This window comes from Apteryx mantelli, chromosome 3, assembly GCF_036417845.1.
Source record: "Apteryx mantelli isolate bAptMan1 chromosome 3, bAptMan1.hap1, whole genome shotgun sequence".
Taxonomy (NCBI): Eukaryota; Metazoa; Chordata; class Aves; order Apterygiformes; family Apterygidae; genus Apteryx; species Apteryx mantelli.
The window spans coordinates 110,140,357-111,269,116 of record NC_089980.1 but is presented as its reverse complement, the minus strand read 5'-3'; the positions used below and the strand labels follow the sequence as shown (position 1 = coordinate 111,269,116).

Sequence of the window (1,128,760 nt, the reverse complement as noted above, 5' to 3'; positions counted from 1 at the left end):
AATAAAATTGATGAAGAATCTAGTGAGTTAGCTCAAAGCTCATTGGCAGTCATACAGCTTGAAAGAAGAAACTGTGTGAACCCCAGAAAATAGTTGGAACATATCCAGTGCATTAAAAAAAAAAAAAAAAGCTCTGAAGCTAAGTGTTATAGAATAAACAGGAGCTCATGATACTGTTTTTCTGTTGTTTTTTCTATTGCTTTCCCAATATAAATCTTGGATTAGTAACACCCCTGTTCAAAACTGCTTGTGCAGTACCGTATTGCTGCTGAGGAAGCACCATTTTAGAAGAGTTTGAGTCACCTTTAGCTAATAATACTTGAGCTGAATCAGTTTCAGAATTTTTCACACTGACTAAATACGTTCTTCTAATAAAGCATGAGATATGACAGAGGACAACTTTCATCCCCAAAAACTTCTCAGTGCAAATTGTAGTGGCTTTTGGGACAAGTTTTTTCAGCCCAAACACTAAAGGTTCATATTCCTTTCATATGAAAGCTTGCTTCAGCTTGAGAAAGTTCTTTGCTTGGCTCAAGACATATTTAAGACCTGGATATGTAAGCCATTGAGTCTTCTCCAAAGTCTGCTATGGTAGATTTTAAACATGTGCTCTAGTCCTCATTTATTCCTCATTTTATTTTGTCATAAATTTAAAATCTGTTTAACCTGATGAGTGATGACTTAATTGGTTGCATGGGGGGGGGAAGCCACATATGGACATATTACATATGTTGTATTGTCCTCCTCACCTGCTTCCCAAAGCAAGTAGTAAATCCCGAACACTCCTTCTATGGCTTTTATAAAACAGCTAAAGAGAGTGCTAGTCCTTATATTGTTTTTCTGTTAAAAGTATTCTCCAGATTGTCAATGTCTTAAAATTTCTTCTGATTTTCTTGGTTTCTCTGATGTCCTCTCACTGTCTGAAATGTTTCTTTGCAAAGTTCCCCGTGGTACCTCTGTTTCCAGAAGAGCAGAGAAAATTCTTAACATTGTATGTACAGACATGTGAATTGTTTCACACCAACATCTTATGGCACTGCACCTTATTCTTCATCTGAAAAAGGTGCCTTGTAAATGGTGTGTTTCAGAATTTGGTGTTTCAGGCTGGTGGGTCTTGCTTAACTGGCTGACATTTTTGAGGTTTGCCATGTGCATTCTGGAAGATGTGTCTGCATTTATAAACACAACTTATTTGTTAAGAGGCTTGTCCAGCATCATTTATACAGTAAGCGTAAATGTCCTGCCCTTTTTAAAGATAATTTGCTTCTAAGGTAATGTTTGAATTCACACTTTGTTACTCCAAATTAATCACTTGGTGCTTTTTCACATTCATCTTTAAAGAAAAATGCTTTCTGTCTCTACCTGACTACCACCAACCTACTCTTTCTTTCATTTTAATGTTCTAATTTTCTGTACAGTGCATGCAGAAGTTCTGTAAAACTCAAATGATGAGTCAAGATTGGTACAAGGTTCCTATCTCTTTGTTGCTTAATTCTGTGTGCCATATTCTTTCAGATCGAATAGAATCCCTCTGTTGATCATGTTCAAAGAGAAGATGAGATGCCGAATAAATCAGTGTAACAGTTACAGAAGTCACTCAGCACTAAAACTTCATCCCTACTTGGTTGCTTTTGCAGAGTTTAAACATAGTTTTTAAAGATGCAATAATTTGAAGGGATGAGATTAGTTTACTGTAAACTACTTGCCTTGTATAATAGTGATATATATTTGGATGATGGATTAATTTTATAAGCTCTTCAAGATACACAGAAATGACTACTAGTGTACCTATGGTGGTCACGTCATCTGAGTCTTAAGACACCTTGATGGTAAGTCGGTCTGGTAAATATTATGTAACATGCAAAACTTTACTGAATCTTTACCAAATATGGTTAAGATTATAGAGGTATGAAGTCATGCCATGCTCTTTCTTAAAAGGAAAGTGTTCTATCATATGCTTATGCTGTCCTAACAATGTTTACAATGACTGCTTTAAGTTGGAAGGAGGTGAGAAGGATGGATGACAAATCATTTTAAAATTCATTTAGAAAAATTGGCTGACGTTAACACAGAGATCCTTTCTGGCAATTCTTTCCAGTTAAGTAGCAAGATTTAAATGCAGACTATTAAAGTCTACATTTGCATAGTTCTTTGACAGTTCTAAACTGCCCCAAATTTTCTGCAGAAATTTGAATTCAAGAGTTAGAGCTCAGTTTTAACATTCTGGGTCAAATAATATGGTCCAACATATTATAAATGTGGGTGTAAAGAAGTCAGAAAATTTATGGTAAGTGGCAGGTATGTTCAAAGTTTGTGCTCAAAGTTCTGTGTGTGTGGAAACTTAAATGTAAAGTTCCTCTTGTAAATCTGAAAAGTTCCTTTTCACTGCCAATATCCTACTTTCTGGGAGTCCTCCAGTGGTTTTTGCTGTGAACTCTATCTAAAAACTGCCTAGCATCTGCAGCTGTAAAGAATTCACTGGCTCATTTACTAAGCAATTTTCCTCTCTGTAAGAATGAACTGCTCCATGCCCTGAAATGGTCACACTGACTTTTTGATTTTGAGATAGAGGAATCAGGCTTCCAACAGCCTTGGGACTGCAGGGCTTGCCTTCACAGTAAGATGATGGTGATGTGTATAGGCAAACACAGTGCTAGCGTTAATTAGCATCAGTAACAACAGCAGAAAGGACACAGTAGCACAGGTTTGGCAGGTGCTAAGTAAGGGGCCAGCTGTACTTGTATTAGTAAGTACAGCTTTTGATTGGAAAACATACCCTAAAACTCACGTTGGCACATCTTTACTGCTGCTGTTACAGTGTGCTTGGCGGACTAAATGCTCACTGTGGTTGGCTGGCCCAAGCCACAGCTGCGTCCGCATGGTATGTACGGGAAGCGTTGTGCTTCCATAATGCTTATGTATAAAGAAAATTCTCCAGATGAAGGTGCTGTAGAAGGGAAGGAAAGAATCTGTCATGGCGTTTCTGGGGTGTGGACTTTCTCTTTGATCTTATTCCATGACAGCTCATATGCAAGTGTTTGTTAGAGTATGTGACAAGGCATATATCAGGATTTGGAATAAGGTGAAACTGGAACTAAGATGATATTTAGCAATGTGACAATTAGTACTGCTTTTGGTGTAGATCATTTCACTTGCTCTGGACTTTTACAAATGTGTTAGGTGTCTAAGGCCTGGGAAGGTTCCTCTTTCTGCTACCATAAAAGATCTCGTGCGTGTGAATGAGGATTCTCTGCCAGTCGCTCTGTTCTGCCAGGTGCATGCATGTTTTATGATACTGTCATTAAAATGAGGGACAGCCAACTACTTGGCTGCTGAGACAGGAGTACAGAAAGCCTGAGATGCACGTTTCCTCTGGGTCAGTCTCCCACGGGTGCCTGCAGCTGGAGCAGGCTGCACAGTCCAGCCGGGTGAACGCAGCTGTAGACAAGATTAGGAGAAAGGGATGTGGTCGGGCAGCAGCAGTCCTGACACAAACATCAAAAAAGACAGTCATGCGTGATACAATTGCACACAACCATCAACACTTCTGCGCCTGCATTTCATTGCACATTCTACCTGCATAGATTTAAACCCCTGTGCAAGGAAAAAAATCTTCATAACCTTTTGGCTACTAGCAATTCTGATTTTTTGCTTTTTAAACACAGCTTAATTAATACTTAATAAATTAGTATGGGAGGAATAGAAGGATCCTAGGAAAAATGCTTGCAAATTGCATCACATTATTCCCCAGGTTTCTGTTTGTATATGTTTGGGGGGGGGTAGAAGTGGTTTTTAATCATTTTCTACATAGACTGTAGTGATAGAACAATTGTTGCACAATGAGATTACTTCTGTGAGCTCACAGGCCACAATCCTTACTTACCCAGCCATGTGAAAAAACAAAACTCAGGCAATTAATTTAGCAAGAGGCTTGGGGGATGTGATATCATTCTGAATGAACAAGCCTGAGAAAATAGCTACATGCAGAGTAAGCATTCAAAACGTTATCCCTGTGCAACAAAAATCCTGTTAACTGGATGCCAAAAATTGGTCTGTCAGAGAATTGCAGTATTTGCCCAAACCTGAAATTAGGGATAAGCAAATTCCTTTTTAAATAGTCACAATAATGGCAAGTAAATTCTATATATGACTTGAATTGCTAGAACCAACAGGAATCTGAATTACAGAAGATTTCTTTCTGTGCTTAAGTTTCCTAAGTTAGTATGATGTGCTCTTGTGAGATAGAAGTTACCTGGTTTATACAGAGAAGTTAAATATGATCTGGAAAAAGTCATTACTAGATGTAGATCTTTGCTATCACAATTTTTTTCTTTTTGGCATACCAAGAAAATGTTAAACAATTTTCTTTCCAGTAAGCCTTTTTGTATTACCTTGGACAAAGATGTTCAGTAGAACTGTTTTCTCTTCTGTGTCTAACCAGGTGACTCTTACGCTTAGTTTCAGAAAGATGTACTGCATCAATGCAAGTATGTTAAGTATCTGTTTTTGAAGACTACTGTTCAGGTTCTGTTTCTGCTTATAGCAAGTGCTGTCTCCAGTTTACCTTCCTCCAATTTTTTTCTCTCCTCAAACAGGCTTCTGGATTTTTAAGGCACTTCTAGTTTTCCTCTTCTCATTTCTTCTTTTTGCCTTTGGGAGTTTCATCTTTGTATATCCCGCTATTTTGATATCTATTTAATTAGGGAAAGACCAAACCAATTAACTATACACAGTAGTTCTGGAAGGTAAACCCTCATACGAATGGCTACCATCTAGAATCGGGTTACTGTAGGTATTAACAAACTTAGGTTCTGGGAAGGCGGTTCGTGCTGCTTTAGCAGGTCCGGTTCCGCTGCTCCCCAAGGGTGGTGAGCGGGGCAAAAGCGGCGCAGCCCTGCAGCTCCGGGAGCCCCTGTCCCGGGGGGCTGCGGTGGCTCCCACCCCGCGGAAAGCAGCTATCGGGGGAAAGCAGGGCTTTTGCACCACTGTCCTGTGCTAGGGTGCGTGGTGACTGGGCAACGCTTTCAGGCGCCGGTGCAGGACGGCATGCAGGACAACGTTTAGGTGTCAGTAGGAAAAACTCTTTCTTGCCTGCGGATTTAATTATAACTTGTGACTCAGCTGTAGCTCCTTGATTCACCAATAAATTATAGCATGCGCTGGGCCCCGCATTTCTGCTGAATGCGCGATGTACAGAACAGGACCCAGCCCGGTTCCTGGGGCGAGGCGCTCCCTCTCCTCCGCTCCCCTCCCCTCGTCCTGGCTCCCGCGGGGGGCCGCGGCGCGGTGCCTCCGTGCCGGGGCGGGCCCGGAGGGGGGAGGAGGCGTTGCGGGGCTGCCGAGGCGAGGCGAGGCGCGCAGCGCGCTGCGTGAGGCGGCGCCTCTGGGGCCGCGGCTGGGCGCGGAGGCGGGGTGGCCGCGGGGGCAGGCGGCGGGCGGGCTCCTTCTTTGGCCATGAGCGAAGTGCCGGCATTCGGCCGCCGCCGCCTGCGGGACGCGGGGAGGGAGTGGCCGCGCCGCGAGCCGCAGCGAGGAGCCGCCGGCGAGTCCTATGGCCCAGGCCAAGATCAGCGCCAAGGCCAGCGAGGGGGCGCAGCAGCAGTCCGGCGGGCAGCTCCACGGCCGCTTCTACCGTTCCACCTCCATGGCGGACCGCTCCAGCCGCCTGCTCGAGAACCTGGACCAGCTGGAGCTCAGGTAGGGCGCGCCAGGCCGTCGGGGTCGCGGCGCCCCGGTGCGCGGCCGGCGCAGCGCCCTGGCCCTCCCCGCCGCGGCGGAGCCCGGCCGCGGGCTGTGAGGGCGGCGGCGTTGCAGTCGTTGGCACCCCCCGCCAGCCGTTAGCGCCTCGCGAGCCGTTGCCCGCCCTGCGCGCGAGCCTTTAGCGCCTCGCGAGCCGTTGCCCGCCCTGCGCGCGAGCCGTTAGCCCCCCGCGGCCCCGCCGTGTGGCGCGGGCTGCGAGGGAGGCGGCCGCGGGGAGACGCTGGGAGCGAGCGGCGAGGGGCCGCGGCGCGGGCGGGGGCATGGTCAGCCCCGGGCGGTGGGGGCGACGCTTCCTGCAGTCGGTGCCGGACAAAGGACCCCGCTTCGTTTGGGGGGGAGGCGGTCCCGAGGTCCGAAGTGGCAGTGGGCGCTCTGGTGTGAGCCGGCGCGGCGGGACGCTTGTCAGGGAAGGCGCAGAGCAGCCTGTCTGGCGCGTTACCCCGCCGAGCCCGCAACTCGTTGCGCGAAGCCGCGCCGCGGCCCTGCGGCGTCGGTAGCCGGCGGGAAGCCCAGGCGCGCCGCTGCGCTGCTGCGCTGCTGGTCCGGGCACCTGTTACCCGGGTCGGTGTCTGCCTTCCTGCTGGAATTCAGTGAATACCTGAGCTCCGATAGGAATAGCCATTCTGCAGCTTCGGTTTTTTTTTTCTTTTTTCTAATTAATTCCTAATATGTTCCGTGTTTCATTGTTGTGTCAGGACATGTCTCGCCTCCTCTTGTTATTCGGCATTCCTCAAATAACCCTTTAAAAATTTTTTCCAGTTTGGTCGTATAAGAGATGATTCCACGCCTTTAATCAAGCTCCTTGCCCTCTCAGCTCTCCCTAATTATAGTGTCCTTTTTGAGGTGGATAGGTGCACACAGTAATGTGGGTGTACCACTGATTCACCTAATGGCACTAAAATTTCAACACACCCTTTCTTCATTACAGCTGCATATTGATCAGAGGCTTTCGCAGAACCACCCATAATGTTTCTAGGTCTTTCCTAAGTTGCTGTAATTAAAAGAGCTCTGTGAGATATAGTGTTTTTCCCTTTCTGTGTGCATTATTTTGCATTAATCAAGAGTGAACTCTATATGCTAGTATATTATTCTTTCACTTAGGTTGATTAAATCTCCTTGAAGTTCTTCACAGACTTCTTTGAATTTGACTAACCAAAGTCACTGTCTGCAAACTTTCAGTCTCACTGCTGACATCCAGATCCGGTGTGTGAATATATAACTACAAAACATTGTACTAAATAAGCAGTAGAACTATGCAAAAATGTTTTTTTACATCTGCTGAGCAACTTAGTGAAAAAGCAGACACTTTGGTTAACCAAAAATTAAACCCAAAATTGAAGTTTTCAGTTTGTTTTGGGTCTTTCAAACAGGCACATTTCTAACTGCAAAACTCTTACAAAAAGTCAAACTATTTTGATTAAAGTCAGTTAAGTTAATTTTTGTGTTTTATTTATGTGTGAGTAATCAACATGCCTAATTTGAAAATTATTTGAATGAGAGGAGGAAGAGCCTCCATACTTCTTCCTTCTCCAGCCAGTTTATTTTAGCTATAGTCCTTTGAGATGTTATTTGTAAATATAATAAGTGAAAATTTGTCAAAGTGAACTGTAGTCTTTAATTAACACCCTTTACAATCCTCAGCTGTCAAGTTGCTTAAGCTTGGCTGAACCCCTCAGCAACCCTCATTCCCTCAGTTTTCTGCTCTTAAACAGCCTTATCATGTCTCTGTTCTCGTCTACCAAGAGAATTTTTTTCCTCAACAGTAACAAGGTATTTTTGTCCCATATCTGCTGACCTGCTGGTGTGTCACCATAGGGGTGCATAGTATACTCCCTCTAGGTGTTTGCAGAGTAGTTTTTATTGAAATTCCACTGGAAAGGGGGATTAATTTAATTGGGATGGGCATAGCCCTTATCTGAAGGGAAGGAGGCAGTGTTATAGCAGTATGGCCATATAACTCAGGAGCGCGTGTTTCACAGCTTGGAGACGGTGGCTGGAGAGGGGCTAAATCCCCTCAAACATTCCTTCTCTATACATCAGTGCTTGATTAATTTGCCTTCAACCACGAGGAGCAAAATACGACTTTTATTTGTAAGCAGAGAAACGTATTTGTACAAAGTATTAATCGCTGCTGTGATTTGAACAGTAGTGGAGAAACAGGAGCGCACAAGTGTTTGATCATGTCATTCTCCATCCCTGGACAGTTTCCCCCTTCACCGGCTGTGAGGACAAGCTCCCAAAGTGGGAGGTAGCAAACTGAAGTGAAGGGCAGAGGCAGAGGTGTGAAGAGGGCGTGCAGGAGGAAGCTGCATAGCTCTCAGGGAGTTAGTCCGTCCCCACGAGGGGGCAGGTGGCAATGCGCTCAGTGCTTGCGCTGTTTCTGAAGGCTTGGTTGGCCCTTTCCTTTGCCCTGGCTGCCCACAAATGCCAAGAAATCTCAGCAGCCGTTGGAAGCAGGACCAGAGCTTCTGTTTATGAGTCACAGTGTTCTGGTGGTTGTATTAAATGAACATGTTGTTCTAAGTATAATAATACGTAAGATGCAAAGTCAGACTTCTACTTTCGCTTTTTTCCCCCCTCCTTTATTTCTTGTACTTCTCCTGTCTTCATTTTGGAATAGCCTTACTTCCCCCCACCATTTATTTATATGCTTATTGGACAGTTTACCTGAGAACAGAAACTCAGTTTAAGCTGCTGAGGATACCAAAGTGAAAAACCCTGCTTTGTCTTAGTACAATGTGTTTAACTCTGTTTCAGAAAAAAAGCTGCACAATCTACAAATGTTTCTTTTTTCCTTTGAAAATTCATCTGCAACTTCATCATGCAGGCTTTAATAATGACTTATTTAAATAAGTCAATGGTTTGAAGTAAAGAGTTATTGCAGCTGTCAAAAAAAGCGGGTATCAAGTTTCCCATCTGGAAACAAAAGCAGAGACTGGTCCACCTGTTCCTCAGGGGAATGCTGTATTCATATAAATGGTATGCAGGAAAGAAAGGCACTGCACTTCTAATCTCTTTCAGACCAAGGAAAATCAGAAATAATTAGTGCTTTTTTAGTATTAGATAATCAATGGACTATTAGTTGATATTCAAAACAGGAAATACAATCAAAGTTAAAATCTGACCAGGTATTTTCATCTATCGGAAAACCACCATACCACTACATCAAGATAATCGATAATGCAACATAAATCTGAACATCTTGCATTTTTGTTTGCCTTCTATTTTTTGAGTTTTTTTTAAATTAAAACTTGGATTCTGTTTTCACTTTTTTCCCCTGAAGTCACTTCAACTAAAAGTTTACTTCTGATCTTTTTTTTGCACTGCAAAGAAAGTGAAGATTTACACAAATCTATGAACTAAAGGCACTTCTTAAGAAAGAAATTGAGAGCTGACAGCGAGGTATGGATTTGGTGGTCTTGCTGTGAACAAAGAGAGAAAGGTGTAAAAAGTAAGGAGAAAGGTAAAGAGAGGGGTTGCCTGGACCGGGTTTTTCCTCAGATGCTGTGTGGGAGCCCACAGGACCAGAGGAGATCTCCACAAATGCATGGGCAAGCACCTGGAGCTGTCGGGTCCCCTCGCGCTACCGTTTCCTGGTCTCTCAGTAGAAGCCAGGGGAGCAAAGGTGAATAAATAGCAAACACAGCAAAGCAAGAAATGAGGCAGTGAGGAATATTTGTGAATCTGTAGGTGAGGAATGAAAGGTTGAAGCATGCGCCGAGTCCTCAGCTCTCGGAGGGAATGGCATGCTATAGGCATCTACTAAAATGGCAGTGTAGCAGAAATGGTTCGTAATTCTCTCCTTTTGTTTGGTATCTTCATGTGAACTTTTCCAGGCTCCATTCAGTGTGGTTGAAGTACATATGTTATCAGTTTAGGTTATATTGAAATATATATATATATATTTTTGAAGAAAAGTGTTCACCAAAAAACCAAAAGTAGGAATTCAAAATCTTACCTTGATGCAGCCTGCCCAGCGTCTTCTCTGTACATAACACTAACCTATTTTCCTGACTGCCTTGGCTGGTGTGGGTCTTTCTGTGTTTTTTTCTGGAGTGCTGTTCTGAAATCATCCTGTTCTTTTGTTTTGTTTGGAAGTCAAGGTCCCTGATCATTTCCTCCATCTATTGTCTAACTTTTTCAGTCCATTTTCACTCTTCTATTTGAGAATGTACCTCAGACTCACTTGCTACATGCTGAGATGCTGCCTTTGCTGCCACATTGAAGAAATTAGCCCTCCCTGTTTTTGAATGAATTTTCACAGGTTTTGATGGCCTGCCCCTTCGGTAATGCTGGATGATAAATTCATCAGAAATAGTACTGGAAACCAAATGAGGATTGAAGTTGTACAGGGCCTTGAAGGTGAGGACAATATACGAGAGGTCATGAAAGGTCCCACATGAGCCACACCATGCTGTGTAATCACACTGTGCCTCTGTCTTGCCCTGCAGTGGTCACTGAAAGTCGAGAAGTTGATTTTTCAGTCATTGAATCCTGGCACACTACTAATAATCAGTGGTCAAAATGGAAGTTTTTAGAAGGGATAACATAGGGGTGGGGAAGTCCCAACATGCTGCTTTCTTGTCCCCTTCCACCTGCAGAAGGAGCTGGTGCACTTTGATGTGCCGTTACATTATACCAGGGTCGACACGTATTTTGACCACTGTTCATGGCAATAAATGCACTAAAAATATTAAAAGCCCATTGGATTTTAGACTTATGTTTTAGAGAATATACTCTATATTGCAGTATACAAAAATGGTTGATATAACTCCCAAGAATTCGCTATAGGGCTTTGTATAAAATAGTAATGTCAATCAAAGCAGTAGCTGGTAAATCATGTTTTTATGCAGTATATGATCATTAATTTTGCTGATTTGGCTTTTAGGTCCTACCTCATATTACAGTAGCTCACTATTGGAAGCAGTGATATTTTGGGCACTCTCTTTAGAATGACAACAATTCAAGATGCATCTCTGTTACAGTTTTTCACATTCTTTATAGGACCCAGCAAATCCCATTGGAAATCACCAATTGATCCACTCAGTGAAGACAGAGCCTTAATTTTTAAATCAGTACAGTGATATACCTAAGCTGATATAAAACTATTATTAAAATCAGAATTTGACACTTCCAAATTTTAATTTTAAACTTTTTAGGGACCAAAATAGATTTTTTTATTGTGAAAATGTTAGGTTTTAAAAAAGGCATGGTGAGGCATTTATGGAAATATTGTTAGACTTCTTAAATTATAAAGTGCAGACATCTGAAGTATGAAATGACTCTACCTGCCTTGTCACTTTTATGAACCAGTCCAAAATAATAATTAAGTGTATTTGCTCTTGGCAAGAATTTGCATTGCATTAACTTTTCCCACTCCTCCTCAGAATTAACATTAAAGGAAAGGCCTGAAGCATGTGCTTTCATTGACAAAGATTAGACTAAATCTTTTGTAAAATAGTGCTGTTTCAGCAGTACGGTGCATGTTCACTGTGACTATTCATATATTTCTTTTTATTCTGTTCTTCTGCCTTTTTCCACCCTCTTTTCTCTTGCTACTGTTTTTCCCCAGAAGTTGTCCTGCCACCAGTCTTTGAGGCAGGAACATTAGCTCCGTGCTTATTGCAACAGATGTTAAGCACATACCTATACAAGTAGTGATCAGCGATCACCATCTTGCGGCTGTGTCCATTAACGAGTATAAAACATCCTTGGGGACTGGGGTTGGAAAGAAAGAGGAAGGCATGATTTGACAGTGCTTAGTAATAAAATTAAGGAATGCCAGGATGAAAGAGGAGCATTTATCGGTAAAATGGCAAATGAAGAGCATGCTGTAAAAACAGTGCTAGGAATGAATATAAGAGAATGAATAATATTTTGGTTTGTTTTCCTTTTTTGGCCAGGTTTAATAAGCATTTCAGAATAGATGGATTCCCTTGCTGTTTACAGAGCCTAAGTCTCTTGGACTGTGCTGAAAGCATCTAGAACTGTCAGCCAGGTTCATGTGATATCCTCATATGACTGGTGTGGGATCTGGGAATGCGGAGTTGTCATTTTTGGCACTACTCTTGGAGTAGTTGAAGCTTGGCGAGTCCTCCGAGCTGCAGCCCTCCCCTTCCCCAGTCCTCCAGGTGCAGAGCCAAGGTAGGGGGACGTTTCCCTCTCGTCCCCAACCTCCAAACTTGACAGTTCCCTCGCGTGCTTTTCCAGGTTGCTTGGCTGAATGGCAAAGCCTTCTCCCTAAAACCATGGCAGGGAATAGGACATCAATTAAGGAGTCAGACTCAAATTTCTAGTGTGGCATTTTCACATCTGTGACGGCCAGATCAGCTTGTACAGTATGCAGCAAGGAAGAGGGGAGAACACTGGAACACAGACCATGCAGCTTAACGTGACCCTGTGGGTAACAGGGAGAGTGCAGTTTCTGATGTGCTCTCCCCTTACCATTGTCATGGCACACATTAGTTTCAGCCCAGTGAATGGGACTATGGAAAGTCAGGTTTCGGAAGGAATCTAGTTTCATGTTTCGCTTCAAGCCCAGGAATACGAGCTGAGCAGACAAAAGCTTCCCTGCTGTGTGAAGCATAAAGGACCTGCCACTGTGCTGCATCACTTTGTGAAATGAAATAGTGACTGCGAGGGCAGGCAGCCCGACTGGTCTCCAAGCAAAGAAGGCATGTTACTTGGCAGGGAAGTCCTTATAAAGTGGGAGGAAGTGTGTTCACTTTGTCTCTCTCCCCCATTTTACTCCCTCTCGAAAGGGGTCATTGCCTTGCACAGCTGCATTTGAGTTCGCCAGCAGTCACTGCTCAGTAGGTGGGTAAGGGTGAGGGGGGGGCTGATGTGGCAGGAGCTGTGCTGGCCCCAGGCCCCTTGCTCTCTGGAGCCTGTGCAGGTGCTGCTCTTCAATCCAGGTTCCCATGTGGGAACCTTGTTGGGTTTTCTTTTAGTTCTTTTGGCTGATAGTAATTGCCAGTTAGATACAGCAGTTCTGCTACGGGCCTGCAGGACAGTCAGGTTCTGGGTATCCAGACTAACTGTGGAGTAGCATTAAACAGAACCATCAGTAAAAGAATGTAGATACAAGTCAGGTCACATTACTGTTCCCCCCCCCTTTTTTTTTTTAATCAATCATGCTAATTCTTGAAAAAAGTTAAGACGTGGAAGGAGGTCATGAAGTCAGAAAGTCTGGCTCATGATTAATATGCCCATGGATAACTGACTTCTGTAGCTGAAGTTTTAAAAAAAGTCTTGGTAGCTATATAGGTGAACAATTGTCTTATTATTTAAAAAGATTTTGTTTGGTTCACCCATGTTCAGGGTAGAGGCTTTCCGTGACGCAGCATCCGCTATGGAACAAGAAAAAGAAATCCTGCTAGAAATGATCCACAATATACAGAACAGCCAGGATATGAGGCACATCAGTGAAGGTGAGAAGCTGCTTTGCCATACTCTCATAACTGACCTAAAGTCAAAATAGCACATCTTAGGGAGCAGCTTAGTTCAATTGCTTGCAGGTGGTAAAGGTACAGACACTTGAGCCAACTGAGGTTATTGAAGGGCCTTCTGTAACCCTGGGATCCCCTTATTCTTGATTTACATTTACATTCTTGTTCAGCAGAACAATCTACCATAAACATCATTACTGAATTTGTGAAGCCCATACTTAGTTCACTGCTTTATTTTCAAAGTCAGAGCTAATATATCTCTACTGAGAGAGAAAAGTTTATTATTATTATTCTTAGTTGAAAAACATCCTTTGAATGGCTTTGATTACTGGACAGGCATGATTGCTACAAAGCAATAGCCTGCAAGAATGTGATGATTCATATAGTTCCCATAGTTGTGTGACATAAGGGTTTAAATATATTCCCCAAACCTGTATCTTTTATAGGAGATGCCTTAAATTTCCAGTTTATTGGTTCTTTCAGTAAAATATGCTGAGTTGGTATTTTAGGGAAAAAACCCCAAGTGTTTTCACAAAATAGAAACCCATTTTTTTTAATGGCCTCTCATTGAGTCTGGTAGTCAGAAATCACTTCTTTCTTTATGGCCTTTTGGGGTACAATATAAATCTCTTCCCCACAATGATATAGAAGGTCCTTAACATGCTTGTTTTGTTAATGAATGATGTTTACTGGTAATACTGTATGCTTCACTTTTACCTGACATAGCAGGCATTGGATGAGCAGTAGAAAAGTAGAGCTTACATTTTTAGTGAAGCTAACACCTCATTACAAACTAAAAGACACTAGCCTCTGTGAAATAAGTGGGACTTAGATGCAAAGAACCCCACTTCTGGCCTCTGGAAATCTTGTTCATTGGCAGTTGCTTAAAAAAACCCACAAACCTCTTGTACCTCTTTTACTACTTGTCATAGTTTGATTATCTTGATGATGTTATTTGCACTGCAACATGTTAGCTGGTAACCTAGAATATTTTCTTTTTTCAATTTAGGTGAGAGAGAAGAGCTTAATTTGACTGCTAATCGTCTCATGGGCCGAACCCTCACTGTGGAGGTTTCTGTAGAAACTATCCGAAATGCCCAGCAGCAGGAATCCCTACTGCATGCCACAAAGATGATTGATGAAATTGTCAATAAACTTCTAGATGATCTGGAAGATGCAAAAATCCGCTTAATGTCACTTTATGGTGCATGTACCTCTGACGTGCCAGCAGGACCCATCGATCAGAAATTTCAGTCGGTTGTAATTGGATGTGCTATTGAGGATCAGAAGAAAATCAAGAGAAGGCTAGAGACTCTGCTCAGAAACTTAGAAAATTCTGAAAAGTCAATCACATTGTTAGAACATCAGAAATCATCTGTTCGACAGTCTTGCAACAGCAAACAGGATTAAAACATCCTCTTGGTTACTTTTGTCAAATCACGAAATGATCAAGTCTCCATTTAAAAAAGCGCACAGAAGGCTAAGAAAAGTTACTTTTTACAGGTACACGCATATGCACACACACATACACACATGCACACACCAAAGTATCTGATTGTGAGGTGCAAGCATTAAATGGGTTTTGCTAGTATTGGCATTTTGTTTTTGGCAATAAAGAAAGAATGCTATCAAGATTTCTCCTGTAGAGTTGGTACTGCTACTGCAAATTGTAATGTGCTTCTGCTGAACTGTCAAAAACTGTCAAAATCTAGCCTTTCTTTTCTTCTTCTTTTTTTTTTTAAACTGAAGTTGTTTTGTCACATACTAAGATTTCAACTTCCACAACTTTTCTCTGCTGTATACATAGTGTGGAAAACAAATGTTTGGGGCAAAAAGACAAATCATTGCAATAAACCAGAAAAATTAATAAACTGTATATTGTATTTTCCTAAACAATACATTGTCTTACTTCTTACTGATTATAACTGTAATAATGTGGTACTATTTGTAAAGTAGATCCCAATATTTTCTGGAAAAAAAGATAGCTCTAATTTATAGTGGGGAAGTTAAGAGCAATGAACAGTCCATCCAAAGGTCACAAGACTAGAACTAGGCTCCAGCTCTTGTGACACCCCATTCCATGCTTTGTCTATGGCATAATCCTGTCTCCCACTATTTCTGTGTAGTTTGAGGTTGCTGTGTGTTTTTTTTTTTTTTAATTAATATAACGGGAAATTGCATTTTATCAGTTACTACTCTGCAAGTTCAAGCTCATTGGTTTCTGATAATCTTCTGTGAAGCAACAAAGCAAAATAGTTGTATTCTTAACTGGCAAATACCACATTTGTTTCTTCTTAAGTTCAGCCTTATACTTTAGGAAAAGGTGTTTTTTTTTTATTTTGGCTTTTTCTCCCCCCCCCCCCCCCCATTGCCCCTCTAATTTCTGTTTATCTCTGCACTAACTCACCAGCTGTGAGTCCAAAGCTGAAAATTTTAGAGTGAGCCTGGGATTTCACAACCCTCAACAGCCTGGTCAGTTTTAAAGTGTTTCACTAAAGGGTAGTGGTCTCCACAAAAGCTTGCTGAAGTGCTGACACAGTCCCACTGCTTCTTAGCAAGGTGCTAGGGAGGACAGGCTGCGCAGCTGCAGGCAGCCCTGCCCCTACAGCTCCTAGGCTACTAACCAGAGAGGTGACATTGGCTTGAATTAAAGCTCAGCTGTGTGGGAGGGAGCTGGAAGGGCCAGCGCTACTCAGATGGCTGCTGCTTTCAGATCTACAGCTTACAAAACACATGACAACAGCTAAGGAAGCCACTCTGTAAACTTTGGCCACAGCATGTGGAATTTATGTGACCAGCTTGAAGGTCATGTTTACAATGCACAAGGCAGTTTCTGGTGGGAGACCTGCAAGGTAGCACTGGGAGGAATGGAGACTCTAGTACCGGATATACAGATGCTAGCTTGGGTACCAGAAACCATGTAGCTGCATTAGCTGAAAAACCTCAACTGCTTTTAGTGTCACGTAAGTGATGTCAGGGCCCTAAGTGCACCAACAGGCTCTGCAGACTCTTACTCCACCTCATAAAAGCCAACTCTGATAATATGCAGCTGTGTCATCTTGAAACAGACTGCCATGACAAGAGCAGTGAGGAGGAGCCTGGTCCCTTTTGCCCAGGAGTCGCATTTAATCTCAGGCCCTTGCTGTTGGTCCTTGCCTGAGATATATTGTAGGCATGCCTACACTCTGCCTTGTACCTTGCTGATCCTGACTTGCCTTGTTGACTTCACTTCTTTGTTTGACCTGCCTCATCACTATGGACTTGCCTTGCAGTCACTGGACTTTTGGCTGACCCTGATTACCATCACTGGATCTGCTTTGCTCGCCTTGCTCAGGTCCAAGGGGACTGCACCTTTGCTGGTGGGGTCATGGTCCCTCCTGCCTTGCTGTCACCCTCTGCTCTTGGATCACCTTGCCTTACAGAGCAGTTGCTCCTGTTGGTCTCTGACAGGCAAGTCCCGAACCCTGCTAGATTCCTTAGTGTCATTCCTTGGAGTTTTGGCAGTTGCTAAAGGAGAGGAACATAGGGTGCCTACCTGTCATAGTTTGATTTCTGATTGTAATTTTTTGTGGCAGGAATTCTCTCCTTGCTTTCTGTTTGTGGGTATCTATGTGCAACACCAAACATAATGGGCCAGTACCTCCCTGACCTCACCTTACTACAATGACTGTTTCTTCAATAATTAGTGTGAGGCTTCCAGATGACTAAGGACACACAAAGGTCTGAGGCAATGTGAACACTGATTTTAAAGACAGGAACTGTTCCATACAGACATGAAATGGATAAGCAGGGATGCAACAGTGGCAAGAATGTAAGAATGGAAGCAAATCATGATGTGACAAGGGGGATCTTGTCAATATGTGTAAATGTCTGATGGGAGGGAGTAAAGGAAACTGAGCCAGACTGTTCTCAGTGGTATAAAGTGATAGAATGAGAAGCAATGGGCATAAAAGTTGAAATACAGGATATTCAATTTAAATAAAAGACAAATCTTTTTTTATGGTGAGGATTGTCAAACATTTGAACAGGTTGCCAAGAGAGGCTGTGGAATCTCCATTATTTGAGATATTCAAAACACAACTGGATATGGCCCTGAGCAACCTGCTTTGAGCAGGGGAGTGGATGAGACAACCCCCAGAGGTGCCTTTCAACCTCAGTGGTTCTGTGATTCTGTGAAATATCTCATACTTCAAGCACTGAATTAAAAGGGAAACTTCTTTTAGAAAGATTACTCCTTCTTTTTATGTTAGTCTTTTCTGTATCTTCCTCTGAATCTTTTGGAATTGGTCTCAGGTTCAGGGACCTTTCTGTCTGTGAACCAAACAGCTATAGGGGACAACTAAAGAAAAATTAGTGGTGGCAGCAATGTGATGAGCTCCCAGGAGTGGGAGAGTGGCTAAAATGTGTGTCAGGTCTGAGCCCGAATAGCTTTTCCTGTGAGAATGGGGTTTTCTTGGAGTCCTCGGGACACCAGGGACAGTGTCTGTGTCAGCACTAACTGGTGCTGGCCTGAGGAACTGACAGCAGGTTGAGGGCCCAGACACTCCCAAACTGGGGGGAAATATCTCTCTTATGAGGAAAGACTGAGAGAGCTGGGCCTGTTTAGCCTGGAGAAGAGAAGGCTGAGAGGAGATCTTATTAACGTGTACAAGTATCTTAAGGGAGGGTGTCAAGAGGATGGGACCAGACTCTTTTCAGTAGTGCCCAGGAACAGGACACGCGAGGCAACGGGCACAAACTGAAACACAGACAATTCCATCTGAACATGAGGAAAAACTTTTTCACTGTGAGGGGACAGCGCACTGGAACAGGTTGCCCAGAGAGGTTGTGGACTCTCCTTCTCTGGAGATATTCAAAACCCACCTGGACACGATCCTGTGCAATGTGCTCTAGGTGACCCTGCTTGAGCAGGGGGGTTGGACTAGATGATCTCCAGAGGTCCCTTCCAACCTCAACCATTCTGTGATTCTGTGATTCCTTGGTACAAGTGAGTGTCCTAAATGTTACAGCCTTGGTGTCACCTCTGGCACCTGAGGAGCCCTCAGAGCTCCAGCCCAAGACATGGCTCTGCCTAACATGAGGCTCCTCCTGCCCAACCCCTGCTCCTTAGCTTTAAACTCCTTGCATCTGGGGCAAGTGTACTGTATGGGAGAACTCATACCTGGGACACTCCAGCAGCTATGAAGTTAAGATGCTACACTTTACTCCAGAAACAGCACCCGGTTTTCAGCTTCGAGTTCGTGAAGAGTTCCTAAGAATCTGGCAAGATTAATTTTAGAATTACATTTTTAAAAATACCTAAAAAGAAAATAAAATGTCTCATGAATACATTTTAGATACTTGTAGGCTTTGACAAGAAAAGCAAAGCTTATGGGTAAGGATTAAAGGGCAGGCTAGCATGGGTGACACTGTTGTGGGTGTTTACTACAGGCCACCTGATCAGGAAGAGGAAGTCGATGAAGCCTTCTACAGACAGCTGGAAGTAGCCTCACGATCCCAGGCCCTGGTTCTCATGGGGGACTTCAACCACCCCGATATCTGCTGGAAAGACAACACAGCTAGGCACAAACAGTCCTGGAGGTTCCTGCAGAGCATTGGTGACAACTTCTTGACACAGGTGGTGGAGGAGCCAACAAGGAGAGGTGTGCTGCTGGACCTCGTACTAACAAACAAAGGAGGACTGGTGGAAGATGTGAAGGTCGGGGGCTGCCTTGGCTGCAGTGACCATGAGATGGTGGAGTTCAGGATCCTGCAAGGAGGCAGCAGGGCACTAAGTAGGATCGCAACCCTGGACTTCAGGAGAGCAAACTTTGGCCTCTTCAGGGACCTACTTGGAGGAATCCCATGGGTTAGGGCCCTAGAAGGAAGGGGCGTTCAAGAGAGCTGGTTAATATTCAAACATCACCTCCTCCAGGCTCAAGAGCGGTGCATCCCTATGAGTAGGAAGTCAAGCAAAGGAGGTAGGAGACCTGCATGGATGAGCAAGGAGCTCCTGGCAAAACTCAACCAGAAGAAGGAAGTATACAGAAAGTGGAAAGGGGGACAGGCCACTTGGGAGGAATACAGGAATGTTGTTAGAGTGTGCAGGGATGTGACGAGGAAGACTAAGGCCCGTTTGGAATTAAATCTGGCTAGAGATGTCAAGGACAGCAAGAAGGGCTTCTCCAAATACATCAGTAGCAAGAGGAAGACTAGGGGAAATGTGGGCCCTTTGCTGAATGGGGTGGGTGCCCTGCTGACGAAGGATGCAGAGAAGGCAGAGTTACTGAATGCCTTCTTTGCTTCAGTGTTTACTGCTCAGGCCAGCCCTCAGGAACCCCAGATCCTGGAGGCAAGAGAGAAAGTCTGGAGGAAGACTTTCCCTTGGTCGAGGAGGATTGGGTTAGAGATCATTTAAGCAAACTCGACACCCACAAATCCATGGGCCCTGATGGGATGCACCCACGAGTGCTGAGGGAGCTGGTGGATGTCATTGCTAAGCCACTCTCCATCATCTTTGGAAGGTCATGGAGGACAGGAGAGGTGCCTGAGGACTGGAAGAAAGCCAATGTCACCCCAGTCTTCAAAAAGGGCAAGAAGGAGGACCCAGGGAACTACAGGCCAGTCAGCCTCACCTGCATCCCTGGAAAGGTGATGGAGCAGCTCATCCTGGAGGCCATCTCCAAGCATGTGGAGGACAAGAAGGTGATCAGGAGTAGTCAGCATGGCTTCACCAAGGGGAAATCATGCCTAACCAATCTGATTGATAACCTTCTATGATGGAATGACTGGCTGGGTAGATGAGGGGAGAGCAGTGGCTGTTGTCTACCTTGACTTCAGCAAGGCTTTTGACACTGTCTCCCATAACATCCTCATAGACAAGCTCAGGAAGTGTGGTTTAGATGAGTGGACAGTGAGGTGGATTGAGAACTGGCTGAATGGCAGAGCTCAGAGGGTTGTGATCAGCGGTGCAGTCTAGTTGGAGGCCTGTAAGCTAGCGGTGTCCCCCAGGGGTCAGTCCTGGGTCCAGTCTTGTTCAACTTCTTCATCAGTGACCTGGATGAAGGGACAGAGTGCACCCTCAGCAAGTTTGCTGACGATACAAAACTGGGAGGAGTGGCTGATACCCCAGAGGGCTGTGCTGCCATTCAGAGAGACCTGGACAGGCTGGAGAGGTGGGCGGAGAGGAACCTCATGAGGTTCAACAAAGGCAAGTGCAGGGTCCTGCACCTGGGGAGGAATAACCCCATGCACCAGTACAGGTTGGGGGTTGACCTGCTGGAAAGCAGCTCTGCCGAGAAGGACCTGGGAGTGCTGGTGGACACCAAGTTAAGTATGAGGCAGCAATGTGCCCTTGTGGCCAAGAAGGCCAATGGTATCCTGGGGTGCATCAGGAAGAGTGTTGCCAACAGGTGGAGGGAGGTGATCCTCCCCCTCTACTCAGCCCTGGTGAGGCCACATCTGGAGTACTGCGTCCAGGTCTGGGCTCCCCAGTACAAGAGGGATGTGGCACTACTGGAGCAAGTCCAGCGAAGGGCTACAAAGATGATTAGGGGACTGGAACGTTTCTCCTATGAGGAAAGTCTGAGAGAGCTGGGCCTGTTCAGCCTGGAGAAGAGAAGGCTGAGAGGGCATCTTATCAATGTATACAAATATCTAAAGGGAGAGTGTCAGGAGTTTGGAGCCAGACTCTTTTCAGTGGTGCCCAGCGACAGGACACAAGGCAGCGGGCACAAACTGAAACACAGGAAGCTCCATCTGAATATGAGGAAAAACTTCTTCACTGTGAGGGTGACAGAGCACTGGCACAGGTTGCCCAGAGAGGTGGTGGAGTCTCCTTCTCTGGAGATATTCAAAAGCTGCCTGGATGCAATTCTGTGCAACGTGCTCTAGGTGACCCTGCTTGAGCAGGGGGGTTGGACTAGATGATCTCCAGAGGTCCCTTCCAACCTCAGCGATTCTGTGATTCTGTGAAAGCTTCCAGCTGTTTAACAAAGCATTGAAGTCCATGATAATGTGGTACAGCACAGGTTTTCTCAAAAATCTCTCTCTGAAATACGGTTCAAGTGAACATAGTCTATCTATGCTCAAAATATTCCTTCAGGCAGCTAAAAGTCATTCTTCTTTTTACACCATTTACTAGTAAACACAACTGTGATTTTGCTCTCAAGGACAAAAATGAAGTGATCACAGTATCAACAGATGAGTTAATAGCATAGATTAGCCTTATTTTGGCCTAAGTTACTAGAGTTTATGCTTTCTTAAGTTCTGTTTGCCTTACGCTTTCTAAATTCTGTATCTGACCTACAAGTGCCTCTACCATTACCCTCTCCTAAGCTTTTTTAAGATAGCATACTGATTTTCCACATCCATTAAATATCTCATAGGTTTGAACAATCAGTATTTTTACAGTAGGTGAAACTACCTTTAACAAAGTTTCACTCATACAGGCATACCTGTAGACATCTACTGAGTATTCTTCTGTAGTTTCAAACTGGCTGTCTTAGACATCTATTACTGCTAATATAACTCAAAATAGCTAAAGACAGTTGATATGCGAGTGACAGGAATCAACAAAAAAACAGATGGAAGATTTTTAAATATCTCTCTATATAAAAGTACTATCTGTTGTGGGAAAAAAAAAATAAAAATACAGTCAATCAGGCTCAGCAGGCATAAGGCACAACTGAGACAAAGTCAGGTGTAGAAAAATAGCTACGTTTACACACTAAAAGATTGGTTCTGGTATCTCCTGAGCAAAGAAATAAGGTTATTCTCTACTTTTCAGCATAATCCAGTCCTGGAAAACAGTGATCTGCAAGCATGGAAAGTTTTCTCAGACATGACAAAGCACGCAGGTGTTTCAAATGGTTATGTTGGGGACCGGCAGCAGATGACTGGCCATCTTAAATGGCCACCTAGCTTCCTGCAGGTGAATGTGATATGGTGGCACTGTACATAAAGACCCACCTAGATAGTGTCAAAGCTTAATTCAAGCTACCTGATCTAATACTATGTAGTACCTACGAAGAGTTTTCTCACATTCCAAGGTGTTTTTTCTGCTAAAACACTGCTAATTAATCCTTACTGGGATGCTAAGCAAGCAAACCTCTTCATATACAAAACTGGATGCAAGAGAAGGTAATAGTACACTATTTTCCAAATTACCTGGGTAGGAGGCAGACCCAGATGCTGTGAGTTCTGTTTTACTAAAAACAATGTACTAGACATCTGTTTATTTTCAGAAAATCAATCAAGCATCTTTGATATATTAGCAATATTTTAATGTCATTTTCAATGTCTACAAACATTTATAGGCTTGCTAATTTAAACTGGGTCACTATATTAGTCAGACTAATCATGGAAAAAGCAGAAGCCAACCACAAAGAGCAGAAGCACATGTTTGTATTTGAACTCAGTGGAGAAGAAACTAAGAGGCAAGAGCTCAGAAACAGTGTTTCTATTAGAGTGGGATGCCCACACTTGTGCCTTTTAGGGTTTCTGTAATGTGTGTTGCCTTGGATCCCAACTGTTAGCGACATACGGATTAGAATCAGGCACACAAGTTTCTGAGCAGACTCATGTTGCACAGCCACAGGGGTATAACAATTTCTTGCAATTTAATACACTGAAAATTTAATATAACTACAGAAGTAGTGACCTGTAATCAGACCAGACAGTAATCAAATAAAAATGTACATACATCGCTGTGAAACAACTAATGTCACTTACAAGAGAATAGTAGAATTAACTCCTATGGATTTTACAGGAACAGCATACACAGAATATTTAATTTTAAACATTTATTTTTTCACTTGAGGATTAACTAAGTTATATTGGCATTTTTTCTAAAAATATATATTACATGAACTTGAGTGCATGAAGGTGATAAAAATACTTATATACATTATCTGTTTTAACCATTCAGATTCACATGAACTTGCAAATACAGCAAGCAATTTATAAGTAACAATGTATTTTTATCTTAGCAATGAGAGCAGTATTTCTCCTGGTCCAGATTATTATTATTATTATTTTTTGGACCATCTTGAGTTGGTTCTGCTGAACATTTATCTCAGTAAGAGACGACAGGAATACTCACTCCACTGCGTATCAGTATTACCTTAATGCTACTAGTACCCTGAGAATGAGGCTAATTTAGTACTGCATAAATAGGACTCAAGTGGCGTTGAGATGACTCTCAGCTCTCATACAGAACACAATTTATTATTTAAAACAGAACTGTTTGAAATTTCTCTTATTCTGCTCTAGCATCATTAGTCCAAAATTTATTATTCCTACTTTTTTTTTTAAACAGTTTTGATTATCCATAAGGTGCCATATTTAAGAAAGAAGTATTTTAATTGGTAAGCCTCAGATACTATTTGAGCACATAAAATGATACACACAACTGATAATTCCTATGTAAATATGGTAAGGTAGTTTTGATGAAATCAAGCTTATTGGACCATGCTTGCTCTCCGTTTGATGTACAATTAGGGTTTAGGAACTGCAATTTTAGCCAAAAATTTATGATCCCATTTAGAAAAGCAGTAGGGACTTAGGTACTGTCACTGGAATGCAAGAAGCATATTTGTTTGTTTGCTCTATGATTGAATTCCCACAAGTGAGTTCACCAGTGCAAATAATGGATTCTTTTACTGATTAACTGGTAGCTAGCTATCAGCTTGACTAGATGAATTAACAGGTTCAATGTGCATGTTCACTGAGTTTTCTGTATGTACTCAAGCAAAACCACTAAGTGCTACAATGTGTTCAGCTGCTCAATTCCCTTTAGTAATAACATACGTCTACAGAAGTGATGTAAAGGAAAACTGCATGTCAGATATGCTGTAGCCCAATAGCAAAAAATAAGACAATTTTACTTAAGTATAAACAAAAAATTAAACAGCAAATCACATTGACAGTATGGTAATTTGGACATTTTGACAAAAAAAGGTAAGCTTTGCCTTAAGAAACACTGAAAATAAGAAAGCTCCAAAATTGTCTTAAATGGAATATTTATGATTTTTAAATTAAGCACACACACACACACACACACACACACACAAATCTTAGTGTGACCAATGTTACAACTTTGAGATTTGTTATTTCCAGTTGGAAATGCATCCTAGCATTACTACTTCGCATCAAATGATGCCCCACTTACTGGGAAGACACCCATTCACTGAATGGATACGACACAGGAGTGACAGATGCTTTAGCGTACAGAGTCTTCAGTGAATGCTTATTTCATTAAGGCATTAACAATTACAGAAGTTTTCCATCAGTGGTAGCGTTATCAGCTGAAAGCGAAGAATACTGGCAAGATCCAGATAATATATCCAATGCAGCTATTCAAGAGATATTAACAGATATAACAGGTTTAGTCTCACAGAACAAAACTTCGTGTCTTGCAATAGGAACATCTGTTGTTCACGATACAGTATGCTGCTTTACCACAGGTATCACAGACAGCTACGTCCTCCTCCACCATGGAGTCACACAAGATGCACAGAGGGCATTTTTATTACCAGCTCTGCATGCATAGGTTTTGGTAAATAAACTGTATTAGGGTATTTTAATGAGAATACTTTGAGTGGGGAATGGGGCAATGTTTATAATAAAAATTATTCCCAAGGGACCGCCTGAGTGCTAAAAGTTTAGGCCTGTCTTTTCATCCAAAAGCCAAAAACTACTCCCAAGTAGCGATGTGAATACTTAAGGAATTCTGCAACATGCAAGTCATCTGGTTCACATCTGCATACTAAAACCAGCAGGAAAAAAAAATGTAAATTTTAAAGTAATGTACATGCAGAGTATTCTCCTGACAAATGCTCATTTGGACAGTTTCTATCTCTGTCATAGTGGAGAATAAGCACTGCAAAGTACAAAGAAAAAGTCACTTTAGAATTAAGATGGGATTAGAATTAAAACTGATTGTTACCCAATGCTGCAAATATATTCTTAGCTTAAAGCCAATAAGTACTAAATTTCAACATCTCCTAAATTTAGCAAGTCTGTCAAGTCTCCACCTATGAAAATTTCTACTGAGTTTTCAGTTCTTAAAATAGTGGTTTGTAATGACAGACCTTAAATACAAACGTTTATTATATGTAATAATGACTTATTTTTCAGTACTCTGTACAAAGTTAAATAAGACAAAAAAGATGTTTCAGACACTTTGTGGCTGTTTGCTTAAAAAAAGAAACTGGCAGACAGACAGTGAAATGTATAAGTTTCCATATTAAAAACATTTGTTAAAATTTTTCATGCGCACATTCTACCCTAAGTAGTAAGATGGCCCCATTACATACAGTTATAAGTCTCTCTGTTACCAAATCCTAAATACCTTACTTCTTAAATTGCTAAAACAGGTGGGACTCAATCCATTTACACATACATACAGTGATTAAATGCACTTGTTAAAAAATAAAGGCCCTTATCCAAGAGAGAATATAGGAAACACATGGTGAAGAACACACAGTTTTGCTGCAATAGCAAAGGGGATCAAATGCCTTGAAGATCACCTTCTTGCCAGCAACAGGAGATGCTGCAACAGCTTGTCAAAGAAACAAAGGTACTTGGCAGAAAGGCTAATATAGTAAACATAAAATACAGTGTTCAGAGATCTTTAGTGTTTGTGCATAACTGTTGCCACCCACTTTTCTCACTGCAGACAGTGGGACAAGAATACGTTTCAGCTTTCATACTCATTGACTTAGAAGTAAAGTAAATCAAGCTTCCTACATGAATTCACACAGTGAAAAGTCCTCCTTCTTAAAATATACAGGATCAGTCAAGTCATTTTCAATCTCATACACTATTTAAAAAAATATTAAAATTCTTATTTTTTTTTTTTTCAAGCAGAGTATTTTGCATTTGTCACTGGCAAGTTAGTTATAGAAATCCTAGAAAGTTCATACTACAAAAAACATGTAAACAAAATGGATATTTTAAAATGAATGCATGTTTTTGAAGAGGATTAAAAAGTATTTATTTTTGGTAAATAGGAGATATCTTGATCAACATATTTATAGCACCTTAGTGATTTAGGAGCCTAAGCCCAAATACATTTAATTTAGATTTGGGCTCCTAAATCACTTCTGTAAATTACTTAAGCACTTTGAAAAATTTTTGCCATGCCTCTGATCTGGCTGATTGATTAGATTTTCTTTAACCAGCAGCTAGCTCTGAATCTATGAAAACATTAAAGAGAGTCTCATTAATGTAATTCAGTCATCAGCTGCAATTTCTTGGATCCTCTGCAGTCTAGTTTATGATATCCAAGAGGAATTTCTCCAAAGAACTCAAACATTTCGTGACACCACTTTGCAAGTTCTTTTTTCATAGATGATACAGCATACAGGAATCAGGTTTTGGACAGGAGTATGATTATGTTTATAGGTTCCATCTGGATAATTGTTAGTGTCAGAGACCATGTTATTTGTTCAACCTGTTAAGACTGAGAAAAACAAACTTACAAGAACATCTGTAGCATAGCATTAGGTAAAAAGAAGTAACGTTTTTGGCACCATACATTTTTAAATCTAAGCTTTTAGGCCCAAGGTGTGGCAAGTTAAACACACACAGTACCAACTGGGAAAGTCTCGTCTGAAATGCAAAACTTTTAAAGGAAAAAAAATATTTTAAAAATCATTAGCTGGTCTGCACAATAAATCAGATAATGTATACGCTTCAATTTAGCCTAAATATTCATACCAAATGTTTACACATACACCTTAACACTCATATAATACAAGTATATTGCACTAACAGAATTGCCAGAATCCATACGAATATAGTCTGGCATAAAATGTGATGTCTTCATTGTGCTCTTCATTTAACTTTTTAAATGTCCTGGCTAAGCAATTCTATCATGTTTTCTTTTAAATTTAGTTGGAAGTGGCTACTTCACCTTGGGCCATAATATTATGGTCTGTACCTATACTTGTAAGCATTATCCTTACGTTATTTGTGCTTCACAATTCAGCAAAACCTAGTTCATAGCTCTGTAAGTAATTCCTTCAAACAGGAGAAGCTTGCTTAATTTTTAGGAAGTGCACAGGGCAGCCATGGTTCTATGTTTTGCCACCAGGTGTCTCACTCTACTCACCAAAAAACATTGCATCAGCAATTTTATTTAAATCCACCATCTGTCAAAGATCCCATAGGCACAAGAGACTTGCTAAAGCACTGGTAAAATACCTCTACAGCTGACTGTGTTCCGTATTGAATTGCACAACTTCATCCAATTCACTGTCATTCTTTTTCCTCCAAAAGCGGTCTAAAGTATGCTGCAGTTGCTAAAAGGACTTCTGTTTTTCTTGGTCCTCTGTTTGTTTGGTCTAAGGTTGATGACATCTCCGCCATTAAGACTGCTAGAATTCTGGTTGGAGTGACTTCCACCAGCCGTACTAAAAACACCTACAGAATTTAAAGACAAGAAAAGTACTTCTGTTTCTTTACATCCTGCAGCATAATACACTGACGCTTAAGATCCAACACTTACTAATAGGTAGTAATGCACCTCAAAAGCAAACTCTAGTTTTTGAAGGCTTTATTTTTGTTGTCACTTGTACAGCTAAGTCTGAAGTACAGCCAGTTGGAATTACTAGCCAGGCAGTATTTAAAGCTAGTATACATCTACATAATTGAAGGGTAGTGATGCACTCAGACACTAATCCCATGGCAACAAATTTACGGTTGAGTAATACAGTAAAAGAACATGACAACTTGAAAGTCAGAAAGTTTGCTGAGATAAAGTTAAGGAAAAAGACTGAATAAAAGGGAAATGCTTTAAGGAAAATAAATCAACTGACTCAGAAGTGCTTTAAAGAAGAGCTACAAAAGTTCAGTGTTCCCTCACAAAAGTCTAAGCTTACAGAGACCCTCTTATTACATGCCAGATATTTTCACAGTGAGCTTCTTGTAAATCTGCACCAAGATGAGTAACACTAATACTAATTACATTAAAAAACAAAACAAACCAAAACAACCATCCTTTCTCAAGTCCTTACACAATGTTTGTTTAAAAGAATTTAATAATTGGCACTTGCCAAACATTGGCTATAAAGTTCACTTGTGTCAGTTTGACAATCTTGTAATTTTAGAGTCACAAAGTTATTTTACAAAAGGAAAGGAGACAATATACTAAGATAGGAGAGTACTAATTAGAGCCTGACTTAACTTCTGTTAATTCCAAAAGGACACAAAAGAGACCATATGCTTTGATGGCAAATAACACTGTCTTCTTGTTTTTTATTGAAGTGTACTTACCAATCTTGTTACTGCTTGTATGTACTAGTTCTGGATCTTCAGCTGTTTGTTGCTTGAGCCTTTGAAGATATTTATCAGCCAAATATTTAAAAACTGAAATGTCAAAAAAAAGTATGTCATAGTATGCTTAAAAAAATAGTCTTCATATCAATAAAAATATTTTCATACCAAAAATTTGCTTGGTGACAGAAGTGCATTTGACAGAATAGGTTTGCTACAATCTGGTAAGTGTTTCTCTCTCGGCAGGCCATATTATATATATATATAATTTCACAACAAGCCTTAGAATAATAGCAATCTTGTAAAGTAAGGCTATTAATAAAACTCAGCAGCATCATTGTTCTAATATAACTAATGCTATCCCTATATGTATAAGGGTATAAAAAGGCTGTCTAAAATTCTGAAAAGTCTGCAACTATATGAGAATTTTCAGAACCTATATACGTAACAGTTATTTACAGTTGTAAATACTAACTCATTTAGTGCCAATACACAAAAAGTTTACATTTTTTTTATGTAGAAAGTCTGTAGAAAATTTGCTTTCCAATTTGAAAGATATTAATGGTGGAGAAACAAGAAGTTCATTTCTAAGATTCTCTGATTAAACAAAAAAATAAGTCATCAGAGACACAAAGTTTCATGCTTAGTCAAAACTACTCCACACAGGATAGGAACTGAAGTACAATACCGTTACAAAATTAAATACATGCATTAAAAAGTGATACTTAGGAACTGGCAAAGTATCACCAACAGAAAAAAGGCTGCAACAAATCCCATTTTTAAATATACTTTAACTATTAATGAAAATATTAAATAATCATTTATCCAAATTATTTATTAACTGAGCTATTAATTATTATGAACTAAGCTGTTCAACAATTGCATATTGTAATAACTGAGGTTTTACCTATACAATTTTTTTAAAGCTCAGTGCTATTGACTGTCAGTAAGCACTAACAAGCCTAAACACAGTGGCACTTTTAAATACTCCAGCTATACTACACACACAAGGAAACAGACATAACACACTGGTATCAAACAATTATAGCTATGTTTAAAGTGTGCTGCTAAGAAATATAAAAAGGTTGGTGAACAGCGCACACACACAAAAAAATCTGAGACAACAGATCAGCTCCAAACTACACAGATGTATGGCACTATACAGCAGATGCCATGATAGACACCTACTCCGCTGCATCTCTTACCTTCAGTTACATTTAGGTCTTCTTTCACAGATGCTCGGTAGAATCTTAATTTTAGCTTTTTTGCCAGTGCTTCTGCCTCTTCACTGCACAATAGAAGAAGACTTTGTAAATACTAATTTGTATCATTTGTCAACATTTATCAATATTTATGGACAAAATGCTTTGTGGTTAGTCAAAAATGGCAAGGTGGGTTAAGAAGCTCTGAACATACAGACATACCTGATCCTTAATTGCTTTACAGTATCTCCACTATGACAGGAAGTTATTTTACATGCAATTTCTTTATGGCCAAAAGTAATTGCATTTCAATATTTATTGACTTTATTAACAACTAAAATTTCCCAAGAGTTGCAAGACAGGTGTCAGTGAAACCAAAAGGAGGTTGTAATTATGATAATGATCAATAGACTCAGAATAATGATTACTACAGCAAAGGAAAAACAACCAAAACCCCCAATTCTTAGATATATTTTAGTAAAGCAGTAGAGTAGATGATGCAATCAAATGAGTGTAGAGGTGAAATCAAGAATTACTTTTTTTTGTGAAGTGGAAAAAAGCTCAACTTGTGCTGAATTTTAAGGAAAGGTTGAGGGAAGTTATGAGAATTTCACCAAGGGAAATTATGTCATCAGAAAGATGAAGTTGCTGAGGCAGATGAAGAATTTTGAGGACAAAACCTAAGTGACATACCATAAATAAAGGAGGAGTTCAAATGCAATTTTGCTTTTCCTTTGAAAAATCCTCAGTATTCTGTGCAGAGGGAGTAGAAGCTGATTTATGCCATCAGTGATGGCAAACAGAGAACAAGGAGAGCCAGTGTAGGAAACAGCAAAAGGGAGAAATAATTTAAATCTCTCAGGAAGATGGTAGAAATAAAGAGGTGGAGAATGGTCAGCCTTATCATGCAGTATTTTCCACAGTATACGCTGTTAAGCTGATTTTGTAGCAGAAATGAAATGAGGCATAGATACAAGAAGTAAGGCAGAATGGATTGACAGTAAAATCTATGAAGAAAAATACAATGAAGAAGGATCAGAACAATGCAGTTTGAGAATATTAACAGATACAGATTTCTATAAGTTATGTTTTGATAGAAATGGGCAAAAGAATAAATTCAAGAAAAGCAAAGAATATTATGATAGTTTTTCAAAAAGCTATTTAATACTTCTTTATCAATTTAGCAAGCGTTCACTAGCCAAACCAGATTTCATAACTTCACTGGCACACAGCAGAGTCTAGCAGTAACTATAAATTTTAATCAGGAAATTCAGTTTTTGAGCTTCCTATTTAAAAAAGGAGAGAATCATATCATGGCACAACCAAACTCTTCAGGCCATTCCTCTGTCTGATTCTTAAGATGATGACATGAAGCAAAGTTCCTAGCCCAGCAAGCCCATCTATGCAAAGAACTACACTCACGCAGTAACACCACTCATCAGCGTTTCTAGGACATGCTTTCATACAGGTTCTAGGTTTGATAACCTAGGCATCATAAGCCTTCACAAGAAAATCCCATAGATTTTTTTCTTTTTAAGTATGTATATACAGGATTATATGTTGTTCTTTAAAAACAGCATCATAAAACTCCTACTTCTTTATACAAGAGTCATCAAGGAGATCAATCTTATTCTGTACAAGAACTGTGGGAATGTCTCCAACTTCGGTCACCACTTTTTCCTTCCAGGTAGGGATTGCTTTGAAGGACTCTCTGTCAGTTGTAGAAAACACAAGAACACAAGCCTGGGCGCCTAAAAATATACAACCCAATTACAAATACGAATATATACAAATCAGCCAACAAACAAAAAAAAAGAACCATATCATATAAAATGTATTTGGAATATGAGGTTTTTTTTCCAGTTTATCCCATAAAAGTCAACTTTTATTACCAGCTTGTGTCAAACTAATGGTTAGAAAATTCCCAAAATGAAAAGTAATAAATTGCTATGTTATTTTGATCATTGTTCCCATTCTTCACAATGGTTATGGGTCTGTTACTTTTCAAGCTATTCCAGCAAGGTCTGTGTATGCAGGGGAAAGGAATAGGAGGGGGAGTAGAAAGGACTGGAAAAGGGGGTTGTTTTTTCCTTACTGTTTTTCAGATAGTTTAATGGAAGCCAAATACCAAATATTTTTCAGTATTTGTAAAACTCACTATACATTATTCCTTATGCTACAATAATTTGGATTTTAAAAAGTAGAAAAATTAAAATTCTCAAGGAAAGTTGTGGCTATTTGAAGAATGTCATTTAATAGCTCTTTGAAGAAAATAAGTATATTTCTAATTCATGCTCATTCTATCACAGCACTCTGATAAGTGATAAGGTCTTGACTGTTCTTTGCTATCCTCAAGAAACTGCTTTTCTTTGCATGTTAAACACATGGAGAAACACTTTATTACTTATATTCCTTTAATATATTTGATATTTAATAATATAATTCTGTATATTTGCAAAAGGAACTGATAGCTGATGTCTTTGAGATTCTGCAGTGTTGTCTTGTGGCAAATGTCCCAATGTAATATATATAGCATGAAAAATTATTTCCTTTTATCAATATGATTTTTATTTTACCTATGAGTTTCACTGAGTATCCCCCACTCCTGTATTCTGTTTGCCTTTGTACTTTTTTGACGCAAAGTGCTCGATTACTTTTATTAGGTTTCCTCTTATTTATGAGCTCAAAGCCAAGTTTGGTTTAGTTTTACAAGTTTTCCTATGCTCTTTAACATTCTTTCACCTACCTTTAAGACCTTCCCAGTCTTGCTATATACAGTTTTATACCGAATAATAAGAACTGCCCTCAGAATTTCACATTAAGTTCTACCAATAAAACAGTAGCAATGTAAAGCTTGCCATAATTTTTCCTTTCTTACTTTTTTTTGTGTGTGTGCGCGTGTGATCAGTGCTTTGAAAAATCCTATACCTTTATTTTAACAAGTTTCCATGCTAGCTGCACAATCATTGATACAGTACTCAAAAGTAGGCTAATTTGGAAAAAAATTACAGAGTAGCGCTAGCATCTCTACTTGATTCAAGTAGAGCATAAGCTTGTCAGCTGAGCAGATCTCAAAGATCCTCAGTAAACTGTCCCATCCTCATAAACTCTGTAATCGTATTTTCTCCTTTCACAATGGTACAAAGCCCATGTAGGAGAAAACGGGTAAAGAAATTTCTTACCACAGGTGGACTCACCCAAGGCTTTATACCTGCACCTATTCATTTCACTCTTTTGCTCTTGGCCTCAGCTTTTTCAGGCCATGACAAGGAATGCGTTCACTATAAAACTGATGGTGGCACGTTCAGCCTCAAAGTGGGATCAGAATCCAAGGTCAATGAAATCATGATCCAGAAGTTCTTGTTTACTGTCGATGGTATGACTGCTGTGGATTCAGGCTATCTTTCATAGGTTTATAGCAGGATGTAATGTCTCACTAGCAATATCCAGAGTAGGGCTGTCTTGGTTCTGCTGGGGCCAGGACAGTCTTGCAGCCCTCCCATTATCATAGTTAATATGACTGAAATTGGTCGACATGTGTAAGCTAAAGCAATGCTACAAAGGCTTGAGAAATATGAAGTCTAACCGTCATGCAACAAAATGAGGTGCCTCATCATTTGACTAATCAGCAACTTGATAACAGACTAATGAGCAAGATGTCTGTGTTCCATCAGAAAACTAATAAGGATCTATATCAGACAGAAGTGGTAGTGTATGTAGGAGGATGCACACACTAGGAAGTGTCCAATACTGCCTTGAAAGACAGTAATGTGAACAGAACACATGGCTAACAACAGCCACTTGTAAAAGTACTTCGCACATGAATAAAGTACCTAACCAATTAGAAAATGCATGATTTACATAGGATAGAAGAGGATAAACAGTAAGAGGGTGTGTGATACAATAAAGAAGTGTATACAAAGCTTTCTTCAAATCTTTGAATTTAGACCGCTGGATAGTTTGACTCCTGTGTTGTTTGATCGTGGGCATGCAGCTACACTGGCTACTTCGCATATCTACCTGCATATAGAAAACCACATGACAAATCCACTGTCAGCTCCATTTTTGTTTCTGAGTGAGGCTGAATAAATTTGGTCCCTGGACAAGACAAGGCTTAGGAATAGACTGTGAAGCATTAATGTGTGGTCACACACGTTAATGGTCAGGGATGAGCAACTGATCCCTGAAGAACAGACAATGCACAACATTCCAGGTGAATAAATAGGCCCTAGTGTAATGATAGTGGTCAGAGGGATGTGGGAGAGGCAGACAGTAACAGCTGAAGTAATAACCAGCATCTACCTTATCTACCTTGAAGGCATCTTCCCCATATCAGCAATAACTCACAATGAAATCCTTGTATTTCTGAAGTACGCTTGACTTGTTGCTTCTGTAACACCATGTTTGCAGACCTGCTGCTAAACTAAAATTGCATTCCAGGGTCTTATAATTTTGCTTGTCCTTCACGAGTCAAAGTCCAGTGCAGAACAGTCACCATTCCAAATAGCTTGAACTGTTAGATATCCATAATATTGTCTACAATGTGTATCCACAGGCATGTTTATGTTCTATTTCACTGCACTGCACTATTCTTCAGTGTAAAGATCTTAAAGGTAGAGTTCTAACTGCACTAGACTGGGTATGAGTCACAAGCAAGATTTCAAGATCGCCAAGCAGATTTTTTTCAGCCACCAGTTTTGCTTGTGGGAAGTGAGGCCAGTAAGTGTACTTCAAGGTTCCCCTCAATACTCCGTATTTTAGCATATCAGTCTCAGTAATCAGGAGAAAAAGGCTTTGGCTTGAAACAACTGAAGACAAACTTAATTCAATGTTTCAAAAATCCTTCAAATAAAGCTCACAACTGAGCTTGAGGCCAGGAGAGCAAAAAGGAAGCTCAAAGATATTCAAGTACTACTTTCTAATCACTTAAAATTCATAAGCTCAACTTGTAAACTGTACACTAACAGAATGGCCTGTTTCCACATAAGGATAAAAAGAAATAGGAAAAGCAGAAGTTTTTTTTTTTTTTGAAAAAAAAAATGGTAATCATCAATTACAAGTGACAATCAGAAATATTAGAAAAAAAATACTGGTTGCTAAAACTCTATCATAACATATTAAAAGGTCAGAAGACTATACGATCCTGAAACAGTAAGGCATAACTATTACTTTTGTCTCCAAAGAAGGTAATTTTTCTAAGATACCATAACAATACATTTTTTCCCTGCTATCAGGTAATTAGTGTATGACATGAAGTGACTAACACATAGTCTTTGCTATCTAAGTCATTCATGCGTCACATTAAATATAAAAAAAACCAAACCACAACCATTGTCAAATTATGTGTAAAGAAAGTCTAAGTAAGGAATTCATAACAGACTGAATAAACTGTCTTTATACAACTGAATAATGTAGTTTCTATTTATGAAGTAAATACACTTTCCAGCTATGTTAACGTGCTGAAGAGAGTCTGTCTGTACTAGCAACTGAACTGTTGTGCTTAGTAAAGCATCTTTCCAGGGTGGCTGCTGGATTTTTTTTTCCCCTTGGATTAATTTTTATGTGCTTGAACCATAGGTTTTGGAACACTTACAAGTATATTTCTTACAGAAGCAAGCAAATACCTTTAGAAGAAAAATATAATGACAGAAAAGTTAGAAACTGCAAATCAAAATTAGGACACACAAATTTCTGAGTTCTGATTTCATTTCTCTCTCCATCTCCTCACTCCTATTATTGACAAAAAATATTCAATATCACGACCAGAAGTTGCACCTGAAACTTCAAAACTATCTTAAAATATTTTAAAGAGTATACTGGATCAAAAATACAAGACGTTATCTTTTTTATATGTCAATGATTAAGTTAAATATTGCATTAAGTTGTCTGAATGACCACATACAGTTTCCATGCAGATATTAGTCTTATTTTGTTCAATGTTTTCTAAAGAGAAGTACTGAATATCCTGCATCAAGTGGCACTTAATTAAGTCAGGTATCTTACATGAAAGGGAAAACCATTCAGAACTGAATAAAGTGTGAATAAAACATGCTTTGCACATACATGAAATAACTAGAATTCTTATCAAAGAGATAGGAAAATGTCTTAAAAGATGTGCAGACTAAAAAACAAAGAACAAGTAACAAACACAGTATTTTCACCTCGGTAATAGGCCTTAGTTATTGCATCAAATTCTTCTTGACCAGCAGTGTCCCATAACATTAGCCTGACATCCTCATCATTAACTCTGAAATAAATGACATAATTTTGTCATCAGTACAAAAGCAATTCAGATCAACTGACATAAAAATATTTCCATCTCCACAATATGTTTGGTAATGGTAATTTAATTCAAGTTTAACTTGATTTAATGTAATCTAACTTAATACTGATAATGTTTCACGTCCATACCATGCTATGGCAACAGACCCTCAACTACATTATTTGCTGCTTCCCGACAATTCATATTACATTTTCCTCTTCTATCTCTTCCTCTATGTTTTCCTCCATGAGAAAAAAAATAATAAAGCAATCAAAACAAAAGCTTAGGTGCCTGAATAGTGATCCTTTTGTCTTTTTAATCAGCTTACACAATTTATAGAATGTGCTTCTCATTACAATATTTTCCTTTTTATCAAATATAATCGGCTGTTATCTGTTTACATTATGTAAAGTGCTTAGCTCTCTACTGTATTTATTTTTTCCCCACACTTATTTTATCTATTTTGGATAATAAATGTGTGTAATCATTTTATCATAAGCTCTTCCATTTTAGATAAGAAATGACCAAAAAAAAAAATCAACAGGTGGTAGAAAACACATGAAACCTGATAAAAAGCAGCTTAATATGACAGAGCTTCCACTTTTAATTTGTTTTTGAATTATAATTCTAAATCTTGGATGGAAAATAGAATGATGTGATTTTAGTCCACTGGGCAAAAGAGGAAACAGCTCCCTTTACTTAGCTTCAGAGACAGCAGACCTTGCGTTTCAAGTCTCCATAAACCTTAAAGTTAGAAAAGAATAAAGAAACAGAGGGAAGGCAGAAATACATAGTAAACCATCTGTTTAATACATACTGAATTTGTCTCTCCAGGAAATCTACGCCAATAGTTTTCTTGTAGTCTTTTGTAAAAATCCCCTTGCAATATCTCTGAATCATACTGGATTTTCCAACAGCGCCATTTCCTACTACCACCACTTTGATGGCCACCTCCATATCTTCTTCCATCATCTCTGCAGCTCAGGCAATCTTCTACCTAATTCAGGAATCTCTCAATTCTGTAAATAAAGTAAATAGCTATGTTCATAAAAATATTGTGAATAGAGAGCAAGAGGAAAGATGATTACACATTAGGATACATAAAAACCTTACAATTTATTTCCAGCTCTGCCACAGGCTACTTGAGTGACTCTGAGCAAGTTATTTAATGAGTCTGTACTTTTATTTACCATTTATTAATTAGAAATGAAAATAACTGTCCTTTCGAAAATTTAGATTATGAATTTGTTAAGAGAGGGATGGTGGTTCATTTTCTGTTGTTTTTTTTAAACTGCCTATGGGTCCATCCTGAAATCCTTTCTCTGTTTTGACTTCTAGACAATAACATACTACAAATAATATGTTGCAGTTGTGACAATAAGTGGTCCTGAGCCCATATTATTTTATTGAAAGGCAATACATTGGAACAGAAATAATTTACCATACCAATTGAAAAATAAAGTTATTATTTATCTAGGTAATAAATATCAATATTAATAAACAAAATACTAGTTGATAAAGTAAATAATAATGATAAAGCTGTCACAGTTATCATCACTAAAGTGATTTGTACCAAGGCTTGCTCCAAATTAGAGCTGTTTAAAATGTTTATGTGACAAACACAGTATTGGCTAAACATGCAGTCCATGTTATCTCTACAAAGTTAAACACACACCTGAAATAAGGATATAAAATACTTTAAAATACTATAAAAAATTTTTTTAATGAGTTTCTAGCTAAAATTCTATTACAAAATATCCACTTGGCACCTCCAGGCTAATGGCTGGCTAACGTGAATTCAGCACCTTTCAGTTCACAAAAATCAATCTTTCAATTTCAACAGATTGTGTGAACAGGAAAAATATTCTTCCACTATAGGAATGTGCTGTCACCTGTTGATTATATTGCTGATGCTCCTCTGCTAATATGTGCACAAAGTTCCACCAATCAATCCAGGGTGTCATTAGCCTAGAATATGGCAACTTGCAACTTCAGCCATTTGCTTCCTTATGCTCAGTCCAGGTACTAGCACCTAACACCAGTACTGATGCTTTGAATACAATTTATGCGTTCAAATCATAAACCTATTTAATTCTGTGATTATACCCCTTACTTCAGTTCTTATGAATTTGTTTAAATTTGTCTTTCTGAGGAATGGATAACCATCATAATCAAGTATATTTGTGTGCGCCATTAAGTGCCGATAAGTCTACTGTTATCATTCAATTAACTTTTGGCGTGTGAATCAAAACACTAAACTGACTAAATATTATTTGATAAGCCAGAGGATGTGGCATTTTTCAAAGGTCATCTTTTTTAAAAACCAAGATGCTGAATAATCCAACTTTTTCAAAACATTTTTAAAACGTTTAAGCTTTTAAACCGGTTATCTTGCGAACACTCAGTACATAAGTTAGTTACATTAAAAAAGTCTCCAGCATAAATATATTACCTGTGCCCACACGACGCTGCCACTGCAGGGGAGCTCCCCAGTCTCCCTCCCACTGAATTGTGTCCGTGTCCAGCCGTCCGTTAACGGGAGACAAGGCCGAGCTGCTGAGGCACACGGGCAAAGCGCACTGCGCAGGCGGTTATGAGGGATACAGCGCTTCTACGTAAATTAAAATTCCAGCGGGGAAGAATTGAAAGTAATATATTAGAGTTACTGGAAAGATGTTTCATTCAGGTGGGTTTTTTGGGGGGAGGCAGAGAGGGAAGCCCACACAAAAGCCAAGTTTCCTCCGCTCCGCGGCGCTGGGATGTCATCGCAGCGATACCTGGCACCGGCACGGCCGCGCAGCCCACCCCACCGCCCGAGGTAAGGAATCCTCCTCCCCAGGCAGGAGGCAGCACGTATTTTTCAAACCGCCTGCCCGGCCCCGCACAGCGCGCTCCGCAGGGCCGCGCCACCCGACACCCCAGCGCCGCCTCGCCCGCCGGCAGCGGCCCCCCGGTTACCGCCGGCAGCGGTGAGCGCCGGCCGCCGGCGGCGCGCACGCGTCTCCCGGGGGCTCCGGCCGCCCGGCCAAACCCCGCCGAGGCGGCCCCGGCTCCGCCGGCCGCCCCCTCGATCCGGCCCCGGCCCCGGCCCCCTCGGCGGCGCCCTAAGGCGGCCCCGGCCCGGCCCGGCCCGGGCGGGGGGGGCTCCACGCCGCGGCCGCGCTGATGGCGGAGGCGCCGCGCCCCGGCCCGGCCTCGCCGCCTCCCGGCCCCGCTCGGCAGCAGCCCGCCGCCCGCAGGGCAGCCCGCGCCGCCCTCCCGCGCCGTCTCGCCCCGGCCCGGCCCGGCCCGGCCCGGCAGCACCTCCCGCCGCCCTCCCCACTCACCTCCGCCTCGCAGCACCGGCGCGGGCGGCGCTCTGCCACGGGGCGCGGCGGCGGCAGCAGCGGCTCCGCCTCCGAGGCGGCGGGGGCGGGAGGCAGCCGCTCCCCGGGGCCGCCCAACCCGGACGCACACGCCCGCCCGGAAGCGCCGGCAGCGCCGGGGGCGCCGCGCGGGGCCGTGCCGCCCGCGGCCTCCGCCTGCTGCCTCGGGGGCGGCCGCGGCGGGAGGCGCCGGCGCGGGAGGGGCGGCCGGGGCCGGGGCCTCTCCCTGTCCCCTGTCGGGGCCCGGCGCCGGGGATGGCCTGGCCTGGCCTGGCCTGGCCTGGGAGGCGTTTCCGTGGGCTTTGAGGCGGGGCCGTTGTGAAGCGTCCCACCACCGCGCGGGGTCCGCCGGCTCTCACAGGTCCCGGCCGCCTCCGAGCAGTGCCCGCTGCGTGCTGAATTCCTGTTTTCGAAACTTTGCATAATGGTAGGCATGGTAGTCTTAAGATCTGAAGATGTTTCATTTTTTCCAGTTATATCAGCTAGTCTGATAAAAGATATATCCTGTCTTAAAACCTTCCTCTCTTTTCGTATGACAAAGCACACTTCTGACTTCACTTGCTGCTCTGAATGCCCAGCACTTCTGCTACTCAAGAGCCAGCTATTACCAAGTTAAGGTTGTTGAAAACTTCCTTGCACAGCTGAGGCCTCGGTATCCCTGTGGGATGGTTCCTGAGGCTACATTCTTACTGCAGAGTTACTAGGCGTTGCCTGCACTCTAGTAAATACCTTTTGGATTAGCACATTTTGCAGCTACACATCAAAAGAACAGTCAAGCTGTATGGATTGTTTTTGCTGTGAAACTTATGCTTCTGTTCTGTTCATGATGGTCCAGGCTGCTAACCTCGATCCTATCTCATGGCAGGGCTTTTGGGTGCCAAAAGACCTTGAATTCGAGAACGCCCATGTTAAGACAAAGTCGTTACCTGCATTATACTGAACTAGTTGTGTCGGCAGTGCTCAGTAGTTGCACTTCCCCACTGTCTTGATGAGAGATGGGATTCATCTCCCCTAAGATCCATACTGTAAACTTTTCATACAGTATGGTTCATCATCAAATAGGCCAGATGAACTGTTCCCTTAAGGTGCCTCTATCGACTGTAAAGGAAGCCGATGACTGGTTCAGATGTATATTTCTAGGCTGCAATTGTGTAAAATTAGAGGAGACAAATCCTGTCCTAAATGTCCTAATTTGGGCACTAAGTTAGTGACTGCTGTAAACAATTGTAGTTTTCCATTTTCTGTGCCTTAAGTTCCATATGCTGGGTAATGCTTTTAGGAAGTTTAAGGCTATAAGGCTATAACATTTACTGTGACCTGTCTGTAATGCTAAGGATGCTGAGGTACTTCTTTGTGAAGCCCCAACAATTTAGTGAGGCTAAAACATTCCAGCCTGTCTTATGGGTATACTAAGCGCAAGTCAGGAAACTTGTCATAGCCCACAGAGGAAATGAAAGAGTGGAGGAATTGATATATTCACAGATTTCAAGGCTTTAGCATATGAGTGATTTAGTGACTAGATCCCCTTACACAGTGATGAGATCAGACAGCTGTGTGATACGCTTGCAGCTAAGAAATCCTATCTCTTTTCAAGGATGAATTTGTCTAAATTAAAATTACAGTCACTGGATCTTATTATACCTTTTTCATTGAGTTTGATTAGCACCTACTCTTGGATGTCTTCTCCATTTTCAAGTATGAGGACACAGTAATGAAATCAGCTGTGAACCTTCTTTTCAATAAACTGAATATCCCAAGCCCCTTAAGCCACCTATCATTATTGTATCTTTCCAGCATCTTTATCGTTTTCTGTGGCACTCCTTTGATCTCTTTCCAGTATTTTTATGTTTTAATCATCTATACCAAATTAGGAACAATATTATAGTAGTAGATGTGCAGAGGCGAGACAACTTCCGACCTTCTACTTTATATTCCTCTTTATTAGACATCCTAAAGGTCATGCTAATCCCTTTTGCCATATCAACCCACCTGGACGTGATCCTGTGCAACTTGCTCTAGGTGACCCTGCTTGAGCAGGGGGGTTGGACTAGATGATCTCCAGAGGTCCCTTCCAACCTCAGCGATTCTGTGATTCTGTGATCATTTCACTGAGGTCTCCTATTCAGACAGTGTTCTTCAAGTTTTCTGATTCCTGCTTTACAAGGCAGTTTTTAACATGAACATATAACCTGTATTATTTTTTTTCAGATGTATTACCTTGCAGTTAGCTACAATGGAACTATTTTGTTTGACTGCAAGGCAATTCAGTCTTTAACATGAAAGTAATGTCATCATTGACTAAAGCCATCTTTTTGTTAACTGCAAGCTTTACATGAATATCATTTTCTGGATTATTGATAAAAATGTTAAATAATCTTTCACCAAGAATCCTTGGGAGCCTCATTAGAGTCACCTGGTTACTCATATCTCCATAATCATAACTATGTTTTGAAATCTCTCTGTGAACCAGTTTAATGCATCTGCTCTGTGCTCTGTTATTTCCACAGAATATATACATTTTAATCAATGGAATCCTGAAAATAAAACCCCAAAAGAGAGCAATCAGCATCTTTTTGATATAACTTGTTTTTTGTGAAAATATGCTGCATGCTGTACTTTTAGTCTCTATATTTTTGTTAATGAAATCTTGTTTTTAATTATATATATTTTTATTTTACCATCTCAAATTATTTTAAAGTTGGTTTTAATGCAGTTACTCATTTAAGAAAATGAACTAGCTGATCCATATGCTAATAAGGCCATTAAGATGAAGATCTGCACAGCTGGAGTAGGAAAGAAAAGGCTATAGGTCAGACACAGAAGTGAGTGGTGATGCACTCCTTTGAGTGCATGTGTAAGATCACCCTAAGCTTACAGGGTGATGGAGAACCTTGCCATAACACGGTGTGTAGCAATGGGCTGCGCTGATTCCTAGTCTCAGGCTTTCTCTTTGCTACTCCACTGCTTGGCAAAGACATCAGGCTAACACTTGCCGAGAGACACTCTTCTCCACAGTTTGGCAGCTCAAAATCATAGATACGCACCCTCTGGGCTTTACAGGAGGTTTGAGTTGAAACCCAAGTCTTGCCTTTCAAATCTCTCTTCACAGACATTCTTCATTACTCCTTTCTCTCTCTGTTTTCCATTATTAAGAACCTTACTAACAGCCTGTTCAGACCTACCATTTTGTTTTATCTTCTCAGATTGCCAGTTTGTTAGAAGGCAAATATTCTCAAACTGTACAATTTTGCTACTTCACATATATCAGGAAATGGAATATATTCAATATGTGTATCCAGTATATAATGTTTCATGTCTTTTGATATGACTTATTTATGCAGAGATTTTCTCAAATCAGTCCTTCAACATTTGTTAGATTTCAATGTGTGCTTTTATGTATTGTCCTCTTTATGATATCAGGAGAGATAATTAAAAAAAAATTATAAGAAATCATCTGAGTAACTAAAATAAAAATGAACCCAATGTTTTTGTTAGATTCTCAGTTTACATATCATGCCCGATAAGTGTCCTCTCAAAGCAATTTTGTTCCCTTTCTTTCCTTTAAATAGAAGCTCTGCTGAAAGCTAAAGAGAAAAGCTGTCTGCCAAACACAGGAACATCTAGGTAGGAAAAAAATATGCAGTTTGAATGCCGCAGTGTAAAAGTGTCAGTAGCTGTGTGTTTTCTTTTTTTAAGGAAAGCTTTGTATGCAATATAAAGCCCATTTCTGAAATCAAATTTACATCAATATTTACAAGGCAGGTAGAAGTTCTTAGAGGCCATAATGTTTTTCATTGTTATTTGTTTTTCATTATCATTTATTTCAGTGATATATTCCATTCATTTTTAATTTTCATATATTTCACAAATATATAAAAATGTTGAGTATATTTTTGTATTCTTTGATACTAATGATCATGTGATACAGTCTGACATTGTCATTGTCTAATCTTAGGATTGGGGCTATATCATCACGATAAGAGAATGCAAGGATTGTGTTGCATCAATGCATTTTTTATGGCTACTTTTGTAACTCAACATTTTTCTGACTGCAGTTATTAATGAATTATTTGTAAATATTAAATATGCCCAGCAAAAATAAGTATGTGATTTATGAGTAAAATCTATTGAGTTTTGAGTTGCCAACAGTTCTGAAAACATTTCTCATGCTGAAGGCAATTGTTTCTATGCTTAGATCCTTAGTTGTGAATAAGATAAATATAACAGGATTAGTTGCTGAAAGCAGTGTATTCAGAGGTGCTGTTGAATTATCAGGTACAGGCAGTGCGTCGTGTAATGACAAAGTAGAATTTCTAAATATAATTATTTTTATTAACTCTAGAAAGCTGATATATGTGCTCTATATTTTTTGAGGGATAAAAATTTAAATAAAAATAGGAATATATGAGGACAACATCAGGACTGAAACACTAAATATGAGCTAATTCAGTTATGTGTATTGAAGAATCATGTGTAGTTTTAGTATTTGCTATAGCTTCATCTAGAAATGCTTTTGCATGAAGAAAACACTGAAATTGTTTAAAACGGTGTGTATTCAGAGTTACGAATAAATTTTGTATTAGCAGAGATGTTTGTGGTAATGCAGTTGCTTCTCTTTTCCTGTTCTTGCTCACTTTAAGATGTATCCAGTGAATGAAATGGCATGATTGCTTGAGAAAGAGGGAACTGCACGAAAGAAGAAGAAAATGAAGGCATTAAACTTAATTGGGTAATAATCTGAAAATATTTCCTGGTAACATGTGGTTTCTTTAAGACTTGACAAACAACAAAGATAAAAGACATAGATAACAAAAGAGGGAGGAACAGAGTCAAAATTAGCAATAAAGACCTTGAAATTAATATTTGCCTTAGCACCCTATCCCATGGGAAAGCAATCTTTCATATGATGGATCTCCAAATCAAAATTTTAATGACCAGGTGGAAAAATGGGGAGCACTAGAAGCAGAAGCAGAAATTATTTGGGAATAAGAAAACAAACCAAATACACTTCTGATTAAAATTTGCTGCTGAAGATAACTGAAGAGAATTGTTTTAATGATGATCAGAAGGCTTGAGTGGTCAGTTTTTTTATTATTAACTGCTTTATCTGTGTATCTATGTATCTGGCAGGATACACAGAGCCTTCTAAAGTATTTCAGAAAACACAATGCTCACTATAGTCAAGCAAAATGTCAGCCTTATTTATAGTTTGTTTTCAGGCAATGTGGCTGATTGGAGCATTATGTTTCATTTTCCAAAATCTGGAGTGACAGAAATAACTTACAAGTTCACAGTGTTAAATTTAGGCACTAAAGTTTATCTAAAATCATGTAACAGAGGCTGTATGAGTTTTGGATCTACTGAGGACTTGCAGTTTGCCTGGAAATCAGCGGAGCTGAAGATTCTGAGTAACCTAGAAAACTGTGTTGCCTGTATACACACATACATACATACATACATACATATATACCTACCTTATGGTAATTACACCTCCATATGCAAATGTTGACTAAAATGCATTGTGAAAATACATTTTCTGCCTCTGTGTGTTCTGTGAGTAAACATTTTGACAGCATCTGGGAAGAATTAAACAGATAAAATAGAAAGGAGATACAAAGAAGATGAAAACGATCCTGTGAAATTAAAAAGATTCAAATTAACTAGTTTTTTAAAAGTGTGAAATGTCTAATAGGGAATCATTTGAAATATTGGCACTAGTCAGCATTATTGTGGGAAAATTATCTGATATTCAGCAGGAAAAAGTCAAAAGATCTAATCAGGACAGAGAAAAGTTAGACACTTCCATTTCCCATAGTCTTGAGAGACTATTGAAAATAAATACAATTAATCAAAATAAAACTACCCGGAGACCTAAGCTATAAAAAGTTATTCTTGCTGCCTACTGTCATTTATAAGTGCTTTTCAGACTTTCTGTAGAGCCATATTTTAATCCTCATGAGGAATTACAGGAAAATGTTCCTATCAAGTGCAAAAGCTCCCTAATGATAAACTAATGCCTTTCAGGAATTGCAGTCACCAGGATGTAATAAGTGACAGATGAGTGAGGTAGTTCTCATATGCAATTACGACTTTTACAAGGATAGTAGTTTGCTACTTTTCTTCATAAAAAACTTTGTCATTCATCAACATTTAATTTTCCACACATTTTTAATATTCTTTTGAGTCTCTAAAAGCTTTATAGAAAATACATGATTTGAGAAATATTTTGTGTGACCTTTTCTCCATTTTATAGGCTGATCTTGGCAGTCAGTACACGTGCTCACCAGTCCAATAATATTTGAAACTTGGAATGACAGGAATTAGAGAAAAAACATATATTTATGAAACCCTGTAGCTAGGCATATAACATACTTGCCTGGTCTTCAGAGTTTTATTATTGGAGATACTTTCCAGGGAGAGGAACTATTCATAATTGTCACATTAGTAGAAGCAGAAAAGTTTATCTTCATGTACAATGAATCATATGTACGTAAACTATTTTTGAAGTAAGTTAACATCTTATGTGCTGCTGATGTAACTATTTCAAATCTGCTCTATTAGATAGGAGCCATTAATTTACTGTGCTATGTACAATATCCTTATTTTTGGAAGCATTAGTTCTCCACATTACAAATTTTGCATGCTGATGGGAGTCTTTGGAGACAACTGCTGCTAGAAAGCAGTTTAGATGTGAACTGCCCCATTACTGCTGTTATTCCAACTCAAACTGGGAAATCTAGCCCATTTCAGACAAAAAATACTGTGAAACAAATCAAATGTGTGAGATCATCAGAAAACAATTTTGTTTGGGGATATTCCTTTTTGAATTCAAGGCACTGATTATTACCATCTGAATAACCCTTTGAAATATTGCTCTAGTACTGTCCAAAATAACACAAGTATTTGGGGAAAATGTTGCCATGATTTACCACAGTAAGAGTCTTGTATTTAGCATATGCTACAGATTTGTTTACATGATATCTCATCTGGTTTCTGATGTGAATGCCATCTGTCTTATACTCAGAATCTACGGAAAAGTAATTGTTTGCTGATCTGTGTAACTAAGAGATTTGCGGATAGATATTTTGAGGAAGTAAGTGTGGATTTGTAGGTAATTTATTTTACTAACATTATATATTTATATAGATTATACAGTTATCTTTTAGCAGAACATATAACACAATGGAAGTATAAATATTAAGATATTACCCTTTTGATATTTGTAGTTAAAGGAGAATTGTAACGTGTTCTTGATGCTGTGACCGGCCATTGTTTGATTCTGTGGCAGCCAGTGTCTGATAAAGTATTCCACCTGCAGTTATGACTTAAGCTTCATAATGCTGTGAAATTAAAATGTCCTATTATCCCACATTTTTTAGATGAGAATGTTTTCAGTATCAAATAGGATGCTTTTGGTAGAGATGAAAATGCTGTATTTATATCCTTACTGAAATGTGGATTTATCATTTCCCATGGTTAAATCAGAGAAATCGTTTGCAGTCACAGAATGGTTTTGGTAATGTGGAACTTCAGGAAGTTGCTTGCTGAAGTATTTCAGGACTGAGTTTAGATAGTTTTGTAAGTATATGTACAAAATGTAACCAAATTTGTTTCAAGGGACTAAATTCCTCTTATTATCCTTTTTACACAAAGGCAAAGGAACCTGTGAAATGTAAATGACATTGCCAAAAAGGGTACTCTACAGAGCGAAACAAGATACATTTTGCATTAGAGCAGTCAAGCTCTCAGGAAGAATTGTCAAGAGAACTGGTGTAAGGATACTAGGCCAATTTACTATGAAATATATATTATTAATTTGTATTTACTGACCTAAACTGAATAATTCTGATGCAAATGAAAGAAAATGTTGCATTTTATTAAGAGTGTGCAGGCAAATTGTTACCAAGGATTTTTACTTTGCTCAGTAAAGGCAGCTTTCAAACAAACTATATGTATTTTTGTATAGGGCTACACTGCCCTCTCTCCTTCCAGTCTTGCTTGTGGCTGACAGCCTCCAAAGAAGGCCTAATCTTCTGCGAAGTTCCCTTAAACTCTCACAGTGTCAAGAGCAGAGACAGAAGCTGAAGTGTGTAGTTACTGTGGGAACAATACCTTTAAGTCACAATTAAATACATCTCTTTATGGCCAGTCCAAGGCACAGCCTGTACAATGATACTTCTGAGCCTCTAAAATGGGCTGATGATGAAGCTGCCTTGCTGAATTATTTCTGAATTAAGTTCCCTTGTCGGAACTGCGGCTTGCAGGCGCTCCAAGGCCACAGCAGGAAGGCGTACGGTGGTGCTGGGTCTGGGTGGCTGAGGCGCCCAGATTTGCCCAGCGAGCAGAGCCGCAGGACGAGAGCCTGTAGATGCTCCTTGCCCCCATCTGCCCGCCCATCCCTATACCCATTTGCACTAGCTGCTCCAGCATGCTTGTTTCTATTCACATGATATGTAGCATCCAGATCATTGTAGAAAGCATATCTTGGCTGCATACGACTTTATCAAAAGCTTTATCAGACATTTGGGGGTTGTGTTTATTAAGCGTCCCATTAACCATGACTTGGTCTGTCTGCTATTGCAGTAATCACTGATGGAATCACAGCATAATGTAATCCTTCCATGAATCCATGCAAACAAGCCAGATTTTTTTCCACATTAATTCAACCAAGCAATTTCTGTTTGTTTATCAAGAAATGCAAGAATATAATATGTTTTTATTCATTTAAATGTCAGAAAAAAAGTATGTGAATAGTATGTGTGATACCTTGGTAGGTCCTTTGAACCTCAATATTTCTACTGATTTCTTGAGACATTCCATTGTGTGTGTGTCAGGTGAGACTTTTCATTCTCATCTCAACTGGAGTTTGTCTCTTTCTCTAATTTGAACATAATTAGGTAAAGGCCAACGATGACAGCATTTCAAATTAAGTAGAAAAGTTACATATTAAACTAAACTACTTTGTTTTTAGAAGAATATTACATTTGAATAGAAAGCTTGTCTGAAAAAAAAACCAAATACTAATTTTAGCCAAATTATTATCCAAGTGCTCCAAGCTTAGGAATTTTTCATTAAACTGATTTCTTAGGACTATAAGTGCAGATTGTAACAAATGATAAAATGCAAAAATATGTAGTCATTAATTGTACTATAAAAATAATGTATCGTAACAACTTGTTTTCTGAGGTTGGATTTAGTGTTTTAATCAAGAATGGCTAAAATTTGCCTATTCTCTGTAAAGGACAACATCACTCCAAAATTATGTTCAAAGATATTACTGCACAAATGGCATGAAATGTACATTCCTCAGAGTAGTTATGATTCTTTCTATGCCTACATAGTTATTTCTATTGTTGTACATATACTGTATGTTATACCTTGAAATACTATAGGCCTGTTTTAAATAACTGCCGGGAAGAGGGACAAATACTAGTTATTTGGTAAAAAGGTTGATTGCTATGTCCTGGTGGCCGACGTATCTTTATGCCTTCTGCACAGTGTTGGGTTGTTGTACATTTGCCATTAAGTAACTATAGATTTCCTGAGATTTTTTGTGTTCTGTTGGGAGTGATTGTTCTTGGGCAACCTCTACGATTACACAATGTGATGAGCATTGAGGAGAATTTATGTATATTAAAGTTGGTGTATATTTTTCATCAAAAATGAATTTTTATAAGGAAATCATTTAGGAACGCATTAGTTGAGATAAAATTTCATTTTCTAGAAATTTCCCTCTCCCTTCCCCCTCCTCCAAAATATTTTGACCAATATGCTGGAGGGACACACTGGAGAGATACAACATTTCAGTTCAAGTCAGGCAGAAGAGGGATGTGAATTATGCCTCATTTTTCCAAATTGTAACTCTAGGTAAGTAAGTGTGAAGGGCTACCAGAGGTTGAATCGGTGCTGCCTCGTGCTCTATGTGAGGTTGAGAACTCGCCACGTGGTGATTCCCGGGGCAAATGGTGCACACTGTTCCCATTTCACTGTCTGTTGGGACAGACAGTTCATATAACGCAATGGCAAGATTGCACAGGGATGCAAGAGCTTAACTTTTCACCCTTTTCACCTCTGTACCAGGTAGGTTTCTAGCGCACTTCCTTTCTCATGTGCTTGGCATACAGCTCATGACCATGGGGGCTGTGGGGCCCTGCCCATCGCTGCCTCATGGCCTCTGATTTGTACTTGCTGTGGCTGCTGCCAGTGAAGTTGGCAAAGCTTCAGCTCTGCTGGGCTAGTTCAGGACCGCCAACATCCTACAGGCTAGGGCAGATGGGTAGAATTTGGCATCACAGACTGCCTCTTCACTCAAAACGCCGAGTGTAGTCAGTGCTATTTCAGAGGGGACACGGCCCTGTATATCCTCCACCGGCCAGTTGCCAGGGCCAATATCGCCTGTGGGCAGGCCACGATTGCATCCCGGGCCAGTCTTCCTAATATCCAGCAGCAGTTTCATGGGAGGAAGCCAGCACCCATTCATGGGCCCATATTGTCTTTCGTTTGGGGGATGGCTAGTGCTGAGTTCAGGATCAGAAAGGGCATGTTGAGACTGCTGTGCCAGCTGCCCTGCAGTGCCAGCACGCTTCCCTCAGAGCCGCTGTCATGTTGCCATGAAAACATGACAAGAGCCACTTTCCACGGAGTCTCGCCAGTCCCAACTTCTTCACTTTAACTGGGGCCTGGCTTGGTGTGGGTGAATCCACTGCTGCTTTAGAGTCTTTGAGCTCATTTGACAGCCCTCCAGGTGTACATACCACCTCAGAAATGCAAGGAAATAAAGAGATACATAGATAAGTAGCAGAAAACACCTTCGCTACAAAATCAGCATATCACTATGGCATGCCCTTTTTTTTTTGAGTGTTCCCTTCCTGGCTCCTGTTCAAAAGGGAATATAGAAAACTTGATAAACTTGTAGTTAAGACATTTAGATGTTGTGAGTTCAAACCCTATCTGGCTGCAATATGACTGGAACCCCGTGCTTCCCAGCTCCTGGATGAGTGCTCAAAAATTAGACCTCTATGTGAAACCTTCTTTCCCAAAGAAAGATGTTTTTTGAATCCTTAGTAAATGAAGACACTTAAAACAGGAATTAGTTTCAGTGTTTAAATCCATTAAAATAGGCACATATAGGAGAAGATATTTCAGCTACATCCCTTTCTTTGGTATTTTTTTGCTGCCCGGTTTAGCGATCTCACCATGCCAGCTGCTGTGAGTCTGATCTGGGAGCGTTACTCTCTGCCTAACTCTTGACCATTTCATACATCAGAGTAGGTAAATACTAAAGTTAGTTTTGTGACTCGCTTTCCAGGAGGTAGGGTCATGTTTGCACCCATGTCCCTTTGCAATTCTAACACTGTTCTCCCCCTTGCCCCGAAACATAGATAAATGAGTTACGTTATGCTTGAGGACTAATTCAGATGCAGTGACATTCATTGCAGTGTCTCCAGTTTCACATGAGCTATTTGTCTTTTTTTTTTTTTTTTTTGCTGGGCTGTCATTATGCATCTAAAGTAGATTTTATATTGGACTAAGATTGAGAATCTATCTATCTATCTAGCTGATTTCAGGAAAATAATCAAAATAATGAGCTTCATAAAGTAGAAACAGATAGAAGATTTGTGGTCTATAAGTAAAGTAGATCTTCTAGTGCTTTTGGAAATATCTATCTAAGGAATCAGAAATCACAGTGGAAGGAAAAACAACTTGGAAAAAATAAATTTCAGGCCCATGAAACTGTAAGTTACTCCTGAACACTAGCTCAAAGACTTACTTTTCCTGTTTTCTATTTCACATTCATACATTGCTTATTTATATTGTATGGCCAGTTACAGCTGAGACTGGGTTACAGGTCTTACCTCAGTATTCGTTTCCATAAGAAAAGCTCATGAGTGTTCTTCCCCAGTGCCTGTTGGAGTTGGTTCTATAGCTTACCTTTCAATAGAAAATATACATCGATAAAATTCATGACAACTCAGATATCACTGAAAAGAGGAGGAAATTATTGCCTAAGTTTTTGTTGAGAGCGGTGGTAACCTAGTATGGTGCTGTAGCTTGTCTACAAAAGTAGGTTGCCTGTAGCACCTGTCAACACCGAGACTGACTTTCTCTGCAGCTGACTTTGTTGAAATGAATACAGCTCACACTTAAATTCACAATGGCACAGTGAGTCACTGAACTTCTGCGAATGAGCAGACCATATCTTCAGAGGAAGCTGTAATAAACTAATTTGTGAAAGTCCACAATTGACTGACATATTAAAATAATTGGGCCCCCCCAAAATTTCCTCTTCTGATATCAGTTGAGTTAGAACAAGATTGTATTTAGCCAAGCATAACTATATGATTATTTTGCTAGCATGTAGATGAGACTTCATTATCTTGAAAATGTGAGGTTTTGTACATTTTGGTATCACCAGATCCAAATTCTGAATCTAACTTGGTATTATTTTTCATTTGGGGATGTACTGCACTTTTTAACTTTTCCTAGGAACACAGGTGACAAGCACCCAGATTATATTGCTTATTTCCAGTACTGAGAAATTCACCTTTGTAAATTCTGTTGTCATAGAATTGAAAGAACATGTTCCTGGGGCCCATGCTGTATTTTTGAGGCCCCAGCATCATACTAAACCCCTTCTTTCTCACAGGGCATCCTTTATAAAGCATCTGTCCCACAGGGGTCCACTGATGAAATAAGAGCCTTGTATTTTCTTTTCCCCTCTGTTTCACATCCTCATGCTCCTGGAGTGTACTGATTTTTTGTTGTTTTTACGGGATTGTTTTTTAGACTGTCTTTCCTTGGAAAAGCTATTGAAGCTTTATAAGTGTCATTGTGGGTCTGGATAGTCTGAACAACTGGGGCAATTAATCTACTTTCTGGTTTTGCTTTTATAGCTTTGCTGCTGAACCACCTTCAGTAATAAAAGGGAAGATGTATTAAGCTCCATAAATAAAACCTTTGTAAAAATCAGCAGAATATTCTTGAGGAAAAGACTTTTAAATGGGCAACCCTAAAAATGCTATGCTCAATGTTTCTGGCCACCCTGAAGGAAGAATAAGAGAGAGATGTACTAGCTAAATGGCAAGGATAAAGAGCCCAATATATCTCTTTCTCATTATGAGAGTTTTTTAAAAGGTGACTGGAAGACTAAGGAGTGTATTTTTATTGTAGAGTGGCAGGAGAAGATGAAAAAATGGCTCTATTAAATGTTCTCATTAGCTTAATTGAGAAGTATAATGAAGCATTTCATCTGGCCGTCTTTTACAGCCAAAACCAATAGTAATTCCTAAAAAGAGAATGAAAGAGAATAAAGGAAATACTGCATCTACATGCTGTCCAGAGAGAAGCTGTGACATACAGAGTATTGGTAATCTAGAAATTTCATGTGTAGAACATTGAAAAGATTATTTTTGCTGGATACTTTAGACTTAGAACTGTGCTATTTTTATAAGAAGGTGACATATCCAGTTCTGTGGTTAAAGGTATAGGGAAGGCCTGTGTCATGCAGAACTATGTTTAAAAAGTTGAACTTTCATAAATTAAAAGGTCACATCTAACAAAACATGAGACTAGAAGTTTCTGCACAAAAACTACTTGAAAATGGAAAGTTTGGTAGACTGCTTCCATTCTTATTTTTTAAGATAAATGGCATGGTAATGTGATATTTTATGCTGCAATCAGCAGCATAAAGTACAAACTAGTGCTGCAAACTAATCTTTGTGCTGCTTGTTTTCATGCCTATGTTACTCATATTTGATAACTCCAGATAAATATCAAACTTCCTTGTGAACTTTCTTGTGTCCCCAGAGTGCCACCCACAATGGGGCCCTGTTCTTGTTTGTCACTTAGACATTACCCAGTAAACATACTTGGTAACAATACTGAGCGTCTCTTCACAATGATTATAAGTAAAGAAGAATCTTGGGCAATGAAACTAATATTTACATCTCTTTAAAGAATGTTAAATAGACTAGAAATAGTTTCAAGAAGTTAGGGCAGGCTGTGACATGTCTGTAAATAAAGAAATCAAGTTGCATTTATATGATAGATTAAAATGAAGGCATTATTGTGCAGGAGGTGGAATTAGGAAGACAGTGTAGATAAGCTTCCTTTGGATGGAATGGTTCAAATCACTTAGGAAAGGTTATTTTTCAGTGTAATGAGATGGAAGGGAAAATATGGGATGAAGAAATCCCTTTCTTACATTGACTCTTATTTTTGGGAATTTCTAAACAAAAGGTTGAAAACAGAGTTAATGTATTTAGGTAAAGTGAATTCAGATTGTCAAGTGTAATTGCCAACTGGAAAAAGACCAAATTAAAAAAAAATACAAAAAGATTACAGAAATACAAAATGATATTGCTAACATGATAAAAAAGTTATTTAATTGGACAATCCCTTTTTGTTATGTTTATTAGTATCACTGACACCAGGGACACTATAGGGTGTGTCTGGAAGTTGGTGGGATTATAGCTGTGTGATGGAGAGGACAAACTTTTTTTAAGGCTTTCATATAAAATTTGTGACAGTTATCAAACCACAACACTTCTGTTTGACTGGGGAAAACTGAATTATGTTAAGTAAGATACCAATTACGGCATATCCTGCTGTGTCTCATATGCTTCATATTTACCAAAGAGTTTTCAGTTTATGTATACCAATATTATGGAGAGTGTAACAAAATCTTCAGTCATTTATGTTAGGATTTGCTTTTGGTGCATACTCTTGAGAAATGAAGACCATCATTTTGACAGTCCAACAGGCTATGCTATGGAGAAGCCTAAATCCTATAAGGGGAAAAAGCAACCTTTATTCAGTGGGCTGATGAAATCATTAAGCCCTGCAGAAGCGAGTGGAAGCCGAGCAGAAACCCAGTGCCACTGAGGCGCTGAGCTGCCTGCTACGCCCGCGCCTTGGCCCTGGGGCCCATCCTGTCCCCTCCAGCCCGTAAACATGGACACCGGACCTGGGAAATCTCTGCAGTTATCAGAGAAACAGATGCATATAAAGAAAGACCTATTCCAAGAACATTCAAAATTGTTCTGTGGGGCTACTTACTTCCCCCTGTTGATTATAGAGGAAGGATGTATCTATTTGATTCCCCTTTTCCTAAGGCAGACCACCTATGCCTAAGTCATTCTTGACAGACATTTGTCTTACTTGTTTTTAAAGAGCTCCAGTCATGAAAACTTTGCAAGTCCCCCCAGGCACTTCCTAATTATAAGAAGGTTTTTCCTAATGTCTGCCCAGATATCTTCCTTGCTGTGATTTAAGATTATTACTTTTCCTCTGTGATGGTTTTTGAAAATTTTCAGGTTTCCCACTCTTCCATACCGGTCTTCTCTTTATTAAGCTGAACAACCCACTTTATTATATCTTTGTGATTTTAGGTTACTGATTATTCTTGTTGCTGGACTATCCAGTCCTTACATGTCCTCTTGAAATATGACCAGCTGCAAAACCATACTCCAGCTGAGACCCTATCAAAAATAGATCAAAAATGTTACTTCAGTGTATACAGAAGGTTACACTTGATTGTTGTTTGCTTAGATATTGGTCAGTTAAATGGATACATTAGCTGAAATTACTTCTTAAAAGTAACCAAGGATAGGATTCACCTTTCTTATCTTCAGCAATCTTAAAGTTACACATCTAAGTCTAAGCTTGGTGTCTATGGTCAGTGGAGAGAGGTAGGCTCTTCAAGAGGACAATTCATCCCATCCTGATAGAAGTGTCTAAGATATGTTGGATTAAATCAAAGGAAATGATTTCCCTTTTCCCAAGAATAGTCTTAAGGAAGCCTAAAAGACTAGCTTAGACTACATATCTAACTTTCAGACAGTTAAAGGAAAATTGCTTTACCTTAATAATACAATATAATTCAGCACTCTCGATACAATGAATAGATCCTAAGGAAATAGAAGCGTATATTTTAATTTCTTACTAATCTTTATGACTGTTTTCTTCCAGAGTTATAAACTGTAGTACTTTGGATCTACTGTCTTCCACTGTCAGTTAACAATTGGTTATTTTAGGGTCTGAATATTTATAGGGAAGTTTGTCTTTAGGTAAAGAGATTAGAATTTTCTGAAGATTATTCCTAAAATTAATCAGAAAAAAAGAACAAAATCTACTAGGATTATTTCATGTAGCCAATCCACTGGCTAGATTTTTTCTTATGGCTCCCTATTTTTTAGTGTTCCCCAAAATGTTAGCATATACTAAAGTGTAACTTTTCTATCTGAATGTCATCTGTTTTAACAGCAGTGTTAGGGCTTTTGGTGCTCTGGGCAAATGTCATACTTCTGTGAGGTTAGATGATAAAGCTTGGCAAAACTGTATTTATAGTACAGGTATTCAATTATTTCAATTTATCAAAATGTTAAAATAAAAATTTTATTTTGCATCTGATATCATATTGTCCCAGTTTAGATAAACTTACCAGTTTAACTTGTTCTTAAACTGATTTTGATTACTCCTAAAACAGAAAGTATATTATTGTTATTTATAAATGTGTTGAAAATTATTAAGAGGTGAAATAAACATATTACAGAAAAAAGTAACATATGATAGCATATGGGTAGAAGGACAGTAACAAAGTTATAAGCTGCCAGTTTAATACAGTAACAGTTGATAAAAATGACTCATTCATTAAAATGGCTTGAAATGATTCTTATTTGATGTTAAATCACTGGAATTTCTGGGTTGAGATAATTTGTTCTGCCTCTTACAAAGACTGAACACTCATGTGGCCAGTTTTTATGTGGGAAAAGTGAATGAGGAAATGTCATATATGCATTGCTTATCATGATTATCCTCTGTGTGGGGACAGAAGTCTGATCCAACTATTAAACAACTGCAGTACATGATTTGGCCTTGAAAACATTTCACACTGTCATTTACATGGACATCCTAGTTTGGTGAGCTGGTCCTTTCCCTTTTTCTTTAGACGTATTAGATGTTTTGGATCACTGTAAACACTGTGATCATATGTCAGCCTGTCAAGATTTTAAATTTAACTGATTTCTCTTTCACTCCATCTGTTGTTTAAACTTTGAATTTGAGTAATGGTGTTAATATGCTAAAAATTTGATAATGCTTCTTTCTATGCAGACACAAAAGAGAAATTTTGAAGATGCTAAATGCTACGCATAGAAAGGGATTATTGGGGTATACCCTTTGCTAGTGAGAGCTACAGCAGGGCTAAAAGGCGGCTAGAGGAGCCTGTTTAGGAAGCTCTACCGATACCAGAAGTCAGAGATTCTGGAGCTGCTTAAGATTATCTGACTATCATTAAAAAAAAAAAAAAGAAAGAAAAAGAAGAAAAAGAACTGGAAGCATGTAGTACACACAGCAAAGAAAGGAGGCACAGATATGGATATTGTATGTCTGTGGGAGTGATTTTGGGCTTGCTCCATGAAAGGCAGGAGCAAAACTGCATGGTTGTTTCTACAAAACTTCCGTTCCTTGAGGTGACCACATGAAATGAAAGAAATGCAAAAAATGGAATTCTTATTTCTTCATAGCTAATCAAACTGAGTGCTTCCCACATAGGAGACAGATCTGTGAAGGAGTTTTTTGGCCTTGGTGGCATCTGGTAGCAGAAGATTTAGAAATAAAATAATGACAAAAAGAGGAAAGTTTATCTTCTTTGCATTCCCTATTTGTTGTCAAATGGAGATGATCTAAGCTAGTGAAGGCTGTGCTGGAGCATCTGAAAGGGCTGAGGGAGTTTTTCAGTTGACGTGTTGAAGAAAGGTGGAATAGAACATATGAGTGACTGAAGGAGATGGGAAAATGGTAAGGTGATAGCTAATTGAGGGAGCTATGGGATTAGAAGAAAACTGTAATGGGTTCACATAAGGCTATATGTTACTTTTTATTATGATTTAGGGCTAAGTGCTGCATTTTTTATTTTGGATAAATGAGGAAGAGATAAAGGATTGCCCTTCTTCACAATTTTTTCACCAACTTTCTTTAGATCCCATTAAAATTGTTCCTCAAGACAGCCCTCTCCTGAGCACTCTTCTGGTCAACAACCCCTATTTTGAAAAATTTATTTATTCATTTTATGTAGGTTGTCTTCCAAAGTCTTTACTTCAGAGAGAAATTGATGAGGCAGCAAGATTAAATTCTGTTTATTTACAAAGAGCACATCCCATTTTCCTGAAGACAGTAAGAACAGAACAACAGGAAACTGTTTGTTTGCCTGAAGTCCCAGCCTTCGGCTAGAGGTCTGTCCTTGTCTTCTCCCGCAGCCGTGTTCTCATGATTTATTCTGTCTGCTTGACTTTTTGGCTGCCTGGTGTGTGACGTCTCTGCACACAGCCACCTTAGCTGTTCAGTTCCACGTGATACTTCTTTCTCTATAAAGCTCAGCTTCTGCCTGGCCCCACTTGTGGACTTGTGGTCTGGGTTTTTGGAAATGGCTCCTATAGAAATTTCCCCCCCACAAAAAGCAGAAATACCTTCTGAACTACCTTGATCTGTATACTAGCACAAAAAGACTTACTGTGCTCATCAAATTCAGTAAAGCTTCATCCAGCTTTCATCATAACAATGCAAAAGACAGAGATCTAGAGTTTTGTTTGGTTTTGAGTAGAAATCTTAAGCTTATGTCCTGTAACTCTAAAATAATATGTATCAGCTAACTGTGATTTCAAGCTGTGTCTTTACAGTACACTGGCCCAGAATTTCATACATACACTGTATAAAATGAAGAGGGGGCATACAGTTTAAGCTTATCATTTTGACTACCTACGTACTCAGCAGAAGGAAGGAGTACTCCTGGAGGGTGATTCCTCTTGTGGTAAAGTAAGTATCAAAAATACATAGGAGATCTTTTGCACTCTGAAACGCCTATCTCTTTCCAGTAACCAATGAGGCAGCCAAATCAATTAGCTTAAATTAGACACTTAACCTTTTGATGGCTAAAGTTAAGTGAGTGAAAGTACTTAGCAACAGTATTCTGCTTCAGAAATTCACATTTTTACTATTGCAAAAGACCTCCTGGAATATTATGCATCATCTGACTGCTTTGTCCAGTGTAACCAAACAAAAATGCTTGTAAAACCAAAATAGGCCCAGCTGTGGGCTATCTGGTCAGTAAACTGTACATATATTTTGCAACTAATAACCTGTGGTGAATCTCCTAAAAATGCCAAAAGCTGAATCACTGCAGTATGAGCAAATCTAGTGGCATGGATTTGCTGCTTTTGCAGAGATTAAAAAATAATATTATAAAACATGATGTTGAAAAAGATTTGCTTCAATCAGGGAACTACAGCACAGACTCAAAAATGTGCAGTTTCTCTCAGTTTACACAATCATCAGTGTTTTATACAACATAAAATCCATGGAATTGATTGTTCAGAAATTACTGAGGTTAGGAGTACAGTAGATTTCAGAAATAAGTACATATCAATTATTATGATCCCTATCTTAAGTTGGTTTGTTTGGGCATCTGTAGCCATGCATTATGAAATTCTACAAGCAGGATATGCACAACTTACAAAGTACTAAGATAATATTTATTGACTAACACACACCAAAGATAGCTTAGATTTAATGAGCTCTTAGGCTAAGGATTAATACATTCACCACTCCAGATACAGCATGCAGAGAGTCTTTACTGGCCAGACAGGCCTCAGTCAAGAGGCAAAGGCCATCCACACTCATGACACTGATGGCTTGACCCAGGAATTCTTGACTAGTCCCTGACTGAGCTGACTAGCTTCCCTCTCTTTTTTGACTTATGGTTGCACCATTTATCCCTTTCCATGTAGGTGTTTTCTCTCTTGAACCCTACACCTGTGCAACAATCCTGTCTGAACAATCCTACCACTGTCTGCAATGTTTATTTTTCTTATCTCTGTATAGACTCACAGCTCTTTCTCAGCAGTTTGAGTAAAGGATACGCAGCTGTGGTATCAGAGCTGGGCCTTGGATCCCTGCTACGGGGACTGCTAAAACCCTGGTGATGGGGGAAGCCTACAGCAAAGCTTTAGAGAGAGAGTGAACATTGTGCACATTGTTATACATCATTAAGAAGATAGAAGAGAGCAAATTTGCATAAGCTGCCATTCTTCAGGGCGGACACCACCTAAACAGCAAAGTTGGGAAGAAACTGGCCTTATGGATCAGGTCTTCCATGACTGCTCACCTTATGGAGTCTGTGGAAGTTTCTTTTGCATCATCTGGTACCATTGTCAGACACTAATTGCATTAAGCAGAGGCTTGGGCTGCTCCTTTGTTTGCAACTCCTGTGTTTTGTATAGGTGTTTATGTGTATATGTATAGGTGTATATATATGTATATATGTATACCTACAAACGATCTATGTTTTATATTGCTCTGAAATCAGTGAAAAAAATAAAATGGTTGCTTTACTTGCTGATAATTCAGCAGGCAAAGTATTAGCATTAATATACAGGATGGTAAATTTGGTGCAGAATATTTTTGGCAGTTGTAGGAAGTGACTGTAAAAGGTTTTTCAATGGTTACTGATGGTTTTCACCAAGTAGTTCAACATTTCATTTGTCAGTGTTACAGATGGAAAACAACCCAGTTTTACTTCATTTTTAGAAGGCTATGTATCTGTTCACATTTTTACATTACATTTTTATATAACTGCTGTCCTTGGTGATGGTTGCTATGAAAGAATATTGGCACTTTAGTCCAATGTCCCACTTACAGGGTTAGTGCATAGTGACCCTATTCCCTTAGATTTATGGTTTTTGCTTTAGAAGCTTTGGATATCTTTGAATTCCAAGGTTCTTTGCCTAATGACTGATTATCAGTCATCTCGGAACTGGTAGGAGTTAATTTTTATCTTGCCTGTTCATTATATTGACTTGTCCTTAAGAGCTTGTCTCTCTTAAATTTGAACAATATACAGAACAGATTTCTCTCTTGAAACATCATGTAGCTTGAACTTTTATAAAGAAAAATGTCAGGAGGACATGGTTTTGTCACTGAGAAGAAGGAGTGCTGAGGGAGCTGGCAGATGTCATTGCTAAGCCACTCTCCATCATCTTTGGAAGGTCATGGAGAACAGGAGAGGTGCCTGAGGACTGGAAGAAAGCCAATGTCACCCCAGTCTTCAAAAAGGGCAAGAAGGAGGACCCAGGGAACTACAGGCCAGTCAGCCTCACCTCCATCCCTGGAAAGGTGATGGAGCAGCTCATCCTGGAGGCCATCTCCAAGCATGTGGAGGACAAGAAGGTGATCAGGAGTAGTCAGCATGGCTTCACCAAGGGGAAATCATGCCTAACCAATCTGATAGCCTTCTATGATGGAATGACTGGCTGGGTAGATGAGGGGAGAGCAGTGGCTGTTGTCTACCTTGACTTCAGCAAGGCTTTTGACACTGTCTCCCATAACATCCTCATAGACAAGCTCAGGAAGTGTGGGCTAGATGAGTGGACAGCGAGGTGGATTGGGAACTGGCTGAATGGCAGAGCTCAGAGAGTTGTGATCAGTGGTGCAGAGTCTAGTTGGAGGCCTGTAGCTAGCGGTGTCCCCCCGGGGTCAGTCCTGGGTCCAGTCTTGTTCAACTTCTTCATCAGTGACCTGGATGAAGGGACAGAGTGCACCCTCAGCAAGTTTGCTGACGATACAAAACTGGGAGGAGTGGCTGATACCCCAGAGGGCTGTGCTGCCATTCAGAGAGACCTGGACAGGCTGGAGAGGTGGGCGGAGAGGAACCTCATGAAGTTCTACAAAGGCAAATGCAGGGTCCTGCACCTGGGGAGGAACAACCCCATGCACCAGTACAGGTTGGGGGTTGACCTGCTGGAAAGCAGCTCTGCCAAGAAGGACCTGGGAGTGCTGGTGAACACCAAGTTAAGTATGAGGCAGCAATGTGCCCTTGTGGCCAAGAAGGCCAATGGTATCCTGGGTTGCATTAGGAAGAATGTTGCCAGCAGGTGGAGGGAGGTGATCCTCCCCCTCTACTCAGCCCTGGTGAGGCCACATCTGGAGTACTGCGTCCAGTTCTGGGCTCCCCAGCACAAGAGGGATGTGGCACTACTGGAGCAAGTCCAGCGAAGGGCTACAAAGATGGTTAGGGGACTGGAGCATCTCTCTTATGAGGAAAGGCTGAGAGAGCTGGGCCTGTTTAGCTTGGAGAAGAGAAGACGGAGAGGAGATCTTATCAATGTGTACAAGTATCTGAAGGGAGGGTGTCGAGAGGATGGGGCCAGACTCTTTTCAGTGGTGCCCAGCGACAGGACATGAGGCAACGGGCACAAACTGAAACACAGACAATTCCATCTGAATATGAGGAAACAAACATTTAAAACAAGAGAAATAGTACAGAAAAGCTAAGACAATTTTGGATTATATACATTGAGGCTAGGATGACAACAGCAGTACAACATGAGCCAGAAAAATGTCAGGTTTGAAAATCATGAAAAAATAGATCAAGCACTTGGGATCTCATTAAATACAGGAAAAACCTTTGACAGTCAGCTGGGATTGGAAGAACGTTTTGAGGCAATGCACACAGATATTCAAGCTCAAGTTTTGCCAGTGATATGGCATCTAAAACATTTTCAGCTCATTAAGGTATGACACAGTAGCCCACTTTCCCCTTTCCGTTTTTGGCTTAGTCATTGCAATTATAACTGTAAATGTGTAGACCGAAAGTTGAGCAAATTTGACAAGGTAGTGTGTGTTGTCTTTGTTTCAAGCGTTAATTATTAACACTATTTCTAGAATTTTAGACCCACTTGACAATGTTAATAAACTAAACACAGAAGGTCGAAGGGAAAAGATAATGAAGCATATTATCCATTCTTCTCCAGCCCCAGTGCACCACACAGATGTTGCAAAATGATTAATTCTGGCTCTGTGTAGATATAAAGCAAGCAATGCCTGCTGTGGAGTAGAGAAACTGGATTTTTGAATAACTATTTCAGCTGGGAATGGAGAGTGATCTACATAGGCAGCTGGAATTGGTCATTGAAAAAAGATCTCTTTGAAGCATGTAGGACTTGGAGTAATTCCTAAACTCTGGGTGGTATTAGAATTAAATTACTGCTGCTGTGAATAGCAGAACACATACAACTCAGCAGAACACATACCACTTGGCTTCTTATGGATCATTGTCATTTCTTTCCCCTGGGATGCCAACAACCCTCTGCCCAGTGCTCCATTTCACACACAATAACCTCACCCTCATCCCCATTTGTGTTTCCTAGGTCGCCTTCCTTTCTTCTCCTCCCCAAAAAAGTACATGTGCTGTGTATAGCCTGGATGCTGATTAGTCAAGTAGTGCCTATCAAATTTGACAGATGATTTCTGCTGGCTTGCCTCTGGCTAGCTCACTCATTTATCTAAGTCTCTTGCTCTGCTTAGTTGCCAGTTATCAGACAACAGGTCAAATGTTAACCATCTTGGAGATGTTTATCTATATTATTTGGTTAAAATTTGCCAAAGGTTTCCAGAGTTACTGGGGAGAAGAAGAAGGGATAGAGAAAGACTAAGCAGTTTGAAGAGTAATAGGTGCCAAAGCAGCAGAATCAGGAATGTCATGGAAACACAGAGTCAAGAGTCTGCAAAGAAAGTAGTAAGAGCAGCACAGTGCAACTGTCATGAAAGTCCCTACATACTTCAAGGGAGCCAAGCTGGACTTACAGGACAGGCCTCTTGAGAAATGGAGAGAGGTCCCTGGATGAGAGCCAGGGTGAACTTGAGCCAGTCAGGAAGCTTCTCATAAACATAATTTTTGCATCACCAAAGGTATTGTACTTTGAAGGCAGCAGTAGCTTTAACTATTATACATTCACACAAGAAGGGAAACTTTTAAAGATCAAATCACAGAATCACAGAATGGCTGAGGTTGGAAGGGACCTCTGGAGATCATCTAGTCCAACCCCTCTGCTCAAGCAGGGTCACCTAGAGCACATTGCACAGGATTGCGTCCAGGCGTGTTTTGAATATCTCCAGAGAAGGAGACTCCACCACCTCTCTGGGCAACCTGTGCTAGTGCTCTGTCACCCTCACAGTGAAGAAGTTTTTCCTCATGTTCAGATGGAACTGCCTGTGTTTCAGTTTGTGCCCGCTGCCTCGTGTCCTGTCGCTGGGCACCACTGAAAAGAGTCTGGCTCCAAACTCTTGACACTCTCCCTTTAGATATTTGTATACATTGATAAGATGCCCTCTCAGCCTTCTCTTCTCCAGGCTGAACAGGCCCAGCTCTCCCAGCCTTTCCTCATAAGAGAGATGCTCCAGTCCCCTAATCATCTTTGTAGCCCTTCGCTGGACTTGCTCCAGTAGTGCCACATCCCTCTTGTACTGGGGAGCCCAGAACTGGACGCAGTTGTTGAACTTCATGAGGTTCCTCTCCGCTCACCTCTCCAGCCTGTCCAGGTCTCTCTGAATGGCAGCACAGCCCTCTGGGGTATCAGCCACTCCTCCCAGTTTTGTATCGTCAGCAAACTTACTGAGGGTGCACTCTGTCCCTTCATCCAGGTCACTGATGAAGAAGTTGAACAAGACTGGACCCAGGACTGACCCCGGGGGGACACCGCTAGCTACAGGCCTCCAACTAGACTGCGCCGCTGATCACAACTCTCTGAGCTCTGCCATTCAGCCAGTTCTCAATCCACCTCACTGTCCACTCATCTAAACCACACTTCCTGAGCTTGTCTATGAGGATGTTATGGGAGACAGTGTCAAAAGCCTTGCTGAAGTCAAGGTAGACAACAGCCACTGCTCTCCCCTCATCTACCCAGCCAGTCATTCCATCATAGAAGGTTATCAATCAGATTGGTTAGGCATGATTTCCCCTTGGTGAAGCCATGCTGACTACTCCTGATCACCTTCTTGTCCTCCACATGCTTGGAGATGGCCTCCAGGATGAGCTGCTCCATCACCTTTCCAGGGATGCAGGTGAGGCTGACTGGCCTGTAGTTCCCTGGGTCCTCCTTCTTGCCCTTTTTGAAGACTGGGGTGACATTGGCTTTCTTCCAGTCCTCAGGCACCTCTCCTGTTCTCCATGACCTTTCAAAGATGATGGAGAGTGGCCTAGCAATGACATCTGCTAGCTCCCTCAGCACTCGTGGGTGCATCCCATCATGGCCCATGGATTTGTGGGTGTCAGGTTTACTTAAATGATCTCTAACCCAATCCTCCTTGACCAAGGGAAAGTCTTCCTTTCTCCAGACTTCCTCTCTTGCCTCCAGGATCTGGGGTTCCTGAGGGCTGGCCTGAGCAGTAAACACTGAAGCAAAGAAGGCATTCAGTAACTCTGCCTTCTCTGCATCCTTCATCAGCAGGGCACCCACCCCATTCAGCAAAGGGCCCACATTTCCCCTAGTCTTCCTCTTGCTACTGATGTATTTGGAGAAGCCCTTCTTGCTGTCCTTGACATCTCTAGCCAGATTTAATTCCAAACGGGCCTTAGTCTTCCTCGTCACATCCCTGCACACTCTAACAACGTTCCTGTATTCCTCCCAAGTGGCCTGTCCCCCTTTCCACTTTCTGTATACTTCCTTCTTCTGGTTGAGTTTTGCCAGGAGCTCCTTGCTCATCCATGCAGGTCTCCTACCTCCTTTGCTTGACTTCCTACTCATAGGGATGCACCGCTCTTGAGCCTGGAGGAGGTGATGTTTGAATATTAACCAGCTCTCTTGAACGCCCCTTCCTTCTAGGGCCCTAACCCATGGGATTCCTCCAAGTAGGTCCCTGAAGAGGCCAAAGTTTGCTCTCCTGAAGTCCAGGGTTGCGATCCTACTTAGTGCCCTGCTGCCTCCTCACAGGATCCTGAACTCCACCATCTCATGGTCACTGCAGCCAAGGCAGCCCCTGACCTTCACACCTTCCACCAGTCCTCCTTTGTTTGTTAGTACGAGGTCCAGCAGCACACCTCTCCTTGTTGGCTCCTCCACCACCTGTGTCAAGAAGTTGTCACCAATGCTCTGCAGGAACCTCCAGGACTGTTTGTGCCTAGCTGTGTTGTCTTTCCAGCAGATATCGGGGTGGTTGAAGTCCCCCATGAGAACCAGGGCCTGGGATCGTGAGGCTACTTCCAGCTGTCTGTAGAAGGCCTCATCGACTTCCTCTTCCTGATCAGGTGGCCTGTAGTAAACACCCACAACAGTGTCACCCGTGCTAGCCTGCCCTTTAATCCTTACCCATAAGCTCTTGACTCGCTCTTCATCCACCCCTAGGCACAGCTCAATACATTCCAGTTGCTCTCTCACATAAAGAGCAACTCCACCACCTCGCTTTCCTGACCTGTCTTTCCTAAAAAGCATGTAGCCATCCATGACAGCACTCCAGTCATGCGAGCTATCCCACCATGTCTCTGTAATGGCAATGAGATCATGGCCCTTTGACTGCACACACATCTCTAGTTCTTCCTGTTTATTCCCCATGCTGCGTGCATTGGTGTACAGGCATTTCAGAGAGGTTATCGAGCATACAGGTTTCCCAGGAGGGGTAAAAGAGGATCCTCCATAGCCACATCCCAGGCACACTTCCCTGGCTGCATTCACCTGCTGGAGGCATCCCGACTTGAGCTGTCTTTTGCCAACTACCCTGTCACTATAACTCTCCCCTTCCCCCATCTTTCCTAGTTTAAAGCCCTCCTTAGCAGGTTGGCCAACCTGTTGGCAAAGACCCGCGTGCCCCACCTCGTGAGGTGGATCCCATCTCTCGCCATCAGTTATCGATCTTCAAACAGGGTCCCATGGTCGTAGAAACCAAAACCCTGTTGCCAACACCAGCAGCACAGCCAGTTGTTAACTTGGGAAGTCCGTCTCCTCCTCCTCTCATCCATCCCCCTCACTGGCAGGATTGAGGAGAAGATGACCTGGGCTCCCAGACCCTTGACCACCATCCCCAGAGCTCTGAAATCCTGCTTGATGGTCTCCAGTTTGCCCTTGGTGTCATTAGCGCCCACATGGAGGAGCAGCAGTGGGTAATAGTCCGAAGCACGGACAAGCCTTGGCAGTCTTTCCATGACATCTCTCACACGAGCCCCTGGCAGGCCACAAACCTCTCTAGACATGAGGTCAGGTCAGCAGATAGATGCCTCCGTCCCCTGCAGCAGGGAGCCCCCCACAACAATCACCCGCCGCTTCTTCTGAGCATTCCGGCAAGGCACAGGGTGTGCCTTTCCATTATAATGTCAAAAGAAAGAAAAAAGATGGATTTTTAGGAGTTTGGTTTTATAAAATTTGCTTTAAATTTGATACCTAATTTGACAATATTCTCTGAAGACATTTAAATGCATTTCTTCCTTAAAGTACTGTATTATTCATAGGTTAGAACTTCAGTTTTTGGGATTTTGATGAAGTAAGCTTCATAATTCCACTTGCTAATTAAAATAATACCACCTAGGGACTCATACTGTGCTTCTTAAGCTCCTACCACTGTAAATGAGTGTAATAAGAAATAACAATGCTTTGCCTCCCAGGGTCAGGATGTAGGTGTTTTTACACATTAGTCACAGAACTTACTACATAACAAACTATTACTGGTGCTTTGTATGGATGATGCTGATGCCTGCTCATCTTTTAGATATCCTGGTGTATGCGTGTGTGTATACAATGAATTGCTTCTCCATGTGCACAGATCCTACACTCCACTGCAATATGAATAACAATGAGAAGGAAGAAAGATAATTTGCTGCCTTTGATAAAAAACAATGTTCTTAGCCAAAAATGTGTTTAGCATATACATGGCCCATTCCTTTTTTAAAAAGTCAGTTTCAGAGAGTTGAACAATTTTGAGAAAGTTAGCTATAGTCAGCCTTGTGTAGAAAGCACAGCTGGACTCCAGACACTGACTCATTCTCCAATTACCACTATGCTGCTTTATTTCCAATGCACTCTCTTCTGCCAATAAATCTTCCAGCTTCCCATAATGTACTGTCAGGCTGAGGTAATGACAATGTAGACATAAAAACTAAATCTATGTCCACGCCCAAAAGAAGAAAATAAGGCAATATATTTGGAACTTACTAGCATTAATAAAACATTTGGAAAACATACAGACAATTTTAGAACTTCTTTGTACAGAGCACAGTGGAAACAAAGTATTCTGCATCTTTGTTTACCAGGCAGCCCTCTCAAACACTTCGGTATTTCCCTTGCAGGCAGGAGAGAGAAGCAATTTACAGTTAAGAAAAGCTACCCTTAGTTAAAAGCAACAGGACAACAAACTGACGTAAGATGCTTCAGTGAATCTATAGGAAAAAAACACAAATTTTGCTATGTGGTAAATCTAAGAAAATAGAATAGTGGTCTATACCAGCCCCAGTCTTATTGTCATGTCAATAAATAAAAGTTAATCTGAAGGACTGTTTACAAAGTCTTGCCATGAACTTCAGGTATGTTTTCCAAGTTCTTGTGACCAGAGTATGAGAGTTTTACTAAATTTTAGCACCCCCAGATCTCCCTTTTACTTCAGTTTTACTCAAGCAAATTTGCATTGGAGTTTAACTGAAAGGTTGTAGGATCCACTCTTTCCAAAAACAAACACCTTAGCCCAACATTAGTTGCATGGATCTATAGAGTGGATGAAATTCTATGGCCTGTTGTATGTAGGCAATTTAAATAAGTTTCCTTCTGGCTCTAAACTCTATTAAAAAAAAGAAGGCAGAAAAAAGTCTATTGTAGAGAATATTTTAATTTTTCTAATTGTGTGACCATCTCTTTCTGAATATTACCGGCAAGTGTCATACAGTCAACCCATCATCATCAGACCAGTTGAAACAGAGAATTTCCACTGATGGAAAATGATCTTTCAACCACAAACACAATATGTAAATTGTACTGTTGAATTTTTAGAGCTATCACATTTTCTAAGGAGTTGTTACAGAAATCCAAAGCTTCTAGCCTCTTAATTTATTAGTTGTACTGAGCACAGGAAAGATAATACCCTGAAGTAAAACTGGTTGACAAAAGGGTTAGCAGAGAATCCTAACAGCAAAAACAAACTGATATAAAAATAGGTCAGTTTTGGAAAATCTCAGCCAGGCTATTTTACAGTCTCTTTGAAGTTCAAAAATATCACTGAGAATGAGTTTCTGGCATTTTCTTTGCCTACTACTGAAAACTTGTCTGTATTCAGGCTATTACACTTGAATTTTGAAGAGTCTGTCTTAGCAGCCTTATAAAAAATGTTAATGAGTCCAACTTCAGCTTATTGAGGGAGACAGAAGCCTTATAACTCGATGCAGGTACTTTTATACCAGGCTGTGAGGACAATGTTCAATAAAAATCATAGAACTAAAACATTACAAAGAAAAGTAAATGAAATGGAAAGTTATATTAGTCTTTTGCCTCTGAAGCCAATACTCTGTAAGAGTGAATGTGTTTGTAATTATTTAAAATATCATCCTAGCTCCCCCTTTTTAAACATCACATCACCAAACTTTCAGAGGATCATTTGTCCAATGTATTCCTTTGGATTTCAGGAGATTGCCTGGGGAAGGTGCAGCTGTGGCACATTTGCCTGCTCTGCCTATGCCTGCGTTGTTAGCAATGGCAGGGGGCTGGGAGGTGGGAGCTGTGCTCCCCTTCATGGGACATTTTAAACCCCTTGGATAGCAAGGCTGAGATGGAGCCCAAATGAAGAATGGAGTCTAGATCCCTTCAGCTGGGACGGTGGCTTTGAATGGGGATGCCTGGAGATGCAGAATAAGCAGGTTCGTGAGTATGATGTTGGTGAAAAGAAACACGGGAAGAAATAGGACTTGGCTATCAGGGTGCAAGTGAGGGAAAGAAGGGACTTTTGGTGGCACTGTGCAGGGCACAGGGCTGGCTGTGACCTGATTTGCTATGCTACTACTGCTGAATTGCTACTACCTGCGTATGAGGGAAGTCCACCTATTTGGCGTTGGGGAGGCAAATAAGGAACCTGTGCAGGCAGCAGCACAGCTAATACCTATGCAGGAGGAACAGGGGAGGCAAATACCGGCGGAAAGGAGGAAATGAGCACTACTAGCACCCAGAAACTCTCTGAGTGGACTTGAGAGGCTGTAGGTGAAGTGGGAAGGCAGATGAGCAGCTCGAGGAGGTAGGGATGACAGTCAAAACCTGCTGCGTCTGGGGACTACCAGGACTGTTCCTCCCCCTCTGAGACTGTCTGCTGTGCGTCCCCCTGCTGCTGCTCCAGCTTTCTGAATTCCCCGGAGTAGAATTTGCAGGATGTTGTGGCATGCAAAACAGAAACAAGAAGCTCCCAGACCTGTAAATAAAACCACACTTTTGGCTCTGTTCCCTGAGAGTATCATGTGCTCCCTCCTGCAAGGGAATGAGATCGGCCAGGGTTGGATAAAGGGGTACAACATGGGGTCTGCTGCCTGCTCACCACTTGCTGCCAAATGGCCATTGACTGCTCTGTCTCTGCCATAAATCTGCACTTTCCTAATGTAGAAAAGTCTCTGATCACCTCTGCGCAAGGGTTCCCTGAAGGATGGTACAGTGCAATGTTAAACCCTAAGTGTGAGTTACCAAGTGAGTTACAGAAGAATGAATTCCAGTTATCTGATTTTCCCATTGTCCTTCTCATTCCATTAAATCTTCAGCTAATTAGATTTTTAAATCAACAACACAGTTTTTCATTTATTAATTTTCTGGTGTATTTAGTTTCTACACCTGCAAATTAAGAAAACAGTTAATAATCTAACAAATATATTATTGTTATGTAATAGCTGTTTGTACACCATGTAGCTACAGCTTTGTTCTATATAGTTTCTTGTACTAGCCTCATCTTGCTCCTGTGTGAACACCTTCCAGAGATACCTGCAGTACTATGAATTCGTTCCATGTGGTTGGTTCTTTCTCTCACCCTCTTCCCAGAAGGAGAACTGTATGTGCACTTTTGTGTGTTGTTGCTGCATGTTGTTGTTTTATTTTTAAATAAAGGCAAAGAAATATCTTGCACTTGAAGTGAAAGCATGGAAAACTGCCCCCCAAGAAACCCTATCTTCTTTGTAAAAGGATGCTTTATTCCCGAGGAACAGAATTATTTACCTTAATCTGGGAATTTAAGGTGATCCTTTAGCTATGGAAGATTTTTTTTTTGTCCTTAAGAGTAGGAAAAAGACTTTGCATGCAGTGAGAGCTAACAGAGGGAACAAAGAAAAGACTAGAAAAGACAGGTTTTTTTTTTTTTAATTAGTAAAATACCAAACAAATTTGCTGGAATACAACAAACAGCTCAAACTGAAGCACAAAGCAAACTACTCTGAGAGCCCTTTGTACTAAGTGACTCCTTCTCACTGGAATTTGCAGAAAAAAAATACCCTTGAGTCCTGCAGTCTTTGGAATTGTTGAAAAAATCCCTGAAATAGTAGGTGACAGTAAACTGCAGCAGCTGTAAAACATGTGAGGTTTTTGTAGCTTTCCTTGCATGGAGAAGGCAGACTGGTGTGCACACTCTGCCAGTGCTTCTATGCAGAGAGAGGGAGGAATCCAGAGAGTTCAGGCTGCCAGAGAAAAGCAAGAACAAAGTGCAAAGACAAATGATAATAGTGATTTTTAACCATGATGACTGCCATTATAAGGGTTGTACCTGCCTGACTGGTTTTTGCTTTGTTCCAATTTCAAAGCCTACCTTTCCCTAAAGTCTATATCAGAAGACCTTGGGAGAACTTTCTCCCACTAGCATGGAACATCAAGTTATCACAGAGATCATCGTATTCATCATAAACTGTGAGATACCCAACCCCTACTAGAATGCATGTAGTTATCTACCTGCCATCATATGTACCCATGTTTAACTGTATGCAGTTCATTGAGAAGGCAAAATGACACACACTGAAGCATGTAATACCCATGTAAGCAGTGGGTCCATGAAAACTAAGTCTGTATAAAGAGACCGTGTTCACTTTTGAAAGCATTTGGGGCAGTAAGTGCTTGAAAAATTGCTGCTGCCTTTTTTTATAATGTGTCAATACCACCTGAAATGTAACAATAGTGCATACCAACTGGATTCATTTAGATTCCTTGTGAGCCACCTTTGCAGTTTAACTGTTATCAGATTTGTTATAAAAATGTTTAGTCTTCAATATCTTCCAATAACTTTGTGGTTTCAGAAATACTATGTTGTTAATAGTTGCACAACTCTGAAATGCTTGGTTTCTTATTTGAAAAGGTAAACAGAGTAATCTCTTCCACTAGCTGTGGCTATATTGTAGTCAATTTTAATGGTTATTTAAATGTAATTAGGATGAGTCTCATCTTCTGCAATTTGATATGCAAAGTCACCATGTAGTTTTCCAAACAATAATGTGTGTACCAGATTTTTACATATTCATGTAGGTGGTCTGAAGAAGATTGCCAAGATATTGTTGCCAGCAATTGTTCTACAGTTTGAAAATAAATCACCACTTTTATTAGCAAGCCCTGAATTTTAAGGAGAGTTGCAACAGGAATTGATGTGAACTGTGCCAGGAGATAAGGTCGGAACTGTAAATTCTGAGGCTAGAGTCTGCTTCCAGTGAAATCAGTGCAGTTTTAGAATAGACTTGCTGGGGAGAGGGATCTCTGCTTGAAGCTTTCACTGTTACATTGTAATGTATTAGTCACAGTTGCTTCACTTGTGTAATTTCTATAAAGCCTCAGCCAAAGAAAATACTAGGAACATGGGGAAGATGAAGTAATATAAATATTTAGTTTCTAGTAGAAAGGTGCCTAAAGGAATTAATTAGTATATTAATATTCTAGGCTTCTGAAGGGGTAGTTCAAGAACTTGATCTTGTATGTCTTGCTCAGGCAACTTTCAATTAATTTGGAATTTTGCTTGCATAAAGAATGTAGGAGTTATCCCTAACTCCTTATGTTGGTATCCATAACAGGGAGCAGAACTAAAACTCTTCTAACTTTCAAAAACGCTCAAGTTTTCACTCCCATGCATCGTGTGAATGTTAAAAAAAGCCAACACCTAAAACAAACCTGAGGTAAACAAATGGAAAATAAATTATACTTACAGCCATCAAGTAGCATTAAATTCATCTACCTAGACACATGAATTTAAACAGGCTGAATATCCTTTAGGAGGCCAGCAGGACACCTACCCCTTTCCAATAATTGCACAGGAAACTATTCCTTTCAAAAGAAGAGCTTAAAAGGTAAGTGCAGGTCAGGTGACTAGTTTATGCAGACTGGATCCCTGCCTTGGTGTTTTGGGGGTTTTAACTGGTAACAGTGGAATTGCTTTGAGTAAGTCTAATACAGAGATTAATTAAGAGTTGGAAAGTGCTTGGCCACTTTGAGGTTGGAATTTTACGACCTGTTTTACACAGAGACTGGGTATTTGAAAACTCAGTGTGTGTCAGCACTGAATAGAACATTTTTTCACGATCAAGTCATGGGCTTAAAACGGGAAATCTGCCTGGCCAAATCTGTATTATTCAATATCCTTAGATAAACACTGAAATGCCTGAAGAAAATCCTTAAACTGCAGTGGGTTTCTTTTAATGGAGGCGTAACTGTTTTGGAATTTTCAGACAAAAAAAGATTCTCCCTATAAAAACAAATCCTTTTACCCTTCTGTGCATTTTTCTGTATCCTGACAATTGATTCTATATGATTCAAAAAATTAGATAAAAATCCTAGACACATGGATATGATTAGCCTGTACTAGATACATATTTTATTTTGGATAAAAATAGTTTTTGGGTTAAAGAAATCTTCTGATTACCTACAGATTACTTGATCAGAAAGGATCCTATTCTTTACTCATATGCGAGTAAAAATGTAATTAATCTCAAGAGAGTACAAGGAATGCAGAAAATATTGTTATATGCAACTATATTTTCTTCTTGTAAACTAGTTTAATGATAATCTTTTCCAAGAAAAGAAAATATCAGTATCTACACAGATACACAGACTGAAAAACTTCTTTACATATCTGTTAGTCCAAAGTTTTCTAGCACCATAATGACACACACATTCAATATTTTCTAGGCTTTCTGACCATCATTATCAAATATTCATGCCATGCATCATCAAGAGACTTGCAGTACAGACCTCCTACAAGGCACACCTCAAACTGTTTCAGAAGCTCACAGTTTAAATATGGTAAAGATAGCCTAGGAAAAGGAAGAAGGAAATCCATGTGCAGCCGACTAAATGAAGCCTATAAATTGATTCTTTCTTAGTCCTGATGCTCAATAGCCCAAATAGTCTCCTGTTTGTTTGTTTGTATACTATCAGGCAGAGGATGAGCTGAAGCTATATTTATGCTGATCAGATGGCCAGGATGTTTATGCTAACTGCTTGGCTGCTGCTGCTCCACACAGAAAAGAGGCTGAGTTTTGCTTTCCTTTCCCAAGATGGAAATTTGAATCTCTCTCTCTTTTTTTATCCAGGCTCTAATTTTTCCAATTTGTGAGAACTTATCTTTGAGGCTTCAACCCCACTATCTAACATTGATCAAGTGTTCAAAAGTTATCAGAGGAAGACGAACAAGCGAGAGAAACCGGGCCAGCCCCTTCCTCCAAACCGAAGACTGCAAGCAAAACTATTTAAAGCACATGGAACATCTTGTCACAAAACATAGGAGTGGCATCCTTTTCGAGAAGCCGAGCATAGGGACAGGGCAGGTCCTTCCTGACACGTGGCCTGAAAAACGATGCTAAGGTATTGAAAATATAATATATAACAGAACAAGGAATTAGTGAGGATGTTCACTACAGCAGCCTAAATATATTGAAGAGGATGCATGCAGTGAGAGGCAGAGGTAATCAGGCAGATGATGGATCTATCTGTCAGGATAAATTAAAGAAGATTTGGAAGAAGTATCTGGATTTCCCTCACCTGTTCTAGAGTTTTGGACAGAGAACTTTGTCAGTAAATCCAGGATTTGAAAGCCCTACATGAATGTAGCCAGTGATTTAGAAAGCTCTAAGTAAAGTAACCATCATTACTCCCTGCTGGAATAAATCAACTCCGCAAGACTGAGAAGGCATTCCGACGAAAATAGCCGCCTCAACCCCTCTGCAGTGCATGATTCATCCTTTACTCGCTTTGGAGCCTGAAGTGATTTAAAGGCCAGCTCAAAACATTTACCATGCTATTTAAGGTAAATACAGAGATACTTGCTCATCACAGTCAGAAAAACATCTCAGTATAAACTGGACGGAAAATATTTAATGAAGTAATATAAAGCACAGAGCAGAGAAAGTGTTACTGCAAACAGACATACAAAAAGAAGGTGAGCTAGCAATAAGAAAAATACACTGCAAAAAATGTGTAAACAAGTCAAGACTTCTGGGAAAACCAAATCAGTAAATATGTTAAGTGAGAAAAAATCTAAAGACTGAATAAACAAAAGCTTGAAAGAATATTCAAAAATAAATTACTTTCACTTTTAAGAAGTGAAAGCATCAAGAAAGCAAATTATGAAAACAGTATATGTAAAGCCTAAATCACATGAAAATTCAGTCAAGCTGATGATACAAGAAGTAAATAAGATTGTGGGTAAATTAACAATAAGAGCTGAAAAGGAGCCTGAATCAGGGAAGGGACATTTTGCCAAAGTGCTAATCCCTGCCATTCAGAGAGATCCAAATGTTCTAGATAGGCGAGATGAACAGGGCAGCTTCGAAGACAGAGAAGATATCCGCGTCACCATCTCTCCCTTGTTATTAGCAGTTGTAATTAGGTGAGTAGAAAAGAACTGGGCTCCAAAGGATTAGCGTTGAGCAATTTGCTAGTTAGTATAACAAAAGTGGGAGTAGAAAATATGTAATGATATACAGTTAACACAAAATAAGGAATTTATTTTTTGTTAATTAGGTAGCAGAATAATAGGAGTTTGGGCAGTGTTGGATTGGACTGGTTTTGAATGAGCTGATGAGGACAGTTTGACAGCTGGTCATATGGATGTTGCCATAAAACATTTGGGATGTGGGCTGTTCGAATATCAATGATTTTGTTTAAAAATACTTCTAAAATCATACCCTACTGGTAAGGTCAATGTGGAAGTCATTATAAGTCATTATAAATGAACTGATGTTTAATAAATGGAACAAAGAATATTGTGAGAAATATTACCATCTACAATTTTCAATAAATAGGTCATTAAGAAAGTTTGGGTTATAAAATAGTTTGAATTATGAATTGGGGAGTTTCCTCAAAGATGGTACCTTTTCACTTCTTTATCTTTTCTCTTTTCCTAATAAAAGGAGTTGTGTGTGAAAGGTTGACAAACCCCTACTAAGGTTTTGCATTGTAAAATTTGAGTCTGGTAATACAGATGATAATTTTGTTTCTTAATTTCTGCTGAAGTAATCATATGATGTTTTGCAATAAGGTTAGTGTCAATGAGTAACTGAAACAAATGAAAAAAGTAGGATTGGGCTTTACCTAATTTCAGTCAATTTGAGGATTGGTACTCAGCATTAGAGGAAAAAACAGAGTTTTTGAAACAAGTTATTGAAACAAGTGGAAGGGAAAATGTCAGGCAGAGACATAACTGCTGACCTGTTAAAGATCAGCAGGACATGGTTCAAAAGAAGAAATGGTGATGGACAGCAAACTGCATACCCTGTTTTCCAGAACTGTGGTACCACTTATGTGCCAGTAACGTAAAACATTAATTAAAATTAAATTAAAATTAAAAGGCTTGCTGACTTATACAGAGTGCTCCTCAGCCTTGTCAAACTTCTCCCCCTTCTGTCCAGGCTGGGTACAGGCTCAACATGCAGGTGCACAAACTCTTCACCTAACCTTCTGACCTTCCCGGACCTTCTGGACTGCGCACTGCCAGTGACCAACTGAGTCAGATCTCCGGGGTAATAAACAGCACACTGGTCAGTCAAAAGCAGAAGCTCGGCCTCCATGCAACTGCTAGATGAATTTCGACAGATTCACTTCTACTCCAGAGCAAATTATATAGCATCCAGCTGAAGGGAGGAGGAAACTGTGCAAATATGAACACTGGCTATTTGAAGAAAGTTGCTTTAGTTAAATAAAGATATTGTTAGCATGTTTTTTTTTCCCCCCTGGAAAACTATAAGGCATAGACCTGGAGAATGACATTTGACTGTCTACACTGTTAAATTATTAGAACGGTTCCTAACACAGTTTTGGCCCAGGCCCAATTGCACACTTCACAGTTTGAGAATTAGCATGAGCAAAGGCCTATTCTCAGCAGGCAATCTGGATGTGGCCGCCTTGTTTTGAAGAGCAATATGGAGTGGGCTATCCCATATCAGCTGAACTCAGCACCATGTTTTTTTTGCTAGTACAGAGGTAGCCTACAGTTTTAGCCCTGCACCCAATGTTACTGTTTTTTAAAGCTGTAATCAGGATACTCTACAATGTCTTAGCTGTTGTCCATGAACATGAGAATAATATGTGCCCTGGTCCAAACTAGCTTCGCTGTTCTTGAGACCAACTTGCCAGCCTAAGTGAATGGTTCTCCTTACTTCCTGGGTATAAACTGCACGTCAGTTCCAATTTTCCATCTCTTTCCATCTCTTTACACTGGGTTTACTGCCAAATGATTAATGAGCTTTTCTGGTTGGGAAAAAATGGCAAATAAGTGGCATTTTAAGGCAGGGATACAAAACAGAACACAACATCAGCTGCAGCAAAATGATCAATGCAAAAATAGCAGATCCTGTGGCATCTTGGAAAAATGACAAAATTATACAACTGTAGAACTGTACAGAGTTTATGGGATCATGGGATTACAGGGAAGTTCCTCAGTGCATGAATACTATGCTAAATATTTCACTTTCAAATCAGTTTAACAGTGTCACAAAACTTTGTGATATCATGATGCTCTTTTTGGGGTACTGGAGTTGCATAAGATTCAAATAATATTGCAGTCACTAATGTGAAGAACGGTCAATGGTAGATGACTGATGAAAAACAGCAGCTGTGACAATCTTAAAGAAAAAGGATTTTGGTGAACAACAAAAAAATCAATTACTGCTTAGTATTGGGACTGTAGAAAAGCATGATGAAAATAGTTAATACTTCAGGCCAGTTTTAGAGAAAACGGATAAAGCAGATAAAGAAGAATGTGGCTTCAGACATTCAAGCTCTTAAAACTAATGGGAATTTAGAGACACTTGTAATTTCAATGACTTTGTTAGGGTAACCAGATAACAAAGCATTGGGGAAAACAGGGAAATTATATATTCTAGAGAAATTAAATTCAATCGTAAAATTGGCATACAAGTACTACAGTTGTGCTTTAGGAATTGTTGAAAAATTAATCAAGTGTGTCAAGTCAAATTTTGTTGTAAAACAAGAGGACTGAGAATCACAGTCACTTTCTGACACGTTCTCAAGAAGGACCTTAAGAGTGTTGAATGAATCAGAGGGCATCTACGGTAGATTCTTTAGCTTTCGGAGATATCACAGATACCTCAGACACATTGAATCTATGCACCACCATTTTGTGGCCTGTCCCTGCTGATGGGCTGATGTCAGCTGTTGTCTGGTACTACTGATGAACTTTACCTGGCACATTTGTTCTTCCTAGTTGAATTAGTGTAACTAATCATGAGTCCAGCTTGACCCTTAGGCATCACTCTATTATACTGACATTCTGTATTGTGAACATTGAGAATGTCTCCAGGCAGATAAGTAATGGAAATTACTGCTACTGCAGGTATTCAAAAGTCATCCATTAGACTCCCCAAAATTCTGAGGCTGAAGAAAAAAACAGAAGGATATTTGCTGCATTTGGCAGTAAATATTTTTAAAGACCTTTAGTCATGAAACTACAAGTTGACAAAAAGTTACACAATATCAGGCAGGCATGTAATGTAAAAGAAAATCAGAAAAAAAAAGACCCGTCTGATCTATTTAGGTATCTGTATAAATTTTCTGGAGAAAACTTAGGTCCCTGAAGTTGTTACATGCTTTCAATTCCCAGAAAAGTGGCTTAATGCACACACAATGTTGTGGGTGATGGGGGTGATGGTGGTGACGGTGTGGAGGACACCACCACGGAGGATATGCATCCCACCTCATCACCATCCACCGCTAATGGCTGAATAAAGGGTACCCTGCTGCTTGGCCGCACAGGCTTCACACACGTGTCCCGAAACAAGGCCCAGCTCCGCAGTCTAGCAAGCAGGGCACGCGGCTACGGCTAAGGTTTTGAGCCCTTCTTCCTGAGCAATTTTGTCACTTCACTGATGTGTTTTACTTGCTGAAAGTTTACTTTGGGCTAAATACTGTAGCTATTGTTTTTCAGAAAAACAAAATACAATATTTCTGATCAGGTCATTTGCTTGTTTGCTACATTAGGTAACTTGTTAAGGCAGAGGCAGAGGGTGCAAGCCGGAAGGCCCGGGGAGCTGAAGGGCTGGCAGGTGCCACAGTAGCACCCCCACTCCTCTGCAGGCCCTGCCTGACCAGAAGCTTCTTTGGCTTGAACTGCTGCCTATTTTGAGAAAATAAGCTAGTTTACGCCAGTTAAATCCGCTGTCAATACTAGCATTCCGGAAGCCTCCCCGCCCCTAACCGGAGCCTCGGTAACTGTGGCAGCGGCCCGCCCCCACCGCCTTCCCGCCACAGGCGCCCGCGCGGGCACCATAGAGCTCCCTTCGGAGCTAGAGAGGCCACCAACACCCCTGCCGCATGTAGCGGAAGCCGCCATATTAGCTGTGGGCACAACGCGCGCCGTTTGTTTGGACTCTACCTTTATCCGCTTCGCCACTCCAGCCAATCATCGCGCAGGAGAGGCTCAAGGGGGCGTGGCCTAGGCGGGCCGGGATTAGCGTGACGCCCGCGGGTAGGGCAGAGGCGGTGCCGCTGAGCGGGCGGGGTTCCTGGGGCGGGGCTTAGCGGGGCCGGGGAGGGGCTCTGGGCGGAAGCGGGGCGGGGCTCGCCGTGCGCGGGAAGCTGGGGCGGTTGGCTGGGCCGCGGCGGCGGCGGCAACAGTAGCAGCAGCGTGTGGGGGTTGCTCGCGCGCGGCCGCTGCTGGGCGGGGGCTGGAGTGGGGAAGGGGCCGCCGCCGCTCTCGCCGCTGCCGCACCCCCCCCCGGGAGCCGGCGGCGCGCTCGGGCCCCGGTCCCGCCGCGGGGAGGATGGAGTTCAGCAGCGGCCGGGCGCGGCTGCGGCACGCGCGGCTGGCGGGGGACCGGCGGGAGCTGTACCCGCACAGCCTGCAGTTCTACCAGGAGCCCCCCGCGGAGAGCGTTTCCCTTGCCGAGTTCGAGAGCTTCGCCGTCGACCGGCTGAGGCGTGAGTGGCGGCCCGCAGCCGTGGGGCCCGGCACGGCCCGCTGCCGGCCTGCGGCGTGGCCGGCCGAAGCAGCGCTGCTCGGCAAGCTTGCCTGTGTCTGCCTGGCCCAAACCTGCCTAACTCCGTGTTATCTGACTGCTGCGCAGCCATCTAGCCGAGTTCCTAATTCTATCATAGCTATGTTTTTTGACAACCTTGGGGCCCCTAATGCCTGTTACTAATATAAACTGGCTGCCACTTCTGCTAACGTGAAACTTTCTTAAAGGAAAGCACGGGGCTTTAGATATTTCAAAGAATTATGCTTGATTTCGCAATGAATGTTGAGTATGCTGTGTAGTAGTCAGGAGTCTACAGCTTCGGTTTATAAGGTCAGCTTTCATGTGCGTGTTCTGCTTCGGGGGTGTTACTGCGGGGCATCCCGATGTCTCCCAGTAAACGGTTCAGCTGGCTGCAGCTGGGAGCAAGGGATCCCTAAAGCTCTTGCAAAGCCCTGAACCTGCGGTTCCCTTTCTTACAAGGAAAACGGATATGCTGGAGGCGATCCGTCAGGATTGGGTGCCTCCCTTTCTCTACTGACTGTACGGGTCTCAGAATCTGGTCTCAGGGAGCTGTGCTGCTGTATGTCATGCCTCCTCCTCTGTGTTTCTTAATCTTCTTCCCTCCCTTTACCACTAAAGGCATTTTCCTTGGCCTTATGCAATTTTGGCCATTTCCCAAGTCATGTTATGATATAGTTAGATTTCTTTTCAATATGTTGTGTTTTATATGGACTTCTTTTCCTCCCCCCCCAGTGCTTAAGATAGTTGAAAACCTTGGTGTGAGCTATGTAAGAAGTGGTGATATGTACAAAAATAAGCTGGAGCAGGAGCTTCGAAAACTTAAGTTTCCCTACAGAGTAAGTAAAAATAAAAAGAGGAACTTTTGCACTTTATTTTCTATAAGTTGTTCAAAAATTCTGAATAAGAGTGCGGTTAATGAAATACAACTAGAACTTAATTTCTGACCCTTAATCAGAGATTTGATTTGCCTTTGAGAGTGTAAGTTACTATATATATATATTTTTTAGCCCACTCCCTTTTTTTAGTAGTCTTGCATTTATAGTCTTAGATGTGGATATTAATATTTTGTTAAACAGCACTGATAAATGAATTGTGTGTTTTTAATCTGGGAGAGATTAAAATCTGGGAGAGATTGAAAATCTCTTTTTTCACTGAAATCAATAATATCTTCTGTAGGCTTTGGCTGAGGATGATTATGATGCAAGAAGAAAAGACCATATTTCTCATTTCATACTACGTCTTGCTTACTGTCAGTCGTAAGTACTTTTTGAATTATGCTATACTTTTGTTGGTAATTTAAAGCATATACAGGCGTTATTGTAGACATTACAGACATTATAGAGCCATGTGGCTACTAAATAGAGAGGCAGGTTCAAGTAGAGGCCTTTTTATTCATGAAACAGATTAATTTGTGATGAAAAGGAATACTCAGGATCAAAATTAAGTTTTTATCATATTAGGTCAGAAAAATAAAGTTGTCATAAATCATTAACGTAACTGATGAAAGCCATTAAGGTAGGAGTCTTTGAAAAGTGTGCTTAAATAGGCTTAACTGCAAACTAGCTTGAATTCAGTTCCCTGTGGCCTACCAGAAGGTTATGTTCAGGCTGTTTTCAGACTGTTCATACCTCTTACTTAAATTTCTAGTGGGCCAGCAGCGCCACCCAGGGGTACAAATTTGCATCAACTTTTTCTGTATGCTTCAGTCCTCATTTATACTTTGGATTGTTGTGTTTTGTATTTGTTGTACATGGCTGAACAGCATTAGCTGAAGAGCTCCACTGTTCTTGTCCCTTAAACTTGTAAATTTGGTATCATCTTTGACTTTCCTTCTGCCTTCTGAAATCCAAGATATTAAAGTTTATTTCCATATAATGTTGCTAAGATACAGTATGTACTGTCTTGAGCGTGAACAGTCTCATCCATACACTTATTTCACACCTCTGCTAATGTCATTTATATCTGTCAGGACCAGGAAATGGAATAATCTTGTTTCATTCACTTTGATGGCAAACATGGCTCTAAAGAGAATTTTATTAGCTTGCTGGCCACGACCATGCGTTTCTGCTTCTGTGTTGTTTCTCTCTTCACTTTATCGAGTTAGCTATTAAGGAACTTGAAAGTCACAACAACGTAACCCACATGTTACTTACTTAATGTAGAAGAACTAAATGTTGCCTCTGCCCTGATAGGGACACTAGCTTTTCTATTCAGTAGATTTTCAAACGCACTTTTGTGCTTGCTTTTTCTTGCCTGTGTCATATAACATAGAAGTAAGTTCTTTATGAACTTTTTTCTCTTCTTCTTGCTCTTTTTCTAGACAAGAAATTAGACTCCTGTGCTGAAACTGATGCCTCTTGCATGGATTTAGAAATGAATTTTGTGTGCTCTTTACCCATGTTTCCCTTGCTGTCTACCTTTTTGTATTTTGAATTCTAAACTCTAAGGAGTTTTCTGGTGTTGGTTGCCTGGTAGGATAGAATTCTGACCCATGCCCAGGCTTCTACAAGCTATTTTGACATTAAGGTGTTGGTAACTGAATTGTCGTGTTTAATTTTGGAATGTGAGCTACTAGTCTGAGATCCCAGATTTAGGGACATTTTCATGTTTTTCCAAAGTACTTCTATACTGGTGCTCAACAACAAATACTTCTAGTTTTCCTAGCACTTACTGGGGGGTGGATAGGTGTGTGTGTTTTGTTTTTTAGTGCCATTCCCTAATGTGAAAGAGTCTGTTTACATTAATTTTCTGATTGGGAAGCTACTGATCCAAGTTAAACTCTAGGGTTCTGCGCACAAAATTTAAGTGGAGAAAAAGCTAGAAAGCATTTCTCATCTACTTGTTCTGTTGCTCTTCCTAACTTCCATGTCTCAGCTACCTGCAACTGTCCTGTCTTCAGCAGCAGCTTGGTTAGTTGTGTAATGACAGTGACATCACTTTTCTGTTAAGCTTGTAGTTTTAATATAATATTGCTTATATATGTGGAATGAGAATGTACATTTTTTATGTTAATAATGAGTATAAGATGATTTGGACTTGGAAAAGATGTAAAATTTTCCTGTGACATGAACATTAATCATATCCTAATGATCTTGATATGAAAATTAATTTTGAAATATGTACTGGGCAGGTACAGCCATATTACTCATGTAAGCCAGCTCATCAGAACTGCGTAAAGAATCCAGATAGACATTTGTGGTTACGGAGCAGATATTGGAGATAAATTATCAGAACATGAAAGTGTTATAGGTAAACGCGACAAATTGACAACCACTCGGGCCGGGTTGCATAAATTCCAATTTAATAAAATAATTGAGCAAGTCACAAGTAAGCAAAACAGCGCTGGGCAGCCAGGGAGTCTCCTGCTCCACCAACGGCGCGCGCGATCTCCCCCTCACAGTCCCCTTATATGCGATTCCAGCCCCGGGTATACATGGCACTTCCTGTAACTTCTGCGGTTGCGCCGGCTGTTGCTAGGGGGTCTTCTTCAGCCTTCTGGTGGTCGTGGGGATGAAGGCTGGAGTCTTCCTCTGCGTTGTGTGTGGTGACCCTCAGGTCATGCATATATTTTACAACTGTGTGACCTCGCCGTTGCCATATTAGGCTATCTAAACTAACATCGCCGCCTCGCTGGCTCCACTTAATTATCTCAGGCGGGGTACATGCCCTCATTGCAGGATGTTGTGGTTTTAGCCCGTAATTAGCACCTAGTTTCATCGTAAAATCACTTCCCGATTTGATGTAACAAACTAGCACCTATCACAAAAGTATTACACTTGAGTGGGTAGGGGGTGATTGTAGCCCTTGATTTACTCTCCTGGAGGACAGGAAGAACTAAAGGTAATTCTCTGGAGGCTGGCCGTCAAAGTAGCTGTACGTTCTTGACTTTTGCTTAGGGAAAGAAACGCGGTATAAAGCTATTGTGTTAGGGCAAGAGTAAAATTGTCTGAAGTTATTGCTGTTATTTATGCTTTGATCCCAGGATTTTGTTACTGTGCAAAATGATCACAGAGGAACTAGAGAAGATAAGTCATCAATGCATTTACTTACATTTTAAGTTGCACGCATCATTTGTACATCCTGATCACTGAAACTGTCCACAGACTATACTTTAGGAAAGATCTAGAGAGAGCCTTTCCATCTAGAATTGTAATTTGAATATTAATTACTTTCTTTTCCAAACCCTATTTCAAGCAGAGCTTTTGCTCCCCCCCTCCCCCCCCCAACGCTTGAAGGTATATTGCAATTCATTATTCCCCTCTGGGGAAGAGAGCTCAAATATTGTAAAGAAAACAGTATAAGACTGCAGAATTTTTGTTCTGTGAATTGTCAAGGCAGTAACACTCAGCATGGTTTTCAGAGGACTGTTTAAAAGAATGCTCCGTTATAGCAAGTTATGGTATCTTCCAGATTCTGTGCGCATACATGTGGTGTTACTTTGGTGATTAGCATTTTGATACCTATTCATGGTAGCTTTGAGTAATGTGCTGATGCTTAGCATTCTAGCAGTCTGTTATGCAAAGAGTAATACAGTGAGTACTTGGAGACTGACTTCATTGTTTTTGTTTTATGCTACCTACTGACTCCTTTTCTGTCCCCCTGTGTTTATCCTTCCACTCACTTACCTGCAGCTGCTAAACCCAGTTTGCTGTCTTGTCAAGTGTTACCTGTTCTGTTTATATTACTCAGCTGTGTTCATCCCCATACATTTTCTCCTAGCCTCCTTCCAGGTTAATTGTTGCCTAGCATAGAGCACTTTTGTCATAGTATCTCAGTGTGTGTGCATGTTCCTTCACACCCATGGACACCCCCAAAAAGTGTGATGGTTAAAAGCAGTAGTATTCATAATGTATTTGCTTTGTCAGATTAACTGTGAAGTTAATTGTGCTAAGAAATACATTGAAGAAGAAAAGTTGTCTTCTAAACATTGATGGAGAATATCTGCAGTTGGTTATTCTTAACTAAAACAAGTAATAAAGGGTGAAAAACATTTGAGAGAGAATAACAGCTCTTAATACTGACAGAGCATTTCCAGTATTGAGATTGAGTATATCTGTTCTTCCAAAACATCCACAGTCATGCTTCTTTCTGTACTACCTCTTCAAAAATCTCTTCTGATTCAGTGATTTTTTTTTTTATTATTTTTTTCCCCTGAGGGGTTTGCTGCCTTCTCTTCCATGGTCCTCAGTCCCATGCCAAGGTCAGAAATATTTTTAATGCTGTGTTCACTAGGTTTGACATCTAGTTTATGATAGAAGGGAAAATGCATAACCTATATATATTTATTATTATTTCTTTGTAGTGAGGATCTCAGGCGCTGGTTTCTTCAACAAGAAATGGACCTCTTTCGATATCGGTTCAACGAACTGAATGACAGTTTAAGGCAGAAATTCCTGGAGCATGTTAACTTATCATTTGAAGCTGTAAGTATGTTACATCTTGTATTTTGTATTATGTAGTGTGTGTGTCTGATGTTTGCTAGAATTCTCATTAAGTCAATTTTAAGTCAGTTTTAGTACTCCTATTTTAAAAACACACTTGTGGCTTTTCAAAAAAAAAATTCAGAACACCTTCTGAACTTGGAAGATGGTTATGCCGCAGAAATGAGAACTAAGTGAAGTAATTTTGTGCTGCAGCAAGAGAATCTTAGTCTATCCGAGTCAACCAACACTTCTAACTAAAAACGTATAATTAAAAAAAAGGCTAACCAACAATATTTACAAAAGCTTACAGGAGGTATCATAGAATCACAACTTTAGATGGGTTACTGTGTCCTTCAGAGAGAACATTTGTATGTCTCAGCTGTTCACCAGTGCAAATAACACTCAGGTCAGACTTGCCTTACTGCCTTTTGCATATGTGATGAATCATGTAAAATATGAAAATTCCCCTTAACTGAAGGTATTAGTGATAAGAAAGTGATGTTTGTGTTTGATTCTAACCTAAAGTATGTATTGTGAGATCCATTCTCATCAAATTACTCACTTAGTTTTTAAATAGTCTTTGTGAACGTATGTTTTTGTTCATAAACTTGGCTCTAGAACCTTTGCAATCTACTAATCCTTTTTAAAGTGTTGGCTTCTTTCTATAGTGTACAAAGCGAACAATGCTGTTTGATCTGGAAATGTTGTACAATACATACATAGATACACACGGGCAAATCTCTTACAGAGAGTCTAGCTTGTTCTCTCTGTTTAATAAACCATTTGTTTTTGGCCCGCTAAGTATAAGCTATGGGCAATGCATCCAAAATTCTGTTAATACTCTTATTTCATAGTTCTGGAATTCTCATTCGAACTATATTCAAAGAATTTTTCCTTTTGACCTAAACTCATTCTAGTCCTTCACAAACTTATGAAAACCCCTGAAAGTACCAAGCCCCTGTAGACAAATAACTGCTGCTTCTGCGATGTTTTAGGGATATAGCAAAGTAGTTCCTATGGCTATGTAGTGCTTCATTTGTCTAAGTGGATTACAGGAAAATGTCTATTGTAGTTTTGCCTTGCAGCTATGAACTGTTTTGTTAGAAAGCTCCAGCTTTGCCTGTAATGCTCCTGTAACTCCAATGCTTAGGTGGGCCTATTAAATAATGAAGATGTCCTCTCAGAGTAAACGTAATTAGTAAAAAATTAATGTATGATCATCTTTATACTTAAAAAAAAAGATGCATTTTAAATTACTACCTGTTGTTCTTTACTGTTGTGAGAACAAGTCTTTTTTTTTTAATTCTTTTTTTCCCCTTCTGTGTGTGTGATCTGAAAAAATGGCTTCAGTTTACAGTTACGTATTTTTGCAGAGTGGGATTTGCTGCTGCTTACAGCAAATATTCAAAATCAGTTAGCTATTTAGTAAAGAACACAGAAAATTGATCCTACAATTGGAGCTACAGGAGCCTCTATGTAATTTGGTTATTGAACACCTTTGGTGCTGTTATATATAAAGATGCAAGAAGGACACTGTTGTTAAATCTCAGTTTGACTTCCCTTGCAAATTGGCCTGGGAGCAGCGTTTGTTATGTGATACCTTTACGATAACAACTTTTAGGAAGTAATATTTTGATAAAGTGTTATGGATATCTATTACGTGGTTTAAAATATGATTTACTTAGAGCAATGTCATCCAACTGATGACCAATCATGGGATATTTCTGATGAGGTATTCTCTATTCCCTGGGAAAATGGCAGCTTGGATAGTGTTTTTGTGTTAGTTAAAATTCTGCCATCTTGCAGAAAGGCTCTAGCAATTAAGCTTAGAGTACTGGATTTACAGGAACATTGACTAAACTTTCTGTTTGATAACTGTGCAGATCTCATGCACAATAACACTTTTTTTTATCCTTATTTGGCACTACTTTATTTCTGGGCCTCAGTCTGTAATCTTGTTTGTCTCAACTTTTTAGGAAGTACTTCATAGATAGCTTCTTGTTAAATGAAATGTAAATCTAAATTTGAAATTTGCCACTCAATTTTGGGAGACTGCGTAGTGGAGGAGAGACTGGTTAATGCATATTTTGTTGTTTGACAGACAAACAATTTTGCTTCAAAATTAAGCTTTAAAAAAAAAACAACATAAAAGACAAACGACATTTGGTCCATGACTACTTCCTTTTTGGCCCAGTCATGTATATTTGTTATTTTAATGTTATATGGTTAGTCAGCCTTTGAATATGTTTGCATATGATCTATTCAGATATGAGAATTTCCTGCTTTCGTTGTATTCTTGTCCTGAAAGGCAGAGAGCACTAAACTGCCTTTCCTGACACTTTAATATGGAACATTCAGTATCTAGGAAGAGATTCTGCAGTGTAATTTCCCCCTCCCTCTTCAGAGAACAAGAAATACTTACTAATCTGTTCACTGTTTCCAGAGCTTGCTTAGTTTTAATTTATACTTTTAAAGTGTATTTTTCACTGATATTGAATGCTTATCTATCACAATAATAGAAGAATCACGGAAGCAGGTATTTCGGTGTTTTTTTAGTCTATTGTATACTTACTGTACAAAACAAATTTTTTTTAAGGGATAATGCTGTCATAATCTAGAAAAATACTGAAGCATTTTACCCATGGCTTTTAATTTTCAGCTCTCAAGGCACATTTAAAAAAAAGAAAAATCTGTGTGTGGAGTCAGTCACATAGGGAGCACAGGAAGTCCTTAAGCAGCACTCAAGAGAAGTAAATGCTGACATTTAAGGTGACAGGGCCCATCAAAGAACATGCAAACACAGGTGTGCAGTTGAGATTTACATTAATTTAGGAGATTAAAGCATTAGAATCTTACTAGAAATGAGTAATTACAGTTATGATGCCTGACAGTTTCTGGCAGTAAAAGCTGCTGATATGGGTTTTTAAAGATATTTAAAGGGAAATACAGTGAATATTCATTTTAAACATTAGTCATTGATGGAAATATTTTACTCAAAAATAGTATATGAAAGAGCTATATAATGTAAGTGGCACTTGGGTTTTAACTAGGAAGTTTTCTCTTTCTTGCTGAGAGCTGGGCATCTGTTCTTCTCTGCTTAGTTAAGGAATGCCATTTTTTTTCCTGTCAGATTGTGCTGCGTAGCCTATTTGGAGTCAGTTGACATTTGCATGCCAAGGCCACTTTCTGTAATGTAGTTTGATCAGTGAGATTGGCTGTGTGCTTTGTCGCATGCCCTGCTGGATATGCACCTCTTGTTCTTCCCCCTGCTTCTACCCCCAACCTTTTTACTTTTTCCCTTGTCCTTTTCCCTCTTTTTCATGTGGCTCGTTATGCGTGCCCATATCAGGAGCCCTTGAGAAAGCTGGCCATATATGATTCGTTGTTGTAATAGTGCTTTTGGACCCTCATAGTGTGAGCTAACTCATCGTGTATTGATTTGAAGTTATGATAGCTTTTTTTGACATAATCAGAATTATTATTGCAACCAAGACAGCTAGCTATTGGAAAACTTTCAATGTATCTAAGTTTAAGGAAAACCACAAAATACTGGGCCATTGGTGTTCTTAGAAATGCCTGAATTAAGGTGTTAAACTTCTCATAATACACCCATTTGCTCTTACAGGACCCAACACTGGGGTAGTAATTAATCATGATAATAGTAACCTGAAGACACAAAAACGGAATAAATTTTATTCCTTCCTTCAGTCTGTATGCTGCTTATCTTTTCTTTGTTCTTCAAGGCTGTGTCTATGTATGTCACATAGCATGATAGCTCCTAGATCTTAGGCTGAGTTTTGCATGCTTCTGAAGTATAAATAGGTATCTCTAATATGTTCTTTTTGGAGTTGTTTTAAGATATTTCAGCAAAGCGGTGAGAGTATTCTTTTTAGAGTTTTACTCCCCCCCTTTCTTTTCCTTTGTGCTCTATACCATTACAGAAGTTGTGTCAAAAGTTATCTAGTCATAATGATATTTTACCTTTGCTCGAGGGTTAGAAGTAGAATCCCCTGGATTGGCAACTAACACATGCCAGTTATTGTAAATTAGTATTTGGAGTAGTATTTCTTTATAAGGGAAGTTCACTGGCAGAAGTCTAAATTATCTTTCTCTTCATCCTTTGCAAATGTCAAGTATATGTTAATTACTATACTCATTAGCAGTTCCTTCTTTCCATGGATTTGACTTTTTCCCCAGCTGTTGCTCAATCCTTTTATTTCCTAAAATGACACTGAATGGAACCTTCCTCTTCTAGTTCTGTTCACAGAACTTCCACAGAACTCTTCACATTTGTACAAATGAGTTGGATAGTTAAGTGACAACTGCCACATACACTCTAGGGTCTTTAAACTGTTAATTTTCAGAATTCCTCTGCCATACTTATTTTGCCATTATCTCCTGTTTCTTACCTCAGTGTAGTCATTATTCTTCTTTGTTATTCATGTCTGTCATAAAGTAACCCTCTGTAGCTTATCCAGCTTGATTTCCATAGTTTCTTACATTCCTACTTGCTGTGTACAAATAACTATAGAAGTAATCCCTAATTCTGCTCTTAAACTCTGGGAAACTTCTTCCACACTATAATGTACTTCTGTGCAGCTGATAATGCACTGAGGCTGTTCATACTAGGCATTCTCTTTGCAGGATTTAAACTTAAAGAAAATTTAACAATTCAAGGAGTGAGCTTTCCTGCCAATGTCTTACTTCTCCACTTCATCACTGAATTAGCTGCCTGTACCACTTATAGTGTGTTTTTTTTTCTTTTTTTTTCTTTTTTTTTTTCATCCCAACTTCAACTTCAGGTCGTTCTGGTGTTTTTCAGCTATAGCTTTCTCTACTGAAACTTTCTAGTCTACTTAGTCATGCTCTCCTTCTTTCACTGAGTATGGCTGTGGAACTTTTGATTGTACTCTTTTAACTTACCGTTTCTGTTAAAGATGTTCTTCTGTTTCAGTGGCGAGGGCAGTAGGATTCCATTCTTTACAACTTTTTTTACTTTGTTTGATGGATGTGTGGTATCACTGTTACTACAGTCTAAACTCTTACCTGGTAATTAAAAATGGCTTTTCACTGCTAGCTTTTTGTTTTCCGCTAGTTTCACTTTTCTGTCATCCTACTTCTTCTCTTAGATGTTTTCCTAGCTTATGTTTAGTGTAGCAAAGCTGGACTTTTTTTCTCTTGAGTACCATTTACTCCAACTTCTTTATCTTTTTTGGCACTGTCAGTAGTATCTCCTTTGAAGCCCTCAGCCTGAGAGTTTGACTCTTCTCTTCTTTGCCTTGCATAATTTAATCTGGATCCAAGAGCAACTGTTTGTCCTTAGAGATCACATGGAAGATCTGTCATTGTTTGTAGCTGAAGGTCCTTGATGTATCTTGATTGGAAAAGACTTTGAACTTCTGGTTCCTTCCTACTCAGCTCTTGTGAAAACTTGCCACTAAACTTGTTCATCTTAACCGATTGGACTTTGTCTGCCTCTGGAAACTATTTCAGTGACTCTCTTCTGTTTATGTGGAACAAAATGTTCTGTGGTTGCTTTCAAAATGCTGTATATTCCCTTTCCTCTACTAGTCTTTGACTCTTTCAACAGGCCTTTGAAGATGGCAGTTTCATTTGCTGTGTGCATGAAAACCCTTTCCAGAGTTTGCTTGCATTATCCCCACTATGCGTACATTCATGTCTTTATCAGTGGTGGTCATTTCTTATAATGCCTGGCTTTTTTATTTGACATGTAATTAGAATCAAATATAATAGTGCAGATCTTGAATAGACATCAGAGGCTCATCTAGTTCATCTTTTGTCAAAAGACAAACTGTGTCTTTACTGGCTGTTCTTTATGATCTATTTTTAAGCATCTCCCTATTGGGAGATTCTGCAGCCTTCTTAAGTAATCATTCCACTGCTTTGTTTTCTCAAACTCGCTTAAATCCTTTACACAGAACTAACAGTTAATCAGCTTTTTCTCTCTTTCTACAGAACTGGCTTAGATGTAGAACCTTGCAACTTCTGTATTAAAATACAGCCCTTATTTTTAGACCAGATTCTCTTGTCTGGTCCTATTCTCTAGAGCCCTTGCAGTCTTCCTAGCCTCCTGGTATCTAAACATGTAATCTAACTTTTATTTTAAATAGTGCTATTCCCAGGATGGATGTCTGCAGAACTTGATTCAATACATCCTTCTATTTTTGAGTTAACTTCTTTCATGCATGGTTCTTCCAACTGGTTTTGCACACAGGTTATAGCAGATAAACTTGGGCTGTTTTGTTGTTTGCATATAAGAGCGACTTTAAGGAATTTTGACACAATATGACTTCTGCTTCTTTTTCCTATCTCTGAGGCCTGTTGCGCTGTGACAAGGGCAATGAGATTGGCCCAATGCAGTTTGTTCTTGACGGGTCCATGTGGGCTGTTACTTGTTTTCTTCTGAGTGCTATTAAATACTTTCATTTGTTACTGTGTCTTTCCAAGAATTAAACTTGATCCACTAGAATGTGGCATAGAATGTAAAGCTTTATCCTAAACTTACATTTCAGTGACATTGGTCATCACCTCAGTGGTTCTGCTCTCCTGTGACCCTTCTTTCATCTTGTCTTCTGACTGCTAGTTCCTTCAGATAGACATAATTCCTCTTTGGTGTTGCTTCCACAAGTAAAGAAAAGCAATGACCACATCCTTGTCTGTGGTGTAAGGATGATGTATGATTGAATTTAGATCCCCCCTAATGTCTGTTCTGCATTAACTTTATACAGTAGCCAGAAGAAATAAATTTGGAAGTGTAGTATATTTCTTTCTGAATACATTTTTTCCTGTGTTGGTGCTACATCTCACCAGAGTACAAAAGATTCTGACGTTAGATGACCTTAGATGTTGACCTCTGAAAGGCCTCTTGAAATTATAAAAATAAAAGTCATATTTTTTGAGGTTGTAATTTATAGGTTAGATGCCTTATTTTTGAGTAGCAGACAGTTGTTGCAGAATTAACTGTTTTAATTTTTTAATGGCATTATACAGCATGTTGTTTTAATGTTTTGTATCATAATAATGGGGAAAGATAGGTTGGAATAGTCAGTTGGTGTAGCTAATGCTCCATAGTGCATCTGCCAGAGAAGAAAGAATAAGAACTGCAAAATAAGAGGAAAGAGTAAAATATATTAGTGGAGTTCATTTTTTCCACAATAGTTCTTCTTTGATGTTGCAGTTAAAGTACTTTTTGAGCTTTAAGCAGTAGAAATTAAACTTCTTTAATTTCCATTTTTATGATCAGAGCACTCCTATGAGAGACTTTCTGATATTACTATTATGCTTTCTTCAAAAGCATTTATCTCAGTGGGGCAGTTGTATAAATATTTGTAGTTTAGCTTCTTGAAAATTTTAATGTTTTATAACTGCCTGTTTAGAAGGTACAGAAGATCCTAAAACTAGATTTGGATTTATGAGAATGTGACTGGTTTGTGTCCTTAATAAGTACAGATATATGTGAAAGAAAAAATTCAATATTGTGTCTGTCTACTAAAAGGTTATGACTACAATTATCCATTTTGGTGGCAGGTGTATGAATCAAAATGTTTTTCTAATAGCACTTTAGAGGCATCAAGTAAGATTTCTTCCTTTCCCAAACAGAATGGGGAAGAATGCTTAAAACTAGAAAGTGTCTAGAGCTTGCATTTATCTTATGAAAACTTTATGTCAAGCTAAAACAGTTACTATGTCCAGTAGGCTGCAGTTTGTTTGTGAAGGAAATGATTCTGAATTTTTAGCTTAGTTTGCTGCTATGTGAAATTATTATTTGGTCCTTTGCTTGAAAATCAACCATACTTGTCTTACAGATGACAGCAAAGGTCAGAACTGATGCATGTCTCTGTGGAAAATAGTGCCTTATTGCCAGTGTAAGCTAAAAATACGTATTCTGCCACTTAACTCTAAAAGTCATAATAGAAACAAAACTATGTGAAAAGACTTAAGTAGGATAGTTATTTTAAATGCTAGAGTTTGTTAAATATGGCAATGAAACCTGTGTGTACTGTTGGCACTTTGAAAAGCCTGATAGGTTGCTCTCATCCTGAAGGACCTCATTTCAAAGAAAGTAACAATTTTTCAGTTTAATCATTCAAGTTTCAGAAGATAGATTTAAATTAAGTGAAACCAAGTAGCCTCTGTGTCGAAGACAAAATTGGTTGTTTCTTTTTTAATTGGTTCTTGTCCTGGATAAGGGAAAAAATACACAGATTTCTAAGTTTATAGCTACCTCTTGTAGATGACTCTACTGAGGTATTAGGAAAACAAAGATTCAAAGGAGACCTCTTTCATCATAACCATTAGCAGTGTGAGAATCCCATTCAGCTGGTGGGTGGTATTCTCTAGGTCACTGTACTGCAATACTAGGATTTGGTAGGCCAGCTGGCAGGTCTATTTACCCCACATGGGGGTGGTATAAAACTTGTAATGCTTGCTTACTTTGCAGCAAAACAAGGAAGATGGATAGCCTTTTTGCAAAGTAGTAGTGAAGCAATCTCTTTTGTAAAGTAATCTCTTTTGTAAAGCAATCTTACCAACTGGCTGTATGCCTTATTCTGAGATGGTCTTAAATAGAGAAAGGGGGGAAAAAAAAGGGAGGGGGAGGGTTGATTCGAAAGGAACTTTTTTCCACTGTGTGTGTTTTTTTTTTTTTTAAAGTAAGTTAACTTGTTAAGGGATGGGGAGATGGGGTGAGGTTAGAGGAAAACGTTTAGAATTAAAACTAATTGTAGTATTCTGTTATAGGCTTTCTTAATACAAGCTTGATTTGCAGGAGAATATAAGCACATCTCATAAATCCATGAGGGGGAAGTGTTGAAAGGGAGGAGGAGGAGGGGAGAACAGGTACTTGCCCTGGTTTTGCACACCAACAGGACAGGTGGTGACAGGTTGTTATTTCCCTTCTCTAATGGATCCTTGAAATATAAGCACAACTTCGTTATCAGTCTTGGAGAAAACTAGCATTTTGCTGCAGTAATTCCAGTTGCAGGTTTTTATTTGCACATATGGTGGTGGTGACATTTTATAGAAGTGGAGTTAAATAAGTAATAAATGTGATTGAAAATATGTAGCTACGGGGGCTGTCCCTTTTCACCTTCATAAACATAATGAACAACAGTTTGTAAATTATGCAAAATGCTAATTAAAAGTTTTAATTTGGTAATCATCTCAGTTTGATTAGAAACAGATGCTGATTATTTACAGAAATCTAAATGGACCCTTCTAAGATAGCTTTTACTGCTTAAAATCAACTTGTGAAACTAATTAAAGGAGAACTAAAACACAGCCTGTACAGTAAGTTACTTGTGTCCCTTTTAGTGCAGTAGAGTAGTGTGATTTTTATTAAATAGTTTTGTGAGGTTTCTCATTTGAGTTAGAGCAGGTTCTAAAGGTCTTATTTAAGGTTGAATTCTTCTGTGCTGGTGTACTGTACACACTCTTTCTGCTTTGAGGTACACGCTTCCTGCTTTGAAGAAGTTACCTGCTTTGAAAAGCTTGGAACCTGCTTGGAAAAAAGGCTGCAATAAAAATGAGGTGGCAAATAAAAGCATTCTTCTACCTAATCTAGCTAAAAACAACTAGACAACATTCAGAATACATTTTGAATCCTGAGGCAGATGTTCTGCTGCAAACATGGATTTCTAAAATCTGAAGCAGTAACTCTACCAGAAATGCAGTGACCCAGTGGAGAATAGATATCTTCTACATCACGTTTTCTTCAGCTTATTATAGAAGAGGTGGGAAGGGTACCCACACTAGTTGTGTGCTAATGTGCTGTAGCACTCAGTGGTTGTCCAGGTGACATTTGACTGCCATTTATCTTGTGACTTGGAAATGATGAAGGAATAGCAAGTCCTAACTTGATTCTCATAGATCCTCAGTCCTAACCGATCGTCAGTTTTGGATTTTGCAGAAAACATGGTTTGGACAGGGAGAATGGTGGCATCAAGTGCCTTCTCTTTTTCTATAGATAGTTCAGTCATTTTCTTTGGGCATAAGGAAGCAGCAAATGGGAAACTGATTCATATTTTAATCTAAATTTGTTTCGTTATGGCTCCAGGATGATTCTCTGATCAAAATCAATGAATCAATTGCATATAGAAAGCAAGCAATGTAGAAATTATGCAGCTTGTCCCAAATAAAACATTCTTAATCCTTCCTTCCTTCCTTTTTTTCTTACACCTTCCTTTTTGTTTGTTTGTCTTGAGTTGTTTTTCTCATGTTTCACAAAGGCTTAGGGTGAAGTGTTAAATTGTTTCAAGCCATATCATGTGGCCCGCTGCCACCGAAAGGGGAAGATCCTTTTCCTAGTGTTTATGATCCTACCTTTTCCCGTGGTCTCATTTGGTGGTGATAAGCAGATTCAGTTTATTAAACTGGCAACAAATAAACCAAGCAAAACTAGTAAATTATTTTCCTGGGGTGAATGATTTGAATTTGATTTCGGGACAAGTCGGATGAGCACCAATGCTGGAGCAAAGAGAGCCAGGACTGTGCAACTGCGAGGAGGCAGGAGCAGGGAAGGGGCGCCTCATGTCTTGCTGTTGGGTAGCTTTGGGCACCTGAGAATTCAGAATTGCTCACTAAGTGCTTGCTAACACCTTTCTTTCACGACACCCTCCGTAGAATTCTGCTGTTGTCTTTATCTTTTGGGCATGAGAGTATTTTATCTGACAAACATTTTCCAGTTCTCTCAAAAGTTAAGCAGCCTGCTTATGTTTTAGGATTCTAATCAAGATTTCAAAGCTGTACTTAATTTTGTCTAATTAATGATTACAGGAATGTATTCGTGTGGGTGCCACTTTAGATATGAAATTATTAAATGTACAAATTGTAGTGTTGTAAAAAGTAAGCTTTTCCTGGTTGGATGAGCCAGGAAAAAATGGGGCACATGTTTCAAGATGCCCCATCTACAGAGGTACGTGCCATTCTGTAACTGAAAACTTGAGTCTGAATTTAAATATTGATTATTTTGTCACATAAAATACCATATCAATTTTGCTACTCTTCAAATTTTTATGTGAGATAATTTTCATTGTTGTGCCTTCAGTCAGATTTACTTTTTACATCTTTTTATGTAAAAATGGAGAAATCCTTATTACCTATGCACTTTTCTTTTAATGTTCCAGTCTTTAGGGAAACAAGTTCTATTTTTAAATGCTTAGCAACCACTAGTATATCCTGGAACCTTCTGTCAGCTTTAATAAGGAGCTGAGGATATCCTTGTTTCCTTCCTTTCTCTCTCCATTAGCTGAAAATATGAAGACAGTGGGGATTCAGTGAAAAAGCAGTGAAGCAGTGAGCAAAGTGTTTGGAGGGCTGCAGAAGGGTATTGGAGCATATTGAGATGGTTTACCTAACCTGTAAGATACCTGAGGCTGTAGGAAATAATTTATTTAACTGCTTTATTACTTTTACTTATTTGACCTTATTGTATTTTCAGTAACCCTGTCCACAGACTTATCCATGTTCTTAGTCATGGCCCATTAACCTCTTTTTCTGGAGGTTTCACCAGGATAACTTTTACTCAACTATTAAAAACTTCTTGCTAGTGAGCTGCAAGAAGATCTAAAGTCACTGACTTTGCATCTGCAAAAATTTTGAGATGGTCACATTACTAATAAAGAAGCATCTGGACAGCTTGTGAAGTTTGGAGTTGGACTGTGATTATTTTATGTTAAATTTAAATGATAAGAAAACTTAAAATTAACTGTAATACTGATTAGGATGGTTTTATTGATTAAAATTAGCTAACTGACTTTTGAAAAGCAAATAAGCAAGCAACCCTTGCCTTTCCACTCTTCCTTCTCCTGCAACCTGCAAGCCTAACCCTAAGTCAGTCACTGGACTGTGTTTTAATGGCTTTTTGTAGAAATAATGTTCACTCAGTGTTTGACTTTTTTCTTTTGAGATACCATAGAAGAAATGGTACAATGGTAACCATGATGGCTGTACAATAATACACTGTGCTGTTGTTATTCAAAGTCGCTTTCACCAAGTGACTAGAAAGACCTGGTGGACTGGGCCCTCTTGAGCAATCTGTATACCAAGTGTACCATATGTTTAGAAATCATGAAACTGTGCTAAATTTGAAAAAAATGGATGTCACTATTCTGGAATTAAAATTTTGGTGTATACTAGGTGAAAAGCAAGCTTGCAGTTGGTGGTGATTAAAATTCATACCTATTTAGAGGAGAAATACATCATCCAGAAGTAGTAGAGTGGTTTTATTAGCATGTGTGACATTGTGTGGATTTCTAGGATGTATCTTTTGAAAAGTGGGAACCTTTCCTTGCAAAGGCTAACAAAAAGATGATTGTCATAAAATAATTTGATTAACAAGCATTTTCTTACATCATTTCCACAAAGGTATGCTGGAGGTTTTGATTTTGGAGGGCATGTCAAGTTTATGTAGAGCTGTGTCATGCTATTTGTTATATTTTGGTGACATCTGTCTCCGTCTAGGTTTTTGGGAAGGTATTCTGTGCTCCTTAGTGTTTAATTCCTTTCAGTCAGGGACCTTTTCCATAATACATTATCAAGAACTTATTGTGTGAATGTTTAAGACTGTTGCATATAGTTAAGTTATGAGGTCTAACCACTAGATTACCAACATGTGTGTTTTATTTTTTCAGAGTGGATGATTTATTTATGATTTTATCAATGATTTTATTATTATTTTTCATTTAAGACTTATTTTTTCAGGATATAAAACCTGAGGTTAATTAGGAGTTAGAGCAGAACACTTTGATTTCAAATTTTGATCTTCATTCTTCTCTCTTGAGCAAAACCCCCAAATGATTCATTGGTTGGTAAAAATCATTAAAATATGCTAATTTTAAATACAGCTTTCTGTTATATTTGGTGCTATCCAAAATCCACATTATTAAGCAGTTGCAAAGCATTTATGTACATATATTCAGACACACGCGTGCGCACACCCCCCTCCCCACACACCCCTATTTTTAAGAATTAGGAAATGTAACGTCATTCCTGACTTTTTCAAGTAAGAAATTTTGGCTAAAATACTTGAAATACTTGAAATTTAAAAAATTAAATTAGCTCATTGCTGTTTAACTTACCTGTTTCCAAAACTGTGAAAGCACTAACATTTGGAGAATAGTAAATATCCTACTGTTCTCCCCTCCCAAGTTCCATGAAAATCCATCGTGTTTTAAAGTTTGGCTTTAAAGATTAGCTGTAGCTAACCTTTTTGTTTAAAGTCTGATAAAAGTATGTTTAACCCTCCACTGTTTAATTGCCATTGAGTCACTATGCTTTGTTTTAATGAATGCAGTAAGTCTAGGAGCAGGGATTGTTATAAGTCATTTTTTAAAAGAACGTGTTTCGTAGTTCTTTTAGTCTGTAAAAATATGCTTTTATATCTTCACTACTACTTCAGAAGGAACATTATTTTACATTACTGCCCACTGATGTTTTGATTTTTTTTTTTCTGGTTTATGCTTAATTTTTAGTGATCACTTGCTGAATATGTAGTCATTTTGTTTGTCTTGTCAACTAAAATGATGATAAAAATCAAGTAATCTTTTCTCTCATGAACTGCCCCTTCCCCAAATTCTGAAGTATTCCTGCAGTTTTAAAGCACAACCTCTTAATTACAGATCAGTGAAGACCTGAAAAATGAATGGGCAAATGATCTGTGTGCATCTACCCCTGGCCTCAGTATGATTAAAGTAAAAGAACAAATGTTCTATAAGGTAAGTAGAAAACTTCAGATTTGTGTTCATTCCCTTACCTTAAAACTGGGAGTACTGATTTTAAGTTATTTAGTTCCATTATTAGCAGATGATTAAAATATCTGAATTAACTGAGACTAGTGAGTTCCTGTTTTTCATGGCAGTATGAAGGTGAAAGGAGGGGCTGATAAGGATGAAGGGGGCTTTAAACTATCATTAATGTTTTCTGCCCTCTTCTGCCACCCCATCGCTTGCCACAAAAAAAGGTCCTAATTGTTAACACTTCCCAGACAGATCACCTGGCTGACAGGCTGTTTAGGATGGAGTCAAACATCAGTTGCCGAAACTAAGTTTGGTCTGGTTGAACTACTCTTCAGTTCTTTCTTCAGGAAAGCAAGGAGAGAGGGAACAAGCATCTAATTTAATCCACCAGTTCTCCTCTAAGTGCAGATAGCTGGGTTCTAGATCCATTTCCAAGGACTGTTGTATGTATTTTACATGAATCAAATATTTCAAGATACCTGAAACAGGAGGCCAGCAGAAGTCCATTTTCAAATACCAAATCATTGATGCAAGACTATGTAATCGGGCTAATAGTCATAGATACAAATTGTGAAGTACCTTATTTTGCCAATTTGTGTGGTTTTCTGTAAGCAATAATATTTTTCCCACCAAAATAATGATTAGCTCTTTCAAAGTAATCGTTTGCTTTCAGAAGTTTTGCTTTTTGCCTAAAGCTTTCTTAAAAGATACAAAATGACTTTAAAGGTCTCGGCTTGAATTTTAGGATTGTAAACATTGTTAATGCACTTTGTTGCTAATCCATAGTGGTGCTTCCCCCCCGCCCCCCCCCTTTCTTTTTTCAGGTTGGACTTTCAGATGCTGTGGAGCTATTTAGAGCCAGAAGAGTGTTTATCAAGGATGGCTTTGCATATGTGCCACTTAAGGACATTGATGCAATTGTTTTGAATAACTATAGAACAAAGTTATCTAAAGCATTGGCGGTAAGTCTGGTAAAGTCTAATTTTACAACTTTTGTTGCATACTTTAATGACAATATTGTGCAGTAGCTTTTTTGAGATGTAAATCTATGGGCTTCTATTTGCAGGATACCAGAAATTCTATCAGGAAAAAATATTCATTTCTGTTCTCTGTACTTTCTAATAGGCAATTAATTCTCATTATGTTAGCATTCAAGAATTGCAGGTCTTAATGTTGTGATAATCCAAATTAGGCTTAAATGCTATATCTAAAGAAGAGGTTTGCATCTTCCATGTGGTAGTTTGACTCTGATCATCGGTTTTGGCTTTGACAGTCTATTATATGCTTCTAAAGGACAAAATGATGTTATTGAGTATTTGTAATGTGATGTATGTTTTGCCTCTCTGAGGTTCTGTGATACTACTCTAAGCAGTCACGTAGACACCTTTTTGGAAGGAGTTATCCCTGCGTAAAATTGATTTGGTGATGAAGGCCTGCCCTGGCTTCTGCAAGGGGCTCTGAAGCTGTTCAGCTTTATGGGGCGAGCTTGTGCTAATGCTACTTTTCATGGGGCTCCAAAGCACTGAGTGGTTTAGGCGTTGGCCCAGGCTCGTGCTGCTGCCTAACTATGTATTACAGAATGGTTCTGGCCGAGATTCTAAAAAAAAGAAGAATATGATGAGAATGAATTTGTGTTGATACAGTAGTTTGAGAGAATAGTAAATATTTCATAGTACTTTTTAGAATGCTTTATATTGACACTGGCACAAATTCATTTTGATCAGTCAAATAGCTTACCTGTCACTAAATGAAACAGTTGTGTGTTCTGTTTCATCCTTTAAAAATAAAACAAGTTTGACATCTCTAGTATGAGTTTAGTCCTTGCAACCCAATAATTGGGGAAGGTAGTACTATCAAGCCTTCTTGACAATTGCAAATGCAACTGAAGAAGTTAATTTTATGTGCAGAATCAATACTGCAAGGACCTTTTTTCCATATTCTCTGACCATTTGATAGTAAATAATTTTCTTTGTGCCATTAATAACTAAGCTGTAGAAAACAAACATTTTCTGCGGTTCATGTAAGTTGTAATATTAGCTTTAGAATTGTTTTATAACTTAGAGCAAACTTATTCAAATTGCATTATATTTTACTTGTGGGGTTTTGCTGAGTTTACATTGATCTGCAAACATCTCTACAGTATTGCTATGCAGTAATTTGGTTATTTCTGTAATAGTAACACAGAGAACTTAAGTTGCAAATATTATTATGAGTATTGGATCTCTCTTCCTGAGGAGAGTTGCTTTAATTTTTGTTTCTTGAAGTCAGAAGATTCTCCAGTGAACATTTGGATTAGTATTGCAGATCCAGAACTGCAGATCAGTATCAGAGTTGTGTTAAACTGCATATTGCACAAAGAAGGATTGCCTCAAGAAAAATCTGAAGCAGAACAAAAAGGGGAAGGGGGCAGAAGAAGCTGCGGGATCGTTGGTTGGGACTCACCTTTATGAGCAGTGTCCTTAAAATAATTGAGAGATTGACTTAATGTTTAGCAGTTCCCTAACTTGTATGGACCAGTATTTGTATGGAACAACAGTTTGCCTCCAGAATCACCACCTTATGTGATTAATTGAAATGGATGTGGAGACAGACCACATGTCCCACCTGCTGAAAGTGTTTTAGTTTTCGAACATGAGCTTCCATGTAATGTGTCATTCCCAGAATTAACGTTGTTGCTGAAGATGCATGGAGGTTTTTTGAACTACTTTTCTTGTAGTATCATTTAGTACTTAGTATCTGGTATAGATATTCTTCCTGTGTGATTTAATAGAATGCTTTATATAGAGATTAAGGTTTTAGATTGATCATGTAAAAGTGCTGTTTTTCATCGTTAAAAGAACATAGTAGTCTTTACTAAACCTGTTAGTTTTGTTTTCGATTTCTGCGATTTTAGGTATTCTAGGATTAAATGCTAGAGGAAAGGAGATTGAGCACAACGGTTTTGAGCAAACATAGTTATATTAGCTTCCTTGTATTATAGGCTCCTCCTTTGAAACAATTTTTTTGATAAATTCCAGAGATGGGTATGATAGACTATGTAAAACTCGATTATGATTGGGATGCCCTCATTCATGTCAGGTGTTTGTATAACCTAGATTGAATCATTAATTGTTGTTCTTATCCTAATGAGTGTTACAGTTTGGAGAAGTTTGGTCTTAAAATTATAGTGCTCATTAAACATTACATTTTTAGGCTATAAGCAAATGCTTGAGAATGTATGTATTCCTGTGTAACATTGGCGCTTTTATTGTGGGATTGAAGAGTTTGCTTTTCAAAGACTTAATTATCTTTGGTAGCATAACCTAGCTTTGAATTCATAGTCTGGTAGTTTTTCAGTAGAGCTCTTATACTTGTTTTTAAATCCCTGCCCCAAATCTTGGAGCTATCAGTTCAAGTAGTAACTTAGCTGGGTTTTGTATTATAACTTCACTGTAAAATTTTGTGTTGTGAAATTTTTTTTGTCAGAACTTGACATCATATGGTATCATACCTTCTGCAAATGAAACTAATTAAAATTAGCTGAAAATAACAGAGGAAGTGTCTGGTACTGTAAGAAATCAAAATTCTAATTTTAGTTTGTATAATCTTGATGGTACTTGTTTATTCTTCTTGATTTGGTAAGAATACACTTTTTTAACCTTGCAGTATAACCTTGATAATCTGATCAAATATACACTAACCATATGATTGGATTTTGAGGGCTTAGCACAAAAGGAAGATTTCACTCATCTTTTCTAATTTTCATATCTCTTTGGTTTATTTCTTCCCCTATTTGGTATGTAATCTTCAAAAATTTTAGAAATATTCATCAAATAAGTTTTATTTTAGTTTTACTAATGTTTGTAATGATTTGTCTATTAAAATTAAATATTAGTAAAATATGCGGGTTTGGTTGATTTTTATGCTATATGTTCCAAGAACCCATTAATTTCAGAAAGGTATCAGTGTATGTAGCACCATCCGCAAAATGTTTTCTTCCTAGAACACCTACGTTTTCAGTTGGTGAAGGCGAAGTCTTTATGTAGTGGCATTAATGGTGAGAAAGTATGATTAATGAGGGTCTTGTCACTTGAAATTCATTTCAGGTGTTGTGTTCCCAGTGTTAACTTAAAGTAATTCACCGTAACATAAATGAATGATTTTTATAATATGCACATACAAGGTTAGTAAGGTAATAACTTTGGCACTGCAGTGTAAAATATGATTACAATGACTTTGTCCTCTGAATCTCTCATGGCGAAGTCTGCTGTGAGTTTTGCAGCGCAACGGCTGGTTTCCGTTGCTAAGTATTATCTTGTTGTAAGGTCATTGTCTAAGGTACAGTTCTGTTGAATAAAATGGTGGTATTTTGAGTGGGAGAAACAAAATCAAGGGGATTGATTTTTGTGTGCGTGTCAGAAAACTCGAGTCTCGTTGGACTTACTCTTTGTAGATTAACTTTTTGCAGTGGCTTCTTAATTGTCCCATTATTGATTATTTCCTGAAATCCATCATACAGTATCTTATTTCTTCTACTAATCGAAGTACATGTGTTTTTTAGCAACTGCCTAGATTGCTAGCATAAAGTAATTTTGAATAATATTAGGAGGCTAGATGAAATTAGACTTCACACAGTAGTATTTTTGTCTTTCCATTTCTTCTATCTGCTACTTGAATCTCCTATTAATTATAGGATTTTGGTAAGTACTAAATGTGCCTTTGCAGTCTAAACCATTGCTTCACTCTTTGCATGGTCCTAATGTGATTCACTTGGAAATACTGTTGTCTTCAAATTAAGTTAGGTGTTTCATGATGTTAAAACTAACAAAGATAGATATACAGGAGTTAAATTGTGTGGGATTGCTTAGCTTTTGAGATGTTGCTAGTATTTCAGAAAAAGTATACTGAAATAAAATATATTAGCAGGAAGTATAACTTATTTATATTTTCCTGTTGTCATAGATCACCTGGAAGTGCCTCAATTAATATAGTACCTGTTTAATGTCACATGACAGCAATTTATTAGCCCGCTGGTAACAGTAATCCGGAGAGCGATGTACTGTGGACGGTAGAAATGAATATATGGCCTGTGAGGCTAATAAGAAAACAGAAGTGACAGAAGTGTGCGTTTCAGGGTGACTCTTTATTAGGGATTTGAGTTTTCTTCTGATTGTTCTTTTTATGGCCTTCTGTGACCCACAGAGAGCTGCTAAGTGGAAACTGTACTGTCTGTGTGGAGCTGGTTTACACCAGAGTTAATGACAGAATATCTTGTCAACTGTGTCTTGGCTTTTCTTGGAAAAAACTAATCAATCGACTTTCCAGAAGGGAGCTGGTGAGTGATCTAGCCTGCATGTCCTGTGTGCTGCCAACAGAGCAGGACACTGGAGTGGCACAGGGAGGCAGCTATACTGTCTGCGAAGACATACCTAGTACCTTTCTCCGCCTTCCAGTGGCTCACTGAGGAATGAGACCAAGCTGAGAGTGCATTTGTTTCCTGGCAAGACTTGATTTATCTGGAATGTAATGCCAGCTGAATCTCTTCTGCAGCAATGGGGTTTGAATTTCCACCACTCTCTGTATTATTACAGGCTCATTACTGAGATCTGAATTTCAAATGCTTTCTAGTTTTGCCTAGAGTGTTGTGTCTTCCCCCCCCAAGAGCCACAGTTTAGCTACCACTGTGATTTACAGTAAATCATAAACTTCCCTGGAAACAAGTATATTGAATCTTTACCTACAACTTTGCAGAATTAATTTTTGCAGCTAATTCTGACTAATAAGTCTTAGGCATGCTTTGTCTAGCCAATACTTCTGGCTGATGTAGTTGATAGGCTGCTTTTGGAGCAGAACAGTTTATTCACTGGGATTAATAAATGGGGTTATTGAAAAGCAACGTTGTTGCCTGACTACAACAACATTTGAGCAAACATAGTCAAATCCTGACTTTGATTTATTATAACACTCCTGAAACATGTGCCGCTTTTTTGTCTTAACTTTCAAATAGTTTGACTTAAACTTTTACTTTCCAAGTATTTATGCTAATTTTGCCACTCCTGTAGAACATACATAATACTCTTATTCTTGCTTCCCTTTTTGTGTAGTTGCTCATTTTACAAAATGAAACAAATTGAAATTTCTTGTATTTGAAGGCTCTGTGGAGTATTTGCCCTTGCCCAATTCTTAAAATTGGAGTTTTTCCTGCTCCAGCTCATCATCCTCTCTGGCTAATCTCAATACTAGTTTCATTTTCTGTTGATAGAAATGTTCTTTCTGTATCTTTTCATTGTGCTTTAGAGTACCTGCCTTGAATTTGCTTTTTAAAGTGATTTTTTTTTCTTGCTTTGCTCCATACTGAAAGCTATTTCAGAAGTAAGGGAAGGAGGAATTTTTTGGAAACTTTGCGCTGTAATCCTCAGAGCTCCTTTACAACAGAAGAAAACACAAATAGTAAAGGAATATACGCGCCTCCATTCATCATTGTGATTTTTCATTATCTCTGTTGTTTGTAATCCTTGTTTTTTGGATCCTTAGGTAGACGTTAAATTCTAGGTGGCATTTTGCACACCTTTTTGTAAATCTGTTCCTCAAAAATCCAAAATGTTGCACATTCTTCATAAAGAATAAATTTTTTAATAGCATACCAAATATAGATGCTTGGGTATGTAGGACTTGCTGTTGTGGGCAGTCGCAGTGAAATGAGTAAATCTTTTGCATGGTTGAAAGCAACATACACAGCAGTGAGTGTTACATTAACAAGATGGTGGTTTTACATTACAAGAAAGAACTGGAGTCATGCAAGCTACCAAAGTTACTTTGCAAATGATTTTGAGACCTAAATTAGCAGTATTATCTTAAGTTTTGGTTACAGTTTGGTTTTATTTATGTGAAGTAAAATGTGCTGGGCAGTTTGAGTTAAAAGCAAAGGTGGCAGCAAATGTGGAATGCAGAAGAATAAGGAGAGGACATGTTTTAAGATGTTTAATGTTAGCTTGTGGAGCGGGCAAAAAGAAATAGGTTGAATCTCTAAAAATAACATTGTCCAATTACATGAGTCTTTTGCATACGTTTCTCCTTGAAATATGGAGAGTGGCTGTTTTCCAGAGTAAAGTTTATGAAGTTCTAAGCCAATGAATGTAAGTTGCTTATGTGATGTTAACATGTTTTTGCCATTCCTACTAATGATAAAGGTCATCTCACCCTGAAAGGGAAAGGACTAAATACTAAATTCTTTTCCATTTGAAAGAAGAATGGGAAGGGACTGCCAGTCAGGTCAAAGTCAGACATAAAGTAAATTGAACAACTGATTGTCATATCAGATGACATTTGGTTAATTAAAGTGTAGAAGCTTTCCAACGTTTGTAGCACATCTTTAAGCAGCAAGTGTAAGAATAGAATTGAAGTGTGCACAGGTCTTCTCAGCAATGCCTATGCTAGGACTTGTTTAAAGGAAATTCTGCTATAAGACTACTTGAAAAGAAACATTAATTGTACTGATTCCACAATTCAAGTATTTTGAACTCTTAAAAACTGTAACAATATGCTTTTCTAACTAAATTTTTATGTTAAAACTGTTTTAAATGTAGATGAAGTGAATATTTTTAGAGATGCTTGTCACTGTCAGTATTGCTCTAACTGACTCTGGCCTGTCTCACTGTATGCCTTTCCACTTTACTGCCATTTCCCCCAGGGAAGTTCATCTGTTAATATATTATCTTCTGCAAATAATTGCTAATCTGCATATTTATCCTAGAGAGGAAGTGGACATCTTTATAGCTCTTGTAAATGAAGAGAGATTATTTGCCAAAATAATTTGTGCTGGTAATAGAAAAGTAGGGTGCATTTTATAGGGGCAGTATACTTGAGCAGAGTTTCCCAATAAAGAGGCAAAGCTTGCTTCTTTGTTTTAAAATATGCATAAAGCTATAGATATACAAAATTAAACCAGAGTCTCTGCTCTAAGAATGTTTGTTTCAAAAAATAGAGTTTGAGAGAGCTATATAAAAGGTCCCACCTGTGTCTTACTGGCAGTCTGTACATGCTGTCACTGAAATCACTGGAATGCTGTCTTTCTGAAATATTAGAAACATTATATTTGCAGTCTAATTAAATCAAGTTAGGATGGTGAAACTTGGCTGTAGCAGTATTGGGCCTGTTGGGCTATTCTCTCTGGCCTGTTGCCTTTCCAGCTTTGCGACTTGAGAATGGCTCATCAGGTGTGATTGAATGCTTCCTGCTGCAGCTTCCTCCAGGATCTGCCTTGTACATTGGGGCACAAGGAAGGAAAGTGTGAGTTAAACCAGTGTCTGACTGCAATAGTAATAACACCAGAAAGTATCTGGCAGTAACTCCATTTTTTTATGGTAATCTGTCCTGTGTAGCAGACAGCAGCTGCAAGCTTTTGCTCTGTCAATTGAGGATTCCCTAAAGTGCTAGAATCACTACTTACTGAAGAATTAACAGGACAAAAAGCTTTCTCCTTGGTGTACCAGGCATTAGGAAGCCTGACCTATGTTATGCTGCCTTCAGGGCACACTGGTTGTAATCCTTTTGCAATTCTGGCTTATGAAGAAGCAGATCCTTATTCAAATGACTACTTGTCTCCATGAAGGCACCAGCTGCCTCTGCCTTGGCCTACACTCTGCTACCAGGTTACTAGTTTGTCATCACTTTCTTGCCCACTAGTGGCCTGCAACATATCTGCCTGAGGAAGGTACTACTTTATTCCTGAATATCTGGAATGCAGAGATATATTTTAAAGTTGGGTAGTCAGTGTTTTCCACTCAGTTGATTTTAGCTGTTACCTTGTTAAGTTTCTCTTGGGTACCTGCCAAACAGATTCTGAAAGTGTGTTTTTTTTGTTGTTAGACCTCCTGGTGGATTATCTCAGGTTGTTTTGCAGTTCATTGTAGAACTAAATCCCAAGTTAAGGACCTACAGGGAAATACTGATCCACTGTTGTGAGTCTCCTCTATCTAGGGAGCATATTTTCTAGTTGCTTTTTCATTCCTTATTGCAAAGTCCAGCATTGCATTTTCATGAGAAATGTACTATATTATATCTGCATATCCAATTATTTCATGATCTTTTCACTTTAGCCTGAAGAAAGGGATGAATCAAAAGTTTGGTGTATAAACATTACTGAGTTGGCTTTACTCAAAATAGGCCTCCATGTTGCACTTCTGTAGGCCTGCCCTGCTCTGTCAGTGTTTTAAGCCTGGCTATGCTTGCAACCACTGCAGCTCTGAATAGGTGACTGTAGCTTCATGTAGATCTCTTTGATGTTGCCATGAACTGAAACTGCTTTGTCTGAAATGGCTTACTTTCCTCTTGTGGTATGTAACGGGGGAGAATGTAATCTCCGCACTAGTAGGCATGTCTGTATTGCCTTACCTGGGCTGTTTTTCATTATTTCTGGGATCTTCTGTTACTGTTTTTCAGTTGTTGAATTTTAATTTCTGACCGTTCCACTGAGGATGGGGCCTTAATTATATGAGAGTGGGAGAGGAGAGTTTTTTTCACAGACCCCTTATGGGTTATGTTCATTTGGTAGGGTGTGATGTGTGTGTGTGTATACATATATGTATGTGTCTATATATATCTAAATGTGAACAGAAAAGTTTCAGAATTTAGTGCTTCTTGTCATCTTGTTGCTCTCTGTGTACAAGTAAACCATCTGGTAAACTACATAAGCATTATTCAAATCCCAAAGTCTTGCCTGTGATGGTATGACCAACTTGCTGACCTCCCACTGAACTTGCTCCATTTGATCAACATCTTGTACTGGGGGCACCAAAACTGGATACAGTATTCTAGATGTTGTCTAACGACTGCCAAGTAAAGGGCCCTTCCCTTGATCTACTGACTGAGCTTCTGTTGAGCATACTGTCCACCAGGATCTCCAGGTCCTTTTCAGCAGAGCTGTTTCCCCGTCAGTCTGTACCAGTGCAGAAATTTATTCTATCACAGCTACAGGATTTTGCATTTGTCCTTGATGAATTTCATAATTTCTTGTCAGCCTACTCCTCTAACGCATTTGGGAGCTGTGTTCCTGAGTGTATCCTCAACCTGATGTTTGCAAACTCGAAGTTTTGTCTCCTCTAGGTTATTGGTAAAGATATTGAACAGGACAAATCTTAGGATAAATAGACCCTTAAAGATCTAAGCCCACTTGTAACTGGCCTCCATGTAGAGTACAAAACATTAATCACTAACTACCCTTGGAGACTGCTGATCCAACCAGCTTTTCACTCATCTAGTAGACTACAAAATTGCAACTTAGATACAAGGATGCTGTGGGACACTGCTAAAAACCTTGCTAAAGTAAAGATAGACGACATCCACTGCTTTCCACTCATACACAGATGTTCTCATTTTCTCACAGAAGGCAGTCTGGTTAGTCAAAAATGACTTATCTTTAGTAAATCCATGCTGGCTATTCTTGATTGCCTTCTCCATTGTATGCCCAGAAGTGTGTTCTGAGAGGAATCGCTCTGTGATTTTCCCAGGGACTGAAGTAAGGCTGACCAGCCTGTTCCTCAATCATCTGTGGTGTTCTTTCAGTAGATGGATGCAACATTTGCCTTCCTCTATCAGGGGCCTCTCCCAATCTCCATGAACTTCTAACAGTGATAGAGAGCAGCCTTGTTACTGACAGCTGACATTACTGTAGCTAATATTAGTCAACTATCTCGGCATCCTCAGGTACATCCCATCAAGTTTCATGGACTCTTGGAATAATTTCCACAGACATAAAAGCCTGGAAAACCTTGTCAGTAAAGACTGAGGCAGAAAATGTGAAGGGTGGAATTGATCTGTAACTTGCATTTGTATTAAATAATTGTGTCTAAATTGTAACAATGGTCTTTAAAATTAAAATGCTTGAGATCTAATTTATCTCTGTTTAATTTTGGAAATTTGAAAAGGAAATGTATAATCTTCCTTTTTGTTTACTGTGTCCTGTCACTTACCAAACAAATTATGCAGTTTTAGGATTTCTTGGAAATAGGGTAGCAATTATACTTTTTTCATTGCCTGCATGATTGGACTCATTATCAAAAGTTTTCTATGTTTGTCAAGATTCAAAACAGAAAATGAAGAACATGGAAATTGTAAAAAAACAATGGAAAATGTGGAAATTGTAAAACATTTTAAAGTAATTGTCAGTTTTAAAGTTAACTTTAAAAACTTGAGATGCACCATTTAGAATAAATAAATTTATTTGGCTTTGTAAAGTGAGTTCTGTGAAAGCTTAATTTTCTGTGTTGTGTCTGAATTCAAGGGACCTCTTACTTTTAGAACAAATATAAAAATACACACTAAAAACAACCTCATGTATTGACCTTCTCTCCAGGTCCCTGCAGTAGCTCCACAACCTATCTCCAGCAGTCTAATCGGGCATTTTGCCTGATAAGTGTGGAGTTCGGAGCAACTTCATTGGTTTCCTATTTTCCAAGCTGGCTGTGGCTGTAGGCTGTGCTGGCTGTGTGAGCTCTGCTTAGCACAGAGTTAATGGGGTGAGGTGCAGGAGAGGGTTCTGGCTTGTTACTGCATCTAGGCTTCCTTGCACTCAAATTGCTCATGGCTTGTATTTGTCTTATGCTTCCTGCCTAGCACGTGATGCTTACATGATGCTTACATGATGCTTGTCCCGATTTGGGCTGAGAGGTTATAGCTGCACCTTCTGGCTTTGGCCTTCAGAGGGCACTGCAGGAGTGCTTAAAGTAATGTGAACATTTGTGCATGAAGTGTAGCCTTTCTGTATGGCAATGGTATTCTGTTAGGGGGGAGATGAAGACATGGGATTGAATTCTTAATTCTAAAGAAAAATGTGTTGTATTTGGTCCAGTACAGAATGACTGAGGTAATTTTGAGTCAGTTTAAGTAAATGACTTTGAGTTTATTCTTTTGGTATATACCAAATGCATGTGAACATTTCAATTAAATGCCATTAATTTTTAGTCGTGTGATTAATTTTTCTGTGTCTGTCAATATATGTAAAAGTTAAGAAATGTTCAACATTCAGAAATTTGGAAGATGCTTTAGCAGCAGCCTCATGAATCCTCTTGCCTGTGCCATTCACAGTTCTTATCTGGCTTTTATCTATTTGTGATGTAACTCATTCTGTTTTCTAATCCTGCCTAGCAGATATTACCTTGTACATTTGAAGTTTTCAGTGTCTGAGGTGCAGGTAACACTGTTTTTATCCAGTTGATGGTATGACTACTTACATTAGTGTTCTAGTCATGAGACTCATTCCATAAGGTTTAGCGTCAACTAAATCAAATATATGTCCACAAATGAGCAATTCTGTTTTTCTCTCATTTTTTGTCTAGGATGCTTAACATTGTTTTTTTTTATTTTTATTTATTTATTTTATCAACAATATCTGTTCTTGTTTGTTCTCCTTAGCGGCTTGGTTAATTTTTTTCATAGTGTCATCGCTTTTTACTAAATGGGCATTTCTTGTTCCTTTTTTAATCCTCTACACTATAAGCCTTATCTTTGTAAGATCAGCAAGCCTTTCTCTCAGATCAGTTTTTTCAGCTGATACTAATCCTATCCAAAGGGCATTCTTTTTTTATGCATAAAATGGGAAATTGTTATTAACTAGCTACTCATCCATTTTGGAAACTTTAGCCTTTCTTTCTTGGCTTTTGGGATTTCTTAGGTTGTTACTTGGGCATTTTCCTTCAGCATCCTTACAAGGCTTTTATAAATCTTCTATAATCTGAGATATTCTGTGATACAAAATCATTACTGCTGATGTATCATCATCACAGGATGATGATAGTCATTCTGTGTTACAGCTTTCTTCTTGGCCTTGACACTGTTGTATTCTTCACACCTAACCTAAAACTAGCTAGGATTTTAACCAGTTTTCTTCAAATGGTTGATTTCTTTGTGTGTGTACTTTGTTTTCCTACAAACGTAGCTTATTGGTTCTCTGCAGGTACTGTTTAATCAGTTGGATATTGAGAGATGTACTGCTTTTGTTGTTGAATGAAGAGCTCAGACTTTTCATGCTCTGGAGTCACAATGATACTGTTTACAATCTCAGATTTTTACTCTGCCAGCACAGCTATGAAATTACATATCAGGTTTCCTGTAGAGATGTAAGGCTGCTTCAGGTTTTAGCTATTATCACAAGGTTGTGTCTGAAACTTTCAAGGAGAGTGTTTAACATTGTACTTCCAGTTCTGAGCTGTTCCCTTTTTTTTTTTTTCTTTCCCCTCTCCTCTCCTGCAGGGGCCCCCCACCCCCACTGACCTGAAGTCCATGGTCCCCTATCTTGACTTGTAATGAGGGGGGTGGGAGGGGGCCTTAAGAATATAGTTTGCAAAAGCTCTGCAGTTCTAACTATGTTGTACTGAACTGTTCTGTCAACTGGGGAGAGTTATTAAAGCTTGGGATAGTTTCTGTATTTTCATTGACAAGATTCTTATTGAAATGGACAAATAATGTTCCTTATCTGTATCTCTCAAGACTAGATGTTCTCTAGAGATGCTTTACTATCTCTCACATTAATTCTGGTTTTGGTATTTTGATGGAGCAGGTACCCTTTATGCCCAGTGCAAATCCATACGTGTTTTTTCAGAACCAGTGACTGGCAGGTTTCCATGGATCTTTCTGCTGCTTGCTGATCAGCTACATGTTTCATGGCTGAAGTCTGGAGAGAGACCTTTTACGATTTTATCTTTTAATGTAGAACAGAGCAAACTTGTCAAGAAGCTTAACCGTCACGGGTCAGTTCAAGTCAGAAATTCAGCCATGCCAGTGGCAGCATTAAGTCTCATCACTTGTACACTTTCTAGTTGATACCTTTTTCATTTCTACTAACCTCAAGTGTCCTTAATATCCTAAATGACTTCATTTCTGTGTTCAAAAATAGTTCACTATTAAAGCCAGTCTGTTAATATATTTCTATATTTAATATGGGTGCATATTGACACTCAACTATATGGTTCAGTATTCAATATGATTGCATACTGATATGATCATTGTTCATTGCTCTGATACCTGGACACACATACGAGAATTTTGCAGATCATTGCTGCAGTCACAATGTTTGATGTGCTGCATTTTTCAATAAGCCATCTGTTGTTCCATATGCTTTATCAACTTCTCTTGACCTGCTAGTGAAACCAGGATGTTTGGGGGGAGGGCGGTAGGGAGGAAGGGGAATAGTAGGGTTTGCAATCACCTTACTAAGGCAGCTTACAAATAAAGTGTTAATAACAGAATCTTATTTCCTGGAGACTTGTGTCCTATTTGAATTCTGTTTACTGTCAGGTCTGTCTTAGGATCTGTGTTTTGTGTCCCATACCTGGCAACAAATCTAATTCTGCAGCAAGCAAAAAAACTCAAAACAAAACAAGCCCAAAATTCTGTGTTACAGAAGTCTACGCTTCAAAACAAAACAAAAAACTTTTTTAATTTCCATCTTTTTTTAAAGAAGCTATGTTTCTTACTCTGTAGAACCACAGCCTTAAATAGGTATGCTTAGGCAATAACTGTGCAGCTTACTGCAGAGTTAACAGAATTAGCTAATATGGAGATAAGGTAATACAGCCACATCAGTGTTATGTCATGCTGTGCCTGATGACTCTGAGAAGTGGAAGAAAGTCATAAGAGATGCAGTTCCATGCTAATGTGGTGATTTTATCCTTAGGATTTCTGGTAGTATCTCTAGTGAATGCTGGACTTGTTTAGTTCTCAAGGAGGCAACTATATTTTAAACACGGTTCTAGATATTATGGTTTTACTGCATGGGACTTGAATATAGTGCAAGCATAATTCAGATTTGCTTTTAATCCAACTCAGATCCACTTGATTTAAATAGCAATATAAATTTGGTCTGTCTTGCCCATCAGGAGTGGGTTGAAAATGTGTTACTGCTGATGTTCTAGCTAGTAAACCCCTAAAGAAGTAGAGGCTCGGGTTACAGAATTCATCATTTTGGAATGTGCTTCTTACCTGCTGCTTCAGTTGTCTGCTCTTGTGACAAGATAAAATAATATAACAGCCCTGAAAGATACATGGCACTCTGCTTTTTTTTTTTTTTGGCATCATTTGCCTGTAAGCAGCACTTTTTGTGTAGTTCAATTTTGTTGTTTTCCTCCTGTAATGAACATTTCTCCTGCAGTTTGTGAGGGTCAGTCTTACAGTCATAAATGTAATAAGAGAAGTACTACTTCTTCAGTAGTAGATATCTAATGTTATCACTAAAATATTGCGAGATATTATGGTTAGTGTTTAAAGTAGACTTTGCTTTGTTTTTCAGTTAGCCATTCTTGTTTATAAGCCATGCTTGTGAAGTTTGAGTCAGAGAACAGCACTGATATGTACTGCATTAAATTGAAAATATAATCAACTTTGTTAAGATGAAATTACGCAGCATTAGATTAGAATGCCCCATACAGGTTCAAATAACATGATATCTGCAGATGCTTTGAGCACTTGAAAAGGATTTGATTTCTCATGCCCATTGCTGACCTGAAACTGAAGGTCTTTATCCAGAAAGGCAGTGTCAGGTATACATACTTAACTGTATATTACTAAAAAGATAAATTTTCTTTAGCTGCAAAACAAAAGGGAATGTCTCTGGCATATGAAGTCAATCTAAACCAATCCTAGAACTGCATCGTGCAAGTTAATGAAAAGGTGTTCTAAGTTTTACAAGCTAGTCCTATAAAAATAATTTCTGTTTAAAAAAAAAAAATTAATTGCAGTTTTTTGTATACCTTACAATAAACTTAAATGCTTGTAGTTACTAACCAAAGTAGTACTATAAATTAATATATTATAAATTTGTACATAGGGGCATTGTCTTTTATCCTTTAAAACTTGAATTGAGAGAAAATGTTAATTTAGGATAAAGAAACAGACCTCCCAGTATAATCACTGAATAGACTATTAAGATAAAGCTGAAGATAAGTATCACTGCAGTAGTCAAACTGTCATTGTGGAGGAGACTAATTTTGTGTTTGAATGGTGAAGTTCTGTATACGTCATTCCTAAACAGGACTTACCTCACTAAAGAACTAGGTGAATGCTGAGACAGTTTAAACTTCTGCTAGTTTACTCTGCCTTTTAAATTGAGCTGGATTTTTTTATTGAAAGCAGATACGAGAATTCCTTGATTCTTATTTCTGAGCATTTGCTAATATATGAAAACTAAACAGACTATTTTAAACAACTTTGATATTTTAATTAAAAATAACCCTGAGGTGTTTTGCCTGATCACTTGCTAGTTCTTTGAAATAAAACATCTGAGTTACCCAACTGTGTTGTATGAAGAATACCTTCTTTCTTATTTTGAATAAGCAATCTTAGTACCACTTCACACCCCTTAGTTCTTGTCTTGGAAGATAAAGTAAACAGTTCTGCCTTACTCACTTTGTCCGTGATACTCCTTGTTAATAATTGTTTCCAAATATACAACCCTGAATATGAAATAAGGATTTTTTTTAAACTATGCATGTGAGTAGAAGAATTCTGTAATATCTCCTCAATATACGGGCTAATAATTTTTATTGCTGCATGGGTGAAACTGTGTTGATTTTCTATAACTATAGGGGTGTTTTAAAGGAGGATTTGAAGGTGTATTTACCCAACATTTTTATTTGCTGAGGCAAAAAAGAAGAGCTCTTTGAGGAGGAGGAAGAAAAAAGGAAAGAGAAAAAAAGTGACAGATGACCTGGAAGTAGTTGCAGTGTTGTAGGTAAAGTGATAACTGTCTCTGCTTATGTTGTCCTCCTTTTTGTACTTTGTAGTATTGTGATATGCTGTGTATGCACCCTAGTTTCTGAATTACCTTTTTAAATATGAATGAACCTGCATTCTGTTGACCAGAAATTTAACTTCTAGTTCTTGTACTTTGTAGTCTTTAGACTTGACTGATTAGTTTGTATAACTTTATCTTGTCACTAGTCCAGGTGAATAGCAATTGCTGTTGGAGGGTTGCTATTTATGACCCACTCACACGTTCTGTGCAGAATACAGACTCGCACCAAACAAAGCTTCTGCCCCTCTGGTCCAGCTGTGACCGGCACCATGGACTTGGGGAACAGGACACTCCAGCTGATCGAAGGGTCCAAGGCCTGGCTGACGGCCTGGTTTCCATGAATAGGGTGGTTCCCCTTTGGGCTTAGCTTTTTGCAGTGTTGGATGTTGTGGATGTGTCCCCTCCTTCCATCCCAGGCTATTATTCTTCACTATTTATTGTTTCTAATTTAAATGCTTGGCATAAGCTGTCACTGGCCTGGTTGGTCATGCTAATCTCTTTGACTTTCTTTTTATCTAAATCCCACTCTCTCTTTTTACCTGGGTTGCTATCATCTTCTGGCTTTGATTCAAATGTGTTGTAAGGATATAAAGCTGTTAAGAGTTCATCCATGCTTCCTTGTCTTTGTCCTGTGCATACCTAAACTGTTAGAGCAGGGCAGATGTAGTCCAGAGCTTTTGGGCAAGCCTTCTGCTTAACAGTTTTCTATGCTTTCCTTGTTTCCCCAGTGCATATTTGAATCATCTAATGAGTTAGAGCTGGGCATATGTAGTCAAGGTCTCATTCTCTGAGCGATACTTCCAGGCAAGCTTCAATCCTTGACAATATACAGCTGTTTTCATCTGTCACTGGTGAAATGCATTAGGTGCATAAAGTTTGAAATAAAGAAATTGAGAAGTTATTGTTTTGTTGTATGTTCCCTTCCATTTTGACTTATTGAGCTGACCTTAAAGAGCAGAGATAATCTTTTAGACAAATAATTTCCCATTAATCCTTGCTTCCTAAAACAGTGTTGTATATGGCATGTGGGGTGACTGTGATTACTTTGGCATTTTATCAGACCTGTTTTCCATTTTCTCCTAATCTTTTCAATTGCCTCCTGCACAACTGTTTGAAAACAGTTTTATCTTCTCAACCTCAGTAACCTTATTGTCCTTGTCCCAGATAATTTTTCTCCTTCTTGAATATTTTGTATGGTTAAGTCTTGATGAGGTCACAAATTAGTGTGAAAGAACTAGTTTTCATATGCAAAATTGAGAGTGGAGGTTTTCCACATGACTCTTAACCATTGAAGAAAATGTTATAAAAGTGAAATTTAAAGTTTAAGAACAATGCAATTATGATTATTGTGAGTGCTTTAGGGGGTGTGCTTAGGACTTGTCATCAGTGTATTCCAAATTTTTTATACATATACATGTATATATATGTTTGTATTTGACAGGTCTTTGGAAAAAATCACTCAACACACCCAAACACAATTTAGTAAAGTTCACTTGAGAGCTTTTCTGATGTTGAAGTAGTATGCTAAACCTGCTTTTTAATACTTGTTCTAAAAAGAAAGGTGATGTCTAGTTCTGATGATGCTTCATTGTGGGAGCTGATGTGTTTAGAGCTTTTTCTGCTCTTTAAAAGAGACTACTGCCAGTTAAATCTTACGGATACATGATTTAAAAAAGGAAAGAGCTTTAGTAAGGTGACTTCTTAGAAGTGGTTATTTATTATTGCTAATGATAATCTACTTTGAAAAGGACTGATTTCATATTTGGATCTAGTCACTTCCAGCTTTTATTTGCATATAGGCATTATTTTGGATACCATATTCTGCAATTGGCTTTGCTAAACTATCTAGAAAGTAGCTCTTTATATCCTTCAAGTAAGTAGTCTTCCTCTTCAAAGATTTTTTTTTTTCTCATGAGAGCCTGCTGCAAGTAGTTGTATACATGTGGGAAGTGTTCTTTCTTTAATCTGACATAAACTGTTAACGTTTCTGAATTTTCTTAAAAGCCTCTCTCCCTCTTTCTCTCTTTTTAGATTTGTCTGCTTTGTGATCTTCTGTCTGCCCCAGCTCCTGAGTTGTGAGCAGCTTAGAACCTTTAGCAATTACTTCCCCTTTGCAATTACTCTGCTGCCCTGGTGAAACAGGTTTGATGCTAGCAGTTGGAGTTCCTTGGCTGATGTAAACACTTGAGATAGTACAGCCTTTATTCCTCTGCCCCAACGGTGGGGATCTGCTGTAACTCAGGAGGAACCAAGTTTCTGCTGTCTGTTGCCATCAAACACTTTGCCAACACCCCTTGTCTGTTTTTATGGTTCCCACTATTGCAGCTTGCAGTCTGAAGAACGCTAGACTAACACAAAGGATATAGAATCATAGGTTTTGGCTTACGATATGTTGACTTTGTTTTAGAAAGTGGATGCTGGTGCTGTTCAATAACTAATGTTTGTGGAGTAGGTTCTTTATAAAACTATGGTCTTTTTAGCATCCCCCCCATTTGAGGACATTACTGTAGTTTCTCTTCTGAAGTGCAATGGTAATTCCTCATTTGGCACTTTGGGTGTTCTTATTTTTCGCATTCAGATATCTTCAAGCAGTCTCTCCTTGTATCCTGTATGTTCTTGGTTTCTGGACTTGATAGTCTTTTTACAGCCCTCATAATGCAGTTGTTATGTGCATGTATTCCTTCAGGGGCTAACTTTCTCATTAGTTCTCTCTCAGTAAGTCAGATATGTTAGATAATAAGAGCTGTTTTCAGACTTTCTTCCAAACGGCCAATAGTCGCAAAATATACAGGCTGTTGAGAATCATGATCCTGCAGTTTATAGTGCGCTCTAGTTTGCTAGTGTCCTGTTTTTGAAATTTGTCCTTGAAAAGTAATAGGAACAACTCAGGTGATAGTTAATTATTCTGTATTTGTCTGCCTGTCTTTTCAATTACACTGTCATCTGAGCAGGAAGTTATTTTCCTGTGATTTTTTTCTGTTTGATACTCTGAAGTTTAATAAACTTAGAACTCTGAAGTTTTTCTTATGGTCAAGCTATCATAACACATTTACCTTGAGTCTCTGGTGTTCTGAATTCCCAAGAAACATGTCAGGACTTAGTGTGTTTCGGATCCTTATCTCTTTCAAATGTGAGATTGACTAAGAGGGTCGAAAGTTAATAATTATAACATTAAAAAATGAGCATAAATGGGCTCGCTCTAGCCTTATTTTTTGTAGGAAAAATAAGCAAAATAGTTTTCATGGTATTTACTTGCTTTTGACCTTCTTAACCCATGTTGGTTGAGAATTGACTTCCTCTGAGAGGCTGTATTAGTTATTGTCTTGAGGGAGAATGGAAACTGAAGATCTGATGTTGTGATGATATTAACTTTGTCATCTGCTTTTCATAGTACTCATATTAGGAAAGGGCTGAATCACTTTCATACTCTAGTTAAGGAATGAATTGACAGCTTGTATATAAAATTTTCTTGAGGGAGATCATTTTGGGGTAGTTCTCTGTACAGTTGCCCCTCTTTCCTGAAGGGTCTTTGGCTTTCAGGTTCAGGGTGCTTTCTGTTAAATGTATATTTGAATCTAGTAGGAGGTTTAGCAAGAAGAGTGTGTGTGATAGATGAGAATTTCATGTTGGACGCCTGAAATAGTTGATGTTCATCCTTGTCCTTCGCTAAATCCTTACCTAGACAAAACTGAGGATTAGATAGAAAAGTAACAGGAAGAGGTGTGCTTCTAATAGATTATATCTGTAAAGCATGAGTAATATTTCAATATTGTTATGGGACGTTAAAAAAAAAAAAAAAAAAAAGACCATGAAATCTGGTTCTCTCCCCTGCCCCGCAAAAGTCAAATCAGGTTTATATATAGATATGGAAACGTGACAGAAAATAAACATTACCAAATAAGTCTTGGATTTGCTTCAACACAGTGTTTTGGCTTTTATAAATTCATACTTGTACTTTTAAACTACTTTCCTCAGCTAAGCTGTAACATTATTTAGGATTTTGCTGGTTTAAATCTGGCAGCATGGATGGTCATGATAGACTGAAACAGTTAATTATTTGCAGGCCTATTACAAAATTAATTGGTAGTCTTATTTCATTTTAAGAAGACATAATTTTCTCCCTTTTTTGTGTTCTCAATATAAACTATGATGACATGGAAAGTAGACATAGATTTTTCCTTAGTAATAATGGGGGAGGGGAGAACAGAAAAAGTGGAGGAAAAAATTAACAAGATAAAAAGATGCTAAAAATATATTTCTGTAATTATATACACATACGTACTGACAAAACTAGTGAGAATTGTCAGTTTGTAGAGTTTATTATTCCATCTCTCTTCTATGCCAAATATCTTCAAGAAAGACAGCTTCTTGGTGGGATACAAAAATTTATTCATTAGTATGCGCCATGCTTTACATATCATTACAATACTGCTGCATGCAGCACTAATTTAAACAGGTCAGGCCCTTAATTCAAGAGAAATGCACTTTAGTTAAGGGATCAGGGAGAAGTTATTGTCCACAGCTGCTTTTCTAATGTTCAGGTCTTGCTGTACCCGTGCTCAAAGATCCATAAATCTTTGCCGAACTGGGTGGTGAAGCAGTCTCAATATGTGTCCTCATGCTCCAGGAGCTATAATTGAGGTTTTGCATCAGTCTGTACTCAGCTTGCCCAAGGGTTTCTTCTTATTATTTTTTCTCCTTTACCTCATGTATAAACATTCATCTTTCTCTTAATAATTTCTCTCTTAATAATAATGTGATCATTATTAATGCTCACATCATAAGTAATGTGACTTCTCTTTTTCTGTTGTTACTGGTTAACATCAAGGAGGAAAATGCATCTAAATTGCTGCATATGGAAAATGTACTTTTTTAAGGATATGTGGAATGTAAGGCTATGTGGTTAACAGCTATTCAGCATAAGAGACTAGGACAAAAGACAAAAGTAATAAATTGAACACAAATCCTGGAAAACAGGAGATAATGGAGAAGCTGGCTGACAGTTTTAGTCTTTGTTCATTGATCAATGGGCTACTGAAGGAATAGCTCAAAGCCTTGAGGAGAAACAAGATCATCATAGGTCTCATGGGCAAGAGCAAACTTATGGGATATAGAAGGGGGCTTTGTGGGAGTGTAAAAGTTGTTACGGAATGGTTAGAGAAAGAGGCAGAGACGGATCAAGGTTAGGGAGGAACAAGCATGGAAAAATAAAGAGGGAGGGGACTTGTCACAAAAAGCTGCTGGTCATTGCACTTGTTTGACCAAGCCCTGCACCTGATCACGGTAACAATAATTTAGTAAGAAATTCTATCTTATTAAACACTATCCCTAATTATTTTCCTGGTTGAAAGTCCTCTTTGCCAGGCTAGCAAACTTCAAGCCAGCGTAGCTGGTGATTAGGTTAAGAGGTCTGGGAGCCGGAGACCAGGGGTCTGAGGGCAGCATGCTGGAGAGACCAGAGGGGTCCAGGCCAGCTTCTGGAGAGAGCTGGGGCTCCGAGTCAGCTCCTGGGGGACATGGCTCTTGTCCAGCTACCACAGAGACCCTCTTGTGTGAAATCAGCCAGCAGGTAAGAACAGCTCTGGTGTGTGTGTGCACACGTGTGTATTAGGGATACATGGTCAGCATTGCTGGAACTAGTCTGGGGATGGCAGCAGCCTGCCTCTAGTGGACTGGGAAGGAGAACTCCCCAGGGGACCACCCAGATTCTGCTTCCCTTTAACAGCTTGCTGGGTATGCTTTTGCTTTGGCTTAAAAGCACCAAGGTATGGACCTTGAAAAGAAAGTCAAATGGAGGTCCCACTGCCATAGTTAAGTTCTAGGGCAACTGTGTTATGTTTTTATGAGATCCATTAGTGTTTTTTTGAAGGCTTGGTTTTCAGCTTCATGAGCTTGAGTCCTGGGGAAAAAGTTTCTTATGTTAGAGTGTTTTTATTCAGGAGTAATATATTTGTAATATTGGTAACCTCAAATAATCTAAATAAATTTAAAATTGCATGTTGGTGGTATTCCTGGTGATTTTTCTTAATGTGAGTGTCCTTTTCTTTCTTTTGGAAGAGTGTCCTATTTTGGGGAAAGAAAATATTTAAACATTAGCTCTTACTCATAGTTTGTGAAATGTCATTGCCATTGCTGACAGTCAAGAGTTGAGATTAAGTAAAATATTTGACAGTGCTGATAAGCAGACTCAGATTAATGCTGTTTTTTGAAGCATGAAATGTAAGGACCTGTCACACTTTTAGTTATTCACTACAGATAAGAATATAATCACTGATACTTGAACTTATGGGAATCTAGGGTTTAAAACTCTTGCAGGCTAGCAAGAGGGGCTCTGAAATATGTGATTTTGCTTCTGAAAAAGATCAATATTGTAAAATATGCATAATCAAGCAAAAGTATTCCAATACCTTTTTACTTCTAGAAGATAGATATTTTATAAATCTTAGCAACATAACACTAATTTCTAAGCCATACCCAGATATTGAGAGGATAAAACTCTCAAATTTAAATGCCTTCTTTTTGTTGTTTGAAAGTAAGAGGTTGGCATCGCACAGGCCATTGTAAAAAGCCTTTTCTTAGGTTTCTATTGTTGCCAAAGATCTATGAAATCAAGTGTAGAATTCTCAAGGACTGCTTAAGTTTATCTGAAGTTGTATAGTAACTTTCTCTAGGAGAAAAACAGTCAGCCTATAGAGATTTGGAGAGTTCACTAAATAGAAGAAATAATTTGCAGTATGATCCTTCTTCCTGATATGTTAATGTCATTACTATAGTGTTTAAAGACTGAATAAGAATGTGGGGAGTGTTGAGTGTGGTAAATAATCTTAATTTCATACAGCAAGTATTTTAAAGGGTTTTTTTTGTTAACTATTTTTTTTCTCTGAAACCAATCTAAGAGTAGAACATTATCTTTTTTTCTAAAAAGCACTTAATTTCATGGTTGTAATTTCTATTTAAGGATTTGGCAGTCCTATTTGTGTCTAATTGTTAATCGCTAGTAATTTTGGAAATCTCACCACGCTTCAGGTTAAAATGCAGACTCTGAGGATGCTTGGAGAATGTAAGTTCTTGTCAAGGAAACAAGAATTGTTCAGAAATATTGGTAATGGAGAGCTGTATTGCATATTGTGTATTCAGTTTTAAACAGATGCTGTTCTTCTTGGCCATCTTTGATACTTGGGCAGTTGAGATCGGAGGATTGGCTGAACTTGTCTAAACTCCTATAATTTTTGTATTAAAAGTATGACTGACAGTTTTCAGTTCTGAGACTGTTTTCAGTATGTTAATAAGTGAATCAGGTTGTTTTTTATTTCCAAACTGTAGCTATAATAAATTCTCATACTGGTGTAAACTAAAGTATCGAGAAATTCAGGACAGCTCTTGTATGGGATCCTCAACATAATCAGGTTTTGACAGTTATGGAAAACTTTGAGTGCAGTAGTAAGATGCTGTGAGATTGAGTAACTTTGATTCCCGGTAATAAAATCCTATTAAGTAAATGAAATATCTTCTCTAGTAAAAGAAATCATGGTTCTACTGTAAAACGTCGAAGCGGCAGACCTATTTATTTCCTGCAGCGCCTTCTGAATGGCATATGGCTTAGTTAATAAGGCTTATCAAGATTAATGATAACTGCGTAACACCTTTCTTTTTAACTTAAGATCTTTATGATGGTCTACTCTGAAGAACAACAGACGAAGCTACATAGTAGCAATGCTCACTAAGGAAAATGAGATTTTAATTTGAACTAACTGGTGGATGGACATGTAAATGCCAGTTTCTTCTTTTTTTTAACTGCATATAGCCTCTAGTACTGGAGAAGCTTTCCTAGAATGTTTGTAGTGTTGTTTTTAATGCAGTTTTGGTACAGTTGAACATAGCATTAGTGCTATGCTGTGCAAGAAGTTTGTGATGGAAAACATGCCATGATTTCTGAGAGTGACTTCATGAGGGTGCTTAATGGTGCAATAATTAATCTTTCATGCTTTCTAGTAATTGTTTTCTCTGTGGAATTGGCTAGTATCTTTTAATAAATTATGCAGGGATGTTAGTCTCTGTAATTTCCTTCTCATGAATGATGGGGGGGGGTGTTAAAACCTTGAGCAAGTCGCTGCCTTCCCAGTGCTCCCAGCTCTCTCCCTCTCTGTCTGAATAATGCTAAATTGTAGCAGGTTAATTAAAATGATAATTTTTACTTTTGAATTGAAGAACAGATTTCAGGTTATTGGAAGACCAGAATCAGTATTTAGTCTGTGAAAATGGGAGAAAGACAGAAAAACACAGAAGAATCTTCTCAAAAATACCCCTAGAAAAAGAAACAATTGGCATGCAACCCATGAACAATAAGCAGTATTGAAGAGATGAAGAAATATTTGCATGTCGTAGAAGCTGGTAGTAAACAAAAAGTGATTCTGCTTTCCACTTTTGTAAAGGCCAGTGTTCTAGTACTCTGATTTTGTTTTAAAAATACTAGATACCAAAATGACTGAGAACAAATCAAAATGTTAAAGTTGAGAAAAATATTGGTAAAGGGCAAGTCAGTAGTGAAATAGTTAAAGATTTTGATGAGGCTGTTGATAACTTCAGTGAAGAACCTTCAGTGAAAAAGCAGCATTGTTTAACAGAAGATTTAGATTTTGCTGACAAGGTAGCTTTCTAAGTGGCTACTTCAATCTACATATAATTAAACTCTGAAAGACATTATACAACATTGCAAAAAGGATGGAGTTAATAATCTGTTGTGGGGGAAAAACATCTAATGAGAATCCTGGTAGCTGTCAACTCTAGCTTTACATTAGAATGCAAAATGTACAAGAGATGAGTTAATTCACATACTTTCACCCTAACATGCAAGTGAAATTAGTATATCCACAAGTAATAATGATGCCAGAAAAACAGTTCATTTACCAATTTAAACATGGTTTAATTATTGAAAAATTTCACTTTAAAGACTAAATATTAATCTTCAACACAAATGCTATTCATATGTTAATGTGAATATGAAAGTTAAAAACTTTCAAATAAAAAAGTCAATTTTGGAAGCAAATGCCTCAGGAAAATATTAATTATTCTGAATGCATTTGACAAAAGCTGAACTGAACTTAGTAGAGTTCAGTTTCTTCAAAGTTCTTAAAGTATTAGGTAAATATCTAGGATGTAGTAGCAAAGAAATTCTTAACAGCTGTTTATCATTCTTCTGCTGTGGAAATTTTGTCCCTTGACAGTTTGAATTAACTGACCAAGTATATATCTATGATTTTAAATTGCTAAATATAGCACTTAAGCAACATAGGTGGTAACTGTACCTGCCTGCCCCAAATTTAGAGTCAAAAAAAAGGAAATTATAATACTGAGATTATAAAGTGCACTTTTTATTTTATGCATTAAATCATATTGGCATATTGCAGAAAACATTTTTGAATGTCAAAAACATTTTGTTTAAATGGTTTTAAAAAATTCTAGCTCCTTTCATGTGGATTGTGTGCTAACACTTCACATAGGATAAATGTAATATTAATTGTTTGCTTTGGTTTTTATCAAGCATATTTCCATGCAATTGCTGCTGAAATAACTTTTAATACCTGAAAAAGCCTTGGTGGAAATTACTTACTAAGATTGTATAGTGCTTGAGACTTGTTGCAAAAGGTTAAAACCAAACTTTTTTCAAAAGAAAATTGATCAGTGCTAAAATGTCAACTGTCTAGGTGCAGTAGTATACCAGCATGTAAATATTGTTCTCCTGTTTCAGGTTCCCTAGCTGCATAGCATTTGCATTGTGACATTTTGTTACAACATTAGCAAGATAGTTGATGTTTCAGAATCGATCAGTTTTTGTTGGTATGAGGCACTGTGCAATTTAGTTGGATGTTGCAGGCTTTTTAATGTCTTTTCTCTGAAATATAATAAACTATTGTTTTTTGACAAAGTGTACGTTTCACGACTTCTTAATGCTTAACTGCTAAATAGTATAATTTTAGAAATGTGTATAAGACCACCACATAAGGTTATCATTGTAAAATAACTAAAAAAAAAAAAGGCAAAAGAAAGCAATATGCAAACTTCCCCCAAAGTCTGAAACTTTTGTAGAAATTGTATTTTAATTTAAAGAGTATTTTGTCTTGTTGCATTAAAACACAGCATACAAAAATAGGCTGTTGTATTGGAGAGCTCATATGCTTTAAAACCACTTCAAAAAAACTTAAGGTTATATTGAAGATGTTTTAAAGGTTGTGAATTCTTATTAGCAATGCTTCCAGTCAAGGAAAAACTTGTTAATAAGCCTTTACATGACCAATGCTTGCCCCATTAGACTGTATTCTGGAACAAAAGGCACAATAAAACTAATGTTTATATCTGAAGATAAATAAAATCTTTATTTCCCACTGCAATCTAAATGATTGATATTTGGAGTAAGATGTCAAGATATGGTAGATTGTCCCTTTAAATGCTGTGGACTTTTCTTGAAGATGGCATTAACAAACATGCAGTTGGGTTCTGGATAAGGGGAAACTGAGATTTAAAGGCTTGTTATTTACTGTAATGATGTTGGATATGTACCTGGCTCACGTTGATCCTAAATATTATAAATATGGAAAGAATAACTTCATGTATGCACTGTATTCTATGGGTAATATTTCCTACACATTACTTTGAAGATACATGTTTGAAGAATGCTCGTCTAGTATTAAAAAGGTGATTGGGCCAAATGTTGCACCTTTGGTGTGCCTAATAATTTTAAATAAGTAGCCTTAAACATCATCTCTCTTTACATATTTACATTTCACTTGAATTTTTGAAAGTAGTATTGGAATACCAGACTACAACATAATTCTGTTTTTTTAATTTCAGAGAAGATAATTTCTAATTGCATACAGTTACTTTGCATGTGTTACTGTTGCAAGTACTACAATGTTATTTTTTAGTCATATGTTTGCTTCCATTTTTCTTCTGACTTATCTCCTTCTCATTCATTTCATACTTGTGTGCAAGCCTGAACTCAGCTGGATGATGCATTTAGCAGGAACAAATAGACCATAGTCAAAGGTGTAAAAAGGATGATTTTCTGTTTCAAATAAACACATACAGCGTAATGATTTCTTCGTTTGTGACATAACTTGTTCTTGTAGTTTGTAAGGAGGGATAACACGGAATTTATGCTGAGACATGTTTGGCAATGTCTTACAGCATGGTCAAGTATCCTGAGAGCAGCGTCTCAGCATCTTTGTGCAGAATAGAAAGCTGAGAATTAATTGGTTTTAAGGAGCCAGGGCAATTAGCATCTCCTCCATTTTTTGCCCCAATTTTTGTTACATAAATATATTTTAAAATCCTGAAAATAGGCTTGTTGTTTAGTCTTTGGAGATGAATCATTCTTATCAGAACCCTTAACAGCAGGTTTGACAAATTTTAGGAAAAATTATAGGGATCTGTACATGTACCACAAGTGAAAGGTGTTTTCCCTTACTCAATTTAACTGGTCATCTGTTTAGATCCTACTCAAATCCAGTCTAGGTTTTTCTTCTGACTGACCACATTAACATTACTACAAAAAGTCCCTATGTTATTAAAACTTAAAGCAGAATGTAGCATTAGCATCTTTTTTCTTTAAAATCAAGGTAATTTTAATGTGACCTTGCAGAAGTATGGTGGCATAATGTCAAGAAACATCACCTTGGGAAAGCTCTTGTGAAGTCTATATCCATAAAGCCATGCCTCTACATTTTGTTCAGTTCATGTATTCATTTTCTGTTCATCTGTTAACAATAAACTAAGGTATAATTATTATTGCCTACACAAACAATGGTGTCAAGTTTATGTTAGCAGCAAGGTTTTCACCTTTTTTTTTTTAAATTTTGTTTTGTAAGTCTCAGAAAAATCCAGTAGCGGTGTAAACATTAGTATATTTAAGCCTACAGGATAATAGTTTTTTTCAATGTGCTTTGCAAACTGTATAGACCTCAATTTCCATCCTCACTTGAAAACCACTCTGTTATATAGCTTTGGCAATAAGTGTTTTTTTCCTCTTAATCCTGGAGTTCATACTAATCGAAACCAGTTCTAGCAAACAATCTAAATTTTCATCCTTGTTTTCCTTTTGGACAACAGACTAGGCCACTGTAGCCCTTCTTATTAATAACTAACACTTTTCTGAACCATAACATTATATATCACATCCTTTTCAGAGCAGATATGAAAATTATCCAATTAAATTTTTTCAGGGCAACAGTGAATAGTAAAAACTTGTTTCAGGTGAGCTAACAAAAAGCAGAAGTCAGTATTAAGACACATTTTAACAAAATGGGCATATTCTGTGAAGTGGCATATTATTAGAAAACAAAATAGAAAACACACGTACTGTGGCTGATTCCTTAGTTAGGACAGGCTGACATAGATTATCTATTTAATCTTTGAAAGTAATAACCATAATTTAATGTCTGACCTGAGAATTTTTTTAAATCCATGCAGGTTTCTTAAGCAAAAATTTTAGCATTTTGTTCACCCTGAACATGATAAATCTTTGACATGACACAGACAATATTCTTTCTTCGGGAACATTCATTAACTTGTATTAAACCAATGAAGAACTATTTAAAGCTTTCACTTGGAAAGCTGAAGTTGAACTTCTGATGTCCAGTTTTGTTTTGGTTGTGTTTGTGCTATCTACTTTTTTTACGGTAACACTGGCGAACAGAAATGCAGGAGGGGATTGCGTATACTGCTAAAGACATGAATCATAGGAACAAATATTCACTGGTGGGAGAACAGGCAAACATAATGCAGTAATCTGTGGTTTGTCTGCTTTTAAATAGAAATTTCCTCTCCAGAATGTGCCTATTAACCACCTAATCCTGCATCTTTCTTTGCACCAATATGTATCATGGGAAGATGCAAGAGCCATCATAGTATGAACTGGATCCTCATAAAAATTTTGTCTGTTACCCTGTGGTATGAGATTCAAAATGTGTGGTTTTGTTTCCTTTCTAATACTCTTATTTCTAATTTCTATATTCTTAATATTGATTTTTAAAACTTGCTTGCTGCTTGTTTAATTGAAATCTAACATGAGCTTAATAAATTGTTATATGCTGCATCAAAATCACTGTTAAAGAAATTTGCTTTATCTGTTTCTCACTACTGCATTGCTTATATTTAGTTGAAGGGTTACAGCATAGAATATGGGAAATAAATGTTGGTTCTGAATTCTTAAAATCAGTGCACAATACAACTTGTCATGGGGGTTTTTGCATTTTTTGTTGCTGCTGCCACAGAGATGGAAACATTTGTAATCAAACAATGAAACTATAAAAGTAAGCACTAGTTTTGCTTCAAAAGCTTTTAGTGGAAGGAATTGTTCAGGTTCCATGGTACATCCCAAGTGAAAATTTATATCTTTAAAGATACAGAATGGAGGATTATTTTGCCAATTTAATGTTAACTTTTGCACTGTATGTATCAAACTTGCAGTTTGCATTAATAGTGTGTTTTTTTGCAGAAAGTTGTCCTTTTTGTGGCTATTGAATTTAATCAATTTCCTTGGCTATTTTCAGTGTAACTGATGACACTGGAAATCGCTTGGTCAAGTGGTCAACATGGTCTTTTTTAGGTGTTATCTGTGTTACTAACAATGAATATGTAGTTTATACACAAATATGAATTCTAAACACTTCAGGTGTAGATACTGCTTTTTATCTAGCATTTTTTTTCTAGCATGTCATATTTTCATTGCAAATTTCAATGTTAAGGGAAAATGGAGGAAAAATTTGCTCAGAGGTCTTTTTTTATTAGCTTGGTTGATAGATTTGGAAAAGATGAGAACGCTGAGGAAGGAGGTGCAGAGAGCTTGGACAAGATGATTGATTGTTTTAGCCATGTTCAACTTTGCCTTGTGGCCAAGGAGGCCAGTAGTATCCTGGGGTGCATTAGGAAGAACACTGTCAGCAGGTCAATGGAGGTGATCCTCCCCCTCTACTCAACCCAAGTGAGGCCACGCCTGGAGTGTTGTCCAGTGCAGGGCTGCTCAGTACAAGAAAGATATGGAGCCACTGGGGCAAGTCTAGCAAAGGGCTTCTAAGATGAGGAAGGGACTGGAGCAGCTCTCATGTGAGGAAAGGCTGAGAGAGCTGGGGCTCTTCAGCCTGGAGAAGAGAAGACTGAAGGGGAGGATCTTATCAATGTGTATAAATATCTGAAGAAAGGGTGTAAAGAGGATGGGGCCAGACTCTTCTCAGTGGTGCCCAGCAATAGGACAAGAGGCAATGGGCACAAACTGAAACACAGGAAGGTCCGTCTGAACATAAGGGAAAACTTCACTGTGAGGGTGACAGAGCCCTGGCACAGGTTGCCCAGAGAGATTGTGGAGTCTCCATCCTTAGAGATATTCAAAAGCCATCTGGACAGGGTCCTGGGCAATGTGCTGTAGGTGACTCTGAGCAGGGGTGTTGGACTAGATGATTTCTAAAGGTCCCTTCCAACCTCAACCATTCTGTGATTCTGTGAAGCTACAGTTAGTTATCTGGAAGATTTCACAGAGACAGGCTGAAATTTCATATTTGCCACAAAGAGACAGCTCTTTAATAGCGATAGACCTATGAGGTTTTAACATAGAGATTGAACACTTGAAAATAGTGATATTTTGAATACATTTGCTTTCATCTGGAAACTTATGGTGCTACTAGAACTACGCAACAAATCTGTTCTTCTCCTTTCTCATGCCCTTTCAAGGTTTTGTAGCCTGCTGATCTTAAATCTTGTAAAAAAAAAAAAAAAAAAAAATGTTGATTGGTCTTAACTACAAATTTGTTTCTGTGATTTCTTTTGCCCTTTGGTCATTCTTCCACTTTTTTTCATCTGTGAGTTTTGCTTTTGCAGTGTTCTGTTATATCTTGTTATTGCTTTATAGTCTAACTACTTTTAGTCTACTTCAGTTTTTCTGTGGGTGGAGAACAGGTCTCAAACCTTTGACTGTTTTTTAGTGAGACTAGAAAGCTGTTACACTAATGGCATAAAACACTTGTGGATAATATTAAAGACTACATAATTATCTTGTCTGTGTTGTCCTCAGCAGCATTTAAAAACTAGTTATGTTCTTTTGGTACTACTTTGTTTAATTAGAGCTATTAAAAATAAACTAGAGAATGAATTAACCTGGATATGATCTCTCCAAAATAAAAATTGAAGCCCAGTATTGGAGTAGTGAAGTGTAAGAATGGCTGCACAAGAAAATTATGGGGAGATGTGCAATTTTAGGAAAAAAATAGCTAATGTGTAATAGTATATATTGTATGCATAAAGTATTCCTGCATTTTATTTTGACACTTTTGGGATGGTGCCTAGAATGTGCTCTGGACTAGTGTATAAATTTAATAACTAAAAATAGTGTAACTTGTTAGTACCATTTCAAATGGATGTGATGACTATACATGTTACTTTTGGAGGCACTTCTCCAGGTCAGATCTCTAGATTACTGGAGAGTCTTTAGGAGTTGGGACTGAACTTCACATTTTTTTCTGTCTAGATGGGATTAAGCTTCCTTTTTTTAAAAGGTATTTAAAGTCTTCATTTATAGTGATTTTTGACCCTGTATATCTTAGCTTCTTGTCAAACACGTAGGTTTTTTTTGTTTTCTCTAGTTTTGGATTATAGTTTTGTTGTTTTCTTTAAACTTGGCTCCGCTAATAGCGAAGGCTTACAGCTCTGTGTGAGGGGGTGTTATAATGCAGAACAGAACCAATAACTTAGTAGATTTTATACAGACCAGTAGCAGCCATTTTTGGTTTCATGTTAGATAAAGACGAATTAACTTAGAAAAATACTATGAAATCTGTACTTAAGTTGAAATTTTACGAACATCTTATTGGTGTGAAATGAATTTAGATATGTACTTGGTGGGGAAGTAGGAAATTTTTTTACTGAAGCACATATGAGAACCAGTTAAAAAAAATCATTTTTGGTGCACTGTGTGCATCATTAAGGATTCAGTTCAGTGTCTCTCTTTCTAGTTATAAACTGTAAGTAATCATCTCTGAGAAGTGATTCTATGACACCCAGAACATTACTCTGGTATTGGATTCTGTGGCGCCTCTAAAAGTTGGAAGAGGAAACAATCAGTGTTGAGGCTTGTATTATTGATATGATAAAGCTGAAGTTGTGAAACTGGAAAAAAAAATGAGGGGATCACGATGTGGTGCAATTGAAAGTTAATATACTTCAAATCTTACTATTTTTTTAAGCTAGGTATGTGTGTATGAGCTTTGTTTTAAATTTCTTTGACCAGTGCAAAAGCAGTGAGGACTTTACTGTGTTCTTATACTTCTCCTTTTGAAAATTCTGCTTCTGCTGGTGTATTGGTGAATGTATCCTAGCTTGAGGAAATATATTAAGTCTAAATTTCAATTTGTAAAATATGAAATTCCTGCAAATAACATACTAGTGTTCTTTTATAGCTGTTGATGCTTAGTCAGAATTTTTCTTAATCTGCACCAAAGCAAAGCTATTAGCCCATGTTTTGAATAGGGTAAAAAGAGATAAGCAGCTGTGATAATCATTGACTGTCACCAGACCTTGGTTTTGCTAGAAAACTCTTTAAGATATACAGTTACATAGTAAGTAGATAAAGGAATGTATAATTTGAATGTTTGTCCCTGTTATCCTTCAGGATCTCCCACCTACCATATGGCAACTGACATAGAGCATATATGTGGCTTGTTTGAGTGGCATGATGAAATGATCAAATGCCAATACTGTTCTCAGGAAAAAACTGTATGTGGCTGCTTATTTATTTATTTTTCCAAAAGCCCTTTAAATATCCATCTGTTTGAGGAAGATAGCACATAATTAACTTTGTCACTCCAGAGATGCTTATGTCTAAATTGAATTTTGAGCCAGAATATCTGTGTACAAAAAAGAGGCCAGAAATGCATGGGTTTGGTACATCAGGGAGAACTAGTTAAGATTATGAAGAAATGGAATGGTGAATCTTATAACTCATTTTCAAAGGAAATCTAAAGCTTTTTGGAAAATGCTGGGCCCTGAAATTCACGATTATAAAATAAAAATTGACTGTGTAATAAAGTGGCTTTACATTATTAGTCTCATAAGAGATAAGCATGGATTTATAGAGATTAAGTTCCTAACATAATCAATCATTTCTGGTGTTTATTAAAATATGTGAGGATGTAACTGGTAATGGTAAATGTGGTAGAATTTGTGTCCATATTTGGTACCTTATGAAAACTGCCCCACAATAGGGTTTGACTTATGGTTTAGGCTGTAGGTAGTTTAAAAAAAAAAAAAGTGAGCGTTGGAGTTCATCAAAAAGATATCAAATGATTTTTGGAAATATTAGGTTGTTAAACTGGGACAGAATTTATACTTGTAAAATAGTGAGAATAATGAGAAAAAAATGTTGATTGGAAAGGAATTCATCTTTCTTTTCCTACCAATAGTTCAGAGAGCAATCTGTTAATTCTTTTGTATGCCTAGTGCACATAAAACATTTCTTTATATCCTGGGGTTCTTAACAGATCTTGATTTGGAGTTTTCTTGGTTGTCACTGTTTAGCTGCACTGATCGCATTTTTTTTGTAATTTGTAGGGGGTTTGAGTTGATTAACTTTTAATTTTTAAGTATTTTTGCTTTTTATTCCTTATCTTTGAGCTTTTTAAAACCTTTTAGTTTTTATGGCTTCCTTGAACAATCCCTCTTTCAAACTTATTTTCATCTGTACGTTTGGATTAGAGCAATTCCTTCTACACCTTGTTAAATGTGTTACTTTATCGCGGCAGAAATAAACACAGAAAAAGCTTTTTAGGAAAATCTTGTCTTTTCTACTGCATAAAATTCCCAAACTATGTCCAGTCTTAATTCACACTTTAGCACACTAAATAGTGGAGCATGTAAGGATCAGATGCCTGAGCTGGAACTGCCAGTGGAGACAAGGGTTAAATAATGTAGGTAGCACCTCTGAGGAGTGCCTGGGTTTCCAGGAGCCGTAGAGCGGCTGCTGGGAACTGCGGGCTCACCTTTGTGAGCACTAGGTCCTTCTAAGACCTGCTTAGCGCTTGGTAGAGCAGTCCTCTGTTCATTTTCATTTTTAAAGTCTTTGCAAGCCTCCTTCAAGTAAATTTGGTTGTACAGCTTGGAGTTATCTACAGTATGAATGAAGAATTTCTTGGAGGAAAAAAAAAGCAAGGCAGCTTCCCAGGGACCAGGTGCTCTTTGAGCAATACTGGCCCTAGGCATAGGCGTTCACCTTCCTTTTCAAATAGGGACCCTATAATAGGTAATCTTGAAAAGAACTGAGGAGGTAAAATCACACTAAGCCTGCTTACATTTGTTGAATTATGAAAGAAATAGCATGAACACTAGTACAGGTATTTCTGGGGTTAAAAAACAAAAAAAACCCAAAATAACCTTGGGCTTTAGTAGTTGTGTGCGGGCAAATCACAGGTGGTGGATGTGCATGTGGACAGCGTGTCTTGAGGAACTCCCGCTTGTTCTGGGAGTACTTACCAGCTGATAAGGAAATATTTTTCATAATAGTTTACATTTTAGGTTCTCTAATTCATCTTCCTAAAGGGAGGGATGGATATATATATATGTGTGTGTGTGTGTATGTATATATATTTTTTCCTGATTAACAGTGAAAAGAGCCTGGAATAACTCACTAGCCTGTCTCAGCTAAAAGTAACCTTTGTCAAAACCTTTCTTTCTGTGCCTGCTTCATAAGTTTTGCATGACACTTTTGCTAAATAACATTTGATTTGATGTATTAAAAAAAAAAAATCATCACATGGTCTGATGGCATATTAAAACCTTGGGTAATACAGCTAATTAGGACATCTTGTCTAGAAAGTAAGCTCTTTGTAAAAATAAAAATGATCTTTATCTTCCCCCTTGCCCCCCAAAAAACACTTGGAGGAAAAAATAGCTCTTATATCGTAACCTGAAAATCAAGAAATTCACACGCTCGTAAAGAATTGAGACAAGTTAATTGAGCCACGATAATCTTGTTTTTAATTGCTGTATGTAAAAATGTCATTGCTTTCCTGATAACATGTGGAGCCACTGCTTAACATCAGGCTTAGTGGCAGGCTATTTTTTTTTTTAGGTTCATAGTAAATCTTCAACAATATGCTGTTTCATGTGCTAGTTTCATTTTTGTTGGGGGGAGGGGGAAGAAAAACAGACTAATTCTTAAACATCCACCAATGACTTGTCATCCTTTTACCTTCCTTATTATCTGAAATACCCCTGCCAAATCTTAAATTATTCTGATATTCATATGGTTTCCCAGTCCCTGCCTCCTTCATGTATTCTCAGGTCGTTATCATAGTGCCACATGAAAACGTCATTTTGCTTATGCGCTGTGAGCCAGTATTGCAGCACAGTGCACACTAGAAACACGACTGTGGCGTAGAACTCGGGAAAAGAAAAACTCTGCTTCTTGCAAGATTACGTAGAAAAGATGACTGAATTCTGGCAAAATTTTCGAAAGCTTGCTTTTGGAAATTCTGCGCAGGTCAAATATATGAAGGTTCTGGTTTGATTTCTCCTCTCCCCTTTTTGTTTTTTTACTCTTGGCAATCTGAATTGTAACAGGCATCTGGTGGCTCCAGGACTAACCCTAGCATGAAGTTAGGCTTAAAATTGTGGTAGTTTTGTTTTTAAACAAAACCTAAAGCATTGTCTCTGCCTTCAATTTATTCATTACTTTTCTTCCTCTTATTGTTAAATATTCTCCCTGCTTTCCCCAGTTTAAATGTTGTATGGTACTGATAACATGGTGCTTAGTTTGGCTTAATAAGCTACTTCACACACCACAGCTTTTATTATCTCAGATCTGTTCGAAGATGTCTGCGTGGTTTTGTTTGAGGCTTACTCTGTCCAGCCTTCATGTCATCCAGGCCTCTGAACTGGAAATATCTTAACCCTGCAGTGTTTAATATTCCCTGGAAATTAAACTGCTTCAGCATGATTAGAGAGTTGGAGCTATGCTCCTTACCTGACAGTGTTTTGGTATCTTTTACATATCTAACCTATTGGACAGCATATTTTTGCTTTTCTCTAATAAGATAGTTTTTGTGTTCAGTACCTTGGATACAGTGGATTATACAATGGAGTTTGACATGGAATTATAGTTACAAATAAAAGCCCTATACCCAAATGCTGGGCACAGTTTTTTCTGGTATATAATTCTTTGCAGATTGTAAATAAAAGTTGAAGCCTGCTATTTAGTCCTACTTCAGTGCTTGTCTTTACTTGTATGTGTGCTCTAAGTTATCTGTAAAATACTTAAGAACTTCATAGTGATTTATATAATGTAAAATACTACATTTTTGTGGACATAACTTTCAAAATACAGCCAAACTGTGGAAGCTGTAGAATCATGAAATGCATGTGATATTTAATATTTTCAGTAGATGCATGTAGTAGCAGTAGAACTGTTATTCTTGTAACTTTTACAAGTAGAAGTAGGCATCTGTGTAGAGATACTAAAATAAATGAAGAATACCTATATATGAAGTTTGTTTATAACCATTTACCTAGTGTTCCACAGTCGTGACATGTACTTGTTGCTTTATAGAATATTACATTTATTTTTTTCAAAGAAAAGTGTAATATTTTAAGTAGTCATATGAAACAGTTACAAGAAAAAGGTAGCACTTTGCAATGTACAGGGAGACTTGTCAATATAAAAAAAATCATATACTGCCAAATATTATGTAAATTTATTGTATGTAAATGTAAATATAAGGCTTAATGGACTATATTTACATTATGCCTGTGCATTATTACATTATTTCTGGTAGGCTGTCTAGGCAGAACATGACATCTGGTTCAAGTATGCTGTGAATAAAGTAAACAATTTTCTAAGATGCCTTGCTATTCATATAACATATTTTAAATTTAATAAAGTTACCTTTTCGCTGTTGACCTTTTTAATTTATAAATATTTCTGTTAATTTTAGATTCTAAAAGGCTGTACTTCGTTTTAATAGAAGAAAGTATGTCTTATCCAATGCTGCATAAAGTAGTAACAACATTGAGTGATTTCTTATATCATTCCTGCTGTATGCTAATAATATTTTTGAAGATAATATTTTATTAATTGAATTTTTGTTTTCTTCTAGCTGACAGCACGATCACTGCCTTCCATACAGTCTGATGAGAGACTACAACCTCTGCTTAATCATCTCAGGTAGCATAAACAGAAAGCATGAATGTATTCTTTCATACAGATAAAACAATTTTATCAATTGAATGTTTTAGCTATACTTTTTTTCGGATACCTTATCTGAGGGATTGGCTTTGACTGAAAAAAGTGGAAAAAAATTCTTTCAGTTTAACACAAACTTTAACTTAAATTACATGAAAAAATTTATATAGCTGGTGTTGCTTCTTCTGAGAAGCAATAAGAAAATACCTGTAGCTTTTATGAAAAATTTTTTAATATTAAAGTGCAACATTGGTAAGTTGCTTTATGAACAAAACTCAACAAATCCCAAATTACACTTCTCAGAATATGTGCCTGCCTTATTTCATGTTTTTTAAGCTTTTTTTTTTTGCTTCTCTTTCTGGAAAAATTGTCTGTCACTCCATCCCTGCTGAATGGAGTTTATTTTACCTTTTTAATGGGGTTATGGAGAGAGCTGAAAGTGCGAATCAATAGAGTGCCCTACAACACAGTTGAAAAAGCCTGCCTCTCTCTTAGGAGTGTATAGTGTATAAGATCTTTCTTGCTGCTTTGAATATATTTGGGAATGAAGAGTAAGAAAAATGCTTTTCTAGTATTTTTCGGATTAAACATAGATTTGATCCCTTTCTTATGTAGGTGATTGTTTTCTGCTTTATATTGATTGTGAGAGTTTACTTCCTAAGGTAGTATGGAGGAAGACCAAACAGCTAAAAAGAGAGATACTGGTTAAGAATCACAGAATGATTTAGTTTGGAAGGAACCTCTGGAGATGATCGTGTCTAACCCTGACTCAGAGCGTGGCTGGGTAGACTGGGTTGCTCAGGTACTTATCCAGTTGAATTTTGAATATTTCATAGGGCAGAAATTTACTTAAACGTTGAATGTCAGTAAGGAAAGCACTGTTTTATAACACATACAACTATGCCCTGAAATCACTGAAATGGTGTTGAATGAGCTGGAATGAGCAGCAAAGCTACATCGGGACAACAATGCACCTGAATGCAAATCTAGTTAACGTGCTGTTTGTCTCCTGTGGTGCTCTACTGCATGATGCAACCATGCCTCAAATGCGGTGTTTTTACTTTGTTTCAAACCCCAAATCTCTTTACCAGCTTTTTTTTTTAGTACATAGGAGCAGTTTCATGTCTTATTGCTTTTAGTGTAAATTAGAATAGGAAAAATAGCTTTTAGTGCATCTCTGTTTGTCTGTTTATGGTTAAACTTTAAGAACAGTGAATGAAAAATCATTAAAGCATAACTGTTACATAACTAGTTAGCGAATACTTCTGAATGCAGATCCCCTTCCATGTTTTTATTACCATTCATCATACTGGCATTTTCAGAAATACTCCTCAGTAGCACACCTTTCACCATCTGAAGTTAAAGAGCAATTGGGTTAGCTAGTCATGCTCTCTGTGAGTAATTACTGAGAAGCTTGAATTTTCTTCCAATATATGCTACGCATCTGTATAAGCAGAACAGCCTCCACTATCACAGCAAGCAGTCTTCACTTGTTTATTGTATGGGGAAAGAAAAGTTGCAAAAAAGCTAGTTTTTTTTAACACTAGCTGTTAAAACTAACAGAGATACACATTTATGCAGAATATTTTTTGCATATTCTGATATTAAATTGGATATGTATGTAAGGCAGCTTGTGATTTGCATTCTTTCTGCTTTTGCAAAAACGGAGGGGCTATTTCCAGTGCATTATGTCAGCAATTGAAAAAACTCCGTAAACACTTCCACATTGTCTATTTTAAAGAAACTTGCAAAAAGGCAAAATACATCAAACCTTATAACTTGCAAAATGTCAAGGGACAGACAGATGACCAAGTAGGTCTTTTCTGTTATTTCTATGAATCTGTGATTTTAGTTCATCCTGCTCATAAAGGTATTGGTTTTAGGCCTTCCCCTTCTTTGTGTGATGTTTCTTACAGCAATATTTTATTTTTGGCATATGTCAACAGAGCTTTATCAGGAGAGTAAAAGCTTAGATAGAAAAGTGTGAAAGGAGCATACAACTGAAGGTTACAGAGAATTGTTTGGTTGTTAATGCGTTGCACATTTGTTGGCAGCTGTTCCTATCTACCTGTGACTTAAATTAGCTAGTCTTCAAAAAAGGTCACTTTGCTGAGGATTATGTCTGCATAGATATTTTAATCCATGCCTATTTTTTTAATGGGCATAGCATGTATTTTGTAATTGGACTATTCTAGGCTAAATAGTTATTTTATCTGTGACTTAGATGCTCTTTTTGTGCTATTGTTTCACTGCTGATTTTTATTTTTTCAGTCTAGTACAATTAATATTAAAGAACAGTTTTAGTTAAAATGTATTTTTTTTGATGTAAAAATGTGCTTAGGGATTTCACATGCTCACAGTAGGCTACAAGAAGACTTAAATTGCTAAAACTTTTGTAATTATATTTTTAGCAAATACTTATAGCTCATCAAGGAAGCTGTGGAAGCATCTGTACAGTGTTAATATTCTAACATAATTTTATAGAAATGGAAGCTTTGTCCAAATGCATGAGATGAACACTCTTGTTTCAATATTCAAAGGTATTTACCGGGTTTTATAGTGAAATTACAATATCATGACATTGACATTCTGTGTAAAATCTTAAGCAGGAATTATTTCAAAGATAGACAAAAGCTGTCATATGTAATCCTATCAAAGTACCAGAGGACTGTGCCTGTGCACTGAGCCTTTTTTATCTTGCACGTTTTTTACTCTTTGTTTCTATTTTTTTTATTTTCTTTTTTAGAATGCCTGCTTATGCCTTGGTGTTTTGAATACATGCAGTATGTGAAATTACACCTTAGTTCAACTTACACTCAAAAAGAATGCATATGAGAGGTGGAAACAAGGACAGGCAGCAAAGGAATAGTGCATAAGAATTGCTTGGATACTGAGGGCAGATGGGGCTAAGACTAGCAAGAGACATTAAGGATAACAAGAAGGGATCCTACAAGTAGGCTAGTTGCATAAGGAAGTTCCAGGAAAAGTGTGGGTCCACTGTTGGATGGAGGAGTTAGGCTAATGATGGATGATGTGGAAAAGACTGAATTACTCAAGAGGATTGTGGATAGAATGGCAGAGCACCAGCACAAGGCTACTGGAGATAGGCGCTTTAAGCACCTGAATTATGAGGAGAGGCTGAGGGAGTTGGCTTTGTATAGTCTGGTGAAGAGGAGGCTTAGGGATGATCAAGAAGAAGCTGCCTACAACTATTTGAAAGGCAAGCATCACAGTATTGGACTTTCTGATGGTGCCAAAGGGTATAACATGTGACAGTGGTCTCATATAGCAGCTTGGGAGGTTCAGGTCAGACATTAGGAAAAACTTCTCTGCTAGGAGGATAGTGCAGCAGGTTGCCCAGACATATAGAATCGTTGTTCTTGGAGGTTTTAGGACTCAGCTAGAAATAGCCGTGACTGACCTGACTAGTCTTGAGAGGAGGGGGAACAGGACTAAATCGTCTCCTGGTGTCCTTTCCAGCCAATGTTAGTATGGTTACGTCAACTGTGTTTTCAAGTGTTAGTCCACAAAGGTGATAAAGAAAACAACTATTTTGTAAGATCAGATTTTTTTTAACGGATATCACAGCACCCATGCAGACATGCTCATCCTCATTCTCATTAATTTTTCCTCTCAGCTTGTTTATCTTAAATGCATGTTTAACTATATAGATATAAAGCACGGCCGTCTTATCATTTTTATGATGTTTTGGCTTTGTGTCCCTTACTGTTTTAAACATGTGGGTATTAATCCTGAACTATGAATCATTTTGCAATTCATTGTTTTTTAACTTTAATTTTTTTAGTTTCTAAGGGAAGACACTGAAAGAATAATTCAGATCCCACAGTTGTGTTCCACTTTCTGTAAACTGTGTAAAATCAAAAGTTATTTACAAGGTTTTCTTCCTTTGTATTTTTTGGTTTCTTTTGATACTAATATTGCATTAGTGGCTTAAATGTCTCCTAGCATTTTTTTGCCCAAATCAGCCTCACTGGTGTTCTGATAGTCTATTGAATATGACCCAACTTCCAAAGTCAATTAAAAATGTAGTACTTTTTGGTAGCTAAAAATGCTTACAAAATGCTTATCTGTAATTGTTTTCACTTGTGAAATATCTTTAAAATGTTTAGAGCTGTGTCCTATGCAAGAACATAAGCTTAACGACAACCATTAACACTAATGGAATTAGTTTTGCACTCTAGAACCTACTGCTTGTTTCTACTTTTTGTCCCCTTTGTTTTTAAGTTATACTTTGCTCCTAACGGGTTTTTCTCCTCCCCCCCGCCTTCTTGTATTTTCAGTCTTCCTAAAGACAGACTTGCTCAACAGGTAGGATCTTTTTTTTTTTTTTTTTAAATGCTTGCACTTTGTATGCTCACTCTATGGAAAAGAATGCCTTTATTTATTCTACATTTCCTGGGCGTACTTTTGAAAGAAATTCTAAAAACAGATTAATTGTAAAAACTTTACCTCTGGTGATAACAGTGCTGTGATCTTTACTGAAGAATTGTAAAAATAACAATGTTTAAAATAGTCATTTTGAACTTGATACTCATCTTTAGTTTCAAGATAGATTTAGAAAACATTGATAACTAAGATTTTGGATTTTAGAAAGACAGATTTTTTGAGAAATTGAGTCAGGCTGAATTGAGACACAGGAATTTGTATATGAGGGGACCATAAAACTATTTTTAGGTGAAAAATGAAGATGTTATCTGGTGCTTGTACTCCAGCAAATTCCCAAAAGAAATTGCAAAAAGTTATGGATGCCTTTAGGTGAGTAAGAACCTTGATCAGGAAGTAACCACAGAAGCTCTGTGTAATAAAAGAAAGGGATGAGTCAAAAATAAGAGCTAAATACCGGAAGCCAAAAAGAAGAGGGGGAAGAAAAGAGAGAGGATGGTCACAAGCTTGTTTTGAGCTGTGTTGTACTAAAGCATTTTCAAACAAATAGTAGCAGACTATTTGGTAACATTTAATGACATGAAAAGGGAGGAAAATTATTCACAGAATAAAGGATATTCTTCTTATTTTTTTACAAGGTTCTCGAGATTGCCATTGTTTTCCTCTTTAATCTTACTCAATCTGTGGTGAAAGCTAACTGTTTTAATGAAATCAAGGGACCTGGAGGATCTGTACTGTAGAAAATCAAAAGACGTGGCACATAACACTGCAAATCCAAAAACTCTAGTCTGTTCTCCTCCTTGGAAAAGGAGATCTAATGTTTATCTAGCAAGGCCACCTGAGCAGTCCTGGCCTCTGTATGCTCAGCTCCAGTATTTACCACGTATACGGATGGATAGAGCGTACTCTTTTTCAGAGTGCTGCCTTTGAAGGCAGGTCGTAGAGTTCAGTTCCTTGGTGAAAAGTGTCAGGTAACAAGCAACTTTCATGTTGCAAAGGTCCTATGCTACTTTTTAATGTAAAAGTAAGGAAACATGCATGAGAACCTTTTTGCCATTTGCTTATGCTGAGAACATTTGAGCTGTTCAGAGCCTGAAAAGTATTGCTGCTTCTTCCTTTTTTTCCCTTGGCATTTAGTTTTCTGTCCTTGCAGTAGGTTTTTTTTAACCATGTCCAGGCCTGTCAGCAGGATTCAGAGAGCATGCCCTCTTTTTAGCAGCAACATATGAGGCTTTATTTTATTCCCCTATTGTATGGGAAAACTTTTGGGTTCCATCTGTATGTCTCCCCTTCCCTGGCCAATCCTTTCTACAGATGCTAGGAAGAAGTGGTTTGCTTTAGGTTAGCCATTTTTTCAGCACTGGTATGACTCCAATACATAGCAAGGGGCACAAAGCAAATGATCTAAAGTGATTATATTGGAGTAGTTTAAGAAGTTACCAGCACTTATCTTGGGATGTGATAACTGACTTGAATGGTCAAGGCTTAAGAGGCTTAAGCAACAGCTGTTTTCTGTTCTATTATGTTTAGACTGTAATATCTTTGGGACTGTGATTTGTTTTGTTTGTAGTGTGACTAAGTGAAGTGATGCTGATCCATTTCTACTAGGAAATTTGGATACTAATCTAGTAGAATCAGTAGTAATAGAAAAGTTCAACTCAGATACTTTAAAAGCTTTAACTGGCTGAACGGCAGAGCTCAGGGGGTTGTGATCAGCGGCGCAGTCTAGTTGGAGGCCTGTAGCTAGCGGTGTCCCCCGGGGTCAGTACTGGGTCCAGTCTTGTTCAACTTCTTCATCAATGACCTGGATGAAGGGACAGAGTGCACCCTCAGCAAGTTTGCTGACTATACAAAACTGGGAGGAGTGGCTGATACCCCAGAGGGCTGTGCTGCCATTCAGAGAGACCTGGACAGGCTGGAGAGGTGGGCGGAGAGGAACCTCATGAAGTTCAACAAAGGCAAGTGCAGGGTCCTGCACCTAGGGAGGAATAACCCCATGCACCAGTACAGGTTGGGAGCTGACCTGCTGGAAAGCAGCTCTGCCAAGAAGGACCTGGGAGTGCTGGTGGACACCAAGTTAAGCATGAGGCAGCAATGTGCCCTTGTGGCCAAGAAGGCCAATGGTATCCTGGGGTGCATCAGGAAGAGTGTTGCCAGCAGGTGGAGGGAGGTGATCCTCCCCCTCTACTCAGCCCTGGTGAGGCCCCATCTGGAGTACTGCGTCCAGTTCTGGGCTCCCCAGTACAAGAGGGATGTGGCACTACTGGAGCAAGTCCAGCGAAGGGCTACAAAGATGGTTAGGGGACTGGAGCATCTCTCTTATGAGGAAAGGCTGAGAGAGCTGGGCCTGTTTAGCTTGGAGAAGAGAAGGCTGAGAGGGGATCTTATCAATGTATACAAGTATCTAAAGGGAGGGTGTCAAGAGGATGGGGCCAGACTCTTTTCAGTGGTGCCCAGCGACAGGACACGAGGCAGCGGGCACAAACTGAAACACAGGCAGTTCCATCTGAATATGAGAAAAAACTTCTTCACTGTGAGGGTGACAGCGCACTGGCACAGGTTGCCCAGAGAGGTTGTGGAGTCTCCTTCTCTGGAGATATTCAAAACCCGCCTGGATGCGATCCTGTGCAATATGCTCTAGGTGACCCTGCTTGAGCAGGGGGCTTGGACTAGATGATCTCCAGAGGTCCCTTCCAACCTCAACCATTCTGTGATTCTGTGACATACTTTTATTTATCCATTGTTGTGGAATGAAAAAAAATTCTATTTACTGCAGTAAGCTTGTCTAATGCTCCAGTGTGTGCCAGAAATAAGACTAATGAACCAGTGAATGCATTTATAATTAAACATATGATTTGCACTGTGGTAAAATCAACTCTTAACTATGTTTTTCACAGTACAGTACTGAAGTATGACAAAATAAACAATAGCAACTAGCATCATTGTTAAGCGAAATTTTTTTTTTCTGGAGTTAATCACCATATGCCTTCAGAAGATTTAAGAAGTGATCTTTCCGTTTCTTGCAAAATCCTGTTGCCTCAAAGAAATTTGTTCTTACCCAAATTTGGCAGCTTCACTAAGTTAAAACTGATTTTTGGACCAGGGTGCTGTATCCAAAGCCTCTGGTTGCTTTACTGCCTGTTATACTGCCAACTCTTGAGTTGTCCTAGGTTCTGATTGGAAATTTGCCTCTTGAACAATGCTACCCTGCAGATCCTTACTCAGGAAGTCTATATGCCTAAAAGTGAAAGTGGAGCACTAGATAGCTGTATTTAGTTTGAAGTGACTTGAATGACAATGCATGGCTGTCTCTGCTTTATTGTAGGGTTACCTGAACTTAGCTCAAGTAGCATGTGCTATGTCCTGTGTTATGTTTGCTAAACAGCTTCTATCAGGAGTTAACCTGTGCCTGTATGTCAGTACTGCAGTAAAAGCCTCCCCAGCTTTTTTACTTGATCCTTCCATTAGAAATTCATAGTGATATCGTTTTTTTTAAATTGCTACCCAAGTAGCAAAGTACAGGAGTTTCCTGATTCAGAGAACTACAGGCTAGTCAGCCTCACCTTGATCCCTGGAAAGGTGATGGAGGAAATCCTCCTGGAAGCCGTTTCCAAACATATGAAGGAGAAGAAGGTGACTGGGGGAGTGGTCAGCATGGACTGATGAAGGGGAAATCATGCTTGACCAACCTGCTAGCCTTCTATGGATGAAATCCTCATCCTCAGTGGATGAGGAGAGAGTAGTGGATGTTACTTCTCTTGACTTTAGCAAGGCTTTTGACGCCATCTCCTGTAATGCCCTCAGTGTCAAGCTGATGAAGTTTGGGCTAGAGAAGTGGTCAGTGATGTGGACTGAAAACTGGCTGAACTGTCAGGCTCAAAGGGTTGTGACAAGTGGCAGGCAGTTGCCCCAGAGGCCATTCAGTAGTGGGGTACATTCAGGGTTTGGTACTGGGGCCAGTCCTGTTCAAGATCTTCATTAATGACCTGGATGATGGGGCAGAGTGTACCCTTGGGAAATTTGCAGCCCACCCGAATTGTGGGGAGTGGTTGCTATGCCAGGTGGTTGTGCTGTGATTCAGAGGGATGTTGCGAGGCTGAAGGAGTGGGCAGAAAGGAACCTGCTGAAGTTCAGCAAAGGGAAGTGCCAAGTCCTGCCCCTGGTGAGGGGAGTAACCCCATGCACCAGGACAGGCAGGCGGCTGAACTGGTGGAGAACAGCTTTGTGGAGAAGAGTGTGGGGGTCCTGGGTAGACCCCAAGCTGGCCATGAGGCAGCAATATGCCCTGGTGGGGCAAGGAAGGCCAAGGGCCTCCTGGATGGCCTTAGGCAGAGTGTGTTGCCAGTGGGTTGTGGGAGGTGCTCCTTTCCCTCACCTGAGCCCTGGGTGAGGCTGCACCTGGAGTGCTGTGTGCATTGTGGGGCTCCCTGGTGCAGGAGAGGCATGGCTGCACTGGAGCGAGTCCTGTGAAGGGTCGTGAAGATGATGCAGTGACTGGATGACCTGTCGTATGAGGAGAGGCTGCTAGAGCTGGTACTGTTCATCCTGGAGAAGAGAAGGCTCATGGGCATCTTAGTGGTGTGTATAAATGAGTGATGGGGAACGATTGCAAAGACTGAGCCAGGCTTTTCTCAGTGGAGCCTAGGGCAAGGTCAAGAGAGGCAACAGGCACAAATCGAAGCCCAGGAAATTCTGTCTAGCCATAAGAAGAAAACTCTTTTAGTGTGAGGGTGGTTGAACAGTGGAGCATGTTGCCCAGAGAGGTTGTGGAGTGTCCATTCTTGGAGGTACTCAAAAGCTGACTGTGCGAGGCCCTGCGCAACCTCGTGCAGGTGAGGCAGCTTTGAGCAGGGGCTTTGGACTGGATGATCAGCAGAGGTCCCTTCCAACCCCAGCTGTTCTGCAGGGTTCTGTGATCCTAATTCAGAATGTCTCCTCACCCCTCACTTCGGAGTAAAGGAAGGAGGGATCTGTTACCGTGTTGTCTTTAATGTTGGTTTTATAAATCTAAATTATTTGCATACCTGTCAAATACTGTTTTCTTGTTTTTACCAACATGTAAAATGTGTAGCCCTTAAAATTGGTAAAATAATTACCAATATATAAAAAATATAAAAAAAAATACATTTTTAAACTGTTGTAAATTTTTGAGTGAAGTGATATGTTTAAATGATATTGTACTATTTACTTTGTTTTTCAGCCATTCTTATGTTGGTCCAGATTACAGTGTACAAAAAAACACTGGAAAAATTTCTCTAGAACACATTGATGCTGTAAGTCCTATGTTTATTGCGCTGTATTATGTGGTGATGCCTGCCTTTTTGAAATCAAATGCTTTCCTTCTGTACACAGACAGCATATAAAGCCTTTATTTTCTTTTTTTAAGATTCAGTATTAGTTTTGTGACTGAAGAACTACTTGGATGAAATTGTGATAAACAAGGATTAAAATGGAACAAAATTAACAAAATGAATCTAATCAGGGTTTAGAATGGAGCTATAATGAATTGCTTAATTTGCTGCTTAATTTTATGTGTTTTCACAAATACCTAACATAATTATAAACAAAGAGTTTAACAAAATTTTTTATTTAATAATTTTGCAATTTTTGGTGTTTAGTTGATAGTTATTGCTTTGCAATATTTGTCTTTGGGACATTTTCTGGACTTTTCACTTATAGGAAGGCTTTTTTTGAGCAGGGAAAAGAATAAAATTGATGGTAAAACCGCATCAATTATGCAGAGACAATTAAAACCACATTTTGGTTTATCTGGACTTAGAAATGGTGTGGTTTTTTTCGTATGTCTTAACCATGGCAGTGTTCCTTTGGAAGTAAATTCCGTGGCTAAACTTAGCTGTCAGAAATGAAACCCAAATACAAGAAAATTTGAGTGATGCATGCTTTCTCTCTGAGATCTTACAGTATGGAAAATAGTACTCTTCATGGAAGAATTCTGCAAATCAATTGCAATGGACTCCTGCTCGTAGTTCCTCAAAGATGTTAAACACCCCTTCAAATCCACCTTGCTGCTCCAGAAGCTAAAATAGGGAAGCAGCAGCATTGTAATAGAACTGTGGTTATATCTTTCCTGATAGCAATTAAAGCTTTGCTACTTTGTAGCTAAAGAGATTATGATATTACCATCTGTGTTACTCTTTCACATTATTATTTGATTATTATTGAATTTGATGGCCTAAGGACACACTTATCTTCAGTCCAAAGGATCTCTGCATGTGCATTTCTTTCCGTCCAGCTGTTGGCATTTTCAGATGGAGCTAATTAGTCATTACAATAAGCATATATCCTACAAGCAAACTGGACAGTATGTCTTAAACATACATTTTCCTCTTGACAGCTTTCTGTGAAATCATTCCCTCTTTGCATGCGCCAGTTGCACAAAGCCCTGCGTGAGAACCATCATCTCCGTCACGGAGGCCGTATGCAATATGGGCTGTTCTTGAAAGGCATCGGTTTAACTCTGGAACAGGCACTGGAATTTTGGAAGAAAGAATTTATTAGAGGAAAAGTGGATGCAGACAAGGTAATTCGAGAAATGAATGATATCTAAATACATGAATGTGAGGATGTATTTAATGTGTTCTTTGTGCTACATATATGAATAGGTGCTTGTTAAAATAGATACTTGTGCAAAAGGCACACTAATGTCTTTAATTTTTTTTTTCTCATTTGGTTATGATTTTATTCATTTTGTTTGTCATTCTCCTGAAGTAGGGGAACTCAAGTCATAAAACCAGAGGCTTTTTAGAGATGAGAACTAGAAAAATGCAATCCTTTACAAAGGCTTCAAGAAAGGACTTAATTTCTAGCTGAATTCAGGAAAATGTAGATATTTTCAGTTGTAATTTCCTATATTTAAAGGATATTAAAAGAACAAGAACAAGCTATCAGAAACTAACAAAATGTAGATATATATATATATGTGTGTGTGTATGTGTGTGTGTGTATATATATATATAAATTTTTTTTCATTATTTCTGTTTAAAGAGATTGTGAACAGGCCCAACTCAGTCTGCTTGTGCCTTGATACAAGGACCTAGGTGTTTGCAAATGGATCAAGACGTGTGCATGCCTTGGATCCTATTTTCAGTTACAGGCTTAAGATTTTTCGTTTTTTCCCTTACAGCATCCATGTTTCATGTATTGCATAGGCATAGACAGGCCTCTAGAAATAAATTACAGTTTTATAGTTGATGAAGTTGTATGACCCTGTCCTGATTAGCTGTGAAATTTAGAAAGCATTTTGTGAGTGAAGAAAAGGATTGTAGTTTTGGCATTTTTCACACAGAGATCACTATTTCTATGTAATTTTCATATTTCTTCTAATTTTCTAGGTAGACAACTTCAGTCTCTTGGGGGGGGAGGGGAGAAGGCTGACTCCTCACAGCTGTAAGTGAAGTCAGTGGTCTGTGTTTTTCACAGTAGAAAGTTATATAATGTATGCTGTCCTGAAAAGTTAAGATGAACACAATTCTTACTGGTACTTTCTTTTGATATTTTTATTTTCTGAATCTCATGCTGTTGTTCCTTTTCTGTAGAATGGAGTTAGTTATACTGCCTTGTCTTGTTGGAGCACTGTAAACATATGTGCGTGATACTTGGTAAAGACTAAGGTTAACTATTCGGTACTGACTGGTGTGTGCAAAGAAGGAGGGTTTGATTTGCTACAAATGATTATGGCTTCAAGATTCCTATTCTGTCTTTAGTGGCAGTAACATTTATATCAGTTGTCAGTCCTAAGACTTCTTGACACAACTTCAATTTTGTGTCCGGCACCAGTGGTGCACTGGAGTGCATACCACAAGACTAAGCATAAACACAAGGAAAACTTGCACCAAAATGAATGCTCTGTGCTCTAAATCACTGATGTAGGCTACCCTGTGATTCCATGAGAAAAACACTTAGAAAAGTTTGCAAGAAACAGTTTTGCCTTCAGAGAGGAATTTGCAAGTATATTGTAAATAAAGTGTGAAGCTGTATATTCAATGACAAAAACAACAAGCAGGGCTCACAAAGAATGCGCTGAAACTGGTAGTGATCTCTGTGCAGAGTAAGTGATCATGTAGTGTGTGCTTACAACAGAGACACGCAGAGTGCAAAGTAAAATGTGTTTTTGCTTGAAGCACCATAATTAAAATTACTCTGCAAATTGATAGTCTAAGAATGCTTAAATGGTAAATTGTTGTTGTTCAGATGATAGGATCAGCTGTCAAGTAGTGGTAAATGCGTTACTTCTGAATGTTTATGCCAATTGGCTTCATAACCTCAGTGTAATTTTAAGGTATAGTTTGTTTTTGTTTCTGTAAAATGTAATCCTATTCTAAGCAAAAATATTAATTACCTTATTCTTTGACCTCCTGTTTGTTCATGTTGCTTAAAAAATAACTTTATTCCTAACTTAAAAAAAAGGGAAAGCCTGCCATATATTTTTTAAATATTTGAAACAAAAAATCTAAAGAATAAGATGAACCAATAGCAAGATAAAATTAAATATTTGCAGTATACTTCTAAAATGCTCTGAGAATTGAAAATGAAATCCACTTTTGTAGTAGAAATCATTGTTACTTGTCTGTAATTGTTTTCAGATCTATTTATATGATTAGTTTGTGAATATGAAATCAAAGACTTGAAGACAAGGTGTTTAGAACAAAGGAAAGAATGAAAACAAGATCACTTTCTTTAAGGCATCATTCAATTATTTCTTTAGCTAATAGCCTGGAATCAAAGTTTTGATACAGATGGATGATTTTTAAGTAATGCAACCCATTGCTTTTTGCTTTCCTTTGCTGCATATATCCTTGTTGTGAAATATATTCTTGCTTTTAGCAATATTTGATGCACTGTTGTATGGAAATGTTCTCTTCTAGTACTCTGATTATTTATCACTTTTTACAGAAGAGACAGTTGCTAGTTGTGCACTTTGTTGAAAAACCATTCCTATGATTCTGCTTATACAAAATGAATTTGTTATTTTGTCAAATATGATACTGAAATATGTCTAAATACTGTTCAAGAGATTAATAAATCTCCAAATATATTTTAAGGTATTAAATGCTACTGTATTAACAGTTAACACTTTTAATTATCCTGATGATAGCTGTAGCTTATCTCTTCTGCAAATGATCTCATGCTTGAACCCCATCTGTTTTGGGATATCTTTTGCAATTGACGAATGTGGGGCTTTACTGAAGTTCTTTGTAAATCTTTTTTGCTGACTTTCTGATTCACTGGCTTCCCACTGATTTGACTTCTGTGTTTTTGGTCTACCACAGTCACTGTATTTGAAGAAGTCCTTTTCAGTTGTAACTTCTGGTTCATGAAATGGTTTCCAAAAGGGATTTGAATCTGCTCATGCGTCGTTTCTTTAGGCTCTGGATTCACGCTTCTCTTTGTCTGTGAAGGTGGTATTTGCTGAGGGTAGAAGATAATCATGCCTTTAAGACTTGTCCCCACATACTCTCTTACTCAGATACATTTTCCTTCTTGAAACCCTCTATTTTTTGCCAAGTTTGGGGCCAGTGTCCTATCTCAACCATGATCTTGGTTTCTCAGTACTCTTTCCAAATCCTGTGCTAGTAGAGTTGCAAGTGGTTTTTGCAGATCTGGAGGTGAGGAGGGCTCTTTCCTTTTTCATTAAGAAAAAAATCTGTTTATCATGCTACCTCAGTTTTTCCTAAAGTAGTTATTTAGACATCTACAGTCCATTTTGGATCTACCACTCAATATTATTCAGTATTGTAATGGGTTAAATTAATAAAACTGAGTAGTCTTCCATATTGTACCAAACTGTGGAGTTAGATGGACATAAATGAAATATTCTGCTGTTTGTAAGAAGAGGCAATGTTTGAAACTTTGAGCCCCTTGCAAGATAAAGAATATTCTGCTTAAGGAATGTGAAGAATGTTATATTCCTTTTTTGTCAGTGTTGTAATAAAACATTGAGTTTTATTTATTTTTTTAGCAAAAAAATATGGATACACTCACTTTTGAGTAACAAGAATATTTTCCATATCAGAAACTTAATATGGCTCCAGAGTCAGAGTTTTTATACTTGGTGCAATTACAAATTGATACAGATTATGCCTTCAGTGAAACCTATTTGTAAAACTTTTCCACGTTAATCCCTCATAGCTATGAATAGATTATTCAAAACTGTACTCAGCTATTTCAAAGTTTGGCTACAGAACAGTACATGGGCAGAAGATGAAACCATGTAGGAGAATGTTCTTACAGCTGTGAGTTGAATAGCTCCATTCATATTAATCTTAGATCATTTTATATGCCATAATTGCCTGGTCGTGCTAACTTATAGACCATGTGTAAGTCTTGTTTGTGATTTGGATCAGTTTAAAAAAAGAAAGTGTAAAAAAAAAAAAAAACCCCAAACCCCCAAGTATCCTGAACAGCAGTAAAATGCAGGTTCAGGTATTTTAAATGGCTAAATCTATCCTTTAATTATTCCAGGTATGGTAAAATCAGTATGATCTGCACATAAACTGCTTTTCCAGGGGGACCGAGACGGGCTGGGGGAATGGGTTGATGGAACCCTATGAAATGCAACAAGGACAAACACCAAGTCCTGCCCATGGGGAAGAGCCCCTTGCACCAGTGCAGCCTGGGGCCCAACTGCCTGGGGAGCAGCTCTGCGGGGAAGGACCTGGGGGTCTTGGCAGGCAGCCAAGTTGTGACATGTTGTGGAGCTTGAGCTGCCAGTGTGCCCTGGCAGCAGAGAAGCCACCAGCACCCTGGCCTGTATTAACAGGAGCATGGCCAGTAGATGGAGGGAAGGGATTACTTCCAACTATTCGGTGCTTGTTAGACTACATCTAGAATGCTGCGTCTGGTTTTGAGGGTTTCCCCCATCCCAAATACAAGATATTGATAAGCTGGAGCAAGTTCAGCAGAGAGCTATTAAGATGGTCAGGGGGCTGGAGCATTTGCCCCGTGAGGAGAGGCTGAGGGAGGTGGGCTTGTGCAGCCTGGGGAAGGGACGGCTTTGCTAACAGCAGCCCTCTGGTGCCTCTAGGGAGGTTTCTAAGGGAGGTTATTAAGAAGACAGAGCCAGGGTCCTTACGGCAGTACATGACAGGAGGACAAGAGACAGGAGGCATAAATTGAGATGAGAAGTTCTGGACATAGTGAAACACTTTTCATCATGAGCACAGTACAGCAGTGGAGCGGGTTGCCCAGAGAAGTTGTGTGATCTCTATCCTCGGAGGCTTTCAAGACCCAACTGGAGAAAAGCTGGGCAACCTAGTCTGATTCCTTGGCTGGCCCTGCTTTGAGCAGGAGGTTGGACTGGATGACCTCTTGAGATCCCTTCCAACCTGAACTTTCCTATGATTCTATCTGCCCCTGCATACAAGTAAAATTGTTATTTATTTATTTATTTTTTGTGAGGGCCAGCCACTAGAGGGAGACAAGATCTTAAGGAATAAACCAATATGGTATATAGGCATAAATGAGAAATGCTTATGCTGTAACGTTTTGCAGATCTGTACATCTATAATATAAAAGCAAATCATATTTTTAAATGAAAATCAAAATAGATACTAGATAATCTGTTTAGTAGTGCTTTTAAGCATGCATGGCTCTCCCCAGTGTGATTTATAATGAACAGAATGAAGTGATGGTCTTAAAACAACAGCCACCTTCTTAAATCCCCAGGAATATTTTCCTTGTCAGTCAGTTGATTACATTTCATTTTAGTATTTTATTTCCTCATTTGTTTGAGATTTGAAGTTGAATTATTTTCTTCTATTTTTTATTTTTAACTTAACCCTTTTATTTTGGGTAATGGTGCCCACTATTTTGGGAATATGTTTTGATTTATAAATCAGAAAGGGTTCTTTATTTCATCACATTTAATTATAATTCTGTAACTGGGTGTCATTTGCTGCTTTTATCCTTGAATTATTTAAACTTTACAAATCTGCCAAAACCTAGAGTGACATGTTGAACAGCAAGCCACAATATTTGGCATCTAAAAAATAAAAATGTAAATATAGTTGAAAATCTTCTATATAGATTAAAATCTTTTTAATTTACAGTAATACTGTAATGCAAATAGATGGCAAAGTTTGAATTCTCCTGAGATGTATAAAGGACTTTAGGAAAATGTTTGCCCTCATTTAAGGTTTGAAAAACATAATAAAAATGCTGCATATGTTACCTGTGAAATGTTATCCCCATGAAATCTGTGGAAACTGGAACAGTACTTCATGGTAACAAAGTATTGATATTAGTTAAGGAAATTGTCCTTGCTTTCTTGGGTTATTGGGGGACTAGATAGTCAGCTTTTTGATTAAATTATGTTGCTGGGTTAAACTCGTCATAAAATGAAATAGATTTTTTTTTCCCCTTCCACCAGTGACTGCAAAAATTAGCTTCAGTAGAAGCATTTATTATCTGTATTCTTCTCTCATTAATTGGAAATAAGAATTTCCAAATAATATGAAATTATAATTTCATGCTCTAGTTGTAGTGAGATAGAGCATGTGAATTTTAGAATTTTGGGTGAATCATTTTTATTCTGTTTTGGCAAAAATAACATCTTAGTCATAACATTTATTATGTGTTGAATGGCTACACTTACCTAATACGTCTAAGCATAAAAAAAGTCTAAATACTTCTGCTATGTTTCCAAATGCTTTTTGTATTCTACAAAGAAGGTGGGCTTTTGAAGTTGTTTTAATAACAGGCTAAAGATAATTTAATTGTCAGAAGAAACATGAAAATGCATTTTCATATAAATGTCGTCTTTATTTTGATTTCCAAACTTAATATTGAATTTACATTAGCCCTCTTCTCTAAATTCAAGTTTAAAGAAAAAAACAAAGCAAAACTAATGCATAATAGTTACGGGGGTTTAAGACAGTAGGTGGTCCAAGTGTATCTTAAACATGTAGGCTTGAAGTAAAAATGAATATTTAATTTGAATTTCAATTCCAAAGGTTAAAGAAAAGGACTTTCAGACTTACGCTATTTCTGAATTCTTTTATGCTTCTGTCCCCCCCCCCCCCCTTTAACTACAGCCTTCTGTGACTTTCTTCTGAAAACCCAGGTCTAGGAAATCAGAATATTCTTGCAAAATTGTGAGTAGACCATGATGCATGTTGATATGGGCTGAACAACATTTGGGTGCCGTAGTGATATGCTGAACACCAAGATAAAAAAAAAAAAAAAGGCCATAGTCTGAAATTTGTAGTCATGTTGTTTTCTAGCAATCAGCTTCAAGGTAGTGAATCAGTCATCAAGTGACCTATTCTGTTCATATAAGTTACCTAGTATCTTTTCTGCATATAAACTGAAGCCTGGAGATGAACAGATGCATTTGTCAAATGGGATATTATTATCACTGAAGGTGTGATACTCATATGGAGAGATATGGTTGCTGAGATTGATTAGCTGGTTTGATTTCAGAGAGCTGAGAAGGATAAACTCTTGGGTTTGTTTCGTAATTTAATAAACAGAGGAGGTGGTGTGAGTGAATTTAGTCAAAATTTGTATAACTAGGTATGAGAATTGAAAGTGTGACTTGAAAACATAATGCATAGATTCTTCTTGTTGCATCTGAATCCAGCTGAGTTAGTACAGCTTTTTTATTGGCTGTCACTGGAAAATGATTTTTTGTCTTTTCTTTTGGTCCTGGTGGTTTGATAATAAGAAACAGTGAAGAGTTTGGCTCAAGCCTGAAAATGGCTCACCTGAGCCTGAAAATGAGAAATTTCTTGCAGACCTCTGTAGTCTGGCCTTGGAGCCTTGTCTAAGGAATCATAATATCCTCCTTTATCTGGATGGAAATAAGTTTCAGTTGCCATTAAGATTTGGTCATTTTTGGCAATAAGCATATCATGAGGAATGTGTGTTAAATCTATTTAAGCTTGTAGATTCTTGCTATCATATTGTCATTTTGATTTGAAGCTGTATTGTATAGATGGGACTTTCTCGTCGTCCTGTCCTGCAAGCGTTCGTTTCTGCGTTCCAGGCTTCTGCTCCATTCTCTTGTGGAGTGCTTCAGCCTTGTTGAACGCTCGGATGAGCACCGTTTGCAAATTTTGTGGAATATTAATCCACCTGGTTTGATTTCTTCCGTTTGTTTTGTGTATCTGTTGACCAAAACAGTAGGAAGAGGTCTGTGATGGATTCTAGAAGACGACTGAGAAAGCGTGCACACAGGGCTTGTGTTTGGTTGTATCCTAAGTAGTATGAGCGAAATACTGATTGTATCAAGTGCTGTAGAGAATATCAGCAATGGAAATAAACATGCAACCCTGGCTTGTGGCTGAAAGGAATTTGTTGTCACTTGTCAGTGTTATTTCTGTTTGGTGTTGTGGACATCATTCTGGAAAGGCTCCAGAATACGAGCCTCAGCTAGTTAGACCTAGGGATAGCTGTTTGCTTCCTATTTAATTAAGCATTATGAGATCAAATCAAAATAATTTGAAGTTGTGTGCATCAGGCAGTGATTTTTGGTAGGACTTGCATTTAACAAGTGGCATAGAATTGCCCTTGTTGAAACAACATGTCATGTTGTATTTATGGACATTGCTGCATTCTTAATGAACCTATAATAATACAAACGTTGCAGAAGAGTTGATGCTGTTTCTAGTTTCCTGACAAAGAGGAAATCCTGACTTTGTTGCAAAGGGTTTTAGTAGTAATAATCTACATTGGTCAAAATACTCATGAAAGTACATGCAAGTTTGTAGGTATTGCTGCTCAGATCTCTTTATTAGAGTACTAATATAGATATGTGTTCTGTGGTTGTTTCTCTCCTAGTCCTTCCTCCCATGCTGCTGCCGCGCCCCCCCCCCCCCCCAAATTAGGCAACTAAATGAAGCACATCTTGGCTCCAGTTGATACAGAAGATGATGAGAAATCAGAATTGAATACAAGATAGAGGTTTGTGCCCGTATAGCATCTTTGTGGGATGTGATAGGAATCTCCTACTGCTTATTTCAGTAAAGCCAGCTGAAATTAATCACTTTCACTGTTTCTGCCTGACTACAGTGTATATAATCATCATTGAAATGTTACTATTAACCTATAACCTACAACATGTATAACCTATACATGATCTAACTGTATTCAGAAGTATTTTAAACTAGAGTAAGAATAATAATATGGGATAAGTAGTATGTAGTGTCATGGTGTTGAATTCAACTAGTTAATTTGGCTGTTATCTAAATTGGCAGGTAGAATATTCAGTTGCAAAGGGAGGAAAAAAACCCGATGAATTAATAAATCCTTTTAGTACCTATTAACAGTTATTGGTATTTCCAAGATTAGGCACATTTATCTTTTTTTCTGATGGTAAATGTTGCATCAGTTCCCTCTATCTCTTCTTGGGGTGGGACAGGAGAGGAATATAATAACACTGGAAGTTGCAGATTCCTTTCTGTGTGTGTTAAAATTTTGTTCTGCCTGTCACATGTTTGGAGTTCTGAACTCCGAAAGGAATAAAACCAAACAGAAACCTTGCATTTTTGGTTTGGAACCCTTTTGCTTGTAAGAATATATTTACACTAAAGTAATATTGACTGACCTTGTAAACTTGAGGCCATTATTGTTTTTTGGTAAAGTTAAGGATGCTGGAGAGAGAGTGTCTTTAGGACATAATTATGTAGACTTAAGAGTGATGTAGCTTTAATTATGCCCTGTAGCTAATGTGGATGCATATTAAACTCAATCATGCCTCTGTGCATTTCCCTCTGAAACTTTCTTTCTCAAGCCATAAATTACTAATCAGCATATTGGTGCACCCTAAGGTTATCAAAACTTACTGAATATAGACAAGAATCTGTTTGACTATTTGTCATTTTATACTTAAAAAATTTTTTTTCATAAGGTGGTATTTTTTGTGATAGAAACTTTGTCTTAAAAAATCCTTATATTTAAAAAAGGTAATTTCTGCGTAACAGAGCATAAGTCTTAAGGCAGAATTTCTTAAATAAAATGGAGCTGAAATAAAATGTCCTATATATATATACATATATGTGTGTGCGCACACACACACACATATATATATAAATAAATGTATATATTTTTTTCATGGGTGTTAGTCAGGACCATCACTGAAAATAATATACCAGGAAAGCATAAAACCTTTTTTAGACTCTCGCATAGTTGGAGGTTATTGTGTTGGGCACATAAATCTTAGGAATCACAGTAATAAGCACTATGATAAGAATGTGTGCTCTTTCATTCTAAATGCATTCCCCTGTTCAGTTGCTACAAGACTTCCCAATTCCATTCTTTTAAAGCTGAAATTCCCTGAACCTTGTTGTCAGGCCAAAGCTATGGCGACATTTTTCTATGGTTATTCACCTTAAAGTACTTTAATTCTTTATTTTTTAAACTTGTTAAAAGTATATCTCTTTGTACTTTTTATATTCAGTTTTCGTCATTTGACTTGCATTATAAATGAAAACTTGAGACTGTCTTTCAGTCTATGGCATTTCTTAGGGGCAGAGAAGAGCTCTAACCTGCATAATCTCCTCTATCCCAGGGCATTAATTATAGTTTTGGTGTGACTCAAGTGTTTTTAACTGTACCGGCTACCATAAAAAGTTAAGGGGATCTGTTTTCACAATTGTTATATATTAGGCACCAAAATCTGTATTTAGTGGTAAGATTCTTGCAGTGACAAGAATGAAAGCAATAAATGTTTTCAGTACTAAAATTAATTTAGGTCAGAATCTGGTCTCTTACAGCATGTTTTATTTCAAGGAAATGCACATTTTTCCAACAGTTCTTTCAATACTGTAGTATTTTTTGTTTTTTAAACTGTATGTATAAAAGTGGCTGTTAAAACCAGACCTTTAGTTTTCTAAGATTCCTTTTTGTACTCTTGAACCGCTTGTCAGACTTGCACTTTATTATTACTGTAGAAAGACTGTGTACTTGTAAGAAGAGGTTTCTATTTTATTAGCCATCACAGTAGCGGCAAGCTATTAAGTCAGTGACATTTTAAGAAAAGTAATGGAAAAGCTTGTCTGTGAGGGTGCCCAATTTCCAAGTTCAATGATTGTGAAGCAGCTGAGTATCACTATCTATGGACTTCAGACTGCTCTCTTGAATACCTTCCTAACAATACAGCTCCGTCGTTATAGTCATTTGCTGAAAAATACCTTCTTTACTTTCTCCCCCAGCAATGTATTCCAGCTCTTTGGAAACTAACCCCAAGTTCTAAGACAGAGATTAACCGTTTTCAAGGTACAGCTCTATAAATCCATATATCTTGATTGCTTTGCAGAATGAACCGAATGACATAGGTGGTCTTTCAGTTGTGTTCCTACCCTTTTTGAATAGAAAAATACTGGCTTTGGTAGATTTGGTAGATCAATATTTACTAATCTTGATATAATTGTTTGAAAGAATATTAAAATAAAAGTAGTGAAATGTGCTTTTAGAATTGTTTTATTAAATGCTGTAAATTTGCTGTAATCATATAAACTGACTTCAAAAAAGAAAACTAAAATCTTGTGTACTTTGTCTTCTCCTTTGAAAAGTCTAGTTAATTGTTTAACATCACATAACTGTCGTATTCCATATGCCTATATTCAGCCAGCAAATCGTGGCTATGTTTCATATTCAGTCATCCAGAAAAGCAGCGTACTGTATCAAATGTGCAATCTGCTGATATACCACATAGGCTATGGTGTAAATAAGAAAGTATTTTTACTTTCAGAATTGCTTTAACATTCTGCTGCATGTCTTTGAAATGTATTGAATCTCATGAATAGACACAAGACAGCTCTTTTATAAGTTATTCATGCTATGCGCAATTTATGTTTCAGAAATATAATATATTGATCTGGGAAAGCTAAATTACTGTGATATATTTTAAGTATTTCAACATTTTTTGAAAAGTTAGATACTGATTTTTATACTGAAATCTACAATATTATTTAGCCAAGAAACTGAATTCTGTGCACAGTGTGGTATGTTCTGAGCTTTTCCCATTCCCCGTGTCTCTTCTTAAGTCCACTTATACAGGAAGAAAAGCAAAATCTTTTCCTCAAACGCATTTTCTTTCCCCTGCTGTACACAGGGGAGCAGAAGTTAGTGGTCTTTATGCCATGAAAAAGAACTCTACAATATGACTTCCTCCTAAAGGAACAGAAGGGACTGACACTTGTTCTGTTTGTCTTGTATAAAACCGAAAGTATGTAGATAACACAGTTGTGCAGAAGCAAGTCAGATTATTTGAACATCCTGCCCCTTCTTTCCAGGATTTTATCTGCTACAGATGTCAGAAAATCACCTCAGATGACTTACAAAGCAAGTTACATTATTTAAATTCTAAACTTTTTTTTGCTCTTCCTTCCAGGAGTGGGATATTACTGAGATCGTGCTACATCTTCTTAAAGGTGTTGGGATTTTGGGCGTAAGAACTGGGGTAATAACAGTGAAACTCAAAATAATTTTGTTTGAAAAGAAAAACTTTTTTAAATTAATTAAAGTAGTTGTGCTCAGTCTCTTCTGTATTTTGTTACCAGAGTTATTTCCCTGAAATTGTGTTTTTTCTGTTTTTACAACCATGGAGTTGAAACTAAAAAATCGGGTGTTTGTCATTTCTCCTGAGACAGTTTGGAGCAGTCTGGCAATAGAGCTTCTTTATTTTTCTGTTTGCATTTTCCAGGCAATTGAGTCATCTTTTAATAAATGATGAATTAGCTAGTCTTGTGTGTTTTAGATCAATCTTTTCTTCTGTCATTGAATGGAGAAATATGCTTGTCATACTTGCGGTCTATAGAGTTCAAGTATTATTTCTTGACTGCAGTACACTCTCCTTATTAGATATGATATAATAAAAAGGCCTTTATGTGTAAGCAGTCATGCTTATTATGACAGCAAGGGCTAATATCGGTGGTTTTCAGTGCTTCGGTTTCCTTTGATAGTCATCTTAAAATGTGATTTTATGTTGTCTTTCTACATCGTCATCTTTCCAGTTATAGCCTGTGTTCACTTATGTCTCTGATACTTTTATATTTCTTTTTTATTGGTCTCTTAAGCCTCTGGTTAGAACTGATTTCCAACTGGTTTTTGTCTGGGATACAAAATTATTTTCTAATATAGGTCTAGTAGATCTTGGTGTCAGTCAAGGGAGAGGGAATGTCACTGTGAATCATCAAGATCCTGAGTTCTTTGCCAGGGTATGGTATTGACATTGGGTGGTGGTGGTGTCCCCTTGTGGCCCCCCCCAAAATCTAGGATCTTCTTGGTGATTTTTATGCATTTGCTTAACCGGTTCTGCACCTTGCTTTTTCTCCATTGGTCTGCAATTCTACAATACATCCAGACTTGCTATAGTGAATTTAAAGTTGCTTATTTTTTGTTTCTTTTTATCCTTAAAACGATTTTTGCTCAACTTCCAAGGTTGCACTCCTGATGACCAATAATTGACCACTAGTGAGTGGTTTATAGCCTGGGGCCTCCCATATCATCCTGTATTTGTATTTTCAAGGCCTCTGCTATCATCCCCATGCTGCATTTTTATTCTAGCAGCATAGATAGATCATTCAACACAGAATAAATACTTGTTATCTACAAGTTAAAGCAGTGTATATGACAGTAGGCCTTTTACAGCCTTCACTTGTGCAAAGCTAAGCTAAAACAAATTATCTCATAGTTGCCTGATTGTTAGGTAATTACTGTTACAACTAAATAAGATAAAACTCCAGACAGGCCAAGACAAGTCTAGATCAAGCCTGACAAGTCCTGAGGCACAGGTCTCTAGTTTAATGCAAAGCCTGTCACAAGCATATGCAGGCTTATATCCCAGTAAATATGGAATTTCCTTCTCTTTCATCCACCTCTGCAGGTGTTCAGAGCCAGAATTAATGAACTTATCTGTGCTGAGAAAGACAATAAGCATCTCTCACTGTCAGAAACTAATACCACTTTCCTTAAAGAATGAGAGGTCCAGCTTACCACATGGGTATTTTTATGGCAAATGCAAATACCACTGACCAGCCTATTCTCATCTTATGCAAGGGATATATATGTCTGGCTTCCATGAATGGCTCCAAGATCTTCAGAGAAAGGCATATCAAATTCGTCTTGTACTGCTAATGAAAAAAAAAATTTCTTTTTACAGTGTAGTCAAGAGTTTTATGCTGCCTTCTGTCCTGTTGTTCATTGATACCATCATTCTTGAGCCAAACCATGCTGTTTGGAGGGCTCCAGTATCTAATTTACTCTATGTTCAAAAGGACTGACAATAAATATCAAATCTCCATGTAGATTTTTTGTTTTAATGCCTTGCTTTCTTTGTTTTATGACTGCATCAAAAAAATTGTCTACATATTTCAAGAACAGACACAAGAAAACATTTATTAGTCAGCATCCTTATAGTTTTATTTTAAGAATTATCATGTGCCTTTTTTTCCTCCAGATATTTTAATTTTCTGGATAAATTGATTTTTTTTTTTAAAATATCTGCACATACAGAGGACTTGCTGTATCTTGGGATGTTATGTGAGTGAGCATCTTTTCCTTCTGTTCTGTCATTACGACTTTGTCTAAGGAGTTTAACCATATCTCGGTAACTGCCAAATTTTTTGCCACAGTTTTGTTGTGTTTTGATAACTTCATATCTTGGATTGGTTGATGAAAGGATCTTCTACAGCACAAGGCACGTGGAGTTATGCTGTCACTTCTGCAAATCTGAGGCGTATGTTAAAATTGAATATTTTGGAGTTTACTGTATCTCATATTACAGAGTTGATTGGGTCAGTTACAGATTTCTAATGAATGAGGATTGCTTTGCTGGTGAACTGATACCACTTGATGGTAACACTGATTTACCACTTGATTTTATAATTAATGAAGAAGGCTTGTGTGTTTCTTTTGTTTTTATTTTTTTATTTTTTTATTTTTTAATAAACTTGCTTCTTGTGTCTTTTGTCACCTAATGCTAAACTTGTCTTCAGATATCTTTTTAATCAACCGATGGGTTGTTATTCTCCAATCTATAAAGTATTTCTTTCTATCATAGCTACACCACAAGAATGCTTGCAAAGGAATGCAATAAATTAATGAAATAATTCAATATCTAATAACTAGGTCAGGCTGAGGAACTAACTCAAATGAGCTCCCCATGCAAGGTATGTGGTTTAAAAGGGAACAAAGTTTCTGTTATTTAGATGGTCCTAAACATGTGCAAAACCTTCCAGTCCCTGCTTTGAAGGTTGCATGCTTGGCGAATGCCAGGTATTCTCCCAGAATGTAAAGTATAAACTCTTCAGTGAGCATATGATGGCTTCCACTGGGTCAGGAGTGGAATTGCCCTTTAGAAATAGTGCATAGACAGTGAACTTCAACCGTTGCAATGCACTTGCAATGAACTGTTGCAATGAACTCTGGCAGATGTGCTAAGTAGAAGTGTGATATTGGATAATGACTCAGAGACTTCTTGGATTCATTCTGATAACCTTGCAGAGATCTTTGAAATTGGGAACACCTTAGCATAGGTGATTTGTATTGCACATCACCAGCAGTTGGTGAGTCTTTTCTTCAAGAGCAGATGAACATGCATTGTTCTTTTGGATACATTTCTGGTACTGTGGCTGTCTGTTATTCAGTTATTCTGATGCCAAAAGTCTTGTTCAAAATGAGGCAAGCCTACCTGCTTTTGATTGACTGGAATGGCAGAGACAGTTTTTTTTCCCAGAACTTTTATGATTTGTGAGGTTTTCTTCTGCTATCCTAGAGCTTAGGTCACCTTGGGTCATTACAGCCTGTTCATGTTCCAGTCTGCAGTGTGGCTGCTTGGATAGCTTTTCTTACTAGAATGTTCTTTTTTCTTCTTTATGAGGAAATTATTAATAATTAGAAGGAAAGAGCCTGCCAGGCAAACTTGTTGAGGTAAATGATTGAAGCTTTCTGTTGAGTATTCTTGTTGGACTGTTTTCCATGTAGCAGAAAACATTCCAAATACCTTGCATGTATCAACTGGAGCTGAGAGTCATGGCTACTAAAGCTCTTTTGAAGTCTATTTGGTTGCCATTTTGGCCTGCAGCAATCTGATCTGCTGAATGCCTTTGTCTTCTCATTTAAGATATATTTAATCGCTTTAAGGTATTGTAACAGGCTAGTTGGAATATACTCTCTGCGAGAGTGCAATTTAAACTTCATGTCCAATGCAAGTTTTTATTGCTAGTTTGTCCCATAGCCTGCTCAAAAACAGAATCTATCTGGACATACTTCAAGATTCTTTGCAAAGTGACAAATGATTCCCTGCTGACATTAATCTGTTTTTTTTTTTTGTTTTTTTTTTTCCCTGTCCCCAGTCTTCCTGCATTGATGTTAGGAGGATTCTTTTTCTTTTTAAGGTTCAGGCCTTTCTCCAAATTACCTATACTGCTTGGTATCCATCCCTGAGAGATGCAGAAGAATCTGGCTTTTGCCATGCACTGATTGTATAAATGAATAGCCAGCTAAGCCAAAATATTCTGTGAAACAGTCAAAATGGAGTCTCCTGCTTTAGTCGGGACTCTTCTTGCCAGAACCAAAATGACATCAGTGATAGTTCTCAGATGTTTGTCTCTTCTGGCTATCTCTTGTTGAGTAACCTCAAGCTCACACCTTCATATAATGCTGCTTTCTCTCTGAGGATTTGAGAGCTGACAAAGCATTTTGTAGAGCTCTTCCTAAGCTGTTGTTTGTGAACGGATCAAGAGACTCAACTTGATAATTGCTGGTGCAGTATAACTCTTCTGAGTTGCTCCCTGTTAGAAATTTATATGTGAAATATAAACCAAAGGAAGAAAGAGCACTCACGAGTAACTAGTGGTTTTGGAGATGCACAGTCTGCATGTACACAAAGTTTTGCTTTGCAGTCATCTTGATTTCTTCTTAGCTGCAAAAAAGAGATCCTTAAGAACTCAGGTGGAGAGGAGAAAGACATGCAGGCTTTGTCTGTACAGAGAATGGTGAAAGCTTACATCTCTTTGGGTACTGCAAAGGAAAAACTTCCCAGCATCAAGTTTTAGGGGTATATAGTTGCATAGGACATAAGAATGGCAGTTATTGATAAGTAATCTTAACACTTTCTTGATCTTGACATCCCGCTGTCTGCTCTTGCATTATAACACATTTAATATGTTTTGCCCTATCAGAGGTATTAATTATGTGCACTATATCTTTAGTTTTTTTAGCATAAGTACTGATTTGGGTATATGTTACAGTTTAATAGATCATGAACTACATGAGACTGTTAATGTGAGACATGTTTGTTACCGTGCTTGAAATAGAACTATAGAATATCATATGATAGCCCATTGTTTAGAGACCAGGACAGCAGCTTGGATAAATAGTAGAAATTTAATTTTTAGATTTTGCAGGGAACCCTGGCCAATTTTCATCCATCTTCTCCTAACACTTGTTTTATGTGCTAGTGATATACACACAGTATGACTTCTCCCAAATCTAATACCCCCAAAATATAATGATACTACCATGTAGTGAGATCTGATTACACTCCTTGGACAAGGAGCCGGAAGGCTCTTGAGAGTTTGCAAATGGGTTTTTTTGCTTCTTTTCTGTCACTTGTGTTGTGTTAATGAAATTCTGGTAAGCAGGTAGAGAAAGTTTAGACCTTTGGGGAAGATTTTAGTACCTATTAATAGAGTTATTGGTATTTCCAAGTTTGGAGTAAACTTGCTTCTCAAGCTCTCTTGCTTTCTGTATCACTGCAGCAAAATCAGGACTGTTGTCCTGCCACCCTGAGCTTAAGCTTCTGTCTTTATGAACAAGTTCTCCCCCCATGCCCATTAAGTTATAAGCATGACCCAATCTTCCTTGCTTGAAATGTTCTGTATGATGTACCTTCTCATTCCATACCCAAAGATCTTGTGTGTTTGTGATCAGAATTTATTCAAAAATAACATTTTCTTAAACTGCTACCTGAAACATAGTAATCTGGTATTAGGCTACAGCAGTTGCTAATTTATACCTTATATATCTTATACCTTATTTATACCTTTGATGTCTTTTTATTTATATTTCATTTATGTCTTAATTTATATCTATATATCTTTTAATGAAGGTGATATAATACAGCATCACTAACAGTTATAAGACAAATTAATCTGCATTAGTCTGATAATGTGAATATGCCACATAAAAGCAAAATGCCAGTAGATTTCTTGCTACTGTTTACTCATCTATACCCAGCGAAATGTCCCCCAGCTTAGAGTCTGCCTTACAGACCACTGGCTTAGTCCCACTAATCAATCTTAACTGCTCAGCTTCCTGTAGGGAGAAGAAATCTAAAAAAGCTTCAGTGTCCCTTTTGGTGGGATGCCCAGAATCATCATTAGTACCTTCAGTACCAGACACTGGACATCTCAGTTGATTACAACAAATCCTGATACATAAAAACCTAAAAACTCCAAACTGCCCGCTTATCAGCAGGGCACCTCAGACCAGACAGCATGTGCATCCTGCAAGTATGCCTGGAGCAAAGAGAAATTCTCAAAAATCTATTCATCTTTGAGGAAGTTGAACCCCAGATGGTCGAATTTTGCACTCTTTTAAAATAAAAATTCACACTGCTACTAATCCCAATATCTGCACGTTTACTAGTCACAAGATTTGTGCATGCCAGCACCAAAGTGACAGGTCTTGATAGAGGTGTTCTAAATGGCTTGTCTTTGTCTCAGCTCTCAGCACTAGACCTTAAAAACAGGATTGACACATTCATTAGATAAGTCTGAATCAATTCGTTACTTAAATTTCTTGGTCTTTTTTCCCCTCATCAAAGCCATATTTTCCTCCTCCACTGCCCATCCCTCTCCCTACCTTTGCACTTGCACATAAATTACAAATGCCTTGCAGATTTAGGAAAGTTCAGAGAGAAAAACACAAGAAAAGAGCTATGTAAGATGTAGGCCACGGCGTTTAAAAAGTTGAAGAGAATCCCTGTTTTAAAGTATTACTAACAATAGCCAGTCCAACCTAAACTGAATACTCAATATCAATGCTGCTTTAACATTACTATTTTATGGTAACTTTGCCTGTAACTTTCCATTGATATTTAGTGTAGACTATTGCAGAGGACAAGTATATGCGTAGCCACTTTCTCTGTGATCACAGAATGGTTGAGGTTGGAAGGGACCTCTGGAGATCATCTAGTCCAACCCCGCTGCTCAAGCAGGGTCACCTAGAGCACATTGCACAGGGTCATGTCCAGGCAGGTTTTGAATATCTCCAGAGAAGGAGACTCCACAACCTCTCTGGGCAATCTGTAATAGAATAGATGTGATAATAGAATAAATTTTTGCCTGTGTATTCTTGAGTTTCTCTCAGCTCAACAGCATCTGTCACATCGAACACAAGGTAAATGCACCCAGTCATGCAGGATAATTATTGTTGAGCAAGTTCATATTAGGCTAAAAATAAAACTTCAAAAGTTCTTGTGGGACAGACAGTTATTTTAAAAAAAATTTTTTTTCCCAATCATTGAATTGTTGTATCTTGAGTTTCCACCTTTTAAAGCTTTCTATTGTAATGATGTTATAGGAGATTGTAGTTAGATTATACTGTAATTAGATTGTAGTTTTATACTTTTGAAGTTGTTTTCCTGAAATAGCTTACAAACAAGTAATTCATACGGAATTAGAATGACCCTGCAAACACTGATGTGCATGATAATTGTTCTGCACATAGTTTGTTTTTTGTTCAAGGAACCTGTGTAAGAAGCCCCCCGTATCAATTTGGGGGAGTAAAATAAGTTGGAGGCGGCCATTCCCCACCTCTTCCTTCTCATTTTTGTGAATTGCAAACATGTCTAGTTCTACCTTGATGCTTTCACTGGCAAAAGGGATTGCTCTAGAGGGGGATTTTTCTCTCTCTCGATTATGTGCACATGCTAGAGTAATACTATTAGGAAAAAACAGACTGATTGTTGAGTTCATCCCCCGATGGTACATAGAGTTATTCCTCAGAATGTGTTTTCTGAAATTAAATACTGCAATACATGAATCTTTGGTTTCTTCCCACTGAAGAGTATTGTTGGGTATTGGCACTGCTAAAAAACAGTTATGTTGATCAATAATAAGAAATGCCAAATCCTGAGGACAAGAGATCTCTGAGGAAAGCATGTAACTTGGAGTGTGCAAACTTGTACCACGTAGCTGTGTTACATTTTTATGACATCTGCCACTGCAAAAACTTGTTGAGAAGCAGGTGGCGGTTATAATATATAGTTGCATAAGGAAGCGTAGAGTGAGCAAGTGTTTGTCATTATGAATTGTCTCCTTTTACAGATGAAAAGTATTTTTGCCAACTATACATTTTAAACCGGTTCCTTTCCCTTCAAAGAAACCAACAGTTTGCTTGTGACTGCTCTACAGTTTGGAATATGGATTTTGAAAGAGGCTGTTAAGGAACATTAAAATGTTTATGGTTAATTCCAAGAAGTGTAATGTAGTAAATGTAGATTAGGAAGCACAATATTGGTGTTAGCATTAGACAGCTACCTAATAAACACAAAAATAGATTGTACATGTTTTCTGAAATTTAAAATGAATTTTGAAACAATATTTATTTTAATCAGGTTGTAGTGGCTTCAGCAGATGAGTGTCCCTTACCATTTAGTATTAATTTCAGAAGAGTAGTAGTTATTTAAAAAACAGACAAAAAAGCCTCTGCACTTTTCTTTTCACTGTTCTTTCTTAGGTCTATAGTTCCCATTAAATAAAAAGTGCTTACTTATACAATTGTATTGACAAAAGTTAAAGCTGAGATTTATAAAATTGTTAATTTTTTTAAGCATTTCATGAGAGGATTATCACTTGAGTATGTAAATGACACAGTCTTCTGATATCTTAGAATTTTAGCTTCACGTGCCTTAGCTGTTGGTATTTCTATAAATTTTAGTTTTTAAGAATACTGTTCTACTACTCATAATAAGAAAATAATTCCTGCCCTGCCCCAAAGAACATACAGATGAAATGAAACAGATAGGAAATTGCCTCAAAAGATCCAGGCAGGATTACAAGAAACCAATGAGAAAATGTCCAACCTGTCTTCAGGCCATGTTGTTATTGCATATGTTGTTATATAGCTTGTTTCTGCTTACTGCAAGAGCTGCTTCTCCGTTTAAAATAATGAGTTAGGTAGTAAAAGTAATTTCTATGGGCATTAAGGCAAGTGATGTGAAAAGTACAGCTCAAGATTTCAGTGTACAGAACTGTTAAGAGGGGTGTTAATTTTCTGGCAAACTAAGCAATACGTCCTGAAGCATTCAAGATTTGCTTTTCCCTTACAAAAAACTATTTAATTTTACTGCTTACTCAAATATCCTTTGTTAAGCAAATGAAATACACATTCATCCATCTTTTGCACAGGAGGAGGAAAGGATCCAGGGTTGTTGGGGAGAATAGGTGGCTAGATCATCGCAGGCTTTGTCTTTATCTTAACAGATTTACGCAGAGCTTGGAAATTAAAATATGCATGTCTTGGTATTTCACATTCTCTTTTCCAGGTCTTTTATATAAAACCTAAATTTTCTTTCAGTATTTTCATGCTTAATTTCTAAGTATTTTTAAGAGCAAATATACCATTTCTTATCTCTCAGCTGTTACATGCAGCTGTACTACATATACATTGGCATGTGTGTATATATGTATGTATATCTGTACATATGTAAATACCAAAATGAAATTTTCAGTATTGCAACATCACTTGAAATATAGTACTCACTGACTGTAAAGGAAAAATATACTCATATGTTACAGAGTATGAGATGCACATATAAATATATGTACATTTTCCAGAATATTATTGTGGATTAATACTGTGAATTATGAAAATGAAAGACTTTAAATTGATCCTGTCTTGTACATTTACTTAACATCATGTGGTTCAGAATTTTGACGTATTATGTTTAGAGCAATTCCTGCATCAGTTTAAAAGATTTTTAGATCTTAATGTTAGTTGCACACTTTTCTGATGTGTCTGTAAAATGTATATATGTGTATGTGCAAGTCTGCATAATGTAAAAGTTAAGGCTAACACCAAGCAACTTGATTTTCACTTCCATCTGTTTTAATGGGTTTGGAAGATTTATTTTCATTACCCAGTATTCTGTTTACAGAGTAGATAGAAACACTGGCAAAGCATGTAAGAATATATTCTTTTGTTTTTTAAGTTTGACAAAGGATATGCGTACAGCATCCGCCACAACTACGGGAAAGAAGGAAAGAGAACTGATTATACCCCATACAGCTGCATGAAGATTATCATGTCCAATCCACCAAGTCAAGGGGATTATCATGGTAAGTTCCTAAAACAAGAAGCTTGAAAAAAAGTGGGAGCTGCTGGGCTATAGAAGAGCACCAAGTAAATTGCCATTTTTCCTGCGGTAATTAGTTGAAGGATGAGGGCAGTCACTGCTGTACTGTATTATTTTTCTTGTGATTGGTCTTATTTGCTGAATAATATCAGGCAAGAGAAATTCAGTTTTACACTCCAACTCTAGGTTTTTTTCTTGCCTATCCTTATTCCCACTTTGTGTGTTAAACAACAGAAAGTTATTTTCCTTTTAAACTTCACTTTCAACCTGGCAAATTTATTCTATTAATCTATCCTTTTGTATTCAGAAGGTTAAATCACTTGATGCTTTTTTAGTTTTTTAACTTCTGGTTGAAGACCAGAACATTACATTTTGGCTTTGCAAATTTGTAAATTACCTAGTATTGACATATGAAACTCTTACGGTCTGTCTGCATTGAAGTTATCTCTTTGAAAATCATGACTTCTGTACACATACCCAAGACAACTCAGATACTGCAAAAGGAAGCTTAATGTGGACTAAATTTCCCGTGCCTTTCCATCGTTCTGAAGAAGTAAAACTTAAGCAATTTGCTTTGCTGTGACAGGTGTAATGATGAAAGTGTATTGTTTCCCTTTACAAAGCAGCAGTCATAATCATGCCTATATAATATACATAGTATTTGAGTTTTATCTTTTCTACTGAAATCATTTTAAAAATTAGTTTTGTAAAACTTCTGTCTGTATTCAAACAGAAGTTATATTTGGAGTTTACTTCTGAAATTTTCACCTCACAGCAAGCTCGTGTTTTCTATAAATGGTGCTCCATTCAGAAATTCTCTGGAGGATTTTGGGGTATGGACTCTGTCATGTTATTACTTCTGTAGTCTCTTAAATTAAACACTTAATTTCAAGGCTGCAGTGGTCTTGTACTGTTCTTTTAGATAACATTTGACAGCTTTTGACTTCATATATGTTGTGTCACCCAATATAAGGAGACTTTAAATGTTTAGATGCTTTAAAAGAATGACCAATTGGGGGGGGGGGGTTGAGGTATGGTATAAATTCAGTGGAACTGATACTCCAAAGCCTGTTACAATACTTTAAAATCTCCTTCTGTGTAACAAAACATGGAAAACCTGCACTGACTTCACCGTTATTATTCTAGCACTAAGTTCATTCAGTTGCATCTGAAAACTAATTCTGTGACCAAAAAACCCTTGTTTTAGGTGGTGGAACTTTTTTAGGTAACGGTTTACAAAGGACTATGCTTTAAAGACTAGTTGGATCTCATTACTTCATTTTTCCTGGCTGTTATGTGTTCTGATATTATTTAAGTGTAGCTTAATATGCCATAGCTATTAAAGTTACCAGTGTTGTAGTCGTCAGTAAGGAACTAACTAAAACTCTTTTCCAGTCAGTGAATGAGAATTGTGACCTGTTTATGCTGGGATATTTTATGTAACTCATAAGCCTGTTATGCCCTCATAACTATGCAGTGGAATAATTTTTTTTTTAAAAAAGTAAGCTATTGTACACATGAGCAATTAACTTTATTAATAAGCTGTTAGACAATTAGGAACAGCTTAGCTGGTGTCTTGAGTGCATTTCTGTACTAACTCCTGGGTAAATAGCCTTGTTTGTGAGCTTGCTTGTTTTTTACTGTCAGGGTGCCCATTCCGCCACAGTGATCCTGAGCTGTTGAAGCAGAAGCTGCAATCATACAAGGTCCCTCTAAACGGAACAACTCAGGTAAGGTATATTTTGTTTGGAGCTTTCTTTAATGAGGCACTGCTTTTCATTTTTACTTTATATTTGTATAGGAATGCTGTATGCAGTTTGTCAGTATGTATGTGAAATATCTCCTCTTATAAAAGGTTTAAACCAGAATCATAGCCTTCTTGCTCTAGTCCTCCCACGTGGGAGCACATTGATGCTTGTCATCAGGTTTATTGTTTAATATTATGAGCTGGTTTATTACTATAGTGTATACAATGCAGGATTTAGTTTTACTTCATTTTACTGCACTGTAATAATAAAGTTTAATTGAATATGGCAATATTTTGGAGAGTTTATTTTTTAATTTTGTACAGAATTGTGGAAGGCACTGCTGTGTCGTCAATACACATAAGCCATTGTTTTTTGTAATAAACTGCTTAAAAAAAAATTCTTAATTACCCTTTGTGCTAACTTTCCATAAACAGTAAAAGGACATGAAGCGTTTAGTGTAATTTAGAGATTTCAGCAGCTTTTTAAAAGGTAACATAAAATTGAAAACCTATCTTATATAGCAAAGACAATGCAGAAATTAGAACATCTTGACATGTATACTGAAGGACAGTGACTACTGTTAATTGTTCTAGCAAGAGGATAAGGATATGAAAAGACTATCTCCTTCACTGAAGGAACACATACAGGTTAGAACTCAGCTTGAGACAGTTCAGCAAAAAATAATCAAGTATATTACCTGCCTGAGACCTATTTTAAGTCTGTAGAAAAACATTTCTTCTTTTTTTGTTCATGTGGAATATCACTGTTGCCGGTCAGGTATCAACAGGCTGTTGAACTGGGTAGAAAAGAATGTGAAAGTTGCACTTAAATTAGACTCATTGAAAAAAATAATTAAGATGCATATTAAAAGACAGTCATTTCAAATTTTTTATTGTTCACTCATAGTCATTCTTCGCAAATTTTAGAAGTCCCTACGATTTTTTTCTAGGAATGATTTTTTGTTGTTTTCTTTTTCCTGGACTATGTAAATAAGCAGTTAACTCTTTCATATATCTAAGAGGTACTGAAGATGCTTTCCTCTGGCTTTTTTCCTTTTATTTAAGCATCAAAAATTGATGCTGCTCTGAGATTTTTATCTTGCTAATCATTGGAAAGATCAGTGAGGATTAACTGATTTAGCTTCCTTGCTCTGTGCAGGTAGGATTTAACTAGTTTTCTTCGGTGCCTTTGCCCCATGGAGCAGTGTCTTTATATTTAGTGTAGTTCCTTAGCTTACTTCATGCTGTGTTTTGGGGTTGTTTTTGTGTGTGTGCAAATTGGAGGTACAGGAGTGCACAGTGGCCATTCCTGGTATAAAAATGAAATAATTTTGCAGAATTGCAGAAACTGATCTTTTACAGCAGAATTAATAGTGGAACGCTAACTATAGCTGACAGTCTTTCAGTTGGTCAGGAGCAGGAGGAGGGCTGGTTCAGATCTCTTTCCAAGATCTCCTACAGATCTTGTGGCCAACACTCATCATTGCTACTTTTGCTTGATCATGTATGACCAATAACAGTTCAGAATCCTTTGGTTCAGACAGTGGCTTTTTAGAGTCTTCTCAGATGCTGGTGATAGTTGCTCCAAGGCAGTTTTGGTGCCAGACTTTTTCACTATCGAATCCTAGGAATCTGTCGCTATCCTGTGAGATCTTCTCATTCTAAACTGTGGTCAAGTGTGCTGTCCATATCTCAACCCTGTTTGAATTGCTTACTTAAGAGGATGTCTTGATTAACACCAGGAAACATTCTGCTACATGTAACTTGAAGTCTAGGATGCAGCTTTTTAACATGTTGTATGTCAAAACCCAAAGCTCCAAACCAACTGAAAAAACACCCACCCTGACAAAAAAAAAAAAAAACAAAACCAAACTGAACCCCTAAATCTGGATCATTGCTCTAAAAATATTTTCCTTTGCCTCTGAAGAATTTTGCCCTGATCTCAAGTAACTTCATAGTAGTGCTTTTGTAAGCTTTGATGGTACCATTTAAATAAATAAGAGATATTTTATTAATTAACTATTATTGATATTCTTGATTTAGGCAAATCTCATGTGATATCATTTTATTATCATAGTGAAATTTGGTGCATCAAAGTTTTTTAAAATTTCTTTCAGCTATTCCAATTTTAAATATTGTCTTCCTTTACTTGCGGCTAAAATAAATAATAAAAAAAAATTAATTGCTATTGATATCCTGTGGGACTCCGTTTTTATCAATTTACCTCTTTTCCAAAAATTTGCATTTTTAAGATACTTAGAATACAGTTAATTTGAGCTTTTGTGGCTGGATTCTTCCCCCGAGTAAATTAGTTCCTCAGTAAGTAAATAGTGACCTAAAACTCAAATCCTAAAATAGGGTACCATTACACATTTGCTACCAAGAAATTTTTAAGGTGTTAGACCTTTAATCCAGAAACTGTAAATCCTTTGAATATTTTCAAGTGGTAGGTTAAGAACCATTGTTCACTGTCCAAAATCTCTCAGGCACTTATTGTCTGTACTATATCGAAACCTGTAAATGCTTTAAAATGATTGAATCTTTCAAAGTGTATGGTGTGAAAGTTTAAAAGTAACATGATTTCAAGGAAACTTTTTAGGGGAAAAAAAAAGTCTCTGTAACACTCTGGTGTAGGTTTGTCTAAATACGAATGCTAAAAACTGCCAAGCTTTTTCCATAGGTGGGAAATATTTATAGATAGAAGACACCATTCAGTCTTTTCATTATTTTGAGAACAATAGTTGTGTTAGGAGTATTTGTTTCATTTTATCTGAGATTGCACTTTGTCTGATTTACTGTATAGACCCTATATTTTGACACTGTACTTCACTTATCATTTTTCAGCTAAAATGTGTGCATTGTTTAATTGTTATCTGTTTGGTATATTTTTCAAGCCTGACCATGCTTATTGATTTCACTAGGACTACCCTAAGCTAAGCAGATAATTGTGAGTTTAACTGGTCAATACTAAGTCTTCCTTTCTCTTATTAAAACCGCTGTATATTCTGGTCACTGTTCGATATAATGTCTCTTGATCAAACTCGGTGACCTTTCTAGTGTGTGTTTACTGGTGCTGTGGTGTTAGTATTACTGACACCATCAATGGGTAGAATACTGTAAAGTAGCTGTTAACATGAAATGGGTTAAAATTAATTATTTGAAAAAATTGAGTGATAGTATTTCAGAGTACTTAATTTTCCGAGTCTTCAATTTATTTCTTATAAGCTGAAACAAATAGATTAGAAATAAGAAGGTATATTGGGCTATTGTCAAATGGGATTGTAATGATAAGAAGGCTCTTTGTGATTTAATAAGAGTGGACTGTTTGAAAATCTGATTTAAGCACTCTGGTAAGAAAAAAAAAAAGAAAAGTCTAACTATTGAACTTCCAGACTGATGAACTGGCTTGTGGCAGTGAAACAAATGAACAACATGAAAGGAAAAAGAAGCCTTGAGAATTCAAGAAGTATGCAGAAACATTGAAAAGCATAGCTAATATGTTTGATTTAAAAAAAAAAAAAAAAAGGCTGTAAGAAAACACAGATCTTTCAGAATATTCACATGGATTTTATAATACTGTATATAGAGCAGTTGAAAATACATTAAGTAGACATGAAATTGGAAACTATTAAAGGTTGAACTGGAAAGTAACTTAAAGTTTGGATTTAATATTTGAACCACCATAAGGATGTAATAGAAATGTATAGCTGAGTGCTATTCTTTATTATTGAATAATATGCCTTTTAGAATAGGATAATATGAAAAGGAGAGTTAAAATGTATATATTTTTTCTGTTGTTAAAGAGATTAATTGTTTTAGTTTCCGTGTGTCCAATTTAGGGTATTTCCATGAGCAGTTGATTAGTGTAACTGGATGTTGCTGCTCTGGAAGGAAGTCCCACCTCTGTTCATCGCTGCCTGTTGAGTTTCCATTCCTTTCCTGCTGCTGGCCCCATGGCTATATGGTAAAATGGGTCAAAGAGCTGATGCAACTGTAGGACCCCAACCTGGGAAAGGGTGAGGAGGAAGGAGGTTTGTTTTTGGCCTGTCATTACAGCAGAGATGGCAGGAATGAGGGGCCAGAATTAGGGGGAAGGCAGGTAAGGGTCTTTATATTTCAGTAGCATCATTTATTGTGGATTAAACTGCTCATGAAATTTATATTTAGAAGGGAAAGGAGGAGAAAAGAAGCACACACAGGAAAAGTCACAGGCATAAACACACAATTCAGGATGAGAAAACAGGGAAAAGAAGATAGAGAACATATGAAGTGTGAGCGTCTCATCTCATTGTTCTTAAAACTGCTATGCTGTGAATTTAGGACATACATGAAATAAATACTTCAGTTTTATTTATTTTGTAATTTAGTTTTTGATTTTGAAATATTTCAGATGCTTGCTTGTATACTTGATAACAGTCCAGGCTTTGCCTCAGCATTTCCTTACAGAACAGGAGTGTGAGTTTATCTGTCATGTGTAAGAATGGGCATGGCTGTCTTTTAAAATAAGTGGCTGTAAACTCATTCAGGATTAGTCAGTTAAATGAAAATGTCACTGAAAAAAATAGAAGTAACTTTCCTAATCATAATACACATTTTTAATGCTCTTTTAAAAGTATATGAAATCTAAAAAGGGAACACTCAGATGCAGCCAGGGTTAATGGACATGATTTTCACACCAGTGACTTTTGGCAGTAGAGTGTGTAAAATTAAAAAACAAAACAAAAAACTCCCCACTCCTTGACCCCATCAAAAGCACCCCCTACCAAGTAACCAAAACCAATTAGTATTAACTTGTTTTCTTTTAAAATGATTAACAGTGTTTAAATTAACATGTCTGTCTTCATATAATAAGATTGCCCAGGGTTCGCTTTAGCAAATTTAGTCACAGACATATTCTTTTTATTCAAACATTCACTTATTCCTTTGTTAGGTATTTGAGTTCCTTACTGACATATTTAAAAGAAGGACTTAAGCCTAGAGGGCCTATATATTGAGTGAAAAATAAGTATGGATGTTTTAAGAGATAATAATAACATATTTCATTCAGGGATGATGAGTGCTTCTTATTTTTACCTTTATAAAGTTGACTTGAATACTGTCAGGTGTTGTTGCTGGACAGGGCTTTTCCCTGCTGTTCTGATGCAAATCACAGTATCTGTTACAGTGACCTAAATATTATCATGTGCAATGTTGAGATCAAGTACTCTTGAAAGTGAAAAGAATGAAAGAGTGTAAAAGGAACAGGAGCTTCGGCAAAGTTCTAACAATGATTCTCTAGACTACAAGCGAGTCTGAGGGAAGACAGGAATGAAATCTGACAAAATTGCACTATGCATGTATACATTATATAGAAATGAAACCTTCTGAAATTCATAGTGGTCAGTTTAAAATATAAATGAAATATCTAAAAGCAGCAAGAAGGACACATGCCTTGTATTAACCAGGAAGTGAAGGCCATTGTGGAACTCTGGGGGAGAAGTTATGCTGAGGTGGTTATAAACTGACCTGAAACCTCAAGAATGTGTTCAGATATGTTTCAGCAGTTGCACCTCAATCATATCTTCAGTCACCTTTGAAATAAAATGAAGGTTAGAGTCACAATTAACTAAATCTATAGTAGAAAAACTCTGTTTTTAAAAATGGAAGTTAATCCAACAATTTTCAATAAAACAAACTAACCTTGAATAAGTGAAAGTAACAATAGGTAATTACAGAGCCCAAACTATCCAGCTATGCAACATCTTAGCTATATAAGCTGAAGATCTAGAAAGCAGGTGGCTGTGCACAGCTGCCAAACACCATCTTAACCTCATTAGTAGTCAGTAAAGCAAAATCGGAAAAGCAAGTTGCAGATGGCAGTGAAAGAAAAGACACATAAGAATTAGCAAAAAGAGTACCTCTCAGAAGCAGATTTGTTCTCGAGTATCTAATGTTACATGCAGAATAAAGCAATTTAGTGCAAACGTCTGAATATGTGTAGAGGAAACTGATTGTTACTGTGAATTAAGGTAGTTTTGAGTGGAAGTCTGTTTCTGGATAACACTAGTGGAAAAACAGCTATAAGCATGCTTTCATTATGAGCACAAATGTAGTAGGAATGATGATGAGTAATGCTTATTATGAATGATAATTCCCTTTTTTTAAAATACAGGATAGTTTCTTATTCTCTTACGTAGAGAATCCCTTTCTAGCTGAACTCCATTCTGTGGCAGTTCTTATTTTTTTTGTGTTTCTTCTCATAACTTGTTCCCCAAACAGTGAATTTAATAAAGTCAATTAATCTACTAAACCTGCTGCTCTTTGAATATATTTAATATGCCCCTTATTCCTCAGCTCCATTATACCCCAGAGAGAGAGATTTGGGTCTCGTGATGTGGCTGATTTAGAATTGCATGTGTGCTAGTTACGGTACTTATTGTTCACCGGCATTTCTGCTGCCTGTTAGACTGGAGAGGAGCTGCACTGTAACTGCTTTCCCCTGCGACAGTCACAAATGTTGGCTTGTCTTTTTTACCCAGCCATAACTCTTAATGAATGTGCAGGAAGAGTATAGCTTTTTGACCTCTACCTATTGGTTAAATTTGGTTGAAATTGGCCAACCAGCCAAAGCTGACTTCTGGTCTCTTCTGGCCTGAAATCTGCTCTATGGAGCACTCTATCAATGTTGAAGAAAGAGACACTTTGAAGAACAGATACACTGGAAAATGCTGGTAGTTTCTCTCTTACAGTATTATCCTTCAAGATCGATGTTTTAATAGTGGTAAAGCTGAAAAATCTGTGTGGCAACATAACACCCGTCTCTGAGAGGTCTGAGAAGGAGTCTTGACAGAGTGAGATAGCAGTTCCTTGGTGAAACTGCAGTGTAGCTGACCAAAAAGATTGAGACACTGTAGATTCTTAAAGAACAAATGTATTATTTTGAAGTTCCTCAAGGCAAACTCTGATATATGATCATTCTAGCTTTTGTATGTGTCAGCAGTATCAGTTCAATGAAGTCCTCTTCTCCACCTTAAAGATGGGTCAAGATTTACCTAAAGATGGGTCAAGATTAATGTAAGGATGGACAAAGGCTTAAATGGGCATAGTTTTGGAATAGTTTATCCTGAATAATCACTCTTACAAAGCTAGAGTTTATTTATAAGGTCCCCTTTATTCTGTCTTCACCTGTGCTGTGTCAGTGGTGCCTTTTTTGAAATCTATCACTTAAAGTTACCATTTTCCCCCTGAACTGGAAGAGGAGACAGCAGTAGTTTGATCTGAAATCCTGTGAATCATTGTGGGCTAGTAAATCAAAAGGTAGCTTCCATCAATTCTTGTCTTTTCCCCTCTTCAGGGTAGTAGGATAATGGCACCACTGATACAACAGGCAACTATAATTCATGGTCTGGAATTGAAAAATTAAATCAAACTGTATTATGCCTAGCCTTTTAATTCATTTTTTTTTCCTCCCTCAAATTATAAGAGAACCCTAGCTTTGGGGTTCTATACTCAGTAGTTGTTGATGCTTATGAAACTTTTTGTTTGCTCGCTTAAGATTCTCAGTCTCGAAATACATTTACACCTGAAGTTAGAGATGTATGTTTATGCAATAATTTGTATTAGGTGTAATCTTCAATTAAATGAAGAATAACTTCAGGAAAGTCTAAGATATTTATGAATTGGATTGAATTAGTTGACTTCAGCTGGAAAAATTCAATTTAGAAAAATCTGAATGCTGTAAAACAAAATACTGCAAATGTTTCTTTCAGCTAACTGAGACATAGGTTTTCTGGTCATTACTCCAAAAAGTATGAAAAATATATTGGGCATAATGGCTGTTTGATATAGTGAAAATTGGTTGCAATGATCTGAAATTTTAGTTTTTCCTATTTAGATACTTATAAGAGTAAACTCAGGATGCTAGGTTTTTTTTTACAGTGCATACAAACATACAGTCTGGTTAGCATTGAGCTAAACATTGCTCTTTTGCATGGTATATAAATTTTATTGTAAGGAACAAACAGGAACATGTGAGATAAAATGTAATGGAAGTTCTAGATAGATGTAGTGGAAGTTCTAGAATAGAGGAATTTTCATCAGTCCTTGACTACTTAATGTGACACTAATTTTTTAAGTCACTTTCCAAGGGGGGGGGCTAAAAATATGTATATTTATAATGCCAGATTTCCAACTTTATTGCCTAGTTGGTCTTCGCCTTGATATTTAACAGAGGATTTAACAGGAAGTGGCAAGAGGCATAGAAATTTAATCAGCTGGGCTATAACAGAGAAACAGTGCAGTTAAGTACTTTCTTGGCAATGTGGTGCTGTTTTATCCATTCAGCAAATGTAATTTATTTGTACATCTGTCAATAAATACAAGGCGTCATCCAATAATGAGGACTGCAGGGATTTAAGCTGGAGTGTATTGCTATGTTTGACACAAAGGTCAACCTTGGGAAGGGGGCTTGAAATTAATGTTTCTTGAAATTCATTTTTCTGTCCATTGAAGTTATCTCTTAATTCCAGCAACTTTCTCTGTTTGATAAGCAGAGAAAGTATACATTTTGATTATATAAAGGAGGGAGGAGGTGATGAAACTTCAAAAATTTCAACTGGCATTGCATTCTGCTGATAAGAATGGGACTTTATGCAGCACAGAAGAGATTACATGAAGTAGAATTGGGAAGCAAATTGTATTTACAAAAGATGGGATGATTTTCCTAACAGGTGTTCAAAACAGGCTATTCACTCGCATATTCTGCTGAGCTTGACTAGAAATAACTTCATTTCATAAAGGACAAATCTGATTGAAGGTAAAAGCATTCCCCTCCTACAGATACTTGTCTAAAGGGTCTGCATTAAATTTTCTTGATGGAGTGCAGTAGTATTTATTTTGCATCTATATGAACTGGTAATGTGGAAAATAAAAATACAAATAGTGCACTTGATTGCTTCATGCTTCAGCCACTTGAATTACTAGATTTATATCTGCAATTATGGAAGAGATGTTGCAATATGATAGTTTGACAATAACTGTCAGAATTATATTATCAAAATATATATTCAACTTATTTTTGAAATTAAGGGTAGTGAAATTACAGGTAAAGGAGCAGGCATAACTTCCTGTGTTGTTTTCCTTGTTTTTAATGCAGATAAGGTGTATTTATTCTCTAAATGTCAGTTATTAGTAGGATACACAAATGTCAAAGATGTCATGCATCGTGAAGTTCTCTGAGGTATTATATGCATGTCTCTCTCTTGCGAAATATTTTGTCACAGTAAGCTGTAAAATATCAGTAAGATTTAGAATTCTGTGGTTGTAAGTGTGTGCTACTTCTGAATCCTTTACATTTTTTTCCTCTTTTCATAGATCCTGGAATTAGTGAAGGGCATGCATTACCAGCTGGCCTGTCAGAAGTACTTCGAGTTGACACATGATGTAAGTACCTACTAATTTTTTTGTACTATAATCAGTGTCTTTGTCTTTAGGAAAGCCTTGGAAATCATGAATGAAATGGAGAGACTATTTGCAGTTTTAACATCCATTATTAGCTGTCTGTCCTGTTAGTTTTCACTTCAATGTTTTCAAATATACTTCAAATATTTTTATAATGACCTACATTTATATATCAATTTTATTAATATCGTGTATGTTACAAGATGTAAAGAGTTATGCTTGCTTCCTGAAAACATCAATACTGTTAAATGGCTTGAAATAGATAAAATTTAAGTTTTCAATATCCTGTTCTTAAACTAATTGCAATTTTTAACACATAATACAAGTATGTTTTTGGAGATATGCTTTAAGCAAAGTAGGCTGAATGTATCTAATCTAACACAACCCAAACTATAGTCTTCCAACCCTTATAGAGTTGGCATTGTTAATTTTTGCATGATATTTTTTAAATTTGATCATATGTGATTAGTTTTTAATTCAAGACAAACCTTCTCAGAGCTTTCCTCATTTGCTTAATAAGTGCAGGCTTCCAATAAAATATTAAAGTAAGATCCTCCACAAAATTGGAAGATAGGGAATACAGCAGTCAATCTCCTACATGATTTCATGATTGAAAGAACCAGTTTTCACATTGGTCCAAGATTCTTTGTTGTCAAGAAGAAATAATGGAGTGCAGCCTCCTTTTTAGATCTCTGTGCTCTCAACAACTCAGAAAATGGACACATCCCTTTCGAATATCAGAATGTGGAAAAGTCCTGTTAAAGATATGGTTGAGGGTTAGATGACTGTCAGGAGACACTTGTTATTGACTTTTCGATTCTTACTGGTTTTCAGATTTGATTTAAATGGAACTCTGTCTCCTCAAACTCCTAACAAGGAAGCGTATGCATGCGGTACAGTACAGCAGAGGTATACTCTGAATCCATATCCAGTGTTGCCTGTCTTCACAGCTGTGATACGAGAGAGACAGTCTGTCATTTAGTCTAAAAAAAAAAAAAAAAGATAAAACAGCTCTAATAATCTGGAAGAAAATTTTAAAAATCACGTATAATTTGAAATACAGATAATATATGCCATACGTGAGGCTAAGTCAGTAGAAATAATATTTTCCTAAGATGACTGTGGAGCCCAAGGTCAAAACTAACCAAAAAATAAATCAGCACATAAAGGTCTGTTGCTTTTTAACAAAACTGTCTTTCTGTTGTTTTTTAGAAAATTCCAAAAGGATGTTAATTTTTTTAGTCTTGTGGTGGTAGGAATATTTGTCTGTGCTGCTTACCCAAATAATCATCTGTCTGCTTTGCAGCTGGTGAGTCTCTTACTTCAGTGAGAAAAGAATTTGGTTTTTGTCCTACCGCTGTCCTGGTTTTATTCATTTCATTCAGAAATAAAATTGTCATCAAACAAGACCTCCATCCTGAAGGTCACCAAAATATTCCAGAGATAATAGGAAGCATTATGATTGTGTCCTTTTTCGTTCAGCTATAACTTTCAAGTATTCTGATAAATTCTGCATAAATTAGATGTAAATTAGTGTCTAGGGTATGAGGATATTTATTTCATAGACAACTTTCCAAGCCACAAGCACAATTCCTTTTAATAGCAGGCATTCCTTAATAAGAACCATGAGTTTTTTTGGAAGAAGAAACATACACATCTCTAGATAAAGAGCTTTCTGAAAGTACTGCTGTCTCAAAGACTGCACGTCTTCAGTTTCACCCCAGGTGATAAAACCCCAGGTAGTAAAAATATGTCAAAGTTTCATTTTTAGAAAAATGTTTTGTACACCTATGATGACTTAATGTTTCCTAAATTCTCTTGTGAAGACCCTCTGACATGGAGAAGGTTACAAATGGAGGATTTAGGAACACTGTCCACACCAGTAAACCTCACCTTTCATGGAGGAATACAGTATGTTCAGGGTTGTCTCCTGCTATTGTTTACTTTTTAAGGTGGTTTGAATGGCTTGAGGCAATAGTGTTTTGAATTTTTCTCCTATTTATTAATTTTTTATATAGTCTATTAAGTAATTTTACTGAAGTCAGCTTATTTTACTGAAGCTTATTCAACAGAAAGCAGTACAATGACTTCAACACTGCTAGAGGCAGAACACTTGGTATTTCCTGGAATATCAGTCAAACAGGAATATGAGATGATATAGACAAGATCAACCTCATCTAACTTCAAGTATTTGCTTCTGAGCTGCTTATTCTAGTCTCCATTTTATTTGAAAGAGGACAGTAGTTGTATTCTTAGAACCTTTTCCTGTTAGGGGAGTGTACTCAGGAAGTGATGACAGAGATTGCTTGCTCACCAGTTAGATGTGGCTAACACATATTATTTACTGTAGCAGTATGATTGCTCCACATGGCTTTTTTGTAACATCAGCTGTACCCTTACTAGCTGTCATTTTAAAAGTTCTTGGTTAAAACTCAAAGATGCTACAGCTACAAAATAATTGCTTCAGTTTCTTTCAAAACAGCGTTTGCTATAACAGAAATATAAAAGTAGAGTTTGTGTGAAGGTCAATATGTGCAAAATGTGTTGAATCCAAAAAAAGTCTTGTGATAGTATCATTTATTACATGGAATAGACAGTTCTGTCTGAAGTGACAGGCTGTTCTATTTGGATCAATAAATGTTATAAACTTAAATTTCTGATTGCACAGCAAATGTATTCTTTGGACGTGGTGGATTTCAGATGGATTTACAAGTGTGAAGGGATAAAACTGTTAGAAATGTAGTCTCTCTGTTTCTGGTAGTCTAATTTTTAGATGCTTACACCAAAATTAGTGAAGAAGCTTTTAAAATAGGTGTACTTTAATCTACTTTACTTACACAGCATTGTAAAACTATTTTACAGTAGCATGAGCAGTCTAACTTAAAAAAAGCAAGGAAATTTGTATAGGCTCCACCTCCATTTTTTTGTGGTCAAACTTGTTTGCATTGTTACAGCCAGAGCAGATTCTTTCTGTTCAGAGAAATATTCACTGAACCTTGTTCAAAATCATGCAGAACAGAATTACTGATGCATTGCAATATCATAAATGAGGATGGTTGTGAACAAAACTTGGTCTTTCTTCAGGCTCTCAAAATAGATGATAGGATGAATGGGCAGAATTCTCTTAATTAAAACAGCTCTGTCCAAACTTCATCCAGCAGAGTTTTTAGTGGCATTCAAATTTGAAAAGGAGAAGTGGTGTGTAGAATCATATTACGCTTTTAACTAACAATCCATAGGTAGCTTTCAGCCAAATACCTTTAGTCATCTCTGAAAACACTGCTGTAGGCTCCATTTATGCAATGAGCGGCTTCTACAGCTTCCTTTAGTTTGTTGGGGAGGGAGGAGTTTAGAACAAATTTATAAGACTTACAAAATTAATCCTAAATTGGTGTGAAGAAAACTTAGATTTTTTTTTAAGGATAAAAAAAATAGAGCTAATTAAGAGTTTCTTCTAAGAAAGCTAACTTTTCATTGTACTGCTTATTTTTAAACCCTTTTGGTGGAAAGAAGTAATTTAGTTCCCATGTAATGGAAATTAGAGCAGGGATGAAAGCTATCTGGATGGAACTCATCCAGATAAGACTGAAATGAAATTCAGTGATTTGGGTTTTTTTTGTTTGTTTGTGTGCCTTTTTGTTTGGGGGGAGGCAGTCCCAAATTAGTGTGCTAGGCCTGTCGCTCATTTTAAAGAATTTTTTCCAGTGAAGGTCACTTCTTACAATTGTTATATTTTTTTAATCTCTGAATTAAATTTTGTTATATATGTAGCCATGTTTTTGATAGACTAAGATATACTGTGGTTATGCATTTAATCAGGATTCCATCTAGAAAGCACATTGATTCTCTGCTTCACGATATTCACAAATGCCTGAAATTTAAGCTGGTGGTTCTTGGTGTGTTAAATCAGACACGGTCCATGTCCTCAAGTGATGTTCTGTGTGTAAGCACTGTCATTTATTGTGCTTGAATCAGCTCCACCCTTCCAGGATAAAGGGAAGATACTGAGAGCAGAAAATTAGCAGTATATGGCACCTAGTCCTCCTTGGTTTATTGCGTCCCAGGTTTGGGGATTTTTCCGGTGTTGTATAAAAGCAGTATTTTTCTCAAATTTTTATAGTGTTCACATGGACTGGTGGGCACGTATAAAGTGTAGGTCACCTGAATATGAGGCTGGAAGCCCTTTTTATATGAAGCATTTCAAACTTTTGAGCCTCTGGAAAGAGATGCAAAGGTTGTAACTGAGATCGTGGTGAATATGTCAGAACAGCTTGCTTTTAAAACTGAAAACTTTGTTGATTTGATGTATTTGGTAAGCATTAATTGCATTTTCATTTGCTGAATAACTGTGGAGCTGAAAAAATGTGCCTGCCCAGTAGAAAGGAGCAATAAACATATGCACATTATGCTAGTTTTTGGTATTCTTCTCCACTGGAAAAAAAAAAAAAAGCTTAAATATACTTTGGTGTTGGTTGTGCATCCTGTACAGTTTCAGGGTGCTAATCTTGGTGCTGATGGAACAGAGATGAGCTTGATCTATTGGGCTTCTGTCATAGCCTGCTGCCTTGTTAAATATTAATTGCATTTGTGGCTTCTGGGGAACATTAGGAAAAGAGGTGAAATTTTCCATTCACAGCATCATATTTATATTTAGAATCTAGGTTTATATTGTGCAGATCTAAAAAAAAAATTACTGATAGTCTCTACTGCTGTTTGCTCTCAAGACTTGTCTCAGTCCCTCCCTTTGGTAGGGAAATGCTGCTTTAAGGTGTAGTTGTCCTGAATTTGTAAAGGGGTACTATTTTTGCCTATATTGTTTAATATGTTCTGGTTTTTTGACTTTACTACAAGAAACAGTGTAAAATACTGTTTGTGTGCTAAAGCAGTAGTTTTATTCCTAATGTGAGCAAAGAAATTTTGACATGAAAATAAACATTATCATGTCACAGATTTATCAGGCTACTAGTATTGACAAACTGATGCCTTTCAAGTTTTTGTGCTTACTAAATCACTAATTAATTTATTGTTGAATGTTAAAAATAACTTTTTGAAATAAATACAATAATTTACTGTTTCTTTCATTTTATGTGCAGGTTGATGACATTGGGCTTTCTTTGAATCATCCTAATCAGTATTTTGCAGAAAGTCAAAAGCTATTAAGTGGTGGTAGAGAAGTGAAGAAAGAGCCAAGTCATCTGGGAAACTCTCAGCAAAAAAGTAGTGGTCAGGAAAGCGTGAATTCAAATTCTACTCCCACCTCTTCAAATACAACAGCAGATGCAGAACTGGAAGGACTGGAGGCATACTTTGCTGAAGACTAAGCAGCTTTGCAGATTTTTCTTTCTTATTCCTTCCCCTCTCTAGCCAAATTCTTCCTTATAATAAGGAATATGTACTTGGATACCTAGAAAACAGAAGCATTTAGTGCTTTGAATAGGCTGATAAAAATGAAGAAAGATACTTATTTTTGCTGCTTTAGAATACTATTATATAGGGCATGTTTAAGGATAAGAATTAAAATTACTACCTAAATATCAGGTGTTTTTTGCTTTTTTGATGGCGTTCAAAGTGTTTAATTTCTTTATCCCATTTTATGGTCACTTTTATCTGTTCTTAAATAAAGTGCAAAATGAAAGTTTGTGGTATTCTCTTTGTTAGCTGTATTTGTATGGTAATTCTGATCATTAAGTAGGAGTTCTTATTTATGGTCAAAATTACCTTCTAGTGGAGCCTGACTCTCTCTGTTTGTTATGTGGGGAGCTGAGGGAAACAGCTTCCTAATTTAGTTACCTTGGCATTAAATTTAGGGAGCTTGTTTTAGAATCTGAAACAGAACACAGGTAGAATTTACACATCTGTGTGTAAGAAAGTAATCCAAAAAGCTGATGCTCCACCAATTGACTAATCATGGAGGAGCTAAAAACACATTAGGGGATATTCCTTTTCAATTTTAAAGTTTCCTCAATGTCTGGATGTGGCTGGAGCCTCCTGTATCTTGCTAAGCTAAACAGCAGCCTGAATGAAGCTTTGAGTCACTTAAATTCCGTCCATTGCCCAAAAGTTGAGGTCACCTGATGCACAAATGGCATTAAGTCTAGAAGCTGCCACTGTGGGTCAGGTGGAAGTTTAAGTAAAGCTAATATTTTATATTATACTTGGAGTACTGTCCCAGGGATCTGCAGGATCTGAGTTTTATTTTATCTAAAGTTTAAGGAGTTTCAAGTCAACATTTCACATTTGCTGGAGAGTGACCTAGCTACCAGTGTAGCCCTTTAACCAAATAAATACAATATTGGCATTGCTAGTACAAGGCCACAGGCTTTGTATTAACCCTGCAAGGCCTCAGTACTAAGACTTACTTGGTTTGCTTTGTCTGGTTTTCTCTTGCCTACCTGGAGCTTTATTTTAGTCTGTTAAGCTAACAGCAAATGTCAGATGACCAGGTAACTATTACCTAATTTGTTTTTAGCCTACCTTTGTATAATTGTGTGGTGTAACATTTTATAACAATTTAGATAACACTTTATAACAATTTATATATATTTCTGTAGCTAATGGATAGTAATAAGTAGGTATTCTGCATAGAATAAATTTATCTATGACCTTAGATTAAAATAAGAGTGTGGAGGAGTGTAGGCTTGGGATGATACCAGAGGTCCCAGGGTGTAAACAAATCACCAGTGGCCAAGGACTGATCCTTAAAGAAATACAGCCTAAGGAGCTGGGTAAAATTGATTTTAGGGATAACAGAACAATGAACAAGTTTCTAAAGTGAGTAAACCACACTATGTATATTTAGATGTAATGTGGAATTACCAGACCAATGAAGAAAGAACAGTGTGTAGAGCATTTGGGGACAAATATAAACTTGCCCCAAGTGGACACTGGAGATGAGAAGAAACAATCCAACCACCAGCATCCATGTCTTCCTGGTGAAGAACTAGGGGCTCTTGACAATTTGCTGCAACCAGGGAAGAGGGTGCTGTGACCATGGGACTCTGAGGAGCAGTGAGTATAACACCAGAGAAACGGGTCTATACAGGAAAGTGTTTGAGTACATAACCGTTTGCTAGCTGCATTATTTTAGGCATTTTATTTTCTCTACAGTAATCGGATGATTTGGACTTTTAATGTCATTGTGACTGGACTAATAACTATTTAATTACTGTTAAGATTTCAGACTAACAATAAATCCTTGGGTTCTCATCTAAATTGTGTTCCTCTAAGCGCACATAACTTGTGCAGGGCTCAGTGCAACACCACTATAAAAACAAAACATGCCTTTGGTTGTTAAAAGAGAATATGTTGGGATTCATTGTTTGTTTTTTGTTCCTTGAATCATTCCTTAATTTAGTTTTAGTGACTGCTTTGTGTAAACTGGAAAATCTTACTTCCTTTCACATACTCAGAGGAATTACAGAAATCCAACCTGAAGAGAAGTGTTCTACACCGTGGATCTTGAAGGGTGGTTGTTCCAGATCCAAGAAGCAAGGAGTTACCAATACCTCTGGGTCGGGTTTCTCCTGTTGGTTAAACTCTCGGCCAAACCCCTCTTGGGTGGACTCCAGGGATGATTCTATGGATCTGTTTGGCTCCGCTGATTGCATTAGATGCTTAAGGAACTTGACTTTAGGGTTTCAAAGTGTTCTTGCAAGTGGTAGCTGTCATCTAATTTTGAGTTACTGAATACCTAAACTGGAGGTGCCTGAGTGTTATCACCATGTATCTTCTTTGTAGAAGTCTAACTCTTTCAGACCTTCAATGAGGTTTATGTTCCTAACTAGAACAGCAGGGGAAGAATGAATTGGTTGGGGCACTGAATGCAGGTGCTGTGTTTCCCGGCCAAGAATTTGTAATTTATGATGGAGTAGAAACATTTCTGTTATGCCATAATCTTACTAATGTAGACTTTGTCAGCTTCTGTATGAATGAAATTATTAGCATTTCATCATTGGACTTTACATTTACTTTGAAATCTTTTATGTTAGGAATGATTGGCTTGTTCACCTATGCTACGTTGGATTGTTACATTAGCAGAATAAAGTTATTTTTAGGAAGTCAAGCATAGAATTTAAAAACAGGGCTCTACTCTATTACAGGGAAGGAGTATCAAATCTTTCTGTTGAATGAAAAGTGTTAAATGTAACAAACAGTATTTGACAAAACCTGTATCTTTCTCCTTCACTGGTTTAGATCATTTTTGTGAGTTTGCCTCTTGATTAATGGTACTACAAATTGCTTTGAACTACACTTTGTTCCCTTTTATTACCTGTCAGGTGGACAATAATAAAATATATAGTAGAAAAACATACAAACTAGTGCACACAGTTACGAGTAACTAGCAACGAATTAAAATTAATGCTCTTGTTGCTGTTTGAATACAGCAGATGGTGATTTATTTTCTTATTTCACGAACTTTGACCGTTTAAATTTTTCATTGAAAGCAGAATATTTTGTATTTGACAGTGTATAAAAAGGCAGAATCAGAATCTTCCTTTTGAGCAGTCAGACACTGAAGAATTATTTGTCTTCTAGAGTTTTAGCAGGAATATAGTTAGAGGCTTATTCTGTGGTGCCATTATAGCCACATGCTTTTCGTGCAGTTTCAAAAAGGTTTACGGAAGTTTAAAATGCTGTAGATTTTACTATTTTAAAGACTTTCTGATGACTTTGGTATTATGTGGAATACAGTAAAGGATTCCAGAGCCAGGGTTAGTTCCCTGGAAATTTTTATCCTCTAACCAAGGAAGAAGCACTTCAAACCTCACACTTACGTTTCTACTTAGACATGTAGGGCAGTCAAGGTCGTTTATGTATATTAAGCATAGACAAATGTTGCTGTAGCTTTCTCATTTCCTCAGGGTTTTAGAGGTCATCTATTTGAACTTTTGAGAATCAAGAGCATCCTTAGTGCTTAATAAAAAATGGCATTTATGGTGGCAGTGAAGCAAGACTGGAGAATTTTGAAAATACAAACACTGATGGCAAAGCTACTCAAAGCATTTTTCAAAAATAGTTGTCCTGAAATCTCATCCCAGTCATTGCAGACTTTCATTTAAACTAGATGATGCACCTATATAAAACTTTTCCCTTGTCTCGGGGAGGATAGACTTTATTCCTCAGATGTATCCTCAGGTGAGGATAGACTTTATTCCTTAGAGGGTCATGGGGTCCTATCCTTATGTGATGAGAGAAGGTGTTGCTTGAGAGCTCCTGCAAAGCTTTTTCTCTTTTGCAGAGAGACTGAAAGGCCAGTTGGTTTCATTTCAGTGACTCCAACTGGACTGTGTGATGCATAAACCTTTACTGCACTTCATTTAACAAAACTTTTTCTGTAAGGTTTACAACTCTTTTGATATCACCTTATTTCAGCTTTTCTGAACAGCATTCCGTTAACAGACATATAATGCTGCTTTGTGTTCCTTGTTGTATGCTTTCTCGGGATACGACTCCATTAGGCGAGCTTTGGCAGTGCAAAGTCTCTTGCGTGCTTCAAGTAGGCGGTGAGGCTCAGTCACCCAACAGCGACATTTACTTGAGTGCTGTGCGTAGTGTAATGGAGATGCGCATTGGGACTCAAAGGAGATGAGGCAGTTGCCATACAAATGCCATTTGCCTCCCTGCTTCCTCCAGAGTTCTGAATGTCAATTTATATTTTAAAAGGACTAAGACAGAGAGGAGGTGTCCAAGTCCTTTTCTCTAATTAATCGAGGCTTGCAGTTTTGTGTCTGTATGCTTCATCTCTAAGTACTATAGGCTTTGAGTGAAGTATGGTGGCCACACACCTTTAACAGTGTTATATGCATACCTCTTGAAGTTTTTTGTAAAGATTAGCAACCCTTTTGTATTATTTCATGTATCCTTTTTTAGATGTACAAATGTTCAAACCTATTCATCGTTGCCTGATTTTCTTCATCTGTCAGTAGTAATAGGTCTATGTAACATTTTCCATGCTTAGGAAATGCCCAGCTGTGTTGCAAGAAGGCAAAACTGTTAAGAGTTCACCTGTGCTGCTTTGCTCCTTTACTGCACACACCTGTGCCATTAGAGCAGGGCAAGGGTAGTCTGGAGCTGTTGGACAAGCCTCCCCCTTGATGATGATCTGGGCTTTCCCTATTTTGCCTCTGCATATTGGAATCATCTAACGAATTACAGCTGGACAGATGCAGTCAAGGTCTCTCATCTCAGTAACGCTTTTGGTAGTTTTTGTACCATGATACTTGTGAATTCAATTTTTAGCATATATAGCATATTCTAAAATCTATACTTTTCAAGTCTCTTTAAAAAAATCCATGGGAAAAAAGCATGGAGCCCTTTTAGGTCATTATATGTATTTCCTGCCCCCTGCCCATTTTACTACCCTGTAGCTCTGCTCAATAACTGACATCATTTAACTAAACTCTGCTGTGTGTGGTCTCTTTATTTTGCTCTCCTGTGTATTTTTTCTTATCTTTCACATAATAGATGTTAAGGTTGACAGTTTTTAGACCTATTGTGAGATATCACTACTCTAATTTATGTTAGCTCAATAACCTGTGCTTGCCACTGTGCTTGCCGGTCACTGCCTTTCAGGTTTTACTTCATCTGTGTTTGTTACTCCAGCACGCTGTTACCATCATTCCCTGTTCCTTCGCAATCTGAAGCTTCCTGTTTGTCAGTGGACCCCTGATTTTAATAGATCATTCTGAAAATATGAATCTATCCCTCCACTTCAATCTATACTCTTAATACCACTACCAAAAGTACTTCATCTCAATATAAAATATTCTGCCTTTGGTATCCAGTTCACACACAAAAAAAAGCTCTTTCACTCCTTAGTACACTAATTTGTTTAAAATTGCTGAAATTCCTTAAAAGCTGAAGGATATAGGCATTTGATTCAGACAAAGTTTATGAGCAATAGTTGCTTGATGTTCCATTCCCACCACACTGAACTGAAGTATATAGGTAAATAGCAATTGGAAAACAGCTATAAAAAGTTTGAAGTAACGTCAGAGTGAATTGTACTTGGGAAATATTTATATGGGAATAGGTACTTAAATGCTAACTCATTAACAGAGGTGGCAATAGGGAAGCACTGGAAGACTTTAGAATTCACTGTAGGACAGATGGAAAGTAAATCAATAGCTGAGGGATATGAAGGTGATCTTGACATAAATAAATGTTAAGGGAGAGCAGGACTTGGTTATTAGGTTGCAAAGAGCAGAAAAATGTATGGACTCCCAATATCTCTTAAGACAAAAATGATAATCACAATAAAAACAGAGCAAGATGTTATGTTTCTAGCTGGAATGAAAGAACTGAGAAAGGCTGAATAGATTTTGTCATATAATTACCAACCTTAATCAAGACAGTTCATGAAATAGGACAATAAAAAGGACATTAGTATGGCAGTGCTTCTTATGCCATAACCCTGATGTTTGTTTATTTTTTAGAAGAACATTGCAGTTTGTTCAGGATCAGAAATGTATCATGGGAGGTGTTATCCAAAAAGAAGGAAGGTCTCTGCCATGCATAGTCACAGAGCTTAAAAAGCTAACTTCAGTAAAAATCAAGTTAGATGAGTTCAGAACAAATGTTTTTACTCAACCTAAACTAATCAAATTGACGTGTGAAATGTAATGGTCTGTGGTGTCCTTTTCAGAACAAGTGATCCAATTGGACCTTTTGGCCTTAAAAGTCTGTTTTGCTAAGACTTATTTTTATGTTTAATAAGAATTGAATCCTCCAAACTGCAGAGTGTCCTTAGTTCAGAGACAACTGGTCTAGAGCTTTTGGGCAGAATGTAGAGGCAAACTAAACAGAAAGACCTAGGAGTTAGAAATGTGATTCAACCGCACAAAGTTAAGGTCTTTGGAGCTTCAGTGGTTCATCTAGCTACAGTGTTTGGAGAAATGGCTGGCTGGAGAAAAATACCGTAAAACCTGCTGAATGATTCAGCTCTCATCTCCAGGTATTAAAACATGTTCTGTGGGTAAAGAATAGCTATAATTGCTATTGCTATGTGATTTTTGAATGTAAAAGAGAGAATCCATGTCACTATGAGTTGGAAAGGAGGTTAGGGTTTTCTTAGACCATCTCTTTGTTAAATCAAGAGGCACTGTTGAATGTATTTTACCTACAACTGATTAAATTTTTCTCTTTATTTATAATGCTGTTAGTCCCAAGTGGTGACTGAAAATTCACTTTTCAAGATCTATTTTTAGTGAAAATATTTTTAACAGTTCAGGGAACTTCTCATTTGGATTTAAATAATCACCTATAATCCTTGCTTCTCAGAATTTCCTCACTATGATAGCATATGACAAATGACAAGTACAAATATGAATCAACATACGAATATGGAAAGTGAATTGTATTATTAAAGTGTGTATTTCAGATCTTGTTAGTTGTAAGATGTGTAATAATAATTGAATATGTTGGTAATGCAGATACGGTAATTTGATAAGTGCAAGCATCCATGAAACAGGATTGCAGTGCTCCACTTCCTGCCTATTTCAACTCCGTATGTTGAGAAATGATCCCTGAAAAAATATTCCTCACCTTTTTAACACTATTTTAAAAGCAATTATAATTTTTGTATTGTAAACATTTCAAATGTATTATGCAGTGGAAAAATGTGTTTAAATTAAACAAATCACTGATTTTTATGGACTCTCTATTTATTGCATTCATATTTTGGCTTAAACTGACTTTTATGAGATATTTAAGGCCCTAGCCCTTGAAATCTTAGAAGTTTGTGAGCTTGGAGTGAAGAATGCCATTTAATTCAACTTTCTCTTCAAGAACCAGTTAGAAAAAAAATCCTTGCACAATAAAAATTTTGAACAACCTCCAAGATTGTTTTTAGGGCATATGAAGTTAACCCCTCTTGTTGCCCTTCTAAAATTCTCCCCAAATGAAGTGATCAATTCATATCAATAAAAGATTTAAGTAAAATTTCTTCTGAACACAGTTGACTAACTTTCTGTAGAAGTTCTCCCGTTGGAGCCAGAAGTCCTTGTGACAATATTATACTTAGATCAGTTCTAGATGCAATGTTTTTCTTTTGATCTCCAAATTGTTTTAGAGCATATGTAATTGGAACATTACTTCTGGGGGGGGAAAAGAAACCAACCTGGCTATCCTCATCAGAAATATAATTAACTGGGATATTCAGCTACTTAACTACCTCCAAACTGAAAGCCAAATCTAATATGAAGCACAGCCATCTGGTTAGCATGTCCAATTTGACTATCACGCAGACTTGATGGGATATTGACTCTTGTTTCTTAACCACATGGTGGGAGAGTCCTTTTTAGGCTCTTAGCACATTTCAAGTTAGACTGTTGAGGAGAAAAGAGCTATTTGTTTCTTGCAGATTGCTGAAAACTATTTTAAAGCAATTCACCCCTGCAATACTTACTTAGGGGGCTTAAACAGAGGTCTGGGAGGGGAAAAATCGCATCTCTGTATATCAAATGTTTTAGCAGCTGTAATTAGTTCTGTTAAAAATCCTTAAGATAAATGGTTTTCATGACTGAAAAAATAGTAGCTGTAGTGATAACAGGTCTGTGATATTGTTGCAAGCAGTGTTCTTGCCGTACAATTGGCTTATTTGCCTGCTCCGTTCAGTATTTATTATATTGTCTGTTGCGCAGAATTTAAAACATACTAAATCCATTTCTCAAGGAATGCTGCTCAAGCCTCTGCAGCAAATCCAGCAGCCAAAACTCTCAGTTCAGATCCTGTTCTTCAAAAGGCCAATGGCTGATCTTATCCTTTAACATGCAGCAAACTCCAGAAATACTTTTCTTCTCCTTGTTATGATTTAGTGTTATTTCAGAAATTTTACTTCCACTCTTCAGCTGTAATGATCCAATATTTCTAGGTAATGCTAAAAATTAAAATAAAAAGCTTTTAATCATGTTTAAGCCCTGTTTGGATCAATGCTGTATTACTTAATGACAGTTTCTTAAAGTCAGTTTGAGCTAAGTGCCTCTAATGAAGTTTGTTCCCAAGAAGTCACCCCCTTATATTAGTAGACCTTAACCTTGCAGAGTCACTGTTCTTCCTTACTGATAATGGGTCCAAGAATCACTTGCTATAATAAAAATTACCTGGAGGGTGTTTGTATAGCCTGCAAGATCAATAGCTTAAAAAAACTCCATCTTCCAGCACAATGTTACTTATTTGGTTGTTACCTTCTTAATGATCAAAACTGTATAGAATATTAAATTACTGTGTCCTGATGCTGTCCATTAACTTGGAAGAAATGTCTAAATGAGTATATCTGAAGTTTTAGTAAAGACCAGTTTTATTTTAACAAACATTGTTAAACTGACATTATAAAGAAGTAAATAGACTTTCTACTTTACTGAGCAAGATTTATACTGCAATTGGTGTCAGAGGTATCTTAAAAGAAGCTATGATTCGTAGTAGTAGATTAAAATGTGTGTTCTTGATTTTTTTTTTTTTTTTTTTCAGTTCAGTACTATGAATTTGAGGTCTGTCAGGCAGGTAGACTGTACAGTGTACCCTGACTAATGTTTAGAAAATTCAGATCTTATATCCAGTTGTATGCTCAATGTATAGCTGCAGAAGGCCATAACTGAGATCCAGTTGATTGTGATTTAATTATGTTTTTGTGTGAACTATAACTAAGTGATATGAATATACTATAAGTATCCTATTTTCTCTCTCTACTAGGAAGTTAAAGGGTGTTGGCATTCCTTTCAGTTCCAGATGTCTAAATATTTTAGTTAAAAACAAACATCACCACCACATGCTATTCCTAGGTACTTGCGAAGGGTCTAGAATGCGTAGTTTTAATTTTCAGCTTTTCAAATGGTTGTCTGGGGAATGAAAAGTTGGCTTTTTATGCTGTAAATAAATAAATGCATTCAGTGCATCTTTTTCAGTGTATCATGGTGTTAATATCTTCATGGTTCACTGTGGTGGTAGTCTTGCATGCAAATGCTTGAATGATACTTAACCTGAATTTACTCTCTGGAAATGGCTCTGTGCTTGTGCATGTATAATTTGCAGTGCTTCACTGAGCAGAATCGACGGCCAAAATTAGCTATACGACAGAATTGTGCCTGTGGAGGAAAAATCATTTCAGCCATAGGTTACTTTGCATCTGTCTGTTCTGCCAGGTGGAAGATTATAAAACAATAAATGTGTACTTCTGACCTAGTCTCTGTGGGTCACTTGAAAGTGTCTGTCAAAATCTTAACTTCCTAAGGGTGAAGAAAGGAATAGGAAGTTTGTGTTTGGTAGTCGTTCTTGCTGTTGCTTATAATGCAGAGTTGTTAGTACTGAAAGGAGTCCTGGCTGGTCTTTGGAGTAATAGGATGACTTTGGAATAGGGAAGGGAGGGGTAAAAGCATAACTGTATTAATTTTCTCTGTGGATGAACTGGTTGTTGAGCAGTAACTCAAGAGAATCATTAAATGTCAGCTGCACGCAACAACGAGAACCATCAGGATCCTAGAAAAACAGGAATCCTGTGACTAACTTCTTAGGGACTTTGTTTATAACTCATAGATATTAGAAGACAGGTATCTCCAAAATTTTTCCCAAAGAGATTATCATTTCCATGGACCCACAGAATTGTGGCATCAAGTCTGGTTGTCTAGCTTAAAAAATTAAAAAAAACGCCTCTCCCTATAAGCAAAGTAGTATGAAGTGATCATTTCAGAGTCTGAGCACTTGGCATCTTATTCATGTTTGAATGAAAATCAGACAGCAGCTTCCTTTCCTCTGCTTAAAACAAATTTGAGGAAGAAATATACTTGGAAATGATAAGGAAATGGTTGGAAGGATGTAATATTATTATGTATGTTATTGTGACAAGGTCTCATTGCACAAGAATATAGTCAGGCAGAATTTCTGACTGCAAATGCTTACAGTTTAAATTGAGATGCAGTGATGAGCGAATATAACAAATAGGAGCAGAAGAGGAAAAATGAAAAGGACTGTGATCGGAAGATGTTGTTACATAGATGGCTTGTTGTATAAATTGAAGGTTTAAGGTGGGCTGTATAAAATAGACTCATTAATTATATCCATAGTCTCAGCTGTCCACTTGCCTATCCAATATGAGCTGGCAATTACCATAGCTATTGTGGCAGAAATGGATATTGAGGAGGGATTTGAAATCAATCAATACAAAGCAGGAAAACATAGGAAATCAAATTAAATGCTAAATAACCCTGAGCTGAACTCTGTACCTCCCTTGCAGTCTGAGTTCTGTTGCTCACAAACTTTTCAGGATCTTTGCCAATGCAGAAGCTCTTGATTGAATAGAGGCCTTCACTTTCTGGCTCTTTATTTTCTGTTATTGATGTGAAATTGCAGTGATAACCAAAGAAGCAAAGGCACAGGAGCTTAGTTGTTCCTTGAAGCTGGTTGGACATTTCCAAATCTTAGGCAGGTGTACAGGCTGTATGTGTTGCAGACTGTGTGTACCTTTCCAGCTGGTGATAACAACTTTAAGAACACTAATTTGAAGGTCTCACTGACACATGTATATAAAAATAAACCCAACATCTGGGGTCTGTCATGCACAGTATTGTTTCATAGACTCGATTTCAACTAGCAGTGTCTAAGCAATGGCTGGAGGAGAATAACTGTTGTCTCTGTTGCTGATCCAGTCATACACTATGTTGAGTGCAGAAAGCTACAAGTGGCAGCAATTCAGCAGTCACTGCTCTATGAAGCTGCATGAAAATTTTGGCATGTGAGAAAATAATGTAAATTCAGCAATACCTGTCTGAAGAAAGAAGTTTAAGATGATTAACAGAGAAGAAGGCTCAGCCAGCAGTACATACTGATTGTTGATGGAGCAACAAGGAGGAGGTGAAGAAAGATTTTTTTTTTTTCCCAAGTGTCATTTCCAAGCATACAAAGTGGAGTACTGCGCTTCTGTCTCATATGCACTTACATGGAAAGAGTGCTTTGGTATCTGACAGGACGTCCCTTCACGATGTTGCTGTGCTTGGAACCGAAAAACCCTTCCTAGCCACTTGCATGGACCTTATGGGGAAGGTTTGTTTTATTATTGTCTAAGCCTTCTCCTCTTGATTTAGTTCTGTAACTTTTTGTGAGCTTATAAAAGGCATTTTCATTAGCCTTTATATTTTGTTTTCTAAGAACACACTTCTGTCATGTGAGCATTTTGACACACAGCAGCCCTGCTCCTGTGTACAACATTAATCACACATGCAAACGGTCTCTGGATTGCACCATAATAAACACTTTAGTGTCAGGCTTCTTGCAGAGATTTCAGCTGTGCCTTGCTTGGGTCAAAATCTGCAGTAGCTGACACTTTTAACTTGATATGAGGAAAAATACATTGGCTTTGAGTGACCTTGGGCTAATGCACATAGTGAGATGACACTTCTAATTTGTCATTTCAAGCTCTCATGTGTCCGTTCATAATTATTTATAATGATTATTTTAATATATTGGTTATTGGTGCATTAGGATTATATTTATGAGTGATGGCAAGGGCATCTAGAGCCTGTATCCCTTTTGCTGTTTCAATCCCAATGAAAATAAGTAAATATTATGCTCAGAAACTAGTCATGATTCCTTCTATTTTGAAAGACTTTCTGTCAGAAAGAGGCTCTGTATTTCAGATGAGAAATATAGGAGGAGCATGCAGTCTCTCAATACTAGCTCTAATTCTTATAGTTCAGAATGGCAGTAACAAGGTTGATATATTCCTATAGGAAACAGTCCATATTCCGTATATTGTTTATTCTAATAGGCAGAATCTTTAATTTTCATTATTATTACTGCTTTTTTGAATATAAACAGCTCCGTGGTCATTTTGAAGAGATCACTGCTTTCTTCCCAATGAAGCTAAATTTTGCCCCATCCTAGAGCCGTATCTCATCCCCGGCAGTTGTAATGGACAGCATAGTCAGGGAAAGGAAACAGGCAAGGGGGACAACCATCCTTCTCTCGACATCCCTGCCTGTCTTCTGGTGCTCAGCAGGTTATGTGATTCCTGAGCTAGACCATGCTGTTTAATAGCCATCTCTGGACCAGTCTTCCATGAATTTTTAAAACTGAAGTCACTTACACTTCTAACCTTCAGTCGTCTGTAACAATAATTCCCATGCTATGATTGTGCATTATGTGAAAAAATAATTTCTTTATTTTTAAACTTTGTGCCTGATTATATCAATATGTTGTATGATGAGAAACAGCAACTAACTGTTCTTTTCACCTTCACAGTTTCACAGGACCCAACTGTATCCTTCATCAGTTATTACTTTTCTAAACTGAAGAATCCTATTTTATTTAGTATTTCTGCACATGGATGTTATTCCATATCTCTGATATTCCTTCTTTCTGTGTTTTTTTTCATACATAGTTCAACTCTGCCCCAAACTTGAAGTCCTGTTTTCAGTCCCAGTGCTCCGGGGACTTTCAGTCTCTGCTGCAGAGTGGCTGATGAGTCTTGCTACACATCCAGAGGCGCGAGTCCAAGCCTCTCATTGAACGTGCAGGAAGGCTGCTGCCAGTTAGGGCAGCTACAGCTGCCTACCTGGTGATTTAGGCTGAGGGTAAACAAAGGTGGCTGGACGCGATGCTGAGAAAATGACCCTGTTTTGTTGGCTCCAGAAACTGAGGTGTCTTAAACATGTTTGCATGATGAGGATCTGTATTTGAGACCGACCTGCTGGAATATTTATTAGGGTACACAGATCAGTGAATTATCTAGGCAATACAGCAGAAGCAAGTAATTCTGTAACTAAGAGTTTACAGCAGCACATTTTTTCTGATTTAATCTCATACTGTTCTAATTTTTAACAATAAAGAAAACAAACACATAACTAGAAAGTATATGTAGAAGGAGGCAGTAAATCAAACAGATAATAGGAAGAATTTTTCATAATATTGTTTTTCATAACACATCTAAGGCTTTTTAAACTTTGTCATACTTCATAATGAAAGCTGAGATTTATATAATAACTTATGTGAAGTATAATCTAGGCCACTTCATGGACCCAGAGTGCTGTTTCTAACACTTCAAACATTTTCTGCCTCAAGCAGAAGTTTCGGTTGTATCAAAAAAGTGGTATATAAATACGAATTCTGTCTTCACTTCTAGCCCTTAAGGAAAGGAAGAATACAGAGCATCTAATGTTTTGTAAATTGTTACATTTTTTGTTTCATAAAATTGGTTGTAGGTGTGACAAACACTATTTATCATTCCTTTGGACTGCATGCAAATATTTGAACGACTTCAGTTTTGCAAGAGCTAAAGCAAGGCTCATGTTTATTATTGTATTCTTTTATGAGAGATCTTGAAGGTGAGAAGAAATGCCTCAAATATAAATTATTTTTTATAATTACTGAATGACCAAGGAATTGTATAATGTATACTTTGTAAACACTCTCTTTAGTTCAGATCATAGGGTATCTCATGATCTCCAAACACATGTATTTAAGGCGCACTATTTCATAAATGTGTTTGTACTTAGAATGCTGCATTGTGCATTCTAGTCTCATGATTTGTTGCATATTAAAAATGTATACAGCCAAAACAACAAATATCTTCTACTTGGAAGACTTGGATGGCTGAGGGATATGAAAAATTCTGTTGCTGTCAGTTTATCAGTTCAAATGCAACCTGATCATTTATGACAAAGAGCTCTTGTTCAGAATGGATAACTGAACACTTGCATCTTTTTTGACATAATGACTGAACTATTCATTATCTTCCCTCCTCTAGATATGTTCTCCCTAATATGTTAAGGTTAAAGAGACATGTATAGAACTAAGCAAGAAGTTTGTGCTGTCTCCCTTCAGCTCTTCCTATCAATAGAAGTTTTTATTTTCCAGAGCTAACAGTTCAGTATGTTCAATATATTTCATTAACACTGAAAAGTATACTTTCAAAGCAACAGTCTGGTCACTTTGTGATTTTTTTTTTTCCCTGCCATTCCTGGATTGCCCTGAAGTAAAGCAACATTTTTTAAAAAAACAGTACTTTCAGGGACAGAAGCTTGTTAGAGAAATGGAGTCACACAAGGAAATTTATGATCTTTCAAGAAGGCTCCCAGTTGTTTGGCTTTTACCTTGTGTTTCTGATTTGTCATGGCTGGTTGAAGTATTGCTTTGTGTTACTCCACAGGTAATTCAGTAAGCAAATGTTTTTGTTCCTGCCAAAAGGTTGGAGAGGAAAAACCCCTCAGTTTCCTGTAGTTGTTTTTTGAGCATTCAGTTCCTATGACACAGTATCAAAGAGCCTAAAAAGATACCAAACAAAGTCGGAAAGACAAAATATTTTCTTAAGCTTAGAGCTACTGGAAAATGAAGTGCCAGTTTCCCTTATTCCCTTAATTATTCCCTTATTCCCTTAATGCCTGAATTCTGCAGGTGAGGGAAGGAGTTCCCATTACCTGCAAACCCCAGCCCACCCAGGAGAGGCAGCGCCCTCTCAGCTGCTGAATGGTACCGGGCCCAGGGATTTAACGTCCCCTCATTTTGGGCCACTCTGATATGCAAAGTCGATTGCTTGCTCTTCCTCTCCAGAGTAGGCATATGTTCTTAAAATCTCTCCTCATTTGGAAGAAATCAATTTTCTATTTTCTGGAAAATGTTTTATACGCTCTCCACAGCTGATTGACATACATACAAAATAAATAGTTCTCTGTCTGTACTCTATCTTTTGCCTCATGCCTTGAATTTTAGTTGTGTGGAGAGATGCACGTTTGGGAGTTATTCCACAGTCACTTCTATTTCTTAAATGATAGAGTAAACAAAAGCTGTACTAAGTGGGACTGTTGAGGAGGTCACACCACTGGTGGCAGTTTTCAGGTCGCGTGGTGAGCCATGGATGGTGGCTAATGCAGCGGGGAGTAACTGCTTTGTCACAGCTAACTCTGGCCAAAACTTACTTTTTTTCCGTGTTCTGAAATACATATTTATCATTAATGAGCCACAAAATGACATATCCTAGGCAAAAGGATATGCAAAACCAGTCATTAAACACGATCTTTTATTTCTTTTAGCCAATATTTAAAAAGTGAGAATGCTCTGGGTCTTAGAGGGGGAAAAGGGTTTAATCTATCTCAGTTACAAAAAGAACATGGAAGGCTTTGCAAAGAGAAAAATGAAAACCTGCAGACCCATATCTTTAGGTTGGGTAAGCACGTGTGCTATAAAGCTGCATGACGAAGCATGGTGAATGGAAGTTAATCTTGTAGTCCTACTAAGTAAAGAAGGTTCCTGTTCTGCCGGAGCTGGGTGGAATAGAAAAGGTGATTTAGAAAGACCAGTAAAGTATGATGAGGAAATGTTGTCTTGCCCAGGCACAGGAAGTTGGTTACTTTTACTTGAAGGCCAGATGTGAACCAAAAGCCACATGTTCTCAGAATCTGGGTCTGATTGCAAACCCCTCTATCCAGAAGCAGTCATGTTTTGGTGGGGCTGAGTCTATATCTAGAATTCTCTGGTCTTACCACTAAAACAGTGTGTTCTCCCCAGGGAATTTTGGGAAGGGCACAAATACATTGTTTGTTGTCTAAAACTCAGAAATAGTGCAGATGCAGTAACAGATTTTGCTGCTGCCCCTGGCTTTCCCTGCTCCATTAATCTCTTCATCGTTCCCTGATGTTCTGAGAAAATGCGCTGCGCTCGTCTTGATGAGCTTGACCCATGAGCAAGGCAGATGCATGGAGGCAGGGCTGCATCAGTTCCCAAGTTGTGTTAGGTGTGGGCAGGACACAATTCTCACAAAACTAAGATTGCTGCTTGCGTTTCCTCCAGAACTCGGATTACATGATATTTTCTGTGTAACAAAACCAAGTGAACAATGAAGGTCTTGCCTTGCTGGAGCCCAGGGCAAGGTTGAAAGGCTTCTGGCTTTGGTTGCGTTTGGAAAGCTGAAAATTTCATAATGCTTTCAAGCATGCCTGTTTTTCCATCTGAAATGCTGGATTTTTGGATGAACTTGAAATTATTATACATAAGGAGAGTTGTTTGCAGGGCTGTTGAAAGAGAGAGCAAAATGCATTCTCAGGAGATGAGGCAAAGGGGAGCGATGACAGGAGCCACAAGTGCCCTTGTGCCTGTGGTGGGCAGGGAAGCTGGGCCGGAAATGCTGGGGCAGGAGTGAGTGACAGTGAATTCATTTTCCCTTCTTGAAAAATGTACTAGATTCGCCTTGTCTTAGCAGGCACAACCTCAATACCATTGTTAGCACTGACTCCTTGAATGTCACCTTTTTTTGCAGCTCAAAGACCATGTTGCAGAGCTTGAGAGAGTTTGTGTTTCATTTTGGACGCAGTCAGGGCTTTCCATTGTGATCTATGGTAAACTGCCTAGTTCCTCCTGGAAAGTGGAGAGAACTATCCCTCCTTTACCACAGCTCTAGCACATCTGTATTAATCTATACCATATGCATTGTATCTCCTATTTTGTGTAGCACATTGATGGGATTCAACTCAGCTGGAGTCTCCAAGCTTTCCTACAATGTCAATGAGCAAAGACAAAGGTTTTCTTTCCAGGGCCTTGATGTGCAAAATTCTTATTTTACTTTAGCATTAACTTTGGATTATAAAAGAAACAAATATTCTAGGTGGTCTCTTCTAACATCTTGATGCTTAAAACTCTGGAAGTTTGGGGTAATGCTAGTTGCTAATTCTTTAATATTTTGAATTTTATATTGCTCCTGGCATTCTAGATTTCCATCTGCAATTTGATATTAACTTTAAATCCCCTGTGCTTCCAGCGGTTCACCTGGAACTATTTCCACTCCCTTCCCTCTCACTTATCACAAGAAGTCCTCTGCCTTGCTTTGAAGGGCCATGTACTGTCTGTGTAACTGTTGCAGCATGGTGTAAATAAAGCAGAAAATGAAAACTTTCTTCTCACCACACTGATGATGCAGGCTGCTCTTGCCTTGAATTCACTGCTGTGCTCTGTCATTTGCTTTAATAGGTAGTTCAGACGCAGCCAGGAAAAATCTGTCTTGAACAACTCTGTCCCAACCCTTCAGGATGTGAAACCCCTATTTAAGTTATTTGTAGTGTTGTGTGTATCTGATTATTTTGAATGTTCTGTTTATCTATGCTTGTTTTCCCTACCACAGCAGCTGGCGTGACTGTCTGAAGCTTAGGGGAAGAGCATCCCAGCTGGACGTTTTTGACCAGCTCAGCTGTTCTGTTTATTTCTGTTTCTAACAAAAAAGCTCTGGAAGTTGGTTAAATGCTTTATGAACCTGTTTCCTAACCCAGCAAGACACTACAGGGCCATGCAGGGACATTGCAAAAAAAGAGCTAGACTTTGTGTGTGGATACTATGCACTCATAAGACATTTCTTTCTCCACATGTCCAAGATTTAATGGGAAGAAAATATCCTGTATAAAAGAAGATCACAGGAAAGAGAAGAGTTATATGAAACAGGAGCTTAAAATAGTCCTGCTGTGGATAAATAGAAAAAAATTGAAGAATTCCCCCAGTTACCAGTATCTTCTATTTATGCTGTCTCAGACCAGTCAAACAAAAAGACAGGAAAGCAGCTGTACGGGATATACTGAAGAACACAGGGGACAGCATGAAGTTGTCTGGAGAAGGGCAGAGGAGGTCAGAGGAAAGCAGGAGCAGAAAGTGTGATAGGTTCATAACAGCTGATTTCTCTGCAGAGCCTGAAAAAGAGCTTTGGACACCTGAATTGGAGCATTACTGTGGCATCACCAAAAACTGCAATCTCTGTGCAATACAGGTGCAAAACAGACGCACTGTGCCCAGACTCAAGGCTTTGCTGCTGGTCTAATGATGACCAGACTGAAGGGCAGAGCATGGTGACACCATGCATTTCCTGTACTGTATCTGGATGCTTTTGCCCCTATGCAAAGGGAGGGGTGAGAAAGGGGACAGAAAGGATTATTTGCCAAAGCTGGTATTGGATGCAGGTTTTCAGGGTGGAGGAACAAGAGGACCTCAGAGAAGGGAAGACTTGCTGCAGATAGGCAGTGAGAGGGGCACTGGGCAAAGGGTCTCAAGGCCCCCGAGAAGAACACTGAGTTGTGTGAGCTCAGCCTCTGTAGGTGAGAAGGTAGGAGGTGAGGAGGAGATGGGCAAACAGCTCCGTCCCAGGGCTTGGGGCAGAGTGGATGGACACAGAAGGGAGGTTGCTGCAGATTCCTGGTTTTAACAGCAGGTTCGGGAACCACAACTAAAGAAGCCTGCAAACTAGGTCTGACTGGATTCACAAGGCAGAAAGGAATATTGGTTTTGTAAGGACTAGAGAGAAGTAAGAGTCAGGAAGGACCACAGAAAGAAAAAGCGCAGTAATCATAATGGGGCATGGCAGCCTTCAAGGAGGAAAAGAAGAATGATGGATCATAACAGATTTGACTGATAAAGGGACAGGAGAACTGAGGATGACCCTTCAGATATGGGGCCAAAGAAATACACCACTGTGGTTGTGACATTTGTGACAAGGAACTGGGGGAGAAGGGTGAGGGTGAATTAGGGGGTTGATTTTATTTGCACTAAGTTGGGGATGTCAGGGAACCTTTTGGAGGGAGCTGCTAGTGAGACAGCACAACCTGAAAATCAGTTTCTTAATGGCTGGTAAATTTCTGAGTCGTAATGAGATAACCGCAAGGCTGTTTTATAGGATCTCTCTGGTGTATAGTTCAAAAGAAACTGGAACACAGCTAAGAGTTCACCACACTTAGAGGAAAGGGAGAAAAAAAGGTCAAATAATGCGATAAACAGCTTCTTAAAATGATGACCTGGAGGCTTTTGGCAGACCTCGTGCCTCAGTGGTCCTGCATTTGGCTGACTTTTTTTTTTTTTTTTTTTTTTTTTTTAGGAATGTTGAGACTGGTTGTCATCTTGCAGACTGCATGATGCGCCCATGCCCAACTTTGGCCAGGATCTTGCTTTTCTCTGCCCAACAAGCACTTGGGACATTTTAGAGGTAAAATTTTCACTGGGTTTGAATATGTTTGGTGGCTCCTGAGCACTGCAGACATGGCATTGATTTGTCCTTTTTGTCCAGTCCTGCCTGGGGTCTGTTCCTCTCCGTGTGACAACAGGAGGGTTAAAATGGTTAAATTGCCATGGTGCTAGTAATATATACAGGAAAGATCAAAACTTTCAGAAATAACTCATGAAAAGGTAGGGAAGAGGGTGGAGGAAAGGAAAGGCGGCTGTATTTTTGGATGGAGATCCTGGCAGGTCTATCCGTCAAGATAAAATCTCACATTATGTAGTGTTTTTAGTCCAGAAATTCCCCTAATTGCTGAAATCCTTACAAATTGATTTGCAAATTACATTGACATTTTTCTCACTACTGAAATGTCATTTGTGCTAATAATGGACATTTTGAAACAGGAAATGAATAATGTACAATCCGTTTGAAATTTTAAAGATGATTTCATGGAAGCAGAATGTAATTTGCCAAGTAGAGCTGGGATCGTTACCTGCGCTCTTCCAATAAATGTCACAGGATGTTTAGCAACTGCGGGAGGGTAGGTCCTTGCGGGAAACACAGCCCTGTGGAATTGAATCGATTGTGAGGTATTTGCACCAGCATTTGTCATATCACGGGGTGAAATTCATTGCCCTGAAGTTAATGGACAGACTTCCCCACCCCTGTCAGGTTTTACTAACATGACACTAATTGCTTTGCTATTTGCTGAACTGGAGAAGAGTGACTTTATTTATTTATTTATTTATTTATTTATTTATTTATTTTTTACGATGCTTCCTGTGGCAGTCTTCCATATGAAGCCTGGAGAGATCTGATTCTGTCTAATCCCAACGGAGAATTCTTCAGAGAAGTCCTACAGTGAGTATACGTGGTCAGTCATGGTTCAAAAGGCCCAAACATCCAGATCATTTCATATAGCAAGCATACTAAAGTATCAGCTTCTGCTGAATTGTACTACTTTATAAAATGGATTTCTGGAGGTTAAACATTTTTTTCCTAATTTCCAGTAAATAATTATAATACTATCTAGGCCTCTTACCTGGGCCACAAAATGGTTCTACTTTAATAAAATGGAAGTGTACAATATCAGATATCGCCGCCTTTAAAGAGAAAGTCTGTTGGGCTTTTCAGAAACAGCAGCATCAAAAAGACTCAAAATATAAATAATTGGTTGAATTTGCAGACACTTGGCTGGATTGCAAGTCTAATGTAATTTCAGTGATTCTCCCCACAGCTAATACAAATTCATGTTTATGTGAGCAGAGCTAGGAAGCCCTTACCTTAAAGTAAATCAGATAAATTTTTAGTTAACTTTCTCAAGGAACGCTGAATAGTTTAACATGGATTGTACCCCAGTGATTATGATGAGAAAATAATTGAACTATTAAAAACAGTTGCTGCTTGGGATTTCTCTCTGAGAGTTTGCTTTACTTATGCATATAAAATGGTCTGAACAATAGAAACAAACATGTAATTATAGGTTTTTAAGTGCCGTTATAATGAAACAATTGCTTGAATGTGAAATCAGACTTTACAATGTTAAAAAGAAATATACATTTATTTTCACATGTCAATTCTGTTCAGTTGCAGTCTCTCACCACACTTTTTTTTTTTCAATTTTCCAGTTGGATTATCAATTCTAAGCTTAAGAAAATTAAGGATTGAAATGCACAATTAAGACGTGCTTTGTATAAAGTGTATGCATGTGCTTATTACAGATGATTGGAAAGTTTTTGATGTTGGGGAATTCTCATTTGTTGAAATGAAAAGCTTTGGGGAAGTATTTCAAGCAAATATCTGTTAAGAAGACTCCTGAGGTTCTGGGTTGTGTGCGCAGGAAAAATATTATTAAGAGAGCCCTTGCTGGCAATGGCATTTGGCATTGGTTTTATGAGACCCCAGTTCAAACCTCAGAACTTTGATGATTACCAATCTCATTCCTCATTAGCCTGTTTAAAACATCGTTTAGAGATTTTCAATTCCTAGCAATTTGTGGACACTGAAAAAAAAAAGAAAAAAGAAAAAAAAATGTGTAGAGCTTGCTTCTGTAATCCCTTTTCTTGGACAACTTAAAATCACTCCATGGACTTCTTAGGAGCCTACAGGCTACAAATTAAAAGCCAGCCATTCATTTACGCGTGCAGGGTGGAACATTGCCTACACAATGGTGGCTGGGGCATTGCTGGGGAATCAGGTATCACACGCAATGGTGATTTAACCCCTGATACCCAGGGTAATTATCTTACCTCTGCATTTTTCTCCTACCCTTTCCAAGCCCACACACGGTTGTTCCAGCTCGTCCTTGCAATAAGCAAAACTCAGTGGTGAAATATGAAACACTTTGTTAAGCAGATTTTTTTGTTGTTGTTGTATTTTTTTTTTCTGGCCAGTCTCATTGTAAATGTAAGATGGTATTATGTATGATGAACCCAGTAACAGGCATGCAAGAATAGGCAATTGCTCATAAACAGATGTGTTTGTTTTAGTGACATTGCACCTGGGCTGTTAACATGGTTTGTATTCTGGATCACAGCAAGGTCACACTTCTAGCCTAAGTGACATTATTATTTACTTGATGATTTTTTTTTAGTGAAAAGGATTGCAATATGAGTCCAAAATGACAGAGGAAATTGTTATTTTATATAAATTGGTCATATTAGTGTCTGGAAATTAGCATAGCAGATATGAAGCTCCAGCTTGAATTTCAAAAGGCAGCATCCTTTGCAAGCACCCTACAGATCACATTTGAGGTCATTAAGTCATTAGCAGGCAGCAGGGAAATTGTAATTTTGCTTGCTTTTCCTCGCTCTAACCGTTTCACTGCACAGCCCCGTTTCTACTCACATTGCCACTTTTACTGAAGTTGATTACTAGCTTGATCTCTGAATAAACCTGCTGGTTATACAAGAAAAGGTGAGAATCTGAGTAAAGCAGTTAAATCTACATTAATAAAATTATCTCTCTGGATTTAATTATCACTATCCTGCTGAATATTCTGATTCTTCTTATCCCTTAACTTCATGCTCTTGTTTAGCAATACAACTTCCCCTAATCCACCTAAGCCTTGCAATATAGTTCACTCACTTGCTGACATTTCACTTTGTTGTTGATATTCATCACTAGGTATCTCCAAAATGCCTGTCAATTAATCAGTCATAAGTCTGCAGAGTGTTATTAGAGCAGGGTCTAAGCACCTGGATTTCAAATGAGGCTGCGTTTATCGATTCATGTGAGTCTCACTAAAAAAAAAAGAAATGGTACTATGTCATTACCAGCAGTCTTTAGGATGGTTGGAGTACAAGGCAAACTTTGGATCAAATCCTACTGAAGTTTTTAGAGATATCTCTCAGCTTCAGGGGGTTTTGGCTCCTTCCTGCTTTATCTGCTGTGGTTCACAGATTGTTCTGTCTCACCATAAGAGCCTGGAACCTGCTGTGGCCTTTAAATGCTGGTTTGAATATTATAATTTCAATGAATTTTAAGATTACATTAGAAAGCCCTAACGATATTGGCTGAAAGCAACAGTAAATATCATGGGTTAACTTTTCTTCAGATTGAGACTGTGCCTCAGAACAGCTGGCTCTGCTTTTAATAGCAAATTATTTTAAAACTATGTTTTTTAACCTAAATGTGGGTTGGTGTTGTTTCCCCCGTATCTGCTAGCACAGAGCAGATTTCTTATGTCAGAGGTAAATTAAAGAGTCTGCAGACTTTTCTTTTCTTTTTTTTTTTTTTTTGATTTACTTATGAGGACGTGTTTCCCAGAGGAAGTGGGTTGCTGAAGGGAACTTGGTCTCAAAGAAGCAGAAGGGGGAATTAATTCTGATCTCTCTCCTATGGGATACATGTTGTAACTGTGATTGTAGTTGTTTTGCAAAAATATACTGTCGTTAGTGTGCCTTTTTTTTTAAAAAAAAACCCTTTTCCCCACGGTGCCAGAGGAAAAAAATCTTTGAAAATTTTTACAAGACAGGAAAATCATCCCATCCAGATTTATTTAGCTGTTCCACAATATCCCTTGAAGGTCTTTTGATGATACATCTTCCAGGGAGTGCTTGGTTTTGGTCACACAAAACAGTTACTCACTATGGAATTTGATGAGTAACGATATTTGAAGAGTAAATTAGCACTGGTTGCTGTAGGAATGGATTTCTCAGTGGAGAAATCTGGGGCAAAAAATTACCAGTCACAGAATTCAGAGTAAAGAAAACTAGATGTATATATAGCACAGATGTAATCCAGAGCCCTGCAAAATCTTCAGTGCTGAAGCATTCAAGTTTTAGGTGTCCAGTAACTTTTTATTGCTTTTCTACTTTATCGACCTGATTTTAGGCAAGCTTGAAAGAAAAGATGAAAGGGAGGTGGCAGTGGGAAATGAAGTGACCAATATGAGGAGCTGCTGTGGATGACTGTGTGTGTGCTGGAAGCAGTCCAAGGCTGTGGCCATAGTTAGAACTGGGACTTGAGAGTCAGCATATATACACACGTGTATATACATACATGCATACCTACATATATACACATATGCATACACAAATTTATATATATATAGATATCATATAGCTTGTGCCAGGACTGATTTATCCTGGCAGCGCTCTGCGGCAGGAACCATGCCGGCATTGAGTGTCTGCTGAGTCCTGCAGTAAAGGCGCAGATATAGATGCTGATTTTGTTACACTACTTTCTCAAATGACCTGACTAAGCTGATAAAAGCATATCTATATCTACTCTAGGGGCTCCACTGGCAGAGCTAAGCTGGCTTTGAGATAGGATTTTTGTGTGTGTGTGTGTGTGTGTGTGTGTGTTCATAACCAACATAGCTGTTCCAGCAAAGCTTTACAGGGGTAGGCTCGGCCTTCATAAAATGACCTAACATTTGCACTGCACCATGTTTTGGGCAAGACTCATCCCATTGTTAATGGGATGGCCAATGTAATGTAATAGTGCAATCTGTCGGTCAGTAAAAATGCTATTTCTTCACCAGCCTCTATACATGTACTCGCCTGTTGGGATGATATTGAAAAGATGCCAGTTGCATCGTGTTTGTAAACAGTGCCAGACTGGGACTGCATGCTTCATTCTGTAAGATCATGGCTGCTGAGAAATGTGGACATTGCTCAATTAATAAGCTCCGTGTGTTTCCGCTGGATTTCTCCTTGGCATTGACTCCTGGGGAGGCAACTCCCACAGGCAGCTTTATCTCTGACTCAGGGAAAAGACACAGTGTAATAGTCTCACACCATATTTATCATCATCTCAGCTGCCTTGCAAAGGGAACTGCAAACATTGTGATGAACGGAGAAGACTCGACCAAATTAGCTGTAGTTTCGGTAAGCAGTGTTCTCCAGCTTCGGACACTGCGTAATTTCTGGTGGCTGTGCTGCACAGCGGAGCTTTGATTTCTCACTCTTTACTCCATCTGCAAATGACCACTGCCTTTTAAAGGAGTTTTGCCTGATCGAGTAGTGAAATTGCTGTACTGCTGTCTTCGGCGACGGTACAGAGTAGAGACTTTCTCTACCCTTGCACCACCAGTTCACTGGTGGTCAAAGCACTGCAGCATCAGGTTGGGGTCATGCACAGTGTAACCCTCCCCACATCATTTAGGTGCAAATTAGATGCACATCCAGGGAAGAGGATACTAATGAATTCACTTTAATAGAGGGCTTTGTCATTTAAACTGAGCTCCAGTAACAGCTACCGCTCATTTATATTAATATGATTTGAATTGTTTCCAGTATATTATCACTAAAGGGACATATTGTTAGATAAGAATATTAGCTTGCTGCCTGAAGAACAGAGTTCAGTGTCGTCTTCTGATTTGTTATTCCAGCTCGCTTCTCGCTGCTGATTTATTCCTTCCCCAACTACTTTATGTTCCTTTTAAATGAAGGTCCAAATAAATGACTCCAGGTGCACAGGCATTTGCTCTGGTTTGCCTGTGGTGACGTTTTGCTGGTGTTCACAGACGACTTGGTCAGCGGCTCCCTCACCTTTCCCCTGGTGAACACCTGTGCAGAGACTGGCTCGGGACGTTTGTAGGCTCAGTGACTCACGCTGTGGCAATTCGGCTCATCCCCAGCTCAGCACATGGTACTAGAAAGTGGCTCCTTCTCCTTAATCAGATGAATGAACACAAAATGTGACTATTCCCTGCTGGCTACATTGCATTAAGTGCTGAAAAAAATCCGGAGATTGATTTCTGGAGTTGTTATTTAATCTCACTAGCTACTTATCTGTTTTTTTTTCTTCTAATATGCACTGAAGATATAAACCCTAATACTGCAGTAAAAAAGTTAGAAGATGAATATTCTGCTTTCAGACATTGACTTTCATTACTTTTTTTAGGAGGAAAAGATTTCTGTATGTAATTTAGAGAAACGTGTATTAAAAAATGACAACGAAGTAACTATAGGAGCAGAAAAGTAACTGGTGTGCTTTTTATTTGTTCTCTACTGTTCCAGGTTAGGGAATGAATCTTCCCTTTGCACCACGCAGCTGAGCTGTAAGTTTTGACAGGAATAATTTGGGATCTGTGCAGAAACTGTGATGTCTTCTCTCAGTAAAGAAATGTCTCCTAACCAAGAGAAAGAATCATGGAGGAAACACTGACCTTTTTCAGCCAGCAGCCTTAGAAAAATTGTCTTTCAAGATGTTTGATAAAATAGGTAAGTCTACAGAATAGCACAGCTCCATACTGACATGTATGCAGTATCCTCTGAGAGATCAATTACCTACACAGTGCTCTAATAGGATTAATATACCATAAATTTTCTCTCTCTCCTTCAGTCCTTTTTTTATGCCTTTTTGTTGTTGTTGCCATATAATGATCTTTCCAATCATTAAATATTCTTTTTTCTCTCCTGCTTCCCTAGCATTGCTCAGGCTACAGGTAGCAGCAGAAACAGTGCTTCCCATGTAGCTTCAGAAATGGAGCAGAGCCATCGTATTTCTGCCCTCTATTAGCTTGTTCTTAGCCCAATGTGATGTTCTAGCACAAATGTCATGTGGGTGAATGCCCTCTGGGGTGGTTGATCCTTTCTTGGATGATGAAGCAGACCCCACGGAGAAGACATGAAGGATCAGTAAGGGGTGTGCACCTTCCTCTGTGTCAGTCCCTCTCCTCCTCCTTCCCATATTCCCTACTTACTGAGGAAAAGTGAAGGGGGCTCTTAAATGATGGAGGCATCAGCTAAAAAAGGTGGTATTTCTGGATTAGAATAGCCTCCAAAACTGGTCTAACCAGCACCAGTATTGAGTGAAGCTGCTTTTTTCCCACAGGATGGGCTGCAATAGCTCAGCCTTTAGATATCTTCGTGCCCCAGTGTACCAGGCAGATGAGGTCTGAAGGAGAAAATCGAAACCAAGTTTCCTCTTACCAGTGGTTACCCTTTGGAAAATATATTCTGCTCCTTTCCCCTACTCCTAAACCTTAAATATGTTCCTACTGTGACTGGTGGATATTAATTATGAGTTATTATTTTTGCTTCTCCCCCCCCAACCCCCCCCCCCAAACCCTAACAACAAAACAACTCAGTCTTATCTGAAGAAAAGCAGGAAAAATGCCAGTCTTATTGTGCAGAGAGTAATGTTGGAGCGATTCACTATTTGGTGTATTTGCCGCGCTGTACAGTATGGCTTGTGGCGAAGCAGAGAAGCTGGGTTCATCCAGGTGGATATCCATTAGGTTCATCAGTTTCATGTTGACAGAAACTCAAGTGCACTCAACAGGGGCTTGTTGTGCTGAGACTGTCACCTTGAGTAATGGCTGCTCATGTCATATCTCAATGTAGTTGTTGGATAGTGCATGACTTACTGAGGCTTTTTGTTGAGCCACTGTATAGCACAAATTCAGGTGTTTATAAATGGTGACTGGTGTCTCTTAAAATAATCAAAGTATTTGTTCCTCCATGTACTTCTAGCAAACTTAAATTAAGCCCATAATCACACAAATCAGTACTGATTACAAACTTATTTTTGCTATTAAGGGTAGGGGTGCAAAATATACTTCTAGTGATCTTGCTTTCAAAATACTCCTGATTTTATCACAGATGTCATGGGAGAAACTGGTCAGCCAAGGGGTGGCAGGAATCTGCTGGGGACACTGCTGGCACTGGCGAGGCTCAGCATCAGGAGGTACCTTCCTGGGAAGTGCTATGCAAGAAGCATGAGCTCAGCAGCAACACCGCTACCCACGTGGAAGGTCTATCTCATTATTATTGCAATTATGGAATGAATCTCACACTGCACAGATATGTCCGCTGTGCTGTGTAAAGTAATACATTACTCTGCTGATTATGGAGCTTTCTCGCCTAGTGCTTCGCTTTGGAAACCAAAAAGCAACGAGAAGAGAGATTGGTAGTGAGCAGAGTTGGGAAAATGGGCAGGTTTGTGGTTGCGGAGAGATGTGGGCTCAAGGAATAAAAAGACAGAGTTTCTCAAGCAATTTTCTCTCTCTAGTCCCAATTTCTGAGGAAGAGTTATTGCTTTGGTAGTCAGCATTGCTTTAAAAAAAAAAACAAAAAACTTTTTTTTGCACAATATTTTCTTTGGACTGTAACAGGGGACCTTTTTTCTAGTTTTGCTAATGTAGGCTGGATATATTTCTTTAATAGCAGTCAGGATATATGGGTATGTGTTCTCCCTTTGGCAATGGCCTTTTTGATTCCCTAATCTGGTCTTGAGGGAATTTGCACAGGGTGTGAAAGCATTCATTTGATATAGCCTTCCTGCTGTTGTGGCTGGCAAATCTGGCTTGCTTTGAGGGTCATAAAATAGCTTTGGTTTCTCTGTTACATTAGTGATAGCGTAGTCCTCAAAAGCAGGTAAGAAACCAAGGGCCGCAGTGCTGATTACCTTGTTTTCCATAGCAAGTGGCCCGGCACATACGCTTATTTGTAGTATTTAAGTATTAATTTTAGCACAGGGTCTCACGTGTTTATAGTCTAGTGTGATACTGGAGCTGGGCGCTCTGGGTGCAGCTTGTCACCCATAACACTGTGGTTGGGGAGGAGGCGTAGAGAGGCAAGGGACCGAGCTGCTGAATGCCACCAGTAGCTGTTTGCTTGGTAGCAGTTTTGGGAATAGAGGCCTCAACTGGACACGCAGGGCTGTGCTCAACTGATGGGAACATGTTTTTTCCTCATGTGCTTGCTATGTCTCTATAAAAATAGTCCTGCCTACTGGCAACAGAGTGGGTTAGGCAAAGAAGGGGACTAATATTTGGTCTTTTAAACTATTCTATATTTAACACAAATGCACTCTAAAGAGCATTTGCTCCATCTGGGGGTCTTCCCTCACTTCAACCTACTGTGACATTTTGACACACTGTGGGGAAAAAGACTTTTCTTTTCTGATTTAAAATGGTAAATAAAGCAGTCATAGTTTAATGTTATTTTTCTCAACCCATATCATAGCCTTTTGCAGAGGAATGTCTACCTTGGCATCAGAGTTCCCACTACGCAGTTCACACACCCAGGATCTGGCAATTTCAGCAGCTTTAGGTGAAATAATTTTTCTTTACACCCAGGTAGTCTTTCCTGCAGAAAGCTTCACCCATTTCTCTCCAGTGCCTGGATACCATGATGGCTGGTGTTTCACAAGTATAAAGCACCAATTGTTTCAATTCCCCCTTGGATGATTCATCCTGACAAGTCATTTTGGTTTGCAGTTTGAAGGATGAAGTCTGCATATAAAGTTCATTGACATTTCTGAGACTTATTGATGACTGCCTGGATCTCAGTCATGTGTTTGACACAAGTAGCGTGGGGTGAATGACAGCACAAAAGACTGTAAACCAGCTTCCGTATTTTAATCTGGCTTTTATACAGGGGGAGGAAGATTGTTTTTTGGCATTCCTCCACACCTCTGCACAGTTCAAAATTAAATCGCTGCAATGCAGGCCTAAGAGATTTTAATTTACACTTCCAATTGCCCAAAGTAGCAGTTAGTAAATCTTCTTGTTGGAGGAAGCTTCAGTTTCTGGTTAGTTGCTCAGGCACCAAAATTTCTGATATTGGTGAGAAATAAAAGTTGAACCTGTCACTGAAATTGCCTTTGGTAACAAACCTCTTTAAGGACTGAAGTGTAATTACCTTTGCTGTGGAAGGGTTTGAGCACAGGAACTCAGTGGTTTAAAAAGTACCAGCCCACAGCTGGCCCTCCATCCCCTCTCTGGTCACCTCAGTCTTCCTCTGCTGTCCCTGGTCAGTCCACTGTCTATGGGACTAGTTTGCCTACATGGCTGAGATACAGCAAAACAGTTCTGGGTTTAGTATACTTTTGATAGCTTAAACTGGGACAATCTTGACTGGAGTATTTTATTCTGAGCTTAGTGCAAGAGAAGATGTTGTAGCAGTCAGCAGAAAGTGCCAACACCTATTTGTAGCCCACAACGTCCCGTTGTGCCAGTGCCATGGTGGGGCACTGCCAGGAGTGCTGTGGCACTGGGGCTGCAGCGGGAAATGGGAGTCTGTCCGGCAGAGAAAACCATAAAGTGCTGTAACAGGGAAGGAAATCTGTTTCTGGTTTACCTATATTTAAAAGAAAACAGACTGCTCACTTCTGCAGATCCTTTTCTCCTTTCATCTTCTTCCTTTTCACAAGTGGAGCCTTCTTGCAGCACCCAGACCTCCTTGTAGGTGCAGTGAGGGGCCTATGGGAAGTTAAGTGTGGACCCAGCAAAGGCTTTTTGAGCCCTTGTCTGTAGCCTCCACGTGAGGTGGGGAGGGGAGGTCTAGGTGGTCCTGGCACCAGCTGCTGGGAGCACCCGAGGCTGTGGGCCATGTGCTGAAAACGTGTGTGAACTGTTGCACCTTCATCTTTAAAAGTCTCCTGTTTGTACCGTGACACATCTGGTACTGGCTCCTGCAGAGAGGAGTAGGTGCGATGAATGCCCGTCCCATGGCAATATCAATATCTGGAGGTAGACTCAAAAATCCTTAAAAAGGAGGAGGACAACATCTTAGAACAAAATCCTTCTAATGTTATTCTTAAGAATCCCATTCTACAGCCCTTCTGTGGAATTACTCTCTTTCTGCCTTTGGTGCATTTTTGTCTTCCTTTGGCAGGAAATCTTTTCTGCAATTTCAAAAAATAATAAAAACAACAACAACAAAAGAACCCGTCCAATGAAACAACACTAAACAGCTCTGATCTGGCATCAAAATGACTTCTGATACAAGCAGTTTAAATGTTAAAAGTTGTATTTACATAAACTGGAAGCGCATGCTGGATGGGAGAATAATCATCTGAGCATCAGCACAGAATTTCCTCAAGCAGAAAAAAAAATGGTAAGCTCCAAGCATCTGTCTGATTAGAAGCTAAAAGGATCTAATTTTGCCAATGAGCATACTGTGGGGTGGATTTTCAGGGTATTTTTCTCTCCTCCTCTGCCCCTTACCTCCCTTTATAGTTTCTCTGCTGTCCTTCATTAAGGTGTCTTCTGTGTCTCTTCCTGAAAAATAGAAGCCGGGGTCTCATTTCCCAGCCCCCCATGTGCACCACCTGCTCTACGAATCCCACAAGATGTGGCTATGTGTGTTAGACAAAAAAATTGACTGGGCTGACAGATAGAAGTGCACTATGTTTACATTAAAAATAAAACCCAAAGCCCGCAAACTCAAGAAGCTGCTCCCTCAGCACAACAATTACTCCTTGAGGGTCTCCTTTCATGTCCCAGATTACTCTGACTGCAGCCACAGATTTTGACAGATGTCATAGATGTTATATGATGTTACTATAAATGGAGCCAGGTACCCTGGGCAGGTTACTGTAAAGAAATGCCTTGGATGCTTAAAAACATTCATTTTATAGCGAATGAATGCATGAGGCAGTCTGTGACCTCTGATAGTGTGGACTTGACTCACTTAACACTTGACAAGTGGTTCTAGCTCAATGGCTGCCCCTGAAGGAAAGGAACTTGCGCTCAGCCCAGCCGTAAGCATTTTTCCAGAATAACGCAGAAGTTAATGTGCTACAATAAAAGCAGCTGCTTTATTTAATGACCTATTTCATCATGTAATTCCTGTATTTAGCTATGAAATGGCAACAATTTTCAAGAACATTGGGAGTGTCCTGGCAATGATGTGTCTATTATTTATGAGCAAAGGGAAGAAACAAATGGGAGTTGTAAATGGTTTCCAGCAGTGCAGGTAGTGTCCTCGTCTGACTGGGCCTGGCACAGTGGCCCCCATGTCTGTTGTCTTCTTTGTCCCAATGCAAAGGTCCTCTTGGGTCACAAAAAAGGCCCAGATCCTAGTGGATCTGACCTTTGATCCTTGTGTCATGGAGCCCCAGTAGCGCCCTGTAGCACCTTGTGCCATTTCTTCTAGCTGCTTCCCACCCTTGCTACCTATTTGCCCAAGACACAGTAGTGTCCTCTTCTCTTTGCTTTCCATTGCTTCATTTTATGAAAACAAACCTGAGGAATCCAAACGGACAAAAAACATAGCAGTGGGCAGACACTGCTACTTGCTGCTTCTCCCTTTCGCTCTTTAGCCCAGCCCAGGACAGATGCCTCTGTCTTGGTGGTGACATAGGACAACTCTTTCTCTCCACCTGCCCTCCATGCATCCTGCACAGCCCAGTGCGGGATGAATTGCAATGTTGTTGACTGCTGATCTCTTAAATGTGACCGTGATGCTGTTGTTACAGCAGAAGACCCTTGCATGAACACAAGAAATGGGTATCTGAACCTTCATGACCAAACCTGTTCTATGCCAAAGGCTCCTTGAGGTTCACTATATAGCATTTGTGTTTCTCTTGTATTTTATTTCAACACTACTGATTTACTGAAAGTAAAGGAAAAGAGGAAAACAGATCAGTGGAGGCCTGTGAGTAGCACGGTAAAAGAAACTGTAGATGATGCATTCATTTTCTGTATCTCTGTCTATTCTCTGCACAATCCTTGCTTAAACTGAGTGATCAGATATTAGGCAAACCAACTCCGGACAGAGCAAATCTCTTTTCATGGGAATTAATCTGATTTTTCTGTTGTTGTGAAAAGCATATGTTGCTTTGTACCAAGAGTGGATCAGAACCTACAGGGCAGCCCAAGTATTGCCACTTGCTTTCTGTTGCTTGAGATCTTTTCAAAGATATTATGATCTCTTTTTCTTCTTTATCTCACTTACATTTGTTGTCAGTCTCTGGTCTGGTCTTAGAGAAAGTACTTGGTACTGTTTGGTGCATTAGTCCTCGATGGTCTGACCACACCTGTCCATTTGTGCCTGTTTGTTCAGTTTTTTAAGTGAAGTTGACTGAAAGGAGTCCACAACAAATGAAACAGGAAGCAAATACTCCTGCCAGGCAGTGCAGAGAGCTGGGCCTCATGGAGCTTTGTAAAGGTTTATCTGCAATGCTGCTGCCTCAGTGGTGGCATTTCCATTGGGTGCAAAACGAGCCTGTGAGGTTTGGCTCTAAAACTATACAACATCACTGGGATGTTTCAGTGGTGGTGCATTTGCCCTGCTCCTACCTCTGGCTGCGGCTCATCAGAAATCCTTTGCTCTTATTTTATTGTAATTGGCATCTAGAACACCCCAGGCAGAAACCTCTTTTCCTCCTTGCTCCTTTCCCTGCTCCCTGTTGCTCACAACCATTGCATGACAACCATGGGTATACAGGTAAAATGCAAAAATCCTTCAGAAGATGTCCACCAGTCCTGGTTTGCAAACACTTTGGGGCTGGGCTGGAGTTTCTCTCATGCAGCACAGGCAGAGTCACTCGGCTAATGCTGCTATAACACTTGCTACTCTCGTTTCTTTTGTTCGTCCTCTGCCACTGAGGAAGAAATTTGAGTAGCTCTGCTGTTACTGTCCAGTAACTAATCTGGCAAATAATAAATGATGATCGTAAATTATGCCTCTTTATGGAATACACCAGAGCAGATGTGGTTGCTTGCCTACAATCACTGTACCACACTTGCTCTTTATTTCTCCAGAAAAAGGGCATTAAAAGAATTCACTATAATTTCTTATTAAAGGAATTAACTATAATTATTCAGCAAGTGTTACTAACTGGAAGATAATGCGATGCAATTGTCTTTTTTTTATTTAAAAATGAAAACAGTGCTACTTGTTCTTGAAGTCATCAAGTGAATTATGTTGCAGAGTGAAATGTGTTTCCAGAAATGTTTCTAATTTGCACATAAAGCTATTTTTTTCAGTTTGGGGTTGCTCCAGCAGGAGCAATAGGTGCCAGTACTTCATATGCTTCTCCGGCTTGTCCTTCATAGCTGCTTCCCTGAGACACCGCTTTATGGTCCTGTGTGGTATGCGGTCAGTTCAAAGCGGCCATAGCAGGATTCCCAGGGGCTCCGGGAATAATGAACAAAGCTACATAAAGGCATAAAATCCACAAAATTAGCTTTTAAACTGTACTTTATTGAAACAGTCATTACATCTCTAGTGAAAAAAGGATGGTTTTACCAGATATTTGGAAGTAGAGCTTTCAGCCTGGCAGATAGTTTCTTCTGGGAGGGTTATTTTTAATCTGGATAATTTCCACAGTCCAGTTGGTAGCACGGTCCCTCAAGTTGCTGTATTGTGTGGACAAGGGGCAGGAGCGGTCCAGCAGGACCAGGGGCGGGATGGGGGTCCCAGAACTCCTGACCCTCGTGTCAGAGGCTGCCAGTGGGATGGGAACCCCTGTGGCTGTGGGAGATGGTCCGCAGCTGACCCTTGGAGTCATTTGAACGGTCAAACCCATATGTTTCTCAGGTAAGTGTGCTGATAAAGCTGCGTGTTAATCTGCAGGATAAGATGGAGGTTGGCTAAAAACGTTTAGTGACCTCTAACCTAGTGAACCATACAGCTCTTTATCTGATATGCTTTTTATAAGTTTACTCTGGTAGTTTTTATGATGTTCTGTCTTACCACTGTGAAGAACCAAACTTCTGTTTTTCTCCATAAAGTAATTTCTATACAACAAGGAAAAATATTTTTTCTTGTATGCTTTTCTCCAAATGTGCTTTGTTTTCCAGCACACTGCAGTCCCCATGAAAGTCTCTTGTGATTGTTGGATCAAAGTTCAGAGTTGGTTGCTTTCTACCAGAGATTCCCCTTGGTTGCTCAGTCATATGTTCACTCGTCTACATTAAATAGATAAGAGCTCTTTTTCTTGAGCTACTGTTTGTCTGTTTCCCACTTTACCAGAGTCTGGTAATAAAATTATATTAGTTTATTTTTCTTTTGTAAGTAGCAACATGCCATCTTCTGTGGTGACTGGAAGCGGAATAGCCTCAGGTTAAAGAAAAACAGAAATATAAAACATACCTATTATGCTGCCATGACCTTGAAGGGGTCCCCTTTATCAAAAGCTCTCTCTGCCTCTTGTGTATTGGTAGGTCTGCTAAGGACAGTACAATTGGTGTGTTATATTTTGAAAATTTCTCTTAGTGCCTAAGGTGAGTAATTGGAATTTTATTCTCTCATTGCTTACCCAGGGTTTCCAAAATTCTTGTCTTAAAGGACATTTTGTCTCTGGAGAGCTCATATAAAAAAGTGGTATTTCTTATGAAGCAATTTCATTTCCTGTGTGTATTCAGATTTGGATTTAGTTTTGTCCATTGCCAATGAATTTTCTAATTTTTTTCTGCTGCTTTTCCCTCTTGCTCTTAGCCCTGCAAAGCTAATGCATCTTGGGAGAGACTGAAATGGATTTTCTTCTGAGTTGCACAACACAAGAAAACATTAAATAAGTTCTCATTGTGGTGCCAGGTTGAGCCCTGAGTAACATCTGTGGGAGGACACCAAAGGCGTAGAGAAAGAACTGGCCTGTGAAAACTTTAGTAATGGAGGTCATATATGAGTCAGGAATGGCACAGAACTTAGGTTAGCTGGACACAAAAATAAGCATCTTAGTTGTGAAATGAGCAACTTTGACACAGAGTCATGAGGACTTGACAACCCTTTGGCTTTGTTTGTGCGGAATTGTTTTTCAAAGTTGAATTGTTATTGAAACAATGTTTTGCTAGAGACATACCACTGAGATGTACACTTGAAGAGGAATAAAACTTTCAGGGATGTGGAGGATGCTATTTTGTATATGTTTTTTATTTATGGAAAAACACAGCAACTTGTGTATGAACATTTCCTTCGCAGCATGCGAGAGTATTTCATTGTGGAGATTAGGGTCAATTTTAGATGTTTCATAACTGTGTTATGGACACACTCCATCAGTGAGAAGAAGCACATGCAGGCAGACCTGAGAGAGGGAGCCCGTGCAGACCGTATGAGGGGGCAGTGCTGTTTCGAGCTCTTGTGGTCACAGTGCCATAGCTTCAGGGTAAGAGGTGCGCAGCCGAAGGCAGCAAGTATTGCTGGTGCCATAACAGGAGTGTTGGTGGTAGCAGTTAGTGAGATTGTAAAAAGGCCTAAAACTCTGTTAGTACCTCCTGGTAAATCTTCACCTGATGTGTTATATGGCCTAGCAGGCCATTATGTCTCCTCCCACTAATCTATGTTCGTAGGAACAAACAATCTTTGTAGTTGAACATATTTTGATGAGCTTGTAGAGTTGTACCATGAGTTTAGTAGTTGTTCTTGTTACAAACGTTCAGTTTTCACAGTAAGAGTAGGTGGGGAAGTTCACCATGTTTGGACAATGGCTGTCATCACTATCGACATGATGCTGCAATGTGTCATGGCTTTCTTTCGTGGTGACAGGGTAAAGAAAGAGATAATGGAAATGAGGGAAGAGAAGTATCTGACAGGAACTTGTGGACTTTCATCTGAGCTGTGCCTGCATGCCTGTCTGCTGCTTCTTTACCCAGCTGGAAAACTGGAATCGTTTAAGTATCGTCATGAGAGCACGTGTCTGGTATGGAAGGACAAACTCCATCCAAGTCACAAGAAAGGTATGGCTTATTGAGGTTAGATATTCTGTGAATCCGTTATCTAGGATAATATCTCTAGATTTTCAATTAGGTTCTTTTTTTGTTTACTTAATTCTTTTCTCTTATTGGCAAGGTTTAATGTCCACATCAGGATAATGCTGTTATTACATGGGGCAAAGACCACCCTCCCTTGCTCTAGTTTCATTCCCACAGGGAACAAAGCAGCAAAGCAGAGCTATTGCAATGAACTAGTACTTTGGTCTTCATGCAAAGTTGGTAATGTGCAGGGACCACTTTAGAAACTAAGGCTCCTTCTTTGAAAATATGAGGTGTTAAAATTGCTAACTTAAGAAGTCCCCCATATTTTTGATAAGGTTAGTAGAAAAGAAGATTAAATCTGCATAAGCCTCTGGAGTTTTGGTTTATTTAAGCTTTTGAGCAACACGGACTTACCAGGAAGTGTGAGTATATACTTCCTCCAGCAAAGACTGGTTGGTCCACAGCAGCAGAAATCAGATGTACAAAATAACAACAAACATATGGATTTCATTAGCTAGGAGAGTGTATGTTTAAGCATGTTTAAGGCTCCCTTAAAAAAGTATAAAAAAGTTGTTTAAACTTTGCATATAAAAACCTTAGCCACTTGCAGGTACTGCAACTGAAAACTGGGAATTTTTGACCTTTCCAAGCTTACCTGTAAGCTCTCAAAGCATCCCCGAGACTGGGAAAACTCTGGTGTTTTCGATGGAGAAGCTTACTTTATATGAAAAAATTTTATACGAGAAAACCAAACCTCTGGTAGCAGACTGCTGTGGCCTGTGGGAAATACTGGCTTCTCAGGGCCCCGGATTATTCCTGCGCTGAGCATCTGCTGCCTGGGGAGGCCACCTGGCAAATTCGGGTGGGCACTGGGGGGGCTCGCGAGCTGCTGGCCACAGTCCGGTAAAGCCGTTGCGCCCTGGTCCCACTCTGCCTACCCCACCAGGCTGCTGAGCGGCGAGAGCAGGCTCACCGAGAAACTGGAGACTGAACTGGGAACAAAACTCGAACCTTTAATAGCAGAAACGGCAGTGGAAACAAGTGAGGAGGGAGCAGGCTCTGTGCATCCCAGGCAGGCTGTCGCCTGACTGCCAGCGCCTCCGGCTCCTCCTGCCACCAGGGTCATGGGGACCCTTTCCTGATTGTGCTGCATCGCTGTGTGTCCAGCAGCACATGGCGAAGGTCTCGCAGTCATCTCTCCAAAACAGAAAATCAGCTCGTGAACTTGTTTTCCTTCTCCTGGCCACCCCAAGTTAGACTTGAAAATCAGTGTGTCAAAAATTAAGCTCTTGAAGCCTTATGGCCATGTCCAGGCACGAGTTTTGTGAGGTAAATGTAAAGGCCTTTTTTGAAAATTAGAATCCCAAGTCCATTTTTCTTATGGAAAGCAAATGTTATGCTTTAATAGCGACTATCTTGTCATCAATTTTCATGTATGGGTAACCGAAGTAAACAGAGCTCTACTCATCTGTGTTAACTGCAAATTGTCTCCAAGGCGAGGTTATCCCTACAACTTCATTGCAGCTGCAATCCGATATAAAAAGTTTTTTTGCAAGTTTAAACATCCTGGGTGTTAGCTTGTTGAAAAGAACTGGTAGACACTGTTCTGTTTGCTGTTCTTGTCCATATGGATATTATATTATTGCACTACTCAGTAGCACTGCTATAGATAAGGTTTTCTTGCCATTTCCTTTCTCATATGTATTCAGAACTCTTTAAAATTCCAGATATAAATCTCAGTTAATGTTGTTTTGGCTTGTTGGAGTTTTATTAAAATTAAAAATGCAAAATCTATTATTTTTATCTGAGTATGTTGCATAGTTAATGTCTGACATTTTGTTGCTCTGAAAGCAAATTGAGAAGTCAAAATCTCAAATTTTCTATATCCATTTCCAGTAATTGCAAAGCCAACTACAATTGCCCTCACACTGTGGACATTGCTTGTTTCAAGTAATTAACAGAACTTTTACTGCATAGTTTATGGTATTTTCTGAAAATGTTTATTTTGGTTATAGTGACACTATAAAAATCATGATGGATATGACAAATGAAAATGAGCCAAATTAAGTATATATTTCTCAAACAAAACTGCAGTGCTAAAGAAAAATTCAGAGTTAGGATCTCTGTTCTATCTTTTATTATTAGAAGCCATGCATTCTACCAAGCACTAACTTGCACAGAGGCTTGGGACCATCGACTAAGGAATGAAGAGCTGATGTAATTTTTTAGTTAAATTGTAATGCAATCTTTTAGTTAAAAAGTTATATATACTCTCAGAGGCAGCTGATTGTGAAATAAGGTCATTCTACAAATGCTAAAATAAGGAGCCATGTGCTGAGTGTGTCCTATACTTGTGCTACACACAGGAGATAATCTGTGCTCCATGAAGGATACTGGTGGGTGCATATGTTCATATACTTGTGATGGACTAGCATAAAGGCGCTATTGTGTGTATTTATTTTTTAAGCAGGAAATCTACCCTTCATTACTTTTTCTAAAAGAATATCCCAGCAGAGATCCCTTGCCTGCACAGAGGGAAACCCACCCTCCAGAGCTGATCACAATTTCTCAAAGTGAAGGACACTCATCAAACAACAGAAGAGCTGCAATACATTATGGACACCTGCATCTTGGCTGGCTGCTTCACAAGTTACAGATTTATAGTATATTTAATATGGATGAAAACTGGAATCACGAGCTTTGAACTATTAATGGCAGAGCAGACATTTCTGCAATCAGGTAAGGTCACTTGCTGCACCCCATCGGGAAAGAATAGATTTGGTATCACTCAGATCAATGCGCTTCAGCGCATTCTCTTTAAAACAGCTCTGTTTCTAGGCAACCTGTAAACTCTAGTTATTTCCTGAAGCAATTAGCAAAGTACAACACGAAAGCAAAGGAAAAATGAAAACAGAAATGAAACAAACTGTAAAATGTGGAGCAAGCCTCATGTGACTTTTCTTAGTCATAGCTAAGTGTTGTTAATCAACCTACACTCTTTGTGAAATGATCAGGTTAATGTCTGAGATTTTAAGTGATTTATACGCCTGTTCACTTTGCAGTGCAAATCACTGGGGATGAATGTGCTCAGTTACTGAGCATCAGCTTGGAGTTTTTTAAGCTCTGGGAGGTTCGCAGGCTTCTCTTGAGTCATTTGCAGAAGGTGTATAACCTTTATCTAATTTGATCATAGACATCGGGTTGTGTCCTTAACACTGTACTAACAGAATATCCCATTTCTCCAAATGCCGTAACATACATCTTTGTAATGTAAATATTTATAACAACATATGACCAAGTTCCGGGGTCATGCCTTTGGTGCTATCGCTGCTGGCACTTACAGACTGAATGCCGAACATCAGTGTACAGCTAAATTCAAATGTGTTGTTTTAAAAATAATAGATCTGAAAGAAGAATAAAAGGTGGATCATGACTTTTTTGTGGATAGACAGGATAACAGAGAATGTTAAATAATAAAAGAGTTTGAGTACTTTCATTTTTCTTGTTCAAGTACTGATTAAACACAAATGATTCCCTCCGTGACTTTTTCAAGTGCAGCAATTACCCTAAAGATTGTCTCTTTCTGTTTCAAAAGCGTTTATACACAAGCTCAGAGCAATGCCCAGATGGAAATGTGGATGTTTTGTTTACAAGCCGTTGATCATTATACTTAAGTTCAGACTCTGAGTAGTCCTGCTAGTAAAGGGTGTTTGGCCTTCATTCTGCCACTGGCCTGGAAGACCCTGAAGATGCTGGGCCCAAACCTCACACGACAATCTTCTGGTGGCACAGAGATGACTTAAAAATGATTTTTCTTCAAGAAGCTAAAAACTTGTGTGACATAAAAAAGGTGAAAACTTTAAGCTGTAATTATTCTTAAATATGTTGGCTTGCAGTTATGCGTATGTCTTATGTAGAGAAGTTTCTCCTCATCCAGGACCATGCTGAACTTGTGTAAAACCCCGGTCTTCTCTCAGTATCTTTAATATTGACTCAGTTATTTCTGGATAGTATTTTGTGAAACACAAGAATGCCAATAAATACCTATTTGTAACTCCACCCATCTTTTTTAGCATCATATTTTTCTTAAGCTTAGAATAATCAAGCATTTACTTGGGTAAGAGGGAGTGATGTGTGAAACTGGTCCTTCAGAAAGGAAATCTGTCCATGGCTTCATTCTCTAGTTGAGTTTAACGCTTTTCAATATGTCATCTTTCAAGAGAGGAAGAATAAATTTTGACAGTTACTTCAATGGGGTGATGCTGAGCTGCTCTCAGATGGAGCTCTAGATTTTCTGCTCTTTCAGGGTTGTCTTGTTTCGCTGTTATTGATTAATTTTTTGGGTTGCAGTAAATTATTTGTTAAAGGCACTAAACCTTTTGTTCAGCTGGGATGGGTAGTTGACTAACTGGCTTTGTCTAAAAATACTATGAAATCCTAAATCCATTGCTGCCTGGAATTGTGATGGTCCCCAGAAGACAAGAAGTTCTTTAAATATCACCTTTTCACAGTCCAGTTAGAAAAGACATTATCATTTCATTTTGGAAACTACAAATTCACATTCCATAGTGCAGCCCACAAATCTCCACATTTTATGAAGATTCTTGACAAATTTCATCTTACCTTTCAGGATTTTCAATTTTTTTAAGCAACCAGTGTATAACTACTGTGAGTATCTTGCAGTGAGAGTTGCAATGATTTGAGAAATAAAACCTCCTGGATTCCTGCAGAGTTCTGTCTGTCTTTTCAGATCTGTTTTTTCCTTTTGTGAAGTTTTGTTGAAATACCTGAGCTTTTTTATTAGTCTGTAGTAGTTTCTTTCTCTTCTTTAATGTTTTATAAGCCTACTTAATCAGTCCACTATACAGCAGTATAAAAGTCACTTGAATGATACGTTCTCCAATAGTCATAACTTGGCTCAACACCAACAGGGTAAACAGCTGTATAAATCTTTCTATATCACTACCTATTTATTCTTTCCTCAGACTTACTTGACTTATGGGATAGAATTTATTTATTCCTCTACATCTGAGCAGCATTAGCTCTACTCAGTTAACAAGCCTGTTTGACAGTAGAGCTCTTTAGTCATGCTTTGATTAGATTTATCTTCAAGATTTTCACTTCACATTATCTTATCATGCACATTAAAGACTGGATCTAAAGTCCATGGAGGTAACTCTGAAGCTTTGCACTGACTTTACTGAGCCTCATTTCTGTCCCTGGGGGCACATCCAAACTTTCACATGAAGAGATACATTGAAAATAACTCTACCCTTTCTCTGCTAAGTATGTTCATAATCAACATTTATTATTTAAAGTAAAAGCATGTCATCCTGATATTTTGTGAACACTATGTCCTAGCAACAGAACTTTTTCTTAAGATCTCTCTTGCCGTTCATAAAGGTCTTAATCTTTTAAATTGGCTATAATTCTCCTTGCAGCTTATTGAATTGTAGCAATATATTTTATGGAAATATGTTTTCTTCACCACTGACTGCTGTGATTCAATGTGGTAACATTAACCCATCATTGCACATTTCAAAACCTGACAAATTCATGCACCGTATGCAAGGAGACTTTCCCCATTTCACAGATCCAGGACTTCATGTTTGTTCTGCAAGTCATTTCTCACTTCCAAAATTCATTCCCTGCAATGTGCAAAGGTTGTGTTAGGTCTCTGCGTGTAGTTTCAGATTTACGGTCACACTGGTATTGCTAATCATAGGAGGCAAGCCTGAGAAGAAAAAAGAAGTTGGAAATAGTTGGAAGACCCCTGGGAAGCTATATTAAATGTGCAAGACTGAATAATTTCAGTGAGGAGGAAGAATAGGAAGTACTATAAGAAAAAAGTTAGTTAAAATTTGATCAAGTTACTAAGGATGAATTGTAAAGAACAGAACAGGAATGAGAGAACAAACTCAGAAAAACCAAGACACAAAGATATGCAACAAGGAACAAACAGTATAAAAACACATCATTGTGTAAGTACAACAGCAGGAAGAAAAACCTGCCACTCAGTGAAGAGGGAAGGTTATAGGCAGATGTGATTTAAAATACAGAAATATTTAAAGCTTTTTTTGCTTCATTTTTCACTAAAAGATCATCACTTGGCTACCCACTATTTAGATAAGCAATAAATGGATGAAAGTTCAGGTTAGACCACTGGAAAGATAGGTGAGAGAACACTTAAAATGATTTAACAAATTGTCTGAACCATGAAATCTGTTCAAGGATATTTGAAGAACTGGCTGAATCAATCAAGAGTCATCTCTGAGAATCAGTGGAGAGTAAGTGAAATTCTAAAGGAATCAAAACTTGGTACCTATCTTTGTCTTCTTGAGCAGAGAGGGCTTTTATTCTTTATTCTGAATAAGAGAAAACCAATCCTTCCAAATAGTTATTTTTTTGTTCTCTCTGGATAGGACAAGAAGAAATGGAATTTCAGTACAGCAGGGCAAATTTGAATGAGAAAGTAAAACATCAACACCCCCCCCCCCAACCTTTCCAATGTTAAAGGGGTACTTACTCAAGGAAATAGATTACTTAGAGATGCTAATCTCAGCTGATTACTGAAAAATGATAGAGGACCAGTAGTTTTCATCTTTATCAATGTATTAATGCTTCAGCACTTTCCAGGAGAGGTATAGATTGATGCATAGCTTATTTATTAGTCTATTTATAACAGAATGCTTTTCTTAGTTTCTTTTCATGGACCTAGAAATATGAATTTCCTGCTAGTCTGCAGGTCACAACAGCAAAATCACTACACTAACTGTGCAATGTAAATGATAACTACTGAGTGCTGTACAATTTCTACAATTAATATATATAATGGTCCTTGTGTTGCGGAAGACCCAAATCAGAAATCGCTATTCCATTGTGCTAACTATGAAAATACCAAACCTTCTGTAAAAGATGGTCTCTTTTCTGAAGAGCGTATAATCTATATTTTAAGCCAGTGGAAGGACTGGACAAGCAGATAGGGGGCAGTATAACAGAGCTGATTATGTATAATTAATCGAACAGTGACGTTCACAGAATGTCATCTGCTCTGTCAGCTTCTGGTTAATCCTGTGCTCTGGCTGCTTTTAACAATGCATCTCAGATTTTCTCATCCCTCAGGCCCTCCCCCTTCTTCAATTGACTTTAATTTTGTGCCTTTCTGCACCTTCCTGTTGCTTGCTAAATCTTTTCAGCTCTCCACTGCCATTTTACTATTTTCCTATGATCATCATATCCTCCTCCTTTTTGGTTTGCTGAAGTAAAACACCTTACATTTCAAATAGTTGTTACAGGAAATAATCATTGTTACTCTTTTATTGTATCCCCTCTCTTCTTTGTTTCTAACATGCTTGCTTTTCTTGGCTGCCTGTTATCTCTTTCAGTTTATAATTCTCATGGCAGAGATAAGGATTTTTTGCAGAAACTGCTAAAATAGGGTTTCAATGTGCTGGCACCTAGATGCCATTATAGTCCTTTGTCAAATTAAAAATAGAATCACTAGAATGTTTTTAGTTTTGAATATGCAAAAATCAAACTGTCCACAAAATGCAAAAGAGTACAGAGTTTTCTTGAGTGGGGGTCAATAGGAGGAATGTTGTAGCATTGCTAGATGTTGGATGGAAGTTTAGGGAGTCATTTTTCTCAGTATTATGAACCACTAAGTTGGATCTGACTATGCAAAAAGTGTTGAGTAATAGTTTTAGCTTCATTTACAATAGGAGTATCCTAGGAATCTCCTGAGTGCATTCCAATATGAATTCCATTGGTAAAAATAGGACTGGTCTGAAACTCCTCTGAAGTGTTGAATTTGATTCATTTTGAGTCTTACACAAGCCACACTTAAAAGATTCATGCCACACAGTTCAGGCAATATATTTGGGGAAAGACAAAGGTGTCCATGTGTGAAATCACAGATGTGTCATGGTTTCTTTTTCTCTTTTGGTTTAACTTCTACCATCTCAGCAATAACTCAGTTGCTGTTCAAGTTTTGATAGTGTCATTCTGATTTTTATTCAGAGACTGAGTATATACACAGTGTTCTTTCTTTCATTCATTTTTACATTTTGTTGCTTTTTCTTCCTTTCATTCCTTTCTTCTTCCTTTCATTCCTTTTTTCTTCCTTCTGTTCCTCTTCTGTTCCCCTTCCTCTCCCCTCTTTCTTTAATATTTAAAAATGTATCATTAAATTAGTTTATTCCTCACATATTTCTTACTGAGAAGCATATTAAATATAACACAGGGCATGATAAAAGCAGCTAAAGTTTAGATACTGCCTTTCCTTGCCAACAATTTATAGCAAAGCAGATGTGCATGCAAATCACACCTATCCTAATTCCAGAGAACACTATCTCAGTCAATTACTTTAAAATAACTTACATCTTTGAAACACAAAACATGATAAAGAAGCTTTAATCTTGGATAAAGAAGGTGTCAGTAGCTACCCAACCAAGGGTAAGATTGAAATACGTGGTCACATTTTTCAGGCTTTCATTGACCTCATGGAAGCTCTCAGTAACAAATCGACGACAAGGTTTTCTATGTATAGGATCAGGAATTGCATGTGTGTGTTTACCAGAGGTAATAAGACATGTGTCTTGTACTGTGGATGATTTGCTCTTTGGGCAGATACATTCCAAGGAGAATTAAAAACAATGTTTCCTTTACCTGAAAAAAGCACTGACGTTTTAACTGAAAATGCATCAAGAGAGAAAAGTCATGCTTCTACACAGAAAAGCACAGAGACAGAAGCATCAAAGTCCATGATAGCTTGTACAACTGATTTCTCCCTTTTCCTATGCTGACTTATGCTGATTTTATTGCAGTACCGTCTGTGCAAAAGCCCCTTGTATTCCTGTACTCTCACTTCCGCCTCCTTCAAAAGTTCGTGCAACCTCCATTACTCTCAAGGGACAGTCTCTGCTAAAGAGACCTGCCAGAAAAGACAGTCAGCAGTTCTGACAAGTAACTATCAAGCCTTTGATTTCAGAGAGTGGAATAATTTGTAGTCTTAGCCTTTGATGCTGCAAGTGTTGTTGTCTGACCCCCTCTGTCCACAGGTCTCAAGCATATATATTTAACCCATGATTTCTCATGTGGCAGATGGTGTGATTAAAAACCATGCTGAGCATTAGCTATGTTCAGAGATCCCACAAATGCTTGTGGTCTTCTAATATCCTCTCTACAAGTCTCCTTGAGGGGCAGAGAAATTCTCCTGTGGCTAGCAACTTTGACTGAGAAAGGATGCTAGAGTATCCCGGGAAAATGAACTTTTTGAAGTACTGGGCAGGAAGAATTCACTAACTCTAGGATGATTTTGCCGTGGGAACAATTATATCTGTGTGAGAGCAAACCTTCTTGTATGGACCTATCTGCCATTTTCTCAGGCTACTGGTGCAATGTAGGCACATCATGAGCCTAACACAGTTTCATACTTTTTATTTTATAATTACTTTTTTTTTAAAGTCCCTGTCTGCTATGTCTTTTTAATTTTGTACCATCTTTTCCCAGTCCTCTCCCTTTTTGTTATCATAATTACAGATGGTTCAACAACAACAAAACTTAATAACTTTCCTTTCTGCTGGACATCTAACGTATTCATTTAACAAGTGTCTTATATATGTTTCTCTTCTTGCTCCATGGTTTATTGGAAGGCAGATTGGTATTTAAGGCTTTTTTTTTTGTTGTTTTCTGTATGTGAGACCCTGATATGACACATAAACAAGAGCTGCTGCTCCCATTTCTACTTAAAAAAAAAAAAAAAAAACCTTACTAGGTCATACTCCAGTTATATCTCCATCACTGAGTACAATAACCTTTCTAAAGCAGTTCTATTTGTTGGCAAGTTGCTTGGGTAGGAAATATTTTTCCCCATCATCTCTTTGTATCTCACATGTTCATTTCCTGGGTTGTATTTGTAAGCAGTTTGAAGATAGATTCTCTTAAGATCTGGAAAATTGTTTGTACGCTGCTGCTTTTAAAAAAAACCCACCAGGTTCCCGATGAAAACGAGATGCATTTAGGGGCCCAGTAAGAGGACCACAGTGGATCTTTCCACTGATATTTCATCATTCAGCAGCTCAACAGCAGGTGAAAAAAAGCTCCCAGGAAAAGATTTTTAACAGGAAAAAATCCAGGATAAATATCTAACAGAAGATACTTCTGCATATTAAAAATGCATTGCCTCTGATTTATATATGGTATACCTCCTCTGAAGAAGACTATAAATAGAATTATTCCACTATAGCTTTAAGTGAACCAGTAAAAAGAACAATTTCACTTTGCTACGGAATATATATTTCCTTCTTCTAGTGTATCTGTACCTCTGCGGTTTGTCTTTGAATTTTTTTTTCATCTTATTGTTCTCTGGTGAATTTATGCATGTACTTATGCATTGTCGTAATTGCTTTGCCTTGCCCACTCTGTTTTGTTCTCACATTTTGTAGGTCTGAAATGAGTTAAATATAAAAGAGAGAGAAAACTTCTTTAGTAGATTTTCCTTCACATTATCTCAAGAGACAGTCATTTGTTGCTATGCTAATGGTGAGCACGCGGCACAGGGTAATTGTTACAAAATATTCCTTGCAGACATCTATCATCTTTTGTTGTCGAACACTAAATATTCCTCTCACAGTAAGGATGTATTTCAGTCTGAGCAATAAGACATCAAACTTCACGTGAGTCAAGCTGCAACAAGCTTCCGACTGTAGTGGTTAGTCATGGTGGTGTATGAGTAGAGCTCACTCAATAAACCATCCTGCTGCAGTGCGAGTGCTGACAACAACATGTACTTAGCTGGGGAAGGTCAACTGTGGGATGAATTCATAAAAGAGATTGTCCCTCCATTAGTACATGTCACAAAAACTCTAATTTGATTCTAGCAGGACTGATTTACTAAGTCCATGTGTGTGGCATGTGTTTACAGTGTGTGTAATGTGTGTAGCAAAAGTATGGATATAATAGTGCTTTGCAGAAGTGGAAAATGTCCATTTCTAAACTAGAAAGTGTGATCTGTGTTATCTATGAGGTCTGACTGGTTTATCATAATCATTCCTCATAGCCTTAAAATTTATGACCAAGAGCAAAGAGGTCCATGAAACCTACTGACAACTTAGGCTGGGCAGATCTGGTTTTCCTTGCAAACATTTAGATGAAGCAGTAATGGGTGTGATTTAAAAAAAAAAACCCACCTTCTTGAAACTCCTTTGTAAAATGAAGGGATAATAATCATTCTGAACTACCTGAAGGTGTTTTGTGGTTTATTTATTGTTTGCAGTGCACTTTCAAGATCATATTATAAAATGTATACCTATATGCAAGTGCTGAGTATTACTGTTGTTAATGAAGGACCCATAATGGTTCTAAATTCAGAGTTATGGTTCAATATGGGGTTGAAGCTCTTTGCCTGGGTTGCAGCCACAAGGGTGTGTGTGTAAGCAGTCCCTGTCAATTACAGGCAATGACATATGTGAGATAGTGCCTGCTTGTGTCTCATTATTTTGATTTGAAGACATGCTAGCAGGAGCATTCTGAATGCTAAAACCCCAAGAGAAGATGAACACGTTGATAATAAGAGCATAAACCTGTCAAAGGCAGAAAACCTTGGGTATGTCTCCGAGCAGGGTTTTTGCCAAATCACAAGCTGAACGTGCCCTTTGAATGCTATAACATATATTGTATTACATATCTCAAGTATACATATGTTAGCAAAAATAGCCCTATAAATATTCTCAAAATAATGCTTTCTCCTGTATTTCTGTATGCTACAAGTTAAGAATAGTCATCCTTTAAAAACTTCAAAGGTTAGTCTATCTACCTTGTAAGCTAGTCTGTTTAGAAATGCAGGGGGTGCTAGGAATTGTTATTAGTTTGTAATGATTTATTAAATACTTATTAGACCACCCAGGATCATTGCTTTTTTGGTCTTAAATGCAATGTATGCAAACATTGGTTTTGAAGTGCGTGAATCACAGAATCGCAGAATGGTTGAGGCTGGGAGGGACCTCTGAAGATCACCAAGTCCAACCCCCCCCGCTCAAGCAGCGGCACCTAGAGCAAATTGCCTAGGACCCTGTCCAGATGGGTTTTGACTGTCTCCAAGGATGGAGACTCCACAATTTCTCTGGGCAACCTGTGCCAGTGCTCAGTCACCCTCACAGTAAGAAAGCTTATCCTTATGTTCAAATGGACCTTCCTGTGTTTCAGTTTGTACCTGTTGCCTCTCATCCTATCGCTGGGCACCACCGAAAAGAGTCTGGCCCCATTCTGTTTATACCCACTCTTCAGATATTTATATGCATTGATAATATCCCCTCACAGTCTTCTCTTCTCCAGGCTGAACAGGCCCAGTTCTCTCAGCCTTTCCTCATAGGAGAGATGCTCCAGTCCCTTCCTCATCTTGGAAGCCCTTTGCTAGACTCGCTCCAGTTGCTCCATGTCTCTCTTGTACTGGGGAGCCCAGAACTGGACGCAGTACTCCAGATGTGGCCTCACCAGGGCTGAGTAGAGGGGGAGAATCACCTCCCTCCACCTGTTGGCAACACTTTTCCTGATGCACCCCAGGATACCATTGGCCTTCTTGGCCACAAGGGCACATTGCTGCCTCATGCTTAACTTGGTGTCCACCAGCACTCCCAGGTCCTTCTCGGCAGAGCTGCTTTCCAGCAGGTCAACCCCCAGCCTGTACTGGTGCATGGAGTTATTCCTCCCCAGGTGCAGGACTCTGCACTTCCTTTTATTGAACTTCATGAGATTCCCCTCTGCCCACCTCTCCAGGCTATTGAGGTCCCTCTGAATGGCAGCACAACCTTCTGGTGTATCAGCCACTCCTCAGTTTGGCATCATCAGCAAACTTGCTGAGGGTGCACTCTGTCCCTTCATCCAGGTCATTGATGAAGAAGTTGAACAAGACTGCACCCCGTAAATGCTCTTGTGGTGCAGCGAGAACAGAAGGCTCTTGAGGAGAGGTGACTGTGCAGAGCAGGTGCCTGAAGGCAGTGGGCCAAGAGGCAACGTCATGTGCCAGTGCCTTCCTATGCATGAAGGATACTTTGGGGGCAAATTTGCCCTGTGTGTATAATTCCCTATAGTCCTGCCCTGTAGGGGCATGCACCAGAGGGCTTTCTGTTTCACTCAAGGTGAGGGATGTCTCAGGATGTCTTCCAGTTATATTTTCTGTAGACCTACTCTAGATTAACTCATCTGGATTTGAAAGGTTAATTGGAGAAATCTTGAAAATGTGCTTAGTGCTGACTGATGGTCACTGGCATTTCTCTGACTAGTACTTTCAAGACAACCTACTCGAGGGGGGATTAAAACAAGCCTTTCATATGTTTGTAAGGAATATTTTGTTTCACTGGAACTAACATAAACTACAGGTAAAACATACTGCAAGTATACCCCCTGTGGGGAAAGTAGTCTGTGAGTCTATGTTTAGTGGTTAAATTCTTTTTGTGTTATATTAAGTTCTTGCATAAGAAGTGATACCTGCCTTTCAGTCCCCTAATTCATTAGAGAAAAAGAAAAGAAAAAAAGTATGTGAATAGTATAGGTACCCTGCCTTACTAAAGGTTAGACAAGCTGTTAACTTGCTCATGTTCTCAAAAATAAGTGTGTATTTGACAAGTGCTATTTTTCCTCATAAAAGAAACATTTGTGCTTTTATTTTTGGAATTCACACTCTGACTTATTGAATAAAATATAAATAGGCACTAGTGTAGCGTACTCTCACAGCAAGAACAAAATGCTGTCACAAAAGTGACCTACCACACAGGAGCCTGCTGTTACCACTTCTTTACTCTGCAGACTCATGCAGCTGAAAAAACTGTGAGTCAAGCCTAAGTCTGTGCAATCAGAAAATAGGATGCTTGAATTATTTAGCATACGAGAGACTGAAGTGATGTGAATGCAAAAGGCCAGCAAGTAAGATCAATTACTGTGTTGAGGACTGTCAGGAATTTCTACTCTCCACAGGCATTTGTAAATCCTGTATTCACAAAAGTGATATACTGTTTATCTAGGCCAGGGTGCTAAGTGAAATATATATATATTTATATATCTTCTATTCTAGGCTAAGCTTCATGTCAAAAATGTCATCAGCAAATGTGAACAAATATATTGTGACTGTAACTGTTAGCTTTGTGGTTAGACTGAGTTTTCCATTTAATGCAGTTCAGTTTTCTTAACTAAGATGCTGAGGTTTGCATACCTCTTCAGACACATGTAACCAGCTCTGCTGAGGCATGTGGAAAAACTCATATTCAGTTTGAAGAGGCTGGAGTTTTCCTAAAAGGCTTTCTCAAGCCAGGCAACTCTCATTTCCTAAGTGCTTCATGTACTCCTTCATGATTTCTTTCCAGAAGTTTCAAGGACTGGAAATTGCTCCAATTTTTGAGAGAGATCAAGAGCTTCTATCCTCGTTTGCCCAGCTCTCCTGCCAACACTGAAGGCATTGCAAACAACTCTGCAAGGTCTTCTACCTGCAGAACAGCGAAGGGCAGGGTATTTCAGGAGGGAATTTCAGGATGCTAATGGGATGAAATATATATTACATTAAAATGAATGTCTATAAAGGGGATTTTTTTTCTTTTTTTGTGTGTGTAGGATTAGACCAGGGATGGAAAAAAAAAATTCTGCCAAGAGGTGGACTGGGAAAGGAGACCTATTCTATAAGGAAACCCAGCATATGGGTTTCTGCAGATCTCGTACCCTCTCTTGACAGTCTTGCCTGTCTTCATATTTTCTCAGGCTACAATCTGATCAGCTCTCCAGCCTGCTTTGACTCCATGAGGATGAAGACAACAAGCATCTTTGAAAATTGCTATAAAGCCTCTGCCATCTATGCAGAGAGAATAAGCTTTGATGAGCCTCCAAAAATCAGTTACAGCAGTCCTAAAGCAATCAGGATTGCCTTTGCGTGTAGTAATATTGAAGCAGCCACAGACTCCCACTCTCATGCCTTTGTTATATACATGCATAGCTTGCATCTTAAAGGTCATTAAATTGCAAAATCACCTAAAAATATAAAATGCCAAAATTGAAGCTGAGAGAACTGTAAATAAGAGAAAGAACAACTTCCTAGGTCAAGGAATGCTGCTGTGGAGGAAGCGGTCCTTTCGCTGCCTCTGCCACAGAAATCCTGGCTGTTGCTTGTCCACAAACTTTTTTCAGATTGCCATTGACTGTAAAGATCTCATTTTTTATTACATGACTGAATATACCAAAGTCCAATTTTCAGAATTGTTGAGCACTCAAAAGCTGCCACTGAAGGGAATAAAAGCTGTGCTTAGAACATTATTTAAAAAAATGCATGAGGACTCTGGAAAAAAATCAGGCTGTAAACGTGGGATTTACCTAAGTAGCTATTGGTGTCCACACCTTGGCTTCTTTTGATGATGAGAAGCAGGCAGTTGTAGGACATGATTTATCTCATCCTGAAGTAGATATTTCAACTGGGTCTCAGGAATGCCTTCCTAAAACTACTTATTTCCTCTTCATTGCTTTAAAGAGAACATAGATGGCCAGCTCAGCAGTAGATGCCTACACTGAAGGCATCCAAGTTTGGGTAAGCTGAATGCCCCCTTGGAGTTTCATGCTGAGCAGTCAAAGTTGCTGCACAGTCTTGACTGACCTTTCTGTGTCTCAGATCCTCATTTAGAAAATGTGGATAATGCCCACTTATTTCAAATGGGTATTGTGAAAAAGGCAGGCAATATTTAGAAGAGCCTCACAAGGAAATGAATTCTGCGTTCAGGAAATGGCCTAAATAGTATTGCAGTATATGAGGCCTGGGGCTTCACACTGAACGAAGAAAACAAAGTGAGTTCATTTAGTTGAAAACTGTTTATTTTATTCACTAAACAATGCGGGAGGAACTATTGAGAACATGATGTCATACAATCCTGTAGGTATTGACTGTAGATAATGAATTTGTACAAAGTGATGCTGTCTGTAAACCCTTAGTTCTACCATATTTCAGCTGCTGAGTCCTTGACTTTGGAATCTTACTGAATCTTCAGAAGAGATGTCTCTATGTATTCCTGGGTTTTTAGAAGTCAAACTGAAAAAAACTCCAGGAGTTTTCTCATGAGACATAGTCCATCAGCAGAATCGGAGCCTCCTATCTCACAGATCTTTGTCACTTCAGCAGTAAAATAACTGATAGCAGTATCAGATTGTCATTGCCTGTGTTTATCAGCGGTAAAGGAGAATGAAAAGTGTCCTTTCCAAGGCACTTTGCAGATCATGGCTAATATCAGGGGAACAGAGGGATATAGGAATTTGGAGTTATGCTCTGCAGTTTGAAAGCAAAGTTCCTCTGGTGGTTAGAGACCCTTCTTGACTATGTCTATTATGGTCTCTTCCTCAGTTGTCTGAAATCAGCCTCCTTTCTCATCTACTTTTGGTCTTATCAGCTTCTTCTGGATTCTTTGTCCAGTCTCAATTTCTTTATCTTCCTACCCTTGCCTTTCTTCTCTTTTTTCATATTCCTTGCACAAGTAGTCAAACATTCCCATCCTCTCTATTCCAGGCTCTTTATCCGGTTTCCTTTTCCACTGGCTTCTGATCCAAAGCAGAATCTCTCCTCTCTTTCTCCTTCCATCTTTATAGCCATTTCCTGTCCTACTCTGGTCTTTTCATTCTTTCCTCTTTCTCCCCTGTTTTTGACTAAGGTTAACAGTCTTCTCCCTCCTGCCTGGGTGCCAGAACTGGGAGCCTTTAAAAATACCAAAGGTGGCGTCCTTAATTTTTGTTCATGTGTTTTGTGACACACAACTGGCAGCTTAGAGGTGCAGTGGCAAGGGAAGCTGCAAGTTTGGAAAGTATCATACTCACTTGCTGTGTAAAAATGCAACATCTGCAGGCAGGCTATTTGCAGTCATTGTGAGAAAACCAGCGACTCTCCATGAAGAGGGAAACCTCAGAGGACTAGTTCCCAAACTTCAGTGAGTGGCTGCCCAGCATGCCTAAGTTGTGATTATTTGCAAGTTCTGCCCTGCTATGTCCCCCCAAAAAGGAACAAGCCCAACCTTTATGAATTTAAATGTCTGCTTCAAAACAGGTGCCATAGTTTATTAATAAAATGACTGGATTATGTATTACATAGGAGAACTCACTTGTTCTTAAGCACGTTACAGGCGGCACTGTTATCACTAATACTTCTTGTTACGTTTTCAAAGTGGTGCATAAGGGCTAATGATGGTGAGGGGGAAATGCATGGAAATTGCTGCCAGCTGGCTTGAGATCAGTCCTGTCAATAAGTCCTGTCAATAAAGTGAGGAAATACGAAAGCCTGAGCCGGTCTTTAGAAGTCTGAGCTGCTGCTTTGAGGAAGGTTTCTGTGCTGTGTCAGAGAGTGAACCTTAAAATCGTGAAAGCATCAGTGGCATATTGAAACGCAAGGCTGAGCTTATGAGATGATAGCTGGAAAATTTAAACTTATTCTCTTTAATATAGCAGTCTCAGGAAAAAAGTCTGTTTAGAAATATGGTAGTTCACATAGACTTATCCAGGAGGGTTCTGTGTTTCTCTAATCAGAGACGAGTGCACCCCTCTTCTAATGTCCTTTGACTTTAGGAGTCACCATGCACAGCACCGTGTAAATGAAGCCATTTGTGTTTCGGTGCCCACATACAGACTTAGGTACCTTGCTCAGAGTGGCTGGAGACTGTCTGCTTGAGCAGCTGGACTGGAATTATTACTAGGGCCATGGCACACTTTACAGCAAAAGAATATTCACTAAGTTTCTGTGAGAAAAGCAGGATACCCTGCCGGTTTTGTGTGAGCCTTGCAGCTCGCTAGCACTGACACGGAGGCAGCCTTCGCCCCCATCCATCGCTCTGTCTCTGTCCGGCGCAGTCACTGCGAGGATGGGCCATCGACCACAGCAGCCAAAATCTGTGAGAAAATATGCAGCCCATCCGGGGGTCTCCTGTCTTAAACTCGCTGAAGTCCCAAACTGTTCAAACTGGCTAGGAAATAGAGTGGGTCCACCAGCATTGGCTTTCCCAGCCCTCCTAATGCCCAATGCCAGGTTGTGGGAGGAAGGGCAGTGGCAGGGAGGGGAAGTGCTCGCAGCCCTGGAAATCAGGCACAGGAGATCCCATGCTGTGCTAGGCCACCCCAAAGTGATAATTCCTGAAAGCCTTGCTTTAAATGTCTCTAGCCCTGTGCTGCAAAAAGCAGCTGCCAAACCACTGGCAGGCTTGTTGTCGAACGGTGAACTTCAGTCGGGAAGGGGCAGATCATTTAATAGTGACACCACATAATCTGTTGTTACTGAAGTCCATATTTACCCTATTAATAAAGAGTTTGGCATTAACATTTTGGGTAAATGAGGATAATTTATTAAGTGGAAGAAAAAGAAACCAAGGAAAACAGATTGCTCCAGAGAGCAAAGAAATACATCACTGCAAACATACATAATGAATGCAATTTGTAAGGCACTTTTAATTAAAAGTTTCTAACTTGAATTATTCCATTCGGTTGCAAAATGTGAACATGTTTTAGTATGCCAAACTTCTTCTCAACTGATCTTTAGACTCTTTTTTAAGAGAAAATGACTGTTATGCTTATATCTGTCCTTTGTCACTAAGAAGTTGTTTATTTATATTTTAATGAAGTGGTGTAAGGGCAGGGTTTGTTCATGTGGCTGCTGGGGACTGAGCTTTTGCTCCTCATTGTCTCCCCTGAATTCACTTCCAGCTACCAAAGCTTTTTAATAATGATAATTATTCTTCTTTATAGGGTAGATAAATAACACCATCTTGCTTCCTGCTTTTTCTAACAGGCTTGAAAAACTGCTCTCTAGCTTAGGAACATGAATATTTACTGCCCCACTATTCAAATGTATGATAATGCAGTATTATAAATATACACATGAAAGGAATGCATCTGGTATGATGTGGTATGTGGTGGTTTAAGATGGTTGCTTTCTTTGGGCATTTTAGTGAAGCAGGTTGTCTCAACTATGTCCTGTAAGCCTTTGCTCTTGCACAAGAACTTGCTGCACAGACTGACGCAAAACTAGATTCACAGCATCTGAACGCAATGGAGAATAGGATAAGAAATCGAGTATGAATGGTAAAGAAAATAGTTACCCTACGATCTTAATTGCTACCAACGCAACATATCCCTCTCGGAGTTACAAACAACTCTGATTAATTTTAAGGTTCAGTATCAACATCTTGGGAAAGTCTGGGGCTAGAAATAGGCACTGGAAGTCCAGACAGAAAATCTCTGTGATATTACTTTGAGATATTAAGCTTTTACGGAAGGAGAAAATATTGTGCTTAAGCAGGGGTTAACATACTTATCTGGCTTTTTTCATGTGTGTGCTGTATAGCCTCACCCTGTGGTTCTTTCTGACCAGTAAAACAGATTCTTTCAGTTTATTTTTTGGGATAGATAATATACCTCATATTTAATATGCTTGGAAAGTGGTAGGTAAGAAATTAACTTACAGCACATCTCGCTATTAATATTCCCTCTGAATTCCAAGCAGATTTAGACATTTCAGGCTCAGGTTGCAGAGACTCTCTTTTCTCCCCTGATCAGGTTAGTTTTTGGAACAGAATCTGGTGAGATTCAGTTTTGAAACAAGGAGGAACTTTTCTCTCTCCAGGTTTAATGGACTTAAAGTCCTTTCTAATCAGATAAAGCACTGAAGAGAAATTTGCCTGCGTAACTCTTCAAATGATTGAAGAGGGAATTGTCCTTGGAGTATCACTCTGTATTCCCCACAAAAGCCAAATTCACTCAGGACACTTTTTTTTAGCGAATGAGCAATTTAGAAGAGTTATCCTTAAATAACTTTTTAAAATGGCTAATGAATTAAATCATTATAAAAAAAATGCCTTGTGTCTTTGTCAGGGAAAGAAAGGTGCTAATCCTTGCTCATACTTGCAAATAGCTCTCCTATTGATGTATAATAGAAGTTGTATTTGGCCACAAGAAAGCAAAGAGAACTTTATATGCTAGAATCTTTTCACTGAACTTTGGGGGTGAGAAAATGAGTTTTCTGACCTTCAAAATAGAAGCTGTCTTTGCAGATCCTGAGAATTCGTTAGTCAGCTTTCATGAAATGCTGAAGTTTTCAGCCTCCTTCTGAGACATTGAAATCAGGATTTCTCCAAAATTATTTTTTCTTAATTTTATTTAAAAAGGAAAAGTTGAATTTTACCTGTCCAGTCTTTCTCATAAACATAAACAGATTTCAGTTTGCCAGTGGGCTGTGCTCCTGGTTACCAGCAGTTCTGTTTGAGTAACCTCACAGCTTGAAAAAATGACGTAAGTATAAAATATTTCCATTGCAAGAATTTCTTCACTTTTGTGCCACACAAGTTCCAAGTGTCAGGGAGCATTTTATGCTCTGCTATTCGCCTTCTACTTCATCATTTTGCATTACCAACTATGCAAAGACATAGCTGGGAAGCTGTCCTGTTCTTTTAGCAGTGCTGATAACAGGCTTGCTGCCTGTTGCAAGGCTGGCATGCTCGGGTGCAGGTACTTGCACTTCTGAAACTTCTGAAGGAAACTGCCAGCACTCATCTTTGATTTACATTTTCTCTTTGCTCCAGACAAACGTTGACATTGCTTTTCTGGCTTTTTTAAGTAGTAGCATAAAGGTATTTGGGTGTTCTTAATGCAGAGACTGTTTAGACACATTTCAAAACCTCTCTCAGCCATTACCTTAAAGGTAGAGGGTCTTGATTTTTCAGATGACAACATGTGACTTGGGGAGAGCTTTTGGGCTTACTTCAGCCTATTCCTCGTGTGTCAAGAGTGTGTCTTGGTGTGTTCATGTCTCATCCTTCTCCCTACCATAGTGCCCTGCATTCATTTAAGGCACCACCCATCCTTCAGACCATCACTCCCAAATAGAAGGGACATATCCCGGTACCCTAGGCCTGATAGGGTACTACAGGAATTGGAAATGTTACCACTTAGTGTACAGACAGCATGATTTTGCTGTTTTTCCCACATGGTGACCAGAGTTTCTATTTCTTGCTGTACTTCATTCCATAAATCTGTGGGATTAGACAGCTGCCAGGAGGTGGTGCTAATGTACTCTTCTTGCTTAGAAGCTGTGTGAAGCCTCTGATCATACGTGAAGAGAGCTACAGTTTGTTTTTGGTTGGCATGCACAAGCTAGCAGCATTTGGTTTCATTTTTATGTCAGTTACATTTTATATTGCTGAAGCTACCTGCAAATATTGTGCTGTAAAAAATCCAGCGTGAGAGAAAGCAGGGCTTTAGTCTGTATTCTGCTTCTAAATTACATTGCATTACCGTTCAAGGTCTCATTTTCCTCATCTGCAGGATGGCAGTACTGATATCCAGAAATTCTCCAAGAAAAGCATTAACAATCATACAATAAAGGTCATGCAATAAAGATAGGAACTACAAATGCTAAGTACTCATACCATAAATGCAAATGGTTTGGGAGAGGGGTTCAGTGATGTATGTCAGTCTGAATGGCACTGACTGGGAAAGGTTGCATGGTATTTGCTTTGTATCTCACCATGCTGGCTTGCTCCCACGAGACCTAGAAGTTCTGCAGAACCCATTTCGCTTGGTGAAGCAGACAGACAGCGTTTAACACAGTGTTTCAAGTGGATGTAACAGGACCAGCATGATATTTTCCTCTTTAATAGTCAAATCATGTTGCTATTACAGATTCGCCCTGGAAAAGTTGATTTCAGCAGCAAGAGTAAAGCCTGCTTTCTCCATGACCATCTCACAGCTCCTTGGCTCTCCTCAGGCTTTTTGTAATGAAGCAGCATGGTGCTGCTGCTCCAGGCCCAGGTATTCTTTCTCAGCCCCTTATGTTGTTGCTACGGCTTCAAGTAATATTTGCCTCATCTCAGGCTTCTGGCTGATGATCAGGTTTTTGAAGGATGGCTATCTTGTTCTGGAGGGCTCCCTATGAAATGGCAAGCCCCTTGGTGGTGCTGAGACCTTTACTACTGTAAGGCCTACCATAGTGTGGATTCACATTGTGGCTGAAGGTGCTCTGCTTTCATTTAGTGCAGGAAATGAACAATGTATGCTTTAAAAATGACAAAGGGAAACTTGATGAAAACTGGGAAATTGCTGGTTCTTCTGTCACTGCTGTAAGCCAGTGTGTTTATACAGAGCCATCAATGCTGCACGCTGCGGCAGTTTTCCTGTAATGTCACAGCAGTGCTGCAGCCTCCCCTCATGTTCCTCCTCTCCGGATATTTCCCTGCAACAAGAGGCTCCCTTGTGATTTCCCAGGTTGTAGCTCTTTTTGTTAATGTTCTGCACATTCAGCACGGCCCAGGACACCAGGTGGCTACCCTTGCAGCTTCCAGGAACTTCTCCATTGGCCTTCTGGCCTTAACACTTTTCCTGCTGCTTGGCTGCTGCTTTCCTCTTTTCTGACCTTTTTTTCCTTTAGTAACTGATTAAAAAAAAAAAAAATCCCTACTTATAGAATTTATTCTTCAGAAACCTGGCCAGCAAGCTGTAGTCTCACTGATAGGTGCTAGCTGAGGACAACTGATATTGAACAGTCAGGGACTGCCTGGTATATTAGCATTTGGGTTCTCCTTAGAAGATCCTCAGGTATATCTGGCTTACATTTGTTGGTGTACAGTTAAATCATTGCTGTTTCTTCTTCTGGCTTTCCTTCTATCTGTTGTTTAATGCATGACAAACAATGATTCTTCATCTAAGTACATCTTCCTGTGCATCTTTTCCTATAGCCTGAACTCATCTTATGGCTGAAGGCCTGCTTCACACAATGATGCTCTGAGGCTTGTTCTCTGTCTTTGGAACAGCATAATCTGTAACAAATGTACCATGTAAGCAAGTTAAAAATACATTGATCTTTATTCCTACTCTGCCTGTCAATGCTTGATAGGCAAAGAAATATTCAGGAAGCCAGCATTATAAGACTGTTGTGAGAACAAATATTAAAACCTTTCTACTATGCCACTAGTATAAAAGATTTGACCCCATAAGGACATCTAGATCTAGGTATCATGTAAGTTCTCTGTCTGGACTCTGATGCTCAGATTCACTGCTTCCAAGTACTTTTACATTTCATGTATACATATTTTTCTTTTCATGTTTTTCTCAGCATGGTGTCAGCTGATATTTAACATCTTCCTTTTGTTGGCTGTATGTACTAAAGTTGATTGTAAATTCAGTCTTGCTAACTAAGTTTAAGTTGCTGAAGAATACATATTCTTCGCAGAGGTTTATGGTGTTGTTTGAGGTTTAGTTCTCTTTCAAATGGCCTCATATAAAATACTGGGCTACAAAGCGATCTTGAGCAATAAAACTCATAACCTTTCATGCTTCTGTATGAATGGAAAGAAGTTGATGCTCTGATTGGTTTCCTGCACGAGTCTCTGGACAGACAAATACTGCAAGGGAGATAGCAGAGACCTTGCTGTACAATAATCTGTTTCAGTAAAGTCTGCTCTATAGCAAGGTCTAAAGAACTGTGACCAGGATCAAGTAAAATATGAGCATGCAATTCCTAGATATGAGAGGGGCAAAATCACTAAGACTGGTAGTTTGCTGAAATCCTGAATGGATTAACAATATCAGATCACAATATTCTTAGTCCAAATGAATGGACTTCTGTTGCAATGACCACTTTTTTTTGTTTCTGTTCCACTATTAATTATCTTTATCTGATGGTTAACACCTTCCCCCCACCCTTTATCCAGTAACATTAAAGCTTTTTTCCTAGAGGACTTTTTCATTGAGATTTGGTTGAATAAGTACAAATAGCTTCATCTCTTTTGGGTCTGACTCACTTATGAACTCCAGATAATTATGTCAGGAAATTTTTCTGTTCAAAGAGACTTACTTTCTCTTGTTGCAGATGGTCACCAGAACAAGTTTTCCAGGTCATCTTCTCAAGCTGTCTCAGACACTCTCATGTGGTATTGCAACTTTACAAGTTACTCTGAGTCTCTCAGCACCATCCTAAAAAGAAGTGTTTCCAAGCCTCATTCTTGTTAAGAAATGACTTTCTCATTACAAAAAAGTTTTCTATTCTTGCCTTCTTGCTGGATTGCATTCATGACGGTCCCACTGGAAAACTGCAGTCTCAAAATGCTTAGTGTCAGGCTTTAGCTGGGAGTATGACAGGAGCAAAAAACAGGATTTCTCTGTAAGTGGTAGTTTATGCTGTGGTTTACTTTCTGGAGAGAGACCAGAATAAATTAGTACAATTTGCATCGAAAGATAGTAGAATAAACTTTCTCCCCAGGGTTAAAGCAACATACAAAGTTGTAGAATGGCTTGATTTAGGTTTCTACAAGCAAGTTGGATATGTGGTGGGCTGGAGATAGGAGATTGTTTACAAGGAGGGGTAGAGTAGATGAGAGGTACTCAGCCTGGTGTCTGTGTTTGTCTTGCCCAAAAGCCAATTCAGGAGGGTGCTAGGATGACTTGTTCTGGTGTGGCAGGGGTCTGCTCTGGGCCAAGGTCTTCCTTAGCTCACCCTTACATGCAGCTCCAGCACTGTTGTGCCAGCAGGAGGCATGTACTGAACAGCTGAGGTACATCCAGTGCTCCTGAACAAACTGGGCTTTCCGCACATTTGGCCGTTAGACAACAGGGGAGGTGTTGTGGCATGTCCAGTTCCCTCATGTTGTCCTCAGAGAAGGAAGTGAAATGTCTCACCGGAGAGCTGGCCTGGGTGACCCCCTGAGCACCTTCTCATTCTGCATTTCAATTATTCCATTACACAGTGAACACGCAAAAAATAAAACTCCATAAATACATCACCTATGACCCTGGAAATGGTAGTTTTGTAAAACTACTTTCCTGTGTTTTTCATACATGGTGTATTGTGCTGTTCATTACAGTATGTCAGTAGCATTATTCTTATTTACAGTTCTTCCCTTCTCTTGAGCAGTGAAAATGAAAAAGAAATCAATGCCATTAAAGAGAATAATGACAACTCACCTCCTGCAAGGTCTGTGCTCATATATTTATTTTTTTCTGAATCCTCATCTCTGAATGTACTTGTACAGAGCTATGGAGGAAAACTCTAGGAAAGCACCACCACAAAAAAGAGAAATACCGTGGTAGACCACTGCATTTGCAAAAAGTTGGGGACAATCTGGTCCTGACAACCATTCCTCCCACCTTTACAGAAATCTCCTGTATGATTAGAAATGTCAGGGAAGAAGCTCAAGAAAGACTGAATTAAATAATACAGGAGACAAAGGGAGCTAATGCAATTTTGTAGCAATGAAACAACATTCAAACATTGGTGGCATCATTGTGTCTTTCAGTCAACCTGTACATCACACTGTGAAGCCTCAGATCAAACAGTTGTTAAAACTCCACAGAGGTAGTTCTCCACCAAGCAAAAGCCCATGTCCTCTTGCAATTTATTAAGTTAGAAGCACATAAAACTGAACTGTGACAGCAGGACAATATTTCATTGTCCTCTAAGTGTAATTCTAAACTAAAATCCTTTTATGAATTTCCAGATTATGAGCAGAGTATACAAAGAAGGGCACAACATTTGGAAATCACATGGGCTTTTTAAAGTGAGGATGCTGCAGTGTGACACTGTATATATTCTCTGCAAGAGCCTTGTTCCTCTGTGTTATGTAACTCAGTGAACTACATTTACCTTGCACTTTTTCTCAGGTGTGAATTATATTGAGGAATGAAACAACAGGGTAGAGGGGGGGCAGCGTGTATTCAGCGTGACGCCTTTGCTCTAATGAGTGGGGCACATGCAACATTATGAGTTGCCAACTATAAAGCACTAAACAAATACCATTTGCATACTGCTCACAGGGAGGGCTTTTTTATTAGTGAAGTTCACACTCTTGGTGTTGTACAAGTCACTACCTATGAATCAACCCTGCTGGGCTGATGTGAAGCAATTTAGACAGGCTCAAAAATGATTCAATATGATGAAAATTTTCAGTGGATAACTACCAGGCCAATACTTCATATGTTGGACTGCCTGTTAATTAACATATATTGACTATATCTGCCTGCAGTCAGAGTAGAGCTCATTAAGGACTGAGCTACTAAATTATGTGATAAATACTTTGAGGTAACTTTGTCCTAAGAAAAGCGGAGTAGGTGTGTTATGGCTTGGAGGTGCTCTTTTGGCTGCCTGAAAGAAAATATAAGCTAAGGTGATAACCTAAAATGGAGAAAAGTGCAGGAGGAGGCTGTGACATGATCAGGAGAATGGCAAACCGATGGGGAGAGGAGAACTTTGTTCAGAGTAGCAACATTGGGGAGGACAGAGAGATCAGTGTGGGCTGTAATCTGGGGTTAGGGGAGAAGAGCACCTAAAGAAAGTGACAATATTGGTACAGGACGGAAAGGAACAGGCTTTTAACATGGTTCATAACTATTATGGCAAGGGAGCTGCACAACAGCCTTCTGGCCAGTTGCACTTGCTTGGTGAGTCGAGAAATCTAAGCTTCCAAGGAGAGATAGCAGCAGGTAGGGGGCTACTGTATGCAAAGTGTGTGTCTGTGAGAGAGGGAGGAAGGGCTTTGTTACTGCGTCTTGCTGAGGAGGAAAATTGCTGTTTGGCTTTCCCACTCGAAGAACAGAGTGCACAGCACTCAATGCAATTAATTTCACTGCAGCTGGTACAAGTAACCGGTGGTGATGCTCCTGATGTACAGAGGTTTCACACTTTGTAGGGAGATTGGTAAAGACTTTACGAGTAAGCACTGCTTCCTATATCCTCAGTACATTTCATATATCATGGCTGGTTTCCCCTGGGACAAAATATTTCCGTTTCAGCTGCATTACACAAGAAATACACCTGCTCCTTTATGTAATCAGTACCGTCTCTACAGAAGAATAAATAGCTGCACATTTACCTGACACAGCAGATGTTGAACATGCTTGCAAAATGGCAAGTAACAATTGAGAATTAGCTTTGCAAAACTCTCTGTAAATGTTATAAATAAATAAAATAGATAAAAGAAACAGCTTTGCTCAAGCAGTTTTCTCCATTACCTTGCATTGGTTTTGCTTGTGAATAGCAGTCAGAGTCCTAGATAATCTGTGCACATATAGAAATGTATATGTTTTTACATGCTTTTAACCAGTGGCCCTAAACTCCCATAGATCCACTCTGTGTTGGGCATCCATATACACATGCATTAGAGAAATAGCTTCATAAATGCAAAGGAATATAATCTGCCTGTGTGTATGTCTGTCTGTGTGTATATGGTGGTCAAAGGGGGAGAACAGAAGATAGATCTGATGCCATTCCTTTACCGCTGCTTTTAAAGCATGTTACCTCCAAAATGCTGCCAGTTCTTCAATTTGGTGGAAGATTTTGCTGGGAAGCGAGATGCAAGTCATCAGCTGATGGGAAGTACTGTGTTTTTACAAGGGGGAATGTCTCCTGGCTCACCATATCCGAGCTCAACAGTCGCTGAGAGCCTGAGGTAAAACTATAGCCCTGCCTTTTCTTATCTCTGCATACTGCTGTCTCCCCCAAGTGTGAGATCATACCATCCTCTGATTATTTCCCACTATCTTAAACGTTCTCCACGTGGCCAGAGGAGAGATGTGCTTACATCTTAGCTGTAATTTCCCTGGAAAAAAGCACTATTTATTCTCTTCTCACATTCTTATGCATCTGTATTATAGATATATATATTATACATATATATATATGTATACTGTGTGTGAGCTTATCTGTACAATATATCTCTACATGCGATATCATAGATATATGCATACAGACTCACATTTATGCACATACCCATATAATTTTATAAAGCATGGACATTTAATTATAAAATGGCATGCTACAGATGTTGCATATATAAATACTACAATAACAATTTCTGTCCTATAATATATAATGTTGATATGGAATGGTTATGTAGGGTTTTAGAGGTATATGTATTATGATATTTAATGTTTAATGTATGTCCACATATTTACTGTCTATATGTATGTTATATAAGGCACAATCACATTTTTGTACATATGCATAATATAATTGTATAATGCCTGAGTATATATATCCTTGCATTTAGTCTAAACCCACCAGAGTTTAGGAGTGCAGGCATTACAATAAGTTGTTTTGAGCATTTTCTTGCTAGTTTGAAAGCTAAGTTGTTGCATGTGCTCTTTGTGCAACATTACTGCTGTAGGAGGGAGAGCTGATGTTTAAAATCAGTAAAAGGATGCTTCAGCAACTGTGCTATCAGCCAATGAGTCTGGCATTCCCTTGCTGCTTCCTTCAGCCACAGTAGACTGCAATTCAACAGAATTCAAATCTTTTCTGCCTGAAGCAGCCAGGCAGCAGGCCCAGAGGTCCTTTCAAATCAGGGTTTCTACAGTTCTCTCTAATCCACGGGAGATGCCAGTGGTGTTCTGAGCTACAAAGGCAAGCGAAGCTGCAGCAGCACTCAGTTCTGGGAGGAACAGCGAGCTCGGGAAGAATCTGCAGCAGAGGGATGGGGACAAAGAACCTGCCTGTTACATCACTGACCCTGGAGACTCCAGGTCTCTCACCCTTTCTTTGCCATAAGCAGTTACTGGCCAGCCCTTCCAGGAAGAAAGAGGGTACATACCCCTGCCTGGCATCTTTGCCTCAGATGCGCCTTTATTTGTGTCTTGTCCAAGGACAGCTGGCAATGGAGGGTAGTCCTGGCAGCTCAGCTCCCCTGCTGCCGAGGAGAAGGGGGAAACCACAACAGAAGAAGGCTCAGAGGCAGCATCACATCTTCGTGAGAGGGATGTGGGAAGAAGTCACGTCAAGGCAACACTGCAGAAACTTCCTTCTACCTCCAGTATGCTTCTTTAAAAGTAGCATTACACTGCTTGCATGTGGAAAGTTATGTGTGTTCTTAAGTGATCTGTCCCTCACTCGCATCAAAGGAAAACAGAGGAGAAATGCTGCTTTAATTTGGCAGTGTTTTGCACTTATTTTGTATGGATGTAAAAGATTACTGGATGCAGAGCAGTGTGGAGTCAGAACCATTCTGATTTGTTTTGCAAAATCTTTTCTTTGTTTGAACAGCAAGCAGTTGCTTAAGGTCTGCAAACTGTATGGTCTTGTGAGTCACATCTGCATTTAAACATGATTTAAAATCTCTCCTCTACCAAAGGGTTGAATAACTGGTACCATCCATTAGCTAAACTTAAGTATGGGATCAACAAAATACCGTATGAAATTCTGTAAGTACTGTGTGCTCAGAGCATGTAAGGACATAGCAGAAGAAGTGTCTCTGATAAAATACCATGTTTTCCAGCAAATATAGGTCTTATAAGGAACAAGTCTTGAGTCCTTCATTCTCCTCCTAAGAGCTGGTGACTGTTGGATACAGGACTCCTTTATGGTTGTTTTTTGTTTTTTGATCATAACTTCTTGCAATGCACTGCAATAGTCATGCTCTAAGAGCTGGTCTTCCCACTAACAGCACCATTATGAAAGAGAAGGAGCGCTGATCTGGACCAAAGGCAGAGCAATCCATCCATCTGTACAACACAGAGCAGCCTTGAGGGGCTTTTTATATGTTCCTGTAGTGCTCAGAGGCCCCAGCTGCACTGCCATTACACAAATAATAATAAATCAGGCTCAAAGGCAAATATCTTTTCTAGGCTCTGCAATGTTCCCTCCCATAGTCATCCTAACACTGGCAGAAAAATCCACTCTTCCTGTTTTTTTAGGAAGGTTTTGCTGGATTATATTGTAACTGCTCCTCGTTGTAGAAAATAGGTTTAGATGTACAATAAGCTTAATATTGCTGCAATGTGCTCTGGTAGTATATTTTACAGGGAGATTTTAAAGATGCTCTTCAACTCATTTACTTCATTGGATAATAGCAGGCTTAGGAATATGACACTGATTTAGGAATGTATATGCTGTGCTCTGTAGCATGTTGGCTGAGTAGATATTGCCTGTTTTTTCTTCTCTGTCATAGGATTTATTTTATTACTTTCAAATTTGGATTGGGTACTGTTTTGAGTTTGGCCTTATGAAACTCTTCAATAACAAAATCAAAATACTTAGCTTTTCTGCCTAATTAAAGAGCCACCATGAAAATAATTCTCATGTTAAAAATGTGAAATGAAACTATTTATGAGTCTGCACTTTCACTAGTATGCAGGTCTATTCTATAAACTGCTTCAAAAATATTTCAAAAACATCTTCTGTGGAAGTCTGGTTAGATACTGGCTCTGTAAACCCTTCCTCAGACTCACGAAGGTATACGCCTACACCCTTCTCTGAGAGTTTGTTGCTGCTTGACCAGACTGTAGCTTTTGTTATGTTGGAACTAGGCTTTGCGGTGGCACCGCAGGCAGGGATCCTGACCTCAGCTCTTCTCCTGGCCTCACACCTGCGGGGCGAAATCTCTGCGGCAGGAGGAAGTGCGGGATCCGAGAGGGCTCCCCACCAGCTGGCGGCACCGCCGCTGTGCTGACAGCTATGCCATGGTAAAATTATCGGTTACTGTGGACTGCAGAGCTCAAAATAAGGCAGATGATAGATACAATTCCCTTCAGTTCTTGCCAGAGCATGCAAGCGCCACTGCTGCACGTTGGCTGCTTGGCATTTCCAGCTTCTCCGAGTTAGTTTGAGAACTGATTTTCAAAAGCTTGTCCAAGTGTTGGTAGCAGGATACTAGGTGCTCATGATACCTCCACTCCAGACGATGCCTTCATTTTTTTAGGCAAGGCCTCGGTTTAATTTGAAAGGCCTAACACGCTCTTGCAGCGTTGTTTCTTCAAAAGTTAAACTCAGCCATGCATACTGTTTCTGCTGGAATGCAAACGCTTCCTCTGTTTTCCAGCAGAAAGGAAAGCAAATTCATCTTTCCTCGTGCTCAAACTGACTGTGAAGTAAATCTAAAAAATGGAGTGGCTTTGAAAAGTGTTAATTCAGTTATTTCACCTTGTGTTTGGGATATTGCACAGGCCCATCAGTAAACAACTGCTCTGTGATTACGACTTCTATTTTATGCAGCTGTACGTATTTTCCAGAAGCTGCACACAGCTATGTGTAGTGCAGTGTACAACAGGATGCCTCCGCAACAGAAAATATGAAGAATCAGAAGGATTAATGTAATGGTGAAATTTAATATAGTGCCAAAAATAACAATTCTTTGAATATACATTTAACAGGTGAGTTTCTCATTCTACTGTAGTTCACTGTATAAGGTTATTTATGCATAAATCACTTAGTTCAGCCTGGTTTCTGCATTGATGGGACATAATTGATCTTTAAAAGTTTTATGAAAGAATCACAGACTGTGAAATTAAAGGAGGTTCTGTTGTTTAACTCTGCGTTTCTATCAACTGCCAAGAATATCACAACAGTGGAAAAATACATGTTTTCTCCTCAGGAAGAACATTTTATAGGTAGTATTAAATCAGTAATTACATTAATTTATTGCTGCAAAATATGTAGTACTATGCTATTTTTCGCTTCATATCTGGAATTTCTGGAATAACAGCCAACAGCATTCTGATAAATTGATTCACTTTCAGGAAGAATGATGATAATACTTCATCCACATCATACCTGAGGTGCAAGGTTCCTCTTTCAGAACAGCATTAGACAGCTAAGACATTGAAGAGATCTGGGTTTTGTGCCTATGGGCTAGCTGTCTCGCTGGCTTCACAGAGTGTTATTTAGAAAACTGGATCTGCATGGGCTGGGATAAATGGGAAAACATTTTGCTTAGTCCTGTCTTTTGGGAGCAAATGGGCAAGGGAAGAGGAATGGGTAGAATCACACTGCTTTTGCACCACTTTCTGGCCACTGTGCATGTGATAATTTAGCACAAATACACTCCAGCAGTAAATCACTGTCCTCTAGGAGCTAGGAAGCAAAAATGTCTCCTGAACCAGAGCACCTATTCTACAGTATTTTACAGTGTGCTGGTAAGACAGCACCTTGCTATGGACTGTGCCCTTGTGACAAAATGAAGTCATTTGTAGCTGGTGTACTAGAGGCTATGATTAAGGTGCTAACAGTGTCTGCTGCTACCTGCAGAGGTTTAAGGAAAGCCCCAACTTTCTCACGTCCTTTTGCACCTTAGTTTTGAAGTAATTGCTCAACAACTAATGTTCTTTGTTGTCTAGGTTTTTTTGTAGGAGGGACTGTAATGAATAGTCCTTGCACACCCATCCCCTTCATTCCTCCAGCTGCTTATTTTTGAATTATTTTGAATATTTTTCTGCACATTTTGGGAGGTGGGTAATGTGAAACTGGAAAAGCAGGCGAAGAGGTGTGAGCTGGCTTGGCAATAGCATTAGCCATGTATTATGTACTTTAATGTGTGTCAGGGCTGAACAGAAGTGGAGAGGAAGATGGAAATTATTCCCGAGGCCCATGTACTTTCACAGACATGAAAAATAAATTGCTTAGCCTTTTAGAAAAGCCTCATGTGCTGCAGTGGTTGGCCTCAAACCCCACCTGCAGATGAAGAAGCTTTTCCTGCTGTTTGAGCCTGCTGGGTTTGCAATGGCTGGAAATGAAAGCCTCGGACAATTCATTCTTATCCTCTGCTTTGGTTCGCCTAAATCCCTCTGGGGTCTCCGTGTGGCCAATGTCCTGACGACCCTCTGGTTCTTCCTTAGCCCACAGTGTAGGGACTGGAAAGTCAGGGCTGAGCAGTCTGAGGAGGATTCGCTGTGCAGCTGAAAGGAAGTGTTCTGGGGCTATCCAAACTGCAAATGGATCTTGAAGTCACTGCATACAATTACTATAAATTATTGACACAGAATAGGAAAAAACTACACTTGATACATCAGAATGGAATGAAAACAGCTGTTTCTTCCCTCACACTCTCTCTCTTACTCCAGTCACAACCTAACTGGAGTTCTCACTGCACGCAAATACATAGCAGAAGGACTATTTAACTGAGACAGGGTTTTGTGTATACAAGCATTGCAGTGTATGATGCTGTGTGATCTGCTGTAATGGAAATAGTTCCATATATGGTTAAACTTTTATGGTGTCTGATCCTATTTCCCTCCCTTGCATGGTAATTGTCTTCTAATGTTGTAGGTGGGTGCATTGCCCAGTCTGATGGCTGTGTGATTCAGAGTACTTGCTAAGCCATTCTCTGATGTAAGAAAGTAATTTTATTTTGGCTTACCCTATGCAATGCTCTAGCTAGGCATATGAGGAGCATGCTGTCCACTTTGCTCTCCCAGTGGATCAATGTTGGTTAAAATGAGAATCGGAGGGTTTTGCTTAGATTTCCAGAGAAAGTCAGAACTGAATTCATGTCAAAGGTCATACATCAAATACAGAATAGGCCTCAGTATGAGAGAAATGATACAAAGAAACCCAAAGTACCACTGTATTGGGACTGGTGGCTTGGCTATGGGGGAAAAAAAAGATGATGATTCTGTAGATAGATGAGATGCTTTACACTGAAGGCAGGAACATGAGCTGTATAGGCATTGGCAGACTCATGGGTATAATTATCATAATTCTGTGGATATCAACTGAATAATGACAGTTTGTGTCAGGTAAGTACAGAAGATCATTCCTAAGCTGTTGAATGGGATCCAAGTAGCCTGTAGTGTCCAATAAGGAGAAAATGGATCAAAGAGAACCTTGAATACACCCATTTAAGTGGACAGTTCTGTGTAACACAGTTATCTGAAAACCTTCTTTCCTCCCCTGATTAAATCCTGTGACTGTATAAACTGTGGACTAGCTGTTTGGAATAATTCACCAGAATAATATTTTACAATAATGCATTCCATCATTCCCTCCAATAACCAGCAGAAAAATACATGGCCTATTAGTTTTATATGATCAGGCCATTAAAGGCAGGGGCATGGTCAAGATATGTGGCAAAGCTCCGGCTGCACACCTTGCTCTTAGATTTTTCATGCTCCAAGATGCTTGCTGCTACCCTCCTAATAAGAGCACAGTGTAATACTTTTTGTTGTTGTTTCAGGGTAATTCCTCAGTGTAGACAGGTGGTGTTTAAGGAAGCCAATGAGAGGATTGACTTGGCAGAGAATGGCAGAGTCAGAAGACATATCACAGCTGGCCTGTCGCATAGGGACTGCGAATGAGACAGACATTTTCAATTCCTGCCCAATATTGCGGCTGTAGTAACACCTTCTCACCAGCCACATGCTCCAAGCAATAATCATGTACACCCTTCGTCTGTTCAAGTGGGTGCTTTAGCATGGAGAAGGCTGAACTTTATCTTGTAAATGCATCTTTCTTCAGTTGCTGGCGTTGGCACATTTTGTTGCTTGCTGCGGTTGAGACTCAGTTAAAATATGACAGGCTTTGATAGAGTGCCTCAATTGTTGTTTTTTTTCTTCTTGATAATACCTATTGCATTTTGCACTACTCTATAAAAATGAAGCCTGCTTGGTGATAGTAAGAACCAGGCAGAAGGGAAAGATGACATACACAGAAAATTGATATTTTTTACAGATTTGATAAAGTTGGCTCAAATGTCTGCATAAAAAGTTCCCTTTTGATTTTTTTTTCTGTGTGCACCTGGTCAGAATCACAGTCACACCAAATGGCTTTGAAATGCAGCCTCAGGTAAGTTACTCACCTCATGGACTTTGCCAAAACTTTTAGACAAGGGCAGACAAAGAAGAAATTATGATTCTCCAGAGGAGGTTCAGTGAATCCCAAAGGAGGTGGCGCCTGTTTGAAAGCAATGTCTTTCCAGGCTCTTTTTTACAGGCACTGCTTTCTGCTTAATTTGGTAATTTCCTCTACACAGTTTTAGTTTTTGCTTCACTGAGCTGGCGCCACGGGAATGAACTGGCTTTGCCTTCCAAACTGACAGGCTAAAGTTTCCTCGGCAAAAGTGACTGTGAGCCACTGGCGTCACTGCAGCCCACAAGTACCTCTCACAGCATCCCTGTCAAGGGCATGTTACTGTTCTCACTTTATAGATGGAGAACAGTAACAGCTAGAGTGAAAGCGGGCCTGCCTATTGCATGTGCTGGAGCACACATCTAAATAGAGCAGTCGCACATATTGGGATTAAGGAGGTAGCAGGGAGAAGCCATATGGGCAACAAAGACTGTAACTGAAAGGCAGAGATGCATGGAAAGAAAAGGAAGGAAAGGGTTCTCTCCTGCAAGGTCCTGAGCACCCTTTCTGCCCACTGAGTTCAGGAGGAGAAGCGAAATGCTGCAATCATTTCCAGGTCCAGTTCAAAGTGTGTGAAGTGCTGCTCCTGGAATTTCCTCCTTATGGTTACTGCCATTTCACTGTAAGTGACCTAATGCATACTTTTTTTCCATCTGATCTTTCCAGTGTTAAATTGTTTCGTCTTTCTGAGCATGTGATCTGACAAAGGCCATCCAGAAGTGTACAGTGAAAAGGGTGACTTTTGCTGATGTCATTTCTATTGCCTCAGTGAATGATATGGAGGGAATTTTCTATCCCCGAAACCCTGTCTCAGGCCAGCCCACGTTCTAATGTCAGCTATATAATGTTTTGCTCCTTAAGTACAATGTTATTAAAATATTCAGCGGCTTAAATAGGATCCTCTGCACAGTCTGGATGCACTGTTAAAAAAAAGCTTTCTTAAAAAGTGCTGGTCTTCAGGTCCATACAAATATTCATTATTGTTTGTGCCTATAAAAAATACAACTACTCAGACTGCGCAATACCTTTAATACAAATTACCTAGAATATAAAGATGAAATTTTCGCCTATTCCCTAAAAGAGTGTAATCAGCTTCCCTTCAGACTTTTCACCTCCATTTCGGCTGGTGAGCTGTGAGCATGAAGGGAGGGATTAAGCCTGACAGTAGCTGCAGGAGTGGCACAGCAACCCTCAAAAATTTCATTTATGTTGTTCTGAGCTGTAATGATATGGGTTCCTCCGCATCTGCAGATGAGTGGTCACCTGGAAATCGTCTTGCTACACGTGGCTTTTTAATAGCTGTCAGATAAATCAGAGCCCTGTGTGAGAAGCAGTACTCTATCACGTCTGAATGGACTTGTGACACTATCAGGACGGCTTTTGTTTTGTGAAGCAGCCAGTGGATTGCACGGAGGCAAACATACGTCATTTCTGGCAGATGTAATCTTGCTCTGCAGTCATATTTTATGCAGAAATAAAAAGTCTTCATTTCCACTACCACACCATTATGAAACTTCTGAAGAAAAGAAGCACAAACAAAGCAAATAGATGAAAACTTCATGTGGCACGGTGCTTAAAATGTGAAACCTTGTGAATGGTTTCCTTTTGCAGGGCTGCACATGATTAACTGAGCTATAATGTAAATTATTTATTCAAAAGGGAATTGCAAGGATGTTTCTTCTCCTAGTCTCCCTCAATATGCCCAGGCTTCTGATTTTGCATAGCTGGATTGCAGCATGCTATCGTCTGCTACTGTTCTGGCACAGTTTAAATAATTTATCACAGCCACTTTCATGGGAGAGGTTCTCAGCCTGTAATCTGGAAAGCATGACTTCTCCAGTATAAGATCTGCCCCCATTAAGTATATGAGATCAGCTGACACAAAACTTTTTGAGGAAAATGCCTTTAATTGAATAAAGCTGCAGCACATATACATCTGCAAGTATGTGTACAAATATATATATATATATATATATACACACAGACACACATACATACACATATATGCGGTTATAAAATGCAGTGTTTGGAAGTAGTCTAATTATTATGCTGCTGCTGTGTTAAAAATCATGCAATCCTTAGCGCTTTACAGTAAAAAAAGTCATGATGACTTCAGTATTATGTTTTTTAGATATCTTTTTCATTATATATTATTGTCTCTACATTGCACATGAGACATTTTTACCAAATGGTGCTAATTTGTCATGGGCCATTTCAGTTTATACATGAAACATTATTTTAGTACAAAGCCTCCTTTGGATAGTGGTATTCTTTGGTAGAAAGCTGAGCAGGCTGCAGGTTGCTAGGGATCCTACTGTGTGCTTTTTAGGCTTTTCTTTTTCATAAAGTTTCTTTAAAATTCCTTTTTTAAAGGCCTGAAATCAGGATCTGTGCACAGGTCACCTCTCAGCCCCACACTGACCATGGTTTTCTAAAATATGATGTTATGAACCATTCCTGTTACCAAGTCTCAACATGAATTTCACATTTATGGAAGGGGATAATTTGGCTGAATGTGGACATCCCTCTAGCCATGCACAGGGCTACTGACATTTTTAGACTGAGTCCATTTGTTTACTTGAGGGTCCTTCACTTACGTCCAGAAAATTGCCAGCATAGCTAATTGCTGGGGTACTGTTTTGGGATGATAAGGAAGGAAGGGCTGAAAAGCAGTTGAATCACGTGATTGTCCGAGAGCCTTGAGAAGCCATTTCTCCCATGGGGACCTCACACGCCTCCCTGTTATTATTATTATTATTGTTATTATCAGCAGCAGCACCACAGAAATCTGAGCTGTATCAATGCATTCAGCGCTGTACTTTTAGAGACATTAATATTTCTTTGTCAGAAGCACTTCTACCATAATAATTGCCCTCATGGTGGCAAAACAAGCTGCAATAAATCAATCATCTTGAATACTGGACACATTGAAATAACAAAGTAAAGGAAAAAAAGGAATAATTTACATAGATGGAACGTAGATCTTAAAATTGCAGAGAGAACCTAAAACAAAAGGGTGAGTGAACATCACCCACATAATGTTTTAACACCATATCCACCTGAAAAGACATGCAGACAAGTATGTATATTGTCAGTCAGATATTTGTTTAATTATTTTTATACTGTTGCTGTGTTGATACTGTACCCAGAGGTGGTAGTTTGGTCCCTCCCCAGGACTGGCAATAAGCTTGAGCTCTAGCTACCCTGTAGTAGAGGGTTTTTTTGTTTTTTTTTTTTTGTTTTTTTTTGAGTGCTGGAGGCATAACATGAGTTTGGTGGCTTGCTGAAGGGCAATGTCTGTGGCCTTTTCTTTTAGAAAGTCAAGGTCTTGAGATGGGTATTATGTGAGGAGTAATACTCAGTAACAGAAGCTTCAATTTTATGGCAGGACTATTGCTAAGACTGGCAGAGAAAGTTAGGGATAAGGAAATAGGTAGTACAGAGTGGAAGGCATCCCTGGTAAGTGTAAGGGAGTCAGGTGGCTGGGTACTCAGAGAAATGAGTTTTGAGAGCAGGAATTGAAGGGTGTCTTCTGGAGTGGAGAAATGTAAGGGATCTGGAGCAAGGAAGAAATATATAAAGTGAGTCATGCATTGTCCTTTAACATTTATGTCTAGATTTTGTATGGTTAAGGCAGAAGACCATTTCCTATTCTGCTCACAATTTCTACCTGTTAGTTAGATTGTTGTAAGCACACATTGAGACCTGCAAGTATAACTATTTCCAATCAATAGCTTTTTACTTACCAATGTGTATGATCTTCTTGTGCAAATAGTTGCTTAAAAGTGTTTCTGTAGGAACATTTTTGTCTTATTCAGTACACAAGTAATTATGGATTATTGCTGAAAGTTTCCTAACAGTTGATTTATTGAAAAGTAATACATTGTGGCTGATGAGATTTTACAAAGGCTATGAGAAATATAAATTAACCTTGAGAGTAGTAAGTGAAAAGCTCAATTTGCATTTCTGCTAATTCCAGCTGCTCATAGTGGAACTGTTCTCAGTGGTGCAATAGGTATATTTAATTCTTAGAAAAGAGTGCCTAGTAATGCAGTCTTTAGACTGACATTTAACCCACCTTTCACGTCCAACAGACATTTTAGGCATCCCAACTGACAAGCGATAACTTTCTTGAACTCCCTTATTCTAGATATGTAGTATAACCTGGAACCCTGGTAGCTTTCTCTTGTTGATGGTGTCACAGAAAATTGTTACAGAAATGTTAAGACTGGTTGAAACTGCGAATGACGGGGTGTGGAAACACCAGAGAGAATGGCAGGAGGAGGTCTATAAGAACGGCATGTGTTAATGGTCAACAAGCACACATCTCCATGCAGCTTCCCACCAAGACTGGCAGACAAAGGGCAGTGAGTAAATCCTGATGACTCACAGAGGTAGAGATTGGGATGGAGAAACTATCAGCCCCTGAAAGGTGCAAAAAGTTATATCTAAAATGAGCACATGGTCACCATCATGAGAGAAACCCAGAAGATGTGAGGAGGACTGGACTGTCCTCCTCATTATTGCAAGGAGTCCTAGAAATGCCACCTGCATATACACAGCCTGGTGCCTGAATGTTGGACAGACCACTTGGGCACACACACTTCAGTGTTGTGAGTATGTAGATATGGGAATGATTGAAATTGGTTTTGTTTAAAAATAAAATCATTTCCTCCTCCTATAAGGTCCTGCACTGAGCTTGCCTACATAGATGCTACAATGTTGGGACATTATTTCCTACAGTGCTGTCTGCTGTTCTACAGGATTAATGTATCCCACAGACAAGAAGAAAATCAGGCTCTATATTTAAAACAATGTGCTTATCATGTCTCTTCTTGCAAGTTATACATTGCAGTAAATGTAAAGTGTACCATTAATTTTTTTTTTACTTAGTGTTACTTTGTATTTATAGAGAACTCTGGAGGAAGTCATAACGAATGTGGGTGGATCCTGTAGGAGGTGAATGGAATACATCTGGGTGTGGAAGATGACGGTAATATTCTTCAGTCCGAAGATAAAGATACAATAGGCAGAAAGCAACCTGAAAAACAAGAGTTGTAGGAAGAACATGTGGGGTCTGTTATGGCTGTCTGCAGAGGGAGTGATACAGTGTGGCTGGGTAGATGATAGGGAAGACTATGCAGACAAGCTGCTTGTCTGAGGGATGGGAACAATATACCACACGTGTGCGGGCGGCAATATTTCACTGCATAGAGAACTGACAGGAGAATAAATGTCAGGAATGATTTAGGTATGACTTGGAGAAAGGGGGAGACCAGAGAGCTCTTCAGAATCTCTTTTCTGTGGTTGTATGAAATACCACCTCCCTCAGTTTGGATAGGAGTGGAAAGGACACAGCTCTGTGAACAGAAAGAGGTATAGTACTTTTTCTGGTCCCAATAAAAACATCATGGGGAACTAAAGATCACTGAAAGAATGATCATTCCTTTGGAGAAGAGATGACTGAGAGGGAAGTCACCTTTTAATGTAGAACCTGGTTATAAGATTGTGTGTAATATGAAACAATGATGCCCTACACAGATTGCATTATGGAAATGTCAGCCAGTTTCTGATTCATAAAGTTGAAACAGTACAAAGCTTAAGAGCAATGTTAATGTTTCTACCCCAGCTGTGCTGAGTAAACCCTGTGGTTCTAGCATACTTGGTCCTGAATAGGAATAGCCTGCATGTTGGCTTCTGCACGTGGCAGGTAAAGTTTTGCATGAAGGGTCTAAGCACTGGAGAATGACAGGATTTCAGACATGACACTAGTTTTCTTGTCTAGCTTCAGCACCTCCTTTATCAGTGGCACAACATGAGGAAATGTTTTGAGAATTAACATATGCTATTCTTAGCCAGACTGACGTGTTGCTCAGCATCTGCAAATGTGTGGTCACTGTGGAGTTGTCTTGCTATATGTGGTTTTTGCACATCTGTCAGTTAAATTAGAGCCTTGTATAAAAAATAGAATTCAGCCAATATTAGGAATAGGTATACTGCTGGTCTGTGCTGGCCATTGAACAGATCCATCTTAAAGTATGATCAGGTGTCATTTTATGTAGTTAGAAGAGTTAGAAGCTTCTGCCTCCATGCTGCCTTTTTAACCTGTCCTCTGGAGCTTATTTTCTCTCACAATGAAGGCGTTGTCTGCATTCAGGACTGTTGTCTGGTACTGGTGCCAGCTGTTGTGAAATGACCTTCATATTTATTATTAAAATATTTTCTCCATTACCCAACACACCTTGTGAGCATAGTTTTTGGCCTATGATAGCTCTTGATTATGCCCAGAAATTGTCTGGGAGACTGCTAGCCGGCAGCAGCCAAAGCTGTGCCAATACCAACAACTCCCTGGAGAGACAATTGAGTGGTGGGAACATTCTCTAGAACCATTCAGTTTACTAGCATAAATGTGGTGTAAAGGGTTTCACAACTCTCCTTTGAGGTGTCTGTTTTACAGAGGAGCAGTCATGAGATGGAACCATCATCCTTAATCACAAAAAAGGGCCAGATCTGAGTATGAGTCAAGTGTCCTGACCATAATGCTGAGTTTAGCAAAGTTTAGCTAAAGCTCTGTGCTCTTTTTGATCCTAGACTGCTTGTTTGTATCTATCTATCTATCTCACTCGTGATTTACAAAGAATGTCAGCTCAAGCTGGAATTTAGCTGGGAATATATGTGGAGATATTTTTCTGTCATCCACACAGACTTCCTTGACATACACAAATTATTTCCTTCTATGTGATGTTGCAAGTCTGAGATCTAATAAAAATTATATTCTTTTCACATAAAATATCCTTTTAGAACTATAGCTACTTTCCTGAGTCTCTGGTGATATTGTGGATCAGATACAGTGATTATCAAAGTTCTACTCATTTTCATTCTTTTTCCAATATTTTTGTCAAGATTCAATAACAATTTTACTGTGTCACTTTTGACATATAGAAATGAGGGAATTAATGTTTCTTTAAAGCTAAAAGGAACTACAATCCCTTTTGCTAGTAAAATGCCTATTCTTCTAGGCTGAGAGCTGTCCTTGGACGCTCCTGCGGTCACTGCACAGACAGCTCAAGGAGGCTTGTGTGAAAGACTCCCTTGGACCCGGTGAGCTGCCTTAAGCCATGCTGCAGGGCTCTCCACCCCAACTCCCTAATCCTTGCTCCTCTTCCTCCTTCAAAACTCACTTTATTCAGGTTGTGAATCCTAACCTGCCTATAAACTCCTGCTCCAGGTCTGCCTGCTGGTTGCACAGTACGTCCAGAAAGGCTATAATTTCTCTGCTTTTATGAGAAAGTCTTGAAGTTTGGTGAGGAAATGGTAAAATGTGATTCCATGATACCCTAGAATTGGTGAAAATTTGCCTGTATGTAGGGATTTCTTCATACAGTCTGGAATTTGTTAGAGTTTGATATCAATTGGCAGCTCTGAACAGGATACAATAGAGTCTGAAGTTGCTGGGATTTTCCCTTGAGGGTCTCTGTCTTCTGGAGAATACTGTGATGTCAAGCTTCAGAACTGAGCCCAGCAGGACTTCTTCCTCTTGAAGTTCCATCTGAACATGAGGAAAAACTTCTTCACTGTGAGGGTGACAGAGCACTGGAACAGGTTGCCCAGAGAGGCTGTAGAATCTCCTTCTCTGGAGATATTCAAAAGCTGCCTGGACGCGATCCTGTGCAACGTGCTCTAGGTGACCCTGCTTGAGCTGGGGGGTTGGACTAGATGATCTCCAGAGGTCCCTTCCAACCTCAGCGATTCTGTGATTCTGTGATTCTCTGTGCTCCCAAAATCTCTCCTGAGATTCTCCTAACTACCCTTTAGGAGAACACTATAAAAGTTACAAAAGCAGGCCCTTAGCAGTTAGAAATACCAGGATTTTGGTTATTCATACAACCTTTGGTCTCCCTCTATACACAGTGTCACAGTCTTTAATTACATAAAAAGAGATTAATGCTTCAAGGAGTTGGATGCTGTTGAGGGGAACATGTTTTTATTCCTGCCTCTGCTAGAGAGTTGTTACATGGCACTTGGCAAGTCACTTACTTAAATCAGAAAGTTTGGAGTAGGCCATGAATGTGTTCCCAGTGTGTTACATCTAGGGACAAATTTTCCAGGTGGGTTTACCCTCTTGCTGCTCTTCCATGTGGGCACTAATGATACCAAGGGCAAATTGGAAACCATCAAACAGGATTTCAGAGCTCTGGGGATGGTGGTCAAGGGTCTGGGAACCCAGGTCATTTTCTGCTCAATCCTGCCATTGACGGGGAAGGATGGGAGGAGGAGGAGGAGACAGATTTTCCAAGTCAACAACTGGCTGTGCCACTGTTGTGGGCAACAGGGTTTCGGTTTCTACGACCATGTGACTCTGAAAACTGACAACTGATGGGGAGAGATGGGGTCCACCTCACTAAGCAGGGCACGCGGGTCTTTGCCAACAGGTTGGCCAACCTGCTAAGGAGGGCTTTAAACTAGGAAAGATGGGGGAAGGGGAGAGTTTTAGAGACAGGGTAGTTGGCGAAACGTGGCTCAAATCAGGATGCCTCCAGCAGGTGCATGCAGCTGGGTAAGTGCACACAGGACATGACTATGGAGGATCCTCTTTTACCCCTCCTGGGAAACCTGCATGATCAGTCACCTCTCTGAAATGCCTGTACACCAATGCACGCAACATGGGGAATAAACAGGAAGAACTAGAGATGTGTGTGCAGTCATAGGGCCATGATCTCATTGCAATTACAGAGATGGTGGGATAGTTCACATGACTGGAGTGCTGTCATGGATGGCTACATGCTTTTTAGGAAAGACAGGCCAGGAAAGCGAGGTGGTGGAGTTGCTCTTTATGTGAGAGAGCAACTGGAATGTATTGAGCTGTGCCTAGGGGTGGATGAAGAGTCAGTCGAGAGCTTATGGGTAAGGATCAAAGGGCAGGCTAGCACGGGTGACACTGTTGTGGGTGTTTACTACAGGCCACCTGATCAGGAAGAGGAAGTCGATGAGGCCTTCTACAGACAGCTGGAAGTAGCCTCACAATCCCAGGCCCTGGTTCTCATGGGGGACTTCAACCACCCCGATATCTGCTGGAAAGACAACACAGCTAGGCACAAACAGTCCTGGAGGTTCCTGCAGAGCATTGGTGACAACTTCTTGACACAAGTGGTGGAGGAGCCAACAAGGAGAGGTGTGCTGCTGGACCTCATACTAACAAACAAAGAAGGACTGGTGGAAGGTGTGAAGGTCACGGGCTGCCTTGGCTGCAGCGACCATGAGATGGTGGAGTTCAGGATCCTGCGAGGAGGCAGCAGGGCACCAAGTAGGATCGCAACCCTGGACTTCAGGAGAGCAAACTTTGGCCTCTTCAGGGACCTACTTGGAGGAATCCCATGGGTGAGGGCCCTAGAAGGAAGGAGTCTCCTTCTCTGGAGATATTCAAAACCTGCCTGGATGCGATCCTGTGCAACGTGCTCTAGGTGACCCTGCTTGATCAGGGGGGTTGGACTTAGATGATCTCCAGAGGTCCCTTCCAACCTCAACCATGCTGTGATTCTGTGATTCTGTGGGTAATGTTTAACATCTCCAGCTATGCCAGCTGGAACTGTGCTTTGACCACATGTAAAATATGAATGACCTATGTCTCATGAACACCTTTCCAGCTTGATTAGCCTCTATTTGGCTAAGCTTGGGATTAATGAATGCTTTCAACAATTTTGACTTGAATATCAGTGTGTCAGGTTCCCAACTATTCAGTGAAAAAAGAATAGTGCCTATCTCACAATTGTACTGTGAAGAGAAATTAATTAATGTTTCTAAAACACTCCCATGTACTATATCACAAAAGAAGCCCCTAGGAGGAAATAAATAATTTTGTGATCCATGAAAAGCTTTTGTATATATGTTTAATAAAAAAAAGGAAAAAATGAAAAAACTGGGATCATAAGCAGAATGAGAAGGTTAAAACAAAATATTGCATAACAGCTCTTGTCCTGAATGAAGTTGTGATCCCATGGAGAGAATGCAAAGTGATAAGGTAATTAAGGATTAGAAGAGAAAGCCAAGCGGGAGCATGCTAAAAGTTTCCATGTGCTTAAAGGGCTGATGTAGAAACCTGCTCTTCATGTTTGAGTTAGCAGGGCAAGAAAAAAATAGTATAAAATTGCAGCAAGGGAGATCTAGATCAGACAGTAGAAAAAACTTCCAAAGCATAAACATAGCTAAACTCTGGAATATACAGAGCCACTATTCTTGATTTTCTTTGCCAGTTTTGTCTCTTTTTGTACCTTGGTTTTTCTCCCTACTTGTCATGCTATAATTTTGTGTTTGTCCTTATTAAGATGATTTTATTACCTTACTCATATACTTCCTTCTTGTGTTTGAAGTCCACGAAGAATTCATAATTTAGCCAAATTAGTCTCTTGGCTATACTTCCTATCTTTCTTCTGCAGTGGGATTGTTTGACTATTTGCCCTTAACATAATTTTTTCAAGGAACAAGGTTTTGTGAATCAGCTTGATTAGCTTTTCAGGAGATCTTATCCTGAAATTGCCTCAATATGGTGAAGTTCGTCTTCCTAAATATCATTGTTTTTATTCAGCTGTTCTCTTATTTCTTAACCTTAACCTGAGGATGGCAAACAGTATCATTTCATCATCACTTTTTTCCAGATGTCCTAACAGCTTGGTATTCTCAACCATTTCCCCCTTGTTGGTTACAACCTTCTAATTACTTTCTGTTCTTTTAATTTCGAAATAATTTTCAAAAGAATAATCAAAATGAAACTTTTCAAAAGAAATCATCTACAGGTTCTTCCTGGCTTGGATCTCTGGAGAAAGTGTTGCCATTAGAACATCTGTGGTCTTTTCCCCTTTAAACAACACTTTCCAACAGGTCAGTTTGCTTGGTGCACTAAAGAGCTAACATATGCTCCTTGATATGTTCCTTGATGAGCAAGATAACATCTTCTGCATTATAACAAATAGTCCTGTGATACAAATTAACCCATCAAGTCTCTTTTCTGTCAGTTAAATGATATATAATAAGTGGAATAGGTTTGAGTCCCAATTTGTATACGCTTCTATTTTTGGTGAAAATTCTTTTTTTTTCCTTAGTCCAAATACATTTTGTACTACCTTTATGTTGTCAAGGGTGACCTTTATTCTACCAAGGAAAGCAAAATTATTAATGGCTCTCTGATTTCTTCCTAGTAAAAGAGAGCGAGAATTCAAAAAAATTCTGAGAGAATGAAAATATGGATGGCTGGGTGAAAAGTGTGAATGGATTAAGAAAATACAGTGATGACTAGATCTTGATTATATGAAAAATATACAGGAAATTACAGAAATGTATATAATCTCCACCCAAATTATTATAAGGAAAACAGATCAAAACAGCATCTGCAAAATCCTTCATTTGAGCTCATAGTTTGAAGAAATGCTCCGAAATCAACAATATACATTAAAGGCAAACACCAAGTGCTGTTCTTCAGAGGGAAGAAACAAATACAAATGCTAAAAAGTGAATAAGTAGATAATAGTACTTCTGAAAATGATGGGAGACTATAATGGAAGATATTTGTACCTAAGGCTGAGAAACAATGCGGTTGCAAAAAACCCTACTCTCTTTCTGGAATTATTATCAGAAAGAGAGTATATCAGACGGGAGAGGTAATTATTTCACTCTGCTTGGCACTAGCCAGGTTATCTGGAGAACTGTGTCCAGTGTTGTGTACCAAACCTCAGGAAATTTGTAAAACAAACTGGAGAGAGGATCCAGGAAACAACATCAGAAATAATGAGAGATTTATAAAACCCAGGTGATAAAAAAATTTGAAAGAACTACAGTTGCTTTTATCTAAAGTAGAGAAGACTAAGGAAGGGATAGAACAGTTTTCTGATATGTAAAAGGTTCCTATAACGATACCTGTGATCAACTGTTTCCCATAGCCACTGGGAAAAAGAAAAGAAGAAAGCAATTTAATCTGGAGGAAAGACTGTTTAAGGTGGATATTAAGAAAATCTTTCTAACTGTTAAACCAGTGAAAGCAGGCTGCAACGGGAGCTTGTGGCATCAGAGATTCATTGAAAGACCAATGAAAAAAACATCTGCTAAGGATGGTCTGAGAATACTGGGTCTTGCTTCAAAATATGCTGTTGGGTTTAAGTCCTTTTCAGCCCTATATTCTTGTGATTTTTACTGTGTCTGCTATCTGTAGTAATGATCCATAACTTTAAAGAAGGATATGGTATCAAATAACTTGCAAAAAACCCACACTACATCCAACTGAATGAAAATCTGACCATCTCAGCACTGGATGAGATCTTTACCCCCCTAATTTGCTTTTGAGAAAACTGAATTTCAATCCTTTCTAGCTGGATTATTGCTGTTTTTCATCCATGGACCCTGAAATATAAAATTCATAAATAGTCCTGGGAACAGGGACTTGAAATCAGGATCACTTACCCTGTTTTCCTTCAAGAATCAGATTTCCTCTTTCCTGCTCTCCACGTTGTTCCAAAGCTCTTGCATTTTGCTGCAAGTAAGGAATGAAAAATGCCTTTAGCTTTATATAATTTTGTATAGAGAAGTGTGTAGTTTTGTGTAGAGAAGTGCATAAGGGAGGGGAGCTATGATCATCAGCCCCTGCAGAATGGTGACTGTTTGAGGGGTACCTCTTCTTTTCTCTGCTTTTGGGAGGTGTCCCAATCACGAAACTACAGAAAATGAATGAATGGCAGCACTCCTTTTCTTTCATTCTTTGCCCATGTTTAATAGATGTTGTGCAGCACAAGGTGGGATAAACTTACTGGATACTTAGTGGATCAGGTCCCTTTGGGGCTTGGGGTCAAGTATACCTACTTTGTAAGAAATTCCTCCCAAAAGGAGATAGATAGACTTCAGTTCAGTAAAATAACCGGTTCAGCCATGATAACAGCATTTCTAAGCAGTAGAAGTGTAGGTGTGTGTGTAAGATTTTAGTCAGGCGACTTCTGTGTTTCATGGCATTTCAGGCATCCAAGAGCTACTTTGAAAGACACCGTTAGTGATTTTTTTCTTTCTTTTTGTGTATTTTGCAACAGCTAAGACAGTATCTCCTTATGCTATTTTATGTGGAATGCCTGCTCAGGTCTGCTTGCTAGGGGTTGTTTGGATTTTCCCTTTTCTCACATTTATGTAACAGCTTGCATCTATCTACAATTCTAGAATACAGTACTCATGTCACCCTGCATCAAGCTGCACAAATATAATCTGCAGAGAAGGGAAGGTGATAGCTACAAGCAACCTTTTTCTACTGAAGTGTAGATCACTCAGACTATAGCCTTAAATGACCTGTCTTAAAGGTCTAGAAAGCATTCCCAGCTTTCCTTAACTTTTCAGGATTAGTGGGTGTTTCACAAGCATCACTTGTATGTGGCATAAAATCATTATTTTAATCATGGAATAATTTGAGCTATTATTTTGTGTCATATTGTTGTAAAATTATTGGTATTGATTGTACTGATTGATTGTTCACTATTATTTTAGTTGAGGTTATAACAGTTACTATATTGTTGTAATTGACAAGAGAATCCATTAATAGCATAAGAAGCTATTTTCTGTTTCAAAACTGAACATGAGAATTCAATGCTGGAAGATGAAGGGTGGCTGAAATGAGATATCTTTGAACCAGTTGCCTTAATATCTGAAAACGTATTTTAGATCTTTCAGAAAATGTATACCTACAACATCTCCTAAATCGAATGAATGTGACATCTAAGTATGTATTGCTAAGAAGCAGAAAAAGAGTTTTCTGTTTTGAAAGAATGGCTTTCAGTTTTGAAAAGCAAATTAACAACTACAGCAGAAGAGAGAGAAACTGAAACTGCCTTGGAAAAATAAGTAAAACTAGTAAAATAAATTAGGTTTGTTTGACTGTTTGGGGAATGTATCAATACTATACTATACTTGGGGGTCCAAGAGAGCTGGTTAATATTCAAGGATCACTTCCTCCAAGCTCAAGATCGGAGCATCCCTATGAGTAGGAAGTCAAGCAAAGGAGGCAGGAAACCTGCATGGATGAGCAAGGAGCTCCTGGCAAAACTCAGCCAGAAGAAGGAAGTATACAGAATATGGAAAGGGGAACAGGCCACTTGGGAGGAATATAGGAACGTTGTTAGAGTATGCAGGGATGCGACGAGGAAGGCTAAGGCCCGTTTGGAATTAAATCTGGCTAGAGATGTCAAGGACAGCAAGAAGGGCTTCTCCAAATACATCAGTAGCAAAAGGAAGACTAGGGGAAATGTGGGCCTGCTGCTGAATGGGGTGGGTGCCCTGGTGACGAAGGATGCAGAGAAGGCAGAGTTACTGAATGCCTTCTTTGCTTCAGTCTTTACTGCTCAGGCCAGCCCTCAGGAACCCCAGATCCTGGAGGCAAGAGAGAAAGTCTGGAGGAAGGAAGACTTTCCCTTGGTCGAGGAGGATTGGGTTAGAGATCATTTAAACAAACCTGACACCCACAAATCCATGGGCCCTGATGGGATGCACCCATGAGTGCTGAGGGAGCTGGCGGATGTCATTGCTAAGCCACTCTCCATCATCTTTGAAAGGTCATGGAGGACAGGAGAGGTGCCTGAGGACTGGAAGAAAGCCAGTGTCACTCCAGTCTTCCAAAAGGGCAAGAAGGAGAACCCAGGGAACTACAGGCCAGTCAGCCTCACCTGCATCCCTGGAAAGGTGATGGAGCAGCTCATCCTGGAGGCCATCTCCAAGCATGTGGAGGACAAGAAGGTGATGAGGAGTAGTCAGCATGGCTTCACCAAGGGGAAATCATGCTTAACCAATCTGATAGCCTTCTATGATGGAATGACTGGCTGGGTGGAGGAGGGGAGAGCAGTGGATGGTGTCTACCTTGACTTCAGCAAGGCTTTTGTCACTGTCCCCCATAACATCCCCGTAGGTAAGCTCAGGAAGTGCAGGATAGATGAGTGGACAGTGAGGTGGATTGAGAACTGGCTGAATGGCAGAGCTCAGAGAGTTGTGATCAGCGGCGCAGTCTAGTTGGAGGCCTGTAGCTAGTGGTGTCCCCCAGGGGTCAATACTGGGTCCAGTCTTGTTCAACTTCTTCATCAATGACCTGGATGAAGGGACAGAGTGCACCCTCAGCAAGTTTGCTGACGATACAAAACTGGGAGGAGTGGCTGATACGCCAGAGGGCTGTGCTGCCATTCAGAGAGACCTGGACAGGCTGGAGAGGTGGGCGGAGAGGAACCTCATGAGGTTCAACAAAGGCAAGTGCAGGGTCCTGCACCTGGGGAGGAACAACCCCATGCACCAGTACAGGTTGGGGGTTGACCTGCTGGAAAGCAGCTCTGCCGAGAAGGACCTGGGAGTGCTGGTGGACACCAAGTTAAGCATGAGGCAGCAATGTGCCCTTGTGGCCCAGAAGGCTAATGGTATGCTGGGGTGCATCAGGAAGAGTGTTGCCAGCAGGTCGAGGGAGGTGATCCTCCCCCTCTACTCAGCCCTGGTGAGGCCACATCTGGAGTACTGCGTCCAGTTCTGGGCTCCCCAGCACAAGAGGGATGTGGCACTACTGGAGCAAGTCCAGCGAAGGGCTACAAAGATGATTAGGGGACTGGAGCATCTCTCCTATGAGGAAAGGCTGAGAGAGCTGGGACTGTTCAGCCTGGAGAAGAGAAGGCTGAGAGGGGATCTTATCAACGTGTACAAATATCTGAAGGGAGGGTGTCGAGAGGATGGGACCAGACTCTTTTCAGTGGTGCCCAGCGACAGGACATGAGGCAACGGGCACAAACAGAAACACAGACGCTTCCATCTGAACATGAGAAAAAACTTCTTCACTGTGAGGGTGACAGAGCACTAGCACAGGTTGCCCAGAGAGGTTGTGGAGTCTCCTTCTCTGGAGATATTCAAAAGCTGCCTGGACGCGATTCTGTGCAACGTGCTCTAGGTGACCCTGCTTGAGCAGGGGGGTTGGACTAGATGATCTCCAGAGGTCCCTTCCAACCTCAGTGATTCTCTGTGTGTAAAGTTGTAAGGAAACAAATCCTGAGAGCCAGAAGTAAAAACTGTGAGACCCTGTGCTACCTGATGTAGATTATGGTCTTGCATTCAGAATACCTGCTCCTGGAAATATTGTTAGATTCAGAAAGAATCTCTATTATCGCTAATCTCTTGAAAATCAAAGTTGGCAGTGCAGTATCATAATGGCAAAATGTGTTATCTCTTTACAGAGCTTGGTCAGTTTTTTCACAAGGCTTAAGGTCTCTTCTTGTTAGGCGCTAAATCCAGTGGTTTCTAACTGTGAGATAGTTCTGTGATAAATCCTTACAAGATTAGAGGGGCTGCTCTGATACGGCACTTTATCAAATTAATACACTGACTCTTGTTTCAGTTAACATATTACATTATTTGCTTCACTTCACTCCCTAACACTTCTTTCCTTCTAAAGGAAGGCTGAACAGTGTATTACATCAATTACAACATGGCATGCACTGTAGTCTGGTGTGTGGGGTTTGTTTATTTCCTTGTTTTTGATACTTAACCTTATGGCTGAAGAACCATTATGTGCCCAATTAACTTTGGTTTGTATGCTCTGTGTAAGTCTGCAGTGCTGTTTCACTAGAAAAATTACTTTACTACAAAACTGTGATCATTTCAGCCAGTGCAGGACACACCGAAATCTGGGAGTTTATTACCTTGTCACAGGTCAAAAGAGAACAGATGTAGCTACTGAATATAGGGTTGAAAGGGGACAGATGTAGTTACAGAAGACAGCCATACCTTAGCCTCTTCAAGACTATACCATCTACTTGAATGATATTCAGGGACCTTTAAAAGGTGGAGATAATCTATATTATTTTGGCCTGGCACCTTTAATAATTGGAACTACATGTTAAAGGCTCTCAAGAAATTCATGAAGTTTACTGCCACTAATTTCTTTTGACCAAGGAACTGTTGCAATTTCAGACTACAGAAAAGTGCACTGTATATTAGGCTATTTATTTTTCCCTTTTCTTGGTTATTGTGGATGACATTTCTTGCTAAGATGATACTTTTTTTAAAGCATACCTTGTAGGAACCTGAAAATATAACTTTTGGATTTTTCATTTTCTTGTGTTTGAATGCAGTATTGTATTACAATGATCATTTCAGTGAAAGGGGCATTACTTGAAAAACAAATGTAACTTCAAAACAGATGTATATTTTGAAAGCTGCAGTTGGTTATGCTACCCAAATTTATGTATGTATTTAGATTCGTAGAATGCTAAAAAGGCATTCTCTGCGTATGCACCCAGAACTTCTGACATAATATAAAACTTATCCTAGAGTGCAGCAATGAAAGACACCACACTTGAAAAATTATTTCCTTATGCATTTTTTTAGTTTCCTCTGTCCTATTATGTTCAAAGTTCTGGGAAAAAATAGGGCCATGCAATGTAATCCAGCGATCATCAGAGTTGGGCTGTTTCAAGCTAGGGGGAAAATATGAATTTCAAAGCCATGGAGCTCCCGCTCCTGTGCTGCTCCCCTGGAGCTGCAGCACCCTCCTTTTGTTTCAGGCAGTAAAGCTCCAGTCTGACCTCCCCCACTAATCCTATGTGAGCAAAGATGGCCTCAGAGAATAAAGAGTCTCCGAGAATAAGCCTATAGTTAGCAGTTAATTTGAGTATCTAATTTAACCTAGAGCACTGCAAAGCCCTACATGTAGGCTATTCCGTCACCACTGTTTTTGCTTTCGGGTAGGTGTAATTAGAGGAATGGCTCCATGTTTAGCAATGATCTAGAATTCTTTCCCTATAACTGCAAGAAAATCTCCCTCTACTTTTTGGAGGAATGGTGAAAAAACACTTGAGGACTGTCAGTACTCAAGTGAATAGCTTTCCATCTGAAAATAGGTCCATTACAGTCAGATTTAAAACATAATTTGAGTTATAATCCATAATCAGACATCTATTCAGAAAAAAATAACCAAGTTACAAGGCACCTCCAAACTTTTTTCCCCTGCGTGAAACATAGGGTATTTAGATCAAAAGAGTCAAGATTATATGTAATGAAACCCTCAGCTAAGAAGATGATAATCCTTTTAATGCACCAAAGAGTAAGCACATTAACTGACATAATAATTTGTCATCTCAAGAGAAAGTGTGTAGAAAATCAGGGAAATGTGATAATGAATTCTGATGGGATATATGAACCTCTTCCAAAATGTATAACCTCCTCTCTTCCCCACAAAGAAACTAATGATTATTACATGTTCATAAAGCAGATGCAAGCATATGCAATAACATGATTTTTGAATTTGGTTAACTGCTTTGTCTTTGTTTATATACATCATGATAGATTTGTCATGAATATATTTGAAAAATCTGTTTGAAGATACCATACACAGAAATAACAAAAAATGGTTGTTTAGCAGAAACCACTTTCAAACAAGGACTAAGCAGTATGGTGCAAAGTACAGTGGGACATCCTCCAGTGGTTGTCTTATAAGGATGGTATTTCATGTCATGTTAAGCTGGAGGGTGCTGATGGCCTATATCAGAGGTCTTTGGTCCTAAGCTATGACAGATCTTAATAAATGTAATGAATGCACTAAGGACTCTGTTGGGTTTAATGAAGGAAGCAATTGGGCTCCTTTTTTGCAATGAATCACCTGTCCACAATGCAGGCGACTGTCTAGTTCATTGAATTGCATGGTGAGTCCCAAGGGGAGCTGCTGCGTGGGCAAAAGAGCTCCTGTGCAAACTGTGTACAGCTGGTGTAGTAGAAGGCCAGAAAAAAGGAGTTGAAAATGTGACCTTAAAAGGCAACAGGGAGATAGATGTTTGTAGGCAGGAAACTCACTATTGAGACAAGCCTCAGGAATTCTCAAAGGAAACAGCCTTTTCATAGCTTTTTCTTCTTCTTCTTCTTCTTCTTCTTCTTCTTCTTCTTCTTCTTCTTCTTCTTCTTCTTCTTCTTTCTTCTTCTTCTTCTTCTTCTTCTTCTTCTTCTTCTTCTTCTTTTCTTTTTCTTTTTTTTCCCCCTGTGGAATGAATGGGATTGCATCCAAGAAATTCCTGAGTCAAATAATCAAGTCCTCTTCTTGCATGCAAATGGCTTATCAAGGCCATGAGTACTGATAAATAGCATGGACCAAAGAGACAGTTTACTAAACCAACTTCTAAATCTTTTTTTTGTGATCATGGGAGAGTATCAGAGTTTGGAACCCTGAAAGAATGAAATTCTTGATGTGCTTCTTTCTGCCATCCCATAGTAAAATGGAGTGTGTGGGGCAATTAAAATCTAGTATATGCCGCCTACAGAGGAAGCCATAGAAAAGGAGACTATTTTCTCCCCCTTCAGATCTCTCTGGGGTCCATTACAATGGCCCAGAAGTGATCTGTGTATACAGTTTTGAAAGAAGCAATATGTGGAGCTTAGACACTCACTACATCTTTTCTCAATGAGGCAATAGTGAACCTTCATGTTCTCTGCTTTCTAGAGAAAAGTCACTGGAAAAGTGGAGTTTGTCTCAGCTTTATGGCAACCAAGTTTCAATAGGGCAACAAGAACACATGGCCACTGCAGAAACACATCCGTGAATGTCCCAAATCCTTGTGGAACTCAGCTGCTCTGTTCTGAGATGACTAGAAACCCATACAATTTCCCCATAAGCATGGGGAAAAATCCAACAAAAACCCCACAGGTCTAAACCAACTCATGAGACAAAATTATAGGTAGACTACAAGTCTAGAGCTTATCATATTGGGCCTCCAGTAAGAATTCTTGTTGCAGTGTGTAGGACCATTCCTACTACCTTATTCCACTTTAAGTCTTGCAGACTTACTGAGTAATCGGAAGCTATTAGGCTGTCTATGTGGATCATTCCATTTAGGTTTGGAAATATACAGCAGCAAGTCATATCCTTGAAAAGGAAGGAAAGTGTGGCCTTAAACAAGTAACATTTTTGTGCTATATGCTGAATTTTGAAGATTGTTTGCAGAATGTTTTATACTTTAATGAACATTCATATGCACAAGAAGACATTTTCTTATTCTAAACAAATAAGTACTTAGGATGTTAAGTATTAACAAGTATTAAAAACCAATTAGCAGTAAACTGAATTAAAACAAACAAGTGTGAAGAAAGGGTAAGGAGGAGTTTTGTACTGTGAAAAGCCTACAAAGCAAAGTTGGCTTATGGTTCCTCAAGGACTGATTAGTCCTGTAAAGATTTTCACAGTAGCAGAACACACATATTATTAGCTGCAGATTTATTTGAGACTCAATTCAGCTGGTGGAACTTATTTTCCCAAAATGTTTTTTTTTTTTTTTCTATCAAAAACATCTTCAGGGTCTCCTTGTCCAAAACGACAACAGTGACAACAGTCTCTGAGCATAAAAGCATATCTGGTGTAACCCAAAGGAACAGAAAGTTACATGTTCAGCATTGAATTTCTATCAAGGTCATGGGAATGGATTTCCATACTCACACAAACAGATAGGCTGCTGTAGTGATGGCAAACAAGCTGAGCCATGCCCGTCCAATGGGGTCCTGAGTCCTCAGCATTACATCAGAAAGAAGAGGTCTTATTAGCAATGTTTGCTAAGATCTGCTGGAATGCAGAAGTGTTCCAAAATCTGTTAATAACTCTACCCTCAAAGATAAAGAGACCTAGGTTGTTTTATTTCCTCATGTTGGAGAGGTGGGCAAAGTGAAAACTATATTCTTAGAGTCACAGATTTTGAAGTCATAATTGTCTCTATCAGATATCACATCTACCCTTATGTAACCTAGGGCATACCTTTTCTCCTGCTAATTGCTGCCATGGGGCAAGATATTTTACATCACTTTCACAGAGAACGTTACTGAGCCTGTTATCTTCGGTCAGCTGGGCCCATCTTGCACTTTCAGCTTCCCATTCTTGCTCTGTGCTCTCAGACTCCTTTTTCTTTCTGTCTGGGCTAGCCTGAGCATCACTTCTTAGTACCACTAATTTTCATTGCCCTAAATACAGTGCTTCTGTTAAGACTCAGCTGGCAATGGCAGAATGCGGATAATTATGTCCTACTCCCAAGAGCAGCTTAAAAACAGAGAAGATGTGGAAGTTTCTTTCTCTCTTCCCCTTTTCCTCTTTCTGCTGGAAACTTTCTAAACTAAGTACATCCATCCCTAGAGGGAATGTTTCTCAAAAAATGTAATATAGATAATTCATCAAGTTGAAATAAAATAGCATAGTAAAAGTGGAGGAAGAATATACGGTAATAAAATGCAGGAAAGGCAGTGACATGGTGACATTATTCATATAGACAGACACTAGTGGGATAGAAGTTTAAAAAGCTGTCTCTTGCCGTAGGCATGTTTTAGTTTGCTGTTCAGCACAATTTTTCTCCAGTGTTTTTTTGTTGTTGTTGCTATAGACCAATAACAAAAATAACCATTAAAAACACGGGATAAAAAGAAATCTTTTTTTTTTTTTTCTCAGAGCCCTATGACATCTAAACTGGAATAGGATCAGTCAGTCTGTGTACCTGACTGTTCACCTTTCTGTTGCAATCATGGTTTATTTGAGTACCAGCAGGGTCCTGCAAGGGTCACTGCACTTGTGCATAGGCCTGTAGTGGGTTAATATTTTTTTATTCCTTCAGGTTCCTAGGTTCTGACTTGACTTCTACTTGGGCACCCACCGAGCTGTCCTCTTAGCCCCTTGTTTTCTAGCAATATGTTTTCTAGTTCCTGTGTTGGGTTTCTGCCAATACTCAGTTTAGTATTTTCCCCAGAAGGGAGATTTTCCATTTGTTTTTGTAGTTTTCATTCACACTGTGTGACAAATGTGATAAGATCAAATGGGCTAAGCCTTATCATCCTGTTCCCCCATCCCTCGCTCAGCCTCCTACATTAATGTAGCTGTAGGTGCTCATGGCTGCCAGGCAACCTTCTCTTGCTCCATTCATTTTTCATCCTTGCTTCTCTCTTGGGTAAATGACGATAGAAGACCTCTGAACTCTCTTACCGTGTTACTTCTCCCTCCCGTGGTCTCACAATCTCCTCTTAGGGCAGAAAATTAAAACTGGGCCTGCTTGCAAGTTTTTATTTAAACCCTTTTAGAAAGCTCAATGCATAAATCTTCCTGCTGCCATGACCACTAGTATTCTCTAACCTTTTTTTTAACTTTTCCATTTTGCTAAGAAACTTGGAGTTTTGCCCTTCCTGGGTTTAAGTGCTTCACCCCCATTTCTACTCTTTATTTTTTGTGATATTGAGAAGGAGGGAAGAGAGAACCAGAAAACAACACTTTTAAGTTCTGAGTGCCCTCTCCACCCCTCCAAAGGATCTGAGAGCCTGGCAAGACAGCTCTGTTATTTCTGTGGAGATTTGTTTTCTATTTGATCATGCTAAGATCAGTCAGGGTGAGCAAAAGGTTTTTGAGAAGTAAAACAAAAGTTAAACCATGCTTTTATGTGAGTTTTTTTTCCTTGAGGATTTATTTTCTTTCATATTATGAAGCACCAATAGTACTGTCAACTATAAAAGATCGGATTGTGTGGTGCAATGTGCCAGGGTTTATAGGATCAAGTAGGGCATTGTGGGGGTGTTTGTGGCTGCATTTTATCTTCATAAATTCACAGTGCTAGCTTTCTGTGCCTCGCTTGAGCAATAGGGGCTCACAGCTTCCACTGAATTCTCTCTAGGAGTGGAATATCCTATTCTTCAGTATCCTTCTCCTGTTCCCTCGATGACATTTTTAGGTGAAAGAGAAGTTCCTGAAAGACTCTATGACCTCTCTTGGTTGTCTTTTTTTTAACCAGGATTTGTTCCCAATAGTAGGACTTGTCACCTTTGATTTTGCTCCATTATTGAAAAGCAAAATGAATTCCAGATTCAATGAGATATAGCATTTCTCTGCTTGGAAGTAATACCTTTGATCAATAAAATGTTACAGAGACTAGCCTAGATGCAGTGCGCTGGCTTCTGCTGATTTTAGTGAAGTTTTGAAAACTGGAATGACTCAAACATGCTATACATGGAATTTGGGGTTTTGGGCACAGCAGCTTCAATGAAGTGTCTGTAGATTGGCGGCAGGATATTACGTGACATGGCAAGACAATGTTCCTCATCTCAGCTCTGTCCATCTCTCTTATAAAGGTAACATACTGAATGTCCTCTCTTTCGGACAAAAAGTAATAGTTATGGAGGAGGAAAGAAAGAAAGGATGAGAAGGCACGCTAAGCCCTTTGTGCGGGAAGGAGAGACTGGAATGACTTGATATTTCCAGCAAGAATCTGGGGTCATGTAGACACCTGATTTATTGGAGGGGAGAAGGACATTCACCCTTTTTTATGGGGAGGGTGTTGGAGATTACCAGATCTGGTCGACTCCATGATCCAGGGGATTTCTCCTTCCTGGTCTGTTGGAACCATATCTGGTGGCCTTGGGGTCTGGGGATATTCCTCCGGGACCAGCCCGGTAGAGCCAGGCTGCTGCTATTCATGTTTACAGTGAATAGCAAGGGTGAGCATGTGCACACACACCCATTATTGACATGGCCAGCCACAAAAATCAACAGTCACAGAGAGCAGTGGCTTTAGTGGCACGCAGACAAGCACAAACAGCACTCATGTGGACATGAACAGCCCAGATGGCCCAAACCAATTCCTCCTCTTTGGTTGATTGGGATTGGCTTGCACTGGATACACACACGGACGCACACAAACTGTGGGTCTCTCCAAAAGCTGATGTTAGCAGCTTGGCTGTGCAGAGGCTGGCCCCGGATTCTGTCTCTTCCCACTGTTGAGCCCTAGACCCTTGAGCCCCTCAGGCTCATGGCCCTACTTCAGTGGCTGGCCTTCAGCCCTCTTCCCCTGCTCAATGGCTAGTCTGGCTTGAAGTTTGCTAGTGTTCACCCACACAGGCTCAGGACAGAGAGGGCACCCACACAGAAGATAGAAAGAGGATTTGATAAGAATATAAGACTGACCACAGTGATCAGGAACAGGGCTCAGTCAGACAAGTGTACTGACTAGGAGCTAGTTTTCATATGACCGACTTCTTTTATTCCCTCTGTTCTCCTTTCTGCCTTGCTTGCTTCTCCACGGTTCACTTCGGTCCCTTCCTTTCCCTGTCTTTGGACCTTCCCCTGGGCATCCCATAGAAAGTTTCAAATATTCTCACAATTCCTTTAGAAACATCTCATATCAAGTCTCCCTTGGGGCCAGTAGCTTCATTCTCCACCTTGGGCAGCCCCTGTGCAGCTGACCCCATGCGTTCCTGGTGGCACTGCCCAGGTCACTGGGGTTCCTCTGCCTGTCACCGCTGCTCCACTACTTGCTGTGCCTTTGGGTTTATTTAGCATAAACTTTAGTCAGATACCCTAACAGAGGGGAGACTGGGGGTGCAGTGGAGTGGGAAACACACTGAAAGCCATACAGTTTGGCTTTCCACAGTAGTATGGCTCTTGGTAAGGAAAAGGAGCAGGGATATACCAGTAGGGGAGCAGGTATATTTTGGCACATGGAGGTTGTCCCTGAAAGAGAGGAGCGTGGGAAATGTGCACAAGGAATTTCAGTGTGGAAGAAAGGAAGGACCACCTGACGCTTCAGCAGTGGCTGCAGACTAGACATGCTACAAAGCTCCTCAATTTTTATTTAGGAAACTTTTATTCCCTTCCCAAACTCATTTTTTCTGCCTGGTCAAGCAGACTAGGAACTGAAAGGATTATTCTTAGTGGTGTCATGGTGAGTGCTGCCATTCCTGTGCTGTTGGGATTATGCTTGGTCCAGTGTCCATTATACCACACAGCTGACCAGCTGTAGTCATGCCGATACGACCTCCAGGCAGACTAAGCTCCCTGTTGCTGCCAGTGTTCCCCTGGGGACAAAGCAATTGTTGTATTTTTCTGAGTGAATCACACTTCATCCTCTCTGCCTCCTCACCCTGCTGTCCTCTATATCCTTCTTTTGCAGAGATGAACTTATGGGGCTTCTAGATGTTTTCCCACACGAGGAGTGTCTTCTACAGAAAGGCTTGAGTAGAGGTAGCAAAATGGGGCTAAAATTATCTTTCCTTAATCTGTAATGGTAATCACAAATGGACCATGTGATATCAATGAACAGTGATAAAATTCTATGGGGAGATGTGACAGAAAAACAAAGGCCTTTGTTTTTCATGCAGCCTCCTTTCCTTGAAATGTAAGTAACCACTTCATATGGACCTACAAGGTTAGGAATGACACTGTGAAATGTAAATGGTTAGGAAATGACACTGTAAATTAGAAGGCATACATGCCTATAAAATAATTATCCTTTTCACAGATATTTGCAAGCATTTACTAGTAACACTTCACGGTGACCCTTTAAGACTCTTTCATCTCTGTTTGACAGAATGGGAAACAGAGAAGAGAATCTGAAAGAATGGAGAAAAGAACAGAGAATGGAACTCATGAATTCCTTTACACCCTTGTTTTGTCTTTCTAAGAATATGACCTTTTCTGTGTCCTTCAAAGCAATCCATAACAGTTTTACTTGTAACTTTAATGTCTCGTTCAACATAGTGTAAGACTATGAATAATAAAGTTTACACTATATAGGGAGAGTAGCTATTGATTTATACATGATGTATGTCTCATTTATTAATCTGTAAATGCTATGCAAATATATGCATGACAAGAAATTAAATCAATACCTGTCACTTATTCTTTCAGTCTGCATGCTTATATGAGTATAAAGTTGACATTAATACCAGTTTATAGGAATGTACTTGCTGAGCAAGCAAGTGATTTATGCTGTTTTGCAAATTGTTCATATGGCCTGAAAGAGAGATTTTGAAAACAGTATGTATAACCTGGACATGCTGTCCCTGGAGTGTCATTTTATAGATTAGCCTAGATTCATTTGTTATACAGATTATTTAAGGATTAAATTGTCATTGTTTGCTTTTAAGATTTGAAATCTTTTGATTCTGAGACATGAGACTGGAGCACAAAACTGAGGGTAGGAAATGTCATAAAACTGAGGCAAGCACCAGTGCTTAGCAACTTACCACTTCTCAGATAACTATCATAAGGGTCCGGCTGAGCTCTCAGCCCATCTAAACGAGAGCTAAAAAGTGCCTTCTTGAGGTGATATCTGAATCATGGATTAAAAGGTCTAACAGTGTTGTTATCATGTAAAGTTCCTAAATGAAAGAACTCTGTTTTTTTCTCCCCTTCACATTAATCATGAAGACTCTTCCCATATTCTTGCTTCACCTCAGCAGCTGCCCTCCTGTTAACTGCAGTGCCAAATGAGGCATATCCAAACCACTCTCCTATCTGATACCGGAGTAAGTTCTACCTTAACTTTATGGGGCTTGGGGTTCTCAGTATTTCTCTGAAGTTTCTCTGTACTTGGAGCTAACATTTTTGGCTTGATATTGGGAAAGAAGTGCTCACAAATTTACTTTTCTCAAGTGGGAAGAGGGTAGTTTCCTAAACTCAGTAGGCAGATTTACTTAGGTAACTTATTGGTATGTGCAGCAAGGGAGAGGAAAAATGTCCTTAAATCAACAGTCAGAGGCAAATGGCCTTAAGAGAGATGCAGTGAGAGATGAGTGAACCCTGAGCAGAACTTTATTGACAAATGGCAGAAATTCCAGGAGTCCAGAAAAACAAGGAAGGCTCAGAATAATAGGAGAATTTGGAGCCAGGCTTTTCAGAGTGGTGCTTGGTAGGAGAATACGAGACAGTGGCATAAGTTAAAATGAGAGGTTCAGACTAAATAAAAGGAAAACGTTTTTCACCATGAGGGTGCAGGTTGCCCAGAGAGGTTGTACAGCCTCTGTCCTTGGAGGGTTTCAAAACCCCACTGGATGAAACTAGCTCCAGTATGACCCTGTTGCTGACCCTGCTTTGAGCAGGGGGATTGGTGTGAATGACCTCCAGAGGTCCCTTTCAACCTGAGTTATTCCATAATCTGCTCTATACTATGATGTCCCAACAGCAACCCAAACCACTCGGAGCACCCACTTGTATGAAATGCCTGCAAGGGTGCATGTGCTGAGAAGAGATGCTCTTGCCATCTGGACTGTCTGATTGTCATCACAAGAAAAGAATAAATGTTATAATGAGGGAAAGGGAAAACCCAGCTCCCTTTTTAGATCTTTTGGATGGTCTCCAGCTGGAAAGGGGGAGGAGTTAGACCTTATGGTTGGGCAGGAGACATACGTCCATTAACTCATGCCAGATATAAAATCCTGCAGATATAGCTGTGGACTCTACCAGTTTTCCCACACAGGCTGGGAAATACTGCCTGTTACTGGTGGGAGATAGATAGGTATAAGAAATTCCAGGAGGAGATATTTGTGGAGTTCTTCCTTGCTCTTTGTGCACTACAGTGGTACAAGAATGCCTGATGATTTCTTGATATAGGGTGGAACACTGGGAATCCATGGTCTATATCTGAGTAATAACTTCATTATTTTGGGGGTAGTAATTATAGCATATATATATGTGTGCGTGTGTGTATGTGTGTGTGTGCATGTGTGTATATATATATATATTGTTTAATAATACATTGTGTATAAAAACAGGCATTTTCCATAGTTGAATGTGCCTGAGTTCAAGCAGGGTCTGATACATGGTTTTGCAGGAGAGAACTAAGGGTTCTTCTAGACAGTCATATGTAACGGAACATCTACTAAAGAAAGGCTCTAAGTCACCTTGTGATAAAAACAGCATGAGCAACTTAACAATTTTGTTATTTAGAAATGTATGGCCTTATTTCCCTCAGCTTCATTGTTCTTTGACTTTTAAATCATGTTTCCACTTTTACCATTTTTTATATGTCCTGAAACAAGTAAGATGAAGAAGTGCTGATCTGGAGATTGTGCTCTGGGAATTTTTTGCATTACTGTGAGGTGGCAGTGTCACAAGAAAAGAAAAAAATCCCTGTTCTCATAAAATACATTTTTAAAGCCCAGCTTTGAAGACTCCAGAGGTTCAGATAAGCATCCAGCGTGAACATCTTCAGGTCTGAATCTCAGCCATCCCTAATGTGATGACCTCATTTCAATAAAAGATGGTCTCTGTACTGAGCTGGTTGTGAGTTATTTAAAATCAGCCTCTGTCTGCTAAGAGTCCCATTTCAAAAATTCCTTCAGAAAAGTATTCACACTGAATGCATTTGTATCTGTCAGTTCACAGGAACAAAAAAACCATCAGAACTAATTGTTGATGGGGTTTTGTGAGTCACTGAAGCCCAGAGCTAACAGGCTTTAATTTCTGAAAAATCAATAATACTTCCAAGTACCATGTGATTCTATGATAGTCTTCTTACTCTGCTGGAGAAGCGAATGCCACCATACAAAAGGTGAGAATAGATTTTCTTTCAGTTGTAGGCTGAAGTAGTGTTTTTGAACACAGCTTTCATAACAAAGCTCGGTTGTTTGGTTTGAGGGAAAGAGCTCTGTAATGTGTTATAGGCATCTGAATCTACTGCAATGGAAAAAAAAGATAAACCTGACCAGGGTTTGGCAAAGGGGGAATTATGATTTGAAAATAAAAATGAAAACTTTCTGGAGCTGAATCATTTTCTGATGAACTGATAATGCCACAAAATGTGTTTGTTTTAAACATTGCCACTCTCTCTTTCCCTGAGATGTGTGGAACCCTTTGTATTTTACAAACAGTCATTTGATGGTATATGAGTCACAGCACAATTTTCTTCCCACTGGAAGTCTTTTGTGTCAGTCAGAGAAAAGAAATAATAATCTCTGGGTTTGTATTGTCCTGTTTAAATAATTTCAGAAAGCTACAAAATGTGCTGGAAAAAACAGCTTGAATGAAAAGTTTTCCTGGCTTTTTTAGACACTACAAGCTTTTCATACTAATTCATCCCTCCCCCCAAAAAATCTATGGTTCTATGGAATAGATTTTCTAGTCTCCCTGTAACAAAAAATACAGCAAGAAACAATTTTTTTTATTATTTCACATTTCAGAAGTCTACATATGCACTGTTCATTTCTCAGCTAAAGAAATGCAGCACATATTTGGTATGCTTCCCTTTTTGCATTCTCACATGGTCGATTAACATCCCTGTGGGCTGCTCTCGCACGGTGGCTTTGTCCTTGGCTATCTTCACTGTAGCATTCAGCCCTCTGTTTCACCTCCATTAAACCATCCTTCTTGCTTTGATACCAAAACAAGGCTCTCCATTTGCTACACTGTCAGTATTTACTTGTTAGCCTGCCAATAGCTTTAACATTTTTAATTGATTTACTACTCATTTTTCATTACCAGAGGAGAGATAAAAGTTCATGTGTGTACACTGTACAAGTGAATTGTGCCTCTCTTGTAGTATCACCTTCAGGCACTGCAGAGTATCTCAGCAGGTCTGCAGCATGCAGTGTTTGTACATTTGGTAATTAGAACAAGAGTGATGCTAATAATAAAACTTGGTGATCTGACATGAAAGCATCACTTTTGCAAGGTACTTGTGAATTGTTTAGAATATGTTTAGAATCTTCAAACCAGCTGACATGAAGTAATTAAAGAAACAATGAAAAAAGAATGAGGTTAAACAATGTAAGGGTTTTTTTTAATGATGTTTGACTTTGTCTAATCTCCAGATATCACAAAAAGAAGAATGCTGCTCTAGCAAAAGAGAGCCTGTGTTCTCTACAGGAAAGGTGACAGACAGTTCTTACCGGAGTCCTGCGAGCACATGATTGCAAAGGAGTCAAAGAAATTCAGAACCTGCTGAAAGAGTCAGAAGATAGAGCTGGTTTGGTTCAGAGTTAATTACGTTATTCCATTAATATTATTTCTGAGCTTGTTTAGCAGAAGCAGATTTGCAAATGACTGTGAAATTGACAGAGAGATCATTTTAGTTTTATGGGGCACTTGGACCTGCCAGTAGGCGCTTTGCAGACTAAAGCATATGCTACCAGAATTCGCTGCGTCTGTCATAAGGAAAAGATGATGCCACCTATTCCAGCCTTTAGATTATGGCGCATTGTAGAGTTTCTGCATGTAAATAATAGTTTCCTTCAGATGAATTCACCAAGAGAAGCCAGGCACTGTGAAAAACTCATTACTGGATCACAAGGAGACTAATAACTGCTACGTGCAATACTCACCAGCCTCTAATAGCCACTAAGGCTTGATAGCTTTTACTAAGATATAAGGGCCTTTAAAATCACCCAGTTAGGAGCTATGTGCAGTTTTGTCAATGTGGATGAAATACCAAAGATAATCCCTTTGAGACATGAGGGTCTGACTTTGCAGAGGTGAAATACTTCATGGAGCCTCCAGATCTGATCACTGAGCACCATATAACACCCACTGGTTAGTTCATATTTTTAACAGCAGTTGAGAATAAAAAAATTCCTCACAATCATTTCCTTGCTGTAATAGCAGACATTCACTATTCTACTGAAGTAAGAAAAAGCAGGTCGTTAACATTGGAGGTACTGTGACTTCCTCAGATACGTGATTGTGAAGCAAAATTTTTTCTTATTCAGATTCTGTGTTAAAGTTGCAAAAAAAAGATGTGTTGTGCAGTTTGTTCTCCAGTTCTGTATACTCTGTTTTAATCTATTCAGTATTGTGAAACATGCACATGATATAGCTGCAAGTTTCTGCTATTAATGTTCCTTCAAATAGAAGCAGAGTGTTCAGATGCATTAACATGGTCTGAATTCACCAGAGGAGCATGTTTTATTGATATACTTAGTGCTTCATTTATCAGTGAAGAATTCTGGATGCTGTGAGATCTGCAGTGTATCCAATTTAAAGTTGTTATTAAAGAGGAGAATTTGTTTACTTCTCGTACCAATATTTAATCAAGTTAAGCTGATTACAGGATTTTTTCTTTCTTTTCGAGTTAGCTAAATCTTACCATGATCATTACCTCTCAAGACTGTGACTAAGCTGCACATTTCACTGAGATATTTTGCCATTCTCAAGGAAGATTGATTTCACCTGTATCTACTAACTTTTAAAGTCAGTAGGTATTCTTTATTATCTGTCTTTTATATGCCTGTAAAGATGATTCTATAATTTTCATTAATACTATTTTTGGTAATACTATAAAAACAGGAAGCACTGAGACACATTTTCACAATTCAAGACACAGTTCATTTTAGCTTTATGGTAGCAAAATTTTCCCCTTTCAACACTAGTTACAACTAGTTATTAGTTTTCTGGCTTTCTTCCTCTCTCCCTCCCACACCAATTTTACAAGATCAACACTTTTCACTTGATTAAGAAATGATATAGTATCTTAGATACCATTTTGTGGCTACTGTTGTTAAGTGCTGTGTGTTCAGTAAACATCACTACAAAGTAGTTGGCTGCTTTGCTGGTCATTCACTGAAGTTTATGATGAAGTTTTTGGTTACCAAGGAAACACACCGTGATATGCAAGGGAAAAATTAAATTATAATGCAAGTAGAGTCTTAATGGGAAAGAGGTAAATCTATTTTCTGTTTTGTGACAAAACTAATTGGAGAATAGGAACAGTTTTATTATTACTATCTCGTACTTATTTTTATACTGGAGAAAGTAGCCATCCTGTCTTTCCTTCTCTTACTTAGATGGCTTAAGTAAGATGAATTATGCACCTCCTGCACTGATTTCAGTGGCACTGCTTACAAAAGATGTTGCTTATCAGCATGAGAAAGGGTGACAGAATCAAGCAAAACCCCACAATGTTTATGAAATTATGACATTATCTTGCATTAAGAAAGGGTCTCTATTGAAGTGAGATTGGATTTCACATTCTCTATCACTTATACCGATTCACTGTGTAGAATTTTTTTTTTAAAAAAACAGCTTGTTTAAAAAAATATCATGGGGAGTCAGGGCACAATCTGGCATAAGTAACTCCCAGTATCAAATAAACAGAACTCTGTGGGAAGGAGGCGAAGAAATTAAAAGAAGAACAACTCCTAAAATGACATAAAATGCCATTTTTAAGCAGTCAGCTACTAGTGCAATTTAAATTACTCACCTGAAATTAATATTCTGCTAAGGGAAATAGAGTAATTTAAGAGACCAGATCATTTTTGGTCATATTAATAGTGTCATATGGTCATGGACCATTCCCTTATCTAATATAGTAACATTCTTTCAACATGAAACACATTTGCCTTTTTAATTAGTTAGCTGTTAAAAAAAATTACACTTTTACTCCCAGTGGATGGTTAACAATTTGTGATTTATGCTTTGCTTCATTAGAACTGGGTAAAAGTGACCTTGACATGCTTCTTAGGTTCCTCAAATGCACTCAGGACAGAGGAAGGAGTTAAATGACTATGACTTGCTTTGTGAATTCTCCAGCACCCTTCTGAACCTCACAACAGGCAGATGATTTTCTTCCCTCTCTGTGTCTGTTACTGATGTTTTTTGACTTTCATACTTCTGCTTCATATGGGGCAATTCCAGCTTGGGCACATTAAAGGAAAAGGCATGAATAAAATGAGGTATGTTTTCAAAGCACAGATCATATCTACCTTGTGACAGAATAAACCGAACATACAAGGTTCTTCGCCAGTTCCTGCCCGGAGACGATTCTGAAGTGTACATATTGGCAAAATAAAAAAGAAACAGCTTAGGGTTACCTGCTTTATGACTTTCACAGTTTGCCTAGCCATGTCCCATACAATCTGGATATAACCGGAAGGTAAAAAATACTATGCCCACCTATCAAAGTACTCAGGAAAAACAAATGCAGTATATGTAAATATCCACTTTAAAACGCTCCTTCGGAATGATGCTTTTAACTCTGCACAGAGCAAGACAGTGAGCTCTATGAGATCCTCCCAACAAAATGTGGCTGTCACTGTGACCATCGCATTACTGTGTGCATGTGAACATGCACACTGGGCACTTGATGGTTTAATAGAAGAACACATTTAAGGCAGCACAGGTTGTTGTCCAGGGCTGGAGAACATACTCCTTGTCCTACAGCAATGAGCCATGCCCCAGCTGCTTCTCATGGGCTCTGCTGGTGGCACCAGCAATGACAGTGTGGGGGCAGTGGAGGGAGATTTGAGCGCTGCTCACCTCACATTGACTGTAGCAGCATGTGCAGATTTGGGGATGTGTCATAGGTTTGTCAGGGTTGTCATTACCAAGGTGTTTCTCCCAAGAGCCTTCCCGGGTATTATCTGGTGCTGGGAACTCTTCACCATGCCTTTGTTTTTTCTGGTTTCATTATAAGCAATTACATTTTTAAATAGAGATTTTTGTATTTCTGTCTTCAGATATTTTGTGTGGAGGCATACATGCTGCCTACGTGTTCCACGTTATACTGAAAAAAGATTTAACAAAGGCACAGCTTATGTTGGGACACATAAAGAGCCTTTGTGAGGTGGTTGCTCTTTAAAGATAAAGACTGTGTTCCTGAAATAATTGTTGAAATATTTTTAAATATCTCAGCTTGAAAGGGTTTCTTGAACCCTGAAAAAAAACCCCTGTTGCTGAAGCACGCACGATTCCTGCTGTAATAGATGTAGATTTATTTGTCAGGTAAAAACTGTGTAGCAGATATTGTCTTTCACTTTTTAGTAATATCCTGAAAATAGGATAAGAATAAATAACATAAAATATGCTTACTCTCCCTTGCACATTACATTTTCTGGGATATATAGAAATTGAAACTACAGAAACACTGAGAACTCCTGGCTTGTGTGCTCAAGGCGTATTTTAAAATTCAAAAAGATCTGCATATCTTTTTGATAATGATTTTTTTTTTCATTTACTTACAATTTAAGACAGGTAAGTGGGCATTTTTAGTGGTCCAACTCAGCAATATTCTATCTGCCAGGCAAGTTCCCCACATCTGTGATAGGTTTACCTAGACAGGTCTTTCCAAGAAAGTCCTGAAACACTTCAGTCAATTAGGAACACTTTCCTTCTGTGTGTTCATATACAGTTTACTGTGAGCCTATTTGCATTCATGTCATGAACGTCCCTCTTTAGATATGCCTTGAATTTTTCATTGCTGGACATTTTCTCCAGTTTCTTGACTCATTTGTGTGGGTTGCTCTGGATTTTGAACATCTTTAAAAATACCAGTACTGTGAACAAGTATTCTCGGTGCCTTGAGGTCATGTGGGGAGTTAAAATTAATCACCTTGTTCTATTTACCACTCTTTCAAATATAGCGCCAAAGACTGGCCATGACAGCAGCTTTTTGCTGGGTGTTCATGGTGAGTAGTGAGCATACTCTAATCTAGGTCCTTTGTAGAGTTATTGCTTTCCAGCATCTACTTTACCCATCTCTAGGAAGAGGCTTCATTTCTAATTTTCATAGTTCTTATGCATATTTCACTTCATTAAGAGATTTTTTTTTAATGGACCTAGGTTATTTAGGTAGCCAGCTGCCCTCTGTTCATCCACTGAGATCAGTGTTGGTCCCGTGCAGGTTTTCTTAGCATGGACTCTACATTTACCTGTACGAGAATTGATGAAAACAGTGAGTAGTGCTGTATGTAATACTGATCTCTATACAACCCAGCTAGATATTTCTGTTGTTATAACACTACAACATTATGATTATCTTTCATTAAGATAATTAAAGCTAGTAATGAAGAACAAAGGTAATTTATAAGAATTATATAACAAAAGCAATATTATAATGTGCATGAAAGTAAGTTTGCCAGAAGTTGTTTGTATAGCCAGTGAGGATTGCATCATAAAATGCAAGCTCATGTGCTTGAAGAATGCTTAGAAAATGGATATGTGACACAGATAAAATAAAGCCTAAGTGATATTTTAAAGAGGGGAGATCAGATCATTTCAAAGAGTCACACTGCAGATGCCATACCACCCATTTTCTGCCAGGTTCTGTTAAGATAAAAAGCAAAACCAAAAAAACTTTGATTTTACAGAAAACAAATGTCCTACCTCTTGCTTACTGTTAAAATAAACTAGTGATTTTCTGTAATAATGTCAGTGCTCTGTTAGAGTAGAATTTAGCAAAAGAGATACCTGGGCCCTAAGAAATCTTAATCCGGTTTGACAACTAGCAGTAGGCAACTGCCCATATCCCAGACCTGTGATTTATTCATCTTTTTACCTCATAACTTCACCCAAACCAAAGTCAACTTGTCTAACGTATGTAATAGGATTCGTGTTGGGCAATTATCATCTGTATTTGTTTGACGTTCTAATATTGTTTTTCACTGGCTCTTTGAGGCCTCCTGCCCATTTCTCCTAACCAAAGTTCCTATATAATCAGTTTTTATTTTATCTCATTACAGGGGATTAACTTATCCTCTTCTCTATGTTGATTTAGTGGCCTGTAGCAGACCCCTGTTATTAGACTCTTTTGGCCTTTAATAGTACGCTGATCCATGTACCAATATGTGCAGAACCTGCTGCTCAGAGTTCTCATTTATCTCACAAGAAATGTTTTCTCTTTAATGTAGCTCACCACACCAGCTGCTCACCTCTTTTTTACACCTCTACCCTTGTGATTTTAACATTCCAATCATATGAATTATTCTTGGATGCAGCGATGCCAATTAAATCATATTTCCTCTTATCCACAGGAATTTCTACTTTGTCTTTCTTGTTACCCTTGCATTTAGTATCTAAGACACTAAAATACTTCTTGTCTTTGAGTTTTTTGTCTTTATAGTTCTGTTGATTAAGTAGCAAATTGACTCTGACTTTCTGTCCCTTTGCAGCCCTCTCCCTGTGTGTTAGCTCTCTTCTTGACTCTTCCAGCCAGCCTCCAGCTAGGAGTAGCCTGCTCACGTATATGATGCAAACTGTGCTGTTCATACAGGCCTACCACGAATGCTTTCTTTTCTTCTCTGAGAGGAAGGGAAATAAAGCATAGTGAAGGCAGGTCACAGCAGTTGTTTCCCCAGTGGCAATTTATATTGACCATAATATCTTCTGTAAATATCTTCTATATCTCTCTCGGTGTTCCTGTTCACCTGCATGAGGGACCCTCTATGTAAAACTTTATTTCCCATCACTACCAATCTCATGCATTAGCAAACAGTGATTCAGACTGCCCAAATGAATTTTTCACAACTTAAAAAAAATCAAAATACAGAAAATAAATAAAAATAAACTTAAAGTTCTTTTTATTTATTTTGAGGTTTCTAAAGCATTAGGGTGTTCTGAAGTCATATTTTCCAACTTTCCCTTGAAATAAAAAGATCTAGAAATGTGTTTTTTATATAACGAAAACTCAGATTCTCATCTGAGGAGCTGGAGCTTGAAGGAAAATATCATTATCTTGAGAAAAACAGTAACACTGGGGAGGGTTGGCAATGTTTTAATCTTGTGTGCATCTCAGAAGTTCTGGAAATCACATCACAACTTATTTAGAAAACTTTACTAGCTTACCAGATCTTCAACCTCAGTGTAGCACCTGGAGGCTTGGAGAAATGCATTCGGATAGGTAAGTTCCTAGCCGGAATGGTCTGTAACCATGCATATGCTCTGAAAGACTCTGAATCAAAATATTAAATCCAGATATTTTCAAACTCTGAGCTGCAGTTCTTAGTCCTGGATCTGAATTTCAGGGATGATTCATATCTCTAAACCAGTTTAAATCATAATTCTAGATATAAACAATCCTCAATCTATGGGGAAGAGAAAGACATACTTGAAATGTAAATCCAAATATCATCATTCTAACTCCCCCTAATGCAAATTCAGACCCAATAGGGAAAAATATAATTCCAGTGCTGATGAAGACAGATTCTTCTTGAAGCACTGGCAAGTTTTTCCTTGGAAGGTTTTAACTCAATAAAATGTTGGTTTGGTGGCAAGTCAAGAAGATGGTCCAATTTCTCCTGGACTGTCTTGTTCATTATGGCATGGATGCATTGCATAATCCTACCTCTTTCTTTGTCTACCTTAGTTTTTGGAAATTCTTTGTTGTGACCAAAGAAAATGTGTTGCTATTGCTGAATGACTGATTCTGATCTTAACAAACTAATAGGCAGATTACTTGTGAAAATGTGACAGCTGACTTACCGTGAAAAATACAAAAGCAGTTTTTCTCTGCTCAGGGACAGTGCAAGAGAAAGAAATCGACTGACAAGATATCGGTCTTATTTTTCTATTGTCCTGAATACCTCTAGCTATGACTTTGCTGGCTGAGGGTGTTCAGCTGTTCTGAAATGAGCCCCAAAGCTTTTGCCCTTGGCAAGCTTTTATTGCTTTAGCTCTGATTGATGGGTTCAGAGAAATGGAGCCTAAAGATAAGTCTTTAATGGTTCACTAGATTGTGACTGCCAAGCAAATTATTGTGTATGGGCTTTACAAATTGCGCTACCTAGAAGACAGCACATTTCAGGAGTAAAATTTTACCCTGGAGGAAATACAATGCAACAGTATTTTCAGTAGTGGTTTTAGTGGCTGATTTTGGTCAGAATACTGACTTTCCTCTATCTCCTCTCTTTGGTTAATATTTGCTTAAGTGTCTCTCCTCTCTGCCACAAACGTTGAAATTGGTAAAAAGGCATTTTGTTACTCTTGGTATGTTGTTTTACAACTGCTGGATTTTGATTTTGAAGTTATCAACATCAAAAAGAGTACAGATATATTACTTTACAGAAAGCACATCTTTGTATATGTCATATAAGGGAGTTATTTTTCATTTAAAGCCGTTTTCACATCTTTATTTATAATATGTGCAGAGAGAGCTTGGACAGTTAAATTCTGGCCTCTACTTTTGTTGCAGTCATCTTCATAAACATTTGTTGTGCCATATTAATGGCTTCATATGGCTTTTCTATACTGCAGCTTTGTATGCAACACTAATTAAAACAGTTTTCTCAACAAGTTTATTAGTTATGTATCTGGATATGGATCCTGATTTTATGACAGTATTAGTGTCCAATACCCATTTTTGCATTGAGCATGTGTTGAATTGCTTTTGCTAAGGACTGCAAGTGATTCAGTCTAACAACTATAATATCATTTCAGGTATTGCTTGCCTTTGAATTGTTATTATTGCCATTAATAACAAGTCTGGGAATAATACACACCTGCAAAACTCACAGTCATTAACTGCTATGTTAACAAGTCTGTTTAAGGGTTCAGAGGAGAGTTCATTATGTTTTCAACAGGTTATTTTTTTGGTTAGGTTATTTCTTTGTCATCATTTTTTTGAACTAATTTATAAATCAAAGATTTATTCAGCATTGTATGATTTATTCATTTTTTCCTGACATAAACTTGAAGTCATAAGAAAAAACATGAAACAGAAGTAGAATGCAGTTACTAAAGCAGTTGCTGGATCTGTTTCAGGATGTACAAATGTGTATTAGTCCATTGAAATTAGTGCTTACCAGGCAACATTTTCAAAGAAGCAGTTAGAGATACTTTTGAAAATGCATTTATGGAAGAATTAGAATGAGAAAAAGGTGGTAAAAATATTAAAATGTAAAAGACAATTTTACCGTAAAGCATCAGGAAATCAGAAGTCAGCATTTGGCAAATAAAGCAGAAATCATGTATTGTTATAATTCCCATTTTGTGATGAAATACAAATGGCAGGTATAAGTAATGAAAAACATGACAAAGTTTGCTTTACATCATAGTACAGATTTTGACTTAAAAATGGGCATTTAGCTGACTTTGATTTGCTATAGAAAGAGGAATGTTTTGTTTCTGGACCTGAAAAAATGTCATTTTTGTATCACTGTTGATAATCTGGACTTAGATGAAAATGGAAAAAATAGAAAAGGGATTACACATTCACATTTCATTAAGCTAACAATATAGAATAAAACAACATAAATTTTCAAAGCGCACTACAATAGACTTCTGGGCATCTTAGATGAATTTTAGTGTAAAGTTGCATTTTGCTTGGGTTAGCATTTTGTGATCACCACAAAACCCTCATAGCAGTGAAAAGTGCAGAGTGGAATGAGAGTCTGAAATGAAAATCATTAGTTTGCCTGGGACATCTCCAAGCGAAAACAGAGATACTGAGGTCTGCAATATGTTATCCTCCAAATTATAACATTTGTGCATAACAGAAGAGTAATAAGTCCCATTTATATCCAGGAAAATTAATCATTATTGAGTGAATGGTGATAGACAGATATATCCAACATAGTGATGATTGTGCATTTATTATTAAATCAGTTGGGTCATATTTTGTCTTTGCTGTGTCAAAACCCCACACTTATAAGCTGCTGTTTTAACTGAGGTATGGAGTTTATGAAAGAAATGTTTAAGCTAACTTGCTGACAACAGAAAAATAACACTCAGCTTAAAAATCTCTCTGCCTTTCTAATAGCCTTTTCATGTTTGCTTTCTTCTGAAGTAGAACAAAATACTTTTTTGGTGCCAGGATTTTAGAAACCTGCCCAGTATTCAATAACAACTCTTCAAGCATGGTTAAAGAAAGAAACCCACTTCTTAGGAAGCTTTGGGGAGGTGAAAATGTTAGTGTTCTCTCACCAACAGATGCATCTGTGCACTGCAATGCTGACTTAGTTGCTCTAAGTTGTCCCCAGATTCACATACAGTATATGTAGACAGATGGAAGAATAAAATTATATTGGAGTCAATACTAGAGAGTAAAAACTGGGAGCGCCAGAGAGGAAAATTTTTGTGAAATTGTACTCCTTTGTTTTTCCCGAAACCATTTTAAATGATATTGTTGCCATCACTGCAGACAGTCTCGTTCCCAGAAGGCACAGACAGGGTCTGCAAGTGCCTAGTCAGTAGAATATTTATATGAATTCCAAGGACATGTAAATCTAAAAAGTGGCGTATATTGGGTGCACACCTGTCTTTCTCAGACAGCAGATAACAGAGGAAAGACAGCAAATCATAACAATGCCCATCTAGAAAAGTATGGGGTAATATTGACTGCAAATGCCCTGGGTCAAACACTCATCTGAGAGGAAGTATCTGGAATTCTGCTCCACATCCTCTGTCCCAAGACGGACAGTTTAGGGAAAGAGACTTATCCGAAAAGTATTAACAAAAACTGAAGAGAAGGAGAGATACAGAAGTGAAGTCTCACAAAATGCAAGAGGAGGATAAGATGATGGCCATCAGAAATATCTTTTTAAAGGAGAGCCAGAGCAGGTTCTGTTGGAAGAAGGAACATCATACCAGAGTGCCAGAGACAAAGCTTTTCAAAAGCAAAGAAGAACTGTACCAGGATGGAGACAAAGCATGGAAGAAGGTAACTGAACTGAAAAATCCATGTTTGCATGTAGTATGTCATAAAAAAAGAAACTGAGAAAGCTATGCCTGCATCTTAATGGAGGAGACATTGGAAGTTAAAGGATGGGTTAACAATATATAGATAGAAGTTCTTGAGTATACGCAGATAGCATATTTTTTCCGAATTTTATCCCAACCTGATAGTGTTGCAATGATGAATTTTTAAACCAGTGATTCCTCTGTCACTTTCCATCCATCATCACGAGAACACCAGAAGTTTTTAACAGAAAATGTATGAAATTTTTGAAACCCTGAAAGGAATGAAACTTAGTACCCATGATATTTATATTTTATAAACACAGGAGATTAGAATAACATGATGCAGTGTTAAAAGAAGCTTTGAAACAAGCGCAGCCACAAGTCTAAAATTAAAATCAGAAAAATGTGTGCTGTGAGAAACCTTGTCATGGTAATTAGGACATGTGATTGATAAATGTGATAGTAGAGACATAATAAAAAAACCACATAGATGAAATGCCACTGTTTACTGGCACGTCAGAACTTCTGTGGATCTTTGGTAAGATAGTCTGTAGCAAATTCAGACCTTCAGTTTCCTCAGAAGGCCAAGATCTTTATGAACTACACAAACAGACTTTGTCCCCATCTGGCATAAATCATACAAACATGCTTTGGAGGATTTAAAAAATGTATTGATCACATCTTCAGTAGTGGCATTTTATACTGTTTTCCAGTCCCCAGCTGAGAGGTGTCATTCCTGTTGCATTGAGATGACAGGGAGCCCAGAGCACACAATTGCCAGTGGCCTGCAGATATCGAGACCCAATATATCCACTTTGAGGACACAGCCTTGTCAATCTACGGACTTGCAAGAATTTTAGTGAAGTTTTGGAGCATGTTATTAAAACAGATATTAATACCATGTTAAGAAAGACAAAAAAGAGAAGACTCTCTTTAGGACGTCAAAAACTTCCTTAAGAATTGAATTAGAATTAGGCTTACTGAAAAATCAGTGCCAATGTAGTTACTACTGGCAACATGCACCTTTCCAAAGAGCCCTGTTCATTGCTTCTCTTCCTCTAGGTCAGTATGTCACAGAAGCTCTTGTGGCTGCTATTTTGATTAGCTAAGGAGATTTAGCACAGAATTATGGAATAAACAAAATAGCTATTACTGACAACAGCTATCATGACCAGTTTAAAAGTAAGAGGTTGCAAAATACCAAATCTAAATAAATTTAAGGCCTTTTGCTTGGCATGCAGTTGGAATTGCATCCAACTTTCAACCAAAACTTAAATGAAGCATTACCTTTCTTGTACAATGTTTGGCTGGATAAAACTCAGAAGCTAACGTGTTTGAAGATTATGAAGAGCTGTAGAAAATGAGGAACAGGTAATATTTTAGGTATGCAACAAATGTTACTAAATTGAACCTAACAGCTACAGTATTTATCTAATATCCTTAGTGAAGGGAAATTATTCCATTGAGACATATTTTGTGTATTGAATAAGATTCCAGCACTTTTGGGATTGTTAATGGATGAACTAAATAAAATTACATTCTAAACAAATGTCCAGATCTATTTTTCCACACAATCTGCAGAAGATTTGTCCTGAGTTATACTATTATTCGTGTTTAACCTCCAAAACTTGAAATTACAGATAGCAAAATATTTCTGTATAAACTGTTGGTTTTAGACACAGTCTTATGTTATCAGTCTTTTAGCAGGTGAGAACAGCAACAGTAAATTCTACTTTCACTAGCTAAATTTCTTGAAAAAAGACTGACTGCTATGTAAAGCATCCTGCTTCAGAATTATTGGATAACTTAGTGGCCGGAGTTTTTATTAACCTACAGGTGATATCAGCTCTGCGTATACAGCTATCTGGGAGGTAGCTAACTACAAAATGTCTTCAGATGAATGTGTCCAGAATGTGCTCAAAAATGCCATCTACTTCCTAATATATACTTCAGAAAATTGCATGGAAGCTGGTAGGAGGAGAATAAAAACAGCTATTTTCTTAACCTTCACATTAACTTCTTCTTTTGCTTTAGACATTCTCTCTCTTCTACTCTTACTTTAGCAAGTAATACATATGTGTTTTAGCTATTAAGGTGAACACACTTAGAGAGGCATTTGCACTGCACTGTCGTAATTCACCCAGGGGAGGTGACTGTAGGCACAGTAAATCAGAATGCAGGGCCCTGTCATTTCCCTTTCCTGCCTTGGCTTTAGGATGCTACTTCTGCTCCCAAGAAACATCTGTGTGAAGAAGTGAGTAGGCTTGTTCTCAAAGAAACCTAAAGGGATGGGAACAGTGTGAAACATGTTAAGGATATATATATAAAATAATTTTCTGGTTTCATAGTTTCCTATCTAGCTCACTATCGACTGCTCTGCTGTGCTCTTAGATGATCCCAAATCACCACAGCTAGGAGGGTGCCCTTGGCTATTCCCCTGTGCCAGCAGCACTGGTACCTAACAACACTGAACTTCACCAGAGGAGGCCCTGGTAGGCCTCCAGCTGAGAGTCAAGCACCTCAGGCGCTCAGGCATTCAAGCAGCTGTCCAACTTAGAGCAATGCAGAGTAACCCACTTTCTGTTCCTAAAGGGAACAGAAACCAGTACATCCAAACACTTCCAAGAGTCTATAGGTTTGTTCTTGGCCATGGCACTGTCCCAAAAGCTGTTTCCAATACTGATTTTTTTCTCATGCTTGGGCAAAGACTGAAGTTAACCTTGGAAGTGGCCCAGGAAACCTGTGGGTTGGCCCAAATGGGCATATATCTGTGTTGAATACAATACCAAATGGTTCCGCTCTTCTCAAACTATTTTCTGGGTAGGAGGGATATGGTAGCCAGATTTTTCTCAATATCAAGGACACCTTCTGTGTGTGTTTCATATAATTCTGCAGTCACTGCAAACGTTCACTCGAAGGGCCCAAGCCAACAAAACATTGGCAAGAGTCCCTTTCAATAACCAGTACGGAAGTCCAAGGTGCTGGCACTGCTATTAATGAGTTTGAGTCCTACCTAAGGTCCAGATGCTTCTTTAGAGAGGAGAAAGAATACAAAAGGAAAAAAAATGGTTTCAGGAGGCATTGAGTGTGGGTTTGCATGTGGTTGAAAGGCTCAAAGTCAGTGCCTAGAAACCTGTTAATTAGCAGCAACTATTCCTGGCATCTGCTTATCTGTACATGTCCCAAAAGTGCAAAATTGGAGTGTGTGGGTAAGTGTGAGTTTGTTGATTACATGAACAGTATTATGGCTGGGTAAATATTCTGCATGAAATGATCCTGTCCTTTCCACAGCAACTACAGCTCTGGGCAGGCCATAGGCATTTTAAAGGCTGCCCAGTACATTAGATCTCTCTCCCACAGACTCACTAGCAAAGGAGTAGTAGAATATTTGGGGCAGTGACCCTTATTTTAGCTTGCACCATTTTGCTGGACTGTCCCCAGGACTCTAGCAGCAAGGGCCAAGCTAGGTGAACCTCTGTTAGTGGGCAGTGACTATGGAGAAGACAGGAAAATGTTCTCCGTATGAGTTTAGTGTCAAGCCCATTCACCTTGCCACCCCAGTGGTACCTCAGTGGCACTATCCATCCCTTTTCCCGGAAAGACTCGCTTCTAAAAAGGAGAATGCCAGGATACCTAGATCCTTTCAGTGAATGGACATATTACATAGACTGAGGCACCAAAAACATCAGGCTGGCAGGGGTAGGCAAGCTTACATATAGCAGAGCTGGGGGAGGAAAGCGGATCAAGATCCTGTGCTGCCCACTTCCAAAGAGAAACCCAAATTACTCTGAACCATGTTTCTGCCAAATGCTTATGGCTAGGCTAGCCAGTGCTTGCCCAGAAGTCAGATATTCCTGTGCGGTGCCAGGCACTGCTTTATGCCCCGGAAGCCGGCCAGCACTCAGACCTGGAGTAAGAGAAGGGGGTTAGTCAGGGAAAACATAGTTGGCATGGAGTATTGAAAGGGTATCTGGATGCATTCAGCAGAGGGAATATTCTGTATCCAAGGAAAGACCTCTGCTGATTGACTTTTGTGTGCTTGCATACAGATGGTGGTGATTATTCAAAATTGTTGCTGAAGTCCTGCCTTGCCTGTGGACAATCAAGAAATACGATCTTAAGTGTACAAGGAGGGACTCTTAATAAAACAGAAGAGAAACAGCCATTATGTTTTATGTATGTGTTTGTTCCTCTCCTTGTACAGTGGAAGTCTTTAGCTTCTGTGTGGCACATCTGTTACACACAGAGACTCACAGATAATCTGCTTATCAAGTAACTTTGAATGATGACTGATCACCTAGCTTTGAAAATATTAGCTTTAGCTTGTTTGGTTTAAGTCTGTTCATCCATATAGCATATAGACTTTCCAATAATGTAAATACACAATAGGAGGTGATTTGTATACTGAACCATTTTTGAATTAAATTTGATAAGCTAAAACCCCATCATTTTTGCTCAGAATTTGGTAACATTCAGAATTGAAAGGAATTATGTACTGTGCTGAGTAGGTATAGGAATGGGAAGAAACAAGCCCTTCTTTTTAAGAGGGAGGAAGAGCAGGAAAGGATTTTAGTACTGAATATTCTATTCCATGGTCTCAATAAGATCAAATTGAGAGGGACAATATGCAAACTAAACTATTTTATGTGCCTATGAAGTATGGAAATACATTTTCGAAAGGGCTAAACTCCTGAAGGCCAGCTGTTCTTCTCTTAGGTGAAATGATTACATACATACATGTATATAAAGAGGTAGAGCATGCACAGGTGAAAATGACAGTGAAAATACATTTCATCCCAAGATGAAATCCCAAGATAAGGGATTTTAGGGACTAATTATTTATAGATAATTTAGGGAATTAAATAGATTATTTATATGTGCTACTTAATAGAGAGGATTAAAATCAGCATTGCTGGAAAGTTTAAAGAAAGGAACCTGAAGCTGTGTGTAAATACATACATATATAAATATATAAATATCCACCCGAGTAGGTAACATGATTTTTGAGGATGAGAAGTACCAAGACACACTGAATCACAAGACCCTCACTCAAGTTATAAATATGATTTTCTTTTATGTGAAGCTCACAGAAAATTTGCTGCATTTAACACTGGGGGTTTACAGATTGGAGGTCTACAAGAACTCTATAAAGTACCACAGAGACTTTTGAAATGCTACGAAAAATCCTTGAATACTTGGCAGTTTTGAATGTCAGCTCTCTGCTAGTCCATCATATTATGAACTTGGGAATCTCTTGATCAGCTCTCTTGTTTGAATGGCAAGTAACTTCATTTTGGGAGTTTGAAAATATTTGAAAGCAGTCTTTAGATAAGATTGAATAAATGTTATCTTTGCATTTAGCAGAATCACCTCCTGCTGCTAAACAGGTTGTCTGCCTTGGCTATGCAATGGATGTTTTTCCAATTCTCTTTTCATTAATAATCCATTAGGTCTTTTTCTGTTAATGCTATTAGAGTGATAGTTGGCTTTGGGTATGAACAAGGAGAACCCAAGCAAAAGATCAGGCAACATTTTGATAAGGAAATAACTCTAAATCTGCCTTTTTTAATATTATTTCATTAGAAAAGGCATCAAGGTAAAATGTAAATGTGAATTATGATCTCATCTCAGCTCTTGGAAACGCTCCTTTGATGTGGCACAGAGCCTTCCAGGCTTTGCGTCTTTCAGTTGCTGCTTTCTAGCAGAGTTCCCAGTGTTTCCCCTATGTTTGTACCTCCCAGATAGGAAGACTGCCATGCTAATTCACATATTTGTTATCAGTAGACAGGACTGTTAACAGTGACTCCCTTTGGAGTAAACTCACTCTGATCTCCTTTTAAGGGCAGAATAAGGCTACCTGCCTTGGGAGTGGAGTGAAGCTCACTTCTGTGCAGCTCTGTCTTCAGCTGGATTAAATTCAGGTATTAGTTACTGTTCAGAAAGCCAATGCTTGCCATTGCCTGTACTCTTCACTGCTATGCTGTTGATCTGTACCATATGCTGGGTTTAGGTGATGTTAGGAAAATCACCTCAATATCATGGGGAATCCTTCACCAGTGTAGTTTTAGCTGTCCTTTGCTAGTGAGCTCTAAAAGGATCAGGATATGGTTGACTGGTTAGTTCCTGATCTTTTTATTCTGCTTTAAATATTTGATTTAAAGAGAGGAAATTTTTCTCTGTACTCATGAAATGATTATCTAATGATAATTTAATGATAATGGATATATTAAAAATGGAAAAGATTCTGATGATCACATGGAATAGGTATAAATGTCTACATGCCTCTCTGCCTTTGTGGCTGGAAATGTTGTCTGAAGAAGAATTTGGACAGACTTTGCCCTTTCAGTATGAAATGCCAACCTTTCAGTTTCAGTAATCAAAATCTATTCTTACTTTATGATGGTGGATATTATTTTTCCTCTTTTTGTAACTGGAAGTTCTGTAACAGAACCAGGAAAAGAAAGGATTTGATTAGTTCCATCAAGAGACTAACATCACTGTTTTTTCTGTATTAATAACAAAAAGGAAACTATTTCATACATCTCTAGCTGAGAAAAGTTAGATACACAGATGACTCTTTTTGAAAGGATACATACTGAGTGTGAAGGTTAGATACAAGTTTGGGATTTGGGGTTTAAGTCTACTCAGGATGATCATTCTTCTGTTGCTTATCTGGTATTACAGTGATAAATATATAGTGTGAATCAGAAACCTTTGCCTGAGCTCCTTTGAAAGTTAGGAGAATTGAGTTCTACATGTAGATTCTATGGTGGGATTTAATTCAAAATTAAGACGCTTAAATTTAGATGTCTGAAAGCACTCCAAGCTCCTTCTGTGTGGAGATCTAGTGTGGGATTCAGTTACCTATCTAGTGCTACTTAGGTGTGTGAGGTTTACTGCCTGGCTCTAGCTGCTTTGCCAGGAGGTGAAGAGTCCTGCACTGTGTCTGTTCATCCTGAACAAGTGTTTTGGGTGTCCTGTGGCATCTTGGACACCCTGTGGTGCTGACAGCTGGATTCTGCTCCCAGTCAAGGGGAGCTAAACCTAAAAGGTTTTGCAAACATTTAACAGATGAAAGCTGAAGTGCTAGAAAGCAGCTCCGTTGAGCTTCAAGCTCTCTTTCAGCCACAAAAAATACTTAAGTGATTTAGATGCATGGAAAGAAAGAAGAGAGAGTCAGAGAGAGTGAGAGTATGTGAGAGAGAGAAAGTAGCCACATCACAATCAGATGTGGTAAGTAGGACTAGGTTTTGTTTCCTACTAAGGAACAGCAAATTCAATTTAAGGGAACTGTGGAGAGACAGTGTAAAAGGGTAAGACTAGAGCTTTAACACAGAAACAGAAGGCTTGGTTCAATGCACTTTATCAGTGACTTCACTGGATATTCCATCATATGTTGTCACATGTTGCTATCATCTTTTGTTATTTATTTGTAGTGCACTTTCGTTTCCTTGAAATTTGAGTCCTCACTGAAAAGAAACCATTGGCCACCCCTAGTAAATCTTTAGAAAAAATACATTACTTGGATTTGGAGAAATTTTCAATGATTGTATTCTCAGAAGTATTCTGTATTATGGATCAAAAATCTGTACACAGTACTCTCAGTCCCCAGCAATTCTCTCCTTTTGTGGTGGGCCCTTTATAGTTTTGCTATAGTTATTGTTTACAAAATCGCTCTCAGACATTAATGGCTGGAAATGTTTTTGTTCATGCAGAGCCATACCCTCTGCATTCTTATAGCTTTTAGCTGTGAAATTAGCTGAACATAGTTTAACTACAGTTTTTACAGTCAATTATTAATGAATATTTTATTCCATGTTCTGTATTACTTTGCCAAATAGAATTGCTGTGAAGTTAATTATTCTGCAGGGTTTTTTTAAGGTGAAAATGAGAGAAAATGCTTTTGCAGCAAAATTCGTATATAGGATCTGTTATGGCATTACAGGATAATGCCAACAACATACTTCAGTAAGCAAGCAAAGCAGGTCAGGATCTTGTCTTATTGTTAGGATGACTGATAAAGCACTCACAAAGCTGAATTCTGGCAGGGCAAAAATCCGCAGCTTTATAATTCAGACTTCATTCAATTGCATTGGCAGACTTTCATATTCTTTGAAATATCAAGTATTTTTTCAAGTTTATATTTTGACTCATTCAGCTCCTAACACTTATTTAAAAATAAGTGTTTTCTGCACATCCAGCCACTCCAGGCTGTGGTGGCTTTTGACAGGCAAAATTCAATGGGAGAGGCTCTTTAGTTCTCTGCACCACTCCAGGGATTACAGATGTTGACAGTGGCTATTTTTTGGGAACCTTCAATATACTTTCAGATGCCTTTTTCCTGAAAGTAATTTGAGTCCAGTTTAAAACATGTATTTCTATCATTAAAATTGACATAGGTTTTAATTTTAGACAGAAAGAACATTGATTTATCATTTGGTTTTCGGTGGTGTTTTTTAGAAAAGCCTTCTTCTGCTTGTCCTTCTAGAAGGGGGAGCAGGTACTGGGAGAAAGTGATGGGACTTTGGTACCGGACTGGGACATACAGGCATCCACTATGCCAGGGCAGCTCAGCTCTGCATTGCCAAAAGATGGATTTAGCCAGCTCTGAACTGGGACACAAGGAAGGAAAGTTATTCTGACCAATGCACAGCTCACTCAGATACTGTTTCAGGCTTTTGGTAAGACTATTCTCTATTTCAATTCACTTAGCTCAAAGGATTCATCACAACTGAAAAACTGCATATTGTGAGACCTCTCTGCTAGCTAGCTGGCCAGAAGTGAAGCTTTCTGACACCTTTCCCTTTCTCCAGACCCATTCACAGTGCCCACCTTTGCACACACAAACCAGAAGTCTACTTTCTAATGTCAATTTGCTGAATGTCTGTTGGGTAAATCCCAGCACACTCTTGTTCCTCCAAGCACCCTAGCTTCTCCCCTCTGACTCCTTCGAGAATCCAGGGATTTCCAGTTCTGGTTCTTGTCCGGGAGCTTGAGGTCAGGGCTCCCAGCAGGGCAAGGTCAGGCCTTGCTGCCAGGGCCCATCCCACCACCCCGCGAGAGCTAGGGGACTCAGGGCCCTAGTGTGAAGCCTCATATACCTTTGTCCAGCCATGTTCTTCCTGGTGCCTGGAGCAGCAGTGGCATTTTGGCCTGTGCGGCTGGGAGGCAAGGCAGTATTTCTCACAGCAGAGGGAAAGCATAGGCATCAGCTTCAAAAATGTGACAGGACACACTTATTAGCAACATATCTGTCAAGTTGGCATGTTATTAGGGCCAGGGGTGGCCATGACAGGTCCTTATTTCTTGGTGATGTTTCTGAGCACCCAATTTCCCATCTCTATAGCTGGAGTTGCTCCCTTCCCTCCTTGTCTCCCACTGCCTACCCATGGTATTGTGGAGGTGAGGTCCTGGACTTTGTTGGTAGGACAGGCCCTGATCCTTCAGGATATTTTCACGATCTTTCAGGATATTTTCGTTCCCACAAGTCATTTGGTCAAATGTTTCTTGGCTTGGCCATGACTGGGATGCAGAGTGATCAAGTCAGGAGTTATTTTTGTAACCAAGAGATGTAGAGGAAATGCTGTGTTGGCCAGGCAGGGGAAAGCTGGCGTAGGCAGCCGTTGTCTTTGGTGCGCGCCTTACAGGGCCACAGACAGGAGCTGCTCCTTCTTCAGTGCAGAAGAGTCAGTGGGGAGAAGAAGCTAAAACACCTCCCTGCCCTCAGTATTTCATTAAATTTGACTCCTCTTCATAGGCTTTATTCAGCAGTGCAGACAGACAACTCGCTCAGCTTAGGGGATTTCTCCATCCTCAGCTTCCCTTGGAAAGTGGCTACATTTGAAAAGTTTCTGGGCATGCCCAGAAGCAGAATACCCGGGGAACACTAGTAAACTGAAGCACACATGGTCTTTTGGATTAGATGCAGTTTAAGGGAGGGGAAGACAGAATCTACAGTTTAGACATTGGCACCGTAGCGTTTTTTTTTTGATCTCCGATGTTATTCCATGGCTGTAGACATTAGTGAATTGCTTCATACATTAATGATCAAATACTAAATTTCAAAAACCTGTCAAGTGGACTGGAGTGCAAAATTATGACAGGTACCTGATGAGCTTGTGAAACTTCACAGGGTCACTGAGATGTGAATTTCTGTATTCACACCTGCTTTTAGTTGGAAAAACAAAACATGTTTGGAAAGTCTTCATTGTTTAGGGAGTGTGGTAGGACTTGAGGTTTATAAAATTTATAAATATACTATCAATGTAAAACTCAAGCTGTTATGGACTCATGGTCCTTTGTTAATCATTCTGCTTACCTGATTCATTCTGTAAAGAACAGGGTAGTTGTCATTCAAAAAACCCAGAAATGGAATTGTCTTTTAAATAATATTGCTTGATCATCTGCTACACCCCTTTTCCCATGAAATGATGAGCAGTGTTGGTTAGCTTCCATTCCCATATAATCAGTTGGTTTTGATATCCAAGAAAAATTGCTCAATTTTTCTCAGTTAAGAGATACATATACATGCATTTGGTAGTATCCCAAATATCTCCATCTTCCTCTTACAGGAAAACTTCTTTATCAATGACAAGAGACAAGTTTCTTTCTTAACAGCTGGTTTGTGAGGAAGAAACAATGTTCAGATTGATGCCTTTGACTGACAGATAAATTGCAATAATATTACACTTCTTCAGTGCCTAACAGACCTTTACAACAGCTAAAAGGACACACATAAAGTGAGTATGGCCTTTAGGGAATTTGTGTTTTTGAATGGCAAACAAACACTGTCATGATTTCAGACTCTTGGCAACGCTTTTGGGAAATACAGGTGAGGCTGTGGTTGGAGTGTCTTTACTGACAATTGCTGACTACAAAAGGTTTGAGAGGCTGCAGGGACCTCACTATAAGAGAAATGCTCCTGTCCCCTCTAGTCTTGTTGCTATCTTTGGCTTAGAACAGGAAATCAAGCCTGAAGTGTTCAAAAGCTGGGACTATGTCAGGGTATAATGGCAGATTTTGAATGCACTTAGTCAAAGTTCCTCTCAATCATAAAGCACGTTTCCCCATTGGTTTGAAGTCAGAAAGCATAAGTTGTTAAAAAAATCATATGCAAGCTCAATCAGCTCTTCACTCTAGACTTTGAATAGCCAACAGACCAACTTCCAGTGATTTCAGACAATTGCTTGGCTCATACTGGGACAGAATCATAGATAAATGTTTCCAATTGTAAACTTCATTATAACTTTTCAATGCATCTTTAACTTCTTGGAGTTAGTATTCACTGTGCACATTTGATTGCAGCCAGAGTCTGGTGCTGATAAACCCTGTCTCTTGGTGTAAAGATGCTCTGTATAATTAGAGACTATTCATGGCAGTGAACAACACAAGTCCTTTTCCAGATGTTGGAACTTTCACAGCATCGCTTGTAAATTTTTTTAAAGAAATGTGTTACATCTTTCAAAAACTCAGAGACAGCCTTTTACTGCTGAATCTCCATTCTGTTTCAGCAGTCTTTGCCTTATTATAGCATACTTTTAAAGTCTTTTGACTGAATTCTTAAATGACAAACAATTAGGAAAGGAGAGGCGGAGAAAATTCAGTTTAAAACATTTGCTGATAGCTTTGTACATCTCACTGCTATCTTCTAACTAGAAAGCATGTGAGGCAGAGACAGTATTTACGCATTAGGCTGAGAGAAATAGGGTTTTTCAGATATTAGTAAAAACTTTGCAAAACTTTCCTGATGTTTTAAAACATGGATTATTTTAGCAATTAGTCCCCACATACTCCCAGGTCTGTCATGATCTATTTTAGTGCTTATAAAGGAAAAGTTCTGTACCAGACTGACACATCGGCAACTTTAGGTACTCATTTGTGTGGTGGATAGTTGGGATAATAAAAGTAAGTTCACTACCTAGAAATTGATAAGGAGTTGTTCTGGCTTCTTCAGGCCCAGGAATTAAAGTTTCTCAAATTAGTCTGGGGTCTTTTTGCTCTGCTGTAAGCAGCAGCCTCTGACTGGGTGCCATGTGTGTCAGTGAGAAGGGTATTGTTGTGTATGGAAACCATTAAGGTAGGGTGTGAATATAAAGCACCAAACTATTCTCTAGTAACTGCTGTCTAGATACATTTATTTCTGAAAGCAGCAATGTTCCTGTGGTGATCGCTCTTGCTATTCCAGAGAACAGTTACTCTGCCATTTTCCCTTTATAGACCTTGAGTAACAGTTTCTCCAAAAAATCATAACCCTGAATTCCCTGAACTTTAAAGAGGGACAGAAACATAGCAGATGCTGTATGCCATAGTAATGAACATATTTTAAACAGATATTATTAGATGTTGAACTGACTAATATTTTCCACAAGGTCTTTCAGGGCTCTGCTGTTCTGAAATGTTAAGTCAAGATGAGACTGTGACCTGACATGCTGCACTTTGGTATGTTAGTATGCATCCTTAAATTCACCCCTCTTTAGTCTTCCTTCAATTACATTTTCTTATTTTTTGTAAGGCTCTGAACAGGTATATCACATGGAGTTTTTGGAGGCTGAGAAGGGCACCTCAGCTTCCTTCTGAATACTCAGTAATGTTGGGCACTTGAAGCCTGAGGAGCATCTCTGCTAGCAGCCTGCCAGTCTGACTGGACTGTTCACGCAGCTAACTGGGCACCCTGGTACCTGTTGAGAAAAGGAAACTGCAACTTACCTTGGGGTAAAGTGAATCAAGCTTGGTGGCAGAGAGAGACTGTAGCAGAAGCCATGAGAAGAGTGAATACCATGGTATGATGTAGACAGGAGAGTCTGAGCACCGAATACCAGCTTTGAAATAATGTGTTTGACCAAAAAAAAATTAAAAAAAAATAAAAAGTAGATAGAAAGATAATCTCTTGCATTTGCCCAGGCATATGAGCATTTCTGAGATTTCTTTATCAAAACTGATCACAAACTACTGTACTCAACTCCTCAATGAAATAGCTTGACTCCTTTCTATGCTTGCAATGTAGCAGGTTTAATATGATATGCTATTATTTTACTTGGGGTTCTCAGGGAAGAATCTTGTAAGGAAAGAATGATATCGCAGAGCCAACCATCTGGGACAGGTGACCCAGGGTTCATTGAAAACAGGCTGCCCTTGTTTCCTTCCATGTGCCAAGAGCTGTCTGAAAGCTGATCAGCACAACAAGCTGCCCAAACACACTTTCTGCTCACGGGGCTTTGCTGGGAGAGTTAGTCTGCACATACGAAGTCAGCTCCGTTGGCTGCATGTTTGCAAGCCAGTCAACAGTTTGCTCTGCAAGGTGGCCTGCTGTCGAAGGGATGCCATTTAATCATTCCTGTGAGCCTGCAGGGTGACATTACCTCTCAGTTTTGTGACAGATATTAGGATATTAATAAGTATTAGGCTTGGGCTTGCCAAGTGATAGGGACTGACCACATCCCTGACAGTCTAAGGAGAGTGAGCATGGTATCACGGAACAGATAAAGCAGGTTTCTAACAGATGTTGTGGCGTGTGCCAGGAGCAGCACCAGCCTGGCTCAGTGGCCTGTTCATGTGTTGGCTGACTATGGGGGACGGCTGTTCTCCAAGATCGTATCTCTCTGAGTCAGCATATGGACTGCTACAAAGAAGCCATGATTTAGTAGTCCATGCAGAGCAATTAATAGGACTTTGGCAGGATATTAACACTTACAATGCCACTTTACTTCTCTCCTACCATGAGCTTAGTAGTAGCAGCAGCAGCTTATTGGTAAAACCTCCTCAGAACCTCATTGCTTTTTAGACTGTGTCAGCTGGCTTTTCAAGTAAGGGAAATGTGTAATAACTACAGAATATTATCTCATAGCTTTCTAGTTTTCTTTGGGAGATAGGGGAGGAAGGAGGTTTTGGTGAGCTTTTCAGATATTGCAACAGTTCATAGGCTGGACTTGCTGAGCACACCGGGAATGCACACATACTCCAGAGCTGTACCGGCGATTTTTATTAAAGCCAGAAAAACATAACAGACTTTACAGAATTGTTCTTGGCACTGCTGTTATAACTCTTCCCCTTGCCCCACACTCTGATTTGCTCAGTTCTCAAGTGGTGACTGTGGGGGACTGGAAAGCTTGTTTTTATTAGAAATGTTTTTAGTAGAAGCTCCTTTAGACATTAGAAATTGCTAGGGAGTATCTCTAGTAGTTACTGTGGCTTCCTCCTGAAAGCTTCTGTGTCTTTCCTGTGATATTACCGTTTTCTAGTCATGGTACATGTGCCCAGACAATAATAGTTTAAATTAAAGTTCTGGGTCTGAAGGGTTTACTTCCCTTACTCTTACTCAGCATGATCCAGGGTAGTTGAGTGAAGCATTGTGCTTTTGGCTTAAGAAGGAAGAAATCATCAGCTCAGCCAGGAGATGGGTTGACATGCTCAATACACTGATACACTTCCTCCCAACCTTCGGTAGGTGTTGGAAGATGCTGGCTGTGCTCTCTTCAGCTGTGCTCTCTTTGTGTTAGCTAAAATAAGAGCTCTGCCTTGCCAGCCTATGTAAACCTCCTTGAACTAAATGCGATGCTGTGCATGTATCTTTAGCACAGGAGTATGTCTCCAGTGAAACCCCCTTTTGGCTAAAGAAAGTCAATAAATGACTGATGTAATTCCTTTCCTAGCTCTTGATGGTATGGGTGCATTCCTCTGCTGCTGCATAGACTACAGTGCAGGATGGGCATATGTGGGAAAGGATTGCTTCTTCAGAGAATGCATATGGGGTGGAATGGAAATTGCTGCCTGTTTGTAAGAAAGCTTCATCTGAGATGGTTTACAACTTCGCATTTTAGCTGTTTATGTAGAAGACAGAGGGATGTAGGGAGATTTGTCACCCTAAAAATTGCAACATGAAATGATTCCCTGAAGCAATCATTGCAGTTCTTGACTTTTTAAAATTCATATAACACATTGAAACAATAAGAGAAAAAACCCAAATGCAGAATAAAACTGTAGCTATAAATCTACTGAAGTTACCTAAGTTATTTTGAAGCTAATTATGACTGTGTGCAAAGCAAATGAAGTGAGAACTGAATTAATGAAGACTAGCTACCTCCCACAAAGTAATGAGGCATGCTTTATATCAATACTCTTCAAATTGAAAAATTAAACCATGCTGCAGCAAAAAAAGAAAAAAAATTAAAAAAGAATTGGGGAAATTTGTTAAGAACAGTATAGAAGATAAGAAATTCAGTAGGATACATGCTCCCTGCCTGTTTAATATTAATCCTTGCCATGCTTTTCTGAGAATCTGATTACTTTTCCCTTTTTCTTCTCTGCCTTGATAGGCACTTTTATTGCCACGGGGCTAAAGAAAATAACAAAACCCTCTTGGTGTTGGGTTGTCTTTTTCAGTCTTCTTTGGACATGTCCAATGGTATTTAATTTTAAGGATATGTGCCTAAGATGGTGCAGTAAGAGTCAGTTGAATTTGCTGAGGCTGATTTGCCACCTTCTACCATGACAAGCAAGGGTCATTTGCAGCTGGTACTCTGTGGTCCACTCCACCTGCTCTGCATTGAGTTTATTTCTGCCCTTTTGTAATCTTTTATTTTCATTTTAGCTGTCTGTTGTAACATTTAACTTTCATAAATCAAAGTCCCTGTCTTTTTTCTTTTCCCTGTTGTTATACTTCTGCAGCCATACTTTTGTCTGGTGAAATTTGGCATCTTTGCCTCTCACTTGGAAAAGTAATAACAACATAGTGTTTGGATTAGTATATCATCTGTTTATAAAAAATGCATAAATCTGTGCTTTAAAGGGGCTACCTTCCATCTGTTTAGCTGAACAGCATATTCATCTACAAGATTTTATTTACATGGGGAAATTTAATTTCAAAAGCAATAGAAGGATTACATAATCTCATTTGGTAATGCCACAATCTAAATTTGGAACATTTCCTGGAAATATTTAGTACTTTTTAAAGGCTCATGAATCATTTGGAGCCCATATTGTTATGCTGTAGCATTTGTTAACCAAAACTGGAAATTAAACAAAAAAACAACAAAAAAACAAAAAAGTAAACAAACTTGAAAACAGATATGTAGTAGCAGCAAGGAGGCAAAGTATTCTTGACTACAAGCTTCCACAGTACCCTCATTTTATATATATTTGGTAGATTCTAATAATTAGATTAGTACAAAAATCTAATGATTAGTAATAATTAGATTAGTAAAATGAACTTCACCTCTCATCATCAATAAAACAGATTTTACCAGTATAAAGTGCTGGAGTATCACTTTCTACTTTACTGAGACAACTGCTTAAAATTAAGAAAAACTATTTATGAAATAAATCTTTTATAAAAAATAGGATTGAAAGGAAGGTCAGCTGTCTCCCTCCCAGGTGCCACAGCTGAACCAACTCTATTTAAACCATTCCTGATGGACTTTTGTTGCCCTTGTTTTTAAAAATACAAAACAAAAAAAATCTCCCACCAACAACTTCTGTTACGAAAATGTCCCTACTGGAATGCAAAGTTATTCCAGTGCTTAATTATTATTACTTTTAGAAAGTTTTCCTAAGGTTTAACCCGTTAACACCAGTTTAGGTAAAATAAGAATTGGTCCTTTGGTTCCAAATCTTCTTATAAAATACTAATAAAACCTGAATCTGATAGGAGACATACCCATTACTTTTTTCACCTGTTACTGTGCTTCTTTGCTAATTTATGCCCACTACCGACCTATTTTGTTCTACAACCAAAGGTATGAAGTCCTGTAAATTCTGTGGGAAAAACTGACCAGCATCACCTATCTTTGCAGTTCCAAGAAATCTAGCATTTTTGCCATCTGAATAAGGCTTTTGAAATTTTATAGCTTATGTGAAGTCAGTCAGTCCTTCAGAAGCATCTGGCTTACAAATAATAAACATTCTTGGCTGGACTTCATTTGCTTTGTAGCTGGTGTAAATCCCTACCTGGCACAAAGCAACGTTCAAGCCTGTTCCCTGGCACGAAGCAACGTTCAAGCCTGTTCTCTTGAAATGCATGGGAACTAAAGAGGAGGATTTTATTTGATTTATTAGAACTATATTTAGTTCTTAATTGCCATATCTTCCAGCAAAAGACAAACCAAAGAGAGCTGCAAGGTCTTGGTCGCTATGTTTTTGAAATTAGTTTAAGTACAAACGTAATTTGTCATTTCTCTAATCCTAGCCTATTTTAGTTTTACACTGTTAAAAACAATTCATGGAATTAAGGAATTAACGTCCGCTGGAGACTTCTATGTGAAGCCAGAACTGATTGTTTAAAAGGTGTGAAACCAGCAGCATTGTTTCCAGATGTTTGTGAGAGCTGTACTCTTGTAATTGAATCATGTCTTTGCATGGTTCCTGATCACATTACTTCTCCTGAATTACTGTATAATGACATTAATTTCAATATAACACGACTTACATATATTTATTTCTTCCTTTTCATCCCCTTTGTCACACTTCTTACTAGGCTTTCATGATGTGTTAAGAAAAGATTAACGCATCATTCTGGGTTTTTGAACAGCAAATTTATGGGTGTTGGCTCTGACATGAATATGTTATCCAAGACGTACTACAGTGTGTTTCTGTCTTTTCATGTTTAAGCTGGTTCAAGCCGTCAGGTTGAATGACTTCTACATTGCTAACCTTAGCTGAGTGTAAAGCTTTGGCCCCATCTATAGAGCTGAGAAAATCAGTTTTTAGATTAAGACAATTGACTGCAAGAAAAATGTACTGCATGGCTGCACACAAATGCCTTTTAATTAAAGGAAAATATTATTTGTCTCCATAGCAGGGATAGTTCTAGTTGTGCACTTTCTTATGAAACTGAGAACTTACAGTGCAATCCCATATAACTATTTTCAAAATGAATCCAAAATATTAGCACAGCTGTTTAAGATGTATGCCTTTCCACATAAAGAAAGAAAACATTTAGTATTTAATAGTTCAAAGAACAGCTTTCAAATAATACCCAGAGAATGAACATGCTTATTTTTTTATCATTACTGATTGCAGATGTATCTGTTTATACATGCATGCATATTATATATGTAGACATACATGTTTATATTTCATTACACTTTCTTCCTAAACTTTTCCCTCAGATAATAACTAGTGTGAAAATACTTCAGTCACTTATATATTAAGTGTAATCCAATAAGCCATTTGCCATTTTTCTTCTGCTTTAAATGCACTTTATCTCAAAAACAGGAGAAATTTCAGTTTAGTCAGTGTAACTTTTAGAGAAAAACTTGTATGTTGACATGCTTTACACTTCTAAAAAATCTAAAAAAGATCACTACTTTCTGATAGTAATTTTTTTAAAAAGAAAATGTTAGAAATTAAAAATGAATCTTGGATTCCCCTCCCTCCCTGGAAACTTAGTTCAGTTAATGCTGATCAAATGAGTGGGTCCACAAAAATAAAAAAAGATCACAACACAAAAATGCTAAAGAGTTTTCAGACCTTCTGCTGTCCAATTCTAGATTGTTCCTTGAATTCATTTCTGTTAAAAACTTACCACACAGATGCCCCCGCCCCCCTCCCTGAGCTTTAGGTCACTTGCTGGTACAGTTTGATGGAAAGAATTATTTCATGTTTCTGTTATGGTCGTGTCTCCTCTGAGCTGTCTTTCTATACCTTGGCCATCTATTGGATCCCCTCTCTGCATATATATTTGAACAAGGATTTAGTACAAGTGTTTAGATCTTTCTACAAACTGTTGCTGAAACTCTTTCTATGGACATATTTTTTTCTCTTCTGCTTTCTTTTTTTTACTATACAATTTCAACTTTTTGAAAGGTATCTTCTTATTTTAAGTAGCCTCCCTCCTTCTGTTGTTTAGCCAAGGCAACATGGCTGGCTTCCTCCTTTGTGATGTTTCTAAAAGCTTTTTGGCAAACGGTGTGCATTCATTTTGACTCTCTAGCACATTGTCTGCCAGCATTTTACAGTTTTGCCTCCTTCTTTTGGTTTCTCTCTAATAGTTTTTCTCATTTTTAATGTAACTCCCCTTTTGGAAATGAAGCACTGCTGTATTTTGTTACTCCTGAAAAGAAAATTAATATTTATTCATCAGAGTCTTTGAAAGTAACATTGTAAATCAGGTCCACAAAGCTGTCATTCCTGTTGTCTGAAAAGTTGTCTTGGCTTTCACACCCCGAAGTAACTTCTATCCAGCCTTTAGCACAGTAGATGGAATCTCGTTACTCTGCTTTTTCCTGTCCTCTCAGCTTCTGATCACCCTCAGCCTGTCACAGTCACTACCACTGTCCTAGCTGAGTAATCTTGATACTGTACTTTTCCTGTTTGGGCATGGAATTTCAGTCCCTTTAAAGATTTTATGTTATTTGCTATTTACCTGATTTGACTATGAATGATATACAGATGAAACAATCCAAAATCAGGATAAAGCATTTTGAAAATGGAACAGGCTGGCTAAGACAAGTCCGTCAAACATCTCAATATCCCATCATTTTTAAATGAAAGGTACTGCTGTTAGAAGCTTGGAGCCTCCCAGAAGGGTGATTTTAGACTCTAGTTGCTTATAGCTATTGTAGCTATATATATGTGTACCGGTACTATATGCAAATGACTGTGTTAGTTTAAAATGTAGTTCTGTGAACTGCTATTTATTATAATCATGGCTCTGGGTTAGCAGTTCCTTCAGAGCTTCTCCAATAGAAAATAGCCAAAGTGCTGTTAATGGTACCTCTGTTATTATGAGATATTAGGCAAAGCAGAGAGAAAAAATATGTGGGTAGACTGCAGCAATAGTCTAGAAATCAATACTGTAGGAGACATAATAAGGATATGAGACTGATAAGCAATACCTTTCTTCTGTCTCATCCTTGCTCAGTCCAGGAGGAAAATATGAACAAGCCTTTGCATCCTGTTGCTCTACTAATTGGAAAAATCATTTTTCCCAGGTTGTCCAGAAATCCCCAGAAACAATGAAATTATATATAGCCGATTACAGAAAAAAAGAGAAACTTGACTTATTTTAGAAGAAGGGCAGGCCAATAAAAATTCAGTCCACCAGTGGGATAGTTGAAGAGTTTTACAAGCAAGAATATGCTTAAAATCTGGGGAGATAAGAGGAAAACTGAAAGGCTGAGAATATCTTGAGCTCTCTGCAGCAGATAACAGTACTATTGCCCACTGTTCCCAACAAGTGAAATTGAATTGCTTTCTTGCTTTTAAATTTAGCAGTACTAATATATTACTCTCAATAAATAGAAGTTTGGATGATAAATCCCAGTGTAAAAACTGACCTCAATTCCCCATTTATTGGAAAGGAAAAAGTCATTGTGTAAGACATCTCCATTAGAGTTCTCCGATTTGTCATACAGTTTTTAATAGAGGATGTTTAACTCAGCTTTAAGTTCTGATACTATTCTTGTGTTATCAAGGAAACAAGGAAAAATTAAGGAAAAGAAGCAATCTGGAAAATATGGCTTTTTGTTGACATTTGTGAGACTTGAAATGATTAATCTTTCTGTCAGCAATCCAGAATTTCTGGATGGACAGTCAGCCAGTTAGTTACTCTGGCAGAGTTAATGTTTTCAGTTACTCTGGACACAGGCTGAATTTGGGCATCTGGCATCATCTCACTGGTTTTGTCTCCAGACTGTTTTTCAGATGGGTTGAACTAGGCAGAAGTCTCATTTTTTGTAGTGGTTCCCTCTAGGGTCCTCAGTAGTTCAGCGGTAATGGTAACGTGCTTGCTGAAGTTCTGGTGATAGTCAAGGCTTGATACCAGAGAGTATGCTCTTTGGCAAAGTGCAGATGGCTTTGCCATTTCTGAGGCAATTCCCTTAATGTCCATATTTCTACTTGTAAGTGCATCCTTTTCCTAAGAGTGTTAAGAAAAAGGTAATGGGCAGCACAGGAGACACTTTCATTTTCCAGGATCTTCTTGCTTAAAACCAAGTTCTCTACATAGGTTGCATGCTAGATCTTTTTCTCATGATAGTTTCAGGTGCTACTTTCACTAGTGTTTCCAGATTATCATAACATGTTATAAACTTCTAACCACTTTTCAGTACCTGAACTCACAGTCAAGATAAACATACTGGACCTGAATTTGCTGTGCATCAGGGAAGCCTGCCAGTCATGGTGGAAACCACACAAGGACAGTGCGAACTTCATGGAGCAAGCCATTATCCTGTACTACAGGTGGGCTAAAATACCTATTGTAGTGGATCTGCTGTGCTGATTTTTCTAAATGATATTTCAAAAAATACTGTAATTCATAAGCAAGTTTAAGTCTTTCCTGCCACAACACTCAGAAATAGAAAATACAAATAGATTCCAGTATGAAAGCAATATTTTTGTATTTCTTTTACAAATGAGCTATGAACCATCTGTTCATAATGAAACCCAGCTTTCACTAAAGCAATCCATTACCATGAATAGGTTAACTTTTTCCATTTCAGTCTTAGAAACACCAGGTTCACCAGGTCCCTTTAGTTATAAGAGTGAGCAATGGTCCCCTGAAGCAAAATGGAGTTACATTTCTTGATATACCATATAATGACTCAGAGGAGAACGTATGTCATCATAATTCAATGCTGCACATTTCCTGGTGCCTATGTATTGTGCAGTGATAAAATACGCTCTTCATCTTATCAGTAGAGGTAAAAAATACTTTTTTAAGTTAGAAGAGATAAAATATCAATAATTTAAGATCTATCTTCCGGCTTAATTGTAATGAAATTTAAAGATAAGTACATTTTGATGAAAATGATAAACCAGAAATTTCTCACAGGCAATAGTCTTCTAGCCTGTTTTATTAATCAAAATTGGCCATGTTCAATTAGTGTCAAAATAAAAATATATTGTGCCTTTTTATGTGTGTATTCTATATATTTATCAGTAGAGGTAAAGTAAAATTATGTAATAAGCTCAGAGAGATAAAATATAAATGATTAAACACATCTTTCTAAAACAGGATTATCTATTATGAAATTTAGAGACAGAACAATTCATTGAAACAATAAAATAATGGTTATTCACTGTATAATGTTCTTCTACTCTGCTTTGTCAATCAAAATTTACCTTATTCAGTAAGCTTCAGAAACAAATGTATTTGGTTTCTATTAGGTGAAAAACTTATGTTGGTACTCAGATACAAAAGACCCTAAATTAAACAAAGTTCTCTAATTATATTCTGTAGATCACTGTCAGAGCTGTTCTATTGAGCTCCTACTTTTACAAAGCAAGATTAAGTTACAGTATCTTTCTTACAAACTAGGAACATCTTAACAGGGTAAGTGGCTGTGGCAGGCAATCAAAAAGCACAAAAATTTTATGAATCTTAGTTACAAAGTCACATTTTTAAGTGATTCATTGAAATGAAGCAGAAGAAAGCAACTGTGCCCCTGCTTTGCTGTTCTTCAGGTATTATCCATAGGAATTGCAGCCACTGGTGTGGCTATAGCAGTTCAAAAGAAGTACGAGCCCAATTCACACAAGTTCAGTTTACTTTAGATATCTGGGGAGCTGTACGTTAAACATGCAAAACATTTTTCTTAACTGCAAGGGTCTATGCCTGGATGGAAAAGCCAGGAAGGTATCCACAGCACCTGTTTAAATAGGGTTCAGATGGAGAATGTTTAAAACCTTCCTTTATCAACCATGAGAGCTTATTTCATTATAGCACAGACAGCCCCCGGGGCAGAGCTTTCCCCCACAGTCTTCTGGAGGCTCTCTTGCTGACACTCCACAACTTTCATTCTGGGATATCCACCGTCTAGGAATGGAGCAGGGAAATGTTTCTGTGAAATAGAGTGTAACTGAATGAAAACTAGGAGCACTTCTCTGCACTTACTTGAATATTTATTTTCTCCACATGCTATCTCAAAAATGAAAACTGAGATAATGATAAAAGAAATCCAGAACCTTGGGCTTATTTCACTGTGGAAAACTGCCCTCACACTAAGCAGTAGGAAAACTGTTTTATGTTCTGGAAAATATGGTTGATAAATACAATTAACAAGTTCAGAAAGTCTGTTTGAATTGTGAGAGTTATGAAGTTTTTCTTAATTTATGGGAACTTCAGAGGGGACCCCTACAGCCATATCAATACAGCACAGTGCCTAGCTTAATTAGTCCCAGCGCCTGCATCTGTAATGCTAAGCTGAGAAGAATTAGGAAATGAGACTGAGTACAGGTGCCCATCTATCCCGTAGGTAGTCCCTGCCGTGGTTTTGCCTGGGGCCAGCTTGCACTTTTCCAGATAAAGCTCAGACTTGCCCTGGGATTGGCAGCAGGCTCAACAGGTGGTTTGGACAAGGCTACCATGTTTTGGTGGCTAAGAGAGTCCAGCTGTATGGATGCAACCCATGGTATGCCATTTGCCCCAAAGGTTAGAGGGTGCTTTTGGTCTGTTTCCTTTCCCATTAAAGACGCAGGTGGTGAGTCCCTACTATGGCTGCAAAGCTCTGGGGGCCCGCACCAGTATCTCATTGCCGCGCTATGTGGTTCTGTTTCTTCAGGCGTTGTTTCCTCTCGCTGGTGTCCCGTTGTGCTGTGCAGACCCAAGCTGAGGTCCGCAAGTTCTTGTGTGTGTCTGGTGATTCCTCCTACCTCAGTTCCTTACCTGCAGATTGTGCACCATAGCCATGGCATTCTCCCATCTGTGATTTATGGTGTCAAGTTGCAATGTAAATTCTTTGGGCTGAAATGATCTACCAAGTGGGTTTTTTGTTTGTTTGTTTTTTCTTTTTCTTCAAAAGCTTAGTTCACTGGTTGCCAATCTGGTACCTTTTAGAAGTTAGAAGTATACACAGAAGCATAGTGCTAGGTGGGTCCCTTAGGTCACTAAGGCAGCCTCAAAGCAATCACAGACACATACACATGTAATTCCTTTCATAAGTTTATGAAGCTGAAACTTAATATTAGGTAGGTTTGTGTCCCCACTGCTTTGAAAGGAATCTGCCCCCCAGAACTTGCCTCTCTGGTGATTAAAGCATTCTTCTGATTTGAAATCTGAATTTCACATGGCTATTTGCTCTTTTTTGCCTGCAGTGTTTGTTAGCTCATATAGTTCTCTGTTTCCCACTTGATTATTTACTGCCTGCTGTAGTTTTGAGGCAAATCTCCACAAGGTCTTACATTTTGTTGCTTAAATACCCTGAACGGTACCTTCATCTGGGTCCTGTAGGAACAAAGGATTATTAACTTCCTTTTTGTTGATTTCTAATTTAGACTTATTCATCACCAGTTCATCCCCCCATCTGGACTTGCATAGGCACTGCCCTTTAGCTTAAATACTTTTCTCCCTTCATGAACTACGTCCTTTGTGTATGCAGACATAGAAGTGACCAAAGGCTTGAGATAGGCAGTGAAAAAAGCTGCACAGTGCCTAGGGAAAATGAGATCATAGTATTAGCAAAAGGTTCACCTCTTGTCATCTGGTGTCTCAAACAAAAGCATTTATAACATATTGAAAAACAGACATTACTGTATATCTGGGCTGCAAGACAAAAAAGAATGCTGTTGGTAATTGTTAAATGTAGTTTCCAGTGACTGCTTACAACTATCGCAGCATTTTTAGACTGTAGGCAATTGAACTGCCTCATCTGATTTTCGCTTTAAAATTGTAGCTTAATTTTCCACAAACAGATTTTTATTTCTCTGCTGATTAGTTTACGGTAGAACTGCTCAGTTCCCAACAAACTTTAGAGTAGTGCCAAGCCATCTGACCTTTTCTCAGGAATAAAAGAGAGAATCTAACATTTAGGGTTTATTAAAGGTTCAATTAATTTTTCATAAGACTGATAAATGAATCTCATAATCCTGCTTTTGGAAATACAGTGTACTATATGCAAGATGAAGGCAGAACATTTTCTTGTTTGTTGTCTGCTACTCTACAAACAATTTTAGAAATATCCATTTTGATAAAATAGTTCCCTTTAGCTATAAAATTTCCATATCATCCAGTGAAGGGCCCAGGATAACCTCCTTTCTTTAATAATAGATATTTAACCTAACATAAAAAAATAGTAGCAAACATCACAGAATATAATAGTTCCTGTCAGCATGTGACCCGCTCCCTCGGTGGCTGAGCAGAAGAGTATAAACATAATAGACCTCTGCAAGTAAAGATACCTAAAAATAGAAACCTCTGTGGAGTACAATGCAGTGTTTCACAAGAATACCTAGAATAAGCCCTAAGTGTACTTGCTAAGCTGCTGGAAGTAGTGTAACTATGTTTGGGCATGTCTGTACTTCCAGACAGATCCTCTCTCTGTATTGGTCCATAACAGTGCTAGTACCATGACTACCCCTATTGCAAATACGTATCAGTTCATTCCCAGGCACAGATCTGGGGTGAATCAGTTAGTTCCTTGGGATGAGACAACCCAAACAGAGAGGAGTGGACAGTCTGCACCAAGGTTTGCACCCTGCACATAGTGCGGATGTGCGTCAGCCTGTATCACATGCCTGGGGCTCGGTGTGTACCCCTGTCGAATGCAAGAAAGACAGAATATCCTCAGTGTAGTGCTTTGCCCAGTGCAACTAATCCACTTGAACGGCTGGTGTCCAGAGCTGCTTTGTGATCCCTCCCTGTGCCCTGCAGAATGCCCTCAGGTGGGGTATCGCTCACACTCCCAGGCTGGAAGCAGGGCTGGGTGCTGCAGCTTGCTCCTGGGTTGGGCATGGCTACGTGCACTCTGCACAGCACTAGGAGTTGAGAGTTGAATGCTTTCTTTGGGAAGAAGAACTGAGAACGAGCAACTAAAAGCTCATGTAGCAGAAAAGTGCTGACAAAGTACATTCTGTTTAGTCAGCTACTAACCAGTTCGTTACTAGTTGGTTCTGCTAACTAATAGCTAAAGAATGGGGGATGCCAGCCATTTTCCCTGTTTCAGAGGTTCTGCCCTGCCAGCTGGGAAGTCAACTCTCTGCTCTTTCAGTGCAATTTTTTAATAATTACATTTAAAGTACACCTCCAAGGGATATTGTGTGCAATCACAAGCTTGCTCTGCCCATACGCCAAACCAGCAGGATACTAGCCAGCTTCAGTCTAAAGAGGTGTAACTGTAATTAGAAATTAGTGCCATACTGAGTCAAAGATAATACACCCACTAATACACCCACACTTGGCCTCACATTAAAGTGGCTACCTGCATTTTGTTTGCCACGTGGGCAGAACATGCTTGCTATTCTATCCAGGCTCCTCTTTCTCCATCAAGTCCTGATCTGGACAAACTATACTACTAAATGACATAATTCTCAGTCAGTGGGTATTGTTCGAAGAATATTACAGGCACATAACTGAGAAAAAACTGTTGTTAAAACATGATTCAGTTTGCCAAATTTCCGTACATATGCATATATATGAACAATAACAGAACAGAATCAGATGCTGGAACTGTTCATTTTAGCACATGGCACTGAAAATTCCCCAGAATATTGCCAAAAGACAAAGAGTAACTTTCAAAAAGATGCAAATGGAAACCATTTTCGAACATTTAACAAATCTTCAATTTAAACACTGATGTGACAAATAGGTGAAAATTAGTGGCAGTTGTCCCTAAGTGTATAAAAGAACAGATGATAATATCTATCTAGTTTCATATAACACTTTTCATCTGTTGATCTCAAAGACTTTGCAAAAGGAGGTTACAACATCTTCAAAGGTATTTGGAATTTATTCAAATGTGACAGAATGCAAGTTTTGTCACATTTATCTTCTATGAAGTGGCTTATTAAGTGCTGTACAAGATGGCACACCTGAGACTTGCCAGTGAAGAAAACACTACAACTGACATAAAACCTAAAAAAAATGAAGAGAAATAATCTATTTTAATATTGTTTTCCACAGCATCTTTTTTAAATTAGCAGATTATACTTGTATATATATCTCTATCTATCTGCTAAGAGAGATTATACTCCTTTAAAAGTGTAAATTAAGATTGTTGCCGCGCTCTCGCTCGGTCTCATGGTGCCACCGGGGGTGCACTGCAGCTTCCCGCTGCAGGGCCACAAAGCACAGACCTCAATGTGAGAGATGCTAAAATGGCGTTTATTGTGAGCTGCGATCAAGCTTATATACAGTTGCATTTCGTCCCCACCCCTAGTCTGCGCGTCACACCACGTGATCTTCCGCTACGCCTGCTCTACCGCTTCTCATGCAAATATCTTTGTCTACGCAGTTTCCCAAGATCCCTCACAAAGATAAATATTCTTTACAAATCAGTATTAGATGTTGAAGAGCATTGAATGTACACTTAGTGGATGGTTGTATTTTGAAAAAATCCTATCTGCTGAAATACTTCTTAAATGTTGGGTAATCCAGATTACAGGAAATCAATTTGATGTTTTACCTTCTCAGGGGAATCCTCACATTATGAATATAGGTGAAATGTTTTTAGTCTTTCTTAAATTAATGTGTCTTTTTAAAATAAAACTGATGAAGGCTTCTTGGTAGATAGCAGGTAGAGCCCTACTTGTGTAGAATGGACTATGCAAAATTATTATTTTTTTCTCTCAGTCTTTGAATGTAAGACTCTGGTGCTGCAGCATGATCCAATGATAACTATTTGTATCAACAAAGGGGTGAAATATGAGAATCATAGTATCGTAGAAATGTTCATAGGAAGGGACCATTGTATGTCAAGTAGTCCTACCTCCTGTATGAGGCAGATGTACCACAAACCCTAGATTGGGTCAGCCTTGGCTTTGTCTAGCCAAGTAATGAACATTGCTAAGGACGGCCGTTCTGGGCAACCTGTTCCAGTGCTGCACTACCCTCCCGCCAAAAATGTGTTTCCTGATGTCCAGCCTGAATGTCCCAAGCTGCAAATTTATGTCCATATCATCTGGCACTACCAAGAAGTGATTGGCTCTGTGATCTTTGTAACTGTGTTTCAAATAGTTGTAGGCAAATATTAAATCAGCCCTTAATTTTCTCCTCCTGAGAGTAAACAAGCTGATCTCCTTTACTTCTCCTCATGGGTGTATGCTCTGACATGGTCCCTGACCATCTTTGTAGCCCTTTCCAGCATCCCCAATTTCACAAAATGATGTGGTCTTCGAAATCTGACTGGATACAAATGGCTAACCTTACGCTTAGAAGAACAATGTTGGTCAGTTAAGCAAGGACATGGTAAGCTACCTGTGTCTGATGAAACAGAAAATCCTTCAGCATAAGAAAGGATGATAATTATTTATGCAAGTCAGACAGCGTGTCTGCAGTAAACTTGCATTAAACCAAGAAATGGAAAGCGAATAAAACCCTGTAGTTCAGCTAACTGATTCTGGCAAAGTCAGTGAGTCACTAGCTGCCACTGGCTAATGACCTGAATCTGCTTCAGTTCTCAAGCCACTTTGCCTGCGCCACTGTGGGAATTTAACAAAGGAATCTCTACCTGTTAGGAAAACACATACTGAATTTTTTAAACTCATCACACTGATTTGATGGACATAGACAGTTAAGAGAGGCAGAAGATATAAACTAATGAGCTAGGGCTTTTTTCCCAGTGTTTGGTGATTGCTTTAGAAGTTGGGTGCATTATTAGAAGTGACTAAAATGGAAGGTTTCCATCTTGTGAAAAATTTTGCTTTTCAAAACTTTGTCTTGGCCCAAATCATTCTAAAAGGATGCCATCTGGTTTCTCCTTGATCCTTACTCAGTTAAATTACCATTATTGACAGTTGTTAGGTTCACTGCCAATCATTTCAATAGTCAACTGCTGGGATGTCTCTGGTTTTTAGCTGTTAGGTATTGCTGCTGTGTCGATCTTAGGCCTTAGAAACAAAAGTCCTGCCATCAGGTGGGAGCCAAGCTTTCTTTAGAGCCAATATTTCTAGGCACCAATTAAGGTAAACAGGAGCAGAGTTCATTTCACCAGAGATGAGGTGTCATAGGATAGATGCACCAGTCTAAGTTTACATATCCTCATCTCCTCCTATAGTCAGAAGAGAGAACAGACACATTTAGAGGGCAACTCATATTCTCCTAACACAGGTATCTAAAATGCTGGAGAAGATCAGCCTCTGCAGATGCTCCTGTTTCTCCATTTGCTAGATTGCTAGATTAGTTCAGGCTCATATGCTTTAGACAGATGGTATGGATCCCACTCACAGTATCCTCTCACAGTCTCAGAATCCAAATTTCCCTTTCTTTGGAAAATTCTTACATTCTAGAGAACTCTATCACATTCTATCTCACATTTTAGAGACAGAACACAGGTTTTTCCTTTCTTCTAAATTAAGCCCAAACTCTAGAAATGTATCCTTTCAGGTAGAAGATGGCAGAAGACAAGCCCAGTCCCAGCAGTGGACTGCAAACAAAAGTGTGCCTGACCATCTAACACGATGAGCAGTTGGGACTGCTGCTCACCATCATCAGCACTACCATCAGTGTTACCAACATCATCACCATCATGTGACCTGCATTGCCTTGTGAAGGGTACCTACCCTGCCCTGGATTTGATGTCTGCACACAAGAGGTGTGTCTCTTGTTAACAACTGAACACAGGCAGTGTTCCTCTTCTACCTCTGTTTTAGTCTGGTCAGTTTAGTCTTTAGTCTTGACTAAGAGGATCAGGAGTATTCTCTGGTCCTGAGCCACTCCAACAGATGCATCTGTCCCAGACACGGACTTGAATTCTGCCACATAAATTGTATTCAGACCAGAGACCATACACTTCTAATGCCCATGCTACAAGGGCTGATGTGCTGGGTGGACTGCACAGAACCATGGACTTTGGGGAAATTTGGCTGGAATCCAGACCAGAATCTCTTTGGGCCTTACTTTAGATTTGGTGGTGATTTGCGGAGCTAACAGTTTTTCAGTCAAAGCACATCCTACAAGTTTAGTGAATGACATGCACACACACAGAAAGGGAGTAAAAAGGTTTCATATTCTCTGAAATTTTAAAGTATCTTCCAGAGATTCCTACAGTATATCATTGCAACTGCCAAAAAATTGTCTTCCCTTTTCAGCAGAAGTAAGCACAGAAACAAAGTGCAGAATTTTAAGGCTTTAGAATATAACAAAAATTATTGACAGTAATGAGGACACAGGAGTAAACAGAATTGTTAACAATGGAATAATTTACTTAGTACATACCTGAGCTTTCTCTTCAGCAGCTTATCCCTCTTCAGCTCCTTATCACTTGCAAATGTACTTGACAGCTAGTTAACTGTTAGTTTGCTACACTGAAAACCTATGCCAAAAATACCAAACTGGTTCAAGGGCCAAGATGAGTACTTTTGAATTATAGCTGATATTTGGGTTATTTTCTACTCTCTTACTCTGATGATGGATAGACTAAGATCTATAAACATTGTATGCTGTTTGTTTCAAAACAGCATAAAGAAGCTGGTGCATTTGTATAAAGAGCTAAAGGTTAATTCAAACCTGCCATCTGAGGGATGCTGTCAGTTTGCATTTAACGGAGGGATTTCTAGATACCTTTCTCATTTTCTATGCTTGTCAAATAATTCTCTCCACATGCAAAACATTCCAGCACCCCCCTGCCTCCCAAGACTAAGGAGAGCAAAACAGCTGAAGTTGTCCCAGATGGGATTGCACTTCACTTCTGCCGGCCAGCTCAAATAAGTCACCTTATTGTGTTGAGGCAGGATTTCCTCTGATTCAAAACAGGTCTCTCTTCTGATTCTATATGAAATCTCATCTTTGCTTTGTTTGTCTTTTTTGATGGCATTTGTCATTGTGTTGGGTGCCTTCCAAACACAGAAAAATTCTGTAGTCTGTCACATTCCTTGCCATCTCTCAGACCATGACTGAGAAAACTAAACAGGGATTAGCAATGGGATGCAGTGCTTTTAATAATAGTGCCTCAATTCCAATGGAGATCTGCAGTCAGATCTTGCTCTGATGACCATGAAGGATACCTCCCCTCTTCACTGAATGTACAGAGAACTTAGGCATTTATTTTGCAGAGACTACCTCATGAAACACCAAAAATTCAGTTTGCTTAAATTAGGGAAAATGGATCTTACCCATAGTGCTGAAGTATTTTTAAGACCTTGGCTTTAGGATCTCAACCTCACATCTTAGAAATAGGGCTAGCTCGAAATAAATACATTAAAGATTGTGTAACAGTATGGAAACATAAGTCACCACAGATTGCTCCTACCTGGTCACAGTATTCAGGAGTTGTGTGAAGAGGACTGCAGATACAGCTGCTCCCCAACTGTCTGATTCCTGTTCTCAGGGGGGTGGGAGTCCAACAGGAGGGGACACAACAAGACAGAAATGACTAGGGATGGCTCTGTAGAGACTTCTGCATGTGGTGAACTGAAGAAGCAATTCACTGGAATAGTGACAATTCAGTCCAAGTTGACATGGCGGAGAAAACAAATCTGAAAGCTGAGAGAGTGAGAAAGGGCTTAATTCAGAGTGTCTGTTCCTCTAAAGCACCACCTCCCACAAGAGTGTTTGAGGGTTTGAAGACTGCAGGGGATGAAGACTTAGATGAAGAAATGATTACTCATGCTTTTCTCTGGAGTCAAGGCCTGTGTGGTGGAAATAGTGGAACCACATGTGAAGTAGATCCTGAATCACTCAAAGTTTACAATCCTATGTTGCAAGGTTTGACATAATGTCAGCTTGAACTGCTCCTATCACTTAGGTGGCAACCTTAGGGCAAGGTGTAAGTTGGGCAGCTACTGACAGTAACAACTTCAGATCTGTAATCCACTTCTGAGTATGAGAAAACATCTTAGTGCAGCTCTTTCAACTCTGGAAGTCTCTAGATAAAATGAGAACCACATTGTCTGAAACAGGCTAAGAAGAACTGGCCAAGACACCATAACGACTCAGAGAGCCTGGCTGAAATCTGAAGAGACTCTGCCTTCCTCTGCGGTGCTTTGAGCAGGGTTTTACAGGCGTTGTACCCAAGCTCTTCTCAGAGGTGTGCAGTGAAAGGACAAGAAGCTGTCACCAGCTGCAGCAAGGTAAATTCTCACTAGATATAAGGAAAGAAAATCCACAACAAAAGGCGATAAGCACTGGCACAGGCTGCCCAGAAAGGCTGTGGAGATCTTTCAAAACTTGAATGGACGGGGCGGGGCCCAGCAACCTGATCTAACTTTCTTTGAAGTTAACCCTGCCCTGGGCAGATAGTGGGAGTAGGTGACCTCCAGAGTCATCTGACTAAACTGCTCCACGGTTTGAAGACTCTGTGTGCTCCAGTGAGGAGCCAGTGACGACAGAGGCAACCTTCTCCCAGAAACGGATGCAGGCCTAGTTCCTTTCCAGTAATGGAAAGCCAGCAAAGGGTATAAACAAAAACTGATGAGAACAGGAACAAAGAAGAGAAATCTTTAGCTATATATTTGGTCAGGGCTGCATTAAATTTTCCATTTAGAAATCCTTTTATCCATAGCATACTATTCAGTAGATCAGTATTTGTCATGTACAATTAGGCAACTCTAAGAAATTTTCAAGTATGGGCTATGTTAAAGTTGCATATGGACATCTGGAAGGTCCTGGGGCACTTTTGATACCTAAATGTACTTTTTTTGATGCAATTCATACAAATGCATCTCAGAAATTACTACATCGTATTTACAGCTAGTATTTACATATTTAGATGGTGTGTCTGCTGTTGTTTTGTACACAGCTGCAGTTGTAAATCTTCAGAAATAGGTGTATTTTTTCTTATATCTTACATTGGATAAGGTTTAAAATATATTTTAAAACTCAAGGCAGTAAAATCCTAGCTTTGTGAGGTCATGAGAGTTCTGAGGAATGAAGAAAAGAGTTGTTTTCTGAAAGTTCTTTGTTTCAGGGTCGTTCGGGCATCATATCTTTGATAACATTTAAACTAAGATTTATTGCACAAAGTTTTTTATAAAGAAATATATTCACTAATACAAGATACATATCCAATAACTTTTAAATAGAGCTTGAGTTACAAGTAAAAAATCTTAGTATATTGAACTATTTGATATACAGTTTTGTAGCACAGAGCACTGTACCTGTAAAGCAGTTGCCATGGGAAAAATATGAATATTGATAGAAAAATTGCATTATGTATTACTCAGTCTGCTACACAGCAGTATCACTCATAGGAATGGACCTTTTAGATTAAATACTTGATGTGAAAAATTGAACAAAAGTGAGAAAGGCCAGAGAAGATAATTTTTCACTGAGTATCTCTGATGATACACAGATATTCACACAGTCCCTAACTTGACTGGTTCAAACCCACTGAAGTCTTTACAATGTTTTCATTTAGTTTTGGCTCATAGTAACTGTCATCAGCCCAGTGTGCGCAGAGAGTATCCACACCATCACAGACAAAATGCAGACTTTTTGCTTCAAACTTTTTGCTTAGATTTAAGCATATACTTCAGTGCTTTCCTAAGCAGAGATGGTGTTGGTGTTAGCAGTTTTTCTCTTTTGAGTCCTATGACCCTTTGGCATTGTTATCTATCTTTCAACAATTTTAATTTTTAGGAGTTTATGGAAAGTCTAAATTTTACAGTTTCTTGTAACTGGCAAGTTTTACAGTCTTACGATGGGATGAATTGACTGCTCTCTACTGACTTTTCTCACTAAATTAATCTTAAAAGTTTAGCTTAATTTGGATTTTTAACTCAGTTAGGTGAAATGTCCTGGGATCAACCAGAGGGAATTTCTGTGTTGAGACCATTTTTATGTGTTCCCTAGCAACACAGGGAAACAAAAAGTCACACTCTCAGACTTAGAGTATTCTCTTTGGGTCAAATTTTCAGATTTATTTGCATTCTAAGACTTTATATATAGCTTGGTACCGTTCCTTTCTAATATTCAATGGTCTGATATACATTTGAATATAGAACTGAACTAAGTTTTATACTGTTTCCCTGTAGAAACCTTCAGGGTTTCCTACAACTTTTGGTGCATTAGAATGTATTCAGAACATTATTGCACTTGCACTGTATCTGTTTTTCACAGCCTTTTTAGTAAGCACTGGAGACCTGCTTCTCAAAAAAAGTCATTTGCGTCCTTGTACTCAGCTTTTCCCAATAATCTTTTGACTACAAAGTGTGTTTTTCTAATTCTGCCTATCTTTGAAGTGTTAAGTCTCTGTTTTATTTTCTTTAATGAGTTTTCTTGATGCAGCTGGAATGGCCAGGGAACGTGATGGCATTACTCCTTGTATGTGTTGGGTCCCAAAGGCCCCCCCAGCCCTGCCTGTCCCTGCCCTTCCCTGGGTTCCCCCCAGCCCCAGCCCCGGCCCCATCCTGGCCCATCCCGGGGCCGTGGGTCACTCCCCCTTGATGCCGTTGTGGTGCCGGCTCCAGCCCCACTACGGCCCGGCCCCTGCCTGGCCACGGGACCCCCAGTGTCGTCCCCACGGTGGTGCCCAGTGCCCCCCGGGACTGGTGCTGCCCCAGCTCCCCCGGGGCCCTGTGCCTTCGGGGTGGGGGGGACGGGCCCTGGTGGCCAGACCCGGCCTGGCCTGGCCCCGCTGGCAGCCCCGACACCACCGGCCTGGCCCTGGGAGCCCCCGGCCCATGCTGAGCCCTGGCCGCATCTCCTCTTCTTGCAAGGCAACCCAGTTCTTTGCTGACACGGGAACCAAACCTCTAATGCTATCTCAGGATCTTACCAAAAAAAAAGTGTATTAGTGTTTAGCATCTGAATTTTAAAGTTAATCATTAGATCCCAGCATCTTCAAAGAAAGATATAAATGACATGTATGTTTGGCATATTCATAAATGCATCTAATAATTTTCCACAATCATAATAACATTTTAAATATTTCAACATTTCTTTTTTTTTTTTTAATAAGCTATACTGGTAGTTCGGTTTTAAATGTGTCTTTTTCACAGAGGAATGGAAACATTCTTCTGCCTATGAATTCAGACTTCTGGAATAAAACTGCTACCTGGCTAGCAGATCAGCTAAATAGCACTCAGCAAATTGATCACCAATCTTTATTTCAGCATGGCATATCACTTCTCCAATTTTATTTAGAGATCATTTGTAACTTTGAAAAAGCTGTTATTTTTATGTCATCTCTGTTCTTTAGGCATCTGTTTGGAATTGGTACTAAAACTCTTGTTTAGCATTTCTTAATTCATTGCCAGCTAATAAAAAACTGAACTGCCAGCTGTCCAGTGACAGATGTTCATTGCTTTGTGGCATTAGGCATAGTTCTATGTTAGACAGTTGCTAAACTCAACAGGGAGAACTGACTGTGATAGTGCTGTAAAGGTTAGGAGATGTTAGAAGTCTTTGTTGAGAGAAAGAATCAAAATAATAAGGATGATCAGAAAGAAAAAATTACTAGACAAAATCTGTGGTGGAAGACATACATCACTTGTTCTCAGCTTTCATGTAGTGCTCCCGTAAGAAGCAGGACTGGATAGGGCAAAAGCCTCCTGGGGAGGGAAGATGCTCTTCCCTTTGGGATCTGTTGAGCCTGCTTGGGTAAAGGAAGTCACAAAGATGGCAGGACATGAGAAGAACGGGGAGGAAGAGAGACACAGCAAAGAAGCGAGGGCTTGCAGTTAATACAGACACTGACATTACTGGAAGGAGAAGCGAAGGGACAGAAAGGCTTCAGGACAGAAAGGCTTCAGGAGTGTTGGAAGGGAAAATAAAATCCTGTGGATCAGAGGAGACTGTGCAGATTCTGCTGCATCTCAGAAAACCTTTGTATTAGTCTGCTGAGTTGGCAAGTAGAGGTCCACAGGGTAAGGGTACGGTGACCAAAAGTGAGTGGTATAAAAAAGTGAGTGATATAAAATCCCAAGTTATTCAGATTTTATCTGATACAATTCCTTTGAGTATTCTTTACTTAATAGCTAAGTATACCAGTTTATATTGTAAAAAAAGTCTTGGCTTTTTCAAAATTAAAAGCCATTCTGGTCTTTGAAGATATCACTGTAAGAAAACAGGCCATGCAGAGCTGCCTCAAAGCTATAGGCTCCTATCATACCATTAGAGATAGGGACAGCTCAAGCCTCTCAGAAAGGGATATCATGGAGAGGTGAGCTTTCACCTGGACAATGAAGAACTTGCAGAGCCAAATCAGCACTTTCAGGAGGAACAACAGGTATTTGGCCTGCATATCAGCATGATCACGTCAATGATTCTCATCTTTTGAAGAGAAAGGAAGAGAAGTGTGCAGACACTGAAGTAGGCAGCAGCAAGGTTGATAACTTTGGCAGCTTTATCAACTTAGGAGACTACATCACGTTTTTATGTCGTATCACTATTCTTCTAAGAAGACTGAGGAAGTTATGCTTAATGAAGGTGGTCTTATGCAATTTGCAGTTGATACCAGAAGGGTAAGCAATCTCCCAGATTGCTCAAGTCATACAGATTTTTAATTATCCTTTATGCTGAGGAGAAGGGCACCTTCAAGAAATCTGGCAAGCCAGTTAAATTTTGGAATGAAATTTACAGTCAGCTGGTGAGACCATATTGAAAATTGTGTAATCAGAAAAAGAAAGTGTGAAAGAAATAGTTGTGGATGTGGTAATGTGGGGGAAACTGCAGCTATCTGGGCCCATTTGGCCTATGAAAGGTGGTTACCTATAAAAACTAGTCTGCAGACTGAAATAGAGTGGTAGACTAAATGGCCCAGGGGACAAAGCAGAACAGAGTATGAGAAAGGGCTCAGTGGAGGGGTATATTATGGGTGGAATTCAGTTCAAGATTATCATGCCTAAATGTAAGCATCCATTTGTGTTTACAAACATGCCAGTTGTGTAAAATGGCATTTTAGTCAGTGGAGTCTGGGCAATACTTGTCACCCTGGGGTCTGGAGAATGATTCAGCTGTTCACAGTAGGAACCTAGAGAGGCGGTCAGTTTCCTAAAAAAGAGGTATCTGAGTTCCCCCCTGACATCCTTGGGTGTCTGAAACATTCAAGTGGGGCTGGTAAGTGTGACACAGGACCTGTGAGAGCCCCATGTCCTTCTCAAACAGCAGCTGGAGGCCAGGTAGGATGTAGTATTACATCTCAAATGACAGTGGGGTTCTGTCTGCATTAGCATTTTAGTTTGGGTAGGGAGTGCTCCTTTGAAACATATCTCTAATCATTCCTGCTTTCCAAGCTTTGGTTCACATCACAGAACAATCTCGGATTACACCAACATGTTTCTTCTCAGATAAAATTAAAGTGGAAGATGTGCTTCAAGAGAGGATTTAATGTGATCCAGCTGGTGGGAGTTTAGTCCCTGGGACTAAACTAGAGCTAGTCTGAAGTAAATCCCCTGAAAAGCATAGAGTATAGATGTCAGGTCCTTAACACCTACTGTTTTTCTCTACATGTCCACTCCTTTTGTGCCACAGCACTCATAAAGGCAGACATAGCTTTTGTTTATGCAACTGAATCTTGCCCTTTATGGCTGGTCAGCTGCAGACACCTAAATTTAGGTGTCTTAACCTCAACCTGAATTTCACACAGCCTGACAAGACCAACCAAAGGGATGTCTAATTTCAGACATGAGTTTGAAAGCCATATTATTAATTATGAATACTTAATTAAGAGTTGACTTGTAAGGATGTTGTCATAAATTGTCCTCCCTCATTCTTTCTTTGAGAGAAGATAGAGCAAAGCCATAAGGATTATTTGAGAACACAGATGTTATGCATCCACCAAACTTATTTCATAGTACATGCTACTGACTTAATCTATGAAGCTTCATTCTTCGTAGCTATGTGAACAAAGAATGTTCCCTCTTAGAAATATTAAATTACTTTCTGTATGGTTCAAGAATAGCTAATCCCTGCCAAAATATTAACTGTGCTAAAATCTCAGGTGGAATGATTCTCTCTCCTGTTGTTTAAGAATCCAGGCTGAATGATGTATAACTTATCTAGAGGAATGCTAATGTTATCTACAGAACTGGAGAATCATATAATTAAAAAATTACATGGAAAGGAATTCACGTAAAAATCATCATACTCATGCCACATCTTTTTAAATGGGAGTGGAGTACATAATGTAGCATGTCTGCTCAGAAAATTGAGATCTTTGCAGAATCACATATTATTGAGGTTGAAAGGGACCTCTGGAGATCATCTGGTCCAACTCCTTCCTCAAAGCAGGGTCAAGTACAGCAGGTTGCCTAGGGCCATGTCTGGTCAGGTTTTGAACATCTCCAGAGACAGAGACTCCACAGACTCCCTGGGCAACCTGTCCCAGTGTTTCACGATGTTCATGGTAAAATGTTTTGTCTTATATTTAAATGGAATTTCCATGTTTAAATGGAATTTCCTGTATTTTGACTTGTGCTTTCACTGGATACCACTGAGAAGAGTCTGACTCTTTCTTCTTTATTCTCTCAACAGATGGGGGGAATACACCTTGATAAGATCCTGCCCTAAACTTTCTTTTCTCTAGTCTGAGCAATCCCAGCTCTCTCAAGCTCTCCTTATATGACAAATGCTCCAAACCCTTCATCAACATCATGGTCCTTTGCTGGACTCGCTCCAGTGTGTTCATGTCTCTCTTGTACTGGAGAGCCCTGCACTGGAAACAGCATTCCAGGTGTGGCCTCACTAGTGCTTAGTAGAGGGGAAGGATTGCCTCCCACAACCTGCTGGCAACGCTCTGCCTAATGCTGCCCAGGAGGCTGTTGGCCTTCTTGGACACAAGGGCACATTGCTGCCTCATGCACAACTTGGTGTCCACAAGGACTTGCAGGTCCTTCTCTGCAAAGCTGCTTTCCAGCTAGTCAGTCCCCTGTCAGTCCTGGTGCATGGGGTTATTCCTCTCTAGGGGCAGGACTCTCCATTTCCTGTCGTTGAACTTCATGAGGTTCCTCTCTGCCCATTTCTCCAGCCTGTTGAGGTCCCTGTGAATGGCAACACAGCCCTCTGGTGTATCAGCCACTCTTCCCAGTTTTGTATCATTTGCAAATTTGCTGAGGGTGCACTTGGTCCCATCCTCCAGGTCATTAATGAAGACGTTAAACAGTTTTGGCCAGAGCATCAACCACTTGGGACACCACTAGTGAGTGGCCTCTGACCGGACTTTGTGCTACTGATCACAACCCTTTGAGCCCAGTAGTTCAGCCAGTTTTCAGTCCATGTCACTGTCTACTTATCTAGTTCATACTTCATCAGTTTGTCAATGAGGATGTAATGGAAAACAGCCTCAAAAGCCTTGCTAAAGTCAAGAAAAAGCATATCCACTGCTCTTCCCTCATCCACTGAGCTAGTCTTTTCGTTGTAGAAGGCTATCAGGCTGGTCAGGCATGATTTCCCTTTTTCAAATCCATGCAGGCTACTCCCAATCACCAATTTCCCTGCCCAATTACAGCTGAAGGCATCCGAAGTCTGTAGTCACTTTCATTTTTGGCCATGAAGTTCTGCAGCTGACCACATCTCTGTTTTGGAAGTGCTTCTGGCTTGCTAGGGATTAGTCAGCTAAATATTTCTCTCATATGTAAACAGCACTAGGATCTTCTCAATCTGTATTCGTCCTATTTTGCCTCTCAGAGCTGTAATAAAGCCAAGTGTTTAGATCACTGGCCTAGGAGATAAAATACCTTGTTCAGTTCTCTTTTCTGCTCGCTTGCCCACTCACAGGAAAATGTGCTAATGAACTGGCTACAGCTGCTGTTGAGAGAATATTTTATGTCCTCCCTCCATTCCTCAAGGCAACACAGAGCCCTCTGATATTGTCCTTTCAGATTCTGTAAGATGTGTAATTGTGCTGGCTCACAGACCTAGGAAAGCTCAATTACTTTATGTGAACTAGAGGTCTTAAGAGTATATGCAAGAATAAAGAGATTAAATGCTAGGCCTTATTAACTTCACTGAAGATTGGGAGTTAAATTAGAAATATCTAATCTATCTACTTCTTTTTGCTAAAGAACACAGGTTATAAGCAGCATATATCAGTTAATAGAGGAAACCAAGAGAAAACAAGTGGGCTTAATTAGATTTATTAGGTGAACAAGTTGCTTAGTTACTCCCCTCTTAAACTTTACTACTCTCAGCAGGCAAAGGTAATTTGAGAGCTGTGAAAAGTACTCTCTTTAACAGAGGCTCAGATACTCAGGTATTTTCTGCTTTACTCCTTGTGTATAACATTTCCCATAGATGGAGAAACAGCATGTGATCAGCAGGCTAACGTAGTTCTCAGATTTTCAGTGTCATAGGTCTCAAAAAGTATGTTAGCAAATCTTGTATGTTTGTTTGATTAAAAAACTCCCTGAGACTGGAGCTATTTATGATGTTTAAATTTCCCAGGAAAATATATTCAAGAAAGATTATAGTGATCTATTTTCCATTTGGGTTTTAACTAGGATAGTTGGTATTGAACCTGCTGAGGAATCCCTCTGTTTCATTTGGAGAAAAATATAATAATTTCTTGTTCTAATTAAAGGTGACTCTTTTTTTTTTTTTTTTTTTTTTTTTAAGAAAGGACTCAGGCTACAGGAGACATTTCTCCTGGGTCATCTTGCATGACAAAGAACATTCAAGAATTGAGGGTGGGGGTAGATTCTGTCTGTTGGGCCACAAAACTGTGGGCTTCTCCTCTGTGTTGGATTTCATGACCTTATTCCAGGTAGGAGGCTGGGCTGCTGTCTTAGCCGTGATATTAGTTCCCAGAGTTGCAGTCTGAGTGGGGAAGTTGAGGAAAATTTCAGCACAAAAGATAGCAGAATAAAATCAGAAGGACTTTCATTGGGATGCCAAGAGAAACCCTGTATCTTGACAAGAAAGCCATTCTTGTCAAGAAGTTTGGCTATCGCATTTTAAAATATCTTGTGCAATTGCTATTGAAAATGAACACATTGTGTCTCCTCACCAGAAATCTGATTTGCATAGTGAAATCGCCATCTGCAAACTGAAAAGGTTTAGGACCACCTTCTAGCTGAAGACAATTTAAATATACAACTGTCATCACTGATTTCCTCCATATCTCAAATTTGCCAACAAACAGAGTAGATTTCATGGGTGTATTCTTTCTGATTCTTCATATTCATATTACCAACTTCTGAGTCCTAAATGTATTTGAGAATGTGCATAGACTTTTAGTATGAATAGGGCCACTAATATAAGATGCAAAGGAATTTTGTATTTTGCAGAATTGTGATTTTAACTGGTGATAGTTGTATCATATATAGAGATGGCCTTTTAATATTTACTTCGTATAGAATGAATCCAGCTAATTATAATTGTATCATTAAGTCCTAGATTGCAAAAAACATAACTGTCTGTTATCTTCATTCAAGATGTGAGGCAAATGGAAAACTATTTATTTGTTTATGATTTTTTTTTTAAGAGTTGCTAATAATGTTTTTCCCCATTATTTTGTAATGGAGTCTTGAATCTGATTTTAATGGCTGTTGTAAAGGTATATTTTAAAACAAAGTAGAAACAAGGCCCTAATGTCTACAACTGAGTTTGCCAAGATGTAGAAGGTTACCTTTCTACCCCACTGCAGAAATGAGAGAATAGTGATCTTGCACTTATTTAAATCTAATAGATAATACATCTCTCTAAATATTCAAATAAATTGGCTGAGAATAGACTCAACTTCTATCATGAAAATGACTGTGACTAACATTTTACTGATTACTGTGTATTTTTTCATGGCTTATGTTTATTAGGAAATATTTTTGAACTAAGAAGTATTAGCAGAATTAAGTAATCATTAATTGACTTCTGGTATTATTTTGTCTGCAGAAGAAACAGCTCATTCTTAGCATATCTGTGTGGAAAAAAAATTGGTTTTATTCTATTTGCTGGACTATTTCAGCTTGCCATATAAAATATTGCTTTAGGTGAGTTCAGTACATCTTGTAAGCTGTTGCAACTTTAAATTAGGTCTTAGAGACCTAATAGCACTTATTACTTTAAATAAACCTAAGAAGATCAGGCTATTTCAATGTAATTTTATTTTAAGTTTATTAGTTGGTTATCCACAGCTGACAAGGACAAATGATTTCTGCTCAGGGCACTCTTTCATCTGCATTGATCCATGCTAAAAAGACTAATACAAGTTCTACTGGAATATGCTGTGGGTCTAAAAACAAGAAGCAAATATAAGGGGGTTAGCTAAGAACTGTAACCATGGTTATTGTTTAGACTTTTTTAAAAGAAGTAAGTACTAGAAACAAACAAATACTAAAATGACTCATGGCTTATCTCATAAAGTGGTTATCATTTTCTCCACTAAAAGAGATTTTATATCACATGGTTCACCATCTTGAAATGTCAGTGACCAGTTTAGATGGAGAGATAACAAGTAAAAAGCATTAATTAATTTTGCTTCCTTAAGTCTAGCAGGAACAAGGAGAAACATTAGGAATAATTGATAGTGACGGGATGAGAGAGAGAAAAAGAGATGGACTGGGAAGTATTTAATGACTCTTTGTGGTATTACATCTGTCACACTTTTTGTGCTACATTAAAGTTTCATTATTTTCATATTTCTTGTGTTCATATTTTCCCATTTCTTCTTTCTGCTAAATTTACCAAGTAATACAATGTAGATAATGGAGAGCTATTGCTGCAAATGTCATTGAATCTGTTACTGGAACTGAATAAAGTATCTCAGCCGTGCGTTCCTTTTCATAATACATTTTCAATTAGTGGCTTTGGAATTACATACAATATAGACTCAATGTCTATTTTTTTAATAATTGTGTACAATGCAGTGAGTTCCAAAAAGAATTAGTTAGATTTTTGTCATGCAACTATTAATAACCTGAATCAATTTCATTTGGTCAAAGAAAATGATTGCATAAGTCTGTTTACTGAAGAAGTCTATTCCTCTAAGGGCTTGTCTTCTACAGGCTGTTAAAACAGATGGATTAACTTTGCTCATTTGAGGGATAACAGATATAATATGTGGGATTCAGGTTTTTCAATCTTCTTGCTTCCATCTCTACTCTTTTACTCGTTATGGTCTACACATGTAGAGTATATTTAGTCATTTTTAGTGTGTTTTGTGTCTTTTAGTCATTTTGAAGAGCTTAAGTCTGTTCCAAGAAGCTTTAAAACATATATACTTTTTAATGTGGTTTTGGTAAGAACATCACACCAAAGTTGGAGGTAAGAACTCCCATGAGTAGATTGACTGCTCATACAAAGCTGTACTCTCTTGGCTCTCTCTGCTTAGGGGCACAGCTTGACAGTGCCCAAATAACTTGGTGTTGCAGGTTAAGAGCAAATGACAATGCAGAGACTATATGGACTTAGATATCAGAATGCTTTAATCACAGGCATAGGCAATTTTATGAATTTCACATCTTCCCTGTTCTGCAGGAGAGATGACACTGTCCAAAAGAGAGAAGCTGGGCAGGTCAGTGTGGTGGTGGTTCCAGCCATGATGCGCATCACCCTGGACAGGGCCATGGAGTCCCCTGGGGTCTCTCTTGGTTCTCCCTGGTTCTCACTCCTTCAGTGACTCTGGACACCATCAGTTACAGGATTGGGCAGGGAATATCTGATTCTTGGTTACTCATTTGAATTCATTCAGTGCCAACAACTGGTTACTACCATCACTGGTGCTTATAATCTGCTCCTCTGGAAGTTTTTCACATTCACAGCTTTCACAGTGATTAACAGGTTGTTTATGCTTAAGGAATACTCCTCTATTCTTACAACTAAGCTACTCTACTTCTCCTATAGAGTTAACTAAAGTTCATATGCTTACACTGCTGTCAGCCAGGCCCAAAGCATGCCAACTGCCACACAATCCTGTAGTTGTTCATACAGGAATGTGCATCTGCCAGAATCCCACCATTCCAAGGAACATCTGAGTCTCCTTTTGTTGGTGGGTTTGGCAAACATAATGATCTTTTCTACTGCTTCACTGGGTATATGCCATCTTCTATCAATCCATTTTATGCCTAGGAGTTGTATATCTGTAGAGGGTCTACAGACTTCTTGCTGGCACACCCTGCTTCCAGCAGAATTTCAATGACAGCTTGACCTTCTTCAGCCACTTCTGTTTGTCCCCAGAGAATACATCCTTGATGTATTGATTCCCTCGGAGGACAGATGTGTACCAGATCCTCAAAGGTGCTTAAACTCTCAGTTCCCAGGTGGTCCTGGAAAGAGGTGGAATCTAAAATGCAGTCTTTGTTCTCACCATGCATTATAACTTTACTCCCTTCAAGTGCTGAATTCAGAATTGTAGATGTGGCTACAAGACCAAGGAGCTAAAGGTTGTTTCATGATTCTGAACTTTGTAGTGCCTAATTCACTTTGTATTTTTTTGGCCTGGAATGCCTCTTTTCCTACAGCATTTACTCAGAAGATGTAATAGGGCTTATTTTGGATGTTTATCTTAAGACATCTGTTCATATGATTATTCTGAGTCCTGCAAATTGAGGGCAATTCAGAAACAGTGGATAATAAGGAAAGTGGTCTTTCACTTGGTTATTACTGACACATTTTCATAAATTCTTGGATGGAATTTTATTGTCCTGTGTGAATTCAGGACTAGATACTTGCAGTGTCATTTTGTATGTAGTCTTATGGCAATTGATTATTTTACCCACAGTTCTTAAATGGAACTCAAAAATCTTTTGGCAGCGTATGACTGGTGGAGTAGCCCAGGATCTTGATTTTACTTCTGCAGCTTAGACCAAGACCATGTCTGTTGACCTTCAAGGCTTAGTATAAAACTTACCAGGCTTTTGCCTGAAGATGTTATTGTGAAGGATTCATAGAGCTTTTTCTTGTCTTTTTAAGACTTTGAAATTTCTGAAGAAAATGTCTAAAATTTCTTACAGTGTTTCTCTTAACAGGTTCTTATCATGTCAGGGTTTTTGAGACTCTAATAGGTTTCTGTTCATTATTAATAATATTGGCCATATTTTAATCTGGGAAAGCAGAAATCTGATTTGTTAAATAAATAGCACTATGTGTTCCATCAGTATTTGTTCTGAAAGTGGAATGCATATTGAGTACATTCAACTAATAAATGGAACACTGCAGTTCACTACCAACATGATCTAAAATAACTTGGGATTCTTCACTCAGCTGAGATAAGTAGAAGGTTGACTGAGATGATAACAGCTTTGGCGACTGAAATCCAGACTGATTGTCCCCTGATAATGCTTTCTTGCTTTTCCCACAATGAAATACAAAGAGAAAAGGCTCTTTTCTTGTTGATAGTTATGAAGCATGTCTCTCTCAATGATGAGTTGCAGACAGTTTGTTATTATCACAAATATTTAATTTGGAGATGCTCTGAAATGTGGAAATACGCCCCACATACAAGTGCCTTTAGAAGAGAGAACAGAAAGCAGCACCCACAATTCATAATAGCTATTCTAGTCATATTCAACCACAGTAGCTCTATGATTACTGACACACACTTCTTTATAACTTTTAGATTATAACTGTCTCCTTACCCTGTTGTCCATGGAATATATCATTTCACTTTTATCCCCATATTAATCATTATACCCCAAATTATTCCTTTGTCACTGTGCCAATGTCGAGTAAATCATCCCTAGTATTTTACAGTTTTGGGTCATCTCAACCTGCACTCGTGCAAGCATGAACACCCAGATGAAGTCAGGTTTTCAGGTTTGCAAGATTATGTCCACCGATAAAGTTGGAAACTCTAAATTACAGCTATAGTATCAGAAGAAAACAGGAGGCAAAAAATGTCTTCTGCAAGATAAGTAGCATTTTAGACTATACTTCACGTGAAGGACATTATTTCAATTAAAAGATTTGTTGAAATATGGGCACCATTGCTATTGTTGAAGTTTCTGTAGATTTCGTAAAGAAGTGCTTCTTCATTATTGTTAACAGACATATCTGCTAAAATATTGTACTGGCATTATTTTCTTTGGAAATTGTGATTTCTAAATGATGGCTTCATGAAAATAAGAGAAACAAAGCAAGTGTGGTGTTTATAATTTACTGAAGGCCTGGGTATAGAAACACTTCTGTTTAGCAGGGTCTGTAGTAAACTTGTCTTTAGAAATCTATCTTTTCTCTTGACATCTGATTTCTTTCCTATCTTACTCTTTTGTTGATTCTTTCCAACTGTCCTCAGTTGTCCTGTGTGACAAACATTGAGGATTTTGGCTCCAGAAAAGAAGTTTTGTAGCAGATGTACTATAGACTGGTTGTGGATCTGAGCGTATGCAAGGTAGGGAGAAACACTAGTTCCTTATGATTGTAAGGAACATATAGACATCATGTATAAAAGATCTTCACACTGATTTTTATTTTTTTCCTCAAAATAACTTGATACATTTCTCTTACATTTATCTCCATGGTTCATCTCAGGTCAGACTAAAGATTAAAATCTCCTTCTCTCCAGAAGTCTAACAGTTCCTCTGATTTTCAAAGTGATTATAATTTCATTTCTCTCAGTAATCATTTTTTAGTTGCTCAGCCTATTTTTAACAACTACAGATGGAAACAAAATGGATCTGAAGAAGAGATATTCATTAGCAAGTAAGTATTCAGGGATTAGAAAAGTCTGTCTGATGCACAAAGCAGAAATGGCATTTAGTATCCAAGTCCCCTTCCAGACAAAATTAGCAAAGGCTGCAGTGAAGTTAAAGCCTGCTGGCTGCAAAATTGGAAATTGGTTTCCTGGGGCTCTCTGTAAACTCTTCATTACTTTACTCAATCATGGTTCATTAGCAAGTTAACAGACAGAAGACCAGCACACATTGGGATATGCTCAGAGCCAGCCCTTCCATCTCCTTGAACATCACTTAAAACTTGAATGTCACAGCAGATTACACATTGTGTCAAACTGCATTTTCTTGTCAGCTGCAAGATGGACAGTGCACAGATCATGGCCACTTACTCTCTTGAAATTGTCAGGTGCTTTTTATCATGCATTTCAAGGAGTACCACGTGAGTTTTAATTCAAAGTGACTCTGATGGAACAAACAAAAGATCCCAAAAGGCATCTGAGAAAGAAGTGAGTTGAAAAAACCTAGTTACCAGTTTCATGTGAAATGGATTTAATGTCTCCCGTAAACTTAAACCTAATTTGCTAGAAGAAAACATCCACAGGTGACATTATTGCAGTTAACATTAAGCTAAAAATAGTTGTTAGGTCTCTGGGAAATGTTCGCGTTTTAGCTACAATATAATTTTGAATTACATCTGAGAGCCAATTATCTAGAACCCCACCCCAGTGTCTGAGTCTCTGTTTCCTATTAACTACCATTGTGTTTCTCTCTAGCGTTACCTGACTTTCCAGAAAAATATTTGCTCTAACTAGTTCAAGTTGCTGAAATGAGCTGTAAAAAAAATGATTAGAGAATTAAAATGCTTCTGTGCAACAGTTATTTGTTTAATATTTTCATGTTATAATTTTCATGAGTTTTCATCAATTTTGAAAAGAAAAGGTATGCTGGGTATTAAATGAAGCAAACTGCTGGAAATTACCTGTGGAGTAGAGAGTCCCTTTAATACAATTAATTCATGGCTTGCAGGGTTAATGGGAAGACCTAGTGACTGACACTCTTGGTTTTGTCCCAGTGTAACAGGTGCAGATAACTGCTATGGCCTGTATTCAAGCCACTTAATGATGATGCCTAACTTATGATTCAGATCATTTGTTAACCAGAGATGCCAGACTCTCGTTCCATATACAGTTAAGGGAAGAAATTAGTTAGGCAGCCCAAAATAGAAAAAGCAGCTACTGTAAGTGTCTGGCTTGAGCACTGTGATGGTTTCTCTCCTTTGACCTCATAGGGAGCCAGAATGTGGCAGCCTAAGAGTGTGATTGCTCATTGGTCTCTGGAATGGCAATGCTGTAGTAGTCTTATACCTAAGTTAGGCACCTATACCAAGCAAAGTCAATATGTCTGCATAGGTGTCTGAGCTGAATTTTCAGTTGTGTTTTAGATGAGAGCTGTCCCAAATGGTCAATCTGTTCCCAATAAGGACCAAGAACTGCTGAAGTCCCTTTGCGAGTAGCTTCAGTTTTCCTTTTCTGACTTTACACAGTGGAATTGCTGTATTTATTATTATTTACAAGTGCTACATCCTCTGTTTAGTGGCTCTCTAGGCTGGTTCCTCTGTGTTCTGTTGGTTCTTACTGTGTAATAATAAACAGGGGATTCTGATGCATCTAGGGGATGAAACTAGAATTATATAGAGATTGGGTGGGTGACATGGTACACCTCAAAATCTTGCTCTTTCAATCATTTAAACAGAGTCCTGGCCAGGTCATACCACAGCTCCCTTCCAGCCTGGGAACGTGGATCCCCTTCTTGTGGGAATGAAGGCAGGGAACTTGTGTGCCTGGAACTCTCTCCAGGGATGCAAGAAGGGCATATGATATTTATTATCACAAATGCAATAAAATGTGGTGAACTGCAGTTCAGCAAATATGTTTCATTCCAGTATTACCTGGTACCTAGGGGAACAACAAAATATTCTCATGCCATCATCTGTAGGATTTTCACATAATGAATTTGTCAGACTACACATATGCTCATGTCTTTGTGGGTCCTGACATGTGTTTGATGGATTATCACCTAACTTACACTAAAGACAATTGACCTGCTGAGGGTTGGCCTTTTGTTATAAATGTTAACAAAACAATTATTTGTCTCTAATTTGTCGCCAAGACTCTTCAGTTCACAAGTCTGACACAAAGAAGTTGTAAGCATTGTAATACATAGAAATTAGAAAAATTGCACAAAACAAAATGTGGTGAAAAGATATGTTACCAGTGGGTTGTACCGGAATCAGGTGGTCAGACACCCAGCCAATAGCTCTGAAAATCTATCCTGTCACATTGCCAAGTCTGATAGACACTAGCATGCTTCCGTGAATATAGTCCACGCTTCAGATAACAAACATGATCTGATAACCTATATAAAATCAGGATAAGAGACTGGTGAGTGAGAGGCAGGGCAGGTGTTGGGACAGACAGATAATGCAGTGGGCAGTCAGGTTGTTGGGAGGTTGTAGTCTGAGAAGCAGCAGACAGTGAAGGTATCAGACTTAGGAAACTAATAGGAGTGTGACAGAAAGGGATGGGATAAATTTCCTTCTGTATCATACATATCAGTGCTGAATTAAAAGGTTTCTTTATACAATAATCAATGCATTATGTGCCTGAAATTTTTCTCTTGCACATGTTGGCTCAATTTTATGTACAAGTCTGTATCATGGTTAGTACTTTTTTACCTAATGAATTTCCTAATAAATACATTGAAAGGTACTTGATTTTGGTGTTAAAAATGTGCACACATAAAAAAGAATTAAAATATGCAGTTCTGAAAATCATAGCTTTGTCTTTTTCCCTTGAAATTTGGTTCCCTGCCTGTTGCACTGATTTTACTGGTTCAGTATTGCACTATTATGAAAAAAGGCATTTTCTCTTAATTATGAGTTGACCTTAATTAGAATGAAAACTCAGATGCCAAGATGTCTACATTAAGAGGATATTTCCATATTGAATTAGGTATAGAAATCCTATAGAGGTTTTTCCTAAAATAAGGTGTAATCATCTGTTAGGTCTTTATCCAATGACTGTAAAGAAAATTAACTTGGAAAATATTTAGATCATTGGATAGGAATCCAGGAGCCCATCCATTCTCTGCAGTGTGGGCTACAATAGCCTGGGAAGACTATATGCATCATTATTAGAAACTAAGAATATTATTTCTTTGATTGGCATTGTAAAGGTCTGTTTTTGTAGAGTTCCCCAGACCTCTTTAGCAGACTAAGGCTGTTTAATTTGGCACAACAGCAACACATCACCGATGGAAGGCATTGGTGCAGGAGCCCTGTAACAGCACCATTCAGAGGCTTTGTTTTGGATTAGATTTAGTCTAGCCACCTAGATCGGATGTCCACATCGTGGATGTGGTTTAAAGCTATCTGAAGGACAAACACCAGTTTGGAGCACTGTGTTCTCGTGCCCGGGAAGGGTTGAAGAGCATTTGTTGTTCACCTGGAGCAGAGGCTTCCAAAACGAGTCTAGGCTATAAGCACCAAACTTGTTCTGTGAAATAATCGAATTAGTGTGTTAAGTATTGGTGGAGAGTGATAACTCAGAGCTTCACTTCAAGTTCTACAATTGCTCTAAACTAAAATGCTAGAAGAAATGCAGCCTCAGTGGTACAGTAAACTCTGACAGGGCTGGATTTCTCTCTATTTTCTGTATCAGTTTTAATGTTTTGCAAGCTGTAAATCATAAATGCCTGTCAGAAATTTTCCCAATAAACCACTGAGTTCCCCACCTGAGCATCTCCTTAGATTAACACTGCTGTAGCTTCTAGGGTCCCCACTTCTGAAAAACAGGATGAGAACTCAAAGTTTCACTGCCAGTGTTGGCTTAATATTCAAATAATTAGTGTAACGCCGCGGAGCAATTACAGTTGACTTGAATATGCAGCCTTTCGGGGAGCCACTAAAGTGAGGTCAAATTTATACAAATTGTTATAGACCCTGTAGCACTTCAAAACATATCCCTGAAGTTCTGACCTGCTGTCCTCCTGGCCAAGGGTCTCTAATTCAGCTAATGCTACCACAGATTAGTGTGTGTTGCTGCAAATGCTGATGGCTGCAGAGGAGATGTTCAGCTGATGACTGATTACTATCACTGCACTATGGATATGGTGTGTAGTTTATTCCTGTGGGAAACACTCCTGCAATAAAACATAAAAATATTAGTCTCTTTGAGCAGGTGTTATCCTGGCACGGAGAGCAATGATTATTTAGGCTGTTCACATTTTACCCTTTCTTCATCAGAGCAGCAGTCTAGACTTGGTAATAGTCAAATTGTTTACTGAATCTTAAAGAACCTATTTACGTTATGAAGTCTTAGACATCAAGTCCAGCTTTTAGAATTTAGTATCAAGTTTACGGTCAGTCATTTCTGAGATTTTTATTTTGCGATGCCTTACCATATGTCTTGAAAAAATAAACAATTAAAATCATAATGGAAAATTCCATTCTGTCCCATATTATTTTAAGCAGTCAGTTATACTGCAACTAGTCACTTTCACAAATTAGGGTACCAAACAAGAAAACAAGTGGAAAAATAAATCTGCTGCTGTATTAGAGAAAATGGGTAAATTTGTAGCTAAACTTGACTAGCTGTGTGGAGTGTCAAAAGCAGAGTTGCTCAATACAGGATGAACAACACTTGCATAAAATTGCTTATGTAATTATATTCTTAACAATATAGTTTTAATTTCTATTGGAGACCAACTCACTAGGACACCAAAAGTTCAGACAATTTTGTAAAAGTAAAAAGAGAAAGGGTCTTTTTAAACATGTTCTGTATCCTGGCAGAAATTATGCTAAACTACAAACCAAAAATTGCACTTTATAATTGCAGCTGTTCTGCTGAATCTTGCTTACCATTTATGTCTACATATGTCTACAGCCATAATTATCACCAAAGGGTCATATTGGAGAACAACTATCATGTGTTCATTAGATAACACAGTTTGTGTAGGTTTACTTCAGAACAGGACCCTGATAGCTAATATAATAGAATTAATTAAGTTGGCTTTGCCAAAAATTTCTTAGAAGAGCATGGCAAACTAGATACTTCTATGACCTATCTTAAAATAGAGCTGCTAGAAGTTTATGCCAATCTTCTTTGCTAAAGTTGCTGTTTCTTCAGGATGTGCTCTGGGAGTTGTTCTTTTACATACAACAGTCTCATATAAGTTCTCCCAAAGAGCCAAACTCAAGTAAGCCCAACAGAAGTGGTATCTCATTTGGTGATGCTGACAAAATCATCACTATGTCTGTTGTATCTATATGGCAATAAATAGGGCTGGAAAATATTCTCAGAAGAACGTTTACCAGTATTCATGCAGTTCATATGTCTCAGAGAGAAGCCAAAAAATTTAATTTTCACATATTACCTGCTGTCTCACAGTTACTTCTCTTGTCTGTGTTGCTCCAGTCTGAATGTACTGCATGTGCTTGGCAGGCTGATGGACCAGCTAGCTGCTGCTGAGCGGCAATCCTTCTCTGCTCCTGCGCTTGGCCACATGTTCCCATCTCTCTCCTAGCATTGCTGCTAGCATATCTCAGGGTGAGGCTGCTCTGTTCACTTTTTTGGTTGGGTTAATTAAGTGCAGAGATTTCCACTGCTGGCCCAAGAGCATGGATTTGGGCTGGAGAGACAGGCAAGGCAAGGACCACAGCTTCACTGTAGCGGGAAACCTCCCCTTACAGAACAACCACTCCTTCAGCAGGAAATTGGTTGTGAGAGAGAAGCAACCTATGCTGAAAACTTGAAACGAATTGTTCTTTAACCTTGGTCATAAGTTGCTTTTGAAAGTAGAAACTAGAAAAAAGCTTTGCTGTCCATACATGGACAGTATGTTAATCAGAACTGTGACCCTGGCCTGGAGCTATTTTACAGCATAGAATATTGTCTTTACAAATGGTTTAGTTGTCATGCTAATATATAATATTTTGCTAATGATTGGTTAGTTGTTATATGCAAGATACTTACCTACAATGTATCTTATGGCACGGTTAAAAGAAAATATTAGCAGCAATATTACTTACTTTTGATAGTTGAAATAGTCTTCTTTCAACATCATCTGCTGATGGCTGAAGCATTAAATATAATATAATAATTGCTATATAAATTGCCATATAAAAGTACTCCTAAGTCCTCAAAAGATACTCCTGCATCTTATCTTGAATAAGGCAGTATCATTTTAAATGTGTGATAAGAAATTTGGCCTTTTGAGTATAATTTAAAAATTAATTTGCTGCAAAATGTCATCCTAGCAAGGATCCAAACACTTTATATTCCATTTTTAAGATATGTAATTTCAGGTACAGTTTACCTACTTGTGAATTACTGCCAAAATTTGAGAGGCAACTTTTCAAGTGAAGGGATTATAGAAAAGTTTTGTGCTCATGTTGAAGGAACTGTGTTATTATATAAAAAGAAACATGGCATTAATATAAGGAAGAAAAATAAAAGGAAAAAGATGCCTTTGCTTGAAAAATAACTTGTATGTGAAAAAAGTACACAGTCAAGTTTTGAAGTGTATTATACAATTGGAAGTAATATGTTATATAACATTACTTCATGAAGTTTAAATATGTAGCTGCTACAGTAAAAGTTTCTTATGTATTACTGCTGTGTGATGTGTGAGAGAACCTGAAAGTCAAATTCATTCTAAAGAGATCTTAAACCAGCAGCTCCGTTTAGATAATTCTCTCCTGAAACACTCTGTGCTGTAGGCTGCTTCCCGGAGTCTCATCTCTGAATCAGCACAGAGGTTAGTTAACAGCACACTGTGTTCCCTGATGTTTGAGGAGAGAAATAAGTCATGGTCCCTCTTGAGGCATGTGTCCTGTGCAACTGCACTTTGAATTTCTGTTAGATGTGCAATAGCATTTTGTGAAATACTCACAAGAAAATCTGAAATCACTTGGAAATTAGCAGGTTGCAGCTATCAAGACAAGTCTGCTCACAAAGCTTAAAGGTATGGCAGATTCAGTCTACGCATAGTTTTCTCCTGAGTTCAGGTGAAACTTGACATATGTTAATGAGGCAACAGGAACAGGTTTGATCACAAATCTCAAAGCAAAACATAGCAAATACTATCCTATGGAAAATGAAATAGAAGTTCCTCATTTTTAATGCGCTCTTGTATATTTTGATTTTCTGATTGTGTTTGTTCATCTTTTATGTAGTGAAAGTGCAGATATACAATCAGGTCATTCCATTTAATTTTTAGTTTACAAAGAAATGCAAAAAGATATTGCCCTTTTTGAGGAAAGATACAGATTGATATCTATAAAGCATCTTTTTAAATTTAATGTAGGATCCTGATTTAAACATTTCTTTGTTTATTGTTTATGGCTATAATATTGAATGAGGTTTGAAAACAATGCACACAAATATACATACTTACATAACAGCCAGAAACCAACACTATAGGAAATTTTACCAGCTTCATTGGATTTGTAGCTGGTCTTCTGTATACTGTACATGTAATGATACTCTGAGAGAAAGACTGCTAACCCACACTACATAATAAAAATTGCAAGGATGTGGGAACAAAAATGTTAATAAAATATATTCCTGATATAAGAATCTGGAGAAGGAATTTGGAGCCACTATAAATATACCTGACTTGCAGTTTAACAGCTCAGTGCTTTAGCATGCTTTAGATGAGACCAATAGATGAAAACTGATAATTTGCAGCTTGTACCAGCCTGAAAACTTGTTTCCATATCACTCTTGGTGTAAATTTTGGTTTCTCTGGAGTTACATCACAGACTGATGTGACCTATTGAGTGTAAGCTCTGAAAGGATGAGTTATAGATATATAAGCATTGGACTCAACAGGCTGCTAATTTTGATCACTAGCCCTGGGCAGATGTTCTTGCAGAAAGATCTGAATGTGTTTGGGGAAGAATGGAGACCCAGGGAAATTCATCCCGTCTGCTTACCTTAGGACAGAGCACTTTTCCTGAAGTTCTGAAAGTAGTGCTATTTTTATGAAATTGTTGCCATTGCTTTTGTTATTTTCATTTTGCTTTTGCCCAAAGTAATAGCAAAAGTTAAGAGCATACGGTAAATAAAATTGGACTAGATACATTTGTTTCCTGAGCCTGTGTGTAGTGAGAGATGAAATACCTTGCCCTGGGGCATTTGTCTGTTTACCAAAAGGACAAAAGGTACAAACAAATTTCAGGACATTGTGCTTTTGGAAGTACACAGAACAGCCTTTCTGTTCTCAGCTGTATAATATAATAGAAATATTATAAATTATTGATTTGTGGTTTCAATAGTGATATAATTTCCCCAAATATCTTCTTCTCGAATCTGTAAAGGTTCCATTCAGCAGTGTGTAGAAGATGTTAGCAGGCTTTCAGATAGGGAATTTAGGCACTATTTTTTAGATTCTACAGGGTCTTTGTTGGCCAGTATGTCACAAATTAAGGAGAATGTGATTGGAATATTTGTAAAGAGACGCTAAAGATACGTTAGAGATTAAATATGATATTGCTATGAATTTATGTTGAAGCCACATAAAATGTTTGCTAAAAATTATCTTCAAAATGAAACTGTATTTTATATCTTGAAACATAATAGTTGATTGGAAGATATAACATGAATATCTGACTTTTTTCTTTAGACTGTTCTTATAATACAGAATAATTCACTCCTTGTTAATTCCATTGTTAGGCCATAGTCTGCAAAATAAAAGACATGTTTAAATACACAGGGAAATGCACATCACCTTTTTCACATCGCAGAGAAGACTAATTGCAGAGATAATCTTTGCCTTGATTTATCTGTAACTGGTTAATTTGCCCAGACATAAACAAGGCATAAGAGTGTTGCAGTGGCTGAAGGCTTATTAAAAAGCATGCATATCCTATTCAGTATTGAGGTAATTGGAAGAAAGCTGGTCTTCAGCAGAAGTGACAAACATATCTATAAAAGAGTAATCATGGAATACAACCAGAACAATTTCATAACTATCACTGGAAATATTCAGGCTCTCTGCCTAAAAGTCAGAGGTGCTTGCTAAGAATCTTTATGCTGCATAACTTTGTATGAGACTGAGAAGAGAAAATGCTCTTTTTCCTCAGTGCTGGACATGTTGAAGCTCCTAATTTGTTTGCAGCTGGGTCAAAACTCACTGAAGTCAGTCAGGAGCTTAGCTATCAAATTCAATGGACTTCGGATTTGGTCTGTAATGTTGAAGTGCTTCAGCAATAATATCCATACTTTTAGTTTGTTGATGTTGTTATTCATTCTAAGCAGACAAGGTTATCATTTTATACTGAATAAAGTTCTATTTCATAGTTTTCTCTGTGACAGTGAGAGTTAGCACTCTTAGCCAGCTCATCTTGGGAATCCTTGTGCTCTTTGAAACATTCTCTTCTTGACGATCTTCAAAAGTAGCTACATAAATGTACTTTGGAATTGAAGTACAATGTAGGTGGAAATTCAGAGTGGGCAGGGCCATATAATAAAATTACTGATGAAGGAGGATGAAGCAAGACTAGCTAAGGCAAATGACTAAGACACATTTTAAAGTACATAGAGAGGAAAAGAAACAGTTGACTGAGAAGAAAAACTTTGGAAGTTTTGGAGATGAGAAAGGCTATGAAAATCTTCTCCATGAACATTGGTCAGTGTGGTGTGGGGACAGTGGGGATAAATGTGAGTTATAAATAAAGAAGGGATTGGAAGTGGTTCTTCCTTTTAAAGAAAAGTGCTTACTATACAATCTAACAAGCCTCACAACTCTCCCTGAAGTAGATTTTATATGCTGACTGAGAAGTAAAAAGAAATTGTCATTGATGTGGGGACATTTTACAAATAAAATCAATTAGGTGAGTAGCTTTACTTTCTTAGGAGAAAGATCTTTAGAAAACAATGCTTTTGATAGTAGTGGAGTTACAAAACAGCAGCCTTCTGTCAAATATAGAGTTATAACAGGTAGGTTAAAATGAACTAGTTTTCAAATTTGGATCAATGTTCAGATATATTTGAGCAGCAAAGAAACGGAAAAAGAGAAAGGATTTCAAACCACATCTCCAAAAAGTACCATATATTAAATGAAATTGTTTTACTGGGTCTCAGCCATCAAGTAACAAAAGAGACTATAAATAAGAGGTGAGAAGCAAGAAGTGCAGAATCAATTATTATTCTGTTAGAAAAGCCTCCTCCTGAGTATGAAATGCCTCCCTTCATGGTCACCATAATCAGTTGTTCTTTATGTCAGTCATAATCTAAGCTAAGTCTGCCTACACTCTTTGCTGTTTGTACTCAGAGAATTATTATCTTTCTGTTTAGATACTGACAGCTAAAATTAAAATCCAGCCAAAGGAACAAAGAAAAATCTTTTTTTTTAAAAGCAGTCCTGCTCCCTGAAGTTGAAAGAATGGCAAAGCACCAGCCAATCCCTACTTTTGGTACTGTTAACTATGGAGAGAAGTAGGTAGAGCAAAAGCATCTGATGATCAAGTTTCAGCAGCTAATAGAAATAGTTGCTTTGGCTAGTATCATTAGTACCTGAAAGAGGATGGCCTCATAACCAGAGAAAAATAAATTGGCGTTGGAGACATTTTAAATGACAGTTTCTCCACAGTTGCTAGTGATACAAGATAGTGAATGCTCTCCAACTAAACAGGCAGTGGAAGCAAAGTCTCAAATTCAGTTCTGAATAGTCACGAAAATAGGTAAATCCTGAGTAATCTACAAGGAAAGAGATTACACTCATTGATACCTACAGGTGGATGGAACCTTACTGCCAGTTGCATAAGGAGTGTCATTTCCCAGGCAAAAGGAAACCATAAATCTTTTCCTCCACCTTACCTGGTATGTCTGAGAGAGAGAGTGAACAGGATTTCCTGCTTTTTTCAGGTAAAACTATAGAGTGGTCAAAGACTCATATTGTATTCATTCTTCAGTCATGGCAAACGGATCAACGTCAATGTAGATGGCCAAGTTATAATGAAACCAGGCCTGGTGGGCTGGCATATCCCAGGAAACTATTAGCACAAAAGCATGGATGAACTAAGAGAAATGATAGATGATTATCACCTTTCTAACTCTCTTCCTGTTTATATCACTAGGATATTTATATTTTAAATACAATTTGTTGTTAGTTCTTATTTGAAATATAAAATAGAATACAAAGGATTTTCTCTGCAGTTTCATGGGAATGTGTCATTCTCAATAAGCATGCTTCAAGACATTTCATTAGTTGGTCAGAATCCTCATTTTTCAAGCCAATTGTTGATCTGGGACTTTGATTAGAATTTTTGCCTTGGAAGGACTGGTAAAGTCTGTTGCTTCTGTGTTATCCATATGAAAATTACAGGACAGTTCTGATCCAATGGAGACTATGGTGGGAACCTTCTGGTGTCCAGAAATAGGGAAGAAACTGAAGAGGTGGGAGAAAGAGGAGAAAAATTATTCTGTATTTCAGCCCAACAACTTGTGATTCCTTCTACATGGAAACATCAGACAACCCCCTCATCTGGAACAAACGGACTTTAGGTTCAAGTAGCCAAGTTTGAGATGATCACTAGGCCTTACAGACAGGCTCTGTTTTTGAAAAATGAATATATATTCATTTACCCAATTGAGACCGGGATTGGTGGGATTCAGCTCACCTGATTTAAATATCTCATCAAAATTTTAGATGTGAGGCTCTGGCAGGCATCTATGGGACAAATGGATCTTCTTAGATAACATACCAGTAAATAAAGAGAGGTATGTGCCTATGATCAAGGAAAATCCATTTTCTTCAACATCAGTGCTTCCCTTCTTCCATTAAGGTAGGCTCAGGGACTGATTTGCACATAAGATACTGTCCATTGGGGATAACTGGAAGTGTTAGCATGGCCGTGTATAAAGGCAGCCTCATCTTTCTTTGATAGAGGTGGCCATGGCAGCATCTACCTTTTACATAAGATGACTCACCTTAAAATGTGATCCTGACAATATGAGGCTTATTTAGTCTGAATCTATATCCCAAAAGAATGCTCAACCATTATAAAAGGCTTATTCCAAGAGGGAAGATTCTGTAGCCTTCCTCTTCAAATTGAGCTCCTGTGCACCACACATGCAAGAGTCATGGCGCAGGAATTACAGTAAGCAAGGAAGAAGCTGACTACCTAGTGTTGTAAGGTAATGCATTAGATTAACATTTGTTTAAAAAACAGTCCTAGAGCTAGTACTTCATTCTAGCTAGTGTAACCATCACAACAGAGTTAGATTGCCTCTTGATTGCTTTCCTTGTGCTGCTAGTAGATTTTCATGCAGAGTAACTTAATTTTACAAGAAGTAAGGAGTGCTCATTTCAGGAGCACTGATTTAGGTTATCTCATGGCCTGCCAGTGTCTTGTGATGCAGATGCAAATGTCTGCAAACCTAAACCTTCAACCCTGAGTTCTGCTTTGCAAAACGTGAATGAAAAAGTTAGCCTCTCAAGGATACTCAGCTACAGCTCAGATGTGTGATATGATCTGCCAAACTTTGATCACAGAAAGGTTGTAGGTAGGAAATATATGTCTATCTCACTAAAACACATCCTAAGAAAATTAAGTTCCTTGAGATCTTTCAGGCTAAGCAGAAAGGTGGATAATGAATGCAGGACAGTAAGCAGTCCAAAGTGTTGTCTGCAACAAGAGTGAAGGCATGCTAATATTCATGGTTCTCCAGCAAATGTAAAAGGTCAAATATCTCCTCTTTCACGCTTGGTTATTTTATAACAGCTCATTAAATAAAAGCTGACATTTTGGTTATGATGGAATTTATTTTACTATTGTGTTCCTTTTTCAATCAACAAGGCTACAAGAACAGAGAAAACTGGGAAGAAGACAAGAAGATACTGTGGAAGGACACATTTCTGTATGAAAAATCATGAAAAATTTCCATGCTGTTTATTTGATGCAGTAACCAGAGTAGAGAGGAAATAGATGCAGTGCAGAAAAACAGCAGGAACTTGGGAAGAAATGCATGGGGGCCTTTGGGGGGGAATGTAAAAAGAGCTCAGAGTGAGGAAGGCAGTCATTAAAAAAAAAATTAAAAGAGGTGTGTAGCAAAAGTGAAAACAGGGAAAAAAAGGGATAGCACTGAGTACCTTGGCAGGTAAAGAGAACAGGGAAGATTTGACGGAAAACAGAAACAAACAAGGTGTTTTGGGAGCAAAAGGGGAAAACAATGGGCAAAGTTAGTTTATGAGTGCAAGTTTCTGAGACACCTGGCTGGGGAAGGAAGAGAGCTTCTTCAGCCATTCAGGAAGAGGAAGAGGAAATTAATTTAAGGGAGAGAGAAGAATAAATTTATGGCTTGGATAGAAAAGGGAAAGAAAACAATAAATCACTGCAGTTGTTACAGAGACTGAATCCTCTTCAAGACTCGGAATGGATACCTACAAATATGGGTAGTAAGATATAAGTTATTTACAAATAATAAAAATGAAAAGAGCTGGGGTATATTTGGGTAGACAGAAATGTGGTTTAATGCATGGCCCTAGCCACATGATAGAAGCCATATGCTGTGTACCTCAGCACAGCACTTAAAACAATAACGTGTTTTTATAGCCCATAGCATCTTTCAAGTGCAGACAGACCATTTTAAGAGTAGTTCAATGAATAATGTCAAGGTTACTTGTTAAAAAAATGGTGAGACTAGAAACCACAGTGAATCTATGGGTTTTTCCTCAAAAACAAGCAAACAAAAAAGATTCTTAAAAGACAAAACGAAAGGTTTGTTTTGTTTTTCTGGAACTGGATTGCAGTTTCTCCAGTAGGGAAAATTATATGCAAATACAGGTGTTTTTTTATTTCTGCCTTTTGGCTCAAACCAAGTTATTAGTTTAATATCTGACCTGTCCCCTAGTCGGTAAAAAGTATGCTGTCTTTGAAGGCAGATGGACTTGACAATCTAGTAGGATTTCCTCCTTTCTAGCTAAAATAGTCCTCCCAAATAAATCTTTTAATAAACTTTTCTACAGCAATTTGAGTTAGTGAACTGTAATCATTTAAGATTTAATGTTAGAAATATAAAGCCATTGACTGAGACCAAATTTTTGTTTGGTTCCTTCTGATTTTTTTACAAAACTGTATCAGATTCACATTTTTATGCTACTTTCAGAAATATGGATAACTTCCCAGCTGATATCATGCCTATCAGTGTGTTATTCTGAGTGTCTGCTCACAAGATTCTGTCCTCTACAATCTAAAGCTAAAAGTTATTTATGGACATTTTAAACATTAATTTTTTCTGAGGTTTTGGTATCGATGTGAACACACATTCCTCATTCTCTCTTGTCCTGGAACACACCTGAAACGTATAAGCTGAACACCTGACATATATAAGGTGTTTTTTTCTCAGTGGGAATTTACTAGTGAAATAATTGAAAGAAATATAAAAAGTAAGAACAGGTCTTATTTTCATTAAGAAAAGATGAAACATCATCTCCTAGGGAACTAGATGTCCTAGGGTTTGCTAAATGGTCCAGAGCCTCTCATGAGTCTGCTGTAAGCATGAATCCAGACCAGGTTGTTTGTTAGACATCAAAAGCTGTCACCACTTACCAATCCACGTGAGATGACTATGGCTGTGTGCTGTCCTTCAAGGTGTGAGCATCCTTCCTGCAGTCAGTGGGGCTAATTAAATTCTGAGTAGGACAAACTTGGTGGTCATCTTGGCAGTCAGATGGCGCACACGCACACAAAATACACACATGGCCAGCCACACAGGTCAACACAAAACAAAAACAGTACCTTACCAGCACCCACAAAAACACAGAGCTCTCACACAAGCATGAACAGCATGGACTGCACGATCCTGCTCCTTCCTCTGGCTGGTCAGGGTTATAGGCCTCTAGTGGAATTATATATATATGTATGTATGTATGTATGTATGTGTATAGGTATGTATATGTATGTATATATGTGTATGTGTATGTATATACATGTATATATGTATATATATTTATATATCTGTACATAGACACATATATATCTACATATATGTACACACACTACAAGCCTCTCTCCAGTTGCTAGCCTTAGCAGCTTAGTCTATCCAATAGCTGGCCCCAGATCCACTGGTGTCCCCAGTTGCTGGCACTGGGATGTACAAACCCCTGAGATTTGCAGCCCCACTCCAGTTGCTGGTACTCAGACCTCTTCACACATGCATGCATGTACACACCCAGACGCACGCACGCACACACACACACACACACACACATCATGTGTCTCCAGTAGCTAGTCCAGAGCTATGGTATCCCCAGGAGCTGATTTTCAGCCCCCTGCTCCCTCTGGTAGCTGCATCGGGCTGATGGTCTCTCCACTGTCCAGCCCCCAGATCTACAATCTCTCCAGTAGCTCCTTTACAGACATCTTGTCTTACTCTCTGGGCGCTCCTGCTTCAAGTTCAAACAGCACCACATGCACCAAGAGTAGAGGACACCCTCCCTCACCCAGGAAAATAGTTGTGAATAGAGTTTAATAAGAAGGTAGGACAGACTGCGGTGATCAGGCGCAAGGTTTTAACAGACAAGTGTACTGACCAGTGACCTGTTTACATTCAACTTTCCCCTTTATTCCCTTTCTGTTTCTCCATGCTCATTCCTCCCTCATTCACCTTGATCACCTTTCCCCACCTTTGGCCCTTCCCCTAAACATCCCATGATAAGTTTTACACCATCACAAAATTCCCTCTTCTCCATCCCAAATCCTCTCCCTCCTGCATCCCCTACCCCATGAGGCAGTGGTTCCCTTGAATTTGCCTTTTGTTCCTAGCAGAGGGTTTCTTTGCCTGACCCAACTCAGAGAGTTTTTCATGGGGCCAGTGTGTTCACCCTTTACCTCTGGCAGCCCTTGTGCAGCTGACTCCAACCAGTGCTCTTGGTGGCACTGCCCAGGTCACTGGAGTTTCCCTGTCTGTCATTGCTGCTCCGCTCCTCATCAGGCCTTGGGGTTTATGGTGCCTGGCCTTTAATTATGTAACCTACCAATGACTGAGGCCAGAACTGCTCTTAAATCCTTGCAGAGATTGTGTTGCTCGGCTTATCAGTGCCTGTCTTGTGCTGAGACGCCCAAAACTGGATGTTGCCTTCCACCCCTGTGTGGTCTAACAAGTGCCAGGGGGAATAATCCTTTCCCTCGATCTGCTGACTGTATCCTGTTATTATGGTCCCAGATACTGCTGGCCATCTGTGCTGCCAGGGCTCGCACAGATGTTTCTCCAGAGAGCACCTAGGTTAGATTTCTTCATTAAATTGTCATGTAAAGTCTACTGAATACGTGTGGGAAACTGAGCAGACTTGTCTCCTAGGTTAGCTGATTAAATTAAATACCTATAGTGATACAGATAACGTCTTTAATATCTAGTGATGTCAATTTAAAAAAGTTCAAGAGCATAAATTTCACCAGAAGCAAAGCATTTTGTTTTCCATTCAGATATTGGTCATGTGATTTATTTTTATGTGGTAGAAGTAGACTAGACAAACATAAAAAGGAGGAGTTGGCAATCCTCAGACATTTATTGCAGATAATTTCCTTGCACTCTGAAATGTACTGAAATGCACATTTCTCCTCCTTCCCAGAACTGTAATCCTGAGAGTGTACTGAAAAGGTTTCTTCTGACATGGACCCTTACCTTGCTAAAATGTTGTGAAGCACGGAATTCCGGAAAGCTGCAACAGAAAGGAGATTACAATAATGTGTGTATTAATTAAGTACCAGTATCTGATATTCAACACAATGTCTTGCAGGTCCTTGCCCGCAACTAGGACAACTGAACCATCCTTTAGAGATTAGAAAACCCTATTCTTTCAATATGATGTCTAATTATAATCCCTGCTACCGGTGAATTTGAGCACATTTTCAGATGTGCATGGCTTGCCTCCTATTTGGGTATTCGAAGTCTTACTTCTCACAAACACTGTGAAATAAACTCATTTTGAAATTGCATAATGTCTCACAGAAAAATGTGAAGGGAATACTAGTGAGTAAGCAATAAACTTGAACTTGCAGCTTGATTTAAGCAGTATAGTGTGTATTAGGTGGTTTTACATGCTATCACTGTATCAGCCTACATAGTCTTTGTCTCCCTGTAAATGGATTTTACCCCAGTAAATTGGATTATGACAGCATATGACTGGTAAGAAGAAGATACCTCGTTCAGTTATAAACTGTCGTCTTACATCAGTTCAGACACAAAGAACAGAAATAATGTAAACTCAGTAGGCCCATTTTATGCTATTCTTCAGCAAACAGTTTATAAGTTGATTGCCTTTCACAACTTTTTTTCCTGCTACATAAAGGTAATTTGAGAGAATCTGTAATAGGTTAAGACTAACCAATGGCAAATGACAAAAAGAAGGCCTTTGAATGAAATGGGTATTGCCACATTTCATTCAAAATAAAGTATCAGGATTTCTTCTGTTCAGATTGAAGGCAATAATACCCCCGTGCTGATATGAATTTTGCTTCAACTATCTAGGCAGCCAATTTAATAGAAATGTGTAAATAATAGGAACTCGAATGAGAATGTGTTTCTCCTGTTGACTCATTTTGATACAATAATAACATTTTCCTGTTATATTGCAGCTGAGTGTTAAGGCATGATATGCTTTTAGTGACTTGGTTTTGCAAAACGTAACTGGTGTTACAGACCTAATTAATCAAACAAAAGCCTTTGGTTTCATTTTTCTCACGGACAAGCTGAATTTATTTAGTTTTCACAAGAATGAGTTACTAATGCCATCAACCTCTAGGCTATTTTAGTTTGCTTCTCTGCAAATAATCAGATTGGGTTTAGCCCTTAAAAATTTGCAAGAGTGAAGTTGAATTATGAGTGGGTATGATTACTATACACCAAGGATTTCTTATAATTCTTTATAGCTTTTCAATCAATTAGATTAATTGGATTAACTGAAGCCATTGCATATTCTTTCTCATCCCTTTCCAGCTCCTTTCTATTTTCTGTTTTCCATTTCTTTCCATATTTTCCCCCTCTTTCCTTTACCTATCATCTCTCCTTTCTCTAGTCCTTACTTTCCTTTTTCCACCTGTTTTACCTTTCATTACTGAGTTCTCATTCTCTCTCATTCTCCTCTGCTGGTTTTTTCCCCCTTTTCTCTCCCCTTGTTATGATTATTAAAGGTCTAGTGATTTTTTTTAGCAAAGGTGGCAGGCAGAGAGTGGAAAGAGATGAAATTGGATGAGGCTGGCTAGCAGCTGCTGGTATGGACCCTGACATAGCAATGGCAGTAACATTTAGTAGTGAGACTGACTGTGGTGGAAGTGTCAGTAAAGATGCTGCTAGCTGAATTATTTTTTGAGATTGGCATGTGTCGTACAGAGGGGGATTCATTGTGACTAATTCACCTAATTGCTGTATTTTAGCTAGTCATGCTACAGTCCCTCTGCCATCAATGGGTACGAAAAGACACACCTGTCCAGTGATTAATCTTGCCCTTTTTAGACAGCTGTTCTATAGCTCACCAGTTTACCAGACAACTTATTTTCAGAGTAAGGTTGGGTGAATCCCATCTATGCTGTCAACATCTAGGTGAGAATTAGAGCACAATGGCAGAGCACAATGGCACTCCCAGTTACAAATTTTCCTATAGAAAGAAATATTTAAGCCAGCAATACTGTCAGTTATTTCCTGCACTCTAAATTCAGTGAAAACGAATGTCTTGTGCCCCACAGCATACTCAAGTGAAGATTTCTGTAAAGGTAGCTTGAAAGTATCTAATGCTATGAAAAGAAAAGTATCACTATCTTTCTTTTTCTATAGTGCTTCCTTACCTTCTCTTTCACTTGCTCTGACCACAGAGCACTATCCTTCCCAGCTTCACTTGGAGCATGTCTTCAGAAACTGTTGGGCAGCTGGAAACAGCTGCAAAGGCTGTATGGGGAACTGTACATGTGTTTGAATGCTAGGGTTTCGTTAGAGACATTTAAATGTAACTGTAGCTTAACCAACACTCACAACCAATCTGATCCAAAGCAATTTATTGATCTGTATGACTACCAACGTTTTAATGTCCTTTCCTTTGCTAGAGGTTTGGAGAGGCTCTTGGATAGGTTCATTTTTACCTTGATTGAGACTTGAATCACATTCTAAGATGTGTTGAGAAGTGGTGTTCGTTTGCTTCTAGGAGTGCGCATCAGATCTACTATGTAGATTTAAAATATCTATTTTCTTTCATTTTCCAGTTGCTTTTTAATGAATCAAGAAATTGTGTGTAGGGCTGAAATTTATCTGTGGTTTTACATCACATTTGTGCTTGAGGTAGCTGAGCATGAAATAATATAATGTCCAGTCTAGCCATTCCTGCTTAATAGTAAAAATTGTGTGGTACTATGTGTTGTAAGAATAAAAAAACACAGAGTGTGATTATTGTGTGTCTGTGTCTGTGTATACATATCTGTGTGACAGAAATCAGTGCCTGTTAATTAGGCCTTCTCACATCTTCTCACATCTGATATGATATTGTTTTCAGTTGCTTTTGTCTTTCCTGAGTTTTAGCTATTTGGACTGAATTTTGCTGTGTTGAACATCACAAGTAAGACTTCTCCTCTGCTGGAATGATTGACTTCATCATTAGTGGTTATTTAAATTAATGCATTTTATTTTGCACTGAGGAAGATTAGATTCACACATTTTATGGAAGAGTGACTTCTTGCTAGGGAGAAATTCAGTTATTAAACCAAACTTGATTGAATATGTAACCTTCCACTTTTTCCAGAACAGGAAGCTTACCTGGGTGCATTCCCAGAAAAGGGGCCTTGAAGTGGGTGAATGCAACAGTTGTTTCTGAAATAATCAATGAACTGATCTGTCTCTCCTGGAAACGCTGTGAAGGCAATAGGCGAAATTCATCTTGATCCTTTCTTCTATTTATTTGTTCTTGTCATCAATATAAACCTTGCTGTGCAGGCAGTTCCGAGAACATTTGTCTTAGACAAAGTCTTAAAAGATGTTTTAAAAGATGCCAATTTTAGCAGTGGTAGAGAATTCCATTAAAAGTCAAAATAAATTGACTAGATAAGTCAATTTTTGCTATAACAGAGTAGATTTCCCACTAGTAAGGAAAATAATATAGTTAGAGGGATTTGTTTAAAGGTCTAGTCAAGATTGCATTGCAAGGCTCTTAATGGCAATTTTTTTTTTTTTTACTTCAATCCGAAGAGGAAATTATTTGATAACAATCAAAAAAAGATGCTTAAACTTGCTAAAAGCTATACATAATAGGGCCTAAAAGTGAACCAGATTACTGCAGATATTGGTATTGTATATTAAGGAGTGTATTGTTCTAGCATATATAAAAAGCAGATTCAGTTAGCAGAGCTACTATGGGCCAAGGACCACAGAGAAGCAAGATGGTCCCTTGCTATGTTTGATATGAGGGTAAAGTGAGAGAAAATTGTGCAGGCTTGCATTTGTGGCCTTTCTAATCTACTCTCTTCTGAAGTTACCTGGAGTTCACCAGGGTTGTGGGAGCTGATAGTGAGAAATTAAGCAGGCGAAGGACCATTTTTTCCCCAGAAAGATTTCTAGAAGAAAGCATCAGAGCCAGTGATTTGCGTCTGTGATTTCCAGCCTTTAGTCAGGATAATCACGTTTATACGGGTAGCTGACATCACCCTTACATCTGTTTCTCAGGGTTTTTTTGCCTGTTTGAGCTATCTCAGTAGAATTCATTCAATATCCTTTTTCTTACCAAAAAGGAAACTGGCAGTGTAATCCTAATAATGTTTGTTGCGGTATTATATTATTGTGACATCTGGGTACCCTTTAAAGACATGCAGAGATATTTGAAATAATGTCTAGTGAGTTAGATTGCTTTGATAAGCAAGTAGCAAGCAAACTCATTAGAAGCAAGCTAGGCAAAGAAGAGAGCTCTAACTGGCTTTGCAGAATAAATACTGCAGCATAGCATAGCATTTACACTGCTTCCAATACCTGAGCTAGCTCATTTAAAATGAGGTCAAGTTGTTCCGACATTACACTGCAACCTAGAGAGAAAACATATGTCTATATCTATATCAACATATAATGTAGATTCTGCTGGCTGGACATTTTTTCTTCAGGATGAATATCTCACTGGACTTTCTGATCTTTTTATCTGCTGAATAGCTCTTATTCCACCTTTACAGTTTAAACAGTTTCACAGATGATAGTTTTGTTGATCTTCTGAAAACTTTCTAGGCAGCTTCCAACCACCAGTTGCGTTATTGCATCAAGTTTTGGTGGTATTTCTTATGTCAATGTTCTCTTTTTATGACCATACTCTACAGCACAGCATTCTTCCTCCAGTGTCTTATTTCAGTAATATCTGTACAAGTAGATTTTAGTCAAGTTGAAGCCTTTGAGTTATTTGCAGGTTCTTTGCCACAAAAAAATCCACCATGGCTTATCTCAATCCCCCTCTTTTTATTCTATCTTGTTATTCAAACACTGTTGAATCAGCAACTGTTTATCAGCACTGTAGTCTCTGAAGGTCCTTGATTGATATCTTTTCTCTAACAAACTAAAGTTAATTTAATTTTCTTTTCTTCTGCCACTGTCTCTCTGATGACTGCAGCATCATCACAGAGCTCCTTAAAAGTGTATCTAAAAATCTCATGATATCTGGCTCCTGCTAAAACCTGGAAAGAGAGATTAAGATTTTGTAACCACTGATAACTGACTTCATCAGTTTATGAACTGAGGAACATTTGGAGATAAAATGAGTTGCTGAAACTCAAGGTTTTAATATTAATTTCTAAATATTAAAAAAAAAAATCATAGATTAACTCAGATAATTGCTTTCCTAACACTTTAGTCCAGGTTGTGAAAAGTATATTGAACCTGGCTGATAAAAAATATATAACGTGTATCTAGAGAAAAATACATCACTGCAGTGCCTACAGTCTGAAAGAGTTAATAGTGTTCATTGTGGGTCCCATTTTTTGTTAGGAAAATAAGAAATGAAAGCCTATTCCATGGTTAAAAATAATAAAAAATAAAAGCTTCTCTCCCTACTTAATGTAGAATTTTAAACTGAAATTCTGCAGTTATGAGTGAAATAAATATGTATTTTTAAAAGTTTCCCATTAAAAATGAATAATAAATATATGAGCTTTGGCCCAAAGTGAAACTTGCCAGAAAAGATAAGCTAGGCTTCGGCTCATTTCACTTTTAAAGAATAGTTATGTACATAGTTAGTTAAACTCTGCATGTTGGATTCATTTACTGAACACATTCATTTACATAGCAATAAATGGATACCCTTCCATAATCATTTTATGAAAAAAAGCAGAGGTTTGGAAGGCATGGACCTGCTTGTGCTAATTCCATGTCAGAAAGTATGAGCATAAGAACAGTTGCCATACTTTTTTTTTTTTTAAACTCTTTTCCATTTTCTTTGGTAGCTTATTTCAAATGTCACTATTGGAAGTTGCTTTTTAAAATGTGTATTCAAATGAATATTTACTTTTCAATCTTTGTATAATTATTTTTTAAAAGTCAAAAGACAAATACAGGATTTAGTTTTAATAAACAAGGAGGGTGAATCTGTTCACTAATTCCTACTGCTTGAATGTGCTGGCCATCTGCTCTCTGGTATGCAGTGGTCCTCTCCAGTCGGGAATTCAGAATAGGGCCAAACCACAGTGCATTTTCAAATCTGTATCCTTAGCAATTTTGATATGTAGTTTTTAGAAGTTCTGGTGGCAAGTGATCCTAAGAGTGAACTAAGACCCATGTATAATACTCAGTAAAATTGCATTCTGCACTTAAAACCTAATGGAAAGGGTTTTTCTTTTTTTTCTTCCTTTGTAACTTGGGAGAAATTAGATTGGATTTTATACACAAATTTCTCATTCACAGAGGAGGAAGCACTTTTTAACTAATGTTAACTATGGGCCACTTGACAAGAACCCTTGATGAGCAGATCCAGAAAGCCATTGCTCTGTGGCTGTCTCTCAGAAGCAACGTAAATGTAGAGTGGTTTAGAGCTGTTATTCCCCTCCCCCCCCCCCCCAAATCCAGACCCTGCCTAAGTCTAGGTGCCTGAGAGGGCTCTCAAGGAGGTACCTCTGTCAACTGAGGAACCGCATTCAGGAATCTGGGTCTACCAGCATCATTTCAACCTGTGTGCATGGTCTGCTCGGGAGGGATCCGCTCTCTGCGTTCATGTACTGTGGCAGATCAATGGGTGATAATTTATCTCCAAGACGGATACTATATATTTATATTAGCAGAATGGTGTGCCTGAGCTTCATCTGTGAGACTGAGATTGGATTTCCTTCAGTTTCAGAGGCTTTTGGGTCCCTCTCACATGACATGCTCTGCATTCTCCTAACTAGATGTCACTCTTTGTGCCTGGAATTCATATTTGAATTCAGCTTTCTTGGACATGTTTGACCCCAGTTAAAAACATTCATGGTATAGTATGTCAGTGAAAGGATACAACCAGTGGTACAGGACTGTAGGTAGGAAAAGTCTTCTTAGACTTTCCTTCATTTCAGGAATAGGAGTAGAAGGCACAATTTGTACTTTTTCTGACTCTGACCACTATGAAATCCATACTTTCCTTTGCCTATTTATCTGTCATTTTAAATAAGAAAAGGAAGGTGCTGATGTCTTGTGTTCTTATCTTCCTAGTGATATAATTACAACCAAAAGTAACTGTGATTATTACAAGGTTTGTAATATTATCGTTGCTTTGATTAACAGGCACTCTCTGCAAGGGAGGAGGTCAGTTCATGAGGTTAATTTCTATATGTAATTTTGGGTTTTGCTTATTATACACATAATTGCTATTAACTAATAGCTTTATTATTGCCAGCAAAATTCTAGTTTGTTATTTGAATATGTTGAAGTCCAGAGCCTTTTCTACCTAGTATTAGAACATCCATTAACTGCAGGACTTTCATGTCTGATGTCTGACTACTTTAATTGTCACTGTAATTGATTTTACCTTTGACTTGGCATGGTGACTGCTTTGTAATTTGTTGATGATTAATGGGTGTCCTCTGGTTATTCTGCTTGGCTAGGCCTTAGGCAGAGTCCAGGCATTTGATTTGCCTTGACTCTAACTTGTCCTAAAAGACTTCAAAAACTACTTAGATCAAACTAATCATAAGAGGAAAAAAGGAGACTCAACACATTCACCACTTTTTCAGCCTCTTAGCTAAGGAGATGGAGGGTTACTACTTTTTTAAAGAAAGATGTATGAGGACTTGGATTTCCATGCTTCTAGGGTGGCCCATGTAATTTATCTTGCCACAGTGTTTGGCAAGGTGAAAACTAGAACTTTTAGTGATGAGCCAAAGGCAAAAAATTTTGCCTTTTCATCCTCTCACCTAATGTTCCTGTTTTTGCCTAAAGTCCAGATGTCAAATTTGACAGTGTAGGAGCTGATACTGAGCTTGAGATTCAGCTGAGACTGAACTGAGATTGACAATGATTTACTTGTTGTTTTACATCTATTCTGTAGCGAAAAAGGTTTGCTAATATTTACAGAATAGTGAGAGTGCACCAGACGAATGTACCCTTTGTTTTTTATCTACTAGCAGATTCTGGGTTTCAGACTGATATCTTCGAGCCCTAAACATAACGTTTCTGAAGGTGAAAGGTGGGTGCTGTCTTTTTTTCTTTTCCAAGAGACTGTAATTTCTTATTAGGAGAATTAGAGCTTCCTCTGAGTTTAGAAGTTCACCATTCTCACCAGACGCCCCCATTTCAAGCTTTCCTTTTCTTCTATTTTCTTCTTCCCTGTGTTTCAATTTGAGAAAAAAAATACCAGTATTGTTTGTTGTTTGCCCTCTTTCCTTTCATAAACAGTGAAGTTAGAACAAGTTAAGTATCTTTAGTGGCAACAGGGTAGCTGTAGCTATCAAAGAAGTGGCTGACTCGAAAAGATGGATTATCCAAGATGGAGCATAATTCTGGAATAGCTACTAAAATAAGATCTGCTCTAGCCAACCAAGACATTTGGCAGTTTATTAAGATAGGAAGGACACATATGCAAAGTTCGCATGAATGACTTCCAGGGTTTCACCACATTAACTATGCAGCTGGATTTTGCACTTTGCAGCTTGGTTTGCTCAGTTCTTTCTCATGTCCCTCCTTTCTCTGGTATTAGCTCTGTCTGAGTGCACTGCTAACAAAGGCAAACGTGGTGCAGGTGCATGTGGATTTAACTGGAAAGAATCCCAGTTGTTTTGTTAACTTGGCAACAGAACACACAGTGAAGCCTTAAAAATAAAACCCCATCAGAGAGCCAGGCTGTGCAAAAAACAAGAAACCACAGGAAAACCAAAACACTTTTATCCATTTAAATCCATTGGTTTGTTTGTACTAGTATAGACTCGATGTAGTGTCCAAAGCATTGAATAAATACAAATCAGAACACAGATGGGTTTTATTTCTGAATTATTTTGAAAACTGAAACAATTCTGCTGCACAAATATTTAGATTAGTTATAACAAATATTGAAATATTCACTTATGGGAGTTGTAATAAGCAAAACAACCATGGGTACGGAAACCTTTGCAGCTGATTTTTAAATGAACAGTAGCTTCCGGGTGTGAAGCCTTCCCTGAGCAGCCTGTGCCACAAGGGCACAAGTGGTCTCTGAGCACAGACAGGAAAACCAGAGACACGCCGAAGCCACCTATTCCCGCGCGGGCAGATGTGAAGCTGCGTTCATACCTGCCGGTCTGTCCGCAGCGGGGAGAAGGTGCCATGGGGGTTTAAAGAGAAGAAGTGGTCTCTTATCACTAACATAGAAACCAGATCTGAGTGACCTGGTCACAGTATTTTTGAAATGTTGTCACCCAAATACATGCCTATGATCCCCCTGTTTACATATTCAGTGGTAGCATTAGTTTTGTTTAGCCATGATGAGAACTCAGGTTGGGCTGATAATCTGAATATGGCAGTTGGTAACTATAGTCTGCACTCCTTCATCTCATATGAGAGATCCTGATTTGGAACTAGGAACTTTTCAGATAAGAAAAAAAACAGAGATGCTGCAAATCAAACCTTTACATCTAAGTACATGGCCTGGTTTAACTGCTATAGGTCATCTTTATTTCCATTAGCTACAATCAAAACAAAAGTGGGTTATCAGGTTGTCACAAAAATCAAGAAGGGTTATTGTAAAATAGTTAGAAAGTGCTTCTGTTATTGCCATGGTGTTACTACCATGTCATTATCATGTTCACAAGCATGTAAAAGTAATTGGACCTAGTTCTGTGTTTGATAACTCCAAAATACACAGAAGTAACTCAGTCAAAGTAATTGAGATACATTGGTATAAAACAAATGCAAACACTGAATCATGCATCTCAGTGATTTTAGAAAATGAGTACACTAAATCAAATTTTTCCTTGTAAAATAAGAAAATCACAGCACTGTTTAAAACCTCTTTTGTTTTAACCTATGTTCTAACAAAGTTGAAATCTTTAATGCCATACGTCATATCTGTAGAACTGGTAAATTTCAAGACTGTATTAAAAACTTAGGGGATGTTTACTTTTGAAATGATGTATGACATGACCTTCAACTCTTCATAATTTAATAAGAATGTGAAGCTAACTAATTACACTTCAGAATGACAGATAACTGCTGATCATAATTTCTTTTCAGTAGACAAAAGAAGGTTTTAAAATAAATGCTTTAGAGAGGTGGAAAGAATTTGCTACTACTAGCAGCAAGACAGACAATGTCTGGAAAAAAAAATTTTTTTTCTCCTAATTACACCCAAAAGTCATCCTCAATATCTTTAAAAGAAGAAATAGGTGCAGCTCAGTGTAAGTCCAAGATTAAATTCTAACAAATGCTATAATGAGAAAAATCAATGTTCTTTCTGATTTCTATTTTTCCAGTTAAAAGCTTACACAAAAATATGTTTTTACGGGGATGTTTTTAAATCTAAACCAGTATAGTTGAATTCCAAATATAAGGAGTCTGCTTTTTCAAATAGTATTTTCAAAATAAAACTCCCTTAAAAAGTATTACATTACATTGTACTTCATGCCTCTACAGATAAGCTTATAAAATGATTATTCAGCTATTCACTGTGATAAGAGAGTTTCTTGGCTTTATCGCCTAGAAAGATCTTAGGCCCAGAAATGCATTTGTTAAATTTGGATAACTGCACTTTTAGGTTGACTTAAGCTAAAATGTAAGCTATAAAAAAGGGATATTCAAAAAAGAAATAAAACATTAAAATCTCTCACATGTGTACAGGTACATAAAGTAAATGTAAAATTAGTAAAATGAATTATGTAAAATTCTGTAATTCCAGCCTTTTGTAAAACATTGTGGCAAACAATTTTTTGGAAAATACTAGACTTTATTGCCAAATCAGCAAAATACTCCTCTGCTTTCTTGGTTTATCATGTTGAAATCCTGAGATAATGAATAGGCTTTTCTAAGTTCTTCCTTGAGAAAGTAGAGTTTTTTTCAAATAGCAGAGTGCAGTGACTTTAAGTTCATTTTTTTTAAATTTAACTCATGTTTGCCTTTGCTTTTATTTTGTCTTACTAATGCTCATGTTTCTAATAGGTAATTACTGAAGTTGCCTTTCCTGTACCTTGCTCCATGCAGACTCAGGACTCTGCCAGGCTGGACTATGTATATAACTGTTTTGCTACTCTGCTACACTTTTAGTATTATTATATTCTCCAATGCATGTGTGAGAAGGGAAGCAAAATGGGAAGAACTGGATTTGGGAATTGGCAAGAGGTGGGGTTTGTTCTGATGTCTTTGGTTGGTGTAGCACCAAAGTGTACATAAATCTGATGTCCTTGGACACTAGGGCAGTCCTGCAAACTGGTTCAGCTAGAACGCTCTAGAAGTATTACATTTTAAATCTTTCAGGTTAGATAGCAAAGCAGTACGGAGTTGGAGTGTGCGAGTTTCAAACAGAGTAGCTAGCTACGTACCAGACGTAGTGACTTCCAGAGCTCATGTTCGTATTATTTTATTTTTTCCAATGGTGCCTATTTCAAACCATCGCACCTAGACCTTTCCAGCCCAGTGCCTCCACTGAAGGTGTAAAGCCTGCGTCTGCACCAGACAACGAACCAGTGTTGTGGCCTGTAGGCCAGCCTCAAGGCCAGCAGGCAGAGCCTGCCCGTGTCTCTCCCCCAGGACGGGGTGACTGCCCACTGCTGGCCACCTTCCCAGCTGCCTGCTGAGGGTCGCTGGCAAGGGAATGTGAGGCTCAGAACTTAAAATAATGTAAAAAATAGGTTTTAAAGGCTCTGGTGATTAAGAAGTGGTGTTTCCTGGAAAAGGATAGCATTAGGTAGAATCTGCAAGATATGGCTGAGATATATCGTTTTAGTGACATATCTACTTGTTCAGAGAGTGAAGATCCAGCGGTGAGTACCTAGGCAGGGTAACTAACTTAACAGTATACGATAGGTTTAAAGATATATTCCTCAGAAGAATATACTTCTTGTTCCATGTTTTAGAAAAAGATGCATAAGAAAAACCATGTGGCATTAATATAGTGCCATTTCTGTTAAAAAAAAAAAGCAGCTGAGTTGACAGCACATGGTTGCAGAAACTGCAGCTTTTGTTGCTGGAAAACTACCACCTATTAGAGTGACTACCTGAGAGGAATTTGTTATTTTGCTCATTCAAGTGTGTAGCACTGAAACTGGAGAAAATGTTATGTGTGTATATTCCCTCCAGAGTACCTTGAACAAATAAGGAAAAACACTAGAAGGAAGAAAAAGCTGAGTGAGAAAGTAAGCTACTACTCAACAGTGCACATAGATTCCGCTATAAAATTATTTAAAATCTATAAAAATATGAACCCACAAACTCATAACCATAACCCATGAATGTTTTGCCTGGTTTTGTTTTCTCTTGTATATGGCTTTATCTCAAAGGTCACCATAGGTGTCTGCATATTTCTGTAGACTTCTTCTTGTTCTTATTAGCTTCTCTCCTGCTCTGCCCATGTTGCAATCCTTTTCCCTTTACCTTCACATTTTTTACCTTCCTTTTTCCTGTTGTTCAAATATGTGCCTCAACATATACTACTCACTACTTCCAGCTTCTAATTTATCCCCACAATAGCAAGTTTCCAGACAGAAAGGCCCTCTTTGGAAACACCTGTGGTTTCCAGAAATTCAGCCCTAGCACGTAGAACTCGCAGGTCTGCCTACACTGTCAAATAATTCACTTCCTTGTTTTGCCTCTAATCGTCTCAATCTCATATATATTGTTTTCATTCCTGTGTTCTCCTTTGGAGCAGATCAGTTAGTTCACTTGACAAAATTAGAGTGTGTTTCTGGAGACAGCTCACAGACCTGTTTCCTGTAGGGAAAACGGATAACATGATGTCATGTTTTCCAACACTATTTCAGCAGACCCTGCATGCCCAAAGCTCCTCTTTGGTCAAAAGCCCTCAGGGCATAAACCACATACCCTTGGCCTAGCACTATAGGAACTCGGCTCTAGCGACCTGCAATGTGAGCCTCACACAATTTCAAATTCTTTCAAATTTAAAAGCTCACAAAAAGAATGATTATTAAAATCTTTGGGTGACCACCTTGGGAAGGGAGACTCAAGCTGAGTGCTTGGCGGTGTGGAGGCAGCTAGTGTCCCCAAAGAGGGTCTGATCTTCAGCAGTCTGGCCATGAGTGACCCTGTTCAACCTGGCCCAGGATGGCGATCACTTGTTCAAGTACGTGTATCCTTTATTTTTGTCTGTGTAAATAGAGGCATTATATCCAGCACAAGATAATAAAGAAGTGGGGTATAAAGAATATTTTAAGCAAACTAAAACACTTTTATAACCACTCATATAAAGTTAATAAAAATATAACAGTTTTTCATATATATATTTTTGCATGGACCATCGTTCTCCCGCCCATTTCCTCACGTCACCATCATTATCCAGCATTTATTTTTTCTCCATATTTTGCCATAGAGCGTTGTCTATATGTTTGATTCCAGCATCTCGCTTAGCTACAATTAACTACATTCTTCCTACACCTATAAAATTTAGGAAAGAGTGCACGTTAAATTGGAAGTTTTAATCAAACATTTATTTTTCTCTAAAAAGATATTTAAACCAGTTTTTGCAACTGAATATATTTATCTTTTTCTAGAATGTCAAACAGGATGAAATAAAAGGAAAAATACACCAAACCAATCCCTAAAAAGATCCAAAGATGTGATAACCTAGAGACATTTATTTTTGATTCGCCTGCAAAAGTGAAACAGTGTTCTGTGTCTTTTAGGGACATTTCTATAGTAAATTCAAGAATGTTGCATGTGTAGAAATGTATTTGAGATATAAGAAAATATATAATTCCTTCTCACTTCAGATGAGAGCCAGCAATTTGACTAACAATGAAAGAAACACTCCTGATTTGTCATAGGGAAAAGAATATCCTAGTGTTTTCGTACAGGGTGCTCCAAGAGTTTTATACTGCTGGTCATTCCTACGCTAAAGATAAAATGAAGGAAAATTTAAAATGAGCAAGCAAAATAAGGTTGCCATGACAGAACAAATAAAGGAGCAATCCCTCTGAAAATTGCAGGAAATGGACTGAAAGAATGCAGTCTTGGGAGAGAGACGGGCTGGGTATGAGGCGAATGGAAAGCACCTGTGGGACATTCTGAAAACCAGCAGGGAAACCTGGAACTAGACCTGCGGTTGGCTGGAGTCTGCAAAATGCAGAGAAACAGAAAAGACTCATGTCTGATCTAAGTTTGAAAGTTATTATGTAAAACTATGTTATGGTTTCTGACCTAAATTACTAAATACACAAACCGCGTCAGGCTCAGAAAATACCTACAGCAGAAATTAGTTAGATGGGACAGCACGCAGGGGAGCCCTGATTGCTCTTGCTCTGCTCTCACACTTCCCACCCAGATCAACTAATAGCCACTGCTGGAGTCAAGACACTGGGATGAACATACCTTTCAAAAAAAAAAAAAAAAGCTCATTCTTATGCGTTATGGAGGTGTAATTTTACAAGAAGACACAATTTGCTATACCACTGTGAAGGTGGCTTATACTGGGATAGGTACTTGCCTCTCCATAGAGGGGGAGGTATATGATGTTAAGGCCTCTTTACACCAGGATATCTGTATCTAGACTGGGGAGCACAGTTATACAGTATATTTAAACTACCACCAAACACTTTTTGTGTTTGTAATCTGTTTTTAGACCAACACACAAAATTGTTTCTGCAAACAGGAAATTAACCAGGAAATGTAACGTGTGATGTGTTGTCAATAAGAGCTTTCACAGATCACTACCTCCACCCACCTCAATTCCTCCTCTCCCTTGTCAATTAAATCACTTGCGTTCTCTCTGAGATAGTATTTATCACCTCTGGTGGGCATCTACAATCACTAGAAAAGCGGTAGAGAGCATTTACAACAAGAATGATAATGAGAGGCTTTTGGAGGCTAACAAAAGCCAGTACCATGCAATTTACTCCAGTCCTGTACTGCTCTTGGCTTTTGATGTCTCTAAGCCAAAGTAGACCTGCCTTTAATCTCTACACATGTAGCTTTAGCAGCACTTCTTAGAGGAACATAAATTGAAAGGGGAGAAATGCAATACAAGGGAAAAAATTGAATCTGTGGTTTACAGACTCTCCGGAGCCCAGGAGTACTAAATACGTTGTTTTACATGAAGAAACAGTATATGGAAGCAGCTAGTCCATTAAAGGGAGATTCAAGATAAGAATTACAACATGGGCAGGAACTTGCATTTTCTGCGTGGAAAGTGATGTTGTCAAGGTACTACAGAGTGGGAAACACTTGTTTTCAATTATTATTGCCCATGCCATCCTAGTACCCAACAGTGCTGTGAATATGAGCAGGCAGGCCACACCTGCCCAGGGTGCTCAGCTGTTCAGAAGCTTACATATAAATGCTGTCCTACAATGGCAGTGGAATAGGTTGGGGTTAATTCTCTATTTGCCTAGCAGATGATTTCTTAACAGCCCCAATGTGATTTGCTGCAGTAACAGCCACCCTTTTTCTAGTACTACAGGACAACAAAGGGCTATGAAAGCTGAAGATCAGCTGGAGTTGTTATCCTTTAAAAATTCTAGTGTTTCAAAATCTGTGATTCACTGATTTGTTGAAGCTCTGCATTAGAGAATACATGTAAAACTAAAGGGTGGGTTTTTTTAGACCAATATGTGACTAATTTTTTGCAAAACCAAAATGGTATTTTGGGCCAAGTCAGCAATGGGGGCACCAACATTTTAGTTTCAGGATGTCAAAATATTCTGTTTTGAGCCAAACAAGAATAATTTTATTTTCATCATTTTTCATTATTTGCAAATCTTTCTCCCTGGCATAACGTGCCAGGATTTCAAATTCCTGTTGTGATTTTGATTGAAAAAAACAGTTAAAAAATACTTTCTCAAAAAAAGAAAAGAAGGCTCAGTTCTGCCAATTCCAGCTGCATTTGCCACTGAGGCACAGTTGTGGCGTGACTGGTATTTGAGGCTTGGCTTTGTGATGGAGTCCTTGCTGGTATTATGCTGGTACAGGGGTGTCAGCAGCATGCTCACAGGGGACACTGGCACAGTGCATGTTTTTGTGGCCCCATAGATAGCATCAACACAAATGACCTAAATTTTACTAACATAAGCATTATTTCTGGGAAATAACAAAACAGATTTTAATACCTGAGATTTCTGATTTTTCTCACACATGCCTCCAGCAGAGCTGTGATGACAAAGGTTGGTCTTTGGGGACGTAATCTGTGGTTTGGGTGACTATCTCTGGGCTCTCCAGCTTGATTACACGGCCATGATGAAGATGCAGCCATGTAACCAAAACAGGTGTGAATGAAAGCCAAGTCATGGTCATTTTGATTTTGTGATCACTGTTATACTAGGATGGCTCTCCTTAAATATTTGGAAGAACACAACATAGACAGTTTTCTTGTAAAAATATTTGCCATATTTCAGCATTGTCTTCTTTGGTCTGTTTTGCTGTTTGTTAAAGGAATAGTTAAATGAAATGGCTATTACAAAGTTCATGTTTTATTGCAAAGCAATTGATTTTCAAAAAATGTTTTTTGTTTAATCACATTTTATAATTTATTAAGATAACATTAATGGAATATTTACATATAGAAATTCTTGGAGGGCACCTACCAATTGTACTTATGAGCAGCTTGTCCTTCAGTAAAGAACCTTCTGGAGTGGGTGTTAGTTTGCAATGATGCAAGGGCTTTTGGGAATTGCTTACTTCTCTGTAGCAGAGTTTTGATAGCATTATTATGCTGTCAACAATATAAGCTTGAATGCCAAATTTGCTATTTTTATGTTCCTGAGTGGGTGCAAATATCAATGTATATTTCTTACTGCAGCTGAAATGTCAGTCACCAGCCTCCTGTTAATAAGCTTTCCTTTAATAGATGGTTCTGGTAATCTTAATTTGAGGGATAAGCAACATTTGCTTGCTTCCCTTGCTCTTCACTGCCCCTTCCAAAAGATTTAGTGATAGTAATGTTTTCTGTTGGGCAAGGAGAAGTAGGATATAGTACCTAAAGGATGCAAATTATATTCATCATAGCATGAAACACATAGCACAGTCTCAAAGAACTATAAGGGACTCTTTTTCTTCAAAGAATATCTATTTGATTGCTTAATGCCCAAATTATAAGAGGAGTCCACTACCTAAGCTATTAGTGAGAACTACAAGTGGTTAGCAGTCCTTACTGATGGGTTTTAAACCTTCAGATAAGGTTAAAAAACCCTCTTAAGACTCTGTCTTAAAACATTTATGCCAAATCCTTCAAGGTGCCAAACACCCTGACAGTTGTAGCTTGTAGAACTCTACTGGGATTTGAAGCTGTTCAGACTTCTGACTTTCATTGGTTTACTGGGGAATATCATCCATATTTAAAAAAATAATATAACCTATTATATCGCATTATATTCTCTCAGAAAGGCATTCTCCCTGACATAATCATGAAAAGAGGGGTGTGAGACCAAGGTGTGTGATCTGCCTCTGATGCTTTTCTAAGCATTAAGTATTCCCAGTGCTGGTCTCATTCCTCTTGACTAACAGATTGGACTGATGAAAAAATAGGCTGCAGGTAATATTTTAGTTTAATTTTTCAAGCTGCTTTTAGCTGGGCTTCCATTTTCTTTTGAGAGACAAAAATTCCTGGAGAAAATGCATACTCATAATTGTATGTGTCTACTGAAAGTGCTACCACAGGACAGGTGAGTGATAGCCGGAACTCAGGAGTAGACTGTTACTATCTTCCTCTGACATTACTTAATCAGGTGGTTGTGTGTGTTATGACAGGGTGTGCATCCATATCTGCAGCACTGGTGAGCAGAGAAATGTCTGGGAGGCTCCTGCTCCTCACAGTAAAGCTCACAGCTCTGCTTCCCAAAGGCTGCCTTGGCTACACTAAGATATTGGTGCCGGGGAGGAGGAGTTAGTGTGCTATTCTGGGAGACTACAGTTATTTACTCTGGATCCTCAAGGAAACTTGTGAGGATACTATGAAACTGAGTTACAATTTCTTCTCTATCCTCATTGCTGGGATGGTGCAGCAGTGTCCTGGGCAAACAATTAAGTCAGAGCAAAAATCTTAAATGAGGGGTATTTTTGGCTTTCTGCATTTGACTTGGAACTTTGATTTTTCAGCTATGCCCCAACTCTTACACTTTTTGGATCAGTGACCAGAAGGATTGTGATTTTGTGAGGATAGGACAGCAACCAATGAGTGTGTTGGCAGACAGGGCATACGTGTTGACCTCTGCCTCCTGGTGTGGAGCCCTGGTCCCAGCAGGAGCTCAGGGCTCATTACGGGACAGGATGCTGTGTCCAGACCATGCTGCCGTATGGCCTCCCTGGTGACAAGGCTGACACTGACATGCAGAGGAAATGCATAAGGCAAGCTGTTCTTCTGAGAATAACTCATGGGAGGCTTTTGCAGCTGACTTGTATTCAAATGCTGACAGGTAGGAGCAATGGGGACCACAAAGGTTTGCATGTGTTTGACTTCTCTAAAAGGTGTGACAGTAAAGCAATCATGCTAGGCAATTTTGAAACAGTGTGTACATTCAAATGGCACTACTATATTTACCCTTTGTCCTGTTGTTCATAAAGCTGTCCAGCAGCCCAGCCTTGATATGTCACTTTGCACTGTTGCTGACTCACATGAATTGACATTTTACTGTGGAAATTGGTGAAAAGTCTAATTTTTGCTATGTTCTTAGTCTCAGGATTTGAATATCAACTTGAATCAGTGATAGGGTAGAAGGGTAGCAAGTGTGAATAGCCCAAGGTGTTCAGAGTTCGTTATAACATTGCACTAATGTCATGTGGGAGCAAGAGGAAAAACAGTGACAGAGTCACTAGAAGTGCCTGTTTCATTATTAGTGTATTTGCACATGTTGATCTAATAATATTTTTACCTTTTAAGTTATTCTTAAAGGATATATTGTTTCTGCTTACACACTTTAAAAGATGTAACTCAGACACTGTAGACATGCAGTTTTGCCCTCAGTAACTCTGTATCTGCTCTGTTGGGCCCTTACTCATGAATTCCAAACGGATCTAAAAAAATACTGGGAAAATCATCCCTCTTTTGTCTCCCATTCTACTGAAGTGTGAGCATCGTATTAGATGATTTTACTGAGGAAGTCTGGGACTGGTAAGAAAGGGAATTTATATTTAAAATTAAATCTGCAGTAAATTGTCTAAGACTTTCAACTTTTTATATTTTATTAGAGAGTTTGCTTATTTATTCACATATATGTGTCATAGAATCACAGGATCACAGGATAGTTCGGGCTGGAAGAGACCTCAGGAGGTCTCTAGTTCCACTTCCTGCTCAAAGCAGGGTCAGTTATGGGGTCAGACCAGGTTGCTCAGAGCTTTATCCAGTTGGGGCATTTAAAAATCTCCAGGGATGGAGATGGCATAACCTCTCTGAGCAACATGCTCCGCTGCTTGACGGTCTTCATGGTGAGAAAGTTTTTCCTTATATCGAGTATGAACCTCTTTCATTTCAACTTATGCCGGCTGTCTCTCATCCTCCCACCATGCCTTGCTGAAGAGCCTGGCTCTGTCTCCTCGACACCCTCCCTGTAGGCACTGGGGAGCTGCTGTTAGGCCCCCTGAAGCCATCCCTTCTCCAAGCTGCACAAGCCCACATCCCTCAGCCTCTCATCATGGGGCACGTGCTCCTGTCTCTGACCATCCTGGTGGTCTCCACTGAACTTGCTTCAGTTTATCGATGTCTTTCCTGTACTGTGAGGCCCAAAAAACTGGATCCCATCTTCTAGAGGCAGTCTAACAAATGTTGAATAAAGGGCAATAATCCCTTCCCTCAATCTACTGGCCATGCTCCTGTTAATACAGTCCAGGACACTGTTGGCTCTCTTTGCTGCCAGGACATACTCTTGGCTTACGTATGACTCGCTGTCCACCAAAACTCCTCAGTCCATCTCAGCAGAGTTGTTCCTCAGCCAGCCCCCAGCCTGTATCATTGCAAAGGGTTCTTCCTTCCCAGGTGCAGGACTTTACAATTTTTTCCTTTAATTATACAAGGTTCTTCCAGCCTGTCTAGGTCCCCCGAATCCTTGAGGCCCTGTCCTCGAGTGTATTGATGAGTCCACCCAGCCTGGTGACATCTGCAAAGCTGATAAGAGTGCCCTCCTTTGCTCCTCCAGGCCACTGGTTTGATCCGTTGACTGCTACCCTGTGAGTGCAACTACTAAACATCAAAACCACTGAACCCCTAACATGAATCTCTCTTCTTCATCATTCCTAGTTTAAAACTTTCCTTACCAGGCTGTCCAGTCTGTTGGCATAGATGCTCTTGCTGCACCTTGTCAGTTGGACTCCATTTCTTCCCATCTCAGTTTTTCAGAGAGGTTCCTGTGACCACTAAAGCCAAATCTCAGCTGCACAACCATGTGTTGACCCACAGCATCTGTGTACTCCAACCCAAGCCTTTCCCCCTTAACAGGTGTGATTGAAAGATGCATATGTACTTATACACAAGTACACTGACTTCTCTAAAGCTCTATGAAAGGCCAATTTTCTATTTTTCTCCCCTATTCAGTGCTTTTGCTTTCTTAATGGATACATTTTCAAAAATGTTTTTGTGATTTAGGCACAGAGGCCAAGATCCATTAAAAAAAAAAAGTTATTGTCTGTCCACTGATTTTTAACAGAATCCTTCTAAAGATCTGGAGGGTGGCTCTTTAGTTTCTTTAGGAACTTCTGTTTTGACTTTGGTTCCTAAGGTACTAGGATAATTTGGAAAATTTTATTCACCAGATGCCTGTATATATTTTAGTACCTATGAAAATGTCTTTGCATGACTTGTAGCAAAACTGAGTAAGTGTTCTCAGAGGAGCAATTTGAATGCCTGTTATGTACATTTTCAGATGGTGAATCTTTACTTGATTAAAAAAACAAAACCCCAAACCAGCTGAGTAGCCTCAAGAAAGAAGGAGGCAAGCTACAGTAGACGTGCAGTAATAACTGGAAAGCTGTATCAAGAAGAAACACACAACTCAAAGGAGCATGGAATTTACTCTTAATTGGAATGGAGGCGAGCCTAGCTGCTGGCACAGCATTAGGCATCTGCATTACCTCAGCTCTGAGTCCTTCCTCCAGCACCTGCTCTGGTGACAGTGTGTAAGGGAAGCTAAGGACCATATCATCTTGACAAGAGAGAGTGGAGGAGTCTTGTAGTAATCAATATAGTGCTACAGGATGCCAAAATAAACAGAAGTTGCACAAAATATTAGCGGTCTGATCAGATTCCAGCTTGTGAATCCTAATAATGAAATCTCTTTTCCTTAGAAGAAGGATAGATTACCATTGTAAAATTTTTGCAACAATTTTTGATTGTCTAATTCATTGTCTTCCAATTCCCAGAATTTCTGGATATAAGAATTCAAAAGTATATGATATGCCACAGTATTACTAGAGATGCATCTTTGCTAGTACTTTCCTAGTCCTTCATCCATACATGGATGTCTGACACTGTGTAGAAGTCCAGGCTTGCAGTGGAGCCGCTGAGCAAAGGGGCCAGGCTGCCAGGCAGGATCCTGAAACATGGAGCGATCGGAGATGAGTGTCCTGTTCCCCTGGGTCCATGATAGAGGGCCAGGGGCCTTTACTGGTGTGAGTGTGAAGTGTGTGACGGTTGCAGAATGGAAACTCTAGAATAGAAATCACTATCTACCTGCTATACCTATCTTACTTTGTTTAAATTAAATTTTGTTTAAAATTTATATCAGTCAGTGGTGTGGTTCCATTCTTGCAGCTATCCCACACTAAATTCCCCTGTGACATCTATTCAGTGTTTTTACCTCCACTAAAGCGAAGCCCTGTCTCTGTGTACAATGTGCAGCCACCTGGTTAGTAGCCATCCTCGTCTTCTGTCTTGTCCCTTCTATTTTAACCTTCTTGATTGTTGCCAGTCCGGTATCCTGATATCAAATCCTCTTCTGCATTTAGCTTCATAAAGTCTCATAAAAACAATTCTGTACTACCCCATCTCAATTCTTCAGTGTTTTGAAGTCTGTTACATTTTATGTAGTAGGGTCCAAGTTGAGGAATCCTCTTAGAACCCTGCATTCATAAGTTTATTATTAATATCATTTAAAACATTCTTACAATTTCATCAGTTTCCATGCAGCACTTACAGCTAGGACACATCTTCATCAGCAGTCACATCGTTTCTCATCAAACCTCATCAGTGCTAACCAAACTTCTGTGGTACACTTAAGATTTCACCACAGCCTTGTGGTCAGCAGGGATTATCATTTTGTCAAAATGTTCCTTCCATCCTGCTAACTTGTCTTTAGTGTTTGTTGTCACTTTACAGTGTTGTCACTTTACAATTCTATAGATACTGACATCTACCAGTAATCATCTATGCCTTTCACTGGCTATATTGTAGCTTCTTTGGGTTTTGGTTAGATCATCTGGCGAATTCTGAATGATGACTGGTAATGTCCGAACAGTTTCTTAGCCTTTCCCAGTTTTTGTTTCAATGACTGTCTGTATTGTTACTTGTAAGGTTCACATTTTCGCTCATTTTCACATGTAGGCAATAAGGCAATCATATGATTCCCATATTTTTGGACACAGACTCCAGGGTATCTTGATGAGGATTTGAGCATCTAAATAGGCAATAGTTATGGGTGATCTGATTGAAATTCTATCCAGTAACATTTTTGGGGGGGGATGGGGAGAGGGTAGATACTAAACAGAGACAACATGTATTCAGCTTGAAAACAGAATATTGTGGAGTGCGTAACAACCTTTTAGAAGGTAAGAATAGGTGACGTGATGAGGAAGAATGAACAATTGCTTTTGTGAAGAAATACTGCAGAGGCTATGCTTCTAATTAGCAATAAATGGAACAAAAATATCTTCTTAAACATAGTCTTTTGTTTCTCCATGACAGAGAAATCTAAAAGGAACATGTTTAACATGCTTCATGTGAAATATTTTAAAGCAGCAACACAATACAATTGTTGCAGGGAGCTAGGGCCTTGAGGAGCTCCAGGTGTACAGGCTGCATGCAAAGAGATATTGGAACACATTCAAGCAAATAGAACAATAGTGGATTCAAACAGAATTTGCCTTCTTTCATTAGGTTTGGACATTTGAAACCAGAGCCTTACTCATTATCAAGCCAGTCTTTATATCCACAAGAGACATGCTGAGAGCAGAGAGGCCTCTTAGAAATATCCTTCTCACTTTAGTTGGCTTGACTTCTTGCCAGTCGTCACTGTCTCCCTGTCTGGTTTCATAAAGGTTTTCTTGCTATACCCTGACATCTCACACTCCTTACAGGTTGCTGTAATCTATAAGAAGACAAATTTGTTCTAAGCAGAAGGAAATGTTGAAAGCCATCTGTGTCTGCAATGTTACCTTTTTTATTCCTTAAACTAGATAAACGACCTTAATGTTTACCTTCTATTTACAGAGCAACTCTTCCTTGCTCACTGCCGTTTCCACCTACCTAAGACAGTACAAACAGTACTTACTTGCTAGTATTATTGACTATACTCAATAAAATATTAATAAAGAATTTCAGCATTGACATATATTGCTGTTATATTACCTTTACTGTATGTTAGATATTTCTATGGTCAGTTGCTACTAGAATGAAAGAAGCGTTTGATAAACTGAAGGCTTTCTCTGGAAGAATCCTGTTTTCACAGAGAAGTGAAGATAATAGCAGATCCTGGTCTTGCAGTGATGAATGCAAATAACATCACTGATATGAATAAACTACATTTAAAACTTTGTGCATAAAATTATGCATGAGAACACTTAGTAGTCTGCACAAATTAAGTAACATTTGAGGATAAAAGTGAGTCATTAGGAAAGTTCACCTGTGATTATGTTCAATAACAAAAATGTATGTGGAGTTTTTTAGATATGGAAACATTTTCATGAAGAGTAATTCATTCTCACCTAAAAAATGGCATCTTAAATAATGACAAAACTGTCTGGAAAATTATGTTCTTTTAGCTTTAAACTACATTTTTTTTCCTCGATCTGGGCAACTATTTTCCTCACAGGAGTTCCCAGAAACATCCACAATGCCTGAAATACTTTAAGTTAAACTCATCAGAAAAACACCTGGATGGATAGCTCTATTTTGGAGAAAACTATAGTCCAGTTTTGCCACATCAGCCTCTCTTAGGCAATCCAGAAAATCACACACATATGTAAGTAGAAGCAAGGACAGGCAGACTTACACTACTTTTGTTACTTGCATTTGTTTTTTGGCCGCAAGAGAGCTCTGTCTATTTATTTATTTATTTTCATTTTAGGGTGTTGGATGGAAGAGATTTAGCTAGAAACTGTTCTCAGGGTCATTCTGTCTTGCTTATTTGTATCTGCCTGTATTTTCCTTTTTGGAAATATATTTTGGCATCATAATTATTACCTATATTCTCTGCAGGACAATGTCTGAAGTCATAGAGATCACCTTTGACAGAGCTGTAATCTGCAGAGGTACAAACCCATTTTTCATTAACAGAATAGAGCACCCCAAGGCATCTGTGCACCACTATCGGACGTATAGGAGGAGAAACAGGTCATCTCTGCTCTCTGCATGAGCTGATCTAGTCTAGACACTTTAAAACATATCATGCATCCAATGTTCATGCTGAGTTCAACATGGTCTTAAATTCTTAGTATTTTGCACAGCCATATTTTTGCATATTTAAACCCACATTTTCATAGGTAGACCACTTTGTGCAGGATGTATTAATAACTAAGTGCTGCATCATTTATTTTATACATTGGAACTGTCATTGTTGCACATGAAGAACTCACAGACACAAAGAAATGCTGCTTTTAGTGTTGTCTGGGTTTTGGAAAAAGTGTAATTTTCCTGCTCTATAAGTACAGTGCAAGTGACATTTAGAGAGCTGTGTTGATGTCATGTCTTTCTCCTTCTTTCTCTTTCTTTCTCTCTTTCTCTCTTCTTTTCTTCCTCTAAAAGCATTTTCCTGTAAATCTGTGTAAAATCATTTATATGGTTATTTTAAATAATTTAACACTTTTATAAGGAGTGGACATAACAGTCTCCAGAAGGCAATGATATTTCTATTTCCATACATAAGGTCTTAACTTGCAGATAAGACTACATAATATTGCAAATATTCTACTTCAAAATACTGATTTTAACTTGGATTATTCTTGTAAACAAACATATCTGCTTCAAGTGATATAACATTGTTTAATATACCATCAGAATTTATCTTCAAAATGTAATGCAAGATAGTTAAGGTCTCTGAGGAACTGGCAAAGGGCAAGTATAGAGCCTATCCATAGAGAGGGAGAATCCAGAGAATTATACAGTAGTTAGCCTAAACTCAGTACTAGAAAAGTATTGGAACAATTTATTAAACAATCAGTTTGAAAGTACCTGGAGGATAATAAGGTGATAAGAGAGAACTAGTATGGATTTGCTAAGAGCAAACCATGACAAACCAGCCTAATTTCCTTCTTTGACAGCAGAACTGGCTCAGAGGACAAAATGAGAAGCAGATGAGAGCTTGAGTAAGGCTTTTGAGGGTGTCCCCTATGACACTCTCAGGGAAATATGGTTTAGATGAAATTCCGGTAAGGCTGATGTGCAAGTGGTTGAAAAACTGTAATGGAATAGTAGTTATCAATTGCTTTCTGTCAAACCATAAAGATTTATCAAATGCAATATGACAAAACTCTAATATGAGTTCAGTATGAGTCTATTTTCACTAACGACTTGGGATGCTAGGAATAAAGTGAAACAGTCTATTTTTAGCAGCCAGAAGGGCCTTAAAAACAAACACATTCAAAGCCATGAGTAGATAGAACTCAACCTGGCTGAGCAGGATGAACGGTGCCACCTCCCCCCTCCTCCTTTCCCCATCTCCTCTGCTATTCAGCCCTTGAGGCTATTGAATATCCTTGAGGATATTGAATATGACTTCACCTAGTAATATTTTCCAACTGTCATACACTCTTTCTCAAGAAATGGGCTTCACAAGTAAAGTACATTTAAGTCCATTAGGGCCTCCGTTCAGAGGCATACGTGGAGTGAAGCAAACTCTTTCTCCTTTGCCAGTGCTTTGCTTTTGCTTTGAATTCACTGGAGAAGTGGGTTGAAATCAGCAAGATGAAATCCAATTGCAAAATACAAAGTAGAGGTAGAAATCAAATGCATAAATGGGGAAAGTCCTGCCAAGCAACAGTGCTAGTTCTGTATGTTGCAATGGATCAGAAAATGAAAATAAGTCAACAAATGTGGTACTTTCCAAAATGGCAGGCAAATGACATTCTTGAGTGTATTAATAGAAACATCATACGCAGGGAGACAATTATTCTGCTTTAACAGTGAAGGACCACTTGCATGGCCATAAATCATCTGTCATATAAAGTATTCAATTTATAAAGTAGAAATTCTTTATGAATAGTGTCAGAAATAAACCTATCATTGCTATTGCTTATTGTTTATACATTGACATTCAGCCATGATGTAATCCCAGCTAAAGTCCTGTGTCCAGTTTTATGTCTTATATTTTGAGAAGGATGTATGTAATTTGGAAAGAGTTGAGAGAATGGCTAAATTAGAAAATACGGCCACTAAGTAAAAATGGAAAGCATTAAGTTTGATTATTCTAGCACAGAAGAAGACTTTATGGAGGAGATAGATGGGATCATATGTCTTCCTTTGTGTAAAATATTGCTTATAAAAAAGACAGTGATCAATTGGTCTCTACATCTGCTGAGGAGGTGGACAAGAAGTAATTGGGTTTAATTTAGAGTAATGAGTAATGAGTAATCAGAATTTATATGATAACAATCAACTTTGCTCAAATAAAATTCATTAATCTTTTAAAGACATACACAGGAAAGTTGGGAAATCCACAAAGCTTCTCTAAGTACACACAGTGGGAACCTGCAGCATCCAGAGAGATCAGGGTGGAAATCTCCAGCCTTTCTCTTCAAGTGAGTGAATAAAAAATGTCAATGGGACTGCAACCTCTGAATGTAGTCTTTACTAAACACAGACTAGAAATAGGCACTCTAAATGAGGAACACTCTAACCTCTTGATAAGGAAAATCTCCTGTTCCTCTGTCCTTGCTGAGTTCTTTTCTTCAGTCTTGTTCTCAGGCCAGTAACTTTCGATTGATACCTGCTTTGCAACAGATTTGTGTAGTGCCTTCTGGCTCTCTAGGAAAGTGTCCCACTTGCTTCTCTCTGAGACCTGGCTGTAGATTTTTTACTCTAGAGTCCCGCATGCTGAATTCATGCTGCAATCTCCTGAATTGCAGTGTCTTTCAATCCCTTCATGCTCCAGCTACATTCCAGACAGTTCTCTCACCTGATCACCCCCAGTTTCTCCAGGGGAGGAACCACCCCCTCTAGAGGGTACCAACTGACCACAGCCACATCGTTTTAATAGAATACATGATAGAGTGAACCGTCCAGAAAGAAATTAAATTGCCATCAAATAATAAAACCAAATAAATAAACTGGTGTCAGGAAGGCTTTAGATACAGCTGAACCTGCCACAAATTAGGCTGTGAATTCAGTGGTCTCCTCTGGCGCTCCGTTTCTGAGTTGTCCGTACCACAAGAGTTCAGTAAGCTGTAGCTGCAGGGCTGAAAGCAAAGCAGGTTTGTGCGTAGCTGTGATTCTGTTTTCAGGCTAATTGGCATGGTACAATGTTACCACAACAGTTAGACTGCAAGTGGACCAAAGTTAGTGTTCAGGGCTGTGCAAGTTGGGCTGATGTGTTAGCTTGTTTGGTATCTCTAATATGACACAGCATTGTGCGGTGTGGGCACAACCTATGATTTCTGTGTCAGTTCTGTATACTCATTGTTTCCTCTGCAGGAAGCCTCAGAGATTGTCTGTCATTTACTCTTCACTGGTGCCAACATGTACTTTAAACAAATATGCAAACTGTTAGAATTTCTGATATATTTTCTCCTATCTGCCAATTCAAAGAGATCATTACAAAGTCTTTAGGTAATCTGTGTTTGGTATGTTGGTGATATGATAAGCCAAGACTGACACTCAGTATGTTTACTTTATGTTCATAAAATTATTGACTTAAGTACAATGTGCTTGAATACCATTTGTTTCTTACATCAAAGAGATATAAATGATCTAAAGATATTTTAAAATAGGAATCATTTTTAGAGTAATGAAATAGAGAAAGGACCAGAACAGAGTGAGGTGGCTAAACAATCACTTGGTGTAACGTGATGAAAAAGCATGGATGTGATGTTGGTTGATCATTTGGCTACACCATTTTCCTCATTTGTTTCAGGTTCCCACCCATCCTGATTTCCGCTAATATTTTGCATAGGCATTTAATGGCCTTGACAACATTTGAAAATGAAGCTTCTCGTGACAGGTAATTTACTTGGTGATTAACAAATATTTAAACACCATTTAGTGTGCAGTTTGGATGAAAACAGCTTAACTGTGAGTTAGGTGGTTTGACCAATGCTGATGAAAACATTTTAATGTTGTTATCCTTGTTTACATGAGGGTCTTAAGCTGCTTTTGTGAGAATGGCAAAATTAAACCACTATGATTTCCTAAAGTAGACAAGGTATTTATAGTTCTACTTTTATTAACTGTTCTGTCTTTTAATGCACATGGTAGAGAAGTCTACATCAAGCTGCAGAAACAATAAGAGAGAGAAAGAGAGCAAGAGAGACACAGAAAAAGAAAGATTATGAGCACTTTGAGAGCATTACATAAACAGAACTTTTAAAGATCCAGGTTAGTTTAAAGGCTTAAAATATGTGCACACAACTAAGTGTCAGCTGCTCTGTGATAACTCTTCATGTGCACATGCTAGCCATCACCTAGTGGGAGGCAAGTCAAACCATGTTAACTAGCTTTAATTGTTCACATTGCCATGTCTTGAGCATGGGTAGAAGAACAGTTATCCCTGATTACTGAATGTGGAAGTCCTTGCATAGCAAGTTGTGCAGGAAATTTCCATGGATTTGATGCACATGAGTAGCAATTTTCCAGCATGGCCCTAAATCTTTTGTGAAACAAAACAAATGAGCTGCAATGATTTTGGAAAACTACTCAGCAAAAGCATCCTTAGGAACAGAGAGCCTTAACAAAGAAGAAAGAAAGTTTTGTTTCTGACATCCCTTCTGAAATACTGCCTTTCCTCAGAGAGCTCACCTGAAGTTGGAACTTCTCCCTGCTCCCTCTCCTTTTACCACTGTAAAGACCACTCACACTGTTCTTGCTGCCCAGTAAGCCTTGCGGTATAAGAAATAGCACATGAGTAGCAAGACTATGTATCTCATGATGATACCTGATTAGGAGTAAAGGGAAACCTGGCTCTGTTTGCCCTTGAGTCACTAAATCCAGACTAGGCCTAAATTCTTTTGCAAACTTTGGATTGCCAACTTTGGGCAACATTTTCTCTCTTGGTTACTTAATTGCTTGTTTTCACTGGTCTTTGCCCGCTGGATGATTTCTAGAACAGAGAAGAATATCCACAGCATGTTCCTTCCTTGAGTTTTACCAGGCCAAACATGGTAATATAGTCTGTAGCTCCTGGAGTTAACAGGCATTCTATCCAAAGTACACATTACTCACTTTTGATACTAAGAAGGAAACTCAATAGTATCAGTGCTTTTTCTTCAAATACCTTCCAGAAACTTATTGCCAGAATGGATTGGTTAATATCCTGCTGTGATCTGAAGAGAATTCATGACCTTGAAGTCTGAGGGAACAAAGATTGCAACAACAATGTGCAACACGCTTCCTTCTTATCAGCCTAGTTCTTTCTTTAGAGATATCTCTAAAGATCTCTGTATTTTTTGTGCAGAAGTCATGCAGTCATTGCTAAACATGATCTGTTAAAGCAATAGTTAAATGTTCAATTATGTATTTATTACGTGTTTATGCTCTTCAGCAATTATGAATGAGCTTGGATGAACACATAATCAACTGGACAAATCCTTTTAAAAACACATTTCTTAAATGATTTCCTGTAACTACTGAACCCCTCTCACAAAGGAAAAATAGATTAACAAATCCTTAACGTTTTCCAGGGTGAAATGCTCATTTTGTGTTTGTGTTGGGCAGTTATATTTTTTATCTGACTGAAATTAGTTTGAAATTGGGGTATGCATGCTTTAGTTTAGCAGAACTCTAGTTTTAGCAGTTTAGTTTAAGTTTAGCAGAAGTTTAGTTTTAGCAGAAATCTATGTATGACATATCTACTGTAAGTGTTTTGTATGAACTGTATGAATTTATTTTTCTTCTCTCTGGCAATCTAATTACAAATATGAAAGACTCAAAATAGAATGCTCTTGTAATACATTTTTCTAACGGACTAAGAAAAGACGTCTAAGAATCTATGACCTGCACTATCTCTAAAACCTTGTGACAGCTGTCATTATTGTCTCCTGTCATCAATAAGTCTTATGTCAGAGTATAAATAGAGTATAAATAGTATAAATAGCGGGAGACACTGTCTTTTCCAAAGTACAAAGGCCTTCTTGAGCTGAGTAACTGAATGAATTCCAGAAGTAGTTAATCCCTTGTGCACTGCTGCTTTGGCAACTGTCCTGAGAAACAGAGTAGATACACTTCATCTGAAGAAAGAGTCATAAACTCAGAGATAAGTTGAAACATCTTCATCAAGAATAAAAATTACTGCAGTCTGTGACAATGAAAGGGGAAAAGGGCACAGCACTTTGCCAAAGAAATATACAGAGTAACAGAGCATGGTAACAACCTGATCAAGATCAATAGCTGACTAGTGTAACACAAAGAAATGGCTTGAACTGGGAAGAAGTGTCCAAGGAGAATGAGAGATAAGCAACAATATCCACATATAAGTAAAACAAAATTAGGAAGAGAATAGCTAGTCAATTTAGCTGTCTTCAAAATTGGTCAAATGCCTTGAGAGCGGTAAAAGAAAAGGTCAGTTCATTGCTGCTGGTAGCACATATGAGTGCCTTTGGGATCTTAAGATTTCTGCTGATAGAAGAGGACAGCCGATAGCAGAGCAGGCAGCAACAGGCCTAACATACATCACTGTTGACTGTGACCACCCTGTGAACGTGTTGAGCTGGCAGGTACTGGGACCCTGCACAGGCTTTGAGGGATGACAGCGATGAAAGGAACTGGTCATTCTGCTGCTCCACCTCAAAAATGTATTTAGGCAGGAAAATGGAAGCTTGATGCTAAGCACATTCAGATCGACATTTCTAGATGTTAAGCTAAGTAGCAAGTGGAACGACTTATTGAATAGTGTCATAAATTGTCACTACAGGAGATAATTAAGAAAACTATCCTGCCCTGATTTTTAAAAGATATTTCTGTAGTTTTATGAGGAATTAATTCAGGGAACACTTTTGACCTGCTTTAGCCAGGAGACTAGTTTAGATGACTAGCATGGTTCCTTTTGACCTTACTCTGGTTATTCTACTTTGAAAGCTTCTAGTTTTAAGAAACTCACTTTCATGATCCTTAACTCACTGTGCACATCTGCCTGGCTGTGTGACTGCCAAGCTGCCTATTTATCATAGCAGTTAAGTGGGGATACACACTTGTGGTGAAAAGTAACAGGACATTACCTTTTAACAGGCATTTTCCAAAGTGCTCAGCTACCCCCTAGCTCTGTTAACAGCACTGATATGCTGTGATGTGCTGTGGGGCTATTCCTTCTATCTGCTATGGCAGCTCTTTCTGGGAGCATGAGCTTTTGTGCAGCTATACTTTTGCTGTGTGCCTAAGTCAAGATGGGCATGCAGAGAGGCTATTTGTGCAGTCCCATCTGCTTATTCTATGTCTTTGTAATGTTTTATCTCCTTCCTGGCATACCAAATTTGGCAAGCCTGGTTTCCTATTGAGTGCAGAGCACCTGAGGCTGACTGCTCTAGTGGTAACAGGTGTGTGAAAGACCCAGCACCTATGCTTGTTGTTGGAACTGGGACCCGAAGACAGTCAGGATAACACCCAGAAAAGCATATGACTTCTCAGACCTCTGCCACTGACCATCTTTGGCTCAGACAGTTTCTACAATTTCAAAAACATCTTAATAACAGATCAGCTCCTCTCCCGCCTTCATGTTCTGGAAATCTCCTTTTAAAATCTCTTTGCATGTGTTTGCACTGTATACAAAATGTATGTATATATTTTATACTGTATACAAAAGCAGGGGCACATACAATAGATACCTGCAATTTACTATTTCCTTTATAATACACAAGCTCCATAGCAACAGCTCAGAGGGACTATTGTGCATCTTTGGTTGTGGCCTTGAAGAGTTAACTTGATGGAGATTTGGAAGTCTGATAGTTTCATAATCATCCTTGCTGCTGAAATAAATAGATTGCAGGAGAAAGTACTGCATTTACAAGACTTTGATTATTTTGTACCATGATAAAGTAAGTTTTATGTAGAGAATAATTGTGGGCAAATCGTAAGTTCATATTCAGCCCTTGCTCAGACAAATTTCACAGTGACTCAAGATTTCCTCTGATTTCATGGAAACTGATATTGCTTGCCTAAGATAGGAAGGCTTTTTATTTGTCATTCCAGCTGGAGTGTGTATTTAGAGGGGAATCATGCAAGATATTATTGATGGTAGTGGTGCCAATGTGCATCACTAATTGTACGATATAGGTAATATCTGTTTCTTCAATACTTTCTACTTTAATTTGGTTTTCTCCAAAGTATTTCAAAATCAAGATTAAATAAATCAAGTGCCAATATATTTGGGGTGCCCTGGTATTTTAACTGCTTATTTGAAAAGACTATAAAGGAATTCAGTACTGAGATATTCAGTGGTTAGCTCTCTCTAAAAAGCAGTGGTTAGCTCTCTGTAAAGCTCAGATTAGTTATCCATCCATCCATAAAACAAGAGTACTTACAGTCATAGGTCATCTTGAAAATACAGGATTTATAATAGAATACTTAAAATGCAATATATTGTATGACTATTACTTGAGCCCTATCTGTTAACCATTTAACTGCATCGACCAGCCCGATAGTATACCTCCCTCACTACATATTTATCAACTCTATGATTAATTTCATGTGTTATGCCTGTGGGTAAACTCATGATTCCCTGTGCAAGTTTTTTGCCTTGTAAGTTTCACAGAAATCAATGTTCTGCACATTATTATAATCCTTCTACTCAAGACAAAATTATTTGCAGGAAATCTTTCAAACTCAGGCTATAACTCAAGTCAAGTTGGAATTGGAGGTGGATGAGCTGGAGAGAGGATTAGTTCTATACCAAATATCTGCAAGAACAGACTGAAAAACAAACACAAATCATAGTAGGCAAAATCACAACACATTACACACATAAATAAAACACCAGACACATTCTGAAGAAATACAACAGATTCTGGTTGAGCTCAGAGTCTACAGATACATTTTTCCAATTAGCTGCCAGTCTTTTTAGAAAGGCACTAGTGTGACCTTTAGCTTTTCATTTGATCATTTATACGGTATAGATTTTCAATAGCACAGCATCTTAAGTGGTGGTGTTGATTTCATATCGTTTACGTGAGTCAAAAACAATTTTAAAGAAAAAAACTTATAGTTTGGAAGCATTCTGGGAAAGAGAGAAATGAGCTGAAGACTGGATTTTTTTGTTGATGTTTCCTCCATTTAATAGTTTTATTTGGAGTACCAAGTAGGGCCTCTGGATAATAAATGTAACACTCTTTAGTTAAATTTCCATATTTATCCTGTGTAAATAGTTTATAGATATCTGTTTGGATTGACCTCTCAGTCATTTCTCAGGTCTTTTGTGCATCTCAATACATTGGCTTACCTAGAAGATTCCCTCCATTCCTAGGGGACATCTTTAGTCTGCCCCTTTCTGCATCAGTTGTCCTTGCATTGCTGCTGAGCCTGGCAAGCAATGAACAATTCAACCCTCCTCCTCACCTTGGCCCTAAGGAAAAGATAAATACATAATCCTTCTGAAAGTTGCAGCCAGGAGCTGGAACATTGCTCCTCCTCCGGCTGCTGCTTCCCAGGTTCTGGCCCTGTCCCAGTGCCCAGCCCGTGTTCCTGCTTCCCAGCCCAGGGTGCCAGCAGTCTGCCCCACTCCCTGCTGCCCCACTGGTGGCCCTCAGTGGCAGATGACGTTCTCCAAAGCGGGGAAGGAAATAATTTTAGCTAGCCCAGTGACTCGGCCAACGTGATAGTGGTGATGGCAGATGACACAGAGGCTACATGGCTGGTGCTTCTTTATTCCTCCTTTGCTGAAAGTGGGTAACGACTACTTGGTTTACTTTCATTAGGAGTAAGATCTTTTTCTTCATAAAAATCTCTGTGCTGTCATGCTTCATGGGGACTTGTTTGCTGACTGGAGATTCTAGGTGCTCCTGGCATCAAAACAATAGCCAGAGCCATAACTAGGGAGGGAGGAGGTTTGCACATGAAATAATCTTTGCTGGTTATCTACAAGAAAGTAGAACTTCACTCATACTGTCAAGTTTTTGCTAAACTATCACTGGAAAATAAATATTTCCACAATACACGAACCGCTGCTTGAAAAGCATTCAGGGCTGCTTAAATCTCTCCCCCTCAATGTATTTTCCCACAGTTATAATGCAATTATCTATTAATTTTGTGAGTATGTGTGTGAATATTCCTCCTCTCTCACAAACCTCTCTTTCAAACAGTAGGTTTCTCATGTTTAAGTAAGTGGCTGTCCTTTGTGTAAGATTGCATGTTCCCCAGAAGTCTATTCATTCAATTATTTAACCTTGTTAATGAGAAAAGGTTGATATAGCTAAGGTTAATGAGCCAATTATTCAAGAATATTAGCCATCAAAGCACTTTTTTCTAGTTAACTATGCACATTCATTAAGGTCATCCCATCCTTTTCTTTTATTGCTGATCGTATCAATAAGCCATTATCAATAAGAGATCTAATTGTTCAAGAATCAAAATATCTCTGACCACCTAAAAATATTTGAGTTATGAAGTAGTTCAGACCAGGTGTTCCTTTTTTCATGACGTGATGTCAGCTAACTAATTATGGTCTCCTCAGGAGAAGGTTCCTCAAGCAGAGAAGAAAAAAAGACAGTATAATGGGAATGCACTCCACTTCTCCATAAAACTGGTGTGAGCAGTTCTTCCTCTCATGTCCCCTTGCCTGCTGTTGAAATCTCTTAGCTCTCCCCTTATTCTGCCTCTTAAATACTCCTAGTTACCTCCCATGCCTAAGCTCAGATCCTTGCTACATCTTCTGCCTAGGCAAGCGGCAGTCCATTCTGTAGCAACTTTGCAGAGTGAGCGTGTGCTGGCTGCACACGTGCATCGGTCAGATGCCTATTGCATTGGGCTACGACGTGGGCCAGAGTAAAAAAGGGTGAGAACTGAGGTATTCCTGCTTTTCCATTTTCTGTCTTTTACCTGGCTGTTTGTTTCTACAGGACTTTTAGGAACCTCATACACTTTGAAATGTCTATTTTGCTCATATTAACTTGAAATTGTCTGTATGTTTAGAAGTTACTGGTAGACACAGAAACAGACAAAAGGATATATCTGTAAACCCATGCATAAAGTTGCATATACTACACATGTACAGACAACTGTAATAGCATAAGCCTCCAACTAAAAGAAAAGCCGCTGGTGAAATCTTTGTGTTGTTGGAGGACAAAGATAATCTAGAAAGTCTATATTGTCATATAATACAATCTTTTTAAGTACTGTTTAAGATATGTTATGACAACAAGGCTTTCTGTCTTCACATGCTTCCAATATTTCTGTATAAAGTACCCTCGTAAAGCCTAAACTGAAACATAAGTAACAAATAATAAATAGACATAATTGAGTAGAAAGTAAAGACTAGAAGGAGAAAAAATTTTCATGTAGATACTGTCTAGATGTTGACTTTTGTCACTGTGGCATATAAAGCACTTCAGAGGAGGCAGGAAGAAGAAATATGATAGAGGATACTACCTCAATGTTGATGCATAAAGTGTATATATCCTTGGATGGACAGAAAATCCATTTTTCAGCAGAAGTGTTTTTCAGACATATTGTGAGCCAAAGAATACTAGTGCAGATGTTGATGACAATTTTTGCAAATTCAAGTTTACTCCAATCTTATAAAATCGTCACAAAACACGAAATACAGGAAACACAATGTAAGTCTGCAGAAACTTGCCCAGAGCTACATGAAAAATGCAAATCAGCTTTAAAATATTAAATTCTGTTAAATGTTGGTAGTTAGAGTGGTACATTCTTTTACAGCCTACAAATGTTTCAGTTCGTGCAGTAACGGTTACTAGTTTTTATTGTCCAAGATTTTTTTAAAAAATAAAAGTGACCCCATGCATATATTTTGAACCTCTCCTAAACTGTGAAAGTATGAGTCTCAAGTGATTCAAACCACAGGTAGAAAAGCTAAAATGAAAATTCCTATATAGCCCAGGTTTGTTTACTTCACAGAAATGAAAATACCAAACTAGACAAATACAAAGGGACTTTTGTACAAATAGCTTTATTGATTGCCAAAAAGCAAATAAACCGGAGAGTAGAATTCCCTCCACAAAAAGACAAATGCATTAGAAATCTCAAAAACATTCTTCAACTTGAAAGACTGCATCATAGCTCCTGGAAAACATCAGAGAACATTGACTGGAGTATTTTATCCAGGAGCGTGCTGTTAAGCAACAAGCAGGTTCTGATCTGTGATAGTTTTAAAACAAATTTAAAAATGACTTTATTGTGGTTGCACCAATAGTCCTTGCTTCTTCTTTCTTTTCCTGGATTACAATTATTGTTGTTTTATAGGATTACTGCATTATTATTTTGCAGTTTTGTTAGTCCTCTCTTCAAACATTCACTATGCTGTTAATTTCTCCTCTACAAATTTTTAGTATTATTGTATTATTGTATTATTACACTGTAAAATGTTATATTTTTATTTAATTGACTGATAATAAATACACTACTGAAAAAGTAATTGAAGTTAAATAAAAAATGCTAATGAAAAACAATGAATTTTTTTTTGTTTCAATAGTATTTTTCCAACAATATTTATTCCAGCTGGTTTTCAAGGACAACTTTCATATCATTTAGATACCTTGATACCTTTAGATACCTTTAGATACCTTTAGGAGAGGAACTCAGCTATAAGCCTCTGTCATTATTTGCTATCACTCAATTTCTGGCTGGTTCAACTGGTTGTATTCAGGCTTTGTTGGTTTCTCAGGGTGGACAGTCACCCAATTGTTTGTCCATAGAGTTCACTCTCCTTGCGTATAGTGTAATGGTGGTGAAAGGCTGTAATAGGCTTCATCAAGAAGAAAATTTAACTGAGAGTAGACTTGACAGAAAACAAAACTTGGGAAGGATTTTAGAAATAAATAGAATTTTTAAAATAAAAACATTACATTTGAAGATATGAACAAAATATTGACGGTACTGAAAAACCTCAGCTTACTATAGCAGATAAAAAATTAAACATGACCCCAATCATTGTACTTTCTATTTGAAATGGCTATCTTACTGTGTCTTTTCACTGGAATCATTTGTAGTGTTCTAATGAACTGTTTTAAAATGCAATATTATGCAGTTTTCTTAAATGTGGTATTGCGAAAACATCTCAAAATCAGAAGAGAGAGAGGAAAAGGAGCTCACAAGAGTGATGTTTCTTTACTGTGTCTACTGCTTGAATGTTTTTCAAAGAGAAAAAACAGGCCTTAAGAAAGACCCAACCAGTTATTCTTCTTCTGGCCTCAAATGTTCCTTGAACATTACACATGAATGTGAGAAAGCCTTTACTGACTTTGTGCTTTTTCTTCCTGCGTCTGATCACGTGAATCTCAGCTGGTTACATAACCGTGCTTATCATGCATGGAAATGAAACTACCCCCTCCTTTGCTCAGATATTTATTTCTACAGATGGCATATAGAAACAGTTTAAAAGTTCCAGTTTGATGCATTTTTTCATTAGTTTAAAATAGAGGTTTTTCATTTAATACAGAGAACAAGAGGATCTTCAGTGAAGTAGTATTTTCAAAGAAAATCCTAATCTCACAGCTGACAGTTGAAGGGCACGTGTATTAAAGAAATTATTCACCATTTTATGCACACCTTCAATTTTTGTTGTAGAAAATTAGAGCTATGAGAAAGAGTGCTGGGTTCCTCTTGCATGTTGAGCTCCTAAAACACGGAAAAACATTGTACATATGACTAATATAAATTATAAAAGAAGTGGGAACAATTAGGAAATGTAGTTGGGTTTGGAGCTGCTGACTGACAAGGAAAGCAAAAATATGCCCTAAAATTACATAAAAAATAGCCAGGTTTGGCATTTGTGATAATTGTAGTATATTCACTGAGTTATCCTAATGAATATGCCCTAATTTCAGTGAGAAACTACTGGAGGGAGAAAGTACTACTTGGACAAATACAGATTTTAGAATCATGTTCCACAAATCTTCTCTGTTTACTAACTAGAAGGTACTCAGTCTTATTGCTTGATTATGAGAGCTGCACATCATAACCATTAACACACCTCAATACCAGGAATTATTAATGCCGAACTATTTAACAATTGTTTGTCATTTGCCAATTTTATTCAAAAGAAGATGTGAAATTATTGAAAATCTATAATGGGATTTTCCTCTCTCTCAAATAGTCCATTCTACTTGTACCCTGACTACTATCCAATAAATCTCAGATTATTATCACTTTTAAGGGGGGCTTTTTCTCTAGGATTTTCAGCAGGTTCAATGTGCTAGACATGTTTATGAATTAAATCAGAATCTGTTAGATTTTTGTAAAACTGAAAGCAGAATGGATCACTTCAGGTAGATTATGTATGTCAGACACAAATGCAGCACTCTAAGAGCTCTAATATTTAATGACAGTGTTTCCATATATTTTGCTCCTGTACTGTGTATCCGAAACACAGTTAGAAAAATGTTGTTCAGGCTGTTTTCTGGTACTAGTTAGATAAATGTTGCTTTAGCTGATTTCAAAGAAGTAACAAAAGGGTGAGGAAATGCTAAACAGACACTTGGTAACAGCCAATCTGCTGAAAATAACCCCACAAGGAACTGAAAAGAATATTGCAAAAAGAAGATTGAAAATCAGCAGTCTCCCTTCAAGACATAGGTGAGGTCAGTTTCTTCTTCTGGAAAGTTCAAGTGAGGGAGGTGAGGAAGATGAGGGGTGTCCTGTTCTTCTATGTCTTATTGCCATTTTAATGTGAGACACGCCAACCAGGAGAGCCAAGTTCAAATTCCGGCAGTTCAATGGGATGATCAAAGTACTGCTCTGTATTTGTTGAGGAAGGAAGAATATTGATCACTTGCGACTTCTCAAACAAACAGCCTAATTCATAAAGTGCTGTGTCAAGTGGGCCCCAGTGACAAGGCCACAAAGATGTTGAAGAGACTAGAGCATCTGTCACACGAGGAGAAGCTGAGAGAGGTGGACTGTTCAGCCTGGAGAAGAGAAGGCTCAGGGGAATCTTATCAATGTGTATAAATATCTGTTGGGAGGGTGTAGAGGATAGGGTGCAAAAAGCACTCTTCTCCATGATGCCCAGTGACAGGACAAGAGGCAATGAGCACAAACCAGAATACAGGAAATTCCACTTTTTACTGTGAGGGTGGTTGAACTCTGGAACAGGTTGCCCAGAGAGGCTGTGGAGTCTTCATCCCCAGACATACTCAAAACCTGACTGGTTATGGTCCTCAGCAATGTGTTCCAGGTGATGTTGCTTGAGCAGGGGAATTGGACCAGATGATCTCCAGAGGTTCCCTCCAGCCATGACTATTCTGTGATTCTGTGAAGTGAAACAAATTAAACCTACTATTACCTATGTACTTCTCTTATGGACATTTTTTGTTTCCAGAAATTTTATTTCTCTCATTCCTTAGTTGTAAAGATTCATCTTGGCCCTCAGCCTAGGACAAAGAAAGGGCTGTCCTGCAAAGACCTGAACTCTCTTCTCTTTGAGGCCTTGATGATGGACTGTTCTCTGTGATTAGGAATACTGCTTCCCCTGGTGCATGACATCCTGAAAGGTCTGAAGAAATTATATATTTGGCAAGACTGTCTAGTAAAGTAGAGGACTTTTTTTTGACTGGTTCAATGTGAAGTCCCTAATACCATATGAACCATCCACGAATTTTTGTACTTTCTAGGGCTGAGAGAGCATAAACTGTTCTTATGCTTGCTTAAAGTGAGTGGAATTGTCCTCATGTTCTGCTTTTGAAACAGATGGTGTTTTCTCACCCTACAAGGCTAGCCAAAGTTTTACTACCAATATGGGATGTCAATCCCAATTCTACAGCTCAATTTTTGTCAGAAAGCATTATTGTTTCTTCCATGTTCACCAATGGTTTGCTTTCCTAGTTACTGAAGTCACAGCCAAATCTAAATATGAACTTGTTTAAAGTCATTTTCAGTATGAATCAGTTTCTGTGAATAAGAATCAGTCATTGCCAATCCAGCTCAAGCTGATGCCATTGGAAATTTCAGTTTCATGCCACAGACATTATCATCTCAATGAAGAGGGTGAGAGAAAGACATGCCTAAAGGCAACTCCTCTTTGCATTGTGTAGAGAACATATCTTTGAGGACACCCCCTAATTTCTGATGAAAGAATGAATTTTCTCCTTATTCATGCAGGCAGAATGTCAGTTTTACAAGGTGACCTAGCTATGAACTATTTCTTGGCAACCTGTTTACAAAGCACTTAACCATTTGAATTATGTTTGGTTTTTTTTTTTTTAGAAGTAGTAGAGAAGGTGAAAGTCACAGCAGTTTCCTGCTAGCAGCTTTCTAGTCACATCACATACAGATGGGTTATAAGGCAGCAAGGTAATGTCCTCTCTGGCTATTAGTGGTTGCTAAGAACATATCTGTGAAATGACTTTATACGTCTCTATTCACACGGTCATAAAACTTTTACAGCAGATATTATGTCCAGCAAGGTCAAGCACTTTCCCCTTAAGAGCTAGGTCATGGTTTGGAACTGGTTGCATATAGATAGGTGTCTAGTGTCATTTTAGATGCCCTGGAAGATTAGGAGATGCCTGGCCTCCAGCTTTTGCTTCAAAAAGGCACAGGCTTCCTGTAGATCTGCCAGTCCCATGCCAATGCCCCAGATACTCTATGACATCCTGAATCTGATCTCTATGTCCATGCCAGCTTCAATCACCAGGATGTAATGGGCACATGGAAGATGGCTGAAGAATGATATTCCTTGAGGTATCCACAAGTACATGTGGTGAGCTGTGCTCCTCTTTTCTTTCCTCAGACCGGCATCTTTCTCAGATCCAGATATCCTTTTATGTCATTGGTGCAAAGCTTTATGCAGGGTGTGTTCATGCCATGTCGGCACAAGCCAATTTTAGCTAAGCTTGAACACAGAAGAAACATCAAGTTACCAAATTAGAGCTCAAAATTCTTCATCTTACTTTTTTTTCCATCATGTTTCCTCACAAACTCAATGCATTTCATTTGTCTCACAGTTCCTCTTGTGCCATATTCACAAAAGTCTCTTTGTCTCCAGAAGGAAATGTCCAACCTACCTTTCACTCTTTCCTTATATTCTTTTAGCACTAAACTACCTTTATATCTATCTTCATCAGATTAATTACTTTTTCTCTGTATTATCATTTTCCTCTGTCGCATGCCCTCTTATTTTTTCTTCCCCATTACACCTATCCCTTTCATTTAATCTCTTAGTTTTAGCATATCATGTCACCCAACCTTTATTTCTCCTTACTGCAGCCTAGTTTTTTTCCTTAGCACATTGTCCTGTTTTTCCTATTCCTCCTTGCCTCCCTCCTGTGCATTTTTACACTGTCCTTTTTATGCCTTTTTCTGTCACATTATCCTGCTTCTGCAACTCCTTTTTTCTCTGGAGTGTCATTTTGGTATAAAAGAAATTGTATTGCATGTTATTTATTCTCTACAATTTTGGGTGAATGGACCTGCCTGTATATATAGACACATTTACACATAGTATCCTTCAATTACTTCCAAATTGTCACTATAATTTCAAGAGAACACTATATTTATAGTGGTTGAATTCTCCAATGGTTAATGTACTATAAATCATTCACTGTTATTTATTCATGCTCTGTCATAAAGAGGCAGCATTTGGATCTTCTGTTTCTCGTGTATTCTTTTAATGTCACAGGGCCAGACTGCAGCTCAGTGCAGGTGTGTAAATTGGGGGCAATTGAGTTCCTAATCACCAAGGTCCCAGAGGCCTTTGGTCAGCCCTGTGCTCTGCTGGGAGAAGGTCCCTGGGGCCTGCCTCTGCAGTGGCATTTGCCAAGTATGACAGCGCCTCCGAGAGGCACAGAAAATTGCATCACTGGTGTAAAAGTACATAATGATATCTTGCCACTTGGTAGAGTGGCTTTGAAATATAAGGAAAACATTTTTTTCCTGATGCTGTATAAGAAAGGTTAAATTCTTTTCTATGCTTCCTTGCTGAAGAGGATGTCTAAGATGAAAGTGGCTGTTACAGAGACCAAAATTTCCTTGAAAATATGTTAGAGCAAGGTGACAGAATAGGCACAGGGTATAGTGCACATGCACAGAAGCATGATTTTAAGTCTTGCTCTGCCTTCAAAAATTGATCAGAAAGAGACCTCAGAGGTCACCTAATCAACTGCCTTTCTCTAAGTTAACCTATTCTTTTTTCGTCTCTTGTCATATGAAGTCTGTTCAACTTTTTCTTAAAGACCACAAGCAATGAAGATGCCACAACCTCAGGCAAACTATTCCAGTGTTACACTTCCTCTGTTTGTGGAAAGTTTTTCCTAATGTCTCATCTAAGTTATTCTTGCTTGTAGCTTAAGGTCATTTCTTCTCATCTGTCAACTGCATGTGGAGTAGAGATCAGTTCCTTCCTTATTGCCGCAGTCTTAAGGAAACTGAAGACTATTTTTGGAACTCTTCTCTCAAACATCTCTTCTTTAAGCTAAGTAACCCTGGTTCTTTCCATTTCTTCTTCACAGATTATTGTTCTTATGTCTGATCCTCTGGAGTCTTTCGAATTGTTCTGCACATATGGTTCTCCAAACTGTAATCATACTCTTGCTGAAGAAAGCAGGTATGATATAGTAAAGAAAGTTTTTCCCATGCTGAACAGTGGGAGAAAGACGTCACATATCTTTCACCCTAATGCTTGTCTTTTTCATGACAGCATGATGTGATTTCATGTTCAGCATTTGATATACTGGAACTTGCAGATCCCTTTCCAAAGAATGAATCAGTTGTTCTGCAGCCTGTATATCAGTGGTCAGTTATTCCTGCCTACACATGCTAGAATACTTTGTGGGCTATTTACTGACTTTGTCAAGTTCATTCTGAATTGAACCCTACCCTCCAAAATACAGGCAGTCCCACCAGCTTCCTGGTGGCAGCAGAGATAATAAACATGCACTCTAGTCCATCTTTTCTGGTCAGGGATGGAATTATTAAATAAGCCTAGATTCAAAACAGAGGTCGGTGAAACTCCTCTTCATATGTCATTTTGACAGTGGACCTATTCCAAAATGATTTAATCTTGGTCATATTGCCTTAGCTTGCTTGAAAAGTCTCATGTGAGAGTCATTATATAGAGCATATACTACTTCTCTTGAATTCACAAGACCCGTTATGTTGATTTACAGGAGAATTAGGTTGTTCTGACTTGTTTTTTTTTTTCTCTTTCTTTTTTTAAAGTAGATTGCTTATACTTCCAGTCGATTTTTTTTTTTTCACCTGAGAATTCATGTTATGCTAAATTGACCTAAAGCTCCCTACTTTCTATTTGCTCCATTTCTGAAGTCAGGTATTATATTTCTGACTTTTGTCCTTCATCTACATGCATATTCTTAAAGATATTATTTCAATATTTTTGTTAATCAAAGTACATTGCTCTGGCTTACAAACACTATAGACTGCCTGGTCACTTCATTGTCTAAACTCATAAACATCTTGCAGGCATGTTTCCTGATATGCAGTATGTCCATGAAGCAGTAGGATTAGAAAGACCGACAGGTTATTTCAAGATCATGAACACAGTGATGTTTGATTCAAAATCTACCAAAGTCATTAGAAAGATGGTTTATTTCTTTGGGTTTTAGCTTAATTCACCTTCTTCAGATATCATAGACAGAAGGATATCATATTATTTCACTTTCTAATGTATATAATGTTGACTATGAGAAAATAGCTTCTACTTGTTTACTTATCCACCAGTAATTTTCATCTGGGCACAGAAGGCATGAGGTTGAAAGCTATTATTATATTTAAAAATTAAAATAGATTAAAGATAAACACATGCTTTCTGTCAGTGGAGTATTTACAAAAACAAAAAGATGGAGCAATGTGTTATGACCTTAATGTCATTAGGAATAAGTCTTGGTGGTATTCATACCTGATATCACATTTTTGTTCAAGCAGCTGTATTGTAGAAAATAAAACTGTAGTGATAAGGAGCACAAGATGAAGGAGACATTATTACGTTTATATTATCAAAGATATAATTAAGAGGAAGTAGGTTATCATTGACCAAATGACTTTCCTTGTACTCTTTATATTTTTTAATCATCCTTTTACTGTGATCTATTTATATTATTTTTTGGTATTTATAGTGAATGTTATTTGGGACAAGAAAGGATATTTAGGATAGGTAGGTCTGTCGGCAATTTTGTTCTAAAATATTGCTAGCTTATGGTATGTATGAGCCATAGGTGAATGCTGTAGGATGCTTGCTTTTAAATGCTTTACAAGACGTGTCACATTTCCTAAGTTCTGGATAGCTGAATATTGGAATAAGTAGCTGTTATTTTTATTTTTTTATTTTTTTGTTCACTAGAATGTGATGTTCCTACACTGTTGTGGAAATATGTATCTTTTCTCTGAGGCCTGAGCATTCAAAAAGTGGTGTTATTTTATCTAATGTAAAAGTTTCATTTAATTTTGGAAAATATTCCAGGAAAGAAGTCAGTCTATCATGTATAAATATTTGCATTCAAGTCACTTCTTTTCTGTCAAAACCACCACGAAACATAAAGGTTTTTTTACAGTTTTTTGCAATGAACTGAATGCATTAACACTATAAAGTGACACGGGAGAATTTTAAATTAAAAAAAGCAAGACCATAAGAGGGTGAAAAGAGAAAATCATTCAATTCAGTTTTGTCTATTTTTTCTTTTTGCATCTTTTACTTTAGCAGAGCAGAAAGGAGCACTTAAGGACTTTGCAGATGCTTAGAAGTTTGAACTATCCAATCAAAAGTATACCTGAAGGGATACAATTCAAAGGCTCATATAAGAATAGCAAGTGTATTGCTTAAGCCTGTTAAGATAATTCAGTCCCTTTATGCACTGCCAGTCTTTTTACATGCTTGTTTGTGTATTTGTTATTTTTATGTACTTTCATACAACATCAGACTGATAAAACTCTCTAGCTTCTCGTTTCTAACTTATACCAATATTTTTCTTTTTTAAAGATAAGATACAGAAAAACTCTGGCTACATAAAGCAGACATTATAGACAGATTTAGTATGTAGTAAGGCTACATGGTGAACAAAATATGACTATTTGCTATATACAGAGTCTGAAAGAATCAATCTTGAGCAAATATGGAGCAATAGTCAAAGGTCTGCATATCTCATTTATAGTGCAATTAACTGTTGTACCAACACTTGTAGTGGCAAACCAGGTAGTCCTCACACAATGTTTGCTCAAAATTTGGGGGCCTTTATAAGAAAGGTTTTTAGTAGGTGACACTGTCGTCATATTGTTCATTACAGCACAGCATCTATGTCATCCTGTAATGGGTTTATGATTATATCATCACTTGAACAGGATTGGAAAAGCCCATGAAGAGCTAACACGAAAATGAACCTACTGGACACTGTATTTAAATAAAAAAGGAAGCTTTTACCAGCTAGCTACAAGTCCGTCACATCCATCAATTGTTTATTCAAGGTGGTACAGAATAATGGTAAAATTTTATCAGTCTAAATATTTCATCTTCTGTCAAAAAAGGGGAAATGACTTGAACTTAAGCCCTCTAAATTAAAACTTTCATGAGGTTGAATTGCCTGTACATGCACAGCAACATCAAGGAGAACTGTGAGATCATAATCTTAAAGCTGTCTGGAGGAACAATGATTTGTGAGGGGTTTTTGTTTGCTTGTTTTACCAAATCCCAATTGAATCATCAAACTTATTACATTTGGAGTCTTTTTAGTCATAGCATGAAGATCTCTCTATGAGACTTCATTAAATCTATGATGTTTTCTGCATTTGCTGTAAGACCGTGCATTTTTGTCATAATAAGGAAGATAACAATATTCATCAAGAATACCTAAGACATTAAATGTTAGTGATAACCTATTGTACTAAAGATTACAGAAAGATGAGGAAATGTCACTCAATCCAGTCCTGAGGAAATCTTAGGACTGCAGAATGAGCAAATCTCTCTGGCCTCCCCTCCCTCAAACTATTCATCTCTTCTCTTATCAGTGAATGTAACGAGAGTGAGAACAGTACAAAAATAACCAAATTCTCTAGCATTTTTAGAAGTGTGCTTTCAAGGTCCTTTTTTTAAAAAAACCTTATTGCCCTGTTCAGACCTTCAAGATGATATTCATGTTCACCCTTTCAAACTTTTTTTCTTCTCATGTCTGAACTGGGGATTTTACAGATCCGGTCTACAACTCCGTTTTAGTACTTTTTCATTCAAGCTGGATTAGCTTTTGTACTGTTCTTCAAAAATAGGGGCACCTCACTAATTATTTCATGTTCACTGGCTTTGTTTATCTGGGTAAACATACACTGTTTATTTGAAATTAGTTTTCATGATAAAAACACAGATTTGTTGCCAATAATTGTTCATGTTTTTGTTGTAAAACATATTAAAAAAAGAAAGAATTTTTTCATGATTACTGCTTCATGCTTTGATAAGGTATTGTACTAGAATTAGTCATCTGTATTGCCCTATACCATCCTCATATATGACTGTCATAATGGTGCCTCCTTTGGCTCCAAATACACTTTTAATGCTGCTATCTAGTTTGCTTGTTAGACAAGAGAGTTTAGTGGGTATTTGACATAAATAAAACCCATGTCCAGAAATTTGATCAGCACATGGAAAATCATAGAGCCTGACTGGTCTTGCACCTCCTCTTGCAATTATAATGCTTGTGTTCTCTTTGACTATTTTCAGCTATCTATTGCTATAGTGTTTGTTTTTACAGAGGACAATAGGATTGAAGCCGAAGTTGAAGTGGTGTTAAAATATGAAAATAATAATTGTATGTTTTGTTGTTTTGTTTTTTTTTGAAAACAGGAACCATTTTCTGATAATGTAACTCTGTGTTAAATGGACATAGATTAATGGGGCTGTAACCCATTCATTAGCACTGCCAAAGAACAAGGCATGCTGTATAACATACTGCAGAAAGAAGCTGTGCTACATGTATATTTTCTCCCTCCTAAACACATATACTTTCCCAGTCACAGCATTACAGCAGAACCAGTATCTTGAAATATCTTGAAAGATTCAGGATTGATTTTTCCAGAGGTCCCAACACACAACTGATAGCTCAGGAGTTGCATGGAAAAAATTCCAGTACAATGTTCTCATCTGTTCTTTGACAGTATTTTACCTGACTAGAGTAACTCCTGCTTTAAATTGTATAGACTCTAAGGATGGAATGGAAGAATGCTCTGAAATACTTCAGGACACTGCTTAAGAAAATGCTTAATTTCAATTAATTTCACTTTATGGGATTGCTTCTTCAGCATAGATGAATTCCTGAATAGGGGTCATAAAGAAGAAAAAGGAACTTGAATACAAAGCAATTCATGTCATCTGTTGTGGTCAGTTGTTTTCTGCTCCAGGACAAGAAATTTACATGCTGATGAAAAGAAAGGTAGTTAAAATAGCATTTTTATATATCTTATATGCAAATAACATAAGGTAATTTTGGAATTGACTTCAGCATAGCTATGTATATACAATAGCCTTTGTTTGGAACTGGTACAAAGATTAATGCTATAATATGCTTAACCTGCAACTGATAAGTGTCTACTGACAAAAAATCATGAATATTTTCTTTAAACAGAAAAAGGGCCTTAAAATCAGACAAAGTTTCTTTTCCACAAATCTCTGTAATTGCAAGCAATTCCCTCACCACCAACTGGAAGCCATGTTTTTATTCAGTGAAAAAATAGGTTATGTTTTTCAAATAATATTTAATTTCCTTATCTAATTGCTTTGGCATAAACAAGATACAAAAGCTTTTTTCTGTCTAAAAACTCTGAACAATTTCTATTTTACATCAAATTATAGTAGCTTTGAAAGGAAATAATGTATCTGCAGATGGTGCTGAATTGCATGAAATTAATTACAACATGTGCAAGTTCTCAGTAATTAATTCCATTGAGGCCTGTAAAATCCATTCTGAGCTGAATTACATGCTATTTAGTCTTTCCTTTTCTACTTGAAAATTGCTGTATCATATTTTAAGCCAAGTTAAAAAGTGACAAGGAAAACATTAAGGTCATCTGCAAAGATTTTGTCATGCTCACTATATAAAGAAATCAAGCTCTTCCTGAGCTTGAGTTACTTGAGTGACCAAACACTTCTAAATTTCTTTCCGGGAAGTAGTTATCTACTGCTGATGTGGTGAAAAATTCAAAATTACTAGGGTCAGTGTTCTGTCACTGCATATTTTTTAATACACTAAACACAAAGGTTGCTCCCTTCATCACTTGTGACTGCCATGAAAACAGTCTTTTCTCTCATAACTAAGTCATGTCTTCTGTGTTCTGTGATGTGCCCTGTCATTGATGAGTTTAGGCTAAACGACTAGGCTTTTCAAGTTCCAATGTTTGGACAAGTTGGGCAGAAAGGGCATGCGTTTAGAACATATTCCCTCTAGACGTGATGCTACAGGTAAGAAAGACAAAAGAATCCTTAATCTGTGAATCCTAACAGAGCACATGTATGAGCTCAGTGCTTGAATGCTCAAGCAGAACGAGACTGACGCATACAGAGAAGGAGACATTAGGGAGCTATGTAGCTTTAGAGATAACAGCATAGTTTAGGATGAACTCCAGAGTCTGAAAGAATTTTTAAGGATGGAAATTTTGGAAGGACATGTCTAGCCTCACCAATAGGAGGCCTTTCAGATCTAAGCTCTGTGACTCTAGCTGCCTTGTCCCAGTTGTCTATCTCTTTCTGGAATCATTTGCCCTAATCAAGATATGTAGCTGTCATAAGAAGACTTGAAAGAAGGAATCTCCAACCTGGCATGGGAAGGGAGCTGCAGATGACATGCAGGAGATGTGACTGTAATGGACTTTGTATGGGAAGGGAAGCCGCAAAAGAAAAAAGGTTTGAAAACTTCATGAAAGTCATGAAGGTAGTCACAATCTGCCTGCTAGTCAGACTAAGCCTGACTAGTTTGGATTTAGTGAGGACAAGTTCGCAATGGGTATCATATTCTGTTAAACCTTTGTTAAGATAATTTAGCTATACCACTTGTGATACCTGAGCTAATTCACCATAGGACAGCTTGGGTGCAACTGCATGGCACTGCTCTCTATTGAGTAGACATATGCTAAATTACATAATTTTCAGCACTAGTCTGAACCAAAAGAAACCTTCAGACTTTTGGAATGTTGTCTGTCTCTCAGTGAAATAGAAGATTTATGAGGACTGTGTTAAAAAAAAAAGGCAGTATAGAAGAACCCTATTACAAATTGAACAACAACATTTTCAGCACATTTGTTAGGTGTTTGTTTGTTGAATTATTTAATCAGGGAATTTCCTGTAAATCAGAACAGTTGAGATCAATATGTGGCTAAAGAATAGATGGCATTATTGGAAAAAACACTAACCCAAACAATTTTATTTATCAGTTTGAATTAAATTTAAGCCCTTGTCTCAACCCTTGTTGCTTTTTACATTTTACAAAAATCAAACAAGATGGGGACCTAGGTTTCCAGACAGCAATTCTGATATGCATGGTCGGTGAGAAGTAAATCTCATATGCTGTTTGCTGTACTGCACTTAAGTATCTGACAAGAAATGAATAAAACTGTCAGTCTCCAGACACAGTAATACATGTTGATACCTGAAGTCTGGCATTCCCTTAGAACAGTAGAGGTGGAGAGAAACCAGAAGAGAACAGCATTTTCTCTGCCTTGGACACTGAAGATAGGTGACTCACTGGCCTTTCTCCTTTTTGCAGAACTGGGGTGTGTGTGCTTCTATAACCTTACAGACAAGAGAGCAACTGGATAAGTGCCAAGGAAAGCACGATCTCCTTTCTAATCAGTGGACAGGTTAGTCCATAAACTAGGCCAGTCAAAAAAAGAAGGCAATTTTTGCTTCTATAGCCCCAACCTTGTGCTTCTAACAACAGACAGTATATTGATTCAAGGCCGGGATTTTCTGTGTGCATCAGATACAAGGCCCATGTGAATCACATTCAGGTTTTCTTGGCTGAATTCAAGAGTAGTTATGTGGTTGATGCAGATCAGAAGCACCTCCAGAAAACTGCTCCTGGTATTTCAATAGCTATCATGAAATACATTTTGGATATTTGGCATTCAGAGAGACCTCTAGCAGTGGATTTAAAATATCTTACCACCTACCTGATACTGGATGGGTTCTTGCTAAACACAAAGCTTCTGCTTTAATGGCTGTTAACATTAATGGCTATATCTTTAAATGCACCTATATGTATCGATGCCTAACACACAATGGGCTTCTCAGCCATCACCCAGTAATTTCCATACCATGTATGTGGAGAATTAGACAGTTGAAAAAGGGGAACCTTGGAAACTGTGTGAGCACAAAGCTACTTAAAGGACAGGATACAGGAGCTTAAGGAAGGGGACAGGGTTGCAGGTTGTTCCCTGGCCAGGCAGGTGTCTCCCTGTGTGGACACTGGATGTTGGACTGTTCCCTGGAGCTCAGCCCACTTTTCCCATTTATTAAGAAATCGTGAGAAGGCAGGTGTGTTATCTCCAAAGAGCCTTGTGGTTATAGTATCTCTTTGGGAACTTTAAGATGGGGGGGGCTTGTTTCTGTGTGACTTGGAGGACAGACTGGAACTCAGCTCTCTCTCATGCTCATGAGACCTACAATACACTTGGGGCTCAATTTGCGTCAGTCTTTCAAAATGTTTCACCTTCTGGAAATAATTAATATGCATTGAGACAAATAAAAGAAAATGTCTTAAGCTTTGGCCCAGTTTCTAAAGCACATCTTTAGGATGGGGGAAACTGTGATTGAAGACTGTTCTAATAGCAATCTATACAAAGTAGAATTGCTGCAACAGCAAACTTATCCCTTAGCTTCTAAGCAAAGGTGGGGGGACTTGAACCTACCTTTACTACATTCATGTGAGAAAAGCAAGAACCTGGACACTCGGAGTGGCATTGCCTAAATACAGGTATCTAGGGCCATTTGAGATGGCCTGGAGTATCCTTAATATTTACATTAGGCTGGCAAACATGACATTGAGCCAAAGGGACAATTCCATTTTGCTGGAGTAGCAGTTGGAGACCAAGCAAAATACTCCATGGTGCCTGAAATGGCTGTGTAGGCAAGTAAATCTATCTCATTTTTTTTCTCTCTCTCTCTTTCTCTCTCTGTTCTCTTTTTAGTGGACTATTTCCTATCTGAGCATGCTCTGAATCTCCCTTACAGGCTCAGGCCTCATGATGAAGCTGATAGTGAACACCTAATTCAAAAAGTTGCTCCTTAGATTTTGGGTCAGAGCTCCTAGTTTTGTGTACTGGTATTGGTGTCTGAGTTGCTTTGTATCTGTCTACCAATAGAGGCATAGATATCTAGAGGACATAGGCTGCATACAGTTGTGACCATGAAGATGATGCTGGAACATAAATCGGGATCTTAGCTTCTTAAATGCCTTAGAGGATATATACATGCTTGAAGAATGCTTTTCTAGACCATTATACAGCATTTTGAAAATATCACTTTGTACCTTGTTATACTTTCCAATTTTTTCAAGGATTAAGTGGATTAAACAAAAATTGACTAATTGTTTGCTCATTTTAATCAAAATATCAAAATAGTCATAGCAGTACAAGTAATTTTTCAAGCTATACCTTGGAATTAATAATGAGCTAGCAGTTAAAATATTTTCTTTTTAGTCCCTTTGTTTGTTTGCAGTATGACCTTGGACAAGTCATCTAAACTCCTTGTACTTTGATTTCCCCATCCACAAAATACTGATGGTCATACTAATCTGGAAGACTTATTTATGTTAATTAGTTAACGTTGGAAAAGTGCTTTGAGATCCGTGGATAGAAACTATGATAAAAGTGCAAAGTATTATCTGCAGTTATCTATCTGATCTGTTCTGCCAGAATCACAAAGATGTAAGAGAGAGAGAGAGAGAGAGAGAGAGATGGATGCAGATACATATCTGTGTAGCAGCCACTTTGGCCTCCTGGGAACAAGTTAACATTTTTTCCTGAGAGGACTGATCTGTTCTTAGATTAGATAATCAAACACAGACACATTATACTGGCAAGGTGTTTTAAAGGAGAACCTTGACTAAAAATAAAGATGCTTCTTGGCCAGCCTGAAAACATCAGCATGACATGTGGAAGAGCTTGATAGAAATGAGGATTAAAAACAACGTCATTTAAAAAAGCAGGGTTGACTATAATGAATCACATCCTGCTCCCAGTTACACTGACAAAAAGCCAAAAGATGTACATTTTGAATAAAAAAATGTTTAGTACAGGGGAAGCTTTAGGGTGACTAAAGCACATTTTCTAGATGAGGTTTCTGTGCTTTTACACCTCACTAACTTGAAATCAGGATCCCACCCAGATACCGAACCTTCTAAACATTCTTAATTCTTTCCTTAAGAAGACAGCAAGAAGGCCACAGCTATTTTTTCCAATAGATAATTGTTTCCTGAAAGTGAAATCTAGCCATTTAAATAAATCCCCAAACAAAGCATTTTTAAATATGATCATAAAAACACATCCACTCATTCTTAATATCAACTTTTCCTGTTTGTTTCTAGCTGGGGCCCCTGCTGCTCATCCATGTGGACACCAATGATATGGCCAGGGGACATCCTGAGAAAATCAAGAGTGGCTGCACGGCTCTGGGCAAGACTGCAGGCCATGGGATACTGTGGTGTCTCGATCCTGACAGTGGAGGGGAAGGCTTGCAGAGGAGTAGATGGATCCTGTGGGTCAAGACCTGCTTGTGCAGCTGGTGTCATAGATGGGGATTTGGCTTTCACAAACACAAGGACATCTTTAAAGATTGAGGGTGCGAGTGATGGGATCCACCTGAAAAGTTGTGGCATGATCATCTTCGCCAACAGGTTGGCCAGCCTCGTAAGAGGAGCATTAACCTAGGAACCACAAAGGTGGGAGATTGCAATTGACCATGTTAAGTGAGGAAATGATGGTCAGGGTTGGAAAGCGAAGGATGTAGGGTGACAGGCACAAGAGACACTCAGGAATGATGAAAGAGGGTGAAAGATCACCTGCCTTTAGTGTGTGCACACAAATGCACAGTCTGGGAAACTGGCAGGAAGAACTAAAGCTCCGTCTGCAGTCACAAAACTGCAGCATTGTAGGGATAACTGAGACATGGTGGGACAGCTCGCATAGCTGGAGTGCTGTGATGGATAGATACAAGGGACGGCTTGGGGGGGACCTAACAGCAGCCCCCCAGTTCCTATGGGGAAGGTGTTGAGGACAGAGCCAGCCTCTTCACAGCAGGGCATGGCGGGAGGATGAGGTACAACATTGTAAATTGAGACAGGAGAGGTTCAGACTGGAGATAAAGAGAAACTTTTTTCACTGCAAGGACAGCCAGATTTGCTCAGCAGCAGACTGCTCAGAGAGGCTGCACAGTGCAGACTGTGCATCCTTAGAGGTTTTCAAGACCTGACTGGATAAATCCCTGAACCACCTGGTCTGACTCCATAACTGACCCTGCTTTGAGCAGGAGGTTGGACTAGAGACCTCCTGAGGTCTCTTCATCCCTGAATTATCCTGTGATCCTGTGATCCTACAGTCCTATGGTTCTAATAGAGAAGTTATAGTGAGAATGCCAGTTTTTGAAGCTTTGGTATGTTTTATTTTATCTCTGTAGGTTTTTCTGTTTTTGCCTCTTGCTCTGGAAAGCCTTAACTTTCAAAGTGACTTGAACTAGGTCCAGGCAGACAGACTGCAGAGATTCAAGTGCCTAATTTCTACTGATTTCCTAGGGAAACAGGCACTTAGAAACTTTTGAGGAATTTAGACTAAGGACCCTCCCCTGGACAAGTATTTTTCTGCCTCTTCTTCTAAGTGTGCTATTTTTTAAAAATATCTTTTAATGCACCTGTGGCAATTCTTATTTGCTCATCTTTCCTGAGAAAAGAAGCAGCTGGGAAGAGGGAAATCAGCATCTTAACCCTGTGGAACTCCTGAAACAGAAAAAAGAAATAAATCACCCCCTCTCCCCGGCACTATAGCACTATACCTCCACTCTCTGAACCAAGTAATCAGAGAAACTGGTTACTTAAGAGAAACTAATTGTTGACTGTTGATTTTGTATCATGGCCCCCTGTGCGGATAGGAGCTCCATGTGCAAATATGCACGTTTGCCAAAGCACAGTCCATCTATTTGCTGCTCCTTCCTTTTCTGTTAAAAAAAACATTCAGATCATTTATTAGGGAAAATAACTAGTTTTCCTCTTGTCTTCAGTGTTAACAGGAATAGCTTAAAATGTATCTGCCACCTCATGGGAGACCAACGTAGAGAAGACCAGTAGGAAAACTGCAAGACAGCAATAGAATGGCAGAGCTCATTTTATAACTAGCGCCATGCAGTTATCATAAATACATTTTAATCAGAACCTAGGAAGTACTCTGATGAGCTCAGAGGTCATTATAGACTAAAGAAATATTTTGTGACCTGCAAGCAGCTTGGGAATTGACCCTTTAAATATATTACCATTTTTGCATTGGAATAAGAAGATGAAATCTTTAGGTTTCTTGCTATTATCCGTGGATTAAATATGTTTAAAACTGAGGAGGTGGCATGGGGAAGAGCATCTGGAAAGGTTTAAGCATGTTTAAGTTCTTTCAGAACATAGTATAAATCTCCATATCAAAATAGAGATATATGTCATGACTGGACATGAAGGCAAATAGGGACAGGTGCAGGAAGAGGATTCTGCTTTGTGTGCTTTGGGCAGGCCAGACCAGAAAAAAAATATCCAAAAAACTTTAAGAGAGGGCCTAAAGGACTGTCTTAACACTGCAATATGGCCCTGCAAAAAAGCATAAAAAGCAAGATGACTGTACTGAGTGAAAACCTTGGAACTTCAAGATTGTTTTTCTCTGGGAGCTGACTCCTGCATATAGGGACTTTGCACATGCTTTGTAAAAGCAACAGAATGCATCAAATAAATCAAAATGAATCAACTGCTAACTTTTGCTTCTAATCGCCTTGTTGTGGGCATGCAGGTCAAAAAGGTTAATTAACATCATGAACCAATCCTCTGTCCAATCCTATTTTGGTAAAACCATTTAGGTGTTGGAAGTAATCTTCAATACATGCAGGTGTGAGCAGGGACTGCTGATGTACTCTCTGACGATGAATGGACTTGCTCTTTGGCACATCCGAGAGCAGAGCTCTGGCTTGTTTATCTTTTCCTGAAGGTCGGTGATGGAGAGGATAAGGGAAATATCACTAGATGATAGGTTCTGAAACACCTTTAGCAGTCCACAATGCAGAAATGCAGGAAGGAACCTGGAGCAATGCACTCTGACAATAAACCTCTCCTGTACCTGTAACCCTTCAAAGTCTGTAGTCATATTTGTTTGTTTTAGCTAAAATAGGCTCTTCAGTCATTTCTTTACTAAAATTGAGAAGCTCAAACACTTAGTAAGAACGATCATTACTGAAAATGCGTAAACATGTTAAAGAGCAGAGTATCAATAGTCAAGTTTGGTTTTGTGTATACTACATCAACAAAACTGCCACCTATAACTGACATGGGCTACGAACATATTTGTTAGGTTATCTTTGGTTACATAATCACTGAGTCATCATAGCTTTTTTCTGCCTGAGATTTCAGACGCTAGCATAAATAATGCCAGAAAATCTATTAAGAGATAACTAGAAAGGTTCCCAACACCACATATAGCCTAGTAATACAGTAAACCTGTAGAAAGAAATATTTTCTCTATCAGCTTATGTGTAGCAAGCTTATCCCTAAAGTAAAAAATAAGCTGTTCATATGATCATATCAATTTGATCTAGTCATGTTGTTTTAATATAGGTGTATTAAGGTTGTGCTATCACATATTTATATTTAAGATAAAAAAAATAATAAAGCTGTGAAATATCTCTCCAAGATGTCTAAATAAAGGTAAGCCATTTTCCTTAAGCAATATCTCAGATTAACTGATGACCTTTACAATCAGTTGATGACCTTGATTTGAAGATCAATAAACCCGTTTTCTGCTAATATGAATCTTCATGGTAATGCCAATGGAACGTGAAGGTGTTCAAGAAACCCTAGAAAAAAATTGATAAAAATGGCCTCTCTTGAGCAGAGGTACTTTATTCTTCCTTTGTAAGTCACTTTTTGCACTTGCTGAATTTTCACGATGATGAATCTGATGTGATGAATTCATAAGCACTGTCATGAGATGCGCTTCGGACAGGAAAGGTTGTGATGTACTTGTTCACTAATAGTGGTCATTTGGTAATTCTGCAACAGCAGAATTTCAGGAAAGGCCACCTTCTTGTCAAGCATTTCTGTTCCAAGACGGGATGACCCCCTCTGTCTAAGGAATAGTTTACAACTGCTTTATTCCCTAATGTTCCTTCTCCAGCTTATCATGGTCACCACCAGGAGACATGGGTCTGCTCAGTCATTTTTTTAAAATGCTGTCCTTGCTTTGAAATCAAACTCACAGCACCATCTGGGTTAGATGAAAATATGGCAGCATGTTGAATTTCCTCTGCCCGTTTTTGGCATTACGGTTTAGAGGATCTAGCTATCCCAGTGCTACTTACTCATCCCTCCTCAATAATCTTGCTAAGTAAGACTCCTGCAGAACACCTGAGGCATATGGTAAAATGTTGAAAACCTTTTCAATCCCCTATCTCCCTTCTGGATTCATCCACTCCAGTAAAGATTTAATATTTAATAGTTGTATGTAGCTGAGAAGATGAATGACCTTTGCCCTTCTGTGGAAGCAGATGAAGACTGGCTAGATGAATCAGTGCCAGCAGTCTGTCTTACAGAAGAAGATCAAGGGGATGCTGGAGAATCGGAGCCTCCTATGATGATTTCTTGAGCTAACAGCCAGTTGCTTGCGGGAAGGAGTTAACCCCCATCTCAGTGAGAAGTGCAATGATTCCCACCAGCAAATACCTCAGAAGAGAATATACTAGCCATGAGGGACATTTGACCACCTTCTAGACCATATGTTCTGTCAGCACATGCTATTACACAGTAAGGAAAAATTTATGAAGGACAGTGATGTGACAGATGGCTAGCTTATGGCAGAGAATGGCTCAAATGTTCTGCCACAGCTTAAGGAAAATGAATATAAGAGATGACTTTACTAAAGAAATACCATAAAATACTGCCATCCTATATCATATTTTCAATAAACCTTTTCCCTTCTGTTATGTTTCTTTATTTTATTTTTTTCTGAAGTAATTAAACAGAGCTATTTTGATCTGAAACATTTTGGAATAAAAAGTGATAAAATAATAACCACTATCAGTAGAATATTTCTCACAGGATATATGTTTAGAAATACCATTTTCTTTTGACTTTCAGAAGTATTGATCCGCAGTAGTCCTAGCTTTTCTTTTATAAAGCAACTATGTTAGAATCAAGTTAGGTAGAAGCAAATTATTTCCATACCCAAATTCATTCTGGGAGTGCCATGACTCCAGAAAGAGAAATGAGCTTTCGTGTAGCATTTTATAGTTGGATTTGCAAGATAGAAATCTGTGTGCAAAAAAATACAGGTAGCCAGACTACTCTCTACTGATTTTGCTTGTGCACTTGATGGAGGATGTGTTTCAAACCAAGACTGGCTTTATTTATGCCCCTAATAGTTCTTCCTGAACTGTCTTGGTGACATATGTGTGAATTCTGGTGGAAGAGGAAGCTCACACAAAAGCTTACAATAGCAATCTTACTGAGAGGGAGTGAAAGTTGTGCAGAGGATAAAAAATTCACAATTACCATAAAATTGCTCTATACCTCCTTGCCTTCTTTGGTATGGTAGCTTTCTGGTCTCCAAATGTCAAACATATTTTTCCCATTCTCATTGTCTCATGTAGATGTTGACCAACAGATGTCTTTTCATGGATAAATTGTAGATAGACTCAAAGATATGACAATTCTGTTTTTAATATTGCTACTTGGAGAATGACCTAATGAAGCTCTGTTTATGCATTATTGTGGGATCATACACTCACCATTAAGACACATGTTGCATGTTTGTCCCTTCCATGTTTTACAAAAAACAGTTAAGAGGACACCATACCTTCAAGGTAAGTGTACTTAGAAATCAGCTTTCTGGCAGCATCTGATATTCAGTTACCGAGCTGTAGTGCCATGTTTCATTACTTGCATCAGAATGCTTAGGAAATATGCCTGATTAACCCATAAATTATGAAAGCACTTTTGTAAACATATGAAACAACAGTATGGGACATTTCGGATTCAGATAAGTTTATATTATTTTTTTGCTAAATTGAAATATGAGCAAGTTTCATTTTATCAGTGGCACTGACTGAAAGCTTAAAATGGAAAAAGGATTATACTACTTTATGGAGCAACTGTAAAATTCAGAGACCATATGCAAACTGTCACTTTGACAGATGCATTCGCATAGTCTATTATAATGATAATTTAATTGAGAAATTGAGAAACTAAAGATCCCAGGTTTAGTTCCCTCATGACTTGCCTGATTTCTATAGTGTGGCTAAGAATTTTTTTTTTTTTTTTGAGTAGCATGTTCTGTATTTACAATTCTTAGACCCTGTTCTTAAAACCTGGAATGGAGCTTTTGGGAAACATTGTTCATGCTTCTCTCAGCAGTTTGCAGTTTATGCTATACATTTTCTGATAGTTTTATTCACTAGAATGACTACAAACAAGTTTGCCAAAAGTGTATGTTGAGCATTATTTGCTCCTGAACTTAACTGATGAAACCATCATGAAAATACAGATTTGCATCTCATCCAGTTATCTGAATCAGTAACATTAAATGATATAAACGCAAAAATAAAAGTAAATTACCTGTGCTTCCAGAACTATCACTATTATCTAAGGCTCTAGGACTTTTATGTAACCTCTTTTTTTCTTCCTTTGTTCCTTTTTTCCCCCAGGACTCTATGTTGGCAAATTCACATTGACCTTCAAAGGATATAGTCAAAGGTCCCTAGTTAGGAGCAAAAACTGGTCACTGGTGCCAGCCTTTCTAAACTTGAGGCACAACAGAAGAAATTAACACAAGAAGAAATTCACTATTTAATTCTGGTTTTCTGTCATCTCTGACATCTCTTATTCTACTACTAATGTGTAATTTTTTCATGTTTGGAAATAACATTCCCAATAAGCTTTCATATTTCTTCACATGCTCTTCTATCACAACTGAGATTTGTTTCAAAGAGGAAATTTGGAAAAAAAAAAAAATCTTATTGAGCATAGTAAAATGGAATAAAGCCATGAATATGAATAAGATGCAAACTCCTAGAACACACCAGAATTAGGTTGCAAAATTCTGATTCTTTTGCAGAAGAAGATTATAAGGAACAAAGAGTAATAATTTAATAATTAATGCCAAGTTCTAATAATGTTGTACACCAATACTTCTCAAAGTACCATACAGGGAAGTCGGTACTTCCTGCTTCACAACTGAGAGATAAAGAGAGAAGTTACTTTCCTCAGGTCGTTCACTAGGTTACTGAAAGATCCTGGACTGCAAACAAGTTCTTTTTGCATAAAGCTTGCTTTACACACTGCTTAGTGTAGCTTTAAAGCAATGCTACAACTTAGCTTGATCTTATCCTGGAAAAGAGAAAAAGAACCAATAATGTAAAAGTTACTTATCATTTTGATGGAAAGACAAGGGAAACTGAGAATAACCCAGTGCTGAGGAGGGAGAGAGGGGCAGAGAGGGCTAAGGAGGAGCTGGCAAACTTAGGTGTTGCTCAGCCAGCAACAAAAGGAAGTGTCATTGTCTAGAGCTGAACAAAACCAGCACAGTTTGGATTATGTAGACTTGATTCACATAACTTTTGTGATAAAAAGTTAAGTTTACTTCTAGGATTTAGTTAGAAGACACAACCTGGCTGCTTTACATGGTAAATTATTCCCTGGGAACATGCATCAAAAAGTGGAATCCACCGTCACTTGCTAACAAGGCTCATCCCCTAAAAGCTTTGCACCTCCTTTTTGTGGTCTCTTACTAGCCCATGTACACGATGGACTGCATCCCTGTCTTTAGGATACAGACCTATAGTAGCTTTATGTATGCTATCAGTTTACTAACTATTGTGAAAAGTAGAAAGAAGTCCTTATTTATTTGGAAGGGTTGCTGTCACTAAGGCATTTAGATGCTTGCACCTGCTTAGATACTAGGCAACCTTAGCATATAGATTTTTTAAAACAAAGGTGAGATAAAAGCTGAACACTATAATAGGAAGATGCTTTGTGGAAGTGGGTGTATTTAGTCCCAGAAGTCTAGCAAACCAACCCCTAATCTTTGGCCTGCTGTTTTAGCAGATCTCATATTAATGGGCTTACATATAAATTTTTGTCATCTACTTTTACTCTCTTAGGGCCCCCAAAACACCATGGTTTGGAATGTTTTTGTTATGGGATATTAAACTTAGGAAGAATTAACCTAAACTTTGGGGCTTTTTCATTGTGATGCTGCTGTTGTAGCTGTGATTGTCTAAGGATATAAGTGAGGCAACATGTATGTTGTATTAGACAAAGGGGTATAGCTGGAAATAAAAGAGAGACCTACCTATGGTCTTCAATCTATGAACCAGGGAACTAAAATTCTTAATGCTAGTGTATGCTACATGTCCTGAACTCAGTAGAGAGATTCATTTTTTAACCCGTTGAAGTTTTCCCTACACCATACCCAAAGCTAACTTTGCAGTGTTTCATAAGCAACAATTACTTGTTTCTCTCTCTTGTTTTGGTGTTAATGGCCTTGTCACCTCTCCCCTTCCTCCCTCTGATCCCCAGGTTCAAATCACCTGTTCCTCCCAAGTTGTCTTATTATTTAAGATAATTGAGCTAACTTCAGAGCAACTCTTCTCAACCTGCTCTTGGCTGGAAGGCAGCTGCCTCTGTTCCAAACCTGAGGAAGGACTTGTCTGCTTTCAAGTTGTCTTCTTTCTCCAACTATGCAACTTTTGTTTAGTAAAGGGTAACACGTTCCCAGAAAATTTGCTTCTTGTGTTTTTATTACTGTATTGAAAATTAAAACCAAAATCATTTCTGTTTTTTCCCTGTTGCTTTGTATTAGATGCTTCTTGACTAAAAAAAAAAATTGTTTTCCTTTCAGAATAAAATAATCAGTATCCTTTCACAATAAGATAATGTGTACGTTTTCCTGCACTCCTAGTTTTTTGTTTTATTCTGCTTTTTAGGGAGGGCAGGGTGTTTTTTGAGAAAAACTCAAACCGTTTTCTCGATCTGTATAGGTAAATGCATCTTAACAAAGGCCACATGCATTTTAATACCAACTTTCTTTAGCACTGCATATATATATATGTATATAATGATCCTTGAAAATGTTACCATTCTAGTTGGTGTTTCTCCTGGGAGAAAGAGGGGTAAATGGGTAAAGCAGATTCTTTGACATAATATTGATTAAACCAATTGTTGTAATAACAGGAAACAAGATGAAAAGGAACAAATATTCTTAAATAATTTATGATGAATTGCTAATGAATTTGTTTTCAGTAATCTTTACTACTCTGCTTAGTGTACAGCAGTGCTATTTTGACAATTAATGGCAAATATAAACTATTGCTTTCTAATCAAAATGGATGGTTTAAAAGCTATTAATGCCTTATATACTCTTTGTTCATGAATGGTAACATTTTCCTTTCAAAAGAAAGCATCATCTGGTCTGTAAGATTTATGACTCCATGGGCATGATGAAAAACCTTAAATCTTTGCAACTGCATCTTTGAAAATAAATTATATCACCAAGCTGTCCCCACCACAAAATTTATAAATTGGAAGGATTATTCCACAGTAGTGTTAAGGATATAGTAGAGATAATCTTGGGTTGGATCTTGAGCCCCTGAAACCAATGGTACTTGGAGCATTTCTCTTACGAGGAAAGGTTGAGAGAGCTGGGCCTGTTTAGCCTGGACAAGAGAAGGCTGAGAGGGCATCTTATCAATGTATACAAATATCTGAAGGGAGGGTGTCAGGAGGATGGAGCCAGACTCTTTTCAGTGGTGCCCAGCAACAGGATGAGAGGCAGTGGGCACAAACTGAAACACAGACAGTTCCTGTGGAAGAATGGTTAAGCGAGAGAGGGCATGATCTCTTAGAAGTGAGCAATCCTGCCTTCATGATGAAGGGAGGGCCTCACGTCTATGCGAACTTCCTTGAGCATTCCTAGACCATTACAAAAGGAGAAGACAAGTAGTGGTAAACAAGTAAAGGGGGGCCTGGACCCCTCCACGTGAACAGCAACCTAGCACAAATCATATATCTGCTTTATGCGCGTAGACAGAAACTGTAAGCCAATCATATAGCTATCGCTAGCACACGCTTATTGCCTGTCTATATATACTCTGTAAAAGCTTGAATAAAGAGAGAACGATCATACTCACATTGAGACTCATCGTTACTCCGGGTCCGTCTCCCACTCCGACAAGTTCCATCTGAACATGAGGAAAAGCTTCCTCATTGTGAGGGTGACAGAGCACTGGCACAGGTTGCCCAGAGAGGTTGTGGAGTCTCCTTCTCTGGAGATATTCAAAACATGCCTGGACATGATCCTGTGCAATGTGCTCTAGGTGACCCTGCTTGAGCAGGGGGGTTGGACTGGGTGATCTCCTGAGGTCCCTTCCAACCTCAACCATTCTGTGATTCTGTGATTCTGTGATCAGTGATTTTCAAGACGAGAGCTGTTTTAATTTTTTACGAATTACTTGTACCACTTCCCAGTCAAGAACCTAAAACTTTGCAGTCTTTTTTAACATCTGTCTTTAGCCCCTCTACTTAAGAAAATATACTATATATATTTTCATATTGTTCCTTTCTCTTCTGAAAGCCTGATTCTGGAATGATGATGTAGCTGTATATCATCTGCGAAGCATTACAGATTAATCTTGCCTGAATTTTTATAGCCATCTCAGTGAAGCTTCTGGGTATTTAGTGGGTACCATCTGTCTGGAAGAACTATCACATATCAAGCAATGAGGTTCTCATTTTTCTGTTACATCCTAAGCAATGATTGGATGAAATTGCAGTTTTCAGAAGCAAGACATTTAGATACTTACAGCAGAACTTTTCTTTTGCCAAGAAAAGCAATATAATGAAGTGGCAGAGGTAGTAAAACTCACTGTATGGGGAACATAGCATTTTCTACAAGGCATTAAAAAATGCATTCACTCTCATGGAGTTGTTTAATAGTCTAAATTGATCCATTTTTTTCATGTGCTTTAAACACTGTGGGATCCTTCCAGATTATGTGAGGCAGCCAAAGAATTCCTTCTTTTATATCCTGATTTTAATTTTTAAATATTGGTGTTCTGAAGTTAGAAGGTGAAGATATTGCATAGTACAATCATCTGATTAACCATGCAAACAAAGATGGCATTATGGGGTTTGTCTCCACCCTTTCCATTAAGCTGTTACATAAATGGGCTTGTTTTAAATCAGAACCACCAAACTTTCTTAAAGAAAAAAATAATAATTGATTATACTGTATTAGTCTTGTAACTTGGTCTAAAGATGATTTTGCTGAGCACACAAAATGTTAATTGCTGGAATGCGGAAAGATCCCCCAACTTTCTGCTGGATAATAGACAATATTGAAAAAAAGAATTCACCTCTTCTTTTAAAATTAGAGATCTCATTCTCATTCCATGGCAATATAATATTCATTTAATAATAACAGAGCAAATAGATAAATGGAGTGTTGTCACAGCATGTTGCTCAGATATCGGTTTGTATCAAAATACAATTTGAGCTAGTGAAACATTTGCAATAAAGAGGAAGTTCACACATGCATACCAAAAAAAGACCTCAGATAAAAATTATATACTATTGGCTATGGAAATGCTAAGTCTAATGCATTTACTAACTAAAACCTACCTATTTTATTGCATATAACACATATTAAACCCAGAGAATAGCCTAGGATTTGTAGGAAGATAGAATTAGTAGTACATATCTTAAAAAGAAGGGAGCAGAGAAAGTCTGAAGATACAGGAAAGAAACTGGAATGCTTCTACATCCATTATAGGTTTCTGAAGGTGAATATGGGAGAAGAGTATCCTATATTTTTAAGTTAGACTACTGGTTTCTCTCCCTCACCCAGTAGCCTTAGGCAACTTAATAGCTATTCGTTATGAATATATCAAAGCTCCAGAAGTGATCTTTGAAGAGTTAGCATGCTAGCTTTTTCATGCAGAGCTTGTTTCAGCATCTTACAAGAAATGTTTCCTTTTCTTTAAGTGCCAGGAGGGGTCAATTTAGGTCAGTGGGCAATTTTAAGTTCACTGAGGAGTAGTTTGGAGGTTTGCATCCTTTGGAGATGCAGAAATTTCTGTGGGCTTCTGTGGGTCAGAGGAAGTAAAATTAAGGAAATAAGAAGTGGTATTAAAATGTCTTAATTCTTACAGCAGGATTGGTCATGCTTTATGGTAAATTATTTTACAGCTAGGAATAGAACCTTCTGTAAATGACAGAGAAGTCTCCTAGGGATTAAACTTTAAACATAAAGAAGAGAAAAGAGTTTCTGGACAGACAGAAGTGAGGGGTGAAGTAGCGGAGATATATTCTAAGTAACTAATATGAATGAGCCTGCTTAGAAATGTCCAAGTTTTCTGTAACTTGAACTACTGATTTTTTAATGATGAGATTATAATTGTTACAAATTTTCATCCTTTCAGCAATAGCTTGATGATGGTTTCTCTTTTTGCTGGTTTATAGCAGTACTGTACTTAAGAACTCTATACTCATTAAACTAATTCATCCTTGTAAAGCATGAATAAAAATTTGAAAATTAAAATTAAAAATAAATGAGGATTTAAGCTTTTAGCAATGAACATATGATTTCCTTGCACGGACTAAAATGATTTTTTTTACCTGTTACTGCTAAGATAAACATAACTGGCCACTTCAGTATTTTCAGTTATTTCAAAGTATAGCATCTGGCTCTGTTTAGCTAATAGAGCAATATGAAGTCACATGTTATATGCTGAACCTTGTAAAAGTTTAGTTAATGTTAACCTGCTTCAAAAGAATTAAATATATTTCTGCTATTTCACAAAAACATCTATTACTGTCAAAAGACACAAGGGAAGTTCTTAGGAGCTCAGGTGTTATTATATACCTTTTACAGTGGAACTGTAAAAACACTTGCAAAAAATAGAATCTGCCAACTCTTTTATTTAGAAAGTTAATACTGGCTATTTTCTGTCTTCAAAAATAAATTGGCTCATATGTTAATTCATCCTGTTTTATCTTAACCTGTAGCATAAATATATACACTCTCTTTAGTTGTCTAGTGACCTCATTCATTTCCTTCTGATGCTCACAGAAGCTTTTTTACCAGAAATTTTCATGGAAATATCATTAGAACCCATGGGCAAAGCCTTGGTCACCAGGAATCAAGGGGGACTAGAGAGGGGTCTATTTAAATGCATAGACAGTTTTCTGAAACACCCCCCTCCATAATATTTTCTTTTTCTGGCTATTTTCAATCTATAGTGTGCTCTTTTAGCTTGTAAACAATTCATAATTTCGTTATAGAAAGGGGTTAGCAGGAGACCAAGAAGATCTGACAGGTTAAATACAAATCCCCATTCACATTCCAGTCCACACACGTTGCTTTTCAGAAGAGCCTTCTTTGGCTGCTGCAATGTGTGTGCTCTGGCTGCCTTCTAGGACACTTTCCCTTTTTGAGTATGCAGGCAACATTTTCCTGTTCATCAGAAGAATGAAGTAAACCCAATTAGATTTGTTCTCCATCTTGGAGCAGGAAATTAACTTTGAAAATGATTTAAATGTCTTGCCTGGGGAGGGACTTTTGCCACTCTGAGTTCAATAGTTCAGTTTGACGTAGCTCTCTGCCAGATTTCTAATGCATAATACTTAGGTGTAAGGTAGGAAAACGAGGTGGAATTTTTAGATTATATTAGCTGAATTCTCATGTTGAGGTTGCTGAGTGCTTTTGTTCTACTGTTATCAGGAAGAGCTGGTCAGAAAGGGAATTATTGCCAATAGAGCTGTGTCTACATTAGCAAGCAGTATAGCAGATTTGAAGACAGAAACAGTTAAGGATGAAGATCTGATTTTCCACAGGTGTTTTGGAGGTTTTCACTTTAAACTAGTTTTAGTCTGGTCCCATGGACTGAGTGCACATTTGCGCATCAGTTGTGATCCTGGAGATCACTTTCTGGTTTAGTTACATCTGAAGGGGAACCAAGACAGCTCTGTGTCATGATCTAAGGCATAGTGAGAATGATCAGAATAATCAGTCCTGATCCAAACTAAACCATGGATGTAGACATACTGTGCATAGCCTTTCTCTATCTTGCTGCTTATGTAGAGGTTATATATAAAAGCCCTACCCCGGAGTTCAAAAGCTGCTGGACTTTAGCAGCTGTGTGGCAGTATATTTGTAGTTCCAAGATAAACTGAAGGAGCCCATGACCACAATCCATCTCACACCAGTTAGCTTATCAGAACCTGCATGGAAACGGAGGGATGTGTTTTGTTACAGTGTTTGCACTGAAGCTGAGCAGAGATTGGAAGCTCTGTTTCCCAGGATATTGGAAATGAAATGAATTTCTTTTAAAAGTATTCTGAAATGAAATGAGGGGAAAGAGGAAGACTCTACAGAATGCAAATTCCACAGCTTTTTTTTCTGTCAGAATGCCAACACATGTCAAGCTTATTCTTGTATATCTGTATATCTACCATAGGCACAGACAGATAGCCCAGCACCCAGTTCTGCTTCATTTGTGTTCAGGCACAGAAATTTTGAGTTTGTTCAGCTCCGTTCACTACATTCCCATGCAATGTGTCAGCTTTGAAAAATAAGCAGTATCCAAACAAAAAGAATGTATAATCGGAAGAAGAAAACCCTTTTTTCTATATCTAAATTAGCTGATAATAGGTAAGATTCCAGTGGGTAGTGCACAAGAACAGGTAACCTAGGTCATGGAAGTTATGAAACTGATAAAATTCTGATTGTTCATGGAAAATACCTTCCTTTGTATCATCTCTTAATATGAGAATGCCATCTAGAATAACATATGCCTGAGTGTTTTGGGCTCTGCCAGGAGGATATTGGTCCTAGATTGCTTTGGCCATTGAGTGAGATGGGCTTACCTCTTCTACATGCTGACTTAGTCTGCTGCTCTTTTGGATTAAAAGGTGAGAGTGAAAATCTCCCCCTCCCCACTACCATGAAACTTCCTGCATTTTTGAAAAAAGGAATAATTCTATTGGTGGTTTTTGGTTATTATTTTTTTGGAGAATAGATATTCCGTTATAGAATACAAAGATATGAGGATTCAAAGATATGACTGTGAATAAATCCCAAGGTGAAGGAAATGTGTCCTCATAGCTCAGTTTGCTTGCAAGTTCCAGAGACGAATGAGATGCAAGAAACACGGTTCCTCACTATTCCTACTTTAATAGAGATATTTGCATACACTTTGGGACTGCCACTCTTTGATGTATAATTCTCCAGTTGTATATACTTATCTTTCATTCATTTAATTCCACAGTTCTTTAGAGAAATGCAGTCTCAGAGAGATGTTCTCAGTGTGATCAAAATTAAATGGAAACTGTACAGAAGAAATGTACAATCACACTACACCAGTTAGCCTCAGGTGCCAATTTATTTACAAACTAATCTGACACCATATAGATTTAGGTACCACAAATAACAAACCCAGTGGGAAAGATGAGAGTCCAAGTTAAACATCAGCAACAAAAGCCAAATTCTGCTATGATAAAGCACGGTGAAGTTCAAACAGGACAGCCAAACTCATTGCTTTCAACTAACAGCAAAAGCAAGAGATACGTGGCACTGAATGCTTATGCAGAGGGTATGCACTAGTATGGTAGGAGTGTGAGAGCTACAAGGGAGAAAGTAGCCATTAGAGAGCATCTGGAGAGGCATCCCATAAGAGTAGAGAACAGGGGGATGACAGTGAGTGGCCTTTATCCACCTGTAGACATCAAAAATCAGAGAAAGGAGTACCAAAAAAACTATGGACAAAAAAATGTCTTGAGGACAAGACAAAATGGATGTCAGGACAAGACTAGAGCCTTAAGAACCTAGAACTCTGAAGTTGTGGAGTCATTTGGAAGACTATATAGTTAAATTATTCAATTTCCATTACCAGAAGAGTGATGCTGCTAGAGTACAACACCACTAGAGCACTTTATGCCAGTATGGATATAAATAGACAAAGTTCCAACAGATAGTAGTCAAGAATATGTAGAAAAACTTCTCTTCTGTGCACAGAAAATGGTTTCCTTTGCAAAGCTTTTGGGAGCAGATGTTAAGATGTTTCATCCCATTAAAAAAACTTTTCCCTGGGGTACTTTTGAATGACTCAGCCAGAATGTGGAGTCTCCTGTTGCTGTATAGCTCTACTAAATGGTTGGTGGTACTGCAGTTACGCTGATTCACATCATGAAGACTGTGCTTACCAAATTACTCCGTAAAGCAGTCAAGATAATGAACATATCAGGTGAAAAGTTTGAGAATGAACTGAACACAGTAAGATGAAGTCTATGGCAGCACATTTATGCTAAAGAAGAAACCAGGATCAGTGAAACCGGAAGAAAATGGATCCGTGTGAAGCGTTGATTTTGCAAAGAAAGTCTTGACTCAGGGATACCCCTTATGAGTTTTTATAATCTGTTTCATGACAGAGTTGTTTTTCTCCTAGGTCTTTATTCAGATGGGGGATAAATCCTTGTCTCTGTAACGTGATACTGGAATATTTCAGAATACCTCCAGTTTTTGAGACTGGAATCACTTCTTCTGGGTAAAACAGTTTTTAGACAATATAGAGGGAACAGAACAGATGAAGAAAATGGCTTGGAAAGTGAGAGGTGAAAAAGGTAAGCTAGCCATGAGTAATCAAAGGCAAAGACAGCCCCATATACATAGGATCACTTATCTACCAACACATGAAGTACTATCTAGAAAACATAAAGCAACTAAGTGTATTAGTTAAAAAAAAATAGGTATAGCATTCATCAGACCAAAGACACTTCTAGGAAGTGACTTATCTTATGCTAAAATAGTGTCAAAAATAGATCAGATATATCTTGCCCTTAAAAAAGTATCCATTGCCTAAACAGCAATGCCTAAAGTATCTCCATTGCCTAAAAAGGGAGCCCAGGGTGACTAGCTTACATATAGACTAGTTCAGATTGTCTGAAGTCAAATGAGATGAATCCCATGTGCCTTAAGTCCACTATATATATATTTGTAATTTAATTCATTTGATATGTTAGCACCTGATGGATACCCAATGATAAAATTGGAGTTAAGGTGTAAAAATGTTAGCACTTCTAAAATGGCTAAGCCTTGGAAGCATGGATCTTGTACTACCTTATGACTCAGTTTCATGGCAGGGAAAGAGTTCTTTTAGTCATAATGAAACTGTGCTTGTGAAGCTATGCAGTCATGTACCAAAACAACTAACTAGATGCCACTTCCAGAGAAAGCAGCTTATTGCTTTGGGACAGTAGGAATTAACTGTAATACTGTCCTTTGACACAGTTCGTTCTGTGATACCGCAAGTCCAGCACTTCAGATTTTACCTTTTAAATAAAATCATTTTGCTTACCTTCATTCACATAATCTATTCAGTAACATTTCCTTTATTCTTTTGTCAAAGTTCATCTCCAGTTAAACGAATCTGCCTCATACCCTTACCCTGGCTTTTTAGGGGGCAGCAATAGCAAGGCGGTTCCTCAAGGCAGGACAAGCTGGGAGCTGAGTAAGGGTGACACTGACACAAGCAGGAAATGTCATTTGACAGAGACCAGACCAAAACACCAGAGCAGGACCAAGATGGTGATGGAACTCCATCAAGAGTCCCAGACAAGGCGAAGTAATGAATTGGGTCCAGGGTCCATCCAGGAGAAGCTGGAGACAGGACTGGAGACTGGGCTACTGCAAAGGGCTGACCCAGGTCCATGTAGGAGGCTGGAGCCCAGCACCGCTGTGGTGGCTTGAGGCAGTGGCTGATGGCCCCAGGCTGGGCTGAAAAACCCAGGGACAGGGAAGGTTGTTGGTGCCCTTGGGACCCTGACAGCTCAACAGTTTGACTAAGCATTGCTGTAAATCATGTTTTCAATTTTGAACACATCTAAGCTATTTCAGACAATAGCTTAAAAGGGCATTAGTATTCTCAGTATTTATGCTCTGAATGTTTCTAGCTGCAGGAGTTTTTACATTTTCTTACCAGTAATGGAGATGAGACAACACCAAACATTTGATCTGAACTTTCTTGATCTTTGAAGAAAGTTATGTACAGCTCCAAGTCTTGCATTTAAGAGTAATCTTCATTGTCATTAGATTCTGTGATAAACCTGACAGTAGCAATGTAATGGTATAGACAATAATGTAATCCCCTTGTAAAAGATTTTTAGATGCATTCATTCTATTTTTTTTCTTTTTTCCTTTCTTACTTGACGTAAATTGTTAAAAGAACACTTACTTTAAGCCCTACACTGCCACCTACTATAGCCAACACTGATTATAAGTTAAATATAATAGAAAATTTTGGCCTAAAGCAGAACTTACTCTAAATCTAGATACATATTTCTGAAGCTCTTTGGACTGCTGGTTCTGTACATGAGCTACCTGCCCTTGTCTCAGTGGTGCAGAACCTGTCTCCCACCTTACCTAAGTGAAGACCCATAACTGTGCGTTCTTCTACCCAATACAATTTTCATACTGGGAATTTGCAGATCATAGCTGACACACATTAAGGATTAGTCACTTCTAAAACTCACCTGTCTTCTATCTACCAAGCTATCATATAATAAGTGCACTGTGAAAAGGAACTTAGTCTGGATTCCTCTTGAGGGGTGGGACCCTATAACACAATCATCCTGGTGTCTGACCTTGAAAACCTTCATTCTACATTAGAACTGGCTGTAGAACAGAATGATGACATAGATGGCAGTGGGTGGCTAAAATAAAGAGATAGATACATTCATAACCTTCTACTATGCTTCCTATACAACCACTTGCCATCCTCTGAAATAAGACTCGGGTCAAGCAAGTAGTTGCACTGTGTAGTGAGCTTGATGAGCTACAGTGGTAGTACTAGAAAGGGACAGGGAATGCTTTATCTGAAATCAATGTCTTTATACCCAGAAATGTTCCAGCTTTCATGGTACTTTCCTTCAAATGCTAAACACTAGAAATTGCTATTTGCAGAGGTAATTTCTTGTTTAATTCATTAATCTCTTGTCCCTTTGACTGGATATGTTTTCTGTGGATGACTCTGCCTCTGTATCACTTATTAATTTTTTATGTGTTTATGCTTCATTTTGAAAATATGAAATAAAATATGTTTTGAGATAGACAAATCACAACGCTATATTTTGCAGCTTTGTGCAATGCTTCTGATATCAGCAGAGGCACTTCATAGAATTTCTAGGTCATACAGCAGCAAAGACACTTTTACCATTAATAGGGATGCAACTGTAAGTTATACCCTTTTATGTTTAAAAATTTAATATCCAAGCAAAGATGCAGAGGCATACAAGGTTTGGAGGCACAAAGCATATAAACTGTGATGTTTCCTTTCAGAAGAAACAAGGAGGATAATAAAACAACTCCACTGTTCTCATCAGAAAGGAAGAAAGATGGATGATTTTTCCCTCTGTATGCACAGAATACAGTTACAATGCTATTGCACAGCCAGAAGCCTTCTCTTTTTTTGTGCTCACACAGAGGATAGAGCTGCCCAGGCAGGCTTTTGTTCTAAAGCAGAAACTTCAACAAATTATACAGACTGGAAGGAGGGGGGAAATATTAAAGGCAACACAAGGGAATAAACTAATTATGGCTGACTGGGTCTTGAATATTTATAACGCTGCCGGTAGCAGCTCCCTTTGGGCCACTTGTTTACCAAGCCTGTTGAATTTATATGCCCTGACAGGACACTGCTGAGAAGAGCTATGTGCAGAACATCCGATATTTGCACATCTGGATTTGTAAGATTTCATCTGCTAAAGCTGTGTCTGTCTTAAAAGACATGACTTTGGGGTTTTCTGCTGAAAGTGTTTAGGACAGGTATCTCACAAGGAAAATGCATGAGGATGAAAAACGGGACTTAACATTTTGACAGAAATGTTGACCTTTGCTCCCCAGATTATGCCAGGGTTTATTTTGGAACCAATTTCACTAAGTCTGTCAGACCTCACATCATATTTTTGTCACTTTACCTCTTAACTGAAACACAATGATAGAAAGCAGCATTTTGTCTTTGAGGGGCATTACAAAAGCGGGGTTTGCATCAGTCATAATGGCTGAAGTGGACTGAAATCATATGCTGTCTTGTTGTGGGATCAAGTGCCACAACTCTGTGACCAGAACATATAAATGATTCCCCACCCAGACAGCAACTGATATCCTCTTCCCACCCCCGTACCATCTATGGAGTAAATTGCCAACAAATCTTTCTGTGTGGCCTTTTAAAAGTAGGGAGGATCAAGCAGGCAAAAACAAAAGTATTTAAAAATAACCTTTGGGAAAAAAACAGCTTTGAAAATGTAATTTGCAGCACAGCTGCATAATACAGATTCAATTGATGTGAGACTGTGCTATCGGAAAGCTCTTTCACTCACTGCTTGTTAAAAAGCTGCCAGGCCTGATACTGAGTTGAGGGGAGCTGTATGGATCTGAAGGGGAGCAAGTGTTATTTGCAGGCAATGTCGCTAACAGCCTTGGCTGCTCTCCACTTTGGGGGTGGGGGAGGTTGTCATTCAAGAGATTTTTGCCTCACTGCCCATCCCAGCCCTCAACTCCAAGAAGGTTGATGAGGGCAACCTCTTTGCAAGCCATTCGATTCATGGTATTTGAAGAGCCAAAATGCACTCCAGAGCATTCCCCACAGGCAGTGGGTTGAAGGGAAAGAAGAAAAGAGCCTCCCCTTTCCTCTCCATCATCTCTTCCTCAGTCTGGCACACTGAATGAATGGAGGTCCTTGAAAATTTGGGTTATCTACTTATCTGGGCAGTGTGAGCTAGTGATGTGCTGCCATCTGGTAACGGGCACAGACCAGTGGCACACGACAGCTGCTTCAGAGCAAAGGAAGAGCAGTGAGAGATCATGGGGTTCCTCAGGGACCATCTAAACAACTGGTATGCTTTTGGGGTGACAAGGTAATGTGCCACTGCTTATCATAAGCTGCAGCCCTAGAAGTGTGCAGATGGCAGAAGCAGGGACTGACTATAGAGCAATATATGTTTTTACTATAGTTTTACAGGAATACTTGACAATTCGGTGTTGGTTTCATACATATGGCCTTGGAAATTTTATGGTTTTTTGAACAGCCTTTAGAGAAAGTGCTTTGCCATTCAGGGTTTGCATGTTTTTGCTGGCAGTAACGACCAGCCCTTCAACTGAAATGAATGATAAATGCCCTGTTATAATATTCTGTCTAAAAACTGGGTGAAATCATGAGATTTTAGTTAATTTTATTTTTATGAAGTTTAAAAAGAAGAGAAAGATACAAAATCTGACACAAAAAAACCTACCAGCATTGTGAAAGTAGCATGCAAGTTCCTATTCTTGGAAGAAAGTTCACAAAATATACTCACAAATAAAGAAATAATGCACCACTTCACAGTGTGTTAAAAGTCTGCCCGCTCTGTTTCTGATTCATCAAGATAGCTTAATGAACAGGGCTATTTGATAGCCCAAGATATAGGCCCCTCTAAACTCAGTACACTAAAAACTCATATGAGTGGTGGGAAAAAAAATGAACCAAGAAAAGACTATAGGCAATGTTAAAAGTGATCCATAGTAAAGAAGCATATGGGTACCCAGCACAAATGCAATGTGAAAGACTTTTGGCGTTATCATTTCTCCTTTATGCTTTATTAATGTCACATCACATTTTAATTCTTCCAAGCACGGAAGGTAAAATAGTTTATATCCAATATGAATGCAGACTGACACATTTAGTTAATCATACTGGTTGAGGAAATGACCCTAAGATTTAGTATGTTAGCTATATGGAGTGCTGTGCACTTGTCCGATTTTCCTGACAATTCAAAGTCACCATCAGCCTGCTACATACGACTGAGGATGTATCTGAATGGTCATAAAATCTCAAAGCTTTACAGAAGATGCTTTGGAAATAACTGTTTAGACAGTTTGGTACATTTCCGACTTTAGAAAAAGTCTTCTTACGTTCTGTTGTTTTAAAGGATCCAGATGCAAAGGTAGAATCACAATCATTGCTTATTGTATTTGTTTGGGGAGTAGTAAAGAGAAAGAAATCATACATGCCTTCTTAATGCGAAAAGCAGAAATATCAAAGATATAACCTATGTCAGGTTCTCTGTGTAACACAGTGTACCAACACAAAAGCCCCTCTTCTGCATTTCACTGAAAGCTGAAGGAGTTAAGCATTTCTCATGAGAGTGTGGAATCGCGCCCTGTTGACCAGCCCGGAGCTAGGGTTTGCTCCCCAAAATTATGTCCTCTTGCATAGTAGTAGAGAGCAATGCGCTGTAAACCTGCTAAAGTGCAAGGGATTGCAGATGGTAATGATCCTATGGTTTCTGGTTCAGAGACAGATGCTTAAGTGGGCAGGGTTGCTGCCACCAGAAACATCAAGTTTCATTGATGGTGGCAGTGCAGAAGCAGCACCCTGATTTGCAGTATTACTATTACGTAGGAATAGAATATAGCCTACATTTTCACTCAGGACAGGTCAGACATTTACAAGTTTGGAGGAGAAAGTTTGTGTCGTGAGCTTATTCTGGTTGGTTTGTTAACCTTGATTTCCAAAATTTCCAGTCAGTCACCTCTGCATTAAAGTCAGACAATTATTTATTTAATCAAACCATGCATTTCAAATACTATCACATCTCAGCTGCTAGCATTCTAACAAGAAGTTTATTATTCCACTCAAGATTTATACCTTCCCCAGAAGAAAAATGACATTATATTTCACTGGCTATTCCAGCAGCAGAAATCAGGCAGAACATGTAGAAGGGTCATGTGTTCTGAAATATGTTCACTAGAGATATATTCTGGATTATGGTCTGCAAACTACATAGGCAAGCTCCTGTGTGCTCTTTAGAGAAAACAAGGCAGAGAAATGCTCATTTCCAAACCATAAAGCATGAATGCAGTGCTTATTTTCTCTCTCATTCTGCATCCCAGGAGTAAAAGGAAACTCTTCAATTCATTACTGAACTGTGCAAGATGTCTGTTTACTTCAATTGGATGAAAAGGTGATATTTCAGTAGTATGTACCCACATATTCCAATTTCACAGAGTTTCTGATCCTGAAAGAGTATGTGTTGGCTTTGGGGATAAAGTGAATCATTTGCTGTCTGCTTAGCTGTTTATCACTCATATGCAGTCTCATTGTTAGAATTCCTTGAACCAACAGTCTAGGTGTTTATATCTGTCCTTATTTAAAACTGCTTTTCAGAGTCCTTGATATAGCACATATCCATATTATGGATGTGACTACTCTAATACATTAGTTCTTGAATGCTATTATGGGTTGAGTTTTTTAAGTACGTTTTTTCTTTCGTCTTCTCCAGCTATGTCAGCAGTAATTTCCAGTTTATTTTCTAGGGGATATTAGATGACCTACTGAGATAAGACTTGGTGAAGTTAATTCTTATTCTAAATGCAATACAATAGAAAACCCATTTCAGTATTTTCATATAGAAAAAAATAGAAGTTTAGCAATTTCAGATACTTTTAAAATGTAAAAATTCAAGTAAAAAATTCAAAGTGTATCCTTAAATTTAGATACCAAATCTCTAAAACAGGTGATCAAGGAGCTGATGAGGAGAGGCACTCTGCTGGACCTCATACTTACAAACAAGGAAGGCTGATCAGGGATGTGAAAATTGAGGGCAGTCTTGGCTGCAGCAGCCATGAGATGGCACAATTCAGGATCTTGCAGGAGAGAGCAGGTGTGGTGACTAGTTACAGGACGAGAGGCAATGAGCAGAAACCGAAATACAGGAAATTCTGTTTGGGAATAAGAAAACACTTTTTCACTGTGAGGGTGGCTGAGCACTGGCACAGGTTGCCCAGAGAAGCTGTGGAGTTTCCTTCCTTGGAGATTTTCAAAACCTGAGCAGACACGGTCTTGGACAACCTGCTCTAGGTGACTGTGCTTGAGCTGGGGAGTTGGGCCAGATGATTTCCAGAAGCCCCTTCTAACCCCAACTATTTCATGATCCTGTGATTTTATCTGTGAGGCTGAATTTCAGAGTTTTCACATACTCTATTTCATCTAGTAAGTTGTAATATGAAGATCACCTGGATACATAAGGAAGATAAAATCATCTGTGTGATAAGTATAAGAAACTGTGGTAAGATTTCAAAGTCAAGTGTATTGTACTTTGTAAGTCTGTTATACCTCCAAAAAGCTGCCATTTTTGTTTGCATGTTTTTTTCTCAATCTGTGCTAATTACATCACATAGTTCTTGAATATTCACATAAATGGAGCTTGACACATTCATGAAGAAAATCATATGAAGAAAGTGTCTTCTACCTGGTGTGGTATAGTCATACACTTACCAAGTGCGCTTTAACTAAAAACAAAACAAAACAAAACATGCACAAGACCCTTTTTTATAGCCTAAGCTTCTCATAGGTGCTGAAAAGTAAGACACTGCTTTGTTTTCAGTGGATGAAATACTGTCAAATGAACATGTCAGGGTACAAGAAGTGAGTTATAACTTGGTACCCTATAGGAGCTGCAGCCAGTAAATAACTCCATTTTTTCCTGCTTGTTATATTACCTACCAGACACATGATTAGATTGGTTGTCATAGCCCTGAATATCTCCTCTTTGTCTATTTGTTGTGTTGCTAAAATGGCTGGATTGTTTTTTGTCTTGCTGATAGACATCATGTTTAGGCACACTGTATTTTCTTGTCATTCAGCTGCATGCTATTCCACACTAGGAAGATTCAAGTTTTGGGGAAAATCATTGGAAAACCAGACAAGGTCACAAAAAGCTCTTTCCTTTCAGTGAGAATATTGTACTGTTTCAGTGGAAATTTCTGAAGCATGATCATGCTGTTATTCAAATGAAATTTTTCCAAAGTCCAGCTCTGCTTTGACAGAATGTGATTTAACCGAGCTGTCAGGTATTTCTCTGTCTGTAATATTTTAAAGAATTTTTAACTGTCTTTGACATTTGTACACCTCCTGTCATGAGAATTGGTGTATGCACTTGACTAGTAATTAATAAGGATATTAGATATAATGAATATAATATGGAAAAAATATTTGTGGCTTGTGTGTCTATCTAAAATAGAAGGAGTGTATCTGCAAAAAGCAATGTGGAAAGAAAACAGAAAATTTGCTGGTTAAAAGCATCTGGATAAAGAGTGTGTAAACCCTAAGACTGACCACACTTAGTTCAGTCCAAAGGTCTGTCCGTGTCCAGTAGCAGATTCCTAAGGAGAGTATTCGAAACATGACAAATATGGAAAGATCTTTCCATTAGTTCACTTGCTTCTGGCAAAACGAAGAGGCTTTATCTCACAGTAAGAATCCTTGATGATATTGGGGTAAAGTCTCTTTCTGATAGTTACAGGGAAATTTTGGTCACAGGACCAGGAGCACAAATGGGGTGAAGGGGAGACATCTTCCTCCAAAACTAGAGCTAAGGGTGATGGCTCAGCATGGCACCGGTCTGGATGTTCACCCAGGCTTATAGCCTTCATTGCTCTTCTTATCTAGGAATGGTGGCCAGAATCAAAGGTAATTAACTAACTGAATTGTTTCAGTATCTTTCAACTGACATCTAAGATGACACAGCCTGGTTAGGCCAGCACTGTAGTAGCCAAGGAAAGCCCATGTACAGCTCTCTCATTCTTCAGAAATTAAGTGAATTATGGATCTTCTAGGAACCATTTTCAGGGTTTTATTCAGTGTATACTGTTGGCATTGAAGTGGCTTTATTTCAGAGAAAAGTTTGAAAGATTTTTCTGGTGTTTTTAACTGAAGTAGATTTCAGAAGCTCTTTCTGTGGATAGTTACATGGTGCATGTCTGTCTGAACTGTGTTTCAGAGAAATAAAATACTCCACAGATAACACTTTATTTATTGTCTGTGGCACTTTTTTGGCACTTTCAGCTTCTTTAAATGTGATGCTTTAATCCAAAATAGGATTATGTAAACCTAGTGCTTAACAGCTCTCATTTTAATACATAAATAGAAATTATTTTGTTTAATGCTTATGATCCCCAAGAAGAAATAGCCTTACTGACCTTTCTTCTGTTAAGATAATGAAAGCAAATTTGGCCAGATTTTTTACTGAGCAATGTAATAAAATTTTGCTGATCCATGGAAGATGGAACTTTAAAGAATCCACTGATGCCACCATTAGCCATTTATTTTGCTTAATACAAGAACTAATATGAAAGAAAATTGCATCTCTTCTTTATAATACCCAAGTGATGACACTCAGATCATCACTAATCTACACTGAAAAGATCCCTGGTGAATTGCATGAATGTGAGATTCCTGAAATTGCTCAAAACTATAAATAAACTCTTAGCTCTTCTTAAAAACACAAGTATTTAAGTGATGTTATCAAGACAATGTTAACTTTATTGCTTTTAACATAGTGAAAATGTGAATAAATACTAAAAAAAAATTGTAGCCATGGAGATTCACAAATTAAAAAAAAATCTATTTTCTTCATTTCCTGTAAGGAAACATCAGCTCTAGATATGTTTACAACCCATTCCAGCTCTGGTCTGATATGGTCAGGGCTACTGGACATCCTGCCGTGCATCCCAACTGCTATGAAATTGAGATTTAATGAAGATTAGATCTATATAAATGAAAAATGTAGTTTGGGGGGCTAGATACTATTTAATTCCATTTTTCTTCTTGTGACATGTAGCAAAGGCCCTCCAATCCATGGACAGGTACTTCTTTTATTATTCTGGACATCCAAATGATTAAGAGACATGACTGCAAAAAGTTTTGACCTTAAAAGAAATTGATTCAGTAAGATCAAAATGATATAGTATCTATCTCCACCTTTCTGCTGATCATGATACTGGCTTGCCATAGTTTGCTGATTAATAACCACTACAGTTTTAAATATAATTTCAAAATACTGCTAGGATCATTCTAAATGATGAAAATAAATGGAATGTTGCTGAAGTGCTGACTGATAATTCAGACTGGATTGGCCTTTTGTATTGCATTTACTCAATGAGATTGAGTTTTTACTGATAGCAAGTGTGCTATGACTTCTGCAGACAACTCTCCTATTTAATTAAAGTAAAGAAAATGCAGTATTTTATATTAAAATTAAATTGCTGGATGTTGAAGTTAATAACAAGGATAGCTTTAGCCTCCCTAGTGTGAGGCAGACTTGTGATGGTTGAGATACAGGAAGGGGGAAGAGTGAGCAGAAAGTGACTGAGCTGTTTCTACATCATACTAACGTTGATAATATTCACCTCTTTTCTCTTTAAATCATCTTAAACTATTGTTGGGTAATGTAAGGCCCTAATTTCTCACCTGCACAGAGGCCTGCTTTGGAAACTTGTGAGGGACTTGCTTAGGTGGTGGGTTTTCAGTCCTTTATACATGAGCTGTGTTCCTAAGTCATGCAGTTTAGAGTTAGCTGAACTCACACGTGTCAGTTAAGCTTTATTGCTGTGCTAAACTTCCAACAGAATCGATGTTAAGAAGTGCTTAATTTTTTATGTATGGCATTTTACAGGACGGCATTCGTAAGCAAATATTTTACTATTTCATTAGACAGCCGTTATATCTCCCAAAGTAGCAGACATTATTGTTAAATCAAACTGAATTCTGTACCTTGTTCTCAAACATCTGGGATAATGGTTCTGTTTCAGATCTTGTTGTATTTGCTGTTCAAGATGGAGGATCTGAAAGTACTGACTCATGTATTCACTAATTTTGCTAGCGCCCAGCACAGAGTGCACCACCAGAATGTCAGCAATTACCTTGTATTAGAAATAACTTGGTGGGCCAGAATTTTTAGTTAAAAAATAGAGACAGTTTGAATATGACAAAAATGAATTGTGCAGCTTTTTACTGGAGAGCTTAGTACTTCTTAATAACGATAATAAACAAACCATAAAAGAATAGAAAGGAATCTAAACTATGAAATATATCTCTGTTTGAGAGATTAACCCAAATTTTTGAAATTTTGAATGAAAACTTTCTTAAAACATTATCATTTTTGACTAGCACATTTATATGTAAACTCCCAGGAAGAAACTTTGGACAATCTGAAAATGTCATAGGGAGTTTCACAGCACCTTGACCCTAATCATGGTCTTCTCTCATCACTTGTTTATTTGCCATTGGACAAATATGGCTGAGATGGGTTCACGTCAATGAGTCTGGGCTACTGGCAGTCTTACTGGCAGTCTTATCCTTCTTTCCATAACAGGCTGCTGTTTTTGTCATCTTTTGTTGTGCCAACAAGAGAGCTCATGAAGCCATTCCCGTGCTGCATTCTTTGTTGGAAGGCTTAGGAAAATATCCTGTGATTCTGGCTGGACAATCAGAAGCCAGAGCTGATATTTTCCCTCTGTTGTCTATAGCCAGTTAAGTGGTGAATAAAGAAAATAGGTCTCATTGAAGAGAAAGAAGAAATCTAAGGCAGGAATGGCTTGATGATGGAACAAGCCAGGAGGTCTCCCAGGACTGGGATTCAAAGTAGGTCTTCAAGAGTCATAGATTAAAAAAAAAAAATCAACAAGAGCCTGTTAATGCAACTCTCTCTAGAGCTTTCTCACTTATTTTTTAGTTATTGGGAAAAAATGCAGTACGTAGGACTGGCACAGCACAGCAAGTATTTATGAAATCATTTTTCTAAGCTGAAGCTTCTGGCATTTGAAATGGTAAAAAGGCAAGTGTAGCTTAGCTCACAAAGCTGCTACATCTTAGGAAGAAGGTAAAGAAATACTCAGAGATGTAAAATAAACAACATGAAGTCAATAGCTGGGGAGTGGATTAGACCAGGCACATCAAGTTTGCTTGTTATCACTCAGAGTCAGAGCATTAGATATAAATAGTGGTGCAAGGCAATGTCTTCTACTCTCTGCTTGGCTCCGGCCATTGTGCAGGGTCGTAAGAACAGTGTGGGATGTAATCCTGGACTCCCCTCAGAGGCTGGTAGCTGATTTGATGACAAGGAAACTCACACCTTCCTAGTTAGTTTAGGTTACAGGTCCCTGTAACCTCTGGAAAAAGTTACATCTTCATCTAGTCATGCAGTCCTGTCAAATTTCAGGCTCTGACCATGAGGAACATTCATTTGACTCTCACCCCTCATCTGGTTGCTGTTATAGCTCACGTGTTTATCCTGTTGCAGACACTGTGAGTCTGCCCATAGACCACAGATCATATGCAGTCATCATATGCAGCATGCAGATCTGAGGTCCACAGCATGGTGTATCTTCAGTGTGTGGTCACAGAAAGATGCCATGAGCTGCACATGCAGTCAGCAGTGGAGTTGTTGGCACAAAGAAATCTTTCTAGGAAGCCCATTTCTCTGCTGCAGCCTAAAGAGGAAAGCACTCTTCTGCCATATGAGATTCTGTGTCTACACTGTCCTGCCATATGACTGGATACAGTGCTCTTTTCTATGTTAGGAAAGAAAACAGTCTCATCACCTTCAGTGATGTATCTGGAAATACAACACAATTTTTAACTTAGGCTAGGAGCCTAGATACCCTGTATAGCCCATGGAGTCCTATATAGCACACAGAGCCCCAAAGACTTCTGGGTCACTAAAAAACGAAACTGGCCTGCGATGTGATTCTGAACACTGGCTTGCAATCATCTGTAATGTTAAGTTTTTAGCATAGTGCCTGGCATAGGTTTGCTCGAGGCCATCTAGCACCCTTCCTGACGACGTCCAGGCACAGACAGCATGAGCCTTGGGCCTAGCACGCAGGTTGGGATGCAGTTACCCTTTTTGGCACGTGAGGGAGTTTGTCTGCAGGCACGTGAGCTATGCCATTCCAGTCAGCTTTGGAGTCAGGGAGTGGCTCCTGGCCTGCTTTATTTCCTAGAATAGATTCAGTCTGCCAGGTCCACTGGGCCACGGGTTCCTGATTTCGGACACCTAAATTAGATGCCTAAAATTAGATAGTGGGAAGACTTCTTCCCATTCCTCCTGTTTGTATTGTCTCACTCCCAAGATTTTGCTGTGCACCTTGACCTTCTCTAATTTTTCTTATACTTTAAGCTCAAGTACTTGGTAGAAAACTTCATGGCACCAAGTTCTGCCTGTTTTATAAACCGTGAGTGGGCACTTGTCAGCTAACTCAGCAAAGTCCGGATTGGTGAAGTCCTGCGTACCCATGCAGGTCTATCTATTCAGAGGAGTTCTGAAAGGGGACTGTGGATGGCTGAAGCAGGTCCTCAGCAAGCAGGCAGGCCTTGCGCCTTCATTTGTACACAGGTAATTTGTCACAAGACACCTTATGACAATACAGTAATTCAACATATTCTCCTTTCCTTCCCAAACAAGCTATTTTTTGAAAATTAATGTGCAGCTCAGACTGATGGTTCATGCTGCCTTAGTCTGATTTCAGAAGAAGGATTTATCCTGTACACTACTACATCTTCCTGTCCTTTTCACTTCTGCCTAACGAGACTCCTCTTGTAGCTAAAGGCTAGAAGAAATCAGTCACATATACAGATCTCCCCCTAGCATGCCTCCCCCTTCTCTCTGTCTTTCTCTCTCTCCTTTAATTGGGCTAGAGAGAAAACATTTAGCATTCCCTCTCCCTCCTTCCCCTCATTAGGCTAATGATGACACATTCTTTTTCCAGGGTGTCTTTAGGAACACACTAGAGCAGCCACTGCTTGTTATTAACACTGGAAGAAACAAAAGCTGGTGGCTTGATCCTGAATTTATGTAGATGCATATAAAGGAGAAGGCATTTCACTGAAATCAGATGTAATACAGCAGCAAAAAAACAGTGGGGAGAGATCAGAATCTGGCTCAATGACTTTTCTGAGTCACTGTAAGTGCTTGTGTAATCTTACACTCTTATTATCTCTAATGAGAAATAGGCCTCAGGTACACTGATAAAATCAGAGAAACCTCAAACTTTTTACATTATTTTTCAAGCTTTCATGATATATTTTACCTGACTTTGTGTGCCTGTTTTAAACTCTTCTCCCTTTTGTCTACATACCAACATTGTCTTGTGCAACAAAGTCAAAATTTTTTCCAGACACATGAAACCAGAACTGTTGTTTTTTTTCTCCTCCCTCCATCCCTCTCCTCTCCCCTCCCTTCCCTTCCATCAGAGGTATTAAAATACTTCAAGCATTTGTTAATTAGAAAACCTCATGTTATACCTTAGAAATAGAGTGAGACAAATATTATGCCCATCATACAAAAAAAATGTCCTGAAGCACAGAGGAGTAAAGTGGTTGCTAGAATTCAATTCACAGTTGTATCTAAAATAAATTAAAAATGAAAAAAGACTGGAGCAGACTGAAGGCCAGTGTGGGATGTGGGTGGCTTCGCCTCTGTATCACTGACAACTGTCTGTTTCATCACCTTTGCTCTTCTTCCATGCAAAGCCCTAAGTCCATTGGCTCTTCTGCTGGCCAGCAGCAGTGGGCAGGCTTCAGTGTCCCCAAGATGTGTCTAACCTGTTGCAGGGAGGCATCACTTCTGCAGGTACATCACAGCAATGTGCATGCTGGTAGAATTTGCAGACATATAAAAAGTGTCAGGGCCTGACTGCGTTCCTCTGAAATACGTGCAAAACTGAAAGATTTCAGTGAAGAAAGAGCTGAGCCCAGCATCCCTCACCAGTGGAGCTTGCAAGGCAGCCTCCATGCCAATTCTATCACCGACCTCTCTGCTGAGACTGTCAGCAAAGGTGCCAATTAGTGCCAGTTGTGATGATGATTTTTGTGATGTCGACACCTGTCCACTATGAACTGGACTGTGACCACCATCACTTTTCCCATTAGATGCTGAGCAGCTGTCAGGTGGTAGCAAGGCCGAATGATATATTAGCTTCTGCGCACATCAGTAAATCAGACAAGCTGTATTGTCTCTAAAACGCCTTTCATGTCAGATTATTTTAATCTTGCTTTAATAATGCAACTGACTTCTTTCCTTTGATTTTTAGTGTGTTTTCTAGCTTATGTATTATGTATACATATAATACAAAGTAATATCGTGTGACAAAACAAAACAAATTCAAATGCAAGTATAGCCAGATTTTGAGCTGCAGGCACAATGAACACTTGCATAAATGTACTTACGTAGCCTTTTAACAGCATTTGGAGGTGCAGATTGAGTAATTACAAACCTATCTGACCTTCTGCACAATTCCAGCTTGATGAACACAGAGACATGTATAAATCAGTGTTTGCAACAGACATGTACGGTATTTTAATGTGTGCTGGTTTTCATATAAGCACCTTTTTATGTCATTTCTGGAAAATATGCCATATACATGCATCATTACACTTTGGAGCACAAAAGCAGCTTTTCATATGCAGATGCAAAAGAGACATAGATGTATACATGTGTGTGATGCACATGGTCAGCTGTGTTTTGGTTCATCTCTTTTACGGTCTTGCCTTAATATGAAACCTTTCCCATCTTGCACCTCCTTTTTCATCTGTTGTTACTTAATCAATATACTTCAAAGAGGATCATGTGATTCTTTGCTTTTAGACATCACTCTCACAGGTTCACAGCTCCAACATTTTATATTCTTCAGTTTATACCCTTCACCTTCCTCACTGAAGAGAAACTCCAGGGAAATGCCCAACCATTACATGATTTATTGAAGACAAGGGAGGAAAGCAGGTGCCTTTTACAATTTCATTGCAAACCAGTGCACTGGTTCACAAGATGTACTTGATTATTTTGGTAATTTTTCAAACCAGATTTACTGTGGTCACTGACTGGAAAAAAATCCATTTCATGAAATAACTGAATAAATCCTCACAATGGGTTCTAGGTACTTCCCATGCTAAGTAGTGTGTGATATAGTAACAGCATATTGCATAATCATTAAATTGGAACAGAAAAGAAACAACTATTGTCTTCAACTGGTATTTTGGATTCAATCCATAAGAACTAGGAGCTACTGCAGCTGTTTGCGTGACTATAGATTAAGCCTTCCCTCAGCACCCTGGATTCTGTACTCGGTCATTCCCTATTCGGAGTTTTTTAAATGGCTACAACAACATATATTTTATTTCTTAGTAGCAAAAGTATGTATAGTCAGATTTCTTTGTAATACAAAATGATAAAAATCAATGAATTTCTACTGTGAAGAATAATTAGTAACTGAAAAAAGAGTTTTTCTTATTATTTTGTATAGGCGGTGTGGAAGAATGGTTAAGTGAAAAGGGGCATGATCTCTTAGAAGTGAGCAATCCTGTCTTCACAATAGAGGGAGGATCCCACGGCTATGTGAACTGTCCTTGAGCATTCCTAGACCATTACAAAGGGGGAAGACAAGTAGTGGTAAACAAGTAAAGGAAGGGGCTGACAAGCCCCTCCACGTGAACAGCAACTTTGCACCAATCGTGTATTTGCTTTAGGCACGTGAACAGAGACTGTAAACCAATCATACAGCTATTGCTAGCGCATGCTTATTGCTTGTCTATATATACTCTGTGTAAGCTCTAATAAAGGGAGAACGATCATACTCATATTGAGACTCCGTCGTTACTCCGGGTCCATCTCCCACTCCGACATCTGGTAGCAGAGGATGGTTACACTCGACTAAGATTTCCGAGACTGCGGTAAGCAGCTAGAGGAGGGGAGTGGGAAACCACGGCTGAGAGGCCACTGCCCGAAGCAGGCGCTGGGCAAACATTTTAGTGGGGTCGCGCCCCACCTCTCAGGCGCAGCTATGGAAACAGACGCTGCAGCAATGCTACTTGCTGGAATCCTCTCTAAGAGAGGGATAGATGCACCGGCGAAACTGCTACACAACTTGGTTAAACTGGGACGACGTTGGGGTCACTTTTCTGACACCCACTTGTTGTTTTCGGTATCTGAATGGCGAGACTTTGGGGAAACCATGTGGCAAAAATCAATTGATGGGGGTGAAAAGGAGGAGAAGGAGATAAAGGCCGTTCGCGCACTTTGGAGAACTGTGTTAGAACTCTGAAGGCTTTAAAAGCCGAAAGGGAAGTAGCATGCGCGGCAGCGCAGATGCTGGATCCGGGAGTCCCTGCTTCCAAGCCCCAGAACAAGCCAGGGCCCGTTGCGCGATTTTTTGGCTTGCCTGCGGTCAGAGGCATGTCCGGGATGGTTTGCCAGAACGCTACTGAGGTGTGGGAGAAAGTAGAGGGTCGGAGCCCCGGTCCGAGCCAGAGAAAAGAGGAAGTTGCCGCGCCGGAGGCTGGCGCGAGCTCTGAGACCAAAGCGGAAGTGCGCCCGGGGGCAGTCCCGAAGGGGGCGGAGGCCGCGCCTCTTGCCGACCTCAAAGACTTGGGCAGAGAGAGGTGTCGACCTTCCCCTACTGCTCCTCCCTTGCCGCCGCCTACCGCACCTCCCCTGAATCCGCCGCGCTGCCCGCCACCGCCGCTGCCGGCAGCTCCCTTGTATCCGCCGCTACCATCAACGCCACCACCCGCACTACCATCATGCCCTCTGCCCACGGAGTACCCACCACTGCTTGCATCTGGAGAGTCATCTGGATGTCACACGCCTGATGCCGCAAAAACAACACCGTCACCCCAGGGAGCCACTGCAAAAATGTTGCAAGCAGTACTGGAGCGCCTGGAAAAGATAGAGCTGAGGTCGAGCAGTGGCGAGAAGGAGTTACCGCTCTGTCTACAAAGACCGCCAGGTCGAGCAGCACCAACGCGATGGAGCAGCATTATTAAAGATGCCATCATAGAAGGACAATGGAAACCTGTTGGTGGGGCCGAGGGTCCTGCAGCATTAGTGTTCCCTGTGGTACAGCAGAACGGTGCCGCAAAATGGGAACCACATGATTGGAAAATTTTGCAGCAAGCCCGTACCACCGTCTCCACCTATGGGGTAAAATCTGAGGCAACACGGCAAATAGTGAGTTGGATCTTTTCCGCTGATCTCATGTGCCCCTATGATTGCAAAAACTTAATGAGGCTGCTGCTTACCCCGACGCAATATCTCCTATGGGCCTCGTCGCGGCACCAGCGGGCCGCCAACGAAGCAGCTCGCAGGCAGCAGTTGGGAGATCCCCTCTGTGGGGTAACAACCGACATGCTTATAGGCCAAGAACAGTACAGCACCATGATCTCGCAGCTCACCTACCCAGTTGACATGCTACAGCTGTCCTCTCAGCTGGCTCTGAATGCTTTCCTGTCACTGCCAGGGTCAGGCGCACCCTCATTCAGCAACCTAACCCAGGGAGCAACAGAAAAATACAGCAACTTTGTGGACCACCTGTGGGAAGCAATCATGCAGCATCCCGACCTCTCTGAAGAAGGGAAGGGCCAGATGTTCAAAGTTTTGGCCTTTGACAATGCCAACAAGGTTACTAAACAGATCCTCGCCAGCCTGCCAAGGGGGGCTGGAGTGGAGGAGATGCTGCTGAGGGTGGAGAGAGCTGAAGCACAGCGACAAGGAACCACAGTGGCAGCTGCGGTCCAGGGGGCAGTTCAAGGAATGATGGAACAGTGTCGGCACACCAGCGGGCACAGGAAACCTGCCCGACCATAGAAACGGCCCACCCCTGGAAATTGTTTTCGCTGTGGGGAGCCAGGGCACGTCAAATCAGCCTGTCGTTCCACAGTATGGTGCGATCATTGTCAGAAGAACACACATGCCACGAGGGCCTGCACGGGAAACTGGAAGCCGAGCGCGGAAGGAGGCCGCGCGCAGACACAAGTGAAGCCCCGAGAAGCGACGCAGGTTTTTTGCAGCAACACCAACCCGCAACCCAAGGGAGCTTGGGAGTCGACGTGGAGACCACAGTAGACGTCACTCTTGTTGATTCCACCGTCCAAAAGATCCCCAGCAATGCAGTAGGACCTCTCGTCAACCAGAACAGTCTTGGAGGACTGTTGTTAGGCCGGTCTTCCGCCGGTATTCAGGGACTTATTGTATTGCCTGGAGTGATCGATGCTGACTATACGGGTCACATCCACATCATGGTCTACACCGTCTGTCCGCCTGTATTCATTCCTAAGGGAAGCAAGATCGCGCAATTGATCGCTTTCAGCAACCCATCATGCCGCTCACCACAACCCCATCTCTATCGAGGTGATCGTGGCTTCGGGTCTACGGGTCCTGCCGTCTGCTTCTCTACAAAAATGGACCAACGCCCCATGATGAAGATTGTCATCTCCCAACATGGCATATCAAAGCGAATCGAAGCCATGCTGGACACGGGAGCCGATGTCACAATCATCAGCCGAACCATATGGCCTGTGAACTGGCAAGTAGAATTGCCAACATCAACCATTGCAGGTGTTGGGGGACAGTCTGCCCCTTATGTTAGCAGACAGCCAGTCCATCTACGATTTCCAGAGGGTCAGCAAGCCAGTCTTAAGGTGTATGTATTACCTCTACCTGGGACTTTGGAGGCCTTAATTGGCCGAGATGTTTTGAGTCAAATTGGAGCAGTACTAACTACTAAACCTTTTTAGCTCTGGGCGCTGGGGAGCAGTCGCCCAGCCCACCGTTAACCTGGAATACCAACGAACCTGTGTGGGTTGACCAGTGGCCCATGTCCAAAGAGCGACTGCAAATCACCGAACAGCTGGTCGCTGAACAGCTTGCCTCCGGGCACATCAAGCCTTCTGTCAGTCCATGGAACACGCCTATCTTTGTCATCCCGAAGAAGAACGGAAAGTGGCGACTCTTGCATGACCTCCGCAAAGTCAATGAACAGATGCAACCTATGGGAGCCTTGCAGCCCGGAATGTCATCACCTAGTATGCTGCCAGAAGGGTGGCACCTACTGATTGTTGATTTGAAGGACTGTTTTTTCACCATTCCGTTACACCCTCAAGACACCCAACGCTTTGCCTTTTCTGTGCCAGCAATAAACAAGGCTGCGCCCGTGGAGCGCTATGAATGGGTTGTTTTGCCGCAAGGAATGAAAAACTCACCAACCCTGTGTCAACTTTACGTTGCGTGGGCATTGCGGCCACTCCGGGACAAATGGCCAGACACCATAATTTATCACTACATGGACGATATTCTCTGTTGCCAGGAGAAGCCTTTTGTGAAAGAAGCATTAGAACAGCTAACGGACACTCTGTCCTCAAAGGGACTTATCATTGCACCAGAGAAGATTCAGCGCACGGCTCCATGGAAATACCTTGGATGGTCCATTGCAGAGTCTAAAATTCGGCCCCAAAAGACAGAACTCACAACGCGGTTAAGCACCCTACATGATGTACAGACCCTGCTTGGGGACGTACAGTGGGTGCGACATTGTGTTGGTATCTCCAATACCGATATTGCGCCCCTGACGGCGCTATTGCGAGGCACTAATCCCGCTATCAAAATTACCCTGACACCTGAACAACATGCTGTGTTACAGCGTATCACACAAAAATTACATTTGGCATGGTCCTCTCGACGCCTCCTAAACCTTCCCATATCCCTAATCATATGCAATGGGAAAGACTCACCGTATGCAGTCGTTTGTCAGTGGCAAAACAGAAGCGGGGAATCTCTCTCCCCTATTCTGATCAATGCCACTGCCAAACGCAAAGATAAAAAAGATGTATTTCATATCTTGGAATGGGTATTCCTGAGTGTACAACCAAAAACGAGTATCCAGACCCGAACCGAAGCAGTAGGTGAATTGATACGCAAAGGGCGATCAAGAATCTTAGAGATCAGTGGTCAAGAGCCGAACGATATCAGTATACCTGTTAACAAGGCTGACCTAGAGTGGTGGCTCCAAAACGCTGTGGCCATACAAAATGCTCTGTTAGGTTTCTGTGATAAGGTACATTCGTGTCAGCCTCAGGGAAAGCTATGGCAGGTGCTACAGCGAAATCAATGGATAGAAAAGTCCAAAGTAAGTAGGGAACCCCTTTCAGATGGCGTTACTGTCTACACGGATGCGGGTAAGCGCTTGCGACGTGCCGCGTGCGTGTGGAAAGAAGGTGAGCAATGGAAACAACACGTCATGGAGGGACAGCCTCGGGATTCCCTTCAGACTTTAGAATTAACTGCGGTAGTTTGGCTCTAACCAATTGGCTGAATACTCCTTTAAATGTAGTGACTGACTCAGTGTATGTAGCAGGGATAGTACCACGACTGGAGGACGCCTTAATAAGGGAAACATCTAACCCGAGGTTGGGAAGTCTGTTCATCACCTTGCGCTCTGTGCTGGGTCAACGGACAGCAGCTTGTTGTGTTATCCACATTCGTAGTCACCAGCTGGATGTGGGGCTAGGCCAAGGCAATCAGCTCGCTGACAGCCTGGTTAGCTCAGTGTGTCATCTACCCCCTATGGACAAGTTTCAGCAAGCTAGGCAAAGCCATGACACGTTTCATCACAATGCCAAGGGCTTAAAAAGGCAATTTGGCCTGACAGAGAGTGAGGCCCGAGGTATTGTACAGGCCTGCCCAAGATGCGGGAACCATGGCCCAGGCATTGGGCTTGGGGTAAATCCAAAAGGGCTGAAAGCTCTAGAATTATGGCAAATGGATGTCACTCATGTTCCAGAATTCGGTCGGTTAAAGTATGTACATGTGACCATTGATACCTTTTCAAAAATGATATGGGCAACTGCATTACCCGGAGAAAAGGCACAACATGCGTGCAAACACCTGTTGGCTTGTTTCGCCATATTGGGCGTACCGGAGCGGATAAAAACGGATAATGGACCTGTCTATATCAGCCACAAATTCAGGGCGTTTCTGTCCCGATGGGGAGTTGATCATGTTACAGGAATCCCACACTCACCCACTGGACAGGGCCTAGTGGAGCGCACCCATCAAGTGTTAAAAGACTACCTAAGGAAGCAAAAGGGTGAGGAGACGGACGCACAGCAGAGGCTGCATCGTGCGCTCTTCACCCTGAATTATCTCTGTCTCATGGGCAACTGTGAGGAACCCCCGGTGATAATTCACCACCAAAATCTTAAGTTTAATAATACAACAACATTACCACAGTTTAAAGTAATGTATCGGGACTCAGTCTCCGGAATATGGATTGGGCCCGCCCCTGTTGTCTTTAATGGTCGAGGTTATATGTGTGTCTCCACAGATCGTGGTCCAGTGTGGGTACCCAGCAAGAACGTGAAGCCTGTCTTGACTCATCATGACTCATCTAGCGAACAAGAAGACAGAGATCCTGATTCTGGGAATACTGTTCCCAGTGGTAATGACTCTCCACAAGATTGAACAGACAAAATATGTGGGTTACCTGGGTGAACAAAACAGGGCCACAAGCCTTTTGTCTGTCGCTAGCTTCTGCTACGCAACCCTTTAGAACCTGCTTAGTAGGAATTCCCGGCTATGATAAAAGCGAATTTTCTGAGTATAGCAGGGGGAGGTGCAACAGCAGTATGCCTGCTAGTAATTGTAGTGCCGCACTTATTAATGCTTAGAGGAATGGCTAACTAACCTGTTTGGAAATCTACCGCAGTGGCTAATAGGGTTGCTTACTGAAGGCTCACGCATCTTAATGATCCTTGTAGTTATAGGTTTGTGTTTATGTGTAGTATTAAGCTGTATTAAGAAAGCTCTGCTGAAAGTAGTGAACCAAGCCTGGATTGCTCAAAAACAAGAAGGGGGAATTGTGGAAGAATGGTTAAGTGAAAAGGGGCATGATCTCTTAGAAGTGAGCAATCCTGTCTTCACAATAGAGGGAGGATCCCACGGCTATGTGAACTGTCCTTGAACATTCCTAGACCATTACAAAAGGGGAAGGCAAGTAGTGGTAAACAAGTCAAGGAGGGGGCCGACAAGCCCCTCCACGTGAACAGCAACTTTGCACCAATCGTGTATTTGCTTTAGGCGCGTGAACAGAGACTGTAAACCAATCATACAGCTATTGCTAGCGCATGCTTATTGCTTTTCTATATATACTCTGTGTAAGCTCTAATAAAGGGAGAACGATCATACTCATATTGAGACTCCGTCTTTACTCCGGGTCCGTCTCCCACTCCGACAAGGCGGCATACTGGATGGCTGATATATCTGGTTAGGAAGCAGAAAAGAGCTATTTGTACTCATTTTAGTTTCAAGGTATATCAGCTAAACCACAAGGAACTAGATAGAAAGAAACTTTAAATTGTATGTAGTAGACTTTTGCTAGACACAAGGAAAACTTTAATTTCTGTAGGCACTTATGAACACCCATTAGGGATTTTTGTCTGTAGTTTTGCAAAACCTTTGAAGTTTCAAAATAGGTTGCACACTGCCAATGCACTGAAAAAAACTATCCTACATTATAGCTGCAAAACAAAGGATGAAAAATACATTTACAGTCTCCAATGGAAAATAAAATCACCTAAGGAAAAGAAGAAAAACAGAGCAAATATATCTTCTTTTTTCACTCACAACAGTGAAAACATATTTTGGATACATTTGTTTTATCTCTCTTCACCAGAGCAAAACGGCTTTTCTCAGCATGATGCTGCATGAAATGTACCATGGAGTTTTTTTCAGATATATTCCCTAGGTGGTGCAAAAAAAGAGAGGTTCCGTCTGATTTCTACTTGTGAGTTCTTGAGCAGATACCCATAGTTCTACTTCAGCTACAACTAGTTGAAGATAGGTATCTTTTGGAATAATATCAAGTGTTTTCTTAATACTATCTTTACTATCTAAATTGTTATATTCTTATGTAAAAGCAAACTCCTCATATCTCATGTGGAATGAATACAAACAACAAATAAGGGTGCATTTCATGTACTCATTTTTTGATTTTTAACCACAGCATTTGTTGGGTTGTCATGATCAGATTTAATATAAGGACTCTGATGGTGTATTTTAGTGTTAAACTCTAACATCCAGAAGGTTTTTTTCTTTCCTCACACCTACAGAACTGAAGGAAGAGTTTTCATGGAGATAAGGATTTAAAGAAGCAAATCGTGACAGTCCAATACGTTAATCAGTGTCCTGCTGGATATGCTACAAATTCCCTTACCTTCAAATAGTTCCATATGTTCAGAGACACTCCAAAGTGCATGTAATGTGTTCTGTATTGGAATATACTATCTGTGTTCTAATGTCTATTCAAATAGAAGTAGAAAAATCTACATTTTGAGCAATGATCATGCAGCGCATTATTTATTACAGTTTACCACAGTTAGTATTTGTCAAAACTTACTGCACTGTGTGCCTTCTGTTACCATTTCTTCCCATTTGTTAGACTAGAAAATATTCATGGAAACTGGGTCGTATAAGTTGGAAAATATATTGTAAAAGACTTCTACTTCATATGGATGCACTTGAAAAGAATAGCATGTGTATGGGCTCTTTGATCAGCTTAGGTTTTTGAAATCTAGGTAGGATCTGTAGTTTGAACATTAAAGCAGGAAGAGATTTATTTTGTACAGTTTCATCATCTTGTTACAATCTTTGTCATAAGAAAGAAAGAATCTTGTGCCATTTTCAGTTCTTGTTTAATATCTTCTTCACAGGAGAATGCTGCCAGGATATTAAACTCATCTTTTCTTTTGGATAATAAGGATGTAACGTACCATTTTGACCTTTCCAAATGCTGTATTTCAAATTGCTGTTCATTCGATTTTTTTTCTTGATTAAAGTCACAGTAACCTGTAGAAACAGAATGGAATAAGACCTGGTCAAGACAGAGCATATCAGGAATGATCAACACAGAGCCATACACTTGCATAGTTGAAGGATTATAATAGACATTAACACTTTTTATTCTCTACCATTGCTGCATTCAGTCATAACAAAGAATACTAAAATTATGTTTATTTAAATTATCGTAACAATTCGGAGTCTTAAGCTGAGGAGCTTCTATTTGGTTCAAGGCTTAGTTATTAGAATATGAAAGACTATTTCTGGGATCTGTAGAAAAGTTTCAGAGATTCAGAATTACAATCCCCAAATGGAAATGTAATTAAATGTTAAAATATATACGACTGAGGAGCAGATTCTGTTAACCTTATTCATCTTTGTAGATTTATAGATTCTTAAATTCAGAAATACATATTGAGGGTAGAAGGAATTGTTCATTATTGTCTAGCTGAACTTCCTGAGTCCTATGGTCCCAAGATCTATTTTTCTACCAACTTCTGTCTATCAACTTCTGTAGCTTCTCTGTGAGATGCAGTTTACCTTTCAGAAGGACACAAATTGTTCCAAAGGTTAATAACTCTCATCATTACTTTGATGGGAGAGGGTTCAGAGTGGAATTTTTAGCTTCAGCTAGAAATAGATCCCTTCCTGCTGAATTAGAGAGCTCTTAATTATCAGAAATCCTTTTTGCCTGTAAGTACTTGAAGGCTGCAGTCAAGTGACTTCTCAGGCTTCTCTGGACTAAATTAATAGATAGAGCTTCTTTAGTGTCTTGCTATTGGTGCATTTCCCCTGACTTCTATGAATTTTAAAACTCTTTTCTCCGCATTTTGTTGATTTTCAACATCTCTTTCAGGCTACCATAAGTGCCCATGGCTTTCCAGTAAAGATTTCCTAAAAGTTGCATACAATTAATTCTACACCAGTTTCTGATTAATATTTACCTATTTCCTTTTACAACGATTATATCTGTTTTCAAACAGCATCCCACTGGCAGTTCATATCCCACTTACCATCTATAGTAGCATTCTGTCCTTCTCAAAGTTACTATTTTTCTGGCTAACTCAGAAAAAAAATCAGACTAATGACAAAATAAACCATTAATCAACAAAAGAAAAAAGACACACTCTAAACCTGTGTATATCTTTTCTTAAAAAAAAAAGGAGGTCAATACATTGTTCAGTTGTGTTCACTGTTTGGTCTTGCTATCTGTAAATACTTGTGTTACCAGGACTGCAAAGGCTACCACTTCAGGCTGATGTCCACTTTCAATTAATTTTAAAACAATAGGGAAGTGGTTCTGCCTACTACTAACCTCTGACCTGGGGAACTGATGTTACATAATTAAATTTACACTCAGTGATAAAATGAGTGTTAATGGTGCTCCTGAGAGAACACTACTTACGTTAGTGTCGATGTTGTGAATGTCTCCTGAGAGACTGCACTATCTATTAGACCAATTTGTTGCTACCATTTCCTACTTTTTCTGTCTTTGTAGATCAGTTAATATTTTAAAAGCACAAGGTTAGAATCTCTTTATTAGCACTTACCAAACCAAAAGCTAAACAGGAAAGTTATATGGGTGTGACGTAGAAAAAGGACTAGCCTGGGCAGTAAGAGAGGCAGTGAATTTCTTTTATATGGTTTGTATTATGCTCAGAAGTATTAAGAGATGAACATGGGAATGCAATAACAGGTGACAACTTCTGTGATTCTCTGTAGGAGAACAGATTAATATCATCAAGAAAAGCAATATGTTAAAGTTCTGTGTATAATGCACTGTCTTAAACACATTTTTTCCTGAGTCTGAACATTAGTGTTAATGAAAACCGCATTTTCCTAGAAAAGAAGCAGAACTCCAAGGAATGGTTTTAGCTGCAGGTTATACCAATTGGTTTGTGCTGTAATGCTGGGTCTTGGGAGAAGGCAAGTCATCAATCAGGAGAGGTTTACAAGGAAACTAGGAACTGTATTTTTTCACTTTCAACTGGTATAGACAGCTCAGTACTGAAAAGAAGGAGTGAGGCCAAAGCAACTAATTTAGGATCCTTTCAAAGATCCAGTATTCATGTGTGGGCACACGTGTGTGCCCATGTAGGGGCGGGCACACACACACATATAGTGGCTGAAATGCAAACTTACAACCTTCTCTAGTGTCTATGTATTTGAAATAGCAATATGGCACATGACCACAGCCTGTCTTGTTCTGGCTGGGGATACCTTTAAAACAATACATTGTACTCCGATAGTAATTTTAACTGGAGGCACCGAAGACTACAGACACAAGCTAGTTGCAGCAGTCTTACCTTAAGTAAGCTTGCAGACCATGAGAAGCTTCTGAGGAAGCCAGAAATGGCGCTATAGATTCCCTGGAGGAAAAAGTCCTTTTTCTCCTCTTTCTTGACAAACCGCAATCTTCTGCATGCTTTCCTAAAAGGACAGCATGTGGAAAAGACTGGAACTCCACAGCATCATGCAATGCTACTTTACCCATCTACGTGAGTAATCTGAGTCTGTTTAAAGATCATGAATGTTTTGTTCTGAACTATTATAAAACCAGCCAGCCATAAAATGGAGCCATATGGATCTCCCTCTTCTCAGAATGAGATTGCTGTCACTTACCCTTCTTGAAAGTGCTACTTAGAGAACTACATAAACACACCCTATTGACAGCAGGACGAGGCACTTTCATTTTTGCCTAATATCAAGCTTACATAAACTTCAGCATCATCGATTTTATGTTTTGTTTTCAAGGGACCGTGAAAAAAGGGCCTGGAGAATAACAAATGCACAAATACCATTCAAAATAAGAGGCGAGAAAGAATACAGGCTAAGTAAGTAAGTATCAATAGTTGAGATATGCTATTTTTTACAGCATTAACTAGTGCCATCTTAACTTTTAGGCCATTCTGGCTTCTAGTTAGAAAAATGCCATTTAGGTAGAAAGCACAGGGTTTTTTTGCAGGCCTTTGAAGAAAAGACAGACATTTTACATGACAGGAGATCTGATTGTACATATGAAATATTTTTGTGAACCCCCAAATGTTTTACCAGTATGCCGAACCCCAGCTAACTAGTTTAAATTTATCACTGGATTGTAAGGTTAATATTTCTTTTTAAGTTTTTATCTTTTTTTTTTTTTTTAGAAAAGACCCACAATTTTCTCAAAGAAATAAATGGCACAGCCTCTTCCCTTAAGACAAGAACTATATATGTATCCTACAGGAATCAGCTTTCCTGGCACTGGATTACCCAGGAGGACTTTTCTACACTAAATTTTGTTGTTTGATGTCATATGTCAAGCAAGTTTCTCCAGAAGTGATTCTTTAAATATCACTTGGTGCTTGACTTCAAATAAATCACTGTTTTCTAGCCATTAGATCCTTGTAGATACTTTTATCTGATGTAAATTTCCTTTCATTTTTGTAGGCAGTGAAGCAGTCCATAATCACTGACCCATTTTGAAAAAGAGAAGCCTTTCTGTCCCTATAGGGTATTTCTTAACCTTGCAGTACTCATCAAAGTGGCATGCAGGTATATATTTCTGTATATATATTAGGACTGCACAACAATAATGAAGTAAACATGGAGACTTCAAATACAAATGGTTACTTTAAATTTCCCAAGTAGATTTGTGAATCTAGGAAGATTCTTCATAGGTTTTTCAACATAAAAATTCAGCCTTGATATTCTCAAGTGAAAATAAAAGTAAAAATAAAAGGTGAAAAAGCCTATAAAAATCTTGTATATGTCCTTCTAATGGCAGCTGTGACTGCTTACTTTTTTGCATTTTGAGAAATTAGCAAGAATTCTCTTTTCTGTGGAAAAAGTAAAAATATTCTATAATAGAAACCCTAACCCAAGCTTTGGACACTCTTTGCCTGTATTCTTACTGGCACAGAGAATCTCCCAGGTCAAAAATCAAACAGTATTTTTTTTCACCCATATTTATATTCTGTCTGCCTGGCACAGTTCAGTGGATTTTGTATGGATATATGCACACAGTCATCCACAGACAGGGTAGTGTTCTCAATTCCTACATTCTTTCAACAGGTATGATTAAAGAGGCCCAGTTCTTATTTTTCTGGCCTTGTTCCAGGGGAATAAAGTAACTCGGTGTGACAAATCTGGAAGGACATGAATTATCTGACAATGGAATAATAAAATCAAGGATCAAATGTAGTACTGTATAAACTATAAATACAAGTGCACTGTACCAAGTCAATTCTAGCCTCAAGGTTGCAGCCATAATAAAATATGCTTTGCTGTTGTTTCCTAAGACCTTTCAGGTATGAGTAAGGATGCAGAAAAATTAGATATCCCCTGAATGATAACAATATACAGATTATTTCAAATTATGAACATTAAAAGTCATAACCACTGGAAATAGCTGTTCCTCCTGTTGAAGGCACAGACTACATGCCTAGCAGCTGAAATGTACACAGCTCATTATTTAACATGGCAATAGCCACTTTGCTTTATTCCTGGGTTAAAGTCATGTCTGGTAAAATTACACTATATTTTGAAAAGGGAAATAGGTGAATCTTGACACCAGGGCATGTTTTTCTGCTGCCTAGAAATTGGGATTTCTTATGACAGGTTAGGAATGAAAAAAGCGTGCTATTTTTATAGACAGAAAGTAATTATTTTGGTGATTTAGAAGTAGTATGGGAAACCTAATGCATAGCTCTAAAAATTGAACGCCTTCCCTACCCTATGCATTTTACCAAATAAAAAATTTGAAAAGCTCCCTTTCTTTTTACAGAGTATAATGAAATCTTATATGATGTTTAGAAATTAATAGAACAAGGAAACAGAGCATGAAAAGGGCTTATTAAAACAATTAAAAATACACTTGAGTTTTTAAATTGATTTTAATTTTTATCATGTTGTAGTAGTTTTGAAGGATTGATCTTTTTTATGTGGACAATCCAAGTGTTCCCTGATACTTATTTAAAATCACAGTTGCTTAGACTTTTTCAACAAAACAAATCTGTGGAATAATAATAATAATTAAAAAAAACCCTAGAAGACTAGACACAGCATAGTTGTGAGAAAGGTGTTCAAAGCTAGATTTCCAGTGGAAATGCGACTGTTTTGTCATCTTGCCACTGGCAATGTCAGGTGACCATCCCAAGGCCAGCCACCTCAGGCTCTCAAGAGTGGCAGGCTGACAGAGGTCACTCTGCGGGCTCCAGCTTGCAGTACTTTTAGGAGCAAGAGCTCCAGGGAATGCCGACCTGCACAGGCTGACCTAAAGCATTCTGTTTCTGACCATCCTGCTGCAGAGCCAGAGCCCAGGAGCCCTAGCAGCTCCCATAACGCTGGGAGCCTGTCATGGGTCCAGGAACCACGGCAGGAGCTGAGCTTGGTTGGAGGAGATCAGGAAGCCCCAAACCCCCTGGAAAGGCCTCCATAGAGAGTCTGCTACCAGAAGCCATGTGCTAAAAACCACAGCACAAACCAGAATGGGCAGGACTGCCAGGCTCCTCGCCATTGCCCCTGGGCGCCAACATTTGCAACTCAGACAGTGTTGGGCACTTTTTTTTTTTTCCCTTTTCCAGCTTCTGAATGTTTTCCTCTTCTCTATATCACAGAATCACGGAATGGTTGAGGTTGGAAGGGACCTCAGGAGATCATCTAGTCCAACCTCTCTGATCAAGCAGGGTCACCTAGAGCACATTGTACAGGGTCGCGTCCAGGCAGGTTTTGAATATCTCCAGAGAAGGAGACTCCACAACTTCTCTGGGCAACCTGTTCCAGTGCTCTGTCACCCTCACCTGTCACCCAGTATTTAATCCCTTGGAAATAAAAATGTCTAGACATAAAAGATGCTGGAAAAAGGACTTCAAATTTCATTCCCTCAACACTAGAGTTTAAGCAGTTGGCTCACTATCACAGCTTTAGCTCATATGATGCATTATTCTGTACACCTGTATTCTGTATTCTGCATATATGCACTGCAAATGTGAAAGACAGCAGTTCCAGGTCTGTGCTAAAAAATAAAGATTTTGTTAAACATTTAGTCTCTGGTGCAGTGGAATTCTAAAACTTTATGCATGTAAAAATCAAATAGATTTCAGTGACAGTTCACATATGCTTAAGTTTTATATTTTCTCAACTTTTTACTCTGTCAGGGCCACCTACTCTTTTAAAGGGATAAAATAAGTATCCTTTTACTTTTTCCTGATTCTCAAGAATATTGGCTCTGAGCTGCTTCATACTGCATCCTTTTTGTAGCAACAAATTGAAGGCCTGATGTCAAATCTCCTGAAGTCAGTGAGCTTCAGTGAAAGTTTGGGATTAGCCTGACCTTGACTACTGCTGTCCTGTGTAGTTACTATTGCAAATAGCCACCCTTAATTTCCTGTACAGAATAAAGAATGTTAGTCATGCACTTAACACTGAAAGTGAAAAAATATGGATTGGGAGGTCAACAACAAAGAATGAGTTTTTCTGGTTTTTGTTAATCCAAACATTTGTGTTTCTGATTTAGGGATTACAGCTCAGCAAATGCCAATTGTTTACATTTCAGAAAATGGTACCTCTGGTATATATGAAAGGCTCATCCTGAAGTGAGTCTGCTTCATCTCTATAAATATTTGGAAGTGGTACGCTACTTTAATGGAATTAATAAAAATCATGGAGATTTTTATTGGTACACAGACTGCACTCCAGAGACTACTATTGAAATGACTTGATGTAGCCTATTTATTAAACTGTCTTCTGTATTATATTTAGCACAGTATAATTTTAGAGAGCGATCTTAGAATCTTTACAGCTGTGATTAGACACACTGAAGTGAAGAGGATTTCTCATTACTGTAGTAAGGTGGGGGTTTTTTTTGGTTTTTTTTGTTTTTTTTTTACATTTTTTGTCAGTCTGACACATGGAAATTTCCATACAGGTATCAATTCTTGGAGCTGTGTCTAGTCATTCAGAGTACTGGGAGAGAGAGGATCTCAAAAACCACAAGAGAAAACTATTGGTAAATGCTGATGATTTAATGACACCTTTTATAGTGTACTATAAATCAGTCATTTGTGGTTTTAGGAAAAAACCTAAATGAGTTCTCATATTTATTTTTCAGGTCATTACATTTATCATTCTTAACTGTCCTGTTGAATCAGGTTCATTCAGATCTTTAGAAATATATGCCTAAATTTGTTACTGTTTACTCTGTGTTGCCCCTCACTCTTTTTCTGTCCTTGAAAAAAATCAATTTTGTTGTCCCTTTCCCAGATTCTCACAGAGAACTAGTTGTGCCAACCAATTTCCCCAAGGTAGAAATTCCTGCTCTTTTGTTCACAGAACAGGCATATGCAGTCCTCTGCCTATGTATGTGTACCTCTGAAACACATATGTTTTCTTTGAAGTGAATTACTTGCCACAGTATTGTTACACTTAGCATGAGCTACAGCTCATTCTGCCAGCTGAATTCACAAGCTGAACGCTTGTTCACAGTTCACAGATACTTAGAAAATAGCTGCTCTTCACTCAGCAATTTATAAGAATGCTAAAAAATTACTATATATTAGAACAAATGATATTTCTGGAATACAGAGAAGTAAACAAAAAAGCTGAGAGAGACACCTGGGGCACAAGAACAATGGGCATAGATACCATTTTTTTCTATCTAATTCAGGATCCTCTTTCTAGTGTTGTCATTATGTGACATATTAGAGGAGGCTGAAAAAGTCTTATAGTGCTTATAGCCTATTTTGTGGTGCTGTGGGAAGAAATGGGCTAAATGAAAGATTTCTTTCTGATTTTTATAGGCAAACTGGAAAATACCTAAGTAGTGAACATGCCTTTCATTCAACCACCAATTAAACAACCAGTCATTCTGAAAAATCTTGCTGTCTGTACTACATCATTATTGTCATGCTATAAAAATCTCACTGGACAAAGACAGATTGTGAGAAGATAATATATGAAGCCGTGTGAGACTTTGATAACAAGGAATAAGAATGATTGGTAAGCCATATTAGAAGAATGATAATGCAGCACCTTGGTATCCATATCAAAACTGAGGTTGAATATACATTAATTAAAACAAGCATATGGCTGAAAATGAAATGTCAGAATAGGAAGAACATAAAAACATAAGGAGCATAGATCTGAAAAGACTGCTAAGAAGTTTCAGAGCTCAAATTAAAGTAGGCAACTGAGAAACACACTGCATTTTGACAAAAGGCAGGATGATGTACTTTAGTAGTCTGGATACTAATATATGTTCATTGATTTTAAATTCATTGTATTCATGGAAAATAGAAGTCATTGTGGCTATCCCAATAGAAACACCTGCTTAATACACAACAGATGAACAAGAAACAGCAAATATTTGAATGCAAAGTGCAATTAGAATCTTAGATTACTTTGTAACCCAAATGTATAGCTTGAATATGTGTCTAAAATATTTGTAAAAATTCTGCTGACTTAAATGGAAACTGTCATGTCAATGCTCCCTCTTTATGAAAATCCTACTATTCATTTAATTAAAAAAAAAAAAACAGTGAAAGCAGAAGAGTTCCAAGATAGACATCAAAAATACTGAAGTCAGAAAGAGAGACCAAGGTTTAAAAGATCGATTTGTTAGTTTAACAAAAAGGTGAACAGTAGGGAATAAAAAATGGTTAGAAAAGGCAACATAAGGCATCTGTTCTTTTGTGCAGTCAAATAAGGCAATGATCCACAAAACCCTTCCTTCCCCCCAGAAAAAGAAGAAACCCACCAAACCCCTCTTTCATGTTCAGAGGAATTCTGGTGTGGAACACCATTTTTTAAAGAGAGAAAAACACCAAAGCCATGTGGCATTTTAATTAAAAAATTATGAAAGGTAAATCCTTATCCTTTAAGGCAGAAGCGAGCCATCAAATTCCTGAGATTAGGGAGGAAATTTCCCCACAGGCACAGTTATTCCTCATGGGGAAATGGTTTATGCTACTCAAGCTCCTGGTTGTGAGCCCCAACAATGACAGAACTTGGTGGTCACTACTGAGCCACTGTTACAAATCTCTGATGTTACTAAGTTTTTGCCAGCTTGGGTTTGGGCCCTGGTTACCCAATAGCTCATCTCTCTTCTGGAAGAAGCTCTCTGTATATCGGTATAACTGCCCTTTTCACTCAGTCCACTGTGCTGAAGTGGACCATGAAGCTATAATGCACTCTAGAAGTATGCACATTTGATCCATTTCCTAAGAGATGGAGGAGGTCGTGTTGATGGTTGTAGCTGTTAACCCCTACATGAGTGCAACTGTGACCTGACTTATTTATTTCTTATTTGCACAAAGGCCACTAATTTGTTATCCGTCTTAATATTTGGGAGAATGATACATACATTACCAGCCTCAACTAGCCCATTGCTTAAAAAGAAACAAACAAAAAGCTAGGTTCAGTTTGCAGGCTTTTACTCTATGTAGGCATGATGCTAAAACTATGCAGAATGCAGTATCTATTGCTCCAGCCAGGAAACTTAATGTTTTAACATTTGCCTTTCTGCAGAGGTCTGGGCATAGAAACTTTTGGGAGCTGCTTCAAGTCATTGCTTTAAGTCTGTACCACCACCTGGTTTTGCAGCAGCTGATATTCCTGTGTAGAATTTTCTTTATGGGTAGTTTCTATGCAGACATTGTTAAGATCCAAACTATATCTCATGTCGCTTGCCTAAGTTTAAGATGCCCTTCTTAGGCATCATCTGAGATTCACAGCTTTTCCTTTTTCAAAGGAAAAAATCTTCCACCTTCACTAGCTTTTTTGTTTCTACTTTTGACTCCCATCTTGAGATTCCTGGCCTTCAAACAGTTCCCTTCACTTTCTTAATGCACTTACCTAGGGAATAACTAAGAGAATGAAGTTGCTTGTGCTCAAAAACCTCCTTCCTAACCAAAGTCTTTGAAGTTGCAATTATCTTCTGAAAGTCCTTTACTGTGCCATCTATGTTCAAAAAAGTTTCATTTCTTAAAATGAAAAGTATGAAACTACTTTGGGGGGGTGGGCATTCAGAGAATGAAAATTTATCTGTGGAGATGCATATCGAATATTTATTTACAAAAGGATGTAAGTTTGGGGAATGGACCTTCAGCTAGAATTAAGATGATAACCACTATCAATTCCTGGTGTAATATTCATTCTATTCCTCACTACTGCTCTGCCTTTCTTAAGTTGCAAAAGCCTACCTTCACCAAAATTGCTTTAAGACGTCTGTGATGCAAACACCATCAGCTCCATGTGAGCAGTGGTTAACAAAGGTAGGGTAACAGCAAGGATAGGAAATTGCAGCTGAAATACTCTTCCATTGTGTGGGAGAAATAGACTTCAGAAGAGCATCTGCAAGGCATATTTGTTTTTGCTGTACTGGCAGCTTGGAAATCAGCTCCTAAATGAAATCTTGAAGAAAAAGTCTACTTTTTTAATGGCTATTCCACTGTGTAATACTGCAGACTTTGAAGCTGCATGTGCCCAAACTAATGCCCAATTTAAGAAGTTTCTGCACAGTGAAGTTCAAAATAGACATTTTAATTCCAAAGTCAGCATGCACCTTGTGTATTATTTGAGCATTATCAGAAACAGAGACAGAAGGAAAGCAAGAAAGGTAACAACACTAATTGGACTAAGAAATATTAGGGAACTGATGAACACCACATTGAGAGAGGAAAGCCTCCTTCAGTAGACTGGAAAGTAGAAGGGAAAGCTGATGAAAATAGACACTTTTTTTTTGATCAAAGAGGCTGCATGTGTCAAATGAGACACTGGAAAAATAAGTTCTACTTTCTCAAATAGCAGAAGGAGAACAAGTAGAATTGTGATATCACTTGCTGGGATGAAGGAAGGGACATCAGACAAGCATCATTTTATGAAAAAGCTCAGAGCACTCTATGTAATTGACATAGGTCTGATTTGTTGAATTCTAACAAAGTTTACACAGAATTTCTGGAAACACTCTGCCCTTGCTCTTAGGGTGAGCTGGAAAGAAACCAAATACATTCTGTTGGGGCTGTACTGAATGTTTATCCCTGCCAGCCCTGCACAGCTATAACAGCCATCAGAGGATAATCTGGATCCCTACAGTGACCCTATCTATATGTATTTGTTTTGCTTGGATACAGTGGGCAACTATGTCTGTGTGCACACCATCCATACTTTGTGAGTCTGTCATCCCAAGAGCTCTCAAGGAAAGAATGGCAATTCCACACTGGCTGTAGCAGCAATAATTTGCTGCTGCAATATCCTGCTCTATTTCAACTGCCTTGGCCATTCCTGGAACAAGTGCTCAGCAGGGTGTGTATGAGGAGTGCAGCATTTACCAGTTTCTGTATAACCATGTTCAACTTCAGCAAAAAATTAAAACAATTTTTTTTTCTCATTTCCCTGCTCACATATCTAGTTTTGAGGTTTATTCTTCTGGGAACAACTCTGTACAGATGTACCTATACATGAATGGATCATCAACAGACTTGCCAACTTACACCCACTGCATGTCCAAACTCTACACTTCAGAGGAGACATAGTAAGAATAAAAGAAAAGTCTACCTGAGGAAAATTATGAAGACAATAAGGTTGTGAATGCACAGGAAAAAAAAATTTCTGGCCTACTGAAGCATCAATATTAGTGATTAGACAATAAGAAAATTATCTGTTCACTTCTAAGTGGATTACATCTGATCGAAAGTCACCAAGGGATAAAAACCAGGAGTCCAAGATGCTTTTTTAAAATAAAGTCACATTTCAAAGAAAGCTGTAATTTTTGATACTTTCAATTATTGCTACTTTTCAAGGCAATGCTAGAAGAAATTCACTCCATATCTTCCTCAATAGCTTTTATATTAACAAATTTTCAAATACCCAAGTGCAAAATTACCATGATAGTAAAAGAGAAGGGGTTCTTTTAATTTGCTTTGCTGTTTTGAGCATCCAGTGACCTGCAAAACCTGGATAAAAGCCATTGCTTTATTCATTCACAAGAAGGCATTAGAAACTTCTGTTTGCTTCTACAGGACTGATAACTGCCTGCAGAGATGAAAGTTGATGATTATTTCAGATGCTAAGAGTAAACAATGGTGCTTCTTGAGTGCCTTGTATATACTAACAAAAAATACAAAATTTATCAGACCGCATAATATTCATGATAAAACTGGAGCAGATTTAGAATTGTATTCCAGAAGAACAACAGAATGAGCGGGGAGCAGTTAATAGGATGAAGCCCAATGTACAGAGATATGAAGCATAAAGCCATGGTTAATGACTCATGATCTTTCTCTCCCCCTCCCCTAAGACTGCTGCTTTTTTATTCCTCTTTTCTTAGTTTAATTCAGGTGTATTCCTCTCATCCAGAAATGCATGATGTTGTTTATGTATCTAGCCCTTTCCTTAAACACTCAGTTGATGGTAAGGATATAGTCCTGTGAGGCCCGTGTGTCCTTGTTGGTAACAGCAATGAAAGCTCCTATACAGGTGTGAATCAAATAAAAACATTACTCTGAAATATTATCTCTGTCCACTAAAAATATATAAGCAATCCAATTTACTTTCCACATCTTTGTTTCAAGCACCTCAAAAGAAGAGGCTATGCTGAAACTGATGCTTTCTTTTAGCATGTTTATTCCTTCATCTGATATTCTCTGATCTCTAACATCTGCGTCAGTGTTTTGACATTGCAAAGCAAAAAATGTAGTGTTATTTTCTCAGCTGAGTCACTTGCAGGATATTTCCAGGATGTCTAATAGATTGAGACATTACTTCATTTTACGAATATAAAGTTCCAGGACTTATCTCCTGCTTCAAGTGACACAGAAACTGTTCAAATGTTTCTTATACTAAAAGTTTTCAAACCCAATATCTTCAAATCCAATCTGCAATTGAAGGAAGGCCAAACACAGAAGTCAGTTCCACCTGAGCAGTTAACACTAGTGACTGAAGTCTGCATGGACAGTTAATAGAGCTGACAGATATGTAGACTTAATTTAGTAATAATATGCCAAATTTTGCTACTCTTTCTCTAGCTGGGATAAATTCTCTTATTATTCAGATTGATATCACTCTCTTGGCATTGGTACAATAAAGTGCTGATTTTACACCATGAGGATTTGCCCCAGTAGGTAGTACTGCTGTCTATGAGATGTTACATTGCTTTACCAATGTCTGAACACAAAATTACTTGGTGTGAGGAACGATCATAGTTTTGGTATTAGTAACTGCATCATGGCCTTGGTGGTGGCTGTAAAAAACAGTTTTTTTCCTAGAAATCATCTTGTTTTCTTTGCTACTGTCCAAAAGACAGGAGCTCCTTTCTTCCCGCCCTGCCCACACACTCCTGAATCGTGGAATGCATGCTAAGCATGCTATGCATGTGAGTCACTCAAAGGACCTCAGCTTTGCTTACAGGGATGGAAATGAATATGGCAGTATGCTCGCTCAATGCTTTTCTGACAGAAGCTTGCTCTTTCAGTGGGTTTTCCGCTTCAGGAAAATGTTTCAGCTTTGTATGAACTGAAGATTTGGAGACCTATGGCAAGAGTCTTGTCATACAGTGAGAAAGTCCTTCATTCATTCATACTCCACTCATCATTTGGAGACAGAGTGAAAAGGGACTGTCTTGAATTTGACCATAAGTTTGAGAACAGTCCCAGAAGAACTAGGGACGAGCAAGTCCATACACTGCCAAGATTAATTGTAGGCAGTCTGCTCATGGATCTGCAAAATGCTTATTATGCAAGTGAGCTGAGGTCTTCTAAAAGCAGGAAGTGGATTTGATACCAAAGGCCCCAGGCAGTGGCTCTTACCTTGGGCTTATGTAAGCGCATACTTACAACAGGAGCCTCTGTTTAAAACCAGTCACCAACTCTCCTGGTAAACTATGGTGTTTCCCCAGAGATCCTTATTCAATTATTAATGTATCTACTGCTAATTTTATCATGCAGAGTGTGAATTTGTCTTTCCACATTGAGTTCTAAGGGAAGTCTGGAAGAAATATAGTACTTGTCAGCACATGAGAGTCAACACATTACTGCTATGTTGCAGCCATTTATAATGAAACTAAAATGAGCACTCACTTGTTTGGCATTAATTTAATGTCCCACTTAGTTCCTATCAGACGTAAATAGCTGCTTCATCCATTTAAGCATTTCTGTTCCTGCACATGATGAAGTGTTCTGTACCTGTCAAGTAAGCAGAATTCATAACTGAAATAAGAAATGGATGAGGAAATTTAATATTCTCAATATTAAACCTTCACAGGGACAACGTCAGATTTTTTCTGGCCGCAGGTTCTGGGCATTATGAGGTTCACCTTTTATCCCACTCTGCAGAGAGCACACAAAGACGTGACACGTATATGCATGTTAGTATGCCAAAAACATTTCTAAAAAGGATTATCAGTTCAACTCATGGCACAGTTAACAACAGCTGTAGTTGTCAAACATACTCAAAACAAAATAAATTAGCTAGCCAACCTCTTGGTATTTAAGTGTTTTTATACTCTCTATTTTAGAAAAACACAGTTTAATTTTAAATAGCATTCTAGTTATGATCAGTCTCTCTTGAGGAAATTGTTTATGAGAATGAATGGAGATAATGACTACTATTAGTCACTGTCATTAGCATAAAACATTAGAAACTCTACAATATTTATAACAGGCTATGACATGACAATTAAAATATGACTTTCTATCACTTGTGTATGGTTTGGCTACAGCTGGTTGCTATTTTGTAAAGTTAAACTGATAGAAGTCTGGTAATGGTATATTTAATGGCATGTTCATCATCAGATCTAATTGTTTTCCACCACAGGGTATGAAGCTTTATGTCCTCTATCAACCCAAAACAAACAGCCATACTGCTTAATGGCTGTTCAGTTAATGTTTATGGGGCTACTTTTATACCCTGAGTTATAAGACAAATAAACTCCAAGAAGCAATTTAAGAACCTCAGAAACTTAATGGGACTTCAACCAACACCAAAATTTACTAAAATACCTACATAGTCCCACACTTGCAGATGTAAAATAGAAGACATTAATCAGCATTAGAGAATTCTTCCAGGACATTGGTATAATTGCCAAAGGAAGGGAAACAAGACCTTCATGTAGTGAAAGGCAGCTGAGTGTCCTCAGGTTAGCTGTCTTGCAATTGCTGTTCATGCCTGTGTTAAAACAGAGAAGATCTGGTCATCCCAAGACACATAAAGGGCAGATTCTGTTCCTCAAATTGCAAAGTTATTCCTCTGAGCATGATTTGCCCTCGGTAACCTAGATGATCACCTTCTCATAATTCTTTCTGCTATTTAGAAGAGCTCATGCTGATTAAAAGGAAAGGAACAGTTCAAAGACAGGTTTCTCTGTTGCTGCCTTGGTGCATATTAATTTGTCTCTCTCCCTTTTGTACAAAGACTGTAGAGAGCAATGTAAAATTACTGTAAATATGTTTTCACTGGAGAGCTGCCATTGTTCTAAATTATGAAAGTAAATGATTTCTGGCTTGTGCTGTTAATTGTATATAGCAGTAATATATTCATTTGGAGCTTCCCATTTTAATTCAGACTCCCTGATCTCTGGCTTTTAATGATGTATTACAAGCCAGTAGTTCTCTGACACCTAGGCAATTAATCACTGATATTCCTTAGTCCCCCAAAGTAGCTGGACACAATTAGACAAGAATCAATCAGACTTGAGGGGTGGTGAAAATTTCTCTCCAGGAACTACTCATTTTTTCACACCATAAGTTCTGCTTGACATTCATGGCTGCAAATATATTTTAATAGAACTGCTGTTACTGTGTCTCTCCTCCCATCCTCCTAGTAGTAGATCAACATAAGGTTCACAAACAGACAAAAATGCTCTGAGAAGTTTAAAGGCTGTCAAGCCTTCTTGACAACTTTTCTCTAAGAGTGCAGTTGAGAAATGCCAAACTTATCACCTGACTGGCTGGTGTTTAAAACTGACTGCTTTTGATTAGGCAGCAATGAACCTTTCATTTTGGAGTTCATTTTGTGTTTCATAGGCACCTCTTCACTGAAAATTATGCAGTTGAACTGATTTGAATTTGATTAGTTTAATGCTACAGTTTTATTATTTGTAGCAAATAAAGGCATTTTTTATGGCATTACTGCACATTTAGAAGCATTTTAGGATGGTGACAGACTTACTTTTATATCTTGTGCATTATTGCTTGACTTTTTTTTTTTTTAAATCCAGTAATAATATACTTGAACAAGGCTGCCTGTGTTTCATTTACACACTTGCTGTGCATGACCCCAGATGCATACTCACGCTGTATTTCCTCTCTGCTCCAGCGGGAAGAGTAAGAAGGCAGCAATTCTTTTCTCAAGGAGAGATTACTGTGTCCTTGACCAGTAGGCTGGCCTCAGAGCTAGGAAGAAAGTCGGTGTGAACCTTAACAGCTAGCTTCTTCAATGGTAAACTCTTGTATTAAACTGTATATTACAGACTTTGTGACTGATACTTTCGACAGCTAGGAAGAGCACAGCCACCACAGGGGAACGTATAAAACACTGAATTACTATTTCAGTGACATCTGACTTCATGAGATGCAATTCAAATGCTCTGGGAAGCTGGATACTCTTTTATCTTCTGGTATCCTTTCAGTTTTATGTCCTCTTATATTATTACTTAACATCCATTGATCTGCACTGCAGACTTCAGTAATAAACATCCATTCCACGTCTGAAGAACACAACTTCTTTGGTTGGTCAGTTTAGATACAGAGGAGGAGAAGTGCATTTAATCAGGATCTAATGCCTAGTGGAGTCAGGTGGCTTATAAAGGCCAGGTGTTCTGTCAATAAGGTTAAAAATAATATAGGACTTTGAGAGAAGGAGGAATTCAGGACACAGCCCAAAGGCTAAATACAATCCTAACTAAATATTTATAAGCTCTGTATCAGTGCTGCAAGGAGTGCTTACTCACCTGAACCTACATGCTGTGGAACAGTTTCAGATGTAATTAGAACTCACCTGTAAGATCTATGTTTAACCAACAGCTTAATAAATTTATTAATGATTATTTGGTCTGCATTGTCTTAAATCTATTAGGTTCAAGCTGAATAGTCCCCAACTGCTCACTCTATCTACCTTTAGATGAAGGTATATATTTATCCAATTTATTTTCTTACTTGCTTACCTGTTTCCATAGATCATCACTATATTGTATGCGTATAGCAACATATCCCAGTCATTAGGGATGCTTTTAGAAATATGAAGTAGGCTCACTTCAGCTGCAATTCAAGCTATTTGTGAAATATGAAGATAATATATATATCTTCAGTACTTCTCTGGCTTTCATTAACACCAGCTGGCTGTCTCAAAAGCTGTAATATATTAATTTCCACAATATCTATATAAAGATGCAAGACAAGATGTCCAAAAAAGTATTTTGTGTGAGTGTATTTAGAACCTCCTGATTTTTGAAATCCTGAAGTGCAGGCTAATGACAGCAGCAAGCTACTCAGCCCTTCTGAAAGCAAAGATAGGTCTTTGATGCTCAAATATAGATGGAAGTTTCTAATTTCTATTTTGAAAATGTTGATGATTATTGATAGAAGTGCCTTCTCCTAAGAAAATCTGATTCCTTCAGTAAGCAAGCAAATCAACAACATAATTACCAGAGGAAAATTTGTTTCTATTCAACAGCATCCAGTGTGATACAGTGTGAACAGCCACACCGTTCTCCTTCCATTTCCTATATGTAAATTGGAAATAATTAAACAATTAATCTTAGCTACATCAATCTTATTCCACATTGATATAAATGTGGAAAACATTTTTAAAAGCTCTATATTATTATTTGCAAAATATTTACAATAGTAACACAATTAACTGTAATGTAAGTAATCCCCTCCAAAATCTGCATATTTTCACCTATTTCTGGATCTCACTCTCAGGCTAACTTACGTGCAAGATGCATTGGGAAAGAAAGCGAAGTGTGGGTATTGTGATCTGGGGATTATTTCCAGCTCTAGCTAGGAAGAGGACTCTTGAAAAACACTGATTTTTCTTATACCTGTGGATGTGTTAGGTATGGGTAGCTGTGGACCACATTCTTTTAGCTCTGTTTTCCAAAACTGTCTGGCATAACTTCTGACACAGTAACTTCTGTTAAAGGGCCAGGATTTCCCAGTGGTTTACAGTGTTAACAAACTTCTGCTAAATGTTGCCCTTTTATTGACATTGCTGTTTTTTCCCTTCCCAGTTGAACTGGAGTTTAAAAGAAAAGTGTATTTTACATGATGGTTTGAATACTCAGTGAACCCAGGAAATACAGATGGAAACAAAAGTAAAATTAACTTAATTCAGGACATCATTCCGGAAAAGATTTCAGAAGGCAAAATCTGCCCTTGGGTACTGTAGGGAGTAGAAAAAATCTGAAGTGAGCCAGATTCCCAATTCTTATCACCATTTGCAGAGAGCAAATCCTAAAATAGAGTGGGAATGCAGTATATTCATAACAAGTGATGACAAGAAATGGAGAGTCCCTGTATGAGGACTCTTTGCTGCCCTGCACTGCAAGTGAAGCCTGTTTTCTGGTGTACGGTCACAAGGGAAGGGCTGTGGTTGGACTGGAGGTATGGAAAACAGTGGTGTGTACACGACTGCAGCAGGTATTTCAGCTGCCAGTTAATGTGATCTGGATAATTACCTGAAACCTTCTGGAGGTTGTTATCTACTGTCAGCAAAAACTGAAAATGCTCTTTAGTTTCATGTGCTGTTTGCTGAAAGGTTGAGCTCATCTCTAATAACTAAATGTGCCAGCTATACTTTTATAAGACATATATCTGTAAATAAGCATATTACAAAAAAACACAAGTAACGTACAAGGTTCAAAGATTTAGCAATGTGAGATTTATGTTTTCCTATACAGTTTGATTCTATTCCTTAGGTATATATATGAGGACACAGCCTTTAACTACAGGACCATTTCCTAATTTCTCTCCACAAGACCTAACTTATTCAGGATATGAGGTTAAAGTAAATACTTGTGTCTGTCTTAAACACTCGTGGTATGACTCTGTTTTTTTGTTTACTGTTTTCCATCCAGACTTTCACTGTACACAATTATCTACTTTCTCACAGATTTTCATTGTCTATTGTTACTAGTAACAATGTTATAGTAACTGAACCTTGTGAACATTAATAAGTGTGTGCTCTCAACATCCTGGTGAAGGTACAAAGAGTTTTCCAGAAGAACAATTGGAAAACAGAGCAAAAAAAAAAGCCAGAAATTCCATCATTTGTTTTTAACATGGTCGTCTCAATGAGTTACCACATCCATGCACAAAAAGAAGATTATTTCTCAGAAAACTTGGCATTTTTAAAAATGCCATTTCTGCATTCAACATAGTGCACAAATGCAATGTGATTATTTTATGTTACTTCTGTGAGAAAGGTGATTAAATATTGCCTTTCTTTACTACAGAAAGAGAGTGTAAGAACTAAGATACATACTGTCCTGTCTCAGAGTACCATGCATCACAGGTAGTCATGTAAGAGCTCTCAGCCAGTGGCAAACATTAGCTGAACTACTTTAACATGGCCTTCCTTTTTGCTGATTGAGGCAAGCTGAATTATCCCACATTTGACATAGACTAAAAACATACAGAGAGATACCACAGCTCACCTGATATGCTGAAATAAGTCTGAGTCCTGACATGTCCTAGGGTAGAGAGGATGCTAACGGCAGGTCCAGGGCTGCGGAAAGTCCCAGCCTGAGCCTCAGCCCTTCACATCCCGCTGATTTCTTTCAAACGGTGTTGAATACTCTCAATTCCCTGAGCACCATGCAAGAGGTACTGAATACTGGAAATTTCCTAAGGAAGGGCTCAAATATTCTGAAAATCAAGACAAAGTTGGACACACATATTTGATGGGGAAAACAGGATTAGTTGCCATGTACTAATATTTTAAGTGAAATGGTTTGTGTCATCACACAGCATTTTGGAGACAAAGGGTTAGTCTGTGTGATAACATTAACATAATCAGGTCTATGAGAGGCTAATTAAAACCAGATCTGATTAAAATCAGTGCATCAAGAGGTAATTTGAGCATTTAGGCAGAAGCGGGAGGTGTTTATTTAGATGCTTAAGTTAGTCTTTTCAGCTAGCCAGAAGAGAGAAGAAGGTACATTTGGAGAGCGTTTTGGAGTACTGAGCTTAGGTACTCTGAATTATTTTTCTGGAAGCAAGGAACACCCCACTGAAGGTACAGGTACCCTAGGATTTTATTTGTGAGGTACCCTAGGATTTTATTTGTGGTGGCAAAAGTTAGGTGTTTGAAACCAGTTGATGAAAGTACTCCAGAGCTCCCCTGATCCCACAGTAATGTAACTTCACATTAAAAAATCTGATCAGTGAAGTTGCAAGGAGTGAGATGGGGGAATATAGATATTCTAGTATAGCTTCTAGCAAGTTCACTGAGTTGGCAATGGGCAACTTTTTGGATGACTCATGACATATCCCAGAACAAACAGATTTTCATGACAGCAGCAAAAAGCATTTCTGGGACCCTCAGAAGAATCCCTCTACCAAATGCAAGTTGTTGTTACAATTTGCAGGAACCCTCAACTTGTAAACCCTGTAAACCTTCCCATAAACCTGGAGACATTTTTCTTGGCTGGAAAGTATTAGGTAGGTCTAAGTGTCAGGCCTGCAAAAGCAGTGGTTTAAATAAGCCAAACACTTAGAAGTTAAAGAAACATGAATTAAGGGTCAGTGAAACCTTAATTCAGTTCTCTTCATGTATACATTTTGATGTAGTCTTTCAATGGTTGAGATCTTTTTTCTGCTTTATTTTTGTGTGTAAGAAAGCACACTGGAAGAAAAACTATTTGATATTTCTTTTATCCTAATTATTCAATGTGTTCCATTCTTTATTTGCTTAGCTATACTCAAATCCTTAATTTTTCTTGGTAGAATTATGAATTTCGTGGTTAGCTTTCTTTGGCTATAGTATGAATACTTCAACAATGTGACTAATTTTTATTATTGTATTTCAGAATTTAAAATAAATCATTCATTGCTGTTACATAAACCGGGATGCCCAAGGCTTGATTTTCAAAATATTTAACCTTACATAGAGCTTTTTTTATTCAAGCACAACTCCTGATGATGGCACTTGCAATTATGAGTGGAAATCAGACCCCAGGTTTTTCTGTAAGACCTCAAGAAAATAAGAAACAAAATATTAATGGGCTTTTAGTATGAGCAATTTGCCTACCATCACACAAAACTCTGCTGGTAGAGATGCAGATAGAGAATATAATCCATTCCTCTGTCTTCATCAAACTCAGCTGTTTGACCATGAAGCTACTTCCAGTTTTCTTGTAATCCCAATCACTGCACAGTCTCCAGCACCTGGGAGTATGTTGGGCAGCAAGTCTAAATATAAGAGCCTATCTGGGTACACAACCCTTATACATTATCACAGTTGCCTATTTCTGCATTACATAAGACAATGTGTTAAAAATACAGGCACTGGGAAGGTAAGTCAGAAAGAGGATCATTTTTGGCTGTGTCTGTTCTAGTGAATTAAATATGACTGGGGCTGAAGATAACTGGCATGGAATAGCACATGTACATATTTTAAGCTATTTTATCCTTTGAAATAGGGTGGTGTCATGCATAACAGTAAGTGGTATTGGTTCCTCGCTTGTGATAATTCCTAAATTGTGTCTGGAAATTGTCTGAGAGAGCTCTTGATAACCTAGACCAAAACCATGGCAAGGACATTCCTGAGAGTTTAACTGTACAGAGAATCACATTCCAGCATCCAGGAACTTTTCCTGGCATTGTTTAATTTACTAATAGAGATAGAGGTTATAATGTTCTGCATATTTCTCCTTACCCTCGTCACTTCCAGCACGTACCCCAAGCATCCATTTCCAGATGTGTTAGAAAAAGGGTACCAATCAGAATGGACTCAGGGTCCAAAAAAGGAAGGCAGTTTTTGCATTCTCATGTGCTAGAAACCAGCTCTAGAATATACTGCAGTGCATATTTTGAAAGATATTTTCACAGGCATTTGTTGATAAAGAGAAACTTTAATTATTTTGTAATTGTGGCCAAAACCATGTATTTTTCTGAACTGTTTGGCATTTCAGCCCAAGTCTGCAGTTTGAGCAGATATCCATTATGGTAAATTTTATTTGAAGAAAATGCAGTTACATGTACAGTTCTGTACTTTATCTGTAAGAGTTGTGAATGAATGTGAGTCATCCAAATGAGTCCAAATGAAGAACTTGGTATAAAAATGATTTTATATAAAAATCTATTTTATAAATCCTTAAATATATTCTTAGGGTTATTTTTGGTTGACTCTCTGCTACAAAGTCATATGTCTTATTTCCATTAATCTAAATTAGTAGAATTCAAAAGCAGACAGAAAAAGAATTAGTCCAAAATTACCCCTAAAATGGTGAAAAATAGAAGTTGGTATTTCTAAAATTGTCAGGACTATAAAGTTTAATAATTTGTGGGTGAGTTTCTAGGGTCCACTCCTGTTGTGCCTGTTGCTATTGGGAAGGTGTTGGGTATTATCAAGATTTTCATCGCCTTACCAGTGGTATGATATGTATTTCTTGTTCATCAAAGACATAGAGCATCAGAAACTTACCATGGCAACAAGTAATGCAGGTATAGAAAAATACAGCTATAATGCAAATGGAAAAATATTACAATAACAGGCTTCTTCAATGTAAATTTTGCATGTGTATATATGTACACTACATGCACACATTCTACTAGCTGCTTTACCCAGATGTTTAGTAAAGCCCAAAGGGCTTTGAGTGATAGTATATCTCTACTGTGGACCAGAGAGTTCAGTTCTCAAAACCTGAGACCAAAACCAAGAAGAGCTGAAAACATATTGTGTTTCACTGTCTAATGGAACTTCTTACCCTCCCCTGCTGCTTTTCCATTTACATTCCTTTGCATGTCTCTAACCTACTGGGCAACCTTAGTCAAATCACTTAACTTCTCTGCTTCTCAAATTCTCTGTTACCCAGACAAAGATTATAATACTTGCTTCCTTCAAAAAAAGCTTTTTGAGTTCTATGCAACTAAATTTTTAAGTTTTGTAGGGTCTATTTGAACTCTATAAGAGCTATGCAATAGCATTGCTGTTATAACAAGAGTTAGCAGTTTCCTTTCTTTCAAATGAGCACTGGACTCCCTTAAGTGTATATCCCACAGACATTTTCAGTCTAGTGCAGTCCTTTTTTTGGCTCAGATCTGCAAATGAGTTGAACAACACTGTCACTATAGACTGTGTAAAGAAAAGCTGTGTGCCTTGTTCAGAAAGTTATTTGCCAGTTCTTGCTCCATGAAAATAAAGTGGTAATGACTGTAAATGGATGAACTTGGTTGCTAAGTTGAGATTTGGAGTCATTGATAGTCCTGGGTGAATATCTTAACAGAATATTTTTCTTGCACATGGGAAAATTATTTTTGACAACATAAAAAGTAACATCCTACTATTGCTGCTATAACAACTCCATTTTCTATGCTCAGCACTTTCCATCTGGGTTATACTATGTCACCCCTTGCAAAGCTGCATCCACTTGCATGGGGGTGAAGGACCAGTCAGAGTAATAGTGTCTTTCTCAGAGAGCTGCAATCATTATTTCACATTGACAACTAAAATTAGCAACAAGAAGTGAATGAATGGGGCCAGGGACAAGCAGACATCATAGGCATCTCTCCCTCCCCAGCACTCAGTGGCCTGTGGCTGCAGCTGGCACAGGAGGCGAGTAATCTGCTCTGCCGTAATGGATGGTCCTGAGTGGCCATTTCTCACATTCACAAAGTAGCACTGTGAAAGGCTGCAGCTTCTTGAAGTGCTCTTCCCGGGTCAAGGCTGTTGCACATTGCCCACTAAGCAGGACAATGGCTCAAATGACACAATTCAGTCCTTAACAGATACTTGTTCTGTTTAAATTTAATTAAACTATAAAAAATGATTGCAGATGAAATTCTGAATTTCATATTCCCTTTTCATTCCAGCAAAACTTTCCTTGATATCAGCATGGGTTTTTAGTGAGTGAAACCTGAGTAAGATTGGCAGGACTGAATTCTCTGTCAAAAAGCTATAACTGAATCCAACCTAATAGAGCATTCCTGCCAGTTTATATCTTTGCATCCTGGATTATAATATGGATATTAAAAAGATGTATAATGTTCCAAATACCATACAGAATAAGAAATAATCTATCAATTTAAAGCACTCTTAGGATATTAAACTGAGGTCTATATTTTATCAGAGTATAGCAGCATTTCATTTGAACAAGAGTGTCTCTGATTATCTTTTTAGCTAAGGTAGCTATATGAACAATCTTCTGGGAAGGAGAAGGGCGAGGGGAAAGAGAAAAAGAAAAAAGAAAGAAGCTGCATGTGCCAGAACTTTCCAGTGTCCATACAAGATTGTTATATCCAAGAAGAAATATAAATTATTAGATGAGCAATAAATATGGAGTCATAAGTGAATATAGTAAATGATGATGCAAAATATCCTCACATTTTGTTCCATTTACTCTGCAGAAGTAAAGAAAAAACCCAGAATGCTAAGAAGTCATAAATGAACAGCTCAGCAGTTTTGCTCTCATATCTCCGATACACAGTGCGAAGGTCCTGTAATGCCAGGGAGTATAACAAATGCATCCACTGTTTTCCTGTAAGTAAGCCATCCATCATCAGCTAATGCATGGAGCATGGCAAGAACAGTGCCTGACATGATATAAGCAGGTACTCTCACACTTTATGTCACCTATATTTTGTCTGTAATAAGAAACTATACCTCTATTAAATCAATGGTACACAGCAATAAGAAGAAACAAGAAACATTGTTTTCAAAATTGTTTTTCAAAATTAATTTTACTCTTATCAGGACACTGAAGCATTTCCATTATGCTAGTTTTACATTCAAATGTTGCTGAAAGACATCAGAAAGTTCTGACAGTTTCTGTACAGTATCTTGGCAACTTTTATTAAGATTTAAAAAATAACTTTTATACATCCTCTTTTTTCATTTTTTTCTTTAAAACATGAATGCTTGTCCCATATCAAGATAGTATGAGTGTGATCTTCCTCCTATAAACTTTCCTTCTGATTTACAGTTTGAAGTATGAAAGTCTGAAATTGCTTTCTCAAGAAATCTTGTTACTCTCTGGCAAAACGCCCCTAGATTTCAAAGATGATTCAGTTGTTTTAGGAATGGAAGCATTTATGCCTTTCAATAAGTACTAAGGATAGTCTTTTATTAGGATTTATATAAGGAAAGCAAACCTTTGAAATAGTGGTACATTTTTAGTAGATGTTTAGAAAAATGAAATTTATGCTTGTTAACATAGTTTCCTCCTGTTTGAGAACATTGGTTCCATATATGCATGATTTAGAGACATATTTCAAAAATTTAAAATGGTCTACTGAATTATAGTAAATGACTTGGTCAACCAGAGATCAGGAATGGATTGAAAATCTTTTATGTACTCATACTGGGAACCACATTTCATCTTTAGATTCCACGGCTTTAAAAACCAAACACTACATACAACATCTTCACTACAAAGCATTAACATTCATGAGCAAAGCTCATCATTTTTCTAATAACTACATAGACCGGAAAATCTACGGTGGGAATTGTTTTCCTTAATGTCTCCAAGTGAATAACATTCATCTAACCTACAGGATCAGAAACAAAACCAACTGAAGTCAAAGGAAAGACTTAATGGTTTCAAAGGGCCTTTAGTCAGGTCCCAATAGGCAACAATAATGATTGGAAAAATGTAGTTAGATAACAACACAGAGTGGCATATGGTGATTGTCTCTGCAGCTTTAACTGGTTTGAGAAAGTTATGTTTTTACCTTTTCTAACTCCATAAACCAATGCAACAAGATAAGATGGGATACCCTTATTAATAACTCTTAGGTTGTAATAACCCATAGAGGTCACAAAGTGCATCTAGATTTTTTGATGAAGGAAAGCAAACTTCAGAGCAAGTTGGGTTTACTCTTCTGTTTAGCATTCAAATATTGCTCTGTTTTTGTTGTGAGTTTGCTTATTTATTTGGGTTCTTTTTGTACATTACCTAATATTTTGACAATAGAGGGTTACATGAAACAGTTACAAGGATGGTCCCATCCTTTTGACATATCTTTAATTGCATCCAGCATTTTCAATTTCTGTAAACTAAATATTTTGCAATTTCTTGTAAAAAAAACTTTGTAATGTTGTCATAAAATTAACTTTTTGAATTCCTACTTTTACAAAATTAATTTACAAATGAAATCTGCCCTCCTGAACCCTAAAAATACACATATTTTTATATGGGGATGGGTGGCTTCTTTATAACATAGGATGAATTTATAACCTACAACTCTATGACTCTGATTTTATGAACACTTTCTTAAAGCACTTTCTCTTATTGCATTCTTGAGCCATTTACAAGTTCTACAGCATTGTTAGAGAATTCAGGTTATACTTATTGGGGGGAAATATGTTATCTATGAAGTTGTTAAATAAACAGATTCTGCAGTGAGATTATAATCTTCAGTTTAGATTTGGGTATTTGTTAGTGTTACAGGAAAGACATAATTTTCTGTCAAAATATATACTTGCTTAGGAAATTTCTGTAGAAGCTCTCCACTCTTATCTTTTCATTTTCAATCATATTTTATGTAAAAGATAGGAAATGCAGCAGCTGATTTTAAAAGGTATGCAGTATTGCTATGTAGTAGTAGGTTGTATGGAGAACATTGACATGTAATGATGGTATCCCTATTTATTCTTTATATAACCTTGATTTAGCTTGCTTCTGCATCAAAATACAATATGGAAAACTTTCCAAGATTTCTCTGCCTTACTGACTTGTATTCTTCTCCTTGCTGTTTAACTCAACTTTCTTGCCTTTCCCCTGCCATCTCTTTTAACTTTGCAACTGCATTATTTGACTCTTCCAAAACTTCAGATGTAACTTCTTAGAAAGGCAATATACAAACAACACTCCCACTGTTAAATATAAAGAAAATACATGGAAAATACTAACATCAAACAAATCTGGTTTTATTTAAACAAAATAGATCACTTCCTTATTCTTAACTTTAACCTTCAGACTATAATCCTGGATGTTATTTCATGAGTGCTATCATAAATCCAAATTCTTATGCTGAAATGTCAAGCCTTTTAACTGGTGCACCCACATATATGTTCATTATCCCAATTCTAAAGTTAACTTGGGTGCAGTACTAAATTCCAGATACTCAGCTTAGTACCTCAGTACAGGCTGGGATCTGACTGGTTCCCTAGCAATAGGGAGACAAAATTTTCCAGCCTGCACTGCTTTGACTAGGTCTTCACATCCATTCCTTTAGGGCTACGGTAGCCACACTGATCTATTTTATATGCAGTCACTCACTGCTGCTAACATTCATGTTACTGAATCTGGAAGTTATCACAAATTCAAGTACAACAGAGCAATTATCCTGGGGTTATAGACTGAATGGGGCACATGCAGTAGGGAATGTCTCCTTGCTTTATGGCTATAGTACCATTATTCTGAACGGAGGTTGAGGACCTCAGTAAGCTAGAACTTTCTGAATATCCTTTGAGATGAGGTCAAGTATACTCTACTTCCTAAAGTTCTCAATTTATACATATGAAGATTTAACATCATGTTCAAACACTGTAAACTGTATAGAAAAGAAATAGTTACATAGTGCTAGTCCGTTTTCTGATAAAGGCTGCTGATCTAGGGATATCTAATTAATTATTTCAGTTATAATGGCTCCTGAGTTCCTGCAACAGTCTGCTGAACAAAACAGTCCAGAAGTGCAATTCTTCCACCTCGGTTACTTTTCCAGAAGTCAGCTGCTGGTGGTGCAACTCTGTTGGTTCTGCTCCAGCAGGTGACAATCCTGCCGGCACCATTAGTGCTTTCTTCTGCCTCTGCACCTAGATAGACTTGAAAATTGCCTCCAACCCTTGGAATAAAACTTTAGAAAGTGAAGTTGCTTGAGTAGACATATGGGGTTACAAATTCCATCACTGTGCCATCCACTCCACTATCTAATCACTAGATTAGAAATCATCAGTTCCAACAGGCTCATTGATGCTATTCATAACAATTAATTTTTGGAATGTTATGTTGCTTGCATTTATAATGCAATAGTCTACCTAACTAGGGCAATAAAGGTTTCTACCTAGGTGTGCATATATTATTTCTATCTCATGAAACAAGAGGGTTTTAAAAGGGCAGACAGGTCAATTTAAAAAGAAAACAATAAAAAGACTGTTTAGTTCAATGCCATGGAGATAGGGTTAGGATAATTTTCATGTATTTCTGTAAAATAATATATTTTGTTATTTTAAATATTGAAAGCTACAATGCACCAATTTCTTTTAAAACCTAAACTGTTCTATGGATGAGGTCAAAAAAAGTCTTAGAAATGTTTTAACGGAAATTTTGATTTTTCAGCTCTTGTATCTTATATTTTTCTGTATTATTTACTCTTTGTTTTAACATTCAATACTAGTTTTTCTTCCTGTTACAAAGAAAAGTAATCAGTATGCACATTCATCCAAACAAAGCATGTTTGCTGGTGATCTGGTGTCTCGGAATTACCTGTAACATAAGTGATGTTCTGTGTTTTCTAATGATGTCTGTAAGTTTTCAGGAACTCAGGATTATGGCTGACCTGGCTGTTTGGTGGATGTGTGGAATACATCATGTAAGACCTAATGATGACTGCTAATTAGAATAATCAGATTCCCTGGTTGCTCTTTCATAAATTAGAAAGAAGATGAATTTTTTTGTTAAGAAGATACAGTTGATTAGCTGTAAAACTTCTTCAGAAATTGAGATGAAATATACTTTGTAGTTAGGACAGACTAGCACATGCAGTCATGGAAAATTTTCATATTAATCTCCTGAGAATCAATAGAACTAATGTTTGCATAAACAGTTGCATGCACTGACATTATCCTATTTTTTCCTAAATAATTCTCTTATAAAAATATGTTACAATGTATCATTTTTCTGACCTGTTCTGCACCTCTTTTATTCTACACAAATAACAGCTGTAAAAGTGGACTTTGAGACAATGATATTAAAGGACACTGTTCTGCTATAAAATAGTATTTACTGGAGTACATCTTCAAAGAGTTTACACCAGTTACCCTTACATAAAAATCTGATCCACAAGTGAGAAATTTATTATACATACTCTTCTCTGAATCTCACTTACATCAAGTGCAGTCTGCTCACAGTTTTGTATAGCTAATCACATTAGTAAGGCATATGAGATTTTCCTGCAATACTTATATAATAAAATCTATAATGTATAACAATCTGTAACCACAGTTATACCAGTATGAAAGCATATTTATACCAGAAGTGTGTGTTTTTCCTATCTGTAAAGAAATAAAATATACTGACTGAAGCACATTTATATGACTATATGAACTATATGTAAATGGAAACTTTTTACTATAGTGGTATACTCAAAATGATGTAAATGTAAGGTGCAGACAAATTCTAAAGCCATGTTATATCATTTTGGCCCATAGAATGGCTGTACCACATAAATAAAACCAATTTATAAAGGTTCTTACGGCAAAGGCAAAACTAAGCCCTTTTTATCTTGTTATATAACGCAACTTGTGCCATTTAAGTAACTGCTGAGTACACTGATATTGGAACACTTTAAATCAGTCAGGCCACAGTCATGGGAAAAGATGCTACAGTAACAAATGTGTCTGGGATTGTGTATTTGGTGTGTAACACTGTAGGTTTTATTAACTATTACCTAGTTAAACAACCATGAGACTGCAAGAAAACCTGTGCATTTTGTGTTGTGATTAAACTGACACTTCTGTGTGAGAGGACAGTCATATATGAGCTGGAAACTTTTGAGGTTTCCAACAGTGATAATTGTTTAGAGTCCAAAATCTCACATACAATCTGAAGTCCATGTAACAAGGTTATCCAAAATACAGCTTTATCTTTAAATATATTTAACAGAAAAATACAGAAAGTTATTCCTTGATCCATGCCATTGCATGGTAACGCTATTAATGTGTTTGCCATTCTAAAGTATAACACAGAAATAGCTCCTAAGCAAAAGAATAATAACAAATTCCCTGTCTCTCTGTTGATACTTTTGTCACGGATGCACATTTTGAGAAGCAACAGGAAAGACAGTATTGTATTTTTCTATGTTATGGGACTTGTTTGCTTCTGAAATTTAGACATGCTTTTAACAAGCATGAGCTCTTGTTTTCTAGGAGGACCAGTTATAAAGTATACCATCTTAATATTTACCATCAAGATGCTTCGCTATGAGACTTCTTTCATTAAAACAAAAGGTAACATAGCATATAAAAGCAAATGCTTTGATTTGCATTATACCCTAATCATGTTCCTGTTATGCAAGGAAACATAGCTGGAAACAGTTGTCTTTTTTAAACCTCTAGCTGAATATGTTCCCATGTGTTAGCAAAAACAAATGCACATATAAAATGTGAATTAAGAAAAAAACCCTGAGATGTGGCAGAGCTTACCTGAACACTTCTCAGCAGATCTGCTACTTAGATCTCCAAAGCCTGCGAGTGCCTGAAATAGTGAGACAGAATAAACTCAATGTAACCATCATGTAACCTACTAAATTCACTTTAACATTTCAGATTCAAATGATAAAACATATGCTTCATAAACTATTCAAAAAGAGTTAGCATGCAACTCCAGCTGGAAGAGATTTTGTTCACAAGCTGAACAGTAATAGGCCTCTAGTTTATTCTCATCAAAAAAGTAAACCAATTACATTGACAAAAAGCCACTGTAAACAAAAAAACTGTATTTAAAGGATTAACAGTTTTGATATCCCTGCCATCAAGTCTTCTGTTCTTTCTTCATCAAAATTTAGGTTATATATTTGTTGTTAGCAAGAGTTGCATTACTATTATTGTTAATTTTAGTTCTGTTTATTACCTTGAGGGTTATGTATTGTAGAATAATTTTGTTGTCACTAGTTAATGTTAATTAGTTGTTTTAATAGCCTATATACCTATTTGTTATCTTTCGGTAGGTTTACTTTTTTAACTATCAGTAACTTAATAACTGAGAATATTTAACATTACTGTTGCATACTCAAAATTACAGAGTTACTATTAGTGTTACCTGTTTAACGTTTAGTCATCCTTTGAGTCCTGCGACATATTTCCTTAATAATCATCAGCCATCAATCTGATAGTCTCAAAAGAAATATCAGCCCTCTAAACTGCCTTCAAGGGCGATGATATTTAGCACTGAAAATTACAAATAAAGTTTTTGAAGTTGAGTACCAACAAGTGGGCAGTGACACTGATGATTTGTTTATCAAGACAAATTGTTATATACTACAAAAATGCAGTCAACGCACTCCTCTGAGTGAAAACAAATATGTGAATCTATGCAATGTTTACATGTTGAATGGGATATTTAATGTGCGGGGAAACTCAAAGGTTGAAGAACTAGCATTTAGACAGTCTAACAGTGGTAAGTGGTAATCTTACCTCTTTAAACTCCATTACATTCTCACGAGAGACATGCTAATACAAACAAGTCAATCAGAGTTTGTGTTTAGCAAGATCAAGCTTAAGAGGATAGTTTAAAATCCATTTATTGTTCTAAAGCATTTTTTTCCATTAACATGTTATACATTAGTGGATACTAACCATGATTCATGTAACAGTTTAGTTTGTTAACTTTTAAATTATTTAACAACCAGAAGTTATTAATACAACTTTTAAAGTCTTACACAAAAAATCTTAAAACAGGCTTGGGTTCATTTTTGTAATTTTTATATATAAAACATTTTAGGCATCTCTTGAAAAAGAAATAAAGCAGGCATTTAAAGCTAGAAAACAAGTAATTCCAAATTTAGTTTGTTACAAAAGGTTTCAGCTTTATTGACAAATTATGGCAAACATATTTGACAAAATTATGGTTTCCTATTTAGAGAAGCTTACACATGGAACTTTATGTGATTTTTTTTTTAAACAAATACAGGTTAAAACACTGAACAATTTCAGTTAGCTACATACATACAGTAGCTGCTTGTTTTCAACCCCATTAAAACAGCATTTAAAATTAAATTTACAAACTTAATATCGAACATCTTAATCTAAACTAACATATATTAAAAAAGACAGGTTAAAACATCTTATCTACAGCTTGATTATTGTCTGGTTCAAATAAAAAGAATCATATTACAGTCTTTCAGCAACCCTAAACAAAAACTCAGCCTTAGCTAGTATGTAGAGAGACTCAAGATCTGTAACAGTGTCATGCTTTTTAAGTTACACACAGCAATGAATACAACCAACAGAACATCATCTTTGAATGGTTTATAGACAATGCTTGCCAAAGATTTTTTGTTTTTGTTTTTTTAAGTCTGTGTTATAAAATAATACTAATGCCAATGTCACTCCAATGTTATAGGAAATACAGGTAGTACATAGGATAGTAATGAGCAGTAATTCCTAGGATAGAAAAGAAATGGACTATTACTTGTCTTGTTGCTGTTTATGTGGAGACCACAGGCTATTAATTGTCTTTGAGATGAGGTCACAGATGAGGAGGACCTTCAATATCTACCATAGGGGTGTTCCCTGTAACCCCCTCTGGCTGACCTTGGAGGTGGTGCCTTTAGGCTGGAACGGGTTGTGGCCCATTCTTCTTGTGCTAAAAACAGAAGAAGAAAAGACATGTTTTGTCAATGTCTAAACTTGAAAGAACAAAGTGATCTCACCACTAATGACTGTCAAAATTCTGGAGGGTTTTGGCTGAAAGCCTAACACAAATAAAATGAGATGGTGTTATGATCCATTTCTTTATCCTTCCCCAAAAACTTACAGAAAACTATCCTTTTACTGTTCTACACTGACAACTTGTCTATCTCTGGATGAAAAAAAAAAATCCTACTTCTCCACTTTCAGCAGAGGATCTAGCTTAGTGGCAGTACAGTCAGCTCTGCAAAAATCACTGCACTAGTCTGCCAGTTCAGAATTTATTCTGTATTTTGGGCTTCTAACATTTAAGCTAAAGCACCAATGTGAATAACATTTAATGCAGCTGGTATGTTAATAAGATCAGGAGTTGAATCATAAAAGGATAATTGAAATATGTTTGATTTTCTACTTCCATTTGAGGCAAAAGAAAGAAAGAAAATAGTGGAAGAAAAAGAATATGTAGAAATGAAGCTACTACATTAAGCAAAAGAGTCTTGCCAAATAGCTTTTACTTGGCATTTTATTTAGAATACATTTCTAAAATTTGCATTAATGAAATATGTTGAAAAGAGTACATTAAAAACCATAAGACTAGTTCAGTTTGTACAGAGATTTTACAGACAAGGTACTTCTGGGAGTTAAGCCTTCCAAAGGAGCAAGCAGGAGGCTACCTAGAGGAGTAGTCTAGCGGTTGAAGCTAGACCTCCAAACTTGAGCTCTGTCCTAAATCAGCTAGTGGACCATCAACTGCCTTCTCTCCTTTTGTCTACTGCTGACATTCAACTGATCACACACACAGTGATTAAAGTGGTAATGCAAAAGTTGCACTATATCATCTGACTTATATCACATCTCCATGCAACATCCCACCTAACAGTCCTAGAATACATCTGACATATACATGTTCATCAGTCAGCTTCAAAATTTCAACATATCTCACACAAAGTTATCTGATAATCTACCAACCTTTTTATTGAAATATAGAAGATATCCAGAAATTTCAGTGTAGCAAATGTTAGTTATTTTTAACATTATTTCATTTTATTGGTGATCAGTATGTTTGCATTACAAATATATGTAGAAGATTAATGCTTAAAAAATATAATTGTAGGAGTCAAGCCTTTTGATGCTGGGGAAAAAAGAATGTTTTTTTAATGTGCATAAAAAACAGACTGGAAAGAGAAGAGTTTGAAAGATTTGAAGGTGTCTAGAAGATGATGGGAAAGGGAAGGAAAGATGCAAATTGATGATAGAAGACTGTACTTGGTATTGCTATCAAAATAAAATGAATTTATTACTATATTAAAACATGTCCTTTTCCCTAGGTCTACAGTGGTGGAGATTTTGCTTCATTTATAAGATCAGTAATAGACTGATATACTACAAACTATCCAGTCTTGGACCTCTAATGAAGACTTGAAACATCTGAGGTACTTGTCCTCATAAATTTAAAAATCCATTTTTTAAGGGGGACATAATTTTTACATCATGATCCATATAAAATTTTAAGAGTGCTTGTTGAAGAAATTAGCATTTCCTGAATGTATTTTCCTTGGTTAGGTTTTGTTTTAGGCTTCTGATACAATACTCAGCCATGACGTACTGAAATGAATACTCCTGACTCAGCATGGTCAATGCAATACACTTATCTGGAATATAAATGTGAACATTGCTGGACTCCCAGGTAGAAGAGGATAAGCTGTGAGCCAGTGTGAGATATATTAGCTGTGGTAGAGCAGGAGCAAAAATATTCCTTGCTCATTGCCAAATACATATTTTTGCTACATTTTTCATGTTACATACAACATTCTCATTTATTTTCTAATAAGCCAAGCAGGGACATTCTTAAGTTTGATTTGATCCCTGATGCACCTGTAGAGAGAAGCAAAGCCCAATTAATTTTTCCTTTTTCTCATATTCCATTCCCACTACTGACAGGAGAGACTGGGTTTTCATCAGGTCATGGCCAGAAAACATGTCCTTAAACATTGGTTTCCTAACTTTTCAGATGTAGTGTTTCCATTTTACTTCACTCAAAGCATTGAAGAATTTTGTTCCCATTTTTTAAAAGAAAAGCCTAAACAAGAAAATATAGTTTTCTATATAAAACAAAATATATACAATAGCACATGAGAATATTAAAAATCAAAATTATATTAGTCATACATTTCAAAGAAAGATAACCATATTTCCTTAAATTTAGCCTGTTGCTTTATTAGTGGAATGGTGTCTTAAATTAAAGAGGAACTTAAAAAATCTTTGTCTCCCTTAAGAAATGTCAAAGATTTGCCTGTTTTAAACAAGGTTTTTAGAGTAATAGGGAACATTTTCCTCTCAAGCAAAGGTTTTGTAACTATACCTTCTAGAATAGAACAAGAGTACAGCAAAAAGTCCATAATTTGGTTGCTTTGATCTCAATTGCTATAGATAACTCACTAAAGTCTAGTCTTCACTATCCTTAAATAGTTTATTCATATTGTTTAATTATGATGAGCAAAAAATGACAAGACTCCCTAGTGAAACTAATACATACAGAGGGCTTTGTTTCTATTCTGTATCTTGATCAATGCTCCTATTAACAATAATAAAAAAAAATCCAATTCATGTTGAAAATAGTGATATCTGTGTACTGCATGCACAGGAAAATTAATAGTTAAACATCCTCTTTTTGTTTGGAAAAAAAATTCACTCAGGTGGTTGAGTGCAAGTTTCAAATAGATTTTTCAAGTAGTATGGTCAAATATTAGCTACATATATGGGAATGGTGCGCTGGTGCTATATTTTAGGTTTACTATTTCCAAATCCTGTACAATACAATACTGTCAGTCATGACACACTTGTAGTCCTATCACAGGAAGTATGTGAGTAAAAAAAGTTAAAACAAAATCATATTAGCAGAAACTTTGTGACATAGAAATCTTACCTAGCATACCTAGGACCACAGTCTGTCTAGCCATAAGGTAAATTCATTGGCCAAGTCACAGTTTCTTTTTCAGACAGGTCAGGAAGGGAAGGGTAAACATGGGTAAAGGAGGAAGAGTTCTCCTGACCATGGGATGGAAACTGAACTCTCACTTTAGTTGTTGCATGGGTGGGTGGAAGAGTACAAAGATACTGCTATTTAGCATAGAGAAACTCTTACAGAATAGTTGGGGAGCTACATAGTTGAAGAAAGGTGGTAATTGTCTATGTGCACTCCATTTTAGGGCAAAGTAAAATAGGTAGGTTCAAATCACCACTGAAGGTAAATTAATGTTTCACCTTGTGCTGAAACTGCAAGGAACACTCACACATTCAGTTACAGCTGAGAGGTGGATTCATAAAACAATGTCAGCTGAGACATGGTTAGTGATTGCATTAGTGTAAAATAGCCTTATTTTTTAATACAAAGTAAAACATGTTTACTCGAGACAGTGCTCATATTGTCAGATGCCATGTCTTAGCTGAGAGGCAATAGCCAACACTTGAGAGGTTATGGAATAAAACAAATTCCAGCAAATCCGTAATCTGGCAACTACCAGTAGTTTTCCCAATGCTTTAGAAAGGAGAGACTGTGATATTGGTATTGGTGATGGGAGATATTACCAATAATGAAGAATCATTTTTTTCCAAATTATCACAGGGCAGAATATGATTTATGCTACACAGGGATTGTCTGGGCTCAGATTATTGCTTAAATTAGACACAGAGTGAATTCTGAGTGTGACCAGTCAGTAGAGCCATTCGATAAAGACCAGATCCAGGCCAATGGCCTGACCAGCAATATAGGCACACACAATACTTTTGCATGTTTGCATCATGTTCAATTGTGAATGGGCCTAAATGCATGTGGAGGAAGATATTTATCTTCTGCCTTTTATATTCTGATGAGCTTCATCTGCCCCTTTGGTATAGATGCTACTGGCCTGCCCCTCCTTTCAGATAGTCCTTCACTGAAATCACCCTATATTTCCCAAAGTCACAAGGGGTAAATTTGCCCCTCAAACCATATCAGACCTTGCAAAGACAGTTTATAGTTTTCTGATACAGATTTCTTTCCAGTCTTGGTTTAAGCTGGTCAGCCATTAATAATGTACAGACTATCATGCTAGTGTAAATAAAATGTTAAATATCTATTGATCTTATTGTCCAAACTACTGTTTTAAAAAGGGTAAATACCCCCATTGTTGATGTTCATAAAAAATTAATTCCTCCTGGCCATCTGCCTTTGAAGTATAAAAGCTGCCAATGCCTATTATACATATCATTTGACTTTTAAAAATTCTTCCTATATAATATATGAAATCCAGCATATATGCATTTTCATTTTTTTTAGGAAAAAAACAATATCCCCCTCAGAAAATCAGAATACCCATCATTTTCGTATCTGACTGATTGGTGTATCTGATCTTGCTACAGATCTACAGCCACAAAAAGTGGGTTATATACCAGTGACTCCAGAAGCAAGCAGAGGCAACAGAAAGAAATTTTTACCCAGCTGAAGTATTTAAGTTAACGAGCCTGTTGTTTTTTAATGGGCATGATTTTGTTGCAGTATTTTGTTTTTGCTAACTACTGCTGACTTTTGCAGCCAGTAAGGAAATAATTAGCTGACTCCAGACTAAAATACTACATGGTTAAAACGGGTATCAAAGACAGCTTTTGCAAAAAAGGAAATAATGCTCTATGAAAATAGAAAAATGAAAGTATAAAACATAAAAGGCATGCTAAAATTTTGGAAGCTATTTCTTTCTTCTCTGCAAAATGTCTTCACTTCAGCTACATCTCATTATCTCATTGCCTTGGGGAGGCTGAGGGTGTGCCTGGATAAGATCAGCAGCAGAACTTGAAGTGAGGCTCAGGCTAGTAAGTATTAGGAGTGGATGTCCCAGAAGAAGACTTGGTAGAAACTGCTCTTGATACGGAACCAGCAGCATTTCTATTGTAATTTTCTTGTGCATTCCACTTATTTTCTTTTTCCTTGAGTTTCTCAGAATGTTCTCTTTTTGAGGGCTGAAGAAGTGGCAGCCAATATGATATAGTCCTAAATCCTCAGGTCTCTCATCCCTACAGGGAATCACTTTTCCATACAGTGAATTTAAAAATCCAGCCTCTGCAGTACGTTTCATTACACCCTTTAAAAATGGCATTTTGTTGTAAATGTGCTGCAGCTTCAATTACCCTTTGCCTGTGTCACTGCATTTGAAGAGAGGCCTTGGGGAGAAGTAAGATTTAGATTAAAAAAAAAGATAAGCTTTATTTATATAAATGAAAATGACTAAAGTAGTAAAAAACCTCACTAAAAGTACAACGCAAAGACAAAACAATTTCTTGTTTCCTTCGAGTCCCCTCCCCCACCTCCTGACTGAATTGCCTTCATACGCACAATCTTTCTGCCAGTACTCGTACAGTAAAAAATGACATTGTTTTATCATTTTGAAGAAGCTATTTTTCCTTGACTAACGGCTTTCTTAAAGTAAATTGCTGCTGTGGCTGTACCAGCTTCTGATATCAAACAAAACCAGAAACCATAATTCATGGAACAAGTCTCTTAGACTCTTTACTTCATTAGCATGGTGAACCTGTTTGGTTGATTCCTAATGTTAATGTGGGAGGATGATGCTCACAACTTATTTATATCTATTTGGTAATACCATCATCAAAATATGAGAGGGTGTTTAATAGCTAATAGCTCTTCTTGACATGGCATGATAGACTTTACTGTATGTACTGGTGAATTTGTAGCCAAAACATAGACAAAAGGTTTGGGATTAGAGCCTTCAGCTGCAAAAACCCTGTTCTCTACCACTCAAATTGCAGTGAAGGGTTATATCTCTACTGTGGAGAAAGCAAGATGCTATGAAGCAACACTGTGAAGAGTCTCTGAACCACATGATGCCAATATATTACAAGATGCTGCCCCACCGAGAAAAAATCTATTTATTAGTGTTTTTTCCTACAGGAATTTCTAATGAAGATTAATGTATCTCTGCATGTTAGGTAACTAAATGTTCCTTGATGTGCAAAGTTGATCTCTCATATCTCAGCTCCAGGATTCCAAGGTTCCCTTCTTTTTCCTTTCAGCACCAGTGGGGCCTCCTGACAATGGAAAGCTCTGTCTTCAGGAATAGTCTTAAAGGGTGGAACCCATGTAGACTATTCAGTAGATTTGCGTAGGTTGTTATCTTTCTACACGTGCACAGAGACACCCTTCAGCCATTTGGGTGCCCAAGGTGATTTTCATTATGTTCCAATATCATTATATTATATTTTATTCCATACAAGACAGGCTAGAATTGAGTAATTCCTTTATGCTGACACTGCTCCACCAGACCCCCAATTCCCCTTCAATTGGTGCCTAAGTACTGCATTAAATGTGGACTAAATTTTCATACATGATGTATATAAGCACTTCATGCACGGCAGAATCAGAATGAAAGCTAAAATTTCTTTCTTGGTAGAAATTTCTTTCTACCAGTTTCAGCTGGTAATTTTGCATCTGCCATTTAGGAAGGAAATATTACAAAACTATTTCAGTCTCGTGTCAGCAAACTAGATTGTAATCAGCAGTCTCAAGGATGTTGAACACACACACAATTATGGCAGAGCATGGGTACAAGCGGACTAGCCTAATCCTAAATGACACACCAATGGTCTTAATTGAGCACTGGCCTAGGTAACTGGCAAGCAGCCAAAGGCTGAAACACTAATTAGTCAGCAGGAGAGCACGCAGAGCTCTTTCATGCAAGTCACTGGCAAAATCTAAGATGCTCTGGTATATTCTGCATAGGAAACACAGCAGACTGTACAGGTCATATAAAAAGGTAAGCACACACAAGGCCGAACCACTAGCTTGTGTCCATATTTAGTTTCACACAGCATTTAGTAGGTTGTGACCGTACTAGTATATCAGTCGAACATCCATTCCTCCAGTTAACACCATCACTAAAATTCCAGGTCTGATCGTCCTTCTGACCTGCTCTCTTCTCAGATTGTATGGGACTATGCCCTTGTTTCTGAAGTAACCATCTGTTCAGGTTAATGTTTAGTTCCCTTTATATTTTTCATGTAATTTTCTTGTTTTGTTTTTTTTTTAATAGTTCAGTAGTTCTCAATCCTCTTGGACCACTAAACCATTTCAAAATTTCTTGCTGACTACCCTGCACTTTTATTACCAAACTTCATAAAAAACACAGCAAAAGCATTTCATTCTACTGCTTCATCATTTTCGTGGACCAGATGGAGATCTCACATTTTGACCTACAGGAACAGGAAGGGCACCACATCTCTAACATCTGTAAAAAGGAAGCATTTTTTTTTGCCTATTTTTTAATAGAAAATAATTTTAAAATACTTTTGAACTTTAAGGAAAATGAACTTATGACATATCATATTTCCAGAAGTTTCAGTGGAAAAAAAAACATGTATAAGTAAGTGGAAATCCACATGTAAATGGATTTCTTTACTAACCATTAAAATTATGCCAGGATGACACTAGAAAAAAATGAAGATTACCATGTGCAAATAACTAGAAAATATTTCTGCAACATGTCTTCAACTGCTCTACTTTGATTACTCTGATACTTCCAGATCCAGAAAGGAAGAAAGATTCCCTTTCAACAAGATCCTTACCAGCCACAGGTGTCACATCAGATTTTATGGAATACCATAAACCTTCTGAACAGCATGGTGGGGCTTTCACAGCAAAACCTCCTCAGTATATAGCTTTGACAGGGATTGTGCCTCTAAAGGCACAGAATCTAGGCAAAAGGAGTATTGCCTTGTTGCATGGTGAAGTCAACTCTCCCTGTCTCCTTTGGAGTGTATTTCGTTCTAACACTAACTGAAACATAGGAATATATCATTGCCAGTACATGGGCAATGCAATGGAGAGATGCAGTAGTCTCACTAATTTTTGTGAATACGTCATGATTTCCAACTTCCTACTCACTGGCAGAAGCAGTGATCCCAGAAATAGGTTAGAAAGACTATTTTTGTTATTGCAATTGCTTAGCTAGCTATACAGTGGAAGATAAGACCCTTTTTTTGATTTCCTTACAAAAAATTGGTATCTTTGAGAATGTATTATCTAGTTAATATTATTGTTATATCTATTAACAAAAACTGTAGGCAATAATACTTTATCAAATAATTAGCTGTACAGTGATTCCACTGTAGTCACTGACTGTGACTTCTTTTCACCCATGTCTTCACATATTTATCTGGCTACCTCCCTTGCCTATTTTTCTTATATCTTCCTTTTTATGGAAGCCTGTAACTGCTGCTTTGGAAGGAACAAGCTACATTTACTACTAAATGACCTACATCTAAATTTGATTCCAGGCCCACGCTTTGGATCTAAGATTTTGATTCTAGGAGTTTCACAGATGACCTTCTTTGGGATACAGTACTCATCAGAAGGATGAGAGGACAGAGTAATTTGGTATAGTGCCTTCTAGTACAGAGCAGAGAAATGAACCCAGTATTTGCATTCTGTAAAAAAATCTTAAAACTTGGGTATGATATATAAAAATGGAATAAATCAGGGATGTATATTTTGAAGAATGCAAACACACACAGACAGGAAAAAAGGCTTAAAATATGCTTTGAAAGAGACAGAGAAGTTATCAATGAGAAGAGTGGAGCCTGGTTGTTCTTTGAGAAACTGTGTCAAAATGGGAGGGGGAAAGGAGATCCTGAAAATATTTGATGTTAATAAAGTGATGTGTTAATGAGGGAAAGTCACAGAGAATTTGGATGAAGAGCAGGAGAGGGCTATAGTCCAGAGCTAGAAAGGTAATCAGGGCAGAATTGCTAATGAGCCTATGAATCAGTGTGCCCAAGAGCTGAAGAGATGTGCACAGTGGTCATCGTGTTTTAACACTAATTCCTTTTCCTCCTTTTCATTCCTGTGGAAAGAAACCCTGTGGAGTCTGACCAAAATCCCTCACCGATGTCCAGCCTGCCTTTTAGTCCATCTGCTCTAGTTGGCTTCTCTAATCCTCTGTCCTTTTCCACTTCTGACTATCACCAATGCTATCAGGCATCAATGACAAAATTAAATTAGAAAAAAATTAAAGAGAGCATACAAAAACAAAAAATGAAGACAATGATGAGGGACACAAAAGCATTTTTGCCTACACTTACAGGAACTGCGGGGGAAAGTGTGAGGGGAGACAGTTAAAATGCCAGTTTAAGAAGAAGCATGTAAAAGCTCAAAGAAAGATTCACAGATACGGACATAAGAATAAAAGCTAGAGATAGAAATTAGGCTATAGAGATGAACACGAAAACAGACATAGAAAGCTTGTTGGAGAGACAATGGAGAAAATGCATTTCATTTTATTAATAATTAAAAAGAAATCCATACAGGCAATTTAGGAACTTAGTGCTGAGGGTGCTGGAAGAATTTCTCAGGGAATTTGATGTTATTGCAAACTTGGTCCTCTCTCAGATGTTTCCATCCTTAGCTAAGAAGAAATGTTGCGTGTTTGACATTCCAAAACTAAATGTAAAAGTTATGGGCAGCATGATGGAAGCATAAGAGAGTTTATAGCTAAGGAATCTGAATGTGCTTGGGCATCAGGATTGCTCTGTGTGTGGTAAATAATGTTGTCTTAACCAGTGATTTTTTTGATTACTACATTGATAGGAAATGCATTTGGGCAACCATAAGTACAAGTTAAAAGATTTTTATTGTGGGAATGCATATACATTCATTCGGAGGGTCCTTTTAATTACACTGGCTACTTGTTTCAATTTGCTGCGTGCTCTCCATGAATCAATATTTGGAACTCGCTATTACATAGGAAATTTAAGTTAATTGTTATTATCATAAGCAACCAGCATCCTTGGTTTATGATTGATTGAAATTATATGTTAGTATTTTAGCATAGTTATTTACAATTCAGATTGTCTTTTAGCTGCTGTGTCCATTGAGTTATACATATATACACTTCCTGTACCTCTTAGAGGCATTATCTGTAAATTAGCTGAAGCTATCTTTAAAGATTATTGTGTGGTCAGTTGCTAGTACACTCAGTGCAGGTTTGTAGATAGCTCTGATCCACTGTTTAACCAAAGAATTTAACTTAAGTCTTTTTTTTTTTCTTGCTGTCAAACTGAAAAAACCCCCAAAACCTTCATCGTATCTTTAACCTGTGAAATTCCTTAGAATCTGGAGTTGCTAAATGCTTTCATTTATAACAGAGAGAAACATACCCAAAGTTGTTTCAGTTTTACTATTACCTATGTGGTACTGGGAAAACAGAAAAATTCAGAGTGGTCCATCTACTGCGAAATTCTACCCTGAACTCGGCTATTATCTTGCACTTCAATGTCTGTTAGTACAAGACTCCAGTACAGCACATATTCACAACACCACTTTTTTTCTACTCTTCAGTCAGCATTTTGTAACCTTGTCATGGAATTTTCCAGCATTGAACAAAGCTCTTTCACAAATGCAAAGGGAGCAACAATGCAAGTATTTCAAAGGCAGATCACTCTAACAGATGCTTTACAATTTAAAGAAAATATATTAAAATCATCTAATTTGCATATGAAGATGTTATTTCCTAATAATTTCTACATTTATATTCATTGCTCATTTCCTGTAATAATAGAGACCTGATCATTTCTTATTCCTGGTAAATTATTTAACATCAGAATATTGCTCATACTTTTTGGACACAATTTTATTAATATCTGCTCAATTATTTTGGGACAGGTGGCCAGGAAGAGATAAAGTGAGCTATTCTGTTTAGATAGTTAAGATGTGTATGACAGCAATTAAGATAATGGTTTAATTTGATTGCCATTTAGCTTTTAATATTATTAGGAACATAGAAGCTGCTTTTAACTCAGAAGAAAATAGTTTTCTTTCCTATGAGGAAAAAATCTCGTTACGTTCTTTACAATGTCACCGTACTGCATACATTACTACACAAGTGATGGAGAGTAAGCGGAATTCAGGAATTGTGATTACTAGCTCTACTCCTTGTTTGCTCAGTGACCTTGGATACTTGTTTAATTTTTTTGTGGTATGGCTTCCTCACTGGTAAAATGAGACAATACCTACCTCCTTGGGGTGTTCTGAGATGTACTTAATAGCCTGAGAGGTAAGAGAAAAGTACTATAGATGGGCAGAGTAGAACACCCAACAGAAACCAGACAATTAACTTTAAAATGAGAACACTAAAAATCAGAATGATTTTATTTTGGATAATTCAATTTTTGCTGTCTTTCTAGTAAGCCTCTAAACTTCTCCCTACTTGAAAAGGTGGGTGGAAACAAGTGTTATGCAGTGGTTGGAAACTTTGCCCCAGTCAAGCTAATTGACTAAAGTTCTACTAACTTTGACACAGCCAGGATTTCACCCCATAAATCCACTCAGAAAAGACAGCTGCACTTTTATCATATTTGGACAAGTATATATTATTTGAGAGAGAAATTCAAGAACAGGGGATTTTATCATAACATATGCTTAGTTTTTCACTATTCTGGTCTCTTCTCCCTTCTCTGCAGAGTCTGCAACATACACAGGATTTTCTGACTTGGTATCTGTGCGTTGTATAACTGAACCTATGCATTATGAGAAAAATAACTAAAATGTCCATCTTTCACAAATCACAGATGGTACCTTTGCTATTTGAAATGTGTAGTCCTGTCAGAAGACAAAAAATGTTTTTGAAAAACAAGCACAAACCCACCATGCTTATTTATACTATGCTAAACACCACTTACTTTACCAAACCTACATAGAGACCAGAAACTGCATATACACCATACACAGCTTAAAATCTGGGAAAAATAAGAAAACCTTGTGGTATAATAGCCTTTCTGTGGGCTTAGCTGGAACTGTTTCAAAAAGCTACTGTACCTGTGCTTGACGATACCTTCCCCTCAAGAGGGCTAACAAAATCAACTGCATGAGTACTCCTAATCTACTGTAGTATTGTGAGCTTCCCTGGCTTAAATTGGTGGTAGAAAATCATAGAAATCATCCAGCTGACTTAGTACTGAAGCAGATGAGGAGTGCTCATGCACCCCACTGCCAGCTCACCCTTTGGAGAAAGTAATGTCAGCCAGAGGAGGAGCAATGAGTACCTGGGGAAGATAATTTCTTACAAGGATTCAGCCACTTCTGCAGTGAACATCTGCTTAAGACAGCACAGGAGTAGCACCAGAATACACAAGTAAGCAGCCTGAGAAATTGCATGGGACACATTCATTTTTTTAAAAAAGCTGAAGAGACTAGACTGATTTGAAGAAAGAAATAGTTTGAATAACGACATAAGAGCCTCCAGAAAAACAAGAGTAAATGAATGCTGAGGGGCAAAGAGGAACTTGCAACAGGAATTTGGAGATAGCACTTAACACTTCTAAACCAAAAGCACTTACATCTGCAGATTAAGTGCCACTGTGTCTGAGTTTAGGTGCATGGCTCTCAGACCATAAATCAAAATGCAAAAATGCACAGGGAGAGCTAGCTGTTTCATAAGCATGTTTCAAAAAATTGCATATTGAACAGGGACCTGACTAGAAATAGCCAATGAGAAAAGCTAAGCAAGGAGAAGCAACTAGCAAAAACCATGACCCTTTTGAAGACCTGAGGAATACTAATTAAAGCAGCAATGGAATCTAAAGTTCTCCTCTGGGGATAAAAGCTTTCAACAGCTCTTTTAGAAAGCTGGTCAGAACTTACTCTTTTAGTTTAAAATGCAGCCATAAGAGATGAAGGGGTGCCAGTTCTCATCTTCTGCTTAGCAGAAGAGCTAAGGGCTTAGCAGCCCAAGGAAGAGGGACACTTGGATTCATTCCCTTCCTCATGCTAAAGGGATTCAAACCCACTTCTCCCAAATCCTGAAAAAAAAACCCTTAGCTACCTTTGAGTAAGCAATTGAATGCACTTCTCAGGTTTTGCTACTGAGCAGAATGAAACAGCAGTTGTGGAGTGAATATTCAAGAGAGGTGATGTGGCTGTTGCTGCGGCTGGGACATTTGCTGTAAGTTTTTCTCTACTTCTTATTTAGTAAAAATTTATTTTTCTCTGCATTTGTTTTGCTTTTTCGCAGAGGCCTTTAATATAAATTATATAAATAAGCTCAGCACCAACAGCAGTCGGGATTTTCTCCCACCTCAGTGAATACCCCAACCATTAGCTTTGATTCACACTCTCTTCACTTTTTCTACCTTGCCCCACAAATGTTGCTTTTCTATTTGCCAGCTTGCACAACTTCAGCAAGCAGGATGATTGGGGCATTCCCTCCCTCACCAGGAGACATCAGGAGCTTGTGCTGTTGTCAGTCCGAGAAGAGAACAGAAAGCTCTAACATGAGGATATTGCATCAAAGGTGCACAGCATCTTCCTTTCTGCTTCCTTCAGATGTGTCTTAAAAAAAAGGCACCACAGCTGTGTGGTGCTACAGCATGCTCATCAGATTCCCAAGAAATTTAAACATCTGTAGGTGAAGCCGAACTGATCTTTCCCAGAAGGTCAGTGAGCTCAAACTGGGACAAAACAGCAGGGACTTAGGCAACTTTTGAGTCAAATAGGGAGTCCCCATGTGAGTTTGGGAGCCTCAGTGTTAGGCAGCTAATGAGCAGCGAATTTTTGGATCACAGTTTTGAACTGAGTGAGCATCCCGAATCTTTGTAAACTGTAGTTTGATTATTTTTTATCTGGTTATGGCCCTAAGAGCTTTGATACTATAAAACAAGCATTTACCTCTAGCTACATGACTTCATTGACACTATCTGATTGACTAAAGTTAGGCACATGCTTAAGATATTATTTGGATTTTTGCCAAAAAATATGCAAGACGTGGCAAAAGACACTTATCGTTTCTAACAATGTGGGTGTGAGATGAGAATAATGCTGGATAAAAACGAATTTAAGCATACTTTGGAAAACTTGATAGAAGTAAGACGTGAAAAGTAAGGAAGAAAGAGAGTAAAATGATTCACAATCATTGTCAATGATCTTGAAATTGTTTGAAATAAAATGTATATATGTAAAAATGAAAATTTACTTGTGGAGAACTTGCAAGTAGCTAAGGGATGTAATTCAACAGATAAATAATTTGCTGTTAATATCTTTAGACCATTATGGTCAAAGAATCTTATTTTATTGAATATGCTGAGAAAGAATTAAATTATGGTAATGGTAATGGCATTTAATCTGTATTTTTACCTTAAATAATGACAGAACATTATTATTTGGGCTACCATTGGTAACTTAACTATAATGAATGCTGCTAAACAAGTATGGCATTTTAAGTCATAGAATTAAATGTTTCACAAAGAAGCTCTAAACTTACACATTGTAGGGTATTCTTCTGTTAAATTAAACTAAAATGTGTGGGTATAAGATTTGATTTTAGCTTCTAATTAACACAGTTTAACTGCAATAATTATACGTTCATTGTTTTTTATCCTCACCCTCTGTCATAACACAGGGGTGAGACAGACTATTAGTAGTGTTATTGTGAGATAAGTGTGAAAATGAGAGTGTGGACAGAGTTTTATTTTCTTCTTATTTTCAGGAGAAATTAATTTTCTGTTACTTTAAGGTGATACATTATGAAATGTACAGTGATATAATATGTCATGTCTGGAATTATGTAGATGTTTATTTCTATATGAACCTCAGTATTACAAGGTTTTGGATTCTCCAAATCTACAGTTCCCACAATGAAAGGCAGTAAAATGATTGCATGAAATACTACATATGATAAGAAAGTTTTGCATAATTTATTTATTCTTATTCTGTCATATAAAATGATTTATAGTTCAGGAGTAATAGAGGAAGCACACCAAGTCTCTATAAATTAAAGGCACTCTCTTTTCTTGTGCTACGTGTGGATTTTTCTGCAGTGTACTAGCATAATTTACTAAAGTACAAATGCTTTAGCATATACAGTCAATTGAAGATTTTGACAGATTTAAATATGGAATTTTATAGAGTTATAACCTAATTAAAACAGTGATTTGACAAAACAGCAGTAAGTTTAATATTATCCCCACAGTTGCCATCATAGCTGAATTTGAAGTGCACTCACTTTTCTTACAGTCTTTCAAAATCATACTTTTATAACAAATCATAAATCTCTTCTGAGAAAATGAATACTATTTGGGAGGCAGCTAAGGTGATTCCTGCAGTAAAAAACTTGAGAAAATTTTTCAGGAAATCAAGATAATATTTGTGGTAGTTCATTCTGTCCCACAGAGTAGGAACTGAAGTACACAGTATCTATGATACCCTAGTAAGCATCTACGAGATAAGAATGATAAGAAAAGACTAAAGGAAGGCAATTTATTTGGTGTATTTCTGTTCATATTCAATAGAAGTCTTCAATGAATCCTGTTTCTGGTGAGAGCAATGCAGAAACACGGAGATTAAATCTGTACAGGAGGACTCAGGAACACTTCTGAGGTCCCAGGGCTGGGTGCACACCTGGTGCCTGCTCAAAGAGAGATCCAGTTGTTCATCAGATGCCTCTCTTTCCAAAAAACAAATGTGGGCCTGCAGGCCCACGGCACACACTGGCACCTTCTGGAACAGAAAAGAACACTTCTGGCAAGGTCACCAGTCTGGGCCACTGGGGAGGGATCAGGACTCAGACACTTCGTCTACGTTAGCAGATAGTGGAATACAAAAAAGAATAATCTGCAGAGTGAAGCAGCTGATGCCAAGGACCTGATGTTCATGCTAGTTTTCTGGAGTTTTTTTTCTATTTCAGACTGGCCCTAGTTTAATTCTCTAGACTGAATACTCATGAGCAGCCAGAGTGCATCTTCTGCTTTAGTTTCAATTTAAAGAAATCAGATCATGTACCCTGAGCCCAATCTGTGATGTGAACGAAAGTACAATAAGTGACAGCAATTGGGAAATCTGCTTCAAAAGCACACTCCTAGTCCTATGCTAGTGTAGCAACACCAAGAATGCACTGAAATGCCTGCCTGTTGCTCTGTCTTGGCACAGCTGAAAAAATCTGCCATACCAGAACAACCTGAGTCCTGTTGCAGCTTTGCATTTCAACCACTGGCCAGTATCAAGGACTTAACAAAAAGGAGTATATGAACTTTCACCTAAACTGGAGCTCAGTGTTGTCTTTATGCCTGAAGCAGGTGCAAATGGGATGGAGTATCCTTTCCTGTCAAAACTAGGCCAGTCTTTAGAGAGAACTGCACAATTAAAGGTCCAGAAAAGGAGAAAGCAAGAGGTCTTGTTCCATGGCCTATCTTTGAGACACCTACTCAATGCTAAGATGCACCAAGATCTCAAAATCAAAGAAACTTTCCTCTGGTATGTTGCCAGTGATATTTCCTATCAGATACGCTCAGTTTATAAACACAAACAATCAGTTTGCATTAATCATGCAAACTAATACTTAAACAATTAGCATTAGCATCTTAACTGTAATCACAAGCTATGTGAAGTCAAACACTGCAATGAGGAGAATAAAACCCATGTCTCTTAGGTCTGTATATCAGTCACTATCCTATCTGAACACTTAACTTCCTATGTTTGAAGACTTAAATGCTACTAGGTTAGAAAAAAATTGAGTAACAAACTCTTAGCACCATGAGCTTAATGAATATTAAGACCAGTGACTTATAATATCAATGTTACTATTAGAAAGAAACAAGGAACTTGGACCTGACAGTGGAACGAACTTATCTTCACTGACAAAGCAAATGCTAAAAAGAACTTTTTCAAAATTCACAAATATTTCTCTATATATGTTGTAGCGTGGCTTCGTCACTGCCACAGATTAATCAACACAGGGTTTATTTCACACTAGGATGGTAGTCACTTGAGTTTCTCTATGAAACAAGCACCCTCATGTCTCATAATGAAGCTGAAGTGACATCTCTTCAATCAATCTCTTTGTCTATCAGAATTCCTGCTGTAGTTTGAACCCTCCACACACTCTTTTCTCTCCAAATTTCATAGCTGTACATTTATTTTTACTTTTACTTATTCAGCAAAAACTGTAATTGTTATTATAAATAAAGAATGACTAGATAATTAGCTCTTCAGTAAAACACAAAATTAACAAATAAACAAGACTATCACAAAGTAGTGGAATATTTCTGTACATTTTTAGGTGTTAGCCATATAAAGAATTTGTTTATATAGTGCTGTCTGTGAAGAGAATTACTTACTAAAGTAATTGTCATCACAACTGCAAATGATTGGCAGGGAATTATTTGTGAAATAGTCAGTCAATCCACTGTGGCAGCATTTTAAAACTTAGATGGTGTCTTACATTACAAAGAATTATATCAAACAGTTACACTCTCCAATTTTAATTAAAAATGGAATTATCCTGAAACCAAGCACCAGTTGTTTACAAGTGAGTACTTAATGCTGAATTGGAGTAGAATATGCATTATAGTGTTGTAATTAGAGAAAGTGTATATATTTGAAAAAAGAAAAAAAAAATCCTGAATAATTGATAGTAAATTTAAAAGCAACCTAGCACGGGTTTTCCCCATTATTTTTTTTCTCAGTCCAGAATGTCTTTATCACTTCTCATTACATGAATCTGAAGATATATAATACTTTTTTCCCTAAATGGGTGACTAGAGCTGGGCAAAGAACGTATTTATTCAGCTTGAAAATTTTGCCAGATTTAAAATCAGTTTTGATGAAGTGAGCACAGTTTCTCCAGTTTCTTGATTAAATGCATGAAAATATCTCCCAATATTTCATTTTGGTCAATGGAATGTTTTCTTCCAATCAAAACAATAATGCTCAATTAACCTTCGTGTTTGACTTTTTTATTTTTGGGGTATGTCTGATTTAAATTAAAATAATCTAAGTGAAAGATCAACAAGGGTTATTTTTTTGCTGCAATTTTTCTTTTACAGGCATCTGAATGAATGGTCAGAATGAAATTTTGACTGAGGAGGGACAAGATAGTACTCCGTAAATTAATGAATGGCATGGTGAAAGAGACTAGGGAACCATTTTCTTTATTACAGAACAAATGGTTGGAAGCATGATCAGGAACCCATTTTTTAAACAAACAAGAGGACGTACATTTTCAGGCATGTAGAAACACTGTATGACATATCTCCATGCATTACTATGGATTCCAAAATATTTTAAAAGTGATTAGATAAACAAGTAGAACAGAATGGATCAGTGACTATTAAAAACAGGATGTGGTTAAGCTTTGGCTCAGGGAGTCTCTTAGCAGTGAATTGGCAGAAGCAGGGAAGTTGAGAGCATGTACAGGCAGAAGTATCACTTTGTATTTGTCCTTCTCTTTTACTTTTCCCTGTTATTGGCTATTGTGAAAAAAGGCACCTAGGACTGATGGATTTTTGAGTTTGTACAATTGCATTCTTAAGATAAGTAACATTTGGGAAAAAAACCAAAAAACCTCTGAGTATTTTCATCAAGACTGTTTTGCCAGATTCATAATTTCCAAAGTTTAATTTTTGCTGAAGATAATATAACACTGAAATAATGTCTCCCAGCTCCAGCTGTAGTGGCAGCACGTGTATTGAACAGTCTTTTGCTGTACGGCAGCAGGAATGTGAATGTAGTTCACTTCTCTCTTCCCACTTTGTATAGGAGACAAGGTACTGATTAACCTTCCTAACTCTTGTTAGGCCTCTGACAGATGGTGTTGTTCTCCCTTAATAGTAGTGGTTTAGGAGGTTATAGACGTCAGCCCTTTCCTTTCACCCTCCACCTAAGGTTCCTGCTCTTTTGGTAGTAGCAACAGGAGTGCATGTATGCTGGCATCTCAGATCCTGCAGTTCATGACCTGGCACAAAAACATAAATTGCCATCATTTTCAGCTAACACACCAGGCAGTATGTGCATCAGACTGCGAACCATGGCATCAAACAACGGGCATGCTCTAACTTTCCTCCATCCTCACTATGGCAGTGTTAACCTTTGGACGTAGAGGCAGAAGCCTCCTCAACCTCCTGCAGCAGAAATTGGCAGAGCTCATCTGCTGGAGTCCCCAGCCCTTGAAAGAGCTAAGACAGAAACTGTGTCTAGCAAATAAAACCTTGAGTCTTCTGATCGGTTCAGAGGAGAAACAGGATTCAGATGAAACAATCATGATGCGAGACAGATATGATTAATGTAGCTTATAAGGTATAGGATGTGCCTTGCTAACAGATCATACTATCTCTTATCTTTCTAGAGCAGCCTAATAAGAAACATAGCACTTGTATCTAGAATGCTAGTTTCTTTTAAAAAAGGGAAAGGAGAAAGAAATGAGAAAGCAAACAGTTTGCAAGGGCTTTCCCTGTAGCGTGTTCCTGTCCAGTGCATTCATGGTGCTTTTCTAACTTGGGCTTGGCATTACAAATGGGCAGGAAATGTACCCAGCAACCAATTTTTAGCTATACATTTTATACTAATCTATTTATAACAAGGGGAATCATTAAATTCTTGTTTTCACCAAATACCTCCTTAAATGACAACACTGCCAGAAGGGAAAATGAAAAATTATGAAAGTATAATGAGACCAATGGATACAAACTTTCTGTTTATATACTAATCCAGTTTCATGCCTTCTGTTATAAAACATAAGCATCACTATCAAGTTAAAGTTATAGTCACCTTAGTTTAGACTCCTGAATTTAAATTCATATCTGCAAATATTGAACCCTTCAGTGAGATAAGCATCATAAATGCTTACTGAGGGCGATCAGAGGTGAGCATGCTTTATGTTTTTGAAAATTGTCCAATACTTCAAATGACTAGCCTTTTAGTTTTAAACTACCTTTTCAAAACATTTCTTTGTCATTTGCACCAGAAAGCCCATAAGGACCAGAGCCACAAGAAGATTTTCTGGCGTATGTCTCGAATTTATGTTCCTCTGTCCAAAACAGTGATCTTCAAAATTCTCTAGCAGTAGCTGCATAATCCTGAACCTATCTAAAATTTGCAGGAATCTCATAATTCCTTAAGAGACTATTCCCAGGTGCCCAGAGCCTGCTGCAGGGAATGCTTTGAAGTGTCTCCATTTTGATCCTTCTGAGAGATGGGGTGTCAAGCACATCAAATTGAAATAAAGAGTTTAAGTGTCTAACTACATAATAGGATTCTGGGCTATGAATTGGCATTTATGGAACGTGCCTAAGTCACAAAAAATAGTGGGATTTTAATATATCCCTCTCAGCTGCCTTTGCTATTGGCTTGGGAGGTTCCTTGGTTGGATTTGTGGGGGGGATCTAAATCTCAGGAACACAACTTCATATCAGAAATTGTACAAGGAGTCAAGACAGTTAACTCAGGTTGTAGCTTCTACAGGTGAAAATAGTATGTAAGAATTTATCTCGCCTAGCCTCAGACAAGTCATAGAGGCCCTTTCTTGCTTAGGACTTCCATCTAATATAAAGAAAGAGTGATGCACCTCTCGAGAATGACAAGAATCTTAGGTGGGTTCTGCCCTGAAACACCACTGTGTTTTTTGCAGCCCTAGCATGAATGTTCCATAAGTGCTGAATAAATAACTTCTGAGAAAAAAATACCTGCGATCAGACTTCACCACAGTCTCTTCCAAAAGGAGAGGAGCATAGAAGAAACCATGAGACAAACCCCACCCCCCCAACAACAACAAAAAAAGATCTGATACTTCTCAGGAGCCCGGATATAAAGAAAAGTCATTGCAGTAAGCAATAGGAGAACTATGGCATTGTATAGGAGTACCATGGTGTTGTACAGTATTCATAATAATAACATTGTACAGTATTCATAATAATAACAAAATACAGAGAGCTCTATATTGTATTTTAATGCAAATTTAAAGTACTAAGTAGTATTGTTATTTGGGGGAGACTACATCATGAGAAAGAATAACAGAAAACCTTTTCAGGACTGAGAACCAGCCTCCCTAAAGATAAGTTGGAAGAGTTTATCACAATGCATAGGAGAAAAAGAAATGCCCAATTTAGTCAATTTTTGATAATTCAGATACTGTTATATGACAGAATAAAGAAACAAGGACAGGTTCTTATGTGAAACTCCTAAAAGGCATGAAGGAAGAGGCACGGGTTGTAAGTTCATGCACAATAGGAGTGTGTGGTCTTATTCAGAGTTTGGGGGAATTCTGAATTACAGAGCTGTGCTAAAAGGGATTATAAAGGAGGGATATTGTCTTGCTGTGGAAGGTAAAACAAGATGTGAAAGTGAATTGGGGTGAACCAAAAAGGTAGTATTGATTTCTGTGGGATGGTGAGGTATGACTGATTTTATACAGTGTGATGATGAATAGCGAAACATCCTGAAACAGAAGCAGAGAACTGAGACGTAAAGGGCAGTGAGGGTGAACGCTAACCATATGAGGATGAGAAGGGGTGGCACAAGACAGCTTATGGTTGGGGTGCGAGGCACTGAAACAATCAGTTAAGGAGAGAAGAACGTCAGTACATGTACTAAGAATTCAGTCACAAAACAAGAAAAGCACATATTCTATAACTCCATATATTCAATTACCTCCTCAGATAAACTCTGGTGACTTTGGGATAAAGAAGTTCACACACAGGTTTCCAGACTGCAGAACTAGCAAATTTACTAATTTGCTGAAGTGGGTGAACCAACAGGAACATAGACACTCAGATTTCAGAAAGCAGACAAATTGTAATATCGGAATAGTACTCCATTTTTAAGTTTATTGCAGGTTACTAGTAAAACCTATTCCAGAACTTTATATTCCAGTGTTGGCTCAGAAAGCAGTTTAAGCTGAAATGCAATCCCACAGTTCTCAACCAGTTATTTTGAGACAAGTCTCGCAAAGTGAACCCAGGCATTTTCAGTTTGTTTCAGCTGCTTAATGGAAAAAAAAATGTAGCCTCACGCAGAGCATAAATTTAGTCATGATCCCACTCTTTGAACACTTTGTAAGCCATAGCTAATTAGTCTTTCCAAAACCCCTGCTGGGAAAGCAAGTAATATTATTCTAGTTTTACAAATGAGAGATGGGAGGAAGAGTGACATCACCTTAAATGGCTTGCCCAAACACATAGGGAATCAGTGTGGGGGAGTCTAGTTAAGAATTAAACACTGGCTAATTCTCACTGCTGGGCTCACACCGCGCTTCTGGATCACCCAAAGCCTTAGCAATGCATTTTGGGGGGATGGGAGGGTATCTGCAGACAGGAGGAAAGGTCTTTCATTGCAGATATTAAAAAAATAATATGAAGAGGAAACAAAACAAAGGGTAACTGATGCACACACATAAGTATGAATATGTTATTATTACTTGTTTAGCACTGAAAATGTGCTTGACTGCACCTTGTATTATCCAAATATATTGTGAATACTGATTATATACAAAAAAATAAGTTATTTCTGATTACACAATGCAATCATTTTGACAATGTCCCATTAATGTCTCATGATTTCTGTACAAATACAAAGGAAACTGCAACTTTGCATTACACTGAAATTTGCTTCACAGCTGAATGAATAAAATTATTTTTGCAAGCAACAATCCTTATATAACCCCTTAATGCAACTTTTACTACTAGTGTCATTTCCAACAGCCCTCATTTTTCACAATGCTTTGGAAATCACCGTGTGAACTTACAATACTTTAGCAGTAATAGTAAATCAAGCACGATATTTACGTTGAACATACTAGGGCCAGTCTTTAAGCTGAGAATGGTCAGCATTTCCCTGTTAGTTCAGTGAAGATGTCTAAGAGTCAGGTTTGTTGTGCCATCTGAATGTATTGAAAAATGTTGATGGGTAAGGATGGAATAGATTCTAATTAGTCATCCAAACACACTGGTATCATTAGTATCAAAAAATGGACTTGGAAAATGGGTTGTACACATTGGAGCAATAGCATCTTTTCCTCTCATAGCTTCTGTTCCTGTGAAGGGGAACTATTCCTGTTCAGATACAGACCCAATGGGGAGAGGTGTAAGAAGCACAGCATTCCCTCCGTTTGCACTGCGTGATGTGGCATGAGAGTACTCCTTCATCACTTGGGGCAGCGGGAGTTCACAGGGTGGTAAAGCACCCTCTCCTTCTGCTTTGATTAAGCCTGCATTTGCCCCTGCTAGTTTCAGAGGTCCCTGGCATTGTAAAAGTGGGGAATTTAGGAGAAGATACTCTCTAGTAGATATTTAAAATTTCACAATGATTTCCAGGAAAGTAATTGAGATGTACAACTCTGAATCATTTGTACTAGCATTTCAAAATCTTATAAAACTTGCTGGTTGAAGTGATGCATATGACAGCAGGAGATGCATAGTATTGTCACATCAAGCAGACTGAAATTTGACACTGTGAAATGTATTCAGGCACTAATCAGAAACTTCAGTGTTGCTCTTAAAGATGATCTGTGACTGTGATTAACTGGCTTTGAAATTTTGATCAAAATTGACCTGCCCAATTTTCTGGTCCTACTTCAGAAAGTCAAATCTCACCCTAGAACTACACAAATCCATTTAGTTTGGGCCTTTGTAAAAGCAGAGAAAGGGGGAAAAAAAGGCGGTGGAAGTAATTTCTGAGTTTTCAGTGATAGATTTTTTTTTTGATTTCGCACTTTTCCTAAAGATAGAATAGGCCTTACCGTAGCTGTCATAAGCTTCTTCACTTGTTCCGTGACCATAGTCATAATACTCAGGCACACTGTAACAGATCCAGATAGCCATGTTACTACTATCACAAGTAACCAACTCAAAACAAAAATAGAACACAAAAAATGAAATGTACTTTAATACTTTTACATATAGCATAATCTAGCTAATTTCAGGTATAATGATAGTTGAAAAAAATCATGAAGAAAAACGCATCAGTGACAGTAACAGCTATTGTAAAGCACATCACATCTCTTATCTACCAAGCAGAAAACAGAATTGTTTCTAAGTATGTAAACCTAGGAGATGTGACAAAGGTTGAGGACAGAAATTCTGTTTTCAAAAATAAGGTCTAACACATGACTATCCACTTTTTATTCACTGTTGTTAAATTACCAAAAGAGGTGCAAATCTCATTTACCTGTAATTCCAAACATTTATGCTGTATCAAATTCAGCATGATTTGTTTTCCCCAAAGCTGACTGTATTGTATCATATTGTATGGAACCTGTAAACTGCTTGTCTTTACTGAGGACACTGACAGCTCTTCAGCTTTACTCCTTAAAAAGAAAGTCTGTTTCCACTGCTTGAAGAGAGAAGACCTGATTCTCCACAGCCTTCTTCCTTATGCAAAGTTCATATTCAATGCTAATAAAATGCATATGTAAAATATGCAAGGTTCAAGAAAGCGGAAAATCAGAGTCTCAGAAATGCTTCTTGACTGCTTTTTGTTAATTAACAAAGATAATATATGTTCATACTAACATGTGATCAAAACATTTCAGATCATAGTTACACCCTGATAATCAGCAGTCCCCGGCTATTACCCACAATGGACACCCAGAAAACTTTGACCTCTGAAGCATATTGAAATGGCAATGAAATTAATCACACTTTTGCTTGACTGCTGTTATTATTTATGGTTTGCATTCTGTATTTGGTACTTGGCACCAAATTCAAGATCAGACTAGTGCTGTCTCAGGTACCAGGCAGACATAACAATAATCGATCCCTACCCAGAAAAACTTATAAACTCCATAGATTTTATTATATTGTATTTCCTCTGTCTGCAGTGAACCAGACAAAAATATAACACTTTCCTCATTAATTTTTTGTTGTGGTCACTTTTATTTCTTTTTCCTTGGAGACCGTATGAGATGGACCCTTGCGAAAAGAACAGAAGCACATAATCAGCTCTATTGCACTATTTATAACATTATTGCTTTGGCAGTTTTCCATATTGGATTACTGTTTAAAAAATAAGGGCTTACACTTGAAACAGAAGCATAGTGGACAGTGGAGCATAAGTAAAAAAAAAAAAAAAATCACAAATATAATAACAAGCAATATGTATCAATTATTTTCTTAAACAAATTTTAACTTTGTTCACAAACTCATAACACTTAATAGTTATTCATAGCTATTCCCGGAATAATTTCTGAGAATAATTCATGTGCTGTAGCTGCACATGAGAGCACTGATTGCACATATTTGATATCTGACAGTCAAGCTGTTTTGATTTGGGACACATCCTTCCCTGACTGGCTAGGCACAGCTCTTACAGTCAGTTACAACTACAAATATTTGTGGATTTTTGAACAGAAAAATGCAACTATAATTGTTGTGTATTAATTTACTAATTTAGCCAGCAGTCATTCATGTGTGCCCATAGTATGCTGAAATACATATCAGACAGATAAAATTCATTTGCTAAAACAGTAGCAGAAAGTGGACATAAGAGTGACTTGAATGCAAATGAAGTTATTTCTTTTAAAGATTTTTCCAAGTGAGCTCATCTGAGCTCTATATGACATAATTACAGTAGAGAATTACCCTCCAGTATAATGTGAGCATTCTTCTTTGCTTGAAAAATAGTTACCCAAATATATGCACCCTCCCATTGAAGTGGTGCAAGGCATTTTAGAAACAAACAGGAAGAATACATCTTTTGTTCTGTTGAACATATTAAACATTTGGTAGTATTTTGCAATGATTCTAGTAGTCAGCTAAATAAAATTATGGAATTACATAAGGTGAAATAGAGCACTGGCAGTGTCAGGGTTAAATTATCTATCTAGTCATATCTAGAGAGCTTGTAGTTTAGACCTAACCCAATGTTCAAAACGTGCAAAACAGCCAACATACTACCAAGATCTGGCAGACAGCAGTATGAACACTCTCATGTAATACAACTACAGCATTTTGGCATATCACCTGCCTTTCTGGGTATAGAAGGGTGTTGGACTAGTGAGTGGAGTTACAGGAGAAAAATAACCCAGAACTCTCATCTTCTGTCAATGGCTAAGATGCTAATATTTCTTCCTGGCACATTTTACAAAACAAGGTGACTGCGTCCAAAGGTCAGCTTTAAATTGAGTGCATTTGGGACCCAAAAAGTTATCCGTAGTTGTCCTGCTTTCAGTGGTCACTGGACAGGACCTGGAGCTGTTACCATCAAAATAATGTCCAGCAAAAGATAAAATTTGCAAAGTCAGTTAAAAATTCCTTGCTACATCATGGTTGTTGTATTTTTTTATTGGAGAAAAATACACAAACAAACATAAACAATAAGGGTGTAAGATAAAAATCCTACACAGTGAACATTCAGAACTTAACTGCATTATAAACTATAAACAAGGTTAGTATACAAACCATTAAAATAAGAAACAAGCTGTACTGTTACTGTAAAAAAGTAATTTGTTGTATACTGTATATATGATGTTTGTGAGCACAATACTTAACACATTGCTGAAAATGCCTAATTCATAGCACAATACATGATTGTTATCTAAGTTCTCCAAATTTATTTCCCTGAATAATATACATTTTTGAGAGATTTGAGCTGAAATGGTATTTGAAATTCCTTACTAGCTCATATTTTGATAATGTTTTGAACAGTACCTAAGTGAAGCAAATGTATTTCTTAGAATGAATCCGATTTACACTCACATTTTGTGAGCCAGACTGCTCATTCATTAATCTGCTCTATTGTAAACCCTGCTGAATATGTTATATATAATCTGTTACATGCATTTACTTGTAAAAGCTGTCCTCTATTTTTTTATTAAGCTGAACAATGAATAATGTTTAAAAAATGTGGTCTATAGAATATGGCTTTACATAATAAAAGTTATTTTTAATTATTATACACAAATATATGTAATTCGCTCATATTATGCCCAGCTATGGAAGTAAACAGTCAGCAATGGAACTTAGTATAAATAAACTTGTTTATATAATTTTAAAGTTCTCAGACAGATCTTGGAAACTACAGTGATCATGAGTTCTAGAAATCTCAGGTTTTCTTGGCAGTGCTAATTGGAAACAAGATACCATTATCTGTCATTAGCATTCATTACTTTCAGCAACATGAAGTATAATTTATTTAAGCATATGCACCCACCTGAAAGCAGGATGTAATACATTTTATAAAACAGATAAGATTAACTCCTTAACAACTTTTCATCTTTTATTCCTAAATTTTCAAAGCATTGCACTATATTTTATCACTAGGCTTCTGAAACACTACGGTCTTGATTTGCCAAGACTTAGACTTTAGTAACTTTCTATATTTGCCACTTGTGAAAGAATTGATATATATGGGACAATGAATCTTAGAAGTTGTTTAATTATTTCTATATCTCAAATGGTTTTCAACCTCAGAAGCTCTGAGATAATTTTTCTCTACCTAGATGAAACTTTCACAACTAAAATATATGATTCTGTCCTTATTCCTGTTTTGCAGCCAAGAAGATTAATAATATGTGGTAGTAATTTATTTATGTTTATTTTTAATTTAACTATTGGATTTCGTTAGTGCTTTTGAACCAGTTATTTTTAAAGTTTTGGGGTCAAAGGTTCCATAAACTCATAATGTCTTCTTTTCATGCAGATAAAGCTAGATCAGTTTCAAAAAAAGAACAAAAATGACATTCCTTATTTAGAAGACAGGAATCTCCTGAGGTCCCTTCCAACCTGAATTATCCTGTTGACGGGCGAGTGAAGAGTTAACAGGACTGAAGTTTGTCAATTGATATGCAGAAGAACTGATAGCACAAGAGCTGACCTGCGCAAAGCTGTTGAACAGAGGACTTAACAGGACTAAAGTCGTCTACCAACCGATATGCGCAAGGACTGACGTGCGCAAGGCTGCGGAATGGCAGCACTAACAAGACTGAAGAGGTCTGCCACCTGGAATCTGCACGGACCCCCGGGGAGGGAAGAAACGATATGGAGGTGTTGTGGTCTTGCCTCGCTAGCAGGGTCCTCCCAAGCAGACAAACAGACAGTCCTGTGATTGTGAAACTCGCTAAAAGTCAGCAAAAGCAGTGTTTGCCCAGAGCCCCAGCTGTATGAAAAGAGACTTGGGAGCTAGGAGAGTTTGAGCAGGGACGGGAACGTGACCTGACCATCCTCTCCGGCTGGACCGTGAGTATCCCCCCCCTCCCCTTTTCCTGGGACGCTGGGTTAAGGTAACTCCTCGAGGTTGAGAGTCCTCTCACTAGGAGAGTGAACAAGAAAGCTTTCAAGTAGGGATAAGCAGTCCTTCCAATTAATAATGCAGTAATCAACGGTTTCAGGTTATCCTTTCTAAATTAGTAACTGATGGTTTTGTGTTATCCTTTCTAAATTAGTAATCGCATTATTTTAATGGATGTTACTAATCCAAGAACTTGTGTGAGGAAATAAGCATCTTTTTTATTATTATTATATTACTGTCTCAGTCGTTGCTATTGAACCTTCATAGCGTGACAGTGCGACACCTGTGTTCCTGTGATATGAGAAGGGCCCAAATACAAAAATTCTCTATTAAACAGAACTGGCTTTTAACTTCTCACTAACTGGGACTTTTTCAAGTTGACATTAGCTAAGAAAAACCAAATTCAAATTTGACTGTGCCAAGATCAAGGGAAACCACACAACTTGTTAGCCAAAAGGCTTTGGAGAATGGTGCTCTAAGGTAGTTTCAGCAGAGAACCGCAAACAGAAGAATTAAAAGTGTGGCCACAAAGGCCTGATTCTTGGGTCAACGAGCCGCCTGAGGGAAGGCTGATATTCACAACTCAGAGACCAATGGCTTTAGGTATGGGTAATAACAAAGTTAATGAAGACTACATTAGCCTCTGACCAATGTCTCCCTGCACCTGGAGGAAGCTGCTGGGAACAGATTCTGAGTTAGCAACATTACCATCTGGCTCCTTGGCTGCTCTTACAGTGTTTGTGCTATAGGCACTAGAACATTACAAGAATTGAAGAGCCTGAGTACTTCTTATTCCGTCATGTTTCTTCTTCTTCTTTTCACCATTTTTGTCCTTTGCTTTTATGTGCTGGGAGATGCGTCTAACTTTTTATTCTCTAATTGTGGAGCACAATATGTGGTTGTGGTCATACAATGGGCATGCTACTGGCCAAGGTTGAAAGATACAGGAAAGGGCTCATCTGCTTTAAATACTATTAGGACATAGTTCCATATAGCTGTCTAGTGAAGTGTGTTTTGTAGCCTGTCTTGAAGGATCCTAAGAAATGGAAAGCTTTTGATTAAAACCTGTTGAACTAGAACTTTAACAGATGTTTTTTTCCTGTGAAGACTATATCTTATGTTACTTTCTCAATGTTTGTACTTTTTACCTGGAAGACTATACTCTAGAATCTTAAAAGAATCTTTTATTAGGTAATATTAAGGAAAAGGCCAATCAATTTAAGAAAGATGGTTTTAGTAAATTTGGAGTTACAATTCAGTCATTAGATAATAATCAAGTTTCTTTTGCAAAGTATTTGAATTGGTCTAAATTAAAAATTCAGCTGACAGTGAAGTTCCATAGTTCAGATTCATAATCAGACCAAAAGCTTCCAAGACAGCTCTGAAGAAGTAAAAGTGACTCTCAAGATACTTCCTTTTTTGCGTTGTGGTGCTCACCAATGTGAAAGTGAACTAATACTGTGCTTTAGGAGTGGCACTCTCTGAAGGGGGTTTCCTGGCCTTTGTCAGCTTGCAGTCAGCATCTATACTTTATACCGATACAGAGAAATCAAACTATAGCATTCCTTGTAGCTATAGCCCAGTCTGGTACAGCTTCAGACAGCATATTCTCAAGTCAAGCTGACACCCAGGATGATTTACAAGGATGTCTAAAGGTGGGATTCAATCATTTAGACAAGACTTATCCTTTCTTTTTGCTTTCTTCAAATGGATACTGTCTTGAACTCCTGTCTCATCTCTCTCTTTCTCAATATCCTTTCTGTTGAGTAATCCTTGGAGTTTACAGCCTTCAATACTGGTAATTGATACAATCAAATACTCAGCTTCTATGCTATTTCACTATTTCAGTTGTTTCATGTAAGGCTGTGGTTGTAATATCTCATAAAAGAGGAGGGAGTCAGCTGAACTGAATGCGCAGTTGACCATGAAAGAAAAGCTGTTTAAACAAAGCAGTATGCCATCTCTTGGAAGATAGTTAGGTGACCAAGAGTTGCATTCACATGAAGTGTAATATATACAATTTTTATAACATAATATTTCAGAACAATTCATTGCAGAAACATGTAAATAAAGAAATAACCCTCCAAAGAATTTGAAAGACTTCCAACTGGACCATCTCTACTTACAGAACATAACATCTAAAAGAATGATCAGAAATCTTTTGAATGAAGGAACTTCTTAAAGGATTCAGCCTTAAATCACAAGAAGCCTCTACTGGATAGATCTTTAGAACTAATGGAATAATATGGTGAACAGTTTGGTCAATTAAGTCTCCCTTTTTCTAAAAGCTCAAGTTTGAAAGTATTCATACTTTTAACAGAGAATAATGCTTCCCTTTACGGTATTCCCTGGATTTATTCTATAGCTTGCAACATGCCTGAAGTTAAACTAGATCTCATCTGTCTCAGCACTTTCAGATGTTTGATTTCATGTTGCTGCAAATCTGAACTTTTAAAAAATGAAGCCAGTAGAGTTATACAAGCATAGGAGTGGAGAGACATCAGAGTGGTAAGATGACTTTGGGATCTGAACTTTTTGCATAATCTGAAGTAGAAACCAATCTGTCATTTATTTGCTATAACCACAGACAAACAGTGATTTCTGTTCAAGTGTTCTTATTCCCTTTCTACTTCTTTCATATACACAGAATTATTGCCAAATATTTCAGAATATCATAATAGCATGTCTGCAGACATGCTATTTGCAAAGGGAATGATGCAGAATGATGCAGAATTCTAGGAACCCTATCAAAAGATAGAGACTATAGCAACGTATCTAGGGGTTATTTCTAGATCTATAGAAAATTTTAAATTTCAGACAGATGTATGGAGGAAGAATATCTTCCAAGAATTTTAGGAGAGATGCAAGTGATTTACAGAAAAAAAAAACTTTTCTCTACTTCAGAGCAACTAAATTTGATTCTATTTTGCTCATTGAATCTAATAAATGAGAAGTGGCATTTGAAAACAGTTTCTGATGATGAGTGCCATAAGTGGATTGCTGTGAAGTTACATAAAATGTTGTATTCGAGGCTTCCTGGCTTGATTGATTTCAATGGTTTGGAAATAAAATACTGGGAAATCTTTATTTATGAACAGGTGGATATAAGCACAAAGCCAAAATGAAATATGACAAAGTATAAATACAATGCATACTGGTATAAATGGAGAGAGTGCACAGTAGAGAAAAATCACAAAGAATATCATATTTTATTAACAACCAGTGTAACCGCTCTGCCTATTGCAGTTTAGATTACATCTATATGTCTGTATTTTACTATATAGTAATATTCTGATAGAGAAAAGTGGGTAAACCTGTGATCATGTCACCAACAGATTTAAGCATGTGAGAATCTACTAAATAAATTAATGATTACTCACAGGCCTGCCTAACCATCACTTTAAAACTAAGGATAAAATTAAATCATTTAACTATAGATATTTCTCTCCACAACTAGTCTGCAGGAACTTTTTACAGAGCAAGTAGCTGCAAATAGTGGGAATGGTTACAGAGTATTTTGCTTAAATAAGGGTATCTGATCATTGCTTATGCATTATTTAAACTCATTTTACCCTCAAGGAAGATTATAGACCTTTTTCTGCATTTTCCTTCTGAATGCAATCAGAACATATAAATCTAACAAATGGTGTTTACTAAAGATCCTCAGCAAGGCATTAGGAAAGGGAATATGTAAATAGCATAGACTCAGCAGCAACTCTGTGTCTAACTCTATGTCTGACTATTCAGAAATATTTGCTCAGTAGTTATTTGGTAGGCAATTAAACAGCCCCCAAATTTATTTTTATCCTGAGCATATCTTCAGTCTTCTGCCTGGAAATGCCTCCACAGCATTGTATCTGAGGATTCAGTTGGAGGGAGGGTAGATATTTGAACACCAGAGATAGGGAGCACTAGAGACACTGTAAAGAGATGGGAACTTCCTTGAAGTCTATCATCAGGTAAGGAAACTGATAGGAGATAGTGGGAACTGTGTAGGCTTCCCCATTGTCTAAACATGCAAGAAAGCTTTACAAGGCCAAAGATGAAATATAGAAATAGGAACCAGAACTTATCTGTTATACAACAGCACTAGCCATTTGTTACTGGCAAGGGCTTTCTCAAATAACAGTTCTGATTAGTTTTTCAAAAGTTTTGAAATGAAATTTTCTTTTAAAAGGCTATAACAAAAACAATTCCACTTTTTAGTAAGGCTGTTAACATCTGTTTATCCAAAGCCTGAGACAGAATACGAGAGTCATTTCCATCATACAGGTAGAAGCTTTTCAGGAATTTTGACTCAAAGGTCTCTGAAACAATAATAACAATAAAATGAAATGCCATGTCAATCAGCTACTTGGATTGCTAGACTTTATGGTGGTGCTAATGAATTAATGCTGTTACATCCCTTAAAAGGACAAAGCAAATATATAAACTGGGTAGCTCCAAGGCAACTACCACATCAGTAAGTTATGAGGAATCTGAATGCTGTTGCTATCTGTCCCTGAGATCCACAGCAGAAGACTATTCACAGTTCACTTTTGCCTCTTGAAGAGTCTTGACAGACTTATTTACTCTGATCATGACTACACATGCCAAAGAAAAGACTGAGAAAACATGTTTTGGCTATAATTTTGCATAAACTATTACTCTGGCACTGTGGTAAAGAGTCCACTTCAGTACTTGAAACTAAAATGCTTCACATGAGTTGGCTGCTAGGTTCATTTCTTTTGCAGTGATAAATCAGATTAATATAACTCTTCATTCTCTTGTTATTCTTGTATCTAAGATATTTTCCCCCTAAATTTTTTGCCTCTTTTCAATAAAAGTAAGGAAAGAGACAGTCTAAAACAAAAAGTTCACCCTGTGGTGTGTTGCATAGTACGATTGGATGTATTATAATCTTCAGTTTGTGTACCTTTGTGTGTCAAGATTAAAATGCAACCTGTGGAAGATTAAGAGCTGATCATTATGAAATCATGCTGAAGGAATGTATTAGAATTACTTACTGCAATTTAAGACAACATGCTAAACATATGAAAGTCAGTATCTTACTCTAATAAAAAGAAATTTTGTACATTTACTTTTCTAGTGCTTGAAACATCAGATTTACTTTGATTGTTCAAAAAAAAAGGTTTCTATTAGTCACACAAATCCCACAAATCAAGCTGGAATTTGAAAATTGGGTTACTTTCTTTAAAACAAAACAGCTTCCTCAGTCCAATTAGACTATCATGTGTTATCTTGAAATAAATCTATTCACGTATGAACAAAACAGGCAAAAGTTAATAGGAAATAGAGCTAGAAGAGAACTTATGGTGTTACCTGGTTCATTTCACCTACCACTAAGCAGACACAAATTAATTTACATCATTCTTTATTGAAATTTATCTAAAATGCTTTTAAAAATTGGCAGTGATGGAGATTCCAGAGCCTCCCAATCACTCTATTACTGAGTTTTCCTATATTTAGAAAGCTTTTTTTGTTACTGAAACTTAAGGCTATCATTTTTTTGCTGAACTCCAAAGGAACTTGGAGAGAATTGTCCCTTGGATAGTGTCCTTCAAAGGACAGGTATTACCAGCATAGCTATGTATTGCTACCTTTAGAAGTGTACTAGTCTCAAAGAGCTATTTTACCTGCAGCATGGTGTTTGTGAAGATGTCATCTCTGAAATTATGTATACATGCTAGGTCTTGATATCTGGTGGTCAAGCAAGGGTAACCAGAATGAATTGGAACTTGGGTAAATACACACTGCTGATATAAGTAATTCCTGAAGATTCAACTGGATAAAATATTCTTTGCTTTACATCCTAAATCATTTTGCAGCATGTTTCAGTGCTGAAATGATTGCACATTAAACCACATAAGTGATGTGGGCTGAACTGTGGTCCATGTTATATTCCTGCATATTGGAACAAGTAAGTGATCCCTAAATTTCCTCTACTGGCAGCCCATACCATAGAGAAAGGAGCTGTAAATACAAGCTGTACAGTAGGAATGAACTTAATAATAGAAACAAAATTAACCAGGAAAATAAAGTTTCTTCTCCAAGTCATTAACTTTTGGTATAATCAATCTCAGTGGTTGAATGTGCTTTTGAAATTTTCAGTGGATCTGAATTATTATAAGAATTTGAATCAGAATTGCAGAGCCTCTTACAGGTTGAATTAGTAGGTTGTTATGACTGTATATTTATTAATATTTAATACATTGTTATGGACATAGTCATACTATCTATGGAACTATCTGCCATCACAGTAAAATGGGCATAGGCAGCATATATTTCCTGAAACATTTTTTTCTCATTATATTTTTGTTATTAGCATAGAGAAACAGAAGTCCAATGGGACTTGCACATGACAGCACAGTCATAGGGATCAACCACATATAATTACACCTTTACAGTTAGATATAATTCATTTAGAGGAAAGCTGTGCCTGTCAACTTGATGTTCTCTGATGCTGTACTTTTCCTTTCACTCTTCTTCAGTCCTCTAAGAGAAATTCATACTGGCAATTACCTAATGGAATGTGTGCAAGTCTTCAGATCATGTAAAAACTTAGAAGTTATTTCAGACATATCAATGTCATCTTTCTTTAGGTTAAGATTTAGATTCTGTATTGCTATTTAACTTCTTTAAGAGGAAGCTGAGAGGTGTCATAATGTATAATACATTCATTCTTGCATGAGGAGCAGAGGTTTGGATGTTCGCTTAGCAGATGTAGGATGGGTTTGCAATGTGTATTTGACAGACAAAAGATAATCACCGCCCCAAAACGACCTGTATACCAGCATGGAACACGTGTCCGAAGGACTGTTGCCCATAGTATCATGCAAAATATCTGCAAGGTTAGCAGCAGACATTTTGTCAGGACTTGCTTCAAGGCCCTAAAATGGGGGTGCTATCATTAGTGGGGCTAGGTCCATGCAAGCAAGAGAAATAAAGAATGCCTTTCATGTATTTCATCTTGCAGCATAGAGCATAAATGAAGATATGTTATAATAAGGCCTGTGTTGCTGTGGGATAGGATCTGTAACTTAGTAATGGGTTGCACTGTTTTCATCCATCTTTTATCATTGAATTATTTATTCTTCTTGTCAGTATGTTACAGGTTTTCTTATATTTTGCAAGTCTATTTAAAGCTTAGAATGGGAGTCACAGACTCTTCTTTCTTTAGTAAGTACCCACTCACCAACTCATTTTGCTAGCTTATTAGCAAAAGCCAAACAGCAGAAAAACAAGTCAGCCGACCAACCCTCAAAGCCATTGTAGATATACCAAGTACCTCCACAGAAAAGAATTGACCAACGTGTGTGTGTTCATGACAAATGCTGTTGAACAGGGAAATTCTATAAAACACAAATTTTAAGCTTCAAAGGACAATTGTTGATTTCTTCCTTTTCTCCCTGTCAGACATGGTTGTTTACGCTGCATATAGTTGTGTGGGTAATGCACAAGTGGATTATACAGAATATATCCTTTCTCGTTTGTCCTCTAGCCAGTCAGTCCCAGGTTTTCTGAGCATCTCTTTTGGCTGTGGGATATGGTACCTTTGAAATGAAACTGCTGGTGCTGCTAATGACACAAGGGGTCAATGGTGATGACTACAGCTGTGGTAGTAGAGCTGAAGGCTACACTTGGCTGGCCATCAGGGTTTTCAGCTGATTCATCAGCAACTGATCCACTTCTGCAAACTTATTCTATTGGTCTTGGCTGAGGAGTTTGGCCACACTTCTCATGCAGTACAGTCCAATTCCCTATCAACCACTGGGTAACCAAAGAGGCAGATCCTCTCACAAACCATTTCATCCTTTTCTCCTGGTGATTTAGTGTTCTCAGGCCATGAATCCTGGACAGAGGTGGCGGTTCAACAGACTGATAAGTTCCTGCTAAGAAAATCAAAAAGTTCATTATATTTTGAAAACTAATAGAATCCTCCCATAATGTCTATGTTATAGCTGAGCTGGAAATCTTTACTTCTACCATTTTAGAGTTCTCTTTTATCACTTTGCTTGTTGTTCTGTTCAAAAATGGCTTTTAATGCAGCAGAGCACAAAAAATCTTGTGGTAAAAATCATATTTATTTCTTTAAACCTACATTTCAGCAGGACTGGAAAGGGAGGACTGTTGCCACCAGATGTTCTAACATGGTCTGAAGGAGAGGAGCTACTGAGGATATCAGTGTGCTTGAACTACCAAGAAGCACCAAAAAGTGGAAAACAAGGCCTGCATAAGAATGACATCTGCCTTAGTAATGGAAATTGGGCATCATTGGATAGAATGGCTCACTGGTGATGGTCGAATATATTTAAACACCTGTTCCCCTATAGTAAGCTTGTTTCATCCCAGAATTCTGTTAGTCAGCAAGAACATATATCTTGCAAGTTTTTAAGTATCAAGTGCAAGGGCAGTGGAAAACCTGAATGAATATTAATTGGTTGCTGAGATGAGATGCAACTGCTTGAGAACATCATGCTAACCCTTACCTGCTATCTGCTCCTCATCAGTACAACATGCTGTGAACCAGTAAAACAGGGATGGCCATCATATTCAAAAGGATTTTACTTCCGAATATCATGTCTCACATTTATATTCTAAACTAGAGTGGTCAGATTAGAGGTTTAGGAGCCAAATCTAGCTGACAGAAAGGGTCTGGTGTGCCTGTGCTTGCTCAGATACTTGTCACTGTGAGCCATTTTCACACTTGAGTGGGAGGGAGAGGAGGAGAGAAGAAAAAGAGGTTCCATGAAGCATCTCCAAATGCAGTGCAACATTGCCCAGGGGATCTCAGTCAAATCTGATGTCTGCCTCTGCCCGTTGAAATGGTTATTTTCTTGTTCTCTGTGGTCTCAGACAATGCTTTCATTTGAATTACCTTAAAAACTGTGTTTTGACATCAGTGTGAAAACATTTCTAAAACCAGCAGTGTTTCTAAATTTTCTTGCTAAACCTGTAGTCCTTAACTGAATCTTGTAAATAATGATTACAGACATGGTTGGAAAGGGCAAACAGTTATTTAAATAAATATTTGTCCTCAGATTTCATCCTGCATTCTGCATAGTCATTATAGGACAGGAAGATGAGCAGGAAAAAAGGTGGCTTTAGTAATGTGGCTGTTAGCTAAAGCAAGACATACCTCATGCAATATAGACTGCAACATTAGCTATACTTGGCATAACCCATAATTCTTTCATTCCTAAAATTACAGTCTCCCCAAACATAACAAAGATATGAGTGGTACACTACTTACCACAGGGAGGATTTGCTGCTCCAGGGTCCTGCTGTCCTCTGTCTTCAATCTGCTTATTGTGTCCATTTCAAAGTGGTCTTGAGGTGTTAGCTCATTTAGCTATGCAAACTTATTGTGGGTTTCTGCCATTCCAGTCTGGTTCTGAGACTCTTCCAGGAGGGACGCCATTCCCCTATCTTCAGTCTAAAAATCAGACTGCTGTCATGAAGGACCTCTGGAAGGGTGGCAGTGGTAGAGTTCTTTGGAGAAGGACCTACACAAAATGTGTTGCTGGACATGTTGTTCCATCTCTGACCTTCAGTATGAATCTTCAGATAATTGTACATAAAAGTACAGACTGTGTTATCTTCACCTGCAACTGGATGATCTTGCAGCTGGGTATTTTTGGTGCTCCTTCTAATAAATCATAATCTTATGTGTTAGCACAATAGTGTGTATTCACGGCATGTTCATTTTCTCTGCTGTTGGCAGAGATGAAGTTATAAAAAAATCTGAATCAGGCCACTCTTGGACAATGAAGGACTAAAGGACCCCAAGGCATATAAATGGGCAGAAAGCCTCTGCTGAGCAAAGGGGAAGTAGATATAAGGTCTGGAAGACAAAGGTAGAGGTGACAGTGGTAGTGGTGGCAGGCTATCTGAACACTACCTTCACACTGTGAATTGGGTCAGTAGAGGAACAAGACACAACTTACTACGTGCTTTAAAGCATACTGAATTCAGCTTGCATTCAGTTCTCCCCCCAGTGTAGTTTTAAGGGTTTAAAGTGAGGATGAGATTAAGGCTTGGTCAACATGTGTGGTGAGACAGCCAGTCAGACCAGAGTTCAGACCTGCTTTATGGCTTTCCATATTAATTTCTTAATGAGTCATACAAAATGAGTGGAAACAATTGCCCTTAACATGAGCAAAACTCTTGCAGCTCTCATCGCATTCCTTAGGATTTCAGTTAATCCCTGCAGATGGCAGCAACAATTATATTTCTCTCTGAGAACATCATCTACAAGGTTTTGTTGCTTTTTCCCTACAAACCACACACTGGATGATCTGGATCAGTATTCTGAAGGGGTACAAATTATCTTCTTTCTTAGGTGTCTACATTATATGTCTTGCTCAAATGATCAGAGTTATATTAATTACAAGATATGAGATTAGGAGAAAACTTTTTAGTATATATACCTATCCTAATATTTTGGTGATAGTATTCTATTGTATTATTTTTGGCAGGCTCAATAAGGAGGCATTTCTGTGAAACAAAATATAAGATACAGAAATCCAAATTGCATATCTAATAGCTCATTTGTTCTTTAAATATCTGAAATCTCAGTAGTTTGTTACTCTGCAAGTACTCTCTTTGAACTCAATGGACTAGTTGTGGCATTCAGTAATACTCAACATGGATAAGTGTGACTGTATATCCTGCCATATATTATAAAAGAAAATGTTTCAGTTGCAGATTTGAAATAGATTAGGCATTTTGGAGGTAGCTCACATTAGTAGAAAATACATTTGACTACTAAACTTAATAGGTGTTTAACTGACAATTATTTGACTCATAAGTTTTCTTCTTGAGTCAAATTATTGCTACTAGTTCTAGCTTGATATATTACACTCCTCATCAACTTGATAAATATGTCATTTCATTATTGGGGACATCAGCTTGCAAAGAAATTACAAGTTAATTCATATGATATAAAACAATGTCATAGCAGGCAGTTTTCTAACTAATTATTATTTTGAAACCATAGACAATATCTCCTGTGACAGTTCACTATTGTAGCAAAAAATGGGCTGAATTCTTTTCAAAAAAATTGGAGTACATTTGACAACAAGAATATCTACCTACATAGTGACATGATGAGTGCAGCTAGTAATGTATAATTATTTAAAAGTGTGTTGTTAAAGTATACTTGAAGGGGTTCACATTTAGGTGTGACATCCTTTTAAACATTCTTCACTGGTTATAAAAATACTTACAAAGAATTTTTGTATCAGCTCAAGTGCCGTTCACTACAGCAGTTATAGAGATGAACATAATTCTGGGAAGCATTTACATCAGCAAAGCATTCAGCAAAAAAAGTGGTTAAACAAAAAGCAAGTTTAAGGCCCTCTGGTCTTTAAAGTGCAAAACTCTGTATGTACATAAGCATCATTTTCTTTTCTGGTAAGAATCACAGTAATTCAATTAAAATCTACTTCTTTTCTTGTTAAAACTTTGGCTTTCTATGATCTGACATCTATCCTTAGTGATCAATCAGAGCATTTTCTGAATAACTGGCTGAAGCACTCTGTTAGTCTTCAGCTTAACTATGAAAAAGATGTCTTTTTGTATTTAATAAACATGGACCAACTGTAGAGAGAAATATATGCACATGTGTGGGAGGTATGTGTAGGTAAAAAGTAATCATTTTTGTTGCCTCTTTTTAATGACATGAGTCATAAAAGATGTCAATATAATTCTTTCCATTATCTCACACAGCAAGGACATAAAATAAAATATCCAGTCTTAGTTGCTTTTATCAATTCTGAAAGTTGTTGAGAAAGTATCTGGCAGAAAGCAGATAGTTTCAGTGTTACCTCAGGCAAAAATTCCATTTTATAGTTTTCCTTGAGGGTGGATGCCAACCAATAGTAGGTATTTGCCATCATCATTACTTTTATTTATTTATTTATTTGTTTGTTTCTGGTTTTGCCCAAGCATTATAAAAACTATGAAATATGAGATGCCCTTGGAGACTTTGCACTACTAAAGGAAAAAAAAAATGCACAGATAAGGTCAGAATAAGATCAGGTAGTAAAATGGTGTAATCACTTGGTTATTTTTAAACTACACTTTAATTTGCAATGATTTGAAAAGTCTCTCTGTGATTTTTGCTTCATTTGAATAATTCTGTATATTAACTCTGACCACCATTACTACTTTTTGATAATTATTTAAAATATTGTGAGATTTTGTGAATTTAATGTAGAAAATAAAATAGGAAATTTATATAAAAAGCAAGGCAAAAGAAGTGTTAACTCTAACAATTTCATTGAAAGTTCACATAAATTTATAAACACTTACCTTTGTGTTTGGGTGGCATAACTGTTGTCATATGCCTCATAGCTTGGATCATCATATTCACCCCCATATCCATCATCGTATCCCTAAGGGAGAAATAAAACACCATAACTTAGAAGACTGATAAACCAAATAATATTATCAGGCTGTAGAAGTAATCTGCATTAATGTACACATGCTTTTTGCCCAGTGTTTTGTAAAACATGCAGCCTTATTGACAAGAATTGTGAACGAATATATGTTAAAGGCTACCTGTATGTTGCAAATGTAAAGAAAGCAGCTTCTCATTTGAAAACTTAGTTTATCTGGATAAACTGCAATGTTTGTCCAAGCCACAGTGCTTCAGCAGGATCTATTTAGCATACTGAAGAATGATACTGAAAACAATTGTTTCCTAGCAATTTGATATAGAAATGGTCCCTTAAATAACTATATGTGAAAAATATCCACTGAAATGAGCAAATGACTTATTTGGAGAGATACTCCATCTGAAATGGAGAGATACTAATAACTCCAGAAGGCAATTCTGGTCCTCTGATGTCTGAATCCTTCTACTGAGGGAGCCATGGGCAAATGTGATCTGTTGTAGCTGCCTCTAGACCAAAGACTGTATGGTAACTATTAAAAAAAAAAAAAAAAAGGAGGGGGAAGAAAAAGACAGAGAGAACCCAGGGAATGACTTTGGATGTGATAGAGAATATGTTCATTCACTACACAACAACAAAGTAGGCAAGAAATGCTGTATGGAAACATGTTCTTTTTCTCTAGGAATTTTAGATATTTTTAGTTAACAGAAACCAAACACTTTGCAGTCACAAGAAAGTTCTTCTGTTATGGAAAGTGCTAAAGGAATTAGGGGGGATTAAAAAATCTTCAACAAATATTAATTATAGCAGAAGGCAATTCAGTCCTTTTCCACAAGCTATCCAAAATTTTGTTAAGTTGGGGCAGAAAGGATTGGATGGGGAAGTTCCAAAATAACAGGAACCCAGTAAACAACCACTTCTGGTAAACTATCATAATGATGCAAAGTACAATGTTATTTTGATACCTCATACTTTTGAATTGAACTAGACTTCACTGGTACTCCTGATTTCAAGAAACCATTCAAAGGAGAAGGTGTTCAGTTATGTCTCCTTAGGTCAAACATATTGCATTTGTCTACTGGTCTGGTTTCCTACTGAGGACTGAGTGTGAGTGCGGACTCCAGGTGAGAGGCTTCACCAGAAAGGGGCTGAGCAGCCTGAAGGATGCCCAGGAGGCCGACTGCAGGGGTTGACTCCACCACTCAGGCCCCTGCTGCTGCCTACAGCGAGGGAAAGCTTTTCTGGGCAGGGGAGGGGAGTCCTCTTAGGGCCTGTTCTGCGACTGGTGAATGACCTCTTGCAGAAACCACAGCCCACACAAACCTCATCATCTTCCAGTTGAAGGGCAGGTGCACAAGTTTGACTTGTCTTCATTAATATACTCTCATTACAAAAAATACAGTTAAACACAGATACCCCTGCAGACCACAGTTATATCTTTAACATGATATCACTAAATACACAATCTTGCTTCGGGGGGACAGGAGGAGAGAAACAATGAACCACACGAGACAGATGTTAGTCACATTGATCAGTACACAACTGGATGGGATCCAGCTATTGTGGAGATGAGGGTGATACAAGTTCCCGTATAAAGTGGAATGGCTAGAGGAAATGCAGTGCAGCGTGCTTACCCACTATATGAGAGACCAGGAAAGGGAACAATTACAAATTAGCTCTCTCAGTTCTTGATGCCTGAGGTGGATCACCATTCAGCACCAGTAGGACAGAGAACACTTGTTAATACAAGACACTTTTGTTGGTTCATGTTACATATTGTAACAGCCTCCCTAAAGGCTCAGAGCAGGTCAATATAGTGCTAATGGTTCAAGTAGAATGATTGGAAAACAGGGTCAGAGTAAAAAGCACAATACATCTTTAATAAAGAAAAAGTATTTTCTGGTTAATGTTCTGTTACTTGTGTTGTTTTGCAACAGAATTATCTTTTAATCCTACAGGTGAACTAATTATACGTGGTATATATTAGCAAGTATGATATAATGTGCCCAGGCAACCCTGTTCCAAAGAAGCTTTCAAGCATCTAGAAGAGCATTTAAAAAGACATCAAGCATCTAAATCTGAAATGGAAATCCAGAATAGTTCTGCTCATATCATTAAAGTTCCTCCAATTCCCCGAACACTTTTTCTTCTGTTTAACCTTCAGTTCCTCAGCACCAACAGCTTTAATATTTCAAAGCATTTCTTGCACACACATTTTGAGAAGCTAGACATCCAGCTCCCATGTAGACCCTGTGAGGATCCAGAAGCTACTGAATTTGAGGACATTCAAATACACATATACCATCCTTTCTGTGTGATGAGGACTTTGCTCACAGGGGTAATTCTGTATTTTATCCAGAGACCAGAACCCAGGATGCCCTCTCCAAATGCAGTGAAATCTTTTACTCAGCGACAGAGTCTGGCTCTGTCATGCACTCTCTAGGTCATTAGTCCTTATATTAGAAAAACATTAAATTGATCTAGATAAATACTCTGTATATGCACACTGAACACAAAATGGTGTTCTTAGGAAATCTAAGTAAGTTATTAAGGCTGTATCCACAACTAAATGAAGGCAAAAGAAGAATCACCAGTGTGCTTTGAATTAGATACTTAATTTTTTTTCCCTATAATATCTATGATCTCATTTATTTCAGCAGAAATCTTTATGCATATATATACACATATATACACATACATATAACACTTGGACCTTCTATTCTGTATGCTAAGTTTTTCTAAGTCCTTTTAACTGAGGTCTGTGAGTTTCGAGCAGAAGTACCTCTCAGATAAAGTGACCCTGAGCCTAATCAGTGTCCGCGGCTTGAGAACCCATGCCCATGCTAATCGGAATATTAGAGCACTTGTATGATAAGCAGAAACTGAGAGGGTCAAGCCACACAGTTTCGGTGAAGGAAGAAAAACACCTCCCTAAGCCTTCAAGTCATTTGAAGAGGTTAATGAAGGTGCAGATAAGAAGGATGTGATGGAAACAGTTTTCTTTGAATTCCAAAAAAGCCTCTGATGAGGTTTGGTTCTCAAAGCTGTCTATTGGACTGTGGTTAGTTGTCTGGGAAGACTCTTTCCCTGTGTGATTAGGCTTTTTCCTCATGATAGTCACCAGCATTCAAAAGAAAAAAGCTTACTGGAATGAGCTGAAAAATATGAAATAGGGGGACCAGTAGAAATAATCAAACTGTATGCAAAGGCAAACTGCCATTTCTTCATCATCTAGGTTTTTATCCAACAGTATCTTTATTTTCAGGTATTTATTAATGTAACTTCTTTCCAAAACAGAAGAAAAAGATACCTTTATTTTGTGGCAGGGAAGGGGAAAGAGAACATTTCTGGTCTTTCAATTATAGGAATTTACTCTGGTCTTACAGTGGTGCATCCTGAAGAGGAGAGAAAGGAACTGAAATGCAGTTCTGGAGTTGCAGTGGGGTTAACTGTATATATATATATATATGTATAAAAGAATGATTTGGGGGAGTTGGTATGGTTCAGAGATTAAAAAACAAAAAAAAGGGAAATTTAAGGAAAATTTAAAAATACAGATCAACACAAGAATGGACTAATTTATAAACAAGAATATTTTAGTATTTACCATTCTTTCCTCACAAAGTGAAGACATGAAAAAGTCTTAGAAGACTCTCAGAAGAGCATATGAAATTATAAATTGGGAACACCCACTTCAGAAGCAAGTATGTAGTACTTTACCACTGATGCAGAAAATTATAGTTGAAAAAAGGGTGTGCCAGAAAAAAGGGAAATAATTAGAAGGTTTATATTCTACTTCCTCAGGAGAAGTGAAGTATCAATATGATTCAACACCCAAGATATCATTGGGAAAGATTTATTTCATTTATTTAGATTCACTCAAATCTTCTCTAAGCTTGACATGTCCAAACAAGTATTAAAAATACAAACAAAATAATAAGTATCATCAATAACAAGGACATTCTAGTCTAAAGCAACCTGTTCTCTTTAAACATGAATTTCCTACTTAACATTAAAACCCTATTTTAAACAGCAACAGCCTATACTAAAATGCACCAAATTTAAATCATCCCCCCTCTAAATAGCCTTAGAAAATAGGATTTTCACAGCATGCTCTGAAAAATGGTAGGCTTCAGCTCTGGGAAACCAAGACAGAAAATAATTCAAATACTTCTAATAGAAACTGCCCTACCAACAATATTGTACATATGTCGATTTCCATTGTCCTGGTAATACATGAAAAAAGACACTTTAAGGAAGCCAAAACTAGTTAGTTTTTTTTTTTTTTTTTTTAATAGAAGAAAGCCCAAACTCTTTTTAAAACAGCCAACTTCAAAATATCCAGCCTTTCGAAAAAACAAGCAGGTCAGAGCAGAGTGAGTTATGCTAATCTGTACTTGGCTTGGCAAATATGCAAACAAAAAAAAGGTCTCTAACCTGAGAATCACTATTAGCTTACCTTACTATTAGCTGCAGGCCAGAAAGGTGCTCCTGGCCATGGAAATTAGTACTGTACTTCAGAGGAGGTGAACATACAAAAATCCAGCTCTAATTGTAACTCTAAAACCAGTGGTTTGACAGTAAAGGGGCCTTCACATAGTTTCCACTATTTTCTCCTAACTGCTTCCATAAATCTACAGCGTCTCATTCCCTTTTCTGTCGTGAGTCAGTCACATTCCCGTTCTCTCACACATCCAGATCATCCATATCATGTAACCTTAGAATTCTGGAACCAGTCACCTACCACTCCGCCAGTCATTGTGAACTCCCCTTAGAACCGACAGGTAGAAATAAAGCATTGTTAGAGCATAACCTATCCAACGCATTTTGACACCTATCTGAGGATAAACTGGATTGCTCTCTAAATGAGGTCTGTCTCTTCAACGACTACAAAGGGAGCCTGGGATGGGTGTCTCAGATTTAGACAACTAACCTTTAGGTATGTAAGTTAGGTTCTCATCTGAAGCAATTTATTGTATAGAGAAAACTGAGCTTTTAAAAATCAGTGCTGCTAAGCTGAGTTTTGACACGACCAGAGACCCAAAATGCAATCTAGAACACCGTGAAATATGCATGGGCAAGGGCAGGGACGTCAAAATAGCATCTAAAACAGACAGCATACTGTTCAGAGAATATCTCACGTCAAACAGTTTGGTATGCAGTCGACTACACATCTAGGTAACAGGACATGCTAACAACTACAGGAAATTTTAAATCCCACTCCTTTTACTTTATGTTAAACACTGGAAAGAAAATACAGAAACACATCTGGGATGCTCTCTCCTTCCAGATGTACAGCTCATGCCCTTAGCTAGTCATACTCCCTGTTTGACATAATGAATCTTCAATTTTTTCCTGTATGGAAAAACAGATATAAGTGAGGAAACAGCAAACACTCTTCTAGTACTTCACTCCCATCACCATATTCTGATGGGCATGGCACTCTCCAGGGAGGTGGGAGGTATGTGCTTAACAGAAATGGTAATTTTAACCAAGGTTTCTATCTTTTCAAGCATATCACAACTATTATACATGGGCCTGTACTAGTGTCACCTCTTTCTCTATTTGTTCTTTTTTAAAAAGTGGCAAATAGAGCTGTCATTGTGTGTTGGCAATGATCTATGAATGTTGGCTTGATTGAGCCTCTCTAGGGAGCTATAAGGGGGAAGATTTACCTTCTGATCACAGTCACATGCTCATGAATTTGCTGCTCAGTCACCAAGTCTTTTTAAAATGGGGGCACCTTTGAATATATGTAGAGGGACAAATCTCAGTCCACAGAAAAAATTCAAGCAGAAAAAAAAAAAGAAACCTACGGAGCTTACTTCATGTAATTTAGACAAATGGCAATTTCTCTCCACTGACTATAAAGAGGGGTAAAAATGACTAGTTCAGATTTGGGTTATCCACTGTTGAAAACCTGCAGTTAGAGCAGATGAATCTCACTGAAATACCTGGAAAGTTAGCCTGTTGCTGAGGAAGGTTTCCCAGAATCGTAATTTATGTTTAGAAACTTAACGTCCGACAAAATTCTTCTTTAAGCATTTGTGACTGTTATCATTGCTAGCCTTGGTATTTCTCCGTTATACCTCGAGGGTCAGAAAAGAGAGACTAGATAACATCAGTTTGTTGAAGATGACATATATCCTCTGCACTAGTGAGATCTCACCAAGCATTTTGAAGACAAAGTCAAAAACAATTAAGTAGAGTGGCATTATATCCATCAATATGATAAATACTAGTACTAATAACAAAAATAATGCTGAAATTAAAATGGGAATACTAAACAATTGAAAATCAAGGCTTATGTTAAGGACTTCAACTCACAGGCTTAAATGCAATATATGAACTAGAGTCTACAACCAGAGCAGATCTGCTTGCCAGAGGCAACAAACTAATTTCAGTACACTGGGCCTCCTAACGAAATCAATTTTGTTCTTCACATACAAGAATTGGGAAGTATCTTTATAACTGGACGGTAAAATATACATAGCTGAACATCTTTCACATAGTCATGGAAATGCCATTGATATTTCAATGTAATCATAGTTACAGTGATTTTGTGAATACAAAGCAAAGAACACAAATGCTCATGTCTTCATATTTCACAGGTTTAGTAACCCAGCACTGAACAATTAGGCTAATAAGAATGAGTCAATCTAAACTAGTTTACTGCCCAGAGATCCTAAAATTGATTCTACTCAAGATAAAAATAGGGCAGTGACCATGGAAGCAAATAACTGTGGGGTGTCTAAGCAATCACAGTAAAAGAGAATCTCAGATACTTCAGCAAAATGCTGTGCACTCCCCAAAATATAGGTTTCATTATATTTTTTTGGTTTTTCTTTTCTGTAGTTTTCAACTAAATACAAAATAAATGCCTAGCATTTAAAATATATTTTGGTGTGTTGAAAAAAAATCAAAATGGGATGAAAATGTAAAAGAAAACCTAGTATAAATGGGAGTCTTCTCCCTCCTTCCATATTTACAAGACTATAGCTTACAGCATAATTTGCTGCTGCAATTATTATACCAGAACATTCATCTCACATCTTTATTTCTTTAAATCTTCTGTTAGCTCTCCTGTGCTTATGGTGTCACACTGAAACTTCTAATTTCTGTGTCAAAGCTCTATATAATCTGCTGCTGCTTACATCAGTTTAACTTGTCAGACTTTCCCTGCCCCCAACCTCACTGCCATCAACACCCCAAACAGGGCATTTCCTTGCTCATTTCATTCGTGCTTTTTTTTACACTGCCCCTCCTTACAGAATAGCTTCCTAACCTCAGTGTCAATCATTCACCCAGTTCCTACAGCACAGGAATGTGTCGCAGAGACAGCTTTTTCTTCCAGAATCAATAAAATGAGTCATTTTAGAAAAAAAGCAAGTGAAAGTGAAAAATAATCAAAGTTATCTTCTTTGGGTACCTGCAGTAAGTTGCATTTGCAGCTTCTGTCTAAGATTCTGAGATCCCTGAAGGAAGGATTTTTTAATTGTTATTTTTATTGATGCCTTGTACTGCTTTATATAGTACTTACATAGTACTTACATAGTACTTCAGTGATAATATATTACAGTAGCAAGTTGCATTGGTGACAATATCACGTAACTAGCATTTAAATTAAAGATTTATTTCTTCTGTGAATTGAAATGAATGGACTGAAAAGCAGTCTTCGGCTGCCAAGGGAGGATGGGCTGTAATACATCCACTATTGGTTTTAATCTCTTTATCAGATCTAATATTTTTTTCTCCAAAATTTCAGGTAAATCAAATAGTGAACTTGTTGAGCATCCTGATTCACCCCCACAGGAACTGTATAATCAGGAGATTGATCTGACATAAAATCTGTCCATGGAGCAGAAAGATTTCTTATATAGTAGATACAGAGACCATTACAAGTATCTATCGAAGACTGACAACTGATGCAACTGAGTTTAACAGCTTATTGACAGTTTAAAGCATGTCACAATGGTTCTTCACTGTAGCCACAATCCCTTAAAAGTAAAGCACTTCAATCTTAAAAAAGCTTTGTAATAATACAGCAAATTAAATTTCAGACCCTTGAAAAAATGCCACTATTTGATTTCTAGTAATTCTCCTATTTATTTTCCAGCCCTTGAAAATGTGACCACAGGATTGTCCATCTCAGACCTTGTAAACATGCAAGTAAATTCTGAGATGCTAGCAAAAAGCAGAAATGCTTTGACAGGTGCTTTATAACACCCTGAAATACATTTAATTTAAATCAAATTTCAATCTGATGTATTGTTGATGCTGGAAGTAGGCAGATTAAATATAACTTGGCCAAATGCAGGATAATGTGCACTGGTAAATACATTCTCAAATTTTATAAACTGCCAATTTCTCTGAATTTACAGAATTCCCTCAGGAAAAAACTTGTGGGAGTCATCACAACTAACGGCTAGGAGATCTGCCCAATTTTACTGCAGCAGTAAAACAAACAAACAAACAAACAAAAAAAAAATAGCCTTTCATTTTCCAGATGAAGAAAAGAAAATGTATAGGTTACTTCTAGGTGGAATTCCATTGTTTTGATCTGTTTTTATTCTCTGTTTAAATATATTTAGCCATTAAGGAAGGCTAAAATGACTTCACTTTGGAACAGTTCAAAAATTGTTTGCAGTAGTTAACATGCAAAACCCATTACATTTTATAAAGGTTTGGAGAAAATCAGAGAAGTGATTTGCAGCTTAAAAGGAGAGACTAGAATTTCAGATGGAAAGAGAAAACAGTAGACTGGAAATTGTTTAAGTGCTTAAAACAATAGAAAACAGGGCAAATAAAGATTTTCCCTTTTTTAATCCTGAAGTAGGTCTAACTGAGAACTCAAACACTCTGAATGCTTGAATCATTAACATCGTCTTCTACGTCAGACACCTCACAAACATTTTCATAAGTGGCACCTGCTTGTCCAATCAAATTCCCAAAGTCCTAGATTGTTACAAAGATAATTCATCACTGATCTCCCCCCTTCTTTACACTTTTAGTAATATAAAATATTTCCTAGAAAACAATTTTATAGAAAAATATTTCCAAAAATAAATTTGGACAAATGAGATTTAATTGATTTTTTAGTTTTGCTTGTTTTGTCTCAGTAATTTATGCATTTTTTCATTCCCTATTTAAATAAATTAACTCTTAAGGCTTTTTTTTCCTTTCAAAGAGGATAATGCAGTATTTAGAAGATGTACCAACAGCAATTCTTATTTGCTATTGTTTTTAGACCTGGAACTAAATATTATTCAGTAGTCACTGTGGGACCTTTGATATAATTTTGGAAGTTGCAGCCTGAGCAGTTTGTCTCATCAATTTATGCATATAAATTGATCAAACTTATTTTTTTCTTCCAAGTCTAAATTTTGAAGATGTTACATGATCAAAGTATTTCCCTTGATAATGCTAAAAATTAATTTAGTACTGGACAGACTAAGCATCATGTTGATATCAATTTCCAGAAGAGATGAATCCCATTTTTTTCTGTCTATGAGAATGATTAAACTTATTATACAGTGCTGTTTGCAGTGTAAGCAGCAGTGTTTGCGTTGCTGTTAATCACACTTGAATAAAAATGTTCCTGGAAATTACTCTTGGTCCTGCATACTGTACAGGAATAAAGAAGAAAGTGCATATTCAAAGCATGCTCTTAACTGTCCCATTTCATATTCTAATGGATATTGTCAGTGAATAACTAGAACATTTATTTTAGCATGATGTATAAAACACAAGAATTAGAGGTAATGCAAAAATTTCTTCTTGGCATTAAAAGATATGCAAGAAGAGTGAACTTAACTAGCACAATCTTGTACAGGAATTATTGCAGAAAAGTCAAGTATAATTAAAAGCAAACATGTAGCATGTGAAGGGACTTCTCATTTGTGAATATAATAATGAGCAGAACAGTAAAAAAGTATTTAATATTTATTGAGATACTTAGAGGTAATCTTTAAATTGTTATTCCATCAAATCTGAGCATGCAATTAGAGAAATTAGGGATAGAAAAGAACAGATCACCTATTAGGAGCTCCTATCAAATATGATCCCTCCTTTCAGCACATTTTTTAGTGCTTTCTCTAATCAAATTCTAAATATTGCCAGTGGTAAGGATTCCACCATTTCTCTTGGGAGACTATTTGACAGCCTAATAGATCTTAGTGTCAGGATACCTTTTCTAACTTTATACCATACTAAATATATCTCATTGTGCCATCCTCAGTATGCTCCCAGCTCTGTGTTTATACTCCTCCAGTATCTTTCAAGAATAATTTAATTAAATAGAAAATATAAAGATTCAAAGTCAAATGCAACCCTGACACAGACAGAGATATACTGATCAGTATGTAACACAACAAGCCAGAACCCCCAAATCTTCATCAAAACTTTACACACATCCATACCTCCAAAAACGCCTTCCTTTTCTTTGGGTCCCACAAACAGATGTGTCTGAAAAGACGGCCGGTCATCTTAGACTGTACTGGCTGAAGACAGGAAAACATTATGACTAGACCCTAAATTGAAAGCATTCTAACACAAGTGCCTCTCAGGAGGTATGGCATAAGGGGAGAGATGACCAGTCTGGATTAAATATTTAAAGTCTGTCTTTTTGGGGGGGGTGTATTAAAGTCACAGAATCACAATCACAAAATGGTTGAGGTTGGAAGGGACCTCGGGAGATCATCTAGTCCAACCCCCTGCTCAGGCAGGGTCATCTAAAGCACATTTCCAAGGATTGTGTCCAGACAGATTTTGAATATCTCCAAGGATGGAGACTCCACAGCCTCTCTGGGCAACCTGTGCCAGTGCTCTGTCACCCTCACAGTGAAGAAGTTTTTCCTCGCATTCAGATGGAACTGCCTGTGTTTCAGTTTGTGCCTGCTGCCTCGTGTCCTGTCGCTGGGCACCACTGAAAAGAGTCTGGCCCCATCCTCTTGACGCTCTCCCTTTAGATATTTGTATACATTGATAAGATGCCCTCTCAGTCTTCTCTTCTCCAGGTTGAACAGTCCCAGTTCTCTCAGCCTTTCCTCATAAGAGAGACGCTCCAGTCCCTTAATCATCTTAGCAGCCCTCCACTGAACTTGCTCCAGTAAAGTCCACCCAGAAAGTCTCAGGAAGTTAGTACAGACCTCAGAATATGGGTTTCATAGCAAGATATTAGCATACTCAGCAAGCCTCTATGCTGTTCACCAGATGATTGAATTTGTGGATTGTTTAATCCATCAAAGTGACGTAGATATGGATTATAGTAACAAAACCTGTATTAAAGAAAGGGAGCGAAAATCCTGTTATTATGTGTGTAGTGTATTCTGAGACTCTGCTGCAGCCTGACTGTCGTGCAGCAAAGAAGGATGCATCGTGTTCCCAAATTGTGGCAAGACACAAGTAGGAGGGAGGAATAGCAAGGATGGTCTCCCTTACTGGATGCTACACTCTTTCCACCATTCAGCTGTAATTGCTTTTGTCTAGCTAGGATAATTATAACATTTTCATTGTTCTACTTAATACTCACTGATGTTTTGGAAAAGGTGCCATTTTAGATTTTGGTAAGCTTCTGCTAAGCTAGAGCTAGGTTTCTAGCTGATCGCAGCCGCCACACGTCTGATTTAGTTATAAAAATGGCTTGCACTGTAGAAATATCAGTGCGGCTTTTTAAGAAATGGGCTCCTCTATTGTAAAGTGTAGATTAATTCACTAAGGAATACATAAATCTATATTCATCCATACACACATAGGGACCTGTCTTGCTCTTTGGTAACTGCAATCCTTTCATCCCTTTTACTCACATTGTATGAGCTAATGACAATGCTCTCTAAAAAGGATGGAGAGCAGAAAGTGATGTTCACCATAACTCAAATCTCTGGTGAGATGTAATTTCTAGTTCCCTTTTTTACAACCACATTAGATAAACAGTGTCAAATGTGACAGCCTGACTACTTTCTAAAAGGAAATACTGTTTAAAGAAATTACTCTCTGGCCATAGATGTGGAAGCACAATATAGATTGCAGAGATCATTTTTTTTACTGAGGTACTTGAAATTGTGTGTTCTTGGTGTTTTTATATATGAATAAATTTTGCTGTCATTTCTTAGAGCTTCTCACTAAACCCAGAACCCTTTTAGCTGCATAGCTGGCACTGAAAATAATTCTATGTGATTTTAGTTCTTCAACAGTTTACATTTTAAAGCATGCACAGTAAGTAAATTTGCATCAATATTTTAGGGAGCACTGTCCCCTGCCCCCAAACACATATGCATACACAGGAGCAGAAACTTATATAATCAGTTCCTACACAAAACATTTCTATTGTCTCTCCATCTAGAAAAAAAAAGAAAAAAATTTTATTAGAAGAAGCTTTCCATCATGACCTACCACCCAGGTCATACCCTCTGGTACTTTCAGCTACTATTTTTCCCTGTATATCATAAAAGATTTTTAACATTAGACTTTGATTACTTTTATTGCTGCAACTGTCAGTCAGTTATTTCTTTGTATAGAGGGCTATTTCTATGGAACAAAATTCTTGTTGTAATATATTTTAATCAAATCTATCTCTGGAAGAGAGAGTGTGGCTAATGGAATCAAAAGAAATACTTTCTTAATTGCTATTTCTTTTAAAACATTATTTCAGCATTTTACACACTGATCTATACCTTGCTTATATGATGAAAATACTTTGCCCTAGGTAAGATAAAAATCCACTTGTGTCTCAGATCTTTGTTTTAAAGGACAACAATTTTACAGAGAGTTTTTACACTGAATTCAGTGAAGACATCAGGTCCCATGAAACAAGCTCAAAAGCTACTATGTAAGTTTATAAGTACTTAAAGAAGGAATGATAGGAATAGCTAAGTAACAAAGCCAAAGAGGGAAGGTTTGTATTTATTCGTGTGGAAAAGGAGGAGCATATGGATACATTTTTTTCACTATCAATTCAGAGGGAAAGGTCAGCTAACATTTACACTCTGTCTGGATATTTAAAAATTTAGCAGAAGGTTACTCTCATCTTAGAAGCCATAATGTCGGAGACTGAAGATACTGTCACTCTTCTTAAAAATCTCAAAAAATTTTTACAGAGGTGGTTCACATTTGTAATGTTTCATCACTAACTAGTTAGTATTCCACAGTAACAGTATTATCTCCTTATTTGCAAATTCTTGTTCTGTTAATATATTAGAGAAAATAGGGATTAGTTGTAATTCCAATGATCAGTGACCCAGGAATCCATATAAAAAACAGTGCTTCACAGAGGCAGTGTCAACACATTATATAGTGCTTCATTACAGTGTTTTGCTGGGTTGTGAAACAGAGAAGATCCATGGGACTGAGTTTATTTTTTGCTTTTGTCTTACCCAGAATTAGGATCACACTAGTGTAAAAAAAGTATACATGATCACATGAAACATCAAAATAATACTTAAATAAAAAAGTAATTAACTTCCCTTAATTAACTGTTCCTACTTCTTTCAGCTCAATAAGCTGTCTGTTCCATACATTCCTAAAATTCAGTGCCAAACAATGAAGACACTAAAACATTGAAGGAAATAAGCACAAAAAATATACTTGCTGACTCCAAGAATCTGCTAACTTAAGGGGATATAAGTTGAAAGAAAGCTGGCTCTTTCAGTCTCTGAAACCAAAACATCCTCAAGGTTAGTGATTTTCTGTTTTCAAATTTCAGGGTAAGAAATATCCAAATCAGGCTCATGAAAACATTTGACACCTCTGAGTCCCATCATGCTAAGTTCAAGAACCCTACTTTCAGCAGACTGGAGTAAATTAGTCAAACAACAGCTGGAAGTTCATTGTCCTACAATGAAGCTGTCTGCTCTGCCAAAATCTCACTCTGTTAATGCATCTAAGAAACAAAAGAAGCTGACTTAACTCTGATGCTGATTTCTCACACTGCATCCCTCTAAAAATATAAAAAATTAAGCTCTCCACCTTATTTCCATATTTCTATATACACCAGTAGCCAAAGAGCATAGATTTTCATCATGTTGAATGACTATTGACTTGAATATATAGCATTAATATTAAATAGGAAATAAGTCACTGGGGCTAATGGTATTTATTCCCTTTTTAAAATGTTTGGAGATGTGTGAATTAAAAAGTGCTAAGTAAACTACTGAGGATCACCCTGATACTTGTAGTAAGGACTTTTATAGCACTTAATTACAGGCATCACTGAACTAATACTAAGTTAATTATTAGTATTCAAATAAACATTAAGAGTTGCATCATCGGTGATCAGAAAGCCAGCCTTTGGCTTTTAAAGTGTGGTCACCCCCGCCAACTGAAGAAAGTTATATCATAATTTTGCATTTTGACCTTGAGGCAGACTGGTGAATATATTTGCAGTCAACATGGTAGGGAAAACCACAGCTGCCAGACAAAACTGAAAACATTCCTCATAGAAATTAGAGACAAAATTTTTCTTGTCCGTCTTTTCATCTTTAATGTCTGAGCATCCAAGAAGATCAAAGGGGTTAGTTTCTTTCAAGATGTGAGGTGCTACAGTGCACAGGTTCAATGTAATGGATGTCATAAAAATGACTTGCTAGTATTGGTAAGCTTGTTGTAGAAGAAATTAATATTTAAAAGCTAAAACTGAAGTGCATTTGGATAAGCAACACAATTTTCTTCTTGGAAAGAGGTTGAACAAGTACTGTAAGGGAAAGTTGAAAAGAACTTTGAAGAGTGAGTTCAAGAGGGTGTGAAACTATTAAGAGATAAACGGGTGGGGGCCTACGGTAGTGGCCCCCCGGTGCACCGGGACTGGGGCATCTTGGAGTTGAGTTGCTCAGGAATGGAGCCCAAAGAGTGTGGAACTCTTAGGGGGCACCTCTTGTGTTTTTGACACTGCAGAAGTGAGTATTTTTCCTGAAATCCTGTTACTTCACTTCAAAATGGACTGGCTCAGAATGAGGAGAGTTATTTCGGGACAACAATTAGAAAAACAATGCACAAATTCCTGGTCTAACATAGTCAATCATATCTTATTTTACAGGGTGTCATCCCTGGCTTTTGCTGGAGAAGATCCTGTGACGGTGTGCTTCTTCCCCCCCGCGATGTGCTCTCTCCCCCTCAACCTGACCTCCTCGTAAACAGCACATAGGCAGGGGCTAACTGAGCATGTGCCGACTAAGACCCATCTAGCATGCAAATATGACTGGGAGTCAATCATCTCCCCCACCATAAACAGGGGGCAGCCCAGAGCCCATTGAGCTCTCCTGCACGGCAGCGGGCTGCACTGCAGAACCGCCTCTTGAGCAGGTCACTTATCTAGTTGAATATGCAACTTTGTTGTTAAGGCACACTCTTGGAGAAGAAAGTTTTGGAAAGTAATCCTGGTCCAAGAGTTATTCTGAGTTGTATTTAGTTATTTTACAACATTAACCTGCTTAGAGCAGAAACAGAACCCCTGTGATGTAAAATTCTCTCTTCTCCTCCACTGGTGGTTTAAAAGAAAGGCTCTTTACTCCTTAGTACTCCAGCTGTAGAAGCTGTAAATCCCAAACAGCCCTAATGAACTTCATAGATACTCCTATTTATTTACTCATAACTGTCCAAGTCAATATGCTATATAAAATTTCCATAACATTGCAATCAAGATGTCAATCACCACATTTTACCCAAGAACAATTTTGGAAAAGCAGTCTTTTAAAGCTCTGATTTCCATCCTGAAAAATGCCTTTGAAACTAAGCAATAAATTTGGATGTTTAAGTACATAATATCACTGTAAAAGCTTTCCTTTGTTTCAAATTTTCTTCTAATTGTCTTTCAGAATGTTAGTGTGAAACAAATAAAAGCAATACTTCATACTTTTGCTTTGCCTTTTAATAAGAGCCCCTCCATGCATATTCCTATTTCTTGACTATTTCTCTGCTTTTCACAGAAACTAGCTTTGATCAGAGAACTGACAGGTAGAAGAAAAGGAAAATATTTTTCTGTATGACTAGTCTGTCTCCTGAATTGTTCACACTATGTGGGAATAATGCCATTGACATTTTAATTCGATTATTTTTAAAAAGTTACAGCAAGAGAACAACAAATTAGCCACTCAGCTCAGTTAGGTGACCCCTTACATCAGTGGGAAAACTCTCATGGATTTCAGTGGCAGCAAAATCAAGCAAATAAGTAAGTGAGAAATTTTTCATTTTTAAATCTGGAAAGTTTAATTGTAGAAATTAATTCAGAAATAGAAAAAAAATCTTTATTTTAAATAGTGGCAACTAGACTAATGTATTAATAATATAATATAAATAATTATACTGAGCCTTACTAGGTGTTTCATATATTAAAGAATTCAACTTTCAAAGAAACCTGTGATATATATGTAGTTATCACTATCCACGTTATACAGATGCAGAAAACAGAGGTTAGATGTGCTGATGTAACTGACATGCTCAAAATCAAAGTGGAAGTCTGCATCAGAGCAATGAATAAAACTCAGAATTACTTGGATCACATCACCACTTTTCTAAATGGTATATGTATCAGTTCTTGCTCCCATCAGCATTAACAGTAGCTTAGATATTGATTCTATTGGCGAGGCTTTTTTTATGAACATGTTATGAACATCTGATCTAATAAACAGCTTCACCAACTCAAACATTTAAAGATGCGTGTTTAGAAGTCCACAGCCAACGATAAGAGGATATCACCTTAAAACATGCAACTTACTATTGCAAAAAGATCTTTTAAAATTGCACAGAATTACATTTATATCCTGATGACCTAAGAATGTGGTTTTGTTCATTACAGCCTAGCCTCATGTGACTTTCTCTTCATAACAGTTGATGAATAGGCTTTAAACAGTGCTACGCTAACTTGACTGACCTACTGTTTTTTTGCTTTGTCAAGACATTTCCTCCTTTGATGCCACTAACATAAAAGGTGTAGACGGCCCTTCATACTATCATTTAATTTTCTTTGACACACATTGGTATTACACATTTACAATGAGGGCACAATGAAATCCTACTAAGACTGCAAGATCGAAAGTTAGTATGTACACTTAGCAATGCTTTGTTGTCCATCAGTGTGTCTGAGATTTGACTGAATATCTCGCAATAAGTTATTTGTAAGAAAGATTGAATTTTTCTGGTTCTGAGAAAACTGTGATTTACCTACCTTTTCACCTATGTGAAAAGAGGTGAAATTTTCTTTGTAAATTATTTGAAAGGAATGATAGCGAAGAGATCTGTGATTATCTTTACCTTTGATCTTTACTGTATCATTTAAACTAATCTCACATCACATCATATTCACTCTTTACAATAACTGGATGACTACAGTCAGCAGAGACAGGAGTGCTGATGCATATATCTGTAAATATATATCTCTCCCTATAGAAGAAATTCAGTTGCTCTGATACTTACACATACACTTTTACATTAAATTTCACAGAGCAGGCATATTAAACACAGCCAGCAAATCCAAATGTTTGCCCTCATAGAAACAGCCTGTGTAGACCTTTCAGCTCGTTTCTCACCCTAACACTTGCTTTTCTGTGCATATTCTCAAAATTCATGTTTTTAAATACCTTGTTTCTATTTCTACTAAAATATTATTCCATTCTTGAGGGTTTTTTTTTTGTTTGTTTCTTTAGAAATATCTTTTGTGTTTCTTAGATTTTGTAATTCTTCTACACTTTTTCTACTCAGAAAATACTATCAAGGGAGTTTATATGCCTTCCAAAGTATGTCCAGCCAATCCTGATGGATATGAGTATAATGTAAACAAGTAACAGAAGAAAATCCAGGGAGCACAGAGTAAAAAATTGGAACTTCTTGTAAATCTTCCCAAAGTTGAAATAAAATTATACTTGTATTTATGGTTTAGTCACAGCAAACTTTTACAATAAAATGAAATATTTTCATTTCATTTTTTTCTGTTAGAAATGTGTAGTTTTCTTTTGAAATTGAGAGCGCTCTGTGAAAACATATGACAGAAATCTGGCCTTTATTAAGAACCACTACTAGATCTGTACACCAAAAAGTTGTAGATTAATAGATTAATAAGAAAGAAGAAATTGAAGGAAGTCATCAAACATTTTAAGTCATATTAAGATTAGACTACACAGAATATCAAAGCCATCTACACTGCAACAACTTACTTTTGGACTTTCACATAAGTCACTATTATAGTCCCCCTTGTTCAGTTTTGTGCAAAACAATTGCAGGGGGTGATCTAGACTGGAATTACACCCATAAAGCTAAGCAAGGCAAGATCTGGAATAGGTTTTGCTGTTGTACTGGCCATGAACGGCAGGGCGCGGGGGGAGAGGAAAGGTGTTTCCCTAAGTGTTTAATTGTTTGTCCTCTTGTTTTTCTCAATACCCAAATCAGTAATTAAAAGTTTATGTGACCTGGCAATAAATTACATTAAGTGAAATTTCCTGAGACGAGACTGTTTTGCCCATGACAGTTGTCTTGCTTTCCCCCCCCCCCCCACCATTTACTTGGTACATGTATAAAAATGGAGGACTAAAGTTTTACCTCACCAAGAAAGAAGGGTTGGTATTCAGATTCCTAAATATATGTGGGCTAATTTCATCTTCTACTTAAAGGAAGATAAAAGCTGTAGCATGAACTACATACATATAGTAAGTTCTTTCTAACTGAAGTAAATTCAAGAGATTGTTTCCTTCAGCATTGCATGTACAGAAAACTCCAGGTAAACTTAAGAGAAAGTTCTGATTGTATCTTCAAAACAATGAAATGGCTGATTAGCACATTCATTTATAAATTCCAGATTATGCTGCAGCTGCCAAAGACTCCTCCAGAAAGTCAGTCAGCCTCCTGAGGAGTGAAAATAGGATCTTCTTTACAAAACATCGTTAAGCTGTAGAGTATCTTAAATTTGCTTCTGCTTTACACTTTGCTGATATCAAGGTTTACCTACTTCAAAGACCACTGTGAAGCATTCTCTTTAGTCATGAGCACCCTAGAGAACCATTTAAAAATATAACCTAGAGATAACACTTTTCCTAATCAATATAGGTGAGGTGGAAAGAAACCTTTTTTTGTATAGAATATTAATCACCATCATATACAATAGAGCAGGTAAGATAAGAAAAAAATGGTGCTAGTTCTAAATATACAAGATAGAATAAATGGAAAGATACATTCTCATTAAAAAAACATTGCTGTAAGGAGTGTTCTAATAGAAACATCAAGCCAGCAGTTAGCTATGCTGTGGATGAATAGTGCCAATACCATTGTCCCTGATATAAAAAACAAACAAACTACAAATCCTGTTGGTGTCTCTCTTGTACTGTTCTACCTAGAGGATCTAGATCAGCCTCAAAATGCATCTTTTCTGGGTTAGTAGGACATCAAATACAATTTCTTTTGTTATATTTCTAAAAACTTAAATTATATCCTCCTATGTTAGGTGCTTTCTATTCAGAATTATTTATCTTGGAGACTTTCTACTGTGTAGAGCTCCTATTTACAACCAACAAGAGGATGCTTGTCTTTTTCATTGCACGTTTAAATTAAGATTTTCTATGGTGAACAAAGCTGTGAAAAGTTTAAAATGCTAACTTCATTTTCAAGACAGAGAGTTTAGGAGTGGAGAGGAAGGTAACAGCCTGAGTCTGGAGGAAGCAGGACTCTGTAGAATTCAAGTTTGCCAAGTTGTATTATAGAAAATAAAACAAAAAATTAAAAGATTTGGAAACTGTTAAACAAAATGAAAAAAATGAGTATTTTCTAGCCTTTTATCTAAGTAAATTATGAAAGGGAAGATGTTAAGAAAACATGGGAAAAAGCAAGATCTCAAAAAGAAAAAAAAAGAGACTACACCTTCCCCCAAAGACCTTAGAGCTAGATTTAAAAAGATATTTAGGCACTAACACTGATGATTAATACTAATCACTAATAAAAACAAAGGGAGTTATCCATCAAAGTGTTTCTGTGGATGTGGGGCTAAAAATTTCCATAAAATGATGTGACACTGGTAGTATTCTGAAAAATTGGTCTTCTTGAGAAAAATAAAAGTAGCCCAAGCCACAGTGTTCTGTGGTAATAAGAACATGCATTTAGGTTTCAGCAAAGACAAAGCCACCAAAAGCATACAGTATTCTTTCAAAATTCCTATGAGCCAAGTCAAGGTGCTGCTAATACCTATAGCTGTCACATGTGCTATTCATATTTCCATTTTGATACTAGCTGTCATCTTCTGTTATGCCCATAGGCAAAGCATGCAGGGGAAGTGCTTGTTTGAACATATCTTTGTGGCCGTACAGTTTACTGAAATGTAATAAAATTACTGAGATACACCAGCTGTGGTCATACCAATTAATCACTGTGTGTCATAAAACTGTCCATCCACCCCACATAAGACTAGCCATTGTGGACCACACCAAAGCTCCTAGCACCTAGCCTAGTATGCTGTCTCTAACTATAAATAGCAAAACTAGAAATAGAAAATATTTTCACTATAAACAGTATAGATAGCTAGGCAGAAATGCCATCTAGAATAAACAGGGAGTGACGGTCTCTCTGACATAGACTTCTGGCTATAAACCAACTGCAAAGTAGGGATTTCCTACGTCAGTGGTTGCAAATACCCATCAGGTGGGCCTATCTTCCATGAATATTTATAGCAATTTTTAAACTCATTTTTAAACTAATTTTTGCCTCTGTAGCATCCTGTGACATTGATTCCAAAAGCTACTTGCTGTGTGACAAAATGCTTCATGTTTATTATTTTAAATTGGAACTACACAGTTCAAGACATGGGCAAACCAGCGGATTTGTGCATGCTTTGCTATCTATCTCTTATTCAATAATTAAATCTGTGAGAAAACTTTCCCTCATATACCATGATGGCTTGATAACTTTAAGAGCTTTTTTTAAAGAACATTACCAAGGTCTTTTCAGAATTCTTGTGGACTGCCTTGATCATATTAACTTTTTCACTGCCTCAAAGAGCTCTAATATTTTTGAAAACACAGCTTCGCTCTTGATAGGCTGCACTGATTTTCCTTAGTACCCCATGCCTGTTTGTGGCAAAAAGTTCTTTTCTTCTTGAGTTAGTTTCATGTATCAATTCTTCAGAATTTCTATCAGCTTCCCTGAAGAAAAAGTCCAATTTGCTGATCTGTAGTTCTCCAGATTATTCCAAACATCTTTTCAAAAAATATTTTATTTACCATGTTTAATTACCTTGGTATTAATTTAAGTAATAATGCAGTTATTATTTATGCAATATTATACAAAGTCATTAGTTTGATATTTTTGAGGTTTTTAAGGCCTGTCAGAAATATGCTAGGGATTTGTTACTATACTTTCAACCTGTTTGTTTGAAAATCTCTCTTTAGTGAATATCCACTGACTGTCTGGCAAACATTCTGCTTCCAAGTTGCTGAAAAATATTTTGTACTACTTGGTCCACATCATCTTTTTTTGTTTCAGATGTTTTATGATTTTAATTTGCCTGAATTTAGGCTATTTCGTATTTTCAGTGTTTAGAAATGTTCCATTCTCTGAAGAATGTAACTTTATTTCTTACAGCTTTTAAGGAAGACAGAGCAACAAAAGATTGCGTGAATAATTTCAGGTAGTGTTAGGGTTTTTAAGAACAGTAGGATCAAACTAACTGAAAGTTAATTTAAGGTTGAATATTAAAGAAAGCTCATTAACAGTGAGATTTGTTACAGAACATAATGATCTGCCATAATGATCTTCTGCTTATCCTACTGAGGTATTTTTGACTTTGCAAAAGTACAAATAGGGACAATCTGGCCTTCAAAATTTGGTTGACCTAAGCAAATTAAATTCTAAGGTACCCTATTGCCTAGAAAGCTTTCATGAACTTATTTTTTCATAAGAAAGAGAAGCAAAGTTAGGGAATTTTTAAATTAGAATGCTAGGGATATTTTCTGGAACTGTTTTTTCAGTTAGTGAACAACTGTAGACAGGCAGCTCTAAATTCTTTTTCTATACAGAACCCCATCTCCCAACCCAAAACTAGCTACAGGATGGGACTGTAAGATAATTAATATAAGTATTATACCTTTGCTATAATGTATTACAGAACTTCTGTAAATCGGGTTGCTTCTCAGTTTTACTTTGGGACTGGAGAGATTGCACAAGTAATATCACAGGTCAAATTCCTTTTTTTTGAAGGAACTCTAGTTTTTTCAGCTGCACATTTCAGTAACACTGGATGATAACAAAAAACCTATAAGGGGAAAAAAAGGGGTAACATTGTTTTCTATCCATCGTTAGCATTGAACTTAGTGACCTGTTCAGTCTTATGGAGTCTGATGTCCTGAACAAGATTTTGCACAATCCTTTTCACACAGGAAATTTCGAAGACTCTAAATGAACATATAAAACCATATAAATAAAAAGTAATAAACCTAATATAGTATGTTACAGTAGAAAAAGAGGTCAATGTTATCTATTAAGCTTTGGTTTACAATTGTTAATAATCTTGCAGCAGTGAAAGAAGCAACTCTGCATTTGTTCAGGGATCAATAGACAGAGGTATGGTGGGTGTTCTGTTGAAGTACATATTTCTGCTGCTTCCTCAAAGAAATGTGGTAGTTTAGACTCATGGCCTCAGATACCAGTGTTACCTGCCAGACCTGTACAGAAAAAAGAAATCAATACATAGTCCCATTAAGCTGTTATTCTATTAAAAATAATGAGAAATATAAGCAGAATTTTATTCTATGTAATACTGTTGTGTCATCTGCTGGTCATTGGGTATTCCATGTCATAATTCAGAGGTGATCAATAAGCCAAAATACATAGTTTGAAAAGCAAATGTAAGTTAAATACTCTGGGTCCTTTATGGATGAATCAAAAATTAAATAAATAGGTTAATCATTTCCTAGCTTGGGCTGGTGAAACACATTTAGGCTTGGATGAGTTGAGGGACAAAACAAATTCTGAGTAGTTTACAAACCTCTTACAGATTATTTCACTTTCCATCTCTCAGTCCTTTTTCTGCCCCCAAAATAACAACAAACCCAATCCCAACACTATACTAATTCTGGTGTGACGGCAGAAAAAAACAATATTTTGTTTAATTGTTGAATGATTGAAGACAAATGTATGGAAAAGATCTAGCTGTGAAGCAGCACAGTAGTACTAATATAAAAGAATTACAGCAATATAGAAATTCCTGTATTTTTCTTGTTCCAATTTTACTCATCTTTCAGATAAGCAGGTATATGCCTTTTTCTGCTCTTATATCTGATTATATTTCTGGGATGGAGCAGTTCTGGCTACTTATAACTGCCATTGGGAAGAGTGCTGCAGAACAAGACTTTCTTTGAACCTACTTTTTTGGCCATGCAGAAAGTGGATAGACAACGACATTTCAGCTTTCATTTTGAATTTCCTGACATACTGTTAGTTACACCTAGAAGTTCTTTAAGCTTATCTTATGCTAGGCATCTTCATGCATGATATACACCTCTGCTCTTCAGCAGGGATCACAACAATGCCTTAAAGCACAAGCAAAATATCTGTGCATATGTATGTTTGCTTGAATATTGTGGACATCTAATTGTGAGATATTTATATAGTGCATCAAAAATATCTCTGTAACTGTATCTTTCATATTTAAGCAAATTTAAGATCCTCTCATTCTCAGATATAGACAGCTTGAGATCTAATTAAGTCAAATTATCATATATAACAAAAAAAGACAATTTTACAATAGCCTTCAATGTAAGTTTCTTCATTGTTCTCATATGGTGTGTCTGTGCATTGCAAGGAATTTCTAACCACAGAAATCTTTTCTTTAGCTAAGGTAACTTGATCAGTTCCTTAATTTTACTGAAGGTAGATTTGTCCCTAAACCTATGTGCTAGGTTTGGGGAAGTTGCTTGTGAAGGAGACGTAAAAAAAGTCAGATGCAAGAGCAAACTTGTTCCTGGGGGATAACAGACCCTGCTATCTCCTCCTGACAGGCATGCACATCACCCTGGCATGGGAGGAATGGGAAGGTTTCTGACTCTGTTCCAGTTCTGCATTTTCCCCTAGAGTTGGCTGGTTGGTAGCCGGGAAGCTGGCAATCCTAGCCAAGGAAAACTGCAGCACAGCAAAATGTATCATGGCCTCAGGTCATCTGAATATGCTATAACTCCCTCAGAGTCTCTCTCCAAGACTCCCACAAGCTTTAGTTTCAGACAGGAGTAAAAGACATATGAGATATAAATGCAGAAATGTAACTTACAAGGAATTCCTTGCAAGTAGAGATCATAATTCATGAAACACACAGACACTGCAGATTATAAAGACAGCAAATGAAGAAACTAAATATCAATAAAAAACTCCCTTCAGGAGAGAGAAATAAATGTATTCTCTAGTATAAAATGCAGAAAATATGGGAATATTTCTATGGGAATAGCATATTTGCTTCCATTTGAACAATGCTTGTTTGTCTAGCTAGACCCATATCTGACTACTACTAACATGTGAGAAGCAGGTAGGAAAGTATTTAAATCATAAAAGAAGAATCGATCAGCAAAATCCTAAATGAAAAAACTTTCTCTCAGCGGGTGATTAACTGGCAGAGAGTCCAACTGACTTAGTCTTCTGAAGCTGCTCTTTCTACCCAGCAAAAGCAAAGGGAGTTGAAGGCACAGCCCCATTTGGAAAGCTGAAATTGCAGAGTATCTGAAAAGGAGTCTGGATTGTGTCTAGCTGTCATATGACAGAAGAGGCAGTCTGTCATGCACCAAATTTTGTCTTACAAATTTAAGGCAAAAAAAAATTAGATGGAAGTGATTGGAAAAAGATTTCATTAGAAAAGCAATAAACCTAAGAGCCAAGTACTGTTTTCCTGACCAATTTATTTATACAGTTTATGGCTAACTTCACATTTCAAGGTCTTTAATTGTCTAATAATCTTATATTAAGTTCTACATATATAAAATTGTATTAAGTTCTAATTTCAAATAGTCAGAATTCATGCTAGTATATTCCTAAGGAAAAGGTAAAAGTCCATGGTGGTACACAGGAAGCAAATGATACAAAATTGGGAGGAGTGGCTGACATGCCAGATGGTTGTACTGCCATTCAGAAGGATCTCGACAGGCTGGAGAAATGGGCTGAGAGGAACCTCATGAAGTTCAACAAAGGGAAGTGGCAAGTCCTGTCCCTGGGGAGGAATAACTCCAGGCACCAGCACTGGCTGGAGGCTGATTAGCTGGAGAGCAGCTTTGCAGAAAATGACTTGGGCTCCTGGTGGACAAGAAGTTGAACATGAGCCAGCAATATCCTTGCAGCAAAGAAGGCAACAGCATCCTGGGCTGTGTTAGGCGGAACATTGCCAGCAGGTCGGGGAGGTGGATCACTCCCCTCTACTGAGCCCTGGTGAGGCCGCACCTGGAGAGCTGTGTCCAGTGCTGGGCTCCCCAGTACCAGAAAAACATGGACTTACTGGAGTGAGTCCAGCAAAGGGCTACACAGATGATTAAAGGCTTGCAGCCTCTGTCGTATGAAGAGAGGCTGAGAGAGCTTGGATCATTAAGCCTGGAGAAGAGCAGGCTCACAGGGGATCTTATTAATGTGTATAAACACTTGAAGGGAGAGTGTAAAGAAGACGGAGCCAGACTTTCCTCAGTGGTGCCCAGTGACAAGATGAGAGGCAATGGGCACAAACTGAAACACAGGAAATTTTGTCTGAACATAAGAGAACACTTTTTTACTGTGAGTGTGGTTGAACACTGGAACAGGTTGCCCAGACAGCTTGTGGAGTCTCCATCCTTGGAGATATTCAAAACCTGACTGGATACAGTTGAGCAACTTGCTCTAGGTGACCCTGCTTGAGATCTCCCTGTTGGACTAGACAATCTCCAGAGGTCCCTTCCAAACCCAGCTATTCTGTGATTCTTTGTGAAAGAAGTTCCCTTCTATGACTGGTTCTAGCTGACCTGCTGAGTGCTTCTCTCTGCTTCTTTTGGCTCTTAGAAGCATGATATTAATGTAAGTGTTGATGCTTGAATTACATCAAAAATTAAGTGACAGAAAAACAGCCCATTAGTACCATTTCTATTGATCACAAGTCAGCTTTTGTGTCTGTAACAAATGCTTATTCTTTCCTTTTTAAATAAAAATTTGATTCTTGCCAAAAAAAGAAAAAAATCAATATTTTTTTCTACAATTTTATAGCTGAGTCAAAGTAAAAACAGACGAACACTACAGGAAAATTAGCAATACCAAGACATAATCAAGGAGTTTGCAGCAACACTGTAAAGAAAGCTGCATTTTTTTGACTAATGGATTTTTATTATGGGACCTTAGAGCTAAAATTAAATACCTTAGCCTTACTGCAAGTGCAATAAAGCAAAGGAGCAAAACCAAATTTTCTGGATAAAAAACTAGATTACCCAGGAAACCCAGACAAAATAATGGAAATCACGATGGTAATCCTGCCCCTCTTGTCCTCCCATAATCCTCCACGTAGGACAGAAACCTGCATTGTTCCATCCAATGGTGCTAACTCTAGCTCAGTCTTTCTTTCACCTATATCATACCTACATATTCAAACATCATACCTATATATTCAAACAAGAAATGCTATCTAAGATGATGAGAATATATAAATAGGTGATATTAAAATTTTCATTTATTCCAGTCATTAAGCAGTCAATTTTTTTTTCAATTTAGGTATTATTCTAAAGCTAAAATACTCATAGCTTTTCTCCCTAGTTTTGTATTACCACAGTACTGTACAAATTCATTGTTTGCCCATATCCTGAAATATGACAAAACCATGTTTTCTGTATCTTTCTCTATTATTTTTCTATTTTTTTCTATAATAATTTTCTATAAGTTTTATAATAATTCTGTTTGCTTTCTAGAGAGCTCTTAAGTAGTGAGTGAGAACTAGCCACAGTGAGTCCACCATCTTTCAGTGGTAATGCTGTCACATCATCAAGGAATCACAAATAGCAAGATACATGTGTTATTGCCCCAAAATTGTAACCAGTGCAGTTCATGTTATATCCTAATTTGATAATTTGCTCTTGAGATGAGACTGGAAAGAAACCTAAGGTCAGGTCATCTATCACTAGGATCACAGAATTCACACACTAAAGTCAAGACAGATTGATATAGGGAGGTAAGGCCTGTTAAGAAAGACACAGACAATGCTGTAGTCAAGGTTGACATCAATTTTCTGTCATTATCGAACAAATGTTATGTCACACTTTGCTACTTCTTAGCTGAGGCTTTAACTTCTTTAATTAGAAGCACCACTTTGTTTTCTCCATATAGAGACAACTTTTATACCTTTTTTCAGTTGATTTTAAATAGATGTTATTGTCATCTTTTATTTTTGAAAGCATTTAGTTAAGCTTTTTGAAAAGCTTGTAATATGTTACTGTAACTGGCCACAAAACATCCCTCCCGCGTGCAGAGGTAAGTGTTACATGGTGGCCTTGAGAGCTGAATTGGTCTTTTGATACCTACATGGTGATAATACAATTTAACTGAGCTCTCTATGTAAAACTGTTACATACTTTTTAAAATACTACACGCATCATATATTCCTGATCCTCCTATTGACTGTGAAACCATATCATTATACACTTATACCATACTACTGGACCATGTATGGTTAGATTCTATGATTCCATGACAGAATATAGAGTTATTAAAGATTTATGAGTAACTAAAATGCCCTGAGTGCACTTGCTATGAGAATTGTAGATCAGAATCATAGATCAGAGATATAATGCTCTAAACGTCTGTTAGAAGAAAAAACTTTGTATAGAGGAAATAAAGTATACAAATAAGACTTGTAAGTTAAAATAAGACAAAATAGGTTTTACCAAAATAAAGCTTCATGAATGACTTTCTTTGATATTTTCCTTTTGTAAAGCATTTCAAGGTAACTAGATTTTGATCTGATTTCAAATGAAGCTAAATTATGAAATTATTGGAATAGTGCTTCTGCAAAATTTAGCTCATCATGCTGGGTATTACACCTGTCAAATCAAATGCCAGCACAAGCCATATACAATTTTGGCAACGCAAAGTTTGAGTTCCCGGTAAGTTGTTTAATGCATGCTCAGAAATAATGCATGCAGATAATATCCATTGTAACAGATCACACCATAATATTTGCTTTAAATGTACAATTTTCATGGAAATTCCTGACAGAATTTTTTTTAGTTGTATATTTCTGAGGGGGAAAAAACAGTTAAATAGGATAAACATAGCTGAAGTAAATATGAGTAAAAGTGTAAATAGTTATGATTCTTTTGTGCAGCATTCCTCAGCTGTGGATATACTATATTCTCCTGTGTGTTAGACTGGCATAACACAGGTGTAAGAATCAAGCCCAAAAGATTATATTGAATTGCAATATAGTACAAAATGTAACATTTTATACATTACTATTGGGCAGTATTATACAGAAGGCTGGGGCTACGTCAAAATGAAGAACTGTTTCATCTATTAAGTAATAGCATGTAAAAATTAGAGACCAGTACAATTTCTCTGAGTTCTAGGAATTCTAATTAACCTATTTTGGTGGATCTAACTCAGATGTTCCTCCATTCATAAGATCATCTATATATTTCTCAGATCAAAATGCTTTCTGTTCTAGAAATAGCTCTAGAGAAATATTATTGAGGAAGAAGGGAGAAACTGGTTTTTAATTCATTTCACTTAGGCAATTTTGTGAACGTGTTTTTACTTATGTATGAAGAGGTCTGACATGCTTCACAGAGGACAGTGAACAGTCAGATCTTCTCTCCATAAAAGCACATATGCCAAGCCTTAAGAAAGTAGTAGTTAACAGCTGGGTCAATCATGTCCCTATCTCATTTTTCACTTCTGTAGTTGCCAGAGAGCCTGTTCCAGCTCACTCATTTGTAGTGGGGAGTCCCTGACTGGTTCCCTATCAGTGTGGGTGCAGAACTTGGTCAGGTGGGCCTGAGAAGGTGGCATCAGCCTGCAAGTCTTGTAGTCATTGTGTGAGGAGGAGCGAGAGGGAATCTGTGGATGTATGGTTGGGACCACGGTCTTGTTTCAGCTCTAGTGAATATTAATATGCTTTATACAAAGTGGAACAACTCAAATAGGAAATCTAGAGAGAGACTCAAAGTAGATCATAGACAGTAAAACTGTTTTCTGGAGATCTCAGATCTTTGATCCAAATGAGTCAGAAGTTTGAATGTGCAGTCCCCACAATAAAGTCAGGTCCTTTTTTTACTGTTGATTTGATTATCAGAAAGCAGAACTCAAAGTAGTATTTTTATGAGTTAGTCTTGATCTGATTCGGATAAAAGTTTCCAGGAGAGTCTTCACAGATGCAAATTCTACACAGAGGAGGCACCTTCTCCCAGGCCACGGATCGAGGGCTCCATTACTTTTAGACTTGGAACCAAAACAATACTTTACTTCCCTTCTATTCGGGTAAGCTAGGCGGCTTCCCATTCTGAGTGCCGCTCCTTGTGACATTCCTTCTGCAAGCAGCTATGCCTTTTCATGTAGGGAACTTCAGTGCTTAAATATGTTGGGATCTTCATCTAAAAGTTTTCTGAAGAAAAGAAGATTGTACAGGGAGTAGCCACCTACTTCCTTTATGATATCAAATAGAAGTAACATAAAGCAGCTCTGCTTAAACTCCTGTTTTACATTCCTGTTTGCCATTAACAATCTTGATGGATGAACCCCGAAAGATCTGTAGCTTTTCTGCTATAGGTAAACCAACACTCTGCACTGTCTTGATGATTTAGATGAAAGTGGGCAACTTCGCTTAATGTTTCTAAATTTTACCTATGTCTAGTCTCCTCCTTGGAGTTCATGTCTACTGGTTTAATGGGCACTATAGGTTCTATTTATCTATGAAGAACAAATATATATGATTTTATTTGCTGTTCAAGTAACAAATAAAAGTTGGATTTTGACAGTTTTGTTCTTTCTGTTTGCCATGTTAACTTCCGCAGCTGGAATACACTTTTTTCTTTACTGCAACAATCATGAAGAAAACACTAAAATAATATGGTTCACATGGTTATGCTGTAGACTATCATGCTGTACCCAGAGTTGTTCCTGTTTCATTCCCATTATTTTAATTTTGAATTCTCACTTCTCCTCATGATCATTCTTTTCCTTACCTTCTGCTATTGATATCTTTATTTTACAAAGTTCCTGTATCATGGGGTATACTTTAGATGGTAGTTTTATTAGGATCGTGCTTTGGGGCCAAAATTTTCAAGCATGTCTCGCTACTAATTAACTTTGGTAGAGTCGAAAATTTGTATCTAACGGAGTAGAATTAGGTTTTTAGGAGCATAGGGACAATTGAAACTTTAATCTAACAAAAGTTAGGTTGGAGTTGTACAGAAACTGTGGCAAATATGTTTGGCAGGATTAAGTATATTCCTTATTATAACACATCTAGTATACTGCATGACTGTGCTAAATCAGTGTTAAATATCCCCAAAGAGGCATCACATCAACACAGCAGGTATCCTATACACAGAAAATGTTACCTGCATTTATATAGCTCTTTTTTGTTTTTTTTTTCCTTCCAAACCTGAGACAAATATATCTTGCACAAATACTGTTGAGAGAATAGTAAATGGAAATCTGAATATAGTATAAAAATATAGATGTGAAAAGTACTCAGTTTTAACTTTAGGATGAAAGCTTACCTATCAGAAAACAGGTAATCTATAATGTATAAACAAAACAGCCTGCAATATGCAATACTGTATAGTCAGGGAAAATTCTCTTAGATCTGCATGACTGATCTTAGTTCAGATATTCTGCATGCCCTCAGTGTACAGAGCTCACACAGATATCAATGGGAGTTCCACAGAGGTAGCAGGAGCACAACAGCAGTCGAAATTCCTTGTGACCTAAGTAGTGCTTACTCTAGACCTACCTACTCGTCTCAGAGGCCTGGGATTCCCGAAGGCAAATCTTATCAGTAAAGACTGAGGCAAAGAAGGCATTGAGTACCTTGGCCTTTTCCATGTCCTCTGTCACTACGTGCCCTGCCCCATTCAGCAGAAGGCCTACATTTTCTCAAGTCTTCCTTTTGCTGCTGATAAACCTGTAGAAGTCCTTTTTGTTGCCCTTTACTTCCCTCACCAGATTTAACTCCAGATGGGCTTTGGACTTCCTAACCCTATCCCTGCAATGCTCAAACAGTTGTGTATCACCCTTGATATGCTACAGGTCTCCCCTGGCTGTATCACTGACGCCCATGTAGAAGAGCAGTGGGGATAATAGTCCAAGGGCCAGACAAGCCTTGGCAGTTTCTGTGCAAGGTCCCAGATCTGGCAAGCAGCAAACCTCCATAGACAGCAGGTCAGGTTGGCAGATGGGGACCTCCATCCCCCACAGCAGGGCGTCAAAGCTATCACTGCACTTCCTCCTGGTGCTGCTGCATGGCTCAGGCTCAGCCGGCAGATGCTTTGTTAGAAAGAGCTCCCAGCCCCTTGTCTTCTACTAGGGCACTAATGCTACTCTAGTTGCAGATCTGCAGGTGGGGCAGGAGCTGTCCTGGTGCCACAAGTCACAAGCTTCCAACCTTTGCTATCAACCGGATTCTCCATTTCCCAAGCCAATAAGCAATGACTCTGCCTGTCCCTCGTTTAGTGCAGTCGGAGGTTCAGGCTTTTGTACTTGCAGGGCCTCAGAGAAGGTCTGGTCAATCTCCTTTTCATCATCTCTGCTGCTGCGCGATCTGTGGAGCCTTTACTTGGTGACACAGATCTTCCACCAGCACACACCTCTTCCAGGTAGAAGTCCACCTCCTACTGCTCCAGCCTCAGGGAGAGGCCCCAGGCCCAGGCACTCCCTGCAGCCTGAGACCTGCAGAACTGCGTCCTCCCTTGAGAGCCTGGTCTGAGTCAAGGCCTCTGCTGTGTCAGGGGGAGTTGTTCCAGTGGGTCCTGGGGATCATGCCCTCGGGCACATCACCACCACTGCTGACCACGTGTACATTGTTCTCAGCACAGTTTCTGGCCCCTTTCTGCACAAACTGCTGTGGGAACTCCTGTGTCTGTTGGCTGCCTCTATTAGCTGTGTTTTATCATGGAATAAAGACCGGAGGCAGAATAATTTACCATGATAGGGTTGTTGCACTGTAAGTTCACAGTGTAGTTTATATCAGTGCAACTTTTTTGTGTGTTATATGTTCAGCACTGCCACTACCATGGCATTTTTGACTACACTGAGTTGATCAAACTGCATGGTGGTACTTCAATAAAAAGGTGTTGTTATTCCACACCTGGCATATGTAGTAACATATCTTTTGAATATCTCCTTCCTTGGAGTAGTAATGTATCTTTTGAATATCTCCTTCCTTGAAGATATTCAAAAGCCGTCTGGACACAACGGCTTTGTGTTGCGGGCAATGTGCTCTAGGTGACCCTGCTTGAGCAGGGGGTTGGACTAGATGATCTCCAGAGGTCCCCTCCAACCTCAACTATTCTGTGATTTGGGGAAGGTAAGAAAGCTTTTGGTCTGTATTCTGATTCCACTTTCCTCCTACCTACAGGCCTAGTTAGAAGGCACTGAAGTCCCGCTTATATTCTATTTTGAATATTCAAGCAGTATTTGTGCAATGTTTATGGTGTACTACAAACTTGGGCTGGAGTTCTTGGCTTTGATCAGTTATACCAGACTGACAGTTGTTCAGAAATAGGGTAAGTTAGTCACATTAAACTGGGGCCTAGCTTGCACTGTCATTTCTGCCCTCTTTGGCAGCAAATTCTGATCTCAGCTAAGCAGCAGCAGCTAGCTAGATTTTTAGTCAACAGATTGGACTGAGTCACATGAGGCTTGAGAAGCCCATGCAGATTTTCAGAATTGACCTACAGGCACTGTAAGCTAGAGGAGGAAGACTAGAGCTAGAATGGGAGGCAGTTAGGATTCAAGGTGGGACTTCCTATCAGATTTAAAACCTAGCAGAAACATTTGTGCTCCATAAACAGATTGGCCATTTGCACGAAACTGAATTAGTGAATTCATAGGTAAGCTTAAGAACATCACAAAATTTAGCATGTTATGGCTCTGTTGGAAGTATGTGATATGTGCATATTGTTTCCTTAGAAATCTGAGCCCTTCTGTCAGCACAAGCAGAAATCAACTGTGGTAACACCTATCTCTGAGCAGTTAAGCCAGGGCTTCCTTTACATACACTGAGAGAAATTGGCATTCTTTAAGCAAGTGATACATCTCATCTTAACATCGATGTCTACAAAAGGCCAGATGAATTTCCCTTTAAATTGTTTATTATTCTCTGCTGATTATAAAAGGAAATGAAGGTGAGTAGCACAGAGATTGTGATTTAGGAGAGACAATTTTCACACTTACTTTCTAAAATATCTTTCTCTAGTATTTCTTCAAATTATATTTTTCAATTAGTGTGCATTTTTTCTCCTTAGCTATCTCCAAGGTACCAATTCTCTACAGATAACATTAAGCTTCAAGAAGGGCAATAAGGAGGATCCAGGGACCTACAGGCTTGTCAACCTTACCTTGATCCTGGGAAGGTGATAGAAATGGATGGAAATCCTGGAAATGATTTCCAAACATATTAAAGACAAGAAGGTCACTGGAAATAGTCTGCATGGATTTACAAAGTCCACATGAAACTATGGGCTGGAATTTCCATGCTATGTTAAAGGATGGTTTATACATGACAAAACTGAATTTGGCGTATTTTGCAGGCAAATCTCATTGAAACTGAAAGCCTACTTAAACAGCCAGTGCTTTTTAAAATCTTTTCTGGCTTTTTTGTCTTTTGGAAAATTCTTTCCACTGAATGATAAGTGTTAGATTATTCCCCAGAATTTGAGAACTCATAATCTATTCCAGAATCAAGCTAATATTTTTTTAATTTTCTGTCAAATTTTCTTTTCCAAAAAAGTTATATTTATTAATTCTATGTCTTCTGTGCCATGTTGGTTGCAAATTTATGATCTGATTCTGCAGTACTGGAATCTGCGAGACCAAAGTAAATGAGGGAACAGAAAGCCCAAACAATACTTTGTTCCTTTTTCCAGAATTCTAATGTGCATACTAGCAGTCAGGAAAGATGATAAAAACTCAGTGAATCTTCCAAGTATGATTGGTCATGTCAATGAAAAACAAGTCTTTTTCAAAGGTTTTCCTAATGTGAATGTTGTCCTGGTTTTGAGTTTTTGTTTTGTTGTGTGACTTTTTACCTTTCTCTGGAATTTCAAAACAAAAAATCTGTTGATCAAAAATACTATTAAAGTAACTATTAAAATTGTGCTTGCAAAACATGCTCTTTAGTAAGTGAAAGCAATCTAGCAAAGACTTCTGGATATTTTCTATATTAGGAAACTAGAAGAAAATGTTGAAAACCTCCTACAAATAGGTTAATTCCATACTTCCAGGTAAAAGGAACTTTCAGCACGTTATACTTCCAGTTCTAAGGAACTTGTTACCTGATCAGGCCTCTGGGTGTTACTATAACTTGAATAATACCAGCAATAAAATCAGCATAATTATACCTCAGAGATTTGTGTATATTATACAGTACCTTCAAATATCCAGTGCAGCTCATGTTAAAACTATAGATGTCAAACAATCTATAGATGGTTTTGACATAATTAAAGGCATCTTTCTTGATAATAGTATTAAATTAGTTTTATTATAGTGGGGATTCAAAGAACAAATTAAATTCCAATTCAGTCTCTAAAAATAATGTTCTAGCTTGGTATAATGTCTGTTAAGGGAGTGCTCAGCTCAGTGGGCAGCCCATTCAAAGAGAATTTTGCCTCAAGTAGCTGATTTTCCCTTTTATTTTTTCTGTAGAATGAAATAATGATTTAATAGCTAACATTCAACCTCCAATTAGTTTTATCTTGTATATATTTGCTTTTCTTAAAGCATCTATGATTTTCTGGCAGCTAGCAAATTTCCCACTTCCTGAATACATGCCAACTAAAAAAACCCCCAAACACACAGAAAGAAAGTAGCAAGATAGTAAACAGAAGCTCTGGTTACAAAATACATTCATTAGTTAGAAATTTCAAAGATGCCTTAAAATCAGTCAGAGCATTATTTTAGGTCTGATTTCTGCTTAAAGTCAGTTTAATTGCAATGAAATTCCATCTCAGCAGTCAGTTTCAGAAACACTATTGACCAATGAAAAAGTGTAATCTTTCTTTATGACATGAACCATTTATTAATAAATATAGTGCTGTATAAAAGATAGCAAAAGATTCATCTTAGTGGCCATATATTTGTAATATGCTCTCATTAAATGTAAGAGGGAGCAAAATGGTCAAATAAAAAATACAATCTGGTGACCTCCTCAATGTCCAGAATGCCTCATTTTTTCTGACCATCATATTAGATGAATATCCAGTGCCTTTTATTCATTTTATGATACACAGTTGTTATGAACTGATCATTTTCAAATTGTGGGCTTTTTTTTAAGTCAAATTATACTATACTGCAAGAATATACTTAAGGGAAGAAAGGCAGACACACTGAAGACAATAGGATTCCTAGTTTTAAAATACATAAAAGTAATTTTAATGGGAAGGAAGGTAGTAATGACAGGACTATTTTTCAAAAAATGCTATGTGAACTTCATGTATGCATTGCTGGCAGTGAATAATTTACAGGTAATAGAAGAAGAATAAATTTAGAAAAAGGAGATTAAAATCACAAGAGCATCTCTGACTGCCATGCAGTAAAACTACACAATTTTTGTCCAAAGAGCATCTTTCTTTCACTGCCAATTAGAAGGATGTAGTGACAGATAATGAAGAAACTTGAACAGAAAACAATCAATTGATAATCTCCTTCTAAAGTTAATTAAAAATGTCCAGACACCTCAATTCTCCAGACTTGCAAACTTGAGGTTAGTGAACTGACATAAAAACTGCAAAGAGCTGGTATGTCTGAATTTCACAGTTTCTCTTGTACTTGACTGTGACTGCATGGATACATGAGCAAATAAACTTTGTGTGCATGTTACTGACAGGCCGATAGAGGACTGATTTTCATTTGTGTACTGTTGCCACAGAGCCTACATAGACCTGCCAACATACAGTAGGCAGTTGAAGAAACTTGTTATTTTTTTGTTTACATAAATGAAATTAGAAGTAAGTACATATATTAGACAGACTTATTTATCTCCCTCATTATTACTTTCTGTATGGCTTGTTTTCTTACCACTACATATCACTAACCCCGATTTGGACCATATGATAACGTTATTAGTAATAGCAAGAGGGTTTTTTTTGTTTTTTTTTTTTTAAATTATATATTAGAGGATTCCTTAAACAAAAATACTGAGTTTTGACCCACAAAAGAAAGTATTAGATGGCTTCTTTGAAGTAATGTTGAATGTAATACAGCTTCTAGTTTAGACATGATTGGAGGCTGATGATCAGGAGGCAATTTCTGCAGAATTTCTTAAATTCACAGATATCACTTGCTCAAGTTCCTTGCCCAAATTTGAGAACTACAACATTTCCTTGATGCTTTAAAAGGCCAATGCAAACAAATGTATGTTCAGCCTTTACCTGTCTGAAGTATCTACTTTTTTCTTTTCAGCATAGTTGATATATTTAGTAGAGAGGGGGCAGTTAAGCAGTTTCTGATTTATACAGTTAACTGATCAGAAGCAAAAGAGTTTAATCAGTTGCAGTTGATAGTGGTGCATTCTTTACTGATTTACGCAATTGGATACACAGGCTAATTTCCTCATTAACTGATTCAGCCAAAGCTAAGGCTCATGAGAGAAGATTCTGATCTAAATACCTCTTCAATGTACAAATAAGTTTTTGGTGAACCCACTGACATTTAGATGCTGTTACAGTTACGAATTTGTCAGCCTATGTCTGTTTTTTTTTTTTGGATTAGGGCAGAGCAGGTATGATACAGTGTTCAAAATATACTGGAATCTTAATTTGTCAAATATTTGGTTAAAATAGTTTATATCCTTATGCCTGATTAGTGTACACAAGCAACATATGCAAAAGATGGTTTACCCACACAGCTCCAAAGGAAGAAGATCATTTACTCTATTTTCCATGTAGTGATGGGTGCAAAAACTGTAAGACTATGATAAGCAAAGATGGGAAACAAGATCAGAACATTGTTTTACCATAGATCACTGGCCTTAAAGATTTTGGCAGAGAAGTAGGGAACAATTTAGAATAAAATAGAGAGAATTTTATTATATACCATTTCCAATACTGGGGGACACTGCTTGAAAATACACAGCATTGTGCTTCAAAATTGAGAAGACCCAGAGATGAAATCAGGGCTGTCATGTATATGTCAACAGCCATTCATAGCTACTTTGTGTCTTTGCAGCTTTTCCCTAGACTTTAGGAATAAAGACTCATGCCCAGTTAATGACATACTAATGGTACCTCTGTATATATCAGGAAGAAGTAATGCAGACATGCAAACTGTCAGGAGCACAAAAATAAGTTTGTGGAAGAGAGCACTTCAAAAGACAGACACTCAGTATCAAATAAGGACAGGAACAGATGGAAAAAGAGAGATTAGTTAGGAACAACAACAACTAACCTTTCTTGAGACTGGCCGGAAGAGAAGGCAACAGAAGTCATTATACTAGGGTACCCTGGCACTACCTTTCAAGAGTCATCAGACTCCACTTTATAAAATGCTGTAAGTAAAAGCTCCCAATCACTAAAAAGGGGAAGAGGAAATGGTAATGTTAATCTTTGTTGTGGGATGATTTTTCCTTTATTTTGCTTGTATAAGGACAGAAGCCCATTGTTAAGTTTATCCATGGTGAAGATTTTTGTATTACAGTTTGGACTTTGTCATATAATATTCTGATAAACTGTGTATGATGCTGCTTCTTCAAATCTGTTCCTTCTTTCACTGTTTTTTTCTTCTTGATAATTTTGAAATCTACACAATTAAATTTTAACTCTCTACCAGTCATGCTATAATGTTCTTTCAAATACAACACATATTATGGAACTTCTTTCTTTCTTTTGTATAAACTGGAATGCAGGGCTTATAAATACAAAGGTTTTGGCAACACTTAAGCTTCTGCAGTCAGTCTATTCCTAAGTCTGTCATGCAAGCCCAAGGCATTGGCGTGAGTTAGAGCCAAGATCACTGCACTTTTTTGTGTCTGTCATCCATCTCCAGCCACCCCACAGGTGTCTATGAACCATTTCTTTGGGCTATGCTGTGTGAAATACAACCTGCTAGAGTAATGTCATGAATTTGGGAAGGTGGTCTCTCAGATAATATGCCTCCAGATATCTCATTTTCAAGATGCCAAAAGTTATTTCTCTGATGGATTTGATGGTTTGGTAGGTATCACTGTAGTTCTCCTTTGCAAGACTTTTAGAACTAGAGTTTCTGCCATATTTTAAAGTTATGAACACTTAAAATGAAAAAGAAGCACTAAGTTAATTTTCATAGGTAAGGCTGTCATCTGAACTATCATAGATGATAATCTATGGCTACTGCAGGCTACTACTCACCCAGATGCCTATTCAGCTCCCTGATCTTAAATTCTCTTGCCAAGTCAGATTTTCTGAGAAAGTAAGAGCTATGGCAACCGCCTCGAATCTCTTTCCAATTCAACTAGGAGATGTTTAAGATATTATACAGTACTTGCATAGTGGTAAAGCAGATTTTCTCATTGCTTTGAAAGCCGCTCATTCTCTGGTAAGGAGAAACAAAAGTTCAGTAGATAGTGCCAAAGATCCAGGACCCACATCTGCTCTAAGATCAGAAAGTCTTTTAATCAGGGAAAGATAATCAACTTATATACTGAAATGGTCTTTCCAGTGGTTTTCTAAAAATTTTTATTTAAGAATCTAATTTATGCTCATCTTAGTCAATAGAGAAACAGCATAACGGTTATAGGTCAAGCACTCCACATCCTGTGTAATTCTACAGTACTATTTCTATGTCAAATGAACACCCTTCAGTGAGTGATATGATACTCAAATAAACCTGTTCTAGGTGAGGGTTGGGTTCTGTACTACCTAATATGCCCTCTGACTTAATTCAATCTCCTTTCTTCTTGAATTTATCTTAAATGTGTACAAAGACCTTGTTCCTGCTAAATGAATCAGAGACTGTCTGGACACTCTGACAAAACAGTAGCTAACAATAATGTAAGCAGAAACTTCTTCCTGAGGCCAGCCTCTAAAGTCAAGGGAATCTTTCTATTGATTTCATTAGCCAATGAATCATGCATATATAACACAGTTTCTTGTGCAAAGTCCTAATTACAATTTGCACTCAGTCCTTGTAATAACTTACTCATGGCTTCATTTTCCTGTCCAGAGATTTTATGAGCATCTTCTAGTAGAAATACTTTTTTGGTATTTAATTTCACTTGAGTAATTTCTCAAGAAACATTTATTATATGCAAGCTATTGCAACCAGGCATTTATGACACTTGCATATGACTCAGTGCTTAAAGGTACAATCTTGTCCTTGTTATGCCCCAAGAAAAATCTATGAATACTTAGCATTGGTTTCTCTAAATGTTTCTTCCATTGTATTTTACCTACAATGCAATAGGAATATATAGATTATTACAACAGTGTAATAATGTAAAATATTGGCAGTACTAAGTTTTATAAAATGAAAAAGGCCCCCTTTATAAGATTGCTAGTATTTATTTATTCCAGCAACATTTTTTTTCAGATCCCTTACAATGGTTCTTCGATCTGCTTTACTGAAGACTGTGGCTGGCATTTGGGAAAGGGAAGAAAGAACGATCCAAGCAAGACATGTTGCACTGTTTGTAAGTGATAGTCTTATTGTACCTTTGTCAAGCAAAGAAGTCAAAAAACACTGACACCTGACAAATGTTTTGCAGTCCTTTCATGTAGACAGCAGTAAAGCAGGCATGATAAATCGATAGAACAAATTGTCAGGCCAGTAATGTGGCTTGTGCTGTGCTGCTTCTCATTAAGTGTAGTAACAATTGAAGAAAAGCTATTACTGCATTCAGCATTGTTAATGAGACATACTACCACAATTAGTTTGTTTTCCAAGTATGTACTTTGAAATCTGATTACCCCAAATCAGTATTTTTCCATGTTACAGAATTTAGCAAAACCAAATTCCTGGAGGTTACCAAACCCTGAAAGGTTTCCTAAAGTATTTGCTGTATTCTGATATAAAAATGACCTTTGAATTCTGGCTCTGCTTTGGATAATCCTAATCAATACTAAGATCCAAAGCCAGTGTTTTATTGATATTCAAGCCAATGCATTTTGATAAGCCCTTTGATTATCTCCATCAAACTCAATGTTAAGATAAAGTGTTATGTAGAGCAAGCAACAGTCTCTAACCATTTGTTTGACAAAAAAGGATGAAGCTTATTTGGCATATCACAGTTTAGACATGTTAACATCACACAACAGTTCCTCAGTCATTTGAAGACTAGAAACAAATATAATGGTCTATCAATAATCTATAGACTCAGTAAGAATCAGATGCAGCAGAGAAAAGCTGAGCTTTTTATACCTTTTAAGGAACATATTTAAGGAAATTGGTCACAAAACCACATTACAAGATCCTAACTATACTAAAGCTCTTATTCATAGTCTAATGAAGATTTATTTTCCAGAGAACAGAATACAACTGTCTCCTTGTGATTACTCATGCAGGACTCCCTTGCATGAATCACATCCAAAAGTTTTTTCCACTAGTACAAAATTATCTAGAATTTGATGTCAGTAAGGAAAGCCCTATGCAAAGATTCACCTTAAAACCAAGAAACTGTTTTAGAACTTACAATTTCCTCATAGACATTTATACTTACTGCTTAATGTATCTGTTTTAGCCCTTTTGCCTCTTTGGTGTTTACTCCCTTGCTGAACATGAGACTAGAAAAGACTTGGGTCACTTAGTCCAGACTCCTATTTTTATAGGCAACCCAATATATAATCTCCTTTTTGCTTTTAGTGTTTTTATGCTCCCTCACTCTTCCTGTTGGAAGGCTGTTTCGCACCTTACAGGTGAGGTTAGAAACACTTCTTTAATTTTTAACTGCCCGGTGTTGGTTTAAGTTCCCGCCAGCAGAACATGCTCTCCATTGCACAGTGTGCTTGCACCACTTGAATAATTGTGTGCCATTTTCCCATTCTTGGATGAAAATGATCCGTCCTCCAAAATTAGTGTATACTAAGCTGATTGGTTTTGTTTCCCTGTTGCATGCTATATCAGTAATGTTATTAACTCATTCTGATTCACCAAGATTTGCTATCATCCTCAAAATCATCTTTACTGAAATCTGATGGAATATTTTTATTTTTGTGTCACATTTAGATTCTTTTTTACTCTGCATTTCCTAGTGGCTACCTTAGTCTACCTGTACTTTGTTTGATATTCTGGACCAAAAAAAATGTTTGCTATTTGTTTTAAGTAACTGCTATTCAGTAATATTTTAGCTCTGATCTATAGGTGTGAAGTTAAAGTCTGATAGAATTTTTCATGGCATATTTCTCTGAAGATATTCAGATATCCCAGCCCCATCTCAGCCCAGCCCGGGGCTGTTGGTCACTGCCCCGCGATGCCCCAGCAGTGCCAGCTCCAGCCCTGCCATGGCCTGGCCCCTGTCTGAGCTCCACAGACACGGGCAGCTGCATCTCTGACCCTCCAAGGTCCTTGCTTATGGCTGTTAATAGGGGGCAGCCCCTAGGTCATGCTGCCGCTTTGCCTGTGCATCTTCACTGTCTTCTCCATTCTCCTGATCATCTCCAGTGTTGGCTTCATTGCCATTTTTGTCATCTCTTCCTGCTCCTCACTCCTAAAGAAAAATGCACCGTCTGCACAATTTCTCTTAGAAGTATCCACAAAAACTACATAGAGTTCTGCTCTCCTTTTATTGAATTTAAACTGAACAGTCTTCAAGATTATATATTTCCTCTTGTTGAAAATTTGAGTATGTTTTAAGAGAAAGTAATATAAGAGAATACTACAATCCTTCCATCCATGACACTTGATCTGGCATTCCCTAAAGAATCAGTGGGAAAATTCCCAGTTTTGGAGGTTCATAATGTTGGATAAGACTTATACTGAGAAAAGAATATGCTCAATAAAAAGAGCATTTGTAATTCTTTATTTTTCCCAAATCCAAATTTATAATCCTGTTAACCTGGCTTAATAATTCAAAACAAATAAAAAACAATTACAAGGAAATATTTGTGCTTTACATCCTATAAAGAATGTTGAAGATACAGAAATAGAAGAACAAAATCACTGTAGGTAGTAGTGTCAGCCTCAGGCATGATTAAAAACCTAAGCTCACAGAGATTTTATCATAAGGAAGGTGAGCATAGCTGTGCTAGTAAGAAATTCTTAACATTACTTCTAGCAAGCTATGAATAACCAGATGCTGTTGTGAGCATATTTAGTGGTACCGTTAGTTTTACAGTAAACTTATTTTTCAGTGAGTCTCAAATTAAGAAAAAAAAATTAAATAACTGCACATTGCCATAAAAATGTATGTAAACCTTTTCCAAAGTATTACTTAGACTGTTAAAGAATGCTTTCTTAAAAAATATATGTTTAATAATCATGGTGTTATTCATTCTTAACCTTAGAGGATTTGGCAAACAATAAATAATATGGCCATTTTGGAATTTTCAGTCAGTCTCTGAAGATAGAGCTATAGGTAAAGTATGAAAAATTTACTGGTATAAGTTTTACTACATATGCAATGATCACCATTTGCCATTAGGTACTTGGGCAGAATCTTTTTAACAGTGGTAAAGGACTCAGCAAAATGCTTGCCCCATTTTATGAATAAAGAAAGTAAACTGGAATAGAGATGGAATACTGTAATCCATTTAGATATAAACACTGAATATCACATGAAAAAAATAAAATGGATTTGCCTACTTTAATGTATTTAAGTTTGCGATTTTTTTCAGTTGGCTTAAATTCCTCTTTAAAAGAGAAAAGGCAGCTAGGGTCAATTATCAGATATTAGCTATAATTTGTAAGCAAAACAAACTGATTCAAGTTGTGGTTTTGTACACAGGGCTTTGCAATCTCACGCTCTAACCTTTACATGGATTTACAACTCAGTGGTGCATAATAAGTACAGCCTCCACTTAATGAAGCTGGATCTTTATATTTTTAACACTCGTTTGGAAAACCAATTAACTCTGGCTCTATTGAACAACTTGAACAAGAAATAAATCAAGTGTTAAAACACTGGTGAAGAGCCAGACTTTCTGTAATTAGAGTACTGATGTGCCCAAGGCTGACTATGTGGTGTGCAGTGTTACACACAGACAACTTCTACTGTCCAAAGCAATTAGAATGTTACATGTTCTCCTGGTTGCCCATGTTAGAATCCAGCAAAACCACTGTATCATATTTATCCTTCAAATTTGGTTTGAGTTCTTTTGATTTATAAGCAGCATAATGTCTGTTCTTCAATCTAGAAAGCTATAGCAGCTCTTTGGTTTTAAATTACATCCTGCCTGATTATTCTGCAGGAGATGTACAATCTGTTAGGTGGAAGACAGCATAAATTTCCTAGACAACATTAACAGGTTCACTGATCACATGCAATGTTTTCAAAGAAATTGGAATTCATTATGGTGGGCCTTACAATGTATTTGTTCTGATTTTCTTTGCTATTCTATATTGCTTGCATGTATAAAAAGAAGAAAAAAAAATTTCTTTAGTCTCAGGACTCAAAACCAGTCAGGATGTTCAATATTTTTCCAAATATTTATTACTACCTCCTCTAGGTTTTCATGATTTGGTCCATTGCTGCCTGAAACAAAAAGCTGATCTGGGAATAGAGTTTTAGAGAATTTGATTTTCCTACTTTTTGCATACAAAGCCAAATTCAGCTTTCCCAGGGAAGCGAAACTTAGGGATGTTAGCTACTGCATGCAAACATCATGTACCCAAGTGCAAAAGAGCACCTATTATCCAGGAATCCCAGACCTCGACATTTTCAGCCAAGTGGGAGAGGTAGCTGCAACACCTAGCCTTACCATAGCTCTCCTTGTCTGGATGTTCCCATTGCCTGTAAGGGGACTCTGGTTTGGCTGGTAGTTGGTGGTCTGAATCATTCATCTCTTTGGAACTTAGACACAATAGTATATGTGTGACTAAGGTAAGTGTCTAAAATGACAGTCTAAATACAGTCCTCACACAATCCTTAAAAATTTAAATATGCGTGGTGTCCATGACTTGCATACTTGCTTTGTTCACAACAGTTTTTCTGGGTGTGCACGTGTTTCATCTTAAATATTAGCTAGAAACTTTAAGTTAAAGATAAGAGTATTTTCTATTAATAAATTCTAAGTCAAAGGCCACCTGAGCTAGAAATTTTGTGCTAGAGAAAAGAACAAATTAAAATTCTTATAATGAAGATATTGTACTTGCACAGAGTTTTTCAAGTGTTAGAGTTAAAAGGAGTGAAATAAATTTCATTAGAGATAGCTGAACTATTTGTTATAAATGAAATTCATTACAAATTCAGGTTCAGTCTTGCAGTCAGTACTATGAATAGGGTTACATGGGAGAAATTGGTGAGTCAATGCACAAAGTATGAGCTGGGTAGCAGGAAGCTCCATCTCCAAGACCATTACCCTGATATTGTACTTGAATTCTGAGGTGTTTAGGAATAGCTGTGTTGTATTGATGATGACTGGGTTCCAACCAGTTGAATTTCCAAAGGAAAGAATAAGGTTGTCAGGCAGCCTTAGCAATGTCACTGTGGAAATAGAGGACTAATTTACTCCCCTGGACTGAGGCTGCATTAATACATCTGGACCATTCTCAAGATTTTGTCCAATTACGTCTCTGGAATTCTTGAAAAAATTCTACACCAGAATTCTGAAAAAAAATAGAAAATGAATTCTTCAAGAGTGGTTACGTACTTTTAATAAATCTGTCAAGCTGGGGATGGCACCATATGCTAGTTATAATAAATAAAATACTTATATTAAAGAAATGTAATTAGAAGCCCATTTGGTCCAACCTCAATAGACTTCAGAATACTTTTCAAAGGAAAGTATAATTAAAGTTCTGAAAGTGAGTGGAAGGAGGATAAACATAACATAGGTTTATGAAGATAAACGTAACTGTAGCAGGAAAGATCTAGACTAGATGACCTAAGAAATCCTTTCCACTGCAATGTTTCTGTTTATTAGAAGGACAGTAGGCATAGGCCATGTACCGATTACATCTGGTTCACATTCTCAGTATTTTATGTGCAATTACTGGTGCTATATGCCTACCAGAGCTTTTGTTTGTTTTTTTTTAACAGATCTGGCATAATTCAGAGCAGCATGGAGACAGTCCTGACTTTGGTTACTGAAAATGAATGTGCAAGGATATTTCCCTGCTTATATCCTGCCCCAAGGGATGCAGAAGCCAGATGGTCTAAAATATGGCTTACTGCCATTCTTGCTGGGAAACTCTCAGTTGGTAATACTTTTATTACCTCAACAGGCCAATGTATCAAATTATTTTTTAGAGCCTGGTACAATGATTGCATGGGTAAATCTAGTCAACCTTATATCAAAACTCTTGAAGGCACTGTTATATAATTAAGATCGAGCAGAGAAATGGAAAGACTTTTCAATAGTTGACTAAATCCATTCTGTCTTGTAGCTAGATCACTTCATATGAATAAATCTAGCTGAATCCTAAAAGAAAACCCTTCTTCTGACCATGCATCACACACACCTATTCAAACCTGAAACATACTTTATTAATTGTGGGTGAATAGAGGACAAAATCAGGCTTAAAATGGAAACAGAAGCCCTAAACACTCTCTGTAATTATTAATACTAAGAAATATTTATAAAACATAAAAACCTTGCCTAATAGTTAGAAAAAGATTTTGTTCTCTTTCTGAGAAGTTTGGACAAATATAGACAATTAAGATAATAGGAAAAGCAGTAGTATATGCAAAAGCCATTCTGTCTAAAACTTTAGTGATATGACCAAAGAATCTAAGAAGTAAGGTTTGATTCCACTTTGCACAGTCTATAGCTGAACATCATATAAAAATATTTGATATAGCTGTTTCATATATAACTGTTTCAACTATAGGAATAAGAGCATCAGGTTGTTTTGTTATTCTGTTGATAATTTCTTTTATTTCAATTGTTCTTCTAGGCACAGAAAATCATTGTTCCAGGAAACCATGTGGCATTAAGTTTTTATTTTTAATTCTTTGTTGACAAAATTCTTATTTTCTCACTAAGTTTTATAATCAAACTTTATCCACGTCCTTTGCAGGCTAAGTGATTTTAATATATAGGTGTAAATATTTTTGGCACTCCAATCTTCTGAAATAATGTTTGTAAGAGATGACATACATTTTCTGGCAGCTTAGCCTATTTTGAACTCACTTTGTTCAGAAACCTTGAATAAACTCTGGGTATCACTTGCTCTCTCAATATTCAAAATTTCCTTTTTCTGATACCCCAATCTCCAAAAATATCTCAACTCTCTGCAAGTGAAGAGAAAAAAAAGTTCATTGTCAGCATTTTACTAACATTCCCACTGATGAAAGTAAAACTGATTCTTTCATAGACTTTCTATATCTGATACTCATACCGGTTTACTCCTTGACTTGTAAGTTCTCTTGTAGACTAAACTCAGGTATTATTTACTTAAGCAGCCACTAGTCTCTAAGGATTTAATTTCTTTCACTTCGTAATTGAAGACAAATTTTACATTCACTCTTTAGACTTCATTTTTCATGTACTGAAATAATTCTTTCCAGTGTTTCATATCTCACTATCACCCCTCAGTGAGGTATCTGTCCTGAGATGGTGAAAAGAATTATACAGTGTTCCTTATTATTTAGTTGCTCATCTGCAGGCATACCTTGAATCAGTGACTGCACACTACCAAGAAATAAGTCAAAAAACAACCTCATATTTTGTATGCTCTAGAACTCACAATTTTAAGCAGTAATCACTAACATCAAAAAATATATTTTCTAAACTTTGATTCAGACTCATTATCCCATTTATTAAGGTCTCTGTCCACTGAGAGACTTTTCAATCCCCCTATTCTTATTTTTTAAACTTTTCATTCTTGGCTATTGAAATTCATAGATTTTACTTTTGACAAAGGCCTAGACTCTTTCCACCTAGTTTTTGGTACGTGACTGAGACGTTTAGTTTAGGAGCGCTGTTGCTTTATGCTTCTTGCACTGTTAACTGAGGAAAATTGGAATTTTCATAGATAATTTGGCCTATCTAAGATTTGAATTGCCCTTTAGTGGAGTTGCTAGGGAAACATGTCTGATAAAAGAATATCTAATCATCTAAAAGATGGGTGCAGAAATGCTGGAAAAATCATACTCAAAAGAATAACTATCAAGAATCACCACAGAAAGATGCAGTACAAGCTACAGGGCTTTATCCTTGTTCCACTGCTATTTAATATTTTAATTAATTACCTGGGTGAATTTATTAAATGTATAGATGACACCAAGTTGGGATGGAGATGCAAGCATGTTGGAAATTCAAATTTATAATTCAAAAGACATCCTGACATATTGGGCATATCGTTTAGAATTTGTTTTCTAAAAATACCTATGTACTCCAGGCTTCTGTAATAATGTTTGCTTAAATAAGAGATCATATACATTTGCTGGCATCTTAACCAGTCCAGACTTCATTTCTCTCAGAAACCTTTTATCATAGTTACTATTTGCATCTTCCCCTCCTATTCTCTATGTATGCACTGTTTTATTGTCGATTTAAAGAAGACCAAGAGAAGCAGACACTTGAAAAATGGTTGTAATGTCAGATGTGGAGAAAAATAACACAAATGATATGACTCAGAGGAAGAAAATGGGTGAAAGAGCCAAGGAAGAACTTCAAGTATGAAGTATACTGCCTTGGAACAAAGATGCAATATAAAACATTATACTTTTAAAGATGAGACATTTCCAATTAATATGAAAGTACATAGAGATAGGGAAAAGATTCAAGGAGTTGGATGATATTGTTGAAGTTGCTAGAATATGTATTAATAGGATTAACACACCAAATCCAATTTCAGCTTGTACTGTATTGCTGAATGAATTTAAACCATGAAGCAAAAATATACTATCCATAATGTCTGATGCAGAAAATTATTAATTCAATTCACATTTAGCATACTATCAGTGAAAGCTGACTCAAAAGAAACAAAAATAAACTTATAAACCCAGGTTCTAAGTCAGATTGTGCCATCTTTCTTCAGTGCATGTGAAATGACCAGAATGTCTATCAAAATTTGCTCTTCTTTTTACGATGAAAAACTTCTGGTACTATTGAAGAACTGCATAAATATACAACAAAATCCCCCTTCACTTTTCTCCACAAATTGTAGATACATTTGAAATTACAACAGAAGGGTGAGAAAGATATATAAATCTCCCATGAAGCAATTTCAACACATTTTTATGAAGTGGTTAGATTTCACTGTAATGGGTATAACATACTATAGAGGAAAGGGAGTGAATAAAAATTGAACAATGAAATAGGCAAGAAAAAGGAAAGAAGGGTAAGTATAAAAAGTATGAGTAGAAAAGAAGAGAATGAATGAAGAAATGATGTAATTAATATTTACTTTTATTCTTTTAGAATTTCAGATTCATATTTGAGATATCCAGCATAGCTCAAATGTCATAATATGTAGTGCAACATAAATTAGAGCATGACCTTCTCCCTACCACCATGAGAATGGCATTAAAAAGAATAATTTTTGTCTTTAATATGAAAGTAGAAGTGTGTAAGTTGAAGAACAGACAATATTTCTTCTCTGTGAGGGCCACTGGGCAATAAGCTGATGTATCAAGGGAAATAAATGAAGCCCTATCACTTAGTGATATTTTAAAGAGCTAATCAGACACAGCACTTGAGCTACTGAAGTAGATGGTAAATTTGTCAGAACTGGGAGCTCTAGAGCAAATAACTTAAAAAAAGCTTTTTTCATCCACTAGTGATAGTGGATATGATTTTGATTTCCATTTCTATTCTACATCCCCTCCCTCCCATCCCCAAAATGAGACTACATTAAAGCTTGTTGCCAGAATTGCTGAAGAAAATCAGCTCCTGAAATGGAGCAAGTGGTTTAAGGGGTAGGAATGGACTGTGACACTCATGGAGCCAGCGCTTGCACCAGCTCTTTGAGGAGACCAAGGAGGCAGAAGGAACGTGTGCCTCTAGCTAGAAGGATCTCTATGGGCTTGTCATTCAGGAACTCCCTAGGAAGAATCAGGTCCACATGGACCTAATGGCAAGGGCAGATTGTGAGTCATCTGATCCCTAACCATCCCTGCACAGAGTTAATGGTGTCAAGGGAGCTTCTGCATATTAAAAAGACATGGAAGGTCATTCCTAAATATGCTTATCAATAAAAAACACAAAGGATGTATTCACAGGGATATTTTGAACACTCCTATTTGAAATCCAGAGTGAAATGCGATTTAAAACAAATAAGGGTATCAGATTTTGGTTGTGAGGTTTATATCAGAAGCTCATTTCTTTCACAGGCTTATGCCAATGCATATTTTTTTAATGAACCACTTTTTCCTTACCACAGTATATAAATATGCTTAGAATTAATGTTTATATTTATTAATTATATTTAATTACCAAATTATTGACAGGCCCATTTTTCACAATTGCAGTGGCACCAAAATTCACACTCATTGAAATTCTGTAAAAGTGCCTTTGATGAACAATGGTCCATTACTCAATTATTTCCTGTTAAATTATTTTAATGGCTTGTGAATATTTAGCTGTTACATTTTTAATAGACATTTAAAAATCTAAATTCTTAGCTTTTGGGAAAAAAGTAAATTCCTGTTTCCAATAAATTAATGGAAATATTAAATTATTTGGGTTTTAGAAGCTTTTCTGCTCTTTGGAAAATGCAGTCAGAAATTTTAGGTTGTAGTAATATCAATAACATACCAGAACAGCTTGTCAAACAACCTTTACAATTTCTCTGTTATAGTTGTTAGTTATCTGTCCAAAATGTTCGGCACATCAACTATACATGTGGAGACAATGGAAATTAAATGGCATTAAATATCAAAACAAAGAACAACCTGAATAATGCAGTGGTTGCATTTGCTGATTTAATGAGTGCTGCAGAAGACATTATATTTTGAAATGCAACTGAAGAAATGAAATAATTGCCAGACTACTGCATCAGAAGGCCTCAGCAGCAAGAAACTCTCACAGAATATAGGGTAGATGGGGTTAGGAAGGTTGTTACTCACACCAAGGAAATTTCTATGGATGCTGTAGTTAACAACACATTAGCACCAATTGGTGTATCCTATGTTGCCTGAGAAACAGAATTAAGATGAAAAACATGAAGAAAGATTTCTTGAAGGAAGATGGAAAATTCTCCATAAGTGATTCAAAAAAAAAAAAAAAAATAGAGCTACTAGGGTTTCAAGAAAACTTTCTCGAAAATTTCAGTGTCCTCCAGGCTGGAGGGACTCTGCTTAGGTTGACTGACACTTCTCCTGAGGATGCATGTGCTGGAGCAACCTCAGTCAGTGCAGTGTTTAGCTCGTCTGAGGGAAGGGATTCATCTATGCACCTGAGGAGCTACATCTCTCCCCTGTTTTTTTTGACAACACCTGGATGAACAAGATTAATGTTGCATTATCACAACCAGCCAGAAAAAGTACCTTCAAAGCTTGACTTTCCAAAACAGTCTACCACTAATTAAAAAAAAAGATTATCAAGATAAGTGGCATATGGGCACTAGGGTTAGTAATGAAAATTCCCATATGGTGACATGAATTCCTCCCATTAAATAGGTCTGATAGCTTGTATTTAAAATGTATCACTACAAATGTAAAGTCATGAAAATCATTAGCATGGCCATGCAGAGTTCAAGGGAGTATATCTGGAGTCATAAGCAGTAACAGCACTTTCTATCAGACTGTCCAGGGAAAAGCTACCTACTATTTCACACGCAAATGCAAGGTTATCAAATATTCCTAAAGAAATTACTTCTATAAATTAGAAGAAATTAGAATTAGAAATTAATCCTGATCAATGAAAATTACAATAACAGCGGTAGAGAGTTGTTTAGAAAAATCTGAAAGATGTTAACTTGATTGCAAGTGGATAAATTGAGATTATTTATATCTGGGTATTAATATCTTGCTGGGTATAAATATCAGCTTTGAAATTGTGGTAATTTTATCAGTTAGCTAACTTTCAACATTGTTGTTAATCCTCACTGCTCAAAGGCAGTGGATGAAAATAAACAGATTTTACAACCTGCAAGATGAACTCTGTCCAGTAATAAATGAAATATTTTCAGCTCTATATATCCAAGACCTCATGATTAACCTTTATCTTGAGGCAAAAGTGTTACTCAAATGCAAACAAGTCCATTTTTATTAATCAGAAAAATGACGTCACAAAGACACTTGGAAGAAAGCTGCTAATTAAGTCTACCAGCCTCATAAAATCCAACCTTTTATCATTATTCAATGTTGAAGCCTATTTCATGAGCTATAGTCAGAACAGAAAACTACTGAAGGTGGAAAACCATTTATTTCCAAATACACATGAACATATCAAATGAATGATGCATATAAATACAGTATATTTATTAAGCAATTTAATTTTATCATATTAATGGACATATAATCAAATAGAGATTATAATATCCAAGTCTTTCCAAATAAAATAAATAGAAATGGGGGTAATGGATAGAATAGTAAGTATAAATATAATTCCCTTTGATTTTAGTGGCAGGTTTTCCTGCACGGCAACTGCAGAGGTTCTCATATGGATAGTTTCGAGCTCGCACAGAGTTATGTCAAGTTTATGCACTACCCTTAATCACAAGAGATTTTGGGGAGCTTTCACAAATTTGCTTTTTGTATGATATATTTTAGGGTCAACTGGATATTTGCTTAAAAAAGGAAATTAAGTAAGATTAAATCCTATTACATAAACCTTGCTTGCTTTATAATGCCTTATTAAGAAGGGGTAAACAGGATTTATGCTAATCCACAGTTTTATACCATTAATCCTATTTACAGTGCATTTATTCCTGAGGTTTTTTTTATTAAATAGTACAATCCTTTCAACATTTTCTGAGTTTACTAGACATTCGTGTAATAAAATGACATGGATGATTGCTTGAATTAAACATCTTGCCCGATCTATACATTTGGAATTTGTATGGTCATTACCTGACACCAGAATGAGTGATGAACATCAGACAAAGACACGACAATTTGTTAGCACTGCTTGCTGGCCTGAGTGACACTTTTATATTACCTACATTCTTTGTCCTGGAGACTTTTGAAAGCTTTGGTTTCTGATTAAATTCTAGGACAGGCAGTTGCTGCAGCCCCTAAAATCTAATGCTTTTGAAATAGCTTCGATAACGTGTCATTCATATATTCTGGCACATTCTTTTCTACATATTTTATGTTCCCCTCTTTACCTTATAACCCTTTATTCACAAATCCCTGTCTCTAATAATGTTGCACATCAATCAAAGGGCTGTTTATCTGCACAGCACATGGTCACTAAGTGTAAGATACCATCCAAACAAAAATTAAACTAAACCGTAGTATATACTTTTCTATCATTAATCATTCAGAGTTCTTGGACACAGCAGCTATTAATGATACAAAAAGCTGCTACAAGGGCAAGTACAAGACCAGACATTTTGCTCTCAAATTGCACTGTATTCTAGAAATCCCCTTGATGCAATATAGCCTGCTTTCACTTTGGAAAGGATCTTAGTTAATGAGATGCGTACATCCTGGACTTTGCCCTTCCTCAAGAGTAGTCTGTGAAACCCAGGTAATGTGCTGGTGTACATCCACCTACAGGCACCTGGGTATTGTTAGGAAGCTCTAATTTTTCCACAGTTGCAAATTCCCACAGTAAATTCCTTAAGACTCTGCACAGTGAAGTATGCCCTTATTTTTCTTGTAGAAATGAATTTGGTTCTGATCGCAAGTATGGTAGCTTAATTGACATAAGTAAGGTAGTTAGAGCTAGTTACACTGGTGCAATTCTCTTCCTTTCCATGGAGTTTCCTCCACTTCACACTGGTGAACAGAAGATTAAAAGCAAACATGAACTGTCATCTCTATGGTCTTCTGGCCTTTCCTGATGCTTACTTTACACTACTGCTTTTGCATCTTTCAGATCACACTTTATATCACAGAATACCTAGTGGCATTCTGTCCTGCCAATTTCCTAAACTAACCAGGTTGAGGTTCTGAGTGGATGGACAACCTTCAAGGAAACTGAGACATTGTAAAGAAAAAGGTGAGGCCAACAGTAACCTCTGCTTATGGCGCCATTTATGGCCCTTTTCATTACTTTGCTCCCAGTTATTTCAATTGCATAACTTATTGCCCCAAATTTTTTAACTTGTTAAACTTAATACCTTACTAATACTTCATGATTATTTCCATGTTTTAGTGGGGTAATGCATGAAATAATATTATGAGAACATCAGGATCTAGCCTATGGCTGTTTAGTATGGAGTAACCATGTAAAACTAAACCAACTTGGAAAAAAAATGCCATAATTTTACTAATCTATTTAGTATTGTTGTGCAATGCATGAAATACTTTTCATATTTTTTTGTGTTAATAATATCTATAGGTGTTTCTCTTCCTACCTTTATGAAAATAACATATCACTTTGATTTCAATTTGGCTTTTTTGGCTTTAGTATAAAACAAAGGAGAATTGCTTGTGAAAGTGAAGACTCTTTTTCCTAACATGGTAAGTATTAATAGCTGTTCAACTTGAAATCAGTTTAATGATTCCTAGTAGTTCAAATCAGTCTCCTATATATGTACATGTAAGTAAGACAGTGTGGAGGCACACACATTTTATGTTATATAATAAACTATAGTTATTTTATCTTACATTGTTGTCATAATTGTGACTCTAACTTGGATTTACACTACCTGTATTTATCTTAGACCAGTAATTACAGACTGCAGTCTGCTCTTTTTTAGTTTGTTTTGCTGTAAAAAATATACAAACTGAAAATAACTTCATTTTATACTTGTCTCCTCAGAGCAAAGCTAATGCCTAACTGTCTGTTGTGTTGTAAAAAGCACCATAATTATGACGAAATGGAACAAATGCTAAACTATGGCTTCTGTTTAAAAATATTTTTACGCATTAGTCATTCATTAAAATCTAAAATCCATAAATGGTTTCAGTTTTAATAGTTACACCTTTTTATATATGTGTTACGTAGTATGTTTAGTGTCAACAATGCTTTGCAAAACATAAAAAAGAGGTGCAAATTGCACACACAAATACTGCAGATAGATCATATATGCCAGTAATGACAATGCCAGGAGATACAGAGACAATGCTAATGAGGATGGCCACCGGCATGAATGAAAGCATTTTTGAAAGAGATTTTGAGTAGGATAGGTTGAGCATTCAGTGGAATCCTTATATTAATTCATAGTAATTGCTCAGATTGAAAATACATTAATTTTCTATTTTTGTATATTTAAAATGCTAGTCAATAATTTGTGTTATTATTGAGCCCTATTCACCACTTTTTCCTCCCCTAACATGTAATGATTACCTAATTCCAACCAACCAAACTGAGACCACCACACTATGATGGAGTGCTGAAACAATCACCCACAGAAAACAGCATAGTTCCTGCAGTGATGATAAAGTTTGGCGCAGCAGCATCGCCTTCTGCCTCCCGAGAGTTTGCAAGGAGCAGACACCCAGCTCTGTGCTAGGCTCTTGCTCCACCGCGTTGGTCTCCAAGGGCTCCTCGGGACTGGAGAAGCAGCTGAGGGTGCCCCTTAGATGTCATCTCTACAGAGCTTAAAACTGGATATTTATTTGCCCTGCACTCCTCATCAGAGGAAACACTGTCCCTCTCTCCCTATTTTTCTTGGTGATATTAAGTAGATCTTGTGTGCAGCTTGGATGTATCTACATTAGTGATTTAAGGTGCTGGAGGGGTTCTTTTTAGGTGTGAATTTGCCTCGTGTCTACACTCAGACTCTGGTGGTACTCAAGTGGTACTGTAGACACACTCATTGTGGCAAGTTTATTTTGTGTTCTTGCTGCAGTTGAGCAAGTTACTGAAGAACAGGACATTTTTCTTTAATTTTTCTTCAATTTTTCTTCAGTAATTTAGGAAGGCACCCCATGTTACCCATATATATATATTCTAACAAAGATACAACATGTGAATTAATTCACCCTTGCAGTAAACCTGTAAAAGAACATATTCACACACTGTTTTTTACCACTTTTGAGATTAAATGTCCCTAAAAGTCTTCTTTCATCCCAATCAGATCAATGGTAAACTACTGCATTGACACAACTGCTCTTCAGTGATCTTCAGGTACCTACTCTTCCCAGATCACTTCATAGAAAATTTATATTTTAGGATCATGCTGCAGGACTAGGCACCTAAATTTCAGGCTCATTGATAGCTTTGTTAGGTGCAACTGTGAACTGTATTGGACCTGAGCCTAACTTGTGATTTATCTTTTGTCCTTTACATCAGACTCAGTGATAAGGAATCATCATATTATCATCTGCTACGCAACCGGTTGAAATTAACGCTTATATGGAATTCTTCTTAGAAGGCTTGCTCTACCAAATGTCCAAAGCAAATGGAATCAGTTAACCTTTACTCACCACTGTTTATGTATCTGAAACTTGCTTTCACAAGCACTGTTTTTCACAAAGTAGTAGGGGGAAGAAGATGCGTAAGTCTGCAAACAGAAACTTATTTGTACCAGTCTCCTTGGAATTTATAAGCTAAAAGTCTCATTTTAAAGACACAGACATTTTGTTACTAACTGGAGTTGATAGTTAGACATGGGGAGAAGTTCTGAATATGTAAATATCAACACATTGACTTTTGCCTATGTCAATATTATTGTTTTCATTTGCAGCTGCCATTATTTGACCAGTACCTTTTTACATGGGTTCTTATTTTTGACATAGGTTAGTATTGTGGCTGTTGATCTTGTAAAACAGACTAACATAAAGCAGTGATTTAGTTTCATTACTGGCAAATCTCCATGCATATTTCCCAGGACTCTACTATATCACACTATACATTACCTCAGCTGACAGCTTTCGGGTTGTGTTTTATTAAAATGTTAAAATATCAGCACTTTCTCTTTTAACCATAAAATACCTTGTATATATGGTCAAAAAGTGGTCTCTGTAGAAAACATATTCTTTGTGGAGAGAAAACACAGTTTAGCACTTCTTTTCCAGCATCTTTCCCAGAGAAGATGGCTTTCATTTAAAAACAAAAAACCAAACAGGAATACTTAATAAAAAGCCCTAGAACATAACTCTATTTTCCTCAGGGTGGCAATTAGTATACTGTCAAGACAATGCAGTCTGCCTAAGATACTGCTGCTACTTGTCTGTGGACACTACTGCATTTTGCTGTTGCAAAGAGTGTTTCCCTTCCTGAAAAGTAGGACATTTTGGAGGAATAATAATAGCATAAGAGAAATTCATTTACTTACAATGCCTAATAAGAAATCTAGAATCCACATAGTCAATAAAGAGAATGAGTAATCCTGAATGTAGGTGCTGGTTATTATTTTAAAATAGTATCCAAGGACCTACATCTAAATGAGCACTGTGGAAAACATACTACATTATGCAGTACAAGACTGTTTTCACCTCTGAAAAAGATTCATTTTATGCAACCGACAGTCTCAACTTTCTTTTCTGAACTTTGCTGTAATAAACCAGCACCTTCACTGGAATTACTCCACATTTACAACACTAGGAGAACAGGATCCAGACCAGGGACTCCAGCTATTTCATCTACAAAGAATCACTGCACTGCATATTATGTCCAGTAGTGGTCAATCTGAATGTAGGCCATGATAACTGGTAAGCTAAGATTACTGCTCATTGGTTTCATGTATGCATGAATTGTTACAGTGGTATTGTCTGCAAAGCATGTCTGCTGCAGTAAAATGCCAAAAAGCAGCAACTGCACTTTTAATGATAAAATGTACCACATATATATGATCATAAAGTCATCTCTGCGGAAATGTATTTGGACTACAAAAATGCTTTGTGTACTTCATTGATGGCACTGTTTCCACAAAAGAAGTCCTTCTTCACTTCTTTCAGCCCTGATCTTATTTTTTGTGAAGGCTTCAAGATTGTAAATGTTGTGGGATGAAGAGTTTTTCATAACTATACCGTAAGTGCATCACAATGGATTTCAGTAGTCCTTGAGTGCTACTAAAATACAAAAACATTGATAATCAATCTTTAGGACAATTTTGGCTTAGGTAAATATTTATGTGTGAAGGCCAGATGTTTGCCAGAAAAGAAGTTAAAGGGCTGCAAAAGAAAGGTGCTTTGGCTGACTTCTAAACACCAGAGAGCGGAACAAACAGGAGTTTCTGATAAAAAGATCTTGCATACTCCTTGTACAAAACAATGAGTGTATGAGGTACTTCATCACCACTTATAAATGCCCCTGACATCTCACTACTCCTCGCCTGTAGATTGCTTCATTTTTTCTTTTATAACAGACTTGTTCAAACAGCTCCCTTAAGTGATTTAGGGTTTTTGGAAAATGTGACTTATAGCAATGACTTAGGCTCTTAACACTTCGCTGATGTTTAGGATTACACTTGCTTTGAAGCATAAGTCTGCATAACTGCCTCTTTAGATACTTGAGTCTAAAATTCATATTCTCAAAAATTCTGTTGTCATATAACACCTAAGCAAGAAATACATAGGTTTCTATCACTAAAATTCTTCAGATGTCTGAAAATCAGTTTCTGGGCATAACCAGAATTGTCTCAGCGTTACCTTCCTGTTATGATAGACTTCAAAAGCTACCCATCGGGTAAATGTTTTCACCTGTAGGACCTAATCTAATAGATGATTCTAAAAAATTCCCAGTTCATCAGTTCCCATAAACAGAGAGGATATGCACTTAGATTAGATTGGCTATCCCAGATATAGCATACCAAAATTTTATACTTTCCTGCTTGTGGGGATATAAACACATATTGCTTCACCGTGGTGCAACGTACCAGGGGGTTCAGTGTGCTAATCTCCAGTGTCCTGCAGAAGTGCTTTACACTCCCAGCTTTGGCTCAAAGGGTGAGTGGCACATGGCGTGCTGGCTCTCTTTTGAGAGGCAGAGGTTATGTGCCAAAAACTAGGGTTATGTATTCATACCCTATATGTATTCACAGTAAGATAAAGGAAAGTCCTTGTTTAGTGGTTGCTGAGTCCTGGAGAGGTATGGGATATAAAAGGGACCTCCTGTTTTAGCAGGCTGATTTTCATAGACTGTATGGAAAATAAGTGCCTAGCTCTGGATTTTATGGAGCTCGCCATACATCCCTCAGCCACATAAAAATATTAGTCATTATCTATCACAATAGAAATTAGCAATAATTAATAGTAGAAGCATCAAGCTTCAACATGTTTAAATTGACATTCAAAGTTGTATTTTGTTAGGATGCAAATAAAGTTATTAATTCTCTCACAGTTAGCGGACTATTTTTATCATCGTCCCTGTATTTGCTATTACCTGCCATGTATTGACACAAGTACATATACATTCCTTGAATACAAATAAAATATTTTAAAACATATAATATTGCACGGAAGTAAATTTCTTGGGACCTGAACATATAGCCCAAGCAATACCACTTTGTGTATATAGACTCCATCTTACTCAAATGAATGGCTCATGTACTCTCTCCCTCTTTCTTACTTATCACATATAAATCAAAAGAGATGCAAATTTGGTCAGACCCTTGATTACTGTGCATGGTATACTGAAACAAATAGGCATGAGAAAATTTAAAAGAATGGCATGATGCTGTGACAAATGAGATACAAGGCATCTCTGCTTCAGAATATCTCTAGGAAGATGTTAAACAGCAAAGAGGAACAAGTTTTACTTAGATTTTTCCACAACATGGACAATTAAATATAGTCAACTCACAATAAAAACAATGTAATTTGGAAGCAAAAACACAATAAAAAGATGCTGAGCACAACCAAAGTGGGAACTGAAGAATCACTGTGCAACTTTCAGGAATCCCCTACCTGCTACAGTTAGAAGCCTAGTCTGTGGGTCATGAACTCATAACATTTATTGTTTTGTTACTCTATTTGATTTAAAATGGTATAAATCAATTTATGGTTGGAATGGTCTGGAGTCTTGCTTACTGTTACTGTCTATTCACTGATAATTGTTGGCATACCAATATCACTGTGTGATATTATTTGGTTAGCTATGTGTATTTTTAATTCTCAAGGTTGGCACTATATAAAAAGGATTGGAAACAGAGTATTGTGCTTCACAGTTTTCCACTGCAGATACAACTTCACAGTTACAGCACAAATTGTTAGAAACCGCTAGCATTGAATTGCAGACTTAGTATAGTAGCATTTATTAAAAAACATGCTCATTTAGAGCAGTAATTGTTCTGCTACCAGGGCACAACCCTTCATAACATCCCTTTAACAGTTTTTTTATGAAGATGGAACTTTAATTTTTCTAGTAGCTACAAAGTGCAATGCATGAGTACCTTTCCTCATTTGTTTTTCATCACATATCGCTACCCAGAGGCAATCATTAGCTAATTTGCTGATTTATGGTTGCAGTTTATGAGCTTTAAACAATGCTAAACCCTTATGATTCCTTTCCTAGTGCTATGAGAGGAAAATAACTGTCCTTTTACTCTAAGCTGCATAAAGAAGTCCCACAACCTATGCACTTTTAGCTTCTCTGGTATCTAAAATTGTTGTTATATTTCCTTGCTTGCTAGAATTAACCCTAAATGGTGTTTATCTTGCTACTTTCTCCAAAACTGCAGAGAATCCTTATTTTGCCACCTATCACAATGCAAGGACACAAAACCAATTTATCATAGGAAGTAATGGCTATTACTTGCACAGTATCCTAGTGACATACATGTTGAAAAGTAAATTGGCTCCTGCTGGTTGTTTTCGGTTGGTTTCTCTGTTTTGACAGAACCCAGGATCCTAGCTGTATGAGATGTTTTTTCAGCATATTGTAAAATGCAAGAGGACAAATTCAAGTACATTGCCTCTGTTTAATTGCCCTGATAAATATTGCTAGCTTATGTGATGAAAAGCTTGCCTGGACTGTGGGGTCCAGGCCAACTGCCAGAGAGACATTGGGTCAGCTGAGAGAGCGTGTGTGTGTGCACACATGTATATATGTATTTCCCACTAACAGCCCTTCATCTGGATGGGCCAGAGAGGGGCAGAGGTTGGGGCCGTTGGTGCTGCTTGTGCCTGTGTGAGCGCTGAGTGCGCCTGTCCAGGTTGTCCTGCGTGGCTGGCCGGGTGTGTAGGTGTTCACGTGCACTGTGCACGTGTGCTGGGGGCACCTCCTGGGACGCATGCTCAGCTGCGCTACTGATCTCACCTCCACTGGGCTACCGGACACGGCACACCCCTAACAAGTATATCTTAAAATCTTGGTGATGTAGACATGTTTTCTGTAAATATGCCATGGGGCAGCACGGAGCCTCTAGCTGACAAATGCTAATATGGGAAAGAGGTCATGGTTTGGAGAATGCACTCTGGCTACTGTTAAACACTAGTGTCTTCATTTAACTCCATGTGCTGCCTCCAGAAAGATCCAAGACTGCAGTAAGCAAGTAGGAATTCTAATAAAGTAACAAAGTCCTTTTGTAGATATGACTTTAAAACAACTAAATCTTTTTCAAAAATTAACACAGCCAAACTTTTTACAAGGCTGGCTGAGCGAACTGCAGCTCTGGAAACAAAGCAAACAAATTTTGAAGAGAAAAGCATCTGGCATCCCAGTTTTCTGGTGTGATTTTTAGCTTCATATGCTCCTAGAAAAAGAGGCTATTACAGTTTCCATTGTAGTGAGTAAAAATAAATAAAAAATCCTAATTATGCTGAGGCAATGAAAGAAGACGTTTCTGGAAGTCATAAAAGCAATGCCATAAACAAATTTTAGATCACAAGAGGTAGCTACAACTGGTTTTAAAAAGTCTTTTGTTATCCTTTTCTTTGGCCCTACACTTGCATCAGAATCTCTGTTTAGAGTTTCTCAAGTCTACATGGAGCAGTGTGCAGTAATATTTGGCAGATTCTGGCTTAATCATTCATAAGTCAGAAAATCTGTGGCTTACAGATTTTACAGCTATAACTTTAAACAATTCTATATGGTGTCTATATACTAATATCTATCACTGAAGACAGAACTCAAAATCAGACTGGACCTGACTATAGCATCAAGGACATTCTACATGTATTTTAGACTCTACAAATTGAAGTTGGAATTTCCATTCATAATCTGAAAAAATGTAGTAGGTACGTATTATGAAGCTGTACCATCAGCCAGCTAAATTTTACCCTGTTAAATTAGGTAAGAGCAATTTCACCCTAGCTAATATGTTCTAATATGTTGCATATATCACAGCAGAAATTGTGGAATAATGGCTGATAAAATCTGCAAAGATTTGAGTTGTTTAAGAATCTCAATCCTGACAATAGCACCATGTGTAAATTAAACTACAGTTTATTTAAAAAGTGCTCAGGGCCAGACTTTTACTCCAGGTGACTGCTGAGCAGCAGGACAGGGTTTGGATTGACCTCAGATAACTTTACTATGCTGTTAAGTGGGAGGCTAACAGCCAGTAAACCCCAGCTACATTTGCAGGGGGGAAGCATCTCTATATTTCCACTTTACTGGAGGACCAGTTAAGCTATTGTTCTTACCCCTTTGTATTGCAAACATAATGTGACGTTGCAGTAATGGGACAAAGATCTGGTCTACACCAATTAGATTCTTAAATTTTAAATTAACACCCAACTATCTATGACCGTTTTGACCTAACCACAGGGGACTATGTAGCATGTCATATCCTGTTCGTAAAAGGAGGGTTTCCTCTTAGTGGGATGGTTTAAACACGTGACAGGGAAAACTTACAATTCTGTACACATGCACAATAAAATTATTGGTTTCTATCACTGAAGACATGTATCTAACCCATTCCTGAAAAATTTCAGGACATACACACAGGCATCAGCAGCGTAAAATAGGGTAATTCCAAAATGTACATATATAATATATACATACAAATGTATGGTCACCACCCACAAGATGTTGATACATGGCTTTGCAATTGTGCAACTCAACCCACAATCTTGTGGTACAGGTGCGCCAGCTATTTAGATCTCCTGGCAATATGGGCTCATCTGAACTACATATATTGTGATAAAGACAAATGCAAGGTGGTATACCTAGGAAATGCCAACTGAAGGACTGCAGTTTCTGCCCCCAAATGAACGACTCTGCAAATGATTTTTGAATCACCGTAGATGACCAGCAGAACTTGAGCTTTCCCAGTGTGATACTGTGGCTAAAGGAGTTAATATGATCACTGAATATGTATGCAGATAAGAATACTGAGTAGGAATAGGGAGGTGGTATTACATCTGTCACTGGCATTAGTGAGACTGCTGCTAGACTATTACATTCAGTTCTTGTGCCTGTGCTTCGAAAAGCACATTGCAAAGTGGTTCTGATTACACAAGAGGTCAGGCAAGATGATTGTAATGATCCCTCTCTATGATCTTGTGAATTTTAATGTAGGCAATACATTCTCCTTCAGATCACGTCAATGTAAATCTTCCTTTGCTTTGACCAAGCAGCTGCATCTTTTTGTTACAGCATACTAAATATTTTTCCCACCGTAGCTAAATATTGCTCTGCATCATGCGATAAAGTAAACTGCTCACATGAGGCTGCCTGGATTCTTGTTGCGTGCGTTGGAAGTCCCTATGTAATCACAAATTAATCCTCTGATTTTCTGTACCACACAATCCATCCGTTGTTGCTTAATAGGTGCTTAGCTGCATGTGTTCTGTTTTAATGTTATCCTTGATGGTCCCTAGGGCCAGATTCAACAGGGACAGTGAGAACTGAAATGGGCTGCCTAAATCAACTCAAAAACCCGGATCTCAGCCCCTGACAGGCTGTACACTTCTTTGCAACCAGTTTTACAAAGCACAGTAAAAATCTGCAAGCAAAATTTGTGAAAAGTTTCTCTAGAAGTCCAGCTTTCAAAGCCTAATCTAAATTACTGTAAGCCAGATCTAAACCACTGTAGGATACAGACACAATCGTACACAGTCTGCCAATAAAACACGCACACACGCACATGCCTATGTCTTATGATCATCGATGATGAAGAGTAGGCACCCAGTAAAATGCTTGGGCTAATGTAGATGCAGTGGATGTGCTTTGAATGAAGAGGACTTTTCATTGCCCTTTCTTCATTTAAAAACATCTGTTATATAATTCAGGGACTTGAGCTGAAAAACGAAGGGCTAAAATAAATTGATTGCAAATGCATTTTAAACTTTAGGCTGGGAACCTTCTACTTGCCTTACAGAACTTAAGAAAAGAATGCAAAATGTTCTGGAGCAGGAAAAATAACAACCTGCAAATATATTCTGTTCTTGACGAGACACAGTAGTAAAGGAAATAACTTAAACCAGTCAAACTTATACGTTCTTACTTAAATTAATTATAATGAAACATATCCTGACAGCATGATGAGTTTCATTTTTGGATAATCCTGAAAAATGGCAGCTTTCTGTGACAACAATATGCAATTAATTTAAGTAAAACATGTGGAATGACATTTCATCTAAGGCAGAGATTTATTTTGAGGCTTTTAAATTGTTGTGTTACGTTTTCATGGAGTTTTTCCAGACAATGTATTAGCCATACCTATTTGAAAATGAAACAACTTTTCTAAAGATGACACTATTTGTTATTTTTCAAAATAAGAGTTTATAAGAGTGTAAAGTATTGCTTTGGTCCCTGTTGTTATTGGCGAGGATTCACTTACTATTTCCTTTATCTGACAGCCTCATACATTTTCTGGAATGTGTCACTCTAACCTTATCAGTTTCCTTATTAGTGCCATTCTTTCTCAGAAATTACTCTGATATTGTTGGTGTCATGACTCAGTATCTGTGTATGACCCTTAGAATGTCACCTTTTCTTCACCTGCTAGTTTAAATAATCACCAGAAATGCAGTTAATTTCCTTTGCACTTGTGGACTTCTCTGACCACTTCTATGTTGCCCTCATGCTTACACCAATACAACACACATAATGAGATCCACCAATTCCTGATTCCACTTCCTCCTGATAATCTTCCAGGGCCAGTTCTCAATATAATGCTCTTTTCTCTAATAATACAACTGTACTTGCCAAGACCTTCCTCTTTCAGCTTACTATACCTTGATGATATATGTATCAAACACAGCCTTCATCCCAATGCGTTACAGAAGTTTGTGCTAACACAGTACTTATAACACATAACTCTCACCAGTATAACACATACTAGACCATTACTAGAAATGAGATGGACTGCTTGATGTTATTTGAATAAGTGAACACCTTCATGTGCTACCATATGTATTCTGAAATATGAGTCACTACCTTCTTTAGTTCCTGGAGGGAAAACTACAGAACTCTGTTGTGACAGATTTCACTAAAGCTAGGATATTTTTTCCCTGCTATGCATATGATTACATGGTATTTTGAAAGTAAATGTGAATTCAGTAAGAAATGTCAGATTGTCTGTATTAGACTCAGTCGCATACACTAAGATGAGGTGTATTACTGCACCAAGATTGCTACAGGGCTTCAAATGACTGGGAGCACAGGCAGAATATTCTCCTATTTCCTCAGAGGCTCCAGAATTTAAAGATATGTGACCACATCTGAATAGGATTTGTAAGGTGACATTGCAAGTGAATGTCAAAACTGAGCACAACAGAATAGCAGAGAAGTGTCCACTTTATCTTTCTCTAGTGCTACTTTATTCTACCACTCCTACTGGCTGATGGGTATAAACAACTGAAGAACTGGGAGATGCTAGTAGGAGTAAAGTGCTCCTAGAAATAAATGATGCTTATGTGCTAAATTGCACATACAAGAATTGAGGAAAACTGTTCAAAGCATTTCAGAGGTGGAGTTTTTATTTGCTTGCTTGCTTGCGACTTTCTGTGTGATCACTACTACTAAAACAGTCTAGGAAGACAGACAGATGTTTGTAATCTTTCTTATCATATCTTGACTCTTACTAAACTAGCTTTGTTCTATCCTTTGCCTTCTCTCATCTGCTATGTTGTATTTGTGTTATAGGGGTAGCCTAAACTGCTGTCTGGTGAAAAGTTAGAAAATGAGCATCTCATTCATCTTAACATCATAAATTATAATGTGATGATGTATTGTTCTTTAACTGGATGGAATATGGCACCTATGGGAAAAGAGAATGGCCTATTAAAATATTCCAGGAAAATTAACAAGAATTTCTGAAGCCAATGAACAATTATTTTCTAATAATCTGGATTTATAGATCCTGGACAAAATTCAATCTCATGTATTTCAGAGAAACACATTCAAAGGAATTGTGCTAGGAATCATTAGGTATCAACAAGTGATCACTCTTATTCAGATAATTAATATGTTTTAAGGTATGTATGCAGATGGCCAGCCTGAGGTTAAGCTAATGGGTTAACACTGTGCGAAACTGCCAGACTTTGCAGACAGCAGAAGGAAAAGAGTGGTTGGCCAACCCTGACCTGTGGCTAGATAAACAAGACAACAGTGCGAGACACTACTGGACACTATGGAGAGTGAAAGGGGAGAATCGGATAAAATAATGAAATTGTTCCCTTTTCAGGCACAGTTGTCCAATGTGCTAAGTGCCACTGAAATCTTATAGTACTGAGTGAACTCAGCGTCTTTCAGTGTCTATTCTTTCAACATTTGTAGCATCTTCTCCTTTGCACTACTCTCCAATCTCTTCTCCACTCCATTACTTTGAGTCTCTTTTATCCTCATTACAAGCACACCTTGTGCTGTAATAGAAGCGTAGCAGGTTTTGTTGCCTTGTTCTCAGTCTCTCAGCTGGGTTTTTAATCTCTCGCTCTCATACAGAAGCATGTTCTTCCATTGTTCCAAATGTTACTCTCTTTCCTTAGACTTCAATTCCTTCTTTGCACAACCATATTCATTTTTTTCTCTGAAAACTTAGCTTCCTTCCTTTGCTTGCTTTCATTATCTTCTTTCTTTATTCTCTTACTTTTCTTGTTCCCTCATATCTCTTTCCCTCCTTGCTGCAAATTTATTTTCAGTTCTTCCTATGGTCTAAGTCTGATTCAGCACACATGTACCAATTCAAAACCAGAATAAAAAAGCTGGGCCATTGCCTACCCAATATATATTCTATAATTTGATTGTGGGTGCTAGAAAATTGTACAGTCAGGAGGTTTATTTCATTCTTGCTAAATCTCTTTCCAAAACATTTTAATTATCAATGAATGCATAATTTCTGTGGATGCAAAACAGTCTGAGATATTCTTGAAACTGTACTTTGCTTCTTGAAATATCTGATTGCTACAGTTTTAGGAAACAGAACAATATTTTACTCAGGAAAAAAAAAAGCTGCTTCCAAAACCAGAAACAGTATCACGTTCAGCGTATGTCATTGCCTGCAAGATATAAATACTGCTCTTGTGAAACTAATCTGATACACTGCATCTGTAATTTTTTCCATTTGATTACACTGCAGAAAATTTTATGCAATCTAATATGATTTGCTAATACTGCATAAGTCTGTACAGAATACAGAGTGTTTTGGAAGCAAGGGTTGCTCATATAAACGACCTTTATTCTTCATCACTATTACATAAAAACACCAAAATGACTGAGGAACATACCATCTTTTACCATAGAGATTTCCTTTTAATTACTCATCTAGTGGTCTGTTGTGCTATTGATTGAAATATGAAGATGCTAAAGTCTGGGGCTAATACTGAAGACTGTGACATCATGAGCTTTGAATCCTAAATCTTATTCTTTGTTGAAAATTCCACTTCCCAAGATCCAACCTTAATTTCTCAATCTGTTTCTTAATATTACAAGCAGTATTTTCCTCATTTCCCTTCCTTCCATCTGCTTTCTACTTTATTATATAATTTTAACTACTGACATTACTTTGAAGTCAACTGAAAATGCAACTGTTCTACAGATTAAAATTAGACTAACTTTTCTGTTAGGTTATTATTGCTTAATGAGTTCATCTTTATGTATTTTGTTATAGAAAAGGACAATTTCTTGTATGTAGTTAAGGTGCAATTGGAGGGGAACAGTTTGTGAAATAACTTCAGTGTTGACATTAACCCATATTAATTCTTTAATTTCAGTGCAAGAAGAGACAATTTTATAGCAATATGCTGATGTTCAAGTTAGGATCATTCTTAATTCACTACAGCTAGCTTTCTCTTATTAAAATTTTGACTATAATAAGAGATTTTTAGAACTACGAAAAGCTTCTGTTCAATTTAGGTTTAAGATCTGTGAAGGTTCAGGGGATAGGAAAAGTTCTTCCTTTTCCTTATTGATTGGTCTTTCAAATTCAAAGCCAAAACACAATTTAAAATATGGGAATAAAGCAAATTTGGGCCCAAAGTTTGATGAATAGATTCCTTGAAGAGGTGATTTTCTTTTTTAACTTAGTTCCTAGGAGACTTTTTTAAAACTTAAGACTAAAAGTCACGTGCATAAGTTGGATTTACATATTTCTTGCAAGATGTTTGAAACTCCTTGGCTCATCTGTATAAGCATCTAAACCAATCATCCATCCAAAATGACTTCCTTATATACAGAACTCTGATACATATCAGTGGCAATGACCTTTCACTTGCTCTTCCCATCCTCAACCACTGGTCCACATATGGTCTGCTAGAATATAAACATCTCAGCTCAGACTTTGTTTTAACATATGTTTGCAAAGGTCCTCCTGTACATTTGATGCCATATAAATAATCCATGATAACAACAATATTAATCCTATGGATTTGGATAGGTAATCAAAAGAATGGAATGTGAAAGGTCTATTGGATTTTTTGGCTATTTTTCTTCTTGCTGTAAGCTCCTTTGACAACAAAAGCTATTTGTAGCATCCGTCACACATCTTGCTGAAAATGTCTCTTCCAGCAAGATAAATGTGCTTTTTAATACCACATTCATTATGACAGTGATGACACACTGCCTATAAACTGCAGCTTGCAGACACAAGTCAAGGATTCAGAGGAGACTTTTGTATCTTATGTTCTTCTCAAAGCTTAGATCAAAGATACCAATGACTAGATAAGCTGAAAGAGGCACCATCAGTAATTTGGAGTAGAAAGCTTCTGGGTGAGAATAGATGGTGTGAAACAAAAAAATGGGAGAATACAAAACATGGTGTTAGGGCGTGACTGAATTTTTTGCCTCACCCACAACAAGAAATTGCCTTTTATTAAAGTCAACAGTACTAAAAATAAATCCAGGCCAAACAGATCAAGAGGTTCCAGCTAAAGTAGCGTGTTAGATGAATCAGCTATTTTAACAGGGGATGACTGGATCAAAACTTACTCTTGCATGTTTGCTGTCAGAAATCTATGACAGAAAAGATGTATGGTAGCAGGAAGCCTACAGTGCAAAGAGTCAAGTATGTATCTTTCAGCTTCTGTTTTGCCTTTTTAAAAATTAATTACAGATACAAATTGTTCATTATCCATATTGGGGTTATTTGCCCAAAAAAGTAAGTCTGTGCACTTAGTATAAACACATTTTTTAAATAGTCGGTCATTATGCTAATAACTTTCATGTGCAGCGTATATGACTCACAGAAAGTGCAGGTGCACAGGAAGTACCTCAGCAATTATACAATATTAAGACATTTTGTGAATAGAGACCTGAGTACATTTTTATCGTATTCCCAACTATTTCTGTATATAATACCTTTTATAAAAAACGACCTTTCTCACAATGAAAAAGTTCAATAGAACGTACGCTTCTGTAAGAACATTTGTGGCTTTGTTAAAGGCAAGTGCACCTACAGTCTAACACATCCTGTTTGTACAGACAGTCTGTTCAGAGTAGGTCCAGCTGAGAACTTCATATTTTCTAAGCCCCCCCCAGCTACGTATAGACTATTAATCTAAACAGAGAGACAGCAAAGGCAAGAGCACTGGTATGCAATCACTCATCCTAAAAGGTTTCAGCAGAGTTAGCATGGTTTCATCTCGAGCCACACAGTGAACCATGTCAGACAATGCCCTTGCATGGTTCAGTGACTAGCAGGATCAAGAGCTGTTCCCAATAGGTAGTTGGAATTTGGCAACCTTAATCTGGGAAAAGAGTGTAGAGAAGTGCATATATATGTGGACACAAGCTAAGCTATGTCTTGCCAATTAACCTCAGGTCACAGAATGCTTCTGATACTGGTGAGGATATAGTCTGTGTTTGGGTAGTGACAGATCCCTCTTCCTTACTCTGTGTTTCTCAAGGATGTTTCTCTGGAGAGATCTCAGACATGATACTCCTAAACCTACCACACTTCACTTGCATTTGGCCCCAAACCAGAACCCCACCACTTTTAGCTTTCTATATACCACTCCAGAACTTCCTCAAGGGCTCCTATAATGATAATTCATTTTATTAAATTAACCAACAGTGTCCTTTTTAGAGTAATGTTAAAAAAAAAAAAAAAGAGGACTATGTTGTCCCTAGATATTTTGTACCAGCTTTTAGGTATGAAGCACCAATTACAAAACGAATGTCCTGTTGCACAGTGGAAATTGCACCACTAATTTAGAAATTACAGTTCAAAATGGACTCTGTGAAAACAAACAGTGTGCACAAAAGAAAATATAGTTCACAAGTTCAGAGGTGACAGAATCATCTTTCATTATCCATAGTACAAACAAGTGAACAAAGCTACTTAAAAAAAAGAAATTCACCACATCATCCACCGAAAAATAGATGAAATGTCTTCTCTCACCTCCATATTATCAAAATTTACAAATTTTTACCCTGTCTACCATCCAACATTTTATTTGGAAAGTTGGAGTTTGAGCTGTATTTGGAATAACCTACCTGAATTAGAAAAAAATTCCAAAGAATGGCAGCTTTTCATCTCTAGAACAGAGATTCATAGATGTGGTCATTAATGTTCTGTTTTCTGCTTTGTCTGGTGGAACAGTGGCCTCCAATCAGCCTAACAGATCTGCAGGCAGCTCTGAACCACATGATGAGCAAGGGCTGGATGATCCACTGACCAGACGATGCTGGGGAGGTTTGAACAGAGGAGAATTGCTATGCAACAAATTTTTCAGTGTTTATTGAGAGTGTCCAGGTCCTGAGGGCACTAGTAGGCCTTAATGGCCTTGACCAGCCTCACCTGGGGCCTCCACCTACACCCCTGCCCATGGCTCCAGGAGCCCCATTTCAGCTCAGCCCTGGGGCTGTCAGTCTTTGCCAGAGCTATGCTGGAGAAGCGCTGGTCTCCAGCTCAGCCATAGCCATGCCCCTGCCTAGCCATGGATCCCACTGAGCTGGATCCTGACTGTGGACTGATTCCTGGCTTGACCTGGGCCCTGCTTCGTCACTCTGGACCTGTGCAGTGATCACTAGACCTGATCCTAGCCCTGACCTGTGGATTGACGTCCTGGCTTGACCTCAGAACTGCCTCATCACCATGATATTGCCTTATGATCTGGACTCTTGATTGGACCTGGCCACCACAGCCGAGCTTGCCCTGCTCACCTTGCTTGGGCGCTGTGTGGCTGGGACCTGGCTGGCGAGGCCCCTGCCCTGCTGACTGTGTTTTTCCCCTCGGCTCTCATCTCGCCTTCCCTTAGGGAACAGCTGGCCCTTCCTGGTCCCTGGCAGTGAGTGCGTGACAGAAAAAAGAATAAATGTGCTCTGAGCTTTCACAGAAGAATTCATGACCAGAAGCAACATTCGTTGCTGAAGAAATCTTTTCATCTTCAAAATAACAAGTCTGACAATACAGAACATCATTTGATGGTTAACTGCTCTTTCAGCTTCCTTATGCAGTTGGCTAAAAGCCATGTGCAGTTAAATCTATGCAGGGCAAATATGCTAGTACCAGTGCAATCTATTTCCAGTGGTTTTGAACATATTGACATGGTCTCTTGCAGAAAGTTGGCTAGACACAAATTAGCTCCATCTGGAAGCAATATAGTAATATTACCATACAGCATATGAAAAGGGACTGTAAATTAGGTAAGAGAAATGTACCAACAAACCTACACTTGCCTCACACTTATCCAGCTTGGAGTAGTAACAAAGTGTTCTGGGATTATCTGAACCTGCCCATCTAGATGCATTTAAAACTACTTCCTGGACATATTACAGCAATTTGATATATCTGGATAAAGGTATTAGTCCTTTAGTAAAATCTAACTACTACAACATGTAATATCTAAGTCATCTTTCCTCTGTGTACACTGTGTTGTTTTTTTTCTCTCTAGACAGCACCAGAAGTCTTGATACTCATATTTCAGATGCTGACTGGACTGAAAAATCTCAAAGATCTACAGCTCTGAGTCTGGCTGAAAAGTTCCATTATCAGGAAGAACTGAACTTTCTGTAAGGAGGTAAAGCTTTGCAGCTTTTAGCGTCAACAGACAATTTTGCCATGACTTTCATGCAGGGCCTGATATTGCAGCTGTAAATCACACAGTAAAGCTTGCCTTGTTACTGAGGCAGAAACTCCTCAGGGACCAGTCAAGATTATGGAATGAACTTCAACATAAAGCCATGACAAACTTCCTCTCTTGCTCTCTAACTGCAAATAAAACTTCTTAATTTCTCTAAATATAAACAAGTTTTCAAATTAATCTGTTAAACCAGATACTATTAGTTTAAATGACATTCACCTTTAAGTAGACATTAATGGAAAGAACGACTTGATCTAAAAGAATCAGCCTTATTTAATGTATTCTTGTAAGGTGCTCGAACACCATGCTGAAGACATATCAGGATTAGTGTAGCACTACAGGAAATTGTTACATACAATGGAAACTCTTTGGAGAAGACGTTTCTGTCTCATATTTGTACACTATGTATACAACTTTGCAATCATAACTAAACAGAAATAAACAAAATCATGGCACTTTACAGCTGAAGATGGTTGGTGCTTTTTGGTTCTCTATGTCTGAATAAAAATGATTGTGAATCTTTTTAACTCTCACTAAATAACTTGGTTACAATGTCCCATTTCTTTTCTATGTAGCTTATGGGCCTTTGTCAGTTCCTATCTATCTACTTTGAAATAGATCCAATACATTACTTCGGACTAGATAAGTTCTTACAATATCTATCATCTGTATTATAGTTTAATAGGATTGTTAGTCTTATACCTAAAGTATGACATTTTGAATCACATCATCATTTTCTTTATTAAGGAAAGAAATGGTAGTCACATCCTGAAATGACCATCACTGTGAGGCTGACTCAGTTATCTCTAAGGGTTCACTTTATAGCTTTTAGAATTGACAGAGTATTATGTCATAAAATTCATGCAGGGCATGGTATTGCAGCTGTAAATCACAAGGGCAACTCACACAGTGGCCAGCACTCTTTGGAATAATCTTTACATTCATGTTGTGTTCAATAAGCCTTTTAGTTGAAAGATTACATATGAGTCAATTTTTCCCCAGGACTGGTAAAGGGTAGCTCCTGTGTCTTTGACCCTTTCAAGCTGCTTACTAAAATGTAAACACGGCTTTGTGTTGGACATTTATTTGTACTTGTAACCCTTCAAGGACTATAAGGGACAAGCAACTCTAATTCAAAGAGTCAATTTGCCTTTTGTGATTTGCTTTAGGGGTATTTAAATCTAAACTGCTAATCTAAAATCCTAGAAGCACTACATCAATTAAGCTAAATGAATCAAGCCATTGCAGTTGGACTGTACTAACATTTAGGCAATCTATTACATTTTGTATTTTTTCTGACAGAGAGACCCTGCTCCTGCTATCTGGGTCACTTCAGAAAATCATGCCAAAAGAGCAGGTTGCACCGCAGTCCTGGGGGAACTCCTTTTCTGCTTGACACTTACTGAAGCATTACTTTGAAGTTAACAGCTTCCACTGCAACCTCAGTCTATGTATAGCAAAAGACAATGCACGCATTTCAGATTTGCCCTTTTCTTACCCTTTAGTTACCTACTGGAGTAAGGACAGCAAGATCTAGGAGCTTCAGCCCACTGTCTTTCCATCTCCACCCGTGAAATCTCCATCCACATCTGTTTTACAGTAATTCCTTGTTGATTGTCTAAGGCCTAAAAATGGAGGTTTTTAAGTCTATTGCTGGAAAGAATAAAATTACAGAGTAACATTTTGGGCCATTTGCTGGGTGGCACAAGCAGAAATATTTCAGGGGGCTATGGCTTGCTTCAACCCACCCAGCAGTAATTTTCTTGGAATTCTTTGATCTCCATCTCATTTTTCAAAGAGGCACTCTGGTTTTACAGTGATACATTAATGGATTTTTGACTTCTTATTACATTGCTTGCACTTCTGAACTCCACTCAGGAGATGGAATATAGACTCACATGACCACCTGCCAACACAAAATGCTGACTGTCCTCATCTCTACATGCCTGATATTTCTTTTTTGAATATGCAGTCTTAGAGACAATGAGGCAACTTACAGATCATATATACAAGCTTGTACGTATCCTGAGAGTTCTGCAGTTTTTGATAATTTGGTGTTTATTTTCATTGCCTCTATATTCTCTTCCTCACATAGAATGGAGTAGGTTACTGTAGGTTGGTCTTTAAAGCAGGTAGGTTGGTCTGTTGGTCTTTTCTAAAGCATTTTTTATGTTGACTTTTGAAAATGCTTTTTACTTAATAAGGAAATGATAAAGCAGTCATAAAGTTCCAGACCTGCATCAAGCAGGCTTCAAAAAATAAATAAGCATTAGGTACACAATGTTTCGAACTTAGGAACAAAGGGTACTCCTGGATTTTTCATTATCTTTTAATAAGAGGGTCAGCAATTCTCAGGGCAGTTCAAGAAGAAATACTCCTGTAATGAAACATATATTGCAAAATTAACCAGCACTTTTAGCAAAGCAAAAGTGTTCTTTAAGAAGCAAATTATTATGTCAGAATGCATCATTTTGAGAGGAGTAAAAATACATTAATAATAACAGAAGTTATTTTCCTCCCCAAAGTAATATTCTAGTTTTATATCATAGCTACTTAACATCTAATTCATACAGATTCATATATTCATACTCACAGTGGTAACATAAATATGCTATTTTAAAGGAATGTTCAACAAGATCATCTCCTCAACTATGTAGGGAAAAGGCTCCTGTCAATAAAGTTGGAAAGTTTATGTTATATATAATAACATCTTTCCATTTTCATTAGTTACTTCTATCTGTGGAATTTTCAGCAGTTTCTCAGACTGTATCCATTGACCCATTTGCTTATGCCTAACCACATACATTCTGATCAAGTATGAATGAGTTTGCACTTTCCAAACAGAAATGGAAACTTTGTTCTTCAGCCAATTCCCTTTCTCCAACACAAAGGACAGCAAGACCATGTGCTCCCTCTATAGCTAGACTGAGGTCTGGGGGAATGAAAGAGGATCCCTTTAAAACTCCTTCCTTTCAAAACTGAATTTTATCTCAACCATACAGTCAGGTTTTATCAAAACAGTATTGCCTCCTTGGCATGCTCTAGTCCGCTTTACTCCTAGAGATGAGATAAGCTTTTCCAAGTAGATAGGCAGATTTTTTTTAACAGCTAGAATCAGATTTTTTGCTCATATATTTTCTACAAATAAAATAGTATGTGATTCAAAAAAAAAACCCTTCTAAATTATTTAGACTTAGAAACAAAAAAACCCCTACTGCAATTAATGACAGACAATATAGATGTACTTTCTTGTATGATAAACACGGAAACTTAAGTACCTGAGAATGGTATCTACAGTGGAAATCCTGTATCTGTCCTCTTGCAAAGACTGAAAACAGAGCTTTGCTTAAACCTTGATCCTTTCCAGGATTTAGGTGCCATTCTTTGGGTTGCAGGAAGGTAAGTCTTGCTGCCTTTTGGTTACAGTGCTGAAACCTCTCTGGTAACTATGGTGTGAAAGCTATTTCTGTAAAAATTCTGGGAGAGGTCAATTCTTTCTTTTAAAAAGAAATCTAAAAGAGGAGAGTAGAAGTAGTATTTCCACACCTTTTTCATCCAGTAGCTCATTCATCCAAGATACGAGACACAAAGTTTCAGTTCTTCCTCTGTCTTTAGGGATTTAAAGCTTTACTCCCAAAGCTCCCTACCTAAGTGGATACCGTAATAGCAGGCTGCAAAGCATTCTGCAGGAGGAAACACTGTCGGTCCTCCTTGTATTGCACTTTACAGGGAACTAGAAGTAGTATAAATATTAAGCACTGAGTCAGCCATACAGTTAATGACTGCAGCCAAAATTCATGTAGTATAACTTATTAGTTATACTCCAGTACTATACAAAATAAGTCAGACACTCAAATACAAGACAAATCAGTTGCATCAGAGAGCTCTTTTTTACCCCTGAGGAAAAAAACAAAGAAACATGAGCGAAGTTAATGAAACACAATGAAAAACACTATTTCTTTTGGAGTTAGGAGGACTCTGAATGAGAATTACTTTCTGGACTTATTTGTTTAGGGTGTTTACTCAAAGGGGGGCCTTGCAAGAAAGTTCAAGGAAAGTGAAAAAATGGTAGAAGTATTGTGGCTTCTAATTTGATAGATCCACTCAGAGTCAACATTTGTTTTTCAATGAATCTCTGCTCCCGCCCCTGCAGCTACAGTCTCCATGTTTAAATTTGGGGAGATTTAACCAGCAATGAAACAAAGTCCATTCTGCCTCTTCTCTACAGCCTGGTTTCCACAACCTTGATTTACTTTTATTTGTTTGCACAACCTTGACTTTTATTTGTTTATACTCTTTCATCAGGACTGTCAATTTTAATATTTCAACTATACCCATATTGCAAAGGACTGCACTAAAATCATTACTAGCTTTGTAAAATCAGTTCTATGAATTTTCCCCAAGAAAGGGGTAAAAACTGCATATTGTCTCTAGCTGACACAGCTCTGTCAAAAATACATATTAATATCAATAGAGAAAAGAAACTAAAATATTAAATATTAATATTTAATATTAATTAAATATTACTTACTTACAGTGTGTCAATTTATACTTTTCCTCAAAATAGGACTCACCTCTGAGATCTCTGAGGGCTTTTTTAGCTTCAGTTTTCTAAAAATTTGGAACTCTGAAGTTGACAAGGATGTACAGTAAGACTGCAAGGCCAAACAACAAGGGTCTGAAGAGCCCAAATAAAAGAAGATCACAGGATATGGAGTCTCTCACATTAAGGCTGCTCTGTCTTCATTCACACGTAAATCATTTCCAGCCATCTGACAGACATTTGGTGATCAAAAGAATTGGTGGCAGTATGTTACCAAAGGATTAATATTTTCATCACAGAAACGCCGTAGTTGGTCTGAAGAGTTGGGGGATTGTATGAACACCTAGGTTACAGCTCAAGCACCTTGTCAGGAACAGATACTCAGTTCTGCCTTGAGTTATGTCCTCCACTTGGACAGATATCCTGAGTTGGAGAATGAGGGCAGTTTTACTGTACTTCATGGGGTGGCAATGGGGGATGTTTGCAAGAGTGTTCTCAGGATACTTATGTATTCTCACGATACTAACATATAAGAAGTATTCACCTATCTAATTTCACTTACATTTTTATAGTCTACCAGTAAGAGCTACAAAACAACAGCAGCTAGTCAAAGAGAGCTATTAGCCATCTATGAGTAGTTACACTTATAATGATCGTAGAAGCTATTAAAATGCAGGCAACCATAATTTCATCAGGAAAAAAAGCAAGTCTGTGTGGAGGAAGAACATTTTTCATCTCTAGTCTTCCACTTTATCGTCCTGGAGTCATTACAGTTCATCTCCCTCTTCTAGTGATTGCTACACTTTCTAAGAGCCCTCTAGGTCAAATTTAAGGTGCTGTGTTTCATAGCAAGATCAATTTTCTCAACATTTTTGCTACTGTTTAAAGAGATACACTAGGTTTGCATCCTTGATACTATATAACTGACCTGATTGTTTTAAAGATGAGCATATTTGAGAACCCTATCGACCTACTGATCTGATCATGAGGTATTCATATGAATGGAATGGTCACTTTAATACCACCATTGCTAAAGATGTTAAAGATGGAAAAAATTATTTTGTACTTTGTCCAGTCCATCTGATTATACAAGTAGAACTATTCATTTAAATATTTGCTAGTATCTTTATTTCCTTCCACTTTGAAGAGTCCCAGGATATTTACACCATTCTACTTAAAACACTGTATTAAGGTTTAACCATGTCCCATAAAAAGAAAGTAGAGAGAGTAAATATATTTTTCCTAAATTTCATTTGATTATTTCTGTCTAAAAGATATAATCCTAGATTACACATACTAATGGTATCATGGGTAGATGGATAAGAATTTATTGTTCACCGTTTCTTCCAAAACAAGAACTGGGCACCATCAAATGCTCTTTAATCTAGGGTAGGTCTGTACCAGCTTTTCAGTGTCTCAGCAGTCTACTTTCCTAACACAGAACCACAGTTCTGCTCCTACAGTTAGGCTGAATTAATTTGGGCTCAGATACAGACAATACTGAGAATCATTACCTGTGTCTCTATCCATGGTCTATTGAAGATAATAGGAAAACAAATTTCTAACATACAGCTCTAAAGAGAGAGCAGATAAACATTTTTTTCCAAAACTGTAGGCTTGTAAAAGAAAATATATGCTTTAAATATTTTATTACTCTGATCTTTCAGGCTGATTCCTTACACACATCCATATTGTTGGCTGCAATGGAGCTCTGCATAATACAAAGTCTGTATAAACAGATGTGCTGGAAGAGATAGACCACATTTTTCTGTGCTGTAGCTATGAATAACATACATGCATGTCTATATCAGAATGTAAGCATGTATCCCTACACCTAAAAAAAAATTTACTGAAAAGGCTAAGGCAGTTGCAGAGTCATGATCCTTTCTCCTTTCAATAGCAGCATTTCACATGCTTCATCACAGGAAGCAATTGCTGTCATGTGTCTGCACACAGCCTGCATCCATAGCTTGAGCCAGCTTTGTCTATACCAACACACACACAGGGTATATATATGCACTCCTATGCCTGTGAAAAGCAAGGCACAGGTAGATATAAATGCCAAGAATAAGCATACTGCTTCTGCACCCAAATACATAGGACAATTTACCTAGCCTGAGCCTTTTTCTTCCTATGTATATCTGAATTTCAGAATTTTAAATGCACTAAACATGCAGAGGGAAAAGAAATTATAGGCATATAAGTCTACTTTTCAGGCCTTTTATTGCACCAAATACAAATAATCTTTTTCAATTAGCCTTAGTACACATTATGTGTATGGTTAGAGGCAACTGGCTAAAAGGCCAGTCAGCACTTTCTGCTACAGAGAGTGAAACAGAACTGTGCTTTGTAATGTTTAACTTTGATTTTAAGTGCAGTTGCTAATAGATACCACAGGAGTTTCATAAAGAAGTATTTTTTGCAATAAGATGACAATAAATCATAAATTACCTGAAAAGAGGAAGATAGATGAATCTCTGATGAAAGCTTTCTGTAACAGGACATATTTTTTAAATACATGGCTTAAAATTTCAGTAAAACTACAATACTGTTTTGAAACAATTCATAACAGTTTTCATTTAATATAATATGGTTCCTGAAGTATGTATTTACTGTATTAGTAAAGCCCATGTTTTAGCTACAGTGAAGGTTCCTAACAAATAAATATAACACACAGAATGGTAGTACTGTGTTAGATATGCACAAAGTCTACCTATATAAAGAACACTCTGTTTAACAATTATAATAAGAAGTTACTAATCTGTGTTTACTGCAAGGCTATGCTGAACTATACATGAGTAAGCCTGGCCTACTGGAAGCAAGGCTGGTGTGATGCCGTTAGGTGCCATAGCATCTTGTCACCCAGACCCTTTTCTGAAACCAGGACTAAAGACTTCTGCAATTGTCTGGCACAGATCAAGTTTCTGTGCTTACCAGTGTGCAAGAAACAGCAGTCTGCTGTGAGCTTTCCACATTATCACAGAATTGATATGTGTGCGTGGCTCCCCAGGAACTCACCAGTGACAACGAACCTTGTAGTCCAAAATTATTTAACATTTTAGTATCTCAATGGATCAAATCTGGGTAAGAAATTCTAAGAAAAACCCTTATCCTTCCATTTCAGCTGAACTCACACAGTAACTTAACTTTCAACAACTCTAATGAAGTTGGCCTTGCCCTAATTCTTTAGCAGCAACCCACTCAATTTGTATGAGTTTGTACACAAACTAAGTTTGCATCTCACCTTTGCAACCTGCCATAAAAATGAAAAACATGGGTGGCGATACAATGACATGATGACATTTAGCCAGTGAATGCCCAAGGAGTAATATTGTACCAATCAGAACTGTTCTCTGTGAGATAAATAGCTAAGTGAGAAGTTGTGACATATCCAATTAACATTAGAAAACTATCTTTGGTAGTAGGCTCCTCAACAATCAAACTTTCATGATCGAATGGTGTACTGCAGGATGTAGACAAGTGCTGTATCTACGGAGAATACTCCATATATATTTTATAGGATCTTATGAATATAACAGCTTATGCTATGAATATTTAAGGACCAAAGGAAGGCCGGATGATCAGTTGAGAGCTGCCCTTCATTTAGATCTGTGTATAACAAATATAAATATTTATTAGGTGGTAGTTGTATTAACATCAAGAATAATCCTAAAACATATACAGCTGCATCAGCATTTTCTTTGAAACTCTGTCTAGCATAGAAAATAATCTTGAACTGAAAACTTCATAACTACTGTTAAGGAGAGAATTGTTTTTGCAAAGTAAGGACAGCATGAATAAGAGAGCAGTAGAGTTTTTGCTTCACAAAATCTTTCTGGAGCATTTATAAGCAGACATTACAGTTTTATGTATTTTATGACTAAAGTTTAGTTTATTGAATGTAAATGATTATTGCATTCAAAACAAGAAAAAGATGTAGAAAAGTCTACTTTAGAGCACATTGTCAGCTTGTGAGAAATTTATTGATGGATTGCTCTCAGGACAGTCCCTTTGGTTTCATGGAATAACCCTTATTTGTTCAGACTATCATCTGTAAGAATATGACCCAAACTAGACTTTGCATAGGTAAGCAAAAAAATTTAAAACTTCAGGTTCTTAGACACTGAAGTTTTATTGCTGCCTGTGATTTTTCTTCTTAGAAAAAAAACAAAAAAGTTGCCACTACTTTAATTCTGTATTTGTGTTGCTGGATTTTTCAGAATGAATATATTTATACAGTCAACAGACCAAATTCACCATAGTTTGAATAACTAATGCAAAAATCCACTTTACCTTCATGAGACCATCATTCACAATATTCTTCTAAAGCCCGATAGAGTCTTTCCGACAATATAACCATTATCCTGTTTATTGCTGTTATGGTAAAACAAAAATTGATTTTTCAAGTCACAACAGATGTAAGTTGAATATAGCTTAGCTCTTTATCTAAGTGCCTTGGGCATAAATAGGTAATCAATCATATATAATCAATTTGTTGTTCAGCCATGCAGAGTCCCATGTCTATAATTTCTGCCTTATTCAAATATCTTTAGTCTCAGTATATTTTTCATTGATTTTTTCATCCAAAAGTGACACAGAAATAAAAAAACCTGTATCTCCTAAAAATCAGAAATATCACTTCAGAGAAAAAAAGTATCCCCTTTGAATGTCATTATATTCAATATATTTCTCTATTGGAAGGTTTGGAACAAGTTTCCTGAGTTATCCTGGTCTCACTCTCACTGAAACTGTCCTATTGGGATTATAGGAATTGACTTTAAAAGTAGCAGAATCAAGTAACAGTTCCACAGTTTAACATATTCATTAAAGCAGTAATATAGGTGCAAACATGCCATGAAGCAGAAGTGTAGGTCTTTTTATGCAGTTTCTATCCACATTCAAAGTAGATGAGAGAATGGTTTTAAATGCCCTAAGAGTTCCAGCTTAAAATATTAAACAAAGCCTCCACAACCACAGTTTTGGGGTGACAGTCACATGGGAACGTTGATTATTCTTTTTAAAATATTAAAGTGTAACAAAATGCCTCTTATTGTCAGTCTTTTCATTGTCTAGCTTGCTACTGAATAAACATGAGCATAGTTGTTTTGGTTTGTTTGAAAACTACTGAAAAATGTAAATAACCATTGAGTTTAGAATAAACAGTTGAATGTGACATTTGCTTTCATTTTAAATAGCTTGAAATGAGAGAAAGAACAGCATGACATTAAAAGCACAATCTATCTTATTGTGTGGTTCTTTTTCTGTGACTTTCTAAAAGCGTTACTCTTCACACATTCTGGAAGATAACCAGAAGCTGCGTTTGGTCAATTTTATCAGTAAAATGAGGGGTGAGAAAGAATATTTGCATTTAAAATTCCTCTTCAATCTAACTGCCCTAGACCTAGACGCTTCCCAGTATCTCAATACACTGGCCTATTTCTTGCAATCAAATTATATATTTCTTTATAAATACAATGAACATATTTAGGTATTCATATTAACATGAGTGGCTTTCACTACAAGACGTTGTGGAAAAATCTTACATATTTAATATGTTAAAAATATTGCAGAGAAGTGTGATATTCCATCCTCTTATGTCCTCTTATTCCATCCTCTAACTGTGCTGGAAATTTGGCAGAATAATTTTGTGTTTCATTTTGACTAAAGCAGTACAGAAAGGTCTGGTACAACACTAGCTTTAACTCTCAGTTCCCCTCATTTCATTAGAATCATATCATACTTATTTAGAACTCCTCTCTTTTCACCCAGAAATGACAATTGAAGTACAAGTGAAAATTAAATATAATAGGCATTTTAGTCTCAAATTTATTCTGTTTTGTAACTGTAATTGGCAAATATTCTTTGTGTTTGGGGTAAGACGACAAGTGCTAGGTCACTTCTAGACTCACATAAGATCTCTTAGCAAGGCTTACCATAGCTCTTAAAAAACATAAAGAAAAACATCACTGCACAACTCATTACTAGCTTCTGATTCAGAAGACAGAAGTACAGCTCCGGAGTCAAATGTCTTCCAAAACATGATCAGAAAGAAACTCTATTTTTGGCTTACACTTGAGCTAAGCACCCTTCAAATATTTAGCTTTAATCAAGTGAAAAAGTCTGGATGTTCAGATTAGAATATATTATGTGAACATTGGCTTTATCGCCTCAATAGGATGTTCCTTCCAGTGGAGGAGCTATTCAAGCACTTCTTCCTCTCACCCTGCTGTGTAAATCATAAACGTCAATCAATCAGCTCTATTGTCTTTTTGTCTTTTTGCAAGTTGCCAACAAAACCTTCGCCTTTAAAATTGCCTCTTCTTGTGGAGAAAAGACTCTAGAATTCTCCCCTCAATTTATAAGGATGATACCCGTGTTAATTTTCCTTGTTATATTTCAGGTAGATGATAAAAGCGGGTGTTCAACCAAACAAATCTTAACCTTCGTAATGAAAAAATGACACAAAATCAATCATCCCATTGGCCTTGTCAATAAAGGTGATGATGAAGGACTGAAACAATGTTTGAACTCATTTTTATTTACCATCTCCTAGCTTGGCACACTAATATAGAAACATTATCAGAGGTGTAGATCAGTCATCAGCTGTCAAGCAGACAAATCTAATACCTAAACCCACAACAGCACAAGATGTAAGCTTAAGAGAGGCAAATAAAATGCAATTCCAGTACTGTTCCCTCTACTCAAAAAGTTTCTGCCTAATGCAATGTAGAATATTAACTTAATTTACAAATTTTGATTGATGAATTTCAAATAGTCCTCTTTTCATTAGCTCCAGCTGAAGCTGCTGGCATTCCAGCCCTCCCTATCATCCCGTTCAGGCTCTTCAGCATCCTTTGAGTAACAATAAAAGCACTGTACGGCTCAGTGGTAAATCAGTACTCCTAAAACGCTCTGTAAGTGAGCCATTGCTGCCAACTGGTAGTCATGTATTGCTATACATGGAAAGAAGTATTAGGCAATAATTCAACTCGTGTACAGCATTAGTGGAAGGATTATGAGTATGATCCATAATGCATGTAATGGGGAACAACACCATGTGGTTTGCTGTAAAATAACCAGAAGGCAAGGTCCAGAAGGCCAGTTTTATGACAGTTTTGAATACTCTTCAGCATCTAAGGACATCTTAAGTGCAGCACTGCTTGTGGATTACAGGTTTAAATTATGTCTCAGAGGGTAATGACAAGGGCCTACTTCAGCTTTGTGAAAGAAGCTTCTTCTGAGGAAAGTTCATAATGGCCAATTCAAGCTTCTCTGAATTGTGCTGTAGTGGACCTCTCCTTAAATAAAGGGAGCCCATATAGATTAGTCACCCTGAACTAAGGTTAATTATTTTGAATAGTAAGTCACAAACCATTCACCAACCAAACCAAAAACACAACCAAAAACACAAACCAGAAACACAAACCAAACCCAAACTCTTTGATCCCAGAAGCTGCACAGCAGTTATTTGTTAAGCGTGCCATTCAGATTCACTCACAATGAATTTTTTCTAAAATGAGGAAAGTTCATGTAGTCACTATTTCTTTCCTCTGCACATACTTTATAATGTCTGTACTTCCTCCTGCAGATAGTCTTCAGAAGTTGCTCAGAGATATTATTTATGCTACTTCCAATAAAAGCTATATATCTGTTACATAAGTAAAGAAAAAGGAGTGATGTGTGTAACTCCCCTTTCCCCTGCAGATGCCCAAGTGAACACATTCCTATGTAGCCCTCTTCTTTTCTGAAAGCTGTTGAAAATTATTTTCCCTTTGTTTGGGCTTTACTTTCAAAATGCTAAATGTGAATATGTTCTTCACTGCAACAAGACTTCACTTTTCTTGAGAAATCTTTATGCATTTTCTTTTAAATACTCTCATGAAGGCCATCAGGAAACCTCAAAATATTTAAATATTAGATAATTACAGAGGAGTGATCCAAACTTTTGAATGCTTATCCAAACTGATTTGAACGGTTAGCTATTTCAAGACTGAGCAGTCAATACAATCTCTGATTAGTAGAACTGAGCAAATTTTTTTGAGATTTTTTTCAGGAAACACTGTTTAAACATTTAAAAAGTCTGCTACAGCCATCCTATTCTATTTCTTGAGGTTCACTTTCAACTCAACATTCAAATGATAACATTTTACTAGAGTAAAGAAAAATAAAAAATATGGATCAATCTGTGACATTGCATTCATGTGCATAACTAATCAAACCAAAGGTGCTTTCATATACTAGACAAAACTTGGGGGTGAAATAGTGTAGTCAAAAATGAAGACAATAAACACATATAGAAATTGTGATATGCTTGTGGATAGTCTATGAGCAGAAAAGGAAAAAAAGTTTATTGGATAAATTACTCATTATAAATTAGTTTTTCATCTCTAAGGTTCAGTGCAAAAGAACAACAACTACATATGACATTTGTTGCTGGCCAATGAATAGATTCATTTGTTGTTAAAATCCAGTCAAATATGTAATGTAATGTTTTATTCAGAAAGAAAAACTGTGTTGATTCTTTCATGTAAAGTTAAAAGTCTTTCCCCTACAATATTATTTACAAATTCATATATTTATTTGATATGACTTTGAAATTTTCCTTCCACTTGCACACCAACAGAGGATTAATTATTATCTCCATCCATAGGATATCAAGATGAAATAGTATTTGTATTACACTCATAATTATCTCCAAAATGGCAAGAGATTTTCATTGCAAACTGCTGGATGACAGACAGTCTGGGGAGCCCATATTTTCCCAGTTGTGGAATATACATGTTGAAAGGATCTAAGAGACCAAAGGCTCTCCAAAACATACGAATATCTTTCTTGCTACTACGTAAGTAGGCAAAATAGAAATGAGAACCCATTTGTTTGTTTTAAGGAATAATTTATTACAAACAAAAATGACCCTTTTAATTTTGTCTGTTTTGTGTTCCTGAGAGTATAAGCATGTCAAAACAACGGGGAACTGGCTGAATGTTTTCCTAGCGTTTTATATTCCAGCTGCCTCAACCTCTCCTCCTGCTTTCTGTATATTAGCCTTCCAGAAAAAGTGAAAAAAATACTCCCTAAAAACTGCTTAATACCCTAGGACATTTACTAGTACTGTAGGTGAAAAAAAAGATTTCCTTCGTTTATAATCTTAATCTCAAATTACAAGGATTCTGTTTCGAAATTTGTCACTCATGGGTTGGGAAAAGATGCAGTTCTGCACAGAACAGGAAGACCTCATACATTTTGAGACCAAGAGATAATACACTAACTACAAAAGACGATATACTTTTCAAAATTCCTTTTTTCATCAGGGCTTTTCATTTAGAGATGGAAACTGTGTTGAGATAAATAATGACAAGGGCACAAGAGAGACTGACTGCTTCCCTCCTTTTTGGTCCTGATGTTCAGTTGTGACTTTTGGTATTAATGGAATTTGTGTCACCTTATCAAACTCACTATTATGTCATAAAACTGTGATACCTTTTGTTTTGCCTTTGTATTTGCCACTAAATATAAGATGGGACTTTTAACCTGAATGCTAGAAATTTCACCGTGATTTGAAGTGGCCATGATCTAACCCCTATTCTACAAATATAGATGGGTGGGTAAAGCTTTACCAATAATGAATATATATTTTTTTCAATTTCTTTCTTCTATTCCAGGAAAACTTCTAATTGAATAAGCCCTGCATCTTCTCAATGGTTCTCCTAATGATAGTTTAAAATTAGGATTATGGAGCGGATGGATAGTCATCTTATGCTTAGATTTGCCACAGTTAGAAAAAGTCAGACATTATATTTGATGGTACTTTCTCCTCTACCTGAATATCTGTTGTTATGGTGATAGTTCCAGGAGGGAACATTAATGAGGATCACTTGAAAGCTTTGATGTTTACAGCACAATTATTTATAACTCTTCATAAGAAAAGGTGATAGTTAGTATTGCTACTTGTTAATATGCATCATTTTATCAGTTTGCATGAAAATTACCTGAATTTCTATTTCTCTTATGCATCTACAACACACTTGATTTTGAATGCAAGTAAATATACACATATATCCATTTATATGTAATAAAAAGGATTCAGGAGAACAAAAAAATCTTATTTTCTCACAAAGAACATAATTTACTGTTCCTAAGAACTTGTCTACAGTAAGTAATGCCTTTTAGCTATAATACAGTCTTTAGAGTATCTATATTGTTCTTTTGTGATGCCCTAAGAGCTAATCAGCATGACCTTCCCATATCCAAAGCTAAGCCATGAGAAACTATAGGAACCCCCATCACCTAAAACACAGGTTTGCAGACATTACATCACTCAGGCTATGATATACCATTAAGAGGTATGGCGTAGAAAGAGAGGAATTATTGGACTAGAGTCTTCAAGTTCAGGAGTACTTGAAGTTGGCCACAGAAGTGGGGCTCACATCTATTATTAATGCATGCAGTTACTTACATATTCTTCATAGGCCTCGTGTGCAGGTGGTGGGGGCGGTCTGTAGCCGGGGACTGCCGGAGTGCCCCGTGCCCGTGGGGTGGGAACGCCCCTTGCTACTGGAGGGACTGGGAGTGCTCCACGCGTCACTGGGGCTCCTCTGGGTGCTTGGGCACCTCGTCCAGGTGGGGGCGGGGGAATCGCACCTCCACGACCCCTAGGGGGAGTAAAAAGAAATCAATACTTTGGCATGCACATCAAGCAAGGGCATGTAAGCATTACCCCATTTTAAAGGTTCATATTTCTTTACTACTATTTAAAAAATGTGTAACTGGGGTTTTGGCAGTCAAGTGCTTTTAGGCAATATGTCAGGAGGAATAGTGTTATGGAAAGGCATTATTTTTAAGCCATCCAGTGATTTTTAAACCTGATCCTCTTGTTGCTCGTAGTAGTGAAAATGTGGATCAGTCATTCATTTTTGTGGAGTTACTCTAAAGCAGTACTAGAGCAAGAAGAAATTGAGGACTTTCATCTGCTGATCTCAAACTACAGAAGCAGTCATCTTCGCATCCTCCTTTTTATTGGTGGGTGGGACTGATCAGCAGAAGAGTATGGCAGATGACAGAAAAGCACATGGCAAGGCAAAGCAGAGCACTGATACCAAGGGAGAGCAGGCACTTTCCTTCTTATTGAATTTAGTGCAACAGAAGGGAAGGGTAGCCTGCTATTCTGCTTTCCCCCACTGCGCAGAGAGATCAGCGATTACAGATAAGCACAGAGAAGTTCAGCATCCTCCCATTCTTTTATGTTGTACTCATCACACTGTACTAATCAGTATGTCAGAAGGAGAAGCTGTTACAGGTTACAAACAAGGTCTGGTAATTATACTACACCCTGAATTAGAAAGGGATATATCAGGGAAGCAAGCTTTGAGTTTTCTTTCAGAGCAGTATGCTCTTGAGTGTGCTGCGCTTTTTGAAGACTGTGCAAATGCTCCGTATGATCTTGAGTGACACGACTGGCATCACTTAACAGCCAGGTCCAGAGCCGTAAACAGAACTCGTTTCCCTTGTAGTGTGAGCCGCTGTTAGTTCACTATTGAGAAAGTCAAATCCACAGCTTTTGATGTTCCTTATTTTACTACAAGTAGCCAATTTTATGCTAAAAAATGCATTTTATAAATATTTTATATTTAGCTTTAAATATTTAATTTGCAATGTTTTTAGAGTTCCTCAAGGAACTACCTTTTGGGGAGGCTTATATGTTAATCCCAGTGAGCAGGGCAACCAGCTGGGAGGAATGGTGTCCAGGGGGAGCATCCTCTCCTAACATTTTGATTTTTTTCAATCCCATAATTCTTGTACTTGTAGCTGCACATTGGCCCAGCTTCAATAGAATGTCTTTAAAACATTTTCCTGGGATTTTGGAGTTGTAGGTAGAGCAAGCATTCAAAATCCTACTTTCTATGCAACGTATTGAACTAGTAGAGTATTTTGCAAGAAATGGGGGCCAGTACCCCATTGAGTATTCTTTGAAGGTAATTTAAAAGCTGGCAGTCTGTTGCAGTGATGTTCTGAATATAACTATTGAGTCAAGCTCTTCAAAGATCTCAGGTCTAAGAAAGACTGGTTTCTGAACCCCAAAAGACTTTCAGTGGAAGATAAACACTTAGATGGTCATGAATGCCAAGTGTAAAAAAATCTATGCATGTGCCTCACAATACAGATAGAAAATTATGATTTAATTCAGAAAGAACTGAAGGGAGACATGATAGAGACCTTTGGGGAAAAAAAGGGCATAGGCAAGATCAGTCAATTTAATTACTGAAGAACAACCCCTCCATCTAGTTTAGAATAAGGAAGAACCCCATTCTATCTTCTCTGAAATAAAACTGGATTCCTTAGGACCCATCTTGAAATGATCTCTATGGAAGTCTAGACGTAACTACATAACTTAGATGCCTTAGGCAACTAATTTCTCAAGGCTTCACAGTGAAAAAAGAGTCTGAAAGAGAGCATTAAGATTATATACTGGCCTTATGAACAAAGACAGAGCTATCTGTTGCCAATACATGAAAAAGTACTTGGAGGAATTCAGGAAACAAATTCATACACCAACACTTTTAGACGATGTCAGTGTAATTCATATAGAATTGATAACACATAGAACAAATAATATATAAAGTAATATGTATAATATAGATATAATATTATGCATATAATATACCCAACAAATATGTCATTGTTTGGCAAATAAAGTGTCATCCGAGCTACGTAGCCTTCTCTGACTATAGCACAGAATGCTCTTGTACTGACCAAAGATTTTATGATACCCACAATAATACTGATTCTGTGCCAGACAGAATATTCTTTCCTAGAAAGAGCCTTTCACTGGCTTCATAATCTGATCTGATTTGTAGTCTGATATTTGTGGTATACCACCCACTATAGCCTGTGAACTGTACATTAGAGGACCTGGAACAATATTGACCAGACAATTTCTCAGAAGAAAAACATTTTGGTTCACTGATCATGACATGTACGTGATTTTCTTTTATTTAAACTATGCTTGTTTTACTAGTGTTTACATTTCTAAAACTAGTGGCATAATAGCTCATGCTAACACACCTTGAAGGAGCAGCAGGTGGCACACGGATTCCTCTTCCTCTAATGCCCCGTCCACGCACTGAATCCTCTGAACCATTCAAATATGATAGTTCTCTCAGCTGCTCCTGACGAATTTCATCATTATAATCCTGAAATGTAAATGGTAAAACTCACTGAAACTTTGTCAATATTTTGGCTGAGCTGCTAAACCACCCAAAACAGAATTACTGTTTGGCATTTCCCACTTTTCTATGTGGATCTTGTTTGTATGAATTACTCTGCAATATTACCTGTATGCTGAAAAATCATATTTTTATATGCAGAAATGATATGAAATTGAGGTATTCAAGGACTGGACAACTACTTATAATATGTGGAAAGACAAAGTTATGCGTGTATGAAGGTGGCCATAAAGAAGATATACACACAAAATAAAACACACAAGGCACACAAGGCATACACACAAAGCAGACACCAGAAACATATCTGTAAACAAGATGCAAATGGACTTTCACATAAAAAAGGTGCCAACCTCAAACAGCTTGAAATTGGATCAAAAAATGCATTTTATACATATTTTATATTTTTTGGCGGACATCCCTCGCTACCTTTATGCACTCTAAACACAGATTCCTTCTGACACTGCACCTTGGCATGGAAAATTTACACTGGATTAATTTAACTGGGTGATTTAATCATAACATACCAATGATTATAGTGTTATGAATTTAAACCCTACACTTTTATCATTTACTGAATGTTATCATCATTGAATGTAGTTGCATCATTTACTGAATGTTATCATCACTGAATGCAGCCTTTAGTCTATTCTATATATCCACTAAACAATTTCTCAAAGGAGTTCTTTCTTTAGAACTTGTAAGTAACAATACCATCTTTACCATCTAACATTGTTAAATGATATAAAATAGGCCTATAGTGAGACTGCAAGGCATCAGCTCTACAGCACTGCAAGCTTCTCCTGGCTCAGTAAACAGATCAGATGAATTTCCTTTTCTTACTGATACAAAATACACAATATTAGACAATTTATACATATTTTACAGTCTTTGCCTCAGTCAGAATTCCCTTTTTCTTTAGTTTCTTTCCTTTTGTATTCAGCTTTTTGCCTGCTGATCATGGTAATAAGAGCCCACGGCAGTAGCTGGCTCTCTGACAGTAGAACTGTGCAACAGTATTAGTGTTTCAAAACAGAAAGGATTATTGAATTTCAACCCTTCAGTTTTTCCTTTCTTTAATAAGCAACTGCCATTGACTGGTATTTAAAGCTCTGAAAACACTAGAGTGACTGATGCTTCTCAGATGGATGAATGTCCGGGATGCATTACAAGTGACACTTCTTTTTAGGCAAGTTACAGACCAGGCACATGGAGGGGTATAACCAGGGCCTTGCTCATTCCTTAATCTTTTCAGCTTTCTGAAGGCAGATATATAATACACTTCCTCTGTCAGCAGAGTGGGCTTAAGAAATTTGCAGATGATGCTACGGGTAGGTGGCTGACACACTGACCAGTAGAGGTGCAACCTCCGGGGACTCTGAGCAGCTGGAGGACTGGACCAACAGCAGCATCTTGCAGGAGGTCACCAAGGAGAGGTGCAGAGTGCTGCACCAGAGCTGGAATAACCAACTCTATGCCCTTGTACAGGCTGGGAAGTCAAAGGCTGGGTAGGAGCACCTGAAATGACCTGGTGGATGCCTGGCTGAATGAGCCAACAAGGTGCTCTCATTTGGGAATAAGGTAAATTTCATACTGGGCTACTTTGGAGGAGTGCAGCCCACAGACTGAAGAAAGTTATTATCCTCTTTACTCAATGCTGATTAGGTCTCACCTAGAGTACTTTCTCCAATTTTGGCCCCCAGGTTCAAGAGGCATGTGGAGGGTGCAGCTGAAGAGGGTCCAGCAGAGAACTATCAAGATGGTTGGGGCCCAGAGCATGTGAACAGTGAGGAGAGACTGATGGAGGTGGGCTTGTTTAGTCTGTTGAAGAGGAGACTAAGAAGTGATCTAATAGCTGCCTACAATCACTTGATGGGAAACTACAAAGATGACACCTTGGTAGTGGTAGCCTGAACAACATGGGGCAATAACCACAGCACATGACTTAGGAGATCCAGGCTGCACATGAGGAGGAAGTCCTTCACTAGGAGGAGATGAACTCCTGGAACAGGTTACACAGAGAGCCAGCAGAGTTGCCATCCTTGGAAGTTTTCAAGACTCAACTAGACCCTGGCCTAGTGTTGGCAGAAGCGCTTGGAATGGGAGACAGAACTAGACGATGCCCTGAGGGCCTTGCCGCTGACATTTCATTGACATTTCATTTGGTTCTGTGAAGTTCCCATCCACCTTCTCTCGAGCCCAAGGTCCCCCTGTTTACAGATCCCCCTGTTGAACAGAAGCTATTGTTGGAAGGAAAGGCCATTCAGTAAACCTGATTTAGGAAACAAATCAAACCAAGCCTAGAGCTCTTGTTCAAGTTGAAAGGTTGGTGAACTGAGGCAGATATGAGTGGTGAGGGGAGGGAGAAATGGTAGAGGAATTCTTCAGACAGCTTTGCCACTTTTTTTTTTTTTTTTACTCTTATATATACATCCCAAAGAGCCTCCACAAAAGAGCTAAGGTCCCTTCCTCCTACAAAACTGAATCTGAGGTCCTGGCAATCTATTTAGAGATACTGTGCTGAACCTATTTTGTTCTAAGAGAGTACAGGCCTGGTCATAATTTCACTTCTAAATTTCTAATTAATGCAGCTGGAATAAAATCTATTAACAAAATTCAAAAAAGAACTCCAAATATATAATACTACAAATGGTATTTGCAGCAGAATCATAATTAAAAATGAATCCCCAACTTGCTAATAAACCAGATAATAGCTTTCAGTTCACACCAATCCCCAAATCCTTTTGTACATTTTTCTATTGTTCTGACACTAATGATACTAAGCCAAAGATATCTTCCCAAATCAACATGCTCTGTAAAACACAGAGAAAAACACAGATAGCAATCAATCATATTTATAGCAATAACTGAAAAGGTATCATTTATTGTGCCTTGATTAATATTATCTGTTATTCATGCCTGGCTTTGAAAGGATTATGACTTCAAACTTGCCAGTTGAGTTTACCCTTCAGCTTCTACATGAATGTTAGGAGTGAACTTCATAAATAATGCAAGTAAGTTTTGTAAAAGAGAGATGTAAAAAACCTGCATGGTACAGAAGTTGGAACTTTCTGTGTAGCTGCTTTAATCTCTCGCCTTTGGAACATTCCTGAATAAATGAACTTGTAGAATAAATTGCCTCATAGCTGCTATTCCTTATCCAGATCTGCATATCATTTAAAATATTAATATTGACCAAAAAGAAAATCTAAATAACATTTATAAAATACAGCAAGATCTGTAAATCCGTACCATTCTGGTATGCAGTGCCCTTTGTTTTTCTGCAGATCAATTACAGCACGTCCAGTTGAGAAATATGCACAATGTATTTTGAAACGGCAAGGAAAAAAAAACAAAGTACATGAAGGACTGTAATTAAGATGCTGGGAAGGGTATCCTGAAAGATCTCAATTAAAAGCTGTAACTTTATATAGATCATTTATCTTATGTGTCCTTTAAAAAGCATAATAAAAATCATAATTGTCTAAACCTGAAATCTGCAATTTTTAACAGGAATGCTTACTTCAACTCTTTCATTAAACAGAAACATAACATTGAATTAATCTTTCATAACTACTACATGAGTCTAGCTAGAGACAGAGAATACTGCTGAATATTTAATTGTAGCTGAGCTCAGAGCCTAGCACTTGAGCAAAATTATGCTGCTGTTTCAAAGATATCTAGTCCCAAGAGAGAGCACAAGATGTTGCAAGACATACCTGTACTGAACAAAGTATAATGAAGCAGTTACACACTGCAGTAATAAATAGTGTTTCAGAAAAAAGCTCTCACTCTTCATATTAAAATAAACTCATGAGTAACCTGTTTTGTTCTGTACTTACTAGTTTTTCTCTAATTTAGAAGCCTCATAGCTGATGATCTACATTAACCTATATATTCTGCTCTTAAATCCATGTTGTTTATATCCTTAACTGCATTACTAGCTACAAACAGCTTTTCCAGGTGATGATGATACTAAGAGTGCCATCTGCTCAGACCGCGGCAGTCAATGTTTGCAAACAGCCCCTGTGGGGGGGAGCTAACCACCCACACCCACACCTATTCACTTAAACATGTATCTTGACTATGGAAATGCCAAGGATTTACAATCTTAGCAAAGTCAGTGGCATCCAGGGCCATCATAATTCAGGATGTCTGTGTAAGTGCCTGAAAACAAATTACATTTTTTAGATAAAATATTTAGTATTCTAGTGTACGTGAACACATTTATCCCAAACTGCCAAACAATGTGTATTAATGAGGGCTGGGAATGGTTAATTAGATCAGTTGCCTTGACTATTCTAGGAACAGAAGAAACCTCCTGTTAGTAGCAAAATCAGACTAGTGGCAGCTCACCCAGGGCAGTAAAGACAGAAAAGTACAGCAAAGATGAGAATGCACATAAGCTAAAAAACTCAAGTAACCATTTTTGTAAAAGATGGCTAAGTATGATGCAAGCTGCAAAACCTGATCTGAATTAACAAGAACATATAGTGACAAAGGAGGAGAGTTAATAAAGAAATCAAAGAGTAAGACATAGACAGTTCATTAATAAAAATTATTACTTTTATCTGTGACAGTTGAATTTCATTCTAATTCTATACTTAAGAGGAAAGTAATTTATGTTGAACAAAAACTAATTCAAGAACGCAGATTTACTCAAATCAAACTTAAAATTATAATCATGATTTGCCTTGATAGCTTTGAAGTATAAATAGGGCTCACTTGGTCCCTCATACAGACCACACTTCATAGCATATTCACACTCCTTATACAACTAAGCTAGATATGAAGAGCAGACTATCCTCCACACACCATATCCTTCATGTTGCTACAATTAGGACAATATACAGGTATCTTAATTCTAGGACCAAACAACTATCTGTTAGCATTTTCTGTTTGAGCGACCAAACTCTCCTTGATTTTAACTCAGTGAAAAAGTGGTTGCAAAAATGCACACTTTTCTTATGGTTACTTCCTGTACAATTCTTAAAGTGCTTCCCTACGTAAAGAGTCTTCAAAAAATATTTAAGACAGAACCTACAGTAAAAAGAGTCAGCTGTGATGGTGAAAGACCGTCATCTCTTCACAATAAATCTGCACTGCCAGGAACAGAAATCTGGTCCTGCATTCCTGAAAATCCCAAACTGCACTGTCTGAACTACTAAACACTCTTTCTCTCTCAGGCAAATATATTCTCTGAAACTGCCTGTTGCCGACAGAGAGCACCATATTCACATACATACTTATGCCCCATTCTGTGTTCCTCTGTTCCTGTGCTCTGCCTACTATGTAGCAGAAAGGAAACAGGAGATGAATTTGAATTCCCTTGGCACTTCTGCATCTTGCACAGCTTCCAGTGTCAGTAAAAGAGCTTGAGGGCTCCGTGTACTTGCAGAGATTCGCTGAAGCTAAAATATCTCCCCTAAATCCTGATGTTGCTGCCTTGGGGCTATATTCAGGCAGCTTAAATTCCAATTAGCCTACAATTTTCTATCGAATAGATGCTTCAGAAAGCCCACAGCCAGCCAGCAGGACACAGGGACTTAGGTGGAGTTAGGGGATGTGAATATAATCCATTTTTTGTTTTTGGATACATACTAACTAATTTTGGACACTAAAAGAAACATTATCCTCATGCGTGTATGCTTCCCCATTGTGTACATGGGGAAGAATTCAGCTTGTGAAAATAACTGGGGGTGAAGAACTCCCTAGAGTCCTGCTTCTTTGTGCTCTCTTTGGCCTCATGACAGTTGGCTGTGAGATGATTCAGCTTCAGCTACACAGTAAAAAGTACTCACCCAGAGTCAGGGGATCAGGGTCTGCTCTTTAGCGTACTGAAGAGGCCAAGAACCCAGGAATTCTCACTTTCTAGCTGAGTGCTTTAAGTATCTGTTACGAAAAAAGGAGGCTAGCACTGGCTGCTCAGTATCAGAAGAGAGCTTGGTGAACTAAATCCTGTCCTGACAGGCATTAGCATTTCCTGTTATTGCCTTATATCCCAAGGTCCAATTCTAAGATTCTAATGGATTAAAAATGTAAAGGTATTGGATCTTTTTCTGCAGGTGTCAGCCTCTCACTCTCTACCATTGTTTATTTAAGAAACTTAGACAATTGTACCAGGTAGACTGGAAAGCCCTCTCCATCACCAGAAATTTGGGTGAGGCAGGGCCTCAGCTAAGCATGCAAATTCTGCGGGTGGAATTCCATCCTCAAACTTCATTCTTTGTCTCTATAATTCAAATTCAAAGTTCACTGTAAAATATGAGATTAATCTGTAGCTGAGCTCATGTTCAACCAAACAATTCATACAAAGCCCAGCAGAACCTTGGGAGCTGGCTCTAGCCCATCTTATGTGGGTGTCTGATGGGTATGGAATATGTTCTTAACAATATACAGAGAAGCTCAAAACAGACAGCTGTTTTGATGTTCCTAGATAAGATCCATGCTTTCTGAACCCATATTTAATGTATGTGCATGGTTTTCTGGTTACCTACACTCAAAGCCATCTGTTAGGATGGCTTTTTGCCCATTCACAGATTGGTTTGATTATTCCACTGGATCATAGGTGCCAGGTAACAATAGGTTTAGATGGACAACCTGCAGTGCACCACAAGTGACAATTCTTCTGCCAGAAGTCCTCCTCTGTGACTCCAATACTTCATTAGCAGCACATGCCTCTCTGCATTTTCCCATATATATTGGCACTTGCTAAGGCTATTTTGTGTGTGTGCAGTTCTCTGGCAGACAATATCCCCATTCAATACATAAAAATATAAATATAATCTCTCTGAGCCCAAGAAAAAAATGTGATTTTCTCTAAGCAATCAGCAACATAGCCAGATCTATAACCATAAACATTTTGCCCTTTCATTTGCCACATACCTGCTTATAGTCTGTCTAAAAATAAACTTTAATTGTGTGGGTCACCATTAAAGATTGAAACATGTAGAACAGACCATACGTTTCTCTCAGTAACAGTAAATGTGTTGCAACCAATATGGGTTTCAGCTTAGAAATGCCTATGGGCAGAATGTAAGCAGACATAAGCTAGAGCCATGCACACTTTCCTTTGAGGTTAGTTGACAGCTGGGGGATTTGTCAGCTTGCCACAGAGAGCACTAACCCAAGCGTGGATGTCATTTTTCTCTTTGAGCATGCACAATTAAATCTGCCTGGCATCATCAGCACGGGGCACTGCACTCTACAAGCAGCGGGGAAGGGAGGGGCGACAGCTTGCTCCTCCGCATCTGAAGCAAAGCTGCCAATACCCAGAATGTAAATTGTGCATAGGCAACTGCCATGAAACTTCAATCCAGATATTTTAGTCTTTGCTACAACAGAGCAAAACAAGCCTCATTCAGTTGTGTACTCAATTTAATTAACTTTTTTCATCCTAAGGAGGGCCTTTAACAGATAAGATTATTCCAGTTTATATGGAAATGTTAGCCATACAGAATAACCACAGCAAAAATGGAGTGCATGATTGTTGAAAAACTTTCAGAAACCCATACTAAATTGCAGACATTTGCCCACGTTTGTTCCACCCCTCCTGCTTGCAGGCCTGAAAACAAATAGACACCATGGTCTGTAATTAATTCAAATGATGTTTAGGAGGCCACAGAAATCAGTTAGCTGGCAGCTCCCTATCCTCAGATTTAATTCTGAGCAAATCCTAGCTACCAGACTTGTGCTAATAGCTATCACTTGAAGGGAATATATAAGGGGTTTGGTAATATAAACAGAGACCATACAGGGAAGGTGATGTAGCCATCTACCCCTAAAGAAATCTTGACAATTTGCAGTGGATGTTTATAGTGGCTCCGAGGAGGGAAGGCATGTGATCTGACCTCTCATCCTCTGGGAAAAACCACTGGCTTGAAGGGAGCAGAAGCATGACTGCCGCTGCTGCCCTCCAGCTGTTTGTAGATAACTGGGTTGCTACTAGGATCACTAATCACTCTTCAGGCTGGAGTACCTGTCTAATAAGAACTGCACAAGACAGACCACAGCCTTTCGCTCATTAATACTCGTATTAATTTCACTCAATAATTAAAGCAAATGAAGTTAACAATTTATACACAGCACCTATGCATCTTTTTTGTTTTTTTAACTATGCCAGGTGGGACCAGTAATGCCTCCTAACTTACTGCTATGAGTTTGCTGCCTCTTGTCAAGGATAAAAAGATTGGCAACAGAAGCCAGCAAAATTCAGACACATTTACTCTCATTTGGTGTGCCTGTCTCATCCAGGCCTGCTGCAGCTTTGCTTTCTTGGTCCCACATGGCACAGCAAACAAAAGATGGTGCTTGGCTTGAGGAGACTCGAAAGAGCAATGAAGGATGAGAAGTCTGGCCAAGCAAATATCTTGCTGCAGCTTTGTTGAGCGTCCTTTCTTTTATGGTATCTGAATCATTTTAGACCTTTTTAAAATCCTATTTGGCGATAAACTGTACGAGTTGATCTTACACAGTACTTTGGGACTGAACTTGATATAGGACACATGAATTAGCTTTTAAAGCAAAAGTAGCATTACCTCAATTTATTGCAATATATATTAAAGATAACATGAGCTGTCCTTGGAGTAAAGTCTGTCTTGTGAGCACTAAGTCTATTACAAACACAGAATAGAAATGATATTAATAATGCTACTAATACATACTAAAATTTAGAAATAACCTTGGTCTGATACTACATCTGACAATAGAGAATATCTTCGATTTAGTCAGCACAGACCTAGCTATAAAATCCTGGGAGCAGGAAGATGATTCATCACAGCAACACTGCCTAGGCAGAGAAGTCATGTGGATGGCAGCATGACCTGCGTCCTCGGTCCTCCATTTTTCCAGAATAAGGATTTGACCAGAATAAGCTGGGTTCCCATCTAGATCCCTTGATACCTGCATTATGGAAAGCAAAGCATGGGGAGGGGGACGTGGACCCCCATCCCCTGGGACCTGCTGCTCACCCACTGCGGGGCTGCACACAGGGGAGCGCACAGCCATGTCTAGCAATGCCGAAACTCTCTTGGATCCACCAGTTTGGCTATGGCCAGCGTCCAGGTAGATTTCTGTAGGTTCAGAGTAAACAAGATCACACAAATTGCTGATATTCTAACAAGAACAAAATGGTATTTTTTCCGCCTAGCACTGTTCAAGCAGCAGCAGCAAGCACCGCTGTCTGACACAACTCCTCAGCAGGGAGGAAATCAGTGACATAGGATCAAGTGAAGCTGGGGTAAAAGTGAAAAAAGGCTGAAGACTTTCTTTCCTTTGTCAGTCATAACAGCAGGCAAAGAAACCCATTCGAGAAGCCTCAGGCCACCGTCAGCGGCTGGTTGCTGAGAGATACCAGTGACTCCAGAATTCCCCTTAGCCAGAGGTCAAGGCAGAAAACAACTGTATTTCTCATGCACTTCTGCACGGAAATATGACTAATGCAAACTAAACAGCATAGCACATTTTCCCCAGAGTCAAGACTTTTTTGTATACTAAGGAAAAAATAAAACAAAACATGCCAGGAGGATGGCGTTTAATAGCACTGTAAAAATACACAAGCAATTTTCACTGTTGGAATCAAAGGTATTTTAAATATGTGCGAACCTGTTATAATCTAAATTAGCTTCAGTATGGAAGAATAATGGATAACCAAAGTAATGATATAGGTAAAAATTAAAGGAGAATAAGCAGGCATGTGAGGACTCCCTTTTTCCACACTTCACTCTAGGGAGCCCCTTCCTTCTGGGGAAAAACTGTGCTGCATAATATCTAAATTCTCATTCATCTAATGTAGAAGACAACTTTGAATTGTAAACAGGTTATATTGCAGGGAACGTGCTCAGCAGGGAACGTGCCCAACCGTCTTGCAGACAGGCAGGGTGTACTGTGCTTGCTCTAGGTTGGGTTACATGGCAGGGCCCCCTTCCCACGCCCTCTGCACAGGGCTCTGCAGTGCTGAAGCCAGTCCTCCATCAGGGCATTAATTCTTTACCAGGACCATCTGCCTCCTCGCACTCAAGTAATGTGCTTCTTTACTGTCCCTTTTTGCCTCTGTTCCAAACAGCAAGACTTTGCAGGCTTTATCCTGAAGATTTGTAAGATCATTATAAAAGGCTGTCATATGCCAGAACAGTGAAAATACCAAAAACAAACCAAGAAAGAGAACCAGAGGGAACCTCGTCTCTTGTCTCAGCTTCTGTGAGCTCAGGAAATCATATCAGGCAGGTTAGGTGCTGCATGAAAGCAGGAGTTTTGTATTTAGCAACAAAAAAAATAAGGCAGACATTATATTATGGGTTTTTTAGTTTTATATTCAATAAGCCAGAGAAAAATAACATGAAAAGATACTGCTATTGAATTCCCAGTTCACTGTCCAAACTGTCATAGAAACTAGAAATACTAGAAAACTTTAGACTCAGCTCACTGAAGTTTACACCAAACTTCAGGTGAGAATGAATGCCCTTAGTATGCAAATAGAGAAATAAATAAGCAGAAAATAAAGATGGAAAGGAATGGGAAAAAAACATATCAAATAGGTTAAAATAATACTTCTGGAACAAAACCAAAACAAAAGACAAGCTGAATAAATTAGCAAAAGCACTTTTAAAAATATGAAATTTAAAAAAAGATGTTATTCTAGATTATATTGTCAGGGATGCATCAGGTATAAAGACAGGCTGTTGTGGGCTTTGTCTTTTCAGAATAAGATTGGAGACAAAAGGAAAGGTGATTAAGGAAATGACAGTAAAGAGGGATAGTAAAATCACTTACAAAAAAGGCTAAGACAGAATATCGAGTACAGATAAATTCATTCTCAAGTGTCTCCGCCTCTTTTTAAACAAATAGTATGTGAAGGATTCAGGAATGAAGTGTGTAAGACTAAGCAAGTGTTGCAACTAATTTATTATAAATCATCTTTTGAATTGTAACCAGATATATGTGAAAATATCGTTAGCGTTTCAGGCTCAACAATTTAATATATAATATGATAAAAATATATATCATCAGTTACAGAACTGATTTAGCAACTGTTAGGCAACCAATAGCAACTGTTTGCTATTATTTAGATTTGAATACCTTTTCTCCTGGTATTACATAAACCCTTGCAAATAGGAAAGTTCACAAGAGATAGGACATCTGTGTTTATCATGTTTTGTGTTCTGCTTTGCAGCATACATGAAAGATGTTTCTCAGTATTTTAATACAATTATCGCTGCTTTTTCTTTTTTTTTATTTTTTGGTAGAATACAAGCTAATACCTGCTTACTACCAGATAACAAAAAAATCTGCTTCTGAAAATCTTTTAACCTCTTAGATTGCTTAATGGCCAATGCATCTAATACTGCTCTCCCCACATGTCTGCCCCAAAAGACTGGCTGCAGAACAAATACAGACAGCTGCAGGCTGGAGGGGAAAACTGAAGTTGGCCCCAGGACTGAAGGGCCCTCACAGAGAGGATCTATGCAGAAGCAAGTGGTCCAGTTCCAGCACCGCTGTTGCCTACAGTGTGGCAGCGCAGTAGAGATGGGGGCTGCCATGTGGTATGGCCCCAGACAACAGTAAAGGTTAAAAATCTATTTTTAAACTTATACCCAGAAGTGAAAAAACAGCTTTTAAACAGATGCATTTATAACAAGATATTCCATTCTGTATTTCACCCCAGTTTCTGCATACACTTGAAGTGTTGCTCCATATATGGTGTCCTGTTGCACCATGTCATCTTGAGCATGATGGTGTGCATTGGGCACAGCAGCAAACTGTATTCTCAGGAGAAAAACCTGAGATACAGGGGAGAGATGCAAATAGCAAAAACCAGTCATACTTAGCTATCATTTTCCCTTGAAAATGCTAGATTCATTAGCATATATTTTCTTCAAATTCGTTTTTCTCACAAGCCCACTAATGTATTTTCTTTTTCTTATAACCTGGTTTAATTATTTTTATAGAAACACAACATGATAGAATCTAAATTAAACTTTTTAAAAGTTTCATAATGATAACCTTATCATTGAAGATTAGATTCTAACTTTATAGTATTTGAGCAAATTTTATCTAAGAAAAGAAACAAATACCATTCAACACTTTTCTGTCATTTCTGAGCAACACAACCAGAAGCTATGCACATGCTGACTACACTGAAAGGGGGAAAAAAAGGAAAAAGATTAGGGAAAGGAAGGGAAAGCACACGTTCAGTTCCAAAAATTTCTTTTTTGATCTTGGACAAGTAACTTAAAAAATCACCTAAAATGGGACTAAGGACCCCAAAATCCACTGAATCCAAAATTAGTATCCAGAAGCCCCCAGTCACTGACAACCATCAGCCATAGACATTGCAGTGCCTTCTTGTTTGGAAAACACAAACGATTGCCTCAGTTTCCAGCTGCACTGGACCACATCACAAGACTGTTGTACATTCAAGACTGTTGGGCACTTAGTCACCACATTCACAGAGCCATGTAAGTATAAAAGAGAAAAGCTTCGTCTATGTACAAAGAGGTATCTATAAAAAAGCTTGTAATGCTACATCATAGTAAAACTGTTTTGAAAAAGCCACCCTGCCTAGTTTCCTAACTACTGCAATGCATAGAATTCCTCACTTGCAAACATACTCATATTTATTTTTAAAGTTATTATAATATTTACATAATGGTATATGAGTACATTTATGGTGGTCCTCCCTGCTTATTATAAACACCTATAACTGAATTATACTGAAATGTCTACTTCTCTTTGGAGCTAGTAATCTGGGCCTTTATCAAAGAAACACCTTATTAAATTTAATCCTGTGCTATGAGTCATGAATTCATAAACAAAGAATTATTAAGATACTTTCTTTTTTATGAAGAGATGAATATATTCCTCTTTTTTCTTAATGTTATAGCAGATAACGCATACATGAAACTGGGTGAAAGGAATGCTAATGGAACTTTTTCTAGGGCAAATGCTAATCACCCTTTTATATTAAAACTAATTTTTCAGTCTTTCATAAATAGCTAAAGCAAAATAATAGTTTAATTTTAATAAATTTGTGTGAAAACAAATATAGTTATTTAAAATATAATATATATTAGTAGACCTGCTCCTAAGGAATTATTATTAATTAGTAATATGACTGTCATTACTCTGGTCATAATTCTTCTTTCTTAAATTTCCAGTGTGAATTAGTAAACAAGGAATGATGAAAATGTGGTTATGTAATTAAGAAACGAGACGTAGAAAAACACAGAACGAACATTTTTTTTCATCTGAGAATAAAAGGCCAGATCTAGGAGGTGGTTTAACGTATGATATTCAAATGTACAAAATTGTGCTGAAGTGCACGCACTGTAGTACCTGTTGAGCTCAGTGCCATCTTAACACTGGGCTCATTAATTCCACTTTGAAAGAGCACAAAATTGTTAACAAAATTATACATTGGCTATTGGTTCCTCACCCATATTCTAATTCTGCTAGAAAACCTATCAGGAATCATCTTAACATCAACAGAATAAACAGCAATCACCTTCCATCATATGATTTCCAACTAAAAGGGCATATAGACTAACAATAGAAATATTTGGAATAGAATACAACTGGTTGTGAACTTAGTTGTTGTAAGCTATTATTTAACCATAATTAATCCAATTCTGTCATATTGATGCTAATAGCATAGAAATCAATGCTAGACATTCCTCTTGTTTCTTCCTTCAATTTAAGTAACATGTCCTACATTTAATCCAATGTGACTGATCTGAAACGTTTAGCACAAAGTATCTCATCTTTGAATTGTCACCTCATCATAGAAAATATGACGAAAACAGAGCAATATCATCATCGTTGTTCTATCAAAGGAGATAAGTGGAATTAACCTGGTCTAGCTTATTTCCTTCTTTCATAATTCAAATGATCAATTTTAATTCAAATATATTGAATTAAAATTGAAATATACTGAATTTAATTAAACTGTCAATATAAAATAACAATGTCAGCCATTCTTCTTAATGCCAAATCTGGATAGGTATTGGTTATCAATAGCTCATTATGCATTTAAATTCAGCATAGTGAGTAAAGGCAAACTTACAGGACTTCATCACACCTCAAGGTGCTGAGGAATCTCAGCTCCTGTTGCCTACAACTAATCCTACTGAACAGCAAAGGTAGATTATTTTATCGAATTTAAGCCTTCTAGCCCTGGGTTTATGTGATTAAATTCTCTGTGCCAGCTCTCTCCCAGGGGGAGGACTCTCTCAAAACCACCCTGTTTTTTACACTCAACACCTACTCAGGCTACGCAGTCTGGTAAAAGAGAAATTGGAAAATGATTCTGATGGATTCCTAAAACTTCCTATGAACAACTTTGATTCAAAATTTTTGTCTTGACCAGAAAATTTGAACTCCAGGCTTTTCTGCTGGGATCTTAGAGCTTTTATTGAGGCATTCTGAGAATTAACACAGCCAAAGATGCTGTTAAAAAAAAGATTTTCTCATTACACAGCATGGTGATTTCAGGGTACACAAACTGGAAAACTTTTAGCTGCTCTCAAGTCTACTCCTGCAAGCCCATTCACCAGCAGTCGAACCATTACCATTTTCCGCACACTATGAAAGCGAGCAGACATCTCTTCTTGACCTATTCTTTCCTTGGAGCATCCAGTTCCTTGTCTCTGCTTAAAGAAGAGTTTGCAACTAACTTCCCCAAAATGCTCTCTGGACAACCAACATCATCATGTCTGTGCCAGGTTGTTGGACTGTGAAATCAGAACATAGTTATTTTTGAAATATTTTGCACGCTGTCTGCCAGGATTCCTGAATATAGAGAACTAGAGCAAGTCTGTCCCAATCACAAACTTCCTTCTGTATAAAGAGTAGGAGCAAAACAAACAGAAAACCCCTATATAGATTCATTAACTTTCAAGTGGTTCCATACTTTCTCTGAGGAGACTCTGGACTGCTGTAGAAGCTACTTCCCTTGAAAGTCATTTGTGTTCTGGAATCAATACTGACTCGAAATCGGTAAGGACTAGCATCTGTACGCATACGAAAGGGGTTTTGAAACAAGAGTAGGCTGAGAGAGCAGCTAAAATAACCTTCTGAAATAATAAAATACATATTACTGACCAATGAATGGTCTATCCTTTCTTACCCAATCCGTTTTATAGTTTTTCAACACTGGAAAACCCCTAAACAGACTTTCTAAATAGAAGCAGTGCCTTAAAAGCTCCACATTTCTGCAAGTATCTGGGGATTTGGCCAGGTCTTCATACCCCTAATTTTCTTCTTTTCAGTGCAAATTTCACCTCATTTATTGCCTTCATTTCAGTTCATTTCAGATTGGCAGAGATTAAGCTTCTCAGAGAGCATTTGTAAACATATCAGTTATTGTTAAACGTTTTACTGTGAACCACGACAAAATATAACAGGATGAAAAAGAAATGCCACACAAGCCTATCCATTAGCTTTTCAAACATGGCAGGTGCATTGCTTAAACCAGGAGCACTTTAATTTCCTCCAGGTTTTGTCCTACTGGCAAAACAATCTTTCCTTCTCACCTTTAGGGCCATTTCCCAGTACCAACTTTAAATATCCAGAATGAATGGGAAAAAAAAAAAGGTTATATCTGCTAGCGAATGCATTACATGATAACTCAGTTTTACAAAGCCAACAGTAAATTTAATAATGTTTACCTTTCTTCTTCCTTGTTTTTTTAAACCAAAACAGGGAAAGCTCAAGGACTGGTTGAAAATTCAAGCATGCTTTTTTGGAATATCTCCTCTGTGCTCTATTGGGTCTTTTTGCTCCTCGTAATTTCTAAAGCGTCTGTTTCCCCAAACATCAGTCACATTTAGGACAAACAATTCCTTTGAGAGCTACCAACCAGAAAATCATTCTTGTTTTTGCTGGATCGTTCCAGCAGTGCAGTAGAAAAAATCACTTTCATTCTTTCTCTTATTTTTTTCAAAATCCCCATCTTAATGGATGATCTGGTTCTTATTTTGCAAGAGGCCAGAATGCCAGAGACATTCAGCAGAAGAACAACAACGTGTCTTGATTCAAATCCACAGTTATTTCGGTGGTTAAGAGTTGACACCAAAAGGAGGTTGGGAAGATTTTTCCTCCCAAATTTGCCATATCTTAAAAGGTGTCCTTTCTGTTTCCTTCCTTTCTTCCTAACCTGTAATTTAATTATAATTTTGATTTTTGCACTTCTAAAAAGTGACTTGCTCTTTCCTAACTAACCCCACTATCCCTTTTTTTCCTGCCAAGGCCATATGCTTGCATGTGAATGTCTGGAAAATGGAATTTCTGTAAATCATCACACACACAAAAAAAATCTTATGATACCGCATTCTCAGGCACTGTTAAGTATTTGTAAGTAGAAAATAAAACCTAGAAAGATGCCAAGAGATGAACCTAGATTTTCAAGAGGCAAAAACAGGGATATGGTTCTGGCTGGGAACACATTTTGCAGGAGCCCTCAAAGACAGTTTCAAGCCAGCACTTGCAACTCTTGAGCTTGGAGAAAGCTTGAATCTTGAAACTCATTTTATTTCTGATTCACTTTATTCTGTTAGGCTTCTAGAATAAAAGCTACTGTTTTGATCAAAACAGACAGACAATTTGACTCAGGAAGTCATTTTTCTGTGATTTATTACTTCCCCAGGGTACCTGCATTATAATTAAAAAAGAAGCTCTGTCTTGACAGATGGACAAAGACTTCAAACAATAGGAATATGCCATTGTCTAAAGTAGAGGAAAAAGACATGACTATAAAAAGTCATAAAATTAGGGTTGCAATCTTATTTATGGTACTGAATATTATCACTGCACGTTGGCTGCTGCGCTGGCTCCTCAGCCTGGGCCTGTCGGCCATGAAATCTGTAGTCAGCACCAAGCACCTTCCCGTCTATGATCCACTCAAACTAACCCGCTGAGCACAGACACCTGTGTAACTAAAATAGACCATCGGGGCCGAGAAACCTCGACATCATGTCCCTCCCGGAGGCCCTGAGGACCTGCCCACTGTCCAGCTGTCCGCCCGTCTGCGGTTACGGCTGTTCGACACATCTCGCCCACCTTGCCGGCGAGGGAACCTATCGCTCACGTCAGGCTAAGGCAATCCCCAGAGATTACCGTTTTAACCATACTCTACAGCGTGAATGGAAACCCTACGCTTTAGGAGGCAACTACAAGATCTGTCAGCTTAAAAACAAGTTTGGGGTTTATACTAGTAATCCCTACAAAACTCTGCAATTGTATGACTCACTTCTTATGCTGAATTAAGTACTCACAGAAAGTGGGCTGAAGTCAATCTGCAACAGAATCTGTTCAGCTGTCATCACACTCTCCTGCGTGTGCAAATGAATTCCTATTCACAGCATCACACCCACCTCCTTAAAGAGGTAATTTGATCTTCCTCGTAGTTATGTCTCTTTCGGGTCTGAGACTTTCTTGCCATGCAAGTTTGAGATCATCCCAGCAGAAGGAGCCTGGCTAAGAACAGGCAGGGTTTGCCTCTGGCCTATATTTTGTTAGGGAAGGCAGCACACACTTACAGCCATGTTTGCAAAGCACACAGCTGGAGGCCACACACACACACACACACAAAAAAAAAATGGAAACACAAAAAACTATTTGCACAGAGAAATTTGTATTTGAAAATCCACTAGTTCTATGTGTAATCATATGTGTCTCTGTTTGTATCCTTCTCATACTCACACAAACAGATTTTGCAAAGAATTAGTGTTCCTTGCCATGAAAATGCATTTGCATTTATCATGCATTTTCCCACGATACACATTTTCTTTTCCAAAGTGTTTTTATACACAGTCATAAATTAACAAGGCATCAAACTTCCTGACTTACTGCAGGATTTTTTCTGGTTACCTAAACTGCGCCAATGAAAGAAAAAGGCTCCCTGAAACTGGTTTTGCAGTTCAAAGGGCCATTTCAATATGCAGAGATGCTGATGAGTGATGTTCTGAGCATAAAAATTCCCCCTGATATTTTTTAAAGTGATATTTAGCATACACCACTGACAGTCAGAGACACATTTGCACAGACAAAAATGCCTGTCTCCAGTGGAAGGTAAGATTTTAAATAAGAATTTAGTTTCACTTTTTACTTATTATTGCTTTTAATTATATTGCAGTAGCACACTTGACAAATTCTGTCCCATGGCATACAAAATCTAAGAAAGCCTTGGAGAACTCACAATTTAAATGAAAGTGTTTACATTTAAAAAACAATCAATAAACATATATTCAGTAATGGATTATGGATTTTTTTTCCTTGGGAATAAAATCCTTGGATTTTGTTTTTTTAATTCCTCAAGTGAAATGTATTCGAATTGCAATATATGTATATATGTTTATTGATTCTCAGTGTTGCCAAATATTTTGTGTTTTTATTTATGATGGAGTTGTTCAGTAGCAATTAGGGTTATAATCCCGCATTATAGGAAAGCTTTAGGGGTGTAAAGGTACAACAACAGAAATATGGAATACATCTGTGGGATGTCCTAGATATTGACTTCAACAGGTAGCTTGCTATCTAAGTATGAAGCCAACAAGATAAATTTGTAAGTTATTATCATATCAGCACAAAGGTTTTTGAGAAATCTAGTGACAGAACTCGATTTTCACAGTCCCCTAATGAGAAATGTTAAGAGTCTTTTTTTCCATGAAGAAGATGGTTTTGTCTTTCATATCTGAAATCTGACACAATAGCTTAACTATCTGCAAAATTTCTGCTTTGTCACACTGTAATCCCCCCTCTTTGGATACTGTATGGCTCCACGATTTAACTCGTTTCCTATTTAACAGTGAATGTTGCTGGTGTGGTAAATAAATACAATATATTGCTCTGGTGGAAATTACGGCATAGCTGTTGCCACTGGTTTTGCAAGCTGCCTTCTAAAACAGAAGTTGGGTAATGAATTTCTTGGATTAAGATAGTAGACTACTGCAACACTCACTGAAAGTTAATATACCAGATGTAAAAGCTGTGGATAGATATTCCTCCGTTTAAGATACTGATGTGACTAAAACACATTTTTAAAGTATAAGTAAGATATAAATCATCACACAGTATCAGTCTTCACATTCTAATGAAAGTACTAAGCCTCATATAAAAGTACCATTTATATATTTCACATTCATCTGGCACAGACCAAGAAGATGCGATGACAAACCAGCTCACCAGTTCCTAGCTACAGTATCTGCAGTTTCAGGTAAGCAGAATTCATTTTTCTTTAGAAGTCATGAATTGTGCAAGATAAAATAGCCTTTGTGGGGTTCTAAGCTACATTAGTCTTTAACTGTGTTATAGCTTCAGGGGAACTTGAATGCCAGACCATGCCTTCCAGAAACTTGAATCAGAATTTGGAGTAACTATATGAGCTGTAATTATGCTTTTGTTTATTAAAGTGCTAAAGTTATAATTTTTATGCAGCTAAATAAGCTCTAGAGTTAGAGCACAACACTTTGCTGAACATTTAGAAGAACAATAAAGAACATAAATTTTTGCACATGTTGAGCTAGATGGTACCAATGCCTAGTGATGTGAAACTATTTATTTTTATAGTTGAGTACTAGTACAGTCCAGCTCCACAGAGGCTGAGACAGAAACAATTAATAATGTTTTTATAATATCACACAAAACTTGTGTGGTCTATTGGTCTATTGTTTCATTCTAAGCACTGTATATACCTGCTCTGAGGATTTGTCAAGCTTATAGGAAAGATGGAAAATGGAACTCAAATACACTGACATCCAGAAATGAAGACCTTACCGCAATGTTTGGTTTATCAGTATCCTAGATCCTCAAAGCTTATTTTGTATATACTGCTGAGAAGTTCTGAGCTGGTTTTGGAACTAAAGATTGCGTCAAGCAGGTCAGAATCAAAATTTCTTGGAAAATTCAGCTTCACCTTATTTTTGGGAGAGGATTTTTTAACAAAAATTCTCTCTCTGTTAATTTGGACACAGAACCCAATATTTTTATTGATCATGTGCAAACAGAGTTTTTCAAAGGCTTATTATTTGACCAAATATCATCCAGTTTTCATGGGACAATAGAAGGTACATTCCTCATAAAAAGGTTGTTGTACAATTTTCATGGGACAAAAGGTATATTCCTCATAAAAAGGTTATCCATGAAATGTTAGGATTGTACTCTGAATTAAGATGCCATATTCTTGATTACAATTAGTTCAGGATTTCCAAAAACTAGTAAACCCATTACTAGGTACTGAAGGGAAGTAATCTTTTCTGTGTGTGAAGTAATCTTTTCTGTAACTGTACTGATTGACGCCAGTTTAGCAGGAGGACATTTCCTTGCTGTTATGTTTGACTGAAGTATTGAAGATTCCACCTCTTCTCTTCTAGCCCTAAACTGTACTGCTGTTTAAAATCTGGGAAATATCAAACACACAAGTGAATAAATGTGTATATGTCTGTGAGTGCAAATACATATATACACAGAAAAATATTCTTATGTACTAAAAGACTTGCAGATGATTTGTGTGTTACTATAGATGTGCTTTTTTACAGAACTTGTCTCATCCTCATAGTACAAGTAAGAAAATTGAAAAGTAAGAATTAATTTTACATGATCTGTCAGTTTTAAGAGAGAATTCTAATGACTTCGTGATTAGTCCCTTCTTTTTAAGCAACCTCAAGCATTTTGTTTAGCTCTCTGCTGCTAATAATACCAACATAACAGGCTTTTTGCAATTATATTGTTCATATTGCACCATCAGTTTTTGAAGGTCAGCATTAAACTGTCATTGCTCTGTGTCAAATACAGTAACTAGCAGCATTGTCTTAATGGGCTGGCAATCTATAAATCCTGAGTTTTTATGATGATCACTATAACTTTAAAAGTTATTCCAACCATCTATTGTGTGTTTATTTTTATATATATATATATATATATATATAAAACATGCACATTTAGTCCTTTTTTTTGTGAGTTTTTCTTTTAATCTTTTAATCTCTGTTGCTTTTTTCTGAGTATGTTCCAACTGAACTGACTTGCTTGCACTGCTCTTCCCCACTTTGTTCTATGCATATTTTCATTAGCACTATGTAAAGATGGTGCTATGACTGAGGTTTATCCTTTGGCTTCTTTCCCCATCAGGTAATATACACATTCATGAAATTCAAAATCGAGAATTATAGTTAGGACTGGTTGTGTGATCCCTTCTGTTACAAGTTTCTGTTTCTAATTGTTTATAATTTTGCTTTTAAAAATCTCGCTGAATCTGTATACAGACAACCCAAAGAATTAGCTAAATGACATGTAGACTGCACTATGCAATGCCTATCTCCACCTGCATGTGCAAGTTACAATTGCATAACAGAATACACAAAACATATAAAAATACATGAATTGTTTTGAGATAACCAACACAAAATTGTCCCTTTTAAAACGTCTTCACAATTGTGCTAGGAACTGTAGTGAGAACTGAAGGCTTTTTACTTCCCTTAACCATTTTTGGGCTATTCAGCAACATATGGATGATTAAGGAAGCCCCCAGGCTTTTTCTTCCTCTGGCCACCTTTTTTACCAGCAGTCAAGAGAAAAAAAAGGAAGAAGAGCTTTTGAGAGTTTTGTTATCCCTTTACTCCTCCCTTTCTTCTCTCTCTTTCACAGAGGGTAACTGAAGAACGGTGCACATCTGACGGTAGGCAGTCAGGACAGAGACGATCGGAAGCGAAGCCGGAGAGGGGGAATATTTCAGATAAAGCCCAGGACCCTTAGTGATTCTGTTCCTCCTTGACCAGGGGAAGCACAGGAACCGATTACCGTGACGGCTGTATGCAACGTGTCTGTTTGTGACATGTCATTTTACACATGGTATTCTCCCTGGTAGGGCTGTGTATGTGAATTTGCAGGGATTTTCTATGAGGGAGACAGGGAAATAATAGAAGGAGCAAAATCTTTTAGGGATCATTCAGGACAGTATAAAACTCAACTAGACAAGAGAGTCTGGGGTAGATTGGAGACATTAGGATAACGAATATCCTGCCTCAAGGAGAGCTATGCAGTTCATGATCTATCAGGTCATTTTTTGTTTTGTTTTTGATAGTTGTCTGTTTCTGTACAATATCACAGGCTTATGTAAAACAGATCAATTTGTTTTGTGTTTAGTGGTAAATCATCTGTGGTGGTTTTGGGTTTTATTTTTTTGCTCTCCTTTAGTACAGCAAAATTAGTGGTTTACTCTAGAACAGTATAGGAAAATGTCAGCTGTGCAGCATGTCAGCTATCTAACACAACTAGATTGCTCATTCATCCAGATCTTTTAAATCTGTTAGCCTGACAGGAAAGGTACTTTAAGGCTTTCAAAGGCAAAATTACTAAAATTTAAATACAGTGTAAATTACTGAACACTTTTAGATGATGCACGTGTCTGCTGGGTAGTGGCCATAAAGTGACCTCGGCAGAGCTATTTACAGCCATGTTTTAAATGCATAATTTAACCTGAAGCAAATAAAAAGGCATTTATCAGAGTCTGCCTAAGTAACCCCTCTCATTCTTGGGTTTTGGCATCCACTCAGTAAAGTTCACAAGACTGTCACACAGGTTCTATAATTATAGTTACTGTAGTTCAAATAGGCTTGTTACAGTGAAGTAAATCATTATTTCTGCATTCACAGAAATGTCCTAATCAGCTGACAAAAGAAACTGTTTACTATAAAGATTTCATAATTATTTTAGGAAGACTGCTACAACATGTGACATTTTATAGGACAAAAGATTGTTGGTATGGTAAGATAGGGTTGTGAAACATTTATGTCCTACAGTATTACAACATTCTTTCTTTGCTTTTATTTTTGCTTTTTATTCTAAGGCTGTCAGTGGAATATCCATCAGGATATAAAAAAGCCAGGGAAAGGCGCTGCTCTTTATGTATTTTATAGGAAAAAATGCCAGGTGTTATTTGTCACGAAAATATTTCTATTCAACGCCATAGTAAAGGTTGAAAATCAGGTTTCACTACAAATGGCATTTATTTTACTACCTAACAGAAAAATCTTAGGAAAGTAAAATCAGGAAAACGAGACGCCTGACTTCAGCAAATTCTTCTAGCAAAAATCCAACTGAATACCTTTAACATAAATTTGAAGTATAACCTATCAGAAGTTTTTAAACTTTCTTTTAGTAAGTAAGTCAGGTGAAGTCAGTTCCAGTAAGCATTGTCTAGAACATTAAGGAAATCCTGGAGTCATAATTCTTTCTTTGAAATGAAGAGGTAATGTTTTGAGGCTTTTCCCACTGTAAAGATAGAGCTCATAGGGTAATCCGCTTGCTGCAGAGGCATGCCAGTGGAGAACAGAGTGTCACTGGAGGATTTCCCTTCAGCCCCTATCGAAAGGCTCATGAGAAATCCAGCAAAGGAAATCCAGAGGAAGAAGAGGAATATATTTTCCTTTAACTCGGTCTTCTTGTGTTCTGTTCCCTCAAACTGCTATCTTTTAGGACATTAATTTCTTCTCTACAGGCTCTTCTTTGAGTTCAAGGCAGGAGGTTAACTCCCATTTCTTCATCCTGGCCATCTAAAATATGTTTGTAATATTCAGGCCGGGAGAAATTTGCACTTATATGAACAGAGAAAAGGAAGTTAGTCTGGAGCCACTGGAGAGCATTCAATAAGGTGAGGTAAAAGAATGAAATGGGGAAGATTATCTGGAGGGAGGAAGACTCTTGGACATCAGAAACAGAGGATTAACTAGGGGAGGGAGAATTCCAGGATAATCTGCTCCTTATGTTACTGACACATGCAACTACATGCACCGACAGATTGTTCGTTTTGATTTTTCAAATTATCCAGCGGCTATGTTTGTGAAACTACAGGTGTGTATCTATAACCATCAGTGAATAACCTTGCAGCTTGTCTTGTGACACTACCCTCCAATTTCCTGCTTCCTATATGTTGTCTGGTAGAGGCCTTTGAAAACTAACACCAAACCTATGGAGGCAGTGCTTGTGTTCAGGTCTGCCCACAAAATATGAATATAGTATTAGAAGATATATGTTGTAGTTACCTGCCTTCATGGAGGGCTAGAACATCAAATCCAAATTCCAGTTCCATAAGCCTAGCCTTGCAGATGCATGTAGTTAAAAAAAATCAAAATACAAACAAAAAAATTTTGTTCATTTTTTATTAAAATATTTCTGCTAGTTGATTAACTTGAACAATAACCAAAATAGTAAATAACGATATTGTTTAATGAGTTCCTCCATTGATTGGGTGCATGAATAGGTCCTGCTTGATGTCAAATATATAGACTTATGTTTAATATCTGTTTACTTGAACTATTCTATTTAATCCATGTTTATTGGAATTCTTTTTGAATTATGTGACTTAAGAAATTGTACATATTTTTAAAAACTCTTTCAGTATGTCATGTTGCTGTTTTGAAACGTATTACAATGACACTAGAAAGAATACATTAGATGAAAAGCAAAATTGTTATTAGTAAACTTGGCACTAAACCTAGAAACTTTCAGTTCTAACTCCTATCATCTGTCTCTTACTTTTACTACCATTAGTAAAAGAGAAAAATGCAAACGTGCAAAGCACTGCAACTTAGATTCTGTCACTGCTCTAGTCAATGACAAAATACCTCTGGATGTCAACCGGAGCAGGCTCCCAAATGGCCAGTTCGCTTCTCAGAATTTCTCAAGTGCATCCCTCATCTAGCTATCTAGCTCTGTGACAAAATAAAAAAAACTACAAGTTTATTTTATAGAGCAGAAATGTGCTTGTGCAGCTGTTGATCTCTGACATACAGGACTTTTTTTCCCACTTCCCCCACCCTCCCACTGACACTGTTTCCCTTCAGCATTTCTGACATCTTAAGAAACAAGTTCTTCTGTAAACACTCATCTCAGCAAAGCCCTTGTAAAGACTCAATGCTCTTTTACCTTTCTATAGAACATATCACTTCTTCTGACAATGACAGGAAAGTATATGACCCAGGCATGGCACACCAAAGAAATAACTTGCTGATGTTGCTTGCGAAGTTGCATGTGTCATGACCCTCTGACTATTTAAAGGACAAAAAGTACAGACATTTCACTCCTAAAAGCTGCAATAAAATTAACCCAGCAATACCTTGGAGTCCTCAGCTGAAAAAGCATCACTGAAGACATTAAAGGGAATGGTGACAGTGGTATTGCTAACAAATATGCAACTGCACCAGGGCATTGAGGCTGATAGGTCCAAGAAGCCAGGCCACAAGGATGGCAAAAGGCCATGGTACACAAAATACTGGAGCTTGAACCAATCATGCTGAGCCACCGTATGGTAAATTTAAGGCCGAAAGTGAGCATGAATATTCAAAACAATCTGAAATTTAAGCTCTGTAGCAATACGCAGGAGTTAACTGTGATTTCAGTTTTGATAGCCCACCTCCTGCACCCCCCTGCAAGTCATATTGACATAGCAGTGTCTGTGGTTGTGGCAAGTATTTGGGCTGTGAGCCTTGTATGGCATAGAAGAGAATTAGAGCTCTTCCTGAATTGCCATGCACCCCATCCGTCTTTTCTAAGACCAGATGGAAAGGGTGTGTGGCCTGGATCTGACTTACATTATTTTGTCAGTTATAGCAGAATGTGATGGAATTATGTTATGTTAAATAGAGTTGTTTAGGATTTACAATAAGGGCAAACAAGAGTGAAATCTGACCATTTGTCTAAATGTCAAAGTAAGGGTAAGCACTTAAGTTCTGCAGTAATCAAAAATCCAAGCTAGCTAACATATTAGGTGAAGAGAAGTATACATACATATTTACACCAAACAAAACTTAAGACATCATGAACAGAAGAAAAAGCAGAGAGGGAAGAAACAGATGGTGTACAAAATATCACGAGTGAATAAACAAGACATACGGAACAAAATCGCTACAAAATCAAGAACTGTCAAACAAGTACCAACAGTAACAAAGATCTACTCTGGCAGACACAGACTCTATCGGCATTGTATAGTGCCACTGGGCATATTACTGAGCAAGATGCTTTGTCAGAATGTCATTGTTTTATAGTGACTCCAGCAACACCTGCTAGACTATTTGCACGCTCTCCAGCGACGAGTCTTTGTCACTACCATCATCTGCGAGGGTCGGTCTGCCTTAAGGCTGGTCTTGGGTTTTGCAAGGCCATGGGTGAAATCTGCTGTGTGGGAACACATTTCCCCTCCTTTCTTCAGTTGCCACTCACCTTGTGATGTTTCCTTGTTTTTTCCTTTCCCAATCCTGTTTTTTCCTTTCTGGTCTCCATTTTAAACCTTATTTATCATTCACCTTTGTTATTCCAATTACACCTACTATTCCAATCTTGTCTTCCTCACCAGCCTAACCTCTTTTTCCGAGGAGACAGAATTTTTCTTAGCTGAAAAATAGGAAGAGTTTGCTACAGGAAAGAATTAAATTTCTTTTCCTCCTTATGGCACCTACAATGGCCTCAGAAGAGCATCACGCATCAGTATCTGAGATCAGTGAGGTCCCACTTATAACCTCATAGTCTAGGATGCTGGTACCATGCCAGAGGCCGCTGGCCAGAAATAAGGCATCGAGTTATTTCAGCATGAAACAAATGTCACATTTGTAAGAAGGAAAAGTGGAAGGAAATGTTACAGAATAAGGGTACTTAAGGATAGCTTTAAATTAATATTCACTCTAAAGGTTCCTCTTCCTAAATTTTGCTTTACTCTCCTACACAAGATTAACTCATTTTCATTTCCTGGGGAAACACTGCACACAATAAGGATAATGTATTCAGTTTCTGCCCAGTACTTCTTTTTCCTGTTAACAAAATAACAACCCTTTTTCCCAACATGCTGGATAAATGACCTGCCAATATTCAACATGTAGCTAAGTCTACACCCTTGGGCTACAGACACATTTTAAGAAGTCTGTTATGTTTAATATAGCCATCTATCTGTCATTCCTCATAGTCCTCACTCTGGGTCGGTTGGATCATCATCACCATCACTTACCATGCTTGTCTGATCTAGTCTGCCCATGCACAGTGTTTTCTTAGCAATGAATGTCTGCTGCACTTCAGAAAAGGAAGGTGATAATAATCAATGCATCTGTACATATATTGTAGCATATTGCTAAATGATGCAACAGGAGACATTGCTTATTTTAGCATCTCAGACACAAATGCTATGGTCCACAGTCATCAATGTCCTTACTACTGAAAACTATTTTTGTAAGACTGACAGAATTATAAGTCACTACAAAGAAAGGAACTTCATATAATTTTCAGTTTCTTGTTTTTCTTTTTCCTTTTGATGCCATATTCTGAGTTGTTTTCACAGATTGGTCTCTCACACTTAGAGAAGGCTCTGCTGTAGATATGTTATGCCCCAGTATAGTGGAAGAATCATTAGTTAACACACTTCTTTCTCATACTTGCATTTATTTGTTGCAGTTTCTTCATTATCAGTGGAGGTCAACAGACTGAAGAAGTGGATCATATTATCCATTTACAAAGCTTTTTATATTTCAAGCTCTTATAACTAATTTATACTCATACTCCTCTATGAAATAGGCATAGTAATTAAGTATGGATTATGCTCATTCTACTAATTAGGAATCAGTTGCATCAATATTAAACATCGCGCATAAGGGTATACAAAAATTTTCACAAAAAGCAGGAATTCTTACCCTTCTCCAATGCTTCACTACAAGTTCATGGGGATCTGATAAAAGTCGCTCATTCGATTTTTTCTTATCAGGGACATATTTAGCTATCAGGACTAAAACAGTTAAAACATCACTGTTAGCAGCCCCTTTCATGTGACAAACATTGCTAGTCATGTTATACAGAACTCCTCTGCTCCTATCCCACTCTTTTCCCCATCCAAACTCTGTCTTGTCCATTCCCAAAGGAAAAGAAAACAAACTGTGCGCCAAAAAGTTTCCCACTGCACAAGCAAAATGAAAAGGCTGGAGAAGTTGAAACATATGTATACATCACTATTCAAAATATATTGTTTTATTTTGCCTAATTATCACATTATCCTTATTTTTTCACTATTTTAGCATACTTATAAATGCTCCAAGCCTGAAAAAACTTACAGAAGTACAGGTTAAGCATCATACTTCCCGTGTTGAACACTGGGTCAAAGATATCATTAGCACAACTGTACAGCAGCCAGTGGCATTAACACAAATATGAATAACAGTGTAAAGGGCAGGTACATTATTTATGAACTAATTTCCCCTGACCCTGAAAAAAAGATAAAGGGCTCATTTTTCCCTTTATTCATTCTTAAAAATATCAGCTTATAAAACACATAAAGTTTCATTTGCTACCAACTGAAAATAGTAAGTACAGCTTGCTGTCTTGGACTTTTTCTCCTGGGTTTCTATCATCCCATTAATAGGTCTTATAACCAGGCCATGTTTCCAGACTCAAGCTTTGTGGGGAAACTCTGCCAGCTCTCACATGGCTGCATTCTTGGAGATTCCTGTCTGACTCATACATCAGTCTCATGTATCACACAGATGAAGATATCAAACTCTTTTTTAAGATTAGGAAAAAGTATATACATAATATTCTTTAAAGCACAGACACAACAAAACATTTTTCATGAAGAAATGGCTATCCCCTTTTCTACGTTTCTGTTTTCTTTTTAAACAAAGGTATGGGTCAGCCATTTGTGAAAAGAATGAAAAACTGAAAAAAGTATTGAGATATTCAGATCCAAATCTCCTACATCAGATATTTCAAACTATTTCAAAGGTAGATAAGTGACTGAGTTATTAAACTGAGTTCAGAGACTAATAAATTCAAAGTAGGGTTCTCATTTTTAATGGCATACCTTAGACAAAAGATTTCAGTTATGTCTCAGTAAGATACAATAAATGATAAAACAAATTCAAGTCCAATAGCATATTACAGTCACACCTGTATGACACCAGCTTCCTGTATTAAGCCACATCAGTAAGAGGTCAAAGAAGCTAAAAATATATACTGTTAAACAACCAAATCCAACCTAAGCATATTCAAGCCCAGACTCTCACACTCTTAACTCTCTGTAGGGTCAGTCGAATGATGACAATTTTATCTTGGACATATATGTAACATGAACAGATCTTCTGCTTTCATGGAGCGGAGGTAGAAGAGGAGGAACTGGAGGAAGAGGAGAAAGGGGAGGAGGAGGAGAAGAAGGAGAAGAAGAGGAGGAGGAGAAGAGGAGGAGGCATTTCTAAGAGCAGAAGGTGTCTCTTGGAGGGGGGGTTTCAGCTGGTGAGGGGGGATCTCCACCCGGCTTACCCTCCTGCACCTGTCCTGACCAAGTGGTTAGAGGTCACCTCAGAGGTGGTGGTGGCGGTCCTGCTGCCACACAGCTCCTGCCACTGGCTGGCTGCGTCCCCAGGATGGAAAGCAGGATGGCGTTTGTTACACTTTCCCCAATCACTAGCTATCTTTAATGTTCTGTGGAAAAGACAAAAAGGACCTGAGTGTCTTGTGTTGGGGCATTCAGAGGATTGACTCCACCCGTTTTGATACCATTATAATGTAGAAAATCTTGTTAATGGCCTTTGTTTTTTAAAGTTAAAAATATAGACATCCTAATCATTCTGTTGACATTCCATTCAGTATTTTTATCATCAGTCTTTGATATTGAAATGTTATCCATACTATTTTTCATGTAAGAAAAGCTTTGTTCACAGATAAGACCTAGTAAGCAAGAAGTTCTCAGCTTTTGTTGATATTCATTCCTTTCCTATAACCACCTAATCTCTATCAGAGGTATCTAATATCTGTCAGACATAATTTTTATTATTCCTTCAAAGGTACATTTGAAGAGAATATGTTAGTAGCTTCAGATAGTATTAATTACACTAACTGGCATGGATTTTCAGAAAATCCTCCTGCGGCCAATACACTTTCAGGCTGTTCTACAAGGCACTGCCTCCATTTGCATCTTATTTCAGAGTCAAGATGAGATGAAAATACTTGTTAAGGTGCTAGGATACTATGTATATTGAGTCAATGGATGATGCAGACAATGGAGCAGGAAGAGTTTCTACTGATGATACTACCTTTTTTCCCTCTCACCAATGTACAGTGAGGAATTGCTCCCTCCATTAAAAAAATCACAAGTGTTACAAAAATAACTGAGTTAGATTAAATCATCTTAACAGTGACAACTTTTTCCTTCATAAGTATTAGTATGTCTTCTAATTTATCCCTTCTCAGGAGGCTTACTGGTAATTTAGGTACAATCATTTCACTCAGACTCATCATCAGGCAATAGCAGGTTAGAGTAGCAAGATAACTTACTGATCATTCTAATTAAGCTACCCATTATTGCTAACAATTAGTGATTTAGGTCACTGCTGTATGGGAACTGATTGTTTTTTTCTCCTAAAATCCTGAAACATACAGATTTATGGATAGAGGAACCACAGGTTAAGCAGGTCTGATGTTGGTTAATAAAACCTGAAAATAATTAGAAAAAATATTCTCTATGCCAGATTTCTTTTGGCATGAACATACAGGAAAATTATGCTGTGTAGTTTGTGCCAAGCTGGATAGCTTTGTACACTAATTCCAGGATGAAGTATGGAGTTTATGACAACCATCTGCTGAGATCTCTTCCCTATCCTGTCCAAGTGGAGTTAAAATACTGATCAAAACAGTTCCTCTGTGTCAACTGGAAAATGTAATAGGAGAGTTGTCACCTACACTTGCATATTACAATGTCTGTGTTCTCTTTATAAATTGTAAATAATAAAATAAGAGCTTTGCACACGTATGATGAAATCTACCTTTTTATTATTCAGCATTTGTGAATACTGAAAGTCATGGACACAAAAATTGAGATTTAGGCAGAGTTAGACCTAAAGTTGTAACTGCAATCCTATTTTTTTCTTTTTTTCCCTGATCATCTTTGTCTGACCTTGAAGGCAACTAAACGTCATAAGTTGCCTATACTTTTTTCAAAGTTCACCAGAGCAGAGACTTCTGTGTTGGCAACCATCCACAACTGGTGCAGGCTTCAAAGGTATGAGCAATCTGGCTGGATTTTTGAAAACTGGGCCTGTCCTCATTCCAGTGCCTTGAGAGGCTCTGTTTAGTACGGATCAGCATGTGCACAGCACAACTGGTAACACCAGGCATCTCATGAAATGTACCTGTCAGTGGTACTTTCCTTAAACTGCAAAAAGCAGCAAGAGAAAACATGGCCTGGAAGCGACAGCTTCACGGCTGCAGCCTCTGCTCTGGAAGTCTGAGACTGACTTTCTCTGTTTGACGGAGTTTGATGGAGTTTGTCATTTTGATGACGTTTTGTAATCTCCCAGGAGAGTATGCTAATTGTCAGCCTGCACATTAGGAGATGACCAGAAGAACGGTACAGGGGAAAGAAGTCACACTCCACTCTTTCTTTTGCACTACTACAAACTGCAGGTACGAATTTAAGATCCACTAAGCCACGGACCACTTTTTGAATATGTTTTAACATCACTATTAAAGTAGCAGCATTAACTAAAATTCTTCTCCTTATTGGCTGGAACTTATTAAAATTCCTTTGGAAAGAGAATTCCTGTACTCAGGCATTTGCCTTAAGGATTTTTTCTTGATATTTACATTCAACTATGAGCTCAGAGTGTAAGGAGTACCCTACTTATACTCCAGACTTCATGGTCCTGGTAAAGCTTCCTTTTCCCTTCATTCAGGGGATATTTCCAGTTTCCCTAAGCTTGAAATATGGCAAGTAGAATAATGAAATACCTATCTGTATTTTTAGACTACTACACAAACATTCATAGCTTTGAAACATGCAGGTGGGGGTCAAGATCTCCGAATATGACAAGTGTAGAGAATACAAGTGTGAATTAACACTAATTTAGTCTAATAATATAGTCATACTAAATTAAGGAAAGAGAAGTTAGATTAGTTTTATTTTTTTCTAACTAGTTCAATAAATATGGATATGTTCAACAATTTAAAATGTATTTGAAAAATTACTAGAGAATAAACAGTAGAGAACAGTTCTTCACTGACACAGAGAACTACATACCACTACAGTTCATCTTATAATTATTTTATTTGATTCAGTTCTCCCCAAAGGATTTCACAGCTGCCAGCAATGTTTTTGACAAATTCATAAATAAAAGTGTAGGGTGACATCTGTATGTTATGAGTAGTTTCAAATGATAGATGTAAGAATTTTTACAGAAGTCTATGATTGTTATAACAAATATTAATACATATTCAATAAAGTATAATACTTAATCATACAAGCAAAAATAGATTGTTAATGCAGTCTGGAAAATTTGTACACAAAAGCTCTATATTAATTAACTAGGAGTTTTATTTAATTTCTAAGTGCAATTTTAGTTACAATTGAAAGACACAGAAAAAGTATTGGCCTATATTACTATGCATTATCTTTGATTTCCTGCAGTATTCTGAAACTAGATGCTTTATATTAATTTTAATATGTCTTAAAAGCCAGACCACAGACAAGATGGAAAAAACTGTTTTGACAAGAACTCTTCTCAGTCACTGTGCAAAATTAATAGTACTCAAGGTACCTTGTGTACTGGAAAATGTTGTGTGTAGAACTATTGTTTCATCTGCTACAGAAGTTTGAAAATATACGGTGAATAAGAAAGGAGAGTGCAGGACAGACTCCTGGGCTGGGAAGCCCTGCCCTGCCCTGGAAAAGCTGGCATTAATGTGGACTTCCTTTGTTAGATGGGGCAAGCCAACCACACCAACTTGTGTTCTTAGCTGTTTCAGTTCCCATTTGAGATTTCCCGAGCTTGACTTAATGCCATGCAGCAATCTCAACTGCAATCAAAGTCAATGAGACCCTTGCTACAATGAACAGATTTTTCTTGAAATACTTAATGTTGAATTCTCTGCTCAATCAGGTTAAAGGTACCTCAGACTAAGTTCTCCACAGGAGTGGAATCATCAACCTTAATATCCCAATCAGCTCAATGTGGAGTGACAGCCAAAAAAGCCAGAAAAATGTTGAGTATCACCAGAAATGGTACTGAAAACAAGACAGTATTTTACCTCTATATAAAACCCTGAGTACTATGTGCTATTCTGGCCTCCGCATCTCAAGAAGGATGTTGTGGAGTTAGAGAAGGTACAGTGGAAGGTAACTACAATGAACCAGGGGCTGGAGCAGCTACCTTATGAGGTGAGACCTCAGATGCCTGGACTCTTCCTTTTGCAGAGGAGGATGTTGAGGGAGACGTGACTGAAATTCGCAAAATCATGAAATATTTCAAGGATGGATAAACTGAATACGGAATTGTAATACACCAAATCTCAGAAAACAAATAGCAGAGGGCAGTCCATTGAACTAGTAGGAGCTTGGCTTAAAACAGATGAAAGAAAATATTTTACACAACAGGGAGGGAACTTTTAGAACCTGTTTCCACAGAAACATGCGGAGGCAGATTAAAAATGGAATCAGACCATAATCAATTGCTAAAATTTTGAGTTATAAATAATTCCTGGCTGAAATCCTAACTAGCTTACTCCTTTTAGGATGTTGATGAAAATTCAAAATACTACTGCTTATAACTAAACATAGCAATATTTTTTAACTTGAATCTTCCTTAAATGGAACAACAGTTTCACAGGCTACTGCCAAAAACAATAAACAAATTTAATTTCTCTATATTTGATCTTTCCATATAATATTTTTAATGTTCCTTTTAAAAGGTACACAGATTGTTTTCACAAGAACAAGTCAGTTCTGGCAGGGGCATACAGATCACCTGTATTACTCTCTTCCATCTCTAAATCTCACAAAGGTATAACCAGCATGTTAGTTTTCATGCTGAGTGTTTTCTTATTGATGTTATTACTCAAACAAAAAATTTAAACTAATTCAAATCAGGAAAAACTCCAGGTTTCTTCCAGACTACCTTTCTAGAATGCTGCAACTCCTCTGCCTTGCCTTCCTAAGTTCCCATTTTGACCACTGTGTTTTTATCCTTCAAAGTGCTTTTCTGCTATTTCCCTTGAGTGTTTGCAATTAGTACAGAATTTGGCAGCTGGAATGCTCATAGGAGCCAGGACTTTTGAACATTGACGTTTTCTAACATCTAACACAGCAATGAGAAGAATGAAAAAATTCAAAAACATCACATTTCCATACCTTAACTCTATGAGCAAGTCAAATTCACAGTGGCCCTCAACTTAAAAACAATATTCAAAAAATATGAAAGTATTTTTTTTCTTTTCAGTGATAAGTTTTGCACATACAGCTAAAAGAAACATTTCCATGTTAAACTGTTTTGCATGCTTTGCTTGCACAAACTATGTCCATAAAGACATGGGGACCCATCTTTTGATATTTGTGCCTTCAAACACTGTAAGCACTACAACTATGCAATGCATCCAGTTAACAGAAAATTAATTAAATCCCATTTTGCTTCAGGAATCTTCAAAAAAAGAAAACCAGGTAAATATCAGCTGAATGTTAATCCCGCACCTCCGAGGATGTTACTAAATGTACAAAGTCAGATTGTTTTTCTCTTCCTACCTGCATTATGCAGTGTTGGGAATTTTAAAGCTAGAAAGAAAAAGCTTGTCTTCTATTTATAAACATAGAAATGCTATATGCTTCAAGTGGAAAATGGAAAATTGTTTTCAATTCTGTTTACATTTACTGCAGTATCAAAGCAGTGTTCATTTCTCTGTCCAAAATACCTAAAGTCTTCTAAAATCAGAATGAAAATTTTAGGTGACTTCAGTGACCATATTAAAAGGCATTTCCTGTCCTGTAAAATACCATTCTTTTTTTTCATTTAGGGCCAGATTCTGCCACTCACTTTAACATTCTGCATATTCCACCTCATTCACAAGTAAGGCCAATTTCTAGTAGCCTATTTATGAAGTAGGATTAGACTGGTATCCTTACAAAGCTATCATTTATCCAGCATATATACATTGTTGCCCATTCTTATTAATCAACATTACTCAGCAAGTATTTATTGGAATTAACATGAAATGAAATAACAGATTTTGCTTTACCTTCTTCTTTTCCACTGCCTGATCATCTGTAAATGTAACTACAGCGCCTCCTTACTGCAGGTGAAGTGTCTTTACTCCAATTATACTGGTAGCAGTAAAATTTACTACAGAGTTATCTTCCCAGTAAAAGCAGGCTGTACTCCAGACTGTAATATATTTTCTCCCTACAACTGTCTTTCCTTTTTATGAAATGGTGAAAAGAATACTTTTTTTTTTGAGAACATAAAAATATAAATGTAAAGTTAATAAGAAATGTAAAATGTTTAATATTGTAGTGGGAAGGACAAAGGTCCTGCAAAGGAGGACATTAAACCTTTTGTATACTTTCTATGGTACTGCATCGCTAGAACTGTTATTTGTAGTTTTCACGTAAATCATCTGATACCTATACAATCCCTAATCCTTAATAAAAGTGAGCTGGTTTCCAATTCAGATTTTGCATTATTTAGGGCTTGATGAACTTAAAAATTTAAGCAAATCCCTGGAGCTGAGAAGCCTCAAGAACAAACAGGAATGAAAATATTTCATCTAAGCATGGAAAGAGTGACAAGAGTGAGGTTTAGCTGTTTTCAAATTATGTGATAGTGCTGAAGAAGTACTCTAGAGAATTATTATTTTTTTAAATATTGCCTTACTCAATACACCCCAAGTGAGTCTGACAGAAAAGTCACAACATAAGAGACAGAAAATGAAAATTTCATTCTGACAGAGAAATTTTTCACTTAGGAAACATTTTCAAGCTTTTTCATTCCCAGATGGCTAGAGAGAATTATAAGTTAACAGAAACCTCTTACGATACAATCTATTGTTAATGTTTTTAATATCTCCCACAGTAAAAATTGTGAAAGCAATCAAGCCAATGACATTCTCTTTCCTCTTTTGCTACTGCTTTTATCTGATTAAGATATAGAGATACCTAAGCCACCCATAAACCAGGCTTTTATCTTCTCTGTGAGCCTGTTTACTTCCTGATAGTTGTGGTTATCATTTTTGCACAATAATATGTCCCTTTGCTGTGTCTTACACTTTCAGCGTTTTTGGATTGATAGGTTGTCTTTTCCTAGGTTAGCTAGGGGCTCTATCCCTGTATATGGGACTCCTTGCACTGACTACTTGACTGATCTTGGTCATGGCCTGATAATCATAAAGAAGATGCTAAAAAGTAATAAAAAGGTGCATGGATGGAATATTTACAGTGGCAGATATTCAGTAGAGCTCACGTATGTCAGCCAAGGCCACCCTATATATGAGGCATTTGAGAATGAAAGTGGTTGAATGTTTATGTGCTACGTCCTGGGACTATTTTGGGAACCTACTTTTTGTGACACAAGTGAATGATGTATGGGGTTATAAATAGTCACTATAAAAACCGCTGTATCACTGAAAAGCTCCGTCTATGTGTATTTATCATGAGCTGGCAGATTTAGGTCACGCTTCTGCCAAAACTGGGACAGTGATGGATTCTCCAAACTCTGTGATCACCTGTTCAAAGTGAAGCACCTTAGGGTGACCAAGTTTGTTTGATTTTGAGCCCAGGTCTAGTTAGTGAGAGTAACGGCAGTTACACGATGCTTTGGAAAGGGTTTCAGGGTTTTGGCAAGGGTGTGCAAGAAAGTTCAGGCAAATTAATTAAAGATGTCATGTCAAGGCACAGAAAATGTCTAGGCGGAGAATTTTCTTCAGTTATTTTACTCCTGATTTGAAAACAAAAATCCATAAAGGAACTTCATTCCACACCTGTAAATGATGCACCTCACCTTTCCCAAATGTTCCTGTGTAGTCAAAGATTTGAGATTCTTGAGTAAAAACCATTATAATGCTATAATTAGTATAGATTAGTAGGCATAACATGACAAATGCAATATACTCTAATCTCAGTATAATCTAATCATGTGCTTCTCTTCCTCCCCACAGTGAATTTTATCTTCTTGTTTCATTTATGTGATATGAAGTATCAGGATCGAAAATTACTAGATATCTCAGTTTCATGTTTATTCACAGGTCAGTGACACAGGAAGTATCTGAAAAGTCCTCTGCCAACAAACTAAACCATACCTTGAAGCAAACAGCACAAAGATTAAAGGCATTCCCAGAACAGAATATATTCTAAATGTGTTTCATTTGGCAGAGATCAGATGTTTTTTAAGCACATTCTATGTATTTAAATATATTCAAAAATATGGCCCCATTTCTCAGGTCATGTAACCCTGCAAAGGTCTTTTGAAATCAAGAAGCAATGATAGTTTTCACCAGCTGAAAAATTAACCTTATGACTGCATCACATGTGAAAGAAATTTTCAACTCAAAACAGAAAATACAAATACCTTTGTTACCTTAGTTTACAGATAACACTTTCTTTGCAAGCCCTGCTTAAATTTTAATGTCAGTGTTTCAACTGAATTTTAAATCTGTACTTCCTAGAATAAAACCTCGAATTTCCCCATTCATTTTCTGAGAACATTACCCATAAGCCAAATCTTTGGAAAATGGTTTAAGCAACAACAAAAACAATCTTATGAAAATGCTCCTTTATTAATGCAGGCTGTACTAGTGCACTTCACTTAATCAGGACGCAGATAATTAGGAAATCCGGTTAATTGGGACGTTTCCTAGGGAGCCAAATTAAACCAAATGAGTTTTGACTGGTAAGGGACAATGGTTAATTGGGATGATAATTCCATTTAATTGGTATGCCTGCAGGCAGTTAAGTGGTCTGTGAGGCTCAGAGGCTAATAACAGCCCTTCTTTCCTCAGCAGACCTGAGCCAGTACAAAATCAGTACAGCAAAAGGGTTTTAACGCCCCCATGTACACATTAAGCAATGTTCAAAAGTTCATTCTCTTCAAGAGGTCAACATCATAAGACTTTTAAGAAACATGGCAATGCTAGATTTCACAGTTATGTTCCATCTCAGACTAAGGAAAGAATTGACCGAGGTTTTTCCTACTGGTGAAATATTTTACTGCCAAAGTTATTCTGCGTTATCAGATTCTAATTTTAGCATAGTAAAAAAGTATGAAAAGCTATGAGAATTACTTCTAGTACAAAATTGCACTTGCCATTAACAGATATCTTTCCTTGAGATACTAAAAAGGAATCTTAATTCACACGCACAGCTAACCTCCTTCCCCCGCAAACATTTTTCCCTTAGCAGAGGAAACATAAGACTTGGTTTCCTTTGCTCCCCCCGTTTTGCTGGAATAAATCCCACCCTGCTGACCTGCATCTCAAACTTCACCCCCAAAAGCCCCAAGGTGGTGTTCCCACGTGGGTGCCACGGGGTGTCCTGCTCAGCAGCTCCCAGCACCAGCTGCACACATTGCTTCCCATCTCTCCCTCTTTCCTACCCTGCAGAGCATGTTGCCTCGAGCTCACTTCCACACTGCACTTCTATACTGCCAAGTTTCTCAACCATTTCACAGAATCACAGAATGGTTGAGGTTGGAAGGGACCTCTGGAGATCATCTAGTCCAAGCCCCCTGCTCAAGCAGGGTCACCTAGAGCACATTGCACAGGATTGCATCCAGGCGGGTTTTGAATATCTCCAGAGAAGGAGACTCCACAACCTCTCTGGGCAACCTGTGCCAGTGCTCTGTCACCCTCACAGTGAAGAAGTTTTTCCTCATGTTCAGATGGAAGCGTCTGTGTTTCAGTTTGTGCCCATTGCCTTGTCCTGTCGCTCGGCAGCACTGAAAAGAGTCTGGCCCCATCCTCTTGACACCCCCCCTTCAGATACTTGTACACGTTGATAAGATCCCCTCTCAGCCTTCTCTTCTCCAGGCTAAACAGGCCCAGCTCTCTCAGCCTTTCCTCATAAGAAAGATGCTCCAGTCCCCTAATCATCTCTGTAGCCCTTCGCTGGACTTGCTCCAGTAGTGCCACATCCCTCTTGTACTGGGGAGCCCAGAACTGGACGCAGTACTCCAGATGTGGCCTCACCAGGGCTGAGTAGAGGGGGAGGATCACCTCCCTCGACCTGCTGGCAACACTCTTCCTGATGCACCCCAGGATACCATTGGCCTTCTTGGCCACAAGGGCACATTGCTGCCTCATGCTTAACTTGGTGTCCACCAGCACTCCCAGGTCCTTCTCCGCAGAGCTGCTTTCCAGCAGGTCAACCCCCAACCTGTACTGGTGCAGGGGGTTATTCCTCCCTAGGTGCAGGACCCTGCACTTGTCTTTGTTGAACTTCAGGAGGTTCCTCTCTGCCCACCTCTCCAGCCTGTCCAGGTCTCTCTAAATGGCAGCACAGTCCTCTGGGGTATCCACCGCTCCTCCCAGTTTTGTACAGTCAGCAAACTTGCTGAGGGTGCACTCTGTCCCTTCATCCAGGTCACTGATGAAGAAGTTGAACAAGACTGGACCCAGTACTGACCCCTGGGCGACACCGCTAGCTACAGGCCTCCAACTAGACTCTGTGCCACTGATCACAACCCTCTGAGCTCTGCCATTCAGCCAGTTCTCAATCCACCTCACTGTCCACTCATCTAAACCACACTTCCTGAGCTTACTTATGAGGATGTTATGGGAGACAGTGTCGAAAGCCTTGCTGAAGTCAAGGTAGACAACATCCACTGCTCTCCCCTCATCTACCCAGCCAGTCATTCCATCATAGAAGGCTATCAGATTGGTTAAGCATGACTTCCCCTTGGTGAAGCCATGCTGACTACTCCTGATCACCTTCTTGTCCTCCACATGCTTGGGAGATGGCCTCCAGGATGAGCTGCTCCATCACCTTTCCAGGGATGCAGGTGAGGCTGACTGGCCTGTAGTTCCCTGGGTTCTCCTTCTTGCCCTTTTTGAAGACTGGAGTGACATTGGCTTTCTTCCAGTCTTCAGGCACCTCTCCTGTTCTCCATGACCTTTCAAAGATGATGGAGAGTGGCTTAGCAATAACATCCACCAGCTCCCTCAGCACTCGTGGGTGCATCCCATCAGGGCCCATGGATTTGTGGGTGTCAAGTTTGCTTAAATGATCTCTAACCCACTCCTCCTCCACCAAGGGAAAGTCTTCCTCTCTCCAGACTTTCTCTCTTGCCTCCAGGGTCTGGGGTTCCTGAGGGCTGGCCTGAGCAGTAAACACTGAAGCAAGGAAGGCATTCAGTAACTCTGCCTTCTCTGCATCCTTCGTCACCAGGGCACCCACCCCATTCAGCAAAGGGCCCACATTCTCCCTAGTCTTCCTCTTGCTACTGATGTATTTGAAGAAGCCCTTCTTGTTGTGCTTGACCTCTCTTGCCAGATTTAATTCCAAACGGGCCTTAGCCTTCCTTGTTGCATCCCTGCATACTCTGACAACGTTCCTATATTCCTCCCAAGTGGCCTGTTCCCCTTTCCACTTTCTGTATACTCCCTCCTTCTGTCTGAGTTTTGCCAGGAGCTCCTTGCTCATCCATGCAGGTCTCCTGTCCCCTTTGCTTGACTTCCTACTCATAGGGATGCACCGTTCTTGAGCCTGGAGGAGGTGATGTTTGAATATTAACCAGCTCTCTTGAACGCCCCTTCCTTCTAGGGCCCTAACCCATGGGATTCGTTCAAGTAGATCCCTGAAGAGGCCAAAGTTTGCTCTCCTGAAGTCCAGGGTTGCGATCCTACTCAGTGCCCTGCTGCCTCCTCACAGGATCCTGAACTCCACCATCTCATGGTCACTGCAGCCAAGGCTGCCCCCAGCCTTCAAATTTGGCTCTTAAGACTTATTACCCCTACATGATGCTGTTTGGAAAGGCTAATATGCACAAATGCTGATTGGAGAGTTGATCTCAAAAAGAATCAGGTTAGCTCCATTTGCTTTTCCTTGGCGAGAATATGATTTTGGGGCTCCCCTTGGTCAAGAAATCAGTTTGCACATAACTTATAGACACTTAATATCTTTGATACCTCTACTTCTCTAATTTGTTTGATATTTTTCAATAGGTTCTGACTGACAGACATGTACGCTAGCTGAAAAAAGAAGATAAACACTTAATGGTAAGTTAGGCAAGCTTTCGCATAAAGTCCACATTTTCCATCGTTAGTCGCACAGTCTGACAATGGAAAGGCAGAGAGAAAATAATAAAGCAATCACCAAGTATCTGAAAATTAATACATTGGAATGTGTATTCATTGCACTAAATAAAATAATGCAATTATATCTAATAAGAGTAAACTTTCAATATTTATTCAATGTTAGAATTTAATTAAAAAGACAAACTTTATCTATTATGTAATTCACTAATACTCTGTTGCTGATACACAGTTTGAAAATATCTACCATCATAAACATCCTTGTACATGAAAGAAAATTTTCACAATATTCATTTTATTGAGATGTTTGTATAATTTGGACAATTTGGTATCGGCCAGCTGTTTTCTAGAACATGTTTCCTACATCTCTTTGATACAGTGTAATCCTAAAATGAGTCAGTACGTCATTGTCTATCTCTGACAGTTTAAGATCTAAGTCTTATAAAAAAGGTCTAAGTTTTATAAAAAATCCATACTATTACGGGAGAAAAAACAAGGCTTATATCTCCTTTCCCTACTTCTTCCCAGTGACCTTCTCAGGCAGGGACAAAATAGAAGTCTATTCCCATCCTCAGTCACATGAACATGAAAAGTTATTAACAGCAGTCTCAGAAATCTCTGGAGGATATCATCTCCAAATCATGCTTTTTAAATGGAAGAGAGATTGTTCAGTTGTTTGCTAATTTATATTTATGGTCCTAGAACATATAAATTTAACTAGTAATTCTCCAGAAGTAGAATATAACTAAGTAAGTTCTATTAAAATAATGAGGCGAGAAGAGTTCTTTTTGTTAACATCAATGCTTTATGGCAATGTCAGGCTCAGTCTTTCCTCTAACTTAACCTGGAAGAAAATAAATTGCTTTTCTGATTTTAATTTAACTAATAGTTTTCCACTAAAAGTTCTAAAGCCCTGCAAGAGCTCTTGTCTTAATCTGTAGATTTGTTCTTTGTAATGCTGACTGAGTGCTTCTCTGAGTGCAATGAGTTATCATTCAAAGTAGGAAAAAATTATCATAATAGATCCCTGACTCCTGGGCTGCTCACCAGTGCTATGTCATCTGTCCATGGACACCTTTACTCACACCTCTAATCATCTTTATCCCTTATTCGTGCACATAAACCTGGAAATCCTCTCCTGCTATACACAGCCCACAATAAAGATCCAATGAGACACAAAGCAGCAGTCTTGCTTCTCCCTGGGACATAATCACATTGTCTCACTCCGTTAACCTTTTGCCAGAGGAATTAATACTTAGTGAAATTCTGTATTGATTCATTCCAACAAAAACATTGGCATGATCCAAGGTCCATTGTAATTTAGTTATTCTCTTTCTTGCCCAATTTCAATTACTTCCCACATGCTACATATACATGAATCATCAGGTGGCTTTAAACTATATTAGCCTGCTTGGAATGGCATAATTTTCTCACTGTTTTCCCCCTACTCTCAAAAAAATCAGGATTCTGTAATAAACATATCCTGTTATGTTCTCCTTTCCCTTTTTCTGGCAAATATATGAGAGGAGACTGCCTTGCTTTTCATTCTAAGTTTTGTTGCAAGTCAAGCTCATTTCAACATTATCCTTTGGCCCTAAAATCATTTCTCTTCTACCTTTCTCTTAAACTTTTACTTCTATGAACTCCTCAGTTTTCAGTTGCCTGGAAAAGTCTCTCAAGTAATTCCACAGTGGTGAGTAATGTTAAGAGTTGCTTATATACAGATGTCCTAAATGGATGCATGCAGAGGCCAACAGGCTGCTCTTGCCTATGCCCACACTACATCTGGGGTGCATGAGGCTTTGGAGCTGCTGCTCACTCCGTTATGCGGCCTTTAAAGTTTAGAATTGCAAATACATAACTGAGTAAATGAATATTTCATTTCCAATAACCTTTGCCAAAAGTTACTGCTCCTTGAGTTCAACTTAGACCAACAACGATCAGAGAATGTTCTGTACTCTGTGCCCAAGTACTGAACATTTTTTTGCAAATAAATACCCCATAAAACTGATTGATTACCTGATTGCCATCCCTTACTAAGCCCCAGTCCTCCTATAGGACGAAATGTCTGAACACTCTGTAATCCTGCAGTGTCCCACAGTTTTGGTAAGTAGGTTTTGTTAGCATTAGGATTTTAATTTTTTCCACTTTTTTTGGCTGAAGGAATTAAACAATTAAATCTTACCATAAAAACAGATGTTAACATAAAGCCATCAGCTTGCATAATAAAATCTTTTGTTGTGGATCATCAAAGTCATAGAGCTAATGATGAAAGCACATCACTGAGAGGAAAGCCACAGGCTCTGATCCTTGTACAGGCATTGCCTATAGAGCTCCCACTGGATAAAATGCAGAAATAGCTGTGGGAACAGGGATGGTAACTTAGCAATCCTTCCTGTAGCAGTGTGCCCTTCTTGCCAGGTGACAGAATCAGCACCTTCGGGGTCGTTTGCCCTTTGTCCTCTCAGATCTTTAATTCAGGATCTAGTCTGAACACCACAGACAGGGAATGGCATTAATTTCAATCTTCTCCGCGGGATGGTGGCTATGATTGGGATTTAAAACCTGATAGCTCCAAGAGCCCCAAATTCTGCTTTTTCACTTGCAAACTTTCTGTTACTCCAGAAGAAATTATCTAGTCCTTCTCAACAGCTAAATCTGCAAAAATTCTTATATATCCTTTCCTAAAGTTCTCATACTACCATTTATATATCAGATCCACCATTATTATTTCTTGGGACAAATTTTGGCCCTGAACACAAACTTGGTGATTTTTTTAAATTATTTTTTCTGTCATTATCCTAGTGATGATATTTAAGTACATAATTGTATGTAACTAATCTTAGGCTCCTATATCCAAATCAATAGAAGTACTTTATGGTGGATAGTTGATGATGAATTAACTCAGAGTAATTAATGCATTTGTAATGGCTAAGTCTGCTGGCTCTATTTTTGTCCTGGAGTATAAAATGGTGGGAAAAGCCCAGATCAGCTCATGTTACCATGGTAAGAATCATAAATCTGTCAAGTAAGTTCTGTAGGTTAACTGGCAACCAGATAACTCAAAGTAAAATATTTTGCTGAGGAAAGACCCACTTAAAAGAAAAGTAGCTTCTAGTTAAGGCAGGGGTAGACAGAAAACACTTTTTTTAAAGCAGAGTAGGAAAACCATTTCCAAGTAGGAGCCCTTGTATTTGAGTCGGTGAGTGTGTACAGTTCTATAAAAATGTGTGCTCACAAAGCTAATATTATTCTTCAAAAAAGAACTATTTGCAGCACAGCTGTCATGGTTTTCTATTCCTGGACAACCATTAGGAACCCCATACCAAGACTTCTATTAATACTGTTTGAAATGTAAACCATAAGAGGAATAAATGTTAATTTTTGGAGGGATAACACATCATAAGACAAACTGTTGAAAAAGTATTTCATAATAGCATTGTGCTGAATAAAATTCAGATTTATTTTCTAGCCTCCACCAGCTGCAAAGTATTTGTGTATGTTATTAGCTTTGGTCCCACTCTCAGCATTGTTAACTAATAAATTCCCACCCTATTTCTGATAAAGTACTTTGTGACTTCCCAAAAGAATTTTCTTCAGAGTAAAACTGATCTGTCTTTATTTAATATTGGTGTCTATGGGGAAAAAAAAATCCATTTAATGCCTTTTTTTTCTGAGTCATCTGATATCTCCTACTGTGTGTTTGATCTTTGTCTGCCAGCTGTGCTTGCTCCTGACTTTTCACCTTCCCTGCTGTTCTAACCCTCTCCACCATACCCCCAACCTTGCTCAAGAAAACATGACAACTACTGTTATTTCTTTCTTCATTTTCTTTCTTCTTCTTCTTCTTCTCTTTTTTTTTTAAATTTGGAAACTTTACGGTTAGGGCCAGTTATTTCTCAGCCAAAATACATGAAAAAGGTAATGTTTTCATGCTGGCCTTCTCATATCATCTGTGCAGGTATTGTGACATTTTAAGACCTTTTTTTTGATAGCAAAGAGCAAAAATTCAAAGGGGAAATTGGACCAGGTTTGTTCTGTCAATCTCAATGAAATTAAAGCTATTAATATTCCATTAAAAGCATCAGTGTGCTGTAATAATTGATCATAGTTCCTCTTTGAAATAAAGAACATGCAAATCTTAATATATTAATGGCAATTTGTAATTTTTATGTGGAGTAGAGCAGTTGCATACTCTCTCCTATAAAATGCTTCCATCACACTTAAAATGGCAAATATAAAGTGGATATTAATAGCAGTTACTGTTTTCTGATAGACATAGGAAGTCATTTTTCATAACAAAAAGAATTAGACATTTATGCTACACTTGACTTAAGAGCTACTTCTGCAAATTTAAACAATTCTTAAAGCACTTGAAATTTCCATTTAGTTTTTATTCATTTAAATTAAATTAATTTTCTTTATTCTCCTTCATTTTCCTTTCGCTTTCCCCATACTATTATTTTTATTTGCTCCATTCTTTTATGTCTTATACATGGCCCCATGTCCTTGTATACTTCTGTCTTTTCCTCTTTGGGTTTTTTCCTTGTTTTCCCAATGTATCTGTCTTATCTACCTTTATATTACGTATCTGGAAGTAATTCTTCAGGTTATATACTGCTGATCTGTGAATGTAGGAAATTAAAACAGGATTTTTCCACAGCCATATTTTGATATCATTACTTCATTTCTAGTTGTCAAATGTCCACTTTTTAGCATTATTTGGAAACATTTCTATTCTTTTATGAATTCCTGTTTGCTCTCTCCAAGTTATCTTCACGGTTATATTCAAGGGCATTTATTCAATGTTCTTTTCCCCTTTTACAATTTCATCTTTACTACCATATACTTCTTTATGTAATGCAGGGGCATGCCAACCTTACAACTTATCTTCTCACCACTTCCTGCACTGATACAGTCTAAATGGGAATTGGAGCTCCCACAAATCCCAAAGTTGCAAGGGTCAGGCAAACATGGTGTACAGACAAACTGTATTCAGTTTTTGCTTGGGCTTTAGCTGCTAAACATAGTTTAAACTAAGCAAAACTCAGTTTCAGTGTAAATTTCTCCCACACCTAATGTAAAAATCTACTTTGATCAAAAAAGTTCCAAAGAGGTCAGATACAACTGCCTGCTTGCCTTTACTACCTGCCCTAGTAAGGAGCAATCTTTGAAAGTAATGCCCACAGCCTTAAAAACAAAATAAATATTTTTGTATAGTTTTTCAGAATTTACGGTAGCTAATTAAGAATTTCAACACATCATTTTCATTGTAATGTATAATATTAACTATAATGTGCCCATTTGCCTTTTGCTGGGTTATTAGCCTTCCATAGAGAGTATGAAAATGCTACAGTCTCTTATTTGATATGCTTAGCCTTCCTTGTTGCCTTAAATCTTGCTCTCTGACTTTTATCAGATAAAATCACAACCGAGAACTGCTTAACTATTTCTGGCTGCCAAATCTGTGTGTACAGAGCCAGCAGCTAAATCTAGAGTTATTCTTTACAGTTATAACAGCCAGTGTCAATAGATTTACATATACACAGAGATTCATATCTTGCTTCTAGTGTCTCTTTCCTAGAGCTAATGGCCAAACCTGTGATAATTTCAGTCCTTTGATTCTTCACATTTTCTGTCCATTTACTATTTATCTAATTTGGTTTGTTCACTTTTTTTTTTTTAATTTCTCTTTACCTTTATCTCAAATTTGTTTCTAATTACACAGACACTGAATACTTTCAGGCTACTTTCTACTCCATTCAAGTAATTTCTGCACATGGAGAATCAAGTAGTTGAAGGTTTGCTCCCTGAAACAGACTTCACTGGTGATTTAAGTGAAAAAGTTTGTTTTATAAATAAACTCTTCCATGAGTTCAGATGAAAACTTTAAAATGTTAGATCTCTGGACTTTTTTCTTACTTAATGGCCATAAAAAAATTGTATACCTTGATATAACAAAAATAAGAAAAAATAACGGTAGCATTGTTACATGATGCAAAATACCAGCTCAGCGGATCTGACAGAGAAGCTCATGGGGGGAACCTAACGACTGGCACACAGTATGTGACAGTACCCAAAACAAAATGCAAAAAAATCTTTCTTTCTGAGCACTGCATAGCAGAGAAAGAGAAGACAGGAAGACAGTACTTCAAGGATGATGGTCACAAGCGATGACTCAGGCCATCGGATAATAGAAGTCAGAGCTCCCTTCAGGCAAAGCATAGAGTACAGGTGTGCACAAGTGACAGACCACTTCATCTGCTCGAGAGAACAAAATGTTCCTTAAGCTTTTGCTCTCACTATACAGGAAAAAAAACCCTGTTTAATGGGTCTGACTTTCGTTTTTGGGATATCTGCTAGATACCATATTGCGCAACTAGAACAGAACTTCTTTAGTGTTTCTGAAATAAATGAGATTGCAATTACTTAAAGAAAAATCTGAGTTCAATGTGGAACAAGTCCGTAGTGAAATTATCCTGACAAACAATGTAGAATCAATGAATAGCATAAAAAATAGTGGTTGCCACAATACACACTGATCTTGATCTGGTTACTGCTATTTTGCATCAAGAATACTATGTAATTTGTAACTTTAAAAGGGTTGGCTTTTTGAAACTCAGAGCTGTTCTTGGCATACCTGTCTGCAAATGCAAGTCTAAAGCCATAAAACTGGGAATTGTTCAAGAATATCCTCCAGGCTGCCCACATAACCAAAATTCCACAGATGTTTAAAAAAGCAGCATTGAGCTATTTAGCTTAAATGCCTATTCAGGATTAAAAACAAAGTAAAAATGAGAGTAAGAAGGATGGAAAAATATTTTCTAAAGCAGGTGACTGATGATGGAAGTAAAACGTATCAATGAAATGAAAGTGACAGTATGACCAAGGACAACATGTAGGCATTTGGAAATACCATGAATACTCCCTTCCATTCTCCCCCACCCCACTCCAAAATGTAGGTTAAACATAGGTCTATTTCTAGATGAAGATCGTAAAATTGTGGTGTGAATGTTCATATTTGAGTTCAGTACTTGGAATGAAAAGCGAAGTTTTATTGAACCCACTTGATGTGGATGGATCCCAAAATTTTACCTCAATAAAAGAACAGGATAAAAGACAGGTTTTGCTACATGTAATCATTTTGAGATCAGGGGCCTCAGTTGAACTTGGTGCTACTTAACAACTTCACTGAAAACTCGTATGGAATTAGCAGAGTTTACACTGAATGAGTTGAAAACTGTCATCGTTGTATATTTAATTTTTTTTTTTCCAATCAACACACAAATCAACATGCAGAGCAAATTCCTTAGAAGTCATTTCTTGGCTTCACCCTGGTAAATATTCTCATTAACTTTTTGGACAATTATATCAAATCTTTGATGGTACTGCTTTGTACACTGGTGCGTAGTAAAAACGTGAAGGCTAAATTACTATTACAAATCTATTGGCCCTTCTCATTAAAGGGTCAGCATTCAGCAGCTGACATTAGACTGCTGTCAAATACATTTTGAAAACATTTGAGAAAAACACATGTAGGCTGTCTAAGAGAGGAGAGACTAGTTTGGAGAGCACTACTTTGAGAAGGATTTAGTCTGTATTATGGTCAAGCTTCTAATAAACAGCTGTCTGTGAAATCCGGTGGTTAAACAGGTATACAGAATACTGGATATACAGAAAGAGAATATCAAGAGCTGTTGTTTCTGTGCACAAAACTATTAGGCTGTTGTGTCCAGAATTCAAGGAGAGTGTGGACATGCTGGAGAGCTCAGATGTACTGGAGAGTGAAGGGAGGGCTGAGGAAATTATTTCAAGGCTAAAAACAAGTCTTAAAAAATGAGGCTTAGCAATATTCTGCTTACTTAAGAATTGGTTGAGAAAAGAAATCTGATTTCTTTCTCCCTCTGGAGACCTGAAGGAATAATGAATAGCTGAAAAGAAGAGGACGTGCTTTTAATCTGGCAGACAAAGACACAGAACTACTTACTGGAAACTGAATTTGGGTGGTGGTAGTGGGAAACCTTGAAAAAAAGACGTAATTTCCTACCAGTAAGGGTAATTAAAGTTTAGCAGGAAGACGATGAACTCTGGATCATCTGGAGTGATTTGATATCTTTCTGAAACATGTTTACAGTAGCTTTGAGGAGAAATTTTCCCAATTGTGCAGGCTGGGGCTCAAAGGGAATACTGGGACTTCATGATTTCAGAATCTGTGAATCTATACATTCTTCCTTGATTTCCCCCCTCATCAGCTGGGAGAAAGGGAACTCACTAAATTACCCCCATCATGCTCAATACATGCCTAAAGAAAATGTACATAAGTATCTTCAAAGGGTCAGAAACTTTTCTGACTCCTGTACATTGGGGCAGATGCATTCTTTTCTGTCCTTATTTTCCCTAGAATCAGTTCTGAATCCTGAGAAACTGGCCACACCAGGCACAACACCAGTCAGTCTGTGGCGATACAGAGAATCCTCTCAGGTGCCTCACACAACGCTTTACTCCGGTGAGTCACCAGATTTAGGACCAAAAGGGAGTTCCTGCTCCCTTCTTGATTTTTGCCTCTGATCGTATTGGGAGCAATAAATCCTTTTTCCATAAACACAAGTCCTCAACCTCTCATTCAGGTAAACGGGGAATGTTTGTCTTATTAGTTTCCCTCACCTGCTGTGGGTATCAGGCAATAGCGGAGTACCTGTAGCACAAAACAGTTTGATGACCTGAGAGCAGAGTGCCTAACTAAATTTGGTGATCTCAATATAAGGACAGCTGGATGAAGCATAATGGACTCACATTATAAAATAAAACACTATATTATATTTTCTAATAAATTTAGGAATGCATTTAAACCATTCTATAATATACAATATAAAAACTATAGTAATATACAATAATATATACAAACTCAGCCTCGATTCTCTGATTGTTCCATCTGTTCCCTATGGCCTTAAACTACATAAAATCTCTTCTGGCTCAGATTTGATGGGCTGAAGCACAGGTGAAGATTTAATTCATTCTGTAAAAATACCCTTCTGCTATAGCCTCCAATACAGAAATATGTATAAAAGTAGTCTGGGGTTTGACAGAAAATGAACTCCATTCAGATTTTGTTTGTTTGTCATTTTAATAAGGACATGACTCAGATTTGACATGTGACATATGAGAAATTATTTTTAAGTGATATTGCAATACCTGATAGCACCACAAAGCAAAGCAGGCTTTTGCATTCCAGCAGACAATATGATTTCTGACCATGCAAAGAGCTGAGGTCCGAGCAATGACTGATTAACCAGATGCAAACAGAGACCTATAAACAAACTGCAACATATTCACAGTAGTCAAGAGACAGATGGAGGTGGTTAAACCACTTTCTTGTGCAGGTATGCAATAGCATATCTGGGATGCATATCATTTTATAATGTGACTCACCATACCACAATGAAAATGCCATAGTGAAGCAGTCTGTCAGGATTCCCATTGCACAAAACACCTTCCAGAGGTTTATACCATTTCTGTTTTTAACTGTACCTGGCTTCAGTTCAGTATGTAAGCTATTAACCTGGATGCAGTTTGTTTTACAGACTGACAAACCTACTAACTGCTTTTCAAAGCAAAACATTCAGAGAAGGATGTTCAAACCAATATCCATGGCACAATCTGTCATTCTTATGCATATATAAGCAGAAAACAAATCTCAGTTAAAGCCAGAGCAAAATCTTTGTTTATTTTAGGCTTGATTCTTTTCACTGATTTTCAACTGATCAATTTAAGGATAATGGCTGGGTGGAGACTATACTTGCCTGTCATGTTATTTAGCACCATATTATATATGCAATTGACATTTTTGATATTGAGGGCATTTTCTTAGCCCCTCTTGAAGGTTTCTGGTCTGGTTTCCTGAACTTGTTGTAACTACTGTCATTTTACACCTCTTGATTGCTTTTCCCCCAGTCTGTTTTAACCTGGTGGCCCACTTGTGTTTTGCACCTAAAGGAATCCTACAGTCTAGGCAGTTGTGATTAGATTAAAGCAACTCGGAAATATTGTTCTTAGAACAAAGGACTATTTATTCACTTCATCAACAGTAACAATCATGTAAAAGAAATAACAAAAACAATGAACAACTTTTAACTGTGGGTCTACAAGTGATTTTCTTTTTTTTTTTCTCCGCGGCATTTTTAAGCCTTCACTGGCTGGACAAAATGACCTTCTGTCTTTGTTTCTCTGCCAACTGTCTCACTCACAATTCCTGGACAGTCCTTGTCCATTCATTCAACCCTAATCTAAGAGCCTAATTAAGAGCCCAGAGTCAACTACTGTTTAGCATCTTCCTTTTGATTTTTTTTTCTTTTTTACACAGTTTATAAAAGTGAAGAAACAATCATAGCTGAAAGGGAAATTCTGAAAATAAGGACCTCTTCCATTCTTTTCACTTCCTTCTTGGTTCTTTCTAACAGTCCCTCTCACACTAACTCTGTGCTAAGTATCCATTATGAACAGAAATGTAGGTATGTACCTTATTCAGAAACAGCCACAGATCCTGCCCAGCTTGGCACACTGCCTCTTTTTAAAGATTTCTCACTTCTTCAAGTTTGCCACTAAAATCTCAGGTTTCAATAGTGTTGTACCTGAGCTGTTACTTGCTGGGTCACTCACTAGTTTTGTGGCCGTGAAAATTATGCTGAAGCAGAATTAATGACCAACAGACATGAATCTTGTTCCAGCATGTCTAAAGGAGATATAGTTCCAACTTCTCTCTCTGTTCAGTTAGTGAGAGGTTTAAAAATAACCTGCAAGTTATCATATTTTTCAAAGAGCTGAGAGAAAATGGTAAGCAAGTATGTAGACAGTAATTGTAGTTAAGTCATTTAAAGAAGAAATACGAGATATCTTTTCCGAGCATGCCTTTGTTCCCTTTCGCAGCCATCCTCAGCCTTCCTTCCTGAAGGAGCTCCTACCCCATTCCTTAGTGAGATCCTAGCTCATCCTTCCCAATTCACTTAGCCACAACTTCTGGTACCAGCTTGACTCACTCCTCTTTATTCAGAGATGACTGGAGACCTTATGGACAAAACTGATCCCTACATCACTTGAATCTTTAGAAAGCTTATGTTTCATACAGACTTTTTTAAAAAAGGTCTCATGCACCTGTTAGAGATTCATTTTGTTTAAGTCGCAGTGAGTCAGCAAGTTTCCCTCTGTAGTCAATGGATGATGGGAAGCTCCAGGGAATGATTCATCTCCTGCTAAAATAATTTTCTAGTTTCAAGAAGGTTAGTTTACCTAGAGGTATGTATCTCATTTTGAAGTTTATGGAGATGTGGAGGGCCATGACAGGGTTAAACTGGTGGAAAGTTGCAAGTAGCAAGCAACAGGAGCCTCAGACAAACATACTCAAGGACACCAATGCAGGTGGGAATGATACATCCTGAGAAAGTACAGATAAACTAGCAGAAGCCAGTGGGAACCAAGGTTAAGGGCAAGACAGCCTTTCCAAACAAGTAGCAGAGTGCAAGGCGTGACCGCTGCGTGCGTGATCGGTGCAATGATTGGCTACCTGTGACATAATCTGCATGGTGATTGGCTTAGCGAAGTGTGTCTGTGAAACCACTGAAGCAGCTAACTTTTTAAATATGCTCAGAAATAAACAATAAATGTCTCAGGACGCAAACCCCCCTGAGTCCGTGCCATTCATCCGCCACATGGAGATGTTTCCAAATTAAGGTGCCTAAACCTATCAGGGAGGCAGGATGTAAGATGCATCCTAATACTTAATGTTTTTTTACTTGCTAGCAGAAGCAGGCTGATGACTGGGGACACACTTTGAGGCACCAATCTCACACAGGAAGTCTGTTCACCTACTTAACGGCTATAGATTTTGCTGCAGGGTCTAAGCATTGAAACACCTCTGCCCCTTTGTAGATCTAGCTTAAAGTAACCTGCTTTGTTGAGAGAAGAATATATTGAAAGGAAAGAATCTAATATCAAGATGCAAATTTACACCTCCAAGATTTGATACACAAACTAGGTTTGATATACAACTAGTTTCATATACCAACCCCTTAAATAAATTGCTACAAAAAGACCTCTTCAGTGAAGCTTTCTTATTAACATGAAGTTTTGACCCCTGTAACTTACATTGTACAATTTTGTTTTTTTTTTTAATGAGAATGTCAGGTGTCACTAAAATACCTAAGAACGGTAGATTTCTTACATACAATTAACTTTATCAACAAACTTTCTCACTGAACACAGATTTGTTAAAAAACTTTCATGAAGCCATAAAAATATAAAACCAGGAGTTAAATCTCTCTCAATCTTTTTCTATTTGCAATCTTTTCTAATTATTCTCTGAGAGACTAGCATCAGGCTGGCTACCACGTACCACATTATGGAGGTCGTTCTGTTATCCCAAATTTTTCTTTCACTGGCCACGTTGCATTCTGTATGACTGCTTGTCATTCCAATTCAATTAATTTTTGATTTTGTCAGTTAATTCCAACTATATTTGACAGATATGCAGTAGTCCTAAAACCAAAAATCCCTTGCAGTTTCATGGAAGTGGTCATCCAGATGGGTAACAAAGATACTATTTGTGTCCTTACTGAAGAGCAAGTGTCAGAATAAGGTCAACCCTTAAAAAAAAAAAACCCACAAATGAACAAATCTGCGGATGCCAGAAACACATAAAGGTTTCAGTCAGAGACCACACATTATCTGACCTTATAAAATCCAAACAGGAGACATGAGGTCATTCAAAATCAGCCTTCTTTAGCTCTGCTGCTCGTAGAGCTACTAATGCTAGCACACTATGACCTTTTTTCCTGTCTCCTGATTTTTCTGCTAGACAAGTTTTCTTAAAATTAACATTAATGTACTAAAATCTGCAAAATATCACATCATGCCTGTAAGATACAAGTATATCATAGTGCTTTTTTCCAGCCACATAACTGACACTTACGGAAACATTCAGCCTTTTTTACATCATTAATGTTAATTATAAAGTTACCATCTCCGGGCATTCAAGTATATACCTTTTTAGGATTCCTTTTATTTCGAATGTTCCTTGAACTTGTTCCTGTTACCACTGCATTGCTAGCCACATATTTTTTCACAAATATAAATACTGTTCCATATGGAATTTATATTTCATAAATTACAATCTCTATTGATTTCTGCCTTGTCCATTTTCCCCTGATATTTATACACTGATGGTTTAGGTTAAGTTCTTCTTTTCACTAAGGCTGAACCAAAAAAACTTTAAAATAATTATTTTTTTTTCTGTTGAAGACTGTTTGCATAGTCAAACAACAATCTTCTCTTTAAAAACTCAAAATTTGAACTTAATTTTTCCTTTAAAATCTCTCAACCCAGTGAAGTTTTCTCATCATATGCCTTGCCTTTAAGACACTTCAAAACATCAGGAATATTTACAAATATATATTCTTTACTCATTGAAACCTCCGCATGCTTGCACATACTGAATGTATTCAGGCTATTGTCACTGGTCTCTGGGTAACCAGCGATTTCCATTGTATCGATTAATGTCGCCTTATCTTCCTACAGGCAACTTCTGAAAAGGTTTATGCCTTCAGCTATGGCACAGAGGAAATGAGACACCCATTTGACCAATGAGACACCAAAATTGTCATCAGCCACAGCACAAGTTTTCAAAAGATAAGAGAGATCTCCTTACTGATTAGCAATTCTGTCACTGGTTAAAAGAGAAGAGATATTGTTCAAAGTTATTCAGGGCAATAAAATCTAAAGGTTACCTCAAAAAATGCTGAAAGACCTCACTATACTGAGTGATTAGAAATAAAATGGCAGAAAAAATTAAGTGTTGATAAATGCAAAACAATGCATATGACAATAATTAAACTGAAGTATTGATAGACATTAAAATACTAAAAGTAAATAGCTCTAAATTAGTTATTACCATTCAAGGCAGCTGAATGGTATTTTTACAAATGGCATACTGAAAACATCAAATTGGTGCCCAGTTGTAAGCAGAGAGAACGTTAACCAGTAAAAGAAAAAGAAAATGGACTAAAACAGAAAATACCACAACCTGCATTTCAGAGGTAGGCTGCTTCTTGACTACTGAAATTAAGCTACTCTGTGCAGTCCTGGAGACCCCATCAAAAAAACCCCAACAAACCCTAAACTAAGGAAAATGATACACGAAAAAAGTGTGAAGGATAATCAAAGGTGTGGCACAGCCATACACAAAAAGATGAACTAGAAGATTATCCATCACTTTTAGCCATGCACGAACATACAGGCACTCATATCAAGTAAGGCAGCTGGTTTAAAACAAATTAAAGTATATATTTTTTGTTTTACATACAGTGCACAATTAAACTATCAAATTCATCACCACTTTGGATTTTTGAGGCCAAAAGCTTCAAAAAAAAAGCAATTGACAAGCTCAGAGAAGAAAAGACAGATACCACAGAGTATAAAGCAAGATGGTCTGGATGCAGTCTTGAAAAGATTCAGTTTTTGACTGCTGGAAGCTGAAAGAACATAATAGGGGAAAGATTACCTTGTATTTGCGCTGTTTATTTTATGCTTTCCTAAGCAACCAAAGCCAAGCATTGTCAGAAATGAGCTACATTGACCTTTGCTACATTAAAAAACAAAACAAAACAAAAACAAAATTGAAGTTTAGAAATGCAACCAGAAACTTTTTCTATTTTTTTTTTTTTAAGCACAGTCTGGATAGTATTTGCAGTAGGTTTTTCAATTTGAATTAAAGCAGGAAAATAAATTTGTTATTTGAGTCTATCTCCATGAATGAATTAAACTCAAAAATACCATTATCTTTTTACTGAAATAAGTGAAACAGAGAGATAAAGTAACTTGCCTAAGCCACAAACCAATTCCTTGAAAGAGTCAAAACAAATAACTTATCTCCTTGCTTCCAGTCTCATGTTTATAACCCCAGGGTTTTCCTTTTCTTTCATCATATTGAAGGCTAAAAAATATAAGGGACTACCATATATGATGACAACACATAACAGCATCTTGCACATCACTTTTTTGTCATCATTACTTTGTAATTCTTTGCATGAAAAGCAATTGATTTAGATACATTTTTTATGCCTACTTTTATATAGAAGCATATGGAATTTTATTTTCTGACTGTGAAGACGGAGCCTCGTCATTGTGTTAAATACCCAACCTTTACTGCCACCCATGAGCTGGCCAAATTTTTACTCCCCCCCAATTCTAAAATGAAATGACAGATGTGTAGGAGGTTCTGGTGGTCCCTGCACAACAAAGGGGTTTATACAATTTAATGTGCAATACCAAGTCCAACTTCTTGCTGAATATTACAGATCTAGCTGTTTCTGCTGTGAAGAAACTTGGAGCAATACTTTAGGATTCAAATCTCAAGGCATGAATTTTGTCAGTCACATCCAAATCATTACTTCGCATCTGTCACTGGCGAAAAGCTAAACCTCAGCAACAGCAAACAGTAAGAGAAGCCAATAAAATTGCTTCGGAGTACAAACTCGTCAAACAAGTTGTAAATATTTCTTTAAACTACAGCCCTGCCTCAGTAATGTGCTCAGATTAACAGTCTGTGTAAAATCCCCAGTCGGGTTAATCTGAAAGGCAAAGCACTGGGCTGGCTCTAGCAATAAGAATGTGCCTTTTATATTGATTCCTTTGGGTGCCAGAGAAAGATCACCAAGAGATTGCTTTCACAGACTAAATATGCCTCTAGGATATCTAAAACGGTCTTAATCCACTTAAAACAGAAGTATCAACCCTTAAAAGAAATGTAGGATTGAGAAGTAGTTATATCACCTTGAAGCAGCTAGTGAATAGGTATTTGCTGGTGTGGTAGGCAAACAGGCAACGGGCTCATCATGACACAAATTTAAAGACACTTGCAGAGAGGACAACTGGCATTTCTTCTCTCAGTCTTGGTAAGAATTATATGCTCTTTGTTTTGCTCCCCATTTTATAGCTTCACAGCACAAGTAACATCAGTAGTCTATACTGTATACCAGTAAGCACACAAAACTTCAGTCAGCTGAGAAATGCTAGTGTTTAATTTTTAATTCAAAAAGGCTATCTGTGTAAGTTTAGTATATGTCTCTCACAGCAAACCTCCACCTTGAGGTACAGCCATAGGTTTGGGGGGGGGGGGGTTGTTTTTTGTTTTTTTTTGTAATTAAAAGGAGTGATCTAAACTATGCATCTTTAATGCTGCATAGCATGCTGTTATATTAACCAATAAAGTATTTCAGAAAAACTCCATAGTTCAGAAAAATTACAGGAGTTATTAAAACTCTCTTGAGTACCTCTGTGTTGTATTTTGAACATATCATATCAAATCAAACTATTATAAATGAGTAATGTTTAGAAAAAAAAGATGTGAAGCTGTAACATTTTAGGCCTTGACAGAATCCCCAATTTCTTTCCTTGATTAACAAAACCTGTGTGTAAAAATGCCAGAGAAGTTGCAGAGTGGGAAAAACAGAACTCTTGATAAAAGTGAAGCAGCTGTTGGAATGATTTCCTTATCACAATTTTTAAATAATTTCTTTAGTGAGTATGCAAGTACATTTGCAGAATATATAAGCAGAAATTATTTACTGTTAAGAAGTATAGAAGGTATCTATTCTTAGAAATGGAGCTATGCTGCTGTTCACTGTCATAAGGAAATATTGTGCCTGCTGAGATATCTTTGAAATAGGACAAAAGGACTGAAAATAAAAAAGCAACAATATAGCCAATTTAGAAACAAAAGGAAGATTACAAAACCAGTGTGAAATAATATGTAAATGGAGATTTCATATTATACTGTAGCACAGAAGAAATTCAGATCACTAATGAAAAAAATGCACAAAATAAATGCTTTATTCCTACATATACTTGTTACATTACAGTCAAAACATAGTGTTGTTACTGTATGCTATATACACTGCAATATAGCCAGCACAACATGGCATAACAGATCATTAGTAATTTTGGTCTGTAGTATATACAAGTTACCATATATCGGAAATATAAGTTTGAAATAGAATGACATCTTTTGAAACATTAGCCAGAAGAAGACTTTCAAGGGATTAAACTCTAATTTAAAATCATTTATCTATTCCTGCTGAAATAGACTGATATCAAAGTCTACTTTCAATTTCCCCCAAATGTCAATTTTTTCATGCCAGCTTTGGGTATGAATAACTTCCAGTATGAACTCAGTAACTTTTTATTTTGCTGAAAGGCTCTTTTTCCTCAACAACTTTTTATCATTAGCTAGGAAGACTGAGGAGGTGATGTTGAAAGCTGGATCAGGAAGTTATTGAGAAGAAAACAATTTTTATCAAAGTAATCAAGAAATATAAGACAAAAGGATTGAAGGTTAAATACTTGATAAGGTATTTAACAAGAAGGCTTTGAAGACACTGTAGAATTCACAACAGCAATAAAAAAACCCTGCATTCACCTGCTGCCCCACAGTGCTAGGAATTTCCTGTATTAAAGTCTGGGAGATCATTGGGGCTGCGTTGCTGCACGTGCAGATCTGCCCGTCTGAGCAGATCAGCGTCAATGTGCCACCAACATCCCGCCAGGATGCGGGAAGCAGCCTGCAGCCCCCCTTGCCTCTCCTGATGGATGCAATCTGATAAACACACTCAGAAAATACAGTCAGAGGATCGCAAATGATCATCCATCGACCAAACCACATTAAATGACCACGTGTTTACTCCCAGCTCTAAATAGCTGCCAAGAAGCAACAATTTAGACCAAATATAATGGGTTAGAAAAATGTATGTGGTCAAATAATTTGAGCAGTAGCTCTTAAATTGGTAATTGGTTCAATTTCTGATCATCTGATCACACAGTTGTAAACAACATTTTAAAGTGGTCATGATGTAGCAGCTGCAACCTATCCACTTAATAGCCTACTATTACAGAGCACTCACACATAAAATGAATGATCAGTAGCTGTTTCCCTCCCTGCTCCAAGGGATGCTAACTATCTCAAATAAAAATGCATTGCTTACAGGGATAAAAATGATTATCAGAAGGAGATTTTGTGTTAAGAAGCAGGGAAATCCTAAAGATGGTATAACCCCTTACTATACAGAAATAAGAAATTGTTCAGCAAATATATTTGCTCTATATTCAGGTATAAAACCAGAATGATGTGATCAAATCTGATGCTGTAAAGCCATCGCTGGACTTTCTTTCTAGCACCCCTAAAGAGAAGGGGAGATGCAAAGACGAAATGCATCCTGTCTGTGCATCCGCAGCTGGGGCCTGGATTAGGGAGTCCAGAAGGAAGGACGGGAGCCTTGTGGTAATCCCAAACCTTTTCATACCTGAGCCCCGAACGCACCTGAGGTCTCAGCTCCGAGGGATGCGATCTCTCCGAAAGCCCTGATCCGAGAGCCCCCCATCCCGGGCGCCGCGGCTGCCTCCCACTCGGCTCCCGCCTCCCGCCCCACTGGCCCAGAGCCCCCTGGCCACACTGCTCGGCCACAGGACAGCCTGGCCTTAACTCCTGCTCTTCAAATATGACCAAAAAAAAATCTCCCACAAACCCATTGGCCCTTCTGCTTGTATTTCCCGCAGAGTTAATGTTGGATAACATATATTATCTAAATATCAATTCCCTTACCAATGCCCCTGTTCCAATTTAACCCTTACCTTAAAACCTAGGCTGTAAGGAGCATTTTTTGGTCTTCACTTTCATCCTAGCAAGGCTGCCAAAAGCCCAGCTGTAGAAGGCAGCTGCATTTCACAGCTTTCAGGTATCAGCTCCATTTACTTAATCATGGCTCTTCTGAGCTGTCACATTCCCATCGCACTCAAATTTTCAGATTGAGAGTAAATATCAAAATATAATGGAGCATAACCTCTAGCTAGTAATTAGAAAACCACTGCCAACATTGTGTAGAAAAAAAACAAAAGATCCAGCGAAGTCAGTTGCAAAATTCAGTCGCCAGCCAGTGAAGAAGCCCTGACTGCGGCTCCCACACAGACCTCAAGCTGCTGGCAGAGTGGAGGCAGTAGCTGGTGAACCAAACAGCTTGGCCTTCAAAGCTTGTCAGTCACTATGCTCCTGAAGGCTGCAGATGTTCTAGATTCCACCACTCACTTAAATTCCTGCTGGCGGGATACCAACACGCCACCTGAGGCAGAGCTGCTCGCAGCTTGAAAATGCAGCAGCATTTGGAACAGCCACTGTAAACTGCAGGGGCTGTTTGCTGTTTCCGAGTTGGAGGTGAAACCCTGGCTAGTAAAAGTTTTAATACTATTCTTGGGCAAGAGCGAAGTAATCACATTTAAACAAAAAGTACTTGTTCACTATAATTTTTCTTCAGTCAATAAATTGTTCAGTTTTTATTCCCTTTTTTCCTCCCTCCTATTCCATATTCCTCTCTTTTTCTATTATGTTTTGAGGCATTTATTTTAAAATTGTCTCATTAAAACTTTCAGATAAATTATCATTCCTCCATCTTACTGATACAAACAGTCTGTGTAATTTCTGAGGGCAATAGTTCACTTAAATTTTAAAAAATTCATTAGTAATATGAAAACTCATTTGTATAGTTTATTACATCCTTGATTTGGTATATGTAAAAATGTTATGTTCTACTCTTCCATTCCTATAATGCAATATTCACTGCTGCAATAAATAAGGTCTTATAAACAACAAAAAATCATAAAACATATTGAAGATATGCTGTAAACATGGAACAAAAAGAAAATTATCTCGTGCAAGCTTTTTGAGTGCAAACCCCTTGACATGTTGTAACTAGCCAGTTAATAATTGCTTTGTAAATTGTTATAAATCTGAACTGAAGCACAGAGGGGATAAAACTAACAAACAAGTCATAAAGCATGACTGTTACACATTTGGAGTGATTATTGCTAATGTCAACCAAGTTCAAAATCTTATAACAAAGAACCTGTTTCTTATATTTCCTCCAGTGTAGCTGTTATACTTGTGTTGGAAAATACATATAATCCTATCAGTAAACAATTATGTCACACAAAATGTATGTTTGTGCAGATTCCGAATATTTAGAACAGTAATACACCACAAATTTTAATACTACTGTCATCATGCTACTCTCTCCCTTATTCATCCAGAATAGATTTTCTCAGGCTGGATAAAATATATAACGGATGTTAGAAATCAAGGGCACATAGGAATAGACACCGTCATGACTACATAACATTATGATGCAGTAGCTCTTTTTCAGAATGAAAAGGACATATAAAGCTAACTTTAAATAGGTACCTTTCATAGAAAATCTCACTCACAAGTTAAAGTTGGCAAACTCATGAACAACTGGAAATAAGGTTATCCAAAGAAAAAGTACTAGCAATCTTTGTAATTGGTTCTGTTACCATTCACAGCTACAATATTATGGGTTTTTCAGAAACCTATAATTTATCTACAAATTTTTTTCAGTGCTATGGCTTGGCAGATCCTTGCCAAAATGTCATTCCATGTTATGCTGCCAGGATTATCACACTGACCTAATTTTGTCCCTCTTATCGTATGTTCAGCCCAGAGTCAGAAATCACGAATCAGACACTTTCTCACCTCATAGTTATTTCCCCGTATAAGAATATTTAAAACAATATTTTATTATTTGTGTTCCCAGACTGGAAGTATAATAATGGGATGGAAAAGGGAGAATGAGAATGAAAGACTCAACTTGTTTAAAAAGATTTACTGTCACTCACTGGGTGCTAAATTTTTTATTATTTAAAGCAAATATTGAGCTGTTCATTTTTAACTGTTTTAAGTTACTTATTTTGTACTCTTAAAAATGTTTAATATTTGAAGTTTTAAAGATTGTATTTAAATACTGTACTTGTAATGCGTTCTCCTTGCCTTCCCTCAAAAACCCACCTAATAAGAGGTTTAGGTTCTGTCATGCAAATACACGTATTCCTCATCTGAACATCTTTGATCTTGGCTTCATATTACATATGATCAAAAGGTATTAATAGACATTCCATCATTATCGAGAGACATGATTTATTGCAATTTGATTTGTTTACTACAGATAGAAATAAGCTCCCATTATTTTGTATTGTTTTGTAGGAATGCAAGTTCTAACATGTTCAGAGTGCTTGACAGACCTAGAACAGACCTCAAGCTATAACTTATTTCATTCTGTTACACAAAGCAACATTTATTTAGTATTTAGTATGTATATGCTTAAGTTCTGTATAAATCTTTAGTATAAAAATATCATGGAATACTGTATAATTTTGGAGAAAAAGAATTTCAGAGAATTGAGAGTGTTTGAAGGAAAATCAATAGACAAAAACATAAATATTTCAGAAAGTGATATGTTTAATACAAATAGAAATTAAAAGATTTTTATTCCATTTTGTATTTCTTCTATTTCAGAGCGTTTTGAATTCTGAAGTATTTAAGGTTCCCAGCTTTAGAAAACGTTTGAATATTTACTTATGTACTTCCCTAGCTAACGGAAGATTGCTAAACTGTTGTCTGAGTCAGGACTAGCTGTCTAAACAGAAACTTCAGTTTAGAAACATAGTGCTGAGGAATTTTTTGCTTGTGCTGTTCTCCCCGCGTGAAATTCATTAACTCCTTTAGCTAGGTATTTACATAAATCACTGTGCACACTCAAATGCTTTTACAAATATAAAAATTCAAAAATCTTGGAAGTGTACTCCTATAATAATGCCAAATGTTTGCAAACAGAAAAATAAATAAATAAATCAACTCTTCCTTCCAAAAGCCCGGAAAGGAAAGCAAAAAGCAAAGACAAAAGGAACAAGAAAAAACGTAGAAGATCTACTGGGGGATCAGCTGTGACAATAAATGCCTGTTCGGCATCTCCCTGAGATAAATCTCAAACAGACCAAATTCTTTTTCATGCTTAACGAAACAGAACTACACACAGTCAGAGAAGAATGCTATAAGCTACTTACAGGAACGAGGAATTTTTTGATTTCTTCCAAGGCATGACTCATACGAGAATATGCTTCTCCAGGTGGAGCAAACACTTCAATTAATACATGAAGCTCGTCACTCAAGTGTGCGTATTTGGCTTCTCCACTTTTCCTTAGTTCTTCCTCCTATGAAAAAAGGTTTTTGTTTTTTTTAGAACTGAGAATCTACTAATTTTGTATTGATTTAGCATTTACAGAGAACATGACAAAAGGACATAATATAAGGAGACTTTTAAATCCTTTGAAAAATAAGTCTAGTACAAGCCACTTAAAGATTTAAAAATAATTTTTGAGTGTTTGAATGCTAAATCCAGCATAATTAGCATCTACAAGAGATTTTAATCAGCACAGTGTAAAATGCTAAATACTCCAGAACTGAGTAGTGAAATATTAACTCCATAATGCGAAAACTGCCTTAGCCTGGCTGAATCTTAGCTGTTCACAAAAAATAAAATAAAAATCCAGTCACCCACTTTGGGACATTTTAGCATATAGTACTGTTCATTTAAGTTCAAAGGAGCTACTTAATGAATACATCTGGGCTGTACATTTTTGTATCGCTAAAGGAAAGTATGCCTTTATACTTCTATCTGAGTCTTGAGGTTTGAGTTTCAGTACTGGTTCTGGTATATGTTACTTATACAAACTTGTGTACCCCAGTTAAGACAGTGATTCACCTCACCTAGCTTTATTAGACAGTCTTCGTGTCCCAGTTTTCCATCTATGACATAAGCCTAATAATCCTACTTTGCATCCAAGTAATGTTCTGAAACTTCAATCTACTTTTTATACAAGGCTTTGAGATAGTGAATGTAAATTGCAATATACAGTCATAGCAGTTACCTCTGCATAAAAAGCAAGGATATAAAGTAGTGATCATGTTAATGCTATTGGCTATGGCAACATAATGCAAAATTTATGTCATTACTATACAAGATAGCAATAAGAAATGTTGAAACGCTGAGTTGAAAACTCAGTCTTCAGAAATATTTTTAGAAACTGGAATTTGCATAGCAAACAAAATTACACAGTCCGGACTGATGAAGAGAAAGTGTCCTGATAAATGGAAATGACAGAAAATCCAAGAGTAACAGAAGAGAGACCTGAAGCAGTAATTGTGTAGAGATGTAGATCATAAATACAACACATGAAATTTCCTATATTGTAAAAAATACAGCTATGAAAAGCAACAATGGGTATTTGAACAACAATACGAGAACTGCAGTAGATTTCATATCTTGCAAGAATTTGCAAATATAAGAATAGTGCACAGCATAGACAAAGATGATAATCACAGTGCTGTTGTTACAGAGGCATTTTTCATAGGATCAATGGACAATGGTACAGAAGAAAATTAATGAGCATGCAGTTTGACAAATGCAAACCTATTAATTTTTAATCTGGACACAAATGCAAAACCCAAGATGTTCTCTGTAACACTGATATTGGTAAAAATAGTAAGTGAACTAAATACATGATAGGAATACATGATAGGAAGTCAACCAGAACAGATATTAATTCTCACTGGTACCTGTTCTGGGGTTAAAAAGCTGTTAGGTCCTAGGTCCTGCCAGAAAACAATGTTCACTGGAGGAACAGAAAACAAAAAGCATCTGAGGAATGATTTGAGAATGTATGAGAGGGAATAGTTCTCAGCCAAGTACAGAATAAAGTTAAAAGAGCTTTGGCATCCCTTGATTCTTGCTTTTAAAGAACTTATTCTTACTTCAATGAGAAGAATAAGGAAGATGAATATGCTCAGTATATGAGAACTCACACAGTCGAGCTAAGAGAAGGGGTGCGCTCCAACCACTTACAACACCTGCAGTCAGCTACAGACAACCCATAATTAAATATAGATATGTAAAAAGGAATACTGCTTACAACAGAGTAAATTTGTGGAGATACAGATGTCAACAATTATTTTTCTATACTTGATGCATCACTAAAATTCTAGTAGTTACTTAGGTGAAAGGAACAGAGATTTATGTACATTCAGCACTGCCTTTTGCAATATGGCCTCTACAATTCAAGGGTGTTTTATTTATCTCCTGATACATTTCATAATGAAATACAACAACATTTTAGTGGCAAAGAGGTATTAAGTGGTATTAAGATTATATTTTTGTTTAGACAGGTGAGAAAGAAGACAAAAACAAATCAGTAGAAGAACATGGACATAATATGATCATCGAATAACTATTGAAAGAGCCCAAACAGCTGGGGTGAATGTTAAATGAGCAAAAAATATAAATTCTCTGCAATGGAAATAAAACATCTGGGAGAAAGGTTAACACATTAAAGTGATAGATTATACCAAAATTGAAGCTACAACCAGTGACTATAACCAAGTAGTGATCTATGCATAAATTACCTGCTAGAACAGAGAGCTATTAGTGCAGAGATAGAGTTCACAAACCTATTGTGCAAGGCATTCAATGAGTATAATACATGAATGTCAATAAAAAGTTTGAAAAACTCAAGCAGTAAATTAAAGATCAAGAAATGTGCAATTACCATATCTAAACATGCTTCCTATGCATATTATTTTTGCCTTAAAACTTATGATCAAATCTGGAGACCACTGCATTCAGGGTACATTCAGTTCTAGGAAGAAGACTTGGCCTTAATTCATATGAGTACAAAATGTCGTGTTCTGATTTATCACAGGCTAATTACCAATTTCTTGCATCCAAGTTACAAAATAGGTTGTTTGAACTCCCACCAAGCTGTTACACTCTTATTATGGGCAAAAGGAACATACATTATGTGCAGAGCCAAAGATTCATTTTTGGCTAAATAAAGTCTTAAAAGTCTAATCAAAGAATTATTAGTAGTCCAGTTCCAATGATGTTAACGCTTCTAGTTCAAACTGCACGCAGGTAAAATGACATATAAACAAATTTTCTCGTGTCTATCCCTTTCTGGTGTTACGCTCACCCTCCCACTGCCCCTCGGGGTGCTGAGGTTTATGGCTTCAGTCTGGGTGAAGGGCATGACTGTGGGAAGGCAGTATCTGGAGTCCTTTGCTGCAAGAAGTATCATACGGACATTGACAATTTCTTCCTCTCTCTAGGAAGCACTTGGGGTAATTTTTAGGTATGCTAACAAGCTATACACATTGCCCTTTCGTCACTGTTCTTCAAATCCATGTCACATTAAATTCACTATATACGGTAAGTTTTATATATACTGGATACTTGTTCTTTGTTGTCTTTGTTACCCAAAAAACGGGTTTGCCTCAGGTCCCAAGGTTGCATTCCTTTAATGACCAGCAACAGCCCTTGGTAAGTTGTTTATTGCCCCAGGCTCTTCCAGGTCATCCTGCGCCTCTGCTTTCAAGGCCTCTGCTGTCTTCCCATGCCCATACTCCTCTACGGTGCGTTTTTGTTCTGGGGTCATAGAGAGCCCGTTCTCCACAGGATGACTACTTACTATTTCTATCTATTAGTTACAAATATATATTAGTTTACACCACACTCATACAAATCTAGGCAAAAGCTAAAACAACATAGGTAGTAGTCACCCATTATTACCATTAGAACTAAAGAAGCAAAACCAAAGCTGCAGGCAGACGGAGGCAGGTCCAGACCAAGCCTGGCAAGTCCCAAGGCCTGTGTCACTAGCTTAACACAAACCCTGTGGCCTGGTACAAATGACGGCAACACCATATTTACCAGGATACAAGGCTACAAGTGTTAGCAGAAAGAAAACATAAATTATTTATTGCCATTGCTGAGAAGGTCTGAAAAATACTCCTGGGTATACAGAGATTTTTTTTTCCAGCTACAAATGTCTAATTTTCAATCTAAATACACAATCTAGAAGAGGTCTGCTGGTTTCATATATGCTTGGTAATTCAATGAAGCAGATTTCAGAAATAGATGTCTATCTGACACACACGTCAATCTGGGGTTTTAAAAAACTGATCCTGGCTGTACTGAAATGTGGGTGGTGATTGCCTGAGCTACTGCGTTGGATGAGATTCTGCACAAAGTAACAAGCACTAACTAGCACAGACTCTGTTCCCAGACCTCACCATCACTTTAAGAAGGGGTTCTCAGTATTTTAGAGGATTTGTTCAACTGCACCAGGTTGGTGATACCCAAAGGGGTTAAACCAGTATGTTGAAAAGGATAAATACAGTTAATTTAGTGTTTTTAAAAATATAAGAGAAGACTAGAGATTATATTATGATGAGAGATGGCATTGTAAGAACTTTAAAAGCTTACTGTGTTTGTCAAAATAAAGTAATGAGCCTGTGGCACAAGAAGAAATAAGATTCTGTGGAGCAAAGTAGACATAGATTTGTTTACACTGGTTGGAGGAAACATATTTTCTTTTCCCCTGCTATCATTCTCACTTTCCTGAAATCATCTTACTACCTCTATTACATCTGTCTAGCTCTATTTATTTCATTGTGTATTGAGTCAAGTTTTCTTGTTTTTTATAAATTTTAATCCCCTTTTCCAGAGACAAAGAAGCTGAATAGTCACCTTAAAGCCATAAAAATGTTAGACTAGAAAGTTCTGCTAATATTTCAGATAATCCAACAAGCTGGCTGATGATAAATTACCTGACTTATCTTGAAAAGAAGTACCTGCATTTATGTTAACTATTTAGAAGGTTCTATATACCTACAATAATAGTAGATATTTTAAATATAGACAATTCTTATTATCCAGGAAACATTCATCTTGAACTCTATGAAGTATACACAGTGCTCCCCAAAGCTGTACTTAATCAAAAAATAATATTTGCCATTTGAAATATACAAAAAGGAAAATTTAAATTAAATATCAATATCCTCTTTTTTTTTTTTCCTTCTATGCAATTACTGCACCATTATTTCTATTGGTCCTATAAGAATGCAATTTTCCCCTCAAGGAATACATAGACAGAATATTTATATCCTAAGATTTGCAGAGAGCAGTCTGCTTTTAAGTATGGGGTCTTATGTGAAAATAAATGTTTTAAGTTCTCACAGTTCTGAATGAATTCTTTTACTATGCTTTATATTTTCAAACTGAAGTATAAATCAACTTCAAAAGCGCAGTAGTCAAGTACTTTGAAGAGTCTGGTTTTGATCACATAAAGGAAATAGTACAGTATTCCTACCTTAAAAAAATTTGGAAGGAAAAATCCATGCCTAAACTACTTTATGTGTAAGCATAATGAAAAAATTGTATTGTATTCCCAAAGGCCAGTCAGCACAGAGTTTACCTCTGCTGTGTGCCCTTTGAGTATGAAGCAGGCTGAGGTGTCAGTTTGGGATTTCATTTAGTCATGTATTTAAATCCAATTTCATGATGAAAGATTTAAGAACACACATAAAGATAGCTGCATACTTAACTATCCATTTGATGAAGCATGCTTCCCCAAATACAGGCCTACAGAATAAAGCCACTAAAGCACTTAGGCATAACTTTGGTGCCCAATTGCTATTGTAGGTGCCTACATAAATAGGTAGACCAAACCTAGCCTGATCTAACTGCATAACCTACACATTTGATTTATAGCTACAAAAGAACTTAAACACCCAGGATCTAGGCATGATTTAGATCCTAAAACCCAAATTCAGGCCATCTAAATTCCTACTCAGTAGCTGCCTAGTCCTGAAATATGTAGATACTGTAACTGTCAACAGTAATATTCCTCAGACGCAGAAGTGTCTGACCAGCAGTGCCTCACTACGGCCAAAGAAATCTGACACTTATTTCATGCTTAAGCTTCTTTGGGATTCCTAAACCAGTGAGGGGCTTAATAAGATAGATGTTCTGAACACACTCCTACTGAGTAAAACAGCAGTGCTGCTGTCTTTTTACATAATAAGATTGCAGATAGAGTGCTCATGAAGTTGTGCAGTACAAAAGTTAAGAAATAGGTGTCTATTTTAGGGAAGTAGCTACAGGAATCCCACAAGAACCATTTTGGGACATGTTCTGTTAAACTATTCATAAGTGATCTAGAAAATGAGTTGAGAGGTGATAAAAATGCTGAGGTGATAAAAAACAGCTCTCCACACACAATAAAAGACTCTAGACATGCTATTTCAGGAGAAAGATCTTGGAGTCATTATAGACAGTTCTACAGAAAGAATTAGTTCAGTGTCCAGTAGCAATCAAAAGGACAACCTCTATTAGGAATTATTATGAAAGGAAAAGAAACGAAAAGAAAACAGCATTATGCCCTTGTAAAACCTGCAGTATTTCCTCATCTTGAATACAGAACTGTTCTGTTGCCTCAATTAAAAAAAATGAATTATTAGAACCAGAAAATATAGAGATGAAAAGGATGATTATGAATACAGAAAAAATTCCACATGAAGAGAAATTGAATGTGAGAGTCTTGATAATCTTGACATTTGTGCATTTGTGCTTAAACAACTAATTCTTGGAAGACTTCTCAACTTTCACTGTTTCTTATGTTCCGTCCTAAGCTTTCACTACCACTTTGTTCAGAGACAAAACAGTCAGATCACTGGACCTGCAGGCTAAGCCAGTTCTTATGCTATTCTGTTTCATTCAAAAAAGTGAATGCATCTAGCTGGATGTAATGCGCTGTGCACTTAAAGAATAAAATCATTCACATATCTAAGATATTTTTGCCCTATGGTACTTGCAACTGCTTGCCGATGCTTTAGCTGCATCATTTTTATTAAACAACACCTATAACAAAGGCGCATACACTTAATGCAGTTATCTTTCAAATATGGAACTTATTTCTATTAATGTTTCTTACTATGCTCCACATTTTGTTTAAAAGATGCCGTTACTAATTAGCATTCACATGAGCCGAATGTAGTATTACAAGGGGCTCATCTAGAAAGCAATGTAACACTTCAGCCACTCCGATTGCTCATTATAATCATAGCTAAGAGTGTAGAGAAGAGATATTTACAGCCACTTTTCAGCTGTAAATTCAGGAATCACAACTGTTGCAAGACAGGCAGAGCCGTGAGCGCTGTGTTTTGTTTCTCCCCTCCTTTGGCAACAGCTACCCTGCCGACCTGCACATGCAGCTAGGCTTTTTGAACAATAACGTTGTTGCGTCTCTGACAAAGCACATGATGTGCATCTGGGGAGCCAGTGCAGGTGCAAGGTTAAAAACCTAGAATGAATCAGCACATTTGACTCTGCACTGCTTTTTCTAATGATGTCTCCATCTTTGAGGAGGTTTCCAAGTTGAAATGTAATGGTACTATGAAGCAGGGAAGATCTATCTCCAAACAACTGCAAAGAAAAGCTTTGCATCTGTAGAGGTCACTGTTTTCCCTCAGTGTATTGAAACTCCAAATTTTCTTGGGATGGGCGCAACATAAACTTTTTGATATGTGCGTATCCAAAGACATGTTCTACAAGGTTTTTTCCTTCCTTCGGGGTGCTTCCTTATGAATGGGATTTAGATGAAATTTTGTTGGCACATAATGGTTATTTGGGGGTGGAAGAGAAAGGGAATTTTCCCTGATTGTCATAGAGGCCTAGTTAGGGGAACGGCAATGGCTCCAGCATTTGAATGCCTGACTGGTAAGCTATATTATAATTTTCCTGCAACTTGGCAGATGTTCATTTCCAGTAATTATTTAATAAAGGCTGTCCTCTGATAAACGACAACTTGGAAAATGAAAGTAGCAAATGAGTTTGAGGGTCCTAACACCAACTATAGGAAGACACAACTATTTTCCACAGCCCCTTAATTTTCATGCAGTGATGCTGAAACTACATCAGTGGAGAGAAACGGTCACAGAACTCTTATTAGGTGGAGCGAAGGAGGAAAAGAGCCTTAAATAATTGGCAAGCACTGTATCTCTAATGGTAAGAACACAGACCAGAATGTTTGAATATCTGAAATCACTTCACAGAAATATTATGCTATCTTCTGAAAGTTACTTGAAATAAACAAATCAATCAAACATCTCAAACATCTACCACTGTGTAGAACTCTCATCACAAACATATCTTTTTTTCTGAGCTACAATTTTAATGTTTTACAAATGATATTTTATGTCATAGTCACACAAAACTTTGCAGGTTTCACTTTCTTTTTCTTTCCTTGTGTGATTATGTTTTGCATAATATTGACAAAGAATACAGACTCCCATTTCAATGGAAAAAATTACTCTTTCCTCTAAGATCTTATCCAGAAAATCTAACTACATGCATTATATTCATTTAGCCAAATAAATTATAGTGACAGTGCAAGTTCTTGGATGATTTCTCACAAAAATGTCAGAAGTAGTTAACAGTTGAATATGTTGTAGTGATATTCCATCTATCATAATTTTTAATATCTGACATAGAGTTACTGAATGCAAATAAAATAGCTTGCAAATAGATTTTTGTCATCTCAGCTATGATGGTGACTCTGTGCTGCAAAGAAGGAAGAGCACATTTTCTAATCCGCTAGTAATTGAAAACTGTCAGTAGATTAGTCCAATATAAGCCGTAAATGAGTCTGACTGCAAACTCTGAATTTTTTAATGAGTAGTGATTATAGCAATTACAATACCAATTCACTAGAACACTCATTTTCATGAAATGTGCATAGTAGTGAGACCATGGACAATTCAGGTAACATCCAACTCCTTGACTACACAGTTTAAGCCTGACCTGAACTCTGAACCATGAGAGAGTGACATAAGAAGGTCCCACTGCTAAAGGAAAAGTAAAGGAAGTCAAAATTAGTTCTGAAAAGTATGTTTATCTTAGGACAACTTGGCCAAGGCGTGACGGCAGCTTTTGGGTGGGACTCATTGCTCTGTGACTCCAGCGGGAACTCCAGCGTTCTTCACTGCAAATTTTAAAGGAAATTATTTACCTAAAAAGATCAAGGATGTTGTGCCCCTACTGGAAGGCAAACTGGCCACTTTGGCAAGGTACACAGAAATCCCAGTATCACAGAGAATAATCTCAGCCTTAATCAATCCATTCACAACTGTCCCAGGAATGAGAGGAGAGAGAGAACACAGTGTCCTGCACAACTGCTTGCCAAAGCTGTACTACAAAACTGCATGAGCTGGATTTCTCCTGAAGAAATGCCATTTCAAAGCTATTCTTGTGTTCTACTCATGTTATATTCACGATGCTGGTTGCAAAATACTTTCTGCTGTCAGTTCTTGGACTGAAAGGCATAGAAAGGAATAGAAAGTACGCTAGGGGATGACAACGGGCTCCCTCTGGGAAGTCCGACAATCCAAATTTTATTTTATTCTCTTATTGCTCCAAAGGAAACGTCAGCTGTGCATTCACTTGAGAGGAGCTTATCCAGGGCTGAAGGGGTCACTGGTGCTGAACTGGCCTCGCCAAGATGTTACTGTCTAAGCGCAGACACAGCATCTCCTCCAAAACCTCGCAGCACACTCTCCTGCTCCCCCCTCCAGAGCTTCCCATCTCCCCTGAGCACTGTTCCTGTGTCCAAACCAGAATGCAGTAGCTGCACTATCACACGTACACCAAACAAATACAAAATTATATAAGTAAAATAATTTAAAAATTCTGTTTAAAGCACATCAGTGTACTCCAGAAAAGGGTAAATATCAGCAATCTTCAAAGTCAGCTAATTCTACTGCACTAAAAATTAATATTCATTTTGTACTTAAGTTTTATCATCCAGATCATCCTTGGCAATTTAAAGCACTTCTCCAAGCCCCTTTACGCTTCCAGATTTATGCAAGAAGACATAACCTTGTGCACAGGCTTTGAGTTTTGCAAAACTTTCATTATTCGCTAGCCGTATCTCAGATAATCATATACTATGCAGATTACATTAATCAATTATAGTCAAGTCTGCTTAATGTCACAGCAGTTTACCACAAAATTTCCTTCTATTAAAAGGATTTTCCCTGGGAACGCTGTAACCTGCCTCTGGCTGAAAATGAAGCATTGCATTTGTTTTCCAGTTCTTCAGTGCTTTAACACCTGTGGTCTCCCTTGTTGCTCATTTTCAATACCAGTACAAATGAACATAAAATAAAATTGAACAGCAGCCCTGTTTATGACAGACTTTTTCCATAGCTTTGAGACAAAAGATGAGGATTTTTTTTTATTGTTGTATGAGCATTCTCAAATGTTCTGACTGATATTAAATGCTGAAAATGTCCTGTTTCCCTTCTTTTCTTCCCTTCTCTCCTAAAGTGATAAGACAGTAAAATCAAAAATAAATCCTAAATCACACAGGAGTACATGCCCCATAGAAACTGAGAAGAGCTTCAGCTCCTAACAGACTTAGCTTCTTTTGCTACATTTTCCATTTGAATGCTTTTTTTTCACTGGATGCATGCAAAGAAGGCAAGTTTTAAGCCCTCTGAGCACATAATTACATTCCACCAAGCTATGTTCAACCCCAAGTCATTTCTGGCTTGCTAAACATGAGTCTGAAAAGACAGTTATAGGATAGCTAAACATTTCAGTTCCCTAACACAGGTGTCCAAAAGCTAGATATTTAAGCCTAACTAGTCATGTTGAGCTGTCAATGGAAAGATACTTTTGTAGGGTGACTCATCTCATGCTGAGGTAAGTGTTGAAGATACGCTGGATGATTTGGTCTGTGGAGGTGGCTGTTGCTCTTCATTGATGAAAAGGGAGCTAGCTCACACATTAGGAAGCTAAATGTGGGTGAGATATATCTCGTTCTGGGAGTATCTAAATATCTAAATATTTTCTAAATATCTTTTTGGATGTGCCAAAACTATACTAACAAAGAAGTAATCGAAGTATAATTAGCAACTGTACAAATGTAAACATGCTACAGCCTAGTATTGGTTGGATTCTTTTATCAAAATTCTTAGCACAAAAAAAAAAATACTGGCGCCAGGCTAGACAAATTTAAAGATCGCTATACATCACTTTTGAAACTGGATGAAGGATTACAGACATCACTTAAACTATTCCAAATAAATGCAACAGAACCAGCATGAATCTGAAACATAGTATGTATCAGTTTTCTCCTTCAAACACATACTCAAGTGTTAACAGCTTTTATTAGGCAAGCTGGATGAAAACTGAACTATTTTACAAGTGACCTAGATGTTACACTGCTGGTGGCACAGAGAGCAAACAATGAGGTGCCAGTCTAAGCGATCGGACATGGTTGTCGAGATGGTACCATTACCAGCTTCAGGGTAACCTCAGCTTGTATTCCACTCAGAAACAGTCGGTGATTTCAAAAGCAATGTTGGGCAACAAATCCTGGTATGACTTAAGAGGGATGATACGTCTAACTATGAGAAACTCTGTTTTATTTTCATTTTACGTAAGTTACAGATGGTTTTGACAATGATGAAGTTTCCCAGCGGAAAAAGCCACGTTGTATTCCTGTTTTGACCTTTCTTCTGGAACCTGTGGGAACATTACCACGTAACAATAGTTGATTAATTAAAATTCTTACTCAGTGGTGGTTTACCAATCATATACTCTCAATATTTCTAAATCTGTCATGCAAGGACAGGTTCAGCCACTCTGAGCCTGGGCAGCCTGAGCAATTGCACAGTTGTGATCACAGTACATTACTTCAAGCACCTGAGATGCACAGAGCAGTCCAAAAAAGGAGCTTTAGATCCCCACGCAGTAATCAGAGCATGCAACCTTCTTTGTTGATACTTGCCAGCTTTTCTGCAACTGGGCTGCACTGTCACAACTTTTTCCTCCTCGATTCCTGGGCCCTGCTTGGGGCCTGCTGCCTCTTTTTGTTCTCCTTCCTCCAGCTCTTGGCACTGCCTCTCTTCCCTGGTCCTTGCTACAGTTCCTGTGAGCCCCATCCTTCATTAACACTTCTGCCACTGCTGCCGCACCTCCAGCTCCAGACAGTAAATGTATTTACTTGGCATGCTCCTTCTCCTGTATCCTCGCAGAGAGCACTTCACCAGTTGGGGACCTGTATATAACATGACTAGGAGAAAGGAAAGAAGCCTTTTTTCCTTTCTTCATTTGGTGAGAAAGTTCTCTTCAGAATGATTTTTTTTTAACATTACTGTTAGCAAGCCACATTTCATAGTAGCTCCCTCAATCATATTCTGCCAGAATGCTAGAAATGCATTTCTGTGCTAGAAAGTTTCAGTAGTAAAAAGTCCTCTCGGCAATCCTTTTTTGCTACTGCTCTTTTGGCAGACTTCATTTGCGTTTTGGCAAATGGCCTTTCCCAGTGCAGCCCGTCTTCCCTCAGCCAGCTACACCAGCACGACCCCTGCAGCAGCGCTGGTGAGCACCCTGAGGAGACGGGCTGTGGTGGTGCACACGGGGTGCCAGAGCACCTTCCTGCAGGGAACGGGGCCTTCAAGAGTCCACTTCCACGACTCTGTATAAGCTTCTAATATCCTTTCGTGCTGGTTTTCAATCTTTCTGCCACTGTGTCCTCAGAAACATGGAGACTGACAAATGGGAAGAACTGTCATTTCTGCTGCAGAGAAATGAAATTGCATTCTTCTGTGTCTGTGGAAATACAGATCAGCAAATGTAGCAGCCTAGTGTGTAAGAGGAAAAATTAAACACCACTTTGGGGTGAATAATATGGAAAATAAATGTAACCAACCATGTGCATATAATGCAACAATGATCTCGGACTATCCAAACGATAGTTTCAGACCGTGGGCTGAATTAAAACTACAAAACTGTTGGAAAATCATATAATTCTGTGCTTAGGAATTGCTCTTCTTTCATTCCTACAATGCAAATATACTCAACTAAGTGGTGCTTAGCACATTCTGTCACATGGGATTATACAGGACAATGTGCAGGAAATAAGGGTTAATAAAACAGACTTTTCTAACTGAGGTTCTCCCAACTTTATTTTACACAGAAAAAAAGAATAAAACAGAACAGAAAAAGCTATTTTTTCATATTGTGCAGGTATTGAGAGATCAGCCGCTGGCTAGATGTTTGCATCTTCAGGAACGTAGTGGGTTCTTCTACAAAGCTCAGAAAAAGCCCTTTTCCCTAAGTCAGCACATTTTATTGAAATACTTGTGAACTTTGAGGAAGCCCAGTCTGCTTTCTTCTTTTTTACCGTAGGAAGCCATACTGGTAACAAGAGCATGGAAAGATTTAAGAAGAAAGCATGACCATAGAGTATACTTTTTTTACGAAATGAAAAGGAAACACTGTTTTAACTACCTACAGCTAGATAATGTTGTTGCTATTGCTATATGCTATGTTTCTTAAAAAATATATAAAAATGTTGAGGCTGAGTGGGAAATAATACCCCCAGCAGGGTGATGGGGAGAAGCAGATGGGCCACCTGCCAAACCTAGGCAGTCCAGCATAAGTCCAGCAACCAGGGCTCACTGAGGCTCTGGCTGCCAGTGCAGGCCTGAAGAGTGTGCTTTGACAGCGTACCATTCCCAAATGACGTGCTGGCTTGTGTTAGCTTTAAGTTTTATTTTAATTTGTGAACACAGATTACTTAGGGAATGCATTGTTATAAAGTGTTAAGCACTAATCTTAAATCAAGGATTTTCATTTGCTTTATAACCCCTCAGAAGCTTAAGATTCCACAAAACAGACCATTATAAACCACAAACACTGTCCAAAAAACTGAAAAGTGTGATATTGAGCATCATTTACTTTCTAGGCCACAACACAAAGGGCCCGTGCAGAAACACTGTCCAAGTTAAAATAAAACATCACATTTGCCAGTACAAGAGGCCTGTGACTGCCAACTAGTTTTGTAATCTACCCATGACAAATCTTTTGAGCCAGCCACCCACTATTTTTATCACTTTTTTAAATCTAAGCATAGCATGCAAGTGTTTTAATTCAGATTCAGTCTTCTGCACTAGAAAATCAAAATATTCTGTTCTGGGATTTGAAAAACTGCATCCACTAACTTTACAACCCTTTTTCTCAGCATTATGGAATCTGAATGCTCAATTAATGGTTTACTCACAGCAGCCTCTGTTACTGTTTCCAGTATAATTAATTAAAATGCCCATTTAATTAGTATAGTTTGCATATTTCAAACAATCCATTTCTTGCTTATTTTCGGTAGATTGATTTTATCTAATTTTTCTTATTTCCATTAATTTCCAGGTCCCTTGAGGGGTCAAAGGTATTTGCATAAATAATCCCCCAAATGTATATTTTGGGGAACCTTTTAAGCTGCTTCACATGCATGTTCGTAATAAAAACAAGTGACTTGAAAACAGAATTCTTCTGTTCCCTACTGACAGAAATTCAGCTTTCATTTTCGGGGAAAAAGAGACAGAAACTTTGGGCTAAAAGGAAAGTGTAGATAAAATGGTATGCGGTAATGAAGGCAGAAAACCGTACCTGTTCAGATGTTCTTCCTTTTTTTGGTACATTATCCATTTAGGCTTGTATAAGCTACCTAAAGCCCTGCTTTAATAGTATCTTCCATTAATCAATAAAATCATTCATTACTGTTTCTCTGCCTCGTTGTTTTTCTTCTACTAGTGGATTGGAAAAGGGATATGACTTTGTGCTCTATATAATAATGGTGGTTTTAGTGAACAGTACCAGATTTTCTCTCATCTTTTTTTGTCTTTTGAGGAGATAGCTACTTCAGCACTTCACTATTGTTTGATATGGAAATTAACTCTGTCTTACCTCACTTTCTGACAAATTGAAAAACTGTAAGCCACTGATCAGCCACAAGCATCAGACGATGCAATGCTGCTTTGCTGCCAGCTGACTGCTGTTGTGGAGGCAGCTCCATGCACATGTAACTTGTGCGGCAGAAGCCCTGTGGCGGGCTCAGAGAGCTGCCTGGAGATGGAAACATCTGGGGCATACGAAGACTGTGCTATTAGTGGGTACTGCTGATAAAATTTGCCAGAATAGCTTAGAGAGTTGTCTAACAAACTATAGTCTGTGCTGCGTAGAGCTTACATGTGTCAGGGACTGTATCGTTCCCCTCTGGCTATCAGATCTGATGGGCATGCTGGCCACCCTTCACCTGGGCTAAATGAAGGAACACATCAATACCACTTTGATTAACGAGAGGTTAAAACCAGTGGGCATACAAGATTCCTGAATGGAAAACGAAACAGAAAGAAAGCTCCAATATTACCTAACCAAGGAGCAACAGTACCAAGTCCAGACGCACTAGGAGAGTTCTCATTACTCTCAGTGCAAGGCTAGACTTTAAAATCTGACTTAAAGACTAGCCAAAGAATACTGATAAAAAGTTATGGTTCCACTGCAAAAATCTGACTTTCTCATACCTTTAAAAAGCTTAAAGTGCTTTTTTAGAATGATCTATTTGAATAAGCTTTCCCATCCTTTGTAGCCTAGTGTAATTGCACTGAATATGATGTCATGGGTCTTCATAAATCTGTAACTATGTTTGACAGCTATACCATACACTTGCCTTTGTGCTTTTCATCTGAAAAATCATGTTTTAAGCTTCTGCATAATTAAGATTGTCACCACTTGAAAATGAAAGGCAAGGACGCAATGAGCTCTGTTGCACACCCAAAGTCTCAAAGAGCAGTTCAGGCTGCAATCTCATGCTTCAAATGGCTTCTGAAGACACCTGATATCACCAGAAATAAACAGAAACATCTCTTCAGGATGACCAGAACCCAAACTCATCCTTCCAGGAGTTATCTTTTCACCTGGTCATGGAGGGCATGTATGCCCTGTCCACAGCCTGAGACAAATACATGTGCATAAACTCAACAGCGCGAGCTGTGTTGCCACCGTAAGCCCACCAGCAACTGCAAACCAGGAACATCCATCGGGAGGCAAATATATTAGCTCAGGCCCACCACAGCGGTAGCATGTTTTCCCTTCAGATTTCGCTGCCACAGACTGAGCAGAGCTGGCATGCTTCTTTTTGCAAATCCCCCCCCGGCACGATCAGGCTTGTTCTCTCTTACTTTTTTGGTCTCTCTCATTTCATGACTAGAGCACTCCCTCCCTCAAAGTGACCCCAAATAAGCAGAAAAAAAACAGTCCCTCACTTTGCCAAGCTCCCCAAGCATGTCTTGCTTCCAGTTCACAACTACATTACTCTTCTAAAAATACTGAGCTGCAAGTTCATCTACCAAAGGTGAATTATATCCAGACGTCTCAAAAGGCTACTACATTTTTCATTCAGTGGGGTACTTATTGCTCAAAAGATAGATCAGCATCTAAATCTTGACAGGATGGAAGCATCAGTTGTGAAACCCTGCATCTGGCACGACTTCAGACATGTCAGTGTGCTCACTGCTGACTACTCTCTGGCTCTAGGCACCCTACCAAGGTCCCATCTATTCATGTACTGAGAATGGAAAAATACAAAGCAGATTAGGTTATCTCAATTCTCCTTTGAAGGCCCAGTTCCTGACTTCTCCATTAATTATATATAAAACTTGGGCTCTTGAATTAAGTGCTCTCAATCACCAGGCTGTGACTGGATGACTACTTTTTGGGATATAAACTATGATATGTGCTTTAAAGCATACGCTCTGAAAATGGACTTGTACTGTCACTACCAAATTAGCCCATCTTACAGAACACAGCAGAGATTAAGGAGCGAGAGGAAAGCAGCTCCATGAGAACCAGGCAGGCAACTGGCAGCATCTGCTCTGTGGCTCACTGATATTTGGACAGGAATTAGCAAAAAACATTTGAGATAGTAAATGATAAAGAAATTTCATTTCAGAATCTCCCACAGCTTGAATTGCTTTCAGTTTGAATATACCAATAGTGCTAAGTTTTAATAAAATGTAAAAGATTTGTAAACTGAAAAGATCTAAATAGAGAGGCAACAAACAGAAATCACAAAGCCCAGAGGCAAAATGTGCTATACCCTCTAAAATATTCACAGTTAACAGCAGCTGCAGGGTTCAGTATCCCAAGACACATGTGTTAACACTCTCCTAGCTAGTCCTTGAAGGCACCTGTATAGACTACCACAGGCCTAAAATAATTTACGCAATACTTATATAGATAAAATGAGTACACTTTTTTCTCACCCAAATCACTCTTTTTCATTTCACAGGTATTTTATCTCTGAAAATGCATCTATCTACAAAATGAACCCAACACAGAAGTAAAACTGCAAGTGGCACTGGAAAATATAAACCTCAGTACTTCAGTCTGGAAAAGATGCATAATATTTTATTAGAGATATTGTATTCATCATTTGATAGCTCAGAAATAATGGACCTTCTACAAATATTATACCTTATTATATGTAATATTTTCTATTTTATTCGGAATTTCTAAATTTCTATTAGTGTTCTGTGTAAATTATATTGTATTGAAAAGTGAACATTTTTATTTGGATTATCACTTGTATTTTTGTTGGCATAGGTATTTAGTCTTTTCCTTATGTCCTTAGAAAATGTTGTGTGTGTAAGTGTTGTATAATCTGGCTTTATGTTTCTAAACAAAACCATAAATGAAATGAGTTGTTTATTGGACTCTCTTTTGTAAAGTTCCTTTTTTGCAGAGCAAGACATATTGAACAAAATTCATTCCTTGCAAATATCTGCTGCAGCCAATGCACCATGGCTGAATTTAGGATTCAAGCTGGAATTGATACAAAAAAAAAAAGACTAGGATTTTCAGAAGAAATGGGACCCTATTTTAGGAGAGGAAATTAAAATAGCTGGGGCTTTTTTGCCTAGCCAAAGTCAAAACTGAGAAGGAACATACTGTTCTCTATTAAAAAAAGATAAACATTAAGGAAGGAAAATAAAATTGAAGGACTAAATCTCTAACTATCAGGGAGTATTTTTGTCTGGAGACAGCCTTCAGCTGCCAGTAATGGGAGCAAAACTCTTAAAATGGGTTTAATCAGGTCATTAAAAAGGTTATGTAATATGATTACATAGCAGAGAGCAGCAAGTCCACTTCTACAGCAGGGAAGTATGATGATCCTTGTTCCAAGAAGAGTTATCTCAATCTTAACTTCATCCTTCTTTGGGTTATCACTTAAGCATTAAATAAATGCTGAAGCTTCATTGCTTTTCTGGAACATACACATACTCTGTTACCTGCCAAGACAGTAAGTCAGAAAGCATTTGCACTTTCAGGCTAATGTATGAGACAACTACTGTATGTTTTTTTGTAGATGAAATGCATTCCCAGAATGTTGGTATGTTGGTAAGTAACTTGATTATTTTTACTGATATGTCAACTGGTTAAATATGAAATGCTTTTGTTAGGGAAATAATAAATGCTAGGCATGCTGATTTATTTTGTATTTTTTGTAAAATATTTGTATTTTTTCTAAAACATTTGTATTTTTATTTCCTCCTGTATTTTTATTTTCTCCAAAATACAAGAAATACATACATACATACATACATACACACACACACACATACATACACACACACACACACACATACTGCTATATACCTTTTACCATGTAATTCCCTATCAGCTCAAAGGAAAGACCAAAACAGATTGTACTGCAACAATAGTATTAAGACATACACAATGTAGTAAAAGTGGAGAATGAGAAACTCTGGTAGGATCTTATGACTGATGTCCATAATTTTTAATGTAATGTTAATATTAGAAGCAAATTCTGAGTACTTCAACAAAGTACTTACATACACATGCAGATATAACCATGTAATTAAATTGCACTGTGTTCAGTACAGGACTACTATGTGCCTGGGTTCCTTGGTCATGCTCTCCCCGTAATTGAATCCTTTCTTTCCAGAACATTCACATGGCCATCTGTCCCGTTAGAGCTACTTTCCAGTAACTCCCAGCACAACGTCAGCTGTTTGAGAGCCTGATATTTCTACAGTGCCTGCACAGATCAACTTCCTGGAGCATGCAGAAGAAGACCAACTTCACCAGAAGGGGCTGAAATTATTCAGGTTGCAGCCAGTGCTTGCCTGAGCCGCAGGCCCGACACTGTCACAGCACAGTGGGCTTCCTTTGTCTACCCATATCAAAAACCCAGGACATATGTGGTGTGATTTAAAGCAGGTCGCAATGCCCAAACCACTGTGCCTGTGCTGTAGGGATTATTCTCACACTTGACTCTCAATGAATCTGTAAAGGACAGGCACTCTGCCTTACCGAGCATAAATTGGACAGAATACACATCTCAGTAGATTACGCGCATGCCGGTAAATGCTTTGCTGAACTGTGATCACTGCGCCAGTTATTTTGCTACCGAATTTTTCAAACGTTTGGTGTGGTTTTCTATGTTTCCAGTTGGGTAAAGCTGACAGTTTTCCAATACTGAAGAATGACTCTTTCATTTACAAGATTACAGTGATTACTATATCATCTGGATGAACTATAATACTCCTATTTTATGTAGCACATCAATATGAATGAAATAAAAATGAGTTACTATGCAACTATGAGCCTACTTTGGTAACCTGCAAACTTATCCAAGTTTATTGTCCTTCCCAACTGAAGCCCCACAGAACTCCCTTGCAGGGATAAGGTTTTACAGTATCAAGGCTAACTAAAAAAAAGCTGTTCATTTCTTTTACAGAATGGAATAGAGATGAATTTATGATTAGTGTTGTATACACCTCTCTATTTCCAAAATGAAACAAAACAATGGAAAATGACCTGATTTTCCAGTATATTGTATCAGGACATCACAATGTTATGCTACTATACAAGCTATTAATTACATTATATACTGTGATTTTTTTCATTGCCTTTTTGCATATATAAAGATACCCATAGTAAGGAAATAAACAAAAAGAATGGAAAACGGAATATTGCTTGTGTACTACTACTTAGCTTAGGTTTGTAAGGAGTAAAAATTCCTAACTCCTTTTCAAAAAAATAGCCTGCTTATAGGGTGAAAATTCAGACTTAAACTTGAAGCTATGTTCATTAAAAAAAAAAAAGTCCAACTGTTTAATTTTGCTCCTTGTTTTCGTTAATCCTTCTTCAGTCAACAGGATGAGAAGATACAGACTGGCAGCCAGCACTTGAAATTAGCAGGAAGCAAAACACTCAAGTGCCTCTTCCACTTTGACTTCCATGGAAAGATGGCAATCAGAAAAATAAGGCAGGACTTTTAAAACACTGACTTTGAAAAGAATGTATTTCCTCCTACCTTAATTTTGCAGATGTAATCATTCTTAACTATCAAAATAATTTACTGCATACTCACAGTAAATTCCTGCGTAGTGTGTTTCCTCAGAAGATGATGAAACATCTTTTATTCATAATACTATTTTGTATTATATCTTGAAATATACATTCCATTATATTTGTACACAGATGTATTCTGTTTTCCTCATTTTCTTGATTGTTCTAATGAAGCTTATGTGAAAACTATGTGCTACTCTACTTCTTGCTCGATTTCATTTCACTTCATTTATGACAGAAGTGAATGTCCATAGAAACTATTTTTTTAGAAATGCCTGGAGTGTGGGACCAAGAGTTAAGAACATGCTGCGACACAAACTCCCTTTGCGGACCTGCACAGGTCCTTTAGCTGTCGATGATGGATTTGGTCAGCCTGAACAAAGAACCCTGCAACACAAGCCACTTCCATATAGGAATGGCCCTGAGAGGCTCTTCGTCTCAGAGACAACTTGCAAGATCCAATTTCTTTCCCTATTTTCCTTCCTTGATTTTGCCCCAAGGAGGAGGTAGTCAGATGCTATCCTCAGCAAGAGCAAACCAGGACGCGTCGGGGGGGGGTTTCGCTGCAGCTGAGCAGTGCCCCAGGCAAGGTGCCCTCCCCAGGAGCAGCGCCTGGGAGCAGCCCGCAGCCGTGTTGGGACAGCGCTTCGTCTCATGACCACAAACACAGGAGTTGATGATTTTTTGAATGATACTTTTCCTCCTTATTTTTTAGCAGCTTTATAATTCCCAAAGGATAATATTAAATGGTGTGGAAGGAAAATAAGGGGTACGAAGAGTAATTTCAAATTTCTGTATACTTACAAAAAATTAAGTGTTTTATTATTATTAAAGCTAAACGTTTTAATTTCACTTGCCTGTCTTTCTTTAGTAATACTCTACTGGTATCTCCAACTGGTTTTGTAACCACAGCAGGAACTTGTAAACAGAAGTACAGTTATTTGAAATGAATAAACTGGATACAAAATTTTCAAGTTTGCAGTACCACAAGGAGATGTAATTGGCCTCTTACATTTCCCAGTTTCGAACAAAAGGTTCTTTCAACTTGGAATGGAGGAACAATGACTCTGCAACTTGCTAGAAAATGAGTAAACAGCAAAATATCCTAGGAAATACTGAATTTTTGTAGAGAATTACACTTTTAAGAAATATCTCTGCACTACCTTGTGAATACGGTTATTGAGCTCAATTTCAGCAATGAAAAACAAGTCAGGAGGACACTTACTGAAACCTCAGCACAAATTATCCTAACCAAAACACATTTTTAACAATGAAGGAGAAAATAACTGGGGGAAAAAAATAAAAATAAAACAGGAGAAGATTTTGAGCCAGAACACCTAATGTGGCTATTAATTACATTTTACAGTAAACAACTCAGTGGGGAAAGAAGCATTAATATCCCCTTCTCTTAATTTTGAAATTTAACACTGCTTTCAATTACAGGCAGCATTAATATAAATACAATAATAATTTATTTCATAACCAAAATTAACATTATTTAAATGGTCTAAGCCAGCATCTTACAAAACACCCTGAACAAATAATAGGATCTCAGCACTGCGGTATATATTGGTATGATGCACAATAAAGTACATATTGTTATGCATCACTGCAAACGTCTTTAATACACCAACAGTATTATATGAACAACAAAAACAATCAAGACCTTTCTCTTCTGAAAGCAATTTTAAAAGCTTGTGAAAGAAAAAAAGCAACATGAATGTGAACACTCACTATTTATTCTTTCCTATTCTGATGATGCTCAGAGCTGTCATTTGAATTAAATGCATAGGGTGCTGCACAAAGGATGGTCTCATTAATGTAGACACTAATAAATATGTACAACTCTAAATGGACAAGCATACCTTTGGAGTCTTGGATGACTTGCATTTATAAAATATATAAAACTATCTATCTATCTCCCACAAAATTAAACAGGGAGGATTGCCAAGCTACATATATTTCCCAGCTACTTTGTTACTGAAATTCAGAAATCTCTGAGTAACCAAAATACAGAAGAAAAAAAACAGTCCAAAAGACTAACCATATGCTACAAATTTAACTCTGTCCACTTTCATCTTTCTGCCCAAAATTTTCTGTCAGGAGGATTACTTTCTTCCAAATATCAGTAGTTTTCTTTATTTGGTGTAAAAATTCATCATACTGGAATAAAGCATGTAGGGGAAGATAATGTGTGGAAGATTAATAGAGATGACAGGCTATCATCCTTAGGGGAATGAAAATTGCTGTAGAACAGTCTGTTTTTTGTTAAAAGGTAATGGGAAAATTTTCTGCTTGTGTGTGGAGAAATAGAACCTAGGTACTTATAAAAAGCACACACTGCCTAAGAAAAATTCATGTAGCACTTAATGCTTACACATTTCACCTTTAAACAATACAAAATGAATTAGAACATGTCCTAGGTCAGACCAAAGGACTATCTAGCCCAGTACTCTGGTGCCAGTACAACCAATCTTCTTCTCAGGGAGGCTCTTAGATTTTGTGAAGGATGATCTGAGAACTGTCCAAAAGGGGCAAATCCATAAGAATAATGGACAACAGCAGACAATTAAGCAAGTGCAGGGAAATACAGAATGACAAAGAATAAATGATAATATTTTCCATCATGGAGTTATTTTGTATATGGCAAAGTGTCAAAAAGGAGTTACAATCCTGAATACTTCCCAACAGACAATGATTATGCACTTAATTTATGCACATTAAGTTTATGCATGCTTGCTGTATTTAAAATGCATTTCCTACAAAATATTTTTATAGCAGAAATATATAAAATTTCTTTAAGCAAATTGTTATCTGGTAATGAAAACATGCAAGTACCACAGAGCACCGCTAATACTGGGTATGGCCTGGCTAAAGGAGCCTTTTTAGTTCAGAGCTTTTGGGAGAAAAGTTTATCATGGACAGATTATTTGAAACATAAAACTAGTTCATAGAATTGCTGAATGCAACCAAACATCTGCACTGAAAATGAATGACATAGCTTATCCTAAATATGTTGGTTATTAATCCTATAATAATTAGTTATGGATTCAATTGTATACATCTTCTTCAGATTCTTAACTTCAGAACTTGTAGGGAGGAAGAGTTGCCCTCTTGCTCAGAGCTAAGGATCTATGTCAACAAATCCTATGGCACTCTGCAACATGCCAGCTTCAGCTGGAACGACGGCATCCGCCCCTTGCAGAGCACCCCTTGCTCTGAAGAGGCAAAAGGGGCACCCGGCTACAGCTGCAGAGGGCAGACAACTACCCACTCAGGTAACACCTTGTATTTTCTTTACTCCTACATTATGCAATACATATTGGGAGAAAAACTGGAAGGAAAATAAGCATCAGTATTATCATAGTACCATCCACCATAGCACTGACCATCCATACACACTTCTGCCATTGATCCTCCATTCTTCTTCTGATCTGAATGCAACTGAGTTGTGCTGGAGAAGTGCTCCTGAGGGGAAGTGCCACCTACTCTGCACAGCTGCTTTGTCCCACAGCCTACTCTGCAGACATCTCCAGCTCTCGCACATGAAACAGATGTGAAAGGAAGCAGACAGCCCCAGTCCAACTACACATTTGGTAAATGAAGGTTTCTCTCCTTTCTATATTTTATTTATCTTAGGTCGCAGAGAATGTGTGTACTGCAGAAAAGAAAGAGCTCATTGGACAGAACACCAAGAAAATGCCAACCTGAGTTCACAACACATGGGACAACCTGGTGAAGTGCAGACTTGACCAGTGGAGGTCTGGATTTAGTCTATCCTCATTAGTGTAGCAGGATTGTCTGACTTGGATACAATGCCATACTGACAAAACTAGACTGTGTATAAACTCAAATGGGAAAAGTCTACATGTTACAGCGCTGGGTGGGCTTACGGACTCAGGGTCCTGCTAGCTGAGACCTCATTTCATGATGCTTTTTTCCAGAGGGTAATGTCATTAAATTTTTGTTGAGAAAATTTTCTTCCTTTTGAGATGGATCCATACTTGAAAGGTTTTGAAATTAATATTCCCTTATTTTAAAGGCAAACCCAATTACTTTCTAAGCACTTAGAAAAGTCTGATATGTTAACTGCTGAGAAGGTCATAGCAATTTAAATACTTAAAGGATAAAAAAAAAACCCTCTTGAAATGGCTAACCTTTCTTAAGTGGTTTCTTAAATTGCCTGAAAGTTATTTGATCAGTGAAAGTGAAAGAAAAAAGGAAACAACATACCAAGCTGCACAAGGAATAATTAAGTAATGAAATCTCACATGCAGCTCTTGCAGTACAAATATTATGTTGCTGGGTTCACTGTGAGCAGGCTGGACAAAGGAAAAACCTCCTTTAGACATCCACAGGGCCCAATACCTTTCTGTTTTCTTGGAGCATTCTAAACAAAAGGAAAATATTACTATCTGTGTCCAAAGTAAAATACAAATAAATGTACCTTATTCCTCTTATTAAGTTGCATACATGAATATGATAACATGGCAACATTGGCACAGATTTTTGGTTTAAAAGGTCTCTAATTGATGGGCTTGAAATAGAGCTGTGTAAATAATCTGCAATGAATATTTAATTTACTGAATGTTGACCTTTGTTTGTTCTCTCAAAATATCTTGTAGCAGACTTGAGCTTTTGCTATCAGTGCCTTATACACAAAATTTGCCGGTGCGCTGAATTTGCTCAGCTGTTCTTGACCACAATGTTATTTCGCTTCTCTGAATGGATGAGCATTTTAGGCACAAGAAACTAGCAAAAGAGGATTTCCAGTAGTATTTCTGGATGTGATTTGAAAGTTTTCTAGCAAAACTTGATTGTTCAAATACTAAAGAAGCTACGAGAGAGGGGATAGACACAAAGCACTGATTAACTCATTCTGTGCCTGACAACCATTCACTGTTTAAATATCCAGTCTTCTTCTTTCTTTAACACTATGCCTTATGTTCTGGTTCTCTAAATCTCTATGCTCCAAGGGAGATCTCAAAACTCTGCAAGTCTGAATTTCCCTTGACCCTTCTGGAGTGCCACTGGCTTTTGGGAAACGAGTCAAATGTGGCCCATGATCATTAATTTTTCTTTAAGTTATGTAATAACTAGTTAATTTTAAAAGCTAAATCCCTCTTTTAACATCATATAAGCATTCTTAGTATATTCACTTCTAGACTTATGAACTCCCAGTTCTCATACCCCATACTTCCTTTTTGCTCTTCATGGCAGCAAAATTGACTTGAAAATCTAATATGAAACATTACAGGAAATATAAGTTGAATGATAAAACAGGTGCAGTGTTATAATGAACTGATCAAAGAGCTTGTCAGATGACCTGTGGGACGGAAGGGGATGATGGGACTAAATTCTACCTAGCAGGTTTGCATTCCCACATAAAAGAAATTGATGAGCAGAGGGAAAACAAAAGATGGCATCTTCTGACCGAAGTTTGCCAACAGTTTGAGAAGAGCTTTCTTTGTAGCTATCTTTTTATTACAACATATTTCCCAACCACCAAAGCAGGAGGGTTAAGAGAGCATGTCTGAGTCTTTCCTATGGCATTACATCTTTGTTGCAAAGACTGTGTATGCCAAACTCTCTCTGCTGCTGGCTTTCAAACTGCAGCAGCTGTTTACACGAGTTGGTGCATTAGGATTGCTCGGTGTAACCTTGATTTTCAAGGAATGCGTCTTGAAGAAGTGACACCTCAGTTAATTAAGAGTGACTATGTTATTGCTTGCGATATAAATACTGAATATCTAGGCATGCAACTTTTCCTCAAACAGAAACAAACAGATCTCAGTATATATCAAGAAACATTAAAAATTCTCTTCTCCCACACTCCCATGAAGAGTGAGTGGTAAAAAGCAGTAAGGATTATTACTCAGATGGATATTCTGACTTACTGAAAAAATATAATGATTTTATCTGTATCACCCAGACTGGAATGATAGTATAATGTTCTATGCAAGCTTGAGCAGAAGAACTGTTCAAAACTAAAGCAGGCAGAACAATGTTTAATTCATCAGAAATGTTTATCAGCTATAGTCCTGAAGAAATACGGATTTTTTTTTCTGACTACAGTACTGCAGGGTATTATTCCTCCATAGTTTTTTCCCATTATTATATTTTGGCAAAAATCAATTAACGAAGCATTTTATAAAGACATAGAAACTTCTTGAATGCACTGTGTGGTCAAGAATTTGTGCCTGCAAGACAGAAAGGGAGACTGGCTGACACAAATCTCACTCTTACCCAAAGATCAGCCCTAAATCTTGTTAGTTTGCTACAACTTGCATTATCTTAATTTTAACTATAAACACAGGGGTGGGATTCAGTTGCAGATAGCCATAGAGGGAAGCGAGACCCAGAGAGCCTGTGTATACCAAGTCACTCAAGAAGCTGTCACCATGGCTTGAACATAGATCTCACCACTTCTGAGGCTGGCCTAGAACCTTTGCGCAGGGAAGTTGCTAATACTCCTGGACCTCAGTTTTCACGTTTATTAAATGGAGCTAAAATAGATTGAGGCTATCTTAGTCCCAAACAGGCTCAGATCGTGTCCACTGGGGAAACAAAAAAATTCTCCTATTCTGTCTATTGAGACACAAATGCTCAAAATATTAAGAGTTAATCAGTGGCATAGCCACAGGTCAGAAGATATGACTTCTGAGAGTGCTTTGAAGCCTTTGTACATTCAGTATTTGTGAGACATTGACTTGTAACCTGCTGAATTATGTGACTTCAAACCATTACCTGCAACTTCCTCTTTCCAGGATTTTCAAAATTTCCCCATGTGATTTTTACAGCATTGCTGATTGTTCAGGAGGTTCCACGCAACTGTCTGCCAGATCGGCTACCCCTTCCTTGCCAAAGAAGTTAGTACCACTCTGTATCTCTTTTTTAAAGCATCACATACTTGAAGGAAACTTTGCATTGCTGTATGGAATATTTTTTTAAAAGGCAGTTGTACATGCATCAACTTCCTCAATGAAATTACAAACTCTGCAAACTGAGCAGAGCCGTCTCTTCTTGCACAGCCTCAGGAGAGAGTCTCTCCTGGGCTTCTGAGAGGAGAGCTCACTGAGGAACGGCTGCCACAAATCATGAACGACTGCCGCGTCAGCTTTAATTGCCATCACGCTTACTGACATTGGGTTTTGCTAATGAGAATACTGTGTGCATGAGAACAACGTTTAGCAGTGCTTCCTACCACCGGCTCTGCTATCCACAACACTCTCTTTATGGGACTTACTCTGGAAATAAAGAATGACAGCTTATAAGAACTTGGCACCATGCTTGCTCTTTAAAGCAGTAGGCTGCCAGAGCCAAGTGATTAGAGAACAGGAAAGGGCTTTCAACCACAACCAGAAAGGACGTAGCAAGCACGACAACTACTGTATAAACGGCAGCAGCACCGGTGGTCTGAAATGAATCCTACTGAATATTTGACAAAATATTTATGAGACTCAAGAGTTCAGTCTAGCGGCAAAATTGGGGACTGAAAACACTGAGAAACTACAGAATCAGATATTAAAGCAGCTCAGTTTAAATGCCCATGCAAGTGATGAAACTGGCATTCATACCAGAAATTAGGGGTACAAGGAAGATTTATAAATTCCAGACTGTGCTACAGCTAAATGCTTCTGAATCAGAAAATTATATGCATTAAAGGTATGCCCAAAAAAAGGTATCTAGACAAAAAAAAATAAATAAAAACTAGACAGAAGCAATGAAGAAGAATTAAAGCAATCTGGAGTTATTACAGGAGTAATATTAGATCCTCTCGATTTTGAAGAAATACTTGACCCACAACCATATGCATACATCAAAGGTCATGTTACACACATGACAGCTAAAGTATTCAGGCTGAATGAGACATGCAAAACACAGTGTGCCTGTTCATACTAGTGAATATCTGCTTTTTCACAAACACAAGAGGTGTGATGCAGGTGTGTGCTAATGTCTGTGTTCACAGTATTGGGCAGGCAAGATAGCCCAGAGCATTTCAAATGGTGCTAGACAGCGATGTCTAGGCAAATCAGTGCCCTAATCAACACAGGTCAAGGAGGCCAGAAAGCTCTTTGGCTTGCCTTAAATCTATTTAAGGCAATTGTCTCTATTTAGTCAGCTGAAGAGAAGCTTGCTCACCAGTGATGGTGCTCACTAAATATCTGTTGTCTCCATAAGGGGCTTAGGCACTTAGTTCACATATATACACTTACATTTATGCATCTGAATCTGGAGCTGAATCCACTCAAAAAAGTGGATTTAGATGACATGAACAGAATACAGTGTAGTGGCAGTGCAGAAGATGGACTGTGGAAAGCAGAGCAGGAATTTGATACAAAATACATTATCAAAACTTGCGTGCCCTTGTGGCAACTAGGATTCTTTTTTTTTTTTCAAATTACACAGCTTTATTCAGACTCTAGTAGATAACATTCACTTGCTTGTCACATTCTGAAATAAATCGAGATGCATTTGCTAGCTTCACACTGTAGGAGGAAATTTTCATTTTCTTTTTTTTTTTTAAGTATTCTATGTTCTCTGTTGTACCATATCAGAGATAACACAGCATCTCTGTTAATCAGCTTTTATTATTATTATTATTATTATTATTATAGCTAAATCTGTTGGTCACAATACTTCTTTGCAAAGCTTGTCCTTGAGAAGAATAACTTTATTAAGAAGCTCATTAAATTTTATTTTCAGGAGCAGTTTCAGTTTCAGAGTTTACATACAAATTCAAAAAATAATTATATGTTGTTCTCCAGAATATTTTATATCATATTGCAATCTGCATATACTCTAGAAAGATGTCACTTTACTTTGTATTTCAGTGTTCTCTTTATATTACATTATCCAGGATACTTGGTACTGTCATTTTTACAAAAGGTATTTGATAAGTCTTCTTATCTGTGTTAAAACTAAATTGAAATACAGTATTTAAAAGATGTTCACCTAAACCAATAGTCTGCCAGAGACATGTTGGCAAACTGCCTAAAAAGAAAACTTCTATCATTTTTGAAATGATATTCATATTTGTAAGACTTTGGAACAACAGAGAAATAAAGAAAGACAACAGAAACAATTAGGAATGTGACAGACAAGAGGAATGTATTTCAATATATAAGACAGTGAAAGGTATAACAAGATATGATATGAATTAAGATAAGATATAATTATATATATAATTATATAATAAAATAGTGTTGTAAGACTGATGATGTTGTTTTTCATGTGAACATAACCAGTAACAGATAAGCAGCCTGTTTTTATTTTTAGATAAAAATTTAGAAAATTATAAACAATAATCCAGTATTTATGAACTATTATTCTTATTCACTTTGGCAACATTGTTCTTAATGCCTAATTAACATAACTAAAAATGTATCATTTTTCTTTTTTTGTCCAAAACACTTACCTTTTTCACACTCAATAAAGTTTTCTCCTGTGATGACACTATAGTCTGTCAAAATTTATCCCAGGAAAAACATCTTAATGACATTTCGGTACACTTCTGAATTAATTAAAATGTATGCAACACAAAGGAATGGAAGAAAAAAATCCTGGAAATCATAATAACAATCTAAATATATAAAAATAATGAGTAAAACTGAAAACTATACTATTGAAATTTTTCAGACACAAAATCTGAGACAACAGAGAGTTCCTCCCATCAGTGTCTAGTAGAGCAATAACAGGAGAGCACAGCTATGTGACATTTGGGATTTCCTTCTACTCAACTGTGTCCAAAGTCACGGAAGCCACTGGACTATATCTAGACTTCATTTAAACATGGGCCCAAATGCAAACTCTGACTGCAGCATGGGCCTGTGCTGTCTTTGGAGCTTAAGAAAGTAAAACCTTTATGCTTTCGCTGTCCTTTAGGACAGACATAATCATTCAGGTTGGATGTTGTGAGCCCAGATATCATTATGCCTGCTCAAATTAAGTCTGCCTTTATATATTTCATTATGCCCTGCAGTGATGCCATTTAACTGTTGCCAGGCCAAAGAAGTAGCTTGATCTCATCCCTAGGAAAATTTGGTGTTGTGTACAGCAAAGCAGCGTTCACCCCACCCAACTTCAGGCATGGATCGTAGCAAGAGAAAGGCAAAGGCAGATGTCCCCTGGGTTCTGCTATAGCCAGTGGGGACACACAGCCTCTCCTGGGGACTGGCACAAAGCAGGAGCTTGGCTGTGGGCCACCCAAATAGGGATACAAGGAACAAGGGGAAGTTTCACCTGTTGCTTTGCTATCTCGAGCTTCCTTAAACTTCATAGACACACGTGGCTGGAGATGTGTATCGCAGAGTCTATTGGGTCCAGGTCAGGCCTGGAGCTGCAAGGCTGTGTCCTGGGGGCTGTGCAGGCATAGGAAGAATTAACATCCAAAGAGTTAGGATTTGTCCTGATTTAAAAACATAATCTCCCTGAACTGATAATAAAGAGTAATAAACAGGATAGAAATAAAACCCTAGATTAAAAAATAACCCACATAAGAACAAGAAGAAGTTTAAAGATGGAATTAAGGACTGCCACAATCCAGATACCAAAGGCATCTAAACAAAATAAAAAAGAATAAACACCACAAAGGTATCACTTTATCTGTAGCCTCAGCATTTTTTTTATCCTCTGAGATGCCAAAAGCTGACAGGACAATTTCTAACATTTCAAATCACTCAGATATACATTCCTACCAGTCCAGAAGCATGTTCATCTTCTTAATGACACTAAACTGTGGCCTATTCAACATATAAGGAATGACTTTAAAATTAAAATGAGAGCACACATCAGGAATCACTCACAGAAATAAAGGAACAAACTATCACAAACATATTATGGTACATGGAGGAAGTTCCAATTTTTCATGCCCCATAATATTTGAGTCTTAAAGAATCAAAGCCATGACATTTCCTTGAAGTTTACAAACCCTTCTCCTCAGAGAAGATGAAAGAAATAAACCAAACTCAAGACATGGAAACCAGTTATACTGGTATCACCTGTCAGACATTTGAGCTTGTGGCAACTCTTATCTAAACATATTCCTTCTTAGACAGATTTTTTTCTGGTATCAGGAATCTGTTCTAATATTTGCCTGCCATACTTTCAGTGGTGTCTAAATAATCTATTTCAAAGCCACAAAGGACTTATTTTTCTCATGACATTTCTTGATACAATGCAACAAGAAATCTTTGCACCAATAGCTTAGGAAAATTTAATTAGGCATGCTGAATGGTGAAGCATAGCATATGCTTCTATGCTAGCTAATGTATTATGAAGGGTCATTTGATCTTGTATTTCATGGTATAAGGTGATAACTTACGCATGATAGAAAGGAATTCTCTTCTCGAGCATATTACCATTTTCAATTAACCAGGAACACTATTTGCCCCTATTTCTCTCCCTATCATTTTCTAAAACACTGAATATCATTTCCAGAGCCAGGAAAAATTGCTAGATGAGTTAATAATTTAGTGTACTATGACAACGCCATGATTTCTCTATTGTACTACATACAACAAATAGTATGATGCAAAATGCAAAAAAAAATGCCCTTATTGCTATATAATTCAATAAAGTTTTATTGTTGAGACATGGAAAAGATGAGTTTGGAAACAAAAGTGCATGCAACAAACGACCTGGCCTGTGATCTATCATAAGACTTTTCTCATGGAAGCCCACAGAAAGAAAGTAACTTTATACAGAATGGTTTATTGCTGCATTTGTAAGCTACATATAAAAAATCCTTTTATTTATTTATCATTCTAGACTACCACCTTCATGAACAAATTGCCAAGTAACATTCTGTGTATGCATTAGGATGAAATTCCATACAATCCTGAGGATGAATGAGACCTTATTCACTTTCACTGAAGTACTACATACAGGCCTCCAACCATTTGTGAACAGTTTAAATCTATTTGCAAGTAGATTCCGGAACATTATTTATAAACTATTTTATTATTTAATACTGGTATACTTCAATGCATACTTCAATGAACATAAAGATTTTTCTTTAATCATGAATTTGCATTAAAATTATTATATCTCACTATGCATCAATACATAATGAACCCATTGTATATCTGGCAGACTAAGCGGTAAAGTACTAAATGATAAAACCCAAGGAAAGCAAATTAGCTGTGACCTTAAGAGAATCTCATTTAAAAAATATATATATTCATAAGTTCATTTTTTAAATTATTTAAAATTTGATACAAAAGTTCCAAGAGTAATGCTTCCTTTAAATACTTCATAAATAATAAACCAGCAATATTTTTACTATTGTTATTCCTATGAATATGGCCACCGGCCTTAAGTCAGAAACACCCACAGCAACTGCATATTTGAACAGTATCTAAGTGGTATTTGGGATACCACAGATTCCTCATGATTTTGGAGAAGGAAATGTATGTGGTATGTTAGGCAATTTTGTGAGTATACTCCAGCTGGCACTGATGTTTCTGCTAACAAATGAAATTTGAAAAAGATAGGACCATATTTTGAAGAGAAATTTTAATTTTACATGCAGAAGTTTAAATTAGCTGCAGTTTTGTTTAACATCTCAAAGAACTACTTTGAAATTCTTGGGCACTTCTATGTCTAATATACTCTGAATGTACATGCAATCTCTTTGATGTTGCTTATTATCTTTGGAGTCCCCACACCAGCTGTGATCTGCTAAACTCTCTTCTTTCATGAGGTATTTTCACTGCAACTCACAGAAAAATTCAAGTAACCAGGAAAAATTAGGCTGGCATTTGGGGAAGCTCTTGTTTTCTTTTTCAATAGATTGGAATCCAAATCTATGCACTTAATCATATGAAATTATATTCACTTTAATACATATTCCTCTTGATGTTCTTTTTTAAATTGCATTGTGCATTACTCAGAAGAGGGTCTGGACAGCACTGAGTACAGTTCAGCCTCAATTCTGGTGGAGAACCAACAACTTCCTTTTCAAGATAATCACACTTCAGAATGCACAGATTTCAGCTAGAAAGTAGCATGAAGAATAGCGTGACTTGGCAAATTTATGCATACAGGAATTATTTTGTGTGTTAAGAACAGACTGTTGCCCTTGATCTCTCCTACTTTCTCTCTGAGTCACATTGTAGGTTTTTTTTTAACTTTTGGCAATAGATTTCAGTAGAATATTATTAGAGGGATATATGTCCTGTAGTGTGAAGCAACAGTTTGTAAATTGTTGTTCCATAGGCCTATCTGGACATAAACACACATTAAATATTTCCTTGAATTCAGACAGTTAAACACAGGATGATCACAGTGCATTCAGTCTTATGTTCTCAAGTTGATGAGATGTAACAAATATCACAAAATCACAGAATCACTGAGATTGGAAGGGACCTCTGGAGATCATCTAGTCCAACCCCCCTGCTCAAGCAGGGTCACCTAGAGCACATTGCACAGGATCACGTCCAGGCAGGTTTTGAATATCTCCAGAGAAGGAGACTCCACAACCTCTCTGGGCAACCTGTGCCAGTGCTCTGTCACCCTCACAGTGAAGAAGTTTTTCCTCATATTCAGATGGAACTTCCTGTGTTTCAGGTTGTGCCCGTTGCCTCATGTCCTGTCTCTGGGCGCCACTGAGAAGAGTCTGGCTCCATCCTCTTGACACCCTCCCTTCAGATATTTGTATACATGGATAAAATCCCCTCCCTGTCTTCTCTTCTCCAGGCTGAACAGTCCCAGCTCTCTCAGCCTTTCCTCATAAGAGAGATGTTCCAGTCCCCTAATCATCTCTGTAGCCCTTCGCTGGACTTGCTCCAGTAGTGCCACATCCCTCTTGTACTGGGGAGCCCAGAACTGGACGCAGTACTCCAGATGTGGCCTCACCAAGGCTGAGTAGAGGGGGAGGATCACCTCCCTCGACCTGCTGGCAACACTCTTCCTGATGCACCCCAGGATACCATTGGCCTTCTTGGCCACAAGGGCACATTGCTGCCTCATGCTTAACTTGGTGTCCACCAGCACTCCCAGGTCCTTCTCAGCAGAGCTGCTTTCCAGCAGGTCAACCCCCAACCTGTACTGGTGCAGGGGGTTATTCCTCCCTAGGTGCAGGACCCTGCACTTGTCTTTGTTGAACTTCAGGAGGTTCCTCTCCGCCCACCTCTCCAGCCTGTCCAGGTCTCTCTAAATGGCAGCACAGTCCTCTGGGGTATCCACCGCTCCTCCCAGTTTTGTACAGTCAGCAAACTTGCTGAGGGTGCACTCTGTCCCTTCATCCAGGTCACTGATGAAGAAGTTGAACAAGACTGGACCCAGTACTGACCCCTGGGGGACACCGCTAGCTACAGGCTTCCAACTAGACTCTGTGCCACTGATCACAACCCTCTGAGCTCTGCCATTCAGCCAGTTCTCAATCCACCTCACTGTCCACTCATCTAAACCACACTTCCTGAGCTTACCTATGAGGATGTTATGGGAGACAGGGTCGAAAGCCTTGCTGAAGTCAAGGTAGACAACATCCACTGCTCTCCCCTCATCTACCCAGCCAGTCATTCCATCATAGAAGGCTATCAGATTGGTTAAGCATGATTTCCCCTTGGTGAAGCCATGCTGACTACTCCTCATCACCTTCTTGTCCTCCACATGCTTGGAGAGGGCCTCCAGGATGAGCTGCTCCATCACCTTTCCAGGGATGCAGGTGAGGCTGACTGGCCTGTAGTTCCCTGGGTTCTCCTTCTTGCCCTTTTTGAAGACTGGAGTGACATTGGCTTTCTTCCAGTCTTCAGGCACCTCTCCTGTTCTCCATGACCTTTCAAAGATGATGGAGAGTGGCTTAGCAATAACATCCACCAGCTCCCTCAGCACTCGTGGGTGCATCCCATCAGGGCCCATGGATTTGTGGGTGTCAAGTTTGCTTAAATGATCTCTAACCCACTCCTCCTCCACCAAGGGAAAGTCTTCCTCTCTCCAGACTTTCTCTCTTGCCTCCAGGGTCTGGGGTTCCTGAGGGCTGGCCTGAGCAGTAAACACTGAAGCAAGGAAGGCATTCAGTAACTCTGCCTTCTCTGCATCCTTCGTCACCAGGGCACCCACCCCATTCAGCAAAGGGCCCACATTCTCCCTAGTCTTCCTCTTGCTACTGATGTATTTGAAGAAGCCCTTCTTGTTGTGCTTGACCTCTCTTGTCAGATTTAATTCCAAACGGGCCTTAGCCTTCCTTGTTGCATCCCTGCATACTCTGACAACGTTCCTATATTCCTCCCAAGTGGCCTGTCCCCCTTTCTGTATACTTCCTTCTTCTGGTTGAGTTTTGCCAGGAGCTCCTTGCTCATCCATGCAGGTCTCCTGCCTCCTTTGCTTGACTTCCTACTCATAGGGATGCACCAATCTTGAGCCTGGGGAGGTGATGTTTGAATATTAACCAGCTCTCTTGGACCCCCCTTCCTTCTAGGGCCCTAACCCATGGGATTCCTCCAAGTAGGTCCCTGAAGAGGCCAAAGTTTGCTCTCCTGAAGTCCAGGGTTGCAATCCTACTCAGTGCCCTGCCTCCTCCTCGCAGGATCCTGAACTCCACCATCTCATGGTCACTGCAGCCAAGGCTGCCCTCAGCCTTCACATCTTCAACCAGTCCTTCTTTGTACAAGGTCCAGCAGCACACCTCTCCTTGTTGGCTCCTCCACCACCTGTGTCAAGAAGTTGTCACCAATGCTCTGCAGGAACCTCCGGGACTGTTTGTGCCTAGCTGTGTTGTCTTTCCAGCAGATATCAGGGTGGTTGAAGTCCCCCATGAGAACCAGGGCCTGGGATCATGAGGCTACTTCCAGCTGTCTGTAGAAGGCCTCATCGACTTCCTCCTCCTGATCAGGTGGCCTGTAGTAAACACCCACAACAGTGTCACCCATGCTAGCCTGCCCTTTAATCCTTACCCATAAGCTCTCGACTCGCTCTTCATCCACCCCTAGGCACAGCTCAATACATTCCAGTTGCTCTCTCACATAAAGAGCAACTCCACCACCTCGCTTTCCTGGCCTGTCTTTCCTAAAAAGTACATAGCCATCCATGACAGCACTCCAGCATGAGAGCTATCCCACCATGTCTCTGTAATGGCAATGAGATCATGGCCCTGCGACCGCACACAGATCTCTAGTTCTTCCTGTTTGTTCCCCATGCTGCGTGCATTGGTGTACAGGCACTTCAGAGAGGTTATCGAGCATGCAGGTTTCCCAGGAGGGATACAAGAGGATCCTCCATAGCCACATCCCATGCACACTTCCCTGGCTGCATTCACCTGCTGGAGGCATCCTGACTTGAGCAGTCTTTTGCCAGCTACCCTGGCACTAAAACTCTCCCCTTCCCCCATCTTTCCTAGTTTAAAGCCCTCCTTACCAGGTTGGCCAACCTGTTGGCAAAGACCCGCGTGCCCCGCCTCGTGAGGTGGATCCCATCTCTCGCCATCAGTTGTCGATCTTCAGACAGGGTCCCATGGTCATAGAAACCAAAACCCTGTTGCCAACACCAGTGGCGCAGCCAGTCGTTAACTTGGAAAGTCCGTCTCCTCCTCCTCTCATCCATCCCCCTCACTGGCAGGATTGAGGAGAAGATGACCTGGGCTCCCAGACCCTTGACCACCATCCCCAGAGCTCTGAAATCCTGCTTGATGGTCTCCAGTTTGCCCTTGGTGTCATTAGTGCCCACTTGGAAGAGCAGCAGTGGGTAGTAGTCCAAAGCACAGACAAGCCTTGGCAGTCTTTCCATGACATCTCTCACACGAGCCCCTGGCAGGCCACAAACCTCTCTAGACATGAGGTCAGGTCAGCGGATAGGTGCCTCCGTCCCCTGCAGCAGGGAGTCCCCCACAACAATCACCCACCGCTTCTTCCGGGCATTCCAGCAAGGCACAGGGTCTGTTGTCGCAGGTACTTCCCTTGCAGCCATGCCCAGCTCCTCCTCATCCTGGAGGGCACTAAACCTGTTCTTCAGCTGCAAGTCTTCGGGAGGAGTAGGAGCCTTTCTCCTCCCATGAGCAGTGACCAGTTTCCAGCCTTCTTCTACGGTGTTATGATGTACCATTTCACACGGCACAGAGCCCTCTGGCAACTCCACTGCTGTGGGGGGTTGGGACTCCTGAAGCTGCACAGTCTCCAAGAATACCCTGTCTATATCTTGCTCTGCTTCTCAGATGCTGCGCAGCCTACTGACCTCCTCCCGTAACTCCCTTACCTGACGACACAACTCACCAACAGCAGCACACCTCCTGCAGGAGAGCTGGCTGCCAGCCCAGGCCTCCCGGAGAGGCCCCAAGCACTCCCTGCAGCCTGACACCTGTAGAGCTGCATCTACTGTCAGAGGGTCGGTCTGGGTCCCAGCCTCTGACACAGCAACTCCCACAGCCACTGGGGAATGTGCTCTGCGGCGTGTCACGACCATACTTGAGGAAGCACACACCACAGGGAACAGAAACGAAGGTACCTTTGTGTGCCCTTCTGCACAAACTGCTGCCTCTGCTGCACTCTGGGAGCTCTAGGCCTGGCTTTTATATAGGCCTCTCCCTAGCACCAGCTAAGAGGGTGCTTGACCCGCCCTAATCAAGGGCCACTGGGATCAAAGGCCCCAACTCCCTCTGGTCAGGGGCAACCAAGAGAGCTCATTAGCAGCAGCCACTCCTAGCTAGAGCTTTTCCCACGAGCTTTTCCCGGGAGAAGTCAAGGCCTCCTGCAGTTGTCCTTGCCTAGCTTCCCCTTTCCTGTTCACAGCAATCACCTTCTAGTTCCTCGGGGGTCCTCAGAAAGCCCACAACTTCCAACAAGATTCTCAAGTTCTAGTCAGAGCCCAAACACTGCTGCACAAACTGCTGCATCTGTTCACTGCGCTCTGGGAGCTCTAGGCCTGGCTCTTATATAGGCCTCTCCCTAGCACCGGCTAAGAGGGTGCTTGACACGCCCTAATCAAGGGCCACCGGGATCAAAGACCCCAACTCCCTCTGGTCAGGGGCAACCAATATGTAAGAACAGGTAGAAGAAATTAATAAAATTCCTATTCACACAAGAAAACATAAAAGCTAAGTGGCTAATTCTGCCTTAAAATTCTGAAGAAATGTGGATTCTCAAGAAATATGCTTTCATGTACACTTTGCTTTCTTATCATTAGAACTTGGAACAGAATTGGCTTCCTCAGAATGAAGCAGCAACTTTGAACAGTCCCACTCACTCAGGGACTGTGGTCTGCAGTGGGATTGGGAACAGTCACTAAGAGTAGGATTCATCTCACCTATGTTTAGCTCCCCCAGAAGTCAGGTGTGGAGCCTAAGCCAGTTGTGAAAGTCAGTAAAGACAAAGCGAGATTCATCCCACATATCTTGGATGTACAGATGTCCAAAGGGGGAATAAATTGTCCTATGGAGGCAGACAATGTTCGTTATACAGAGGGTCTAGACAGTAACTGACATTAAACCCATAGATTTAGAGAGCCAAAAGATGAATTTCTCTCCCCATCCTATGTACATTCTGTGACATTCAGAACAAGTAAATCATAAGTAAGAATTTATCCATATTTTTGTGTGGTAGTGCTGGGCAGTAGCCGCAGGACAAGCAGGACAACCAAAACTTGAATAGTGGAAAACTCATTCCAAATGAAATATTTACTGTATATAATAATCAATTCTCCACCTACATTATTAATCAAAGACTGTATATAATTTAGCTAGCATGGTCAGCAGTGTGACACACTATTTTATTCCCTGTAAGAGCTACCTGCATCATAGGATTAGAAAGTGAATCTGCAGATTCTTTATGCCGGCTGCTCATGCAGCTAAGAAAGAGAAAGAAGAAAATGGCTGAAACCAGATATATCTAAAGGCTGATATCTGCAGCACAGGAGTGGAGTGGTAGAACATGTAGACACATATGATCCTCCTTATAAATTATCTGGTGTCCGGACCATCAAGAGGACAAAACAAAGATTTTTATTCAGAGGTTCAATATCACATCATTTCTTATTCTGGGCTTAGCACCATGATCAATCCTTCTACTTGCAACAGAGTCTTCCCTACTCCATTGTGCGAAGTCTATAACAGATTCATTTCCATGAAGCATGTTTTAAGAATTGCAGCAAAATCTCTGAAAGAACAAACTAAAATATTAATTGTATTTTCAACAGTTGGGAGCAACAGTTTGGCCTTGAAAATGGCTGAAAACAGTAAAGCAGAATTATACATATTATATAATGTCAGACTACTCAGGAGTACACATTTGCTACATCAATTTAAAGAAATGTAAAACATTATTTTTGGACTTACATATGTACCTATGTATCAACTGTCTTCTTAATACCCAGAGACTCAATATAAGCCTAATGTTATATTAGAGTTGAAGACAATTATATGAATGGTTAATTATGTTTATAATTAAGGAAGGAAGCTTTGCTGGTCATTCCCTACATCTCCCTACCCTGTAAAGAGACCTCTGGAGAAGGATTAACAACATAACACAAAAGAAACATCCTTTTTCTTTCCCTCTCACGCCAAATAAAAAAGCATTTGGTAACAGACTTCTTCAATATAGCAGGAGATGAATTGGGAGCTGTAGATGGACAGAAAAACAGAGACCTTTTTTTATAAGAAAAGTTTCCCACTTCAATGAGACTCTTAAGTGGATTCTTCAAACTTTATAGATATTCCCTAAATCATTAATGTACTGGAGCACCAAACAAAAAATACACAACAGCAGCCATTTACTTTGGACTTTCACAGCAAGGGTTTGCAGGCATGGGAAGGGAGGAATTGCCAGTAACAGCCTAAATTCAGCAAAGCACTTGCACACCCCCAGGCTAAAAAACCCACATGTTCTTAAGTCTTCTAAAAGCAGTTTATGAGATCAAGGTCTAGTGTTAAGTGCCAGGGTTAGTTCTAAAGACCTGGTTTAAACAAAGTTATAAGACAGTGTGAAAGGCAAAGGATGGATAGTATATGGTGATCAGGGTAAGGCTTTGTATCCATATTTCAAAGCCATACCCTCCACCTCCCTCCAAGATTTTATAAAAATAGAATTCATAGAATTCATTCTTTTTTGGATTATAAATAGAAGTCACCTGATTTAAACCAGTGGAATATCTGACCTTATAAAAAGATAAAATATTATACCAGTAAAGAAAGGGTTTGGAAAAGAACATGAAAGCCTTGAACGTAACCAGATTTCCTTAAAAGTCGCAGGCATTCCGCAGGGATAACATTTCACTCCTAATCTGAATTTACAAAACTTTGGATTTAATGTAGTAACATGCAGCATTTGTAAGGAGATTTACAATTATCAATGCACTAATTCTTCTTAAACACCTTTAAAGTAGACAGGGAAGTATTACTATCCTTTATTGTGGGAGAACCAAGTCTCTGGGAAAGAAAGCCACTTTCCCAGAGCCACATAGAGATGGGGAACTAAAGCTAAAATTTAGACTTCTCCTGACTCCAAATTCCAGGTCCATATTGGATTCAATTCATATTCACCTCCAAGGTGGGGGGGGGGGGAAGCCACCATCAATACTGTTTGGCAGGTTAATAACATACCTTTTGTTTTTGTTGCATATTCAAAATAATGATTGCCCAGAGCTGCATACTTGCTTTACTTTAACTATGTTCAATAACACAAAAATGTAACTCATGCTCAAGAGTTCTTGGAAAGAAACTGGTGTCAGAGCATATATAAAATTAATATTTCTCTTTTTCAGGGAAGATGAAAAGAGGGAGGGTTTTTTTTTGATAAAATACGGCTACAAGCTGAAGCAATCGTCTGTAGATATTTTCCTTAAAACTGTTACTGAGAAACCACAAATTATTGCAGATTGCATGAGAACTGTACCACAATGAAGTTATAGCTATAACATTATATTGATTCTGGGTAGATAAATGAAGAAGGAATGCTACAGTACAACAGTAATCAATCAAAAAAATAATCTAGAGACTAATCAATGTCTCTGAATAAGAGAACATTAATCCCTGATGGAGATATTACACACAAAATATTATCTAGCTTAGCTATCTAAACTTCACTCACCATCTTCTCCTATTATGTTTATCATGGAATCGAATTTCAGAGGGCTCCAAAGAGCTGTTGCTCCAAGCCTGATTTTTTTCATTATTCTATTTAATTGTGTGCGCTGTAATTTAATTTACTGTAATGCTGCCTCTGTTGTGGCAATGCAAAATTCCTTGTAACAGTAACCCATTAAAGTATATTAAAAGTATTTATCATGGTCCTCAAGAGTATAGATAACATTATGCACGGAAAACTGGGATTTAACATAATTGCTGCAAATAATTCAAAACAATTCTTTCTGCATTTATCTGTATGTAAAACAGCATGAACAATAATCGTAAAACAAAACCCAGCAAGATCAAACCCGGTCTTTATGCAGCCTCATGCAGATAAATAAAATACTCTGGAATATAAATCACTGCTCTGAAAAAGTATAGATGGGAAAAAACACCAGTGTGAAAAGATCTACAGTCCCCAAAATTGCTTTAAGCCATTGAGTTCATTTACTTCTTGCATTTACATACTTCCTTTGTCTCTGCCTTTTTCTTTATCTCATGCAAATGTTCTGCCTTTTTGTTCCAGAGTTTGCTTTATTCTTTTTAAGAAAACTTCCTGCCTGCCCCAAGCCCACTGAAGTTGGTGTCAGGGCTCATACTGATTATGCTATCCAAGTCTGACAATTCTGCCATTTGTGGGAGTGGGCAGACTCCCATTTAGTTGAATGGTCTCATAACCAAACCTTTTGTGCTAGTATATGGCACCAGAGCACCTGCATGGATGGTGGCAACAGCTGAATTGCACCAGCTTGCACCACATGATTCTCCAGTCCACGAATTCTAAGTGCCCTGAAGTCCCATTACCCCACTGGCTCTGTTACCGGGGTAGATCACAGCTGAGTTACTGGGCAGCTTGTCTCTAATGCATAATATATGCATACAGCCTTACTTTTCTGTTGTAATCAGAAAATTCCACAAACAAAAAAAATGAAACTGTTTTCAGGGCAAAATTTACTAAATGGTTACAAGTTGGCAAAACAGAAAACATATAATCTTTCACTTCTCTGAATATATGGTTTTTTTTTTACTATGGGCCATCTTGACCCTTCCTATGTTCCTCTTTTACTACTTATTTGCTTTGTTTTCTGTAAAGTTTCGAGGTCTATCATCAGTTTTAACTCAGAACAGAGAAAACAAACCTGAAACACTATCTGTGCATTCTGCCCTTTGGAATTAGTTTAATATAGCAGAAAGAGAAGAATGTGTCCCACCTTTTGAAAACAGCAATATAAGTCTCAGAAATATCCTGGCACAGCTAAGAAATATGTAAGTCTGTTTTAACATCAGATGCGAGGGAGGAGATGAAGATTTTTAATATCACCACTGTGATGCATCAGTAATAAAACAGGGATTTTTCAGCATCTGTTCAGAGTCTGATGTAATTCTTGTGTGAGAACAATGTAATTTTCTTAAGTATCAGCCCTAAAGTATGTAATTTTTAACACAAGGTTAAATTGCCCTCTTGGCTACTCAGTTTTGAAAATGCCATCACTAATTACATAGAAATATACCACTTCATGAATCAATTTATCAAGAAATATTTAAAGTGATACAGCGGCTTTAATCTCTGCAACAGTGCTAACATCTCACCCTTTAGACTGGGACTTCAGTCTCAGAATTAACCGAGAAATATTCTGAGTTTGCATTTGAATTTCTCTCACTCAGTAAAAAACTAAGAGTGATTTCTTCCTCTCACTATCCATCAGCAAAACTGTCCCTGGCTTCAGCAGTGCAAAAACTGCGCTTCTGGGACACTGAGAGTATGAGAGAAAATCTTACAGATTTCCATATACATCAAAGGAGATAACTGCAAAAAATCTCAAATTTTATTTAAATTCCAAGCATTCTAAGTTAATGCTTAAATGAGTGTTGAACTTTCCTGAAAATTTTGTTTTCCTACCTTTGCATGTAACTAACCTATGAACTTTAATTTTTCTTCAATAATTAATATAGATCAAGGTTAGGAAAAATGGTAATCCTTGTTTTTCTGCAGTATTTCCAATTTAAAATGAAAGATTTGACTTGCATTCCAATTTTCCATGTGTACACAGAAATATAAGTCTTTGTTATATAATACCAGATCATGTCATAAAACACTATGCATGCCAACAATTTTAGAGGCTTCAGTTCCGTTTCCCCCAATAAGCCGAAGTTTGTGCAAATTGTTTGGCATTCATAGTGCTTTCCAAGAAATCATGGACAAATAAATTACAGAATGAATGCGAAAGACTGTTTCCAAAATTTGTTGTCCAAAATTTATAGTTCATAAATTTGTCTCTGAGAAAAAAAAAGGCCATCAGGTTTTTCAATTTGCTTAATTTAGGATTTTTCTATCATGGGGAGGGTTCACTGGGTATAAAGCCAGCTTAGCAACCTTCACTGACATCCTTCTTTTACTGGTGACTCAGGGAGGGACTGGCTAAGAGATGGTGAAGAAATAAATATGGTACTTCTGTGACCCAGCAATTCCCAATTGCTATATCTTGGCTCTGATAGTAGGCCAGATCTTGCACTAGTGAAAACATGGTCCAATACTGGGGAAAAACAGCTACCTTATTATCTGTGTCCCTTCCTCAAAGAGGGAAGACTTGGTACAGGTGAGTATCTACTTGCATAAAAGTAAGCTGTGGTAACTTGGTCTCTCTCTATAATAGTAGAGTACTTATTTTCATAAGTAATATGTAAAAAACTGGTGACACAAGTCTGCTTTCTTCACTCACAAATGACTTTTTTAAAAAAAAAATGCAAATAAAAATTTTAACTGCCATGAGGCTAGGAACAGTTTGCTTACTGAGAAGCGTAAATGACTTCTTTAAGGGAATGACAAAGTACTGTGTATATATTCCTTTAGTGACCAGGAGGGAGATCAACAGGAGAACTGGAACTCAAATGGAGATGGCAAGAGATGGCCTCTGTGCATCATCTTCAGATCTAGATCTGAATGTATGTGAGAGCTGATGGGCAGCACAAACAGCAAGACAGATCTCTAAGGAAGAGGTTTTTCTACAGCTTGGGAATAAAGAGACTCAGACGAGGTGGAATTTCACTGCAGAGGAGACAAGCAGCTACAGTGCCCCATACATAGGTAGTAAACAGTAATTTGTGGGGGGGGGGGGTGAGGATGTAGGATGATATTAAATTCTTTCTGAAGTATAAAGGGTGGTCTGCTATTGACATCTTTCTATAGGCTGTTTCGTTACCTGCTGCATGAAACTCAGAACAGAAAAAAAAGGAAGCATCACCCACACTTAGGGCAGGGAAAGGATCTGGAGGCTTATTCAAATATGTCCTGAGAAGATGCTGGGGTTTATACCAAAATGAAAGAAACATTATTGAATAATTTGGTGATAATTCATCAATAACATTGCTTGAGGTTTACCAATCTGAAAATAGAAGAAGTGCCATCCACTGGGAACTGGCTATCAATCTGTAGAAGCACTTAGGAAATGGGTTAAGAAAAGAGCTTCAAACTTCAGAAGTGATTATGCATCTCTTGGAGAAAGAACAGTTGAATGTTAACTAGCATAGGAATTTCAAACTGTTGACCAAGACAGATGTTCCCAGCCACTGTGCTGAAGACATCAAAAGGAACTGGCTAATATAGAATGAGTTATGCTCAGTCATAAATTACAGTTATATATATCACACACATGCACATATGGACTGAAATCTTTCCTCAAGTCTGACCCCTCTAAGCAAGGTCAGAATGGCTGATTTACCCAGCCAAAACAAAGGAAACCTGAACTTAACCTAAGAATAATCAGGGAAAAAGGGTGTTTTCTCTGCAGCAAGATAGGCTATGTAGTAAAATGGGTCCTAAAACTCAGAGGGAGAAGACAGAGAAAACAACCTAAATCTTCTACATAAATATGACACACCACCTTCAGAAGAAAAAATACATACAGCAAGGAAACAAATAAACTTGGCAGAAAGGGAAACAAATGGACATTCCCAAAATTTTATGATACAAACTGAAACAGCCAGGGGTTACTGTGTTGCAGTTCATTTGAAACTGCATAAATTGAGGGATAACAAGTAGTTGATCTTTCTGGTCAGATTCCAAAATCCAACGTTATTGGTAAATGATATTCAAGAGGTGCCTATTAACATAGATGACCTTTCTGATAGATAAGCAACTAAGAAAGGAAGGTATCTCATTGATTAGGTACGCAGAAAGGACTATCTGAATACCTAGAAGAATCCACCCCAATATGGCCAATTAACCGTGCCTTGGCCTCAATGGCATCACATTCTTGAGGAAAGAAGTTAGAGTTTGTTCCCACCTCAGCCAAAGAGTCAGAGAGGGAACCAATGAAAGCTGGAAAACTTACCAAACAAGAGATGCTCCCATCAGCCAGGACTGTGATGCAGACAGATGATCTGAGGAAAGACAGTGTTCTGACAGAGTGCAGAGAGGGAGGAAGAAAATAACTTTCTCTTAAGAGAAAAGAGTCTCTTTTCTTTGTTCCTGCACTCTGGGTAAAGTGGAGTCTTCTGGAAGGAAGGAGAAGGAACTGTCCTCTGAGAATGACCTCATTCGCACAGCTCTGAGGAGGTAGTGGAGCATGAGAGGGAACAAACAGCATGCATGGAGATGATGAAAGACCTAGAGGAGCAATGAAAAGATGAACATCCAAACATTTGTCATAAAAGCCCCCTCTGTGTGAGTCTGTGTGAATGGGTTCTGTAGGTATCAGTAAGTTTTGACGGAGAAATAGTTACCAGAAAACATCAGGACAAAGAAAGGAAAAGTATGTGCTGAAAAGGTAGCTTGTGAAAACTGGTGAGCTCTGGAGACTACTGGTCCTGTTGAACCTGCAAGAACTGATAGAATCTGAGAAAACCAAGAGGCTGCTGAGCAGCAGCACACACTGGCAGCAACACCGGGTTGTTTAACTCAGCCCGCATCCAAGACGGTGGTGGCTGCTATATGCAGATGAAGGCTATGGGATTACACATACACCTGATTAAACATAGTACCTCTGGCAGATTTTCTGCACGCCTACCTAGAAGCCATCAAACTGCCAGCATGCCATCCACTCCTGCATATACAGTTGGAGTTGTCCTCCCACCTGTTGCTCTAACTGGGTAACTACGGGTGAGTGTGAGAGTGAACTGTGCAACTAAATAAGTGAATGCTCTGTGAGAACAGTTATCTGCTATTAGCAATAACAGCTTAAACAACAAAAGATGTTCTAATAAGTACTGATTGTCATCTGTGTCTCCCCCCAGCTCCATTTTCTATCAGGGAAAGGGAGTTTACAACAGATTGGAGATGACAGAAAGAGATATTTCCCCAAGAAACTGCATTAGTTGAGCAACTGAAAGTTGCTACCAAATGAGTAACACTGGAGAAAACAGTGATATTTATCTACAGTCCTTTATTTTAATCTGTGCCTGCCAACAGATTCACGTTTTCTCTGTATAGGGAGTTACTATGTCCTTTAGAATTTTTGTCCAGTTTGTCCAGGTTTAGAGTTTGGAAACCTCTGGTACCTTTTGACATACTCAACTGAAGGAAAAGCTGAGAGAATGTAGATTAAGGCAGACTTTAAAGAGTTAACCTTCTTTTGCAAATGATCTTCATTTGAAAGATTTCCATTTCAAAACATGAGGGGCTCTGTTTTTTGACTTTGCTTGCATTTTTCTTCATTGCTGTTTCTTTGTTATGGTTCTTGTGGCCTCACAGCAGGCAATATCTGGGAGGTGGTGGGATTTAGGAAGGAAAAAAATGAGTTGCAGCAGAAGTAGTGAGTTGCTGTTGCTTCTGCTCATATCTTGAAGGCATGTTGAGGACCTAATCCTGCTCTTGGTCCTAAATGGGCTGTTGGGGTAGAATGCCTGTAAGCTCTAAGGTATCATGCAGATTGTAGAGACAGTAATATAAAGTCAATAATGCTTTTATATTCAGCAAAGGAAAGCTCAACAGAAAAAGATTAAATGGGTAAGCACCAACTTAGTGCTTTAAAACTAGCTATTGATGCTTCTGGATGTGAGCCAGTTTTCTAAACCCAATATCACACATTATTCTATCTTTCCCTTAAAGATTTTACAGCTAAAGAGGACAGAAGTACTTCAGTGAAGTAGAAATATCTTACATAAGAAACAAACATTACAGGGATTTTGCATAAAATCCAGATCAAAACTCCCAGCAGGCTGAAATTAAACCTAGGGGTTCTCTTTTAAGAATGAAAATGGATTTAAAAAAAAATCTGAAATTTGTATCTCCAGCTGTAAGAGCTGAAATCTCATGATGCCACATTGGGCTTGACTAGCATAGCCATAAATTAGAGCGAGCAACTACACTGGCACAAGTGGAATGACACCAACGTAACACTTGGTGTGGGAGACCACTAGATGATTATTCTTCTTCCTAGTGTTTTCTGTCATTTCTTATAGTTGTTCAGAATGCTGCCACTGGAATGAAATATTATATATGTAACCATACTGTTTAAATGATTATAAAAGGTGCCCAGCAGTGACACTCAAAGGTTCTTGCAACTCAGGACAGAAAAGACACTTTTGTTTTGATGTTTTAGTAAAGCAAAGGGATTGGAAAAGCATATAATGTAATACTCAGATCATCACCTCCAATGGACTGAACTTGAAATTTTTTTCTTACCTTTTGAGACAGCTGAGTATTATATATATAGTCTTCTTGGAAAACCAATCAGGTCAAGAGAATATAATCAAAGAATTAACTCTCCAACATTAGGACACTATACTTACGGTAGACACTATCTAATCAAAAAATATATTGCGCTTCAAACCACAGAGTTACTGGGCACTAAGTTGCTTTTCATATGTGGACTCATGCTGTAAGTTATTTAAGCATATACTTAAAGTTTGTGGGATTGCATTCAGGGCTAAACATTTGTAGGGGACAGACCAGTGTGCACTGTAATTTCCCCATATTTTCAAATGTTTTATGAAGTACTCACATAATATGGCTATTCAAAATCACGCTAAAGACAATACTTTAATCACTGAATCTAGACAGATTCTCTCTGTGCTGACTTCAGTTCTTTTAAATCATTAGTATATAAGATACATATAAGATCTGCAAGAGACATTGGAAGGAAAAAGACTAGATCACCAGTTGTCAAGAAATTCTTAACATTTGTGTTTTTCAAAAGAAAAATTAATGCAAGAAAGCCTGTTAAACATGGCAGGCTGGCGTCCAGTGGCAGTGGAACTTCTTTGAACAGGGAAGTGTTTAATCCATGGATAAATGAAAGAGATAGCTCTACTGCACTTAAGTTTTCTTTCATGAAACCTTCTTTCTTCAATAACTATTTTAAATAACAGCTAAAATGTGAAAAGGAAAGCAGTTAAATGCTCATTCAGTAGATGACAAAGATTCTGTCATGGACAACTAGTTTCTTATGTGATGTTTTCAAAGCTGCAGTGCAAGTGTGTTCTCTAATTTCCCGTGTTTTATAGGAAAGAAACAGGACTTTAATAACAAGGACTGTAGTTGTAAAAATGAATTCTAAGCCACGCGTGGCAGTTCTGCTGAGTAATCAAGAAATAAACAGACATGAAGGGAAACTCCAAATGAGTTTATGGAACATCTTCCAAACAACTAGGACGAAAGACAAATGAGTGGAAGTTTAAACAATGAGAGAAATGGGTAATAAACAGAAAATGTGCAAAACACAAAGTGATGTTGACAGGGTTTCTCTCAGTAAACAGTGAGACTTTAAATTAAGCTGGCAGTTACCTATCAGTATTCAGAAGATTTAACACAAGTACTTATTTTGTCCATCATGTGTGGATGGCAGCCTGTGCACCATGTAGCAATTTACATCCTATCTTTCAAGTTATATGCTTATTTCCAAATCCCTTTTTTGGGTAAGTTCAAAGATGTTTGGACTGTCTGTGCAAAGACAGTGTGAGCCTTTTCAGTTTAAATAGTTAACTTGTCTTGCAAGAACTGCCTTGCAGATGATGAATAATGAATTTTCAGGAAAAAAAATCAGTTTAAAATCCATTTTTCATTTTTTTAACAAATAGAAAAGCAATGACAAATCTTCGAGTAAAACTGAAAATGTCATTTCAGAAAAATAATAACATTTTATTGTTCTTAGGTTATTCAACTCGTTCAAAAACCTTCATTTAGGTTTATTTTTTAAATGAAAAAGTCCTTTCAAACAAAAAGCACAGGCATTTTATTCTGAAAAATTTTAAACCAAAATACTTGCACATTAATAAAGATTCTTTCACAACCCTTCTTTTTCCTAGCTATAACAAATAACTAAATTCAATCTAATCTCAGAATTTTTGGAGCCTTCACATGTTTGTTTTCTAGATTATGATGTGTTCATTGAATACTTTTCATCACCTCTTTCTCTGAATGTTCCCAGCATAAAGTTAAACATGCGATAAGAAAAAAACATAGCTGTACAAGATGCAGTTTTTATTTTGCAAAGGACTTATACCTGCCATATTCTTTCAAACCAGTCTTCCTCCTTTTCACTATATGGTTTTACTTTTTCTATACCTTGTTAACTGTTTCAGTTATTAATCTGGGATCATGACCTTTATTTGCTCTCTTTTACTAACATTATACATACCAGTTAATTAATGGTATCACGCAAAGTACAGTCATTCTAGGTAAAACTCCCCATATATGATCTTACCTACTCCAATACAGTTCACGTCTGAAAAAACATAATAAAAATACGTGAGGTCATGATGCAGACAAGTACCATGTGCCCGGACTATAATTAAAGCTTTGACCAATTCTCACTGTTGCTATTGTTGCCATTGTTGCTAATGTTTGTTAAGCACCAGTAATGTGTTAAAGGCTTCAAACAACAAAAGGAGCTCCAGGTCTAATCCAGCAAATTGCTAATGTAAAATCTCTATCATACATGAAATTAAGGGTATAGACCCATCCCAGATTAGTGCACCCTTAGACCAGTATTTTATCTCCAGTCCATAGCAGATCCTTAAGGAAAAATAAAGTGGAGGAGTATGTTGTTGATTCTTCCCTTGAATACTCTCCATCCCAAACTCCAGCAATCTGCAGTTATGTAATGCAGCCCTTAATGAAAGTTCTAATAATATCAGCATTTTTATTTTATCTCTATCCCTAAATGGTCTTCATTTTCCTATGAAAATATTCTTCCACTCCCATCTGTATTAAAGCATTGCCATTCTGTTTTCTGATACACAATGTTCTGAAGTTGTACCACTAAATATAAAGACTAAGTTGTGTATAATATTATTATTTAACGTCTATGTTTATTGCATGTTGGTGTATGATTAATCTAAAAAAAATCAAGAACACTGCTCATACATAAACCATGGAGCATGGAGAAAGTGCAAGCCTCAAGATTATCTTCTCTCCTGCAAAATTCTGGCAGAAAAAGGAGTCTTTCTAGTATCTATTTTCGAGTAACTCACTCAAAAAATAGAAGTGCCTAAGGAACTGCACTACATATTTTCCTGCTTTTCCCAAAGAGAATCCATGCTCTTTCTGCTATATTTTATGCAAAAGAGCTATTCCAGCTAACTGCTTACATTTTTTTAAATGGTGCAGTGAAAAGCATTCATTGAGTGGTTGAAAAGGAGTAAATCTACATCTATGTACGAAGGCAATCAATTCATTCCACTTGTAATGAGATTTCTCTTGTCAGCTCAGTTTGATTAGTTACTTTTAGAAATGCCTTCCATGCTGTTTGGAAAAAAAGAAAAAGAAATGGAAAAGTGTGGAAGAATGGTTAAGTGAAAAGGGGCATGATCTCTTAGAAGTGAGCAATCCTGTCTTCACGATGGAGGGAGGATCCCACGGCTATGTGAGCTGTCCTTGAACATTCCTAGACCATTACAAAGGGGGAAGACAAGTAGTGGTAAACAAGTAAGGGAGGGGGCCGACAAGCCCCTCCACGTGAACAGCAACTTTGCACCAATCATGTATTCGCTTTAGGCGTGTGAACAGAGACTGTAAACCAATCATACAGCTATTGCTAGCGCATGCTCTATCGCCTGTCTATATATACTCTGTGTAAGCTCTAATAAAGAGAGAACGATCATACTCACATTGAGACTCATCATTACTCTGGGTCCATCTCCCACTCCGACAGAAAAGAATCAAAAGCCAAGAAACTTAATATGACTGTGCTTAACCTCATCACTACCTGTTCAGAAGAATGCATATTTATATCACTGTACTACTACAGGAATGAAGAGCTTTAATGCCATCCTATGAGTCAGCAAGATAATGAGAGTTCTCAGTTTGGAAACCTTGCTGTTTCCACCCATCATAAAAACCCACTGGAAACTGGCTATACTCTTAAAACAGGCACAATTCACAGTGATCACGACTATGTTCATCATGTTGAACAATACCTTCTCTGTAACTTAAAAATAACTGGAGTTATTTAGCTATCGAATATTTCAAAGTTTAGCTAGAGCCAACATTAAAAGTACAGCTTTCAGTACCAAACCAAAAGGAAGAAGTATCTACAAGTCAGCATCAATCTTCTGTTACGTCTAGTGGTAATGTAACTTCTCATGATAGAGCTTTTTTTTTCCTGCCAGAGTTCTGTAGATCTTTCCCTTTAGGCTGTGTCAGTTGCAGAAAACTGAACTTCTACTAATTGATCCAATAGCATAAGCTTAAGCCAAAAGATTTAAGTGCTTATCTAGAAGAATCACTGCAGTTTTCCTTATATCTGCAATAACATTCTACAAAACTGTTGCAGCAACATCTGAGCATCTATTCACAGCTTTCTGTGACAAATATATAATCTCAGTGGTATTTAGTGCACAACCAGAGTTGTTCATAATATTCATTTTAAGTTAGTTGCATTGTCTCTTCAAATTAATCTATCCTGTTCATGCACTGTAGGCATAGCCGATACTCAGAAAGCTCAAGTCACTCTTAACAAGTGTCTCCTGAGGCTCTAGAAAGGAACAGCCCAAATACTTCAGTCTGTGGAATTTACTCATCGATCACTTTTTCAAGGGTAAGGAAAGTCTGAAAAGCAGATAAATCTCCCTTGATAGATTCTACTTTCCAGAATTGGAAACTGCCCCTCCACATGCCCAAAATTACAGAATATATCCGGAGTGGTTTACTGTAGAGCCAAACATTTGCCTGCCATCATTTTGGCAACAAAAAGACTAAAATCAGTGGTTCAGTTGTTTTTGAACACAAAGCATCTAAGGATTTCAGACATAGATGTGTTTAATCTTTTCCAGCAGGCCTGTCACTGAAATTGTGTCTCTGTTGCTCTGATCTAGCTGAGCAGCCAAAAGCATTGGGCTGGGCGGGGGAAGCACACATGCCCATAGTCTGCCTGGAAAGGGTTATAGCCTATGGCATAATACAGACAGCTTTAAGGATATTCCAGTTTACAGAGAGAAATTACGCAGAATTTTCTTGAAAATTCCTCCAGAAGGGAGACTTATCACGTAATGGACCCAAACTTGTTTCTAGTATGGTACAGAAGAAAGAGAACAAGCCTCTAGGCTCTGGTAACTTGTATTTAAATTGATAAAAAAATACTGCATAAGTGAGACTAATGGACTAGTTTTATGGTAAAAAAAACTTTTAACCAAAGCAAGTTTTATTTTGCTTTGCCATGTAGTAATTTTACGCCATTATTTACATTCACAATCAAATGCATTTTGTTTATCTTTTACCAGGTTCTCAACCTAGAATGTCCTCTCTGAAATACTAATTGCAACTATTTATCCATCACAGGACCACCCCCAGTCTCTTTCGCCTGGAACTGGTAAAAGTCACAGATCAGCTAATTCTCATCTCTCACTCTAATTGCATAGGGATTTTGATTTTGTTTCAGTCAGCAGTGTCTAAACTGGATTAAGATAACAGTCACGCATGTGGACTCTTCTACAAGAGTTGCTTTCATCACTGCCATATTTAATGCTATTTTACATTGCAACTTCATTTTTTACACCGTTCTCAAATGAATGAGTTTTCATGAAGTTCTTACTTAACTTCAGATTGTTCTTAAAGCCTAAATATTCTATGAAGAGGAAATAGACCCCTTAATTCTGCTGACATATTCATGACTGAGTGTAATGACTGGCACATTGGCACTGTTCTTTATGATCAGATGAAATTCAAATGATGAGTGACCAATCTCAAAATCAGAGGACTTAGTCTATGTATTTATGTGCTTAAACATCTTTATCTGGTAACAAGCTCTTCACGCTTCCCTGTCTGGGCAATTGCTGCTCTTGGCAATAATAATCTGAGTGGATGGCTGAGAATGGAGCTGGCAGACCTAATACAGATGCAAATTACTGCTACTTAGCAACATACGCACTCGTTCATCCAGGGAGTCATCTTTTATCATTCCGGAAGTAAGTCAAAAGTCATAAAATATTTCACTTGTCAATAACTAAGAGGAAAACCTGTAGTGTAATCAACATATATTAACTTAAAATATAATGTTAAATAGATAATTGAAGTGTCTGCATGTTCAATGTCACAAACAAATCTCTGCAAAAATGAAATACACTCTGTATGCCTAATTTGCCTATTTTTTTTGAATACTGCAAATGGAGTTCTCATAATGCAAGTGTGACTGGTGCTATGTATTACCATATGTATTACCAAGATTACCAAATAATGCCAATCATAAAAATGGTAAAATCTTGATTAGTTTTTCCTTTATTCTGGTACTAGTCTATATTTCTTTTGCTATTTTAGCTACTGCGATGAATGCAGGGGTGACAGAAAGGAAAACTGAGTAATGCACAACATTACTAAGTGCAATATAAAATACATTTCAGTGAAATTAGTAGTCATTATTTCTGTGTTGACCGTAATACTGCTGTTCTACAGACTGTAAAGTAAGATGCCACAATACAATCAATACTTGTTCTTTGGACCTGATTTATATGAAGCTGCCTTGCTTTATAAATAATTACTTAAGGTGCAACAACCAGGCAGTGATTTTTTTTAACCTGTAGTGCATTTTTTAGTACCATTTAAATAAAATTTCCATTTCATTGTCTTTTTTAAAACTCTTTCCCTAATAAATATTAAATTCTTTAAAAATTTTCACATCTCTAAAGAAACAATAAACAGAAGAGAAAACCTATTTATGTACATTAATATTACTGTAGTAATCTTTAAGTAAAACTTACTCAAAGCAAACAAAGTTTTCTCAGAACAAACAAACTTTAAACTAGTTTCTTTTTCAGGTGAATTATTTAAATAACAGTGGTATTGTAGCAACTGTGGTGGTCTAAGATTACATGGGAAGCAAGGTTTATGTAGTGGAGAGAAAGATTTTATTCAACCAATTCATATAATACAAACCGAAAAAATCAAAAAAGCCTTTGGAGTCAATCTATTTAGTGAGTCATTAATAAGTACACATGTAATCTAAATAGACCAGCTAAAGTAAAAGTGTATCAGCATTAATTACAATCAGAATTCACACAGTACCTTAGCTTTATCCCTCATGGAGCCTTTCCCCAGGATAGACATTTTTGCGCCTGTCTCTTCTTGTAACCTCTTCAAGGAGTTTCCTCTTGGTCCAAGCAATTTCCCAACAAAATTGAACTAGAAAGCAAATAAGAGAACTATTTTAGACAAAAACACATTTTTTTCTAAAACTTAATAAATCTTTATAAAATTGCTGAAAAGAAAAAGGTTTCCTTTCCCTTAAAAAAAAATACTGAGTTCTGGGCCTCATTCATCAGGATACAAGTTTGAAGAACTGAGGTATCCTCTCACCTAGAGCTAAAGGCAGTAAAAGCATTCATGGTTCATATGAAACCCAGGAAATTCCTCTGTAGGAGAAAAAAGGCCAGGGGCTTCTCTAAGTGCATATTCATTTACTTCTCTTCCTCCACAGCTTTATTCCTCTAATGCCACTGTCTGCTTGGATCCTAGCCTTTTGTTGCTGTTGTTGTTTGCTGCTGCAGCCTTTTATCTGAAGAGCGTGGCTGCAGAGCTGCTGAATATGGGGTGAGGCAGGAGAGGGTAGGGAAAGGCAGGGTTCGTGGCCACCAGGGTTAGGACTAGTTGTTCCTGCCCCATGGAAGGGGGCAGGATTAAATTTCCTCCTGAATTTCATTCCAGCCTGTGTATGAATCTTTGACCATAGGGATTACTAAATAATTTGACAACATTCACACCACAAACACTGTAATATAGATGCGCACAACCTTTGAAATCAATACCATGTACATTAGGCCATCATGTTACAGACATTTTGTGTTCAACACACAGTGGACATAGTGCCCTGGGAAACAGAACATTAACAGCTATTAAGTTGGACAGACAAAAAGCAGTAAGTGAAAAAGTGGTGCAAACTGCATCCTGGGCACTCTTTAGTCAAGCAAGGGAAATTCTGCTATATTATTCAAACGCTGAGGCAGAGAAACTGTGGGAAGAGACCAACACGTTCAGTTATTTCCACTTATAAAAATGGCACAGGACAGGGCCATTTAAACAGAACAACACAGAAAGCTCCAGACAAAAAGAGTAGCAGATACTAAACATTCCCAGCAGTTGTTTGCAAACTATTTGGAAAGTTTTAATTCTAGGAAAGGTGCTCAACATGGGACACTTAGTCAAACCAAGCCTTCTCATCTGAAAGCTGACTCACAAAATAACACAGATATTATATACTGTGTTAGCATGTATACATATATATACATATATGTACATTAAGCTATTAAATAACTGCTAAACAAGAACTTTGTGTATTATAAGGTATAGGCAAAACTGAGAGAATGAATACATTCTTTTCCTGAGTTAGCCAGGTTTATTGGCAAAATAATATATTCTGCAACATTAGGGCTTTAGATGGATTTTTAAGAATTGATCTTTTACATATTGATTTTAAAATACGTGTTGTTTTGTGTATTGGCTTCAAGTATCTGTTTTGCCAGCAAGTGAGCAAATCACACAAGCAATAGATTACTATAGAAATTCAAGCTATTTTCTGAAATGATCTTGAAGAGCATTGGATTTTGACTGACAGGTTACTAATATTCTTAAGCACTGGAGAGTTCACGTGATGCATACCACATATCGTGGTTCTCGTATAAAGAGGAGATATGTCTACATGAAAATTAGAGGACAGAAAACTAAATAAATTAGGTGTTAACGTTACGTCAACACCAAATAGCAAAAAAGGGGGTAGTCTATTAAGTAACAACAATTTGTTCAGTCTGTTATCAGCAGTCTCTTCAATTTATCATGTTCTATGCTTTCTAAAATCTTTTAAAAACTATATAGCATGCTGTCTTCGAAATCAGTCTGGGAACCATCAGTGCTTGCTTAGCGTGTTTCTAAATTATGTTCAAGTCTGAACAGAGAGCTCTGGCCTGTCTTTCAGCAAAGAGTTCGCTTAGTTGACGAAAGAGGTGTGTAATTGCTTCAGCATTTCCCTGTTTTTATTTCAGAGCAGCACTAGAAGGAAAAATGGGAAAAAGAACATGACAAAAAAAAAATAGCAATCAAGGAATCAAGGATATGCTGTTGTCAAAAAGATGCCTGAAGGACTAGCAAGAAGGCATAACATACTTTGTTTTGCCCTACCTCCTATTTTAAAATTAATCTCTTAAAAAAAAAAGTGGGAAAATATTCTTGTTCCCACTGTAGCCAGAAAGAAACTAAGACACAAATGTGAGATTTGATTTATATTATAAAATAAATAAGCATCAAACATATTAAAAGCACCCAAGCTCAGAATTAAGCAAGATAGCCTGGAACCCAGGCTGACTTTCAGTCCTGTGTCTTAATTACAATTTATTGCTAAATTCCTTCAGATATTGGTTAAACCATCAAAGAAAATAAAAGAGACATAGCACTTCTAATATGCAATCACCTGAAAAATAAACATGTAAGGCCAAATCTACTGCCACCTAAATTAACATAACTGATTTCTGCAAGACAAAATGTCTAGGCGGAAGTAATAAGTTGTAGAACTGCAGAAAAGCACAGCAAGTTTTGGAGCTCTTTCAAGCTTGCATGCTTGCAAATTTTTCCAACTTTATCTGTTGATTTAATAGACGTTATCAACCCGTCCCATAAATCCTACCTCCTCTGAATCATCATAGCAACACCACTATGTCTTGAAACTCCTTCTTCCAGGCCCAGCTTGGCTTGGAAGAATTTGTCAGCTTCAGACAGATTGTTAAATTTCACATGAAAACAAACAAACCCCCCAACCTAACCATGCAGAAGGAACGGCAAGAACTGAGTTTCGACTTTAATCTGAAACCATACACTCGCCTTTGGACTTAATCCCTCGACTGCAGGTGGAGGCCTAGCAGAGAAAGTGGAGCAAACACTGGAGCTGCCTCGTCTCCTCGTCTCTCTGGTGGGCAGACGGGCACTGTCGCACTGTGGCTCTGCACCCCGTCCACAAGTTACAGTGGGAAAATCTTTTGTGCCACTTGTACGGCACCAGTGAGAGCAGAAACAAACAGAGTTTAGGCTGTATCCTTCCAGTGTCTCTCAGTATTAAGAAAATGCCTCTGGTGAAAGAGCAGTACCCTAAGTTTGGAGGAGAATGCTACAAGAAGGCCAGCCAGAGCTGGGCCCAGTTTGTTGGCTGACTACAATAAAACAATCAAAATACAGTCTAAGAAGATTTATGCTGAACATTTATATTTAAACACTTCATAAACTGTTTAATAATTACCTTGAAATATTGCTGCAAGGGAGTGGTATGGCCAGCATAAACTATGTACAAAGTGGAGTTTAATCACTTCACAGGAAATAAGTGGCTGGGGATTTTAATTCTATTGATTGGGTAGCAGACATGCATTCACACTTCATTCACCTTCTCCATACTTTCTGAAAACACACATCAGGAAGCAAGCAGTAACTCACCATTGAATAACTGAATAACTATTAATTGGCTTTTGCTGAAAGTGCCAGAAAAGCCAGTGCGTTTTGTCAGAAATTCTGCCATTCCACCGGGTCTCCAAGCATCACTAAGTTACAGTGCTCCTGGCTATCCTTAGCATCAGTCTGCTTTTACAAAACTCCCACAAGGCTGAAAATATTGGTACAGTATCTTTCAATCAATAATTCATGCAAGATTAAATGCTTTATGTTTACACTTGGGTAAAAACAGCACACAAGTAACAGAAAGTTTTACTTCAGCAATAATCGTAAGAAATGTGAAACAGAACTTTATTCCTGTGCTTATTTATTTATTTATTAAAATATGCTGGACAAGAACCTGAACATAACAAATTTTAATACTAGAAATCTTCAGTTCAAAACAGGTATGGCTGTTCTGCCCCCAAACCACATACAAACAGAGAAGGAAAATGCAAATGCTTACCTAGTTTGACAGCACATATGACTACCCTTGCCCGCAACCATGCGTTACTGGTACAGCCACTGTAACTACAGACCATGTCTTGCAACCTTAGACCTGAACCACTTACACCATGTGCACAAATTTTCTCCAAATATTAGTAGTTCTAAGTCTCTGGGATAATGCTGGGTCGCATTAGGAGTTTAAATAGTTGAAAAATGATGACGTACAGAAGAGAGAGTATGAACAGAAAGCTTTCGTTGCTGGGGCCAGAACAGACTTATACTTGCAAAGTGGGATATACGGTTATTGTTGTGTTACTAGATGTGTTTATAGGTGGCTTACCTTTTCAATCATATTTATGAGTGCAAGCTAGGCACTCTGTGTGTTTGTAGAAACCCTTTCCATTTTATGGCAAAGATTTTGTACATTATTTTCTTAGATTTTTTTATCATTTGTCTGGGGAAGACAGCTGCAGGTCTTCAGGGGAAAATGATCAGGTGATAGCAGGCGATGTTTTACTCATACACATGATGGTTCATACGTCAACAGCTGTGCAATAAACTCTCTCCTTTGCAGAATAAAATCTGACAGAGAAGTGTATTTCAGTAGATCTTTTGAGTATGCACAATCACAGTCTCCCTCCACCTCTTCCTCAGCAAATATATACGCACAGTTTCACCAGGTTTATCTGCATCTTGATTACTTTTTCACTCCACCTCCAACAAGCAATCAGACTGTGAGGCGCCCAAAGTCAACACTCTGGCTTGTCAGTCTCCATCAAAGTTTTTTTCTCAAAACTTATGTTATCTTCAAATGGAAATAACCAAAAGTAGTATCATGCTCTTGGTCACAAAGAAATTATTCTCTTCCTCCAAACTGTGCTGCGCCCATCTCTCTGCAAAGCTTTGTGTTTAAACACTGTATGCTGAAGAAGAAAGTGACTGGCAGTGTCAGAATTTATTCTTGAGTATATGCTATGACTCAGTATTTAAAACTATAGATTAGATACTAAAGAACTACCCAGAAAATGGAGATGTCATAAGAACTATTTACATGAAATTTCTTACCAACAAACTGCCTATTTTACTGAAAAGCTTAGTGTCATGCTCCATGCACGAACACATCCATAATCACAGACTTGCTTGTAAGATCCTCCCAAACCCCTCCATAAGAGAATATGCTGGACCTCAACACACCTCACTTGCTTCAGGTTAAGACATGGAGAAAAGAATCCTCCAAACCAACAAGGTGCTGTTGAGCTGGAACACAGTGCAGGCAATCCACCCCAATGTCAGCATTTATTTTGCTAATGCATCATGTATGGTTTCTACAAAATGACAGAGATTAATTATAATCTGTGCTGTAAATAAAATGGGCACAATATTAGTTCTTAAAATATATCCTGTATTCTACATAAAATGTTGTGGCAGATTTAAGTGTCTACAACACCTCAAGAAGATCACCATGTGTATTGTTTGCACTGCCATACTTGAACTTACCCTCTTTATTTTGGACATATTATATATTGTTTTCAGAAGTCATAATATCAGCAAAATTATCATAGAATTGCTTTAAATATAGACACACATAAATAAATTGATATTTCCATCATATCTGACTTGTATGATGTTGCAAACTCAAGGAAAAGTTTCTTCAGGATAGGACATATTAAGGCAAATTATCTCGGACATGATCACAGTGGGAGTTTGAACTCTAAAGCAGGCGTCCAAAGTAAAAAGACAAAGCTCCTCTATCATGTCTGTATTGTATAAAAGGAAGAGGGGGGAAGATAGTGAATTTGAATTGTAAAGAGTCTGTTGCTAATACTAGCATATTTATATACTCACTATCTTATTGACCAGTATACTAGCTATATATGTATAATAACTAATTCAGTGAACTTTTAATGATAAGGGACAATTTCTTCACACAGCAGACTAGAAAATACAAGTTTCATTAAAATTAACCAACAAAAAGAAAGAAGGTGTGAAGCCCCAGTCGCACTTCAGAGATTCAATCAAACTTAAGATTTTTCTGTCTAAATAGAGTATTATGATGAAAAATTTTGTTTTTTATCCAGAAGGTTAGCTGGCAGACTGAGATATATCCCGAGTCAGTTGTTGCAAGCCTGTTCTGGCAGGGGACGTTTGTTCAGACGTGGCCTCAGCTCTGAATCCTGCACTGACAGCTGTGATTGGGGCTAGGCAGATGTGAGTGATGAGTTTCATCACTACATCATTTTTTGTAACACCCTGACTTTGTAGTCAAACACTGAATTCTTACTTTAATTGTAAACACTGGACTTCCTTTCTTATTACCTGATAATAAGCTTGCCTTTGAATAACCTGCCAAATATACAACGCTCAGTTATTCTGTGAGAATCATTATACAGGTGGGCTGTCATAGCTACTCAGTATATATGTGCTAAGATATATTGTGAACTTCCCAAGAGTTGGGTCCCAGAATGCAAAGTCTGGTTTGGCGATGTCAGGTGTCTCCCCGAATGGTAGTCTCCCCAAAACAAGCACCAAAAAGACACCTCCTGACTGAGAATATTTGCACTTTCTGGGTACACTATTTAGTCTCTTTAGAGATGCTGCACCGTAAGAAGCACACAGAAAGCTACTCTGCCATCCACAAGCACTATGAATTAAAGTGCACTCCATAAAACCATACATGTCTTCCTCCCCCTTGCTGCATACTGGGGCAAGAAAACTGGTAATGGGTTAAGCAAATGCCCATATCATTCGATGTTATCTTCTGTTGAAACATAAAAATCTACCCTGCAGTTCTTTCAAGTTAAAAACCTCTATTTAATACTATTAAGGATTTTGACTGCCTCAGGATAGCATGCCATAGCTATAAGAAATATAACATACAGTTTTCAGCATTAAAATTCAAGCTTCAAACTAAATACAATGATTGACAGAAAATGAATATTTACATTTAGAAGAATATTTGTTTCCGTACTTGATATAGGCCAAATACATGCCTACTAAAACTATAATAGTTCATATTTTTTTAACAAAATTTTAATTGGGTTTTTCAAGCAGAAACAAGGAATATGTCTGTCATTCAGAACAGAGCTTATGTTTCTGTGACTATTTCTGTTTTATATACACATCAGTGCTTGGAAAAGTAACAAAATGTGATGGAGATATAAACCTAGATAAATAAGGAAAGAGACAGACAAATGTTTTCAATGCTGTAAGATAAAGCAACACAACGCCCTGACCTGGGATGCCAGATTCATTTCTTGTAATCCTAGAAACAGTAAAAATAGAAATAGTAACGGCTTGGGCTACACGCAATAGGATTGTTATTCTGCAGTATGTTCTATTCACCACTGCTGTCAGCTCCCTTGTGGGGGAAGGAGAGTCTTTCCACATTCAGAGCTACTTATCCTCACAAAAACCTTTCCCTATTCATGAAATCCAAAAAACCTTATTATTTCTTCCTATCTAAATTCAGTCCTATGCTAAAGAAAAGGGGAGGAGACAAAGACATTATTCACTCCTGAGCAAAAAAACGTTACTGATTAAGACCCGCTTAAATTAGTTTTCTTCTGGCCCTATTCTAGGACTACTGGTAGTTCAATCATTTAAGAATAGCATATATTTTATGAATATCTCACGTTTTGATAAGCACAGGGGACCTCCCTGGATGTAAAAGTAGTACTGGAAGATTATGAAGGCCAATTTTATTTCCCTCGACACTTTATGAGCATGTAAAGCTGAGCAGATTTGCAGTGTACAAGTTTGTCCCTCTGTGTGTAGTCGCTTTCCTCAGTACCTCTTCGGTTTCAGGTATTAGCTTTCCAAAAGGAACTTAGCTTTCCAGATGAGGATGTAATATTATTTTTTATTACAGCACTGTAATGTTTGCTGTCCCTGTAGAAGAGCTTACAAGAAATCTGGTGGGGCTCCATTTTACTCGGGCATGTTAGGAGCCAGGAAACAGGAGGAGGAGAAAATGATGGTGCTCCTTTAGAGGTGCTCTGGAGACCTAATCCAAAGGAGGTGTGCTAAAGCTCCCGTCAGTCGCTGCACTGCTGTGGCTCCACCAGCGAAGGAGAAGGCTGCCCTCTCCTGCAGAGCTCACTCTAGCTGATCTCTTCATTCTGCTTTGAGCAGTAATCTGATACTAGGCCACAGGGAGAAAAAATGGACTCAAAATGAAATGCTCCAAGGAAAAATACAGCTTCTTGAAAACCAGGGCCAATTTCATTTCTGGTGTTATTCCACTATATCAGCAGAATTACTTCAAGAATAAATTAAGCCTGAGTAACAAAGTTAGAATCATTAAAGCCACAGTGTCTTTAAAAGATTTACCTAAGAAATAAACACGTTTATTACACATTTTTTATACTGAAAAATGCTGGGAGTTCATATTTATGGTGTGCTTGAAGAAGATGGTGCAATATTTGTCTGACTATTTACTAGCTCATAGTAAGCATCTAAACCTTCAGTGAAAATATATTTTTGGCATAACTCCATGAAACAGATGGTCAGTGACTCTAGACAAACATCTTCCAGAGTACAAGTCCATACGGAGATAAAAATATTCTCTCACTTTTCATTTTTAGCAATTTTCTGTCAGAGTTTGGTAACAAGTTGTGGCATTTAAATAAAGGAATTTAAATGAGCCTTAGCACTAAAATAAATTTTACGGTTAAAAACTAATTGTTTGGCGTCTGATATATCTTTATTTAGTTAAATGTAACAACTTTCTTAACTGAAGAAAATTTGAATAGCTATTTTTCCAATACATGCATTAGCAGAGTGATTGATTGTAATCTGCTAATCTGTCAAACACCTAAACATTTTATTCCGAGTGATGCTGTTTTTAAGTCTGACATGAGGTAAACGAAAAGAGGCCAGGAACCCAATTACAGTTTTGGATCTTTATTAAATCTGCAATTAACAAGTTTAAGGGGCTTATGACTAAGTGCTGAATGTCTCAGTGCAGCCACTTACTATTATTTTAATCGCAAAGATATCCAGAAAGAATCATTGTACTAGGCACTGTGCATAAACATAGGAAGCCCTGATCTTTTGCCTGAAAAGTTGTCAAGTACACTCAAAAAACTTTGTGGACTTTGTAGTATGTATTAGCTACAACTGCTTATTTGGATGGTTGGAGAGTGATTGCAGAAATTGCCATTAAAATCACTGGGCTTGCTTATGAAAGTGGATATTAGTCAAGGTAAGTGCAGAAAGATCAGGTTCTATTGACAAGAGGATTATGCAGTAGCCTGCTTTTCACCTTCAAGGTGGGAAAGAGGATCCTAATATTGCCATTTATCTTTGGCTTTAGCCCTTCTTATAATTTTTCTGTAACTTTAAACAATTACATATTTGACCCTGTTCTGGCTGTATTTCAAGAATGGAATAAACCACACACATTTCTTGATGCTTTTTCTTTTTTCCTAAGCTTATCTCTACTTGGCCAGTGGAGCTGGGGCAGTGAGGGAGCTTGACGACAGGTGTGAATGGCTCGAAGGGTTTTTTGCCCACACTGGGATGGTTAAAGCTGCTGGCAAACTATTCACTGGTCTGGGGTTAGGACTGACCCCAGCTCACGTCTATAAAGAGTCAGGAAGTTCCTTGAGGGTTGACTGCTCTTTAAGGGACAGCTGTTCAAGAACAGCAGAATCTTTAAAAGCCGTAGAGCCTGCTGAGCTAAAAATGACTTTGCTCTTCTCCTCAAAGGAAAGTCAGAATATATATATACTAATTCATATCCTATTGAATCAAAGGCAAGGGGCCTCTTTAGGGCAAAACCACAACATCTGTCTTCTATCACTTATGCTGGCCAAACCTGATGTAGCCAGTGTCTACTATTTAGAAATAAATAAAATACAATAAGTAATGAAGAATTGTTGTAACTATGTGTATCTAAGACTGGTTCATTTAAACCACACTTCATCTAAAAAGATATTTCTAGGAATCCTAAAAATTCAGACTGCAGACGTGCACCATTAAGCTTTTTCAAAGTGAACAATTAAATAAGTTTATTTTGAACATATGCACAGGTATGGAAAGAGGTATTGTGCTTAAAAGCACAATCAACATTTGGCTAATTGGGCTTATTACATCCACAGATACACAATTTACTGGTCACAGTAATAAACACCATCTGTTCTTTGCTAACTGGCAGCAACCTACCAACTTTTTTCTAACTTAAAGAGCTTAGAATTTAAAAGGAAGATCTAAAGGAGCTGTAACACAGTGGGACTGACAAGTGCATCATCTTACTTTTACTGAGCTGAATATGATTTCATATTAGGTGAAAGGTTTCTCTTTCCCAGATGATATATTTGCAAAGTTAAATCCAAAGCCATCAGGAAATAGGGTAAGTTAAGGTTGAATACTCAACCATAAAGTGAATATATCTTTCTTACATAGGTTAGTGATACTGGATCAGCTCAAATGTAGCAAAACAATCAAATTTCTTTTCAAGGAAATTATGACAACAGATAATTTGGACCCAATATATTAATGACCTGCTTTAAGACACATGCTTATAGTATCTAATTTTGTAGAAAGCATTGTATTAAAGGACAAATGGTTAATGTTAATCTAAATAAAAACTGTATTCATCAACCCGATTTTGCCTTTCATTTATTAAACTAATTATACTTACAGTAGCATTTATATAACAATTTGCATATACAAAGCACTATGCAAACATTCATTTTATTTTCAAGTCATGTTCATAATCAAAGCAAAGCATTACTTTAAATTGATTGACACATGCAAACTCACTCACAAGCTCTATGGAAATTATACCAGCTTGGGAAAGCATTCAAAAACACTTTTCAAAATTCTGTTTTGCTTTTTTTTCCCCTGTATTTTCTATACTGTTTTTCCTGTTCTTTATTACTGAGGACAAAGGCATGAAAATACAACCTTTATTACTCAGAGCTCATTACTTTCTTCTACTTTTTCTATGCTTAGAGAAGAAAACAGATTATTTTTCAAGATTTTTTTCATGAATATTTGACTGATATGAAATGGTAATTCAATAAAATTTGTTAACAGGAGCAAAGCATTCCAAACTAATACCAACAAAGCAAAAACACAAAAGGAATACTGTGTTGACTCAAAGAGCTGAATTGGTGCTGAATTCCATTCCCGTTGTGTTCAGATATGTCATTTGTCTGATTCAGGAACAGTACCAAAAACAGTAAGAGTTCAACTACATTTGAAGTGTAAACTGTACAAATGTAAGACCACAGGAAGTTGTCCTCTAGCCGTCCATTAGATCACATGTGGTAGAACAGAATAAAAACCGAGACAACATAGAATAAATACTGTTGAATATATTGCTACAGTTTATGAGCTAAATTGCCATAAGCCACAAACATACCGTATCAGTTTGTTCCAAGAGCAGACTGCATACTAATTGTGAATAGCCTCTTTTTCTTAGTTTCTTTGCTAACCGTGATGAGTTTACAGAAGGAAAATAATCATCATTAACTCAATATCTTGCACAGAGAGTTTTACACTGGCTTACATAGCAAATATATTGGGCAAGGAAAGATACACTCCATCCTGCCCACTGAAACTGCCGTGATTTCCTCTATAGCATATAAAAATGAGGGTCTGCAGAACCTTCTCCGTAGCACACATGGCTACTTGTAATAGTAGTAACCAATGCAGCTGACACTTGAATTTGCATTGTGTTCAATATTAATACCGCTGAATGTAAAAACAGGAAGTTTAACACATATATACATACATAAATAGGAACTCTGTAATTTGATATAAACATAACTGATTTGCTAACTATGAAGAATCAATCACTGTGTTAATGTTAAATATGCATACAAGGAATATGACTTTTTCAGTGACAATATTTGTCAATGTTTTTAATTTGCCAAGCTGATTGCTTGTATTATTCACTGATTGCTATTTGGAATAACTGCCCAGTCTGATCAAAAAAATACAAATTATTGGGTTTTATAATAATATAAATTGCTAAAATATATATATAAAGTGCTAAAATAAAAAATTGAGAATGATTTGTAATGTTTTGCTGATGGTGTACCTTTAGAAGTAACATAATTGTGCTTCAGACATTGTTAAGATAAGACAGAGAAAAAAGTACTTTCAGGCCAACACCTTGAAAAAAGAAGATATACTGCATGTGACAAATGAGTTGCCCAGCATGAGATGAATGGCCAGAGTGGCTTTGAACAATGTAGGCTGTAATAGCCAAGAGTAACCAGGAAGGACGTCTTGCCATTGCAATACAACTCCAGAGCAAACAAAACTGTGGCTAGGATGCTTCTACCTGATAAAATATTCAGCGATCTGCTAATTTTTCCACTTGCACCTTTTTTTCTTCTGCCCGTACCCCAGGCTAAGATCTGATTCTCACTTAAAAGAATATTAGATAAGTAATACTGAATTTTCCTCTAACAAAAGGTTAAGGAATGCCTCAGGTATCTTTAATAACCAACCAGTTTTACCTTAATATTTACTTCATTGTAATTACCCTGTTTCAAAACATCTACGAAATGCAAGAAGCATGAATGGGTTTGCAATATGCGCATTAAGCCAATGCATATAAGCCAATGGAAAAAACAGCAGTGAATATTCTCCATTCATGTTGTCAAGCTAGTATGTCCCCAGCTCCAGGTGTTCAAGGGTGACAGGAGAGTTCTTCTGGAAAGGTCAAGTGGCACAGCCCTACCAAAGGGACTGACTTGGTATCTAGGAAGAGGGTTTGGTTTGGTCTTTGAAACTCACTTTCACATTTTTGCCTCATTCATTTCATTAATTGCATGAACTTAGGTATCTCACACAGATTTATGAAGCTCATAAATTCTAGATCTGGAGCTAGGTGTTCAATGCCTAGATGCTGCAATGGTCAGAAGGGAAACTTCTAGTCCTTTTGAGAATCTGAGGTTTAAAATGCTCTTTTCTGTTCCCTCAGGAAATCACTGCATACAAATTCCTGTAGAGGTTTAAATAATGAAATGTTTTGATCTCCAACTCTCAAGCATTTATTCCCTGAGTGATCCCTTATATTTGCCAGTCTGCAAATATAAGTCTGAAGCCACTGAAATGAACTCAAAAGAAACTGCCATGACAAAAAAAAAAATATTTGAAACAATAAGCAAAATTAAGCTTCAACACAAACTGGGGAAAAATGTAAATGTAACTATACATGGAACATTATATTCTGTGGAAAACTCAGAAGCCCTTTGAAGTTTTTAACTTAACACAGATCATATCTGTCTTAAATCTCAGCAAAGTACAGGAAACAAAATGATACATTCTCAAAGATAAAAAATAAGGATTTTTTCCACATTTGTAAGTTTCTGGAAATGTTTTCACAATGCAAATTGATTTACAAATAATCCTATTCCCCTTAATACTGAATATGTCTGTAAAAAGCAGTGCACCAAGATAAGAACAGACCAGTACACTTCAATCTGCAACAACGCTGAAGTCAGTAGACAAACAATGATTCATGTAATTTTAGATATATTCCTTCCCCTATGAAAAGTCTCTACTCTCTAACAAATGTACTCCTATATTTAGGCACCATCCACAAAACTACAGTTGAAACTGTATATGTTTTCATGATTAGATTCAGATGAAAAACTGTCTTAAAAAACAGATTATTTTATTTAAAAGGCACAGCATAACTTTAAGTTCCACTTAAAGCATCGAAATTCATAGACATTTGCCTCAGATGACAACTTTCTTCTTTGCCATGTCTTTTCTTATGAAACATAACATCCTGTGGTTTGTGTATATATGGTCTTACATCAGCAACTGGATATCTCTGAGTATATTTTAGAAGTATAATTTCCAGGCTCGGATTTGTCAGATGGTTGTAGAGGTGCAGTATGAGCTGTGCATATTGGTTTGGCGTTCTTCGGTTTCCACTTACAAGAATAAAGAGAATAACTGGCTCGTTAATCTTCAGCAAATACAAAACCAACGAACTCCAAACACGCTAGCAAACATGGATGCCCAAATCCCAGAAAGGCTTTCAACTTATGAATTCTAGTTTCACACCAGCCAAGCCCCATGAACCTAGAAATTTAATATTTTCTAAGAAATATTACAGAATATTTATCATATGAAAGTTTCTGAGTCAGTACAGCCTATCTACCATGAATACCTAAAAAGTACTACCAGAAGAAAAATGGAATGGCAGAAAAAATAAGAATAACAAATTTAGAAGATATTCATTCCATGAAAATCCTGTTTCCAAATCATGGAAGTATGAAAAATAGAACTGAAATGTGATTATCTTGGAGGCCTGTCCATAGGCTCCAGTGGAAAGAGGACCAGTTGTACAGGGAAAGAGCTAGCCAACTGCGTCCTCTCACGCTGTCATAACAGGCTAGGTGGAACCCATGAAGTGATTACGTGCCAAGTCCCAGCTACCATGATATAAGGACCGATGGGGGGAATCTCCTCCTGGAGAGGAGAATATGCGACTTGGGGACCTCACAAGAAATCTGCTCAGACTCCAAAGAAATGCTAGAGCCAGCAATTTGCAGTTCTTGTGCGTAACGACAACTGGGGAAGGCTGAAGGGAATTACTGGGGCAAAATGTAGGTAGTTTGGGAGTTGAAAATCGGGACCTTCGCAGTAGCATTCTTTGCAATATTCTCATTACACCATGTGCAGAATCAGAGAGAAAGAGATACAGAGAAGTAAAGTTTCAATGATTGGCTGAAATAATGGTGTTAGGAAGAAGAATTAAGATTTATCTAGAACTGGGAACACTTCTAGGATAGAGAAGGGCTGTATGAAAAGAGTATAAAAATGTACTTCATTTGAGGTATAAGGGATCCAGCTGCTGGCATTTAAAATCAAGAATATCATTTGGAAGTTTTTAATCTGAAAAGTGGAAAAAAGCCAGCGGTGCAGAAAAGCAGATTGTTTTGGATGATGTATCTATTAGGGAAAAAGCTACAGGAACTCTCATTCTCAAATACAGGATAAAACTGAAGATAGTGGTAATGAAAAAGAAATAAGAATAAGGAAAGTGTCATTTAAACAAGGTTCAGGGAAGAAAATCAAAATCCTGCTACACATGCACACTACATAGATGTTAGAAATTAAATAAGATGAAGACTGGAAGCTGTAGTTAAATGGGATGCTGGAAATATAGTTGAAGGAGGCCAGATGGCGGGACAATGAGATACCTGGATATCTTTGCTCAAGGAGGAATGGTGCTGGATGTTAAAGGAAGTAAAATCTGATTAAGAAGCTAACTCACTCAACAGGGAAAAGAAAAATCCAAGCAGACAGATTGAGAGTCTGGGACTAAAGAGAAAAATAAATTACTATTAAATCTGAATTATGAACCACCTGACCAGATTCTAAAATGCTGCAATATGCTTAAAAATCAAAAGATTACATGCGCAGGACATTCAATTACCCTCCTGGAACAATCTGCATCAGAGTATAACAAACTCACTGACTCCCCCATGGACCAGCTATAACAGGGAATCCACAGCAGAGGAAGCAGCAGGTCTGGTCTTGAAATACTCAGTTTCTCTTTTGAGGTGTAATATTTAAGAAGCTGCTCTGCAACAGTGGCCATGACAGATTTGCTATACAAGAACAAAAAAAGCTACTATTGTGCCTCTTTTTTTTTTTAAAGGAACTTTATGAAAATGAGGTTGCTAATTGAAAAGATGCTGTGAGGTACAGTTAAAAGAGCAATACTTCTGCAGATTACATGAAAGGCATTTAAAGATTTCATAGTAAAGAAAGACAAATACGCATGCCATCTATCTAAAAAGACTTGAAAAAGTGCAGCAAATATGGTATCTTCATTAAATAGCAGGATAGGGACATTATTAGAATTAAGAAAAGCATCCTTTAAAAGCTGAAGTTGTGTTCAAATAAGGAAAACAAGGGCTATAAAAGGACTGTTCAAAGAAGATGAGGTCACAGCACAAAAATAAAAATTTTTTTTTTTCCATCTGGGTTCATAATGGAGATTGATAACTGTGATGGGTGGCTTGGGGAAGCCAGTGTCACATAAATCATTTAAAAATTTCCAATCAGATTACTGAAAACTAGAATAAATAATAAAATTAGTGAACAAAAAGACAAATATAGAAAAGAGGTAAAGAGCAAGCATGGCTGTTGTAAAGGGAAATCAAACCTCACGAACCTATCGGTGTTCTCCAAAGAACAAACAAACATGCAAAAGTTGTCAAACACCCAATTTCCAAAAGATAGTTCACAGGGGCTTTTATCAAAGGCTCTTAAGGAAAACCAGCCTGATACGGGTTTAGAAGAAAGGCCCTCTCGTGATTAAAAAATTGATTAAAAGATATGAAGAAAAGGATTAAAGGGTGAACATTCACACTGGGAGGAAGTCACTAGTCAAGTCCTGCAGGGATCCAGTCTGAGGCCCATGCTGGAAAAAACAGTGAGTAGTGAAAAGACAAACTTTGTGGATGATCCTAAGGTAAGTCAGGGCTCTGAAGGAAGGACTGGCTATAAAGAACGACATGTCATGATATTAGGCGATAAAATGGCAGATGAAATTCAATGTAAAATGCATTTTTACTTAACTGCTTTTTACTTAAATCACACTGTTTTCATCAGGCATACTGTCTCAAAAACATTATGATGCAAAAATTATTAGAAGTAAAAACATTCAGTTCATATTCTGTTGTAATGCAAAAGTAATTATGCATTTTGCAAAAGTAATTATGTATTTATGCAACATTTTAATTTGAGATGTGACACAATACGCTCCTTTCTTACTTTAGGATATATACTCAACTCTTTTATTTCATTGCAGACATAATAGCCTTAAATATATATGGTGAAAAATACATATTTGGAGTATGCTTTGATCCAAGTATTAATCTCTGAGGAGATCACATGATTTTTGAAAGTCCTTTGGAGTTGTATCCACAAAATTTTGTTCAGACACAAACTGAGTATTTCACAGCAGTTAAATTAAATTCTTCATTTAAATTAAATTAGATTCTTCATTTAAATAAATTATCATTCCTGAAAAATGAATTACATCCATCTACGACTGCATGTGTCCTTCTGCTGTTCAGTTGGAGCTGTCAATGGATAATTTTTATTTCTTCACAGATTTTATGTTTTTTTCAGACAGTAACACAAATAATTAGGCTATAGAGCTAATCCCATTCACTTTTTTGTCCAGGAATGACCCCATTTTGATGAACATTAAATGGAGAACATTTGGATGTTACTCTGCCTCAGAATTGTCGTTCAATACTCATAGTCTTAAATAAATATACCATACATTTCTAAAATAACCGTTTTAAAGTAGTAACGCTAATGACAATTCCTTATTTTTACTTTTTCATTGAGAAGCATCAAGCGCTTCTCAAGAATACACTATGACAGGGTAAAGAAGAGATAATGTGTTTATTAGTGGATGCAGACATTAAGATTTATTTGTAAAATATGAATTTTTGTATTTATATTATCATTATAAGCTTTTGAAGCAATTATAAGCTCTAGGCCTCAGGTAGCTGGCAAACTCCTTAATGATTATTTTTGAAATGTAGTTGCAATGTGATGAAGAACTTAATATAAGTGCAAACAGATTGTTTTATACAAAATTTTAGGAGATGGAGAAGATGAGCAATGAGTCAAAAAGAAAGTGATTAATTCAGGGATGTTTATAGCAGGGGATTTACGGCAGGTCTTAAAGAAAAATGAAAAAACTCTCCTTTCAATATCATAATTACTCTTAATTTGCATAATCTGAGCATACTGTATATTCTGGAGAAAAATATATGTCATTAAAGAAAATTAACGAAAAATTTAATGCTGTCAGTTTCTCTTTATTTTCATGTGAAGGTTTTAAAGCACTCTGATGTAAGATGCTAAATGACAGCTTTCAGAGACAATCAATACTTTTTATTTCATACTAAAAGGAAAATTTTTGTTGTCATTGTCAGATGACCTGTATGTATACAAATAACTCTGTGTATTTTAAATGAACTCCTTCTAAAAATCCTTTACTGTAATGTCTTACTTCTTTGTAAGCAGAACACAGTCCCCATTGACCTGAAAACTAAAGGTAATCAATGTGCTAGTGTCTCCAAGCAAAATTTAGTACAGCATGTTTGAAAACAAATACTGTAAATCAAGCACTAAGCAGCAAAAATAATTTATTAGGGACTATAAATATCTTTCCATTTTTTATAAAATGGTTCCTTATAACTGAGATTTCTCTGTATTTCTGGAAAATGTAAGCCAGAAAAAAATATATATACTGGTAAAAAAAGTATTGGGCAATTTTCCTCTTTTAAATAGAGAGGGTTTTTTTAGCTCTTTGTCTTAGGCTCTATCATTAGCAATTCTAAAACAACAAGCTAATTACTATGAACTCTTACTTGTTTTAAAGTGAGAGTACACAGCTAATCAGACCAGTTTCCTTTTCTTTGTAACTGCAATTTCTATCCCTTTATCCCATTAAAAATAAAAATCACTAAATATTAAAATTATTAAAATAAAACACTGCGCATAGGACAAACATCAGGAGAAAAGACTGTGTTCTAGACTTGTCAAGCAATTGACTTCTGTGTAATTTTATTAATTCTGTTTTGGCGCAATTCAAATTAGCTCATACAGATGCATACAAGGAAGCTAAAAATTGCCAAAATTTAATGAGCTATATTATACTGGGGAGTAATGTCCCAAAGGAAATTATATAAGAACTGTAAAGTAGTAAATTTCAATATTAAGCCAGATAAAGTATATATAGAGAGGATATATATAAATATAGAGGATATTATATACGAGGCAGGACTGTTTTCTGTTTCAAAGATTCGTGTTGATGGGTTCCAGCTCATTTGATTCAAAATAACTGTACTGTAATGGCCACACTGCGATTTGGACTGCGTGCCTGTATAGATCGGCAAAACCCAGGTTCACATTCCTGTGCGCTGCAGCAGGAGGGTAGAGCACTGCTCTGGGTTTCGCCTTGCTTCTGCCTTGGCAAGCCTTTTGAAATTACTAGTTGCAAACCTCTGAGCAGACTAGGGCACATGGACTACCTATATATAAGTAAACAGGGCCAGGAAACAAACAGAGCACTGCACTTGGTCATCTCTAGTGTTAAAATTGTGAGAACTGTGCAGGTAAGGCTCTGGACCACTTCAACTAGCACTCTCCCAAGCAATTTGCAAGCACGGCCTGGGAATTAACTTGGGCCAGGATGCATTTCCAAGATGCATTTTTTATGAAGCCATCCTGTTGCAGAGGATAGGGGAGTTTAATGCTAAGGATGTGGCTAGAGCATAACAGCTGGCCGCAGAGCCTAACTGGCATTGGCACTATTTAATTTGCTAGTGTAAATGTAGCTATACACACTTTGGTTACGGTTGAAATCCAAGAGCAAAATATATTTATTGTCTCTGCTGTACTAAAGTTTCATCTTGATTAGATTAATGTTATCAGATTCTTTAAACCCTGCAAAATGTTTGCATTAAAATAGAATTTGCTATATACAAAGCAATTCAGTGTTTAAAGTATTAGCCATAAATATTAATCACTCTAAATCTCTCCCTGTAAGCCCTAGACAAGATTATCGATTACTGTTATACCCTTACAAGAGAGAAGGCATGAACTCATTCCTTATCCTAAAGCACTTTTATATAACTATAAAATAGGAAGCATAACATTTCAAATAAATGTAATTGAAATGTTTTGACTGAAGAAGAACAAAATACGTCTTTCCCCTTTCTGCCCAGCTAATTCAACTGCCATGTTATTGTAAGCTCCTACAGCTTACAGTAAAAATTTCAAAAATCAAATTAGAATGCATCACTAAACCCAAGGAATTTTGCCAGATCACATTTTGCAATACCTTGGTAATAAAATGCACTAACTCATTAAAAACAGACACTAGGTGGAATGAAAAACATGCAGTTCAGTACAAAACACAAACAAAGAGAAATACCAGGAATTCTATGGAGAAAATGAATGTTCATTCATAAATTTTGTGAAAAATACTGGGTAACATTTCGCAGTACCTGAATAATACATCATAGAGAGAAATGAGTATTCCACCTATTAGAATTATTTGAATGATGCAAGAAAAGTGTGGATAAAGATGAGTTTATTTAATCCTTCCGAATGTGCTAGGTGCAGGCACTCTCAAGAGGCTAATAAGGAAGTTCGAGAACACAGAACAGGAGGTGAAACTTCCTGTCAGTCACTACAACCAGGTCAAGAGTAAGGAAGAAAATAACAGGAAGAGATGGACTGTCACGTCAGCGTGCAAAAAAATGAATAGTGAGGTTTTCAGTATCAATTTTGTGTTTTATAAAATGTTTAGGCAAGGGATGGTCCCTTCTGAAAATTTTTTTGAATTCTTACACGTAAGATTTTCACATTTTTGCAGAAGAGACAGGAAAAGAACAGGCACAATGTAAGTGTTCACTTACGGGGAACCGGAGCTTTACTTTGGTCTGGATTTCCAAGGGAACAGAGAGAAACTTTGGTTGAGCCCGAATATCTGCGGCGAGTCCTGCAGCTAGGGAGATGATGGTTTCTGCTGTTACAAACCTATGATAGCTAATTGCGGAAAGCAAATAAATGGGAAGGCTGAAAGCAACTGGCAAACAAGACAGAAAGAAGAGCAGATGCAAAACATATTGATAACATACTGCAGTTTGAGGGCTTAATCCAGCACATATAAAGGTATTTTAGGTAGTTTAATCTGATGGATTTCAATTAAGTGAACACAGCCTACATACAGCTTGTGCTACTCAGCTACATAGCCTGGCTAGCCAGTCTCAGGATCCCTCAGCTAAGCACCACGTGCTGCAATCGCATCCGCTGTGCATCTACAAAGGCAAATGATACAGCATAAACAACTGCCAGATACCCTGCGGAAGAAACAAGTAGTTAAATGACTGGGACTTTGTTTACATGATGGTATTCAGAAAATACATTTAAAACAAATTATAAAGTAGATTAGTTGAACTGCTTAACTGATTAGTTAAGCTCGTCTTAAAACTGATGTAGTTCTCATTTGAATTAATTGCAAAACCAAATAAAGATAGACCCAATCAGGATGACAAAATTCATTTCACTGAATTTTCCTAAGGATCCCAGTGCAAATGAGCCCCTTTCACACCAAGAAGTTTGGTCTAAATCTTCTGGTTTTATAAAGTTGGAACAATGAACACCTTACCATTCCCTTCCAACAATGAAATCAAAGCTGTCTACATCCCTCTTGAGTTCTTTTTTTTTTGTAGTACTGACTCATAAATTAACAATGCTATTTCAAAGAGAAAATATCACCTTTTCACTGAAGCTAAGTGGTGAATTTATAGGTTTTGGAAGGTATAGGTTTTGGAAAGTTATGCTGTGCAACAGATAATATTTGGAAAATTTAATTATAGCAATCACTGCTGCATCAACTGTAGTATTAGTCAGATTCTTTAACATATATTTTATATTCACAGTATTATCCTTCCTCCCACCCCAATTATGCAGCATCAAATGTTTTGTTTAAATAACAAATACTTCTGTCAGCGAATATAACTTTAACTAGATTGTTCATTTTAGTGAAACAGTATAATCACTGAGATGAACACACTGCAACATAAGGCAAACACACTGTGAGGATACCAAACAAGTTAATGCAATTTTTAAGAAGGAAAATTTACTTTCAGTAAACAATCTTAATGAAGCAGCATAGAGATTTAAAGCTATGGTATCTTAAGCTTAAGAAATCATGCCACATGTATTACATATAGAGCATATCTTACTAAGAACCTGATTATATTTATTGCATTCCTTACAGATTAATGATTTTCTTTATCAGTCGGTTTATTATAAATGTTTGCTTTCTTCTCTGACAAAAACAGGTGGCTCATGAGATTTGGAGAAAAAAATGTTAAAAATATGAGTGGAAAAGAGATCTCTCCCCAAGGTAATACAAAGCAATAACTAACAATAAGCCATTCTGAATCCTTAAAATAAAAATATTTTAAAAAACAAAGTATTGATGGAGGTTTTCTCTTGTTGCTTATCTCCATTCTTTGGGGGAATTTACGTTGTGTTTCAATTGTGAGTCTTTCTACACTTCCTTCTACATTCTTTCTCCAAAAGAAATTAAAAATGGAACCATTAAAAATGAGGCAATTCTGTTATATGAGAAATTTTGATTTTTTTTGCTTCAGATTAAAAGGGAAAACAAATATTGAAAAAGACAAATATTAAAATATGAAGCAGGATTATAATCTACATTTCATAGATTTCAAATATTTTCATGCTTTCAATAATTATTTCAAATTTGATTTTGTTTTTTCAGGTTTATGTTTTTATTATTTCATATTATTTTATGATGTCATGAATGTAAATTAAGTATGTGATGTGTTTCATTAACATATGTTCTCTTCTTCCAAGGAAGAGATGTTTCAACCAGTACTAATTAGAAGCCATCTGTCATAATGTGAAAATAATAACATATTTCTACTACAGTTTTGTGTCATGCTCTAGATAGTAGTAATGTAATGCCATGAATGATTTAAAATGTTTAAAATGGAATTATAAAATAAACCAGAAAGAGATTTTTTCGATTTTTAAAAAAAAGTAGTATAAGTAGTCTCCAAAACAACAAAATTATTTCAGAGTAATTATCTAACACATATGGATTAACACAGGCTCAAGTAACTCAGGCTTAAGAACTTTTTGCCTTAACAGTGTTAATGGGATGGTGCCTTACTCCTACGGTCTCTAGTCAGAATATAGATAATAACTCAATATAAAAAATTAACTATGCTCTTAACCTTAGAACTTATCTTTTCTCATTCACATCATAGGATGCTTCTTATAAGCCATATCTAATTTGCATAGTTATCATTTTAGTTTAATCTTGTTAGTTTAGAGAAAGTTGTTCTATAAAATTGATGAAGAATAACATCTAATTTCTAATGCAGTCACATTCTCTTTCCCTGAAGTCTTGCACTGCAACAACCCCAGTTCCTAACCATGTCCGTTATTATGAAAAGAAATTGCATATGTTTTTGCAAATCAGGACCCGTGTTCATACGGACCAGCCAGCGTATATGTGCTGACTGGCCAGGTGTCTCCTGTAAGTGAAATATATAAGAAAGGAGTTTTGCTTCCCTTTTTCTGAATGGGGTCTTTATCATATCTCCACTTTCCACAGAACTTGCAAGAATTTACTTGTGTTTAAATTGTCTGCCCACATTCAGATCCAAGAGTAATCAGTCATTATGTTCAAAAGTTTTTGAGTGGGAGGGCAAGCAGCAAGATAAATGTACAGACAGACAACAGCTGCTCCCTTAAAAACCTCGTTGGGAAAAACCAAAAACCAAAAAAACAGAAAACCTCCAAACTCAAACCCTACTCTCCCCTCTTTGCAGTCAGGGTTTCGTTGTTATTTCAGAAGGAGGGCATTTTTCTTTTAATTTTGGCTTTTGTCTTTCACTTTAATGTTTTCTAATTGAGGAAGGTTCTATGAGAATAATATTAGGCTTCGATTTTCACATTCAGTATACCCTGTTCAAATCTCCAGTCCTCAAAAATGCCTGTATCTCAAATTATTTCTAAAAAAAATTGTTTTCATTCAGACCATGACAAAAGAAACTGGTTCCTGAGGAAACTAAGCCTAGGACAGCTTAAGGGGAAAATTGTCAAAGTTGAAAAGATATTCCTTGACCTTTCGCCATTTTTGACTTCCGAACCTTTGCAGCTCCAAGTCTCTGCCCATCATTGCACAGTTTCAAGACACCTGGAACAATACAGATATAACTTTTAGGAAAAAAAAGTGGTTTCACTGAAACACCTTTTTTGAAAAAAAATTTTTTTTTCTGAATAAGGAGCTCTTTGAGAGAAATAAAGCAACCAGTCTTAGCTATGCATGTTCAGAGAAATCAGTGATCTTTCAGATGATTAAGCAGAAGTACTAAGCTGTTCTGTAAGATCATTTCCTCTGAAATTTTTCAAATAGATGATTGGAGAGTGAAACATTAAAATGCAGGGCAGAGAAAAGGTCATTGATATCTGTAGTAACATGTCTAGTCAAAGCATAGAAGACAACTAACAGATCACAGTCACCTACTTCTATGATTTAAAAAGAATCAAAATAAAATGAGCTCTTTTTGGGCAGTGTATTGAATGTCCTCACACCGAGTCAAGTTAAAGATGCTGCAGAAGCTTGATGCCTCAAAGTATCAGATCCTTCCTTTGAAAACTGTGCAGAACAGTTAGTCTTGCCACTCAATAATGCTATTTCATTAAACTCTTCTTTCTTCGGGTGAAGGAATTTCTTTGATAACTTTTTGAGTATTCTTGAAAAACATATTAAGCAGAGAACAGACAATATAAAGGCAAATAATTTGTGCAGAAATTCCTTTCTTGCAATGTCAATGATTATGTTAATACAGCATTTCAGAATAAAGTTCCATAATATAAATGCACATAAAACAGACATTCAGCTATTCATGGCCATCAAAATGAGTTCATGTTAAACAAAGATCTTTCACAGGAGAGCTCAAAAGCAAGATGATTTCTGTAACAATACACTAAGACTCTTTTTAAAAGAAAAGTAACTGTTTATGCACTCTTCTTGCCAATATTTCACTTCCTCTTTCAACTTAACACTACACTTAAACCTGTGCTATCTCTGAATACCAGCTGGTTGCTACTATTGAATTCTGAGGTGATTACATTTAAATGGTGCTGTAGATTTCCATAGCACACTCTGGTTCTTTCTAAATCTGCTTTCCACTGGCTTAATGACCTCTTCTGAATCATTACTGGTGAAATCCTTGTACATTATGAAGCGAGTGGGAGGGTAAGAAAAGTACTGAACAGTAACCTTTGCCAATCCTCCAATTAGTGCCCAGCAAAGCCTGGCAGAACAAGACGCTGGAGGCACTGCTTGTAAAGTATTTGCTGTCTATCAGCAAAGGAGTGCTATCTGTCACATTTTATATACAATTAGAAAACTCTGTGGCTTCTATACCAATACTGCTACACAAGAATTGCAAAAATAATTCTAGAAATTCCAAGGAACTGACACCAGCATGCTAGCAGTATGAGTACACTGACAAAGTGCTCCTTAATTAAATATTCACCAATCCTGATATTATAGGGATGCTGTTGAATCAAGATAGGATCCCTGTGACCTTCTGAGTCCCACGCTTTATTATTCCTCATGGTGAGTTCAGTTCACTCTCCTCTTTGACTAGATAACTAAAATTCAGTAACTGAATGATTGCTGAAACAGTTACACCTTTTAGACTTCTGAAGTTTGAAGTGAGGCATAATTAAACTATATATTGACTAGAATATATCTGTCATTACCTGGGAATGCTGTAACGTGCCTAAACTCTGCGGTTCTCTACTGTATAATCCCTTAAATTCTGTTCTTTCTTTCACAAAGTTTTTGGAATATCATTGTTAAGACTGAATCTAGTTTCTTACTATAAACTGACTTGCTACCAACTCATCTGCAAACTGCCATGTTTTTAGAGAAGATCTCACCATGAAAGGTACAGTTGTTCACAATCTTCTCAAAATAAGTATATATAAGCCTTATTACATATATACATATGATACAATATTTTTCTTACAACCTGTTTCTAGTAGCGTTCTATTGCTCTTGATATGTAACTCTGTTGTGTTAATGGGGCATGTACCGGAAATTTAAGATGATGATCATCTGCAGCCGTGTGGGATCAACTTGCCCAGTGCAATTACCAGACTGATTTATCCTGTGAAGTGCAAAGTATTTTACAGCATTAGCCCTCCTGATTCATTGTGCCTTCATCATGTTAGTCGAAGTGTCTTAGCGGTGTCTGGTTAGATTTCAGCGAGATGTGTTACTGTTCGCATTCACATAAACATACAGAAAGAAGCTAGTGCCCAGTGGCTAACACTAGTGTTCTGTGGGCTGCTCCCTGGGATACTACAATCTACACTAATAAAAAGGACATGTAGTTTGGTAAATAGCACAATTATTATTACTCTTAATAATATGACTATTTAAATATGTGATCTAAACAGTTTTGAATAGTACTCCCATTGTAGCCTCAAGTGAGATACTTCGCCCCTTAGGTCATGTTAAGAGAATTAGGGGTTCATAAAAGGTTTCAGTATTTACAAAAATGCATCATCTGTGCCTCAGCCTTTAAAAAACACACACAAAAAAGGGCTCCTTGTGCTTAAAGGAATTAGTTTTCTGTTGTGAAAACTAACTTTTCCCTTGGTGCAGTATTACAGGTTTTCTGGTGAAGTTGAGTACACTAACAATGAAGCCTGCTGTCTTGTACATTAACTATGAATATTTTCCCAGAGTTCTAGCTAACTTTGATGGATCCACTTAACACTTCCTGGGATGTACATTCCCAGGCACTCTGCATATGGATTCACACACAGAGCTTGAACTAAAGATTAAAGACTCATCACTATGTTGGGTCTTAGTGGTGCTACTCATAATATCTAGTACTGTATTACAAAGGCACCAATTTTATGCTTTTTCTATGAACCTGCATTTCAGATTATGAACTGTCACTTAAGTTGCAAGATAATCTAAACTATGTCACAGCTGAGTTTTGGCAGTCATCAAACAAGGACATATCAAGGGGGAGAGGACGGTGAGAAGGCTAACAGCAATCTGCTCATTAGCATCTGCCATTAAGGACTTCCAGAGGCTGATGGCCTTATCCAGGTAGGTGTCACTGGAGCAAGGCATAGGCTTACACCGCTGTTCTGTAGTCTGGCAGACCGCTGCACTATATATGGATATTCTGTAAATTCTTCTACTTCTGTTAAGCCTTTCATTTTTTTCTCAAGAGCAACAATATTGCCAACAGAACAAACCAGTGATAACCAGAGTACAAACAGAAACGGAACAGAACGCAAATAATTCAATCAGTATTTTCTTAGTCTCATATACTAATAAATGGATTCACAATAGAAATAAAATTACTTGCAACTCTCTGCTTTAAGGAAAGTGCATACACACACACACACAAAGGTAGTAACTGTAGAAATTAGCCTAATTTTTAAACCTGCTGCTTTAGATATGTGACCTAAAAATAAGTTAACAGAAATATGTAAATATTGTTAAAACTATACATCAGTGCTGAATTTCCACATAACTAAGTTACTTACAATAATTATATAATCACTTTGAAAACATGAATTTCCTTCATTTACACTGAAGAAGTATTTTCATTCTTAATATAAACTGAGATTAGAAACTAAAGCCTTGTCAGAGAAGGCTTTTCATCTAAAACTAAACCATTTTATGGAATTTACATAGAATGACAAAACAATAAATCTTTCAATATTTATTGAATTCATAGCTAATAGAGTTTAAACATCGGTGAAATATTGTCCTAGTTATTTATACTTAATATAGACATTTTCTTCATATATATATATACATATATATATATAATCTAAAAATCAAATGTTTTAGTTTACATTCTACTTCACAAGGCATATATTAATGCTTTAAACTGTCCAGTAAGTATAATTATGAGATTTGACAAAACAGAAGATTAGATTTCCAGAAAAATGATTGCAATAATCCTGTTTTAAAGTGTGTATATTAATTTTTCTGGGAAAAATAGTAGATTTGAAAGTGCATTTATGCAATATTTCTAATGTCAGTTGACATAGCCAATCTTTTAAGTGAAATAAAAACTAGAAGTAAAATTCTAGGAAATCTGTAAGGGCTTGCAGAGAAATTACCAGGAGATTGTAGAGGGAAAAATCATGGGCATACTTGGAGCATATTATAATTTATCAAACTTTACCTCTCAGCAGTCTCTTTAGCTATGTTTACACTAGTAAATTAAATGTACGTAGAATCATTTGCTGTCACTGGGGTCAAGTGACATGGAAAGGCCTGTACTCATATTCTTACAATCTCTTGGTCTCCTAAATAAGAGAAGTCTAAAAGAAGAGACTTCAGGCAAACTTTCAGCTGTTAATTGTCCCTGATCCATGCTAAATCTTGGGAAAGACTGCCTGGGAAATTTTGGGGAGAGTGAAGGTTGGCCAGGCCTAACACAGATCAGGGATCATTTCACAATTTAACAGTGTGGACAATTCAGTTCCAGTGTCAGGGACTGTTCTCCAGCACTTGTTAATTTATCAATATCCACTGTTGGGGCTTAAGTGAGTCTTTAAATTATTTCAGTGTCCACTGGCTAGGGCTGATGAAGGACCAAATTCAGGATGAGGAAGCTGAAATCAAACATTTAGAAATGTTCCTGCTTAATCTTTGCTGACATTAATCAAAATACAGCTAAGAATCTAGATCTTTGTTTAAAAAATGAATCACTTCTTGCAAAAGACATTTTAATTATAGGAAAAAATGATTATACAAACATACACATAACACTGAAAGTGTTGCTAATACTCCTCTCCTCTATGAAATTCAGTCATTCCTAGGTTAGAAAATTCAAAAACATTCTCCAGCAACAGCAACTGGACCTCAGGACTGCTGTTTGTCCTATAGCATTGAAGGATTCTGAAAACCAAGGCAAGTGCTCAGATAAGAGCTCCTTTTTACTAAACTTCTTTCTGTACCATAACAATAATTTTCTCCTCCTATCCAGAAGGTGTCACATTCAGAAAAGACGTTGACATGCAAATGTGATAAAAAATAGAAAATACCAGATACAAATTTAAAGTGAGTGTCTGTGAATGGTACCAAAGAAGTTCAGCATAATCTGCTAGTGCTCAAACATGCACACATCCCAGCATCAATTCAAAAAGAACTGAACAGCTCTTACTGAAAACTGGGAGAAAACATTAATTTGTTAAATATTAAAAATATCAGACCTTTCTTTAATATGAGTTCAATAGTTCTTTGCCTACTTCATCAAGGAATATCAAGGCAAACTCCACGTCTCTGTGGTGTATGACATGGTTGACATGTTCACAAACAGACAGTTCAAGGTCTGAAATACTACACAACATAAGTTTGTTAATATCCTAAATATATGGGGCACATCTATATTAAAAATACATTTTGCAGATTTTATGATTTTGGTTGGTGACTCTCTGCTTTTACACCTGAGGACAAACTGTCACAATGTGAGACAGAACACAAAAAAATGTTTGATTTTCTCGATAAACCTCTTAAATAGTGCTGAAGGAAAGATGGTTTTGACACAGCACACCATGTTTACTCCTTAGCAAATTTTCCTCCTTTCAAATAAACAATTATGTTGTACATCCGTACCTTACATCTCCCTATTTTTATAATAATTTCCCTTGTAGGAGGCAAGGGAATAGAACTGAAGAGCAGGAAATGGAAGTGAAGAGCACAGATTAGCCATGTTTCTCAAGCACGCTCCCCACCACCCAAGTGCACCATATTTACATCTGGCTCTGTCCCCTCCCTGGGCAATCTGTGAAGGGAGCACAAGTCCCAGAGAAACTGGCATTTAATACCCTTCGCAGAGTGGGCGCCCAGCCAGCCAATGGAAAAATGCTGCTTCAGTGTGTTCAGCACTGTTCATACAGTATGCTACCAATTTCATGAGATAAAAATTGTATGTTATTGATTTATCTGTTCTCTTTTTTTGTCCTAGATTTTTAAACTGCAGTTTACTAGGACTGGAACCTATGTTGCTGTAAGTTCTCCAATGGGGTATAGGGCAGCTTATCCTTATGTAGGATAGGGAGAAAAAAACCCTCCAAACATTTTGAGTAATTTTAAAATACTGTATAGTGGCATCCTTTAAAGCATTATGAGTATTTTATGACAGGGCTCTTGCATACAGATTTCTTATTTGAACAGCAAATAAAGCTTAAGAGGTCACTCTTAAAGTTCCCATTTTTGTTAAAGAAATCGAAAAGAACACTTTTAAAGTGCATTTGACTTCACTCATCACTGAAACAATTTAATGAGGATCATGGCCTGATCAGATTTACAGTTCTAATTTTTGTTAGGGCTTTTTCCGTTATCTGGGGTCTAAGAAAATTTTAATTACAGTAGGTAATTTACCTCATCTTCTTCCCATGCCCTCAACTTAATACGTTATTCTATTTATAGTCTAACCTCCCACAATCATTCTCCTTTATGTAGAATATTTTTACAGTAAGGTATAATTTATCAATTGTAGAGGAGTCTTTTTCTTTACAATTAAACTGGTACTACAGGCAAAGTCTAATAAGTGTCTTCAAATTCTGTTTGACTTTTTAGCTTCTATCTTTAATAACAGTCTAGATATTTACTATCTGATTGTCACGCTTTTAATATATAATTAAGTACTCCACATTTGCAAAAGTATGCAACAAAACAAAGCACTTAGCACATCTTCAGGCACTACTGGTTTCAAGGATTTGAGAGAAAAAAATTCCAAGTGCATTGTTGTTTTTATTCATTTACAATAGTCAACAAAAGGAAAGAATGTAGTGAGGCAGCTTTTCATTTTAATGACATTTAACAAAACTTTTATTTTTCTATTATAAACTATTTCTGAGCACAGTGAAAAAGAGTTGTCTCCGCCAATCAAGTAATAGGTGTGACATATAGTTACTGATATAACCCTAAAAATATTCCCCACCCATGCAAAAATCCTCACACTAACAGTCAAAGCAGTCTTTGTACAAAATAACAATTCTATGAAACCCTTTTCAATATGATTTTTTTACTGCCATGATTATGTAAATAGTTCTGCTTTGATTCATTAATGACTGTATGCTACTTTTTCAGTCACTATAAAGAGCGTTTGTAAAACATTCTTCTGTCATTTGATGCTCTTCTATGCCCAGTCAGACAACTGTGTACAGTGCCTCACAGTTTAGGCAGAATAAAAGAAAAATCCAGATTTCATTAAATAAGATGAAAAGTGAATGACAGCTAAAAGTACATATTGTTGCTAAGTGTAAGTGGAATATATTTCAGGCGATGTCTTCCTCCTGAACACCCAATTTTTCAGTCGTTCTTACATTCCTTTTACTTATACAGGCTGGAAACATTATTCAGAGGCCTAAGTAGCAAAGTTAGAACATAGGATCAAAGATATCTGAGATGCTCGGAGTTACCAGAGAGGAAATGAGGATTTGAAAACTCATCTCTATAGATGCTAGAATAGTATATGGGGGGTGAAGCTGGTGAAATCATTGGCAGGAAATGAAAGTGGGTGATTATGAGTGAAAGACTGTTCCTTCTTACCAGTTATGACAGGGCAAAAGAATCGTTCCCCATTCACGACTTAGAGCTACCCAACACATAAAAATCATGTGCAATGATTAAAGAAGAGTTAATGGTAAACAAGAAACAGAGAGACACCACGGCAGTTCTGACCCTTACTCTTCATCTACCACATTTTTACTGGATAATATGAAGAAAAAGAAAAATTAAGTAATTAGAATATCCTTTCAAAATGCAGTTTACATCTCATGATTTGAAGAAGACAGGATTCAGTAAAACCAGACTATTTTTAAGAGCAGATTAGGCAAACACTTGTCAGTACAGATTAAGGTATAGTTGATGCTGTCTTGGAATAGGAGGACAAGACTGATCTCCAGGAAAAGGAATGCGGAGTCTTAAAAATCCATTCATAGACTCGAGAGGCTCTCATCCATGTGTACCATTTCCGTTGGGATGGCCATTTTCTCCCACAAGGTCTATCCAGCCACAACTCAGTTCCTATTTCTCTGTTTAATGCCATTCCCTCTTCCCACAGACTCATTCCAGTTCCTTTCAGGGCCTCCTTACAGATTTCTTCACCTCCCACCAATGCTCTCATTCTTTTCTATTCAAGACAACCTGGTTTTCATTCTCCTCTATAAGAAATAGGAAACAGGTCATTTACTGGCAAGTGTCTACTGCCATTAAAAGTATACACATATGTACTAGGTCCAACTAAAACTCTCTTTCTTATTCAAGTTTTCCCAACAACTGTTCTCTTCCCCTCTTCCTCTCTGTGTGGGCAGATGGCTGGGGGAATATACAAAGACGACTTCTTCTTTGTTCTTTACAAATTCTTCTAAAAGCTATATTGCTGTTTTCAAAAAATATTGGAATAATATGTCATGTTTCTGAATTCTATTTGTTTCTGATTCAGACTCAATCCTGCAGTGTCAGGTCACAGTGAAGTGGATGAACCTTTTTATCGGTGCATTTCTAGTTCAGTTGATTAAAACTACAGATCCATGACCTTAAAATGTAAGTATTTTAGAAAAGGAAATGCCTGTAAGACAGAATATGTCTGAGAAACAAACCAGTAATGATAATTTTCTGAAAGAAAATATCACATTTTTATTTTAAGAAAAACAAAGGAAAGCAAACATTGCATAATAATCAGAAAGCATTTAAGTAGAGGCAAAACCCTGCAGAGCATGCTCTCTGAGATTAAAATTGCCCTTTATTTACTTTCATATGCTAATCTTTATATCTTTCACATAAGTTGTCTTTACATGAAACGATCTCAGAGGCTAGTAGGCAGATGATAACCATCAGAATGTAACCTAAATGCTTACAAATGCTTATAAAATTTTAACATTATTAGGAACCTGAAACATGTATGAAGAGAAAGAATATGTAGTACTGAGAACAAAAAGCTACCCTCAATCAGCCTGTTACACTGGAACATAAAAGATATAATGCTGACAGGCAAAACCCTTCACCACACTGTCATTATGGCGCTGCTCAAAAAAAGTGTTGATTGCATGGCTCCGCACTAGTAGTAACAATGTACACTCAATGTGTGTATGGGCATCATTACAGGTAAGAGGAAAATGAATTTTCATCTTCTGAAAAACAAGCTACTGGTATAGCAGGTCACTACAAACTACAACAGCAATAGTTGTATGCTGCTGGAACTTCTAAAGGGAAGCTAACACATGCAATTCCAGTGAGAAAGTCTCTACTATATTTTGAATTAATAACTTACAAGAAACTATGAGAAATGCTTTATAATATCTTAATACATTGTATTACTCTGAAAACCATTTGTTTCTAAACATACAACAATATGACAATATGTAATGTGCATTTCTAGCTTGCCAGTTCCATACTATTTATTTCCATTCTAAAACAGCCTATTAAGTAGTTTAATAGCTTCTCTGTGGTAAGGTAGAGTGACAGAAAACTGATATAGGCTTAAAGTATGAAGCTGTTTTTCCATAAACAAGCTGTCTAAGGACAATGTTCCAGTAAAACACTAAGTACATAACTGAGTTCTTTGCAAGACATTAAAAAGTAAAAGAAAGAGAAACCACCTGAACAGGTAAAAATTAATATGCAGAAAATTCATTCTTCTCATTCTTATGCTCTTGCTGCAACAGCAGAATATCTCATATTCAGTGTACTGGCCCTAAAAGGAAAAACTAACATCTGTTCTAAATGAGTGATTATGAGATAGGTAAGGATGATGAGATTAAAGAAACAGAAAGAATAATGAGAAACAGAGAGAATAATGTAATACTGTCCAAGGCTGTTTAGTTAAGATTTTCTTTTCTTTTCTTTTCTTTCTTTCTTTTCTTTTTTTTTTTTTTTTTTGGTAATTCAGGTACTGCTATTGACATTGGTTCTTTCTTTTCAGAATCAAAGATTTAGCAGTAGTAAGTAGACTAGTAGACTAGTATCCACCTAGAGGACTGAGTCCTTTTCTGCATGACAACTTATGAAATGTTGAAGATACAAGTTGTATCGAAATAGAATGTATCGAGAAAACCCTGTTGCTAATGACTTTTAAATGAAGGTGTATGGTAAAGATGACATAACATTTATGAACAGATTACTAGCCACCATTTCGATGTTTTGATCCACAAATGATGAAATACAGAGTTAAGACGTCAGTTAGGTAAAAGCCTATCTTTTTAAAGGAAAACATCTGTGATCTGTAAGTTACTGAATCTTTGAAGTCTTTTACATGGTCGTCAGTGATGAGGAGATCAACCAAACATATCTCAGGATTTGCTTTGTTTGAGGTTTCTTATGTCAGGAATCTCTAAATGCGCATGCACTTTGGAAAGCCCAGAAGGATACCAAAACCTTCACTGTTTCAAGTCAGAAACAAAGCAGGATTTGAAAAGGAACAAGTATGGCCATTCCTGATCTTTGAGGTGCCATGTCAACTTTGCTAGCAGAATTCATTTTCTGCTCCAAGAGTGCCTGTGTCTGGAACATGTTTTTTTTTTTCCTAGAAGTAACAGAGATTTTGTCTTAAATAATATCCTTGGGGTATACCTATTACAGCAAAGTATAGCCATTCTACACAGAGTGCTGTAAGTAAGGGTCTGATTCTACCTCTTTTACACTGAACAACAACTTCTAAAGAAGCCTAAGGCAGTCTCACGTACCACTGCCAAGTTCTGACAAAATGATATTGTCACACACAAACACATTATCATTCAAAAACGATTGGCAGTTATTAGCTAATGAATAGATAAAACTTGGTAACCTTGGTGAGGGGAGACCATGGGTAGGTCAGATGGAGTTGCCAGAGCACAGGTATCTCCAGGCTTTTAAAACACAGTGCACAGCATCCTGACTGGCTCAGGCTGCCTCTTCCGAAAGACAGGGATTAGTCCGGCTTGTCCGATCTGTAAAAATGTCTGGAGCATCTACAATGGTACCTAATGTCTATGGGAGGCAAACCAATTCCATTACAAATTCCTTACTCTTAGGAATACCTGGTGACATTCAAGCAATGCCAGTTCTATTTCCCACTGTCAACAGAGAAAGATTATCCCAGTTCTCTGATCTGTACAAGAACAATGTGACAAACATATTTTTGACAGCAACAGTTCTAAAAAATACTGTCTTAACCTTGGGATTTGTGCATGGAATTTAACCCAGTAACCTATATATTCCATTTTCTTCTTCTAAGGTGTGTGAGAAAGAAAAAAAACGTTGGAATATGGTGTAGCAGTCATATACCACCCTTTATATTCTTACGGCACCAAATTTAGTTTTCAATGTAAGGAATCTAATTCAGTATAAATACATTATTCTATATATTTATGAATAAATTAAAAATGCTGGGCTTTGTTTTTCATATTAGATGTCTACTTATACTTAGAGCTTTCTCTTTGTTTAGACAAACTTTGCCTCTAGACAAAAATACAAGTTGTTTCTAAAACTCTACAGAAATTTCCTGAAAGATTGTCTTCTTGTAGCAGCAAGAAAATCCTGAAACAAAACTGGGTCCTGCTTTTGAATGAGTGAGTGAGCCGAAAATATAGGAGAGAATGTTACAATGCTACTGGTTGATCTAAAAGACCATTTTTGCTTCTGACAGATTTCCATGAGTCTGGAATCAGAATTCCTCTGGACTGAGAAGGTATATAATAAATTCAGAAAAAGAGAAATCTGAAGCCAGCTGAGAGGCAGAAAGCAACCAGCAGAATCTGCAATGAATTCTTAATGGCATTTGGGTCCCATACTCCCATAATTTCTGACTTTAAGTAATTACAAAAAAACTTTGCCTTTACTTTTTTGAAACAGAATTAAAAGGCTTTATTTAAGATATGTTCTTACTCAAATATTATCAAAAAGACATTACAATGCATCTGGTATCTGCATTACAAGAGCAATGAACAAACTTAAATGAAAACTGGCAGGTGCTTGCTAAGTGGATTGCTTTTTGGAAAATTATTTGGACTGAGAAAAAAATATCATACAGTTAATTTTTGCACACTAGTAATACTAATCAGTTTAAATAAAAATGTTCCTTCTTATAACATGCATTGCATCAAAGGTCAAGTTTAAGTATTTTCAAATATTTTTACAGTAAAAGCTCTGGTGCTGTTCTGTACTGAATTTCATTAGATAGTATTATCTTCCTGCCAAGTTGACAGGCAATCCTTGGAGAACTGAAATGTGTATGAAGAGTAGTATTTGTCCTTGCATTTACTAGAAAAAAACAAACTGTTAAAAATCCTTGCAAGTTTAAAAAACAACACACCCCCCTCCCCAAGTAGTTTGCTTGATTCAGTTGCAGCAGAGGTATTTTTCAAGGTCAGCTCAAATGCATGTGAAGATCACCCTTGCAACCCTGCACTGGGCAGTGCCGGCTGAGGTGAACAACCTAACGCACTGAGTGCCAGCAGCACAAATGAAAACAGCTCAAGAGAGAGAGATTACTTGAACCCTTCCCATTTTAAAATACTATCATGTCTGCTTAAGTAATTGGTATGACTTAACTGCTGTGCTAATTCCTCCATTTTTTCTTTCTATAGCCAGTGAAAAATTCAGATTTGTTGTAACCTATTTTACATAAGCTATGTTTTATGATTATTCTATCCAAATGATGTGAAAATCAGTTTTACGCAAGGTTTTCTAAGTAAGCTTAATTATGAACGTGTAAGCATCACCTCTGCAATTTCTTTACAAGCAATCTGCTTTCAACATTTTTTCCTCTATCAGCTGCACTGGGTTACCTACAGAGTTAACAGCAGGTAGCAAAAAACTGACAGGATGAAGAATGTATTCACTAACAGGGAATTTACATACCCCTAGCTCATGCATCACCACAGCTTACACAAGTTTTAATGACTCTTCTGAACTGACAAGATGAGGATGCTCCCACTCTGTGGGACTAATCAGAACCAGTAAAATGCTTCAGTGACCAAAATTGGAGTGAAAGTTGCGTAAGTGGTTATCTTGCCTTCAAGACAAATGGGGATAGTGGGGGTTCATTTAGCTTCTCTCAATTACAATATCCACTGAAACAGAAATCCCTGTTAGAAGAGGCAATGAAGGCATGAGGAATTCAAATGGAACAACAAAAGAAGGAAAATAATCTTAGTGGAAAAGGCACCTGAAGTTCATACAGATGGACTAAATATTATGAAGAAATGGCCTGCTGCTTCTGCATTCCTCCTCCAGTATCAACAAGCCATTATACAGGATGAAATTTCCTATGAAATGACAGAATGCTTACAGTGACAGACTATTCATCAGCAAAATTTTCCAGGTTCAAAATTAAATGAAGACAGTTTATTGTTATTACATGAGTTGAGCATATCAGGTGCTGAAAATTATATTTTTTATTTCGCCAAAATGAAACTATAATGTAACGTGTATTATACAACCAAGAAGGGAATAAGAATGAAGCCAAACTAGAAGAGGTTCCTAAAAATATTTAAAAAATAATTTTCAAGGTTACCGACTGCTCAGTGGATTAGTCTGCTTGGGAGAAAATTATTTTAGCAGGCTTAAAAAGCAGGAATTACAAGCTGCATGACCAAGAGTCATGAAACCGCTCAGAGGATGGGGAATTCACGTTAATGGCTTCTCACCACCATGCACAATATCCCTATACCTGCATCGTCCTTTTCTCCTCAGTCTGCTCTGCTTATAAAGGCAGGCACCTTTTAATTCACAAAATCTTCAAGGGGCACCGAACCAGACAGATAATTTTTGGCTGACTTCAGTTTCAGGGGCATATAGACTAACCTCATTCTGGTACATACTGAGCCGACATCAGCGCAAACTGCAGGTACAGTTCAGAAGTGGCATATGGCCCCTTACTTTCTCCACAGACATGCTGTTACAGTTACTGCAACAATAGATCTTTAAAAGACATTGCTAACTCTATTTGAGATCTTAGATGTATCAATCGCTTATAAGTCTATACGGTTTGATAGAATTAAATATGCTATTGTTCTAATCTCTAGCCCACAAATTACTTCCTATTGAAGCAATACAATGATTTCTTTTCCCAGAACTATAATAAACTTATGAACAATAAGTAATATCAAAATCTTATGTACAAATTCCAAGGCTTTTTTGTCCTTATCTCTAAATGTATAAAGAAACAATAGCAACCTTTTTTTCTTCCTGGGAAAACATAGTATATCTGCCAAAGAACCTTTTTTTTAATCATGGGGTTAAATAGGGAAAAATTAAAGAGAAAAACAAACAAAAAGACCCAGACTAATTAAAGAATGGAAAACTAGGTGATAGTGAACAATGCCATGTCATATTCTCCCATGCCCCACACCCACCACGTGTTTTTGGTTCATAGTTTCCTCTTCTGTTCCTTCCTTCTAAGAGGTGCCTTCTGGTCTGGATCTAAATACATCCAGTTTTTACCAACATTTCCCTAAGCAAACTGGTCTAGTTAGGTTTCAGAAAACTAGTTCTTAAGTCAGCTATTGGACTATGAGGTAATGACATAGAAGTATAGTTCTTTCTTTCTCTGTGTGTGCAACTCACTTGGACAACAAGTGTACGCAAGCCAGAACATACCTCCCTGTACGTAATATGAAAAAATGCAGCTACAGTATATCATTCTGCGGTATGACAACTTTTTTATAATAATATAACACCACATAAGTGCATTAGAGAGGCTGATATAGAGATCAACACAGACTAAAATGAGTGTACCATACTGTCTAAATTATTGTAACACTAAATATACAGACCACAAGAAGTAAAGAAATAATAAAATAAAATAAAATACTTACCATAATAGTAACCAATCCCATCTCCATAATACACAATTTTTTTGGCTTTCTGATTCTTTTGGTTTAATGTGTAATTATAATTATAATGTAATTTAGCAATAAAACAGCAGTTATGTGACATGAAAAAAAGAGCAACAAGCATATAAAATTAGGTAACAGTTAATACCTTCCTGAATATTTATAAACTAGATACATCAACTGTACTCTTGTATAAGTGTACACTTTGTTCTGCAACAATTTACTACTAATAATCCTAAAAAGACAAATTGAATTTCATTAATTATTTGCATGAAGTTAAGTGCATTCTTCCATTGCTTTTATTTAATGTCCCATGTTTTAAATGAATGACTGTCAGTTTAGAACGGCCAGCTAGTGTAGACCCTCCGCTAACAACCTTATGAAGTCAGTGTTCTTTTAAGCAACCTGTTAGCATTAATGTAAGTAGTAGAGATACACATTTACTGTCTACAAACAACACATCAGTGAGTGGAGGAAATCACCTTCAGGGCTTGCCACATGAAAGATGAAAGAATTGTGACGTCCTGATGTGTTCATCTGACATAACATGAATAAGCCAAGAAGAAAGCAGGATACCTTGAGAAGAAAAGAACATTTCTGAGCATGTAGGATGTCAGCCCCAAGGATGAGATGCACATGATACAACCCCAATAGTCACAAGGGCTTCTGTCTGCATCCAGGACCCAGTACAATCCCTGTGCACAGTTTGTCTAGAAACCTTCAGAATGACAGCTTTGAGAGGGGTATGTTTACCAGATAATTCTAGCACCTTTTTTAAATTAAATTTTGAAGAAAAATTATGTCAAACAAACTGACATTCTGACAGTGAATACTTAACTTGCATTTCTAATCTATACAGTTTACTTTGTATATGAGTGGGAAGTAGATTTTTGAATAATTCAGTGGTGAAATATCTTTATGGGAAGAGAAGGATGAGGGATGTGAGGAATTAGTAAAAGAGAAAGAACACAGGCCCCATCTCTCAAGGGACTAGGAATGCCAAACCCACTGATGCACAGAGTTTAGGAGCCCCCCAAAGAGCTGCATGGACAGAAAACAAGAAACCATTCCCTAACAGGGTATACATAAAATACTACAGTGATAAGACAGTGGAGCAGAGTCAGGAAAAAAGATTTATGTTGTATAATTTCAATACACATGCACATGCACACCAGCATCCATGGATTAGAAATTCTTCTCTCCGTAATTCATCACACTTAACCAGATACATGAATCCACTTGCAGAATCAGCAGTATCAGTCCCTACATACCATAACTGGCATAAGAATTTGTAAAATACTCATTTCTTCTTTCTGTTACAATACATTATTAAAATATGAAAATAACAATTCCAGATTTTTTTTCATTTCCACAGGGAGAAAAGTGTACCTAAAAAGAGTGAAAGTATGCACACTTAGACCAGACATAAAAATGCTACATACATTAAGGCAAGACACAGATATAGACAAGAATCCATATCATCTGCTTTTAAGGGAATACATAAGAGTTAGCTATTATACAGAGGTAAACTGGTGTATCTGAAATAGATGGGAAGATAAGAATGTGTGACAAATAGATGGAGATGGAGATGGAGAAAAATACAGAATCAGGTGCAAACCATATAATGAATACAGAAAGTATAAGAGCAACATCTGTTACCTAGTCTGCTATCTGTAAAGCTTTGCAGCTAGCAAAAAGCCAAGAGAAAAATAGTGCCTTTGATATTTTTGGGACTGTATAAGCTGAGGACTTGGCATTTCACATACAAAGTGCAGCTTCAAGAGTGTACATTTTGCATGTGCAATTTGCTACGTACAGATATAGACAGGTGTCTTGCAGATTTTCAAAGGTATCTGAGGATGCAGGGAATGATCTCCCTTTAGAACAGAAGCAAGTTAGTTATTGATCACTTTAGGCACTTAAAAACCCAGCAGATGCCTACCTATAGCCACCTAACAACTCTGAAAACCAGTCATACTCATGATAGCTACATCCAAACAAGAGCAAGAGCAATACGACAGCTATCAGACTGAACTGTACTATGGGCTCCTAAGCAAAAGTACAGAAAGATCTGCAATGTGAGAGAGAGCCAGACCTGCAATGGTTAACACTCAGCTGCTTTATCATAGAGAGGGCAATTGCTGCTTTGGTTTGCATGTCCTGTAACTCAGGCCAGCTGATAAAAAGTAACTCATTATGTATTTCTGATCACATAAAAATTGTAATTTCAGCTTCAGCTAAATTTTAGTTTATGGTCGTAAAAATTGCTCTCAATTAATTTCTTACTAGACAAATAAATGGCGTTAGCAGTGGCCAATGGCAGACGAACATGTATTCCTGTTTCCATGGAGATGCAGAGGTGTGACTGCCCGGTGTGTGTAAGTCAGTGCCACCTTCTCTTGGTGAAAATTCATGCAACTCTGATGCTCACAGCTGGCTCCACACAAAGCCAATAGATGGGCTTGGGGAAGAAGAAATGTGATTTACAATGTGCAGGTCTAGATTTCCCTAACATCCAAGATATAAAATATAGGAAGAGCTTTCATAATCATGTGGAATTGGAAAGAACCATATGGATCATCAAGTTGAGTCTGACTGTAGACTTTTAGTACTGAGCAGCCCTCAAAATTTCTATTTCCCCAACACTTAAAAGAACACAAAGCAGTTCTCAACACCCTATGATAGACTTAGGTCCTAGCAGAAAAGGCCAAGAGTCAGAAACACCAATATGTTGCAATAGGCAGAAGAAAAAGATCTCAAAAAATATAATATAACCATTAAACAGACTTAACAAAGGTTTAAAATGAGGATGAAGAGGACTTTGCCAACATTGCTGTACCACATTTTATCTCTCCATTTTGTACTAAAGCTGTTTTCAGCTCTACATGCTAAAGCCTGCCACCCTGCCATATATACTGATGACTCCAGCCTACAGTGTATAGGATACCAAACTGGAGTTAGAAAGACTTTATTTCTACAAAATATAAGGCTTGCTTACAGTTAGGTTGAAATAATAAAAGGGAATAGCAAGTACTTTTGATACTTGCATATCTTGTCATCCATATAGCTTAATGCCTGTCCATTTTTATGGAATGCGGCTTTAAAGAATGCCCTGTTACAAATCTAAGAAAGAGTAAGACACTGACATGCTTCAGTGCTTTGAAGAACTGAGAAAAGGGAACACGGAGTAGAATTAAAGTATTACCACTCTTCTTTTTGCAGAGCACAATAGCATGAATAGTAGCATTACAGAGGACACTTTGAAAACAGATGGGAAGCTTTAAAAATGTGCTTAAATTCAAGGTCCATAAGACTTAAGGATGTATATCAGTGATTTGTTAAATACGGATGGCTACCTGCTTTAATGTTCTGTTGTTCCTTCAAACCCCCTCAAAAGCCCAGCCTGTGACTCTCTGATTCTGGGTAGGCAGCTGTCCATTTCAGGAACATATGGTCCCATAATTTCAAAGTTTGTTTTAAGATTGTTTCCAATACTTACAGAAAAACTTTATCCAGCAGCAAAATATGATGAATGCAATTTCAAAGGAGACTGATGGAAGGAGAACTGCAAAGAAGGGGAGGAGAACAAAAATTGTCTTATACTAGAAAGTCATGGTATTTATGCAATCAACTCATCACAAGAGTAAGGATTTGAATTCTTCTTCCCTTCCTTGAAGAAACAGAAGATCTGAAGGCATACATAAAATATTCAGGAATCCCTCACACCTGTGCATACATGTGTACAAGATAAGGTTGTGTGGAATGCACTATCTAGGGTAGCAAAGCCAAATAAAGTTAACCCAGCACAGGTTTAAGGAAGAAAAAAGTTAAAATAAGTAACTATCAAACAGCTCTCTCAAACCATAACTGAAATATGAGACCAATATCATTTTATGGCAGCCAAAATAAGGATCCTGCAAGGACTGCCAGGCCCCGAGGGCCCCCCCAGCCCTGCCTGTCCCTGCCCCTGCCCCCATCCCAGGTCTTCCCCCAGCCCCATCTCAGCCCAGCCCTGGGCCATGGGTCGCTGCCCCACGATTCCGCAGCAGCACCAGCTACAGCCCCACAGCCCGGCCCCTGTCCTGCCCAGCCTGGGCTGAGATGGGGCAGGGGCTGGGGCAGGGGGGGAGGCCCGGGGGGGAGGGACAGGCAGGGCTGGGGGGGTCCTCAGGGCCTGGCAGTCCTTGCAGGATCCTCCACTGTTTTGGGTGAAAAAGTCATTAGATTATTACAAATCAACTGAAATTATAAAATGATGTCATTTGTGTACCAGAACGGCAGTAAGGTAGTATTGACTTCTATTTTTTGAGAGAGGCATATGAATAAGGTCATAGTGAAAAGTCTAACCTAGAAGTGAAGATTCTGCATTTCCCACAAAATCATCAGGCATATACCAAAAATGTGTTATCAATATATACCCTTAATCTTGTGCTAGCAACTAAGTAATAATAGAGCCCTCCCCAAATACTCTAGCAATACATGTCAACATCCTATGTTGATTCCAGAAAATAAACAGTGTGATACTGAATCACTGACAACTTACAGTATTAAGTATTCATTACTATTTCTGTATCCTTGCTGCACAGTGCTTGTATGCTTTCTTCTCTGTAGATCGCATGAGTATGTATGATGTTGCACATCAAGCGTATAAATTTCCTTAAGTTGTTTTCAGGCCATTGAGTTAACTATTACTCACATATGTATTAATAAATAACATTCATCACCTATGCACATTAATACAAAGTTAGAGACAAACGTTTAAGCTTCTGTACAAGTTAACTGTATATTGCATTTTCTTGACTTTTGTTCTGTATAATTACTAAGCATTTCCTCAAAACATTAACAAGAGACAACTCATTCTCTTACAAGAATGATAAATACAATCTATGTGACTCTATTGCCCCATGATTAATAGGGTCTTTTTTATTCATGAAGTTAGATGTCAGACTCAGCTGAAAAATGTGTATCATCTTATATGTATTTATTCCAAAGCCTAGTAAAATTGCTTTACATTCCTACAGATAGATACTAGAACAACCACTTTTCACTGTTCTATGAATTAACACAAGATGTATGTCAAATGATGACCTTAAACTTCCTGTGCTGGAAATTTCATTTAAAACTTGACAAATATACTGGATGCCAGAATAACATATTAATAACAATTCACATGAAGTCTATTACGTCTTCTAACCACACGCCTAAAAAAGAAATCCTCGAAGCTTCAAAATAACTGTTAGTTTTCTGTATTCTGGAAAGAAAGATTGCACAGTATTTTTTTTTCTTGATCATCCTCTCAGTCTTCCTATCACTAGACTGAGAAACTTATTTTCAATTTAAGACTTAACTCTCTTAAGCCATACTGTAAAGCTAGTTGTGTTGGAAATACTACCACGGCTGCTATTATACAAGTTTCAGAGGATGTTCCTCTTTTGATCCAGAAGAAGATTTAGAAAGTGTCAACAAGCAGCACCTTCAGCTGATATCCCAAATGGGAACCTAGATCACTTGTTTTAAGTGGTACCCACCAAAACAGAATATTTACGTCTCCCTACAAAATATATTACAGAGTAATATGGACTTTATAGAAAAAGTTCCCTAAAGGCCAAAAGGGACAGTTAATAAGTATCAAGAATAATACAATATCTTCTGAGTCCTATGCTTGCTGGTTTTCATTATAAAGCATTACACTGGCAGATAAATCCTCAACTTTATCTTACTTCATTTCTTTTATAAATAATAGATTCCAAAGGCCATGAAATCAATTAATGTAACTGAAATTTATATTAGTGAATCAAGTCCCATATATTTCCATTGCTCAATGCCTGAAAGGATGATCTGATATTTCTGAAACAGCTGCTAAAATACAGCCATAGTACTGGACTGAAATAGTCTGGGTTTTCTTTTATTTTCCTGTTTTTAAAAGCATGAGGTAGGCAATTATTCAGAAAATGAGAAACAGTATATTAACTAAAGAAAAAAATCTTTGCAGAAAGCAACCCAGAGGCTTAGAAAATCATGGTAATGTATGAATATAGAACGTAGATAAAAAATGGAATGACTTAACGACTTTTTTTGTGGTAAAGAAGCAAGTGACATAATTTATGTACTAATGTTAGAGACTATATTTTTCAACAGATTTCAATAGTAACTCGAGGTAAGAGAAGAAAGGTCTTGCTGCTACAGTTATTTGTTCCCAGGCAGAACTTAACTGTTGAAGATAATATGTTCAAGAGAAGCTTGAACAGAAAGAATTTTAATGTGTTTGGCTTAGGAAAGCAGTTTGTTTAGATATTTTTCAAAGCACAACACATTCTATAGTATTAATTTGTTTTTACTCTCCTTAAGTGAAGGTTTTATTCTTGAAACAAAATCACATATTTGTATACCCGATGAATATGTCCACCATCTTCAGTAAAACTAATCAAAGTATGTAAAATTTTAAGTCTGCGCAAAGCTACCATCTAAATTCCTAGTATTGATTTTATACCATTAATATCAAGCTCTTATACCAATGTTACATAACAACTACTTATTTTTAATGTAACTTCAAACTATTATCTATTTCCAGAGATCTCATTTTGACAAAAAAATCAAACTTTTGTACCATAAAGGTCTCCTCAGTTGTTTGTTTCTTCATTGTATGACATAGCTGCAGTTTTCATTTAGAAATAAATGCCTACAACATCAGTATTGCTTTTCTTTAACAACATATATTTTAAATGCAACGGTGGGATAAATGAGAAGAAAATTTTTTTTCTGTAGGCTAATTATTCAACTGTCAGTCAAAATACAAATAGTTCCAGTTCTAATCATTCCCCGTAAAAAAAGAAGGGCAGTGATGCATGTGGTGGTAAAGCAACTGATTATGGCCAGCTGGCAGCAGAGTATCAGATGCAGAGGAAGCTCTGCCACCCCTTGCGCAGAGAACTTGGAGGCTGCCGAGCCTTGCTTCAAAGCAAGTTCATAGGATGCTGCTCTCCAGCATGTATTGCGAATGCTTTGTGTACTGGAATGAGATGCGTCCATCACAGCTATTCAAGAGGATAATATAAAGAACCAGTGGGAAAAAAAAGAAAAAAAACTGTTGGGTTTGGATATGAAAAAACAGAAATGACTCAGGCATGAGAAAGGTATACTATGCTTATAGAAAACAATGAGTCATTTAGATGTACTAAAAATACATTCCCACTATTGTCATTCATAGCATCATTTTGCATTCTTATGTCTATTTAATGACACTTGACCCTACTGACAAAGAATATTACAGAAGGACATTACACCCTAAGGTGAAGAAGAAGCAATTGGTTATCAAATCATTTCCAGAATTCTGTTATATACAAATCTTAGCTTACATGTCTGTACAACACCTTGGTAACAGCTTTAAACTGACAGCGGTTAACATATTAAAAAAAAAAAAAAAAAGCTATTTGGAACTGCAACTTGACCTTCAGCAGCATCAAAGTCACTATTGCCAAAGTACTGAAGAATATTCCACATAACAGATAAAGTTAGTGGTGACTACTAGAAAAGGACGAGTCCACTCATGAGTGCTACTGATGCTATAACACAGTTACTTGAATTAACGAACATCTCTACACCCTTCATTGCTCTCCTCCAAGCCCTGGGGGTAGCAGTTATAATATGGCTCGTATTTCTTTCCTTAATACATGAACAAAGCTTGTTCTACTCCCATCGGTGTACCCCTGTCATCCTAGACCAGAAAATTAACCTGGGTCAGCAAAAGTGAGTTTTATTTTCCCGCTGTCACAAGAAAAGAACATAAATAGCCTTTTCTTGGCTATTTATGGGGCAGGGAGCAGGTAGTAACCTAGCTTTCGAGGTATATGGATATTTGTTTTTACAACAAAAACTTAAGTATGTATTTCCTTTAGAAAAAGCAATCATCATCTGCCTTGTTTTAAAAGCCTAATGTATATAGTCTAATGTGAATTCTTTCTTTGATACAGGTAGTACTAGCCATGACTAAACTGTTTTTCTCACGCTGATCTATTGTGTAATTTCTGTAGCCTTTGCGTATTGTCTCTATGCAACACATTCTGCAAATCTTTCCCATGCTGGTGGCGATAAAATGAATTGCTGATATTAAAAGGTTGGGGGAGGGGTGCACATGGGTGTATGTGTTCTGTAAGAAACACTTCGTGTTCAGTATCTTTTGTCACATAAAAAATAATGGTAATGACATTATAGGCCATAGTATTGTATTCTTAGTAGTTGTATAAAAGATAAGTATTATTAATACTGTGTACAATAACTAGTAATTTACATGTATCAAAAGAAAAAAGACTAACAATGAAGAGGGAAAGCATACTGTAAAAAAATTCAGAAGTAATTTGTTAAAAAAGTATTATAATTTGTTTTGAGGCTGCACACCATCATACAGTATATATAACTGTGCGTGATGTGGTATAAAATTACTGGAATACATTTTTATTTTCAAAAGATAACAGAAAACCAGAGTTTACTGAAGTATTTTCCTATTGGTAAAATGAGTGTGCGGTAGATAGGTGGGGGAATGCAACTGCAACCAACTGCATGGGAATGCATGCGACAGCTGAAGCGGAACGCTTTCTAGGGATAAAGTTGAAGCCCTCCTTCCTCGAAAATATTTCCAAAGGCTACCTTTTCCCATAGTGCTGGATTTTGTGCATACCATTCTTTGGAAATAAGGAATGCATTTTCCACATGCAGAATATTAAGAATTTTAGTGAGAGCTGCGGAGTCCAACAGGGACTCAACCCTCTCTTTCGTAAATGTAGCTCTATGCATCTCTCAAATCACAGAGAAAAATCTTTGTAGATCAGGAAATTGAATACACTTATCTGTAGTAGCAGGGGGATATCTTACTTCTCCAATTATAGAATGGAATATTCTACATAGGAATTGTTACTGTTGCATGAAGGGAGGACAAGGGGTAATCAACTTTGCCTGCCAGAGCCCTCCTAAAAGGGCTTTCACTGAGTCAGGTTCACAAAGTTGAGTCAACTTTGCCTGCCAGAGCCCTCCTCAAAAGGGCTTTCACTGGATCAGGTTCACAAAGTTGAACAAAATAAGAAAGGCCCTCCCCTTTGGTAATCAACGTTTGCCTGCCAGAGCCCTCCTCAAAAGGACTTTCACTGAGTCAGGTTCGCAAAGTTGATCAAAATAGACAATTTATCAAAGCAACAGATCAACAGGTTCAGGATTGCCAGTGATAAATGCACTTACTGCAACAAATCCTACTTTTCCTGAGCTCAAACTGATAATTAAGCACTTTCAACAATGGTATTTTTCCCGGGGTAACATCTGACGTTGTCGGAGGCGCAAACCTTACCCAAAAGGCGTCCCTGTTTTGGGGAGGAGAGAGGTCCAGGCCCGTCAACCCGTCCGTAGGTTGGCGTTCTCGTCCTCCAAATGGAGGAACGTTTATGCACTGAATTTATACTCTTGGCGAGGTGGGGCTGAGTCAAACACTGTGGGATGTTTGGTCCTTGTGGAGCTCAGCAGCAGGTGTCAATGGCTGCTGGCCTTTTTTTTTTTCTTTTGCCCTTATCAACAACACCAGGCTGCAAGACTCCGGCCTCGCCCCAGGTGTCGTTTTGGGTGGAGCAATGTCGAGTGGCGAGACCTCCGCCTCGCCCTGGGCACTGCCTCACCCCTCACCGGCATGGGCATCAGGCCGCAAATCACCCTTTGTATCCGTGTTTACCCCACGGCAGGGAGGATCACAGATAATCACAAACCATTATCCCACAGGAATATACTCTGTTCTTGCACATCAGAAAGCTTCCCAGGCGGATGCTCCTTTTAAAGCACAGTTCTTCTAACAGCACCCCTTGACTGGAGTTGTGGCTTCATGGCACAAATGGGAAATTAAACTATACGGCATCAATAGCTGGTCAGGAATGGCATCAGATCTGAGACTCACATTCTTTGTACCTTCTTGCTTGCTATTCAATTAAATCTTAATTCTTATGGATTATTTACAATTGTCTTGTTTCCATTCAATAAATACTATCTGATTTTAGAATCGCTTATTATTCTTTAAGCTTCCTCTGTCTCTCTTCCCCTCTCTCCTTTCCTTCCCTCTCTGACTGTACTAGAGAAACTTGTCCCATTGGAAGTCTGTTGTTCTGTCATTACCCTTAGCCAAACTTGACAAGCATGAAAAGCCAACACATTTGCAGAATTTTTATAGTTTCCAAAGTGCTTTAATGATTGATCACTTTGTTCAGTAATAAGTTCAAAGTCAAACTGCTATCACAGAAACGACTTCTCAGTCTCCTCTTTCCCCACAACATAACTATATTCCTTTATGGTACTAGTTAATTCATCCCTTATGATCCTATTTGCAATAGAAAGCTCACATGCATAGATGCCTCATGTTATTAGCATTCATTTTCTTGTCCAACTAAATAGGCATTTTGAGATTGCAGTACTCCTAATACATCAGAAATACAAAAAAAAAAGTCATATATTATTTAAATATAGTCTTGTTGCTTCATTGCACTGAATACGTGCTACAAAAAGTGATTTGTTTGTCAGTTTTCTCTTACCAGCTGTTACATGAAAGCAACCAAGCCTCTGCAACTGCTTATATAATATGGGTCTTTTATACTAGACTCACTTTTATTAGTTCCCTTCCCTATTTTGGATACTATTTTTTGGTAGTGGAGGAAAACAAAAATATTTCTAAACTACATCTAACTTCATTAATCCTTTAATGATAACATGAAGATAAAAAAGTATTGAAGCTGGCCTGAGCTGGCTCAGCCTGTCCAAAAATCTGTGTTTGCAGTTGGTTAATTAGGCCATGCTGAACTCTGGGCTACTGCAGCTAGCTTACTAGGGGAAAAAAGAAAACCTATCAAAAAAATCCAGCAAGCTAATTTAAAGATAGTTCCTATGTTTTAATGGACTGCAGTCAAACACAGTTTGAATGGCTTTTATCTGGAAGGCTTTTAAATGAGACTAATATAGAATTTCTACTGAAATGCACACTCCTGAATGTGATCTATATCAACGAGTAAGCTAACTGTTGCATGACTTAAAGTATTGAAGTATTACAAATTATAAAATGAAATAGAATAACCTGATAAAATTTTCTAATTCTGACTTATTTTTCTGCCTTGTTCCTGAAAATCATACGGAAGCCGGGGCAAAGTGTGAAATGAAGTGTAAGAATGGCATTACTCAATAAACTATAGATTTACTGTTTAATGTAATACACATCACACTTTCTAATAATTTACATTTTCATGGTCTAGGACCAATATATACTTCAGTGAGACTTCTGACACTGTGTATTTGTCCTCAACAGGGAAGTCATAAAGATGCTCCATCACTTCAGTCATGTAAAACTGACTAGACAGAGCACTGAAAGTATAATTACAGATTAATTCAGGTGGGAAGCGACCTCAGGAGGTCTGTAGTCCAACCTCCTGCTCAAAGCAAAGCCAGCTCTAAGGTCAGACCAGGTTGCTCAGGGCTTTATCCAGTTGGATCCTGAGACTGCACAGCCTCTCTTGGCAACCTGCTCCAGCGCTTGACTGTCCTCATGGTGGAGAAGTTTTTCCTTTTATCATCTGAACTTCTCGTTTCAACTTATGCACATTGTCTCTCATCCTGCTGCCATGTCCTGCTGTGAAGAGCCTGACTTTCTCTCCTCAACTCCTTCCCTGAAGGCACTAGGGGGCTGCTGTTAGATCCCCCCTGAAGTCGTCCCTTTTCCAGGCTGCACAAGCCCAGCTCCCTCAGCCTCTCCTTGTGGAGCCTGTGCTCCAGCTCCCAACCATCTTGGTGGCTTCTGCTGAACTCGCTCCAGTTTATTGATGACTTTCTTGTATTGGGGAGCCCAAAACTGGACACAGTAACATAGGTCACCTTTTTGTATTGGTAGCAGATGGACAAGTTGATTAATAGATCTTTCTGGGCTAATTTCCAAAATTCTTTACCAGGTGAAATTTTCTCACTTAAATCAAAATTATTTTGCTTCCACAAGGACTGAGGAAATTGGTGACTCATGTCTACACTTCATTGAGGAAGAACATTTAGCAGAAACAGCATCCCCAGGCTATCTTCTACAAGGTGATATTCCACTGAGCGCAACTTGGTAGTTGCAATTTAGTAATCCTCCATCGCCCCATCATCATTCCCTTCCCAACCCATATATTACTTATTTTGAAAGCAAAGATCTTGACATTTTGACTTTAGGCCCGACTGAGTCAACTCGCTCACTGAGCAGGCAAATTCAGCATCATGGAGCACTGACTCGCACCTATCTCTGCCCCTGAAGGGAATACAGATACAACTGACTAAATACACATGGCCTGTGATCTCGAGCCTAAGCCTAAGAACAACTACCAAAGCATGTCCTTGCAGACACATGGCATGTTCTGGTAACCAAATCCCAGGAAAAAAGGAATTTTCTCCTTTCATTGAGGGAATAATCATGAGAGGAATTGTAGAGATATCCTCTTCCCTATATCTCATCATTCAGGTATATCCATGGGAGAATATATTTTCTGTCCTCATTATTCTATAGTCTCTTGTGAAAAAAAAAAAAAATAGAAAAACAGGGACAGCAGAGAAATTATCTGAAAAGTAGAAAGCTCTGTTTTCTAATTTTTTCCCCATCATCTCTTTCCTCTAATGATTTTATGCACAACGTGATGTTAAGTGCTCTGAAAATCATCTTCCTTTTTATGCTAGTATGATTTTTGCAATCTCAAAAAATGTGACAAATGTAATTATGCCTGAAAGAAATAAACCATCTCTTCTTGCAGAGGCAGAAAGAATACTAAAACATGATCTGTATTAGCTGTAAGCTAATTATAGTGACACCATGCATGCCTCTAGAATTCTGTTTGTGTCAGCGCTTACCTTATGAACCCCTAATTTCAGGGTTTTGTAACTCTGCTCTACAGGATTTAGCTACTTTTATGGGCATGCACAACACGGTTGTTAATGGATTTATCAGTTATTTTTTCCTAAAAATGGCTTAAATTTTAGTTTGAAATTTTATAGATGACTTGTCTGTTACCTGGTGTAGGTCACGAGCAGTTTGTGAGTAACGTAAAAATTTGAAATTGTCAGGGTCTGTGATGAAGTAAGACAATACTCATCCAAAATGTTATCTAAATGCTGGAACTGAAAAATGTATCATGGCCAAATTGGATAAAAAAGAGGTGTCATACATACTAATCATTTTCAACATCTTCACACTCAGACATTAGATTACAGATTTTTGTAAAAGAAGTCAGGTTGTCATAAGAAAAAATTTAACAACATCATACATAATGAGACAGGTTATGAACACTGGATGCAGAATAAAGTTTTGGTCCAGAAATCTTCAGAAAACCTATCCAGTTAAGTATGTCAATAATTTCAGGTAACATGACATGACTGGAAACGCTTGCAGATGCAGACTCCCAGAAAAAGACTCCCAGACTTCCCAAAAGACCACTATCTTGCATCACGCTGGGACATCCCATAAAATGTGACATAAATGACACCACTTAGTTCTGAAACAGAGTGCTCGCTGTAAATGAACCTACAAGGAGCAAGTCCTTCTAAGTGCTCCAGAGAAAAACAACAAAACAAGACATAGAGAAGAAAGCTACTTGTATCTTTTTTTGTGTGATTGTTCCAAAAGTAATAACATTTTTACTAAGAATCTCTTTAATCTCTGTTTCTTCCTACCATTGGTCCAGAAGATTGTAATTGCAGGGTCTGAGTTTTTTTAGATACTGAAAACCTTGTCCCATTTGACAGAAGGTGAATTACATGATAACCACCTGAGAAACAGAAGGCAGCTTGTGAGGAGGGCAAATCAGCAAAAACCAAAGAGTCAAAGGCAGAGTTCAGGCAGAAAAGCGACAAGTCGAATGCAGTAAGACAGCCAGCCTCATTATCATGACAGGGCAGAAATTCATCAGCAATAAAGATGAAAGTTCAGGCCATGTCTGCCCACTGTAATATTATAGCTTTTCTTACAGACAGGAGAGTAGACTAGATGAGCTACAGATTTATTAATTACGGAAATTCCTGTCCTTTTGACTCAGCATTTCTTCCCATCAAATTCCTGCTACCTATTCAGAAGTGGTTCAGTTATTCATCCCGTTGCGACAGCCAGACTCCTGTCTGCCTGCTCCGTGTGCTGCAAGCTCCATTCCTGGCCTGTGATAAAGCCAGAAAACTATACAGTATCTAGCACCTATGTGAGTAACTGAGCTAAAGTTTTTCAGCTTACAGAAAAAAATAATCTATCTCTTTCAAAGACCATTCTCACTCAATCAGAAAAACAATATTTAAAAGAAGGTAATAAGATAAGGAGTAGTCTAAGACAGGGTTCTTCTCTTTTACCCAATCTGAAACAATATAGCCAGTATATCAGAAAAAGAAAAAAAGATGGAAAGGATGCCTTGCCAGTAAAAAGCAGTAACAAATTGCTGTCTTTCAAAAAGTTGTTGTTTCTGGCTATAGTATATTTCTCAATAAACCAAGGTGAAATAGCTCATTCAAGACTCAGACTAAATTTCTTTAAATTCTATGAAATGGGTTTATTTTATAAGTATTTAATTACCTTGGTGGGTTTTTTTTTGTTTGTTTTTTTGACATTTGGTTAAGCATTTAAAGAAAGCATCTTGAAAAACATACAGATAGAAGTATGACCAAAGACAGGGAAAAGGTGACTGTTTGGAAAGATGATATAAATCTTATCATTGCTCCATTGTAAGAATCTTTATTGGTTAAAAATAACTGTCAGAAAAAGATTTAATTCCCTCTTGCTGAGCTCACATAAACAATAAACACAGTTTCTCTAATCAGCCAGTAGATGGTCTATCAGCTTAGAAACCAATGATGAGTCAGCAAATGGCGTACAGTCATGCTATGCATGCCGTGTTGTATATACTACTTTTTACTCTAGAATAATTCCTACGTGATAGTATTTACATTAGTGTTACTTATTCCTAACCAAGACAACAGAGCTATCAACTCAGCAGGCAGATGGAAACATATTTTTGCTATATTTGTCACCGTCTAAATGTACTTCGTTGGAACATAACTACAATTTCATATCCAGGAAAAGAGCTGGAAGAAGCCCCTTCCTCCCCGCCCCCCCTCCCCTGCCGTCTTTTTATAATTTATAAGTGACAGCGAGTGATTGAAACAGAAGAAGTAGGACATGTTTTGCTCCTAGCTTGTAGTATTTTCTTTCTGGCTCCTAACTGTGGAATCACAATAGAACCTGTGGTTCTACTCTTTCCTTTTGTGAGAGATCCTTTTATTTGGTTACTTTAGCCTCTTGTTTTATCAAACTTCCTACCTATGAATGACATCTGTCATTCCAAATCTGTTGATTCTTCCTCATGTACTTAAAAGACATTTTTAACTGAATATAACAATATGACAATGGTTTTCTGTTCCACTAAACAGAATGTGCAACATTTTCTTCTATCCAAGTATTAGAAAGCATATTTACAGCTTAACATAGCTTAAAACTGGACTCAAATACCAACCTTAAAGACATGAATCATAATGACCCTTATGGAAGAAAACATCTGTTATTTCTAATTTATAAATTATATTCAAAATAAAGACATGCATTTGTGTACTCACAAATAGATTCTCACCTCACTCTATGAGCTAATGCCATTAAATTCAGAGAATTATTTCTAATTTAGTTGAATGTGGCAAAGACTGAAGACCCCATCAAATTAAAGAGACTGGTAGTTTTCAGCCTATACAAAACAGAAATAAACACTATTCAAAATATAGTTCTTCACAGGTATTAGGGAAAGCACAGACCCTGGAACATGCATTCTCTAGGAGTCCTGATAACCCTTGATCCTGCCGGGTTTCATGAAGCATGCAACAAAACCCATCTGAAGTCTTTAAAGGAAAGAGATAGTGGCAGGGAAAGAGGTAGCAGATTTTTGCTCTTTTTTTTCTCTCTGAAAGACCATACTCAAATTGTGTTTGACTAATGAAATTTTATGCTTAATTTTGGAGTCTTATGTTTTCAGACTTATGTTGAGCATACCTAGTAATTTAGAAGCAGAAATTTGAGTTCCGTTCTGTAAAAGAGAAAATCTGGGGCCCTGCCCTCCCATATGCAAGCTGTTTGTCTTTGCATTTTCCTAAATAATATCCTCAACTTTGTAAAATAAAGAAACAGGTTCTACAGACTAAAATTCTTAGAGTACCTGAGAATTCTTATATACCGATGCTACTACCTGGCTATAAAAGCAGATCAAAGGGACACATATTTTTAATAAATTCTAATAAAACACCTAACAAAAAATTTGTTAGAAATAAAATCCTAAAGGGTATATTTATAAAACATAATTTTTCAGAATTAGCACATTTTTTTGTGTGTGTTCATCATATGAAAGAATCACTGTTTTAATTTGTTTGTTCAATGTGATAAAAACAAATTAGGAAGGAAGTAGGTTGAGGCTAGAGAGACTCTAGGCTAAATATCTGTTACTCAGAAAGTAAGAGAGGGTTTTGAATCTAAATTTCATCATCATAGCGTTCTATTTTAGTAACACATAATGAAGTTTTAAAGATATCTGATGATATGTGGGAACAGACAAACTTGAGAAACAGGGAAAAGCCACCAAAATCTGTGGCAAGTTGCAATGGAGTTACAAAACCATTCAAATGACAGTCTTGAAGAGGGAGGAAACCCTTTTCACTGAACTAGCTGGTACAGATTGTCTCACATTCACACTGCTCAGGGCTAGCATGCTCTGGAGATGACTGCTTCTACACATGCTGCATTGCATTTGGCCCAGATTTTCTCTGTACCCTGTGGGATGAGACATATGATGTGTGGGTTTTCAGCCCAGACTGTCCTTTCTGAGGGAAGGAAGGCTATGTGCTCATGTTGTGCCTCCTGTTCAGCCTCTTTCAATAGTAACTTTGGAACTCCTAAGTTGACTTCAACTAAATTTGACTCAGAGGTGGCTATTTCAAAGATAATTAAGTTCTTTGAAGTTTGGGGAAAACATGTTGCTGGATAGAAAGACATGTCCAAACTAAGGGGAAGGCTACAGCATAAGCTCACATGTCATAAGGGGTCTGCAGATCCACAGAAGAAAAAGCTTTTATCAGCATAGAGCCATAAGAAAAACTTCAAATCAGAGCTCACAGCTAACCACAAGACACAAACCTGTAGAAATAGGTTCATTAGTTCCAGTGTTCAAGGAATTACTTGTTTACTTAGGTAGGACTGAAGACTGAATCTCTCACAGCAGTTCTATGATGAGCTGTGTTACTTCCTGCATTGTAAAGATTAGGTCTACGGAAATGGGATCAAGGCTGAGCATTAGCTTTTGTGTTAATATTTTATTTTATAACTAATTTCTAGAATTTTTGGCTAACTTCATATGAGTGCTATTATAAGTTACACTCATGACTACTTTGAAGGGACCTTGTAACCCACTTGAACAGGAGAAAAAAAACCCTGAAGAGATACAAAACATTTCATATTTGGATATGAGAGGGAGACACATCTTCAAGAGTGTATGTGCAAGATAAAACAATACATTTGATTTCAAGAACTGATTAGCTCAGGCAGATTTTGCACTTATAACATATTTGATCAGTCTAGACTAGAACAGCAGAGGCATACGACCAGCAATTACCTGTTACAGTAATTCTAAAGTGCACACTGATTTTGCTGATTATAAGTCAAAGACTAAAAGTAACAGAGATTAATTCAGTGCTCTGTTCCATTCTCTTCAATCCTACCATCTACTGCAAAATATAAGCTCAGCATACAATTTGTCCCATCTTTTGAAGCCAGTGGTCATATAGTATTTGTTTCACAATGTTAGTGTTAAGCGTATCACACTTTATCACATTATTTACTACTCTTTAAAATTGCTATGGTCATTAAAATACACTTTGGAAAATGCTACAGAGAGATCTCAGCAAGTTGCTAGGACACTCTTCTTATAACCTTACTACTTCAGTTAAAGATATCAGTATACTGTTCTTTAATTCTCTGCTAACACCCAAGTAAGTTGATTGTCTATGACAGAGGAAAAGTTTATTATAAAATATTCATACTGCACCAGATTTCCATACTACAAATATCATTATTACGAAGAACAGGATTTATATGAAACTCTACCACAATTAAAAGAAAGAGCAAATGTCATATTCTATATAATAGCAGCATTTCCAATTGAAAAGTCCTTCCAGCTGTTTCAAACATCTTGTAATAAGTATTTAGTTTTACACCTATAAGAAAAGCATCCTTTCCTTTCATTAAGATGCAGATCTTACACATTCTGATTTTACCTAAGTTACCATATCAGACAAACTTTTGCCCACATTAAAGATACATTTCTTTCTCATTACCTATGAAATGATAGTAGACTTCTGTATATTTTGTAAACTTGCCTTTTTTTAGGGATCTAAAAAAATAATGTAAAAGAACTTTTTAACATAAAGTATTTTTTCTCTTCCTCTGCAACTTTATGCTATTTAGCATTACAAATTTTGGTAACTGCTTCTCTTAAAAGCTAGAAAGGAAAAAAGGAAATTGCATGCAGCTTGATAAAATCACACAAAACTGATCACAAACCAAGTAGCCTTTGGATGAGTATTGCATCACTGGCTTAATTGTGCTCCTACTGAAGTCAATGGTATTTTCAAAAATCTCGCTCTAACTATAGGTTTGTTTAATTTTCCCCTGGAGCACAGGTCTAATCAGAAACATGACTGGAAATTTTTTTACTAGATCTGATTCATTGTGTATTCAGAGAAAACATGCAATTCTTACTGTTTTCTACCCTTTTCAGTCCTTAAGCAGCAACACAGGTAAGTGGATGTGAGCTAGATTCTATTTCTAATCATGAATCACCAGCAGACTTGCTTTCTGAACTTCCCTCGGTTTTCTGAAGTTACAGCCATCGAAAGTACTGAACTTGCCCTGGTGATCCTGGAAACAGACTTCAGTCTAAATACTCCAATTACTAGTAATAGCACAGGAAGAAACAATACTGCTTTAATTGCAAACAAGAACCCAAACATCTTTAGTTGCAAATGAAACACATCTGTTAATAAAATCAATAATGCACAAACTGTATGTCATTAATACAAAAGTCATGTTCCTGATTAGAATTGTCTTTTAATGCTCTTGGTTGAATTCCTGCCTCATCTCAATCTTATTTTATGAAACCGATTTTATGAAAACTATTTTTTTCTTCAATTTTTTTTCTCAACATGTATAATAAATGACAACTAGAGAGGAATGCAAGAGCTGTGGTGGCTTAGCAAACAACAGACATGACCCATGTTCCTGCAGGTGAATGGCGAGGAATTGTCTGTATTCCGCTCCTCTGCTACCAGCTCCCTCTTGCTGACCTTTTTATTTGTCTCATCTACTAGTTATGTTGTGTTTTCCAGACTGTCAACTCCTTGGAGCAAGAACAGTTTATTTACTGAGTGTGCTGAGCACAAGCGGTGTTCAGCTTAGTCTTGGCCTTTGAGTGCTCTGTGATATGAAATGTTAAATGATAACTACTCTAAAAGCCCATCTTGAAATGTTGAAGGCAATACTGAATTCCATCATGATAGCATAGACAGAAAAAGTCCTTGTAAATCAAGAGGTCTGTGTAGCAATTTAGTTTTCCTGTTTGTAATTTTAAGGATGAGCTCAAGGAAGAAAGCATTAAATGCTGGAGGCTTAACTCTCTCTTTATATATGCATATAAAAATAATGGAAAGCTACCCTGCAAAGAATCTTCCAACAATCATACAATCAAAGGGGAAAAATAGCCTTCTAATGCTGGGTGTATTTTTTGTGCCGCTTGTTTTTAATTATGTTAATGTTGTTTTAATTACATTGCTGAAGATTTATACAGCCATGGATAGTTAAATGAAATAGAGAGGGGCAAATTTCTAAAATGTTGTCTGGAATACATACTATTCTCTGCAGTGAGGAACAATTTTAAGAATCTGTCTCTGAAGGGATCTGCCCAGAACAGAATTTCTTAGCATGACAAAGAGGTTAGTTAATGTAGTAGGAGCAAACACACAAATCATGAACAAAAATGGGAGCTTGTTAAAATGAAGCTACTTTCTGCATCCACTAAAAAAACCTTTAAGATTGACACTGGTGATGAAAAAACTAGAATAAGGGGTTGTCTCCTGGCGGAAAAATAAGTACAGTTAGAGGTTAGGTCTTAAAAAAACAAGTGAGAAAATAAAAAATAAAAATGTTTGTGCGATATTTTATTTATGTATCTTACTAAAAGCAGAGATAAAAAATCTGTCTAAATTTTCCAGATACCTTTGGTAATTAAATGCTGGATAGAAGATTCGTATGTATTTTGATTTTTGAGTGCAGTTGGAAATACTGAAAAGCTGTACTGAACAATATAGAATTAAGTCACTCCCTCATAAGAATATTTTGGTTGTATGAGTTTTGGAGGTTTGGAAGGTTTCGCTGTATTTTTCTCTTCAGTTGGAATATAGGATGATAGGAAAAATAAAAGTGAAGATACTGCTTTTACACTTTTTATCTAGTCAATTCTTCACACACTTGATTCAGCTTTTCAGAATTAATTGGACAGTTCATAGGGAGATCGTCTAAAGTAGATACCTTGATCACAAAAGGAGCTATTTATCTGTAGGAAAGAAGTCCACAGTACTGAGAAAATGTAACTTGAATTTTGAAATATTTTTGACAGGTTATTTAAAATAATGCTAGTCCAGGGTGGAAAATATAGATCAATATGAAATTTAGTGGAAAGCAGAAATGAAATAAGATACAACTTAAAGATACTTTTTCTAAAATCTGAGCAGTTTAATTAAGGCTTTATCACTGAATCATTTTTCGTCAAGTATATTTTCAAGAGTTTTTTCTGAACCTTAGGTACTTTACTTGATTTTAAAATTGAAATTTTCAATATAATCAGTGACTCCATAAACTGCAGATTTAATAAAAGCATCAAATACTATTAAATTACAGATTAAAAAGAGAACATAAGCAACTTTTTCCCCCCCTAATATTCCTACTGTTGTGGGAGTCTGGGTGACTATTACACTTGAATATGAAAATTAAAGTGTCTTAATTAAAAAAAGAAACGTGAATCCCTCCATCAGTTTATACAATAAGAAGTGATATTTTGTGACAAAGATGCAAGTTCAGTTACTTTATCAAGAGCTGGTAGGAGTGAAAGTTTTTCAGGATATATGAGAAAGCATTCTTTATTTAAACAACTATTCATAGCATCAAATTAGGAGCAGTGCACTTTATCTAAATTAATAATATTTCTCTCATGCATTGTTCAGGCTTCTCTTTAAAAAATACAGCTGAAGAACAGACCAAGACTAATCTCTAGATTTAGTTTGGCATCAGTCTAAATTCTCGTATCCTTCCAAGTATACAGGCTTTTCATGACTATATGGTGCCTATGAGTGGAAAAAAATGAAGCTGGTAAGGCCGGTAAAAATCCCTATTCCGTGGTTAGCCACATAGTTCTGTTTTTTTATTATTATTATTAAAAACACTGATTTTTTTCCAATCTACCGAAACATTTCCAGGCTTGAGTGACAGACCACACTGTTCTGTTGCCTTACACATCAGCAAGGCCCTCTTTTCGTTAAAGCGATACAAACTGTAGTTTGAAGTCCTGGCTACTCACTGAACTGACAAGCCAGGTCTCATTTTCCTTGGAATTTTAATATTTTTTTTTTCCTATCCATCTGACAGTGATATCATTGACTATTCTGCTTTCTTCCTGCCTTACATAAAAAGGAACTAAACACACAAATCACCTGGAGATGATTAATGGGACAACAATTACTTTGAAAGCAGAACAGCTAACTGTCAGATTTGAGAGAATCAAAACATAAAAGAAAGAGAATGATAAAAAGAATCACTATATTCACTGTCTGAGCTCTACTTTTATGACAGAACAAGGGCAGAAAAGCTCACCCTTCAAAATGGATTCTTTAGTACTGGTGACTTTGTATGAGTTATTTGCTTGAAGTCATGAGTTTATGAACGATAAGAGCATATAAGCAAATATTATTCAGCACTGTGACAAAATTGTTTCGACTGTTATGTTTATCTTTAAAATAGTAAAAGAGGTACTGCAATATTAAAGATTTTTTATATGCTCACTGTACATTTTTCTGACTTGTCAAACATTTTATGCATTCTCACTTCTAGAAAGCAAAAGTAATGAACAAAGCCAGTCATCCCTTAAAGGCTGAAATCCAACTAAACTGAAGCCAAGATAAAAGGGGCAGAATTTCACCAAAATCAACATCATTGTAACTTATACTCTGCACAGCACAAGCTTGCAAACAAAGACATTTTTACATTATGTGCTATATAAAGCCAAGGTTTTAAACAAGGTCTCAAATTCTTATACTGTACAAAGGAACAAATTTGCAAAATAGGGTTTATAAGCTTCTTAAGCATGCTATCACAAAACAAGGAGAAGACTTTACAAAACAATGGAAAACCAAAATATCGGAAAATGTCAAAAATCCACATCAAGGAACTGCACAGCTTGATCACAGATTCTTGGGTGTAAATAGCTGCTTCAGTCATATACTAATTTTAAAAACAGCACACTTTGATGGCTTTATCTTAGTCAAAAAAAAAAAGATCAGACCAAATAGATTCTTAATACACACAGCAAAATCATACACATTTGAAATATTAAGAGACAACTGAACTGTCTACCCTGTAGATCTTCCTTCTCTTTGCTCACACATTTTCTAAGGGGATAATATCTATAATAATGTTTTTTTCATACTTAAAAAATAATTCACAAATCCATGCTAAAAGAAATGGCATTCACCTTGATTTCTCAATAGCGTTTGTACATGGAACCAAAACCAAAAATGAATGAGGTCCAATTTATTGGAAATCGAGCTTAACAAGTTTTTTTTTCCCCAGAGTAAAAGCAAAAGTGCACAAAATGCCGCATTTGAAGGTGGCACTTGTGTACTGCAAGCCAACACCACTTACTGGGTCAGAAGAATATAGGGTGAATGGAATTATATACCAACTTCAAAAAGCTCATTTAATACAGTATCGGTTAAGAGAGGCGTGTATGCAGTTCTAATCTGAAATAGCTGAATGCCAGTTATGTATCTGCATCACCGTAAGCATATGCCAGCATATGCCACATGATGACATGTGAGTCCATCTCTCAGTCTTTTTCCCCCGGTACTTTTTTAACAAACTGGACAATTGTAACTAAACCAGAGTGGAAGTGTGAACAATACATATGCTACCATATACTTCATAAAAATTACTGTCATGGTAGAGACCCAAATTTACTGGGAGGAAGGCTGTCAGTGCTCAGCTATTGATGCATTTGGCAGGAGATGTCAATCAGTATGTAAGTGCTTGTCAGAGAATCAGCATGCACGTCACTTCAAACTGGCCCCCACACTGCTCTCTCACCTCTTAGGAGTGTCATCAGAGAAAGGTGGGGGAGAGAGCAGTTGACGTCAGATTATTGTGGTGGTGCTGGAGGTCAACAGACAAAGAGTGAAAGTCCAGTGGAAATTAGGTTTCTTGTTTCTTTTTTTTGCCAATGGCTGACTCATGACTGTTCTTTTAATGTTTTCATGAATTGTTCTTATGGCCTTATCTTTGAGTTCAATCATTTCATCTCGCTCTTACTCTTTCCCATCTCTTTCATGTCCTTCTTTTAAAATTACGTCCTTATGTAATGAAATATCACTGAACATACAGTATTTTGTTTTTGTGAATTTGCTCTTCCCTCAGTCTCAGGCATGACTATCCTCTTTCACTCTCTCCTCATTAATCAGTCTTTTCCTACAGACACCGCGACTGTGGTTTCTCTTTACTCATTTCTATTCAAAATCTTCAGCTTCTTTTTTTTCACTTCTCTTCCCAGTTTTTCACCAGTCTGTGACATCTTCCCCTTATTATCAATTATATTTTTTATTTTATCTTCATCCCTGTAATTAAACTTCTGAATATACTGACCAGAAACATTAGACATTTCTATTCTCTGTTTGAAAAGCTAGTGAACAAAGAATGCTGAGAAAGTAAGTTCCTCTTTTGACTTTTGGGGAGAGGAATAATCATAGGTCTCCCTCTGCTAGAAGTCTCCTGAATTAATTTGGAATTTTTTTGCTTGTATAATTTTAACATGCAATTGACACAATACAAAATATAGCAGCTAATTAACCAGAATAATGGTTAATTAATTAGACACAGGGGAAAATTTAGAGACAAATCTCAGCTGAGTTGATATATGCCTTCTTCCTGCCTTCCTGAGAAATTTATGCTATACCAATTTAGACAGCCTCTTACTTATATTTCTATCCCAATCTAGGTAACAACATATGAAATATATTCCCCCACTATCTATGTGTGTGAAAAAGGAATTCTTCAAGTTATTGAGTACCAATTAATTTTATCTCAAGGTTTACTGAAGTATCTACTTCGCAGAATTGAGAAATGACTGATCAAATGTTGACAGCTGCCTTACTGCTGCTACATGGACATAACTTTCATTAATACAGTCTGTGTGTTCAAGCTTGTCCGAATTATTTGTAGTGCCTTAGGGGATACCACTATTTAAGACAAATAAAATAATCACATTGACCTGTGTTAAATTTAAGAGAAAGCAGAAAAGTACAGACCTAGTTCTTCTCCTGCAAATATTTATTTCATCCCAAATCTATTCCAAATGCCCCATAAGAAAGTTTTTAGCAGAGAGATCCACTCTGAGGTGTAATATATATGAAAGGGATCTAGTACCTTGTTGTCCAAATCACCTGTGAATTGTTTTAATATATCACAGAGTTTTAAATACTTTGCAAGATTATAGGTGAACAAAGACATTTCATTTCAAGAGCACTGAATCCAACATGACATGTTCTGTACAACACAATCAGTTTAAAGAATGACAAAGAATGAGAAAGGCGATTTCAGTCTAGTCATTCAAGGAAATGTCATGAGACAGGCAAATCAAAGAATATCAAGAATCTGGAATTTAACTTAATTTACCTTATTTATCAGGTTAGCTTAAGTCTCTTCCCCAGAAACACATGCTCTAAAACAGGGTGTCAGCATCCTTTCAAGGGGTAGTGAGCTGGATTATATTCTTTTTTCCCAAAACAGTAGTTAAACATCCAGATGAAAATCAGCAGGAGTTAGAAAGCTCAGCTGGAGTTAAGAGATCATATTTCTCAAAGGGACCATTACTGCTAATCAGCTGACTTGGTATCTTGCCTTTGTGCAGGGAAGAGGCTTTATTACACTGCTTCCTCTGGAAGACGCTGTGGCTTTCAGTTTGCAACTCTGCATCATGGAAGTCATTCAGAATAGACCTGTTTGCCATCTTTGTCACTCCTGGCATAGAGCTGCAGATCCTTAGTCTAACAGTATAGCAGTTAGGGCATGATTTCAGTATCTTGTATATTTTGATTATTTTCATTTACCAGCAAAAACAGTACAGAGAAAATGAAAATACAATTCTTTGGTAGTGATTTAGAAACTTCATCTCATCCCTAATACAGTCACCTTGCAGATGCCATCACATCACAGTTGAAATTGCCTAAGCATGGAAATTGCTGCTCCTCACACAGGTGTCAAGGATGATGAACTAAGCAGACTGCGATGGATGTGTTTTATTGTGTATACTGCTGCCGAAGTTTGGGGATATAAATAAAGTGTGCCACGGAGCACTGAGTCTGAAAAGGCAGTACATCTCTCATCCAGACTCTACTGAAAGGAGAGAACACAGTCCTCTGATGAGCAGTCTAGATTTACAGAGGAATTGGAGTCTTCCATTCCATGGCACAATTCTACTGTGGACTTCTCTTAGTATATGCATATACAGTAAACTGGCACACATACAGCCATGTCCTAATTGTCTTTGGTCTTATATCATGAAAGCTCCAGGAATACCCTTAAATATAAAAACGCAACTCTCCAGGTAAAATATTTTCTGAAATGTTGCTTTACATTTTACCACGGCAACATTTTGAAGTACCAATAGTCTTTATTGAAAACTGAATTCTAAATTGTTTGAATTTATTTCAATATTGGACTCTTATCTATCCAATTCTAGTAAAGCAGAAGTATAAACATTTCAAGACAATTTAATTTCCCAATTGTTGCAGAAATAATGATTTGTATTTAAACTGATATTTTATTTTAAAACTTCATTTTTGTAACTCACTCTAGGATCGGATGGTCCTGCTGTATTCATAGACAAAACTTTCTTTATTCAATAATCATATTGTTAGGAAATTATGAAATAAAATAATTAACGAAGAAATTTTCAAAGTCATTCAATTGCTAAAGAGTGGCTCCCACTCTTCAGCAATTGAATGACTTTGAAAATTTCTTCGTTAATTAACTGCAATTATTTTTTTCTATAATGTGATGTAACTGAAATTTGATACAAACTGACAATTTTTTATCTTGAATGTGAACTGTCATACAGTTAGATAACTCAGCATTTTGGCTCCAAATTTGCCCCAGTTCTACCCACTCTCTTAGATCTAGACTAGTTGTCCTGCTGATGGATCATAAAGAAAAGATATAATCATAAGCAGGTCTACCCAGTAAGAATTTAATTTCTAGAAAGAACAACTAGGAAGAAAAAATCAAATCTATATATTTAAATTGACTTGGGTTCCTTCATCTTTAACACACAATAGTGATTTTGTGAGTTGATAAGGTAGTGACTGGAATCGAGGTAACTCTTTGTTGTAATTCATATGAAGAAAAAAAATGCTTATTGAAATATGATAATCAAAGTTTCTCCATAAAGACTTTCATGACATTAACTTACTGTGGGAATTACACTTATTTGTGTGTTGACCATAAGCCCTTAGAGTAACTTGGGCTCTCTTAGAGCTAGGTAGTGGCATGCAAATGACAAGCTTGCACATAAAGCTTCTGAATTGTGGCTTCCAGGTTTTTCAGCAACAAGATCATTTTCACAGATTTTTTTTTTTTGAATAACCCACTCTTTTTTCCAGATTTGATGTAATTGAAATATGACATGCAACTGATAAATGACTAAATCTTTGTGAACAACCCCTTGGGTATTTTAGCCTAGGTTTTAAATTGAACAACTAAAACTGCTGAAAAATGGGAATGCCAATAATAAATATTCTTCTGGCTATTTTCGTTTGTTTGCCTTGCTTGGTCTGCCTTGGAATTCACCTATCATGGAAGTAAAAATGCTTGTATGAAAGAAAAAAGGGCATTATGGAACAGGAGAAAAAAGGATCAACAGTACAGGACTAGACTACTGTTTCAGAATGAATTTTGAGGGCATTAACAATATCTATTGCACAGAAGAGTTTGTGTAAATGAGACAGTGCTTTTACTTGGGCTACTGAGATTTAAAGTGATTCATCTTGGAAAAGAGAGCTGTTGAACTATCTAGTTACATTCTTGTCTCTTTTTCATATTTCTGTTTTCCAGAAAAGGAGAGAGGCCTGTATCGTCAACAAACATGATAATATTAGACAGCTGTTGCTTATCACAGAATCACAGAATCACAGAATCGCTGAGGTTGGAAGGGACCTCTGGAGATCATCTAGTCCAACCCCCCTGCTCAAGCAGGGTCACCTAGAGCACATTGCACAGGATTGCATCCAGGAAGCTTTTGAATATCTCCAGAGAAGGAGACTCCACCACCTCTCTGGGCAACTTGTTCCAGTGCTCTGTCACCCTCACAGTGAAAAAGTTTTTCCTCATGTTCAGATGGAAGTGTCTGTGTTTCTGTTTGTGCCCACTGCCTCGCGTCCTGTCACTGGGCACCACTGAAAAGAGTCTGGTCCCATCCTCTTGACACCCTCCCTTCAGATACTTGTACACGTTGATAAGATCTCCTCTCAGCCTTCTCTTCTCCAAGCTAAACAGGCCCAGCTCTCTCAGTCTTTCCTCATAAGAGAGATGCTCCAGTCCCCTAATCATCTTTGTAGCCCTTCGCTGGACTTGCTCCAGTAGTGCCACATCCCTCTTGTACTGGGGAGCCCAGAACTGGACACAGTACTCCAGATGTGGCCTCACCAGGGCTGAGGAGAGGGGGAGAATCACCTCCCTCGACCTGCTGGCAACACTCTTCCTGATGCACCCCAGGATACCATTGGCCTTCTTGGCCACAAGGGCACATTGCTGCCTCATGCTTAACTTGGTGTCCACCAGCACTCCCAGGTCCTTCTCCGCAGAGCTGCTTTCCAGCAGGTCAACCCCCAACCTGTACTGGTGCATGGGGTTATTCCTCCCCAGGTGCAGGACCCTGCACTTGCCTTTGTTGAACTTCATGAGGTTCCTCTCTGCCCACCTCTCCAGCCTGTCCAGGTCTCTTTGAATGGCAGCACAGCCCTCTGGCGTATCTGCCACTCCTCCCAGTTTTGTATCGTCAGCAAACTTGCTGATGGTGCACTCTGCCCCTTCATGCAGGTCACTGATGAAGAAGTTGAACAAGACTGGACCCAGTACTGACCCCTGGGCGACACCGCTAGCTACAGGCCTCCAACTAGACTCTGTGCCACTGATCTGATTTTTTTTTCTGTTGTCTGCACCAGCAATTTCAGAAATCAAACTGTAGACACTTGAGCAGAGACAATTTTACAATACTTATTCTGCAACTTCAAGAGCTATTTAGCTACTAGAAGTCTTTTGTGTTCAAGTTAATTTTTGCTCAAAGCTTAAAATGCTGCTTCTAATTCTAAAGCTGTCATTGAAAGGATCTATCCTCACTGCAGCCTAACTTACAGACCGTACTGAGCCTTTATGCCAAGGGTTCTCTTAGGGCAATTTATACTTCTACGCACAGTTAACATAAGAGCAAATGTCTTTAGAGGGCTGAATTCATTCCTAAGTAGATTAGAGAGTCTGCAAACAACATGAAATTATTATTTTTGCAAACTGGTCAGAATTTTTTTCCAAAGCTTTACACTCGTGGACACTTTCTTCAGATTTGCAGAATCCTGCTGATCCAGCACTGCCCAGAAAAGCTTATCAGCAATGAATAATTTAAAATAATATTCTTTCAAATATAAATACCTGTCAGATCAAATCATATAGCATTGTCTTAACTGTTTATAAACATAGGCCTGATCAACAGCTCTTATTACAATGTTCTGCTAAAGATATAAAATTAACATCTTTTTAATGAATTGATACTTTTGGTGGATGTTTATAAAGCAATCTTCAACAACTGTGTACTGATTTTGACTGTCCTAAATTATACAGTTCATCAACAAAAGATATACCACAGTGATCAGCAGTTTGATCCAAATGGCAATTTTACTCCTTGAAGGATGGTTACTAGATAGCAGAAGAAACTCACAGATCAAAGAGCTGTTCCGTTCTGAACATGGAATATTGCTAGGAAATCAGTGACAGAAACTTTCTGAGAGTATCTTTTACATTACTGAAAAAGTATTTCATAACCACTACAGTGATGATTTGTTTGACTGCTCAAAACCTGTAGAAATGTTTTATATCTTTATTTCTCGTTAATATAACAAGCTCATTAAAGAAAATGAAGGTTAATTTAATCATATTTGGGCACTATATTGAATAGATTATTGCATTTGTCTTTCAAATAGTTTGTCTTTCATTCTACTATTGTCATCAAATAATATTCTGAATAATTAGAATATTATCATATTGCCATTATAAAGTTAAAGCACTATTATATTTTTATTAAGAATTTCAAGTCACCTACAGCATTTACGCAAAATGCTACAAATCTAGGCAAAGTACCTCAGGCTATGCAGCAAGAAAGTAATTCCTTATATCACTATGTGCATTTCTAAGGTCTTTACCATTTGGATGATTACATTATCTCAGTTTTATATTCACTAGTCAGGAGGTAAATGTCAGCTTGAATCATTGAATCTCAATTTTTTATACCTTTCATTTTGTTTGATATGCTTTTTACCCATTGTAATTTATTGCTATTACTGATGAAAGTATAAAGTAAAAAGCTGAGAGTGTAATCAAGGCTAATGGTGAACCAAATAAATCAGTAAGAAAAAAAATACTCTAGAGATAAATGGAGATGTTTACCATTTCAGTTTGAATACTATTACAACAACTGTTTATGTAAAATACAAGGCTGTACAAAGAAAACTGCATTCTCTTCTTTTATGTAAATATGACATGCAGAGCTATGTGAAATTAAAAACTAAAACTTAAGGCTAACAGCTGAATTTGCGCTTGTCATGTAAACTTTCTTTTTTAATCATGATGTGTAACAGAGAGGAGAAGAAAATACCATATAAAGAGTTATATGGCAAAAAGACATTTGAATTTTATAGATAGGGACATACACTGTCAAAGTCATGGGTTGCAGTAATCCTGCTTCTTTCTCTTTAGAACTTATTACTCCAGAGAAAATCCCCCAATTCTTTCATGAAGAAGCTGAAGCACACTTGGGTTGATTTCTGACAGTTATTGAATCATTTTTTCTTTATTCCACAAGAATATTTTGTGCCCAGATTGGTCCTTTATTTCTAAAAATAAAGTATTTTGCTATTTTTATGGAAAAAAAGAACTACTATGAGAAAACACCTCAGCAGTTTGCCTAAGGACCAGCTACAAAACACACTTGAAGGGAAAGAAAATATTCTCATTCACTTGAATAGCTTTTCGGAAAGGCCCCAAGACGGAAGTTATGCCAAATAATATCTAGTAACAATTAAACTCAGATCAAAGCTGCATTTCTATTTTTTTAAATATCTTCAAGTTTGCATATTTATAGTCAAGAAAAAAATGGTTAAGCATTTAAAATCATAACTTTTCCACTATTCTATTATGAAAGATAAAAACATGCGAGACTATATTTACAGTACCTTTGGATACTGTTTGACAGGGATCAGAACTCTTTCTGACAGCTTTATGTTTTTGTTGCTGATAACATCAAGGTATTTCTTTTCTTCATCTTCCTTCTTGCCTTCAGAACCCTGAAATTTTTCAATTTCTGAAAAAAATTGGAAAAAAAAAGCAATCGGTGACATGCTATTTGTCATCCTCGGAAATTTTACCTTCTACATCTTAACTGAGATTTTGCATTGAACACCCATCCTATTTGCACTTATGTGACTTGTACTGTTAGCTTTGAAAAAAACAGACTGTCACCAGTGTTGAGAGATAGAGAGGTGACAGGCCATGGTTCGTACTGCTTGACTAATTCCTCCCCAACAAAAACTGATTCCAAATGATCTCAGTGGGAACAGGAACATATGAGCCTGAAGATTCAGTCTATCAATCATTAAGAGAGAATCACATCATCTTAGCTTGATGCTGTTTTATAAATGTGACCTGCCAGGATTAGGCAGATTCAAATTGAAATGGCTAACATTCAGTGAGAGTATTAAAAAACTGCATAATCTTCTTGTTTTTACTGACTTTTCATTCAAGTCTGTTTTTTTGTGTGCAGGCCACAGTAATTCAGAAGTGGCATACTCTCTTTCTGAAAGGATTCAAAATATTTTAAAGCAAATAGTACTGAATTATTTAAAGCTTGCACAAAATAAGGAATAAAGATAACTCTTGCACAAAAAGATTTTTCATTGAAGAAATATATTAAGTAATCATTACACAAGATAATAGTGATGATATGCAAAACATTTGATAGAGTTTACAAAGACAACCCCAAAATATATTCAGGTTCTATAGTATGAGTGGTTTCACATGAATTCTTCATTTCCTAAAGCTCTATAAGCAAAGGATAACAATAACACTTGAATTTATTACCGTGCAAAGGCCTGGTGTCTCAGTTTCCTGATAGTTTGGGTATTATTGAAAAAGCTGCACTTACAGCAGTGTCATTACTGACAGTAAGAAAATGGCAATGCTGATAATGAGTTAATTAAATGGCTGAAAAGGGACAGTTGTGGGTCTGAGAAGCATGCAATGTCAAGGCCCAGAAAGCAAATACAGGGAGGAGTAAAACACTGAAAACGATTTGCAACACACACAGGTATTTCCTTGTTTTACAACAAGCACATGGGAAAGACTATGTTCTAAGACACCAGCCCATGTCACACTTTGTAGACAAATGCTAATGTTGCCTATTCTAGATTAAGCCTTATTTAGTCTGCACTAGTGAACAGCACTTGAATGCGACCGATATAAAAACTTTTAAAACCTTTCAGACAAGGATTGAGATGGGATACATCTCCCCTAATTTAGGATTATAAAAGTTATTTTAATAAGCACTAAAAAAATCAGTAGGACAAGTTTCACTTTCATAAAATATTTTAATATACCTGAAAAAATGTGATAGGTTGCACTCAGTGGGAGGGACAAATCTGGAAAGCAACAAGTACCAATTAAGCATGAGCTTACAAAGCCATATTTTGCAGTAAAATTACTTCATTCTAGCTAGCTTTAAAAGGTAAGAGGTTCTCGTCAGGTAGTTCCAATGCAACTATACAAAGGCTGTATCAGATTTCATTCCAGAAATGTAATGAACAATAGTAAGCTAGGGCATTTTCAAAGGAAAGTGGGGAAGGTGTATCAACTAGACAAAGCAAAACAAAACAAAAGTATGATTAGTTTTGGATTAACAGAAGTGGATAGACATCTCCAATAAAATCAATGATTCTATAGTTTACAGCAGAATTTGTCATCTTCAATACTTTCATAGACACCAACATAGTAAAGCAATGATGGTTAATTTAAACCTTTTTATTCAGCGTGACTTGAACTAGGATAACAAGATCAAGCTCAATAGTATGTGTATTGAACTGGGATAACTTCCTGAATTTTAAACATCAACAGAGTTATTCTCTCAATTCCTTACTCTTCCATTTAAGTGAAAGTTACTATATTCATTTCATCAATAATAAAAAATGGCCATGGAAAAGTAAAGGGGTTAACATTTTCAAATCTGAACGTGCAGATCTGAATACTCAAGTATGCTGCATGATTTTCAGGGCTCTTGAGTATTGCCAGCTTCCACTGATCATTTACCCTCTGAAAAATCCTCATTATAATCATGGCCATCATATCTCATATAGCATATTCGAAAAACATTGCACTCAATTTTCTTTAGCACATCAGCATAAACATTCAGAAACACTTTTCAACCTGATTTGGCTGCAAACAGGTTTTGAAAATAATCAATTTAAGTGAAATTTTTTCTGTAGAAGTGGACATCTTTGTCAGAAATTACACAATTAAATTAATTTCAATCTTGCTGCAACACAATAAATTGTGGGACACATCTTATTGGATAACCATTAAACTGTGTTATAGTATAAAACATTATTAAAGTCTGTATACAGATTATTAACCTGAAGCAAAAGTAAAAATTCATTTATAGAACTGTATGTCTTGCTACTGGTCTCACAAATGATGCTACTTTACACCAAAATTGCTGCTACTAACCATTGCTATACCTATCTCTGAAAATCTCAAGGGACTCTCGTGAAGCCTTCTTGAGTTATGATGACAAAAGGATTGTAACTTGGATGTCAGTTTTCTCATACAGTTTTTTTGTCATACATGTCTATAGAAGTTGTACACCGTATATGATGATAGTCCAAATTTAATAGCTGGTAGCAAGCCCTCGAATAGCTTGTTTTCTTCTCATTTCATGCAGCTCCCCTCATAGAAACTTTGAAACTACCCTCAAAGCCTTTACAGTGAAATTTACCCCTGAGCTCATGTGCTGCATAGAGCCTCACATGTAACGTCCCCAGTGGAATATGTGCTACATACCCTCTTCAGATCAAGTTCAAAGACTATCAAAGTCATTGGAAAACAACCCTTTGGTACGGAAAGCACATTGTTGCTTTCAAGCAAAACTGGTGGGAAGGGGAGCTTACTCCAAAGACAGAGATGATACAGTAAACTAATTACTAGACCAAGACAAAATGTATTAAATTTTTGTATTTAACTAAAGCAGCCGTCAGCAGTCCTTGTGTCATTAGGACCCACGTGGATTAGAAGGAATGGAATGTTATCATGAAAGAATTTAGATCACGATCAAACCACATCTTGATCACTGCTGACTCTCTGGCTTGTGGCACTGATGTGCAAAAAGTTTCATTAATTATAAATTATGAGCTGCCAACCAATTCTGAGAACTATAGTCACACGTAACACACACTATGAAAACATAACCATCATCTTTATATTTTAAAACTGCACGTTTAATTTATAAATAAAACCATGGCATGTTTTGTCTTTACTGAAAGCCAGAGTTAGTACAGGATTTTGAGAATAATGAAAAAAGGTCCATAAGCATCAGCACTCTATCAACACCAAGAAAAATAAGGAAGCCAACAGAACATTTTAACCAACACTGATCTTACGAGAAAGGCAAAAAGAGAAAAGCAAGCATCCCTTGAGAAAAAACTTCACACATTTTCCACCCACTTTTCCTCCAAGCTAACTGAATTACAGCAGGAAGACAGATAGCTATTCAACTACCTCCTACAGTACCTGTCAATCCCCAAGCACACTTCATTCTCCTCTTTCATCAGTAACACACCACTCTCGCACTGCCTTCTGTGTAATACACACGTATCCTAGCCCTCTTAATTGGAAGAGAACACACATACCACAGTCACGCAGAAGAAGTCACAACTAGAGAAGTGGCAGAAGCTAGGGGCATTCCTTACATTTTTTAGAGAATTTTCTCCAAAGAAAAATCATCACAAGCTCTCCCCCAACCTGGAACTGTAATGCTCTGGAAGTGCCATGTGCCTGTTCAGATTTTTGTAAGGGGAATAACTTTCTCTTCCTTTTCCTCACCACTTTAACATAAAATAGCATAGCTGAATGAATGGCTCTTACTTTTTTAAAATTATCTGCTTTACTTTTACAGTATCAATAAAATGATGTTAATTATACTTCACTTCAATGTACTTGACACCTATTACAAAACTTGTGTCATGAATATGGTTTTTCCATTAAAAGTAGGCATCCCACAGTAAAAACATCCTTTTGCTATGCTTAGAGTCATGTCAAAACTCATCAAAAAATAATGTTCTTCTTGTCAGCCTGTCCAACCTACCAAAAAATGAAATCTACACATCCCTGTCTCTGCTGTCAACATTTGCTTCCCATTGAAAAGAATCCTGCAAGCTTACCTTGCAACTTACCTATCTCACTTTTCTGAGTCTTGTGTTTGTAGTACTGGCTTTACTGCATTAAAGCAACATGAGCTGCTGTTACAAGGTCAGACCCTTCTAAAGTGCGGTCTGCTTCCATTAATGGGAGTGATTTCTACAATGGGCATATCACCAATTTCTTGCCTGTATGCAGTATTACACATAGCAAAGCTATCTAGCACTCTGAGAAGTACATTTTGCTGCATGTGCACTTTTGGTTAGGTGAATGGAAGAATGTTTGAATGGAAAGAGAAAGAATGAGCAAATATCAGCAAAAAATAATATTTGATACATCACCACCTTAAAAAAAGCTTTAGTTGAACCTTGAACGCCTTCAGTTTTGATTTTAAGCAGGGCTCTCGGATTTGGGGGAAAAAAAATTGACGGCTCAAATAAATAAAATCGGGCAAGTTAAAGTGAAGTTGATTTGTGAGAAGAGAATATCCTAAGGGGTTTTCCAGGCAGGAAAAGGGCAACCAAACCCCTAAGAATAGGTTACCTAAAAGTGAAAAGGTTCAATGTCTAATAGGAATCGGGAGGAGTTACCAAGACAGAACAACCAGCCACAAGCTCTGGAAAACTAGTCAGAAGCTCACTCCGCTCACCCAGAAACCACAAACATCTGTTAACAACGTTCCTCCACTATATGTTCATGTATCCATCCACTGACACAGATTACAATCACAATAGTGAGGATGATTCAGAGAGGATACAGGAGTAATACCTGTTAGAACAGACACACCTAAGGTAATACATCTGGGAATGACGAATTCAATACCTGTAAGAAAACTGTGGGCCAAACCAAAAAGGAATGCATCTCTATGTGGTCCATTGTAGGCTGATACAAACTTGATTTGCCTACACTCTAAATCACAAGAAGCTTTCTAACCGTATTAACTCGAGGTAAACTATCTTGGCTCTCAGGCAAGAAAAGGGGTTGTTAAAATAGATGCTGGAAAAAGTCTATAAAAGACAAGTCAAAGAGGAATGAAAGAGATCTGTAAAATCAAGACTGGCATGTGAAACTGAACGGGGAATGGGTATTCACTATTTTTCAGAAGGGAGAAGCATCAATTTATCATGTTACAGATTGAAAACAAACAAACACACACCTTTACATTCAATGTGCAGTTATATTACGGAACCACTGAAAGCATCCGTATTGATAAAATCAGGTCTTCTATAATGATTTCATTCCATGATTAAATTCCATGAAGTCCAGTAAGGCAAGATGTCCTACTGAAGGTATTTTCAAGTTGGGGACATCCAAAGATGTAGTGTCTTCTAAAAGTTTACTTCATACTGCAGGCTTTTTTCACTGTGGCACTAATGTGGTCATTATCAAGTTGCCTATTTTAAGAAACTTAGAGGAAACATTGGAAAGTGACTACACCCTTTAATCAGTACTCATCAGACCATATCTGGAATGCCGGATCCAGTTCCACTCCCCCCACACCCCCCGCCCCAGTACGGGAAAGACACTGATAAACTGGAGCAAGTTCAATGGAGACCACGAAGATGGTCGGGGGCTGGAGCACTTGTCCCATGAGGAGAGGCTGAGGATGCTGGGCTTAGGCAGCCTGGGGAAGGGACGTCTTCAGGGGGACCTAACAGCAGCCCCTGGTGCCTATGGGAAGACAGAACCAGGCTCTTCACAGCAGCACATCGCGGGAGAATGAGAGACTACAGGCAAAAGCTGAAACAAGAGAGATTCAGACCGAAAATAAGGAAAAACTTTCTCACTGCGAGGACCACCAAGCAGTGGAGCAGGCTGCCCAGAGACATTGTGCAGCCTCTGTCCTTGGAGGGTTTCAAGACCCACTAGATAAAGCTCAGAGCAACCTGGTCTGACCTCACAGCTGACCCTCCTTTGAGCAGGAGGTTGGACTAGAGACCTCCTGAGGCCCCTCCCAGCCTGAACTCTCGTATGATCCTATGAATTTAATACCTTTAAAACCTATACTATTCTGTCAAATTTGCTTGAACTTGACGAAAGGATTCAAAAGTTTTTGCAGATAAAACTGGACAAAGACATTGAAACAGCATGATTACCTAAGCCCTATATCCTTAGGAAACTCATTAACAAAATGTAATAATATAGGTAGAGAAGAAATTAAAGATCTAAAGACATCTGCATTTATAACTGATGAAAACCTAAAGAGAATTAACAAGAAAACATAGTAAGAAGGAAAAAATGAAAGAGAACAACTGAGTAAAGCCCTTCTCCTCCTCTTTAAAGAGAAAATAATTTTTACTGCCTTGTTAATATTATGATTCTATCTATACAGTTATTTCCTCTCCAAATTACAGTATTAGTAGAAATACAAGTATTTTATGTTGATTTAGTGATCAGTATAGATTAGAGAATATCTAAGGAGAATATTAATAATGTTAAATAACTAGAAAAGTTTTCAAGTAGAAATACCAGATCTTGCTAAATTTATGACTATCATTTGCTCAGACACACAGCTTTCTGGGGAGAATTTAAAGACTGATTGACAAGCAATTTCAAAATACAGTATTCCATGTAATTCTAGGTCTATATCAACTGTAACCATCAAAATATGAGCATTTATGATGAAGCTGACTGTATGATAAAAAGACAAATAGGTGGAGTCTTTGTCACCCCAGTCATTCAAGGCCAGCAGTAGTGTGTGCAATAGAAAGAAAAGATTTTGAATGCATTTTGAGTGCAATGGCCTGCTAAAATACAGTTGATTAAATTAAAGAGTCACAGCAATGTTAACCACGAGATATTAAAAATTTTTACTGCTTTTGGGAGAATATTGCTATTAAAAGGACTGAGCAATTACAACATTGATTAAATATATTTTTAATGAGATTGTAAGAAAGAAAGAAAAAAGAAAGAGATAAAGAAAGGAAGAAAGGAAGAAAAAGAAAGGAACGAACGAACGAAGGAAGAGAAAGAATGAAAGAATGAAAAAGAAAGCAAGCCAGCCACTAGATAAAATTTTAAAGACTATGGTTCTTTTAAAAGTGCCTTTGCAGTCAAACATATCTTTGGGGAGTTAGTCTGCATAGGCTGTGATGAAGGTTTGATGTTACCAGCTGTTGTATTTCCAGAACTACTGTGTGCAGCTCACTAAGTAGCTGAACTCAGTACCCCTTCTTACCTCTTACCTTCAGAGCAGCTTAGATAGTATTACGAATATGCTACCAGTTAGATGAAAGGCAAACTGAAAGTTGCCAGTATATTTATTTAATTCTGTTTTTCTTTCATCTGAGACCAGTCATAAAAAGAGGAAGCAGAGAGCCTGAAGATTTACTCAGATCAGAACAAAAAGAAAGCAAAAACCACCAAAAATGTTGAGAGTGTATTTATTTTTGAACATATCTCTAGTTGTCCTTAGATCTAACATCCTGGAAAGCTGTGTTGCTACAATGTCTAAGAAAAAGAAAGTAGTTCTTTGTCAACAGAGATCGTTGAAGCTTCTACTGTGTTAAAATCCATTCAACAAGGCACTTTAATCCAGGAGAGCACTTCAGCATTTCTTAATCTGAAGAGAGAATATCAATGCTGTGTTATGTATTGCATGGTTCAGAACAGATAAGCAGGAGTGAAAGATGAATTGATCAGTGAAATCACCAGTAAATCCCTCAGTGGGATATTCGTTACCTATCCCTTACTATTTGAAAGTTGATGGGATTCTTAAGAGGGTGCTCTGCCTAGTTGCAGCAACTAAAAAAAGGAAGCTTTTCAGTCTCTTCACAGCGTCTAGAAAGGAAGAAGACCTTTCTATTTCTCTCTCTAGTCCTAGAAATTATCAGTGATAGAAAGGATGACTGCTATTCTGTCCTCAGAGCAAGACACAGAGATGAACAGAAGGCAAGTTTTTTTGCTGCTCTTACTTAGCCTCTTTAGGTTTTTTTTTTTTTTTGGGGGGGGGGAGGGGATATTGTGAGGTAGAACGGATACAGAATAAGACTGACATTTGAAAGTACACAGCATTGAAAATTATGAAAAGATACCACTTACTGAAGTTAAGAACCGGTATAAAATTTTGCTTGGATTTCAGGCTTCTCACTGACCTCTCTTGGTTTTCCAAACAGCAACACCAGTAATGAGCTAATGACCTCTGCTCACAAAGCTTTCAAAGTATATGAAAGTAGTCTACAAACACTCGAAATAGTAGGATCCATTTAGGATGTGATCTCAGCTATTGGGCTCAGAAAGTTGACTGTATCTGAAAGAGTGACAGGAAAACTGAAGTACACTGGATAAGAGACAATGACGCCCCAAGCAGCTGTGAGAAATTGCTGAGAGCTGGAAGAGATTTAGAATGTCTCAAAATAAGACCTATGCTTCTGTTAGCAAGTAGAAAAAATTGAGTACTACAAAGATAGGAAAATTCTCTGTGGGTGTGGGTGTGTGTGTTTGTGTATACACACATATATAACACAATATATAAAAAAAATATAAAATTTTTATTCAAAACTAGTAAAAAACGTAAAAGAGAAACCACAAATTCAGTGCTGGTATATATCATCATATATATCATATCTACCTATCTATAATGATGTTATATCTTAAATGATCTTTGCTTCATCACAATCAAGTCACATTTACACAAAAGTTGCATCCAGGTACTCTTCAGGCTATTAATCTCCAGGATTTCCAGACACATAGTTGCATTTTGCATGCTTTATACTTAGAAGCTGCTTCCACTGAATTGAATAAATGTGAAATATTTTCCACTCAAGCTAAAATACAGAAATGTACCAGTATCTCTAAAGGAATATGAATTGAATATTCTTATGTTGTCTCATTGTTTTACTGAATAGGTCCTTTCACAACATGATTATTGCATACTAAGCAATGTAGATGCCATGATTCCTGAGCATTATCACTACACTCATTAATACTATACAGCTAACATACACATTAAGTTTGCTTGTGGTAAATGTCAAGTTTCATGATATTCAAGAGGTTAAACACTATTACACTATTTCTCATTATACAGGAAGATTACTAACTTGTTTCTACTAGACTTCATAATTTATATTCACTTTCTGTTGCTGTACATTTTAATTTACCTTATTTCAGACCAAAAGCAACCAATTTCAAATAATGTATTTTGGATAAATTGATATTTTAATTGAAGGAATAAAATAGAGATATGTAATAGCAGAAAGGTGTGTAAGTCTTCACTTATAAACCCATTGAAGACCAGGTCCTTGCTCTGAGCCTCCTTCTTTGAGGTCTGTGCAAATAGATCCTTGCTCCAAGGGATCAGTAATGTACACTAAAAGATGACCTAACTTCCTATAGTGCCTCTTCAGTAGAAATTGTCAGTGAAATGTAAAGATGGATGATTTATTCAGCAACATATATGTACCCACTTATCAATGTACAATGAAAACTGAGGAAGCTGAGGCAGTGAAAAGAAATACACTCGTCGTTAGGTTTTCCTTGTTGAGTGCAAGCCTATTATACTGATGAAACCTTGCAGTCTGAGGAGTGCATGTCCATCAACAATAAATGAAAGAGCAGCTACAGTGAGATGGACATGTCATTTATATGGATGAGCTGCAGATATCCCAGCTGCTCCTACATGGCAATTGGAAAGTGGAAAGAGTGAGTGTCCCAAGAAAGCACTTCAAGGACACCTTAAAAGCGTGCTCAGCAAATTAGCGAGGAACTCCTCTGAGCTCAAATAGGAAGCAATGGGCCACCCAACCTTCTTGAGTAAGGGCATCATGTCCTTCAGCAGAAAAAGCACAAAAGATATATCTGTCAAAAGTAGCAATTGAAAAACACCTGCTTTACAGGCAAGTCTTCATTACTGCATGTTCAGCTCCAAGCATGAGGGACTCCTGACAATAGTGTGCATCCATAACATCAGACCTCCAAATGTGGACTTTGTCATTATTATTGCTGTCATTCTGTTTTTTGCTTCTGCTAGGCACAATCACTAATTAGCAGTAATCAGGTCAAAAACATAATGAAAGGGAGACACTGGACCAGAACTAAACCCCAGTTAAGACAAGGTTAACCTTTTTCTGACGCCAATAGTTTTTCCATCCAGTACTACAAACCTTTCAGAAGCACCTAAAGACAAGATGAAAACTAGCATCAGAGATGCCTGTATTTGTAACTTACCTGTGATATAGGCACTTGAGTTCAAGAAGTTCCAATTTTTTCTCACCATCATCACCTTCTCCCTATTTTAAAAACCTGTGTTCCACATGTTTTCTTCTACATTTCTTCACAGATACTACAGCTACAGGCATATATTACTGCCCTTGGCTAGCAACAGTAATTCCTTTGCTGGACTGATAGAGTAGGCATCCTTTCCCATTTAAGGCTAATAAGGTCACATTTTTATTAGTGAAAGGAGCACTCCAGGAGTCCTTCTCTGGCCCTGAAGTCAGCTGACCTAGAATAGTCTACATCCATGCACAGAACAACATGGCCAACCTCTCTGCCTCTCCCCAGAACAGAGTGCCCTTATCCCAATCACTGGGAAAATCATTCCTCATCCACACTACTCTTCAAGCCATGACCAAAGATTAACTGGGAAAACACTGATTTGTGCAGACATGATAGGGAGTATGCTACCAAATAAACAATTTGGAGGACCTGGAGGCAATGTTTGGGTCTATGCATTGGCCCCTCTCAATTTAATGAAATAATGTAAGGATCTAGAAACTCATGCAGTAATCAACACAGAGGTATTCACAAGTCTTATTTGTAGCAGATAGGTTTAACAACTGCAGATTAGTTTGGTGGTTAAGTGACATTGAGTGTTCTTGGCTACTACTTGTTTGTGCAGGAAAAAGCACTTGGTAACTGAGGCAAGATGAGGGCCATTCTTAAGATTCAAAATAAACCAAGTGTCTACAAATTGTTCAATAAGCAAGCAGGAATCCTGAGTTTTGCCCAGAAATAGGATTCTCTATGGCAACTATAGCAAACAAAATTTCCAGTAAGAAAACTTGTATTTATAGGAAAGAAAACACATTAGCACCAGGTAATGTGATTCCATTGCACCAGGATATTTGACATGGGCAATTAAAACTCATCCTACATTACAGTATTACGGTATATGCAATACTACAACTGCATATAGCTGTTGCATACAGCAACAAACAAGATGCATGTTTTTCATAGGCTTGTCACCTAGCTGTAACAGCACTGGTTTTCACTGTAGAGGCTAAAGCAATAAATTAAAATGTACAGACATCAAGGAGACTATTTCTTGCAAATATCCTTCTATTCCTCCAACTGTGTTTCTAGGAATCAATTTAAAAAGGTGAAGAATACCTGTTTGAACCTGTCTGCAACCCACTTCATCACTGCTACACATGAAAGGCTGTTATCAAGGGAAAGAAACTGGGGCCCAGAATAATGTTTTAAAATAGTATCAGTGCTGTGTATGCTGCTGGCATACATCCAAAAATCAATGACAGGAAGACCCTTTTTTTACTAGACCCTTTGCTTCTTATTTGATAACTCTAAAAAAATCTTTTTTTTCTTTAATAAGCAGCTGTACTAATCGGATAGATGCATATCACATAAAAGCTCACTGACAAGAAACAGTTAGATGAAACTGAATTGAGACACAGCAGAAGTGTTGAGGAGTCAGAGCTCAGTGAGCCGTCTGAGAAGTTCACAGAGGTGGTGAAACCTGCTTCTGAAGGATCTACACAACTGCTTAATTTGTTACATAGTCTGGGAGTAATCTTTGTATCCTTGCTGATGCTGAGATCTTATATAAGTGGATATCCATAAATTATATCCATGACTAATACTTCTAGCTCCGTCTGGCTGGAAGAGCCCACGCTGGCACACCAGGACCCGATATCATTTTTCACTCTGTCAAAAATTCACAGATGCATTTCATGTTCTGGACTCCAAAATGCTGCAGCTAAATCACAAAATATTATAAAACCAAATATATTCTGAGCCCTCAGCTATGGTTTTTCATAGTTTCAACTCAAGTTCAAGGCGATGACACATGCTTTCAGGCATTTCATAGCCTGTGGCCCAGGTTATCTAAGAGGTGGTCTACAATCCTATGCCAGACACCATGAGAAATGAGTTCATTCCTCAAGCGCAATGAAACTCATTATAATACTGGTTTGGAAAAGATAGGGCTCAGCTCTGTGGGAGATACAGTCTTCCCAGAAGCCAGTCTTTCCAGAAATCTGTCGTGAGTCTTCCACAAATATCTGACCTCATGCATTGCTTTCACCTTTTTGTCACCAACACAAATATATGGTAAAAGAGCAGAACTAAAGAATTCCTGTTTTCTTTAGATTTGTGACCTGCATCTTTCATTATCTTTCCTCCCACACAATATCCTTTTTTTGCCCTTCTTTTTCACCTCAGCTTCCTCCCAGATCTCTTACCTGCTGAGGTGGGTAAGGGGGCAGCAGATACTGTGGCTGACTCGGACATTGTTTTAGGCAGCTGATTGCTGCTATGTTTTAGACTGGATAAGGGGCTGAGCTACTGTCTCCCCTCCAGGTGATCACTATTTGGAATATCTCTCCTAGACACAGCTACCAGTCTTCCTTCCTAACAACATGTAAGAGCTTCATCTATTGCGAATTTTTATGTTTCTATCAGATACAGTAAAAATTAGCCATTAGGTTCAAAAATTATTTAGCAAAGGGAGACTAGCAGACAAATAGATAGCCCACTTAATTATATAAAGTAACTGTATTTGCTTGGAAATCTTTCCTTAAAAATCCCATACAAGTAATTCTTGTTTTTCCCTTGGAGGAAGGGACATGAGAACAATGAATACACGACCAATGCAGATGCACACAGTACCTGAATGGGACGGACTGTAACGAAATGTCATATGATGTAGGAGCCCACAGGCAGCCTCCTGATTGCCTTCCTCCTTACTAGCACATGTGTAATTGAATTTCTTAGTGAATAAGGTAAAGCAGCCAGGTAAGGCACACAGACCACAGTATGAATACTTGTTTAGAACAGAATATAGAACTAGAATAGAATTCAGAAAATTATGTAAACAAAGGCATTAAATTTCATCTAAAAAGTAGAAGGACCGCTCAGTTTGTTTTCTCACCAATTTGAGTGGTGTTTTATTTTATTACTCAGAAACTAGCCATACAAATCTGACAAATGCCATGCTTTTCTTGAAAAGCAATTCTTTCTTCCAGCAAAGGTAGCTGGCAGACAAGCCTTTGATTCTAAAAGTGAAGAAGAACAACTGCTACACTTAGAATTGTCAAACTACTGAAAATTCTCATTATACTTTTGTATATCTGTTAACACCTTTTCTTCCTTCCTGTCTCTTCTACTTTATATGCCATCTTTGTGAACTGTCTCACTATTACTGCTCATTAACGGGTCTACAAAGAAATCCCTCTGCTGAGATCTCTTTTTTTTCCAGCACACTGGTGAAACAGTAGTAAGCTCTCTAAGGCTGACCAGATTTGAGAAAATGTTCCCCTTCACGACAAATATCCCAATTAACCATGCCCACATGAAACGGCTTATACTGCTGTAGCTGCTATATCACAAAATATTTAAAAAACAGGGGAAAATACAACTCACGATGAAAATGTTTAAACAAATTGCTCAGTTTGCCTACATTTTATGTCTCAAACTAACAAGCCTTTCATCTGGTTACATGTCTGTCACTGAAGATCTCAGCAGCTGGTAAAAATAAACATCTGCCAATCTGTTCCTGCGCAGGGCAGAAAAAGAACTTGGGCAAACCCATACTGATTCAAGCATGCTAAAGAGTTTGTCAGCTGCCTTGCTTAGCACAGGAAACAGCCTCCTGAGTTCAGAAAATGCCAACGGCTCATTCTTTAAGAAAAAAATTTCCAGGAAAACACAGTAGCGCAAGGCAATCTGTTCTGCTCTAAAGCAGTTCTGCTCAGGCTCCATCCAGTACAAGAACTGTAATTTGATGCTAAACCAAGAGGAATTCAATATTTTTGTGGGAATGTTTCTTTTTTCAATAAATTACAACCATTTCATACAAAAATATTCCAGTAGGACTTGGTAAAGATATTGATATTTTTTAAATGCTAATAAAAATCTATACGATTTTCCTTTATTATAGGGTGGATGCACTCACCAATAACAACAGCTTGCAGCATTCACAGATTCATCATTCCAATTTTATGGAGTATCAAAAACAGAAGACAGATTTTTCTTTCAGTCAAAATATCCAGCAATCTCAGTACTGGAGAGTTGAAATTGTTGGTCATCACTGGGAGCAAGTTCATTTTTGCACGTACACAGCATCATGGCTGCCCATCTGGATGACTGAGAAGAATATTAATGTTCACTTTAACAACAGTTGCTTAAAAGGAGGTTCCCAGGAAGAAATACGAGTCTTTTAATGCAACAACAAGAACAGAAAGTGTGAACAATGTTAAAAGGAAAAATAACTAAATAAATAAAAGACCAAAACAACATGGGAGGGTGGGGAGGAAGGACAGACAAGTAATATTTGCACTTTGATTTTCCCATGGTTTGTCATAATCCTCTACTGGTAGAAAGTTCTTTCTTGGCTGAAAAGGCTTTTTTTAATGTCAGTTCTAGAAAGTAAAATGAAGTGCTCTGACAGCTTGCAAGCAATGTACAAGATGTGACATTAGATATTCTGTAGATACAGCTTATTTTACACTATAAAATATTTCTTGAAAAGGAGAAATCCAGGACAAACCTGGAAGGTGGGGGCAAGAATTCTGGGAATTTGGAGAGAATTGTGTCAAGGCATGGTCAAGGGACATTCAAGAAAATATGAAGCAGAAAAGCAAGAAAAGAGATGTGAGGATCAATCAAGGTAAAAAAAAAAAAAAAAGAGGTAAGACAGAAGTTCGTGTTAATCTTCTGTTTGAAGAAGACAGCAAGTTATTGAGCAGGAAATGAGAAATCAAGGGAACAAATCTGAAGACTGTGCCTGAGGTGGAGAACAAGCACCAAGCAACAAGCAAGACATCAAACAGGAGACACAATTGTTTCTGAAGGAGAGCCGAAAGGGGCAAACTTAGCTCCTCTCACTTGTTAGGCATACTCTGAACTGCCTGTTAAAGTATATATTAATTTGTGTGTATATGCTTTAAATTTAATTTGCTAATAGATCTGGTTCTTCACTCAATATTCTTAGGGTTAGGTAATGCCCTTCTATCTAAGTACGCCACCACAGAGAAAAAGCCAAGGCTGGCAACTCTCAGGCATCCCAGTGGGAACTATCCCAAACCCTACTCCTTGACAGAAGAGCCTGACAATCCTCCTGCCACCCAGATGGTTGGGGACAGCCCTGAATGGAGATGTATAGCCAGACTCACCAATTAATGTGTATGAGGGAGCAGGGGAGACTGAAGAGTCTGCCCATCTTCTCTCACTGTTTCTAAGGCGAGGCTAATGGAAAAAGGCAGAAGAGTGGGTGATATCTATATATTACAAGATATTCAGTGGTACCTTTAAATTAGAAAATTAATGAGTGTCAGGGAGTGTGTGTGAACTGGAACTTGACCAACTATACAATTAAATTATCAAAAATGGACCTGGCAAAACTTAGGCTCACTAGCACTCTCCCAGACAATTCTTGGACGTGACTGAGGACCAAGAACCATTCCCAACGAAAAGTCTGCATGTGCTATTTTGGAGGGTAAGAGAATTTAATGGCATGGATGCATCAAGTTTCATGACACTTGGCTTCAGTGCCAAAGAATGGTTCCAGGTGTACTTAACTTACTTACACAGACATACCTTATGCATGGATCAGAGCCAGACACAATTAAAATCACGGTTTAATGATTCTGAAAATCATTTCAATTTTCTTGAGATTAAATATAATGGGTGGGGTTCACTGAGATTAGATCATTTATGCCTTTCCCCCATGACCATGTTATTTCCTCAAGAACCTCTTCCAAGGTACTTTATTCCTGAAGGTTTAAAAATGAAAAGTAAAACCTGAGAGATATAATTTGTATCCTTTATCTATTCTTTTGCAGACTCACAGAAAAAACCCTAATACCTCAGGGATGGAAAAAAAAAAATAGAGCAAAGCAGCTGTAGAGAAGAAATACTGCAGAACACAACCTGATCAGTGTTACTGCAAAGAAGCAATACCTGATAAATGAAGCTGTAGAAGACCAACAAACTGAGTGTATAAAGATCAGCTCCTGCAAGACACCTGCCAAGCATGAAACTAAACAAAAACAATTCATTACATCACATTACATCCTTTACATAAATGCAGTTTAACCATAGGCTACATGTTAAATGCCACTGTGTTTTTTCCTAGGGTATCTTTGATGCCTGAGGCATCAAAGTCAAGCAAGGTCAAGCAAATGAACAGACTGTCTCAGCAATTCAGATATCAACCGTGTCCTACTTTGAAACACTTGTAAAACTGAAATTCTACAAATAGATATGAAAGCATCTTTCTAAAGAATTAATTTCAGCTTTCGGAAGAAAAAAAAGTAAGGTCATGTTGCATTTGAGTCCATGTGTCTGGCTAACAGTAGGCGGGAGAAAAACACCATTCTGTAATCAAACCAAAAATATTAAGAATTAGCTAATAGAAACCATTCTTTGAATTGCACATTGGCAAGCAAAAACCCAGATTTTGGAACATCTTTGTATAATCAAAATTGCATGGAATAATAACAGGCTTGTTATTCTTTCTACATTGTTTTCTAACTTTTCTCCCTAGAAATTGATGCTGCTAGCACGAGCACTCCAGTGACTTAGCCTTCATTTGTCCACACATTTCTAAAGATGTGTGCTGCTACATCTAACGTCTTTATTTTACCAATTAAAACTGCAGCGAACAAATTGAAGAAGGCTAGCCTACTGTTATAATAGGATGATATATTCAAATATATGCAAACAAAAATGATATAATTATTCATTCAGTTAATTGAGACCCTTGCAATAATATAACTTGTCATAAGTAAATCATTGTCTGGATATTTGCCAAGAAAAATGGAAACCATGCAGATTTTCCTTTGCGATCTATACTGTATTGCAGGCACTGTCTTTTAATAATCTTCTCTTCCTTATACCATATGGAAGCATTTCATAAAGACGATTCTAAGAATTTGAAAATAAATGCTTCAAAAGAAACCACACTGTTTCTATTATAGGAGAAGTGTCTGAGAAAGCTATATGTAAGATTCAGTAATCAAATCATAAGCAGTGCAGAATGGAGTAAACAAAAGACACCATAAAGCAGGAAGAAGTAAACTGTAGCAGAATCTTCTACTTGTGCGACAGAAGTTCTACTAACAAGTGTTTGCCATGTGGATAAGCATAACAACTGCTGTGTAAGCCCTCAATTAAAAAGAAATATAAAAACACGTTAGTGCTAACGCGTAGTGTCATGTTTAAGAAAAAATTAATTTAGCCATGGATTTTAAAGACATGTAAGTGCTTAATTCTTACTGAAATTACCAGCGGTCAGATGACTAAACAGCTTCTGAAGCCTTGTCCTTAATGCTTATGAATAAGGCCAGGACTGGATCATGAAGTTCTCTAAGGACAGGTATAGCTGTAGATCCAACAATATAAAACTTCCATATTAATTCTCATCATTGTGCCAACATAGTCTCATCTGTAGGACAAAAATGCTCTTTTGAGACCAGATGCCACCAAATATACACAGATTGAGAAATACCCCTCTGCTAGTACCTTTGGGAAATCAGTGGGAATAAGCCATGAAAAATGTATGATTCAGTTTAAATGAAAATTAAATAATCCAACCCCTTCCTTGTTTTTGCTTGTCTGTTTTTCCTGTTATGAAAAATTCCCTGCAAAAACAGTAGTATTTGAGCAACAAATATACACTACCTTCTTCAAAACTACAGTTTAAAGAAAGCAAAGTATTATTCTTCATCTTCTGTATATTGTTATTACAATAAAAAGTTGAGGTAGCAAATCTGCACACATAATAACAATGTTTCTTTTACTGTCGATCTCTATACACAAACAACAGCTGAACTTATACTGAAACCCTCCATTTTTATCATTTATATTTAATTCTTGCATTTATGGGAGAAGGATACCCTTGTAGATATCTGCTTATTTCCTGAACACAGTGTTCAACCAATGGATAAACCTACATATGGATCCTATACACACTTGTCATGTTTCAGAATGTGTCTCTACAATAGTCAGGTTTCCTTTCACTTGTAAAAAAGTACCAATTTTTTTTTCTAACCAGTACTGAATTTATATTGGCGCTAAATGAGAAATGTGACACCTTCAAAACTATGGAGTTACTTAGGAGCCTAGTTCCCACTTTCAAAACTCAGGTAAGCACCTGATCCAAATGTTAATTGAACTAACTGGGCACTGAATTCTAAGAGCCAAATTTTGGAAGGAATTAAAATACTTAATAGGGCAAGCATCTAATTCAACTAAGTGAATTTCAGACTTATACAATATATTTACAAAGTATAATAAAACTCCGAAAAGAGTTAAACAATGCTGGATAGCATAAATCTCATAGGGCAGTATTAATGTAAAGTTGCTCAATAATTGTTATATTGTTATTTTAAGATTACAAGTTTGGGTACAGGCACAGACCTGGTCTCCATTACATTCACCACAGTAAGAAAGTTAAAAAAAAAAAAAAAAAAAAAAGACAGTACCAGTTCCTGATAACACGCAATCAAGGTATCAAATATGGCACATTAGGAGAACAAAACCGAAGAAACTGATGGAAGAATGTGAATTTGCAGTTATAGTAAAACAGCATATTTTGTGTACCGGCGGAAATCTCAGCTTGCCACCTGCCTACAGAATGTCATTTAGCAATATTCTGTGGGCACTGAAGTGGAGGTGACACTTCAGAAAGTATTTGCAGAAGGATGAGGTAATGGCATTACTACTTTTAAGGGAATTTCATTCCATTTATAAAGGACTGCAGGAAAAGTGCAAACATACAGAAAAACAAAACAGAGATCATTAGCAAAATGAAGACTGGGAGTCTAGCAGGGAAATTTTGCCTTAAAAGAAATTTTCCCTTAGGCATTTACATGAACTTGGACCCTGTTCAAGCATACGGATTAAGCTCTAAAATCTACACTGCAGGGCGCATCCTCTAAGAAGGATCCACTATGTAACAGCATTAGTACTTAAATACTAAATAAACATACTACAGCTATTATTATATACATAATAAAATTAATCTGTTATCTATTCACAATAATTTTTCTGGATTTGCAAAATGTAGTTGTCTCTTGTACACATTATCAGACTTAATTTCCACGTCAGTTTCTCTACATTTTTCCTATTAAATCTTCATTATTAAATACTAGGAAAGAGATACAAATAAAACTGTTTTTTTTTTTTATTAAGAATTATTTTCTGATACAGAATTGTTCACACAGATGAACTAATTAATAGTAGAATGGATACACATAGTCACTGTCAACAAGGACTTTTCTTTTTGAAATAATGCTCATAACATATCCAACTGTGTAAAAAGGTAAGCAGAAAGCTCCTCAATTTGAGTTTCAGTGCAGTCTTGGATAATGAATGACATCCTCTAATAAGTATCTTCTCTGTCCATATTTCCAAACCAGTCATACCTTTAAATCCTGTTATTATTGATCATATATCATATCTTTATTTATCACCATACTCTAGTACATTGGCACTCCAGTCGATAATGCTACATAAGCATTAAAAAAAAGGAGAGCCCCTATCCCAGAGTGATAACAATCTAATTTTAAAAAAAAATGATAAAGGACTTGTACAGGCAGATGCATGAGGGAGTTTGTGGAAACAATTAAATGGTATATATCACCTGAGAAAGAAAGGTTTTGAGCATAACAATGCATCCATTGCTTCTTGGTGTTTTGTTGCTATCACAAATCAAGAGAATTTTCTGAAATAAGCAGAGATGGAGGGATTGAGATGCAGTTTACAAAAGTTAACATGAAGGACCACTATATGAGAAAGCATGAAGATATTTCCTTGAGAAAGAAAATTCCTTTCTCATTCCTTGAGAAATTAGAACAAGGGTGATGAAGGTTGGCTTAGCAGGCAGACCTTAGCTGGCAGAAGCCATCTCAGTAATGAGCCATGAATGGTTGAGTGGGGATTCTCTGATCTCCTGATCAGAGAATATGCTACGAAGAGACTGAAAGTTTAAATAAATACCATCTGGTGTAAAAAGAAGTTAGAAAATGAGTGATGAAACTCAGAGAAAGGACACTACCTATTAGGAAGCTTATCACTTCAGAAGCATTTTGCAGCAACGCGAATAAGGCAGATTTAAGGTGTCAAACAGAGAGAAGAAAGTGCAAGTAATGAGAGAAGAAAACAGTCTGCATGAGAAAATTAGCTGGATGGATAGATAAGCTAGACTGATCTTATGTTGCTCACCTGAGTGTCTACGGCAGAAAAAGAAGGGAGTGAACCAGCATTCTCTCCTGATACCCTTGGTTCTGGGTAGCCCCCTGCATCACCTCACATGCATTTTGGCAGTGAAAGCAATGTGATACTCTCTTCTAAGAACCTGAGATTAAGCTCATATACCATTAGCAACTGATAAATATTAATCTTGCATTGCATTATGCACTGCCAGCAAAAGCAATTCCTAATTTTAGGAAGTTTCTCCCCTATTTGAATTAAGTCCTAAAAGCAGATGCTAACAAATTAAACCTTTTCACAGCAGAATTTTAATAAGCATGTTCTATTAAATAAATTCAGTCATTAGTTTTATTTATAATTCAGGCACATCTTATCATCATGTTTTGCTCCTTTTTCCTGCCAGCAAATTAAAATCTTCTGTATATATAATATGGGCAGAGCAGGCAAAATGATGAAGAAATACTTCTAGGACATATTTACTTATTTCTTACAAATCTCCATTATTCAACATGAAAAGCTGACAGTATAAGCACAACTCTAAATTCTTAATGATAATGATTAGAGCTCTCAAAACTATTTTATATAATGTAAGGTATTGCAGGTACAGTATCAGCGAAAATTAGAAATGAAGTACATCATCACCCCTTACACTACTGGGACATGCTTTCTACTGTGACTGTTTTAAGTTATTTTTAAAACCAAAGATCATCAGACATGATGGAATTCTTGGTTTCATAAATAAAAGTAAGTACTTTTCAAAATGTCATTCAGTGTTCTGAAATACTTTTACTGGGCTATCAAATGGTTGCCTTAAATAATCTTTGTATTTTGCATAAGGATTGCTGAGGAACGTAAATAAATCCAGATGCTTATTGTGTATAAACTCATATTGAACTGAGGCAGAAAATATGAGCACTATGTGTTCAACTTAAATTAATCTTGAATTCAAGATTCAAATGGAAAATATACTAATAGGCTAATGATCACCAATTTTTTTGGCTTAGAGAAAGATATTTATTTATAGTAATTGTGTTAGAACTGTAAATGTAAAGAAGCAAGTTGAAGGAAGCATGAGTAAACATTTTAATAGCGCGCTCTTGCTATTAGCTAGGCACGATGCATAAATAAAATACAAAAAAAACTAATGTGAACATTATAGCTGTCAGATATATAGCCAGTGCTATGAATTATGCTGAACTGTGTTGTGTTTGTCATAGTCCAAAACTGATTAAATCATGGCTAATGCAGAAAGAAGAAAAGGACCTCACAGTAAATGTTAGTCCCTTCAAATAGTCTTCAAATAAAGAGGCGAAAGATTCTACAGTGATAGGAGACATAAAATAACCTGAGCAGAGCATAATGGCAGGCATGTCAAAATGAAGCCAACATGATCATGACAAAAACTGGCAGTCCACCCAGACGGAAGTCTCTTCTGTATCTTGGGTATTTTCTTTTTCTAAAATTTAAATGTGCTTTTTAAAAGTTACTCTATAAGATCTAAAAGATACCTGCACCCTCAATGCTACCTGGTTTTCAGTGAAGAGTATGATATAACTGTTAAGTGGGTGGTATTCTACAGCCATCTATACTGTAGTATAGTCTTCCAGGATCCCCTAAGCAAAATCAGAATTCTTCCCAGGTATTCCAAGTCCTGTATGTGTTCTGTTTACCTTCTAGTGATAAGGATACCATACAGATAAATAACTCTATTTTAAGGTCAATGTCACTTAAATAGCAAAGGCTGGAATACAAACTAATGCAAAATGCAAAGACTCGCATTTGAGCCAAAGAGAGGTAAAGAATGGCAATATATATTCCTTCACATGAGACTTTGAATAACAGATCTGTTATTTGATCACTGCCTTTATATCTTTCTTTTATCAAGTACAATATGTTAATCAATACTTTTACTTTAAAAACTTTCTTAGTATGCAGAAATGTGTCTGTTAAAAGGGCATTTGTTGTCCATGTTACTCACAATTTGATTCCTGAAAAAGCTGATACAGAGATATTTCAACAAAAAAGATGTAGATTTTCAAATATCAGTGTATCTCTATGGAGTCATGGCCCACGATAGATTTTAGAAACTCTACCTTCAGCTAGTATGGATTTTCATACTTTTAATGGAACTATAACAATTTACATGCCACATCACAAACAGATGTAAAGAAACCTGAAGATACACTGATCAAAGAACAGTCAAATGAGTAAAGATTATACATCTCATCCCTTGTATGCCTACATGGTGAGGACAGCAAGCTGGAACAAAAAAGTGAATTTTAGCAACCGTTCTGGAAGAGACAATGCTTAGGTGATCTCTAGTAGCCTCTAAAAGCTGGTTTCGCACAGTGTCTAGGATCACAGAGGATAAATGAGTGTAAGTAAGCCTACCTACTTCAAAAACAGCATGTGTACACTCAGTACCATATAATCCTACTCATTTGTCTTCCTACAAGACTCAATCGTACTGTGGAAAAAGTTGTGTTTAAAAAAACTTTCTATTTAATAAAATTCCAAGAAAAATTATTTAAAAAGCAAAGCAAAACACTGACTATCAAAGTTTGAGCAAAAAATGTTAAGTCAGTAGCTTAAAGCCTGCTATATCTGTTTATGTTTATCCAGCAAGCATCTCATGGTATAGTCAGCAGCATAACAACAGATATTAATGAAGTGTCAGAACATGCTTTACGATTTGGAATCTACACTGTTGATCACTTAATTTTCATCTCAGCTCTCATCATCAGACTGAGCAAGTTCAATGAACATAATTTAGCTACTGTATGTTTTTCTCTTTCCAAATGGCAGCAGGTCTATGTTTTATTAAAAAAGCATTTACTTATGTTTATTTGTGATAAGGTTGAAATAAATTGCATTGCTATTTTTACATACTTCTCAGCCACTAATCTGTCTTGATTGCCTTCTGATGAATTCTTTACAGTGTGATGTTATAAATATTTCTTATAAACATTAATATGACATTTTTCATAATGAATATATGCATTGTTGAATAGATGAATATATTCCAAAATATTTTGGCTGTCCAATGTGAACCAATGCTGAAACACAATGTTAGGGTACTAAATTCTGAATATGTTAATTATTCCTTGAACAATTATGAACCTCATCATCTCAGGTGTATACATCATTATATAAATAACTGAGAAGCATAGAAATGTGACATCACACTTATTTCACATCATTTCTTGAGAGCTGATCAGCAATCTTTATAAACATTGCTTAAATATACATGTATATGCATGTATACATGTACATATACAATATAAATTCATTTAAACATATCTTTCATTGGTATCAAGAGTTCTGAAGAAACAATCAACCTACAAAATACATGACCTTAAAGTAAATGTCAAAGTAAAATGAGCAGAATAACTGGTGACACATTTATTAATAAGGAGAAAAAATATTTCTTAAGAAAAAAAACCCACCAGTGAATTAAATGCAGACACATGCCACAATAAAGATAAACTTATTAAAAGTCAATGAGAGAAGTTAGGAAATTTCTAGGACTTTATGTTGATCAAGGATAATAAAAATGACAACAACGTCATTATTAACAAACAAACATCAATGTTCAAACAGTCTTAGGCTAAAGCCAGTCTTAGAAGTAATCCATTCAGTCTGAATTATGGAAATGCGCTATTAAGGTTCTCCATCTTCTAATGACACCATGAAATAGTGATATAGTTAATGAATAAAGCATTTGTCATCTCAAATTAAATTTATTTTTAAAGACATTTGTTCTCATGTTACTCCTTATTATGTATACTGTGGTTCCATAGGGCACAAGCAGAACTCAGTCACCTCCGAAAGCCTTGAGGCAGAGCAGATAGCAGAAATGCATGAGAAGGGTGACAGCTATACAGTGATCAAATGGTACAGACAGGGAGGTGAATGCAGGCTCTGGAAAAGAGAGCCCTGAAATGCAAATACAGGCACAGGATTAACACTCTGGAACAGGTCTCCTGACCTCAGGTGCCGTTTCTATTCAGCACTAGTTTTCCAGCCTCACAGGATCCTCTCTCCCTCTCTTTTTTTTTTGGCTTTTCTCACATTCCTACTCCTCCCCACTATCCTCTGACTCTTACATGCTTCCCTCTCATTTTTCACTCTTCAGCTTTCCTGTCACTAAAAAAATATTTATTTTACAGGTATCTTATTTTTAACTATAAAGATAAAAATATTCCTGAAATATCTCTATTAATATAATCTGAGGACAAATTTGTACATCCCAGTCCTAAATTTCTGACTAGATCCTCTTTAACATCACAACCCAGTGGTGGCACAGCCCTACGCTCCATAAATTTGGCATTGCTAAGTGCTAGCAACAGGCCTTCAGTTTTACAACAATAACTAGCCAGACCAGGCTGCAGGACTTAACTGCCTTGTATAGTCTTGCGCTTATTTTAGCTTGATTTTAGCTGCAACTGCAAAAATGACTTCAGAAACTCTTGCTGCAACTGGAGCAAGGAGTAGCCAACACCTGCACAACAGCCCTCACTGGCGTCTCCCTGGCTATCCCAAAGGTCACAGAAATGTGCACACTGAAATTCAGGCTAAGTGTGAAAAGACACATATGAGAGACAGGTACAAAAGTAATTTACAATGTAATGGCTGTTTATTCTGTTTTCCAATATACACCAACTAAATATTCTCATTTTGTTAGCATCATCTGGATTATGAATAACCTAAACTGTTCTTTTTTTGCAAGCTTTCTCCTCTTCAACTTTTGTTGTATTATATTCATGCACATACACAAGTCTACAACACCATTTTTTGTTGAGATTCTCATCAGCTAAAAAGCATTAGAGCTGCCAATGACCAGAAGCAGCATTGAATTGACTTGTCCAGTTTATTTGAGAAGCCTGAATTTTCAAGGAGGTTGTCAAGTTCATTTTTTATATATAACACGTTGGAATTTAATCATGCTGCAATTAATTGTAAATTTATTTAAAATTTCATAAAACTTACAGGAGAAGGGTCATGCATATCACAAAGTACCAATTCATTTTATGGAATTAAAATTCTCCCAAGAATGTCCCAAATCCACATATTTTTTGATTGATGTCTGCAATAGAACATTTTCATTAACATATATTCAACTGAAAATACACATGTCCAACCATCTGTCTAATAAGTTCATATGCAAACAGTATGATGCATACCCATTAATCTACCAAAAACTGGAAAATATAACTCCTAAACTGACCAGTACACACCACATGTTTGAGGAATAAAGTTTTATAACTGTGCTTTCCAAACTACACTGAGGGAGCCAAGCACAAGAAATCAAAGATGCAAAACTGAATAAAGGAATGACAATAGTTTAAACTATATAGAAGGTCTCTGCAAAAAAGCTATCATTGGAGAATAAGTATTTCTCCAAAATAATAGTGGCATAGATTATTTAGGAGAAGAGGCTGTGGAATCTCCCTCACCTACTATTCAAGCTGGACAAACTTTTGTAAGGAATCTTATATAAACATATTTGGTTCAGTTTAGGGCACAGAGATGCAGAGGATCTCTGACTTTTCTAAGAGACTTATTTCCTTGTAATTCAGCATATTTTTTAATATTTTATGCTGTTGAGACATTTTTATTTAGCCAAAATTTGCATGGCACTTTTGTAATATAATATATTGCACGTACTGTCATTGGACGGGCAGTAACAGCTAACAAACACTGTTCCAAGAGATATGTAAATGTCCTTGATAAATCAATACATTCATAAAATACACACTTGAGAAATATTAACTTGAAACATTAATGTGTATGAAGATAAAAGTCAAATTTTTCATGTGGAAAAAATGCAAAACTTAGTGGAAATTTAGAACATTTCCACATGTGAGAATTAGTAAAAACACACTGTTGAACAATAAAAGAGTATCTGAGTATTCACTTAGAGAGGCAAAGTAATTTTAGCATCTTAATAGGTTGAAGTAACAATAGTTCCCAAATTTGCTGAAGTAACGTATCACTTCAGAGAACTCCCTTTCACTAAGCTCTTTACAGATCTGCCTTCTGAGCCTTTGCTCTAGTTATTGTCACTGTTTCTTTTCCACAAGTTCTGCATTCAGTCATTCTTCAAACTGAATTCTTTCCAGTGCTTACCTTAGAACTATATATAAAATATCTTGGAAGCTTCTTAACATGTCGCTAAAATCACAAGCCTATGTTTCCAACATAAAGGAATACTTTTCAAAGAAAAATGATTAAGATGCAGTGAATCTAGTACTATGCCATCACAGACAGACTAAGTAGTAGAGCAAGAAAGAATCAAAGGTATTTTTAATTATGCGCAATTGTCTGTGTTGGATAAAATTCTGAGGTAGCCTGGTTAGATGGTTCAGGCTTTGACAGCACTATTATCAAACCTAGAACAGTGCTTTGCCATTGGCTCTGCAAGCATTAGCATCTTTACTGATTACTGCACTGTTATGAATGCAAAATGAGCGCAAATCAGTGCCTAGAACCCAACACTTCTTAAATTTAACATTAATTTAATAAACATTTAATAAACATTTCTTAAACTATCCACCCTTGAGAAAGTAGTAGCCTTTACCCTGAGAAGACATTAGGGCATTAAGTACATATTAAATAAAAGTCAAAGACCTATACATTTCAAAACTGACACTGAAATATGTGTGTTGATTAACTCTTTGTAGTTAGCGAAGGCTAGATTCTCAAAAGTAAGTGTAGCAAAAGCAACTACTGCTCTTCTATTTCAATAGCTCAATAATTACAGCACATGCACAAGATGTGGAAAACTTTGGATAAGTAGCTCTGGCAGCTAACATCCTAAATGTCCTAAAATAGGCATCTAATAGGCATCTAAATTTCCTCTCCAGTCAGTGGAAAGAAGCACATGCAATGGAAGACCTGCAAAAATGGGTATTCCACATAATATTCCACAACTTTCCTTCTCTACTCACAAGCTGGCTAGAGTAAGAGGAAATCCAATCCACTTGATTTCTGTGCCTATTCCTCTACACTGGGCATCTACGCACTACCTACATTCCCACAGGACATAATTCTGGGGTAAGAAGATAGCACTGGTAACCATTTTTATATAATAGTTCATTAGTGGCAGCACTTGAAGTCAACTCTGCTGAAAAGGGCCTATATCCAACATCATCTTGAGATATTTCTTGGGAGACCAAGGAATCTGGCCTGCTATAGCTGCTAGGCTATCGTGCAAAAAGAAGGTACCTTCATCTCCCCCATAACTGATGGCTAGCAGTAGCTATAAACCTGATGACATCTGATTTCTGCACTTAGTGTGCAGTGGTTGTCCACGTAAGCCTGAGCTGTACTGGGCTGTACAGAGGATACAGGCAGTTATTTCCCTCAGGCAAGCCTTTCTATGCATTTGTGAACGACCACAGTAATATGATCAGAAAGCTTCCACACTTCGCAGGGAAGTGCCCAGTGCTAGAGTTAGGCAAAGCTGGAAATTAGGGGAACCAAACTGCCATTTGGAGGGTTTTAGGCAGACAGAATCTCCTTCATAGATTAATTTCCTGTTCAGTCTGAAGGGATATAAACACAAATCTACTAACTCTGCAAAGACTGCTCTCACCACTAGGCTATTTTGGAAAAGAAGGTGGCGTTTCTTAATGTCTTCTGTTGAACTCATTATCTCATGTTGTATAATTTCATATTAAATGATGGAAGGAAAGCACTCTCCTTTGTAGTCTGGTCAACAGCATAGGGATTGCTTACAATGATTATACACGGAAAGGGAATGATATAACATTTTTATTCTTTAATATAGAAATAAATGTTTAGGTGATAATAGCACTGTTTCTCTAAGAAGGTCACAAGAGAGCAACAAAGTGAATCACATAAAGATGCTTCCAGTTTACTATTTAAGGAACAATCTTGTTCCCAGTGAAACCTATAATGATTAGTATAATTTCTTTAATTGAACTGTTATTGATTCTTAGGTGCCAGTGACTAAGAAAGCCACTAATATTTCTCCCAAATTAAGTAGAAGACAGACATGAAATTGCTCTGATCTTACAGTTAGCTCAGTTCCTTTCCCTTCTTTCCATAAAACTCTTAAAAATTACATCTTTTCTGTGATCAATCTTTACAGTGATAAACGTTCACAGGGTAATTTGTTCTGGAGTAGGATGCCTGCATTTTGTTTGCATTGAAAACCAGATTGGCTCTGAGGCATTTCCTCTTGGCACTAATAGGATTTAAGAGATTTAAATAACATAATATAACAGTCTTGAGCAACATATCATAAGGTTAAATCTGAGCACTATTTCAGCCTATCATTGGCATAAAAATGTCTACAGACAATTTTTAAAAATTACTGTATTTACAAGTACTTGGAAACATTGAATTACATACATTGATACACTTATCAAATGCGTCACCAACAACTAATATGTCTCAGCAGTATAACCTACCTTTTAGAAAATGCGAGTTAACGAGCATAGGCTGAGAACCTTTACCTGAAGAATCAGTGACTGGCTCAGTATTTCAGAAAAACTCATGACTGATTTTCCTTATGAATTAGATGGGAATAAACTTATCCATCCTAGAATGCTGCAAAGTTAACTAATATGCAATTATAAAGCAATTTTCACTTCCATCATGATGACCACTGTTAAATACTTACCAGTTACAACTGCATTTTATTTACTGAAATATATTCCATTTGTATTATCCATCACTCTAACAAACTTCAATAATGACATATACCTCTATAAATGTTATCCTATGTTATTATTACTACAGCCTTTTGATGCTATTAGGAAAGTTACCAAAGTAACAATAGTGAATGCTTAGGTCAAGGACTGAGAAGAATCCCCTGTATTTTGAAATAGTTACAAAAGCCTGCCCTAAGGTTTTCTGGCCTATTTTTGACATCAAACACAAAGATAAAAGAAACAGATTTCCATAATTTGCTCTAAATTAAATATTAGTTTTGCAACTCTGTAGGCTCTTAACCCAGTAGTAATAGAATGGCAGATAAAGTATGGCTATTTTTCACAGATATCTCCTTTCTGGTATTTCTGTGGATTTCAGGGTATGTGAAAGTTAGGATTAAAAAGTGCTCAAAAAATAAGCACAATCCTATGGAGAGAATCCTCTGCTGTCCAAACAGTATGAAACCTAACTTGGACTCCACAACTGTTACGCCTGCAGAATCTAAAATCTAAATTTAATCTCCTTTTTCATTTTTAATTGAAAAATAATTGGGTCTAGTTATGAATTTCACTAAGGCTTATCCATAGCTACTTTTAATTTTATTAAAAAGCTTAGTACTGAGCTATGAGAACTCCTTATTAAGCTTTTAAAAGAAGTATAAAATTCAGCAGGCTTGTGTGTTAAAGTTTTCCTAGTAGAAGAAAGGTTTTCAACACTTGTAAAGTGAATATCAAAAGCAGGGGCATCCAGTGCTCATAAGCTATTCAGCTACTGACATGAGCTACAGATAGCCACAGAGTAAGCACAGTCTGAGGTCTAATCCTGATTCACATCGCTATGAAATGCCAAATCATACTTTAAAGCAATGAGAGAAGATAAATACCTGTCCACAAAATCAGAACACCAAACTCATTGTAATCACTCTGTGCTTCTCCACTACTCTTTTTGATATGGATCTTTTTTTCTCTCATCCTCTGTAAACCTCCTGGATGCTATAAAGAGATATCTTTAACTTTGCTTTCTAAACTTTACTGGTGACACAGTAAATGTCATGAAATAAACCTGACAAAACTGCTGGTGAGCAGCACTGCTGATGAACAAAGGGGTCTGGATACCAGAAAATCGGAGCTGACCTTGAGCAAGAACAGGAAAGAGGTGGCACTTGAGAAAACAGACGATGAACAGTGCATGCAAGACCAGCCGTTTCAGAAGTTCCCAGGCAGATGCTTTTTCCCTACTTCATGTTCTGTGTACAGCTTCCTCCCAGCCTTTCTCCACTAACTTGCTTTTAACCTTGAGCTTTATGTGTTCAAAAGCTCTTCTTTGACCTCTCTCCTCCTCCTGTATCCTGATCTTGTCATCATAATTTCCTGCCACAAACCATCTAAAGAATCTTCCCACCTTAGCCTCCAAAAAAGCACTTCCAAAGATTTCTCAGATAACTATGCACATCACGATGTTTCTCTCAAACTGGATTATTCAATGAACGTCATCTTACACACTGCTCAATGCCAAAGTAAGATTAATTCAAACTACAAGAGTTGAACTAGACATGTTGTGTCATGTTATGTTTTGGGATAAATTTCAGTTAATCTGGGGGGCAGAATGCTTTTGTTTTTCAATGGGATTCATTGTGACTACAGAAGGATTTTATTCTGCAGTTTTGGAAAGTGAACACATACTTTCGAAACAAAGGCCAGGGACTAGCTGAAGAACAGGATGTTAAACAAGATCTTTCTTCTGTATCTGTGAACAGCCAAGGTAACCATTTCCAGTGCTGGAATGTTTTAAAAAGGAAGGCTGCTTTCACCTTTTTTGGCCATATTTATAATGGTAACTAGTAATAAGCATGACAGTTTTGCTCTCTTTAACAATTTTTGCTTAATTGAATGTTTTTAAACATAACAAGACTCTCTGGTATTTGTATATGCTGTTGATGAAGTACTAGTCTCCTGCCACACCAGGTTCCATCAAAGTTCTCTGTGTACTTTGAGATTTCTTTTAAAGCCATAGAAGTCATGCTACTGTGGCACTTCAACAAATCAACCATTTTTAAAATTACTTACATGGAAAATGTTCTGCTGAAGTTTACTACAATTGTAAGGATCACTTCTGGGCTCAAGGTCTGAATATCATTATTAACCAACAGTTACTGATACGTTACTGGTCAGATCTGAGTAAGGACATTTTATTGGTAAGTTTAACGAAGCTGCTGATATCATATGGACCTAACATTCACTTGATGCATTTGTTTCAGCAGTAAACCTCATTTTTTCCATGCGACTTCAACGTAGTTCGTAATTTTAAAACTTCTGTCCAGCACTGCAGATGGTCCTGTCACTCTTAGCTGGCCAATTTCATAACTTTCATACCCTCCAACAATGAACCTCAATAAAACTGACCAGATATTTCTATGCACAATTTGAACACACGCATGAATAAGCTTAGATCTATGCAGGCATTTAAGAAAAATGCATCTTCCAACACAGAAATTCAAGTTTAACCTCTTAGTCTATAAAAGTAGCCATTAAAATTGTATTATTTTGTTTTTGCACATGAATGTTAAAAGGCTTGTGTTTATCCTACACTTCATTACTTCATATGCCATAAATTTGCTTTTTTAAAATTAATTTTAATCATGTTATCACTTAGTTAATAATTTTACTAATAACCCATATTCTTTTACACAAAGATTGAACAATCAGGAAGCTAAGACTGAAAAAGGCAACAAAACAGTTCAATGCATGATTCCTTTCCTGATCTTAAACTTTCTATATACAGTGTAAAGCAGTGGAGTATATTGCCATTCCTGAGTTAAGGAGGGCCACCTTGTCTTGCTAACAGCACCCTCTGTTTGTACAACCTAGTTATGTTTAATCTTGTACACCAGATCTTCAGCTTACCTAAGATACCATTTTAAGGTTTAGGATCCCCTTAATTCCTAGGCTGCCAGCATTGGGAATAATAAAACATGCAAGCCTGGATGGAGCCAAATAAGTAATTACTTCCCAAATGATACTGCAGACACTATCTTAATTCATTTGAAGCTATTCATTCTGGGAATTTTATCTTTTCTTCTGTTTCATTTCCTGCTAGTTTTTCCCTTAACAACTACTTTCAATGTACGCTACTTATCAGGCAGAATGATATCAAATAGGAACCCCATTTGCATATGATATTTGTTAAAAAACATGATTTCCCTATCTCTACATATGTTACTAGCAAGCATGCAGGATAATTCAGAGAAACACAGGTAGTTTCATAATTATTCAACACGAAAATGTAACAGAATTTCCAAATATTTTAATACAGTTTTTTTAATTTTTAACACAATACAATACATTACAATAACTTTAAAATGAAATAAGGCTTAAAAATCCTGGTAACAATAATTATGAATTCAGTCTCAGATGCAAGATAAGATTTAAAAATAAATGGTGCTGTATACACATTTGCAAGAGAAAATAATTAGTTGAGGGCAGACTGGCACAACTCTGGAATACAGAATAGCATCAGCACTCCACTCATGTTCAGATTCCAGACCATTTGATTGCAAAGAATTCCCTGGAATGGAATGACCAAATATTATTTAACTAATTTCACTGATTCTCTTTGTATTATTATCATTCTCATTTTGATCAAACATCTTTAAGAAAGTTACACTGTAGTAGATAGCACTGTCTTCCTTCAGTTGGCTAAACATAAGCACCTAGTACGATTTGAGATGCCCAAGGATACCTCACCTGGCCTGAAGCTGCCAGGGCAGCAGATCTCCTGTAGGTTCTGTGTCTTACTTGCAAGTTTTCAATGGATGTCTTGTATCTGGGTGGGATTCAGCTTCATATTAAGATATCAAAATTTAGATGTCTACTGACAAGGTAAAGATTTGATGCAGTTGCCTAAATACAGCGATTTACCACTATCTGAGATGTCAGATACCCTGTCTGACCTCCAGCTGCCACCCTGAAAGGTTACAGGTCTCCCATAGGTCCTCTGTCATATCTGTCAGCTCTGTGGATGTCTCTGATACCCACAGGGTATCTCAAATGGCACTGGATTACCTTTAGTTAACTGGATCAATCCCACCTGAGATCTCTAATCAACAGAGATAACGAAGCCAAGACAGTGGCTCAGCTTACAAAAGCAGACACTCAGCTGAATCCCTCCAGGTTCCACAGACTGCATTAACTAGATTGCTATTGACTATAACAGGTCCTAAATGTAGATACCTTAGTAAAGAACTGAACCGTACCCTTTGTTACACATAGCAAGAAAAATATTATCCCAAACAAATTATTCTACAAGGCAGAATGTGAATATATCATTTCCACTTTGCAGATTGTCTCAGTTTCTGAAGGTATTATAAAGCATTTTATAGGTGAGCCTAAATTATTTTCCAGGCCCTATTATGCAAAAGAATGAAAAACAAGTGCAACACATCTTATGACATAAAACTCCTAATGACATATTGGTTAAGATGCACAAGCCTGAGTGAACAGTAATAGAAGAGTACTTACCTTTACCTTACTACAACTAGAGACAGGTAGTCTGGATGCATCATACTCTGTTAGCAAATATTACTTGCCACCTAATTCAGCAGGATATTGCCATTTTTATTGTATTACAGTAGAGGGTTTTATGGCACATGGTTCTGGTGCCAAATGAAAACAATGATCTGTTGGTTACCTCTTTCTTGAGTTGTCAACGATTGACAGTTTTAACAGTTGGGGTTTCTTCCTACTTAGATATTAAAATGATGTGAAAAATAGCATCACATTTCTTTGTGATTTAAAGTAAACATATTTGAGAAGGAAAATATCTTTCATAAGTTACTATTCTCAACAGTCTAATTTTTGTTCAGGATTTCAAAATTATCTCCTCCAGAAAGTACTCATAATTAAGCTGAAACATCAGCAACATTTACTTTGCGATATTAATACTCAGAGACAAATTCCCATTCAGTTTCCTAGTATTTCAATTAATCTTAAGATATATTGCAGGGCAGTCCTTGTGGGTACTCTTCTGTAAAACAACAATATGTCCCTGAAAGCACAATGATTTCAGCTCATTTTTCATTCCTGCGACATATCAGAGAACTACATCCCCTTTGTATACAAGATGGTAACTTTGGAGAGCAGCACCTCGGTTCCAATCCTTAGATCAGAATCACTGGATTCAGAAATTTCACCTCTATTTCTGGGCCTAGAAATTCAAGTCATCTTGAGCATAAATTGGATTTTTCACAGCTAGGCCCATTTCCTTTCAGTACGGTTTTCATACAGTCTTCATAGTCTTTCTAATGGAAGAGGCAGAAATGTACATTCCCCTGCTTGGCTCGAGGAGGAAAGAACCCTACCTTTGCACTAGGGAGAAACCTAACAGCATTTTCTTCTAAAGAAAAATGTGTTTCTAGCAGCAGGGTGTTCTCCAGACTAACTTAATGTCTCTAAATATCTGCTTTTATCATTCCTTGGTCTCCTAGATACTCAATATGCATGAAACTTTAATAGGACTGTGATAACATGGCACTTATCTGTCTTCACCATTTTTATTGTCCCTAAAAGAGAGCAGCCACCCACTGTAGATACAAACAGCAGATACACAGCATAGTCAGGCTTCAGGCAGGTGGGGAAACACCCAAGCCAGCAGACTGCCAGAAAGACATTTTGAGGTGGGCAATACCTCTTCATATATCTTTGTCATCAGTGATGACACAACATACCATGTTTCTTTCTAGTCCTTGACTTTAACAAGAACTAATCAGCACTGATCTGCTTTGATGTACTAAAAGAGAGTTTGGCCAATCTATGTAAGACTTGCAACATGTTTGTTCTTAATTTTAGCAACATAGAGCAAATGGAATATACATTTTTCCCATCCCTACCCCAAGAAACAATTCCAAACTCACAATTATAGAAAACGGAATCAAAAACATACAGCTCAGAAACAAAACATTTTAACAAAATAGATTAAAAAGAAGAAAAAAACATTAACTAAAGAATTAACAGTCCTCAGCAAAATCTATTTCCCTCTAACTCCCTTTCAGCTTCTCACACCACTATAAATTATTGAAAGTTTCTACAATATCTTGTTCAAATTCTTTGATAATTTTTAGGGCTTTTTAGGTACTGTCATAAAGAAGGTTTTATTCAAAGCTTCAGTTCTTAGCCTGCTCAGGACATCCTCTCAGTTCAAGAACAGAGCAAATCAAAAATCTGCTTGGAGTGTGACCTCGGCTGCAAGGTGAACTTAGGTATCATTAACTACTCAGAGAATGGTGTATGAACAGCACATCTATTTGTTGTCAGGATGATCCCATTTGAGCAACTCTTCAGCCCACACAGCATTTCTCTGGATAGTCTCCATTACCACATACATCACGGACTTCTTAAAATTGCATCCCTCTCCCTAAACATTCTTGGAGTGGTTCCAATACAATGTTGTAAATTTTCCACTCAGTTCAGGTGGATATAAATGTTGTATTTATGTCATGCTTAGTCTTTCAGATGTTATACAAATCTTGACATAAACAAAACTATCATGAAGCAGACTGTGTACAGCATAATAAAACTATTATAACTATGGAAACATAAGCAAGGAAAGTGAGGCTGTATTTTTCCAGTCTTGAGTATTTAAGACTAGCTTATTGAATCCATATTTAACAAACTTCATTAGACAAACAAAAATGGATAATTAGATATTTAGAAATCTGTGCTTTTGGGATCCTTTTTAAAAATGACAGAAGATACCTAATTTGGGGCATTCCACTCGAACTCCTCCTGTGAATAACCAGACCAAACCAAAAATTGATACAGGTAAGGTTCAGAATTGAGCAGTTCTTGGCACTGAGCCCTGAGTTGACTTGAGAAAGAATGATTTTATCTTGTAAGAATCTGGTAACATGGGTAGATGTTCTATTGAAAACCACTTGCATATATATGTTATGCCTGTACATTTTGACAGACCTGAAAAGATTAAGAAAAATGCATATATTTCAATAGCTAAGTGTAGTGGGTTTTCTGTTCCCTTGTGCTGCCATGTGTATTCTCCTGATTTGTTCACATTTAAGAGGACCTTAGTTCCCTTAAATCCAGTCATCCCAGCCTTTCTGGCACATGGACAGTGCTAAACAAATAATATGCTGTGGACAGCACTGTATCTTGTACATACTGTCCATCATCAATCTGAACAATTCTTAATTTTAAATCTCCTATGCAATGTCAGCAGCTTTAAGCAAGTGTGAACCCCGCAGCTTGCAGACCAGTCCTCTGACCAGCAAACACTGAGATTAAGCCTGCGTTCCCAAGCTAGGAAACCCAAACACTGTAAAAAGGTAAGGCTCCTTCATGTAATTTTACATTTTTCTTGTGTGTCCATATTCTACAGCTAATGTGATAGCATCCAACAACACATATGAGGTTTTCTCTTTAGCCACTCTCTGCAAAGAAATTTGAGACTGGTTTTTAATTTGTGTTAATACCTTGCAGGCAACAGTCATCAGAATCATGAAAATACTGTTACAAGGATCTTACACAACAATTTACTGATTCTAAAGATGTAATTTAAACCAAAATTACTTTTTTCTCTATTTTCTTGCCCAATATTTTCAACCTCTATTTTTATTTATTGTAATAATGAATAAAACTTCAATACTTTCAGAAGAAAGCTGAATTGGAAACAGCAGGACTGCGTTTTTCACATAGTGCCATTTGAAGCTCTTCTTTAACATTCAGTTTCTCTGTTATCTACTTCTAGCACAAAACTGATCTTAATTCACACCTAGTCATTAATAATATGTACAGGCAACTCTGAGGCCACCAACAGTGTTATTTTATTTAGGAAGTTCAGCAAAGACTTCAGAAAGGCAAATGTGCATATCACCATTTCCTATTATTTTTGAAAAAATCTGTAACAGGGTATAGGTGTTTCATGTCTTAGGGAAATTATAACCTAAAAGATAGGCAAAAGTAAAACCATGGTGGAGTAGGTGTGTGGAGAAGACAGGAGGGGAGAAAATGGAGAATTTAGGAGAAAGATCGTACGTGCTTTGCTTTTTATATCACTCTTAAATTGTAGTAGTTCTGAATCATCTATTAAGTTATGTAAAATAACGGAGTTTTTAAAGAGGGAGCACCAAACATTCCAGCATCAGACTGTTCCCAGTGAAATGACCAACTGAACCCAACATCTCACAAATTACGGTATCCTGAAAGATTACCAGTTTACAAGTCCATATTAAAACTACTAAATAGATGAAGTCTGAACTTCCATTGATTCTGAACATGCTTAGTCATTTCCACCCAGCACTTTTTCAACAATCTTACACAGATTTAAAAGAATATATAAATCTCTGTGCAATGGAGAGTCACCTTTATTTATTTGTTGCTAGGTATGTAGTACTAAATATGAATGAAGTATTTAGTATGAAAAAAACAAAAATAAAAATAAAGTCTCAGCTTTTGATTCAATGCCCTGTAGAGTTAATTAGTTCCATGCGATGACTATATAGTGCAGACTAATTTTATTGCTTTTAAATGCAATCCTTAATTTTAAAACTGTCTGCTTGTTTTATTATTTTTCAAAAGGGTAAAAAGATGCAATTGATTAATTTTCCTCAATACCTCACTAAAGCATGACTTCAACCTTTTTGTAAAATAAATTATAATTGTTTTTGTATAATCTATTCTAAGTCATGTCATGGTTAACTGTACTTTGTATTTCACTAGCTTTTTTAAAGAACAATGACTACATGCACACATTGCTTCTAGTAAAATTAATCTTTTTTTTTCCTATCTCATACATACCAAATAAAATAGATTTTGACAATACATTATCATTATTTTCTCTAAGCACTTAGTTACCTAAACACAGGGGTCCCTTTGTACTTTATCCTGCACTATCTATCTACAGCAAATGATAGCCTTCTGTCCTAAAAGTCCTACCCATTAAGATATTTACCCAAATGTAGGTGCATCTGACTCTCTTCTGCCCAGCTTCTCACAATGCATTTTAATCTGGAATTTCACACAGTTCTGAACAGCTGTTCCAAAGCACAAGTTAAAGATAGAAGGAAATTTTGCCAGTGTGCAGCCTACTTCCTCATCAAAATCAGTACCGTTCATTAACTCTGGTCTTACTGCTGTTTCAAAAGCAGACATCTTCTATGATTGTTTTCAGTGTAACCAGCTTTTAAACTATAACTAAGTTTTGCTCCTTATTCTGTTGCTGTTCACTTTCCTTGCAGTCTTCTACGAAGAATCTTATCAAAGGCTTTGTCAAGTTCCCAGTACATTATGTCCAACAGGTAACCTTTATGTACTTTACCTACTTTTTTCAAAGGACTCTGGCAGGCTGAAAAGGCATCATTTTCCTTAGAGAAAATTCTGACACTTTCAGCAGATACTATTATACAAATTATGTACTATTTTGTCTTTAATTAGAATCTTAGTTTACCTGAAATGGTAGAGAATCATACTGGACTGTAATTCCCAGAATTTCCCCGTTCTGCTTTTATAAGAACGGTATCACATTAGTAATGCTGCAGTCTTCTAGAGCAATTACTGCTAAAAAAATGGCATGTTGTGCCAGTCCTCCAATTTCATAAATGGCTTTGTTCAGAATATTTAAAATTTGCATAATGCTCTAAAGTACATATGATACTTTGTAGATATATAGCAGGTAAAGTCTCTGTCTTGTGAAATTTATAACCTAGTTCATAAAGGTATTTAGAGGAACACTACGCAGGTCTAATTCACTTCTATTTTATTTCATATGACTATTTCTATGGATAGAAATAATATATTATTCAATCAGATGTTTTATGAAATACTATAATTTTGATTCTCACTTAGGGGAATTAGAGAAGGTAGAAGTAAAACATTAAAGTATACAATTAGAAACCTGTATTGTATATATAGTTGCATCACCAATATAATCTCCCATAACATGAAGAACTGATAACTACTTTCTAAAAGACTGGGGAATAATTTAAAACAAAACCAAACCATATGTTTCAATATTTGTTCTTAAACTATTGGGTTGCAAATGAAACTCTCTGTGTCAACAAAATACGCTCTCAAAGCCATTTGTTCACTCCAATTTCATGGCAGTTTGCAATTTCAAATATCAGGCTTAAACCTGGGATTGAATCCTTGTTGGAAAACATGTAGCTCAGGATCACGCCACTTTCTGTAAGCACCTAATGGGCTGAGATGCACGTTATAGTTAGAATGAACACTCCAGCTTTTTTGTTACTGGCATCTCTCCTGCCTATTTACAGGAGAGAAAGCGACTGGGATCAGAGGCAGAAATGACCCGAAGATCCTAATGGATTAAGGAACAGTGGCCTTCTCTGGAAGTCATTTCTGAAAATGCTAGTTGAGGGAAATGAGCTGAAGCAGCACAGAAGAGAAATAATAAACTGGCAGTTTTATCTTGAAGCAAACAAAAAATATATATATATCTACTGGGGAGGAATTGTTTAGGAACAGAAAGCTACAACATCTGCACAGTTATGCCAAGATATTAGTGCTCACTGGAATCTGATTCTATATTTTTTGCTGGTGACCAGCCACTGGACCATATTACACCAGTTTATACCATTTGCTATACTGTCTTTAGACAGAAGTGATTTGCTGTGCTCTTTTTACGAGTTGTTTGGCTAACTACTGTTTGTTATTGCTCCCCATACATACAATTTATATATTTTATATATAATGCATATTTTATATATACATATATATGTACACACACTCACTTTACTTTTCCCACACTATTCCTAGAACCAATGGAAGAAACTTAGAGTGAAAAAAAGAAACAATTTGCTTGCTTTAGAAGAAACTATTAAACAGAAAAAATAACTGACCGTGTGAAGAATGCACACTGACAGCCACCTCCCGTGTTCAAAACAGTGTAAAACTGAATGTCTGCGTAAGTTAGTAAAGCTTTAGTAACAGACTTTGAAATGGGAAGGGAAACTAGAAGGGGGAACAGGATGGAAGAATTATTTGTTTTATGGAACCAGGTTGGTTTTACTTTTTTTTTTCCCGGTACATCATTACTCCTGTGACTAACTGCATTCACTGTAATCTTTTTGGGGGCCGTGATGAAGAACAACAAAAACAGCTTGCTAGCTACTGCTGGTTTTTGTTTACAATTGCTTATAAGCCTATTTCTATGTAAACACTGGTCTCTAAGCTACATTGATGCTTACTTGCTTCTGAGTGATGAACATCTCTGCGCGCTTCTTGATTGCTTCAATTCCTTCATATATCTTCATAGCTGTCTTGTCAAGTGCAAAGTCTGGACTCTATTGGCATTCTGATTTGCTGACTTGAAGACAAGTCTGTCTGAGAAATATTTCTGTCTTTTATTTGTGAATCACTTGCTCCATCACTGATAATTGTAAATTAATACAAAAATGTTCAGGGTCAGCTCCAGAGGAAGGAAGCTATGGAAGGAGTAAGGGGCTAATAACATCAGCAGAACAGTAAATTTGTTTCCATTTCACTTAAAACCATAAATAACCTTTGCTAGTTCAATTCCCATAAAATTTCAAACAAATGTGTTTTTACAGGAAAGTGGTTGTATTTGGGTGCAAAAACCACCTAAAATGAATAATTAATCTATGTTAGTATAATTTTTCCTACTCCTCTTTCTTGTAAAGTTTTGAAATAATTGAAAGAGTATACCTTAAAGAATGCAATTATCAAAACCCACAAATTCATGAGCATATCTTTGTCTTCCGAGAAGAAATCTAAACTCATTAGGAATCTGTTTCAGAAATGGAGCTATTCATTTATTCTAAAATTCTTAGTGTCATAAACCAAGTCACATTTTTTGATTAAGCTGAAGTGTAAGCAAACACCACTAACCACATTTCTGATGAGCAAAAAGGGAAGTCAAAGCTAATAACAGACAATACCTAAACATCTAAACATCTAGACGACATCTAAAGCTAATGAGTTCCTTTTTTTATTTCTGTCTTTGTAAAAAACATTGCTTTGAGGAATAACATAAGACTATCAACAAAAGAGTAAGATCTTGGAGTAGATTTGGGAAAGAGCAGGTTAAAGACTACCTAGATTAATCAGATGTTTTCAAATAGGTTGAACTTCATGAAACTTATACCCAACACATCTAGGTAAAACACGGCACAAAGCTCAAACAAACCCAGCTACAGCTGTGCTTGTTCCATGCAGAGCTGATTTCAGTTCTCTCTCTCTGCACCGCAGTCCAGAGACACCAAGTCTTACTAGTCAGGTGGTGCATCTCAGTATCACTTCTGGAGTTGTCAGGAGAACCCCTGCAAGCGGGGCTGAAGAGACTGCAACAGCCTTATTGCAGCTGGTAAATCAGGAGAGAAAAAAGAGAGGAGGGAGGCAAGGAGGCAGTGGCAAAAGTCTTCAGGGGAGACAAAAGGAGGAAAGGAACTGCATCCAGTGGGAAATGGAGCACAGACAATTTTTTTTTTTTCCAAGTGCTACCAAATGGTTGAAATTCACTACTGTAGTGAGAATGTGGAATAAGAGCTCTGTCAAGAATACATACAGACTTAAGCTGAAATTGCATGTACATAAGATATTTGCTATTCCAACTTTTTGAATATACTACCAAACTTTCAGTATCATACTTAAATTTTTCTGTATAAAAAAATAAAGTTCCATCCTTTCAAATCCTATTTTTCCATTATTACTCTACAATTTAATCTTTAAATTGTAATTTGCCATTATAACAGTGGACTTAGAGATGTTCTGATAGGGACTTTTCAGAATAAAGATCAAACAAAGCTTTATCACTACAGTTTGTAAAACATAAAACAGACATTTGACTTATTCAGAATGCAATTATCTCTTTGACTGCTATGAATATAGGCTTATAACTGGTCTCCTTTAGAAGCTCAGGTTAAGGAGTCCATATTTATTGGTGTCAATGAGATAATTGCATTTGATTTTCTTGCTGGCTGCAAGAACTGCCAGTAACAATTTTATATCTGACCTAATGTATAAAAGATTAGCAAAACGTGACTTGGAGAGTGGCAGTTTAAACACTGCCTGCAGCCCATCATGCCTTAAAAGACATAATACGTTTTTTAAATAAAACTCCAGAGATGAAATGCTGGCCTCCTTCCTGCAGGGAAAGACTCCAGCATAAAGTCAAGATATTGTCAGGAAAAAAAACCTAATAATAATAACATACTGACTAGGAAGAGCTCTTCATAGTCAAACAGGAACAGGCACCCAGCTGGCAAATATGACCATCACTAGAGATTAATGCAACTCCAAGCTGCATTAGTTTTAATGTAAAGCTATTTTTCAAGCTTCTGTATTAGGTTAGCATTTAGCCCCGCTGAATCTGGAGATACAGTTCCACGGTGCCAAATGAAGAGAATTAAACAACACTGATCTCATCGTGAGCAGAAAACTACATGCTGGAGGAGAGTGCAGAGCCCACAGAGGGGGCATCCGCAATGTGGAGCCAGCAAACAGGGGTATTCCTCAGTGCTGCGGCACCGCTCAGCACGTGAGCGGGGAGAGCAGCGACTGTCACTCGCTGTTATGATTCTTGGAGCCATAGAAATGTAGAACTTTTACCATTCCCTTTCTACATCTTCCATACATATTAGCATGAAAGACTTAACTGGCATATGCCGGAGGCAATAATACTTTATTTGGTCTGCAGACCTGCAGGACTAGCCCACTTTCATCCCACATGTAATGAACAGCCTCTATATGATGCACCCCGTGGTGCGGAGCTCTCTTGGCAGACGTTGACCCAGAATGCCTTTTTTTCCCTTCCTTTCCCTCCCTTCTCTTTTGTGTTGTTCACCAAGTCCCAAATAAATGCAAGGAAAGGCAATACAGATCTTTCAGATTAAATTGGCTGTCCAGTTTCACACATCATAATTGGCTTTGCAATAAATATTTCTTTCACATTTGTTTCAACTATAGGAAACAAACTCAGAGCTTAAAACACAACTTTACAATTTCAAAGTAACTAATCTGGTGCTGCCAACATCACATTTCTGGAAAGCAGAAAAATAAGGCTGGAAGTTCTGGGTTTTGAAGAAAATATTAAATCTGTAGATATTAAGGAAAAATTTTTACTCTGAACTCAGAGTATGAAAACTTTACCATCCAGTAGAGCTTCAGGCAAGCTGATATGATTGAACCAATCTCTGTAATACTAACTCCTGATCCCAGTAGGTAGACTGTTTCTCAGCTGTCCTGCATTTTTGCACAAACACTGCTATTTACTATTTGCGGAAGAAAAGAGAAATGCTTTCAGAGTACCACTATAATAGAATTTCTGATACTAATTTGCCTATTCCTTGAGAAAATATATTTCCTATAAACTTTCTATGCCATACTATTATTCTAAAGAGGTAATAATCTGCTTCTTTCCTGCTTGTTTATTCTTCATTCCATGAAAATTTCAGTTCTTCAAAACTAGTGTTCTGGTACCCACAAAAACACCTGACACAATATAACACTGTAGCCTTGATCCCAGGTACAAAGAAAATAGTCTACCCTGCACAATTCATGATAGCCAGACACTACCAAGCTAATATAAAAAAAAGAGTTGTGAAAACATTTTTGTTTGTTTTTAAGTGAAAAATAATGCTTTATGGGATACATTTTAGAGTAAGATCGAATTAATTATATACAAGAAATTAAACCTATTAATTTTCCTTTAAGCCATGATAACCTGATAGCCTTCTATGATGAGATGACTGGCTTGGTGAATGAGGCAAGAGTAGTGGATGTTGTTTATCTTGACTTTAGTAAGGCTTTTGATACTGTCTCCCATAACACCCTCATAGACAAGCTGATGAAGTACAGGCTAAAGAAGGGGTCAGTGAGCTGGATTGAAAACTGGCTGAGCTGGGCTCAGAGGGCTGTAATCAACAGCACAAAGTCCAGCTGGAGGCCACTCCTTAGTGGCGTACCCCAGGGGTCGATATTGCACCCTGACAGACGATACAAAACTAGAAGGAGTGGCCAATACACCAGAGGGCTGTGCTGCCATTCAGAGGGACCTCAGCAGGCTGGAGAGATGGGCAGAGAGGAACCTCATCAAGTTCAACAAAGGGAAGTGCCAAGTCCTGCACCTAGAGAGGGGAATAACCCTGTACACCAGTACAGGTTGGGGCCCAACCAGCTGGAAAGCAGCTCTGCAGAGAAGGGCCTGGGGGTCCTGGTGGACAACAAGTTGCCCATGAGCCAGCAATGTGCCCTGGTGGCAAATGCAGCCAATGGTATCCTGGGGTGCATCAGGAAGAGCATTGCCAGCAGGTCAAGGGAGATGGGCTGCCCAGTACAAGAGCAACATGGACATATTGGAGCAAGTCCACCAAAAGGCCACCAAGATAATTAAGGGACTAGATCATCTGTCATACAAAGAAGGGAGGGACTGAGAGAGCTGGGACTGTTCAGCCTCAAGAACAGAAGGCTTGTGGGGAATCTTATGAATATGTTTAAATACCTGATGGAAGGGTGTTAAGAAGATGGAGCCAGACTATTCTCAGTGATATCCAGTAAACAGACAAGATGCAGTGGGTAGACACTGAAATAAAAAATTCCACTGAAACCCAAGAAAAAGCTTTTTTTTTTTTTTTTTTTATTACAGTGAGGGTGATCAAAAACTGGAACAGGTTGTAGAGTTTCCATCTCTGGAGATATTCAAAACCTAACTGAACAATGTCCTGGGCAAACTGCTCTAGCTGACCCTGCTTTGAGCAAGCATATTGGACTAGACCATTTGCAGAGGTCCCTTCCAACCTCAACTATTCTGTGTGAAATTTGTGTGTCTACAGGAACACTAGGCTACAAAGCTCCCATTCTAGTCAGGGGATATCAAGGGCTCAATTATTTTGCCTAAACGTTAGCATCTAGTGCCATTTGAAACGCCCTGAAGTATCCAGGATTATCTGCTTGGGGTGGGTCAGTATGATGCGGACCTAAGGGAAACCCTTACGCTGCCGACCGGCAGAAGGAAGGGCAGGTGATATATTCCAGAGCATCTCAACTGGTAGTAGACACCTATGTTTAGGCAAATTAAATGATCACCTAGTCAATGCAGTGACTAGAGCCTAGAGATGATTTCAGTCTCCCTAGAGCAGAAACCTGATGGCTAATCAGCTGAACTTCGGACACTATGCCGTTTGATTCAAAGACACATAAGTGGCAGACCTTCCCCTTTTTCCTTGGAGATATTTCACAGTCTAGTAACTTTAATTGATAGGGTTTTTTTGTTTGTTTCCTGACATACACTTGCGTTTTTACTATTCTTAATTTAATCCCCAAATTCATTATTGTAGCCCATAAACTAGAGGTATAAGGGAAAATATAGAGTTTTCTATTGCACCATATCAGTTTTAGCACCTTAGCAGGCCTCAGACTATCTTTAAGTGTTCCCCTGGGTAATCTCTGAAGTATCTTATAGTATTGAATGATACAAAAGATCTAGGAGAATGAGAATGAATGTCTGCCCTGAATCCACTGAGAGGAGCTCACCCCTCTGTATCCTGTGGTTGATTTCAGTTCCATTTCTGGCTAAAGTTAAGCCAGATCAGAGTAGCAGTACTAGCTGAATTACTTTGTGAGAATGTCCAGGAACAGGAGATAGCTGGCTAGAACTGACACACCTGGAATAAGCATCATCAGAACTGCTTGCACCGTTTTGTTTGAAACAAGAGAAGATTTTTCTCTGTATCTTCTTCTGGCTGCTCAGTTGGGAATGTCAGGACCTGCATAGATTGCATTCACAGATATTTTCTCAGCACTTAGTACTCCGTTTTTCAGTGCAAAGTTGAAGAACTGATGACTTGATTTAGTCCTTCTTAACATTTTCAGAAATTATTCAACAGCTTGAGTAGATGGGACTTTTTGTTCTATAGTGTAGCTTTAAAAGCTTCTAATCTTTCCCACCTCTCTCTTCATCCCTCTTCCATCAGAGGGCCAAAATTATTTTCAAGTCAGGAGAAAAGAACTCCCTAGAGCTGCAAATATCAATGGTCAAGGCTAGGAAACAATATAGCAGGTTTTCAAATCCTTATCTTGCAGGCCAAGTGCCTTTGCCCTTCATGGATTTTTAATTTTTTGGAGTTTCCATGATCAAATCAAAACCATTAGTCCTCTGGAAAGCCTCTGGTCATTGCCTTAATAAAATGATGGTCTGAGAGCTATTGTGTGATGATCTCCTTTTTAATATGTAGGCTGAAGATGAGGCACAAAGTGCAACCAGCTCTAACTGTTGGACCCTAGCTTCTCCACGTCAGTCTTGGGAACCAGCTTAGCCACAGTTTCCTGTCACGTCACTATTCGTGCTCTTACTTAATTTGCTAGTCTTCACTGTTTGAGCTAACATTGCTAATTCCTTCAGTTCTTCCTCTTAGCACCATAACCAAAGGCTTTCATTAATCTCAATGCACTGTTCACTGATTTCAGTGAATCTGGTTCTTTTTAATTTCTTGCATTTCTTAGCCTTCATGTAACGGCCAAGTCCCAATTAGACATTTCTTTTAGTAATGGAGACACATCATGGGTACTCAACCTAGTTACCTTATAATTAAAATACGGTTCGATTTCCCATTTCCAACCCATATTTCAAATTTCTTCTTACTCTTAACAATATTTTTCATCTTCTCTAAGTTCAGAGCACCTTCTAATGCAGTATCATCTGCAAACATTAGCAGCATTTTCTCTAGGTCATTAATGATCATTTTATATAAGGCAGAAACTCCCACAAGCAACATTACACTCCTGGAGAAGAACTCAGGAGGCTGACAACACATTATCAGCTCCTGTTCTGCTTGAGGAAGACTGAAATATTGACTTAGAATGAAGAAGAACATTGGATGGGTGAGCCTAACACCAGAGAAAGAGGGTGGATACTAGGAAGCTTATGTATAACAATTTTAATGGAATTATCAATGAGACTTTGGGTGGAATATGTCAGCTTTTATAACCCATCCCCCATCTCTTTGAAATCCTCAAGAGGTTCTATGAAGCTTTAAACTTTTTCTACAAAATTAGTTGGTCAATTGCTTATCTTGGAGTTAGTTTATACATTAATTGTTTCACTTTCCTGGAAAAGTACATGCCCTTTCTTCAGGGTAGGAGTTGCTTCCCACACTTCTCTGACTAAATATTTTCTCGCCTCACTGAGATGTAAAACTCTCCTCCTTTCTGACTGCTTCTGATTGTTCAGAAGCGTGCTGCTGTGAAAAGGTCTCACACTGAGCTTTGTACTGTATAAGAATATTGTTGTATGTTAATAAATATACTTGATACAGTTATCTAACTGGAATAACAGTACATAACAAGTTACTAGCTTTCAACAGATAGCATGATAACAATGGGTTTGGGGTGACTGACCCTTAGTATTTTTCTTCTAAGCAAGCATCTACTAAATACACTATAGCTGGAAGGCATACATATTTTTTTCTGAACAATACTGACAAGATTATAAACATAGACTCTGTTCACTGTATTTAATTTTCCAAATGCAAAGGGTCTTTAATTATATTTTAATAGCCTAGGTGACCAATACGTAAAGATTTTTTTATATGCTTTCTAAAATATAAACAGAAAATTCAGATGCATTACACATTTCATGAAAATCATATCTTTAGAACGGATTCTTAGAGTGAGGCTATGATGAACATTGGCTTAAAAAAATCATGGCATTGTTTCAAGTTATTCAAACAATCAATCACATAGTCAAGGTTCATGTTCAAAGACAGAACCTTCAAATGTCCAAAAAGGCCATTGAGGCAACTGTGTTTTCCCCATGGTAGTTCTTAATTCTTTTTATTAACTGTAACATACTTCTTTTGCACTTGAGGCATGGAATTGCATGGGAAAGCAACATAGTCTTATAATTTAAAGTAATATATGGAAGCAAGCCTACAGGTGCTTTTCTATCATCTGGCAAAGCTTCCAAGGAAAGTCTTATGCAATGCAAAATAATTTTATGCAATGTTAGCAAAAAGATTTAGTCAGATATGGATTATAGAGTGGAATTAAATTATGAAATCATAAAAATCTTAATCAGAAATACAGATCTCAAACCGAATAAGTGTGAGGCAGCTATTTAATTTTAGCTTTCTAGCTTATGAGTTGAATAAGATTCACTTCTTTATGATTCCTGTTTCTTTACATTTGTGTTCCCAAAATAAAATGACTTAAGCACATACACGTTATTTTTAAGATGATACTTTTTAGAGTTTTTGTTTTTTTTTTCTTTGCAAACACACACACACATACACTCAATGAATGAACGAATATTTTTAAGAAAAAAATCTCCAAATCCCTCTGAAGTCAATAGAGTCCTATAGTATTCTGTAGGATTTTGATCAGGCTTTAAGTCAATGTTAGTCAGAGGTTTGAGGCTATAATTGTTTTTTCTAGCTGAACTTTCTTAAAGTTTTATTTTGTTTTGGTTTGTTTTTTTTGTCTTGCATGCTTTTGCATTAGGAGATCTTTTTAAATGGAGTTACTGTGTTTTTATGTGTGTTTCACCATTCTATACAAGTCTGATAAATGACAAAGGACTGAAAGTAGTTGTACTTTAAAGAAAACATAAATGGACTAGAAGGTAAAGGAGATTCTTCTTCAGGGTACACTCTAAGATTATTTTTCTCTCCCTACTATCTCTGGGTCTTGAAACCAACCAATTATGCAGAGTTAACACCATTTGCCTCTATAGTACTGTTTTACCAGTATGGTACCACTGTAAAACTATTGTACAGCATGGAACTGCATTCTTTAGTGATGGAGTTTGGTTTCTATATATAGCTATATATGGTATAGTTATGGTATAACTTGATACTACTACAGGATATCTGTGCATCCCGTATTGTATATGACTGAAGACTTTGCCCTGTTTCACACTTTGTACAACTCTAGAAGAAAATTGATGTCAAACAAAGGAAAGTGAGGATCCCAAGAGTGAAAGGAAAAAGCCACCGACATTAGTATATACTCAGTCTCCACCGTTCCATGCATGCTCTGTACCAAATTTGTAGAGGCAAAATATTGTTGCTGTGATCTCGCTCCCAGCTTGAGCACCAAGAACAAATTCTCTAATAAAGCACTGCTTAACTCTTAAAGATGACCATATTTTCAGACTCTGAAAAAAAATATACATTATCTAATGTCAAAGCAAAAATTTCCCAGAGGCAGACAAAGCTTTAAATGGGGAGCTGCACAGTGGCAGGACTATGTCAATGACAAAGAAGTGCACGCCACAGTCTGGTGCTAAATGGAGAACTACAATCCCCAACTGGGTCCCCAGTGAATCTTCCCCGAAATACCTCTGCCCTTTCCCACCGAAAGGGCAAGCAGCAGCAACAAGACAAGAGTATTGGGAATAGGTGTTATAAAACAAGCACCTGACAAATCATAGTTAATTAAAGAAACTTCTCCTATTATGAAGAAAGCTGGAAAACAAGGTGCGATTAACACCCAGTAAGGTACAGTAAAATAAGGTGACACCAGCTTTAGCTAAATTACTTCACTTATCAAGGAGAATTAATGGCAACAAAGTAACACTTTTCAAAGAAAGTGTAGCTCTGTCTTTTGCCAAACATCCAAAAGTCACCTCAGGTGTACATTTTGGCATATCCTGGCATACCACTGTTGTTATATTCTCAAATTGAAGATGCATTTTCACAACTCCTCCTGCTACTGGATGCAGATAATTTTTTTCTTTACAGCTTCCATCACATTTAACAACATCTAAATGTATTTACCTTCTAGTCCTTTATATAATACTTTGCTTAAAACTTTCCTGCTTTGTGACCTTACTGAAATCCTGTTTTTGCCCTTAGACACTGCTGCTACCATCCAACCTTCTGCAGTCTTTCATGACCTCAGCAAATAACAGTATGAGGTTCATTCCTCCTCTATTCCTCAACTTTCTCACCCATTCTCACTTTTTCTTCCCTTGCAGTTCATTTCAGCTACATGCTCTCTTGTTTATGCTTCCTGCATGTTTGCACTCTTATGCTACCTTCCCTTCCATTTATTTCCAGCTTAATTCTCTAGCTTGTCTCCTACCTACCCTATGACAATTCTGCTCTATCTTCCCAAGTCATATTAGCTGTTCAGTGGTAATTCAGCCCATTCCTTACTGACATGCTGCATCTCTGATCACCAATTTAGGGTTTTGTTTTTGTTTTAAATATTGCTTATTCACACACTTCAACTCATATAGTCTTACTTGCTCTTCAGGGCATTCATTCAAACAAACACTAGCACCTTAGATATACTCTTTTGCTCTCTGCTCAAAAACTTTCCTGTTTCCTCAAAGGAAAACTGGTATTATCCAGCCAGTGGTCTGAGTTCTTTTCCTTATTGTCCTGCCAATCCATTATCAGTCTTCTTCACTGCAATCTTGTAATTTGATAATTTGAATACGCCAGTGTTTATTTAACTCAGAAAACCAGGATTCTGTTTTTAAAGTACATTTTATAAGCAGGCAGGTTGATACTGTATCTTAGCTCAGCTTCATGAGGTTGTGAAGTCAGTACATCATCTCTAAAAATAGCACGAAGAGTGATTAAGATGCATGTTTTATAACATAATGTATTTGACAGTTACTGAAGTCAAAACACCATGTGTGGGTACACAAAAGGTAGAACAAAGTCAGAATTGGGGACAAGAAACTTGCTATTTAAGAAACAAAAAACAAGGAGAAGCCTAGAAAGGGATGATGAGTAGCAGGAGGTACATTAAAATTGGCTAGGTTATATTCTTTTGCAAAAGAAAGAACAGTGCAGTCTAGACTCAGTTGCATAGACAGGAAGGCCTTCACATCCAGAGCTTCAACAGGATACATGGGTTATTGGTTAGTACAATTGCAGAGATGATCAAGAATAACTTCCAAAGATAGTAACGGAGAGAACAGTTGGAGAGAGGATGTGTTCAATACAGCTGAAAAAGAGCAAAGGTTGCCAAAGCTAACAGATCCCATATCTATGTCAGTGGAAAGCTTCTTTGTGGACATGTTGAGGAGATGCAGGTTATTGGACTGAACTGAAATTGCGAATGAGCAGGTAATATGAACACAATATGAACAGAATAACTCTTTGGGGGCATCTCCAGAACAGACTCCAAACCTTGCCGCTAGCATCTGCAGGCACTCCTGTTATGCAGTATTCAATTTCCTGACTAACATTAATAATAATAAACACCTATGTACTGCCACACTACATTTACATAGCACCTCAAATACTTCTCCTAGAGCCTGCAATCTAAATGAGCCAAGAGCATCATATGACCTACGATAACAATTTAGGAAAGGGAAAGTGCAAGGATTATGAAAGATAAGAACAGAAGAAAGAAAAGGCTTGTTCAGATATATATGAGAAAAGAAAGACTGCTTACAAAATTAAGGTTTAAAGGGAAGAATCAGTTAAGAGAGAAAAATTAGATTGTAAAAAATAAGAAAGGAGAGGCCATATGGCATGTAAGAACATAAGGGAGGAGGAGGAGTAGTGAGCCAATATACAGGGCACTAGTTACATAGTGTTCTACAAAAAATTTAAAATACCTTTTTTAAAAAGAATAACAAACAAAAATAGGAAGGAACCAATCATACCATTGGAGGTTAGTTTGTTGTATTGGCAAATCAACTTTTGAATGAACTATAGGACCAAAACATGTCCACTGCTGTGTGGATTAGTTCAACACATTTTCCAAATGTATCTTCAGGTATGGTTCAGTCGCCGAACCACAGGCATCTACTGCCATTTGAGATGCCCAAAGATATCCAAGACATCCAACTGAATCTATGGGAGAACTGTGCCTTTCTAGAGTGGCCATGAAGGATACCTGAGAGCATTCCATAGACAGACTCTTGTTTAGACAAAATAATTCAGTTTTTTGTGATGGGGTGATGCAAGTGGTTTACTTCTACCAGCTATGCACAAATTGGAAATGTGAGAATTTGTTTCTTTTTGAAAAGGTTCTTTTTTTACCCCCTTCTTCATGTTTCGGCAGGACTGTCTGTTGGCTATCATACTTTTGTATGGTAGGGAGGCTTCAGGGGTTGGATAGATTTGTAATTAAAATATGAACAGGTAAATATAGTTCTAGTACACTTCCTTAAGAACAGTACTAGAGCTAAGAAAATTTAAGAATTAAGAGTAAAATAAGCATAATTTCCATGAAATCGTACTAGAGAGTCCAAATTCCTCTGAACAATATTACTCGTACCAAATAACACACAAATAAAAATAGCAGTTCACTTGGAACAGCCAGGGAAGAGGTAAGCTTTCACCAAAGCCAAGAATTCACATGACTGTGCCCAAGTTTATGATTATTTCACCACTTCTTCCAGTTTTCTTATATACAGAATAATATCTGAATTTTGATTATAAAAATACCAATTGAAAGTACTCAGTTAAGAATTATACATTAGCATTGCATTAGAATTCAGGTATACAAACATCTTAACTCTGCCATGTAGTTTTCTAAAGTTTATACCAGGCTCACAAGAATGCAGGATTTCTTTTAGACCATATTTATTTTTTAACAGTGCACCTAACTTCCAAATGAACACAAGGATCTCCTTTCAGCATGGTTCTCAAAACATTGCAAACTCTCGAGCAGATGGGAAAAATGACTTCATCGCAACTTCAGTAACCTCATTGGCTTTTTCTTGCCCCCCCCCTTTTTTCCATCTCCATTTTCACCAACATAAAAAAGGCAAACAATCAAAAGAATTTACAGCTTCTACATTTTGCACTTCCTACTTCTTAAAGGAATGTCCTTCCATGACAGAAGCTACAATTCAGAATTGCAGGAAAGAATGATAACCCCACAGTTAAGACTTTTCACCTGGCTTCTTACGCTTAATGAAATTTAGAGTTTGTGCTCTCAGTTATGAAAGCTAAGGCTAGTAAAAATGGGTAGCATCTCCCTCAGCATCTTACTGGTTTATACTACGGTGACATCTCTTATCTTCGAATAGCTGAAAGTAAAAGCAGAGAAGCTTCGAGATGAGATGTATCCTATTGTATCTAGAATGCTCAATATCCTTAGCCATTTTCCATCTCCCCCAGAACACTTCTCTTTATAGGACTTCAAAGGCAATAAATCTATGCAGGCTTGCAAGATCCAAGTCATGACAAAGACCATGCTCATGTTTTACAATAAAGTTATTTTTCAGTGAGTATAGAAGTGATAAACAGCTGCACATAATCAGTTATTTACTGTACCACTGCCCCAGCACATCCACAGTGTTGGTCCAAATTGTGATCAGTGAAACCCCCAGAAACCATCTAGCACCTCTGTGCAACAGAATCCCATGTCAAGAATGTATTTTTAGAGACCACTGAAGAAAGCATGACATTTTCACTCAAGTAGCAAACAGAAGAAAAAAAAATGGCTGAAACACCTCAATTATTTTCTTTTCATTCACACACTGCATTTTATGCTTGAATCCCATTCCTCAATGTCTTAACAGTTTGAGGTAGACCATGTCAGTGCTATATAAAAAAAAAGGCAATCAAATAATACGCTTAACATTGAAGAATTAAGGACCAGGTAGTTTAATTGAATAATATGTGGCGCAGGTGTATTGCAATCAATAATACCCCAATGACTGCATATTGTACAGTGCAATCTCCTTGTGACTAGATTCTGAAACCATCACAGCACTGTTATTTCAGGGTGTTTTCCTTTCCTCTGATTTCACTGTGGATTTAGAACAGTCTAAATTAGGAGAGCCTTACTAACTTCTTAATTCCACAAATTAAATTGTTAACTACACGTATAAGAAAAAGTCAAATCTTGTACATTACTCTTGATCATTCTCTTTCATTCTTTTCTCCCACTTCCTAATACTGCTTGTTAGCAGGTGATTCCTTCTTTTTCAAAAAGAGCAGTTATTAAAACAATACAGAAATGTATAAAAGCGACATTTGCAATGAAAGAGAAGGTCATTATAACAGGTAATAAAAGGACTTTCCATGCAGTTCTGAACCCTGGAAGAAATTTTTGACATACTTTCTTGGCTATGGAAGGCTAGGCCCCTTAGAAGTAACACAGATGATAAAAGCAAGATATCTGCTTCTCTGCTGTGACTAGCTGCATCACAGAATGAGCAGTTTGCACAAAAGTGATGGGAGTAACAAGAAAATCCTCCATCCTGTTAATTCACTTCTGTCTCTCACAGTGAAAAGGAAGGACAATCTTCAAGAAAAGGAAACAGACTCAGACTTGGGAGGCAATATGAGAAGTTCCCAATTTGACAACAGATTTCCTCTACAACCACTGCGCCAGTAGTTTCATCTCTCAGTGCCTCAACTGTTCATCTCTAAAATAGGGATATTTCTAATTCCTTTTTCCATTTTATTTGTTAAAAAGAGATGCATGAAAAATGCCTACATAGATGCAGAGATGAGAACAGTGGTATCTCAGTATTTAAGAACTGTAATTGTACAAAAACAAAATCTGTGTTTATATATATTGGCCACAGAACAACATCAGGGCCTAAAGGGATGATCTCTACTCCTTTTGTCATATATTAGCCAAACAAATTAAGAACTACTTTACAGTTTTGGAAGACTTGTAAAGGATCCAAAAAGCCTTATAGTAGCAATTAGCTACAATAAAAACTTGTTATTTTGTATCTGAATGGGCAAACATTTCCCTCTGTTTTGAGGTTGTACAAATTAACCCAAACAAAAAAAATGGTGGAAAAAATGCCAGCTGTCCATGTGAAAGCACATAACTATGTTTCCTGCACTGATACAGAATATTTTATGAACAAGTTCGAATAATATTAGCCAACTGGAGATTTTGTAAAGAAATACCAAACCTGGAAAATGTTGTATTCTTAATGCTGGAATTGGGTGGGGCAGGATGAACATTTAATGGGGCGGGATGAACACTTAATGTAACCATAATCACAATTCAATTAAAGTAAGAACATGTCTCAGGTGACTTGAATATCACAATAATTTTTGTAATTAATATATTCTTATTTACTCTTGAGCTCAGAAAAGTATCAAAAAGCCCTCAAAGCAAGAAAAACGCAACATTCAAATATGGCTCAGTTTATTTCCCTTGACAAACACTCCTGTGGTCTAGTGAAGTGTAATACCCTATTAAGATTAAACTAACAGTGCAAATCTGTTTTTTCTTATTCCAACTTTAAAAAGAAAGAAAAATAGTATTAAATATTGCAATAGAAAATGGAAGCAGTTGAAAATTCAAATAGAAATTAGCTTTAGCAAAATAGAAGAATTACATTTAATGGCATGACTGAAATATAACTTTGTTCAAAGTTTAAAAAAAACACCAACAAAAAAATACTGTTAAATTCTACTCCCAGTGTAAGGGAAGTCTGAATACAACTACAAAACGAGCTACCTGGGTCAGTGATTTAGGGTATATTAGTCATTTAACTCTGAAGTCCTAATTTAGTTTTTAGCATGTTTTTTCCTCATGCACAAACCCTACATATTCTGCTAAAATGGATGTTTATAAACTTCTTTCTGCCTACACCGGAGCGATATCTGACAAGTTTGAGACACTGGACCCTGGATAACTAGCTTTACACTGATTTTCTTCCTCAGGAATTTTGGTGGTATCTTTTAGAAAGGGTAAGGTTTTCCTATTAGTTACCACAAAGCTTCAGGGTTTTTTTTTATCTATGCCTTCTGTTGTGGGTTAAGCAGCATCTAAACCCATCATTATTTTTCTTTTAATTTTATTACCTCCTTAAATACTGTCACACACTTAATTCCATCACTTCTAGACTCTGCTAAAACTCACAGTGCTTTTTATAATGTAAGAAGAATATCAAGCAATTTCAAAGCAGACTTTCTTCCATAAAAAGTCAGCAAGGTTGTAGCCCCTAAATCCCATCTTCTGAACGTCCTGATGTTTAGAATAGTTTTCATTTCACTTGAGCATAGGAAAGTAATCATGGAGCTGTTAGCAAAAATGAAGAATACTAAACTCCAGTTATATTTTGGTATGCTGCTTAAGGGCAGACTGACAATGTAAAACAACTTGCACATTATCTAAGGATGAAGAGCATATTTTTCAACAGTAGCAACACTAACCATCTTAGGCAATAGAAAAACTAGAAGTGAAAGCTAGGAGAAAACTCTTGGAAAAGGAGTATTGGAAGACTCAGTATTAAGCTTTGATGGAATAGCTTGCGTTTGGCACACCAACAAACCCATGCACTGCAGACTGTAGTTACAAGGTCTGCTGCTGCTCTATAGAGTAGCCACATCTCACAAGGGAATAGAGCTGAGGTGCAAAGGCATAAGCTAATTTAAAGAACTACGTAGAACTTATATGCTGTGGCAAAGAACGAGAGCCAAGATACAACACGCCCCTTGGTGTTTCACAGAAGGAACCACTTTTGTGAGACTGAGGATAATAAAATCTACGTAAACTACAGAAATGCCCAGCAAAGATTCTGAACATCCCTGGAAAGAGTCAGAGTGCTGAGTTAAGGCTCAGAAACCAAATGTAGTATGCCTGGCACAAAAATTAACACAGTAAGCCAAGCAGAGAGATCACTAAGACAGAGAAAATAACTAAGCTGTGTGCCCCAGAAGACAAAAGGGAAGGTACAAAGGTGTTTTGGAATAGTGAACTGTGTAATGAAATTTTGCTTAATACAGCTGTCTGAAGCAGCAAGTGAAGAGCACTCCAGGTGATCCAAAGCACATGACAGGCAAGTCTAAATGTGGAGAAGAAGAAAAACATGTAGTTAAACAGCTTCCATTTTGTAAGTATTAGGGAACAGACATGACCAAAACGCCCACACGTATCTTCTTGCAAAGTACTGGAGTAGCCAATCTACAACAGTTAGGTTGTAAGTAGCCAATTGCTTTTGTATTTTGGGTGTAATATAAATGAATTTTTACTATCCTTAAATAAAACAGGATTCAATAGGATGCATGAGTATCAAAATGTGATGTCCTCATGGCAACTTGAGCTAGAAGTGACTGTAAGTCAATCTGGAAAGATCTGGCAGTTACAAATATATTCTTTAGAATTTGAGGAAAACATATTGTGGAGCAAGATCAATAATATGGTCTCACAAAATCTGGACTCCTACTGCCAGTGTTAGTGGCACATCACAAGATGGCTAGGAGAAGTAATTTTCAGCTACTATATTAAATTAAGGTAAAGGACTCAGAACAAGGTAAGATTTTGGTTAAAGTCTCCAAGATGGTAACTTCTTAGAGAAACACATTAAAAGGTTTACATGAACAGCACTTTGTGATTGTAAATTTCAACAGATGTTTCATAATTTATCAAATTAATATTTATATTGAGGAAACCACTAAGGCTTGCAGCATGTGTCAAAAATAAAGTCACATTGGAGGAGAAAGCCCTTATTGTTGTCATAGGAAAAAAAAGACTCTCTGGAGCGCCATGGGCAAAATTTTGGTTATGTTGATTGAAAAAAAACAAACAAAAAACCTACAAGACTCTGGTAGTTTTTCTAGGTGATTATTCTCCCTTCCCTGAAATAACCTAATGAGAAGATGTTACTATGCACAACATGATCCTGCATATCAATCTCTCTCTTTTTTTTTTAATCAATCTGCTGTTCCCATCATAGGATGTATTTTTATAGTAAGCCATAGTTCAGTGATTCTGTTCAAGTAATGCATAGGGAAGTAAGGCTTGAGATAGATCACAAATCATCAATATTCCCAAATAAAAATATATCTTGTTCTTGTATTTGATTCTGATCCATAGCTAATACTGTTAAATTCAAGAACAGTACAAATAAAGCATGAATTGTTACATGACGACATTTGTTCAACAAAAATTGTGAGTTACACTAGGGCCTGTGCTGCCCAAAACCAATGCAAGAAACCCTCAGGATTTTCTGTTATACAGGAAAAAAGATGAAACAAACAACACAATATGACTTGGGATGCGAGATGTTGTCAATATTTCATTAAGGGAAACTGATTAAGTCCATACTTTGGAACCTGCCAGCAACTTCCAGCCCTGATCTGAACTTGGCTATGATCCAGCTCAACACTGGGACAAGGCTACAACATGCAACACCATTTCTCTATGCCAAATTCTTATTTCCTTGAGAAAGAAACCAAGGCACATGAGAGGGGAGAGCGTAGCAATATATTCCAGCAGGTAGTCTGACTTGCAAAACCAGGGGAAAACAGGACTGCGAAGTTCACACTGGAATACATCTACCTCACAAACTAGACGCAGGCTACCCATACCTACATGCATCAATGCTAGCAACAGGAGGACAAATACTGTACCTAAAACTTCAGTTAGGTCACATATGTCTGGCAGCTAGAGGACACTCTGCTGAGCAATCTGGGGAAAAAAAATCTCTTATTGCATTGCATCTGTTCCTAATTTTCACTCCACTTTAAAAAAAAAAAAACAAAATGGTGAATGATCCTAAACTACCCTTTACTGAGTACTACTGCAAATGCTAGTCAGAAAAGCCTTATCACAAATAAACTGTAACATATCCTTAAAATGTTTTATGAAATTTAATTTTTTTTAAATGACCATATGCAGTATGTAAGATGAGAAAACTAATCTTTGTTGAAATTTAAAGGCCCCAATTACTAGGACACTGCAATTGTTTTCCATTTTACCACGCGTATCAGTCAGATGCAAAAAGTGATAGTATATCAGACCAGTCTTACCTCAGAGCTGCCAACTGCAAATCCCTGTTAAGCCACTGCCTTATACAATCCCTTTTACTGTTTGTAGTTTGAAGTTGTTTTCATCATCTCATAACTTAAGTTTTAGTTTATGGATAATGCAGAAGTTATTTTTAAAGGCATCAGGAAGCTTGCCGATTGTGAACTGGTACTCGCATCCTTGTGAAGATTGTTGCTCTCTATTCATTCGCAGACTCCACAGCTGAAGGGTTTCTCAGCAGACCCTCAGCGTTCCTCACCTTTCCTCTGTGAAACCCCATAAGCCTGGGTAAAGTGCTCAACATCTGTTCATCCTTAGCCCTTCTGAGAAGTTATTAGCTAATGCTAGGTGTGGTAGTAATGCTGGTATTTTGAATCACCTTTCCATTAGAAGAAGCACTAATCTTTAATTCAGGGGACTATGTCAAAATGCTTGGAAATTCAAATACCTGAGTAAGTTTACCTCTCTGGATACAAGACGTGCAGGAGTCACTATTTCTAGAAGAGTCAACCTTGATGAAGCATGCATCACCCTGAGAATACAGTCTTCATTTCAAAGCAATATTGGCATGTTTACGTAGATTCATCTACATACTGGGATACGGACAAAAGGTTATGGCCTACAAACATGAATAATTAATGATGGAAGTGAAGATTTTCCATGAGATAATAAAAGAATAAGAGAGGAGTGCATTAACTATGGTAATTGTTTAGGCAGAAAAAAAAATCTGAGAAATAGTTATCTACTTAAATGGATAAGCATAGTATAGTGTATTGCAAGTTTAGTATACTGTAGTTAAGTGTTATGCCCTTTTATGCAAAAAAAAAGAAAGAAAAAGGAAATCTTCAATTTAATTTTCATTCTCACTTCTTCCATGTGTTCTCTTCTTACCTTCACCTACTTCTGAGTTCTTCCCTCCCAACTGATCCTCCTCTCTCCTAGGGATACATAGCCAATCTGACTATTTTTCCTCACCATAACTGCTCCTATTTCAACATCTGTGACATCCCTCCCCAGTAAAGCTGCTGGCTTTAATGCCAACTCAAGGCTCCACAAAAACGATGAACCCCCCCCCCCCCCCACACACACACACACACACACACACACTTCTCTACAAAGCTTCTGGGGATAGGAAAAAAAAAATTGAACGAAAGTGGCTGAGGGTGGGAAGTTCACTAATTATATTAACTGCTTGGAGGAAGATTGGGCCAGATATAAATTACTAGGAGAAGGCAGTGGAAAGAAACATGCTAGAAGAGCAGTGCTGAAATCACTGCCAGAATCTGGACAGCCTTTCTGACTTGCAAGGTGAAGACTACTGATACAAATAAATAAAAGGACTTCCCAGTTCAGAGCTCATAACACTGATACACTCCAATGCAAAGTTCAAAGGCTTTATTAAAAGAAAAAGCAACAGACAAACTATACAACTAAAATCTCAAGTAAGAATTAGCAAATATTGAATTAAATATTACAGGAATTTAAAGAAAAGGCTGTTTGATGATACAGTATTATCTTTTAAAATACAAAGTGTAAATAGAGTAACTATTAACTGTCTGACCAAAAGATTCCAAAAAGTTGTAAATGTTACTACAAGGCAAAAATCTCTGTTGCTCTTCAGTATAAAATTGGCAGCATCTCTGCAAAACAGACTGTTGTGTTTAATTACTGCATAATTTTTATATATATTTTATATATATATATGGCACAGACACCTATAGTGTGTCCCTAAACACATGAAATACAACAGTATCAAAACAATATAATTGTTCACAGAAGCTTTTCAGAAAGGCTTGAGCCTCCTCATTTTAATTTTTCTTACGTAACCAAAAACATTTTTAAATGGTTATCAGCAGCTACTTTTATCTGTTCATTTTAATTGAATAAAACTTAATTGAAAGCCTCCAGAAGCCCACTTTAAATGTTGGATATTTCCAGCTTTTGTCATTGCCTTCAAGTTAAGATAACTGAACATTTTACACCTGCTAAACCAGAATTTGTTTAATCTTTCACATCTTTCTCTTTTTCTTCTTTATATCCTTTTCTGTATTGCTACCCCCTTCTCTACCATGTTCTCTAACACCCTTGTAATATTCCCTTATTTTTCCCTCCTCTTTTCCTTTCCTTCACTTTCTTTTCCTTGTTTCCCTGTTTGTCCCTCTCTTCATCCTACTTTTTGAATATTTATAAAAATATCTTTAAAGGCTGTAAGAAGAAGGGATAGAGGAGAAACATCAAGAAATGGAAAGAAGCAGCCAAACATTGCTATTAGTTTCTAATTAATTTCTACCCCTAATTCAGGCCTTTCTAGTGTTTGCATGGTTGCAGAATCACATTAAGCTCATGCTTTGTATGTAATTCAAACTGGTTTGTCTCTGCTATCTGTAATTAGACGTTTCCTTCCACTTCCACCACAAAAAGCACTTGGATAAATGACAGTACAAATGGTTACTTACACAAAAGTATTACTTCAAAATCTTTGTAACAATGGCAAAGCGAAGTCTTCTATTCTCATAATTCCTTAGCACCAGACATCTTTCACATTATTCACGTATTTAGCAAGAGTGTCTTAACACTGGAACAGATGGTTTGTAACGTAACAAGTCGGTACTGGGTGGGCACCTTTTTGTCACATACAACTATGTCACAACACAACTACAATATATCCAGGTTACCCTGCAGTTTAATTCTTCTGGAAAAAGAAGAGTAACACAAAAATATGCAACACAAGCACCTGTTTTGCCACATTCGCTGTTGACTTAGGGATCCCTTTTGCTTTATTGATCACTAAAATATTTCTCCTAGGCTTTTGCAAATTGATCTGTTGGTGTTTATACAGAACGCCTAATTTGCAGCAAGCAAAGAACCAACCAACATCAATAACACCACCAACACAGACAGCATTTGAAGGACACCTAACAAGCAAAATTGAATTAAAATAAATTACAGACCACTGTGCAATAGCTTATTTACTGGAGACAGGAAAATCCTGTGGTTAAATAGGAGTGTATAGGATCAGGAAAGACTCAGAGTAATATAAAATTTGACAATTGCAGCCTTCCTGCCAATGGCTCTCGAGCACAAAATAAATATGTAATATAGCTCATATATTTGTCTTGGTCTACACTTATGAGGAGAAAGTTCCTTCCAATTTTAAATTGAGGCTAAAGTAAAGGCCAGCAGTTTGCATATAAATATTACAGAAATAATTACAAACATGTATCTAAAGCTAAATCTCTTGATAGCTCCACAACCCTGCGCATATACCGGAAAAACAAGCATCATTTATCCAAAATTAACTCAGCTATTCCTCAAGAAAAAACAGTCTGAAGACAGGGGGGAGAAAATCTCTTAGAATTATCCTTCACTTTTTCTTAATTTACCCCTCAAACCTCAACAGGAAACTCCATAAGTCATTTAAGGGTTTGGTGCTACTCATTTCAGCAGAGCTGGTAGATTCGTTTTAGTTACAAATTGGAAAGTCAGGGAGCCCGCTTTATAGCTGCAGCAAAATAGCATAGCTATAGGTATTTAAGAGAAATACAGTCTCACTCTTTCCCCAGCTGAAGAGTTCACTCTGACCACAGAGAATAACTGGCACAAATCCCAGCAAACAGCAAGAAGTTCTTGCCACTGATCTTCATCCAAGATGAAAAGGGAAAAAACAGATTTGCTTAGATATAATTTTCCAGGTGATTATCAGAAGCCTGAAGCATAAAAATCTACACCATGAGAGGTGAAAGGGAAACTAAGTATTTCAACACCAGAAGGTGATTTTTTAAAACATGCACACAAACCCTGATTTCATATCAAGTTCTTGAAAAACATTTCAAACATCAGGAAAAAAAAAAAAGAAAAAAAAAAGCAGCAGCTTAGGAACTTCTATATTTAAATCCCAGAGATGATTAAGCTAAGGCAGTATGCCAAGATGGGATTTGTTTTCTTTCTCCAGTACTCACACTTCCTATGAAAACCATTTCTTCCCTCTCATTCCCAGTGCTGCTCTTCAGAAGTTGACTGACACTGCAGCCAGTGTCTCTGGCACCCGCTTTTTTTTTGATGAAGACATTCCTGCCCTCACCAGTAAGCATATCCTAGCTGCTTCCGCTCTAACAAAAGAGGAACACTTCTTCCAGATCCCAAAGTAGAGGTAAAGGGAGGAACACAAATTATGTATCAGTCTTTTACAGATCATCATAAAGTATCACTTTTTTCCAAAGGCCACATCAATTTCGAGAATTTAAAGTATTTTATAAATCAAAAGCTTTTTAGCTTTACATCTTGAGGCGCAACCTTTACAACAAGAAGCCAATGCTAGACTATCGGATGTACACTTCAGCAGGTGCAGAAAAATTCCAAGGCAGTAGTGACCTGCCCTGTTTCTTTTCATTTGTGGATCACGCTAGCTCAAGAACAAGAGAAATGCCCACTGCCAGCAAGCATTTTAGAGATGGCTTTGGTTAGGTTACACGAAGTCATGTAAGAGCCTCACAACTTTGGATCATCTTAAAGGTGGATGATTTTCAATATTACTATATTAGCATTATTACAAATTTTACTCGCTAAATTTTTCAGTGCTGAAACTAAAAAGTCCACTTGAACAAGAAAACTTGGCAAATCAGGAACCAGCATATATTATTCTAGAAAGCAAATTTTTTAATTTGCTAAAATTCTTTGATAATTTTTCTTCAAGTTTTATTAGCTCCAGTATGTACTCCTTTTCAGGATAAGGAAATAGCTGTACTCAGTTCCAGCAGGATTCTAATTAAAATATGACAGGGTTTACAGAAGACTGTAATAAGCAGGATTATTTTTGCCTGGAAATTTAGAAAGAATAATTTCTTATTAAAAGTAATAACGATAATATACATTCCTTATAAAGCTCTTTTCCTTTAGAGATCTCAAATTAGGATGAAATTCAGTATTACAATCCTCATCTTACAGATATGTTTTTAAAGGTATTCAGTATGGTATATAGTACCAGTAAGAAACAAATCAAACCTCCATGTACTAAACACCTCCAACATTCACCTGTGCGTCAAGGTTTCTCAGTTGTCTGGTCAAACCACACAGGCCCTATTTGTTTATATAGCCATAGACACCTCTGGAGCATTATTAATGTTCTCCGCTTTACCCACTATTTTAAAACTGCCTGCTTCCTCACTTATTCTGGCATGGTGTGCTGATAAGTAACTCTGCAGTACAACCACAATCCAAGGAGTGGAAAAAAGAATGTGGACAGCAGATGAATGAGTGCCTTCCTATTGCTTCGGCAGGATCAGCATGCAAAACAGCATACCTTTTGTACAACATGTCTCTGCTTTTTGAGCAAAAACTCTTTTTTAATTGAGTTTTGCTCAACAGTATTTAAAAGAAAAATGGATATTTTGAGGCTAAATGAATTTTTCCCCAACCAACTACTGAATCTGAGGGAAAGAGACTTAAATGGAAACAGTTAAAAATCGATTGTTTTCAGAAGACACTCTTACCCTGAACCAAGATGCAGGACAAATGCAGTGACTCTGCAGGTCAAGCAAACACTGTTTCATCGGTGCAGTACTTTTAGGCTAGGGTGCAGCTGCAGGGCACAGCAAAGCATGATGTGTTTCCATTTTAATAAAGACTGGACATGAATTACCCAACGACAGCTACATTTATGCATTCTAAATAGGACCCAACACATCTCTCATTTCGAGCCTGAAGCATGTGTCCTCAGATGTCATGAAGAAACCTTTTTACTCTAGTTATAGCACTGCTTGGCAGGCTAGCTAGGTGTATTACTTTTATGTGTATGTGTTTCAGCTTTCCTTAGGAGTCTTATGCACTGGTCACTACGGTTGGTATCAGATTTTAGGGAGTAACAAATATGCTAGTATGTTATAGCACATCTGGTCATCCAGGATACATTGCCTGCATATTACTTAAAGGAGAAATGAATGCATCTCATTCGCAAGGAGCCGGTACGTCTGTTGGGCAAGGCTGGCTCTTCCCCAGAGGCGTGAGGATATGAGGTCCTGGTTTGGCATGTGGAGGCCAATCATGCCACCTCCTGGTTACGAATGGCCACTCTCTTCTAAACAGGTATCAAGTGCTGGCAAGTTAAGAGCTGACAGATTTTCTATCCGGCTATCCAGCTGTTCTGTTTTCTCTTGGCACTGGCTGCTGATATTGCCGATTTCCCAAATTCTTAAGCTTAAAAATATCTGCTTTGAGGCAAAAGGAAGAGAAATGGACAGTCATAAGTGTTCCCTGAACGAATACACTGAGAAGACTCAGAATACAAAAAAAATTTACTACAAGAATTCCCACAACAAATAAAGGCACTCTTCTCCTTCCAAGAAAAACATTCACATTCCTAAAAAAACAGTGCACTGTGGAGTGCCAGCGAGGCTCCAGCTATCCAGACAAGCCTTACAAAGTGTTTTTGACCTTCTCTAACAGTTGTGGCTGAATTCTGCTACTCGCACTGAATTGCACCTTAAGCAACCCAACTGATTCAAATAGCACTATTTGAAGAATGAAGCACTATTTTGTGTGAATAAGAGTATCAGAATCTAGTCTTCAGTTATTGCGTTTATATTGTCCCCTCTTTTGTTAAAGAATTTACTGTGTTCCAAAGTACACGTTTTCCAAGATCACAGATCAAATGGTCCTAAACTGATTCACGTCTCTGAAAGGAAGGGGTTTTTCTTAAATCAATTCTGTCTTTTTTCTCCTCAAGGGATCCCAACTTTTATGACTAACAACTTTGATAGGTCAGTATAAACACTCATCAAGGCTGCTTTACTTAACTGATTTTAGGGAAAACAAAATAGGATAAAACTTTAGAAGAATGAGTTATCTCCTGGGATTCATCTGTGTTATATTCTGCAAGGCAAAAGCACTTCCTAAGACTGAAAACATACTGTGTTGTTATATCACGACAAAACAACTGTTTGCCTTTTTAAAAATACGTAGGGAGTGGAACTCATACACTCAGTTTTAAAACTAGCAGTATGTTCTACTGATAGAGTATCCTTTTTCCTTTTTCATTATTCCAAATATGTTAGCTCCATCAGTCAATATACTATATTTGTATAAGGACTGCCTGATAGCCCACTAATGGCAATAAAACATTCCCAATAATTTCAGCAAGCTTTGGATCAAGTCTGTAATGCCTAGCACATTGCTCTTTATAGAAATAGTAAGTAGCTTGTACTCATCTCGAGTTTGCACTGATATTACTCCTTTTTATTGAATACAATCCTAATGACAGGTGAGATATATAAATCTAGTTTCTAATCAAATCCAAATTTCTAAAATATATGCTCTAAAGATTTGCGTGTTTCCTGAGTCAACCTTCCAGCTATTTTACATTGCGTTTCTTGGGACAATAAAGTAAACGATGATTAATACAAACTATTTTGTGAACACAGATTTCTTCTCACCTGATGTAAACACCAGGAAAAAAGAAACAATAAGCAGAAAAGTGGCTGCTTACATATTAATATTAATGTCTGAGTTGACATTAACATTTTGTATTAATCTTATTTTAACCCAAATGCTTGTTTAGACAGAATAAACTTATAAAATTTCATTGCTGCTAAATCTGCAAATATCTTTTCACAAGTAGTTTGTTACAGAAAAATAACTAAAAATACAAAAGTATCAGAGGCCTGACTTTAGCAGATCACAGGCTTCATCAATAACCTCTCACGTCTTGGGCTTCAAATTCTACATTACCAAGACAAGCAATTTGCCTATAGTGCCCATATTATTGCCTGGGTTATTTAATAGAAAAATACAGTTACGACTAAATCCACCTTGCCTTATGAAAATCAAATGAATCTCCAAGAGTCCAAGAAAAAAAAAGCTCAATATATAAACCAATACATCACCTGAAATCCTGAACATAAGACAAAATGAAATCACATTCTATCAACAATTCTCAGACTAGCTAGAATAAATATATCAGGCTTGCAAGAAAGACCTTTCAGGCACTAATGCTCATTGAATGTAGAGGCTAAACATTTATACACCTTTTGAATAATCATGCCCTGTCCTACAAAGAGCTTTATGACAGTGAGTCATATGAGTATAGCAGACACGACCAAAGGTTTAACAAACTCTTGATATGCCACATGGAATAATCTGTGGGCTCAGGGCTTAACTCGAGATTAAAGTAAAAGGCCTGATTCTCATTGCCTTCAGAATGCCAGCTGAAAATCTGAGGTCAATCGTACTGTCGTTAAATAGAGAAAAATTAGCTACCTCATTACCCAAGTAATGTTGATATTTCCATAGGGAGATATGCTTTTACTTCGGCTGGCTCTTTTTCCAAAAGGTCTTTCCTTTGTTTCTACTAGGAAACACAGACAGTTGGCTTTATTAATATACGATCAAAGATATTTCAAAGCCACACATACATGGAATATCTAATTGCCTGTACATTGTTTGGGACAAATATCTGACACTTTGGCTTATTAAAAATAATGCTGCTATCAAACAGAAGTTATGAACTATCAGAAAGTTTCAGTGGTTTGTAGCTTCCTATGTGTCATCCGCATCTTAATAAATTAAGCACATCTAAACATAAAATACATATTTGCAGGAAGGAAAAGGCAGAGTCTTATTTTAAAGTTTAAAAGAAACAAATATTTTTACACGTAAATCCAAGTAAGCCTAAATACAAGTAAATCCGGGTGTCACAAATTGAAAGTGTATTTCTGGAATGCTTCTCTCTTGTGTGCCCATCTGTGGTTTCACACAGGAGCATGTCTCTCCTCAACCTCAGGTCCTAGCAAGTGACATGAAAAATCACAGCACTTTCAAGTCAGAGCTGGAGGCTTTCCACTCTGAAGCAAAAAACCTGAAACCAACACTTACACATTTTGTATTAAATCTACTAGCAATCAAAAAAGCTTAGCACACCATACAAATAACACCTGTCTGCTATTGTTATGTATGCAGCTATTCATATATTATTTTTCAAAGAACAGAAATCCAGAATCTGGAAGAATTGCTTTAATGCCAACATATCCTAGAAATATATTATTACAGAGGTTGCACTATTGCCCCATGTTCTTCTGGCATCCCCCCAAAATTTCTGCCTTTTGTACACATTTTCCTTCTGTGTATACCCAGGAGCAACCAGTGCATTCATTCCTGTTTCCTTAACTAGTTTCACTCTTACGTTGATGAAACTGTTTCCGTAGTCATCATATGTTAGACTCTAAAATGAATCTCTAGAAAGCTTGACAGATGGTGTTTTGAAGGATAATGCCAGGTATCTGGTGTGAATCTGACATTAGCATTCCCTGCAGCCTCCACAGACAACTCACCTTCATCTTCTGTTAAAAATTCATATACTTAGTCCTAGTTATACTAAGAATGAATGAGAATACTAATCACTTGTGCAGCCTCACAAGCCATTCAAAATGCAATTTTTGCAAGAACTTGAAACTTAGAAACACCTATTTTGTCCTCCCCCCCTTTTTTTTTAAAAAAACTTTACTTCAGATACTCTGAATTATTTTCTGCATGCTTTTTCTTTCTTTCACACACGTACACACAGACACTTTCAGTAGATACCTCCCCCTTCTGGGAAAGGATCAAATTGCAAGGTGCAAAAAATATGCCCCTTTATATTTACCCTATGTTTATTTCTCAAAGTCCTTAATAGAAAAACAACTGTGGAAAGTAGTTTGGTTATTTCTTCAGCAGCAAGATAGCAATTACAAACGTGTACTAAATGTGTCGTTATTCATACTGAACTTCCAAACTACCAACTAGGAGCACTCTAATGAAACCTAGACTCAGTACCTTCACTCACAATCAATAAGCCATGTATGCAAGAAAGACAATATAAAGACTGCTGACTTCGGGAAAGACAATTACTGCTAGCACAGTAAGTTTTAAATGGTTATGATTTTCCCTAAGTTGTTACAGTACTTTGGAAATTAGCCACTCCTCTTTGAATGTGAGATAATTGGAATTTGCGACTGTCTCAAGGGTCTAATCATACATTTCTTTGCTTCAGCCTCATTTAAGGGTTTGATAGCCTGCTTTGACTTATGCATCACTCTTTACTACTTCTTTTTGATATCTGGATCCTTTAAAAGTGATTTTAGAAATGAATAGTATATACCTCGGAAGGAACAGAGGAAGGGGAACTTAATTGATGACACTTCTGTGGAACCTGAAGTGCCGAACTGCAAGGCCTGCACTTGGGAACTATGCTGAGCAGTTATGGGGAAAAAAAATGGACTAAACCATGAACTTTTAAAAGACTCTCCAGTTAAAAAAAAAAAAAAAAGAGTTTGACCCAAACGAGGAAAATGGAGTTACATTATTATAACGAAGAACCCGATGTTATGAGCATTACATTCTAGACCACTATACTAATCCGGGAGAAAACCATCATGCCCCAAAGGAAACCGTGTCACGGAGCTGACAAGCCACAGTCAACGAGCGCGTGACATCGTATCGCCAGCTAAAACAGCGCTGCGTTAAAGGCATGACAGCACTATCGTATAAACCCTGTTATTAAGCGGGGGAAAGGAGATGCAATGAGCTTAATGAGCAACTAGCATCTGCCCCTGCAAACAGAGCGGGGCACCGGGGGAGCCCTGCCCGCAGAGCCCAGCCAGCCGCGGCCGCTCCCCGGCCAGGGCGGCCCCCGCCTTCAGCGGAGCCGCTTCCCCGGGAGAAGCACGCGGTTCCCGGCGAGGGGCGCAGCAGCGCCGCGCCCGCCCCGCGCCGCCGCCGCGGCCCAGGCGCCGGACGAGGCGGCCGCCGGACGCGCTCCGCTCCGCGCCCCCCGCCCCGCCCCGCCGCGGCGCCGCGCCTCACCGTCGGCCAGGAGGCGCATGGCGTGCACAAAGGAGGGGTCCAGGCTGTCCTTCTCTGCCATCAGCTCGGGCAGGTATTTCTCCTGCTCCATCGCCTCGGCGCCGCGGCGGCCGGGGCGGGCTGCGCGGGCGCCGACTCGCTCCGCGCCTCCGGCCGCCTCCCTGTGGCCCGCCCCCGGCGGCGCCCCGCGGCTCCCAGGTGCGCCGCGCCCGCCGCCACTCCCGCGGCGGCGCTGCCCGCTGCCCGCGGCGGCGGCACCGCCTCTCCCGCCCCCTCGCTCCGCGCGGGGGGCGCGCGCGTGTGTGCGCGCGTGGCGGCGCACGTCTACCGCCGCACGCCTCTGCCCCCCCTCCCCCACACTGAGCTGCCCGCTCCCACAGGCCGTCTTAACTAGGGAGGCGGGGCGAGGCGCGCCCCGCCCCCGGGCCCCCATTGGTGGCTGCGCCCGCCTGGGCCGGGGCCCGCGCGCGAAGGTCGCCGCGCCATTGGCTGTCGCCGGGCGGGCGGCCCCGCCGGGAGGGGGGAGGCGGGCGGCGGGCGGCGCGGGCGGCGGGCGGCGCGGGCTGGGGCGCGGTGTGCGCACGTGTGTGAGTGAGCGTTGTGTCTCCGCGTGCGTTTGCGAGGGTGCGCCTGCGGCTCTGCTCCGAGTGCTTCTTTGCGCTGCAGTCAGTGCTCGCGTGTGTCGTGTCTGCGTGTGCGCCGTGACTGCGTGTCTGTGGCTGCGCGTCTGTGTGAGGCTGCGGCTGCGTGTTTCTGTGTGTGGCTGTGCGCGCTGTGACTGCGCGTGTGCCCGTGTTCGCGTGCGCCCGTTTGCGCGTGCCTGTGGGCCCCGGTGCGTGTGCCCACGCGCGTGCCCGAGCGGCTGCTCCGCGCGCCGCGGCGGGCGGGCGCTGTCCGTGGTGCTGGAGCTGTGGCGGGACGCGAGGCGGGGCCGCCAGATGGGGCGGGGCTAGCCCCGGTGGGCGGGGCCAGGGGCGGGCCGGGACGCGGTGGGCGCCGCGTCGTTCCGCGCTCCGCCGCCGCGGTGGCAGCGCGGCCCCGGCGGCGGCCGCGGCCAAGCGGTTCGGCCGGCGTCCGGGTCACCGGCGTGCGCCAACGCCGCGGGACGGCACCTCGGCGGCGGCGGGTCCCCAGCGCAGCGAGCTCAACTCCCGCACCCGCACCCACGGAATTAGAGCTGCCAGGCGACTGAAGTGACTGCAGCTGGAGTAAATAAAACCGATTATATTTTAATTAGAATTTAGCTTTAAGTATACATTTATTCTAGGTTATACTTATTCAGGATTTCCCCCCAACGGACAATTTATTAACGTGTTTTGATTCTGAGAGTAAACAAAAGATGTTTAACTCTTAAGGCTGTTAAAACTTCATTTATGGGGCATCAAGAGCAAACTGTCCATCACACAATACCACGTGTGCTATGCTCAACCTCCATGTGAGATTCTTTCTACTTTTAACTTAATATTTTTTTCTAATAAAAGAAGAAATAGTTACTGCACCATACACTTTCAAATCACCCACTACTGTTCCTCTTGAGGGATTTTTGTTGTAGTATTTGGATTTTTATTTGTACTTTTTTTCAGAGGATGAAGGAATAAGCAAAGGTAAAAATCAGAACAAAAACTCTGTAAAGGATGCTCACAAGGTTTTGAAGGCGTTAAACAACCAGAGAAAACTGGTCTGTGATGTCTTCAAAACCCTGAGATATATGCAGACAGCCGTTACTCAATTTCCACTCAGTATGTAGTGTCATTGAGGGCCCCCACGTATTTATAAGAATACATATAGACTGGTGAGCTACTATTCTATAGTATTTCCAGGAAAAAAAAAAGTGTATGAGAACTATGTTCCCCACTGAGAAAGGGAAGGAGCAGGAAAACAGTTTGATTTCAAGACACATGAATCACTTCAGAAGTAGATAATAAGACTCTGATGACGGAAGTGACTGATTTAATTGGCAATCAGTTTTTATTACAAATTGATTGTGGGGATAAAGGGAAAGTATAAGTCCTCATTTTAAAAAGCAAACAAAACAGTAACAAACATAGCATTAAGATATTTTATTAATAATTTATCTTGCTCCAATTTCTTCTTACAGGGCTCACAATTTAGCAAGAAATGGTACATTGTCTGCTACGCAACTCAGAACTGTCTTACCTAAGAGATCACCTATGTCTTCATATCATAATACTGCAGCTCTGTTCCTCAGAGTAATTCAGGCTGGTCCCCCTCACTTCAAAAAGAGAAAAGACAGGTAAGAAGTATGTTCTCTGAGAAGGTTTTTGAGGCTAATCTGCCATCCTTACTCTGAAACAATGCTGGTAGCCTTCAGGGCATGCTATGTTCTCAAGTATATGAGAAAAGAAATTTGATGGGCTTTCCGTCTAGGGTGCTATAAGAGTAGTGTCACTTTAGTCTGTTTAGTTGCACTCATCCTACTTAGCTTGTAGGAAGTCTTGGTTCAAACACTTTTATGTTTATTGAGCAGTGGGAAGGGCTACGTTCATTCGACTCATTTTTCTGGTCAAGGGAGTGCAGAACAGGTTTGTGTGCATATCTTTTTACAGCAAAGTAGACAGAGACAAGTTTTCTGTAAGTTCCATTTTCAAAAGTTATAAAGTTAAATTGAATTTCAATGATACTTAGGCTGCAAGGCCATTGAGATGCTTTTCTAAATTTTACCTTAGACCTCATTTAAAAAAATCATTAAAATCTGTCAGACAGGAAATATAGATCTCTAATGACAGCAAGCATGGCTTCATTGCTAGTTGGAGACTGAATTTTTTTTCATAGCTACTAAAAACCAAAGACACATTTTACAACATTTTAGTTTGAAGTGTCAAGCCAAATTAAAGTTTATCTGTACTGTATTTTATTACTAAGTCTGATAATGAAGCAGATCACAGCATACTAGATTATAGCTTATTTCAAGGTAGACAGGTAGCAATCATTATGTGTTTTTTCCACTACCAGCTGAATATATCTCCCTTGTACTATCATGTAGCAGTGAAGTCAAAAGGCAGTGGAAGCATACTATTATAGAAAAATCTCCAAACTTTCCAAATACGTGTTTTAAAAATTATGAAGTCCATTGAGAATATGCAGTAGAATGAATGACCAGTGTGAGTGCAATGACAATCAGTTACCCTTCTGAAACAGCACTTTAGTCACTACGATAAGTTAGATGAGTACATTTACCTGTGTATGTGTGAGTACACCTAGGCCCTCATACACCAGAGAGCAGATTAGTCAAGAGTTTTCAATTTCAGATATTCCATTTGCTTTCAAATTTCTTCACCCATTTTAGCTAGGGGTGGAGATTATCTGAGCTCCTGAACTGACTACAGGTCAGAGTAAAAGACCTAGGGAGTTTCTCCCATCAGCTGTGTTAGCCATATCCTGTCCTTAAACTGGAATTATTATTCATGATATCAGGAATAAGGAAGCAGCAATACATATATAAGAAAGATGGAATGTCCCCACCTCCTTTTCTTTAGTATGATTAATTCCTTCTTGAGACAATGCCTGCACCCGGATTCTGTCTGGCCACTGCCCCCTCATCTGTGAATCCTGGTCCTTGGACCATGCTGCTTTACAGTCTGGTAATGGGACACCTGGACACACACAAGCTGTCAATGCAAGACTTGATTCCATGATGAGAACACCTGGATGAACAACCCAGAAAGGAAATGTACTTCAGCAAATACACAAATCACTGTAGATCCCCTCTGACTAGTCACTGTGCACAGCAAAAGACTCAGGCATTTCGTCCAACCCGCAGCTGATTGAACTCAGTGGAAACATCCCGATATCAGTAGATTTTGGATCTCTCCACTAATACAACTGAATAAGCACTGGTAGTCTTAAATAGAGATGAATCATGCAGGTTAGTCTTTAATCTATGACTCATATAAAACATTTTCAGATAAAAAGTGTATTATTACTTATTTCTTCCCAAAACGTTAAATAATTTCGTATATTTCTGCTGTGCTTAGCACTCCAACAGAGCCCAGTGTGAGCTGTGGTTGTACAATGAATGCAGGCTTATGCTATAACTTGGTTTATGATACCCATGTCACAACTCTTAGTTCATCAAACACACATCAAATAAAATTATGTCTATTACAGCTCTATTTCACATTTAGCATTCTTAATATGTTGTAAAGAAGAAATAACTAAAAAGATGACCTAGGGTAAATACAATAGAAGGAAATACAACCTCCCTGAAAGGAACTTGAAACAAAAGACCTCCTTTCTCATTATTTTGGGATGATTTTAACCCAAAGAATAAATTGTAAAACAGCAGTTGAAGACAGAAAAGTCCTTAAATAGAAATAGACTGCAAAGAATAAAATGCAGTCTAGAATGCTTTCTCTCTTCTCTTTCTTCCTTGTGATGCTACCAAAGCTGACAGAGAAGTTATGAGTCTATGGCATAATTATGAATTTCTCTTCTCCCCTCCACATGCAGATAATCACCAGATCTTATATTTTGCTTGCTCATGTTTGGGGCTCTATGTCTGCTGTTCCTTCTGACCTTTATATTACAGCTTATCCATTGCAGATCACTCAAACACTTTCATGAAAGTGTTCTTTGTGATCAGACCACAGTCTCCACTTCACTGGTTTACTCTAACCTTCCTACAATCAGTAAGTAACAGATTGCTGAATTTCAATTTCATCCTTACCTCCAAGATTTAGAACTGCTCCTTTTCATACAAAACATCTGATTACATTGCTTTATAATTTTCCTTTTCATGATGCAAAATGATTCCTTTTGTATCCTTCTTTTACTTTCTCCCTTTCTGTTTATCATTTGTGACATCCTTCCTTTCCTAGTATGTAAATCCCTCTTCAAGATGAATTTCTCTCTTGAAGCATAGTAATACCGATGCAACGTCCACTGACTTACGTATTAATAGGTGTATGCAACACCTACTGTATTACATATAACAGAGCCATAACCTGTAAATCTATATTGCTATATTATGAATTTCGCATCTAACTGTTTTGACCCCTTAATCTTAACTCTCTTTCTTGTTTCTAGACTTCAAGCTCCTCAGAGCAGGTAGAAAGAACAGTTTCTTTGTAAGAAGTTTAAGTCCTTCTGTGTATTCAAAGAGTGCCAAGGAATTCCAGAGAGCTTAAAGAGATGGGTAAGAATCATTTTGGTAAGATGCAAAATAATGGCAGGGTACCATTATTCTATTAAAGAAAACTTCTGGAAAGCAAACTTATTATACCTGTGTTACTAAATCAAAGAATCTCATGGACTTTTTTGTAAGCAAATAAGTATCACTCTTAAACAAATAATAATAATTTAAAAAAAAACAGATGGAGCAACTGAGGTACAAAGAAGGTACACAACAAGATGATACATGATTTAGAATAATTGAGATATAGTTTCCAGACTCCTAGGACTCTTCCTGGGCTAATCATTCAGCTTATATTTGAGTGGTAGTTAGTCATCACAGTAAGATAGATACAGAAGTTTGCATTCTTCTCATCTAGCTTTAAGCACATAAAAATCAGATATCTAAGTCTACTCCAGTCACCATAGACACCCTTTGCAATCAGTGGGATGAATTAGGCTTTTCTAGCAGATTATTCATCTGACCTGCAGGTGCTTATCTTCAGACAAGATGAGTCATCCTATGCAAGATCTGATTTCTCTCCACTGAATATGAAGCCAGCAGCAGATTAGAGTTAAATATCTAACTTGTACATAACAACATTAGCCCAGATGAATTCCAACAGATTTCAGTAATGTATGACAATAAAGAGGCCAGAAGAGTTTGTCATTATATAACAGATGATGGATCAGAACAGTAACTCTTCCAAAAAAATGTATGTGATATGCATGATAAAATGAATTCAGGCATATAAAGGTAGAAAGGCAGACCATGTTCAAAATAAAATGATGGAATTGTTTTGAGAAAAAAAGAGATATATAGTTTATACATAAATAAATAGTTTATCTGAGATGCAAGTAAATCTACAAATACCTGGAGAAAGTATTATACCCAAGTGAGAATAGAATTGTTTAGAGGATGCAAAGAACAGAAACTAAAAATAATGAGATAAAATTACGTATGGGAAAACATCAATGAATGTAACAAGCTACCTTTATCATTTCATTTAGGAAGTTAACTTTCATCAGAAGTAGAAACCAAAGAAAGGATACAGCTAAATATAACAAATGGAAACAATAGTGCATCAGCTGAGGGAGGCTGGTAGGTGTTTATACAAGAAAGCTAATAATACAGTATAATTCTATTATTTGTAATGCATTTGTAGCTTTTTCTCCAGCTTGTTTGGTTTTAGTGTAATTTTTGTTCTGAGAATATTTATCTGCAATTGATTATTTAGCAACCTGATTTTGTTAGCTTTGTTTCCTTAAGAAGGATTCAATGGAGACAACCGTCTTAGCTCAATTAGTTTATTGATTAGGTGCTTAAAACCTATAGCCAAGCAACAAGATAATATTATACTTTAGTAATCCACTGGTCTATTGCAATGTAGCAAAAACTGAAATGGAGCAAATCCAGCATATGATTTACAACATACCTATTTATACCTCCGTCATTTACAAGATATAACTCTATGGAATTCAGCCTATTCTCACTTACTTATCAGAAGTATAGAAGTACACAAAGAAAACCCCAGACAAACCAGTCATCTGTGACTGGTATCCATCTGGCAATCTTAAAAACAGATATATAAAATTAGAGTCCATGCAAATTATCAACGACTGGAAAAAAAACAAAATTCTTCCCTAAAAAAGTTTCAAGACACTTCACAAGATTAAAAGGTCATAGAGAGTTCAGCCATGTCTCCCGACTTAAATAGTCAAGTATCATGGAAATTTTGCTCGTAATGAAGCTTGGCACAGGGAAGGATATGACACTATAAAACATTTTTAATAATTTACATACTAAGAAGTATGAACATATATCATTGTTTATTATAAACCAATTTAAAGCATGTAAAATTAGCAACTCAGGGAGCTTAAAAAAGCACCACCAACTAAGGATAGGATTGGAAGTAGCTACCTTCCAAGCCCCTGAGAGAACGAGCCATTCATTGGAGGCTTTAAAGGCATGAAAATCTCTCTACTTGTGATATAAACAACTATTTCAGGCAGAACATTTGCGTAGGCACCTAAAATGTAGGCACCTGTTAGGTGCCTAGCTTAGGGTGAAATGCAGGTATCACCACCAGTATGAAACAAAAAACCACAACAGATCTTGTTTTTCAAGTAATTCAGTACAATTTCCATCCCATCCACCCTCTTTCCTTTCCAATTACATACCTTTCAATTTATGTATTAGATGACTGGTAGCATAGCTGTAAGTCATCTTGGCTAGTGACTTTTACAAAAAAAACCAAACAGTTTCATATCTCTTTTAATTCTTTGCAGAATAACAAAGCCCTACTTTGTTTTCTTTTTTTATAAATAAAATAACTGGACTTCTTTATATTTAGTCTCTACGTTGTTGTCTGTCTTCTGCTGAACAGAACTGCTTTTTATCTTCTTGCATAAATCTAAATTCAGAGAAATTTGTAAAGAACATGAGTTTAGCTGAGCGAAAGAAAATGCTGAATGTTGAATGTGTAATAGCAATGTATCTTTGCATCTACTTTTCCAGTTCATTTCTGCTTATATCTTTTTTTTCCATAAACAGTGATTCCCCTATTTAATTAAAATAAAAGTTAAATGGGAAGAGGGGGGTATGGAAAAAAGAGGAAGGAGGTCTCTTAATGAACTCAGTACTTAGGTAGGTATGCAAGCATAAGCTTTAAGCAGTACCAGATAATGTATTGGCAGTTACTCTTCATGAGAAGGTAAATATCTTACCTAACTAAGTAATTATTCTCTGTAAGACAGAGAATTTACTCCCTCTTGGTGGATCATACAGTTTTCCTAAATCATTTGACCAAAAAAAATATATATATATACCTTCTTCTATACTGAGGTTACATATTTCTGCTGAACACAAATGTGGATATTTTACCATACAAAGCCTAGCATCTGGCCACATACAACTAGATATAGGCACCCATTTGGCAGAAAACTAGATATTCCCATGGAAATAGAAACAGTGGAAGAAACCATGGAGGAAAATCTGTAAGCTTTGACTGCCACGCTTGTTTCTGGCTTATAAATTTCCTGGGATAAGCAAGGAGAGTTGTGCTGGCTCATAGACGGCATACTTCTTATAAGGAATACTTTGTAGGGACGGACGAAGGCAACTTCCAGTAAGACCCAAAGCCAGCCATGGATTTTCTACCTCGGCTTGCTGCCAGGACTGAGGGACGGCCCTGAGTGAATGTGCAGTGGGGGGAAGATGACGTCATCAGCCCCACGTTGCTGTCACCAAAGGCCCTGTGAAGGGGTGAGAAGGAGCTGGGCCAGCATGGGGCATTGCTCAGTGGTGCTCTGTGCCATGCCCATGGGCAGCTGGGCAGCCACGGCGTTTCCGGCAGCACCACAGTGTGGTCTGATGCTTTGCAGAGAGGCCCAGGACCAGGGCCCCTGCCCAGCCAGAGTCAAAAAGTGGCCCCAGCTGGCTGGTGGAGGAGTGGCCAGGGCAGAAGACACCACTTATCCCACAGCAACAAGGGCCTTGGAGAACAAAAGGTGCATTTCACTGCAGAAACTGCAGGAATAAAACCTCCAGGCACCTTCCCTCTAGTAACATTAGGATAAAAAACCCTGTTTTCCCAAAAAGCACAGGGCACTGAAAGCAAAACTTCTGCCTCAAGGGGCTGTAGGGCAAGTGCAGAGGCCTGCTCTTACCAGCACCTTCAGCAAAGGGGCTGTTTGCCAAGCAATCTGGGGGGGATTGGCCAGGACAAGACATTTTCCCCAGAGCTGGCCCAGCCTGGAGCTCAGATTTAACTATACTCCTGCTGCCTTGAGCCTGGTGGCCTTTCCCCTGGGGAGGGCACGCTCCAGCTGCTGCCTCGTAGTCCACACAGGACTGACCAGACAGAGACATGGCTACGCTGGCGTCCACCAAACCCACCAGCTCTCCCCTCACCCTGGGCACGGAGAGCCCTGGGTGCTCCTCCTCACCCTGGGCATGCCTGAGGGGCACGAGTGCAAACACCCCCACCTCCAGACACACCAGCACACCACTCTCACAGCTCCCCGAAGATCAGCCTGGGATCGACGCCCATCTAATAACCGTGCGTGGAGCTGGGCCTCCTACCCAGGCCTGGCTCAGACCACAGGTGTCTTCAGCTGTGGCTCATTAGCTCAACATTTGCTAGCAAACAGCGCAGCATGGAGGTTTGTTAGGAAAACTAGCCCCCACCTCCTGTCTCCCCAGATGATGGCACTGGCCCTGCAGCCCCCATGTCCCACAGGCCCTTCTCTGGTTGTTGACACTGAGACCTCTCAGTGCACCCACATGCACAGCAGAGACCACACTTGCACAGAAATGAGTTAGAAGTTAGGGGTTCCTGAGAAGATAGGACAGACTGTGGTGATGAGGCGCAGGCAGATCAGCACATGGACCAGCCACTCACTGGCACCCTGCCAGCTCATCGTACCTCCCCCCCCGTACCTCTCCCTTTTTCCACTCTTGTCCTTCCCCTATCTGCCTCCATCCCTCCCTTTCTCCACCATTGCCTCCTCCCAAATAAAAAAAATTGCCCCTTATTACTTTCCCCCCCCCATCAGCCCCAGTTTCCCTACACTCACACCCAAATTTGACATTTCTGATACTGTTCCATTGGCTTGGGTGTGACGTTATTGGCTCAGATGGACAGGGGAGGGAAAGGCAATGCAACCAGGCTTGCTTCTAGGCACATGTAAAAGTGAAATGCCAGTACTTGGAGAGGTTGCTGAGCAGCCTCCCAGACAGGGTGCATGGTTTTGGACATATGCATCAGATGGCTGCATCTGACTACACAGAGAAAAAATTCTTTGATAAAGATAGGGTAAGTTATCTGCAATTCTCATTTAGGACCAAAGGTCCGGAGGCATGTGAGGGGTGAGAGGAAACACGCTGGTGCTCATGTAAGTTGTTTGCTACAGCTCCATGCAAACTGTTCACATGTACCAGTGTTCCTCTACATTGTGCTTGTACCTGCTAAAGGCTGCTGGAAATTCAGCTTTGGGAGAAGGAACAGGCAATTCCAGGGTTTGAGAGGAATCAGTGTGGGGAGCAGAAAATAGACCTTACCTATAATTTTCATCTATATGGCTAATCATACTAGGGGAAAGGAAAATAAATAGGAGCCTAGCAGACAGTAAGTGTCGTCCTGCTTTTGTGGACTTTCTTTTCAATGCTTGACAGTTTTTTCCCTTCCATTCTATGCTTTGCTTTAGATTTAAAAAGAAAATGCTTTAATTTAAGAAGTCATTGGTCTGACTGTGCTATTCTTTTGACTTCCCCAGATGCTATTAGTTTAGTGAATTACTACATCCAGTTGATGCCTAGCTACGATGAATTGAATAACTATATTTATGCCAAAATAATTTATTGTAGGATCAGATAAAAATATTTCAATTAAAAAAAAAGGAATTATCTGGTGCCTCATTGAGTCAAAACAGATAAACAGAGGTTTATAGTTAAAATGATGAGATGTCAAACAAAAAAAGGCTAGTAGTTTAGGACCTAAAATAACACTCCTTTGAAATTACAGCAATCCCTTCTTGAGGGCATTCTATGTACTTTCAGGTCTAAGCTATATACAATATAGTTTAAAAATTGCTTCCCTGGTTAAGTTCTATCTTGGGTTCTGTTATCTTTACTTTTCCAATCAGTTGCCCGGTAACACTGAACATGCTACCAAGACATCAGCATATACAGGGTCCCTCATGTTCCTTGTATGCTTAAAACCATTGTTGATAGATTTTCAGTGTCTTTTAAGCCTAGCAAAAGCCACTGCCCTGGGTTCCATCTTCTAAATATGTTTCTCTTTATCCTTTCATTGGGTGCTGCAGGCCCAATTTATTCATACGCTATTTACTGCATTTGTATTCAAAAAGTTTTGTATGACTTTTCCATCTGCCAACTATTGTAGTAGCAAGCAGTAAGAACTATCCCAAGTACTTGGCAGACAGGCTTTCTATTTGAGAGGGGAAAACTGTAAATACATATGTGTTACCAGCAACTCCAACACCATTTGAGAGCCCTCATTTTATGAAAGCAAGCTGTAGTTCAAAGAATGTGCCTAATGTCAGTGACTATGAATAAACTACTTAGAGTTGCGCTGCAAACCTTCTACTCCAGCTGACTGTAGTACTGCCAAGGCTGCAATGCAGCTGTGGAGAATGACCCATTTCTGCACAAGCATAAGTTCTTTTAACTGAAGATTTTCATCCTGTAAAGCCAAGGCTAGCCTCTCACATAGGTCTGTGAAAGTCTATTTCCTCATTGAAATTCTGGAGTCATGGCTGATCACACATTCAAGATGATAAGAGTCTACCCTGTGGAGTGGAACTGCTTTGCTCAGAAGCGTTATTGTTAGATCCTGTCAGAGAGCTAGCATTAACATGTCCTAAGATCCTAGTCAAGGCAAAAGCAAGCTTTTTCTGAAGAATGTTATGTTGGTGGAGTTGAATTGAAGCCTAGGAGAAAAAACAGACCTCGGTCACTAAAACATGATTAGGAGATTAGCTTATAGGTAAAAGCAATTTTTTGCCTTAAACCATAGATTGTGAGACATTTTTAACTGCTTGAAATCTTAGGCCAGACAGTAGCTAAACTGTCTGCAAGGGATACTGCCAAAACACCAGTTTTTCAAGGTATTAAGAAAAGAGATATCTTGAACATTGATTAAGAACAAAACAGGCTTTATGTCTGTGGCGACCAGGAGAGAAGCAAAGACTGGACTTTTCCTCTTTGGAGTGGCCAGGTTTCTCACTAAAAAAATTACTGCTGTCTAAAAGTACTTGTGTTTAAGATAATCAAAATTTGCTTTCTAAAATAAACTGATATCCCTGGGTCTTTGCCCTTCAGATATTCCAGACAGGAAACAAGATGGGTTGTCCCTATATCCCCATCTGTCCTACACACCTTTGTTTCCCTGGTCTGGAAACCATCATACAGTAGGTGCATACCTCGGTCTTGACCTGATACAGATTCAGGATGCACCTGAGGCCAATGGCTGGATGCAAAAATTGAGAAGCACTCACATGTGCCATGATCTAGTTATGTCTTATGACTATAGATATAATAGCAAGAGTGAGAAAAGTTATAGATGTTATTGTTTATTTTGTATAGTCATTAATTTTTCATGTACATGGGGCAGGAGGATTGGCCTTATTTTATACATCTAAACAAGTCATCTCAGGGCACCACTTCTCTACAACATGGAAAATACCTTCAGGTCATTGGAAAATTTATCTCACCCTCTGTAGCAAACTTTAGCGATATCTGTATTGTAATAAAATAGAAATTGACCAAATCAGTTCAAGCAATATCACATGATCACATACATTATGAACACATTGTCATGATTAGACTTATGAGAAGTAATGAAAAAAGACTACTGAAATCAATAAACTTACTAAATCAATTTACACTATATGACAAATTAAGAAGATTACTGCAGTATCTCAGAAGTGTCTACAAAACTAAGTAAAAATTAATGATAAGCAAAAATGAGTTCCCTTTGTGGTTTATTTTCATCCAGCTGCATCCAGCTATGAAAGGGCTATCAAACAAAACACTAATTAGCAGTCAGTTCAAAAGAGTTTCAGAAAGTAATCCCTTGGCTTCCATAATCTTTTTGATAGTGTTGCAATTTCAGTAAGTGACTGGAACTGCACAACCCCTATTGCTGTTTAAGGGCAGAAGCCAGTCATGAGGTAGATGGGCTTCCCATGCAGTACATGAAGGGTTAAACAGCTGTGAATGGCAGTCACCAGGAATAATAATCTGAGTGAGAGCTAGCTGCGAGCAGTGAAAGTACGTTTTATCCCTTCTCTCCTTATGGTCTTTGGCAACTAGTTCCCAAACTACAGAGTAGTCTCTCCATAGTCTTAAAAACCTTTTCCTTGAACAGCATCTGTTTCCCACTGTGTTAGTGGCGGTGGCGCTGCTTAGTCCCTTCCATGTTAGTTTCTCCATGATGCGCATTATGGGGTCCACCTCCTCTTCCCTAGAGGTTTGCAAAGCTGTATCTACTGATTTCTAGGAAAGTGATCAAAAAACAAATCTAGACTTTCCAAATACTTACTGAATTTATCATATTTTCTTTATTACCTTCCATGCTAAGGTTTCTTTAGAATCCTTTCTGTAGAAGCTTTTTCACTATACGTGGAGCAAATACATAACTACCAACCAAAAAGAGAGTATGCGTGTATGACTGTAGCCTAGTTGTTAGGGCATTCACCAGACAAGAAGGAATGCATTCCAACTCCCACACTAGCAAAGGTTTAACATCTAATACAGAAACCGTCATTAAAAGAGGGACTGCAATCCACCTCTCTTACCTTTTGAGTGAATGCCCTAAGCTGCCAAATTAGAGCATAATTTTTATTTGACCCAGGGAATACTGAAGCTACCTTACTGTGCTGGAATATTTGGCAAAGCTCTTCTTTATCCATAAGAGCTTTCAGTCTACTGACTATGTAAGGTGCAAGATGCATGTTCTTCAAACAAAGAATAGAATAAACACTGGTCTTTCACATACCAATTTAATATATTAACCACTGAACTACTGAAAAAAGGACAGCACTATGATATGTTCCAAGTGCTTTTTAAAAGGCCTGATCTACTCTGTGTTCATTTTTAGGTGCCAAACACCTGGAATATACTTTGTAGAGTGAACATTTCTGTTTAGTTCAGTCCTATATGTGCACTTGAGAGGGGCAGGATTTAAAGTATAACCAGAACCCTTTAATATTTGCTTACCTTCCAACCATATTATCTGTATTGGATGCACTTATAATGTCCTTACTCATGGATTGTATAAGAAATCTAGGTAGATTGATAAGACCTGAAGACTCTGCCATTGAAATACAGATTAGAAATAAGTCTTCTTGTAGAACTAGATTATGCTTTAGCACTCTGGGATTCATTTCAATCAAAACCATAGACCTCAAAGCCAGCTGTATGACTGTAAGCTGGTTAGCCCTCCATCCCTGTATAGTTAATGGAGAGAAATAAACACCACAGAAGGTAATTCATCTCATTTACCTTAGATATCTATTTATCTGCATTGACTACAAAGTGAGCTTCCTAGAATTAATTCAGATTTAGGCAACTAACTTTCAGATACTACCTTAGCTCAGATGAATCCCAACTTCCATGTCTAAATTCAGTACAACTTCTTTAGATCATGTGTGATTTATATTCAGAGCAAGATCTGTTCAGATTTCTGTAAGCTACAACTCAGGTTATTTTGGGAAGAAGCAAGGTTGACCATTGATGATTCAGCCTAAGGCCATTTCTCAAATATACTTGTCCTGAGTGTATCTTAACCCCAGAACTTCAGCACGCATTCCTCTTCCCTTGCAAATCCCACCAAATAGAGATTTCAACCTATGAAAGAAAAAAACCCAACACTAATAGACCGAGTAGCTCAGGAAGGATTATTCTGTGGTTAAGATCTCCAAATTCACAGCTTTTTTCATTCTCTTTTACTATTCCTCTAGAGTTTTAACAGAGAACACTTAAGAGATTCCAGTGATATTGATCTTACAATCACCTGTCTTTTACCTCTGGATTTTTGCCAGCCTGTATAAAGGAAAGAGCGTTCTTTACTTCAGTGACCTCAGTGCCCATATCAGGCTTTTTGCTGTAAAAGTAGACAAAGAATTTTTTTGATTTAGTTCTATTTTCTTTCTTTTCCTCAGCCTTTCATAATGTTGTTCTAATTTTGTGTTCTGAAGCCATGCTAATCCTTAAAAACATTGCTTTTGCAAATATCACAGGCGAGAGAGATAGATCAAACAACAACCCATAGCAGATCTAAATACTGGGGTTTACCTGAGAACCAGCAAGATTATAGCTTTTATCCTACCTGATTATCTTACCCACTCACTCACTCCCTCAACACTGTTATGTTCACTAGGTCTCCCCTTCCATCCTGGCAGGGAGTTTGCTGCTGATCTGGGAAGGCTGGGCAGAAAGTTGTGTGTGTTCATGCTGTCCCACTGCTCCCAGTTACTAGTCTCAAGTGTTACTGGCCATGGTCCCTGGGCATCCCCTGGTGTTTGTCTCCACAAATCTCTCTGAAAAAAAACAGGATCCTCCCACTTCCCTTTCCTCCAGCCAGGATCTTCACCTTCTTCTTTCTCGGCCTCCTTTTCTCTGAGACCACTTCTTCTTTCGGGGAATCCTTATTTTTCAGCACCAGCTCTTCTGTCTGGAACACCAAGCCCCCATTTTACCTGATCTGAAAAGCCTATGTGCAGAAGCACAATGCGTGATCAGCCTCCTAATTGGTAGTTCTGTCCTTTTATTAATTGGAAGATTCAGGACATGCTGCTTTTGTTTAGTCCAGGTCTTATAAAAATTTACATCCAGCCTGTACCAGTTGCAGCTAGCAAGTAGCAGGCTTCTGCTTCAAAGTGAAAAGCACAGTTTTAGGCATTCACTTCCCCCCCACACACGCAATTATTTGCTGTTAGTTTTCACAATTTAAGCTATATTTTTGCTCATGACAACAAATGAGAAAATAAAAAATATATAACTATTTTAAAAATATACCCGATGTAGTAGTTAATGTATCAAAAAGTTCTTTATAAAAATATTAGTGCATTTCTGCATTTTTAAGTTCATTTATTTTCAAGTTCTTGGAGAAATAACAGAAAGATTTCTCATTATACTTACATGTGATTATACAATACCTTTCATATGTAGCATTGCAAATTTTTTATGTAGATAATAATTATATCCTAAAGGGAACAGAAAGAAATTTAAATTGTTTACTGTTACAGCTCTAAGATGGCCCAGTATATTGCATAGTACTAATATTTCATTTTTATCATATATATAATGATCTTATGTTTGGGTTACCTAATAAACACTTTCCATTATGAAAGATTATTTGACCCTTTTCCTTAGGTAGCCTATACACCTACATTATTTGCAGCAAGCTCTGCCAAGGGAAAATTTCTGGTGCCAGGAAAATACCAATGGCTGATGCCAGGAAATTATCTTCAGATTTGACTGGGTAATAAACTACTGAGAACTGCTGTTTCCTGTTGGGGTTTCCGTTATTGCTTTTCGACTGGCAGCATACCAAAGCCACAAACTCTCTAAGCATGGAACCCTGCTCCTCCTGCAGCCGCATTGACATCCATGGCAGTGAGAAGTACTGGGAGCGAAATTTCAGCCCTCTGCTTCTCTGGGCAAAGGTAGTCATAAGAAAAAGAGATATGGGCATGACTAAAGAGATCTGGGACAAATATCTAGGCCACATCTAGGCCACATCTAGAGTACTGCGTCCAGTTCTGGGCTCCCCGGTACAAGAGGGATGTGGCACTACTGGAGCAAGTCCAGCGAAGGGCTACTAAGATGATTAGGGGACTGGAGCATCTCTCTTATGAGGAAAGGCTGAGAGAGCTTGGCCTGTTTAGCTTGGAGAAGAGAAGGCTGAGAGGAGATCTTATCAGTGTGTACAAGTATCTGAAGGGAGGGTGTCAAGAGGATGGGACCAGACTCTTTTCAGTGGTGCCCAGCGACAGGACGCGAGGCAGTGGGCACAAACAGAAACACAGACGCTTCCATCTGATCATGAGGAAATACTTCTTCACTGTGAGGGTGACAGAGCACTGGAACAAGTTGCCCAGAGAGGTGGTGGAGTCTCCTTCTCTGGAGATATTCAAAAGCTGCCTGGATGCAATCCTGTGCAATGTGCTCTAGGTGACCCTGCTTGAGCAGGGGGGTTGGACTAGATGATCCCCAGAGGTCCCTTCCAACCTCAGCGATTCTGTGATTCTGTGATTCTGTGATCTCTAATCACCTACTTGCAACCTCTTCTGTCCCAAGGAGCAGGAAGGACATGGCTCAAACATAGACAAACATAGCAGACAAGAAAGTGTGAATTATAGCTCTAATTCATTGGACAATTGACATGAATGAACTTTCTGAACTTTGTTTTCAAAAGGCATTTAATATGCCAATGAATTTTTCCAAGACAAAATTCAAACTGTATTTATGATTTTACAGTATTTCTCAGAGAGAATATGATTTTTGTTTGTGCCGCCTTTTATAAAGGAGATAGATACTTACTTTTTCAAAACCCTTTTCTAGTGACTGATTCATACCAGATGCCAGTCTCTTACTCCTACTTGTCAGCATAGCTAACCCTCTATCTTCAGTAGTAGCTATCAAGGTTAGTGGCAAGCATTAAATCTTAATTGATGATGTATAGGAAAGAGGGGGAATTATTATAATTGCACATGACATAACCTATCATGGTTACTAATTCTTACTTATCTGTATCAGCATGTGCTGCTGAGATCCCATGTAGTCATTTATTCATTCAAAATTTTATAATACATCTATGGATAAAGCACATTTAGCATTGAAAGGGCACAGGAACGTTCCTTACATTTTTTGTAATGTCACCATTTTTCTCTGTAGTTTTTCATCAAGCTAGCTATAATAAGGGTAAACCGAGTAGTGATTAGCAGTAGCAGGCTTGGCAGGAAATGAAATATCGGGCCCAGCAGGGTAAAGAACAGTGGCCTCTCCTTGACTACTATTGATTTAGTCCCACTAAGGTCAGCATTTGGGAACTTTCAAATATTCAAACAATTTGCATTTATTACATTTGTTCCAAATACGTTGTGACCTGAAATAATTCTGTATCTTAGCTTGTGTCCCCTATAATTTTTAATTGAAAGATACATAAGGTTACTTCATCCTAATCTCTTGCAAACCAAAGTCCACCTCTGGAACAGTGGGGGAAATTAGTAGTGCTAATATTGTGGCATTTCACTGATTTATATTTTGGAATGGATCTATTAAAGAAAGCAAAGGTATTTCCACTATTTACCTTTTCTCTTTTTTGTTAGGAGAAACTACATAAAATCACTACTGCAAACTGAAAGATAATTCATTTCAAATTGACCAAATCAGTTCACTTCAAAACTCTAAAAATGTATTCTCTATTTAGGCGTATTGGTAATCAGATTGATAGATATCTATATAATAAAAAATGAGTCCTTTGGTAGTTTTATGCTGTAGTTAAGTTGCTCCAGTCCTGTAATTAACTTCTCCCTAGTAATAGATGGACAAATACTTTATTTGAAACTAGCACAGAATATAATGTTTAGAACTAATGTTTGTACGTTAAATGTTGGGTTTTTCTTTACTTAATAGCTTAAACCAAAGTCCTGAGCTAAAATGTAAGATTTGTGTTTCATAAATTATGGGCTTTTCTTTAATAAAAATAGCAGAAATATGGTAGTATATGTTGCACATATGTTCTTACTTTTTTTTTTTTTTTAATGGTACTGTGTTAAATCAGAATATCAATAAACATACCTAAACCCCTTTCCCAGAATACATTTTGCTATTGACTAGAAGGGGTCAAGATTTTACCAGCATATCATACTGTTTTGAGAATAAAAAGGTAACTTTATTTGTCTACCTTTAAAGAGCTAATTTAGGGGAAGCTGCTAGCAGGAAAGCTAGCATGAAACAATGCAAATACAATGATAAGATACAGTCCCAAGAATACCAAGATTTATTGAGGAAACAAGAAAAAACAATTATCTGAAAAATGATCTCATTTTAGGGAAGTTGGTAAAGTTTACTTTTTCTACACCTGTATCTAGGATTACAGAAGATGCTGTGGCCAGGCAAGGGCCGGGCTGTGGCATGGCAGGGCTGGAGCCAGCACCGCTGCACATTGTGGGGCAGTGACCAACGACCCCAGGCTGGGCCAGGTTGGGGCTGGGGCTGGGAGAGGGCAGGGGGGAGACCTGGTGGAGGCAAGGACAGGCAGCGGGGCCTCGGGGCAATACAGGTGCAGAAGAGGAAACAATTCAAAGCTGAACAGGATTTATTCCTGAAAATTCTTATGGCTTCCTATTTGGAATTATACATGCCTCATAGATAACTTGCCTTGAGCAGATGTAAGCCAACAGTTTCCAGAAATGAGATACATATTGACCTGAAGGAGCAATGAAAGCTCCCTCATCTGTTTGACTCGGCAGAGACTGATGACTTCTGATCAGTATAAAGGTCCTGAGTCACTGCTTAGGTGTCCTGCATATCGTCTCACTCTTCTTAAAATCTCTGTTAGTATCATAACTATTTTATGATACAGGGTAAACATTACATTTGGAAATCTATGGGTTATGGCACACCATAGCACAAGGCAAGCGTTAGAAGGGTTTGGGCCGGAGCAGCAAGCACGGATCAGTGCTCAGCACAGGGCAGAGGCGAGCCCAAGCAGCTGCTTGGCAGGAGGCAACACTTGGATGGTAGATGTTTAACAGCATCATTGTAGGTTGTTCCATGCCGGCTGGCCTTGGTGCCAAGCATCCTAGGCTCATTTAAGTTACTGACAGGGATGAGGCTATACCATCAATGCACCATATTAATAGTCCTCATTGTCAGGTAGGACCTCTTATTTATTTCCTTCATATAAATTACAACTTAGCAAACATTTAATATTTTCTAGTGTAAATGAGGTTAAGCAACATTAAGTTTAAAAATGTGTGTTACGCTCAGCAGCATTATATGTAGTGTTTTCTCTACTTATTTGAAGCACAGGAGGTAGACTGTCTTTGAAACTGCCATGTAGGTGTTAAAGTGCTGCTAAGCAGTGTCCAAGAACATATCTTTTCTTTGCGGTAAGTCAAGAAATGAAGGTTATTGCTAATCAACAAGAATTAGTTTCTATTTCATTTTTATTTTGAGAAAATATATACCTGCAAACACAAGGTCAATGAGTTTCTAAATTTAAGACTCAATAGTGGCTCACCCTGTGCACTGCTTATTATTAGAATTTGTAAAATTTGTAGATTTGTAAATCTATTTAACTATCAAAAAGGTATTTTTGCTTAAACCTGTGCTTTAGAGATAACTAAACTGGTTTTATTAACTTATAGTGTGAAAAGTCTCAGTTAATCATTTGAGCTAAATTAGCAATGACATATAATAGTGTTAGAAGTTTCTCCATGCATGTTGCTTTCAAATTAGGTACTGTGAACACTAATTACGAATGTGTATAAAATATAATAATCATATTAAGGAATCAGTATACCCTAACTTGATCTTTTCTCATTTGAATGGTTAACAATAGACACAATAAAATATACTGTGGTTGTCTGATAAATAATTTTACCTCTCTTAGTAATTACAATGCAAAGGAATACAACAGAACTGTCTATCAGTGCTGAAATCTCTTCACAATTTGTATACGAATGAATACAAATCAATAGTTCTGTTGTATCCTTTGCTAACCAAGATGGATTAGAACACGGTGACAGTCTGTCTAGGCAACACAAGACAAATGGAAAGCTTGTCTTTAGTCAGTGACAGGATACATATCAGAATGTTTTCCTTTGTGGGGTCAATCAAGTACATTTCTTTATTGAGTTCGGTAATGTTATACATGTTTTTGATGTGCTATTTTAGCATGCTGTTAATTTTTCACAGTATAATTTCACAGTACTATTTCATTCAAAACATTGCATGTTTTTAATTTTATTATGATCTTATATGGTTGAATTATTTATTTCTAAATATGTGCTTTTCTTTAGAAAAGTATTCCTTGACAGTACTTGTAATACCAACATTGAATAGATTCATTGTGCATATTCAAATTCAGCAAATCAGTAAACATCTCCATGAATGTTAGAATTTAAAAAGGAGATTTTTTTATTTTTAGACTTGATATAATGAAATTAGGTAGAATTCCACCTGTTTTAATATGCTGATTTATGGAGGTAATTCTGGAGTTTAGAGAGCATAGATTCATGTCAGCCCCAATGCTTTTTGAGCTGTGAAATTCATGAAATTTCATGAAATTAGCACCAAGTATCAGATTCAGCCAAACTTCTTAATTATATAGGAATAATCAGTTGCACAGATTAAAGCTGAGGAAACAATTCTGCTTTCTTCAGAGCAGTTTTAGGAATCATATTGGTTCCCAAGCTGAAGTTGATGCCATGCTCTCCAAGAAGTAAACAGGAGGTAAACAGGAGGGGGGAGCAGAGCAGCAGTCTAATTGTGAAAGAATGTCAGTAAAAATTCTTCCGTTTATCTCAGGCCTCAAATGGACTACAGTGTGCTGTAGTTTGAGAAAGTGATGGGCTAATTAAAGAAAGCCTAGAGGATAGCAATGTGATTTATAAGACATGATTTCTGGGGAAAACAAAATGACCTGAATTTCTTCTAAGTCTAGGAAACAAAAGACTGAGAGTGGGAATAACTTGTTAACCCTGTTTATGGAGAGCAGGACAAGAACTAATGGACTCAAAACTTTGATAGAAGAGATTTTAGTTTGAAATGGAAAATGGAAAAGAACAAACAAGCAAGCCTTTTCTCATGGAAAAGTGAAAGTGGTGAAAGAGAATGCCCAGGGAGTTTTGGGCAATCTCACTGAAGATCTTTAAAAGGTTAGGCAAATATCTGTCAGAATGAAATATGTAGAATTAATCCTATCTCATAGGAGGACAAACTAAATGATATCTCACAATTCTATCCATTATTTTGTTGGGATTTGATAGGAATGAAACAATTATTCCAAAACTATGCAAAATTCTCTTTCTAGATGTGTTTTGATCAAGCAAAATAATCATTTTTCTGTATGGAGCATACTATAGACCACTTTAATCAAAACAGCTAAGGTGAACAGCAGCAATTCCACCAAACGTAATGAAGGGGAAACTGAAATCAGTCACACTGAAGTACAGTGTAGAAATAAACAGCAACACCACCATTTTGCATTCAAGTATCAATTTATTTCTTTAAATACCAATAGGTTGATGACCAATAAAAAAAATCTTAAAAACTTAATGTTTTTTAGCAAATATCCTGCTACACTGCAATTTTATGCTTTCCATCTAGTTTAAGAAAGTTAAATTTAAAAATGGAAGGTCTACTGGAATAATGATAGAAATAGAGAATCCACCTGCAGAAAAATGACCAAAAAGCTTAGCTTTTTCAATTTAACAACATGACAGCTGAAAGAGCTTATTAAGCTGATCACTCTTAATAAGTCCCATATGTGGTTAAAAATGAGGTTGAAAAATGAGTCATTAAAAGTAAGATACAACTCTAATCTAGGACCTAGACAACACTAACTCAAGGAAAAAGTCTATTAATGACACACAAACACATTTGGGCTGGAAGTGAGAAGAAAATTTTTAACCATCAGAGGAATGACATTGTCCAAACACATCATTCTAGAACTGAACAGATCCTTTGACCTGTGTCCATAAGACTTAATTTGATTTCACTTTGCTTGGCATAAATCACCCATAATCCCTTCTGAATTAGCACTGGTTACTGTGAGTGAAATTTTTCTGTGAAAGTATTACAGAATGGCCATATGCTTGAAATAACCTTCTCTCGCTCAGTCATACATGGAAAACAGATGTCTGTGTATCATTTACACAACCTAAAGGAAAGATTATCCGAAGGGCTTACAGGGTGCAACGTAATAATGGTAGAATGTTACTGTTCCAATACCTGGTGTATGTAGAGATACTTGTGGCACCATAAGTACCTGAAAAGTTGTTGTGCATCAATCTTTTTTAATTATTTTAAATTCAAGGATAGCAGGCCTAGATCCTTAGGTGACTCTATGGGATTTCAGCTCCTGCTGATCCTCTAATAAATTAAGGCCCTAGTGAACAAACTAACCACTGTTTTAGTCCAGATCTTTCCTGAAAAGACAACAGTGCTTCAATTCATGATACCTGTGCTGTAACTACCAATAAAAACTGGCAATTACTCTGTGTGATTAGGAGGACCACTGATCTATCTCAGCATGGAGACAGTATTGGGATATCTATGGCCTGGTGTCAGGCTCTGGGACTCTTTCTATTAGCCTGACTTCCTCAGGAAACTGTTTAATTGTTAGCATTTCTCAAGTGCCTTCCCATTTTAAGAGCTGGGCTCAAGCATATAAATTACAGAGTTTTTCCGCCTGATTTCCTGATGTCACACCTTCAGGATAAACTTCATCCTTTCTCTTTTAGAACCCCCCCTTCTATTAGGTTTCTCCTCTGCCAGACTTTTCACCCAAGCTTGCTTTCTATAGATTTGCAATTGCAGTCTCCTCTATTTGACAGCTAAAGAGAGTGCCTTCAGGTCATTTCAACCTTGAATGAATGTAGTGTGGTGTCCCCTAACAGACCTCTTTTTCCTTGCTTTCCACGTTATCTCTAGCAGTAGGACTACAGGACATTCTTGAAGGGCCATTTTATTCTGTGGCTCACCTTTTTCCTCATAGTCTTGCCTCCTCTATGAAATTCTCTGTTGTCATTGCTTGCACCTCCTGGCATCTGAGCCTGGAACATACAAAGCAAAAATATAAGCTCATGTTGCATAGGCTGAATTTCTGTAAGAGCTCTGAAAAGGAATACAAATAGAGATACCAGAGTTTTTCATGAAGGGAAAATGTGGTAGATATCTAAAATAATATAAAATCAAAACATCAGTAGCTACAAAACACCCATCTCAACAGTGCTAGTCAGAAATGTTGCCAATCACATTTTGAAAGCAAGTATGCAAAATTAGAAATTTGATATGCATTGTACATAGCAACAGAAGAGGTTTGATTTCATATATTCTGAAGAAAGATACCATGTCTCTTTTGTTGTCTACTGAGAGGTTATGTTCTAGTATAAAGAGAGCCATTGTCCATTTAGAAGATGAAATGTACCTACTGTGTTTCTTCCAATTATTACTTTGATTTAAATATTTATAAAGCAGGACATTCCCCTACATGTATTAGATGTAAATCATCAGCCATAGATTAGCTGAAAAATATGTCTTTAGGATAAGTTTTTTATAAAGCAAGTTGGACTTTAGGCCAAACTTTTGATGACAATACTTTTCTGAAAGCATACTGCTTTATTTTGTGTTTTGTCAACTGTTCATCACTGAACACAAAAAGATGTAAAGTGGAACAGTAAAGAAAAATTAATGAAATAACTGTAGCTGAAATAAATCTGAAAAGTATCCATTTTTTTCAAAAATGAGTAAGCAACAAATCTGCCAGGGTACACAAGCAGATCTCAGAAGATCTTGAATTGACTATCTTTCTCATGTATGTAGTTGCAAGTTGGTTGATAAATGACTGATTCCAGAGAGACTCTATAAGTTCATCAGCTGGGGGTGAAGAGTCCTATATAATCTAAATTTGCTAAATTTGAGTCATACAGATTTATTTGTATGGTTTAATAGAGAGATAACCTTTCCAGATTAGTAGCTTTTCCAAGATGGTTGCTGAAATTAAAATGTTATAAATGTCATTATAACCATATAGTCAGGCTTCAGAAAGTCTATATATAAGACACTTCTTAGATTTACAAGGAAAAAAAATCTTCCTCAGAATAATTATTTTGCTGTTATTACTGACTGAGAAGAGGCACTTAAATATATCAGCAATACCTTGTGATGGTGTCTGCCAAGCACATGTCAATGCTGTCCTTTGGAACAGCTCATTTTTACAAACTGTGATCCTTGAAGTGTATCTCACAGTGTGGTGCCAAAGAAATAGTAATAATGCAGACCTATCAGAATATCTGAATTTGTTACATGGATGAGGTAGACATTATGGTGGGGGTACTACTTCTGAATTCCACCTTTGCTGGTGGAAGAAACTGGCCTCTGCACACTATTCACACAAGTATTTACCAGTCAACTGTCCAAACATCCACATCTGCTTGAAAGATGGAGGGATTCTTGGTTGACATTAGAAGCCTAACTCACTTAGGAAATGCCTATTAATCAGACAGTTTGAGAAGATAAATAAATAAGGATACACAGACGAAGAGTATCTAGGACTCTAGTACTGGAATAGTCTGTAACTGGTGTGACCGAAAAAATTGTATGGAAACATGACATAATTTAGTTAACTTTAACCTAATTCCTGTGATCTACAGTTTTACAGAATAATTGAAAGCCTGAAGAGATGATGAAACCTTGCTTGGAAGATCTGCAAAACAAGATAAGTAAAAAGAGTGCTTATCAGACAGATCTCTTGTAAGTCTGTTACTGGAATGAGGCTGAATTAACAATCAACATGCCACATCAGTTGTGTAACTGCATCAAATTCTTGGTCAAGGAATAGGAAAAAAGAGAAAATAATGGCAGATCATAGAGAGAAACTACAAAACAAAGTTCTCTATACAACAGGAGACCCTCTGTTTTAAACTAAGAAAAGATTGTTTTGAAGAAAATTAACTTAAATTATCTCAGGAGGAAGTAGATTTTCATGTTATGTTACATAGACTAAACATTGCAAACAGTGGATGCAAATCAGTCATAATCACAGCTGAAGACACAGATATCTTGGTGGTTTGTTTTGGGTTCAGCAATGAATGATACATTGCAACTGATATATAAGAAAGTTCAGGTATAGACCATGGATTCATGGTATTCATGAAATATCATACTTCCTTGACACTGAGGTGGGGCTTACACTGACTAATTTGTGTGTTTCCTTTGGGGATCTAATACTGCTAATTCTGTCATAAGCAAGAAAAATCTGAAGACTGAAAACTGATGAAGAGGGATCACTGTTTCTGATGGGTGTTTTTTAAGCGCCAGCAATCATGGAAGCTTTTGCTGGCTCTTTTAGGAAATTCCAGGAATCCACATGTCATCTGTATGTCTGTAAAAGTCAACAGATATCAGTGAATGAGTCAGTGAACTCTTCCAGGCCAAATGAAGTGAAAGTAACTTCAGGCAGCTTCTGCCCAGCAACATCTCTTTGTTTCAACAAGGAGTGTGGAGATAAATCTCTGCAATGTGAACTGTGCTGTATCCAGTGAATTATGGGTTTGTATCTAATGCCAATAAAAATTTGGACATTCAGTAGATGACTGAATCAACGTCATTTAAACAATCTTATCCAGAGATGCATCTATAAGATCTATATGAATTACTTCTTCTTGCATAGTTGATTATAAAGATTATAATGATTATAAAGAAATCTTAGGACCCTATTTAACAAGATTTAATCAAGGGGAGGTAATGAGTTATTTGTTAATGGTACACTTAAACAATTAATATATATTTTGGTTCCTAATTTGTGTTAAGGTTCTCTCCTTACCAATAGATACGCAAAGCTTGAGTGCTGTAACACAAAAACATATTTATCAAAAGATGAGAGGTATCATCATTAAGAACATTATTATTACTAAGCTACCACTACAATTTAGCAAAGGCTATCATTTATAAACAAAATCTACATAGATGGCTTTTAGAAAAGCATCGTTAGAATTTGCTGCCTTAAGTGGTAGCACTAACTTAAATGTCCTATTTTTGGTTCACTGATTACTGGTGTGAAATAAAAGGTCTTAGGAAGGAGAACACTGATCAGCATTGTCTTAAAAATAAAGGCAAAGATCCACAATGCATATCTAATGCTACTGCACTTGAAAATTAAAGACTGATTAATGAACTTTAAGGCTAGAAGGGATCAGTGTGACCACTTTCATTTTTTATTTTAGGTGATAATTAAATGCTTATGTTTGTGTATTGCACATTTCCACCTGAGGTAATTCAAAGGAAGGTAATAGCTTTCTACTCATACATTACTTACATATTTCTAATTCCAAATTATGGTAACATAGGGTTTCATTTTGCAAGAGGTAGTGGAACTAAGTAGGAAGAGGGGAACAAATGACATAGGAGACTGCTACTTTATACTTTGCCTTTTACCTCCCTTTGGTTTGAATCTGGCCAAGACATTTCTGTGATACTAAGCCAGAGAATAAATAACTTGTATTCAGATCTCTCCTAGTACAGAAAATCCCGCAGATCCTTAGGTATGCACAAATAAATTTAACACATCTGTTTAAAAATGCCATTTAACCTGAGAACATTAAGTCAGCAGAGAATATAGGTGGAAATTAGGTTTTTCTATTTCTATCAGTGAGGGAATAAAAGGAATTCAAGCATCAAGACAAACCTGTAGCAGCTGAGCTAGAGACTGGTCACCCTTAAATTGACATCTAATGACAAATTCATGGATTACTATTAGCCTTTAATAAGACAAATTTATTGTAAGAAAAAGGGACAGTGCAGTCACACAGAAAGAAGATAGTTTATAAAGAAAGAGAATTTTTATCTCCCAACTTGTAACTTCTTGAAAAGCTTGAAAGCATTCAAATACAGCAATCAAAAGCTTAATTATGTTGAAAAATTGGATTTCCTGATTTTGAAATTCAGTTATGATATTTGTAAAGGTTTAGAAGCTATTTACTAAAGTCACTTTCCTGGCTGAGTAGGTTATGTTGAATTCACAGGAAAAACACTGGAAACTATTGGAGATCTGGAAATGTAAAATCAAATCTCTCTATAATCTCCAAGCTCATATTTCTTAGACTCTAGGTGGCTCTGTCGTTAATTCTGTAAAATGAAGTATTTGACATATACATCAAAATTCAGCAGTACTTGTAAACCTCATGGGTATTTCCTGATATAAAAAATTGACTACTTCAGCTATTTAGAGTGAAAGTGAGCTTCAGTGGCATCTTGTACAATTAAAGCAATTGTAAATGCTTAAATGCATCTATTGCATGTATTGAGAAACACTATAAAAGTATAAGATGATCATACATACACATCTCAATTTCACAACTGAATAACATGGTAAGATATTTTATATGGCAGTGATGAAAATAGTCATTTACAACAGATTTCTATGTTTTCATGGCACATAGGTCAACAGCTCTTCTCTTCAGAAGACCTATCTGTGCCACTGAAGAACAGCTGTGTGTTTCAGTGTTTCAGTATCCCCAAACTGTAGACATATGGATGCTTTCTTGGAAGCCTCAAAGAACTTTCCAAGATAGACTCTGATTAAGAGTCCCCTAGGTCTCCTCAGCTCAACTGGAGTGGAAGGCCTATTGTTCCCACAATTTGACTTTTTCATGGCAAGATGCATAAGTGAATTTGGGAAGTCTCCACCTGGCATCATTCCCAGTCTTTTTCTTTCTATCTCTTATTTGAATCAATTCCTTAAAAACTTTTGTGGGTTTTTTTGTACCCTATTTTTCTTAGTATAATTTCTGGTAATTAAATTGAAAAATCAATAGAAAGAAAATGTGATTTCTGGTTAGCACAATTGCTAATACATAATTTATTTTAAGGTCTTCAGATGTGCTTGGTATGATTTACCCCTTCTAACTTACAGTTTAAGGATCCTAGTCCTACCCAACAATCTTCAAGGTTAATCTTTATTAACTAAATCCCCCCAAAAGGACTTTAAAAGGCACTTGAAATACAAGTTTTTTCAAAAAGGCAGAATGCCTGCTGCATTAATTTCATATACACCTCAGGTTTTAAATGGAAAGTTTGAAAGAAACCTGTTTGAAAGAAACCTGTTTGAAAGAAGCCTGTGAGTTCTGTTTCTGCACAGCTCAGCACCTAAACCTGTCGGAGTGGGGGGACGGACCCGGAGTAACGATGAGTCTCAATATGAGTATGGTCGTTCTCCCTTTATTAGAGCTTTTACAGAGTATATATAGACAGGCAATAAGCATGTGCTAGCGATAGCTATATGATTGGCTTACAGCTTCTGTCCACGCGCATAAAGCGGATATATGATTGGTGCAAGGTTGCTGTCCACGTGGAGGGGTCCGTCGACATTTATGGAACCTAGTTCCGTCTAGACTTGTTTACCAGTTTTGTGAATACCTTCTTTTGTAGTGCTCAAGGCCGCTGCAAGGATCGCTTGCCTTGGCCTACATTCCTTCCCTTACCCTGAGAACGGGATTGCTCATCCCAATCAGATCATGCCCTCTCTCGCTTAACCATTCTTCCACATAAACCCATTCAGGATTCAGAAAACAAATCTCACCCTCCTATGTCCCCTGAGGAGCTCTCCATAGTAGGTTTTCTTAGAACATACTTAGCACAACTCACAGGAGCACATTCTCTGCTCTGTGACAACATCCGAATTCTTTTTAAATGTGAGAATTTAGTAGTTAGCACATGTCTAAAGTAGACTCAGCCTTATGAGAGAGTTCAACCTACTTCTGCTATTTCTTAGAGATGCGCCTTGAAACCAGGTTATAAGCTGTTTTGTTGGAAAGGAAATTGTTTGCTTCTTCCACTGAAATTTGGCTACCATGCAGCAAGGAGTTCAAGACTTACTGGAGAAGGAGAGAAAGACAAAGGAAGCAGGACTGAAGTCTATTAGCAAAAGTAATTTGTCGGAGTGGGGGGACGGGCCTGGAGTAACGATGAGTCTCAATATGAGTATGGTCGTTCTCCCTTTATTCAAGCTTTTACAGAGTATATATAGACAGGCAATAAGCATGCGCTAGCGATAGCTATATGATTGGCTTACAGTTTCTGTCCACGCGCATAAAGCGGATATATGATTGGTGCTAGGTTGCTGTTCACGTGGAGGGGCTTGTCGGCCCCCTCCTTGACTTGTTTACCACTACTTGCCTTCCCCTTTTGTAATGGTCTAGGAATGTTCAAGGACAGTTCACATAGCCGTGGGATCCTCCCTCCATCGTGAAGACAGGATTGCTCACTTCTAAGAGATCATGCCCCTTTTCACTTAACCATTCTTCCACAGTCATTGCCTGAGAGATCAGATCCCAGCCCACATCTTTTTCTGAGAAAGTTTTAAGAAAAATACAGAAGTAGTACTAGGAACAGAGATCAGAGATTTCCAAAGTTCTCTTTTATACTATAAACTCATGTTTCCTTTTCTGTTCTCACATTAGCCACTGAATCAGAAATTTTCCAGTGTGACACTGCGTGGAAGCACCTGGTCTTTCTGTGTTCCATGTAAAACACCTACCCCCATATTCTCTGTTCCCGTTTTCCACACTGCAGGTCAGAGGCAGGCAGAAAAAGGCAGTAAGGCACTGTAATTCTTTACATCAAAATGTCTAGCAGGCAAGCATCCAGATTCAGAACCGGAATTTGAATCCTGAGTTTGGAAATGAAATCACTCACCCAGGAAATGGAGGGAGAGAGAGATACCGCAGGCTGGGAAATACATCAGGAAGCTCTCTGGAGAAAAAATATCTCCTCAAAACTGGAATTCATAATCTTAAACTCTCACCCCAGAAGAGACAGAATTTGAGAGATTCGGCAAGAAAGACAGGCTTTGGATTGCCTCTTATCCTTCCAGCCCAATGGTCTTCCACTGCTGACTCCATGGAGTTTTGACAGAGTCACATTTCATAGAATTAGCAGCCCACAAATAGCATGGATACTGGGACAAACCATAGAAAACGGAAATTGTAGGCTTATGTTGAAACATTTCTAGAACAAAATTCAGTCATTTTCTAAGTAAGGGTAGGTGTTTTAACAGCTAAATTATTATGCCAAAGTTTAGGCATCACTGAATGCCTTTTCACTGAAAAATGCTTCGCTGTGTGCTGAACTCAGAGCTGTTTCCTAACTATACTCAGCATGTCAACCAAATTCCTTAGAGGCACCAAGATCCAGAATTTATGAATCTCAGATGGCCTTAGAAGGGAGATAGAAACAAAAACTTATGCCCTTGGCATACACAATAACAGAGTTTTAGATGTCTAAGGAACTTTTATGAGAAATATAGGCATTTGGGACATTTAAATGTTATTTTGGGTTTTACCCCAGGCACATAAGTGATGACTAGGTCCTAAAGTGGATTTAGCCTTACATCTGCTTTATGACTGGCAGATTCTACAGAATATAAAACAAATTGTTTCAAACAACCTAAAAAGAACCCAAAATCTAGAAGGTGTAAATTAATATATAATCATTAACCATTTTTTTTGGCTGGGATTCATTTACATTTAGATGCCTACAGTGTTTAGATCCTATCCTGTTTATAAAAGAATGGCACCTATGATTCAGTGAACACATTGATAGGAGCAATTATCTTGAATCAGAGCCTTGCTGAATATGCTGTCAATTATTCTGTCAACTTATGTTATTATATATACTATTATAAAGTTTACTTTCTATAACACCTGGTATAGACTAAAAATTTCATACTTACCAATGGAAGACTTTAAAATAGTTCTTAACCTCAGAGTGCGTTAAGACACACATTCAATAGTGAAATAGTTCAATAGTTAAGACTCACATTCAATACTGAGAAAACTGTTTTATGTAGAGTTATCGTTCTCGTCAGTGTTTAATTCCCAATCAGTTTATTCACTTCCAGGTTCTTTTTGTTATATTTAATCCTGACTCCTCATCTTTATAGTTTTACTTTGCACAAAAATGAGCCCACTTCAGCTGCTTTCCTTACATCCCTCAAATGAGCCTTCAGTCTTTGGATAAATAAAGTCTTACAAGAATACATCACTTCACTGGCTATGAAAAGCTAGAAACAGTAATCTTTCAGATGTGCCTAATTAATGCTAACGAAATGCAAGTGATGTTTTCTTGTAATCAGTAGTAAAACTCAGAGCCTGGAAGGACTTTTTCATAATTTTACTATATACAAGATTTCTATGATGCTCCTAGGTACTGGTCACTTACTTTTTACATTAGCACAGAACATTACATCCAGATGCATTCAACTGAATGCCTTCTAGTTTTTTCAAAAGATTATTTCTAAATGTAATTGTTTTATACAAAAGAGTGAACACTGATATGTTACCATGGTTTTGACTGTTGCAAATCAATATGAAAATACTCTTACAACTCAAGTAGGAGTACAGATAGTAGTCATATTATACTCCCAGGTGGGTCACAAAATCAGGATTAATCTGTTCCTTGTAAGATTAACTTCACACAGTGAACTGCCTGCTTTGATTAGTATATGAATCAAAGACTTACCATCTTATCCCAAGCTTTTTATATTATATATGAAACCTCATTGCATGAAACAGTTGGCAATAGTTGTTAACCGAACAGAAAAGGAAAGAAGAGAGATTCTATTCTTTCAATAATACATAGAGAAAATACATCTTATTTTTAGTACTGAACCTGATGCATATAAAGAGTTTTGGATTTTGAAAATTTTCTTTAAAAATAAACATGAGACTGGACTGAATTCAATTTTCACACTACCACTCGATAACAAAAGTCCAAAATTAAAATAGTGGGTTTTTTTAGACAAATAGGAAAATTGATATGTCAGGTGACTGATGTTTTGCATCAATTAATGGATTGACTATAACTTGGCCACAATTTCATCCTTCACACTTAAGTATCTGGACTAATCTTAGTCCTATAAGGAGATAAGCGCAAAGAAGTGGAAGGCTCTTAGTAATCCCTAACTTTTCAGCAACATTTCCTCAATATTGTAATTTCCCATTCCCTATGGATAACTTTACACTGACAGTTTGTCTCACGCCTTATTTTTCTCAAAACATCCTGATCTTATCATCATCCATATTACAAAATGCTACTTTACACCTATGATTTGCAGAAAACCAAATATTTTTACCCAGAAAAGAATCTGTGTAGCTGACCTTGACAGCCATTAAGCCAGAGAAGAAAGTAAGGAAAGAAGAGCTGCCGCATTAATTTATCAATCTGGATTTTAAATATTTTCTCATTAAAAGAGAGAATTTTTCTTTCTATTTTTGCCTTTGAATTCCCTATATTTTGTGGACATTTATGTGATACTTTAATATCTACAACTGAATGCAGTATCCTTCAGAAAGTTTTGCCAGAAAAGCAAAGAGAATAACTATCTGTTTGTTCCATGTTGGGATGCCTCTGAATCCATACTACATAAGGTAAAGCCATAGTGATTTTTTTCCTTCTAAAAATTTCAATACACTTTTTGGAAAGTGGAAAACAATTTAAAAGTCCAGAGTCTTTTTTTTCATTTCTTTGATCTCATGTATTTCTTAGGCTGGTGCCAGTTATCTAAAAATCAAAACTAATGGAGCTTTAGAATTTTACAAGAAAATTTATTATTTTGATATTACACTCTTGGAGTATATCTGGAAGCTAAAATCTAACTGCTGTAAGTGCTTGGTTCAAAAGGATGCATAATTAACCTCAGCTCTTTTAATAATATTATGTTATGTTTTGACAACCAAACAGTAAAACCTCAGCATGAACAACTTCTGTTTTTATTGAAATCAACAGACAGAAACCATAAATAATTGTTACATGCCCTGCTGATAATACCAATTAGCTAGGATCATACAGAAACTGCTGTAAACAAGAACAGTGTATTGTAGCAGGGATTCAGACGTTTGAACCACAAACAAAATACACAAGTTTGAATGTACTGCTGAGAAACACTCTGTCTTATGTCCTTTTCAGGGTTAGAAAAATCTGTAATGTTCAAAGGCCAATCTATCAGACTGCTGCATATCCGTATTCCTCTGTGCTCAAAAAACAGCAGCAGATGCTGGTAAGCATGCATTTCCAGAGAGAACTATTGTCATGGTATGGAAGGTGAAATAAAGTGGTAGACCCTGAGATGCTATGGTATGGCACAGCCCATTTAAGACCAAGGAGTATAAATGAAATTTTACCTAGAACAGTGGCTTAAGGTTCACATGTCATATAAACCCCAATTAGCATCTCAAAAATAGATTTAACTGTGAAACAAAAGCAGTAGATAGCAGTGTGCTGAAAGACACACGTGCTTTTACATGTGTTCTCTAACTCTTGTTTTGCAAGGAAAAGGAAAGATGGTCTAGATGTCAGACTACCAGCTCTGGCCCTGGGAAACCTGGCTCCATTTCCCACTGATTTCCAACTGGCAAGCAGATTATTTAGGTTACATCCACAGAGCACAAGGGATTGCCCAGTGAAGATACCCATTCTAATTGGTGGTGAGTTAGCACAGGTGGTAGATGCAGCATAGTTACGTTTGGATGGTGCTTCACCAGTATCCCAGGTGACCTTTGGTATCCTCAGCACTACACTGTGCCACATAGATAAACTGCCCCAGTCTACACAATAAAGAAAAAGTCTTCCCTAGTGCCTAAGTGGTTAAATACTTGTAGTAGGCACCTACTTAGTCCTCCTGATGTTTCTTTTCTGCACTCCTTTCCTAGCAGGTTCAAGGAAAACTTCAATTCTGCTGTTGTAGGCTATGGAATAAAAATAAGCCAACTTAACTTTTCATAAAAAACACAGAATATTGGCATTTTTGTCCTTGCAGTAAGGGACATATAAGGTCATGATCTCTCATTTCTGGTCAACATTTGAGTGACAAGGTCTTTTTAAAGTGTAATTCTACAGAGGAATCTCCTCTATTGCCAGACTCTTAGAGATAGGCCTTTCATTGAAATCGCAAAGGTACACATTTTCAGAAAAGGACCAAACAATCCCTAGCCACTTCTTTCTGCTTGGTTATTAGTCATTCAGCAGGAGAGGAACCCCCCCCCCCAAAAAAAAAAATCAAAAAATTAATCAAACAAAAATGTGTACTACAGAAAGATCTCTAACTAATCAAGCCTGAGAAACCTTAGAAATCTGTTTTGTTTTTTTAAGGATATGTGGAATGTAAAGATACCTGGTTTGTAAGGATATGTGTTAATGGCTATTCCACCTACAGGAAAAACACAAGAGACAGGAAAAGTAATAAACTAAACAGAGATAAACAAACCCTAAGGAGCAATAGATAACTGAGATGATAACAAAGACCAGAGCTATGAGGTAACCAAGCGATGGGACATTGAAGGAACCAGTCAAGCATAACAGTGGAGAGGTTCCACCAGAACCTTGTGACTAGCAAAAACAGAAACAAGATTACCATGGGTACGATGGGAAAAAGCAAGCTTCCTACACAGGATAATTGAGGAAGCTTGTGGGGTTGTGTAAAACTTACTATGGGATGTTCTAAGGGGATTGTGGGGATGTACAAAAATTATGGGAGGTTTAGGTGAAGGACTAAAGGTGGGGAAAGATATGGATCAAAGTGGATTGAGAAGGTACAAGCTTGGGAAAATGGAGAAGGGGGCCCTAGCTTGTAGGTATGCTTGTCTGGCCAGTCCTTGCACCTGATCACTGCTGTCTGTGCTATCTTATAAACCTCTGCTCTGCCTATTTTCCTGTGTGCGTTTACTCCCTATTCTCTGTGTGTGTGTGTGCGTGTGTGTGTGTGTGTGTGATCCACTAGCAAACTCCAAGTTGGACTATCTGTGTTGATCTGTTGGTGGCCAGCGGGGGTCTGTGCAGAGTGCGTGTGTGTGCATTAGGGATGCAGGGTCAGCCTGCCTACAGGATGGACCTGCAAACAGGAAACCACAGCAGTCACAGCTATAGGATAGGATGTGGAGAATGCCTGCACCTTGGAGGGCATCAGCTTCAGCTCTAGCTGGCTGGGAAGGAGAAATCCCCAGATCATGAAGCCCACTGGATTTTTTCTAACACTGACAAAATTATCAACAGAAGAAATAAATGTTAAAAAACAACAAAAAAAACCAGTCTTTTCCATTATTGAAAGCAAACCGACAAAAAAATTTTCCAATTTTTTAAAACAAATACTGGGTAACTTAGTGACATCTTGCAGATTTTCTGGGGACACTGTTACTGTTCAAAAATTTAGAAGCCTCCATCGGACATTTTGATTTTTAAGCAAAAATCTGAGGAAAACACCCCAGCAAGAAAAAATGTTTTGGTTAGCTATATATATATATAAAAAAAAAAACAGCTTTAGCAGTTCCTGAAAACGTGGCTTGTTTTTAAATACTTTAGGCATTTTTTAATCTGTTGAAAATGCAGATATTACAACTGCACTTAAATCTAAACAACAAACATTTTCAACAGACAGTTATCAAGACAAGTGGTCATCAAAGATAATGGCCGCTTATAACCACCACTAAAGTCAGCAGACTGAGTGAGCATTTAAGCAAATAAAGTTGCTTATTTTAGATAGTGAAAGTACTTAAAGTTTGATATCATTGGTAAAAAACTTAAACATACCGTTTTGAATTTTTCCCACAGTATCACAATACATGGCTATGCTGGCTTCTTCTCAAATCTGTCATTTTTGTATTTGGCATAGAAATGAATGAGGGAGTTAAAATAGCTTTAAGCTTTAAGCTTATAGCCTACTGTATTCATACAGTAGGTACTGGACTAATGTAATTTATGATCAATACCCCATTTGCATGCCTCTTCCCAGAGACATTTCCATAGACAGGTTTCCTGACAGTTGATACTACCAGAGCAGTACTTTGTAACTCTATACTGTAAGGCTGAAATTGTAAAGATGGGGCACTGTCATGTCAAAATGGTATCACAGTTATAGCTATCAAAAAGGCAATAACTAAATTCACTCTTACAGAAAAATGTTCATGGGAGACATAACACCAGCTTTCAGAGTTAATACCACCAGCTTTACTAAATTCAGACACATCATAGAGCCTTGTTTCATTTTTTCATTCAAAAATGTGAAAAGCGAAGAGGGCTGAGTTCAATGCATTGGTCCTAACATTGTCACAAACCAGCACTACCAATACTCTAGATTAAATTGTAAGAAGGTGCTCTTTCTTCAGAGTTGGTTTTTATCAATTCTATTTTGTTAAAAATTGGCTTCTTACAGCAAGTAATACAACCTAGCTATGTTTCTTGAAAAACACTGTATGTTTCTGAATCCAGCTCTTTGAACATTCTGTAATTTATTTTATGATCTTTTCAGTTGAAGGAATTAGGACTGTAAGGTACTACTCAAGACCTCTGAGTCCAGACAATACAGAGGAGCAGTGCTCACAAGGAAGAGAGAAAATTCAAGGGAAAACTTGTGGAACTTCTATGAGAGAACTTAAAAGGAAAAAAAAATCGCAGAGGCAAAAACTTGATTCGTAATGATAGTGAGGTATCTCTGTATTTTTAAATGGGAATGCTTAATTAGAGTTACTATCAGAGATAGTATGTGTGAGTAAAAGGAGCACAGATAACATAAATGTCTTGGACAGAAGATTTAATATTTAATTTCTAATAACTCAGAAAGTTTCCAAAAAGCTTTGATCATTAAGATAAAACTGGTAGCAGTGCAAATAATTATGGGATTTTCCCCTAACATGTAAACTTCAGCCTTAGGATTTTAAAGCACTGTTCAGACCTACACACACTGTAACGATGAGGGCACTCAGAACTATTCAAAATGAATAATACAGTTAGAATTACTTAATATATAACCTCTCACATTGTCAGATTATTAGGAAAACCAGGTCTTATCATTATCCAGGAATATTGTGGCATAGAGCTTGCAAACTGTGTCTGCTTCCTTAAATGCAGTAGTCAGTTCTGCAAAACTGGACAAACATGTACTACCTCAAGTCAGCCTACAGAATAGCTTGAATAACAAGACTGCCCAAAGTCTGCAGGTCAGCAGGAAAATATTTTGAGTCAGACACATCTGTAAGGAATCTTGCTGCTTTCTGTCTCTCTTTTGCTCAGCAAATCAATGTTTTATCACCTCCAGGATATTGCTGTAGTAGATGTTCTGTTACTCTGGTCAGGGCTACAAAATCTTGTGATTTATTGCATAAAGTTCTTTTTAAGATTCTTCCTACATATATAAGCAAAAGCCTGCAGTGCACATCAGCAACTCTTTTGATTCCCTTTTCCACACAAATCATCTCTGAAGACCCATTTCTAGTTAATGCTTTCCAGTAACTAACCAGTTAAAAACTGTGGTGATTAGAGGTAGAAATCAACAAAACCTTCACGTCACCTACCACTACTGCAGTTTTGGGTGGATTTCTTTTTCTGAGTTTTTTCTTTCTTTTGCACTATGAGCTCTCCAGGCCTGGGCACACAGCTGTATGTGAGGTACGGTTCACCAGGAACAAATCAAAAGGAGAATAGCAATGTTGTGACTGCAAATCATTGCTCCGTTAAAAAAGTCTGGCTTGTATCCAAGCAAGTTACGAGAACCGACTGTGCCTCTGTTCTTCAGCTCTTAAGTAAAGATGATAATAATAATCTTTACCTTCTCATCTGTCTCCTCAACTTGCACTGTTAGGAGCAAGAACTCGTTCCTTTTCTGTATTTCATAAAATCACCTGTTGGAATGGGGTTGAGAATTTGGTTGGGATCTCTGCAATGCATTATAATATACAGTCAATAATTGAAGCCCTACAACAGTACTGCTTCTCAAATTGGTAGTCATTTATTTTCTGACATTTCTCTTCTTCAGTTTTAGACTAAATAAGTAGTCTTCCACCTTCCCCAGCTTCCTACTGTTTCTTACTTTCTTCTTATCCTTGTTCCACTGATCGTTTTTGTATTAAAGTTCTAAACATGGAAAGATTTGCATATATACTTAATTCTATGTATTTGTGAAAAATCAGCAAAACTACTGTGAATTCAAGCAACCAGCTGCAGGCTCAGATTTCTTGTCAGGTACTCAAGGGAAACAGTATTGCAGCAGGGGTGCAAGAGACATAGGTACATACATTTCAAGAAAAATTGCTCAACCACTTGTTATTGCCTATGATGAGGGTGTTTAAAGTATGCAAACTAAACTAACTATGAAGTTTAAGATATGAAACAGACTAGGCATTTTTAGGCATTTAAAACCTTATAAATCAATATTTATTTTGACAAAAATTCAGGAAGGCAGCACCATGAAATTAAGTTAATTAATTATTCCCAAGTCAGTAACAGCCTTTCAAGCGTCTAAATATTTTCCAGCTAATAGACACAGGAAAACAATTTCTCTGGGGCTGGCAGCTAATTCAGCCTTGATTTTATCTCCTCGCTGGTATTTTCTGTGAGCATGTTTGGCCACCCTTTGCTGCATTTGCACATTAGGGAAGTGCATGGCAATGGAATTATGAGACTGAGCGCCATAATCATCCCTGCTCTGGTATGGCTTCAGGGACATCACACAGATCTTTTTCTCATCCTCTGTGGGGTCCTCCTCTTCACATCCCACTTTAGAGGCTTTGAGATGCCTTGCTGACATTTGTGGCTCCTCTCTTCTGGCACCTCTCTGCCCCTCTTCATTCCCCAGGCATTCCTTTATAGCTGCACCTGCTGAGCAGGCAGCGGGGGCATCAAGCTGCTTTCCCGACTCCACTGCTCGTGGGAAGAGCCCATGAAAAGGAATAGTCTGGTGACACCAGAGAAGTCCTCAAATGTACAGAATAAAAAAAAGGCAGAGGATTTCTTTGCGAAGAGTTGAATCCTCTGTGAAGGTAACTCAATGGTTACCTTCAGAGAGATGATGCAATGTATTCCCTTCTACATACAGTAGCTGAAACCTCTTGTTTCTGTTTGCTCAGTTTGACAGACTTTATCAAAAATGTTCCACTCTGGAAAAAAGGACTGCTTAACATATTTCCAAATGGAAAAAAGAAATGGTAAATAAAAATAGTGAAGGAAACAACGATGTGTATTAGCCATGTCTCAGATTTGGGACATGGAGGGTTGTAGTACCACTGGCTCTAGATGCAGTTTCTCTGGTGGGTCTTACCTGTGTGCTGTCATGGCCAGATTCTTGTGAGTACTCAAAACAACTAGTGAAAAGCCACCACATATTTCTGTGTACCCTACCACAGTCATTCCTTCACATTTAGACTCATGTTGAAAGATGGAAAGGCCACAGGAAAGACCAAGACTAGATTACATTCATTCAAGAAAATCTAATTCGGCGTCATTGCTGTAAATCCTAAATATGAACTCTAGGACCAAGATGGCAATTAATTTGTTGGGCAGGTTACAACTGTGTCTTCAAACACATATTTAATTTAGTTTAAATTCAACATTAAAATTGTGAAATAAATTCCTCCAGTGATTTTACCAAGCTTCTCAGGAAAACACAACTCTAAAATATTATGTGACATTAACAAGAAGGATTTTAATGAAATTTTGGGTGTATGAGCTGCTAAAATTAGTCCTATAATGGGAAGCTGGCTTCAACTGTAATTCTATATTAATTGCTATCACTTCACAACAAAGTTCGTGGTTTTAGCTACCTTTTCACTAGGCTTAAAGTTTTATTATGTGTGTCTGCATGTATAGACAATTGTCTTGGAGGCTAGTCCTGGAAATAAACTGGACCGTAATACTTCAGTGGAAGTCAGTGGAACCTATGCCTGAAGAAAGTGTTCATAGGATCAAGCATCTGTTTTGTAAAAAGTTTGCTCTGTTTTTAATGAAAATAGAAATAAAGCTAAATCTTCATTAAGGATTTAGCCCACAATAAGGACTAATTTTCATAGTTTTGGTTGCAAGAATAGATTATAGTAATTGTAAAATAATTCTGTTTCACATTCAGACAGAAGTATTTACTTTTGTCTATAAAACAATATGATTTTACTTCTTTTTTTTTTGCCTGGATCTGTGAAACAAATACACTTTAATATGTCTTTACCCTTTTTGAATAAAAAAATAATTAGATGGTTACCTTTTGTGGTCACTTATACTAACATCTGCAAATGTTCAATGATTACTGAATCCTTCTAGCTGACTTCCCATTTAGTCTTTTCTTTACTATATATCCTTAGTTTTTGTTCAGTATGGCCTGATTAGTGACTTAATGTCTTATGTACATATATTTTTCTTCTTACAAAATTCATCTTTCCTGCTAGATTAAGGCATCTGTGCAACAAAAATAGAATGTAACTCATTTTATTTGTACTTCTTGGAAAAATAACACACTGATCCAGCAAATACCAGTAAAAGTTGAAATCCTTCCCATACTAAACTGGAATTATTGTGAAAGGTTCCAAGACAATAACTGACTAGGCAGAGATCAACAGTCCCAACAAGTCTTCTCCATGATTACTGTGTCATAATTGGAGATATTTAATTAACTGCACTACAGGCCCTTGCTTTCTCCAGAGCTCCATTAAACTTGATGCTTGTCATACCTCCAGTGCAATTTCCAGACCATACAATTCTGAAGCCTGTTAATACAAAAATTTTAAAAATATAATTCTCTCAAAGGCATTATTTTCCTTTAAGTACTTATTTATTTCTGCATTCCAGGATGACTGTTCAACATGTATGTGCATTCACTACTGAAGGAGAAGCTGAAGGCAGTGAATCTGGGACATGATGACATGTTTTCCAGTATGTATATCCTTGTATTCACTTGACACTTTATTGTGCAGTTTGGGTCTCAGAAAATGTCCTTTTTTGCCAGAGGACATAACCATGTCTTTTCTTCACAGACATTCTTATAATTGTTTGGTTTTGTTTTACTAGCAACAGACCAGGACTGCAATCAAGACTCCATCAGTCTGAGTCCTGTACAGACACCAAACAAAGAGATGATTCTTGCCCCAAAGGCCAGGAATTATTAATCTGAACATAAGAAATGATGGATAGAGACAAACAGAGAATGGACTTACGAACATCAGAACCTTACACAGTAGTAACAATACCTAGCCATGGTGAAAATTCTGCAGGCATTATGCCAAAAAAAGAAGTTAAAGGACATCTGAAGGAGACCAGAACAGTTTTTTTGTAGGCATTTTCAGGCAACTCATTTTAGACATGAGGGAAGGAGGAAGGAGGGTATTTTGGAAGAAAATTATTTGAAAAACGAGATAAGTGAGAGACTCAGGGACAGGATTGACATCTTCATGGTGAATTTGAAATGATAGATAGGATAGAAGAGAACATGGAAGACCTTGAAAATGAAAAAGCTTATTATGTTTTACATTATAAGCCAGAAGGAATGAGTGGAGGAATACACAGGAAGTGTGATATGGTCAAAAAGGAAACGTAACAATGATCTTTGCAGCACTGTTCTGAATAGATATGAAAAAGATTTGTTGGTTTTGTGGCAAATCAGAAAGACTTAAGATTTCCTAGAGATCTTGCTTAATGTCTAAACCTTGCAGGTTTGTTTTATGTAACTTACACTAGGGAAGCTAAGGAAATTTTTGAGTGATGATCCCCATATTACAGTCCCAGGCAGGTGACAAAAAAAAAAAAAAGAAAAAAAAAGCTGTTGTCCATTTAGTTTAAAAAAGAAGATAACAGAGACAAGTTGGAGCAAAATCTGCTCTAGCCATTCTGATCTAGTGCCCTCTGAGTAAATATCATGCTAAAGAAAGATGCCAAGATTTTACTTTCATAGGGAGATATTTAGAACAGAAGCAATTTTTAAGAGTTATCAACATATTCAGCCAGCTGAATTTGAGTGCTAACAAATACAGCTGTGGCCCTAAGGAGTTTTCAACACTTAATTGCAGAATGTCACAAAGAAATTCAAAACACATTGTTGCTGATCCTTGGTTCTTGTTCCTTCTCTGTCTCCACAAAATACTCCTTCAAGTATGGCAATGCAGTTTACATAGAGCTTGGTCTGCAAATACCTACTAGTGCACCTACAGTGAAATTAAACTGTGTGTAAGATATCAGAAAATTTAAGCCAAGTGGAGGAGTTAAAGGGGAGTTTATGGAGTGCTAGACTTTCACCTAGCCCTAGATTAAAAGGGAAAAAGAGAGCTTTTTTATTCTGAACAAAATGTTCCTTCTTCTATTTTGTGAAATGTGACAGACACACTGCATAATATGTTATTCTGAAGGTTATATATAGCATGGTAAAAGCATATAGACAAAAGCTTGTCCATGTATATAGCATCTTAAAAGTATCAAACCTGGGTTCCTTTGCACTTTTTGTCATGGAAGTCAAAATCTCATAAAATTGAAAGACTTAGGCAACACTAAAGTTTTAAACAATGATCTTATCAACACAACTGATTCCACACATATAATAACCTTTCACAAGACCTCTGTAGGCCTAGTTCTAGTTTTCTATCTCACTCCCCTTTCATGCTCTGGACTCCATCATCTATATAAAAGGTAGAGTAGGGATCAAAGTTAATCCCAATTCTAGCAACAGATACAGCCCAGTAAGATAAACACACCAGTTTCCACTGAGCAGAAGCTTAGCACAAACAGTTGAAAAGTTTGATTGATGAGAAATAGGTTTCTCTGAACACTGGTCATCTTGCAGGAGATCAAATTGGCATTTAAAGTTATGGCTGTGAAAAGTCATGTATTTTTGTATTATGGCATTTCACAGTAGAAAAGTATTTTTTTCATGAGTCACTGAGGATTGGATTTTATCAACTCCCAGAAGAAAACTTCTGTGAAACTAAGTCATTGAGTACCTATAGTCATCAAAGAAGATTTTTAGAAAGTTAAAAACTGTAGTGTGTTGTTCTTGATACCTTTCTCCCTCAAAAGTGTGAAGTACTCTCATTCTGTGATTTCCTGACAGTGCCTTCTGGTAAGAAGTTTCCTAGCAGAGCTGGGAGAAACATTTAACACCAGATATTTCAGTCTGTGACACTGCTCAGAACACTAGTTAGTGTGGCAACAAGGGTGCTGGGCCCATCTGGGCTCTGTCCCTGCAAAGTGCTCCACGGACCCAGGCTCCCTTGCCCTGATGAGATGCCTTTGACTGCATGGGGGTTCATGTGGCCATAACCTGCTATCTGTCTCTGTGACAAGATTAGGGTCTTACATTTTCCCTGCTCTCTCCTTAGGATATAGAGTATTTCTCTTTCACTTTTCCCTCCCTCACCATAATCACTGATGATTATATTCTGCATTAAATATGAAACCACTTAAAATCCAAATCTCTTGAATGGATAAATGACATCAGTCAATGAGCTGGCATGCACTTGAATGAAAGAAGAATTTGGCATACCAGTTACACTTTCTGAGCCAACTTGTTCTCAGAGGTTTCCATGGATTAATTCCACACTGCTGATTAGGTAAATCCTTATTAATCCATGTATTTGAGATAGCCTGACATCTGTGGAGTTTCAGATATTTACATACTTGGTCTCTGAGTTTGCCATGGAATATCAGTACAAAAGTGGGGGGGAAAAAAGGTTGTAAGGCTGATAAAAGACTTAGCAATATGATCAGAAATTCCTGTCACATAATGGCATTTAAACGATATATTAAACATCAAACACTTTAAAACCACATCCTTCATTAATTTCACAGCAGAGTTTGACACTGCCAATTTAGGACAGAGTGTGTGAAATGGCAAGGAATTTAATACAAGTCAAAGGAGGACGGCAAAAGACTGCCCTTCTCTGCTTATCATTGAAATGCTTTTTCTCCTTCCTTCCACTCTCCTTTTCTCCTGAGTGATCAGAAAGAGCATGTGTGTGTGTCAAATCATTCTGGTTTCGGTTTTCTTTGGCTGTTCTTTTTCTCCGTCCATTCTGCTGGTCGTCATAGTTACAGTGACCTCAGTCCTCCTCATCTTTCAGGGTCTTAAAAGGATTTTTTTAAGCTTTCTCTTGTAACAGTGTTTTGCAATGCCAGCTTGTCTGATTCTTTAGCTGTTATTGCCTTTCTTAATCTATTTGTCCCAGCAGCCTCTCCCTTTACTGTCCTGTGTCTTGACAGACTCTTCAGCTGGAAGTGCTCAGTTCTCCTCTTCATCCCAGTATCAGTTTCTTTCTGACAAGACTTCCTGACTTTAATTTTTCCTTTCCTAACCTTTAAGTACTATTTTGGCCTTGTCTTCATGTAGTTTTAAAGTGATATTTTTATAGCTCTTTTACACTGAGTTAGTCCAGACAGCCTCAGAACTGGAATATCTCAAACTGCTTTTGCTATTAGTCCACTTTTACTTCAGTCCCATCCTGTGACTTGTGGCTATGAAGAGTCTGACCAAGAGGTCTTTGCTGCACTAGACAGAGCCAAGGTCAACCCCGAAAACACAGAAGCATGATATGGCACTTGGCTTCTCCTCAATGATTTATAGGCTCTAACAGAGGGTCTCATATAATCTCTCCCGGTCAGGCTATTACTCTTACAACTGCTGCTTTAAAAGGGTTTAATTACTGGCAGGGAAGAACAAGTGAGGTGCTAATTTAGGGGTTAGCAACTGTTACTGGATGCAGGACTTCTCTCTGGGAATGTGAATATCTTCTCTTTAGCCACAGAAAACTGCCACTCTGTTATCCCTAAATTATGTGCCAAAACCTGCTTTGGTGGAATAAACCAAAACTTGGGCACAGACTGAGATCTTTTTGGTGATTTTCATATTTGGATTCAAGCAAGTTCTGGAAACAATTTTACTTGTATCTTTTGTTTGTGTTTATTCAGAAATGGACACCAGACCTGATGATAACTAATTAATTATACAAGTGTACACATTATTTATAGTTCTATCAATAGAGCTATAGATAGCATGAAAAAGCAAATGGGCATTTAACTTGGTAGGCCTTTGAAAGATGTTGGCATCATGATGTAACTATCCAGTCCCTAAACCATTATGCAGTTCTAGTCCACCTAGTAAAGTGATGCGTCTTTTCTATACAAACATTTCAGATATGAGCTTGCTTATACATACAGCCATCCTAAAATATTTAAAGTGTGTAGTTAGCACAAAAATCTACTTCTTTAAAAACATACAGCTAATATGTAAATACATATATATATGTATATAAATATATCTGAAACTCATATACTGATAATAAGTGTACAGAGCCTCAGCTTCAATGGATACCCGCAGCACTCTAGTGGCCATTCTTCATAAATGCAACATCACAAGTCAGGAATTAGATTGGGCAGTAGTTTTTTAAAGGAAAAAAACAACAGCAAAAATTAAATGGCCACAGAGTTAGATGTGAAAGTTCTGAAAATGAGCAATAACATACTGTGTGCACACTGATTAAATTTATTCAAACAAACCTGTTTTAATTTAACAGCATTCTTGCTCTGCATTACAAATACAATGAAAGTAGTTTGGAGCGGAATGCATTATATTTTGTGGTCATTTTATCTTTTGATGTACTAGCTTGCCAGTTGAAGACAGCTTAATTACTGGGAGCTTTACATAACTCACATTTCCTTCATCATGCTGACTGTAGGAGATGAATAATAGGCAATATGAATGGGAAAAGGGCACTAGATAATCTTACCCAGTCCTTTCAAAAAAAGAAAGATATTCTTTCCCGCAATGTATTTTCTATCATTTTGGGATGTCTGTTTTCAATGCCTGAAGTAATAAATTTTCTCTTCTTTTGGAAGAGTAATACAAAAATTAATACATCTCTCTATGAGGATAAGTATTTTTACTTGTTTTATTTGAACATTCAGCTTGTTTTGCTTCATTATTCATTCCATTTGTTTAGTTAGCATCCAGAAACTGCAAAAATAGAAGCATGAAAGTGCTTCTATATAAGGAACTGTGACTGTAAAAGTGACAATAAATAGTAAATTATCTCCCTATATGCATATTCATAGGCTTCTTTTCATGAGAACATCTAGGTGTCAAGTACAAGAATTAATGTTATTTGCTTATTAGTTCAACTTTCATCATATATCTATGTGTATTACCAGTTGGAACATGTCCAGGATAAGGAAAAGCACATACAGATATTTTATTCTTGTGATTATTTCTCCAGGAAGGTTATAAATAAAGTAAGTGTGTCACTAATTTTGTGCTAGAAGAGACATTCAAATATCGAAATGCTAGGCATGAAGAGAAGAACCAAAACCAATCAGAATGAGAAGGCAAGATACAAATGTTAAGGAATTCTGAAATAGAGGATAATGAAAATGGTATCTGAGCTCTACCCTACTAAATTCAAAGTCCATATTAAGTATAGGATTTAGCTGTGGTATGGAAGAAACTGCTGACCTCTCAGGGACTCTAAAGCTGAGAACCAGTGGCTCAGATGAGAACCAGAGGTGAACCAGAGCCAGATTTTGAGCACAAGAAAATAGGTCATATATTAGTGCTATGACATGTTGTTCTACAACAAGTGAAGAGCTGATGGATGTTATAACATTAACATTTCCCAGAATATCCAGTTTGAATAACTGCAATGACAACATGTAACAAAATGAAGAACTACTAGGATACATTTGCTTGCCTTCCAGAGAAGTAAGCACAATTTCTTTACCAGAAGACTTCAGGAAAATCTGGCTACCACTGCTCTCTGAACTTCTGGCAGAAAAGGAACAGATCAGAATTCTGTTTTTTTCTACCACTTTCAGAATTCAAGACACTAATTGGAGGGATCTGTGCTTTGCTCCATATACAAGCTTTGCTTAGACTTTCCAGCTTTAACCTGACTTGCTGCTTTCGTTCAACCATGATTCTTTTCAGACAATTTAAAAGGCTGCACAGATAACAGCACTTTAATAAAAGAAAAAAAAATAGGATCCATCCACCTGCACTGAAATTTTGAACACCTAGAAAAGCTGTCCAGCTCAAGTAAGCATCTACAGTACTTACATATAGTCAAGGATGAGACACACTGCCTTGAAGTCCCAAAGATCCTGTTTGCCTGACCGACATGCTTTAACTCCTAAATAAAATGAAAGCATTCATTCTGGAGACACTCAAACCTTCCTCCTTCTCTTCATTACCTATTTGGGGAAGAAAGTTTGTGGTACCATATACCCTTAATTCAGTGGCATACTAGCTTAGTCATTGACCCCTTATTCCCACCACAGAACCACCACTGAAGCTGTAGCAGTCATTTGAGACTGACTTGTAAGCTAGGTCATGGAAAATGGCTGGGATAGATGGGTCCACAGCTCAGCTGCACTAACAGTTGCTGGGGCAGAAGATGAGAATACCTTTGTCAACAAGGACAGACTATCAAACTGTAGCTTTTAGCAGTACGGTCAAACAGGCACTGAAATTTGGATAAGTTAGATGGTCAGGACACTGCCACAAACCAACATTAGGAATCTTTAGTGTGTGAAAGAAAGACCAAATAGAAGAAGGTCAGACCAATAACATTTCCCAATTTTCCGTGGTTGCTAACCAGTATGCTGGATACAAAAGAAGGCAGTACCGAAGCTGTCAGTTTTTTGCACAAGGTTATCAGACCAAAGTAGCAGTTGCTCATCGTGACCTACTAGGGATTATCCAAAACAAATAGAAAACTAATTTTATTTTAATTCCAGTGACGGGCCAGGAGGCCCATCACAGGGAAGTATGCTGAAAGCACTGGGCATCAAAAAGACTAATCACAGCTGTCTGTCCATGACATACAGCTGAGCAAATCTAACACTAGAGCAATGAATTCCTGTTCTTTGGCTGAAGTCTAAAATAAGTACATCCAGAAAACTGGTGGAGCCCAAATATTGTCAGAGATGGCTTCTGTCTGCTCATACATATAACTAAACAATAGTGGCTAATCTCTTCTACTAGTGCTGCTACCTTTTTTTTTTTGCCAAAACTCATCCACACAATTGTACCTTGATGAGTAAGAGTAATAAAGATTAATTCCTCATTTGAGAGATTTAAAAGTGGATCTATTAGCTGTTTCAGACAAAGTAAATGCATGCTTAATACTTCACCTGACAAACGCATCTGATTCTCACTGCTGCTTCTGTAAAACTATATCAACACCACAGGGTCTATAACCAACTGTAGCTACAGAAAACCTTAGCAGCACAGTCTGAGGCCAAGATAATAGCAAAAATTTTGCAGCTGGCCAAAAAGGTATAAATGGAGAGGACAAGAAGAATAGATAGCAGGCATAAGAAGGAGACCAGTTTTAAGTACAGTCTTTCTATTTTATAAGATATGGAGAAAAATTTATTTCTGTCCATCATTACATTATACAAGGTGATATTATACATGATTATAAAGACTGTTGAGGGCTGAGCAGAACTGAAAATGAAAGAACTTAACAAGAGTCAGGATTTAACGCAATTTCTAAAATTTTAAAATTGGAATTTACGATCTACATTGGTGAATATCAGCATAGCCCCTTTTGCTTTGATGGACTTATATCTGTTTATACATCTGAAGAAATGGGATTTTCAAAGGAAAGTCTTTATTCATTCCATACTTTTCTGTCAATTTGGCCGTCTAATGAATAATAATTTTATTTGAAAGATAAACCTTTAATAAAGTTCAACAACACTGCATCTCCATTAGTCAATAGATACATGAAGAGAAGAATGTATAAGATACATCTCTGATCGAAAGAGAGTTACTGCATGTGAATGTGCTACTGCTTATTTATAAGCAAGATGCTAGTGTGCTAATGCAAAGTAAAATGTCTGTGACAGAAGGGGATGTCTTAATGACTCCAGAGATCCTCTACAATTTTAATTCCTAAATACAGCTATAGATGCAGTGCTAACCTTCAGATCTGTGTGCACATTTAAAAGCATACTTGCTTCCCCCTTCCTTTTCCTTCTCTCTCTCTCTCTCCTACAAACTATGGACAATATCAAATATACTGTAATCAGGGTTGAAAAATACTCACACATTAAGAAAAAGGAATCTTCCCTTGGGCAAATGTCATCGCCTCTGTAAAGACCAAGCTCTCATTTCAAAATATACTTTTCACCCCTTCCAGTTGTAAGAATAATTGTCTACATGTGAATTAAGTGGAAAAACCTGCCTTCCTAAGAGCACAGACAGACCGCTTCCCAGCCTCTGCTGCTGCCTGGTTGTGCCAGTTTTTGCTGCTGTTCCTGCAGACCCTCTGGTCAGCCCTGAAACGGAGATGGATAGGGTCATTTCCCCTCTGCCGCTGCCTGGGAGGCTCTGAGCATTGCACATGCAGGCAGCGAAACCTGTCCTCCAGGAGCAGCACACAAAGCAAGCCGCCTGCCAGGCAAGCGCAGCCCCGAAGAGCCCAGGCACTGCTCTGGCAGCAGCTGGGACAAGAGGGAAGAACACAGAGGGAATACTTGCATTTTTTAGCAGGTAGAGATAAAGTGGCTGGTGGTACCTACTTGCAGGGAGAGAATTCTAGGCTGGTAGGAACTTGCAGAAGTCAAATTTCTGAAATCAGCCACAACACGGATGTTTTGCAGGGATCCATTTCCTCACTATCCTCTCTTTCCTCAGCAAGAGAAGAGTGCAGAGAAGACCACAGCTGCATAGGCCCTTCCAGTATATTTTTGTTACAAATCCTTTTCCTTCCAAAAAAATCTTTGAGATCAATGACTCCACCCCCAAAAAAGAAAAGCATTCCACCATTTAAAATGACAAATCATGTGTGAAAGAAGGGGCAAATGAAGCTCTGAAAAATATAAATTTGTCATGTGATGGCCTGTTATTTTGTTGAAGCAAAAGACAGCAGCTACCAAGGCAAATCCAGCACACAAGTAAATGTGTTATATTTTACTTGCATGTTCTTGTTATTTGTCTTTCAAAAATCCCCGTAGTATAACCTTTATAATGGCAGGAAGTGCAATACCAGCTATATCCATACCAATATTTCATCCCTCTCTAGCAGGAAGGCATGTTCCTGAAAAGTTTTTTGTCTCTTGGCTTATATCTTGTCTCATGTATTTTGGTTGTGTTCACTCAGGGAGAAGTAATCTTTTGGGCTGTAATTTCTATAAAAAGGAGAAGAAGCTATATTATTCACCCTGTACTGGAATTCAATCTAATCTAATATACCAGTGCAAATCTCCTACCACAGCATTTTCCTATGCCAGCCTCAGATAATCATGCCCAACTACAGTCTTTCTGTCAGAAAGGTTTTTTTCTCCATATTACAAGGGTTTCCTTTATGAACTTATCCACAGGGTGCCTGGAGAGCTTTAACTTTCCATGCCTATCCATAAATCTGTCATGTGACACAAGTCACATTGCTTCGTGTATTATCAGACCAAAATTGTATCTCAGTTCTCTGGACAGCTCTACAATTTCCATACAGGTTTCCGCAGTGCTGCAGAAGGTGCTAACAAATGTGGTGGATGATGGACTAAGCTATTGTCCACCTCAGACCACCCCATCAGCCCTCCAGGGTGTTGTCCACAGCCTCAGAGATGGGTGGAATGACTGAAGGCAAGTGAGCAATGGCCTTGGTTTGCAATGGGAGCTTAGAGACAACATCCGTGAGGGATTCTCTGATCATAATACTGGTTTTGAGAATAACATCTCAGATTGTTGGATTCCTGTGTGGGTTAGAAGAAAGGATTCACAATGATCATATGAAAATTTTTATCTCAGGTTGTAATCTATCTATTCAGATCTATCTGTTCAGCTCTAATTTAGATCTGAATGTAAGAGAGCAATTTTCTTCTGATGGGCAAGTCTTTATCCAGCAGAAGTATCAGACCACAATAAATTCACATCAGCCATTTCACAGCAGGCTTTGGCCTTACCTTTAGTTTCCACTGTTACCACAAAACCCAAAGACTACAGCGTGCTGGCTAAGTCTGCTGCTTTAGCAAAACTGGTATATAAAAAGTAAAATTCAACTTGAGGTGCAGTGCTTAAGGGTTTTTTCTTTTTCTTTAATTGATAGAATTCAAGTGAGCAAAATACCTACCATTCTAGGTATTAAGGCGATGAGTTCAGATATAAAGTTTGGTGAGATTAATCCCTCTCCTTACAGTCTATCTCCAGTTGGAGATTGACATTTGCTGCAGATCTGACCTACGTTTTTTATAACTCAGGTGACTTCAGGAGTTTAACTATAGTCTTGGCAAGATTAACAATTTGAGCTGATGGACAGTGGTCCTCAAAGCTCCTAATCCCTAGATGACAGAAATGCTAACTAGCTCTTGTCAAAAAGAAAAAAAAAAAGACTGGAATAATATCTATTGCATCCATCATCTTAACAGCTTGGTCACTGAGTCTGGCACCTGCATTAAATTGTTTATTGTTTCATCAAAGATTTTAGCAATAGTGGTAATGGAGGTATTCAAGCAGAAATTAATTAGGCTTTTGAGAGGCTTGCTTAGATGTTCTGTTAGTTTCTAAAGTTGACATAGACCTCTCTGTATTAAGTATGAGTCTTGGTCATAAAAGTGAAACAGATATATAATGGGTTGTTTACATGTAAGAACAGAGGGTTTAGTATTTTTAATGAAAATAATACAAAAGAATTACTTTTGTACTGCGTTAATGAGATTTGAAATGTTTGTTAATAATGAAGTAAAAGTGTTTTAGAATCAAATATCATGCAGTGTTTTTCAAGATACTTGCAATATTGTGGTTGGGATTAATTTAATTAAATGTAAAGCTGGAAAGTGTAGATGTCCTATACATTACCAAGCTCCCTCTACTGGAAGGACATAAGTACTTTAGCATGAAATTTGTTTCACAGTTAAATACTACAGTTAAGTTCTTGCATGCTATAAATACACATATGCAAAAATATTTGATTGCATGTTATTTGATAATTATAAGGAGTTTTATTTATTTCATTGTGTTATTTATTTGTGAGCAATTTATTATCTTTTTCCTTTGAAGAGCAAGCAGATATACCTGGATTGTAAGTTCTGAGTGCTGGAAGTGATTTATATGTACACTTGGGAATGGGGGGTGATATGTCTAACCAAATATCGACATTTACAGTTAGAACATCTACATCTGAGCCAGTCACCTTTTGCATCCTTAAAAATCAACTGGACAAATAAGTACTTTTCAGGTGTAATTCATCTCATACTAAAGCAATAACTGAAAACAGATCAAGATGACTAGCACCCAAAAAGTGCTGACTTCTCTCTGCTGCTATAATAAGAGTCAAGGGTGAATGGCTCAGACATGTATATATATAAAGCTTGAGGAATAAATCCATCCTGTGTGAGAGTGGTATTATAACACAAGAGTGATGTAAGTGCAATGTTAACTAATAGAGGGTGCTTTATTAGATAAGGTATAAGATACATACCAGTAGAAATAGTTCAGAAATAATAGTATAAATTAGATGGCTTAAGAATTTAAAATAACAAAATGTTTACATGTTTAGCTACGAAAGATTTCCAAAATCTATTATTTGTCTTATTTTAATAATTCAAAAAGCTAGGGATATGATAACTGTTAGGATTTGTTTTTGATGTGACATTAGGAATGAAAGTATTAAACAGTTGTCATTACTATGCAAGCATACAATATAATTTACATTAATGTGCATGCCCTCCATGCAGCTATTTAAAAGGATAAACTAAACTTAAAACGGTACATTTGATTAGTCTGTCTTTAACTATATCTGAAAGTTTTCTTTTAGCTCGAGAGTCCATAGTCCCAAAGACTATACATATCCAACAGCTTATATAAAAGTTTGTATTATGTTCATCTAATTTAGTAATCAGCAAGAAAGTGATGCTTGAATCTCCCTTGTATAAAAATACGTGATGATCTAAAAAAGGGGTTAAACTGCATTCTGCTAATTGCAGCTCTCTTCTTGCCAGTCAGGTCAAATATAATCTGCTCTGTCCTATTCCAGTTCTTACAGTTCTCTAGTATGTAATAGTGAACACAGAGAGAGACAGAACTGCAATCTGCTGAACAAGGTTGACAGCCTTATCTTTCTGGTGAAAATATAATACCTACCATCTCAATAGTCTTTTTTTTTTTTTTGCTAAATATCATTAACGCATCTTGAATATATAATATACAAGTTGAATTTGTTATTTATGAATAAAAATATCAAAATATCTACAGAGAGCTTTATTCCCAGTGGTGGAATGAAAAGGATATCCCGGATGAAAACTGCTTGATTGATGCAGCTTGTCATATGGAAAGAGTGGAGGAGGAGGCACAGCAAAAGCCCAAAGTACTCTTTGTCCCTATGTTACATGGGCAGCAAATTGTTGCATTCTGCCACAATTCATTTTGCTTTTCAAAGCTTGATAGTTTCAAATGTAAATGCATTGCATTTCAGTGATCCCTCCTGAAAGCATGTATGTTTTCAATTTGTAAGGCATATTACTAAAATGCATGTCCTAACTACTTGAAGATAAAAGATACAATACTCTGCAAATAATGTGGAATTTATAATTGTGATATAAGGATAAAATTCGATTATTTTGTATAGTTACAGCTGGGTTATAGCTGGGTTATAAAGGCTTGTGCCTCTGTGCATACCAAGTGCACTTAGGTCAAGTAAAAAGCTAGTCTCTACACAGACAAGAAAATGGACTATTTTAAGGCAGTGAGCATTATCCTACGCAAAAGATTCCAATACAATCAATCTAGAGCAATGACCTTCTCTAACAGTTTTGGAAAGTGCATAAGGAAACAAATACAATTTGGTATCTCTGAGCCTTGGAAACTAAGTGGTCTAAATTCTCCTAAGGGAAAGACAGCATTTTAACAGGTTTATAAAAGCAGGTTTTCTTTTTATTTTAAGAATAGATAAATCTGCCCATGAGAAATAAAGATACCATTCCTTTCCATTTCTAAAATACCTGAAATTTAAGCAAAGCTTCTCTAGTAATGGATGCAGACAGGAAAGTTTTTACTTTTGAATACTTGTACCTAATTTTCCAATTTGCCTGAAGAAAATTATGCTTTCATTTCTTTCCTTCCCTCCCTCTTACTTTTGAAAGAGAAGACACACAGAAATTCTGTATCTAGGATAGAAACAAAGTACTGTAGAGACATGATATTATTCCTCATTGGACACTAGATGTTCCAGCTCATGAAACCAGGAAAAAGAAAATTTCAAATTACAGAAATGTCAGAGACTACAGACTACCCAGGCTTAATAATAAATAAAATGCCTCCTCAGAGGCATTTTCTCTGAGACAGCTGAACTTCCTTTGGGAATTAATGAGCTGCTGATCTGAGCTTCCAGAAAACAATATTTCTTAAAAAATCTGTCTCCATTCTGATTGAAGCTACAAAAAAAGAAAAAAGAAGAAGAAAAAGGTTTGTTATTTTTCACTAAAAACCTTACAATCCTAAAACAGAACCTCCCACTACTAAATGGTTAAGAGCAGTATTAGAGTATTAGTGTATGTGAAATTTTCTAATTCAAGACCTTTCTCTGCTTGATTCTTTCAAACCTCTATTGATTATAATAATCTGATCCAAGGAATAGTGAAAGTCCCATATAGAATGGGACAAGTCAAAAGAAGAGATTGAGAGAAAAATCTTCCTACGACATTCAGTAGCTTGGTGATCAGGTAATCAATGTAGAAGACACTCTGCTGACTATACTCGGGAATTTGAAGCTCCGTCACTGCTTGCCAGGACATTATCTTAAATGTTGAGGCATTTTTCTCTTTCATGTTGACCCTTATGCATAGGAACGTCTTGCCAGAAATATATATTCCTATGAATAACCTGATCTCAACAAATTATTTTCTAATCAAAGACATTTTGTTAAAAAATATCCAGCAGATCTACTCTCAATATTGTCAGGAAATTTTACTTAACTCCCCCCCCCAAAACAAGCAATTCCTCCACCAATGCACCAAACTTACTTTTCTACTTTTAAACTACTTTTTTATTGCATGTAAATTTTATTTTGTCAAGCTTTTTAATGGTCAACAAAGTCTCCCTTGATTTTGTTTGCTGTATGGTTATATGTAGCTATATAGCCGCATCTATTACAGGGTTTGTATATTTTAATCTGTCTACATACTTCTTTATTGCTTTTTTCATCCTGTGTTGGGAACTTTAAAAGATTGTTCTATTACATTTGAAATATAGTATACTACCTTTTCCTCCCAAAATGTCACAAATTATCTATTCCCCAAATAAAACATGTTTTCTTATACTGTGCATTGTTCAATGTCATATGGTATAAAAGCCACTATGAAAAATAAATTGCACTGAATTGCATTAATACATTTGAAGATCTTCTGTGCACTGCTACATAAAAAGCAAAGCAATCTGAATCAGTGGTGTAAACAACAAAATGAATAAAGTTTCAAGGGGTATTGAATTTTATTGAATTTAAAACATTAAATAAATGTCCTTATTTTTCTTCTAGAGCCTATAAAGCTCAGATTTTGTTTTTTGGGGGGCTGCTAAAAATGCAAATATCTACACAGTGAGATTTTCAAAAGCACCTGGCTATTAAATTATTGATTACTTTCTATGTGCTTTTGCAAATCCTCCTAGACTACTATCTGTATCTTGAAGTGTCTAAATACCTTTAAAAACCTTGACTAAACTACTACATGCATTTGTGGCAAAATAAACAAGGCAAAAGCATTAAGTCTAAGCTTCTAATTAAACTGTCAAAATGAGATATAACCCAGATACCATACTAAAGTCTAGTAGCAAGGAATGCTCCTCCTACCAAATTCTCTTGTACCAAGTGATTTTTTCGTATGAGAAACAGATGCTGGCTTTTTGTAATAAAAATGATCAGGTTAAACCACCTGCAGCCATTTTGTTGTTGATGATATGCAGTTTTCTGTGTGGCTTGTGGGATCCTGAACTTTTCTGACAGAGTCCATGATTACTTCTTTCCTTCCAAACAAAAATTTGAGGGCATTACAAAAGATCCCCTTGGTGTTACTTCAGTACCAAAATATATGTTCCCTGATATTGGCTAATGGATCTGTAGAAATATGTCATATCTATAGAGTGGGAACACAATATATAATAGAAATGCTTTATGTCATCACTATTTCTTTTGCTCCCTCTGTATTAATTTTCCAAATAGCCATCAGCTTTATGGCATAGTAGAGAGACCATAAAATGATTGAATGGTATAAATGTGAGCAAAGAAGAAGAAGAATTTGTTATTTCAAATTGTTTTTAAAATGACAAAATATAATAATATCCCCTCTTAAATAATTAAGTTTTTATGTAAATGTGCCAAATATTTTAATGTATGTCCTTTCTTTTCAAAGTGTGAATGTATGTGCAGTTTAAATGACAAACTGAAAGAGATTATCTTTGTTTTCTAGAATATTTTCAAGATATATTAATCAGAATTCCATTCAATGTAAATATTAAGAGGAATGATAAATAATGTTAATGAGCTTAGACTAACTCATTCTAGAGTGTTTTGCAAGTACTGTTGAGTATTTAGGTGAATCTAAGTATCCATGGCTTTTCCTGACTTCATATTTATCTCACTTTTTTTTTTTTAAATAATGTATGTACAGGTTGCTTACCTTGGATTTTGTTCATGTTTGTGTACTGGCAACTCATTACACCAGGATGGAGTCCAGTCATACAGTCTTTCTGTGCACAAAAATTCTAATAACCAGGAAGAAGTAATCACACAATTTGGATTGTAATCTAATCATACTTGTTAGAGCTGTAGTCCTTCAATTAATTAGAAGCTTGCTGGGCAATTATAACTGTCAAACTTAGATTTATCTAAAGAAGACACCAGAAAGATTATCCAACACCAAATGGTTTAAATGAAAGTACATTCCATCTACTACCAATCTGTTTCCTCTACTATTCAGTATCCTAGAGGTCTGATGGATTCACAAAAGTGAAAATCAAAAGTGAATATCACCAAAGTCTTTTAAAATTTACATCTCTGAAAAACATGGGGCAGCTCTGCTGAAGCTGTGAGCTCTATACTGGAATCATTCAATGTGATCTGTGACCCAGATAGTATTAGATTGGCTGTAAATAATTCTATCTTCTGGCTGAACCATCTATGAATATCCAAAAATACCAAAACCATATCATTGATCACAGCTGGTGAACAGTTTATGAGACTTCACTGTATTTATCAATTCCATTCCAGACAGTCTGTCTGAAGATACCATCTACACAAATGTCTCGTCTGTTTTGGATCATAAAATCAAAAAGATCCCATGCCAGTAAGTTCCATCTGTCAAATTAATGTTCATTGGGCCATGTAATTTGTCTTACATATTTAGTTTTTTGCAGAGACTCTTTTCTTTACATTGAAATCAATCCGATTAGTTACTAATAAGACAAACCATTTCTATTAAAAAGTAGACAGGCTTTACCTGGCTCATTTAAATTAAAAGAAGGCCCACTTATGAAGAAAATACCAACAATACTACTGACTGCTACTATATACAGTATCTGAGATATATAAGCAATCGTATCCTCTCTGCACTTGAGGTCAGTTTTAATGATATCTCGACATGCCCAAATTCACTATTTTCTTAAGCAATATATTCTGCTCTGCAGGATCCATGGAAAAACACTACAGAAAGGTAATCATAAGACTTCAAAGCAAAAAAGTCTAGAAGTCCTAAGTATTTGCTTCATGTATGTACAGAAATAAACACATTCCTTTTACTAATGGTTGCTCATGTGCACAGAGTATATACTTAAGTGATTGGCTGGATCAGGATCTAATATCATACAGTTAAAATAGCAAACACTGATTTTCTCTACTTGGTTTTTTTTCAGCATAAAACTTGCCTTAATCATTCTGCAAATGCCCTGCAAAAATGCAGAATGTTATTTTTCATATACATATATCTTTCCCTTGTGGCATAACAGAGATATAATTTGCAAATTTTATTACATTTTTATCAGATTTTTTAAGATCAAAAGAAAAAACAATAACTCCAAATTCCTTTATGTAATGATTTTTTCCTAAAATTACAACTCAGGTCAAATAAAATTGTATGTCTTATTCTTGGTATTCTCCTACAGGAAAATACAGGGGAAGTAGGCACCATGAGCTGATTCTAAGGAATTCTAAAATTTAAATGAAGGCAAAAATTTCAAATTCAGAACCCTATTTAAATGTCCTCATGAGCTTTTTCTCATTCATCTTATATTAACTAAGAGAAAAAGAGTATAACGGGATCCTTCTGAATATGTAAATTACCCTATATTAATAAGCTTCAGCAGCTATATATTCTAGGTTTAACTGTTAGAACTCAGCTAAGGCAATAAGACCAAATCGGATCTTAGTAATTTACATTTTTATGGTTCTTTCTAAAGCAATCTAGGATTGACTTTTACTGCCAAGAGAGGGCATAAGATAGTATATAAAAATGTACTTACTACACTTCGTTTAGACTTTGCTTTCAAACATGAGTCTTCCTTTAATTATTTTTAAGAAACAAAGAATATTCAATAGGCAAAATGGTAAAAACAATTGAACTGAGAAGGAAATGCAGAAAGAGTTGCAATATTGCTAAGATGGAATCCACTGAGAAAAAAAGGGGGAAAACAGCAACAGGTAATTGGCAGAGAAGGAGACATGCAATGACTAGAGGAACAGAAGTCTGAAGAAAATTTTTCATTAAAAATGAATGCAGTACAGTTACTATATATACACCATTCCACCTCGTCCACTCAGCTTTTCTAGCATAGAGAGGAGGAAGAGAAAAAAAATACTTCTAATACATTTCCTTCTATTACAAAGGCTTCTAAAAACAACTTCTGTTGGGTAGGGATATATGTATTAGTTACACAGGCTTCATTACTGGGGCAGTTACATTTCCATTTACTTCAGTGATTTCCAAGAGGAAAACCTTACAAACTGCAAACCATGCAGATGAAAAGCTTTATATAACTTAAACTGAACAAATTCTCAATGCTCCAGATATAGCTCTGGTAGAACTAGAGTGCACTTGCACTGATCAGTCCAACAGTTGTCATTGCTGGTAATGATAAAATCATGCCTACATGCACAGGCACCCAGCAAAAATCTGTAAAAGTTTATAGCAGACATAAAGTTTATAGGCTAAACTCTGTTCTTGCACTTCTAACATATACAGAAATTGTCTGCCCCTATATGAGGATCAACTTTTGCCTATACGAGCCATTTTTTCTCTCAAAAATGCTGAAAAATGTTAGATTTAGATCTGTATAGGACTATATTCTGTCAACTCCACAGTGTCTTTTGGGGAAGAGAGATTACTGAATAGTGCAGCTTTGTGCAACTGAGTGGCACGTAGCTGTAAAAGACAATTTTTAATTTTCCAAAAGAGAGCAAGAGGTATCCAGGTGAGTGCCAAAAGACAATATCCTCAAATTCTCTTCTTTCAAGAAAAACTCGGCCAGTTCCCAGAAAAAAAGGACTGCAAAGCTATTCCCAAACATATCTAGTTTATATGATAACTTAAAAGCTTTTAAGTCATGTTTGACCCTCAAGTAAGTACCCAGAAATCTAACTGAAGATCATGGAATATAAACATTGAATCACAGAAAGACAGGAATGGAAGCACTTCAAGAGTCAGCTAGTATTGCTGTTCATGATCAGCCATACTGATTTTTATGCTGGAAAAAAGGTTTGTTTCCTTGGTCTTATACGCTTCTAAGGCATATAGGTACAAATTCTTACACAACACTGATAGAGGTTCCTCAGCCTACTTAGACAACCAACTCATGTTCCCAATTGTTAGAAATATTATCAGCTCTAATGCTTTTTTAGTTGGTGGGTATCTCAGCATAAAATGTCATAGTGGATGTGTATGAATGCATGCATGGAACAAAACAGGGGTTTCTAAGTACGGTATCATGCAAAACAGACTAGGTTATTCATTTTCAAGATAATATTAACAAGATAAGAATATTTAGTTGTTATACATTAGAAAATAGAAGCAAAAAATAGTCGTTAGCTTGTAAAGACTTTGTAAGTACCTCCTCCATGCCGCTCTGTGCTAAGGCTGTGTTGCCACATATCGATCCCTGCCAGCAAGAGGATAGTCAGCAAAATGCCAGCTGAGGGCTACTGTGCAGGTGCATGAATGCATGACAGTTCCTTAACTCATTTACTGGATTTTTTTTTTTCACAAAAAGTCTGTTTTGTTCAGCTTCACCATGGAAAGGAGAGCTGAAGCACACAGTTATAAATTCTCATCAGTCACATTAGAAGCAAAATCTCCAAACAGCCAGGATGCCTGGATCTTCCAGCTTTCGCCTATGCTCCATGTTTTCTCCTGCAGACAACTTGCTATGCACTCATCTCTCTGACTGGAGACAGGCAGGGAAACCTGTGAAATCTCCACTGAGGGCTACTCGCCAGGGGTGATGTGCTTCTGGCCCCAGGATGTACTTACTGCTCCGTTGTGCTGCAGTGCCAGGTGTGGTGCTAGCGTTAGCACTGTCCATGCTTAGCACATGAGGCAAATAAGACTGAGAGATTTTACCAAGGGTAAAAAGGTAAAAATCCAAGGCCAAACACTCCCAGTTCTGCCAGAATTTCCTGATGAGTCATGTTTCCTAAACCTCTGATCATTCCCATTGCTCTTTTCCTGATTCTCTATAGTGAGCACGCATCTGTCTAAATCCTGAGCAAAAAATGGACAGGGATTTCTAGCTGTAGTCAACACAGGGGCTTGTGACACCTATAAATTACAAGTGCCTTCATTCAGATATAATTAAAATTAGCTTACCTTTAACTCAAATTACTAAAATAGTGTAACCAAAAACACTTTATAAATATCTTATAACACCATACTGGCACAGCCAAACACAACTTGCAGGTATTTTACTTAAGAATGTGAGCAAAGTGACTGCTAAAGGATCAAACAGAGATGTGCAGTTGCATGAAGAAGGCATTGGAAAACATGCAAACAACTACCCAAGTAAAAGAATTTGCAAAATAGCAAACAATAAGAGAACGAGGGCCTGCAAATAGGCACGATATCCTGAGGAATATACAAGAAAGGTTACTGGCAAAATCAAAATCAAGATAAGCAGCATCAGGAGCAGATGATATCCCCTCCCCCACCCTTTTTTTGGGAGTAGGATGAGCAGCATAAAAATATCAGTCATGAGTGCAGAAAACTGCAGAAAAAAAAGCCAGTGTGCTTCACTTTCCAATTCCCTTGTCAAAGAGCTCTCCAGCCCAATCACCTTAACCTCTGAGTCCAAGAAGCACCCAGGACTGTAGCCATCAGTGCTAACTATATGGCACCAGCTCTGTGGTATTATATACTCATAGCTAATGTAGGGTACAAGTGTTAAGGACTAAGAGTTTTGGAAAGGTAATGGTAAGTACTGATAATGTGTAAAAACCAAGTGTTAGCACAGAGTATACTGTTAATCAATCTAGGTCTTGTAAAGTTTTGTTTTAAAACTGGCATGATCTAGCAGACTTCTAAACACTCCCATCATAGCAACCTCAAATTCCTCAACTGATACATATATATACATATATTCAGTTGCAATGCAGCTGAGACCTTATCAGTGGTGAAAAGAGAAAGCTTGCTTTGCACCTCCTGTGGGCTATATACAAGCCGGGATAAGGAATGCCTCCTTTGCAGCATCACAATATAAAACTGACAGAGCTTTTTCTTAAGAACAGGTGTTAATCTGTTGTTTCCCATCATGAATATGCATAATCCTGTTTATACATAGTCCCCTGAATTTATTTCTCTTGAATTTCATTCAGTTCTTTTCAAATGATTAAAGATAATTAAATACAAGACACAGCTAACAAGGTAATTTAGAATTCTACAACAGAGAGATCCCTCCAAAATCTTTGGGTCTACGCATTTTTGTAAACATTTCTGTGTAAGTGTTTTAGAAGAAATCCTCAAAAAGGGTAAACTACTTTGTTTCAACTAATTTGTATAGAAAAATGTATAAGACAAGAAAAAATTTGAGAGGAATGAACACATTACTAACTTGGAAATTTATCTAAAATTAATATTTTTATTAATTTGCCACTTTAAGACCAGGAAATTCTGACTTTATAGATTTTTAGCATATGGCTTCCAGTGCAGCTGTAGGTATATGAGATTCTCAAGCACTTTGAAATTAGATCCTAATATATTAGCAAAGAAGCAATTATTCTATTGTCCACGATCGTTTTGTTCCCTAAATGAGGCAGTGTGTATACACTTCACCATACTATTGCAAGTACTGCCCGCTTCTACCAGTCAGCTCAAGATTTTCCATTACAGAACAATATTTTGAAATTACTGTATATTTCTATCATTACAGTAGTCAAATAATGCACTCCATTTTCTTGCCATTGTTGTTCACATGCGAAGTGTTCCATAGGCTTATTATGGAACAAAATACAGTAGTGACAACATTAATGCAAGAACAAAGATCACTGCTAAATATATGCTTATACTGCCACCTGCTAGAAAGTGCCGGGGCTTAAGAGATCAGACCAAAACAGACATTTCCCTTGAATTGCATCAGGCATTTCCATTCACCATCCTACTTTGTAATGTTTTGCATGATACCAATTTTTTTCTGGCATATCTTTGGAAACACACTGCCCAGTATTGTCCAGTCAGTGGCGATGATGAAAACAGAGGCAAAGTTTGTAACAATAGAAAGTCAAAAATCAAAGTTCACACTGTCAACATTTAACTATTTGCAATAAAGACGTCCTAAGTGTTTTACAAACACCTTAACAAGGCAGTTGACTGCTTTTACTAACTGCAGGCCAGAGCCAAAACGCATGGATGTCTTCTAGTTTGCTTTCATGGGTTTTATTTTGGATCTCTTTTCAGTACCTTTCTGCCTTTTCAGTGTCCTATCAACAGTAGTCCTGGAAGTTGGTTTCTTTACAGCCAGTATGATCAGGAAAACGAGCATGATCAGAACCATTGTCCAAGATACCTCACCCCTTCCTTATGTTATGAAAACATAAACTTTCTGACTCCATCTTTCTTTACTCCTTCCTAAAACATATGAGATAACACCATTTTTCAGGAGACACTGTTATCCCTACAGAGGGTCCTGTTATTTGCTTCAGACTGTGCCTAGACATAATGGGACATGTCTCAAAGTTCCTCTGGAATTAAACTAGTAGCAATTTCACTGGAAACTTTAAAGCTGCTTAATGTTCAAAAGGGGTTAAGAATCATATTTTTGCTCCTTAAAATCACAGAATGCATTATTTCTGTGATAAACATACAGCCCATGGATATATTGAAGAACTAATTCCACTTTTGGAGATTTCACATATTCCCCACTCAATCAATTATTAACATTTCCTGCCATTCATTTAGTGAAAAAGGATGGTGAGGACGAGGAGCTGTTGTCAGGAGGAGCCAGCTGGCTAGTGGCCATTTAGGGAAAACCTGTTTCTGTGCAAACTGCACGCTGTGAGAGAGGAGAGGGGATGCCTCCCTTCGACAGGGAACAAGCCGGGCAGCCACGAGTGAAGGAGCAAAACCTCCTTGCAGCTCTGCTCCTGCCTCAATGTTCTTTATGCTAATACTTGCTGCTGAAGCTTCAGAAGAAGACCATAAGCAGTAATAATAGGAATTAAAGTATTCAACTGTAATACTGACTGCAGTCAGAAATAACAATAACAACAACAACAACAACAACAACAAATACAAGCCTCTGGTAGGAGTGTTTTAAAACCTTTCCTTTCCAACACCTTTTCCTTTCCATCCCCACACTTCTCCCTGTTCAGTGAGAAGCTACAAAATCTTAATCCCTTGTGTAGAAGTTGTTTCACCTTGCCTGTAAGAAACAGAAATGAATTGGCCTAAAGACACCTCTCTAGCTTGCAAGTCAGGATATTCACTTGAGAGGTCAGCGACACTAGTTCAAGTCTCTACTCCTAGCGCTGTTCTGGTTTGGTTTTTGTTTGCTGCTTTTTTGAAGATACAGAAACAAAAATAACCCGAAAAGAAGCTACAACACTTGTAAAGGTTGTCAGATATAAATTCCTAAATTCTCTAGTTCTTACAAAGCTTGCTCCACATATTAAATTAGCATACTTATGTGCAATATATGTCTTAGAGTTTTTCTAAATTATAAAGTCATATCTAGATCATACCAGTGTGCAGATACAGCGTGAAGTACAGAGGAAAGTTTGGCTTGGGGGTTTTAAATTTCACAGCAGTTTGTCTGAACTGCTTTTGTGTTTATATTTGGCTGTTTATTACAGAGGTGTGATATTTATAAGATAAAGGAATTCCTGACATTCTGTTTAGGATGTGCCAGAAGTCAGGCAGTGACGAGTACTGCAAAACTGCTGTTGAAATGATGAGCATAAGGTTGACATAAAGAAGTTTCCCCTGCCAAAGAAACAAGATCCTCCCACACTCTGCTAAAATTTGAAAAATAGGTGAATATGGAGGCAGGAACTCTCACATTTACACAGTGCAGACAGTTTATCCAGTATATCGCTTGTCATGATCCCTCTCTCATAGTTAACACATGACAGGCGAGTGAAGAGTTAACAGGACTGAAGTTTGTCAATTGATATGCAGAAGAACTGATGGCACAAGAGCTGACGTGCGCAAAGCTGTTGAACAGAGGACTTAACAGGACTAAAGTCATCTACCAACCGATATGCGCAAGGACTGATGTGCGCAAGGCTGCGGAATGGCAGCACTAACAAGACTGAAGAGGTCTGCCACCTGGAATCTGCACGGACCCCCGGGGAGGGGAGAAGCGATACGGAGGTGTTGTGGTCTTGCCTCGCTAGCAGGGTCCTCCCAAGCAGACAAACAGACAGTCCTGTGATTGCGAAACTCGCTAAAAGTCAGCAAAAGCAGTGTTTGCCCAGAGCCCCAGCCGTATAAAAAGAGACTTGGGAGCTAGGAGAGCTTGAGCAGGGACGGGAACGTGACCTGACCATCCTCTCCGGCTGGACCGTGAGTATCCCCCCCCTCCCCTTTTCCTGGGACGCTGGGTTAAGGTAACTCCTCGAGGTTGAGAGCCCTCTCACTAGGAGAGTGAACAAGAAAGCTTTCAAGTGGGGATAAGCAGTCCTTCCAATTAATAACGCAGTAATCGACGGTTTCAGGTTATCCTTTCTAAATTAGTAACTGATGGTTTTGTGTTATCCTTTCTAAATTAGTAATTGCATTATTTTAATGGATGTTGCTAATCCAAGAATTTGTGTGAGGAAATAAACATCTTTTTTATTATTATCATATTACTGTCTCAGTCATTGCTATTGAACCTTCATAGCATGACAGTGCGACAATACATGAGTGATGCTCTATAAACACATTTTGCCTTTCAAAATAATTTCTGTGAAAGAGGAAAAATCAGTCTCCTTTCCTTCTCATAGTTCCTTGATAGGAGAGTGTCATGGGTTTAGTGCTTATGTGCCAATTAGAAAAATATTTTTCACTTAGCACTTGAAGTGTAAAGTAATGATCCTGTTATTTAGTGCAGAAATAGTCAGAGAGGAAAAGAGATGGCATATGTGCCACAATAACCTCCTGTGCCCCAGAGTCATTCCTGGCACAAACTGCTCATACTGTTTTCCAGAATAACTGTCTCAATGAGACCAAAGCTCCAAAACATAATACGCTGTCAGAGATAGCTGTGGTTTTCGCATCCATCAGTTAACACAGCCGTTTTAATAAAACATAGTGTCTCAAAACAAGCGTGTGGCTTACTTTTCAGGCCCACAGTGTCAACTAAACTAATGGAAACTACTAGAATGTATCTGATAGCTCAGTATCAATTTAGCCTGAAGTATGGCAAGAATTTCAGAGTTATTTATTACCTGGAAAGTAACAATGGTTGCACAATTTTAGTTGGATGAAAAACATGCTAAAAGACTTATAAAGTACATTTACCCTTCCCTACCTGCACTTAATTTTTAGTGCAGTGCAAAAGAGAGAAAAGGTTAAGGGAGCTCCATAATATATGAAAAAAAAATGAAACCCTTCCAATACTGCTATGTTTTCACTTTCTAATGCAAGAACATTGTGTGAATTCTATACTCATTTTCATATCAAAATTATGACTGAATAGAAATTCATGCCTATTAAACAAGACATACATCTGAAAACTTCTTCTGGAAATCTGCCAAGTCTAATTGACAGGATTCTTGCTAGAAATCATAGGGGATGTGCACAATATCCATTGTGACACGAAATATAATTATCTTATGTATACCAATGAAGTTGTAACTGACAAATGCAATAATATGAAATATGTTTACTTAAATACGCACTTTAAAGTGTTCTTAAAGGAATTAAAACCAAAATCAAAGTATAATGTAAGTATAGCAATACAACAGGTCAAGTTTGTTGCAAAATCTTTCCTTTAGTGAAAATTAAAAATGTGATTTATTACCTTTAGCGATAAATGGCCAAGAATCCAAAACCTAAGATCATTAGCTGCCCTGTATTTCCTTTCGAATACGCAGAAGTTGCCTGAACCAATAAATAATCCTTATCAGAAATACGTAAGTCACTGTCATTCCACTGAGATGCTGTTCACTAAATAACACACACCACTAATTACTATAAGTCTTTTTAAAAGCCTTCCATTTCTCTCTTACTTTCAGCTTTCATATTTTTTAAAGAAACCGCTGCATTTTAAATGCCAATGAATAAATTATTCTACTGCTAAAAAGAGCTCTTTATTTCAGCCAGTCACACACAGCAAGCAGATATCCTAATGTGGTCTCCAAAAGAACAGTTTTATTTTGAAACTGAAAAAAAAAAGAGTAAAGAGTATAACTTAAATATAATTTACTAGTTCTGTGGGAATAATTTAACTTATACTATACTTGACCCTTAAGGACCCTTAAGCTTTATCAACATTACATATATTATGTTGCTCCATGCTGTACTTTGCTTTTTTCTGTAAACTTTACAAGCAGTAGACTCAGACACTTGCAATTGTGAGCTATCACCTTAATTAACCATTTTGATGCGGTTGCTATATTTGAAAACAGATTTTGGACAGGTTGACGGCACAAAACAACACCAAAACAGCCTGTAAATCCCATTTCTGTGATGCTGGCCTTGGCCCTCCCAAAGCACCTCCTCTTTGTTGTGCTGCTGCGCGAAGGCATGAAAGTACAACAAAGAGGACAGAGAGGGAGGAGAAACAGCAACAGTTTGTCTCACTCTGGTTGCACACACATGCAAGAGGCAGAGCACAAAATTATCCAGGCTTGTGATTTGTGTGGCATGGATCCTGTCAGAGATGATCCCAGATCAGAATTGTTTTTCCACCAACGAAGGCTAATTCCCAAATCAGTACATAAGAAACATCAGCTGATATATAATATAAAAATGTAAAAAGCTTAACCATTACAACTATTTTTTGCATCTCATGTGAGCTAGTATCTTAAAATCTGGTGGTAACATTCTTCACAGCATGAGCTCATAAATTTTATCATAAAATTAGTATGGTCTGGGGAGAAATATGCAAATCTGAATTTTCTATAAAGTTTATTAAATAATTATCAACATTTATGAATGAGTGTAACTCATTGTGGACATTACAAATAACAGAGGAAAGGTCTATTCACATACTCTTTAGTCCATTTCCACCATCACTGGTTCCTCTGTGAGTTCCTTCCATGTTCTGGAGTGAGCCTGCAGAAAGGTCTTCTCTCCTGCCCTCAGGAGGTTTGTCCCCATTACACAGAATTCCAGTGCGCCAGAATATCAAAGCTGATGACCATTTCTTCATCCTAGAGGCAGCCTTTGGTTAAGTACGTGGCTTCCGTGAAATAAAAGCTGTCAAAGTTCAACATGCTTTTCTTCATTTACAACCAAGAACTTTTCCTCAGTTACATAATCAGACAGGTGATTGCAAAATTATCACTCATTTCAATGTTATGCATTGCTAATGCATTCACGTAGGGCAGCTATTTGTTCAGAAAAGAGAAATGGGGATTTAGAGAAGTCATTGCTATAATGAAAAAAAAATCAGTTCTAATGCCAATAATATAACATCTTTGAATATTTAAAACCATTAGAAGTAAAAGATTCTTCTCATGCCCCTGGTATTGTATAGTTTCTTAAAGTTTGGTCAATGACTTCATTCAACTTTGACTATTGGTTTTTACCAAATATTGAATATCCATGAGTATAGAATGAACGTATTTATGGGATACAGACCATGTATTCCAGTTAAAATAATGAAACTGAATTATTTCATTGCAGCAAAAAGTAATAGATAGAGCAATTGCTTATGCTGATCGCCATGTCAAACTAATGTATAGACTGCTATCAGCTAACACAGTGTATGTCTAATGCGTGGAATACAGAGCACTATGGAATCACATTGCCGAGTTTGTGACCAGTTTCTTTAAACAGCTTGACAAGAAAATATATAGTGAGATGTAATACTACCTGTCCTCAAGAACAATTGATGTTTATAAGATGCATTTCTCTGAAAAAAGAAGAAAGAGGAAAGAGAAAACAAAAAAAGAAAAAAAAAGAAAAAAGAAAAAGGAAAAAAGAAAAAAAGAAAAAAGAAAAAAGGAAAAAAAGAAAAGCCTTGCTAGTTAATTTGAACTGCTACTGGTTTACTGCAAATTTCTTTAATACTGTAGTTGCTATGGTGATTTGCTGCTAGCTGCAAGCAGGTACCTTCAGCACTAGCTATATTCCTACATCTTACCTGTCAAGGGGATGCCAGGCCAGCATGTTTGGTGTGATACTCTGGTATTTTTTACTGTGAGCCACAATCTTCAGGTAATGCAGTGCTGGCAATACTGTCCCTGTTTTTGTGATATTCTTTCTCTCTCTCACTCACTGATGACAATAATCACACTGAAATTATATGCTTCAGAATGAAGGTTACAACCCATCCAAATCCTTGTGGGTTTACTGTTACTGTGGATGTCAGTATTTTAATTATTGATTTTTGTTCAACATTCAAGTTCCTTAAAAGACACTCTCTGAAAAATATTTTCCTGTATCTGTACAGATACAACAGTGTATATGTGAATCATAGTGCATTATCATGGCTGTCATTGTTGGAAACTCTCTCTAATCTAGACAGATTGCTGAAAATACTCTCCTAGGCATAATAGACTAAATATAGACAGAGTTTGCAAATTAGTAATACTGAGCAGAGTGACCAGTTTCTGTGATTGTTCCCATTAGTTTAAATGGGGTTATTTAAAGAAGATTAGTAATAACTGCTCACAGGTCGAGTATTTCCTTTTACATAAAAATGATTGTATATGCTTCGTAGTCCAGTGTTAGATCAACACAGGACAGAAACTGGATATGTGAGTTACAAATTAAGGCAATGGTTGGAATGAGTGGTAACTATCCTGCCTCTACTGAGGTTAATAGAGGTTTTGCTCTTAAATTCAATGAGAGCGAAGTTAAACCTAACAGTGGAATTGGTGGAGGTCAACATAAAAACAGTATCTGACAGCTCCTACATTTAATTTTCATGTCAAGCACAGGGCTTTTCCCCCCACTTTTTGTACTTCTTTATCTCACAACAAAGTTACTAATGACACCGCTAGTAACCATTTGAGGTAATTGACAACACTATAAGGCAAAAAATGAGAGACAAGGATCTGATCTACAGAATTTTTTCTGTAATTAACAGAATTACATCCTAAAGCTCTGCTCAGATACACTCTTACTGAAGTCAAAGGGAGTTGATAGGAATGAGAATTTCTGGATTTGTCAAATATGAAAATATTTGTATAGGCAGGCACTTTAGTAATGAGATATCAGTGAATATTTCAAGATTTGACACTACACAGCTGAGTAACATAAATCGAACTATGAGAAGGCAATTTCAGGATCCTGTACAAAACTCACCCTATTTGATACCCTTTTCATCTCATCTCCCAGTGTCTGGTTGCCTACACCAAGAAAGAATTCAGAAGAAATAGTGAATGTTTAATACACCAAAGTGAGCTGGCTTCCAGAAAACTTCATATTTTTCTTGGTAATAGCCTTTAATGTTATGGAACTTTGTGGCTTAAATCAAAAAATGTACTAATTCATTATGTATTCATTCATAATATGCATATTCATTCATATACACATAGGTACAGAATGCAAATAGAAGCATAACATCAGCATGACTTTTTATTATATAAAGGATTGATGGAGAGAAGGTAGTCTTCCACACCTTTATTTTGTTCCCTTTGAAGAGTTAAGGATTAACTACTATGTGTAATTCAGAAGCAGTCTTTCCAGCTGTTTCTCTATCTCTGGTCTTACCGCAACCGTTCACCAGCATCCTTTCTGGTTATATACTTGCAAAGAAAATAAGCGGAAAAATGGAAGCAAGATGTTTTTCTTAAAAAAAGGAAGAAAATAAAGGGAAAATCAGTAATCCTGTCTCTCCTGCCCATCCCCAAAGAGTATCTAGCACTGTGTTTTTCAATGTGTGGTTGAAGACTCTTGGACTGTCTCTTAGGGATCTATGAAAGATGGCTAAGAAAGAAAATCTGCATGTGCAGTTTTGAAAAATATTTACAGAGAATAATCTGTTCATCCGTTAATCAATTTCTGTTTACTGCCTGACCTAGTTGTCTGAGCTGACTTAGCTGAAAGAAGCCTGAAGTGAGAAACAGCCAATGCTTGTAACTTAACTCCTTTCTTAGAGATGTACTTAGTCTTTAACTATCCTTCACAAGACTGTCATATGCTCACCAAAGAGATTTACAGCCTTAGAAATAGTTGCTCAACTATGTATTGTGAGAGCTGACAAGTAACTCAAATAGGATTTCTTTTTCCATATATTCCATTTTAGATGTTTACTATAGGATTATATAAACACCTTTTATGCTGTTTCATAGAAACAAATAGTTTTGCTGGGCTAACTTAGAATCCAGCTAGCACATATTTTGCTGAGTTATTGTAACTCATGGCCTGTTATTTCCAAATTAGATATCACAAGATTACCTTCAAAGTTTAGTATTAAAAGTAAATGAACACAGACTATAAAATTGTACAGCAAGAGTTGTCATTGATATTGGTTGAATGAATCATATTCCAAAGCCAATAGTTTGTTGCTTATGGGCTATGGTGCTTTGCTGATAGGATTAGCAAACAAATTGGTAAATAAATCTCCTTTGAAATAAGAATGTATAAACTTACAGTAGTGTTTTATTAGTCTGTTTCTACACTATACTAACTTCTGAAATTTCTTCATAAGAACCATTACTATGTAAAGAGAGCTTTTGTTTGTTTGTTTGTTTGTTTTAGTATCATAGACTGCTCTGCAATTTATGATATGTTTGTGTCAAAAGCAGGGGAACAGATTTTACAAAAGTACAGACCTGTTCCTGAGAGAGAGCTGGAGACAAACCCACAGTTTTCACAGGGGCTGGGTATTCATTCAACTTATAAGGCATTAATGCATAGGAAGTATAAGAAACACCACATGGTAGACCAAGTGTTAATATCTGTATCAGCCATTTCTAGATATATGAAGAGCAGTGCTAGTGATTTTGATAAGAGAGTGTTGAGAATGGGCTACATTTTCATCAGCTCATAAGATTTCTTTATATAGCTACTACAGTCCACAGAAGATTTAGCACCTTTAACTCAAAGAAATGTAGTCCTGCAGTATTAGGAGAGTCATAGCTTTCCCTGCCTTCATCACAGTCTCTGGTTATTTACCATATTCTGCTAACACTCAGTGCAAGAAACAATGTGAAGACAGAGGACAGGGTGAGAGGAAATGGTCAGAAGATTTTCTTGTCCATAGGGAGAGAAAAGGATGGAAAAGTAGCCTGAAGTTACACCTTCCATAGGCACTTAGGCTACATCAAAGCCAGTAAACTCAGCAGACCAGGGCTGAGGCTTGAACCCTGGCACACAATCACCCTAACTGCTCAAATGCTGCCCTTCTCCCTAGGAGGGCTTGGCCGGTGCTGGACTGCACTCCCCTAGATTGTGCCCGTGTGTTCAGCACAGCCCAGGAACCAGTCCCAGCAGGCCATGTGGATGAGGCTGCTTTGGGAGAGAAGCAGAGAAGCAAACATTTCACCGTATGGATGTTTATCCTCAGAGTGATCGAAGTGGCCTGGCCTGTTTTATTTACTAGCAGAGATGTAGCCCTGGGTCTTGCGCTAATCCTTTGGGGATCATGGCTCAGTCTCTGCAGTCAGATTTAGTTAGCCTTTTTGAAGAGGAGTCATATATAATATATATATTTGTTACATTTTAGAGAGAATGGTCTAGATATTACTTAGCAAGGAAAGATTTTTGCAAGTCAGAAATAGGAGAAGAATTAAAAACGATCAAGAATTTCTTTACAAGGACAAGTTCTAGCTAGAGAATAATAAATAGGAATAGTGTTTTGTTTGTTTTTTTCCTGAGATAGGATATCAATCAAAGCATAGAGTATGCAGATGATGTACCTATTTAATACCTTCACCATTCTACAAGCCAAAAAAAAAAAAAAAAAAAAAGCTGAAGGTCCATAGAGTCTCTGAGATCACTAAATGGCCCACAAAGCAGAACTATTAGCCCACATTACTATTGCCCTTGACACTGCTGCAAAAGTGGTAACAGCACAGTGTAGGGAACACTATCCACTTTACAGGAAATTTTTGGCAAACCAAGTTCTCCCAGCCAGATTTACCAATCTCCTTGACCAACTCTTTACTGCATATAGCAGAGCATGAACAGTGAGAGACTATCTCCTGGGTCAGACAAAGGCAGAATAAGTGTTTTATGAAATGATACCATTTCCATATATTTGACACTGTAATATACATTCAGTTGGAGGTTTGCCAGCCTGTATAATGTAACAGCTAACCCTGTAAAATGTAACAAGCAGTCTTGTTGCCATCATGACAATAAGATATATGCAGTTTCAGTGACCCGGTGGCCCAAATACTGGCACTCAAAGACTAACATGACTTTCCAGGACAGAAGATAAATAGAGCATACCTACTGAGTAAGGTCAGAAAACTACTCAGAAAACCTGAATTAGATTCCAAGGCTCCTTATTCATCCACTGGGCAGAGTTACATGTTTCCAAATGGAAATCCAGAAAATCTTTGTCATGAAAAGGGAGCAACCTAGATTGAGAGAGTAGAAACTGCTAAGCACAGGACATATCTAATAACCACCCTTCTGAGAGCTTGTGTTGGCTGAGTTAGGTGCAGTTCATACAGTCTGGATGCAGCCAGCGGGGCTTTTCTCACTCTCCTACTCACTGGCTGGTACAGCTTGAAGTTTGCTAGCAAATTACACACACACACACACACACACACACACACACACACACACACCAGGTTAGCGGAAAATACACTGTTCTCCAGCAGCTGGTGCCCAGGTACATGGGTGCTACGACCCATGGTCCCTGTTCCAGGGGCTGGCGCCGGGATCCTCTCTCGCCCCAGCTGCTGGCACCACCGACACAACGGTCCCTTCACCCGAGGGAGGTCTGACTCTATTTGCTGGCCTGAATCTCCTCGCTGTAGTGTCTCCAGTTGCTGGCAACTAGCCCTTACAGCACTTCCACATATCAGAGAAGAGGTACGTGGTAGAGAGTGAGATTACATGGAAAGACAGTTAAGAAAGGATTTAGTAAGAAGACAGCATAGACTGTGGTAATCAGGCTTAGGGCTTGCTCAGATAAGTGTACTGACTGGCAACGGCTTACACATGACCAGGCCCTTTTATATCCCCCCTTCTCTATTCTCCCCTTTGTTCCTCCCCGATCTCCTTCCCCCAATCATTCCTTAGTAAATTTTGCATAGTCCCACAGGCCCCTTTAAAAATCCAGAAACCATCAGCCTTTGGCTCCTCCAGTGGAGTACTTGGAAGATGGAGGGAACCTTACTTATTAATACAGCCAGGACGAGCCAGAAGGAGACAACCAAGAAGAGTCTTTTGTTGCCCATTGAGGAAGGCATTCAGGGAGAAGGTGACAGACCTGTGTCCTAGTCCCTGTTACTAAGAGCATTTGTGCATGTATGCTTGCCAGTCTTGGCTAAAGATCAGATTTGTGACAAAGCCCAGCCATAAACTGCACCTAGAATGTGGCACATTACCCTATAGGGAGTACAGAATTCAGTATGGAGCAGTACATGTACAAGTTGTCTGTCTACATTAAAAACATTCACCAAGTATAAAAAATACTGTGTTTAGTTACACATCAAGTTGGCTAGACCTTATATGACTGACTTCTCTGATGATGTGGTGAGACTCTTTTACCCCCAAAATGTCAATGTTAGGAAGGTTCAGAAAAGTCTAGATTCTTTTTAGTCTTCCCCCCCAATAAGGTTAAGTGTTTTTAATATGCTTAAATGAAAAATGACTAAAATGTATAAACATTAATAAAAAGTCATGTTCAAGTAGAGAAATTAAAGCTCAAGAGTTTCAACAACTGTGACTAGAATAAAGATTAGAATGGAAACCTATATGCGACCCTATTTGCAGTAGTTGCTAATACACTTTCTGATAATTAATACTATTCATCAGATAAGCCACACAGAGAATAACAAAGAGATTTTCCTCTCTGTAAGAAATTTGCACATGAAAACAATGGTGGACACATTCTGTATTCAGCTTTGACTTATATCAGATAACTTAAAGCTCAGGCATTTCAAACTCCTTTCCCTTCCAGAATTAGAATAGCTGGGGAGTATTCAGAATGAAATCCAGATCCCTGTTTTAGCACTTTACATATAATATACATTTCTTTAAATGTTACATCACAGAAGAGGGGGGGAAAAGGGAAAAATGGTAAAAGAATTAGGCAAGTGTGATTATCATAAGCAAATGAATATGAGTCTCCTCACTAACTCATTATTTCTAAATGTACCTTCATTTCAGTGGATTAATTACTCAAATCAAATTGAATGACAAACTCAATCTGATATAAAACTGCAGAGGACAGTAGTTTTTAATTTGTCTGCATTTCAGTCTTTTATAGATATTTGTATCAAAATAGACCTACTTCATTTTCCTGTCTTTGTGAGGTGCCTTGCACAAGGTAGAGACTATACAAACAAAGAATAAATAACATTAGTAACTGTTCCTAGATGGGATGTCATGATCATAATCTCCAATATCAAATTTGCTGGAAGAACTGGACTTCAGTCTGTACATAGTCTTTAGTGATTTTGAAAATAAGGTTTGAAAACAAAGATGTTAAGATATCGCTCTGAACCTTTACAAGTGTGTTACTGCCGTGTTTAGTTACTCTGTGGTGTATTGGGCTATCTTGTAACCAAGCCTCTGATTTAAAGACCATACAAACCTCCAGTCAAGCTTATTAGAGACATTAAAATCTTTTTATGAACAAATAACTGCTGCAGTGTGTATTTGTAAAATCACACACACTAGATATGAAATACTTAGTACAGTTTAAAGCACTGCAAAAGATGAGTAGTCCATATGGATACTGACTCACACATACCACATGCAGCTACCTAAAGCACTTCAATATCATTATAAGTCACATCAAAACGCTCTTTCAAGCACTATCTTTTTTCCCCTAGCGTAACATCTCACTTTCCAGTACAGCTCAGGAAATGTTTTTTATTTTAAATCTAAGCAAGTTCCTGAGATGACATAGCTCCACCAAGCTAAACAGGTTACTGAACTGAACTTTCAACAAAGCCAGAAAATTAGAAGCACAAGCTAACTAAGGTCAGTGTTCTCTCATATTCTGCACACTGTTCAAAAGGTCTCATAAGACTCATCTGAACATGCCTCAGATACAGCATAGCTGAAAAATCAACAGATGAAGGAAAGAACAGAGAAAATTAACTACTCTTATTTGCAGTTTCTTGGAAAATTGGAAGGACTACTTCAATGAGACATGAACAATTGCTGTTCTTCAGCCTGCTTTGGCTGCCCTAGGATGCAGAACAATAGGATATCAGAAAAGAGGAAGGGCTTCATTATGCATGCAACTAATAATGTGGGAGAGTGATTTTTCAATCAATGATGTCTTCTGATTTTAATTTTCTTCCCACCAATGCCTACAAACTAACAAAGGTTACTTATTGGTAGGACTTATGTTTTCAAAGGGTAGGGTCTGGCTCAGCAAGCTTTTTTATTGTTCTATAGCAGAAGCAAGGGGTTTTGTTGGAGAAAATATTTTTCTATTAGGCAGACAGCTGATGGAATTTTGTAAATTATAAAAAGAATCAAAACTCCACAAAATATCTGGGTTGAGATCCAGAAAGCTTAGGTCCCATAGAAGCAGTTTACTGGAATTAAAATGACATCAACTGATATTTATACTATATAAGCATATATGCGTGTAATTTTGCTAACTCAAAATAATCTTTTTCAGTGTTCAGCAAAAACTGAAATAAGAGCAAATATTCTGTAATTGAATGATTTAACTTGATGCTTTTTTAGTTTCTGCTGTTGTATAGCTCATGTTTTTATAATTAGAAAAAAATGGAGCTTATTGAATAACATTTTATCTTTTGCATTTTTTTGAAATTTGGGTATTTTCCCAAGAAAGAAGAGTTAAAAAGTAAGCAGCTGCAGTGCAACAAATAGGCTAACCACATTTTGATGACCTGTCAGACTTTTGACTTGGTGTCAGAAACAAAATGGTCTAACTTCCTCCCTCTCACGATGAACAGAGAAGCTTCCCAAGAGTTGACCAACAGTGACTGGTAGGAGGTGCAATTGGTCCCACCCTCATGGCCTGTGAGAAAATTAAGAATTGAAGGAAATTACCTCATTGGGAAAAGCACAATGTGGTGAATGGCAGCCCAGGACATGGAGCAGGCTGTCTGTGCTCTGTCCCTGAAGAGACTCAAATAAAGTCTCTTGTGTAAGTGTCGCCTCTTGGCGGGCCCTCAGGAAAAGATAGTTCCCAATACTAAACCATCACCTTTATGCGCCATTCAGTAGCTATCATAGGCCTTTGAAGGAAAAGTCTAACATGATTTTGTTGATGTGTGTTTCTGTTTTGTTTAGATAAACATAGAAGAAAGATTTTAATGTACCCAGACTTGTGTCTGGCTAGTGAGGTGAGCTGCCACACTGCAAAGTCCACACAGCCAGGGGCTGACTTACTGCGATCCTGGCTCTTCCTCTGAGAGTGAATGTGGAGAAGGGCACTGTGCTCCCTTCCTCTTCTATCTCGTCTCTTTCACCATCCTCCCCCCAAAATCAGGCTCTTTAAAAAGGATTTAGTAATTGACACATTAAATTTTTACAGAATATATTGTGTGTGGCTACTAAGATGTTTTAAATTTTCAGTATTGCTACTTCACTTTTCCATGATACTGTCCAGCTAGGAATTAAACATACCTTCTAAATATCACAAATTGATAGTCAGTAGGTACAGAATATATTATGAAATAGATGTGTCAGTCTATAGCACATGAATTCACTAGTTCGGATATTATTGCCAGATGCATCTCTGAACTCACTTCTTCCCATCTGTAGCCAGGGCATGAAAACCGCATTTCTTCCAGAAGGAAAGATTGTCTGCTATATCTATGTTATGACTTTCAGGGCACACATGATCAAGAGATGCAGGAATAATCAAGCTTGTTTATGTTGCTCTTTTGAATGCTTTTTCAATAGCTGGTTATATGCAAATACATGGGGTTATTCTCATTTAGGAATTTTGCCGGCCTATGACAAAACTGCTGTTAATAGAAAAGGAGCACTAGTTATGGGACCCAGCATGGTAACTTACTCTCTTCATTAATTGAGTAGTCCCCTATTCCAATGGCTTTGCCATGCTAAGCCACCTGCAACCTGTTGGCTACGCAGATATTTCTCCACACAAGTGCAAGGTTATTTTGTCAAGAGGCTTCTAAGAGCAGATGTTCTTTTGTATACCCTCCTTCCAGCTATTCACACTCACAAACAGCAAATTGCTTTCCTTCTGTCCTGCTTGTACAGAAAGAAAATTCCCCAGTGATGCTGCTTGTGCCATTTCCCGGTTGCTTGTCAGTAGGATAAATTGTCCTGCCTCTCTCTCTCTCTCTCTCTCTCTCTCTCTCTCTCTCACTCTCTCTCATTCTTTCTCCCCTTCATGCTAGTTTTCAAGGTCTTTTGATTTCCCTCTCTCTTGTCATCAAAGTAATATTCCAAATCTTGTCAGTAATGCAACAACCTCACTTTGAACTCTCTTTTTGGTTCCCTAGCAGGGTGAGCAATTCTCACTTGTTAGAGGAAAGAAGGGCTACCCGTTTTCACTGCTGGCACCATTCATAAAGTTGCAGAAAACAGTCAGTTCTTTGCACTTTCTTCCTCTTATGACTCTGGTAACACTTCTATTTTCATTTAATTGTTTTGACTCATTTTTAAGTCTTTTCATTGTGACTTTATGCCTAGCTGCACTCCTGCTACCAGGGCAGATAATATAAATAGGAGATGAGAAGGGTATTTAAACAAGCAAAATGTCACAGATTCCAACAGTCTTTTTTGGTTCCTGATCTTGTCCACTTGCCTTATGGGATATGTCTTTGCTGTAGACACTACAAATTAGGGTAAAGTAAACAATGTCTAGGCACTGTATTGGAACAAATTCAAACTCCATTTGAAGATCAAAGGCACATACAGCTGCAGAAACACAAGCAAAAGACAAGGCTCTCAGGCTGTCTGCAAAGCTGAGAATAAGTGAAATGTTTGACAGAGAATAGGTGTTGGCAAAATTGCTCAATCCACATTTTAAAGGGAAAATTGAAATCATGCTTCCATAAACTTCAGATATTAATCACCACAGGGGTGTTACTGTATACAGGAGCCACTCTTTCTTCCCAAGAATTTCTTTGGCTCAAGATCTGAGATGGTTCTTAAAAAGACCCAGTTTGAAAATGGCCTGAAGAAAAAAAGCTTTATTTTTTCTTGTTGAAATTTGCTGGTCCTCCATTCATTTTCAGAGAAAGAAATACTTAATTAGCTTAAATGTCTACCCAAAGTAGTCACCCTCAGCAGCTACAGCACCGGTGCTGACATCAAATTTCGTTTAGACACATCAAATTTCATTTAGACACAACTAAAAAATGAGGGAGAAACAGGAAATTTAAATTTACAAGGATGCTACAGCATGAGCAGAGGCCATCTTTGCATTAACCGCAGGACTGAAAGGGGTGAGTTTTATATCCACATTTAACTTGCTATATAATGCCAGGCAGGTTGTTTAGCTTCCATATCTCAGCTTTCCCCCTGGTAAGCTATGCAGAGCGAAACATAAGGATTAAGGTTTGTTTACCACTTTGAGATCTTTGGATATAACAGGTGAGAGCATAGGAATATCTCCTTACGGGACATCACACGAAATTAATATGCAACACTGCAAGACACATCCTTTGGCCTGTTCATTTTATTTTTCAGTGTCTAGACAGGTCAGTGCAAATTTATAGTAAGATTGTAGCCTTTTAGATCTTGGATTTTTTTTGCTCTATCACAGAGGATAAGGAGCATTCTGACTAAAAAACTTGATCAGAAACTTAATGCAGGAACATATATCTTTCTACTGAAGTTGGTGGGTCTCTCTGTGGGTTTACAGCTAAACATATGAAGTATTCTATAGGATCAGGACCAGAAAATTTTGCTCATGAAAGGATTCAATCCTATCTATGATGCAGTGTTCCTCAGAAGTGAACATTTCTATAAAGATAGTAGTCTATCCTTTATTTCCCACCTATTTGTAGCTTCTTTTAGGTTTCCACCCCCAAGAGTGATAGTGGGTGAATTGACACCAGTGTAACAGGGCTGAGAACATCAAGCTCATGAACCACAGCCACAAGCCAACAGTAAGAAATGGTCTCAGGTTTAAGCCGGGAAATAGTCATCTGAAAGCTGTTTGCCAACTGTGAGTTCCACCAGTTGATGAAGTTTTGTTTTGTTTTGCAAATACTGATATTATTTGCTGAAGCAGGGACGTTCAGTAAGAGCTTTAGATGACAATCAACTGTGTATTTCAAACAGGTTGGAGTGAGCAGCAAGGGTTTTGATCCTTACCAGCTTCAAACTGTCACAAAGTCAGGACTCTTTTTGCAACCTAAAAGGGAGAACAAGCTTTCAATAAGGGATGTCTTTACAACTTTATAATTAGGTATTATGTTGCTGTAGCTTTGCCATCGAGACATTAATATTTCCCAGGCACTTAAAACTGCCTGTTTGTGGGCATGACCAGAAGTGTCTCAGCTTGACTGGGTTGGGTAGCTCAGAGTCTATCTCAAGCCTAAACTCCAAGAGAACTGGAAAACTTGAGTTCCTCAGTGTGCATTGAATGAGAGATTTAAGCAACATATTGTCAGGATTTACTAGGGGACTGTGCTCTGCACAAAACACTGGCTGCTACTTTCCCTTAAAGTAGTCAGAGAAGAGGGTGGCGCTGTTCTGGCCCTCAGTTATTCAGCCTTCTAATGAAAGAGGAGTCGGAGCTGGGAGTCCCTGTTGCAGGGACTTCATGTGGTCAAGGGGCATGATTTGCACATCGAACTCTTCATGGACAGTCCTCCAACTGCATGGTTTTGGGGGGTTCCTTCCACCTGTTAATACAATTTGGTTAAGAAGAGGCCACAAAGAAAGACAGTCTTGCATGTGAGGACAATCACCTGGCTTTAGAGAAAATCCTGAGTTCTAGCTCTTGATTTATGGCCTATTCCAGTACTGTATGTCTTGTATTAAAGTGCAAAAATATAAAAACAGTCCTTGAGTCATGCAGGCACTATTTTAGTCCTCAAGTCACCCACAAGTTTTGAAAGAAAGGCCTTGAACAGGAGAGGATTAAGACCTGTAAATCCTGAGCAGAGAAAGTTACCTACTCAGAACATTTTGTAAAGCTCTGAAGCCCTAGAAAAAAGCAGGATTTGAAACACTTTTGCTCCATGCATTCAACTGGCAAGGTAAGGCTATGTTAGCTGTAGTGCAACCTCTAAATCAGTAAAAATACTCTCTTTGGGAAATACCATTCAAGGCATTTCTGTATTATATAAGGAGCGTATACATTCAGGTCTGAGGCTGACAAGCTAGACTACATGAATATGCCTTGAAAAGAATATTTCAGACTATAGCTGTGCCTATGCACTGAGCTCACCAAGAGCTACACATGTCCTTTTTAGCAGTAAGAGAGCAAATCATTCCACAACCAACCTTAACCCAACTTCTTTCTATAGTCTGATTACTGTGCCTACCTTGAGTTCTCTCCAAACTGTTCAAACCCAACCAGCAGCCCTATAAAAATCCTGTCTAGCAGGACTGATCAATGCAAATAGCCTAGTTCCTTTCTGTGGGCTGATTTACCTTCCACATCATTGTTTCAAATAGTTACTCAATATTGCACAATGCTGATGTTTGAAATAAAAATTGAGAAACACTCAACATCCCTTGATTGATCAAATATATCCCTCAGATCATCAGCCAGATAAATTTGTTCATTACAGACAAGTCTCTAGATAGATAGCATGATAGCTAACATTGGTCTCCAGACAGTTAGCATGTAGATAAACCTGTGTTTAGGCAGTTTATTAAAAATGTTTAAAAGATATTTTTAATGCATTAGATATTATTTTATTGCTTTCTACCTATGGACTTGAAAACTCAATGGTAGTGAAGAAAAAATGCAGGAGCTAATAATATATACTTCTATATTTATATAATGATCTAATTTTTAAATGAAATAACTATAAAAATGTTAACAACAGGAATGAGAAATAGATTTGTGCATTTAAGTAAGAAGAGAAATTCTTAACATTGCTCCTAATATTGAGGCACTTCTACAGTGGCTGAGAGAAATGGTGAGAAATGCAGAACCAGCAACACCTGATCATTTCCCTACCAATGCAATATCTATTGTTGTCCCCAAGATATGCACCTATGAATCTTGTCCCAGTCTAGATTTCTCTCCCAGATGATGGGCTTTCTATGCTTTCTTTGGGAAGCTTGCACAGCTGAGTAAATTGCGATATTAGGAAGTGTCATCCAGTGTTATTGTAACTGGTAGTATAAGAGAAGACCTAATCTGCCACATTTTAAAGTTCCTTTCCAATATTACTACCTGTCGGCCCTTTACACTATCCTAAATTATTTCCTCTCTTGTAGGTATCAATATGACTGAAATGACATTGGCCTCATTGTATATTCTCTCACTATCCCCACCCCAATATAGTTTTAGAAATGTATTTTTGTGCCCTAACCTAGCAAAGACTTTCACATGTCTTTATCATTGTGTTCTGTGACATCAGCAGTTTCTACGTACACAATATTTAAAAGCAAGTATATACTGAGGTGTTTGCTAAATTAAAGATTTAGGATTTCCTCAGATGTCACAGGATTGCAGCTAGGCAGGACAATAACAAATGTGCTAATTTATTATGTTCTCTGCCTATTTTTGTTGCTTTTCTCCAAACTTCTTTCAGGTTGTAAACTTTCAAAGGCTGAACTCCAGTTTGAACTGAAGGCCTAACTCTGGTTTCATCATAACGAAACGAAAAAGAGAGTTTTATTTCCATGCTGACAGGCGGCTTTAATTTGCTTGGGAAGAGTTTAGAGAGATGTAACTATAGGTTTTGAAAAAAGCCTTAAACTGATTACTCTCTTCAATATATAGGCTGAAATGTCACTCACTTTTCTTTTTTTCTTTCTCTTTTTTTCTTTTTGGTTTTATTACATTGCTAGCCTCTTTCTATATTCCTGCCTATTCTGTGCTTTATATTCTAATTTGTCCATTCCAGTGATTATCATTGTTTAAGTTTTTTTTTTTTAATTAGAATAATTGTTATATTTATAAAATAAGCCTGGTAGTTACAAAATGCAACTTTCTTAATATATTTTCCTAATACAAACTTCAGGAAGAATTTTTTGCTGTCTTGTGTGTAGTCACATTTAATTTCATACTGCCTACACATTTCTCTATGAGGTTACTTAACATTTACTTAATTTATTTAGTGTTTTACTCATCACTTAAAAGAATGGCTTGAATGGTGGCAGCCCAGAAGCTTGAATAAACAATTTCTTCAGCTCAGTACATTAAATATGGTATTGCTTAAAATGTACCCAATAATATAACCTTTTCTTTTTTAACTTTATCTTTATATATGTAGCTCCAAATCATTGTCACCTTTGTCACTTCCTTGTTATAGGCAAAGAATCAATTGTCTATTCACTAACTAGCAATGCTATTCCCCAAGTTTCTCCTCTTCCTTCCAAACTTGCACTCATGTCTCTAGAGTTTTATTTTCTGTTCTAACTCCTCTTTATTTTTATCTTTTTCTGACAAATACTTTGCTGAAATAACTTTGTTTGTCTCAGTAGAACTGCTTTTTTCTGACCTCTCTAGACTTGCCTCTTTTAAGTTACTTCTCTAATACTAATAAGGTAGAAATTGGAAGACGAGCTAATACAAAAAGAGAAGATAGCTTAGCATTTTCTTAGGGAAGTGCATCCTAATGCAAAACCATGCTCTTATAAGAGCAAAGAAGGATTTTTTTGTCTTTTGGAAGTCCTACTAAAAAAGGAAAAAAAGCAATATTTAGGACACAATTGCTAACTACCAAATAGTTCCAGCAGCTGCCAATGAAGTCCACAAATCCCTTACCTTCAAAAGCACAAAACCCTTATAAGGATAGCAATGATATTTTTTATTTTTTTCCCATGTTGTAATAAACTAATTATCATTACAATAACATAATCTATACCCTGAATACAGCAGGTACACTACAAATGCAGAACCCAGCTGGACAGTGGTTCAGAACATTAGCATGCCAGAGCATTGTGTCCTCTCACCCATTTGCCACCTTGTAGTAAAAGATTTATTTTGTCCCTTTTTGTGTCCTTTACAAAATCATGACTTTAGAGTAAGTTATGCTCTTGAAAACCACGGTTAGTTATGGATTGCTGCTTAACTTGTCAAAACAACTCAAGGCAAATGAAGCCTAACCATGGTGAAATATTGGCTTGCTTCATCACAGTACAAGCCTATATATAACCACAGATGAAACTGAAAGATGATAATTGAATGACAGAACTTTGTGCTATTATACAAGGATCTGAGACTTGGTCTCCAACACAGACTTGAATATCTTTAGCTGAATATGATCTTGATTAATGCCTTGTCAAGACACAGTACTATATTGTTGAAAGATCCCTTGTCCTCTACCTGGCTCAGGTGTAGGATTCTGAACACAAATTTCTGTGCCTAAAAACTTAAATTCATAAGTCCCATTTATCATCACCCAACACAGACCTGCTTGCTCTAGAAGCAGCTCAGTGGTGTTGCCATTACTTTAAGCTTCAGCTCTGCTGGATTCACAAACCAAAGGTTTCTCTACTATATTGTATCTGGGCTATAATTAAGCAAGTATTCTCCAAATACAAATTCCACAGGATTTGGTGGTAACCTACTTTTGCACGATAACTCATTGTTTGGTATAAGTCTGTAGCATTCTCTTGTCCCTACTGAGTTCTGGGTTAACACGTTTGCCCCAAGAATATACCACTGATTATTTGTTGCTAATTCCTCATCAGAAATATTAACTGCTGGACTGGGCTTTGAACTTTTGTTTGCCCCTGGATTTGAAGCATGGAATATATTTCTTCAAACTTGAAGGCATTCATGGCTAGATTCACAAAGATTTCATGAAACTGAAGCCTCACATACTTGGAGAATTCCCTCAACCCAAGTCAGGTTCTCTGGCTCTTTACACAGCTGTTTACTGTGAATGGCAAGCAGATCTCTTACATACTTAATGAAAACAGCATCCCAATTAGCAAGCTAGAATTTGCATTTTTGAATTAAACCAGACAAGATAAAGAGGAAAATAAGTTCCACTAAGACTGTGTTTTGACAGCTAGTGTATCCTGGTCTGCTAGGTGAGGACAGTACATTTTAGCATGTATTCAAGACAGAAACAGACACAGAGGCTTCAAAGAAGTTAACAAGTTCTTTCAAAAATTTTAAATAAAGGTGTAATAACAGTTTATTCCTTCAGAGCCTCTCAGCTTACCTCTTCACATCCCTCTTTTTTCCAGTTAGATCTCAGAGAGGGAGATAAACATTTAAAAAGACTGATTATAGAGTGAGGAAATAATAGAAATTATCTGCAGAGACATTTTTACTGTCTTCTCATTATGGAATGAAACGTCAGAAAAGAGCCATTAATATAGTATGTCCAGCATTAAAAATAATTGTGCCCTGAGTGATAATGTTGCATCTTTGATCCCAGTGGCCCTTGATTGGGCGGTCAAGCACCCTGTGAGTCAGTGCTAGGGAGAGGCCTATATAAGAGCCAGGCCTAGAGCGCAGCTCCCAGAGCGCAGCTAACAGAGGCAGCGAACAGACGCAGCAGTTTGCGCAGCAGTGGTTGGGCTCTGACTAGAACTTGAGGATCTTGTGGAAGTTGTGGGCTTTCTGAGGACCCCCGAGGACCTAGAAGGTGATCGCTGTGAACAGGAAAGGGGAAGCTAGGCAAGGACAACTGCAGGAGGCCTTGACTTCTCCTGGGAAAAGCTCGTGGGAAAAGCTCCAGCTAGGAGTGGCTGCTGCTAACGAGCTCTCTGGGTTGCCCCTGACCAGAGGGGGTTGGGGCCTTTGATCCCAGTGGCCCTTGATTGGGCGGTCAAGCACCCTGTGAGTCAGTGCTAGGGAGAGGCCTATATAAGAGCCAGGCCTAGAGCGCAGCTCCCAGAGCGCAGCTAACAGAGGCAGCGAACAGACGCAGCAGTTTGCGCAGCAGTGGTTGGGCTCTGACTAGAACTTGAGGATCTTGTGGAAGTTGTGGGCTTTCTGAGGACCCCCGAGGACCTAGAAGGTGATCGCTGTGAACAGGAAAGGGGAAGCTAGGCAAGGACAACTGCAGGAGGCCTTGACTTCTCCTGGGAAAAGCTCGTGGGAAAAGCTCCAGCTAGGAGTGGCTGCTGCTAACGAGCTCTCTGGGTTGCCCCTGACCAGAGGGGGTTGGGGCCTTTGATCCCAGTGGCCCTTGATTGGGCGGTCAAGCACCCTGTGAGTCAGTGCTAGGGAGAGGCCTATATAAGAGCCAGGCCTAGAGCGCAGCTCCCAGAGCGCAGCTAACAGAGGCAGCGAACAGACGCAGCAGTTCGCGCAGAAGGGCGCGCGAAGGGACGTGCGAAGGGACCTTCATTTCTGTTCCCTGCGGTGTACACTTCCTCAAGTATGGTCGTGACACGCCGCACAGCGCGTTCCCCAGTGACTGTTGGAGTTGCTGCGTCAGAGGCTTGGACCCAGACTGACCCTCTGACAGTAGATGCAGCTCTACAGGTCTCAGGCTGCAGGGAGTGCTTGGGGCCTCTCCAGGAGGCCTGGGCTGGCAGCCAGCTCTCCTGCAGGAGGTGTGCTGCTGTTGATGAGTTGTGTCGTCAGGTAAGGGAGTTACGGGAGGAGGTCAGTAGGCTGCGCAGCATCCGAGAAGCAGAGCAAGAGATAGACAGGGTATTCTCGGAGACTGTACAGCTCCAGGAGTCCCAACCCCCTGCAGCAGTGGAGTTGCCAGAGGGCTCTGTGCCGTGTGAAACGGTACATCATAACATCACAGAAGAAGGCTGGAAACTGGTCACTGCTCGTGGGAGGAGAAAGGCTCCTACTCCTCCTGAAGACCTGAAGCTGAAGAACAGGTTTAGTGCCCTCCAGGATGAGGAGGAGATGGGCATGGCTGCCAGGGAAGTAACCGGGACAACAGACCCTGTGCCCTGCCGGAACACCCGGAAAAAGCGGCGGGTGATTGTTGTGGGGGACTCCCTGCTACAGGGGACGGAGGCATCTATCTGCAGACCTGACCTCTTGTCTAGAGAGGTTTGTGGCCTGCCGGGGGCTCGTGTGAGAGATGTCATGCAAAGACTGCCAAGGCTTGTCCACGCTTCGGACTATTACCCACTGCTGCTCTTCCATGTGGGCGCCAATGACACCAAGGGCAAACTGGAGACCATCAAGCAGGATTTCAGAGCTCTGGGGATGGTGGTCAAGGGTCTGGGAGCCCAGGTCATCTTCTCCTCAATCCTGCCAGTGAGGGGGATGGATGAGAGGAGGAGGAGACGGACTTTCCAGGTTAACGACTGGCTGCGCCGCTGGTGTTGGCAACAGGGTTTTGGTTTCTACGACCATGGGACCCTGTTTGAAGATCGACAACTGATGGCGAGAGATGGGATCCACCTCACGAGGCGGGGCACGCAGGTCTTTGCCAACAGGTTGGCCAACCTGGTAAGGAGGGCTTTAAACTAGGAAAGATGGGGGAAGGGGAGAGTTATAGTGCCAGGGTAGTTGGCAAAAGACTGCTCAAGTCAGGATGCCTCCAACAGGTGAATGCAGCCAGGGAAGTGCGCATGGGATGTGGCTATGGAGGACCCTCTTTTATCCCTCCTGGGAAACCTGCATGCTCGATCACCTCCCTGAAATGCCTGTACACCAATGCACGCAGCTTGGGGAACAAACAGGAAGAACTAGAGATATCTGTGCGGTCGCAGGGCCATGATCTCATTGCCATTACGGAGACATGGTGGGATAGCTCGCATGACTGGAGTGCTGTCATGGATGGCTACGTGCTTTTTAGGAAAGACAGGCCAGGAAAGCGAGGTGGTGGAGTTGCTCTTTATGTGAGAGAGCAACTGGAATGTATTGAGCTGTGCCTAGGGGTGGATGAAGAGCGAGTCGAGAGCTTATGGGTAAGGATCAAAGGGCAGGCTAATAGAGGTGACACTGTTGTGGGTGTTTACTACAGGCCACCTGATCAGGATGAGGAAGTTGATGAGGCCTTCTACAGACAGCTGGAAGTAGCCTCACGATCCCAGGCCCTGGTTCTCATGGGGGACTTCAACCACCCCGATATCTGCTGGAAAGACAACACAGCTAGGTACAAACAGTCCTGGAGATTCCTGCAGAGCATTGGTGACAACTTCTTGACACAGGTGGTGGAGGAGCCAACAAGGAGAGGTGTGCTGCTGGACCTCGTACTAACAAACAAAGAAGGACTGGTGGAAGATGTGAAGGTTGGGGGCTGCCTTGGCTGCAGTGACCATGAGATGGTGGAGTTCAGGATCCTGCGAGGAGGCAGCAGGGCACCAAGTAGGATCGCAACCCTGGACTTCAGGAGAGCAAACTTTGTGCTCTTCAGGGACCTACTTGGAGGAATCCCATGGGTGAGGGCCCTGGAAGGAAGGAGTGTTCAAGAGAGTTGGTTAATATTCAAACATCACTTCCTCCAGGCTCAAGAGCGGTGCATCCCTATGAGTAGGAAGTCAAGCAAAGGAGGTAGGAGACCTGCATGGATGAGCAAGGAGCTCCTGGCAAAACTCAACCAGAAGAAGGAAGTCTACAGAAAGTGGAAAGGGGGACAGGCCACTTGGGATGAATATAGGAATGTTGTCAGAATATGCAGGGATGCGACGAGGAAGGCTAAGGCCCGTTTGGAATTAAATCTGGCTAGAGATGTCAAGGACAACAAGAAGGGCTTCTTCAAATACATCAGCAGCAAGAGGAAGACTAGGGAAAATGTGGGCCCTTTGCTGAATGGGGTGGGTGCCCTGGTGACGAAGGATGCGGAGAAGGCAGAATTACTGAATGCCTTCTTTGCTTCAGTCTTTACTGGTCAGGCCAGCCCTCAGGAACCCCAGACCCTGGAGGCAAGAGAGAAAGTCTGGAGAGAGGAAGACTTTCCCTTGGTGGAGGAGGAGTGGGTTAGAGATCATTTAAGCAAACTTGACACCCACAAATCCATGGGCCCTGATGGGATGCACCCACGAGTGCTGAGGGAGCTGGCGGACATTATTGCTAAGCCACTCTCCATCATCTTTGAAAGGTCATGGAGAACAGGAGAGGTGCCCGAGGACTGGAAGAAAGCCAATGTCACCCCAGTCTTTAAAAAGGGCAAGAAGGAGGACCCAGGGAACTACAGGCCAGTCAGCCTCACCTCCATCCCTGGAAAGGTGATGGAGCAGCTCATCCTGGAAGCCATCTCCACGCATGTGGAGGAAAAGAAGGTGATCAGGAGTAGTCAGCATGGCTTCACCAAGGGGAAATCATGCCTAACCAATCTGATAGCCTTCTATGATGGAATGACTGGCTGGGTAGATGAGGGGAGAGCAGTGGATGTTGTCTACCTAGACTTCAGCAAGGCTTTTGACACTGTCTCCCATAGCATCCTCATAGACAAGCTCAGGAAGTGTGGGTTAGATGAGTGGACAGTGAGGTGGATTGAGACCTGGCTGAATGGCAGAGCTCAGAGAGTTGTGCTCAGTGGCACAGAGTCTAGTTGGAGGCCTGTAGCTAGCGGTGTCCCCCAGGGGTCAGTCCTGGGTCCAGTCTTGTTCAACTTCTTCATCAATGACCTGGATGAAGGCACAGAGTGCACCCTCAGCAAGTTTGCTGACGATACAAAACTGGGAGGAGTGGCCGATACGCCAGAGGGCTGTGCTGCCATTCAAAGAGACTTGGACAGGCTGGAGAGGTGGGCAGAGAGGAACCTCATGAAATTCAACAAAGGGAAGTGCAGGGTCCTGCACCTGGGGAGGAATAACCCCATGCAGCAGTACAGGTTGGGGGTTGACCTGCTGGAAAGCAGCTCTGCTGAGAAGGACCTGGGAGTGCTGGTGGACACCAAGTTAAGTATGAGGCAGCAATGTGCCCTTGTGGCCAAGAAGGCCAATGGTATCCTGGGCTGCATCAGAAAGAGTGTTGCCAGCAGGTCGAGGGAGGTGATTCTCCCCCTCTACTCAGCCCTGGTGAGGCCACATCTAGAGTACTGCGTCCAGTTCTGGGCTCCCCAGTACAAGAGGGATGTGGCACTACTGGAGCAAGTCCAGCGAAGGGCCACAAAGATGATTAGGGGACTGGAGCATCTCTCTTATGAGGAAAGGCTGCGAGAGCTGGGCCTGTTTAGCTTGGAGAAGAGAAGGCTGAGAGGAGATCTTATCAATGTGTACAAGTATCTGAAGGGAGGGTGTCGAGAGGATGGGGCCAGACTCTTTTCAGTGGTGCCGAGCGACAGGACGCGAGGCAATGGGCACAAACTGAAACACAGACACTTCCATCTTAACATGAGGAAAAACTTTTTCACTGTGAGGGTGACAGAGCACTGGAACAGGTTGCCCCGAGAGGTGGTGGAGTCTCCTTCTCTGGAGATATTCAAAATGCGCCTGGATGCAATCCTGTGCAATATGCTCTAGGTGACCCTGCTTGAGCAGGGGGGTTGGACTAGATGATCTCCAGAGGTCCCTTCCAACCTCAGTGATTCTGTGATTCTACTGTAAAAAAGTTAATGAAGAGCTGCAGCATCAGCATAAAATAAAAATAATACTGCTTAACAATGCAATTAACAATAATACTAATTAACACAAAGATAGTTAAAGTTTCTTGCTTTATTCCCCTTTTTACTAAAGATCTCTGAGAGAAAAAAAGCTAAAAAGGTGTTTAGATAGAAATAAGAGCAACCATATTTTGGAGTCAAAGCCCATAGAGGATGTTGAATCATATCAGAGTTCAGCCATATATCTACAGAAATAATATTCCACACTACAGTGAGGCTTAGATAATTTCATACCTGTTTGTGTAGCTCATATGCAAAGAAAATTAATAATGAATATTGAATTAATGTAACCTGTGGGAGTAGGTGTCTATACTCTCTTGTAAATGCACAAAGAAAGTTGAATTCTTATTAAAAAAGTCATGTTCTCTGCACTCTATGTGGTGTAAAGGTATGGTCTTCAAAAAACATGGGCAAATGAGCGTCTCAGAGTTGCGTTAAGAAAGACTGACATCCTCTGAAAGCGACATATCTCCTGCATGCACCTAGCTTTGTTGTTGAAGATACTTTCTCACCTTATACAAGGGTAAGAACAGGAGAGAGAGGATAATTTCTCCTTCAGTACTCAAGAGGAATCACAGAGAAATGTTTGGAGTGTTGCTGTTCTGCAGAAAGGGCAGAGTCATAACCCCCATATCTGCTGGAGGATGCTGTTATTCTGAGCAATTGTACAAAGGCTAGGCATAATCTTTCTAATAAAGGCCAACAGTAGACACCAGAGATTTAGATTTCTAGCAGTTTTCCACACTGAATCAAAAAAATTTATAACTGTGAAAGATAATGTTAACAAACTGTTGTTTGCTTTTTGTGTTGATTCTGGAGATAGGGAACTTAAATCATCCTCTGAAATGACAGTGCAGCAATCTAACTGAACTGCAGCTAGTAACCATGAAGAGCAGCATTAGCACAATTTTCAGTTAAAATTGTAGTGGATTGTGTTCAGCCACAGAGCATCAACATTACTGACTATGGTGATGATGTTTTAGGCACTGAAAATTCAGTGGGAGCTTTCCATTGACTTCATTTCCATTTCTGTGGATTTTAGATATGAAGAGCTGTACCTTCACACAAAACATTTGACACTCTCTTGAATAAAATGATGTGAATTCATAGATTAACATAGGTTGAAAGGGTCCTCTGGAAGTCACCTAATCAAATCCCCACTCAGAGCAGGTCCAGGTTCCCCGAAGTCCTGTCCAGTAAAATTCTGAATGTTTCCAAGAATGGGGAGTTCACAACATTTCTGGACAACGTGTTCCAGAATTACTCTCATGATAAAAAGACTTTCCAAGTGTCAAATCAAAATTTTCTGTATGGCTGCTTGCTTCCATTACCTCTTGTACTATCACTGTGCACCTCTGAAAGGAGTCTGGGTCCATCTTCTCTATTCCCTTCCCGTTAGGGAGCTGTAGACAACAACAAGGTCTCCCCTCAGCCTTCTCTTCTTCAGGCTGAAGAAATGCAGTTCTTTCAGAATTTGCTTGTACATCACGTTCTCCAGATCCCCAATCATCCTGATGGCCCTCGTGTGAACTTGCTCCAGCATGTCCATGTCTCCCTTGCACTGGGGAGCCCCAAACTGGACGCAGCACTCCAGTTGAGGTCTCACTAGGGCTGAGTAGAGGAGAAGGATCGCATCCCTTGACCTGCTGGCAACCCTCTGCCTAATGCAGTGCAGGATGCTGTCGGCCTTCTTTGCCACAAGGGCACATTACTGGCGCATGTTCAACTTCTTGTTCACCAGGAACCCCCAGGTCCTACTCTGCAAAGCTGCTCTTCAGGCAGTTGGCCCCCAACCTGTACTGATACATGGGGTTATTCCTCCTCAGGGGCAGGACTTGGCACTTGCCTTTGTTGAACTTCATGAGGTTCCTCTCTGCCCGTTTCTCCAGCCTGCTGAGGTCCCTCTGAATAGCAGCTCTACCCTCACATGCACTGACTCTTCTCCCCAGTTTGGTGTCAGCCACAAATTTGCTGAGAGTGTATGCCATCCCATCATTTGGGTCATTAATAAGGCATTCTTCAGAATAGCCAGCATGGATTTACCATTCACCTTCTTGTTCTTCATGTGCTTGGAAATGGCTTCCAGGAGAATTTGCTCCATTAACTTCCCTGAGTTTAGGCTGACCAGCCTGTATTTCCCCAGATCCTCCTTCTTGCCCTTTTTCAAGATGAATGTGATGTTTGCCTTTTTCCAGTCACCAGAAACCCTGACCTTTTAAAGGTGATAGAGAGCAGTCTAACAATGACATTGGCCAGCTCCCTCAGCACCCTGGGAGGCCTCCTATCTGGTCCCATAGACTTGGGTTTTCCAATTTGCTTAAATGCTCCCTGACTGAATCTTCCTCTGCTGTGGGTACTGCTTCATTTCCTGAGACTCTGCTACTAGGCTCAGGCACCTGAGAGAAGATCTTGCCAGAAAAGAATAAGGCAAAAAAGGTACTGAGAAACTTTTCATGACTTTTGCCTTCACCCACTGAGCAGTGGGTCCACATTTTCCTTAGTCTTCATTTTGTTATGGATATACTTAAAAGCACTTCATGTTGTCCTTCTCATCCCTCACTAATTCAGCTCCAGATGAGCTTTGGCTTTCCTAACTACCTCACTGAATGCTTGGGAAATGCCTCTATATTCTCATCCCTGCTTCCACCTTCTGTGTACTTTCTTTTAGCATTTGAGCTCAGTCAGAAGTTCCCTGTTCATCCATGCTGGCCTTCTGCCACACCTGCTTGACTTCCTGAGCATGAGAACATACTGATCTCAGTCTTGACACCTGAGATTGTCCTTGAAGATCAAGCAGTTTTCCTGGTCCTTTTTGCCCTTCAGGGCAGTGTCCCATGGGATCTTGCCAAGCAGAACCCTTAACAAGCTAAATTTACTCTTCTGAAGTCCAGATTTGTGATTCTCCTATTTGTCACTTCTCACTTCTCTCAAGATTTTAAACTCCACCATCTCATGGTTGCTGCAGCAAGGGTTGCATTGACCTTCACAAGTTTGACCAGTTCTACTTTGTTTGTGAGTAACAGGTCCAGCAGAGCAGCTCCCCTTGTCACCTTTTCAGTCACCTGCATCAAGAAGTTCTCCTCAACATGCTCCAGAAACCTCCTGGATTGCTTGTGCCCAGCCTTATTGCTTTTCCAGTAGATGTCAGGGTGTCTAAAATCTCCCATGGTCCTTCAGTTCTGCAGTCGTGAGGTGTCCTCCAGCTATCCAAAGAGAACTTCATTTGCTTCCTCTTCTTGATCAGGTGTTCTGCAGCAGACATGTATCATGACTTCACACATGTTGGTTTGTCCTCCAGCCTTTACCCATGAGATCACAGCTGGCTCACCACCCACTCAGGGGAAAGCTCCATGCATTCAAACCACTCCTTTGCATAGGGTGCAACCTCTCCTACTCGTCTTCCCAGCCTATCTTTCCTGAAGAGTCTATATTCATCCACTGGAGCATAGTAGTCATGAGACCTATCCCACCATGTCCCTATAATCCCAAAGAGATGATGTTCTGCAACTGTGCACAGACTTGTAGTTCCTCCTGTTTGTTTCCCATGCTGCATATGTTTGTGTACAGGCATTTGAGAAAGACCCCCCGGATATGCACCTTTCACAGGGGAAGTGAAAGAGCCTCCCTAATGCTAATGCTAATCCCCAGACGCTTCCTCACTGCCCTCCATGTCTTCACTTTTCTTTCGGGTTATTGTAACCATTCTCCAGCCAACCTAGTTTAAAGCCCTCCTCACTAGGTTTGCAAATATGTTGGCAAAGATACTCTTGCCCCACTTTGGGGGGGATGGGATCCATTTGACAGTAGTCTCATTACTCAGAGGGTATTACGGCCATCCAAGCCAAAGCCTTGTCTGCAAAGCCAGCTATGCAGCAAGATATTGACCCAGAGAAAGGGCCTACTTTATGCAAGCCTTTCCCCTTTGCCAGCAAAATCAAGGAGAATAAAACCTGGGTCCTCTTGCCCTGCACTCTCGCCTCCAGAGCTCTGTAGCCACTCTTATGGCCACTCCTGGCAGCATCTTTGATACCCACATTGATGAGCAGCAAGCAGTAATAGCCCACAGGCTGGACAACTCCTGAAACACCATAGATCTGAGCCCCAGCAAGCTGCAAACCACCTAAAACATCAACTTCTTTTACAGGAGGAAGTCTCCAGTGATTATCACCCACCTTTTCCCCTTGGTGCATATACTTGGTTCAGGCTCAGCTAGCTCTGTTGCCTCCTCTAACAGTTCCTCATCACTTGTTCCCAAGCCACTATACTTATTTTGTAACTGCAGATCTGCAGGCAGAGAAAGAACCTTCTTTCTGTTGCTATAAATCACAATTTGACAGCATCCTCCCTCTTGGGAGTCTTCATTCACTGCTCCTTTGAGCAAGATTCCTAGTTGTCCTTCCTTCTTTGCCTCACAGGGTTTGGGGTCTGGCCTCTGCAGAGTTTTCACAGACACCATCTCTCTTCTTGTCCTTCTACCTTGTGGTGCACAGTCTGCTCACCTCTTCTGCAGCTCCTGGTGACTCAGTGGCTCAACTAGAGCACTCCTCTTTAGGTGAGACAGTTGTCACCCCCAGCCCTGGTGTCAGGCAGCAATGCCAGGCGCTCTGTGCAGCTCACCTTGGGGACTCCCTCTGGGCTGGGCACCTGGAACACCAAGGGCAGTACTTCCAGCTGGTGCTGGCAGCCATGCTCTGAGGTGCATCAGTGTGGAAGAATGGTTAAGCGAAAAGGGGCATGATCTCTTAGAGGTGAGCAATCCTGCCTTCATGATGGAGGGAGGGCCTCACGTCTATGCGAACTGTCCTTGAGCATTCCTAGACCATTACAAAGGGGGAAGACAAGTAGTGGTAAACAAGTAAGGGAGGGGGCCGACAAGCCCCTCCACATGAACAGCAACCTTGCACCAATCATATATCCGCTTTAGGTGCGTGAACAGAGACTGTAAACCAATCATATAGCTATCGCTAGCACATGCTTATTGCCTGTCTATATATACTCTGTAAAAGCTTGAATAAAGGGAGAACGATCATACTCACATTGAGACTCCGTCGTTACTCCGGGTCCACCTCCCACTCCGGCATCTGGTAGCAGAGGATGGTTCAGCTCGACTAAGATCTCCGAGACTGCGGTAAGCAGCTAGAGGAGGGGAGTGGGAAACCTCGGCTGAGAGAGGTGCTAGCCCAAACTGCAGCAGGCTAGACACTGGTGTGGGTCGCGCCCCGTCTCTCAGGCGCAGCAATGGAAACTGACGCTGCGGCCACGTTGCTCGCCGGAATCCTCTCTAAGAGAGGGATAGATGCCACGGCGAAGCAGGTACACGACTTGATCAAGTTGGGACGGTGTTGGGGTCACTTTTCTGACACCCACCTGTTGTTTTCGGTGTCTGAGTGGCGAGACTTTGGGGGAACAATGTGGCAGAAGACGATTGAGGGAGGTGAGAAGGAGGAAAAGGAAATAAAGGCTGTTCGCGCACTTTGGAACACCGTGTTAGAGACTTTAATGGCAATGAAGGCGGAAAGGGAAGCAGCGTCCGCGGCTGTCCAAATGTTGGGCCCCGGAGCTTCCAGGACCAAGCCCCCTCCGAGCAGGCCGGGCCTGGTCTCGTGGTTTTTCGGACCGCATCCAATCAAGGGGCCCACGGGCCCAGTGTACCGAACTGTCGAGGAGGCACTGCAAAGGGTGCGGGAGAACTCTGAGGGGGAGGCATCGTCAGCGCTGTCACCCGCTGCGTTCCAGAAAGCGGAAGTTTCCCCAGAGCCGGCTGGTCCGAGCTCTGGGGCAAACGCGGAAGTGCACCCGGAGGAGACTCAAAGAGGGGCGGTGGCCGCGCCCCTTGCTGACCTCACAGACTTGGGCGGAAAGAAATGCCGACCCCCTCCTAGTGCCCCCCCCCGCCGCTGCCTAGCAACAGTCCCCTGTATCCACCGTTGCCGCTGCCTACGCCACCTCAGCGGCCGCTGCCTCTACCCTCCTTCAACGAGACCACCCGCTCACGCCAGACTCCATCAGAGTACCCCCCACTGCCTTCGTCCAGCGAGTCTTCAGGGGACAACACGCCTGACACCAGAAATAAAGCGCCGCCGTCACCAGGAGAAACCGTGCTGCAGGAATTATCGGAACGTCTGAAAAAGGTAGAGCTGCAGACACAAGTCCCTCCCTGCTTAGTAAATCCCCTCGCCGAGCTTCCAAAGGAGTCTCGCTGGGGTGCTATTATCAAGAACGCTATAGTGGAAGGCCAGTGGCAAGCCACCGGAGGGGTGGGCAGTTCCGCCCCGCTGGCATTTCCGATATTATACCAGCACGGGCAGGGAAAATGGGAACCGCATGATTGGAAGATCCTACAACAGGCCCGTAACACCGTCTCTACATATGGGGTCAAGTCAGAAGCCACTCGACAAATAGTTAGTTGGATTTTTTCGGCTGATCTCATGTGTCCGTATGATTGTAAAAACCTGATGAGACTCCTGCTTACTCCTGCACAATACCTTTTGTGGGTCGCCTCTTGGCAACAGCGGTGCACCGAGGAAGCGATGCGCCGACAAGGGGACAACAACCCGCTGAAGGGAGTAACCCCTGATATACTGACAGGCGAGGGACAGTATGCGAGCTATATGACTCAATCTGGTTTTCCGCCAAATATGCTGCAATTGTCCGCGCGCCTAGCACTGGATGCATTCCTTGGGCTGCCAGGAGGGAGCAACCTGGCTTTCAGCAATCTGCTTCAAGGGGCTACAGAGAAATATAGCAACTTCATAGACCGACTATGGGAAGCAATCATGCAGCACCCTGACTTGTCTGAAGAGAGCAAAAATCAAATGTTCAAGGTGCTGGCTTTCGACAATGCCAACAAAATAACCAAACAGCTATTAGCCAGCCTGCCCAAAGAGGCTGGAGTGGAAGAGATGCTGCTGAGAGTGGAGCGAGCTGAGGCCCAGAGGCAGGGATCCACGGTTGCTGCTGCGGTCCAGGGGGCGGTGGCCGCCGTAGTTCAAAGGGGTCGACCGCGGGCGAACAAAGAGCCTTCGAAACGCCCTCCCGGTGGGCAGTTCCAAGGGAGGCGCTACTGCTGTGGTGATCCCGGCCATGCAAGATCCGCTTGCCGCTCCGCCGTCTGGTGTGACCGCTGCCAAAGAAACACACATGCCACAAAGGCCTGTACGGGAAACTGGAAACCGAGCGTGGAAGGAGGCCACGCGCAGACACAAGTGAATCCCCGAAGCGAGACGCAGGTTTTCTTCAGCGACACCAACCCGCCACCCGAGGGAGCCTGGGAGTCGACGTGGAGACCACAGTAGACGTTACTCTCGTTGACTCCACTGTCCAGAAAATTCCCAGCAATGCTATGGGGCCGCTCTTTCATCGAGATAGTTCCGTCGGAGGATTGTTGTTAGGCCGGTCCTCTGCCGGTATCCGAGGACTTATTGTGTTGCCTGGAGTGATCGATGCTGATTACACGGGTCGCGTCTACATCATGGTCTACACTGTTTGCCCGCCAGTTTTCATCCCTAAAGGTAGCAGGATCGCGCAAATAATCACTCTTAGTAATTCATTGAGCCATTCACCACAACCCCAGCTCCATCGAGGTAACCGTGGCTTCGGGTCTACTGGTCCTGCCATCTGCTTTACCACGAAAATGGACCGACGTCCTACAATGAGTGTTGTCATCTCACAACATGGCATATCAAAGCGAGTTGAGGCAATGCTGGATACCGGAGTTGATGTTACGATCATCAGCCGAACCATATGGCCTGTAGGCTGGCCGGTAGAACTTCCAACATCGTCCATTGCGGGCGTTGGAGGACAGTCTACCCCTCATATTAGCAAACAACCAGTACATTTGCAATTTCCAGAGGGTCAACAAGCCAGTCTTAAGGTGTATGTGTTACCTCTACCTGGGACATTGGAGGCCTTAATTGGCCGAGATGTGTTAAGTCAAATTGGAGCAGTGTTAACTACGAAGCCTTTTTAGTCCTGGGCACTGGGGAGCAGTCACCCAACCCGCCACTGACTTGGAATACCAATGAACCCATGTGGGTTGACCAGTGGCCCATGACTGAAGAGTGATTGCAAATCACCAAGCAACTGGTCGCCGAACAGCTTGCCTCCGGACACATCAAGCCTTCTGTTAGTCCATGGAATACGCCTATTTTTGTCATCCCAAAGAAGAATAGAAAGTGGCAACTCTTGCACGACCTCCGCAAGGTCAATGAGCAGATGCAATCCATGGGAGCGCTGCAGCCCGGAATGCCGTCGCCGAGCATGTTACCTGACGGATGGCACATACTGATAGTCGACTTAAGGGACTGCTTTTTTACCATCCCTTTACATCCTCAAGATACACAACGCTTTGCCTTTTCTGTGCCAGCAATAAACAAGGCTGCACCCGCGGAGCGTTATGAGTGGGTTGTTTTACCGCAAGGAATGAAAAACTCACCGACATTGTGCCAACTTTATGTTGCCTGGGCATGGCAGCCACTCCGAAACCGATGGCCAGACACCATAATCTATCACTATATGGATGACATTCTTTGTTGCCAGGAAAAGTCTTTTACGGATGAGTCATTAACACAATTAAGTGACATTCTATCGACAAAGGGACTTATCATTGCACCAGAAAAGATCCAACGCACGGCTCCATGGAAGTATCTTGGATGGTCCATTGCAGAGTCTAAAATTCGACCCCAGAAAACAGATCTCGCAACTCAATTGTGCATCCTGCATGATGTTCAGACCCTACTTGGAGATATCCAATGGATCGTGGTCCAGTGTGGGTACCCAGCAAGAACGTGAAGCCTGTCTTGACTCGCCATGACTCATCTAGCGAACAAGAAGACAGAGATCCTGATTCTGGGGATACTGTTCCCAGTGGTAATGACTCTCCACAAGATTGAACCCAGACACAATATGTGGGTTACCTGGGCAAATAAGACAGGGCAACAAGCTTTCTGTTTGTCCCTAGCTTCCGCTACTCAACCCTTTAGAACCTGCCTAATAGGAGTCCCCAGCTATAATGTACACAGTTTCCGGGAGTACAGCACGGGAAGCTGCAGTAGCAGTCCGTCGACCGCTAACTGCAGTGTTGCACTCATTACAGGCCTGAATAGAACACTGCCGTGGGACCCACAGGAGCTAAACCTGTTGGGGTCCATGAGAATTGGGAACACGTCAAACAATTGGACTCAAACATGTATATACTTTGGAGGACCTGCCCTCACTGGCGTGAACCTTTACCAGTTACTTAATTGGACAGGGGGGACAAACGTCACCCCAACAGCAGCTTATTATGACTATCAAAACCGTGATTCATTCTGTGGCACCAATGGCACAAGCTGTCAAGGGCTGGGAGCCCTTGGAGCTGAGGCAAAAGGGGGGCACCCAATTTGGAACAATAATACCCCAAAGGCCTTTCCACCAGACATCTTTTTGATATGTGGTGACAGGGCCTGGCAGGGAATTCCAAAATACATAATGGGTGGTCCATGTTATCTTGGTAAGTTGACACTGCTGGCACCAGATCAGAATTGGTGGAAAAATATAACGGGGAGCAGGACCGCCATCCGCAGTAAACGGGCGGCCATAGGGCTCTCACCAGATTGTAATGATAAGGTTTCCCTACACAGTCCTACTGAAAGAGTGTTTTTGTCCTTCTTCGTGCCTGGGGCAGCAGCAGGCAACGCCCTGAACCAAATAGGACAATTGGCTTGCTGGGCAGAGAAGCAAGCTAACGTCACCACTGAGGTAATAGAGAGCCTATTAGAGGACCAAGGTAGCCTGCGACATGCTATTCTGCAAAATAGGGCTGCAATTGATTTTTTGTTATTAGCTCAAGGTCATGGTTGTGAGGATTTTGAAGGTATGTGTTGCATGAATTTGTCTGATCATAGTGAATCCATTCACAAACAGTTGCAGTGGTTGAAGGAGCACGCAAGTAAAATCCGTCAGAACCGTGGGCTATTAGACGAATGGCTAACTAACCTGTTTGGAAATCTACCGCAGTGGCTAATAGGGCTGCTTACTGAAGGCTTACGCATCTTAATAATCCTTGTAGTTATATGCTTGTGCTTATGTGTAGTATTAAGCTGTATTAAGAAAGCTCTGCTGAAAGTAGCGAACCAAGCCTGGATTGCTCAAAAACAAGAAGGGGGAATTGTGGAAGAATGGTTAAGCGAAAAGGGGCATGATCTCTTAGAGGTGAGCAATCCTGCCTTCATGATGGAGGGAGGGCCTCACGTCTATGCGAACTGTCCTTGAGCATTCCTAGACCATTACAAAGGGGGAAGACAAGTAGTGGTAAACAAGTAAGGGAGGGGGCCGACAAGCCCCTCCACATGAACAGCAACCTTGCACCAATCATATATCCGCTTTAGGTGCGTGAACAGAGACTGTAAACCAATCATATAGCTATCGCTAGCACATGCTTATTGCCTGTCTATATATACTCTGTAAAAGCTTGAATAAAGGGAGAACGATCATACTCACATTGAGACTCCGTCGTTACTCCGGGTCCGTCCCCCCACTGCGACGCATCAGCACCACCACTGCACTGTCTCAGGCAGTCCCACAGTGCCCTGAACAACATTTCCAGGTTCTCTGCACCCCTTGGCTACAGTGTTGGTTGCAACAGCTACTGGGTCTATGTTTTCCATGTTCCTGCCAACCAGCTGTTCAGCTGCTCCCCAAACACCAAATGAGGAAATAGCCAACAGAAGTTATCTGTTAGAGCTGAGAGAAGCAAAAGCCTCTAGAAGCTATCCCTCACCAGTAGCACTAGCTCACCAGAAGATCCCAGAAGAAGATGCAGCTTCCAGATGTTCTGTGATGTCCAAGCCTGGAAACTGCTGTGACAACTGGTAATTCGTTTTGTGGAATCTCAACCTCCAAATAACGCATAAAATAATAATAATAAAAATAGAAAATTAAAGTTGGTATTGATGGTGCTGGCAAGTTCTTTCATAATCTCATAATAATTTCTTTACTACCTATGATAAAGCTAGAGCAAAAGTGTTATTGCTTGATGAAAAGCAAACCATGACTGCTTTTGAAAACCTGCACATTTTTTCCCCCCCCATTTTATCATAGCCATGATTTCTTAGAGAAGGAAAGTCAGGGATTCAAATGATTTTAGGAATTTATAATTATTTATATATATTAGAGCAAACTGTCTGTAAGCATTCCCAAGTGCCTTCCAGAATAGGTCATCGTGAATGCAGTCGCTGCCCAAAGAACAATTTTTGTAGTGTTGTTCAGTTAAAGGCTTAGCTATGACATCTAGGGAAAATCCATTTTGTCTGACATGGGTTGGGCCAAACCTGTTTTTGAAATCATTAGAGATATGCATGTAGAAGTGTGACTGTATTTAAAGATAAACTCTTGGAGGCAGGCAAGGCTATTGAAACAGTGTTTAAAATATTTTCAAAGCCAGGAATATTTGCAGGTACTCAGTGACAGGCCACAAAAGGTGACTTTGCCTGTGCTTTAGCATGGCTTGATGCATATCAGCTCTGAAGCTGATGCCATTTATCTATTTTTGCATGACATTGTGCTGAACTAAAAATGTCTACTGAGAAAGTAGGCTTCCTTAGATGAATCACCATTCTGTATTAGCAGATTTAAACAGTGTCTGGAGCAGTGCTTGCTCACATCCAGTCAGTTCAGATCATGAGAAGAGCAAACTAGTTTGTCTGAAACTAACCATGAAAACAGACCATAATAAACTTTTCATTATTTATGTTGGACTGAAATTTGTGGAACTGTGGTTGTGAAAAGTAATTTGATGCCTTGCAGGCACTCCCATGCACCACTATATATCTGTGCGCGTGTCACTGTCACAAACTTAGAAAAGGAGAGAGCACTTCGGCAGAGTTTGTTAAATTTCCTCAGTAGTGCTTTATTATTTCAAAATAAATGAGAACTACATTTGGCCCACTACTGAACTGTTAAATATCATTTGAAGGGGGAAACAAAATAACTCAGCTCTAAGTCATTATTTATTTAAAGTTTTTTGTTAAGAATCAGTAAAGCATGGGGAGATAACGATCTCCAGAACATCCTGTTTATCCACTGAGGCACACCTCTGGTGTCTGAAGGAACAGAATTGCCTGCAATGTATCCAAGATAGGCCTTTGAAAACTGTGCCATTAAAGCTCACTGTTGAATGGAACTAGGAAGTCAGCATAGTAGTTTGCTTGGCTTTTAGTGAATTACAGTCATAGGAATACAGTACACTCTCCCACCATTACAATCCTACCACAGCTCTTGCCGGGAGAATACTGGCATGGGATTTTTTAAAGGCTTTTGCCAGCATATCATCTACTTGCTATATAGAGGGAAGATATATATTCTAGCACTGCAAAACCTGAACTCCAATTTGTGTGTGCAGTATTGTCTAATTTGCACTTCCTGCATGCATGAAAGCACTTGGCCTTCAGTCTCTGACCTCCCAATCTACCCAAGAGTGCACACAAAGAACAGCAATGCAAGCCCTGGAATGTCTTTCTGCTATAGCACGTGATCAGGCAGAAATAAAGTAATGTCTGCCAGTCTATTTTTTATCATTCTTTTGACAGATTGGGAAAACATTTTAATGCTAGGGGTAAAATGCTACCTTAGCTATGGAACTTTCAGAATAATGCAATTCCTCCTGAGTCAATTTTCTGCCTTCCAGTAACTCTGGACAAAACCATAATAAAATTTCAAGGACTCGATGTACAAAAAATATATTAACGATAGAATGGTATATAACACTCTGGTATATCTTGATGGCATTAACACACTAGCAATAATCAATGACAATGGAGCAAGGCCCACTCTTGATTGCTTCAAAGGTACTGACTTGCAAAGCACAAAAAATTTACTGTCAGTTTTCGAAAAGGGCTTGGAGGCTATTCCGTAATTCCAGGAAGAGAAATGTTGTGAATAAACTTAAAGTGCTATAAGGATTTTAGCATAAATTTAAAGTCATTGATTAAGACATAGTTCTTTTTGAAGTCCACTTACTGACAATTTATGCATAGTATATGTCAAAATAAAAATTTAGGTTTAGAAAGAGTGAACACTTTGTAACAATAAATAAGACAAACTCTCCATATAGTTAAAGATCTAGGGAAAATAACAAACAAACAAACAAAAATGTCCTCACTTTTGTTTCCTATAGATGTATCTACTCTTATTAAGGATGGAGAAATGATAGTCTGGATAAAAAAAAGAATCAATAGGTGCCACAAATCAAAAAGATAAATCTTGAAGCTTAAAAAAGATTTTTTTCTATACGTCTGCTTCTGGCCAAAATAAAATGACATTTAATTCTTATTTTGTATTTAATAAAAATTACTCTTGAGTCATCCTTACATTACCTCATAATCTCAGAGATGAACCACAAGAATGGACTATGCAGGATTTTGCTCTGCTTCATTCACATTGCCCATGTTTCCCTTGACCTATCAATCTAGGCAAACCTAAATTTACAAGAAGAGCTAGAAACTTTATCCTCCTTTTCCTCTGACACCATTTTTTAAAAGAAAAGTGAAGGTTCTATCTGAATTTTTGTGAATGCTAAGATTTAATGATAATGAGGAAATTATGATCTTGCAACAGATTCCCCACAAATGAACTTCTGCCTCTGTCTACAACCACAATTAAATTTAATTTGGGCAAAGGAGTGCCCAGAATGTCTTTATACACAATAAAGTAAAAAGTTATGCAATTCTCTGTGTTAGAGACCCTCTCTGTAAAAGGAGAGAAAAGGCTTAAGATCTGGAAAGCTGCAACTACATTGCTAATTTGATTTAATCTGTTTTTTCCCTGTGGTTCTGCAATCGTTTGCGCTGTGTATGTTCATTTGAGATCACATCCAAGGAGCTAAGAAGTAGTTCACCTTAACAATGAGATCTGGCTGCAAAACAAGGAGTATTTTCTGAAGGGTCTGCTCCTTACAAAGAACATAAACTTGAGGAAGTCCTTACTCTTTGGTCTGTGGATCAGCAATTGCTTCCTAATGTAGATCCAGCAGATGTGCCCTTTACTCTGCCAAATTACACAAGTATATTGAAGCTGAATAACAATCTTCATAACTTTCTGAGATGCTTCCACTATAGGTAGAACAAATGAACATGTGCTGAAAGCAGTTCTAAATCTTCCTAATTTGGTTGTGGTTACAAATCAACTTATTCTACTTATAAAGAAATCTTTGCACATCCAAACTGAAACTCTGAGCCCTGACAGGCTTTCCTGTAAACACAAGACAAAAACTGTCAATGAAAGTTATGAATATGAAACACAGTTTGGGAAATATTATGATCTTACTTCAGACTTGAAGAATTTCCTTTTAACTTATAAAGATCTCATGCCCGTGACGGGTGAGAACAAGTGGTAAGTTATGTTTGGCAGCAAAGGAATAATGAAGAGAAATAATCATGTAGACTGTTAATTATTTTTCAAATTTACATGTTCTGCAAAAATAAACATCTCCACTTTATACTAACTCAGTTGTATTGCCCCAAATGCAGCAAGCTATTTTTGTGTTAACCATGAGTGCATCTTAAAGGTCCCCTCCTGCAGGGGGCAGTTTGCAGCAATACTGCAATCTGCCACAGGGTGATGTATTTGCCCACAGAGATCAGAAAGAGGTGAATCAATACAAAGTGGTGCTATGCAATTCTCTCTGGCAAGCACAGTCACTACAACGATAATGATGAATAGCAGTAACTGAATGCGTTTTCCCCATTTATGCAGAATCGCTGGAACAGAGCACAACATAACCACATTTTCTTTCTGCTTTTTCAACTGTACTAGGAAGATTATTTTGCACAAAAACCAAAAGGGAAATAACTGTGTTATATTGGGGTTTAGTTAAGCACAGGAAAGTTTTCACATTTGTATCATAGGCATCTGGTTGTGTTTTCTCAGCTTTGACTACTATAAGTGCTTCTGAAACTAAATTCTCAATAAACTTTCCTTTTGAGTTACTTAGTCAAACACAAAAAAATGACATAATGACAATGTATCTTTTTCTAACATGTTAGATATGAGAAAGAACAGCATCAACAAGAGAGGAGTGAAAATGGACTGGTTACTACCATAAGTTGTGTTAAAATACTATACAAACTATATCTCTAATTACTAAGGCATTAATTATATTAGTGTTTCCTCCCATGTTTGGATGAATACACACGTACTGCTGTGGTCAAAGAGATGCAGAGGGTTGCTGTGTTCTTACTCTCTAGAAATGCTCAGAACATGTTAAACTGGCATATTGTTGCTGCCAATCTTCTATCCTAAATCTGTTTGATAACCCTGGAAATCAAGCTGAGCTGCAGCCCAGTCTGAGAGAATTGCTGGAGAAGAATATTGCCTGCCAAGCAGATTGTGCTATTCTCATTCTCTTTTTGTATTTACCTTTCTATATCCTAAAAAATAATTTTAAAATATTGCAAAAGTTAAAAACTATGCTGTGTCATGCTCTTTAAAAATGGGATGTATAAATCAGCTGATCTAACATGAAGAATTAATACCTTTTTTTTTGTTTATGGGTACTGGACTATAGCTCATGGCCATCAGCAACCAGAAGTGACAGCATGCTGCTATCCGTGAACAATGTGTGGGAGACAGAGATGAACTGCCATTTGTGCTCTTTACTGCATTAGCCTGTTTTTGATTCAATGTGGTGTTCTGAAGGACAACTGAATGCACTAGTTGCTTTTGTTTGACATTGTCCTGTGTATAAAGTCAGTAGGAGTTTTAATTTTATCTGTATTCATCACTATTTCTAATATCTGTAGATATTAGAGAGACAATAGTAAAACTTAAATGCATATTTGAAATAATGTTTGTAATAGTCATGTCACCAGTCGTGCTCTGAAGACAGTGTTTGATATCTGATCTTATCAAAGAATCCTATGTTCATGTATTTCACTATACGGTTGAAGTATCACTTTCAAGGAAAAGTTTCTTCCTGTGTAATACTGAGTAGAGCTTTTTTGATAGCATCTGTGCTATGATCCTTTGCTGTATTGTTGTTGTGTTAACTAGAGAGTGCATTTCTACATAAACCTACATACATAGGCACAAACACAGGCTAAAAAAACGGAAATCCTGTGACTTTCTCCCAATCCATACAGTACTCTGAATAAAGAAAAAGAAATGAGTGTTACTGAAAACTATTCAAGCTGCAGCAGTGTTGAATTCAAAAAATACTGCTGAAAAAAATACACACATCTTGCTTTCAGGTCAGAAACACCCACACAGAATAATTCTTCATAACCAGTGCTCATACGGTGTTTCTACAATCTTGCAATGGATCTTGGATGACAATTCTCTTGAGCATCTCAACAGCCCCTGAGGAGCCCTCCAGAGCATGGTCCTGCAGGGACACTGCGGTGGAAACTACAGGGACATGGCAGGACATGTAAATGGTGCAGCTTGGGTAAGCCGCCCCCCAGCTCTTCCCGCTCCCTCCTCCAGCACGCTTTCCACAGGACCAGGAGGCCTGGCCTCCATCAGCCATGGAGGGGAACAGTTGGGAAGGGGCAAGACTTTCCCCCTCCCTCCCACATTAAGGAAATGGCTTCACTGAGAGGAAGCAGGTAACTCACAAGGAAAAAAAACCCTTTCTTTTGAAACTTATTACAAAGAGTAAATACATTCTGATAAAAACAGTTCAAATGAGGATACTATTATACATCTTCTTCTGACTGCAGTTGCCCCAAGTGAGGGGCTCTCTTCCCCACCCACTCCTCTCCCCTGCTTCCTAGTCAGAGTTATCTCCTCCAACCTGCCAGTCATTTCAGTTAGAATCTGCTGCATGGCAAAGACCTACTGTTTAAACTGCTTGAAATTAACCTAGTCTGTTTTGACTCAAACAGGGCAAAAGTCCCCATATTATTTTGACAGTACTGAATTACACTGTATTTCTTAGCATGAGCATCCTTCCTAGTTGCTGTAGCTGATGCCTCTTTCTCAAGCACCATTTATCAGAGATGCGTGTCAGGAGGTGTGGGATCTCTCTCTTTATTTTTAACTAGAACTTGAAAATGCTACTTTGTGCTACTACCAGTTATTTTCTCCTCTGCTACTGGGGTTTCCTACTTATGGATCTGATCTGAGAGCATTTAAGTCCATGTCCTAACACTCCTTAATTCCTATGTATTCAGCATGCTCACAATGAGCAAATTTTCATTGGCCAGACAAAATTTGACAGGAAAAAAAATTTCAGAACAGGAGTTTGTTATCACTTCTGTGGGGGTATTTAAGACTTGGTTCCTGTGATTTGCATTTTGTTTTGCACTGTTTAGTGGGGAAGAGAGGAGAGGAAAGAAAGGATGAGGAGCAAAGCAGTTGCAAGAAGACAAAATGAAAAACAGGTTCGAAGTACTTTTTTTTTTTCCTACAAATTCCTCTCATCACTAGAAATTTCTTCTTGTCATAATAAAATTTCTTAAATCATGAATGATATTTAAGGTGAATAAGCAAAGTATAAAACCATTTGGAACATAGATATCCTAACAATCAGAGTATTTAACTAATTGGGAGTATTCTGAAATTTGTATTTTCTTACACTTTCTTTGTACAAAGCCTAATAGCTTTTACTCATGATTTCTTGTTTGTTTCCTATTTAAAACTTTTGCTGACCAAAGCTTCTGTTGAATCTTTGATGCAGAGACCTACAGAACAAAGCTCTTTGTTTGTCTTGGTTCATCTGTCTGCCTTTCAAAGATTCAGAAAAAAAGTGCTAATACTTTGACTTCTAGCTTTTGAAAAATCAGGCTTTGACAGACTTATCAAAGAAAGCAAGTCTCATCAAAATGAAAAACAGAAGTTGATTCCTCTTTCATTTCAGATGTAACACGCATCATGAAGTAGTAGCAGCTGTGTTGAGATTAGTGAATATCACCTTCCTTATTAAATATCTTCCTTATTAAAATTTCTGTTCCTAAAATTTTGGGCTAAATGGAAAATGGTAATTGCTTCCTCTGCTTAGTCTCCGAAAATCACATTTGCTTGGTATCAATTTTGTATAATAATAGTCTCAGGAGGAAAAATAGGCCTCCATCCTAAGCATATTATCATAAAGGTAATGTCTTTATTATAAATACTGCCATCCAAACAAATGACTGATGAAGTACATAGTTTCCTTTCCATGCCAGTGTGGATTCCAACACTCTTTAACACTACTAAGGTCAGGGATAACCATTAGGTTAAACTACTCTAAGACTGCATAGGTTTAAGTATGGATGCTATGCAGGGACTTCAGCTCTTTCAACAGTGATCTTCCAATTAGACAACAAGAGCTGACAACAGCTTATCATTTTGATTCTTGTTTTCAGCCTGCTGAATTAAAATACTGACCCTAATTTAGAGGGCACCACATGCTACATGTTAAGTTTCAAACTGATGAGCTAGCTTCACATTGCTTTAGGCAGCAGACTTGGGTGAAGCACCAGCAGGACGACTCAGAGCAGGTAGGAGACTAGATTACCTATGGAGTAAGAAAAGCAAATGTGAGATGCCTACATAGGCTCCCTATTTCATTCATTGCCTATTGGGAACACATCCAGCTTTGCAGAGCAATGTGGTGTTCAGTACTTGTGCAGTCACCTGGAACTATCTAAAAGGAAATGGTAGGCACAGGGCTATGTCTGCCTACCTGCCTACCTACTGCCTAAAATTAGTTGCCTATTTACAATCAGATCACTCTTTTGAGGTAAGGCATCTAAAGGAAGAAACAGCAGCATCTTCTTGTACGATAGCTTAAAGGTACTTGGAAAACAGGAGATTTTTCCAGAGCAGATTTGAACTATCATGTCTTACTTCCCAACAAACCAACCATGGCCTAGAACTTCAAAAAGCAAAAGATGATTCATGTATAGAAACTGGTCAATGGCTGAGACAGGAATGCTAAAAACTAGTGGAGAAGAAAAAAGAGAAGAGCGAGCCTGACTCATCAGCCCGGAAACAGGCTTCCTGGCAGAAAGGTACCATGGGATCTGATCCTGACATTTTATGCATTAGTGCAATGACTTGTTAATGTACCTATACTCTTTACTGCTGCAAAGATCTTTCTCCTGGGAGATGGGGATTCAAATACTATCAGGTAGCTGAAGAAAAATGTCTCCCAGTTCTTGGATGAGTGCACTAATCACAGGATAAGTTATTGTGTAAAATGTAACCAATACTTTCTTCCTCCATGAGAATTACCTACCTCTTCCTCCCTATCTTGCAATAGAAGTGACTCACTTCTGTGCTATGTGTTGAGATGTTTGCTGTTTCTCTGTATCCTTTATGAATTAAACTAAGGATCTAGAAGGTTAATATGCCTTCCCACCCAGCTCTGATTTGCCACAGCAGTTGCAATGTAATTGTCAGAATAGCATGCTTGCAGGAATTGGCAGAAAACCAAGATTTTAGGCTTATAGAAAAAAATTATACAAAATGAAGGCAGCAATTGATTTTCAGTGCCTTTGGGGAAAAGGCAATATTTGAGAGTTTGCCATCTGAATCACTTTCTAAGGATGTTGTTACATGTTATGTTTTCTTTAGTAGAGAAGCTGGCTCAAGAAGTTTCTCTCTCTCACTGTAGTTCCACCCAGATCTTATTTTTACCCTTTACCTTAGTAAAGGATACCCTTCACCAGCTCAGAGTGTGTAAAATGAAGACTATGGACAGAATGAGAACCAAAGTAGGCTTCTCCACCAAGGAAAATGTATTGTGAGACTATAGCCTTTCTTTCATGTTGCTAATTCAAATCAGATGTGGTATGGCCATGTGGTGCAAAGCACAGATCAAATTTAGCTCATCTGCCTAAAACTATGAATGAGTAAAGAAGCAACAGTACAGGATTACTAGGTAAAGGACTGCCACTGCATCTACAAAGAAGTCCATTATTTCCCAGTAGTTCTTGCATTTCCAGTTCAGAGGACCCAGTCTGGAAAGTACTGGATGCCTCAGACTCTGGTTTGACAACTCAGTCAGTCCAGTTTTAGGGATGCTAGTACCAACTGAAATGCTGTATCCATATAAATACAGTGGGCCAATCTGGTATGAATTAATTTAAAAAATTTTTGACAAGTTAACTTCTTATTGTCAGACCACCTGTGTGTTCGGGTATCACTTGCTCTTCTGCAGCTGGTATGAAAACACAGAAACAACTAACATTTCTAATCATTTTGTCTAGCTAATATGGCAGAAATGTGCCTTTCTGGTCTGGGATAAATTTGTGCTGTGAATGATCTGCTAGAAGACTGGTGCTGCCACTGTAAGCAGTGCAGGTGGGACCCATCTCATGTCTTTCTAGCTGTCTACCCTCTCTTCTCTTTATAATCAAGGGAGAGATAAAGCAGTTCTAAGGAGCAATTTAATCAAACTTTAAACCCAATTTACAATGAGATTTACACACAATGACAGTTATTCTACTGACAGTGTAAGGCAACAACCTTAGGTGTAGACATCTACATTACAGGTGTCTCCAGCATTACAGTCCACTTACATTGGAAGTTCAGTGATACGAATGTCAACGTTCTTGTTTACAATTCTCCTTTAACTGTCTCAAGAAGCTTTAGTTAGAGAATACCAGTTTCCATTTAGAGGTGTAAGCTAGTATTTTGCTTGCCTGGCCTGACAAAAAATTTGAAAAAAATAGGACTTTTGTATTTGATGAAAAAAAAAAATTATTGCTTTCAAGTTTGAAAAGTGATATTTTAAAAACTGCTCTAACTCTTCATGGCCTTTTTAATCCACCTGATCTAGGACCCATTTGACAAATGCTTTTCACTGTCCCGAAACTGCATTTTCAGAAAAATAAGTTATTCTGCTTAAAAAAAAAAAACAGCTAAAACCAAACAGACTGCCCAGTCCCAGTCAGTCTTGCAGAAAAGTGTTTGTTCAATTATATCACAACACATACAACAAGAACATGTTCATAGAACAGTATCTTCCTGCTGGTATAGACACTAATGTAACCCAATTATTTACAGTGCATATGTCCAGGTACACATACTAAACAGGCAGTTATTTCACTAAAAAATTTGGTATTATTTGATTTCCAAATGTTAATGGATGCTTAATGGTCTTTACTCTTTTTTTTTTTGTTGGATTATTTTGATCATAGATAACTTTTTTATTGATTTATTTTCCATTTATTAGATGCTCTTATTGCTAGCCTCCAGGCACATTCAGAACAAAAACATCTTATGCTTTAATTGTATAATACTAAGACTCATCTTTTTGTTAAAGCAATCTAGTCATAACTATATCAGGTCTGGTATTTCTTACAGCTTTGATGTCACATTTAAATATATCCACTACAACAAAGGAAATCGCTAAGATCAAAGGACTGAAGTAATCAATTTGCATTACATACTGGGACCATTAAACAGACAGCAGCAGTCAAAAGTATTCCTTTGCTGAACCACAGCAGGCCTAGGAACACACAAAGACCCTTTTCACCACATTTTCACCCAAATGCATACACAAGGAAAGTGGAGAAAGTCACTGCCAGGTTACCCCTAACTGCAACTTCAGAGAAGCTTCTACAGACAGTGCCTTAAATTCCAGTATTTTAGTGAGTCTTTCATCTTAACGAGATCTTGGCTTGTCTCAGCAGATGCTCCATCAAGACAACCTGTAACCTCTACGAGCTGTCAATTTACAATCCAAGGCATGCAACACCTGCGCCCACAGAAACTAATGAGGGGAATTGCTGCCTTCTGCAAACTCCACCCCAAGCTTGCAGGAGGCAGCATACTGTTGCTACCATTGTGGGTTTGGACTAAAAGAGCAGCTGTACTCTTTCAATCTAAATGTCAACTGTCTGGAGAAAAAGGCAGGGGGAACACTAAGACTTTGCAGAAGACAGCACTTCTGCGCTATATGCTCTTGGTACATAGCAGAGTAGTTAGTATTCCCCCCTGTTTTTCTTATTTTCTCCCTGCCCAGCACTCTCAGCTGAGGCTGAATGGCCTCATCAGGACCATGCTAGTACCAGAAACTAAACATCTATGACAGTCAGAAAGCCTGATTGCGCAGTGTGGGTTAGCTCACTCACCTTGCAGCACTGTGGCAGAGCGCAACCACCCCTCCTCCCTATCTCAGGCCCCAGCTGACTGCAAATAACTGACAGCGCCCAGGGCTCATCAGGAGGAACTAGGCAATACTGGTTGCAACTGGTGAGGCCAGAAATGGGCATGAGATCAGCAAAAAAGGTTATATTTTGCCCAACACAGCAGGAGGTCAGCAAAAAAGGTCTATCTCCACACCAAATATTGCATGACCATGAGTCAAACTCCATGCCCATAAATAGTGCTGCAGCGTAGAGCCTGTTGAGCTCTCCTGCATGGCAGTAGGCTGCACAGTGGTGAATCTCCCCTTGAGCTGGGACGCCTCTCAAGATTACTCTCCTGGAGTTAAGAGAACCTCTGACAAGAAACTGTTGGAGTGGTAAGAAACAGAGACTGGGGCAATAACAAATGTGCAGTAAGATTCGTTTGCTATGACTACGCTGTATGGCCGTCTTCAATAAACCTGTTTGCAATAAACCCAGAGATAATAATAATAATATACCCCTTCCCGCCACGACAAGCACCATGTAAAATTGTAGCTTTACTTTGTCTGAAGAATGATCAAAGCAGCTGCCCTAGAAAATAGCACTTCGAGTTCCATAAATACTGTACTTTTAAAGCCATAAGTGTACTGGCATTTGTTTGCTTGTTCGTTGGCTTGTTTTCAATTTTCTTCCTGGAGTTTCCAAAAAGAAGGGCAAATTAATAACTGTGACTGATGAAACAGTCACCTGGAAGTCACATTTATGTGAAAGTTCTCACATTTGCGCTCTGCTATGATACCACACGTTCATAGCAGTGCATTTGGTTAAACATCGAATAGCTGAAACACATGCCAATGTATATACATCATAGAGCAGACCTACAGACCCAAGTTATATCCTGGCATGAGCTGGAGGAGCTGTGCACAGCTCTTTGGTGTGGTGCAGGCTTGTACTTGAGTTTCTTAACTAAATAACTTGTTTCAGCTCATTTTGATTCACCCCATTATATTTTCTGAAATGCCTTTGGAAAAGAAGTATAATTACAGCTTGACAGTACAGAAGTGTTTTAAAACATAAAAGTTCCTCAAAATAGCAGCTTGTATTTATTTACTTGTAAGAATAAAAGAATAAAAATCAGCATATCTTTGCACACAGTGAAAGTTTCCACAAAGAAAGCCACATTAATATGAAAGAAATATGGAGCCTGTGAAAGAGAGGGAGGAAGGCAAAGGACACAATGAGGCAGTCAGGAAACCTTCTGCCTCCCTTCAAAAGGGAGTCCCGTTATGGGATTGCTCATGTAGAAAGCAGGGCATGGGAATAATAGCAAAAGGTCACTGAAGTTAATGGAGTTAACAGATAAGGAGCTCTCATTGTAGCAGTACTGAGGAAATGTGTCTATAATTTCCTCACCTCCTCTAATACTTTTGCTTCAGAGGACCCAGTTTGAAAAGCAGCAGCTAGCTCAGATCATTTCAGCAACCCAGGAAATCCTTTCTGAAGGCTCCTGCTACCAGTTTGAAAGCACTACAATCACAAGATCTAACGTGCCGATCTGATATAATCTATATTCATTCAAGGTTGTTCAAAAAGGATGATGACAGGTTAATTTTATACCAGCAGACTTTATGCCAGACCAGGAATTGCTGCTTTATGCCAGATTAGTTATTGTTTATCCTTACAGCAGATATAAAAGCATAAAGCTGGAATAAATGCAATGACGTATTCTGGTTTATTCAGTGGATATATGGTGAAGTGGATCAAACACGTACTGCTGGGATGTGGCCATGCACAGATCTGGTACTAATGATCGTGGTATCACAGCCTCAGAGGCAGCAGGACCAAGCTGCCTGGCCCCACAGCAAAAGCTGGTGAAAAGTGAGTGTAGAAAAAAAAGCATCCAGCTGTTTAAGTTTCAGAGCTCACTTACATTTGACATGAGTATGTGTCTAAGCAACATGCAGATTTAGAGCACAACAGAAACTGCTGAATAACTCTGCTTGTTCTGGCGTAAGAGCCCTGTGTTGAAAAGAACGGTCCCTCCAGAACGGGGTTACTCGTAACACTCATGGGGTTACTAGGAAACAGATCTGGAGGGTGCAGAGAAACTCCTCACAGTCTTGACACAGTCTTCAAACTTTTAGAAATATTTAAAAACAGATACACAGATTCTCTTCTTTCTTCCCTCTTGTGTAGTCATTTGTGTCTGTATAAAATAATTTGGCAGTGTTTTGCCCAAATTGCAAAATGCACCTTAAAAACAACTACAAAGGCATTTAGAGAATGAAGTTCTTAGACAGCTACAGTCCTGCTCTATAGCTTAGTTAAAAATAAAAATAAAAAATCTGTTTCTATGTATTCTAGAAAAACTGTTCAAGGGAATTTGATAATATTCTACATTTATCTAAAAATCATGATGGACTAGGCTATGCTGTGCCCTACAAAGAAGCCTCATTGGTCTTCTCCACCCACATTTCCTGTTTTTTGTCACTTTTCATAAGGCTGCATATGTAGACAGTAAAAATGGGTAAACCATCTCATAATCTTGTAGAAAATTTCAAGGTCATCTCCATTTTCTACTGAAATAAATCCCATCTATAGCAAAGAGCTTGGACCTATGGTGATGTTGTTTCATGACACCACAAAAATTTTGGAAAGCTCAGTTATGTCTCAGAATCTTATCATACTGCTTTAGCAAGTATTTAGCATTTACCATTAGTGTCACTAACTGTGCCTGGAGCACGGTAATGTGAATTCATTACTATGTGTGCTTTCAGTATCTTTTCACAAACTAATTTTTAATCATTTCAGTACACTAGTGATTCAAAATTGCTTTTAAAGTTTACTTTTGTTTTTTAATTTTTCTTCTCAAAATCATTTGCCAGCAATACTTATCTACTGATTTTGAGAAACTCTCAAATTTCAACGTCATTGTCAAAAGCCAATATTGTAACTTTCAGAATTCTTTTCCTTAACTTTTCCTGTCATCCATTTAATATCTGATCATTTATTTAAATGTGCTTAGATAAATAAATCCTCTTCACTAGAATGTGCTGATTTACAAATAGTTTATGTTTTCTATTATTTAGTACTGCATCAAGTTAACTACTGTTTTTGAGGTCTCAGATACATTTTTAAGTTATCAGCTGTCCTAGAATTATATATGAGCTTTTGCAAAATATATATAATATTTCTGCATTTTAAATAACAAGCAGTTCAAGTAACATACTGAATTACTTCTATGTTTGCTGAAAATAATAGTTCAATATTTGCCAATTGGTATACATGAAGAAATATGTTACTATTTCGTTTTAGCAGCATGACAGATTAGAAATCTTTCCTGTCTTGAAATGTTAAATAGCAATGTGATTACTGGCCACTTTTTCCCATTTCTTTTTGTGCAGTGGATGATTTTGTGCATCACCTTTTTTAATGTTGACAGACTGTTGTAATATTTTAAAATGCAATTCCATTCCTACAGCTTCTAAATTAAAAAAAAAAAAATCCGCAAGCCTCATATCCACTGTGATTGGAGTGCCATTGATTTTTTACTGATTATAGACCACAATGAAATTTGAAAAGTAATACTTATTCAGTTATAGATATGATGGCATATTAATGCTTTGATGGACTTGTCAGAAAAATTAAGGATTGGCCACAAAAGAATTGTAACTCTCAACTCATGACCCTTCAGGCTGCTGTGCACAGCTGCATGCTCTGCTCACATGAAATATCTCCTGGTCTGTGCCTTCTATTTTTTATATTAAATAAAGTGTCATGTTTCATTTCATAATTATCTTTCCTCTGGGAAGCTTAAAATTTTACCAAACATTAAATTTCCCAGCAAAAACTCAGAATGAATATATTTGTACCAGAACACTAGATGTAACACCTAACAATAGATGATTTATGCTCTATGCTCTCTAAGAAAACTAATTTTGGCAGTCCAAAAGGAAATAGTCAAAATGGGATGCCAAGCTCTTGCTTTTCAGCTGATCCTCCCCACATCTAAGCAGAAAGCCAGAATACCCAGATAAATATTTTCAGGTCCATTTGAAGTCCGTTCAGACTAAAGCACAACAAACCATGTTAGATAACAAGAACATCATTGCAAAACAGGCTGTCTGCATAATACATATGACTTGCCTCCCAAGATATTTTGAAAGGGCTTTCTCAAACCTCCATATAATTACAGTGTTCTGCTCCCAATCTTTTCCAAGAAATAGAAAAAGTATAGGATGGCCTATTTTGTTCCAAACAGCTTACTATCTGCTTCTCACAGAAAAACACTGCTTAAAGTAATGGAGCGGATAATACATTCTCTAAACAACAACAACAACAACAAGACTCTCAAAATAGCCACAAATCTTTAAGGAAATAATTACTGAAATTGGCAAAAGTAGCAGAAGTCATAACTTCTATAAATTGTGGTTTGTTTGTTTTTTTTTCTCCCTGCAGGCTATTAGAAAAATGATAGCTGTTCAGTCTTACAACCAACATCATAGCCTATATTCTGTCTTTCCTAAAACACTACAGCATCATTTATTTGAGCTGTATATACTGTTCCTGTTAGCATTCATACATGTGAGCAAAATTGATTGATAGGTTTTTTAAGAGAAGGTATGTTACTACTGTAATCAAGAATCTTGCAGGTAATCTCCAGATTACCCAACAAAATACTTAGCTGTTTTCTCCCAATGAAGCACACATATCAGAAATGTGGGATTCACTCCTTTGTCAGGCCAGGTGATGAAATATTTCAACTGAACAATAATAATTATAGTAATATTTCAACTGAAAAAATATGATTTTTTAACGCTAACTAAAAAGAGCAAAAAGGTGATTTAAAGTTGGTGGATTGGTCAGGAGGGTGGTTCAGCTTCCATCCTAATTTGGAAGTTGCAAAACAGCTAATAAATGAATAAATGTGAGAGGTTTTGAAGAACCATTCTGCATAGCTCTTAATTCAGTCATAGGGGGACTGTGGCAGTTAAATGTCTCGTTTTCCTCCCTGCCACCGGCTGGGTGCATCACCCTCACCCGTCCATCTCTTCTAGCCACCATGCAGCCACATGATCTTTCTTTACCTGACGGGCAATGAATAGTGGACAACATCAAAATAAAGATGAATTTTCTGGCCATATCATCAAGCTGGTCCAAACCGCTCCATAGACCAGAAGAAGCGGGAACACATGGCTGGGGGAGGAGAAAGTGGAGGTCACATTTTTGCAGCAGCCGGTAGACAGATCATCTCAGAGAGTTTTTATGTACAAACAAACCAAGGAAAACCTGAAAGGACAAAGACCTCCAGCTACTGGTTATATCATGTACTCTTGATAAAAGCAGGTAAAACTGAATTCCTGAGCTGTACAGAAACCAAAGAACTTAGGGTATTCCTCTCAATAAAGAGAGATTAGAATTGTTAGCCTTTTATGTTATCCATCAGCTTCTATTCAGTGAAAGGGAGAAAGTAATTTGTAACAACAGAGAAAGTTTTTTGAAACAGTTGCATGTGTGCTTCCCTCTTAGGCAGTGCTAGGGAGAGGCCTATATAAGAGCCAGGCCTAGAGTGCAGCTAACAGAGGCAGCGAACAGACGCAGCAGTTTGCGCAGCAGTGTTTGGGCTCTGACTAGAACTTGAGGATCTTGTTGGAAGTTGTGGGCTTCCTGAGGACCCCCGAGGAACTAGCAGGTGATTGCTGTGAACAGGAAAGGGGAAGCTAGGCAAGGGCAACTGCAGGAGGCCTTGACTTCTCCTGGGAAAAGCTCTAGCTAGGAGTGGCTGCTGCTAACGAGCTCTCTTGGTTGCCCCTGACCAGAGGGAGTTGGGGCCTTTGATCCCAGTGGCCCTTGATTAGGGCGGTCAAGCACCCTCTTAGCCGGTGCTAGGGAGAGGCCTATATAAGAGCCAGGCCTAGAGCTCCCAGAGCGCAGTGAACAGATGCAGCAGTTTGTGCAGCAGTTTGTGCAGAAGGGTGCGCGAAGGGACGCGCTAAGGGACCTTCGTTTCTGTTCCCTGTGGTGTGCGCTTCCTCAAGTATGGTCGTGACACGCCGCACAGCGCGTTCCCCAGTGGCTGTGGGAGTTGCTGTGTCAGAGGCTGCGACCCAGACAGACCCTCTGACAGTAGATGCAGCTCTACAGGTGTCAGGCTGCAGGGAGTGCTTGGGGCCTCTCCGGGAGGCCTGGGCTGGCAGCCAGCTCTCCTGCAGGAGGTGTGCTGCTGTTGGCGAGCTGTGTTGTCAGGTAAGGGAGTTACGGGAGGAGGTCAGTAGGTTGCGCAGCATCCGAGAAGCGGAGTAAGAGATAGACAGGGTATTCTTGGAGACTGTGCAGCTTCAGGAGTCCCAACCCCCTGCAGCAGTGGAGTTGCCAGAGGGCTCTGTGCCGTGTGAAATGGTACATCATAACATCATAGAAGAAGGCTGGAAACTGGTCACTGCTCGTGGGAGGAGAAAGGCTCCTACTCCTCCTGAAGACCTGAAGCTGAAGAACAGGTTTAGTGCCCTCCAGGATAAGGAGGAGATGGGCATGGCTGCCAGGGAAGTACCTGGGACAACAGACCCTGTGCCCTGCCGGAACGCCCGGAAAAAGCGGTGGGTGATTGTTGTGGGGGACTCCCTGCTACAGGGGACGGAGGCATCTATCTGCCGACCTGACCTCATGTCTAGAGAGGTTTGTGGCCTGCCAGGGGCTCGTGTGAGAGATGTCATGCAAAGACTGCCTAGGCTCGTCCAGTCTTCGGACTATTACCCACTGCTGCTCTTCCATGTGGGCACCAATGACACCAAGGGCAAACTGGAGACCATCAAGCAGGATTTCAGAGCTCTGGGGATGGTGGTCAAGGGTCTGGGAGCCCAGGTCATCTTCTCCTCAATCCTGCCAGTGAGGGGGATGGATGAGAGGAGGAGGAGACGGACTTTCCAGGTTAACAACTGGCTGTGCTGCCGGTGTTGGCAACAGGGTTTTGCTTTCTACGACCATGGGACCCTGTTTGAAGCTCGACAACTGCTGGGGAGAGATGGGATCCACCTCACGAGGCGGGGCACGCGGGTCTTTGCCAACAGGTTGGCCAACCTGCTAAGGAGGGCTTTAAACTAGGAAAGATGGGGGAAGGGGAGAGTTTTAGTGCCAGGGTAGCTGGCAAAAGACTGCTCAAGTCAGGATGCCTCCAGCAGGTGAATGCAGCCAGGGAAGTGTGCATGGGATGTGGCTATGGAGGATCCTCTTGTACCCCTCCTGGGAAACCTGCATGCTCGATAACCTCGCTGAAGTGCCTGTACACCAATGCACGCAGCATGGGGAACAAACAGGAAGAACTAGAGATCTGTGTGCGGTCGCAGGGCCATGATCTCATTGCCATTACAGAGACATGGTGGGATAGCTCTCATGCTGGAGTGCTGTCATGGATGGCTATGTACTTTTTAGGAAAGACAGGCCAGGAAAGCGAGGTGGTGGAGTTGCTCTTTATGTGAGAGAGCAACTGGAATGTATTGAGCTGTGCCTAGGGGTGGATGAAGAGCGAGTCGAGAGCTTATGGGTAAGGATCAAAGGGCAGGCTAGCATGGGTGACACTGTTGTGGGTGTTTACTACAGGCCACCTGATCAGGAAGAGGAAGTCGATGAGGCCTTCTACAGACAGCTGGAAGTAGCCTCACGATCCCAGGCCCTGGTTCTCCTGGGGGACTTCAACCACCCTGATATCTGCTGGAAAGACAACACAGCTAGGCACAAACAGTCCTGGAGGTTCCTGCAGAGCATTGGTGACAACTTCTTGACACAGGTGGTGGAGGAGCCAACAAGGAGAGGTGTGCTGCTGGACCTCGTACTAACAAACAAAGAAGGACTGGTGGAAGATGTGAAGGTCAGGGACTGCCTTGGCTGCAGTGACCATGAGATCGTGGAGTTCAGTATCCTGCGAGGAGGCAGCAGGGCACCAAGTAGGATCGCAACCCTGGACTTCAGGAGAGCAAACTTTGGCCTCTTCAGGGACCTACTTGGAGGAATCCCATGGGTTAGGGCCCTAGAAGGAAGGAGTGTTCAAGAGAGCTGGTTAATATTCAAACATCACTTCCTCCAGGCTCAAGAGCGGTGCATCCCTATGAGTAGGAAGTCAAGCAAAGGAGGCAGGAGACCTGCATAGATGAGCAAGGAGCTCCTGGCAAAACTCAACCAGAAGAAGGAAGTATACAGAAAGTGGAAAGGGGGACAGGCCACTTGGGAGGATTATACAAACATTGTCAGAGTATGCAGGGATGCAACAAGGAAGGCTAAGGCCCGTTTGGAATTAAATCTGGCTAGAGATGTCAAGGACAGCAAGAAGGGCTTCTTCAAATACATCAGTAGCAAGAGAAAGACTAGGGAAAATGTGGGCCCTTTGCTGAACGGGGTGGGTGCCCTGGTGACGAAGGATGCAGAGAAGGCAGAGTTACTGAATGCCTTCCTTGCTTCAGTCTTTACTGCTCAGGCCAGCCCTCAGGAACCCCAGACCCTGGAGGCAAGAGAGAAAGTCTGGAGAGAGGAAGACTTTCCCTTGGTGGAGGAGGAGTGGGTTAGAGATCATTTAAGCAAACTTGACACCCACAAATCCATGGGCCCTGATGGGATGCACCCACGAGTGCTGAGGGAGCTGGCGGACATTATTGCTAAGCCACTCTCCATCATCTTTGAAAGGTCATGGAGAACAGGAGAGGTGCCCGAGGACTGGAAGAAAGCCAATGTCACCCCAGTCTTCAAAAAGGGCAAGAAGGAGGACCCAGGGAACTACAGGCCAGTCAGCCTCACCTCCATCCCTGGAAAGGTGATGGAGCAGCTCATGCTGGAGGCCATCTCCAAGCATGTGGAGGACAAGAAGGTGATGAGGAGCAGTCAGCATGGCTTCGTCAAGGGGAAATCATGCTTAACCAATCTGATAGCCTTCTCTGATGGAATGACTGCCTGGGTAGATGAGGGGAGAGCAGTGGATGTTGTCTACCTTGACTTCAGCAAGGCACTGTCTCCCATAACATCCTCATAGACAAGCTCATGAAGTGTGGGCTAGATGAGTGGACAGTGAGATGTACTGAGAACTGGCTGAATGGCAGAGCTCAGGGGGTTGTGATCAGCGGCGCAGAGTCTAGTTGGAGGCCTGTAGCTAGCGGTGTCCCCCAGGGGTCAGTACTGGGTCCAGCCCTGTTCAACTTCTTCATCAGTGACCTGGACGAAGGAACAGAGTGCACCCTCAGCAAGTTTGCCGAAGATACAAAACTGGGAGGAGCGGTGGATACACCAGAAGGCTGTGCTGCCATTCAGAGAGACCTGGACAGGCTGGAGAGGTGGGCGGAGGGGAACCTCATGAAGTTCAACAAAGGCAAGTGCAGGGTCCTGCACCTAGGGAGGAATAATCCCAGGCACCAGTACAGGTTGGGGGTTGACCTGCTGGAAAGCAGCTCTGCCAAGAAGGACCTGGGAGTGCTGCTGGACAACAAGTTAAGCATGAGGCAGCAATGTGCCCTTGTGGCCAAGAAGGCCAATGGTCTCCTGGGGTGCATCAGGAAGAGTGTTGCCAGCAGGTCGAAGGAGGTGATCATCCCCCTCTCCTCAGCCCTGGTGAGGCCACATCTGGAGTACTGCGTCCAGTTCTGGGCTCCCCGGTACAAGAGGGATGTGGCACTACTGGAGCAAGTCCAGCGAAGGGCCACAAAGATGATTAGGGGACTGGAGCATCTCTCCTATGAGGAAAGACTGAGAGAGCTGGGCCTGTTTAGCCTGGAGAAGAGAAGGCTGAGAGGAGATCTTATCAACGTGTACAAGTATCTGAAGGGAGGGTGTCGAGAGGATGGGACCAGACTCTTTTCAGTGGTGCCCAGCGACAGGACGCGAGGCAACGGGCACAAACTGAAACACAGACAATTCCATCTGAACATGAGGAAAAACTTTTTCACTGTGAGGGTGACGGAGCACTGGAACAAGTTGCCCAGAGAGGTGGTGGAGTCTCCTTCTCTGGAGATATTCAAAAGCTGCCTGGATGCAATCCTGTGCAATGTGCTCTAGGTGACCCTGCTTGAGCAGGGGGGTTGGACTAGATGATCTCCAGAGGTCCCTTCCAACCTCAGCAATTCTGTGATTCTGTGCTTGCTGGATCAAAGATGTATGAGGAATTCTCGGATAAACCCCAACAACCATTTTTTCATGGTACTCGTTAACAAAATCACTTGTCATTATCTTGATTGCACTTTGATCAAGAGCACATTGTTAAAATAACCAGTTCTGAGCAACCCAAGGTAAGATCCTGCAAGCTAATCAACTTAAAATATTCAGAAAATAAAAGTAATTTTTATGGAAACATTTGAAAACTTTCCCTCTCATAGGTGCCAGTATGGAAAGCTATTAAAGTGTGATTCACCTCTGAAAAGTGACTTGGTAAATGTAGCTGTATAGAGTCTCAGGATTTTTATGGTTCAGAGAATCCATAATATAAGTGCAAAGACTATGAGTAAAAAAACTGGCTTTTACTTCTGCTATTCCTGCTAATTCAGCCTAATTCTCAGAGTCAAGCTGTGTTCTTTGTATCTTCTCTATCTCCATTAAGAATATAGTAATCGTAAGCCAAATTATGCTCTCAGGGACAGCTCTACAACTTTGCATAAGTTAATGAAGATGCAGCCAACAGCTTGGATTATAAAGTTTCCATCTACTATAAAGGGCTGCATATAGCTACACTGACTCGGCAGGAAGCCAAAGAACAAATGAACCTCCTTTCCCCTGAGCGTTTGTGGCTGTATCGTTTCTTTTCATGGAATAATTTGTTCCTAGGCAGCTTTGGGATAGTTGGAGTAAGGGGAAGTGAGTCATGTCCCCTCTCCAATCTAACCTGGGCAACTGCTTGTAACGTAGAGTTCACACTATTTCCTGCTCTACTCCCTCGTGCTTGAGTTGCAGCTCGGCAGCGCTGAGTAGTGAAGAGAGTGGGCTCACTTCTCCTCTATGACCTCCATAGCCAAGAAAAATATTGTGATGATACAACCTCTTGTGAACACTTGGAATCACACAAAAGAAGAAACTGAACACAGCTCGGTCTCACAGGCATGTGTGTTCCACAAAGCTAAAGGGAGGAAGAAGTGCATTGATGGTTTTCAATAAATAGGTAGATATGATGCTAATCAGGCATAAGAAACTAATCTGTGGAGTAAGAATTTCAGTGTGCAGAATTTTATTTCAAGAAAAATGAGGAAAAATGTTCCAGAAAAAAATTCAGTGCTAAAAGAAGGAGGAGAGTAAATGAGGAATGGCAAATCTATTTTTTTTTAATGATCTTTTGTAAATGCACATTCATCTTCTCTCCTTGTCTTTGATGTTGCAAGAGTGAAAAACTAACTTCACTAATTCAGAAGTAGCTACAAATGCACTCTTCAGAATTATAAGTGTTTGCAACATTCATATATTTGGGGGGGAGGGGCTGGTATTTTTTGTTATTTTTATTGTATTTTTCATTACTGTCTACACAGTAGATTCCCACACAAACACTCCACCCTATGACTAAAGATCTAGATTTTTTTTGTGTGTGTGTGCCTAAACAGATTAAATAATGACAGGTTATCTGACTTCAGGCATAATGTAAATTATTTACAAATCTGGTTACTGAATGACAAGGAACAGAATTGGAATTATATATATATTAAAAAAAAATACAGGAGGCGAAACTATTTCCCAAAACATTAAAATTGGTTCTTTGAGCCATATACTGATTCTAATCTGCATACAATACTGTCCAAGTGAATTGCTTATGTAGAGCAAAGACAGTATATGGCTTTTAATAAACTGCTGAAAACAGATTGAGGTTGCACAAAGCACTGTTTTCAAACACCAAAACAGATTAAAACAGATTGCTTTAACAGTTACAGTGTAGACATTTTTTATATTTCTTTTTCAGCAATGCCTGTTTTTGTATCATGACTGACTGCAGATTTTTTAGTTAGGTTGATAGATTTAATAGTGATTTTTAAAATAAAGATTTACAATTTGCTTACATTTTAGAGGCAGATGAAATTTGATCTCTTACATAATTTAACATATAGACTCTTTTCATTCTATAATTTCCTCTTTTTGTGCTTGTTTTGAAGAACATTATTCACACTGAGGTGTTCATGATGCTAAAATGGATCCCAACTAATCCATGGCTCATTGACTTACTATTTGAATATAGAACACATTCTCTCTTTGAAAGAAAGTTTAAATTATCACTCTGATCTGCAAACATTTCATCACATTAATATTTTAGATTTAATGCTACTAATTGCATAGAAGTACAGAATTATAACCATCAGCAGAGAATAGTATCTGTGTTTTGCACCTGAGGACACCATCACCAAATGAATCCTCATGAGTGCGGGAAATAGATGCCAAATCTGGGATTCCCAGGCTCATCGCGAGTTACAGCCACTCCGAATATCTGTTTGCTGAACTGCTATATGTGCACTTACTACCCTCAGGGGAAATACAAGACTAGGTCTATGCTCACAAAGGAAAGGACTGAATTCTTCACTGCACAACTGAAAACACAGTGTTGCATTTATGCCGACCCTTTCTGGAGCCAGAAGAGCAGTTGACCCTACTCTTTCAGAAAACCAGGCACAGATGATATGAGTTTAGCCAATGGGACTATTTTCTATCTTAAGAGAGGTTTTTGTGCATTGGGTGTTGGTGGCACCTGCAGTCTGGCTGTTGGGGACAGACAAGCAGAGCAGGAGGATGGACATTCAGCCAAAGTTACAACTCCCATTTATAGCACGCATCTTCTGTTTCAGCTCTAAGGATTTCTCTTGGCTTCTGTAACTGAGATATGGCTCAAAGACCAGCTCAAAAACACAGGTCTCCAGACTGCTGCTAGTCACAGATGAACTATTTTTGTTGTTTTCTTTGGCAATAGGAACCAAAAATCAAAACAAAAATCATTCAATAATATTTCTGCTCCCACATACTACATGTCAAAGTACAAACTAAGACAAGAGAGTCAAACATAACTCCTTTTCCCCTTGCCACACCTCTCATTGCTCAGTCTGGGAAGCTGTTGGGTATTTTCCCTGTATTTTTTTCTCTCTTTTTTTTTTTTGCCTTTGTTCAAGATGAACTTTTCCTTTCCTTTTTTGTTCTTTCTGTTTTTTACCTGATAAAAATACTATTTTTGTGCTTGCAACAAATTCAGCTTTTTCTACCCTGAGTTTTTCTCCTCCTGGCTGCTAAGGGTTGGATTCTGACACCTAAAACCCATTCAGTGCGAGCATCCCCCTTTTAAGAAAGTTTCTTTGTGCTTGCTACAGTTTTCCTTAAATCTTGCAGTCATTCAAGCCTGAATATCTTTCCTTCTGGTTATAACATTTTCAAGACTGTTTCAGTTCTTCACAAAAATATAGATGAGAGTATTTTTTCTGTAAATTTATTATCTGTGTCATGATTTCTAACTCACCTTTTGTTTTTTTATGAGACATTCCTGACATATCAATGATATAGATGTCAGAGTTTAAATGTAGAGCGCTGTTTCTCAGTTGCTGTCTCCTTGATCCCTCATTATTTTGGGGACTACAGTTACCACAAATATTCAGAAAATTATTTCCTTAGTAGGTTTTTAAGAGTTGTTTTTCTTTTTTAACCTAGAAGGTTTTTAATTTTGTTAAATGAAGCAAAAATATACAGATGGTACATATTAATCATAATTTAATTCTTGCCTTTGACCACATAGTTAAACTTAGTGCAAGTTTTGTATTGGTGTCTGCTATCATGTAGATCTAAAGGTCCTCTGTAGTTACAACATGAAGGAAGAACAAAGACCAGTTTTCAAATTTTTTGTGAGAGCCAATATTTTTTTTAAGTGTGAAAAGGACTTCAGAAGTTAAATGTAACACAAAGGAGATGGTTAGAGGCTAAGCAATTAAACTGCAACTATTTAAGAAATTTTTATAAACATTACCTGAGCTTTTAACAGCCAGATCAAAAACAATAACATTTCAAAAATGCATGTTTGACATGGTAACTCTCAGTACAGATTTCCTGCCTATAATCATTGAATAGTCTTATCACTTTCAGTGCAAAGCATAAACAATAAAAGTAAGCAAAAACTGATCCATTTTGGATCCACATGTGGATCAGCAATACAACAGATTTCTATGTTGGGCAGAAGCACTAAAGCACTAATGCATTAAGTTACATAGAGTCCTTAGAGTAGATTATTTGCATGTGTACTGTATTCCTTGGTGATGTAATATTTCTCTAAAGTATTTTTCAGGTATTTTAAGGACATCTAGAACATAATAATGTTTTAACATACATATAAGTTAATAATATCAAAAGTAGAAAATAGCATTAGACTTGATTCACAAAATATAATTTTGTTTAATATTTTATTTAATATAAATTTCAGTCTCTTCTTTTTTTAGATTTTCCTCTGAGGTAGCAAAGGAATAGTTACATAGGGAAGTGCAGATTAGAAGATCACAACATGCTGAAGTGGATATAACTTTACTACAATTTTAATTATTAAATAATATGCACTGTTCATGAATTAAAGGAACAAACAAAATATACAGAGCCGAGTCCTGAATTAATCAATTCTTTTCGCTTCTGTCTTAGAAACATTTTCATTTTTTTAATTTAGAAACATTTCATTTGTTTTTCTTTTCAAACATAGGTTACATATTTCTAAAGCTTTTAAAAACTGCGCTCTTAAGTTGCAACCACCGTGCTTTATATAAAGTGCACAATTATGCATTGATGTAGAGCCTGAAAGACTGTTGTGGGTTTTTTTGCAAAAAAGAAGTGAAAGATAGTAAAAAAGAAGTCTCACTTTTAACTGTGCTGCTAAGAGTAAAGATCATATGACATTGGAATTTTATATATTTCTTTTATTTTGTTTCCTGAAATATTTGCTGAATCACCAGGTACCAGGGTATCTAGTGTGATGTCATATTATGGACTAGAAGTAGGTAGTCTATATTCAAAGTTAAGGCTAACTTCCTATCATTTCACTACCAGGCAAGCAACGTTGTTCTGCAGTGCTGTATAAATTAACTTTTCCAATTCTATTATTCAAATGCTGTTCTATAAGCAGTAGAACTATGAACCTTGACTTCCTACAGATTTTTGTCCTATTTTTGAACTTCTCTCCCAAATTCAAAAACACTGCCCAGTATCTTCAGCTACCTACCAGGTCACCTGGATTTACCCTAAAACACCTTTAATTCCTTCCCACATCTCCTATCTCCAAATCTCAGTCTGAACCAGTAGGTGAATATCTAAAAGAGCATGTCGTCCATGGCTGGTTCAGAGCTGGGGCGGGGTGAGGGGCTGGCAAGTCAGTATTTGTGGTACCTGCGGTACCCACGGTACCCACGTGGGGACTGGCTAACCAGCCACTATCTTAGACAGCCCAAACAAAAGGAATCTGACTCGCTCCCACCTTTCTCTCAATGAGAGCACTTATGGAACTCGCTCTAACTTTCACAAAACTTGGAGGACCTCAGTGTGTTTGGGACCATTACCTTACTGTTTACTGTTTACCTTACTGATTGGTAAATGCTAAACATTATTGAGGAGGAATGAATGGGTCAATGTTCCAGCCTGGATGCCTTCTGTCTTCTCCTGTCAGTGATGATCACCTTTGCATTTCCCTTTCCTGAAGACAACATCATGCACAGCACATATTCTTTCCAGCAAAACCCTCCTGGGACTTCTCATACCCAAAGCAAGAATGTTTTCCCTTCATTAATGGGGCTGATACGCCTGGTTGATGGTAGGTCTCCCTTGACTTTTACTTGTACATCCTGGCATCAACATCTAGGTAGATGTGGTTATTGTAAATGAACTTCTGAAAAAAATATTCCCATTCATGCTTCATGCTTACTAGTGGAAGAAGCAGGTTTCCTCCTGATTTTGACTTGCTTGCTGCATGAGCATGCACAGCTAAGGCAGGACCATAGTATACAGTGGGCTGTACACTGGGCTGTGAAATTTTTTAAATGACATACCACATATAAAATTTGGGAGATGGACAGTAGTGAAACATGGTAACATAGATCACAGCACTGGGTCTTGTGAGACTGATGATACTCTGCATGTGGTATTTCCAGTTTTCTCCATTAAGTGCTACAAAACATGCAGAATAGAAAGCAAGGAGTAGAAAATATGGATGAGCAGGAAACAGCCTCAAGAGCATTGCCATAGGTGATTAAAAGGTCAGATTAGGTGTAGCAGTTTCGCCTTTGTATGACCATTGTAAAAAATCTTCACATACTTAGTAAATAATGTGTAAATAGCACTACATATCTAACAATATCTTCCCAGACAGAATTAACTCTGGTAGTAGTATTAAATTTGAGCGGAAAGTGCTCACTGAACATCAATATAGAAGGTAATTATATTTCAGTGAAGATCTTAATTGAAAGCAGTGCATTTTACTTTCTGATATGTTAATATTTGACTTTTAGAAAGATGAATTTGGCTAGACAGCTTTATTATGGCTTAGATTGTGATCTAAGTTACACAGAAATGTATCTTCAATCCTAACAACTCGTATGTGTCTCAATTTTTAAAACTTGTACTTCTTTCTCTTGTCTGGAGAAAAGATCAATAAATTTGCAATTCTAATTTAACCCAAATCTTAATAAACTATATTAAGATTGTTTAATTTATCTTGGAAAGACTGAAGAACTATATACCAATCTAAAAACAACAAAAATGGATTCTTCCTTGCTCTCAAAGCCTGTAATAAAACTTCCATTTCATTTAATGGGAAAAGAATCAACCACAGTGTTCCCCATCTATGTATTTTATCCTTTCCTTTATTGAACTCCCCACAATTAACTTTCCATTAGATTATAGGGTTCATCATGTGTTATAGTTCTTGCCTTCAAAACATATATATCAAATGCTAGAAAAAATACTCATAAGTAAGATTAATTACTTCATTAATGTTTTTTCTACTAGTTCTTCTTGCTTTGTGGGAACAATTCCTTGGTCCTCCTCAGTTTTCAAATTGTTTTTCTCCAGGTATTATAAAAATGTACAAAATAATGTTGCCTAATAAGATGTGTGACCATTCTTAAATTATATGGAATATTTCTGCCTGGATTCTTATTATAAATAGGAATCCTCAATTGAATTTCAGGCATGTTGTTCTATTAAAGAGCTCAGTTGTAACATCTGAAACGCATCTCTAAAGAAGAAATGCAGTATAACATTTTAATTTACTAGTAAGTCTCCCAACTTTTACATTTCTGTAAAACTGGAGTAAAGTATTAAAGGCTCAAAGAGAACTGCTGTGTAGAGGGACTTGTTAGTGGAGTGAGAGCCCTGGAGTGCTACCTTTCTGATTAAGATAACACTCAGCAGGGAATCTGTTTTGAATTCCTTAGGCTGAAGGAAGAAATGCCCGGGGAAGGATAAAATACATTCTTGCTAAACAAATGTACAGCAAGTTTAAGAGTTAAAGACCAGCATAATAAGCGCAAGAACTAAGAGGATCAAGAAGGGAAAGACTTGAAGAAGTGTGGGAGATAAAGAGAATAAGAAATGAGTATGGCATTAAAGCAGCCAAGCCAAGCCACAAATTAAGCATGGACTTGCAGCAGAAATAGAAAGCATTTTTCAAAAAGCACAGAAGAGGAACTTAAATATAAGATCCAAAAGCAGTACAGGTAAAATCACAACCAATAGCTAGAAATGATCAAAGAACCAAAAGCTGATGGCAGCAAAACAGTCATTACAGATGACTGATCAAAACTGAGAAAAGAATGTTTAGAAAGGAAAGTCTCATAGATGAGAAATTGCATCAAAACCTCATAATAAGGTTACCCTTCCCTTTATGGAAGCAGCTCAGAAATTTTCTTCCTTCCACTCGTGCTGTAGAGAATGGAAAAAACATTTCATTGGCATTTCTGGGAGATTTTTCTCTCCTACTCTACACTGAAAAGATGTAGGAGTTATTTTAAAGACTTAAGTGACCCTCCAGGGTGTCCCTGAGTGCACTGGGAGGTATTTTACGAAATTGTTTAACTTCTTCCACACTATCTTCTCAAAACCACCAATGCTGAACTCCAGGTGTGCTAATTGAATTTGGTGTGTTAATTTTGAGAAATTGCACAGAGGCAGAAGCGCTCCACACAGTTCTAGTCAAATATCTCATTTAAAGAACACAGCAAAGTTTCTTACGGTCAATATATGCATGTATTTTTCTTAAAGGACAAGAAAAAAGAAGCATTTGTTATGTGAACTATAACAGCCTTCTTCCTTACCCCTTGAAAAACAACATTAGAAGCAGTGGAGTCAGTTTCCCTTTCACACGAGTTAAGAGACTAACTGTAAGAGCTGATAAGGTGAACTGTCAGGCAGACAGATTAAAAGTTTCTTCCTCTTCCTTCTTCCTCTCCCCTAGTCTCCTTAAATTTTTTTTCAAGTTTCCAAGAGCTGAACACATTCCCCAGTGCAGGCCAATAAAGTCAGACTTTATGTTCAAAGCTTTTTTAGCTTACCAAGTACATTTCCAAAGGGAACAGGAGCTTTTGTCTCTTCCACACCCCAAAGCTTCTGCTTTTGATACCTTTCTCCTCAGAAAGAGCCCCATCTCTACCTTCATTGCTAGTTGTGATATCCAGCTGTACTCTCCTCCAAAGGTTCCTGTAAGAATGCTCTAATTCACAGATCTCTTTCAACCATTCACATCTTCTTCAGGTATATATGTTCCTCTCTGCCTTCTCTTTAATCCGTCATTAAGAAAGCACAATGCCTGAAATATTGCAATTTTTTTAGGACATTTACTACTATTCCAGCACTATTCCAGTGTTTCTTTTGGGGTGTCCAATCTGCACCAAATTTTGAACTGTGCTACAGAAAAGTGATTGCTCCTCCTCCTCCTGCAATGAAGACTACATAAGTCCAGCTCCCTCTAAAAGAGGAAGTTTGATTGGCATACACAGACTCCTAAGAAGGGACTCTTTCTGTCTCGCTCTCTCAGTCACACTCACATGCAAAACAGATTATTTCTAGAGTTAATACGCTTTTTCTCCCCTGTTTTGAAAATGAGAACAGCTAGTCTTCTGACAAACTTCTGAAGCTCTGCAAAGCTCCCCTGAGGCCAGTTTAAAGTTTATTGAAGTCAATGAAGTATTGGTAGCTAGCAGTGAAATAAACACAACGTAAGTATGTGAGAAGCAAAACGAATGATAAAAAGCATGAACAAGTTCCCTAGAGAAGATAAGAGTGACACACATAGCAGAAGAAAAGGAAACCTGAAGAAGGAGGAGGGATTCAAGGCAAAATCAGAGCTCTGAACTGTAATAAAGCTGCATGAGAAGCACTTGGAATTTGGCAGAGAAAGAATAAATGCATGAGATAAGTAGCAAAATAACATAATATATAAGGACTGAAGTTAAACATGTCAATAGATAAAGAAAATACCTTGCTCTACATTGCAGAATAAGGATTGAGATAAAGTCTTGTTTTCTCTTATATACTCTCTCTAGGAAAATACATTCTAACTCCAAAGCAGGCAGAATAGTGAATACAGGATTTAAATATCCAGGGTCAAACATTTAAACATTATTTAAGAGTTTACATAAATGGAATTTAAATCCATGTTCATGCTGAAAATTAAGTAGCCCTTCCCTTGATTTCTGCTGTAAACTGAATTTGTGCATAATAGCTGAAGAATGTAAAACCAAAGACTTGCTTTCAGTTTAACAGACATATTTTGTAAAATGGAAGCAAATGTCTGTCTCTGCGCTAATTATCTAGACAAATTGAAAGTGAATATCCATTTAACATTAAGACATATGAAAGTCACACAGTTCCTTAATCCCTTCAAAGTTGCTGCAGGATCAGTATTTTCTTCTTCAACAGAGTATCCATGGAAATAGCTGGAGAAGAGCTTGCCTGGAGAATACTGTCTAATATTTATGCCCAATTTGCCAGGAAGCTTTAAACAACAGCTCTACCCTAAATTGAGAAGTTTTATATTCACTCTGAGCTTTAGCAAGTGTGCCAAATGAGCAAGTAGAAATATGCTACTTCTGTTCATTCACATCATAAAGTTACCATGGATTCTGAGACTAAAGTTGGGTTTTTGATCTTAGACTTCTCACAGAGACTTCCAAACCAGGTTAGATCAACAGATTTATTCTGATAAATCATAGTGACTGATTATCCTTCCTTTTTTTTCAGCCTTGCCATATAATATTTAAGTTAAGCTCTTCTCAGGATGGGTTCTGTTTCTCAAGATACCAAAACTCATGCCTAGCTTTGAATACTCAGGTATTCAACTGACCTTAAAAGCCATATCCATGACCATAAGCACATAAGTAAGTGACTCTGAACAGAGCAATGGTGATCACTACCAAGATCAATCCTTAATTAAAGAATAAAAACTATTGGAATATGTCCTTAAAAGTACTTGTAAAAACTTCATTTGAAAATGACAAGTGAATATCTACCACTGCTAAAAATCAGTATGAAAAGTCTCATCAAGATTCCATCTACTTATTGCTGTAAAGAACCCATTATAACAGTCTTTGGAATTTGAAAAGTTGATCTCTATATCTATATCTGTGTTTTTATATTTATATCTATATCAAATTATATTTTTTATAAAATGCATTTTATTTACTTGAAAAATCAATGTATATGTGATAAAGTTCCAAAACTCAGGCATTCACACTAGAAAGAGAGGGGAAGCAAAAGTCTGAAAATACTTTAAAAAAAAAGTTGTTGTTTTAGGCTACATATGATATTTTGAAAAAGTGCATACTAAAGTTATTTTATAGATCCTATGTGGTACTCAGCTGTGTTACTCTGAAATCCGTAAGGAGTTAGAGGGCAGCACTGCCTTTGAGAAGCAGAAGGCTGGCCGGAACCCTGAAAGTGCGGGGAAGCTGGGTAGCTCTTGTTCCCGCTATACAATTCTGCTTTTTCTCTTCTCTTTGATAAAACCATCCAGATCTGCTGACTATTGTGTGAGGCTGTTGATCACCGCCCGCCCATCCTGTCATAATCCTTTGATATTCATGTTTCTCAAGAAAGAAGAAAAAAGAACAATCTTGGGGCAAGTTTGTCAAAGCCTTACAATGGCCATTCTTCGAATTCAGTGTGTATTCAAACAAGGGGCAGGCAGAATTTCTCCCTGGCTTTGGGGAAGTGGCCTCCCATACTGCAATATATGAATGCATTCATACCTGTAATGTGGGTGGTTGCCCCAGTCATGCCTTCCTACAGGAATATTAAAAGCATATGATAATAAAACTTGTGTGATGATTTTTTTTTTCACTTTTCCACCTTTTTCGATGCAGTTTTCCTTGAACTAAAGCCTTTGTGCAGAGAAATTTACAGAATGGTGTAAATGTATGGTCTTCTGAACAGGAAATCAATTACTTCTCATAACTGAAAAGAACGCAAAATGCCAGTTGTTCCTTCAGTGACTCACATATGACTCCAGTGAAGCCAGCAGGACTCGTATTTCTTCAAGGGGAATAAACTACACAGAAATGGTAGAGTCTGAGAAATATAGATTGCATTTATTTAATTCTTTGATTTCAAAAAATCATATACTAGATGATTTTACTTTTTACAGGGAGAGACTAGACAGGAAACGGATTTTATATCCACTGTGCATGCACTTTAATTGTTCCTTATATTTGAAGAATTGTGAATACTCCTTTAGTGCAATGAAAGAAAAAGGCATCATTCCGAATCTGCTAGTACTGCATTTTCAAAAGCCTGTTCTGGAAATAGTCTTAAACACAGTTTCATTAAGCTTTGCTTAACTCTAGCCAGTTCAGTCACACTGTGCACAGTGCATTAGACAGTCAGCTGAGGAATGATAATAATTCTTTTCCTCCAAAGGAGCGCAAAACGTGCAGCCCAGTGCCAATAAGGTAACAGCTCCCACAATGCCTGCTTCCAAAGGAGGACAGCTGAACCAAGATTCCTTCCAATTTAAAGTACTCATAACTGATGTGTGATGTGGCATGGCTGTGTTTTCAAACCCAGTTTTCACTGTCATGCAAAGAATATATTTTTATGTTCTATTTTTTGCCTATTTTGTTCTGCATTTAATTACAGTTAAATAAGCATTTCTTTTCCAATGGAATTTCATTTCTGTTTTTAAATGATTGAAAACAATGTAGTTGTAAAACACCCAGAACAACACATCCACATGATATGCCATGAGCAGATGGCATGCTAGCCTGACCTTGTTTATCACTGGACCACATCCTGTGACAAGGTTTTTTTGTAATGACTGCATCAGTCTCAGGCTTTCCGGGCATCGAATTCTTACCCTCTTCTTCAGATAATGCAGTTGTAAGTCTAGTGTGGCATTTCTAATTGTTGACTTAGTATTCTAGTTCCAAATTCTGTTTGAGACTTTTTAAATTTTGAAATACATATTTCAATCTGTGTATCAGGAGATCTTGTTACATTCTGATGCACCATACTAAAATTGAACACAGCAGAACTACTATTAAAAAGTACATATGAAATTTTGACTCCTTCCAGGTTACTAGAAGGATTTGTTTAAACTGACTGTTTATTTGGTTTCTATTTGAAATGTATTTGGAATTTATTGTCCCAAAAGTTTCAAGCCAAGCCTATCTGTAAAATCATAGCAGATATAAATACACTATTTTTATATATTAAACATATAAAAATGACTATTTAATCTTTTATATCACATCTTTTATTTTTCTTAGCATTTGACAAACTTTATCCCCCAAAATGAAGCAGAAGTATTATTTGCTACATGAATTTTTTTTTCTGTATAACAAATATTTTCATTTCATTTCCAGTAGAAATATTTTCAGTAAAAACTTATATATGTGTTATTATGATGTTTCTGTCATTCTTGTCTCTTTTGTGTTTTATTAACTTTTTTGTGTTTCATCCTCCCACCAAACTCCTACCAAATAAATAGGATTTTCAACAGAGTATTATTGCTATTCACAAAGTAATAATAAAACTAGGTAGGGGAGAGGAACACTTTTCCTACTTTCTATGAAAACCTTGTATTTATAAATCTATAGTTTGGCTAGTCCAGATGCTGCCCTTTAAGAAGAGGGAAAGCAGAAGCTCAAAAGCTGGCAGATCTTTGCACATAGTAAGGTCAGCCGAATTTCTACCAGATTATATTCTTTATTTTGGCTGCGCTTTATATGCAGACATGGCTTCAGCTGAAGTTTACACATCTGCACTTAAAAAACACAGTAGCATTGTTCATCCAACAGCCAGTCCATATAAATGCTAGATCTTAGGCTTTGTGTCAATCCCTAGTGCCTTATTTTGGCTTCAGAGTATAGATTTATCTCCCTAGCAACTGTGCTGCATGAAGACTCACATCAATTTTCAGGCTAGGAATAATAATACGTAGAGTATATTTGTTTGTTTATAAAGGATGAGTCACAAATGATAACTCAAAAGATGACCCTAACAGAGATATTTTAGACAAACTGACAGAAAAGCTTTGTTTTTAATATTTATGCCAACAACATATAAAGACAAATTGTCTATGTAAAGCAGAGACCTCTGAATTGGCACTGTGGGGTGACAGGGTGTTCAAACGCTTTTTCTCCAAAATATCAGACTTCCAGGCTCCATCCTGCAGAGCACTACTCATCTGCCGTGGGCATACAGGCTATACGCACCCTGGGAAACGCAACAGGTCCAGGCCTCTTCTTTGACCCTGCGGTGCCTGGCACAGCCTGACTCTCCTTACCTCTGCTACTGGGTTGTCCTGGCCACTGGCGCGGGCTGGCTACACCCTCAGCGCCCCGGGGCAGCAGTCCGTGGCCTGTGTTACCTCCTGAAGTGCTCTTCCATTCATAAGATTTCCTCAGGTATTGCTCTGCAAAATGGCTGGAGAAAAATAAATTCAGAATGCTTAATCTTTATTATGCTGGTAAGCTCATAGCCTTCAAGTTGCCCCTTGAGCTGCGCCAGTGTCTGCCTGTCTACTATGTCGATATATATTTTGGTGACATAATTTAATCCGGAATTCAACTAAAAAGCTTGTTGCATATTTCAGGGAAGTTCAGCAGTACAGAAAGGATAATGACACAAAACAACCCAATCTGAGCTAGCACTCTGGAAAATTAAAAAAGAATAACAAATACTCTGGAGAAAAGAAAATTTCTATCAATGTAAGAAGACAAGACAAAGAGCTGTACAAACAGAAGTCCTCTCTTTCATCTGCTGAATTGAAGTATGACATGTTACTATTTGTTTATGCAATGCTACTTCTATTTTGGTTGCATAGTTCTTCCCATGATAGCATCCTGGTTTTGGTTGTGCTTTGCTTTGCTAACTCTTAACTGTTCAGACTAAAAATTCCTGTGCTTGATATCTGTCTCAGGATGGAAAGTTTTAGGAAAAGTGGTTTAACAGTTTTCCAGATTGATATTAGGAAAACATGTTATTTTTCCCATGTTGACAAATTATTCAGAAATAACTATACTTAAGAAGCTCTCATTCCTCCAGATTTTTCCAACAGGAACTTGGATTTTGCCCTGGTACCATGATGTCTGTCTAATTCTTCCATTGAAAATCACCCTTACATGGCCAAATTATTCACCTCTGTAGAGACACATTCTTCCCATACTTCACAGAGACTTTTCTGAATACAGTTGTTAAATTATCCAAAGATATCTGTACTGAACACGAGTTGCTCCAAAAGGCACCTGTCTGCATCTAGACTGTACATGCATCATCCTACAAACTAGCCACATGGAATTTTACTTGAAATACTGCTTGTAGGCATTATACTGTGTTTTAGAAGTTACAATACAACCTTTAATTACGTGATCCATACTTTTTTTAAAGGGGGGAGTGAGGGCTTGACAGTATCTCAGGTGCATTATATTTCTTGGGGAACTGCTGGGATTGTGCACTGAAGGAAGCTGCTGTGTGGGGAAACTCATTTGATACCACAGAGACCATGTTTATGAATGAAGCAGAGATTTTTCAGAAGAAGGAATAAAGCTGAGAGACATCTATTGCTGTCTCTGCCTCAGAGTTGCTATGTGATGCAGAAAAAGGTCATTTAAGCCAAACTTTTCATAGCTGACCATTTACTGTTTGTTCCTTATCTCTGGCTGTCCTACATAGTACCTTGGACTGTGATTTGCAGAACAGATGAGTGCTCATACCTGCAGGTAATGTCAGCTGGAGCTGTGGTTTAAATCTCTTTATAATCCTGTAAAGATGCCAAGGCCAGTGAGAAAGGGTATCTTAAAGTCTCAAGTTGGTCAACCATGAACAGTAGAAACCCCTGATATTTTAGTAAATGCTCCTCTGATTCCTCACACTGTTTCCAAAAAAAAAAAAAAAAAAAAAAAAAGAAAAAGGTTATGAAGCACACAGAATAGAGTTGGTTAAAAATTTCCCCATGGAGTTTTAATTACAAAATTTAACATGTCAAAATAGTTTGTGAGAATGTGCCAGTTCCATCAAAACTTTAAACAGAAATCAGATAGGCCATCCCTCTGTATTTGATCAAGCCACCTGTACAATTGCTGAGAATTTCTTCTGAGAATTTCCAAAAACATTGGTGGAAGTTGGCTGTTAACTAATATGAACAATGTTGAAGCAAAATCATACCATATCTGTTACAGATAGAAATGCTGTATCAACATTTCACTGTAATCTGATCTTCATATACTGAGTATCTGCAAAGAATATAAATTAATAAGATCTTTTTTTTCTCTCTATTGACCTTCTTGTTTAGATGGCACATCCTGGAAAGCAATGCATAGCTTTATTGGATCCGACTTTTGAACTATCATATCTCGTGTGGCAGGAATGCCCCCTTTCCCTGACCCAGTACAGACTGTATGGGTCAAAGCCACAAGAAACATGTCCTCTCCTTGAGACAGCTGAAGGAAGCAGAGTTTCAGCAGCCATTCAAACAGACTGTATCTTTAATAGCTCTCTAGACAGGGCTGAGTTGGGTGTGCAGTTGGGCCCCAAGGCAACCCAATGATGCTGGCCTTGACAGCTGTGACTGGTTTCCTTTCCTATGTAAGTGGGATAAGGATTACGTTGACTTTGCTGCAGATCTTATGATGCAGCTCCAGCATGGGACTTGCATGCAAAACGTAAAACTGTTGCATCATCTGAGTTTCACTGTTTTTCCTACTTGAAATGACTTGTAGTAAACTCTCTTCAATCAGCTCTTTGATCCGAAATAAAGTATACTGCAAATTAGTCCTTTGCCAAAAGAAACCCTTTACTGAAGATGTTTCTGCACTGATCAGATAATGCACCATTAGTTTATCTCCAACTTAAATGTTGTTATGCTGTGGATGATTCCACCTACACCTCCTCCCAGTGCATTACTACTTTCAGTACTTTTTTTTATTACAAGGTAATACTAAATCAAAGAATGTTTTTGTTTAAGCCATGGTGATCCACACAGCAATTTGGTGGGTACCTTGTTTTAGAACTATGTCAGAAAATAACTTTTACAGTTAGAGTAATACAAAAAGTATTCATATTGCTTATCAGTCTCATCAATGTTACAGTTGCACTAGATATCTTTCATATGAGATAGGCTATGTCTCATTAAAAAGCCTATAGTTTCAGGAAGGCTTCAGGTAGCAGCTATTCAGGTGTGTTTTATATTTATTTTTATATATATGTATATATATATATGTATATGACATCTATGTAATTTATAGCCTGTGGTGCTCATTCTTAACACTTTGAGGTGCATCCTTCTTGTGAGTATGTGTGTATTTATCCTTGTTCTATACTGAGAAAATATTAATGGAATACTTCTTTTCAAGTGGAAGCTTCTTTTCAAGTCAGTAGAATGAGTACTGCAGTCCTCGGTGATTTTAGGAAGGTGATAGTTCCCTAAATATACGCTTGACAGTATGATTAAGCTAGTTCTGTTAAACAGTTTGGTCTTTCATAAACAACAGACCATCAGTCTGAAGAGGTTATATGAAGTAGTTTATTACACTTAACAGCAAAAATGTGGATTATACAGACATTATGGCAAACTCATATACATTTGAATGAAGCTATATTTTTGAAAAGACAGGTTTATTTTTTGCTCTGCTTTATAATGAGGCAGTATAGAGATTTACCAATTACCACAGCATGTGTTCAGCCTTATTTTATAATAAATGAACACACAATTGAGAATCCTACAATAAATTATTTTCTATTCCTTTTTAAATGAAAGTATCTGAACATAAGACAGTTTTGTCAGGACAACCCATCTGTAGAACTGCATAGTGAATTCACTTTAACAATGTATCTTTAATATAATCTCCTACAGTCTGGGTATCAGTATGTTATTCTAGCCGACACGGATTTAGAGAAGAGTAAATTGTGGCTGAACAAACTCACCTCCTATCTGTAATGCTAAAGGACTGATCTTAAGATTATTATTTGATTGTATCTATTTAAGCTCTGTAACTAAAGATCAGACTAACAGTAGCATTTTGCTAATCTAAAAAATATTCTGTCACTCATAAGATTTCACAGAGCAACTGTGAGAAATATTGTCCAACTAAGCTCATTAACTTGGGAGTTTTCACAAGCTGCTTTTTTTATACAATACCTTCTGTTTGAGTAGGTTTCTCAGAAGTTCCCTTGACATGAAATACGCAAACAGTCAGGCTCACCTAGGACCTGAGTACAGTTGTGGACATAAAGGATTGCATTACTCTTGTCTAACTTTTTATGCCTACAGCACTCATCTGTAGCTAATCTAATCACTTTAGATCTATTACTAATCAAGGAGAAGAATAGGCACTTTTGGGGCACAATTCCTCTCACTGTAAAGTGAACACACGAAATAGGTCAAATTTACTCAGATTAATTTTGCTCACCTGAAAGAGTGCTATGCCTTGGAAGGCATGTAACAGCAGATGTAAAGGCAGAGATAAGGAGGACAGTTTTTAAAAGCCCAGTGAGCAATTTGGATCATATAGATATGAGGAGCCCAAGAAATATAAATTAAAATGTTTAGATTTATTAATTTTTTAGCAGAGTTCCAGCAGTATATTCACAATGTCTCTTGTACTGGGCTGATTTGGTATTTTTACAGTCAAACAAATTGACACTCATGATTAGACTGCATCATTTTTCTAGTACTTATCAGAGCTGCAAGGCATAATAAATTATGGGCTCTCCTAAGAACTGCAGCCTCTGTTACAGGTCAACAGATCATTTTCACTATATTCTGTTCATTGTCATTTTATTCAGCCTAAACTCAGAGCTGCCTCTGGGGAGGACTACCTAAATTTAGGAGGCTTTAATATTACTCCCTCTAGCAGCCCTTTTGTCTAGAGCTGAACTTTTTGGCAAGCAATCTCCTTTTGTATGTATTCCTAATACATTTTCTCTGCCTAATAGGGACCAGAGGAAGGTTTACTTCAGGCTGCCAATGTGAGTAAAATAGCATTGAAGAGGAGTAAGGTGGACTCACAAACTCAGATGTGAGATGCTTTTTCTCTCCAGTATACTTTGGTTCCAGGCTAAGACCCTGCCCAGGCTTTCAAATCAGGGCATGAAGAAGGGTTACCTCTTTTCCCAAACGTGTTTAGGGCTCAGGAAAAGCAATGAATTTACCGAAACAGGTTAGATCTTCTCTGTTGAGCCATCAGTTTACCTAAATATTCTAAAATTTTCAGCAGTAGGACACTAATCATATTGATCTCACTTTCTTCCTTTGGCCCACTATAGTGAATTTTGGTCTTTTAATGGTGGTTCTTCAGTTTAATACAGAGGGATGTGAAATATCTTGGGATCAGAAGAGGGTGGGGTAGATATTTCATGGATTCTTCTAGACTGTGAAAATAATTCTTGGGAAGCTTGCAACTGAAAGGTACTGAATCCTGTGACAGGTGATACCTTTCTTGCCTATAGGAAATATAAGTAGCCAGTAGACTGTGGAGTCTGTTTATCAGCTATCTCACCTTGCCAGTGAGTGTTTCCAAAACCAGGTTAAAAAGTTACTGTCTTTCTCTTGTTTAATGGCTCATTTAATATATTATTATTGATCATTATTTATTGAGAATGATGCTGTTTTCAACTAGTCATACGAATTCTGGTTGCTGAGGGTCCAAGGAGACTAGCTGCTTTTGCAGTGAAACGTCTTGCTGCACTGTATAAATAAGCAACATAAATAATTAATAATATTATGAATCTCTCAGGACTTGATATTAAAAAAGAACACAACACAAAACAATCGGGAAAGTTAATTTTAATTGTCTGTGTTTTAACTGAACCTATTAAATAATAGGTTTCAGGAGTTGTGCAGGAATGTACTTTTATGATCTGAATGTTATCCTAGGATACTGGCGTTCACATTTAGATTTTCAGGTATAAGATTGCTACTTTATTTCACCATATTTCCTTCCCATTTACTCTGCTCCATAAGATTTTAATAAACTGGGCTGGATAGCACTCTGTCTTTCATTTGAGAGAGGTACCCATTTCCAGCCTATAGGTATTTTGTACAACATAGTGAAGCAAAAGTCTTCCACAATATTAACTCAGTCCCTTCCTGTAGCTTGTACTTCCAATTTATTTATTATGTTATATTAAAAAAATGCAAATAAATGTGGGAGAAATAACAATAGTGAAAAAGCTCAAGGAAACTTTTAAATAGTATTCACTCAACTTGACAAATTGTGTAACCACAGCAACACTGTGAGTTGCAATAAAATCCATCTTCACAATGCTCTCATCACAGGTCTCTAATACTTTCCAGTACATTTAAGCATACTATGGATTTCATAACCTCAGAATCAAGTGTTAGGGGACTTTCAAATGCTCACTTTCAAAATTGCTGCATTTCCCAGTACTGCCAGCTCTCTGTTCAAAAGTTATGAGATTGGCTTAAATGATGAAACTGTAAAAATAATTTGTGTGTTCTCTTTTATTTATTGCTGATTTCTGTACTGTTAAGTTTTCCTGGCTCTTTCATGTTAGAAATTTACTTTAATATACATGGAAATTGAACTTGTCATTTAATAATTTGATTGTAATAGCTGGGACTTTAAAAAATAGCAATGTTCCAAGAGCTGTGATAAAATTGGGTTATATGTGAACATTGGTTTCCAATAAACATACACTTGCACACACATCTGCTAGTAACCAGCTATTAGTAAGAATGACAGCAGAAGAACACAGGTAGAGTACCTAAAGAAGTTGTCATAATTCTTCTCTTGCTCAATTATAATATATGCCTAATGGGCAAATAATTGTAATAATTACCCTCAGTGAGTTTTATATAAGAAACTATTGTCTTTGTTGCATTAGTCTTGGTGCTAGAGTTTCCATTAAAGACTGTTTCTTTAGTGGTAGACAGACAATGTAGGTCACAGGTGTGATCTACATCGACTCTAACATCGACTGTGTTCCTCATCTCCCAGTAAACAGCTTCCAAGTGTTTTCCCAACTAGATGTTTGAAAACCGATGATCATGGGGTTTGGGGGTGTTTTGTTCATTGTTATCACAAATCCATGCTGTTCTTGCTTGCCTCTCTTTCATACCATTGTACTTACCTGCTGCTATTTTGTGTGTGTTAATATTATGTCCCAGATGTTACTGGTGGAGACTGATCTTCCCTGCAGTGACTTTTGTATTGCTCTTTTCCAGTCATGTCCACTCCTTTGGACCCTGTTTTTAAGTCTTCAACAGCTCTATACATCCGTATTCACACTTTTCTTCACCCTACTTCTCTGCTGCAGCTACTGGTTAGGTGGTATAACTACTGAGTTTCTTTCCTGAGTAAATCTGAATCCATGAACAGAGGTAGCAGCAGCAATGGAAAGGCATCTTCAGTTCAGTCCCTTCTCCTGTAGCGCTATTCAGCAGTTGTCCCAACAGCTACTATTAGGCATTCAGAGACTCCAAAACTAGGTAAGTCAGAAAGCAAAGCAATCCTAGATCTTCCAAGTGCATAATCCCAAAATCCGCATGATTTTGAAGGGTAATATAAAGAAAAGTTTTCTAACGGTGTCAACAGGGACCATAATTTTACCTTCTGTGCTTTCAGAATCAGATCTTGAATGTACAAACAGAAGTGCAAGGTGGCTGTCATATATCATTTTGAAAATAACATGTATTATGCATTTACAATGGTCGTCAGAATGGCTAAGGGATGCTTTCATCTTAAGCCTCTATTTTTAGGCTTTTAAAAACTGAAAATTATTGCTTTTTTGGATGACCTTCCTTCAAGCATGTTTTCAATGCCAAGGTGATTTCTTTTCTTTGCCTGAATGGGGGGTTGGTAAAATTAAATGTTTCTGGTTTTGAGTTATCTGAGCAAAAAAAATGACAGTTTCGTGCTTTGGAAAAAATGTTCAGATGCTTATTTGCACTCAGTACTGCAAAATGACTTAATTTTATCTTCAAATTTGTCACTCACAGAAGAGTAATTACTTTCTATTTTGAAGAAAAAAATGGTTAGGGAAAAAACTTTCTGCTTGAAAATGGCATAAAGGGCAAGAGGGAGCAGGTCTCTCAGTTTTCAAAAGAAACCAGATATGCTTTTAGTGCAGATATGCACTAAAATGCACTTGTATGTATATGCTTGTAAATTGAAATACAGTCTTATGTTCTACTGCATATTGTATACTGGTTTGTTGTCAACCATCCTGTTCCATAATTTTGTAGCTATTTAATGTATATAGAAGGCAATGCTAGTAGAACTGTTTGTATTTAAGGTTACTCAACTTTTCTCATTATAATTACCTGTCCTCAGTTGCATATTCAATTTGAAACTACTTGACTCATTCCCAGAGCATAATCTAGCTCCTGTACTAAATGAGGCAGGAATCCAATGACAATTATGATCATGTAATTATGTAGTATATTATCTTATAAAGGCTATTATATCAAATTATGAAGGTTATCAATTATAACAGCTATCTCAACTCTGGCATTTTCTAACTTCTAAGTTTTCTGCTTTGTAACCTTATCATTCTTTTACAATTCCTTTACATTCTTTTGCGCTTAATCTGAATATACATAGGAATTGCACATGTGATATAAATTTTCCTTAGATTACATCTTTGTACAGCATTTTTTTAGTTCATCATGGTCCTTAAAGCATTCAGGACTTGAAAAAGTTCTCTGGAATACCACAGCAAGTCACTTCATCTGAAAAGTCTTATGGCACTATTGTAAGTGCATGATAAGGAAAACACTAAGATCAGATATAGTTTAGAAATTAAGTTTTAACACTGCAACTCTGTGCTTGTATTTGTCACTAAACATCTCATCTTTCCCTATTTCAAGTTCTAATTACTTTTTTCTTTGCCCGATCTACATCACTCCTTTTTTGAGCTTCCTATTCTTACTGGACTAGTATCTTAATCCTTCATTCTTCACAGTTTTCTGTACTCTTTAAAATTCCTTAAAAATTATGCTTTTTTCCATTTCTACCACAATGACCCATCTTCCTGTTCAAAACTTACTTACCTTCAAGCAATAGAAACCTAGCATTAAAATCCTGTCCCATTGAAGTCACAGGAAGATTTACCATTGCCTTCAATAAGGACATAGAAATAATCTGTTAATGCTTGCAAATTAAAAAACAAGCAACTTCATAAGACTTTTTGAAACCTGCTTCCTTCTTGTCTAATGTCACCTATCTCCATGCCCTGTCATGTCTAGTCTACCAAACTGAGACTAGCACAGTGTTAGGGATAAGTATATAATGAATTTCAAGTTCCTGAGATGTAGTGTTGCTTAATTCTGCCAGTAAAGCACCTTATCCATATACTGTACATGAGTTTTATAAAGATATTAAATGACTGTTCTGTTCATACCACATGTTTCTCACTAATATACAACTCCACATTTAAATGCAAAACTTCTTCAAGAGAAAAACAAATTCTGACTTTGGTTTTGATCACTCAGATTTTTCTACTGAAATGACTTTGATAAGAGTGAATTGCTTTTCTCTGAGGGAAGTATAATTTTCTGCAGTATGCTTTGACTTGGAAGTAATGAAAAAAAACAAAGGACTAAAAAAAGAATCATTGTACTCTAGCAAAGGATCAGATTCAGCAAATCAACTAATCACAAGATAACATTAAAATGCAAGTGGGCCAGCCACCTGCATAAAGTTTAGTATGTTCAGATATACTTTGCTGAACCGGGGCCACAGTGCAGATGTCTATGTTAATTTATACACTAAAGTTATGATGGCCAAAGAAAAGATCCTCTAACGGGCATTGTTAGCACAACACAGTTGCAGCAGAAAGTTAGCAACAAAATTACAGCTGTAATAATAACTATAAAGTATGTAGTTAGGATCCAATTTTGAAATGCATTAAAAATAATGAAATTCTTACTGGAGAAGATCTGGCTCATTTTGTCTGGTACCCATCTATTGAATGTATTACTGTACTGATCAGGAAAACAACATCACTGTGAAAAGCTTTGCCAGAAATTTCTTGGAGACAAATATGATTAAAGGATTGTGTCCACACCTATGTAAATGACAGTAGCCAATTCAGCAGCCTGTATTCCTTGTACAGCCAATGTGAAAGAATCCTGACTGTGTGGCAGGAAGTTAACTGCTGCCTGTGTCCTTTAGTAGCCTAAGCTCCAAACTTTAGGTGCCTAATGTAGGTGATTAAAAAAAAAAAAAAATTAAAAAAAAAATCAAAGTATTAGCCAATCTTAACTGCAAGCACTACTGCCATGACCAGGAGTAATATTTTAAAAGTATTAGAACAAGCTGTGCTAAAGGTATCAGAAACACATCCCAGACAGATATCCCACTAAATTTTGTACACAGGTTATTGAGATCTTTTTTAAGTTTTAATATTACATCTCTTAGATTTTGCTTTACTGTGTCAGTTTAAATAACAGTTAAAATAATGTGTTCCTATCTGAATTTTCAAATGCATTTTTTTTCCTCCAGCACTTCTGAAAGGGAACGGTCCCAGCCATTCAATAATGACGTTAGCCCGTCATGACAAGCAGACCTCCAAGAGACAAGAGGATCTGCTTACTTCGAGTTTCTTGTGAGATCTGTGTAATCAGTTGAGAACAGGAAAAGGAGGAAAATAATCCCTAATTTTAGAACATTATGCCTAGAATACCAGAAAAATATCCAGCAGTTCTAATTCTTATTCTAGAGTAGTGGGAACCTCTAAGGCAGCATAAAAAGCAGAACTGAGGACTAAGAGGATAAGCTTTGAGCAGTCTTTCATGCTGTTTCAATCTGTGATATTAACTGCAGATTAAATGAAACCACACTGTTTTCACTAGCCTATCAAGTATTGTAGGCGTTCTGGTAAGATCAGCACAAAAATGTATACTCTAGTATATGATAAAACCTATGTGAGATAACTTTTTTGATGGAAGCATTTAGGACCACAAATGCATTTAGGATAAGATTTGCAATACTAAAAATAGGTGGAAGCTCAGTGAAGACTATGGAAGTTGCAAGTCTTAGAAGATAATGCTGATACAGTAGATATAGCATAGGCATTTTAAGTAGAAATCTGTTAAACACTCCTGATCACCTTCATTTTGAGATTTCTGTAGCAGTATATCTCTGGAGTTACCTACATTTTGTGCTGATCTTTTATCATCCTTTTAAATGTTGCTGCACTTGTCCACAAAGACCTTTGTTTACACATTTTCCATGGGGTTGAGTCAGTGCTGTATGCTATACATCTTCTTAATGATGCTCAGAAATTGCTATTTTAAAAATAAGCATTTAGTTTTGCGGGGGTTGTTGTGAAATCTGCAGCTAAGGTTTCATTTTAGCAGATATCCCCTTGTTATAGATATATTTTTGTAATAAACAAAAATGTGAGGCTTTATGTATTTTTCTCTGAATATATTGCAACTCAATTTCAAGCTTTAATCATTTGAACCATAACCGTTAGTAACTTCAATCTACAAATAAGAAAATCCTACTGATTACTTAAATCACAGCAGCTCCTGATTTAATGGGTCTGGATACAAGTTCATCTGTTTACATCCATGTATGTTAGCAGCAACTGGCATGTGCTAGTGAGAAATTATATTTTTGTCCCTAAAGACTAGGGTTAAAATGGATTCTGGTCATTTCTATAGGCTTTCTGAGATGATGGGGATGTCATTTAGGATATATCTGTCATTAAAGATTAACTGAAGCTGCTAAATTCAAACCTGTCTATCTGAAGTATGAAAGAAATATACCTGGAACATACAGCAAAATGAAAACTGAGCCGCAGGTGAGTTCTAGTCACACCGTCGTGATACCAGAACAAATAAAGCAATGGACCCAGGAGAATATATTTTGGATCTTAGTGCAGCTGTGGTAAGTTGCTATTTGCAATGTTATTGTGAGAAAAGTTGCTGAGCCTTTCTAGCACCCAGTGACAGAAGAACATTATCTCATTATAGCCCATCAGCTCCAACTTCAGTCTGTGGTCTGTGCTGAAGTATGCAAAGACTGAAGCTACTCAGGGTAACAATCCATAACAAACAGCATTCACAGGATTGTTGCTGGGGAAAGTGCAAAGCAGAGGAGGTAACAGAAAGTGAGAAGATGATAATGCATGCATTGGGAAAATGCATGCAGCTGTTTGAAAAAGTGGAGCCATGTGATAGCCTGAGACTAATTTCAGGCTGCAATTGAAATGATTTCCTAACTACACCTGAGCCTATTTTATCCACTTAGAGAATAAGTGTACTCTATCAAGGTAAAGGAATAAATTCCTTGTGGTAAAAGAGGCTAGTTACAAAAGAAAACCATAAAAGCAAGAAAATGCAAATTAAGAGCTCAAAGAGCTTGACATCTGATATATTCTAATGCTGGTTGTTACTTAGGCTTCACCAGAGACATCTCTCAGTTATGAGTCAAGCACTGAAACAACACTACTTCTCAAAGTACTGTCACTCAGAATGAGAAGCCCAGCCTGCATCCCTCTTACTCCAGTTATGTTGGGGATAATTGTATGTCCACAAATGCCAATGATTTTTCCAAACAGTTCCCAGGAATCTCCCTTTTTCCTTTCTCCTCTAAATTAATTGGTAAGAGCCCTATTGCCCTGAGGCCTTGGTTCCATGAGAAATGCAAATGAAACATTGTTTAAACTTTTTAGGAATGGTTTGTCTTCTGACAAAAGATTCTTTGATATGTTCATTTTTATGCTAGATTTATCTTCCTTCTTAGAATCTCTGTTGAGTTACAATATCTTTTTTTTTCCCCAGACAGTGTGATTTGCATTTGCTATTCTTACAATTAAACATCATTAAAATTACCTGCATAAATTTGTGATAGTCTCATAATATCGCATCTCCTGCTGTCTTTCTATGAAGATCACAGAAGACAGAGATGACTGATGTGATGTTTGGAGTGGTTTCTTTTAAACCCTTTTCCAGACTAACTTCCCCAGTCACTTCTTGTCAGATTCAGAGGTTCAAGCTGCCACAGCCAGGTAGCTATTTAATTGTGCAGTGACTGACAGGCAAACCAATTACTGAAGGAAACCAGAGATCTATTGGGGAACATGCAGGAAGGTTGCTCTGTGGGTTTACTTCACAAGCCTATTGGAGCTGCTGCTACATGGTAAGTTCTCCTGCATTCATTTAACAAGAGGGGACTAACATTTGGGCCAATATAAACAGGAAACGGCAGCAGGATGCAGCAGTGTAGAACCACAACAGATGTGTCTTTGCAGCTCTCTCTGTTTATGCAAAATGGTATGTTTCTGAGAGATGCTCTGGGTTTCATGTAGCCAGAGGGTGTGATTATATATTTTTTTAAATCTTTGAAAGTTTAGAACACCCTCTAAAAGTATCAGAAATGCAGCGCTAGTTTCAGAAAAAAACACTGTTACATATACGCTGTGCAACTAAGCTTATCCTTGTGTAACCTCTATAGACATGAATGGTGAAAATACCATCTTTTTCACATTTAGCTTAAGTGCAGTTATTCAGTTTTTGCAAGGTGTCTCTAACAGCTGGATTTAGTTGAACTGCAAATAATAAGGTTATACATATTCCCTTCTGGTCCCTTTGACAGAAGATTGTGCAAGTCGGCAATGGCGTTGCCCTTAATATGAGACTGTTGTCTTTTCACAGGCAGTTGGGCATGAGAAGCTCTATCCCTGTTGTGGCTTTCCACCTGTCTCATATTTTTCAGTGTAATAGGTTAGCAAGGAATTTATTTTTACACCCAGAGCCTCTGTTAGTCTTATAAATAGTCAGTTAGTTTAAGGCAATAAAATAGATCCCCCAGAGAAGCAATTGATCTGTTTAAATATAGGTAGTTTCAGATGTAACGTCAGAGCATCATTTGGTCCTTTTTCTTTCAAATATTCAGTAGATTAAATTCCAGGATAACATAAAATGGCAACATGATACTAAGGAAACAATGATGTACACAGTCTTATTAGCAATTGAAAAGTTAGTAATATTAATACTAACAATGCTTTTCTGTCATTGCCTGCACCTAGCCTGCAGACTGCCTGCATTCCTTGTTCCCTTTCTTACTTTCATCTACTATCGCTTTTCTTCAGATTTCCTGAGGTAGCTTTATATCTTTGCCTTTGTGTTCACTCCTCCACATGTTTGATAGATCTCTTGGAAATCTTTGTTTGTGGAGATTCAACAGATCTGAAAGCCATCAAAGAGTTGAGACAGATTAACACTGGATGCCATGATTAACCATTGAATAAAAGTCAGGAAAAAAAATCCTTTTTGAGACAGCTCTTCATTTGTGATCTAGCACTTTATCTCCAGAAGTAACATCACAACCTTCTTTCTTCCCCTTCAAGTTTTTTTCCTCTCTTCCTGAAGTTATCCTCCCTATCTTTCCATTTGTCCTTGGTATCTCACAATACTATTCCTCTTTTCTTGAAGCCACTGCTCATATTATTATATGACTGCTATTAACTTTTAATTTTTATAAAAGACATTTCTGGCTGCAAACCCAGTGATTGCAAAACCCATATGGCATATTAAAGAATATCTAATTTATTATTTTTCAAATCTTTGAAACCAGAAGACTGCTCTTGATTTACTCAGAAGATAATTTTCCCAGCTTATGATTGGTTCTTTCCCTTTTCTTGATTTTCATATTTCATCCAATATTTCTAATCAGTATAAACTTTGTCATGATATTTTCTCTTTTACCTAGTATTTCTTACCTTACTTTCACAGTCTCCCTCCTCATCCCCTTCCTCCTATTCTTATTTTGCAGTTGCTTCCCTCAGTTTCTCACTGGTCCATTTTTTCTCTCCTAAATATCATCCAGCCTTTTTATTAAAAAAAAAAAAAACCCTCTAATTTTTTTTCAGTCATATCATAGCTGATTTGGCATTTTAGAAAGCTCCATTCTCTGAGAAGCTTGTTTTTTTTTTTTTTTTTTAATTTTGAATCAACTCAGGTGATATGAGGTAGCCCTGACAAACATTTTAGATCAAGATGAGCTTAAGAGTTGAATCACTCAAGACTGAAGATCCTGCTCAGCAGGATATCTTACTGGAAGTAGTTCAAAATAATATTAATGTTAAGGGAGTAGATCATTTCAGGCCTAATTAACATGATGCATTAGTTTACTTTATTTGTAAGTTTTCAGTGTAGTATGATATGAATTTGTTAGAAAGCTTTCCAGTGGGGTATGATTCAGGGATTTAAAAGTGCAATGACATATAGGTGTCCAGTGAAACATTTAAAACATGCAATGACTTTAAGAGCGTGTATCCTGAATATTAAACAGCTAATATTTTAGAAACAGTTGTCTAGAATCAGCATTTCTGTCTTATTGAATGCATAGGCTTGAAACAGACAGTACATGAACTGGTACCATTAGAAGAAACAAATCCCATAAAATTAAATAATGGATTGACTACAAACTAAAATCAGGATTTGAAATTGCTCCATTATGCTGATTTTACATGCCCCTTAAGATTACTAAGCTATTTATTTTATTGCTCTGTCAAAGTTCTCCTTTTATCACTTAGATAATTCTGTGGGTAGGAAATTATGATTAGCAAAGTAGGGTTAAGGTTAACAATGGAGGTCATAAAAAATGACATCTTGAATCTACTCTTTTGATGGAAAGCAATACTGAATCAACAGTGTCATTAAGCTCAATAGCCGTTATTTGAAACTGTCAGTCAGGTAATAGCAGTGGTCATCTTAAAATTACTTCTGGCACTATAGAGGAGATTTGCTAGCTAAGAATAGCCAAGGGTTTGCATAGGTTATTCATTTATTTTTTAGCCTTCCTAATAGCTGGCATTTCTGTGAGTCTGTTAATTCCTTTATACCTGCAATTTCTTGTTTTGCTTTGTCTATGAAAAGGGAGCAATGGACCTGTGGGAATGCACATAGACTGGAAGCAGGCCTCAGCAGCTCTCATGCTGACATTATATTGAATGCTTGCCTGCGTTATCATTAGGGCTGCTGGGTAATCTGCATACCCTGCTATGAGGAGAAGTGAATCATTAGGCTCTGCTGAAGTCAGCATGGATGGATTTTCTTAAAGTGTAGCTATACGCTCAACTCAGACTCACCTAGTAGTGGAGCCTATAGAAGATGTTCAGCTCTTACTTTTGACTTTTCTTTCATTTGGTTCTCTGAGATTGTGGTATGCATCTTGTTGGTTTTGGCTGTATTAAATTTTCTAGCATGTAGCAAACCAAAAAGATTGTTTATCTTTAAGCTATACATTCTCACGGTCCTGAAAGTCTGACTTTTAATATCTGTTAGAGCCTGAAAAGCTTGTCAAGTTGTTGATTTTTTCCTTATTTAACACAAATGTTTCTGCCTCTTCCTTGGGCAGACATGATTTTATTCTTTCTAAAGTAATAAGAAGTCTCAGTCTCTCAAGAAACACAAGAATCCTTTTCCCCCAGGCAAAAAATAATGACAACAGCTTCTCTGATGTAAACAGTCTCAGGACTAACGCATAAGTTAAGGAATATGCACCATCCGCTGTTCAGAGATTCTTCCACTGATGTCAGTAGGAGGCTTACAGATATGGCAAAAATAGAATGCCACAGAGCCTATGGGATATTTTTATACCATAACTAGATGTTACATGGAAAAAGGTACATAAGCAATGCAAGATAGGCCTACACTTGTGCTGATTTTGTTATCATCTTGATCCCTTGCTCCTTCACTAGACTACTATCACTGTCAAAAGAACTTGATAGGAAGAAGTATTCTGCTGCACTGTAGTTGCTATTTCTTCTCTTCTTGATCTACCATATTTTCCATATTTTTTTTCCTGCTTCCCCATCCTTTTGCTAAGATGTCAATAAATTAAGTATCATAGAATCACAGCGTCATTGAAGTTGAAAGGGACATTACGGAGACTGCCTAGTCCAACTCCCCTGCTCAAAGCATGGTCAGCTACAGCAGGTTGTTCAGGGCCATCTCCAGGTTTGAAATATCTCCAAGGATGGAGACTCCACAACTTCTCTGGGCAAACCTGTTCCAGTGTTCAATCACCCTCACAGTAAAAAAGTTTTCTATATATTTAAATGGAATTTCCCGTATTTCAGTTTATGCCTGCTGCCTCTTGTCCCATCACTGGTCGCTACTGAGAAGAGTCTGTCTCTGTCTTCTCTGCACCTTCCCATCAGGCATTTATGCACATTAATAAGATTCCCCCCTATCTTCTTGAGGATAAACACTCCCACCTCTTTCAGCCTCTTCTTGTATGTGAGATGCTTCAGTCCCTTCATCATCTTTGCGGCCCTTTGCTAGACTATCTCCAGTAAGTCCACGTCTCCCTTGTACTGGAGAGCCCAGAACTGGGCACAGCACTCCAAATGGAGCCTCAACACTACTAAGTAGAGGGAAAGGATCACCTCCCGCCACCTGCTGGCAATGTTCTCCCTAATGCTGCCCAGTGGGCTCTTGACCTTCTTTGCTGCAAGAGCACATTGCTGATGTATGGTCAACTTGATGTCCACCAGGACGCTCAGGTTCTCCTCTGCAAAGCTACTCTCCAGCTGGTTGGGCCCCAGCCTGTCCTGGTGCATGGGGTTATTCCTTCCTAGGGGCAGGACCCTGCACTTACCTTTGTTGAACTTCATGAGGTTCCTCGCCACCCACCTCTCCAGCCTGTCCAAGTCTCTCTGAATGGCAGCACAGCCTTCTGGGGTATCAGCCACTCTTCCCAGTTTTGTATTATCTACAGATTTGCTGACAGTGCAATAGTGACCCCTGAGTGACACTACTAGTCACTGGCCTCCAGGTGGACTTCGTGCTGCTGATCACAACTCTTTGAGCCCGGTAGTTCAGCCAGCTTTCAGTCCACCTCTCTGACTACTTCTCCAGTCCATACTTGATCAGCTTGTCTATTTTTTAAAAGTGTAAGTTAGTTACGCTGTCATGTAAAATACTACCATTAGGATTTTGATTTCAAAGCTTATGAAATTTTGGGGGGAGCAGATTATTTCAGATTTCTGAGGAGGTAAGTTTCCTCTAATGTTTGACCATACTTCCTCACTTGGTATGCAATTCATATGATAGATACTTAGTTTGTCTTAAACTATGATGTGTGCAGAACTGACAAAAAAGTAAATTTAGCCAGGATATGGAAGTCTGAGCTGCAGGCTGCGATCAAGTTCTTTGACCTTCAGATTTCAGATGAAAAGAACCATGAAGTGATTTTGTGACCAGAGACAGCTAGTGCAATCATAAAGCCAATAAATAGATTTGAAGTGATGTTTTTCACAACATGAAAAATAAACAAAAAGCCAAAATCAAACTTTCAAGAACACTTGAAGACATTTATTAAATATAAAAACAAAATAAAAAATCACTGAACCAAACACAGTGTCAATAGCTGTAGAAGCATACTCATTTCTCAATTTTCAGAAGTTTTTCACTTTCCAAAAATGAAATGTTTGTCATTCAGTAAGAACAATGACATGGGCTCTGTCCTGAAATACAAATACATTTTCCCAAATGGTTTTATTTTTTTAACCTCTTGCCTCAGTTATTACAAGGTTTTGAATAAATCAGGCCCCGCATGGCCTGTGTGATTCTCTGGCCTCTTGATTAACTGACTACTCGGGAATATCACTCTTTAAAAAACAGCACACATGAACTCAAAATTGTCTGTTTTCTATTAGTTTAGTTTCACAGTTTTTATCCAGTTTTAACCATAATAAGCTGTTACTCCTTCACAAACAAATTCAGTAGGAAGTTAGATTTTCAGTTGTAAATGCTGTCAAATATTTTGAAAGCTAATGGCGAACCTGTCAGTTAAGCTCATTGTGGGATCCTTTATTCTATCAGAAATGTGCTCGAGCATTTGAATAACAGATGTAATTGAAGTATTCAATATTCAGAAAAGTTGTCACAAATTCAGATAATTACAGATTGAAAAGCTGCAAGTTCCTATAGACATTTGCCTTAGTTAACCAAATATTTGCAATATCTTTTTTTTTTTTTTTTTTTTTTTCACTTCAAGTCCAGGGAAGTTTAAGAAAATGCTGTGGTTACCACAGTAAATATAGGCATAAGCATCCACGTTTTAAAGGTCCACACTTCTCTGTATAAAGGGACACAGGAGTTATTCTGTTTTCTCATTGTGAAAGTAGAGGTTTAGCCTGTGCCAGGGATTAAAGTTTCTGAAGAATTAAAACTGATCAAATGTATAATGGAGGTCTCATGTGAGCTAAATTAAAATAATATAGTAGAAGAACTCTGTGATGTGTTTGATTAAGTTGGTTGCATTAAGGACACACTTCACATTTGTTTAAACCCTGAGGTAACCCCATTTATTACTCTAGATGGGAAAATTCTGTTGGTACTGAGTGTGTTCTGCAGAAACTATAACCCACATTGAATTTATAAGTTATTAAGTCAGTTAGTGAACCACCTGGCTGGCTGCAGCCAAAGGTGGCTCATGTGGGTAGGCGAGAGAAAGAGGAGATTATCTGAGAGTATGCCTTGATATAAATGAAATTTGGTAATGACTCAATGAGAACACTTTCATATCCCAACTGTGGAAGAAATAAGTAGAAGACAAACTGATGGCAAAATTTCAATCTTTTAAGCACAAGCATTTTGGCCAATACAGTAATCCCCAGTAAATAACAGGTAATACAGTAAACCTCAGTAAAGTTTCATTTAATAAACACTATTCCCTGTGGTTAGCTTACATCCAACAAGGGTGTTTCATGAGTGGCTAGAGGATATGAGAGGAAACAGGAGTCAGACACAGAAACTAGCTTAGAAAGCTAGAGCAGGAAGGCATCTTAATCCAAGAATATGATCCCCAAGCCCCTTGTTCAGCTGCCATCCAGTTTTGTAAGTGCTTTAGTTTTCAGTGTTAAATTTTCAGAGCTGTCCAATAATATGTTGCTGCTCCTAGGACAGTTTGCAGTGTATTAGCCAGTGATTATATAATATTTTGGGAGCAGACACAGGAACTGTAATAGAATGACCTAACCCACCTGGCTACAGAGTCATTTAGTCTCTCCTCTCCTTGCTGTCCTACTGGAGTGTTTGGTCACAAATCAATAGACTCTTTGAGAAATTTGAGATCTTCTGAACCAGAATCCCACATGAAAGAAGGATGGGCTGCTACCACCTCTTTCGCCTACATTTTATAAGAAAAGCATGTCTTTTACACACATTTCAAGCTAGCATTTCAAGTTAGTGTGGCTACCTCCTGGTAACCCTGACAAAGATAACCTTAGGAATTCACTGAAAATGGAAAAAAAAAAAAAAAAAAAAAAAAGGCCAGGTAAATCTACATGATTAGGCTAGTTTACTTTTGATCTCAAACTAGATCACAGTAGGTTTTTGCACTATATTTGGTATGTTAGTGCAAAGTAAGCATTTTTACAAGTAAAGCTGGCACCGCACTCAGACAACTAAAAGCTGAGAGCAATAGTTTTCTAAACTCTCTCTCCCCTGTAACTTGAGAAAGCTCCTGTTTGAAAGCTCTTGGGTGATTTCAGGGCAAAATTAAAAGCGATCTAAGAGTGTCCATGTAGTAAAAGGAGTATTAAGAAACAATTTAGAAAGGCATTGCTGGTTGCCTTTCATTGTTGTTACCAAGCTGGAGGTGACTTCTCTTCTCCACATCCCTGGGTTAGAACTGCAGCCAATTCCCTTTGCAACTACATGGCATAAGGAGGCAATCTTAGTCTACTGAAAATGCCTTCCAGAAACGCTAGAAATCCCAGACTTCCTTGCCTTCAGTTTTGGAGCAGTTAGTGAGTAATTTTTTTTAAGGCACTAGTATGAACTTGAGACAATATTAAACTGTCTGTGTGGAAATATGCAGTGTTCCTCACCCATCATATTCCAACATATAGCTGTAGGTGCTGATGCACAGAGTTTCCTGACTTTCAGCAGCTTACTAATCCATGTGCTGGCATTTTTTTGGACCCATTTTAGGGCAGCAGTGCTCCCCATACAGTGTACAGTAAATAGACAGTCTTCAAGCAAAGTTTTGGTGTGTAATTCTTAGGTACCTGAGGACAAATATACACATTGTGAGGTCTGGCTCGGTACAGAGAGAGAACTGCTACAATTATAAAAGCAATGCAGTGCCTTGTAGAAATACGTGGCTGACGCTGACAACAATAAAGCTGTGTTAGCACAACTCCCATGTTAATAAACTCTGGTAATAAATCGTATGAGAAACAGATTAAGCCAAAGAAAATGTAAACCAAATAAAGGATGGTGTGTCAGAGCCAAGACCTTAAAATATTCAGGAGATACAAATTTCTCCTGCTGGTCTTTTCCAGTTACTGCTACAACTGCCCACTTAATTCTGAAATCTTTGAGACCTTTGAGAATTTGAGTGTAGCTCAGATCCCTTAAACTCAACCTGAATTTAATTTTCAGGAACATAAATTGTTTTAGTCATAGAAGTTAGCTACAGAAGGAGAAAGAGGATCTCTAGGATAGATTTCATACAGAATTTCTTAAATAATTATTGGCATGTTATTCAAGGGAAGATAGATCTGTGAATGCTTTGGTTCAGGTTAACAGCTTAGTACCTTCAATTCCTTGTCACTGCCTTCTCATCTGACTTTCAGAGGTCTTTTTGCCTTCAGTTTTACCAGTTTAAATAGTTCAGCTAGTTAGGTAGCTTATTTCCCTATGTTCCTACTCATAGTCACCTCTATTTACCTGTAAGACACACAGGTCACAATGACTGTTACTGCTTTGTGACTGGCTGCATATGGCATGTAAGTGACAGCTCCCAGTCAAGAAGCTGCTGTCATTCCTTTCTTGAGACTTTTCTATTTGTTTAAGCAAAAGATCTTCAACTGTTCATCATCTACTAAAAATATTGTAATTATATTTCCTTTTTTGTTCATTTCCACTTGTTTACATACCAGAGAGGATCTGATTTGCTAATGCAGCTGTTAAACTCTTTTCCTCTTCATCCAGTAAATCCAAGTAATCTACTTTCTGTATACCTCAAACCAATTCTGACTCTGCCAACTCTTGAACTTTTCCTTCCACTGAAATCCCTGTGGATCCTTCTCATACACAGAACTACTATGCTTACCACATTATTATAAGTAGAAAATACTATATGGTTTGTGGGTGATGGAAGGGTCAGCATTTGAATAGGTCCTTATGGAAAAAATCAAGGAAAACTGCACACCTTAAACTCTATGTTAAAATGCTGTGTGAGGAATTAGTGTACAATTATTTAACTGTGCACTTATACCACAAAACACTCATCTACTTAAATCTCAGTCTACCCTTGCTGAATAGCAAACTCATTTACTTCAGTAAAAACAAAAACAAGTCAGAGCATAGCAAAAGAGAAAAAAGAACAGCACATACTTTGTAATAATAACAGCCAATTCAAGCCAATTACCCCTGGAAAAAGTTTGTGTGAAGCTTTATTGAAAGGCATTTTGTATTGCAAATTACACATTTCAATTTTTGGTCTCCTACTATTCAGGCTATCGCATTTTCAAAAGATTCCCCTCATAAGGTAATTAAGAAGGGCCAAAGACATACTGTACTTGCTGAATGTTTGCAAATAAAATTTACCTCATGCAGAGCCTAAGAATTTCACTTGAAAATTAAAAGTCTCAGATTGTTTGAATAATTAGAAAGAGAGAATTATACTATAAATTGTTTCACAGCTCTACTGTTAGCTGTTTGCAATGAGGAGAAAACAAATATAAAGTAATAATTAGGGGGTTGGAGGAGAATTCTTATTTCTCTGTATGCCTGCGTGCTCTTGAGATACAAGGCAAAAGAAGGCTAGATAACAGTGTTAATCAGAAAATAATTCTCTTCTAATGCAAAAATGCTGATATGGCCTCCATTACTGTGAAAGCCTAGCATATTTAGCCTTATTTTGCCTACACTCATACACAGGCAAATGTACAATATACAAAAACAAAATCCACATCCTTATCAACTGGAAAATTTGGTCCCCAATTTACACTGACTTCCTGATATGGGGAAGGTGTCTGAGTTTGAGTCAGTAATTTCACAGATCACAAAGGTTTTAAAAACCAAAATGAATAGAGACAAGTGAGATCCTTCTAAAACGACAGTTTTATACACAAACAGGCACATTCCCTTTAAATCATAATGGAAACCAACAGTAAACCTATTTGGTCATTTATTGACCAAAACAGTATTGTGACAGGTAACATTAAAGAAAGGCCCCCAGTTCCAGTAACACTGATTGCTACACAGATTGGTAAAACAAAGAATCATATTTTCATTCACATTTTGAATGTATCACATATAGTATGCTTACTCGAATATGCTTGTAAAGAAAGACAAGGGTTTTTCTTTCCCTAATGTACAGTTATTACAATGTGTTAGACTAGCCACTTCCTTAATCAGTATTTGAATTAATTCATATCCAGGCATCATTGCCTTCTTTATCAGATATCAAAAACCCAGGGTCCCAGACATCTGAGGTAAATCACGTTTCTGTAAATTTTTGCATTATAGGATACTGGATTCTGATATCTTTATGACAGTAAAATGAACAAAGGCTTGCTCAGCCAGTGTGCATAAATAATTGCTGTGATAGAGGTAAAGCAATGCAAATTTTGTTCAACAAAGAGAACTACATTTGAAAGTTCTGGAGGTTTATAATGCCTACTGCTTTTTCTCACCTGCCTCTAGTCAACTCCCAGTTTAATTCCCTCACAGTTATAACTAAATCAATATTTTTATGGTGAATATTGGTTTTAATATTTCTGATTTTAGAACTAATGTGATTAATTTCCTATAAAAACATTGAATGTTGGGTCAAATAAATTTCTGTATGTTTGCAACCTTAGATAAAATGTCCAGGGGAAACAACTCACTTCCAGAAGAGGAAAGGTGTGGAAACAGCGACTATGAATCTTTTGACATTCTTCTGTGTTAGCTCAGTTAACTCAACAATTTACAACAGAACTTGCTTCATAAATTGTGTTCCTTTTGCAATACACCTGCAATACACCAATGTTTGCTGGCATCATGGATTGGACTCAGGATGTTTAGGTCAAGCAAAAGCCTCTACCAAAAAAAATTAATAATCTGGCTCTGTTTTCTCAAAAGTTGTAATTATGTTGCAAATGTTATAGATAGTAGTGAGAGTGAGAGTAATATTAAGAACAGAGTAGTAAGAGCAGAGAATAATACCAATGAAATAAGCATTATACTCACACTACTCATTCCAAGTTCTGGTGCTGCATCGAATTCAATTTCCTGTACAGACTACCTATAGATTTGATATGTTGGAATGTTTTGTTAGCACTGGGTCTTGACCCAAAGATTATTAGTATTAGTATTTTTTGCTTGACCTGCCTATTTCAGTACTGTCAGCTGAAAAAATACAGTGCTTGTCAGATTTTTTTTTTTGGTTTATCTATTGTGTATCTAAAGAAGTGATCACAACTCATTTCAATGAATCCAGCTGCAGTTATATCCAAGTTAGTGAATAAACTAGCTACATATTAGCTGTTTTATATTAGGTACTGAGAAAATGGTCTTAGCAACACAGTGTTCAATACTGGCTGCCAGAGTGCCCAAGATCCAGAATTCAGCATTTAACCTGCAGTGAAATCTACTCTGCTGTGACAGCCCGGCCAGCAGGATCCAAGCTCATTTGCAAGTATGTCTACATAAATCATAGTCACTTCTTCAGATTGCAGCCTGTGGATTTCAGAAATACCAAGAGGAATGAAGGATGACTCAATGCCGTCTTCAAACTGGAGTGGGAAAGTAATCATACTTATTGTCAAAATTCCACTATTATTTTGCTTCTCACAGTGCAGCATGAGGGACAGTTGACTGTAGGATAGAAACAAAGACCTGGAGGGCTCATCAAGGCCTCAGAATTCATCCAGTCCAACTTCTACAATGAGAGAGGATTAATTTACCCCAGGCATCCCCAGTGAATGACAAAAGAATCTGTTTCCAAAGCTTCCCACAAACAAGACTTCAGAACCTTAGCTTTTTTACAGAGATACCATATGGAACAATGCCAAAAGCCTTCTAAGACTTCTGTTTCTAAAAGTAAAATATCTACTTCTTCCCTTACTGTCAAAGAATGAATTTAGACTTATTTGCCATGATCCAGAAAAGCCTATATTTTCTTTTTTCTGACATTTCATTAGCATTTATGTTTTTTTAGAAATGTTTGCTCATTGATTTAAGAATACTTCCAGGGACTGAAAGTAGACTGATTTGCCCAGAAGTCTTCAAGAATTCTTTTCTACGTTTACAGATACAGTTTTCCTTTTTCAGCCCCTGATAGTTCTTTTATTCTTACAGAAAATTTAAAAATAATCTTTGATAGATCAAAAAGTGCTTTGTTTATTTTGTCAGGCACATTCGTCAGGACCTTTTAAGTTAAATGCATCTATCTGTCTAAACATCTAACTGTTTTTTGTGGACTTTGCCCTAAATTTTAACTCCTTCTAAATTAATTTAGTTAATATTGTCACAGTTTACTTTTTTTGGAAAGACTGAAAAATAAAGTTCTCTGCATCGTTCATTATTTTCTTTTTTTATGCTTCTTTCATTTCCTTTTGCTCCTTTCTTTCTACAAATGTATTCTTAAAGTTTCTCTTATTACTTTTGATGTGCCTTGTTAATTGAAATTCATTCTGTCTTCAGTCTTTCTGATTTTATCCCTGCCTACTTGCACTATTCCTTTATATGGTCCTTAATTATGTTTTGTACATGTGTTGTGTAACCAGCCTTTCTTTACACTTTGTTTATAGGAATCATATCTGCACTGTTACTTCCAAAATATTTATTATTTACACACAATGCTGTAGAACAGATAAGGGATTTTCTCAACTATATTTGTCTCATAACCTGACGGTGACCCTCAGTTTTGTTTATTTTAATTTGTTTGTAATGGGTAGATGAACTCCCAAACTATACTTCTAAATAGAGTATGACAGCTTAGAAGGAGATGACTTATAGGTTCCAAATAATATTTTGCTTGAACCAATGGTTTAAACAAAAGTAGGAAATGTTAATTGCAAGCCAGAGTTTACGGTGAACTTTAGGAAAGGAAGAACTCTAGAAACCTCTAGGAAAAACTCTGCTCTTTTTATAGGACAACACATGCTGAGACAGTCATAAAGATTTCTTTGATGAAACTGATAAAGATCAGGAATAGTTATAGAAGTAGCTAAAATATTATAAAAATAAAAAATATATTTTATAAAATATATAAAGTTGACTGCTTACAAAAGAACAGTAAAAAGAGCATCCAGTTCCTTAGGGGAAGAAAAAATAGAATGCAGTTATTAAAAATAGGAAAAGAGCCCCTAAATATATCCAAAAGGTCACATTTAATGAGAGACTTAATGGAATACAAAACACAAGAGCAAAGGCTCAAATAATTATGAGAGCAAAATGAATATTTTGACATAAGTTTTACTCAAGTATTAAAACTGGTGTGATGGATTCTCAGGTGTACAAAGTCAAGAATAAAATTAGAGATCTGAAGTTGATAGTTAAGGCCACATTCTACATTTTAAGCATCCCTCTCATCTAGAAGACCACAGTCAAAAAAAAGTTGTGTGAAGGATTATAACATAGATACGCATAGAAACCTGATTGTAAAAGAAACATCGTGATGAGTTTAAACTCACTTATTTCACAAGCTAAAAAATGTGGGGGGTTTTCCACTAATGGCAAGCTTAGAAAACCAACCAGTGATCAAAAAGGCTTTGTGATCTCATTCTTTCTTATGTTTCAGTTCCATCATAAAAAATCTGAAGACAACTCATACATTATACTGCAGTTATGTAAAATCATTTTCTTCTAATATTGCCCTCAGCATGTCCTAAGCTACACTTTTGTTTTTAGCGAGTAGCTGAATGGCCTTGTAATTACAATTTAGGTACAATTCTACTGATAACATAAGTACTGGAAGAAATAGAATTTAACTAAATCCTTTCTAAATGTGAGGTAACAGTAATAAAAAGCAACAGATTTTTTCTCTCAGCAAGGTACGCAGACATAACTTTGAATACACACCAGGAGCTGAACTGATGTGTAAGAAAGAATAATTTTACTTGAACTCCCTACAGAATAAAATGAAATTTTGGATTAAATCCTCTTCTAGGATTTAAAGTATGTTGTAAAACTTCGTATTGTTCTCCAATAGGATTTAGGAGATTTATAACTGATTTTCTGGGAAATAGTCATAGGAATGACTACTTTTTACATTAGAATATTTGGTCAGAGCAAAATAATTCATGTTATTCACTTGCAATTCACTTGGGTTATTTGATGTAAATTATTCGAAAATAGCTTATAGACAGATCTCAGTGGTTTAAAAAATAAATTTATCCCTTTAGATAGTTTTTTTTCTCCCTTTCAGTGCTTTCAGCCTTAAAAAACTTTAAAAATTTTCTGTGTATATCCCATCCTTTCAAGAGAGAGGAAAAAAAACTAATGCATAGTTAGAACAGCATGTATGCCTGAGATAAGCCTGGCAGGACACCTGGCATACCATGGATCTCCATGTATATAGATTTCACTGGATGCATGTTCATGTGTGTTCATTTTGAAACATATGTTCATTGTTCTGTCAGTCCTAGACTTAATATTTTTATTTATATGTTTCTTTCTTTCATAGAAAGATACAAAGCATATAATCTTTTTGATGAGGCAGGGGGATCTCATTTGATTTTTTTAAATTAATAGACAAATTCTCCTGTGGAGCTATCTTGTTAAAAAACTTGCTTATAATTAAGAAAACAGGATTTCAATAATTTTTCTGAAAATTTATTTACATTGCTTATCTCAAACTGGTTTTGGCAAAAGTGTCTCTTAGCACAGAAGGCAACCTACTAAGTGCAGCAAGAAGACTTCTCTACAACAGCATTGTAGGACTGTTTAACTCTGAAAGTATAATAACGGTTGTCCAGATTTTTGTTCTATTGTACCTCAGTGTCAACATCAAAACATTTTCTCTTAAATATTTGATTTGGACAAAGAGTGCATATATACCGAGAAGTGCAGAGGGTCACACTTTTACTCTGTCCACATACTGAGATGTTTGGATGCATGAATCTAATTTACCATTTTATCCCAAGCCAGAGCCAAAATGGCTATTTACAGCAATGGGTATAGCCCGTGCATCTGAAAAAGAGGAAAAGGATGAGAGCATCAGTAGGGAAACAATCAATTTCCCCAGCTGGAACTGAGAAGACTTGGTGTCATGGTAATGTAGCTAAACAGTTTCTAGACTGAATCTGGCCTGTGTCCAGAAAGCTAAAAGCACAAGCAGATTTATGAAAGCAGGATTCAGTTTGAGATTAACACAGCTAAACGTCGGAGCAGGATTCAGTTTGAGGTGAAGACACATAAATACATGCGCTGGGTGCCTATGCTCCCATTAAAGTCAATAATGAGCAGGGTCATGACTTAGATGCATGTGTGTGTGCCCAGTGCCATCAAGGCTACGTAGGGAGTTCGGGACACCAAGCAAGGATGGCAGAAATGTTGCAGGGCTCCCTTTCCAGAGCAGTGGCCAGAGATCAGGTGGACTAGCACAGGACTAGCAGCTGGGCTCAGACGGCTCTAGGTGCTGAGGTCTGGGCAAAAGGATCCCAGCCTGAGGACACGCAGTTGATGGAGCCACGGTGAGCTCACCTCCCTCTTTGTCTCTCTTCCTTTCTCTCCCTTGCTCCCTCTTTTCCTCTCTCCTTCTCTTCTTTGCTCTCTTGGACGAGCCGTATGGTTTCAGACTGTGGGGTCTGGCAGTATGTAGTCATCATCAAACCTCCCCTGTGCTCTCTAAATGAGTCCTAGGTAAGAAAACTCAAGCAGGTGTATTAGTCTGTGGCAAAACCCATGGAGGAGCCATACAAGAACTCAGCAATCCACAGTGTGTAAGCAGTATCTTTTATTTCGGGACCAATACCTGTACAATTTCAGTTCTCTTGTGTTTGCTCAAAACATGTATGTTTTACTTATCTCATGATCTTTAAGATCCAAAATTTATCACCACATCATTTAAAATCTTTTCACGCTTAAATATTTTAGTTTTCAATGTGTAAGCCTCTCAACATGTCATTGAAAGAAACAGATGTTGGAAGCAGTTAAGCTCTAGGATCTCAAGAGTCTGATACTAATTGCACAGGTAGACATACATATTTCTTTCCCACTGAAATTTCAGCATTCTAGTAAGGAGATAAAGAATATAAATTTCTTTCATGTAATGAGAAATATAAGACAAATATTGTGTTCCTCACAGAGCAGAATATATTTCTGTGTCTTTATAATATACATTGATCCAGGATTCTTCACTGAATGTTAGGAATTCACCCAATGTCTTGAGCACTGCAGTTTTCCCTTGGGTGCCTGATTTAGCTACCAGATAGATACATAAAAATGTGCACTCAGGATTCCTAATGATCAAACAGCTGCAGAAGCTCAAGAGCTGTACTAATCCTGCAAGAGCAGTATTTGATTTACAATGCATAAATATTTCCTCATATTGAGTTTTCTGTCAGAAAGTATTATTCTCTCTCTACATTTCTTTTTTAAATGCTTTTGTTCAAGCGAACTTCCTTCTGGGGGACCTTTACACTGTATTTATGGACTATGTGAAGATAATCATCCTTTCTTGCAGGATGCAAACAGATCAGCTGATCTTCAATTAAATCTTATCTTTAAAACATATAAAGCCAATTTTCAAAGCCTTCTAGTACCAGTCTGATGGTATCTCATAGCCAGAAGAGTTCAGCTGTTTCTCCTGATTATTCCTCACCTGAGGTCATAATCTTGTTTTTGATATGATAATCATTTTCACAGAAACCAATTTCAGTGCCAGAGGCAGACTATGACTTGGGTTAGGGAAAAAACACCAGAAGCACTTGAATTCCCAAGAATTAAAAGATGAATCTTGTTTTCACATAAACATCTCTCTAATGGAAACAAAATAACAAAAGAAATATATTTTACCTTCTGTGCCTAAAGTGGGAACTATCATTCAAAACTACCTTTCTGCATCAACGAGCTTTTGAAGTTATACACTAATCAAAAGCTAGTGTTCCTTCTTTATCGAACAAATATCTGTAGAAAGTTAAATTCTCATTAAAATTAATAATTTCCAGTAATGTTGATTAAATCCTTCAGTAAATATAATCTGAAATAAAAGTCTAAAAAAAGTCTACAAAATTGCATATAACAGCAGTAACAAGGGTAATTTACATGCAGTAACACAGCACATATTTTCTTAGGTATGGGAAATACCTTGATAGGGGTGCCCTTGTGACATTCTAACAGGATAACATAAGTTTATAGTGCATTTCCTCTACAATTATTCTGATTTTCAAGTGACTTACAGATGCAACACTTGAGAAAGCAGGACTCTTACCTGACACAATAAGTGATTCTTCAGTACTGTACAATAGGAATTCTCACAGCATAAACAGCAATAGAAATATTATACCTATTTAAAACATTAGAAAATATAGTCGTGGTTGTGATTGTCTTGGATACCAAATCATATGGTAATTTATAGGAATGCAAGAGCTGATTGCTATAGGTACTGTTTTAAAGGAGTAACAATCAAGTTTGTGTTGCAGTCTGAGACAAAAGCTCTTCTTAATTGATGACCAATTCAAGCAGAGTTGCTTATCAAAGCGAAACAATAAAAGATATGGTAGTTTTATATTCAGTGCATGAGAAGTGTTTCAGCAGGCAATTCTTTGTTTATCAAAAACAAAACAACACAACACATTTTACAAAATATTGATTGACTCTCTCAAATAAATCAGGGATTGGCTGAATCAGTCTGGGTATTGGGATGGAGTAGGCAGGTAATACACAAGTTACTATCTTTCTGGTAAAGATGGCTTTCTGAGCATTAAAATACAGAAAAACCTCTCTTTTCTAATAGTTAGTGTGAGATGGGAATGTGACACAAGGGAGAACACAGAGTAGTTTTGCTGATATTTTCACAGTCCCCAGAGCATTTTCATGTCACTTGCAGTGAGCAGAACGTACTAAGGGGAACCAGTCCTTGGCATGTCAGAGGACATCCTTTCAGTTCCCCTCCCTGCATTTAGGATTTCCAAAATATGCATTGTTTTCCCCAGCAGAATTACCTCAGTTAAATGTTAAGCTCCAACATATAATGTCTCTCTGAGTTACTCTATATCATCCTGGAGGTGAGTGCAGAAGAGAGTCTCCAGGAAAAAGGTGCATCGAGGAGGGAGGGTTTCATGCAAGTCACCACACGTCACTTTTTCCCTGGCCAGGAGAAGCACCACAGGTACGAGCTCAGTGAAAACTATTGAAATTGTGGACTACTGAGTAGGCAAAAACAGTAATAGTAATGAATCACAAGCACTTATTCACCTGACAACTGCAGCTCAATTTCAATTATTTATAACACTTCATAATGTGCTAATAAATATTCTGTAGTATGTCTTGAAAAAGTAATGAAGTCTTAGTAATATAATGTCTCATTACAGTATTCAGCTATTAATTCTGTTTTGAGGAGGGGAAAACATCATCTGTTCCTATGAATAATATGTTTCTTGTCTCTCATATATATATATGTATATGTGTTGTGTCTGTCTGTCTCCCTTTATCAGTGTTTCTCTGACTTTTCTGAGTTATATTTTCTCATTGTATTTTCCTTATTCTAAAGGATTTTTCATTTCACAAATCTTCCCTCTTGCTCTGCCTACCAAAATCTCTTTATCTGAAAGTGATAAATATGAATTTATAATGCCTTGAATTTCATTTCCTCTCTCTTTATGCTTGCTAGCTCTGCTCATTCACTGGACTTTTTCAGCTTATGCTGTCAATGAATTGGAAAGTAGTAAAACAAATAGTTATACATGTTAGTGAAGGGGTAGAATTAAGGCAACCACAAATCTATCTTCCAAGCCCTTTATTCCACCAATCCTATAGTTTGAATGCTTAAGTTAGGATTTATGATGATCTGTTACATCTCAGGTCAATGTCTTAATTTTCCAACTCTTTGTGTGTTGCAATGGTCTCACTCTTTCTCTGCCCTGGACTAAGTGAACTATATATATATATATCCCTTGGGTTCAGAGCATGGAAAGGGCAAGAGTATGCAGGTGAGGCTAAACTTTAGAAGCAAGGTGCAAAGAGAAAATCTTTTCCTGAAACTCTTATTTTTCTCTCCAGTCAAAAAGTAGCAAGAATTTATGAGAAATACCAATATTCACATATATCAGTATCATCTGACAGTGATACGCCACTATGGCCTAGTAAAGAAGCAGCACATTTTTTGTTCTTCACCAGCAGAATAGCTAGTGTTGGCCAAGGACATGACACAAGATGTAGCTATGAGGACATCCAAAACTAATAGGTCTGATGACCAGCAACAGTATAAGATTATCTTCTTTTAAATTGTTTCAAATTATCTAAGCAAATTATGAAAGACAAAGAGAGAGGTCAGCTAAGAGTTATTTACCAAAAGTATGAAACTGCAATCCAGAAATCTTCATTCAGTTCTTACCTATCCCTGGAGGCATCTCTGAACTCCTCGGATCTCTCTTTTCCTTATTGCAATTTTCCAGTCCCATGGACTGATGTAGTCATGGACTTAGTTAACACTGCTTCACCTGATTATTATTCTTTTTATTATTATTTTGTCTCTTTGGTCCCAGAGTTATCTGTCCAGCTATAATTGGGATACAGCTGTACAGTCAGTGAGAAAAAACAAGTTCTTCAGGATGGTAATCTAGAAAGCTTTCATGCTCAATGTGGGGCTGCCCAGACTGGGCTGATAGGGAGCATTAAACTCAAAGTGTTCTGCTCCCCTTTGGAAAACCTTAGATTCTTTTGTCTTCTTACAACCCGAGGGTAGGTACCTACGCTTATTTTTCTGGAGAACAAGATCAGACTTAATTTAATTCTTTAAAGCAAACAAACAATTGAGGGGGGAGACGTTGGAACGCTTCTGTCATTGTAACTAAACCATGAGAGGTCTCAGACAGGAGCTGGGAGAGTTGGTGTCTCTCTTGAGGGAGTTCAGACCCACATTGCCTACTTCCCATGAGAGAAATCAAAACTTGAATCTGAATGGGAAGCAGCAGTTTCTAGACCTTTCTCTGAAGTTATGCCCTATAAAGAAAAGATATGCTTTGTGGGCCCAGAGAGGAAGAATCAATGACAGAGGTGGATTCTCTTCTGGATCTGCAGGTCCTGAGTCTATGTTGCTTGAACTACATCTAATTTTTCATTGACTGCCTTTAGGTAAAACACATAAACATCCCAGGGAGGCAGGATCATGACTAAAACCCCTCCTTCCAAACTAAAAGTCCCTAAACAGCAATTTAAATGCTGCCTTTTTATATCATGATCTCTGTATAGGTCATGAAAAAAATTGCAGTTTCAGGAGTCATTCAAATGCATGGAAGTGCAGTGATCTCTTGTATGCATCCAAATTTGATTGTATCACTCTGTAATTTAGAAGAGGTCTTGGGTTTCACATTGGCTCCAATCCAAGAACAATGTTTTCCTCTTTCTAACTGAGAAGAGACTGCATGCTGTATGATAAGACAATGACTAGACTTCCAAAATATTCACCTTTACTGTGTCCTCTTTGAAATAGGTTAATGCTTTATGACTTAGGTATAAAAGTCATCAGTTTTTAGATTCTCTGCTACTGCCAGATATGTTTGTTACTAATAAACAGATATGATCCTGGTAGGATGAGAAAAAATAGAATCAATTAGAGATGACTTTATTGAGGTTGCTTGCTGCACAACCGGTACAAAGGGCTGCTTTGAAAGGTATACAGAATAGATAAACTCCTCAGCAGGTGTAGACCCATCCTCCTCCTTTGAACTATGCCGGTATACCTCAATCAAATCTCAGGCCCATGTATCTACCTGGTGTGCATCTTTCTTATGCCTTTGCCACCTATTCATCAAAAGAATCAAAGTGAAAGACCCTACAGAAGACATGCCTGCCTCTTTATTTGAAAATCACAGGCTAGTCTGAAATCTTAAAGAGTAGGAAAATAAGACATGGATTATATAGCCTTCGTATAACACAAAACCATGATGTTAATAAAGAGTTTTTGCATAGGTAGAAATTTTTTACTTAGAAGCTAACTTTCATGCCATAGTAAAGCAAGGTGTTAGTCATATCTTTCCAACAGCAACTGAAGGAGTTTTTGTCAGCTTGAGAAATTTTAATATCATTATAGATTCTCTGTGCTTCAAAATAATGTATAATCAGTCAATATCATATTCCTAAATTATTTAGTAAATGCACAAAGATAGATCAGACATTTGATAATACCAGAAGCACAGCAGTGGGTAAAATTGATTGAATGCACTTTGAGCATGAATAAAAGAGTTTATGATTTATTGACACTTTGTAGATTAATCTGAGGCCACATTGTGCAGTGAAGCAGAATTGTAAGCCTGATTTGCAGGAACTTTAAGGACACTCCTACAGAAAGAAAAAAAGAATTATATCACACTTCTTGACATAAAGTATTTTTGGTAACTTTCAGTGAACTTGTAAATTATCACCTGTAAATAATGGATGGGAGGGGGGGGAACTGTTTTTTTGCCAGGGCTTCTAATAGTTCTATTATTCATTTTAAACAACAAAGAAAAACATTTAAAAAACTCGAATGAAAAAGAATTTAAAAACAAAATAATTCTGATTTACTATGCGCTATTGTAAAACTGATGGTTAGAATGCTATGGTATCATATTCTTTAAATAATTACTAATTCATCCAGACCTTATGGATAACATGACTACATCACAGTCACCAATCTAGTCTTCCTCAATTTTATGAATGATTGCTTTGTATTTTAATACACAACCTGAGGTGGATATGTAATGCAAATTTACATTAAAATGTCAGTGAATTTGGGGATATTTGATAACAGGGTTTGAATTTTGCAACCTGAGTGTTTTTTCCCACTTTAAACCACAGATCTCTGCTGCTCTCAGTGGAGCCTAATGAGAAGTTGGATTTTTTTTGTGCTGTATACACACAAGGTGCTTAGACAGCACTGACAGATTCCTTTGTCAGTTTCCAATGAATTTTAGATTTTAGGTTGTTTATTCAGCTTGTACTGGACTAATAGAAAAAATTACAAGATAAATCCCTTGTAACAAGTAATATGAACATCAGGATCCTAAGGGCAGTCATGCAATAAGAGTTGTTAAATATGTCTGTGATAAAAATGTATTTTATCTTTCTATACTGTTGTTGTATGGGCTGAAGCAATGTCACTGCTGATAGCAAAAAAAAAATCCTTATTTTATATCTATCTATATAATATATATAGAGAGAGATATAAATATGTATAAATATATATATGTGATATCCAAAAATGAGATCTGGGAATTACCCCCATAGAATACATATGGGGAAGTTTCCACTTGGGGTGATTTATTTAGTGTGAATGAAGCAGCAGAATATCATGCCCAAAAATTCAGACAACAAAACAATAACTCAGCTTAGTTCCTATGAGTCAGTACCATTTTATATACATTATTAACAAGGTTTGCAGGAGTCTTTTGTATAGAAAGAAACATTCTGCTACAAAATCCTAGATCATATTTCCTTCTACTGGGTCATCCTGACAAATGTCAATTTTCTTTCAGAATTTGGTGCTCTTCATTTGCATTACCAAATAATACAGAGCAATGTAATCTTTCATTTTCTCTTGCTGGAAATGTTGAATAAGTTTTCACTGGAAAAGAAAAGGATATTACTAGGGACTGCAAGGTGGTGCAACAAAGTGATCTAACATACTGTGAAATAAACATTACCTTTACATACCAAAATATGTATAGAGTATTTCATTATATTTTATATGGGGATGCTGTCTGTGAAAGAATAATGCAATATATTTGGAAAAACAGCAGCAAAAGTTGACATGTTTTGAAGGTTCTGTTAGACCACAGAAAAACCCAGAGGTTCAGAGACTAAGTTTTGATTTTACTCCGAGAGGCTAGGAAGGAGTCAGATATGAAAAAAAGAGATACATCTTGAAAGAAGCTATTTTAAAAAGTCAGAGAATCAATCAAGCACACAGAGGCTGTTCCAAGAAAGAGAATGTTATGAAAGAATAATCTGCTCCAGTTGTGGAAAGACAAGATGGGAGAAGAGAATAGAGGACAAAGGAAAACATATGCAATCTGGAAAATATGAACAAACAAAGCTTGAGAGTGAGGAGGATGTCAGAGTAACTTAGTGGTAATGACTGTATTCAGATCTAGGATAAGATGGCCTGGCTCTACTGGCATGCATTTAGTTGTGATCCTCAAACAAATTCTGAATCTGGCCTTTGGAAAAACATCTTTCATTGGATTCTGTAAATTAAATAACTCTCTTATTTCTGGATAGCTTTCTTTTGATATTTGGGAACTGGTGAGAAGGGAATTCTTCCCTATTTTTCTTTTTTTTTCCTCTAGTTTCTTTAGTATGGAATAGCTGTCATCAAGGATAGGAAACTTCTTGTTTGACTTCAGTGTTTGTGTCCAAAAGGTATTATTAGAAAATCCTAAGAAAGAAGGGGGGGAATATTTCTACCATTTCCTCGAGGCTATTTTAGTTATTCAAACAAGACATAAATCAGAGGATTCCATACATAATAAATGAAGAGAAATAGGCATCTCAAAAGGTGTTAAATTAAAATAAATAGTTTGATGTTAAAACTAAACTAAATAGTTTGAATGATACTTTTTTACGGAACTAAAATTGTAACATGACATCTTTAAGTTGCCAGTACAAGAAAGAGATAGTTCTTCCAAATTATGAATTTTTAGGAAACTTTGAACGAATTACCTCATGGTCAACTACTTAAAATCTACTTAGCCCTAGTCAGATAGCCACTGCCACAAACAAAGGCAATATCAGTACTGTGGAAGAGGTGACTCACGCCAAGGTGACTAGATGAGATTTCAGATCACAGGAAAGTCATGTAACAGGATAATACCACTTTTTTTTTTTTTTTTTAATGAGAGAACAGGGATATCAGTAGTCATGAAACATGAGAAAGTAAAGTAATAATGAAAAGAATTTGGAAACATATCCTGTACAACACTAATACCTGCATAGTCAAATTTCAAAGCATCCTATCAATATATGCACTTTAAAACATCTGATCCTTTTGAAGTAGAATCAGTTAAATTTCTGAGTCCAGACTGAGCTCAGAGGAAATGGCTGATTCCTTCACCTTTACCGTAAAACTGTAATATGAACTAGAACAGTTTACCATCCAGCTGAGAAAACCTGTATGCTTATGTTGTAATGATTCAAGAAAACAAAGCACTGCTCAACATGGGTATCTTAGATGGGTGCCCAAACCATAGCCTAGACGGTATTTAACGTTACAAACCCTATGTGTATAAAAATTATTGCAAACTCTCAAATGGAACAGTTTCCTATTGGAAAATCCTGGCATGAGGAAACTGAAAAATTACAGAGATGAGAGTTGAGCTGGGAAGTTCGAAGGTGTACCAAAACTGTAGTGTATTCTACTTAAAATTTTTTTACATACTACCTTTGGATTTTGTATGGACATTAGGGTGTAGGTATTATTGAGTGCCCTGAAATCTACTCTCCTGTGATTCTTCCCAAGTTCAAGTTTACTGACTAGCTTTTCTAAGGGTACAACTGAAGACACATTAATTCATTCTGTTTCATTCCTAATTTGTACCCTTAGCCATAGGGAATCTCATCAATAAACGAGGTAATTGTTTTGTACTAATTGTTAGAAACAGTTGTTGATTTTAATTTCTGTAATGTTCTTAACTACCATGAATATGACTACAAACTATATGCAAATAAACAGCTTCATTCAAACTTCCTTACACTTTATTTTTCTCTTATTGGTCCATTGAAGTCTTTTGCTAACACTGTAATTGTGTCATGCACATCATGTTGGGGAAGGATTTTTTTCTCCTTTTAATGTTTTACTTTTCGGTGTTAACAAGTTTATAGGTATCATCCCCAGTGTTATGATACGGTTTTAATTTAGAAGCAGATGACCATTATTTCACTGTAAGTCTTTCTACAGATTTATAGCCATAAACCTGATGGTGCTTTAGGGATGCTTTCAAAAGAGAGCAGCAGGAAAAAACAAGGAAAATGTTGGAAAGAAATGTGTTGCTGATTCTCTAGCAGTTGTTTCAGTTTTAAGGGGAGAATCAGAACATCTGTGCAAGTGACTGATACTATTGGGATACGGTATATGGTGGGCACTGTTAGGACAAACTTTATTTAAATTTCAGCATCTCCTGTTAATGCACTGCTTTTGTGACATACACTCTTTTTGTAATGCCATGCCTCCCTGGGCCATGGGCAATACTAACAATGCCATGGTTTTCTGATACACAGAAAAGGCTCACTGCTAAATTCACCACTAGTGGGGGTCGGTTTGAAAAGAATATTCTCTGTCACACTTTTTCACTTTCTAATATCTACAGAAATTTGAATAAAACACTATTTATTTTCAGTCAGGGGTTTGAGGTTTTCTTAGTAGATTTTGCATTCTTATTTTGCCTTAGAATTCCTTGCAGGCATAATTGCTTATTTACAAATGATATTGGTTATGTATGTAGCACTGTGTTTAAAAAATGTTAAAGGGGGTTTATATTTAATGTTCCAAAATTCTCCAAAAGTCAGTAGTGTAGAAACAGATTAAAAATGCAGAATAAAATTGGAACTTGACAAAAAAAATTTTTGTCTGATTTCTAGAGTGGTCATACTTACATCGGTAGCAAAAATGTTATAAATCTCTTCCTCTTTACTACTATTATTCTATGATCATCTATAGTCTTATCTGTTTACCTAAAATGTATAGAAAGGACATCAGTCATTATCTCTGAAAAAAATGCGTTGCCAGGTAGACTTTATGATTTTAGGAACGAGATAAAAGCTTTATGACTCAAAGAAAACAATCAAATGCTTTTTTGTAGCCACAAGCATCATATTTACTTAAAGGACTGAGACTATAAAAGCAAATATCTCTTACAGGAAGCTAGGACAAAAGCTGTCAGAGAACTGGGTAGTAAATAGCTCTGAAATTGTTTTCTCTGCTTCATTTCCAAAGCTAAGGCTAAGAATGTTTGACCTTTACAAATGGAACGGTTTCCTGCAGGTCACGGCGCTGCACTGAGTGCTGCTGGTTACGTGCAACTTGATGCAATCATCATGAATGGTAAAGCTCTGGCTGCTGGCATAGACTCCTGCATAAGGATGATTTCTAAACCAGTGACATTTGCTTGTTTCAGCCTCAAAAAAGGAGGAACACCTCTTTCTGCTTCCTCCATTCAGTTTTATTCCCAGTGTTTTTTGATGGGAGCAGGGAAATTAAATGGTGTGATCATTCAAAATGACCCAACAAATTTAAAGGGGTAAAGGGGTCAAGGAGGGAAATGTCAAGCAGAACAAAAAACCCGCTCTCTGACTTGTCATATCTGTAGTTTATTAGTTGACACCTTGACATATTAGTGAAATATGGAAGATGTTTCTACTAAATGTTATATCACGACTTACTAATATTTTTAACGAATGTCGTATAAGCCGAAGGCCAAATTTTGCTCCCATTCATAAAAATAGGAATTTTCACTATTAAACTCAATAGAATAAGACTTGACTTTACAGTCAACTATAGCCAATTTATCTTCTTTGCTCAATTAATAATTCTTGTATGGACACTGTTTTTTTCCACATTGACAGCACGTATGTAACATATCCACTGAAGCCACGTATTTTCCTCTTTCTAGTCCCTCCTCATGATTCACTTTTGCTGTGCCTGCTACAAAAGTCAAGCAACCAGGTTGTGCAATAGTTGAGAGCAAATATCTGTATCTACCAATATTAGGAATTATAGATTTTTGCAGTACCTAATCAGTGCTATCAGATAATGCTCCTTTCAACTGTCTCTCTGTTTTCTTCCCCATAATTTTGTTACAACTTCTCTAGAGTTACCATGTAAACTCCCAAGAGTGAGATATCTGGTATAATGTGATCCTAACCCTGAAATCACAGCACTGACGCTGTCATAAAAGCTCCATGTTGGTAAGGATAACAGCAAAGTAAAAGACACATGATAAAAACACGGAAATTTTTAAACATACTACAAAAGATGGTAGTTGAGTCCACAGAGGCATACAGTTTGAAATTCATAAGTGCTAAATACTGGTGAGTTTTGATTCTCTGACATGACAATAGTTTAATTACTTTACCAATTCTTTTAAGAAAGAATATTGATGAGACCGGTATGAGAGCTTCTCCAGTCTCTAGCTGATGGTGATTTGGGATTCACAAACTGTTCCCTGTATCTAAGTACTCTAAAAGGCACTATCTGGTAGTTTTGCTTAGAGCACAAAATTCACCACTAAGCACAGAAATCATTATGCCCATCACTGAAAAACATAGAAGAATTCCAGCTGCAGAAACCCACCATTTAGGTGGGTAGTTAGAGTACTTAAAAGCAAAAGAAAAACTGGCTTTGTCCAGTATGAAAGATGAAATAAAAGAAGGGCACTGTCCTGTTAGTTTGTTCCCTGTTATAAATGTAAGTTTACCACTGGGTTTCCCTCTGGAGCAAACCAAATGCTTTCTTCTAAGAGGAAATCTGAGTATGGGTGAGAAGATGTTTTGTATCAGGGTCCATTCCTACTTGTTGACAACTTAGTCATTAACAGCAAAACTTTCATAAATCCATTAACTATAGTGAAAGTTGACCCACTGATGACCAAAAGGTCAGTGGAAGATCAGGAAATACATGTGTGTGAGTGTCTCATAACCAAAAGTGGCCCTGGAAGGCATCACCACATAACCATGCACATAGATATGTAGACACCAACCATCAAACACATACACATACAAAAAAAGATGCAGCATCAGTTTCAAGACAATGTTGCTCACTCCAGGAGTACAACACATCCCATGCCTCCACATTCTCAAAAACAGCTCCCTTTCCCATTGATATAGCCATGAGACCCATGTGGGGACCAGTGTATGGCAATCTCATTGATTGCCTCCTGCCAATGGGGAAATCTACATTGGATGACTGCTCACACCAAGTCAGTGACTGTTGCTGAGGACAAGGAGGTAAAATCTACAAGACAGCTTCAAAAATTTGACTGTTATTGTGCCCATGGTACATAATCAGCCCTTAAATGGCTGGCTGGTAGAAGTAAGATGTTGGAATACTCAGGAGGGCAATGGCCACCTTCCTGATCATTGTGGAGGCTCTGGTTGGCATCTCCCATACTCAGAGGTTTGAACCTTCTCCAGGATGGCTGTCATCTCCATCGTCTGTCTCTTCTCAAAGGATGAGGATAACACAGTAATGGGTATCAGGTACTTTTACGGTTTTCCAGTCACGTGCATGAGAAGTGCAACAGCAATTTCAGGAATAGCAGTGGCAGCAGGGACAGCAGTATTGGAAGTGGCAGGAGCAGTAATAGGCTGCACATTTTTTGCAATTAGGATTGAACAGAGTTTTCCAGCATGTATTGAGCACGTTAACCTCAGTGATGACAGGAACACATACTATGTATTAGGCAGACTAAAGTGTAACTCTTTCTCTCTAGGTCACTTTTATACCAGTGACTTTTACTGTTTACAAAGAGACTCTGAAAGCAAGGTATACACAACTGAAGTAAATAGAAATTATTAATTGACAAGTTCACACAATAGATATCAATGACTGATTCTCATTAAGACACCCAACGAGCCAGTCTGGGAACTGGAAGTCAGATGGGGTAAAGCTGGCCTCCCTTGCACCTTGAAATGGGTTGATCTTTAATGTTTCTGACTTTTCATCTTCCTATTCTGTTTTTTTTCTTATTTTTTTATACTTTCTTTTGTCAGTATTTTTTTTCTTGCATCCTTTATTATCACCATTTCAACAATTACATATTGTTTGTGTTTTGCTTTTCTTATCTTACACGGCTTTAGCTCATGTCCAATCTTACTCCTTCATACCAGCTTTTTTAGTAAAACTAAGTCAAGGTCACACAGCCAGGCTGCATGAAATTAGGCCTTAAATGAGGGACAGCTGAACCTCAGGACTGAGGTTCAAATGGTGAAGAGGGTATATGCTAGAAAGGCTGTGTAGATACAAGGCTTACTGGGGAGCTGTTTCATCTGTCATGCAGTATGAATGTGGTCAGTGTGGTCATATGCTTACCTTGAGCAATTTGTACCTAATTCAGTCTGCACTATCAGGCCTGGGAATCAAGATGATATTGATGAAGTTATTTGCTCAAGGTTTGCCTTGCCTTAAGGAAGCTCAGTATCATTCATTTTTCCTCACTTAATTTGCTAGATACTGTAAGTACACTGGATACTTAATATTCTCCATTTGCCGCTGAGAGCACTGAAATAGTTTCAGCATTGTGAAGCATCGTTCATGGTGTCTGGCATCCAACTTCTAGGTGCTACTATGCTTGTTGTGAGAATATACATTTGTACGTACATTTAGAAATTCTTATGGTGAACATACCATTATGGTGAACACAGACAATCTGTGTAATAATATGTCACAAAAACAGTATCCTCAGTTTAACTGTATTCTCATTTTCCACAACAGAGTTGCTCAGAAGTCCAGGTGATAAGCTACTATTTAATGCCACAGATAGCATTTGCAATTATAATTCTGATAAAATGGAAGAACACAAAACTCCATTAACAAGTTTGAAATACACATTCTTAGAAATTGTAATGGTTGAAAAAGCAAAGTATTATAGAGAATTTTACATAGATGTACATTCAGTTTAAAAGAATAGATAAGGCAGAAACTTAGAGAGTAAGGTAAGGCCTTAGTTTTCCTAGCTGATGGGCTCAGAATATCAAAACTGGAATTTCTTTCTTCTCTTTTCTTGGTTGCTTCCCTCAAAAACTTAGGCATTTGTGTCCCAAGTGATTTATAACCCCTTCAAATGATAACCTGGTATACTGTGTAATGTCTGACATTGCAAATTTAAAAAGTTGCAAGACCTGTATTTAATCTGAGTTATTCTATTGATTCCTGTAAAAATAAGACATGTAGATTTCAGAGAATTCAACACATAATATGAAGATTATGTTTGTTTTTCCAAATGAACAGTCTGTAGAGGATAACTGAAGCTTTTAAACAAAAATAGCAAAATAGAAACTACATTATACATACCGTTTCTACAATATTGTGTATAGAAAAATACATACCATTCATGTGCCTAAAGAAAACGATTTTCACTTAAATGAAAATGTACTCCAAAATATCATGTACTCCAGTTTCATCTCGGTTCAACATATAATATAACTCCCTGGACAAGTGTTGTAATTATAATTAAAGTCATTCATTGTTGTTTTAATTAGCAGTAACAAAGTTCTCCATTTTGTGCTCTATCTTCATAAGTTACATCAGCTGCAGGAGCTATGACAGTAAACATTAGCATGGAACTATCAGATAGACACTTTTCTCCAGCTTTCCTTTCAAATGGAGTAGTTAGAACAGGTACATTAGAAAAATATTGTTCTCACATTTAACAAACAAAACCAATCTCCATGTAACACTCAGAAACAAGATTGTTACAGCTACCAAATGGAACTAATAACACCGCCCAAACAAAAGATGAACAGTCTGATCGCTCTTCTATTTCTAAAGTTTTGCAAGTACATACTCGTAGCTAAAGTGCATGGCTACAGTGCTAAAGAGTCTCTATATACTTATTTTTAATTTAGCTTGCCATAAAAGTAGCTTTACAGAAAAACATAACTATAATTACAACAGCACTATTATATCTCTGTAGTTAAGAGGCTTTCAGCATTTTCATTAAATACTTCTGTTTTCATGGTTTTCAAAATGGGCTACAAACATGCACTCTGGTCATAATCTACTGCACATTATATTGGGGAAAAAACCTCTCCTAAATGTAACCAAAAATTTCAAGAAAACACACAAGCCTTCTTACTTACAGAAGATGAAAAAATAGAAACATCCCCTTGCATTTTATAACCCTTTATAGTTTTTTTCTCAGTTTTCAAAACAGATTTTTTTTCCAACTCAGCTGTCAGAGATATCACCAAATAATGGAAATCCATCAGGCCTCTATAATCCAAACTGATTTACAAGGAAAGCACCAGGGTTGATATCCCAAGTCCACTAATGGCAGTGAAAGTTTTTCCCAATAACTTAGTAGTGCATTGACTTCATTCAAGAGATCAGCTTACATGACTGCAGTTAGTGTATGAATTTTATATACCTTAATGTGCAGTAATGGTCTTATGTGCTTTAGCTATAACTTAATATTATGTTAATCTTACCAGCAAATACCATAATAAGAAATAAGATAGGAAAGAAATCAAAAAAACAACAAAATCTTTCTGAATCATTGTTCTAACTGAAAGCTGGCTTCAAACACATGTACTCCACTAACTAGATATTCTAGTTTCCATTCCATATGCTGGAAGTTTTCTCCTGGCCTTCAACATGGAAAGAATAACCATGATTTTCTTTTTAACAGTTCACTAGTGTATCATATAGGTTGCTGTATTTTAATATTTGGGGTAGACTGTTATGAAGCTGATGCATGTGGTGAGCAACTTGATTTGGAGCTATTACTCAAGTGGAAAAGAATATTTCTAAATAGATTGAATAACGAATAACATATATTGGTGATTCTCTCACACAAATCTGTGAACAGAGGTGTAAGGATTGTATCTGAAAAAGAAGCCCCATGTCAGAGGGAATAATAATTATTGCCTTGCACAGAGCCATAAAACCCTGTGTATCTCAGGATGCACTCCATTCTTTCTAATCCTCTCCAGATCCTTAGAGACACTATTGCTGCTGCTGCTGTTGCTTATTCAGCTTATTGCCAGAAACATCAAAAACAACACTGGCTTGGTCATGTTTGCCCAATTTAGTTATAATTCCAAGCTCCCCAGAATCATGTCTGCAGTGGACACTACTTTTGTACCACCCTTGCTATGTTCAGGCCTTATATACTGATGAAATTTCTTCCTTTAATACCTAACATACTCAATGGGAATTAACTGAAGAATTGCACGGAGAACACTGAAGACCTTGCATCAGCCTTCTCCACAGCTTGAACATTCTCCTCTTGTCAGGAATAGCCCTACTGTTTCTGAAAAACACAGATACCAGCCTGGACCCCAGGACTTCTCTCTCCACATCAGCCTGCTGACTTGGAGGCTGCAGAGCCATGATGCTTTTCGTGCTTCCTCTTTCTGTCCCTCTAATCCTGAGTTTTGGCTGTGCATGACGCAACTTCAAAAGGAACACTGAGGATGGCCCCGCCACATCTTGGCCACTAGACCAGTGTTTAGGTAGAACAGGAGATTTGAGTTTCAAAAGCAAGTGCTGCAAGTCTTAACCTCCTCAGAAAGAAGGTGTCTGGCAACTATCTCAATTCCTTAGCGAGTTTTCTAACAATAAGTTTATTGTATAAAGGGAAGCACAAGTCCCTGTCCTTCAAAACATTAATCATTTCTAAACAGCATGGAGTAGATGTGTAACTCAGATAGAGCTAGGGGCTGTGAATCAGGCAGGTTACTGTAAGTTGTCTCACCCCCTCAGTAAATATTGTAAACAACACTCTTCAACATTACATTACCAATTTCCGCTCTTGGTGTGTTTACTGGCTGTTAACTCTTCTAGTTAGCTTGGTATCTGTATCTAAATAAAGCTCAATAGCAGAAGGCTACTCATCCTGAAATAATGACCTATACCTTTTTAATAAGTGGTGCTTTTATGTTTTTTAGAGTGTATTTATCTTCTCTGAAACTTGAATTCATAACTTTATTAAATAAATAGAATGACATGGGCCTGTTCTTGCAAAGCAATCCATATGGATAAATTCTTCTGAAATACAGTGTCCTACTGTTCAGGTGAGCTCCAGAAACTTTGCAAAACACTGCAAGAGAAAACCGGAGGTAGTGCTCAGTTGTTAATTTCATTTTAAATTCAGCTTCTTCTTAAAATGGTTACTCTGTATCAGATACTGAAAACCCATACAGGTGTGTGTGTGTATACACATACACACACACGCACAAACACAAGCCAGTTGTAGTTGTGCTAGAACTGCCTCCATCATTCAAATAATTTATCATCAACAATAAAAATTAATTCTGGGCTAAGGATAAAAGAGATAAGTGTGGAAAGAGAAAGAGAGCATTTAACTGAGTTCTATATCTGGCTGACAATTTAAGTTTATTCATACTTCCTCCTTTTCTTCTTCTTCCTGGATATCCATCTAAGCAGAAGTTCTGGCAGGTGTTGGGACTCGTAAGCCTAAATTAACACTTCAGGTCCGCTGACAGCCCATTCTTTATTTAGCAGTAATATTAGGAAGTGATAAAGAAATAGCAAATGTTTAGGTCATCAGTTGCAGGATTATTACCTTCAGTTCAGTCTGTTACTCTGCCTGGTATAGACATCCTACATATAGACCAAATTGTATCCCAACTAGGGCTGCTATCACCCATCTAAAACTGGAACAGATGGCAGCATGGGAGGGAAAGGTGTCTTTCTAATGTTCTGCTTTTCACGCAGGCGACTAGGAAGATACAACACCCTGGGAAAAGGTCACTGTACTCTCTGCAAACCTGGCATAAATTTACGTCTTCCTGAGGCAGAGAAGGAACTGAGACCGAGATTATAACTTTCAAAATTGTAGCCTTCTCTGAGAAACGCAGTACTCTTGACAAATCTGTATGCTTGGCTAAGCCTTGATTGAGTCTTAATCATTCTTATATATTAGCAATAGAAGTACAGCAGAAGATTATAAAGACCCTGCACCTAGCTGGAAATGCATCAAAAATCAGTAAGCGGAAAGAAAGGAAGTCAGTAAATAGGTGGGTGCTGTGGAGGAGGAGGGAAGGAGCAATGTACAGAAACTGTGGGACAGCATGCAGTATACATGATTTAAAATTGGGCTATGAAGAACTCCCATGGACTATTAGGGCCCTCAGTGAGGAAACTGTGCATAAAATAGAAAGATACTGACTACTTCATACGCTGTGATATTGTGAAGCTCCATTTAAAAGAAATATGACAAATAAAAGCAGGCATTGGCAAAACATAGTTCAAAAAACAATATGTGATACGTGAAATACTTGAACTGAATTGAAATATTTAAATCTTTTTCTGGACAGAAAAGATTTTGTTTCTTAAGGTAATGCAGCAGATTATCTGAGATCCTTTAACACCATGTATGTAATTGTAAAACTGGTCACAACAGATAGAATGTGGGATTAAAATCAAATATATATTTTTTTTTCATTTCTTCTGGGGAAGGTGCTAATTTGAAAATTTATATTAACAATATAGTCAAGTTGAGTATTAGTTTAAAATATTATCTACTTGAAGCTAGCCTATGTAACACACTATTTTATATAAGCTAAAGATTTATTCTTAACGTTGTAAAAAATATTGTTTTTTGGTGGATGATCTTTTACTATTTGTTTTCTTTTAATGGAATGTGCTCTGACCCAGACATGCTCTTTCCAAGAAACTTCTCTTGGGTTGTACTAGTTGTGCTGAAGTGTAAAATTCTAATTGGCAAAGGCTTGCCAAGAAATTAATGTGAATAATGGTGTGGATTATCTCCTGTACCAAGAATTTTTAAAAAAGACTGGAACAGCTGGTGTCTTCTAGGGCTGTATTTAGTTTGAGCACTTCAAAGCTGAAGACTGAAGGAGGAATAAATAAGCAGAATTTATGCAAAATGTACACCTTAGACTATTACTGGCTTGACAGAGAAGTTTGGCTGCTTAAAGTTACAAAAAAAACCTTTCGGTCTGATCAGTTACCCCATCAAACTTCATCACTGCTTCATACTAACAATTTGCAGCTAGCCTGCCTTGACAAAGAAAAAATAGTATTAATAAGTCATTTAATATTTAAAAAATGCTTTCTTGTAATATTTTAGATTTGCACTTAGAAAAAATTGATGATGGTTTTAAAATGTCATTTCTAAAGACATGCCATCAACTCTTAGAAAACAATTTTGAAAGGCTGTAACTTACTGTGCAACATCTGCTTCCGTCTAAGGATAACAATATTTTAATATATATTTACTAGCACGTAATTAAAGTTCAAACATCACTATAGCTATATAATTCTGTTTACTTATTTCAACTTTATAATTAAAAAAACTCTTCTCATAGGAATTTTGATGCAGTTTTTACAGAAAATGAGGTATATATTTTGTTTACATCAGGGTAAAAGAATAAATTTTCAAATTACTATATACAAACTCCCTCCTCTATGTAGTATTTGAAAGCACAAGCTAAACTCTCTAAAAAAAGAATCAGGAAGAGTAGGAAGTAATGGATTGGAATAGCCTCTAAGTGTTTTTCTTGAAGCAGTTCTATAGCCACTCACTTTTTATTTCAGATCTTTCTCTTTGATATGTTCTTTCATTCCCATTCCCAAATGCCATTCAGAAAAATAAAGCGCTCTTTGCAGTTACATATTGGCCTAGGATGTTAGCTTGCAAATTATATATAAACACTGGGAAATTCTTTTTAGCAGTGCTGAAGCTTCTTCTAAAATAAGCATTTGGATATTGTATTTGGTATTACTCAAGAGGGTGCAGGCAATTTGCATAGATTCACTACTGCCTCTCTAAACAATATGAAGAGACAGATTCAACTGCAATGTCAATAAAGAGACTCCAACTCTCTTGTGTACCTCTGTCTTAAATTTATTTTATAATTTTGCTTTTCCTCCTTCCTTTTCTAATGCTTTGAATAAAATATGAAGGGAAAATTTATTTTATGATTTGATTTGATTTGACTGTTAGATTTCACCTTTTTTCTATGCCTTTTTGAACCTATAGTAGGATGGATGACCTGTTGCACACAAGTTACCTGAGATCTGTGAGCAGCTTCAGTATGGTTAGGCAATATTGCATGACAAAAAATGTGGTCATGCTAGTAGTAGGCTGCTTAAGCCTATTCCACTATGAAGTAGATTGCGCGTGATCATTATCTTTGGTCTGTAAACCTTCTCCTGAGCTTCCTTTCTTACCCTTTCTCTTAGGTATGGAACACTGGCTTGTGGTTCTTGACTGTATAAAGATATTCATGTGTCTCATGGTAACGCCTGCTGTACAAACACGAAGTTCGCTATTTGCCATTAAGCCCCTGAGACCAGAGGAGAAGTCTGGAGCAATGAAGACTTTCCTTTGGTGGAGGAGGATCAGGTTAGGGAACACTTAAACAAACTGTCTCAATTGTCTTTGAAAGGTCATGATGATCAGGAGAGGTTCCTGAGGACTGGAAGAAAGCAAATGTCACCCCTATCTATAAGAAGGCAAATATAGGCTAGTCAGCTTCACCTCAGTCCCTGGGAAAAGGATGGAGCAACTAGTCCTGGTTATTATTTGCAGACATGTGATGGACGGGAGAGTGAGAGGGAGTAGTCAGCATGGATTTACAAAGGGGAAATCATGCTTAACCATCCTAATAGCCTTCTATGGTGAGATGACTGGCTTGGTGGATGAGTGGAGAGTGGCGGTTGTTGTTTACTTTGACTTTAGTGAGGCTTTTGACACTGTCTCCCACAATATCCTCACAGACAAGCTGATGAAGTATGGGCTAGATAAATGGTCAGAGAGGTCAACTGAAAACTGGCTGAACTGCCGGGCTGAACTGCCGAGGGTTGTGGTCAGTGGCATGAAGTCCAGGTGGAAGCCAATCACTAGTAGTGTCCCTCAGGGGTTGATACTGGGACCAATACTGTTTAACATCTTCATTAATGACCTGGATGATGGGACCAAATGCACCCTCAGCAAATCTGCTGATACAAAACTGGGAGGACTGGCTGATACACCAGAGGGCTGTGATACCATTCAGAGGGACCTCAACAGGCTGGAGAGGTGGGCGGAGAGGAACCTCATGAAGTTCAACAAAGGCAAGTGCAGGGTCCTGCACCTAGGGAGGGAATAACCCCAGGCACCAGTACAGGTTGGGGGTTGACCTGCTGGAAAGTAGGTCTGCGGAGAAGAACCTGGGAGTGCTGGTGGACACCAAGTTAAGCATGAGGCAGCAATGTGCCCTTGTGGCCAAGAAGGCCAATGGTATCCCGGGGTGCATCAGGAAGAGCATTGCTAGCAGGCGGAGGGAAGTAATCCTTCCCCTCTACTCAGCCCTGGTGAGGCTGCATCTGGAGTACTGTGACCAGTTCTGGGCTCCCCAGTACAAAAGAGGTATTGACTTACTTCAGCAAGTCCAGCAAAGGGCCACAAAGATGATTAAGGGCCTGGAGTATCTCTCATTTCTCAAGCAGGTGACCCTGCTTGAGCAGGGGGTTTGGACTAGATGATCACTAGAGGTCCCTTCCCACCTCAACTATTCTGTGTGATTCCATGATTCATAAGAGGGGAGTCTGAGAGAGCTGTGACTGTTTAGCCTGCAGAAGAGGGGGCTCAGGGAGGATCTTTCAATGTTTATATTTATCTGTAGGAAAGGTGTAAAGAAGATGGAGCCAGACTCTTCTTAGTTGTGCCCAGTGACAGAATGAGAGGCAATGGGCACAAACTGAAACACAGGAAATTCCACTTGAACACAAGAAAACACTTTTTCACTGTGAGGGTGGTTGAACACTGGAATAAGTTGCCCAGAGAGGTTGTGGAGTCTCTGTCCTTGAAGATACTCAGAACCCGATGGGACATGGTCCTGGGCAACCTGCTCTGGCTGATCCTGCTTGAGTGGTGGGGTTGGACCAGGTGATCTCCAGAGATCCCTTCCAACCTCAACTATTCTGTGATTTCCTGATTCTGTGACATTTGGTGTGGGAGTAGATGGACCTGTCTGAGTTCCAAGTTTCAAATTTGGCAGATTTACCACAGTTGCCTAATAATAAATAGTTAGTTATATGATATGATAATTTTCACCATCCCTTACAAACAGCACGATTATAGGATCCTCTTCCTTTTTTTTTTTTTTGTTGAACTATGCTGAGCTGAAAGTTGACAATTTCTTTGTTTTGCATCTGAATTAAGTGTGCCTGAAGCCATAACTTATTCTAAGCATTTGTTGAAATTAATAATTAGAGCCTTTTCTGCTGTATAGCCAAATGGGAAATGCTTGTCTGAGTGAGTTCTTTTATACTCTATCTTTCAGTTAAATCAGAGACCCAGACACTTAAGGACATAACACAAATTTGTGTCAAGGAGAACTCTAGGTTTGTAAACTATTGAATGGAGCATACACATTGCTGTCTGGAAGATCCAGGAGCACTTAGTTTCCGTAATGCATGATTAGCACTTAGGAGTTGAATGGTGAGAAAGAAAACTTCATGAAGGCACAAAATATTTTAGGTATGTTCGTATAAGAAAGGTACAGATTACTTTCTTGTGTTGGTAAATGCCAAAGGGTTAAGTGTTTTTATGCATTTCATGAGTTTTGAAACATAGAGATGTCTCTGAAACATATTTTTGTTTTGATAGTAAAATTTGCATTTAAAATTTGACCAGCTGCTGAATTTTCTGCTTTTTCAAAAACTGAGGTACCTTTGAGTTTGGTTCCTGCCACGTGTAGAAAGATTGTCATAGAACTTCATCCTTTAATGTTGTTTTCAAAGCCAGGTGCACATGAGGTTTAACACACATCTTTTGATTCCGTTTTTTGGGAGTTAAAATCTGTAAAAACTTCTGTTTTTGATTTCATGCACCATGAAGAGAAAAAATTATATAAAATACTTCAATTTTCAACAACTTTTCCTAGGATATACAATTTCCTCCTAGCCCCGAAGTATTACTCTTTCAAAACTCTTTTAGTTTTTCCTGTCACTGTTCTAATATGTCCAGTACCACTTAAATAACGATCAGTTAAGTTATAAGTATTATTGAGTAAGTCACATCTATAGACTAAACACAGGCTTCAAGAAGTGATTAGAAGCAGCTTTAAAGGAACACGATCAAGGTTAGGCTGTTCACATTTTGACAGCCCAAACCTAAAAAGAAATGTTCTGTTTTATTGGGGACTGTTTTAACATCATAAAGTATCATTTGGAGAGGGAGAAGGGTAACTTTGCAGTGTCAGTGAAATGCTTCTCAGATAGCTTACATTAACAAACTGTGTCTAAAAAACTTCCCAATAATTTCAAATAGGAACCTTGGTTAACATTCTGTTTTGTTTTACAGTTTTCAGTAAAGCACCTTTGCATGTAGTAAGATTATATTCTGTTACATGTAAGATAACTCTACCAATGCTTCATAAAAAGAGCATTTTCATCTCATTTTGTGTAATGGAGGAGAGTCTTCTTTATTAAGTACATGCAGCACAGAATGCACTAATCAAAGTTCTGAATCTGGGTATTGATCAGAAACTCTGAAGAAAATGCTGGAAATATCAGCACTTTTCCAGTATTTACCTTTTCAGTATAGTTGGCATCATTCAAAAAAAAAATCAAAACTCTTTGTTTTGCAAATACAACATGCCATTGTCACAAATGAGTTAGAATATTACCAAGAGGCTCTCTGTTTGGTTTATATTCCATGTACATTTGTAACAGCTGACAGAGTATCAAGGCCAACATTTTCTAGTGCCTTCTATTTTTACAAATTTTCAGTTCTATCTATATCTATGTGTGAAATATGAACAATAGAGTTAATTTTATTGAAGAAAAGCTGTTTATATTTTGCTTATAAGTCGTACAAAAATAATTAAGCAACTTACTGAACAGTAATTTCTTTGTGAATGTTATTAAAATAATAGTTCAGAATTCTCTGTAAAGTACTCGGAAATTTCTTAAATGAATACAAGTGACATAAAATGCTTATTGTTGAAAAGTATGGATAAAAATAGAGGCCTTGGAAAAAAAAGTAAGGCATTAATTACTGAAATGATACGGTTGTTTTTTCACAAGCTGTTGGGCATTTGCAGTGGGATTCATTTCAGCTTAGCTAGACATCTAATACTTATTTGTCTAAGCTTGAAGAGTCAACATGGGGTCACTGTTATCTAAAGGAAATAGTCACCTCCAGGACCACAGAAGAAAAGTAGGGTAGGCACCTTCAGAGAGTGAAACATCTCCTCCTAGTGTTGGGGCCCTTGCGGTGCTTCAGAACAATAATCTATATGAGATATAGAGCATGGAACTAACACTGTTTAGGATTAATTGCTTAGCACAACTTGCTTAGCATTAGTAGCTAAATTTGCTGAAGCCTTAGGCCTCAGGCTGTAGCCACTGCTACGTGCTTTGAAGTAGTTTTACCAAGGACACTGGTGCAGCTGGAAATGATACATCCTGAGAAAGTACAGATAAACTAGCAGAAGCCAGTGGGAACCAAGGTTAAGGGTAAGATAGCTTTGCTAAATAAGTAGCAAGGTACAAGGCATGATCGCTGCGTGCATGATCGGTGCCATGATTGGCTACCTGTGACATAATCTGCATGGTGATTGGCCTAGCAAAGTGTACGACTGCACAAACATATATAAGATGGGCAAATTGCCGAATAAAGTTGGAATTGAACCTGCATTCTGTGAATGCGTATGATTCTTTCCCATCACTCCCGCGGACCGCGACACCTAGGATCAGTGTACAAGATAGGTGAAGGGAACAGCTTTCTGGAACTACCTTTGTACCTACTCCATTAACCTTACAGGTATTTTACAGTGATTAGCTTACATTTAGGCAAATAACTTTTAGATGTCCAAAATTAAACAAATTTCATCCTTATGTTTTGATACTGTACTTTACAGAAAGTCACCCATACACGTTGTCACTTACTATGTAAGAATGATCAGTCCTGAAATCTTTACATGAAGAATGATGCAGCAACAGGAGTACAAATGCATAAAGAAGTGATCCAGTTCCCTTGACTACATTAATAATGCTCTAGTCTCCTGTGATCTGCAAATACCTAGAGGAGCCCTGGTACAACAGTCAATTTTGTAATCTGCTACTGGTCTTGAGTTTTCAGGCATATGGTTCTTGTGATATGAGAACTGAGCTGTTCAAATTTCCCTTGCAAACTCAGTCACTGAATAATCCCAGAACCATGTTATGTATACACAAGCATTCTGTTCTTCTGTTCTGAATCATTCTGTTCTTATACAACTACCATCATTCAGACTAATAGGACTTTCATGATGGCAGGTGAAGGACAAATGCAAATGGACCGACTACAAGAGTTGTGAGTTCCCACCTATCAAACAAAACAAAACAAAACAAAACACTTGCTCCTTGTGCCAAATACTTGAGAGTGAATTGTATTGTGGTAGGCAAAGTCTAAGTGACCTCTCTGTCCTTTGTGAATTTTCACTCACTAGAAGGAAAATGTCATGGAAAAAGTTTCGTAAGAAAGATAGAGAGAAACTCTCAATTTACTCTTCTTACCCCTTTCTCTCACCACTGTTTTTATCCTCATTGGCAGAACAGACAAAGAACACCCTTCAAAGCCATAAGCTGTTTCAGCAGATTTTCTTCCATGTGACTGAAAGAGCAGGTGAAACTCATCTTGACTGAAGACAGACACTAACCAGAAAAAAAAAGAAATTGAAGTTAAATGCCATTCTGTCTTTAGATTAAGCCCAAAGAGTTACTTACAGGACTTGTAACTTTACTTTAAAAGGTCTTGGACAATGCAGGATCACAAAAGAAGGCAGTATAGCACTTCATTTCCCACAGATGTGATTCATCACTGTTCTTCCTGCCGTACCTGAACAGAGCAGGCATTGCTCTCTAGTCCCAGCCCAATTATTTGGAAAGCATAGAAAAAGGTATACAAATTTTACTAATTTCTCCTCCCAAAGTGAGGAGAAAGAATGTTTATCTTTTATATCTGAAGATTCATTTCTAAAAGTATTTCATCCCAGATGACAAGCGTTCTTGAATTAAATTAGATTTTTGGCTCTTCCTTCCTCTGAAGTCTTAAAGAAAATTAGCAATGTTAGTAAGCAATTTTTTACAAGACAGGACAAGCAAACTAATATTTTTCAGATTTTGTTAGTCTGCAAAAAGCAAATATGGAACAATACATATACAAAATTGGAAAGGAATCTTGCAATTCTGGATGCCTTGTTCCCAAAAGTGATCCAATTACCATAGGCTTTCCTAAGAAAACATTCAATTCTCAGAGAAAACAATGTTTTCCTACCAGAGACAAGTGATACTTCACTCAGAAATAAATTGTCGGAGTTTAGGAATTATTGTAAGTGTTTATTTTCTTTTCTGAATTATTTAATTCAGATAGAGAAAGCAGAAATAGCTTAGAAAGACAACAGGTTAAGGTTGTATTTCCATGAGAGTTTCTTATTCATTCACTGATGATTTTTGCATGTAAAAAAAAGCTTTATACTTTATTTTACTTACTGTTTTTGCACATGATAACATGAACCAAACAAATTAATTTTGCAGTCTGGGTTGGAGCGATGAGCAAGGTCAAGGAAAATATGATCTGTCAGAGGACATAAGTTTGATAGTAAATTATGCCCTAATTTTTAGAGCTTTTTATAAAGACTATAAGAGATAGGAGGACCCTATGTCTGCCCAGTAGTAGATATTGTTTCCAAGGCCTCATATTTCATGGGTGAATTCTAAATACCCTTAGATGTGAGATAAATGCTGGTTATCTTCAAAAATGGTGTTTGTTCAAGGTATGAACAGAAGTGTAACTGTAGCTGTACAGGCAACATGACTGATGAGAAGTGTCTTGAACTGTGATCCCAAATCCTACTGCAGTTAATTACCTACTTTGAAGCTCTGAATCTCTGCAGATAGAAATTAGACATTGCAGCACTTAGTAAATGTTGAAGGCTACTCTAGAGTCACTTGGAGGCCCAGACAAACAAAATGTTGTACTCTAATTTAATGCAAGACAAACTTATAGATATCTATTATGATAAATAAAGATACAACTCATCTTTTCCTTATGTATAGCCCTCCATGTAGGAAGTACAGCATGCCAATTGTCAGATAATCCATTATTTCCACAACTTAAAGAGCTGTTTTTTTTTCTAAAAATAGGTACGTGTTAAGTTTAGCGAGACCTTTCTGTTTCCTTTTGTTAGACAGACACTAATGTAAAATACTATGCAGGTATTTGTCATCAGATTCCTAAGACCTGCTAATAAATATTAAAAAATAGTTATGACTTTCTCTTAGCTGTATTAAGCCTTGCTAAATTCTTACTTTTCTATCAGTTCTACAATGAAAAGACAGAGTATTACAGTTTTATATTAGCCACCTCACAAATACGTATTCTGCAAATATCTTCATCTTTATCAAAGACTGAAGCAATCTACATATAATAAAGGTCTAACCTTTATAAAGTTGTCTCTTGTCATGTTTTTTGTTAATTTGTTACTATCAAGTTGTAAATAAGCTGTAATTTAAAAGAAATGGAAAAATTTATAGATGTTTTTTCAGATAGCTACTGGAATAAAAATAGCAGTTGATAATTCTGACTTTGGGGATTTTTATTCTAATTTATATAGAACATCTACATAGATGTTTTTTTCTGGCAACAATAAGATTTATGGATGTTTCTCCTGACAGAGCAAAGTGACACAGACACTGGTTTATTGTTATCTTTGTTATCTTTGTTACCTTTCTATACTGTACTGTTTTAAATGTACAAGCACAATAAGATAAGAAACATTGACCATCTTACCGACATAATAAAGCCCACCAAGTTTTTGTTTTCAGAGTTCTTCAATATGATTGTGCTTTCAGCAGTACTGGTAATGTACCCAAAGATATATATATTTTTTTCGTTATTAGTAACACCTTTGGGAAACATTAATCTCTAGAATAATTGAGAAACACTGTCTAAGCAGTTAGCTTTAAATGACACATTAGTAGCTGTCACTTAAATTAATAGTTAGAGCTATAACTGAGAGTAATGGTCAGAAGATAACTACTCTGTCATTGAATTTTTAGTGTTTCATTAAATTATTGATCTGGTGTAACTCTGCACCTGACCGTGGTGTATAATCATAAGCTATTGGAATCTTTTTAACATAAGAGGGCAGAAATTGTGGTTTTAATCCTTTTTATCATAAAGCTTTATATTCTTGTTTGTTTTGCTTCTGCTGCTGAATTCTGGGTGGATTCATGGATGGATATGTTTTCTGTTAGTCTGTCTGACTGTCCATCTATTTATCTGTCATCCTCTCTGTATAATTTCCTACATGACCTTCAGTATGGGACTCCCTCAGTCCCCCCTTAGACCTTGCAAGCAACCAATAATACATTTCCTACAGAGAAGGACAACCAAAAATATTCTATAGAGAAGACCTTCCAGACTGTGGCACAACCCTCAATGCTTTTAAAATATTTTCACTGTTGTTTTGGTCTGCCTTGGTGTTTTTTGAAAGCCCCAAATATTACTTTGAATTAATTGAATGAATTATTATACTATTCTTGCAAACTTTATACAAAATGGAGGAAAATATACTTACTCCTAAAATTTTGCACTGTTTCCATACACCATTAAAAAGTGACCAGTTGTGAACAGCTCATCATATTTGTTCTTTTCATTAACAATCTACATAGTGTAATTTTTAGGACTGCTACCTGCGCAGAGTCGTACTTGTATGAAGCATTTATAGTGAGTGTTCTGTCAACATTTAGTGTTCTACCACTGCGAGTGCTGTCATTGGAAAGTTTTCACTAAAATATTCAGCCTAACTTCAGATCTGTATTTTATAAACAGAGGAGCAGCTGTAGAAATCTCTAAGTTACTAAACTGACTGAAAAGGTGGGTGCTGCTAATTGTTTTTAGCAATAATGGCCTGAAAGTCCTGCTTATCAATGTATAACTAAGTGTTGCTTGGCAGGAATAGAAACAATAGTGAAATTTAGCTTAATGCTCGGATGTAATTTTAACATTAAACTTGTACTTCACAACCCTCATTTGAAATCTGGTTTTGTCTGAGCTATGATTCCCCTTCAAGAACATTTAGTTGTATAGTGCCAGACTTTCAGATATCCCCACAACATTTGGAAACAGTTGTTGTGACAATTAACAAAAAATATCTGTCTAATATAGAGTCTCAAATTAAATGCAGCAATGTAATGTGGTAAGGCTTACCAGATCTGTTCATGCTGTGACATTATTTGCACAGTGGGCTTTGTTCTTTTTGCACCTGAATAAATCAGGAATCTTTTCTTTTTCCCCTTTGAGTCCTTGGGTTTATACCAGAATAAAATGTGCATAAGTAAGGGAAGATTTAGCTCAATAATCTCTGAAATAAGTGGCATGACACAGGGAATGTTCTAGCTGACAGAGTCTCAAAATTATTAGTTGTATTTATATTAATGTACCAGGCAGAACTATTAAACAAGACCTTTCCTACTCCATGCATTAATCACTAGGGTAGAGTCCCATGCTCTGTGGCTCTAGAATTAATGTATCATTATTGCGCAATAATAATGTTGCACAATAGTTTCAGTAACTGTGGAACTTGAAATCATAATTAAACCTTTTTATGTTAAATCTGTTAAGTAGTGCAGTAATCAAGTGTGTATTTCTCGGGGAGAACCATCTTGTTGTTTTTTAACATAAAGTAGCTGAATATCAAGCACGGTTTTTCTCTATCATATCACATTAATTATTTCAGTGGGGAATATACGCTAGATGACTTCGAGAGGAGTTGTTTTGTATGTCCTGACTGTAAGCTTTCTTCAGTGCTAGCAAGTGTAAAAAATAATAGTGAGCCTAAATCTGAGTATCCAAGATAGGCTACGATCTATTTCACATGAACTGGCTTTGTCACTCCTTGGTCACTTATGGTTTTTTGTGAATATTGGCTTGATGTCAAAGAAGAAGATATGGTCATCACAGTCTGCCAAGGAGGTCTGCATAGAAGTCAAAGTACAAAGGAGTATGTGGTCATAGCATAAAGGGCTGAAGGTGCTCGGGATGCCAGGATTTTGTGTACCTTCTGTTTTTACTTGTTCCTCATTGTCATCAACATTCGTGTATGTCCTCCTTCCCATCATCACAGTGATCCTTCCCTTTTGTGCTGCTGGGTCACAGATTCAGCCCCCTGCTCAGCACAGCACCTCTCTCGTCTTTGGAAAGAAAGCTCAGTGTCAACTCTTCAAAAGGGAGACTCCAGAGGTCCCTTCCAACCAACATTGCTGTGATTCTAGCACTTTCTTTTCTTGGTACCGCCAAGACAGTGATAATTTTAGTGGATTTTTTAACCAAAAGGGATGCAAATTTCTACTGTCAAGAGGTACCTCAGTCTGGTGCAGATTACATTTATTTTTAGCTTTCAGACCACTCTTCAAGACGTTATGGTCACATTTTGCTAATATTGTAACAAAAGAGAAGAAGAATAGTATTTGGATGCCTTTTGTACTCCCAGATTGGAAATGTGAAAAGTCCCTGAATCAAAAGCTGCAGTAAATAAGTGATTTTCCTTTTGAGTACAGCTCAAGGCATGTTGTCTACCAGTGTCAATACTTCATAGAAATGCAAAAATGAGTATTTAGTGTTTTGGAAATACCATTGTCAGGGTTCCCTACAAATAGTTGCACAGTGCATTTAGATTAGTTCCTTTGTCCATCAGGATACTGAGATGCTGCATTCAACTGCTGTATTGTTTTATGCTTCATGTTGTTATAAAGAGGCACAGTGCAGGGTCCACATCTTTTACTGCTTTTGTGGGTGAATATTTAAACAGTAGGACTGGTGAAATGAGTATGCTGCCAGCTGTTTCCTAAATTTTTATGAATATTCTGATACAGTCTCATGATGTTGCTGCCCTTTGTCACTCAGCTGAGCAGAGACCTTGGTTCTGTATCACCCCTTCTGTTCAGGTTAATGTTTTCAGTATGCTAAAGCAATCTTCAGAGCTCTGGGCAATATCTAGAACATATTAAAATCTCATCTGCATATTTTAAAGATAGACATCACATCTCACATTCTTTTAATATGAAGTGTGCCTGGATTGTTCCCTATTAATCAGAGGTGATATCTTAAAGCCATATGGTACTGTGATGATGACTGCCAGGGAAGAATTTGAAATAAATTAATAGTATATAAACATCTCCTGACAGTCTATATTTTGCCTGGCAATCTGGACTCTAAGCACAAGGCTTACATAATAGCTACTCTGAAGTTAACCATGGTATTACCAAACAGAATGCATGAAATTAAGTTGAAAGAGGTGTTGGCTCAGCTGTCGTTAACATGTAGAGTTATCTTCTGTTATATCATTTATACATAGATTACTAATGCAAAAATAGATTGCGCTGCAAAAATACTAGCAACTCGGATACAAAACATTGCTGATATGCATTCTTGCTTTTCTTTATTTTGAATTATTCTTTTGGCTTTCCAAAATCACTTTAGCAAAGAAATATAAACACTGTACTATGTTAACGCAGCACATGCCTTGTAACTGCAAAATGTTGCAGAAGCTTGCATTTATTACCCACTGTACACTCACCCTTTTCTCCTGAATGTTATTTTCATAATAGACAGACACAGAGAAAACCTATCTTGCACACTTTAAGGGAACACGACAGTAGCAGCTAAGCCTGCATAGGAATAATTATCTCCACCCAGCATCACACTCAGCTTCTTCCTCTGAATTGCAACTAACCCGATAGCCATTCTATTCATTTGCAGCAGTATACATCTACCTTGGCTAAGCTATCTGTGTAGTTGAAATGATGTGGCAGCATTCCACTTTATATTTTAGTTCATCTTAATACTGAATAACATTCTGATTTAAAAGCTGAACCATACAGTAACAAAAGGATATTGGGAGGGCTGAGATTTGTATGACAGACTGAGAAAAGAACACATTAAAAGGGATTTGCCCTTACATGAGACTGTTTATACTTAAGTTCAATTAGAATAAGTAAAAGACCCAAAGCTGTTCATTATTTTCAACAATCATCTGAAATAACTTAAAAATATGAAATATTTTCTGATGAACATAAAGGAGTGGCATAAAAAATGGAGGAATGATAAATAATATTGGAAAATGATCTGATATATAGAGTGAACTGGACCATTAGGCAACTGATTAAGGTGTATTTTAACATTGGCATGTGTGCAGTAACACATCTAGGAACAAGGGTTCATAGGATATAGGGGCTGTGATCAGATAACTCAGCATGTGTTTTCAGCATAAAGCTTTTGTCAAAAATAAAAGGATAACAGGATCATTCCATATAAAAATAAAATATTAAGATCCAAGAGTAGAGGGTAAGTCTACCGTTACTTAAAATACCAATGCAGTTAACATCAGTACAGTACATTCATTGTAAAACTGGTGTCCATACTTAAGAGGATGTTGAAAAACGAAAGAGGTAATCAAAAAAGAGAAACAGTCATATCTTAGAAATGATGGAAAGGACTTAAAGCAGAGATAACTAGCAGAGAAGAAATGACTAGATTACACTATGCACATATCTTTATAAGGAGAAAAAGTCAGGTTCTGAAATATTATCAGTCAATGAGGGAAAGGAGTAACAGAAACTGAATTCTAGATGCTGAAGCCAGAAAGATGGAAATTTGAAATTAGGGAACATACTTTGAATAGTGAGAGTGCAAAGCTGCTCAAACAAAATACCAAGCAAGTGGTGAATTCTCTATTCCTTGATGTCTTCAAATCAGAGGTTTGCCTTTCTAGAAAAAATGTTTTGATCAAATTCAACTCACATGATTAAAATGTAATGACCTATGAATCTTTCTGGCTCTATGAATTATAGATATGAATCTGCAGGAGGTATGTAAATAAATTTATGATCATACAGGTGACTTTTTCAGTCTTTAATATGCATGGAGAGATTTACCCACAAAAAGAAAGTCAAAGATGGAGACAAAACAACTCTCAGTCCCTTGCTGCTGACATGTCCAAGAATCTCTGAACACAAAATATTTAAGAATATGAAGTTTAAAAACTTTATCTTATTACAGTGTCAAAATAATGTTCGGCATATGCAAAGAGGTAGCTGCATCAATAAGTGGACTTCCCAAATTAAATGGAATCCAAGCAGTTGGGCTCTGCTATATGTACTAAGATTTGGCTGATCCATTTATTTGATCATTTGTGGTTGTTAATGCCAGTCAAGTCTGATGCATTTAAAAGTTATTAGCAATGAGAGGTCCTCTGATTATCATTCCTTGTCCAAATATACTACATGTGATGCATTAGTGCTGGATGCCTCCCACTGACCACATTGTTCACTGTGTCCTGTCCTGCATATGGTGTTTATTTGAGAAGGACGTTGGATGAACAGAACTCACATAGATAGGCTGAGGTACCAAATTTTGCTATGGTGTCTGTCTCAGGACTGTGGCAGATTTTAATCAGGAATAGTTGTACAACAGAAAGAATGCCATATGTCTGATGATAGCATAAGAATAGTCTAGAGTAAGAAGAAAAGATGCCATCCAGAAAACTCTTCTGTTCAGTTTCCATCTAATGCATAAGCTGAAGAAGTACTTTTCTGTTTGACCTGAAACTACTGGTGCCCAGTGTACTACTGAATTACCTGAACTGTCCCAGTCAAACATCCTAATAATGTGCTTTCTGGCTAAGCTTGATTTTGAAAGCCAGGAAATCAATACTTCCACCTAAATTCCATCGTGTAACAAAGGTGAACATGATATGCATAGTGCATATCAGCATATTTTAAAATGTTGCGCCAGCAACTTTTTTAAAAACACAGCTAGCCGTGGTATTGATGGATATGTACCACTCCAGTTGAGCGTGACTTAATTTTACAGCCAAGAATTCAGATTTCATGGCGCTTCTAGAGAAAAGTGTCAAATGCATCTAGCCATTTTTTATTCAGTGTTTCTGTATATTAATCAGTAAATAATAAGCAGTGAGAAACAATTCTTGAAGCAGAGACACAAACCCAGGAACCCAGAATTCCCTTCTCCAGGATGGTTGTCTGCATATTAGGGATAGAGAAAATACTCTTCTCACTTGCCCTTTCTCAACCCTTTTGCTTATGAATCTGTCATTCTCTGTTGCTCAGTGGTACAACTTGAACAGTAAAGATGGAAATTAACCACAATCTAGTATTTAGGATTCACTCATGAGAGATCTGAAGTGTTTGCCCTTAAAATGAAGAAAACGTTAAATGTATGTCTCCTTGAGTGAGTACTCTTCTCCCATAGACTATTTCATAAAAGATGAGTGGCACTACACCACAGCAACATTTTATAAGAAAATATTGAACCCTGCCTTGCTGCCTTTCAGCATCCATGAATAAGATTCTTCAGCTCTGGGATAAAGTGGCAAAATTAAAAGTAAAGAAAGCAAAAGAAGAAATCATATATCTTGTCACTAAATACAAGGAGAAATAGAAGGGGAAAAAAAACAAAGAGAGTTTGTCATAACCCTTCCCAAATTCCCTTTCTTATTTCTTTCAATTAACACAACTGCTTTCTTTGTTCAGTGAAAATGAAGTCTTAGTTGTACATCATTGAGTGCTGATCCATCATGAGATAAAATCCAGGCATATACTGGCAAGAGAGTTATGGTCCATAGCAAGAGGCAGCTAAAGTAGCTGACAAAGGACAAGTCTATTGTGACTTTCTCTGGTCCTAGTCTTTTCTGTGCCTCTCTAGGAGACTTATAGAGAACCTGGTCCTCTGTAGGATATGCATTACTATGCTCTGTTGCTATTGAGGCTTTGACTGTGGTGTACCTTCTACCCAAATTATGCAGCTCCTCTGGAGTCCTGTAATCAGAATATATCCCGATGTTTCGTCATCTCCCCAGTATATATTCATGTTGCTACTGAGATGACAGAATTTTCTATATTTTTTATTTAATAACATATCCCTTTTCTTTGGACTTACACCTTTGTTAGTAGTTTCCCAGTACCTATCCAGAGCTACATTGGTACTGCTTTGTGTTGTGTCCTTATTAGCATCAGCTGAGGAATCCCTTTCCTCACCTCTGCTTATGATATTTCTCCTTTCCAGACCAAGTGTTACTATAAAATAGTTTCAATACAGCAGAGTACTTAATATAGCAAGGATATAAATTAAGCAAGTTTTGCCCCCAGTTATGTTCACTTACCACATTCCGTATGCCTTATTCTCTGTTCTCTCTTCTATGATATGAAGCCAAAGGAAATTGCAAGGACCATATATCATATTACACATCACTTAATGTGGCAATGGTTATCATCAAAGAGCTACCTGCAAAGCTCAGTGCTAGCTCTAGTTTTGCCTAATATTTATTGCCTTGAAGGTTTAGCTGCATTATTCTAGGATATGATATTAACATACATTACAGAGAAATAAAATCATGGTTACAGCAAACAGCTAAATCATGAAATTCACATTTTGGAAAAAATGAGAGCTATATGAGGGTAGACAGCTGTGCTGCAGAAAAACACCATCATTGAGTCTCGATGCCTCAAACCATCACTGAGCGTTTGTTCAAAGTGAATCCCATTTGATAAGGAACTTGAGCTTCCAGGCTATAATGCAGCTCTTCTCACTTTTACTCTATTTCTGTTCCATGGAAAAAATTTAAATAGTTCCTGAAATATACATGGAAAACTATAAAGCATATGAAGCAACACCAACATTTCCCAGAAGCTCTATTTATTGTATTACCAAATTTCTTATTCGTGAACTTGGCTCTAATTATATTAGTATCAAACTATATTCAAACTATATTATTTTTACTGATTATAATAGTGTATAAAAGTAATTATACTAGTGATTTTGTATATTAGCAAAATAATGTTAATTTGTGGTATTGATATAATGTTAAAAATAAAAGTGCATAGCAAGTGTACTTTTCTTATCATACATACATATGCACATATATGGATAGTATTCATTTTCAGGCTTACTTTTACTGTTCTAGCATACATATTCATATATATACAAGCCATCTTGCATTCCTTTGGACTCAAAATTTGGGAGACATGAGAGCCTCACAGATAATTTTTTCTTATTCCTATATATTGTCATGGAGACTGAATTCAGAACAGTTGATTGACCAAAAAAGCTGTGTGAAAACTGAAAGGCACTGTATCAGTAAGCCATTATTGAGAGAAAAGGTAGGTGGAGATAAGGTTGATAGATATGCAGGACTACAGGGAGCTAATAGCCAAAGCAGGGAAGTGTTGCACCCACAGAAGTTGAGACCTACTAGGATACAAATGATATTTGCTGGCCTTGTACCCAAACATAAGCACAGTAGATTAACAGGCAACAGACTATAAGCATTTTATAGCACTGTAATGCTGCTAATACTAAACCAGCAGCAAGCATTTTCTAACACAGCTAAGCATAAATATATACATAATATGTAATCAAAAAGGGGTGAAAGGATACTTGTGTCTCCATTGCACAGTGGGTACAGAAAAACATGCTCAAGTAGTAAAATCTGCAAGATTTAAAAAATAGCATATAGAGAAGGCAGGAAAGATGTCTGGCAGAATCAGAACAATCTTGCAGAATGAGCAGGAAAGAAACTGGAACAAGCCCTCATTCTCACAAAATAAGATAAACTTGGTTGGAAGCAATTGAGATTCTTCCCTTTTGTTGAGGGGAAGGTGGCAAGGAACATATTTCATCAATGATAAAGGAGCTAAAATAGGGAAGAAGAAATCAACCACTTCAGTTCCAACCTCCCTCACTGAAGGGCTCTCCAGCCTGGCCACCTTGACCTCAGGGACCCGGACTATCAGGGTCTGTGGCCATTGATGGCAACTACAGCATCATCTCTGAATACATAGCACCTCTGAACGCTCATCCCTGCATACAGCTCTGCACGCACCATGTCAGTACTGTACACTGACAGCTAATTAAAGAAAAGATTGCTAAGGACTGTGTTTGAATACACAGTGATAATGATGGATAATGAGTGAGAATTAACCATTGGCATCAAGTGTGACGTTGATGAATGTCTGCCTAGAAGAACACTGTTCTGAAATTTGAAACTGGCCTGATTTATTGATCTTTTAATGCTTCCATCACAGTGATCTCTAATTTCCATTTTTTAATGTATACACACACACACACACACACACGTACATGTATACATATACATACATATACATACATGTATACATATACATATACTTATGTAGTTGCAACAAGCTAACATGAGAGCTTTTGTAGGAGGTCTGAGGGGGAATGATTGAGGTACTCTGTCACTTCCAGGTAACCAGTAATGAAAGGGATTTAAACAGTATAAACTAACAAGCTGACCAAAGCCATATAAGTGTATTTGAGAAGTAAGTGGATTCTCATCACCTAGAACACATACCATGACAACTACATTTTCTTCAAACTAAACTTTCTTCTTGTTTTGAAGGACAACATAAAGGATGTCTTGGGAGCTAGATGAAAACAGAGAAAATTATACAAATCCAGGCAAAGGAAGCACTGGAAAAGTTGGCAAGCTCCATAGGAGCTGCAACAAAATCACAGAGAAAAAAACTAAGGAACCCTGATGATAGGACAGTAACAGGCATAAAATGAAGGATCAGCTACAGGCAAAACTTTTAAATAAAACACTCCTGTTCTGCCATTACAATTTGAAGAGTAAAAGGACAGACGGAGGATACTTTTTGTCCTTCCTGAGCAACTAGGTCTAGTACAGGCAACACACTGGACATCAGTTTGTCCCGTAACAGATCCCAGAGCAACATTGTGTCAAGGATGACAAATCTGGCTGGGCAGTCAGTCCAGAAGGAAACAAACTCCTCACTTTGGACAAAAAACTCAAAATTATGTACTAAGTAGCGTATTGGAGGAACTTCATCATTTTGGGTGTGAATGATAGGTGAAGGTTTAGTGACAAGCAAGTTCAAAACAGTAGTTTTTCTGCCAACACTGTGGCAATTGTTGATAGTGTTTATGATCACTTTTATTATCAATTATAGTACCAATTTAAAAAAATATGCAGGCGCCCAGTCTGGTTTGTCTCTGCCTACTGTAATTCTGTACTGTATAGACCTGGTCCAAAGTATATTGTTTTATAGAAGACTGCAATTAATTTGAATGGTATTATAATGCAATGCTGTAAAATCCACCCTGATAGGCTAATCTATTTATTTACCTCTTGTTTTGCCTTTTGTGTAAAATACAGTAAATGTTTGAAGTCAATCCACATAGAATTACCAGATAATTTATATTATACTGCATATGATTCTTTGTTAGTATTTTATACCAAAAGGCCTAACAGCATTTCTTTTTCTGATATACTATTTTGACACAAAGAAAGTTAGAGAAAACATTATCATATTAACTTGCAACCTTCAAAAACAACAGCAATCCAACAGAAAAGAACCTATAGTCGCTCGAAAGCTGTATCAACACAAGGTATTATCTATACATACTAAACTGACTGATTCTGTAATTAAGAATTAAGCAACCTGCATTAGATCTGAGGTACTGGGAAGTTGTACTGAGAAAATTCACATGCTGTATCATAGCTACAGGTTTAACCACAGATTTGAATCAGAGGTTATGGCTCCTACCACCGTGCATAATAGGTAACTGGAGGTCATCTATCACTTTCTTGTCAGGCTCCTCAGTGAGCTTGGAGGGACTATGATGTTACATATCACGTTCCAAATCCTTTATGTTAAGAATGACATTTGGGGCTTTTATCATTACGGATATGTTATCATTCTTCAGTACAGTTTTACAAAATACGACTAGGTTGTTATGGGATTATTTCTAGGGACACAAGTCTGTCATAGAGTAGATCTTCAGACTGAATCAGTATTACAGTATTTCCAAAATTCCCTTTTTTATTTCAGTGTTTTGGAAATTAAATAAGACACGTGCTAGAGCTTGAGTGAACACTTTCACTCGCTAGAAATAACAATTTTTATACCCACAAAGTACATGGTTACTTTAAATATTTATATAGTATATTGAGGATATCTATACTGTAATGGTTGTAGAGATAATTTGAATATCTAGACAAAGATACTGCTCACATAGGTGTCTTCAGTGGAAAGAGATTTTCTTGTTATGATTTAGACACAAATAAAACTGGTGCTATAGAACTGTGGTCTGCAGTTAGAATAATTCTGCAACACCTGTGACCAGGACAAGACTCACCATGTTTTATAAAGTTGCCCTGTAAACCAAAAAAGGTGGTGATCAGGCATGAAAACCCAGTCATGTCTCCAGGAACTCACTGATTTATTTAGATTTATATGAAAGCTAAAAATGAGCTCACCAGAAGCTTTAAGTGCCCTTGACAAAATAAATCCTAAGGGCTGCAATCTGAAATAGCCCACAGTAAATTGCCCTCTTTTTCAAACAGTTTCACATATGATTGGTACAATTACAGGTCTGTTCCTTCCATTTGCATATATTGTGAAGGATAAATCTTCCAAGAGTAATGCCAGCTGGCAGTGTGATACAGTAACAATACAGTATTTGTAACTCCATAGTTCTGCAGGTGCCATTGTAATAATTCTAATAATATGTCAAATCCCTCTCTATATTTTTTTATATAAGGTTATTGTTTTCAGTGCAACTGGAGAAGGAAATGGATGGGTTCAGATCTGAAATCATAAATGATATTTGCACTTAATCAGTGCCCCGTTTTATCTGTAAAACACAATTTTTCTGGATATCATGTGGAGTGGATATTTGCCTTGAAGATTCCTTTCCTCCTCAGACAGATGTAATCTCCGTGATAGACACGCATTGCAACAGACTGTGGTGCTGCTTTGTCCCTGAAAATGGCAAAATGGCATGCAAGTACACCGACGTCAGGGGCAGAGGCAGGCAGAACGCAGGCCGAGAGGCTGGGGAGCTGCAGGGTCACTACCCATCTTGTGAGCAGGAGCGTGTATAACACACCAAGCAATGTCAGAAGGAGAGCTGGACTTCTTTTAATCCCTTGTCACCCTGACTGGCCTCATCTAGATGTCTTTTAACTTACTCTAAATATTAAGAAAACAAAAACATATAATAAATATTTTAATTGTTCTCGATGATTACTGCCATTCAAGCATACACGGCTATCTCATATGGTTGAGCATCTGAAATGAAATGCTTTTTTGTTGCCCTAACATAAGTGACTTTTAAATAATCTGTCAAAATATTGTCTTTCGTGTTGCCAATGTTTCTTTATCCAAAAGTGCAGCCTACTTATGCCTTTGCTTCTGAACACAAACAAATCAATCTGTCTCTCACGAAAGAGTAGGGAGAAGCCTGGAAATTATCCCTTGTGAAAGAAACATAAAAATAAAAGACAGGTGAAATGACCTAATAAAGCATGAACTGATATGAAAAAAATAATATTTTCCCCTGGTACTGGAGCTATCAGCAGAAAAACGAGAACTTTAATGAATTGTGTTCAGACCCGAATGGAGGATGTCAGTGATGGAAAGACAAACATATTTTTGTTTATATTTTTCACCATAGGGTAGTAGTATTGACTCAAGCTGAGCAAAAAGATACTATAAATGTATATGAACAACTACATTTTAAAAATTTTCCAAAATCCTGTCATCACTACACAGTATGCTGCAACTTGATTCCTTTTCAATGTCTCTTCCATTATAATTTATTCCAACAGCAAAACTAGAAACTTCCAGCTCCTGCCTAAGCCTAAATCTTGCCTTTTCCCATGGATCAAAAAATGAAATGAGTTATGGGGGTATGCCTGCCCTGAAAACCACCATGTGGTATAGAGAGGCCCGTTCTAGCTTTGAGTGAGCTAGCTCCGAAGAAGCCCTGCTGCAGCACAGGGAACTGCCTGGTGCTTGGGGCAAATTACGCCTCCTGGACTTGTGTGTGCAATGCCTGTATTGAGCCTAGCGCTTGAACCTAGCTTAGAGCTAGGTTGGGTATCTTACACAGCACTACCTGCCTGAGGCGCTGACTCTGAAGCACAGATCTTGAGATGATAGTGATTGCTGCTTGCTCAGAGGAGAGTGGTCCTCTCTGCCCTGTCCAGAGCTATGCCAGGCAAAGAGCAAGGGAGGAGAGCACTCAGCTGTCAGCAGGTGAACTGCACCACTGCAGAGCACCCACTGTAGTCCCCAAGTAAGCATCAAATGAAATAAGGAAAATGAAAATCATTTTCTGATGACAAATGCCAAGACAGCACCAGTCCTGAGAGGAGGTATACAATTTTTTTTGTGATACAAATGAATGTTTTGCCCTGGTCACTAAATACTTAAAGGAAAACCATACACCATACAGTAAGAAAAAAAGAAAAAAGAAGGTTGTTAAATTTCAATATTCTCAGAGTAAAGGTATTGATCCTCATGAAGGAGATGATACTGAGCTAAAAGTAAGGGAGAAATATCTCAGAGGTGATCAAATCTGATGCAAAAATGATGGAACCTTCTCATGAGTAAGATGAAGTGAAATTGCTCTGTCTTAAACTCCGTGAAATGGAACCACACAAGGCAAGATGGTGGCAGGCTGGAGTGATGGACCCAGCAAAGCTGGGCATAACTCAATCGTTTCTGAAAGTATACTAAAAATGCCTAAGGAACTAGTTAAGGTTTGCATAAGCATACACTGACACTGAGAATTGTCTGTCAAATACTTGGTACTCTAAGTCCAGAATAAGGCCTTATTCTCACTTATACTCTATGTCCCTTGCATTTCTCAGATAAAAAATGAAGTCTTAAAATGGGATGTAAATAACTCCTGCTTAAAATTCCATTTACAGTAGTGGAAAAGACTATAAGAGCATTCATGTAAATGAGAATCAGACCTGTATGTTCCAAGCTGTAACTTTAAACTTAGTTCTTTTTCTGGAATGCTCTTTTTATAGAACAACTAAAGTCAGCTTCTCCTTTAGAAGCATGCATCCTATTAGTGTTCCTGGGGCTTTCGCCTTTGATTTCCCATAAGCTGTAGAGCCTTAGAGGTATCATATATTAAGGCTGTATCTAAAATTTGGGACCCAAGAACATTTTCAAGTTCCCAGATCTGAGCTGGGAGAGGCCCAGCTGCCTCTCAGAATAAAACCTAAGCACACACTGTCACTCTCCATTTTCCCTGTTCTGTCCCCAGGTTTTCAACAGAAAGAAAACCTGGACAGGAGGGTTGGGGGAGGAGAGGGGAGCTGCAGCACCCTCTGGGCAGCCCCTGATCTGAGTGGCCAAGAGAGTAAGGCGTCGGGTTGCCCCGCAGCACATACCTGCGGCATAGCCAAAGTCTCTGGCTGTGCCAGCTGAGTCCACCTTTTTTTCAGCTGCAGGTTTCTGTGGAAAGGTGACTGCTTCATATTTATACTTTGTGATGTTTCACAAATATCCAGGCAGGAACATCAATTCAAACCTGATGTTAAAAAAAAATGCCCTTTCAGCCATACTGTATTCAGCTGACCAGCTTATCTGCGCACTCAGCTGAAGAAAGACATGCGCTACTACATGAGCACATATTGAAAGAATGCTCATTGAAACAGCCACAAAAAAAAAAGCAAACAGCCCTAACCTTGCAGGTGAGTTTTTTGGGAGAACTTCTCAATGTATTCAACATTACTGTCGGGAAAGTGGAAACAATTTAAGGTGGGCAAAGAGATTCAGTTCTTTTGTTCTGTTTTTTTTGTTGTTGTTGTATATTTTACTTTCAATGTAGAAAATATATGGCATTTTTCAGGGGAACAAGATAAAATTTTAACGTTTTTATGTAATTAAACAATCTAAATTATTAAGTACAATTAGATAGAATTATTGATTAAATAACTGTCTGCTGCAAACCAATTTCAAGATGAGACTTGCTTAAAAAAACTCAATGTATCTTTCATTTTTGTAAATACAATATTAAAACAACTTACCAAGTAGACTTTGTTCTGTAGAGTATTTCCAAAATTGGGAAAGCTGATAAGAGATCACTATGACCCATTTTTAGATAGTCACCATTCATTTGTCTTAGAGATGGAGAAAGAAAGAAAATTGAGGACAATGATGCCTTATTTCTTGACTAAAAATTAAAGAAAATATGGGAGATTTCTTGAGAAATGTCATTCACTATACTGATAGTCTACCATTTATCATGGCTTTTTTTTCCCTGGGATTGCACTAGACTTTTATTTATTTTATTTTTACCATTATCTTGCTAGCATAGAACTTCTAGTTGGGCATCTTTCTTCTTAGCTACACTGTGAGCATCTCTCCTGTACTTTTTTTAGATCAAGAGGTGGATAAACTGGGCAACTTGCAAAGACAGATACCACTCCAATGCATATTTATTACAGTAAAATTGTATCAAGCTTACCTTCTCATATGATTTAGCCTAAGTGACTCACTTAGGTAATATTAGATTAGGTTGTCTGCAATGTCTGCAAGTTCCATGAATCAGAGAGAAGGACTGGCTTATGTTTCACCTAGCAGTGATGTGTTTCAAAATCTACCCCACATCTCTCTTTTACCTATGTCTTCCTTTTCACTTTACTGGTTTCTATCTCACTAATTCTAATGTGCAAATTTTTGTTCACACCTTTTTCACTCCAATTTCCTTTATATTTATACCTTTTCTGTTTCCCATATTTCCTCTGATGCTTTTCTTTCACCTTGTCTCTTGTCCTACTGATGGCCTCCCCTGGAGTTAACTGGTTCCTTTTCTTTCTACAATTCAGTCTCCAAACCTTTTAAAATTACTCCAGTACTGCAAACTAATATGAATTATTTACTTAATATGTCGTCAATGGGTCAAATTAATTGCCAGTGAAATTCTCTTGATATTATTGAAGTTGTTCCTACATATAGCAGGAAGAAGTGTGGCTTAGTATTTTAATATCATAGATACTTTCACCCTGGAGGATATCAAAGCATAGAGGCACCATTCAGAAACACAGGAGAGAAAACGCAATAAGTATAGTATAGTACAAGCATAGAACATAGAATATAGTGTAGTATATTATACTATACTATTCTATATTATAGAGTATATATACTCTACATACTATAGGGTCATATAGAGTATTCTATAGAGTATAGAGTCTATATATTATAGAACAAGTATAATAAACTGATCTTCTTTAATAAACAAGCTAAAGGCACTTGCACCTCTCAGGTTCATTCCCACTAGTACAAACATGAACAAAGTAGAAAAATTCTTAACTTGTTATGCTTCTTTCCTTTGCTTCCCCCAGGCTATTATTTCAACAGATTGTTTTTAGGGGGAAATGTGGATTTTAACGTGAATTATGGATAAATCTGAAATGTGAGGATCAGGGTGAAAAATATATCACTTTAAATTTTCGGTAAGCATAGGAGGAGTGATTCAAGTTTTCTAATGCACTGTATTGCTGTGTCTCAGAGTGAGACATTCAAGCTTTCTCAATAGAGAAGTAAAGAGAGCTGCTCCTTAGCTCACAGCCTAATGTAACTACTGAGACTGTTGCCTGCACTCCATCAAAGAAGAGAAGCAGAAAAAAAATAATCTGTTCGATGTGCATCATCAAAGGTAAACAGAATATGTTTTAAGTTTTTTGTAAAGCACCATGTATAACTGTGTCAGTATGGAAATAATAGTTTACTGGATATCTGCACAGTAGATTCATATCATTATTGTCAAAAGCAGTGCTTGGGAAGACCTCTTATGACTTGATAACAGTTCATGCCTCACAGTGCTGGGGAAACTGAGGCTATTGGTACAACATCAATGCCATCAACAGTAGGGACAACTTTGGCAGATCTTCTACAAAGCCTGCTCTAAGTGGCTGACTACTTGGTTCTAGGAACCTCAGTGTTTCAAAGCTCAGGCTTTACCCAACAAAGCCATCCCCTGTGGCTATTGCATCCTTTACAATGATTATCAGAAGTTCTTTATAGAAAAATTCACAAGGTAAAAAGGAAAAAAAAAGTTAGGATTTATAGGAAACATTTTTTGTTTCACAGAGGAAGGGGAAATGGCATGATGTTCCAGTCTATGGGCTAGCACAAAGGCACATAGAAGTTTTCACCCATTTAAAGGGTTGCAAGAACAAATAAATTAGTAAAAAACATTGGCAGGCCTGAAAAATCAGCACAGAACAAGTTCCCACAGTAATTTTATCCTTAGCCTTATGGTTCATACACACCTGGCTCCTTTCACTTCTTTCCTTTAACATGGGTAGTATAGTCAGCTCACAGATGTGCTGCCACCGGCTATCAGACAGTTTCTGATTTCTGAATTTTAGTCAGGAGACAGTATGAATGCTGATTCACACAAAGTGACTCATACAGATTTTGTATGTGCTTTTCAAGGGGCAGGTTTCCCTGTCTCTGGCATTTGAGAACGGAATGACCTAAAGCAGTGTTTTTCAAGCTGTAGCTTCTGGATCTCAAGGTTATAGCTTATCAGTAAATAAAATAGGGCCAGGGTCCAGGCCTAAGCACTGGTCTGTTCTTGTTCATCTTGTTAAATTGTTAGCAGAGTCTTGGCATGGTTTGGGGATTAGCAATATCAGGGTCCATACCCAGCAGGCAGCCAGGAGGTAACCACAATATACAGGAGGAGGGTGAGAGTATTTTACTTATGGAGGTCAGTCAGCTTCAGGCCAGAAGACAGCCCTTGGATTGTCTTACTTATTAGTACAGATTTAGCCCAAGGGCTAAATTGTTTCTCAGGTATCTGTGAAAGGTAACTAAGAAAAACAAGTTTGCTGTCAGAAGACTAAAATTTGCTATGGAAAGATTTTGTAGGGGATGTACAAATAAAAAAAGTAAGCAAACACTAATGCATAGAGAGTCAGGAAACACACCTTAATATTTTTAGTTCTGCTTCTGAGGTATTTTCTGACTGTATGCAATTCTTTTCCTCACAACATCAGTATGGTCTAGCTCAGATTCATTGTGTGAACAGTGTCTCACACAAGAGACGCTTGTGGAAACCCAGATAGTACTATAATAATTGTATGCACACACATAAAATAAATAATAGATCATATTTAAAAGATGGCATATTAGCAAGAAAATCTCTATTCTTTTGTGTTGTTAATTACCCATTTCTCAGTTGGTGAAACAGAGTTAATGCTTGTCTTTTCTTTCCTTTCTTTTTACCTTCTGAAGTGTTGTTCCTTTATACTATGTAATGAAGGAAGGCTAAGGAATCCTAGTGAAGATGCTGGAGAATGAAGGTAAAACAAATATTTTTTTAATAGAATACCTTGACTTCATTTATGTTGCATATATTTTTGGTGGAAGATCTACAAAAATTAATTATAACAGTGAAAAAGCAGTAAATGTGACATTAAAGTGAAGTTAAATTATGATAGCATACCAGGCGTGGTATTTGATAAAATAAAAGTGACAGAAGAAAAAAAACCTGTGGCTTAAGGATCTAGATCTTGAAGACATTAATTAAAGAGCAGTTCTTCAACAGGGAAAAGCACTATTCCAATAACTAGAAAGAAGTTTCCTGTGTTTGATCAGTTGCATGGTAGGGAGTCAGAGATTTCCACGACTCTACAGAAAATTAGGTAGGTGTAACATTGGGAAAAGGAGGAGAGTGAACACCAGCATTCACTGAAAGGCTTTTAATCATGCTTGGTACAATTAAAAGCTTCACTGAGATCACAGGAAGGGAACTGTGAAGTAAGATTTGAAGTAAAGAACAGGCTGCTAAACATAAATCACTGACGGTTTTCATCAGCCATTAACATTTGCAAAATAAAATGCTTCTGATATTGCTGGTACGTGTAGCAAAGACCATTATCTCCTCACCATTAGATTGTGATCTTTGGTCTTTTGGTATTGTTAATTATGGTGCTCATCTCACCTAACATTAGACATCTAACAGTTAGGTATCTGGACCTGTGCTAGTTCCTCTAGCTTCCCACAGGAGGAGAGAAATAGGCACCTCCAGGGAACAATTAGTTTTATTCTAACATGATAAGTAGAAAGTATGGGAAGATCTGATGGCATTTCTTCAGTGGCAAGGGAAGTCTTGAAATTGCTGAAACCCCAGGGAGAGGACAACTGCCCCTCCACAGAAGCTCAGCATACACAGGCATTTCTGCATTTCTGCTCCAGTGCTCCCACCACATTCCCAGTAAGGGGCCTTTTCCACAGGGTGAAAGGTGCATGCCGGCTGAGCACTCACGCTGACAAGGATCCTCTTAGACAGAGACAATGGAGGGGAAAGTCTGACGTGTCAAAGGCACTGGAGAACAAAAGCAAGACTCCTGAGCATCAGTGTTTCCATCCTCTTTCACGTTACACTGTGTGGTCCCATGTTTTATCTTAACCTGGTGCAAATCTAAAGACATCCACAGTAGCTTCAACCAAAGCCCATGAACTTTCTCCCTTCTGCTTTAGTTTGCCTGTCCCTTCTCTCACAGCATCTGAGGGCCTCTCCACAGCCTCTAGCAGCCAGGCAAGTATTTATTATTTTCATTCTGAGTGTTTGGGAGGAGTGCATTGGGCTCACACCGGAAGACAAAACTGGTGCAGATGAGCTTTTTAGGGAAAGAATACAAATGCCTATTGTTCTTAACAGACTAACTCTGATAAGAGAAATCCATTCCCAGAACTCTTCTGTTGCCATCTCTAATCTTAAACTTGTGATCATTGGAGACCATAACATGATTTTGTTTCACTGGAAGAGTTCAAAGAGGAAACAGGATTTAGTGCACTTGGTCACACGTACCTGTTGATCTAATGCTTGCAGAGTATTGTCCCTCTGGCTAATGTCAGTCTAACCTATGCCATCAAAGCCAAGTCAAAGTCAGAAAAATTCATGGAAGGCCATGTCTGTCAGCATTGCTCATGTTACAGTGGCTACTGCCTGCTGAAAGTCCACAGAGCTACCCTGAAGATATATCGTCTTCTCAGGGCTAAGGGCAAGTATGCAATTCTTATGAATCCATACAATCCATACTTGTAATGTCTGTACATTACACACACAGTTATGGCATTGAGCCATTAGTATTTGCTCATTGAGCAGAAACAGTTACAATGAGAAGAGGGAGGAGGCTCCTTTTACGTCCTTCTAACTACTGGCTGCTGCAAAAATCTTTTACGAATAAAAGCTCTTCATCATATTTATGTATCCCTCTCCTAATCTTTTTCTTTTTTTTTCCCTGCCAAGGTTATGTTTAGCCCATAGCTACTGATGCTGCAAAGGCAATGAAGGAAGGAGCTGAGCAGTGAGAAGGAAAAGGGGAGAGGATGGAGCTTATCAATAATGTTTCTGGTGGAGGGATGAGGTTGGAGGAAGTGACTTCGCAGTAAATCAGGGGAGGATTCGGGAAGTTCAGTCTTAAGCTGGTAATAACCTCCCTCCATTCAGTTCTGCCCTGCCTGTGAGCAGCCTCTCCCCAGCAGCATCCCTAATTTCCACATAAAACATTAAATATGGATGCCATTCAGGATCTGCAGTTATTTTCTTTGTAGTCACCAGCATGGGAACATGACAATTTTATAAGGGGTTTTGTTACCGGCCCTGTGCTGAGATGGCTAGTCTGAAAACAGAATGAAAGTGGTGATGCCAGTTCTCAGGTCATATTGATCAGTTGAACTCTATTTCTGTCTTTGGATAAAGAATTCAGAGGCCCCTTAGTAATTTAGACACCTAAATATCATTCTCTGAAGTGACTGAAAGACAAGTTCACAAGTGTTTAGATACTTAATAAGGCAGGAATATTTACTAGCTGTCCTATCAGGATTTACATAAGAAAAACATGATTATTATTGTCTAATCTTATAACCAAGACATAGTAACTAGAAAATATTAATTAATTAAGGCATAAAAACCTGTAGGTGCTTCTGTATATTTATATATACATAAGTGTGTGTATATATACACATACATATATACGTACATATATGTGTGTGTGTGTGCGCGAATCTTTTGCTGTTTAAAATGCATATATACTCTGAGCCCAAGAACCTACATTTCTTTGAAAGTCATTGGCCTTAGTTTTATAAGTTACTCAGAAGCTTTGAAACCGTAGTGTTTGCTAGGGGATCTATGAATGGTGATAACCACTGCTTCATGAGTTGAACTGCATTGTAATGGCAAATGCCACACCATGTGTTAAGAAATTTGACATACAGATCAGCTCCATAAATTACTCTTTAAATTCTGAATGTGACATTCATCAATGATTAAACTGTGCATCTCTTTAAATCGCACAACACTGCACTTTCCCAAGGACCACAGGCCCTCCCTGAACACCCTGGTGCTGCTATAGGATGAAACAACTTGCTACCTCTCTGTCTAGCATGTATAAAGACTCAACCATAGACTTAGTCCCAACATACGGAGTAAAATTGGGGGATTGGGGGATTAAGGTAGCTCTGCTTCACCCAATATCCTGCATAGCATTGTAAACCGGGTCATAATAAAGCTCCAGCTTGCCTCAAAATGATGTGCATTCATAGGGTCCATTCAGCTACTGGTATTTTCAAATAAACATTATGTTTCTTTGAATTAGTCTGATAAAACACAACACTTCCATTTGAGCTAAGCAAAGCTCTTCTTCTGAGCATTTCAAATTGTTTTCAAAATATAAATGAATAAAGCTTTAAAACAACAAGATTAAGACCTTGGACCCTTGCCCTGGCAATATTTCTGGAAGTAAATCCTGTGCATCATTCCACTCATTTCATAAAGTTGCATAAGATTGAGTACATACTTGAGTATTCATATAATCAAGAGCTGAATGTATTTACTTTCACACTTAACATGATGTAAATAGTCTGACTGTGAGATCTTCTAGGATTTGCAGCTCTTGCTAATTACCTCTTGTTAATATGAATATCGTGCCCTAGATCACACAGGAACACAACCTGATCACTTACACACTCAACCTGTATTTTAAAGTCCAGTTTTTCCATCTCAGATCAGGAAGGGAAGTAAGTACCTCAAAAATTCACATAGATGACTGTGAGGTAGAAAAAAATTCATCTAGTGATATCTTAGGCCCCCAGATTTTCCTGTCTGGCCTTCTGCTGCCAGTTCAGAAGAGTACAGGTTTCTTGTAAGTCTTGTTTCCCACCTGTGAGACACGTGCAGATGTCTCAGATATCCTAAGGTGTCTTATCTTCAGAATAATAGTTGACCATAAACTCTCACATCTTATAGGGAAGTGCAGATCTTAACTGCAGCTGAAGTTAAAAAGGGGATCTTTGCTTGCATGAAATCTATAGAAACAAACCACTGACAACCTCTATGTCAATGACAACATAGCTGCCCACCATACTGTAACTGCAACAATCTTCAAACTATCACTTATATTTTAATTTGCTTTATACTTCATGCTTATGCATGAAATATTAAAAAAAAAGGTGCCTCATACCTCCCAGAGTCTATTGAGCTTCTCTGTATCTTTGACATGTATTTTAAAAATCTTATTGCACTTTGAAATGCCTTATGCAGGAAGCAGGCTAGTTTTATTCACAGACAAGTAGCAAATAGCTAAAACTATCAAGTGTAATCATTGCAGCTTCACAAGTGAGATAACAAAGAGCTTAAGAGTGACTAATACACAACCTCATTTTTGACTAATATATCTGTAGTCCATCAAAGTGTCAACAAGACACCTAAGGTATTATCTGGAGGAGAATGTATAGATCAACCAGTGTCCAGCCAAATGATTTGATAAATATAGCTTAACTGAATGCATAGTACTGATATTGTTTTGAGATAATGTGTTGTGTGGGGATCAGACAATCGATTATAAAGTATATGGAACTGACTGTCTGTACACAAAGGAGAAAGTAAGTTTGACTCTTTGGATTTTGGCTGCTGGATGGATAGCCCCACTGTGTAATACTTTATAGCAGCTACACAGTGTTAGTCTTGTTACCTGCAAGTAAAGAATCCTGGGCAACAGAAGTAATAGCAAGTGCATATAAATACCTAATATCAACTGTGGAGTTAAGTGAACCCATTGCCTTGTGAAGTGAAGCCGCACCTTAGAGTACCAATGGTGGGTCAGGACTCTGACATGACAGCAGCAGCCTCTGAAGTGCCAGCAAAAGAAACAGCTCTTGGAAGGAGCTGCCAACTCTTATCTCTTGTTACCAGAATTGAAGATGACTTACCAACAACTGTGCAGATCTTCCTCTTCGTACATAAAGGGAGGCCCCTTTTATGTTATCACAGAATCACAGAATCACAGAATGGTTGAGGTTGGAAGGGACCTCGGGAGATCATCTAGTCCAACCCCCCTGCTCAAGCAGGATCACCTAGAGCATGTTGCACAGGATCGCGTCCAGGCGCGTTTTGAATATCTCCAGAGAAGGAGACTCCACAACCTCTCTGGGCAACCTGTTCCAGTGCTCTGTCACCCTCACAGTGAAAAAGTTTTTCCTCATGTTCAGATGGAAGTGTCTGTGTTTCAGTTTGTGCCCGTTGCCTCGCGTCCTGTCGCTGGGCACCACTGAAAAGAGTCTGGTCCCATCCTCTCGACACCCTCCCTTCAGATACTTGTACACGTTGATAAGATCTCCTCTCAGCCTTCTCTTCTCCAGGCTGTACAGGCCCAGCTCTCTCAGCCTTTCCTCATAGGAGAGATGTTCCAGACCCCTAATCATCTTTGTAGCTCTCTGCTGGACTTGCTCCAGTAGTGCCACATCCCTCTTGTACTGGGGAGCCCAGAACTGGACACAGCACTCCAGACACGGCCTCAGCAGAGCTGAGTAGAGGGGGAGGATCACCTCCCTCGACCTGCTGGCAACACTCTTCCTGATGCACCCCAGCATACCATTGGCCTTCTTGGCCACAAGGGCACATTGCTGCCTCATGGTTAACTTGGTGTCCACCAGCACTCCCAGGTCCTTCTCGGCAGAGCTGCTTTCCAGCAGGTCAACCCCCAACCTGTACTGGTGCCTGGGATTATTCCTCCCCAGGTGCAGGACCCTGCACTTGCCTTTGTTGAACTTCATGAGGTTCCTCTCCGCCCACCTCTCCAGCCTGTCCAGGTCTCTCTGAATGGCAGCACAGCCTTCTGGTGTATCCACCGCTCCTCCCAGTTTTGTATCTTTGGCAAACTTGCTGAGGGTGCACTCTGTTCCTTCGTCCAGGTCATTGATGAAGAAGTTGAACAGGGCTGGACCCAGTACTGACCCCTGGGGGACACCGCTAGCTACAGGCCTCCAACTAGACTCTGCGCCGCTGATCACAACCCCCTGAGCTCTGCCATTCAGCCAGTTCTCAGTACATCTCACTGTCCACTCATCTAGCCCACACTTCCTGAGCTTGTCTATGAGGATGTTATGGGAGACAGTGTCGAAAGCCTTGCTGAAGTCAAGGTAGACAACATCCACTGCTCTCCCCTCATCTACCCAGGCAGTCATTCCATCATAGAAGGCTATCAGATTGGTTAGGCATGATTTCCCCTTGGTGAAGCCATGCTGACTGCTCCTCATCACCTTCTTGTCCTGCACATGCTTGGAGATGGCCTCCAGGATGAGCTGCTCCATCACCTTTCCAGGGATGGAGGTGAGGCTGACTGGCCTGTAGTTCCCTGGGTCCTCCTTCTTGCCCTTTTGGAAGACTGGAGTGACACTGGCTTTCTTCCAGTCTTCAGGCACCTCTCCTGTTCTCCATGACCTTTCAAAGATGATGGAGAGTGGCCTAGCAATAACATCCACCAGCTCCCTCAGCACTCGTGGGTGCAACCCAGCAGGGCCCATGGATTTGTGGATGCCAAGTTTGCCTAAACGATCTCTAACCTGATCCTCCTCAACCAAGGGAAAGTCTTCCTTTCTCCAGATTTTCTACCTGGTCTCTCGGGTCTGGGGTTCCTGAGGGCTGGCCTGAGCAGTAAAGACTGAAGCAAAGAAGGCGTTCAGTAACTCTGCCTTCTTTGCATCCTTCGTTAGCAGGGCACCCACCCCATTCAGCAGCGGGCCCACATTTCCCCTAGTCTTCCTCTTGCTACTGAAATATAAGATCTCAAAGGCTACAGAATGATACTAGCAGCAGAATATGCTGATTTTTTTTGTTTTTATGATAGTCTATCTTTAAGAAAAACAGACCTTTGGCTTTCTTTCATGCTACAGTATATAATCTTGTAAATAAAGCAGTTTTTTCTCATACATCATTCTCATAAATAGCCAAGGAGTATGTACATGCAGTGTATTAGAAGTCCAGGTATTATTTGAACCCAGTAAAACTGTGCACAGCAACAGTATAATTATGGTATAGATGTAATAAATATTTGAATACAATTAAATAGATCATTGTCACAGGCTTCTGAGTTTTACTAACTGTACCTTCTGTATGCCTTCAGAGATAGATAAGGAGTAGGGTTAGTTCTATTCCAAACACTAAACAAAACTTCATTTTAAACCTGGAGTAGAAGATGGAAAGCAGCAACACTGTAATTACTTACCATATCACTTAAAAATCCTAAAGCTCTTAAAGGCAAGGGAACACATAGTTAAGAGCATCATAAATCCACACTGTTTATATAATAAATAAAAGAAACATTATTCTTACAAGTAAAAAGGAATGTATATTTCACCAGAACACAACTGTAAGGTCTGTCCAGTACCAAGCATCTTTGAAGCACTTTAGAAATAATACTACTAATACCATAATGTTCTCTATTGTCCTTCCTTTTCCTTAAAGAAATGTAATGTCTTGCACTCTGCCCCATCTACATCATCTTGAGACTTCTCTGTAAATACTGATCAGACCTCTCCTCCCATTCATGTGACTTCGCGGACCATTAGTTCTGGTTCTATTTAGGAATGTCAAATAGATTTGGTCTGAATACAATTTAAGATATGCCCAGTTATTACATTGGTGGAGCCTGTGAGTACCAGATTTGTCTGGAGGAAAATCAACATCCAAAAGAGGGGCAACCACAACAGAACTAAAAAGGATAGCTATTTATTATTTAAATATGTAAACTATTTATTATCTCATGTTGCTCCTCTTCATATAGTAATTTTCAGTTCAGAACAAAAAATAGCTTGTTTGGGTCCAGTAAATGACTTAAGTTTGGGAAAGATGGAAAATATTCAAAGGGATCCAATGCAGTCTCCTCAGGCACCTCCTCTATAGCCAGAAGAAAGGGAACATTTACCAGGGGAGGCAGTGCAGGCTGGATTTGGTCTGAAATCTTTCTCTTGACATTGGCTATAGAGAGATTACCCTGCCTATGCTACTATTAAGCTTAGTAAATACATCTATTAGGAGTCTAAAAGATAGAGTTTCAACTTTAATGCAATCAGCCCTGGAATAAAGTCCAGAATCCTGTGTTATATACCTAGATTTCTGAATCAGCAACAGTCTGGGAATGAAAAACTTCAGTATACAAAACAGGCAACAGTTTGAGCAGGGTAAGCCAGTACATTTTTGCCCAGAGGAAGGACCACTGTATGACTGAAATCCATCATACACGTGGATGCAGCCTACTTAGAGCTCAGCCCCTCCCAGTAATCAAAATTCGTAGTTCAGAATCCTCTCCTGAAAGAAAATTCTTTCAACTCTTCCGTCAAAGGATGTGTAGGGCTTGCTTCTTCTTTAATATACACAGAAGGAAGAACTAAGTGATGAGTTCACCTTTTCTATCATAATAGATCAACTAGACCATTGATCCAGAAAATGGGAGAACAAGATTTCTTTCTCTCCTCATCCTAAGAATATTCAAATTTTTATCTCCAAACTTGCAAGTTAATGGACTAAATACAAAGGTTTTGTTAGTTTCTCCTAGGGCTGTTTCTGTATTTTGCATGAAACAATAGTGGTCGAAACCACACACGCATTTCTCAAAACGAAACCTGTTTTGCCATCTTCTGGGTGAGTTCCCTAAGTGCAGGTCAGAAAGGTGTCTGATCATTCTTCTCTTACTGTCCTCACCATTTCATATGCTGTTGTCAACATTGTCAGGGTACAATATCCTTCTGAAGAGTTTCTAGTCTCTTAGCTCTGCTTTTTCTCTGACTGACGTGAGGTTTGAACCCTTTCTGGCTTTAGAGAGTGCTGAACCCTCTAACCTGGGCATTGAATTCCTGGGTTCAATGTTGTAATTACTGTGTTGCAGTATAAAAGGTCTTAAAATCAATGATCTTAGAAACATAGACTCAAAGAACAATTTAGGCTGGAAGGGGCCTCTGGAGCTCACCTAGTTCAACCCCCTGCACAAAGCAGAGCTAGCTTCCAGGTTCGAGTAGGCTGCTGAGGGCCTGACCACATGAGTTTTGAACATCTCCAAGGATGGAGATCCCACAGCCTCTCTGGGCAGCCTGCTCCAGCACCTAACCAGCTTCTAATCTGCCATGCTTAATAATAGCAGCCACAGCTGATTCTGAGGTGAAATCAATCATGTAGGTCTGAGGATGTTTCCCAGCTTAGGTTCTCTTGGGTATCTGAAATAGAAAAAGTGTCTTGTTCTAGTTCCTGCTGAGGCCCGGTAGTCTTTTGCTAAGCAATGCCTGAGCATGGCTCAGGGGTTAGCACAGGCTTATGGTGAGCAGTCAGAGGAAGCTGTTTGGATACAGTCACCGCGCCTTGAGAGGTGACTGAGAGTGCTTGACCTAGGTAGGTGACTAAATTCTGCCTGAATACTTTGTAACTAACTCTTCTATTAGATCATTCTCTTAACCAAACATGAGGGTTTTAATCTTTGTTTTAAATATCCCTTGTAAATCAGGAATGGCTACTGAGGTCTCTTAGAGTCATGCCAGACTGAAACTCAAAGCAAAAGCAGGCCCCAAATTCAAATCCTTTCTGGATTTTGGGTTTCCTGACATTTCATATGTATCATGGTATATCTATCTACCTAAGTGTCATCAGGCTGATTCCCTATGGAATCAGCATGCTGCTGCTAACATTTTCAGTGTTATCCAGTCAGTGTCTTTAAAAACACTCTTAGGTCTGCCTTCATTTTCATAGTTTTTAGAGAGTTCCTAAAATTATGCCAAACCTCCTTCAGATGTAGCAGACTGCATTTTTAATTTTACTCCATATAGAAACGTATACTCCAGCAACCAACCGCAGAAAAGGATAAAACTCTTGCCAAAGACATGAGAACAAATGATTAACAATAATTTGAATTATAGAAATTGTATTAAGTAACATATGAAAATATACTTAAGTGAGCATGGTTTGTATGAAGCTGCAGAAAAACTGACAAAGATTCCTAGCAATATACCTATTCCAGTTCATTTCCATTTCATTTTAGGTTTTTAAGCTTTGTAGTGATGTCATGTATTTTTTTATTTGTACTCAAGTGTGTTTTTTAATGTCTTTAATATGCTATTACAAATAATATGCCAGTACCTTAAAAAGAATCATTTGTCCAAAAATTAGAATGTAAAGTCTAACCGCTACAGTTAGAGACAGATTTATATCTTTTAAAATATTTGAAAACTAGTTGTGGTATGAGCTTTTCTTAGTTATTTCTTCTTTAATCAGAAATAGAAATAGAGAATGATACCATGAATATAATGACATTAATAGAGATTATGTCATTGATCTCAATGGAGACAGACTATACTTGAGATGATTTTTGGTTAGGGCTTCCTATTTTCTCCTAAAGGACAAAAAACAGGAGCTATGTTTGACATACTTTACTCTTGCCAAAAAATATATTTTCATAACAGCTCTATTTTTAATGACTAGCGTAAACTGTCATCTCTGAACTTTCCAGATAGAGTGGTAATCTCTACATGGTGTCTCCACCCATATTCTACCACCCATAAACTAACTACTTTTGCAAAATCACAGAGATCCTCTTCATTAAAGAGATTAGAATGACAACTAGAAAGAGAGAGAAACAACTATCCCTTATTGTTAATATTGTATCCAATACAACTTCAGAATGAAACAATTTACTGTACTCTTTCCTCAAGAATAGACTGGAAACAAACTGTAGCCCTGAGCACATGGTAGTCTGTGGTTACCCTCTGGCATCAAGTGGAAACTGAGTTACTGAAAAGCTGTGAATGGTGCAGTGTAATTCCCCAGTCAGATCAGATCAGATCAGCTGGTCAGAGCTGTGGGCACACAGAAAAAAAACTTCTAGTTGCTGCTCTTCTTTGTCAGCTTGACCATATGAATGGATTTTGTTTTTCATACATGCTTTAAGTTATGTGTGCAGGCCTAATCAAGAGATGAGGTGGGTTCGGCATGGCTTTCTGGCATCAGTTTTTTCCTCTCAGATACTGATTTATATCATATTCTGCATTTGCCACTGAGGCCAAAAAAATCAGTGCAATTTCATAGAGAAAAACATTCTTTTTCCTTGTGTACTCATAAGTCAGAAGGGATGCTCCAAGGCAAAGAACATTTGAAAAGTTGGTAGCCTTAGGACGATTCCTTTGGTTAGAGACATATCCAGCTGGCCAGTTTAGCCCATGTATTAGAAATGTTCCTCAGTTCCTCACTGATGCTACATTTTCATAAAACAGGTCTGTCCAGAACTAATGCTTTCTATCAGCTCCAGCCGTCTAGGAAAATCTGATTCATCTTCGCAGATTACAACTTGGTCACAGCTACGCATGCCTGTGTCTGGCTTGGCCATACCAGTTGATCTATCTAGGTACGAAGCCTGGAAATTCTAACTAGCACTCTTTCCAAAGGCATTTGATTGTCTGGTTCCAACTTATCTAAATACTGAGAAGTCATAAAGTGAAGGCTTCCAGTAATGATAAATACACTTTTTACAGCAAAAACAGGTTTCTCAGAAGAAGTTTTAGACTGTAAAAAGTACCCAGGTAGAGACTAGGGCCCATCACAAGAGAAATTATATTTTATCCTGCCTCACTTTCCTTTGATGCTTTCCTCTTTAACTCTGAGTAGTTTTGTATATTCATGCATAAGTGTATATACAGATAAGTACATAAATATAGATACATGTAACATAAAAGATTCCAAAATACAGTACATCAATCTTCCATCATTCAAGGTCTTGAAGAGAGGAGGGAAATACATGAGAGATGTTAATCACATTATTTAATCTATCAGTGACAGATTCTTAGATATTACAGTGATATTGATGGTAAATGAAGTAGGACAGAGGAGAATGGAATAGGAAGGATGTTGGAACTTGGTCCTTAACTGGGATCCCATAATTTGTTCCAAGTGCTTCAGCCAGACATAATTCCTCCAGTGCTTCTCCCTCTCTTGCTCTGAGTGGTTAGGAAAGGAATGGAAAATATTTCAGCCCTCATCACTGAGAGTGCAGGCACAGTAACAGTCTTGAATATGGATAAAGCCAAGGCTCTGTGGTCTGTATTCTTTTCACTAACCAGCTACCTTAGGAAGAAAAACAGTTCTTATTTATACCTGCATAGATGATACCAAGGACCAGGAAAAGAGTACAAAGTGCTCTTTGAGAATCTCAACCTCCCTAGTGTAGTCCCACAACCAGTGATGCAGACTAATTTTAAAACCTGCATACTCTGTCTTTGTGTCACTGATAAGAATGTTTATTAGGTTATTATTACGTTAGATTTTTTTAAACAGTAGGAAATACGTATATGGCAGTTATTGTCAGATGAAATATGACATTTTAGTGTATTCTGTATTTATATATGAAATATCTTTTAGTTAACATTTTTGAGGGATGGCAGTGGTATCTCCAGATAGTTTTTTCCCTGTGAATAGAAATTCAACATGCAAAACAACACAGACCTTTGCTACCTAGTATTCTGACATGACAGAGTTTTTCTCTGTCAAAGAACTATCGTTTATGGTATTAACCATCAATAATTTTACTAAAATACTGATGTAATGTGAGCTAAGAACTTTTGACAGATTACAGAAAAAAAAAACAGTTAGTGTCTGTTTATGAAAATGAATTGTACTGAAAAAGAAATTGATTCTTCAGGAGGGTTCATGGTGTTTAATCAGCAGACAAAATAATTGATAGTTTTATTGCCCAAGTAAATTGTCAATATGTAACTTCATATATTGCAAAGACATTCTTAACTCTTCAGTCTCTGCACTTAATAATCCAGAGCTACAATTAGATAATGTTAAAACCTGCTGTCTCATAAATTACTTCCCTGAGTGTAGTTATACACAAGAAATTTACTTAAATGGATCTGCTGTAATATCTGACTGCAAGGCCGTGCTTAGATCAGTGTTGCTGTAGACGACTGAATTTATTTAAAGGAGAAAAGGAAACCAGCGATGTCTGCAGAATATTATTCTCACTCTTGACTCCCTGCCAGCATCTTCTTCTGTTTGATCCTGTCCATACAAACCTGCAATCATCAAGTTTCAGGCAGCATGCTCTTTAATGTGAAAATTGAAATAGGCTGAGAAGATTACTTCGAAACTCAGGTACCACGGGATTGTGCCCTGTAGTGTGATATGATACAATTCAGAGACAGACAGTTGTGCTGCTTAAATTGCGGACATATGGAATGGGATCAAAACAGTCCAGCAGGCATTGTGGGAATGCTGCCAAGAGGATCTTACAGGAGAGTGTTTCATTGTCACCTTCACTTTGTGGAGATAAAAGCTTAGCAGGGAGCAAGTGAATAGTTCTGGTGCTGATTACAGAAAACAAGAAGAGCTCATGGAGAGAGGCTGTAAAAATAGTAGGCTGGAGGTCCTAAGTGGTGCTCTGCTACTTTGGAGGCTTTCAACCTCTGTCTAAATTTCATTATTGACGACACAGTGGTGAGTAATGTGTTTGTGCAAGGAACTGTCTCTGAATGTTGGGAATTCAATTACCCTCTGCGTTAATGTGAGTTGATTGGCTAGTGGCCTTCCACCAAAATTCAGTGGCCCTGGACATTTTTAACATCACTGGAGGATGGCACTTTGCTGGGGATGTTCACCTGCTGGAAAAAATATGCCTATCAGGTTTTTAAAACTGTGTTTAAATTCCAGAACTGATAATTCCTATGTGACAAGTTTTAGTGGTGCACTGTAAAAAGTTTATTTTAAATGAAGGTCTTTAGATGTGTATATATTCAATACCTAAAAAAAAAAAATGCTATGATAATCAGTTATTTATTTTCTTACTCTAGCACTTCAGGCTTAACCAATTCTCTGTTATTGTGTCTGATTGAACAGAGTAAACTGACTATCTGTGTCATGATTTTGAGGGCTCGTATTCTCCTGATCTTGACTATGACTAAATGGCTAACGGCACTTAGTGAACTGGCATTCAGATGATCAGAACACACAGATGTTTAAAGACACAAATCTGAAATGAAGAACTATATTTACATTTCTTGCCATATTTGAGAGAAGATAATTCTGCATTTCCAGACACTAAACACTCAATCATGACAAATGTAAATATTATTAGGGTGAGTCACCACCTACTAAATGTGCAATGCATATGTATACTAACTGTCTTTTTTTCTTTGACACTGAGAAAAAAAGAGTGAAATGGGCTTAAAACCTTCTTCTTACTAATGTATATTATTATTCAGGCTGCTTGTATACTAAATACATGTTGACCTAGCTCACTCTCTCATGAGAGTGACATGAAAAAAAGGCTGGCAAGCCATTTGACAGGAAAGATTGAGAGCAGCCATAATATGAAGACTTCCATCTTATCACGCCTGTCTTTGTAGACAAAGTAGAGAATGTGCAACTGAAAAGATAATATAGCATTGTATTGCCCTCCTCTGTAGGCACAGAAAAGGAGTGATTAATAAGTATGATGGATGGAGAAAGACTTCCAATGAGTTATTCCTTTAAATACACAAATGAATTATATTTTTGTAGGCTAAAATCTTATAGGGAATCTTAAACCAAAAGTTATTTGTGGGGCAGTTATCATTCTCATGCATGTGACATCTTTAAAAAGCACAAAGAAGCAGGTCAGCTTATTAAAAATGCTGAACTTTTCCTTCTGTAATACATCCTTGCTGAAAACTTTTTTCCCTAAAATTTGAAGATCTTGATTCAGATTTTCAAGTTTATTCATATTTCCTTCAAATTCTGAAGACACCTTTTGCAGCTATGCTTCTTATTTTTCAGTCTTAACAAATTCTTACTGTTCTCGAATGGAATGGGATGTATGAGGTTTGACATGTTAATTCTGGGGGAACACAATGACATCTCCACCCTTTCTCCACTCAGATGGCCAAGCACAAGACAGTCCAAATGTTCCTAGGTTAGCCAGGGCACTGATGTATAAATCCTGCAGTCCTATGTGGATCCTAATCATTATAAGTCTGAATCAGGGGCTGCACCATTTTAGGTTGCAGCTGGAGGCTCCTGAGCCAAGTTTCACAGCACACATAGCTAGAAGATACTGGGAGACCCTCTCTTTTGAATCCCTTTCAGCACTTTGGCAAGAAAAGGCCATACCTCAATATCAGACTTCTTATATCTTTTCCAAATATGTCCAATTAGATGTTAAGCATTCCATTCAATTTTCTTAAAGTTATTAAAAAAAACAGCTAAGTGCTCAGTGGCAGTCAAAAACAACCAAAAATGCAAAATGAAAGTAAATCTTAAGAATTACTAAAATCAGAATAGAGAAAAAATCTGAAAAAATATTTATTTTGTACCTCCGGTTTGAATACAGAGATGGCCCCATTTTAAAAAAGGTATAGTAGAATAGGAAAATGCTTCAGAGAAGGCCTACAGGAATGGTGAAAGTCTCTGAACATTTGTTCCTATCTACTTTTCTTAGTTTATCAAAGTCTGCTATTTTGTAATCCAGCAGGTTTTTTCTGTCCTTCAGTGTACTTTGAATAAAATTAGCTTATATATAAATAACTTCCTCCAAGGTTACTGTATAGGACTAACTTTCCCATAATGTCCTCACAAGATATCAAAATAGCATCCCCATTTTTAGGTCACTTTTCACATGAACGAACAATTTAAGCAGATGCTTACATTTAAGCATATGACTGCTCTGTGGTACACTGGAAACTTGATCTTTACAGTTAAATAAATAAGGCACCCAGATCTTCCTGTCTTTCAAGTGAAAGATGAGCTATACACCTGGGATAGATGAGGTCTTTTAGAAGTCTTAGTACTTTATATGGGCTGATATAATGAAAAAAAATGAAATGATTTTTTTATCAGCATCTGTCTTATTGATATTAAATCATTATGTTTTATTTCATCCTGTCAAAGCAGAATTAGGTTTTATCTCATGTCAGAATGTTGGATGTGACTTCTCTGCTCTTTCCACATCATTTTATTTGCAACTTAATCTTCCATATAAATATCTCATTGCATATAGTCACTGGTAAAATTTCCTTTACTTTCAACAAAATGAAGTTAAAATATTTTCACTAAACACTGCAAGAAGATAAAATAGCTTCTGTTTTGTTTTCTAAACTTACACTTAAACCTGATATGTTCTATCATGCCAAACCATGTAGGTAATGTATATGCCACATCTATGAGGAAAATTCAGGTAAAAATATAAGGTAAAGAGTTAGTAAAATATTATTTCTAGGGCACCTCCATGCACCTATGGAATACAAATTTGTAAACCAAATAAATCAATATTAATGAATAAATGAAGTAAAATTGATCATTAGTATTTTTTATTTTTAATCAGATTTGTGCAAGGTGTAGGACTAATGATTGAGAGTATTTTGCCCAAATATATACATCCACAGTGTAAACATCTCTACTTGAGCTGTCTGTGAAGGTTCCCTGTATAGCCAAGGAAGAGAACAAAGTATTCATGAGGTATAATTATTCTCATCGTTGAATATCTAAAACAGCAAAGGTGATTCTCATTCCAAAATTTTCTGTTTTTTACCACTGACTACAAAGGGAGCCTGAGTCAGCCAGCAAAGATGCGGATGTCTACAAAACAGGAATAAAGTTTGTTAAAATTAATTCCACCCAGGGCCTTTCTGTTTGAACTCACAATGAGAATTTGACTATGTTAGCTAGTTTAGGAAAAAAATGCATATAAAGCTCGGTTCTCCTATTAAATAAATGAATAACTAAGTAGAACATATTGATGATTGCTACAGGAGCAGGCCTCCCCTTTTGGCCCCTGCAGTCCTGCTGCCCTCCTGGCGCTGGGCAGGCCAGCAGAGGAGGACTCTGAGGACAAGCCTTCCTCTTTCTGCTCATCACAAGCAAACAGACATCATCGTGACTGCCCGTTTCACACTGACCCAGCAGACAGGATGCTAGGTGAGATGTGGGTATAGCCCACTGACCAAGAGGCCTTTCTGGCTGTAAATGATGGCTGAGCTTAGGCAGGAGGCAGGTACCCTGATGAGGATGCTTCAAAGTAGGCAGAGGCCATAAAGCAACCTTGAGGCACAAAGCAGAGGAACTGATCAATTCTAGGCAGGCCCAGAGATAGAGAGCATTGCACAATAAACCTTCAAAGTATCTCTGTCAGACCTGGCATCAAAATTATCCTTACCTGAAGGCATTTAATGGTCCTGAATCAGGATATCTAAATGTTCAGCTGTTTCTCCAGAATGAGGGCTGAAATGATGGAAGTATCTATTGCTGTGACTGCATCCTTAAAAGCCTGTCTGTATCCTTAAAAGCCTGTCCAAGACTGTGTAAAGAGACCCACATATTTTAAACCCCAAGGAAAAGTTCGCACTTGTGTTCCAAATGCAACCACTGCTGCTTTATACCTGCCTTTTAGTAATATTATACAAGTAGCGTAAGGTAGTTCAAGTAATGTAAAATATCTGCACATAAATTCTCCCAGGGGACAAGCATGTGGGGAGGGAAAGAACAGATGAGTCAGTCACATAGCTATGGGTGCATCAGGATGTGCTCAGTGCATTATCAGTATGCACAGTAAGAGAAACTGTGTACAAATGACTTGCACCTTCTTCTTCATTTGTCTTTTCTCTTCTGCTCATTATCTCTTCCTTTGGTGCTTAGGCAGACTTCAATTTTGATATGTTCTTTTCTTGCTATTGCTTTTCCTATTCCTATTTGTTCATCCTGAGTTACTGCATTTTCGCAGAGTCCAGTCTCCACTGATATCGGTACGGTTTCTCCAGCATGGCACTGGTGTAGCACAGAAGTGAGCTGAGCCATTAGTGTTCGTTTCTCTCCATCTCTTTCATTTTAGTTTTATTCCAGTCAGTGTTTTCTGTGCTCTTTTTTTCTTTCAGCTCTTGTGCCAAATTCTTCATCTTGTCTCTCTCTGTTTCTCAATGTATCCATCTTTTTCTTTTGCCACTTTTCTGTCCTAGTATTTATCTATGTTCTTTTCCTTGTACACAGAGAGCTCTTTCATAGGTGGTTTGTATTCATAAGAGTCTGAAAGATGCTCTCAGCTTTAGCTTTCTTTCAAAAGAAAGCTTCTATACCTTCCTGTTTATTTTTGTTGCTTTTTTTTCTAAACGGCTGTTCTCACTGTTGAATATATTTGTAAACAGTACCTTTGGTGGCATTAATGTAGTTTGCTTACAGGTACAGCAGGTTCTTCGGCATATGATTATTTAAATGTCAAGAAGATTGATGATAGAGTTTATAAAATTGAGGACAATTCCCCAAAGTGAAAAAATAGATTTATAAACGTACAGTAGGAAAAGTAAGTAAAAGTTAAAAGAAATTTGTGTTTTAGCCTTCCTTAAAGGTTTTGTCAGGAATCATTCTGAAACATACTGTAAATCCATTTGGTTAGTTGCAATTGAAATGAATTACTTCCACCACTTTATGAATTTATTCTGAGTACAAAACTCAGTGGTGTACAGCTCAGGTCTGAAAACTGTGGGTACAGATTTCCTTCAGGTCCTGCCAGCAGTGATGCTTTGTACCATTTTAACAACCAAGCTATGAAACCTCTTCCACTAAGGTGTACTTTACTGAAGCTGGAAGAGGCACATTGCATTCAGTGAATAATATGTCTGATCATGAAGGATTTGGATTTCATGATTTTTCCATGGCTATTCTGATTTCTGAAGATTTGCATATTATTTTAATCTTCTAATGAAATCTGTCTACTACCATGCAAACACATCTCAGCTGGTGAGATTCTTACAAAAGATTTGCTGTGATTATTCACTGGTAATTATTTGTGGAAGACAATGATTGGCATCTAGTCTCCAGGGAAACTGAGGGTTGTAATTAGTTTTGACAAAATGTGCTCTCCATTATATAAACATGCTCTCCTAAGAAGGATTGTGGGGTATGATCATATGTTCTTTAATGCGCAGCAGAATTCGTCTTGATTGATGAAGGGTTAAACACTTTGATCTGCTCTGATGGAGGCAGTGTGAGCTGGTGACGATGGCACTGGCCTGGGAGACACAAGTTCTGGACCTAGCACTGCTTCTTGCTTCTTAGCTTTCAACCACTCACATCACCAGTGTTTACCTTCTTTCTCCTTCTTCTATATTTCAGGTTCCTTTGGGCTGATTATTGATCTCAGTTCTTTACATAGTGTCTGGTATATATTCTCATTTTAGGTTTTCATGTCATACAAATGAGTAATTATGCTCATTATTTTTACTGGTAGTTTATTTTAATGTTCAGATTTGGACTAAGTGACCACTGAAATTTGAATCTCAGATTACAGTTTTGCTTTTGTTACATAGCTGATGAAAGAACTTTTTTATTTTAGCAAGATTCATGCTGAAGTGTTCTATTTAAAATTTTCAATTTCCTTTCACATATTGGTTCACTGGACTTTTTTTCAGTCATTTGTAACTTACAATTTTATTTTAATGCTTTCTTTTAGGATAGATAGTGGTAAAGCAATTTGTACTTAGTGGTTTTTGTTTAATTTACATCACTTTGCACCAGCTTTTACCAACAGATCTCCCCCAAGCCCATACAACTCTTGACTTGTAACATTTTTTCACATTAGACTTCAAAATCATTTCTAATGTAATGGTCATATTTTATTCCTTTTCATCCTTCAGCCCAAACATTATTATATATGCAGTTCCCATTTCATTAAAAATAAATGAATAAATAAAAAAGCAACTAGCTGTAAAAGCCCAAAGGAATTAATGTACTCTATGAGTATCTTAAGACTCACCATGAGTTCTTACTCTCTAATGTGAGAATTTTGGAAATGAATACAAAATTCAAAATCTTGATTATGTAGAACCAATAGGGAAGGAAAAATAGAAAACACGAGATTGTCACTTATCATATACAAGTGACTGAAAAAATAGAAAACAAAGTTATTGCATGGGTGAAGATTTGTGTATATCTATATATGTCTATCTATATATGTATATATATAAATACAAATCTTTGGTGCTGATATGTATACAAATTATCTAACAAGTGGCACAGTTCAGTCAGGCCATTCTTTTTACACTGTGTTAACATGCCATTTAAAACTAGTCCTGTTTGTATAATTTTGTGTTTTTCCTTCACTTAAAAGAGAGTGATTTGATAAACAGTAATTGAATTTAAAAAAATTTATTCATTTTATGGCCACTACAAAAACTTAGAACCATAGAAAAGTTCAGGTTGGAAGGGACATCAAGAGGTCTGTTCAGGTTGGAAGGGACATCAAGAGGTCTGTTGTCCAAACTCTTCCTCAAAGCAGAGTCAACAAGGAACTGAGACCAGGTCGCTCTGAGCTTTATCCAGCCTTGAAAACCTCCAACAGTCAAGACTGCACAACCTCTCTGGGCAGCTTGCTCCAGTGCTTAATTATGGTCATAACGTAAAATTTTGTCTTTGTGTCAGAAGCTCCCATTTCAACTTACGCCCACTGTGTCTCATCCTCCCATCATGCCTGCTGTGAAGAGCTTGGTTCTGCCTCCTCGACCCCCTCCCCACAGGCACCGGGGGCTGCTCTGAGGTTCCCCAAAGCCATCTCTTCTCCAGGCTGCACAAGCCCAGCTCCCTCAGGATGTCCTCGTGGAGCAAATGCTCCAGTCCCTTAACTATCTTGCATGGGCCAAGTCTGCTGGACGTGTGCAAATTTATCAGCATCTCCTGTTGGCGATCCCCAGCTGTACGCAGTATCCCAGAGTTGTTCTAACGAGAGCTCAGTATATGGGAATAATTGTTTCCCTCAATCCCTGGTCGTGCTTCTACAGATGCAGCCCAGCATGCTGTTAGCTTCCATCACTGCGAGAGCACACTGCGGGTTCATGTTTGGCCTACTGTCCACCAGGACTCCTTCTTCTTTTCCTTAGAGTTATTGATAATCTACCTATAAATGCAGTTTTCCAACTCTCCACTTTTTTAGGTCTACTTTTGAAGAAGAAGGTAAATAAGAGGTTCTTTTGCAAAGTGACTTTATTAAGGGAGATGATGCCTTCTCGAATGACTTTGAAGAGTTATATTTTCACGCACAGGTTAAATTTCCTGCCAGCAATTTTCTTCTGTGTAAACCAGTTTTGAATTTTTCTAGTCTTTACATAAAGTCTTCCATACTTTCACATGCTTTATAAATTAATTTATTCCACTTATTACCTAGCAATGCAAACATAAATGGAAACATCTACTATTCAGTAACTTTCACTTGGCTTAGCACCATAAATTGCAGTCTACATCTTTAATGTGGCTTTTAGTACTTGATTTTACTTTCTTATCTGTATGGTTAGAACTACTGCATTAACTTGTGATCTGTGAGTCCGAGCATCTCGAAACAGACCCTTAGCAAGCTGTGGGAAGCCTGAAGGTGTGTGATACAGTTCGGTTGTTTTACGTGATCAGAGTTTTTTGCACATTCTGGACAACTCTGTGTACCAGTATAATATTTACCTGCAAACATTGATTTTTAAGTGGAAGAACTTAATTATAAGGCATTACTCCAAACTAGGCTTTAATTTATTAACACTGCTTACTTAAAATAAAAAGTAGGGTTGAATGCAGTCCCTAAGTCACTGGGGAGAGACTAAGCTTTCTTCCTGTGTCAGGTTATGCCTCTAAGCAAGGGGCATGTTCCCAATACAGGTCACCTAATTGGAGTACAATCTTGCTTGTAGGGCTGCTAAGGAAGGGAATAGGCACTAGGAAATAATCCTGGCTGCTGAGCAGTTTTACGGTTTCTATAAGGTAGGGAGAAGTGGTAGGACTGAAGAGCAACTGTGTGTGTGTGTATACGCGTGAGGGGTGAGAACAAGATTTCAGTGGGGAGCTAACTTTGCTGCAACCTTCCCTCTTCCCCAATTCTCAGTAAGTTTCTGCCTCTAAAATGATAGCATCCCGATACTGCCTGGCTGTCATCTTTTTGCAGCAGAACTCACTCTAGGGGTCTCTTTGCTACAGAACTTATTCTAAAGATCTTTGGATTCAAAAACTCTGAATCAAGAATTTTTTGCTTAAAACTCTCAAAGTATAGTAACGCAGCAGGTGTGAAAATGATAGGGGTGAAGTATCCATTAAAAGGTGGGTGCTCTTGGGAATAAGGAGTGTTTAGCACTGCAAGTGAATGGACCCTCTGTCTATTAAAATTCCCTATAGTGAGAAATCATCAGCTGGGATAAATCAGAATATCTGCTCTAAAATAATGAAGTTGGAACACTGGAACAGGTGGCCCAGAGAGGCTGTGGAGTCGCCTTCTCTGGAGTTATTCAAAACCCTCCTGGACACGATCCTGTGCAACGTGCTCTAGGTGACCCTGCTTGAGCAGGGGGGTTGGACCAGATGATCTCCCGAGGTCCCTTCCAACCTCAACCATTCTGTGATTCTGTGATTCTGTGAAGTAGACCTGGGTTGTATGTTTAATTGAAGATATGGTCCCAAGTGATTCTTTACATTTTGCTTGGTGTAGGACACGATGAGGATGTCCAATGAATAATAAATATAGGAACTGGTCAATCCTGGATGAATATGTTGTATAGCTTTGTTGTGTCTTTATAAAAACCTATACTACATTTTAATCCTAAAAGCAACATTCTTATCCAAAATATATATCAGCTTTTCATTTGTAAGAATTTTCAGGAACTTTATCAACAGTACATTCGATTGATGCATATGTACATGTATATCTGCATTATGGTAGTTAGGATGTATTAGGAGTGTTTTACAACACTTCATAAGGAATTGTTGACATCTTATTTTTATGATGGAAAATTAGATAATAGAATTTTTTTTAAGATATTTAAAGTTACAGAATTTTTTTTTAAATCTATGTTTTCTGTTCTGGCTCTATTGTATATCAAATTCTAGGAATCACAAGAAGACCTGAGAAATCCGGTGAAGTTTCTGTTCTAGCCACTGCCTAAGCTGCCAGTACCATGTGTGACCTTGGGTAAGAAACTTGACCTCAGCTCAGCTCAGGAATATTAGGTTAAAGCAGAACTTTAGCTGTAATCAGACGTCTCAGTTGAAATGAGCATATATAAACTATGTATATATGCAAAATATTGTGCTCTTGGAAACTTTTGAGTACAGTGACAGAATAAAGACCAAGGCTGAGATATTGAAAAATGTTTGGGCACTTCATTGCTCACCTCTGCAAAGCCTTAGGGACAGATGCAAAATGGGACTTAGGCAACAAAAGTGACAATCATCATACCAATGACATGTCTTAAAGTCAGCAGTCCAAAACCAAATTAATCACCTTCACTGACCTTTATGGTCACGATGAGGAATAGCACCTCAGTGTGCTAATTACAACCACATCCTAAAGACTATTTAAGCACACACCTTTAATTTTCCTGCATAACTAAAATTCCCAGATAATGTTTCTTTCAATCCCTCCCCTTCATCATTTCAAAATAAAACTTATAAACAGAGTGATAGTGATTACAGAACTAAAAGACAAAGGCAGATGACAGAGCAGAAAATCCTGCTTAAGTTCCTCAGCATGTGGATGATGACTGTTCCACTCAAAAGAAATTAAAAACCAAACAGATACACCAGAAGCTAAAAAATATTTCAGTGTTGCAAGCTTTCCTGATTTTTAATAAGTCTCACAACAGTTGGCCTTGTTCGTAAAGCCCACGTCTTGAAGTACTTCCTGAAGTACCTAGACTTTGTGATTTGAGAGAAAAATAGTATTAACTGATACAAGCGTCATTCAGTGACAAAGGGCAGATAAAAAGAAAGATTACTTTTATTCTCACGTCCTTCAAGCCAATCACATTATTTAGGAGATTTTGTCTTTCACAGTACTTCAGGTTGACCATACAACGAATGATATCTAACAGCATGAGAGAAAAAGGTGAGATAAGAACTGTAGTCACAAGGAATGTCTTGAGTTCCTATGACAACTGAGGACAGTCAGGAGGCTGGAGAAGAATCCCATCCTGTGTATGTGCTACTTACAATGATCAAAGAGGACATCTTCCTTTTATTCTTGAATTTTCATTCAGAATTAGTCGCTTGCTATCAAGTTGAATACTAATAACATACAGTACCATAACAAAGGCTGTGGTTAGAGCTTGTGATGATTTTGTGAATAATATAAAACTTACATTCCACAAAAGTAATTAATAAAGCTACCATAGGGAGAAAAGTTCTGCATGTTTATTCATTTATTTTAGCTTCCTTTGCTTTTAACAATCATAGATTACAAATAGCTCACTGTACAGAGCACAGGCTAGGCTGATAAATTTCATGGGTTTGTCATGGTGAAAATATTAAATTTCATGCCTTGTCACAGATTAATAGGAAAACTATATTAAAACTATGCAGACAATTTATATAATTTAAACTGAATTTCAGAGGCATGCTTATTTAAAAAAAAAAAACAGAATAAAGCAATAATGTACATAGGAAAATAAAAGGCTTCTGGAGGATAGGTTAGCAGCACAATGTTGAAACATCTTGGAACTTCTCTCTGGTAAAAGGAAGACTGATATTATGCTGGGCTTGCCCCCGTTATACATACACATTTACTGAAAAGAAGGGACATTATATCTTCTCATACTTTCTGTGTGATTTATCTCCCTTAATAAATAATTAATAAATACCTCAATGTTTGTCATCTAAGCCTAAGATAATCATTCTAGGTCCCTTGTATTGTCAGTAAAGAGAAATAGGTATTTCCTGAAAGTGATTCATCTCCCCCATCTCAAACACCAGTTTCAAGGCTGTGTAAATTGCTTTCTGGATTTTTCTTGAAGAAGCTACTCCAATAAGGTTAATCTCACATTTTCTATAGACATATGGGACAACTGATAATCCAGCCTGTGGATTTTTTTTTTATAGAAAATGTTTGGAAATTGTTGAATAAGACAGTGGTAGAATACAAGGACCAAACCAAAGTGAGTCTGTTTTTATTAAATATGTGAATAAAGAATTAGTATTTACCTGTATCTGGATACCTTTAAAATTATAAATGACTCAGGAGAAAAACTGTGCTATAAGCAGCATAGAAGAATGTTAAATTATCTGCAACAAGTCATGGAAAAGGTCTCAATGTGGCAAACACTGAATTCCATATGACTGAAAAATATATCCCAGTGTTTCCTGTGTTTCTAAGATGCATATGTTTCACACAAAATATTTCTCCATATTGGGATTCATTAGTACATCACTATAGCTTTTGCTTTGTTAGTCGCTTTGAAGTCATACAAGACAAGATATGCATTTTATGCCTATTTTCTGCTGCATCATCTCTGTGATATTTAATATTTTCATCTCTTGCTTTTGGCACTACTGTTCTCAAGGTACCATCAAGCTCAGCCTCATCAGTTGCAGCAATAATCATATCATCACCAATTATATCTTCCCTGGAAGTATCACCAAGTGCCCTATAACTCTTTTTCTACAATATTTCACTGACACATTTAATCTCAAATGGTAATCTACAAAGCTGATAATGTCCTCCTAGAGTGTTAGAAGTACCTAAAAAGAGACATACCTATCTAATTTCACCTACCAGGCTCCATCTTTCTTATTTGAAATTGTAACAAGCTGCTTGGGGCTGCTAATTGATGTTGCAAATCTTCTGATGTCAGTATGGAGTGGTGATACTAGGAAAGGTGGTGTTTAACCTTCTGGTATTAAACATCCTTTTTGAGTACATTTTTAGTTTGTTTGGTTTTTTTCTGCTCCAGTCAAACTGCTGATGCATTCACCTGTGATATCAACTTTCTTGATTCTTGTACTGGCTGAGGACAAAATTTTGCCACCCTTAGTCACTTGAGCCGTACTTTATTCCCTAACTAGTCCCTCAACTTTACTGCTGATTATAGTGAAACTACTCATGCAGCTTAACAGCTGGATTTCAAGCATTCAAGTACAGCAGAAAGTATCTTACTGCAAATGCATACAACTGATGCAACATTTATTTCAATGTAAATATGCTGAGACTCTCCAGTTCCTTTAAATATATCAAGATAACCTGTGACAATAACCACTCTGGGTGTTAAATTTGTCATTAAATGTCTCACTCACCTATATGCTCAAAGCATTATAGATGGTCATTCAGTTATGAAAAATTGTAATTTGCCTTTGCTTTCCTGGTTGTCACTTACAGCTTCACCACTCCTTCTGATTAAGCAGGCTAAATCCTCTGCTGATATAAATAGGTGAAATATCACTTCATGCTTTCCCTTAAAAGCAATTAGCTTTCATGGCTTCTGAATGTTTCTGCCTTTTTGAGTACACTGAAAACTGCTGTGCTTGTTTGAGTGTTTATGTCCTGCCTGAGTGTGTTGGAAGAGGGGCCACAAAGATTTAACTTTAGACTTGCATTTGTTTTATTTTCTCCTTCAGCCTTCATGATTTCATTTCTGTCCCAGCATCAGCGCTATGCCTACTCAGATCACAAAACAAGCTTTAATTCTGCAGGGGTATGGAGGCTCCACAGAGCTCAGTATTGTAATTATCTGCATTCCTCACTTCACAAAAAGTCTAACTGTTGCTCTCCCCCTCACCCCCACCTAGTTTATTAACTAGGCTTTTCCAACACTGTTGCACATGCTAGAAGTCTTCTGATATCAGCATAATCCACAATCCTGTTCACACAGAGTTAAGATTACTCGGGAATATATATTACTTCCAAAGACAGAATACATCAGGTAAATTAGTACCTCTTCGTAAATGTGAGTAGACATGATTTTATTAAGAACAGGAGTAACAGAGAGGAAGGAACACTTTTTACAGATATTCGATCTTTTAATCTCAGTACAAAAACATCACTTGATAACTACTAGAGATTCTCCCTTTGGGCCTCAATTAGAAGGATACAAGACAAGATCTTAAACTTAAAAAACAATCATTATCGATGGTAACAGAGCAGGTAACTTTAGCATATTTAGTAAAACAAAGAGTTTCTTTTATATCTAAGCTGTTTTATAAATCACTATAACACTTGCCTGACAAGTACTCCATCCACTTGTTTCCGAGCAAGCTTCTGTCTCTTATGAGACTCTTTGGACAATAAGCAGAAAACATCCTCAGTCTTGAATCTTTGCAACCCTGGAAGAGAAATCTGGACCTGGCTGATATTCTGTCTGTTTGGAAAAATAGAGCAATGCTGGTAGATGACCTCCCCCAACAATTTTATGGGAAGCCGTATTACAGCCACGCACCACTCTCTCACTTATCTGCTAACGATAATAATGCTTATGACTTAAAGATGACGACCAATAAACAGAATTAGGTGCTAACAGCAAAGAAAGTTCATGCAACTGAGTGGTTGTACTTCAGCTGACAAGAGGAGGTAAAACTGAAAATAGAAGTCTCTGACAAGACATTGGATGAACAAAGAACAGAACTCTTACAGAACAAATTCTCTTTATTCAAGAACTAAATAAAAACATATATCCTGACATAGCTAGGAAGATTCAGGATGGAAAATTAGGCATGTTTTTGCCAGGTTCAGGATGATGGAGGACAAGATAAAAGACCATTGCTATGGTAAAGGAGGGATGGAGGATAAAACAAAGACAGGGTCTTGTGAAAGTGCTGTCAAATGTTTCACAGATTATTTATGATTTCCTTCTCCCCAGTGCTTCCAAGGAGAGCAACTTCAGATAATCCTTGTATACCTTTACGGCTTTTTTTTCTCTGGCATGTAGATGTCCTCGTGTTTATCCTCAAAGAAGAGAGAAATTTTTTGGAACTTTTAATGTCAGCAATCAGCTCTGGTTAATAATACTACCCTGGCTGTCATGTGTGGAGGTTACTTTGGCAGATGTGTGGGAAACCTTGGATCTGCTGAGGCTCTTATAACTTTAGAACTGTTTCACCTTTATCCTTTACTTCCTCTTCTTTTCTATGGAAAATATTGTCATTTCTGAGCCAGTCAAAAGGTCTCTGAATTCTTTCTGTAGAGGATAGTTTCCAGAGAGTTGGACCTTCCCTGCCAAAATAACCAGAGCCAGAAACTAGAGCTTTCATGAAAAGATGCTAAGGAAGGTTATACTTTTGTTGTGACTGGCACTATAAGGATTGGCTGCTATGAGGCTCTGGGCTTCAAGAGCAAAGGTTAGGAAGGTTCACAGGTAAAATGTGTGTAGATCATTCAAAGGATTTTCTACAAAAGTGAGAGAGTTTATAGTTTTGCTAGTAAATCGTAATTCTGCAATAATTTTCTTAGATCGGTTTTTATTAGATCAGTTTTTTTGTAAAGAGTGAACTTGCTCTCATACAGTCTCTCAAATACAAATAGCTGTGACGCAAGGAGGGTAACCAGTATCATCTAAGGTAGCAAAATTTCTCTCAGTCTGCTTTAGGTGTCTAGTTTAGCAGAAGTCTTATGTTTATTCTCACCAAAATAAAAACTGAATGCTGCAATATTGCTTTTGTTTGCCTGTCTGCTACTACTTGTTCTTATTTATGTGGTGCTGGTGATGTGTAGTTTACCACACATGCAGAATTACAGAATTGTTCCATAGATGTGACATTAATGTTCCCACATATGAGACCTCTGGACACCTTTCCATATAAGATTCACAAAATTTCCAAACATAGTATTCAGATTTTCAGAGGATCCAAGCACCCACTTGGAGGATTCCTGCAGACACTCCTGGAATACTCACCTGACAGCCATATATAACCAATTTCAGAGGTTGTCATAAATTTAAATGAGAGGCCAGTACAGTGTATTCAGTATCACTGGATATTCTAGAATGCACACACAACGGAAAAAAACAGCCCTTCAGAAGTGGTCGTGTCAGAAGAGCAAAACAATTACTCTGACAAAGAAAAATTCTAAACCACTGAGACAAGCTCGAAATATGGCAACGATATATAGATAGGCTGTATGTTCTAGATAGAAAATCAGGTAATTGAAAGAAAAAAGGACTCATTAAGTGCTGATTAAATGTGACTGATTTGCAGATATTTAAGTGTGAAATGGTACAACAAAGAAGATGGACGTCAGGATCCCTCCTTTATTAATAGAGAGACTGTAGCTGCAAAAGCTCAGTATTCCCAAAATAGCTCTTCCATGAACATCAAAGTGAAGAGGACAAATGTAACAGTGACCTGATTCTGAGAACAGAAATGTGTGGCACACTAAGAACAGACATTCACTGACTATATCAGAGGTGATAACAGTGACTCCGCAGCAGAACTGTTTGCATCTCTGAAGTACCATGGAAACCAGCAAATAAAAGAAGCATAGTTGCCTTAAGCTGACAGGCAAGTTGGAGACGGGCTGTACATGCTGATGGAGGGAAAGTTATCATGTTGATGAATGACTTGGTAATAGATAATCTAGAACTGGAGATAAAAGTGGAAGCAGCCAAAACAAAAGCTACAAGTTGTCTAAACTGTTTTGAAGAAAGCAGTTTTACAGATGGAAGGAGGCAGGAAAGACTAAAGTGTGAAAGAGCTGTGGCTTCCTTAACCTGCAGAACTGAATGTTCAATAGACAGACTTACTTTAGTCTCATGCTTTCTTCATTGTCACAATATATCTCAAAGACATTATCACAACAAGACCATTATCACTCTAAGTTGATGCTCAGCATTGCTCAAATGCTGACGGTATTCATATGGCTGTGTATAAAATTAATCTCATCCTAAAATACATATCTAAAACAGACCGGATGAATCGCATCCCTGCTTCTTTTTTACTGAATATAAAAGGAACTACGTAATTTGATCAGATACGTATATACACACCGTATCTGGATAGGTAAAAATGCTTTTTTGAGGCTTCAGTTGGTCCGGAGATATAACATATGCAAAGCATGCAGTAGCACGTAACAGTTTGAAAGAAGATCTAGACACATTCTTGCGTTTATTAATGGTGCTAAATGTCTAGTAGGGATGAAAGATTTGATGTATACAGATTATACATATGAGAAAGCATCTGCAAACCAGACTTCCTTCTGTAAACATAAGTTCAGGTATAGGAAACATGAGTATCCAGGAATATTGAGAAACATCATCTGTAGTGAATGATGGCACAGACTCAAGAAGTGGTGCATCTTGAGACATTTATTATTTGTTTCTGAGCATATTTATACTAAGAAGTTTGCTGCTTCAGCGGTTTTACAGATATAGACTGTTCACGTCACAGATACGCTTCGCTAAGCCAATCATCATGCTGATTATGTCACAGGTAGCCAATCATTACACCGATCACGCACGCAGTGATCATGCCTTGTACCTTGCTACTTGCTTCTTGTTTCCCATATGCTTTGCTGCTTGTAACTTTCCACCAGTTTAACCCTGTCATGACCCTCCACAATCATCTTATTACCTGGATTATATCAGATGAAAGGAATCTTGAAAGATAAGATTAGTGCTAGGTAAATAACACTTTCTCTTCATATATATGTACATATATACTTAATAAACTTACAAACTATGCTGTGAATTTGAGATTTGGTAAAGAAGCTCCTTAACTTTTAACTCAATCTGATTTGAATTAAGAGAGGTTTTGAAGTAGTGAGTTAACATGAGAGAATTTCACCACTAAAAGTAGGTTCAGCTGTAAAATTTAGTAAGCATCCAGTTTCTTTGCAAGTTTTTCCAGAATGCTATCAAAGAATTATTGCATTTTTTTTAAACTGTATGTGTAAATTCAGTTGAGATTAAGTAGTGTAGAGGTTTGGGGAGAAAAAAGTCTCTTCCAGCGTCAGCCAGTAATCAAGGAAGCTCTCTGGAATATGACAAGGTGATGGAGTGATCTGGAGCCCAAGGATCTTCAGGGAGAGTGTGACACATATGGTGCGAACAGGGCAGAAGCTCAATTAAGATAGAACTGAAATAATTCAGTGGGCCAAAACACTGCATTGTGCTGCCAACAAACATTCACCCTTATGTGTATACTTCCCTAGGCTTAGAGAACACTGGTGGATTGGAGGAAAAAATAAGTGAGAAAGAACATCGCTTGACATATCTGAACATGCTGTTCAGACTCCCTCCACTGGACCACAGTCCAAAAAGTTGTAGTCTATGTTGAAAAGACTAAGCAGACAATAATCACAAATATAGATTTGCTTCTGCCAGATGACAGGGTTGGAAAGGGTTGGCTTGCCTGCGTGACTGGTACAGGAAAGCATGACCAATATCGGCATGAAAAAAAAGAAACTCTGGTAAGGAGTTTCTTCATTTATGTAGGAAAAAAATCCAAGCAGGAGTGCATGCAACCTTGATATAAGTAGGATATTAAAATTACAATATTTGAACTCCCTTTATAATCAGTGGAGAGGAACAGGTACTTTAAGGATCCTAAGATAGATCCTAAGACAGATTCTTCTGACCTAAAGTAGGTCAGAAGAAATATATCTTAGAAGTGTCATTACAACATGAATATTTAAAGGTAAGTGAATTTCACCTTAGATGTATACTATAATATCTTATATAAGATAACATAAAACAATATTATAAATAGTTTATAAAGCTATATATGACTATATAGTATATTGATCTATACAATAATATTATCATTCTTTTTCTCCAAATTTTCACTGCGGTGACCTTTTATTCCATTCTGCCTTCAGTAATTGATACAGGTTTACGGCTTATATGCCTGTGCACTGAAGTCCCTTTCTAATGCATGTGCATTCACTTATTGGCAGGAACAAATGCCATTGTATTTAATAAGTTCTGGGATAACTTTGGGTGCTGATGAGCCAGCCGTTCACTGAATGTCCACACTCCTTTTGGCATCAGTTCTCCAGCTATAACTTTTTGGACTCAAAAGGGTGAATTCATACTGCCTCCAAATTCCTGCCTAACAGTTTGCATGCAGGGCATGGTGGAACAGATGGTCTTTGCATGGCAGGAGCTTTCTAGGATCAATTTCACCTCTTTTTGCCAGAACAGCTGACAACAACATGAATTGATATCAGTTGTCGCACTTTTAGGAAAGGATAGATAACACGCAAATTCCTACAATTTCTAAAAAAGATCCATGAAATCTCCCATGGGTGTTCCACAGAGGATGAGTTGTGAAGTTTAAAAGGCCTTTGTGTTCAAAGGAGGGTGTAAAGGTTTTAATGGGATTGTGCAAGAAGTTCCTAGTATGAGATTCAAGAGAGATCAGAAAATAGTTCCTTCATTCTCTTGAATTAGAAAATGATTTGGTCTAGTAATCATAAATAAGACAATATGAAAGTAGCTGCATTTCTTCCTGCATTATTCTAATAACTCTTTGGAGCAGACAACAGGGATTTAACTTTCTTTGAAAAAGTAATTCTTACATTAATAATAGCTGATATAATGTCTGTGTTTATTATTTATTTATGAGCTGTGAGACAATTGATGTTCTGGAGCTGTCAGTCATTTAGATGTCTCTTTCACAGATAATATCTGCTGGTTTTCACAGTCTATTTTCAGATTGTTATCTCTGTAGTTTTCTCAGAATATTACACAGTAGTACAGACTATGATTTTGCTCAAATTATGCTTAAATTTAAAAGATTTTAAATTTAGTCATCAATAACTGTTTGCATATATCTAATATTCTTTCTCTCTCTTTCTCTGGTCTTTGAAGCTTGTGTTAGGAATTGAATTCTGAAGAATGTAAAAGCTAAATTAAAAAATGATGGGGATCCAGTATAGGCACCTAATTAATATGTAGGGCAGGAAAAGGGAAAGGATCCAAGGGTTCACTGCTATGGGAAAAGCAGTATAAACAGCCTTTCTTTACAGTGTAGCTCCAGAGTCGGGGTTTAGAATGGGGGGGGGGGGGAAGAAAGGTAGTGAGAGAGCAAGTGTGCTACATAAGGGTCAAAAGAAGATCCATCACTAGACTGGTGTGAGGATGCAATGAACCCAAGGAAAAGCATAGCAAAAAAAGGACCAAAAGTTCCAGTTAGAGGAAACTATCGTGTCATTTCCCAAAATTCATGTGAAGAAGATGAATATTTTCATACTTGTCTAACCCAACTGAACATATGAGAGGCTGGAAGATTCCTGTAGGGCACAGAATGAAACCAATAGGCATTTCTGTTAGTATTTCTGTTAGCAATCATCCACCCATTTATCCTACCTACAGAGAAGATGGAAAAGCCTTAACGAATAAATTACATATAAAAAGACAACAACGTCTAAGTGTAACAACTTACAACAACAAAATGGCATTCAAATCATGATATAACCCAACTATGGTAAGCAACTGATCTCTGTATGAGTTTTCCAATTGTTGATTTTTGTATAGCTTAAATCAAGGTATTCTTAGGAAATCTGAGATACAATTTCTTACTACCCATTTAACATTTAATTCACTGGACTGTTTCACTTCTTTCTCCTAAGTTTACCTGATGTACTCTAAGTTGAATCATATTTTTGATCAAATTTCTAGGGCTTGTCATAGTGAAAGATTAATCCATTGGATATAGCCACAGTTTATCAGTGGGAATTAAGAACATGTATCTAAGTATTGGGCTAAACCTCTAGTTCAAGCTTTAAAGAGCCAACATTGTTTTCCTCTGATCATACTGGGAATGGCAAAAATTTGATTAACCCAAAATTTGCTATTCCCACTGTTTTCTGTGCTTCAGAAAACAGGGTGTCCTCCAGGACAATATTTTATAATCATATATATAAACCTTTCATGAATATTTGACCAAAATATGGAAAATAATAAAACCAGGAAGGGTCAACATGAGCTCAAAAACACAAGGAAGAGGAAAAATATGTATCTTTTAAACAGGCAGTTTATGTATTTCACACATTTTTTATTTTGCTTCATATCAAGCATATGGACTACATCTACAGTAGTTACTTTCTCTAGCATTTATTCACAAACTTTTTTTGCTCAACTGCTTAAGTCAACTACAGAGAAAAAATTTTCAGATTAGCCCAAAGACCTCTTTTTTATAACTGCAAAAACAATTTCTTTCTAATGGGATCTTGTCTTTTCTGTTCTTCATAAAACAAGATTTATTTTTAAAACCATTCATTACCTTTTAAACAAGATTTGTTTTTAAAGCTATTCATTGTCTTTTAAACAATAGGTGAAGAAAATAAAACAGGTTTAAGTCTAAACTTAAAAAAATTAAAGTGAAATGTCAGCATGATAAGTCTGCGCTCAGTATGAAAAGTCTGGACTATGCATAAATCTTGGTAGTTGCTCTCAGCTCAGTCCAGCAAGCATTATTTAACCACAGTAGCAGAACTTGAAAGTGAAAAACAATATCCAGTTAACAGAGATAACGGTACTGTGGAACAGAAACATGAGAAGTACAAATAAAGGAAAATGAAACGGCAGGGTGTTTGGAGGTTTATGAAAGTAAAATGAGGAAACCTCACATCAAAACTTAATACTTGGAAAAATAGAACACAGACCAAATGAAAAACCTGTTTACTTTTGAGAAGGAAAAAAATGATGAGGACACAAAAATAATCTATTGTATACAGAAATTTTAGGGGTGATTGGTAGTTTGCACAAACAGAATAAGGAAAACATCTAATTAACTGCACCTGCTGTTGGAATGAAAGTGAGGCAGCTCCATTTAATTTTTTTAACTGTAAATTACAAAAATGTTGATCCTTAAAGATGAAGGAAACATTTTTCAAAAATAAAAACAAATATGGGGATTTACATATAAAAAGGCATTCAATTTTCAATCTGCTCAGTAAAAAACACTTAGAAACAAATAAGCCATTTTTGTAATAACATAGAAGAAAAATGTGATTATTTCTTTGCTGCATTTTGGGAAATGCTTTCCTTCTCCCATTCATAAATAAGGTTAGCTTTTATACACGAACATAGCTTCACCAAGACTAACTCTGCTTGAAATCTTACAGGTAGTAAGTCTTGTATATGACTTGTATATGGGTAGTCTTGTATAGAACTTGAACCCTTTAGTCAGTTTGGGAGTGCTAGAAAACATAGGCTGGCCCTACTACAGCCAGACCTATGCTAGTATAAGTTAACCATGGAGACCTTGCGGCTAAAGGAAAGCAACTGCAAGATGAAAGTTGCCGTGCTACCTGGATGTTGCCAAAAAAGAATACAGTGCAGGGAATGGCCCAGGTGGTGATGGAAAGGAGAGGCAAACAGTTTGATGCTGACCTGTGATTACCACAATACAAATGAAGATACTCAGGATGGACCACTTTAGAGTCAGTGGTGGTGTGTCTGCTGAGGCCTCCTATCCATTGCCTGATCTTGTGTCATCTCCATAGAAACTAGAACCAAGAGAAGAACAACAGAGAAATACAAATCAAGGTTTCCTAGAGGGGAAGGATCTGATTTCTCTGTTTATTTAAGCAGAGATTTTACAGAGAAATGTACATTTTTTTTAAAGGTTTGTTGGAGAGGAGGTCAAAGAAGACAAACAATACTCAGCTATAATCAAGCGAGTGGAGCAAGCATGTTAGTTAGAACAAAGCTAAAGAGGAAAGGATTAATTGCTACCTACTAAGCTACCCTCCAAACAACAAACCTGTACTGCCCCACATGGCAACCTGGTAGGAAGGGAAACAATGGCAATCCTTCCTGGCACTGTGGGTCAGGCCTCTCATCCAACCTGGTAAAAACAATATTATGGTGCCAGATTTTTAGAAACTTGTAGATTACAGCTTGTTTAAAATACAGCTGTCCATCACGTCCGTGGTTTGTGCTCTTAGGTATGCATCCAGCCCAAACTCCAGTTCCTTCATCAACTTGAAAACAATTAATGAACCATGTCCTCATTATGTTAAGGATTAAAAGTTTCTTGATGTGTTGGTGATAACAGCTTTGTTTTTCTCTGTCGAGACTGACCTCCAAGCCCTGGGGACAAAGCCTTCTTGGTAGAAGAGATCTAGCTATAGGAGGGACTTCCAGGATTAAGAGGATTCCAGAGTGTGACCATCTCTAATGAAAGCTTTCAAAAAAGCTTTTTCCAGCATTACAAGTTCCAATATCCCTGTTAAATGAAAATGCAAAAGGCAAATAGATAACGTTTCTATCTGCTATGGAAATAAATCAGACATTTCCATGTTATTTATTTATTTATTTATTTATTTATTTATCTATAGTGTATCTAACTAATTTTATCCTCCCCTCAAATACTGCATTCATTTCCTGAAACAGCAGAATAGACAGAAACATCATGAAGCATCTCTGTTATCCCTAATTCATTTCATTCACAAAGTACCAGACCATTTGTGATTAAAAAACACCTAAGACTTAAAAACTAACTAAATAAACAGCCTGAGACTCAGCTGAGGATGGACCAACGATCTACGTGGTAACAGCAATCTCTATATAAGAGTGTTTGTCCCTTGTCAGTATTCTTTCTTTTTTGTGTTTTGAAAATTGTTCAATAAAAACGATAGGAAATTGAAATTAAATGGCATGTAAATACCTTTAAAACTGTTTGTTTGTTTTAGTCTTTAAACTATATATCGTGTGTGTGAGAGAGGGAGAGGGAGAGGGGGACTAAACTGATGCAATTACTGGGTGAGAAGCTTAAGTATGAGCTCAGTGGTTGTCTGTTTTCTCTCCCTTTCAGATGGCAAATCAGTGCACTCGTACTTGGAATAAGGCACAGAATTCGTTGCCTAGAAGGGAAGTAAAAATGGGTAGAGAACAGTGCTGGGAGCTGATGAAGGTGTGAACTGGAGGAGATTGGAAGGAGGGAATGGCTAGGAGGTGTTGTGGGTGGATGTAGGGAGAAAGGTGGTGGGTAAGACCCAAATTCAAAGGAAACCAGGATTTCTCTACATCATGTACCAGACAAACAAGTTGTCTACTTAGGTTTTTTAAATGGCATAGTATCACAATCTGAGGCTTCCAATTTATTGTATCTCTATAAAAGGAAATAGAATGTAGTGTAGATGTATTTATTTTCTTTCTTTTCTGTTTGGTTAAGTTCCAAACTGATTACTTTTTGTACAATTTGGATTTTCACACACTTTTTACTCTAGCTTTTTGGTGCTGATATACAGCAGCAGCTGCAGCTGAAAAGTCAAATTAAAGCATAGCTACTATTTCTTCAAGGGTTTATTTCATATGCCATTTAAACATTTAAAACACCAAAGTGATGGCTTAATTCCCTGGAGTGAGCACAGCTCAAATGACATAGCAGAAATGTCGACATCAAAGTGAATACCAAGCAAACGTCAAGCGAAAATCAGATCATTTAAAATGCAAACATGTCCTGTAACTGTGAAAGCGGAAGATAAAGTAGTTGAAGTGCACAGACCTACCCATCCTTGGAATACAGTTCCAAGAATCCATACGCTACAAGGATAAAGTAGCACCATATGTCCTTTCCTAAGTGACTTATATCTGTATCAGAACAGGATGAAATACATACCAGACTCTTTGTAAATAACATAATTTAAAACTCTGGTACAAGTCCTTTGCTTTCTTAACTCTCTCTTCAGTAAAACTGCTTTTTTTTGGTGCTCCTTTTAATGTCCAGCAACTTGTTTATTCAAACCAGATTCTTAAATGTGCTCAATCTTACAGCGTTCTGAACAAAAGTAAGGCAAGACAATGCACAGATATTCTCCTTATGTTCTTATTATCCTTATATTCTCCAGATGTTCTTTTGAAGATGAGGATAGGGGCACTCGAGGTGAGCAGTACTGATTGTCATCCCTATTCTAGACAATGTGAACAAGAACTGACTGTTAATTTTGCAGTTCATGACAAGAAAACTGCACCAAGCACTGTGAAGTAGTATCTTATTTAAGGAGGCAAAAATGCTGACATAACACCAAATATGATTCACTCTCTTTCTTTCCTCCCCTCAGGCTAGCTCTTTGATGAAGCAAAGGTCAGAGTTCTATCTTTTGGGGACTTTCAGAAGTATTATATTGAGTTAAACCTCATGACTATTCGATCTAAAATCCTGAATTAAGATTTTAATAGTGCTCACTCAATTTCATAAAGAGCTAGTTCTTGTAAACATATGTGTAAGGCATGCAGGAAAGAGAGTTAATACTGTTTAAAATTATATTAAGTTTGACACAAAAGCTGTTAGGCATTTATTGACATTCTGTAAACTTAGTGATCATTATACTAGAATCCACTATAACTTATTTTTAGCACATATGTAAACATGCATTTTTTTCTTTCCTCAATGATATCTCAGTCTTTAAGATGTAGCCACAATTCTGTATGTTTCCTATGTTTTTTCAAGCTGAGAAAAGCTTCAGTGCTGATCTTTTCTAAACATTTCAGAATTTTACCAGTAAGCCAGGCCTGGGGTCAACAACTGACCAATCTGCTTAGCTGCTGGTGAAGCAAAAATCAAGCCTGTAACCAAAGTTGGTAAAGGTGTTGGGATCAGCAGATGAGACATGTAGCTGTAGGATTCCATCTGGAGAGCACAGTCTTTTCCAAATATGCCCAAGTAAAGTGGGTAAGAGTGCACAAACACTCACCTTACCCACATCTGCCAGTATTTTTTCTTTAACTGAAACAGAATCTCAGTTTAAAGAAGTAAGATGAGAGTTGTTTGGTTATTGAAGATAACAATTTCCATCATTTTCAGCTTTCTGTTTTAGTCCACAAACCACTAACAACAGAACATAAACCTTATCACAATGGGTGTCTATCCTACTAAATAAAGTTGCAGCCAGGCTTACCTCTATCCAAAGTCTTATAATTATTGGACTACAGGCCTCCTGGGGAAAAGCAGCTTGTGTTTCTACGTGGATTCATCATTGAATTGACAGAACTGTCCTTAACTTCTGCGTATACGGCCTTCCTAATTTATACCCAAATCCTGGCTCATTCATTTCTCAAATGGTGGGTACACAGCCAACTTGCAAGATGCCTTGCCCATCATGCATACCTGCAGGACCATCTGACTTGCTTTGCCTTGTGATCTGTACATCTGAAGTTTGACAGACCATATCTAGGCTGAAAAACTAGCTTGGGTCCCTGACCAGTCCCACCAAGATCAGTACACAGATTATTTAGAGAGCAAACCAGTGAGGCAGGGCTCAGGTACAGCCCCTGGAAGAACTGGCACTTGAGAACTGCTGTACCATCAGCCATGCCCAGACAGCCAGCCTGCAGCAGCCTCCTGCTGCAACGGGCACATGGGAAGGTGCTGGGTAGAAGACACACCTTGTTTGCTCAGAGCAGACTGCACATAGTCCCTACACCCTCTCTATGCCCATCTTTTCTGTGGCATATATATTTCGTATCACTTTGCAGTAGAAGAGAGCTAAAAAACACACAGTGCCAATTCATGTCTACTTTGGCAAAAGCAAAGTGGGCAATCTGCTGACTCTCACAGTTTGCTTTGCTGCATAACTGCCCTTTTTACCTGCACCTAAAGTCAGCCAGTCAATGCTCCTGATATCTTTAATGATCTTGTGCACAGGCTCCGGATGCATCAGGAATTGTTTACTCATGGTGGGTGTAAAGACAGTCTCTCAGAAAGCTCTTTGATTCAAAAGACAAATGAACAAATGCACACAGAATTTCCTTAACATTTTTCCTTTTTTTTTTTTTAATTTAATATTCTCCACTGATTTTAGCTAAACTCACTCAAAGTGAATCAGGATATGGAGAAATATTACTGGTTGTGAACTAAGGTTGGGATTTTAAGGCAAATACCTTTTTTAGATGCTTAAATATAGATTATGTAGCCCAACTGTTGGCACCCAGAAAATGTCCTCTGCCCTGGTATTTCCTAATGCTTGCTCAGCAGGGTAGCAGCAATGCCAAAATATCACCAGCAGGTCTACTTCCAGACAACTTCAAGTCAGGAAGTTGATGGGTCACAGCTTTGCTCTCATATTTGCTTTGAGGGATGCCAAAGTCATGCCTAGTGTAAAGCATCTTCCTAGTGTCACATCAAGTATGAATTTAGTCTGTTCAAATATGGATTTGAGACTATGCTATCCTAATATGCAAAGCAAGGGAGAAAAATATTTAAAGTAGCAATAATTTAATGTATTCATTTCTTTAGATTACTTAAATATTCATACATTCAAAGCTCTGGGTGTTCATACAAAATATTAATAGAAAATCCAGGAACACAATGAAGTCATACGTTTTACTTCTCAGAGCTACTTTGTCAGAGGGAAACTGCTGTATTCTAACAGCTTTATAGCTCTCCAGAGCAGTTTGATTTTTTTCTTCTTTTTCTTAGACCTAAATGTTAGCAGAAAACTTCTGGAATAGAACTTTAATTTTTCAAATACTCTGGAAAAAAAGAGAGCAGAGAAATACAGGAGAGGGAGAGGGAGAGGGGATGGGGAGTGGGAGGAAGAGGGAAAGAAAAAGAAAAAAGAAAAAGAAAAAAGAAAAAGAAAAAGAAAAAGAAAAAGAAAAAAGAAAAAGAAAAAGAAAAAGAAAAAGAAAAAAGAAAAAGAAAAAGAAGAAAAAGAAAAAGAAAAAGAAAAAGAGACAAAAAGAAAGGAAAAGAAAGGAAAAAGAGAAAAAGAGAGGAAAAAAAGAAGAAAAGAAAAGAAAAATACAAGTGCCCATGCTTGTTCAATATGCTTAACAGGACGGCACTGTATATTCTAAAATATTATGTTGTTAAGATAGAGCTTTATAGTCCGTTAGACTAGTTCAATGTAAAGTGCATATTTATTTGAAGACTCTTCAATCAGGAAATTTGAAAAACAGTTTACCATCTCAAACTCCCTCAAAAAAATTTCCATCTGACCTGATGAGACAAATCAGGACCACAGTGGTGATTTAATGGAGCAATCAGCAATGTGTCAAATATGATTGATGTGTCCCTTCAGAAACCTGACAGGTGATTTGATCCCCACTGGCACAGACAAATCTTCCTCTGAAGACCCTACTGCTAACACAAGATGTAGAAAGATTTTTCTAGTCAACTGTCTTTTATTTTGCCCTTGAATTGAGGCTATTTTTTTGTTCAACCCCTTTGCTTTGCTTTGATTTGAATAGTATCGTCCTGACCTAGAGATGTTATTTATGACAGAACATAGCTCTCACCTTTCAAAATGTTAAATGTTTTATCAGGTGGTGAAAGTTATTTCTCTGCTAAAGGTAAGTTAAGAAAGTAATAAATGTAATTTTCACAAAACACCAGTTCTAATAGCTATAAATGTGTTTTAAAAACAGTGAAATTCACACTAGGTAGAGTCAAGAACCATAGTTACCTTCTGTTCTGGGCTTTTATGTGAGTTAATGTGGAATGAATGCAGAGAAGGGCAGAGGGCAAGCAACAAGCATAAATCAATTGGGTGCTCATTTTATTTCAAAACAGATACAAATCTCTTCATGCTAAATGAATATTTTATATTTAAAGTATACATATTTGAAAGCTTTATTGAAAAGTGTCACAAAAATTATGGTTTTAGCTTGTGCCAATGTAAAGCTACATGAGTTGCCTTGTTGCTTCCAAATTCATTTAATTTATAAGCTCCCTGTCCACCCAGCTTTACAGCCCATTCACAGCCTTAGCCACAGAAGTCAATTTTGCAAATAAGACTTTACTGTAATTTGACATACCAGGTCACAGATACAGTGGTCCTGTGTGTATTAGTAGATGTCATTCCTGCTAAGGCCAGGGACATTGAAGCCATTAAAAATAATTGACTGTATCAATTAATGTTCAATTATATGTAATTACGAAGTTATCATACACTGTTTATACAATGCTGGGTGCACGATGAACAAAATGCACATAAGCAATGTGTGAACAAACATTCTCCGCAGAACAAACAAGGACACCTCGCTTCTTCTCCCTGTCAGCACTACTTCGTTCGGCGGATGCAAAGCAGCTCTGACGCTCGCTGGGACATAAGTGGGAGTGTGGAGGGGATTTGGGGAGGTCAGAGCTGCCCTGGCAGTGGCAGTGGCATCACAGCTCCCCATGACCAACACCAACCTCGTGGCTGTGGGGCCGGGGCAGGTGTGATTCCTGTGCTGCTGAACGCTCTCTGTTGCTACTGTCCAGCAGCACGATTAAAGCATCCTACCAGGGACCAGTGTGACCCAAACATGCTCAGGATGAGGCAGGTTCAAAGATGCAGTGGAGCTATTTTTTGCACCTTACTCTTCCACATTGCATTGTGTGCTTTTTTAGCTGCAAGCAATGCTCAGCAATGTTGGCTGTATGTGTACATGAAACTAGAGAGTGATGGATGATGGATATGAGCGGGTAGGGAAGCCAATAGACAAGTTTGGTAAGCAAATAGACAGATATACAACAGGAAGGAAAATGATAATCAGATTAATATAGACACATTATTTGTATAAATTCCTTCTCCACATAAGGTTTGCAAGTAATTTCCATTAAAAAGGCATGAGCTGGTAGGGAGAATTGGGAAGAGAAAGCAGAATATCAGTTCTCCTGTAAAAACTTAGGTCTACATGATGGTGTTTATTTTTCTTTATGAAGTATAAAAAAAGTCTGTTGAACCTCTGAGCAGTTGAAAAAGGTAATTATTTGCAATGCATTAGCAGTGATATGAAATTTCATATAAAGTATGCGTGATCTGAATCAAGAGCCTGTAAGGTCATTTCTTTTTAATGAGGTTAGTTCATAATTAAAATCAACACAAGGAGTTTATTTTTGGAGGATGGGAGCTAATCTTTAAATGTGCCTGTTACAGATCTTGTGTCCAATCCCATTCTGACTGCTTTATTAAAATGTATTTGGTGTGCTTCTCTAACAAAAATCAATTTTAACACCTTTCTGCAAACAATTTTCTTCCTGTTATAATCATTTTCATTTGCAATTATAAAATCATCAGTGTAACAAGGTACAATTGGAGTTTGAAGAGCATAGTTTATTTTTTTAATTACGTTTAATGAATAATTGAAAATTATATTAATGTAATGAAAATAAATTTGAATTTAGTATTGTTTCATTTTAATTTTTATTAAATCTGTTTATCAGATGTTCATCACAAGGATACCTTCCCATTTTCTACAGCCTGAACTTGCCGTTAAATATCCCAGATAGGAACAAAACACTATGATTGTTTATTATTGTAATCTTCTAGATTATATGCACATGAATTTGGTTGGTTAGATACCTATAGTGAAAGTCTATCTCTAGTAAAACTGAAGACAAAATTCCTAATGATGCAGAGAGTGTCAATACTTCACCCAAGGAACTGCACAGCATATTTGACAAGAAAGGTCTTTGGCAAGAAATGCTGCTTTCATCTCCTTAGTCTATACAGCTCCTATATAAAAGATAATGACGATCCTTGGCCCTCATTATCATCAGTAGAGTCTGAGGTTGTCCAGCATTTTCTCAGCAGCTTGCAAGTACCATGGTACGCCCCAAACTGAGAGCCCACTATGGTGCACGTAAAGTTCTTGTTGGCTTTGTGGACATGGGATCAGATTTGCTCTATTAGCCCTTGAAGCCAAAGGAAGACTCAGCCTTTGAAGCTGGTGTCATCTGGTAACGTGGACTAAATAATGCTTTAAGACATGCATCTGACCTAGCTCTATTCATCCAGAGGATAAGCATATGGTCTGGGTTTTCAAATATTGTAAGTTTGGCTGTTGCATCTGTCTTACACAAAAACCTTACACTGAAATGAATTCTGTTCTTGTGTTTCCCCTTTCTATATACTGACTGAAGAAGAAGTATAGGTAAGTGGTTTATTTTATATGCTTAATTTTGGATAGCCTGACTTAGATGAGACCAATTCCCACTGGAGGCAACTGAAATTTCCAAAATAACTATCAGTCCAGCTACTGTCAGTGTTTCTTTGTCCATCTTCAGATGTCACAAAGTCATGTGGGCTGCAGAAAACTCTGCAGGATCTGAGTTAGGCCAGTAGGTTGGAACTACCAGAGGGCAGGCTTACAATATTTTGAAGCACTTTGTCATGGAAGAAACTGCTCTTCAGGATAGTGAGCTGAGCTACAGTCAAAGCTCTTAGAATAAAATTCATCTCAGCTGTAATTCCACAGACAGACAGTTAAATCAGGAATGATTTTGATTGCAAAACTGTGATAGAGATTGCTTATGGTTACCTCCAAATTATCAGTAGTCACCGTGATAATAGTCATTCTGGGCTACAAAAACACTTCCATCTGAGAAAGATTATGTAATTATTCTGATACAGATTAAGGAGTTAAACAGCCTGTTTTCTGGATTTTTTTAGGTCTATAAATTGCAGGATACTGAATTTTCAACCTTGGTCCATCAAAAACTCTCTTTAAACTTGAGGAAGCCAAGACTGTACCCCTAATTCATTTTGATTTTAAGGACAATAAGGTTCATTTTTTATTAGAGCTCTGTTGGTAATGAAAAATGGATATTCCATCATAAAATTAACAACCTTACTATACATGGCTTGAAACTGTCATTAAGCACACTTTTTATTTTATGAATACATATCTAATTAATAAACTTGCCTTGGAAAAGCTGTCTACTTGGGAGAAAAATTAATTAATTTTAGGAAAAAAAGATTTATTTACAGCTTTGGTAACTAATTTACTGTGGAATTTGTAGCAAGACTGTATAGCATAAAAGCTTAATGGTAATGCAACATGTCTACTCATAGTTCACCATTGCTAAAATTGTAATCTTAATTAATGATGTTATGTCATATGGGATGATTTCAGTTCAGAAACCTATGCACAGGGATGGCTAATATTTTATATACAATTATCACTGAAAATAGAAGAAAAGCC

At 38.0% G+C, this 1,128,760-nt stretch overlaps 4 protein-coding genes and 2 long non-coding RNA genes across 19 annotated transcripts; 4 read left to right on the top strand and 2 right to left on the bottom strand.

Moving 5' to 3' along the window:
* The first annotated feature begins 5,413 nt into the window (after window positions 1-5,413).
* BAG2 (BAG cochaperone 2) lies at window positions 5,414-15,106 on the top strand. Its single transcript, XM_067294824.1, has 3 exons — window positions 5,414-5,697; window positions 13,081-13,190; window positions 14,218-15,106. Exons 1-3 carry the CDS (start codon window positions 5,552-5,554, stop codon window positions 14,616-14,618), a joined length of 657 nt encoding a protein of 218 aa, XP_067150925.1. The 5' UTR covers window positions 5,414-5,551; the 3' UTR covers window positions 14,619-15,106.
* A 7,343-nt stretch (window positions 15,107-22,449) lies between these two features.
* Window positions 22,450-39,328, bottom strand: RAB23 (RAB23, member RAS oncogene family). Of its 2 annotated transcripts, XR_010883816.1 has the most exons (9): window positions 39,257-39,328; window positions 38,383-38,541; window positions 36,748-36,949; window positions 35,830-35,915; window positions 31,263-31,419; window positions 29,672-29,754; window positions 28,467-28,559; window positions 27,396-27,614; window positions 22,450-26,652 (listed from the first exon to the last, which is right to left on the bottom strand). XR_010883816.1 is itself a non-coding variant. In XM_067294158.1 (8 exons), the coding sequence occupies exons 3-8, from the start codon at window positions 36,900-36,902 to the stop codon at window positions 27,475-27,477; spliced, it is 714 nt and encodes a 237-aa protein (XP_067150259.1). In that variant the 5' UTR covers window positions 36,903-36,949; window positions 38,383-38,541; window positions 39,257-39,328; the 3' UTR covers window positions 22,450-27,474. The 2 variants fall into 2 exon arrangements, 1 of the variants encoding a protein (XP_067150259.1); XM_067294158.1 differs by having other exon boundaries at window positions 22,450-27,614.
* Window positions 39,329-39,538: 210 nt separating this feature from the next.
* On the top strand, window positions 39,539-59,613 carry LOC106492500 (uncharacterized). Its single transcript, XR_001294003.2, has 6 exons — window positions 39,539-39,722; window positions 42,865-42,919; window positions 43,936-44,024; window positions 46,320-46,388; window positions 57,973-58,108; window positions 59,174-59,613. It is a non-coding gene; the product is annotated as an uncharacterized lncRNA (long non-coding RNA).
* Window positions 59,614-79,154: 19,541 nt separating this feature from the next.
* On the top strand, window positions 79,155-186,236 carry PRIM2 (DNA primase subunit 2). Its single transcript, XM_067294157.1, has 13 exons — window positions 79,155-79,467; window positions 80,259-80,362; window positions 80,703-80,782; window positions 84,829-84,949; window positions 98,587-98,682; window positions 99,528-99,665; window positions 136,600-136,667; window positions 146,290-146,362; window positions 147,445-147,630; window positions 169,270-169,396; window positions 171,061-171,143; window positions 180,512-180,580; window positions 185,692-186,236. Exons 1-13 carry the CDS (start codon window positions 79,311-79,313, stop codon window positions 185,917-185,919), a joined length of 1,530 nt encoding a protein of 509 aa, XP_067150258.1. The 5' UTR covers window positions 79,155-79,310; the 3' UTR covers window positions 185,920-186,236.
* LOC106492528 (uncharacterized) lies at window positions 155,926-159,385 on the top strand. The gene is made up of 3 exons (XR_001294017.2): window positions 155,926-156,011; window positions 158,261-158,324; window positions 159,278-159,385. It is a non-coding gene; the product is annotated as an uncharacterized lncRNA (long non-coding RNA).
* A 173,953-nt stretch (window positions 186,237-360,189) lies between the features above and the next one.
* On the bottom strand, window positions 360,190-873,422 carry KHDRBS2 (KH RNA binding domain containing, signal transduction associated 2). Of its 13 annotated transcripts, XM_067294146.1 has the most exons (18): window positions 873,289-873,422; window positions 804,901-804,942; window positions 803,482-803,609; window positions 734,347-734,463; window positions 679,812-679,958; window positions 616,690-616,817; window positions 614,084-614,279; window positions 527,418-527,500; window positions 510,616-510,674; window positions 486,855-487,028; window positions 484,868-484,919; window positions 469,289-469,450; window positions 468,364-468,468; window positions 468,094-468,271; window positions 456,619-456,742; window positions 454,246-454,321; window positions 452,663-452,737; window positions 360,190-360,233 (listed from the first exon to the last, which is right to left on the bottom strand). In XM_067294146.1, exons 1-10 carry the CDS (start codon window positions 873,377-873,379, stop codon window positions 486,931-486,933), a joined length of 1,089 nt encoding a protein of 362 aa, XP_067150247.1. In that variant the 5' UTR covers window positions 873,380-873,422; the 3' UTR covers window positions 360,190-360,233; window positions 452,663-452,737; window positions 454,246-454,321; window positions 456,619-456,742; window positions 468,094-468,271; window positions 468,364-468,468; window positions 469,289-469,450; window positions 484,868-484,919; window positions 486,855-486,930. The 13 variants fall into 13 exon arrangements, with proteins under 13 accessions (XP_067150247.1, XP_067150243.1, XP_067150244.1 ...); XM_067294142.1 differs by lacking the exons at window positions 360,190-360,233; window positions 452,663-452,737 and having other exon boundaries at window positions 454,041-454,321; XM_067294143.1 differs by lacking the exons at window positions 360,190-360,233; window positions 452,663-452,737 and having other exon boundaries at window positions 454,041-454,321; window positions 468,121-468,271.
* Window positions 873,423-1,128,760: the final 255,338 nt, after the last annotated feature.

Excerpts from the sequence above, each read along its gene's own strand:
- PRIM2 (XM_067294157.1), top strand. The coding sequence starts at position 79,311 with ATGGAGTTCAGCAGCGGCCGGGCGCGGCTGCGGCACGCGCGGCTGGCG. Across the intron at positions 136,668-146,289 it reads CCTCTGCTTAATCATCTCAG|CCATTCTTATGTTGGTCCAG; the intron begins GTAGCATAAACA and ends TTTGTTTTTCAG. Across the intron at positions 180,581-185,691 it reads ACTTCGAGTTGACACATGAT|GTTGATGACATTGGGCTTTC; the intron begins GTAAGTACCTAC and ends TTTTATGTGCAG.
- KHDRBS2 (XM_067294146.1), bottom strand. The coding sequence starts at position 873,379 with ATGGAGCAGGAGAAATACCTGCCCGAGCTGATGGCAGAGAAGGACAGC. Across the intron at positions 803,610-804,900 it reads AACCTATCACATTTTTTCAG|AAATTGAAAAATTTCAGGGT; the intron begins GTATATTAAAAT and ends AATTTTTTTCAG. Across the intron at positions 679,959-734,346 it reads CCATGAGGGATAAAGCTAAG|GAGGAAGAACTAAGGAAAAG; the intron begins GTACTGTGTGAA and ends CTTTTTTCATAG.
- BAG2 (XM_067294824.1), top strand. The coding sequence starts at position 5,552 with ATGGCCCAGGCCAAGATCAGCGCCAAGGCCAGCGAGGGGGCGCAGCAG. Across the intron at positions 5,698-13,080 it reads CTGGACCAGCTGGAGCTCAG|GGTAGAGGCTTTCCGTGACG; the intron begins GTAGGGCGCGCC and ends ACCCATGTTCAG. Across the intron at positions 13,191-14,217 it reads TATGAGGCACATCAGTGAAG|GTGAGAGAGAAGAGCTTAAT; the intron begins GTGAGAAGCTGC and ends TTTTCAATTTAG.
- RAB23 (XM_067294158.1), bottom strand. The coding sequence starts at position 36,902 with ATGATGGAAGAAGATATGGAGGTGGCCATCAAAGTGGTGGTAGTAGGA. Across the intron at positions 35,916-36,747 it reads TTCCTGGAGAGACAAATTCA|AGTTAATGATGAGGATGTCA; the intron begins GTATGTATTAAA and ends CATTTATTTCAG. Across the intron at positions 31,420-35,829 it reads AACTAAGGCCTATTACCGAG|GCGCCCAGGCTTGTGTTCTT; the intron begins GTGAAAATACTG and ends GTATATTTTTAG.